Source organism: Myotis yumanensis, unplaced genomic scaffold (genome assembly GCF_028538775.1).
Source record: "Myotis yumanensis isolate MYYU_CA2020_CCGP unplaced genomic scaffold, mMyoYum1.0.hap1 SCAF_15, whole genome shotgun sequence".
Classification (NCBI taxonomy): domain Eukaryota; kingdom Metazoa; phylum Chordata; class Mammalia; order Chiroptera; family Vespertilionidae; genus Myotis; species Myotis yumanensis.
In genome coordinates, this window is record NW_027223766.1 from 33,690,370 (window position 1) to 34,843,802 (window position 1,153,433).

The following is a 1,153,433-nucleotide window of genomic DNA, read 5'->3' on the forward strand; positions in this document are numbered from 1 at the left end:
CAAGAGTGTGGTGATAGCTGAAGGGAAAGGGAGGTGAGGGTAGGTGGGGGTGGGAAAAGGGGAGATCCCATAATGAATTGTGCCCTTTCAATCTATAGATTCAAGTCTATTTTAAGAATTTTTTAATGTCTTACATATTTCTATCTACTATTTTATTTGCACAGTTCTCTGCTTCTTGAATACCAATACATAAGGTGTCCCCAAAAATGTATACACGCACTTTGAATAATTATAAAGGCAGTGTTTATTAAAATACATCTCATTTTCAAAACTGAGCCGCCAGCTGTTAAAGTTTGTGTGTACAATTATTTTGGGACACCCTGTATATATCTTGATTCTACGTTGTCTCTACAATAACTATCTTGCCTCCTTCCTTTTGCATATATTTTTGTTGTTGTTTTGCTTTCTGTTTTGCAGTGAGGCTTTCGCCTTATGAATTGCTCAGGCCAGGGAATATGAGCGGAAGTAATGCGTGCTTCATCGGAGAGGGTGTGTGAAGCATATCTCCTAAGAGGCCATGTGCAGTGACAAATTTTGTTTCTACCAATGAGCAATAGTTTAGATGATGAATAACCCACCCGCTGGGTCCCTGAGTAAGAATGAAATTGACCAGAACCCTATGCCAAGTTTAGTTGAATATATAGTATGAACAAGAAATAAACCATTGTTCTTTTATAGCAGTGAGATTTGGAAATCGTTTCTTACTGCAGCATAACCTATCTTTTCCTGACTGAGGATAAAGAACAATTTGTTTTTTCTCACTTATCAGTCGTACAATTTCTTCAATTTTATTTTAATTGTTTGTATCTTCATCCTCTCAGTTATGTTTCCCTTTTTCTATTAAGTAAAGTTTAGACGGTCTAATCAGTGGTTGGCAAACTCATTAGTCAACAGAGCCAAATATCAACAGTACAACGATTAAAATTTCTTTTGAGAGCCAAATTTTTTAAAGTTAAACTATTTAGGTAGGTACATTGTTATTAACTTAATTAGGGTACTCCTAAGGCTTAGGAAGAGCCACACTCAAGGGGTCAAAGAGCCGCATGTGGCTCACGAGCCGCAGTTTGCCAACCACGGGTCTGGATCTATGTTCCATGTGTTTAAACTTTTTTCTCAAACCTTCCGTTTTTGTATTTTTCTACTGTTTTTAAATATTTTTTATGTTCCACTTGACTAATTTGCTTTTTTTGGTTAACTTAGTATCATATAATGTCTTCAATTCAAGAACTCTAAGTAATGTTTCCCCATTGGGTTCAATATTCTTTGGAATCATATTTAAGATACAAATTACATTTTTTCCTAAGACTTATTAATTTTCTTATAAATTTGATTCACTGAATGATTATATATTAGTTTCTTTCATTCTTGGCATTGTTTTCTTTCTAATTATTTCCCTATCTTCTGCAATGGATAATTCTTGTTCACTAGTGTTTATGTGTTTATTTCTGTTGAGTGTATGAAAGGGGTAGGACTATGTTTAAGTTATTACTTCCCTAAAGCATTTCCCTCATTCTTCAGTGCTTCCATTGACTGGCCAAACCCACCTATACTAAAGCTTTCCATTTAATAACTTTAGCAAATGCCAGAGGGTCAATACTATTTCTATTAACTCTGGTTTATATATCCCTTGAAATATTCCTACTGCATCAACCATATATTTTTGCTATTGATTTGAACTCTGGTTTCCCTAGTTGTGTTTCTCTCTAGAATCTGAAACTGAAATCTTCTTTTTTTACTGACAGAAACTTCCGAAGACTTTTGACACATTGATGGCAATCTTTCTTGTTTTTATGTGTTATTGTAGCTTTAGTCTGAACTCTGTTTTGTTGCTTAAAGTTTTTACGGGACATGGGAGCTTACAAGGATTGGTGATCTTGACTTTGTCTGGAGTTTTTGTCTGGTGCCCTAGATTTGCTTCTCTAAAGCATAGTACAATTTCTTTAGAAAATGTGACTGTATTTTCCAGTCTGTTGTGATAATTTTATACCTGACTATTGTTTCAATGGCTTACTGCCAGCTTCAGGTATCCTGTGAATTTCATTAGCATGTTTTCCATGCACCTAAATGAATCACAGATAAAGATACTCAACAGGATAATATTAAAAACCAAGTCCTATCTCTCAGTTCATTTCAAGTTGACATTGAGTCATTAATCAACATTCTCTTGGTATCCTCATAGAAAAGTTATTAAGCATACCTAACTATGTTATTGGGAAGTTCCAAATGTTCCACCAATTTCTCAAAAATACAAAAAAAAAAAGAAAAGGATTTGACAATAGCCCTACTAACATTCTTTTACTCTGCATCTTTAGCAATTCATATCTGGCCTCTCTGCCTCTACAGCTCACATGACTGTTCACTGTACAGTATCCAAAAGAATCTTTCAAATTTGATTAGAATACAGCCCTGATCCCAAGGCATCAATGTATTTATTAGTTACCACATGATCTGAGCTCTAGTTACCTCCTACCAGTCTTGCAAAGCATTGTCTTTCTTCAAAATCTTTTCAATTGTTAATTTTCTTACATACAATGCTTTCCCCTTACATAGGACATGGCTCTCACCTTAACAGTCATCTAGTAGATTACTTCCTTAATTTTTCTGTTTTAAAGAATATGTCCCTTCCTTCGCATTTTATTTCCTTATACTGTTTTAAGGTTTTTCATAGTACTTGTCAGTACTTGACATTACATATCATATATCACGTATAGATAGATGATAGATTTAGATGTAGGTATAGGCATTGATATAGATGTAGGCAAAGGCATTGATATAGATATAGATATAAATATATGCTTATATTAAGCAATTATGTTTTTATCCTTTTTCTTTTCTCATTAATAGGTCAGGGTCATTGTTTTATTCACAAGCCTACCCTTGTCCTTTTAATGAGTCCCTGGCACTCAATAGCTATTTGCTGAATAAACGTATAAATTACAAAATGAAGGAATCAACCCTCCTCTATTTGTCTATCAAAAAATAAATTTAATTAAATGGCATGATTTTTTGCATTTTCATTTATATGTGGAATCTTAAAAAACAACAACTCACAGATAGAGAGTAGAAAAATGGTTAACAGAAGCTAGGTGTGTAAAATATAGGGAAATGCTGGTTGAACTGGTACAAACTTCCAGTTATAAGATGAATGAGTTCTGGAGATAATGTACAGCATGGTAACTATAGTCAATATCATTGTGTTATATAACTTAATATGATAAGAGCGTAGATCTTAAACATTTTCACCACAAGCACACAAATAAAAGTAAACTATGTGAGGTTAAGGATGTATTCATTTTACTGTGGTAATCATTCAAACATATACATATATCAAATCATTATATATGTATATACTTCTATACTTTAAGTTAATACAATGTTATTTTTAATTATCTCATTAAAGCTGGAGAAAAATAAAAAATGTGAAAGTTAAATAAAATATTTCCTCTGACTCCAAGAGAATAAACTATAAATCAAAACAGAAAGACAGACCAGCTGGTGTGGCTCAGTGGTTGAGAATCGACCTATGAACTAGGAGGTCAGGGCACATGCCCGGGTTGCAGGCTCCATTGCCAATAGTGGATGTGCAGAGGCAGCCCATTAATCAATGATTCTCTCTCATAATTTATGTTTTTATTTCTTTCTCTCCCTCTCCCTTCCTCTCTGAAATCAATAAAAATATATTTAAAGAAAGAAAGACATGAAAATTCCCAGATACACTGAAATTAAATGATCTGCTTCTAAATAACCCATGAGTCAAAGAGTCACAGAGAAAATTTTTTAAATATTTGAATTCATTTTAATAATGTTAAATAATAAAATACTTTCATTTGAAAAATAAAATAATAAATTATTAAATTTTGGTTCATCAAACAATACAATTCAAACAGTAAAAAGGCAGGATATAAAGTAGGAGAATTTTACACAGGAATTTCAAAACAGAATTTGAGGCAAGTTCCTAAAAACATGTGAAAATTTTCTCAACCATAGTAGTCATCAGATAAATCAAGCCAGAATAACACTATTCATCCAACAATACAAGTAAACCTAAAAACAAATAAAAATAATAAAACACCAAGTGGAAACAAGCCTGTAGAGCTACTGGAATACTCAAGCATTACTCATGAAAATATAAATATTATACAACTGCTTAGTAAAATTGATTGATAATATCTATGAAAGCTTTCAAAAGCACAGCCTATATATCCAGCTATTTCGGTACTGTATACATAGGCAGGAAAAGACATGTGCAACAATGATCACCACAGCACCGTTCAGAGTAGCCCAAACTTGAACAAACTTCCCCACTTTAATTAATGGGGTGTGTTTGACATTTGGACGAGAGTGTCTGTCTTATTGTAGTATAATTATCATCCTCCAGTCCACCAAAAATAGCAGTACTGTTCCCTAGTCATTTTGACAACCAACGTGTTCCCAAATATTTTCAAATGGCCTCTAGTAGAGCAGCACAAATGCTTTTGTGAATTACATTACCTGAAGGCCGAAGAATGGATGATACTGCAGAATAATAGATACAGAAATAGGACATTGCAGGAGGACAAGAAAATAGTTTCAGGGATTTATATTCTTTTTCATGTGCAGAAATGCAGCCTTTCTCTAAAGGATTGTGAGGAGTTTCAGGAAGAAAGACTTAACAGAGTACATTTAAATTACTTTAGAAAGTGAAATTTTTCACCTTTCTTTGTGGAGTTGGGATCTCATTATATAGTTACACAACCAGTAAGTGAAAAGCGTCTACTTAGACTTTCAGTGCCAAGGAAATAATCCCGGTAGGAGTGAAACAACGTGTCTCACACCTTCTGGCCCTTGTAGAGAGAGGCAGCAGCCCACTGGACCCGCCATGCTTGGAGTGGTTGGAGTGAAAAGGTTGTGCCAAAGGGTAAAAGAAGTAAGATCCAAGATGCTCCAGGAGCACATAATACAGGATAAGGCAAAAAAAGGTGGAAACAGCTCTTCCCCAACATAAGTCTTAAAATGAGGAACTCTCACCCAAGTAGATATCAGCAAGAAAATATTCGTGGGGTTCATTAATAGGGGGGCAACAAATAGCAGACTCTTGTCCACCTTAGTCTGAATAACAAAGAGTAAAGGTAGAGGCTACTATATCATCCTTCTTATTAATGAAGACTAATGTGTGGGGTGTAGCTTAGGTTGGCACAAAATAGGACTCCCAACTAGATCCCCAAAAGAGACAGATTTACCCAAACAGTCATGGCCATCTTGGACCTGGAAAGTCCTCCCACGAGCAGGAGCAGAGAAGTATTATGCTCTCTGTGGGCTGCTTAGCTTCCAAGAGAGATGGTAGAAGCTGAGTTCAGTATGTCCAGTTATTTATTTATTTTTTTCAAATTTATCAATAGGGCAATTTAACATACATCCCTGGGGAGGAGTTAGTAAAAGTGGAAAGAGACCGGGCCTCTATTTAAAGGAAGAAAATATCAGGCATGAGGAGAAAGTCTCCTTTATTCTGTCCTAGTTTTTCCCCTTGACATGTTGGGCTTAGCAATGGAACCCTGGTTAAAGAGCTCTGTGGTATTCCTCTGGCTCAAGTGATTAGCAGTTTATCTGAGTAGTTCTGCGCATTTCATGAGTCCATTTCTCCAAACATCTGTAAATCAAAACAACACATTCATTAAACTAACTCCAAGATGACTCTACATTGTCAGCTAAAAAAAGTCACTTCTATTTTCATACCAAATTAAGTGCAGCCAGATTATTTGATATTTTATATCAATTAGAACAAACTCAACAAACACAAATAACATAAAAATACTTAAGTAATAAGACATACAAATGTACTTCAAAAATAAGTACATATCAAAAATAGAAATGTCTTCTAATCTAACACAAAGTTTCTAATACATTCTAGGGAAAAATTCAAATTCAAAGATTATACCTCCTTATAATGATCTTAAAAATTCAATGAATTAAAGTTCCAAATGAAACCCTCTTCTATTGTGGATTACTGATTAAATTCTAAAGTATTAATTTAAATCCTAACCGTTTTCCCAATTCTCTTAATCTGTTAATGCTTTTGTTGAAGGGATTCCTGATGCCTCCTAGGAGCTAGAAATTATGTCTCTGGAATTGTATGTTTCCTGCTGAGTCCCAGAAGTTGCATTAGTTTTTCTGAAGTGTCATAAGTACTACATTTATTCATTAACCAAATATTTATTGTCTCCTGTGTGACAGGCACTTTTCTAAATTCTTAGGACACATTAGTGAATAAAACATGCATTTTTTTAGAGAAGATGACATCAGCTAAACCATTAATAATACATTAAATAAGTTATATAAAATTTTTGAATGTGCGATTGGAAAAGGGTGAAGAGAATAGTGATGTGGGGGCTAGGAGTTACAGATGATAGTTTTAAACAGAATGGCTGGAATAAGACTCATTCGAAAGGCACCATTCACACATGATTTGGGGTTGGTGACTTGGGAGAGTGAGCCATGTTGGCATTGGCCATGAGAGGAATAAAAAGTCAGAGTTGCTCCAAGACTCAGAGAGTAATCCGACATCTGGGAACAGCTGGGATTCTTCCAGTCACTGTCCCTGCAGTCTCTCACTGATATGGGTACAATTCCTTCAGAGCTTCAGAAGTTACCATCATTCGAAGCCACACACATCTAGAAAATGTAGTTTACTTTTACTTTCCTGAATTGTATAATTCTAGCTAGGAGGTATGTTTTGTTCAGCTGAACTTCTAAATCCAGAAATAGTCTTTATCTGTCATGAATGCCTTTGCTGCTTCTTCTCTTAGTTTGGGCATATCACCCCAGGTTACAGGTAAATATGCCATCAATCCACCTACAATGGCTATATTCTAATATTCATCTCTCCCTCTCTCAAATATATCTAGAGTTTTTAACCTCTAAGTATGTCTGTAATAATTTTAATGGGTAATTTTTCAATTGCTCTTTTTTTTTTCAATTGCTCCTATTATCAATTCCAAAACCGTAGCTTTCAGAAGTATCTCTCAATGGTTTCCTGAGTACCAATTCCCTTTTAGGAGTAATTTTTGTCTACTCTGGGCTATTTTCTTTTTCCCTTTTAAATTTCTTTGGGTGTCAGTCACTTTTTCTCAATTGCATTTAAAATACTTCTTTCGTTTAATGGCCTTAAGAGCAGTTATATACCGGTACTTATCAGTGTAGCCTGAGCTTCAAGATCTCATTTTCCTCTTAGCTATATCTAATCTGCCCTCTAAGATCTCAATCTTTTTCTTAAAAATATCTCTTCCTCCAATTTAATCATCCTCACTTGTTTCGTTTTGTTTTTATTTCCGTACTGTTTCTATCCTGATCATTAAACTGAAGCACTCTTCTCAAATCAATCCAGTTTCTTCTCGATTTTTAAGCAAATCTGACTCAAAGATTCAAAGTACTCCAGATCCAGATCATTGGTGCTGCTTTATTAGTTTGCAATAATTTCTTTAAGTTGTTTCTCTGCTCCAAGTCATAAAAGTCACATTTGATTTTAATGTATAAGCTATCACTAAGATTTCTTTTATAATCAAACATTTTTAATGGGTAAAACCACAAGTTGAGTCATAGAAGATTAAGCTCTGGTGAGAGTTTATGTAATTAAAAAATCCAGTGCCAATTTGGTCCCAAAGAATGGAGAGGGATGCCTAAGAGTCTGTGAATAAGCCATATGAATCCAAAGTTATCTAGCTACTTCATGGTTCCCTCCTTTAGCCTGAATGGAGAATTGAATTTGAACCAGCCTATCTAAAGCTTCCCAAGTATGCCTGGTGTGAAGAAGTAGGAGTTAGGGCCTCATTAATGCTCTGTAGCAACATGAAGCCCTGCTTGAAGGCTTATCTTAGTTTTATACCCTATGCTAAAGAGAATATTTCTGAAGCCAAAGAAGATGTGTTTTTATCCCATGTCCCACAATTACTGACAGAATGATTTTCAACAATTTACCGTGTCTATGTCTGAGGTGTTCCTTATCTGCAAACTGAAGATACTTGGATTGTTAATACAAATAAAACTGAATACATAAATAGTACATTGAACAGTGTCTTGCATAGGAGAACTAAATAAATGGTCAGTTATTTAATGATATAAAAATATACATCTATTAAAAAACATAAAATCTTTTTTAGAAATAAGTTGCAATATGAAGAAGTGAATATCACAGGGTTAGAGGATGAACCTCTGCGGAAGGAAAGGTGAAAGATTCCAGTCATCCAAGGACTACGTGTGATTAACGGTGTTAAAGAAAAGGGGATCCAGACCCTATGTGTATCAATGACTGATTGGGAAATATTATTCTACTTCTCATGTTATGACTGTCCTTCCAACAAATCCTAATCAAATGTTCTAAACACAGCAATGAAAAAGAGAACGAGTTAGGAATTTGGGAAGGTGGAGTTTCAGAGATGCCATTTCCCATCACATTCTTAAGCAGAGAGAAATATTTTAGGAATTTTGAGTTTCCCATATTTAATTCCAAGAACTACAGCTTTGAGAAAGAGTATGTTGCATGCATTGCTTCTAAACACTTGATTTTTTTTTCCACCAGAGGGAACTGTTTATCACTCCCCAGTGCTTCTTGTCACACGGCCCTCAGTTGGGCGGGTCTCCTCAATGTCTTCTACCTTCTAGTTTGATTGATTGTGATTTTGAAGTAACTGATTCTATATTAGTCTCACAAGGTGTTTTAGTTTAGTTTTGTTTTGAACCAGCTTTATATTCCTCAATTTTCTAAGTCCATTTCAGTAGGAGAGCCAATGTCAGAGAAACTTTATACAAACTCAAGCCTACTACACACTCACTATGTGTCATTTTCTTTCTGTTAGCCAAACTAGCTATTATGTTCTATATATGACAATTACCATACTCTGGACTGTATAATTCTTTATATGATTCCCCCATTGTTCCTTATACTAGTAATCCATGCCTGACATTTCAAATAAATTTTTCGTAAGGAAGAATACTCTGATGAAGAACATGAGTAGGGTCTCTAAACAGATTGAGGTTTTATGGAAAATTTTTCACTTAGTTAATTTATAACCCTTAGAGATTTACTTAAATGGTTTGAGTTTTATCTATAAAACTAGAGGCCCAGTGCATGAAATTCGTGCACTCTGGGTGGGGGGGGGGGGGGGTCTCTCAGCCTGGCCTGCGCCCTTTCCCAGTCAAGGAGCCCTCAAGGGATGTCAGATTGATGGCTTAGGCCTGCTACCCAGGGGGATCAGGCCTAAACCGATAGTTGGACATTCTTAGCGCTGCCGCGGAGGCGGGAAAAGCTCCCGTCACTGCCACTGCGTTCACCAGCTGTGAACCCAACTTCTGGCTGAGCAGTGATCCCCATGTGGGAGTGCACTGACCACCAGAGGGCAGCTCCTGCATTGAGCGGGATCAGGCCAAAACCAGCTCTCCAACATCCCCTGAAGGGTCCCGGATTGCGAGAGAGGGCACAGGCCAGGCTAAGGGACCCCACTGATGTATGATCAGGACTGGGGAGGGCCGCAGGAGGTTGGCCAGCCAGGAAGGGACCGCAGGAGGTCTCCAGGGTGTATTCAGCCCATCTCGCTCAGTCCCGATTGGCTGGATCCCAGCAGCAAGCTAACCTACTGGTCAGAACATCTGCCACCTGGTGGTCAGTGCACATCATAGAGACTGGTCGACTGTCTCCCCCCCTGGTGGTCAGTACACGTCATATCAAGCAGTTGTGGGGCCTTAGCATATCATTAGCATATTACGCTTTGATTGGTTGAACAGATGACTGGATGACCAGATACTTAGCATATTAGACTTTTATTATCCTATATTATAGTTAACTAGTGGCCCAGTGCACAAAAATTTGTGCACTTGGGGGGCATCCCTCAGCCCAGCCTGCCCCCTCTAACAGTCTGGGAGCCCTCACAGGATGTCCTACTGATGTCCCTGTGAGGAGCTGGCCTAAGCCGAAGTCTGGCCTCCCTCTGTGGAAGGCAACTGGCCGATCAGGTATATAGATACTTTCTGAAGGCAGCACAGACTCCTTCCTTATTTCTTTCCTCTGCGGTTAGAGAATAGAGGACTAAAAGGTGGACACAGAACTGTGGCCGGGCCTGGGGCTCTTGTAGGCAGCAGAAAGAAGGAGAGGGCTGGGGAAATTCTAGACATGGTTTTCTTCAATTGTCCTCCCTTCATCTGGGCCCCTTGCTCTATTCTCCCCTTGTTGTGGTGGACGCTTGGGCCTCGGACTGACAGGAGCCCAGCGACGGTGAAGTTCAGCCCCCTCACTTCTCAGCTGAACATACAACCACCTCACACTCCAAGTGGAGCTGTTTTCAAGTGGCTACAGTGCTGGCAATTCATGCCTCCCGGCCTTTCCCCTCTCGGGTTTCCTCGGGTCAATTGCAAACTTCACCGAGACACCGAAGCAACTGTGCCCTGGTACTTCTGCACCGGCCCCTGCCCGGGCCCACACCAGGAGGATCCCAGCTGAGGTCCCCTCCCTGCACCCAGCGCTCTCCTCCCTGTTCTACTACTGAGGGAAGGGAGAAGCTCACCTTCTCTGGACCCTGCCAACCTGGCAGGCTGAGGCACAGGCCAGGTGGTGCAGCCGAGGGTGCTGGTGGCTGCGAGCCTTCTCCCCCTCCCTGAAGCGTGGGGTGGGGTTGCAGCAGCTCACAGCCGCCCCTGGGCACCATGCATGGAGATACCACTCTCCACTGAGCCACCGTCTGCCCAGGACCTGTGGGGGTTGGGGTGGCCTCGGGCTCCCACTGGCCCCACTGTAGCCAGACTTGGCTTGGCCGGCCACCCCCACTGCCGGAGGGCTGTGCATACCCCATGGGCCTCATTGCCCTCATGAATCCCCGTGGTCTGGCGATCCCATCCCAGGAAGTGGCCATCCTGATTGCCATAGCTCACTCTCCGGTGCAGTTGGGCCTGCCCAGCAAGCATGTAGGCAGGAGCTGGGCCTCTGAGGGGAAGGAGGAGGGATGTGGGCCAGGGCAGAAGTGGGGAACTTGGTGGTGTAAACACAGCCCCTCCCCCACCTCGTGCTGGCCCCTCGCTGCACTGCATTCCCCAACCACTGGGTGCCTCTGCCCAGCACTGTGCTCTCGGGCCTGGGGTGGGGATGAGGGACCTGGAGCTGCGGCCTGAAGGCAGCCCTCGCTGGCCTGAATCACAGTGGTTGATCAGGGAGGGATGCAGGGTGCCAAATTCGTCTCTCTCTCTCTCTCTCTCTCTCTCTCTCTCTCTCAGAGGGCCCCTTGTCTGGGCGGGCAGGCGGGGCTCAGGCCCCGCTCACCATTGTATTGCTGCCTGCTCTGTTGCTGCTGAGGCGGTGGCGGGGACTGCTGACCTGGCCCAGGCCCCTGGCCAGCCTCCTGCGCCTGGACCCCAAGCAGCAGCGGAGCTTCCAGCAGCCAAAGCAGCAGCAGCAGCCAGCTAGGGGGTGGCGGCGGTGGTGGCCAGAGTCCCAGCTCCCCTCTGCCATGGCCCCGCCTGGAGCGCCCTGGCACAAAGTTCCCAGCTCCCGGCACCGGCGGCTGGGGACTTCTTAGGTGCCTCCTCCTCCCCACCGCCCTCGCTTCATGAATCGTAAGTTTCCCCAGAGGCAGCGGCTGTAGGACGCAGAGCAAGAGTCAGAGGAGCAGGCTGAGTATGGCTCGGGCTGGACAGAGAGCACCGGCGCAGAGGAGATCTCCCCGGCGGCAGCGGGAGTCGCTGCCCCCTGAGAGATCTCCTCCGCGTGCGGTGCCCTCCATCAAGCCCGAGCCAGAGCCGCGCTTGGCCCACTCCCCTGTCTCCCGCTCTGGGTCCTGCAGCCGTTGCCTCCGTGGAAAATTGGGATTCATGAAGCTCGGACAGCTGGGAGAGCCGGGTGGCTCCAGTGCTCCAGGGTTGCCTCCTGCCTTCCTGGCCCTGGGCTGGATGGCTCCTGGCGGGCCGGCGGGGCTCATGCTAAGGCAAGCAATGCGGCCGATTCCCCGCCCACCCCCGGGTCGCACACAGGAGTGGGCCCCCTGTCTCTGGTAGGCGGTGGAAGTGATCAGCACCGCTTGCCTTGGCCCCAGCCCCCGCCCACCCCCGATCACACATGGGAGTGAGCCCCCTGTCTCTGGTAGGCGGGGGAAGCAATCAGCACCTTGCCTTGGCCCCAGCCCCCGCCCGCCTGTGGATCGCACAGGGGAGTGGGCCCCGAGTCTCCGGTGGGTGGGAGAGGGCTCCGGTGTAGTGATCAGTACGCTTGCCTTACCCCCAGCCCCCGCTAGCCCCATGGTTCACGGAGGCTGGATGGCGGCTTGCGCTGCCCCTGCCGGCAATATGCAAATTAGCCGCCATCTTGGTTGGCGGTTAACCGCCATCTTTGCTGACAGCTAATTTGCATATTGCCCGTGATTAGCCAATGGGAAGGGTAGCGGTCGTACGCCAATTACCATGTTTCTCTTTTATTAGATAGGATATGCAAATGGATGTCACGCCCTCACGTCATCATGCCCTCACACCATCATGCCATAACTGCTCAGATACTCAACACTGGGGAGAGAGGAATGGGGACCAGCCAGGCACAAATGAGCTTGTGAGAAAGGAATGGGAACCAGCCAAGCTGCGGCCCGGGAGACAGACAAGCCACCCGCCCCATGGTTCTGAGCACCAGTGGCTGGGGCGGCATCCTGGGAGAGGTACAAGCCACCTGCCCTGCAGTCCCTGCAGTCCCAGGCACCAGTACCTACACCTGCACCCCGGGAGAGGGACAAGCCATCTACCCTGTGGTCCCAGGCACCAGTGCCTGTGCCTGCAGCCTGGGAGAGGGACAAGCTGCCTGCCCCATGGTCCCAGGCCCCTGAGGCTGCGATCCAGGCAAAGCCACCTACCCATGGTACCCTGCAGTTGCAGCCAGCCCAGGCGAAGCCAGCTTGGGTGCCTGTGGCTGGCCAGAGGGAGGGAAGCCCAGGTCCCAGGTGCCTGCGACTGGCCGGAGGAGGGAATTCTGGGTCCTGGGTGTGGGGCGAGGCAGAGGTGGTTAGGAGTGATCAGGCCAGCAAGGGAGCAGTTAGATCAAGCTGGTAGGAAAGCAGTTAGGGGCGATCAGGCAGGCAGAGGTGGTTAGAGGCGATCAGGCAGAGGGGTTAGGGTCGATTAGGCAGGCAGGCAGGCGAGTGGTTAGGAGCCAGTGGTCCCGGATTGCGAGAGGTAGTCAGACATCCCCCGAGGGCTCCCGGATTGGAGAGGGTGCAGGCCGGGCTGAGGGACCCCTCTCCCCCATGCACGAATTTCATGCACCGGGCCTCTAGTATAGGATAAGGGAGAACCACATAATTTCATGTCATTGTTGTACAGATTAGGTTAGATAATATATAATCAGTCCTTGGCATATAGCAGGTAAATTCAAAGAACTTAGCATGATGAGGGTGATGACAGTGGTTTTGGTTGTCTCACATTTTCTCCTAGGGAGCTATTCTGCATTCCTTTGCACCGTGACCTCTGCCTTGGGAGGCTGAAGTCTATAGGGAATGTGTCAGTGTTCTCCCTTGCTTTCTTATGCCCTATTGACTTTGGTCAATTGGGAGCACCATCAGTAGATTGGAATAAGAAGGAAAAGTGAAGTCTAGCTACTTATTACTTTGGGTGTCTCCTGGGAAGTTCAGGGTCATAACAGCTCTTCAGTTACTAGCTTCAAACATGTTGCATTAGTCCATGCATTTCCTCTACACGAGAAGCCCTTTGAAAAGAGCTCCTTTATTAAAATTTCCTCAAAATACCCAACTTGAATGCTACCTCTGTTTTCTGCCAGGACTTTGACTGATGCTATTATAAATTATGATGATAATCGCTTTGTTATTATTAATTATTATGTTGATTGTTATTTTTAATGCTAAAATAATTTCTGTTAAGGCAAAAATCATGTATTGTACCCCTCTTTTCCTCAAAGTCCATTATATCCGAATATAATGCAGATATAAAATCAAAACATTGAATTTTTCTGTTTTAATTTTATTTCTATTAATATTAGTTAAATCAGCCGAAACCGGTTTGGCTCAGTGGATAGAGCGTCGGCCTGCGGACTGAAAGGTCCCAGGTTCGATTCCGGTCAAGGGCATGTACCTGGGTTGCGGGCACATCCCCGGTGGGGGATGTGCAGGAGGCAGCTGATCGATGTTCCTCTCTCATCGATGTTTCTAACTCTCTATTCCTCTCCCTTCCTCTCTGTAAAAAATCAATAAAATATATTTAAAAAAAAATATATTAGTTAAATCATCTAGGTCAGTGATGGCACACTTTTTGAGCTCGGCATGTCAGCATTTGGAAAAACCCTAACTTAACTCTAGTGCTGTGTCACATATAGAAATTTTTTGATATTTGCAACCATGGAAAAACAAAGATTTATATTTTTGATATTTATTTTATATATTTAAATGCCATTTAACAAAGAAAAATCAACCAAAAAAATGAGTTCGCGTGTCACCTCTGACACACGTGTCATAGGTTCGCCATCACTGTTCTAGGTCATTTCATAAGAAGTTCTACACATTACTAAATGATAACAAGCACATTAAGACAGAAACATCAATGGTAAGCTAGCACAAGTACAACATCATTTTAATATTGGGATTTGTAATGTTCTCTCAGAATCTATATATATAAAAGCTTAAGCAACCATCTAACCGGTAGCTATGACCCACACTGACCATCAGGGGGCAGACGCTCAATGCAGGAGCTGCTGAGCTATGGTGACTTGGAAGCTGCAGTTCTCTGCTGATGCACCCAGAACCAGAGAGAAGGGAGCCCGATTCTGGAGTGCATCACCTGAGAACCACCCTCTTGCAATTCAGGACCCTTCAGGGGATGTGAAAGAGCCAGTTTCGGCCCAATTCCCACAGCCCAGGCCACGGGACCCCATAGTGCACGAATCTGTGCACCAGGCCTCTCAGAATAGTAATTTTTAAGTGAATGTCTCATGTTTCATTCTCTTCCAGAATTTTAAAATCTTGAAAAAAAAATTCCATTAAGCATAACAAATCCTTAACATGAAATTTAAATAGTTGATAAGCTTCTCATATTGCAATTGTTAGCTTAGGGTTCTCAAGAGATTTGGCTCTGAAATCAGATACAATCACTTTTCTGCCAAAGAAAATTACACCAACTTAATGAAACTGTCACACACTGGACCAAGCAATATACACATAAAATAGATCAGTTCTCAAAGATTGGACTTCAAACTTCATGGCTTTTTATTCCAACAGAATAGCAAAAGATGCTCAAACCTGGGCATCTTTTTAGTGTAGGGAGCAATTTCTTCTCAATAGTGAAAGGTCCTTTGGGATCTAAAGTATTAGGTCTATGAATTTTACGTGATCATATCATTTATCACTCTAACTGGAACACTTTGAGAATATCAGGAAGGGTTATTAATAATTACATGAGGCAACAGGTATAAACTGGGACTATGTGGAGCAAACCATGAGGTTAGTTCACTCTATTAAGTTCATCTGAATTGAATAAAATAGTTGTTAGTGGTTTTCTTGTTGTTAGATTTACAGGTTCTTTCTTCTAGTTCTGTACTAGTGACAGTCCTTGGAATGTCTCACCTTAGCGTACTTTCCACAATTTTTAAAAAAATATATATTTTATTGTTTTTTTTTACAGAGAGGAAGGGAGAAGGATAGAGAGTTAGAAACATTGATGAGAGAAAAACATTGATCAGCTGCCTCCTGCACACCCCTACTGGGGATGTGCCCGCAACCAAGGTACATGCCCTTCACTGGAATCGAACGGGGGACCCTTCAGTCTGCAGGCCGATGCTCTATCCATTGAGCCAAACTAGTTAGGGCTCCACAATTTTTTAACAGATATATTTGTGTGTGTGTGTGTGTGTGTGTGTGTTGTTTGTTGTTTGTTTTTTTGTTTTTTAGGGATTTAAGATTAGCCCCTGGGTATGCTTAACAATATGGTTGGCACTTTCATTACTCTACTTCTCTTCTCAGTAGGCATTAACTAAAAGCAAGCTAACAAAAACCACATATCTGTCGGGGTACCTACATCTATCAGTATTTTTTCTTTGTGATTATAAATGAAATATTTTCCAAAATGTCTGCATTCCAAATAAGGCACCCCGCAGACAGTTTTGAATGTTGGTAAAACCTCTGTGGAAGGTATTTCTTATTTTAGTTCAAATCTCTCAGAAAATACCAAAGTCAATAGCATAATATGGAGAGTGTTCTTTCAAATGAATAAATGTAGCTAATTAAAACATTTTTAAATTTAAAACTCATCTGTAAAGGAAACATAGATGACAAAAATGTCATGTACAGAATTTTCTGCCTGCAGCAAAGTGAACTGACTGAGGTAACAACCTCCAATATGATAGTCTGTAATGCAAATAAATACGGAATCATAACACTGAAAACTCTATTAGTACTGCTGATATAAAGTGAATTAAATATAATAACCTTGTAAATACTCATATTTCAATCAAGACATGAGCATTTTTATGTCATTTCATGGTTCTACTTTGAAGCAACAAATCATTATCTATGTACTGCTTTGCCATGATTAAAGTTTAAATGGATGAACCAAATTCCACTGAGCTTTGTAAAACCTTTAAAACTGAATATTGAATAACAGCTCTGAGCAGTTTATAAATAAAAACATTCAAATTCAAAGCTCTTTCACAATAGCTTAAGGCCAGGATTTTGATATATAAAGAACAGTACAATCTATATAAGTAACTGGAGTTTATTAAACATCTTTTATTAAGCCTTCATGAATTGAAAGATGTGTCTTTTTCTTCTTCTTCTTTTTTTTTTAGTTAATACAGAAAAACTTTTGGCATTCTGTAAAGTAAAATAGTGTTCAAGTTAAAATCACAACTTAGAACTTTCTAGCATGACTAAAACTCATGGTGCAAACTTCAAAAACATACCTGACATACGTCACTCATCCAAATCATTATTACCATTGGAACTACATTACATAAATGAGTGAGTCAGGTTAACAAAAAGATGTAGGATGTCCTGAGAGCACACCTGTTGTTGGAGCTGAATCCTATGTATATAATACATAGACAAACCTTTTTATAATAGATCGATTAATCTTCCATGCCTTAGTTCCTACTCTAATGGAGAGAAAGGAGTTCTGGTTTGAATAATTAAGAAATGTCAGCAGTAGAGTAAAAAAATTAAAGTATTTTCTAAATGCCCTATTATTAATTCATTCACACTTCCATTTATTGATTTATCTACTCAACAGATATTCATTGTACCCCTTAGATGCAGAAATATACACTAACGTAGAAACTCAATTAAACTGAAATAAAGATTCCAGAACTTGCCCATGGTAGACAGAATTAGCACCAAAGAAGTCTACTTGCTAATTCCAGTAACCTGTGAATATTTTACACAGCAAAAGGGACTTTGCAGATAGGGTAAATTAAAGACTATGGGGTAGGATTATCCTGGATTATCCAGTTGGTCCCAGTGAAATCACAAGGATCTTTATGAATGAAAAACATTTGAGTCAGAAAGAGGAATTTGCAACTATTACTCAGGTGGCGCCCGAAGATACAGGAAAAGGCCAGAGGTAAGAAATGCAAGTGGCCTCTTAAAGGTGGGAGAGGCAACCTCTTCCCTAGTTCCCCAGAAGGAATGCAGCCTTGCCCACATGATGACGTCAGTGTGCTAAGGCCCCTTTTGAACTTCTGGCCTTCAGAAATATTACATTAACTTAATAATAATTTATATTATGTAACTAGTAACTAATTTATGTTGTTTTTAAGCCAAGTAGCCTATAGTAGTTTGTTAAAGCAGCGACAGAAAACTAATGCACTGATTTAAAGGCATTTGTAGGCTGTGAACTACAGACGAACTATACAAGTTAACCAAAGAAGTCATTATCTCTTTGAGAGATAAAAGACCTGAAAAATGATAATAAATATTAACAATTGGTAACATTTATTGAGCACGTATTATATACCAGCCACATTAATCTAGTTTTCACAGCAACTCTTTTTAAAAAATATATATATTTTATTGATTTTTTACAGAGAGGAAGGGAGAGGGATAGAGAGTTAGAAACATCAATTAGAGAGAAGCATCCATCAGCTGCCTCTTGCACACCCCCTACTGGGGATGTGCCCGCAACCAAGGTACATGCCCCTGACCGGAATCGAACCTGGGACCCTTGAGTCCTCAGGCCGACACTCTATCCACTGAGCCAAACCGTTCACAGCAACTCTTAATGTAAATATATCTGTCACCATTTCTGAGGTGAAAATATTTTTTTAATATATCATTATTGATTTCAGAACGGAATGGAGAAGGAGAGAAAGATAGAATCATCAGTGATGAGAGAGAATCATTGATCAGCTGCCTTCTGCATGCCTCCCTCTCCACTCCCCGCCACTGGGGCTTGAGCCCACAACCTGGGCATGTGCCTGACTGGGAATCGAACTGTGACCTCCTGGTTCATAGGTCAATGCTCACCACTGAGACACGCTGGCCGGGCAATAAAATATAATTTTTTAAAAAGATTCTCTTGATAACAAGTTAAATCCTGTAGATAGGTTGCAGGGAATGAATATTAAAAGGGAAAAAAAGCTTGGAGATCACTTTTCCTAAATCCCTGGTTATTTCAAAGGAAACAATTCAGAGGAACTACCTACACAGTCAGAATTCAGAATGAAATGGGCAAGAGAAATGAGAGAAATAATTTGAGTTGGAAATGTGTCAAAATTTCAAAGACGTTAGTGAAACTTGAAGAGGTAAGAGATGAGGAAATTAGGGGGGGGGGTGGATATTTTCAGTTAAGTAGGGCCTGAGTATGTTCATTTGCAGAAGGAAACCATTAATAAAAAGACTAATGAGATTCATTTAGCTCCAAGAGAGCGACACAGGAAAAAGCAGAAAAGAATATTGAAATAACCTATAAAAAGTGAAGTAGTAGCAGGGGGGGAAGGGGATAAGAAAGACATCTTTGTAGAAATGAAAATGAAAGTGCCTCAGGTGAGATTAACTTGCTGTGAGAAGCCAAAGACTTGGGCTACACAATGATTCGGCAGGAAGCTGTACTGGAATGGGAAGATGATTGCCTTTAGTCACCGTGTAACTACAAACTGGGTAAGTCTCGCTAACTTCTTAATCTTAGGTTTCATATTATTTTTGTGGAAAGTGGTTTGTAGAGGATGAAACTCGTGAAGAAGATAAAAGGATACAGTCTACACACAAAAAGGTCACATAGTTTTCATTGCCTTGTCAAAGAATGTTTTACCATTAAGACCTCTGATCTTTCTCCAATATGCATGACCTTAAGCATTTCCTTTGTCCATGGATATTTGCAGTATGGATTCTGCTTGGAGTTTCAGTGAGCTTGAGAGTCTCTGTTTGTTTCTCAAACTGCTCACTCTCCCCACCCTGTTCTCTGTGCTCTTGGAAGGCTGATATTTGTGGGTTTCATCAGTGGCTTCCCTTGCCTTTTGTTTTTCTCTCTCTTTTTTCTTTTTAATTGAATTTATTGGAGTGACATTGGTTTGCAGACCGTACAGGTTTCAAATGTCAACTCAACAAAACATCATCTGCACACTGCATCGTGCGTCCACCACCCCAAGCAAAGTCTCTTTCCATCCCCATTTTCCCCCCATTTGCCCACCCCACCTAGCTCCCATCCCCCTTTCTCTCTGGCTATGATCACACTGTTGTGTCCATGTGTTAGGTATATATATTTTTTGGTTAATCCTTTCCCCTTCTTTCATCCACTCCCCCAAAAGCCCCTCCCCTCTGACAGCTGTCAGTCTGTTCCATGTTTCCATGCCTCTGTTTCTATTTTGTTTGTCAGTTTATTTTGTTCATTAGATTCCACATACAAGGGAGATCAGATGGCATGTCTTTCTCTGACTGGCTGAAATAAGTCACTTACTAGGAAGAGAAACAATTCAATTAAAAAATGGGCAAGGGGCCTGAGTAGACACTTCTTCAATGAGGACATACAGATGGCCTACAGACATGTAAAAAAAAAAAAAAAAAAAAAAAAGCTCAACATCACTGATCATCAGAGAGATGAAATTAAAACCAATGAGATATCACCTCACATCTGCCAGAATGGCTACCATCAATAAATCAACAAACAAATGCTGGCAAGGATGTGGAGATAAGGGAACCCTTGCACACTGTTGCTGGGGATACAGACTGGTGCAGCCACTGTGGAGAACAATATGGAGTTTCCTCAAAAAATTAAAAATGCAACTGCCTTTTGACTAGTGATACACTTTTGGGAATATACTGGAAGAAACCCAAAATACTAATTCAAAAGAATATATGCACCCTCATGGCAGCATTATTTACAATTGCCAAGATCTGGAAACAGTCCAAGCGCCCATTAGTAGATGAATGAATAAAAGAGCTGGGTATGGTAAATTTACTCAGCAGAATACTACTTGGCCATAAAAAAAAAAGGAAATCTTACCCCTTGTGTCATCAGCATGGATGGCCTCTGTCTTTTAATATGAGTCTACAAAATTAACTCTTCAGTGTAGGAAAGAGAATGGTCAGAGCCACAGGTTGACTGCTTCCCTCTACCAAGGGTCTGACTTCTGCAGAATATTCTCTCTATCTTCCGATCACTACTCCTTCACGTTTCTCATTCAGGCCTTGTTGTGATAATAGCTCCACCACACTGTTGCTTGGAAGTGTGTGCTTCACTATCTTACTGGTTTCCCTTAACTCTGCCAACAACTTTATAAATAATTGTGTTTTCTCTTAATTAGATTTATTTCAATTACCCCTGTAATGTGTGTAATCTGTTTCCTCCAAGTACCATGACTGATGCAATTGGTGAATACATGTGTGTGCACACAGCAGAGCAGGTCTGCATTTAGGCAGGTTCCCATTTATTAGCTATATTATAAGATTATATCCCTTATACTGATTTCTCTTTCTCTAACACTGGAAGTGTGTTCTGAACAGGTCAGTTACTTTGATACAACTATTTAGGTGTCTTTAGCTTGGGTGAGTTCATCTAGCCTACCATGCTATTTATTTATCTTCTTAACAAAGATGATAAAACAGAGGCAGATAAATAGAGATTATTTTGCAGGGTCTTATTATTATCTGTATCACCTTGAAAAAGTTATTTCTCACCTATAAACTATGGATAATTATTTCACCTAATTAATAGCTTCAATGACTAAATTAAATAGGTAACATATGGGAAGTGGTTTAAACTATACATAGTACAGGAATATTAGCTGTTCTTTGTTTTATCTTGTTCTTCTTGTCATTGTTATTATTGCTGTTGTTGTTATTCCAACATAGTACATAGTACAGAAATATTAGTTATTGTCTTTTCTTGTTCTTCATGTCATTGTTATTATTGTTGTTGTTGTTATTCCAACATAGTACATAGTACAGGAATATTAGCTGTTCTTTGTCTTTTCTCACTCTTCATGTCATTGTTAATATTATTGTTGTTATTACAACAGTACATAGTATAGGAATATTAGCTGTTGTCTTTTCTTCCTCTTTTGTTATTATTATTATTATTACTAGAGGCCCGGTGCACAAAAATTTGTGCACTCTGGGGGGGAGGTCCTGCATTGAGCGTCTGCCCCCTGGTGGTCACTGTGTGCCATAGTGACCAGTCATTCCCAGTCCTTCTGCTGTTAGGGTCAATTTGCATATCACCCTTTTATTATATAGGATAGAGGCCTGATACATAAGTGGGTGCTGGCGGGTTTGCCCTGAAGGGTGTCCCGGATCAGGGTGGAGGTCCTGCTGCGGTGCCTGGCCAGCCTGGGTGAGGGGCTGATGGCTGTATGCAGGCTGGCCAAGCCCCACACCAGGGAACCTAACCCCATGAGGGTGTGGACAGCCTGGGTGAGGGGCTGATGGCTGTTTGCAGGCTGGCCAAGACCACCAGCCACCCAAGCTCCCAGTGGAGGCTGGCTGGAAGCAGGTATCTGGTGTTTATTTATCTTCTATAATTGAAACTTTGTTGCCTTGAGCGGAGCTCACAGCCGGCCAGGGCAGGCAGGAAGCTTGGCTTCCTCAATCGCCGGGGCAACCAAGCCTCCTGCTTGCTCCAGCTCAGTGGCTGCCGGTTGCCATCTTGGTTGGGTTAATTTGCATATAATCACTCTGATTGGCTGGTGGGTGTGGCTGTTGAGTGTAGGGAAGGTATGGTCAATTTTCATGTTTCTCTTTTATTAGATAAGATTATCATCATCATTCCAGTGGGATCAGCCATCCCACAAAATATGTGAGTTCCTTAGGGTCCGGACAACTTCCAGTGAAATGCACAGAAAACAGCTCAGACGTAACACCCCTCCATTCTATGATTCCATCAAGGCTAATTTCATTATTCTCCATATGCCTGTCTACCTCATTCAATGCTGTAAACCCTAGCCTTCTAATATATGCATTATCACCTAGAATATTATTTCTATATCACACTTCATATTTCACAACCCCACTAAATTTCCTTTTCTCTTTTGTCTCAAAAGCTCTTCATTTTACCTCCTGAAACTCAGTTGTTCATCAACAAATTCTGAAAATTCTTCAAATGTGTCATGCCACCCAGTTCTTCTTCAATGGCTACGTTGATTGAGGGCACCCCATTGACCTCACTACATTATCAAATCTATCCCTGTTCCTTCTTGTCATATTTATCTTTACCCAACCTAGAGTTCATAACTTATATGAAGTTCAATATAACTTATATGCAAGCACCCTCTATTAGTCAAAGATCTCAGAAGTACAGAACCAATAAGATATATGAATTTGCTAACAAGATGAATTGATTGTTGCATCTGGCAAGTCTGATATCTGTAGGACAGGCCGAAAGGCTAGAAATTCTGTTACAGTCTTTTTTTTTTTAAGTTATAGCCCAATATATATATATATTTAATTTTTTTTTTAATTTCATAGAGGAAGGAAGAGGGAGAAAGAAATAGAAACATCAATGATGAGAATCATTGATTGGCTGCCTCCTGCACACCCCCCACTGGGGATGAGGCTGCAACCCAGCAGGTGCTCTTGACTGGAATCGAGCCTGGAACCCTTTAGTCTGTGGGTTGACCCTCTATCCACTGAGCCAAAACGGCTAGGGCTGTTACAATCTTAAGGTACAATTCCTTCTTCTCAAGGAAAGATTAGTTTTTCCTTTTTAGTCCTTCAATTGATTTGATGATGCCATACACAAAATGGAGTATAATCTTTATTAAAATACATCAATTGTAAATGTATATGGCATCTACAAAATACCTTCATAGTGATATCCAGACTCGTGTTGACAAAAGACTTGGTCACCATAACATAGTCAAGTTGACACAGAAAATTAATCCTCATACATCCTTCAATTTGGATACTTTTTAAAAATGATTTATTGGGGGGAAAATACAACTATTAGTTTATTTTGACTATTTTCCAACTATATTTCCCCAGTAAAGTCATGGTTCCAGTCATCAAGATAGATATTTTAGATCTCTCCTATAATCTTAAACCTCATTCAATAGGTAACTTCAGAAATAAAAAGAACTCAATATTTTTATAATTCAAAAAAAAATAAAGTATGACTAAAGTATTGACAAATAGATTTATTTTATAAAAAGTTGGAATATGAATTATAACTAAATAATCTAATAATGTAATCTCACATATATCTGATAATTATAGCAAAATTTTATAAGGTAGTAATATATATTAAGGATAAAGTTAAACCAAAAAAATAAAAATTATAACAATGCATAAAAAGATGATCAGTTTCACACTCAGATATTTTTAAAAATACACATATAAATTATATACATGTAGAAATATTTAAATAGGTTGAAAGATGCTTCTTAATATTGTACCTTTTAGCTTGTCAGTTCATTGGTGAACATAATGGATTTACTACTTTAACAGAAAAACTGATGCTGGCAGGATTAATGTGAGTGATTGCTGTCCACCAACACACTGGAAATAGTGATGGATTTCCATTTCTGGCTACTGTTCTTGTTACAACCCAAGTGGAAACATTCTTCCTTCTAGCCTATCATTAAAAACTCCTACACACAAATGAAGGCGTCTTTGAACGAAATGCTCTTGAAAAATGAGGAAATAATTTTTTGAAGATGGAATGTATGACTATTTTTAGTATAATTTTTACATGTTTGTTTGCGTGATTGATCTCCCAATTCACACCTAAGATCAAAATTTTGATCTGGTGTATGAAAATGAAATATTTACACATTTCCATCACTATTCTCTGTAGTAGTTACTATCATTTATAAACCCCTATCTGACAGCAGATTTAATGAAATAGATGGATATTTGCAATAAAAGATGAATGAGTGAGTAAAGATATTTATTTTTCTATTCCCTTCAAAATGCTATTCAAATGACATCATATACAAATTAAAAATAAAATTATAACAATGCTAGTAATGGAACAAGATGCCACCAGTAATTCAGAGATTTGAAGAAATGTCTGGAAGAAAATAAGTACATGCCATCAGAGTGATAGAGATTGAGCAGGAGAAAGTACAAACCAAAACAAGTTAAAGATAATCTTTCTAGGATGTGAGTTTAACTTACATTATTATTATTATTATTATTATTATTTATTATACACTCCATTTTTTTCTTGTTTATTGCCTCAGTGATGGGGTTTACCAACCGTTCAATACCTCCCTGTAAGAACTTTCTGATGTTAATACAGGTTCAACAGTAAGATTTGGCCCGATCGGTCAGACTAAGAGATATTCTAGTAATCAGGGCACCACACGAATCTTCAGGGCTCTGCAAGTCAGGAAACATGCAAGACAGATGGGGACGGCGGGGACTGAATCACAAGGTGAACTAGGACAATGAGAAGAGCCCCAGTGTGAAAAGCTTTATAGACACATTGGTAACAAACAGCCTTAATTAATTCCCTGAAGAGATACTAAGAGAAAACACTTTTTCAAACAGAAGTCAAAACGAAGTTAGTTATTAGAGAAACATAATTATGAGTTTAAGGGGCAACATGGTAAATAGTGATTACAAACACCCACAATAAGGAAGATTGGCATAGGAAGGCTTTCTTGTAAAAACCACTAATTGCATCAGCTTTTGTTGTCATGTTCATTCTCATTCAATCACAATATCATAATAGGCATCAACTTCAAACATCAAGGGCACGAATCATGAAAAATCAGTACTTTCAACCAGCATAGATAAGATCAATTATAAGCTCCTGGTAATAGCTCACAGATTTCAGTTTAAGAGAACTAGAGATTTTTCAGGAAGCATTTTTTTCTTTGCACATCCTTCCAGACTTACACAGAATTATTTCAGATATAAATAAAGCTTACTAAATTAATTAACTTTGATATTTCTTCTAAGGTGTGTTCTCCACAGCTATAATCAAAATATTTGTGAACCATTCTCAACAAGTTATCTTTCCTAGGGAACTTGTGTACCAGTGACTTTTTAATTTTTATAGACTAATGGTAAAATTTAAAATGGAACAAAAGCTTTTTCAAACAAGGTCAAATTTAGTGATTTCTAAGTGAAGAATTCCTGAATTTAAAGATTAAATCCACCATTCCACCACCACCATCAGTATCATCATACTTACTTAATTCACAAGACCCACATATCCTATATGAAAATTTATTAAACATGGGTCCATATTATGTAAAATGAAAATTATCTTCCTATTTCACTCCTTTTCCTATTTCCATTCTTCTGGTATGTCTTAGAATATGTTTTCCTAGGTTATTTTTTTGTGACCAAATGGAATAAGAGAGTATTTTAATTTTTACAATAACAACAGAAATGAATTGATTGCTTTTTGATCATGTGTCCTGCATTGTCTAAATTGCTTATATGTATTATCTCTTCTCACTTAATAAATGCAACTCCGTAATACCAGAGTTGTTAATATTCCTATTTTATAGGTAGGGAAATAGACATTTTAAGTAAGTTAAATAGACTTGTATTTGTATGTATGTATACATATTAATATTTGTGTATTTGTGCAACATACATGTACATAAATGTGCACATACATATGTGTATGCTTGTGGACATTGATTCTGGAAAAAGAAACCTTGAAGATAAATTTTTGGGTCAAACTGTGGGGTTATTTCATGTTTGACAGTTATCAAAAAATTGTTTTCTAAAGAGATTAGAACAAATGTTCCTCTCATCATCTAATCACACATGGAGAAGTACTTTATCCGTATCTTCAGCAATACTGGACCTTATCAATCCTTTATTATATTTTTCAATATAATGATTTTAAAGATATCAAATTTGGTCTGTAATTTGCAGCTATTTTTCCACTAAGATGTAAGGGATATTAACCCCAAATTATATATGTTTAAATATTTCTTGTCAATCAATTTTGTGTCTATCCATGGATGATTTTGATACAAATCCTCAGCCTACTGAAAAAGTGAATACAAACCCTTAAAATTTATGCTGGATTGCTTTGACCTCTTTAGAGACCTTAGAAATGGATATGTCTCCGACCTACATTGTTTTTCCTGGGAGACACAGAAGTTCTCTTTGTGTCCTGTTATCTAAGATGGAGCTATATTGGCTCAGTAATCAAAATGAGAAACATCCTGTCCTGAAGATATACTCCTGGACCTTATTATAAAATTTCTGACTTGCATTATCCTTTTAAATACAATATAAACTTATTGAATTGTAATCATTTCAACCAAAGAGTTTATGAAATAAAATATTCACTTGAAAACTTTTATATGAAAGACAAAAAAAAACATACTTTTTGACCTGATTATTATTGTATTTTCCAAACTATATGGAAAGACAATAACCTGTTAAGTCATGTCAACAATATAAAATATGTATGCCCTGTATTCAGGTATCAAGTAGACACTACCATAAATAAATCAAAAGTTTAGAAATCTCCGGCATAATAGAGTGTTTATAAATACATAGCCATTTACAGATACAGAGAGGGCTCTGATGTTTGGCCACTTGGCAGTTCAGACAGGAGATGTCCTTGAGGTGGATACACCGGTGAAATACTAAAAGTTTCTTTGCAACTGTTAGTCAAATAAGTGGGTTTAGGAGCATAGCTATGAATACAATTACATGCCTTGTCTCTTTACTAGAAACTTTAAATTGGTGTGTTAGTGAAGTTATAGCTCAATCTATTTATATGTTCCACTCAATTCAATGGTTTCTTCCAGACACCCTTAAGTAGAAAGATTAGCATTCCTCGTTGACTGCCTACAACAGAGAGTAGCATTTGCGTTAGAAAGACTTGTATCAACTCTTAAATATACACAGAAAGAAAAGTTGGGGGAGGAACATAAAATTTATAAACATAACATTTATAAACTCCCTTTTATAAAAGAAGAAATGGACTCTTCAACAGGAAACTTCATTAATAACACAACACAGTAATAGGAACCAAAGTTTTAAAATACCAAGTCTATTGTTATTCCTGCTACATCATACAATGCCACGTACATTATGAGCATCAATATTGAAAAATCCATCCATTGAGAGATGAATTAATAAAGAAAATGTATAATGAAATACATAATTTTATATAGATAGATAGATAGAGATAGAGATTGATATATAGATATATAGATATACAGATATTATTCAACCATAAAAAAAAAAGAATGAGCCCTGACCAGTGTGGCTTAGTTGGTTGGAGCATTGTCTGTACATGGAAAGGTTGCAAATTCAATTCCCAGTCAGGGCACATATTTAGGCTGTGGGTTTCCATCCTTGGTCAGGGCACATATGGGAAGCAACTGATGTATGTTTTTCACATCAAAGTTTCTCTCTCTCTCTCTCTCTCTCTCTCTCTCTCTCTTCCTCCTCCTCTCTCTAAAATCAATTAAAATAAAGAAATAAAGAATGAAATCTTGCCATTTGAAACAACATAGTTGAGCCTCGAGAGCATTATGCTCAATGAAATAAGCCCAACAGATAAAGACAAAAATAGCATAAGATTTCACTTATATGTAGAATCTAAAAATATATACATGTCAAAACAGAAACCAGAGTAGTGGTCGCCAGCAGGGTTTGGTGTGCAGATGGTTAAATGGGAGATGAGAATCAAAAGGTCAAAAACTTCCAGTTATAAAATCAGTGACTCATAGAGCCATAATATACAACACGGCAACTGTAGTTAATAATATTGTATTATATATTTGAAAGTTGCTGAGATTCAATCTTAGAAGTTCTCATCACAAAAAACTGTGTAACTATATATAGTGATATATATTAACTAGACTTATTGTGATTACTTCTGAATATATTCAAACACTGAATCATTATGTTGTACCCCTGAAACTAATATAATGTTGTATATCAATTAAACTTCAATTATTTAAAATAACATTTACATAAAAATTAAAATTCCAAGGTATCTTTACCTCAATTAACTTAAAATATTGGACCAGTAACCCTATAAAAGATGTTTTCTTAAAAAAATAACATTTAGAAAACATAAATATGGAAGCCCAATTTATATAATACTTATATGGACTTATATTATGGTTAGAATTAAAAAATATATACAAATTAATTGCAACAATTATATTTTAAGTAAATCAAAACACATCATTGTATTTTTCAAGTTAGGGAAAGTAGAAGGAATGCTAAGAGTGAGATGCCAAACATAATTACTTATTTATGTTTTTAAGGAAATTGTACAGTGAATTTGATTTGTATATTTCTCTCTACATTTAGACTGAAAAAAAAAATGAATGTAACATAGTCTACAATATCCTTTAAGTTTTGACCGAAATATTTTAAAATGAAATCTAGGTATAATCAACTGATACAAGATTTCTGGCCAGAAATCCTAAACCTGCAAAATATGGTACAACTCATATTAGTCATTTTGCTAACAGACAAGAAAAGATTTGAAGCCCTGGAGATTTTGACTCAGCTTTCTTGTTTTAAATCAGTTTCATTTCTCCTAAGGCTGGATATGAGAAATAGTTCTTCTTTAATGCTAGCCACTTCGTCTCCCTTTTCTCATGTTAATTCCTATTGTTCTCCACTTCTAGTACAAACACACATCTACTATAGGCAAATCTTGCCAAGGGAAGTTTCTATTGATGGTGAATTCTTATGATAACTCTTAAAAAGTTAGTATAACTATTATGGATCACATTTTGAATAATTTATATTAGATATAATTTAACATTTTCCTTAATGTTATATTTACCCCCTTATTGTTTTCTCTCCAGCATTAAGCTGCATTCATTCATTTTGAATATTCCCGCTGGCAGGTTACTATTTGATTAGCTACATGAAAAATACAAGTTCAACATCAATTCTATTAAAACTCATTTTTACTTCAGTAAATGACAAAGAGTAACAGCAAATATCTATCGGGCAGATTAATACAGAGATGTCTTGCTTTTCTCTGATCTTACATGTAACAAAGGGGCCCTCGGAGACACCACGTTGAGCCCTCCGTGACAGAAGGCTCTGGGAGCTCATGGTTGACTTTGTTATTTGATAGCTGACCCAGGAAATCCCTGACTGCTGCTCACAAGTGCCTGCTGAAAACAACTCAGCTGGGCAGAACAAGTGCTGAGACTAATGGCAACAGAGAATCCAAACACCTGCTGTCTGCTGAACTGAAATAGGTAACTACAAGCTGGAAAAAAGAAATTTAGAAAAACAGACACCAGAACCACATATCTTCAAGAAATTCTGCCTTGTTTTAGGTATTACACAGTGCCCAACCTGAGTGAAGATTGTCTTTCAAAGAATTGTTTGGAGCCCAGAACATATAGATCTGTGAAAAATAGAACATAGATATTTTGGATGTAAGGGGCTGTGTTGATTCCCAGAATATAAGCTGTATACGACAGTCAAGATTTCCCTTCAGCTGTGAGTGGCCTTATGCCTCCCTAGAGGGCTGCATGGAAATAAAAGCCAAGGCAGAGGGCATGGTGGATTATCAGGAATCCAAGGTCATAGAAAAGTGTGAACTTTTGTTGTTGTTGTTGTTAATCCTGAGGATATTTTTTTTCCATTGCTTTTCAGAGAAGGAGTGGAAGGGAAGGGAGGGGGGAAAGAGAGAGAGAGAAATATCAAAGTGAGATAGAAACATTGATTGGTTGCCTCCTACACGGGCCCCAACCAGGGGCAGGGAGTGAACTCGCAACCCAGGTACCTGCCCTTGACTGGGAATTGAAACCACCACCCACTGTGCATGGGCCGATGCTCTAACCACTGAGAAACACGGGCCAGGGCCTCTTCCTTTTCCTTAGTGAATAAGAACTGACATTCCAAAGCCATTTCTGAACTAGGCCATAAAGCATTTGGTTATTTTCAAGCCAAGTGAAAGTAGAAATCTGTTCTTACTCAGTTGATGGTAAGAACAAGGGTCTTGTGGCCTAGTGTAGGTCAAGAAATAGGGGGAAGAAACAGATAAGAATAATGGATATGCTGACAGCATTTCTGGATTTTTCATTGCTAATAGGAAGAACAAGAATGGAGCCAATATGTTAGAGAACTACCAACAGAAGGAGCTAGTAAATAGCAAGTTCTAATCACACCATGAGACACTTGTCAGGAGTCCCCTTTGAATTGGAGTACAGAGAAACTTTCCACATTCAAAAGAAGGGAAGCAACTTACCCTACTCATGGAAGTCTTTGGAAAAGCTGCTCCCTAATAGTTATGCAAAAATACTTATTTCTACTTTTGAAGTATATGATACTACACCTGAATATCAGTTGATTTAATAAAAAAAATAGTGTATAGTTTTTGTGACAAATCCCATGCCCCCTGAAAGGAACTGCCTTTTCTTCACTAAATTTCATAGGGTAGAATGTGACAGGTGTCTTCTCAAAGATTACTTTGAGAATCAGGTTGACCAGAGGGCTTAGTATGAGAGGTGAGGTCTGGTAAGAGTCTGTAAGAATTCAAGCTTGATGAAGTGAATGTGGCTGACAGGCAAATGCATGTACACAGAGGTTTTTAAGTAGCATCGGCTCCAAAGTCACTGTGGTCTTGACAAGGAAAACAGTATTTAGGGCCTCAAAGAAAGGAGCCCAGTTGTCTCCATAGGATTTTTTTTTAATAAACCTTTATTGTTTTAAAGTATAACATATGCCCCTCTCTTTCCCCCTCCAACCTCCCCCCGCTATTGACTACAGGATCTTTTTTAAACACCAGCCTAATGAAGGGAACTGTGAGCTACTTCTATGTGGCAATAACTTTGTTTAGTGCTGCCTTTCTGACAGTTGGAATCCAGTTCCCTCATTCATGTTTGTCTCTAAGAGGGTTCAGAGGGCATTAAAAATGAATTTTATTGTTCCCATCAGAAGAATCAACTTCTGTAGTCTCCACGTAATACCTCTGATTCTGCATCTGGGTGCACTGTCTACAGTGGTTTATACTACTTGAGTCACTGCCCCTGCCCTAACATAGAGTAGTTACTGCACTTGCAGCTACGCATGACCGGCACTTTATGGGAAAGTTAATTTCTTTGCCTGTCCTTGGCTGTGCCCTGGGTCAACCGCTCTCAAGTGGCCTCCTAGGTCCGAGTGCAGGACAAAGCCAGCCTTGTTCCCTTCTCCACTTCTGCGAACACCATCTCTTTCACCAATACTGTCCCTGTCAACAGAGCACTTTCTGTGCTGGTTTCCAAATAGCCTTTCCAATGCCATAGATTCTCATAGGCTTTGTCGAGGTGCCAATTCCCTGCCCCAAAGCCAGGTGCTAAAAGGCAGAATGATAATCTCTCTATTGCTCCCCGAACCCCAGAGGCCATTCTGCAGCCAGAAAGGCTCTCTTATTTCTGATCTCCCAGACCAAAGTGTTCCAGCCTCTCCTGGTTCTTCCCATTATTTGGCTCCGGCTACACCGAGAAGCAAGTCTATGGCCACAATCCAAATGCAATATGAATAAAGCAGGATAGAAATTAAATGGCCAGTATCTGTATAAGTTGTTTAAAATAAGCCTCAAGAGGACTATATAACCTCTGCTTTTTCTTCTTTGTATCTTATTTTAAGCAATTTATTGTCAAATTAATGAATTTTTAGTTTTCTTTGCTATAAAATATGAAGAGGCCATTAAAATGAGGGAGAAATTGCCTACCAAGGGACATTCAATGACCAATAGTTGAATAAATAAATAAAGAACGAATGGAGAACTACTTAGATTAGAAACATATGGCATGCAATGACCTTAAATTTTCCAAACACTTTTCGAAGTGTTCTCCCTAAACTATTTTCATTTAGCTTATATAATTTTGTCTTTGTATTTTCTTAATAAATAGGAAATTTAAACACAGTCAGATGCTTAATACTTGTAAGAAATTATATTATCTAAATATCATAAAGTGTGCCTTCCTTATTTTATTATATGTGTCTTTGTATGTAGGTACCCTTTTTCTTCATATTGGACCTTCATTATAGGAAGAGTCTGATTTGAGGTTTGTCACCTCGCAAAAAAATGAGTTTTTGAAGTAAAATAGGCACTAATGAATGCTCAGACAGGCTTTGTGGTCCTTCTTGATGAATGTGAATGAAAATGATCAATCAAGCCTATGATTCAGCTGTCACGATATACATCATCGCTGCTATATGATGACAGCTCCAATATGGTCTTCTTAATCTTGCTTTGATGCCAGTATGTCATGCAGATTTTCATGTAATAGTAAGAATATGATGAACAGCAGTTACATTTTAAGAAGCTTCACATAATTGTATTGATTCTAAAGTTGATGAATGTTGACTCAGCTTCACCCGATTAGAGAGAGAAGGAAGTGCGTCTGCATCATGAGGAATGGGGGCCATCCTTTCGGCTTCCTAAGATTGGATGAGAATTCTGAGGCTATGGTACTTTATGAGATGCCTGGACATTTTTTAAAAAAGGCTTTTGATCTGTAGCCCCAGGGTGGTAGTCACTAGAATTGAGTTACAAGTAGGTATGGTCATTTGAGGAAGGCAGCTCCAGTTCCTCCACGCTCAGCATTGTCCAAGAGCATCTGCTGTCAGTGTTCACCTTCCAGAAATCCTCCCCCACCCCCTCAGAGGTCTCATTTGAGGATATGTTCATAGTACTCAGTCCACAAACCAAATCTGCCATGGTCGCTGACTTCCAAGTAACCCCTTTTTAAAATCCTATGTGAGCAGAGAAAATATACCACTTCCAGATTTATTAATGGCATCATTTAGTCTGCCAATGTATGCTTAAAATGAATCCCTGGGTTGAAGTGTTATTTTGTTGCATTAATATAAAGTCTCCACCGCATGAATCACCTTTTTTTGACGGAGAAGACCAGACTCTTTTGAAAAATGTTCAAGTCTTTTAGAAGTAGTGGAGAGAAAAAAAACTGACAATCAATAATATCTATCATCTATCTATCTAATTATCTATCTAAGAGTTATAGAGAAAGATACATATCAGTAGGAATATACTAGTAAGACAAATACAAGTTAATATATTGATACATTATCCTCACTGGTAACCTTACTTATTCATTTATATCACAAAACATTTATGGGGAAAATTTTAAAAATGGTATATTCAGGTATATTCAGCTTTTGACTATATTATCACTAGACCCAATTCTTCATGTTTGTTTTTTTTTACATTCAAAAGAAGAGAATATAAAAAAAGTTAAAATAAATTAGACACAAGATAAACCATATGAAAAAACTAGGGACCTTAAGGTAGCTGATGCTACGATGGTGTCACTTAAAAAACATTCTTGAGGATTAGTCTGGTAGCCCCAGACAATGTCAAGTAGCTGAAAGGACGTTTTCTTTTCAAAAATACTTATAGTTGCTACATGTGAAAAATGACATCTACATATATCCGCATCTTTCTCTATGTAGAAGAGTATCCTTTCCACAACTTTTGCAACTTTAATATATACCATCCAAAATATGTTCTTGTGAAAAATAATTATGAATCATTGAAAAAAGGAACTATTAACCACATAGCACATCAACAGTCCTATGTTAATAAATCTAAGTAATTTTTAAATTAATGTGACATAAAAATGCCAGGACCTGACTCAAGATCAAAGGCAAAGACCTCTGAGAACATTTGCGATTAACACAGTTGCTTCCTCATGAAAGGTCTACCCTAGAGAAGAGTCAAATGAAGCATCTGTTTCTTGTTAATTTCCTGAAGAAAGAAAAAATGTGAAATGTTCTAAACTAAGCTGAAGTAATCAAACAGCTGCTTTTGTGGCAAACAGTGAAAGGGATTTGAGGATGTTTGACTTTAGGGTGTCTATGGAAGAGACTTTTATCGTTAGCATAAAGAAAATGTGATGACTACATTTACCTTTTAATTGTGTGCCATTTTATTGCAGTTGTTTATGTGCTAATCAACTTAATGTCTCATCGGTACCTGAAAATAGCACAAAGTTATGAAATTTGTATAAAGAAAATATAAAACATTCCACTCCTATTAGACATTCACAAATCTTACAATAGCACTGACTACAGAGTGTTGATTATTTTTGACAAGGTAGTCCAGAGGAAAAAAATAAACTGTCATTGATCTACTTAAATTATACATACACATACACAGAACAGTCTCTCTCAACTTCCAGATACAAATATTTCTTTAAAGTAAATAGCAATCAATATGTGTAAAATATAAATGAGAGACAACTGTCCAATCTTACTTTTGGTTACAATAAATTATTGATCACCTGAAAGTGAAAAGGAGTATATTCTTCTGGACAAGACCACTTACACGTTTTATCAGTTATTCACTAAAAATAATTTGAAGTCAAATGACCTAGAATTCTAATTCCACCAAAACGTAAGTGTAGTCTACCAAATTTGGTGGGAGGTACAATACACTTCAAAATAACTTTCTATTACAAAAGAAGACAACATTCTAAAATTATTTATTCAAATTGGGGGCGAGAGAAGAGATTTAGAATGGTGCTAAGTGATTTGGAGGATTAATCTAATACAAAGATATGCATATTTCCTTACCCCATCACCATAAGTAACTTGAATATTATAAGTCTCAATTGGAAATGAAAATAATTTCTAAAGTCTCTGTAATATATTTTAAAAGTTATGGAAACCAAGAGAACCTCTGCACAAAGGCAACAACCATGTTTAAGCTATTCACGGCTCCACCCTCAATACCTCTCATGGTACTTGGTTTACAGTATAAACACTCATTAAATATTTAATAAAATAATAAAATCCATCCCCTATTCCTTTGGGAATTCTCAAATACAGGGTTAGACAAAGGAGGTTTTCAGTTGTGAGTACATGAAACAGTTTATTCTTGTGTTATTATAATTATAACCTGCGTGTCTTTTCCCATATGAACAGCTGTAAACCTACTTTTGCCCACCTCTGTATTTGAGAATTTCTTTGCAGACCTATCAACTACTCATAAAAGTTCCTTACATGCACAAATGTGTATATAGTCTTATCACCCTCAAACAGAATTAGAGTGAAAATAATCTTTGGAGTATGATAAATTTTTATCATTGGCACACACCTGGCCTTTCTTGTTTTATTTACTTACTTGCTTGTTTACTTATTTACCCTTCCACTCTCTGCCTTCCCTCTCTTTCAAATAAAGTAATATGTTCTATAAGCCACCCTCTCCAGGAACTAAGACTTTTATAGTAATTTGCATCTAGCCATGTGAACCTCCCCTATCCTATGCTCCTACCTCCCTCCCCCCAAATTAATCATGTCCCTCAATTTTTATTTTCTTACTTTTCTTTACAAATATTTTTATCTCATATGTATATATCTGAAAAGTGAATGTGAGTAAACAGACATATACTTAATTTTGAATCTTCTAACTACTTAAGAAGGACATCATTAAATGTATAATTTGGGATGACTTAATTTTACTTATTGTGCATTTAACTTTCATGTATTATTAAATAGCACCACCGGTCAGTAATTTATATGATTCCATTAGTATTTCAGTTTATTTATCCACTCTTGTCATAGGGGATCATCTATTCATTTTTTTTTATTGTGCTATTGTTTATGGCATCTTTGTGAACGTCTTGATATACATTATTTAATATGTACCAAGTGCTAGGTTACCAAGTGCTAAGTAAGAGGATGTGTGAATGTTTAATGTTATGATGCAATGAGTATCAAATGATATTTCTTCCTTGTCTTGATTTGCATTTCCCCAATTACTAATTAACTTGTTTTCAAGAACAAAAGACCTTAATTTTAAAATTAGTGCATTTATTTATTTAAACAAAAAGCCTTATTTTGTCCTGCTTAAGATATATGTTTTAATCCATGGTATAGGGAAGTCTTAAGTAGTGCATAAGCATTCTAATTGGTGATGATGTTGGAATTTTTCAGAACTGTTGCTTTTTTTGGCTTTTAACTTTCCCATATAAATTTTAGAATCAACCTAATACATTTCTTAAAGAACAAGTTGGAATTATGATTGGAACTTCATTGACTCTATATATTAAGAAAAACTAAAGAAATTCAGCTTTTCTATCTCTCCATTTATTTTAGCTTTCTTTAATTCATTTAACAATGCTTTATGTTTTTGCCTGTAAAATATCTTTTCCATATATTGTTTTACTGATTATGAGATCTTGAATACTATTGTAAATTATTTCTTCTCAATTATCTTTTTTACATGTTTGTCACTGATGTAATGAAAAACAATTGATTTTTGAATATTAAACATATCATCACCTTTAAAAATTGTTCTCTTTTTCAATGATTTTAAAACAAAAATGTTGACAGAACCTAGAGACAGAACCTAGCAAGAAAACATGGCAAGGGAACCTGACTAGAACCTGGCGACAGAACCTGACTGGAGATCCGGGCTAGAACCTGGCTGGAGAACCTAGTAAGAGAACATGGACATAGAACCTGGCTAGAGAACCTAGACAGAACCTGGCTACAGAACTTGGCTGTAGAACCTAGACAGAACTTGGCTATAGAACCTAGACAGAACATGGCAGGATAACCTGGATAGAACCTGGCTGGAGAACCTTGCTACAGAACCTGGCGACAGAACCGGGCTGGAGGAGATCCTAGACAGAACCTGGCTACAGAACTTGGTTGGAGATCCTGACCAGAACCTGGCTACAGAACTTGGTTGGAGATCCTGACCAGAGCTTCGCTGGAGTTCCTAACTAGAACTTAGCTGGAGATCCTGACCAGAACTTGGCTAGAGATCCTGGCTAGAGATCCTGGCTAGGCTGCTGATCAACTGTAGACTGCCTCCGTGTCATTCTTTCTTCGCCGACTCCGTCCACACCTTTGGGGACCCCTGGACCTGCTGGGGTTGGACTCCAGCAATAACCTACATACCAAAATTTTCCACCCTTTTAAAGAATACAATTCAGTGGTTTTTAGTATTTTACATTTGTAAAAACCATCACCACTATCTAATTAGAGAACATTTTGATTCACTTCTGAAGCCTCTTTTCTTACAGGTACAAGAGAACTCCAAGAAAGATCGAGATCGCAAACACAACTGGAGCCAGCAAGTGTAGTGCTGCTACTGTAGTCATCAAAAGGAAACTGCAATGCAAGTAGTAAGAATATGACATATACGGCCATGGCCGGAGCGCTAGGTTGATTAGAGTGTCATACCAATATGCCAATATTGCAGGTTGGATTCCTTACTAAAATAGTTTTCTTTTGTCCCAATAATGTTCTTTAAAGCAAGATTCAAAAAAAAAAAAAAGGATTTCTGGTCCAGGATCCATATTTAATAAATTCCTTTAATGTGGAAAAAAAAAAATAAAACAAAATGTGTTTCTAATATTTTCCATTTAGATTCTTTTTTTTTTGTCTTAAATAATTTTAATAGATACTTTTGAACTGGTTAGAAAGTTTCTTCTTTTCCTAATTTACTGAGAGTTTTAAAATAAATTTCTGTCAAATTTTACCAGATTTCCTTTTGGTGTCTATTGAAATGTTTGTGTACTTTTTTTCTTCAGTAACTGCTATGTCATATTCAGCCAAATTCAGCAATTCAGTTAATATTACTTGTATAGATCTGCTAAGGACTACCAATTTTCTAGTTTATTTTTTTCCTTCCCAGTATTCAATTAAACATTCTATTTTGGCAAATTTAAGGTTCTGTAGGACCCAGATTTAATTTAAATAAAAATGCTATAGATTTGGTTTTTCCATATATTATTTTTTAAAGCTTCATGCCCTGGTATCATTTCTATCTATCTATCTATCTATCTATCTATCTATCAGGCTAATATGCAAAGTGTCCCCTCGGGAGATTGACCAGGAGACCGGGAGTTTAATTGCTCGCTATCATGTGCACTGACCACCAGGGGGCGACGCAGAATAAAGAAAGGCCCCGGCCAGCAGCTGGAAGGTCCCGATTGACCCTGATCACCGGCCAGGCCTAGGGACCCTACCTGTGCATGAATTTCTTGCACTGGGCCTCTAGTTTTTATATTTTTCTCATTTGGGGGCAAATATCTCTAGCAAATATCCTCAGGTTTTATGATAATGATAAAATGTAACATATCTAATACACAAATGCCTATTTAATATAGTATAAATGAAATGATTTAGAGTCACATAAGCCAAATATGAATCCCTATTGTACCAATTAGTTTTGCAACATTATGAAATTCATGCTTCTTTGCATATTACTTTATTTTTCTGTATTAGTGTAAACATTTTGTTTTGTTTTTTTTATTATTAAAGACCTGGTTTGTATGAAGTGAACAAAATTTAATAGGCATTAATTATTATTGCCACTGCAGGTACAATTATTAATATTGTTCTATATCAAACATTAAATAACAATACATAGGCATAATACAAAGTGAGATTTTATAGGAAAACTTTTTAGGATATTATATTACATGTATAAATAGCAAACTTTCAAATAATTTGAAAGTGGTAAATATGAGTACTTAAAAGTAAAACCTCCTATTTCTAAAATTATAATTTAATTAAGCCTTGGAGTATCAAAATGAAATTCACATTATCTTCTTTTCCTTAAAAGGAGCACTAATAACCATTTACATATGCACAATATAAAAGGCAGACTGTGCAGAATTAGGCCATCTTTGGGCTGATTCCGGATACATAATTGTGGACCTAATTCTCTATTTTTGAGTATGAATAAATGATTGTTTCCATAGATACATGATGACTAATTAGAATAATAAGCTTTTCAAAATTTATTTTTCTCATGGGAACTCATTTGTGATGCATTATATATAGTTCCCATTTCTTTAAAAAATAATAAACTTGTGCTTTAAATATCACTAAGGGTTAATGTATAGAGATAATTTATTATGAAAAGTATTTTTGGTAATTATTATAGAAAAATTAAGTTGATAGACTACTTGCACAATCTTTGCAACAGTATTTTTTGAAGGCCTGATTTTACAAGCACATATATATTATGGCCTTGGACTTTATATGCACTCATTATACATAAATTAAATAGTTAAGGATTTAATGTATTCTTTCATATAATCCCTATATAACCTGCCAGACTTTAGATATTATAGAATAAATTTATTTCCATGATAAAGGTTATATTGTTAAAATCCTTTAATTTTTGATGAGCTAAATCATTGTTATATGTAAAATATTTTTAAATGTGTATCTCACATCCTTTTATGTATTTGAGGTACCAAAGACATATGTAATAAAACTAGAGGCCCGGTGCACAAAATCTATGCACGTGTGCAGTCCTTAGCCCTGGCCAGCAATTGAAGCGTGAGCATCTGGCATGGAAGGGAAGGTCCCAGCTGACTTCAGGGCCCTAGGCAGCACTTTAGAGAAAGCATTTTATTAAGGGCATAACAATATGCAATTTTGCTCATCTTCCTTAATGTAAGAATATATACATGAACTCCTTGGTAAATGGGTGATTTTCAAACAAACTTTCTTAAAACAATTGGCCATAAATACTTGTTCTCCAGTAAAGTTACCTAACAGATAATAAGAAGAGTCCAGTTCCATGCTAAAATCCTATGTTTTCTTCCAAAGTGAGTTAAGAATATGGGAGATTTATTCATTAACCAACTTGATCAGGGTTTGGTAGGATTGGCTTAAAATACAACTTTTTATAGGGACTCAATTTCAGAAGGCCTTGAACTTTTCTTTCTTCTCTGAGTCTAAAGTCGTCCACATTTTTTCTAAGACCTAATATCACCTCTCCTAAGGCAAAATTACTATGGTGTGAACAATCTCTCTTTTAAAAAATCCTGGTGCAATGGGAAGAAAGCAATAATTATAATTCCTTCTGATTGGCTGGATACCATGTCACTCTTGATGAATCGCTGTGCTAGTGGAATGTGAGCTAATGTGATCAGGGGAGGGGTCTTACTCAAAGGAATGAAAGAAGGGTTATAAAATATAATATATGCAGATAACCTAGGTGCCAATCCACTTATGAATGTAGCCTTACCTTCATTGGTCTGAATAATTTTTAAAAACTCTCCTCTCTTTAGTTCTAGAGAAGAAGGCGGTGCCAAGAAAGTTTACAAAAGGAAGCAAACCCAATGGAGGAATATATTGAGCAGGTGATTAACCTGGATATTCTTTGTGGTCAAATATAAAGATAGGATTTTAACAAAAACAGAAAGAGGGAGTATTAAGTATCTAGCTGCGCACATAAAAAGAGTCAGAAAGTAGGGCTGTAAATTAAATTAGTTGCCAGTGTCTTGCATGGTATTTTGGTTTTTCATCCTTCTCATTTTATGAGATAAACTATAGCATTCTGAGTCACAAACTTTGTATGAAGATACAGTTGAAACGTAGAATCCAATTAAAAAGACAATTTTTTTTTCTTTACCCAACATCCTGAGTGGAAGACTGCATTGCAGTACTAAACTCATAAATCTATATTAATATACTATAGCTAATATAGACTTGAATTATATAACTCTTGGATAATGATATTTACTTATCTATTCATTAAAACATTTATTTAACTAACTCATTAATTTATTATTTAAGCAAAACTTAGTCAGAATCCAATGCATGTTATGTATTTTGCTAGTTGCTGAGCGATAACATTATTTTATTTCTCCCTTTAGGAGCCTTCCAATCATATAGTTTAAAAAAAATGGGGGGGTTCCATGTGTTTATATATTTTCTCTGATCATTAAAGTCCCCCAAAAAATCTTGAAATTCACTTTAAAAAGTAATCAACTTGTCTAAGATCCACTCTATCTCTTCCTGTAGTATCTAAGTATCCTTAAGACTTGTCACCTCTTATCTCCCCTAGCCTTCTATATCCCCTGTCCTCCCCAGCAAGACTATAATTCCCAATTAAGCCCTGAGAATATGAAACTAGAAGATATGCATATCATATGTCTATAATGTATCAGTAAATGCTTAACAATACGTGTCAAATTAAAATATTTTTTTAAAATATATTTTATTGATTTTTTAGAGAGGAAGGAAGAGAGATAGAGAGTTAGAAGCATCGATGAGAGAGAAACATCGATCAGCTGCCTCCTGCACATCTCCTACTGGGGATGTGCCCGCAACCCAGGTACATGCCCCTGACCGGAATCGAACCTGGGACCTTTCAGTCCGCAGGCCGATGCTCTATCCACTGAGCCAAACCGGTTTCGGCAAATTAAAATATTTACTAATATTTACTTACTAAGTGAGAAACTCACAGAAATTCAATAAACATTTCTTTTATAAATAGATTTTTATTGATTTTAGAGAAGGGAGAGGGATAGAGAAACATCAATGATGAGAATCATCAATCAGCTGCCTCCTGCACGCCCCCTACTGGGCATGTGTCCTGACCGGGAATCGAACATGACCTCCTGGTTCATGGGTCCATGCTCAATCACTCAACTACACCAGACAGGCATATTTCTTAAGGTATATAAAAGACACTATGCTTGTTTAAGACTCTCAGGAACTAGCCCAATGTGTATACAGTATTTAGGCAAACTAAAATATGTATATTAAATTCAATAAACTTTTAATAAACTTTTGGAGGTCATTTCAAATAAAATGAAAGTAGAAACTATTTTACATCATTCAATTAGAATATAACAAATATATACATTTATAAAACACGTACATAAGAGGAGAGGGTGGCATTCCATCCAAAGGAGAGAGAAAATGACTGTATAACCATAACCAGAGTTCCTAAATAACACTTACGCTAATGAGCTGAAGATTTCTGCCAAGTCTATTTCTGTTTCACATGCTACTGACAAAAATCTATCAATAAAGGAAACATGTAAAATGTGGGTTTAATAAACTTCAAATATAATGAGATAATTACATTTTAAAATGTCAAGATGCATAATCTTCAAAATTGATTATTTTGGGGGTAGGGTCAAGATGGCAGAGTAGGTACATGCTAAACTCACTTTCTTCTATGAACAAATCAATATTACAACAAAATATTCAACAAAGATCGCTGAGAATCACCGGAAGACTAGCTGAACAGAATTCCTGTAACTGAAGATATAAAGAAGAAGCCACGTGGAGAGAGCTAGGAAGGACAGAGAGACGGCCTGGTCAGGACGCCCACCCATGGTGTACCAATTCACAAATGGGAGGGATAGCTGAGGTGAGGGGGTCTTGAGGAGCAAAGGGCCTAAGCCTCACACCAGACTTCCCAGCTTGGGGAACCTGTGGTGGGAAGAGGAATCCTCACAATGCCCTTTGAAAACCAGCAGGGATAGGTGCGAAGAGAAGATGAAGACATTCAGATGGCCAACAGACACATGGAAAGATGCTCAACATCACTAATCATCAGGGAAATGTAAATCAAACATGATGTCACCTCAGATTGTCTTTTATCAAAAAAGACACTAGTTAACAAATGTTGGCACGTGTGTGGAGAAAGGGAACCCTTTTGCACTATTGGTGGGATTGTAAACTGGTACAGCACAGTGGAAAACAGTATGGAGATTCCTCAAAAAAAAAAAAAAAGAATTATTACATGGCCTTACAATCTCATTTCTGGGTATTTATCCCAAAAAATCAAAACCACTAATTCAAAAAAATATAAACTAGTATATCCCTATGTTCATGGCAACTTATTTACATTAGGCTAGATATGGGCACAACCTAGATATAAATATTGATGGGATATGCCCATCAATACATAAATGTATAAAATAGATGAATGAATAAAAATGATGTGGTATAGCTCTGGCCAGTGTGGCTCAGCTGGTGGGACATCATCCTGAGCACCAAAAGGTTGCTGGTTTGATTTCTGGTCAGGGCATTTGCCTGGGTTGCAGGCTCAATCTCCAGTAGGGGGCGTGCAGGAGGCAACTAATCCATGTTCCCCTCTCACATTGATGTCTCTCTCTCTCTTCTTCTCTCTTTAAAAGTCAATAAAGTTTTTTTTAATGATGTGGTATACAAAATGGCATATTACTCAGCCACAAAGACAAATGGAATCTTGTTATTTTTGACAACATGGATAGACCTAGAAGATATTATACTGAGTGAATTAAGTTCAACAGAGAAAGACAAATGCCATCTGATTTCACTTTTTTGTGAAAGTAAAACAAACAAAACAAAACAGAAACAAACTCATAGATACACAAGAACAAACTGATGTTTGCCAAACTCAAGGAGAATGGAGAGATGGGCAAAAAATGTGATGGGATTAAAAAGTACAAACTCTCAATTATAAAATAAGTCATGAAAATGTAATGTACAGCATTGGGAATATAATAAAATATATCATAATAACTATGAATGGTGACAGATGGTTATTAGATTTATTGTGGTAATAATTTTATAAGGTACATAAATTTATAATCACAATGTAGTATACCTAAAACTAATATAATATTGTATGTTAAGTATAATTTAAAAATAAAAAAAGGATTACTCTTGCTGAATTAAAATTTAAGGTTTGCAATTCTAGCAAACAAATTTGAAGTAGTGAGACATTATCTAGTTAATGTATCAATTTTAAACTATTCTAATCAAGTTTTTTGGTTATGCAGATGTAGCCCAATTGGTACTATTTCTTAGATGATTTGCAAAACATTTTGTTATCTAACATATATTTACTTAGATATATTCTGCACTTTAAAACCTATGGGGGAAATCTCTACCTTTATCGCATTACTTTGCATAGTCATTTTTCCTAAGTTCCATAATATCGTTACTAACAGTATCTTATTCTACCATCTTTGAAATTAATGGCTATGTTGAGTTCTTTTAACTTACAGTCATTATTTCTGACCCTTCTGATAGTTAACCTTTCTTCTGTTTCTGTTAAAAGTCTTATAGAATAATTCATGAATTTCAGTATATTGGCCCCAATTAATCTAAATTTCTTGCTACAAATTAACAAAATATTTAGTCTCTTAAAATAAGTAAAAACAAGGAAATACATCACTATAAATAGGAATCTACATCATGAAAAACATGAGAAATGTGCAACCACATGCAATCCTGATTAGCTTCAGAACTTCCTTGAGATTTGTAGATTTGATTTGGTCTAATACATCTTTTATGAGTAGTAAAATCCCCAAAGTAGAATAATAATAAGGTGGAAATTAATTTTTTAAAAAACACTGAAATGTTCACATTGTTATCTAGTCATTTTTGAAGTTGAAAATCTTGTTATACTGCCTCAGAAATGTTTGGGAATTGTTTGAGATGATAAATATAATTTTTCTTAAAAAAGGGAAAATCTTAAACTTTCACAATTACTGAGAGGTGTATAAAGGAAACTTTTTGAAGGAACAGCCCTTCTTCCAAATACATAATTCACTCTTTCAGTTTAATCAATTACAGAAGTCTCTGATCTACAGCTTCACTTTTAGAGGTTTCGGTTGCCTGCAATCAACCATGGTTTGAAAATACTAAATGCAAAATTGCAGAAATAAACAAGTCATAAGTTTTAGTAGCATAAATGAAATTGTGCACCTGCTCCATCCCCCCTGGGCTGTGGATCATCCCTTTGCCCAGTGTATCCACTCTGGACAGGCTACCCACCCATTGCTCACTTAGCCATCTGGATTATCCATCATGGCATTGCAGTGCTTGTGTTAAAGTAAATCTTATTTTACTTAACAATGCCGCCAAAGTACAAGGCTGGTAAAGCTGGCAATTTGGATTTGTGAAAGTGAAGCCATAAAGTGCTTCCTTTAAAAGGTGAGAAAAATTATAAACATGTCCTTCAAGTGAAAGAAAATCTACGAATTTTTTGAAATAGAAAGCATACCACAATGTATACTTTGTAAGTTCTTGCAAATGGCAGCCTAAAATCCTTTACTTTAATAATAAAATTTATAATATACTGACCATTTTTCAGTATTTGTTTTATTTTTGATGTAATAACGCCAAGATATTTTCAATCTCTCTATTTTAAAACTTGTATTAATCCAAATAACAAATGACACTATAAGGAATTTGTGAATATCAACAAAAATATTTTTTCTTGTATAATTTAAGATGAACGATGGTTATCACTTGTTCAATAAAAAACAAACCAAACTTCTATATTCCTAGTGCGCCAGTTAGAAATGTTTTTGACTACAGCTTACAGAACACGTGACTTGGACATTTGTTTCATATTCCAAGAACGCTAGCAGCAGTCACCTCTCCGTCTCTTGGCTTTTTTTTCTCATGACTTTTATATGGTGTAGCCGCTAAAGCATTACAATCTTACAGAACACTATCCATGATAAGGAAAAATTCTTAATCCCCTCTCTCCTAGGGAAGAAAACCTTGCCCCAAAGCCTTAAACAGATACTGACTATGTCTCTTTGGCTAGAACTCTATTGTACACCTGTCACTAGAAAAAAATCATTTGATAAAGGAAAATATGAACGTCTTTATAGAATTAAACTCAAAATAATGGCCCTCTTGGGCTGGGTGTTTCACTGTAGAAATTTTATTTGAGATCTGTTTGCAAGTAAAGAAGAGGAAGAATGGCTGTTGGGAAAGCAATCAAATATGTCTCACATACATATTAAAATATAATTAAAGACTGCATTAAAAGGAAATGTATAGCATAATGTTTGGCCAAATCAAATCATAACTGACATGTTAAATTTAAAAACACAAATGTTCTATCAGACACCATGCTTTGAAAGAGCTTCCCAAGTCAAAAAGGATGGAGATAACTCTGCAAACATGAACCAAATAAAATATTCCAAGAATAAAATGATCCAAGTTTTCATTTTGTATTATCCTCACATGGGCTGTCTATAGCATTTATGGCTTACAGAAAAATACAAGTGTTCTACCTGACACATTATAATGGAAATTGGAAATCAAATGTGGTCTCAATATTTCAACTGAAAAAGAGCCTGGATTTAGAAACCAGGATAATGGGATTCTTAGCTCAGTAGATACTTCTAATCCTACTTGATCAGCAGCTCTGTGAAAACAGTCTTCATTTCATTCAGGTTTGACTTCGAATAATGTTCACCTGTGATCAGCATGTGGCTGTTCTTAGTATACAATTGTTATGATGTGTGAAGCCTACAGTAATAAAGCGCACTCTTTTAGATCTGGACCTAAGTTAAAAACTTCAAAAAACTTGTTTTCTTTGTTTGTAAAAAAAAATTGAAAATAGATCCATGTATGTAGGAAGCCTGGTACTGTCTGCATGTCTTTGAGTAAGCCGGGTGTTAAGAAAACTTGCAGATGGCAATTTTCAGTATAGCCAGTTTTAATTATTTTTCAATATGGAAGATGTGTTTATTCCGTGATGTTCAGCATCCTTTTCTAATGTTACTCCAACACCATGTTTTGAGAAGCTCTCTCTTCCTCATTGGGCAAGTCAAAGGACAGGTACATAATGTGACTGTGGCAAAATCTCCCCAGAACTCAAATCTTGGCTTGAAAATAGTTGCAGATGCTGGTGATAACATTATTTCTGGGTGTTCTTGTTTCAAACTTTGTGATGATCCTACTTCCTTTCCCATGTGCTGCCTGTTGGATTGGAGCCTAGATTCCCAGCCTACATTCATTTCTGTAAACTTCCAATGTATTTCCTTTTAAAATAATTCCCTTTTCAGTAAGGGAATAAAGGTCAATTTTTATTGCTTTTACCCCCCACATTTGTCTGATGTTTTTGCCAAAAATATTATTTTTGATTAAGGAATATTCAGCCTGCGTACAGGAATTACAAAAGTATGCTCCTCCTATGGGATTTATTTTGTAATTTTGTTACTATATTGTCAAATCCTCGTGTAAATAGTTAACATTTAAAAAAAGCAATAGTCATGTTTGGGGATCAATTTGTAAAAAAAGATAAAAGTAGAAATAAATGTTTTAAAAATGTATTTAAAACACCTTTTTTATTTTCCAGAAGCAAAGCTTCATGATGAAAGGACAGATTTGCAATATACAAAATCTCAATTTATTGGAGTTCTTCCACCAATAGTTTCATTAATATTAGGCCTGTGAATATGAATGTCATATTATGTATATTATATATGGTAATGCATCTTGGATTTCTATCAACTTCTGTCTAAATGTTTTCCAAATACTTAAAATTTCTTGAAGACATCTGTTAGTAATACAAAAATAATAAGAGTCAAGAGAGCCAGCATGAAGCTTCTCAGATTTTAGTCTACACATATACAAGTACAGGTACAAGATCTGACTTCTTTTACATTCATCCGCTAGTGCTTTCCCTACACTGTATGTATGTAAGCAATTTTCTCAGCCCAGAGACTATAATAATAATTGCCTCCCCATCAGTCCAATTTTGTCAAACTTTATTTTTAATTCATATGATAAAAATAACTTGCTTGTTTAAAAAGCACATTTCATGAAGAAAATTATCCTTCTTACCAGTTACCTCTCATAATTTTAAAGCTTATTAGTGACTTATTTTTTATTTCGTTTTGGCTATTTCTGTTGGATAGAGTGTCATAATCATGATTCCAACCTATTGGGGCCTATTGTTTTTATCCAGTAAAAACAAATATTGTAATTGTCCTCCAAAAAAAATGAGCATTGGTTAATGTGGTATGTGCTGTCAGTATATAGAAATTCAGAGCTCAGGGATCATGGACCTGAAGTTTAAGGGTATTTCCACAAGAGAGCATCCTTGCATTTTTGCTAAGATAGCCCAACAACTTTACAAAGAACTGGCAATAAAAAGAAAGTCTTGGAAAATAAAAACTTTGCTCCAGTGTCTCCCAGGCAATAACCACAAAGCTTTCAATACAACTCATAAAGGCCGAGATTCTTTTTGAAGTAGGAATGTAAAAGAATTAAGGTTTAAAAATTTTAGATTCCCAGCCCAACTTATATTTCCTACATTTCTTATTATTTTCAGTTAAATGTTAGAATTGAAATGTGTAAAGACATTTCTCCCACAGATGGTAATGAAGCAAAACTTTAACTTGACTGCTCATTAGAATTGTTTGGGTTGCATTTAGAAATTCCCAAGCCCAGGTTCCACTCTCAGAGAATCTTATATAATTGGCTAGTTTTGAGACCTAACAATCATGTTTTCAAAAGCTCCTCCAAGTGATTTTAATGCAAATCCAGGGGTAAGAACCATTGTTCTGAAGTCATGATGGTTATTAATGAATGATGCAGCCCATGGAGAGAACTATGAGACCCGGGTATTCTAAACTTCAACTTCTATATTGAGAAACTTCATAGTGATCTCTCTAATTAGTGGCTATTTATACCATTGCACAGAAAAAATCTTCTATTGACTTTATTTCAGCTGTTCTAGCAGCGGTATCATATCTCAATGTGATTTTAATTTACATTTTTTTCTGATAAAAATAATGTTGATCACATTTTCATTTGTTTATGCCTGTTAGCATAACCCCTTTTTTGAAGTATTAAGATCATAATTAAGACTTGATAGCACTGATATAAAGATAAACAAACAAAGCAAAAACACAGATAGAGTCCAGAGATAAACCCAAACACATATGGACACATAATTGTTAACTAGGTTACAAATGAAAATTAATACACAGGTTTTTTCAGTCCCCCCAAAAATTGTACATTATAATCTACATTTTTCTACCACTTTATTTTATAAATAGGGCATTTAAAAATAAATGGTTAATTTTAAATGACTGTGGATTATTCAATTATATGAATGTAATTAAATTACTATCCTATTCTCTTTTCCATATATCTTTTGATTTCTTTCTGACTTTTATTATAAAAATTATCTAATGACAATCTGTAAAATAGATTTATCAAATTATACCATAATTTTTAAAAACTATGGTAGGAACTTTTAACATAAGATTTACCCTCTTGGTTGGCCAGTGTTGCTCAGTGGTTGAGCATTGACCCATGAACCAGGAGGTCATGGTTCGATTCCCCAGGCAGGGTACATGTCTGGGTTGTGGGCTTGATCCTTAGTGGGGGCATGCAGGAAGCAGCTGATGGATGATTCTATCTCATCACTGATGTTTCTATCTATGACTCTCCCTTCCTCTCTCTGAAATCAATAAAAATATATTTTAAAAAAAGATTTACCCTCTTCACAAAATGTTAAGTGTACAATACATTATTGTTAACTATAGGAGCAGTGTTGTAGAACTTATCTTTCATATATGAAACTTTATACTTGTTGAATAACAATTCTTCATGGTCCTCTTTACCAAGCTCCCAGAAACTACCATTCTGCTTTGAGTTTATTTTAGCTATCTCATGTAAATAGAATCATGCAGCATTTGTCTTTCTGTGACTGACCCTTTTCACTTAAATAAATGGTTAATTTTAAATGACTGTGGATTATTCAATTATATGAATGTAATTAAATTAGTATCCTATTTTATAATATCTTCAAGGTTCATCCATGAAATCACATATAGCAGAATTTTCTTTTTGTTTAAGGCTGAATAGTATTTCAATTTATGTGTATACCACATTTTCTTCATCCATTCATCAACTGATAGCTATTTAGGTTGTTCCTAACCCACATCTTGGGTTATTGTGAATAAAGCTACAACGAACCTAGGAGTAAATATGTCTTCAAGATACTGATTTGAATTATTTTTAATAATTACCAAGAGTGGAATTACTGGATCATATGGCAATTCAATTTTCAATTTTTTGAGAAATCTTCATACTCTTTTCCATAGCAGCTGCACCATTTTGTTCCCACCAACAGTGTACAAGTGTTCCAATATTGCCACATCTTCACCAACACTGACTGTCTTTCCTTTTTTGTTAATAACCACCCTACTAAGCATGAAGTGATCTCTCACTGTAGTTTAATTTGCATTTCACTGACCATAAAAGAAAAATGTATCAACTTGTTTCACCACATTTAAAAATCGCTGCTTATCCAAAGACATGACAAGAAATTGAACAGGCAAGCCACAGACCAGGAAAAATGTCTGCAACATGTATCTGACAAAGGGTTTCTACCCAGGTTACATAAATAAGTCCTACGAGATGATTTCTACATGAAGTTCTGATACTCATAAGAAATCCTAGTCACTGTACAGCTTGAGGTATTGACAGAGTTTACATGAAACACGGAATCCCACGCATCTTAACCCCTCTCAGAGGTCCTGGAGGAATCTGTGTAAGAGATCTACAGTTGAAAACTAACGCTTGAATGTTGACATTTAAAGCAGCACTCTAAATAAGAAAACAACTTTGTATTTGGCTGCTTGCTTCTGTTTTCTCCCCCAGGAAGTCTTTCGGGGGACCTCACTGTCAAGCAAGAAGGCACTGCCTACACTGAAGGCTGCTTTCCAGCAGCCGCGACGATTTAAGTTGTCCAAAGCGTCACCAAAAGCAACAGTTCACCCCTGTCGCTGGCTGGTATGTTTGCTCACAAAAAGATGTTTCATGATTTGTTCAAGACTCCATTCAAATTGTGATGAATGTAGGCACATACTAGCTTTCCGATCAATTCTAACAAACCTTTACCTAGCTCCTCTGAAGAGAATGATAATAAAATATAAATCAGATCACAATGAATGCATGGGGTGGGCAAAGTAGGTCTACAGTTGTTCATATGAAAAAGCATACAATAATCTATATATACTAGAGGCTTGGTGCACAAAATTCATGCACTTGGGGTGGTGGGGAGTCTCTCAGACCAGCCTGTGCCCTCTCACAGTCCGGGAGCCCTCAGGGGCTGTCCGACTCCCGCGGCAGAGGTGGGAGAGGCTCCCGCCACCGCCGCTGCACTCGCCAGCTGTGAGCCTGGCTTCTGGCTGAGCGGTGCACCCCTGTGGGAGGCACTGAACACTAGGGGGCAGCTCCTGCGTTGAGTGTCTGCCCCCTGGTGGTAGGTGCTTTTCATAGCAAGTAGTTGAGCAGCCTTAGCATATCATTAGCATATTTTGCTTTGATTGGTTGAATAGATGCCTGGACAACCAGACACTTAGCATATTAGGCTTTTATTAAATAGGATAAAAACCAAGTGACCAGAATGGCAGAATGACAGAACAACCGGGCCCTAGTTCTTAACCACTTTTGTATCATCCATTCAATGCCTAGCTCATTGAATATTACCTGAATTGATTTCATTGTTTTAATTTGCCATTCTTCTCACAACTGTACATTTGAATTAAAAATCTCTGCAGCTTTGTCTTTTTGTTCCAGTAATGCAATTATACCCAGGATTGAAGTAATTCAGTTATTGTGGGTTGGTTTGGTAGCCCGGCACCATCTATAGCATTGCTTCCCCAAAAAAGCATATTCCTGAAATATGAAATGCATTTATAAACAACTTTGAAATATAAATAATTCATAACTTGGAAGCTTACGAAAAAATAAAATAAGATGAACTTAGTTATTCCGAGAAGTCAGTTGGTAGCAGCACTTCATATGCATCTGTTAGCAGTAGTGTGTGTGTCTGTGTGTGTGTTTGATCTATTCTCCATTCTACCCCATGCCCCCAAAATAATGATGATATGACCACGGGTGTTCCTTAACATTTGAAAAAGGCTGCACTTCTAAATAGAAAAAAGAATATAAATATAGTATTCAGTCTCTGGTTTCTCTGTTATTAAATTATACATTGCTTAGTTCATTATTCCTTTTGGGGGCATTTAAACTATTTTTTAAGTAGCACACTTTGGGAATATTCTAATTTGAATATTCTAAAGGAAAATATAGTTTCACACGGAATTATTAGCAAACAATCATTTGGTTAAGTAATGCTAAGTTCTATGCATTCAGAATTACATAAACAATAAACTCAAGTATATGACATGCTATAGCAAACAGAATAGGAAATTAATAAGTTCTTCATTTAGATTAGCCTCTAAGATGCAAATATGAAGCAATGTATTCATATTTGAGGACAAAGGGGGAATTGGAAATTTCCAGTTTTCTTCACATACTTTGTGACAATGCCAGTGCTTTCAAATAATCAGAGCACCATGGAGCTGAAATGGGCTTTAGAGATCATCTCATCCAGCACCATTTTTATTATAAATTTTTGAATCTCTGAAGGGTGCCAATTCTCTAAACAAGTATATTCTAGCAGAGAAAATAACTTTATTATATGTTTGTTTCAAAATAGTTGTTTGAAGTCCTGATTAGGGTAGTAAATCCTGTAGAGTGTTTATACTCTGCATTGTTTGCATTTCTCTGTTATGTGAATTACATTTAAGAAAAATAAAATACAAAAAGTTTGGGTTTTCCATGATCTGTTACAAAACCCATTAGTCAAGCTGGCATTTAAGTGGTTCTTTTGAAAAATAAAAATTAGTTATCTAAATAGAGTATATCAGAAACAGTATTACTTTTTTTCCTGTTAACTAGCAAACTCAATAATATCTATTAAGCCATACATGAGAAGAGCTGATTATAGGAGCTAAAAGGGCAAATTCATTCATGTTAAATGCAAAATATGAATTTATAAATCCTATAGGCATTGAGGTTATTTATATTCAAGAGCATTTCTATACAGCAAAGAAAACCCTAGAATCATTACTGAAAGATGTAAATTATCTATATATATAAAAAGCGAGCGACCAGAACACAAAAACGACTGGAACAACTGGTCGCTATGACACCCAGTGCGGCCAGTAAACAGCCCATCAGGGGTGGGGACAGCTGGCCAACCTCCCGCGGCCCCTCCCCCTGGCCGGCCCTGCTTCCAATTGGCCTCTCCCACCCCTATCAAGGGCAGGTGGCCGCCCAACCCCCTCTCAGCCCCCCCCGCCCCCGGCCCCAGCCAGCCCTGCCCCCAATTGCCCCCTTTACCCCAATAGGGGGCAAGGCTGGCTGGCCAACCACCTGTGCCCCCTCCACCTGACTGGCTCCTCCCCCGATCATCCTCCCCACCCCATCGGCTCAAGGCCCCTTCCCCCAGCTGGCCCAATTGGGGCTGGGCCTGCTGGACCCCACCTGTGCACAAATTTGTGCACTGGGCCTCTATTATGTTTATAAGATTCAATTGAGGAGAGATTGTAAACTTCCTTCTGTAATTCATTTCAGACTTTTAAAATTCTATTGTCAGAAATTTCTTCTTTCTATCTAACCTATATTACTTATGTTTCAGTTAAATCCATTATTTTCCCTCCCTCAATATAAATTGAGAACTGCTGAGATAGAGCTGATTTAACTGAAACAAATTGAATTGTTTCCCAGATTACTATGTCTTTGAAGAGAATATTCTAAAAACAAAGCAAATGGGTAACTTAAGTAGAGTTAAATATATTGAATTACCAACAACAAAAATTTTCACTGAAATAATATGTAAAATTATTAGAAATAGGGGGATTGGTGGTACATTTCTTTTTCTTTGTTTCATACTGCCAATTCCTTAGGTAAAAATAGGTAAATGCTCTCATTACATTAAAAACAACAGAAATAGAAAAATATGTAAGTACACATTCTCAGAAATGTCAGAATATGTAGAACTCTCCCTAAATAGAGAGTTCTACATATTCTGAAATTTTTATTTTTAAAAGAATGCATCTCGTTTTCTCTTTGATTTAACTGAGCTTACTAAATGAATACTGCAGTTCCTATTTAAGTTGTTGAAACTTAGTCACCAAGTGATTATAACAACTTAGGAAAGATGAGAAAAGCATAGCTTGACATGCAAATCTAGGTGCTGACCCTTTGGAGTATTTTCAAACCAAGTTCACATACCGTACATTGTTAGCACTCCCTAGTTTGACCAGTAGCTTCTCTGCCTTTGACTTTCAAACCTTTCAAGGTTAGAGGAACTATGAGAAGTCCTTGGCTTTGGAAGAAATGAAACAGATGGACACAAAGATCTGTCTTTGAGAGAAATGGTACTTCTTACTCTGCATTAATCTGTGGAGTACCTGTAGTTGACCTGAAGGTGTGTATGACCACAGAGAAAAATTAGCCAGTTCACAGCAAACTTGAAATATTTTATCCATAGAGAAGAAAGCAGAACGTCAACAGCAAGGGGAAAGTCACTTCTAAGAGATTACAAGTCAGACAACTTGGGTTAACCAGGGTGCTAACGTTCCAAATCCGTTGCACTTGACCTGACTTTGCAGGTTCAGTGTTGGAAAAAAAAGAAAGAAAGAAACGTATTTGGCCTCCACCACTGCCCTACTTGAAACTGTAATACTTAAGAGGTTTTTCTCTTAATTGTTTTTCTCATTTTCAGCCTTTCCTGCCACTATCTTAGTATTATTTTATGTAATAGAAATAGTATACATTTAACTTCTCTATTAGACTATTTTTAAGCTGTAAAAGAATTCATGTGAAGACAGAGAGAAAACAAAATTTCTACAGAAATATCTCATACCCATACAAGAAACTGCCACAAGATTTTTAAAAGTTCCAGATCCTGTAGAGGGGGGGAAACAAAGAACAGATTTTGCTTAAACCCAGAAATATATTTCCAAACTTATATGAACTGCATACACTGAAGTTAAGATTTTTTTTTTCTAAATAAGGACTACACTGAGATACTAGTTAAAGATACAGGTTTCTGAGCATCAGCCTTGACTTACTAAATCAAAATCTCTGAAGGTGGGTCTTGGAAATTTGCATTTGAAATAAGCTTCCTACATAATCACCTGAGTCTCTAAAATTTGACAACATCCCTTGTAGTGTTTTACAAACATAAAAGCAAACCAACAATAAACAATACCTCTTCTAACAAGAGAAATTTTAATGATGTCAGGTTTAAGTCCCTTTAGACTGATTAGCTCAGTTGAAACAGGATCCCTTCCCCTTGCCAGAAAGCCGCCTCATTAATACTGGTGTTTGCTGGTAACAGAGTAAAGGCAATCTCCTTGAGGACAGAAACTATGTGGTTCATGGTTCTATCCCCAGAATGGAGTAGGCGCATAAATATTTGCCAAATGAATGGGTGAACATGATCAGGAAACTTGCCCTACCAGCCAAAGGGCAATCAATTGCCTATTCAAAGCACAGCAAAGTCTTTTCCAAAATGTATCACCGGCTACAATACCTTGAATAATCCAGCTCTGAAATATATTGAAGGCAATGGTGTGTGGGGGAGACTAATGGAAAACTACCAGCCCAGAATGAAAGCAAGCGGAGTTCTTGACCTTCTTCACGCTTTTCCTTTTTACTATGCAATTTGCACTATTATTGTTTTTATCGCTGCTGCTCGTGGCACTCTTTGTGAGCAATTTATTGACAAACTATTATTTTCTCTTCATCTTTCTATTGCATTTCTTCCCTTTAAACTTTCAGTAATTTTTTTTTTGGATGTAACTGTTTATTTTATGACAACAATGGTAAGTAGACACTTAAAATCATAAGAAAGTTTACATTTTACTTACATTTCTTAATGCATTGATTTTAAAGCATTAAACTTTTGGCAGAAATTGAGTGCTAGGAAGGGGAAAAATCGATAGCTAGAGGATAAATGAAGCACTCCAGCAGAGCCTGGTGATTTTATGGTGGACCAAAGCAAAGAGCCTTGTGAATAAGAATGTAATAGTCTGAAGGATGCATACATATTAAAGGATACAGTTTGCAGAAAAATGTTGCTATAAAATAAAACTTCACAATCCAACAGTCAGGCCAAATTAAGATAATCATTTGATCTATTTATTACAACTCTGACTTTCTGAAAACTTGGTAAAATAAAGTTCATGATTACTCAAATCAAATATTTTTACTTAAAAGATGGAAAGTGAAAAACTAATGGGTGGTTTTAAAATGGGATGAATTTTGCAAGAATAGAAATGGTACAAAGATTACCTACCACCATTTCCAATTTAATGTACATTGCAAGTATTATATATTGTTTATAAATAATGAGATACCCATTAAAATCCAGTATCACCTTTGTAAATACATTGATTAATATGAAATATTTTACAAATACAGTACCTAGCATTATGAAAATAATAAAATGTTGAAATTTACAAAATAAAAAGTAGACATTGAAAATATGAAAAGAAGAAGGCCAGGAGAGCATTACAGACCATCTCACAAGCCCTGAGCTTCTCAGGGAATTATTATCAGGCCCAAATAACTTGTGTATGGGGGGAAGGGAGAATAGTGGAAACTGAACCTATGTAATAACTGCTTTGTTGATGACAGGTGAGAGCTTGACCCATTTTTACGGTCCATTTTGTTTCAAACCTGAATACCCCATTATCCCATCTGCATGAACCTTTCCAGGTTTAGACACACCTGCCAACAAACTGTCCTGCTCATCCCTTTTTCGTGTGAAAGAAAATAATGGAACTCTTTTGCCTTTATGATTATTTTCTTCTGAATCGCTCAGTTAAAAAAAATTTTTAAGTATAAAGCAATTTTTTTTTGCAGTCTCCGCTTTATTGGCTCCCTTCTCATCTGCTTCAAATTCCTTCACACAGCAAAATTATTTTTAATGCCTAAGGGTAAAATATTTTAAAGATCCTTAACTCCAGTTAATTATCACACCTAAGAAGAACTGGATCTATTTCCCAGGCTCGATGGGTCCCTTTCACTTGCGGTTATGCTGACAGTAAATCACCATGATCCATGTTTACTTTTGCTGTGTGTGAGAGTCTAGGACAGAGATGGTGTCACCTCTGACAGGCGAACTCATTTTTTTGGTTGATTTTTCTTTGTTAAATGGCATTTAAATATATAAAATAAGTATCAAAAATATAAACCTTTGTTTTACTATGGTTGAAAATATCAAAAAATTTCTAGATGTGACACAGCACCAGAGTTAAGTTAGGGTTTTTCGAAATGCTGACACGCTGAGCTCAAAAGGTTCGCCATCACTGGTCCAGGAACACATTACCATTTGTGCTGAATGAGGCAAATATTTACAAAGTTGATAAAAAATAAACAGACTTTCAGGAGTTTAAAAATGGTGTACTAATATCCACATCTGAATATTTCATTTTCATAGAATTTTGTATATTTGAATTTGAAATATATGTATTTGAAAACTCCATTTCTAGGCTTCCTCTAACACTGGCATTCACTACAGTGCATGGAACATTCTTTCTGCCAAGTATTTAATGGAAAACCCACAGGCATGCAGTTTCTATGCATATGATAAACCATATACTAAAAACAAGTATACATAGTTCTTCACAGTTTAGAGTGCTTGAGCATATATTATCCTATACTAGAGGCCCAGTGCAGGAATTCGTGTACAGGTGGGTCCAGCCAGCCCGCCCTGATGGGGGCTGATCTAGCCGGGCTGGTGAAAGGGAGGGGATGAGGAAGGTTGGCTGGCTGGCCCCGCCCCCGGTCAGGGTGGGGGTGCGATCAGGGGCAGGGCCAGCCCAGGGGAGGGGCCGGCCCAGAGGAGTGGCTGCCCCCGATCAGGCCAGTTGGCCGGCTGCAGTGCACATTATAGTGACGGGTAGTTACAGGGTTCTGGTCGCTTAGCTTTTATACTATTGATAATAAAACCCTAATATGCAAATCGACTGAACTGTGGAACCACTGGTCGCTGTGACGCACACTGACCATCAGGGGGCAGACACTCAACACAGGAGCTGTGTCCTGGTAGTTAGTGCACTCCCACAGGGGGAGCACTGCTCAGCCAGAAGCCGGGCTCACGGCTGGTGAGTGCAGTGGCAGGAGCCTCTCCTGCTTCCACTGCGGGCAGATAGTAAGGAGCGAGAAGTCCCGGACTATGAGAACCCTGGACTGCAAGAGGGATGTCTGACTGCTGGTTTAGGCCCGATCCCCGGGGGGATCAGGTCTAAGCTGGCAGGCGGACATCCCCCGAGGGATACCAAACTGCAAGAGGGCAGCACCGGCCGGGCTGAGCGACAACCCCCCAAGTGCACAAATTTTGTGCGGTGAGCCTCTAGTCTTATATAATCCTCTTATCATTTGTGTGAGGTTTCATTGTCATCACATGGTTTTATTTAGAAAGAAATTAAGAACTTTAGATTATTCTTTATTTTAAATTAAGCTAGTAAATATCAAAGCTCAGTCTTGAATTAAATTGTATTACTAATCCATGTGTCTTTTGTTAAATTCTTCTCCAGGTGACCAGAATGCATGGATAATAAAGCCAAAGTCAAGAGTGATATCACTCCAAAACATAATTAGATTTATTCTAATCCAATAATGTATCATCTTAATATTGATTGAATGTCAGTCCCCTGGTAAATACTTAACACAGATAACTACAGTTATTAGGAAAAAAAAAATGTGGATAGTTCAGGAGAAATCACAATAACTGCTGGGTAAAACAAATCAAACTACATATAATTCTGATGGTATATTAATGCAATACCAAATGCACGCTTGACTTTCTGTCTTTTTACATATCTGCTTATCTAAATCTATCTCTATTTATAAACATGTAAGTTTAAATATATGAAATATCAATGTATAGAAACAACTATTTCTATTTTTTCAACATTTCAGCTTTAATGTGCCTTTATTAGTATAAATATTTTTAAATACTTTTGAAAAACTTCAACAAATATATAAATGTTTCACTATTTTTATTATCTTCTTCCTCTCTCCCTGTGGTTTTACTTAGAATTTTGTCTCTGAGTTTTAAGCTCAGTCTAAGATGAAAATTGTGCCCTTTTACTTTAATGTATTAGTTCTCCATAGGTCTCCAAATCCCATTAATCAGTTAAATGAATTAGCATTTTTTTTTCTAAAAATAGTATGGATTTAATTCACCATAGCTAAGATTTGGAAACAGCCTAAGTGCCCATCAACAGATGAATGGATTAGAAAACTGTGGTACATCTACACAATGGAATACTACGCTGCTGTAAAAAAGAAGGAACTCTTACCATTTGCCACAGCATGGATGGAACTGGAGAGCGTTATGCTAAGTGAAATAAGCCAGTCAGAGAAGGATAAATACCACATGATCTCACTCATTTGTGGAATATAATGAACATCATAAACTGATGAACAAGGACTGATCCAGAGACGGAGAGGCATTGATTGGACTGTTGGGCCTTGGAGGGAAGGTTGGGGAGGGTGGGGGTAAAGGGGAGAGATCAACCAAAGGAGTTATATGCAAGCATATAGGCCTAACCAATGGACACGGACAATGGAGGGGTGGGGGGCGGGCATGAGCAGTGGGGTAGGGGATAGCGTGGGGATAAGGACACATATGTAATATCTTAATCAATAAAAAATATACTTAAAAAAATAAAATAAAATAAAATAAAAATAAAAAAATAAAAATAGTATGGATTTGAAATATAAATATATACTTGGGTTTTCTATAACTTCTGCCTAAACTTTGCCAATGGCCCATGGCCTGACACTGTGATTTCCATGTAATATATATTCAGTTAGTGTTTATAGAATTAAGGTGGAAATGTAGGGGAAGGATTCAGTTCATGGAGGAGAAGTGATATTGAGTAGAATGATGGATCTGTCAACTTATAGGCAATTTAAATTCTCTTACCATGTGTGATTCACATCCCCATGTGAATTATTCATTGCTCATAATTTTTCTTCCTCCATTTATAATCAGAAATGAAACAGGGAGGGAAAAAATCAGAAGTAATGATGAGAAAAGATTAGACTTCTAAACTTCATGAAAGTTAAAAGTTTGCAGATATGAAAGTTTGTACTTTACATGATCCAGATCATTTGTTTCTAGTAACTCATTAATGACAATTTCTTTGTAAGTGAATTCCTTCTTAGGCATGCTATTTTAGATTAGTCAGAATCCTTTGAAAAGATGAAAATTATTCCTGTCTGGATTTTAATAAACTTGTATGTTAGAGTGGAATTTGGGGGATAATTTGGTTTCTTTTTCCCATCAGGCTGGAACTATTAGGGTAATCTGGGCCAGATAGACAAGGGTCAGAGAAAATCTCATCCAGCCTACATAGCTTTCTTCATTGAGACAATGTTAAAGACATGATCTCAGAATAGTCCCGGAATTTGACCACCCAAAGCCAATTTTCCTGTTGATAAGCTTTTAGATTGTGTTCCACTTTCACGCAATTTTCTTTTTCCCCCAAAGTGCAGGCATTTCAATTCAACACACAGGCAACAGAGCAGCACACTGCTGGCTTGTGTGGTTGATTGTTTTCCTTCCTCGATTCTTTAAAATAAACTAATTCTTTTTAAACAATTTACTTATTTTTTTTCTTGCCATCATTCACAACATTTTTTGAATGCTTGCTAAGTGCACTGCACTGTGAGAGATGAAATCATCTTAGCTCAGCCTTCAAACTCGTCGGGGACTCAGACAGGTAAACAAGTCATTACTCAACACACTGGGATGGGAGGCCTAAGAGAAGCAAATGCAAAGCACACTGGTGGCATAAAGACAAAGATGTTTTCAGAGAAGGGCATATTGAGCAGGATTGTTTTAGAGAAAAGCATGGGCTTGAAAAGGTACAGAAGTGAGAGAAGTGTTTCAGCCAAAGGGAAAACAGTGTGAACAACATGAAGCATTTTGAGAACAAATGTGATTAAAAAATATCCCTCTTTAGAAGAACAGACACAGATCAAACTAAAGTGAGAGGTTTATGAAAACCAAGTCCATTGCTAAGTGTTCAACTCATTGACCCCAGTGCCTTCAAAGTAAAATGATGGCAGCAAGTTCTCAGAGAGAAGAAGAGGAGAAAAGTATTTGTATTGGCTGGAAGCATGGAGTGGAAAACAATGCTAGCTACTATGCAAGGGCTCACTACTTCTTACTCTTTCTCTCACTGCCAACAAATTTTAACACTTGGGAAAAGACAGCGAACAAGGAGCAATGCAAAAGATGGAACGTTCTTGATTCTTCTCTTTATATAATTCCTTACACATATTTTATTCATCAACTTGTCCTGGCACTAAACCTCCAAAACATATGCTATACCAGTACACTTCTCTACTTTTTATGAATTTTCACCAATCAGTGTCTTCAATATATCTGCCTCCACTACTTAAGTAATCTCCCAACTGATCTACTGCTTGTCAGTACTGACATCATGCCCACTACTCCTTCATTCTCCACCCAATTTCCAAATAGTTTTTCTGAAATAAAATAAAACTAAAACATATAGGTTAAGCCCTTTTGTGAAAAAACCCCAAGTATTTTTTATAGCACTTAAAAAATTTATTTACATATTTATTTAAAATTTAGATACAGTAAAATATATTATTTTATGTGTACAATTCTATGGGTTTTGTCAAATGCTTAAGGTTATATGTCCACCACTGCAATCAAGAAGGAAGGAAGGGATTTTACAAAATGAAAATAAATAAGACTAATTGTTCAGCCCCCTGTTCAGGCGCTAGGGTGCCCATGCAAATTCTCCAAGCAGTAGACCTCACATCTCAGTGGACACTTGAATGAAAACAAACAGATAAACCACATAAAGATTCGGTGGCATAACATTCCAGGCATAAGAAATCAAAGCTAAGTGAGAATAACCTTTGCTATTTTTGAGCTATAGAAAGGCCGGAGTGACTATAATACTGTGAACAAAGGGGGGGAATAGTACAAGATGAGCTTGGAGAGGTGGTGGGGCCAGCTCTTTTAAAGCCTTATAGGTATAGTGAAGAGTTTGGCTTTTTTTCTAGTTGTGATAACAAAAATGATGTGCTTTAATTTATGCGTTGAAGATACTTCTGCTGGCTGCTCAGTAGAGAATAAATTGAAAAGAGAAGTAGAATCAGATTGCTCAGCTGGAATACTGTAGCAGTATCTCATGGTAGTTTGAGCAATATCAGTGAAGATGATAGATATGGCTGAATTGGAGATATATTTTGGAGATTGAAGAAGTAAGATTTTCTCTGGGATTAGATGTGATGGTGCAGTATTGCAAAGAAGAGAACAAAAGGATAAATAATTCTGTTCAGTTTTTGGCTGAAAAAACTGTAGAGGGAATGGAGACATTTTTTTTTAAAAAATATATTTTATTGTTTTTTTACAGAGAGGAAGGGAGAGGGATAGAGAGTTAGAAACATCGATGAGAGAGAAACATCGATCAGCTGCCTCCTGCACAGCCCCTACTGGGGATGTGCCTGCAACGAAGGTACATGCCCTTGACCGGAATTGAACCTGGGACCCTTCAGTCCATAGGCCAACACTTTAGCCACTGAGCCAAACTGGTCTGGGCAGGAAATGGAGACATTCTTAGTGAGAAATTAAGGTCTTCCTATTTTGCACTTGCTACATTTAATAGTCATTATTACATCTAAGTATTACTGGACAAATCACAGATTTTAATTACACAGGGTGTGGCAAAAGTAGATTTACAGTTGTGAGTATGCAAAACAGTTTATTCTTGTATTATTATTTAATAATTATTGTATTATTTTTCCATAAGAACAACAGTAAGCCTACTTTTGCCCAACCCTGCATTTGAAAGCATATTATTTTCTCAATTCTTAGCCCAGGTGACACCTCTTGTAGAACTACTCCTTGATGTCTCCAGGTTTATCTAAATACCCCTTCTCTGTTCTCATATTACCCTGGGTTCACCTCTGATATCCATGGTAATTACAGATATAGCACTCCTTTCATGAGCCCTAGCAGAATTCTTACCCGAGGGTGTAATCAATTAATAGGTTTTAAATATCTAGTGTTTCTTTTTCACACTTTTATTTTTTTAAATCATATTTTCCCCCAAAGAAGGACTTTCTACTAATGTTTGGAAGATATCAAAGTATGAGACAACCACATTGGTTGAAAGAAGCACAGACAGCATGGGGTAGAAGAGAAAGAGACATATCAAGAGACAGGCCATTAAATTTATTGGGGTGACACTGGTTAATACAATGTAAAGGAATAAGAGACAATTTGCCCAAATGAAATGGCCCAAATTCAGGTAAGCAGATGGTGACCTACAGTCAAAAGTGTTGCTTTGATTCCAATAACTTCATAATATTTTATTTACTATACCTCAGAATCTTTTTAATGTAAAAATTTATTCTCATCTTTTGCCTTCAGTTTTATATATTTTTTTAAAAATATGTTTTTATTGATTTTTATAGAGAGAGATAGAGAGATAGAAACAACAATGAGAGAGAAATATCATCTATTGGCTGCCTCCTATACACCCTCAACAAGGATGGAGTCCACAACCGGGCATGTGCCCAGACCGGGAATTGAACTAGTGACCTCTTGGTTCCTGGGCCAACGCTCAGCCGTTGCGTCACACTAGCCAGGCCAGTTGTGTATTTTTTGGTAGTTTAAAATATGTTTCTTTTTTTACATCCAATAATTCATTTTATCATGGCTTTCTTCCTTAGTTCACATGGAGATTTTTTTCACATCCCTGAGATGAAATTTTGCCAAGATTCCATTTAAATTAATCTTTAGATGAATGGTCTTTGATTGCTAGTTGTTATTATGCTCACACAAATATTATAGATGAAACTGACATTTTCTACTGAACATAGTTTTGCCTTTACTCCATTACATGACTGTAACCAAAGCTGAAACTATTTTTTGTTACTCTCAGCCCAAGCAAATTCCAAGATTTTTGAATACTGATCTTTACCCCATTATTTTTACTAATATTGTTGATGCAGCTAACCTGTGGCATCCAGATTCTATATAATTTAACAGAATAGAGTTTTGCTAAGATTATACAGTATTTTTAAAACACACAAAGTTAAAACAATGCAGCATATATTTTAAATTAATACCTCACATAATAAGGTAATACCATGTGGAAGTAATATTTTACATTAAATATATATTATCTATACAAAATAGTTAGGAATTCAATTACCCAGATATTTTTGTTCACCCCCACACATTTAAAAACAACTAAAGGACTTGTATGCATACATATAAGCCAAACCAATGGACACAGACAACAGGGGGATGAGAGCATGAGTGGGGGGAGAGGTTGGGGGATAATGGGGGTATGAGGACACATTTGTAATACCTTAACCAATAAAGAAATTAAAGATTAAAAAAACAAAATAAAAACAACTTAGCAACAACTGAACAAATAAGAAAAAAACAAACAAAAACCTCATAGAAACAGACAACAGTATGGTGGTTACCAGAGGAAAGGGTACGGGGCCTAGGGAAGGGTAAAAGAGGTCAAATACATGGTGATGGGTGATTTCACATTGGGTGGTAAGCATATAATGCAACATACAGATGACATATTATAGAATTTATACTTGAAACCTATATAATTGTATTAACCAATACCACCCCAATAAATTTAATGGAAAAAGAAAAGAGTGCAATGGGTATAGAGACTTTATAATCAGTTTACAGGAAATAGGTTTTGGAAAAATTATTTAAATAAAGGCTATAATGATGAATCATTTTGGAAATAGATATGGTGATGTTTGCATACTTTCAAATGCAATTAATATCACTGAATTATACACTTAAAAGATGGCTAAAATGGAATAATTATGTTCTGTATATTTACCACAATAAAAAGACTATAGTGTATATATATGTGTGTGTGTGTGTGTGTGTGTGTGTGTGTATACTAGTATATATGGAAAATAATAACAGCTTAACCACAGAAAAAGTCATGTAGCTCCAGAGACAGTTTCTAAAAATGCTTCATGGGTTGTTGAATTCAGGATGTAAATACCTCTTAATATCTGTTCTACTTGGATTTTTTTATGTATGGGCATTTGTAAACTTTATTTGCAAAGCAGTAGCATTTAATTAGAAATGTTTTTAGGACATTTCAGATGGACAGTGGGTGTAATGTAGGAAATATGCAGTCTTGTAAGCACAATGGATCTAAGAAAGGCAAATTACAGAAAATAAAATATTTTGGGTCAATCAAATTGCAAAAACTCCAAGTATATTATCCACATAAGCAGATTGTTGCAGCAGAGGTAGAAGGTGGCATGGATGAGGAGAAACTTGCTTGACCAATTTGCTACAGGAACCACATAGAAAAAAGTACTTCATACATAGATTATAAACTAAACCCTATGCTAGATGCAATGATATAGCAAAGGTTGTTTACTTAAAAAAAAGTGTACACATTTATTGGGAATAAAGGAAACTCTATAATTGGCATCAAATTGGTTTAGAAAATCACAATTACTTACAACTTTTAATATCCTCATTAAGGCTATGGATAATAATATCTTATTTACTAATTATCTTGTGATTGACTTGATTATCATACCATTATTATCTAGAAACATTAAATCAAAGTGACAGAAGTTTAGTAATATTTTGTTTATTAAATGAGAGAATGTCTGCATAATTTAATATTTTCTCTGATTTCACAGAGAAAATACTTTCTTCATAATAAGGTATAGATTATCTTTAATATCCTATATAACAAAGAGCTAATATGCTAATTAGACCAGAAAGCGGAATGACCTAGTGGAACGCACTTCCAGAACACCCTTTCAGAACGACCAGTAGATAGGGGGCAAGGGCCGAGGGAGCTGGGGCTGCCAGGGCCTGCTCTTGCACGAATTTCATGCATCGGGCCTCTAGTATATATATAAAAAGCTAAATGACTAACCAGCTAGTACATATGACATGCACTGGCAATTTAAAAATAAAAGTTGACTCATGCATGTGCGATACATATAAAGCTCTTGCTGGCACCAACAGCACGTGTGTTTTGATTTTATAATACAATATTATATATACTATTTTGATATGTATTTTTTTGCAGTAACGTAATTACTGCATGAATCTTTGTTCTAATTAATTTCCTTTCAATGTTGCATGAATCCGTGCACTGGGCCACTAGTTTACTTATAAGAGATGTTACTGTTTAAGTGGGTTAAAAGTTGCATTGCCTTTAATCTCATATTGAAATGTAAATCATTGTGTCTCTATCTGGTAATATTTTCTTGATTGTTTCTCATTTTAAACTAAGTTTCACATTCCATTTTTTTCAAGTGATAGATCACACAGTAAATTTTTATATTCTTGAGCCTCAGAATTGCTTATGCTTGAAGTTATTTATTGAACCAGAATTGAACCCATGCTTTTTATATTACACCCAAATAAATGATTACCTGTAGCATATTATGCATGTACCACAAACTAAAATATGCACACATGCAATATATTTCTGCTGTGTTAAGAAATTATGAAGTTCTCTTGGTAGCCTATAGTTCTCTAAGTGAAAAGGCCAGTTTTCACAGATTTATTTATTTAAATAAACATATATTGCAGCTATTCTGAAGCACACAATTTTATAGGTCTTTTCTCTAAAATTACTATTTATTCTTCAACAATTATACACAATGAGGCAACAGATACCAAGTTACTAATATGACTTACAATAAGGTTACTATGATTAATGTCTTTATTTTCTGTTTTGTTGGAAGATTTCAATTAAACACTATAGATACTACAGCTAAAATTTTAGCTCTTTATGCATTTAAAAATTCATATCGGTAGTTAAAATTTATCGGGGCAGCATGCATGCCTGTTTCTACCAAGAGATATTGTGTAAGCTGCTTATCTTTCAAAAACTCAGTCAGCATTGCCCACAGCAAGGACATCATGGGAATATAGAGGAGATAAAAGGAACAAGAGATAAAAATAACAGTTATGTTTCATGATATGAGGCACTAAACAATAGCAACATAGCAACAGTTCAGCCAATGAGAAGTGGGCTCTCAAATTTGGTGTGGAATCTTAGTAATAAGTAAGTCCAGAGTTACACACACACACACACACACACACCATCTGATGTAGCAATTCTAAAAATGTTCCATTGTAATGCAGGTCCAACTCCTGATACTGTGATTAAGGAAAAAAAAAACACCTATTAAAATAAAATCTATAGCTTTTAAAATATTCAACCTGCCTGATGATGCTGTGAGAACACATAAGTACGTGAAGTGGGAACTTGGCAGCATCTAAATCCTGGTCTAAGAAGCATCACCCCCATCACCAGGATATCCATCACCAGCCAGCCATCTGGATGGAATCCCTTGGGATCCAGTATGAAATGATATGAGTATAGGCATTTGTTGGCTAATGTGCTATTTTTGCTTGATGCCTAATAAATATTATGTTCCTCAGAAGTCTACCAAAGGTTGCTTAATTTGATCACTCCTAATAGAGGGTCAGAGAGAAGTGGGAAATGCTGTGAAAACCCCGCCTCCTTTCCTTCGGATTCCTCGGATTCCCCAGCTCACTCAGCTGCCATCGTAAACACAGTGATTAAACCTCCGCCCAAGTTCCAATCATTTAGCTCTTCATGAGCCACACTTCACCTCCTGTCTAACTTTTAAACATTCAATTAATAAGGTGCTAGTTGATGCTGCCTTACTAATTGGATGTGGCCTGAATTTTCCGTGCCAGTCCATTTCTAAAAGATCTACTAGAGGGGTTGAATTCATGTTGCCAAGATGCTTGGATGGGAACTAAGATGGACAGAAATATATATGTGCTGCCCTAGTTTTATTAATTCTTTTGCCTTGCAGTAATATGGCATCTAACTCTATAACAAGTGGCCATTAAATGAATTTCAATTTTTTTCACAGTCAATAGCTGAAACCATCACAAATCTTCAGTAAAAACCCTACTCTAATAAAATCACAAGATGTCCATTTCCCAACGCATTGTATAACCTGATATGAGAAAACACTAACAAAATAAAGTATAATCTCATGCTTTCATTTTGCCATTGGAATTAATGGATAAAATTGGCTGCCAATGAATATGACTACCCTTAATAACTATTAGAAATTGTTTCTCTGAAAAATATTCTATGAAACATTTTATGGCTGATAATTAATGAATAGCACAAAGTAATTTGGGAAATTTTTATTAGTGAATTGGGAAAGGAGAGAATTTGGAATTAATTATTAAAGAAGAAAACTTACTATAATATTCAAAACTGATTAAAACTACGATGATGAAATAAACTTTGCAATTTTTTTCCAGACCCTTGGCTGGCCTTCCTAATTTACAGAAAAGCCCCAAGCTCTCAGAGCTGACCAAAGCAGAACAGGCATTCACTCATGATGCTACTAAGGACTTCCTATGATTTTTTAATATTCTATGCTTGCAAAAGAATAAAATCAGTAATCTTTTAAAAATATGTTTATAAAGCAAAGAAAAAATAGATCATGAATATATATTTATTGTAAAGAAATTTTTAGGAACATTCAATATTAATTCTAGATTTCAAACTAAAAATATGCCTATACTATTCAATCAGATACCAACGTGAGACCTTGACAAAATAAAATATTTATATACAAATCAAAGCATTCATAAAGGAATATAAAATTTACTCTTGAGTCTGCCACTCTAACTCTATAACAGCAGATGGTATTCAATATAGCATAAGTTTACTTCCTTGAAAGAAAACATGATTTGAAAAACCACAAGAAGTTCTCTGGCAGTAAAATAAGATAGCACAGATTAGGGTTTTGTCCTTGTTGTTGTTAATTTTAAAACCCTTAAGCTTACAGAGATTTTAAAATTATGATCCATAATCATTTATTTATTCATTTAACTATAATTTATTTAGAATACTAGAAGCTAGAAAACCAAGAGCTATAAGATATATAGACTTTGTCTTCTAGCTTTCATTCTAGTTGAGATAAAATTGAAATAGAAAAAAAAATGATTAAGCACATGACAGTCAGAAGTTACATGACGAAAGTAAACCAGGGTTAACTGAGGAGTTACTTGCATATGTAACTACTTAAGAAATAATTTAAAAGTGCTTTATATGGCAGGGGTGGTGTGATATATATAGACACTAAACAAAAAGCAAAATTTGTTCTGAAATTTTAAGAGCAATTTCAATGACTTATAGCATGTACAGCATTGATATAATGTTTCTAGTTTTTAGCCTTGATTTCGGAATACAAAAATGTAAGGGTTTTTTTGTTTTTCAAAAACTCAAGTTATAATTTGAACTTTTTTGAACTAAGAGTCAGAAAACCTGGGTTCTGGCTATTTATGCATTATCCATTCATCTTTCCCTGAACATAATTGTTCATTCATTCAACATATACTTATTACATGCTTACTAAGTACCACAAAGTCTTGAGTGGAATTCTCGAAATGCAGCAGTAAGTGCTACATGTAAAGACTTTACCTTTTATTTTCTTCACAGAACTTACAACAATTTGGATTAAATATGTATTTGTAAACCACTTGTATATTTTGTCTTTCCTTATCAGAGTAAAATCTCCAAAGATCAGGTAATATATCTGTGATGTTGACCACTTTATATCTTTCACTGCCATGTAGTAGATGCTCAGTAAATAACTGCAAAAAAAGTAATGAAGAGAGGAGTGGGGAAAGGAGAGTAGGAAGACAGAAAGGGAAGAAGGAAGGCAGGAACAGAGGGAGAGAGGAAGGATGGAAAGAAGAAAAGAAAGGATGGAATGTAAAGAAGGAAGAAAGGGAGAGATAGAGGGAATTTAACATATGTTTATTGACTTCTATTTGTCTAACAGTAGAAAAGCCTTACTGTTCAACCCTGTCTAAATCCTATTGTTTAATTCTGTTAAACAAACTATTTCTTGGATCAAAACAAATAAGCAACAACCAAGAAAACCCTACCAGTTTAATGCAAGTAATTACACATTTGAAGAGCAGAATGGCTATTGCTATGGAAGAGAAAAACACAAATGAGGACCAATAATCCAGTTTAGCCCAGAAATCAGAGAATGAAACGTAATGCTGAGTTCTGTCACAACTGCATGTCTTCGGTTGCTAGAATTCTAACATAACACATTTTACTGAAGTTCAAGTGAACATTTCTAACTGCCTACTAGATATTCACTACAGAGCATTCCAGTGTTAGATAAATTCACTGTTTCCCAACAGACTTTCTCATCCTATTCTCTACAACTGTTCTCAATCATGATTTTTTCACTTATAAATCCTGATCATCAATCTGATTATGATAAAAACAAACACACAAGAATCTTGAGAGCTTTTCCTTATCTATGCTACCCAAGTGGTTTCCAAATCCTATCAATGTTCCTGATAAATATGTCACAAGTCCTTTCTCTCCATTCATACTTGCCATGCCTTGTTTCTGATTCACCTTGTTTCTTTGCTAATTATAATGGCTACTAACAAGAACTCCCTATCCCTCTTCTTGGAACTTTTATCCTGCAACATAAATAATTTTTTTTAAAACCCAGATATAATTGTGTCATCTCCTTGACTGAAGGATTTAGTGGTCCTCCTTTAGTAAGGATAAATGTAGCACAAATACAAGTTCCCTCATGATTTGGTCCATAAATATCCCCCCAACTCATGTTCCTTATGCTCAAATCAAACCCAACTGCTTAAATTTCCCAAATGCATACTTTGTTTTCTCATCTCCATTACCTTGCATATGTTGTTTATTCTGTCTTTAGTGCCTTAGCTTTTTGTGTACATAACTACAAATTAATTCCTTCTTATTCTTCACTTTCCCAACCCCCTCCTAGATAATATTATACAGCCTTAGCAACCATGTGTATCTCCTCCTAGAACTTACCACAATACTATGTAGTAGGTGATAAATTGTCTTCTCTACTGAATTTTGAACTCCTGGAGGGCAAAAAGTCTTATCTGATTCACTATTTGGTGGATAAGTTTATTTCTAGTTATCTCCAATGATCAAACTTCTCTAATCTTTATTTTAAAAGAAGAAAAATATTCCAGGATCTTGCATCTTATTCTAAGAATTCTTCCCACACAGACCATGTGTGCATTCATGAACACCTGCCTATATATGTACCATTCAGAATATTGTTTCCATATTAAGAGAAAGTAGATTAAAAGGATGTTGAGCTCTGGCCTGGTGGCTTGGTTAATTGAAGCATCATCCCACACACCAAAAGATTGTGGGCTCAATTCCCCATCAGGACACATACCTAGGTGGCTGGTTTGATCCCCAGTTGGGTACACACAGGAGACAACCAAAAGATACTTCTCCCTCTCCCTCTCCCTCTTCCTCTTTGCCTTCTACCTCTCTAATATATATATATATATATATATATATATATATATATATATATATATATATTCTTGGGTGAGGATTAAAAATAATAATGATAATAATAATATGTTGAAATATAAAATTTCCCTGTTGATGCAAATTAGCATGCCAATGATTGATTACCTCTGATTGGTAGAGTTTTTCAAGTTCTAATACATGTGAATAAAGTATTTTAAGCTATACTGTTTTCTCCCCATCATTTTCTTAAGATAATTCAAAGGTCTAAATTACTCCAGGTGTAAGTTTTAAAGAAGTAAATGACACATATAATTTACCATTCACACACACACACACACACACACACACACATCTTAAAAAGTTTGAGATGAAAAGCAATGAAATGAAAATTTAGATAAGATGGATTAAATATATATATTAAATGTTAACAGCAAGACAAATCAATCAGTGCAAACCAGCATCTTTTATTCTTTTATAAAAGGAAAAAATATAAGACAGAGTCCTAGAAGGGAAAACAACAACAAAATCCTTGGACAGACAGTTTAAATTTATTTATGATTTCTAATTCTTGATTAAATAAAAACCAATACAAATGATTCAGTAGATGCTATTAACACAACAAGCTAGAACCCAATATTGAGTAAGACAAACTATTCTATTATCAAACATACTCAAGGAGAAAAAAATAAATAACGCTTGGTAATATAAACTCTAATTATGAGAGGCAAACATCCTCAGACACAATGTACCAGACAGATATATCTTTATGAAGGGAAATATGAAACATGCCCACACCACTAATCACCACCTACTTTCTTGATGCCCCAAGGTTGAATCTGTGAGGATGCTAATGTAAAAAGAAAATCAGTTAGCATTTTTAAAACCTGAATCTAGTACTTTGTTATTTTTGTTTATCCTTTAACTTTTTTTAGTGGCATTTCATACACAATAATGGAAACCATTTCTAAATGCTCAAAATGAAGGCTTATATCACACTGTAATGAAATAGCTCATGTTTTTATTGTTCTCCATTTCATGCAACTGTAAGCTTCTTGAAAATAGAATCTTTTTACAGACCAGGGACACGGGCAATAGGGTGGTGAAGACTGGGGGTGGGGGTGGGTAGGGCTTAGGAGGGGGATAGAATGGGAGATATCTGTAATACTATCAACAGAAAAATATATATATACTAGTAGCCCTGCGCACAAATCCATGCGCCAGTATCTCACTGCCACCCTCCTGTGGCTCCACCCACCCCCCTCATAGCTTGCTGCCCTGCCCCTTCCTGTAGCTCTCTGCCACCCATTTGTGGCTCACTGCCCCACCCTCCTGTCGATCCGTGATATGGTCATTACGCAGTCGGTCGTTATATAATGACCATTTGCATATTACATCTTTATTATGTAGGATTTTAAAAGAAGACCACTTGGATCCGATCTAGAACTTGAGTTGTAGTCACTTGAACACCTTGGGTCCCAAACTCCGGATTTACTACAGATGCTGTTTTTCCTAGAGATCCATTTGGTTTGAATATCGTTCAAAGTGCATATTACCAATGATCTAAAGTCAAGTGTTTCTGAGGTATATGCAGTTTCAAAGGGCATAATTCCCAAGGCTCACTTCAATGAGCCAAAAATAGTCATTGGTAATATTTATGTGATGTGTTACTCTTTAATTATTGTGAAACTTCTTTCCAATGGTAGGTAGACACTGGAGCCAGTTATCTATAGGCATATACTTCAAGGAAACCTGGAACAACAAGGAAATGGTCCACCTGGCACACTGAGCTTTGATTCACCTTGTCCCACAGTAAACATGAAGGGATACATTTAAGCAGTAAGAAGTGATGTGCTTTTCATTGGCAAGCGGGGATATTACTCAAACCTATACACATATCCTGCCCCCATAAAAATATCAGAGTTCTCTGGAAAAGGAGTAATGGGCTACACACTTTATTCAGGGGGTGACACTGGGCACTGTTAAAGGGATTTGAAAGTCACAGCAGCTTGTCCTTTTGTCTGAGACCACTATTGTTTTCCTGGCTTTGAATCGCCATTTTGTGTGTATTAAAGGGCCTGTGACACTGGGCTGAGTCTTGAGTCACCTTTCTGGCACCATCCTCACAACAGAAGTCCTGCTGATTGATGCCTAAAGTACGTTTAATACAAAACATCCCACTCTGGTATACGGAACTGGGGACATAAAGGAAGTGGAAGGATATGATCCCAGCAAAAACAGGATCATAGTTTTAACCATTCCTGGTACCAGACAACAAATGCTGAGTAGCTGGAGAACTGAGACCAGTTGCAAAAGTTTGACTCCAGGCACGTTGGCCCTTTGGCCAACTGGTTAAAAAAAAACAACTCCAGAATCTGAAGTAAGCAAAATGTACCATTTCCCTGTGGCTTCTAATGGCTCAATAGAAGAGGCACCTGAGGTTTTGTAAAAGAAAACCACCAGATTAGATGTCTGCTGGCAAGGAAGCAGATACTAAAACTGTGGTCCCCATGGCTGGAGAGAAGACAGCTGCAATGGTGGTGCTGTGATTGGCTGAGGCCCTGTGGGGCCTTGCAAGACCCAGCCTGGCAGGAAGCAACTTTCTCGGCATGCACTTGCAAACTGCTGAGGTATTAGGTATGGGGAAAGGTAAAACAGGAGTCAAGAAGTGCTTTACCTCATAACCATGCAGTTCTAACTGCCAGAAAGAAAGGAGGAAAAAAAAGATAAGGACATCAGAACACAGAAAGGAGACAAAATAATGTAAAGTTTTGCTATTATTTTTAATTGTGAGTAACTGTTTTAAGATGTGTGAGCTAGTCTTGCTTTTACAGACAGGCTGAAATGAGAGCCCTGACCTTGCAGCCCTGTGCTTTGTGCAAGCTAATTGGGTTACAAATAATGGTATTCAGGAGGCTGGATATCGGAAATAATTTTCTAATTAGAACAGGTGGCCTCCAAGTGCAAATGTACAAGTACTTGGGACGGAAAACTAATTGATAAAGGATGGTGGGGTCTGTGTATGTGATCTGGCCAGAAACAAGGTGGCACTGTTGACGCTCTGAGTGCTACTGTTCAGAACAACCCCACCCATTAGAGGACATAGTGATACCGGAACCAGGTGAGCAGGGATTTTTGCCCGTGTCCTGTGTCATGGAATCGAAGAATGAAGAATGAACCCGCACACCAGGGGAGTTAAAACCAGGCAGGAGTTTATTGCACACAAATACAGGCTACTAGCTCTGGAGGGAGAGTCAAAGGCGTTGCCCCCAAAGCACTCTGCTCTTCCCCTTACATCTGCTAAAGGCCTGCTCTTTGTCTATCGGTGCCCTTCTCTGATTGATTACTGGCCTTTTTGCAACATTTTGTTTTGCGCTTGCAAGAAAAACATCCTGGTTCCAAAACACCCTGCCTTTCTGCTATCCATCCTGTTTCTCTGCAAAACACATTGTTCTTTTCAACTAGCTCCATGATTCCTCCTTCTTCCACCCCTGACCCTGTCTGTCTACCTAATTCTGTCTTAACTCCTTTCATTAGGATCTCTGCTTTCTGCTCATCAAAGGAAAGGAAGGCATTATCTTAGGGTCCATAGTCATTGAGCAAAAGCACTTCCACAGAATCAAATCATAAAAATATGCCAGAGGATGTACCACCTAGTGGTGTACTTAATAAATATAAGCTGACACATTTTTATCGGTTCAAGATTCTAATATGTTGAGTTCATATGGTCTTGGGGCCATGCATATGACCGTTTCTGGCATAATTTTGGTGAGGTAAAAACGACTTCTTTGGGCTGACACTAACTGAACTAAGGGGGCAAAGGTGAAGAGTAGGCTGGGGGCTGAAACCAGGGAGGGATTGTCCGTGCATTTTAATACTCCCCCAGGTGACTAGTGTAAAGAAAAAAAGAGATATTTTCCTGGGTTTTTTAAAAATAGATTTTTAAAATTGTGATTTAAAGCTACAGTTTCTCTGCTGGAAAGTGTCAGAGTGGGTAAATATATGTATGTTCTTTCAATATAAGGTGGCTCAAATTAGGGGAAAATTCCTCCAAAAAGACTGCAACCCAGTGGGAGCTGACAAGTATAAACACTTCCCTGTAGATCCTAAATGGAAAGAAGAGCTCAAGCATGATGAGAAACATGGAGACTTGCTAAGATGCTAAGCCCTTACAAGAGGTGGTCAGCTGAGACTTTTCTAATGCAGGTGAAAGGTGCCTGTCCCCCAAGGCGCTCAGGCATTAGATGGAAATGAGTCCATGGCAGGAATGGCAATGCAAATGCTTTCTGGTATAGTAAGTCTCCTGCATGAGTGCAGACACTGATTTGACAAGCAAAACAAAAACGTTGGCATTACAAGCCACCAGGCAGATAATGGACGTGAAGTAATTCATGGGACATCTTTGTCAGTTTTTACTCATGGTAACGCCATGCAGTTACCATGCCCACGCCAGGGGAAACATAAGATGATCCACGCCTTTTTGAAATTTGACAAAATCATAACTGCCTGCTCTGTATGAATTTACTCAGATACAGTGACTTGGTGCTCCTTCTCTATTTAAGTCATGCAGTTGGTTCCCACAGGGTTGCAATATCAAGCATGCCCTTATGGTGTGTCTTACTTCATGCGAAATGTTGAACATTTGCAACTGATCTTTCCATAAAAATGATTTAGTGAATGCTTCAAGTTTTAAGTGTACACTAAAACCTCTGGTGACGAGTCTAAGGTGACATACAGTGATATATAAAGACATTGAGAGATGTGCAAATGTAATGTAACAAAAATAAATATGAGACAAATTTATTAGCATCCTTTATGAATTGGGTCTTGGGAAACATATATCCCCAGCCTGATTATGGAAAAAAAAAACCACATAGAAAATCTAAAATCTAAATTGAGGAACATTCTACACAATATCTAATGAGTATTCTTCAAAACTGTCAAGGTCATTAAAAACAAAGGAAGACTGAGAGAAAATGTCATAGCTAAGAGGAGCCTAAGGAAAGATGATGACTTAATGTAATGTGCTATCCTTGATGGCATCCTGAGCAGAAAAGGGATATATATTTGGTAAAAATTAAGAAAATCTGAATGAAGTATAGATTTAGTTAATTATGATGCATCAATACTGGTTCATTAATTGGAACAAATATACCAAATTAATGTAATGTCCTAAATTATAGGGCGAAACTCTCTTCACTGTCTATAATTTTCCATAAATCGAAAGCTGTTTTAAAAATAAAAGTTTACATTAAAAATAGGCTAGATCAGCCTTTTCTTAAAAGCTACTTCTATTATTCCATGATAAAACCTCAGACACTGTTAATATGTGTGATAAGTAATAGCATTCTGGGATACATGAAGTCCTGGAATTATGGCATCTATATTAATAAAAGAGGAACATGTAAATTTACCATCACTCCACTACACCCACCAGCCAATCAGAGTGACTATGCAAATTAACACAACAAAGATGGTGGTTAATTTGGATATGCAGATGTGGAGTGAAGACTGAAGATGACTGAAGATGGCGGCGGCCATGGAGCTGGAGCGAGCAGAGGCTTGGGTTGTTTCCGATGACAGAGGAAGCCAAACTTCCCGCCAGCCCCGGACTCTGCTCAAGGAGTGGCTGGGGGCCTGGGTCACTGCTGTGGCCAGACCAAAGGCCTGGGTCCCGGGTGCTGGAAGAAAACCGGTGCCGGCAGCTAGGGGAAGGAAGGCCTATTGCGCGAATCTTCATGCAACGGGCCACTAGTGTTATACAACTTTTATTCATTTGACAATGAATATGGAGCGTAATGAATGGAATGGGAAGAAACATGTGATGAAGATACTACTTTAATTCAGTTACACATGTTTTCCAAAGCTTATTTAGCAAAAATTATAGTTAATATTAAAGTATGGTTTTGTATGTGTTGTTTTGGGGGTAGGAGAGTCAATTAAAAACCATGGTACACCCTGAGAGAGAGTATGTTTTAAGTTCACTAGGAATGAATCACAGCTATAAAGTTCTTTGAATGTAATTATTTTGAAAAAATTAGAAATCACTGTCCTACCTGATGTTACAGACATATAGAGATAAACGCTCTTTTCAGTCTATTTAATTCCATCATGGAAGCTGTTTGATATGGATTTTTAGGCTCTTCTCCAGAAACTTCTATTATCCAAACTATTTGGTACATCTCTTCTAGAGTTACTCTAGAAACCCAGGTTTCCTAGTCTTAGACCAATGATATGTTTATGGAATGAATACTCTCCCTGAAGTCCAGTTAAGAGCATTTTACTTTCTGTTTTATTAAAAGAACCAAACCCAAGGCCTTGTACTCAGGAATTGTAATCAAGAATTCAGATGCTATCACACATTACAATGAGATTAAATCAACTATTCTTGAATAAGTTCATCACTGTTTTCTTGAGCAAAGCAGTGAGGAGAAAGCAGGTGGGAAGGAGAGGACACTAATAACAATTCAATTTAGCAAGTATTTATTATATGCTCACTGTGTGCCTGGCAGGGAGAGGCAAAAGTTGTTTTACATCATTGTCCTCACGTTCATACACTTCTATTTCAAAATTTATCGTAGTGAAATAGAATGGGAATAAGTCCTGATGTTGTAAACAACATACTTCACAATGAATTACCTTAGTGCCAAGACGGCTTGCTTTAATGATCTAATCAGTGTTTCTAGCCCATTCATATAAACACATTTTTTCCTATATTTTCGTAACACATTAACTTGCTTATGGCTAATAATCTAACAAAATACAGCCATTAAGTGTATACTAGCTATGAAAGTCTTAGAATGAATATAGAGACAATTATTCCCATGTCATTCCAAAAGCTGCCATCTTGTGCAGTTTGTGAGAAAAGCCTAAACTGGCTCTTATATGTAATTTATCATCAGTTGTACAATGATCCAAAAACTAAAGTACCCCACAGGAAAAGAAAAGGCAGAAAAACAAACTAAATGTTCAGATATCTGAATTTATACATTGCTCTTCCCAAATTTCCGCAGTAGGATTTTACCTATTTCACAAAATCTACCTTGAAACAAGATTGCTCACAATATGGATAGCTGAAATTTGGAGATATATATATATATTAGAGGCCCAGTGCATGAAATTCGTGCACTGTGTTGTGGGGGGGGGGGGGGGGTCCTCAGCCCGGCCTATGCCCTCTCACACTCCAGGATCCCCAGGGGATCGGCCTAAGCTGGAACTCAGACATCTTTCTCACAGTCTGGTGCTCTCTCAGTCCAGGACCTCCTGCTCCTTATTGCCTGTCTGCTGGGGAGGCTGTAGAGGCTCATGCCACCTCCGCTGTGCTCGCCAGCCGCCAGCCGTGAGCCCAGTTTCTGGCTGAGCAGGGGTGGGGTGGGTGAGAATGTGGCTCAACCAGAAACAGGGCTCACTGCTTCTTAGCGCTGGCTCCGCTCTCGCCCACTGGTGGGGGAAGGCAATCTGGTGCCAGGCTGGCTGGGGGAGGAGTTGAGGGAGGTTGAGGCACCGTAGTTGCACCCCGTCCAGCCTCTGAGGAGGATCTGGGACCATGCCACCCCCTGGCTTCCCCCCAGACCCCCCGCCTCTGTGGCTGCCTCTGTGGAAGGGGCCACAGTGCTAGGACCTCCTGGTGACACCTCCCGGGCCAGCTGCTGGCACCTAGGACCCCGGCGGCTTCGCCCAGGTCCCAGCTTTGTCAGGAAGGACGTCTGGAAGATGTCTGGTCTATCTGGTCTAATTAGCATATTACCCTTTCATTAGTATAGATGAAAAGATGTCTCAAACAGGGCATTTGTTTTTGAGAAAATATTATCTTGATCAGTGACTTGTTTTGATACTTGATTGAATTCAACAAAGCAATCAATCAATTCTTCAAAGCAAAATATTAGCTTATAATTTATTCAATAGGTTCATTCATTCACAACTGTTGATGTAGATACATGAAGACATTCATAACATCTTCAAACTGCAATATTCTTCTTTTCTTATTTATCTTTAAATTTATTTTACAGTTAATTTTTAAACTAACAAACTTGACAGGGCATAAAATCACTTAGTTAAAAGAGAGAAAACCATTTTATATTTCCTGGCTCCCAAGGTTTCCTTTAAGGTTTTATCCTTGGCTCTCTGATTTGTTTTTCCATTCAAGGTTCCATGGTAGATTGATCACCTCTTATTTCATAATAAACTTTTAATGAATTGTGTTTGCATCATATCACCCTGTACACTTACCTATTGGCATAATAATATTCCTTCATTTTATCGATATTGAGGTGCCAAGCCTAACTTAGCAGCTAACACTATACCAAGCATTAATTGAAATGTTTTTTGATAAATGCAATTTTGTTGCTCAAAATACACAGTGGACTTCCACCCCCAGCTGTGTGGTGGACTAGACATTCTGAAATGTCTTCAGGCACTGCAAAACACACAGATGTTGTTTCTGTTCTCTTTATTATATACACAAGAGAATACTAAACAGTTCTGAAAGGTCAGCCCACATCTTTTATGTAATCCAGAGTGTGTAAAACTCTTTGCTTTTTATCCTTCAACTTATAAAGATGCTAGCTTATGAGAAATTTGTAAAAAAAAAAAAAAAAAACCAACAAAACCCACAAATATTGACTAAAACAATAGTTCGGTTTTTTAGTTGTTTGTAAAGGTTTGTATAGTTGGTTATAGAGTAACAGTTTGTAAGTCTAGCTATTGTCTAAATTTGTTGTCTTCATAAAGTTCATTTAAACATATTAATCATGTTGTTTTTTTTTATGGATCATCTGCAAAATAATTCATCAAACAAAACTGCATTAAAGTTTTAAACAGAATTTTGCCTTAAGGTTGTGTTTTTGTTTTGTTTTTTAATTTCAACACACTTGCTTAGAGACTTATGCTAAAGAGAACCTTTTAGGCAGAAATGTCAGAAAACATTTATTTTTTTAAAAAAATGTTTTAGTTAGGCAAAACTTAAATTATTAACTAACTAGGGGCCAAATGCACAAAATTCGTGCAAGAGTAGGCCTTCCTTCCCCCAGCTGCCAGCACTGGCTTCCCTCTGGCACCCAGGACCCAGGCTTCCCTCGAAGCCCTGACTTCGTCCGGAAAGTTGTCCGGTCTAATTAACATATTATGCTTTCATTATTATAGATCATATCAGTTCCCTCTACTACATCATGAAATTTTTAAAGATAGATCTTGAGTCTTCATATTTATAATATTCACCATTGAACACACTGTACAGCTCATAGTAAAAATAAAGGAACACACAAGCTGGAAGTAACTTTCTCTTTCTGTATTTATATGCTTTATAATAAGAGGCAAATTTTTCTTGAATAAGCAGATATACTGCTACTTTTGTTCAATATCCATTTCAAAGCACTAAGAGGAGCATAGCAGTATGTGAGATGAGACCATTGATTTCTTTTTTGTTTCTGTCATTGTCATAATTTCTCTTTGTAGTCAAGGAAAAATCATCTGCCCATTCATGTTATAATGAAAGCAATTGCCTCCTGATTATCCAACGGGGTGGGAATATACGATTCTGCAACTATAATATCCTAGTTTAATCTACTAGGTATATTAATTAAACCTGATAATTAGTTCAGGGGAAAGGCTTCAATTTTGTCAGAATCAACTAGTAATTTTAATGAAAATGATTGTTTTGTCTCACAAATCCATAGAGAAGAGGAGCACATATTTTCATATTTCTTATTTCACATTATTTATTTTTTTATCTATGTCTATCGAAGAGATAGGTACTTTCTAGTTTAAGGTGATTTTAATTTGGTTGGAAAACTTCCCTCTCTCTCTCAAAAAACAACAAAAAAAAGGGATTTGTTCAAGAATGTCAGTGCTAAAAAAGGCATTTTGAGAAGTGACATCTTCATAAAGTTCCAAAATGCCTTCTAATGATACCGGTATTTAGATGGCTATTTGCACATGTTTGAAGAGTAATTTAAAAATGGGCATCCTACAGCCAACCAAACTTGCAAGGGAGGGAAACTCCTCTTTACCCTCTGGATGCACTCACTTAGCATTGCCAGGAATACTTTGATGGTGCCTATCTTTTAAAAGCATCTTCGGATGAAAAAGCAGAAAAGAAATGGACATTGGCAGGATGAAGCTCGAGGCCCTTTAAGCTGTCAACTTGTCATTTTTCAGAGAATTACGGTTAGCTTAAAGTGGTTTTACATTATTTCTAATGCTGTCTTTAATGTTATTTCCCATGAGTTGGTTTCACTCTATGTACGAGGTAAAATATTTCTTATACAATTTATTTTTCCCTGGTGTTAGATATATGTTTTTACCCTCTTTAATTACCCCCCCCCCCACTACACTACAGAGTTTACTTAAGGGAGTCGTACCTATGATGAGACTTACTTTTTAAGGGTTGAGGATATTTTTTTATGTCATAAAGTATCTTGTTGAAATTCCCTTCATCATTTTGAAGCACTAAGAAATGGCCCTGGCAAACCCATGAAAATGTGGTTCCTACCGTAAAGTGCACTCACTGCCTTTAGTAACTTTCATATGGGGATGAGAAAATTTAAAGCAGAGAAAATATATTTTCTTTTTTAGCTCATTATAGTCATAAATCCTATAACGAACAAGTGGATAGATTTTTTTTTGCAACAGCTAATTAGCTGTGAAAGAAGCAGCATGATTTTATATAGACAGAAGTACAGAAAGGCTTGCTTTCTTCTGTCGTCATTCCATTTTCTGACCACTTGAAGTCTCTTAAAATCAATGGCATTTACACATCAAAAGAAATTAAGGAATTTCTATCGTTCTAATGAATGGTTAATGCAGTCAATATAGTCAGGATGGGTCACTATGAGTTATGTTACCTGACCTGGAGAGAAAAGGCTTGGGTTCATAACTCACATCTTCCCCTCACTGGTTGTGAAATCTTGAGCCTCTGAGCCTCTGATGAAATATCAGATGCCTGCTTTAAATGAGTTCTATTGAAATTTAAGATAGATTTGCAAAGTTCTCGGCAGAGAGCCTGACTCAAAATCGGTTCTGAGTAAAACGCTAGTGTGCTCTGTATTGAACAGAAAAAAAAAAAATGTATGAAGGGATTAGCCAGTGATGCATTTTTGCTCTGTATTCACCGTTAGTCTTGTCTTCCCTCTTCCTCCCTATCCTGCTGCTCCCCCCACCCCCATTGTATAAGCAGCTCAATCTTTAACATGCATTACCTTAAGGGAGAGAACATGACCTTTGCCTGCTGACCGGCCAGCTGAACCCAGGCGGTGGGAAGCTTCTTACCCCCTTTCCTGTCCTTGGACTTGATGTTCTGCCCTCTATTTCCACAGCCGAAGCTGTTTTCCAGGACACAGCCTTTGAAAGAGCAATGCATGGAGAAACCTTGGCATATGTGACTGAATCCCTTGAAGGCCTCTATATAAACCTTAAGATTCTAGGAGGTGTGTATGGAGATCTACTCTGCTCACAGCCGCGCAAAACAAGACTCTTTTGTCAGTTCCCTTATTTAAGAATCCAGTCGCCTACCTGCCGGAGTCTTCTCTTCCTGGGTCTCCATCCGCCCTCTGGATACAGGGCCAGTTTCTGAACCAACAAATAGCGAGCCAATGAGGAGACAGGCAACGTGAGTTTTGGAAAAGAGACTTGAGAGGTAGGAATCCCCAGGTCTCTGTGTGAGAACCAGTGGCCCGTAGGTTAGATGCTTGTGGGCCACTACTTACCCCCTCTTCTTCCCTCCACCCCCCCACCCCCCAATTCCATGTGAATACGCAGATGTTCCTGGTATATTGGCTGATCTAAAACACTTGTTGCAGAACTGTGCTGAGCTCACTCAGGCAATGAAGGGAAGAAGTGGCTGCAGCTGGTAAGGTAAAAACCTGTGAATTGTCATTGTTTGTTAGGATTAATTAATTATATGTTTATGCCCTTTCATGCAGTATGTCCTACTATTTTTCTTTAGTTCAGTAATACATATAATTTAATTAGAAATAAAATAAATACTGGAATGAATGTCAGAAGGTCTGAGTTCTAGATCTGACTTAAAATAAGTGACTATTTGAATGTTGAGCAAATCACTAAATGTCAACATTGACATCATCACCAACTAATGGTTGAATTAAAATATCTGAGCTTAAATTTTTAAGTGGTCAAAATAAATAAATTTAGATAAAGAATTAGCTTTTGAGAAATAACGTTTTAACAGTGAAAACAAAACTTGGTTCTAAACACTTCTTTCTTTTCCACAAGCATTGCCAAATTTCTTGTATTATATTGTTGAATTACAATAAATAATATTTTTGTGTTATTATTTATACCACACTCTGGAAGACAGTCTCTACCGAGATAATAAATGAGTGCACATCACCACTATTGGCTGTTATAGTAATGTTGATTTATTTTGCAAAAGATGCATAATTAGAAATCTTTAAAGATGAAGAGAAACACATTTATCTTATTTCACCACTTTCTATCCACATCCCAGTGAGGACATCGTACAAGATCAATGACTTACAATAATAATAACTAAATGTGCCATTTGCTAAAAAGTAATGTCTACTAACTTTTTTATCACTATATTAAATAATACAGGGAGAAAACCCTAGGAGAAAGATATGATTCATTTTTACTCATGACATGTGGCAATAACCAATAATGAATACTAATAATTAAATATAGGAAATTAACTAAATTAAGTAATAAATTTTTAGACGAGTTTCATCTTAATGATGAATTTTTCTTGCCTATTCACAGAATCCTTACCACAATTTAATTATGTATATTACTCTTAAAGGAACTAAAGATTGAAAAGGGAAACATTTTCTGTAAAAGTTGATCTAACAGAGATTAAGATTATGGATCTAAGATCTTTCCATTTGTAACATATGACAGATGAATATGTTCTTGTAAATTTTTCATATAGTAGAGAATTGTGTTCTCTAAGCAGAGAAAATTTACTGTTAAAGCAAATACATAACTATTTGTTGCACATGCCTTCAACATTTTCCTATGTATTTAGAAAGAGATTTAATTCATAGAAAGGAATTATACTGTATTTTTTCTTATTTCACCTAATAATGTGTCTTGGCAATTTTTCATGTCCAGTAATAGACATCTACCTCATTTATTTTCATTATGATATAGAATGCCATTTTTTAAAGTTGCCATATTTTATTTAACCATTTCAACAACGATGCATATTTGATTGTTTTTAATTTTTCATGACTTCAAAGTTATACTGAATATATTTATCCTGGATGCAATATACTTGTGAAAGTAATTGTTCAAGGACAGATAGTAAAAAAAGAATTGATAAATTTGTATGAATAATTATACTTTTTGCTAAATTCTACAAAATTGTGTAAGTAAAAATGTGTAGCAATTACCATCTCACTAATGTACAAGAATCCCAGTATTTCCCTACACGGTAACCAACATACACTATTAGCAAACTTGTGCCAATATATTGGAAACAGAGGGAAGAGACTACTTTGAATATGTACATCTCATCAGTATTTATAGTATTTTTTCATGAAATGTCTGCTCATTATTTTTTAAATACTTTATGTTTTTCTATTAATATTAAAATATTACTTATTTGATTTTTATAGCAAATATATCTGTATGCTTAACACTAACTGTTCAAGCAAGCCTTCAAATTCTGGGGCATTAACAAAATAGAAATGTATTTATCACTAACATGGCAGCTTATTTCTTACTTACATGACATACGACTCATAATATATATGTTCCAGGTTGACCAAGTGGCTTTCCATAGATTAGGGTCTCTTCCATCCCAAGACTGACATCCTCAGGGCCCTCAAAGTGCTCTTTATTCAGCCTTCAAACGGATTAAAAGAGAACCAAGGCTTCTCACCTGCTTCTCAAAATCCCTGGGCTGAAAGTGAAGCGTTAACATTTCATTCACTAGGACTACTCTGATGGGAGTAAAGGATGAACAGGGGCTGGGAAATACTATCCGTGGCTAGAACCAACTCTATGCTATAGAAGGGGGAAGGCAAACATGGCAAATAGCTCTTCAATATCCTGTTTTCATTTCCTTGGTTAAATAGCCAGAAGTGGGGTTGCTGTATCAGATGGTAGTTTTATTTTTCGTTTTTTGAGGAACCTACATAATGTTTTCCATAGTGGCTGCATCATTTAGCATTCCCACCACAGCGCACAAAGGTTCTTTTTCTCCACAACCTTGGCAATACCTGTTGTATACAATGTAGTTGTCCGTTTATGGTAGCCATTCTAACCGGTGTGGTTACACTCTATTCTCTCCAAATTTTCCCTTCCAAAAGGCAACAGTTGAAAAACATTTTAATTATTTCTTCTGATATTTATAACTATATTTCAAATGGCATATTTATTTAAACTGCCTTTTTTGAATGACTTATCCTTGTGGTCATAAAAATTGAAAATTTTACAATCTTCTTTTTCTTGTCTGTTTACCCATTATCTTAGTTCATTTGGACAACTAAAACAAAAGCACCATAGATTGGGTGGCTATAACCAACAGAAATTTATTTCTCATAAATCTTGGAGGCTGAGAAGTCCAGGATCAATGTCCCCACAGGTTCGGTGTCTGGTGAGTGCCCGCTGCCTGGCTCATAGATGGCTGTGTTTTAGCAGTCACCTCATATGACAGAAAGGGGAGGGGATTTTTTCTGGGGTCTCATTTATAAGGCCACTAATCCCATTCTTGAGGGAAGAATCACATCCTAAGAGCTGCATCTCCAAATGTCATCACAATGGGCTTTAGGATTTAACATATGAGTTTTTCGGGGCACAAACATTTGGACTATAACACCCATAATATATTAGTCACGTGTATAGTTTCCCCTTAATGTGGTAGCAATGCATTCTATTGTTATTAACAACCCTGATACTGGTACATTTCCTTCCTTTAATAAAACAATTCATTTTTCTGATCAATACTATCCAGTATTATCCATTATATTATGTTCTGTAATTATATTATTCAACATAACCTTCCTAAAAAAGAACTTCTGAGTTAAGGATTTTGATATTTCTGTTACATATGAATAACTAAGAAATTCCTAACAGTCTTATCAAGTGGTATCCATCAAGTCCTATTTGCTGGATAAGTCGATAGTTAAAAAAACTCAAATATTTTGACTTAAATGTACTAAAAATCAAATTATGTTTCAAAACCTTTATATAGTCATATATTAAAAACATGAAAGTACCTCATGATTAATCTATGGACACTTCTAGATGGAAAGAGATTTCTTCACTGCAGAGTCCTCACAAATAATACTTCAATGTTAGAATATAGGCATGATCATATCTTCTAACCTCAACATTCATTATTTCTCCAAGCTCCAGGAAAAAGCCCAGCTGTTCTGTAGATGGTGTGCATATACCACCTTCTATATCAACATTTGTTAAATCAAGTACTATCTTGCTTTCCCCTTTCAAAAATAAAAGTCATCTTTCTACTCCAAGTTGTTCATATTTCTGGATGACTCAATGTCTATGTGGTGGGGCCACAATATTAGTAACAAAGAAACAGAATTTCCGGAGGATGAAGCCCAGAAATCAGGATTTTAAAAAGATTGCCAGGTGATTCTAATCTGCAGCCAAGGTTGAGAACCACTGATCTAGTTCAACCATCTTGGTTCCCACTTATTTTCCCAGCTTGCTATACCTTTAAGACATTAAGACTTTCAATCTCATTATCTTTCTGCATTCTTCCCTCTCCTTGAATTCCCTTCCTGATCCAACTTTGTGGACTTTAATCTCCAATCCATATTTGCCAATATCCACAATTCCATTGTGTATTCAACATTTAAGGAGATTAGGAAGTTATTGTGGCAATCTAATCATAATTGAAAATAAGATCTGAAAAAAAAAGATGGTTGTTTGAATAAATACTGTGACACCACTGTGTCAAAAATAAAATAAAATGGCCCTGCTTGTGTGGCTCCATTGGTTGGGCATCCCAATCAAGGCACACCCAGGTTTCAGGTTCTACCCCAGTCCCCAGTCAGAGTGCACGCAGGAGGCAGCCGATGGACATTTCTCTCTCACATCGGTGTTTCTCTCTCTCTCTCTCTCTCTCTCTTCCCCTCTCTTGCCCTCCCCTCTCTCTCCCTCCCTCTTCCTTCCTCTATCTCTAAAATCAACAAAAACATAAATAAAAGTAAATGCTCAGAGATCTCCATTTTCCCTTTCTTAAATTCCTACTCTCTAACCATGTAAAATTTTTATTTTCATTAATTTGTAACCCTTGTCCCCACCAGTCTTCCACCCAACTTGACATAACAAAATTCTATTCATATTTTAAATGTCAGATTAATGATATTTTTCTTAGCTTAAAAAATTATAAAATGTTCCTGAGTATGCCCCATTGAATTTTGTAGCTCCTATCATTGCAATGACAATGCTTTATTGTAGTCTTTTGTTGTTTATGTCTCCCACTGAATTGCAAATTTCTTGTAGGCAAAAACTTTGCCTTTCTTTGTTTATTTGTTGTTTTTTTGGGGGGTGATCGTATAGTGTAGCACAGGGAAGTCTTCCATAAACCTTTATTAAGGGGATAAATAGGTGAGAAATAAATATATTAATTGATTAATCTGTAATAGCCGAGTTGAATTAATAGATGGGTGGGTCCGAGGTAGAAGGAGTCAATGGGGAAAAAAAAAACAAAGGGAACATCTGTAATACATTCAACAATAAAGATAAACTAACAAAAAACAAACAGTAGAAGAAGAAACGTCCCAAAACACAAAAAGGCAACAGTACCAATTTGATAGAGTCAGTAAGTTAAAATTTCAAGGATAAGAAATTCTATTCTATCATTGAAAGTGTTAGTTAATGGTATAAAAATATAAGAGATCAAGGCTTAGAAAATTCAAACAATTTCCACAGTGTTTTCCTGGCTGGTCGGATTTAGAATATGGCAAACCCCCTGATACCTCATTCAAATGCTGAAACTCCCCCTAGTGGGTGTGATGGGGCACCCTGCACTTTCCCATCTCCAGCAAACTGGTTTTTGGCTTAATTCTGGACACCTGAAAACTAAAGTCCTCCTATTTATGTATAAAGTGAATTATATGGAAAAACTCATGGCGTCTTTTTGAGTTTAAAGTGTATAATTTAATGTGGTATTTTATCCATGTGAAGTATTTAAAATTCACTTACATTAATTATTTGGTGTCATATGACTACAAAACATAGTTTTACTTTATTCTATCCAACTCATTCTACAAACAGACATAATTCCTAAAAGGAAACTTAAATTATTTTGGAGTTATCATTTTTGTTTGTTCTTATTTAATGGCACAAAATCTAAACTACATTATCTCTTTATTTGATATGGTGGCTTTCATTTTTATCTGGTTAGTGAAAATGAATTTGTCTTTTTAATGTACCATAATTTGTACATTAAAATAATGTTTCCTAATTTGACTAACAGCAAATGTTTGTTTGTTTGTTTCTAATACAGCCCAAGGTTGTTAAGATTATAAAATAGCAAATGTTTATTTACAGATAGATAATTGATTTAGAAATATACACAATTGGAATGTAAAACAGTCATGCATTCAACTGTATATAGCTAATAATGTTTCTGCGGAACAAAAATATAAGTGCTGCATTCTATGTAAAGCAAGTACAATGAACGTAAATTGTATAAAATGATGAACTTATTTCTTGTAAGACTTAACCAGATGGATACATTTAAGGCAATCTGAGGCGGCAGCAGCAGAATTATTTAACATGGCAAAGTCTGGTGGCAGAGAAAGAATACTGGCCAAAAGTCCATACTTGGTGATTTAATCTAAGTTGTGCTTATTCACTATTTTAGAACAGGTTGTCCTGGAAATGACCCTGAATCAAGGATTTACCTGAATAACAATATCCATTAATAGAGAACACACAGAGAAAGGGGCCAAATGATTTAAAATAGGGGTGTTCCCAGCAGAAACTAGAAAAGGACTTGAAAATAAGGCCTGCATGAGTGGGAAGCAAGTGAGGCGCTCACTCAGGTGGCCACAAATCTCAGCAATTAAGATAAGTTCTATTTTAATGCAATATCTCACATAAGTAGAAATTAATACAAAAAGCCATGATGAACAAAATGTCAGACAGGCGGCTGTGCTGCTCTTGGTTTGGAGTTTAACCCTTTGCTACTGAGCAACAAGAACAGCCGTGTGAGCAGCAGGGGGTCCCCAGCCCTCCTGCAAAGTAGGCTTGTGACAGTTGACAATAGTGTGCAAAGAGACAGAGCAGCATGGGACTTTGAATGTTGTCATTTTAAAAAATATATTTTTATTAATTTCAGAGATGAAGGGAGAGAGAAATAAAAACATCCATGATGAGAATCATTGATCAGCTGCCTCCTGCATGCCCCAAACTGGGGATCAAGCCGCAACTCCGGCGTGTACCCTGACCAGAAATCGAACTGTGACCTCCTGGTTCTTAGATCAATGCTGAAACACTGAGCCATGCCCACCGGGCTGAATTTTGTCATTTTTAAAATATAAAGCTTACACTAACTTCTTCTACTTGGTTTAGAATATAGGGAACTATTTTGGTAAGTATGCATATGGGCACACATTTTTTGTTTGCCTCAGGCTCCAGTGTGGGTCAGTGTGGTACAAGGAAAGGCAAGAAGCATACCATTTTAGGTGAAGTCTTATATGCAACTTAGTCCCTTGAGAAAAACTGGAATATAAATTACATAAAGTTTGTCCATCTTGCAATAAAGGAGCTGAGATTTTATTCTCTTGTACCAGATAAGCATTGACCATGAGCAACCTCTGGAAGAAGGTGGGACAAAGACCCCCGGCCATTTCAGGTTTTCCATACAGATGTCCAAGGACAGTGGTCTCAAAAGATGGCAGGTTCAAGGTTTAGCAGCAAAACAAACTGACCTGTGGATCAAGAAGGTCGTCTGGCCAGGGCAACAATTAAAATTTTTTTTTTTCCCACTAGACGTGTCTTGTGACCATCAGCAAGCTATTTAAATTCCCTAAAGATAATTCTTATTTTTATCACCTCACAATTTGGGTATAAATAAAAAAATGTAAGGTAGTAAGTTAACTCACCATTCTCAAATTATCTATCACTGTCTATTAATAGAGAAGTCAGACATAGGAGCCAACAAGTGAGGCTAAAACAGTTCTGAATAATGAAATAATAGTACAAATTACTGACATTGAAATTCACACACTATTCACAGTAGTGGTTCTCATTTTCTCTCTGAGACTCTATTTCTTATTATGTTGAATCAAAATTACAGAATTTAGTTGTGTGGTTTCCAAGCTCCTGCATAACTAGGAAAAATAAATAAGGTGAGAGATAGACTGTTCCAGATAGAACTGCAGACAATGAGACAGCTTGACTGGAGAGAAATGAGAAGTGGCCATCTACCAAAAAAGTGTGAATTATAAAAATGATAAAAATTAACATAACCAATAGACACCAACGCTGGGGCAATGGGGGCTTGTCCTGGGGGGTGGGAGTGGTTGGGGAGGGACTTACGGGGGGGAAAAGGAGACGTATGTAATACTTTAACAAACAAAAAATGCCATAGGACTTTAAAAAAAAGTCGGATAAATGACTGAATTATAAAATCAATTTTTTAAAAATATATTTTATTGATTTCAGAGAGGAAAGGAGAGAGAGATAGAAACATCAATGATGAGAGAGAATCATTGATTGGCATCCTCTTCCACACCCCCCACTGGAATCAAACCTGGACCAGGAGCTGGAGGATGTGTACCATATGCATACCAATGGAGGGTGCCTTTATGGTGGCAAAGGCAATAGAAGCTAAGAGTTGTGGTTGTGATAGTGTGCTCAGTAATAACCAGTGACTATGAGAGTGCTTTGCATAATGGAGTTAATAGTGAACATGTCTATAAAAAAAGAAAACGGCCGCATTGAGGCCAACATTAATTTTTGCATCTAACTTATATCTAACTTAAGGAAGGTTTCAAATATATATATAATTTTATTTTACCTTTTCCATCACCATTTATCCCCTCTATACCCTCTTCCACCTCCTCCCCCTCCCCTCTCCGAAATCACCATACTGTTGTCCATATCCATGAGTTCTCTCTCTCTCTCTCTCTCTCTCTCTCTGCTCAATTCTTCATCCTTATCCCAAGCCCCCAACACACACACACACACATGCACACACATAACCAGAGCTGTCTGCCTGCTTTCTATCTACGAATCTGTCTGTATTTTGCTTAGTAGTTTTAGTTTGTTCATTAAATTCCACATATGAGTGAAATCCTATGGTACTTACCTTTCTCTTACTGGCTTAGGAGAACGTTATGCTAAGTGAGGGGAAAAAAAACCTTAAACTCAAACAGAGGACTCTTCAAACTAAGACTATTTTATTTATGTATGTATTTATTTTTTTATTTGCCATCTTGACCTTGTAGGCATTACAAGCCTGTTACTATTGTGGGGATAAGCAATAAAAATTAATTCTGATTAGCAGATACAAAATGTAAATTCATTAAAGAGCTCTAGAGATACTGAGGTCACTCACAAAATTAAAAAAATAGAATAAAAAAGTGAAGGACCGGGTAAATAAAAAATTCCATGTAGTAGGAATTAAATCAGCTGTGTTTTCAAGTCTTTTTGACACTGTTCAAGATTCAAAGCATCTAAAGTAAGTCGCAATGATCAAAGCTAAGTCCTGTGCCCATGTATGTCTAGGGATCTCCAGAAAACCCTGACAGACAGCTCTATAAAGATTACAGACAAGGAGAGAGAGGTAATACCTAGAAAAGAAATCAAAGTGTAATTAAAAAAAAAAAGAAACTCATGGACACAGACAACAATGTGGTGATTGCAGGGGGAAGGGAGATCAGTGGAGTTGGAAGAGGGGATAGGGAGGATAAATGGTGATGGGGAAAAAAATAATACTGGTATAATTATAAATAAAAACTTAACAATTGAGATTATATGATAGGAATAGAAAAGCAAAAACATTCAAAACCAAAAATTATTGTTTAAAATAAGTATCTCAAAAGCTATTAAGTGCATGTTGGTTAGACAGGAGTCATATGCAGGCTAGAGCAATTTCTGAATAATACTCAATAACATCATGTCTTAATCATCTAACAAAAGTGAGAGTGAAAGATAAGCAAGTCTGATGACCCTATACTGTTATGAGGTTTGAGCTGCAATTTGAATTCAATCTTCTTGTCAACCAAAGCATAAGAGTCACATCAGAGATCCATATTCCACCATATAAAATTGATGTTAATACCTACTATTTGAGTCATCAAAACAATCGTTTTAAATATAGGACCTATGTGCATTTTGAAACAATATTTTGAATGATACGTAAACAATTATGCCCTCATATATTTAAGAAGTTCTGATTCAAAAAAAAGGTTTTCTTACCCAGCCAGCATGGCTCAGTGATTGAGCATTGACCTTTGAACCAAGAGCTCATGGTTCAATTCCTGACCAAGGCATATGTCCAGGTTGCAGGCTCGATGCCCGGTGTTGGGCCTGCAGGAGGCAGCCGATTGAATATTCTCTTTCATCATTGATGTTTCTATCTCTCTCTCCCTCTCCCTCTCTGAAATCAATAAAAATGTTTTTAAAAAGTATTATCCCATAGTTAAGAATAACTGAGACAAATAATTGTATTATTGCTAGGATATATGTACAATACTGAAAAGCTGCCATGTTAGAATCGCATAGATAGCCTATAAAAATATGAAGGGTTGATTGAGCTTCTCAAGTACACAACATTTAAATGCAATGTGTAGAAGTCAGTGATATTTTAGCATTCTGCATTCATTAATTTTCTAACAAATTAACACATTGTAAATTTGTTAGATGTAAATGGCAATAGCTTTTGATTACATGCCACTTCTGAATTAAACACTGGTTTGCTCTGCAAAGGAAAAAGGAAATAAAAGCTTACAGGTGCATTAAACATTTATCTGTGCTATTCACATGAAGATGATCAATTTCAGGATTCTTCTGCATGCAAGTTTTATAAGAATAGCAAAATAATTGATGCAGAGCTATTGACCTGAGCAGCAGCATAACTTACTTATCAACAAGTCAACAACATGCTCTTTCCCGTTGCCCTAGCTCTCCCAGGGTCTCTGTGTATGTTAGCTGATTAGTGATTTTCAGATGTTATAATAGCATCCCAAGAATCCAGTATTATAATTTCTATTGAGGAAATATGTATATATTTCAGTTAAATTAATCATAAGAGTGGGTGTGTTTTTTCTTTCATTAACATTTCTACAACTGTTTTCCATTCATCAAATAGCCATTGGCATCCAAAAGCTTGTTCGAGTAAACCTGGGGATGGGGGTGTCTATTCTCTCTCATGGGAAAAGTGGCCTATGTGAAATTCCGTACCCTCTTTTAACACTTGCTATGAAGGTGCATGTTTAAAACGCAGGGGCCTTGCTCCCATTCCTTTTGATACATTAGGTTGTCAGGTCATTTTGATGTACACCAAAATCTTAAAAATTCCCCCACATATGGCATGGAGAAATCCAAATATCACTTCCAGAGAGAAAATCTTTCAACATGATCAAAATTTGACTAACACAACATCATGATTTGCCAAAAAAAGGCCTACGTCGTAACATCTCTCCCTAGTGCTTTGCAGAATGACCAGCAAGCATCTCCAAATGCCATAAATAGGTTTTCAACATGACGTTACTATAATACCAGAAAAAGTGCTGTGTTTTCCTGCACATTTTCTCCTTCCATGTACTATCTTCTTAAATACTCTGAATAGACATTTACACAATGTGTTGGTCTGACAAAGCCTCCTCATATTTTTTTCTGCATTTTAGCAGGATGCCCTGAGCATAATATATCTTATCGATGCCAGATCAGACAAATCTCAGAGTAAAGGAAAAACCAACTGCTTGCCTCAGTGCAGAGTAGCAAGTATAGAGAACCAATCAGCATGAATTATGTCAATACTAAACTAAATTTAGATCTAAGCAGCCCAAGTAACTCCCTCGCTGCCCTTATTTCTATTGATTAGAGACGTTTAAAACCTTTAATTGATTAGGGTCAAATTCCTTGAGGATAAATTTAAAATAAAATGAGAAACAATGATGTTTTTAATTTGTGTTTTTGTGTCTGTTACCAAATTAAAATAACTTTCGTGCTTCATTTGTAAGGGAACCTCTACTACTCACTATGAAATGAATTCTTTCCTGCCAAGTCCATTAAAGATGTAGTTGTTAAACCATTCATTCATCCATCAAATAACTTACCAAATGTCCAATATTGCAGGGTCCTGTATTAGTATTTGAAGTTTTAAAGGGGGAAAAATACACTCTGTCCATCAGGACTGCAAACATTAATACAAAAACTAAATGGGGGGAAAATGACAATAAATGTTCTAACAGGATTATGCACAAATTTCTACAAAAACAGAAGAAGGCCATTTTGTTCAAACCCAGGAGAATAAGAAATGAATCCTACACACACACAAAAAAAAAGTCACCTGAATTTTGGTTTGCAGTTTCTGCAGTTTTCCAGGCAAGGTGGGAACAGAAGTAGAGTAAATGTCAGGGAAAAGGAGCAATGGCAACTGGTAGAAATTCACAGATTTTTCAAATATATTTTGAAGAAAACATAGACATTGGAGAATTTTAAGTAGAGAGACTAATTGGTATTATGTTTCAGAAAGATCACTCAAAGTCCTCAGTAGAAAATGCATTGAATTAGCCTGGGGGTGTGAAGTGTGAGGCCTACACAAAGTCAGGGATGATGGGATTCACAGGAAGACACTGAGGTGAGAGATACTGAAAAACAAATTTTGGAATGGGTGAGGGACAGAGAAGGATTAAGAATAAACTCTAGGTTTCTCTGCTTTTGTCTGCTGTCTAGGTAATTATAATTCAAAAGTTCTAGGCTTTGTGAAATAAGTAGGAAAAGAAATGAAAGAAATTTGATAAAAATATAAGAACTATTTCAAATAATAAGAACATTAAAATATATAAACTTAAGAAACTATTCTATTGGACTACCTAAAACTAGCCTTGGTTTTAGTTCATAAGCCAGTCTAGTCATCAGTGAACTAAGTAGATAGTTAGCAATATTGATAAATCAGAGTACTGCTGTCTGCTACTCATCTTAGGACCAGCAATACATCCTTTAAGACCCCATTATTAAGAGCCCAATAGGTATTCCTCATCCTCCATAAGTGAATTATGAATAAAACAAAACCAAAAGCTGTTTGAGAGATAACAAGAATTAAAGAATTTGCAGCAGATGGTACCAGCTGTGCACATTTAATTCCAGCTCAAACAATCTGCCAAACAGACAGAACTGCCTCTGCATTGGAAATTGGAGTGTCTCAGAGCCAAGGAAGAAATCAGAGTACTCTTTCTGAAATTAGTTATCAAACCTTTTATTATAATTAATGTTAGTGGACACACCACTTTCCTTTCCCTGCTTTCTTTGCACAATGTACATTCTCTCTCTCTCTCTCTCTCTCTCTCTCTCTCTCTCTCTGTCTCTCTCTTTCTCTCTCTCTCCCCCCCAACCCCATAACTATATACACACCAATGTTTCTATCAATTAAAAAAAGAATAAACTCAAAGAGATAAATTGTCAAAATGTCATATACTAGGCATTCGGTAAATGTATGATTGTATAATATTAAAAAGGGTTTATTGAAGACATTTTAAAGATACATTTTTAAATAAACCCTAACATATTTTAATATATTTATAAGAACAATAACTGTAAATAATAAAACATAAGTAAAGCAAAGTAGTATAAATGTCACAAAATAATCTATAGCCTTAAAAAAAGATATGCTTAAATTCCATGGAAATTAACAAATACCACAGGACTGGAGAAAATAAGACCTGAATTCAAAGTTGAAATTTGGAGAGGCTAGTGAAAGATAAGCAAGTATTAAAGGCCAAGAGAGCAATATCAACAAAGGCTTAAATGCAGAATGCAGACACGTTCAGTGTGTACATTGATCAGAATGGGCTCAGCAGAAAAGAGGAAACATCCGTGAGTGGTCCTGACTGTGAGAGTTAAAACCATCAATTGCTCTTGAAGATAATGATAATGAAGAGACAAGAAGGTATTTTGAGAAGATAAGAGCCATGATGAAATGATTATACATAGTACATGATAGAATGGAGTAGAAGCTGCAAGCCTGAAGACAGAGTCACTTGGAACTAACATATGCATGAGATCATTATTACCTTGCTCAGGTGACGGCAGTAGAATAGATGAAAAGATACATAGTAGAGTCTAATATAAAGGAGATATTTTCATATATTCGTGTTCAATTCTACAGCAAATATGAGAAGTATAGAGGTGTAAAAATGAGGTTTTGACTCAGCAGTTGGGATGAAAAAGGGAGTGATTACAGAGAAGTTCGATCAGAAGCAAATTTGGTGAAGGGGTGCATGAAAGAAGACGAGTGCAATATTACTACATTGAGTCTGAGATTTTAGGAAGATAATAAAATGTGCAAGTAGGACTCAAGTAGGGCTTAAGAGTTCTAGATCAGACTCAAATATTTATGTAAAACTCATTCTAAAAGACATAAGAGTCAAAGGAATACATAACTGTTTTTGAAATAAAGGAATATTACTAATAATTTATGAAATCTCAAAATATTCCAATTAAGATTGCTCCAAATTTAGGGTGGAGGTAGAAAGAAGAACCCGTCATCAAATTGAAATCCTGTAGCCATGTTCATAAGATTAATGTCTTGGCTATTTCAGATACTGTGGTTTTTTAGGGCTGCCATAACAAATACTACAAACGTGGTGCCTTAAAACAATAGAAATTTATCCTCACACAATTTAAAGTCAAGATGTTGGCAGGATCGGTTCCTTGTGGAAGCTCTTGGGGAGAATTCATTCCCTGCCCCTTTCCTAAATCCTGATGACTGCCAGCACTCTGGTGTTTCTTGGCTCTTATTCCAATTTTTGCTTCCTTTTTCCCATTGACTCCTCTTTTGTGTATCTATGTCTAAGTCTCTTTCTTTTTTAAGGACACATCGTCGGATGTAGGGTCCACTGTAAATCCAGTATGATCTCATCTCAAGGTTCTGACTTTACTTATATTAGTTATAACTGCAAAGACTCTTTGAAAAAAATAAATAAAGTCACATTCACAGGTTCCAGGGGCTAGGATGTGGAAATACCATTTTTGGGGGGCCACACTATTCAACCAAAATTAGAGGTACTATGAAAAGGTATGGAGTGATAAGGTAATTTCTTATACTAGCATACCTGTTGAGTGAATTACTAAAATTCTGTGAAGTAAGCAGTTATTCTCATTTTACAGATGAAAAATTAAGGTGCATTCTGTTATTAAAAAGTGATAGCTCTCTTACCCTAAAGGCATTTTCAATACCAGTTTGTTTGTTTTTTATCTTGAAGACATCACTGCATTTTGACCCAGACTCAGAAAAGCATTGATTTTATTGTTTTTCCTTTGGAAAGGAAGAATTTGTGTTCATCTGTCACATCCGTTCTCCTCACTATCTTCTCATCACTTGAGTGAACAAGCTTTCCAACCAGGCATAGAGTTATTTGTTTTGTCATTGTTGTTGCTTGCTGATTGGAATTTGCTTGTTTGTTTTTATTTAGAAAAGGGCAAAGCTAATTGGGAAAAATAAAGAACAAGATTCATTTTGTCCCAGGAGAAACACTCTCTAAAAAATTTAAGTGGACAAATTGAGTTATTATGATATTGTAATTAAGGGATAGCTTAACCTCCTAAAAAATCCTATGACTATTAGATCCATATAGATATATTATGTAATGCATTCAATTCACGGTTCATTCTAGCCTAACCTAAACAGGTGAAATCTCCCAAAATTCAGATTGGTATTCATATACTGGATAATGAGGTAAATTATGCATTTTCAAATATAGCATTTGTTCATAGTGTTACTATAAGCAAAGAAAAAAATATTCTAGGTCTAGTAACAGATTCAGATCATATATTGATATTATGTTGTATAGTTTATATATTACATATTACATTTATATTATCTTATATAATTTTAAAAATTATTGAACCTTATTTAGTGTGTTTATAATAAATGCCTGAGGACTTCAATCAATTAAAAGGCTAAATTGATTCTTTTTTACAAAGCACTGCAATACAAAATACCAAAACAAATTGATTTGCTTATTCAATGAAACAATTCATTGATTGAGCTGCTTAAGAAATGTGCCACTGGAGGTTTACTTGAACTGACCAATCATTATGGTCCATTAAAGAAAAAAGTGTAGGAATTATTGTCAGGGACTCATTACTTCCCAATTCACACTTCTCTCCGACTAATTTTATCTTTCTGGCCTCATCTCCCATATCTTTTCTAAAAGTATCACTTAACCTTAATTGACTAAATCCTAAATATGTTTATAGCATATAAAATTTACTTATATTTCTGAAGACAATCTCCCCTCCAAGGTATTTTCCTGTCAAACATTCCTAGATGTTCTAGAAAGGCTCAAATGTATAGCTCTTCCTTGAATTTTCTTTCAATTCCCCCAGCTATAATCTCCCAACATCTTAGCATTTTACAGGTATTTCTCCTAAAGTGGTTGTACTGTATTGACATTCACTATTATTACTTGAAAATATATTCTATCCATCCTATTACATTGTAAGCTCCTTGAGGATAATGTGTAATTCTTGTTTATGTTTCCTTGCAATAGGAGCTCAAAATGATTTCTCAAATAAATGAATGAGCACACAGATGAAAATGATACCTGCTACATAAAGAATAAAGATGAAATTGATCCCTGCCCATGTGGGACAGATATTTGTACTTACAACCCAAATTGGATTATGTGCAGCTAAACCAAAATCAGCTGCATTGATTTTCTTCTCTTTGGTGGCCAAGATGATCATTCTAAGCAAAGGTAAATGTTATCTCTGAAGAAAGAATGCTTCTAGTATTTGGCTTCCTGTACTCCTACGAAATAGTTCAGCGTCTGTTCATTTTAGATAAATTTGGAAAACCAATGAAATAACAGTTGTTTGTGATCATTGGGGAAGTTTAAACATTGGGTCAAATTATGTAGTAATGGATATTCATTCTCTTAATATGGTTCAGACACAAGCACATGAATAGACTTAAATGGATTATAGACTTCAAGTTTGTGAGGTTTTTTTTTAAAAAAAAATCAGTTTCTGAGATTATGATCAATTATAATTTGAAAATAAATGCTCACAACTTTCCAGAATTCACTTTCAGTTGTAAGTTTGATGATTGCTAGTGTTTAGACTCTTCAACAAAACTCCACAAACTTATGTCTAAATAGGTAAATGAAATAAAACATAAGCTCTCACACATGCTACCTAATCTATGATAGCCTAGAAAGCTGCAAAACAAAATGTATTGGGGTTTTACTATATTCTGAATATTTGAAAACATGCATTTATCTCAAGAATTTATAATCAGGTTTGAGAAATAGCAGAGAACATGTGGATGAGAATAAGGTCAAAGTGTTAATTTGTAGGAGATAACAATGAATTTATTGGCAGATAAGTTCAGGGCGTGAAATCAAATATGCATTGCATTTTTATCGTAATTTTGATAATTTTTGTGTCTTTTGAAATCCATTCTACTTATGTTCTCTAAATATGTACGTATTCCCAAGTGCATTTGGGGCTGATACCACATAATCTATGTTTGAGTTTAGAAAGGGATGATAAAAAGATCTGCTACACCGGGGAAATTGAGATTTATTCAGATCATGACAGCAAAACAACCTTATTATTTATGAAGAGACCTGGATTACCTTTATTATTCATGGAAGTTACCATTTGCTTAACTTTTTATTTCTATTCCTCTACACAGAGACAAATGATATAGGCCTAGTGTTAACAAGAGAGTGAAATATACCTCAAAACAAACAGAAAAGTCTTTAAACATTTTCTAAATTCTTATCTCTTTTCTTTTAGGATGATTACCCACATGTGCCCCAACTATTCACCATGTTTCTCTTCTTTCAGTGAAACGTGCTCATATCACTGATAGTAAACTTTCTATATATTATATACTATATTGTATATATTTAAAAGGCACTAGCTAATAAAATTTCAATGTTCCATTGTGTAGATGTACCACAGTTTTTTAACCCACTTATCTGCTGATGGGCACTTAGGCTGTTTCCAAATATTAGCTATGGTGAATTGTGCTGCTGTATTACACTGCTGTAAAAAGGAAGGAATTCTTACCATTTGCAACATCATGGATGGAACTGGAGAGCATTATGCTAAGCGAAATAAACCAGTCAGAGAAAGATAAATATCACATGATCTCACTCATTTATGGAATATAATGAACAACATAAACTGATGAACAAAAACATATCCAGAGACAGAGAAGCATCGATCAGACCATCAGGCCTCAGAGGGAAGGTAGGGGAGGGTGGGGGTAAGGGGGGAGAGATCAACCAAAGAACTTGTATGCATGCCTATAAGCCTAATCAATGGACACAGACACTAGGGGGGTGAGGGCGTGAGTGTGGGGGTGGGGGGTAAGGGGGGATAAGGACACATATGTAATACCTTAATCAATAAAGAGAAAAAATAAAATAAAATTTCAATGTTAATGTACTAAATTTATTATGGATGTTGTTCATGTTAAAAATAAGTTTTTGTGTGTGGGTTGTTATTTTTTTTTGAGTCAAAGCATGATTCATTTATGTGAATACAGCAATACTGTCTTCAGTTGTAAAATTTTTCTGTTCTCCCATTCTTTAAAATAGACTATTATTACCCTTATGTAATATAGAAACTTTATTCTCTGATTTTCTTAATGTCACTAAAGCTTAAAAAGACTGGAATGCCTGCTAAGCCTCACTATTCATGAAATTCAGAGGAGTCAGGATATAAGAACGCCTAGGAAGGCACACTTAGTAGCATTTCCAAGAGCCTGTCTCCATCTTTCAACAGTGCTTCCTGATTAACAGCGGGACACATATTTTCATCCACCTCATAATCGAACTTCTTAAATATGATTGTTTTTAAAAAGTTGCTTTATCGTGAATAGTAGATCTCTTTCTTTTCTCCTCACCCGAATAGGAACTATTGCAAATCAAGGAAAACTTATAGACTTGCATTAGAATTCCCTCATTATTCAACATTTACCTTCAAATATTTTATTTCCCAGGAGTTAGAGAGGTCAGAAAAGACAGCTCCAAGAATGGACATTTATAGAAAAATGAGGGAATAAGCTCCTCTTATTCTCCTACTCTCCAGCAACAAATTCTATATATATACATAAAAAAATGCAAACAAGGGGGGGGGGGAAGCCTGCTTGATTATTTGTAGATCATTAAAAATTTTAGTTTACTCTCACTAGATTTTCCCCACAGACTCACAGTTTTGAATGTGAGCCTTTTCATTGAAAAGTGTATCTCTACAATCACTGAGCTATCAGCTCTAAAAGGCAGCAATGTATCTATAACAAAATAAACACTGCATTTGGACAATCATACTCATGGAAACTTGTATCTCTGTGACATCAGTTAAGAAATAAAAACACTTTCTAAGTTCCCGGTCTTTGTCAAAAGGATCTACACTTCTTTTAAAAATTGAAAGTAACCCTTTCTCACGTCTTTGTTGCTTTTTTTCCTCGGTGTTCTCACTCTGCTTTGCTCATTTCTCTGTGATGTGGCCCCTATGATGCTAAACCAGAGTAAATACATAGAGAGGATCAGGTTTAATACAGAGCAATTTTTGAAAAGGTGCTTATTTTCTCCCTTTCAAGAGCCATCTGAGCCCTGTTTAAAGATCATGCTTAATGATATTACGTAAGTATTTGGGGGAAAATTGAAAAGGAATGGAAGCCTGGCACTTAAAAACCCTGTCCATTTCTGATCTAGAGTCTTTTTAAAAGCTATCAAGGGCACTTAATCATTGTGATTGGCTTAATGATCCTTGCCAAGTCACTTTTTTCCTTGACCTATATGTAAGATCAATAGGTTGCAAGTAGAAAAAAAAATGAGGGAGAGAGAAAAAAGGATGGTGGTGGTAGTAACTGGCAAATAGAAACAAAAAGTTTTCTCTTTATATGTCTACATACATATTTTAAACTTGATCACCTTTAGATTATCTTATAACTTTGTTTTTCTATGATTATACAGATAAATTTACTATAACAATTATATTTTTGTTACTAGACTATTTTAGAACAAGCATCTTTGGGAGCTAGCATAGTAGAGCAGAGTGTGCAAGCTTATTGACTCAGAAATTGGACAGCAGTGGTTCATATTTCCTCTTAGACATATTACCTTGAGTAAAGCAAGATAGTTAACATCTTTGCGTATCAATTTCTTCACCTATAAAATGAGAATAATTGTAGTACTTGTCTCAGCAAGTTGTATTGAGATTGAATAACATACGCCAGGTAAACATAACACAATGTCGGGCATACAGGAAGCGCTTAATGTTTGCTATTATGTTAGCTATTTTTTATCTTCTCTTTTAAAAGTCTTAAATAAAGCGATGCACAACTGTGCTGTTTTCCTACAGATCAGATGAGATAGATGAGTTCTACCTCCCAAATGTCGACACTGTATTTTTCCTTCTAGAGAAATTGAGGGACTTCTCATGCAGGATTCTGGCTGATAATGTTATGTTTCTGGAATAGCTGTGGAAATGCTCCCTTGAAGAGGAGTGGGTTTAGCTTAAAAGACAGGAATGTGATCCAGCACTAAATGAATTGAATTAAATGGCCATGCTTCTGATGATGGCCTTGGGTAAACACTTGATTTCTCTGTGCCTTAACTTTCCCCATCTGTATAATAGGACTTTCCATTCGGTTTCAGGAGCTGAAAGGTGCGAGCAGAGTAAAAAAAAAATGTTTGCGATTTATTCTGAGCTATAGGAACTAGAAACTATAGTATTGTTTAATGTCTTATGAACTAGTAGATAAATCTTTTAACAGCTTCACATTAAAATGATAGGCAGGATTCATTTAGGAAAAGATCACTGGATTACAGAATTAGCATGTTTGAAAAGAAATATCAACAACTGGTATCTTGTAGTAGTCATAATAGTCCCACAGTCAAAGTTTTTTGTTTTGTTTTGTTTTTTTGCACAATAATTCCTGTTAAAATATTCCTGACTTTTGAGAAATAAAGATTTTTGGTATTTTTGTTTGTTTGTTTGTTTAAAGTCCTCCTCTCTTTAAATAATCATGTGTTCAAGTAGAGTACATATACCCAAGAGTCCCCCCCCCCCCTTTTGGGTAAAAAGTGAATTCAGTGGAGGTGACTAACCTCTGCACACCTGGTAAGGAGGGTTTTGTCCAGTGACCTCATTAAGTCTGAGGACCTGTTTGCGTCTAACGCCTAGTTCAGCCCAGCAAAAGCAACAGCAGCGGCAACACACCCTGACATGGTGACTGTGATCAACGCCAGAGCTGCCACTAAGGTGGTTGATCAGGCTACTGATCTGACGTTTGCAGGGTTGACGCTCCCAGATCACCATTTAGTCCCAACCTTGCGGCCCACTCCCCTTAGAAATCTGCATATGCGACCTAGGGTAGGGAGCCCTGTTGGGAAGGAGCTGTTCTCTGCCACACGCCCTGAAGGCGCCTCTCCCTGTATAATGAGGTCAGCGGGCGTCTGCAGCTTTTACCTCTAGGTAAGGCTCCCTCCCCAGGAGAGAAATCCTTCACACACGCACACATACACACACACACGAGAACATACACGAATGCACACAAATATGTACTGCACACACACACGCACACACGCACTTGGGAAAACACCCACGCATATAGAAAATCACACCTTCCATCATCTTGCATAAACACGCACTCTCACCCTTCACTACAGCACAAAGCGCGCATGTACACACACACACACACACACACACACACACACACACACTCTCCCCGGGAGAATCACAAAATGCCACGTACCCGGAGAGCTCAGACTCCCTCCTATGCTGCAGCTCGAACCCACTCACCGCGCACGCCTTACAGGCGGCTCGCTCGCAGGGCGCCCACTTCCCAGAGCCGGACTCCCTTCCGATGCAACCGCCTGGTTCCCTTGAGCCCGCAGCCCCACCCGGGAGCCCAGGGACCTGAGCTGGCCCGGGCGGGCGCTCTGGTGGTGTGCGGGACGGGAGCCATCGTTCGTGGGCGGTGTGGGGAGCTGCAAACTCAAATCGGACAGTGCTCGGAGGAAGTCCGGCAGATCGATGCCGATCTCCCTGACTGCCTTCAGCGTGCGAATGGAGCCAGAAGCCCCCACGATGATCTATCTATTCCAGAACCAGCCCTGGCGCCCTCCCCTCTGCTGAGATGGGGTCAGATCCCCGATCACCAGTCAGGCGCCTAGTCTAAGGAACTTGGTGGTGGTAAGATCTAGGACAGCTGCGGGGAAAAATTAGGAAATTGACAGCACAACAAAGCACGCCGGCTCGGGACACAGCTCTCACACGCCAGGGGATGAGGGAAAAGGGGTCCCTGGGAGACAGGGGAGAGAAGCCGGCGAGTTAAGCGTGGCCAGTAGATGGCGCGAGAACTCTTCCCTTGTACGATCTTAACCCTTGCGGGGTGCGCGGGGTTGCCAAGTCCAGACGTATACATAGATACATGCATTTCCCGTTTTGAAAGAAACCCTCCATTTACATATTTGGGACCGATTCAGAATTCAGACAAATGGGTCCGTCCTAGATAACTATCCCAGATAAAGTAGTTTTAACGGCGGCACACATCAGCTGGAGAGGCGGTAGGGACGAGGAAAGGGCGAACTATTTGGGGGAAATGATTCTGACTCCCTCCCCACCCCATCCCACTCCACCCCACCCCCGGCCTGGTCTCCGATGAAATCGGTTTACCGAATCATGAAAATCCGGTTCCCGGTTTACGCGTAAGCATTTGCATATGCAAATGCCTGCGCGCAAATAAATCCTTCTCTGTGCTCTCCCTTTTCAATTAAATCACAGGCTAATACATGCGAGGCGCCTGCCTGAATTATGCTGCAACTACAGTAGTAACACATGTCCCATTGTAACGCGTGGGCATCGATGGAGCCCGATGCCTTCTCATCACGGTTTCCCCAAAAGCAATACCGACCCTCCGATTAAAATATTCCTTTAACGTGCTTCTGTAGTCACCGGCTGCCATGGCGAGCTCACTAACATCATATTTCTTGGGCTGCTTTTAGAGGCAGAATTGATCTATTCGGGGGAGGAAGGGAAAAAAAAAAAAAACACGCAAGCCCCTGAATTTCAAATATTGTGGGGAGTTTGTTAGAGAGCCGAGCTGGGCTTTAAGAGGCTCACTAGTGGTGTCTGGTGGTTCCTACAAGGAGCTAGAATTGAGGTAGGTTTCGGTGGAGGGGAAAAAAAACGCACAAGAAAAGGCAGCATCCAGAGTACGGAGACTCTGTGCCCCCGTTGGAGAGATGGTTGAGTCCTCGTCAAGGTTGCTGTGGTATCCCAGAAACACCATTCACTCCGAGCTGTGACCGCGCACCAACAACAGCAACAACTCCACTGCGCCGGGCTGAGGAGCAGGGATCGGGAGCTCGCGGATAATATGAAAGGGATCCGCAAAGGAGAGAGCCGAGCAAAGGAATCCAACCCCCTGGAGCCTGGCAAGAGAAGATGCGCTAAATGTGGCCGCCTCGACTTCATCCTGATGAAGAAAATGGGGATTAAAAGTGGATTTACGTTTTGGAACCTCGTCTTTTTATTGACGGTGTCTTGTGTGAAAGGTAGGTCTGCTTTTTTTTGGGGGGGGGTGGGAGGGATGGGGTGGGGGTCCCGTCTGCTTTGGATGGAGGTGAGCTGACTCGTCACCAGAGAGAGGCTGGTTGGGTTACTTTGTAATTTGCACCGATAAAATAATCGTAATGATCCTGAAGAAGGAGTTGATTCAGAGCTCTTTCTTCCCCCCCACCTCGGATAGGAAATGCATTTTGCTTGCCAGATTTGGCGTTCAATGCAGTGATTGAGCTTGTGCTCAATAAATATTCTTGCAGTATGCTCAAACGAATACGTGAGTTGGTTCTTATAGCCTCTCTAACTAGTGGAGGTCCAGGCAGAATTCCTCTGCAAGACTTTTCTGGGTGGTGTGGGCATTACCTTGATTTCTAGTCAAACCAGTCCGGTTTGATGCCTGGGTTGGAATATTTATATTAAAGACACTCCTGTAAATGCCTTTTTTTAAGCCTTTCCGGGAGGAAAGTTACCGGCATGCTAGGAATGTGGTGGTTTTAAATGCATTAGGGCACAGGGGTCTTCCAAGCATCCCCCCCCCCCCAACACACACACACACCTACATAAATGTCTTCATGTGTATGTGAATAAATGCTATGTGGGTTCTTATCCATTGGCACATGGTAGGGGAGCTTCCTTGGCTCCTGTGGTAGAGGCTTGGCTTAAAATGAGGCTTTGAAAACGGTCTGAGACACCTTGAAGTATAAAGATCCACCCTTTGGGGGTGAATGAAGGTAGGAGGAAAGTCATTAGCTGACGACCAAAAAGAAAATCCCCAGCAAGTGTCCGCGTTCAGACAGGTAGAGTGAGTGTCACATGCACAGACAAGGGGAGGTGGTGGGTGGGATGTACAATTTATTCTTAAACAGGAAGGCAAGGGGGGCGGTCAGGATCGTTGGAAGGAGAACTGTCCTCGGGGGAGAAAATAGACCCCCCCCCCCAGCTCTATTCCACAACTTACCCTGCACCCTGCCACCCATTAATTGCTGCCAAGAATACTCAGGAGGTGTTTGTGACTCATGCCATCATTTTTGAACAATCACCTCCCCATATACTCATGTCAGCTCTAATAGACACGATGGATCTCGCTTTCAGTGAAGCTAGTTTCAAACCCTGGGCGTCTGTGTGTCACGGGGAGGTGGTGTGTGCGTGTCGGGGGGAGGGGGGAAGGGGGCGGGGGTGTCTTGGCCCAGGCGCGCCAAGGCTGTCAACACAAACTGGCCGCTTCTTCCTTTGTGGAGGAGCGAGCGCCGCTCCGAACCGCAATCCGCCGAGTCTCTATGAAACAGTTTATTGTCCAGCTTGCAGCTGGCTGTCCCCCCACAGAAGGCAGCCCATTTGCATTCCGTGGAAATGATAACTCATGTTTTGGGTGGAGGGGTTACCTCTCCCTCTATTAGGACCCATGATGGGTGGTGGCCTGTCTCGAATTTTAATGTACATCTCGAAATGCCAAGAAGTCGCCCTGGTCTCTCTGGCAGCAACAGCCCTGCAATCTCAACCTGCTCCTCCAAGCTCGATTCCCACCCCCCTCCACTCTCTCGCCCCCACCCCCACCCCCAGCCCCTGGAACCTCAGCGCAGCTCGAAGCCCCGCCGTTTGCTCTGAGCTGCGTAACTACCCTGACGGGTGCACGGAACGCGTCTCGGTGGCTTGCACGGGGATTGCGTCGCCGGCTCCAAGTGCGAGGAGCCTCGTCTGTGTGCTTAGTTCGCCTGCCACTGGGAGTCCTTGGTTAATGGATGGCCCCGGGGCTGCCTGCTAGACGCACGGCCGGCGTGGGGGAGGCGCAGGGAGCCAGCAACAGCGCCGCGCAGGAAAAATGTGTGGGGGGGGGGGGGGGGAAGGGGGGGCTCCTGCCAGAGGATGACCCGGGGTTAAGCGCGAGTTTTCCAGTGATACCTGTTGATCCAAAACGCACTCAGGGGGCAGGTAGGGAGAGGAGGTCTCCGACGCAGAGAGAGTACGCCCGCCCGACGAACCCCGAGCCTGGCCGCCTGCAGTCCCTGCCCGGCTGCCCGCACCGACCGCATTTGCCCGATCAGGCGCGCCCCTGGGAAGGGAGGGCGCCTGCCTTTGCTTCCAATGGCACCGGAAACGGGACCCCCTCTCCTCTCCTGACAACTTTGCGTTAAGCCAATGGGTCGCCACTAAGGGTGTTTCAGTTTGGGGGGCCATGGGGAGAAAGTCGTGTGTCACACTCTGCTTTGGTCCGGTCCAGCACCAAGGTTCTCCGGACCGTTTGAAAAACGTGTTTAAGGCTAGTGAGGTCCTTTATTGCCACTTATCTGCCACTTGGAAGGCGTCTCCTCTACTTTACAACTTGGAAGGCTGCCCTCGGATTCTGAGAAACCAACGTGGAGGCTGCCTGCTCTAGACCTGCGCCCGAAGGGCTGGTGGTGCCAATGTTGCCAGTGGCTGCTGCTCCTCCTTCCCTCTCTCCCCATCTCATGTCCATTTCACCTGAGTCTCCAGGCTTTCCCCAAAATGGCACTGCTGAAACGGCACACATGCTGTCTCCCCTCATGCCTGCGCCCGCTTTTGTCTTCCACGCGGTTTCTTCTGGACTCCCAGGCCCACGGCGAAGCTCAGAAGGGGCGCCGTTGGGAAGGCTTGGCAGGTCTCACCCACGCTGGCTCCAGGGCGCAGAAGTTCAGGGGGCGCCGTCTTCCAAGTGCGCAGCTCCGCCTGGAGATGTCCACCTTGTGTCCTGCCCTCTCCACCCCGCCACCTTTTCACCTCTGCCCGCAGCAGCAGAGACAAAGGGGCTCCGTGGGAGGCATCGCCTCGGAATAGAAGACACAGTGGCTCTAGGTAGCAGGCCTGAACCTCCAGAGTGGGGCTGGAGAGACAGTCAGCCTTCTCTGGGTGTTTTATCTCCACGGTCATCCTCTAAATTTGCAGGACAGCAAGTTGGGGGTGAGGGTGGGGGGCGCAGGGCAGGGGCTGCTGAGAACGGAGGCTTGCTGGTTTCCCACGGACACACACGAGCACAAACCCAGGCAGGCAGAGGTTTGGGGAACACAGCAGGCAGCTGCAGCGTGTCTGCCCAGGTCTCGCTCAGAGAGAAACTGTGCATCTCCAAGTCGTGCTGGAAAGTCCCGCCCACGTAAACAGACACGCGTGGGGGGCTTTCCCACACGCCTTCTCCCGAGAGCCCGGTGCACCGAAGGTACAGAACACACTGACCTTGGTCCACAGCGGGTGGGAGCCAGGACGTGCGTCTGGGGTTTGTCTGGGGACCCTGGACTTCCAGAAGGATCCACATTGCCGGGGGCCTTAGAACTCTGAGGAGGTCTCACTCCCACCACAAGGCTCTTCTGCAAGACTGGGGCTCCCCCGCCCCAGCTCCCCCAGTGAATCACTGTTGGAAAGGGTCTTGTCTCCGGTGTCCGCCTGGTGGAAGAGCGGCCTCCCCTTTCGCCCAGCCTAGGGGGGCCCCCACCCTGCGATCTCCGGGCTGACACCCTCACTCCCCGCCCTCAAGACTTAGCGTCTGACCGGACAGGTCAGAAAATGAGCTTTTCAAAGAGGGGTGGGGTGGGTTAACGTCTTTACCAAACAATCACAGCAAACAAAAGCCCACCCACCGCCAGGCCATCGTCACCCACAGAACCCTTCCCTGGGGGTTTGCAAGACGGAGACTGCTGCTGGGAGATGGCCTTTGCGTTGGAGTCAGGCCTCCCCGTCCGGCCGGGGGTTTGGACCGGGGTTTCTCCCTTCCATCGATTTCCTCTGGGAGTGTTAGTGGATTTCTTTTAGAAGGCCAGGCTCCCCGAAATTTCCTAGGACCTCGGAGGTTGAAACCGAGTGCCTGACTTGGATCGCGACGCGTGCCTGCATTCGTGTGTGTGTGTGTGTGTGTGTGTGTGTGTGTGTGTGTGTTGCTCGGAGGGGAAGGTCCACGTGGATGGACACGGAGGGGCCTTTGGGAGGCCTCGAGAATGAGAGGGGGGAGTCCGAGGAGAAAATGGGTGGTAGGTAACAGTGCGTTGATGTTCCCCAGACTCATGGTCGGGGAGCTGCGCCACTGCTGCCACACATCTGACCGAGGCGCTGAGGAAGGCTCCCTCTCCCCAAGCTGACCACAGAGCTGCCCTCTCCCAGCTTCCACTCCAACAGGCACTGGGGGTTGGAAAACCTCCTGGGGGACCGGTCATGGGGTTGCTGATCCTCTCTGATCGCCCGCACCCCCACCCCAGCTCCGTCGCTGAAACGCCAGCAGGGGTGCCCGTCCCGGGGTTCCTGCGCCGCAGTGGCTCAGTGGGACCCCGGAGAGGGCAGAGGAACTGGAACCGCGCAGGGTCATCCGGGGCGCCGGCGGTCCTAGTCCAGCCCCTGGCGGAGAGCGGGGCGCGCGGGGGGCGGGGGGTGGTGGTTGCAGCGCATTGCAGAAGAGTAAGGAAGCAGGACTCCCAAGGAAGGGAGACGCACGCGGGCATCAGGCGGAGTCCCTGCTCCCGGAGCTGAGCACGGCGCCGGCGCCTTCGGGGAGGCTGGGCACTGCCGAGTAGCTAAGCCAACCCACTTTACCGCCCCGAAAAGGCTTGCACAGTTCCCAGGATTCTGAGTGGGACTTGCCCTGGACAGTTACCTGGTTGAAATTGTTCTGAAATGTCATTTTTTTTTTTTTTTTTTTTTTTTGCAGCGACATATTTCCCCGAATCTTCTGGTGTTAATGGTTTGGGGAGGGCGCGAGTTCACACACACACACACACACACACACCCGTGTAGCAAAAGTGTGAGCAGAAATAATTAAGGAGCACCCTTTAGCCTCTTGCAAACCTGATACCAGCTCCTTGGAGATCCTTCAAGGAGAAAGGGGGTGTAATTACTCACTATATTAAGTACTCCAGGAGCATCCCCTCAGTTGCAGGAGCTGTAACTGTTCATGGTATTCATCAGAGTTACTATTTGTGGGGTAGCTAAGTATATTTGGGGTATACATGTCTTTTCCCTGAACACACAATTTGGTGTCTACAGAAACAATGGAATAATACAATGAAGCACTAGCTAATGGTATCTACACTGTTCTAAATATAGTGTAAATAAAACTCTATTAAAAGTGAGATCTGGGAAAAGAAAGTGGTAAGAGAAGTAGAACATTAATAATGCCTTGTACTTATGTGGAAACTGATGTTAAATGCTTTCTACGATCTCAAATAGCAATAAGTAAAGCAGACTAAACTTCAGTTCCTTAGGCTCCAACTATACTTCTCCCTGTGTCCCAAGAGGTGACAATATGTATCCATCAGGGTCCCTAGAAAACACTTCAGGATATCAAATACTTTCAATGATTGTATTCATTGGTTCTCAACCTGTGGGTCGCAAACAATGAAAATACTTCCTGCATATCAGATATTTACATTACGATTCATAACAGTAGAAAAATTACAGTTATGAAGTAGCAATGAAAATAATTTTATGGTTGGGGGTCACCACAACATGAGGAACTGTATTAAAGGATCCCGGCATTAGGAAGGTTGAGAACCACTGCTAGAGGCACCCAACCATGTCTGGCAAGGAACCTATTACTTTAGGGAACATGACTATTTGAGAAAATATGCCATCTTGTATTTTGAATTCCAATGTTTGGGAGATTAGAAGTACAATGCTTGCAAAGGAAGAGATTATGAAAAGATGTATGAGATACAAATAAAATGTAAGGCAATTTTATTTTATCTATGTATACATTAAAACATAACTCCTGTTTCTATTCTTTCTTCCATTCCCTTTACTCGTAATTTAAAGGGGTTTATAATTTCAGGATACAATGGCAGTTCTGATTGGGATTTTGGATGAGGTCTGTCTGGTAAGGATGATAGAACAGACACTATTCTTAGCAAATTCATCTTTTCTCTCAAAGTGAGTGGGTGGGTGATTCATGGTCCTGTCCAGGGAGATCAATCCCCAGGTCTTCAAGATTTCTTCAGAATTAGACCCTTATGAGGCTCCCATTTTCATTGGGATTATCACTTTTACCAAAATAAAAATCAATTTATTGAATGTCTTCCAGAATTCCTGGTCTTAGTACTGATGGTCAACTTTCTCTCAATCCTCCCATCTTGCAGCCATGAAACGTGTCATGCCATCAGGCCCCTTGTTAAACTATTTCTTGGTGCCTGTTGAGAATTCATAAGGATTAATATTTTCTACATAATGATGGCTTGTTGCCCACAACCCAGTTTGAAATCTCCTCTAAAAAAGTCTAAATGTAGACCATTACCATATGCATCATCACATACCTTGTAATTGGTTAACAGGAAGATCAATGACCATCATGTGGCATTAGATCTCACAATATTATTCTACTGGCTCTTAAGTGGTTGCTCTACAATGATTTTTTAAATGTTCCTGAGCAAGTAGCACCCTCTGGGGACATGTTAGAACTATGAACTCTCATATCCCCACCACAGGTCTATTGAACCAGATGCCCTGATAGTTCGGCACAGGCATTGCTATTTTTATTAAGTCACCCCGGTATTTCTGATGCACTCTAAAATTTGTGGATCACTGGGGTAAAGTGGAAAGACCAAGGGCTCTGGAGCCACCATGACCCTGATGTCAAATAATGATTTTACTAGCAACTCAACTTCCTTAGCTTCATTTTCATTATCTATTTTTTAAAAAGTTTAAAATATCAGTAGGACCATAAGGAGATTCTAGAGGTAACATATATAGTGCCCAACACTAGCAATCGTCAGTATTATCAAAATACACGCCCATGTGCAAAGCCAGTATGAACTCTCCCACACTTTATCCCTCACACAAGCAGCCTTAACTTTTCCATAGCAGTAAATAAAAAATGCAGCATCTTCTCACTAGATATTATTGCACTTTGGCTAAGTTCCCAGGCTGTTATCCATTTGAGAAACTCTGAAATGTCTACTTATCACCGTTACTCCGTTACTTCAGGTGCTGGCTCTATGAATCAAGGCCAGACCCATAGCTTCAAAATGTTACCCCTGATCCTGGGCTCATTTCATCTGTTACGTTTCAATATTGATTTACTTTCATATTGCTCAATTAATGCAATTACATGAACTTGTGTTACTCGTCTTTGTCACAGATCATGGTGTTTACAGTGCTGGAAGGATTCTTAAATATCAGCTAGTTCCGTGCCAATATTTTAATACAATAAATGCACATGCCTAGGAAGGATAAGTGATTTTTACTAGGTTACAAAGATCATTAGCTCCAGAACTGAGACTAGATCATTGACATTCAAGTTCATGTTCAACTCTCTTTGTACTATGCCTTATCAGTTTTACTACAGAGCCTGCTCAGATGGCACCAATGAAGAAAATCACAACAGTTAATATTTAAGTACCACATATCAATTTGTGATTATATGTTGTGTGGTAAAATTTTAAAAATGTTAACCACTTGTTTTGTAGAAGACAAAAAGAAATAATTATGTTATAAAAAACAGTTTCTAAAATATATAATATGTATATCAAATAAAGAATTATATTTTAATAATATATTTTATAACAATATGTCTATAAAAAATAAAATCAGTGTATTGACAGCTTTTTATGTCTCAGAGAACTTTGAGGGATAGTACTTAGAATGAAATTCTTATTTATGATTCCAGAAGTTTTGTAATGTTCAGAATTGACTGTCAGCCAAGTTCTTTATTTTAATATTGACTTTATTTTTATAATAATTCACTTGAGTTCATTGAAATTTTAAATCAGAAGTTGACTTGACATTTTGCTTTGATGATTTTGGTGATGGGAAGGGAAGCAGATTGCTAACTAAAATACATTTTTTAAGCTTGTTCACATTCCCATTAACTGCTTGTTTCATAGTTACTTAATAAAATTATCAGCTGTGTTATTATTTTATACTATTCTAATTTCTCAAATATCTATTTTAGTTTTCTATAGGGGCATATCTTTTTTGTTTGTTTGTTTGTTTACCCTATTAGGGTTCTCTGATTTGAAATTCTGAAAAAAATATTAATTTTATTTTCTCTTATAACACCACATAATGGGTACCTGAGGTTTATGAACTGAGTGGATACTTGAAAAAATGTAATTTTAAGCTGTATTTTATTATGAGTATTTTAATATAAAGAAGTGAATATGAGTCTACTCTTTTATTCTATTAAAGCATAATAAGATACTGTTAATTTCAGGTAATTTGCAATTGTTAGAAATGACTTGGCTTTCAGTCTTTAAATTATATTTTCAGATACAAAAATGACTCTTCTGAATCTGTCATTGGACATATAATTTGAATTTCCCCCAAATGTTGGTAGTGAATTTATGCTGATCTACCTGCATGTTCTATATAGCATTGAGCTCTGTGTTGCTAAAAGCTGCATTTGCAAGATAACAGATCAAAGTTAGGAGAACAGGCAGAACAAACACAACTGAATCTCCTGGAGATGAAACACAGGATACATTGGATTTATTGGTTCTGTGCTCTAATGGACTGAGCTATGTAGTCTAGACGAAATATTTACTCAGTGTTCACATATATAGAGAAAACCCAAGTTAAGGTTTTTTGACTAATGTCTAAATCAAAACAGCTGAACTGATTCAAATTTTCTTGTAAACAAATTTGCATCCAGGCTGCTAATTTGTGTGCCAATTTCCAGCTCCATAACTTCTAAAGATGAAAAAGATGATAAACTCTCTTAAATGAAGTTTGCAATAGAAATGCTGACAGGCCCGTGATTGCTTGTATTTCATTCATGTTCAAGACTTAAAAAAATAAAACTTTCATCTATAAATCCTACTAGGACTTGAGTGTCTTTTCATCTGTTAAATCTTTATAAAAGAGGTCAAATAGTAACTCTTAAAATCAATTCTCTAGCAAAGTGCTAAGAAAACTTTAATTTCTGTGTTAGCTTGGCAGTATTCATTAACATATTACAGATGAAAATCAGAAATGACATTTTGAACTTAATTTTTAAGTATTACCAATGTGTAAGTCCTTAGAAATCAGCCATTTCTCAAGAATTTGAAGTTTACTACCTATGTTTACCTGTTATTGTATCTATTATTGAAATCTCCCCATTTTATAAGGACTTCTTTCTAATTATGCAATTCTTTCAAAAGCAAAATTCTTGAAGGTCTCAAAAGAAATTGGAAGGTGTTAGAGATGCTAGGTTATATCTTGTGCGAGTAAATATAATCTCAATTGTTTCTATCATTTTCTTTTGGTTAAAGTCAAGTTTGGTTATTATGTCTTTCATTAAAATAGTATTATCTTGAATTGAATACTGTAGCTTTGACACATTTTAAGTTAGGAGCTAAGAAAGATGCAGTGGTCAGTAGATTTTATGACTACAAAGAGAAATGGTAACTTATTTGATCAGTTCTGGAACTCATCAACATATTCATTCAGCCATCAATCATTTATTAAGGACCAGTATGTATGTGAAGCCCTTGCCTAGACTTGGGAAATCAGGGCCCTGACCGTGTGTGTGGCTCGTTGGTTAAGTGTGGTCCCATACACCTAAGGGTGGTAGGGTTCAATTCCCCGTTAGGCCAGGTTGCAGGTTCTGTCCCCAATAGGGGGTGTGCAGGAGGCAGCCTGTTGATGTTTTACTCTCACACAGATGTTTCTCTCTCTCCCTTGCCCTTCCTCTCTTTCTAAAAAAGAAAAAAATCAATTAAAAAAAAGAGAGTATACCTAGTCACTACCCTAAAAGAAGACATAGGCTTTATTTTGAAGTAGGCGAACATAATACCAAAGCAATTGGTTATAGTAAAATTGTTTAGTTATTCAATGGGATTCTTTTATCATGAAATATCAGTGATACATCACCTTTATTTACACATCTTATATAGTAAATCATTATCTATCATAGGTAAGTGTTAACATTCTACAGACATTGTTTGAAACTTTGCAATGAAATGCATCATTTTGTGGTTTAATCTAATGTAATTTCCCTTGTAATTTTCCATTAAAATGTTTATTGACTCCCATCTGTTCAGCCAACTGATATTAACTAGTTTATCCAGTATTAATGATGATCCCACATGTATTTTTGTAACAGTGTTTGTACAGTTATATAATAGCTTGTGATCAGCAAATTGTGCTTCTTACCCGTTTTATTTTTCCATGTTAGGTTTTGCTTCAGAACTCCTCACTTAGCTTGCTAATGCTTTCAGATTAAAATTTAAATTTCTGCCCCTTCACTTGGTGACTCATATGAAATGAGCCTTGAGCTAACTTATCAAGGTCAATATATGCAAAGAGCCAAATAAATAAGTAAATATAAAATATAACAGTTTCTGTTATAATCTTCTATTCCATATTTTTGTCTTTATTGGAGACTTAAATAAGTAGATTATATTTCATTTTGCTTTTTTAAAATCTGTAATACAAAGAGCAATAGAAGAATTTATGAATAGCTAAAGGATGAAATACTGGCAATGATTAATACCAATTTTGATACATAGGAGTCAAGTAGAATAATCTATCTTTACGAGATTAGGATATTCACCAAATTTGATCTAGGATTTTATATTTATTTCATTTCCCCCATGTTGATTGCTTTGATGATACATGTTATTTTAATGTTTGCACCAATACCCTACATCATAATTTCCATTTCCTTAGTCCCTTTCACATTCCATAAAGCTTCTTCATTATCTAAGGATAATGTAATATGTAAGAAACCAGATTTGGTGTTTATTCATGCAACAGATATTGAAAGATTTTTCAATTTCTAAGTCTCAAAATTTTGACTTATTAATGTAAGATCAAAACCAAACATATCTATTATCCATGTATATTGCTATTTTCTCTGTGTTGATTACTTCAGCAGGGTGAAAAGGTAAATTCAGAAGCTTGAGATATAAGCTTTGGATTGTTCTACTTAACTTGGTAAAACTAAAGGAAGAAATTTCCACATGCACGGGGGTGAATTTCCAACACTTTCCATAATACATAGGATTAGCTCCTTTTATTGAAACACCAGACTAATGCATGGGAGACAGATCTGCAGGATATGCTGACTTGTTTTCATCAACATTTCAAAACCAATGTCTAAGTTTCTTCCTTTCTTTGCCATAACAAAGAAAGTGGTCCCTTTACTTTTCACAGAGCTCGTTACACAAACTAATAACCAACCCTGCACTGCCTTTCCATTCGTTTCATCTTTTCTTCTCAACTTCCAACTCTCTATTCTATTGAAAGTATTACTGACACTTCATATATAAAGACAGTGTTATAACAAGGACTCCTTATAATGAAGTGGAGAGGTTCTCAAGCTGTCTTGTTTGTTGTTAATACATAAGAAAATCTCACAGAAGTCACCTGTTAAGATATACAGCCAGCCTTGGTGAAAATTAGAAGGGGTCATAGATGGCGATGTTTGCCTACTCAGCTAGTTCTAGGAAAGGTGTTTGGATAAAAGAGGCAACTCTGTTACACACTCTTCAAGTACTTTAAATTCCAAAACTAAATGCAGTCAACAAAATCTTGTTGATAGTGAATAAACACAATACCCAATAAGCATATGCAGTCTTATTAATTGTATATTTAAGCACAAATATTCACAATTTATGAATTCTGTCTCCTACATCTTTACTTCAACTTTTATGATGTTTCATTTTTCTTTACAGCACTTGTGAAAACATTTTCCTCGGTAAGATATCTCATTAGGCATTTCTACTTCAGAATCTTTTCCTCTCTTATCATCTTCATGGCAGGGAGGGAAACTGATTGTCCCTGACCACTGCTGTGGAGTGTGAGAGCCTCTCATTTAGGCATCTCAACTTGGCATAATAGATAGACTTAACTCCTTTTTAAATCTGAGGAAACAACGTAGAAGGAGGAAATTAGCAAGTGTAGAAAATGGAGTTCAAATCCGGCTTGCCCACCCCAAAGCCTTTGCTCTTTTTACCAAGTTGAAAAGGATTTAATTGACTTTGAGGGGGGAAAATTCCAGAGATTGAGATGACTTCTTAATTTGTTCACATGTACAAGGTTATTTCTTTTCTGGAATGAGTATCTATGAACATAGAACAATTTATTTCATATGCTGCAAGATGAAGGGAAGGCTATAGAAGCAGGAGAATTCAGAAAAGTCAGACCAGTTATGTTATCAGAGGGACAGGCTCATGTCAGTGTTTGGACATACTTTGTTGAATCCTTTAGTAACTTACATATATGTAACAACATATATGTGCATATGTACATATATATGCATATGTACATATATGTATATCTATATAATAGGTATTGTATTTAATGCTACCTAATATTGTATATTTTTTACAAATTAAAATAGAAAGTCATAATTATAATTTATGTATAAGGCCTTACTTCATGTTTACTTATATTTTTCCTTATTTTCAACAGCCCAGACTTTATGGAAAACTTTCTATGAATTTATTTCTTAAAAATGTAAAAGAATGAAACATGTTTCCTTAATTCATAACTCTACTGAGTAAAAGAGAGTTGTCAAAGATTGTAAATCACCTAGCATGGGATCTCTATACCTAACTTAGTACCTTATAAACAGTGTAAGCACTCATTAAATATTAGGAGAATTGAATTGAATTAAAGTTAATTGAATTCATTAATTTAATTTAAGTCCAACCTGCATTCAGAAAAATCAATATATATTGCCCAAATCTTGTAGTTCTATAAACTTCAAATGTTTCCAACTCTTTCAATAGTGGCTAGTGATATCCAACAATTTCTAGGAAATAAAAGAATACATAAAAATTTTATCTACTCAACATGTCAAAGTATGAATTACCTTTGCTACTTTCACTTTTGAATATTTAATGCAGTTTCTTTTACTTGAGGATCTGTATAAAGTTCCTTAGTCAAAATATCACTGCCTCCATTACAATCAGATTAAGAGCCCAAAGAAACATGAGCCCTGATAAATTACCCTGGTATCAAAAATAACTGTTCATTGTGAGACCCCCTTAGCACATATTTTCAAATAATACTCAGCACATCATAAAGAAAATTAAGTAGGAAACATTGATTATGATTATCCTCAATCTCTAATCTGACAGAATAGAACGTGGATTCTAATACCAGTTACATCCTATTGGCCAGATGACCCTAAGTGCCTTGTTTCTTTTAGGCTTAGGTTCCTTATCTCTTGACATTTTCACTTTAATAATTAGCTTTTGCTAAGTTCCTATTTTCTTACTCTGGTCAAAATGGTAGATTTGAAAGAATAAGAGAGACTTGAATAATGGTCTCTTGGCATTATCCTATTGACATATCTTATCATCTCTATTGACATTATCTTTCAGATCAGAAGATTCTTTTCAACCATTATTTTCTCATTGTTCTTTTTTTTATTCTATGTCTTCATTTATTTTTTATTTATTTATTTTTTTATGTCTTCATTTATTATATTTAACTTGTGGAAGTTGGGGGCAGATATTTAAAAATCCCATGCATTTTGAAAACTTTGTACCTCTACGTGACTGTTTGACTCACCAAATTGTTCCTTTCTGTTGTTAAAAATTTTACTTTGCAAATTATTTTCCTCAATTGTAAACACTTAAACATGCATTTCATATTCCTTTTTTGAATCTTCTTTATTGGGCATGAGAACTTTTTGGAGGAATAAAAGTGATGTTAACAGGATTTTCTCTGAGAGACACTATTGCTTGTTACATACTATATCTACTTAAAGTTGCTTCACGAATAACTTTTTTTATTTCCTTTTTTGTCTCTAGGCAGCCAGTTATATTACTATAATTACCAAAGTTGTTTATCATTCCATAATGTGCTTTTTATATTACCACGTTGTAGTTATATTTCTAAAGAATCAATTGTTCGCCAAAACCAGTTTGGCTCAGTGGATAGAGCGTCGGCCTGCGGACTGAAAGGTCCCAGGTTCGATTCTGGTCAAGGGCATGTACCTGGGTTGCGGACACATCCCCGGTGGGAGATGTGCAGGAGGCAGCTGATTGATGTTTCTCTCTCATCGATGTTTCTAACTCTCTATCCCTCTCCCTTCCTCTCTGTAAGAAATCAATAAAATATATTAAAAAAAAAAAAAAGAATCAATTGTTTAAAAAATATCTTCTTGTCTTCCTCAGAGTAGGTATACAGTAGACATCCATATTTTTTCCGAATTGATACACAGGGCATTTAATGATTGTTAGCTTATCTCTTGATTCAGAAAATAATAAAGAAATCAACCAACAGCATATGAATACAGATATATTTAATCTGTAGCAAATATTTTTAGTAAAATTAACATGACCACTACCAATTGAATGGTTTACAATAGGCCAATCACATAGCTGAAAAATGCTTAGATATTTAGTTGGGGGTTTCGCCATCAATGTTCTGTTTTTACTCACTTTTTGGTTAAGTGGAAAGGAAGCAGAAAGTGAGAAAAGTGGTATACTCCAGCAACTTTATTGCACTACTGCTGCTTCAAATGCACAGGGGAGCTTAGGATTCTAAAACCAGCTTTCAGTGCTCAGGTAGCTGTAACATGAGTGATTATTTGCAAAACCGACATAGTTTATAGACATAAAATTATAATAGTTCTCCACAGCATGAATGAATCTGACATTTGTTTTAGAGATGCAATAATTTCCAATACCAAATTTTTTACTTTAAAATTTTAATAGCTTATATAGGACTGCTTAGTGAAAACTGCTGTTACAATGTAATGCTACTGGCAAGCAGAATAAAATTGCTGTAAAAAATATAGCATGTAGCTTCGCCAGTGTGGCTCAATGGTTGAGTACCCATCTGTGAACCAGGAGGTCATGGTTCAAGACCCAGCCAGGGCACATGATACTGGGTTTCCCGCTCCATCCCCAGTAGGGGGCATGCGGGAGGGAGGCAGCCAATCAATGATTCTCTCTCATCATTGATGTTTCTATCTCTCTCCCTCTCCCTTCCTCCCTGAAATCAATAAAAATATATTTTAAAAAAGAAGAAAAAATGTAAACCAGAAAAATTGCTTTACAAAAATATAACATGTAGGTAGCAAAATTCTGAACACTTCTGTAGCACAGCTACCACCAATGAAATCTGAAGCAGGGCATTTTCAAATGGTAGGCTCCACATTGGACTTTTTTCCAGTTTTTAAATTTGATCATCACTTTGCTTCATCCACTGAAAATTAATTGTGGTAAGATTTATTTAAACCATAAAAAGTAAAAGATTCTGATGAGTTAATTTATGTACCACACTTAACATTCCACAATAACAAAAACAATGTGTAGGACATAGTAAAAGGAGAACTAAAGCATTTGAACATATGCTATGTATTTATGTACAGGTTTCTCCCATTGTCCAAAAATAGAGTATAAGCTGAAATGGCATAAAGGGAAGAAACAATTACCATTGAATTATATGAAAATACTTTTTAGTATTCCCCGAGGCCTCAAATAATCTGCCAAATCATACTAGATATCTTTAAAAAAAAAAAAAAACTAAAGTGACACTGGCATACAATAAAAGTAGGGATTTTATGATAAATACACAGCCTGTAAAAAGTTAAAAATAATAAATGTACAGTGTAGTTTTACTTATAAAAAAAGACTGATTTCCCCTAGCCAGTTTGGTTCAGTGGATAGAGCATCAGACTATGGACTGAAGGGTCCCAGGTTCAATTCTGATCAAGTCTCGATCCCCACTCCTAGTTGGGGCTAAGGTGTGAGGCAACCAGTCAATGTGTCTCTCTCACATCAATATTTCTCTCACTGTGTCTCTCCCTTTCCCTTCCACTCTCTCTAAAAATATCCGCAGGCATGGATTAACAAAAACAAAACAAAACTATTTTCTCTTTAAGTATAAGTTAACAGAACACCGCAATTTGTTCACCCATCCATCCACACATTCCATTTTATCTATTACTGGGTGCTGAATAAAAGAAACCACTGTGCTACTAGCAGAATCAATAGTATGTCCAGCAGGTTTTAATTCTTTTTTTTTTAATGCATAAATACATTCATGGGGATACATTCTGAGAAATGCCTCATTAGGAGATTTCATCATTGTGCAAACATCATAGAGCCCTTACACAAACCCACCTGGTACAGCCTACTACACACCTAGGCTCTAGGGTATAATAACCTATTGCTCCATGGCTACATGCTGCACAGCATGTTACTGTTAAAAACAGCATGAGATTACGTCAAGCACAAGAGAAAAGGATGCAATGAAAAGACGTGATCAACACAAGATGTATGCAGCTGCTGCTGATGTAGCATGGCATACTGTTTTATAGCAAAAAAATTTTAATAAACACAAAGAATACACTTAAAAATAGTGATAAGAAGTTTAGTATAGTAAACATAACTAGTAACAGTCATTCATTATCATTATCAAGTATTATGTACCGTACATAGTTGTATATAATCATTCTAGCTTATGAGATTGCTGACTGTCAAGTATGGAATCATGCTTTGTGGCCGCTACTCCACATACCTGGAGTCAACTGATGTCCTGCTAAAGCCCCACCCACCAGAGACATGGAGGCCAAAGTAACTTTAATTAGGAAACCATGAAGCTGGGATTTGGGTGGCACCAACACATTTTCTGTGCTGCTTCTCTTTTTCTGACCTGGGCCCCATATCAAATAACTGGATTGCCTTCTTTAAAAATACACTACCCGCATTAGAAAAGTAACTTTGATATTTCTTGAACTCACTGAACAAAAATATATGTCATTGCATGTATGAATTCTGGGTTTTTATAGGATTCTAATTTTAAAGCCACAAACTTCTGTAAGTAGTTTGGTTTGTGAGACTGAATCAGCTGAACTAGCTTTTTTCAAAATTAGGACACAATGCTTCTTAAGTACGTAAAAGCCTAAAACCAATGATTCATTCCTCTGCTTATAGACATTATAGCACTCTAGACAAAAAAAGAAATACTGAACCCGTTTTCCAAATTAATCATATTAATTTAAATATTAATTAAGCTGTGGAACTAATCCCTCATTGGCAACATATTCATGGTACTGACAGTTTCAGAGCAAGAGCCTTTCAAGTGTATTAGGTCAGTTTTATAATGAAAAAACATTTTTTTGAATTCTAACTACTGCAAAAGTTTCTTCATAATCGTTATGATTTTGGACTTTAGAAGTCAAAAATGTATGGGTTGTGTCCCGGCCAGTTTTTCTTAAGCTTGGCTTCTGCCTTTATTTCCAATCGTCAAGCTCAAATTGCAGGGCGTGGCAGGCTGGATCACCTGCCCTGAGGCTACTGGGCGGGGCTAGCTCCTCTCCAGGGAAATGGCCTTTCAGGTTTGGGAGCCTATGAACATCCCAATGCAGGACTGCTGGCTACTGCTTTCCCAGGTCCCCCTGCTCTGCATCCCTCCCCCATCTCTCCTCACACACCTCCCTCCCTGCGCCAAAGCCTCAGGTGAGTAGTTGCAACTGAAAAATCCTGTGTTCTGGGTTTAGAGATTCAAAACAAAAACAAAACAACAACGAAACTGCTACCTTCCTTCCCACCAGCACCGCGCTGAGCCGCGTTCCCCTTTCGTGACATCACCTTTTGCAGGGACCACCTTTCTCGGCTGGGCCTTAGGTCCAGACTCCCAGGCAGCCAGCAGCTCTGAGGCTTTTCCTGTTCACAGTTGGGTGTTACACCTGCCGCTGCTGGACTTGACTCTGGTGCTCAGCCTGGGCCGGGCTTCTATTTTTCTGAGGGAGGAGATTCTCTGGTAGCACAGAGCTCCCTCCCTGGGGTTGGGCCCGCTCCTCTGGAGATCTCGCCGCCCTTCCTACAGGTCTCCAGGTGTTTTCTGTCCTCCCTTGCTATAAGTCTCCTCCTCAGCGGGGCCTCATTTGGTAATTCCGGGTGAATGTTCTCCAATGTAGTTGTATTTTCAGTCTGGCCTTGGGACGAGGTGCACGACAGTTCTGCCTATTCAACTGCCATTTTTCTATTCCAAAGCTCTTTATTTATTTTTTAAAATATATTTTATTGATTTTTTTACAGAGAGGAAGGGAAAGGAATAGAGAGCTAGAAACATAGATGAGAGAGAAACATCGATCAGCTGCCTCCTTCACACCCCTTACTGGGGATGTGCCTGCAACCAAGGTACATGCCTTTGACTAGAATCAAACCTGGGACCCTTCAGTCCCCAGGCCACCACTCTATCCACTGAGCCAAACTGGTTAGGACTAAAGCTCTTTAAACATCATTTGGGAGACTTCTTGTGTGGCCATTATTTTGAATGCATCTGAGTTGAGGAGTGTTTTGTATGCAAAATGAAAAGAGTACAATGTCAATGATAGAACCTTGGAGACCATTCTTTTCTAAAAGTAGAAAGTAGATAATGACCTAATGAAAGAGAGAGAAAAACAACTGATGAAAGTTGGAAAAGAACCATGAGGGTTCACTAGTAGGAAAGAAAAATACGGTGTACAAGAAGGAGGGGAAGATGTACAACACTGAAAGAATTAAAGATTAAAGGGAAAATAATTTAGGAAGGTTCATTGGATTTGGCCATTGATAAACAACCTTTTAATGAGTTGTCTCAGTAGAGTGGTGGAGGCATAAATCAATTTGCAAGGAATTAAGAAGATCATGGGTGATGATAAAATGTAGACACACATACACAGTTTCCTTAATGAACTTCTGATGTGGGTTATTGGAGGGGTGAATAGAACAGGATTCCTAGAGCTTTAGTAATAAGAATTTGGATACATAATACCCATTATAAAATATAACACAAAAGCAAGTAATTAAAAATCCACAATTATCAGTGTCTGTATTTGTGTGTGAGAATTTATTTACCATGCAGAGAATATGGACAATATATCAGCATCTATGCTGATGATATAAGGCAAGGAGTAAATAAGAGAAGAACAAAGTAAAGTTATGTAATACAAATATGTATTTTTACATATTGGTCTATGTAAAAATAAAACTGAGCCTGGCCATGTGGCTCAGTGGTTGAGCATCAATCCATAACCAGGAGGTCATGGTTCCATTCCTGCTCAGGGAACATGACCTGGTTTCGGGTTTTAGGCTCGATCCCCAGCAGGGGGTGTGCAGGAGGCAGCCGATCAATGATTCTCTCTCATCATTGAGGTTTCTATCCCTCTATCCCTCTCTGAAATAAAAAATATTATTAAAAAAAAATGAAACTGAGACCAAACCCAGGTTCTGTTGCTTGCCACGTGAAAGCCAATAATCAAGAGACTAGGGCTGGTGGAAGGAGAGGAAGTTTATTCAAGAACGGGCAGTATGAGATGATAGTGGACTCAGGTCCCAACAACCATCTCTAATATCTCAGCACTGGCAGAGGTTTTCTAAGGAGGGAGAGGGCAAACAGAACAAAAATCAAGGGTTTAAAAAGTTATCTATGTGCAGGCCAGCACAGTCTCTTCTGATAAGGACCTTGAAACTGGTCAAGGGATGGTTTGGTGTGCGTCATCCTGGTTTTACGTCATCCTGGTTTTACGTCATCCTGGTTTTACAGTTGAAGGTCAGCAAATCTCCCAGAGCTGGAACGCTTGAAGGTGGGAGTCTGCATCTTTTGAGGTTAGTTCCTAAAATTCTTAAACAAACATGCTGTTTATCTACAAGTTACACGTTTAGTCAGAGTCAGTATTTGCAGAAACAGTGTCAAGGGAATGGTAAAGAATGGTGGAGTGCGTTACAAAGCAACATGGACATTTTAATTAGGAGAACCAGATGTGTCTTTCCAGAGATCAGGAGGGCTATATTTGGCCCTCTGCTTTTGGGTTAGAGATTTTCTTTCTTTGGTATGCAAAGGAGGTCAGTTAACTTTAAGTACCTAAATGTCATAAAGATTAAGACTGCCACAGGCAGCAGCTGTGGCCCAGTGGTAGACCCATGAACCAGGAGCTCATGGTTCCAGGTTTGATTCTGGGTCCCGCACATGCCTGGGTTGTGAGCTCATTCCTCATTGGGGGCATGCAGGAGGTAGCCTATCAGTTATTCTCTCTCATCATTGATGTTTCTATCTCTCCCTCTCTCTTCCTCTCTGCAATCAATATACATATATATATATATATATATATATATATGTATTAAAAAATTAAGGCCGACAAAAGAATTCCAATCTATTAATTCCCACTGAGAATGAGGAATGTTCTGAGTATACAGATCCCTGCTATCTCTGTGATCATCCCTTGATTTAAAAATACATATGTAAGTTTTTATTATTTGCCAGGAACTGTGCTAGGCATAAATATATGATGTTGGCCAAGATATACTCTTGGGGGTTTTATAGTGCCTCTCTTTTTGCAGTCAAGCTTCATGACTTGCTTTAATGAAAATGGGTAGGAACTAAAAAAATTTAGATAATGTAACACAATGTCTCATTCAGGAATATTTTTCAGAAATCACTTTTTGGTTCTGCATCTAGAAACATTTGAAATTTTGTTGCAAATATTCTCTCTACATTATGTGGAAATGTGTTCATACTTCTTTGCTCCTTTAATTAGCATTTATTATTCTTAATTATGAATCATTAATATAAATATATTAATATTTTATCAATGCTTTTATTTTCTCTTTAGATCAGAAATGTCCTTGCTCATGCAAACATTATAGAATATAGCCCCACATGTTTAGAATTATATCTATATTGCCTAATTAAAAGAACTTCTTGAGTTTCCTCTTTTATTATTTTAGCCTCCTAACCCTGTGGGTCAGCCAACTTATGTCAATGAATGTTGGCAACTTCATTTCTTTAATTTCCAAGTTCATGAGGAAGGTCTTACTGTTGTAGGTGGTGGGAATGGCACCTGGTGTTAGACCAATGGGATGGGACTGCAACCTTACTACTTGGGTTCTGGCTAGGAAAGAATTCAGAGCTAAGACCCAATTATAAGAAAACATCCTATATAATAAAAGAGAAACATGTAAATTGACCATCCCTTCACTATGCTCACCAGCCAATCAGGAGCGAATATGCAAATTAACCCAACAATGATGGCGGGTTAATTTGCATACACAGGTGCTGGGCAGAGAGCAGAGCAGGAGAGCTGGAGACTTGGGGGGCCGTGGCTCCCTCGGTCGCTCCCAGCGCAGGGAGCACCAGGAATTCTGGAAATAGTAGTGCTGATAGCAGACGAATCTCCTAGACCAGTGGTTGTCAAACTCATTAGTCAACAGAGCCAAATATCAACAGTACAATGATTGAAATTTCTTTTGAGAACCAAATTTTTTAAACTTAAACTATACAGGTAGGTACATTGTTATTAACTTAATTAGGGTACTCCTAAGCTGGCCTTTGCTAAAAACGTCCTCAATCTGATTGAGGTATATTTGCTGAGGTTGACCCCTTCCAACTCTCCCATCCACACTCGTCTTGTATACTTGTTTTGTCTATCTCCTTTCTGAATACCGACTTCTGCGCATGGGCCACAAAGTTTCAATCGCACTGTATGTGCACGCCTGCATGTGGTATTTTGTGGAAGAGCCATACTCAAGGGGCCAAAAAGCCGCATGTAGCTCGCGAGCCGCGGTTTGTCGATCACTGTCCTAGACACTAGAGCAGCGGTTCTCAACCTGTGGGTCGCGACCCCTTTGGTGGTCGAACGACCCTTTCACAGGGCTCGCCTAAGACCATCCTGCATATCAGATATTTACCTTACGATTCATAACAGTAGCAACATTACAGTTATGAAGTAGCACCGAAAATAATTTTATGGTTGGGTCACAACATGAGGAACTGTATTTAAAGGGCCAGAAGGTTGAGAACCACTGCACTAGAGCAAAGTGAGCCTGGAGCAAGTTACTGTTGCGGTGGGGGATGGAGGGAAAGCAAAGGTGAGAGACATAAGTAAATTCAGAGTGTCTAGGAAAAATTAAAGGGAAGATATCCTAAAACTTCCAGGAAATCTCCACCAATGACGCAAAGTAAAAAAAAAAAAAAGCCTCTATTATTCTGTGAGCAACAAACCAACCTGGTTTGGAGGTTTCAGACTTTTCATTCATAGGATTTCAAAGACAGACAGAAACTCCCGGATTAGAGAGGGCTCCCCTGAGGGCTCCCAGATTGGAGAGGGTGCAGGTCCGGCTGAGGGACCCCCTCCCCCACCCCTGCACGAATCTTTGTGCACTGGGCCCCTAGTTTATTTATAAAATGACAGAGGTAAAAGTATTTCATAGAAGACATGGGCTGAGGAAGTGGAGGGGCCGTAGGGGCTTGGAGGTGAGGAAGCTAATGGTAATGCACCTGAGGGGTGGGGGAAGGGAAAGACAGAAGGGAGCAGTGTCCCAGGAGGGAGCGCTCTGGGCCCTCAGTCCTAAGGGTTTTAAGGGGGGAGATTTTAGGGGAGGTCTCAGATTTTAGAGCTCAGTAGACTATTGATCAGTTTTCCAGGTGTGTCCTTTCAGGGTGGTGGTCTCCACTGATTGCTTGGCAGACACCAGAGCAGATGTCATTATTCAATGCAGCTGGCCCTGACGTCAGCCATGGCTAGTTTTGCTGCTGTTTTGGGCCTGGAGCTGAAATACAGCTGAGGCCTACATGTTACCCACAGGGAGGAAAGGTCAGGCGGTCCAAACTGCAGGACCAGCGATATGCTAGGGGAGAAAGTTCACCCTGGGATGAGGTCCCACCCTACACTTGTCCTTTGCTAGGCAGGCAGGACTTTCTGACCTGGTGGCCTTCTGTACCTGGCCCGTCATCTCGGCTCTGCTCATGTCTTTCTAACTGCCTACCACATTACCATGACCTTCAACTACTGAAAACAGTTTCCTGTTTGTGGGTTGTTTGTAATTTATGTTTTTAATTATTTGTAACTATAACATTGTAACAATGAGGCATATAGAACCACAGAAAATTTCCATTGATTAGTGGCTTTTCATTAAACTCAATTGAAGAACTATCAAAAATTCTGTTGCCCATATTCTTATATATTGAGATTTGGAGACTTTTGAGTTAGATCATTGATTTCCTTGCATATTGTAGAATATTCCAGCAGAATTCCTGAAGAGAGGTGGCTAATTTATGTTTGTTTAATTTTTTCACCATTTTACAAAATAGCTTTGATTAACTGTTTAAAAACATTATTTTCTATCACTTTAAACATTGATCCTAGGTGTACTTTGAAAAGTTACTTAGAATATTAATTCAATGGGGAGTCTATTGGTATTTGGTGGAATTATTGGCTTTGGTGGAATTATTTAGTGTTAATTTTGGCAAATGCTACAAATCAGGGCTTTTTTTTTTTATAGCCACTTTTCTGGTAAGCATTATATACTCTGTGTACCATCATACCACATGTTAGCACATAGTATTTCACACAGAATTCAAAGTGTATCTATGAGACAGAGGTGTACATGGATAACTATGATGAAGTTTGCAATGTACAGTGTTAAAGTCATTGTCAATGAATACCTTAAGTATAGCTAGCTCCTTGAAAGTAATACTACCCCGATACCTCAAATTAGATCTACAGAGCACAAGGACATAGACTTTATTCTCATTCTGGATAAAGTAGTTGAAGTAGTTTTAATTTTAATGTTGTAAAGTTATTATACATGTTGGCTCACTTAAATTTCAGTGAAGTGCAATCCAAAAGATATGTAATGAACTCTTGCTATATCCCAATCACTGAACTAGGTTCTACAGAGCAAAAAAGACATATATCCTTTCTTCAAGGAATTTAAAGACAAATTCTTTAGTGGTAAGATAAAACTTCTATAGTCTATTAATAGCAAACATTATTGATTATAGTTCTTAATTTAATTGGAAGATTTCACATTTATCTTTTTTTAAAAAGGTGTTTTTACTCCACGCCTATTATTTCAGCATGCGTAATTTTTATAAAAGTCTAATTTAGCTATCTTTTCTAACTTCTGTAATCTACTAAGTTGGTAAACACAAAGTGTGTGCTGCTGTATGTACTCAATACTGTTAGAGCCTATATTCAGCTGACCATAAATTTACTAACAGACCATTATCAATACAGTTTTAGAAATATCTATAATTTACCACTTCATATGTCCCTGGATTATTCATGTATGTTCCACCACAATGAAATAGGATAGCTATATAAGCACTTAATAAATGATAGCTTTGATTATTAATTTGATCATTAATACTTAACAAATTTATTGTTTAATTCAAGACATATACTCTGTGGAATTCTCCTCCTTTAGTAAATTATAAATAAAAATAAAAGACTCTGTAGCATAATCCTTATTTTATATATTAAAAAACTAGAGTCAGAATATATATATATATATATATATATATATATATATATATATATATATTTGTATACAAATGCTAAGAAGCATGTAAAGGTAACACTAGTTTTATATATATATATATATCTATATCTCTCTCTATATATAGAGAGAGAGATATAGATATAGATATATCTAATAGATATTTGCAAGAGGAATTAATATCTCTGTTCCAGATTTGTGCCACTGTTTTGCGTCAAACTCTTTATCTTATATTTCTGAAATCTGCTTTATCTCTTACTCCGAAGTTTGACTATTTTACCATATACTGCTTCTAACACCACTTCTTAGCCTTGTGATTTATTAGGTGATGACAATGGTTGTAAGACCGTATCTGCAAGTTGTTATATTATCCAGGGACATAATTCAACATAACTCATTTAAAACAGTTTGATATCCTCTAAATAATCCTCTGTCTCACACTGACCTTCAAGCCACTCTTAATCATGACTCTTCTATACTCTCTTCAAGAAAAAAAGAAAAAGCATGCTTTCACTTTATACTACAGACCATAACCCATTACTCCCCACTCCCCTCATTTATCAGTTTTGAAGATAACCTTTTAAAAGGTTTTTGTTGTTGTTGCCCTTGCACTGATTGCAATCCTTAAATTATCCTAAATTTTAGTCTGCCTGATATTGATCATACATGTTCTGCCATCTTCGTTTGTCTTTAACCTTGAACTGTACTTACCCTTCCTGGCTCGCCCCACCTTCTGGATTTTCACATAACCTTTTATGTAAAGCTTCCTCTGAAATTGATTTAGTTTTCCTTTTCCCAATTATTACTGTGACTTATCCCAGATTTTTATTTGTATTTTTATAGGTCTTACTCCCCTTATTTCATCTTTTCAATTAATAAAAATGATAATACACTTCATTTTGCAGTACTTCATTTATAAGTACTTTCATACACCATTTGGGTTGATAGAAATTATTGTTCACATTTTATTCATGAGAAAATAAGACATAGTAAGAAATTTTCCCAGGTACCGATCTCTCAAATGACAGAAATGCAATTTAAATCCACATCTTCTCATATGCAAACTCATGAATTTCCTAATAGGTAATGCCGCCTCTGGTTTCAGCTTTTGGAAGCCTATAATTTTTGAATATTAATTTTATGGAAATGATTTTTCTAATAATAAGGATATTTGCATACATGTTTGCATATGTATATATCCATATAAATCAATCTTAAATTGATAGAGATACATATGAAAATTACAATAACAATTCTCATTCCTTTCATGTTTGTTGGGATTAAGTATAAAGAAAACTTCTTTTACTGCTTTATGAGATTGCTAAAGGAGTAGATTTGTAGTAATGTGTTCAGTGATCTTCATAGACTCAGATTGAAAAATCTAGACAATTTATGTTCACCATTAATAACATACCCTTCATTAGAACATTATTATTTTATAATTTATATAATAAGGACCTAACTCCATATCTTGCACATAACACATACATATATTTTTATAAAATTTATATAAAATTTTATGTAACTTTATATATATATGTGTATATATATATATATATATATATATATAAATTTTTAAAGAAAGCAAATGGTTGTCAGCTGGTTTCTTTGTTTTTTAACCAGCAATAAAAATATATATTATGCCCTAGCTGGTTTGGCTCACTGGATAGAGCGTCGGCCTGGGGACTGAAGAGTCTCAGGTTCGATTCCGGTCAAGGGCATGTACCTTGGTTGCAGGCACATCCCCAGTGGGGGGTGTGCAGGAGGCAGCTGATCGATGCTTCTCTCTCATCGATGTTTCTATCTCTCTATCCCTCTTCCTTCCTCTCTGTAAAAAATCAATAAAATATATTAAAAAAATGTATATATATATTGTTGATTCTGGCAACCAGTGTCATTTTTGTGTGTCTTTCTTTTCCCAAAATGGTTTTGTCATGTTTGCTGAACAATGTGAGCGAATGAAGAGATAATTACTTTAGTATTATAATAAAATTGTTTCCATTTTATAATATGTAATTTCTCAATTTATAACAAAACACAGATATTAAAAACTTGCTAAATCTCAGTCACTGAATTGGGTTCTAGATAGAAAAAAATGATATGCCCTACCTGCAAGGATTTGAAGGCTAAATTCTCTTATTATCATATAAAACTTATTTAGTTTATCAATATGAATAAACATGTTAATTCATCTTTTTAATATTTATGTTAATAAACATGTTTATTCATTGCGTGTTTATTAAGTGTTTTCAATAGCTTGGAGCATGACTAAATTATCTGGTTGCTACATATAAAGCCATGGTAATAGAAACACATTCTTTTGTCTATATTATTTATTTTATTTATTATAAAAAAAGTTGCATGTATTGATATTCATTTTTGTTATTCAGAGAGCATATGAAAATATGGTCATACATTTTTAAAATATAGAGCATATACTTAGCCCATTCTTTTAAATTTTGGAAGAAAATTAAAATTTGTATGTTAGATTCGTTTTAGAATTCTACAGTACACATTTTTAATTAAGAAATTATTCAAATGTAACATTTCAAGAAAGTAGTTATTAGTGTTTCAAATCTATATAATTACTTTATTAAGTTGGCTTTGGGAATAAATTTGGTGGTTGATTTTTTTCCAGTGTTTTTTGCTTGAAACTAAAACTTTTCATGTGACTAGATCATAAGGCATTATTGTGTCATACATGAAACTTCAAGTACAGTGGTAACTACTCTGGTTCAGATGGGGCCAATGAAATTTTTTTCTATATGCAGGGATGGAAAAGGTCCCTATTTTCAGCCAAACACAAATGTTTATAGTCAGGAAATATGGCTTGATGGATAAGATGAAACTTTTATCATTATAATTTCAAAAAGAAGTATTTACTTTTACATTTGCTATGGCTTCATTTAAAACAGCTGTTCTGGGTTTTTCAGGAGAATTTTTCACAATATTAATGCAAAAAATTGCTTTTTCTTTAGAAGTTCATAATCATAGTAAGCAATCATGTTTTATTATGGTTTTTTTTTTTTTCCTGTCTATGTCCTCTGAAAAGAAGAAGCGGGGAGAATGGGATGTTTCCAAACCTCAGCCTGGTGCTTTTGCCAGATTTTTTATGCTTAGTTTCCTTTTTTTGCCCTGGATTTGATACCCAAACAGCAAGCCAAGGTTCTTTCCGGGATTGTGTCTCACAAAGTCGAAAAATGAAACTGCAGACCAGAAGAATCAAGCAAAAGCATGGAATTCATTATAAGCAGATACAGACTCCCCACACGGGGGTTGGGAGGGAGGGTTGGGGGGCCAAGAGAGGGTTTCCACCAAATCTCACTTGTCTAGGGCTGTGGTCGGCAAACTGCGGCTCGCGAGCCACATGAGGCTCTTTGGCCCCTTGAGTGTGGCTCTTTCTAAGCCTTAGGAGTACCCTAATGAAGTTAATAACAATTTACCTACCTATATAGTTTAAGTTTAAAAAATTTGGCTTGCCAAACCGGTTTGGCTCAGTAGATAGAGTGTCGGCCTGCGGACTCAAGGGTTCCAGGTTCGATTCCGGTCAAGGGCATGTACCTTGGTTGAGGGCACATCCCCACTTGGGAGGCGTGCAGGAGGCAGCTGGTCGATCTCTCTCATCGATGTTTCTAACTCTCTATCCCTCTTCCTTCTTCTCTGTAAAAAATCAATAAAATATATTAAAAAACAATTTGGCTCTCAAAAGAAATTTCAATCGTTGTACTGTTGATATTTGACTCTGTTGACTAATGAGTTTTCTGACCACTGGTCTAGGGGATTTTATCCACTATGGACCTGTTCTTTGTCTATCTGTGTCATTCTCTGATTGGATCCTTCTATCTTTCTTGTCTAGCAACAATTTCAAAATCCACCTGGTGTTCTCCATCTTTCTTCCTCTTTTTCCCCTTCTCTTGAAACATTCTGCACTTGAAGGATAAACATTCTTGTCTTGTGACATCCTATTTTCTGCAAGACAAATATTTCTATGGTTTTGGCTAGCTCAAGTGGTCATGTTTGCACTTCCTCCTTCCCGTGCCCCTACCCAGTCTGTCTATTCACTTCTAATTCCTCTCAGTATCCCCTCTAATCAGGAAACCCCAACTGTTATTGGGAACAGGGGCGATGGCCACTAAAGCTGCTTCCTGCTGAGTAGGGGTGTTGATTGGAAGCAGCTGTCAGGGTCCCATTGGAGTTGGGTGATCCAGGGGTCCACGGAAGAAGGTGGATTTCATTTGTGGTTTCATCTGTAGGACCATTTAGAGTTTTATATCCTCTTTGTGAGAAGAAACAAAATGCACCAGGAGGTTAAAGAAGCAAGGGCCAAAGATAAGTAATAAAATTAGCATAAATAAAGGGACAAGAAGAGTAATCAGCCAGCTTCTTAGGGATGGAATCATTCCTTTAATTTGTGTCCAGACCTCTTGGGCGAAAGATTGTGAGTCCTTTCCTTCAGCCAGGCTGCTTGCTGGAGGATTCGGGAAGTATGTTACTCCACCTCACTAAAGGTGTTCACATATATGCAGCAAGAAGTTTTAATGGTGGCACAAACCCCACCTTGTTCGGCTAACAGATAATCTAAGGACCATGTGGGCTAGAGAGTCTCCAGACTTCTCAAGATCCCTCAAGTTTTGGCCAGTGTCCTCAGAGACTTGAGAAACTGTTCTGGTTAGATTAGTGACAGGGACAGCATTATAAGTAACTCCCACCTTAACCCTAAAATAGCCAAAATTAGCCATTACTGCTAGGACAATCGGCGTGATAGGCTCTTGTCTGTGTCGGATTAAGCCCTTTGATGACTTGGAAAAGAAATGTTAAATGATGGAATTATTGAGGATTTCAGTTGTGGTTTCATTTAACATGAGCTGTCCTCTGGTCAATATCCAGCACACTTTTTCCAGTCCAGGCAACGGAGTCCCCATGATTCTGATTTATTGCCCCTTGCAAATAGATATTCTCCTGGGAGGCACAGGGGACCAGGAGTAGAGGGGATAGTGGAATGGGGATCTATAGTACATTGATCTGTTCAAATCCTAAAGGTTTAATGTGGGGGGAGAGTGCTTCAGAGGAGCATGTGCTGAAAATTATAGGTCTTAGTAGGGTGTCTCATAAACTGCTGGTGTATGGCTTTTGTTTATCATAGTTGTAATTAATGCTGTTAATAATAGTACAACTTCTGGTCTCACTAGTAATCCTGAGTGGAGAATTGTTGCATTGTAAAAGGTAAGGAAGGCTCCTGATGCTATTATAGCAAACAGCCTGCTGAGAGGAAGTACAGGAAAGGTTCCTCTGAGAGAGAGACTGAATGTATTGAATATGATTCACCAAGGTAGTTGGGGTCTCAGGTTTGCTTACAATTGGGATCTATATTTGTCATGTAAGAGCAATATTCCGTGGAGCTAGTGAAGGCTATGTTTTCAAGAGCTCCAGGAATGATAATCAGTGAATCGGAGATGCTCAAAGGTGCTCATGTGAGGGTGAGATTATGTGACTCCGAGAGGGATATGGGAGAGATGAACACCTAAACATTAACGTCTGACCCTGAGGTGTGCTGCTCAGAACACACCCAACAGTCAGGGATTTGGGGAGCTAGTAGAGCCGAGAAATTTACTAAAGTATTTTCTCCCCAGTCCCCTGCTGTGTAGGGGATAAGGAAAAGGGCTACAAGCAAGAATATTTTACTTATCTTGGTGCCATGCAAAGAAATAGTTCTACCCTGATGACCACCAGCCGTGTGGAGCCCGAGTCAAAGATGATAAGGAATATCCCTAGGAGGAGAACAATGGCTTCTTTCCTGATTTGAGACCCTATTAGCTTCCTGGAGTGTGGCTATTATGACCTTCTCCATTTTCATAGCCTTGGCTTGGTCTTTCTTGTTTTTCCTCTCTTCCTCCTCCTGGTCTCTATTATAAAATACAGACGTGGCAACTTTCAGGAGATTCTCTAAGGTACTCTTGGGACCAATAGCCAATTTCTGTAACTTTCCCCTAATGTCTGGATTCGACTGGGTGATAAATTTGTCCATTAAAATCAGTCATCCCTCTACTGTGTCTGGGGTCATATTGGTGTACTTAACCAGTGCCTCCCTGAGTATCTCTAAAACGGCTGAGGGGTTTTCATCAGCGCCTTGATTAATGGTGGCCAGTTTAGAGTAATTAACGGCCTTTGTTTCACTGCATTGAAGGCCCTCTACAATGTTTTATCTTCCACATCTCAATTTCAGGATTCCAATTAGAGTCCGGGATTTAAGACAAATTAAGAGTACTCTAGGAAACTTCCTGGAGTGAAAAGGGGACCTGTACCGTGGAGGTGGGGTAGGGGGGGGGGATGGGGGCAAAACTCTCCACCTGCCCATTCAACTAAGGCAGAGGTCGGCAAACTCATTAGTCAACAGAGCCAAATATCAACAGTACAACGACTGAAATTTCTTTTGAGAGCCAAATTTTTTAAACTTAAACTATATGGGTAGGTACATTGTTATTAACTTAATTAGGGTACTCCTAAGACTTAGGAAGAGCCACACTCAAGGGGCCGAAGAGCCGCATGTGGCTCGTGAGCTGCAGTTTGCCGACTACGGAACTAAGGGATATATGCCCCTCGGTCAGGCTGAGACCAAGTCTGGTTTATGTGTGGGTCTCGTTGCCAGAGGAGAGGTTTTCTTCAGGAGCCCGGATATGACGGGCAGGAGGGCTCATATGGGGAGGCTGATGGTGGGGTTACCATGGAGGATTTTGGGTAACCACTGCCAGAATCCTTGCATAATTCCGGTTTTCCTTTTAGGGCAAAGAAGCGTGAACATAGGGAATTTCTGACCATTTCCCTTCTCGTCTACAAAAAAGATCTAACTGTAAAATGGTGGTATAATTAAGGCTCCCATCTGAGGGCTAGCTCTCCCCATCCACTAGCTGATACTGGGTCCTGGGTGCAAAAAAGATCAGGCACTTCTTCTTTAAGCCTGTGGGTCAAATGTATCTCAGTGTTTAAGAATGCAACCCCAGGGGCTGTCTGCACGAGGTGTGGATGGAGCGCTTCCCATCTGGAAGAAAACACAGGAAAGGATGCCCAGCATCCTCTCTTCTCTCTCTGGGGCATCCCCCACCTAGACCAAGGGATGTGAAGAAAACATTTTTAGCTCATTCCCCTAAAAGTGAATGAGTGCCTCATTGTGCACGACTGCAGATGAGGGTCTGCCAGTCTAGTCATGCTTACAGGCAAGGCCTGGGGTGGCCAGACCTGTAGCCGGGCGCCCTTCCTCCTGATGTGGGGAAGCTTATTGTAATCCCTGTTCCTGCTTGGAAATGTCTAAGATGATGCCAATGTTTCTGAAGCATCACTGAGACTCCCAAAGGAGTTGAAAAAGAAGGACCTGGACTAACCGGTTTGGCTCAGTGGATAGAGTGTTGGCCTGCAGACTGAAGGGTCCCGGGTTCGATTCCAGTCAAGGGCATGTACCTTGATTGTGGGCACATCCCCAGTGGGGGTGTGTGCAGGAGGCAGCTGATTGATGTTTCTCTCTCATCGATGTTTCTAATGCTCTATTCCTCTCCCTTTCTCTCTGTAAAAAAACAATAAAATATATTTAAAAAAGAAAAAGAAGGGCCTGGTAACAGAAAGTTTTCAAGGTGGTGGTCGGGGGGCAACTTCCAGGTGCCCAAGGAAGGTAGTAGAGAACTTGACTCTACTCTGGTGCTCAAATCTTCCTTCAAAAGACCCTTCGCCCTCTGCTTGACTTCCTGTGTTCATGATTAAGGATGGACTGATGTAAAAGTGATGAAACCCCACCTTTACCAGGACAAGGGACCTAAGGCCACCTGTAGGGTATTTTCTTTGGTGCAATAGGTGTTTATGATAGGATGTCCCAGGGAACTCGGAGGAACCAACTATAAATAATTTTGGAGGGCTTCCTCTAATCCCAGTTGTCCCCCTTTTTTCCAGTCTTCAAATCCGTCCGTTACTCTCACAAAGGGGAGAAGTCCTGGCCTTCCACCCCAGCTCATCTCAAATGCTTTCTGACAGACGGGGAGGTGCATGTACCAGGGACAAGCAGTACCTCCTGAACAGAGACATTCCCTTTGAGGTTTTCCTAGAATTCTAGTCAAGACCCGAACCCATTCAGGACCCCACAGTTCCATAACTAGTTGCCTAAAGAATTAGGGCTCCTGAGGATTAGGAGTCATTGAGGAGTGATGGGAGCCCTCCTCTCTCACATAGCTGGGTTCCTATGTGTTTGAGGACATCAAGAATGGCAGATCAACCAGCCAAGACTGGGACCTGAGGAACGAGGAATCCCTGAACCCCCAACCTTGGGCAAGAGGAGGAAAAAGGCAAGAAAGTTTGAGCAGAGCTCTGGCAGTAGAAATGCTAACAAGAAAACAGGCAAGGGTTGGGCTCTGTGTGTTTTTTCAGTGTGTCTTTCGGTGATCAGACTTTGTCTTTCAACCGGAAAGAAGCCTACTGCTTTCTAACCCCATCTGACAACCAATTTATCCTAGCATGGGAGTCTTCTCACAGGGGCGGCCCTACTGGCATTTAATTGGTCGACCCATGCCCACAAAAAGATGACCCATGGGCTGGAGATTACGCTTTGAGAAAAGATTGTAAAAAGAGTTGCCCATTAGGTCTGGCAGTCAAGCAAAGCTTTTAGGGGGCTGACAGGCATTCAGGACTGCCTCCAAAAGTAGAAGGATAGGGAAAGTAGAAGCAATTGGGTCCATTTGCTCACCGTTTGACATCAAGAGTAGAGAGTATATCATGGATAAGGCCCCAAAGCTGATACCCGAACAGTGAGCTGAGGTTCTTCTTGGGATTGCGTCTCATGAAATCAAAGAACGAAACCACAGACCAGAAGAATCAAGCTTTTCATAGTGTGCCCAGCAGCAATTTTCAAATCCACCCAGTGCTCCCCGTCCTTTGTCCTCTTCTCTTGCAACATTCTGCACTTGCAAGATAAACATTCTTATCCTGTGACATCTTGTTTTCTGCAAGACAAATATTTCTATGGTTTTGGCTAGCTCAAGTGGTCACCTTTGCACTTCCTCCTTTCCCACCCTTACCTTGTCTGCCTATTCGCTTCTGATGCCTTTCAGATTCTTTATGCATTTGAAATAATTTTTTTCGGACTTTTTAGTCAGATCCAAAAATACATCCATAGGAGGTACCATAGAAACTGAAAGTAAATATAATTTAAAATTTTAGATTCTGCATTAAAAATCCTTGGCTTTTCTTTTACAAGAGTGTTCTATGTTACTCTAGTGCAGCCGTGGGCAAACTACGGCCCGCGGGCCGGATCCGGCCCGTTAGAAATGAATAAAACTAAAAAAAAAAAGACCGTACCCTTTTATGTAATGATGTTTACTTTGAATTTATATTAGTTCACACAAACACTCCATCCATGCTTTTGTTCCGGCCCTCCGGTCCAGTTTAAGAACCCATTGTGGCCCTCGAGTCAAAAAATTTGCCCACCCCTGCTCTAGTGATACTATCTTTTCAAGAAGACTTTCAGAAATAGAGCTGTCAAAATTAGTCTTTGGCTGTTTAATTATTCATCATATTTGTAATACAAACAGTTTTTCATTAGCTAAAATTTTTTAAAAATGTGATGAATTGTAGTGAAAAAGCAATGCTAAAATGGACACAGCTGTGGGTTTATTAAATCGAATTCATTTCTGAGAACTCACACTGATTCTAAAGATAGTTTTGCCTGAGTAAGGACTGAAAAATTGGTCTTTATATTCAGAGGGTGCAGTTGTATTTAATGCTTGTATAGTTATTCTGTTCTGTCTTGATATCAAGAGGGCACCTGGTTTATAACTTAATGTTCAAAACGAAAACACGTTTCCTAAAAAAAAAATGGAGGCTATAAAAAATGAACCAGCTGCTTTAGAGACATACTGTACTAGGGCACATTGTTGTTGTTGTTTTTATAACAAATTTTTTACTTGTAAAATAAAATGTTTTACTCTGTACTAAAATCTCAGAGTTCCTCTCTATATTTAGTTACTTATATCTTAATATCAGTAATAGATGCATTTATTTAAAAGTAGTCATATCTTTTTTCGAGTTAAGAAGAAAAACCTCTGGCTTTGAAGAATACTATCAATTTTCCTTCAAGCACCACTATCAGAAAGAATGAGGAAGATGATTATAACAGTGAATAAGATTAAGCCAGATGATTTATCTTATATTAACATATATCCTCACTAGATTATTAAATTCTTGGACATTGTATATTCACCATCTAACTTGCAATACTCATAGAAGGCACAGATATTCTTTTGAGTAGTTTTAAGCAACTTCTCCTGTGCTTAAACCCTGGCCTTACAGCAACCCACGTTTTAAAGAAAATAGAAATCCAGAAATTATATGTAGGTATGTATTAAATTTATTTAAAATTGAAACATAATATTGCTATTTTGGCAAGGGATTCTAGTTGCTTTCATGACTATTCTCTCAATCCCCCAAGAGTGTCAAATGTAAATTAATGTATTCTTACTGTGATGGCTAATTTTATTATGATGTGTTAACTTTGTGGATAAGAACTAATAGTCCTTAGTCATGAAGAAAGCTGTCAACTCAGAAAATTAAGGTAAGACTGTTTGCCTCTCAAATGATGATATAAAATGACAGTCAAAGCCAGGAAGAGCTATCTGCCTGAAGCAAAGATGCCAACTTTTCTAATGGTCTGCATTGTGCTTAATGGAAATTCCTGCCTTTAAATGCAGTAACACATATGTTTTTTCTTAATATGGCTTTACTAACTTTAACCAAATTTTTAAAAAGCTATTGAAAGCATTTCACTTCCTTGGGTCTTTTTAAAAAATCTGTGTATTTCAGTTGAAAGTTATGATTACTTGGAGCTCTCAGTTGCCTTTTATATGCTTCTTTATATACTATATGCATTATCCTATATCTTGCGTTTCTGTCTACTGATTTTTAGTTCCAAACTCACTTAAGGAAAAAATAGTCCTGTCTTCTCCTTTTCACTGACCTATTCCCTTAGATCTCAAACAGCATAAGATACCTCAAAGGCCAGTTTTATCATTGCCACCATGACTTCTCCATCGCTGTAGAACAGTGTCCACATAATCCAGGCATTCATGAGTCTACAAGGCTCTGAACCTCCATTTTCATGATCTCTTTCAACTCCTCCAAATAGAAACTCCCTTTCAGAGACAGTGGGCAACCCACCTTCTAAACTTAGCTATATACTCTGCTTTTTTCACTTACTTCACCCTGGAAGTCTTCCCTTCTTGCTTACCCATTCATATTTATCAAGTTTTTGGTTATATCACATATTCCAGCTTCTTGGATGAGGACTTCTGAAATTGACCCCTTCCACTGAAGCAAATATCAGAAGACCCAATTCTTGTCCAAGCCCTATCACAGTTATTTATATGACCTAGCAAAATAATGATTCTCATACTCTCCATCTATAAAATACATTCAAATAAGTGCCCATTGAGTTTCTTCCTGCTTAAATTTCAGCATGCCATGATGCTAAACATCCCTCCAAAGAGCCTGAGGGATATATTTTTAGAACACTGAGCAAGCAGTAGGGAACACTCAAACAACATTCCTTCTTCTTTATGTTTGCTAAATATTGTATGTGAAATATTAATAAGCATAATTCATTGAAATTCCTGCTGCCTCCTACATGTCAGACACTGGACCAGAAACTTTAAATTTATTTTTTCCTAAGCCCCCACCCCAATTTTGAAAAATATGTATTAGAGCCCTTTAGAAAAAAAAATACAGCAACAGTAAAAACAAAAACAAAACAAGAAACAAAAATGTGGAGATGTTATATCACATGCTCAGAATCCCAAATAATTCATGTTGGACTCTGATTACAAGTAAGATTCTGTGGATTTCAAAGCATATGCCTTCTTTTCCATGTTATTGCACACTCAAATTTACTATTTTGTACAAACTAGCTCAACTGCAAATCAGAGCTGGCTCTGAATTCCAGCAATATGTGGGTGCTGTGCTAAATACTTCTGTGAAATATTTTCTATTATTATTTTTCCATCTTTACTTGACAAAATTGAGAATTAGAGAATTTACTTTTTCTAAGTACTGTTGGTACAGAAAAACAACAACACATTTTCAAACTTTGAACTGATATCTTGCTTCTAGCTTGTATGATATAGTGATTCTATTTCACTTCATGAGTTCTTGTTATTTACCTCAATCTAGGACCCTATCAAACATTTCCACTTTTTTCCTACTGGAAGTGGAAAATCTATGAATTGGTATATTTCTGGATTAGGAGACTTAGGGACAAAACAAACAAAAAATTCTAAGTGGGTGCAAATGGTTTTTCTGCTGTAATATTTTATGTCTGATTTCTTAACCTCCCTAAAGTCAATTTCCATGTTTTTTTTTAAAGTAGAATAATGGTTTTTAAAGGACTAAATGTGAAGATATAAGTGCAAATGTTTTGCCAAAGGAGATACCAACTACATTTTTCATTTTCCTTTTCTGAGAAATGATTTTCTAGATTATGTTATGCAGACTGGCAAGATTTCTAGGTCAATTGCTCTTACTGAATTACTCGCCATATGAGAATGAGACAGGTTTATTTCCATTTTTATCCATTACCTTTGCGAATCTACCTCTTTTCTGTTTATGTCATTTTTTTTTTACTTGTTTGTTTATTTTGGTATTGTTTTGGTGTATGGGTGTGCATGCTTGCGTGCATGCATGCACTGTGTGTGTGTGTGTGTGTGTGTGTGTGTGTGTGTGGTTATCTATCAAAATTTTGGCCAATGGAACATTGTTCCTAAAATTATTAATTTTCGTGGGAGTGTATCACCCTGCGTTTGATAACTACATAGTGTCCTGCTCAATTATTTTGCCAATGAGATATACGTTGAACATCTTCTCTTTTGGAGAATGTTTCCAAGGACTTTTAGTTCTTTTAATTTTCTTTCCTCAAAATTTAGAGAAAACAGGGTGCACAGAGTTCTGAAGGTTTTTAAAAATTTTATCTCAATGATTGTCCTCTTCCTCATAGCAACTTCTTGCTCTTTATTTTTCTTCCTCTTCCCCCTTACTCCTTCTTCTCTTTTTGCTCCTCTACTACTCTCCTTTCTTAATTTTCAGTTAAAAAGCCTTTTCAGTAAATTTTAACTAAACTTGAACATGACATTACCTTCAGAAGAGTTTAGCAGGAATTTTGTTAATGCCTAGTTATGTTTTCCTGTAAATATGTTCTTTTTTTTTTTCCAATGTTGACTTTTCACCCCTGGGCTACTATCTCAGTTTTAATATCTTAACTTTCTCATGGCTACAGGGGCTTCATTGTTTGAATATAAATCTGGGATGTCCTAGAATATCTAGAATTTTTTAGTGAACATACCCATATTTAATAACAGTTCTTTGCATAACTGATGAATATGTGTTTATTAACTAGATTACACAAGGGTTCATTTAATTAATTATGGCTATAATGTCCTTAGTGAGGAAACTACTAATTTATAGTTTTTGGCCTATATAAACAAACATTCTGAAATTTGGTAAATGCCATATGTACATGTAAAAGTATCTATTGTCAAAATAATGTGCAACTAACCACTTCAAATACCATTGACTTAAAGCAAACGCATATACTTAGCTCAAAAGTCTGAAAGTCAGTTGGAATTGTCTACTGTTCTTAGCTGGATTTGATCACATGATCAGGCAATGCTTGGCTATCAGTGGAAATAGGTTGACTATGGCTGACATGAGTGGAATGACTTGGTTCTACCTGCCTCAAATTCCAGCAAACCACATCTGGGCATATATTCACAGGGATGGCTAAGGCACAAGAGCCGAGGCCAAAATGTACAAGTGCTTTGTCATGTTTCTACATGAATCACATACTAGTATGTCACTGTATCCTTAGCCAACACAAATCATATTGCCAAATTAAGAACCAAGGGGCAAGAAAACAAACCTAGCCTCATTAGTAGAGAAATTGTAAATTTACTTAGCAAACAATATTAATGTAAGGGAAACTTAAAAACCAGTGCCATTAATGTAATAATTCATCAATAATTCAAGTGATCTGCCATTCTATATATATTGTAAGTATATATAAAACAGTCTTGATTTTTTAACTTAGTGAAGCAGAGTCAATGTTATATGAAATAATAGATTTATTTTTCTTCAACTATTCCTTAGGTACTCCACCCTACTGCTCCAGCTTTCTTATAGTTTTAAAGTCTAACTTCATGAGTCAAAGACTTGGTATGCCTCTCTTGATTTTTTGGGGCAATTTATCTTTTGTACATTGCCTTTAAGTATACAGGTCACTGAAAATACCCTGTCTTTATATTTTAACTGTAATGTTGTGGGTTAAGTAGACCACTTATCACTTCTTTGAAACTTGAACTTAAATTCTTCATTGTGTCAAAATTCTTTTGTTCAGTCATTTTAGAGTAACTCAAGCTGATGACATTCTCAACAATTAGCTTTTTAACTAAATTAACTTTGTATATTTTTATGGATTTGCATTTAGACTTAAATTCTAAGTATTGCGCTTATGGTATTTCTGAAGTATAATGTGTGAGTTCACTATTACAGTTGTGGTCTGCTTAATGACTAGGATACGTTCTTAGGAATGCATTGCTAAGTGATTTCATCACTGTGCGAACAGCATAGAGTGCGCTCATACAAATCTGATGGTAGAACCTACTACGCAGTTAGGTTATGTGTTATAGCATTTTACTCCTTGGCTACAAGCCTGTATAGCGTGTTGCTGTACAAAACGGCAGGAGATTAAATCGAACACAAGAGACACAGTAAACACAAGATGTATGAGGCTGCTGCCAGTGTAACACGATATACTGTTTTACAGCAAATATTTTTTATAAGTAGAAAGAGTACACTCTAAATTAATGATAAAAGATAGTATAAATACATAAACCAGTAACCTAATCATTTCTTATCATTACCAAGTATTATGTAATATACATAAATGTATGTGCTATATTTTTATGTGAGTAGCAATGCAAAATATTTGTTTACTTTAGCATCACCACAAACATGTCACTCCTGTGTTGGGCTATGACTTTATGACCTTACAAGGTCACTAGGCAATAGGAATTTGTCACCTCCATTGTAATCTTATGGGACCACCATTGAATATGTGATCTGTCTTTGATTGAAACATTGTTATGTGATGCATTACTATATAACATATAAAATATTTAAATTAATATTTGTAAAGTAAGAAAACAATCCGATCCTCATCTAATGTTATTACATACCACTCATATTATTATTAATTTTATCGCTCATATTATTGAAGAATATAAAAACTCTTTATTTGCTTGTTGATGTGTTAGCAGTGGAGCTTCATTACTCTTTTATGGTACCAAGCAAATGTCAAAATGTAAGTATAAGAAAAATGAGATAAGAAGTTACTGATGAGTTGTTATCTAAATGAAGAGTACTTGGAAAGAACATTCCAAGAAGGGCAAATGCATGCACACATGTATACAGTATATATGTAGACAGCCCTATTGGAAAATAGAACTAATTTTGAAAAATTTATGAATTTTATGTAAGTGAAAAGAACACATCAGTAGCCTCATTCTTTAGAAATACAGGAAATATATAGAAACGAATATTAAGAGCCTCATTAATTTTTCTAAACATTTCTTCACAATTCAAGCACACACATGCCCATTTTTCTACAAAATTGGTGATGCACTCTATATGTAGTTTTGTCATCACTATCTCTTGTTTGCTAGTGTACCCAAAGCATTTTTCATTGGGAATAAATGTCCTTGACAACCCCACTATAAGGACAGTAACATTTTTACAGTATGCATATCTATAATATCTATCTATTTCTATATCGATTTCTCTGTATGCAGTTTTCTATTGTTGGGCTTTTGGGTTTTTCTTGCAAATGTAAACATTACTTCAAAGAACAATTTAAACATAAATTCTTTAGCCACATTTCTGATTATTTGCTTCAAAAAAATCCTTAATGAGAAATAATTGAGACATATGAGATGGCCAGTTTTAAGGCTTTTGATATTTATTTTATAACAGCAGAGAATGAAGAACATTTTTCTGTAATTTCCTTAATATTAGGTATTAGCTTTAAAATGTGTATATGCTCATTTGAAGAGCTAATCACAGTTTCTTGCTTAGTATACATCTCTGTATATTGGTGATAATGGAAAGTGTTTTTCCAATTTATAATTATATCTATTTTCCTCAGAAAGGTGCGATAGCATGTAGGGATCTTGAGAATATCCTGCTAAGCAAAATGTCAGACAGAAAAAGTTAAGAGCCATATGATTTCACTCATAAGTGGGATATAAAACTGAAAGCAACAAATGAACAAACAAGAATTACAAACGAAACTCAAAATTTAAAATTGGTGTTATCTTACATCCACCTTTTTTTCATTTATTGTTTCAAGAAATATTTATTGGGTCCTTTTTTATGGGCCAGGCACTATACTATTAGGTGAGAGTAACACAGTAAAGAAGACAAGAGCTCTCTCATATACACAACACAGATAGGCAATAAAAAGCAATGAAATAAGTAACATTTCATAGTATTAGTGTGATTTGATAGAAGGTGACTATGTATTAGACAAGGATATGTGTTAGAAAATTTATGCTGCTGTTCCAAATAACTTCTCTGATGTTCCTTTAAAGAAAGAATATTCCTTTCAATATTCTAATTTGGTACTAATCTACCAGCTCATTAAAAAATTATTCAGAAACGCACTTGCAAGCATGTCAAACTCATGGCCAGCGGGCCACATGCCTCGTTTATAAGCATTTCCTAAGTGCCAGCACTGTTCCAAGCCTATGACAAATATGGACATATTTGAAAAATACAAAAACATCATAGCATTTGAGAATCTTGCAGTCTATTTGAAAGAAAGAAAAAGTACATGAGAATTTATTCACTAAATAAGTTTATAGATGTCAAATGATGAAACCGAGCTAATTAAGTAGAATATACATACATTAACCTTCTGCATACTAAGCGGAAGTAAAATAATCACGAGTAATTTAAACTCAAATCTACATGTGACAGTACTGGTAACTTAGCAACTGATTGGTTGTCCTCTGATAGAATGCTCTATGCAGACTTTCCGATTGCTCCTGAACACTTCTTAATGGTACCTGTGTGACCCATATTTCTCTTACAGAATGCAAGGTCCTCTGGGTCATCTGAGAGCTCCATGTGTCACACATAGTAATCACTTTAAAAAATGATTCCCAATGGGAATCTTGTCTTACGACAAAGTCTGAGCACTCTGAGTTGCGTTTAAAGCATAATTAAATCCGTTTGCCAAGTCATCCCTTAGAGAGTTACTTAGAAGAGGGAAATATAGCATTCTTAATGTAATTAACTATGACATGGTTAGTGGAGTGGACATTGATTGTCATTTGGAGTTCCTCTCCTCACTGATTTTAACTTAGGAAGAAGAAAATCAATTAATATTGTTGGCAGGAGGAAATGATACCCAAGCGGACTTCTCTTCTAGGATCCAGATACCACTAACTCTGAGTAGAAATTTAAGTAGGAAAAAGTTCCTTCATCGAACAGGAAATTTGTTAACAGTAAGTATTAATAACTAAAGGTAGTTTTGAATGAAATAACAGAAAATAAAACTTCATTTAGCAAAGCTATAAGATCAGGAAACGATAATGATGAAGTAAGGCTCAGTAAGGAGGTTTTCTTAAATACTAGGAAATTTAATATCTGTAATGACTACATAGAAATATTTAAAATAATCACACACTTTCTTTAATACTTCATACAAATTTTTAATTTTTAAAGATGAAGCAGTCAAATTGGTCATTGACAGCCTCGATAAAGCCATGAATTATGAATATGGGGACAGAAAGGTTAATAAATTAAATGGATTACTTCTTAAAATTAACTATTTATTGTATTTGTGTTTGATGTCAAATTTTGCTAGTTTCCTTACAAGGATCATACTGATTTCATAAAAAAATTGACACTAAAGTAATATCACATTGAATATATTCAAAGGGCACATATATGTCCACTATGTAATTTTTGACATTCCTTGAACATACACTATGCTATTTCATGCCTCCATACCTTAAGATTTGGTTTTTCTCTATTCTTTTCTCAGCTTCCAATTACATGTCATCCTTTATGGCCAAACTCAGTCACATCTTATGCAAAATCTTCCTAGACTCCTCCAGTCAATTCTTTATTCTGGTTTTCTTGGCACCTTGTTAACACCTGGACTACATTTCTTAATATATTTAATTAGGTTTTCAATGGTTTCTTTCAACATAATACAGTAGTCAATTTATTGAAGACAGGGTTTATGCCTTTCATCTATATATTTATATCACCTAACAGCGGTTCTCAACCTGTGGGTCGCGACCCCTTTGGTGGTCAAAAAATCCTTTCACAGGGGTCGCCTAAGACCATCCTGCATATCAGATATTTACATTACGATTCATAACAGTAGCAACATTATAATTATGAAGTAGCAACGAAAATAATTTTATGGTTGGGTCACAACTGTATTTAAAGGGCCAGAAGGTTGAGAACCACTGATTCTAGCACCTTTTTTCTTCACTTGATAGGTGAGCAAATGTTCATTAACTTGAAGAGCACAGAGGTGCTTAAGATTGTAGCTTAGTAAATAATGTTATAAAATGTAGCTTACAATTTTCCTTTGCTACACTAAAGTGAAAAACACTTTGGAATCCTGAGTTATTTAGCACTTTAAGGACATTCTCTCTCTAACCCACACTTCCATTTTAGAGATATAAACTCAATTTGGATGGATTAAGTGACCAATTTAACATTTCCTGATTTTGTTCCAGGGGACATAAAGTTAATAGGTGTTCAATGAATAAGGATTTCAAATGACACATTTGTTTTAGACAATAGTCTTATATTTGGAAATTCAAACTGCACATTAGAATATGAGAGATTCTGAAAATTTTTGTAAGCAATAATCCTATTTAACTTTTAACTCAGCATTTTCCTAATGTGGTTGATCATGAAACCTTGTGTGTTTGTGTGTGTGTGTGTGTGTGTGTGTGTGTGTGAACATGTGTATGTGTGTGTGTATGATTCAACAAACAATAGAGTTTCTTAGTATCTACTTATAAAAATGCTAGAACATACTAGTATTTAACATTGCTGGCAAGATATCTGTGGACAAAATCATCTCCAGAATACATATTCCATGCATTCTAAGTATATTTCAAAACTTCAAAAACCTTTCTTTATGAAATAAAGCATATAACTGTTTTATAAAGAACTTAAAATTATGTTATTTCATTTGATGTCATAAATGTGTGCCTGGGGGTCTGCTTTATTTTCAAACAGATGCAGAGACAAAGGGCTCCCCCAAATTAAATGTTTATGTTGGATGATTTTTTTCACAAATAAAATTGAGGAACAGAATAATAGTTTTCTAGACCTTGAAAGATTCTCCGAACATGAGTTTTTTCCAGTGTCCATGTGTAAGAAAACTAACAAAAATAAAACTAACAGCTTTTGTTATTCATTGTAATGTATTCGTGCTTTCAAGTTGTGTTTGTTATCCTTGGAGCTAAATGAAGCTGTACTCACTGTGAAACTGCCATGCAGCTGTCTCTTTTCTTTTCATTAACAACTTAACAATAATTGGTAATCTATAAGTAGTCATATTTGCCCATCTAACATTGGGAAGATTGCATTTTAATTTCTTCTCAATATATGGAAGTGGAGAATGTAGGCACCTTATCATGAAACATATTTATCATGCTTTCCCCCACTTCATCTTTTTTAAAAAAAATTTTCTTTATTGATTAAGCTATTACATATGTGTCCTTATCACCCCATTGCCCCCCACCCCCACTCATGCCCTCACCCCCCTGGTGTCTGTGTCTATTGGTTAGGCTTACACGCATGCATACAAGTCCTTTGGTTGATCTCTCCCCCTTACCCCCACCCTCCCCTACCTTCTCTCTGAGGTTTGATGGTCTGATCGATGCTTCTCTGTCTCTGGATCTGTTTTTGTTCATCAGTTTATGTTGTTCATTATATTCCACAAATGAGTGAGATCATGTGATATTTATCTTTCTCTGACTGGCTTATTTCTCTTAGCATTATGCTCTCCAGGTCCATCCACGCTGTTGCTTTTCAGGTTAAATACCTCTGTCACTATAAGGATGAGATGAATTTCCTTTCAAGCTTACTTGTTTTCATCTGATCATTCATTGTTATGTCTTGTACATATGTCTTTATGACTTTTTCAGTGAAAATTCTGTCAGCCTCTATGAATTATTGAGTGTTGTGCAATAGAAAGGGAGAAGCAAAGGTCCTGTCTACCAAGCTTTCAAAAGCTGCTTAACACCAATCGCAAATTGTCAACAGTTCTTATCAAACACAGTATGCTCTTCAGAATCTGTAGTGTACAGAAATAAAGTATAAGGCATACATTTTTTTCTCAACCTATAGAGAGATAAGATACATACTTCTTTCAAAGCATGCCTATATGGTACATCGTAACATTATACATTTTTACACCAAAGTTAATTGTACAACAAATTCGAAAATATAGCATGATAGCATATATAGAATGAGGGCAAAGAAGGGAGGGAATATAAATGTGCAATGGAAAAACCAGAAAGTTGTCATCATTTCTTTTTTTAAGAATTAAATGTATTGGGGTGACATTGGTTACTAAAATCATATAGATTTCAAGTGTACACTTCTATAATACATCATCTGGTATATTGCATTGTATGTTCACCATACTTTTGACCTCCTTTACCCTTAACTACCTCCCATTGCCCGCCATTTCCCTCTGGTAGCCAATATACTGTTGTCTGTGTCTATGGGTTTTTGTTTGTCTGTCTTGTTTGTTCATTTGTTGCTTTCAATTTCATATTCCATATGAGTGAAATCATAGTGTTGTTGATTTTATTCCATCTGACGTTTTGCTTAGCATGATATTTTTAAGACCCATCCTTGTCACAAATGGCAGTATTTCATCTTTTCCTATGGCTGAATAGTATTTTGTAAAGATATATGTACCCGTATGTTCATTGCAGCAGCATTCATGTGGCCAAGATATGGAAACAACTGAAGTCTCCTTAAATAGTTGAGTAAATAAGATGTGGTACATATATACATCATCAGTTCTTGAATCTCCAAATAACGTTCTTTCTGAGTTGCTGTCTTCTTGCTGGTGACTTTATAGATTTCTTATGAGGATCATCTGAGATAATGTATATGAAGCTGCTTCCTAATCTGTTTTTCAATAAACACATACAATTACTAGTATCATCATCTATAAGTCCAAGAAGCATTTCCTGAATACCTGTTGACAAATAAATCATTATAGTGATAGGATCCTAACCTTATTTTACACTCATATTCTAATATTTTAGAATCTAGTGATACCACATTATTCTAAAAGTCAGTATATTATTCAGGTTAATGATGTGGCATCTGTACCAGATTTTGGCCTAGTCTAACTTTGACTTTGGTTAAGTTACTTAACCTCTCTGGGATCATTTCATCGATTCAGTGAAGATGACAGTACACGGCCTATCTCATAGGATTTTTGTTAAGATTAAATAAAAGTTAATATAAGATATAAGGACCGGTTACTACATGACAGTGACACTCAGCTGGCAATGTCATACAAACAAAGTGCAACAGAATAGGCACTTAGGGAGTTTGGACAAGTGTTTTAATGTGTTACGTAATGCTTAGAACTGTGATCACTTAATAAATGGACAGTTTTCACATGAAGTATATTTGAATTTTTTCAATAAAATGTTTTATTTCTTTAAAAAAAAAAAAGAGTTAATATGCCCTGACCAGTTTGGCAAGTGGCTAGAGCGTCGGCCTGTAGACTGAAGAGTCCCAGGTTCGATTCCGGTCAAGGGCATGTGGCTTGGTTGCGGGCACATCCCCAGTGCGGGGGCGGGGTTTGGAGGGTAGGGGGTGGTGGTGCAGGAGGCAGCTGATGGATGTTTCTCTCTCATGGATGTTTCTAACTCTCTATCCCTCTCCCTTCCTCTCTGTAAAAAATCAATAAAATATATTTTTTAAAAAAGAGTTAATATAAACAAAGTGTTAACTGTTCCTGTCACATGGAATACACTAAAAGTCTGTTAGCTACTCTTGTTGCTATGATGTTCCAAGATCAGGTGCTATTTTAACATCATAAAACTGAGGGACAAAGGAAGCAAACCTCCTAGAGTCACACAGGCACACAGTGGAACCCCTATAGGTCCTGGCATCAGGCTAAATTGCGTCTGAATTGTACTCCCTTTGCTACAACTTATCTAGGACACTTCAGTTCTCTCTATTCCTGCCTCTTATCTTGTCAGCTCCTGAGCAACAGAAGGGAAATGTATCAGCACTCTTTGTTCATTTGGTATAAGTGACATTTCTCTCCTTTGCTACCTAATTCTGTATTATATGTGGGTCAATATTCTCCACTTCAATTGTAATCTAGACCAACCAGCACCTTAGACAAAATATTATTTATACTTTACTCTAAAAACGAATTATAATTTGTTGTTTGAAGAGTTTGAGTGTTGTATCTGTCAACTTGAGGTATGTGATACCTCTCTGTCTATTTTCTCCTGTATAATTAGTGGTCATAATAAGAGTTTTTAGATTAGATGGGGAACTTTCCTTTAGGAAATGTTTCTAAACTTTTCATTAGAACAAAAAGTGTCGTGCTGTAAAACTTCAGATTTAATCAAGAGATCTATTTACCAGTTAAAAGATACCCCAAACCAGTTATAACTTCTCGTAATTTCTTAATGGCATGCATTTTCACAGTTATGGCATTGCTTTTCTACTATAAATAAATTGCTTCTAAAGTCAGGGAACTCTTTGAGGAATTCATCCAAAGTCTCATGTACAAACTAATTATCCCATGTTACTACCATGGGAAACCAAGTGGAGCATTTATACATATTTGATTTGGTTTCTAATTATTATAGTGTTTCATCATAACAAGCCAATTTGAACACTTAAAATATGCATACACAGCGCCTATTTTTTTAGCAGCGATATCTAGAACAAATTTTGTTTCACTTTATTATGGATCTCCTGTATAGTATCATAATATTTCCAGATATTTCTGTTGAATATAAACATCTACTTAACTATGTATATGCTAATCTCACCCATATAATATCAATGGGATGTCTGAGAATGTGTCAGTATTTCTTTGCCAGTATTCTTTGCACCCATTTGCAGTTTCTATTTCGCTAATGCATCAGGCCTGTCAATTTCAGAAAGAGCTAGGGGCTTTCCCAGTTCTGTCTCCAATGTAAAAAATATTTTCCTATCTCTCCTAACATGGAACTTCCTTTGTAAATGTTGTACTGCAGTCACAGAACTGATTTCTTTTAAGATTCTCATGCTTTCAGATGTAGGAATAGGTCCCAGAGAAGTTCCACTATGTATACCAACCAAAGATAACATCATTCATACTTTCATTTAATCATTTATTAATGAAGAATTGTGAGCTCCTTTAAGTGACAAATCTTGGTTGAGCCCAAGTCCATGTATAGGAGGTATAGTAAAGCAAGTCATGTTATCCATTAATTTTACGGATCTTAAAAAGAGCATTATTTTCTATAATTAAAAAATATTCTGTAAAACTCTGAAGAGGTTCATACATAGTGATGGAAAGAACTGAATAAGGAAATCAATAACTTTAAAATTTGTTATGCTCTTTAATGAAGATAAATAGTGCAATAAGAGTAACCTGGAGTTGTATTGGGGGGGCGGGCGGTCGCTCAGCCTGGCCTGCGACCTCTTGCAATCTGGGACCCCTTGGGAGATGTTGGGCCTAAACAGGCAGTTGGACATCCCTCTTGCAATCCAGGACGCTGCATGCACCATACTTTTCATACAGGTGAAAGGCATCTTGCTGTTGTACAAGCAGCTACATTTTTTTTTGCCCTGATTATAAAAAATAGTACATAGCACGATCCTTCTGAGGCAGTAGTACCATTTTCCCCATTATATGGGTGGAAAACTGAAGCAGAAAGAAGTTAACTAATTGGGTTTGTCACACAGTTATAAGTGTCAGAATCAGGGCTGACCACAAAATGTGCAAGCCAGAGTCCATGCATATCATCACTGCATCATCCTGTTTTTTCAGTGTCAGTGTAGCCTTGCCAGGTTTTAATTTTTAAATCTAAGAGATGTTCCCAATATATAGGGTAGGGTCGCTAGGCCTGGCCAGCGATCAGGGCCATCTGTAGGGTGCCCGGCGGGTGGGGTGATCAGGGTCCTCCACTGGCACTGCCTTGGCTAGCCTGGGGCCTGTGGGCTGGGAGAAGCTCCTGCATTGAGCATCTGCCCCCTGGTGGTCTGTGTGCATCACAGCGACCGGTTGTTCCGCCTGTAGTTCTGCTGTTCAGTTGATTTGCATATTAGGGTTTTATTAAATAGGATGTTCCAAAGAGAAAGTAATATTTTTTTCCTGGGTTCTAAAGTTCTCCAAATTAAGAACTTGGGAATTATGTAGAAAGGAAACAGCATAATTGAATGAAATACTGTGTTCAGACCCTTTTGGTATTATTGTGTTGGGTTTATAAGTGTGGGTGCAGTGACAGATTTGAAAGGTAAGGCTGGTTTAAGAAATCCAGAGGATAGAAATAAATGAGCTTTGATTGGAGACCATTATTGGCAAGATAATTTGTAATCATAATTTCTCTAATGTTTATAGAGATTCAATGAAGTAGAAATCATGACCCATCATTTAAAAATGGAAAATCTGCAATGTAGAGAGGTTTAAAATGTCCCAAGGCCACACAGGTAAGAGACTGTAAACCGGATCCAAAGCCTGGAATAACATCTGCCAACAGAGCTTGGCCTGTTTACACCCCACATACTGCCTCAGGAAGTTCACTACAGAGTGTAAAGAATGGATTGAAAATAATCTAATATTAAATAACACATATTTTATTAAATAGAAAATGTGGAGTTACCACACATAATTTTAACATGAGAGTGGCATTATCAGTCTAGGTTTTATAGGACAACTTTGGCAGCTGTATGGACAACAGAATACAGCTAGGGAATCTAAGATAAGGATAACAGAGGAGAAAACAATAGCAATGAGAATGAACAGTACTGAACATTACTTATGTGTTGCTAATACTCTACAGATTATCATTTAATACTCAACAAAATCCTTAAAGTTGGATTTTTGACTAGGCTTACTTTTCAAATATGAAAGGGTGATAATTATTCAAGGTCTATATCAATTTTAGCCCTAAAAATCCTGTCTTTCAGGACATCCTTCAGTCTAGTGCAAACCTAGATTGTTGGTCACCTAAATCTTAAATTGGATAAATAGTTCATCCAGGATCAATCATTTAGTATATAGTGGAGACAGAATTTAATTTTAGACAATCTTACCTTGGCAACATATATATCCTTGGGCAAGTTACTTAATCTTTTTATGATTTAGTTTCTTCAAGGGCAGAGTAAAAATAACCTCAACTTCCACCTCATGCAGTGTTTTAATGATGGAAATAAAATGCCATAATCCATACCAGTGCTTAATAAGCCAGTGAGTGGAACATCAGAAGTGCTCAATACATGTTAGCTACTTTATTCATGACTGCACAAATTTTATATGAATCTTTTTTAGGAAAGATAAGAGAATTAACTGATGATACAGAAATAGGCAGAGTTAAGGGCTCAAGAGTTTTTGGAGGGTGCTGTTTTTGTTGTTATTGCTGCTATTTTTATTTTTTTAAATTTAAATTCTTTATTGTTTAAAGTTTTACATATGTCTCCTTTTTCCCCCATTCACCTCCCCCCAGCCACTCCCACCCCCAGCACATGCTCTTACCCGCCTACTGTTTGTGCCCATTGGTTATGCTTATATGCATGCATACAAGTCATTTGGTTGAACTCTTACCCGCCTCTGATATTTGAGTCTGTTCGATGCTTCTATGTCTCTGGATCTATTTTTGTTCATCTGTTTTATGTTGTTCATTATATTCCACAAATGAGTTAGATCATGTGATATTTATCTTTCTCTGACTGGCTTATTTCACTTAGCATAATGCTCTCCAAGTCCATCAATGCTGTTGTGAATGGTGAGAGTTATTTTTTTCTTTTCTTTCTTTCTTTTTTCCACAGCAGCATAGTATTCCATTGTGTAGATGTACCACAGTTTTCTTTTTTTAAAAATATATTTTATTTATTTTTTACAGAGAGGAAGGGAGAGGGATAGAGAGTTAAAGACATCGATGAGAGAGAAACATCGATCAGCTGCCTCCTGCACACCCCCTACCGGGGATGTGCCTGCAAGCAAGGTACATGCCCTTGGCTGGAATAGAACCTGGGACCATTCAGTCTGCAGGCCAACGCTCTATCCACTGAGCCAAATCGGTTAGGGTGGTACCACAGTTTTCTAATCCACTCATCTGCTGATGGGCACTTAGGCTGTTTCCAAATCTTAGCTATGGTAAATTGTGCTGCTGTGAACATAGGGGTGCATATATCCTTTCTGATTGGCCTTTCTGATTTCTTGGGATATATTCCTAGAAGTGGGATCGCTGGGTCAAATGGAGTTCCATTTTTAATTTTTTGAGGAAACTCCATACTGTTCTCCACAGTGGCTGCACCAGACTGCATTCCCACCAGCAGTGCAAGAGGGTTCTTTTTCTCCGCATCCTCATCAGCACTTGTCGTTTGCTGATTTGTTGATGATAGCCATTCTGACAGGTGTGAGATGGTACCGCATTGTCATTCTGATTTGCATCTCTCAGATGATTAGTGACTTTGAGCATGTTTTCATATGTCTCTTGGTCTTCTGTATATCCACTTTCAAGAAGTGTCTATTTAGGTCCTTTGCCCATTTTTTGATTGGATTGTTTGTCTTCCTTTTGTTAAGTTGTATGAGTTCCCTATAAATGTTGGAGATTAAACCCTTATCAGATATAACTTTGGCAAATATGTTCTCCCATGTGGTGGGCTCTTGTTGCTGTGCAGAAGCTTTTTATTTTGATGTAGTCCCATTTGTTTAATTTCTCCTTAGTTTCCATTGTCCTAGGAGCTGTATCGGTGAAGATATTGCTACGACATGTCTGATATTTTGCTGCCTATATTTTCACAAGTAAATCTATGCATCTTTAACTTCTTCCTAAATTAATGCAGTTGCTATCTAGTCAATCTGTAAAACTAAAAACAGCAACAAGAGGTTTTTTTTTTTAGTTTTACAGATTGACTAGATAGCAGCTCCATTAATTTAGGAAGAACTTGAAGAGGCATAGATTTACTTGTGAAAACATAATAGTTTTTTGCTTAAAATAATGAATTTAAGGTGTAAAAGGCCATTCATTTTATCCTAAATATGTATTCTTAGTCCATATCAGCCTGTTAATAATAGAAATTAGCTGCAGATGGACAGGTCTCTGTAAATCGGAGTAACACAAAATTAACATTAATTCCACTGGACCTTTTGTACTCCATTAACAACTGTGTTGTGGTAACTTGGCATTTACATCTTGATTTATTTTCATAAATTTCACCCAGTAATGATGCAGAGGAAAGAAAAGAGAATAGGGAGAGGAGTGACAGCTGTCCTCAAAGACTCAAGAAATTCAAGCACTCAGGTACTCATGCTATAATTACTCCCCTGGTGCTTTAGAGCTTATGATAAACAGGTATCTTGTTTAATTACCACATATGTCTCAGGAGCTAATATCTGTGCGCTAAAAATATCTCTGAAATGGAAGTCAATGAAGCTAACATTGTGAAAAGAGCAATTCAGATAGCTGAATGATGCCTTTTCTGAAAGGAATGCACGCTGGTAAATTCAGAACTTGAGTTAACCACAGTCATGTAAATGTTTCTCTTTGGATTGAATTTCCTTAGTGATAATTTTGTTAGGTTGGTAGTCTATTTTAAAAGCCACAGTACACATATTCAGTTCAATACAACTACCATGCCTGCGTATGTACTGTGTGCCAGACATTGGTTTGAGTACTGTGAGTTAAAATTTTTTAAAAAAGATGTCAGTTCCCTACTCAAACTCAGTCAGATGTTTCAGAAAAGGCACCAGATAACTATTATTAGATAGGGTAACATGCCAAATAGAGAACTGGAAAGTACAAAAGCAAACTGATCATCTTCCATTCAAAATGGCTTTCTTGGGGGATGGTAACAAAATTTATTTATTCATTCATCCAAACCAGAAACCTGGTCTTTCTCCTTTGTTTTCCACCTTCAATTCATCAAAATCCTTTATCTCCACTACATTCCAGTGGCGCTTTTTAATCCATGCTGGTATAACTGTCCATGAGAACAATTATATTTGCCTCTGGTTCATCTCAATCTTGCACATAAAAATGAAAGTATGATTATGGGTTATCCCCTGCTTAAAATCATGTATTCTAGTTCTGTATTATTTATACTCACTAGCATGGCATATACAGATAATCAAACATTGGTTCAATTAATATATGAATGAATGAATGAATGAATGAATGCATTTATTAGCTATTGACCTATCCAAGTTCTTTGACCTTCCCCAAATATCAGGACATCTGGCTTTATGTTTATGCCTTATGCTGTGGTCTGGTTCTTCTACATGCTACTGCTCCTCTGCTCTGTTATCCCTTCCAATAATATTCACATTATGAGATCGTTGTCACCTTCCCATGTATACTTCATCTCCCCCGGCCACCCTCAGGGAGAGTTAAAATCCCCCCATCTCTGTCTCCATGCACTATGTCTAATCACCTCTGTGCTTATAGTTATGCTATTAGTGTTTGGAACTCTTTAACTGACCAAGAAACGCTTGTGGTCATGAATTGTATCTTGTTTATCTTCTTAACACTATGCTTCATGTAGTCTCTGAAACATAGTAGGTTACTAATATACCTGCTGATAAAGGTCTGTATAAGGTGGGCAAGCGATGTGGAAATACTGCTGTATTCCTAAAAGAATAATAACAACCATTTCTTAGTCCATTACATTTTACAGGTTACCCAATTTCAACAAGCATCTAATTTCAGTCTCGCTGATGTGAGGTCAGTTATTATAAAGGTAAAATGTAACTATGCCTAAATGAGAAAATAAATTGTCTGCCTTTTCCCCCCAACAGCTGGATATTTAACAATTAAACCAGCAAGCATGTGTCCAATTAATGAATGAAAAATAGCTTGAATTTGCTATCAAAGCCATACTTCATTCGTTTTGAATCTTCTTTAAGAGCCAACAGAATGGTCTTCTGATGTAAAGGAACACTTCCAATTCAAAATATTTCTTGCCTTTCTGGGTCAAGAAGATAATTTTTCTAAGGTTTAATTACAATAAAAGATTTAAAATGTTTCATAGTATATAAGTTCTGGATATGTCATCACTGGAAACTGGAAGCTCTCTTGTTTCTCTTTTTTAAAAAATTTGGATCATATATTTTCTGCACAAAGATGTTCTTACTTAGTATGCTTGAGAAGCATTTGAAGTGGCAGCGTAAAATGCAATTTTCTGGGCTTAATCTCCATAGACTATTGTTCAGTAGGATTGAGTCAAGGTCAGTAATCTCTTTAAATAAGCATTGCAGCTTAATCTGATCTGGTGGTCTATGAATACATTTCAAAAAAGATTGGTGAATGTACCCTAACAGCTATGAATGTCACTGAATGCCCATTTGTTGTTTTTAGGGTCAACATACTAATATCTTTAGGCTCCAGTTTTCTTACTGGTAAAATATTCGTTTTTACTTGTTAAAGATACATATTGAGAGAGAGGTGTCTTAACAGTAGGTGCTGATTACATTAGGCAAAGGAGTACGGAGATGAATAAATGTAAAAGCTATTATTTATTAGAGGTTTCTTATGTGCAGGCACTGATTTAAATTGGCTTCACGTATCAATTCACTTAATATTCACAATTATTTTACTTAGTGGCAAAACTTACTCTCATGTAAGTCAGGGAAGGTGCATAATGTACTCAGGAGCCTAAGCTTGTAATTGATCAAAATAAGATGGAAACCCAAGAACATTACTTTAGAAACATCTACTCCTCACCCTTAACAACCATGTTCGGATTCTGTCTACAAAAATACAAAAGGCAGGACAGGGAAGAGGAAAAGAGAATACTGGCACAGCTTCTGCTGCGTTTCCATATATTTGAGCTTTTCCAAAACATTTTGTGTTTTTGGCACAACATTTCTTTTTTTTTTTTTTTTTTTTTTTTTTTTTTTCTTAATAAAAGTTTTATTTTTTTTTATTTATTTATTTTTTTTTTTTATTTTTTTTATTTTCCTCTTAAAGTATTACAAAGGGTATTACATAAGTATCCTTCCCCCCCCCCCCCCCGCCCTTGACAAACCACTACCCTCCCTTACCCCTCAGTGTCTTATGTCCATTAGTTATGCTTATATGCATGCATACAAGTCCTTCGGTTGATCTCTTACTCCCCTCCCTCCTGCCCCCCAACTCTCTCTGGCCTTCCCACTGCAGTTTGACAATCAGTTTGAGGCAGCTCTGCCTCTGTATCTATTATTGTTCAAAAGTTTGTAATGGTCTTTATTATCCATGAATGAGTGAGATCATGTGGTATTTTTCCTTCATTGACTGGCTTGTTTCACTTAGCATAATGCTCTCCAGTTCCATCCATGATGTTGCAAATGGTAGGAGTTCCTTCTTTTTAACAGCAGCATAGTATTCCATCGTGTAGATGTACCACAGTTTTCTAATCCATTCATCTACTGATGGGCACTTAGGCTGTTTCCAGATCTTAGCTATGGTGAATTGTGCTGCTATGAACATCTGGGTGCATATATCCTTTCTGATTGGTGTTTCTGGTTTCTTGGGATATATTCCTAGAAGTGGGATCACAGGGTCAAATGGGAGTTCCATTTCCAATTTTTTGAGGAACCTCCATACTGCCTTCCATAGTGGTTGCACCAGTCTGCATTCCCACCAGCAGTGCACAAGTGTTCCTTTTTCTCCACATCCTCTCCAGCACTTGTCGTTTGTTGATTTGTTGATGATGGCCATTCTGACAGGTGTGAGATGGTACCTCATTGTTGTTTTGATTTGCATCTCTCGGATGATTAGTGACTTTGAGCATGTTTTCATATGTCTCTTGGCTTTCTGAATGTCCTCTTTTGAAAGGTGTCTATTTAGATCCTTTGCCCATTTTTTGATTGGATTGTTTATCTTCTTTTTGTTAAGTTGTATGAGTTCCCTATAAATTTTGGAGATTAAGCCCTTATCAGATATGACGTTGGCAAATATGTTTTCCCACGAGGTGGGTTTTCTTGTTGTTTTGTTGATGGTTTCTTTTGCTGTGCAGAAGCTTTTTATTTTGATGTAGTCCCATTTGTTCAGTTTCTCTTTAGTTTCAACTGCCCTAGGAGCTGTATCAGTGAAGAAATTGTTTTGGCATATGTCTGAGATTTTGTTGCCTTTGTATTCTTCTAGAATTTTTATGGTTTCCTGTCGTACATTTAAGTCCTTTATCCATTTTGAGTTTATTCTTGTGTATGGTGTAAGTTGGTGGTCTAGTTTCATTTTCTTGCATATGTCTGTCCAATTTTCCCAACACCATTTATTGAAGAGACTATCTTGGCTCCATTGTATGTTCATGCCTCCTTTGTCAAAAATTAATTGAGCATATTGGTTCGGGCTAATTTCTGGACTCTCTATTCTATTCCACTGATCTATATGTCTGTTCTTGTGCCAGTACCAGGCAGTTTTGAGAACAGTGGCTTTGTAATACAGCTTGATATCTGGCATTGAGATCCCACCTACTTTGTTCTTTCTCAGGATCGTTGCAGCTATTCGGGGTCTTTTTTTATTCCAGATGAATTTTTGGAGAGTTCGTTCTAGATCTTTGAAGAAGGCCATTGGTATTTTAATGGGAAGTGCGTTGAATGTATAGATTGCTTTGGGTAGTATGGACATTTTAATGATGTTGATTCTACCAATCCAAGAACATGGTATGTTCTTCCATCTGTTTATGTCTTCCTCTATCTCTTTTTTCAACGTCCTGTAGTTTTCTGAGTAGAGGTCTTTAACCTCTTTAGTTAAGTTTATTCCTAGGTATCTTAATTTTTTTGGTGCGATGGTAAATGGGATTGTTTTTCTGATCTCCCTTTCTGAAAGTTCACTGTTGGTGTATAGAAATGCCTCAGATTTCTTGGGGTTAATTTTGTATCCTGCTACATTGCCAAATTCATGTATTAAGTCTAGTAGCTTTTTGATGGAGTCTCTAGGGTTTTGTATGTATAATATCATGTCATCTGCAAATAAGGACAGTTTTACTTCCTCTTTTCCAATTTGGATGCCTTTTATTCCTTCTTCTTGCCTAATTGCAATGGCTAATACTTCCAGTACTATGTTGAACAGGAGTGGTGAGAGTGGGCATCCCTGTCTTGTTCCTGTTCTTAGGGGAAATGGTGTTAGTTTTTGTCCATTGAGTATGATGTTGGCTGTGGGCCTGTCATATATGGCTTTTATTATGTTGAGGTATGATCCTTCTATTCCCACCTTTCTGAGAGTTTTTATCAAAAATGGGTGTTGGATTTTGTCGAATGCTTTTTCTGCATCAATTGATATGACCATGTGGTTTTTTTCTTTCAATTTGTTTATGTGATGTATCACATTTATTGATTTACGGATGTTGTACCATCCTTGCATCTCTGGGATGAATCCTACTTGGTCATGGTGTATGATCCTTCTGATGTACTGCTGGATCCGATTTGCTAAGATTTTGTTGAGGATTTTGGCATCTATGTTCATGAGGGATATTGGCCTGTAATTCTCTTTCATTGTGATGTCTTTACCTGGTTTTGGTATTAGGGTGATGCTGGCTTCATAGAATGAGCTTGGAAGCGTTCCTTCCTCTTGAATTTTTTGTAGTAGTCTGAGGAGGGTAGGTTTTAGTTCTTCCTTGAATGTTTGGTAGAACTCCCCTGTGAAGCCGTCTGGCCCTGGGCTTTTGTTTGCTGGAAGCTTTCTGATGACTGCTTCAATTTCTTCCATAGTTATTGGCCTATTGAGGTTTTTAGATTCTTCCTGATTGAGTTTTGGAATGTTGTATTTTTCTAGGAATTTGTCCATTTCCTCCAGGTTGTCCAGTTTGTTGGAGTAGAGTTGCTCGTAGTATTGTTTAACAATCATTTGTATTTCTGTGGGGTCTGTTGTTATTTCGCCTCTATCATTTCTGATTTGGTTTATTTGGGACCTCTCTCTTTGCTTCTTGGTGAGCCTGGCTAGGGGTTTGTCAATCTTGTTTATCCTTTCAAAGAACCAGCTCTTGGTTTCATTGATTTTCTGTATTGTTTTTTTGGTCTCTATTTCATTGATTTCTGCTCTAATCTTTATTATCTCCTTCCTTCTGCTCACTCTGGGGTTTTCTTGTTGCTCTCTTTCTAATTCTTTGAGTTGTAGAGTTAGATGATTGACTACCATTTTTTCTTGTTTTTTGAGATAGGCCTGTAGAGCTATAAACTTCCCTCTCAGGACTGCTTTCATTGTGTCCCAGAGGTTTTGGATTGTTGTGTTTTCATTGTCATTAGTGTCCAGGATGTTTTTAATTTCTTCTTTGATGTCATCGGTAACCCAATCAATATTTAATAACATGCTATTCAGCTTCCAAGTGTTTGAGTATTTTGGGTTGTTTTTATTGTAGTTTATTTCTAACATTATGCCATCGTGGTCTGTGAAGAAGCTTTTTATGATTTCAATCTTCTTGAATTTGTGGAGACTTTGCTTGTGACCCAATATGTGGTCTATTTTTGAATATGTCCCATGAGCACCTGAGAGGAATGTATATTCCGCAGCTGTGGGGTGAAGTGTTCTGAAGATGTCAATTAAGTCCATCTGATCTAGTGAGTCATTTAGGATTGCTGTTTCTTTGCTGAGTTTTTGTCTAGCGGATTTATCCAGTGATGTCAGTGGTGTATTAAAGTCCCCTACTATGATTGTATTGTTGTCGATCTCTCCCCTGATTTCTTCCAGAAGTTTTCTTATGTATGTGGGTGCTCCTGCATTGGGTGCATATATGTTTACCAGGGTTATATCTTCTTGTTGTATTGATCCCTTTAGTATTATGAAGTGGCCTTCCTTATCTCTGGTTATGGCCTTCACTTTGAGATGTACTTTGTCAGATATAAGTATTGCTACCCCAGCTTTCTTTTCCTTTCCATTTGCGTGAAAGATATTTTTCCATCCCTTCACTTTCAGTCTGTGTGAGTCCCTTCTAATGAGGTGGGTCTCTTGTAGACAGCAGATGTATGGGTCATGTTTTTTTATCCATTCAGCCACTCGATGTCTTTTGGTTGGAGCATTTAGTCCATTTACATTTAAAGTTATTATTGAAAGGTATTTGTTTGTAGCCATTTCTTTTTGTGTGTGTGTGTGTGGCTGTTTTCTTTCTGAGCTTGATATTTCTTCTTTTTACACCAGTCCCTTTAGCATTTCTTGCATGGCTGGCTTGGTGGTGATAAACTCCCTTAGCCCTTTTTTTCTGTGAAGCTTCTTATTTCCCCTTCAATTTTGAATGATAGCCTTGCTGGATAGAGTATTCTTGGATTCAGTCCTTTGCTTTGCATCACTTTGTAGATTTCCGTCCATTCTTTTCTGGCCTGATGTGTTTCTGTTGAGAAATCATTTGATAATCTAATGGGAGATCCCTTGTATGTTACTTTCCGTCTCTCTCTTGCAGCCTGTAAGATTCTCTCTTTATCCTGAACATTTGCCATGGTAATTATGATGTGTCTTGGTGTGGGTCTTTTCGGGTTCACCTTGTTTGGGACTCTCTGGGCTTGTGTGACTTTTTTCTTCCCCACCTCAGGGAAGTTTTCTGATATTATTTCTTCGAATAGGTTTTCTAATCCATGTTCATCTTTCTGTTGTTCTGGCACCCCTATTATTTGTATGTTGTTTCGTTTCATGTTGTCCCAAAGCTCCCTTAGGCTCTCCTCCTGTCTTTTAATTTTTTTCTCCATTTGCCGTACAGTTTGAGTGTGTTTTGCTTCCTTGTCTTCTAATTCACTAATTCGGTCCTCTGCTTCTCCCAGTCTACTGTTGATACTTTCAATGGAGTTTTTTATTGAAGCTATGTCACTCTTCATTTCTTCTTGGGACTTACTTAAGTTGTTGATTTTTTCATCTGTTTCTTCTAGCTTCTTGCATAAGTAGTTGAGTTTTTCATCTGTTTCTTCTTGCTTCTTGAACATGTGGTGCATGTACTCTAGGAACCTTATTCTGAATTCTTTTTCCGTCATGTTGCATATCTCTGTCTCACTTAGCTGCTTTTCTGGCGAGTCCTCCTTTTCTTTCCTTTGGGGGTTTCTTTGCCTACCCATGTTTGATCTCGCTGACATATGTAGATGTTGAGGTGTTCAGTGGCTGCTCCCTGGGTGGCAGGGGCTCCTTGGGTTGTGGTTGCTGCTCAGACGGTTGCGGTAGCAGCTGCTTTCCAGTTGGCAGCAGCTCCTCTGGTGGGTGTTGTTCACAGCTGTGTTGGCTCTTCTGGCTGGTGGGGGGAGGCTTCACGTACAGTTGCTGTTCCACAGACAGAGGGTGTGGTGATCAGGAGGCTGTGGTGATCAGGAGGCTGCGGTGATCAGGGGGCTGCTGTTGCTTGGATCTGCGGTCTGGGAAACGCTCCTCTTACCAGCACTGCATGGTCTGGGAAACGCTCCTCTCTTATGGACACTGCATGGTCTGATCAGTTCCTCAGGATGCCCCCTTTAGTCTCAGTTCTCCGCAATCACAAAATCCAAATCTCAAATCTCCTGGCGCCAGCAAACCCGCGGAACTCCTTACCCTGGTCAGGGTCTGTGTCTGTCCCAAGAGACGCGGCTGTCTGCCATGTGGTCTCCCTCCGACCCTCTGGGCTCAGGTCTGGCAAACGGCACAACATTTCTTAAATGGCAACTAAAATTCAAGGCTGTTGTAGAGGAGCAGCTAGAATCTCATGAAAGATTTTCTATCTAACGATACAACTTTATATTTAAAGTTTCATAAAAATGTCTAAAAGAACATCAGGAAAGCTCCAAAATAAAAACCTAATAGAAATAAATAGATAATCCTCATATAACAACAATAACAACAACAAAAAAGCACACCAAAAATAAATGACTACTAAATATGAGAAAACCATTCAATTGGATTTTAACAAAAATGCAAATTAAAAGAGCAATGTAATAGCAGGACCCATCTCTCTTGAATTGCATCTTTTAGTGTGTTCCATTCTCTTCTTTTCTCTCCCCACATCCTGCCATAAACTTGAAATATTCTTGCTTCCCAAGTACAATCTTGGGTAATTTATCATTGTCTGCAAATTTCTTTGGGAGATTTTATTCTCTTTCATCATTTGAAGTAAATGTTAAAGACTCCACAAATTTTGTCCTCAGCCCTGCCATCTTATTTGAGGTTCAAAATCCTATGTAATACTTCAGTTCTCCCAACAAAAGACAAGAACAAAAAATGTTAGGCAAAGCCATGGTGTGAAATCATCACAGTGTTTATTGAGCACCTCTTCTTCATAGTGTACGCCTGATCAGTTCTCAAACCAACCAAGGGCATTGATGAATTCAGTGAGCTCAATCTTATTGTGTACATTATGTCATCATGGCTGGGCATAAGCAAGATCTTAATGTTTTAGGACATTGGTAAGTCATCTTTTATTATTTCTTTTTTGAATGGTTATGCTCCGCCCCCCCCCCCCCCCCCCCCCCGCATCCTTACTTCTTCTACTTATTAAGATTCTAGAATAAATTTTTAAGGTCAAGTTGGTTTGTGCATATACTGTTTATTAAACTATTTTCTAAGCTCCAAATTTATCCATCTGGTTTGAATGTAAAATAAAATATAGAGGCTGTTTTGGGTACTGGTGCTGGGGTTATACAAATTCAAATGATCCCTTTGGCAACCTGGCTGGTAAGAATGACTAGGTTCCACAACTAAGGTTATTGGAGAGCAAATGAAAAGCCTGGCAGAGGAGAAGATATTTGTATCTTGTTTGCTTTTCCTGGTAGCAAAGCTCCATTGTGGACTTTCAAGTCAGCACTTAACACTTTATTCTATCCTCCAGAATCGTTTAGTACTTCTCAAAGTAACTTCATTATGCTTTCTCTCAAGAAGCAGCTGAGTGGGTGCAGGGGAGCACATCTTCTTGCCATCAACCCAAGAATCTTGTGCCACCAGAGAGAGAAGAAGAGGGGAAGTACTAGGGCTTTTTTGTATATATATATGCTTGCTAGCTCCTGATTGGTCCTTTCAAAGAATTCTGTCTTAGTAACATTCTTGAGATTTATTTATGTGCCTCACTGCCTTGTGATTGGTTACCTGCACGTTGCCTATCTTAGCAACATCTTTACATTTTAAAGCTTGCTTTTTTCTCATGGGTCCCCCCCCCCCAGCCCACCCCTTCCCCCCTAGTTGGGTTGTCTTAGTAACTTCCTTCTGCTGGCTTCCCTGGTTCTATTTTCCCTTCCCATGGTCCCACCTCTATCTACCTAGCTTCCTTCTGTCTCCTCAATGGGACTATGGGTAGTATTATTTCCTTATAATTGTGTATTTTTTAAATGTTTTAGGTAAGCCCTCTTTCATAAATTTATATATTTCTTCCTTTACCAAAGTGGCCATTTGGTTGTTAAATTAATGTGTTTTTGACCTCCCAGACCACATACTGTAAGGGGACATGCACTCTTCTTATTCCTCATTGTATTCCTCAGAAACTTCCATGCGAGGGGCATTAGGTGCCCTAAATGTTTAACAAATGAGTAGATAATTGGAGAGTACTTAAAAAGAGTTTTCCTTCTTTATTAGAGATAGGTTTATTTTAATGAAATTTGAGCTCCCCAGTCCTGCATTTGCTCAGCCTTTTAAAAACACAGCAAAGAGTTTAGTAATTTCCTTTTGGTAATTTTGCACTCGATTTCTTAAAGTGGGTTCCCCAGCAGAATAAACTTCAGGCCTTAAAAGCCGGAATCTGTCTCTGCTCCTTGAATGTTCATTATATTCATAAATTTCTCCTTCACATGTTAGTGTTTCATTTTGTACAACCCTCTGTATTTCCAAAATATACTATATAGGTTGGTTTTCCCACGTACACCTTAATTATCCTATGAAAACAATTTAATTGTGTTCCCTTTTCCATGGCATCTAGGAAACCATTCTAGTTTACCTGTAGTGATAAATTCTTATCAATTGTGCCAAATAAAAAGAAAAATCTCTTGAAATAATTTGATAACTTTATTGAAGAGAAACATCTAATTCTGGAGTCAAGAAATATTGTGCAAACTTGGCAATTATATCTGGAGACAAAATTTGGATCTATTCCTAGCTGAGAGCGCTGACTGCTCGGAAAAGGCCGGAGGGAAGAAGTGAGAAGCAATCTTCTGAGATTTGCCTTTTCCCCCCTTTTCTTCTTTTTGGCTTATTTGTTTTACTTCAGACTGTAGGACTTCAAGGCACTGTATTTTGGTTACATCACACATTTTGCAAAGCATTTTGTCTCTGAGTAACACATTCTCAAAGGCATGAGAATATAAAGGATTCTTGGGGTAAGATGGAAGTTTTATTTGATGACTTATTTATAAGTTTAAAGTAATCAGTTCAGTAGCTATTGTTTGCTTCACAGAATGCAGTACTAGTTCAAAATCATTTTTGCATTTTAGTGAAAGGTTATAGGGGCACTTTGACTTTGAAATTGGATGTGTTAGTAAATTGCAGTTGATGTTCATGCCCAGTCTCTGGGAAACTGGCCACAGTTATTCTTGGTCAGCAAGTCTAGGAACATTAGACCTGGGTGAAGATCCATTTCCATAAATGGAGTGTATAGTGGTGCCTAATTATTTCTTCTCTTTCTAAATTAATAAGAGAGGGAGCAGATAACCGTTTTTATGTGCAAATATTTCAACATTACGGGGGGGTGGGGCAAAAGTAGGTTTATAGTTTTTGTACGCAAAGCAGAGTATATTATTGTATTATTTATTAATTATTGTATGATTTTTCATACAAATAACTAAACCTACTTTTGCCACATCCTGAATATTCAGGAAAATATAGTTCACAGATAGGATATTTTTTTCAACTATATTTTATTCATGTCCTAGTTAGAGGAATTTAAGGATGTGATGGCAAACAACTTGAACTGAACTAGAAAAACATGTCTTGTTAAATTAAAATGTAGTAAAATACACATGTTGAAAAGATAATTTCCAAGCCACGGTTAAATTTATAGGTCATAAAAATATCAAAATGAACACATGTTAACATTTTTATTGTACATATTCATCAATGAACGAACCAGATAAATATTATAAGTGGTTAAAAAGAGAATCGTTTAAAGAACAGACACATTTTTAGAACAGGAATACTGAAATGAATGTGCAAGTGGAGGCAAACTGGAAAGTCAATTGAACATCTACTGGAAAGGGCCAAATTTGCATTGCTATCAGTTTTCTACAATTTGCATAGTTGTAAAATAGCTTCCATAGAACAGGACTCAGATAAACTGAAGGGGTGTATAAATAATGCATAGTTTTCTATTGATGCACAAAATTTTCCTATACATACAAGATCATTAAAGTATAAAGTTATTATTTTCTGTTTTGTAGCTCTAAGATAAATCTAACCTTTGTTCAAATATAATAAAATACACAAAGGTTCTATTATTAGAATAGCTCAAAATCAAAATGTTATTAACTTACAGAGGGAGTGGTGCATTTGGAGACATAGAACTCATTGCAAAATTGTTTCATAACCACATCCTTTCTACCTTGCTTACTGGCACCTAATCTGCTTAAGTGCTAAAGCAAAAACTTGGCAAGTATTTCTAACCAGGTCTTTGTCCTCGTGTTACATATACACTAACCTATCAGCCAGTTCTCATATTGTACTAACATTGTTTGTCTTAAATCCATCCAGTTCACTCCATTTTATCGGCTCCTTCCTAGAATAAGCTTGTATTATTCATACTCCTCCTGAACATTTGTAATAGCTTCCTTACCGGCACTCTTGTGTTTGCTATCATCACATGCAATTCTGTAACCCACAGAATGCTCAGAATGTGTGTGTGTATAATTCACAGAAAACTCGGTATTACCAAAGGGGATATGCAGACTGCTTTTTTCATGTATTATATATATATCAGAGGGAGAGAGAGAGAGAGAGAGAGAGAGAGAGAGACAGAGTTTTCATTGGCCCAGTGTTTCCCAGAGTGATGATTTTTAAATGTAAATGAATGTTATTTTATGCATTTAATGAAACTGAGATGGGCAACTCTCCTAAAAGAGGTAGTATGGATTACTGAAAACAATGTATTATTCTAAATAAATTCTAAGTTACTTATAAGTTTTATTATGTTATTTACGCTAAAGAAAGATGAAAATGGAATTGAAATTGAAAAATATTGGGAGAAGTCAGGTATAATATCAATATAGTAAACAGGGGCCAAAATAAAAGACTAATATTGTATTTATAAAATCAAAAAATAACCTCACAAATTATTTTATTTTATAATATATGAATAAAAATATTTTTTCAAATAAATCAACATAGATAAATATTTTATTTTTTCCCAAGCCATCTTGAGTACAGATTTGTAGCAGGTGTTAGGTATGAAGGCACAGAATATAGGAATACCATCTGTGTGTGTCTAATTCTAGCCAAAATCTTTTCTCTCACTGTTATTGAAAGATTAGGGGATTTGATTTTGCTTCAGAGTGGATGCTGGGACTAGTAGCTAATCCTAATGATGCTCAAATGAAAATGTTAATTATAAACACTCAAAAATTTCTCTTAAAACATCAGAGAATTTTACATCATAATACCCCTCTACATTTTTTATTTTTTACAAACTTGGCATAAATATACATTCCGCATGTGTTTTAGGATGGTGTGAAAAAAGCAGCCAGATTTCTTGCAATTGTTTGCCAAAATCTAAGGACTCTGTAATTCTGGGGATAACATCAGGACTCCCTCTACTGGCTATATGCTTGCTTTATTTGCATTAAAAGCAGTGTTTAAATCACTCATGAAAAACTAAAAAAATTAGCAGAATGATAAATTAAGATCATACAATCCAGTCCCTCATGTTTTATATCATGAAATTGAGGCCCAAAGTATTAACAGATTAATCCTTGTATTCATCCCCTGTGGCCTCAAACATCTAAACTCCCGAGAGCCAGCCAAGAAAACGTGTACCAAATTAATATGCTAACTACTAAGGATATTAAGAGAAAAAGGATATTAACTGTAGGTTTGTGTGCTAATGTGAACATATTCAAAATAATACTGTTATGGGTCTTCATAGAATTTAAAAATGACAAGATACCTTGAGGAACAAGAGTATTGTCTTACATAGAAAATCATTTTTCTTTCCAAATACAATACCAGGAACAATTATAATTGGCCTTGCAGAGTAACAAATCCTGAGTGAACAATAAATCAAAGGGTTTAATCATATTGACCTCACCTTGACTGTACTTAACTAGTATGGATTTGTAGACTGTAACTAGCTTTTGCCTTATAGTCACATGAGTTTAAAGTCCTTTTCAGTGTTTTTAACTTCTACTTGCTGTAAATGTGTTCTCATTAAAATACTCCCATATGAGCACTTTTCTATAAAAAGTGTTAAGTTCTATCTTTGCTTTTTACTTTATAAGCTAATAACTACAATTCATGCAACCATTTCTCAATGAGCCCATTTCAGAATCTTTTAATATTTTTGTTGATCTTTGTGGAATCTCTTAACTTCCCTTTCCAAATTGAGTAGTTAACACTATTCTTTGCTTAAAGATTAACTTCACAATTCATATGTGTATTAATCTGTGATTCTTTACCTACATCCAACTATTGTTTGTTGTGGTAACCTTCCAATATCAGTAAGTCACACCTTCCAATATCAGTAAGTCACATTAACCTTATGAACACTGTTGCTGAGTTTCAGGGCAGCTGTCATCCAAGCAATGCAAAACACATCATAATAATAGGCTTGATTTGCATGAAATATAAATTGAAGAAAGCAAAATAACAATTCTGCCTCTGTTATATAGCAAAAACTGCCGACATATATAAATATATTTAAAATATATATTTTATAATTAATAAAACTTATAATAAAGATTAAAGGTACAATACACACTAGAGGCCCAGTGCACGAAATTTGTGCATGGGGAGTGGGGTCCCTCAGCCTGGCCTGCACCCTCTCCAATCTGGGACCCCTTGGAGGACGTCTGACTGCCTCTTGCAATCCAGGACCACTGGCTCCTAACGGCTCACCTGCCTGCCTGCCTGATTGCCCCTAAGCCCTCTGCCTACCTGCCTGATCGCCCCTAACCCCTCTGCTTGCCTGCCTGATCTCCCCTAACCACCTCTGCCTCGCCCCACATCTCAGACCCAGGATTCCCTTCCTCTGGCCTACCGCAGGCACCCAGGATCCAGGTCAGCTTTCCCCGGGCTGGCCGCAGCTGCAGGGGACCATGGGCAGGTGGCTTCACCCGGGCTGTAGCCACAGGTGCCCAGGACTGTAGGGCGGGTGACTTGTCCCTCTCTCAGGCCACAGGCACAGCTGCTGGTGCCCAGGACCACGGGGTGAGCAGCTTGTTCCTCTCCCAGCTGCAGGCACAGCCATTGGCACCCAGGACTGCGGAGTGTGCAGCTTGTCCCTCTCTCAGGCAGTAGTTGCAGGTGCAGCCGCTGGCACCTGGGACCATTTTCATATTAGGTCTTTATTATGTAGGATATATATATATAACATTTTCTTTATCCATTCATCCATCAATGGACACAAGTTGTTTCTATGTCTTGGTTACTGTATGGTACAATGAACACGGGAGTGCAGATATCTCTTTGAGAGTGATTTCAGTTCCTTTGGCTAGGTACCCAAAATTAGAATTACTAGATCATATTCTAGTTCTATTTTTATTTTTGTTTTTGAGGAGCCTTCATACTGTTTTCCATAGTGGCTGAGCAAATTCACATTCCCTCCAACAGTGCACAAGGATTCCCTTTCTCCACATCTTTGCCAATATTGTTATCTTTTATCTATTTGATAACAGCCTGCGGCTTTAATTTGCATTTCCCTGGTGATTAAGTACCTTTTCATGTACTTCTTGACTATTTTTCTGTATTCTGTAGAAAAAAAAATGTCTGTTTAGTTTGCCCATATTTTAATGGAATTGTCTGGTGTCTTTTGCTATTGAGTTTTATGAGTTCTTTATGTATATTTTAGATTTCAATCCTTTATCAGATATATGATTTGCAAGTATCTTATCCCATTCTGCAGATTGTCTATTCATTTTGCTGATGGTTTCTTTTGCTGTGCAGAAGATTTTTGTTTGTTGTAGTCTCACGTGCTTATTTTTCCTTTTGTTGTCTAAGCGCTTGGTGGCAAATCCAAAAACACTCATTGCCAAAACCAATTTCAAGGAGCCAAGCTGTTTTATTTATACTTATAATTACTATTCCCTCTCATGTATTATTTTGAGACACATCCAAGAAATAAAGATAATCCATTATTAACCATACAATAACTTTTTATTACCTGACTTTAAGATAAAGCCAAGCCCTTTAAAGCTGTAGACATTTGAAAAAATGAATCTTTTTTTATGGGAGAATAAGTGTAGACCTAGTGGAAAAGACCAATAAACAGTACAGGGCTCAGAGAATGAGGAGGTTCAATAGGGATGTAAGTTATAATAGAAACTTTTTGTCATAGAAGCGTAGTAAAATCAATGTAAAGTAAAAGTAAATAATATGTTTAGGAAAGGATAGATAGCCTGAAGGTGGTGATTATGTTTTGAAAGGTTGGACAAAGGCATTTGCTAATGTCTCTGGATGTCATAACTGGAGTTTTAATTTCCTTCTTTTGGGAAAATAAACATATTTTTGAGAAAATTTATACATGTATTCAATAAATGGTCTATAATGATCTTTCAAAATTTCATTTTCAAACTTTAGTAACTATTCATTGATTCTACAGTTGTCCACAGGATAAAGTCAAACACCAAAGTACAGCATATTTTGAAAGCTGATTTTGAAACCTTAGCTTCAAGGAAATAACCCAATTGTAATAAATAAGGCTTTATTATATATTTAAATACTGTGAAGAAAAGAGAGCCTCTTTGCTTTAACACCAATGATTTATATAACTGTGGGTCTTCTGAGTATCATTCTATAAGCATAATTTTTCATGCCTAACACATCATCCCAGGACAGTATATATTAAAAAGTAGTAGATTTTGTTTAGAGAGTGGATAAAAAAACACTATCTCAAAGGAAAGGGGGAAAAGGGGACAGGAAGAGATTAACCAAAGAACTTACATGTGTATATGCATTGCCCATGGACACACATAATAAGGTGGTGAAAGCCTCAGGCAGGGCAAGAACTGGTGGAAAAAGGGAGGACATCTGTGCTTTCAACAATACAGATACATTTTTAAAAACACTATGGTTTAGAAATATTGAATATAAAATATACATTAAAGTTTCCTTTAAATTTTAAAATGCAACAGAAGGCAATGTTTGTGATACTAAATGTCAACATATTAGTTTTAATTCTATGACTTTCTTGAAAACATTCTCACTGAAGTTACATGGAAATATGTAAAATTGAAAATTTAATGTAAATCTCTATCTCCAAAGTATTACGTGTTTCTTCTTTTGACTAATCTGCAAATTCATTTTATTTTAATAACACTTTGAATTTATTTTTACTCCTGAATTATGAAAATGTATTATTTTAGATACAAGTCATTTATGAATTATGAATAAAGTAAATGTCTCAAAATCTAATGAGATAGAGTCTGACAATTTTTCATTCTTAATAGCAGCTTAATTTTCAACACTTGTGGCTGGCTCGTCCATGTTAAAGTGAGTTATCTAAAATGTTGTTCTGCTTATATTTACTCTAATTACTGTGACAACTCATACACCCCTGCTCACTTCCCTTAAGGAAAGCTCATCAGATCCTTGCCTTAGGCCTTTTTATAGTTCAACATTTCATATGAATGTATTCAATACTTCATATGACTGGTCTCTTGAGAGATATTGAGATGTGAGTCATGAAAAAAGGGTTCCAAGGCCATTCAGTTTGAGAATTATGCTGCTCCATTAATTTCAGCTTTAAAATGCACATAACAGTGTAACTAATTACAGGTTTTAAGAAACTTGTATAGTAAAGAAAACTGTTTTTTTCCCCACTCAACAGTATTTGACCTCAGGAGGAGGTTTTGGGTTGGTTGGTTTGTTTGTGTTTGTGTTTTTGTTTTTTGTTTTTGTAATTTTTTATGTAACATGCAATGGCATATTTTCAAGGTAATGCATTTTTTCCAGAACATAGTTTTAGCATAGAACAGAGACCATAGCCAGAAACAAAGCCTTTCATTGTATTTTTTCCTTTCCCAGACTTCTCAGATATAGCCAATTTTAGAAGACCTTGTATGTATTTTAGACAACATAGGACAGTAAGAGAAAGTTATTTGAAAATCTTAATTGTTGAGAAAGAAAACTTCAGATAGTCTTCTATTGCTGAAGGATTTATTTGGGACCATATAGTTTATCTTCTTTATGTGTTCATCATGAAAATTTCATTTGTGAGTATACTGTCAAAAGGCTAGAACTTGTTGGACTTGAAATACATGTTTTGGTGAAATATGTCTGTCAGGAATATTGTATTATAGTTTTCTCAAGAATTCATTTTGGAGAAAAAAAATACATGTCCAGAAATATTTCTTAATTAAGTATTCCATTTGAAGGCAATTACTTGGAGAACATAAATATAAAGGTAAGGCAATATGGTAATAAGATCTCTTCAACTATACACACATTGATAATATTTCTATTCATGTCCTCATCAATATACTTTATCCATAGTCTGTAATAGCCCTTTTTTAAAAAAGTATATTTTTATTGATTTCAGAGAGGAAGGGAGAGGAATAGAGAGAGAAAAAAAAATCAATGGTGAGAGAGAATCATTGATCTTCTGCCTCCTGTATACCCCACACTGGGGATCGAGCCCACAACCCGGGCATGTGCCCTGACCAGGAATCAAACCATGACTTCCTGGTTCATAGGTCGACGCTCAACCACTGAGTCACACAGGCTGGGCTGTAACAGCCCTTTTTAAAGACCGATTCTAATAAAAAAAATATGTAAACCAAAGCTTAAAGAGCACCTCTTCTAAAGAAGCAAATGGATGTTGTAACAAAAATGTGTAGAACAATCTAATGTCCACACGCAAAAAAGAAAAAGGAACCTAGATACAGACCTACCTTTTATAAAAAATTAACCCAATGAGTGATTTTAGTACGATTGTGGAATAGGTTCAAGACCTGTGCCTCCACAAATGAAAATACCTTTATGAGAGATCAGATTCTAGGTGAAAGATTAACGCATGCCAATGGAACACAGAAGTGAGAAAAGGTTTTATTGCAAAGGGTAAGAAGAACAGTTTCACTTTACCCATATCACCCTCTCCCTCAGCCAGCACAGTACAGCACTGAGACAGAACCCGCAGCTTGTGACTTCTCTTGTAGAAGAAAGAAAGGGTGAAGTGACCATTCACCTTCCCCAGCTTTTGGGAGCAATAGTTGACTGGCCTCCTTCGGTTGCACTTCACCCAGAACACTGAGGGAATAAGCATGGCTAGATCACTTGGGGCACCTAAGAAAGAAAGGGGAAGGGGGCTCTCAACAACTCCTGTGCAGCTCTCTATAGCCAGACCCTGGCTCTTTACACTGAGCCTGACTGTATCCCCTGTTGCTGGCCCCATCCGGCCATTAATTCTGGCAACCAACCCACCCAGAACCTCTGACTGTGGTCATTGGGGAAAGGCTGGTCCTGCCTAAGGCAATCTGGATATATATATATCTAAATGAAATAAAAACAGAATCTTGAGGGGATATGTGCACTCCCATGTTCATTACAACACTATTCACAATAACCAAGACACAGAAACAACTTCAATGTCTATCAATGAATGGATGAATAAATAAAATGTGTTATATATGTCATTATTATTCATATTATTCTGCCTGAAAAAGGCAAGAACTCCTACCATTTGCAAAAACATAGACACACTTGGAAGACATTATGCTTAGTGATAATATATAAGCCTAGCACAGAAATTTGATACAGTATCATCTCACTTATATAAGGAACCTAAAATAGTCAGACCCATAGAAGCAGAGAGTAGAGTTGTGGTGGTCAGGGGCTGAATGAGAGGGGGAAAAGGAGTGGTATTATATTATTTAAAGTGTACAAAATTTCATTTATACAAGATGAATAAACCCTAGTGATCCAATGCACAGCTGTAGCCTATAGATAATACTGTATTTGCATACTTACAAATTTGCTAAGAGAGAAGTTGTGATATTATGTTCTTATCACATTAATAATAATAATAATAATAATAATAATGGTAGAAAGCAACTTTTCAAGGTGATGGATATGTTTCTGGCTTGGAATATGGGGATAGCTTCATGGAAGTGTACTTATCTCCAAACTCATCAGATTGTATACATTAAATATGTACAGTTTGTGGAATGTAAATCATATATGAGGTGATTTTAAAAAATAACTTTTAGAAAACTTCTAGAACACATAAGAGAAAAATCTGTGTAAGCTTGGGTTTGGTGATGAGTTCTGAGATACAACGCCAAAAGCATAATCCATGAGAGGAAAGTATTCATAGGTTGGACATTATTAAATTAAAAACTTCTGCTCTGTGTAGTGGGTTGAATAATGTCCATCCAAAAATATCAAGTCCTAATCCTTGGAACATATAAAAGTTACCTTAAAAGGAAAAAAGGGTCATTGTAAATCCGATTAAGTTAAGGATCTTGACATGGGGAGACTTTCCTGGATTTTCCATGCAGTCCGTAAATCCAATCCTTATGAATAACAGGTAGAGAGAGATTAGACACAAGAAGAGAAGAAGGCAAAGATGGAAGTGCAGAGGTACAGTCATACAGGAATGCCAGCCCCACCCGAAGCTGGAAGCTAGAACCTCTCACCCCAGAACCTGCAGAGGGAGTATGGCCTTCCTGACACCTGTATCCCAGTAAAACTAATGAACTTCTTGTCTCCAGAACTGGGAAAGAAGACATGTCTGATGTTTTAAGCCATCCGTTTTGCGGTAATTTGTTATAGCAGTCCCCAAAACTAACACACTCCACGAAAGACACTGTTGAAAGAATAAAAAGACAAGCAGTGAACCAGGAGAAAGTATTTGCAGATCTTATCTATTGAAGCACCTATATTCAGAATCTTTCAAAGATACGTGTGAGCGATTAGTGGGCGGTAAAAGGAGTCTTTGATGCAAAAAATGGTTTTGTGTAATTTGACTATAAACTTAAAAAAGAAGAATTGTGACCAAGACCCTGAGTCACCGAGTCACAATGATTAACCTTGTAAGACTCAATGTGACTTCATCGTAAAGCAATTAGACTCAAAATATGGACATATGCGTTCAAATTCTTTTTTAAAATATATTTTTATTGATTTAAGAGAGGAAGGGAGAAAGAGAGATAGAAACATCAATGATGAGAGAGTATCACTGAAGGTTGCCTTCTGCATGCTCCACACTGGGGATTGAGCCCACAATCTGGGCATGTGCCCTGACCAGGGATTGAACCATGATCTCCTGGTTCATAGGTTGACACTCAAGCACTGAGCCATGCTGGCCGAGCTGGGTTCAAATTTTTGATATGCCACCTTCTAGCTATGACTCCTTTTACTATTGTGAAACTCTCTTAAGCTGCAGTTTTCCCAGTTGGTAAGAGGACAATGTAATGGTATCTAAAGCAGATTGTTATAAGCCATACTATCAAGTATATAAAAATTTGAGTATCATACTGGCACATATTGAATTAATGTTATTATTATAATATCTGAATGTGATTGATATTAGTTGATAATAAAGCTATAATTTTCACATTGATTTTTAAAAGTCAATCAGAAGTCAGAAAACATTTCTCTGTTGTGATTGGAAAAGGAGAGGTGTTTGTACTAATTTTCTACTTTGTGGTAGCATATGTTACTGGGCAAGAAACACACACACAAACATAACTTTCCGTTATGCTCTTAAAGGTTTTCTTTGGAGAAAACGAGTGGTGAGAGAAGTTTATGTGTGAATATTTCAATTACATTTATTTCTGTATTTTGCTACTAGAAGTAAGATAAATGTTTAATTAGTTGCTCCCAATGAAGATCAATTGAACAGAATCACTTCCTTTCTGTGTAGATAGTTGTGCATTAGAGTTGCAAAACAGTTCGATTCCATTAATGTGGGTTCATGCTATTGGGAGGTTAGAGCGCATAATGGGATGGATGTTCACCACTGCACCTGCACCTTTTGTATACTTATTTCTGGAAGGCATAAGTATGTAGTAATCAACTGAAGGATGCAATTGACACATACGTGCCCCAAGGCGCTGCAGGTGCATTGGCCAATGGAGCTTTTGGAAGCTGAAGCTGACATTTCTAAAATGATAGGCTGTATTTAAGGCTATCCAATATCTGTGTGTCATAGGACCCTGGTAAATGAGCCCATCCTTCAAGCCATCTATACATTATCGTGAAAAATGATCCACCCAAAGAGATCTCCTTTCAAGCTGACATAATTATACAGGGAGAGGAATGAATGTGATGTAGACTCACTATCTTAATTAAGATTTCTATTTTCTAGCCAAGCACATTAGAAATGATGGCAGTGGGTTCCTTGAACTGAGGAGAAATTCTTCCTTCCTTCTCACTGTAAGACTGTGAGAAATTAGTAAGTCTTTGCTGCTCAGGTTAAAAATGATTTTCTTTTTTGGGGGGGTGTGGGAGGCAATGATGGAAAGGCCAGGCTCTGTCTCTGAGATTTATTGTGAATGTGGTGAGGAACCAGTGAGAGATTTCATTTAGAACAGGCAGCACTCACACTGACGTTCTGTGATGATCACTCGGGAGTCAGAGAGGAGATTATGGTAGCAATTCAGACAAGGGATCCGGATGGCTTGGGCTGAGGTTGTGATAGCAGTGACTGTGAAAAGAAAATGGAGTAGAGAAATAGTAAATGAAATCATTGTCTAAAGTAACTTATCCCCAGCTTTTGTTGTTGCTGTTAAGGATCATTCTTTACTGGAAGTGTGATAGGGTCAAAGCTGGTCTAGAAGATCATGTTTAATATCTGCAGGAGATTTCATGTTTCTGCTCTGCTTGTTGGTTTTATGAAGTCCTTTTTGTTTGGACTATCATGTTGCCATTTTATTGCTTGATTTTGCATTTATCCACATGACAAATTTTTGCCTTTTTTATTTCAAATGCATATATACCATATACAGTAAATATTAACCAATATTTATTTTGAATTTTGGAACTTTGAAAATAAAGTGTGGTTGTCTCTCTTCTGATTTCACCACAATCTCTTCCATATGCCACTATTTCCTAGATTCATTTAGCACTAGTCTTTTTTTCATTTTTACATTTCCTCTTGAATATGGCTAAGTACATCTGTACTATAAAATGTTTTCCTTTTTATCATTTTCATTGTTGATATTATTTTACTACAACTAGCTTTTATTTTTCCTTAAGAATTTCCTGGTCAGGCAAATAAGTATATTTCATTTTAAAAAAAATGGTGCATATTGTTTTCCACTACATAGTTGTGTCATAATTTTTAAAAACAAATCTTTCTCTTCAGAGTCATATAAGTTGTTTCACAAATATAAATAATGATGGAAAAACATACCGGTATACAATTAAGTGTTATAATGAGGATAGTTTTATTCTCAGATAGATCCTTAAATGTGGAATTGTACAGAGAATATGAACTCCTGATAATTTTTATTTTATCACTCCCACATATTTCCTGAGTACATCAATATTTTTTTATTTTACATACTTATTGTAAATATGTATTGAAAATATTTATTAGTTTTATTGTGTGATAGTATACAATATTATAGCTTTAATAACACTGTATGTTTATATTAAATATACATTCTTATGTTTCCCTACGTGATATTAAAAATATCGAGTGAAGAGAGATAGCTGCTTTGCCTAACCTATACAATTTGCCATGGGCTAAACATTCTCATGAAAATATTAAGCAGTACTACTTCACACTGTCATAGTCTTGTTACCCGCACAGTACCAGAATGGTGGCTTTCTAACTATAGGGAAATTGTTCTCAACTTTTATGCAGATTATTTTTATTACAAAAAAGTATACAAGAAAATATCATGTGAAGATCAAACAATATATTTACTTTTGATCATGAAGGTTATCAAATGAGGAATATTTTCGACTTTTCTCTTTGCCTCTTTTCTATGGCGCATATAACTAAATAATGACTTCACTGCTACCATTATTTAGTCATATTTTCCCTTCTGGTCTATATGGATGTCACATTTGTCAGTTGTGTGTTGTTTATCCTTGTATGCCCCAAACTAGCAGAGTTCCTAACCCGTAGTTTTTGTTTAATAGTTTTTAAATCAAAATATTTGACCAGCTAGACTTCTGTGTTTAACTTCAGTTTAAAATTTCAAATGCATCCTTTCCAATTGTAAGCTACAAATGCCGTTTTCCTGCATGGTTGACAGAGATGCAGACTCTTCCGGATAACTTATTTACATAGCTTGTGGCCAATCAAAGCTTAGGAATATACTTTAAAAAAATCTATTTCAATTTCCCTTTGAGATCAGTCTAGTTCTTAATATGCACTTGTATATAAAATTAGAAATAATCCTGAGCATAGCTTAAATTGGTCAATGAAGCATTATGATTAGTTTGTATTAGGACTATATTTCCTGCTGTTAATGAGCTAGTGATATTGTTTTCTGCTCATATGATTTATATTATAAATTGTGCTTCATAGCTTGTACAATGATACAGTTCCTATAAATGTCACGAATGTTCAGTTCCTTAAAATTACAATTTCACAGTAATAAATTTTAGATGACCTATTATTCTACTAAGACTATATTAGTTTTGAATTATTATTTTATACCACATAGTAGGAGGAAAGTAGATTGTCTTATCTAATTTTTTTTGACAACTTATTAAAAATACTAGTATGGTATTTCAATGAAGTGTTTTATATAGAAAAATATTTTTATTTCTGCCAGAAGAAGAACTAATGAAGGTATTTAATAAACATTATAGGAAAATATATTTGTTAAATTATTTAAGGTATTTACACATCATAAGTTCTTCTTTCATTACATAATTAATTCCACTGCTTTATTGTCTAGTGACAAATGTGCTATGGGTTCAATATACAGGTTTATATCATAACTAGAGGCCTGGTGAATGAAAATTCATTCACTGGAGGTTGGGGGTCCCTCAGCCTGGCCTGTCCCCTCTCACAGTCCGGGAGCCCTCAGGGGCAGGAGGTGACCAGGCGATCAAGGGAAGGCAATGCCCCCATCACAACTCTGCTTCTGCCATTGCTGGCAGCGCAAGCCTCAGCCAGCCCTGGTTACCTGAGCCTCAGGCGGCCCTGGGCAGCTGGGTGGCTGAGGGCAGGTCTGGTCACACCGTGCACCTGCTGCTCCCTCAGCAGGGCTGAAAGGACTGGGGGACTCCGGCAGGGCTGAGGGACCTGGGTGCCGCCATCTTTGTGACAGTGTGATGGTCAATTTGCATATTCCCTCTTTATTAGATAGGATGCAAGCCTTATTCTGTTCGTCATTTTGTTTTTAATTGGTGATCACTGAATTTGAAATATAAAATCTATGTAACATAGTGTGACATTTATAGTGACTAGAGAACTAATGATATGCACAGTGATTGTTGTGGGAGGGAAATCAACTCAGAAAAGGACAGAATCACAAAGAGTTTGCAGTGAAATCAAAAGCCAGCAGGTGGAGCTTTTCAGTTACAGTTACATAATCTGGAGTTAAGGCTGTTATCTAAAATAAAATATAGGACATTTAGAAATTCCATAAATGTTCATTTTTTAAAAATTAAAACTGTTCACTCACTACTAGTAAAACTACTAGATTATTTTTAGTGAAATAATACTTAAGTACCCTTATTGATTTATTACACATGTTTCCTTCCTGTGAGTTCATCAAGCATCACATTCCTGGTTATAGGACATTGAAATTTTATTGGAACTGAAGTCACATAGTGCTTTCATATTTAGGTAATAAATGTTTACAATGTAGTCACTTTCCATATGCTGCAGTGTTATATTGCCTCAAGCACAAAATGCATACAGTATTCCACCATTTGGTCATAGCCAAAATACAGCACTGTGGCCAGGCATGCTACAAAGTTCTTGATATGTCTTCATTTGTCAACCAATCATTTTGACATAAATACTATTATCATAGCACTGTTTTTTTATTTTATTTTATAAAACACAGAATGACCGAGGCTAAGACACAAGCTCTGTGTCATATAGCTGTAAGGGGCTGAAGTGGAATGTAATCCCTAGTCTGCCTGAATCCAGAGCCAGTCCTCTTAGCACTAACATGAGACTGCTTATATAACTTATTTTAAAGTATATTTGTATGATTTCAGAGAGGAAGGGAGAGGGAGGCAGAGATAGAATTGCCAATGATGAGAGAGAATCATTGATCGGCTGCCTCTTGCATGCCCCTATGGGTGATCGAGCTGGAAACCCAGGCAGGAGATCAGGCCCATAATCCGGGCATATGCCCTGACTGGGAATTGAACTGTGACCTCCTGGTTCATAGGTCAATGCTTAACCACTGAGCAATGCTGACCAGGCTGTATAACTTTTATTTTTTTAAATCCTTACCCGAGGATATTTTTCAATTGATTTTTAGAGAGAGTGGAAGAGAGAGGGAAAGATAGAAAGAAATACTGATGTGAGAGAAACACATCGATTGGTTGCTTCCTGCACGAGCTCCAACTAGGGCCTGGACCAGGGAGGAGCCTGCAACTGAGGTACATGCCCTTGGCTGGAATTGAACCTGGATCCCTTCAGTCCACAGGCTGAGGCTCTATCCACTGAGTCAAACTGGCTAGGGCAGGGGTCCTCAAACTTTTTGAACAGGGGGCCAGTTCACTGTCCCTCAGACCGTTGGAGGGCCGGACTATAGTTTAAAAAAAAAACCTATGAACAAATTCCTATGCACACTGCACATATCTTATTTTGAAGTAAAAAAACAAAACGGGAACAAATACAATATTTGTATTTGCAAGTGGCTCGCGGGCCGTAGTTTGAGGACCCCTGGGGTAGGGCCAGGATGTATAATTTTTTAACTGCCTCTGCCCCATCCCACTATTACCTTGGTTAAAAACCAAAAACAACAACATTGGAAATATACATCAAATTTATTTAAGAAATCCATACCAACAAAAAAATTGATCCCTAAGGGCAGATTTTAGGCAAACCTGAAGCAAACCTCCAAAACTTGTCATAAACTTGTCTATTCACTATTTGCATAAACATCTTCTTTGTATCTTTAGCTTGGACTTTGGAACTTAATTTCCAGTATTGAAAGTGGTGGGTATATCTAAGGTAGCCCACAAAGCCCTTTCTATTTTGAAGGCATATACCACTTTGATTTAAGAATCAAGTCTGAATGCTCTTTCTATATGTTAAATACAATGTGTCCTTTTCATATGTCGTGAGTTTTGGTTGACTGTAAAGAATATGGAGCTGAAGACTTTCAGTTATTTTCAGGTATATAACCTTTTAAAATTGCCATATACTGAGATGGAGAAGACTTAGGAAGGTATATACGTAGCATTGGGGGAGTAAATTGGAGAATATTAACATTTTTAATGCTATGTTATATGGAAAATAGACCTCCATCCCCTGAAAAAAAATATTAAGAAAATGTCTAGCAGGATGCACCAGTATCATTCATTAATTTTTGTAAGCCCTTCATAATTTAGTTCCATTCTTAGTCTGTACTACTTTTTTTCAGAAATTAATTCTATGATTTGTTTTAGGCATTTTTTCCTTGAAACTTCAAGGACAGTCCCCAAGATAGAGTAAATAAATTCTTATTGAAACTCCTCTAACTCACTTAAAAATTTTTTTTAGAGTAAATTCAGGCATTCAAATTTAGGAGTGCAAAACTAAGTTTACTAATTTTGAAAAGTGCCCTATTGCAGTTATTTTATGCTCCAGGAAAGAGAATTTTGTAAGAAGCAGAAGTGAGGAGACCTTTGAACTCTTTTGACACAGTGCATTCTGATTTTATCTGGCATCTCCTTTTATATACATACAATGATCTCTCCTTAACTTAAATTGGTGATTCACACGTGCAAAGGACAGCCTAAGGATATTGTATTCCTTTAGCAAAGAAAACAGCAAATGAGAATGTTTTGCTACAAGGAAAGCAGATCATATGAGAAAGCTTGGGGACAAGAGAAACAAGTTGGTGGAGAGTTTTAAAAAGGAAAGTAGGTCACTGAGACAAGCAGAAAAATATCTTTTTAAAAAATGAAGTAATTCTTAAAAGGTATACTCCAGCCAGTGATTCAAAAAAAAAAAAAAAAAGAATAGCTTGACTCAAAATCGCAGAAAACTATTTATAGAGAGAACCATTACATGATTCAGAGTGAAGAAAAATGTCCTCTCTAGTAAGTGTGAAAAACCGATAAGGAACCTTGCCTAAAGAGTGAATCCACGTTAAGAGAACCCTTATAAGGTCATTATGTAGAACTGGTGAGAAAAAGCAAAAATATTGCCAGGAAGAAGTAAAAGAAGTTTTGAATAAACTCACTTGGAACAAAATAATGCCAAATTTGAAACAAATCTAAAAATGTCTTGATGCAGAAAATGGTCCTAAAACGGGCACGGGGGAAAGAATGTGAGGTTAACAACTTTGAGGCAATTGAATAATTTAGTGTGTCAGTGTTGTCCATAATTACTATTCTTTATAGTCAAAGGGATATAAACAGAGCTCAACAGAAAATTGGTCTTGTTAGAAGAGCATTTAGAACAAAAATACTTTATCAACCCTTCTCCCTCCAGCCTCTTGTTTCCCACATTCATATGAGATATTTTTAAGTTTAGTAAGCCACTCTTATTCATATATATAAGAATCTCTTCCTCTGAGGAACATTTTCTAGCTGACTTAAGACAGGAAAGGATAGAGATATCTCTGGCCTGAACAGCTGGGAGAGCCATAAAGGTCTCTGGCCAAGAGTGAAAAAAAAAGGAAAAAAAGAAAGAAAGAAAGAAAAAAGAAGCTGCTTTACTCTTCTGAGCAGAGAAGCCAGCGGTTTCAGTCCCAAGGCTTGGCGGGATAAGGTTGCTAGGTACCATAAGGTAGATCAAAAGTAACTCCAACTCAAACAGATAAGATGAATATGTGAAGGACAAAGAATAGACACAGAATATTGGGACAAAGGAAACATATTTTCACAGAGGATAGAGGAATGTTGCAAATAGGGGAAAGAAGGAGGGGGCATGTGGGCTTTGGCCTTAGCAGAGTGACTAAGGAGGAAAGCATGGGGGTCCTAAGTTGGGGGAAGAGTCCAATTAGAAAGGGTCATGAAGAGACAAAGAGCCACGGCTTTTATAATGCCTCAAGACAGCGGCCACCCTGCTTAGGGGACCCCTCTGTCCCTCTGTGCCAGGAGGGACAGTCTTAGGAATTTAGAATTATAGTTTTAGAGATAGTATCTGCTTACAATAAAGTTTCTTCTGCTTGCAATAAAGTTTCTGTCCTTCTCACCTACCTACTAATTCGCTCCATACCAAGTTACTGGTGTTGTAACCCTCTTATGTCCCCAGTATCTCAGTGCAGAGATTTGATGTTTCACTTTCCTTCCCTCTTATCTATCAACATGGGGAGTAGGACTTCCACAAAATCCCTCCAAGGTGTCTCAATTATCATTGCTACTACTGGAAAACCCAGTTTCCTCTCCTAGATAATTGCAAAAACCTATTTCAGCATCCCCCTCCTTCCACCCTTTTTGCTTCTGGTTTGCTCTCCTCATGTCAGTACTTCATATCACCACTTTAAAACACAAATTGGGATCATGCATTCCCCAGCTCATGGATCCTTTACACTTCCACGAAAAATATGAAATCGCTTTATGGCTTTCCATTGAACTAAAAATGCAAGGCAATGTCCTCGATAAACTATACAAAGACCTACTGGCACATGATCTGGCCTCTTTTTACATCCCCCAAACCCACCTGTGTTCCCTATCTACCACACTTGAGCCACACTGGTCTCCTTCTTGTCCTGCAAACACTCGTTAAGTTCCTTCTCATCTTTGTATATTGTTTATTCCTTGCAGTCATCTTATTGTCAGTTCCCTCCTATTTGAAATACTCCTGGTATAATCTTAAATGTCACCCCCTCGAGAGAACCTTCACTAAGCACTGCATGTAAACAGCGAAGACATTCATGTGCTGTTCTGGCCCTCGGCATAACATTGCCCTGGGCAGGTGTGCAGAAATGGGAAATAGGTGCTCTATTAGTTTTCTAGGGCTCCAGGAACAATTACAATACACTTGGCAGTTTAAAAAAACAACACCCAGAAACTCATTCTCTCACAATTCTGGGGTCTAGACGTCTGAAACTGCAGCGTAGGCAGGACTGTGCTGCCTCCAAAGGCTCCAGGGGAGAGTCCTTCCTTGCCTCTACCAGACCTGGGACGTCATGAATTGTTTTGATTGACAGCATGATTCTAACCTCTCTGCGCCCATTTTCACATGGCCTTCTCTGTGCCTCTGGGTGTCTTCCTTTCTCTAAGGGCTGGAGACCAATTCTAGCATGTCATCATTTCAAGAGTTTCATCAAAAGGTTGATGAGACTTGGGGACTCAACAGGGTTGAGTCACACATGTAGTCACCTGTTGGGAATGGCTGAAGGCATTTCCCCAAACCTGAATAGGAAACTGATTGTGGCTTCCAGACAGCTAAAAGGCATCTTAAGCTACATGCTATTGCCTCCTACTGGCCAAACACCTGAACAGCCGTAGGCTAATTCCCCCATTCTGACAATGGACTCTGTACCAAACCCTGACCTTTTGAAGTGTATGTCTCCACCTTGCCTCAGGACAAATTGTGTTAATAAAAAGCATGGGGTCCTGGGGATGAAGGGAGAGAACCTAAGACCTTAGACTTAAGATCTTGGATCTTAGTTCCTTTAGCTAAGCTCCTCTGACCCCCAATGTCTTTCAAAATTATATCTTGTCTCCGGACTCTTTATTAGTCTCTGGATTCTATAACATTTATGCACAGCCTTCTCCAGATTCCTGAACCCTTCTTGATGCTGGGACAAGAACCCTGGCATCTAAGGATAATGGTCATTGGATTTAGGGCCCCAACTAATACAGGATGATCTCCTTGTGAGATCCTCACATTAGTAATATCTGAAAATATGCTAATTCCCCAAATCATGTCACATTCGGAGGGTGAAATATCTGTTTTGAAGGGACACTAGTCAACCCTCTATACACAGGTGCTTTTATATGGCCATTGAAGGGCAAGTAGTAAACTGTAAAATATGTAAGAAATAGTTGTTATTTCTAAGGAATGTGACTTTTGAAGTGACAGACATTCATGGAAGCAAAAGTAAAATCATGGTGCTAAAAGGATTAGTGTTCATGTAATAAATAGAAATTATTAAACAATTGCAGAGAAATGGTAATTTTTAAAATAAAATTCTTGTATGCAGGAAATTCCACAGTTTTAGTCTGTTTTCCATTCTCATCAGTGACAAGAAACCATGGGTTAAACCAGAAATCTCGCCATGTCTCTGCCATTTTTTAACAGTATCAACATGGACAAATTTAATTTCCACATTTGCAAGGAGGATACTCATTCTTGTCTCATAGATTTTCCTAAGAATTAAAGTTGATAATGTCTGCAAAGCACTTAGTACGATGCCTGGAGTTTATGGATCATGCAACAGCTGCATTCAATATTGTCTCATTGTAATAGTAAATAAATTCAATTTTGCGACTTAATAAAATATTGCTTAATTTAAATACATGCTTCTCATTCTATTTAATATAACTAACTTACCTTTACTTATCTCCATTTTTTCCAAATCATTTTTAAAACTACCATGATCAAATACTTAATTTCTTTGGACAAATACAATATAAGGTATATTATTACTTCCCAGTCATTATATTGATTTTTCTTTTCATTATTTCTTAATGTATTTAAATATAAATGTATTTTATTTTTATTTTACAGGCAACCTTCAGGCTATTTCTAGTGTATGTATATGTAACCACTTCCCACTTTCCCCAGATATAGTAATTTTACTAATCTGATTTCAGTCTACTCTTATGGGAAATATTTTTACAATCTGTATGTAGAAATTATCAAAATAATATTTGCAAAGTACTTCTAACTTTATAAAATACTAGAGGCCCTGTGCACAAAATTCGTGCACTCAGGGGGCAGGGCGTTCCTCAACCTGGCCTGTGCCCTCTCGCAGTCTGGGAGCCTTGTGGATGTCCGACTGATGGCTTAGCCCTGCCGTGGAGGCGGGAGAGGCTCCTGCCACTGCCTCTCCTGCCACTGCCTCTGCACTCGCCAGCCGTGAGCCTAGCTTCTGGCTGAGCAGCGCTCCCCCTGTGGGAGCACACTGACCACCAGGAGGCAGCTCCTGCGTTGAGTGTCTGCCCCCTGGTGGTCAGTGCACGTCATAGTGACCAGTCATTCTGCCGTTTGGTCGATTTGCATATTAGTTTATTATATCGGATTTTCACATGTGTTATCCATTTCATTTATTATCCACTGATTCACCCAACAAGCACTGCATTGGCTAGCATTCTTGGTACTAAGCTAGATGCTGGGAAAAAGAACTAAAAGCCATCCTCCAATACTTAGGAAGCACACTAATGGAGTGTGGTCAGTGCTGCAATGGTATATGCGCTAAGTGACACAGTATTTTAAAGGTGCAGTAAATGGTTTAAAGTTGTTGTTTTTTAACATACATAATAGGGTTACAGGGGAAAAGGGAAAAATTGGAAGAGGTAGCAGCAGATGCAAAGGCATGGAGGCTTAATATGACTGAAGTCTTGATTTAAAGGAGAGGGGTGACACAAATTAAGAGCAGGGGGAAAAAAAACAAGAGTCAGATAGTAGAGGCCTGGAAAGTCCTGCCATGGATGTGGAATTTATTCTTAAGATAATGGAAAGCCATTGAAGAATATTAGGTTAGGTATGATTTTTAGCTAATTTTAGAAAGCAGCAAATTAGGAGTTACAAATACATTGGAGAGGAGTTATATAGGAGATATGGGGAATAAGGGTTCCTAGTAATCCTTGAGAGAAGTGTGAAGGTCTAATCTTTATCTTATAAGTGAGGTTGAAAAGAATGGAATAGCTTTAAGTGACATTAAAAAAGTGACTTAGAAAAATAAATTTAAAAAGAGAATGAAAATTGGATGTCAGTTCTCAATTAATTTAGGTGACTTAAGTTCATTTAAATAGTAATTGTTCACTCTTGAAATATAACTCTCGTTATGTATGCCAATAGTTATTACCATGTTGCCTTTGGAGAAACAGCTTTATTGTAGGGTCTGGAATTTCCAAGGAGAGTCTGAAGTTAACTTTTTCCATTTAATTATTGTCTCTTAGTTTTTGATATGTTTTAGTTATCTAAAGCTGGAAAAGAAATGATATCCAAAATTTAGTGGCTTAAAACAAAAATGGCGTTTTATCTCTCACCATTCTCCGGGCTGTCTGGGCTCAGCTGACTGGTTCTTCTCTTCTATGTGGTGTGGCCAGGGGTCACTCTGGTGTGCTCTGGTCTGCCTACTCTAGGACCCCAGTTGGGACTACAAAATCCAAAATTGCTTTACACACATGCCCTGGACCTCTTCTCGGTTTGCTGAAAGGCTGTGATTGGTTGTGTCTTTCTTCAGCAAGGAGTTTGATTTATGACATGGTGGCCCAAGGCTCCAAGACTAAAATTGGAAACTGTCAGGCCCAGAACTGGAACAGACTTCAGCTGCATTCTATTAGAAAAAGCGATTCAAACAGCCTGCCCCGATTCAAGGAGGAAAAACAGACTTCACTTCTGGATGGGTGATATGAGGATGTAGGGATGGGAGGAATTTTTTGGAAACGTTCTACTACACTGCATCATTGGTGCTAACCCATTTTGCAGATCATCTCTGAACAGATATTACTTTTTTCTAATTATTATCTTCTTTGAAGTAGGTAATATAAATTTAAAGGTATATGGTAACTTATAAATGCTTACAGAACAGGTTATTCCTCAGACTGACAATTTAGTATAGGCATAGAAGAAATTATTTTTTCATTGCATGTGTCCATGAAATATTCTTGAGACATATGGCTTAGATATCTCTATAAATGCATTAAGCATCTATGCTGTTCCTTGTACTTTCTCTAGTTTCAACAGTGATGATAAAATTCTTTTGCTATAAGACATAAATTTTATAATAATCCTACATAGGGAGGAAAATCTCTTTATTATCTAATATTTTCTGATGAGAAACATTAAAAGGAGTGGTTTATATGTCCCTTTGGCACATGTGCTGGTCAATGTTAGAAATGGGGAAAGTAGATAAAACAAATGATGGAGTTGAAGAGTCATTGATTTTGTGAGGGCAGTAAGAAACCCTCTGCCTTACAACAAAAACTGTAATTGTGAGGCTCCTAGGAACCTTTTATTTCTGGGGTAAGGTGATCATTTTATTTCAGAAGGACTAGAGAAGTCTATCATTCTTCCCTTTTCACTGACTCCTCATGGTCATTTAAACTGGACATCCTATATTCTAAATCAAAGAGTAGTAAACTAGTAACATTATTCAGGATATGATACTAATAAACATATATCACAGTTGTATAGAAAATTATCTATTTGAATGAGGCAAAGTCATATGGACTTTATTCTATATTGGTTAAGAGGCTTAAAATGGATGTAGTTTAATTTATAAACACACTGAAAAATCTATATGATACATGTAAGCCTACAATTGAAGTAGACTGATATAAATAAATATAACCCTAAAATACACACACACACACACACACACACACACACACACCATGACCAGTACTACCTCCCCATTATCAAAAACAAAGCAAAAGCACAAACAAACAAATAAACAAAACTGTGTCTTTGGGCATTCTATGAATAATTTTTTTGGTTCAATTATGTTACGTATTTGGAATACTAAAACCTTTTTAACTGAATATGAGGACAATCTGGGTGTAGCTCCTCACTGCTCCTCTTTCCAGAAACACCAACCCCTTTGATATCCAGGGTTGATTTTGTTATAATTGATAAACTATCTTTTTTCATCCTCACCCTTGCTTCCCAAAGCTGTGTGCTCTGGTCAAGAGAGGCATCTGATCACTTCGCATTTTATATAGGAAGCTGCACTAAATATCTCAGAGCAAGGGCCATGGGTTCACTTGGCCTCTGTTTGAGATAAGGGTCTACTACCTATTAAAGCTATGTGACCTTGAGAAATTATGTAAACTCTCTGTGCTTCTACTTCCTTTTCCGCAACATGAGAATAACAATAGTAGGTGCCTCAATGTGCTGTGATTAAAATATATGGGTGAACGTCATGCACGTTACACAATTTAGAAGAGTGCTGTGCACACATATCAATTAATAATTGCCTTTAATCTTTAAGTGTCCAGTATTTGCTAAATGCATATTGTGGTCAGTACACATTAAAATTACCCTCACGCTTCCTCTTTTCTAATTTTCTGGTGAGAGACCCTGAGGCAAAAATCTTTCTCAGTTTTACTTATTTGGTGACTTTTGCCGTTTTCAGTGAGCTCTCTTATCTTCATAATGCCCAAGTCCAACACCGACCCTTTTTCTTAAGGATTTACTGTTTTCTTGGAGGTATACACTCCTAGGAAATTTAGTTATCTTCCCTTTGCCAACGTAGGCCCTGCTTTGGGTTCTCAGATATTCTTTTCACAATGTATGTGTTAAATATCATTTCTCTTTTTTTCATCATCCTTTGAAATACTCTTTAGAAAACTGTTTTTTGGTTAATATGAAAGCTTGTATCTTGACAGTAAGTCTCAAATATATCTTCCTGCCAGCAGCCATCTGTCAGCAGGTTGGAGCTGGACTGTCACTAGCGTTAAACTGAAATACACTTTCAGTGGTGTGAAAACCCATTCAACAACAATTTATCTCTCACCTCCTTTTGTTCCCCTTTACTACGTCATCTGCAGAATTGAGTCCCCTAGAATGGCAATATCATCTTAGCTGTCACTCATACTCTCACTGCCTTCAAACAGTGTGTGGAAGAAAGCCTACAAGAGAATTCAGAAGTCCTTGTAATTTATTTGTTGATGTGCCAAGGGCTATAACTGCTCTTTGGAATCACAGAAAGCCTGGTTTTCACCTTTACATGCCTTTCAATGTACTGTTCCTTCTAAAGTAAATAGTGACTCTAGGCCTAAAGAAAAATCCACAGAGGTGTGGAAGAAGATAATACACAGAACCATTATTATTAGCACTAGGTTAACATGTGTAAGGTAGTAATAAGAAGGGGAAAACGAAAATCATATTATTGCTGCTTGCAGTGAAGAAAAGTAAATGTCAAAAGGAAGATAAGTTGAAAAATACAACCTGAATGCCTTTCAGTTACTTTATAGGTATAGAAATATTTTCTCTGCTCTTTCCAGCTCAGCACTTTCTTGCAAAGATTTTTTAAAAATAGAAGTGTTCATTAAATAAATAAGACAGGCAGCTCACGTCTGGAGAACTATAGGACACCTCTCTCTGGATTTTGTCAAGTGTGAGGAGAAGGGAGATGGAATTAACAGTACCCCCAAATGTAATAATCTGGAATAATTTTATTGCCTATCGTATCTTTATTTTGTCATAAAGAAGAAGTGGTGGAAAAGCAAGTTAAATGTTAAGACACCACCAAATCTTGTATTTCTCCACTAGTACCCCAAAGCTGTAAATTCACTATAAACAGTAGAGAATATAATACCTGTTTGTATTCCTAACCATGGCAAAGCATAAGATCATTAAAGCAGTATTTATTGTCACATCACATAAATTGTTTTATAATTTCTATGCTTTGTGATGATTTTCTTGTGCATTCCTCACAATAATTTTATTATTTTAGTACTTGATTGGAGAGGAGTCTCCCACGCTAATGAATGATAGTGCCTTGAACTATTGAATTCCCTTTGAATTCTTTTTGCCAGAATGAATATGTCAGTTGATTACTGTAATATTGTTTAGACATAGGCTTTTAGAATGAAAAATTATGTTGTTTGAAAATAAATGCTGAGAGGATGAATAACTAAAGTCTACAAAAACAGTAATACAAACATTAAGGGAAAGAGATAGACTTATAATGCTCTGATGTCCTGACTTTGTTCAGGAACTGATTAGTATTAATGTATAATTTACCCTAATAAACATGAACACACATTTTACCCTCTCGGGCAGTGGTCAGCAAACCACGGCTCGCGAGCCACATGCAGCTCTTTGGCCCCTTGAGTGTGGCTCTTCCACAAAATACCCCATGCGGGCGTGCACGTACAGTGCGAAGTTGACTTAAAACTTTAAGTAAAGTTTATTAAGTTAATTTTAGGGAACGTTGTGGAGTGAAAGAAGATGTAGTGTTGAGGATTGAGAAAGGTATGTTGAGATGGGTTGGACATATAGAGAGGATGAACGAAAGGAGATAGATGAAACAAGTATACAAGACGAGTGTGGATGGGAGAGTTGGAAGGGGTCAACCTCAGCGAACATACCTCGATCAGATTGAGGATGTTTTTAGCAAAGGCCAGCTTAGGAGTACCCTAATTAAGTTAATAACAATGTACCTACCTATATAGTTTAAGTTTAAAAAATTTGGCTCTCAAAAGAAATTTCAATCGTTGTACTGTTGATATTTGGCTCTCTTGACTAATGAGTTTGCTGACCACTGCTCTAGGGTTACGACTAATATAGGTGTCAAGCTTCTTGGCATTGGTTTGGGCAATGGTCTACTGGCTAGGACACCAACTGTAATTCCCAACTAAAAGCAATTAACACAATTAAATGGGTAAAGGACTTAGACGTTTGTCAAAAAAAGACATACTAAATGGACACCATGTCTAAGAAGACATGCTGAACATCACTAAATATCAGGAAAATGCAAATTCAAACCACAATGAGCTATCCTCACATCTGTTAGGATAGCCATCATTCAAAACATCCAAAACAAATAAACAAACAAACAAACAGAAAAATTGTATTGCTGGGAATGTGGAGATTTTGAAACTCTTGTGCACTGTTGTGAGAGTGGAAAAGTATGCAGCTGCTATGGAAAGCAATATGAAGGTTCCTCAATAAATGAAAAGCAGACTACCATATAATCCTGCAATCCCATTTCTGCATAGTATTTATCCAAAGGAGTTGAAATCAGGATCTCAAAGAGATAATTGCACTTCCATTCCCATTGAAATAGTATTCATGAGAGCCAAGAAGTAGGGGACAATCTAAATATCCATTAAAGGGTGAATAAAGAAAAAGAGGTATACATATGCAATTAAAATTAGCTTAAAAAAAAGGAAATTGTGTCACATTCCACAATATGGTTGAATCTTCAGGTTATTATGCTAAGTGAAGTAAACCAGTCACTGAAAGGCAAATACTGAATTACTCTATGCCTATAAAGTATTTAAATTATTCAAATTTATAGAAGCAGAAAGTAGAATGGTGGTTGCCAGGGAATAAATAGGGTGATGGGAAGATTAGAAGTTATTGTTTAATGGGCATAGCATTTCATTCATGCAAGATGATAAAGTTCTAGAGATCTGCTGTACAATGTACATAGAGTTAACAATACTGTACCTTTCAAAATTGGTAAGAGGATAGACTTCATATTATGTGTTGTTTACCAAAATAAAAAAGGATACTCTGACTGTTAAGTTTTTTACTTTATAAGTCTTTATCACACAAGGGCTGTCTCTCTATAAGAAAAAGTGAACTCTTGATGATGAACAAAAAAGAGCCATGTCAATATAATTGGGCACAAAATCCAGATTGTAATAAATAAACACAAGTGTGAGAAAGGTAAAAAGTAAATATAAGTGTAAGTGTTGGTCTATCATGGAACTTGGTTAGCACAAAGTAGAATAAAATATATTTAAGCACATCCCTTAAAATACTGTACAAATAGTCTTTGCACAATTCTCTACTATATAGGAAAGGTAATATATGGCATCAAAAAAAGAGCAAACATTTAAAATATATATTGTTAATAAAACTCTTGTTGACAATGTGAATCAATTCTTATACATTGTAATTTTTTTCAAGAATAAATCAACTGTTTAATTTTAGTGGACATTAACAGTTAAGATGTGAAAAATACAGCATAAGGCACTCAGAAACTGTTAAAGGCTAAATCTATGGAAATTTGCCATGCCATTTTTTGAGACATGTTTTCCATAAACACATAGTGAATTATCTTGATTAGTTTGCTTTCATGGCAAAGTGTGCTTACCCCAGTCATTCTGTAAATAATAGTGGTCTGCATCTCCCTGCTTCCTCATGTTGTAGCTTGTCAGTTCCATAGAGACACTCTAAGGTAATGTCCTTTTAATCATGATATGTGTGATGAATACATGAGCAAATGTGGAAGCAAGATCATCAGAGGCGATGGGTGGAAAAGGAGATAATGCTTCACACGAACTCTAAAGATCAAAAGTAGCTGTGGATTTATGAGAGCAATGAGTAACAAAGAATAAGCAATTGTTGTTTCATTCAGAAAAGGCAAACATGGATTACCAAACAATAAACAAAAACCAAAGTAATTATGTCCAAAAGAGTAGTGAGTGTAGGTGGTGTATCCCTTAAAAAAAATATGTTAAGGCTATGGAGAGGCAGTTCGTAAAATACGAATTATGAATGAATGAGAAGCATATGATATTTGATTTCAATAGGAATCAGAGAAATGCAAGATAAAATACATAACATTTTTGTCTTGCAAAATTTGCCTTGTGAAAAATCTGGTATTGCCAAAATTGGGGTTGCAGGTAGGAAATACTTCATAACCTGGTGATAGTAAAAATTTTTATATTTATTGAGGGTAGTTGGGCTCTTTCAGTTCCATTTCTGGAACTCCATCTGAAGACTATTTCACACAAGTATACAAGGATATACATTTAAAGTTCCTCTTTACAACTTTGTAACCACAAAGAATAAAGCCTTCAATAGGAGATTTATTAAATAGATCATAGTACAGGCATACCTTATGCCATCTAGCTCTGTAGTCATTTCAAAAGAATGTAGTAGAAGTACACATGGGGATCAGTAATATTTTACAAAAATAAATAAATAGATTCAGAAAAATGTACATAGTATAACTTACTCCATATGTTAAATATATGTACAATGCATAAAAATATGCCTATATAAGTGTGTGTGTCCAGAGGTGGCCTGGAATGATAAACACTAAGTTCATAACAATGACTAACCTTGTGAAGCATAAGTAAATGAGGGAAGATTTTATTTTAGTTTTTTTTAAAGTATATATTTTCATTGATTTCAGAGAGGAAAGGAGGGGAAGAGAGAGACAGAAACATCAATGATGAGAGAGAATCATTGATTGGCTGCCTCCTGCATGCTCCCTTCCCCGGGCATGTGCCCTTGATGGGAGTCGAACCCGGGACCCTTCAGTCTGCAGGCCGATGCTCTAGCCACTGAGCCAAATCGACTAGGGCTTACTTATTTTTTAAAAAATCTAGTTACTTCTGATTATTTGTGTTGGAAAAAGTGTACTATCTTATTATGAATAATGTGGTTTTCATCAAACAAGCTTAGATATAAAAAAATGAAATGAAGAATATAGATTTAAAAAAGCTTGGAAAAAGGTATAATTTCTAGTTTGCCTGGAGAATAAAAAAAAAAGGAAAGTAATTGAAATGCATGAATCAACAGGCCCTTGAGGAATTAGTGGACAAAGCTGAGCATGTTATTTTAGGACATACGTCCTTTTTCTAAAACTGTCAGGGTTATGGGGCTTGAGAGCATATAAAACCACCCATAGATCAGTTTGCAGATGAAGGGATTCATGCCTGCGTTTAGTTATGAAGTTCAAATTGGAAGCTGCTCAGGCAGAAAACTAATAGAAACAGGTGATAGCTAATTAACCTAAGGCTTCACAGTAATTGCTCTGCAAGAAGCAATTTAAAAGGGACCTTTCCCTTTTTTTACTTTGAAAATAATAAAATGCCCTATTTAACATTTGGCGTTTGAGCAAAAATACATGTATACACGCAAATACTGGCTTTTAAAAGAAAACTTCCACCTTATTCAACATCTTAGTAAGTTTTTTAAAGGGCAAAAGAATCGTAAGACCTGTGGTTCATGTCACAGTGAATATCCCAGGCTTAGAACTTTGCCCTATATGGAGATAACTGGAGTTAGTATGGTTAGGAGCATAGGACTATATTGATTCATCCAGTCCCCAGCCGTAGGTCTCACCACTAGTCAGTATTGTCAGCTAGCAAAAAAAAGGTGCTCTTGTGAACAGAGTGTGGGAATAACGTACAGCATCCCAAATCAGCCTCTGTTTGCCACAATCTACAATCTGGCTTGCCATCTTTCTTGCAAGGTTCTTCACACTTTTTTTGTTTTTGTTTCTTTTTTTAAATTAAACTTATTAAGGTGACATTGGTGAATAAGATTACATAGGTTTCAAGTGTATATTTCTATGATACATGACAGTTTATTGCATTGTGTGACCACCATAGGAAGTCAAATCTCCATCTGTCACCATATTTTTGGCCCAATCACCCTTTACGACCCCCACCCCTGTTCCCTATTGTAAGCACCATACTGTTATCTGAGTTTTTGTTTGTTTGTTTTTTCTTATTTATTCACTGTTGCTTTCAGTTTTATATCCCACATATGATTAAAATCATATGATTTTTCACTTTTTCTGTCTGACTTATTTTGCTTAGCATGATAGTCTCAAGATCCATCCATTTTGCTGCAAATGGTAGTATTTCATCTTTTCTTATGGTAGTATTGCATTGTATATAAGTACCATATCAACCATCTACAGAAGGACTTTGGTTGTTTCCATGTCTTCACACTTTTAAAAGAGATCCGCCTATAAAACAAAAACTCATTTCTTCCCAGAGAGAGAAGCCACAAATTGCCTGCATTTTCAACAACTACTTCCAGACAAAGATGCTTTGGGCAGTATGACATTCCACATTCACCAAAGTAGCTAATTTCTTCTTCCCCGCGTTAGCTCAGTATCCCTGAATGACACTTTCATGGCACTTAAGCTTCATGTTTGACCCCAAAATGTGGAAATGATACCTGGGTAAAGAGTTCTCCAAGAGTCAAACTCTCAATAATTTAGACCTCCGATAGACCTAGCATGAAATCTATAGGATGGCTGATGACAGTTGCCCAAGATTGAATTTCTCAAAGTATTTTTTTCTTCAACATCAGGTTTCACTTGTTGCAATTAAATTAGGATTGTGTTCATTTTGGACCAACTACTCTGGTTTATAACAGGGCAATTGCATTGATTTTTTTACTTTTTAGGTCTGAGTCTGTTAGAACCAGTGTGGGACAGACTATCCTAAAACACATTAGTGGATTGTAGAGATATCGATACCCAAAAAAGTTATCATGCTTTACTGAGAAAAACTGGAGTTAATTTTTTAAGGCCCAAAGTGCATACTAAAATTTATTTTTATTTTATTTTTCAATTATAATTTACATTCTATATTATTTTGTATTCATTTCAGGTGTACATCATAGTGGCTAGACAATCATATACTTTACAATGTGATCCCCTGATATTTCAAGTTCCAACCTGGCCCAGACATAGTTACTACTATATTCCCTGTGCTGTACTTTATTGACTATATTCCCCGTGCTGTACTTTATTTCCCCGGGACTATTTTGTGACTACCAATTTGTAGTTCTTAATACCTTCACCTTTTTTCAGCAATGCAGTTGTGGGTATCCAAAATTAGATTGGAAACTACCTCAGGGAAGATATCATGTTCTAGAACTGTGTTTGTCTGTTGAATCATGTAATAGGTGATGAGTCATATATATGGAAGATTTCATTTCATCTACTGGTATAAAATTACTAAACAGAATATATACGACAAATGACAGATCTTCTAGTATTTTGCTAGTTATGTCTTATCTTTTTAAAAAATTTGGTAATTTACATAGCTCTAAAATTGTCATTTCCAAAATGATTGTAACATTGATCTTGGAAAAACAATAATAGATCTGCATTATTCTTGTTTTACATAGTGTTAATGTCTGTTTATTTGTCTTTTTGTTGCAGGATTTATTTATACATGTGGTGGCACTTTAAAAGGACTTAATGGCACTATCGAAAGCCCTGGTTTCCCATATGGATATCCAAATGGTGCAAACTGTACTTGGGTAATAATAGCAGAAGAAAGAAATAGAATACAAATTGTTTTTCAATCATTTGCTCTAGAAGAAGAATATGACTACTTATCCTTATATGATGGACATCCTCATCCCACGAACTTTCGGACAAGGTTAGTGTATTTTGAATGGAAGAATGGAGAGAAAATATTTTATGAGTAAAAGCAGTCTATCTTACAAAAGATGATGAATATTTGTGGTGCAATTATATAAAGTCATATACACCATGTATTATTCATTCAGAAATATATTATCCCATGAATAAATTAACTCAGAATCTCTGACTTCATGATACTGATATATTAATATTATCTTGCAAAGAGGTTAATATTAATTGAATTGTGACCTCTTTAGAGTGGCTAAAGGTATTATGTTTTTAAAAATATTTATTTAAAGGCTTCATTCTTTATGGGTATAACTTTTGATAAAGTGAATGCATACCAGGAAATGTGTCTTTAAGTGGTATGTACCTAATTTTAATATATAACAATATGCAAAATGCTTAAAATAGATATTCATACAGTAGTAGAATACATGATTTGTAGATAATGTGTATGATTTATAAATATAAATATCTGAAAAATAGGCCCTTTTATGTCACCAACAGGGACATTCACATTTCTGTCCATACAAATGAAATTATTTACTTTTAAGCTAGCTGATAAGACAGAGGTGAAATTAGCTGGCACCCTGTCTGTTATTTCAGTGGTTCTTCAGAATTTCTCTTTGGCAAATACAATGTGTAAACATAAATATTTTTGCTGTCTTATCAAAAATTCCTTCTAAACATAGATGAACTCTTATTCAACCAAGTTCAAAGTGCCAGATATTACATATTTCATTGAGTCCTAAAATTTCACCCAAGCGTGTACATATTTCTTTAACTGTAGTACACTGTTTCTCAAATTTCCTAATCAAAATATTCTAAGCAGATAACCTATAAGAATTAGAGGCTTTTTACATACTTGGCTATGTTTCCAGTCAGAATGACAGTTAAAAATGCCTGCATTGTTGTTTCAAACCACATGTCTATGCAAAGAAAGGGGTCACTGGCATGATTACAGGTGAGATTTTGTTTTTCCATTTTTGTGTGTGATACATTCATTAGAGTATTTCTAGTTTCTTCTTTTTTTTACACTGTGTAAGTCATTCAATATTCATCCTATTAAAAATATACAGTGTGGCTGACTTATTTGACAGTGTTATTTCATCATCATTGTCACTATCATTAAAAAGCTGGATGCTGTTTGCTAATGACAGAGCATTGAGTCAAGATAGTAAACAGACAGTGCAGTGTGTGTGTTTCTGCTTGCCTGTCGTACTGTGGACGTGTGAGTGCCTGCCTTCAACTGTATACAGTCAATCATATTACAGGCTGTATGAGAATAAAGAAAACAATTTTCAAACTGTCAAGCCAGCTAAAATGGTGTATATACAAGTTTAAAAATAAAGACGTTTGCCTATATTTTTATAGTAGCAATGTATGCTCTATAAGTGGTGTAAAAAAAATAAAGCTCTCTTAATGCTATCTGGCAGTTTCTAACTGTCAATTTAGATGGTTTGGTTTGTATAAGAATCTATTCTCTCTAGATCCCCTTGAAAATGAAAACACATTTTTATTTTACCCCTGCTGTCCCCTTAAAAACAATAATTGTGGCTCCTGGGAAGTTAAAAGACTTTGTCAGATGGGTCAAGTCAATTTTTTTGTCCTCATTCTTTGCTTCTTAATCTGTAAATGAAGGAATAATAGCACTTAACAGATATTATGAGGATTACAATGTAATGAAAGCTCAATAACCTAACACATCATTTATTGATTCCCTTGTACTGAACACTGCTAAGTATTTTTTATTCATTATATTATTTAACTTTTTTCTTATTCAAACAATGTGAAAGATTTCTATTATTATCATCATTTTACAACTGGGAAAATGAGGCTTATGTTACTTGTCCATGTTTTAATACTGTTGAAAGTTGAAAGAGGCAGAATTATCATTGCAACACAGATTTTTCTCAGTTCAGAGCTCATGCTCATTCAAAATAATGTTTAATGCATAATATATAATTCATAACTCTACATAATAAAAGCCTAAGTGTCCTGTCATCTGGTCAGCCATTTAACCAATCAAAGCTAATATACTAATGATATGCTAAGGCCCCTCAACCGCTCACTATGACATGCACTGATCCCAGGGGGCAGAAAGCTGACCAGTTGACCAGTTGCTGTGATGTGCACTGACCACCAGGGGGCAGATGCTTCGACTGGTAGGTTAGCTTGCTGCTGGGGTCCGGCTAATCGGGACTGAGTGAGAGGGGCCACACATGCCCTGGAGCCCTCCCAAGGTCCCTCCATGCTGACCAACCTCCCCTGTCCCTCCCCGGCCCTGATCATGCACCAGTGGGGTCCTTCTGCCTGGCCTGCGCCCTCTTGTTATCTGGGCTGAGGAACCCTCCCTACTCCCCCCCCCCCCCCCGAGTGCATGAATTTCATGCACCTGGCCTCTAGTTAATCTATATGTATGTAATCACCAGGGTTTATCTATTCAAATATGAATTTAAGCCTATTTTTAAATAAAATATGGTAAGATAAATAATAAAAACAAATTTTAAAACATGCATAACAAAGATTTAAAACATGCATAACAAATAAATGTAAGCCCCAAATATCATCCTGTCCATCCTAAGTTCATTGGTTAATCTCTTCCAGCTCTCCACCTCCACTGCCCTTTTCCTCTGAAATAAGTCAGTCTATTGTATACTTCAATGACTCGGGATCTTTTTTGTTCAACAGTTTATTTTGTTCATTAGATTCCACATATGAGTGAGATCATGTGTTACTTGTCTTTCTCTGACTGGCTTATTTTGCTTAGCATAATACTCTCCAGGTCCCTCCATGCTGTCTGAAAGGCTTAGAGATCCTTCTTTTTTACAGCTGCTTGGTATTACATTGTGTAAATGTACCATAGTTTTTTAATGTTTTTGAGATCCCTCCACATTTCTGTGTGTGTCAACAAGTTCTTTACTTTTTATTTCTGAGTAACATTTCATTCCATGAATTGTTTATTCTCCTGTTAATGAACCTTTAAATTATTTTTCTTTAGGGACTATAAATAAAGACACAAGGACCATTCATGTACAGCTCTTCTATTGGATGCATTTTCATTTGTCTTGGATAATACTTAGAAGTAGAATTATTGGGTTATTGAGTATCTATATGTAATTTTATAGAGGAAAATAAACACACAAAAAACTCCCAAACAGGTTTCCAAAGTAGTTGCTTCATTTTATATTCTCCCGTAATTTTATGAGAGTTACAATTGCACACATTGTTGTCAACATTTGAGGTTGTCAATCTTTACTGTTTTTTTATTTTGCATTTCTGTGATGATTAATAATATTGAACACTTTTAAAAAGTGCTATTAACCATTTATTCATATATCTTATGAAGTGTGTTCAGATATTTTGTCTACTTTATCAGCGGGTTGTTTGATTTGTCTTGATATTGAGTTATGTGTTTTGATGCAATCTTTATGCTATTTTTGACAAATATATACATTGTAAATTTTTTCTTCAGATCTATGACTTGCTTTTTTCATTTTATTACACTATCTTTTGATGAGCTGAAGTTTTAAGTTTTAACACAGTCTAATTAATTAATAATATATATTGTGAGGAGAGACCAAGATGGCGGCGTAGGTAAACACCGGAGACCGCTGCCGCAAACAACCATTTCAAAAATACAACTAAAAGACTGAACGGACATCACCCAGAACCACAGGAAGGCTGGCTGAAGAGAGACTCTACAACTAGAAGGAAAGAGAACAGCAAATCGAGGCTCAGAGGCGGCGCAGTGTGGAAAATACAAAGGTACCGAGGTGCGCGCGCAAAGCGGGCTGGTGGCTGAGGGCGTGGTTGTCGTTTTCTGCCGGGAGTGAGTCTCAGACTCTGGGCTCCAGATCCGGGCGAGTCTCTAGGGACCCAGACTCAAACGGGAGAAGCGGGATTATCCGGCATCAGTTGGGACCTGAGGGCAGCTTTCTCTCCGAGGTTTGCAGCGGCTGCCGGGGTTCTGAGAAGCAGAGCCTCTGGGAACGGGACTGAGCGTGGCCATAACTGCTCCCTCCGCCCGCCCTGTTGATCCCGCCCCGCCCAAAGCCTGCGCACAGCCATTTGCCGATCGCCTCAGGCAAAGGCTGGATTAGCACCTCCCCAGAAGGCAGACGTTTTCCACACAGCTGATTTCCACAGCCAGCCGGCCTGGTGGTCAAACCCCTCTAGTGTTAACTACAACAATTAAGGCTTGGCTAGAACAAGACTGCGCACAGAGACCACAAGGGGGCGCACCAAGAAAGCATAAAAGATGCGGAGACAAAAAAACATGACAGAAATGGAGGATATGGAGCTAAGAATCGCAATTTTGAGGGCTTGCCATAAATTTGTGCAGAGCCTCACGAAAACTAATGAGACCCTCGATGCTACGATAAAGAAATTAGAAAGTAAGCATACACGGACTGAAATAAAGAATATTATACCCAATAGCAGACCAGAGGAGTACAATAATCAAACCAAAGATTCGACAAAAAACACCCAATTGGAAAAGCAAAATGAAAAAAGAATCCGAAAGTGTGAAGATAGTGTAAGGAGCCTCTGGGACAGCTTTAAGCGGTCTAATATCAGAGTCATTGGAGTGCCAGAAGATGAGAGACAGCAAGATATTGAAAACCTATTTCAAGAAATAATGGCAGAAAACTTCCCCCACCTGGTGAAAGAAATGGACTTACAGGTCCAAGAAGCGCAGAGAACCCCAAACAAAAGGAATCCAAAGAGGACCACACCAAGACACATCATCATTAAAATGCCAAGAGCAAAAGACAAAGAGAAAATCTTAAAAACAGCAAGAGAAAGAGGCTCAATTACCTACAAGGGAATACCCATACGACTGTCAGCTGATTTCTCAACAGAAACTTTGCAGGCCAGAAGGGAATGGCAAGAAATATTCAAAGTGCTGAATACCAAGAACCTACAACCAAGATTACTTTATCCAGCAAAGCTATCATTCAGAATTGAAGGTCAGATAAAGAGCTTCACAGATAAGGAAAAGCTAAAGGAGTTCATCACCGCCAAACCAGTATTATATGAAATGCTGAAAGGTATCCTTTAAGAAGAGGAAGAAGAAGAAAAAGGTAAAGATACAAATTATGAACAACAAACATGCATCTATCAACAAATGAATCTAAGAATCAAGTGAATAAATAACCTGATGTACAGAATGAACTGGTGATTATAATAGAATCAGGGACATAGAAAGGGAATAGACTGACTATTCTTGGGGGAAAAAGGGGTGTGGGAGATGCGGGAAGTGACTGGACAAAAATCATGCACCTATGGATGAACACAGTGGGTGGGGAGTGAGGGTGGAGGGTGGGGTGGGAGCTGGAAGGAGGGGAGTTATGGGGGGAAAAAAGAGGAACAAATGTAATAATCTGAACAATAAAGATTTAATTTAAAAAAAAAAAAATTAATAATATATATTGTTAATGCTTTCTATGTAGTCTGATAAATATTTGCTTATCCAAAGATAGAAAAGATAGTGCTGTATTTCTCCTGAAATTTTAGAACATATTTAGGTCTATGATTGGTTTCGAAGGTGTACAAGAGTCTAGATTCATTTTACTTCGCGTGGGTATAATAGTGAACAAGAATTAGCATGGTCTATGTTTTAATGAATTGTAGGAATGATAATTGAAACTATAAGTCCCAGCTGGCTGCTTCTGGGAACAACTATAGTTAAGTATATTTTAAGTAGTTGTTTTTTTTTAAATTATTACCTGATCAACTAAATTTTGCTACAAGCCCTGCCATATATTTTTCCTATTTCTATGATAAAACTTTTTACCCTTTCAGTTTTCTTACATTGTGATCGCCCATAATTTATTTATTTCTTTTGGTCATAGTTATAAAATATACTTCAATTACTGTAGCTAAACTCTGTGCTTTATTTATCCTTTTATTGTTTTTGAATGTCATTTAACCAGTTTGTGTTCTCAGTACTGTGAAGACAGACATAAAAGAGTAATATATTCTGCCATAATTTCTTGTTTATTTTTATAAATTTGCTGGATTCTTGACATAATCATGGAATTCACAAGCCTTGGGGACATAATCAAGGAACAGTAATTAGAATGAATAAACAGCAATCTGAAGCTTGAATTCCCACTTGTGTAATTGGTAGACCTTTTCTTCCTCAGAAAATGTTGGCAGTGTGCCCATAAATGTTCTCGAGCAGCCACTATAGTTCTCTTCTGACATAATTAATCTTGTCTCCTTTCTTTTCTCCACTGCTCCCTGGATTTCCCATATCACTTCCTAATACTCATGTTAAAATCCCTCCCCACCCTAATTGCTGCTCCTTTTACTGAAACACAATGATCTCTCTCCTTTCCTGTACAATGTGGTAGAAAACGGGTTTCCCACAACAATTATTAGAAAATATCAAAAGGACTTGTTAGGCCATAGAAGTAAATGGCCATAGAGTGTTCTTTGTGGCAGAGCACCCTAGTGATTTCATTGTACTCCCAAGGCCCCATTTACACAGGTTTGACTGAGCATGATATAACTCAGTCTGATTTGCTGTCTCTGAAGACATCCCCTTTCAGAGTTAGAACCAGTCCTTATATCTTGATTATGTCTCTTGTACAATAAAATGCAGAAGCTATAAATGTGTGTGTGTATGTGTGTGTGTGTGTAAACTGCATGTGATATTAACAACTGTTTGCTCAATAAGAAAAAAAAAACCAGTTTTGCATGTTTATATATTACATGAATGAGTTCCACCTAATAACGTCATGAATTTTGCTTACCGTTAATCTAACTGTGATCTTGACAATAGCCTAGTACAGTGATGGCGAACCTTTTGAGTTCGGCGTGTCAGCATTTTGAAAAACCCTACTTAACTCTGGTGCTGTGTCACATATAGACATTTTTTTTTGATATTTGCAACCATAGTAAAACAAAGATTTACATTTTTGATATTTATTTTATATATTTAAATGCCATTTAACAAAGAAAAATCAACCAAAAAAATGAGTTCGCGTGTCCACCTCTGACACGCGTGTCATAGGTTCGCCATCACTGGCCTAGTATATAATATATAGATTCCACAAGTCACAGGATTGAGGGTAGAAACAGGTTTTTCTCTGGGCAAGCTTGCAAAACATGTATTGTGGTTAGTGCCTTCCTCTTCAATGCTTTAATTTACCGAAGATTTGTTGTATCACCACGGGGCATGCAAGTGAATTAGAAGAAAAAAGCCAATTAAAATGTTGATGCACCTTAGGCAGTTAATGACTCTTCTCCTTAGATATCATTCCTCACTTTGGAGCATTCAAATTAATAATTGGGTAGATCTCAAGGATGAGGTTTCTCAACTTTTTGTCAACACAAAAGACTCTTTCACGTCTGAGCAAGGCAAGGATTCAAGAGTATGCACAATCAGTTGTTGTTTATACTGGGCATGTTGCCAAAACGAACGGAGGTGGCTTTTAGTGAAGAAACAGACGTAATTAAACCATTAAAGCAGGGGTTAAAGCTTAAAACAAAGGATGTCAGCAAGCAAGTTTAACACTTTGTTCCGTGATTAATATTTATTCAATCTTTTATAGAAAATCTGTGAAACACTTACTATTGTTGCTCTGCGTTCAGTAAAACAGCACTGATATTCTAAAAGCAAACTATGCATGGTGTTAATAAAGTATAACTAGAGCTATTTTTTGTGTGCAAGTCACTTATTCTCGGTAAACATTCATTTTTTTCACCTGTAGAATGGCATAATCTAAAGCCGGTTTGATGATCTCAGAGAGAACTAGTTGATGTTCTCATACATGTTTTAGCAAAGGAAAATTTCATATTGAAATCTCAAACCCTAAATAGAAATTTTAAATTAGACATCCCAGAATTAAATCCTGTGAATTCTTTTAGATTTGTTAATGTATGATATTCTAAGGGAAGATACAGTTATTCTGTATCTGTTAAAAATGGACATTTTCTAATATACATTCTATGCCATGCTATTTATGTACAATTCTCAGAACATCATTTCAGATATTATTCCCAATACTTTTATTATACAGATAAAAAAAGTAAATTAATAAATACTGATAATTTCTCCAAGGTCACAAAATTAGGTGTTTAAGAGAATGAACTTGTAATCTTAATAGTTTAGTTTAATGAATAGCTAAATAGCTGTATTTATTTACATTTTGCAAGCATACCATTTTTACAATAACGGATTAGAAGATTTACCTTAAACTAGACAATTACAGAATCAGATAATTTTTATTGACTGCTTATTTTATAGTCATTTTACTAAATCAAAATTAGGAGGTCAATAACATTAAAAGGCACATATTCATATCAGAAAATACTTTTTTAAAAAACCACCTATTTACTGTTACGACACAACATACATCCAAAGGCATATTTATAGTATCATAAAAATAATTGTACAATGGGAGCAGGTAGAAGAGGATAAAGGGGAGATAAATGTTGATGGAAGGAGACTTGAGTTTGGGTCCTGAACACACAATACAATATACAGATGATGTATCATAGAATTGTACACTTAAAACCTATAAAGTTTTATTAATCGATATCACCATAATAAATTCAAACAAAATTTAGAAAAATAATTGTACAAAAAGACTATTCTTTCATTAATGTTTAAATCTTGACATTCTCATGATATCTAGAAGTTATTGAGCCCACATAGATAAAGAACTAAATGTATCAACAATGACATATAATTTGGGCTAAAATTTTGGAAGACAAAATGAAATTAAATTTAAGAATTCAAGAAACTTAAATAATAATTTTCTATATAATCTTCCTCATTAAATGCAGATTTAAAAACATTGATCATGGAGAATATAAGGGATCATAAATTTGTATACACACATCAAACATAAGGGCTTCATAAAATCAGTGGAAAAAATAGTGTGTCAACATATTGTTATCCTCAAACCATATTAAGATAAATGCATTATATTTGTAATGTATATTTCTTTAAAAATTGCTTTTATGAAGTATTTGAAAATCAGAATACTGCTATATACAGGTTACGGCAAAAGTAGGTTTATCATTGTGAGAACGCGAAACAGAGTTTAGTCTTGCATTATTACTTACTAATTATTGTATTCGTTAATGGGATATAGTTGTTTCAGACTAGTAGGAATAGTTCAGTAAAGAAGAAATTTTAATAACACAGAAGGAATAACTATAACTAGCATTTGTCCCCACATGTAAGAGGACATGGAGTCCAGTGGACCAGGTGAGGGAGTGGGTTCAGGACAATGAGAGATTCATTCATGAGGACCTGTTTTCTTAGCCATTATCCCACATGGTCACCTGAGGTGGGTGTTCAGGTGGATGTTTCTCTGTGGCCTGCAGAGCTTCCTGCAGTTTCAAGTCTGTGTTAAGGCTCACTGAAAAGTTGCTTTCATCCTGGCTTGTGATACATTTGGCAATATAATTTCCAGTAGAATTTAGTAAGCTTGCAATCTTTTTGTTTTTCTTGAGTCTCATATGTCTGTAACTATATTCAAAGTTTTGTTTTTTTTCCTAAACCTAATTCTAAAATAGATTTTCTTTCTTTCTTTCTTCATTGCGCGCTCTCTCTCTCTCTTTCTCTCTCTCTCACTGGCAGCCATCCTGAAGTCATAGGAAACATGAGAATTTTGGAAGATGGCATCCTTAATCTGATTGTTATTTCTAACTTTGAGGCTCCTTGCTCTCTGGTTCTTTTCCAGTCTTCTTAAGTAACACATTTGTATCTAAAAGAAGTTGGCCACTTCAGTTTTAGGAGTCTGTTATCTTTACACTCTTCCCTCAGATTTTTGCTTGAAAACTAGCCAAATCCTGCTTGAACCCTATTTTGGTAACATAAATCTATATTTTAGTATATCTGTAAGCACAAATGTGTTGTAATTTATTTTTAAAGTCAGGCAGTATTTACTTTCTGGTCTTTTTAGCCACTTTCTCTAGAAGGAAGGTCTCAATAAGCTTGTGATATGCCTTTAAAGTTATTGAGGGGAGTGCTTTACCAAATGCTGTATTGCTACCAAAAATCTATCCTTACATGTTCTGCCTGTGATATCTGTTTTCTCAACACTCATTGCCTAACTGCTAAGCCAAAGGCACATATTTTATCTTTCTGTTACGAAAACATAATATTTTAAATAGTAATTTTCTATATATTTTTTTCCAAATAAGCACATGAGCTGCAAAAGGGATGGAAAATAATTCTAGTTTTAACAGTCTTAATTCTTTTAAAAAAAACTGTAAAATATTCTAGATTATAAATAACTAGAGGCCCGGTGCATGAATTTGTGCATGGGTGGGGCCCCTCGGCCTGACTGGCATTCTGGGCTGATTACGGCCGGCTGGGGGGTGGGACTGTGGGAGGTTGGCTGGCTGTGGGAGGTTGGCTGTGGGAGCACACTGACCACCACAGGGCAGCTTCTGCATTGAGCGTCTGCCCCCTGGTGGTCAGTGCGCATCATAGCTACTGACTGACCGTCCACTCATCTGGTTGTCCAGGTTGTAATGGTCATTTAGGCCTTTATATAGAGAGACTAGAGGTCTGGTGCACGGATTTGTGCACCGGTGGGGTCCCTCAGCCTGGCTTGTGGGGATCAGTGGACCTCTGTGCTGCTGCAGCCTGGCCTTGCCCACCAGCTCATCGGCCTCCAGCCCGCTGTCTCCGTCGATCCTGCACAGCATAAAGTAGTGCACGAAGTGGCAGGTGGCCAGGGAGGAGCCTTAGCCTGGGCCAGGCGCTGTGCCGCTCCTGCTTATCCTGGCTGCTCCTGCTCATCCCAGCTCACTGTGCCCATCCTAGGGTAATTCCCGCGTGCCCATGACTGTGCAGCCACCACTCCTCATCACAGCCTTGCTCCTCGTGTGGCACCAGAGAAGCGACTGCGGGCTCATGCCCAGTCAGTCTGGATGCTGGTGCCGATCTCGGTCCCATTCAGGAGGGATGCGCAGGGGGAGTGTCTGCAGGAGAGGCTCACGCTGCCACAGCTGTGCTCGCCAGCCAGCCAGCTGTGAGCCCAGCATCTGGCGCCCGTTGGTCAACTGAGCGGCGCTCCTGCTGTGGGAGCACACTGACCACCAGGGGGCAGCTCCTGTATTGAGTGTCTGCCCCCGGTGGTCAGTGTGCATCATAGCTACTGGCCGGTCGTCTGGTCATCTGGTTGCTTAGGCTTTTATATATATAGATAGCATGTTTCCAGAAGGTCATCTGAATTCTTTTCTAGATGGCATAATTTTATTTCTGGCTCTGATGGGCTCTGATATCAATTACAAAAATTGTTCTTTTCACCTGCATTCCTCTTCACCAAGTTGAGTATAAATAGCAAGGCTTAGAAATAACATTTTTAAATAGGCATTGTGTGCAGACAGTTCCTCTAGGAAATCTTCCATATTACCTTCTTCTTGCTCCTGAGTTCTTGCTGTTTCACCTCCTCTCTGTGTCCTTCATCTATAGCCAGACATTGAATTCTGTTTTATGAATTTTTCATCTCTGCTGTCTGCCATCAGCACCTCCCCTTGGTTAGTCCACATCTCTAAGAGGGGCTGATATAAAGACTTCATCTAATCTCTTGAAGTTCTCTTCCTCTATCCTGGGATGATAAGAGAATGTTAAAATAGTAAAATATTGCAATAAATGGTGAGAACATATTATGTTCTTGATTAATTTATAATAGACGCTCAATAAAATGTTGGTTGCAAGTGAAAAGCAGTTTTTGGTTATGAAACTGATTCACTATATTGATGCAATCCTTCTTAATTTTTAGGTCAACAATGAAAACAAAATTTTGAAAATGATCACATAAATTTATAGTTTAAGTGTTCATAAATATAAAATGAATTTCACTAGTAATTTAGAAATGATTTTTTATTCTAGAAAAAGCCTCATTTAGTTTAAAATACTTCAGTATTATCAAAATCTTTTGAGGGAGTCCCAGCAGGATTATTCCCCAGAATTAATGAAAATTTTGGGGAAATACTTTCATGTAAAAGCGTACGTTCTCATTTTTAAATTCTGACCTAACTATTCTCTCATAATGCCTTTCCTCACACCAGGTAATAACTAAATTTTTATTATGGTATCAATATATTTTCATACTCTCTCTAATTGATCTTGTTATTCTCTATTAGTTCATGCAGCTAATATATTACTGGGCATTGGATTAAGGCCTGTTAAAAAATTCAACTTTGTTTATATCAACCAATTTTACGTTGTACGCATTGCCTCTTCTGCATACTGTCACTTCTAAATTACTGTATGTTATATAACAAAAGCAGAAAATTGACATTTTTCTAAAAAATTTAGGAATAGCTATCATTTTGTGGGTCGACCAAGTACATGTTACAAAGTAACAATTACTTAAATTTTCATCATATATATTTAAAAATATAAAATAGTTGTTATTACCAAGATTGTATAAAAATTAATATAAAAACCTAGTATAATCTGTTCTTGGTCTTAAATAGGCTTGGAGTCTTTGTGGTTAAGGAAGACTTTATCTGTTTTTGTATCTCTGATATTTACTAAAATGATGTAACTATTCATTAACATTTGCCTAATGAGTAGGCCTGAGATGACCATAACTATACTTAATAGCTTAAATATAAGATTACACAATTTTATTAACTTGTCCAAATTAAAATTAATATTTTCTTGGGAATATTTATTTGACTTATTTAACTTTCCCAACTGATTTACTATTGTGTCAAATTGTTAGTTAAATTTCTCACATTTCAGTTCCCTTAGTTTACCTTACTATGGTCTACAAACGAATTCTAACATGCAATTCCAGTGTGTTATATAAATAAAAGTGATGAAAATAAGGACAATGTAAGAAAAATATGAGTGGCTAACTTATACAAAAATGTTGTGAAAAAGTATTATTGTAAAGCAACTGTATAATTGGTATTGGTAATAAATTGATGAGTAACACCATTTTTGTAGTCAAGGACCATTGTATCACCTATAACTACATATATCCAACCATATGATTTTGGTAGTCACATCTGTGTGTGTGTGTGTGTGTGTGTGTGTGTGTGTGTTTAACATATAATTCCTTAGCTATATGCCTACATAGAGTTCATCCTCTAGTATTGAAGTCTACTTGAGAACTTCAAGAAAAAACTGGTATCATCATATTCAGCCAATCAAACTGACCTCTTCCTTAAATGAATCTTTTTTTCCTATCATGTAACATTTAAATTTTTTCTCTGCAACCTTCTTTTTTTTCTAATTTAATAATGAAGATTAGCTAATATTGATTCAAGGGATGTTGTACTACTCATATTGTAGATTTTAATATCGTTAAAATATCCATACTACCCAAAGCAATCTCTAGATTCAATGCAATCCCTATTAAATTACCTACAGCATATTTCACAGATCTAGAACGAATACTCTTCACCTTCTTTTAATATTTAGATACATAATCTATATGGAATTGATTTTTTGTGTAAGGTATGAAGTAGAGAGGAAGATTTATATTTTCATTTTTTGTTTCCTTTTTTTTTTCTATATGAATATATCCTTCACTAAGCACCATATATAGGAAATATATCTTTTTCTATCCCACATCAGATGATCACAAGTCAAGTAGCTATTTATCTGTGACTCTGTGTCTAGACTCTATCTCATAGGTCTATTTATTAACAATTGAACTAATACCATACTAACTTAAATACTGTTGTTTTATAATAGCATTTCAGGAGAGCATTTAAGAATCACATTATTAAAAGTGAAGCATCAAGATATACAGACGCATTATTTCTAAAATAAAAATGAAATATTTATACCATTATTTAATTATGTTTGCTAATATTTATTGATCTTAATCATCATCAGTGTTATGTAATTAAAATTTTACGATTGTTTTATCTTGACAATGCAAAAGATTTTTAAAAAATGCTTTATATACAGTAAAACATCTCATAACAGTATATAAGTAATTTATAATTTAATTTTAACTAGTCCAATTAAAAATGTTTGGATCTGAATTATGATTATTTTAAAATAACAGATTAATGGACTGAATGATTTTGCACTTGACATTAAAATTTTCATTTGATAACACTAAATTAGTTCATAAATCATGTCCAAATTCACTAATTAATTAGGTAGACAAATGACTGTACATATGTTCTATGTCATTGCATTCTCATATTACTTTTTCTCCATAATGTATTCCAATGAAGAAAGATCATAATTTTATTTAGCCTAAAATGACTAGAGAAAGTTTATTAAGTGCTATGTACTCACCAGATGTGTGTATGTATTATATATATGTATATGTGTATTTATGTATATGTGTATATATGTATATGTGTATATATGTATATGTGTGTGTATATATATATATACATATATATATTAGAGTTATGAAAATTTATGAGAAAGTGGTTTTGGGCATAGTGAGTATAATTAATGGCTATGTACATATTGTAAAAGTGGTTATGTTCTCAATTGCATCTATCTAATAGCTTTGGGATTAAAAAGTTAAACAGTCCCTGACCAGTTTGGTTCAGTGGATAGAGCGTCGGCCTGTGGACTGAAGGGTCCCAGGTTCGATTCTGGTCAAGGGCATGTACCTTGGTTGCGGACACATCACCAGTATGGGGGTGCAGGAAGCAGCTGATCGATGTTTCTAACTCTCTATCCCTCTCCCTTCCTATCTATAAAAAATCAATAATATATATATATATATATATATTTTTTTTTTAAAGTTAAACAGAACCAAAATTTCTGAAAAAGTCACCACTTCCCTGAATTTTAGATGAAGTCAAATAGTATAGTATTTTTATCATAACATCTTCAATCCTTATCACCATAAAGCTATATTTAAACCTCTGCAATTGCAGTGTTCTCTTTTATGTACCACATAATACTACTTCTCAATGCATTTACTACTTATATAAACCCATAAAACTGGTGGGTGGCATAGAATCTCAAAATCTTTCTTATAATCATTTTAGGTTGATTACAGTTATAATCTGTCTTCATCACTGGAACATGTCACAAAGAATATAGAACCCAAACATTATATATATACTGTATCTATCTATCTCTATCTCTATCTCTATCTCTATCTCTATCTCTATCTCTATCTATCTACCTATATCATATATATATATATATATATATATATATATATATATATATATATCACCTATATCTATTTAGGGACATTGAATGTTCAGTCATTTCTCTTTTGAAAAAAGCCTTTGATGCCTGGAAAAAATAGACAAAATTCCATACTTCTAATATACACATGTTTTAAATACATAGATAAATAATATTAGTCATATAAATTATATGTTTTGCTAAATCTAAGAGTTCAGAATTAATACCTTTCTGGGAAATAGAAAGAGCCATTAATCCTTATTGATGTGCATTGCATAACTGGCTCAAACAAAGAATTGTCAATATGGAAGAATGCAAAGTATACATTTTGAAAGTCATGTTTTTTTTCTTACTGAATGTGGATGGCCCATTAAGAAAGAAAGTAAAATCCCCATGTGTATAAAATGTCTGTTAGATGTCTTTGAAATGTACCAAAAATGATCTCAAGGTTGAGGGGAATCAAATTGGCTCCAGCCTCAGGAATTGTGTGTTCCTAAAGGCTGGTCTCTTCACCTCTTTGACTCTTCCTCCCTTCCTCTCTCCCACTCTTCCTCCTTCTCTTCCTTTGTCTAATTGAGAAGCTTTATTAATGGTTGGGGTGTAATAATGCTCTCATCTCTTTCTTTTCATAGTTTTGCCTTAAATTTACCTTAAGCAAACAACATGTAATCAGTCTTTACTAATTTAAATACATAAGTCTTGAATTGCTAAATTAGAGGAAAGAAAAAACAACAACAACATAGAAGAGCATAATAGAACATATTTGAAGGATTACACTTGTTCAAATAATCCAAATTTATTAAAAGTATCAATACTTGGTGCCACAAGAGAAAATCTGATAGGTGTGTGAAAGAATTTTCTAATTCTCACATCTGCCATCAAGAGTGGATAGCAATAGTAGCAACTATGCATGTACTGCTTCCTAAATGCCAGTGTTCCAAGTGACATGCTAGCATTAGCATATTTAAAACCGACAGGAATTTAAAGGGTAGGTCATAAAGATTTCCATCTACATTTTGACAGAAAACAGAATGAGAGGGAAGAAACCTGCCCAGCGCCACAAAATAGTACATGGCAACATTGAGATTTACTCCCGGTAATTCACCCAACAGTGATCACTTAATGTGTTTATGCTATTTAAATGAGTCCTGGGTAGGTTCATTATCAATTTATGGTGGAAATAATATTTAACATGTGCTAGGCACTGTGTTACATTTTTACAAGCAATATCCCATTCAATACTCACAATATTGCCATGGGATAATTTCTAGTATTAAACTCATACTTACTTGCTTTAGAATAGTACCTTACTCAATATCAAATTGATGATAAGCAGTAGAATATATCTTTTTCCATTTGCATACTCTAGAATCCAAACTCATAAGCTCTAACTTCAACATCCTTCTAAAGCCCCGGAAGTTGGAAATAATATGTTCATTAACAATTGAAGGTGTTTATGTAAGCTGGCGACACTGTTAAATAGATTTAAATGTCTGACATTGATTAATTGACTGACATAGCTTTTCTGCACTTCGTGTTTCTCAGTTGTTCAAATAAATTGCCTTTGGAATTATGATCATTTATAACTTTAAAGATAAATGAATCAATGACTTAAAAAAAAGATCTGGAGGCAGGGGCAGTATTTGCAGCAGATAGAGAAGAAATTGTAAAGGTTGGATTTGGAAGGAAATTTCTAGTAATACTATATTGTATGGTTCCTGGATAAAATATTGATCTTGCAAATGAAATTTCAACACCACTAAAAAAAATGAGTTTTATGTAGATGGAGTGACTGTAGACATGAGTTGAGGATATTCTCAAGCTGTTTTCTTTGTTGAAGAGAGGTTTCTTAGCACTTGTGCATCCCTTGGGGTTCAAACAAAAAAGAAAAACATGGAAATACTTAAAGCATAACATAGTTAGTAATAAAAATTCCCAATTTAAGGCTGGACCATGAGTGTCAGAGAGAATGTCCACTAGCTTTCAGGAAATAAGGAATTTGTAGAAATTGTAGAAAAACACCAGTAATAAGTTCAATTGTTTGTAGCACCAAAACAATTATTTAAAGAAGAATTCTGGTAAGCTTGTGGAATAATCTCACCTCTATCACACACTGTAGTCATGCACTTACCTGCCAAGACGTAATGATGGCTGACACTTTTAACTTACATGCCAAATGTTATGGAAGTGTGTTCTTTGGTAAAATCTAATGGAGAACACCACTGATAATGGGAGATATTCTGGCAAGTATAGTTCTAAGATTTAAAGGCACTTGAATACAGCGGAAAGATTAGAAAAGAGTGGAAATGAACTCTGGCTGCTTACCTATTTATCTATATGTTTATTATGTTCATAGTCATATCCTTAGCTCCCCCGATCCCCATCTATATCCATATGTATATCAGCATCTATTCAATTTCCATATCTAGAGCTATGTATAGTACATGGTCCTAACATTGTGAATTTGCCTTTCTCACACATGATGCCCTCTCCGGGAATTTTGTATTTGAGAGAAGCTTCAGATCATTTACTCTCAGCAAATGATCTAATTATTCAAATATGGCCATGGCCATCTTTTTGTTTAATAGTACAATTACTGCCATCTTGACATAACCATGAATTATTTGCTGTGCTTCATGTACCCAGATATCAATAGGGTATGCATGATTTATTCTCACAGAACAGTCATTACTTTAAATATCTACTTGTTCCTGCGTTCTGCTCATTCATTTTGAAATTAAGTAGGTTAATAGTTTGTTTCAGCGGAGAATTCCCTGAATAGCACCTGTTTTATTTTTGAGAACTGTATAACTAAAGTAAAATTGTAAGATAACTCATATCCAAGAATCTTATTGTAAGTCATGACAAGTCTCTGTGAAAATGCTGTGTTATAATACAATTTGTCTCAACCACTGCATGCCAGGTTTAGACAAAAGGGCAGTGGGTTTTGAGTCATATCACGAATGAAATAAATTTTTAGTGGCTATTTTTTATGTTCCTGAAAATATACTAGGCCATTCCACATGAATTCTCATTTAACAATCACAAAATTCTGAGATTTTGGTAATGTTACCATTTTTATTGTTAAATAAAGCCTCTCTCTCATCTGTGTTTACCATTCCTCATGTCTATTTTCCTTCAATCTCATTATAAGCAGAAATATGCTATGGCTTTTTAAAATTGAATTTATTGGGGTGACATTGGTTAATAAAATGATACAAGTTTCAAGTGTACAACTCTATAATATATTAACTGTATATTGCATCATGCACCGCTCAAAGTCAAATCTCCTTACATCACCATTTATCTCCCTTTACCCTCTTCTGCCTCCACTCACTGTCCTTTCCCTCTGGCAGTCAATACTGTTGTCTGTCTCTGATTTTTTCTTTTTTCTTTTGGTTTTCCTGACCCAAGGATATTTTTTCCATTGATTTTCAGAGTGAAGGGGAAGGGGAGAGACAGAGAGAGAGAAACATCTATGTGTTTGGATTGGTTGCCTCCTGCAGGTACCTTGATGGGGCAGCCTGCGAGGGATTGAACCTGCAACCAAGGTATGTGCCCTTGACAGGAATCAAATCCCGGACCCTACAGTCCATGGACTGCTGATCTATCCATTGAGCTAAACTAGGTAGGGCTGACTTTTTTTTTTTAACAATTGGAGTTATTTTACATTCTTATGGTTTTTGAGAATACTGTTAAAAAACACAGTGTTTTGGTTTGTTAAAGAAAGTGTTCTGATTCCATTCACATTCTCCTACCACTCCAATTCATTAATTTAACTGGTATATACTGAGGACCTTTCACAGGTATGCTTTTCATGAAAGCACTGGTTATAAACTAGTGAGTTGTAAGCATTGACTTGACAAAACTTCATCTCCAAAGGAGAAAGAGACATGCTTAATAATAGTCATACCCATAAATATTAAATTGTAATATGGAGCCTTGTGAGGAAAGTAACTAAAGGGATTCATAATTGAAAGAGCTTAATTTCAAATCAATCAAGCATTGTATTACAGGAGGGAGTAAAATAGGAGCAAATCCTCATAATACTACAACTATTAAAAATAACTTTAAAAGTAAATCTTCCCTTATTTACTGAAATAAAAAATCAAATATATTATTATAAAAGCTAGTACAGCTGGTTATTTAAAGACAACTTCAGAAAACTAGATTTTAAAAAAAGGAAAACAATCTTCAGATTATCGTTCTCTATTATCTTGGAGAATTTAATAGTAAGAATCTTCTAAATGCTGTCTAAAAACATTGAATTATTTAACATATCAAAGTGAGTGTAAAAATCTGAGATTGCGTATAAAAGAATTTTTGTGTTTATGTGTCCTCTATCATCTTGGAAAATTTAATAGTAAAAATCTTTTAAATTCTGTCTGAAAATATTGGATTATTTAACATATTGAAGTGAGTGTAAAAATCTGAGATTGCATATAAAATAATTTTTATGTTTATGTATACATTAAAAGTTCAGTTTTTTTTATTTCATTAATGTGCCAAAGAGGATGAACAGGGTGTTCACTGTTATTCACACAATAAGTTACAGTCTTAGACACGACTCTATCGTGAATTTGATCAAGTTGTTTAATTTTTCCCAGTTTCTTGTATCCTCTAATATGAGTATAAACTTGCATGTTTTACCTACATAGAGATATTTTTTTAAAGTTATATTCAAATGAGGTTTATACTAATGGGCTCTGCATCTGCTTGTGTTGTACAATATCAACATGGGTCTCAGTGTTCACTAGGTTCCATGCGGCTTCTATTTTCAATTATGGCATAAACTAATATTTTAGAAGCTTAAAAATTATATTAAAGAGCCCCCAAAAGAGTTATGCATTTGTTTCTTATTGCTGCTGCCAAAATTGCCACAAACTGCTAGTGGCTTAGACAACATAAATTTATTATCTTGGAGATCTGAAGGCTGATGGCCAAAATGAGTTTTGGCTGAAATCAAGGCATCAGCATGGCTGCATTTTTCCTGGGTATTCTAGGAGTGAATCTGTTTATTGCCTTTTCCAGCTTGTAGAGGCTGTTTGTCATTCTTTGGCTTGTGGTCTTCTATCGTCAAGCCAGTAATGGCATCGGAACTCTCCTTTCATTATCATATCTCCTTCTCTTCCTCTGACCTTCCTGCCTCCCTCTAATCAGGACCCTGTGGATTACTACTTTGGGCCCATCCAGATAATCTATTCTAGAGTATTTCCTTCTTCTCAAGATTTGAACTTAATCACAGTGGGAACTATTTTATTTTTACATCAGTTTATTAAAGTATAAAGTTGAAAAATATCTAGAAAAATATTTGTTTTACAGCTAATTAGTTACCCAATGACCCTGCAATTTCACTACTGGATATATAGAAATATGTATGTATGCTAATAAATATGGAGTAATTTTATGGCAGTATTATTCATAAAATACCTTAACTGTAAAAATATTCCACCAATATTAGAGTGGATAAATTAATTAAAGTATATTCATAAAATAGAATCCTACATAGCCATGAAAGTTAAATTCCATAGTAAGACTAAAAAAGTACAAACATAATGTTGAGTCAAAAAAGGCATATGCAAAATAATTTTATTGTATAATTTCATTTATATAAAGCTCTAAAACATGCATAACTAATTTGTTTTGTAGAATTCAGGATAACGGTAATCTTTGGAAGGAGTGAGATAGTAACAAATGGGAAGGAACATTAGCAAGTATTCAATATTCCTTGCAATATTTTTTAAAAATATATTTTTATTGATTTCAGAGAGGAAGGGAGAAGGAGAGTGAGATAGAAACATCAATGATGAGAAACATTGATCAGCTGCTTCCTGCACACCCCTTACTGGGGATTGAGCCCACAAGCCAGGCATGTGCCCTAACTGGGAATTGAACCGGGACCTCCTGGTTCATAGGTGGACACTCAACCACTGATCCACACCGGCCAGGCACAATATTTTATTTTTTATATGAAATATATTTAATTTGTGATAATTCATCAGTATATATACTTTTGATTTATGCACTCTTCTTTATGGATATTATAGTTGATTGAACATATGTATAAACAAAGATACCAATATTAGAAGATTAAATTATAAACATAATCTTTTATGCATATAAAAGTATAACCCAAGTATATTCTGATTGTAAGTGATAGATTTAAAAAAATAAGGATATCAGAGGATTGAAGGATAAAGATGTTCTAGACAAATTCTAATAAATGGAAGTTGTATGTTGATTTAAGATAAATTTTAGGATCACATTATTATTAGATATAGAGTGGAAGTTTAAGACAAAAAATTTAATTCACTAGGAAATAAAATAAATTAAACCTTTATACGTTTAATACTGTAGCACCAACATATATTTTGAAATGGACATATTAGGAGCTTTCATCATATCCCTTTAAATAACTAGTAGATCAGATTTAAAAAATACAGCCAATGCTAAACACCCATACTGTTAGCAGAGCAATAGTCCTAGGATAACGGTTGCCACAGAACCTGTGAATATGGTATCTCACATAGCAAAAAGGAACTTTGAAAATGGAATTCATATTACAGATATCATAACAGGGAGATACCTGAGCCATCAATGTGAACACAATCTTATTACATGGGTATCTGAAAGCAAAGAGCTCTCTTATGCTGAAGGAAGAAGAGGCAGAAGCGATAATTCAGAGGTGAGGTAGGAGGGGAGTCCAGAGAGATTTGAAGAATGAGAAGGACTTGGACTGCCTTTGCTGACTATGGAGATGAAGGAACAGGGCCACAGAGCAAGGCATGCAGGTGATCTCTAAACACTGAGAAAACCCCACTGAGAATGACCCAAGTTAAAATCAACAAGGAGACAGGATCTCAGTCCTACAACTGCTTGGAACTGAATTCTGGCAACAGCCCTATGAACTTGGAAGTGAAGTTCCAGGGGTTCCAGAAAGCAATGCAGCCCAGCTGACCCCTTGATTTCACCTTTGTGAGACTCCAAGCAGAGAACCAGTTGAGCTACCCTCTGCCTAGACCTACATAACTGTGTGATAATGATGAGTGCTATTTATTAGTAAGTTTGTGGTAATTTGGATTAGAAATAGGAGAATAATATGATTATTCTTTTTTTTAAATATATTTTATTGATTTTTTTTACAGAGAGTAACGGAGAGGGATAGAGAGTTAGAAACATCGATGAGAGAGAAACACCGATCAGCTGCCTCCTGCACACCCCCTCCTGGGGATGTGCCCACAACTAAGGTACATGCCCTTGACCGGAGTCGAACCTGGGACCCCTCAGTTCGCAGGCCGACGCTCTGTCCACTGAGCCCAACCGGTTAGGGCAATATGCTTATTCTTTATAAGAAAACCAGGCACATAATAAAAAATTTATACTATCTGACCCATAAAGCAAATCTCAATGAACTTCAAAGGATCAAATTCATACAGAAAATGCTATCTGATTATAATGCAAATGAGTTATACTTTGGTAACAAAATATAGCTAAAGCAACTCGTGTGTTTATAATTTAAGAAATATAGCTCTAAACCATGGGAGGTAGCTTATGCAGCAAACATAAGAAAATCCAAAGCTTTAAATGCTTTTATACTCTAGAGAAACTGCTACATAAGTGTGTATCAGTGAACTTTTACCAAAGGTGTTGATGAAAATACAGCAGACAAATTCTAAACACCCCAAATGTCCATCAACAGTAGGATGAATCAATGAAGTGTGGTATCTCTATTACAATGAATTCCCATGCAGCAATGGTTCTCAAAACGTGATGCTGGAGGGTCCTGGGACATTTTTAGGAGGCCCACTAGATCAAAAATATTTCTATAATAATACGGATACACTATTCACTTGTTTCACTGAGCTGACATTTGCTCTCCTGTCACAAAAGTAATAATGGGTAAAACGGCTCATGCATTAAAGAACCTGAATTGGTGACCTCACACTATACTAGTCCTCACTAGTCACTGAATTCTTTATGACAGCCTACCGAAGTGCAAACGAAACAAAACAATCCTATTGTATGTAAGAAAGTTCCTGTGAAAGCTATAATTATTTCATGAAATATCCCCCCACTAGTACTCTTGTTTTCAATGACTTGTGTGACAATATAAAAAGTATGCAAAAAATCCTGCCTGTGTCTGCCAAAATATGATGGTTGTCCCAGAGAAAAAGTTATATGATCGAGCTGTCAGTTGAACTAACCACTTTTTTTCGTTGGAACAAACTATTTACTTAAAGGAATGAGTGACATAAATTACTGTTGGCCACATTTGAGTATTTGGATAGGTTTCCTTTTTTAATTATTTATTTATTTATATTTATTTATTTTACATTTTATTTTTAAAATTTTATTGGGGTGACATTACTTAACATGACAATACAGGTTTCATGTGTGGATTACTAATGTACAAAATCTGCATATAGGACCATAAGCCCACCACCCAAAGTCAAATCTCCTGTCACCTCATATTAGGGTTAAAAACTTGAATCTGACTTGTTCTTCAGGGAAAACAACTGCCAGGATTTGTTGTCAATAATGAAGTCTGAGTTTTCACGTAAAAAATTAACTTGTTGTGGTTGATTATTTTAAAATGAAAGAATAAATGTACACTTAAAATTTTCTCAGCTTCAGTTGAAATAGGGCATATCTACCCCACAAAATCCTTTGGGGTTCTCAATAATGTTTTATAATGTATGCAGACCTAAGACAAAGCTGAGAACTACTGCTGTACAGAAATGAAAATATAAGGTAATTTCAGTATAGATTAATCCTATACGTTTAATGTTGATTTTAAAAAAGGAAGTATGTAAAAATATAATTCTATTGCATGCAATTTTATGTAATAATTAAAATGAGAAAAAAATTCATAGAAATAAAAATTAGGTAACTTCATTTGTTTTAGGAATATTCTATTCCATGAATGTGCTTTTAAAAAAATTTTTCTTTTGGAAGTGTCAATTGTAAATTACCTTATACATAATTATATGCAATAAAGTATTAATCAGATAAGTGATAAATTATGGGTAAGATGGTAAATATTTGTTATGTAAGTATATACAATATTAATCAAAAAATGTAATGAAATGTAATAGAACCTACTGGAATTTTAGAATCTGATAAAAACAAAATCACTTCTCATTTTTAGAAATTTCAGTTGCAAGATTTCATAGTTAGAGCACATCTCTAATTTCAGTATTAAATTTCACTAAATATTTCCCATTTTTTACATACATTTTTAATTATTAGGACAATAAATTATTTGACAAAATTGTAAATGCTCAGTTGTTAAAATCAGCAGCATAAAATATGCACAAACACATACTCTAACAATTCATTTCTCAAAGTTTAAATTAATTATTTTCATATAGATGATGAATATGATAGATACAATAAACAGTACTGTGTACATATACATAAATCAATAATAAACTATTATATTTACATATATTTACAGTAATTGCTTTTGATAAGTGAGATCTAATTAACATGTCATAAATTCATACAAATGTGTATATATATATATACTTACTTAGTATATATAAGTATATATATATATATATATATATATATATATATATATATATACTTATACAAAGCTTGGAGATATGATGAAGTTGCTCTAATGCTCTTTGAACCCTTAGGTAAAATGTCTGAGACGCTAACAATTAATTCCTTTATGTTTTTAGGTTAACAGGATTCCATCTGCCACCGCCAGTAACAAGTACCAAATCTGTGTTCTCGCTACGTTTGACCAGTGATTTTGCAGTTAGTGCTCATGGGTTTAAAGTATATTATGAAGGTAAGTGATGGTAACAAAAAAGGACCACCGCACAGTCTAATGTAGTCGTAAGGAAATTCTCCAGGGTGAGAATGGAAGAAAGATACAGTTCATCCTGTTACCTCAAATCCTGCCCTGGGTCGCTTTGTTATTCACCATTAATATATAATAAAATGCTGGAATTGACGGGTCTTAATGCTTCAGAGCAGTCTGCCTAGACATAGAACAGTCTTTCCCTGAAGTCTTAGGAAATGAGACCATGAAATCACTATAGGGTTAGAGATTAACAAAAGGGAATAAAATGTGAGAGTAACAGGAAACTGGGCCTGATGAGAGATTCAGGCAGGATGGTCTCCACCCTGACCCCTCTGAGCTTTGCTTCTCTGCCAAAAATCAAACAAGTAATCTGTCTTCTCTTGAAGTTCAAGTCAAGAGCTAAGACACAAGAGTTAACATCTCCTGTTGTAAACCAACCTTTCCAAACCCAGGGATCTAGAATCCCTTAACAACAAAGAAGAAAATGAAAAAATTCTTGATACTGAAGATTTTAATCTAGAGGTTGGGTACAAATTCATTTGGCATCAAAACATGACTAGAACTGGCTGGAGGACACATCACCTTTATTGATCTCACATAGTGTGGGAATTCACGTGTTTACTGCAGAAATATTGTTTGATAATGGGGTGGTAACCCAGGCTCTGCTGAGGGTGTTTAAAAATGTATAGAATCTGCATGTTTTTCTTTTTAAAATGTGAAAATATTCCAATGGCAAAATAATTTATTCCTGAAGCTTTCAGATAGAAGTCACGGACTTGTAATTTCTTCCGTATGTGATGTGACAATAAAATCCACACCTAGTTTAGGTAACAGCCCCTGCCTTACTCATAGGAATAGTAGATCAGATTCCAACCTACCTTTCCAGGACTCTATCATACCAGATCTAATAGTGTCATAAGTACAAAAACGTAAAGCACACGATAATTCAAAATATGATACGTTTAAAAAACACACTAGAAAACAACCTTCTATAAAATAGAATTGCTTTAGGATAAAGGTTAGCAGTTTGCAGGTGGGGCAGGTCTTAAAGTGAACGTTTCACCTAGTGCCACCTTTCTCAGTAGAAAATAAAAATACCCCCTAGCAAACGATTGAGTAAAAGTGTTTTGTCCTTTTCCCATCTTAAGTAGGTAATGCCCCTGTTGCAGCAGTGTTCAGCACTGTTTTGTACCTAACACATTACTGAACTCTTTTGTCTAGCAATGGAGGATGCATCCCAACCACTTCATTTCACCCATTGTGATAGTCAGAATCATTATTTTAAGGTGTTTTTACCCTAGTTGAATATTTTTATTGTAGCAACTTAATTCATAGTTTAAAACACAAAGGATTAATTTTAAGTAATGCAATTTTGGCAACATTGAAAGAGTTAGTAATGCAATAGTTTTCTATTAAAGACTCCTTACTAGAAAATCTGTTTCTGTGCATGTACGTATAAAGTTATTTTAGGTTAGTTTATTGTTTCGGTAAGCAATAGGTATGCTGAAAATGTAGCAACTTGGAAGATGACTTACGACATTGCTGTGTTTTCTGATTTGACTGTCAAGTTTTATGAAATACACTAAAATATATTCTTAAGGCTCCCCATTGTTTCTACATATGCAACATTAAATTTCTGCCTGACATTTGTGCTTCAGTGAAATGGACTCATATGTTTTTGGGACATTTAAATGTATGCGTGGGAGTTCCTGACTTAAAATATAGGGTACTAGGCATCCAGGTAGAATTGAGGGATTGGCTCTCATGCTGCAGAATCTTCAGGTATTGATTTGTGATGGGTATCTTCTACTGTCTGTTAGTTTTATATTGCTACCATAACAAATGGCCACAAGTTTAGCAGCTTAAAACAATGGAAATATATTATCTCACATCCTGTAGACAAGAAGTCCTGCTTGATCTCTGCCAGTTACTCTGCTCAGGGTCTCAAAGGCTGAAATAAACATGTCAGCTTGTTGAGCTCTTGTCAGAAGACTCTGTAAGAATCTATTGCTCATAGCTCCCACAGGCCTCTCTCTTCCTTAGACTCTCTTCCTTGAGTCCTACATCTGAGAGCCAACACTGGAGCATTGAGTCCCTCTTATACTTGGAGTCTCTCTGCCTTCCTATTCTGATATATCTCTCTACTATCTTCTCGCTTGTCCCCCTCTACATATCTGACTTCAGCTGGAAATATTTCTTAGCTTTTATTTATTTATTTATTTATTTATTTTTAAAAATATATTTTATTGATTTTTTACAGAGCAGAAGGGAGAGGGATAGAGAGTTAGAAACACCGATGAGAGAGAAACATCAATCAGCTGCCTCCTGCACACCCTCCACTGGGGATCTGCCCACAACCGAGGTACACGCTCCCGACTGGAATCAAACCTGGGACCCTTTAGTCCGCAGGCCAACACTCTATCCACTGAGCCAAACTGGCCAGGGCTATTTCTCAGCTTTTAATGGTTTATGTGATTATATGAGGCCCACCCGAGTAATCAAGACTAATCTTTATTATATCTGCAAAATCCTTCTTGCCATGTAGCATAACATATTAACAGGTTCCAGAGATTTTCTTCTGGAGTGGGTGGTGGTGTAATGGGGTGACCCACGGAGATGACCACCAGGGACTCAGATCAAAATTTAGGAGCCTTTATTAAGCTGGCCAGCGACTACAGTTACAGCACCCTGCCGAAGCAGAGGCTGAACTGCAGTGCCGACTACAGAAGTTACATTTCATTATTAAATTCTGTGGAGGCCCAGATAAGAATGCGTCTTTCAAATTCTGGGCCCCCAATATGGAGGAAACTCTCTTTATTTATACTTTTTCCAGTCCTTTGTCTCCCAAATTTGGAATGAGACTTCCGGGCCTTCTGAGAAAGAAGGCCTGCGTGCTGGAAAGGGGCCATGAGACCATATCTCAAGGCCTGGCCTGGTGTCAGCACTGACAACTCTGTCTGGGGCATAAAGTTTACAGCCTCTCTGGAATGGGAGTAGTCTTATTTTCCTTATTATTTAAGAAAATATACTTGGAAATGCTTCCATTTCCACACTTGGATTCAAATCAAGAATTAAGACACAAGAGTTAACATCTCCTGTTGTAAACCAACCTTTCCAAACCCAGGGATCTAGAATCCCTTAACAACAAAGACGAAAATGAAAAAGTTCTTGATACTGAAGATTTTAATCTAGAGATATCTAAATGTAACTACAGGAGTTATATTTTATTATTAAATTCTGTGCAGGCCCAGAGAAGAATGTGTCTTTCAAATTCTGGGCCCCCAATATGGAGGAAACTCTCTTTATTTATACTTTAGTAACCCAGAAGCCATACTATCAGGGTTAAAATTTCAAACAGCAGTTTTTATATAAGATGGATACTTCAGTGGTGCTCTTCATTTGTCCTACCACACCAGGCACAACACTATGTAACATTTTACAGAGGGCATACGGTAGCTATGAGTGTTCATTATTTAACCATGGTCAATGATGCTATAAAAGCCAACAGGTATATTGACTGTGAAGTCCAGAAAACTTAGTTTGAAATTTCAAAGGCTGCCCTTTTAAAAATTTTTATTGTTGAAAGTATTACATATGTCCCTCTTTTTCCCCCGCATTGACCCCTTCTAGCCCCTCCCCGCCCCCTGCCCCAGACCTTCACCACCCTATTGTCTGTAACCATGGGTTATGCATATGTGCATACAAGTTCTTTGGTTGATCTCTTCCTACGCACCTTTCTACCTTTGCCAAACAAAGTAAACTGATGAGCAAAATAGATCTAGATACAGAGGCAGAGCTGCCTCAAACAGATTGTCAAACTGCAGCGGGAAGGCCGGGGAGGGTTGGGGGGCAGGAGGGAGGGGGGTAAGAGATCAACTGAAGGACTTGTATGCATGCATATGAGCATACCAATGGACATAAGACACTGGGGGGTAGGGGAAGCCGGGGTATTGTCAAGGGCGGGGAAAAAAAAGGACACATATGTAATACCCTTTGTAATGCTTTAAGCAATATAAAAAAAAAAGATCTAGAGACACAGTAGCATGGAACAGACACTCAAATCAAGCCTGCTCTTCAATACCCACCTCAACCCTCACATTTTGGATCCAGGTTATCATCTACAGTGACCTCAAACTACAACTCTGTGCCCTACCCACGCTACAGTAAAATTAATCCTCTATTCTGGACATTTCCTCTACATTTATCCTTGCATCCTTTTTTTTTTTAATTTCAAGATGGTCCTAATGTCTAAATCTCATTTATTTTTTTTCATCTCCCTCTACATAATAATGTATTATTTTCTTCATTTTAAAAAACTTTCCCAAGACTTTGTCCTTATGGATTAGGATTTATGAGAATGCTATTTATTAATGATATTAGTGCATTTATCTGTGTTTGTCAAGCTGCCAACACCGGACTACATGCATTAGAATCATCTGGCTAATGACACTGTTACTGTTAGGTATTATTTAATGAGTAATTTCTTTTCAGCCAGTCACAGTGCTAAATATTTTATGTTTTTTTCTCACACTGAAAAATTTTTAAAAATTGTAATGAGCAGGGATTTAACAAAGCAATAACCTTAATGTAAAAATATGTTTAAATGCCCTGCAGATGTAAATTGTATACATTTTGGAGACTTATTTTTATATATAACTATAAATATAATTCCATTTATAGTTACATGTATGTAACCACATAGAATTTAGTATGAAAGAGCATTACAAAAATAAGAATTACTGAAAACGTTGTGTATTGAAACAATATGTATTATAAAAGCTGCAATACATTTTTGTATATAATATGTGATCTATGTATTATTTGTCCTTTTTAATTAATGAATTAAATTATTTATTTATTTTTATTGATTTCAGAGAGGAAGGGAAAGAGAGCGAATCATTGATCGGCTGCCTCCTGCACGCCCGCCACTGGGGATCGAGCCTGCAACCCCGGGCATGTGCCCTTGACCTGAATCGAACCCATGTCCCTTTAGTCCACAGGCCCACACTCTATCCACTGAGCAAAACTGGCTAGAGCTATTTGTCCTTTAAAATAATTAACATACAAAAGAATATTTATACTATTTACTATTCTATTCAGCTTCCTGTCATACATGTTTATTAAATATTTATCTTGAAAACATCAAATTATTTTAGTGTTTTTAATTTCAGGGGTTAGTTTCAATTCTTAAGCTTTAACAATTTAAACTGCAGGATGGAATTTAATGAAGAGCTTACAACTTAGAATCAAGTGAATTATGCTTCTGGCAAGATAGTTGAATTGTGAGAAGATAAATTTAAAATACAATTACATACATTGTTTGCTGGCAATAAAGGCAGGTTAGATTCATAAAAGTAAATGAATCTTCATCTTAAACACTTTCATGAATAAATGAGAAATATTTTTTAAAAAGACAGTGCAAGGAGATATCATATATGCGAACACATTTTTTGCTTCTTGATCAAATTCAAGTCTTTTACCTTTCGGATTCCATAGAGTCAGCCTATTTAGGAGTTGAAACATCCTAATTCTACAGTAACCTTCTTGCTAAATCATGAGTGTCTTCTCTTCCATTTAAACAGTTGGAAGTGTTCAAAATCCCAATCCAGAGAAAGACACAAATCAGCCTTTTCCTTAAATATTATCTTTAAAATGGAATGAAGAGACAGTTATAATAAATATGTGGATTTGGTTGGGCATACACAAACACTGATTACTTGTTCGACATCATTTAGCTAGGAAGACATACATCACTTTCAACTGTACTCACAACAAAGCTTCAACCGTCCTATGAACACTATAGATGTTTTTAGAAATGAAGGCATACATTTTAAATGTTTCGCGTTTCTGCACAGTGTGGCATACACAACCTCTGAAACTAGATAGATCTCCAGCCTTGTTTCCCACCACTCTTTGCCTCAATTCATGAAACAGTCACATGAACCCTTTACGTTTCTACATAGACTAGTACTAAGCTTTTTAAGCTATTCTACCTTCAATCTCCATCTCCTCTGCTCAGATTACCCTACACAAACCTCTTTGATCAGAACACTTTTTTCTTATCCTTCTAGATTTGTGTAGACCTTAATCAACTTCAGAAAGTCATGTATAGAAGCCAGGATTAAGCCCAACGATGCCCAATGATCTTTTCTCTATATGCACAGATATTTACACACCTTATCACAACACTGTATTCTACCATTTTAGAGTTTTCACTCACACTAGTCTGTGCGAAACTTGAGGATATAGAGTATATTTTGTTTTGTAAAAATGTCCCATATTTCAGCACATTCCTGGAATATTGCAAACACTTAACAAATGCTTGTTAAATTCAACCGATACACAGGATATCTAATAATTTTATCAGTGACGAGAAAAGATTAAATACATCTGTCTCTTTCAAAGAATTAAAACTCCAGTGAATGTGTTAGAAGGCAGACGTTTGCTATGTTTAACTGCTTAGAAATTGGGTAAACAGATATTTACATTAAGTGAATAAAGTTTAGGAAAATTATTGGCCTTTATTTGAGAAAAGCCATCAATGAAACCTATAATTATTTTTACTATTTATGGATATTTTCTTTGCTTAAAAATCTTTACTACCGCCCTAACCGGTTTGGCTCAGTGGATAGAGTGTCGGCCTGCGGACTGAAGGGTCCCAGGTTCGATTCCGGTCAAGGGCATGTACCTTGGTTGTGGGCACATCCCCAGTAGGGAGTGTGCAGGAGGCAGCTCATCAATGTTTCTCTCTCATCGATGTTTCTAACTCTCTATTCCTCTCCTTTCCTCTCTATAAAAAAATCAATAAAATATATATATTTTAAAAATCTTTACTACCTTGAACTAAATGGTTTCTTTTTTTTTTTTTTGTGGGGAGGGAGTTCATTGACACCAAAAATGGCATTAAAAAGAAAAAGACCTTGTTTTATGCCAATCATTGGAGCGGGTAGTATTATTGTGTTGGGGTTTAAAACACAAGGTCAGCATTACATGTAAACATTTCTAAAGCATTATATGTAATTGTTTAAAACATACTGTAGTGAAAAATAATTAGAGTTCAATCAAAACCACAATTTCAAAAAGCAAAAAAATAGGAATATTTAGAAATGTATTTAAATGAAGAAAGTGTAAATGATATAGAACTGAAAGTATCAGAAATCTCTATATAATGGAAAGTGACTATAAATTAGCCAACTCTATATGAACATTTCCAACTAAGAATTCATACAAGCCCATTTTATGTATACATGACATGATTCTGGCAAAATTAAGCCAGAATATTAAAAATAGTCACACATTTAAAAAATGCTGTGGAATAAGTTTTAACAATAACCTTCTACATGAATGGAAACCCCTGATTTAATTCCATACTTCATTCATGCCAGAAGCATGGTTGGTTTTAATTTTTTTAAATTGATATTGGTATCACACACATTGACTTATTAATGATTAAGGCATTTTGTATGCACAGTATCTCAGTGTGGACAAAATGTTTTGTTACGGAATTTACCAGGAGACCGAAAAATACACAGGGAGTACTCAGAGATCCAGGATAAACCCATTTATTTTCAGATGTTTCAGATGTACCAGTACAGTGACTCAGGGGGTCAGTTCTCCAAATCCCTGAGTGAGTGACTATGAAAGAAGCTTTTCCTTAATAGCCTTTGGTTTCTTTGTCCCCCAAATATGGATCAGGCTTCTGGATCTTTTGAGGGCTTTCTGAAAAGCGCCATGTGTTGGGACGGGGGACATGAGATTACACCCAAAGGCCTGGCCTGGCGCCAGCGCTGATAACCCCTTCCGGGGTTTGTGTATGGTTCATGGTTTATGGCCTCTGCAAAAAGGGAGTATTCTGGGAAACAGGTTGTGCAAGGCAGTTCAGGCATCAATGGAGTTAATTATCGGCCAGCAAGAGTGTGCGTTAGAAGGCAGGTTACTGGCACAGATTCAGATTGCTATCCCGCCCCAACAATGTCTTATATTTCCCATCAGTTTTAAGATTGATTATTTGCTATGATGTTTTGAACTTTCAAAGTCTTTTCAACATAAGAAAATAGCTACACGCATTTGAGTGTTTTCTTATAAAATACAATCTTAAAAAAGGTAATGATTCCTCTTTGTGGTTTCTAGTAATGTTTTCTTATTTTTTCCACATGGCATAAAGTATATTCTTATGCAGGATCGCATTAAGATCCAGTATTTTTAGACAAGTTACCAAATAACCATATAAATAGAAATGCATCAAAGGTGAACAATCTTCATAGGGCACCTTCACCTCATTGAAGTTGAAGTTGCTCCTTTCAGATAATTTTTCATTTAAATATAAAGCAGATTGTTACAGTTTTGTTAGTGTTTTCATTATGTGGCTATATAAAAAAGGGGTTTTGATTTCTTCCACAATTTACCATTTTATTATGAGGCATTTTTTGGAAATCAAATAGTTCAGGGATGTTTTGTATAACCAAATGCTCTTTAGTAAATTAAGTCTCTCAATGCAACTGTAATAAATAAGCATCTACATCCTTAGCTATATTATCAGTATTATACTGGAACCAAAGTTAGATGGTTTTCTTGTTCCCACAATCGCTTAATGGTTGTTTTAAAATGTGAATATTTTCAATGTCTGTTTGGGATGATAGTTCTGACAACCACCTTTTAAAACAACTACTATACATTTTTCAAAAAAAAATATTTTTAATATATCATTGATTTTTTACAGAGAGGAAGGGAAAGGGATAGAGAGTTAGAAACATCTTTGAGAAAGAAACATCGATCAGCTGCCTCCTGCACACCCCTTACTGGGGATGTGCCCACAACCAAGGCACATGCCCTTGATTGGAACCAAACCTGAGACCCTTCAGGCCACAGGCTGATGCTCTAACCACTGAGCCAAACCGGTTAGGGCCAAATTTGTTTTTAAATGGTGTCTTTACTAGAGACAATAAGTATACACTGCAGCAAGGTGCGATGTAATGTTTTCTTCCTGTAAACTATTGGTCAATACAAAAAAGCCACCCACCCACACTCGAGGCTCTTCTATCTTTACCAAAATAAGCTGCAAGTTCACTTACAATTTCTTTTTTTTTCAATCGCAAATTTCTGCAGAACAAACCTTGTACCATTGTTTCATGATCCTGAGAAACCTCAGAAAAACAACACAAAACAAACACTGTATTTTGATGATGGGTGTTTGTGAAGAACCAGAATCACTGGAATTAAGCAAATACGTTTGGCTATGAAGGTGTAATTCTTCAGGCAGGTGGCCTGCACAGCCAGTTTATTTTCTTTATTTACCATGTCACAGCCCCAACATATATGGACTGTTCTTTTCATAACAAGAACTTGGAAAAGGATAATGAAGTTTCCTTCTGCAGTACATCACCTTACACAGTTTGGGCTATTCATAGCTTATCCAATTGTTCTATTTATGTGAGTAAGCCACCTGTTTGTAGAATCTTAACCTTCTTCATGTTCTTATTCGTGAAAATAAACATACATTTTTCTAGGAAGATCAGTGGAATGGTCCTCAATATTATCACAAAAGTTTTATTTCTTAAAATTGTAGATTTCAGATCTCTTGACTACCAGCCCCTCAGCCCAGCCCTGGGGCTGATGAATTGTGCCTGGAGTCCAGAAAGTCCATTTGCTTCTGTGAGAGCCCCACTCAGCGTCATTCCAATGTGGCTGCCTGCAATTTATTCTAATAGAAAAATAAACCAGTGATGTGTTCAGTTCCTTGTCCCCTAGACACAAATGAGATGGGTGTGTTTTATTTTATTAACTACAATGTAATCGACAAGGGAAATGCATAAAATCAGCTTTATACAGCTTAGACACAGGCATTAATAAAACAATCATTATTATATTAGCTGTCACACTGGTAACTAGAATCTAAGGAAAAATATATTATGGATATTTTTATAAACGTTGCAAATGCACTGATAAAATACGTTATAATTATTTGAAGACATGGCTGGGTCCTGGTGAATATTTTCTCTCCTCTAAATAAGGCTCCCTGTTAGCCCATGCACATTTTACCGACTGACCCCTGTGCCATTCCCAACCCTCGTCTTTCAGGTGGAGATAGTGGGAGGCTGTCTTTAAACAAATTTAATGAGCATGGGATCACTTTTTCATTCTGGCTTGACCCTGTTCTTGCGGTGGAATGTTTATTTGTACAGTGACAGGCTCGTCTGAAATATGCGTCTGGTCAGAGGTCCGACCCCAGAGGGTGGTGCTGGGAGGCCCGAGTACACCCAGCCTCCCCTCTGGCTCCTCAGGTGGGAGAAGGGCTTCATAAACAAGCAGGGCCAAGCCTGCTCTGCTCACCTCCACACCCCTGCTCAGGAGAGCCAGAGAACCAGTGACCTGGCACATGTCACCTGAAACTGCAAGGAAGTTTCTGCAAAATAAACCCGGTTAGGAAATCCACCAGATTGGCGCGGCTTCTCTGCCCATGACACTCTTCCAGGAGGGGTGTGAGTCCGCAGTCTGCACCCAGTCTGACCGTCTTTCTCTTGGTTCTGAGATGCCCTGTGAGAAGATCCAAGTTGTGCTGCTGAAGCCCCTGCAGAGTGGTGGCTGCGGGCACTTCCCCAGCCTGGAGGTGGAGAGGGAACCCTTTGGCCTAAGCCTGATGGAGATGAATGAAGGCGAATACAGGCAGCTGCACAAGGAGGTAGCAGCAGAAGGCCTGGTGGAGACAGGCCTCAACACCGCCTCCCAGGCTACTAGCGCTGGGCGGGGCTTCCCAGGGGCGGGGCTTCCCAGCAGCCAGGGTTGCACCTGAGGGAGCATACAGGGCAGCGGGAGGGAGGGGGTGATGGAGAGGGGGCCTCCGAGGTGGCCCCGCTGGCCAAGGGCAACATTTTATGCTCATAGAGCATAAAGAAACAAGCTGAAAATGAAAAATTGCTAAAGTCAGTGATATATGACCTACTTAATCTTTGTGCTTCATGTGGAAAAGATGAGATGGTATTCAAGGTTGTATTTTATTCTCCAGAAATAGCATGATTAAACCTAGTAGGTAATTTCATTTCACATTGAATTTCCTTTTATATAGGTTGCTGAATGTGTCATATTTGTCAACTGCTATAATTTATCATTTTGATATGAATGCTAGAATTAAGTTTAATTGAGACAGTGATTAATTCAATATTCTAATTATATGTCAAATATAATTTTTGTGTTTCACAGATTCAAAGGCCATACATTGAGACAAGTTGTTATAATTGATAGTACAAAAGTAGAAGTTTAAAAGAAAAAGCATAGTATGAGATAGGTCAAGAAATTAATGTGTGAATTTATCTTGATTTCCCCACTACCAAAATGTGGTACATTAGAAAAATATAATTTGATGTTTAGTGTTTGTTTTTAAGCATGATAAAATATCACGAAAATTAAACTTAACATAGTTTCTTCTTTATTAAAATACTACATAGGCCTGGTGCATGAATTTGTGCACCAGTTGGGTCCCTTGGCCTGGCCTGCTGGTTTGGGCCAAAACTGGCTTTCCGACATCCCCAGAGGAGTCCCAGATTGCGAGAGGGTGCAGGCCAGGCCGAGGGACCCCACCGGTCACAGTCGGGGCCCGGGAGAGATGCAAGAGGTTAGCTAGCTGGGGAGGGACCACAGGAGGGCTCCAGGACATATCTAGCCCATCTCGCTCAGTCCCAATTGACTGGACCCCAGCAGCAAGCTAACCTACAGGTTGAAGCGTCTGCCCCCTGGTGGTCAGTACACATCATAGGGAGTGGTTGAGCAGCCTTAGCATATCAGTAGCATATTACACTTTGATTGGTTGAATGGCTGACCAGATGACCGGACACTTAGCATATTAGGCTTTTATTATATTGGATTATGCTATTTAATAGGGTAACATTTAATTTCATGAAAAAGTAAACATAGCTAAAATAAAATATGCAAATCAAATATTTCAATGGGAATAATAACAGGTATCAATCATTTTGATTCAATTAACATACCTACTGTATTAGATGAATTTATATATCTTTATGGAGAAGTAATTATGTCATCAAATCCCATTTTCAGTACTTGTTACACAATTCTCAGCTCTAAGATGGAGTTTTTAGGAATTTTCACCATACCACATCGGACAGCATAGTTTTCAAAATGTTTTCAATATTTCAATAAAAATTACATATCTCTACTATGTAGTGTGATATGTTTACTTGTAAATATATTATTTAGATTTTGTATACTCTTTAAATAAAACAATTTAAAAGTGAACCTTTAATCCCAATGAATGTGGGAAGATGTTAAAACCTTACTTATTGGACTGCCACAATGAGAAATGAAAAAAAAGCATGCTTTTCAGTTGGCCATAGTTGGGGGAGTGAGGTGGGAGAATAATCTTAGTTCCTGCAAGGTCATAATAGGCTAACGTAGATGGGAAGTAGATGATAAAAAATCAAAAGGAATGCAAGAATATAATCTGAATCAATATTAATTAACAATAATCTTTGAACATATTGATTCTTCCTCATGGAACCAAATGTGAATTGACCTCAAGGCACTGTTTGTGGTGCTTTTAGTATTTCAGGTGACTAACTATTCATTCCATATTGCTCTTTTTAAATCTAATTATTAATGATAATAGTCCCAAACACATAGTTAAAATAATTGAATCTTTCAAAGTAGTTTTCTTCATATCAATTTGAATTTATAATAATTTATTTGGTTATCAGTCATCTTTGCAGACACTTATCAGTACTTTTGCTTCTGTCATGGTGCTTCCCATGGAAGACTTTATTTCTCAGTTTACAAAGAGATCTCTGACAGTGTGCTCTTTGGGTTATAACTTTCAGGCACTAGTCATCACTAGCTGCCCTTCATACAAAATTTCATCGTGTCTTTCCATGTCCAAACATGTCAAACTTGTGGCCAGCAGGTTTGACATGCTTGGCGTGCATTTGTTTCTCATTGGGATGTTTAAGGGATTTTCCCCCCACAAAATTATAATTTCCATCTGTATTGTTTATATTGCTGTATAACAAATTGTCATTAGTTATTGGACAAGCAAGGCACCCATTATAATTTCATCACTCTGTAGGTCAGAAGATTGGGCAGGCGTCAGCTGGGGTCTTAGCTAAGATCTCACAGAGCTGCAGTCAAGAAGTGTTGACTAGTACTGTGATTAAACCTAAGGCCAGGGTTCTATTCCAAGTTTACTTGTTGCAGGTATAATATTGCTTAGCAGCAATGTAATTGTGGTCCTTATTTTGCCAGGTATCAACCGGGAACTTTTCTTAGTTTTCTTAGACTATCTGTGGTTCCTAATTGTTCCTCCCTGCAAAGACAGTTCTCAGTCTTTCTTTCTTCCAGCTCAGCTGGAGCACATCTCTCTGACTTTACTTCCCGCTCCAGCTTGCCTACATAGAATAACATAATCTCAGGAGTGACTGTCCCATCACCACTGGTATATAATGCAAACTAATAAAGGGGCCACTACTCCACCACAGCCCAAAATTCCACCTACACTCAGGAGAGGGGATGGAAATCTTGGAAGCCATCTTAGAATTATGCCTCATATATCATGTTGGGTGACTCATTTAGGTGATAGTTGAAAATGGGATAAAAAATATAAGAAGGGAAAGAATGAGTTTAGAAGTTGCATTTTGTAATCAATCAACTTAAATGGCTCCATTTTTAACTAAAAAGATATATTTAGTGGATTATTTACATTTTTCCCTTTACTTTGTTAAATTAGGTCAGTAAATAGCATATTTTTTCTATGTTAATGCATAGGTTAAATACAATTTAATTATGTATTTAATTATACACTTATAATTAAAGTGTATTTCAGATTTTTTAAGGATCATATTTTAATATTAATGCATTTTTGACACAGCATGTCTTTCTTCTTAGCAGTAACTTTAGGATAATGGAAATGGTGTTTGTTTTTTAATGCTAGACATGGTGTTACAAAACCTAATATTTAATGCTGACTTCATCACTCAGATGTTGTGAGGCTCAGTTCTTCTTAATGTAAAATGAGTAATATACTAATTCTACAAGGTTGCTTTGAAGATCAAGGGAGTGAATGATGCAACATCTATAGAGTAGTGCCTCTTATATAAGCACTGTTCAATACATTTTAGTTAGCTAGTATTTTTTTCAGTTCCACCATACATATATAATATTATATATTGACATTATTGGTATACACTTAATATTACATATTGACCTAATAATCAATATATTGAATACGTAGCCCTGGTGTGGCTTAGTTGGTTAGAGGTTTGATTCCTGGTTGGGGCACATACCTGGGTTGCAGGTTCGATCCCCAGTTAGAGTGCTTATGGGAGGCAATCCATTGATGTTTCTCTATCACATTAATGTTTCTCTCTCTCTCTCTCTCTCTCTCTCTCTCTCTCTCTCTCTCTCTTTCTCTCTAAAGTTAATGAAAACATGTCCTCGGGTGAGGATTTATATATATATGATGTTGATATACAGTATATTCATTAGTGTATATTGATGTATATTATAATGTTTGGCCATGCCATATAAACTCTTTGAATTTCTGTTTTTTCGAAAGGAACACTATGTCCAACTATTGGTTTTGTCTTCTTTAGAGTGTTGTCAAATAAGAAAATAGATGTGATAATTTACCCAAGTGTTTTTTGGGCTAAAATAAGTCATGCAGGGGTATCCTCAGCTAAGGTTTCCCAGAACCATTGTGCAGCCAATGGAGTAATTCATTTTTAGCTTGAACCAAGGAAACAAATGACACTTTTTATGGACACACACACACACACACACACACAATGCTCTTCCAGTGACAAAGCTCAAAACCCTGACAGAGGCTAACAGAAGTACTCGAGAGTGGCAGCTCTGAGCTAACAGGTCATTGCTAGAGACAGAACTGGAACATGATGAGGCACTAATTCCAATTGACTTGAAAGGGGGGCACAATGGAAGAATGGCAAGTTTTGTGTAGGGACTAATTGAATAATGACTGTTATTCAGTCCTTTGAATAAGTGCATAAGCAAAAATTCACAGGAACTTTATGGAGAATTATAAGGTCCCTAAAGCAAAGAACCCATTTGTCATAAAATTAGTCATGACTAGTATAAATCTTTATTAATTGCTGTCAAATATAATACAATGATGTAAATATTTATGAATGTAAATGAATGATTAGAAAATAATAAATTCTATTGCTATATGTATACATAAACTATTTACTTTATTTACCAATTATATGCTAATGAAAAACATACTGTTAGGCCACAGCACAAAGACTTATTAGTCAGCATTAAAAAGCTGAAGAGAATAATGATTTTGACCTAGTTCAGCGTTTCCTAACTTGTGGTACATTGCTACATATATGCATTATATTAGATGTGATGGCACCTGGAATAGGCCAGATCCTCTTTTAATGTACTAAATTCTAGGGGTTTGTTTTTGTTTGTTTGCTTTACTCCATTTCTGCAATTGTGTCTCTGTCTTCTGTATGATTATTTTTTTCCTAATAAATCTTATCCATTGCTTTCCATAGAAGATATGGTATTAGCTTTCATCTTAGGGTAAACAAAAGCAAACAAATGAACTTTCCTTGATCCTGAATTACTTCCATCCCTTGCTCCATCTCTCTGGTTCTCCTTACAATAATGTCCTCACAAAGTTTTCTATATTTTTTGTCGTCACCATCTCCATTTTTAATATACCTCTTTGAATACATTTCAATAGTCTCTATTCAATTAAATCTTATTGTTGAGATTAACAATGATAAAAAAAAGTTGACAGATTTAAAGGTCAATTCCCAAATTACTGTTCCTCTTTTCAGCATTTAACACATAGCACGTCTCAACTCTTCTTAAAACATTTCTGTCACTTGCCTCCCAGGGTGCCCTTTTTAATCAATGATTTCCCACCAATATACCACCATTCTTTAGACCTCCAATGAAGGTCCTCCTGATTTTATGTGTTGTGAACTGACTATAACATTCTTCAATAATAATCAGTTCAAAATGCATCTCATTGGCTAAAGGAAGTTTATTACTCAAATTTCTAAAGAGGTTGGCTCTGTCACAGGTGATATTGGCTAAACTAACTCATGTTTCTGCTTATTGGTTAATCTGGTTTACCTCATCTAAAATAAATGGAGAGATTTGGCAATACTCAAGCCTGTCATCCACTAACATGATACTTCAGGCATGCTCTCATGCCTATACTAGAGAAACAAACATGAGAAAAATGAAAATGAAGTACTTTTTCAATTTCTGCTTGATTTGGTCTACTAACATCCCCTCAGCTAAAGGAGGTTATATAAGCAAGTCAAAGGCCTATCATATTTTCCAACATGAATTCTAAATTTTTTCATCCCCATGTCTTTCTCAATAAATGGCATCACTATGGTTCAAAAACTATGAGGTCATGCTTTATTCCCCTCTTAATCTAGTAACTTACATCTAAATCAAATGCAAATATTGAATTAAAATATATTTTGAATCTTAACACTTGGTGAACATCTTTCCTACTAAGACCCGAGTCCTAGCAACCATCATCTCTTCCCTGGATTAAATTAGACTACTACACTAGACACTTACCTGGCTTCCTGGCTTTTCCCCTTGCCTTGCCAGTACTGTGCATTCTTTAATAATGGTCAGTTCATTACACTTCCCTACCCAAAAAATTTATATGACACTTTTACTTATATCCAATTGGCCAGATTATAGTCACATGGAACTTGGCTGCACTGGAAGGTGGGAAATGTGGTGTATACTCAGGATTTTAATATGCCCAGCTAAAACTTATATTACTATGAAAGAAAGGAATAGAGGCCAATGAGGAACAACAGGCAAGTCTTGCCACAGAAACAGGACATATTCATGCAGATCTATCTATTATAGGTTTCAGTCCATTTTTCTTTAACTTACTTATGTTTGAGTATCAAAACTTTTAAAATAGGCTGTGAAAGTCCCTGGGATATTTTGCCTGCATTTATAGAAAGAGAGAAACCTTTTCATTTTTCTCCTGAAAATCATATTATAAAAGGTTAGTTAATAAAGGCTTTTGAGAAATCCTGTCATTACATTCTGGGTATAATCTACGCCCCCACCCCATAGAATGTTCCAATTTAATACAGAAAATCATGTCTTATATACTAGGGTTTTACATATTGTAATAAGAACAGTATGCTTGCAAACAGTTCATATTTAAACATTGCATGTATAAAATGCATTCCTTTGTTACACAAATCTGCCTCAAAAATAAATTAATTTCCCTTAAAAATTCAAAAGAACCTCAAACTTCATTCTGTTACCTAACAATGAGTTCTCACAATAGAGAAGAATTGCTGTTAATGACACAGTTGGAAGCAGAGTGCAGTGTGGTGATTATCTAATCTTGATTATCTAATCTTTTGTCTTTACTATGGTGTTAGCTTGATTTCTGATTTTCAGATTGGTAAACTGCAGCTATTCTGGCAGCTGGCCACATAAATTTTCATCACTTATTATAAGTGGTTGGATGTTAAAATTCAAGTCACAGAGATAGTACAAAGATGACTGACTAGATTGCAATAAATTGAAAACATTAAATGTCTCCTCAGCCTTGGAAATGATACCTGATAATATTTAGAGAAACAAAAAGAACTCCATTACACTAATGCTAGAGGCCCAGGGCACGGATTTGTGCACCGATGGGGTCCCTTGGCCTGGCCTGCACCCTCTCACAATCCAGGACCCCTTGGGGGATGTTGGACTGCTGGTTTTGGCCTGATCCCTGCAGACCAGGCCAAAGGACCCCACAGGTGCACAAATTCGTGCACCAGGCCTCTAGTATGCATATAAGATCTTTGGTTAATCTTTTCCTGCCCTCCATACTCCCCCTTCCCTCTGAGATTCATCAGTCTGTTGCATGTTCCATGCCTGTGCATTGAGTATTTGCTGCCTGGTGGTCAGTGCGTGTCATAGCTACCAGTCGAACGGTTGGCTGGTCGCTTAGGCTTTTATATATATAGATTTCATTCTGGTCATCAAACTAAAATGTATGTGAGTGACTACATGTTCCTAAAAACACCAAGGCTAACTCTAAAATGTTGATTTTCTTTCCATATAAGTAACATAAAAGCTTTTTAATATGTTGACATTAAATATTTAGCTTTCATAATTACTATTTTATTAAAATGTAAATCTTAAATTCAGCCCTAGCTGGTTTGGCTCAGTGGATAGAGCGTTGACCTGCAGACTGAAGGGTCCCAGGTTAGATTCCAGTCAAGAGCACATGCCCAGGTTGCGGGGCTTGATTCCTAGTAGGGAGCATGCAGGAGGCAGCTAATCAATGATTCTCTCTCATCATTGATTTTTCTCTCTCTCCCTCCCTTTCTCGCTGAAATCAATAAAAATCTATTTTAAAAAATTAAATTCATGTTGCAGTTACTCAATCTTAATGGAAAATTTAAATGATATTCTTCTGAATATATAATGGTGTTAATATTTTTAGTATAACACATATTTACCTATTTAAAATCGTGTAAATATATTTAGTTATTTTTCACATAAACAGTTATATTGATTACCAAGTCTAATATTCAGTGCACATCAAGACCTATCAGAAAAAGAAAAAAACAAAAGCAAACATAAAAAATAATCACAGCACTTCTCGGGTCAGCAAGGAAGCTTTTCTGAAAAAGTCAGTGATGTGTGTCAGAGGACAAGATAGAATCCTCCCTCTTGGATGATGTTTTTCATTTTGAAGTGACATCCATTCTTTGAAATTTCTAATACTTAATGCCTTAGGACCAACCTCTTTTATTCAGAGATCTCAGAGTGTTTTCCTTTCTAAAAAAACTGTACTTCTTCGCTTTCATTTTGCAATTTACTTTTTTGTACTTAAGGCATTCTTTTTCAGAAGACTCTAGGCAGTTAAATACCTGGCATTTAAAAATAGCATTCAAAGAACTCATCTGGCCCTGGCCTAATGGCTCAGTTGGTTGGAACATCATTCCATACACCAAAAGGTTCTGGGTTTAATGACCAGTCAGGGTATATACTGAGGTTGCAGTTCTATCCCATATTGAGGTACATGTGAGAGATAAGTGTGGGGGGCAACTGACCGATGTTTCTCTCTCACATTGATCTCTCTCTCTCTCACACCCCCTTCCTCTCTCTCTCAAGTTAATAAAAATATATCCTCAGGTGAGGATTAAAAAAAAGAATTCATCCAGATGATTGTATATAATTTAGTGTATAATTTAATATTTTTCTGAGTATTTAAGATGATATAAATTCTTTTTGTGAAAAAATACTTGTGATGAAATAGATCAACATAGGCTTAATAATTATTATTTGCCTTTATTTCTTTGGAGGCCCACTGCTAAGTGCCTTATATATGTAGGCGTGGATTTCATTCCACAATATTATGTGGAAAAAACCGAATTTAGTAGATAATAGCTAAAATTGATAATTGTTTCAGATTTTTTTATAGGTTGAGGCTAATCTTGTTATTTTTATTTGAAATAACAAAAGTCTCAGAGTTTCATAATATTTTGGTCACATGTTCTAGAAGGTTTAAAGAGAATACAAACTACTTGGTTTCTATCCATTTGAACATTGTGTATATTTCTTCTTTCAACACTTTTTTATTAATAATGACATAGTAATAATAAATACATTTATTTACTTAAAGGTAGAATATTTAACATTTCTGGTCTATCAGATAATTTTACAAATACTGCAAAAAACTAAAGTATTTTATCTTATTGCATAATGTCAAATTTTTAACAAGGAAAATTTATCTGCTATAACACTGAATACTTCTTTTAAACACCAAACTACTCAGAAACACTTATTGGTTTATGCCTTATTCTAAAAGTTCATTTCTTACTAACAATGGAATATTTAAGCTACCAGAATGACTGGGTGAATTAGAGCTGATATCATTCTAATGTCTAAAGCAAATTTAGGAGATTTAACCTAAAGCTCATATTAAATATTTTAGTTAACATCCTCAACTGGGTTTACAAATATTGGTTCTTTTAAAAAGTCTTCAATTTGATCAAATTCAGATTCCCAATTATAATGCTTCTCCATGCACAGAGAATCCTCAAATTCACATCATTGAATCAGTAAACTACTTACCACTATTTATCAGTCACTCTCTTTTCTTTAAAGAGGGAATTTATTGCCTTTTAACATTTCAGAATCAGCTATCCGACCGCCCCAAAATTGCCAAGTGGAATTTTGACTGTGATTTCGGTAAATAGGCAAATTAATTTAGGATAACTAATATTTTTTTTTTATTGACCTGAATTTTCCAATCCAAGAACATGGTATATCCCACAATTAATCAGATCTTTAAATTTTTCTCTTATTGACACTGTATAGTTTTTGAACAGAGGACTTAGACATAGTTAATGTATTTGTTTTCATATACACTGAGTGGCCAGATTATTATGACCACTTGACGTTTGTAGGCAAATTAGCTATAATTTCGTGCTGAAGTTGCTAGAGGGCCAGATCATTATAAACGTCTGAATAGCACAACATACCTAAGTATCGTTGCTGATCAAGTTCATCCTATCATGCTGATGGCATATCCCAATGGAGATGGCTTCTTCCAACAAGACAATGTGCCATGCCACGGTGCTCATATTGTGCAGGAGTGGTTTCAAGAACATGAGGGAGACTTTACCTTGCTTAGGTGGCCCCCACAATCACCAGATCTCAATCCAATTGAGCATTTGTGGGACGAAGTTAAAAGAGCCGTCAGGCAGCTGGTTCCACAACCATGAAATCTTACAGAACTGGACAGTGCTATTCATCAGGCACGGTGTCAGATTCCTCGAATCATCTTTCAACATCTCATGGAGTCAATGCCAAGAAGAATCGCTGCAATATTGAAGGCAAAAGGTGGCCCAACGATGTACTGATGAGGTGGTCATAAGAATCTGGCCACTCAGTGTATATGGAGGGTTTTTTTTAATGCTAAGGTAAACACTATTACTTTTAAATTTTTAATTTTTACTTATTTTTCAGTGGTTTATAAAGAGCAATGACCACTTATTGATTGGTCCTACTTACAGTTACCTTTTGAATCTGTTTGTAATTATAATAGTGTGGCTTTTGATATTATAAATGTCCTACATTTGGTTTTTATGAATAATAATTGTTTTATTTCTTTTCCAATCCTTATATCATGTCCCAGTTACCACTGCTGCGTAAAGAAAAATACCATTTTTTCCTAAGTCCAAGATGTCTTCCTCACAATGGCTGAGACTAGAAGCTAGCTGTCAACTGTGAGCGAGCTGGGGGCAGCCTCAGGCCTGCCATCTCCCACAGGATAGCCTCAGGGTGGGGGACTTCTTGCACAGCAGCCAGGCTTTCCAAGCACAAGAGGTCCACCAATAAGGCAGCAGCTATGTGGCCTTTTGTGTTCCAGCTCAGGTGTCACATGGCATCGCCTCTGCCTCATTCTCCTGTTTACAAGCGAGTGGCACACCTGCCCACATTTAAGCATCAGGCCATAGACTTGACCTCTGGCTAAGAGGAGTCTCAACTCATTTGTTGTCATTGTTTAGGATCGTCTCTATCTGTAATCTGCTCCCAAAGTATTGACATTGCTCCATCGTGCAAAATGCACTCACTCCCTAAGGACCCGATAAAAGTCTCCATCATCATATTATCTGTCTCAAAAGCGATGTCCACAATCTTACCCTTTATATCCTTTGGAAGATAAGGCCACTCAGATATACTAGTACAGTGGTTCTCAACCTTGGCTGCACATTAGAATCACCTGGGAATAAAATCCTGATTTCTGGGCCTCATCCTCCGGAAATTCTGTTTCTTTGTTATGGGGTGGGGCCACAACATTAGTAACAAACAAACAGAATTTCCGGAGGATGAGGCCCAGAAATCAGGATTTTAAAAAGATTGCCAGGTGATTCTAATGTGCAGCCAAGGTTGAGAACCACTGCACTAGTAGATCCTTGAGTAACCTCATCCCTCTAGTTTCAGAGGACCTGAGCTGTGAGGGGCAGGTTATCTTACTCCTCCCAGGGGTTGCATACAGTGATGGGAGAAGCAACAATAACCACGCCCACAAGGCACCTGTTCAAAGCGGGGGCGGGGCTTCCTCCCTGGGACTCATGGCAGCAGGAGCAACAGCAGCAGCTGGGGCCTCGGGGTTGGTTCTGCGGCTGCTGAAGGTCTGGCCTGGACGCCCATCTCCGCTGCGGAGCCACGTGTCCGGGCGCGGGAGCCGGTGCTGCGGGCGGTCCCCCGAGGCTCCAGGTGAGACCCGAGGCCTGCACGTGTCCTCGGACCCGTGCGACCCGGGGGAAGTGGGTGTGGGTCAGCCACACGGAGGCCTAGGAGGCGGACTGGGTTTCCAGGGCCTGCACTGAGGGGCCGGAGCCAAACTGGGCCGCTGCTATGGAGGGGTTGGCAGGTGTCCTAGAGCCCCTTTGACCTCCAGGAAACCCAGTTTCTTCCTAGGGCTCTGCTTCTAGGGGGTTCTTTGGCCTTTAGCTGGTGGTCTGGGAAATGGCGAGGTGGTGGGAAGTAACCGGGTGAAGGTTTGGGGTGACCAGGTGAATGTCTGGGGTAACCGGGTGAAGGTCTGGCCTAGTCCGCACCCCTAGGAGTGGGGAAAGGTGATAGCCGACTATTTGAAAATAAACCATCAATGAGAAGCTTGGGCCCTAACAAGCTGAAGGTAAGGAGGCAATACCAGAACCCACAGTGGTTGCTATACCAGAACCCACAGTGGTTTATACTGGCTTTTCATATGCTAGGGGTGGGGAGTAATCCAGTGGGAAAGTCCAAGGGCATTGAAAGCAGGGAAGGCGGGCTGCTCTGTCGTGGAGGGAACCGAGGCCCAGAGCTTAAATGACTGGCCCAGGTTTGCGTGATTGGTTTAGTGGTCACGTTGGGATTCAGCCGCCAGTTGTTGCTGTGTGAACTGGGACCCCTGATTTCCCCCTTTGTGCACCTGCCTCCCCAGATAATAGATATAATGATACCTGGAGTTGCTCTTAGCATTAAATTAAGATGTGTTTAAAATAGGACAGGGAAGTCTGTCCTTCAAAGGCTTGATAACAAACAATTGGAATAAATTATAGCCTGAATATTGTTGGTCAGTACCCTGGTATTGCAGTCTTTGAGTCAAGTCCTGTTTCCCAGGAGCTGAAGTCACATTTATGGCGATTCTGTATCGCAGTCCTTTTTACAGCTGCGTTTGAGCTTTACGAGTAGAACCACTGCCATTTTGTCCATTGGTATAGTTACACAGTGGGGCCTTAACTTACGAGTGTCCCGACTAACGAGTTTTTTAAGATACCAGCTGTCTCTCCACCGATTTTTTTTTGCATTGAGTTGATAGAGTAATTTGAGTTAACGAGCTCCTTAATGAGCTTGGTCTCTGAACGAATTAAACTGGTAAGTCAAGGCCCCACTGTACTTAGAGGGGAGGGAAAGAAAAGAATTGTGGGAGTTCTGTGCACCAGCCAGGGTGCACAAGCAAACAAGTTGGGTAAATGGATCATGAGGAGAATAGGATGATCTGTGTTATGAGAGTGAATTTTGCAGCACAAACAGATTTTCTAACCGATCTGAAAATGGGTTGTCAGCATCCCTCCATAACCTTATTATCTTAACAATTCAACTAGCACGTTATCTTCCAAGGATCACTAGGGGTAAAGGGTTTGTCAAAGTTGTTGTTGCAGTTTTGGTAGTCATGCTATTTGCATCCTTTCAGTTACAGAGTTCCCTTTGTCCTGAAAGATCGCTTTAGGGGGTTCTGTGACAGTTGGTGGTAAAAATAAATGGAGGCTCAAGAGACTTGAATTTCTGGCCCAGTATGGTAACTAGCTTACAGATGACCTTGGCTTCCAATGGGAAGTCTCCTGGATACCTTACCATTAGGGGCTATTGGGTGGGACAAATAAGATGGTGCACATGAAACTACTTTTAAAGTGAAATGAACTGCGCAAATAGAAGAGTGGGCAGCTTATAATTAGTCCTAGGAAATGAAAGTGCTTGAACATAATTGCAACGTAGATAGCTTACAGTAGAACTTTGTCAGGAAAGTGTGGGTTGAATGCTTTGCTACTGCAACAAGTGTAATTTTAAGTGAAGTTTCAGTGTGACTTGTGAACATTATTTGGAGAATTTTATCTTTAAAGAATTTAAAAAATCTTCAGCAATAGTTTTTGAGTGGTCACATCTTTAACCTCTCTAGTTTACAGAAAAAAAAGCAAGTGCTAGGAAAAAAAATTGATTCCGATGTCACTGTTAATGGAAAACAAAATTCAAAACTGTAAGTAAGATAGTATAGATCTATGTTTAAATGGATGAGCATTTACAATAAGGGCTACTTCAAAATTTATGTGCTTTTTTTCCACCTTTTAAATTTCTTTTTCTTTTTACTAGAGTCACATGTAGTAAAACCAGAATGTACAAAAAGTAGTAGTAAAGTGGTTTATCTATGATAGAATCAAATTTACTTTAAGTGGTTATATTTTTGTGTAAGACTTGACAGTTTCTTAGTTGCTTTAAAACTCAAGAGTTTTAAAACCATTAAAACTTAAATGGCATTGCTGGGCAATACCTAGTAATGTAAAAAGCACTGCTAATGTTGAGCACATACTGTAAGCCAGGTGCTGTCATAAGCACTTTGCAAGCATTTTGTTTATTCAACAAATCTAAGAAGTAGTTAGTGTATTATTCTTCTCATTTGAGGGATGAAGAAACCGAAGCCCAGAAGTTAGTAATTCACCCAATACGCCATTTTTTTTAAGTAGCTGAGGAGAAATTATAACTTGAATTGCCACACATAAACACTACTGTATGTCTATGACCTTGGACAGATTAAGTGCTTTATCAGCCTTAGTTTCCTCATGTGTCAAGTGGGGATGAGAGTACCTCTTGGGGTTCTTGAAGGATTCAATTAGACAACCTAAGGTATCTAAAACCCACAAGATTTAAAAATTTTTAAAAATATATTAATAGATGAGTGGATAGCCAACATGAAAGACAGACTTCTTTATTTTTTTATTACCCACTTTTAAGATCACTTTTTTTTAAACAAGAACAATAGCTAGGTCATTTCTTGTACACCAAATCCTTCACAAACTCTTACAAAAAATAGAAGACATGACAATACTTCCCAATTCATCCTGAGGGCAATATTGTCCAAACAAACACTTCACAATAAAAGAAAACATGGACCAATATTTCTTTTTTTAAAAAATGTATTTTATTGATTTTTTAAAGAGAGGAAGGGAAAGGGATAGAGAGTTAGAAACATCGATGAGAGAGACACATCGATCAGCTGCCGCCTGCATGTCCCCTACTGGGGATGTGCCCACAACCAAGGTACATGCCCTTGACCGGAATCGAACCTGGGACCCTTCAGTCCACAGGCCGATGCTCTATCCACTGAGCCAAACTGGTTGGGGCTGGACCAATATTTCTTGTGCAAATAGACATACAAATAGACAACTTGAAAAGATAATATCTAAAAATTTAAATTAAAAAAATAATAAATCGAGCCTCCATTTGTTTAAAATATTTTTTTCTGAATGCACCCTTATTGAGGATAATGTTTCTGCCTTTGAGAGGTGACAGATTTAACACTTATTTAGTGTTTGCCCATTCCTAGGGTTGATCTAAATAGTTGTCTATATTTGCTAAAATCCTATGCAGAATATGTCTGCTTCTGTTAAATAAAATGTGTTCAGTTGAAGTTTTATGAACATTATTAAATGTGAATAATAAAATAATATAGACTGTATTTAAGAATGTATGTGTATAATTAACCATAAATAGGACAAAATCTTAGATCTTCCATCATTCTTGACCCTTGTTCTGTCAATAATTGTACATGTCTATTTCTTTTTTAATTTTCATCATTTTTTGCTTTATGTATGTATGTATGTATGTATGTCTATATTATTAGCTGCATAAATATTCTGAAAAGAGTGTGATCCAGCCTCCAATAATTGTAGAAATAACAAGAACTTGAAGTATTAATTATTAAAATTTATATCTTAACTTTTGTATCTACAAAGTATAACTCAACTTTAATTTGACTTTTAAATTTATTGCTAAGGAAGAGAGTAGAGATAAAAAACAAACATTCCCCTTACATAAAAAATAATGTTACGAGACATTAAATTTGTCGCAGTTGGAAACACATTTGTGGGAGGAATACTTACAATAGAGTTACACATACTGTTTCCTTTTTTTTAGTTTAGGTTGAGTTTTTATGAGAGTAATGTTCATAAAAGAGCCAATGAACCAATAAATGGTACTTATGGATGCTCAAATGCCATAGTGCAGGCAAGGCATTTGATTAACTTAAATGTTATTGTCCAACACACTGGACATTACTCCTATAATAAAAGTTGATATAGATTTGATCATAAGTACTTTATTTTTTAGCCACATGAGAGGTACAAAATTCAAGTTTTTACTTTTAGTTTTACTGCTAGTCTACCCAGATCCTTATGTTCAAAATACATTTCTTAGAATTAGCAGCGTAACCTGATAGCACATTAGAAATGAAAATATTAAGCTCCACTTCAAACGCTCTGGATAATATTATGCATTTTAATATATCCAAATAAATTTTAATGCATATTAAAATATGAAAAATACTGGTCTAGATAATTTAAGGACATATCCAAACAGTGAAAAAGTTAGAAGATGAGTTTAATGGCCTTTGTTAATTGGTCATATTGAAAAAAAATAACATTTTTTGAAACACTCTTTTTCTTCTAAGTCTCCTGAAAAATTTGTTGATAATAGTTTAGACCATTAATAGTTTTAAGAAGTCTTAGAAAAGTAGTGTGTAAAATATTTTTGTATGTTATATTTAGTTCTATAATTCTATGTCATAAAATTCTCAATAAATATTAGTTGAAGGAAGGAATATTTCCACAGATATTTTTTATAATCTCAAAATTAGATCAAAATAAATTATGACATTAGTTGGAATTAATAAGATAAAATTTAATCTGTTGCATTTGAAAAAATTTCCACAAAAGCTTACTTGAGGTACCATTTTGTATTAATATTAATTATTAAGCCCCAAATGCTCATTTATAGTAAAGTGTACTCTATGCATGTTATGTTATGAGTTGACATTACGCTTTAGAAAGATATGCATATGCCCATGACCCAGTTTTTCTCACCTATTGGCAAATAACCTTGAACAGTTAATTATTCACTATAAGAGTAAAGTTTATGAAGCAGAAATACCTATCATTTTTGTATAACAAGATGAAAAAATTTATTGACAACAAAGATGTAACTATAGGGAAATGGTAAAATTATTTGCATCTTACTGCCAAATACTAATTTATTTTACATATTATGACTATGAGAGAATAGGAAATATTTATGATATTTATGTTGAATAACAGTAATTTTGTATTATATAGTAATCCTGACTAATTCACATGCAAGATAGTGTATATGTTTGTATTCAAAGAGATACAGAATTGAAGTAGAGTTTAGGACATGCAACTAAGTGGGCTAGTTTCTGATTTTCTTTAATCACACCTTTATATTGATGACTAGAGGTGGCAGGTGTTATAGGGAACATTTATAAGCTAATGGGTGCAATTAGGATTGTTGTAAATCATGTCCATGTGAAAAAAAATTTAGCTGAGAAAATTTAATTTGAAGGTGATAAATGAGTGTTATAAAAATATGATAATCTTATAGCAATATTTCCAATTGTTTTAAAAACTAACATAGGGAAAATGGACTAAATAGACTAATAGAAGAATAGACTAAAGAACAGACTCACAACCAGACTTTCTGGGCTTCAGTGTTAAAACATTAGTAACAGGATAATGCTCAGTGTAACGTAAAACAAAATGAAATCTCTTTAAAATGGGAACAGACAGAAGTAGTGAGTACTCTGTAATGGAGTGTTCAATAGTAGTTGAATTACCCTTGTATTGGATGTTTTCAGAGAAAATCATTGCATTGCATTTGATGGAAGTTGGGCTGAAAAAAATCTAAATTCTTATAATTCAATAGTGCTGCTCTTAGTTTCAGATAAATATATCTGGGACTCTACAAAGACCTGAAGGTTGTATGAGCTGTGTTAATCATTGTACAGTATATTGGGCAACACAAAAAGTAGCAAATAATTTTTGAAACTAAAGGGAAGATTACAGATCATTTCAACCATTCCTATCATTCTACGAAGGATGAAACTGAGGTTCAAAGATGTTAACTGACATTAAACTTAAGTCAACAGATGTAATCATTGTTTATCCAGCACCTGTGAAAGGTATTTTTAAAACATCTGGCAATTTAGACAAAGTATTTAATGGAGGTCTTCATTAACAGATCTGCTATTTCTTAATTCTTATCCATGTATGAGATTAAAACTTCAGAAGCCAAAGGATTCAGAATATTATCTCGACATCCCATTAACATGCTTTCATGGATGTAATTAATTCAAGTCAACAATCTTGTGATAATTTTCCTCTCTGCATTTGGTTGCATGCTGAGCATGGTGGACACAGTGATAAATAAAGGAGTCACAAACCCTGCCTTCAAGTGGTATAGAGTCCAGACCAGGGGTGGGCAAACTTTTTGACTCGAGGGCCACAATGGGTTCTTAAACTGGACCGGAGGGCCGGAACAAAAGCATGGATGGAGTGTTTGTGTGAACTAATATAAATTCAAAGTAAACATCATTACATAAAAGGGTTCAGTCTTTTTTTTTTTTTTTTTAGATTTATTCATTTCAAACGGGCCGGATCCTGCCCGCGGGCCATAGTTTGCCCATGGCTGGTCTAGACAAATGGCTAGGAATCCTATCTAATAAAAGAGAAACATGGTAATTAGCCGTACAGCTGCTACCCTTCCCATTGGCTAATCACTGAGATATGCAAATTAACTGCCAGCCAAGATGGCAGCTGGCAGCCAGGCAGCTGACGTGAACAGGGAGGCTTGCTTGCTCCAGTGACGGAGGAAGCCAGGTTCCCCGCCTGCCTTGCCGGCCTCTCAGCTGCTCTCTAAGAAACATTGTAACAAATATAGAAGCTAAACAAAACCCCAGAAACCTCCTTTCAGTCAGCCGGGCTTCAGCTAGACGGACCGCAACATTGTTTCAAATACAGAAGGTAAACAAAGGCCAGAAACCTGCTTTCAGCAGCAGAGGTCTCATAGCTGGAGCCGAGCCTCAGAGCTAAAGCTGGCCCAGAATAAAAAAAAAAAAGAAAAAAAGGACAGGTTGGGAACTTCAGTCACCCGCCAGCCTGAAAACGGCCCTCAGCCCCTCACCCAGCCTGGCCAGGCACCCCAGTGGGGACTCCCACCCTGATCCAGGACACCCTTCAGGGCAAACCAGCCGGCCCCCATTCATGCACCAGGCCTCTATCCTATATAGTAAAAGGGTAATATGCCTCCCAGCACCGGGATCAGCGGAGCCGAGAGGCCTCCCGGCACCAGGATCAGCGTGACAGGGGGCAGCGCCCAAACCCCCTGATCGCCCTGCGGCTGTGTGTGTGACAGGGGGCAGGGCCACAACCTACCTATCCACTCTGCTCTGTTCGTGACAGGGGAAGGTGCCCCAACCCCCTGATCAGCCCTGCTCTGTGCCTGATAGGGGGGACCTCCCCAACCCCCTGATCACCCTGCGGCTCTGTGTGTGACAGGGTGCGGCGCCCCAACCCCCACCCCGACGGGACCTGCTCTGTGTGTGACGGGGTAGAGCCATAACCTCCCCATCGGCCCTGCCCTGAGTGTGACAGTGGCAGCGACCCAACCTCCTGATCCACCCTGCTCTGTGGGTGATAGAGGGCGGTGCCCCAACTCCCCTATTGGCCCTGCTCTGTGCGTGGCAGGGGGGAGCTCCCCAACCCCCTAATGGGCCTTGCTCTGTGCATGACAGGGGGGAGCTCCCCAACCACCTGATCGGCCCTGCTCTGTTCGTGACTGGGTGGTGCCGCAACCTCCCTATCGACCCTGCCTTGAGTGTGACAGGGGGTGGTGCCCCAAACCCCCAATAGGCACTACCCTGAGCGTGACTAGGGGTGGCATCGCAACCTCCTTATCCGCCCTGCTCTGTGCATGACAGGGGGCAGCGCCCCAACTCCCCAATCGGCCCAGCTCTGAGCCTGACCAGGGGCTGCACCTAGGGATTGGGCCTGCCCTCTGCCACCTGGGATCGGGCCTAAGCAAGCAGGTCGTTATCTCCCGAGGGGTCCCAGACTGCGAGAGGGCACAGGCCAGGCTGAGGGACCCCCCCCCCCCCCCACACACACACACAACGAGTGCACAAATTTTTGTGCACCGGGCCTCTAGTACAGATATAAGAAGAGTAATTATAAGTGTGAAGAATGTTACCCTGTCAAATTATGTCACTATATATATATATATCAGACAGGTGATCCATCTAAGACTGGAAATGAGGAGGGGTAGAAAACATTAGAGAAAACTCAAGAGCAAAGATTCAACAATGGAAGATTTGACTTTGGGTTATGGGTACACTATGCAATATACAAATGATATATCATAGAATTGTACACTTGAGCCCTGTATAATTTTATTAACCAATGTCACCCTGAAAAATTTAGTGAAATATATAAAAAGAGATTCAGCAACAAGTGTGCAAATGGGGTAGCTGGTATACTTAAAGTCTTAAAATTTTAGAGAAAGAAATTTCTGTAGGAATTAATACAATTAAATATATATTTTTTCTGTGACTTTGCCAAACTTTGTTTACTTTTTTCTTAATTACTATTTTATAAATTCTATGAACTCATGTTTGCCATGCTCCTCCCCAATATGCCCATGATCTTAGGAGAGTGTCTAACATATAGTGGGATCTTAATAAACGAATAAATGCAGAGCAGCAAATATGATTTTCACTCACAGAGGTGTACAAGAGAATTAACTTTAAAATTCTTTTTAATTGAACTTAATTATTTTTTTTAATATATATTTTATTGATTTTTCACAGAGAGGAAGGGAGAGAGATAGAGAGTTAGAAACATGGATGAGAGAGAAACATCGATCAGCTGCCTCCTGCACATCTCCTACTGGGGATGTGCCCGCAACCCAGGTACATGCCCTTGACCGGAATCGAACCCGGGACCCTTCAGTCCGCAGGCCGACGCTCTATCCACTGAGCCAAACCTGTTTCGGCTGAACTTAATTATTATGTCAAATGTCCATAATGGTGGGAAATTTCACATAAGCCATTCTTTTGGTCCTCACCTTCAATTTATACCTTAGACTTAAGCAGTGAGTCATCTCCACATACAAGTAGCTGATGGAAAATACATTTATATGCTTAACAGGGCCTTTTAGCGCCAATGGTCCCCTCGCTTCAATTCTGTGTTGGATGGATGCATTTATTCCATGGTCTCATTAGCCAAGATGATGTACTAGTATGGTACCTTCCCAGTCTGTGGTCTTACCACCTCCGTGGCTCTGCTCACGAACCATGTCACAGTTATGCTCTACCCAAGATTCCTGGGTCTCTCTATTTCAATTCCATAAGGCAGCTTACCTTTCTGTATATAGCTGTATACTAATTTCTTACCCTATCCTGGCATAGGTAAGTTTGAGAAAGAAAGTTTAGTTAAGATAGTTATTCCTTTAGTTCTAACAAAAGACTCACATTAAATGTTTCTCAATCATACCTTGAGATGACAATCATTAAATTTTATCAGAACCCTGTATACCTGTAGATATAAGTAACAACACTCATTTTTAAAAAATTTTACTTGAGTTCTGACCCTCTCCTCTCTGACTAAGGGGAACGCACTTCAGACTTACTCATTTAGGGCAATGCAATAGGATCATTCATAAAGATCCACAATATTTGTTCATATTAGGGAAGTAGCAAACAGGTAATGTTCCTTCCAATATATATTTAAACAAAACTTCCATTAGAAAAAAAATATGAAATATTAACACCCAGGGGATAGATTCACAGCTAGCATGTCATTTTATACTTAGTATTGGTGGTTTTGAATATAACCTTAATGCTGAATATAACTTCACAGACATTATTGACACAGAGGAGAAAACTACTGATATGTCTGTCACATTCTAGGTTCTTTGTTATTGCTCTTTATTCATCATTTAGAAGATATTATATAGCACTGGAAGGAGATATAACCACATATGAAGAGAGTAGGAATGATTAAGGTCTTGAACTTGCTGAATTACTAGTAAGTGCTTGGTTGTTTAAGTGGTGGAGAATCTTCTTTTACATGGATGGATACTCAGTCTATGGAGTAGGAAGAAAATGCTTTGGGGCCATATATATCTGTTTAAGTTATTTCTACAGCTTCACTAGAGCAAATCTCAAGTAATTTTACTATCTTCCTGTAAAGCTGCTTGACTGGAATTCTTCCAGAATAACATTTGCATATCATTAAGTACTAAATATGCAGCAGTAAGGTTCTTGAATTTTGTTATATAACCTGTCTTTGGGAGACTAGGAGGCAGGGTTCAGTATATCAATCAACAGAATGTGGCAGGTCTAGAAGGAGGTTGCATAGGTACACTTCGAACCAGCTATGTATTTGGACCACTTATTTTTTCAAAATAGGTAACCATTATATTTAAAAGGTGAATTTCAAATCTTTTGTGACTTTTTTTATTATGACTTTTTTTTCTGGTATGGGAATTGGGACAAAGCACTGTGTATACACATTTCATGTTTCTTTTTGTAACTTTAATTACTATCTTTACCATACCCCTATAATTAGTCATATAGGGATGTGGAAAAATGTGGAAAAATGGGCCTTGAATATGGAAAGTTAATTAAAGATATTATGACAAAATAAAAATATGCCAGAAGTTTTTATAGAAATTGGGAATGCTTTCTTTTTCCAAAAAAATCATAAAGACTATAACTATAACTATAGCTTAGTTTATGATGTTAAAAACCAATATAAAAATATACTGAAAGAAAAAAGAGGCAAACCATAACACTGATAACACTGAATTGTAAGAGTCAGAGGGGTATAATCTTAGAAAATGACCCAAGAACATAGGTGAACAACATTTTGTTCTCGGTAACAATCAGTAGTGCACGAGTTAATTTCATCTAAAGCATTGGAGAGCACTGTGTGGGCAAACCAACCAACAGTGGCCAGAGAAACTAGCCTAGAGATGGACCACATATGGGTGAGGGATATGACTCCAGGTCAAACATCTGCTTTGTCAGGCAGACTCATAAACACCATCTGTGGAATTTAATTGCAAGGATAAGATTACAATGTATATATGCAATGAAAAGTTTTAAATATCTATCTATATTTATCTATATCTATATATATATATGTATATATAATGGTCTAAAAACAGATTGTATATTTTAAATCATATTGTGGCTCTACTAATTCCTATGGATTTTAATAATGATGAAGGCAGAGGCATTAGTTGACATCCATGCAATATTTTTAAGGGTTGATTTACTTTAGGTTCATACTCCATTCTAATGAGGAAAATACAATGTAGTTATTACTCAGAACTAACAGAAAAAATGAAACACTTATAATGATACCAACCTGATAAAGTAATCTTTGTTTAGAAACTCACAAATTCAAAATTTCTTTTCATTCTCTAAGTTTCTTTTTTTCTGAATTCTAAGCTTACTTGTCTAACCCTACTACCAATTGGTTTCATTAGGATTCTCTCAAAGAAATACGTCTTTGTGATTAATGGTGTCTTTTTAGTATGGTACATTTGCTTAGTCACTATATCAGAAGTGAACAAGAGTAGAATATGCCTCTTGAAAACCAAACTGCCTTGACTCCTCAACATGTTTATATTAATTCTCACCCATGTTAATAGCAGAGATTGGAACTCTGACTAGTGGAAAAGAGAGCAAAAACAATGAATTAAGATAAGAGCTGAGACACTTAGGGACAAGAGAAGAAGAACCCCCGCACAAGATGAAACTTTTCCTGAATGCTCTTGCCTAGATGTTTTGGTCAAGAAATTCATGGCACTACTGTCCCCTCTGCTCTCTTCAATCCCTTTTACATTCTTCAATGATTCATTTAGACCAGGGGTCCTCAAACTTTTTAAACAGGGGGCCAGTTCACTGTCCCTCAGACCGTTGGAGGGCCGGACTATAGTTTAAAAAAAACTATGAACAAATTCCTATGCACACTGCACATATCTTATTTTGAAGTAAAAAAAAAACAAAACAAAATGGGAACAAATACAATATTTGTAGTTGCATGTGGCCTGCAGGCCGTAGTTTGAGGACCCCTGATTTAGACATTTCTGGTGTTTTAGGTAAGACAGTGCTTTTCCAAGCTTTCTTTGGGATTCATATAAGTACAGGTTTTAACAGTGTTTGGAAAGAGTATGATACTTAAGACATAGTTCTCTAAACTCATCACTTTAATAATTATATGGATCATACTTACAATAAAAAATAAAAATACAATAATATATTTAATTAACTCTATATTACTTAGAAAAATTTTAACTTTGAGCTATTCAGGCTCAAATTAATTACACATAGAATTTGAGATTCCATTTCAACAGGCAAAAAAACCCCACAAAAAACCTTATATCGCCAACCAGTTATTTTTTCAGGTCATAATAGGAATCAAAAGTAAAATAAAAGTAAAACCTGGAATTTCTGGCAAGTGTTTCTTAGTGGTTGAGCATCAACCCATGAACCAGGAGGTCATGGGTTCAATTCCTGGTCAGGCATATGCCTGGGTTACAGGCTAATCCCCAGTGGGAGTGTGTAAGAGGCAACCAATGAATGTTTCTCTCTCATTTCTCTCTCTCTCTCTCTCTCTCTCTCTCTCTCTCTCTCTCCTTTTTTCTCCTCTCTAAAAATCAATAAAAATATGTTTAAAAGAAAATAACATTATGAATAAATATAATTTAGGTGAATCATTATACCAGTATATACTTTGGTTGCATCAAGTAATATATTTGCTATTTATAAAACTTATAAGTTAAAATGAGTATGCCTAAGAAAAGATTTTTGGGTGTTTATTAGCAATAGTTAATCAGTACATAGATAAGCCAAGACTAATTTTCACATGTGTACTTGGTTGCTGAAATTATTAATCATCCTATCCTATATAATAAAAGCCTAACATGCTGAGTGATCGTTTGACCGTTCGACCAGTCACTAAGATGCGCACTGACTACCAGGGGATAGACGCTCCGACCAGTATGGACTGGGCAATGGGGACTGGGTGAGACAGGCCGGACATGCCCTGGAGTCCTCCTGCAGTCCCTCCTTGGCTGGCCAACCTCTCGCATCCCTCCCTGGCCCTGATTGTGCACCGGTGGGGTCCCTCAGATGGGCCTATGCCCTCTTGCAATCTGGGGATGTCGGAGGGCCAGTTTTTGCCCGATCCCTGCAGGCCAGGTCGAGAGACCTCACTGGTGCACAAATCTGTGCACCAGGCCTCTAGTATATTATAAAAGCTTATCCAAGAACTAGAACAACTAGAACTTGGAGTCAATGAAATAAATACTGCTATCCATATATACAGGTGACACAGGTAGAGGATGTTAATAGATGTAAATTTATGCTTTTAAGAGAGAATAATTTATTATACTATTCCAGTTATAATTTTATCATTTTCAGGAAATATAAAGCCTCAATTGTAGATGTCAATACATGGAAATGTTACCCAATTTTGGCTGATGACTTGAGTGGGTGATTGAAGTAAGAGAGAGAAAGAATGACCAGTTTCAATAAAGGCTAGTACAAAATAAGAAAATACTAGTAAACCAATGCAAAATTAGCACAAAAGTCAGTTACATTAAATGTTTGAGGTTTTAAGAAAAAAACAGAAGCTGCAAAAATATAAAGCACAAAGTACAGAGAAAATATGTCTCCTCCCCCCACCCCCACCAATAAAGCAATTGCAAACAGAGTTATTGAGAAAATTTCTGATAGGTTTTTGAAGGCATGAAATTGTGGGACATCTGTCTGATGGGAAAATCATGGTATCACTTATTTATTTGGTTTAATAGGAGACTACATGCTGTAACAACCTGCTATAAAATATGGGATGATTACTTTCATTTTTAGCCCACATTCAAGTTTTTCACTTTCCTTGAGTTTCTTCCGTGGGATTACTTGTCTACTTGCTTACCATTACTAATCAATAATATTGCTTACTAGTAATAATAATATTGCCCCTTAATGGTAGAAACACATCTTGTTTACCTTTATATTTCCTTTCATTTTATACCTGGACAAATATATACAGAATTATACACACACACACACACACACACACACACACACACAGCTTAGAATAAGTTTTGCCTAAGAAAGTGCTTAATATAAATCTGATAAATACATGAAAAAATAAAATAATGAATAGACAAATATGTAATAATTTTGAAGTATGTTAAAATTCTATATAATAAAAGGCTAATAGGCAAATTGTGCCCTAGACTAGGAGTTCAACCTGGAGTTCAACCGGGAATTTGATCAGGGGGTGGCACTGGCCAGCCAACTGCCCGCAGCCCCTCCCCCTGCTGGCCCCACCCCCAATTGGCCCTCCTCACCCCGATTGGGGGTGGGGCCAACTGGCCAATCTCCCATGTCCCCTCCTCCTGGCTGGCCTGGCCTGATGGACCTCTATTGGAGCAGGCCAGCTGGACCCCACCCCTGCACGAATTCATGCATCAAGCCTCTACTATACTATACAATATAATTCTATTGATATATTTTGAAACTAGTATATATTATAAAAACCCAGTGGCTAATCTTCTCTAATAATAAAAGGGTAATATGCTAATTAGACTGGACATCTTCCGGATTTCACTCCGGATGTCCTTCCGGATGTCATTAAGGGCGTCCTTCCTAATGAAGTTGGGGCTGGAGGGAAGCCAGCCCGGGTCCTGGGTGCCTGCTGGTGGCTGGAAGAGGGAAGCCCAGGTCCTGGGTGCCGGAGGGAAGCTGGTGCCAGCAGCTGGGGGAAGGAAGGACTCCTCTTGCATGAATTTTCATGCATCGGGCCTCTAGTACAATAATAAGGCTATCTTTATTTTTGCTGTGAGCCATTTACTCTTCTGAGTATTTTATAATCGTTAATCTTTTAAATATTAAAAACAACCATATTGGGCAGATATACTGCCATCCCTATTTTATAAATTAAAAGAACTAGGATGCAGAGAATTTTGTAATTTTCTAATGTCATAAAGCTAGGAAGTTGTATAGCTTGCATTTGTTGACATATTTGGCTCCAGAGCTCAAGTTTAAAAAATGCTAGAAGGATATTTAGTTAGGGTAAACTTGTAAAAGTAGCACTAAAATCTGACCTGCTATTTTTTTGAATTTAGCATTTATCATAGACTTGAATAAATATTAAAATGACCTATTTAGTAAAAGAAGTTACTAGAAAAATAAATAATATTAAATACCCCTTTTTAAGAAGAAGAAAAGTAAATTATATATGTCAGGATATAATAAACAGGAGGAGCATGATCCCAGAATAATACTTTATTTTTGCAATAACTGCCTACAACTTATCTCATCTTAATTAATCATACCTTGTTGATAACTGCCAAAACACAAAAGAAGCAGAAAAATTTTGTGAGACCATAACGACAAAAGCAGTAACATTGAGTGATCCTCCCTATTTCTTTCAAAGTATGACACATTGTATATAAAGGCATATGAAGAATTATGAAAATGAAACTCGTAACTAAGTTACATGCTTGATTAATAAAAACAGGTCAAATTAAGTATTTCTTTAAAAAATGCATTTGTATTGATTTTCAAAGAAAGGAAGAGAGAGAATGAGAGAGATAGAAACATCAATGATGAGAGAGAATCATTGATTGGCTGCCCCCTGCATGCTCCCTACTGGGGTTTGAGCCTGCAACCCAGGCATGTGCCCTGACTGGGAATAAAACTGTGACCTCCTGGTTCATGGGTCAAAACTCAACCACTGAGCGCACTGGCCATGCCAAATGAAATATTTCAATGAGTTGCTTAGAAATGCTTCCATTAGGGAAAATGATATCAAAGCAACAAGATTTTCAAGTGTTAATAAAGAGGGTACATTTAGCATTTTAATTTGTAATATATTTTGGTATGAAAATGATTCAAGTATATGAAGTAACCATGTGCGATTCTTAACTTGTGATAATGATAAATTATAGTTATTTCTTCTCACATAATTCTCTGGATCCATTTAATTATTTGTAACTATGCTATACTTTGGAAAATTTATTCTACTTAGTTTGTGTTTTTAAAATTAATGTTTTATAACACTTGGAACTTGTTTTCTTGAAATAACGCATTTGCTATATTTTATGATAATTTGCCATATGTACTACTAGATATCTTTTCAAAATATTACAGAGACATATTAAAATTTCTTTTTTATTTTTATAAAAGCAAATATTAGAAGAAATAGATGAATCTACCCTGTTTTTTATTGAATTGTGAATATGTTTTGAGATTTTTCAACAAAAATTATTTGTTGAATTTAAGTACTTATTAGAAAAAGAACAGATTTCAGTATACAATATTAGAATGTAAGAATTTTGGAACTCTACCTAATTTCTAAAGGCTTAATGAGTCAAAAATGTTTAAAAAATATGTAAGGACAGTTATCTTTCTTACATCATCTGCTTTTTTTATTTGAAATTTATAAATTCATATTCCATATTTAAACTTCATGTCTAATCATTGCATTTATTGCTTCTTTCAACAAATACTCAGTTAGTGTCTACATTACTCCAAGAACTGTTTGGGTTTTGGGATTGTAGTAATTAACAAAATGAAGACCCTGTGATCATTGACTAACATTTTAATCAGAAGAGATACAAAATAAAGTGCTCTGAGGAAAAATAAAGCACATTTAGGATATATAATTAGATATATGAGAGTGTTCTTTTAAAAAGACTAATAAGGAAATGTCTCTCTCTAAGACAATATTTGAGTGTAGATCTGAATAAAACAAGTTTGCAAAATAAGACCTTATCAAAAGGGGGAACAGTCTAAATCCATGGGATAGCAGACAGCGATATTTGCTTGGGATGTGGGGAAAAAACACAAGGAGGTAGAAGAAAGTAAGATGAGGAAGCCAAATAGAAGAGGTACTTATAAGTCAGTGGCAAGATAAATTGAGTCCCCCTATAATGATTTATATTTAAACAGTTTTTTTTTAGACTTACAGAAAAGTGCCAAAAAAAATGAGTAAAAAGAACATTCATATAACATTTTTTCAGACCGACCTATTATCTAAGTTTAAGGCCAGTTTCTTTATTTGCCCTGTCTGCTTGTCTTAGTCTCTCTCTGTGTGTATACTATATATTTCCTGTTCATTTAAGGGTAAGTTAAAGACATTATGGTTCTGTACTCCTAATATTCAGTGTACATTTCTTTACGGATATTTTCTACAGAGTCCAGTTTCAACTTCAGTATATTCAATATTGACAAAATGTTATATTTATATTCTAAATTCGTAAATTGACACAGCATTTATTCTTTCATTCTCTTAATTTTTTGAAACTTAATTTTTCAAATTACAAAAAATGTGGGTTTATTATCACAACTAGAGGTCCGGTGCACAAAATTCATGCACTGGAATGGGGGTGGGGCTTCCTCAGCCTGGCCTGTGAACTTTTGCAGTCTGGACCCCTCGCTCCTTACTGCTCGCCTTCCTGCTCGCTGCAACTTACTGCTCCGCTCATTGCTCCTTAGCGCTGCTGTGGAGGCAGGAGAGGCTCTCGCCACTGCTGCTGCGCTCGCCAGCCCTGAGCCCGACTTCTGGCTGAGCGGTGCTCCCCCTGTGGGAGTGCACTGACCACCAGGGGGCAGCTCCTGCATTGCGTGTGTGCCCCCTGGTAATCAGTGCGCATCATAGCGACTTGTTCTGGTTGTTCTGCTGTAAGGGTCGATTAGGTTTTTATTATATAGACTAGAGGCCTGATGCACAAAATTTGTAGCCCCGGCTGCCTCAGCCCTCACAGCCCCGGCTTCATCTGGAAGGTCATCCAGAAGGGTGTCCGGAAGGGCATCCGGACGGTTGTTTGGCTGTTTGGCTGTTTGGTTGTTTGGTTGATTTGCATTTTACCCTTTTATTATTATAGATTAAATAACAGCTTAACTGTTAGTCAGACATCCTTAGCACTATCAAGGAGGCAGGAGAAGCTCCTGCCACAACCGCTGCACTGGCCAGCCATGAGCCAGCTTCTGGCTGAGCGGTGCTCCCCCTGTGGAAGTGCTCTGACCACCAGGGGCAGCTTCTTTGTTGAACATCTGCCCCCTAGTGGTCAGTGCACATCATAGCAACTGGCCGTTCCCGGTCATTCTGCCATTAGGGTCAATTTGCATATACCCTTTTATTATATAGGATGAGTGTCTCATGTGTATCACTCATAGATCTGTTTTACTGTATGACTAAGTAACAATTCAACTATTTGTGGCTCAGAATTTTAGATTATAGTTACTACAAAATATAGTTAGTAAGCTTCTTGTTTTTGTTGCTTTTAATCTGTATGCTAGTATGGGATCCCTAAGTTAGAGTAATACATTCTAATATGTTTTTGGATTACTATCTGAAAGCACATGAGCAATTCTTTTTTACCAGCAATGTATGAAAATGCTAGTTTTCCTGCCTTTTGTTGAAATAGATTTAGAAGTTGAAAATATCTCTCTCTTACCAATTTTTTTTTGAAAATTTACAGAAGCTGAGCCTGACTGAGGTAGAATAAAAGACTGAATCAAGCATTATAAACTGTTTCAAAAATTCATAAATGGCTCAAAGATGAATGAGAAAGTTTGAAAGGTTATGCAGTCTAGTAGAGAATGTAGCCATAAAAAAATAAGTAGTACAGAAAAGACAATTGAACATAGTAGGATTTATCAAAGTTTTCTTATTTGTTTTACATGTGCTTGCATTATACCATATAATGTTGGAAATATTAGTGTGAAACTGATTTATTATCATATTTACTTGATAGTAAACAACTTCAAGAAAATAAGATTTGCAGTCATAAGTTAATGACCCAAAGTCACACTGACATTCTCTCACCTTTAATGGAACATCCATTGAGAAGATAATGATTTTTTCCAAGGTCAGCTGTAATTAATTTGAAGGCACTTTTATCTTGATTAGTAATTTCACTGATACCATTAACAACAAATGGTCCACCAGCCTAAGAAAGGTTAAATCTACAAATCTAAAGTTCTGAAGAACAACTTGAGCTTGTTGTATTAATGTTTAGCTTTCCTTTTGTCTTTCTATATACAACAAGAAAATATTAAATGGAAACTCTTGCAACCTATGTGGATCATTTCTTTGGTTTTATTTTGAAACTGATCAATCAAAACATGTCAGACTTTTTATCTTCTTCTTGAAACTTGAAACAGAGTCATTAAATTTAGTTGTTCAAATCACAAACAAAGCCAGTCTGTCAACAAGTTTAGATCAGTGAATTCCGTTGCTTCTCTAAAACCATAAAAATGGTATTAAGAAAACTAGAGGCCTGGTGCACAAAATTATGCAAGAATAGGTTTTCCTTCCCCTGGCTGCTGGCACAGGCTTCCCTCACAGCACTGGCTTTGTCTGGAAGGTTGTCTGGAAGGATGTCCAGTCTAATTAGCATATTACGCTTTTATTATTATAAATATGAGCTTTTCCTGTGGTTCCATAGACCAGGGCATGCTTGTATAAAAGACTTAAATGTGTTCACACTCTAAGAGTCTTAATTATCTGATTCCTAGAATCATCTCTTAGTTTCATATCATGTTGGTATCACTATTATATATAGAATGCTACAGTGTTTCTGATCTATAGGTACTCAGAAATTATTTCATTTTAAGATGACCAAAACATATATTAATCTACTGTATATTTCAGACTAGAGATACATTTAAGATTTTGTTTTAAAGAATTACATTATTGTCTGCTATGAATAATATATAAAAACAACCTAATTACTTTAAGCATATCTTTAGTAAACCATCACTCACCATAGCACTTTCAAGCATTCCTTCTTTTTTTTTCTGAAACAAGTTGATTCAGAGGGTGAAAGAGTGAAATGATGATTTGTAGATTTTTTTAAGGGAGAGTTATTGAATGTAATAATTGAAGGTAGGGAAAGAGACCGTAATAATGCCTAGAAATGTTTTCTTAATCAGAAGGCAGATGATGCAGAAGATCAGAAGTTGTATTTTTCTTACACACTGTACTCAGAACAAAAATCATGTCTCTTATAGGTTCTCCATAAATGTATGACGCTCATGCTAGGGCCATATTCAAATCACCAAACATGCATTATGAATTTACTAGGGGTGGTGGTCAAAGAACTACTATGAATGTATAAAATAACATCTGCTTCCCAGTTATTCACACCACAAACGCACTCACTCTATGTAAACACATGGCAGTGGGTGGGTAAAAATAGATATCAGTATACATATTTTTCTTTATCACAGTATATTTTCTTACTGCCTTTTAAAAAATTAATTTATCTTTATTGAAAGTTATACAGATGTACCCTTTCCCCCGCATTGATCCTTGCTAGCCTGGCACCTTCCTGTGCCTCAGGCCTTCACCACACTATTATAGGTGTCCATGGGCTATGCATATATGCATATAAGTTCTTTGGTTAATCTCTTTCTACCCACCTACCCACCCCTGTCTTCCCTCTGAGATTCATCAGTCTGTTCCATGTTTCTATGTCTCTGGATCTATTTTGTTCATCAGTTTATATTACTCTTTAGATTCCACATGAGTGGGATCACGTAATACTTATCTTTCTCTGACTGGCTCAGTCTGTGAAATCCTGCAGAAGAAAAAAGAAACTCGTGCTAGTTTTGTCATCACACCTCAGACTTCAAAAGTTATGGTCACAGTGTGTGATAAGTGCTTAGGTTAGATGGAAAAGGCATTACATTTGTTGCTGGAAGATCTGAACAGAAAAGGGTATTTCAATTGATGGCAGCATGTTGTGCCAGGAAGCATTGAGGCAATGCAAAGACTTCAGGAAGGGGTTCCGTGAAATGAGTTACACCAAGTCACTTACTACAAGTAAGGGAGGGTTACAATAAGATATTTTGGAGCAGAGAGAGACCACATTCACATAACTTTTATTACAGCAACGTTATAATATTATTATTATAGTTGCTAATCTCTTACTGTGCCTAATTTATACATTAAATTTTATGAATAAGAGAAATACATAATACTGTACATACAGGGTCTGATAGTGTTCAGTTTCAGGCATCCACTGGGGGTCTTGGAACATATCCCCCGTGGATAAAAGGAGACTGTGAATTTTTTTTTCTGCTTCATCCACAAGGAGGCATAAATGTGAGATACAGTATTGGAAATTTCCGTTATCACTTTCCTTGTATTTAACTCCTGCTCTCTACTTATAGCTCAGATTATCTTAGCCTTCCTTTAGTACAAATTGTGCTGTATGTATTTTGTAAAACAAACTTTCAGAACAATTCATACCTCTAATGTAGATCTCATCTTAGCAGTGTGAGACTTCCTTGAATTCCCAAGTTTGGATAAGGTGTTTTACTTCAGAATGTTGGTAGCAACGCCTGTTATACTTACTGTTAAAATAGATAAAAGTGTAATAAATGAAATGTGGAAAAATCTTATACCCTAAATATAATGGAACAACTCACACCCTTAAAATAAGTATTGCATTTAATATAATTACTAACTTCCATATACCTCAGCAGATTATAACCTTTGAGAGGCCACAGAACACAGGCATGTTGTATTCACACTGTGTCACACATGGCAAGCACATTGCCTGCTACTGTGTAGGTGCCGCACATTTATGGAAAGAGTGAATAAAACAGTGAGTCTTTGCAGATTCCTTTTAACCTTAGTTCTTTTGAAATAGTGTAGTTTTTCTTACAAAGAATCTATACAAGACTTCTTTTAAAGTACTAACTTACTGCATGATCTAGTACATTTCATAAAATAACAATATAAAATTAATCTTTCTCTAGAAAGATGTTTTAAAATGGATTATCTGCTGTAGAAAGTGAAAGAAATGCTCTCATTTTCAGAACATTTGTTTATTTAAAAAGAGAAAAATCAACTTAGGCATATCAACACAGAAATATATGTATACCCACACATACATAGATATTATATTACACATACACATATATAATGTATGTAATGCTATGTATATACACATAAATTGTTGTTATTATGTGGAAAAGTCAATAGTGATATTTTTTCTTGCGTTATTTTAATTTTCAGGTCTTCATATTTTATTTATCCTGTATACTGTATAGATTTGCTGAGAAACTTTAGGGTAATATTTTAAAACTATAGGTGGGAAATGGATCAAAATAAAGAATGATGTATGTTACATATTATAATGTGGACAAAAATATACACTGCAGGAATGTTTTTTATTATGGCGATACTTCTAACATATAATGACTGGTTGTTATGTAAGTCACTGTACAAAGTACTTTCACATATTTTATCTTCACACATCCAATCTAGAGAGTAGATGTGATATTTTTCTCATCTTATATAGAAGTAACTTTTTATTATAAGTCTTTCAGTGGTATTTGATACTTTAGTTATATACATTTGATAAAGATTACTATATAAAAAAAGTAAAAAGAAAAATCATTAGAGAGCATAGAAAGCATTATAAAAGCACACTTAAAAAATTAAGTTGACAAACAGGTGTGACTCCAAATTTGGATCACCAATGGCGATTTATCCTTCTGTAATTCCATAAATTGTCCCAAACTAGGTTGGTTCTAACAGAGCGTCCAATACCTAGACATCTGCTTTGATGAAAAGTAGATTAATTCTAAAAGATGATTCAAGGACACTTTCTTCTTTAAATATATTCATCATCTATATTACATGTTAGTGTAAAGTCTACTTATAAATAGGTTGCTGAATCATTCAGTGTCTATATTACATGTTATAAATAGGTTGCTGAATCATTAGAGTATATCATGTTGTTTTCACATTAAATACAACTGGGTTGGCAGCTTGAACCAAAGATAAATCAGTCTAAATCAGTCTATGTAGACGTGTGCCTGAGTCACATCAGGTTCTGAGAACGATGACAAAAAAAACAAAAAAAACAACGAAACAAAACAGGCTTAAGTGTTACTTAGGTATACCGAGTATAGTTGTTATTTGAGGGTTGCTAATAGTATTACTTTTGGAGTTTCAGATGGAAATTTTTCAGAATGAAAGGCAACATCAAACAAGGTCTACATAGCAATTCCATGACAAAGGCAGTTCAAGAGGAATGTCTACTGGTCATCGTCAGAGTGCCCTCTGGTGGCTAAGTCAAGTAATTCAAGTCCCTTCTCACAGATGAACAAAGACAATAGAACTTTATTCTGTTTCTAAAAGAGGCTTCTCGTCACTGGCACACTGGCAGCAACCCGGCAACAGTAATTTGCAAACCTTGCCCTTTATTAAAATTCATTGTTGCTTTCAGAGTTAGAGAACTATAATTTGAGAGATCTGAGCAAGACCAAGAATAAATAACATTTTATATAATCACTTTCAAAAACTGCTGTGTAATTAAACACATGTGTAATTAATTTTAAGCAAAAACAGCAGCCATTATGCAGTGGAAAGTTGCTTGATATTAACCCTGGTTTATAGCAACAGAATGGGTATGATGTCAAGTGTTACAATTTAGCATGGTTTCAGTAAATTCACAATTTCATTCAAGTGCCATCAATAGAACATTGATTTTGCTTTACTTTTACCAGCTTTGTCCCTCTGTTTTAGTAGCAAAACATGTGGTGTATTAGTTGTGGAAGTTTGGGCTATAGCTGTTGGGTATGTGATCACAAAAAAATCTATGTTGAACTTCCATTTATAAAATAAAAACTATCCCAGTGAACTGGGTGGAGGGGTACATTAAAATGTGCAGATTTAGCTATTCCAATTCCTTGTAAACAATTTATTAAATGCACTTTAAAAATGAACTAATAATGCAGTAATTTGATTTACAGGGGATAACATAAAAGCAAAACTTTCTGTGTTAAAGTTTTTAAAGAAAACAAACATACAATTTCAAAAAGTCACATGTCTTTTGACAAGGTAAGGGCCACCTTAAAAATATTATGACTGCCGAAACCGGTTTGGCTCAGTGGATAGAGCGTCGGCCTGCGGACTGAAGGGTCCCAGGTTCGATTTCGGTCAAGGGCATGTACCTGGGTTGTGAGCACATCCCCGGTAGGAGATGTGCAGGAGGCAGCTGATCAATGTTTCTCTCTCATCGATGTTTCTAACTCTCTCTCTCTCTCTCTCTCCTTTCCTCTCTGTAAAAAATCAATAAAATATATTTTAAAAAATATTATGACTGTAGCTCTCCATTAAAATGGTAAAACTCCATTTTAAACAGATTCTGTGAGGAATGTACGTGTTTTTGTAATGATATGTTTTCTGGTAATAATGCAGTCATCAAAGAAAAAGTAAAACAGGCCATCAAACAATTTACCATTTAGCTCAATATCTAGTTAATGTTTAATTTAGACCATTCTGGGACACAGATCAGCAGAGAAGATTTGTTGCGTAAAGCTCATCATAATTTCAATAAACCTTTGATAGTAAGTAAGCTACAGGAGGATTTTGACGTTGTCCAATACCCGAAGACAACTGCTATAAAATGCAAGGGACTGAATTCTCAATTAACCTCATGCATTCTTAAAACGATGCCAGTAGAGGTTCAGAAAAACAAAGAACTGCAAAACCCAGCTTTGAAATAAGGATATTTATCAGAGCTTAGACTCCTTATAGCAGACCTATGACTGTAGGAAATGATTTGAATCCATAAATAAGCTCCATGCAATGCCATCTAAATCAAGATAATGCAAGATCTTGAATATTAAGCTGTCTGTAGAAAGAGTTCTGAGATAAAAATGGTTTGGATTTGCTCCCTTTAACCTGATAGTGGATCTTGTTTCTTTCTGAAATTTCTACTCTGAGACAATTAATTCACTAGTGCTTAGCACTTTCTAGGTGGCAGGGGTTACACAATGCACTGGGAACCATTGATGAACCAAAGAGGCATAGCCTCTAACCTGGAGAGATTTGTAGTCTCCATAAATAATAAATGTAATTATTTTTCATAAATGCTACTAAACACCATATGCATGTACTATACATATGTATGTATGTATGTACATATATGTATGTATGTATATACAGTCTTCAGGTCAGTGCAAGTTTGGCTGAGATTAGGAAGGACAAAGTATGCAAATGGATTTATTTTTTCTAGGCTGCAGTAGTGTGTTCTAGAGCACATGGCTGGTGTTGTAAATGATAAGAGAATTGTTACAAGGTTTACACTGGAAGTGCCATGCTGCCATTTATCTTTTAAGATTATCACTGTGCTGTGTAGGCAGATGGATTGCAGGGAGGCAAGAGTGTTCATAGGCAGACCAGTAGGAGCACATGCCAGCATTCAGGAGAGAGTGCTGGTTGAAATAAGGTGGCAGCAGTAGAGGTGGAAAGAAGAGAGCAGGTATGATGTATATTCTGGGGATAAATATGGTAGAGTTTGAAGATGAATAGAAGAATAGGTATGAGTTGAGTCAAAGACATGAGGAGGACTCCCAGCCTTCTCCTTTTAACAGCTGGGAAGGCAGGCAGCACTGGTGACTAAACATGGCATAGACCTGGTAGAAAACAGGAAACTCCTTTTGGACATGTTATATTTGAGATGCCCAGAAGGCATCTGAATGAAGATGTGAAATAGGCAGTTGGGTGTATAAATCAGGAGCACAGAGAAGAGGTTGGGTTGAGATAATTGATGGAGTTTCAGCCTGTAATCAAGCACTGTTCTCCTTACTCATGTTCTGATAGCCAAGGCCCTCGCCCTGAGAGAGCAGTCCCCCAGAATATTACTTATTATCTATAATAATAAAAACATTATATGCTAATTAGACCAGATAGCCAAACGACCTTCCGGACGTCCTTCTGGATGACATTCCGGACAAAGCTGGGGCTGCGAGGGTCGAGCCCCTTGCATGAATTTTGTGCATCGGGCCTCTAGTACTTTCAATAATAATTAGAACAAAAGGCTATTCCACCCAAATTGTGTTTTTATACTAGAAATATACTATACTATTAGCATATTACTAATACCATTTTAAGTATAGGAAGCACATTGATGTCCAGCTACTTCTTTCCTTTTTTCTAACCTCTAATAAACCATTTCATTATGTGTCCATTTACTCAGCACTTTGTAATGTTATGGAAATTAATTTCCATATTGATTATATGCAGCAGGGTGTAGTGGGGAAAAAAATCATTCACCTCACATCAAAACTGACATTCACCACTTATTAATGGTGTGAATTTGGATAAGCTGCTTATTCACCCGAGTCTTTATATATTCATCCTCCATGAAAATAGGCCGCTAAAAATACCCTATGTACCAATATAATAGGTATGTGCCTATTTTGTGTTGGGGAACGCAACCTAAAATATATCACAGTAAAACAAAACAAAACAAAAACACGTGATGAAGCAATTTTTAACTTAAGGGGTTTACTAAAAAGAAATAGTTTAATACCTGACGGTGGTTTAAAAGATTATCCCACCCAGCTCGCCTCCGCTCCACAGCCTAGGCCTTCACCCTCCTGTTGTCTCTGTCCATTGGTTATGCTTATATGCATACAAGTTTTTTGGTTGATCTCTTATCTCCCCCCTCCCAACCCTCTCCTGTCCACCCTCCCCTGCCTTTCCTCTGAGGTTTGATGGTCTGTTTGTTGCTTCTATGTCTCTGGATCTATTTTTGTTCATCAGTGTATGTTGTTCATTATATTCCACAAATGAGTGAGATCATGTGATATTTATCTTTCTCTGACTGGCTTATTTCGCTTAGCATTATGCTGTCCAGGTTCATCCATGCTATTGCAAATGGTAAGAGTTCTTTCTTTTGGGGACATTTTAATCTATAATAATAAAAGCATAATATGCTAATTAGACTGGATAGCCAAATGACCTTCCGGGCGTCCTTCTGAATGACCTTTGGACAAAGCTGGGGCTGCGAGGGCCGAGCCCCTTGCATGAATTTCGTGCATTGAGCCTCTAGTACTTTCAATAATAAAGAATTAAAAAAAAAGAGACTATTCCACCCAAATTGTATTTTTATCCTAGAAATATACTATACAACTAGTATATTACTAATACCATTTTAAGTGTGAATGTATTTCTTACTAGCATACTGATGATTATAATTAATACTCAGCATCTATTGGAAAATAAAATTAGAAATTATATATTATAGTCAGAAAATTAAATTGTTGCTTTGCCTCTTGAGAGTTAAGTAATTTCATATTAGAACATCTTTAATATTGGCTCTTTTTAATGATTTTGATAATCCTACATACTATTACAAATGACAATAAATATTAACTAGGTTAAGTGTAGATTCACAGAATGCGCTGAAGTTTCTGAAGTGGTCAGGAGAGCCTCAGTGAGCTACTGTGGTTACACTCCTGCTCTGAGGGAGTAATGATTAAATAGTAATAACTAAAATTGCAAATTAATTGAAATGGTTATTGAGCTTATATGAGAAAGGTTGTTAATACTGAATTAATATGTAGGAATGTGCTTTGTATATCAGGGGAAAAAACAAACACAAACACCTGTCCTGAATTAATGTATGAAAGGAAAGGAAATGGTATTTAAAAATATTGGTCAGGGACATTTTTGTCAGTTTTGTATATGTATTATATAGTAGGAAGTTTAACATATTTCCCAAAATAAATAATTTATTTCATCTTTATTCAAAGAACTTCAAAAGCTATATGTATACAATCCAGGCTAAATATTTTTTTCAAAGAAGAATTGTAAAACCTATATGTATAGAATCTTTCCTTATATTAGGAAATTAAGACCAATTATAGAGTACAACTTGGGTTGTTTTCTAAAGGGTAAAATTCAAAGTTTGAGTAACAACAATGTGTGTTTTATCATGATACAATATCTTTAATTCTGGTTTTATATATATTTACTCAGAATATTCATGATAGACACTATACATACAAAAACAAACCAACCTACGTTATTGTTTTTTCCATTTACAAATGTAAGAACTCTACATCCCTGAAAAGCAAATTTTAAATGTTTTTTAAACCTATTAAGTTAATGAGTTTATTGTAAAATTTTATCAGAATTATTTGTTATGTATATAGTATTTTATGGTTTATTCTGGGGATAGATAAGAATCATCCTTGTGTGAGCCACTTGTGAGGATGCTGCAAATCTCTCTTGAGTTTGTTGGAATTTGACAGGATGATGGCATGTGTACTGAGTAATCGTGATAATACTAACAGTAGCTTATACTCAGTGGTTACCATGTGTCAGGCAATGTACTAGGCAGGTTACAAGCACAGTGCCATATAATCCTCATTAACAACCACTTGCCATGATTATTATTACATCCAGTGAACATACAAGAAAAATTGGAGCTCATGGAGATTAAGTAATTTACCAAAGGTCACCCAGATCCTAATCCATGGCAGAGCTAGAATGGGAGTCCAGGATCACAATTCCAAGTCCACATGGTACCCATTACACAGCAATGGATTTCTAGGTGTCTTGATCATTTTAGACATATTGTCAAGTAAATAAGTATCCATGGATTGATTATTTCAGCATTTATCCATTCATTAATACTATCCACCTTTTATAACAGAAGCAACTATAGTTATTAAGATTCTATCTGCTTATCAAATATATGTATGTTGCATCAATGCTGAGTCCTACTATGGTGTTTCATTCAGTAAATTGACTTCTTTGTAAAAACAACCTCTCCATATTTTCTTTTCCACAAAGAACAGAAATGGTATTATCCAATAAGCCAGATAATTAAGTTACCGAACGTGAATATAAAAATAATTGCCGAAACCGGTTTGGCTCACTGGATAGAGCATCGGCCTGCGGACTGAAGGATCCCGGGTTCGATTCTGGTCAAGGGCATGTACCTGGGTTGCGGGCACATCCCCAGTAGGAGATGTGCAGGAGGCAGCTGATCGATGTTTCTCTCTCATCGATGTTTCTAACTCTCTCTCTCTCTCCCTTCCTCTCTGTAAAAAATCAATAAAATATATTAAAAAAAAATAATGTACAGCTAAAGCCATATTGTAAAAAAACATTTAATGACATGCTTAATTTTTATAATCTATTATTGCTAGAAAAGTAGAGTATAAAATATTGTGTGCCAAATGATCTTTATTGTAAGGCATATAATTTCCATAGAAAAAGCCTAGATGTGAGCTCATCTTGCTGATTATTTCTGCATAGCATAATAATTCTGGTGAATTTTGTGATTTATTATGATTCAAATTTTTTCTGTGGTAAATACGCATTATTTTTTGTGTGCAGAGCATATGTATAATCAAATAATCAGATGACTATTTTTACATGGTTAAACTGTTTATAAATGCTTATCCCTGCATTCTTTTACTTGATCTTTACAGGACCCCTGTCTGATACAGAATGCAAATATTATCACTCCATTTAATCCATAAGTGTTCACTGAACACTTATATGATATACTTTAGGCCAGTGATGGCAAACCTTTTGAGCTCGGCGTGTCAGCATTTTGAAAAACCGTAACTTAACTCTGGTGCCGTGTCACACATAGAAATTTTTTGATATTTGCAACCATAGTAAAACAAAGATTTATATTTTTGATATTTATTTTATATATTTAAATGCCATTTAACAAAGAAAAATCAACCAAAAAAAATGAGTTCGCATGTCACACGCGTGTCATAGGTTCGCCATCACGGATCTAGGCTGAAATGAAACAGAGGACAAGGTAGATGTCGTCCAAGCACTCATGCAACTTACAGGAAAGGAAAATTGCTCTACAAAAGGGTTAAATACTCACCTGAGGTCACACACCTGAGTAGGAGGACCTGAGCTAGATTTCAGATCTTCTTTAAGTCACTTTTTTTTACTAGTTTTAGGAGGACTCTTAAACAAAAACACTAGAATAAGAAATGATTATATAAGAAGAGTGAGCGTAAATTGTGGATGTCATTATTGCCAGGAAAATGTGAGGCTTTCTGCATGGGAAATAAGAAGCCATGATAGATTCCTGAGCCAGGGGAGTGACTTTAGCTGATGAATAGGAAATTAGTTTGCCATCGGCATAAGGCCAGTGTCCTTTTGCTCTCTGTTTCAACTCAGCTTTGATTCTGTTGCCACAATTACATTTTCAATACATAATCCTGATCATGTCATTTAACTTTTGTGAAAGCCTTTCATGTACCCAGGCAAAAATTTAAAGTAATCAACAGTATTCACAAGCTGGCCCCAATTTATTTTTCTAACTTTGCCACTGTTTGTCTACAGGACCATATGCTTTAAACTCTGTTCACTCCAATCTGCTTGTCTTACCCAAACAAGTCTTGTGTATTTATGTCTCTTGATTTTGCAAAAGTCCCTTTTCTGGATGCCTTTTATCTCATCTTCACCAAGCAATCTTTTATGCATAATTTAAGAGCCAGTTCAATATATGTTTTCTCTGAGTTTTTTAAGTAAGCCTAACTCGTTTTTCTTTTCTGTCTTACCCATGGCACTTTGCATATGACCTTACTGTCACCTCATATCATAATCAAATATTCAAGAGAGTTTATTCTACTAGAGAATGTCTACAGAGCAGAGAGAATTATTGGGAAGACACAGCACCATGCTGGGCACACAGAAAGCCAATAATGGTGTAATGAATTAATGGAGAAAATAGTAATAATTTGCAGAATAGATAAGAAATATATGTGCTGCGGTTAGGAGAGTGCTCTCTGACCTTTTCTGTCTGCATTTTGAAGCAATTAGACAGTAACCATAGTAGTGATACATGGATCAGAATACTATACTAGTATGTATTACTCTAAAACTGGAGAGGAGGCCACAGTGAGCCCAGGACCTAGATTCAGCTTCCCATTTTTAGCCTCTCAAACATGCATACTCACCCACAGAATGAACAGATGGTCAATGGAAGGCTCTCCTTTAGGGCCAGAGCCTCCCCATGAGTTTACTCCATAGGGAAAAAGACAGAAATATATAAAAAGTTCTCAGACAAATGGGATCAGGGGGCAGTAGACAAAAGGGCTACCCTGCAGGCCATCAGTGAGACAAGGCTCCCATGAATCGAGACAGTGACATTTCTGCAGACCTTATAAGAGGATGGTATTTCCTGATAAATGGACTGAAAGGCTTTGGAAGACAAGTTTTCTCATTGTATAAGTTGTCTTCAAATATTTGTACCGGAGGGATATATAACTGTTCCTTTGAATGGAAGTAAAGGAAAGAAGGCTAATTTTTTTTAAGTAAGTTATGATGGATATGAGTTATTCCAAAATACACTTACCGTTATGCAAAAAAGCTACATTAATTTTTAATCATTTAATCACATCTAGCTCTAGGCCCCTTCTGAATGTGATAGTAGGAGATGAACTCTGTTATGTATTGGTGAGTCCCCCCCTCTTCTGTTTACCCAGAAGGAGTCCTTAAAGGATCTCCCTGCAAAGTTAGGGTTGTTAAATTTAGCAAATAAAAATATGGGACACCTATGTAATACTTAAGATATACAAGACATGCTTATATTAAATGATTATTATTCATTGTCTGAAATTCAAATTTAAATACACTTTCTCTAATTTATCTGGCAACCCTATTCAAAAAAGAAACTCACAATGCTTATTTCTCTCTGGCCCACAAATTCCATTTGAAGGCTTAGTCCCAAAACTCTTTTCTTGACTTCTAAGACCAAATATGTAGAGTAAGGCTCTCTCAATACTGTGTTTTATACGATTTCTATAAAATATAAAAGTTGTCAACAAGCACCTTAAGTGTGAAAAACACAAGAACATTAAGGATTCTTGGAATGGGGAGTGGGTAGTAATATGGAGAACTGGCAGTGTCATGGGAAATGGTTTTCAGTCAGTACTAAGTGTTTCTTAATAAGAAATAAAGCAATAAAACAGTATATCAATAACTTACTATTACAGTTATAATATATAAGATGATATAAAGAAAAAGATGTATGCCATAATCTGTTGATGTCAGTGAAGTAGAAGCACAGTGACCTGAAATTAAGTGGAGGGAACTGACTAAAGCAGAGAGAGAGCAGGGGAAATAGAAGTTGAAGGAAAATTTCTATAGCCTATACTTACAATTTAATAACATATCTTATAGTAAGTGCAATTCTTCGCTTGGACAAATAATGTTAAATCTACCTGGTGGCAAGCTATGTGTAATCCATAGGGTCAAGTAGCAGAAAGCCTTTGAAAATCAATAGCATCAATGTTAACTAGCATATTTTATTACTATTATTTTATTTTAATAGACTTTATTTTTAGAACTTTAGGTTCACAGCAAAATTGAGCAGAACATGCAAAGTTTCCCTAAACCCCTTGACTCTATACACTCATAGCTCCTCCTATTTTTAAATCAACAATGTATATTATGCATCTTAGACTTATGCCTTTAACATTTCAATATATATATATATTTTTTCATGCACCAGACCTCTAATATATATATTGCAAGCACCGGGCCTCTAATATATATATTGCATGAAATTCATGCACTCAGGGCGGGGGGGTCCCTCAGCCCGGCCTGCGGCCTCTCGCAGTCCAGGACCCCTCGGGGGATGTCCACCTGCCAGCTTAGGCCCACTCCCTGGGGAATTGAACCTAAGTTGGCAGTCAGGCATCCCTCTGGCAACCCAGGAGCCCTTGGGGGATGTCTGACAGCTTAGGCCCGTTCCCCACAGGGAGCAGACCTAAGCTGTAGTTGGGCATCATTAGCACTGCCAAGGACACAGGAGAGGCTCCCACCACCGCCACTGCACTTGCAGCTGTCAGCCCAGCTTGTGGCTGAGTGGAGCTCCCCCTGTGGGAACGCACTGACCACCAAGGGAGAGCTCATAGCGTTCCCAGTCATTCTACCATTAGGGTGAATTTGCATATTATCCTTTTATTACATAGGATATAGATAGATAGATAGATGATAGATAGATAGATAGATAGATAGATAGATAGATAGATAGATAGATAGAAGTGGTGTGCTCAGGCATATAATTTACGGGGAATTTGAGCAAGTTTTTTTTCCTAGCATATAGCCAACATTGTAAACAATGATACTAAAATATTTCCTTCTGAGATAGGTGCTTTTTGATTTTTTATTACAGTACACAGCTTAGTAGTTTTAAGATTGCTGATTATAAAATATCTAACTGATTGCTTTTCTCATAATATAGCTCCAAGATCATCTAATGAAAATACTGTCTATAACAGTGATGGCGAACTCATTTTTTCGGCTGATTTTTCTTTGTTAAATGGCATTTAAATATATAAAATAAATATCAAAAATATAAGTCTTTGTTTTACTATGGTTTCAAAGATCAAAAAATTTCTATATGTGACACGGCACCAGAATTAAGTTAGGGTTTTTCAAAATGCTGACACGCCGAGCTCAAAAGGTTCGCCATCACTGCTCTCTAAAACATCTGGGGCATCTGCCCAAGAACCACTGCACCAATCCAAGAACCTACATTGACACATAATTATCACCCCAAATCCATAGTTTACATTGCAGTTCACTCCTCTTGTTGTACAGTCCAGGGGTGTGGACAAATGTATAATGGCATGTATCCATCATTATAATATCATACGACTATTGTGCTGCCCTGAATATCCTTTGAACTCTTGGCCTATTCATCACCCCACTTCCTCCAGTGTTTTTCTTTATTCATTCACATATCTTCGAATGCATACTTTATATAGAGCAGTGTGCTGTACAAACTATCGCAACAAAGATAATCAATCTTGTAGTTTCAGAAATATATGGAATTTAAAGTACATTTAGTTAAATATTACAGTAAGAATTAAATATTTTAACATGTAGCTTTGCGCATAATTATCATATGATTGTCTTTTTAAAATGATGATTCAAGGCTAGTATGGCAGTATTTTTTATTGTTTCATCATATTAAACACTCTGTCCTGTACAGTTACAAGTTTAAAATGTACCAGTATTTAGTTTTTTTTTTTTTTCAAAGGCAGTTGGTACTTGATGCAATGAACTTTCAGATTTGTCCAATTTATGGAAATCCATAGGCATTCTGTTTTACAATTGTAATGTTATTTTCTGTTGTTTCTCCAGACTCAGAAGGTGAAACAGTGTGCACATTTAAGTTAATTTTAATTAAAATGACTTATATGCAGGTAGATTCGACATATTTTCTAATTTGATGACTCCAGATCCTTTAAAACAGTACATATTCTTAGTAAATGTGTTTTAATTAATTCAAAGATATATTGCATACTTAAAATACTCACTAGAAAGAGATCACTTGGGTTTAGGATTTTACAGAGCTTTTATACACCTGTAACCAAATGTACCATATGCTTACTAAGTGATACTCACTATATAGCTCATTGATCGCTTTCTGATTGATGTCTGAGCACTGGGTGGGTGTGCAGTTTTGTGTGAAGATAAAAAAGTAACCACATTGACTATTATTATGTCCTGAACATACAAGGGTTTTTAAATGGCAAAAACTCACAGGAATATAGATAGATAATGGGAGAGATAAAACCAAACAGATAAAATTTGGGAGCTAGTAATTGGATGAACCAGTAGTAATGACACTAAGAATTCACCAGAACGTTGAATCTTAAGTCACAAGTTGGGAAAGCCTAGAAGTAATTGAATTTACCTCTCTGAATGTCATGAAGGTCATATGAATTGGTGGCAACAGGAACCTCTGCAAGAGTCAGTGAAGGTTATGCCTAAAACAGAAAGACTAGTTGAAAATCCAACTAAGAAGCAGTGAGAGAAATAAAAACAAGCAACTATGTGACTTTCATTGAGTTTAAGTTGAATGTTTCATTGAGTTTAAGTTGAATGTTTCATTGAGTTTAAGTTGAATGTTTCATTGAGTTTAAGTTGAATGCTTGGGAAGATATTCAGACAAGTGGCAAAGAGTTTGAGGTTGAGTTTATACTTAATATGGAATTTTTTAAAAAGGGCAATTGCCAAAACCGGTTTGGCTTAGTGGATAGAGCGTCAGCCTGCGGACTGAAAGGTCCCAGGTTCGATTCCGGTGAAGGGCATGTACCTGGGTTGCGGGCACATCCCCAGTAGGAGATGTGTGTGAGGCAGCTGATTGATGTTTCTCTCTCATCAATGTTTCTAACTCTCTATCTCTCTCCCTTCCTCTCTGTAAAAAATCAATAAAATATATTTTTTAAAAAAGGGGCAATTATTAATACTATAGGAAACAGAAACGTATGCAGGAAACAAAAGTAACCAATATTTAATGCATGTTTCTTCTAAGAATACTAAGAATAGCACTTCCATAGTTATGTTAACATTAAATATTTCAACTAAATTTTTATGGGGAGATGTGTTAGGAGTGGGGATAGTTTGGGGTGACGAAAGACAGTAAATCTTTTTCTCCGTTGTGAGGAAATAATTTACATGCCTTAAAAAACAAATCAGGAAATAGTTATATAAACATTTTTTTCAGAGACAGAGGTAGATATCAGCCCCGACTCAACCCCCCCCCCCCCCCCCCCCCCGGCCCACACACACTCCCAGTCATGCACATGAACTACAACAGATTCTACCACTCCATGAACTCGCAAGGCATTCTATGCTACAAGGTCTTTGCGCTTGCAACTATCTTTCCTGGAATGTTTTCCCTGGGATATCCTTATGGTTGGCTTCTTTACCTCCTTTAGTCAGATCTGAACTCTGACGTCACCATCTCAGTTTTGTCTTCCCTAACTAACATATATAAAACCTCTACCTCCCCCATCAACCTTTTGTTCCCTTTTTTGCTTTATATTTCTCTTTAACACGTATTATCGAATAATACCCTAAATATTATCTGTGTCACCTCTCCGCCACCATCTCACAAGTTTAGCTCACAAGCTCCATGAGGGAAGGAGTATACATTGCTCATGGTGGTATCCCCAGTGACTAGAGCAGTGTGTAGCATGCAGTAGGTGCTTAATAAACAAGGAACCATCTATAATAATAAAACCATAATATGCAAATCGGTTGACCGAACGAACAACAGAACGACCACGTTACAACACGCACCGGCGCCAGGCCAGCCAAGGCGGGTGCAATGTGATTGGTTGGGGGGGCCCCACCATCGCCCCACAATTGCTCTGCAGAGGGAGGCCTGCAATCGATCACCCCAAAGAGGGAGGCCCAGGCCATCCAAGCGATCACACCCCATGGCTGTCGCCCGCAGAGGGAGGAGACTGGTAGCAGAGGAAGGGGGAGGGCCCAGCACCACACAGATGTCAAGCAGTGGTAGCAGCGGGGGTGGAGCCAGCTGCCGGCAGCCTGGGGACCCTAGCTGTGGGGTCCTGGACTGTGAGAGGGCGCAGTTCTGGCTGAGGGACAACCCCAACCACACACACACATGATTTTCGTGCACTGGGCCTCTAGTTCAGTGATAGCAAACTTTTAGAGCTCGGCATGTCAGCATTTTGAAAAACCCTAACTTGCTGAAACCGGTTTGGCTCAGTGGATAGAGCATCAGCCTACAGACTCAAAGGTCCCAGGTTTGATTCCGGTCAAGGGCATGTACCTGGGTTGCGGGCACATCCCCAGTGGGAGATGTGCAGGAGGCGGCTGATCGATGTTTCTCTCTCATCAATGTTTCTAACTCTCTATCTCTCTCCCTTCCTCTCTGTAAAAAATCAATAAAATATATTAAAAAAAAAAAAAAAGAAAAAAAAAAAAAGAAAAACCCTAACTTAACTCTGGTGCCGTGTCACATATAGAAATTTTTTGATATTTGCAACCATAGTAAAACAAAGACTTATATTTTTGATATTTATTTTATATATTTAAATGGCACTTAACAAAGAAAAATCAACCAAAAAAATGAGTTCACGTGTCACCTCTGACACGCATGTCATAGGTTCTTCATCACTGCTCTAGTTAGATAATATTAAGTGAATGAATAAATGAAAATAGAACATCAGCTTATAATGAAAGTAATTTCTAATTATATATAGTGGCTGAATAAAATAAAAAATAATTGAAAACTAAAATAAAGGTTATACTTTTAGTGCACATGAATTATTTATAATGAAATATTCCCCAAACATATATTATCCCAGAAAATAAAACATGATTGATAAAATGCAGCAGAATATAATTATTGTTCTCTTACCTGAATTCATGTGGCTTGCTCTAATTTTTCCAAAGGAAAAGTTAGAGAAAAACAATTCTAAGATCAGAGCTATATTATTGTCTGATAGTTCTTGCAAGACTCCATCTCATTAACAGTTTCATTATGCAGAGCTCAGTTTTGTCATTCAGAAACAGTTGAGATATATGCCATTATAGAGTTTGCATGCATAAATAAGCATATTATTAATAATCAATGGCAATTAGCACACAATGTACTTCCTCTTAAATTTAATTATATGCTGATTAAGAATGTTTGGGTACGTAATTAAAATAAGAAGGTCCGATGATACTTAATTTTTGCTTATACTCATATTACAATCCTAATAACTCCAGTCCTCACTCAATTAGTTTTTCATAGCTTTGGTGAAGCTGTTTCTATTGTACTATATCATCAGTTATAACAAGTACCAAAACTAGTTGTCATGATTACTGTGTGGCAGTGCTAAAAATGGTAAAATATATTCTTGTCCTGGCTAGGGTGCTCAGTTGGTTGGAGTGTCATCCTGTATACCAAAAGTTTACGTGTTTGATTCCCAGTAAGGTTGTGGTTTCGGTTGTGGGTCAGGGTACATACCTAGGTTTCGAGTTTGATCCCTGGTTGAGTGCATGTGGGAGGCAACCAATCGATGTTTCTCTCTCACCTCTCTTTCTCTCTCCCCCTCCCCCCCTTCCCCAGAATCGATAAAAACATATCTTTGAGTGAGGACTAAAAAAAAAATTAAATATATTCTAAATGTTAAGATCTCAGTGAAGATAAATGAACTGAATAATAATGTAAGTGCATTGTTAGGAAATCTTTGTCATTGTTAAATGTGATGTGGTTTCTGAATGCAATGAAATCAGACATATTCAATGAGCTCAAGCCTCATAAATACGTTTTCTGAGGAAAATGAGCACATGTAAAAACAGCTATTTGAAGTGGTTATGGAAGGAGACTTGACTTGGGGTGGTGAACACACAATACAATATACAGATGATATAGAATTTTACACCTGAAACCTATATAATTTTATTAACCAGCCACCCCAATAAATTTCGTTAAAAATGAACTTCAGAATATAGAGATATTAAGAAAACAAAACATGGTTAAAATCGTAGTGAGTTACTATTAATTGGCTTAAGTAGCCCATACTAATTTTAGTAATGCCTGTGGTACCAAAGAAGAAACTGAAGTATTAAAATCCACATTGGCCACAAACTAATACATGGATAAGATTCAAAGCCAGATTTCTTTTGATTTCATTATATTTCATTTTCTAATGATAAGGTCAACTGCAAGAATGCAGATCAACTAGATCAAGACCTTTGATCTTTTCGTTTTTAGTTCTCTTCCAGATTTTCAGAGCTAGCTCTATAGGGAGGAAAGGTTGAGCATTATTTTCGAAGAGTGAAATAGTGTGGATTCGTTATACTCCTTGTCATCCAGGAAACTCTCAAGGCCTGGGCTTCTACTTCCCTACCGTTCATGTCCCCATAAACTTTATTGTATCATCCTTTGCTTCAACTGGGCTTTGGCCCTTTTCCCCCCAAGGGAATTGAATTCTCAAGTAGATCTGAAATAATTTGGACTTCTTAGATATTTCTAACTTTCTAATTATTCTTTGAATTAAGCTAATTCTGTAACCAAATAAATATTAAGAGCCAAGTATATCTGAATTAAAGAGTTTAAAGATGCACATGAAAAACACAGTATCACAGTGTAGTATTCCATCGTGTAGATGTACCACAGGTTTTTTAATCCACTCATCTACTGATGGGCACTTAGGCTGTTTCCAAATCTTAGCTATGGTGAATTGTGCTGCTATGAACATAGGGGTGCATATAGCCTTTCTAATGGGTGTTTCTAGTTTCTTGGGATATATTCCTAGAAGTGGCATCACTGAGTCAACTGATGAACAAAAACAGATCCAGAGATAGAGAAGCATTGATCAGACCATCAAACCTCAGAGGGAAAGTAGGGGAGGGTGGGGGTAAAGGGGAGAGATCAACCAAAGGACTTGTATGCAAGCATATAGGCCTAACCAATGGACACAGACAACATGGGGGTGAGGGCATGAGTGGGGGGTTGGGGGGTAACGTGGGGATAAGGACACATATGTAATAATCAATTAAAAAATTAAAAAAAAAAAACAGAAAAAGAAAAACACAGTATCTGTCTTGATTATGACCACAAGTCAATTGAGTAGATAGGGGTTTACACATTCAAAGATAGAGAACAATGTAGAATTTTAAAAAAAGATGGCAAATGAAATGTCGTAAGATATTTGAATAAGTGATCAATGAATATAATAGAAAATAGAAACTTTTAGTTCTAGAGCAAAGGTGATACTATGGACTGAAGTGTTTGGGAAAGTTTTATGCAAAGGGATTGGTTTAAATCTTCAAGTATAGAAACATTTAGAAGGAAATAGGAGATATTTCAAAATGCTGCAAACCTATGAAGCAGGATCACATGTGACATTTTGGGGGGAAGTGACTATGAAATAGAGCATGTGAGTAGGAGTGCATAGGGAGATACAGGCAGTGCATACAGGGGTATGGTTGTGGAGGATCTCGACAATCAGGTGAGAGATTGGACTTCTGTAGGCAGAGTTGGATTATCTAGGGGTATTTTGAAAGAATTTATAATTTCTGAAACAGGGTGAAAGGGGAATGAATACCTGCATATTAGGCAGTTTGATCAGACACATTCTCTTGTTCTCCATTACACAATTTGTCAATCTGAAAAATTTTATAATTAAAATCACATTTCTAAGGCTCATAGAGTGCATGTGAGTTAAGTATTACATCTGTATGTACCTGTGTGAGCCTGAAACATCAAATCTAGGCACAGGAAATTGTCTTGCAGACTCAATGTTTGGCTCCAGCCCCTTCCAGCGTTTTCTAGCTTCCTGTGAGTAAAACACAGTTGTTATATTTGTTGCCTCTTGCTATGACTCCCTTATGCTTGAAATGTAATTTTAACTGACGCTTTTTCAGTCTCCTGCTGTTCAGGGGATGGTGGTGAGGTGGCAGTGACTCCAGGTAAACTTAATTTCAGAGGTGGCCTCAAGGAAGCAATCCCCTTATTGGGCTAATGCTGTATTAATCAAGAGGTCCAGCCTAGAACCTATTCCTAAAAACTATTAAATCCATTTACGCTTTGAAAATTGGTTTTTATTTCTGACATTGATGAAGTATTGGTAACAGAAGTGGTGCATTGAAAGAAAAACCTAAGATATTTGTTACTGTTTTGTGGTTAGGAATAGGAGCAAGGAAACATATTATAGCAAGTGTGATGAAGTAATTGTTTATGACAGTGTGGATGGCAGACCACTGAAGCTTTCGCTCAGAAGGATGAGGTTAATAAGAATGTTGTTAAGGGGTGCGGCCTGTTCTTGGCTGCCTTTGACAACAAAGGTTTTACAACAAAGACGAACTCAGGAATATATTGGCTATTTTTCAAGGAGAGATTTAGGGAAATATAGTCTAAAATCCTGGTTAAATGGATTGGAAAAGTCAACTGCTACTGTACAGTAGGGGTAAGAAAGCTTGATAAGTTTCCTATTTTCTTATTCAGGGCAGCCCTGGGGCAAAGATCAGATAAAGAATATCTCATTCCTGCACATGACTTCAGATCAGCCTTGGTAGTCCCAGTTGAAAAGAGAAAGACAAATGGTTAAAGCAGGTTTTGGGTAGGGCCTGAGTATTTACTGGTACAAGAAAATAGCTGGAAGCAAACAAACCAGTTGCCAATAAGATTTTGAAGGAACTTTTAGCCAAATAAATCCTAAAACTCATTGGCCAGATCCCTTTGGTTGTTCAATCCTTAAGGCCATTTTCATGCACAGGACCTACAAGAACTGTGTACACCCAAGGATAGTCTCCCTTCCCGCACTCACCTCAAATTTTGCTGCAGAGAATATGGGCAAGGAAGAGCTGCTCACCAGGAAACGCCAGGGGCCAGCAGAGGATACAAGACAAGGCAGCACCTTCTCAAGGACAGGACCAGGGCCTTGCAGGAGAGGAGGAGCTTCATAATTTCTGACCAAAATAACCTGTTCACTTCCATGACCATTTTCTTCTCTAATGGGTCACTGATCCATGAGGAAGTACAGGTGGCCTTAATGGAAAACACACACACACACACGCACACAAGCTTCTGTGCTTATCCGGGAAACCCTGGGTTTGAGAAGGATTTTGTAATGGGAAGGGAGGGAAAGTTTCTTTCTCTGAACATCCTCTGATTCAACTCCCAGTAGCCTGGATTTCATACTTTTTGATAGTCCAGCTTCATCATATAAATGCAATGCCCTCCAGGATGATAGCGCAATAAAATGGAAAAAATCGGGGTCTTTGATAACCTGAGGGAATAGTCTGATCCAACCTAGACTAGACCAGTCAGAGAATCACATACAGAAAATCACTGCTATCTCTTTAAACCATTTTACTTTGAGGCCTTTTGGCAGAATTTGCATAGCAGCATGACCCCGAAACAGCTCATTTAAAGGCTCTAAAGTGTGAAGCTCACATTCTTTTCTGAAGTTTAATTCTGTGTTTCCTCATATGTATGGTATTCTGCGTAAGCCATTTGCTTTGCATTTTGGCCTTGAGCACATATTGTACATTCTTTTCTCTGGGCCTTTATTCCTATAATTTATTTTACTCTTCTCTTGACTCCTCTCCAAATAAAATCTTACTTATCTCATACAATATTCCTCCTTTTGTAAAAGCATATATATATATATATATATATATATATATATTTAGCTTATGGAATCAGTTTTATTATTTAAATGCCAGAAGGTCACTATGCGTGCCTTATGCTTCTGAGGGAGTTATAATTTCATAAAGAACAGGATTGGTGTCCTATTTTTATATCCCTCTTATATTTATACCTCAGGCTTCAATAATTATTTGGTGATTAATTAATTGCTGAAATACAGTGGCATCTCTCACTCATTGGGTGAACATATAATCTAGTAAATTATCCACAATCAGCTTAACATTTTTTAAAGAATTAAGTTACTTTTATCTAAAAGTCTTAATACAGATACTTGTCCCAATTCTGTCACCGCGAGAGGAGAGTCTATTCATATTTTTTCTATTATTCTGAATCAAGCTATCAAATGCTACCCATGCCAGATGCATCGTTATTCCATTTTTAGAAGCTGTAAAGTGAGAATGGCTGCTAATATATACTTTGTTCATATTCTGGTAGCTGCACAGGATATAGTTAGGCTTAAATAATCATATTTTTAAATATTTTATTACATTGGTAGTTAAATAGTTTGCAAAAATAATGTTTTTTCATCAGTTAATTTCATTTTTATTTAAAAAATATTTTATTGATTTTTTACAGAGAGGAAGGGAGAGGGATAGAGAGTTAGAAACATCGATGAGAGAGAAATATTGATCAGCTGCCTCCTACACACCCCCTACTGGGGATGTGCCTGCAACCAAGGTACATGCCCTTGACTGGAATCGAACCTGGGACCCTTCAGTCCGCAGGCTGACACTATATCCACTGAGCCAAACCGGTTAGGGCTCATCAGTTAATTTTAGATGGGAAAATGTGTTTTGCCAGAAAAGAGCACAAATATTTTAAATTGAAAGAACATTAATTTCCTCTTATTCACATATTCAAAATTACATATCCAGTAACTGCTAGTCCTTTGTGCAATTGAATTTTCTTTATAGAATCTGATTATTGCTTCCTAACTGACTCTGAAAAATTTATCTATATTGCCTGTGAGCTGTACCTACACCCCACTTTCAAAACAGAATCATGTTGCCTAGATAGCATACATTTTTAATGTATTTGGTTTCACCCCAACTCTTGCACTACTTCACATTCCTTCACTTGGAAATATATTCAGCCCCCTGAAGATTTATCTTAATTTGAAAAAAGAAAAGTGTAACAATAGACTTTGATCTTCCTACTGCTTCAAATGCTTGGTAATATATTTGCATCCCCCCCCCCTCCCCCCCCCCCCCAGTCAGTGTACAGGTTGTTTTCCTCTTGCGCATGCTAGCTAAGAAAACGCTGGTTTGCTCTCTTTTCTCCTCCAGCAACTATAGTTTGTCAGAATTCCCTTTCATTAAGTGAAAAGAATAAAAGTGGTAATGGACATTTGTCCTTTTGATTGCCAAATCTGAAAAATAAGCTTTTCACAGTTTCAGTATGGCTTTCAAAATGCAAATGTGGCCCAGTGTTTGCTCTATCCCTAGTATTCCCGTGAGGACTCCTGGTGCAACCAGTAGTTTACGAATTGTGCGCATTATTAGGAACTGTCTTATAGAAGTTAATGTAGTTTCATAAAACAACAAAAACACAGACATATTTGAATGGCGCAGTATGTAATTTGACCCATACAAGGATGTCAAACTTGTGGCTTGCAGGCTGCATGCCTCGTTTATTTGGCATGTTTTAGCCTTTGAGTTTGACATGCTTGGACCAATACAAGATCGCATGTTGCCAATGTGGTCCAGTACTTATCATGACGTTAGTTTAATTCACGATATACCTACAGCTCTCTGATACTCTACCATTCCACTCAATTTTGTGTCTAAACATCTAATAAACTCTGTGTGATAATCATCTTTTATGTTTTTCCATTAAAGGAAATAAATCAATTAATTGAGTAATCCTTTTGCTTATTTACAATATACTATATCAGGCGATATGCTAAATTTTTGAAACACAAAGATGAATTAGAAACCCTATTCTCAATATGGTCATTGTCTAGCAAAAAAGAAAATGTATAAAGATATAAATTTTGCCTGGCCAGTATTGCTCAGTGGTTGAGCATCGATCTATGAACCCGGAGGTCACAGTTGGATTCCCAGTCAGGGCATATACCCAGGTTGCAGGCTCTATCCCCAGTGGGGGCTGCTGGAGACAGCCAATCAATGATTTTATCTCATCATTGATGTTTGATGTTTCTATCTCTCCCCCCCCCTCTCCTTTCCTCTCTGAAATCAATAAAAAAATTTTAAAAAGAAATAAAGTTCATTTATATATATATTAAAGTCCATGGGAGCATGATAGATGAAATAACTGATTCAAAATAATCTCAGAATATTTGCTAAACAAAGTCTCCAAGAGAGATCTTAAGCAACACCATTTATATCCTGTATAAATGGAATGACTCAATGACTCAGTATCTGTAATAAAATAACATTTTGTACAACTAACAAATATAGAAAAATGTATTAGTTTGTTAAGTGCTTTGAAGTCTCAGGACGAGAGGTACTAGCTGGTTTAACTTGATGTTATGCTTTTCTAAATTATTTTAATCATCTGGGAAATAAAGCCTCGAAATTAACTTTCTGTAAGAAGTACAAACAACTTGATTTTACTTCCCTTAGTAGATATAATTTTAGTGTTTTAAAGCATTGTTAATTGGTCTTAGCAGGATTATGCTTCATCTATTTGACTGAATAATTATTGAAGTCTATAGTCATGGTATTCCTTATCCTTTCATTCAATTTTCATTCAGTTTTCTAGGTCAGGTTTTCTTCTTGATGTTTTGCTAAGTATCTTGCCTTTCATAATTACTCATGTGTTCCTAACGAATTGGGTTTTTTTTTGGAGCCAAGTTTGTTTTAATGTGTTTACTAGTAAGTCACTCTTTCTAAATCGCTTGGTAGAGTTTTATTGGATTTCTCCAAGGAACACATGATGAAAACACTGTTCTTCTATAGTCCTTTTTATATGCCCTCTTTCAGGATTTACATTTTATTTTAAACATTTTTTTCTTCACAAAAAAACACACACCACAAAACAAAAAAACTACTGTGGACTTCTTAGGCTGTGGTACATCAAATATATATTTTTATAATCATAGTGCCTGGCATAGTGCTTGATAAATGGTATCAACTAGCAGAGGAAAGAATGCTTGAATTAATGACACCTATAGGAAAGCTTTGTGAATTTGGTTATACAAATCTTCTACCAGGAGTTGATATTATCCCTTAAATTTTATATATGACTTAGATAATTAACTCAATTTTACCCTTGATTAAATTGATATTTTTGAATAATTTTTAAGACAACAGGAATGACATAACATAGTATGTTAGCATTTAATGAAGACATGACTCTACCTCTAGTAGATTATAACTTAATCACACCTAATTTTGATGTCTCAAATGCAAAGTTAATTGTAATAATAAAGTTGCAATTTGATGAGCTAATATCTTCCATGTATTGAGTGCTTGCTCAGTATATAAATGAATAGTAGGTATTACTTTATGTAATCATGTCAATAGCTCTATTTGATATTAGCATATCTGAATAGTATGCATATATTACTTTGGCTGCTCTTTGTTTTAAAATTAATTTTGGTGATCTATTTTAAAATCATTCATATTCAATATTCTAGTATTAAGCTTGTAAACTCACACAGTATATATCATACATAGGAAGATCTCTGCTCATATGTATATGTTGGATGGATTTCAGTAATTTATTTTCTGTTTTCTTCTGAAGAGCTTACAGTATCTCCCCAAAAAGAAAAAAATGACATAAATAGTTCTTCTTTCTATTCATAAGTCTATGCATTGTATATGCATTCAATGTATGAACTTATCTTTGGCCAACCCTTATGAATTTTCCCCCTCCAAATTCAGTTTCTACCCTATCATATTCATAGAACCTGTACTACCTATATTATTAAATCTAATCACTATTATAGTACTTTGATTCTTATATTTTAAAATTTTCAAGATACTTGTTAACTCTTTTCATATCCAGGAAACTCCTTATCTTATTTCTGATCTCAGTTTAAACCTTATTTCATCATGAAATTCTTTTCAGACTTCCGCTTAATCAAGACTAATTGTTTTCTCAATCATAAACTTCATTATAGCCTATATATTTATCTCACTTGTCACCTTATAATTACTGTTCTGTAATCAATTATTTATTGCCTTTGTCAACACCATTTTATAAACTCCATGAGGGCAGGACCATGTGTGTAATTTGCAAATCTGTATTCCCATGAGTATTGCCCGTGATAACTGCTAAATAATCATTTGTAAAAAGAACATCTGTTTTTCATGGGTAGCAACATTCAATTATAAAATGATCTGAGACTTTAAACTTGGAAACATCTAAGCTTGAGCCACAAGTCTACCATTTATTGTTGGGTGGCCTTGAGAAAGTTACTTAATCTACCTGAGTCTCAAGATTTCCTTTCTATACAGTGGGGGATCATATATGTTGTTGGATATTTTATGAAATGTAATTGGGAATATGAATGTCTATGTGCCAAAACAGTATAGCTCAGAGCTGACCTCAACAGTTAAATTAAGACTGTTAACTTTCTTAAATTGTAAACTCTTAGAAAGCAAAGAAGATGATGATGTTTTAACTTGTGCACATCGCATAGCAATGTTAATAGTAACCCTCAAGAGTTTCTAATGAATAAATTAGTCCTATCACTTACCAAGTACAGTAATTATATTTCCGTTTAACTAATATTGACAGGTGTCACTCAACTATAACCTCTATATAACACAATTAGATTTCTTGTTTTTCTTGGGTCTTTCCAAGTAATTTTTTTGATGCATCAACAATATTTTACACTTTAGAATAGTTTATGTTGCCAGAATGCCTTCATATTATTTGCTGATAATTGCAATATCTATGAGAAGACAGATGATATAAAATACACATCTCTTCATAAAACACACACCCAAATGAATTTTAATTTGCTCAATCATATGCTATGGATAGAAAAGTAAGCTTACATAGAGGGTCTCTGCCATTTTCAGGGAAGTGTTTTGAATGTAAAATCTTCAGACATGTTTTCCAGTAATCTCCTCAATTCACTGAACTGTCTAAGTATTTCTCTTTTATCTACAAACTTTATCTCATGAGATAGATTCCAAGAATTACTTCAAATAAGGCTGCGGTACATGGGGAGATTCTTTATATATTTATTATTGCATTAAAAAATAAAGGACAAATATGTAATACCTTAATAAAAATAAATAAAAAAGAAGAAATAGAAAAAAAAATAGATCCAATGCTCAGCAACAGTATGGTGAAAGTAACTTTAGGTACTCCCCTTCCCCCAATCATACTCAACTCCACTTTAATCCTTGCTTAAGGAATGAATATCAGATAATAATTTGTCAGATCCTATAATCACCTAAACCTTTGATCAATATATTAGTGACATCTTTGATGAAAGAAGAAAATAGTCTATTTGACAATTCTGATTTTAGATGTAATTATTTGCTTCAGAAATGACTTGAAATGGCAAGCACAACATGGTTATCTTGCATGTATATCTGATGGATTCTAGGAGAAATCTTAAATTTCTATTTCCCTTAATAATGATTTTATAATAGTTAAAATCACTACTTATTGTAAATAACACGTTTTTGTTGTTGTTGTTTTTTGTTAATCCTCACTGGAGGATATTTTCTCCATTGACTTCTAGAGAGATAGAGAGAATAAAAGCGAGGGAGGAAAGGGAGGGAGGGAGAGAGAGAGAGAGAGAGAGAGAGAGAGAGAGAGATTGACTGGTTGCCTCCCACATGCACCCCAACAGGGGCCAGGGATTGAGCCCACAATTGAAATATGTGACCTTGACGGGACTATAGCCCTCAACCCTTAAGTCCATGGACCATTGCTCTAACCACTGAGCGAACTGGCTAGGGCAATAACGTGCATATTAATGATTGGTTTATAATCTGCTTTACTGAGTATGGTAGAGTATGTCTTCCTTTTCTCCTGAAATTCAAACTGTTATTTAATTTTTCAGTTAGTTTAGATTCATTATTATTCTGCATTAGTTGCAGATGTATAGCAGAGTGGTTAGAAAATTATGAACTTTTACAGAGAGATCCCCCAGCTGCTTCAAGTACCCACCTGGCCCCATACATAGTCATCATGACATTATAGACTATATTCCCTATGCTGCGATCTACATCTCCGTGACTGTTCTGTAACTACCAATTTGTATTGCTTAATCCCGTCACCATTTTTACTCAGCTTCCCCAACCTCCCCTCCCCTCTGGCAGACAACTGGCAGTCTGTTCTTTGTATCTGTGAGTCTGTTTCCATGTTGTTTTTAGATTCAACATATAAGTCAAAGCATATGGTATCTGTCATTCTCTTTCTGACATGAAATTCAAACTCTTAGGAAAAATATGATTTTATTGATTTTTTTTTTTTTTTTTTTTTTTTTTTAGAGAAGAAGGGAGAGAGAGGGAAACATTAATCAGCTGCCTCCTGCACGCCCGCTACTGGGGATCAAGCCAGCAAAGTAGGCATGTACTCTGACTGGGAATTGAACCTGGCAACCTCTTGGTGCAAGGGACAGTGCTCTACCTACTGAGCCACACTGACTGGGCTGAAATTCAAACTCTTGATAGCTGGTAGAGACATGGCCTAAAAGTTTAGTCTAACTTTGCTACTCCAAAACTCTTTTTAATAAAAAAGTTAATTTCACTTAAAAGTTCAGATAATCAGTACTTTTTTTTTTAAAGATCAAGACTAACATGTGAATATTCAATCAGAATAAAACATTTTTTGATGGTGGATTATATAATTCCTTCAGTTTATAGCACATCCTTCTTGGCACTGCATGTTAAAATGGACATAGAGAGCTTAGAGAGAAATCCCAAGTTAAAGGGTTGGAAGAATACTAAAAATAGAATCCATGAACAATGGTTATGGAATTGGAATCTATTAATCTTGAATGTGGAGCATCTTAATGACTGTCGTCATGGGTTACTCAGTTTACAGAGGATGATGGTAGTTGTTCTTATGAAGGTCAAAAACAAGGGCAATCAAAAGCAGTAATTACCTGAAGGTGAGAACTAGATATGTTTTTTGAGTTATTTATTTATTTATTTTAGTTTCTTTTGAAACACCCTAAATATTCGTATCTGTCTATTGGTTTAGAAATAATTCAGCCACAGGCAGATTAGGGCAATTCATTAAGATTTCAACCAGTGTTATTATTCATTCATTGACTCAGTTCTTTTGTGTTCCATTTTTGCTTTAGGTACTTGGTTATGGATAATGTTTATTTGTTCATTTAAGTCAAAGTTAAATATGAGTATAACAACTATTTAGAGCTTTCCTCTCTCTCTATCTTTTTATTCCTCCACCTAACTGCTTCCTCTGAAGTAATTTGTAATCTGCTTTTCCTCCTAAATATATAACTTTTTGATAATTGAAGTACTGACCTTAATTATTATTTAGGGGGTGAGTAGGAAAGAACTTTATGGATTCTAAGGCCACAAATGGTATTTTCATTAAAAGTATTTCCTTTGTTAATACTATGTTCAAGGGATTGAATTGTTATTCAAGTTATCAAGACTGATTATAACTTCACCGTTTCCTGCAGCAAACATCTCATTTATTAATCAGATGAATTTTCCAAAAAAATAACTGTTTCAAAATTAACTATTTATTTCAAATTTATTTTGTAAAGAGTTGCTAAAATTCACAGAAAAGAAATATGTTTTAAATTTCACTGAAAATTAACATAGCATATGCCTGGGAAAAATAGTAAGGTGGAATATTAGAGATTATTAAACTTGGTTACCAGTATTTAAAATATTAATTTATGATTATCATTACATGCTAAGGAAGCTTAAAGAAATTGCCTATTATTTATAAAAACATCGATATTTAATTGATATTAGTTATATTCTTTTCTAGGTTTGAGTCTAAAAAATAAACATTCCTAAAAGAACTAAAAGCCTATTGTGGGTAAAAATACAAAATTTCAGTTCTGTATACATTTCTTATCCATATATGACCATTGCTTTTGTAAAGTTGCAACTTCATATTATGAAAAAATTTTAATTTTGATGTTTATTCAATATTGTTATTAATATTTTAAATATTATAGTGGCTTTTTTATTGAGCTTCCCTTAATGTTAATTACTTACCTAATCATAGCATGGTTGTCCAAATGAAGTTTCTGGTAGGAACTTAACATTTGCAAAAAACTATTAACTAGACTTTAGGCTTTACTCAAACTGGAATACTTATAGTGCATTGATACATTACTTTTTGTATTCCTATTGATTATTACTTATAGAATAAAACTAATATAATTTTATAAATTAGAAAATTTAAAAAATAATATAAGGCAAAAATTCTCCTCTAACTTCATTAAATTCTATAAATTTGTATTTCTATAAATTTCTTTCCATTACTTTATATTTAAAGTGAAATTGTATTTTTGTTTGAAGTGAATATTACTTTAAATATTTCATATTTGTGTACTCATATTTTTAAACATCAACTAATAAAATATGACAATAGGAAAATTATTCTGATATATTGGGCATTTTCCAGATATTTTGAATATTGATCTAATTAAAACCCCACAACTTTATATACTTATTACAATTCTTATTACATTTCCAGGTTAAACAAATAATAGAGCTGGAATTCTAGCCCAATCTCTAACTTCAAAGATTTACTGCACTATATTTTCAAGTGAAAAATTTCCACCCATATGTGTATTTTTTTCAGATGAATGCTCATGATTCAGGCTTAAGTACAAGTATCAGTAAGGAGAGATATTAATGATACTTGACTTGTTTATTACCATGTTAGTAAAATGTAACTTTGAAGAAGTGAAGTAAATGGTATTAATTAGTTTTAATTATATGTACAATATGAGTAATGCTGATTTTAGCATTACTGCAAAGACTAAGCAATATAAAATATCTAAAATTTTTAGCACAGAAAAAATGACATTTGTGCTGGGGTCCAACCCCAGCGGGTCCAGGGGTCCCCCAAGGTGTGGACGGAGTCGGCGAAGAAGGGATGACATGAAGGCAGTGTTCAGTTCATCAGCAGAGTTGGGTTCTCTAGCCAGGATCTCCAGCCAAGTTCTGTAGCCATGTTCTCTTGCTAGGTTCTCCAGCCAGGGTTTCCAGATTCTCCAGCCAGGCTCGGATGCCAGGTTCTGTAGCCAGGTTCTCCAGCCAGGTTCTATCCAGGTTCTCTAGCCAGATTCTCCTGCCATGTTCTGTCTAGGTTCTTCAGCCAAGTTCTGTAGCCAGATTCTGTCCAGGATCTTTTGCCATGTTCTCTCGCTAGGTTCTGTCTCTAGGTTCTGTCCCTAGGTTCTGTCTCCTGTTGTCTTGTTACATCTGTATTTATACCAGTTGATTTTAATCCTGTCAATTTCTATTCCAAAGGTTAGGGTGTTTCTTATCTCCATTCCAGGGAGTAAAGATTATGTAGCTTAAGCGTGATGTGATTGTTCTTAGTTAAAGTGATTAACTACCTGCCTGGCACTTAGTGAAGGGGTTTTATTCCCTCCCTAACTTTAGGGAAAAATCCCTACCTGGGGAAACAACCTTTCTCGGAGAGGTGACCTTGGTTAAAACACATAGCGCCAAGAAGGGGAGCAGACATATTAAGAGCAGTATGCCATATACGCCAGATCCCTTGAAACATATGCTGTGCAGATGTTTCTTCCCTGCAGTGACTGTGTCAAGCAGCAAGGATGGACCGGCTCCCGGCACATTTGTTCAATAAAATTTGGTTCCCTTCCCAATTTTCTCTGTTCCCTTTATTCAAATGGAATACTTTTTGTGTGACTCCTCTTAAAAGCATAGGATACATCTTGATCTACATATTTACAAACCTAAAACATTTAAATATGTATTAAAATAACTTTAAATTTCCTTTCCCTGTCTTCTACAGAATTACAGAGTAGCTCTTGTGGAAACCCAGGAGTCCCACCCAAAGGTGTATTATATGGTACAAGGTTCGATGTTGGGGACAAGATCCGCTACAGCTGTGTAACTGGATATATCCTGGATGGCCACCCTCAACTCACGTGTATAGCCAATACAGTTAATACAGCCTCATGGGATTTTCCTGTACCCATCTGTAGAGGTAAGGAGAAATACAATGTTAATTTTTATGTTGATTGAATATTTGACACAAAATCATTTTGAAAGTAAGAGTTGCAGTCAGAGAGTATATTTGCAAAACATGATTGGCATTTGGCAGTTGTTTCTTTTATAATATTTGAAGCTTAAAAATTATATATACATATCATATACTAGATGACAAGTTTAGAAAAATGCTTGCTAAGGAAAGACTTTATTTTTAAAATAGACAGTAAATACATTTATATTTATATACATATTTCTGCATACATTGTGTGTATGTGTCTTTGTATTTATATTAGAAAAATATGGAGCTCATGATGTTCAGAAATATAATTAGACTGTCAAAGTCATGTTTTTTTAAATTTTGAAATATTGACTGGATTTGTGAATCTTTTAAAGATTTCTGGTAGAGAACTTAGCATAGGAAATTATGAAATTAAGAATGCTGTATAGTTTCTTATCAATACTGATGAACATTATTTGTATTATGGGGAAAACACTATAATATAGTAATACTAGAGGCCCAGTGCATGAAATTCATGCACGGCTAGGGTCCCTAGGCCTGGCTGGCCATCAGGGCTGATCAGGGCTTTCGTTCCCCAGCTGCCGGCTGCCAGCCAGGGCCTTCCTTCATTCTGCTCTGCCCCCTCGTGGTCACTGAATGTCATAGCAAGCAGTCAAACTCCCCAGGGGACAATTTGCATATTAGCCTTTTATTATATAGGATGGACAAAAGTTCAAAGTACAGAGACTAGAGGATAGAACAAGTTCAACATTAGCTGAATTCATGGATGAATTGTGTCCACAGAAATACTGGGCACAACACTGTTTTCTCTCTGGGCTTCATATTTCCTAATAAACAAATGAGTATCTCATTTAGCTTTGACAAGCATCTGTAATTCTCCTACAGATGGGATGTAGGAATGTCCAACTACTCATCTAAATTACTTTGTAGTTTACTCTTAAACATGTCACCACAAATGCATGCAAGAGAAACCCTTGGAAATCAGGCACAGCTAACTTCTTATCCCAGCTCTGACCTTTACCATGTGAGCTATATCAGGCAAATCATCAACTCCGTGAGCTTTATCTCAGATTTATCTCTTTTGACCAGTGAGAGAAAACAACCACCACCACCTGTTCGTTTATTGTGAGGATTAAATAAGATACCTATACCTGCCTCTTAGTAAAATATCTAACATGTATGACATTCTTTCAATGTTAGCTTCCTTTAATGCTGCTGCTGCTAATAGTAATACTACCGCTGCTACTATTGCACTGTTACTACTGCTGTTTCTGCTGTCGGTGATATTTCTGTGGCTACTCTTAGCTACCATTTATTTGTGCACTTATAGTGTACTAAGATATTATAAGCATTATCACTTTTCAATTTCACAATATGAAACCGAGGTTCAAGGTTGCTCAGTAAATGTCAAAAACTCTGAAGCGTATGAGCTTTTACTTAACTTTCAAGTTCACAAGTTTGTCTGCCACAGTTACTTGATGGTCATAGAAGGCACAAGACATTTGGGTCAGAAACAAAGGAGAGTTCACTATTCACAAAGGTGTTAGGACCTAATGTATCGCCATTTGTGTCAGCTCTGCAAACCAGATTCTCATAGAACGACAGGAAGAATGTGAGATGTTTTCATATGTAGTTGGTGGCACTATAGGAGAGGAATCATGAACTTAGGAAAATTGAATCTTTTACAATGGGCACATCTGCCCTTTGCTCTAGAGCAGCGGTTCTCAACCTGTGGGTCGCAACCCCTTTGGCGGTCAAACGACCCTTTCACAGGGGTCGCCTAAGACCATCCTGCATATCAGATATTTACATTGCGATTCATAACAGTAGCAACATTATAGTTATGAAGTAGCAACAGAAATAATTTTATGTTGGGTCACAACATGAGGAACTGTATTTAAAGGGCCAGAAGGTTGAGAACCACTGCTCTAGAGAGAGACCTTACCTCTGTCTCTCAAGCTTGAAGGTAACTTGCCTTTCAGTCTGGTCGAAGACACTATTTTTTTTCTTTGCGTCTATTTGCTATACAAACATCTCTGAAAAGGCAGTCTGGTACAAAGATGTGCAGAACTGTTAGCGTCCCAGGGAGAAATGTCTGCCAACGTAAATTGAGAATGATGGTGATGTCAGATTTGAACCCATTCTGTCTGGTTTCAAAGCCTGAGCTTCCACTTTGGCACTTCACCAAAATAATTTGCATCTCTCTTCAAAAGAATTTTATTATGAGAGGAAATGGTGCTGTATATATGAATCAGCCAAAAGACATATATTCAAGTTTTTACAAGTGTAAAACTCCCTTTATCAAAAGGACTTAAGATAGTTAAAACCATGAAACATTTGTACTAGTAAGATGTTTCAATGGAGTAGTTTCAATACTATCTGAAAATTAAATTCTGTTGTGGGGCTTTTTCTCTATCTCAGTTTAATAAGAAAGATGAGTCTAAATACTAATTCTGTCACATATTGACTAGGGCCTTTGAGCAAAAATTATTATTATTTTGGATACTATTTCTTTAGCTGTAATAAGACGAAAAGATAGAAACACCAAAATCACAGTACTGTTAGAGTTTAATATGATAGCATATGTAAAGGGCCAGGTACATACTAAATTATTATTTATGCTCACTCTATCTTTCTAATTTTCTTTAGCACTTGTTACCATCTCCTTCTGAGAGAAAGGAAATACGTCAACAAAAACTGCATGAAAATCAATTATTCTTATATCCTAAACCTAAAACGTTTCAGTTTTAGTTATTGTTAATATTTTGTTTGATTTTGCCATAGTATATACTCAGCTTCCCTACTCATCCACCTCAACTATCTTCAGAATTACTTCCTTTGACTCTTTGACTCCATTCTAACCTCTATGGTTAAAAAAAATCGAAAATAAATAAAATAAAAATGGCTCTACTGTTTTTGAAAATTCTGCCACTTCAACTTCAGTCTGTCACATTTGCATTTTCTTCTCCTTAGCAGTAAATGAATACATTTACTCATTGAAATATATTTATTAAGGACCTACCATGTGCAAAGCATTATTTATTGTACCAAGGATCAAAACATGATTCAGAAACAAGTTTTGCCTTTAAAAACCAAATTCTAGCGTGGCTGCTCATAATGTAGTCATATAATTAATATATGATAATTGCTTTAATATCAGAATGTGTAGTGTGTTAGGCACCTTGATAAGGAAAATCATAGATTCTCTCAGTTGAGTGGAAGGAAATTTGGTTAAGGACAACGTTTTAAGAGAAGCTCTCAGAGGTCTTGCTAAAAACAAACTAGATAGAACAACATTTTCAACGAAGCCATCATTTTCCTTTTTAACCTCAAAATAGTTCTCAGTGTTACTAATATTCACTGGCCAATGGTAGAGTATATAAAGTCACACTTAATAAAGCACATGATCTAATTTTTTAAGGAGCAACTTATCTCCCATTAACCATTTTTAAAAATGAAAACTGAAACAATAGAGGAATAGTGTATTTTGATTTTGTGTAGTTGTCATTCATTAGGAAAGAAAAGATGGGAGACTGTTCAGTCCATGGCTTCCCTCCTCTGTTCTTTGCCATTTGATAGTATGCAGATTCTTTATTTTATAATCTCACAGGGGGCTGATAACCCTGTGATGATATACTTATCGCTTTCCCTAGAGTTTACATAGAGTCTGTCCTTGATGAAACTCTTGTCTTTCAGGGAGTTCTTTTGATGCTTCCTAAGAAAGATAGTTTAATTAAGAAAAATGAATGCCACATCCACCTAGAGGGTATGGTGCAAGGGCTTTTGTGTTCATTCATAGGCAAGATGAATTTCATCAACACCATCTGCTATTATTGGTAAAAGGCAGCTAGCTACCTGATGCTGGGCTAAAGAATATTCTATAAAAAGTGAAACTGAATCCTGTGCTCTCAGTCTAGAATGAAAATACCTGGCATACATGCCGTTTCTGCATCCCTCCTTCAATAGACATTTGCATGACACTTACTGCCACTGAGCTTTGATGTGGCCTCAGAGTCCTCTTCATTCCATTGCTCCCAACACTGTTCACTAAATAAGAACAGTTGGCAGACAGCGTAAAATGAATATGCTCTTCCTAGGTTAAACAGTCTAACATTCATAATGTTATTTGTATTAAGAATGGCATTTGATATACACATCTCAGAGCAAACTAATAAAGGTGCGTGTAAAAGTTCCACATAAATTGTAGCGTTATCAATGCAGCTAAATCTGGGTGTACACACACACACACACACACACACACAGACACACACACACACAGGTCAAGCTATTTGGAAGAATTATCATTTTAAGATTTAAGGAGTCACTCATAGACAATTTAAGGTTGTATTAGGATGATTTTAGATAAATTAGAAAAATATTCAAAAGGTGTTATATTTCCTTGGATGATTTGATAACTTTATAGTCAAAAGTAAAGATCTTGGACTCCATAAGTTTCAGGGATAGCACAAATCATTGAAGTGTATAATGTAAATTATTGACATTTATTTTGATCTGACAGGTGAGATACTGATCGGGGAAGGCTTGGATGTTAGTGATATAGATGTCATAGTCAACTGGTGCCATCTAAAGCAAATATTTGACAGTACAGTAAGCAAAAGGGCTAATAAGTGAACTGTTGTCTTTGACAAAGCAAAAATTAGCAGTGAAGAGTGAAAGGGTCTTCTACATTTTATTCTTGGGAATAAGTCTGCCTTCTACTGCAACACAATAAAGAAAATAGCTAATGGAAAAAATAGTAGCAGCTTGTATAGTCAGAAAACAATATTCTCCTACTTTAAATCTTGATCAATGGTTCAGGATCAAAGCATGATACTGAAACAGGGAATTGGGATGAGCAATTAAAGGCAATAGAGGGGAAGGGGAAAGAGGGGAAGGTTTAGCCAGACTTTTTTATATGAAAATTATACCAAAAGTCCTCCAAAGAAGTAGTGACTTCTAATCAAAGGTTAAAGGCAAAACAAACAATCAGAAGACTTAGCAAAGTGTGTTAGGAAAAGTAAACTTTGTAAAAAAATTATTTATTAAACTGTTGTAAGGGGGCTGGTGGAAAGATGTTCACTGTGTTTATGTATTCCCGTGTTTGAGTCCCTGGAACCATCTCGAAAGGCATTAGAAAACAGAAAATGCCATTTATCCTGTGTATATGTACTGACCACACACTTATGCATGTATAAAAGCTGAGATTTGATATTCACAGGTATGATACTACATTAATAATAGATCTGGTTATTGATAAAAGCTAAGTAAAAATAATGAAAAATGAAGAAAACTGGAAACTGCGTTTTTGAATTGAAAACCCAAACACATAAATAACTCAGCGTCACGTTCTATTCATTCCCTTATAGTCATTGAATTTATTAATAAGCTGCAAATTGAAAAATGAAACTCTTTTCTATTGTGAGATTTTTCTATACTAGATCAAACTTTACTTTTTTAAAGCTAAAACCTGCAGTTTATTTATTTATTTATTTTTGATCAAGAGAACCTAGTAAACAGCCTTCTTTTCCCCACTTACATATAATTCCCAAGCAGAGGAGTGTTAGTGTAACTCCCTGCATCACAGGAGGAAGAGTGTTCATGAGAAACTGATCTATGCCAGAGAAAAAGAATTCAAATTGACTGTTTGAATATCAAACTGTCACGATTCAGGCCATGAATTAGGAATTTATTTTTAGAATCAGGGCTTTTGTGGTTGGATAATGTTGCTCAAAAATCATGGCAAGAGTAGTGGAGAAAGGTAAAGCCTGTGCTAAAACATTGCCATTATTTCTGGGCAACATTGTTTAGGTAAAACATCTTGTTTTCATTTGTCCTATCATTTCATATAAAGTGATCCGGTCTCTTTATGTGAATTGCTATATTTGATAGTAACGAGGATAATATTTTGTGTATGCTTTTCAAATAAATAAGCAAGTTAAGCACGAATCCTTTGGTGATAGGGTTATATTACCATCTCAAAGACTGCCAGCAATACCCCAGTGATGTCTGGCCACAAGGAAGAATTACAAGTGCCCAGGTCTCCTGCTGCTGCTTCATTTTCCCTAGAAAAATGCTGACTGTTTTATCAACAATCAGACCAAGATTCAGCTGCCCTCTCATGTTCCCTAACCTTGTTCTGAAAGTCTATTTGTGTGATAAAATGAAGACATTGTTTTAGTAGTATCCTGCATGGTAGTGCAAAGGACACATGATTTGTATTTAGAGGCATAAGACCTGTGAGTTTGTCTTCCTGCCACGTAGTACCTGAGAGTGTTGTTTCATATGTAAAAATTGAATATTTTTACCTATTTCAGGAGACTGTAAATGTTAGGGAGATTAGATGAAGTGAAATAATGTTTTAAAAATTTGCTTATATAATGCCTAGCACAAAGAAGGTACTCAAAACATGAAAATTGGTCCTAAACAGATAAAACTGTAATGTGTAAAAATAATGTGAAAGTTATAGCTATCACTGATTATGTTATATTTTGTTTAAAGTATTTAAAAACATCGACAGTTAAATATGTGCCTAGAGTTTTGAAATAATGGAGAGTATTTTTTAAAACAAGAGAGTAAACTCTAGAAAGAGTAGACGTTGGACTAGTAAAGGCCTTGATATGCTCTATGTTCTGCCACTCAGAAAATATAGAACTTTTACCTAGATAGGTAATTTTTCAGTCTTGTTTTCTCATTAGTATAGTAGGGAAATTCTTCATCATTTTACAGTATTGTGATGAGGATTATATTTATATGTATATAAAATATTCTATATTTTATAGAATCTATAATATTCAACTAATCTATAATATTCAACAAGTAGTAATTACTATCTTATGCTTGTTGTCTTCATTAAAACAGGTGTTTGATGTCCAAGCAGCAGAGAATCGATGTTCCTAGGTTCTAGGACTATAGTCAGTGGGAATTGATTTTTCTCAAAGTTGCAGTGGTTAAGTCCCACATTGGTTTAGTAAATTAGTTTGGGATCAGCAAATAATATACATGAGTGGGAAAAATATATTTCCCAAGGCAAGCATAGCATTTCTGAGTCATTTATTTCTGGAAGTACTCATATTTAAAGTATCCTATGTAATAAAAGGCTAATATGCAGATCTACCGAATGGTGGACCGACCGGTCACTGTGATGCACATTGACAACCAGGGGGCAGACGCTCAACACAGGAGCTGGGCTCATGGCTGGTGAGTGCAGTGGCAGTGGCAGGAGCCTCTCCTGCCTCCATGACAGCTCTAAGGATGTCTGACTGCTGGCTTAGGCCCGCTCCCCATGAGGAGTGGGCCTAAGCCATCAGTCGGATATCCCCCGAGGGCTCCTGGACTGCGAGAGGGCACAGACCGGGCTGAGGGATCCCACAAGTGCACAAATTTCGTGCACTAGGCCTGTAGTATTCAAGAACTAAACTGATGTCTATTAAGAAGTTACTAAGAACAGACCACACTGCTAAGTACAGTGATGGATGAAACAGCTTCAGGCTTCATGAAACTCATAGTCTGTTAAATATGGGAATGTTATCTATTTGGTGATGTGGGTTATTGCCCAAATGTGTGTCCTCTAATTCTATGCAAAAACAGTGGTATTCTTTCATAAAAAAATAGGTGCTGGCCTTTCCTTGTATTTCTTATACTTAGAAAAGAAAATTGAGACCTTCTATTATCCTATATAATAAAAGCCTAATATGCTAAGTGTCCGGTCATCTTGTTGGCTGTTCAACCAATCAAAGTGTAACATGCTAATGATATGCTAAGGCAGGGGTGGGCAAACTTTTTGACTCGAGGGCCACAATGGCTTCTTAAACTGGACTGGAGGGCCGGAACAAAAGCATGGATGGAATGTTTGTGTGAACTAATATAAATTCAAAGTAAACATCATTACATAAAAGAGTACGGTCTTTTTTTTTTTTTTAATTTTATTCATTTCAAACGGGCCGTGGGCCGTAGTTTGCCCAAGGCTGTGCTAAGGCCTCTCAACTGCTTGCTATAATGTGCACTGGCCACCAGCAGGCAGTCAACCCGTTGACCAGCCGCTATGACGTGCACTGGCCACCAGGGGGAAGACGCTCTGACCATAGGTTAGCTTGCTGCTGGGGTCTGGCCGATTGGGACTAAGTGAGACAGGCTGGACACGCCCTGGAGCCCTCCCGTGGTCCCTCCCTGACTGGCCAACCTCCCGTATCCCTCCTTGGCCTTGATTGTGCACCAGCGCGGTCCCTCGGCCTGGCCTTTGCCATCTGGGACCCATCAGGGGATGTCGGAGAGCCCGTTTTGGCCCGATCACGCAGGCCAGGCCAATGGACCCCACTGGTGCACAAATTCATGCACTGGGCCTCTAATTTCCATATAATTGGCCTGTGGTCTGCTGTTGCAACTCATAGCCATGTTCTTATCATCCTGCTCACACATTTTTTTCCCCATTTGATATTTGTGAGTTCAGTCTTCATTCAGGTAGCTATTGATCCCCCCTCCCTTTTTAATCCTGTGTATAAAAACTCAAACATTTTTGTTGCTTTACTGTATCATCCAAGTTTTTCTGATCTTTCATCATTTTTATTTTAAACTAATCCATCTTTTTTGACAATAAATCATTAGACCTGCATTTTTAGTGTTATATGTTATATTATATTATTTATTTATAGAGGTTTGCATGTTTTCCTTAATAGAATTATTCCCATTTTTATCTTTCTGTATAATTCCTAGAAAAATTCTGACAATTTCTATTTGGAAAACCAAAGACAAAAGTCAGTTTCTTTTTGAGGCAACTGAGTCTTAATTTTGCCCATTTGTGTGATTTTTGAGCCATATGCTTCTATAGAGGCTTTTGTTTATTTGAGATTTTTTAATGTATTTGTTTTGGCAAATAAGAATTTAAAGTATTTGTTCCAAATGAAAGATTCAGATCATCTGAGGAAAGTTTTATTTTTTTGAGGAAGCTATAACAAATAGTTTTTTTAACGTTGCTCCCAAAATAGAAATAGAATTTTATAGACATCAAGTCATACTCATTTCTAACACTTTATATTTTAAAACATGCAGACATAAAAATTACATTATCTTTTATTCAAATGATTATGTGGAACCATGACTTAAATGAAAAATTTGGGGGCATGCTTAGCCAAAAATATATTGACAGCTTCAGAATTCCCTGTGGTGAAATAGACTGCTCAATGCATGATAAGAACCTTGAAAAGCAATCTTCTAACTTCCTGGTAGGACATAAACTCAGTGAACCACAATAATGACCATCTGGTATTCTGTTGCTCTTTGTAAAGCCACCAGTCTAAAGATAAGGAAAAATAATTTAGGATAAATGAATGGAGGAAGAGGATGGTAGCACACCAAAGATAGTGGATAATGTCATGTGACACATATTCTAATGGACTATTGCCATGTCCGAAGTCCTTACTTTTTTATGCTAAGAAAGAAAACTAATAAGATTTTTTATAGGAATTATTCTGCAAAACACTTTACACATTTTTTTTATATTGAGCTCTTTCTTCTCTGTGAAGTTCTATTGGTCACTACTTATCTAAATAAGTTATGTTAAGGGTGTGTGTGGTTGAGACATTCAATGATGAAAGATCTTCTATACAGTTAATAATAGATGACAAAATCCAGTCTTGAAACTTGTATGCCTTTAGTAACTCTAATTTTTGGTCTTTTGCTGAATGTGCTTGAAATCTAAAATTTTTCTATGGTTACTTTTTTAAAAGCTTTTTCCAATTACAGATCTGACCCAAAAGAGCAAATAATTTTCTTTTTATTATGTAATTATTATGTGTGTAAATCTGGCAGTAACTATCTTAAAAATGAAATCTTGAAAAAATAACTATTTTGTCTATCATTTTTGTTATTCTTGTATTTATTTTACTAATTCCTTATGGTTTTGACCAAGCAATTTTCTCTTTATTTATTGATCTTTATATTTGAGGATACCATAGAATTCAAATTAAAATATTAAAGTCACTTATTACATATTTATATTTAACTTATAGCTAACATAAAAAATCAATTGATGCAGCATGAAAAACATGGTACACATAGCAAGTAAGTTAAATGCAAATAGGGATATCTATGTTAAAAGATAATAACAGAAGAATAAGATGAAACCAAGAGCAAGGTTTATACACAAGTACAAAGTTCTGCATTTTTAGATGCTTGATAGAATCAGAATCTTATTTTGTTTTAATTCACCTGGGAACATAAACATCTGAAAAATATTTAGTTCATAGTCTCACAAAGTAAAAGAAAATAATTTGAGGTGGAAAAATAAACTTACTAAGAAGAATGAGAAATTCCGTATATACTATATCACAAAGAAGAAAATTGTAATTTAATCATCTATACTCATTCTATAGAGAGTGGATACTATCTAGATCCCTATTTTATTGATAGAGAAACAGAGGGACAACAAGGTTAAAATTTCCCAAGGTTAGTAAAAGGCAGAGCTAGGATATGAAATCAAGCAGTTTGGCTCCAATACCATTTGTATTATACTCTCTTTTCCACTGTTTTGATTATAAAACTTGTTTTGCATTTTTTTTAGTCTTAGCCTATGCAGATACTTTAGCATTTTTGTTTTTAAAATTTATCTTTATTGTTGAAAGTATTACAGATATCCCCCCCCACCTTGGCCCCCTTCTCCCTGCTCCCCCGTCCTTAGACCTTTTTTTTCTTCAATTAAACATAACCAATCAACCAGAGTCTTAATCTTATAACAACCTACTGTCAAGTGACTGTCTTGTTTACTACTTTATTTCAACTCAAAATTTATTAAGAATGATCTTTTCTTGTTTGTATATTTTTTCCCTTCACTAAACACTTTTTCAAATTTCAAAATATTTTAATGAGTAATTATAGAGAAAGTACTTTCTAGGTTTAGGGAACAAATGTATTTAGTCATATATAACGTGTATAGTCATTTAATGTTTATTTCTGTTTGTATAACTTGGGAAAACTAAAAGTGAGTTTACTTTGGATGGAGAGGAGATAATACAATTTCAACTGAGAAGATCTGTTAAAATCATCTTTTGGAGAGTTTTTTAGCCTAGAATAAAGAGCTTGAAACTGATTCTCTAGGCAGGTGTAAGCCATTAAGTGTATTTGAAAGTTTTTTTAGATAGTAAGCATGGTTTGTTTTTTGACAATATGGCAAATGCTGTTCATCTAAATGCATTCATCATAAATTAGAGACCATTAACAGTAGGCAGAAAGTTTATCCTCCATTTTTTGCATACACAAAAAAATTTGCACAGTAACGGAGGATCATTGGGGGAAGTTTCTGTTTGCCATCTGTATCATCCCTTCAGACGACTGTAAAAAATAGCATAAAATGGGCAGCTTATAAACAACAGAAATTTATTTCTGACAGTTCTGGAGGCTGCGAGGTCTAAGATAAGGCACCACTACACTTCAACATATGAATTTTGGAACATCACATACATTTAGTCTATGGCACCATCTCAAGAGTAATAATAATAAATTACTGTTTATTAAGTCCTTACCATGTTTTAAGGATAGTTCTATGGATTATATAAAAATTACCTCATTTTACCTTTATAAAAGCTTGTCATTTAGGTGTTATGATTTTTTTATTATAAGTATCTACTGAGGCTAGTAGAGGTTAAAATCTTGCCAAAATTCATGGTGAATAGGGATTAAACCTAGTAAACTAGAACCATTTTTTGTAACATCTTTGTGAGATTCTAGAACTATTATAAATGCCCAATTATAGTAATATTTCATATTTATAGTACTCCAAATTTATGGAAAGACTATCCCAATTGCTTGTAAAAGGGGAGTGAATCCACCATAGCTAATTAAGACAAATTAAGATCCATTCCCTGGGATACCGTGAATGCTCAGAGGATCGAGTAAAATTCCCTTTAGCAAGAAAAATTGAGTGGCTGTTGATATCTACCTTAGTAACTAGTATAAGTCTAGTTAGGAATATGCTGCAGTTGGCCCTGGAACATTTTATTAGAAAGACCATCTTTGGATTCCTTGTGGGACTCTCTTTCCTTCTCCATAAGTTTTAGCATCTCCAGTGCATGGTCTGTTTGATTCAACATTCTTCCCCTGAACAAAGCATATTGTTCCTGGATTATATTGCAGATGATTAGTTTAAAGATTAAAGAGAGAATTTCTTGGTAATGGTCAGAGATTAACAGATATTGTATCGCATATGGGAGAAGATTATTCAACTAGGAAATTTTTATGATTTCCTTCCCCAGCAATCCTCAGTAATACCAAAGGTAAAATTCAGTAGTAAGGGGATAATTTGTATCCATGAATCCTTCTAAAATTTAACTAAATTTAACTTTAGATTAACAAAGTAAATATTACAAGTTATGGTTCATTTTCCTTTGTATGCTATAAATACACAAGATCCTGAGAAAATTAGTTTGTTTCATACAATGACATTCTTCTACCAACTATAAAACTTAAGAATTCTTCCTAGTTTAAACTACTTTCAACATAAAATCCATGGAGTGAGAGTTAAAAATAAAGATGGAAAAGGAATAAAAATAATAAAAAGAAAATGTGAAAATGCTTATCACATATCTATATAACTGAACATACTGTGGAACTTAGCCATTGTTATTTATTGGTTTCAACATTTAAGATTATATATTACTCTTCCAGTTGAATCAATGGATATCATCTAATATGCATCAATGAACTTTGCATTGTAAGCAATTTATTATTGAGGAATATGTTAAAAAACTGTGCTAAGTCTTTTATGGATGAGTGTAGAAGAAAAATTTAGTAAGATTATTTCTTGTATAATCTATCTATATAACAGAGGAATATGCAAATTAGCTGGCACACAGGTAGCGGGACAGGGGTGGGGCCATGGCTGCTGGGGGACCGGAGCCTGTGGTGCCTCCTCTGGAGTTGGGGAGCTGATGACTGACGGGCTCTGGTCCTCCTCCAACCGCCCTCTCCAGCAGGCATGGGGTTGCTGAGACCCAGGCTGGGCCTCTGGCCACAGATCCACAGCTTCACGGAGACCGACTCTACGAGGCCGCCTGGAGGCCATGTGGCCGGGCCGCAGGGTGCCCGAACCCGGTGCCCGTTCAAGACGTGACACAGAGAGAAGGTGCGGGAGGAAATCCAGAGAATGGCATGTCGGGGTTCAAGACTCACTTCCTTTGGGTTTTGTCCTTCTTGGCCTTGGTCCTTTTCTTTCTGGCCTGGAGCACAAGCACTGCGGGAGAGAGGGATGGATGAAGGCCGAATGTGGAGGAAAGGAGGTGACCCAGGTGAGGGTGGAGACCTAACAGCTGCGAGAGGCCCGGGTGCGGGGCCACCTGAGGGGTGGCTTCAGCGAAGTGGCCGGCCAGGAGGCGGCGGCCCAAGGGGCGCAGAGTGGCGCCAAGATGGGGTGCACCAGAGGGGGCTCGCGCTGGGGCCGGTGGCCGGTGGGAGGGGATCTGCCTCGCCCGAGGAGAGCGAGGGTCTGCAGTGGCCCCAAGACGCGGGTCGGCCCTGCGGGGAACAAGGTGGAAGGATGCCCAGGTGGTGGGGTGCGGACTCACAGCCCTGAGGCCGGGGTTGAGGGGCGGCGCCCTGCCGGGTACCAGACTGCTGTGGTTCGGAGAAGCTCCGGGCACCAAACGGGCCTTGTCCTGTCGGCCTGTGCACTTGAGAGGTGACGACTCCTGCTCCCACCTTGGCCCAAAAGCAAGCCCAAGCTGGCCCTGCCCCACGGTGGCGGGGTCACCTGCAGTGAGTGCAAAGCTTCCCACCTGCTCTGGAGAAGGGGGGGTGGGCAGTAAAGAATGGGGAGTGGGGGCAGGGGAGAGGAAAGAATGTGGAGCGTCCGCGATGAAAAGGTGCTTGAGAATGAGGCTCAGAAGCCTGATGAGGAGGTTTGTTCTGTTCGCCCTGCAGCTGCCCCTTAGGAAGGGTGGAGAGCATGGCTGTGAGGGCTCCCTGCATGCTGAGTCCAGTTCCGCAGCCAACTGGGATTGGCCTCAGTTTCCTGGTCTGTAAAATGGATTAAGCGTGTCCCAGTGTCTTTGCTGACCTTTGAGGGCCAATTGCGATACTATATAAAGAAAATGAGGGAAGAAGTGAGAAAGGAAAGGAAGGATGAGCAACACAAAAGAAAGATCGGAAGGAACCTGTAAACCTATTGTCACTTAAATAGGGACTAGAGTCAACAGTGTTGTAATGATGGTATGAGGCCAGGTGGGTACTGGAAATATCAGGGAACACTTTGTAAAGTGTATGGTTGTCTAACCACTATTCTGTAACTAATATAAAACCTGAAACTAATACAAAATAATGTTGAATGTAAAGAAATGAAAATAGGAGTGAAATTTTCCTAAATTTCAAAGTTTAAATAAAGGCTGTAAAGGAGAGAAGGGGGAGAATAAAAATAGTGTTTTTCATTTTACCACTTTATTGTCTTTTCAGTACATGAAAAAGACAGTTGTCTTTATATGGTACATTTATACTTTTCTAAGTCATTATCTCATTTGATGTTTAGGGCAACTTAAAGACAAGATAATTATTCCCTATTCAAAGAAAGGAAATCTTGGTGGATGGCCCCAATGATCCAATCGTGAAGCCCTTATTGTAAAGTGGGGTTAGTGAAATTTTCTGTGAAGGGTTATTTCTATACGAATAAAAGCCTTGGGGGTGTTCAGGCCAGCAGGGGTGGGCAGTTGGGGGTGAGCAGGCTGGCAGGCAGGAGTGGTTTGGGGCAATCATGCAGGCAGGCAAGCGGTTAGGAGCCAGCAGTCCCGAATTGTGAGAGGGTTTAGGCCCGATCCCACAGGGACATCCCCCGAGGGGTCCCAGATTGGAGAGGGTGCAGGCCAGGCTGAGGGCCCCCCCATGCATGAATTTCGTGCACCTGGCCACTGGCCATCATTATAAACTTCCCAAATTATTTCCCAATAAAACTTGTGAACTAATTATATAAATGGATAATTGAAAGTAGTTGATTCCATAACTTTAAATAAAGTTTATTCTGTTAACTTACATTTTCAGAAACATCAAGGTATTCCTCTCACCTATAGTTATTTACAAAAATATCAATGGCCACATTTTTTCACTCTCTGACATAGCTTTTTTGTGTTGTTTTTCCTGAGCCACAAGTGTTTTGATTAGCTTATTTTCATTCTATAATATTCTGACTTAGTAGCTAGCAGGATTGGTGAGCAGAAGCCCTGTTTCATCTCATTTAATATATAAAAATTGACTGGTGTATGGCTTGTATCAGACTAGGCTAAGTCACATGGCAATAACAAATAACCCCACAATCTCAGTAGCTTCGTAAATGAAGGTGGATTTTTTTTTTCTTCTCTCAGTCTTCCTATCCAGTGGCAAGTGGACTTTGCTTTCCATAGTCACTAGCTATCTCAGGATGATAGAGGCCTCCTCTCAGCACATTTTCCATAACTGCTATGGGAAGGTAAAAAAGGAAAGGAAAGAAAAGTAAAAATGGCAATTAAAATTTAGGTCAGGAAGTGAGTGCCACAGGGTATGCCCCATTTTATTTAATTGGGGGGAAAAATCTCCTAACTACAAATACTTCAAAATGGTAGAGAAGTACAAGCCTCCCACAAGCCCAGAAGTAGCAGAGTGTCTATAAACATTCGTAATACCAAATGACTTTAAGGAACAGAAATTATATCCGGATTTCCTAACAAGGTGCCGCCGTTCCTGAGCTAAAATGCAGTATCGGTATCTGCTAACGGTCTAAGGTATCTCAGACACTCGAATAATGGGAAAACTCTTTAGAAAATCTTGCTGATTTTAAGAAATCATCTAGCACCATCTTCTTTATTGTCCTCCATCATGTTCTCCATCATGCATGTGTTGAAAAAGGGATTATTACTGTAAATTTAGGACATATTTCCCATCATCAGATCTTTTTTTTTTTTTTTATCAAGCACATTCTTTAAAAATTGTGTACAATACTTACATATCTAAATCTAGATCTATATACAGACATTTATAACCAAAATGTTTCTGGTCACATGTTTTCACAGCACCATATTACATATGCTGTGTCTAGAGTGAGTTGCTATTATGCTTACATTTGCAACTTTACTCAGGCAGAGGCTCAGTGCCTTTTAAAAGGATAAGAGGAGATATCGCTACCTGTTTCAATTTGCTTTAAAAAAAAGGCTTTGCTTGGGGCGATGGGGGCACAATGCAGTGTGCAGATTATGATTCATTGAGGTGTACATTTGAAACCCGTATGGCTTAGCAAACCAATGTCCCCCCAATACATTAAATTAAAAATAAATACATTTAGTTACTATAGTAGGTGAGGAAGAAAAAAGAATGAATTTGGGTAACTTGCATTTGAAAACTATGAGCTTAGACAGAGTCAACTCAAGAGATGGTGTTCAACTTAATTTGTTGTTCTCTTTTGTCACCACATAAGTAAAATTAAAAAGCTAGAAGTAATCAATGGGGGAACTTGCTTATCTTACACGCAGCTCACAAAGTCACAGATGTTCGGTTCTTGTTCCTGCCCCTCTTCTCATTGCAGAATCAATAATGTCCGCTTTTCTTTTGGCAGATTGATTAAATTTTTTTAAAATTTTTTTCTAGAAGTATTGGCTTACCATAGTTTATTACAAACCTGCCTATTCAGTCACAATTTTCGGTTCGGTTAGTGGTGATAGCATTGCATTTTTTTTTCTGCTTTAGATGTTTGTGAACAAATATATTCTGTGTTAAGTTCTGCCCCTCCTTTTACTACTACTTATGTTTGGAAATTATTTCAAAATTTGTCATCATGAAAGCTGATCTATAAACATATTCTAAGAATTGAATTTTCCCAGAAACCTCACTAGAGGCAGAAATGTTATGGTTTAAAATTCAGAACAATACTTTATTTGGCATTGTAACTTCCCAGAGAATAGCATAAATTTGATTTCTGTGCTTTTCTCGGCGAGGTAGCCATTTTTACAGCTGTCACAAAATTAGATTTAAACTCAGCAAAGGGAAGTTATATATTCATGGGGAGAGGTGTTTATAAACATATCTCATCCTCTGAAAATAGAACTATTTCTGCATTTTGAGCCTCTATTTCTGAAATGCTGAATGCAAACAGAGAAAGCATATGAAATACACAATGATTTTCATTAACTCTGTCCATGCCTAATGTATTTAGTGTAAAATTTTGTGAGGAAAATACATATGAGGATCTTTAAGCATTAAGAATACATGAAGCTATTTAAAACGTTAATTATATATAAATATATAATATTCATATATTTAGAAACATATAAATATTTCTAAATAAATATTTCAGGAACAAAAATTTCTCTATAAATTTCTCTATATTGCAGCATACAGAAAAAAAATTCTCTATATTGCAGCATACAGAAATTTCCCAGGTTTTTATTTGCCTTTGAAGAAATTGAGGAGAAACTAGGAAATAAAAAAAGAATATTGTCAACAACTACTGAGATTTTAAGATTTTGCCTTACTTAGGAGCTAGCAAGTTAGCCTGTCACAGAGTTATATAAACTGGCAAAAAAACACACACACACACACACACACATACACACACACAAACAAACAAACAAACAAAACAAAAAAACAACAACAAAAAAAAACAACCCATGAGACCCTAGGGGCAGACACAAAGGACTTTATTAATTTAAACACAGCAAACATCATGTGCTTCATGGTCAAATCAGTTCACCCTCTGAGAACCACAAAGCTATGTGAACTATCACAGGTGGACACTATATGCAGTGAGTTTGTGTCATGCTGAGGGAGTCCAAACTCAGGAAGCTACACTAGTGTAAATAAATGCAGACTTTTAGCAAACCTGCCTCATATTTGCCCCAAAGGAAGACATAACTTGTGTGTGAGTGTTGTAAATATTTAACAAGGTTTTATACTCTTACACATACTGTATAATTTATTTACAAGTTATTAAGCACAGCTCTAGTAAACACATTGTATCTTTAAGGATTAATTACTCCTAAGATTCTTCTCTTTATTTTGTAGCACAATGGGAAGACAGTTCTCCATTTAACCCACCTAAAAAGATCCTTTAACTTAAAAAAATAGGAATGGTCATGTGGGGATCCATAACTCTCAATACATTATTTTTATTATCCTTGTCAGGAAATCTCCTCTCTGCTCCAGAGGGAGACCCTATCTATATCTCCCTATGCTGTTTGTTATACTAGTGTCCTTATAAAGATAGTTTGAGACAAAAACTTAATGTTGTGCCCAGTCACAGTAGAGTCAAAGGATAGAAAAATGAGGTGGGGAAGAGAACATCTATCTTATCTTTTAAAAAATTTTTTATATCTTCCTCAATCATAGAATTTTCACATTGATTTTCATATTTTTTAAAATAAGTTGTTTTGATTACTGAATTTTTAGCATCTTAGATAAGTGCCTCACTTCCCTGACTTTAGTTCTTGCCCCATAACAGCCAATATAAAATTTCAGAAATATAATCTCATCTAACAAACTAACATTATTGCTTGTTTTTTGGGGGGGGACTTCAGAGTGTATGTAATGTAAGGTTAAGTTTAGAAGATGTGTTTGTACTAAGTTCCAAATTCGTTCTTCCCAAGGGTCTATCTACTAATTTCCTTTCTTAAAAAAAATAATGATTTTAAATATTTTGGTGTTCATCTAATGAGCATAATCACAGATGTCCTTATATATAGTACACTACCTTGTACAATTATGGTCTGATCTGTTGTCATATTTATCAGCTTTGTTGATTAAAAATACAAAAATATCTTAAAATACTTTCAAAAATTATTTTTAAAAATATATCATGTTGTAAATGTAATTCATATCAGAGATCCTAAGAAATATTTACAAATCCAGGTATTTAGCTGGTTCTCAGATGTTTCCAGTGCTTTTAGTGGGTGGAAGTAAGTGGGGCACAAGCACTTGAGTCCCTTGAGAGAAGATGTGTCCTGCACTACCCCATTTATACAGACTTCAGCACTTCTGAGAAGTCTTTCCCTTCAATAAGATGAAGTGGTATTTTTCCAAAGCTCCGATGGGTGGCCTAAGAGGTCTTTACACTTGGAAATTCAGTATGACCCTTTGAGTTTCAAATTATTTTAAAAGGTAGACAATAACCATGACAGAGACAGATATTCTTAACAGATTTCCGTGTTGTATAATAACATAAAGTCTGTTTTTGCTTAACCTTACTTTTTATTGTAGTAAAATATAAATGCCATAAAATTCACCCACTGAAACATTTTTAAGAGTTTGTGATTTAAGTATATTCATTTTGTTGTGCAACCGCCACTACCAGAACTCTGAACATCTTGCAAAAGTAAAACTCTATACCCTTTAAACAGTAACTCCCCATTCTCTTCCTCCCCCAAACCCCAGCTCTTGACAACTATTATTTTCTGTCTCATTTTGACTTCTCTAGGTATCCCATGTAAGTGGAATCATACAGTATTTGTCTTTTTGTTACTGATATATTTTACTTAGCATATTGTCCTAAAAGTTCATTAATGTTCTAGCATATGTCAGAATTTTCTTTCTTTTTGAACCTGATACTATTCCATTGTGTGTATGGAATACACTTTATTATCCATGTATCTGTGGGTTGACACTTGGGTTGCTTCGATGTTTTAGCTACTGTGAATAATGTCGCTATGGACATGGTTGTACAAATATCTTCAATACCCTGTTTTAAGTTCATTTAAGTATAACCCAAAAGTGGAATTGCTGGGTCATAAAGTAATTCTATGTTTAATTTTCATATGAAACACAACATAATTTTCCACAGTGGCTGCACCTTTTAACATTTCCACTAAGTGTGCATTATTGCCAGCAGTTCTTTCCTTTTTAATTTTTTAAATAGTGGCCTTTCTAATGAGTGTGAGGAAGCCCCATAATCTTATTTTTAAATGACAAAAAACAGCCTTTAGAATATGGTAACTCTTATAATGTCAATATTGTGAAAATATAGTAAAAAGAGAAAGGCTAGACAGGAACAGATGATGATTTATTCTGTTTTTAGTATGCTAGACACTGGAGATCCAACTATAGATCAAATAATACCAACCATAGTTCCTACAATAAGAGAATAGGATAGTAAATAAAATAGTTGCAAATAATCTTACAGAAACATATGTAATTATAAATTATAATGGCTGCTCTAAATGGAAAGGTCCTTAAAAAACCTAAGGTGCCATTGAAACATATCTGTTGATTGGAAAGAAAATTTAATTATGTGATCATGGTTTATGCAGAGATATTGCAATTATGTCCTATTTCACTTACAACATATTTCTATTTGGCACTCTGGGAACCTGAATAGGATAATCAATAAACTTACTTTTCTTATAAGATTAACTTAGTAATTTTCCTTTCCTAGCAGTTTTTTTCTTTTCCTTTTAAATCTAAATCTCAGTTTGCTAAGCTCAAAATTCTTGCATTTGGCTTGATGCCAGTTGTAAGGTACTTAATAATGGGAAACAAAGAAGAAAAACATTCAAGCAAACGAATGGCCATACATACTCCTGATTGTTTAACTCTTGATCCTAGGAAATGAAGGAATCTTTTAAAACTCATAGAAAGCCTAAGAAATTGGGAGGCTTAATATACTCATCTCCCAACAGTTCATATATTTTCTACATTTCCTCTATAGTAGGAAAACTGAGTAACCTACATGTTGTCATTAATCACTCAGTATATAGTTATATGATCTATATATAAAAGCCTAAGCGACTGGCTGACCTGTTGACCGGCTGACCGGCCAACTGTCTGGTAGCTGTGATGTGCAATGACCACCAGGGGGCAGATGCTCAATGTAGGAGCAGAAACCACAGGCATGGAAACATGGAACAGACTGATAAATCTCAGAGGGAAGGGGGGAGGGGAGAAGGTGGGAAGAGATTAACTAAAGATCTTATATGCATACTAGAGGCCTGGTGCACGGATTCATGCACCAGTGGGGTCCCTTGGCCTGCCCTGTGCCCTCTTGCAATCTGGGACCTCTTGGGGGATGTCATAGAGCTGGTTTCAGCCTGATCCCCGCAGGCCAAGCCGAGGGACTCCACCAGTGCATGAATCCGTGCACTGGGCCTCTAGTGTATCTATAATAAGCTTCCTACCATATATGATAGGCCCAATCTCATGGTCAGAATCAACATTATGTTAGTGAGGCATTTTCCAACAAAATTGAGCTGTCATTCTTCCTAAAGTTATAATATTTTCAGGTTTGTCAATTTGGAATTATTTATAGACAGAAATATTCACAATATATAGAATTTTGTCATCCAACTGTACTTCTATTTCAATTTTCTTTTTGATTATTAACTTTTACTGAAAAAATTCAACCCTCTAATCTTGTTTCACTGATGATAGGTATTTGACAGTTTCCAGACTCAAACAATAGCTGATGCTATTTAATATTATAATGTCATTCTACTTTTGCTTCATAGGTAAAAGTGCCATGAAAGACAAATGCCATATGATCTTACTTACATGTTAAATTAACAACAACACAAACAAACAACAAAAAACCAAGTTCATTGTTGTTGTGAGAGGTGGGGGTAGGTTGGTTAAAGGGGGCCGAAAGGTACAACATCCAGTTATAAAATAAATAAGTCCTGGGGGTCCTCCCAGGTGCTCAGGTGGTGGGAGCATTGTCCTGATACACCAAGGTTGAGGGTTCAGCTATCCCTGGCCAGGGCACATACAAGAATGCCCAATCTCTTTCTCTCTCCCTCTCTAAAAATCAGTAAATAAAATAAATAGGATGTAAAGTATAGTATGGTCGCTATTGAATATTTGAAACTTGGGAAGAGAGTAAATCTTAAAAGTCTTGATTACAAGAAAAAAATATTACCTATGTATGGAGATAGATGTTAACCAGATGTATTGTGTTGATCTTTTTGTAATATACACAATTATTGAATCATTATGTTGTATACCTGAAAATAATACAATGTTATATGGCAATTATACCTCAATAAAAAAAGTGCCATAAACATGTACAATAATTAATATAACAAAAGCAAGGTTCTGGAAGCCACAACAATAAATTTTTACTGTTCTTATGGGTCATGTACTGTGCTTGATGAGGGTCATCAACTGGACTGTATTATTTGGCTTGCTCTGAGGTAGGCATTGTCATCCCTATTTAAGATGAGAAACTGTGGAATGGTTGATTTCTGACTCAAGTACTACTGGAGTGGTTTATTTGGAAACTTTTACAAGATACTTAAACTGCTAAATTTTCTCGTTGCTCTATCGCTAGAGGAAGGCTGTTTCCCCACTCCTTTCAGATTGTTACTACCAGTAATTATTAATTTTCCCTTACTTTGGTTAATTTCAGTCTTTCTGACTCTCAGGCAAAATTTTAGAAGAAAGTTCATCATACTCTGTTTTCTATTCTCTTTACCTTTAGACACCAAACTAACTTATTTGTTCAAAGAAACTATTTATTTATTTATTTAAACTTTTGCTTTCTGAAGGAAATGCCTTCTTCTTAGGGCACAAAGAGAGACACATTTATATTAAGTTCACATGCGAAGCAATTAGAAGTTCAACCAGGTATAGTCGCAGTGATCATAAAAAAGGAGGAGGTGACAAATAGTGCACATTCAGAAATTTCTCCACCTGATGGGAGAGACATGCAGTATACCAAAGATTTCAACATGCCTTATCTCTTTTTATCCTTAAATCAAAGCTCTGAAGAAGGTATTGTTACAGTCAGTGTTACTTTTCCTTATCCAGTCCTGCACAATGTGTTCACTCCTGTTATTAATTTCTGTTGCCTGAATTAAAGTACTTACTTATAGGCAGCCCTGCTCTAAGATTCTGAGTTCCCCGAGATGATGTTCTACGTGCTCAGGATTCACCCCATAGTAATCACTCAATAAATAGTTATTGAATCAAATGAGTTTCAGAGATTAAAAGCTGAGTTTTACGAAGAAGGACACACTTGTTAGGTAACAGCACTGGACTGTGAACTCGGGTCTTGTGACTGTTAATTTCATAGGCTCCAAATTCCAGCTTTGATACTCTTTATTTTTCTTTAATAAATTTAAGTGATCAAAACTTTTATGATGTTCTCAAAGGTTTCTCTCAGTCACACTTGGATGTCCTGTCAATAATCACACTATAATTAAAGTGTTTGTAATTATTCAGTTCCTTAGATAATTTTCTCTTTAAAGCATCAAATCACTCATTCTTCTTTGTGCATACATTTTTTGTTTGAATTTTAAAAAAGTACATGAAAACTCAAGTCAAAATGAAAAAGAACCAAAAATCAGAGAAATTTGCAGTAAATGGTATACTTTACATTAGTGCATTAGACTTGACTTTTATTTTAATGTAATTTATCTTATCTTGACACTGATATATATTTTAGAATATAGAGTGATGACTGACTGATACAGTGGATAGGGTCATTTCTTACCTCTCAGAGTATTATAAGTTTAAGGGAATCATTTTAAGTCATCTAATTTGGTATTTATGAAGTTAAACAATATTCACGTGCATTTCCTATCATAGACCCACAACAGGAGGGTAGAAGAGACGGTAAAAAAGAGTATGACTGTGATAAATCCATCTGCTTGACAATCATTTTTAGTAGCACTAACACATGACTACCTCCTGTTGCATCCTCGCTACTTTTGAACACTCCAGTGCCTGTGACTCACAGTCTTTAACAGCTCTATATAGAAGCCGCTGTTATATTGAAATGAAATCCCCATGAATTCCACCTAGTGGCTCATATTGTTCCAATTTTGCAAACAGCTGGTGGAGGAGGTCTTTCAAATATTGGAAAAACAATTTTCATAGTCCTAGAGCCCATCACCAAGTCTTTCCTTCTCCAGAGCAATCATTGTTTGTTCTCTTTATTATTTATATTTCAATAATCATTAAGTCTTCACATATCCCACTATATCTATGGAAATTTCAGTTAGTAGTTTAGACTTAACCAAAGAAAGAGAACTTTTCCAACTGGATTAATTTATATACTAGAAAGAGCAATCTAGACCAAAAAAAATGCACAGAATAAACTAAAAAGGACATTAAAGACTAAATAGTCTTATCCCCTTATTTTATATAATCACAGTTATCATTGGTATTCGTAGCTTATGTACAGGGGATTGAATTAATCATGTTTTTTTATACCTGGAACATTGTTATCAGAATTCTTTGCAAGACTTTAAGATCCTTTTCTTGTCTGGATATGGGTGTTTATATGTGGACATATGTATATTGAATTATTTTATCCCCATTTCATACTCCCATGCATCTCCCACATGAGGACTGCTCAGATGTGTATGTTACATCCTTTATTTTTGAGTTCTTATCAAAGACGTAAGTGCAAATGAATTCTTGATTTGTCTAATTATTTCTAAGCTATTCTTCAGAATGGCCACACCTGCTTTTATTCCCACTAGTAAAGCATTGACATTCCTGTTATGCCTTGCCAAACTTGTCCTAATTAAAATTTCTAATATTTACCAGAGAAGTTTAGTATTTTTCTAAGATCATACAGTAAGATAATGGCAGAAGTAAAATGCAAGTTTAAATATTCTTTATTCCAAACTCTCTCTCTATATTTTTTACCATACCAAAATATGTATAAAATAACAGTTTCTTTGGTTCTATTAGCAATTTTAGGTAAAAAATATCAGTTGCAAAACTGACTAAATTCCTCTGAACAAAAATTGAAACTTCTGTTAATATTATTATATTTTAAAATCAAAGAAATTTGTTGTCTCTTCAAATCTACATTTCTTAATGTTATGTATCACTTATTATTTAATAGGACATTTTATACATTACATATATATTTCCTGTGTTTTGCCTTAAAATGTGATAATTGATGGTTTCCACTGGCTTCCAAAAAAGACCTTATCACAATCTTTATATTGAGAAAAAATATTAAGGAACAAATTATGTTAAAATAAACAGTAAATAAAATACTAAATAAAAATTAGAAGACTAGAAAAAAGGATAAGGATGCTTAATATAAGGTGTGAAACAATGGGTGCACTGTCCTGAAGCAGAGAAATAGATGTGGTGTTTGTTAGTGATGTACAGAGAAATGTGACAGTTGGGAGCCTGCCAACGTAAAGTTTCTCACCTACCACTATTCTGCATTTTCCAAAGTTAAAGCCTGATTTCCTTTTCTATGATTCTGACATTTCATCCTAAATAGCTTAAATAATGATGGGAAATTATTTGTGCTCACAAATGAGATCTCTTATTGTGGAAAAGCTACACTTCTGGATACACTTTTAGACAAATAAGCAATGCTGGGTTGGCAGTGTCAGCATGTGCTGAATGATATCTGCATCCATTCACTCTTCACTCACTAATTCAGCAGTATTTATTGAGTCTTTTCCTGTATCAGGTACTGGAAATATAGTTGTGAACACAACAGACACATTTCATGCCCTCATGGAGGTTACTGATCTGTAAAGAGGCAGTTAAATGAATAATTGAAAGAATTATACAGGAGATACAATTGCAGATGTTGTAAGTACCACGAGGAAGTGATAAAATTTTCTGTGAGAAGATTTAACTGATACATAGGGTTATGAAAGGCAACTCAAGGGAGTGACATCAGACTGAAATATGAGGAATAAATAAAGCCAACATAGTAAAAGGCTGTGAGGGGGAGAAGGCTGGTAAAGAGAGCTTTGTTTTTTATTCTTTGAGTATCACCTTTTTATAATATTTATTTATATTTGTTACTATATTATTTTTCAAATATATACTTTATATTTTTTCAAATTTATATGTTCTGTTTTTATACACACGTGTGTGTGTGTGTGTGTGTGTGTGTGTGTGTGTGTGAATGAATTCAAACATTCTTCCAATTTGTCTCCCACTGGGATAATTCAGTGATGTCATGATTTCAACATCACCTGATTAACAACTTTAATCTGCAACTTTTTCTCTTTTGCCATGTAAAGTCACAATCATAGGTTACTAGGGTTAACATCTTTACAGTAGGCATTATTTTTCCTACCACACATTGTTAACACTATTTTTAAATCCACATGTTGCTACTTGTTAGCTGTGTAATGGGGATACATTTATTAACCTCTCCGAGCTAATTTCTTCCTGTTTAAAATAGTTCTGTGAATATGATTTAATTAAACAATACAAATAAAATGTCTAACAAATGGTTTGCATGGAATGTATGTTCAATCTATGAAACTACTAAATCTAGTGTTATAACAATTAGCTGGTCCCTGTAACTTCAGGTAGAAAAAAATGATGTCTCAGGAAGGAACCATATAATTGTCTAAAACCCTTCAGCTAAAGTGATTTATTTTATTGATGTGGAACGAAGAAGGGAACGAGATAGACTGAATGAACATAAACGTACAAAATTATATATACTTCTCTTTATACATCATATTCTTTTCTATTATTTGGTTTATTTCGTAATAGTAATCCTCTCAATCCATACTTGAAATACTAGTTAATGGTATGAGATACATTTGGATAAATATTTATTTTAAAATATTTCTGTTTTAGTTGTCTTTGTTTGAGATTTTTTTCTTTATCGATTAAGGTATTACATATGTGTCCTTATCCCCCAATGTCCCCCTCCCTCCGCTCATGCCTTCAGCCCCCTAGTGTCTGCGCCCATTAGTTATGCTTACATGCATACAAGTCCTGTGGTTGATCTCTCAAGAAGAACTTTGAACAAATCTCATTTTTTCCAGAAGTTGAGTTTTAATGATCTTTAGCTATTTGGTAGGATTTTCTTCTTATGTTTTAATAGAAAAATTTAGATAATAAGCCCTTTTGGGAGAGAATTTACTTGTTGAAATGTTTTTGTATGTTGGTTGGTTGGTTTGGACATTTTCAGCGATTGTATAGCATTTCGAGGTTAGAGCCCAAGCCTCTTCAGGTCTAGACTGAGGGGAAAACACTGAACTATTGTATTCCTTGGGGAGAAGGTCTTAGGGCCCAGCTAGGTCTGGGCATTAAATAGCACAGGACATGAAGCTTTTGCTTGTGTACCTCATTAGTAGCGTTTAAAGTAGCTACGGTGCTTGGTTCTAATAAATCCATCTTCATAGAAAACAGTGGTACACTCCAAAGCACATAACAATATACACAGGAAGCATTAGCACTGCATCCTGATAGCCTTTTCCTGAGGACAAGAGAAGCAGATGGTTTTTCCCCCAGTATTTAACACAGTCGATTGTGCATGACTAATTCTTTTGCTAATCTTGTCTGGTGTCAATCTTTTGGTTTTTAGCGGAGGCTTCCTTTGGGGATTCAGCAGCACACATGGCTGACCTGTATGCTTCTTTATCTTCGGGGCTCAAGTGAAATATTAGCACACAAAGCTAAATTGATTTGGAAACATAAGGCACAAAAAAAAAAATCTGGTTTTATGCAAATGTCACCACTGTGTAAAAAGCCCTTGGACATCAATTAAAGTGCAGCGTTACCTCTCTCACTGGCTCACTGATGTTTGGATGGATGCTAAAATTAACCATTTACGAAAACGTAAGCTTTGCTTGTCCTGGGGCCCTGCATGTAAACATGGATGTTCTGTATCTCTGTTCACCCCTACGGGACGACACAGCCAAGTTTTTATTTTTTCACGCCAAGAGAGAAATTATGCAAAAGAGCAGAGTATCCGGAACTCTTACATTTGGCTCTAACTTGCCTCCCCAGTTATAATGGGTTTGGACTCTATAAAAGTCAGCTTGCATTCCCTAACACATGGTAAGTGACACTGTGAAAAGGTGACCTAGATAAATAGCAGGTAGCAAGGTTTGGATGAAAAATACAGCTAAAATTTATAGGCGAGATATGGACTGGCTATTATTTCTATAAATGCATTTTTGCTATAGCAACTTTTATTGTATTAGACTCGGATACATATTTCTTATAGTAGTATGTTCATATAAGCTTGGTATTCATATTGTCTGCTGAATAAATGAAAACACTGTTTATTTTTACATCTAGCAGAAGTCATTGATTAGATGTATTCGTTTTATTTCTTAACTTTGAATTTCTTAATCATATAAAAATCCAATTTTTATAAACACATTCACATGTATATAAAAACACTTTGTTTTGAAATAGGACGTTGTATTACAGCTAAAGGGGAATCGATAAAAATAGCAAAATCATAATATGCATAATTTCCCATTTGATTTCCATCTCATTTTAACAGATAATTGTGTATTTTACTATTACTATTTAACAAACAAACAAACAAAAAGAAAGAAAGAAGAGAATAGAAGTAAGAAGCATACTAAACTGGCATAAAAATAAAATAAATCGGACCATTTCTGCTCAGAACGTACATTTCAGGTACAAAAAATACAAATTCTCATTTACTTTAGAATAAATAACAAAATATAGAAAAAAAAATCTTCAAAGGGTCAGACTTAGTCAGTTCATTTAATTTTAATAAGCATGAATTTCTTGATGTACATAGGTAGCCTGCAATTTTTAATTAAGTGGAAATATTTTAAGATACTGTACGTTTTGTCAACATGCTATATTAAAATAATGAATTTGAACAAGAATATTCTATGTCATATTGAAAACTTTAAAAATCATTCTACTTAAGATTGCAGATGGATTCTTTGTAACATCATATTTTAAGGTTTAAGGGATGTGTGTATACATGTGTACACATTTGTATGAGTGTGTGTATACATACATGTTTTACATTGTATATTTAGGCTAACACCGCAATTGTTAATTTAAAAGCCACTAAAAAACTTTTCTATTGAATAAATATCTGAATAATTTAAATAAAAATTTAAATACTCCATTTAAATCCACATTTTTCAGAAAATAATCCGGGTAGTAACACAAAACCTATAGAAATATTATAATGATAGTTTTATTTTCGTAAATCACTGTAATCTGATAATTATAATTTACTAATAAAACGAATAAAAAATGTAATGTGCATTCCATATTTCATTTGTTTACTATTAAGACATTTTGTATTGTTTATTTAACTTTTTTTCTATTGATTGTAATTTGTATACAGAGGATGACAAATTGAGATAGAAATTTGAAATAACATTGTTTCCTTTCATTATATGTGTCTAGATCTAGTCAAGAGGGACTATCTGGAAAAAGTGAGAAGGATGATCTTTGCCTTTGATTTGTTTTGTTTCTCTCCCCTTTGGATATCTTCCGTTTCCCCATGCTGTCCCCATTACTGTATATGGTGATCCACTACATTCTTAACTTGTGTCACTTGTACTTTATATCACTGTGTAGTGTGTACAGTGGTTAAAGCTATTCACTTAGATGACTTCATTGAAACTTACTTAGCTCTACCACCTTTTAACTGTGTGATCCCAGACAAGTTAGTGACTGATATCTACCTTAGTTTCCTTTCCTGTAAGACACAATTAATTATTGCTTTATTTTGTTCTATTTTACTTATTGAGGTATTTTAGGATTAAATATGAGAATTTATCTTAAAGGCTTAGAACAGTACCTTTATGCACACAATGAATATCAGCAATTTTAACCAAAATTATCTAGCTTATGACTCAAAAACTTATGATTCAAAGAATTTATGATTTCTAACCAATAGGATCCAAAGCAAAGCGATATTTAAGTAAATTCAGGAGCAGATTGAGAGAGGGCCTATTTTTAAGTGATCGATCGGGTACTGTAAAAACTTCAAGTGATATTACAAGTGCTCTCATAATTTGCCTTTTCATAGGGCTTTTTCATGGACAAGGACTGGCTACTTCCCCCCCTCACTTTCTATTCTCTTCTTACTGCCGTGTTTTGTAGCAGAAAATGAGAAACAAGCAGCAGCAGTCAGCATGCCATTTAACTAGTAGAGATGGCAATAGTGACATGAAATATATGGGACTGGGAGTGTCCTCTCTCTCCCCCTGCTGTGACAATGTTGCCTGAGGTAATAACAAGTCAACTGTGCCATCACCTTACTGGAACTTTCTCCTCACCAACAAAAACAAACTCTCAGGATACCGGTAAAGAAAACATGTCCATTAGAGATTGTTAGCAACATTTAAGTCCATAGACATGCATTATCAAAATAATGATAATTTTACAAATAAGAAACCAATTGATTAAGGTCACACAATTTGTTAGTTTAATATTTATCCCCAGGTCTCTGTGATTCTAGAGCACCCACTTTTAAGTTCAACATAGTAGGTCCTATTTATATAATTGTTCAAAATGTCATGGACAAACTGGGGAGTAAAAATGTGTATTTAATCAGGTAATATATTATTTCAGTACCTACCGTAAGCTAGTTCTCTGTTCTGGGAACGTGAGGTAATACTGTGACTAATGTATTAGTAATGTAGTCAAGAGGTCATGACAAGTGTATTCTCAGGTAAATGAGGACACAATAACAAAAATTACTGACTAGTGATAAGATGAATGAAAAATATATATAACAAGGCGGGTGACAAAGACTGATCGGGGATTATTTTGACTGGTATAGTGATTAGTTAAGGAAGCCCTCACGTGTCAGAATGGCATCATATAACCAGTCTTAGGAAGATCTTGAGAAAGAAGACACAAGCCTAGGGGATAGTTATAAGACAGGTCATCAAGGTTGAAGGAATTTTGTTAAATTTAAAAAATGAAAAATGAGTACTGAGGTTTGACTTAACCGAGAGCTTGGTGGATTAAGATCATTTAATGTCATTCATGGTAAGAATACTGGTTTTATTCCAAATTCAAGAAAAGCTGTTAGAATGTCACAAACAGGAAAGTCTGAGTGACATAGACTAATTTCCATTAAAATGTTCTTTTGATTTCCATGGGAAGAATATATTTTAATGGGACAAAGGAAGAATTGTAAAGTTGGTAGCATATTAATTTGGTCCCAACGAGAAATTATGTAGCATGGATAAGTAAATAAACCAAAAATATCGTGAGAAATAGACAAATATATATATAAACCTAGTGACTGGCGCAAAATGATTACTCAGATACTTAACTATTATTAGTTGTATTAAACATTTATGTTCAAAGAACTCAGTGTTTATCTGGAAATATATGAGAAATACATATACTCTTAATTTTAATGACTGTTTCTTATAATGCTTAGAACAGTGTTAGAAAAGGTTAAAATTATTTCTCTTAATAAAAGGATTTGCACATACAACTGTAATGATACAATATAAGAGTCAGTAAGATTGAATTGAAGAGGGAAATGCTCTAATTTTGTAAGAAATCACTCAAAGTCCACATGAAAGTGCTTGATATCCTCCGAAGACATTTTGTTCAGTATCATTTAACATAGGGAACTTTGGCTATGCATTTAGTGACAAACATATTTCTAAGCACTGAAGCACTAAAAATATGAGAAAAATAGACATTGTTTCTTACATAGAGGGTTAAATTCTTTCTGCTTAATTGAACCTTCCATAAAATAAGACAACAGATGCACCCAAATTTAAAATTTTTAAGTAAACTAGGCTCAAATTCTGTAATTTCAGATAAAGTAAAATACTTTGTGAGATTTATAAAAATAAACACAAGACATGATGTCTTTCAAAAATACATCACATTTACTAGTAAATCTGAAATTGGGAATTCCTTATTTTTTGAAATTAAAACAAAATGCACGTGACAAAATGATTTCCAGTAGGATGGATTACCATTGTCTATATAACTAATAGTTTCTGTTGCAATAAGAAGTACATCTGGACATCACAAATATCTAATTCAGTCAGTATTTATTTCTCAGCCATGCATCGTAGGTTTGGTGACCCATCTTGATCTTGTAGTTATTCCATTCCCATCTGTGTATTGTTATCTTGAGAAGTCTATGAATTAAGATCATTTAAGGCCATGGTAAATACATTGGTCTTATTCCAAATTCAAAGGAAAACCATAAAAATATTACAAACATGGAAGTAAGTGTGACATGATCTGATTTCCAATTTTAAAAAATTCTCTAGGATTCATTATAGAAAATAAATTTTAAAGGGACAGGAGAAGATGGGATTAAAGTCATAGTCTAAGAGAGGAATCTTAAGTCACATTTGCTCAATTCCCATTGCACAGCCGTTAGCTCCAATGGACCAACCTAACTTTCTGATGATGGTATATGCAATCTTCCTGAGGAAGTAGGACAGTACACACACAGTCTTATTTCTGCCTCATAATATTTGCAATCAGAATCTTGGTAGCAATGATTCTTCATGTACAAATGATAACTATTTCTTCATTTTATTTATCATCAGCCGCTCTTTCAAACTCCTACACTTTCTGAGAGCTCATTCTCCAGATGAGAATTAATAACTCCTATTGAAATTTACACAATCAATCACTATGAAATGAACAAAGATTTTGGATAGGATGATTGCTGCCCAAATTATTGAATATGTTTTATTAATATTAGAGATTCCTCTTCAGCAGAAGATGAAGCTAAATGACATAGATTATGGGATGGTCAATATACCTGGAGGGTAGTTGAAGTAAATACGTAGAGTAGATAACACCACCTTGGGAGAAAAGTGAGATTTATGATGAGAACAATGGAGACCTTGGAAGACAATGTGCTTTTGAAGAACTCTTCTTAATAATGTTTTTATTTAAACATATATAAAGAAAAGTCACAAATTATAAGTGTGCAACTTGATGAATTTTCACAGAATGAACACAGGCCAGATCAAGAACAGAACAGTACCAGAAACTCAGAAATCTCTCAAATACTTCCTTCTAGTCACTACCCTGGCCTTCCCTGAATGTAAACAGCCCTCTGATTTCTAGCACCACAGATTTTTGTGTGTGCCTGTTTTCAACTTTTATAAAATGGAATCTTACTAATTTACCCTTCAACCAGTAATATTCTTTGTGATATCCATCATGTTGTTGCATGTAGTAACAGTTTAATCATTTTTTATTGATTGATAGTGGTACATTATAAGACTAAATCACTATTTATATGATATCTTTGATAAACATTTGGATTGTCTCCAGATTTGGCTACTATAAATGATGTGTTTAAGAATATTCCCATAAACATCACTTGATGCACATCTGAGAAAATGCCTAGTAGTGGGAACATTAAGTCATAGGACATGGGTAGCTTTATTAGGCAGCTTCTAATGAGTTTTCTAAAGTGGCTATACTGATTTACAGAATTAACAGGAGCATATTTGACTTCTAGTTGATTCATATCCTTGCTAAACATTTATGGTATCAATCTTTGTCATTTTAGACATCCCGGTGTGTGTCTAAGAGAGAATCATTGTGGTTTTAATTTGAATTTGGGATAACTAATGAGCTGAGTACCTTTCTTATATGTCCATTGACGGTTGGTTGATCCTCCATTGTAAGATGCCTATTCTAGTCTTTTGTCCATTTTTCTATTGCCCTTTTTCTTGGTGATTTATAGGTGTTCTTTATAGATTTTGAATGAGTCCTTATCAGCTTTGTGCTTTGGAAATACCTTCCACTGTGTGCCTGGACTCCCTTAGTGAAATCACTTAAGGAATAGAATTCCTAATTTTAATGTAGTGCAATGTACCTATCTAAGAAATATTTGTCAATTCTAAGGACATGAAGGTGTTGTCTTATATTATGTTTCAGAAGCTATATTTTCCTTTTACATTTAGGTTATAGTTCATCTGGAACTGACTATTGTGTATGGATAGATATCCAATTGACCAAGCACCATTCAATAAAATGGATGTTTTAAAAAGATGTTATCTACACTAATAAAAGAGAAACATGGTAATTAGCGTACAACAGCTACCCTTCCCATTGGCTAATCAGCATATCCTTATGCAAATTAACTGTCAGCCAAGATGGCGGCCGGCAGCCATGCACTGAAGCGAACAGGGAGGCTTGCTTGCTCCAGTGATGGCAGACTCCAATGTTCCCCGCCTGACTTGCCGGCTTCTGAGCTGCAACTCTAAGAAACATTGTAACAAATATAGAAGCTAAACAAAACCCCAGAAACCGGCTTTCAGTCAGCCGGGCTTCAGCCATCCAGACCGCAACATTGTATCAAATACAAAAGGTAAAGGCCAGAAACCTGCTTTCAGCAGCGAGGCCTCAGAGCTAAAGCTGGCCCAGAATAGAAAACAAAAAAGAAAAAAAGGAGCAGTTGGGAGCTTCAGTCACCCGCCAGCCTGAAAACGGCCCTCAGCCCCTCAGCCAGACTGGCCAGGCACCCCAGTGGGGACCCCCACCCTGATCCAGGACACCCTTCAGGGCAAACCAGCCGGCCCCCACCCATGCACCAGGCCTCTATTCTATATAATAAAAGGGTAATATGCCTCCCAGCACCAGGATCAGTGGAGCAGTGAGGCTCCCGGCACCGGGATCAGCGTGACAGGGGGCAGCGACCAAACCCCCTGATCGCCCTGCAGCTCTGTGTGTGACAGGGGGCGGGGCCACAACCTCCTGATCGGCCCTGCCCTGTGTGTGACAGGGTGTGGCGCCCCAACCCCCACGGGCCCTGCTCTGTGTGTGACAGGGTAGAGCCATAACCTCTCCATTGGCCCTGCCCTGAGTGTGACATTGGCGGCATCCAACCCCCTGATCGGCCCTGCTCTGTGGGTGATAGAGGGTGGTGCCCCAACCCCCCTCCACAGGCCTTGCTCTGTGTGTAACGGGGTAGAGCCATAACCTCGCCATTGGCCCTGCCCTGAGTGTGACAGGGTGCAGCGCCCAAACCCCCTGATCCGCCCTGCTCTGTGTGTGACAGGGGGGGGGTGGTGCCCCAACTCCCCTATCGGCCCTGCTCTGTGCATGACAGGGGGGAGATCCTCAACCCCCTGATCGGCCCTGCCCTGTGCATGACAGGGGCGAGCTCCCCAACCCCCTGATCGGCCCTGCTCTGTGAGTGACAGGGGGTGGCGCCGCAACCTCCCCATTGACCCTGCCTTGAGTGTGACAGGGGGCGGTGCCCCAACCCCCCAATCAGCCCTACCCTGAGCATGACTGAGGGTGGCATCACAACCTCCCGATCCACCCTGCTCTGTGCATGACAGGGGGCGGCGCCCCAACTCCCCAATCAGCCCTGCTCTGAGCCCAACCAGGGGCTGCACCTAGGGATTGGGCGTGCCCTCTGCCACCCGGGAGCAGGCCTAAGCCAGCAGGTCGTTATCTCCCGAGGGGTCCCAGACTGTGAGAGGGCACAGGCCGGGCTGGGGGACCCCCCTCCCCCGCAGAGTGCACAAATTTTTGTGTACCAGGCCTCTAGTCTCTATATAATGGAATGTTATTGAAAATAGAATGAAGTGATGATACTAGTATATGCTACAGTATAGAAAATCATTTAATTGTATGCTTTAAATGGATGATTTTTATGGTATATGAATTATATCTCAATAAACATGTTTTTATTTTTTTTAAAAAAAGATGTCTTATTCCCACTGCTCTGCAGTGCTGTTTTTGTCAAAAATTGAGTGTTTCACTGTGTGTGTGTGTGTGTGTGTGTGTGTGTGTGTGTGTGTGATTCTGAAGTCTTTATTTTGTTCAATTGCTTGACTGGTCTATATTTACTTTTAATTTTTCATTGCTTTGACCAGTGTAGCTTTATAATAAGTAATAATACAGATTAGTTAGCTTTATTTTCCTTTTCAAGATTGTGTTAGTTATGCTTAACCTCTTTGAATTTCAGGATAAATTAAAAAATCAGCTTGTCAATTTACACAGAAACCAAATTTTGATTGGGATTACACAAAACCATAGACTAATCTTGGAGAGAATTCACATTTTTAGATTTGTAATCTGAGAGCATGGAATATCTATAATAATAAAAGCAAGCATAGTATGCTAATTATACTGGACAACCAAATGACCTTCCGCATGTCCTTCTGGATGAAGCTATGGCAGCAGGGGCCAAGGCAGAGGTTTTAAGGGGTGATCAGGCAGGCAGGCGAGCGGTTAGGAGGCAGTGGCCCTAGATTGCGAGAGGGTGCAGGCGAGGGTGAGGGAATTTTGTGCACCGGGCCTCTAGTCTATTTACATAGATCTGTATATTCTCTCATAAACAGAAATAGAAATTCTTCAGGGTTTTCATGTTTCACTGTTTTTATTCAAAGATATTTAAAATATCTTAGTAGAAATATTTTAAAATTTCAGTTTCTAATTGTTTATTGCTGATATATTTTTATATGTTGCCCTTTTATTCAATGGTTTTTCTAAATTTACACATTAAGCTGTATATTTTGTCTTGTGAGTCTCTTTATTCTACATTTTAATTTTCTACATATATAATTCTGTCATTTACAAATAATGAATTTATAATTTATGGAAGTTAAAAATGGAGAGAAGTTTAAAAATTAACTAACTTCCACCTCTGGGTTCTGAATAACAATAAGCATTTTCCAGTTTTGCTACCTCTCTTTTCCTATAAAGCTTTTGACCTGCCACATACATTTTGTTCCTTCAATTTATTTGTCAGTCCCTCTCATCCTCCTACTATGTTTTGATTTTGCACTAATTATCATACTATTCCTCTTCTTTTCAATAGTAATATATTCCTTGTGATTCTCTTTTTATTCTACTCCATTGATGTATTAGAGATAATAATTAAGTTAATGATCACTTTAAATAATTACTCTTTATTTCATATCTAATTCAATGAATTCATATACATTTCTACTATATGACAGTCTTTAAAAATAATAGAGATATGATATTAACAAAAATGGATATAATCTCAGCCTTTATAAAGCTGACAAATTAGAGATTTCAAATACCCATGTGGAAGAAACTTTTCCATCAACATGTGACCTTTAAGGTCACCCAGGACCACAACATCCAGATAGCATAAGTAGAAAAAAAAGAATGTGAATAATATTTTGGTAGGTTTTTATGCGAAAAGCTTGCAATAGTAGCTCATTTCACCGACAACCAATTCACCAGAATTCCACCCACAGTTACATGACCTGACTTAGATGTAAGGAGCTCTGGAAAATGTGTTCTGTTTGAGCAGGTGCTTCCCAGCAAGAACTGTGTACATGGGGAAGTGGAACAGAAATTTTGGTGCTTAGCTACTTGTCTCTGCCACAGCAAGATGCCTAAAAAAATCTATGCTTTCTTATTTGGAAATATTTTTGGCCTTTATATATTCAAGTAATTTTATTTGTTTTACATGTTCACATGCCCCACAACTTTTTTGGCATTTTATTATCACTTATGTTAAACTCCTTAATATTTTCTACAGGGGAGAGGTTTGTTTGTTTAAGATTTTTCTATTCTCCTTGCTTCATTTTGCAGCGTTTCTATTGCTCTGTCTTCTATTTCACTATGATTTATTCTGTAGTATCTAATTAGCTGTAAGGCCCAGTGAGCAATTATTTTTATTTCTAATAATGTAGTTTCCATTTATTAAAGTTTCATTTGGTTATACCTTGTATCTTTTCTTTGTTTCCTTTACTATGTTTCCTGTGTTTACTTTTTTTCTGTAAGGGGCTATATCATAGATAATTTAAGCTTTGCATGGCACCTATGGTCTCTATTATGTATTTAATTATCTTTGATTCTGGTTTGTTTTACAGTTGTATTTATAATCCTTTAAAATTATAAAATTCATTGTTAGGTCTCAGGCAATGAAACAAGGCACAGACAAGATATGGTCTGAGCTATGGTTTTCCAACTTTTGCTTTAAATAATAGAACATAATTATAACGTCCCTTATGAAGTCCTGGTCTACTAATTCCATCATCTCAATCCTTTTTATTCTGTTTCTACTGACTGGTGTTTCTCTTGGTAGTGGGTCATAATTTTTACGCTTCTTGATGTGACTAGTTATTTTTACTGGATGTTGATCATTGTGGATTTAAGTTGTTGAATGTCTGGATTTAGTTATCTTTCTTTAGAGGATGTTGGGCTTTCTTCTGATGTATGTGAAGTTACATTTGGTTCAGTTTCTGTCTTTTGTGATTTATTTTAAACTATCATTAGGGAAAAATCTAGAGTAACCTTTACACCAGGGATAGTTTAGCCCTTCAACTGAAGTGCATCCCTTCTGAACCTTCTCCTGAATACTCTGGTTATTTAGAGAGGACTGTCCACCCTAGCTGGAGGACACTTAAAAATACCCAGCCCTGTGTGCTCTCTTGGAACCATTCAGCAACCAGATCCCTGGACTCTCTTTGTCTGACCTCATGCCGTTTCACCCATGGCATATATTTGTTAGTATTTAGCTAAGACCCATGGGGCCACAATGCAGATTTTGTGAGTTCTTTTTCTGAAGAGTTTCCTCTTCTCTGGAATTCTATCTTACAACTTACAGGCACCTCATGCTCCCTGAACTCAGCTCAGGGAGAACACCAAGTTCTACTCATAATCACCCTCTCTAGTCTATTGTCCTGAATTGCTTAGACAGAAAGCCAGGCAATTATAGGGATTTCCCCTTTTGTACCCTCTTTTTCCCGGGATCACAGTTTTGTATGGCTCTAGGCCAGTGTTTGAAAATAATTATATTTTGCTAATTTTTTTTTTAAAAAAGAAAAGAATGTAAATTTCCTCCCTGTTGCTCTGCCATGACTTCTGGCTGTAAAGATATCATTTTAAATATTTAAACTATCATAAACAAATGCCTGTATTTTTTATTGTTAGATTCTGAAAAGTATTCTAAGCTGAATATAAAACTGAACAATCAAACTATAATCAACATATTTATTAATTACTTGCCTCAGTGCACTAACTATCCCTCTCATTTTCTCAACATGTCTCTTAGGAAGATAATTGTAAATTAACATGGAATATTTTCTCAAAAGCATATTTGAGTATTCAGGAATAAACCTTCCATTCTGAGATGCCATTATGTATAGGGGTTTTTTTCCCCTATTTCCATGAGGTGTTCATCTGAATGAATGATGAATGTTTTTCTTTGACTTAGAAATCTGTTTCCCAGATAAATTTAATTTCATCTGTTTTGGTATGAAAGGAGCTGGACTCAGAAATGAAGATGATTAAAACCCTTTAATTTTTCTTCATAATCATAAAAAAAAACACTTTTCTTTAAAACTTGGAACAGCATTATTTGTTGTGCCTTAACAAAAATAAAATAAAACTAGCAATCTGGATGTGCTATTTAACTACCCAGGTGCTCAATGCTCTTCTTTATCAAGAAAAGTTTATCTTTAAACACAAAGATGCATAAGGCTGAACTATTAGATGTAAACAAGGACAATTATACCAATGGAACTGCTGCCCTGTATATGTAATGTAATAGATAATTAATGAGTGTATTATTTACATGTTTTGTCTAATTAAGAGGCAGACAATGATGCCTGTCTTGGGAAGGAACATAAAGCCCCACATAGATGTCTGCTTTACTTGCGAGCTGCTAGGGCTGATGGAATGTTGAGATTCAGCAAAGGAGATTTGCAGAAAATTTTCCCAAGATAAACTTGGAGATTGAATTGAATGCCTAACATCTGGAATAGACCAAGTGTACTCATTGGCTAAATTTACAATTCTTTTTCTTTTGTGATAAACAAGCGTATTTCCGGTCTACCTACCCCTATCCCTAAGCTATTTCACAAGAAACTAATAGGGCAGAGCACAGTCAGAGATCAGTATCTGAAGTTATGTGTTACAGAAAATTGTTCTAGTGGTTTTTGAAACTTTTTTTTTAATTGCCATGTTTTGGGGGCAGTTCAGGTTTACAATATGTTAAATGTAATGTATGATCTAAAGACAAAGCAAAGTCAGGTATTTTTGGTATCTAAATAAGCCTAACAGAAATTGAGAGCAAATAAAATTTAATTTTATCAAAAATACATTTTTTGGAAGGTGCTGAAATATTTTCTTAATTTTTAGCACTTCAATAAAACTAATTTTGATTTTATTTTGGTACTTTCTCCCTGCTCTATGTCAAGAAATTAAAGAAGATTGTTTAGTAAGTTTATATAAATTCAGTTATTTTAAAGCTAGATATAGGAGTTATTTGATGATACATTTACAATATTATAAGCAATTAAAATGAGATTTAATAACATTTTATATTTAATATCTATACTTTTTAGCAATAGACTTGAATACAATAAGGAATTAAGAGGCAGTTGATAGTATTTCTTCTAGATAACTGGAATACATCTCAAGTCATAAGGATTAGTGCTTTAAAAATTCTTATTTTTAAATGACTGCATTACTCTCATTGATTCTATTGGCTGAATCAATTGTTTTCTCTATATTTTATAACACATTGACTCTGAAAGTTATTAATATGCAACTTGCCATCATCCAGTTTATGTATATGTGCATGCATACATACATAAAAAAATTACCACACTATAAAGTTTACAACCTATTCCCTTCTCTTAGAACAGGAGTCTGTGCGTGCATATACTAACCTTTTTGTTATGCAAATGATACATATAAAAGCAGTTAATATTTAAAATTTATAAAGAGCTTGCACAACTTAATATCAAAAAATGAACAACACAATTAAAAAATGGGCAGACATCTTTAATAGACATTTTTTCAAAGAACACATAGGTGGCCAACAGGCATATGAAAAATTGCTCAACATCACTAATCATCAAGGAAATGCAAATCAAAACCTCAATGAGATATCACCTCCTATCAAAATGGCTATTAACAAAACACAAAAAGTACTTAAGTGCTGAGGATTTGGAAAAAAAGGAGACCTTAGTACCTTATTGTGGGAATGTTATTTAGTGTACCCACTCTGGAACATAGTATGGAGGTTCCTCAAATAATTAAAAATAGAACTCTCAAATCATCTAGCAATTTCACTTCTGGGTGTTTATCAGAAGAAAAAAAAACATGAATTTGAAGAGATGGAAATACCCTTATGTTCACTGCAGCATAAGTTATAGTAGCCAAGAAATGGAAGCACCATTTGTGTTCATCAATAGATGAATCTATAAATAATTTTTGGTATGCATATACTATGGAATATTACTCAGCCATAGAAAAGAAATAAGCCTTTTCATTTGTGACATGAGTGGATATAGAGGGTATTATGTTAAGTGAAATAAGTCAGATGGAGAAAGACAAATACATGATTTTACCTTTATGTGAAATCTAAAAAACAAAATTAATGAAGAAACAAAATAGAAACAGACTAATAAATGTAGAAAACAAACTGTTGGTTGCAAGAGGGGTAAAGGGGTTATGGGGTGGGTAAAATAGTTGATTAAGAGGTATGAACTTATACAGTTTAGGAATATAGTCAATAATATTGTAATAACTTTTTATGGTGACAGATGTTAACTTATTGTGGTGATCATTTCGTAATGTATATAAATGTTGAATCACTATGATGTATAACTGAAATTAATTGGATATTGTATGCCTATTATACTTCAGTTAGAAAAAAAATAAAGGTTACTGACAGAATTTGTACCAACTCACTTTGACCAGAGATCAGGCGATGTTCCTTAGCAAAGAGAGCCCAGGACTAGGTTTAAGGGTGTCATGGCTTGTTCCAGTGCTGCCTTTCATGTGTCCTATCTCTGTTTAAAATAAAAATTTTAGTTTATATAATACAGTCTGCTCTATGAGTCTATGATTACAGAAAATGTATTGGTTTTTATAAATACTGTGTTAAGTCCAGGCCAAATCATAATACATAGGTTCTAGCATTCAAATTGTGCCAACTAGACAAAATACTGCCTCTCTGGCATGTACTAGAAAGCAATCTTTACCTGTTTCACAATTCTGTCATGTAAGGATTCTATGATAGTTTCTGTAGTAATAAAGATATCAAACAGCAGTGCCGAACAAAGAAATTGTTACAAGAATTGGCAAGAGCATTGGTCTGTATGCTGCAAGATCTGAATTTTTATTCTTGTTTTCAAGTGTAAGCAGAATCATTTTTAGGCTTGAAGTCATTTTGCTGTAAAATAAGAATTTGCCTGGAGTGATCTATTCTACAAGTTGCTCTCCATTTCATGTGTCATACAAAGAATTTTATTTGTATGCCCTGGAGCTTGGAGAACACACTGTATTATTTTTAAAACCATGGATGAAATATTTAAATGTCTCTTGGAAACCCATAGGGCTGCATTTGGGAAGAAACTGAATTTCCACAGAGGAAGAATACATGGAGCATGTTTTCCATTGACCAAGTGAAGGACTTTTGTGAGGGATTTCTGGCCTAAAATGGTCTCAGATCCTGCCCGAGAGTCTCACCTCAGTGATAAGAAGAGAGTCAGAAATAATATGGAAATATACTGTTCTATACCCATGCTATGAAGGGAAATAAATGTAAGCAATCAGCAGAGAAACATACTCACCCAAGAAGGAATGATTGGAGTATCTCTGTGGTTCCCGTAAAAAGGCTCATGACCAAAAAGAACCACCATTTTTAATCATCTGCCATAGTTCTTGGAAATTTGTACCCAATCAGGACCAGGAAAATGAAAGCATTCAGGTCCCCTAATTTCTTCCTGCTTCAGGAGGAATCACAGAGAGCGCAGTGAGGAGGGGGGATGAGTAGAAATACTAGGAAGAAACACGGGAAGGAAGAGGCCTCTTCTCTTCCTCAGCTCTGCCCCATCTGCCACAAGCCCACGTTATGGGGAGCAAAGAACTTTAAGCAAATGAAGTAATTTTTTTTTTGTAAGTGACTACTCAAGAGTGGACATATTAATTGGTCAATTGACATTTTTGAATTTAAAAAAATGGAGAAATGTATTCCTTTAATCCGAGTGTGAGCTGAAAAATCATATGTCTGCCTACAGTTTTATCTGGAGATAGGGAAATAACTTACAGAGCTGATTTCAGTAGGTTATGTACCAGTTCCACTACAAATATATAACAGCGTAACATTTTATTTCCAAGGCAATACTCAACCTTGGTATTGGTACTGAGAAGAAAAAGAGTAGAACTAATCTGTGTCTGAGGATGGGGGCAGCAAGACACATTTACCAGACACTAAAGGTAAAGTTTTGAGGGAAGGCATTGTGTGCTCTGGCAAGAAAATTACAGTAATCTAGACAGGAGCACCAGTTCATTTTAATTACTCTAAAAAATTGGTAGGACTTGTAATGAAAATAAATATCATATTTACATAGTTTGTGATTTAAATGTTTTATAAGTAATATAGTTATGCTTTAAATTTATGAATTGTGGAATTAAAGGGATAAAGAGTGGGGCAGAAAGAAGCTAATGTTATTTGATGTATATATAGAACATGGTAATAAAGTTATCACCAGTATCAAGGCATTTTGCTAGTCCCTGCCTTTGCGGAGTTAGATAGGATGCTGCCCATCTCTATTTATGAAAGTTATGGAATATTAGTCTTTACATGAAATAATAAGTGGTCATTATAGAACCAGATTTTTCCTCTAATGTTTGCCTTGAATTGGAATAATTCCCTGAGTGGATTAAGACAACAACATAAATGTTGAGTCAATTTATTGCACAAGTAATCTAGTAACTTATTAACTTGACTGATCTAAACAGTGTTATGACAAGATAGCTTTTATAGCTTCAATTTCTTTATTAATCAGGATCTTTATCTTATACTTTCACACTAAACACAGCTGGTCATGTAACCCCCCTGTTATTATACACTATTGGTCAAAAGTAGATTCAAGGAGAATTTATAATTCCTATTTGTAAAATGAAAACCATAAGTCCAAAGGTATAGTTAATAGAAAATTTATTTATAATATTGTATATCCATATATCATGTGAATACCTAGGAAAATATATATTATACTAGAGGCCTGGTGCATGAGCATTTATGCACTCTAGTGGGGAGGGTCCCTCAGTCCGGCCTTCGCCCTCTCATAGTCCAGAACCCCTCAGGGGATATCCACCTGCGACTTAGTCCTACTCCCTGGAGAATGGGGCCTAAGCTGGCAGTCAGACATTCCTCTGGCAGCCCGGAGCCCTCGGGGGATGTCCAACTGATGGCTTAGGCCCATTCCCTGTGGGGATTGAGCTTAAGCCACAGTTGGAAACCCTTAATGCTGCCAAGGAGGTGGGAGAGGCTCCTGCCACCACTGCTGCGCTTGTAGCCATCAGCCTGGCTTGTGGCTGAGCAGAGCTGCATTGAGCATCTGTTCCCTGGTGGTCAATGCACATCATAGTGACCGGTCATTCCTGGGCATTCCACCGTTAGGGTCTATTTGCATATTACCCTTTTATTACATGGGATTATTGATTATATATGCACGAATTCATGTACCCTGAAAGGAACTGTGGGCCACGAGGCTGCAGTGGGCACTGGGACAGGTCTTGGTCCATCCCCCTGCCTGCCCTCTCCTACTGCGGCCCCTGTCCCCTGTCTGCCGGCAGCCCCACTCCTGCTGCAACCACTCCCACATGCTGACGGCACTGGCCCTGCTTGCACCCGCTAATGGTGCAGAGTGATTGGGGCTGGTGCCAACAGTGGGTTCGAGTGGGGCTGGCACGGTCATAGGGTGCTAGCGGTGGCTGCTACCCCAATCACCCCTCAGGAGCAGGGGAGGTGGAGAAGCCCTCAGGGGCGATTGGGGCCTGCAGCCGCCGCTCACACCCGCTGATGGCACCAAGCGATCGGGACTGGTGCCGGGCACCTGCAGCGGGTGTGAGCAGTGGCTCCGGCACTGGCTGCAGGTGTGAGAAGGGCTGGCGCTGGCAGTGAGTGTGAGCGGTGGCCGCAGTGCCAGCAGTGGATGCGAGCAGGGCCTTTGCCAGCAGTGGGTGCAAGAGGTGCCTGCTGTCCCTGATTGTCCCTCAGGAGCAGGGGGAGGTGGAGAAGCCCTGAGGGGTGATCAGTGCTGGCAGCCGCCACTTGCACCCACTGATGTTGCCGAGCTATTGGGGCTGGCGCCAGGCTGGGTGGGACCATTGCATGCGGGAGCAAAGAATTTTCAGTAACTACCAGAAGCTCTCCCAGATGACAGTGACCAGTGCCCTGCCTTCGTCTGTTGCCCCCACCCACCTGCTCCACTATCTCGCTGTGGCCAACGCCTGCCATGTTCCGCGCACGCGCCCTGGTGGTCAATGCATGTCAGAGTGACCAGTTATTCAGTTGTGTGATTGTTTCACCATTTGGTCTATTTGCATATTAGCCTTTTATTATATAGGACTAGAGGCCCGGTGAACAAAAATGTGTGCACTTGGGGGGGGGTCCCTCAGCCTGGCCTATGCCCTCTTGCAGTCTGGGACCCCTTGGAGGATGTCCACCCGATGGCTTAGGCCCACTCCCTGGGGGATTGGGCTCAAGCTGGCAGTCAGACATCCCTCTGGCAGCCCGGCAGCCCTCAGGGGATGTCCACTTGTCAGCGGGGACCAGGCCTAAGCTGCAGTTGGACATCCTTAGCGCTGCTGAGGAGGCGGGAGAGGCTCTCACCACCACCACTGTACTGGCTGCCGGCAGCCTGACCTGTGGCTGAGCAGAGCTCCTTCTGTGGGAGCTCACTGACCACCAGGGGGGCAGCTCCTGCATTGAGCGTCTGCCCCCTGGTGGTCAGTGTGTGTCACAGTGACCAGTCATTCCCAATTGTTCTGCTGTTAGGGTCAGTTTTCATATTACCATTTTATTATATAGGATGGAGGCTTCATGCATAGGTGGGGGCTGGCTGGTTTGCCCTAAAGGGTGTCCCGGATCAGGGTGGGGGTCCTGCTGGGGTGCCTGGCCAGCCTGGGTGAGGGACCGATGACTGTTTGAAGGCTGTTCAAGCCCCCCCCCCCCAGTGGGGATCCTCACTCCATGGAGATTTAGCCAGCCTGGGTGAGGGGCTGATGGCTGTTTTCAGGCTGGCCACACCCCCTTTAGGTGGGTGGGTCCCCACTGGGGTGCCTGGACAGTCTGGGTAAGGGGCTGAGGGCCGTTTTCAGGCTGGCCAACCCCCCTGGCGAAGTAAGCTCCCAGCCTCTCCTTTTTTTCTTTTTTAATTCTGGTATTTATTTACCTTCTATAATTGAAACTTTGTAGCCTTGAGAGCAGCTCAGAGCCAGCCAGGGCGGGTGGGGGGGGGAAAACTCCTGCTCACTCCAGCTCTGTGGCCACGGCCGGCTGAAAGCAGGTATCTGGGGTTTATTTATCTTCTATAATTTAAACTTTGTTGCTTTGAGTGGAGCTCAGAGTCCGCTGCGGCAAGCAGGAAGCTTGGCTTCCTCCATTATTGGGGCAACCAAGCCTCCTGCTTGCTCCAGTTCCATGGCTGCCAGCCACCATCTTGGTTGGGTTAATTTGCATATAGTTGCTCTGATTGGCTTGTGGGCGTGGCTTAAGACATAGTGAAGGTGCAGTCAATTTGAATGTTTGTCTTTTATTAGTGTAGATTGGTGGAGTAATCTCTATATATAAAAGGCTAATATGCTAACTGTCTGTCCGACTAGTAGCTATGATGTGCACTGACCACCAGGAGGCAGATGCTCAACGCAGGAACTGTCAAGCTGCAGTGACTTGGCAGCAGCAGTTCTCGAATGACACACCCTGAAACCAGAGAGGGGGGAGCCCAATTCTTCACGGGGCTGCGCGATTCCACCTTTGGCTGGCCGTGGGTTATGTTGTTGCTGGGGTACAGTTGGCCCCGCATCTGGTTTACTGCATACTTGCATTTGTTCTGTACCCTGTACGACAGCAACTTTGCAGAGTGCCCTCTCACACACCGGGACTCCTCGGGAGATGTTGGAGAGCCAGTTTCAGCCCAATCTCTGTAGGCCAGGCTGAGGGACCCCACTTGCCTGGAGGGACCCTCACCCCTCACTCCACAGCCGCCCTTCAAGCCACGGCACCACCCCAGGTGCAGCCGCCTGGGGAGGGACTGAGGCAGGTTGGCTCCAGGGCATGTCCAGTCTGTCTTGCCCAGTCCCGCCCCACCGGCCACTTTCTAATTAATTTCTTTCAATGTGCACGAATCCATGCACCGGGTCACTAGTCCTATATGATAAAAGCCTAATATGCTAAGTGTCTGGTCGTCCAGTCGACCATTCAACCAATCAAAGCGTAATATGCTAATGATATGCTAAGGCTGCTCAACCGCTTGCTATGACGTATACTGACCACCAGGGGGCAGACGGTCAACCAGTTGACCAGTCGCTATGACATGCACTGACCACCAGGGGGGCAGACTCTCCGACCGGTAGGTTAGCTTGCTGCTGGGATCTGGCCGATCAACACTGAGCTAGACAGGTCCGACACTCCCTGGAGTCCTCCTGCAGTCCCTCCTTCGCTGGCCAACCTCCCACGTCCCTCCCTGACCCCGATCGTATGCTGCTGGGGTCCCTAAGCCTGGCCTGCACCTTCTCACAATCTCGGGGGATGTCGGAGAGCCAGTTTTGGCCTGAGGGAAGAACAACCGGTCGCTATGACATGTGCTGACCACCTGGGGCAGATGCTCAATGCAGAATCTGCCTAGTGGTGGTTAGTGCCCTCCCACAGGGGGCGCGCTGCTCAGCCAGAAGCCAGGCTTACGGCTGGGAGAGCACAGCAGTGGTGGTAGGGAGCAGGCCTACGCCATCTGTCGGACATTCCCCGAGGGCTCCTTGATTGTGAGAGGGCGCAGGGCAGTCTGAGGGACCCGAGCGCATGAATTTTTGTACACTGGGCCTCTAGTAGGAAATATATTACCAATGATATATTAGTTAATATATTATTTCTCTCTAATTAAAGTTTTCTAGACATATGATATATTTTTATTTAAATTGCAATTCCACAAATATTTTCAATAGTATTTGAATCATGCCATTAACAAAACTATTATATTCTCTCTCAAATTGTTTCTTCATTTTGTTCTTTACTACATAAAAACAAAAACTAAAGCTCAGCCTTACCATAAACATGCACAAAGTGGTTAAAGATTTCTCATTACAGACTTTAAGGGTGATGTTTCTTTTATTTTGCTCACTTCATCAGCTAATCAATGAAAAGAAAATCCTGGTTCTGTTATCCTGAGAGCAATTAGAGTTTAGAATTTAATTACTTGTATTGCTGTTTCAAACAATGGTTAAAAAATTGTCAAGATATAGTTTATATTTATTTATGTGCTTAAATATTTTTCATGGATTTCTCATTTTATTTTATCTCTATTAGGTATATGCACTTGGTATCACAACATTTGGTCTGTTATTTTATTTGAAAATGTTAAAAGAGTTGCATTTCTCTCTTATATCTGAACATTTCATTCTTGCTCTTAACAGCTGAAGATGCATGTGGAGGAACCATGAGAGGATCCAGTGGTATTATATCAAGCCCTAGTTTTCCCAATGAATACCATAACAATGCCGATTGCACTTGGACCATTGTAGCGGAGCCTGGGGACACGATTTCACTCATATTTACCGATTTCCAAATGGAAGAAAAGTATGATTACTTAGAAATCGAAGGTTCTGAGCCACCTACAATATGGTAAGTAGATGTTTTTTATTAACCTAGCATTGATATTGTTGCCTAAGACAAATTGGGGATCAAATATAGTTATATGTGGGCCTTTACATTTTTGAAAGAAATTTATAATTAACAGGAAAATTATAATGGCAGCTGTCAGAGATAAGGGATATTTTAGAAAGTCAGGGCACTGATAGAGCAAAAAGATTGGTATTTTGAAAGACAGAGCTTCCCATCAGTATTTCCTTATTCTATTCATGGAAAGTAATGTGATTTAATCAAAACTTGAGTAAGGAAATTACATTTCTAATGTAATCTACAGTTGTGTTATTTAATATGCCAGTCCATACTTGACGGTTCCTTTCAAATTAATAGAATAGTCCTGGAAGAAATTTGGCTTTATTTTTGTAGTTAAATCTTATATACCCTTTTATCTGAAAGTAAAATTTAAACAATATATTCTGAGTGAGTATGGTCTCTTTCTTTAGAAACTCAAGACATGTTCAGAAAACTGCAGTTTTCAGAACATAATTTTAAAAGAAAATGTTCCTTTATGCCATTTTACAAAATTGAATGCATTTATTACTAAAGGGTAAAGTAGATTATGAATCAGTAATTGAGTAAAGAATAAGATTAGTGAAGAAAAAAATATATAAACACTAAACTAGGAAGGGCCTTTTAAGCCATGTAGAGGATTTGATAAGAACAATGGGAATTTATTAAAGTGTTTTTATAAAAAACAATTACATGAAGAGGTCTAAATTCTGAATTTTCAAATGGTTATTCTTATGTGTAAAGATTGATTTTCAGTGGGGCTCAATTAGCTGTGGGAAGACCACTTGAGAGGTGATTGCTGAAATCTCAAAACAAATCATGGTAGCTTGGATTGTGATGGTATTGAAGGAGATAAAAAAAAAAGTAGAATGAGTTGAGAGATATTTAGGAGGTATAACAAAGAGGACTCTGTAATGGGCTGAGGAGTGATAAAAGAAAAGAGAGTGCTAAAATAAAACATCATTTTCTAACATACAGATTGTCAAAGACATATTGGAAAATGTTGAATGAAGGTCAAGTTTGCAGTAGGGATGCTATGAATATTGAATTTTTAAAGATATATTTAGTTTGAAGAATCTTTTACATCTGTCTATATGATTCAGGAGTTCTGAATAGAAGCATAACTGGTATATAGTACACATGGATGGTAATTGAACCAGTAGACATCAGTAATCATGGCTAGATAGAGGCAGGATGGAATGAGAAGACAGGACTAGAAAGGGACTAAATCTGTGCATCAATAACATAAAAGTCGGGCTGTTTTATTATTTGGAGTAAGCATGGGACAGTGGAAAGAATGACTTTTAAAATTGATATGAACTTTTCAATTCAAGAGAAAGCAGATGATAGACTCTTTGGAGAAGCTGCAGTCGAATTTCAATGGCTGTGTAAAGGAAAGCATGGAGACTTTCACTGTGTTTGCAATATACCACATACAACAGGACAATTTTAATAACTCAGTATTTCCTATATTTGAAAGTAATGGATATTTAAAAATTAATGTTTATTATCCTTCATGAAGTAAAATATGTTCAGGATTTTTTCCATCTCTATATTCAACAAGATAATTACCTATTTGTTTTGGTTCATAGAAAATATTGTTAGTCTTCAATATATTGTTAACTTTATGAGCTAGACTGCTAGAGCATATAGTTCATGCTATCATTCCAAATTTTTTGGGGGGAAATTACTTCAGAATTTTTCTAAAAGAACTATTGTCTTCATTTAGTTAGGCTTGAATGGTTGGAAAGTAAAATAAATAAATAAAAATTAAAAACACCTTTTTGGTATATCAGGGATTGACTGAGAGTATGAAAAAACATTAATAAATTGTTCCAGGGATACTATGACAAAGATGAAACAAAACAAAACAAAAACAGCAATACAATTGCAGAGGATGAAGAAAGGGTCAGCTTGAATGAAAATTATGTAGTGAGAGAGAGTGGGAATAGCTGAGAAGGACAGTAGAACACCAACAATATGCCCTAGGGAGTTATTACTTGGAGTTATTAAGGAAAATACATGTTTAATGTTCAATATTAAGATATATGCTCAGGCCCTAGCTGATTTTGCTCAGTGGATAGAGTGTCAGGCTGAGGACTGAGCGATCCCGGGTTTGATTCCAGTCAAGGGCTCATGCCCAGGTTACAGGCTCAATTCCCAGTAGGGGGAATCCAGGAGGCAGTCAATCAATAATTCTCTCTCATCATTGATGTTTCTATCTCTCTCTCCCTCTCTCTTCCTCTCTGAAATAAAAAAAAAAAATATATATGTTAAAAAAAGATATATGCTCAGCTGGGTTGAAATTTAATCCTTAATTCCGTTCTTGTGGGGTAATTGTTGACAATTGAAATCTGTTGAAATCAGCCTGAAACATTTGCCCCAGGGTTTGAAGAGAAATTCATCTCCTTTTGAAATATGATCCCAAGGTATGTGGTTTATGTACTAGTAAGTAAAGTACAAACCTGTCTGTCTTCTCACCATGTTGTAAATTATCAGAAAAAGAACAATGATTTTTCTAACTTTTCATTTTTTCCTAATGGTGTGGATGTGTTGTATAGTTTCTTAGGAAATAATAGTTTTAAACCAGGGGTTTTAAAGGATTTGTGATTGGGAAAGGATTTTCATAAATTCTATTGTTTTATAATTAAGCAATCTTTTTCAATTAAATTGGAGTTCATGAACATAGTAAACACATACTGATTAACACTGAAAATTCAGTTAAAAGAAAATTCAAGTTATACTTTCAATTTACTCAGGAAGTAAAGTATAATATCACTCAAGGAAAGACTAGATGAGGTCATATTTAAAAAACAAATACTTAACTTTTCAAGTTCGTTGCTTGTATCTTAATGAGCACAAGTAAAACCATTATTTGTAGAAATGTCTTGCTGAATCTTCAGGTAAATTATACAAATTCTTTACATATATTCTTAATATTAATGTAATACATTATATATACACACAGGTACATATGCTTCCAATAATGTCTTTGTACTTAATTTGCCTTTGTTATATTATCTATTGTTAATATATTTTTTCTTTTTTAACTCTTCTTTCTTTCACAAGAACAGTTTATCCTCCACTATAACCACTTGTAATGAAAAATTCTAAAACTTCATGGATTTCACCTTTTGAAATTATTCTGTTTCTTGAGGGAATGATTGAAGGAGCATGACAGGATCAGGTTACTAGGAATCACTGAGTGCTGGATGGCTATGAAGACACTTTTTGGAATGAGATCATGGATTTTGACAGAACTGAATCTGTCTTGTTAGAGCAGGCTAATGTTATGCAAACTCACAGAAAATAGAGTGCTCATTTAGCTATTCACCATGTTCTCATCTTTACTCCCACCCTTCCTTCCCATGCTCCAGTAATAATGGCATCCCTTCAGTTTCTTAAAATAGGACACAATTAATAAATCCTTTGCAAATACTATTTAATTTTCCTGAATGTTCTGCCCCTCCTCCATTTTTTTAACTGACTAATGTTTATTCCCTCTTCTAATTACATTTTAAAAATTACTTCCTCTATTTTGTCTTCTCTGAGTGTTTAAAGTAGGTAAAATCATCCTGCTGCACTTCCACAACATTGTCTATATCTTTTAATATCCATTAGAGTTTAAAATTCCTTGTTCAGTGCTGATATTCCTTAAATACTATAATCTCAGTGAAGGCAGATACCATATCAATTTAATTTAAAAATCTTAGGACTGTGTCCAGAGCATATGATGTACCTCATGCTCTTTAAGTGAATGAATAAATGTTATTTATTTGTTTTATGCACCAGAAAACATGTCACCATAACAACATAGTCTCTCCCTGAGAGTAGATATTTATGACAAGTCATATTATAATTAGAAGCTTGCTCAGTGATCACAGAATTAGAACAGAAAAAGGCAGTTATTAGTTTTAACATTCCTAAGCTACCATAACCACATTTGGCCATCACAGAGTGACATACTTGCCAAAGGAGTAAGAACGATCAAGTCTGTGGGCTGGTGGACTGTTCCATTGAGTTGATTTCTTTCCTTCACTATGTAAACTGGACAAGTTATAATCTGCTAGATCAAGATTTTGCTTCCTAGCTTTTATATTCCATCCTTGCCTCGTTAAAAATCTTCACAGGTCTTCTTGATTGAAGTTTGAGTGTTCTTGAATTCATGTATATATAATACACACACACACACACACACCATATCTTGCCTAGGAAAAAGTAATTTTTCAGAAGCCTGGATATATACTACATGCTAAAAATAAGGTCTAGTTTTCATTCATTCAACAAACACATCATACTTTGTCCTGGGGGATATATTTACACTGGTTAATAAAATATTCATGAATTCTGATCACACGGAGACTATAATGTATTATCTTCTCTATATACCTTATGATATTAAACACTAATGAACCAGTGCTTGTATGGACTAGTCCACTTGATCTCATCTTACAAATAATTCTTGTTATTACATAACATTTTTCATGATCTTCTTGATGATAGAACTACATTTGTCTGCTATAATAAAAATTACATTCTAGACGTAACTGAAAAGCATCCTGGGATAACTTTTTTTTTCTAAAGTATGTTACCTTGTACTTACATGGTTGACCCTTGAACAACTCAGGAATTAGGAAAATTGACCCCTAGTACAATTGAAAGTCTGTGCATAACTTTGACTCCCCCAAAACATAGGTGTCCTTTAGTATCAATAGAGAATTGATTCCAAAATCTATTGAGGATAACAAAAAGCATGAATACTCAAGTCCTCTATATAAAATGTCATAGATCAATACATGTAGTCAGCCCTCCACATCCAAGGGTTACCAACTGTGAATCAAAAACAGATATGTAAAGGGGGCCAACTGTATGGTAATAGATGGTAACTGGACTTTTAGGGTGATTACTATGTAGTATATAAATATATCAAATTAGAATGTACACTTGAAGTTACATATTATTGTTTTTAAACCATCTCTTGATAAAAAATATGATTAATTATTAGATTATTAAAAATTTGACATTTTTCTGTTTCTTGAGACATTATGGTTATAAATTATCTTCCTAGACTTTTCCATGTAATAAAAACTGGCCTACACTATTATAACCATAGTTTATAGTTTTATTACATTCTTTCACTTGGTGTCACTCTACCCTGTACAACTGAGAATATGCTGTAATGAGACAAAGTTTCTCAACTTGTATTCATAAATGTCACAAAGAAAGAACCTTTAAAATATTTTTACGATTAGAAATCATTATCATGTACACATGTGCTATTTCTACTACTAAATTATTGGGTAAGCTCAGGTATAAGATTTACTGTTTCTGAGTTTTACATCTCTCACAATTTTCCTTGTGCTTTTGAATATTTAATGAACTTTTTAATATTGTCCTTCTGGGTACTGTGGCATTGCCCTCTATCTTTAATTTATTATTTAAATTATTCAGAATTTATATTATTGAGGATTAGACCAATGTTAAAATCAGTTCATGAATTTGTCCTTGATAGTGGCAGCAAGGATATGGATAACTTGCTGAATAGGCATCAACTTTAAAAGGTTAATTGTGTGATTCTTAATCTAGAACTCTCATAGATAACTTAATACGTATAGCATCCATGAGTTTATCTTAAGTTCTAGTTGAATACTCAGAAAAGAAAATGCTATGTCCCAGTACCTTAAGTTTTTATTTCTGTGATTTTATTATCATATATAAATAATGAGATCCATGAGTTCATATTTTACTTTATAAATAAAATTTCCTATTGTGTTTGTTTTCCTTAAACTTTGTCAGTTTTTCTTTTTTAATTCTTACCCTAGGATATGTTTTTCTTAATTTTTAGAGAGTGTGGAATGGAGGGAGGGAGGGAGGGAGGGAGGGAGAGAGAGAGAGAGAGAGAGAGAGAGAGAGAAACATCTATTAGTTGCCTCCTATACATGTGCCAGGACCAGGGATCCAACCTGAAACCTAAATATGTCCCCTGACCAGAATTCAAACCCGCAATCAGTGCACAGGACAACATTCCAACCAACGGAGCTACCCGGCCAGATCAGACTTGGTTAGTTTTTAAAGTTGGCTTCCAGGGTAAATGCTCTGTAGGAATACAATATTTGTAGAGACCAGAAGAAATTATGACTTCTTGATTCTTTTATCTAATATTTCCTGTCAAGTTATCTTTGATTAAATCATGAAATTTACAAAAAGTAGTCAGCTTTTATGTTATCGGCAGAACATTTTGACCTTTCCAGAAGATCACTGGGACATTGCAGTTTCTTTTCTGAGTATATTATGTGATTTCATGTGAGAGTCAATATCAACATATATCAGTGTTAATTATCTTAATAATTATTAGGTGTCACTTAAATAGATCGAGATAGATCAATTGCCCTGAATACTATAAGCATATTTTATTACTGTTATCTTCAACAATATTTTTTCAAATATTCAATCCTTTATCTCACTGTTGATGAGAAATGAATTAGTCAAGGCTCTATTGTTCTGGTACTACTTACTATATATACATATTGAAGCTATTTCATGATCATCTTAATCAGAAAATATATAACACTTAGGATGATCATCTGAATTTCAGATATTATATTTATAATGCAGGAGGGATTATATGTTTGAATAGATGGAAAAACTAAGGGTAATCAATAATAAAGAGTCAGCGTCTTAATGACTGATTACGAACAAAGGCTTGACCAGACCAGAAGTCAGTGCTGGGTTGCTGTGGCACCCTGACCCAGCACTGACTGCCTAGGAAGCTGCGAATCAGATCCAGAGAGAGGCCTGCAGAGAGAGAGGCAGGGTCTGATCTGTAGCCTCTGTGGCAGCTGTTGATCAGAACTTGCCTCTCTTTCTCTCCCGCCTGGTCAACAGCCATGCCTCCATTTTTCTCCAGGCCTCCACCAGAGATGCTGACCAGCCCTGCCTTTTTGATCAGGCCCTGTTGATAGGCCCAGAGATGCTGACTGGCATAGAAACTGACCAATCAGAACCAAATCTGGGTGAATGTAAGGAGCTAATGGCTGCCTAGGAGGCAGAGCTTTTGACACTGACTGGCATAGTAACTGACCAATCAGAACTAAATGGGCAATTGGGGGCGAGATCAGGCCTGCAGGCAGGCAGGGGAGGGCAGTTAGGGGTGATCAGGGAGGCAGAGGCAGTTAGGGGCGATCAGGCAGGCAGGCAGAGGCAGTTAGGGGCCTAAACTGGTGGTCAGACATCTCCTGAGGGGTCCCTGATTGGATTGGGTGCAAGCTGAGCTGAGGGAACCCCCTCCCTCCCCCCATGCATGAATTTTGTGCACCGGGCCTCTAATAGTTATAAATCATAAAAGGAAAAATTTGGTTCAAGATAAGTAGACATTTAAAGTAAGTAATACTTTACCCAAAAAATAAATGATTGCTTATAGGTAATAAGTTTCTTTCTTTAAAAAGATTTTTACATAGGTGTAAGCAATTGATTATTGGCAATAAAGGATTCAGGAAGTTTATAGGGATTATTCTGAATGATTATTGAAATATCTTTCCAATGCCAGGTTTCTATTTTTATTGGCAATCTTTTCAGTTCTTACCATATGTTACTAGCATCAAATGGTATATATTCATCAAATAAAACTTCATCTAGCCTGAATTTTGCTTGCTATGATACCAACTGATTAGCATACATTGATCATTTCAGCAAAATAATATATGCCACTATCAAATGTAAAATTATAAAAAATGAGATATAATAAATGTCTGAAAACACTGTTTTATCATAGTATTTGAACTATTTAAACATAAAATATCCCTTAAAGTAATTGTCAAATTATTCATTCTACTATATGAGGGCATAATTTATAGAAAATCACTCATGACCTTGGAATAGACTTTTCTAGAGAGGTTAGAAATTTAGAATGGCTTTCTTTTCAGATTCAGTTTGTGACTTAAGCACAGTTGTGCAACATTTTTGTGGATTAAAGGGAAACTCCATGGCAATAAAACAAAGTAAGTAGAGCTATAAGGAGTGTTGCAAAGATAATAAACACATGGCCTTAGCCTCCTTAGCTCCATGGTCTACAAAGGTTTGACTATAGCATGTAACATTATATGATACAAAATTCCATTCATTAAACCTCTGATTGGAGCAGGCAAAAACTATTGCATTCTCATTTCCTCATTATACAAGTTTCTGCAAATGACATACCATTAAAAACCTGGTGGAAAGGTATGCCTTAAGGTTATATATCCCATAGCTCTTGATAATATTCAGTTCAAATTGAAATAACTTAATTATATTCTCCAAGGATCCATTTTCAGAGTAGGTGCAGCTGTTGCATTTTTTGTTTTAGAAAGACAATGATAATTACAGGCAACTTGCTTAAGATGGGAGTTATATTGTGTTATAATTTTAGGGAAACAGTGAGAGAGCACATGTAAGAAAATCTATCAACAAGTTTATTTTTTAAGAGGGCCATTTAGTGTTTACTACATACCAGGCAGTGTACAGTATATACAGTCAAAACAAGATATAATAAAAATGTAGGCAAGCATGCCAACTCAGATCAGCAAGATCACAATCTGGTAAGGAATTTGTCTATAAACAAACACTTCCATGATATGTTCTCATATATAGCGTATCTGGAGCAACACAGAGGCAAAGACTGGCTCAAGGATTTAAGGGAAACTGCACAGAGGGAGTACATTTCAGCAAAGTCTTAAAGCAAGAGTTATAAATAATGAAGGTGACAAGACATGGTGCCATGCTCTGGCCAGGTGGCCCAGTTGGTTGGAGTGTAGTACCCTACACCAAAAGGTTTTGGGTTCGATTTTCCATCAGGGCACTTACCCAGGTTATGGACTCAACCCCCAGTAGGGGGCATGCAGGAATTTCAGTATTTCTTTCATAGATGTTTCTATCTCTCCTTCTCTTTTCCTCTCTAAAAAAAATCAAAGCATATTTTTAAAGTAGAATGCCAAGAAGTTTCATTTGGGTAAAAGATAGTGTGCTATTTTTTCCTGGAGAAGTGGAAATTCCAGGGAGATTACCTGATCATGAAGATCTTGGCATACTTTATTAATACAGTTGGCTTTTATTCTGAAGGTTGATTAGGAGTGTGGGACACACAATTATTTTAAACAACTCAATTACATAATCCAACTTGAAGTTGGAAGTGTCATTATGAGTATCGGTTGAGGATGGAAAAAAGGTAGGCAAGCATGCCAACTCAGAAGCTTTGAAAATGGGACCCTGTGAGTGATGAAAAGTATAAGAACCAATAAAGTTGTTCTCAGGTTGAAGGTTAGGAGGATTATATAAATTTAATTTAGTAGATAGTGTTTGGTATTTGCATATTAGTTGAAAGTAAGATGGGATAAAAGAGGTGGAGGAATTGAGCATGCCTAAACATTTTCTGATTTTAAATGGAATGAGAAATATATAAAAAGTAGTAGTTTAATGGGAGACAAATATATAATTATTGAAATATTGAATTTCCAAAGAATAAGACAAGAAGTGGCTGGTAGGAGAGGTTTTGAAGTTGAGTGAGAATAATTTTTAGGAGTATGGATGAAGTTCTAGGAGTCCCTGAGTTCAAAGAAAATTGTGGAATAATAAAAACTGAAAAGGAACAACTTTGAGATATGGGCAGGAGGAGACATTAGTGAACAAAATTGAAAACTGAAAGGGGGGAAGGAGAAGAACACAGAAAGAGAGGTTCTGTGGAAGCAGGGAGAGGAGACAGTTTCAGGGTGGATAGTGTCCTTGGAGGTTGAAACTCAAAAATCAAGAAAGAAGTAGTTAGAAGGATTTGGAAATTAGAAGAGCCTTAAAAATTTTGGAAATAACTTAATGCTAATTTCCTCTCCCTTCTTACCAATTTGGGGGATGGTGGAGTATTCAGTTAAATATATTCACCTTCCAATACTCCCAGGTAATCGAAATGGCCATACAGAGGAATGTTGGTCAATGAAATTTGTGTACAAGTCATTGAGTTTTGCCTTTTGAGAGAGAAATTTAGAAAAGCATACTTGGTTAGGATTTTCTTTGACTATTTCCCTTTCTCCTTCTCTCCTACCTTCTGGCCTGAAATGTGATAATGATGGCTAAAAGGGCGTCAATTATCTAACTGCAAGTCTGATGCTGAAAACCATCATTATGTATTAGCTAGAGTGGCTATGGAGTGAAACAAATTAATCCTGACATTTCAGTTGCTTACTAAACAAAGCTTTATTTCTCAGTTGTCGTATCATTCCTCTAGGGTAGTGATTTTCATCCTTTTCCATCTCATGGCACACATAAACTAATTACTAAATTTCTGTGGTACACCAAAAATATAGTACATTTTATGCTGATTTGACAAAAAATAGGTATACTTTTAATTGATTTATAAAATATTAATAATAGCCATAACCAGTTTGGCTCAGTGGATAGAGCATCGGCCTGCGGACTGAAAGGTCCCAGGTTTGATTCTGGTCAAGGGCATGTACCTTGGTTGCGGGCACATCCCCAGTGGGGGATGTGCAGGAAGCAGTTGATTGATGTTTCTCTCTCATCGATGTTTCTAACTCTCTATCCCTCTCCCTTCCTCTCTGTAAAAAATCAATAAAATATACTAAATAATAATAATAATAGTAATTATACATCTTCTGTGCTCTAAAGTGACTTAAAAAAATCGTTACTTGTTATAAGGATTTCTGGTACCAATAATTAATCAATTAGATGCAACCTTATTAGGACATGTGACAAATAAATAAGATACAACTCTATTGTATGACCTATATATTTATGGTTCAATACAGGACATTCACACCGGATAACTATTGTTGTGTTGCTTGTTGTCATTTTTTTTAATTTGACTATCGAAGGCAGAAGAGGTTAGTGCCTCTGACTAAATAGTCAGGTATTGCATGTTTAAAAATTCCTGCGGCACACTGGTGGAAAATTGCTGCTCTAGGAAAACTGCTTTTTAAATAGTAGCTCAGGGATTTTAGGCTGTTACTATCTTGTGTGTGCAGTTACAGCACAGGGTTTCTAAGTCTACGGAGGGAAGAAGTGAGATGGAAAGGGTCAGGAAAGGGCTTTTTAACTGCCTTAGTTTGAAAGTAACACTAGAATTCTGATCTTTGTCTATTTGGCCTGAGCTAGTCCCAGGGCCTTGCCTGGCTGCAAGAGGGCAACAGTGTACATCTTCAAAGTGCTCAGGAAGGGCAGGAGTACTGGGAAGCAGGGAGCATTAGTGATGCCATCCTCTAAGGCACCTGAATCAGTTTATCAACCCTTACTGCCAACTCTGGGAATCTTGCTATACAAGACAACATATTCCTGCGAATTAGGGCTACTATAAATCAAGCTTTGTGTCTGGAAGCCAAATAGAATTCTAACAGATTTAAGAAATATTTAACTTACTTTAAATTAGCTCTCAAAATACATTAGTTTACATTCATGGAATTTAAAATGTTAGATACTTTTTGTTCAAATTCTATGTTACTAAAACAAAAGCAGACAGGGATAATTCCATAAATGAGTGGGTGCTGAAACAGAGCAGGGCTTGTTCCAAGCTTTCAACAGTGGAACCCAAAGGTTTGCTCTGTTTTGCTGTTTCCTGCACTGTAAGATAAGAGGATTTTCCTTAAATAAATTAGGCATACACACACAAACACACAAACACACACACACACACACACACGGCCTGATACACGAAATTTGTGCAAGCTTTGTATCTGGAAGCCAAATAGAATTCTAACAGATTTAGGAACTATTTAACTTACTTTAAATTAGCTCTCAAAATACATTAGTTTACATTCATGGTTTATAAAACGAGCTTGTCAAACATAGTAAACAGGAAATGGTGTTGCTGTTGAAATTATCCACACTTTGATTTTGTTAATAATGTGATGGTCAAGACCATTGAAACCAAACAATCTTACTTTGAATCCTCGCTCCACCTCTTTTTAGCTGGGTGGCCTTGGACAACTTAAATTTTCTCTATTTTATTCTCTTCTTCTCTAAAACGAGCATGGTATTAATGCCCACCCCCCCCCCCCCCCCATGGAAATATGAGTTGTACACAGAAGAGCTCAGCATGAGCCTACTCTGAATGCACAATAAATTTTAGACATTATTATTTTCAATTGTCCAAAGATTTCCACCTGTTACTTGACAGTAAAGATTACCTTCACTAAATAAGCCTTATCAATAAAAATCATTTTACTTTCACCTTAAACTTTTCATTTCTACTGAAAAGTTGGTATTTTGCTAAAAGAATAAACTCATTTTAGACAGCACTCCCCCTCTCCCCCTCCCTTTTCCTGGGAATGTGATTTTACATGAACAGTTTGTTTTAATTTTGGAGAAGTGCAATTATGTTTTAAACCACCAGGGCACATTTAAACCAGTGAAGTGAAAGGTTGCCCTGGTGATTTTGGAATAGTGCTATGGGAGAATCTCTCAGGCCATTTATTATCTTCAAGTTAAAGAGCCATATTAATTCTTTCAAACCATCAGTACACTATGTATGAACTTCCAATACCACTATTTTCTTGGGTGATGAATTTAGAAGAATAAAGAAACACGAGGAATATTTTATAGTATACTAGAGGCCTGGTGCACAAATTCGTGCACCAGTGGGGTCCCTCAGTCTGGTCTGTGGTATAGGACCAAAACTGGCTCTCCAACATCCCCTGAGGGTTCCCCAATTGCGAGAGGGCACAGGCTAGGCCGAGGGACCCCACCAGTTCATGATCGGGACCGGGGAGTGACACAAGAGGTTGGCCAGCCAGGAAGGGACTGTGGGAGGGCTCCAGGGTGTGTCCTGCCTGTCTAGCTCAGTCCCGTCGCAATTGGCCGAACCCCAGCAGCAAGCTAACCTACCAGTCAGAGCGTCTGCCCCCTGGTGGTCAGTTCACATCATAATGACTGGTTGACCAGTTGACTGTCGGCCCCCTGGTGGTCAGCGCACATCATAGTGACTGGTCGACCGTCTGCCCCCTCATGGTCAGTGCATGTCATAGTGAGCAGTTAAGTGGCCTTAGCATATCATTACCATATTATGCTTTGATTGGTTGAACAGTTGACTGGACGACCGGACACTTAGCATATTATGCTTTTATTATATAGAACTAGAGGCCCGGTGCACAAAAATTTGTGCACTCGGGGGGGAGAGGGGGTCCCTCAGCCCATCCTGTGCCCTCTCGCAGTCTGGGACCCCTCAGGAGATAATGACCTGCTGGCTTAGGCCTGCTCCTGGGTGGCAGAGGGCAGGCCCAATCCCTAGGTGCAGCCCCTGGTCGGGCTCAGAGCAGGGCCGATTGGGGAGTTGGGGCGCCGCCCCCTGTCATGCACAGAGCAGGGCAGATGGGGAGGTTGTGATGCCACCCCTAGTCACGCTCAGGGTAGGGCCGATTGGGGGGTTGGGGCACCGCCCTCTGTCACACTCAAGGCAGGGTCTATAGGGAAGTTGCGGCGCCACCCCCTGCCACGCACAGAGCAGGGCCGATCAGGGGGTTGGGGTGCTGCCCCCTGCCATGCAAAGAGCAGGGCCGATCAGGGGGTTGGGGCGCTGCCCCCTGTCACACACAGAGCAGGGACCATCAGGGCTTGGGGCTCCGTACTCTGTCACACACAGAGCAGGGCCCATCAGGGGTTTGGGGAGCTCCCCCTTGTCATGCACAGAGCAGGGTCAATCAGGGGTTTTGGGAGCTCCCCCCTGTCATGCACAGAGCAGGGCTGATCAGGGGGTTGGGGAGCTCCCCCCTGTCACACACAGAGCAGGGCTGATCGGGGGTTGGGGAGCTGCCCCCTGTCACACACAGAGCAGGGCCAATCAGGGGGTTGAGGAGCTCCCCCCTGTCACGCACAGAGTAGGGCTAATAGGGGAGCTGGGGCACCGCCCCCTGTCACATACAGAGCAGGGCCCGTCGGGGGGGGGGGGGGGTAGTTGAGGCGCCACACCCTGTCACACTCAGGGCAGGGCCGATGGGGAGGTATGGCTCTACCCCATCTCACATAGAGCAGGGCCCGTGGGGGGGTTGGGGCGCTGCCACTGTCACACACAGAGCCGCAGGGCAATCAGGGGGTTGGGGCGCCGCCCTCTATCACCCACAGAGCAGGGCCGATCAGGGGGTTGGGGCGCTGCCCCCTGTCACACACAGAGCCGCAGGGCAATCAGGGCGTTTGGGCGCTGCCCCCTGTCACGCTGATCCCGGTGCCAGGAGGCCTCGCGGCTCCGCTGATCCCGCCCGGCAGGGTCACAGATCCGGGTCCCAGACCGCAGACAGCCTTGCCTGCTGCCGCCTGCCTTCAGTATGCAAATTAGCCGCCATCTTGTTGCTTCAGGGTGGGGGTCCCCACTGGGGTGCCTGGCCAGCCTGGGTGAGGGGCTGAGGGCTGTTTTCAGGCTGGCGGGCAACTGAAGCTCCAAACCTCTCCTTTTTTTCTTTTTTTTTTATTCTGGCATTTATTTACCTTCTATGGCTGTCACTGGAGCTGAGAGCCGGCTTTTTCTCTGAGGCTCGGCTGAAAGCAGGTTTCTGGCCTTTGTTTTCTGTATTCGAAACAATGTTGCGACTCGAGCTCTGAGATCCCGGCTGACTGACAGGAGCTTTCTGGAGTTTTGTTTATCTTTTATAAATGTTACTATGTTTCCAACTGAAGCTCAGAGGCCGGCGGGGAACGTTGGAGTCCACAGCAAGCAAGCCTCCTGTTAGCTTCCAGCTGCCTGGCTGCCGGCCGCCATCTTGGCTGACAGTTAATTTGCATAAGGATACTCTGATTAGCCAATGGGAAGGGTAGCGGTCGTACGCCAATTACCATGTTTCTCTTTTATTAGTGTAGATTAGAAAAGCATCAAAGTAAATCAGATAATTTCTGGCTTTTCCTTTCTACTATAAACTTTTCTGTCAATTTACAAATATTTCAGTATCCATTTTGCCTGCTAATAACACATCCAAGGAGGAAATATTTTAAAGACTGGCAGCATTCTTCTTAACTTTATATTCTACCATTTCAGTGAATTCTAGAGTATTCTGTCTTTAATATTAGGATCCATAATACTGATGGCCATGTGTTTAGGGTGGTAGACTCAGTAATGGAGTTGAACCAGGATGTTTTCCACTTGATATTTGCAGAGGTGGACTAGCTTCAGGGATGTGCTGCTAACTTTCCTCTCCCAAAGTAAAGGGTACATTTGTCCTAATTTGTGGTGTTTCATTCCATGGTCCAAGCTACTAACCTGCTGTCACTGATGTTGGAGTGTGAAGACGTACAGAGTTAGGCTGGTACTAGGAAGCTCCAGCCTACCACTGGTTGGCTTTATCTTGTTCTTCTATTAATTACCCTTCAGTGATTTTTCTTAATAGCTTAGGTTTATCCCATTGTATTATCGATAAGAATGTCAAATGCTTTTTGAGAGTGAAGTGAGCTTAGAAAAATAAATTATTTAAAAAATGTCTTTTTAAGACATCCAAGTTTTCTGTAACTTGTTTGTTATTATTTATGTATAGGTGGCTTGCTCTGTAAACATATTAAGTAAACTTGACATTAAATAAAACAAAAAATACAATTTGTATGTATCTTTTAGGAAAATAGACAAAAATGGGGCATTACTGATGCATACTAATTGTATTCATAAATTGTTTTAATCTAATACACCAATCAAAACTATTTAAAGTTAAGTAATCACTTAAGCTACTTAACAATGATTGAAGATGAAATCAAAGCAAATGGTATAATATAAAGTTATTGAAATTTATATTTAAAATATATATATATATTTTATTGATTCCAGAATGGAAGGGAAAGGGAGAGAGAGATAGAAAAATCAATGATGAGAGAAACCATCTATCAGCTGTTCCTGCATGCCCTGCACTGGGATCGAGCTGCCAACCAAGGCATATGCCCTGACTAAGAGTTGAACTGTGACTTCCTGGTTCATAGGTAGATGTTCAACCAGAGAGCCAAGGTGGCTGGGCTAAAATTATTGAAAATATTTTAAAATACTCTGATTTAATAAAACTCTTCCAATTGTACCTATAATGAATACTATGATTTAAAGGATTTAGAAAACTTCTTTAATATATTGCTCAATATAACAGCACTTAGCTTGTTAACATATGATTTTTAATTCATAATTATTCTTACATTCATTGATATTTAACTTGCTGTAAAAATCTATAAGCATAAACTACATGAAGAAAATAGGATATCTTTAACTGAACAAATTCAATGGAAAAGCATTTAGTTTGTAGGCAATTGTTTCCAACAAATGGAGGTGAAATGCTGTGACATGGATCAGTAGTTTGCAGACTGATCTGTTGAGAACAGCAGGGAGCTAACAACCAAACTTATAAGATAGTGTCCCTGAACAGTGTGCTTGTTTTTCAGGTTAGCATTTTAATTTTCAAAGGAAACCAAGTGTAGAAGTAGTGAGTCTGACATGGATTGAGTTGCAATTTTATCAGCAAATTAAATATAAATCGGAAGTGCAGAAAACACATTATATATTAAACATGGAGCATGCTATTTTATGGAAAATTTAATTCTTGTTTTAAATCAATATGGTTTTTAAATGAATATCTATGAATTGAGGATGTGCTAAGAACAAATAACTTATTGACTCAGAGCAATGTCTTAATATTAGTTGAGTAGGAAGTTTGATAGAGGAAGGATGTTTTGTTCTCATAGTGCACACTGAAAGGATAAAAACTGAAATGTGAATTCTAATTTAAATGATCACTATAAGGATGTAAATATTTTTCTTTTTACTTTTCTGTTCATATTCTGTACTAATTAAAACAAAGGGAAACTTTGTTAAAATGATGAAAACATTTGTATTACTTCTGAAAATGAAAAAAAAAGTTTATTGTAAACAGTTAAAATTATTCAAATTAGTTCTCATAAATGTCCTTTAACAAAATGATAATCAGAAATCACTGTATCTATAATAAAGTGTAATTCCTTTCATATACACATGTGTGAACCACCCACAAAAGAGGAGAATATTTTTGTGTAGTGTCACATGAATTTAGTGATGGTATAAATATGGCTTTGCAAAACAAATTCCAAGACTATAGATTTGGGAATTAGTTTGAATATGTATATATGTAACTTGATGAAATGTCAATGAATAAGCAATGAAAGTTGTATGAAATGAATTTGAATGCTTTGATAAAACAATAAGGATGAATGACTAAAAGTCTCTGTAAATTATGTATGAATAAGATAGCTTTAAAGCTAAGAAGACAATAACAGAAAATAATAAAAATTATAAAGTAATAGAAAACAGCAGAAAATAGAAAAAATAAAAGAGGGATTTAAAAACTGAGGTTGATTAATAGGGGTCTTGCCATGGCTGTGTGCTTAGTGGTTAGAGCATCAGTCCATACATAGAATGGTCCTGGATTCAATTTCTGGTCAAGAGCACTTACCGAAGCTACAGGTTTCATCCCCAGCCCTTGGGGCACATGTGGGAAGCAACCAATGGATGTGTCTCTCTCACATCTATTTTCTCTCTCTCTCCACACCCTAAATCCCTTCCACTCTCTCTAAAAAAGATCAATAGAAAAAATATCCTTGCATGAGGATTAACAAAAAATGTCTTTTGTTATTATTTAATTTTAAAGAAATTGGAATGATAAGAAATTATGAGTCATGAATTATATGTAAAGAAGATATCAAAATTAACTATAACTGAAACTATTAGACATTTATTTAAAGAAAAAATCTTGGGTTTATATCAGAAGTTAGATAAATGTTTAAATCTACATATATAAAGATATAGTATTTAAAGAATTTATGTGCCTTCTTACAGATTGTTCGATACCCTGCTTTAATTTTTTAAAATTATTTTATGTGTCCCAATAAAATAGAATAAAGTGTTTCTACTATAAAATATGAACATAATTCTAAGGGTATAAATTATAGAGCTACAGCAATGAAATATTAAAAACACAAGGGGAACTAAACCAGTTCTTAAATTAAAAACAGCTTTATGAATTTCTGAGGTAAGGTGTGGTAAAGGGAGGGGTAGAGAGGAAGAGATTGACCAGGGAATTAACATGCATATATGCATGACCCATGGCCACAGACAGTTGTCTGGTGAAGGCCTGGGAGGGGTGGGTGCAAGGTGGAGGGGGCAGTGGCGGAAAAAAAGTAACAAAAAACGAAGAGGACATCTGTAATACTTTCAACAATAAAGAAAAACAAGTAAAAACAACTTTATGACAAAAGTTTATTTGAAATATCTTAACAGTGAATTCCATCTATGGCTTTCCTATCATTAATTCCAAAATACTGGACAATGTCAGTTTGTATGTTTTTTCTCAGTCTCACATTTCCTCCCCCCCCCCCCCCCCCCCCCCACTCCACTAATCCAGTATCCAGGTCATGTTCCTAGGACCTCAACAAGGGATTTAACTTTCCAACGTACACATTAGCTCTGCATTATGATTCACACAGTTATCTTAGATGCCTTTAGGGTTTGGATGATGACCCCTCTAATACTTTAGAACAGTCTGTTTGGCACTAATGCTCATTCTCTATAGAAAACTGTTGCATAGATGAGTGGATAAAAAAAGCTGTGGTACATTTACACAATGGAATACCATATGGCTATAAAAAAGAAGGATATCTTACCCTTTGCAACAGCATGGATGGACCAGAGATTATTATGCTGAGTGAATAAGCCAGTCAGAGAAAGACAAGTATTAAATGATCTCATATGTGGAATATAATGAACAAAATAAACTGACAAAAAAACAGGTCCAGAGGCCTGGATGCATAGAAGAGACTGACAGAGGTCAGAGTGTAATCGGGTGGGGACTGGAAGAGATTAACCAAAGAACACATAGGTATAGCCCATGGACACAGCACTGTGGTGAAGGCCTGGGGTGGAGCAGGTGTTGGGTGAAGTGGGGCAAAAAGGGGGGAAGAGGGGTATCTGTAATACTTTGAAAAATAAATTAAAAAAAAAAAAGATAGCTGATGCAAAAACCTTTGATGTAGCTGAGATTTTTCAGTGGGAGTATACTTTGCAAAACATAAGAATCAGAGCATGAGCTTCCAAACTAGAGAAAGGGAAATATGGGATCATAAAGGATCTGAGGAGAAGCAGGCATACACATGGCCTCAAGGAAGAGAAAAGAAGTGGGTGTATTCTAGAAAACCAACTGCATAGTTTCTGCGGCGTGTTCTAATACAACCCCCTTTTCTTCTTGAAAATAAATGACATTTCTTTGTAATATGTAGTACGTCTTACGATGTTTATGAATAACATAGCTCTCAAGCAAATATTTTATTTTTTAAAACATTTTTTATTTTTTAAAATTTTCTATTGTTAAGTTACTGTAATACAAAATAGTGATTAGACATTTATATACCTTACAAAGTGATCACCTAGATAAATCTGGTTCTCATCGGAACTTATACATAGTCATAGCAATATTTTTTACCATACTCCCTATGCAGATATTTTAAAAATCTGTTTTTATTGATTTTAGATACATAGGAAGGGGAGAGAGGGAGATGATAGATAGATGATAGATAGATAGATAGATAGATAGATAGATGATAGATAGATAGATAGATAGATAGATGATAGATAGATAGAGAGAAGCATCAATAAGAGAGAAACATCAACGTGGATTGCCTGCCTCTTGCACACCTCCTGCTGGGGATCAACCCCATAACCTGGGCATGTGCCCTGACTGGAAATTGGACCAGTTAACATCTTGGTGCATGGGTCAACACTCAATCAAAGAGCCACACTGGCTGGGCCCCTATGCAAATATCTTAAATAAGCACAAATAGCACTGAGAAGTATTACTATTTTTATGGTTAATTGTATTTTGTCACCAATTTGTCAGGTTTATAGTATTTTGTTCCAAGTCGCTTCAGTTCTCAGAGTCCCACATGAACCTTGGCATGGAAACAAGGCTGCGCAGACCTCAGAACCTACTGCTAGGTTAATTGCTCTTAATTAACTTGTAGATCTTATTAAAAGAAAAAAAAGTGTTTTACTTCACTCATCTGCTGCTGAGTCTCTAGCTGCTCCCTAGAAATGCTTTCTGTTTTCCTCTGCTCTTCACACAGAAATTTCCAAGGGCCTACTTTTCCAACCCAAATGTTTCCAATGAAAACCCCGTAACAAAGGGGCCAGCCCATATCTGAATAAATGTCTTCCTTTCTTCTTGGTTCCCAGTAGATAAAACTTTCTTTAGAACAACTGATGTTTCAAAGTCATTCATGGTTCTGATAGGTTAGTTAGCAAATGAGATCTGCATCTTTCATAAATCTACAATTACAGACTATTTCTAACATGTTAGGCAATAGACACTTTTAGAAGTTACTAACAGACCAAGTAGTTTTAAACACAGTTTTAAGAAATTGTTTTATTTCAGTGAATCAGCAGTTAGTGAGCATATGAGCATGGCAATTGTATCTGATTTATATGTTAGCATGTATTGTCCTGCATCAAAGGCAGTATGCATGAAGTAGGAGGGAAAATGGGGAGACTGGGGACTATGGAAGCAGGATGAAATAATTGAAGATCAGCTGGTATCGGGTACTATGATCGGATAATTCTAAATAAAGAAAAGATCTTTATTTTCCTTTTGCCATGTGCTAGATTTGTGGCTTGAAACACAAGTCTACTAGGCTTGGTTTTGTGCAGTGATGAGGATGTAAGTTTGGGGATGGTATAATCTAACACAAAATAAAAATCGTTCAAATTTGAGTTGCCTAGAGGTGTGAGCCTTCGTGTTTTTACTGTCAATTTGCAAACTGTTCAGTTGTTTAACAATTATGAATATTTTGGGGGAGTCATGAGTGGACTCTGTGCTATGTTTATAAAACATAATGTTGTCTTATGTAATTTTGAATAAGTTTGTCAATTTCCAGGTGATTATAGCACCCCTCGCCTCTTGCCATGCTAGCTATAATAAAATTTGCTAGTTAATAATGAAGAATAATTATAAATCATTTATTGAAGTCTACATTATATTCAATATGTTTTTTGAGGTGTGTGTGTGTGTGTGTGTGTGTGAATGTGTGTTTTAGTAGTTGGCATTCAATTTTAAATTATAAACTAACTACAGAGTAGAATTTACAAAAGTCTGAAGCTCAAGGGAAAAATTAGGATTGCAATTATAGATTGCAATAGAATCAAAGACTATGGGGGATATTTAATGCTTGGCGACTTGGTGAGATCACTTGGGTTGAGTGCATACTCAGAAAAGAAGGTGGCTCATGACTGTCTCAGGAGACTGGATCCAAATATTTTATAACAAGGAAAGGAGCTAGAGAATTGCATTAAAAATGACGGGCTAATGAAACAGAGGAAATATAGAGTGTGGAATGAATGATAGTATGCAACAAAGTACTTTTTAAAGGAGACATTGTTAATTGTATAGATGCTGTTGAGAGGTTGAATAATATTAGGATGTGAAGGGAATTGACAAGGTTGAAGTTGTTTTGTGATTTCTTGTTGCAAGAAACTTATAGGAGACGCTAAGAGTTGGGAATATAGCAATGTTTGGTGTGTCAGATAAACAGATTTAGTAAAATATAAAATATACTATTTGGTCATAAATTTTTGAAAGGAAATAATACAGGGAAAGGGGATAGACAATGCAGAGAGGAGATAAAAATCCTATATAATAAAAGTGTAATCTGTAAATCGACCAAACAGTTGAACCGTGGAATGACCATCCAGACAACCATCCAGATGACCATCCGGATGACCATCTGGGACCCGCTATGACACCCACTGGCGCCAGGCCAGCCAAGGCAGGTGCGATTCGATTGTTTGGGGACCTGGCCATTGCCCTATGATCGCTGGGGTGATCAATCCGGGGGGGGCTCCATGATCTTCCCAAAGAGGGAGGCCTCGGCTACCAACTGGCAGGCTGCAATGGGTGGGTGGGGCCTCCCTCTACAAGGAAAGCCTGGGTCCCAGGTCCCAGAGGGAAGCTGTTGCTGGCAGCCAGGGGAAGAAAGGCCTACTCTTGCACGAATTTCATGCATCAGGCCTCTAGTTTTAAAATAATGATTAGGTTACACAGACAAGGTGTGGTGGGGAAAATGAGTGAGACTCAGGCAAGTGTGTCTGAAAAGGTGTTCTGGAATAAAGGATTACTAAGTGCAATAGTTTTGGCACCTTCAGGTCATTTAAGTAAGCAAAATGGTTGGAAGCTTATGGGGACTGGGTTGAAAAGACAAGTTAGATGAAATTAAGGAAATTAAAACTGTGTGTGCATAGAATTCTTTCCAGAAGTGGCACTTTGATGGGAAGCAAAGAAATGAAGTGAGGCAGTTGCTAGAGGAAAGCACAGCATAATGGTAGGGCCTCTCCATAAGGGTATAAAGAATTTGACTGAAATGAAATATTTCATATGCGTACAAATGAATACTATATAATACAATTTTAACATGAATTACCTGACCTTAATTTATTCTTTATCTCTTCCAAGGTCATTCAGATAAATGTCCCCCAAATTTCATTCTGTAATTATGACAATGAAGAATATTTACATTTGCCACTATAATATCCAAAGCTTATTAATAGGTAAATGAAGTAAATTTTGACAATTTACCAGAAACAGATCTCCAAATTCATTATGAGAAAAGTGAGAGTAAGTTTAGAGTGCAGTCCTTAAAAAAATCTTCTTTAAAAATTAGCATGTAAAAATTAGCACGTAAAAAAATAGTACGTAAAAAAGCAGCAAACCTTCTTTCCGCAGTTTGTTATTGACATATCATCTTGTCACATTTGCTCTTTTCCTTTATTGAAAAATGTGATGACTTTTTCCTGAAGGTTAGATCTTGACATTTAATGCAATTCAGCACGCATTTACTGAGCACCTGTTATATGCTTGTGCTATAAACACTGTGAAGGATTTCAAATGAATCCCTGACCTTCAGGACATTATAATATAGTTCAGTGGCCAAAGCGGTTGGTAGTGTCTTATCACAAATGCATCATTTTTGTTGAAGTTAATACATGATATCTTAAAATCATTTAAATGTATACTTACATTGTATCCTACTTATATAGTCGGTAGCCAATAAACATCTTAAAAATTCTATTTATAAAATTTCTTTTGTCCATAAACTTGAGTAATTAAAGAATAAAAGTAACATTTGCAAATGTAGAATTCAGAAAAAATAATTCACTTTTTAACATGAGAAAACAATATATTCTCTCTATAGAAAAAATTTATTTTTTACAAAGGGAGAGATTTAAAATGCATATATACTTTGAACAGGTACCCAAGGTAATTTTTGAGATACCACCAAGTTAGTTTACAAAATTACCTCATTTGAAAATTAAACATTGAATGGGTAATAGTTTGTCCATCCAGACTATGTGCTTTACTCACTGGAAGCAGTAGGTGGAATAAAATGACTCTTAGAATTTCCATGGTAATGTAAACAACATTACCAATAGCATATTTCTCAATGTAAGTCAATAGAGCATTTACTTAGCAAAACATCAGCTTCAAAATAATTACCTAATTTTGAGTAAACATTGTGGGAAAATTGTTAGATTATTTTTTACTTTTAATGTTGACTCCTTGCGAATTTGTTGCAATTCAATTGGAAGATGACAATTTAATAATAATCTAAATTTTTGTCCTCTCCCCCTTTCCACTCCCTTTCTCCCACCGAATGTATCACTGTTGCTAGATATGGAAGCTTCACGCTTTTGTAGAAATTTGAATTGTTAAAAAATGAGAATGAATAATTCTATCTCAAATTATACAGTTAAAAAATAGGTCATTTGATTCCTATATAAAGTATTTTGATATTTATGAGATGTTTGGATTGGTTCACATGCCTAATACTTTATACATAAAGTAACTTCATGCATATCTATTTAAACAAATCGCCCCTTAGACAACCACATTTGGAGAGCAGTCATTACTGGACACAAGTTATGAATCTAAAATTTTTTTTATAGGTTCAAAAAGCTTAAATAAATATGTGGATATATACAAATATATATTATGCTTTAAAAATGTTTATCTTTTAGGTTTTCAGCATTACTCTGTAAAGTTTGATGTGCTCTTATTCTTCTGGCTTTGACGTGTTATTTTTACATCACTGGAAGAGGTGGTTAATTCTTTTATGCCATTTTCTTATCGAGGACGTGGTAGACTTTTTGTTTCTGAAACACTACCTCTGAACTCTGCTGGCAAGCTTATAAATCAGATCATACATAATTTATTTCTGTAAGTAACTGAATGTGCAGTATAGAATACAGATATGTTTAGAACAATATTTTTTCACATTTTAAATTTAAATAGGTTTAAAAGTTTATAGGATAAATCAATATTTTTGTTTACTTTTTTATCCCACTTCCTCTTATCAGTCATAATATGTTATGTTATATGCAGTCATGCAAGCCAGACATGTGCCTTATTACTCTAAATGTATAAACATATGTTATTTCACTTTAGAAATCTTAGTGTTTAAATATCTATTTTGAATTTTTATTAGTTTTAAAATTGAGGTTAATTTCCTTAATGAAAAATTCTTGTTTTATTTCCTCTAGTGATAACAGATTGCCATTGAGAGTATTTTTGTAAGTTAATGAGATGTGCGCTAATGTTGGACATTATATGAAAATTCTGAAATGTGAAACAGTGTGACATTTGCCCTGTTATATCATATGGGCATGGGTGTATCACAGACTTAAAAATCACTGAAAACAGACTCCTGGTCACAGTTGATGTGGATTCTAAACAGGGAAGAAATATTCTAAATGCTTCCCTTAAATTTTTACATTCCTTCCTAAGCTCGTTTCTAAAAATGTGCTAGCATCAAATCTTTCTTATTTTAAAACCTTTGTACAATTAAAAATGTCAACATAAAATATATGTAAATGTGCCATAGAATATAGCTTGTCCTTTTATTTCTGAGATCTTCATATTTAATGGTCTGCTTTTGTTTTGTGTCTATTGTGTTTATCTGTTTTTTTATTCTTATAAATAATAATTTTTATGCAAAAAGTAATTCTATACTGAACAATGGATGAGTCATGTCAATATTAGCACAACTGATTCGTGTATTAGAAGCTCCAAGCACTTTGTTTTAGAAGAGAGACAATTAAAGAAGACAACTCAGGCATCAGGGGAGTTGGGGTATAGGCTCCCAAATATTTTGCTTGCTGCTGTCACGTGCCTCTGATTATTATGGAGAGTTTGGATTTGTACAAAAATCAAAATGCACATGGCTTCTATAAGAGACTTATAAATCATTAAATGCTAGCTCAATGATTTTTATAGAGAACATTCAAACTTGTAGATCCTGATGATAATTAAATTAACTTAGTTTAAATACTTATTCACATGACTTTGGTTTGCTTACAGAAAGTAAAAAGTGAAAGCCAATATAGGACAAGGAAGAAGAACCTTGCCAAATCTCTCATGGTTTTTATTTCCCTGCTGTCTGTCATCTTAATATTGTATCACAAGGACAATGCAGATCCAATGAATCCATCTGACATGTAAAATCATTATAAAGAATAAATGAGATCATGTGCATTAATACATTATGTACAATTTATAGGAATACATAAATGTTTACATTTAATCATCTTGCTTTTTAATCCAGAGTATCCTTAGAGAAAATATTGAATAATGTTCTAAAACACTGCTTTTTTAAGATGTGCATATTCATAAACTTTCTGCTCTATAATAAAGAAGTATGTATAGAGAAGCCTTATGTATTCATTTCATGCCACTTTTCTGCCAGTAGGAATTGCAGTTACATCAAATTACATTATGGTGCACGACCCTCTGTTAGGCATTATTTCAGAGTTGACTCATTTCCCTAGAAAGTTTGTCTTTTCTCTTCTGCACACATGGCCATAAAAAAAGAGGAACATAAAGCTTTATACGATGCAGACTTTTTATTTTCAAAGAAAGTCCTGGTAATGTTCTGAAACAATATTGTGCAATCATCTGCATCAGTTACGGTCTCTGTAGCATTTGGCTGTGCCTGCTAAGGTACATGTGACACACACCCAGACCTTTGCTGATTATTGGTTGAGTTGAATGCACACCACTAAGCATAATTAGTTTTAATTTGTTCCACTATTCTGTAACAGTTTTGAGTCATGTTTTTAAGCACTTATAAGTGATTAATTATCTAAAATTTTATGATTTCTGAAATAACTACAAATTATTTTACATACCTAGGATACTTGCCTTGTTTATCAGCACATGGTACCTTTTATTTCTTTTTTTATTGTTTCTCATTAAGACAATTGGGTAAAAATATACCACTTGGGATTTAATTGTTCAATACACTAGGCTTTTCATTATGGTAAATTCAAGAATAGGAGAAATACACAACAAGACAAAGCAAAAACCTCTGTTCAGGGATGTTTTTTACAAGATTTGGGAAATATATTAATGACCATCTAATCTATATTGTTGATTTTGTTGTTACCAATTGGCACTTTTGTTATTGAATCCTATGACCACAACCAAGAATAATTTAGGATTAGTTTATTCTGCAATATATATTACCCATATTATCTATACCAGAGCTATTTACAATTTGAGAATAGATTAATGAATAAAAAAGAATAATTCTTAGCTCATGAAGCTTACATTTTAGGTGAAAGGGAGATAGACAATAAAGCTATCAAGTAAATGAAAATTAAATATTCTGTTTATATATTTAGAAGGTGATAAGTGCTAATGGGAAAACAATAGAACATGGTAAAAAGTGTCAGATCTGAATGGCTTGGGTGGATATGTAACAATTTAAAACAGTAGTTAGGATCAGTCTAAATGACACAGTAATACCGGGTGCAGCTGGGTAAGCAATAGGAATATTTGATGGAAATGCTTTTGAGAATGATGGAACCAACAGTCCAAATCTTCTGAGAACCCATTCTTTCTTGGAATTACTTCAAGAAAAGATTCGTTTGTTTGGTTATATCACATTGAAAAGTTAAGTCCGTGCAATCATTTGAAGGCAAGCAAAAGCAAGAATTATCATTTTTGAATTTTCTAGATATTTTGACATAAAGTAAAGGAAAAGCCATGATAAAAACTTGTCTTATGTTTTATGATTTCTGAAATAACTACAAATTATTTTACATACCTAGGATACTTGCCTTGTTTATCAGCACATGGTACCTTTTATTTCTTTTTTTATTGTTTCTCATTAAGACAATTGGGTAAAAATATACCACTTGGGATTTAATTGTTCAATACACTAATTTTTAAGATGGCAAGGATACTTAATATGTAGTACTTTTACATTTTTTCATCTAAAACTGCTTTTTTTAAAACTGAAAGCAATGTGATGTGGCCAGTGTTTCCTGTTGAACATATTCAATTAGCTTGAATTATGGAGGGACATGGGAATAATATATTAGCACAGGTATGTGTTCTCTGGGCCACAATCCAAGTTTCTAATGTCTAGTTCAGTTCAGATGCTAGCGTAAATCTACATTGTACAATATATAAATTATTCAAGTAGGTAGGTATATAATTGCCTTACTTAATAATTAAATTTTCTTTATGGTTTGTTTCAATTACAGCAATGTGATCAATGATTTTAATTTAGAAATTATAGGTTAGAATAGAATTAGACTTTAGTGGCACATGTCATTGCCTTTACATAGTTAGAGACATGCATTTAGAAGAAGAGTTAAATTTACTCCAGTGGTCCAAAGATTATGTTAGGACAAAAAGATAGAAAATAATGTGAAACATCATGGTTAAAGTTAGTGAAATTATTCAAAACTCTACAACTATGTCAAACAGGAGTAACTGCTACTTGAAGTGTGAGTTCGGATAACTACATTAGGATGTTGCTGCAGACATTCAAACAAGCATCTGAAGGCGGTTGATCTAAATGTGTCCTAAACTTTTTTGTTCTTTTGTTTTTAGATTTTTTACTCAACAAAGACTTGTAAATGCTAACACTGTAAATTTGTGCTAGACTGTATCTCTGCCTTTAGAGAATAATAAGGCATGCCGACAATTCTTACGTGATTCTGAGAAAATCGCTTATATAATAGAGGCAGCACAAAATGTGTGACCAAGAAGTTCAGTTTCATAGATAAATGATGTTTGTCTTGAATCTTTAAGGAAAAGTAACAATTTGCCAAGCTGCTTGGGCAGGAACAGCATTTTAGAAAGAAAAGCAAACAGCATAAAGAAAAATAAAAATAAAATGCAAGGGTAGTTTGGAGGGAAATTAGAGATGGGAAGTGAGTTAAAAGAATGATGAAATGGTACAAATCAGTGACTCTTGCACCTCAGTGACACAGGTGGGGCACATTCATGTTCATGTATTCAAACTATTTCACCAGTTTTAAAGACTAATACTAACTCCAACTTTTTAAAATAAGTCATTGAAGAATTCACTAAATTTTATATGAAGTGAATTACTTTAAAACTTTGGAATTTCAATTATTAGTAATAAAAATTACTTTATAACATATGAAATTATATTTGCTCTGTGTCTCTCAATAGTTGGGTTATTGTATCATGTGTCTTAAAAATAATAGGATCAAAATAGAAAAAATTAATAATTATTCATGGATTCATTCAATAGAACTTACTGAATATCTAATACATATTAGGCAATTTTCTAGATACTAAAGACAGAATTACTTCTTTAAAAGGGGGTAAACTATTGAAAATTGAAATTGAAAAGGAAAATAAACTTTGCTCTTCCATGTTTCTTATTCCCAATATTATTTTCTGCTCCCTTCAACACTTATAAAACATACAATTATCCTCCAAAGATATAATATCTAAATATCTGAGAATATCAGTCTCAGATATTAATATTTCTTATTTCTTTATCTTTTCTGTTAGAGGTTGTTGGTAGCAGAACTACTTTTTTATTTTATATTTTTAGTGTCTAGTCTATAGTTAACACCAAACAAAATGTTATTGATTTGAATAACAATTAACCTAGAGGAAATGAATTTAGTGTAAGTAAATTTATGTAAATAAAATATTTTAATTTTATTTTAACTTTTAAAGTTCTGGTTATAAAAATTCCAGGATACATGACTTAATATGCTAGGTTTCTTCCTTGCTATTTCTCATCTCTATGATTGTACAATCATATTTGCCTAGTTTTATATCATGGTTTTGTACTCAAATAGGTTTTTAATTTTTAACTCAGTTATGTCTAGGATGGTTATTTACCTTGTTTCTTTTAAATTATTGGAGGTGGAACTATAACTTCAGCATGTTTATACTTGATCATATTCTTGGTTTGTTGTTTTTTATTTTGTGGTTTAGATTTCCAGTATATTCCTGTTCTTACTTTAGCTCCAGATTTGTAATGTAGGTTATGAAGAATCTCATTTAATAGCAAAATATTTTAGAGAATAATTCTGTTTGGCAAAGTTGTAAATAGTGAGAGAGAGACAGAGATAGGGAGAGGGAAAGAGAATAATTTTCCAGTCTAAAATTTCCTATACAATGTAATAAATGTTATTATCAAAGTATAGTGAGGGTATTGTGGGAGCTCTGAAGAAAAGCAATTAACACAGAATGATGGATTTTTGAAAATGATGATGTGTAAACTAAGTCTCTAAAAACTAGCCATTTTATTTATTTATTTCTTAAGGTGTTTTTTTCTTTATTGATTAAGTTATTACATATGTGTTCTTATCCCACCTCTCATGCCCTCACCCACCTTGGTGTCTGTGACCATTGGTTAGGCTTATATGCATACATACAAATCCTTTGGTTGATCTCTCCCACTTCCCCCACTCTCCCTTACCTTCCATCTGAGGTTTGATGGTCAGATTAATGCACGAGGGTTCCTTTTTCTCCGCATCCACACCGGCACTTGTCGTTTATTGATTTGTTGATGATAGCCATTCTGACAGGTGTGAGATGGTACTGCATTGTTGTTTTGATTTGCATCGCTCATCTCTCGGATGATTAATGACTTTGAGCATGTTTTCATATGTCTCTTGGCCTTCCTTATGTCCTCTTTCAAAAATATCTATTTAGGTCCATTGCCCATTTTTTGATTGAGTTGTTTATCTTTCTTTTGTTAAGTTGTATGAGTTCCCCGTAAATGTTAGAAACCCTTATTGGTGATAACATTGGCAAATATGTTCTCCCATGCAGTGGGGTTTCTTGTTGTTTTGTTGGTGGTTTCTTTTGCTGTACAAAAGCTTTTTATTTTTATGTAGTTCCATTTCTTTATTTTATCTTTAGTTCCATTGCCCTAGGAGCTGTATCAATGAAGGCATTGCTTTGGCATATGTCTGAGATTTTGCTGCCTGTGGATTTCTCTAATATTTTTATGGTTTCCCATCTTATGTTTAAGTCCTTCATCCATTTTGAGTTTATTTTTGTGTATGGTGTGAGTTGGTGGTCTAGTTTCATTTTTTTGCATGTATCTGTCCAATTTCCCTAGCACCATTTATTGAAGAGACTGTCTTGACTCCATTGTATGTTCTTGCCTTCTTTGTCAAATATTAATTGAGCATAGTGGTTTGGGTCGATTTCTGGGTTCTCTGTTCTATTCCATTGATCTATATGTCTGTTCTTGTGCCAGTACCAGGCAGTTTTGAGAACAGTGGCTTTGTAATAGAGCTTGATATTTGGTATTGAGATCCCTCCTACTTTGTTCTTCTTTCTCAGGATTGCTGCAGCTATTTGGGGTCTTTTTTTATTCCAGATGAATTTTTGGAGAGTTTGTTCAAGGTCTGTGAAATATGCCGTTGGTATTTCAATGGGGAGTACATTGAATCTATAGATTGTTTTGGGTAGTATGGACATTTTAATGATGTTGATTCTACCAATCCATGAACACAGTATGTTCTTCCATCTGTTTATGTCTTCCTCTATGTCTCTTTTTTTTCAGTGTCCTATAGTTTTCTGAGTACAGGTCTTTTACTTCCTTAGTTAAGTTTATTCCCAGGTTGTCTAATTTTTTGGTGAGATGGTAAATGGGATTGTTTTTTAGTCTCTTTCTGTAATTTCACTATTGGTGCATAAAAATGCCATAGATTTCTTGGCATTAATTTTGTAACCTGCCACATTGCCGAATTCATTTATTAAGTCTAATAATTTTTTGATGGAGCCTTTAGGGTTTTTTTTATGTACAGTCTCATGTCATCTGTGACAGTTTTACATCTTCTTTTCCAATTTGGATACCTTTTATTTCTTCTTCTTGTCTAAATGCTATGGCTAGCACTTACAGGAACTATGTTGAACACGAGTGGTGAAAGTGGGCATCCCTGCCTCATTCTGTTCTTAAGTGAAATGGTTTTAGTTTTTGCCCATTGAGTATGATGTTCGCTGTTGGTTTGTCATATAAGGCTTTTATTATGTTGAGGTAGCCATTTTAAAATAGAGGAGAGACACAGACACCAGGAAGAGGAAATATCATGTTCATGTATAGCAAGAACAAGGTACGAAGGGGAAGAAATTCAGAAACTGAGATTGCAGTATTATGTCTGATCTTATAGAACACTGGATGTTTATGTTGAATGATGAACTATTCTGTATGTGTTTGAGTATCACTGAATACTTAAGCAAGGGTTTGATGTCATAGTTTAGGTTTTTAATCAAGAATACTATATTGGCTGCCCTAACCGGTTTGGCTCAGTGGATAGAACATCGGCCTGCGGACTGAAGGGCCCCAGGTTCGATTCCGGTCAAGGGCATGTACCTTGGTTGCAGGCACATCCCCAGTAGGAGGTGTGTAGGAGGCAGCTGATCGATGTTTCTCTCTCATCGATGTTTCTAACTCTCTGTCCCTCTCCCTTCCTCTCTGTAAAAAATCAATAAAATATATTTAAAAAAAGAATACTATATTGGCAACGCATAAGATAAACTGAGGAAAATTTTATCTGGAGACAGTAAACTAAGAAGTAAGATCTTGTCATAACTTTGGTCATATATGTTGAGTATCTGGGCTAAATACTGTTGGTTCAGAATAACAATATTTATAAAGTAACAGTAAACCAACTTGATGATAAGATTCTGACATGATTCAGATGTGAAGGTTCTATAATATTTCCAAATTGCTGGATTGAAGGACATTGTAGAGATTGGCTTCCTTCATTCAGCTAGAGGCTGGATTAGGAGAAGAAACGTTAAGGTCTGTAATATTTTCCGTTAGCACTTTTTCATCTTTTTTATTCAATGAAAAGCTCCCAGCTCCACTTGTATCCTATATTTCAATTTAAAAGTATATATGATATTGAACATTGGTCCACAAGTTCTTGTTAAAGAAATAAAATGTGAAATTAAAGTTATTTTTAATCTAAAAGGAAGAGACACATAAAAGGAATTAAGTAAAGAACACTTAGAATTTGTAAGAGTCTGCAAGAAAATGACAAAATAAATATACAAAATTTATTAGAAGTAACAAGCTTTTAGAATATATGAGAGCAAAAATAGCAAACTCTTTAATATATAAAATAAAGAGGAGTTATTCTAAAAAGAAATGTGAAGGAGCTGTGAGGAAACTAGTGATATATCAAACTAGACAAAGATATATCATTGGGAGATATCAAAGAAGACAGAGATAACAGCATCAAACTGATACTTTGTTATATTGACTTTAATTGGGTGACATCCTATATAATAAAGAGGTACTATACAAATTGACCCTCACCATTGCGCCATCACAAGATGGCCGCCCCACATCATCACAAGAGGGCTTCTACAAGATGGCCTCTCATGTCATCACAATATGGCCACCCCTATGTTGTCACAAGATGGCTGGCAGGGGAGGGCAGTTTTGGGTGACCAGGCCTACAGGGGAGGGCAGTTGGGGGTGACAAGGCCAGCAGAGGAGGGCAGTTGGGGGCGATCGAACCAGCAGGGGAGGGGAGTTGGAGGCGATTGGGCCAGCAGGAGAGGGCTGTTGGGGTGATCAGGCCGGCAGGGGAGCAGTTAGGGGGTGATCAGGCTGGCAGCTAAAGTGGTTAGGGGCAATCAGGTAGGCAGACAGGCAGGTGAGTGGTTAGGAGCCAGCATTCCTGGATTGTGAGAGGGATGTCTGACTGGGCAGTTGCACATCCCCCGAGAGGTCCCAGATTGGAGAGGGTGCAGGCTGGACTGAGGGACACACCCCCCGCTTAGTGCACAAATTTTGTGTACCGGACCTCTACTTGGTTAATAAAACCATATAGGTTGCAAATGTACAACTCTATAACATCATCTGCATACTGCATTGTGCACTCACTACCAAAGTCAAGTCCCTTTTTGCACCATGTATCTACCCTTGCCCTCTTCTATATCTCCCCACCCCTTTTCCCTCTGGCAGTCTGTGTATTTTTTTTTTTCTTAATCCCTTTACCTTTTTACCCATTCCCCAATATCCATCCCTTCTGACAGCTTTCAGTCTGTTCTCTGTATCTATGAATGTATTTTTTTAAAATTATTTTTTTTCATTAAATTCCACTTATAAGTGAAATCACTTGGTATTTGTCTTTCTCTGATTGGCTAATTTCAATTAGTGTAATACTCTCCAGGTCCATTCATGCTATGGCAAAGGGTAAGATCTTTTTTATGGCCTATAATATCCCAAGACTTTTTCTTTGTTGTTTTTTGGCCACTCATATATCGATTGGCACTTTGGCTGATTCCAATCTTGGCTATTGTAAATACTGCAATGAACAATATGGTGCATATATTATTTCTTGTTAGTGTATCAGGCTTATTTGGGTATATTGCCAGAGTGGAATTACTGGTCCACAAGACAATTCCACCCCCTTTCACCATATGCAAGAATAAACTAAAAATGGGTTAAAGACTTAAATATAAGTCACCAAACTATAAAAATCCTAGAAGAAAATATAGGCAGTAAATCTCAGACATTTCTCATAGCAATATTTTTTCTGATATACTAGTATTTTCTTGGGCAAGGGAAAAAATAAATAAAATAAACAAATGGACTACCTCAAACTAAAAAGCTTCTGCACAGCAAAAGAAGCCCTCAACAAAATAAAAAGACAGTCCACTGAATGGGAGAACATATTAGCAATGATACATCTGATAAAGGATTAATTACCAAAAGTTATAAAGAATTTGTAACAACTCAATACCAATAAAACAAATAATCTAATTAAAAATGGGGAAAGGACCTGAATACATACTTCTCAAAAGAGGACATACAGATGGCTAATAGACATATGAAAAGATGCTCAATGTCACTAATCATCAGAGAAATGCAAATTAGAACCCAGATGAGATATCACCTCACACCTGTTAGAATAGTTATCATCAATAAATCAACAAACAGCAAGTGTTGGCAAGGATGTGGAGAACAGAAAACTTTGATGCACTGTTAGTGAAAATGCAGATTAGTGTAGCCATTCTGGAAAAAAAGTGTGGAGTTTCCTTAAAAAACTAAAAAAGGCCCAGTTGGTGTGGTTCAGTGGTTGAGCATTAATCTCTGAACCAGGAGGTCATGGTTTGATTCCCAGTCAGGGCATATGTCTGAGTGCGGGATCATTCCCCAGTGTGGGGCATGCAGGAGGCAGCCAACCAGTGATTCTCTGTCATCATTGCTGTTTCTGTCTCTCACTCCCTTGCCCTTCCTCTCTGAAATCAATAAAAATAAAAAAATGTTAATAAACTAAAAAAGGCCAATACTTTTCTTGTCTTTTTTAATTGATTTGTAATTCTGCTGTGCCAGTTGTTAACTATTTTTAACCATTATCCAGTTTGTTCTTTCCAAGTGAGTATAATAGTCTATTCAGAACTTCAAAAATTATTTTTTAGAAACTTTATAACAAGTTTGGAAACAAATACAGGTGGACATAACTAAAATGTTTCAAAAATTTAATAAGGAGGATGGAGTTTTGTACTAGCGATGAACATGGAAATACATAGATGCAGTCATTAAAACAGTATTGTAAGTACACATGAAAACAGATGGAATCAATGAAAAAAAGTAGTAATTCTATTATATATTGGAAAATAAGGCTTGATAAAGCAAACATCTCCATAATAAATTAGAACAGAGTATTTTATTTCCTTTTTCTAAGTTTATTTTTCATTGTTGACATTATTATAGATGTCCCATATTTTCCCTCAACTTTCCTCTTCCACCCAGCCCCTGCCTCACCCCAGGCCTTTATCACACTATTGTCTGTGTCCATGGGCTGTGCATATACTCCCTGGCTGAGTACACTTATTAGTTCTAGGAGTTTATTTTGTAGATTGCTTCTATTTTCATCGTAAATAATCATTTCATCTTCAAATCAGAATCGTTTCTTTCTGTTTAATGTATATTTATTTTATTTTATTATTGTACTCACTGGAACTTCCAGCACAATGTTTAATAAGAATGATGTGCCATATTCCTGATATTAATCAAAACCATTATTTAATATGAAGTTGGATGTTAGTTGTAGGATTTTTTTATATATATATCTTTATCAACTTAAGGATGTTCCCTCAATTCCTAATTTGCTGAAAATTTTTAGCATGAATGGGTGTTGGATTTTTGCAAATGCTTTTTCTGTGCCCACTGTTTTGATCACTTAATTTTTTTTCTATATGATGGATTGCATTGATTGATTTTCAAATGTTGAACAAGCCTTATATAATTTAAATAAATCTCACTAGGTCGGCATATAATTATTTTATATGTTGCTGAATTTTATTTGCTAATACTTTATTGAGGATTTTTAAAGCTAAGGGCATGAGAGATATTGGTGTGTAGTTTTTTGTTTGTTTTTGTACTGGTTTATTCTGGTTTTATTTTTAGAGTAATAACTCAGAAAATGAGTTCTGAAGGCTTTCTTTATCTTCTGTTTTCTGGAAAAGAATGGACAAAATTGTTAATTTTTTTATCTGTTTAGTAGATTTCTCTATTAAAAACACCTGGATCTGGAGATATTTTGCCTGCTTTTTAATTTTGAAATGGTTAGAGGATTATTCACTTTTTCTTTTTTCTTTTAAATAAAATTTTGGTAGCTGAATACACACGTATTTTCCTGAAGCATGTGTTTATATAAAAGAACACATTTCTCTGCTGCAGGCAGTTTTTATAAGAGAATATGTGATAGGTAGATCATGGGGGGAGGGAGGTAAGTAGAAAACCAGAGTGGAAGTATAGATGGTGATAACAGGAGGTTTATGTGGGTGAAAGTGGAGGAGAAAAAAAAGGAAATTTAGTATAGACACTTCTCTCATTTGCTTTGCAAATATTTTATAACATCTGGTTTCACAATAGTTGGATTGCATAACACAGTGCTTAGCTTCTTAATGCTTTTGTTAAAGCATTAAGAACCACATAGGATTGTGTGTTCTGCAGTCACTGACTTTTTGCATATCTAACCAAGAACACAGTCATCTGTGACAAAAAAGCTCAGCCTGGTCATGTGGGTATCAGTACACTCCACACAAGAGTATTCATGATTACATAGCGTGGAATATTAGTGCTTGTAATGTCATCCAAGAAATGGATTAATTTTGTTGCTAATAATTTCCCACTTATGCTGCAGAACATAATATAAAATTTATTTTTTTCTTTTTGACTATTTTAAGATGCTGTATTTTCTTGCAACTCTGAAATGCCTTCTTTTTCAGAAATGAAGAAATAAATACAGGTAGTGGTTTCTTAAAGAGTTCTATAAAATGATTTCATTGCATGTTATTTTATTTTATGGCAAAACATGGCAGTGGGAGAATGCTTGTTAAATTTAAGAAATTTTGTATTAAAGCACATACCCTGCCTGTGCCCTGACCGGAAAGCAAACTGTGACCTCCTGGCTCATAGGTCAATACTCAACCACTGAGCCACACCTGTTGGGGTCATTTATTTCTTGATAAATAATATCAGTGTACACATACTATATGCCAATCATTCTGTGCAGCACCAGGGATTTAATAACCTACCTTTAAAGTAATGTTGATAGAAAACGTACTACTATATAGAATATAAATGATGTGATAAGTGCTCTCTGAGGACAGAGAAAGAGATTAGTTTAACCTTGAAACTTTAAGGCTGGCTTCTCTGAGAATGCTTAAGGGTAAAGTAAATAAAGGTACAAGATATTATATTTACTCAGCCTCAAAGAGGAATATATAAAAAAGACTCTGAGTTAAATGAAGGAATGCATTTTAGCAACTAATTATAGTTCAGTATAGGACAATTAGTCTAACAGAATCTTGGAAAACAGCGTGTGAGGAATGCATCTTATCTAATTGCCACAGGAAGAGGGAGATCAAATGAGGTAAAAGAGGGGACCAGAGAGTAAGAGAGTGAAAGAGGAAGAGAAAGAAATAAAATTAGGAGAGAGCAGGAGAACTGGAAAGATTAAAAAAATAAATGTTAGAGGCACCAGATATGATACTTGTTACAAGTGCAGTTTTGAGAAAGTTGAGAATATCAATTGGTGACAGCAATAGGGATCTGACAAGAGAATTATGATCCAAAGGCTAAGGTCAGAATAATTTTAGGGACTTTTTAAAAATGGTAAAGACTGTTGGTTCTCTTAGGTTTCTTACGCTTAAGGACTATCTATAAAAGAAAATATTGCAGCTATTTTTTTTAAATTATGATCTAGTTATTTCTGAAGAAAAATTATATAAATAGAAACACTTTATGCAAATATTAATTATGGAAAGTTGTACTATATTATTTTCAGTATTTATACATTAAATATTCAGTGAAATTCAATGTCCTTATTAATTTATTAGGTTAATATAAATTTATTACTCAAAAGACACATGTTTTTGAATTCTTCTTGGATACAAATAATTAGGTTACAAATTTATACCATTTTTTAATTATCGTAATTTTCATTGGTTTAATTCTTCTAAAAGCCAGATTAGTAACCTAAGACATAATCATGAGTATGGCTGCTTTAAATATAATCAGTTGGGATGTTTGCCATTTCTAGACATAATTGATCATGTTACTCCTATTCATTTATTTATTTAGTACATCATTTACTACCATCTGAATTTATATCAGTCATTTACTTATGTTTTCTTCTGTATTTTCACTTTGTAAGATCATGGATTGATCTGTCTTGGTACTACTCTAGTTCCAATGCTTATTTAGCATAACATTTGCCATATAGTAAGTGATCCATAAATAATTATTGAATATAGTTAATCTCTTCATTATCAAGTGTTGATTCTTACTGACTTTATATGAGAATGCACACATAGCTGCTTGCCTGCAAATGACCATAGTGATTTGACATAGAGATAACAATTAGTTATATTTAAGAAATACCTCCTTTAGTATTTTATAAATTAAAACTAGGGGCCCAGTGCATGAAATTCACACATGGGTAAGGTCTCTAGGCCTAGCTGATGCTCAGAGCCAATCTGTGGGGCAACCGGCGGGGTGAATGGCCCCCACTGGCACCCGCCTTGTCTGCTCTGGCACCACCTGTTTGCCATCCCCTCTCCCCACCATTGCCACCGGTTGCCTCCCTCTGTGGGGTGACTAGTGAGGCAATTGGAGGGGGCCCTCCAGCACCCGCCTTGGCTGGCCTGGGGCCTGTGGGCTGGGGGCAGCTCCTGCATTTAGCGTTTTCCCCCTGGTGGTCAGTGCACGTCATAGCAATTGGTCGATCAGTTGACTGTCTGTCCCCTGGTGGTCATTGCACATCATAGCAAGGGGTTGAGTGGCCTTAGTATACCCTTAGCATATTACTCTTTGATTGGTTCAACCGACGACTGGATGACCAGACACATAGCATATTAGGCTTTCATTATATAGGATTCTTTAAAATAATTAGTTTAATTAAATCTTTCTAGGTGACATATATTTTCCATCTTCCATTTCAAAGATCTTCTCTGATAATATGTAAAATATGGTACAAAGATAAGTAGATTCATTTACTAGAGTTCTACATAAACCAGAAAGTCATATTGTGTAAATCGTGTTTAAGTAGCACGTGACTACAATTTGGAAAGTCCATATGACTGCTTTAGAACCAGTGAAGATGCTTTGCTTGTCTGCAGCAGAGGGGTGCTATGGCACAGATGCTTTCTAGTTGAGTGTATTGGCTTATCAACCATTTGGCTTCATGAGCTGAAGCATTGAGGGTATCAGGAATATCTTCTTAATTCCACCCCTGTTAATCTGCCATTGTCTGTTCCACCTCATGGACATTATGCCCCAGCTACTGCAGTTCTAATATCTTCAGTTCCTCCTTTGTCAATTTCTGAAGGTAAATTTAGTCTCCAACCTATTGTACCTTAGTAGCAATTACTAGGCTTAACTACACTTTGTTGGTGAAATTATCTTTGATGTCCCTGGGATACATGGGCATTTATCACTTTTATTGTTCTTTCAATCTTCTTTCTTATCTTACTTTTCTTGATGTCCTTGTTGAGTTCCTTCTCATTTATTGGATTTTCTAAGGACCTCTCTCCAAACTCTGTACTCATTATATTTAGAAATGTGTACAGCCTGTCAAAAATAATTTAAAATTTTGTGAATGGATATTTATGCTTATCAAATTAGGGAATTGAAGAGAAACATTGTACAACAAAATCTGGCATGAACTGTGCTACTCTATTGAAAATAGTATTATATCAAATCAAAATTTTTAAAACTGCGTTGCTATTTAAACTGAACCAACCAACAAGCAAACAGATGTAAACCTAACTTGGATATTTTCTGAAAGCAATGAAGTGAAATTTTATAATTTGAGTTTTAAACTTCTGTAGGTGAATTACATATATTTACTAAATTCAAATATGAAAAACCACCTAGCTTGAACAATAAATAAAAACACCACTATAAAATAGAAAATAGAGCATTGATAGAGAAAAGTTAAAGATGCATTCTAAAAAAGGAAGATAAATGAGAAATGTTTGGAATAAAACCCAGCTTGTTCATGTTAGAATGCAAGAGAATTGGGTTGTATAGTATGTTTCCAAGCCCATCCTCTTTACCCATGGGTAAAATTATACAATAAAGGTGGTTTCATATGTCCATCACTTAGCTCATGATTATTCATTATAGGTAAGGGAAGAGTTGTAATCACCACACACACACATACACACATACACACACACACATACACACACATGCACGCATACACACACCACACACCTAATTTGCCTTCTGATGAAGCAAAACAAAAGTGTAAGCTTTGCAAATGGAAAAGATACATCACATACTGGTTATTAGAACACTTCAGTCTAAAATTCCCCTTAACTATGTAATAGTATTTCTTTTGAGAATATTTTACCTTGGCTTTGTAACATACACCTAGAAATATCTAGGGCATAGTTTCAAGATCTTGCTTTAAGTACCTTGTATTTTTTTGTTTTTTAAAATATATTTTATTGATTTTTTACAGAGAGGAAGGGAGAGAGATAGAGAGTTAGAAACATCGATGAGAGAGACATCGATCAGCTGCCTCCTGCACATCTCCTACCGGGGATGTGCCCGCAACCCAGGTACATGCCCTTGACCGGAATCGAACCTGGGACCTCTCAGTCCCCAGGCCGACGCTCCATCCACTGAGCCAAACCGGTTTCGGCATAAGTACCTTGTTTTAAAAAGATTATGAAATGTTTTCTTTATGACTTGCTATGTAGAGAATAAATACAGGGTGTCTCAAAAACGTATGCACATATTGTAACAGCTGATGGCTCAATTTTGAAAATGAAATGCATTTAAAAAATACTGCCTTTATAATTATTCAAAGTGTGTATATGCATTTCTGGGACACCCTAACTGTATACCCAAAATACCATGTTTTCTGTCTGTCAATTGGAGCAGACCTTTGGTGCATTATAGGGAATTTTAATAATAAAAATTATAGTATTGTGAAATTACATTAAAATATTTCTATCTTATGAAATTACATTGTAAAATTTGTCATCAAATGTGAAATAGTGATAATATATTAGGTAGAAAAAGTATATCTACTGCTTTGAAGTTTTTCTGTTTTGTAACTATACTATATCAATACAAACATAGGGAACACAATGAGCAGCACCATTAAGCTCAGTTTCCATTATATTTATTATTACATATGTAGTCAATTTGGGTGAATCAAAAATCATATGTAGGTTACTGTTGAATTTATAAATGTATGCAACATAATTGGAACAATGGGTGTTTGGAATTTCACTGTTTTATGATTGACTTTTCTATACCTAAAACAACGGTTTCATTTTTCATAAAGAAGTTAATGCAGAGTCATGGATATTGTATACATGTATATAAATTTGGGAGGGCCCCAACTCAGTAAAATTGTTTAGTGCTGCAAGGCTTTTTAAATGTTTTTGTTGTTGTCTTCCATAATTCAGGTTATCTGGAATGAATATACCACCACCAATTATCAGCAACAAAAACTGGCTCAGACTGCATTTTGTTACAGACAGCAATCACAGATATCGTGGATTTAGTGCTCCGTATCAAGGTATATTTGATGAATACTTCTGCCTCCTTTGATGTGTAGAATGTTTTTGGTATACACAACTGCATTTTATGATAGAAGCAAAATATCTTTAGCATTAACAAGTGGTAATTTGAATAAGCCAAAATGGACATTGTCTTGCTATGGCAGTGATGTGATCATAACTAAATTACAGTATAAAAGTTGATTTTCATAGCACAATGTTTAGAATAAAGGATATTATGACCTCTAAAGGTCATATGTGACAGATGTTATATTTACTTTCATGCAGTGCTCCAGCAATTGGACATTCTACCTAAAGCTGCATCACACAACACTGCAAAAATCCCGCAGTTGTAAATAGTCTTTTCATAAATTGAAACTCCTTTTCATATACAGCGTGTCTGCTATTGCTAGTTTAATTAACCTTTTTGGGGGGTTTATTACCTAACAGTTAGATGAAGAGGCATACTTTTGAATAAGTAGGATATAATATTTGACGCATTCACTTGAAAACACTTTGTTTAGGACAAGATTGTTATGAAGATGGAGTACTAATGAAACTGTAGCTTCTACAGTGTTTAGTAATACTATGGGCTTAGTGTACTTGATCCTCAGACTATTATGTAAATAATTCATTTCATTCTCAGTAGTGTATCAGCTACTGTTCAGGGAATGGTGAGCATTGCCACAGTTACATTTTTTCATTTATCTGTTTGTTTTATTTAATGATTTCCGTTTAGTAGTCTTCAGACTTAAGTGCTTTGAAAACTTAATATGGTGACTTTAGCCAGTTTTATATAATTAATATCTAAAATAGTATGAGACCACATATTATTTTCTGGAATACAAATTTCAGCAACCAACTTATATTTTGAGGACCAGCATCCTCTCTTTAGAGTCCTAACAATGAAGTTTTTCACAATAATAGCTACACATTAATGTGATGGTATTTTGACCCTTATCATAGTGCATTTGCTATCACTGCAATAAAATTCACTGAGAAAGTAACTTGAAAGTAGAGGTTTTACATAAAATTCACTATAAAAAATCTGTAATTTCTATTTCTAATGTAGTTAAATCAAATAGAAGCACGAATGCAAATGTGCTCTTAATGCTATACATTTTATTAACATTTCTCAGAATATAGTACTCACCTTAGAACACTATATTTTAAAATTAAAAATTAAATATTCATAGATACTTTATTTTTATATCTTATTAAAAATAGCCATTAAAACCATAGTAACTTGAATCTTACCCTTTTCATCTAATGTCACTTTTAATAGTGAACAACACTTTGAGTTTCCTATTTTAGTTTCAAAAGTGCCTGTGCACTTCAGAAATCAGAGGGCTTTTTTTATTGAAAAGAGTAATTGTTGTGGAGCCTCTTTTTCTCTAGGTTGACCCATTCCCTTGAGTTTTCCAACCACATATTTTTATGGCTCTGATTCCCCACTGCCCTGAGTGAAGGCAGATGGCACTGCAGAAATGCCAGACTCGTCATCTGTAACTCATGTGGTCGCTGAACCTTTAAATAAGATGGCTCCTCTTCTTTATCCTAATATAAATAAAATAACACTTACTTTGTATTTAAATATAAATTTATTTTTTTTTTTGCTGCAAGAAAACCAGATCTCTCTCTCAAAAATAAAATGGTACCTAATTTGTTTTATGCTGTATAGTTTCATGAAACTAGTATCTGCGGATGGGGTTATTTTGCATTAAAAGACGGCAGTGCAAAGCTGCGAGTAGATTTGTGTATTTAATTATTATTTTTAATATTCTACTTGCTGATCTTAAATTGAGTTTTATAGTACTTTCAGGATTCAGTTTTATTTTCTGGCATTGCCTCGCTTGTTTCATCATTGAAAAATAGCACATCATTGAATTGACGGTAGTAAAATAGTAAGGAAGAGTTTTATGGGGTATGAATTATTTCTATTTCCAGCAGGGAAAGAAGCTTAAAATGAGGTAATTTTGGATATAATCTATATCTTTCCAATATAGAGGAAATAAAATGGCCAAACAGAAAAAAGCAATGATTTTGTAATAAGATCAAAAAAGTTTTATTACATAAAAATACACCTTTGTATTGTGTCCTTTTAAGCCTTTCCTGATTCAGACTTGACTTTCTAATTGTATTATCTCCAAATAATATTTTACCTACACAACATAAATTCAGTTGGATAAGTAATTCTTAAAACTAAAATAAAATAAATTTGGATTGATAAAAAAATAACTATCTTAAATAGCTATGAAAATAATAATTCTGACATGTTGAAATGCATGCCCCAGCATGAAGCAGTGATCATGCATTTTAGATCCTCCCATGCTACCATTTAATTTCAGTGGTACCTAAATTACAGTTAAATTAAAACCAATTCAAGGTAGAACATTTGTGGAACATACTATACAGTAGTCACAACCAAGTCTCCATGTAACAGTTTCTTAATAAATCAAATTTGTAATCAGCAATTAGTATTGATTTATCAATTATTTTCTATACTAAGTAATTTACTGGAGCTTAGGTTTCCTTATAGCATTTCTATTTAACCTATGTTCTTATAAAATACAATGAAAATTAACTGTACATTACTACGAGTTCCTAAATGCCAGTAGATATTTTTTTATATAATTGATTCCAAATGTCTAAATATATTACTATTTCTATATTATAGATTAAGTCTTCTAAATAAATCAATTTATAGTTGATCCTCATTTTGATTTTTAAAGGTTTTTCCCATATTACTCATGTGATTCTTCTTATGCAGGTTAATATTTTGGAGCTAGTTATTTTCAGTGTACCAAAGATACATTAATAATTATATGGACCATTTTATATTTATGAATAAAATATTTTATATATGTTCTCAAAGGATTTATAGTAATTTTAGTATCACCTGTGTAATTTTTGGTAAGAAAACATATTTAATGGACCAAATTTTCAAATTGTATTGAAAATACACTGCCATTACCCTCAGTTACACAGAGGCCCTTGGCATTTTAGATGTACATAATTTATATGAAAATAATTTAATGGCACAGTTAGCATCGATCAAACTGACAGGGGACTGGTTAAGTGGTGATCAGGCTGGCAGGCAAAAGCGATTGGAGGCAATCAGGCAGGCAGGCAAGCGAGCAGTTGGGAGCCAGCAGTCCCGCATTGTGAGAGGGATGTACGACTGCCAGTTTAGGCCCGATCCCATACTTTGCATGTGAAATGTTTTGACAAATTTATGTACACAGTTACTGAACAAAGGTAAATAAGATTATTGGGGATTCAGCATAGAGTAATAAAAAGAGTAGGATTTGGAGTCAGAAAATGAGGGTAAAATTATGAAGTTACTAATTGCTGCTTGAGTTGTCTGAGCTTTAGTTTCCCCATCAATTAAAATATTCACAATAGCCAGATACTGTTGTTGTGTAAAGCAAAAGGTATTAAGATTTCTAATAGTGAAAGTTGGGCATGCAGTGAATAAATACACTTCAGTGGAAAGAGGTAATCAACCATTTGGAATCGTGAGAAACACACTTTTCAACCATGAGGTATAACATATTTAAAATTATGATCAAACATAAAATTTAAATTTAGTAAACAATAAAAAAGGGAAAACACTGGGTTTTATCTTTCTCACTATCACAAATGAGGAAGCCCATGTTTTCTAGAGAAAAAGCACTTTTCAACTTAGAACTCATTTAAACTAAGATTTATTTTCTAAAGTAAACATGAGAAGCAGTTTCATTTGTTTAACTGAATTTTTAAAATCACACTTATAGCCCAGAGCACAGCATTAAAGCAACCTCTTTAATTATATATGTTTTTTCTAATTTTGTTTAGACATCAGTTTTTTTGTACCTTTATATATCCACTAGAGGCCTGGTACATGAAATTCGTGAACTGGGGGTGGGGTCCCTCAGCCCAGCCCGCACCCTCTCCAATCTGGAACCCCTTGGGGGATGTCCCTGTGGGATCAGGCCTAAACCCGCAGTCATATATCCCTCTCACAATCCGGGACTGCTGGCTCCCAACCACTCGCCTGCCGGCCTGCCTGATTGCCCCCAATCGCTTTTGCCTGCCAGCCTGATCACAACTTAACCAGTCCTCTGCCAGCCTTATCAATGCCTAACTGTGCCCCTGCCAGTCTGATTTTGCCCAATTGCCCTCCCCTGCTGACCTGGTCCCCCCCAACTGACCTCCCCTGCCAACCAGGTTGCCCCCATCTGCCCTTCCCTCCTGGACTGGTCGCCCCCAACTGCCCTCTCCTGCAGGCCTGGTCCCCCTCAACTGCCATCCCCTGCATGCTTGGTCACCCCAACTGCCCTCCCCTGCAGGCCTGGTCGCCCCCAACTGCCCTCTCCTGCAGGCCTGGTCCCCCTCAACTGCCATCCCCTGCATGCTTGGTCACCCCAACTGCCCTCCCCTGCAGGCCTGGTCCCCCACAACTGCCCTCCCATGCTTGCCTGGTTTCCCCTAACTGCCCTCTCCTGCTGGCCTGATCACCCACAACTGCCCTCCCCTGCCGGCCATCTTGTGCCCACATGGGGTTGGCCATCTTGTGTGAGGGCATGATGGTCAATTTGCATATTACCTCTTTATTACATAGGATTGTTAATAAAAGATTGCAAGTCATATTCCACCATTCTAATTATAAAACCCCTCCTCTAATTTGATAACTGTCAGTGTGTCATGTTTATGATTTCAAGGTTGGTGGTGAAAAAGTAAATAGTGAAGATCAAAACTTTGGGTTCAGAAAATGTAGGTGTAGTTCACTGTCATGGGAACGTTGGGCATAGGCAAATAGACTGCTTTTCCCGTAAAGTCAGTGAACAGGGCTTTGCCAACATAATTCAAGAAGTCTGTATAAATATGTATTTTTTCATATTATAGTATTTATTATTTAATTTTTAGTGAGTACATGCTGTGGGAAAATTCATAAACGCTATTGAATCCTTAACTCAAAAAATCTGCTTTCATACATAGACAAACTGCATTATTTTAAGTTTGTAAAGTAAGCTATTTTTATTTACAGTGTTTTGACAGAATAGGAAGGTGAGTTTCATTGGTGTTTAGTGTTTGAGAATAATTTCTAATCTGTACTTTGTTTTATTTTCTTCTGATTATTGTTATTATTTACATAAATTTTCTTCAAATCTCTCTCAATTCAAAATAATTACTTTTACCTGGATTTTCTACCCTTTTCTTTCCTTTCCTTTTCTTTTGTTTCCTTTCCTTTCCTTTCCTTTCCTGGTTAAAAATAAGAAACTTCTTTTTACTTTTTGCTTTATATACCTGTCTAGTCAATGGGATTTATCATCTTAAATAGTGTAACCATCAGAGATAATCAAAATAACATATTTAGTAGTCAAATTGTCTGTATAAGTAAACATTGGTCTAAAATAGCCATTAAAAACTCCTAATAGCATTATTTTCTGGGGTGCAAGTGTATATTTTATAGTCATGCCAATATAAAATTTAAGGCCTTTAACCACATCTATATATATAAAAGCTTAAGTGACCGTTACATCTGGTTGACTGGTTGCTATAACAATGCACTGACCACAAGGGGGCAGATGCTCAATGCAGGAGCTGCCCCTTGGTGGTCAGTGCACTCCCACAGCCAACCTCTTGCAGCAGACCAACCTCTCATAGTCCCTTCCACAGCCGGCCAGCATCCATTGGCCTGATCAGCCCCAATTGCCAGCCTGGCCAGTGGGCCCCCACCCATGCACGAATTTGTGCACTGGGCTTCTAGTTAGATGATAATAATGTTTGCATGAAGATCTTCCATAGCTGACTAGACTTATTTCTTCATTCCAATCCTTACAATTTTTTTCTTCCATTTCACACTTCTGTTCATAAATTGTAGGTGTGCTTGACAGTAAACTGGCAAATTGTCATTTAATTACAAGTTTTCCTGAAATAGAAATTCCATTGCAACATAACCTGGCAAACAGAGCTAAGGGTTTTATATCAGAAATGCAATGCTGGTGACTTATTGCTTAACTCTATTCAAACTAATTTCTAGTAAAATACTTTATCTTGCTATACATTTTAATACTTATGAATTAAAGAGCCACGAGACTATATTTAGTGTTGGAATATAGTTTTAAAGTTTATAGATTACATATATGTAATATATGCATACATAGGTAAATATATATAAAATGAGATTTAGAAATAAAGTAGAATATTAGAAATGTTGTTATTTCCTTTATGCTGTCTGTTTTATAGTCCTTTTTATTCTGGTTATGAATTAATGTTATGCATGGAAACAGAGACTACCCATGAAGGACATGATTCATTCGAAAAAAGTTACACTTGGAAAAAATAAATTCAGATTCTAATAAAGAGGATTGTTTAAAATCAGATGATAATGGTTTTCTGAGAAACGTATAGCAGAAAAGTATAAAATAAGTTAATGTATATGCTTATGAAATAGTCATGGGAATCAGAATATTAAGGAGTAGATGGATATCTGTAACGAGATTTTTAGTCTTTTTTAAGGAACTGAATCAATCTTCATTAATAGGAGAGTGACAAGAGCTAATAGTCAAAAGGGAAAAATATCATGATTGTTATTTTTTTTTAAAAAATGTCTTTAGAGCTTACTTTGCTAAGTATTCTTCAGCCAATGTGTTATTTCTTTATAAAATTTTTAATGCTTAAAGATTGTTTAATGTTTGAGAAATATTCTTTCTTAAATTAGTGTTCAATCCATATAGATGTAAACCTTTCATTGATATACCTTAAAATGTGAAAGGCCAATTATATTAACCTTATATTACAATCATATGAAATTCATGAGGTTCCAGAAATAGTTTAGTAAAATTATTGTGATTTAGATTGCTATCTTCAAATAGAGCATCTACTGTGAATGGGAAATAATCTATAAAATATCCAGTTGTAATATGGACAATATTTTCTGAAACATGTAGTAAGTTTAAAATGTAGCACGTAACTGCAAAACTGGGAAAAAAAATCACTATACAGCAACATTTTAATTTGGCTCACATATTCCTGCTGATGACAGAATAAACATAAAATTAGCCAATCTCTTTTAGGACAAAGTCTCTTTTGTGTTAACTCAGCGTCCTCGGGGTAAATGTTCAAACGTTTAAGGTTCAGATTACTGCCTTCTTCCTTTTTAAATAAAGCTTTATCAAAGACAAGTGGTGTCTTCTGAGCACTAGTGGTGGCAGGATGTAACTGACTGGTCCGTATGTAAACCCTTGTTCTTATTAATATCAGCTGACTTCAGTGGGGAGGTCCCTTCTTTGTAACCGAGGACCCTGCATTTACTCAGGCGTCCTCAAGGCAGCCTGTGCTGTGCTCTTTAGCAAGGTCCGCTTACTATCTTTCTGATTCTATTCCATGACAATTTTTGCTGTGTCTTCCATCTCCAGATTACCTAAAACTCTTCAATCCACATTTTCCTTTTCTCTTATGATGATAGCCCTGTGGCAGGGTCCTAGATCTTTAACTTACTTATACCTATCTGCCACCCAACACTCATCGTTCAGCACAGTGTAAGACTACCAACTTGCTGGTCACCTATTACTCTGGTGTTCTGCTGAATGTAGGTGTGTCTTTAAGGGTTTTACATTTTCCCTGAGTCCATATTGTAAGATTTCAGAACTAATTCCTTTAGCAAATGGAATTTAACAAATCCATATAGATACTTGTAGTCTTCCTTACTCTATCCTCCTTGAACATTTTTACACAAAGGGCAGCTTAGGGTTTTTTGTTCTATTAGATTATGGGAGAGCCTTTCTTTTACATGTCCTGACTTTTCACTAATTGTGGCTTTTTATAAAGTCTTCCAGACTTGTCTCTTGAGCTGAAAAGGAAACTTTTTCAAATTCACGATCTCTCTCATCATAGCATGACTCTCAGGACTAATATATGGGTAGGACTTAAACAATGTAATTGTCAGTCAAACTTGTATAAGAATGCTCCCAAAACAGAGTAATCCAAGGGACTCAAAGAATGAGGAAAGTCCACAGTGTTGAAATTAATAGGAATGAGAAATACATGTTTAAAATTTTTTAAATAGCTTGCCTATTTATTGAGTGAGAAATTGATCTCCTCGAGGAAATATTTATATTATCTTTCCTAAATAAGCCTAAAATATATTACATCCTAGAGGCCCAATGCACAAAATTCATGCAAGAGTAGGTCTTCCTTCTCCTGGCTGCTGGCATCGGCTTCCCTCTGGTACCCAGGACCCAGGCTTCCCTCTGGCCGCCTGCAGGCACCCGGGACTCCGGCTTCCCTTGCAGCCCCGGCTTTGTCCAGAAGGTCATCTGGAAGGATGTCTGGTCTGATTAGCATATTATGCTTATTATTATAGATTGATTTAATAATGTTCAACCTGCTTTTATAGCTGCATTTTGCTTTTTCAAATATACATAAGTCTATAATATTTGCTATCTTCATTATGCCAACTTACTTTGGCTTAGCATTTTCCTTTTAGTTAATGTGGTTTCTGTCAAGTATTTTAAATTATTATAATGTAATAAACTCATGAGTACACTTTTTAGTCTGTAATTGTATAAATTTCTTGCATTTAAAGTACATTGGGTAGAGTACAGAAATTGCATTGTTTAATGGGAGTACTTCATGGTGATCCAATATTGTTCCAATTAGTATTCATTTGTTTATGATATATCTGATAGTTTTACTCACATAAGCCTCTAGTGAGGGCAGTTTTGTTATATCACCTAAGGATAAGCACATAACAAACGATAACGGATTAATTTGGTGTACAATAAACAAAATTCAGTGTTTTGTAAATTCTGTTGATGTTACAAATATATTTAACAAGTAATTTGTTTTTATAATGATTCAGTAATTGCACAAAATGACCTCCAAAAGCATCAGTCAAGCACAGCAGGTACAAGCCATCAAGCACATTATAGATGATTGATCCTCCACGTCAATGTGAAAAGTGGGGTCTGCAGCAACAAGCCTTGGGATTATACTTATACTTATTTTATAGACAATTTCATCATGAAATTGAAAATGTCATCATGAAATTTAAATCCCTAGATATTTTCATTCAAATTCAAAGATATCCAGAAATATCTAAAGGCAATTTAGGAAAGTTTATTCAGAGGATAAAGATATTAACTTTGGATTTTCCTTTAGTTTAGAGTTCTAAGGTAATAAATGCTTTGTAAACACTGGATTGAACAAATTTAAGCTGAAATATTTTCTTTAAGCAAATAACCCTTTTCAACTTATTTTGGAACTACTTATTTCTCAGGCCACATTTTGGGAAATGATTCTGTAAGGCGTGATAGTAAGATTTAACTTCATGTGACAATACATTTATCATTAGTTAGCCTGACCTTTTCTTTAGTTATTTAATTACCCAAAGTTATAGATGAGGCAGGCAAATTGCTAATGCTGTTGGCTGAAACTAAAATAATTTCTTAAATTAAAACCCCCACTTGAGATCTATTATGGCACATTTATTTATTTGTTCATTTGTCCATCTATCCCATTTTGTTCAACAAAAATATTACAGAGCACTTACACTGTACCAGATGCTGTGCTAGGCTCTGATATTACATAGTCTCAGAATTCAGGGGGTTTCTTCCAAAGGATTTGAAAAGATGAGTGTATATTACATTAAAAGAAGGACATGAAATATTAAAATTAAGAAATTATGAGTTTCTGTGGGGAGTGGAGAATGCTTATTGTCTAAATCACTCAGAGGTTCAATATGAGCTAACTGTAGCCCTTTCAAAAAAAGTGTTAAAGCCCAAAATCATTAGAAAATGGTGGAGCCAAGTCTTAACCTTTAAAGTTTTGTTTTGTTTTGTTTGTTTGTTTCTTCTAAGACCTATGATAATTTTACTATGAACTCCAGCCTTAAATATCTTCAAATTTGCAAACTTACAATGGATTTATTTTATTTTTAGAAAAGGCTAAAATTCATTGGTAATGAAATTTGGTCAGTAAAGAAAAAAAATTGTCTCAGTACACTGTGCTTGATTAAAAGTGACGTGTTAAAGCAATGATACTAGTTATGTAATCAGTTAATATGCATAAAGCCTTGAACAGTGTCTGACAGAGCGTAGGCGTCATATAAATGGTAGCTGCTATTACTATTATCAGTAGCAGCAGCAGCAGCAGAAGCATTGTTATCCTTATTGTTTGACTACAAATGACTTGGAAGGCAATTTCAAGCACATTATTGGTAATAGGAGTATTATCTGAAATAAGAATATCCAACATTTCATAGCAATACGTTGCAGACTCATGTTTACTTGATAACATAAGTGCTTGGTTGTTGATTTTTTAAAAGGGATGAATTTAATATAGGTTTCAATACAGTAGATATTATAAAGAAAATTATTCCTAGTAAAACTATATCAAACATTTAACAGACAAATGTCTTAAAAATTAACCATGTGATATATCAGCCATATATTCCTTGTCTATTATATGTACATAGGATAGAAAAAAAATAAGAGTATCTTCTCTTACAGACTTATTTATCCTTTTATTATATTAGGGATACTGACTGTTATTGGAAAACCCAAGGAGGAATCTGTAGCTATAAAATAGCTTAAGGTGAAAGAAGTATAATAACCCTTATCAGAAAAGGCAATAGTTTCATAATACCCAAGTGTACTTTTGTTTGAAAAGGTCAAATTTAAACATTATGTTATTGATCTAACAAGAAAACAACCTTGTTGCTTTGGATTACACACTTCTTTCCTACGGAAAATATAACAAGTACTACATAGAGTTTCCATAACTAATATGTGCCTCCAGATTTTCTTATTATGCACTTCTGTTGAATTTCCAAGCATATATTAATTTTTCTAGCTTATCAATGTAACAAAAATCCAGTGAACTTTTACATGGGGCAGCTGTTTAAGTGATAAGTGACAATAAAAACTAATATTGGAAAAGTAGAGAGAGGTAAAGATTCCCAGGAATACACTTTACTTTGAAGAGCACTGAACTATAAATTGGTAAATTTTGGTACAGATTCCATGCTGTGAACTTGAATGTATTCCTTAACATCTCAGGAGTTTAAGGTCATTAGATAATGGTACAATACTTTCTTCCAAGTCTAAAACTTTTTGGGCTTAATCTGTTCCCAATGCCGCTAACTCACAAAAATTGGCCTAATTATAGCTCAACTTCACAGTGATATATATATATATATATATATATATATATACACACATATAAAATTTTAAATTTTCTTGTAGCTACATAAAATAGAAAAGAAACATTGATCAAACCTCAGAGGGAAGGCAGGGAAGGGTGGAGGGGAGGGGGAGAGAGCAACCAAAGGACTTGTATGCATGCATATAAGCATAACCAATGGACACAGACACTAGGGGGGTGAGGGCATGAGCGGGGAGGTGGGGGGGGGGTATGGGGGGATAAGAACACATATGGAATACCTTAATCAATAAAGGAAAAAAAACACGCAATGTTAATTTTAATTATATTTAACTAGCATGCCCAAAATATTAACATTTTAACATTTAATATAAAAAATGTTAATGCTATTTTGCATTTTATTTTCTAATCAAATCTCAAAAAGTCTATGTATCTTATACTTATAGCAAAACTTGATATAATCATGTATCAAGTGACTTAACAGAAGAATAATCAACTTATAAATAAAATAAAAATATTTAAATTTATGTATTGGCATTATAATTTACTTAAGTTTCATTATTTTTAATGTTTACATAAAATATTCAAATATATACATTATAATGTTATATCAGTTTATGCTGCCAACACTCTCACTGTAATACTACATCTTACAGTGCAAGAGTTAAAAGAAAATGTAATCTATTTAAACAGTAAAGGTGTATTTAATAAAAGATATTTTGTGCTGCCTATTCCTAAATTAAAATTAAAATGAATTTCAATGGGACAGAATTAAAATTTCATTTCTTCAGTCTTACTACCTACATTTTAAATGCTCTAAAGCCACAAGTGGCTCATGGCTGCCCTATTAAATGCAGCAGCCTCAGCAGATAAGGTGAATCACCTCCTGTGGAGCTAAGTGAGTGCTCTCCAATGATGAGAATGTAGGAAACTGAACATCACAACACATACACACAGAGAATATGATATTGTGTAGTTTTTCTCATTCCTCTGCTTTTCGTTGTTGTTATCTGCCAGAACTTTATAATTTATTGTTTATGATCATTGCACTGCATTGTCTGGCTTATTTCAGAACTTTAGAATCCATAATTAAAAATGATCTCCCATCTCACCATATGCAATTTAAAAGTAATCCATAAAATAAAAGCATTAAACAAATTCTGACTTTCTCATTTTAAAACTTTAAAAATCATGACCTTATTTAAAAACCAATCTTCCTCGCTCCCTCCCTCTCTCTCTCTCTTTTCTCCCTTTTCTTCCTTTTCCGTGTCCTCAATTCATGCTCACTCCATCAGGGCATGTAGCACAGATCTATCTTTTCGGTAACAGGAAGATATTGAGAAGGTTACACTCGTGCTTAAGAAATGAGATGAATGTTTCTGATTCAGTATGTTTTGTTTATCTACCACAGGCATGATTTCATACATTCCATTATGTTTTATTTTTCCCATAAGGATAGCCATTCTTTGATTCAGAAAGTGTAGCAACTATATACAAAAACAAAATATCGCCAATGAATGTTAAGTTTTAAGAAGAGCCTCAGATTCCTTCTAGTTTTCACAGTAATATATACTGACAATTTTCAATACATTTTAGTTTTACAGAAGAAAGTTACCCTCTGTATACATCTGCGCCAGGATGAAAAGCCATTTAGGCCCAGTGGACACATTAGACAGGTAGATTGGTTCGCCAGGGCTGCTGAAATAAAATGCCGCAGACGGGTGGCTTAAACAATAGAAATTATTTCACGCAGTTCTGGAGGCTAGAAGTACATCAAGATGTCCAAAGGCCTGAACTTTCGAGGCTTCTCTCCTTGGCTTATAGATGGTTGCCTGCTTGCTGGGTCCGCCTCTAGCTGTCCTCGTGCATACCCATGCCTGGTGTCTGCCTTGCATATCCAACTTTCCTCTTCTTAAAAGGATATCTGTCATATCAGACTAGCACACCCTCCCCCACCCCCCGCCAAGACTTATTTAATTTAACCAGCTTTTAAAAGAATTTACCTATAAATAGTCACACTTTAAGGTACTAGGGATTAGGGCTTCAACATATGTTTTTAAGAGACATAAAATTCATTCATTAAAATTAGACACACAGTTTGAATTCTATAATTAGAATACCAAGTCCAAGATATTAAATCACCAAATTTGGTTGAATATCAGTTTCTTCTTCCCTCTCCCCTTTCCCAGGCCTTGGGATCCAGGTGCCTTTGTAAAGAAAAGAGAGGATTGAGATTGGCCATTCTTGTCCCTTCACCTTTATTTTCCTCTTCTTTCAAACTTCTTGATTGCCACTCTTTTCGCTTTCTTTAAGATCACACCGAGTAGCCTTGCCAGTGTGGTTCAGTGGTTGAGTGTTGACCCACAGTTTGATTCCTGATCAGGGCACATGCCCGGGTTGTAGGCTGGATCCCCAGTAGTGGGCATGCAGGAGGCAGCCTATCAATGATTCTCTCATCATTGATGTTTCTCTCCCTTTCCCTTCCTCTCTCTAAAATCAATAAAAAAAATTTTTTTAAAAAATAAAACACAGAGTAGAGGAGAAAGGGGGTAAAAAGGCCTGACCTGGAACTAAGTCCTAAGTTAGCTACATGCTCTCTGGTCCACTATTTAGGCTGACTGGGGCCTAGACAATGATTTCAACTGGTCTCTCTCTTCTGTGATTTCTTATCCCAGGGCAATGCATCTGTATCCTAAACAAATACTTGCCCAAATTTGTCCCCAGTCACTAGATGCCTCAACATTCTTCTGTTGAGATATATTTATGTTTCAGGTGGCCTGATTGGACAGGTCCCCAGATGATGCCAATTTTTAATCTCTGGTGAAACCGGAAGCAAATCCTAGCTCTGAGAAACACAAAAAAATAATGCTTATCTCAACACAGAAGCTCTCCTTTCCCCTATAGATTTCCCCAACAGATGTCAGTTTGACCTTATTCGTGTGTGAGTTTGACTTCAGCTTTGTCAGACAGGAATGGTCAGCAATCTTGTTTTGTTTGCCAAGGGCCTGAAACAAATTTCATATATGAGAGATTCCATTTAAGCCCATCTCACCAGACCAGCACTACAGGGTGTCATTTTCCCCCTGCTCCCTATAAGTGGCGCTGGGAAGGGTTCTGACCCATCTACAGGAGCTCTTTCAGAGGAAATAATTTCACCGAACTCTTCCCATCGTTGTCTCCCTTCTCCATCTTGTTGTGTCTTAAGAGTCGAAGAGTCTCAGAACAGATTTTTCTACATTTTCTTTGAAAATGATTTGTATAAGAGGGTGAACGTCATACAGTCACTGAAATATCTTAATATCTACTAAATCAATGCTTCCATTTAAACTGAAGTAGGAAGAGCCCCAATTTAACCTCCTGGTGTGCTCTCCTCTCATACACATATAAATATATGGAAATGCTTACACATTTGCCGAAGTTAAGTCTTTACACGTTGCTAGAATATTAAATAGCTAATGGAAACTGTATCGTGTTCATTTATCATTTATATTTATCATTGGTGTGATATTTGTGCCTATGATGTGTATCACCGTCCTCTTTTAGTTGTGAATTTTCTCTCCCAATAACCGATATTCCACATTGAGATTGAACTTTCGTGATATTCTGTAGTTCATAAGCTAAATATGAAAAGCCAACAAGGAATTGGTAATGCAAAATTAGCCAATAGTTGGGAATTTCTGGATATTAAGCTAAATCTGAGGTAAATAGAAAACTAGCGACTTCAAATTTGTTTTTTCAGTGTTTTTCAATAAGAGAACTTAAGAGATACACTCTTATTAAGCCAAAGATATAAAATTATGTATTAGAATCCCAATTATGTTACTGGTTAACTTTTAAAAAATTGTTGAATGTATTTGAATCTTAATTTCCTCATAAATAAAATGAGGGAGATGGATTAACCTATTTATTACACTCTTTTTGGGGGTTAGGGTTGTTTTAAAATTGAATAATTAAATTTCTTTTAAAATGGTGTATTAGTGACTTTCAGTGAATTATTTGCAGATGACAGATCATTTGATAGCATATTTGCATTTCAGGTATTGCTCAAAATTTGTATATATAGTTATGAGAATGAATTTTTAAGGGAGCTATTATTGGAGCTCTGACTTCAAATTAGAATTAGTCAAATGGACATCATTTCTATAGGGTCTTAAATTCAGTTACATTGTTCATGATTTCTGAATATGTTAACATATAGCATACATGTTTCTATGATGACTTTATTCATTTATATATTTACTAGTGGCCTGGTGCATGGATTTGTGCACATTGAAAGGAAATTAATTAGAAGAAAGATTCATGCAGTAATTACATTACTGCAAAAAATTACATGTCAAAATAGTATATATAATATAGTATTATAAAATTAAAACATGCATGTGACTGACACCAGAGAGAGCTTTATATGTATTACACATGCATGATTCAACATTTGTTTTTAAATTGCCAGTGCGCATCATATGTACCAATGTACCAGCCGGTCGGTTAGTCACTTAGCCATATATATATATATATATATATATATATATATATATATAAATAATCTCAAGGAATATAAACTATGACTATGTAGCCACATTTATTTGTTAGTTGTGTGATGTGGCAGTTGAAGACCTGATTGAGGAAATGGAAGATAAGTACTTCTTTCTAGTTTGTGCAGTGACGCAACAATAGTTGGTGAGGGGTTTATTTTGGTAATTTCTTTCTCTAAATTTCTTCCATCAGAATGTCTAGAGTCAAATATTGTTTTTATTGTTCCAAAATTATTCATTTTTTTCATTTTCTTTCTGGAAGAGAGAGAGATAGATTACTAGATAGATGGATAGATATCACTGATGCAAGTTAAATTACTCGTCCATGGGAATTTAAGTAGGGCACCAAGTTCTCTCTATCATTATTAAAACTATTTTTGACAATTTTGTTATCTATCTATCTATCTATCTATATACATATATATCTATTTATTTTTCATCCTTTAACTCAAAAGGTTTATTTATTTACACATAAACTGATTTTTGAAAAACTCTTTGTCTCAGGCAGTACTTGGATAAGTTTGAAAATCTCTATAAAATATAATAGAATACTTCCTGAAATCTTACACAGGACATAGAAATAATAGTATAGTCTAATAAAATACACTCATTCATCTGCTCTACATGATTTTTTTTATTATGGTGCAAATGTTTACGCTTTAGTAGTTTTTTTTTTTTAAATTAGTGATGTTGAGCATCTTTTATTTTCTATTGTCCATCTGTGTGTCCTATTTTTTTATTTTTAAACTTTATTGTTGAAAGTATTACTAATATCTTCTTTTTTCCCCTGTTGACCCTCTCTACCCCACTCTTTCCCACCCTCCATTTTATATATTTTAAAAATACATTTACTAAATCTTGCCAGCTATAGTTAATACTGATTAATCAGTAAATTCAAACTTTGACCCCTTTACCTAAAATTCTGAATAAGAGTTACTAAAATATACTAAAGTTCTCTTTTGATGTACAGATTTTAATTTTGAATTTTTCCCATTGAGTTGTACTATTGATTCCGCAGCTATCAAATTACTTTGAAAAAGAGACACTAACTAAATCTAGTGCTAAATGCTCCAAATTGGAATGATCTTCCTAAAACTGCAAAGGACAGGAAATGAGGCCAAGTTCTTCTTTTGAGAAAATATATTTTTGCAAAAAAGGATGCAATATTTTAAGCCTTTCTCTACATTGTTCAATAACTCTTCTATTTCCTGTCCTGTTTTCGTTTTGGCTGCTGAATGCCTTATAGCATACTTTGTGTATAGATGACCCTGCAATATACTTTTATCTTCCTGAGAGAATTCTTTCTATATAATTTATAATGTGTTTTCATGCTACATTTCTTTGCTGCTTCTGCTACATGACTTACTTAATAGCTCTGCATAATGCTTTCCATTTAATTAAGTGATAAGTAGGGCTGGAGGCCAAAATCAACCTGAATCTGAATGGGACCAACTTATGATATTATTCCTAAGTTTTGTGTTTTTTTAGGTACTTAGAAAAAATATTTTTAAAAATATATTTTATTAATTTCAGACAGGAAGGGAGAGAGAGATAGACACATCAATGAGAGAGAAAATCATTGATTGGCTGCCTCCTGCACATCCCCTACTGGGGATCGAGCCCGCAACCCAGGCATGTGCCCTTGGCCGGAATTGAACCTGGGACCCTTCAGTCCACAGTCTGATGCTCTATCCACTGAGCCAAGCTGGCTAGGGCTACTCTGATTTTTATAGGGTGTGAAATAAAGAATCAATCTTTTGAAGAACAAATGTATAAAGATAATATAAGCAAACATTAAAAAATTAGTAACTTCAACACAAGTTAATTTCTGTATTAAGTTCTTAAACATAAGAGCAGATTCTTTTTTAAATGTGTTTTATTGACTTTTTAGAGAGGGAGGAAGGGAAAGGGGGAGAGGAGAGAGAGAGAGAGAGAGAGAGAGAGAGAGAGAGAGAGAGCAATGTGGAAGAGAAGCATCAATTGTTGCCTCCCCGGTAAACTTTTGGTGCATGAGATGGTGCTCAACCAACTCAGCCACACTGGCCAGGGCAAGAGCAGGTTCTTAAGACCCACTATTTTTCATACTTAGCATTATTTATAAGCTCATGTAATTACTTAAATATTTTTCACAAACTGGAAATTCATATAACATTGAGGTCAGTTGTGGTAGATGTCAGAAGAGTAATGACATGTACCCTAGTAAAAGAAGTTGATAGGAAAATCTGTATCTCTTTATAATCAGCATCAAAAAGCATGAAAAATACAATGTGCAGCATATGATAAAAGGTATATCCTAGTCAAATTAAATATTTTTTCAGACCTTTAGCCCAACTGGATTAATGAGCTAATTGAGTTTTTAACTCCCTCAATTCTGACTTCCAGCTTTCTCATCAACACAGTAAAATTGAATTCAGTGTGATCCTTGGGCAAACACAGACATTCAGGTCCAAGTGATTATTTTAAAATTTCTTTTAAATTTAAGCTGATTCCCTCATTACAGGAGACTCATATATCTGATTTCACATTTTCCCTTCTCCACGAGTGAGCATTTATTTTTTTCTGTTTTCAATAAAATTATTTTTGAAAACCATAGTTTAATAAAAATAAAAATAATACATGTATCAGAAAATAACAAAATAATTTAAATATAATTTATGAATGGTGAAGTTTTTTTATGATTCATTGTTATAAATGTAGACTCTGGAAAAGGAGGCCAAGGTTCAAATTCTGTTGTCATTTTTTAGCTTTTCTAGGATCCTCATAAACTTTGTCTCTTTAACTGTAAAATAGAGATGTTAATGCAAATTATTTCAAAGACTTTGTATTAAATGAAATTGTATACAAGGAAATTAACACATTGGCTCATAAATTATGAACTGGTAGCCCAAAATATCAGCTCCTATAAATTTCTACCCAACAGGTTATGCTTCCCTGGGCTACTTAAGATATTTGTCTCACAGTTATTTGCAAGTTCCTCTTTTATTAATGAAGTTCCTTAAGAAACACATTTAATTCATTCCCATAGTTTCACTGTGACCTAACCATAGTAGTCCTTCATCCACCAATTCATCCAGTCAACATTTATTGAGGATGATGTGTGTACTTTTTCTAAGGGATAGGATGGTAAGGGAAGAGCTACAAAGTCCTTGCCTTCATGGCTAGTGCAATGTAGTTGAGGAAACAATCAAATAAAATTTATAACTATCAATATAAATATGTATTAAACAGACCAAAAAAAATGTGTAAGTGTAAATGTCTGCTATAAGTAAATAAATGAAGGGGCTGGAATAGGGAATAAAATAGGAGATGTAGGATCTAGGTTAGGTAGATACCCAGGGAACATATCTTTCCGCTGAAATGATGTAAAAGAAGAGAAGAAGGTCACTTTGAGAGAGTGGGGGAGGCAGTGCCAGAGCAGAGGCATTGACAAGAATGGGCCAATCGAAGGAAACAAAGTTCCTGAAAAAGAAAAACATGTTTGAAGAACCGATAACAACCCATGTGGCCGAAAGAGCAGAATTGAGAGCGACCTGAAGTAATGTTGTAGAATTATCTCCTCAGACAGTGATGAGGGATGCATAGCATAATCTTAAGCAGGGGAGAGGGGAAATATGGTTTGATCTAGGAGAGATTTTTTTCCACATCAGTGTGAAAACTGTAGAGGGGCAAGAGTGAAAGTGGGAAAAGGTGACTTGTGTTGTCCTGTCCTGGTGACAGATATGAACTGCCTGAATTAGGATGATGAGGAAAAAATGAAAAGAAAACAGATTTAATATAAATTTGAGTTGAAATTGACAGGACTTACTGATTATTTGGAAATTTTCCGGAGGGATAAGAAGAAATTATGAATGATTTCTAAAGTTTTCTTGGTGAGATACTAAAGACTCTAAGGAGAAAAATTTTATAGTGGCAAGGAAACCAAAACTATTTGAGGCCTGTTATATTTGATTTCTAGAGTATATTTGTGTTAGTACAGAAATGATCATATAGGTATGTTAAAAAGAAAGACAAATATTTTTGTCTGAAGTTCAAGAAGAGTTATACACTGAAATTTCATTTGGGATTGAGCCTATTAAACAAACATTTAAATCCGTGGGATTTGATGACTTCCCCATGAAGATAGAAAAATGCAAAGTGAGAAAAGACAGCCCACGATTGAGGCCTGAAAAATTCACTATGTACATTTTATGTGGAGGAACAAAAACCAACAAGAGACTGAAAAATATTCTACTAAGATGAGTAAAGTAGAGTAAATGGAAACCTGAGAGTGGCTTTATAAAAGCCCAGAAAACAGAATGTTTCAAAAAGAAGGTCAAATGAATGATAGGCTCTGAAAGAATTTCTGTTCTCCTTTATATTAAATGCTCAGAATAATTTTTAAAAATATTCATTATATGCAGTTCCTCTCTTCTAATTCTGTCTTAGGCCATTTAAGTGTTTATGCCTATGATGAATAGAGGTCACCATTCTCAAATTTTGTATTATTTGGTCTTTTAATAGAATTTCACACAATTGATTTTCCCCTCCTCATTGGAACACATTTGCACTTGGCCTCAAAAATGGTATTGCCCTGTTTAGCCCCAAACTGGTGATTCTCCTCACAGAGTTCTTTGGCATCTCATGCAGCCCTTCAGTTTGAAGCAATCTGTGCTAATGACTCCCAAGATTCTACTCCAACTCTGTCTGAAATCTAGTGTCAACATGCAAGCTCCTTTACAAAATCTCTACTTGGATTTTTAATATGATTCTCAAACTTAACATCTCCATACCGAACTGTTTTCTCACAAAGTCTGCTCCTTCCTGTCTTTCTTTCTCATATTAGCAAATGACAGTTCTTCATTTCCAGTTAATCAGGACAAATCTTTGAAATCATTCTTGACGCCCCATTTTTCTTACATATCAGCAAGTAATGATCAAGATCTACCTTCAAAATATGCGTAATATAACCACTTCCTTCCACCTTCATTGCAGATCACCAGTTTTGAGCCACCACTTTCTTGCCTCTGTCATTGCAACTTCTCCATAAAAGGTCTCCCTGCTTACATTCTTGGTCTTCCATCATCAGTTAGAAATAAAGCAGCCAAAGTAATATTTTAAAAATCTAAATCAGATAGTGTCATTCCTCAGCGAAGAACCCTGTAATGGTTTTGTCCCAATCAGGGTAAAAGCCTGTCTAATTTACTTAGAGGAGTTAGCCTTTTAAGTTGCTGACCTCATTCCTTCCTTCCCCACTCCTTCTCTTACATAGCAGCATCCTTGCTGGTTCTCAAAGTCTCTTAAATGTTCCCGTACTAGGTCTTTTGCATTCATTGTTCTCTCTGTCTAGCCAGGTCTTCCCTCAGATAATTTGCATGGCGCAATATCTGATATACTTTATATCTTTGCTTAAATCTTACATTCTCAGTAGGTTTTTAAAAATATGTTTTTATTGATTTTACAGAGAGAGAGGGAGAGAGAAACATTGATGAGAGAAAAACACCAATCAACTGCCTCGTGTATGCATCCTACTGGAGATTGTGCCCATAACCTGGGCATGTGCCCTGACTGGGAATTGAACTGGCAACCTCTTGGTCTATGGGTCGATGTTCGACCACTGAGCTACTGAGGCTGGGCTCAATGGGTTTTTTATAATATCCTACTCAAATGGTATCTATTTGCTGGCATTTAACCCCCTCATTTTTCTTCATAGTGCTGTTTGTCATTTGAATATAAGTTCCTGAAGTCAGGGGTATTTGACTCTTTTCCACACTGCTATATTCTGAATGATTAGAAGAGTTCTTGGTGTGTGATAGGTGCACAGTAAATATTTGTCAAATGAGTAAGTTGAGGACATAGTATATGATTTGGTAACACAGAGGGCATTTTAGTGGTAAAATGTGGGAAAAATTCTAAATTAAATTTTAAAAAGTTGTAAATAATAAGTGGGGAAGTAAAAATAGGTTGTGTAAATAATGCTTTCAAGAAATTCAGCTAAGAAGGAAGAGAGAAATGTGAAGGTGGTTAGAAGTGAAATGTAAGATCAGCAGATGGTTCTACTTTATTGTTTTTTTAACGTTGAGAGTATATTTTTGTATTGTATAAATGACCATATAAATTAAGAGAGTAGTACGTGAGAACAAATAGAATAACCATAGGACCAAGTTCTAGATCCAGAAATACTGTTACCTTGACTCTTACAATAACCTTTTTAAATTAGAATCCATCTCTATTCCAGGGCTCACCTATTTTTTAAGGCTACTAAGATACAGGCTATATAAATACACAAATTCTGTCATGGTTATCCACTCTCTAATAAAAAACTATTGGGCATTTTCACCCATCTACTTGAAACAGCCCCTTCCCCCCGCCCAAAAAAAAAAACCCCAAACAAACCACACACACCTCTTTTTAAAATAGCCAAGTGACAGCTATGCAAAAACAACAACTATATAATTAATTTATCTCCATGAATGCCCCCTTAATGAATTGCTGTGCATGTATGTTTCTTACATTTAGGGTAAGGTTTGCCTTTCCTGTGACTATATAACTCCTAGGGCTACTCAGTCATTGCATACTTTGAAAATCTCCTTTCTCTTCATAAGACTTTATTAAATTAGATCCTAAACTTCATAAGATGGAAGGGAAACCTAAACTGCCCTGTCTCTCAAAGACAAATATTCTTTTTAATTATATCATTTATCTGGGAATAGTAAGAACAGCTGCAAATACACCCATTTAATCAGAAATGACATAATTCATGGAACAATTACACTTTACAGTTTAAGTCATTTGAATAGAAATTTTCAATCTGAGAAATATTAAGGATATGAAAATGAGAGACAAATATTCTCCCTTTCATTTGAGTATTTCTGCTTTTATCTTCATAGAATATTTTATGAATTAAAACTAAATTATGGCTATATTGGTTACTTTCATTATTTAAGGCACCTTAATTATTTATAACTTAAATACTTAAACTCCTCAGTTTCTTAAATTTTCCTAATGTAAATTTCGATTAAATATCCATCACTTAGTGAGACTTAGAATTAGAGATAAAAACTGACAATTGTGACAAGTTAAAATCCTTCAAACAAATTTCTCATACTCTCACTAAGGTTTCTGAGTGGCCAAATAGTAACTAAGAATTGCTTTACACTGTTTAATATATTTTACCATACACTTTATAGATTTCTTCTATACAAATCCTCTTACATTACCTGCACAAACTGAACTATTTCTCATTTTCTATTTTTTTCATTCTTTTTCATCCTTATACACACTTTTCTTTAAGCCTCAGTTGCCTCGTCCCATAATTGCCTCTATCTCTCAAATGCAAGCCTCCATATTTTTATATAGCAATTCAGATATGATTTTTATCTTTTTCCATTCTTCCCTTGATTGTAGGTAATTTGTGTAAATCCTATAACTTTTTAAAGTTAAAATATATGCCTTATTAACCTTTATATTTCTCTTCAGAGTGAGAATAATACCTTGGAAATGATAAATCTAGGTATCTTTTATCAAATGAGTACTTGTAAAAATGTATTCATTAATTTTTATAAAATATTTTATATCAGGTAAATTTTATCTGTTTCCAGACTCTTACAGATATATTTTTTCAGTAAGAATAATGCAAGCTTACCACTAATACTAATTTTATTATTTTTTAATTGGCAAGGTTATTATTCTTCCCCATTTGTATTCCCTAATTACATTGAATTTGGAAAGGAATGGACTGAGTTACTTGTAAAAGTATTCTAATTTCTAAGTAAATATGGATTATATGCATTAGGTGTATTGGTTCTATACTTGTCTGCAGTATAATATGGAAAAAGAGGATGAATATAAAGATGTAGGGTGCTGTCCTGTTTGGTGTTGCTTTGTGATTAGAGCATTGGCCTGTGCACTGAAGGACCTGGTTTGATTCCTGTTCAAGGGCATGTACTTGGGTTGCAGGTTCAATCCCTGGTCCAGGTTGGTGCATAAGCAGGAGGCAACCAAATGATGTGTCTCTCTCACATCTATGTCTGTCTGTCTGTCTATCTCTTTCTCTCTCCATTCCCCCTTACCACTCTTCTACTGTCTCTAAAACTCAATTGGAAAAAAATATATATCTTCTGTGAGGATTGGCAAAAAAAATGTAGGGTGTCAATGCAGTATAATAGAACAAAGAACATTTATTGGATTTTGATTCAAACCAGTGAAATTCTTAGCCCTTGGAATCTCAATTTTATTAATGATAAAACAGTAATACTTTCTAATATATAATACTATTTGTATTAAATATAGTCTGTGATAGTTTTGAAAGATGTTATCACAGTAATTTGCCACTTTAGACATACTAAGGACTCATATAGCTAATTTAACTATTTTCCATTATGCTTAGTTTTCATGAAAAAAAGATTGGCAAAATAATCTTCCTTTATTGTGTTGATTCTCTTCACCAGAGTAATAATAATAATGAAGATGCTTGTAGTCTTTTCCCGTTGCCTTTTGCATCTAGTTATTCTTTACAACAACCCTATTCTGTTAGTAGCTGGAAGTATACATGTTCATTCAGTTGGACTTTTGTGATCAAAATAAAGAACATTACTTCACATACTAGTATGTAGACTCTTTGCTTTTAAAACTTCCTTGCTAGGTGGAACCAGCACAACACAAATGTGTTCTTGATATTTGGAAGATTTAAGAAATATGATCTAATATGAAATGCATGTTAGCTTCAATTATTCCATGATTATTGATTTGCCTGTTGAGTCGATCCATTGCCCCCAATTATCAAGAAACATCTCTATCCTGTAAAACTTCCCCAGCCTTTTTTTAGGTCTGTGTCCTCTGACTTTGTTGTCTCTATTCTCTATGCAAAAGTAGGGTGACTTTGTAAAATAGAAACCAGGTCTAACTCCAAACCTCACCATTATTTGCCAGCACGTTACGTAAAAAAATTGTTGACACAGCTAGTTGGCTCTTCTGTGACCAACCCTTATCTCTATCACCAAACTCATCATGACCTTCCTCCTCCCTGCTTATCTCAGCAACACTGACTTTCTTTCTGGAATTCTTTTTCCCAGCCTTCAGGTAATTTCAACCCCTTCTTGTCTTTCGGGTCATAATATAAACGATCTCTTCTCAAAGAGATCTTCATGGACCAGGCTCCAGGCACTATCCATTCTGCCACCATAATTTTTTTTTCTTCAATTCACTGTTGGATATTTCCTCTCTTTGATGATTCATTCGTTTATTGTTCTCTTCTTTAAACATGTAAGTTTTTTGAAAAGAAGATCCTCACCATCATCTGGCCTAGCGCACAGCGGCACACAATAAATATTTGTTAAATGAATCAAGAATTAACATCTCCTTTCATTCTGTAGAATGCCCAATCTTATTTACTTTTCATTTTAGCCTTGGCCATCCTCCTTCTTGTTCCTAAAAAAATTCAAAGATAAAAATGTTCTGAATACCTTGCATACACATCCCCAGCCGGTAATGCAGGCTTTCAGGGTCATGAAAGAGCGTTATTCACAGTCACATTTGTGCCAGTTAAGCTGGCGTCTCCCTGCTGCTCACAGCACGTGTTTCTTTCAGGGACTGTGCTCCTCAGCTTTTGGCATTCCCATCGCTTTGTCATTTATTTGAAACATCACTTTCAATTAGCCATTTGAATATTTTTTAAACCTCAGTACTCATTGTGTGTTCCATATCACCCCAGGCCGCTCCTCATTGTGCATGGATCTGCGCGTGGCTCTTAACATGGGGTCTCTGGTCTGATCTATTTACCTCTTCAATCTTTGCACATGTGCATTCTGCTGCAGACGCTCTATCATAGCTATTTTTGAACCTTTTAATCTTTGTAATGCTGCAGTGGGAGAAAGGGCCAGGAAATGGACTTCATTTTCTTCCACTGCTACTGTGTCACATATTTCTTGTCACAACAGCAAACTAGCAACATCATCAACTCCCCACACACATGCACACATACACAGAGACAGGCATGCACACACTTGCACCAAGACACTTTGCCCATTAAAATCAAAGTGGTTTGTTGAAATTTAAGTTAGCACTTCATTTTGCATTGCTTACTTAGAATCAATTAGGGAAAAAAATCCAAACTTCTTACAATAGCATACAAGTTCCTAATTTCTTAATATCCAGCATTATCTCACTGCCTTCTTAGACACACCATTCTTTTTTCTGCCTGAGGTTCTTTGTATTTGCTGTTCTCTCTGAGTAGAAGATTAGGCTCTCAAGTCTTCCCCTGGCAGGCTTTGTTCAACATTCAGCTGACAGCACAAGACTTTCCTTCTCAGGATAAGCCAGTATGAATTAGGCTACCCTCAACAACCTAAGCATTCACGACCACTACCTCCTGTATTTGTGCTTTAATAGGACTCACATATCAGCCCAGCTGGAGTAGCTCAGTTGTCTGTGCATTGTCCTATGCACCAAAAGATTGCTGGTTCAAATTCTGGTCAGGGCATGCACCTGGGTTGCAGGTTTGATGCCCTGAAGGCCACAGACAGATAATTCTCTCACATTGATGGTTTTCCCCCTCTCTCCCTTCCTCTCTCTAAGCAGGGCCTGAGGTAGGGATTTTAAAAAAAGTACTAACATTCCTGAAATCACCCTGCTTGTTTTTTTGGTATCTCCTTTCTTCCCTTGATCATTTCAGCAACCTGGAATGGCTGGAATGCATTAAATTCTTAATGCAGTTCATAGAAGGAAAGAAGAAAGAGAGAAAGGGGTTCTGGGGGAAGAAGAGGAAGGCAGGCAGACAACTATTAAAATAAATGTATTATTTAAATTAAATTTTCTATTCTCAAGGATTTGTAGAGCTGGATGGACCTCAAACACCTTGTAGCCCAGTAAAGCATCATTTTCTGTTTTTCAAAAAGCATATTTAAAATGTAAGCATTATAAGACGTCATGTGCTAACTAAAATATCAGATTTCTTTGCTTAGCACTATGATTAAGTTAACTTCTGGTAGATTATTTACCTTGTGGTGGTTAGAAGTGCTGGTTAGCAGATACCATGATTGGTGTCTTTAGATGTGCATACATTTCTTGCTGTGAAAATACTTTAGTTTATTTGTAGGCTAAAAGGTGTTGTTGTTTTTTCCAAAAAAATAATTTCTAAGGGAAATATAATGAAAGTAGCATTTCATGATGAAACATTTGAGAACCACTAATTCAGTCCATACTCTTCATATGATAAGTGAGAAAACTAAGGCAAATCACCCACAATTTTATTCCTAGCTCCAGCACTTCAGTATAGCCAACATTGCACCCAGAACTAATTTCTAGCCACTATTTTTCCTCACAGTATATATAGCTAATCTATGAAGTGGTGTTAAAATGTATTCTAAATAATTACATTTTGCAGAAAGTGAAAGTATAGATGTGGTCAAATTCAAAATAATATTACAATGGATCATTTAACTGGGATAACTCAAGAAAATATTCTACATCTAACTTATGTATACAATTTTTAGGATTACAGAATAATATTTTCTGTATCCCATCCTCTCTTTTTTAAAGCCCAAACCTCAGCTTATGTTATTGACTGACTAGCATATTATTTTTTCATTCCAATTTGTTTCAAGGCATACCATATGCAGTTTTATTGCCGAGGACATAAGAAGACCTTGGTTCTTGTCTTCTTGAGACACAGATTTCAACAAGAGACAAAATTTAGAAAAGCAAGAAATACGGTGCTGATAGAACGAGTGGGATGGAGGGACTGTTTCTCCAACTTCATGACAAGGTCCAAATATCTTCTCATGCCTCGTACCATATCTCCTGAGCTAAATTCTCATAAGACGCACTTTACCTATTTAAGTTTTCAGCTTAAATTCTTGTGATTTCCTGCTTGCAGTCTATGTGATGAACTCCCATGATAGCAATCTGCCATACTAAACAGTCTTTAATTCCTGGAAACCAACACAAGCTGTGTTTCCTCACGGCCTTTTTGCATAAAACATACTCTGGACCATCTCTTTCCTTTCTCTTCACCTTGGAAATCCCTATATATCTCTCTGGTTTCAATCTAAAACATTTTCTGAGAAATGTTCTCTTTATTGAATCACCCCCAAGATCAGACTCATGTGGCTATTAGATGATCCTATAAAACTCTATTCCATTCATTGTGTCAGTTATTCATAGCTTGTAAAAGCCACCCCAAGTCTTACAGGCTTAAAACAGCAATTATTTATTATTTTTTACAATTCTGTTGCTTGGCAGGCTGCTTCTGGCTCACATGTGGGGATACATTAAATTCGAGTGTTGACTGGGCTTTTGGGTCCAATATGGCCTCACACATAGTATGTCAACCAGGGCACGTCAGTTCTCCTCCTTGTGCCTCTCATCTTCTAGTAGGCTGGGCATACTTGCTTATGGCAATCTCAGGGGAACATCCCACAGCAAAGTTGGAAGCTATAAAGTTTCTTGCAACTGAGGTTCAAGAACGCCCCTGAAATCATTCTGCTATACTCTTAGTCATGGCAAGTCACGAGGTCAACCCAGATCTGGGGGGGTGGGGGGGGGGGGTATAGACTACCTCTTGATGGAGAGAGTTGTAAAGAATTTGTGACCCCATCTAACCTAATACACCAACATATCGTAGTGATATTTAATTATTTTATTCTTGTTTGTTTATCTGCTCACATTATCTGTCTCACTCATCATTGTATCCTAGAATGCAACAATGGCTAGCAAACTGTTACTAGTATATATATCTTCATTGAATAAAAAATAGTGATGCTATTGCTATTAATTTAAGTTTTATTGCTGAAATGTAGAACTTAAATATTTAAATTTTACTCTCAGTATATAGTATTTTATTAAATGAAAATACATATTACTTCTTAGCACAAGAGACTGTGGAATGTAGTTGTAGAGAAAGTAAAATGTCCAATTCATAACTGTATAGGAAGCAGTATGTCACCAAGATTAAAAATATGAGCTGTGGAATGTGACAGTCTGAACAAAAGTGCCAGATCTATCAGGTCTTATATTTTTGCTTCACTCTTTCATTTTATTAAGGTTTTAACGCAAATGTCACTTTGTGTTTCACCACCAGCTATTATATTAATCTTTCTGTTTTTTTGTGTCTCCCACTTGAGTGTAATGTGGAATAAAAAGTTTCACTAAGTATATAAAATTTGCTTCCTCTAAAGTGAATATGTGATAATGTTTCTTTTTTTAGTATCAACAAAGATTTAAAAGCACAAGTTCTTTGCTAAATCTCTTTGCTCATATTTCACTCTCATTTTTTTTTCCTCTTTCCGAGTAACTTTTGCTCAGAGATGGAATATATTTAAAACACAAACATATGTGTTTCTTCCCCAGGGAAGATTTGAGTAAAGGATGCTCTAATTAACCTTCTGATTTATATAACCCAGAGGGTCAGTCTCTCTACTTCTAGAGTGGAAAGTGTCAAAGAACGTAGCCAGATGTCACAATGTTAACACAGATGATTTCTGAGGTCCTTCTCTGTCAGGTCTCCACATTTTATCTCTAAAATTTAACACCATCTAGTTCCATAATCAAACTGAAGAACCAAAACATACTTGAAGCCAAACATAAATGTAAATCTTAGACATCATTGTTAGAGTATGCATGCCTTAGTTTAATTGATGGCATTAAAAGACAGTCTTTTTACTTATTGTCTTGAAGGAAAATTACTCTTTGTAAAATGGAACTTGAGAGGGTAATTATATGAAGAGTTAAATGTTACCTCTCAATATGGAAATGTGTTTTTAAATATCACAACATCCTATATAATAAAAGCCTAATACGCAAATCAACCAAACAGCAGAATGACCTGCAGCATGACCAGTCTCTATGACGTGCACTGACCCCCAGGGGGCAGATGCTCAATGCAGGAGCTGCCCGATGGTGGTCAGTGTGCTCCTATGGGGGAGTGCTGCTCAGCCAGAAGCCGGGCTCAGGGCTGGCGAGCACAGTGGTGGTGGCTTGAGCCTCTCCCTCGTCTGCGGCAGAGTTAAGGAGCAGTGAGTTGAGCAGAGCAGGCGGTTGGTAAGGAGTGTGGGCTCCCGGACTATGAGAGAGATGTCCAGAGATGTCTGACTGTCGACTTAGGCTGATGAGAGGGTGCAGGCCGAGCTGAGGAACACCCCTCCCCGCCAGTGCACAAATTTTGTTGATCAGGCCTCTAGTACAATTATATTTAATTCCTCAATACATAATGTATAATGTATTTGTCTTTCCAGTTAATGATAGCCATTGATGCTAAAACTTGTAGGTTTTTACCATTTCTGAAGTTTTTTTTCCCTTTAACATGCTACTTTTCTAAGCCAACGTTGATATTTATTTTTAAGCAAGTTACTCCTACTACTAATTAATTAGCTGCTATAAAATAAAAGTGTTTCAAAGACTTTTTTGATTCAGGAAATTAAGAGGTTTTTGGCTTGAATTTCTTATTAGGCTGCTCAACTTCAGTATATTTATGTAGCTACTCACCAGTTGCTCAGCAACCTTTCCACAATCAACAATATAATTGTCTTTTCTCCAGAATGTCATCCCTTTCAACCTGCCCACATCTCCCTTATAACCCACCTGCAAATAGTGAACTCAGTTTTTCCAATTATATATCCATGACATGAGATCACTTATCAACTTACGATAAATGCCTCAACAGTGATCTTACTTCAGTGATCTTACTGCAGGCTTCACACTTCTCCTCAAAACATTTATTTCTCAAACTGTCTCTGCTATTTCTTTAAAATAAACTAATTCAAATTAAATAGTTAAGCAACCATAGTAGGAGGCAGTTCTCTCTACCCAAAAGGTATTTCTCTGGTTGCAAGAGAACAATCTTGAGGGCAATACCTAATAGAGCATCGTTTTTAGTAGCATCTGGGTACACACACAGAGAAAATTGTGGGCACGAGGATAGCTCCTTGGTTCCCTTTAAATCACATCACATATATTAACCCAGCATTGTGTACATTTTATAACTTAAGCATTAAAAAGAGGAACATTTACAATCAATGGAAAATGATGAATCCTCAACCTCTGCCAACTTAAAGGCTTTTATAGAATTAAATGGAGAATAAACATGGATACAGTCAATAGTCCAGGTAAGCAGGACTCAGGGACTGAACAGCTGGTTAGGATAAAAACCTTCTCTTATATTTCCTCTCCATGATGATTGGTGTAAAGGATAATCTCATCAGTTTCTTTTCTTCTTTCTATTCTCCCTTTCACCATATGAAATTTAGTCATTATACATTTTTTTGGGGGGGGTGGGGTGGGCGGATAGGAGGTTGCTGGGATGAAAGAAAAGGGAAATGCTACCCTCTTTGAGAAAACACCAATGGGGTAGCTTACATGTTCTTGGATGTTTCTTCTTCTTTTTTCTTTGCTTTTATTAGACAAGGTGAAATTATAATTATGTGATTTTTATATTGTTTGAACACATCAGGACAGGTTCAGTTTCTTATATTCTTAAAAACACATGTAACACTAAATATTAATTGAACATAAAATAAATTGTATTTTTGGGAAATAAGAGAGAGGTATGTTGAGGCCCACATTCATTGTTCCCTCATATATTTATTAAATATTTAAGGGGAAGTGGGGGATGGACAAATATAAGACTTGATCTTTACTTCAAAAAAGTTATTAACACATTGATTATCAGAGAGAGTAAGCTCTGAAAGTAAAGGAGTTCCTGATACAGCACTTTGGAATAAAAGATATGTATATCCTTTTTTTAAAAAAGCCTTTAAATATCCTATGAGAACTGGAAGCAATTCCACAAGACTTTGTGTGGAAAATTAATCAAGTGTGTGCTAACCTATGTTTTGTTTGTTTAGGGGAAATCTAGAATAGCAAACACTTCCACTTTAGCTAAGAGATAAGAGCTGTTGCAAGAAAGAGGTCTAAAAATTCAGGATTTGGGGAGATGGTATTAGAAAGGTGTGGAGGGACATTTCATCCCTTTCTCTTATGCGTATGAAATGTTACCAGGACGGCATGAATCTCTTTCAAATCCTCTATCTCAAGTCTGATCTCAGTATTATGACTTTATGGAAGAATATTATGCTTAGTTACCAAATCAGATAAAATATCAAACTTCAGTTTATATTTTGTGGATATTTATTCGTGTGTGTGTGTGTGTGTGTGTGTGTGTGTGTGTGTGTGGTGTGTGTGTGATTGGGTACATTAAAAAAATGACACCGAGGACCCACTGCTGCACATTGTCAAGACTTCCAAAATATATGAAAAAAAAGTGATGAGATGCTGAGGCCTGAATCTGCAAGTTCATTTTAGTCAAGGAGGTAAAGGAAGAAATAATCCTTCGAGAGAGAGAGAATATCTTGAAGACTCTCACAATCCACTACTTAAAATCATTTCCCCGGCTTAACCGGTTTGGCTCAGTGGATAGAGTGTCGGCCTGCAGGCTGAAAGGTGCCAGGTTCGAATCCAATCAAGGGCATGTACCTTGGTTGTGGGCACATCCCCAGTAGGAGGTATTCAGGAGGCAGCTGATTGATTTTTCTCTTTCATTGATGTTTCTAACTCTCTCTCTCTCTCTCCCTTCCTCTCTGTAAAAAATCAATAAAATATATTTTTAAAAAATATAATAAAATCATTTTCCTTGCCCTAGCAGGTATTGCAAAGTTATTGAGAGTATCATCCCGCCAAACACTGAAAGGTGACGGATTCCATTCCAGGTCTGGCCAAATACCCAGGTTTCGGGTTCAATCCTCAGTTGGGGTGCATACAGGAGGCAACTGATTGATATTTCTCTCTCACATTGATATAGCTCTCTCTCTCCAAAATCAATAAATTACATTTTTGTGTGAGGATTAAAAAATTAACAAATTTATCCTAGCATTTCTTATCCTAAGAAACGAAATGTCTGTTCTCTCATATTTTTATGACAAAACAGTGATGATAATTAGTATAACATTCATACATTCACAACATATAATATATATGTGACATATAGAATATACTAGAGGCCCAATGCATGAAATTCATGCAAGAGTAGGCCAGCCTTCCCCCAGCTGCTGGCACCAGCTTCCCTCCCTGTGACCACCAGCAGGCACCCAGGACCTGGGCTTCCCTCGCAGCCCCGGTTTTGTCTGGAATGATGGAAGGATGCCCAGAAGGACATCTGGTCTAATTAGCATATTATGCTTTTATTATTATAGATAAGATGTAGTTGCTGCACATTTAATATATATGACACTAGAAGCCTGGTGCACAAAATCTGTGCATGGGTAGAGTCCCTAGGTCTAGCCAGTGATCAGGGCCCATCTGTGGGGTGACCAGCAGGGCGATGGGGGGGGGGGGGGCAGGGCCTGGCACTTGCCTTGGCTGGCCTGGGGCCAGCGGGCTGGGGGCAGCTCCTGTGTTGAGCGTCTGCCCCCTGGTTGTCGGTGCACATCATAGCGACCAGTCATTCCACCACTTGTTCTGCTGTTAGGTTGATTTGCATATTAGGCTTTTATTACATAGGATGATATAATGGATAGATGTGCATATGTATATATAGTTTTGTCATAGTTGATTAAGAGTACTCTCCACATGCTTTCTGAAATGATACTTTTCAATATTTCACTTAGGTAAAGATATTTATGTTTTTTAGCATGTGGGTTTATAGAATTTTCAAAATTCAGAATACAAGGTTTTCTCTTGCATGTAAACAACTTGACATTACTACATATTTGTTGAGTATTTTTACAATCATTTATTTACTCTTAGTGGATTTAGTAAATGCATCATTAAATCTTGCTATCATTAATTTCAGCTTAGATTGCAAATATTTTTTCAATTTTTATATTAAATCAGTAAGATCACTTGCACTTGATAAACAATAACAAATATATTTGCAACACTTAATATTGGTTTTCCTATTAATGTGTAGAAATTTATTTAGAAATATGTAACAAATAGGAACAAAAATATATAGTAATACATCAATCAGATCAGAATGATTATTTGTATTTAAATTCTCAGTTCTAGTTTTAAATTAGTACTAGTAATTTAATTAATTCATGTTCATAAGAAGTCTTTTATTTGTGTTAGTGATTTTGTTTTTTTACTCTACGAAGATCAATTTGTTTTACATTTAACATCTCAGAATTCTGTATGTAGGTGACAGCATTTTTTGCATTGCTATGTCATAGTTTAATTGGCCAATGTTTGCTTTCTCAAAGGTGCATCTAACAATCAAGTGTATCTTATACTCATTTAATTAGATATTTTAAGATTATAATCATAGGTAGTTTCAATATCAATTCAGAATTTTAGTTTAAAATCAGAACTTTATAACATCAATGAAGACATACTCTTTAAAACTAAATTGCAATATTTTTCAATATTTGTTCACTAAAATTCTCCTAGTTAGAGACTTTTCTATTAGGTAACAATCAAATGTAGATCATTTATATTCTACACTTAAAGGGCTACTTTCCATTTCAGTTTACCCATTTTTCTTAAGTTGAATATTCATACTAAATACACTTTCACCAATTTATGCAGTTAAATACTAAGCAATACAGATTTTGGGATACTGGAATTAGTAATGTTTAAAATGCAAATTACTTATTTTCCTCAAATACAATATGCTTCCTAAAACTTGTAACATGTAACAAAGCAGTGGCTTTGTTTAACTTACTCTTCATATTTCAACTAATTTTCAAGAGATCTCACTTACTGACTTGTTCTTATAGGTTTCATATAAGTAATATTAATTAAAATAATAAATAAAATATTAAATTACACATGCTAAAGTTTATAAAATATTTAAATTATGGCTCACATTGAATTGTTGCATTAGTTTTATTTAAATTTTATTTTGTATATATTTTCTTTTGCATGTTTCATGTTTAATGTTTTGCAATTTTCTTCATTAAATATCATAATGCCACCAATTATTCATTTAGAATTATTTTGTAAATTAAATTTTCATTCAAATATTTTATTTGAAATACTAAAAATGATGGAACAGAATATGTTTTTATATAAAATAACATGCCAAACAAATATCTAAAAGCTACCACTTTGAATATACAATTATCTTTAAATATATATATATACATATACATACATATATGTGTGTATATATATATACTAGAGGCCCGGTGCGTGAAAAATTGTGCAAGAGTAGGCCTTCCTTCCCCCTGCTGCTGGCACCAGCTTCCCTCTGGCAACCTGGGACCCGGGCTTGCCTCCTCCGGCCGCCGGCAGGCACCTGGGACGGGGGCTTCGCTCCAGTCACCTGCAGGCACCCGGGACCTGGGCTGCTTCCCTCCAGCCGCCAGCAGGCATCTGGGACCCAGGCCTCACTCTGGCCCTGGCTTCAGACATCCTTCCAGATGTCAGGTCTAATTAGCATATTACCCTTTTGTTATTATAGATATATATATGGCCACCCCTTATGTTTCTAGCAACATATTCTATCCTTTACCTATATGATGAGTTAGACAATAATTACAAAACTAAGTAGCATGCTTTAAAAATATATATAATGCTAAAAATTTAATAAAAAAGAAATGCAAAATCAATTATGATATGAATATTTGGTACACTTTTTAAATGATACATTATAAATGGCTTTTCATGAATTATGGTTAGTTTCTTGCAGGTATATTGCTGAAATAAAAAAGCCTTAAAAAAATATTTTTTCATAATGAAATCTAAATTTAATGTTGTAAATATTACTATTTAACAAATTTGCCAGTTTACATGTGTAATGTATGTCATTTTTCATTATCATAATTCCAAAGATTACATGTAGTTATGATTTCTAGAAGCATGTTTACATATGTAAACCATTTCATTTTTTTTGTTATATTGGGAAATGTTTTGTTAAAGGATATTAATAAAATTATTTTTAGATGCATTTATATTGTAAACATCTAATTTTATATATATCTCAAGCAATTTAATGACAGGATAATCTAATTGTGATAGACTATATCTTGTATACATGATTTTATTTTAAATGAAGAATGGATTTTCTGAATGTACTCTTAAAAATTTTTGTTGTATGTTTACAACATATGCATTTAATACTGTGTTATTAAAGACAATATTTACATAATTGTGTAGTAATCTTAACATTTTTAAGGAAAGTAAAATATATATTTTAATTTTAGATTAGATATATTACATATTTAACATTGGGTTGTTGTTATATTTAATTCTAAGGCTTTTAACAACATCGATAATTACCTCAAAAAACAATTATGTATGCAAAAATGTTGAGTGCTTTAAATTGTTAAATAGTACATTTTGACAATTTAAAAATCTTTGTTTCATACACTTTCAATTTAAAGTCTAACTAAAATCAGTATTTTATGATCTGCATTTTAAATTAGATGATTATTTCATGTATGATATAACTATATGATAGAGAATGATTTTATGGCCTATTAAGGAAATAAGTATTATTTCTTTTAGTTCCACTAAATATATCAAACATATCTAACTAAAATTACATGCACTTATACCTCCTGACCATATAAAATATAACTACTTTTCACTCTGTAGAAATTTGAACATTCTAAGTAAACCTATTTTACACTAACAATGTAAGCTTTTATGTTTTGGGAATGATGGCAAAATATTTAAAGTAACTCTTATTACTTATCTACAGATTCCACACTTTTTCAAAGTGATGTTTTTGAAAGTTAAAACAAAATTGTTTTTCATTTTGTTTTTAATTACCCTTGAATCATTTTATTGTTTAAAATACTACTTGGCCATGTTACAAATTATAATCATATTTCCTTTGTGAAATTTACCCTCCTAATTACTATTAATATTATAGTAGCATTATTATTAAGTAAATTCATTAATTTATTGTTTCTTTTGAGAAATATTTCTTGATCATCTACTATGTACCAGGCAATAAACTAGATGTTAGTGAATAGAATATACAAAAACTTAGCCTTCAGAGAGCTTGCACTCTAGTATGGGGAGGAAAGAATGTGAATATATAAGTAAAGCATAAAAACTAGTTAGTAAAATATCTTGTTGAAGTATATATCTGGTTAGACTGTGATTATTAAGTAAATGGGGTGTTCAGTGCTTTCTTCCAACATTACATGTTGTGCACTTGGGTTAAAAAAATAGTACTGAATCATCACCACCATTAGCCAGAAGTAGAGCCTTGTTATGAGAATGGCTAGCAAATTCTAGTTGTATATACTACTAAAGATCAGTCTGTCTCTCAGATTTGGTCAGAAACTGTATTTAATACCTGGGCTTTTCAAGGAAATGGGTTTGGAATTGGTCTGTAAGTCTTGAAGATTAGTTATAGAAGAAATCTAGATACATTTCTAAGAATTACCACAGATTTATTGACCTAAATATGAGAGATTATTTGGGCTTAGTTGTAATAAACTCAGTGACAGAATATAGTATCTATTCAGTTTACTTCTTTGTTAAAGGTAGGAAAACTGAGATTTGAGACAGAGCAAAAATTTCATTATTTTTCATACTTTTAGATTATATATAGCAACATGTTTGTAGTTAATGGTTTCCTTCTTTTTAAAATTTTTTTTATTGATTTCAGAGAGGAAGGGAGAGGGAGAGAGAGATAGAAACATCAATGATGGGAGAGAATCATTGCGGGTTGCCACCTGCATGCCCCCCACTGGAGATGTAGCTGGCAACCTGGGCACATGCCCCAGATGGGAATTGAACCATGACCTCCTGGTTCATAGGCCAATGCTCAACCACTGAGAACACTGGCTCGGCAAATGATTGAAAAGCCTGAAAGTTATGAAAAGTTTTAAAGTATTAATTTTTCATTCTAATTTTATATTTTCCTTAAAAAATGTAAGGGATAATTAAATTATGCAGGAGAATAATATGAAGCAGGTAAATGTTTTTGTAGCAATGAGTACATAGGCATCCCAGAAGTCTGATTTGCCAGGAGGTCAATTACTGAACATTAGCTGTGCAAGCATAGTTATTGCTTAATCATGTGATTAGAGAAAACCTTTACCAAATATTAGTTTAGTAAATAATACTGGCCAGTTGGAATTGCCAACATGAATTGAGTAGATTCTAATCTTCACAAAATATCTTGGATAAATATCCAATAGCAACTTAATTTTTTTTATGCTTTAAAATATATTAATAGTCTTTAAAATAATCTGGTGATTTTTATGCTTCATTACCGCTTGCCCTGTCAAAATACAATAGTCATTTAACATTTTTGAATTTCTACATCAAATTAAAACAAAATAAGACAACAGGCTGGAGAATTATTAGAAGACATGCATCCCTTTACTTGCTTATGAACGAGTGAGCCCCATGCTTGCCTTCTTTTTTGAGTTTTAAAAAAAGGCCAGGATTACTTGTCCTACTAATCACCTGCCTACAAGAAGGAAATAAAGGCCAAGTATGCTCAAAACACATTAAGCAATATAACTGTTTTCTTCTTGCAGAATGTTTAAATATCTCTGTATTTTTGTCTAAAATTCTAATTATTTTGTGGACTGCAGTTTTAAGGGCAGTTTATTGAAAAGGCATGTATATGAAGGCATATGCCATTCATTGGCTTTAAAAAATATTCAGAAGTTTTCTAACCAGCATCCGACTGTTATTTTAACTGTTATTTTTAATTAGTAGCTATACATCCAAATTTTTTCTTATAAAGCATCTTAATTGTCAAGATTCTTTTAAATATATATTCTTTCAGTTTCATGCTTCTATTACAAGGTTACTTATTTTCCTTAAGTAAGAATTATTTACTGCAATAGACAATCTTATAAAAAGTATAAGTAAACAGAAAAAAATACACTCTAATTTGGCATATTTAAAATATATCTTTAAATTATAGTGAAATTTTAAAGAAAATAAAAATGAGGAGAGATATATATTGTTAAATAGTAATGAGATATTTGGAAATTATCAACCTTTTAAAAAACTAGTTTTGTAACAATAAATATTCCAAGGTAATAATTCCAAGTTAATCTTTTAAAATATATTTTTATTGATTTCAGAGAGGAAGGGAGAGGGATAGAAACATTAATGATGGGAGAGAATCATTGATTGGCTGCCTACTGCACACCCATCACTGGGGATGGAGCCCACAATCTGGACATGTGCTCTTGCCTGGAATTGAACCCAGGACCCTTCAGTCTGCAGGCCAATGCTCTATCCACTGAGCCAAACAAACTAGAGCAATTTTTAATCATTCTTAAACAAAATAATTTGTTTAATATTAATTAGTTAAAATTGGTTAATCTCAAATTTTACTTTAAAATAGAGAAATTCCAAAAACAACTCACTGACTAGCTCATGACATTGAATAATTGCTTTCTGGCAAATGAGGTTAAGATAGATATTTACATAGAACCATGATTTCAGTTTAATTTTTTAAATCATTTTTTTATTTTGACTTTGATTTTTAATTCTCCATTTGCTTGTCTTAAAATAGATTATTTTGATATTTCCCCCCCAAAATTATGAAGAGAGACGGCACATATTATTCAAACTGTCCTTTTGAGAAAAGTGTGGTTCCTTAGTTACCCATTCTGTCAAAACTTGTCACCTGAATGGCATTTGTTGTTAAACTTCTTCTGTAGATAAATAATGAAGAAGACTGATTCAGGGCCACATAAAGGGTTTACTGTTTCACCTTCTCCCCTTAATGTGTTATAGTTAAAATTTGGAATATTTTTGTTTACTATCTATTCATTGATGCAGACCAACCCTTGGATCTAGTTGCTTCACATTTTAGTGGTGTGTGTGTGTTTTGCCTTTTAATGTTGATTATCTTTAAGGTGATAGGAGGGAATATAATTTATTAAACTTATCAGAAAAACAAATTTAAAAGAAAAAGTTAGCATCTAGTGCTACTGTGTCCCACAGGTTCTTCTACATTGACCCTCACTACCTCCACTGGTGAGTTAGAGGAGCATAACAGGACTGCCACTGGTGCTATTGCTGTTGCTAGCACATCTGCAGATGTTACTGTATCCAGTGTTACAGCTGTCACCATCCATAGACTTTCCGAGGAACAGCGAGTGCAAGTTACGAATCTCAGAAATGCAGGTCTGGACCCCAACACGTCCAAGGACGGGCTCTCTCCTCATCAAGCAGATACACAAAGTACAAGGAGAAGACCAAGAAATGCTGAACAGATAGAAAGAACTAACGAGCTTGCAGTTGTTACTCATAGAGGTATTGGATGTTATTTTACTTGTGCCCATTTAGTTAACAGCCAAAGCTTTATTTTGGTAATGATTCTAATTAGAGAATGAACTGAAAGACAACCAAGATGTAGGAAGCTAACGAGAGAGATTCAAAGTAGTAGCTGAAAATTATAGATAGTACTGCCAAAACCAGAATAATTTGAAAGCACAGAAGGTAAAATAAACAAATCAAAGTACAATGGAAATTTTAAAGGGGGTGGGGGTTAAAGCAGAAAGAAGAGAATGCGTAAAGAGTACTAAAACCAAGTACTAAACACATACTGCATATTACATATCAGTTATGTTGTTGAGATAGCATGAAAATCAAATAGCCAGTTTCTACTAATGTGCACATATTTACACATTGATGACTTATCCTATGTAGTAATTTTCAGTATTTGCATGAGGTTTTTATGCTATATAAATAAATGTTAATTAATGATTGAGAAAATAGATAATTTGGTAAAAATGGAAACATTATGTCTGGTGATTGTTTTGCATAGCTTGCTCTTCTATTTCTAAATAACCTATTGCCTGACCCATATGGGAACAGATTCTCATTTTGAAATTATGGCTCAAGGAATTTAAATATTCCTTGACTTCCTAATTTAATTTTTAGGGAAAAATGATCACAAAGCCAAATCATATATTGGTAATTTTCTAGTTGATTAATATTAGCCTGCCCACCTTTCACAAAATTAGGGAGTGTAGCAAGCATATTTTTCTGTTTCTTGGTAGTAAGTTTCATTTAGCAGTTAAGGAAAAGCCAATGTAGTGTCAAAAAATAAATGGATTTCATTTATATCAATATATGCATCATTGGAAATCTTAATTAATTGAACATACTTCAGATACAAAATATCTACTCCAACTCTGTTTTCAGTTCATTATCATATTTTCTCTAAAATGGTTATGGTTTATGTAGTGTGGTCAGGCATGGTTCATGCAAAGCATGCTATATATAGAATTAATCAAGATCTGTTCAATGCTTGCCACACCTAGAGCCAAATTTCAAAATTGGAATTGGCTAATGTTAAATCAGTATTCTTTGTAAAAATAATGCGAACTTAACCAACATGCTTGAAATTCCTACTGAGTCCCATCCTCTGATTTATGGGAAATAAAGATAAAGCCTTTCTTTAAAGACAAATACAGTGGACAACTAGAGAAACCCATCTTGGTGAAGCAAGGAAGATTTTCTGAGGCTTGTGGCTGATCCCAGTACTAAAGGAGTTATAGGGTATGCAGGCAGTGAGTCACTTAATTGACAGTTTAAATAATCAGTAAACATGATACAAAACTAATTGCTTAGTCTAGACATTTTAGGAAAAATAACTCTTTTTCTTCTATTTTATTCTCCACAGTATAGTCAGAATTATTTTTTGAAAATGAAAGCTTGACCACATCACTCCACTGCTTTAAACCTTCTAGTAGTTTCCCAACAACCTTAGGAATAACATCAAGGCTCAATGATAAGCTATAGGAACCTTCATGGTCTGGCTTCTGTTTATATCTCCAACTGTAAAATCTCATATGACTCCCACTGTCACTCCCCCTTTTTTTTTTTGGTGAAGCAGAACTTTTTTTAGTTTGTCAAACATACCATGTTATTTTCTACTTTGAGCTCCTCTCATAAGCTATCTCATTTTTCTTGAAACCTGGTCATTCTAATTTATTTTCCAAGTTTTAGCTTAAATTGTTACATCCACAAAGTTTGGGTTTTCCTGTTATAACTCACCACAATACTGAACTTCCGTTGCTTTTGTCATCAGCAGCCCTAGACTTGTACATTTTAAGTTCTATGAGGTAAGGTGGGTCTTGTTCGTATTGCATTCCCAGTGCCTAAAATAGCTTGTGACCCATAGATTATATTAATATAATATTTGCTAATAAAATAGTGAATAAATATTTACAATTTTATTAGCCAGAGCATTCACCTCAATTACTTAAAGACATGAAATTATACTTCATTATAATCAAATATCTACAGAATTAAAGCTAACTACTTCTTTTTGCACATTTATAAAAAGACTAGTGTTTTTTATTTTATCCCTGTTAAAGTGAACAACATTCCTATTAACCCACAATAATACATTGCTTTTATTATATTAGCACTTCAAACCAGATATAAGTGTCTTGCCTATAATCTTTATATGTTTATAAAGTCAAAGGAAATTATAATTAAACAGGAAATATATAGTCAATGAATTTCATATTAATAAATATTAATATAATAAAATAGATGCAATTTTGCTGACTTTACTATCTGTGACAAGAGAGTGCAGTAGTCATCAAAGGACCATACTTTTCTCCCTTGTGTGACAAATATTTCATCACTTATCTCTATTCACACTGCACTTAAAACTTTCATTTTATGCTTTTCAATTAACTAGAGGCCCAGCGTATGAAATTGTGTGCGGGTAGGTTCCCTAGCCCTTGCCTACGATCAGGGCCATCTTCCACCTATTGGCCAGTCCCCAGTCCCGTCCTGCTGCCCACACCCACCCCGATTCCCTCTTCTCCATCTGGCGATCTATCAGAGCCTGTGGGCTGGGGGGAGGGACCTAGAGGTAGTCAGTGCACCTTATAGTGACTGGTCGATCAGTCGTTCTGGTTGTTATGCCTTTATAGTCGCTGGCCTTTTATTATATAGGATGATTCCTGATTTATTATTAATAACTGGAGGAAATAAAATACCATTTCCAACACTATCACTATGAACACAGAGAAAACCTGGACACTGAAATTGCATATAGTATTTGGTACTTGTGTGTGAATGTGGACTCAAAATATATGTATTAATTGATGGTATATTAACTTTTAGATCACTGTGACTAGTTTATTATAAATAAAACCTGCACAATTAATTATAATATGAAAACACTTGAAATATCTGTAAAATATATTTTTAATTTTCTCTGTGGTACTTAAGCCAACTAATTTTGTGATTTATTGTACTAGGGTTAAAGCAGCACTATTTCAATTTAAATTACCTTCTTAAGATATATCTACATTTTGCTTTCTACTTGTCAGGGTTTTATTGAACATAGTATCTTTGTGCTAAGTGAGTGATGAATTCAAAAGTTTAAGATATAGTCTCTATTTCAAAAGAAAAAGTAGAGCTAAGACTACAGAGAAACTTTATTGGTCAATTCTAAGAGAAAAATTGATCCAGAATGAGTATGATATGTGAGTAGGGATGAGTTATAACTGTCTTCAAATGTGACAGGTTGTTCTAGGTAAGAGAAGTCAACCTGTTCAGAGTTGTAGAACATAGTGAATGGAACCACTAAAGATGCAACTAGCTTACTACTATAAATTAGACTCTTTTCACATTGAATTTGGTTTAATTATATTAAATTCCTAAATCACTAACCAGATATCTAAGCATAGCTTGATGGAAAACTTGGGTATTTAGAAAGCATTTAAGCATCAAAGGGTGTTGTAGCAAGATGATTATTACCATACCTTCTAAATCTGTCTATGAATTTATTCAGAGATATTATATATTAATATATGTATCATGATCTATAGTCTCTTACTTAATCTTTGAGTTGACAGGGACTTATCTAATTGTATAGCCAGTGTTAAATAAGCAAAGAAGTGGCCAGTGCTATCATCAAGAAAGTTAGCGATCGGCACTCTTCTAATCCCAGTAAATGGGAACTCAGCCACATATATATTTTCCCCAGGGCCCAGTGCCTACAGAGATACCTTAAATTCCCAAAACTCTCCATTTGAGGATCTAACTCTAGCTTGCCTTTCAGTTAATGTCCAAGACAAGAGTTATTTTCTTTAAGACCTACCTATCTATCGTCCTTCCTTCTTTCTTCCCCTCCCTCCCTTTCTCCCTCCCTCCCTCCCTCCCTCCCATATTCTCTTCCTCCTCCCTTCCTTTCTCCTTTTCTTCTTTCCTTTACTCCTTTCATTTTTCTTTCTGTTCTTATTTTTTCTTTCCTTTCTTTCATTGTTTCTTTCCTTCTTCCTCCCTCCTTTTCTTTCCTCCCCTTTCTTAGTTATTTCTTCAACAAATATTTGTTGTGTACTTACATGCCAGATTTTCTTCCAATTCTTGACTACCAAACATTGAACAAAATTAAGTAGACCTTGCTTAGTTGAGTTTATGTTAATGTGGGGAGAAAAAGACTATAAGTGAATGAACAGATATCTACCTGATGGTAGCAAGAGCTGTGCAGAAAATTAAAACAGGTTATGGCCCTAGCTGGTTTTGCTCAGCGTATAGAATGTTGTCCTGCTGACTGAAGGGTCCCAGGTTCGATTCCAGTAGACACATGCCTGGGTTGCAGGCTTGATACCCAGTAGGGGGTGTGCAGGAGGAAGTCGATCAATGATTCTCTCTCATCATTGATGTTTTTATCTCTCTCTCCCTTTCCCTTCCTCTCTGAAATCAATAAAAACGTTTTTTTTTAAAAAATAAAACAGGTTATATAATATATGGGTGACCACCTTAGTTTGGATGGTAGTTTGGATGGTCAGGAAAGGCCTCTTTGAGGAGTTAAAATTTAAACTGAGACCTAAATAACAGTAAGAAGGCAGCCATGCTAGGATTAGGGGAGAAAGCATATCAGAGAAAACAACAAGTAGTAAAAACTTGAGTTTTGCTTGAGAAAAAGAAAGCACGGTGTGCCTGGCACTCGCTCAGTGGAAGAGGAGAGTGGTGGAGATAAGCTGGGAAACTAGCAGAATCAGACCATGTAGGTAGGCTCTGTGGCCTCGGTAAAGAGCTTCATTTTGATCTAAATGAGATACGAAGCCACTGATGGGCTTTCGCAGGGAAGTGATATTATTTAATGTAACTCCTTTAAGGAAATCATTTTAGCAGAAATGTAAATAATAAATGACAAGTAATTAAAGGCAGGCAGACAAATTGGTAAGGCACACAGACATGGAATGAAGAGTTGACAGGGACTTGGAATCTGAGTCAGACTATGCCGCTTTCAAACTTCATTGTGAACACAAATCAGTGGCTGTCTTACCCAAAGGCAGACTGTGACTTGATGGAACTGGTGTGCAAGCTGAAGTTCTGCATTTCAAACAAGATTACAGGTTATGCTGATACACTGCATAACATGAACATAAATGAGGATGATGAACAACAGAGAGAGCGACGCATATCAAATAGTGCCTGCTCCCCCTCCTGGCTCCAGGAGAACATGGTTTCCTTTAGAATAATCGTAATATTGATAAACTATCTCAGATAATATACTACAGCTAGACTTAGAATTCTACAGGAATGAGTTGAATGGTAGCAATCTGATGAATGGCAGGGATATTTTAGGGCAGAAGGATTGTCCTGACTAACTTTAATAACAGTAAATTCGGTCTATCCTTAAGATAGAACAGATTGAGTTAGTTATGATTTTACTGAAAAGATAAACGAATATGTGAGTAAATGATGACGACATTCCCAAGTCAAGTTTTAACTAATTTGTTACTTTTAATTTTTACCCTAAATTCTATACCTTAAAATTATTTTTAAACTTTTAAACTTTTTAAACTTTTAAAATATATATATATATTTTTATTGATTTTAGGGAGGAAGGGAGAGGGAGAGAGAGATAGAAACATGAATGATGAGAGAGAATCATTGATTGACTGCCTCCTGAAACCCACAACCTGGGCATATGCCCCTACTGGGAATCTAACTGTGACCTCCTTGTTCACAGGTTGATGCTTAACCATTGAGCTATGCCAGCTGGGCAAAACATATTATCTTTGAATAATTAAGCATTATCTTCTATTTTATACAAATGGTGAAATTGCATTTGATTGCTGGTTGAATTCCCTGGTCCTTCTTTATGAGACTAATGTGTTGATTTTCATGCAGTTCAGCATAAATAATAATTAATGGAGAAGTTATCATTTTTAAAATAATTATCTGGTTTCATATATTTCTTGTAAGATACTTACTATAATTTATTAAATTAATAATTAATTTTTGAGTAGGGACTTTCATACTGGTAAAGATAATACATATTTACTACTTAGGTATATTAACTCTTGCATGCTTTATCACTCTTATAATTTTTTATAGTTCTAATAAATTTTTTATAATTATATTATTTTGTGGGAAATTGTGGTTAGTGCTAATATTTGTAGCAATTTAAAAATACATGTCCTGAAATATACCAATTTATTATTTAAATACATAATTATTTATTGAATATCATTATTATTTTATATTCTATTACCTTTCATCACATTTGTGAAATTGTCAGAACTATGTCCTTCATAAGAGTAAATATATTTATTGTTTCTAATTATTTTACATTTTGTAGAATAAGTTGCTGTTAGGAGAAATGAAAAAGAAGTGTTAGAATTTACTTCAGAAGATATTTGTGCATTTTTTATAGGTATTAGATAAAAATATTCTGAATGCCTGAGAACCTTCATGACAGTATTAAGCAGTGACAGTTTATTTTTTTCACCAGTGACAAATCTGCAAGTAATGATTTGAACATTTTTATCTAATGCTACCTCTCAAGCCATGCTTTTAATTTATTCTTATATAGATACTAGAGGCCCAATGCACAAAAATTGGTGCACTCGCGGGAGTCCCTTAGCCTGGCCTGTGCCCTCTTGCAGTACAAGACCCCTTGGGGGATGTCCACCTGCTGGCTTAGGCCTGCTCCCCAGGGGGATTGGACCTAAGCTGGCAGTCAGACATCCCTCTGGCAGTCCGGGAGCCCTTGGGAGATGTCCACCTGCCAGCTTAGGGGGAGCAGGCCTAAGCCATCAGTGGGACATCCTTAGTGCTGCCGAAGAGGTGGGAGACGCTTCCACCACTGCCCCTGCGCTTGCAGCTGTCAGCCCGGCTTGTGGCTGAACGGAGCTCCCCCTGTGGGAGCTCACTGACTGCCAGGCGGCAGCTCTTGCTTTGAGCATCTGCCCTCTGGTGGTCAGTGTGCATCATAGCAACTGGTCATTCCACTGTGAGGGTCAATTTGCATAATACCCTCTTATAATATAGGATTAAAAACTTCTGATGGACAATGCTTTTGTTTCTCCTTTGAGTAGATCTTAGGAAGCATATATCTTTTAACATTAACTGGAACCATCAACTTATAACAATGACCTTGTTTCATAAATGATTTTTTTTTCAGATTTTCAACCCCAATGTCTGATGGTAATAATTAATCAGAAATCTTAGTAGCTTGTTCATGGTTTTAACATACTGTTTCTCAGTTTTTCAGAGAATGGGTAAGAAAAAAAAAAAGGAAGATAATAGCATGTATGGCAGTAAATTAAAAGGGAAGGTGTACCTTTAAAGATTGGAAATGAAACTGGTTTTGTGTATAACTGACTTCTGCAAATGGTTACCAGACTTAATTATTTACCTTTGAATCATATGGTCACTGTGAATGTGATGCTTGTGACTTTTAAATCTTTTCCCTTTTAAAAATATTTTGAAGGGGCTAGACATTCTATTTGTGCTCAGAGCTGGTGCCAGAGCTGACTCCTCTGCCTTTTGGAGTATGAAGAAATGGTCCTATGTCAGAGACATTTTTATCTTGTTCAGAATTATTTCAGGGCATTTTCACCCACTTTTGCAACAAGCTGCTTCCCTTGCATGTAGTGTTCTAGAGCATATGGCTGCCCTGCTGTGCACAGTGTGAAATCACAATTAAGCTTTAAAATTTTAGGAATAGCGGAGGCTTCATATGTGGCAGAAGAGCATGGTGTTAGATTTGGGGCGCATTGCATAGAATATTTTTCTCTTCATAATTACACCGTATTCTAAGTTATGGGCTATAGTTTTTAGTGTTGATGCTTGATTTTTCTTTGTTTAAAATAGTCTTCAAATGACATTTCTTTGGAATACCAAAGGAGATTAACATGGCAGAAATTCCTAGATTGTTTTTATCCAGAGCTCATAGAGGTTCAAACATTTTTCTTTTATTTGGCTTACATAAAGGACACATAGTTCACCAACTCTCCTGAACTTTCCCATTAGAAAGGAATGCAGGCAATGATGATTTACTTAAAAAACTATATGATGATTTGAAGTTCATGTAATAGTTGGCTTGTGCTATGCCTTTTTATTTAATTTGTTCACACTTTTTAATATAAGTATTTAAAGGCTCCAAGCCATGCATAAAACTTGGCATTATCTGTACATAGTCAATGACATAATCAATATTTTTATTCAATATTATATTTAATTAGTAAAGTTGGTTCTGTCCTATATTAAGTAAACATGCTGAAGGTCAGATATTGTTGACTACTTAACTTTTGACATTAGTTTGCCTTGAAAAGAAGAAATGAGGACAGGGTACACTAATCCCATTTATTTGTGGTTTTCTAGGATATGCATTTGGGAGTTTGATTGGATATGTACAGTGTTGGTATACACAGTCAGGTGGTGGTACAAATGCTAGGATTGAAATTTCAGAGTCAATGAATGAACATGTTTTGCTAAAATGCATATGTAAGACTTGAATTCTACTTAGCCCTTCTCTATTTTTATATCTGTAGAAAGGAGAGAAATTATCCCATTCTGAGTAGACAATTGGCATAGAGTACCTATACTAAGAAAGACATTCAATAAATGATACTGCCCCCTTGTGGCAACTTTACGATAAAAGTATGTTCTCCTTATATAAAAATCTCATAAGGTAAAATATATTTAAACAAAGAAAATAGCACATAATTTTAAATACCTTTGGTATCTGATTTTCTTAGAAATAAAGTAGTTAAATGTAATTTTTTAGAAAATTATGGAAACAACTAATATATACAGTTCTAGCTACTACTATTTATATTCAACTCATGTACAAGTTATACTAATGTGTTACATTCAGTTCATCTTGAGTTTCTATTAGCCCCATATTTTTTCTTGCCATTTTTACCCTTAATTCAGTTACTCTAAACTTCAGTATATCCAACTCACTTGACTTTCCTTTTACCTACTTTTTTCTTGTGTATTATCTATGCTTCTTGGGGGCATGGTTTCTAGAAAAGAGCAAATATGTGTGATATAGATCTTCAAAACATTTCTTAGGAAACAAACCACCATGTTAGGATGATGAGTACTAGCCACCTATAATCTTACTTGAAAATAATCTTTTGAAGATTATAAGAATGGTTATAGGTAAATTAAGAGATGTTGTTTAATATAGTTCCTAAAAATTCAAGTCTCTAATGATTTCCATGTAACAGTGGTACTAGTATATCCATCAGAGTCCCTTTGGACACAGTGGAACAAGAGTTACTTCAAGGAGGGTTTACTTACAAGAGGATTATTTCTAAATGAATGGATGTAAAGGAATCACAAGGGATCATGCTATAACCTAGAGCAGTAGCAGCCAGGCTGTTATCATTCCCAACCCACTGGGATGAAAGGAGAGTGATGTTGGACAAAGATATATGTATATATATTTTTTTTTTTTTCTGGCTTGAGAGGACTCATTACCTTCCGTGAAGGGTCCTAGTCAATACCTGTCAATGTAATGATGAGGGACACAGTGAAATAATCTTACATCTTCCCACTCTCCATCTCCTGCTAGAATTCCCCAAGGGATAAGGGAGTCTGTTGATAGAGTCTAGTGCTTCACAAACTTAAGTATTAATAAGAATCACCTGGGGATCTTGTTAAGCCATAAAGTCTAAGTCAGTAGGCCTAGGGGGTGGGGGGTTTGATTGTCCCTGTTTCTAATAAGCCCCCAGGTGATGCCAGTGCTGCTAGTGCAGTGTCACTTTTTCCGTAGCAGGATGTAGTCTATTCATACCACCTGCTGTACAAAGAACAAGGAGGAGAATAGGTCTAGAAAGGAATATGGGCAACATAGAAAATAGATGGGTTAAGACACATGCCTTGCTGTCTTCAGTAGCCATGAATTTAGCAGTATATCCCTGCATCAAATACAGCTATGAGAGCCATCTACACTTGTTTTAAATAGAATCCAGGTAATGATAGAAGACTTCTAGTGAAGAACTTGAAACAGTGGAACTGTTTACCTATAACCATTCTTATAATCTTCAAAAGATTATTTTCAAGTAAGATTATAGGTGGCCAGTACTCATCATCCTAACATGGTGGTTTGTTTCCTAGAAAGCATTTGTTGTGCTAGAAAGCATTCTAGTGTACATATGTAGTCTCTGACTTTGAGTGTAAAAGAAGTATGTGACATACAATTACTTCATTTATTTGTAGTAAGAATTTTTAAAATTAGGCATTTAGGTGTGTTTTGGTTGCAGAGATAATATGAGGACTTTTGCCTAATCTTCAGAATTCTCTTAAGGCATCCATGTGAAAACAAGGGACATACTAAGTATCCCCCCAAAAAACGTTAGTCATTTTTCATGTTACGTTTTATAGTGAAATTATCTTTGGTAAAAGTGACTTGTAAAAAAACATACATAGAAATGATAAAGCAAACAAAACCATTTCTGTTCAAAAGAATATGACGTATCAAAATAAAAAAAGGGCCTACAGAAGTGAATGGAGGGGGACCTTCATATTTAACTGGAGGACTAAAGATAATAAAAACGTTTATTTGAAACTGTGAGAAAGTGAGAATTAAAACAATTAGATTAAAAGTCTCAGACAGTCTTCAAAAGTGTTAAAAGTGTCTGTGAATCTATCAGTGGTAACTCTTGCTATGTAGACATTTTATTTGCTCATTATAAGAATTCACAAAGAGAATATAAAGCCCCCACATTTTTCTTCCCGACATTTTACAACACACCATAACTGCAAGACCTTTTACGCCAAGTATTGCAGGTACATCTGCTGGTATCTACATAAGAATGAAGGATTCCTGAATTTGTTTCATTTCTGGGAGGAAAAAAGCCTCTATAAAAATTTTAGAGTACAGTGGGGCCTTGACTTACGAGTTTAATTTGTTCCGAGACCGAGCTCGTTAAGGAGCTCGTTAACTCAAATTACTCTGTCAACTCAATGCAAAAAATTGGCTGAGAGACAGCTGGTATCTCAAAAAACTCGTTAGTCGGGACACTCGTTAAGTCAAGGACCCACTGTATTCATTTAAATATTAGTTGTGTAATTTTTCAAACAGTTATTTATTCCATCCACTTTCTCTTAAATAAAAAGTAACAAAACCAATTCAATCTCCATTTGTAAAAATTAACAATTTGATTTTATAAAATGTGATGTCTTTTAAAACTCACCACTTTGTTTAGTTTTCCAAGCAAAAAAATTCTTTTTAGTCTAAAGTGGTCAAAAAATAAGATTCCAAAGATTTAGGCTCTGGGCTGACTACACACAAACTTTGAGACCAGGTAACTTCATAACCTTCTTTTATAAAAGTGGAAATAGGCCTGTTACACGAATACCTAAAAATATGCTAAATGCATATGTTCACAAAACCTAATATAAGTATAATTTAAGGCCGTTTCTTTATATTCATACAAAATTACTATTTTGACCAATGGATTTGGGAGATTTCTAATTTTATATACAAAATAAAATTTATGCCAGGCCATGGTAGCTCAGTGGTTGAGCATCGACCTATGAACCAGGAGGTCACAGTTCCATCTCTGGTCAGGGCACTTGCCAGGGTTGTGGGCTCCATCCTCAGTAGGGAGTATGCAGGAGGAAGCCACTCAAATGCTTCTCTCTCATCATTGATGTTTCTATCTCTCTCCCTCTTGCTTCCTCTCTGAGATCAATAAAAATATATAATCAAGTTAGAAATCCAGGGAAAGTTTCTACACAGTGAAAAAGACAACACAAAATAATTGAAAAAAGTTGTGTATATTACACAACCAATTGGAAAGGCCTCAGAAACTAACTATATCTTAAAATTGTAACTGATAATAGCAATAATAAAAATAACATTTACTGAACTCTTGCTATTTACTGATTCCTAGAATTTATTGTAGAATTTAAGCATAATGCTAGAATATATAATTGTGATTTTTTTCAACTAAAAATCGTGCATCGCATAAATTTTATATTTACATTTTATATTTATACATTATATAGCAAGAATAAATGCTAGCCACAAATCAGAACTTTAGCATAAATAGAGGTTAGGACTTAAGAAAATATTGGAGTATATGAACCATATTACTTTTCTCTAGTGATTTTTTTTAAAAAGAGACTTTATTACATTTTAAATAATTATAAAGTTGAATGCACATCATTTCTTGCTAAATTTAGCAAAATTTAAATTTGAGAAAATTTTGGATCTTGCATATCTCTAACGTGTAAGTTTGTAAAATTTAATTTTTTTAGTGCTTTTGAGCATTAGTTGTACCGCTACTTTTCTCAACAAATGATGGCTGGTATTTGTTGAAAGAATTATAAAGCAAATATCAGTTTATCAGAAATTTGTGTAGAGTAATAAACTTTGTGTGAAGGATGGTAAAGAAATCACCACAGGAATACTAGCTAGCTTTTACTCTGTGTCCGTATAGTTTCTTGATCTTTCTTCTTCTAAGGATAATAGGGAAGCAGTGACCAAATAGTAGCCTCCATGACAAATGTGTTCTAAAGAACTGTTTTGGTTGAAGCATATGAAGAAAGCCTTGTCTAATATAATGCGGCATATTGTATGTGGAAGCAGATAGAAGTTTGGATGTCATACAGTTTTTTCATTTTGAATAATGATTTTTAAATAAAAATTTAACATGAAATGAGTTTATTATTTATTAATTTATTTAGAAATAACACCTTAAAATGTGCTTTTAAAATTTCTAATGCAATTGATATTAATAAATATAAGCCACGTTAATAAGAAAAAAAAAACAAAGCAAAAGAATTGTTTTGTTTTGGCAGTATAGGATATAAGAAAAAGTGTTAAATTGTAATGTTTTTAAGCCCATAACAGGGATCTACCATTTATTTAAAAAAAAAAAAATGATGAAAACTTATCCTCCTAACACAGTCACATACTTTTGTAATTGCTAAACACATTTTAAACTTTGATATAGAATTGAGAATTCTGATTATATTTGTCTTTCCTTCTTCCTTTGGTTCAAATTCTACACCTGAATACTTAGTGGTAAATGAAAGAATCTCTTAAATAAAACAGAAAAATTAAACAGTGTACCCTGTGTATTATGTAACTAGAACACAGGTCTTCCAACTCTTAATCCAGTGGCGGAAATGCCACAAATAACGCAATGGGTTTTAACATTATACTGACCTATGTTGGAATTACTAGTTAGTGAGTCAGTAATATATTACATTTCTTGTTACCAATTTAAACAAATTTGTCAGTAGTGACATGTGCCATATTTACAAATTCAAATACACATTAGTTTTAATAACTAAGATGAAAACTAAAAATCATTATGTCACTATAGTTTATTGAGTATAAATATAAACATAAAATAATAATTAATTCAAAATAACAAGTAGGGATTATTTATCCAGCTTTCATGATATCAAATGCAGTGGGAGAGAAAGGTATTATTGTCCATTTGAAAAGTTAAACAACAACCAAAAAGGACAAGATACAAACCACTTTCTAAAAAAATTATTTTTCAGAAAAGTTATGATCTGATTTAATCACACATTTGTAATGCAGCTATTGCCACTTGCAAGATAAGTTATTGTAAAAATAAATACTATAAATTTGAAAAGTTAAGGTAATAAAATGAATATTGCATTCTATTTCTCTTTATTTGTGTTAGAATATCATCTAAGTAGGAAATGAAAGGGGTTGGGGATGTTCTGATAACATTTACTAAATAATGCCATAATAAATAAAGGTCTGCCAGACCTTTCCCCACATTATAAAATATTTCTATTATGCTAAAAAAATCATGTCAAACCTAACAAGCAGTGAATACAATAAACAAAAATGCTTAGCATTTGAAAACAAGAAAACAAAGGAAGTGGAGGCTTGTGCATGTCTGTCTTGCATTTAATGAATTTTATTAAATAATTATTAGAACATACATAGTTTCTATGGTTTTAAAAATAGCTGTGAATATAAAAATGCTTCACCTTGAACATTCTTTATCAGTTCCTCCCTTCCTAATTCATGGTTAGTAAAGAAAATTCTTTCCCAAAAAAATGCCTTTGTTAAATGAGCCAGAATTTACACTATTGCATTTATTTATTCAATCATACACCCGTGCAAGTACCTCACATGTACAATACCATTCCCTTGTTTCAAAAGTTTTTCCAAATATGTGGTGATGGAAGATGATTTGACTTTGGGTGATGGGCCCACAATGCAAGACACAGATCACATTCATAAAAATGTACACTTAAAACTTATCTGATCTTATTAACCTGTGTCTCCTCAATATATTTAATTTTTAAAAATGTAAACACGGTATACTGGAAGAAATTGAAACATAAAAGACCACAGCATACTTTAATTTATCTTTATGATAAAATAAATTGTAAATGCTTATTATTGAAATACAACTATTAAAAATGTCATTTTAATTTTATGTTTAATAGGATTTATAGAAGCCCTAATTGCTTGATCACATGTCAATATTTAATGTATATGCTGTGTAATACACAATAGAATTTACATTTTTATAGCATACACTTCAGATTTAACATTTCATTGATACATGACTTAGAGCAGGGTCTTGCAATTGGTAATTGAAATATTCATCCTTTTTATATATGTGTTCTATTGAAATTATAAAAGCATCCTAAGTATGGATATATCATTTAACATTTAAAATTTTTGTGAATTTAAACTTTGTTATTTTCAATTTACTCCTTATTGTCTCTTACAATAGATATTCTCTTGGCCTTCCATCTTCTGCATTTGTATTACAATATTTATAATTTTTACTTTCAAAAATATTGATTTTTCTTTTCAATTTAAATTGACAAATACTTTATAAAGAAAACATATAAGTCCTATTTCAAACTTTTTGGACCGAGGTGACACCTTCTTAGCTAGGTGTCCCTAACCTCACCCAACCAAATATTCAAGTTTAGACGTAAGTACATCACAGAAACGTACCCTTCCTACACACACACACACACAGCTTTTGTAGTGTTCAACATCTCTTATTCCTAGTAACAGTATTATCCAGCTGAGCTCTTTGACCATATGGACTTTTCTTCTGTGGGATTACAATCTTTTTTAAAATTTTTTTTTAAGAGTCACAGATTTGTGTTGAAACTACCATGAAATCTTTAGACTCATTTGTAATACTTAAATCTTAAAATGAAGAAAAAAGTAGAGGTAGAATTCCTACTTATAATACATTTTTGAATTGGCAGAAACGACAATTATGCTTCAAACTACAAAATGCAAATTTTGTTAAAAGGAATTTTAAGACAGCTAGGACATTCACAAATGGCAGAAACACAATTTAGAGCAGTTGAAAACTCCAGTAGAACTAAACTTTAGCTCACCATAAGGGTGGGTGTGAGGAAGAGAGTTACAACTAAAAGCACAACTTGAGAGAGTTGTAGTCATTTTTACACTATAAACAAAGGGTCATAAATAATCTCAAAACTGTAAAGAGACTGAGCAGTCCTCTGATCATAGCTTCTTATTTTTAAGAGAAGAAACCAAGCTCTGGCCTGCGTGCTCAGTGGTTAGAGTATGAGTCCCCGTGCACCAAAGGGTCTGTCAGGGGCAGGTATATGGTTGGTTTTATCCAGCCTGGTTGGAGATTGGTCTGTTGGGGTGCTTGCAGGAGGCTACCAATTAGTGTCCCTCCCTCCCTCCCTCCCTCTTTCCCCCCTCCATCCCTTTTTCCCACCCTTCTTCCCTCCCTCCTAGTCTCTCTAAAAAATCAATTGGAAAAATATTAGTGGGTGAAGATGAACAAAAACAAAAGAAAGAAAGAAAGAAAGAAAGAAAGAAAGAAAGAAAGAAAGAAAGAAAGAAAGAAAGAAAGAGGAAGAAAGAAAGAAAGAAAGAAAGAAAGAAAGAAAGAAAGAAAGAAAGAAAGAAAGAAAGAAAGAAAGAAAGAAATCAAGGTAAAAAGGCAGATTTTTGTCTGAAACCACACAACTAATATTTGCTAAGAATCAGGTCTCTCTCTCTTTTTTAAATCCTCACTTGAGGAAATCCCCCCCCCCCCCCATTGATTTCTAGAGAGAGTAGAAGGGAGGGAGGAGGGAGAGAGGGAGAGGGAGAGAGAGACATCCAAGAGAAACATCAGATGGTTGCCTCCCACACAGGGGGATAGAACCTGCCACCACTTGCCCTTTACCAGGAATCAAACCTGTGACCCTTTGGTTCCCTGGGCCAACACTCTGACCATGAAGCCAAACCAGCCAGGGCAAGAATCAGGTCTCTTTAAAATACTGCTCCAGGGATCATTTTCCTCTTTTAAAAAAAGTAGTATGGATAGATAGTTATTTGTATATTCCAGGAGCCCATCAGATCCTGTCTCTACCTTTCTACTTTTGAAAATATTAACAAGAAAAAAATCATAAACCGTTAAAAACCAATAAAATATCCATAATTGGGTAAAATGAAAAAGTGCAATTAGTGAAATAGTCATTTTAAACTAACAAAAAACAGTTTTGCGTTTCTCAAATTTATGGCATGAATAAAACCTAATTGCCTACTTTTTTCCCATTATTCCTACCTATAAGCCTCATAAAGAGCAATATGTAAACAATTCTAAGTTATAACTGAGGAAGTTAACTATATATATCCCTTGCATACTTGCTCATGCTGTCTTTTTTAAAAGAAAATGATTGATATTTAAATATCTTGTTAGATAAAATTGCATAACTTTTAATTAGTGGGGTTTCAATTAAATAGATTTTCTTTATTTTACTTGGTGTCATTAAAACTTTAAATAGTCTTCTGAACTATGGTTTATCAATTTTAAAAATGATATAGCAACTTTAATCAAATAATTTTTACTTAAAAGGAAATGATTCTTTTTTTTTCATCCAAAATACTTTAAAAAATGTTTTTAGAAAAAGAGTGGTAGGCATTTTAGATTAACTCCAAGTAGTGGTAATTCAGTTTCACAAATTTTAAACAGTATGGACTAATATCAATCATATTGTCAAAACCAATGACAATGAAAGGAAATGGTTATTGGCAGAAATGTTAAAGTATGTTTTAATTTTTCAAGTTATGCCATTTAGTAAATGTGTCCCGACATTTTAGTTAGGCTAAATTACCTAAAAATGCATTAGTTTATTTTAAAGACCAAGTTCATTAAATTCTTCCCACTTTTATGTCTCAGTCTTTTAATTTTTCCAGTTTAATACATAAAATTTGAAGAATTCAAGTGGTTTAGGATAAAGTATTAATGTTTTGCTCTCATAAAAACCTTGAATAGTATAAAAAATACACGTATATGCAGGATTCTCCCCATAGAACACTTAAAAATCCTTCTTTACTGCTTGGTATTTTACTATTTAGTGATTATATTGCTAATTTTTCTTTTCTAAATTTTTCTTCTGGGTACCCTATATTAAGCTTAAGAAAGCAGTGTTTTTTTTTAACTTGCATAAATCCATGCTAACAAAATTTGTTAACTTGAGTTTCATTTTAAAATTGTATATCCTGATACATGTTTTTGTTTGTTTTCTTAAATAGTGAAAAAGGCCATAGATTTTAAATCTAGAGGATTTAAATTGTTTCCAGGGAAAGACAACAGCAACAAGTTTTCTATCTGTGAGTGTACCCCTTTTTTTGTTACTTTATCTAGTGCAAGAGTGAAGTTTGTGATGTCTGTGTTGTTTGTGTGTGTTTTATAAGTTTGTATATTTACCAAATTAACTGCATTAATATCTATATAACATGCATGATGATTATTCAGTAACTTACTGTATTTAAATGTTTATTGAGTTAATGGATTAATATGATACACTCCCAAGCTCAGCTTATTTCAAAAGGTAAATAAACTCTTTTGATTTAGTATGTTGATAATACTCTAGTTTTGTAATTCCAGGATATGAGATTTAAAAGAAGAAAAGGAGTGAAATTTCTCAAATCAGAGGTTTCTTGTAGGAATTTTTGTTTGATCATATCTAAATTTCAACAAAATTACTTTTCTAAGGAAAGGCATTAATAACAAATTCTTATTTAAGGAAAAAATATATACTTAATTTGAATTTAAATACCCAAACCTTTTAACTCAATAGTCTTTTGGGAATTAATTATGATGTTCATCCGTGAATCTTATTAGGAGTCACTAAATGAGTGCATTTATTTACATTACTATACATAAACATAAAAATTTTAGGAGAGGTATGCATTTTTGTAGTATAAATCAATAGCAGTTTGTAGAAATCCCTGCCTTGCTGTTTATACAAATAGATATTATAAATTTTGAAAGCAGTCATTTATGAAACATCATCTGACTTCTACAATAACATGTTGGTAGTAAATAAGATTAGTTATGATAAATAATGTGTTATTTTAACAAGACTATTTTTTTAGGATTGTTTCTTATTTATTTCCAAATCATCTGATAAAATGAATTTGACACTATTTCTTTAAATATTCATTGATTATAGTTCCAACAAAAAGTACCTACATGTTTATTGCTTTCTATATATAACAGACAGTGACACAAATTGAGCAGTTCCATCAATTATCTAGAAATAAATTTGGAACCTGTATGTTATAAAAACATTTTTAAGTGTCATAATTTTAAAATGTGTTTTCTATATTATGTTAGATTTGAAAATACTAAACCAAAAATGGCAGATATCTGTTGGAAATTCTTTATCAATTGGATTATCTGTTAGAAAAACACTAATCAGTTCATTTTAAAGTGTTTAGCTATATAATTACGATTTTTGTTACATATTTGGGTTTCAATCGTGTTTTCAAGATTGATATGTCAGTGTTTAAGGAAAATGATAGTGTGATAGTATTTTCATTAATTATTTGATACATTTTGGAAAGTAAGGTATTTTCCTATAATAGGAAATATAAACAAAACAAGTTAGATATAATTATTCTGACATATCAAATTTCATCATGTCAATGGGAAATAAAAGTTAAATGTTTGCAGTGTTAAATAATAGTTTTACTACCTTTATTTCTAACATTTTTTCTGGCCAAAATAATTATTTTGGAATTATTGGTGGAATTGTAAGACATGACTATTCACCTTTTCCTCATTTTGGCTACACTGTTATTTTATATGCTACCTGCTTTATACTTTTATATATCCTAGAAAATTCAAATTATTTATACTAAAATATATTAGATTTATTAAGACATTAATATGTATGTAACTCTGTATACTTGGTATATTGCCTTAGTAGGCATATATATTTTGTTCATTGTTTTTGTACATGGGTTATGAAGGTTATCAAGAAAGGAAACAGACATAACAGTATTTGGGGGTTATGGGGGTGACCTGAATTAAAAAAATTCTTTAAAGAATATTTGCTTTAAAATTGTCAATAAATTTAATAGGCCAAAAAATGTTAATATGAAACAAAAGAGTTAATTTACTTAATAAATTTATAACAAATTTTGTACTTCTCTATTGAATTTTATGTGAGAAGAAAAACTCTTGTACTTACTTATTTTTATTTTTGGATATAAATAATCCCACTTTAATCAAAACAAATTTTTAAAGTCACAAAATTTACAAGCCGTTATTTTACATTTTATAATTTTTACTATAATTTTTATCTAATGCTTAATCACTACTTTCAAAAATATATTCTCTATGGCTGTTTAAAGAAAAAGATTATATTTCAATTTTTTCATTATTATATATCTGCTATCAAATAAGCATTTGGGGCTTCATTTCTTTGAGATCATTTATTTAACATGGGACCAAATAATTTTAAAAGGAGGCATTTTTATCTGACACTTTCAAATGAAAAAAAAAAAAAAAGTAAAGCTGTGGTATTTGTAAAAACAATAAATTCTGTTACTGGAACTGCCAGAAATGAGCAAAATTGTGCAGGACATGAACTACACATACTGCCAATGCATGTCTTTCCACAACAGCACCTGTAAAGTTTATCAAGAAACAAATTAATAAGAGGTTCAGAAAGCTGCAGATAGTCCTTCTGGGGAGCATTTGGTTGTTTGGAAGGCTAATTCTGATTTTTCTTCTTAACTTCAGTGAATGAAATTAAATAGCCTATATTCCTCCTTTGTTATTCTTCTTCAAAAAGAGTACATTTGCTGAGAAAGGAAAAGTATATATACAAGTTCTTATACTTAAAAATGTGGGATTTTGTGAACTAGAAATCTTGCCAAATTTTCTACTAAATTCTAGAATATTCAGGTGTAATAATAAAGAAAATGTGAGCTTCCTATAATGCGTCGTTTTGTTTATTTTTTTTCATCTTCTTCAAATCCGTACTTTCATTCATTCCACAATTCTATTTGAGCTACTTCTCCATTGCAGCACCATGCTAGAAGGTAAAAGAGTGAATGTGTAATACTTTAAGCAATAAAACAATTAAAAAAATAAAAAATAAAAAGACGTAAAAAAGAGTGAATGGATAAAGTACAGTCTCAAATAACAATTTATAAATACGTATAATAAAGACACTTCAATGTTATAAGAAATGTCAATTTATTTAATTTTTTAAATGCTATCAATTTTGTCCTTTCTTTTGCTACAAATGTCTGGGGAAAAAGGACTCATGTTGAAATATTGATAATAGTAATAAAACACTTAAAGATCAGAGCAAAAGGGTATGCCTCATAGTAATGCTCTTTTCAACAGGCAGCACCCTGTTCATGTATTTCAACTTTTAAACAATACTTATGTCCTTACCATTTTGCAAGAAATAAAGTGATCAACCACCCAGCCAGTGTGGTTCAATGGTTGAGCATTGACCTATGAGCCAGGAGATCACAGTCTTCTCACTCAGGATACATGCCTGGGTTGCAGGTTCAATCTCCAGTAAGGAGTGTGCAGTAGGCAGCTGATCAGTGATTCTCTCTCATCACTGATGTTTCTATCTCTCTCTCTCCCTCTCCCTTTCTCTCTGAAATAAATAAAAATATATTTTTTAGAAGTGACCACTCTGTTCAGTTACCTTAATAGCATTATGTAGTGGAAGCAGCTGATTAAGTGAATGCTAATTTCATTTGAATGTCTTGGCATCACTAGCTATGGGTAATTATAAATTTCTAAATATCAGATAAATAAATGATTATACATTTTCTTTATTTTTATTTTAAATGTTTTTAATCAATGAACATTAAATACATGTATCATGCAGAAGGTTTCCTGTTATCTTTGCATTTTAAATTGGGAAGTCATTTCCATATAGGATATGTTCAAAAACACAATTGTTCTAAAGCACAATCCCAAATAGAGACAAATAATTAAAATCATAAAATCTGGGATTAACTAAGTGAAAATGGTGAAAGTAATATCTATGCTTTGCTTTTTAAGAGAAAATGTCTAGAAAGTGTTTTCAGTTTTAATAAAAGATGCTGTTTTGTCCTGGTGAGATTTCTAGACAATATATAGGGCTCAAGAGTTAAGAGTAAAATTTCTTGAATCAATCTGCTAAGGTTTAAACCTAGACTAAAGCATTAATTAACAGTATGACTTTGAAACATTTCTAACTTCTCCATGCCTCAGTTTTCTCACCTGAAGGAAGTGTATAATATTAGTAGATACTCTTAAGATTGTTGTGAAGAGTAAATGAGTTGATACACATAAAATAGATGTAGAATAGTTTCTGATGCATAGTTAGTGCTATGTACGTGTTTTAGCTATTATAAAAATTTATATAACCCAGGCTTACTTTTTGAGGCAATAATGACAAAGAAATGGGAAAAAATTATTATTTTTATTTCTAATGTGTTGATAAAGTACTTATAGATTATCAACACATATAATCTTTTATACATTGTAATATAATGTTATATATTGTAATATAATAGAGTAGGTAAGTATAGTCATTCAATTTATTTTCTCTATCTCATGCTAAAAATTTTTTTAGCAATAAAGAAAGATGCTTATTCTTATTTCATATATAATAGTTTTTATAGAAGCCATTTAAAGATATAAAAGATAGTGCTTCCCATAGAAAATACTTGACTCATTGAAAATCATATACAAGGATATAGTCATTAATCATACAACTAGGACATATTTACTGTTATTAAATCCTTTTAGGCATTGTGGGTATATTAAAATAATTATAAGTCTTCCAACTGTATTTATCAGGGATATACTATTGTGTGCCTATGACTAAAGAATGTGAAACTACTCTTTTATAATATGATAAAATAACTTTAAAATTAACTCTACATTTTCCATGATATATAAAAAGAGGGATGTGAATAATCTGAAAAAAAAAATGAAAGATTGTATTTTGTAAAAAGTAGTACATGAGATGAGTCTTGAAAACTAAATAGGATTTTGACAAAGTGGAAGAAAGGGAAAACATGGAGATATGGAAAAAGCACAAAGCATAGAATAAGCAAGGCTAACCACTTTTGTCACTAGGAGACACTTCTGACCTGTTGGATATAACAAGTAAAATTGCAGAATGGTAAAGAATCTGTTGCTCTTGAATTATGGATGTGTCTTAATGACCAGTGAGTAACACAATTAATATACTAGAAATTCAGAATAATAGAATTGAACAGTAATAAAAACTTTGTTTGAGGAAATTCAGTCCTCAAATAAGATGTATTGGAGCTGAGTAAAAATGGAATCACAAAAGCATCCTGGTCAGGTTGGTTAGAGCATGCACATGAGATGACAATAAGAATTTTTATTTTATTATTTACAATATTTGATTGATTTTTTACAGAGAGGAAGGGAGAGGGATAGAGAGTTAGAAACATCGGTGAGAGAGAAACTTCAATCAGCTGCCTCCTGCACACCCCCTACTGGGGATGTGCCCGCAACCAAGGTACATGCCCTTGACCAGAATCGAACCTGGGACCCTTCAGTCCGCAGGCCGACACTCTATCCACTGAGCCAAACCGGCTAGGGCAAGAATTTTGTTGGTTTAGTAAGTCATTGAAGGAACAAGAAAGGAACTTGGAAAAGATGGCAAAACTATACATTGAAAGTCATAAGCAAAGAGGTAATTTTTCAAGCTGTGAGGGAAATATAAACTATAGATAAGTACTGGTCAATGCCTTTGAATTTGTCCACTATATGTGATATCAACAAATGTAACAGAATAGACACACACACAAACACACACACACACACACACACAAAATAAAAAAATAAAAAAATAAAAAAAACCAAAGATGCATAAAATGGAATTAAATAGGAAGTCAGCAGACCAAGGCAACATACATATCACATGCTTTGCATGGACCAATGAATATGTAATAAAGTCAGCAATAAGAGTATTGTTGGGCTATGGCTATTTAGGCAAGTGATTTTTTATAGAATAAAGGATACAGAAGTAAAGTTTAATATCTAATTGAAAATATGTCAGCATTGTTAGAGACATGAATGTTGGGCCATCATCTGACAATTATCTTGCTATTTGATAAATGAATTTAAGCACATTGACTAGTCTGAACTAAATGATGCAGGGATCCAGTTGTTCTCAACATTGACTTTACATTAGAATCACTTTGAGGTTCATTACAAAATAAAAACAAACGAAATTGATGCCAGGTCCTGCCGTAGATTAAATATGTTAGAGTATTTAGAGGTAGAAGTAGCATCTTTATTCTTTAAAGAAAGCTCCACAGTGATTTTAATCCATTGTGTAAGATGAGAACCATTACAAGGTTTACATATTCTTTTTCTTTTCTGAAATCTCTGCTGAAAGATACTATTCTTTTCTTTTTACAAAAATTAATTGAATTTGTTGGATTGATGTTGGCTAATAAAATTATATAGGTTTCAAATGTACAATTCTATAATACTTCATCTTTATATTGCATTGTGTGTTGACCACCCAAGCAGATAAATTCATGAAGAGCAAAATAGAAGTTATTCTCCAGTTTCTTATACAATTGAATTTATGAAATAATATCAGTCAGATATTTCAGAACTATCTGGTTTTATAATATTTCCATTAAAATATCTATCTTAGGAATTTATCCAATGTGGTCACATTCACTGAACATATTAATTAATATTTCATTAACTGGGTGTTCTGAAGAAACTATTGAAAATGTGTACAATGGCTAAGTAAAACATAGTCATGAAAATTGCTAGAGGATATGTCATTATTTTGCTTTTCAGCATTACATTATAACTAGAGGCCCAGGGCACAAAATTTATAAAGTGGCTTGACCCTCGCAGCCACTGGGACTTCACTTGGCCCTGGTAGCCCTGGCTTCGTCTGGAAGGTTGTCCGGAAGGACGGCCAGTCTAATTAACATATTATACTTTTATTATTACAGATTCTAGGCTTTGCTTAGTAATTTGCCCCATAGTTTTATTTTGGCATTTGTAGCCTAAATTAATAATTTTAAACTTTTTTCATAATATCTTATTTTTCTATTGCACCTTTAGAAATAATATGTATCCAAATTACACTGTTATAATTGGTTATGACTTCTTTACTGCAAATAATTAATGGAAACTCTGTTATTGATGCCCTGGGAATGCATATACAGAGATTTCACAATTTAATGGTAATTAAAAATAAATTGTTAACTGTTGATGTATTAATATCATAATAGTATATCATTTAGAATATGACCATCAAACTTAATTATTTTAGGTATATAAATAGAAAAATTGGTTTTGTATTCATTACTAGATTATAGAATTATATTTTAACTTTTGATATTTAAACTGTAATGACAAAATGCAGGAATGTATTTTATGTAATTTTAAAAATTAATATCCTTACTTTTCTAATTATATAGGTTTTGATTCTTTTTTTTTTTCTCTTTTCTGTGTTACAGTAAATGAGGGAGGTATTAAAACAGCTTCCAATTTATGTCCAGATCCAGGTGAACCAGAAAATGGGAAGAGAGTTGGATCAGATTTTAGGTAATATTTAATTGTTTATTTCATTATTTTGTTAAAGTTTATTTTAATTAAAATTTAATTGATATGTTACTATTAATACTATTTTATTATGTTAAAGTATCAAATGAAAAAAAACTTTAAAGAGCACTTTTGGAGTTTAAATGATTAATTTCTCATCATGTACTAAGGGAAATGATGGGATTTGGATTTGAAAGACGTGAGTTTGAATCTGAGTTCTCCTGCTTATTAGTTGTCTGATATTGGGTAAGTCATTCACTTTTGTTTGTCTGAATTTCCTTCTATGCAACATGTAAATCAAATCTACCACATGTGATGATGAGTTTGAAACGAGGTACTGCCTGTGAAACCTTCCTGCAAACATTTTATATGTATTTTTTGGAAGTAAACATGAATATGTTTTATCACCATCTTAAAATAGTATTAACTTTGTTAGTTTTTATCTTTAAATATATTTTATTGATTTTTTACAGAGAGGAAGAGAGAGAGATAGAGAGTTAGAAACATCGATGAGAGAGAAACATCAATCAGCCACCTCCTGCACATCTCCCACTGGGGATGTGCCCGCAACCCAGGTACATGCCCTTGACCGGAATCGAACCTGGGACCTTTCAGTCCGCAGGCCAACGCTCTATCCACCGAGCCAAACCGGCTTTGGTGACTTTGTTAGTTTTAAATTAAATTACTAACAACCTGGAGCATGTATGTTATATTTATGGTAGCCATTATTTTACATTACTAACAAATAATATTTTTTAAATCTTGAATTTTCAGTTGTCCTCTGATTATAGCATTTTACAAATAAAAATGTTTTAAAAATCAGTAAAATACTAAATGATACTAAGTGACTTACTAAAATTAATTAGATTCTCAGCTTCGATAAATAAAATTTATAGTTTATAGACTACAAAATGGTAAGCATTTACATGCATTCTTTATTTATTAATAATTCCCAGCATGTATTTATTTAGCCCCTCTTTACAAGTGAGAAAATTGACAATCTGTTTACCCAGCTAATAACTTGACAGAACTGAGATTTGAACTCATTACTTCCTGAATCTAAAACCTTTTAGGCACTATATTACATTATAGTTTGAAGGCAAACTTCATTCAAATCCCATCCTTGCCATAAACTATCTTGTCTTCTCCAAGAGTTTATGTCCTCATATCCTTGAGGGGAAGATTACATGAGATAAGTTATGTGTGGTAGAAATCATAGATCTTAAAACAAGTACTCAATGCTAGCTGCTATTATAGTATGCTATAAAATGACTTATTAATGCTAATATTTACTTAGCCCCTCCATTTGCAAAAATATATGGTTTATTGGAAATCAATTTATTTTAAAAGCAATACAGTGAGTTAAATACCATTAAGTATAGTAGATTTCAAGTCTTAAGATCATCTTTCAATTATGTTTCAAGCACCATCATAGATATTAGGCATCAAGAATCCCACACAGGACTACATTATAATATGGTCATCATCATTTAAGAATGTGCCTGGCCAGCATGGCTCAGTGGTTGAGTGTCAACCTATGTATGAACCAGGAAGTCATGGTTTGATTCCCGGTCAGGGTAGATGCCCAGGTTGCGGGCTTGATCCCCAGTGAGGGGCATGTGAGAAGCAGCCGATTTATGGTTCTCTCTCATCATTGATGTTTCTATATCTCTCTCTCCCTCTCCCTTCCTCTATGAAATTAAAAAAATATATGTACATTTAAAACAAGAATGTATGAAATATTATAGAAGCACAGACAAGGTATGGTGTTTTGGAGACTAGGAGATAAGGGTCACAAAATGCTAACATTGAACTGGTTCTAAAGGATTACTAGAATCTGGTATAGATAGGAAGAGAAATTCAGAAAAAAATATATTCTTTATTTCTTTATCTATTGTGTGTCCATTATGTACCTGGCCTTGTACTAGAAACTGATAAAACAGACATAATACATGCCTTCCATAGTTCTTATAATTTAAAGGCAGAAAATAAGAAAAAATGAACACATGCAGATGTAATCACAAATTTATAAGTGCTTTAAAGTAAAAAAAAATTAAAACTGTGTTCTATGAGAGAGAGAGAATAAAAATGTCATGGTGGGAGCCCACCCAATTTAAGAAGGTCCCACTCTCATATTTACTGGAATAATTTCCCCCCATATTTTGTTTATATATATTCATTCTTTGATGGACATTTTTTTAAATTGTTGACACCATTACAGATGTCCTTCATTATCTGCACCTTTGCCTACCTCCACCCAGGCTCACCCACCTTCCCTGGTCTTCACCAGACAAGGAAAGGAGATCTTCAGAGTGAGGAAGAGCTTGATTAGCTGTTCCAGGAAAGTAAAGATCAGAGAGTCTAAAAGCATCAAATGAAGTTGAGGAGATGAGAGGGAAACCGGATCTCTTTTACAGAGGAAGATAATTGGCATCCATTCAGCCTAATGAATTAAAGATTTTTTAAACAGTGTTTTTATAATGTTGGAGCTAATATTTAAAAATCAACGGAGTTCATTCTCTCTTTCTCTCTCTCTCTCTCTCTCTCTCTCTCTCTCTCTCTCTTTCTCTCTCTCTCACACACACACACACACACACACACACATACACACACACAGTTTTTGCACTGTTAGACTTAGCAACTGAAACAACTGTATGTTCATGTTAACATCTGGTACAACCAGTGAACAGCTGCTCTCTTTGGGCTGAGAAAGCTTTTTCTGCTTCACCATGGTCACCCCTAGGCTACTTCATTCATTTTTGGCACCTACCTATTATGGGAAGTTGTAAAGAGCTGTAAGAGGGTGGCCTAGCACAGCTTATATTTTCAGTCGGTCATACTTTATATTTTAGATAGATGGATTCAAGGAAAGAGAAGTTTTAGTTAAAAGGCAACTGAAGTAGTCTGGGTGTAAGATGGTGGAGACTTGGACTCCAGTGGTGATGACAGTAAACTAAACAGATTAAAGATACATTTTGAAGTTAAAATTCTCAGTGTTCAATGATAATTTGATGTAGAAAGTAAGAAAAACAAAAAAATAATGGAGATACCTTTTTTTCAGCTTAAACATTGTTAAAATGAAAATCTAGAGGTTTGAGGAGAAAAATCAAGAGTCCGGTTTTGACATTGTAAACTTTAAGTGATTTAAATATTTTCAAGTGGCAATATTAAGTTTGTAGTTGAACATCATTGATATTCAGAGATTGTAGGGAATCATCGGCATTAGATATTGTAAAGAATATTAAATCAACATGAGTTGATTCCATTAATTAGATCATGTAGAAAGATAGGAGAATCTATGACATAGTCCCAAAAATCTATGCTATTTGATTATTTGATGGAATACAAGAAGCAATTAAATCATACTTATGAGTGGTAAGAAAATAGTAGTGAGTGGAGCAAGAGAAGGAACTGCTACTTTCAGCCCGATCCCTGCAGGCCAGGCTGAGGGACCCCACCAGTGCATGAATCTATGCACTGGGCCTCTAGTATGCATATAAGATCTTTGGTTAATCTCTTACCACCCTCTCCCCTACCCACTTCTCTCTGAGATTCATCAGTCTGTTCCATGTTTCCATGCCTGTGCATTAAGTGTCTGCCCCTTGGTGGTCAGTGTGCATTACAGCTACAGGTCGAATGGTCGCTTAGGCTTTTATACATATTATATATATACTAGAGGCCCGGTGCACAAAAATTTGTGCACTAGGGAGGGAGAGGGGGGTCCCTCAGCCAGGCCTGTGCCCTCTCGCAGTCTGGGACCCCTTGGGAGATAACAACCTGCTGGCTTAGGCCTGCTCCTGGGTGGCAGAGGGCAGGCCCAATCCCTAGGTGCAGCCCCTGGTCGGGCTCAGAGCAGGGCTGATTGGGGAGTTGGGGCGCCGCCCCCTGTCATGCACAGAGCAGGGCAGATCGGGAGGTTGCAATGCCACCCCTAGTCACACTCAGGGTAGAGCTGATTGGGGGGTTGGGGCACCGCCCCCTGTCACACTCAAGGCAGGGTTGATGGGTAGGTTGTGGCGCCACCCCCTGTCATGCAGAGAGCAGGGCCGATCAGGGGGTTGGGGCACTGCCCCCATCACTCACAGAGCCCATCAGGGGAATTGGGGCTCCGTACCCTGTCACACACAGAGCAGGGTCGATCAGGGGGTTGGGGAGCTCCCCCCTGTCATGCACAGAGCAGGGCCCATCAGGCGGTTGGGGAGCTCCCCTCTCTCACGCACAGAGTAGGGCACATCAGGGGGTTGGGGAGCTCCCCCCTGTCATTCACAGAGTAGGGCTGATAGGGGAGTTGGGGCACTGCCCCCTGTCACACACAGAGCAGGGCAGATCAGGGGGTTGGGGCACCTCCCTCTATCTCCCACAGAGCATGGCCAATCAGGGGGTTGGGGCGCCGCCACTGTCACACTCAGGGCAGGGCTGATGAGGTTATGGCTCTACCCTGTCACACACAGAGCAGGGCCGGTGGTGGGGTTGGGGTGCCGCACCCTGTCACACACAGAGCAGGGCCAATCAGGGGGTTGGGGCGCCGCACCCTGTCACACACAGAGCCGCAGGGCAAACAGGGGATTGGGGAGCTCCCCCATATCAGGCACAGAGCAGGGCTGATCAGGGGGTTGGGGTGCCTTCCCCTGTCACGAACATAGCCGGGCGGATAGGGAGGTTGTGGCCCCGCCCCCTGTCACACACAGAGCCACAGGGTGATCAGGGGGTTTGGGAGCTGCCCCCTGTCAGGCTGATCCCGGTGCTGGGAGGCATATTACCCTTTTACTGTATAGGATAGAGGCCTGGTGCACGGGTGGGGGCCGGCTGGTTTGCCCTGAAGGGTGTCCTGGATCAGGGTGGGGGTCCCCACTGGGGTGCCTGACCAGCCTGGATGAGGGGATGATGGCTGTTTGTAGCTGGTCACACCCCCTTCAGGGTGGGGGTCCCCACTGGGGTGCCTGGCCAGCCTGGGCGAGGGGCTGAGGGCTGTTTTCAGGCTGGCAGGTGACTGAAGCTCCCAACCTTTCCTTTTTTTCTTTTTTCTTTTTTTTAATTCTGGGCCAGCTTTAGCTCTGAGGCTTGGCTCCAGCTCTGAGGCCTTGGCTGCTAAAAGCAGGTATCTGGTTTGTTTGGGTTCTGTAATTGAAACACTGTTTCAACTCCAGCTCTGAGATCCCAGCTGGCTGAAAGCAGGGATCTGTGTTTGTTCTATAATTGAAACAATGTTGCGGTCCTGCTGGCTGAAGCCCAGCTGGCTGAAAGCAGGTTATTGGGGTTTTGTTTAGCTTCTATATTTGCAACAATATTTCAAACTGCAAGCTCAGAGGCTGGCAACGGCAGGCTGGGAACGTTGGCTTTCTCCGTCACTGAAGCAAGCAAGCCTCCTGTTCGCTTCAAGCTGCCTGGCTGTTGGCCGCCATCTTGGTTGGCAGTTAATTTGCATATCGCCCTGATTAGCCAATGGGAAGGGTAGCGGAGGTACGGCTACTTACCATGTTTCTCTATTATTAGATAGGATAGATATGCATAACCCATGGGCACAAACAATAGTGTAATGAAGTCCTGGGGTGGGGTGGGAACCAGGTGGAGGGGACAACGGAATAGGACAGAAATGGGAGACATGTAATATTCTCAATAATAAAGATAAATAAAAACAAAACAAATGACCTTCCTAATTTAAGCCACTATCATCCCCCTTGAACCATTAAGACAGCACTAAATTATCTGTCTACCACTCTTGCTATCTATGATGCATTCACCAAAGATCAGTCAGAGTGATTTTTTCAAAAGACAGATCTGATCAATTCTCTGCTTAAAATACCCTAATAACTTCCCCCTTGGACTTAGAATAAAATTGATACTCTTAAAAGTAGTCCTTATAGAACCTGCTCTGTTTTTCCCTCACTGAGCCCATTTTGGATTATTCTTCTCATATCCCACTCTGATCCAGCTATCCTGGCTTCTTTTTTGTTTTTGAAACATATCTAGCTCATTCCTACTTGGGGTTCCTCTGGCAGATGCCTATTCCAGTCATGTCTCTTTGTTATTAAGATGTCAGATTAAATGCAACCTCCCTAACAAGTCATTTTTTATTAACTTTATTTTTTATTGTTAACACTATACAGACGACCACATTTTCCCCTCCTTTGCCCACCTCCACCCAGACCCCACCCTCAACCCTTTTCCCTGTGGCCATCACCACACTGTTGTCTGTGGCCATGGGTTGGTTATGCATATAGGTTCTTTGGCTAATCCTTTCACCTTCTTTCATCCAGGCCCCCTTCCTCATCCCCTCTGATAGCTGTCCATTAGTTCCATGCATCCATGCCCGTTTCTATTTTGTTTGTCAGTTTATTGTGTTCATTAGTTTCCTCTAGCCAAGATCTGGAAAGAGCTAGAAAGTCTTTTCTGACCCCTTTAGACATTTCTCACTCTATCTTTGATGTTATTTCTCTATAGTATTTGTTATGGGATACTGTTCTACTTGTTTATTCATTTGTTTGCTATCTCTGTGCTGATCCCTGATCTGATTGCTCTTGAATTCACTCTAGTCTAGACCTTCCCTGCTCGGCTGTCTATCATGGGAGAGTTAGGGAATGAGCCTTGTAGTTTCCTAGGCTTCTTGCTGACTTTGACCAATCACAGACACTAGCTGGAAACGGAAAGATGTAAAATAGGGTGAATCCAGGCTCATCTCCTTCTCTCTCTATGCCTTGGAGGCTCCTGGACATGGCAGGCTCAACAGTACTTTTACTTAACACACACACACACACACACACACACACACACACACACACCAAAAACAAAAGCCAACACCAAAACTAACAACAACAAACAAATCCATCCCCTGAGTTCTAGTCACACTAATCTCTGGGTACAGGCTGTGTTTTTAAGTGCCGCCGCTCTTTCATTGCCTACCTATAACCAATGTCTTGTATTAAATTGCCTCCCTTGGAAAGGCCTAATGTGATTCCTATTTTGCATTTGGACCTTCACTGATAGAGTTTGTCTGTCCCCACTGGAATGCAAACTCATGAGAACAGAACCTGTCCTGTCTGGTTTATCTATTTATTGGCATGCTTATAATGTGTGGTTTAAAAAAGAAAACTTTTCTTTTTGGCCTAGCCCCAGAGATTAAGATAGTTGCACCTAGCTTAATGAGTTCAACCTTTTTAAAGTATGCAAAACAAGCTTTTATCAAATCATATTTTAGAATTATAAGATCTCATATTAGATAAAATTTTCAAGTAGTTTTTTTTAGTGAGCCTACACATACAATTTCTCTATTCTTTTTTCCAAAGTACTTAGAATCAAAGGATAAAAAAGAGGGCAGAGTCTAACACTGAGCTAGGTCTACAAACATTACAGTTATTCAATTTAATGAACATTTACTACATGCCTACGATGTGTCAGACATATCAATTGCAACAGATACAAAGATAAAAAGGGAATATTTGATTGTATAGAAAAAAAGTTTATGATATACTCTGATGTGAAATTACAGATTTTCAGGGTGAGGGTGGGCCATAGGCAGAAACACAGAGCTCTGTAAACCATACTATTGTTGAATGTAAGTACAAAGTGGAGGGGTAGATACAGCCCATGAAGGAGATTGCCAAGTAGACAATGGATTTGGATATATTCCCAACTGATGGAATAACACCATGATTTACACTTTACAAATACTATATAATTTTAAACAAAAAAAGGGAAAGGCAAAATTGTATGTCATAAGGTAACTTGTTAAACTTTTTTACATAAATATTACAAATAAGGGAATACCCAGTGACCATATTACAAATGATTATTTTTTCCAAATAACAAGAATTGTAGAAGAAGTTCTTTCTGGCACAGATTCAGCTCCTCAGTAATGTCAATTAGGCCTGAGCTACTTGCTATCTTTTAAAACCTTTTTCTTCATAATTCTTTGTATATTACTTTTGAATCTTGTGCTGAATGTCTATGATGGTGGAATGGCTGCTATTCCTCTTGTTCCAGACATCAATCCTCCAGATATCAAAACTAAGAGTAAAGAGTTTTCTCTTTCTGAGAACTTAGCTGATGTGGCTCACTTGGTTGGGTGTCATTCCAAGCACCAAAAGGTTGCTGGTTCCATTCCTGGTGACAGCACATGCCTGGCTTGCCAGCTTGATCCCCAGTAGGGGGCGTGCAGGAGGCAGCAGATGGATGTATTGCTCACCCAGCAATGTTTCTCTCTCTCTCCCTCTCTAGAAATCAATGAAAAATCTTTAAAAACAATAACAACAAACAACTATGAAATATTTGAGGTATATTTGTTTTGGTGAATTTACTTTAATAACAAGGAGATTGATGCATGGAATGTTACAGCTATAATGCAACTAGAGACAATCAAATCCAATCTACTTGAAATTTTCCTTGGTGAGCTATCATATTGATAAACTGAATTTGAAAAATTGAGTTTATTTTATATGATAGGCTTAATATGGCAGTTGCAACTTAATATGCCAGATTTTCTTTACTAACATATACAATAATTTATTATTAATTGTCAACATCTCTATATAGGTTTGGAGATACAAATATTACATGTGATAGTCAGTGTTCAATCTTAGTTGTCCTTCCAATCTGTAAAACATTGAACGTTCACAAACAATGAGGTAGTTGCTCTGTATATTCCTCTTTGCACTTTAAATATCACACACAAAATGACTTGCATAGTTTTATTTCTTTGGTGAGAGAATAATTGGTATTTGTAACTGTTACAGGAGTAGATCAAATGGGATCTTATGTAGGAGAGTGCTTTGTAAACAAGAATCCCCTATTCAAATATTAATTCTTAATATTCTTTTCAAAAATTTATTCTAAGATTTTAAAAAAGTGATCACCTTGGATATTTTATAACATTGTGTTTGACAAGGTTCAGTTGATCTGTGCCTCTGGAATATCTTCTTACTTTGACTTTAACTCTTTAAACTTCCACTTAAATTGCTTTTTTCCTCTAATAGCCAGTCTTAAACACAGGTGGCAGTCATTGGGGGGGAGGGGATTTTTACAGTTAATTGTTTACAAATATTAAAATACCAAAGTTTTATAATTATTGAAACTGAAAAAATTAGGGACAAATAAGGTTATCATCATTTCATTTCTGAGTTCACGGGGAAGAGGAGAGGAATAGCACTGGGTACAGACAGAACTAATACCATGTGCAAGTATATGATGGTTATTTGTGCCAATGCAAGGCATATTTTATGGATGCCCACCTGTGAACTTCAAGACAGCCCACGGTGGAAACCATTAAGAAGCTTTGCAACCTAAAACCACAGGAATAATACTTTTCAGACATTACTTTTCTTGCTAATTTTATTTTCATTTTGATTTGTAGGGATTATATAATCAGGTTATAATTCCTAATTGCATAAACCACTCTCTGTCCTATGGTTATAACAACAAAAATGGTGTGAAACATAGAGCTTTTCAAGTAATACTATTTTAAATGTTTATTAATCCCAAGTAATTTAATCCTTACCAATTGTAAAAATTCCTATCACAGATAAAAATTTCTGCCTAGATTTTTAAATAAGTTTTATTTTGTCTCTTAAATGTGTGCCTATATTGTGATTTTTAAATATTATGTCACTTCCTAACTCTAATAACTACTAATATCCAAAAGCACTATTTACTAATTTATTTATTTTCTCCATCACAGTATATCATTATCCTTTTTCTTAGTTTCTGACATAGTTATAGATCTGTATGGTTCTTCACTTGTAATGTAAAAACACTGTTTATCAAGGATTAAACACCTATAAGAAAATTATGCTCAATTAAGACATACACTTTGATCTAGCCGATGTTGAATATAAAATGTAAACAAAACAAAACCAAAGGAAAAAATAGCACATAGTGGTAAGGACTCCATAAAAAAAAATAAGAGCAACAAATATCAAGATAAAAGTAAAAACTTTAGTTGCCACTTTTATTCACTAAAATTGTATTGAATTTTAAAATCTGGATGTAAATAATGAGGAGAGGTGTACAAATCCAAAACCAGGTGCAGAAATAGCCTTTTTAAAAGAAGAGATCATGGTTTTGAAATTAGATTAAAAACATGTTAACAATTATAGCTTAAAGTAATTTTCACTTTTTATTGCTAAACTCCATTTCAACTTGTGTAATTTTAAAAGATAAAAAACATGTTATAAAATTTTTCTATTACAAATTTCATTTTCATAAAAATTACCTCAGATTTTCTATTTTGCAATTCAATTATTTTTGAGATTATTAATATAAATGCATTTAGAGAATCATTTGACTTTCAAAGTTATTAAACTGGTATCTACAGGTCATTTTGATACTTAGTTTCTGCATGTTTAGTTTTTCTTTTTAATTTAGAAATGATTTACAGATTCACTAATTTTTAGGTCATTCTGCATGCCTAGATAATTTCTACTTGTACAGTGATAATTTTTAAAAATACACATTGCTTTAGTGGGGAATTTCTGCATTTGTCAGGATATCTGGACCTTTAAATCAAACACACACACATACACACACACACACACACAACAACAACAACAACAACAACAACCTAAAACTAAAAAAACACCCCACATAAATACAAATTCACTCTTTATATAATTCTCTGAAGATTCCTTTCTCCATATTCCTTAAATCCAACATCATGTCTTGTGTTAAAATATGGGGGTAAATGTCATATATTTTTATTCTTTTTTTTCTTTATTGATTAAGGTATTACATATGTGTCCTTATACGTCCCACCTCCCGTGTCCACCCCCCCCACCCCGCCCCCATACCCCTCACTCATACCCGTACCTCCCTGGTGTCTGTGTCCATTGGTTAGGCTTATATGCATGCATACAAGTTCTTTGGTTGATCTCTCCCCCCTTACCCCCACCCTCCCTTACCTTCCCTCTGAGGTTTGACAGTCTGATTGATGCTTCTCTGTCTCTGAATCTTTGTTCATCAGTTTATGTTCATTATATTCCACAAATGAGTGAGATCATGTGATATTTTTCTTTCTCTGACTGGCTTATTTCGGTTAGCATAATGCTCTCCAGTTCCATCCATGCTGTTGCAAATGGTAAGAATTCCTTTTTACATACAGTGTCTTACATACTCAGCATAGTATTACATCGTGTAGATGTACCACAGTTTTCTAATCCACTCATCTGCTGATAGGCACTTAGGTTTCCAAATCTTAGCTATGGTAAATTGTGCCACTGTGAACATAGGGGTGCATATATCCTTTCTGATTTGGTGTTTCTAGTTTCTTGGGATATATTCCTAGAAGTGGGATCACTGGGTCAAATGGGAGTTCCATTTTTAGTTTTTTGAGGAAACTCCATACTGTTCTCCACAGTGGCTGCTCCAGTCTGCATTCCCACAAGCAGTGCATGAGGGTTCCTTTTTCTCTGCATCTTAGCCAGCATTTGTTTGTTGATTTGTTGATGATAGCCATTCTGACAGGTGTGAGATGGTACTGCATTGTCATTTTAATATGCATTTTTCAGATGATTAATGACTTTGAGCATGTTTTCATATGTCTCTTGGCTTTCCTTTGTCCTCTTTTTGAAAAGTATCTAGTAGTATTTATGTCTGTTGCCCATTTTTTGATTGGGCTGTTTATCTTCCTTTTGTTAAGTTGTATGAGTTCCCTGTAAATGGTGGAGATTAAACCCTTATCGGTGATAACATTGGCGAATATGTTCTCCCATGCAGTGAGGTTTCTTGTTGTTTTGCTGATGGTTTCTTTTGCTGTACAGAAGTTTTTTTTATTATTATTATTTTGATGTAGTCCCATTTGTTGATTTTCTCTTTAGTTTCCATTGCCCTCAGAGCTGTATCAGTGAATATATTGCTTTGGCATAGGTCTGAGTTTTTGCTGCCTGTAGATTCTTCTAATATTTTTATGGTTTCCCATCTTATGTTTAAGTCCTTTATCCATTTTGAGTTTATTTTTGTGTATGGTGTAAGTTGGTGGTCTAAGGAGGTAAAAGACCTGTACAGTGGGGCCTTGACTTACAAGTGTCCCGACTAACGAGTTTTTCGAGATACGAGCCATCTCTCGGCCGATTTTTGCTTTGAGTTGCAAGCTAAAATTCGGGTTATGAGCCAGCTTCAGATACCCCACCGCTAGTTGGCGCAGCGAACGTCACAGTGAACGCCACAACATCAGCCCAGCATCATGTGTCTCACTCGTTCACTTTATGATTTGACATATGAGTAATTTGAGTTACGAGCTCCATCACGGAACGAATTAAACTCGTAAGTCAAGACCCTACTGTACTCAGAAAACTACAAGACACTGAAAAAAGAGATAGAGGAAGACACAAACAGATGGAAGAACATATTGTGTTCATGGATTGATAGAATCAACATCATTAAAATGTCCATACTACCCAAAGCAATCTATAAATCCAATGCACTCCCCATTAAAATACCAACAGCATATTTCACAGACCTACAACAAACTCTCCAAAAATTCATCTGGAATAATAAAAAAACCCAAAACCCGAATAGCTGAAGCAATGCTGAGAAAGAAGAACAAAATAGGAGGGATCTCAATACCAGATATCAAGCTGTATTACGAAGCCATCGTTCTCAAAACTGCCTGGTACTGTCACAAGAACAGACATATAGATCAATGGAATAGAATAAAGAACCTAGAAATCGACCCAAACCGCTATGGTCAATTAATATTTGACAAAGGAGGCAAGAACATACAATGGAATCAAGACAGTCTTTTCAATATATGGTGTTGGGAAAATTGGACAGATACATGCAAAAAAAATAAATAATGTCATATACTTTTAGAAATTCATACCTTCTTTTACTGAGAGCTTATGTTTGTGTTTTGCAGTAATATGTACAGTTTTTTTCAAAAGATAATAGTACTTAAAGTTAGGCCCGCATAATCATGGTGAAAATCAACACTGTTTTCCAAACTATGTAGTTGCATAACATATGCTTGGTTATTATTACTATCAGTTTAAAATGTGTCCAATCATTTATTTGCGGGTATACAATCAAATTGAGTAACCCTACTGAAGTAGAAAGTTTTTTTAGCTGGAAAAGGCAGGTGTCTCTTCAGTGGTGACAGAAAAATTATAGTGAATACAGCTTGTCTTCCTTAGTTGTTACTGCAGTATAACTAAATACTTATTCAAGAAATACATATTTTTGAGGAAATTTAGTTGTAAGTGATCCTTTAAATTTGATTCAAATATCAAATCAGTTTATAAAAAGAAGGTGGTGCATTTGCTCATGATACCCATTTCCTGGATGTTACTGAGCTTGGATTTTACTGGAAAGACTAGTTTTTTCGGTGATTTCTGTCCTCTATGCTATTTAGTACTTCTGTATTTTTGGTTCAGAATATTTTAAAGTTGAGCTGTGATCCTGGATAATAGGGCTTGCAGATGACAAAGAAAGAGTCTTTCTCTTAATAGTAGGTAAGAAATTAATGATTTTCACAATTATTTCCAGTTGGAGAGAAGTAACTTAGTGTTCAATGTGTGTTAAGCCCTGTGTACGTTATAAATTACATTTCATTATGTGATCACCTCAGATGAAGAAGCTTTGGAGAGATTTTTATTGTCTCTGAGCCATAAAGCTGAGTGAGGGAAGCGGTAGGATTTGAAAGGCCTCTGGGACTCTGCAGCTCAAACTGTTAACTGCAGTTCGAAACTACTTCTCCAGCGTAGTAAAGGAAGAAAACCTTGCTGAGACTGTTAAACTTCGGGTGGAGGGGAGGGTATTCAATTATTCGATGCAAATACCCAGTCAGTCTGGTATCGTAGCAATGCACTCAGTTGCTTATTATTGCCAGTTGTCTGTCTTCAGAGTAAGTGAGTTGCTTTGCTATAAAAAGAAGAAAACAAAAAACAAGCTCAAACACTTGTTACAAGATGCAATTTATTATTTTTAGCAAGAAGAGCCTGGTCAAACAAACATATTATAATTATGTGACCAGCAGAGTGACCTTGACAGAATCATTAATTCATTAAGTTAGGAAGAAATTAGTAATTTTACTTCTGTAGACCAGGCCTATTCTAAGGCCTTCTAAACAATTTATTTTCACCATTGTTAGTTTCTGAAAACCACCTCTGTTGTACAAACCACCATCACTGCATCTCCATGAGAGCTAGGATTACTGGATAGATAATTAACCATACTCCCTGATTCTGCCTTTGCCCCTTAAATTGTATTCTTCACCCAGTGCTAGTATTATCACTTTAACACCTAAAGTCACATAATGTCATTCCTTTGGCTCTCAGTCCTACAATAGCTGCCCAGTTCCCTCAGAGTAAAGGTTAAAATTTTTACCATGACCTACAAATTCATAAATGATCTGACCCCCACTTTCTAATTGCTGCTTTAACATAATTTTGTACCACTGTCTTTTTCATTTGCTGTGCTCTGATCACATTACTTTCTTAGCTGTTTCTGGACCATAGCAAGTGTGTCTAGTGGTGGGAGGTGAGTGCACATGGATTAAAAGCCATTAAAATATCCTTGAGAAGGTATTTTACCTGAGAATAATTTTGTCCAGTTATAGGGATATGGCATGAAAATTTTTGTTTATTACATATATTATAAAGAGCATTTATTCACTCTCAAATATATATATATATATATTTGTTTATTACATATATTATAAAGAGCATTTATTCACTCTCAAATCTACACTAATAAAAGAGAAAAATGGTAATTGGCATACGACCGCTACCCTTCCGATTGGCTAATCAGCGTATCCTTATGCAAATTAACTGTCAGCTAAGATGGCGGCCGGCAGCCAGGCAGCTGGAAGCGAACGTGAGGCTTGCTTGCTCCAGTGACTGCAGTTTCCAACGTTCCCCGCCTGACTTGCCGGACTCTGAGCTGGCAGTTTGAAACATTCTAACAAATATAGCCGGCTGGGATCTCAGAGCTGAAGTTATACATTGTTTCGATTATAGAGCGGAAGCCTCAGAGCTAGAGCCAGAGCTAAAGCTGGCCCAGAAGAAAAAAAAAAAAAGAAAAAAAGGAGTGGTTGGGAGCTTCAGTAAAAACCCCTAGCTTGAAAGCAGTCCTCAACCCCTCACCCAGACTGGTCAGGCATCGCAGTGGGGACCCCCACCCTGAAGGGTGTGTGACCAGCTGCAAACAGCCATCATTCCCTCATCCAGGCTGGCCAGGCACCCCAGTGGGGACCCCCACCCTGATCCAGGACACCCTTCAGGGCAAACCAGCCAGCCCCCAGGCCTCTATCCTATATAGTAAAAGGGTAATATGCCTCCCAGCACAGGGATCAGGGGAGCCACGAGGCCTCCTGGCACCAGATCAGCATGACAGGGGGCAGCGCCCAAACCCCCTGATTGCCCTGCGGCTCTGTGTGTGACAGGGTGTGGCGTCCCAACCCCCTGATCGGCCCTGCTCTGTGTGTGACAGGGGGTGGTGCCCCAACCCACCCCCCCCCATGGGCCCTGCTCTGTGTGTGACAGGGTAGAGCCATAACCTCCCCATCGGCCCTGCCCTGAGTGTGACAGTGGTGGCACCCCAACCCCCTGATTGGCCCTGCTCTGTGGGTGACAGGGGGCGGTACCCTAACTCCCCTATCGGCCCTACTCTGTGCGTGACAGGGGGGAGCTCCCCAACCCCCTGACGGGCCCTGCTCTGTGCGTGACAGGGGGGAGCTCCCCAACCCCCTGATGGGCCCTGCTCTGTGCGTGATGGGGGGGGGCAGTGCCCCAACCCCCTGATTGGCCCTGCTCTGTGAGTGACAGGGGACAGTGCCCCAACCCCCTGATGGGCCCTGCTCTGTGAGTGACAGGGGGCAGCGCCCCAACCTCCTGATTGGCCCTGCTCTGTGCATCACAGGGGGTGGCGCCGCAACCTCCCCATTGAACCTGCCTTGAGTGTGACAGGGGGCGGTGCCCCAACCCCCCAATCAGCCCTACCCTGAGCGTGACTGAGGGTGGCATCGCAACCTCCCAATCTGCCCTGCTCTGTGCATGACAGGGGGCGGCGCCCCAACTCCCCAATCAGCCCTGCTCTGAGCCCGACCAGGGGCTGCACCTAGGGATTGGGCTTGCCCTCTGCCACTCAGGAGCAGGCCTAAGCCAGCAGGTCGTTATCTCCCGAGGGGTCCCAGACTGTGAGAGGGCACAAACTGGGCTGAGGGACCCCCTCTTCCCCCCCCGAGTGCACAAATTTTTGTGCACTGGGCCTCTAGTGTGTATATATATATATATATATATATATATATATATATACAAACTAGAGGCCTGTTGCAGGAAGATTCCTGCAAGAATAGGGCTTCCTGCGGCTGGAGCAACACAGAGAATGGAGTGAAACCTGCTGAGGCGGACTTTGCTCCCACTCCAAGCTGCTGCAGCCAGGTTAGCCCATTGGCTCCCATCCGCTGAGGCTGGGTTTGCCCATCGGCTCCCAGCCACTGTGGCCGGGTTTGCCCATCAGCTCCCAGCCGCTGCGGCCGGGTTTCCCCTCCCGCCTCCCACCTCCCGCTTCCCGCCTCCGCAGCCTTGGCTCCCTTCCTGTCTCCGCCGCCTCTATTTAGCTCCCTTCTGTAGCACTTCGCTTCCATGTTGTCTTCAGTCTTCGCTCCCAGCTGGTATATGCAAATTAACCGCCATATGTGTTTGTGGTTAATTTGCATATCATGCTGATTCGCCAATGGGAGGTGTAGCGAAGGTACGGTCAATTACCATGTTTCTCTATTATTAGATTAGATAGACATATTTAACAATTTACAACATATATGTATGAATATACATATCTAACAATTTACTGAATACTAGGATATATTTGACAGGTTGGGAAACAAAACAGAGAAGCACTGTGAGTTTTTCTTGTAGGATGAGAGATGCAATAAGTAGACAAATGAATGCACAATGTATCAGAAAATGTAAAGGAAATAACATAGAGGAAGATTACAGAATAGGACTAGCTGTTTTATAGAGAATAGTCAAGAAGGACCTTATGAATAAGGTGATGTGAAGAGAAAAACTGGAAATGAGGATGTGACAGACATGGACTTCTTGCTGAGCATTTTCCAGACTGATATCAGAGCAATGTAAAGGCCCTGAGGCAAGTGCATCCTTAATATTTTCAAGCCAGAGCAAGGAAGTCAATGTAGCTAAAGAACAGAGATTGAAGGAGAAAAGAGAGAAATGGGGGAAATAATAGAAGGTGTGATGCATAGAAATCACATAATTTGAGCCATTTTCTAAAAATGATTGCCATGGATGCCATTTAAGGATAGATTGCAAGGAGCCAAGAACAGAAACAGGAAACCAACACATAGCAAAAGGACTATTGGCAATAATATATATGAGAAATTATGGTGGCTCATATGATGGTGGTGACACTGTAGGAGGTGAGACATGTTAGGTTCTTGATTTTGAAAGTGTCGCTAACAGGATTTGCTCCATGGGGAGTGGGTGTGTAAAATAAGAGAAAATGATGACTAAAGGATGACTCCATGGTTTTTGATCTTCAGTTGGAAGGATGGAGTTTCCATCTATGAGGTAGGGAAGTAAGAAAAGGTAGGAAGTTAATTATTAGTAAATTTTTAAGGCTGCTCAGGCTACAGGGTCATCTGAATAAAACGTGAGAGTCATTAAGAAGTCCAAGAAGACCCTAAGATCATCTGTTTCTTGATATCTGGGTGTTTATTTCATGATAATTCAATGAACTTTGGATTTTGTTTTGTTGCTTTGTTTTATATTTAAAATAAAACCACTTTTTAAAAAGAAAGAGAGAAAGAAAGGAAAGAACTCTATCAAAGACTGGATTCTAATGCCTAGATTTCCCCTATACTAACCTTTCTGTTCTTTGCCAAGCCACCACTTACTTCTTACCTTTTGTCTTCTTTAGTCTGGAACAGAAGTTGGACAGCTTTTTCTTTAAAGGGTTAGATAGTAAACATTTTATACTTTGACTAGAGGGAACTGGGGGTCTCCAGAGCCAGACCGCCTGGGGGTGGGTCCAGCTGGTCCATGTGCCTGCCACCCCAGTGGGGCTGAGAGGACTGGGTGCCACGATCTTGTAGCTGTGGGCGCTGCCATCTTTGATGGCGTGACAGTCAATTAACATATTCCCTCCTTATTAGCTGTGGGTGTCACCATCTTTAAGGGCAGGGCAGTCAATTAGCATATCCCCTCCTCATTGGCTGTGGGCACCACCATCTTTGAGGGCGTGGCAGTCAATTAGCATATTCCATCCTCATTGGCTATGGGCACCACCATCTTTGAGAGCGTGTCAGTCAATTAGCATATTCCCTACTCATTGGCTGTGGGTGCAGCCACCTTTGCGACAGCGTGAGGGTCAATTAGCATATTCCCTCTTTATTAGATAGGATATGCCAGTGGTCGGCAACTGCGGCTCATGAGCCACATTCGGCTCTTTGGCTCCTTGAGTCTGGATCTTCCACAAAATACCACATTCGGGCATGCATGTACAGTGTGATTGAAACTTTGTGGCCCATGTGCAGAAGTCGGTGTTTTGTGGAAGAGCCACACTCAAGGGGCCAAAGAGCCGCATGTGGCTCGCCAGCCGTGGTTCGCTGAGCCGACATTTGCCAACCACTAGGATAGGCCAAAGCGTTTCCATTGCAACTACCCAACTGTGACATTATAGCATGAAAACAGCCATAGATTTTGTAATGAAAGAGGATGGCTGTGTTTCAATAAAATTTTATTTATGGACAATGAAATGCGAATTAGTATGAATTTTGTGATTTTTTCAAATGTTTAAAAATATAAAGATGATTTTTAACTCCTGGGCTGTGTCAAAACAGGCAGGGGACTGGATTTGGGCTGTAAGATATGGTTTGCTAACCCTTGGCCTACGTTATTTGTTATTTTCTTAGTGGTCTCCTTTTCTCTATTTGTCTTCCTTTTAAATTGTCCTCTGCATTGTTGCTGAAATATTTTCTTACAACACAAGTGTGATCAGGTGATCTCTTGGATGAAGAGCTCAGGGAAGTAGAGGAGCTGTTCTGGTGCAGGCCGGGTGAGAGGGTGCAGGGAAGGCGCTCTGGTCAGGAAGGGCCAAGAAGAGCAGACAGAGAGCCGCATGGCAGGTGCAGAAACCCAGCTGCTGGAAGGGCTCGTCATGTGTGAGAATTGTCAGGGACTTACATTTTATGTTAAGTTAAGGAAATTGGACTTTGTATATATATCTTGCTGGTGAGTTTCTGTTTAAGGATTTTATGAACGAAAATGCTTGGGCAGTTGTTTATTTCAGAAAAACATTTGTTACACTTAGCAATTAGGGTTTTTAAAAATAAACATTTTAGTAACTTTACTTTCAGTGGAAAGGGAAACAAAATTCTAATTACAAAATGATAAATAATAAAGGATGGGTTAATTTTATAGAAACGATCAGCACCATTTTGAAGCCCTAAATATATGTAAACATATACATATAGACATGTCCAAATCAATCTATAATAATAAAAGCCTAATATGCTAATTAGACTGGACAGCCGAACGACCTTCCGGATGAAGCCGGGGTTTCGAGGGCTGAGGCAAGCTGCAGTGGCTGTGAGGGCCGAGCCCCTTGCATGAATTTCATGCACTGGGCCTCTAGTACACATATAAAAACCTGCTAGAGAAGTACTGTAATGTGGTATGAATATAAGCACTGGGATTCAAGTTAGGAAACCCACTTTTTGCCTCACAATCACCACCTACTTAGATGAGACACTCAATTATTTAATCTTGGCTTCTACAATTAATAACAAGATACTGAAACTTGATGACAGTTTTATACATTCCTACCAATATCTGCATGTTACTGATTTACAGTAGATTGATCTGTTTATGACTTTTACTATACATTTGCTCAAGTCATTTTTTCATATTTTGCTTTCAGATAGACACTTTTGTCACCATGAGGCACTTTTGACCTGTTGGATATGGCCAGTAGAAATGGAGCCTAATCATTATGTTATATGCTTCTAATCCTGCTTTTTAATCCTTTGTTCAATTTTAGCTTGGGATCAACTGTGCAGTTTTCTTGTGATGAAGATTATGTCCTACAGGGTGCTAAGAGCATCACCTGTCAGCGAATAGCTGAAGTCTTTGCTGCTTGGAGTGATCACAGGCCCGTATGTAAAGGTAAAGTCTTTAAAATAAAAATTGTCTTTTAACACATTTGAATAGTTTGAACTTTGTTCTATTGAGTATAAATTTTAATGACCTCTTTGAGGTGTAATGCAGTCTTTAAGCAAACATTTAGCTCATGTATTTAACAATGTTTATTGAAAATCTGTAATATGTGAACCACTATCTTAGGTTCCCAATGTGTTTCCAATCTAATAATCACATAGCAACAGATTGGAGCATAAAATATGTAATACAAAGCACTGGTAACTTTGTTGGCCTTTTTAAAAATTAAATTACAAATTACTCTATATAGGCATTGATATGGATAGATGAATTTTTAACTGTAATTCTACCTTCATTTGTACAGTTTGCCATTTTAATCACTTACATGTCCAATAGTAGTGATGTTGGGGGCAGTGGATGTGTAGCACAGGTTCTATAGTTAGTTAATTTAATCTAAGACCAATACTGAATATTCTAGTAATCACTGATAAAATTTATTCCCACCACCAGTCTACAAATTAAATATTTCCATCTAAATTAAATGAAGCCCCCTTTTTTCATAAACTTTATTCAGCTATGTTTGAAGATGAGCACCTCATCCTAGCCTCCTGGCATTCTTGATTACTTATTTGTGATTATGTAATCTCTGCATATTTCAATGTCTTACATACTCAAAATCCTGTTAGCTCTTCTGCCTCAGAGAACATTTTCAAGGATTCACCACACCCTGTAGATTACTCTCTGATAAAATGAAGGTGAGGTCAGAGGGACAGAGAAAGGACACATTTGAGAACTATGGTAAAGAGGAAAGGACAAACTATTTAACGATTGGCTCAATAGGGAAGGAGAAAGTGACAAGACAGAGTCAAGGATGAATGTTAATGCCTGTGGGACTAGAAAAAGCTCATGCTGTTAAAAGTATGAAGGAACTGAAAACTCAGGTTGTATGGGGAATTATCCACTGTTACTACAACATTGTTATCAGCACCATTTTTTAGGCACTTAGTGATGCTAACCACTGCATGTACTCCATCTCATTTAATCCTCAGAACAAACTCATAGAGGCATTTCCATCTCCATTTTATAAATGAGGAATATAAGGCATAGAGAGATCCAGTTACTTTCCCAAGTTCAAATACCTAGGACATAGCAAAGTCCTTAATAAGGGTATCTATAGAATGGAGCGGGAAGACAGATTTCAGAGCATTAGGGAGGAAGGAGAAAATGATAAAATGGAAGCCACAGATATATTCCACTCACTTGACAATGCAATGCAGAATAAGAATAAGAATCTAGATTTTTCTCAGATTCAACTAAACTTTCTGGTCACAGGTAGATTTTTATTCATTACCGTTCTGGCTTTGAAAGGCTTAAAAATGAGATATAGTACGATAGCATAAAAAATAAATATTGAAATAGGGTTAATGAAAAAATAAGACAAAATAGTTACAAAAGCTTATGTACAAATTCATAAACAATTTTTAAGGATGTTTACAGTGCTGCTCAGTTGATTGGAGAGCCATCTGTGCACCAAAAGGTTCAATTCCTGGTTCGAGGCATGTGCAGGAGGCAGCCAAAGAATGTTTTCCTCCCTCCCTTACTCTCTCTAAAAATCATTTTTAAAAAGAGTCCTTTATATATTAGACAAATATGAGAACTGCCAAACAAATAGGGAAACATTATCAGTTTAAGGAAACTATTTTCGTGGCTTTAGGACCTGAAATATCTTGCATTGTTCTTTATAAAGTGAACACTGAGTAATAAGTGTTTTGGGGTTACACTCATCAATATCCCAACAATTAATAGAACAGTAAACTGCAAAAGGTTGATTTTTTTACGGTGTCCTCTACTTAAGACAAATTATATTTATAAGAGACAATATATTGAAAATCATTTTTCAAAATGGTGAGATCCAAATGTCCTGTCTCATTAGATGTATGCATTTTTATGGCAAAAAGAATGGGAAAATAGATGATAGATTCAAGAAAAAGATTAATTTAATACAGAAACAAAATGTCACATAAGAAGAGAAGTTATAACCATTCCATGGAATTTAAGGTATACATAAAGTAAGATTGAGACTATAAACCATCGTTTTTTTCATTCAATCATCTCATTTCAATAAAAAGAATAATATTTATTATAATTGTAAGTTGTTCAAAGACAGAAATGTTACTTTATTTTATTTTTCATAATCTCTGTAGCACAAAGAACAGCTCTGTACTGACATAAATCTCTACTGAAATATTTGAATACTAGTGTATGGTTATTTTTCTTCAATTCTAAGATATATGATATACTAGTATATACATATGATAAATATATACATCTATGTATACTAGTACATACATTCAACAGTCATTCATCAGTACCTGGGAGGTATAAAATTTTCATATTCAAGATTTATATATTTATATTTTCATATACATTTTACTTTTTCTGCAGATATTAATCATTTATACATAGCTTTATGTGTCCATTGCATGCAAGGCATATGTGTGTATGGTTTATAAAGTACATTTTTGCTATTAGAAATTACTGGCTGTGGTGCTGAAAATAGTAATGGAGGGAACATGCTGAAATAGTAATTGAAGTTTTGAAATGACTATCTACTGTGAGACTGAAAAAAGAATAGTTTTCATGTCTCATGGGTACTTGAACAGAATAAATATGCTTTTCTCCAGACAGCAGCATAAATAGCCATATCAGTGCACTGCACCTTTGAGAGGTTATTAATATAGCTGCTGTCTATGTATTGCATGGTTGAGCAATGAAGAAATGGGGATTTTATAGGAAATTAAAGTTCACAAACAGCAAATTATGAATTAAAAGCAAAAGAGCAATTCAGAAATTAATAATAATAGATTTTACACAAACTCAGATAATATTTTTATTCCCTAAATGGGATATATATATTAAATATTTGTCAGTTTACAGTTATGGAAACATTATTTCTTTGTTGAAAGTGCAATAGATATCCAAAAGCTGGAGCTTATGCAAATAAGCAGACTTAGGCACTTTAATGGCATATAGAATGTTTATTTTAGACATTGATGATGTTCAAAGAAGCAGCATTTGTTTAAGAATTGATAATTTGTTAACTAAGATACATTTAAGAGAGTTCATACTGATTGATTTGACTAAAAATGTTGACTGACTTTCAATTAATATGTATTTGGAAACCCCCAAATACGTAATTTTTTTGTCTGTTAGGCTCAAGGTGAAAGGAAGACAAAAGGAAGAAAAAAAATAAAAACTGGAAACTGGGCTAAAATTTAGGGAGTCACCTTTTGTGATATTCAATATTGTGTTAGTTTCAGGTATACTGCATAGTGGTTAAACATTTGTGTAACTTACAACGTGTTCTCCTGATAAATTTGGCACCCACCTGACACCATATGTAGCTTTTACAATATTACTGACAATATTCCCTAAGCTGTACTTTGCATCTCCACAACTATATTGTGATTGCCAATGTGTACTTAATCCCTTCACCTTTTTCACCCAGTCCCTCCACCCTCTTCCGTCTAGCAACCACCAGTCTGTTCTCTGTATCTATGAATTTGTTTCTGTTTTGTATGTTTATGTTTTTTAGATTCCACGTGAAATCATATGGTATTTGTCTTTCTCTGTCTGACTTATTTCACTTAGCATAATACCCTCTAGGTCCACCTCTTTTGTCACAAATGGTAAGATTTCATTCTTTTTCATAGCCAAGCGATATTCCATTGTATATATGTACCACCTCTTCTTTATCCATTCATCTTTTGATTGAAGCATTTAATCCATTTACATTTAAAGGAATTATTAATAGCTATGTAGGTATTGTCATTTTATTTATTATTTTCCAATTGTTTTTATAGTCATTCTCTGTTCCTTTTTTATTCTCTTGCTCACTTGTATGTTGATGACTTTCTGTTGTACTTTGGTTCCTTTCTCTTTATTTATTGTATATCTCTTGTAGATTTTTGATTTTGGGGTGCTCCAGTGGTGTCCCTTGTGTGGGTTGTTTGCGCTCTTCTGTTGTAGTTGAGCCTTGATTGCTGTTGGCACATCACTGAGTGGGATTGACCCTCAGATGACTGGCTGTGAGGACTGGCCATCACTACAGTAGACCAGCTGTTGTGTGAGGGCTGATCCCAAGGAAAATGATTCACTTTAGCAGGGCTCCGTGCCTGCCAAGAACACCCTTTGGGTGTGTCCTTTCTGGTGCTAATTGGGTGGTGTTCTGGTGTAGTCTGAAGTCATCCACCAAGTTTGTTGGTTCTGGGGTCTCCTTGATGCAGAACAAGCTCAGCTGCTGCCTGTGCCTGGCCCTGGGCAACCTGGTGAGAGCTACAAAGTAATCTGCAGTTGTCAGCTGCCACTGCTTAGAGGTTCTGGGAGAGGTTTTGTTGTGAACTGAGGTTGACTGCCATTAGTGCTGGGCTTGGGGCTGCCCAGCAAGAGGTACAGGGCATGCCGATGCCAGCTGTCACTTGTTTGGGATTTGTGGAACTATACAACTCAACACTAGAAGAAAAACAATCCCATTAAAAAATGGGCAAAGGACCTGAATAGACACTTCTCCAAAGAGGACATACAGATGGCCAAAGACATATGAAAAGATGCTCAATGTCACTAATTATCAGAGAGATGCACATTACAACCACAACGAGATACCATCTTATACCTGCCAGAATGGCTATCATCAATAAATCAACAAAAAACAAGTGCTGGCAAAGATGTGGAGAACTAGTGCACTATTGGTAGTAATGCAGACCAGTGCAGTCACTATGGACAACAGTATGGAATTTCCTCAAAAAATTAAAAAACGGAACTGCCTTTTGACCTAGCAATCCCAGTTCTGGGAATATATCCTAAGAATCTGAATACCAGTCAGAAAGAATATATGCACCTCTATGTTCATCAGTTTATTTTGTTCATTAAATTTTCTCATTCCCCTGTAATGTGGAAAGCCTTATTTTCTGTGTGTGCTGACAGGATGTGCCATTTAGCACGAAGCACCTGGAAAACCTGTGATGACGTAATAGGCTTTCCACTAATTCTGGTCACATCAAAAACGGGGAGAAGTAAAGGTAGTCGAGTGAGGACTCCACTTCCTTCCTTAGCTTCTCCACAGTGCAAACTCACTTTTGTTTTAAAATAGCAATGGAGCCCTAACCGGTTTGGCTCAGTGGATAGAGCGTCAGCCTGCAGACTGGAAGGTCCCAGGTTCGATTCCGGTCAAGGGCATGTACCTTGGTTGCAGGCACATTCCCAGTAGGGGGGTGTGCAGGAGGCAGCTGATCAATGTTTTTAACTCTCTATCCCTCTCTCCTCCTCTCTGTAAAAAATCAATAAAATATATTTTCTTAAAAAATACCTGTGGAGCTACATTTTTGCAACTACTATTTTAAAACAAAAGTGAGTTTACAAATGAAATGATCACAGCGTCATTGCTAGAATGTCTGACACTTTGCATGTGTGCGCAAAATATAAAATTGTATGATGCAAAGTGAACGATACCATGTGAAATAAAACTATACAAACCTGAGAAAGACATAGAGACCAAAGAGTAAACAAAAGACATAGGCAAAATATAAACAGACATGATTGGTGAGAAGAGGGAAATCTTTAATATTTAATTTTATTTGAAATTTTAGAAATCATGGCTTTTACCCTTGATATGAACATCCATAATTTATCACATTTGACAGACCTTTTCTTATATCAAGGTATAAACTGTGTTGTACTGCTTAGCTGGTGTTATAGCAGTTTGTGTGGATATAGGTACAAAGCATCAACATCACCAACAACTAGCAATGCTCAGCACATGCCAGACACACTCACAAATACTTAAATGAATGAATGTTTGTTTCCCACTATTCTAGACACAATTTAAGAAACACAGGAAAGAACTGAACAAAGCATGCCCTTGAGGACTTTACAGTCTCATTGAGAACACAGTACATTCAAAACAAAGCAACCATAGAACATCCCTTAAGCAACAGAAGCATAGTTGCACAGACACTATGTAAGTCATAAGGACAATTCAAAACAAATGAGGGACAGAAGACAGAAATGATCATATTAACCTTTGGGAAATAAATTCCACTGATCTTGAAAATATTACTTAGTCGCTTTAATCTCAGAGTTGAGTATTACTATATATTTCTTTATTTTGGTAATAATTTATTTAATAATATTGATATTTGAGTGTTAATTATTTATTAGGTAATGGGAGAAAAAATATGACCAAGAAATTATCTTTCCTTCAAGGAGATTTATGGTCTATTTTAATGCAAAAAACCCCCCACAAAAACAATAGAAATACATATATTACCATACATTGCAATAAAAGATGTTGCAGGTAAAATAACACAGTGCTTTGATTCAAAGATGTTAAAACAACAAGAAAATTTTATTTAAGAATTAGTAATGATTTAAGAAGGAGAGGCAGACAGACATAGAAATTGAGAGGTAGAAATATATTGAAGACAGAGTATCCTATATAATAAAAGCCTATATGCTAAGTGTCTGGTCGTCTGGTCATCCGTTCAACCAATCAAAGTGGAATATGCTAATGATAGGTCAGGCCACTCAACCGCTCGCTATGATGTTCACTTACTACCAGGGGGCAGACAGTCGACTGGTCGACCAGTAGCCATGACATTCACTGACCACCAGGGGGCAGATGCTCCAGCTGGTAGGTTAGCTTGCTGCTGGGGTCTGGCTGATTGGGACTGAGTGAGATGGGCCGGACATGCCCTGGAGCCCTCCTGCGGTCCTTCCCCAGCTGGCCAATCTCCCATGTCCCTCCATGGCCCTGATCTTGCACTGGTGGGGTCCCTCTGCCTGGCCTGTACCCTCTCACAACTGGGACCCCTCAGGGGATGTCAGAGACCTGGTTTTGGCCCGATCCCACAAGCCAGGCTGAGGGACCCCACTGGTGCACGAATTCGTGCACCGGCTCTCTACTACTATACATAAAGTTTCAAGGTTATGAAAGAGACCATATTAGAAAGAGAGACAATGGTGAATGAATTGTGGAAGAGCATGAATTTATTGAGGGTGGGGAAATTTTGGAGATATGGTCTATCTTATTGTGAAGGGTCTTATATGTCAATGACAAGGTGAATAATGGGTTTTAGTTTAGATACATAAAGAATAGGAAATATTTGCTTTTTGCCTAAAACACACACACACACACACACACACACACACACAAGATGTTAATGTAATTCATTGAACAATTATTAATTGAGTCATCATTATGTGACAGTCAGACACCGTGCCAGGTACTAGGGATAAAAATAAGCTAAGGCAAAGTCCATACCAGCAATGAATTTACTCTCAGTGGTTGGGGAAAAAGGAGATTCCAAAGTTAATACAATTATAATACTTTATCATAAACTCCATGCTACAGTTGTGTAAAAAGTGAACGTCCTGGGGCTCAACAGAGAAGGCTTCCCACAGGAGGAAGAACCTTAACACGTAGCTGACAAGACTAATGAGAATGGTGGTGGATATGAGGAGTACACCAGTTAGAGGGAACCACATGGGCAAAGATAACAAAATACCAGGGTGCGGTATGCTATGGAAAATAGAGTATTAAAGGAGAGAAGCAACGCTGAAGGCAGAGTTTCCAGTTTGGAAACTATTATAATAATTCAGGTTAAAAATATTACTTTAGACTAAGTCAGTGATAAGAGAAATGCAGAGAAGGGATTAGAAGAGAAGTAAACTGCAAGGACACCAGTATGCAACAGACAAGGAGAGGAAGTTGAGCCTGGGAAGGAGACTAAAAAAGGAGCAGCTGGAAACAGGTGGTTAATACGAGAGAATGGTGATATCACGCCACAGGGAGAGATCTCATAAATGACATGTGGTCAACACTTAAAATCTGCTAACTGGCCAAGAAAATAAGAACTCATTGAATTCAACAACCAAGAGGTCACCAGTGACCGTGGCAGAATCATTTTCATTGGAATTGTTGACGTGAAAGACACATGGCTATAGTTGAGGAGTAATGAGGTGAGAAGATTGAGTCTTAAAGTGAAAACCAGAAACTTGACTATGAAGCAAAGGCAAGAACTAGGTTAGTAGATAGAGAAGGGAATCCAATTGGGGAAAGGTTGTTTTTTTTAAGATATGAGCGGTTTAAAAGCAAGGACAAATCTCCAGTGAGTCTGAGAGAATGAGATACAGATGAGAACTGGGTCAAAACTGGAAGATATAGTTCAGGACACGAAGGGTCTGGGATTCAGAATAGAGGGGATGGCATTTCCCTTAGACAGGAGCTAGCGTACTCGCTCCTTTGAGGAAGCAGCCAGTGAAGGTAGCGATAATTTTACAGGTGGGACACAGCGGCATCCTTCTCAAACGGTGCACTGCTCCACTCCCCATTATTTTTCTATAAAGTAAGTGAGGACTTTATAAGGACAGGAAGAGATCCAGTGGTTCTGTGATGAAGTAGGATAGAACTGAAGATGAAATAAATAAAAATAGGGAGCTGGGGAAGTCACCAAGCAGTCAGCCTCTGAGAAACACAGTCATATCCTGCGGGTTTCATCTAGCCCAGTGGTCTTCATCCCTGGGTGCATATTACAGCCAATTGGAGAGCTCTTAAAATAAAAACCCATGCCTGGGTCCCAACCCATAACAATTAAATCAAAGTCTTGGGAGGATAATTCAACTATTATATCCCCTTTGAGATAAATCGGTCAATTTAACTGCATTGAGGATTCAAAAAAACAACAAAAACAAAACTTGAAGTGATATTCTGTTTTCTTAGGGAGTCTCTCTTTCACTCCTAAGGAGCAATGTACTCACTGCCAGGCTGGTTGAACACTTAGTTACATGTGTCATATCCCTGCTCTACAGAGGGCAAAGTGGATGTTTGATGTGTTCAGGTCACAGAGCCAAAGCAGCAGCTAACTGCTTCCTCCTCTTACTGGACACATACGGATACTGAGAGCAATATAAATTTGCATGTTGAATGTCAAAGATGGACTCATTTTCATACTTACCATGTATTAGCAGCTGGAAATGGCACTGATTTACTTTGAATTAAGTGTTTCCTGGGAGGAAATGAAACGGGGTCACACGGAAGGAGCTGCACTTCACTTGCATTCCCACTGCCCCTTTCAGTCACCTTTAGCTTATTCATTCCAAGGAAACAAGACAAGACAAGTGTAGGTTTGCAGCATGGAAATAATCTTGAGGATAAAATTAAGTAACTAAATATGGCTTTATGAAAAATGAATTATTTTTAAAGTTTGTCAAAAGTGCCAACATTTCTACATTTGTATTACTTTTGTATTTCTTGTTTTTGTGTATTGATAATCTAATTTATGTATTCAGCATTTGCTTCACTGGCTTATCATTTAAATTATTTTATAAAAAATATTTCTGGAGATTCCAAAATGACTACAGATTCAGTGGAAGCTGGACTCACACACTTCCAGCACCAAACCAGATTTACAGCTAAATTATAGAACAAACAACCATGAGTAACTAACTGAAGGCCAGCTGAACTGAAATATTATAACCAAGAATTTAAGAAGAAGCCACATAAAGACTGGTAAGAAGGACAGAAATGTGCAAAGGGCAGGCCACCTGCACATAGGTGTGGCAGCTGAGAAACAGAGGGATATATTTCCCCAGGAGTGTGGGGTTGCCCCTACCACAGGGATTCCCAACTCAGAGCAACAGAGATGGGAATAGCATTTGCTAGTGAAAATCACTGGAGATTCAGTGCATCTGGGAGAGAAGGGAGTCTGCTAAAGACAGATGCCTTCTTCCTAGGACCAGTCACTCAAGTTGTTACAGCACCAGCCTGGGGAGTGTACTAGCTGGTCCTCCAACCACTGGCAATACCACCCTGTGGTGCTCCAGTCCTGCAGGGAAATCAGCTGGCTGCACCCAGCAGGGACCTGCAGGTGCACTCTTTCTGGAGAAGTTCTTGGTGGAGACTCAGACAGTGATTGAACTGTGTAGGTTTGGAAAGGGGACCCTTCTTCCCCACCTCAAGTGCACAGCCGGTGGCCCCTCCCCAACCTGTTGAATCACTTAGTCTGCCCATCCCCTCCCTGTGGTCCAGTCCTGCTGAGTTCAGTTTTGTAGGAGGATCCAAGTGCCATGCTGAGCTGGGACTTATGGAGCACGAATCCCTGCGAGACTTTTGTCTGGGAAGCAGAGGGCTGGGTTCTGGATTATGTGGCTTTATCTTGCTGAGGAGGATTTGTGGGGGAATTCTGTCTCCCCTGTAAGCTCAGCTCATGTTATTCTCTCAATAAGAGACTCATTTGACCTGTCTCAGGCAGCTGGGAGCCATACCCTGCTGAGCTCAGCCCCCTTGGGGGGTGGGATCTGAGAGCTGCTCAGAGCTGGGACCTTGGAGCACAGTCTCCCTCAAAGGCTCTTGCCCAGAAAGGGGAAGAAGTGCCCTCCCGCTTCTATAGGCTTGCCAGCATCACCCCCAAAGAGAGACTTTGCGAATCTCCCCTCCCAAATCCTACTTATGGAAATATATCGAAGAAACCTAAACACTAATTTGAAAGAATATATGCACACTTATATTCATAGCAACATCCTATATAATAAAGAGGTAATGTGCAAATTGACTGTCATGCCCTTGCACAAGATGGCTGCCCCCATGTGGTCACAAGATGGCCAGCAGGGGAGGGCAGTTGTGGGCAATCAGACAAGCAGGGGAGGGCAGTTATGGGTGACCAGGCCAGCAGGGGAGGGCAGTTGAGGGCGATTGGGCAAGCGGGGGGTGGGCAGTTGGGGGTGATTTGGCCGGCAGGGGAGCAGTTAGGCATTGATCAGGCTGGAAAGGGAATGGTTAGAGGGTGATCAGGCTGGCAGGGACAATTAGGGACAATTAGGCAGTCAGGCAGGCGAACAGTTGGAAGCCAGCAGTCCCGTATTGTGAGAGGGATGTCCGACTGCCGGTTTAGGCCCGATCCCTGTGAGATCGGGCCTAAACCGGCATTCAGACATCCCCCGAGGGGCCCCAGATTGGCGAGGGTGTAGGCTGGGCTGAGGGACACCCTCCCTTGCCCCCAGGGCATGAATTTCATGTACTGGGCCTCTAGTTAATAATAAACATGCATAAAAGGAACTCAGTATTATTCAAATATATGATTTGTTATGTTACTTTGCACAACTTGTCAGAATTTCTAATATTGTCATTTTCTTTGTTTATCATCAAAAATAGAAATGTAGCATATAGCATAATCTCCCAAAATATGCTAACCTGGACTAAAAATTTTGGAAGCTGCTGATTTGGGGGCTGTAATATTGCACTAATTTCCTAACTTTTCTCACCTCTAGTTTGCCTCTTTTCACCTTTGCTTCACATACTACTAGAGTACCTTATTTAAAAACCACTTCCAGTGTGCCATTCTATTTTACAAATAATTTATTGGTTGACTATTCAAGTCAAAATTTGTTAACTTGACATTTTGGAGCCTCTAAAAACTGACCCAAACTTCTCTTCAGCCTTATTTCTTCTTAGTCCCATTCACAAACAGTGTTCAGAAAGGTAGGTAAGACCACACCCTATGCTGCATTCCATTATGTTCCCTTAGTGAAAAGAATCCCAGATTTAGAGTCAGAATACCTAGTTTCAAGAACCACCTCCTCCATTGCATTTTATGCTAATAATATATGTCAATATTTTAATTTACTCTCTGTAACAGAATTTGGCAACTACTTTACATATATTATCTATAATTAATGCAATAATTTTGCCTTTTATAGTTGAGAAAATAGGTCAAGTAAATTGCTCAAGGAAACACAGCTCTTAAGTGCAGGAACAGGGGTGCAAATTTAGATGTGCATGATTTCAAAATCCTTGTTGTGTTCACTGTACAACACTGACTTAAATAACTCAAAACACCGAAAGATGTAAAATATAGAAACCATGGACATGAGTAACAGTTACATTTTGCAAAGGGTCATATAAAGTTTTGGCTCTTAGGAAGTTTCTTGTAAATAAGATTGACTCCAGTTCTAGCCTATATAAGACTTTGACCTCCTTGGGTAGGAACTGCTATTTCTTTTGTTTTTTTAAATTTTGTTTTATTGCTTAAGGTATTATAAAGAGTATTACATATGTCTCCTTTTTTTTCCCTCGACCTACCCCCGGCCTCCCCTACCCGCCAGTGTCTTGTGTCCATTGGTTATGCTTGTATGCATGCATACAAGTCCTTTGCTTGATCTCTTAACTGCCCCCCTCCCCCCAGGAACTGCTATTTGTTGTGCCACCAAAAACCACAACTCAGCAGTATTTCTGGATTTTCTTTAAATAATTTTTCTGCATTAACTTGTACCTTTTCTTATTCATCTCCCCTGAGTGGTCCTTTGGAAAAGTTCTCACTTTCTTCTTAAAATTAAGTTTCTCCCCAAATTCCATATTGTAATTAATCAACTTGGTAGGTGTCTAATCACATTTTTCACATTTTCATCCTTTATTTTGTTCATAGGCAAACATGGTGATAAGCATTGGCATACCTAAGTATTCTTCAGTGATGTATTCGGGGGAGCTTGAGGTTGCTGTTAATCCATACATCAACTAGTTTTGAAAGAAACAGGAAATTTTACATACAGATATTCAGTTCCTATTATCATAATCTGGAAGAATAAAGGGAAGCAAAAGGATTATTCAGCAAAGACTTAGGATGTGAGAGCGAGAAGAGTAGAGATCTAGAAAGTTGAAGGAATATAAAGCACTATGAAAGGAGGCCAGAGCCTTGGGAACAGGAAGCCAGTTAGGAATCCTTGGTTCTAATGCAGACAGGATTATGAGAAGGGAAGGATCTATTATTTATCATTTTAATTTTTATTTTTTCTCACTGCCTTTGATCAGTTTTTATTCAAAATGAGCTGTCCAGCGTGATTGGACCTTTATGGAGTAAACGCTGTTAAGTCTACACCACCGGCTTCTTTTCTTCTGTGGGGGGTCCTTTTCTTGGGGCTCCTTCTCAGCTCTGGTGACTTGGAAGCTGCAGCCTGTTCTCCCTCCTTCTGCTCTGTACCACCAACAGCCTCCTTCCCTCCCTCCCCTTCCATGGGCTTCTTGCCTGGAATCCCCTTCTCATCTGATTTGGCTCTGGTGCTGCTGCTGCTTTATCCCCCCGGAGCTTGTGGTTCTTGGCCTGGTGAAGAATGGGGTTCCGGCACATGGTCTTTGCATATGGGTTTAGCTTCAACATGGTTCTCAGGTTTTGCAGTGGCTCTTTCTTCAGGACTCTGCAGTGAAACTTCTGGTGTGATGCTGGGAGGGTTCTTGGGTGTCTGGGCTTTTCAAGATTCTGCTGAGGTCTGTATTGCGCATCTTGTGCATGGGAAGGCTGTAGTTACTCTTGAGGGTGGTAGCTTTACACTGAGTGCCATACAGATCATCTAACTTGTGGAAAGCACGTTCAGTCCAAATGCAGAAACAGCCCACATGCCCATCAGGAGCAGTTTAAAAATGTTTAGTTTGCTTACAGTGTACAGGGTAATTCCAGGGATGTTTCTGAAGGCTTTGATGATACTGTTACTGGTGAATCAAATCCCCTGTGGCTCCTGGGAGTGAAGTTCTTGTGATATCTTCAGAAAATTAATTTTCTAAGACTCGCAGGGGAGGATGGGATGTGGAAGAAGATTTTATTTGTGCAAAGTTACATTTCTTGGTTTCTAAAGGCCCCTGCTCCTTAAACCAGTCCTGGAGAAGGTGCAGATGGGATTCCAGCAGAGCCAGAAACAAGGCCAGTGTCCAGAGGTTCTGTTCCATGTTGCAGCTGGATGAAGTTCACGCCAGATTAAAGTCCATTTGTTTATTCTGTGGGGTCCAACATGGCTGTGCACCACATGGGCACGGGAGAGTGCATCCCCCGGTCACAGGAGAGCCAGGAGCCGGTGTGCCAGAGAGAGAAGAGCAAGAACTTCCTCTGTTTGGAAGTTTTATATATTCAAGTTTCGCTCACTTGCAGTGGCTATACCTTCTCTGGCCATGACTGGCTTTCAGGTGTGTTGATAGGCAAACAGGTGGGTACCTTCCTGTGTCACTCAGACCTTACTGGACATGTGTCTAAGTCTAAACTGCCATGTCCAGTCCCTTGCCCTATCAATCAGTGGGGAATAGACTTGGAGTGTTAAATGTGCTTTTGGGCAAAGCTGTATAAATGGCATGCCTGTGTTATTGTTCTTCCCTTGCTCTTTTCCTGTTAAATAATAACCAGGTTATTACAACAGCCTCCATACTGTTGTCCTCATTATAGATGATGCAAGGTTCCCTGCACTACATAGGATGATGATTTGTCATTTTGCCCTTTCCAACTTTCCTTCGTTGAAAAGGAAGTTAGGATCTAATACTCAATCTTAAATTGTTTGTGTTGCTGCCATGTAAACTCCCTACCTGTCCCACTGCCTCAAACCTTAAATAATAATTGATCTAGTAGTGATAGTAGCTAGGGAAAAATAGATAATAAATATAAAGGACAGTTGTCACCTTTTCCAATTATTAGAGGGTTTTTTATTATTTTTAATGAAATTGAGAGTTCTCAATTGAGAGGCTGATATCATTAAAGCACTGCAGATATGCGATTTGTTCTTTTGCTAAGGCTTTTGATTGATTGCCAAATAGGTACTCTGGTGATATAAACGGTAGTCATTCTTTTTCAGCCTGTGGGTCTAATATATGCCTCATAGGATGTTCAAAGGAATGTGTCAAGAAGTATGAAGGGTCTGAGATTTTACAAAATTGCAAGTTAACAAGTTAGCTTTAGCTTGCCACAGTTTTACAGTTGCTAAAAGAAGTAAAAAGACCCCTACTTCAGAGGCCAAAGACAGTTTTCTGCTCACAACAAGAATGGTCGCTAGAATATCAGCATTGTTGCTGCTTCCCTGAACCCCTGTTCCTACATGAACACATGAGGAGGACCAGGTAACAGTTGCTCATGCAATGCATTGTCGTAACAGGAAAGAAATCATGCATATAAGAAATCCAAACACTTTATAACAGGCAGTATGCATGCCTATCCCTTTACACTGTCTGTATCTCCCAAGACTATGAATAAACTTGCCCTTTGTTCTATAAGGATACGCTTTCCATCTTCCAAGGTTGTCAAATGGTTGACGTATTCTTCAATATACAAAACACGTTAGCTGGTTATTCCAGAACAAAGGCACTCGGTGCCTTTGGTTTCAAGATGCCTACAACTATGATAGACCCAAGGAGAATTGCCTCCTGACAATAACCACCCATCATTTGTGTAACATTTAACTTCTGGTACATTTTCCCGTGAGAATTTCCATTATTAGTATGACACTCGGATTAATCTGAATGCCAGAGGCTGGAAACAAATCCATTCAATTTTTATCATACGGCATTTAATTAAGATTATTATCAAAGGGACTCCAAACTGGAGAATGAGGCTAACCTACAGGGACCCAGATCGAACTAGCAGAACAAATCACATCAACTATCAATGTCTACTTTAGAAAGCCAGATGGCTTTCTTCTTTCATTTCTGTATTTATCTTTGCACTGTCCCAAGGCATTAATCCAAGTACTTGGGATCCATTAGCAATTGCTATGGTCCTCAAGGTAGAAATCTTGGGCAGTTCTGCCATCTCTAACAATTCTGGACAGTAACTTGAAATTGACCTGAATGTCTTCCAGAATCAATGTGGTGTCATTGATCAATTTAGCTAAAGTCAGAGATAAATTTCATGCAGGCTTTTTAAATTCAGTATTTCTCACTATTATAAGATAAATGCCTACAGGGGACTCATAAATAATGAATCAGTTGTTCCTTCTAGTAGCTCCCCAAGTAACCAAGGTAGACTCAGATGGCAAGATCTTCACAGTTACCTTATGGCTACTTGGCCTGTATGTGGTGCTGTTATTAAACTGTTGGGTGTCTCTTATGTAGATTGTTAAGGTGGATGTCACCATATTTTGGTAAAGGAGGCTAGTTAGTACATATCTTCTACATAAGAACAGTCCCCAGGACGTACAACATGCCTCTAGAAAGAAAGTTTTGTTTCATCTCCCGAGGAAAACCTTCATTAGTTAGGAAACCGAGTTGATAATGCCTTTAAAGTGCCTTCACATGGTTGATAAACTTAGGTTTCCCAGTGAAGTTCAAATAATTGAGTTTGGCTCTTGTTTCTGGAGGAACTTTCTGTCTTACTTATCTATGCCACCAGAAGGTTGGCATTTGTTCACCCATGGAACAACAGAGTGAAAACTGTAAGAATGGAGGTGGGGAGAATATCTGGAGGCATGAACAGATGTTTTACCTGGGATGTATAGAAGTTGGGGTCATACCCTGCTAGAGACTTCTTTTTGGCATTCACAGGCATTCATAATATAAAAATGTAACACTCAGTCCTAATTATATATTGCACAGTAGCATTCTGAACATTTCATTGATTTTTGCCAAAAAGGCCCTGCCCACAGGGCCACATTGTCTTCTGTTCTCCATTGTGGCCTCTACTCAAACCTCATCAGTTTGATTTAGGCCTGCAGTTTTCCACAGTACTGACTAGAATAGTGACTTAGGCAAGTATCTATAATAATAAAAGTGTAATATGCTAATCAGACCGGACAGCCTGACGACCTTCCGGATGAAGCCGGGGCTGGGAGGGCCTAGGCAAGCTGCTGTGGCTGCGAGGGCTGAGCCCCTTGCATGAATTTTGTGTATCAGGCCTCTAGTCTATAATAATAAAAGGGTAATATGCTAATTAGACTGGACGTCTTCCAGATGAAGCCAGGGCTGGAGGGAAGCCAGCGTGGGTCCCGGGTGCCTGCAGGTGGCCCGAGGAAAGCCAGCCTGGTCCCGGGTGCCAGAGTTAAGCCAGTGCCAGCAGCTGGGGGAAGGAAGACCTACTCTTGCACAAATTTTTGTGCATCGGGCCTCTAGTCCTATATAGTAAAAGCATAGTGTGCAAATTGTCTCCTCAACCAGGAGTTGTCTGGGAGTTCAACCAGGGGGTGAGGCTGGCTGGGGGAAGGGAGGGAGTACCTGGCTGGCAGCCAGCAGCCACTAGGGACCCTACCAGTGCACGGATTTCGTGCACTGGGCCTCTAGTATCCAATAGTCCTTCCAGTTTCCTAAATTTTCCAGCATATTTAGAGAAATGAGTATGGAGTTTGGTCCCCATGAGGGTCAGAGAGGCTTTAGTCCCATCCCTAATCTTTGTCTCTAAAGTATCTGAGTGAGGTTGGTGATGAAGGGAGGAATCAGGAAACATGGAGGGAGAGACTTCATGCCAGTAGAGTATGTTTACTTTTTGTTGTGAGCAGTATAGTAGCTGCATTCAGGAATTTTTCTCGATATCTTTAAGTCAGTTTCTCATCCTCCAGGAGGTCAACTTTGTCAGCATTTTAAACTCAACCTGGGGCAGAAAAAGTGGGAATATTAGTTGATGCTTCACTTATAGTTCCTATGATAATTTGTTTCAGTAAAACATCCGCCAGTGGGCTAAAAGCCATTATAGCAGCCAGAATCCACAGCCAAAAATTCTGAGGCCTTTTAATAGGGCCCTTTATCTTCAAACTAGAGGCCTGATGCATGAAATTTGTGCAAGAGTAGGCCTCCCCTCCCCAGGCTGCTGGCATCGGCTTCCCTCTGGCATCTGGGACCCGGGCTTCCCTTCAGCTACCAGCAGGCACCCAGGGCCTGGGCTTCCCTTGTAGCTCAGGCTTTGTCCGGAAGGTTGTCTGGAAGGACGTCCGGTCTAATTAGCATATTACACTTTTATTATTATAGATGGATCCATGGTTGGCATTATATGCAGCAGAAGGTTCTGAGTAGTAATGATGGTCCTGTTGTCATTTTTCCTTATCAAGCATTATTTCCCCTGCCCTCTCACCTGTAAAGTGAACCAAAAATCTAACAATTAGTCTTACTTCCTTACATGGTGCTTATAAATTCACCTGTTTAACTCTTCATGTAGGTGAGCACCTCTAGTACTTCTCTGAAAGTAGGCAGAAAGCTTTGCCCCCTCTCCCTAGTAGAAATCTTAATTCTAGTTGTTACTATGGTATGCACCTGAGACTGACTGCCAATTTATTGAGAAATTTCTCTACCTGGAAGAGAGGTTGCATATGTAGCATTCTGTGAGATGGTGTCATACTATCAAGTTAAAAAGTTAGACTTCCACAGTTTTGTGGGTACTGGCAGAAGTCAAAGGTTGCCTAGGTCATAGTTTATTACTCACAGTCATGGGAGTTGCCAGAATATCAGCTTTGGTACCACTTCCTTGAACCCCAGTTTCCACATGGCCAGATGAGGAGGAAAGACATCAGCTGCATATGCTGTGCATTATAGGAGAGGAACACTGTGCTTAGGGAACCCTAGCCTTTTACCCCTGGAGGGAGGTGTATCCTTATTTTCCAAAATTGTAAGTAAATATGTAATTTTTTCTAGAAGGAGATACTGTCTTTCTTTTCTAAGGCTGTTTGCTACATAAAATTCTTGAAAATATAGTCCAAAAGAGTGGTTCTGCATTCAAGAAGTGCAAACACAGGACCCTTGGAGAATTGTCTCCCAACTGCCCGGAAAGAAACTTCTTGATCCTGAAGGCACCAAATTCTCCTCAACGGCCTGCTGTGACTTCATGCGCTATGATGCCATCATGGCTTTACAGGGGTTGATTGCTCTCCTTTCCAGGGCCACAGTGATTAGAAAAATATGGCCATTGGTAGCAAGTGAAAGAAAATAGAGAGAAACATATTTACAAGTATGAAACCAGTATAATTTATTATAATAAGCATTATAACATTCCAGATTGAATTAATTTATTCTTACCAATGAAATGAATAGCAGATAATAAATCTCTTAAGTGCTGAAGCTGATCAGAAGATCTACTTATAGATGATTGCTTAAAATGTTATTATAATCTAATCTTGCAAATAATAAATGAAAATAATTTACATATATAAAAATGTTTGTATATGGATAATGATTTGACTGGTAAATATAAGGACAGTAGGCAATATCTATTTTAAACTTGAACTCCTCTGTCTTGGTTTTTGTAAGTAAGTCCCTGAAGAGAGGACCACTCAGTGTCTGTTCTGTTAGTGTTGTTTTGTTTGTTTTTTAACCTGTAGATTAGAAAATAGAAATAAAATTGACTGCCACATCCACTTATTATTTCTTTTATGTAGTTAGAGTGTATTCTCTTTGTCTTTCTTTTACTTTATTCTGTGCCTATTTTCACACACACACACACATACACACACAGGAATTGTATCTTTAGAAATTCTCTATTAAAGTGCAACTTTTCCTGGGATATTAAGATATCATTACAGGCCAGCCAGCGGGGCTTGGTGGTTGAGTATTGACCTATGAACCAGGAGGTCAGGAGGTCAGGGTTTGATTCCCAGTCAGGGATATGCCCAGTTGCAGGCTTGATCCCCAGTATGGGGCATGCAGGAGGCAGCCAGACGATCAATGATTCTCTCTCATCATTGATCTCTCTCTCTCTCTCTCTCTCTCTCTCTCCCTCCCTCCCCCCCCTTCCATTCTGACATCAATAAAAAGATATAGAAATATCATTCCATTAATGCAGATATTCACCTTAATCTGAGTTATTTATTCAATGAGACTCAAAATATGAATAAGTCAGAGAAGGTGATCAGTGGGGCAGAACAAAGCCCTGCAGACTGACATCTAGTTTTTCCTTCCTCCTTTACCTCTGAAACTATTAGTATCATGATTCCCTCCTACACTGCCGACTAAAATGTCTTTATGTTTCTTCTTAATTTATTCTACAGATATTTGCAGATTATTGATTACATTCTGTACGTCAGGCATCAGACTTGGTTCATTGAAATGTAATGGACACAGTCCCTCCTCATTGAACTTACTGTCTAGTAGGGGAAGAAAAAACCCCACATACCTACATATATACATACATGCAACTTTATCAGAATAATGACTTTCTAAGGAGCATTTGGCTCAATAAAAACATTAAATTGGGTGATTGCCTAGAAATGGGAAGATTCATCTGACCATAAAATGATTAAATTGACCTCTGAAGAATGAGTAAAACTTAAGAAAGGGAGAGAAACATTTTCCAGCAGAGGATGTAGTATATGCAAAGCCTTTGGCTGAAGGGAAAGTGGGTGAAAAATGAGAAGGACCTGGAGAGTATCATGCTTAGCAAAATAAGACAGAGAAAGGCAAATATCTCACTCATATATGGAATCTAATGAACAAGATAAACTGATGAACAAAATAGATCCAGAGACACAGAAGCATGGAACAGATTGACAAATCTCAAAGGGCAGGCGGGGAGAAGGGGAGAGATTAAACAAATAATTTATATGCATATATGCACAAACACAGACGACAGTCTGGTGACGGCTGGGAGGTGCTGGGGGAAAACTCCATAGGATTCAGAATCATAAATGACTTCTGAATATCTGGCTTATATCATTTTCTATTTATGTATGGCTATTTAATAGATCATTGCAACACTTGATAGATTAAACTTATTTTGTTCAGATATCTGCAAGTAAGGGCTTAGCAGGAAAGCTCATCTTTATATCATTTGGCATCTACTGGGAAGTTCAAAGGCTAAGACTACAATCACTTGAAGTTTCTCTGATTCACAGGTCTGGAGTGTGATGCTGAGTGATGCTGAAATGTGTCAGAGCTGTGGCCAGAACACCCACATGTGGACTTTCTATGTAGGTGCCTGGCTTCCCCCAGCCACATTTCTTCTTCTAGAATCGTGTCTGGCTTTCAAGGATAAACACTGAGAGAGTGCCAAGCAAAAGCTGTGGAGCTTTTTATGACTCTGCTTTGAAATCACTCAGCATCATCTCCATCCTGTGATATTCCTTAGAAACAAGTCAATAAGGCTGACCTCTGTTCAAGAGAGGTGATGTCAAAGAATTGTGGACCTGCTTAAAAGTATATAGAGAACTGGATGACAGGTTAGACCCACTATTGAAAGACAAGATATTAGAAAAAGATGACATTTGGAAAAAAATATTTTTTCTTCTGCTTCTGGTTGATCTTTAAGCAGCTGTTCTGCATCCTCTGCTTTTTTCAGGAATTGATCTATTACTTCTAAACCTATCTTCTAAAACTTATCTCACCTTGACTCCTCATCGAGGCACTTGTATCTCCAGCTGCTTGTTGTCCCTCACATATGTCAACATCATCTCCAATTTAACTTGTTTAAAATCAAATACGTTATTTTTCCTCAGATATTCTCTTTATCTTGAAATCTTTTTTTCAGTTAGTGGAGAAATCATTCTGGTTCAAACTCTTGGGTTTATTTTTGACTTGTTTCCCTCAGTACCAATTGCAAGCAAATGCCAGATATGGTCAAGTCCACCTTATTCACAGTATTCTGGAAAAGTGACCTTTTTTGCTAATCCTAGAATATACCAACTCATTATCTCCTTAGGATTTTGCTCTTTCTGGAATAATTCTCTCAAAAACATATCTCGTTTCTTTTACTCATTCATTTCTCTGGTTAGGCTCCCGTGACCAGTATTGCTAATGTGCTTCCCCGTACTAATTATTCCCTTTTAAAATTCTTTTTAATAAGATTAGTAAGTTCTGGGGATAAAATATATAGCATGGTGACTATAGTTAATAAAACTGTGTAATTAAGTGTAGTAAAAAATGCGTCTCAGAGATGTTAGAGTGCATGTCCACACAGCTAAAAAGTATCAGGACTGCGTTTCAAACCCCAATCTTCCTTACGTCAGCCCTGTGTTATTTACCACTGTAAAATGGTAAGTAATACCAATGCATTGGGACTGTCTGGGTGCATAAATATGGCTGAAAGTAATGCTCACACAAATGAATCTCTCTGTGATGGGGTTATCGTCTTGAAAATCATTGTCAGACTTGGAGATATAATGATCGCTCAGAACCTAACTTAGTGAAAACTTTTGAAATGATCTGTTTTCAAAACTAACCCAAGTTTTATAACAGGGACATATTATCAATATTTTAGTGTTTTTTTCTTAATTGTCAGACTTTGCTTACAATGAAATGTACTTGGCACTGGAAATCTCCCTAATTTTGTTTTATCATGTCACAGCACAATGCTTTTATAACACATTTGTGCTTTTTAAAAACATGACCATGGTGTTTAAAGGAGTGGTTTTAAGGGCCTGGCCTTTGCTCCATAGAGACAGGATACAGACCTCCTCTCTCTGTTGTTATGTCATAAAGGCACCTTACAGTGCAAAGAAATGAGGAGCAGTAAGTGCTCTCTGTTTTTTGTGTGTATGTGGTTTTTTTTTTCACTTACATTTGTCTTTCAGCAATTGAGCACTTATCTATGAAAATCCTATAATAATGAGAATGAAATTTTCATGTTAGTGTATGCCTTTTTCCCAAGATGCACAAAATTTTAAGAGGACATAAATTTCAAAAAGTTAATATGCAGAATTTCCACGTGTCTCGGAAATTAAGTAAGATCTTGAGTGTAGGTGCTTCCTCCAGTAGCATGGGCTTATCCTGGGTATCATCTTCTTATTTTAACTTTGTACTACAATGTGAAGTCATTTAATGAAAAATAACTTTACTTGGCCTTGTTTCTGTCATTGTTATGAAACTACATGTATTATAGAATAGGGGAAAAGACAATCTGACCTCATGTTTCTAAACTAGCTGTCCTTATATCAAGATTTGTTTTCCTCTCTATGCCAGAGACTTATAACAAAAACACTATCATCCCCTCCAGAAGTGCTGGCAATCATTTAAAAAACTTTCATCTGTCTTGGATAATGGCAGTTTAACCCCATGGTGAAATCCTATTCTCACTTGTTGCATTTTGGTGGAATGCCATGGATGTTTTATTTCTCCCAGGAATTTTAATAGGAAATAAACCATTAATGACAAAACTGACTACATCAGTGACACTGTAAAAATTGTTTATTTAAACATTGACAATTGCTTTCTTATTTGTTTTTTAAAAACTAAGCTTATTTCACATATATTGCTCACTTATAAATTCATTCTGAAGGCAGCTTCAGCAGTGATGATCTGTCAGGTTGTAAGGACATATCAAAAGATTGGAGTTTTACACTTGAGGTAAATTATAAAGGAATTCTGCCCTGAAGACTTATCTTTGGATATATCCTCTTACAAGACTGTCTGGAGGTAGAGAGGGAGGGCAACATCAGTAAGACCTCAGCATACATGGAGTATTCTAGTTTAAAATTACTTTTTTAAAAAGGAGTTGATAAAGACTTTACATCTATAATTAATACTTTTATATACACCTTTCTTTTTTCTTTTGAGGAATTCCAAGTTATCAGTTTCACAGGACCAACATAATCAACACAAATCTGCTTACCTGCTCATAAGTACGTGTGAAAATTTCCCAGGCAAACATCAAATCATTGAATAAGGTTTTCAAGGTTCAAATTAAATACAAGAAGACAAAAGGCACTCATTTCCATAGGCACTGTCTGGAAATGCCTGGGCAGATTGAGATCTAGAAATAGACTGACACTAGGTCTGCATGAGTCAGTTCATCTGAGAAAGCCCAAACTTCCTCTTTTCAAGTCCCTCGGTGTTTCTCGCACATACAAGCCAAATCTCTGTCTTTAATGGTTTGGAAGTGTGCCAGCTCATCTCTCCTCTGGACTTGGCTGCTGGAGAGAGCATGGAGGCTGGGAGCCATCTGAGTCCAGAGGAAATGAATGGCACAGCTGAACAGCATCAGGGTAATGATGGTATCTCATTGCTCTCTAAATCCATTATTTGGGACAGAAATAGAGCAGGGGATTTTCCTGGCATTTCAATTATAAGCATGAGAAGGAAAATGTGAAAAAAAAAATATAGGGGCTGTGGGGGAAAAGTTGTGGAGAAAATTCCACAGTGCATTTAACTTTCTCTTTTCCCATTAGAGAATGCAGTATTGCAAACTAGACATTTGCTTTTGGTTTTAAAACATTTCCTGAATGATGTAACTTTCTAAAAATATTAAATGGAATTAATTTTTGTTAATTGGTTGCCTTAGTATTAGAGTTTTAATAAGGGAGGCAATGTGTCCAATACCTCTCTCCAGTCTACACATCCCCTGCCTTATTCCGGTAACTGTTGTGGTGACAGGTAAGTATTTTGCAGGTGCACTGATCGGGCCTCTCTCTCTGCATCTTAGTGTCTAACCCGGGGCCTCTCTGACATGGGGCCAGGACGTATATGAACTGTCTGGGCCTCTACACAGGTACCACCAGACACTGTAGAGGAACTACTGCTTTAGGAATCTACCTGTTATCTGCAAGGAGATAGGAGCAGAGATAGGAGCAAGGAAACACATCCTTCCTCCTTTCTTCTGCAGTTTCTTCTGCTATTCTGAGAGGTATTTCACCAGAAGTTTCTATGGGAGCTAATTCCATAGCCAATTGGATAACACATCCTTGTATTGATTTCCCGGCATTTCAGGCCTATTTCACTCCCAGCTTTTGCTCATTTCTGCTTCCTAAGAACATATCACCAGTTAAACCTCTCACATGTTAGCCCTTGTTTCAGGCATAGTTTCTGGGCAACATAATCTAAGATGTCACTTTTTGGGCTCCTCCTTTGCCTCCCCCCACTTTTGGCTCTCAGTCAACATCAGGGTAATGATGGTATCTCATTGTTCTCTAAATGAGATACCATTATTGATAGCTCCAATCAATCCCTACTTGGCCTTTGACTCTGGGTCATATAATTAGATTACCCATGTTTGGAGGTTAATGAGAAATTTATATCCCTAGAGAATGATCCCATAGGAAATTTAGGCTAACAAACACCTGTTTCATGCTCCCTTGGTTCAATGGATGGTCCTAATTCTAAAGAGAATTCAAATATTTTTCTAACCCACATGAGCATTGTATGTGCTAATCTCCAGGGAATGGTGCACTTGCTGATATGTTTATAGGGAATAGGCGTTGACGTCAATGTCTTCACAAAATTTATAGTTGTGTTGTAGATGGGCTTGGTTTCTAGTTTTATGTTATTAGTGTTTTGTTTTGTTTTCTTTTCTCTTCTGTGGTTATGTATTTACATATACACATAGAGGGAAATAGCAGTTGCTGAAATAATTTACTGTGACTCACTTCCTAGTTGGAAATGTCACCTCGCTTCCCACCCAGCAGTGCATTATGTACACATTTTGCAGTGACAAACAGAATTGTATTACCAGGTAGGACACTAACGGCTTGGATTGATTTATGGACTAAATAAGTGTGACTTTATTACTGTCTTTTTTTGGGTGATGGTTTACATGCTGTGGGAAGTTCTTGATAATCCTGAGTTCTTGGATTGTGAGGGTTGTTTTTCTACATAAAAACTGTTATCAAACTGTCTTTTAGTTTGGACTGTTCATCCTTTGGAGGCCAAATGATCTTTAAAATCTTATTAAGTGTACTATCCATATAGTAAAAATAATATGCAGAAAATGTGGAAAGAATTATGTATTACCTATGTATAAGACTTTATTCTTCTAGGATCCAGAGATTAAGGAGTGTTTCTAAGTATTGGCATAAAGAATATATATATATATATATAATGTTTTCATGTATTCAAATATGAAAAAAATTGACATACTATAAGTGCACATAAGTAAAAAAGTTACAGTGGCGGGTTAGAACATTTTCTCAGTAATATTTGATCATAATTTTACCTTAAAAGTAAACCAAAATTGACAGTACTATAACAAATATTTAAAAGCACATTAGATAAGAACTTATACTTTGACATGTAGCTGCTATGAATTCAAATAAACTTGTGGGAGTAATTTAAATTTCTACTCTCAGTTACATTCTTTATAAAATTCAAATAACAGTAAATCTTAATTATTATAGAAACTAACACTAATATAGAGCTTACTATTTGCTAGACAAGCTTCAATTACATCAATTCACTTGATCCTCTCAACAATTCTGTGAGAGACTATGCTACCATTTTCCTCTTACAGATTAAAGAACTGAGGCACAGGGAGAGTTGGTGATTCACTGTAGACAAACTGTAGTGAACAGTAGAGCCTGGATTTGAACCCATGCAGTCAGGCTCCACTGGCTGAGCTACAGTTCTCAAAAGTACTACTTACCTCTGGGGTGCTGTATTTTGTTGTTTTGTGTGTTTTTTAAATGATTAAATTCTATAAAATAGAGCTTTCTACAGTGCCTGGCATATAGTAAATCCTCATGATAAGGTTTTTGTTACTGGTGTTTCTTAGATAAATATAACGATGCCATCCTATCTGACAATCTCTGAGGAATAGGAATGAGTAGTATACACACAAGTGATCTTGACAGTCGGACATTCTGTAGAATCTTCTATTTTGTTCTTGGAAATAATCAATAATAATTGTTTGAGGCCCGGGCTGGGGTAGGGGGCAGGGGCAGGCTGGGGGAGGACAATGCAGGGAAAGGAGGACATATGCAATACTTTCAACAATAAAGAATTTTTAAAAATTTTAAGTGTAATTTTTTGCATAGGGAACTAGACTCTCCTACGTATCATCACTTCACTTAGAGGATCATTCTATTTGCTATAAGCAGGAAAAAAATTCTAATGAAGCCCCATTATTTTGGGAAATGGTTAGCTATCATACGGCCTTCATATCACCAAGGATTTGTCAAGCCTATTGGTAAAAATAAAAAGATTAGATAAAACAAATTGTTTGCATATATTTTAAAAATTGTTTAGCAGTATCACCAAGTCCTCAATTCTAGCCACAAAAGTTCCTAATAATTCATGAAAGCATATGTATAAGATTCAGAGAAAATATTAACATTTGGTTTGGTTGTTGGATACATGTGAAAGAAATAATTTTTTAAATTTTGTTTTAACAATACTGTCAAATTCAGGTTTTTAAAACATGCTTTGTACCTCTTTGCTGGGGCACCCTGTACATTTCCTTTGTAGCATTTTCATGATTATGTAAATAATCTTGTTAAAGACTACTTCAGGTTTGTGTCTCTCGCTATAATGAGAGATGTATGCAGGCAGGACCTGTATGATCACTAATTCTCATACAGTTGAGTGCATCTGATTTCTTGAATACATAGTGTTAATTGAATGAATGAGTGAGTAAATAAGTGAAAAAATGTGTTATGCTCTGTATTTAAAACTAAATAGATCTAGCTTTTCAAAAGTAAGTATATGGGGAGGAGAGGTCAATACTTGACTCTTATGCTTGTCTCCAGGCCTCTAGTTTTTACTTTCTTAAATTCATCCTGTGTTTGGCTCCTGGACTGATCAAATTAAATTCAGTCATGGTTAGGTCAAATGTCTTTCAATACCTCCAAAGTATCCCTTTAGTTTTGACATAAAGCAAAAATCCCACAACTGCCATAGCCTATCATATATGGCTCTCCTAGAACTGTTATTGTTTTACCTCTCCAGCTCCATCTAGAGCAGTGGTTCTCAACCTGTGGGTCGCGACCCCTTTGGGAGTCAAATGACCCTTTCACAGGAGTCACCTAAGGCCATCGGAAAACACATATATAATTACATATTGTTTTTGTGATTAATCACTATGCTTTAATTATGTCCAATTTGTAACAATGAAAATACATCCTGCATATCAGATATATACATTATGATTAATAACAGTAGCAAAATTACAGTTATGAAGTAGCAACGAAAATAATTTTATGGTTGGGGGTCACCACAACATGAGGAACTATATTAAAGGGTCGCAACATTAGGAAGGTTGAGAACCTCTGATTTAGAGAATCTCGTCAGCTCAAATCTTAGGTGTTTTGGGAATTACAAAGTTTTCTTATATCCAATATGTTATTTAGTGCACCTTTTTTCCCTTTTGCCTGGAAGCCCATCCTGAATTTCTACTTGGTGTTTCTGTGTTGTAACTTTTAAAGAATCAACTCTGAAATCATCTCCAAGACACCTTCTCTAAATTCCCAAGTTGCAAAAATGTCCACCTTTTATGTTGCCATGACCCCTTTATCTTACCTTTATCTTAGGACTTACAACACTAGTAAAATACCTTGTTTGTCTAACTCCACTTTAAGACTTCAAGTTCCTTAAAGGATTCTATCTGATTTCATTTTGGCATTAAAACAATGTAAGTCAGTGTTTGGTGTTGAATAAATATCTTCATAAAAGAATGATAATAAATCATCATAAAATATGTATTTGACCTTCTGCTAGGAGGAAAGATTGTCTTTATAGAGTTACAAGTGACATTCAAATTTCCCTTAAATACTTTTGTGATGAATTGCTTTTTTCTTGCATTTTCATTGAAACATTTAAATTGTAAACTTTAGGACATTTTAATTTTTTCTATGTAGGAACATTTCACATTATTTATTTAATTATTATTAAAGAAAAGTTTTTGAGCATTAGCTATGTGTTATACTCAAAGCCATCTTCTTGTCACTAGATGAAAGACTTAGTTGTGGACATAAAGAAACTAGTAGGTAAACAAACAATTAAAGTAAAGTATTAATCCTCTAACATAAGTAAGGATGTGGAAGAATGAATTTTAGCTAACAAGTTAGGAACTAAAAAATAATATTCCAGATGAAGGAAATAGCATGTGAAAAGCTATGGAATTAAGTTAGAGCATGGTACATTTTGAAATTACAAAGTGTCAAGTGGAGTTTCCTGCCTTTGTAGATGTACATTAGATAGTTTAACACCCGTTTTAAATTCTGGGAAGGTGCATAGTCTTTAAAAATATTTCAGTGTATTTCTTGGATCAGTAGGTGAAAATTTAATGTCTAATGGTTAATACTCCAATTTCCTGCTTTCTTATTTTCTGTGTTATGTAAATTTTATATAAATTCAAGTAGCCATTGTTCACAATTTCATCTAATCAAACAAGCAACAACAGTGTTTAAATGTACAGGAGGTAACTTGCTCAATTGGGAAAGGATGGCATTCTTATCTTTTAAATCCTTCATCCAGCCAATTGCTTACATTTTTTTGTTTACTTCTGACTTCCCTATACACCGTCGTCTTGCTCACACCATCTTTTTATATTTTTCTCTTCTTTCTGCTTCCCATTTCACTTCTACTCACCTTTCCTCTTGAATGGCCTCAGGAGCACTATAGTTTCTGTATATATTGCATACCGATTCATCTCATTCTGTCTTACAACATAATTTGTCTAATTTTCTTACTGACAAACATATTAAACTAGAGGTCAGGTGCACGAACTTTGTGCACGGGTAGAGTACCTAGGCCTGGCTGGTGACCAGGGCCAATTGGGGCCTTCTGGCTGCTGGCTGGAGCCTTCCTTTCTTCTGTGCCACCCCCTGGTGGTCAGTGCATGGCATAGTGAGAGATCAAACTCCCGGTCTCTTGGTTGAACTTCTGAGGGGACAATTTGCATATTAGGCTTTTATATATATATAGATTGTATTTTCTCTTTTATGAAAAAGTTTAATGAATCATTAATTCATAGAAATTATTTCTATTACTAATAGAATGCTCTATATGCTTTCATCCTAGCACACAAATAGGTGATTCAGTGGAACAAAGCAAGCAGAGGGAGCACTGTATACATAAACATGACCTTCATGACTAGGGTAAATTACTAACAACCAAGAACTGTGGATGGGGTAGGGAGGAAGAATTTGCTTACTTTTTTTTTCCTTGACAAATCTGTACATTATAGTTCCTCTTTTCAATAGGAATTGAATTTGCTGGGTTTTAATCAAAATTATCTGATCCTGTGCAATCTGCTGTTGCTGGTTTTAATTCTGTTCCTTTTATAGTATCTTCTCTGTTTTTCAGTTCCCTGCTTTGGGTTTATTTCATTATTATTTCACATTTATATGCTTCCTATCAGTGAAGACATGGGTTAGACTTCCATTCTTATGCAGATGACAGATGTATTTGAAGATTAGCCCTAATTGTCACTCCACTTCTGACATTTTATCAGCTTCTCATGAAGACATAGAGACTAGAATGTTCAATTAAATGTTATTAAACTGAACTACTTATTGATAGCTCCAGACACTGATTTAAATAGGTTTTATCATTCACCTTCAGGTGTGTGTGTATGTGTGTGTTTCATGACCAACAATCAACAATCTGAATTTTAATTGACTCAAAGAACAGTTTTTATACCTGTTATCTGCAGTTTAATTAGAGTTTATTGATATTTATGTAAATAATTCTGCACTTTTTCAGGTATCTTATATACTATATTAAACAATTGAAGTAAAATATGAACAAAATGGAATTCTAACATATTAAAAGTGTTATAACCATATTTTAAGGCATCACTTAAATCCACACTTTTGTGTGTGGCTTGTTACAAATTCCAAGGTAGAATTTCAACATATAATGTAAATAAAATTGTGTATGACTTTCAAAACTACTAGGAGTTTACATCCCAGAAAGAAAGTGCAAGAAAAAAGATGAAGGGTGGTTGAACATAGGCCTTCAAAACATATGCCAGATGTCATGCAGAAAGATTAATATTGTGATTCAATCCATAAATCTGTATCTTTTTAATGGAATTCTACTCTCTGTGTTTAAACTTCAGAGCTCCTATTTATGTCCATTAAGAGGGCAGACACTCTATTACTGGTGCTGTCCTATTTTCCTTTGTCCACTTTGATAGTAGGCTTCTACCAATTTTTATTAAATTTTTTATTAAATCTTTTCTGATCTGAGTTGAAAACGTCCCAACCCTTTTCATTTTCTGATCATTTCCTCCCTTCCTACATTACTAATCTCTTCATTACAAATATTTTGCTTTAATTTATAAAGTATTTTTACCACTTTGGAAATATTTATTTTGTTTGAGCTAATAGATCTTTTGTACCTCCTATGACTTCTGTCTTAGAAATTATTTATTTTTCTAAACCAATGTATTTTCTCAAAGTCCTTTTTTCACAGTACATTGTTTTGTATTCAAAGCACATTCATCTGCCAACACGAAATGATTTTTTTTCTTAGAATGTTCCCAAAGCTTTTCAATTTAGCCATCTCTAATAGTAATGATCACATGCTAATTTTAAAAGATAATGTCTCATGAAATGTTGCCATGGAAATGGAAACTGGGTCAATGTGTACAAGTTCACTCCAATTTGATTAGAATGAGTTTGTTGTTTATAAGGTTTCTACAAAAGCCATAGGGAAAAGACTACCAAGTTACTCTGAGAGGGGGATGGGTGAGGGGCCAAATGTAGAAACAAAACAATTAATTTTCTATGTCACTTCCTACGAATAGCCTTTCCTGAACTGTTATCTAATTCCATAGCCTTTCCTGATCTATTTACTCTCCTAGCCTCTTATAAATCCAACTCTATCTACTAGTTTAGTATTTCTCTTTTTTGCTAGACTATGATGTCCATCATCAGGAACCAATATTTATCCATTTCTGGTCATTTCATATTTGTCCCTAATAATATTTTACCTTACCACTTCCAATATCCAGCATAGTGTTTCAAAGGGAATTTGCACTCATTTAATGTTTGTGAAATATGTAAATTTGCAGAATAAAAGTTCACAGCATTTAACTTTTATAAATGAATTAAACATATATTATCTAATATTGAGTAGGTAGACTTTATTAGAAAAAATATACATTGAAATATAAACATTGATTTTTCCCCCAGTGAACAATTTGACTTAATATTTCACTGAATAAAATTTCTTAGCTATTAGGTCATAGTTTTTAAGTGTAGAACATATTTGATCAATAAACAATAAAATATTAATTTTTCTTTGCCATTAACTTGGCATTAATCAGATATTGCTATGATAGTAGTTTATGTCAGCTTATATAATAATATATGCTATAAAATATATGCTAAACATCTTAATATTAGTTTATATCATAGACATAGTGTTTTAAATTCTAGATTCTTATTGAAATTTCCAAACTATAATAATTCTGATTCTCTTAAACAACCAGCCTTATTATTTATAATAGATAATGTGTTTGCCTGGAATACAAAATAAATTTACATTTTTAAAATTATAATTAAGTCACTGGGAACACTGTTACCAGTCTCTTACTTTTCCCTCTTGGGCTTCACTCAGTCCCAGAAGACATTCTTTTGCCTCCTGGAAAGAAAATAAGTAATTAAAAGTCATCCCCCAAAATTCCACATTGTGCTTTAATTGAACATTATGATGAAAACACAAGCATGTTGCCAAGTGTAGATGGTAAGGCATTGGTGAATGGACAAAGAAGGATTAGGAAGAAATAGTGGGTAGCACCTGCACTAGCTTATCTCTATGAGACCAGGGATAACTCCCTTTTAAGTCTAGAAAGTAGCCACGCCATGTCTTTCCCTGTTCAGTTTCCAAGGACTAATAGAAGTTGTCCATTATCAGGGACCAGCATTTATCTACTTCTGGTAATTTCATATTTGTCCCTAACAATATTCTCTGTCCTGCCTTACAAGGCCCCATTGGAAACCATTGAACAACTAAGTCTCTTATTGGGATATTTCCCGAGATATGAGCCACTCTCACTTGACACACTTTATAAAATTTGTGCTGTTCATACTTATTTATTATCACATACTTATAACTTATTAAACTATCTAATTTCAAGGTACAAGTTAGATATTCTAGAAGAAATAGAAACCCTACTTAGTTAAAATTAGTGTCACCTGCTTTGTCCACCACCTCTTGTGTAACAGAAGAAATATGGTTTATTCTATGGCCAATGGCCAGTTTTTCTCAGAGGAAATTTAACACTATTACTTTTTTTTTTATCCTAGTCCCTGTCTAATGAGCAATAAAGTAACTGTGGATATTGGAAGATAGAAATAGGAATACTTTTGCTAAGGGGAAGATCACAATGTTTCCCAACTCACAGGTGAAAAAATAAAAAGAAAAATGATAAATACAACTGAATTCAAATTGATTTTATAGTGGATCCATCATTTAAAAATATTTTTATTAACTTCACAGAGGAAAGGAGAGGGAGAGAGAGAGATAGAAACATCAATGATGAGAGAGAATCATTGATCGGCTGCCTCCTGCACACCCCTCTCTGGGAATTGAGCCCAGAACCTGGGCATGTGCCCTGACCCAGAATAGAGCCATGACCTCTTCATTTGTAGGTGGATGCTCAACCACGGAGCCATGCCAGCCAGGCTGGATCCATCATTTCCCATGTTTTATATGTCATGAAATAATTTTAGTAACAATAAGGCTGTTTTTCTGAGATAGTAAACACCTCATTGGACAAAACATAACTTTTTATTGCTCAACCCAGAATTATGGAAACTGTCTAATTGTCATATATTATTCTCATAGTGGAAGGCTCTCCAAAATTTGCAATACTTATATCAGCTATTGCTTATTTGCGCTGTTGTGATATATTAAATGCATTTACATATGCTAATTTGGAATAGTCATAATGATAGGTAAATACAAAAAAGCAAACTAAATATAATTTCTGAGGAATATGTATGGAATTAGCTCAATTTCTTAAAATACACAAACATGTAAAAAAAAACCAAAAACCACGAACACACACAAAAAATAACAAGCTCAGACAGTGTGGTTCAGTTGGTTGAGCAACCTTCCATGCACCAGGAGGTTGTTGGTTTGATACCTACTCATGCCCAGGTTGCTGGCTTGATCTCCAGTAGGGGGCATCCAGGAAGCAACCAGGTGATGTTTGTCTTTCTCTCTCCTTCTCCCTCCCTCTCTCTAAAATCAATAAAAACCTATTTAAACAACAACAAAGCAAGGTGTGTGTAAAAGCACATACACCTAAAAAAGGAAAATGTCCATAAAAATAAAACCTAACTTTTTGAGTCGTTACTCTTTGGTTTGGATGACTGGAACGAACAGGAAGAATAACATATTTACAGGTGATTTTTACCTATCATGTTATGAGGACTTTTTTTCTTTATTTTTATATGAAAGAAAATCATTTTCAAAAGGGAAAATTTCTCATCCTGAAACATATTGATAAGGATTCCTTATCAGCATGTAGAGAACACTTATTTTACCGTCTGTTTAAGAGCTGTGTCAAGGAACTTGGGTATTCCCATAGTAAACATTCTCGCATGAAAGCCACCTCAGGAGTTAATGAACAAAGATGATAAGCAAGGCCTTGTCCACAGTAGACTGTAAGTGTATAATGCATTTTAGAAAACGAAGCACGCCATGGAATTACTCAGTAGTAAGTGCCACTCAAAGAAGGTCTGTGTCCCATCAGAAAGCTCATTCTACTAACTTCAAACTAATCATTTGATTGCTGTAATTTTGTATTGCTATAAGTTCTTAAAATATTTATAACTACATTTCCTATTAGGTCACTAGCACCTACACACCTATTCAAATAATGTGCTGTGAGTACTATTATCCATTACAGAGCCCTGAATGGAAGAAATGGGAACGCTTCCTATAGAAAAAGTGGCACATCAGCATGGCTTTGTTTAAATGAATATGATTTCTGCAGGCAAATGTAAGAAGGAATATAATTTTAGACTTTGAGACCATCATAGCAGAAGTAGAAAATTGTAAAGGGTATGGCACATTTAACGAAGAGCAAGAATTCTTTTCTGGCAGAAGTTGCACATATGGTTGTATAAAATGGCAGGAAATTGTATTGGAAAAGCAATCTAGGTCCTCACAGGAATCATTTTATGTTCTATATAAGCCAGTTTTAATTTAGTAAAATAATCAAATCTGTACTTTAGAAAGAGAAATTAGTAACACTAGTGAAGATGAAACAGAGAGAGCAACTGGAGTATAGGAAGGATTTAAGTAGCTATTTCTGGTCCTGGAAAAAGATATTAAGCAGTGGGTATTGAGAGGGGAAGAAGGAAAACAAGATGTTTAGAAGAGGAGTGCATAGGTCTTTAGGAGTACTTATGTGGGGAGAGGAGTTAGATAAGAAAGGTTTAATTAAAAATATCTTTAAGCCCTAGCTGGTTTGGCTCAGTGGATAGAGTGTCGGCCTGCAGATTGACGGGTCCTAAGTTTGATTCCGGTCAGGGGCACATGCCTGGGTTGCGGGCTCGATCCCCTGTGTGGGGCGTGCAGGAGGCAGCCAGTCAATGATTCTCTCTCATCATTGATGTTTCTATCTCTCTCTCCCTTTCCCTTCCTCTCTAAAAATCAATAAAAAAATATATTTAAAAAACAAACAAACATCTTTAAAACATTTCATGGAATGTCCAGCAAACAGAAAACCCTATATAATAAAAGGCTAATATGCAAATCGACTAAATGGTGGAACAACTGGTTGCTATGACACGCACTGACCACTGGTGGGCAGACGCTCAATGCAGGAGCTGCACCCTGGTGGTCAGTGTGCTTCCACAGGGGGAGGGCCACTCAGCCAGAAGCCAGGCTCAAGGCTGGCGAGCACAGCAGTGGTAGTAGGAGAGACAGTGCTAAGGATGTCTGACTGACGGCTTAGGGAGCAGGCCTAAGCCATCAGTCGGACATCCCCCGAGGGATCCTGGACTGCAAGAGGGCAGAGGCTGGGCTGAGGGACCCCCCCTGAGTGCACAAATTTTGTGCACCGGGCCTCTAGTTACTCTATAAATCAAGAGAGATGGCAAAATTGTTGATGCAGGTTTGAAAGCTATCAATATAGAAGTGACCATTGTAGAAGTGAATTGGATGAACTATTTGGGAAGATCATTAAAGAAAGAGAAAATTGGCCATTAAGTCAATTTATAATTATGCTATTTCAGGGTCAGATAAAAAAATAGAACTAGGACACAGGGTATGGAACATAGCTAATGTTAACAAATGGGGCCAAAAATCAAGAGAGTTCAAGGCTATGTGAGGGAAGGAAGGGAATTCCAAACAAAGTTTATCATTACTTTCCATTACTTCTGGAGATTAAGTATGTGGAAAAGATAAAGATATATTATTAGGTTTAGCAATTAGGTGATTTTTGTTAGCACTGAGAATGCAATTTCAACACTGGAATGGGAGAAATCAGACTAAAATGCTTTCAAAAGTAAATGGAGGGAAGAAAGTGGAGTAGTGAACATGGATGATGTATAAAATGTTATAGTGATCTCACTTATATGTCAAACCTAAAAAAGAAAAACTCATAGAAATAGAGTATAAATTGCCAGAGGTGGGGCTGAGGGTGTTAGGAGGAATGGGGAGATTTTGTTTAAAGGAAATATATTTCCAGTTATAAGATGAATAACTTCTGGTGATCTAATATACAGTATGGTGACTATTGTTAATAATATTGTATTAATATATTGCTAAGAACGTGTAAGAGATCTCAAATATTCTACCACATAAGCACATACACAAATAATAATTATTTGAAGTGATTATGTTAACTGACTTTATTATTTTGCAATATACATTTATCAAATGATGTTGTGCACCTTTAACTTACACAAAATCACATTTTAATTGGTCAATAGAGCTGGTAAAAAGAGACAGTTGTGAAATATTCAGAAATTGGTGAGGTCTTGATAAGCCTTTGGTAGCTTAAAATCAGCCAAGATGGGACTATTTATACCATGTGACTTGAAAACAAACAAAAAAAAAAAAAAAAAAAAAAGAGTGAATGGAAGAGAAGAAAATGAAATAGTAACCATATAAGAATATATAGAAATTAGGCAGAGAATAGGAAATTTAAGATTGGTAGTTAAATGTTGGAGAAAAAGATATTTATTTTCTCATTACAAAATCACATAGCTTTATTGTTTAAAATTTATAAATCAGACACAAACAAGATAAAATGAAAAGTAATCATTAAATCACCACAAGATATACACTTCAAGTTAAAGAAAAAGATGGAAGTTAAGACAGATGCAGTGTGGTGACAAGCTCTTTTGTTAAGTAGAAGGAAAAAGGGTTAGAGGAAATATTATAACATTTAACTTCATGGGACTTTGAATTATTTCATTGTGCTAACTCTGTGCAGTCTGAGTGGTCTAATTCGCAGTTCTATATAAGAACAGAAAGAGTAGTTTAATATTGATGCCTCAATTTTGCTATTATGTGTCCTAGGGTACTTAATAAATATAACTGAAAACTCTACCCTTAGATTGCTTAATCAATCCAAGGCTTTGCTTCACTCTGTAGATTTTTGTTAATATAGTATTGGATAAATATCTATACCTTTCTCTAACTAAACTAACCTATTTGCAGTCAGAAGACTTTTCATCATGCCTCACACTTACTCATCACTAATTTTCCATTGTTGTTGAAAATAATGAGCTTGTGAACTGCCGTGTGTAAAAAACACTCTCATTTTGATAAGTGAATATTACCCAGCAGTCATATATATATATCTCAACACAGTTATAATTGTGCAATTTTGCATTTAAAATCCATTTGCAAGTTATTTCATCGCTATGGTTTTGCACATGGTATATGCTCATCTTTTAAAATGCAATTTCTCTTCCAGTGAAGACATGTGGCTCTAATCTTCAAGGACCAAGCGGAACCTTTACGTCTCCCAACTTTCCCTTCCAGTATGACAGCAATGCACAGTGCGTCTGGGTCATCACAGCGGTGAATACCAATAAGGTAAGAACGTCACCCGTGGGAGAAAAGCATAATCACAGAGCCAAAGACAAAGAGGTCGTGAGGAGAGTGCAGCAAAGAAAATTCATGTCTAAAGTATGATCTCTGCAGTATTTCCTACTTATCTGTTCTATGGAACATAAACTTATCTGCAAAATTTGGAAAAAATAAATTGAAAATATTACAATTCTACTCCCAGTTACTAACATATAATTGACAACACATTAACATTATAAATGAATGTTTTCTGAGGCATGTTTTGGAAGGTTTTAAGTATATATTTCCCTTTTTTAAAAAAGAAGCCATGAATAATGGCTTTTCACTTCATATCTTTTTTGCTTGACATATTATTCAGGGATATGATGTTTTCAACATAGCTGACTTTCAATGTTTCTCTATGCCATGCAGCTATTTTTTATTAGAAATTGTTGATTTTAATGTGCTCTGTGCTAATAGAAGTTCATATTATAACATCTGAAAAGGTTGGGTTGTCTTTCTGTTTCACTAAAAGTGACTGATACATCCAGACATGTATGTGCTACAACACTTTGAACAAAATTATAAAGCTGAATGAGTGCAAGGGAGGCTGAAAAATTAGCTAATTTTCCTCTCCTGCTCTATCCTGTTTTTCCTTGTAAAAATATAGAGGAAATAATTTTAACCCCCCAGCCTGTGTCATCAGTTCAGTTCAATTCAACAAATGTCTATTTATCGATTACCTTTAAAGTGCAAATTATGGCTTGTTGAGAAAATAAAAAATCATGAAGTACTTGAAAAATAAACTCAGGTTTATTGAACACATATTAACATGTCAGGTAAAATTTGCAGCACTCTTCATGAATTATTTAGTCTTCATAACACACCCCCCCCCCCATGAGGTAGTTTTATTTCTACATTTAACAGAGAGGCTAAATAACTTGCCTAAGATCTCAAACAGTAAATGTCAGAGCTGTGTACTTTATTTTTTTAAAAAATATATTTTATTGATATTTTACAGAGAGGAAGGGAGAGGGATAGAGAGTTAGAAACATCGATGAGAGAGAAGCATCGATCAGCTGCCTCCTGCATACCCCCTAGTGGGGATGTGCCCGCAACCAAGGTACATGCCCTTGATCAGAATCGAACCCGGGACCCTTCAGTCCGCAGGCCAACGCTCTATCCACTGAGCCAAACCGGTTAGGGCAGAGCTGTGTACTTTATAAGATACACAGCTTATCCTATTTATGAGGATATATCTCACTCTAAGATGTAAATAACTTACCCTAAGACAAGCATGGAGTGAGTTCATTGTAAAATACAGAACAAACACTTTGAATTAATCTTGCATGGAGATATAAAATCTTTTTGTGTCATGGTAATTACCTGTAATTTTCATCAAAACTTGGCAATTATGTTCTATTTTATAAGATATCTGCTCTGCTAAATTTAATTTATTCTCATTACTGAGTTACCTGACGTTTCACAGAGGTTGTCACATTTCCTCTGTTTATCTTACCTAATCTACCAAACTTTCATCTCTTCTTTTTCTTCCTAAAAGAAAAAAAAATAAATTCCAATTTATTTTCTAAGGAGGACATATTACTTTCACCTCTTTATACTTTTTTCAAATAGCTGACTGAGGACATTAATTTTTAATCTGTTGGTTTACCTCTATTTTCATATAATGTATAAAAATTGGTTTTCAAGCATTTTTAATCATGACACACAGTTAGAATTATATTTTACATTGTGCTATTGTGTCCCAGATCTCTCTCTCACACACACACACACACACATATACACGCACACATACACACACATACACACACACATACACACACATACACACACATCCACACACACACACACAGTGTCACAAAATTATATTTTATCTTACTACAAAAGTGTACTTTTTTATTTTTCTAATTTATTGCAATGTATTTTTAAAATATTGTTCATGCTTCACTAAATCAGTATCACAGTGCACTAAGAAGTTACAACACACAGTTTGAAAAATACTTTTTATAGTTTTGCTTCCAGGGATTATCACTGTAGAAACTTGTTTTGGAAGGCCATTATTGGCATGAACTATAGACAACACAGCTCTCCTAATTAACCAGCCTTCTTGATTCCTCAATAGCTATAATTTCCTCAAAACATTATTGCTCACATTTTTCATTATGTTTGGTAACTTGAAAAGTAATCATTGTACTCTAAATGTCCAAAACAAATATATGGGAGGTGAAAAAACTCTGAGATTTGAAACTGAATGACACTGGATGGAACTGGTTTTCTACCTGGTCTTTCCCTCTTGGCTAATTATACAACTTTAGGCAGGTCTTATCCTTGAGTCCTCTGAGCCACAGTTTATGTGTTTTTTAATCCTTTAGATAAAATAACACCATATCATAAAGTTGTTTTACTGATTAGATAAGAAAGTGTGAAATGTCTGGTTCAGAGTAGGATCACTTTAAATGACAGTGATTATCATTGCCAAATGTTTCCATCTCATCAAGAAATATGCTGCTTCTCTTCAGTTATTTGTGAGATGTAACTTATGTATTAATTTAGAAAAACACTACATATTGTTTTCTTCCACATTTGATTATGTGGCGGAATAATTTGTAGAAAGCTGTCTTATACTAAAAGTATTAAACATTAAATTATAGCCATTTTTACTGATCATTCTATCAACATTGCCATTAAACTTACTAAAAATAAACTATAATGACTGAGCATTACAATCTTAAAGTAATACGTAATTTTAAGATTGCTTTATATCCCTTTCACAAGCTTTTGTAAGGGAATATTTCCTTTAATTATAGCATTTCAGTAATGGGTACAATTGAGGATTTCTTCATAACAGCAAATTAAAATATTAGAGTTGATATTTTAAATAATCTGATCATTGAATTAATTATTCTCCTTGCATTAAGATATGCATTTATCATCAGCTCTGTGTGAAATAATTTTCTGTCTTGAAAAGTTTCTTAATTTTTATAAAGATGATTTTCCTCAGTATTAGAGGTGGTCTAGCGCCGTGGTTGGCAAACTGCAGCTGGCGAGCCACATGTGGCTCTTTGGCCCCTTGAGTGTGGCTCTTCCTAAGCCTTAGGAGTACCCTAATTAAGTCAATAACAATGTACCTACCTATATAGATTAAGTTTAAAAAATTTGGCTCTCAAAAGAAATTTCAATCGTTGTACTGTTGATATTTGGCTCTGTTGACTAATGAGTTTGCCGACCACTGGTCTAGTGCATTTGTCTTTAATCTCAAGGTGTACCTAAGTGGCCTGGGCACCATTTTAAGATATTCCACTTTCTACCACTGTCCTGCCTGATGACCCTCTTCTATCTGTTTGCTTTCTTTTATCACTCTCCCTTTTATGACTATCTTGTGCAGTGTCAAAAGAAAGGCATACATTGCTTTTCCAGCTGAAATATTAATATCCTACTTCACCTGAGTGTAAATAAAACTCTGGACATTCAGAGTAAGAAATTCAGAATCACAGCTCCTAAGTAAGATTCCTTGAGAACAAATCCAAACATAGATTCACTAAGATATATTTGAAGGAGACAATCTTATTTTAGCCAAACAACAAATTTATTAAATGCCCCATATCTTTATGTATGCATCTATGCATATAAGTATCTATCTATCTATCTATCTATCTATCTATCTATCTATCTATCTATCATCTATCTATCATCCATCCAACTATACATCTATTTTTAATCTATCTATCCTTCTGTTTATCTCTTTCTATCCTAGAACTAGAGTTCACAATACATAGAAGTATGTTATATACCAATTGAATTGAAACACAAAGTTTGGTTTTTAGAACAGAAATAATTTCTGATTTGTCTGATTGATTTTATAGTTTATCCATTTTTAACATATAGACATTTTATAGAAGTCAAATAAACTAATGATGCAAGATTTTAAGGGAACTAATATTTAAGGTATTTGTAAAATTAGAGTATAGTAGAAATTGAATTATTTGCATCTACTCACACTTGGAATTAAAAAAAAAATAGATGTCTGTTTAAAATTGTGTAAGAAAGTAGTTTTCAAAAATATTTGATCTATATGTGTAAAAGTATTTGAAGGCTCTTTAGACCAGCACTGTCCAATAGAAATATAATGTAAGACACACACTTAATTTTACATTTTCTAGTAGTTGTTTTTTAAAAGATGAAATTAATTTTAGTATTCTATTTAATTTAATCCCAATATTATAATTTCAACATGTAATTAGCATAAAATTATTAATATGGTAATTTACCATCATTTTTTTTTTCATTCTAAATCTTTGAAATCCAAAGTGTGTTTAACACTTAAGTAGCATCTCAATTCAGTTAAGTCCCACGTCAAGTGCTCTATAGCCACATGTTGCTGGCGGCTACCATGTTGTACAGGGAAAACATTGAATAGTTTGACTGCTCTTTAGATAATATAAGGTGATGATGGTGACTCTTGAGGAGAAGAAATGCCCCATTGCAAAGGAATTGCCTGAAGTGAAGTTTCTGTATGGGCTTCATGGAAAGAGATGGGAATCGACAGAGGCAACGCTGGAAGACTTGGGGTTTTAAGATTCTCAGCTTTATTCTGAGGCATCCAGATGTCTCTATTTCAGATTTCAGGATCACTCTCCTTCTCAATTATTGCCCCAATTTTCACATGAGAAATTGTGAATCTATAAGTTAATCATACACTATAATTATGCAATGTGTGCCATTAAATTATGGGAATAAGTTTCAGCCCTGTCCGCCCAGTGCTACATTGTCACCATAGAAGGTCTTTTGTTCTCTAACCATGACTTAAACTGTAATTGAATTTTTTCTGATTCCAGTAAAGCCATCAATAGTCATCTCCTTCCATAATCCTAATAGTTTTGGGTATGATGGTCATCAAGTGCAGCAAATAGTTGTCTTGCCCCCTCAAGCCTTGTCTTCAATAACTGTTTCATTCTGATCATAAGTAATGAATTAAATCATTTTTATGTCATTTTCTACAGACCAGGAGCTCCATGTCAAGACCAAAAATTAAGCAAAGCACTCTCCTAAATCCCATTTCTGAGAATCTATTTATTGGGCTCTTCTTGATACCAAAGGATATATCAATCAAGGTCTGGTCAGGAAATATAATCTACATTTGTTATTTAAAATACATGGAATTCATTTGGAGGATTTTTATGCAGGTGTTTTAATTTGAAAATAACAAATTAATATACTAGCAGAAGCAATAACGGTATAGACAGACACCATATTTAGTGCTGGAGGAAGAAAATAGAAAACATGGTATCACAGAATCTAAGAGTTTATAATAGGGACTTTCTAAAACCGGCACTCAAATTTCAAATAAGGAAATATCCCATGGTTGGTTAGAGCATCATACTGATACACCAAGGTTTTGGGTTCGATCTCCAGTCAGGGCACATACCAGAAGCAACCAATGAATGCATGCGTAAGTGGAGTAGCAAGTCTCTCTCTCTCTCTCTCTCTCAGTCAATAAATAAAAGTTAAGGAATAAAAGACACCAGAATAATATTTAATAGCAATAGCTAAACTATATTAAATGTCTACTATATAATAGGCATTGTTTTAAACCCTTATATATAACATTTAATTTAAGCTTTACAACACCCCTATATTGTAGGTACCATTTTTATTCAGATAAAGAAACAGATTCTGGTAGATAATTTGCCCAACACCATAGTGTAACTTTCAGAGACAATATTCTTAATTACATACTATGTTTCTTACGTTGTTCACTTTTTGTGTTGTTGTTGTTTTCTTACTACCTCACTTCCAAAGTCTCACTGGGCTCCTGTTCTTTCTTCAGTCTTGGATTTTTAGCTTTTTCTTATTTCTATGAACTACCCCATATCTTTATATACGTGCATATTTTTCTAATGTCAGCCAAAATAGTTTTTCTATTGCTTGTCACCAAGGAATATTGAGGCAGGGAAATAATGATACAGTTGCTATTTCTATTGTTGTCTTCTGACCTAGCATAAGGAGTCTGTTGCAATGTTTAGCTCTCCCAATTTGCCCTCTGATGCATTGCAGAATATTTTGCATATTGATAATATGCACATTTCCTCTGTTCTTGTCTATATATAAGTAGGAGAAATCTACTCCAATATACGGTAATGTTAGCTACCTTTAAGTTCTTGGGTTTCTAATGTCCTTTGGAGAAGTGATTCTTCAAATATAAACATAAATTAAAGGTAAAGTCAAATAGTCTTTTCAATTAAATAATTATTCAGTGTAATATGCACAATCAAGAGGAAATATGTGAAAAACAATTATTTTCAATTTTTTGACCAGTTTTTGTTCTCACTTTAAGTAGAATGCACTTTTATCCACATTGAATGATTATTAGAAGAATAATGTTGATGTCTCCAGGATGTCAGCAATTCTCACAATGTAGAAAATAAAACCCATTGGGAGTAATGAAAGATTAAATTAACTGAGCATAGAAGAATATAATTCAGAGAGAATAAAGACAGGCACATGAGGTCACCCTCAGTTTAGATTATAACTCTCAGAAGTTTAGCAGGCATCTTAAGTGTCAGAAGAAATAAAATTGATCATCAAAAGAATAGGAATTGACTCTGTTTTAATGTTGCGTAACACTAACCAAAAGCCCAAAATTTTTTTGTACTAAAAGGCTCTGAATATTTAATTTTTTTTTTAAATTTGGCTCATATTTGCACCTTAGGATTCATAGAATGTTGTTTACTATAACCTAGGTATATCAGTGAAGAGGATCAGTGACTGGCATGATTTAAAATTGTATATATTTTAGAACCCACTTTGGAACTTCCTGATTCACATATAATAACTTTCTTCTTATTATATATAGAATTAGAGGCCTGGTGCACGAAATTCATGCACTGGGGGTGGGGGGCGGTGGAGGTCCCTCAGCTCAGCCTGCACCCTCTCACAGTCCAGGAGCCCCATCATCAATCGCCCTGGATAGGGAGGCCCCGCCCACTCACCACAGCCCACAGTGCCGCCAGCCAGGTAGCCTGAGCCTCCCTCTTTGGGGCAATCTACAGGGGGCTCGGTGATCAATTGCCCCAAAGAGGGAGGCCCAGGCCACCAACCAGTAGGCTGCAGTGGGTGGGCGGGCCTACCTCTGTGGAACGATCATGGGGCGATGGTGGAGGGCCCCCTGACAGATCGCATTGCACACGCCTTGGCTGGCCTGGTACCAGTGTGTGTCATAGTGTGGTTGTCCAGAAGGTCGTTCTGCTGTTCAGCCTTTAGGTCTATTTGCATATTATGCTTTTATTATTATAGATAATTTATGGACAGAGTTTTGATTTAAGAGACAAAGCCCTGAATTCTTGTGTAGCTTAGCTCACCTCTTTGACTCTTGTTTCCTCATATTTCAAGCAGGAATAATTGTCCATGACTTCTATTCCATAAAAGTGTTGGAGGATCCACAAGTTAATAAGCTAAACAACTTTATACATTGGAAATTATCTTGAAAATGTGAAGTATTATCTATGCCTATTATTTATACCAGACCTATTTCAAAGATTAATTTAGGTGGATGATATTATCAGATAAACTATAATACATAGGTTTAGATATGTTGAGTAACTAAAGATGTTCAAACAAAAAAATAGTTACTAGCTGATAGTGGGTGTTCAGTTAACATTTGTTGCATAATAAATAAAAATACTAATAGATAAGAATAAGCAATGGATATGGAATATGTGAGAAATTATTAGGCATTAGTGGGCAGTAGATAGAAAATATTTTGTTGTCATTATACTGCTTTATAAATACATATAAACTATATTTATATGATATTAAATCATATTTATACTTGTATATTATTTTCTCTAACGTTAATAAAACAGAGTGACTGGCTGTTTCATATAGTTCTGCTAAAAATTCACTATTATCCTCTCAGGGATTTGGTTTCTGTTGAAGTGACAGGATAGATGGGAGTTTCTCCCCTCACGTTTTCAAATGTAAATGCAGGAAACAGAGAGGAAACAGAGCCAACCTTTTCTAGCGGGGTGGGGGGGGGGGGGATTACTATCCCTTTCTAGGAGGTCCTTTATTCTCTTTATTCATTAAAGAAGTAGTGAAAATCCATTTTATAACATGGTAAAATAATTCAATTTGAAATATTTTATTCATATATTAAATGCAACACTTAAGCCCATGGTTTGTGTTTAGACCCATAAAATACCCACTCAGTGCTCCTCCCTATAAACTCTGCAGGTGTCAGAAAACACCCTTGACTTCCACCATAACACTATTATTAGGAGTCTTTCCATATTGTCACTGTACCATCACTGAAGCTACCCTTTTGCCACCTAATTTAGCCTGAGCACTTTAGGCACTAGTTCTTTGTGCCAAATAGTTGGAGTTTGGGGACAAATGCCAAACTTCAGTGCCAGGTCTGAGACCTCAGCCAGAGACTAGCGTGTTATTTTTTTATAGACTGCAGCTGTCTTTTGCAAAAAGCACACCTAAGGTAAGGATTTGTTTGCTAGTGGTTTATTAAGAAAGCATGCCCAGGAAACTATTGAGACAGTGGGAAGTAGGATAGGAAGTAAGTAGTTAAGCAAGAGTGCGAGTTCAGGCCAAATCCCTGATGCAGTCTGATTCCAGGCAATGTTCATTACATCTGAGAGTTTATCCCAAATTGGAACAGGGGAGCTGGGATCTCTTACTCTATAAGTCATAGTCATTGGCTCAGGGTTACCCTGGTCCTTCAGGGCTCATGTAGGACAAAGCAGCTAATTCCCACAGCCCAAAGGCAGTCTCCAGAAGACTTAGAGGCAAATGAATATGGGAGATAGCAAACAGTTCACAGAAAGGACAAGAAGCATCCAAGGAGATCTGGGTGGAGTACTGACAGTGTCTCCTACACTAAGAGAAACCTGAGGGAGCGAACCTGAGGCAGAAGTTCAGGGATAAACTGAAATCAACACCACTTTGGGCTTACCAAGTCTTACCAAGTAATGATTAAGAAAGAGCTCAGGAGTAAAGTGCAGATCAATAGGTTAGAAATCAGAGAAACAAACTAGAAGCTACTATACCCAAGCCAGGCAGAGTGGCTGTGATCTCCACTTATAAGGCACCCCCACCTTGGGAGGAGGGGAACTATCCGAGGTGCTGACCTCCATTTCCCCTCCTCTTGACTCACTCACACCCGTCTGTATAGCACTTCTTGATTATTCCCAGCACCTGTCCTCTTGTCAAAATGACTTATTTAGTTGAAATATTTTATATAAAATTAATTACTCTAGGCGGGCACATTGAGTAGCCATCTAAAATTAAACAAATATCAATTTCATCTTGAAGGGTGTTTGCTGGTTTCCGTTGTCCAAGAGCTGCCATTAATACCAGATAAGACTCATCAGGATCCCGCTTTCTCAAGCTCCAACCAGCAGAGCTGGTTGTGAGAATATGGCAGGGATGGTTTCCCCAGGATGTGGACAGTTGTATCTGGATTTTTTTAGATTGGATTAATCATGTTGCTACTGGGACTTGCTGTGGCAGCTTTCTTATGGAATCATTTACATTTTTCTCTTGAAATGATAATGGCTGTTTCTGAATTGTTTTTGCTGTTATTATTGTAATGTTCATTTTCTATGAAGCACATCAAAATTCAGATTCACCTTTCAGCTTAGAAGAATTAGCAAACCTTAGAAACACCCAGAGGCTCAGAAAATCTATTGTGAAATGGAGGCAGCGGCTGCAAACACTAGACTATAATTTTTATTAAACCCGAATATCTTTGGGCTTTTGGACCCTTCAAGCCCCTGTGAGCATTGTTTTAAATAGAAATAAACTCTGGCTTCTAAAAAAACCCCACAAATATTAACAGAGAAAAAATAAAAATAAATATTACATAATGTTAAAAGGATTATTTTTGGATAGAACAATGCATTTATTTTATTTCTTTTATGCTCACAAAAGCATTCTGTTTTAAATTTCAATAGTACGTGTTATATTTTATAATAAAATATAGTTTAAACAATACAAATTAATTTAAAAAATATAGGTAGGGGGTAATTGACATTGCTGATTACTTCCTGCTTTTTGAAACTTTCTCTTCTGCTGGCTTTTTTAAAAATTTATTTTCTGATTCCTGAATTTTCTCCTACCTTCTCAGTCTTTTCTCAGTACTCATCTTCCTCTGCCATGTCATTAAAATTTATGTTCTTCAATATCCTGAATTCAAGCTTTTTTCATTGTAAATTCTTTTCTTCTTCTTTCACACATCTAAATACAAAATCTGACTAATTCAGTATAGCTCATTAATATGCCTCAGAGTGGCTCAATTCTCTCCTCTAGATTTCCATTATTTCTCTTTTTTAAATTATCAATCAACTTTTCAACTAGCGAAACTTCATCTCATTTTACTGCTTACCCAAAGACTGTTGACAAATCCAGTGCGACATTTTATTGTAAAATAAAATATCTAGTTCCTTGATAAAATATTAAATAGATCTGCAATCTGAATGACTCTTACCTTTCTGGGCTCATGCCCCAATAGTGTGCTTCATGCCAGTGTATTACCTGAGCCCTCTGCTTTGGGGACACGCGGCTCCCTCTTTAAGGAATACGCTTCCACACACTGTGCCTCTTTAAACGTGTGGTCCTGGTTATTCTTGGCTGTTCTCTAGGCCTCAACTCATGTTTCACTTTTTCAGGGAAGCCTTTCCTGTCTTTCCTCTTAGATTAGTTTAGCATCCTGCTCTGCATACTTGCTCACCCATTATTGCATTCTACTGTGATTTTCTGTTTACTCATCTATTTTCTTTAATTTTTTAAGACAAAAATCATGCTTGAATTCTTGCATCCTTAACATTTAGTAGAATAGCTGCACTAAATGTCAGGTGAGAGTATTTCAAACAAATATTGAAATAACTGATTAAATGTTCCCATGTAAAAATCTCACTGGTGTATTTGCATATTTATTAGCTTTTCCTGAGAACTGTGATTCTTACCAAAAAAAAAAAAAAAGAAAAGTTTTAGTTATTCCCCCTCCCCCGCCACTACTCCTCCCATTACTAACTGTTGGTGTTCCTACCACATTAATTTCAATATTGTAATTGTTTTTGAATGGTCAGAGCTGTGCTGTCTGATAATTAAGTGTAAATATTAATTCACATAAATGGTGGCAATTAGTATACTTTATACAACCAAATAAAATTTTGGGGGCCTGGCTTAGGAGAGGAAAATGAGAGACTAGACAAAGAAATCCTTCGTTAAACGTAGCAGGATACACAGGCTTACCAGTTAGGACTAGGTTGTCTGTCAGTGACAGGAAACCCCATTTCAAGAGAGATTTAAACAAGATGTGGTCCAAGAATCACGGGGGCTCTGCTTTAGGAATTCCTCAGTGACATAGGCAAACTCACTACTCTGCCATTCCTAGGGAGGGCCCCCTACCCTCAGGTTCCAGCATGATGTCTCACACATTCTATACAGCATATTGTGGGATGAGATAAAAAATATGGGGGGCGGCAATGGACCAATGCAAGCTATTTCTTAAGAAAGGTTTCTGCAATCTGCTAAAAAAACACACACATTTATTTATTTATTTGTTTGTTTGTTTACACCAAAACTTAGGAACATGGTCACACTCAGCTACAAGAGAGATGGAAAATATAGTTTTATTTTGGGTAACTTGGCATCAGCTAGAAATCCTACTACCATGGAAGAAAGAGTAATGGGATGTTTGGGAAAGGTTTGACAAACCCTATTACACCAATTTAGTCCAAAATTGATGGGTAAATGAGGACTATTCCTGTTTAAGAACTGCCTGGTAAGAAGACAGATATTATTGATAACTAGAGGCCCAGCACATAAAAATCGTGCTTGGGTAGGGTCTCTAGCCCTAGCCTGCAATCAGGGTCACCTTCTTCCTGGCTCACCAGTCCCCAGTCCCGCCCTGCCACCACCCACCGGGTTCCCCATGGTTCCCTGTTCGCCATGCTGCGATCGGAGCCTGCAGGGCCAAAGGGGTGAGGGGGGGACCGAGAGGTGGTCAATGTACCACATAGCAACTGGTCGAGCAGCCGTTCCGATCATTATGGTCGCTGGCCTTTTATTATATAGGATATTGATACATTAAAATGGACAAGAATTGAGTGCACATAACAGGAATTATTCTAAGCTCTTTTTATATATAATCTCCCTTAATCCTCTTATTAAATATATTGAGTATTTGCTATTATTGTGTTCACATTATACATGCAGATACCAGTTTAGCTAACTTAAATGACTTGTCTAAATTTGAAAGGCAAGTGACCACACTAAAGAATGTAAAAGTTATGATGGTTAGATGGCATTATGATGGTGATGGTTCTATTGCTGCTGTAACAATTTATCATAAACGTTGCTTAAAACAACACATATTTATTACCTTACTAGAGGCCCGGTGCATGAAATTAGTGCATGGGTAGGGTCCCTAGGTCTGGCCAGCGATCAGGGCCAGGCCAGAAAGGAGGCGATGGTCACCTGGCCGGCATGGAAGGAATGGACGCAGGATGCTGCTGCCACCATTGTCGGCACTCTGCCACCCCCCGGCTTCCTGCCTCCACCCTCCTCCTTCCTTTGGCGCTGCACTGCCACAGCGGCGGGCGGGTGGCGGGCTGATGGGCGCCTGCAGGCCAGGGGGAGGGACAGTGCATGGGAGATTGGCTGTCATCCCCAAGGAGGAGCCAGCCCTCAACCCCCTGGGAAAGGAGCTGCGTCCACACCACCCACCCCCAGTTCTTTGTCCCAGCCCAGTGGCCAGCCCTAATCAGGCGATCAGGGCCTGCCGGGGGTGAAGGGAAGGAACTGCAGAAGGTTGGCTGGCCAGGAGAGGTTGGCCGGCCAGGGGAGGTTGGCTGTGGGAGCACACTGACCTCCAGAAGGCAACTCCTGCATTGAGCATCTTCCCCCTGGTGGTCAGTGCGCGTCACAGCGACCAGTTGTTCCGGTTGTTCTGGTCATTCCAGTCATTCCAGTTGCTTAGGCTTTTATATATATAGACTAGAGCCCAGGTGCACAAAAATTTGTGCACTGGCGGGGGAGGGGGTAGAGGGGTGCCCCTCACCCCCAATTGTGCCCTCTCACAGTCTGGGACGCCCTCGGGAGATAACCACCTGCTGGCTTAGGCCCGCTCCCCGGGTGGCAGATGGCAGGCCCGATCCCTCGGTGCCTGCCCCGCCTCCCTGGGTCGTGCACACGGCTGGGCCGATCCGGGGGTTGGGGCTTTGCCCCGGTTCGGGTCGTACACGGACACCCGCCACCCCAGGTCGCAAATAGCAGGCCCAGATGGTGGCGGGGCAGGTGGGATGGCGCTGTCCCGCCCTGCCTGCAGTATGCAAATTAGCTACCATCTTTGTTGGCGGTTAATTTGCATATCACACTGATTAGCCAATGGGAGGCCTAGCGAAGGTATGGTCAATTACCATGTTTGTCTATTATTAGATAGGATGGTTCTCTAGGTCACGAGTTCAGTACAGGTCTCAGCACAAGAAAATTAAGGTCTCAGGAGGCTGTTTTTCTGGAGCTCTAGGGAAGAATGTTTTCTGTTTATTAATGCTGTTGGCAGGATTCAATTCTTTGTGGTTGTAGGGCCAAAGTCCTCCGTTTCTTTGCTGGCTCTTAGCTGAGGGCCATTCCCAGCCACCTTCCAATCCAATAAAGGCAGGTGTATTTCTTCTGGTGTCACATTTCTTTGCCACAGTCTTCTGCCATGCTCTCCCACTTTTAAGGACTGTGTGATTAGATCAGGCCCACCTCGAATATCCGGGATAAATTGTTCATCTCAGTGTTCTTAACCTTAATCACATCTGCAAGTCCCATTTGGCATGTAAGGTACATAGTCACAGGTTCCCTAGATTAAGGCATCTTCATCTTGGAGAGGCTATTATTCTGTTTACCACAGGTGGGAAAGAGAAGGGGCAAGGAGACTGGTGACTTTTCCAAGGTGACTTTTAAGGGATGGTGTCTTAAATGGGATGCTCTGTCCAGCAAAGGAGACAGAGAACTCTAATTACTATCTAAGATATATTAAAAAAAAAAAAAATGACAAAGGCCAAGCTTAAAATCTTGACTGTGTCCCATTCTGTCTCTCTTTTTTTTCCCCCAAGAGGGATCCCTTTATCAGTAGACAGATTTAAATATCATTTAATTATTCCAGAATTCCATTCCATTTTCATTCCATGCCTTCCCTCTATCCCTAGCAATGAAAGATGATATTTCTACTTAGGTGAGAGGAAGTATTCATGGAAAGCGTTTATGTCCAGATGTCCTCATCTACCCATAATGATGCCTTTAATGGTGAAAAACACAGGCAAAAAGGGAGCAGGTGGTAAAATATAGGTTAGGTAAAGAAGAATTGCTTGTGTAAAAGAGATGCCAAAACATCTTCAAACTAAACCATAGCTTGTCATATGTGTTAATTAAAAGGCCCTGTTAATCATCTCGAATAAGAGTTATGGAATGGGAAGCGTTCTTTCATAATAATGAGAAAGGGAGAGTTTATTATGAGTTAGAGTGTAGAAAAGTGTCTGGCACACAATAAATATTTAACAAATATATGGTGTTGATTGTATAAAATTTTACATATCTGTATAAGCAAATGTTGTATGCAGTTTCATATTATAGAAATCACCTAAATGTAATAAAATAATGAATTATAAAACATTTATATTCTTACTTTAGTGAAATAATTCTCAAATATTTATAACTTACAGCACTCTACTGGCTGTAAAAATATGTAAGTTGAATTTATTCATGACTTATGTATGATTATTTTATAATTTTTAAAACAGCTCCTAGAATTGTACAGTTTTCATATTATATCTTTTTTATTTCTATAAATACAATTTTTTAAAATTTATTTTTCTGCTTATGATTATCATTTTTCCAACTGATGGCACAGAGAAGTAATAAAAAAACAGAACAAAATCTCTCTTCTTTGCATAGCATATATTTATTTATTTTAGAAGCTTTATATTTCACTTATTCTTAAAATAATATTTTAACAGCTCATCACATGTATATTGGTTAATTCCATAATTACATGACCAATATTCTAGATTGTAGTTTTAATAAAGTTAAATGTAGTTTCATTTTATATCTTGAAAACTGAAGCAACATCATGTTGTTGTTTTTAATAACATGAGACTTTCATGGTGTTTTCTTTAATCAACATTTTACTTTCTCCAGAAGGTGAGTCACCACCTACCTACCTGTTATACCATTTAGGATAAAAATAAATATTAATTCTACTTCTTTTCTGTATTTTCTACCATCAGTGCTACCATTTTATCATATTCTACTATAAAATATAAAAATTTCTATTCCTATGCAAACATACATATTGTATAATGATATAATGAATCACAGATCACCATCCATTTAACCTACCTCGGCTTTTGTTCTCTCAATAACAAATAAAGATAATAATACCTTCCTCATGGGGGTTTAGGAAGGATTATATGAGATAATACACACTATACACTTGAACAGAATCTAGAATATGGTATGTGTTCAAAAAAGGGAAGTGAAATAATAATAATAATAACAATAATAATAATAATAATAAATGTTACTACTGCTGCTGCTACCAGCACCAGCAGCAGCAGCATTCTCCCAGAGTGTTTGTTCTGAGACCTAATGCCTCCAACAGCATTTGAGCTTCACTTTCTACTGTGCAGATCACACAGGCTCTCACACATTTCAGAACTCGGAATATCCTCGTGGCGAATCCCTGCTGAAATTAGTCATCAGAGCCATGAACAGATGCTTCTAAGAAGTCAGAATGGTCTTCTGCTAAGAGCCTGTAAAAGGAACTGAGATGCTTTACTATAGATTAGAAGGTTATCTTAATGACAACCTTGGAGTTGGGGAGGGCTGTAGTCACCATTCTGAGGCATTGTTTTCTGCTCCAGCTGCCCATCGTCAATAGGTGCAGCTAGAAATGTTAAAGGGACCGCTTAGCAAGAGGTACAGGGCACAAGGAGGCCAGCCACTGCTTGATTTGGGGGTGGTGAACCTTTGAGAGATTTTAGGGAAGTTCATAGCCTGTGCAGAGGAGACAGGCCATTTGAATGGAAAAGCCCCTGGAAGCAGTTGGCTGGACCTGAAAGGTGGGTGGGGTGGGGCCTCAGGGAATCCCCAGGGCAGGGTGAAGGGTGCTAGCCAGGTTGATGAGGATGGGAATTAGAGTCCACTTCATGATTCATTACATGTGGAAGTGTATTGTAGGTGATTCTCACTACCATAGTGCTATGCTCAATCATTTTGAATTAATCTCATTTTTTAAGAAACTTTCAAGTTAAAGATTATTTGTATAAAAATAGATATAGATGTATAAATGGAGAAACACATAGATATGGATTAGGCTGACCCATTACCAAAGAGGGAAAAAAAAAAACAGCCAAAGGCCTTTCTTATCAAACTCGTTTTAATAACTTCATTTTTATTTGTTTCCAAAATATTTGGATATGTACAACCTAACATATACAGATTTGTAATGAATATCCTCCTAAAACCAATGACATTATCCAAAAGCATTTTCTTCAAAAATTTTAAATTCAAGTTGATAAATTATATGTATAACGAAATTTAAATTGTGTCCGCCAGTAGCTAAGCATGACTACATGACAGAAAAGAACCTACAGTTTTGTACAGTTATGTTATAGATTTGATGCAATTTTTATTTTTACTTTTGTAGCTTCTTCCCTTCAGTGAAACATTTGTAATGCCATATTTAATCTGTCACTGTTAACATTCCAGCAGTCCCCTGAAGGGGAAGGCCGTGTAGTGACAGAAAAGGCATAAGAAAAATAAAACAAAGCTGAAAGCTTTCATCATCCTATCAATATCTTTCTGTGTCTCCAGGCTCCCCTCCTCCCCTGCCTCTAATATATGAGCCCTTGTAAGAACTGAAACTATTAACCTGATGCTGGCAGCAAAGTGGACGAACCTAAAGAACTGCCTAAGCTGGCACTTCTCATTTTATATGGTCTAGTTCAGCCGTGGAATATGTCTTCTGTAATAAAGTATCCATGTATTCTGTTGCAATGTATAATTCTTCTAGAACCTGAGACTTATTCTTTATTTTAAAGAGACAAAATGACTTTCAAATGAGTAAATTTTGATTTGCATGCGTCATATTAAAGCTTTTTATATCTTACAATATTTACCTATTTCACAAATTTCACGTGGATTTAGCTTTGTAAATTTCTTTTTACAAAAATATGCAAATTGAGATGCTTACTAATTAAACCACTGTTAAACACTAATTTTCCATAGGCATATGAAATACATACCACATATAATATGTATTGCAGAAACAGGCACTGTGTTCTGAAATGTGACTTTTAAAACAAATGTTCTGCATATTCTGCTCTGTCTGAATTAGACTTTACACTCAATAAAATTTGACAAAATAGTCCTGAGAGCCATAGTTTTTGTAGTGGGCTTTTGAATAGTGTTTTATATGAATAAAGAAAGAGAAAAGATAAAAATGATTACAAGTATTTTTATTTGGGGTAAAGAATCATGAGGGAGTCGACTCTTCTTCACTCCCACTTCCAAAGCCAGTTTAACTTCTGGACCCTAACCTTGCCCTGCTCCCCTTCAAATTCAGATGGTTCCTGCTGCCAAAGTAAGTAAGCGAAAAGCAAATGCAACCAGTCAACCCTTTGCCCAAAACTCACTGCTTGCAGCTCTTCATTTACAAAGCTCTTAACACAGTTTTTTTTCCTGCCTCCATCTTTAGTTTTCCTTCTCATCATTTCTTCTCTCACAGTTTCTATTGCAGAAACAAAAAGAATATTCCTTCCCACTGTGCCATGTTTCGTCCATTCCCCTACAGTGTTCTTTCCCAGTTCCCACCTTCACCTTCCATTGCACTGCCTGGGAGGTTTATCCTGGGGGAAATCTTTCTTCTTTACTCTCCAGTTGGATTAAGGGTTCTCATCTCTGCTTCCTTGTAACTCTGTGTGTCCGTGTCCAGAAGCATTTAATACAGAGCGCCGCATGGGTCTTGTTTACCTCGGGTCTCCCCATTGTATTGTGATTGTCAAGGTCTTTGGAAAGTATGTGAAAAAGGAAGTGCTTTAATTGGATGTTAAATTGATTGGGAGACATAGCATTGCATAGCTGAAACGTAATTAAACTGTGTATATTTTTGTATTTAAGCATATATTTTGCATTCTGGATTTCCTCATCTGGCAACAAAAATACTTGTTAATGTTGGAGTGAGTTATTAATGTTCTAAAGTGAACATAATGGAGAACACTACTTCCAGAAAAGAGAATTTTCTAGCAGCATAGAGTTTGGGGGAAATCTCTTCTTTTTGAATCATTGCCAAAAAAATAAATAAATAAATAAAAGAACTTTATCCTCAAGATTTACTGTGAACAGATATGAGCATCTATTTTATGCTGAATTAGTTATCATAGCTAATAATAACTGCCCCTTATTGAGGATCTACTATATATCAAGTACATATATGTTGTTTTATAAACTCTTTAATTAAATACTTCAATATGAAAAAAGTATGAACTTTTTATAGATATCAGATTCTCTCCAAATAATATAACATTATATGGCAGCGATGGGCCTTAATACCCTAGGCTTTGCTTGTGCACTTGATTCTATCATTCTGTCTCACTAAAAAGTATAGCATGGTATTGAAGTTAAGCTCTCATTAATTTGTTTAGTTGAACATCATCAAGGGTTTATTTTAATTCTCTACTAAATATATTGGTACAAATGCCTAATACCAGCGTCAGGTGCTAAAGAAATATTGAGAAATTTCATTTGCTTTCAGATTTGTTTTGAAGAAGACAAACAACAAAAACAAATAGACTTCACCATAGAAGATAAAATAGCTTATTCCAACCCATCCTTCCTGTATTTCCCCCAGGGATTTGACATTAGATATCAGAAATTACCTTCCCTTGCCAACACTACTAGGTATTTAACACATAGGGCATAGGCCCAACATCAAAGAGCATAGTTAGAAATTGTTATGCAGTATTTGGCAGACAGAGAGGATTTCCTAAATTGCAGACTTTACTATACAAACACAGAATAGTGTGATGTTTAAGCACACAGATTGTGGCATCAGACAAATCTGAAATAGATTTTAGCCCCATCATTGTTTGCCAAATAAATCTGGGCAAATTATTTGGACAAGGTGTTTCTTTAAAAAGAGAATAGATTAGACCTATTTATCCACTAGAAAGTTTTCAGTTTTAAGTCTAGGAAGCCATAAATCAAATGATTTAAGTAATAAGGAAATGCATTATTTGGCACAACATGCTGTCCAGAGGTGTGCAATCCTCAGGTACACAGTGAAAACATCTGATATTGGCTCTGGGCATCGTCATGCCCTGGCTTTGTCCTCAAACCACGTTACACAATGGCTGCCACAGTGCCGGTCAATACAATCAGTCACTTCCAAAGCAGACTGAGTCTTTGGTTTTCTTCTTACTTTATTATTTAATTAAATTATTGTGGTAACACTGGTTAATATCATTATATAAATTTCAAGCATACACCTTTATCATACGACATCTGTGTATTCTATTGTAAGCTTACCACCCAAAGCTTTGTCTCTTTCATCCCCATGTATTTGACATAGTTCACCTTCTTTATCCTCCCCTGACTCTTCCCCTCCTGGTAACCATGATTCTGTTCCTTGTATCTGAGTTTTCTTTTTATTTGTTTTGCTTTTTTATTTGTTATTATTTTGTTTTATATTCCACATATGAGTAAATCATTCAATTCTTGTTCTTTTCTGTCTGACTTTTTTTTTTCACTTAGCATTTAATTTGAGCACCAAGAGTCCTTTCCCAAAAGCCTTCCAGTGGATTTCTTCTCACTTATCCCTGATCAGAATTAGGTCACATACTAATATGTAATCTTACCCATGACAAATTGAAATGAGACTGCTAAGATCGGCACAGGCTGATTAGGACCATCCCATAGAACTCAGAATGGGGTCAGCAATCCATAAAGCATGTGGATGTGTAGAGTAAGATACATAGTTGAACAAAACCAGTGTACTCTAAAGAAGAGAAAGGTCAGGGGTGAACAAAGGAGAGGGCTGTGGGAAGGCAGTTGATTATTTCTGCCACAGCGCTCCCTTGTAATTACCAGATTTCCATATAGATACATCTTCCTCTGCATTCACTTTGTAAAAAAACAAAACAAAACTAAACAAAAAAACCAAAAGCCTACACAAAACATATTCTTCACCTATATCAGTGGAGAAAACCCAGAATGTCAGCCTGTCACTTCAGGCAATGAGCTTAGAATGTCCAAGTGTTGTACTGGCATCTCCATTATTTCCCATGTGGTTTCCCATTACCCAGAGACCTATGGTCAGAAGACAGGGTATCATCACATCCCATATATAATGATAGAATACAAAGGTGGTCTTAAACACTCCCATTCAGAAGAAGAGAGTATGGAAATTCATAGAGCAATACCCTGCTGGACAAGATTGGTGAAGAGACTACCTCCTCTGGAAGTGGAATGAGTTCCTTGATGAGCCTGGCAAGTAGCAGAACTCCGTCTCTCTAGGACCTTACTCTGTTACAGTGTGACATGGCTTCTGGTTCTGACTTCTGAGAAGATTTTTTTTCTTCTATTGGACAGTGCTGCTCTAAGACGTTAGTATTATAAACACTATTGCATCTAAAGTTAGATGTTTCTGTTGCTTTTGCCACCCTCTGCCAGAATCCATAGTTCCTGATCCTTAGGTCAAATGCCTATACTCTGCTCATTGGGAAATAGGCTCCTAATTCCTCAGATTCAAGGAGGATATTTAGGTGCTAAGTGTCCAAACGAATGTACAAATATACACTACATATAGTTTTCGGGTTAAAATAAAGCAATGCATGTAGAATGATGAGCCTAGTGTCTTACACATTATAAATATTTGTCAAGTTTTAATTTTCCTGGGTAAGACATATGCAGCTTAAAATTAAGCATGAATTTCACATGACTTCATAAAATATAATGATGTAGAAATCATGGCTCTGTGAATAATGCAGAGATTGAAAATTATGAGACATAAGTTTTACACCAGTTTTATCAAAATACCCTAAAAAATCCATGTATTGAAACTTATAGGAAATGAAACTATTAAGCATTTACTGTTTAATGCTATTTTCAGATTTCAAACTTCTGTAAAACCAATGTTAAAATGCATGAGGTTATTCTTAACTGACTGCCTTAGTACCTTCAAAGTTTTAAATAACCCTCACTAAGCAGCACTGTATAAGCCATTTGGAATTATCCCCCTACAAATGGAAGTAATTGCTTTTAAAAATCAAGACAGTTATAAGTAATTTCTACATTTTATTATTACAAGTTTTTTGGCAGTACTCTGAGCTAAATGCAGCTCTCTTTTTCTACTCACGAGTGATTAATAATAAGGCAAATAAGGCAAAATATATGACATTTCTTTCTTTACTAATAAACATGATATTCTTCCTGTTTCCCTACTAAATATTTCAGCCCTAATGCCAACCAAACATGTAAAGAAAGCATTCATATTATATTGATGATGATTTATTGATTTTTTTAAAATCTTTCTACTTTATTTCCACATGATGCCAAGATAAAGGGATGGAAAATGGCTATTTGGTCAACTCCATATTACAGTAGAATCTGTAGAAAATTTCACATCACACTCCTGATGTTACATTTTCTATTCTTGCACAGGCAAAAGTATAGTGTGTTGTTTTTTTTTCTTTTTTTTAAATTTTCCAAATTACCTTTATACATTCCACTAAATAATATTTTCTCTATTGGGAGTATCTAATGTGCTATTTTTGAGTTTTATTAGCATGCTTTATTTATATTAATGTGACCATTTGAGGGAAAGATAGTTTTTGTCTCTTTTTTAATATGTAGACTTTACTTTTAAACTCCTATTTTAGAAGCAATGTTTAAATTAAGCCTCAATGAATTAAATTATAATGAATGTTTTCTACAAATCAGACTATTCTAGTTTCTCAGTGATTGGGTATCATTGAAACTGTTCAATAATTACAACTGTCTCAAATTTTAGTGACAGCTCAGTAGTTAAGTGCTTATCAGAAAATATATGGATTATTTAGTAATTAACCCATCACTTTAAAATGGATAGAGTTCTCATTGTGGCATATATACATGCATGAGTCTCAGTTACAATTCAGGCAAAGTAAAGTCTACCATTAAATGGATGTCCAAATTCTTTAGGACATGATTATATAAGAATGACTATCAAAAGATTTGCATAGAATTAGCAATCCAATCAATGAGTCATTTATTAGACACATATTTTGTATCTACTAGTCTATTAGGCTTTTTAAGCCATTTTAAAGGTGATGTTCCTTAATTTTAAATGAAATGCACTCATGGATCTATTTTGAAATGTTTGGAGTAAAGTGGATCATGGCATTTCTTCTTTGAATAGGATGACAGATGAAGTATTCTGAGAGGTCTACCCACTGAAAAAAAACAAAAACACCATATTTTTCTTCAGAGCATTGCTAGTTAACAAGAATATATACATACATAATAAAAAGAACAGTGAGCTGAAATGAAAGGAGAATAAATCAGTATAAAGCTCGGTTTTCCTTGGAGCAGATAGCAATTAGTCTATGGAATTCTAAGATTAGGGCCTCGTCTCCTTAGATCAATAAGTAAAGAAGTTAAACTTGAAGCTTTAACATTTATCTAAAAACCCACAAAGGGTGTTCAATTTACACTAGCATGCTAGTAAACCTTGGATCTAGTTAGCAGACAAGGAATGAAATTATACCCAATTTAGGCCTTCAGGATTCTCAAAGCTTAAATTCAGCAAGAGATTCTAAAGAGATATATACCTAGACACAATCTAGTTAGATTGTTGAAAGGTAAAGACAATCAGAATCTTAAAAGCAGCAGGAGAGATACCACTTCACACCTGCTAGAACCACTGTAATAAAACACAAACAAAAACAAGCAGAAAGTAAGTGGTGTTGATGTGGAGACATTTGAAGCCTCACACATTCCTGGTGGGATTTAAAATGTCGCAGCACGTCTGGAAAACGGTTTGGCAGTGTCTCAAACAGTTAAACAGGATTAATACATGACCCAGAAATCCCACTCCTATTTTTGGAAGCTAAGTAAAACTATCCTGTAAAAACATCTGAGCCTCTTTTTGGGGAGCAGTAGTTGATATTTTACTGCTTGTTTATTTCATAGTTTAGGCCTCTTATTTTATTTATTTATTTATGTATTTATTGAGTCAAGTTATTGTTGTTTTTTTTCCTAGAAACATTCAATGCTGACAAAGTTTTCAAATTCACTGTCCTATAGTCATTCACTTTCTTTTAGTCTGTGCTGGGCCTGCATTTCTGTCTTGTTTCTATTTCTAATATATAAATGTGTGTCCTCTATTTTTATTTACTACTTTTCTTTTGGTAAATATTTAAAAGAAACTTACAATTTCAACCATTTTAAGTGTACAATTCATTGGCATTTAAGTACATTTACTATGTTGTGCAACTATCACCCATGTCCGTTGTCAATAGTTTTTCACTAAATCAAACTAAATCCCTATTACCATTAAGCAATAACCACCAATTACCCTGGTAACTTCTATCTCTATAAATTTAACTTCTATCGCCACTTGTATTTTCTATCTCTACAAATTTGCCTATTTAGATATTTTATATATGGGGAATCGTATAATACTTGTCTTTTTGTGTCTGGTTATTTTCAAAGTATTGGAAAGTCTTCCATAAGAGAAAAGAACGTGTACATTTGTCAACTTATTTTATGATAGCAGTAAATTTTAAGAGTAAATCAGCAAGGAAAACCAGAGAAGCAAACTTCCTCATGTTTATAACGTATTATCTACCTTAAAAATATTCTTTTTTTAATTGCTTAAAGTATTACAAAGAATATTACATATGTCTCCTCCCCCCCCCCCGAAAAATATTCTTAATGGTGAACCATTACATATACACCTTTTAAAATAAAATACAGTTTAATGAAGTTAATTATCACCTTTTCTAGTAAAAATTACATAAGAGATCCAAGGAATTAAGATAAAAGAAATTTTTTAAGAGGCTTAAAAGCAAGATTTAAAATGTTATTTACAGAAGACATGCTTGTTATGTAGAAAAATAAAGATACTTTACAAAGATTTTTAAATAATAGGGAAGGCTTATCAAATTGCCTAAATATGAAGTCATTTAGCAAAAATAAATTTCATTTCTACATGCCAACAGTTGAAAATATAAATATATATATCATTGAAACAACAGCAAGAAAAGATTTCAGCATATGTATAAAAAAAGAGTTAAGCCAATTTATGTTGGTTCAGGGACAGATAAACTGATCAAGAGAATAGAATCTAGAGCCCCCAAACCAACACCCTATTTATAGAATCTTTATGTATGTCGGAGTTTGACATGCAGATCACTGGGGAAAGGAGGACTATTTATTCAATTAAATTACAGAAACAATTTCTTGTTCATATTGCAGTTAAAGAAAAATTGAAAGCGATGCTGTGCTTGCTTTCTGTTGTTGCAGAACAAATTACCCAAAATTAGCAGCATGAAACTAAATAAATTTGTTATCTTACAGTTTCCATGGGAAAGGACCTTAGGCACACGTTAGCTAAATCCTCTTATTAAGGTCTCACCAGAATAAAATCAGGGTGTTGCCCAGGGCTGCAATCTCATTTGAGACTGTGATACCAAGCTCACTGATTGTTGGAAGAATTTAGTTGCTGGGGTTTATAATTGAGGTTCTCAGTTTATGAAGGCCACCCATTATGCCTGCTACCAGGACCTCTTCGCAGCAGCAATGTGTTCTTCAAAGGCAAATAGGAGAGAATCTCTTCTGATTTATTTTGTCTCTTACTACTAGACCTTCTTTAAAGAACTTCCCTGAACTGGGTCAAGCCCACCCAGGATAATCCCCTTTGATTAACTTGAAGTCAACTGAATAAAAACCTTAATTACATCTGTAAATCTATAACATCCCTTACGTTATCCACATAATGTAACCAATTATGGGATTTATTCTCCATCATATTAATAGGTTTTGCCTACATTCAAAGGGGAAGTAATTATACAGGCCATCTACATGGTTAGTGGGGGTGGATCTTGGAGAGTCATAATTCTGCTCACTACACATACCTACTTTATCCTTTCTATGAAAGTCAATTCCCAAAGATGAATGTTTTGCAGGAAATTTCTTTACGACCTTGGCTCATAAGCCAATGCAAAAGTGCCACTTATAGGTTAGTAAGTCTAACTTTGTTAACATTATTTCTTCTAGACTAAAATATTTAACACAGAAAGTGGAAAATCAGATTATACACTTAAAGAACATATTGCAACACACATAACATGTAATGTATTAGTATCCAGAATATACACCAGTAAAGCTGATCTTCTCAACAGGTGAGCCAGGCTCAATGATGTATTATGAATGATGCATCAATAATGAGTTACAGGTAGAACTAAAATATTGATCTTAGCTCTCAATATCTTGGGCAAAAAACTTCCATTGTAAGCAACCTCATCAGCTCCACCTCATTGTGTCTATTCTTTCCTTATGTGTGCTATAATGGAAAACTGTGGGGAATCTGACATAAAGGATTCTTGCAATCAATAACAAGCAAACAAGCTATCCAAGTGAAAATTAGCCAAAATACAAATAGTCATGTCACAGAAAAGGAAGCATAAATGACGTATACATGAAAAGACATGCAACATAATAATTAATGAAGAAAATGCCAAACAAATATCATTCTTACATACTCTAAATTTTTAGTAATATCTAATGTATACATGTTGTGAGCATTTAAATTAGTAAAATAATTTTGGAAAATCATATGGCACAATGTTATAAAATTGAATTTTTCCTTTATTATCTGGACGTTGGACTCCTACGTACATAACTTAGAGATATACTTGTATTTTTGAAGCAGAGAATGTTTAATATTGCTCATAACCGTGTTGCTTATAATAGCAAAAAGTAGAAACAACCTAAATCTCTATTGACAGGCAGTTATTAAATGAGAGTGTTTATATTTAGCTCAGGGTAAACTGGGAAACATTTTAAAATTGCAGTCATGTAAAATGTATAATTCAAGATTTTTTTGTGTCTTCTGTATTAAACTTGACTGAACAATTTCTTTAGTCAATGCAAATATAAAATACTTTTTTAAAGAGTCATAATCACAATTTGTTGCTATATAGCTTTGAAAAGCCAGGTGATGACATCTGTTTTTAGAATTCCTTTTTGTGATACCACAGTTATAAGTAGTTATAATAATTATTAAAGGTATGCCTGTTTAATTTATTTTCTAGTAATATTGGTAACCTAAAGCATTCATTTTCTTTATGTGGTGATGAGTTATATTTTACTATAAATTAATTTTTGCTCAAGGACCTTTTGAATATAGGATAGTGTTTATGTAATTTCTTAGAGTATTGATTCTTAATTACATTATTCTTTTTTAATTTTTTTAAAAAAATTCTTTATTGATTAAGTTATTACCTATGTGTCATTATATTAAGTTCCTAACTTAAGAATTACAATTTAGTTAAATATGGGTGTTTGCCTAGGAGCATAAACAATATGGATGCATGAGTATGCTTTAGTAAAAAAATAATAATTATGTATCACGGATTAATGTGTCTTCCAAAGTACTGTGCTTTGTTTTCTAAGCCAAATGTTTTGGGGGTTGCCTCTCTGGTGCAGCTCCCAGGGCTTGGGGTGCCCGATGTTGGACACCAAACCCTGGCTCCTCGGGGAGAGATGCCTGAGGGTGTGATCCCTCCCTATTGTATGCTGCCACGTCAGGGTGGGTCCTTTGGGAGACTGTCTTTGCCTCTCCTTCCGTCGGACGTGGTCCTTTGATCTTTTGTTGTGGAGAACAGAAGTTCCTCTAGAGTCCAGGTTATTTTCAGAGGGAAACGATCCGTCTACCGTTGTGAATTTGGTGTGCTTGTGTGAGGAGGTGAGTTCAGGATCTTCATGCTGCTATCTTGGACTCTGCCCCCGATACTTTTAAATCTGATGATCTAGATTCAAATTTAGCCGTAACATATTTTAAGCTATACTATTTAAGCATGCGCTGTGTTTTATTGAGTTAGCTTTATAAAAATATCTGCAAATGTATGGAAAACCACCCTCCACCTACATGTCCTTTTTATAAAACCTTCTCTAAGTAGATTTGCATTCATCATTCTTCAAATACTTCATGTACGAGTATTCTATAAACAGAAGCCATGCCATTTCATTGAAAATTATTACAGAAAGTACAATGTGCCAAATGAAAATTGTTGGAGAATCATAACGATTGAACGTTAGCAATAGTCTGACATGACCTGCTGCCATAGTATGAAATGCCTGAGGTGCGTTTCAAATATTTTCCTCCCGTTGCTTTATTTTTGTTTTTATTGCATAATGCTACATATTTGAGATGTTTGTTTCTGTTTATTGCTAGGTTATCCAGATAAACTTCGAAGAATTTGACCTGGAGATTGGCTATGATACTTTGACAATTGGTGATGGGGGTGAAGTTGGAGACCCCCGAACAGTGCTCCAAGTGTAAGTCCTCAGTGTTTTCCTCTTGACTTTGCCTGTCAGGTATTTTTGAAAAATTTCCCTTATTTTTCTTTATGTCTAACTACCACCGACAAAAACATCGTACCTTATTTGTTATCCTCAGCCTACATGTAAGTACATTAAATCCCCTTCAGTGGGACTTAATGTACTTAATCCAAACACAAATTCTTAGAATGTATTATCAGACAGGAGCCCATGGGAAATAGACATCTAAAGAGAAATTGTGAAGTGGTTGATTGAGTCTTATATGGAAAACACATTTGCCCTCACATAATTTAAAAACAGACTAGAAAAAAGTATAAAATAGATCCCAGAGATTTAAACTGGTACCACAGACTGGTCAGTGTTGCTCACTTACTGGTGGCAATCTCATCCCTAGCTGTCAAGTGTTGGAGCTGAGTTTATCAGTGGTTATAAATTTGAAATCTTTAGCAATGAAACTTGAAGTAGTGAACCAGCAATGAAACCTCTTATCACAGAACTGAGATAGTTAAAATAGACCAAATATGATTCTTAATGGGAGCTAAAAAAATGAAATTATGTTGAAAAAAAGGCAAGTATTAGGAACTTACTTATTGCTGGGTCCTTGGGCTGTTAATTCAATTATTTACCTCTGATGAACCCATGAAGAAATGTTACAGGGAAAGTATATTGTTTACTTGCTATGAACTTCAAAAGCTTAGGGTATGCTCTCAGAATTCCTTTCATAACTCTTGATTTGCAATTAAGGCTTTATCAAATCCATATTTCTAAAAATGGGATATTTTGCATCATAATTACCTGAAACACTTTTAAAAAGTAGATTTCTGGACCCCTATTCCTGACCTATTAAATCAGTGTTCTGGGATTTGCACCACAAAATATACATGTTTAATAGACTTACCAAGTGATCCTTATGCACATCAAAAATTTGAGAACTACCGGTATAAATATTTATAAATTATTTTCAGCATAAACTACTCCCAGATACAATGTGCTTATCATGTATGTATTTCTTTCTGTGTAAATTGATTGAAGGTAAGCTAATTTTATTTCATTCTTTTTTCTCTCTTCTTTTTTTCTCATTTTCTTTGATTATTAATTTTACAAGTTCTTCTGGTATTATTATTCCATAATCCTGTAATAAAGCCTAGGATTTACCTTATGTGTACATTATAGGCCCCAGTATTATTCCTTCTTTGTTCTTATAATTCTAGGAAAAAAAAAACACTAAAACAAAACAAAAGCAAAAACCTACTCTTCTTAGCTGTCCTCATGCATGCTTGACTTCAACTCTAACCTCTTCCTCTGCCCACAACATGTATATCACTCATCAACCACAACTTTGCTGTCTGTCTCTGAGCTATTATAATTCCATTTTGTGATTCTTAACATAGAATGTATAAAAGGGTCAGCATTTTACATGCTTGGCTGTTGTGCTCAAACTGTTTGTAACTTCACCCCCCATAAAAAGTCTCAGCATTTTTATCAGAATGGTGAACCTGGTAGGTATTTTACTACATTGGACTACTATCTTCTAGAAATAATCTACAGTTTCTCCTTGATTTCCTTGTGATTTTATACCTGATAGCTTAGATTTCATTATGCTATAATACTGCATTAGAAATTTGCAGCCACAGAGCTAATATGATCAGTAGATGTGTTTGTTTATTGTTTGGGAAATACAAGGTTTTAAAGAACTGGATATTACATGCAAGAAAAATCTAAATTTACGGTTTCTTTTGTCAAACTGGCAACACTAGGCTTGGATTGTCACCTAGCAAATAACGGCTGGAACACTCTTCTTGCCCCCTTTAGAGAGGGTACAGGTTCTCCATGGTCACTAGTTCTTCTTTTGTTTTGCACTTGAGCTTCTAAGAAGCTTTGCATTTGCCTGCCTGGGCCTGTAGCCATTTATGTATATGACTCCTGATACAAAATTGGTTTTATCCTTGAATTTATAACAGTGTTTTCCAGATGGTCTCACTTTTACTCTGTCAATATTTAAATTGCTAGATTTATAAGAACAGATTATGTCAATACTGGTGTAACAGAAAAATTATGGCAGGTCAGTAAAACAGCCAGGAAGACTTTACTCAAGACAGTTGCACTAGGAATCAAGACTATTGCAATAGGGTCCCAAGTATTGAGCAGAGTCAACATTGTTTCAATAGGAAAGAGAAATTGAACTCAACTCTGTTGAACCAAAAGGTAGGATTGTTTTGTTGTTATTATTGTTTTTTTAAAAACAAAATAAAACACCTCAAGGACAAGTGTTTGTTTTTCTTTTCGTTTGTTTTTTGAGAGAGAGAGGAAGGTAGGGAGGGTGGGAGGGAGGAACAGAGAGAGAGAGAGAGAGAGAGAGAGAGAGAGAGAAAGAGAGAATACAGTGGCATTAAGTTGCTCTAGCAAATTTAAGTTTCAAGTCCTTTCTGAGAGCCACTGTTCAGCCCATCTGAGGTGCCGGCTTCCCCCAGCAAGCATGTGTCCCCCTGGAATTCTCTTTCATTTTGATAGGCATATGGTTAGCCTGCTGAATATAAGTTTACGGGGAAAATATCATGCTTGCTTGCAGGAGTTGCTCTAATTTTTAACAAAGTTAGCAGTAAAGTTATAGGCCATTTTAATCTAGTGTATTGCTGAATCTTAGCAAATGAGTTTGATTCAACCTATGGGAATCTGCAAACATTTGCATAATTACTGAATGACAGTGGAAACAAGACGTCTTTCTCTCTCTGATTCATTATGCTCTAGTCTCCCCAAAATAGACAATATGTGAATTAAGAGAGACATTACCTTACCACCACCCAAACATTGGCCCCTGAAGAGGGAGAGACTTCAGACCTTACAGACATCACATAAAACATAACTAGACAAAATCTTTTATTATCCATAGGCAATAATTCTACGAAATCCAAATGCCATCAAGTTTCCTGTGAAGTTGTTTGGGGAAGACTGCCTACATATACCTAGGGAATATCCTGTAAAGAATTCTGCTGACAAATTGGCCATCTCTTTAATAAGTTTTGAATAACTTCATATATATTAGATATACGTATATAGTTAGAGTCTATCTATCTTTCAGATCTTTTACTTAGATGATTATGATGATGACACAACATAATTAACCAAGAAATAAGGACTGTGGTATAGGAAAATTGCTTTGTTAGATTATTCCCATAATTTAGTAAAATTTATTTCACAGCTCTCTCAGCAAAACCATTGCCTTTCGCAGTTCTCATTCTGCCCGGCGTGAGCTCTGCAATGGCTTGCTGGCCTGTGTAGGTAGAAGTGCATCTTCTCACAAACCAGTTATCAGTTCTCTGTAGGCTATGTTATTTCCCCTCAAAGTTTTCCAAATTTTTTGTTTCATGACAGACATCAGATGACTTGTATATACGTGTTGCAATTCTCTTGTTACTGTCATTGACTAGGCTGTTGTGCCAGCTTAGTTCTGGGAATTATATCTTCCAAAGTTTCATGAGATGTCACTATAGCATACAAAGCTTTAGGCTGGCCACTTCCATTCTGAACACACGATCCTCAGCAAACACCATTAAATCGGCATATGAACGAGGATATCAGACAAATCAGGTAAGGGCCTAGTGCCCTATTCTATTAATGTTGTACAGTAACGATCATCTATTTGATCTGGATCTTGTTAAAGACTAACAGGATGTTTGCGTCTCCCAAGCACAATGTTGGGATTGAGTAATAATTCTTGTTCACAGTTGTCTGATGGCACACTCACATAGTCCAGATCTTAGGCACTTTGTAAGACAGCTGTAACAACACATAGGACATGCAAATAAGTCAAGTGACTAAAGGCAAGGGTTTCAGTCTTTTTTAAAGTATTATGCAGAGTAGAGTCTTCATTTTCATGACAAAACAAGAAGGAAGGCTTTACAAAACTTAGATTCTTCAAAACTGAGACCATAGTCAATTTTAGGTTACAAGCATCTTTAGAATCCATTGACTTAACCAGAAGATCTGGGAAATTATCATACAGTCGCTCCTCAGAAGTATCTTCCTCACTGCAAATGCTGGAATCCATTGCCTACAATACTCCTGAGTGTTGCCAAAATTTTCTCTCTTTTCTTTTTGCAATAGGGAATTTCATCTGACTCTTTTGGTGCCTCAACAGCAATAAATGCCCTAAATATTTTACCTCAGTTTAGCAATAATGCAATTTATCTCGTGAGGCCTCATGCTCTTTCTAAGGGGGGATTATGACAAAGAAAAGACATTGGTTTTGCTTTGCTCTTTAGTTTCTGACTCTACCAGCTAATACTTATACATCCTTCTGGTGGGATAGCTTCCTCAAAGTTTTTCTGTAAATGACTAGTGCCATGTAGGAGAGCACGGAAACGCTTGAGGAATCCTTAGCCCATAAATATGGGACTTCTTTAAAAGTAAAAGCAAATAAAAAGTTAGTCTTGTCTATTAGAGAAACAGGATCCTCCAAAAAAGCAGATTATAGATAAATTTCAGAAAAACTTTGTGGATGATGGTATCAAAGTTATAACGTTCCAGTGATAGGGACTATATAGGCATTAATGGAACAGTGAATCTATTTACTTCTTCAAGATCTCGACAAAGGTCAGCCTTCTTTATCATATTTACCTTCCTTTTTTACTGAACATTTGGCAGTGTTAGTATCACAGGGTGAGTTCCCTTTTATAATTATTCCTTATTTTTCTAATTTGTTTTGTAACTGGTTTATTCATTCTAATTGAGCTCTCGACAAAGGGTAGCATTTGACAACACATGGCCATGGCTTATGCTTTTGATATGCTATTTCTGTTGGTTCTACATATTAGTATTATTATTCCTAGGACCCAAAGTGATAGATTGATTTGTTTCTGCTGAAGGTACTTTTCCAGTGCCTTCTGAGTCTGCCGCTCTCTGCTATACCCCTATTTTTAGTAAGAAAATCAGATGCTTTTATTTCCAGGGCTTTCCACAGATGCTCCATATGGAGTATACAATATGGTATTCTTAATTACATGAGAGATATCTCCACAATAGGCTTACATGAGAAGCAAGAGAAAGTAAGAAAACGTGTTCCTCAGTTACAGGATCTATTCATGTGGGAACTGTAGAAGAAGAAAAAAACACACACACACCACAATTATAAAGCTTATTCAAAATACCAGCAGCCAACCAGATGGAAAGTGAGGGGTTTCTGGGGAAATTTCAGAATAAGTAGTGCCAATATCTACCATAAAAAGCAAGGATATGTTAACTTGAGAGAAAGTTGTTGGAAGTATATTTCACCAGTTCCTACCTCTGAGATTCAGTCAGCTGTAATCCACTTGTTAATTGTGCCCTAGCCTTCTGCACTTTTCTGATTCCCTGTTTCTGCAATTTCTGCATCATCTGGATCTTTCTCTCCAACCCCTGTCCCCGTGCCCCAGCTTCTTGCAGTAGCGAAGCTTCTTCCATTGCTTCTTCTCTAGGTTGGACAGAATAGAGGTTATTTCCTTTAGTGAACAGATTTAACTGAACAATAAACACAGCAGTTTTTAACTTCTTCGCATTTTTCTAGATTGTCTCAAAACTGAGTAAGTGCAGCTAAGATTTGAGTAATAGTCTTGTTATCAGGATATTTGGAGTGTCGCCTTCTCCATTGAGTGTTGGGGATGGAGTCATTACGATGTTTTGAGAAAAATAATTTTCTGAGGCTCACATGAAAGGATGAGTGATTTTTATTTGTGTGGAATTGCATGCCTGGGTTTCTATATTCTCATTTCCTTTAACTCAGTCCTGGGAGATGTGTAACCTGGAATTCAGTGGAGCTAAAAGCTAAGCCAGTGTCTATTTGCAGCCAGGTCCAGGTCAGCATCAGGTTGTGTGGGGTCCACATGTCCATGAGCCATGTGGGAAAATGTAGCGGAGCAGGAATGAGAGCCCTGTAAGCTCGGAGTCAACCAAGACAGCAAACTCATTTGCTTAGGGAATTAAGTATCCCCAACCTTCCCACGCTTGCAGGAGGGGACTGACACACAAGTACCTTCCACACATCACTTTCCTGAGCATGCATCTGTTCTCTTCCTTGTCCAGTCCAAGCTTCCCCCAGCCAACTGCAGGGAATAGACTTATGGCTCCCTGAGGAGTGTTAAACTGCAGCCTCCTGGCAAAGTTGCCCAAATGACATTCCTATAGTATTTGCCCTTCCCTTTGCTCCACTTCTGTTATTCGTCACTAAGTCAATTACAATGGTGTCTGTCTGTCCTTGCCATTCTGCCACTTTGTCCTTAATTTAAACTTGGATAGTCATCAAGAGAGCCGAGATAAAGGTGGGTAGGACCAGAGGATGATTTTGATGTGTCCCTGGATCCATGCAAGTACATTTTGTGGAAATAATGGGAGACTCACCTCTTTGGGAATACAACACTGAGTTTCTCCCAGCTCACCTTGAGAGGAAAGGCTATGAGCAATCTCCTCCGATGGGTCTCCCAAGCCCTTAGTTCTTCTGCAGTTGTGGAGGGTGGTGAATATTTGGCTACTCCTTGATGTGGTGGGTCATGTTCTGGTGCCCAATGTGCTTGCAACATAAAGTCGCCAGTTGCAGAATTTCATACAAGAGCTTGTGCACATGTACAAGCGTGGGGGTCTGAATTGAAAGCATGCTGTGAAGGACATCTACAACTTCTGGGAAACAAGGAAAGCTTTCCTATGGGTACCATCAGCTGGCAGCAATGCTGGGTAGCTTCTCAATGGCATTAGCATCACTGGTGAGCAGATAAGAGAAGCAGGCTTTCCTCACATTGTAACAAGAAAAATGTGCACTTGTATGGCTGTTTGGCTCACATTATCATGTCGCTATATTCATCAACATAACACTTAGTAAAACATTTGCCTTTTTCCAAGGAACTAGGGAAACTTATTTGCATCATGTTGCCTTTGTATAGGGACAGAGTCTTTTATGCAAGTTCTTAACTACTCCCTGAACATATTCCTTTGTAATTTCTGCTTTCATAGACCCATGATGAATAGATTATAAGAGCCTCCTGGAAATTGAATCTATACTAAAACATAGGGTGAGCTCAGGGCTAGGATATGAGGAGCACAAGCCTGTATCCTCTAAGAAGGCAGGCAATCCATTATCAACTAAAGAAATTGTGTCCTCCTCCTTCTTTGAAGGGAAACCCATTGACAAATGGAATCTAAAAACTCATCACTTTCCTTTTCCCAGGATCTATTTGAAGCAAGAAAGGATAAGGAGATATAGGGGGAACAGAGGGAGTAGAAATAGCAAAGAAAGGAAGAAAAGGTTTCTATGAAAGAGAAAGTACCTTTAATTCTCACATTGCCTCTCCTATTCTTCTCATTCTTTCCTACTGGCCATTCAAATCATTTTTAACTTTCCTCTTAGAATGATATCCATCCCATAAATACCCATAATTAATTTGCTTAGAATGAAGCCCTCCTAAAGCCCTCACAAATCCTGAAAGACTGGATTCTCTTATATATATTCCAGATGTGAGAAAGGTTTATCTATTTAAGAGAAAGAATTGCTGGCAACATTCCTGGCTTTCGATATTTCCCCTCTATCAAAACTACTAATCATGATTTTGATAGGATTTTTGAACCCAATTTACCCATACTATTGAATAATAAAATCTTGACTTTGGAAAGGGTAGTCTATCCAGCTGGTATTCCAAAAGAGCGGAGCTCTAGAAGGGAGACTTTTATAACCCAGGGCCTCTTATAAGACCATTACGGGCCCCAAGACCTTTAGCTGGCCCACATCACTCAGGAACTGCCATTTGTATCCCATCCTCACCACCAAATTGTTGGGGAGATAGAATTAAAAATGAAATCTCCTGCCAACCCAGTAAACATTCTGCACAAAGTGTAGAAAATAATGAAACAGTAGAGTTGATATTGAATAAGCATTAAACCAGACTGTGATATGCATCACAGGCAATCTGCTAAGGAGATTGCAGAGAAATAAATCTCACCTTTGTATATAGCCAGGCAGTTACAGTCCATTACATACACATTAGTTGTCGTTACCAAAAGGCTAAATAAAACTTCCAGTTTTGTGGCAAGCTGTGTGCCTAGGTTCAAACTCCCGCAGAAACAAGAAGACAGGAATATAGCCTCCTGAATGGTCATGTTTCAAAGAGGTGGTTCCACAGCTTCCAAGGAAAACATTCATGGCACGAAAATTGACAAGAGGCTTATTTAGCTTAAAATATGTCTGTACATTCGAAAGAAACAGATATCATTTATAATTTCAAGTTTTCTAAAGAAATTGCTGAACAAAAGGGGAGATTTGTCTTTCCCTTCTAGTGTCAGGAAAATTATTACTTCTTAGATTTCTATTTTACCTTTATACCAAAAACGAGCTGTGAGCTAGAATTGTGGCCAATAGAAGAACAAGTTAATAAGGGAACAATTTGACTATATGTTTAGCTGTTCTTTATGAACTGACAAAATTACCATGCTAGAGGTTTATTTTTTGTGAAATAGATTGTTGGCATATTTGATATAGTGTATCTGATGTACATCATATTGTTTTAAGCTCTCATGCCCATTTCATAATGGATTTATTTTACTTTCTGTCATGTGTCTACCTTGAATCTCACTCTTGCTCATAAAGAGTGAGGATTCAAGGTAGACACATGACAGAAAATAAAATAAATCCAGTCTTTTGAACTTCCTATAAAGTTCAAAAGACTGGTGCTTATTAACTCACCTATTTGCAAATTAAAAGTTCATGTCACAATGTTTAATTGCAAGATGTTTTCAAATAATAGTGTTTGTGTGTGTGTGTGTGTATATATATATATATTACAAAGGGGAGTTATGTGTATCTTTTATATTATAATACTTTAAATTTGGCGAGTAAAAATTAAATATAATCTATATATTTTATAGTATCTTATAGGATCTTGATATCATACTATTAAGTTTTCCTTACTATCATGGATAATTCCATAATTAAATCATGATATTTGACTGGGTTTCTTTGTGATAGATTCCCATAAATTCAGGGACATTGGACACTGGGGACGCAGCTGTGTTGCGCATGCAGTCCACTGATGATATTTTACAGTTTTGATGGCCGGCATGTTCTGCAATGGTCACTTCAGGGATATGTTCCTCCATGCTGCCCTCTCCTGGTCTAATTACAGTATAGCCTCCATCCAAGAGCTTCCTGCTTAGGGCAGGCACCTTTTTCATTATGAAGGGTAACTTTATGCTAATGTAATTCCCAGCAATTCTCTGTTTATAGCAACAAAAAAGGTAGACTCTTAGAGTAATTTCTTCTTTTGAAAAGAAAACACTGTATTGTTAATGTGTGACTTAGAATTCCCAATCACTATGGATATTTTACTCAGCAGTGAATCCAGTTTTTTTCCTCTCTCTATTCTTGATAGCTGTTTTCCCCCAAGACCTCATTTACTTAGTAATGCTGTCCCCTTTATATGACCTTTGGCTTTGTTTCAAATATGTGACTGCAACCTTATGAATGATAAAGAAACATGAAGTAATTTTCCTTGAGAGGGTTATAAAATTGAGTATTACTGAATGACATTAATGCATAGATTTAATGATGTCATATGAAATTAGCAATATATTTTAAATAGAAATATTTGCATCAAAACATACACGAAACAGCTAGCCTAACATCGGTATTGCAGAGGGTTATATTATAGTCCTTGACATTTTATTGTTTTGCACAGTGATTAAATATTTTTACAATATTTCTTTAGAACAGAGTTCTGTGAAACTTGAAAGGTTAAAATGAAGTGCATCCCTGGTGTGTTTATTTTAAGCTTTTAGACTTTTATAGAAGTATACGATTCTCGGAAGGTCTAAAATTTACAATGTTGCCTCAGGAATATGAAAGATCTAACCTAGTTAAATACATAAAATGTTACTTGTTTATAATAAACCTTGATCATTAAATGGTGTTTGTTCTGTTACATCACTGCATAGTGTTGTAAGTTTATCTGACAGTTGCTTTTTTCTAGCGGAGAAATGTATTGAGAAACATGTCTTTCTCATAATTTGCCTGCAGAGGGTGTTGTAATAACCATTTCTCCCTTCTTTGCCCATCTCTTTTTAGTCTTACTGGAAGCTTTGTGCCAGACTTGATAGTGAGCATGAGTAGCCAAATGTGGCTGCATCTCCAAACAGATGAAAGTGTTGGATCTGTTGGATTCAAGGTTAACTACAAAGGTAATGGTGAATTGCTACTACGGGAAATATGTCATTCTCATACCACCAGAGAATACTTTTAAATTCTAGTTTAATTGCATCTGCAAAGTAAGTTTCCCAGAACACAAGCAATAATATATTTTTAAAAAATGCTTTTCTTTTAAAGTTATCTACAAATGTTTATTTCATTTTCCTTTACATGGAAATGTTTTTAATTGTGTCTGTTTTGCATACATCATGTCTCCCCTAGTCCGCTATACTATGCTTATGCTTTAATCACTCTGGACTCTTAGCTCTTCCCAAAATAGACAGTGTAGTTTTATACATATCACATAGTTTGCCTGGCTATGTATATATTATATATATTTATATATAATCTATATATAATTTATATATATATATATATTCACATATATAATTTATATATTTATATATATTTATATATACATAGAAATTATTAAATACTTAAGTACCAAGTAAAGGGCTTAAAAATTTGGAATACTTTTAAAAATTTTATTAGTGATTCTCTCAGATCAAATACATGGTCTTAGTGTTTAGATTATCAACTCCTGTGGTCTATCAACTCATAGACCACCAATGTGTGAAATTGCTACTGCCCATACCAGTGTTGGTAATGATATAGATTAATTATATGTATATAAAAAAATATTTTGTTCTATTTCCACTTATAAGAGATAGATGTAAGCATTTGAAATCATGAATATCTTTGACACATGATGAACCTTGATTAAAGTTTAAAACAATGAATATATACACACAATCTACATATTAGAAATGCTAATTTGGAATTCTGACTGAAGAAATATATAAATGCTAATAAATTCAATTAAAATCCGTGCTTTAAAGTATGAAAACATAAAAGAACCCTTCAGAACATTGTCACTTGAATTTATTATTTCTGTTGTGGTAAAAATTATTATTCTTTAGCTTATCAATTAAACAATGGCTGCACAAAAGTTTCTTACTTGCATAACAATAACTTTTAATCAGAGTTTCCTTTTTGAGCATTGGCTTGCCATGCCTTTGTATGCAGACACAGGGAAATGAATGCATGATGTTGTCTGGGAGACAGGACACAGGCATTCTGTGTTGTTAACTTTTGACTAAATTGGTTCTATATTAATTTGAATAGTTCATGAAATCTGTAGAAATGTCAATTTAAAAGTAAAAAGGTTACCCTGATTATAATTTAAAATATCTGTTTCTTTCATTTAAAAATCCACATATATCCCCAGTGAATAAAACAATGTTACAAAATTTAAAGAATAGTCATCTCATGTTGAAAATACCCACATGATTTCTCTTTTCCCTCTTCTAAGTGACTAATTGAACCTGGCATCATTATATTCCTCTTGGTTTTATTATTTCCTCACCCTATGAAGGAAAACCTATGGTTATTTGAATCTTAGACACTATATTAATCACTAACTACAATGCTTCAGCAAAGAGCAGTTATTAAGCTCAGGACCAGGTTGGAGCAGCAGGGAAGCTTTCTCAGTGTTTACAAAGCTCTTCACTCCACTGCAGTTCAAGAGTTCAAAGTACATTGTAATGGAGCACAGAAATTAGCGTTGCTTTGTTTTCTTTCTGCTCAGTTTTCAACAGGAGTAATTCAAAAAATATTTCCTAAGGATCTGCTTGTGTGTCAGCTACAGAATGAGTTGTTGTATATAGAAGGAACATCCAAATATGATCTCTCTCAGCAAGATCATAATATAGAGACAGAAAAAAAAAAGCACCTAAGTATTCGTACACAAATATCCTCGAAGATGAGATAATTGAAACTAACCCAGGAGATTCTTAGTGAATAATGCCCTTATTCTCCCTCCCTTCAACCTGTTCTCTTCCAATCTAACCACCACATCACTAACCGTGATCTCCCAGCAGCAGAGAAGGAATCATATTACTGTTTCCATAACTTTCCATTTTCTAGAATTAAAGTCCAAAACCTCCATAGGTCTTACCTTCTAGCTTCCTTCGATCCCCTTTTTGTCTTTTTCCCTACCATCCATTTTTATCAAATTATCCATAATCCTCTAAACTCAGCAAGTTGTTTCACACCTGTCCTCTGGACATTCAGTAAATTCTACCTGAATCCCTATTCTAATTTTAATTCAACATCACATTACTCAGCCTTGAAGACGAAATTCAAATATATTTTCTTCTGTACAGCTTCCCTTAACTCCACCCATCACAAAAAAACTTTTCATATATATCATATTTACCTTTATTTTTCCAATAGCAACTCCCTGTTTTGTCATCACAGGTGATTAATGATTGCTCAGTAGAGCTGGACAAATGGTTTGACTTGTATAACATGATGTAACATATGGTAAAATATGTCCTCAAAAATTGATATATCATGATTTTTTTTACACTGAAAATATTAATTTTGCATTCTCCATAATTTTAAAACCTGAGCTCAAAGTTGAAGTGGGGTTCATTTTAAGAAGTTTCAAGTTTTGATATGCGGATAACTTCAGCAACCTCGCCTACTAAAAATAATTTTTATAATTATCATGCTCCCTGTTAAGTAGTGTGTTGGTTTTAAATGGAACACTTGCTAAAATAGCTTTCCAGATTTGATCTAAAGATTTCTTTTTCGGTCACCTGTAGATTTTGAATGGTATAGCATTAGATGTAGCTCTCCTATAAATTAAACATATATTGCAATATATATATATCTTACCTAATAATTGACAAACATGTAAATTGACCGTACCTTCGCTATGCTAACCAGCCAGTCAGGAGAGTATGCAAATTAACCCAACAAAGATGGTGGTTAATTTGCATACGTAGGCTCCAAGTGGCGGAGTGAAGACTGAAGACAAGCCGGAGCAGCAAAGACTAAGACTGAAGGTGGCTCTGGCCGGAGCAGCGCAGAAGGAAGGCAGCTCCAACCGGAGCGAAGGCCTGGGTCCCAGGTACCGGAGGAAAACTGGTGCTGGCAGCCAGGAGAAGGGAAGGCCTATTGCACGAATCTCTTTGTGCAACGGGCCTCTAGTATACATATACACATATATATATACACACACACACACACATACATATGCATATATTTGTGTATGTATATATTCTCTTCTAAATTAAAATAAATTGAACAGTGACTAAATTATGTAATTTATATATTGTTTTTCACAACGTATTTTAATTCTTAAATTATACTTTGCTAATTATCTAAGACAGTGTATTTTAAAAAATGTATTGCAGTAATATTGTTAATAAAATTATATAGGTTTCAAGTGTACAATTTGATACATCATCTGTATATTACACCTAGCATCCTTTCTTCTGGGTATGTACCCTCAAAAACTTGAAAACATTTATGCACAAAGATATATGTATCCCTATGTTCATTGGAGCATAAGACAATTCTGTTAGAAACTCAAAGTAGAAAAAGATTAGAATCTAGAACTCTAGTGTCTCATCAGCTACACATATTTGTGTGCGTGCACACACATACACACACACACACTTGATTTCAAATGTTTTTACATATTTAGTTCAACATGTTTACTTGATATTCCTTAGGAATATTTAGCAGAGGCATATAAAGAAAAATCTTTAGCCTTTATAGAGCTATGAAAGTGATAATATCTCTTTTTTGAAATCCAACATGTTTTGACTAATTTCCAGTTGTCTATAGTATACATTTCAACAATAGCATTAATAGCCAGCACTTATTGAATGGGTATGTACAAATGTAAGCACATTTCATCTCATTTAATTAACTACAACAAACCTACCAGGCAAGTAATATTATTATCCCTGTTTCATGGATGAAGTAACTGAGACAAACCTCATTATTAAATTGGTCATCATTTTCCCACAGAATTGCAATCTTACATTTATAATATTAAAAGTTTTCATATAAATTTGCATTCATGTAACTCTGTTTGTTTTTCTGCCCAAACCATACTGTTACAATTTTACTAGTTTTGAGGTTTTATTTTTTAAAATATCTTGTAGGTAAAGCTCTCTAATACTATTCTTCAATCTCAAAATTTTCATGACAATCCTTTATACTTAATTTCCACCTGTTTTAAAAATAACATTGTTGAATAATATAAAAACTATATCTGATTTTCATTAGAATTGCATTAATTTTATATATCACTGTGGGTAATATTGATATTCTTATGTAATGTTTTCTCCTCAAGTCTCCTTTAGTCTTCTTAAATTTAAATTTTATTTATTTTCAATACAGCTTCTTTTTCATACATGATAGCTTTATTCCTAAGTATTTTCTAGTTTTTGTTATATTCTAACATAATATTTATTTTATATTCCCATTTATAACTGATTATAAAGGACTATTATATTATTATATCTCTATTATAAAGATGTTAATTTTTGCATGCCTGTGTAGTATTTGGCCATATATTTAATGCTCTTATTACTTAAAATTAATTATAGTTAGGCATTGTAATAATTGAAAAGGCATTCGTCATTAATTACAGAAAACACAAATAATAGCATTGTAATTAAGGCTTTACTATTTTCACATGGCATGTCTAGAGAAGCGTAAATGCTGATTTTGGATGGTTTCTTAGCATTGTCATCTGACACTCAGAGGCATCCTTTTCTCCACCTTCCTTAGTATATTTATCTTTGTCCACAAAGTAGTAACATCACTGTTGCCAAATATTGATTGCAGAAGCAGATTGGAACTACTAAACCTGCTAACTTATAATGACAAAAGCTGGCAGTTCTGTTTGGTTCTTCTTTTGATGCTCATGACTTTATTATTTCAACATTTAACATGATATTTGACTCAGATATGGGGAAAAGAGTCTTTAACAAGTCTATCTGATTGACAAAATCAGATAATTAACTATGTCACTTCTTTAACTCTGTTCATAGATCTCTAATGCTGGGACAAACTTCCATTCTTGCAATAAAACCTTCTTGAAACTGATATTAAATATTTTAACATATTTTTGGATACAATCCTAGCTAATTGACCCTCATGCAGTTGCAAAGATGGCGGCACCCACAGCCACTAAGGAAGGAGTATGCTAATTGAATGCCCCGCCCTCAAAGATGGTGGCACCCACAGCCACAAGATAGTGGTGCCCAGTCCCCTCAGCCATCCAGTTGCCCAGGACTGACTCAAGGCGCAGGCAAGCCTCGGATGGCAGCTTCCCAGCTGCCCAGGGCCACCTGAGCCTCAGGTAACCAGGGCTGGCTGAGGCTTGCGTTGCAGGCAGTGGCAGCAGCAGAGGTGTGATGGGGCATTGCCTTCCCATGATCGTCAGGTTGCCTCCCACCCCTGAGGGCTCCCAGACTGTGAGAGGGGCAGGCCGGGCCGAAGAACCCCCTCCAGTGCATGAATTTTTATACACTGGGCTTCTAGTTTACTAATGTGATTATAATTTTTGCATATAATTAAACTAGTGGTCTGGTGCACGGATTTGTGCACCAACTAGAGCTCTATATATGTTGTGCATGCGTGAGTCAACATTTATTTTTAAGTTGCCAGTGTGTGTCATATGTATTGGCCAGCTGGTCAGACGGTTGGGCGGACGGACAGTTGGTCACTTAGCCTTTTATATATATATATAGACTAGTGGCCCAGTGTATGGATTCGTGCACAATGAAAGGAAATTAACTAGAAGATTCATGCAGTAATTACATTAGTGCAAAAAATTACATGTCAAAATAGTGTATATAATTTAGTATTATAAAATTAAAATACAAAATATTAAAATACAAAACAATGATTGATAAATTGATTAATAAATAACAGCAACATGATATAACAACAACAAAGACATGATATAAAACAACAAAAACATGATATAAAAAGAACATTGATAAAAACAATGACTGATAAAATGATTAAGCTTATTCTAATATCTCTCTGTATACCACATTGAATAAAATCACTTTCAGAGTGCTTGACTAATTTCCCTTTTGATGAAGTATTTAGAACTTTAACTGTAACATCACACACTTTTCAAACTGGAGAGAGAATGCAACATATAACTGACCATGACCAAAAACGGGTTCAGGTAGGAATATTCCTACTCTGTCTAGAGTTTATTTTGAGGATTTATTAATAGTCATTGTAAATGCTGGCATCACAGAAAACTGTCTTCAAATTAATTTAAATGGGAGGCCTTTGTCACACGGGGACAAATCAGTCCTTAGAATCAGAATAACCTCTCCTTCTGCAGATCCTATTAATACTTCAGCTTTGATTATTTTAGGTCAAAATCTTTTGTGCCAGTAGTTGGTCTTCAGACATACACTGTTGACGATGCCACTTCCTTTCAGCTTCAGAGGTATGTTGTGTCAATAGTTGGTCTTCAGATAAATTCTGGCATCATGTGCGATTTCCAACAGCATGAGCTTTATATGTATCACACATGTACAAGTCAACGTTTACTTTTAAATTGCCAGTGCATGTCATATATACCAGCCAGTTGGTCAGTTGGACAGTTGGAAGGACAGTCAGATGGTCACTTAGCATTTTATATAAGTAGATGTGTACTGGACTATAATTTTTTTGTTTATTTGTTTTCATTTTTTATTACAGTTACATTCAATATTGTATTAGTTTCAAATATTCAGCATAGTGATTAGGCATCTATATAACTTATGAAGTGATCCCTCAGTAAGTCTAATATCCACCGGTACCAGATGTAGTTGTTACAATGTTATTGACTATATTCCCAATACTGTATTTTACATCCCTCTGACTATTTTGTAACTGCCAATTTGTACTTCTTAATCCTTTCACCTTTTTCACCCAGAACTATAGTTTCTTTTTATGCTAGTTTCATCAAAGTTGGGTTCCAGAATTTTTGCAGTTCCTAAGAATTACTAAGGAAGCTTGTCAATGTTCTGGTAAAGTTTGAATGACATAAAAGTTACATGTCCTTGAGGGTAAGAGAACCTAGCTATAAAATAATTTAGTCATTTTTATTTAAATGTAAATACTTAGCAAAGTTAAATTTTTTGTCTTATGGCTGTGTCTCTTCAAATCTCTTCTTAGATTAATGTTGGTCATTTATATTTTATTTCAAAATTTTCTAGGTTATAGATACTATTTTTTCAAATATATTGCTACTTCATATATATTTTGCTTTTAAAGAAAAAAACATTTTCTAAAAAATAATGAAGATATCTTTCCATGTGCTCTATTTATAGTATATACTAGGGGCCCAGTGCACCAATTCATGCATGGGTGGGGTCCGGCCAGCCTGGCCCCAATTGGGGCAAATCAGGTCCAGGCCTGTTGGGAGGAGGAGCCTCGAGAGATTGGCCAGCGGGCCCCAATTGGTGTGGGGGGCCAATTGTGGGTGGGGCCAGCCATGGGGAAGGGCTGTGGGCAGTGGGCTGGTGGCCCCTCCAAATGGGGTGGGGGGCAACTGGGGGCCAGCGGCTTGGGGGAGGGGCCATGGGTGGTTGGCCAGCCGGCCCCGCCCCTGATCAGAGTGGTGGGGCCTATCAGGGGCAGAGCTGGCTAGGGAGAGGCGCCACGGGCCACTCAGGGTGGTAGAGGCCCATTGGGGGTGGGGCCAGTAGGGGGGAAGGGCCACAGGTGTTTGGCCAGCTGGCCCTGCCCCTGATTGAGGTAGGGGGGGTCGATCTGGGATGGGGCTGGCCAAGGGGAGGGGCTGCAGGAGGTTGGCCAGCTGACCCGCCCTCTACTGGGGTAGGGGGTACGATCCTGGGCAGGACCACCTGAGGTGAGGGGTTGCTGGCCGATGGGGGTAGTGGGAGCCTATCAGGGGCAGGGCTAGCCTGGGGGAAAGGCCAGCTGCCCTGACCTCAATCAGGGTGGGAGAGGCTGATCAGGGGTGGGGCCAACTGGGGGGACGGGAGGTTGGCCTGCCGGCCCCACACCCCTCCAATCAGGCCAGTTCAGTGGCCACAGTGGGTATCATAGCAACTGGTTGTTCTGGTCATCAAGGAGTTCTGGTTGCTGGCTTTTTATATATATAGATTAATTCCAAGGACTAAATTTTTCTCTGTCTCTTTGCCTGTATCTGCTTTTCTGTCTGCTCAGCAACACTTCCTCTTTCTTCTAGTAACTGAATTACTCTAGGCTTTGCTGAACCTTATCTTTTCTAATTCTGTACAGCTCTATAGGTTTGGCTGAACTTATCAAAATTTCCTTTGTTACAGTTATCACCAGGATGTGGGCCAATTGATATAGATTCTGGGTGAAAGAAAATCTGTTTTCTGAGGTTGTAAACCCTAAGGGTCATTTAACTTGGTGCTAAACGAGGTCAATTTTTGTTACCTTGTGTCAATATCTTGCCAACAGAGACAAGGGATAACCAATAGCTGGAAAGAATGGAAACAGTATTGTGGACATAATTGAAACTCCGAAATGCCGGAGGGGAACACTGTACCTTGGTTCTCCAATTGTATGAGACTATAAACTTTTCCTTGCTTAAGACACAGCGAGTTCAATTTTTGTCACTTATACCTAAATGAACCCTGATTGTCATCTCTTTACTGTCTCATTCTTTCAACATAGAAAAAAAGGAATATCAATATTTATACTATAGTTTAACGCTTTCAGAATCATATATATTTCTTTATTTTTAAAAGATGTTAGCATAGAAAAACACTATAGACAGGTCCAAAGGAGAATATGTACTCATAGAAAGAAATAATTATATTTGAGTAAGTAATATTTATTACTTTATTTGCTTTATCTCAGGAAAGGAAACATAAATACTAGAGTTCTGTAATTACTTTCTACTAACAGTATATATCTTAGTGAGAAAAATTCTTTATTAATCTTAGCTTAGCACCAGTCCTAGTTTTGTTTTATCCTCAGATTATTTCATGAGATTGATTGAAATGTGTAGCATCAGTTTCTTGGTTCTTTCATGATAAACTCTGACACTGAAATAATTCTGTAGGGATAATGGGAAAATGTGTGTAAAATGTTTTCATCTTATTTCTGTTATGAATAGCTCAGAAATAGATCCACATCTATTGATTTTTAACAAAGGTTCTGAACATTTCAGTGGGGGAGTATACTTATTTTTAATAAATAGTACTGAAATAATTGGATAGATACATGCCTAATCCGCCCCCAAAAATCCTAACAAATCTTACCTTACACAGTATACAAAAATCAATTTAAAATGGAGCGTAGACCTAAATATAAGAGCTAAAAGTGTAAAACTTTTGGAAGAAAAGCCCAAAATTTATATGTTGAAACCATAACCCCACAGTGATGGTATTTGGAGATGGGCTTTAGAGAGGGAATTTAGTTTAAAGGAGGGTAAGACTTCATGTTGGATTAGTGATTTTATAAGAAGAGACGGAAGAGAGCCTGCTGCTGGTCTTCAAGTACTTGCACGGAAAACAAGCCCTGTGAGTATACAGAGAAAAGGCAGCTGTCTGAAAGCCAGGAAGCAAGTTCTGGCACCCTGATCTTGGACATCCCAGCCTTCTGAACTCTGAGAAAGAAACATTTATGTTTTTTAAACCACCCAGTAAATTGCATTTTGTAATGGCAGCCCAAACCAACTAAGACATTTTAGAAGAAAATAATTGATAAGTTGAGCTTTATCAAAATTTAAAAAAAACACATTTGGTCAGCAAAGGACACTTTAAAAATTACATAAAAAGACACATTATAGACTGGAAGGAAATTATGTCAAATATATACATAGTAAGAGACTTACATCCAGAAAATGTAAAGAATTTTCAGAGCTCAATAATAGAATAAATCAGATAATCTAATTTAAAGTGGATAAAGGAATTGTGCAATCACTTGAAAATGAAGAGATACAGATGGCCAAGAGGCATATGGAAGAAAATGCTCACCATCATGGTTATTAAAGTCAATATAAATGAAACCACAAGGAGATGCCACTATTTTTCCCACGAGAAAGAATGGTGAAGAATAAAAAGTATTTACATGATGAGGAGAAAGCTGAACAACTGGACTTCTCATGCACTGTTGGTAGGAAGATAAAATAATAATATCTCTTTTGAGAACTGTTTGAGAGTTCCTTAAACATGTGCCTACTGTCAATGTAGACATTTCACTCCTAGATATTTTCCCGAAAGAAATGAAAACAAATGTCCACACAATCTCCTAGGGCAAGGGAAACAAAGGAGAAAATAAACAAATGGGAATACATCCAACCAAAAAGCTTCTGCACAGCAAATGAAACCAACAACAAAATGAAAAGGGAACCCACTGTATGGGAGAGCATATTCACCAATGATACATCTGACAAGCCGTTCATTTCCAAAACATCTAAAGTTATAAAACTCACCACTGGGAAGACAAACAATCCAATTAAAAAATGGGCAAAGAAACAATATGGAGTTTCCTTAAAAAAAATTTAAAAATTGAACTGCCTTTTGACCTAGTGATCCCACTTCTGGGGATATATCCTAAGAATCCTGAAACAGCAATCAGAAAGAACGTATACACCTCTATGTTCATAGCAGCATTATTTACAGTAACCAAGATCTGGAAACAACCAAGTACTCAACAATAGATGAGTGAATCAAAAAGCCGTGGTATATTTGCACAATGGAATACTATGAGGCTGTGAAAAAGAACTCTTACTCTTAGAGACAAGATGGATATACCTGGAAATTATTATGCTAGTGAACTAAACCAGTCAGAGAAATACAAATACATATGATCTCACTTATCTGTGGAATCTAATGAACAAAATAAACTGATTAACAAAATAGACCAGTGGCATGGAACAGACTGACAGGACTCATAGGGGAGAAGTGTGGGGAGAACTGAGAGAGATTAACCAAAGAAATTAGGTCTATATACGCATACCCCATGGACACAGACAGTAACGTGGACAAGGCAAGGTGGGAGTTGTGGATGGGGGCAAAGTCGGGGGAAATGAGACATATCTGTAATAGTGTCAACAATAAAGAAAGACTTGTACAAGAATATAATAGCAGGGTGTTGTTTTTCTTTAAATCTCCCCAACTGTAAACCATCTGAATCCCCATTCACTTGTGAGTATAGAAACAAAATGGAGTATTATGTTTACACAATGGAATACTACTCATCAATAAAAAAGAGAAAAGTATTAACATATGCAACAGCATGGATAAAAGCAAAACCAAAAAAAGAGTACATCCCTGTATGTCTGTTTATGTAAATGTCCAGAAAATGCTAACTAGACTTTCCAATAACAGAAGCAGATTGTTTTTGGGCACTGAAATGTATAGAGATATGAATTATCGAGCGTAGCTTTTGTGGGTGATAGATAAGTTAATTATCTTGACTGTGGTGATGTTTTTCACTGGTGTACACATATATTAGAATTTGTCAAACTGTACTCTTTAAATATGGGCAGATTATTGTTCAACAAGTGTATCTCAAAGAAGCTATAAGCAAATTTCCGTGTTAACATTATCAAGTGATGTTTTAAATGAACATTAAGTTGTTTTTTTTTTAATGATATTAATTTGAAAGAATATAAAAAGTTTGTGTGCAAAATATTTTGGCAATTTTTGACAAGAACTATATTTCATTCAAAATGCTTTTTAAGTATAAGATAATATATTCTCAGAATTTATGTTTTAAGTGCTAAAGTGATTATAACTGCAGAATTCAAGTTTTTCTCCTTTTTTGGTAGGTGAAAAATCTATGACAAACAAGAGTGTCAATGCTTTAATAGACATTATATTGAGGAAATGAAGTGCTGACTATTGTATTGTTTTTTAAAATTATTTTTCATTAAAACACTCTTGGGCTTATGCCAAGTTATGCAAAGTGAAAACTCATTATGACAAACCACTCCTGCTTAATTCCAGTGGTCATGCCTAAGAAAACCTAACTTTTCCTAGTGAGAAACTGATTCTTATTGAAACTGAAAGCATTCTTCTTTTCTTTCTTTATTTTATTTTTATTTTATTCTAGTTGTATTAGCATTTTTTTTCATTTTGCTCCATTTATAAGATTTTATAAGCTATTTATTAAGCTGTTTCCACAGAAGTCATCATTTGTAGAATCCCCATATTAATCATTGATATATTTATGATTAGAGTCAGTTAAAAAGAAATTCTTCACCATATTTGTATAGAGTGGAGAAATGATGGTATATGGTAAAAGTTAATTGTGTGTATACTTGTACTTTTAGATAGTACATTTATACAGAGATCCTGCATAATCCATCATTGCACCCACAGTACTTACCACAGTTCAAATGGATGGTCCAATAAATATATCAAACTTTAACCTTCATGGGAGCTCATTGAGATTAATGTAAAACCAGAATGGCTTTCAGTATTAAATAATTACTATATTATTAACAGTTGATTCTCAAATTTTTAATTTTAAAAATACGCCTTAAGAAATAAAATAAATAGTAAATATAAAAGATTTTTAAAGATTTTGTTTGAGATTTATAAAGACCCTAAATCTTTCCATATATTTCTTAGTTTTCTAGTGCTATAAAATCAAATTAATGAAATAAAATTATGTATGGCACAGTTGTTTCATTGTTTTTTATATTTTACAAATATTTCTATTTTTCCATATCCCATCCCTTAATTCAAATGAATTACATTTAATGAGATCAGAGTAATCTATAGAACATGATTAGATATTGATTGGATCTCTTAAAAAAAAAAAAGCATCCTGTAAATAATAAAAATAATATTTAATTACATTGAAAATAAAACTGACGTTTCTAGTTTCTTAGGAACTAAATCATTTGTCATATACTGACATAATGTTAGCATGTTACAGAGATATATTTCAATTTTGGTATGATTAGATTGGAGTCTAAATGCATTTATGAAAATAACTATATCCTTTAAAGGAGGGGGGCTTATACATCACTGACTAATTCAATATTTACATACAGAACAATTTCCTTATCTTTAAAACCAGGAGGTTGAACTAAAATGTGCCTGCATTTCTTCTGAGTTCTAACATTTTCTTATTAGATTTGATAACTTGAATGTTGATATATTTATTGTACTGTCCAATAATATTAAAGTCAATATTCGTTCACTGTAGTAAACTGATATACCTTCCATGGGATGTTTATTGTATGGATTCCAAGATAAATCTCTCCCTCAAAATTTAGTAGCAGATTGAGTACCTTATTATTTGATTGTGGTCTGTTAATATCTCTTCTCTTCATATTATTTGTTGAAATCTTACAATCTATAAAAAGAGATTTCTCTTTCCTAAGAAAAGTTACAGTCACATGCATTTTACATGGAATTTTCATGACAAGGTTTCATCTTGCCTCTTGGAATAAAGAGGGCTTTTAAGCATGACGCATGAAAACGTTTATATTAGAGTAAGATTTATGCGTTTTGTTCTTGCTTTTCTTAGCTAGTAGGATTCTTAAATATTTTATTTTACATTGAACACATCAAGTTTTGTCAGAAAACTGCTCCTAAAATATCCAATTTGACTTTGTTTATCTCAATCTACTCTAAGTCCTTTTGTTTCTCTGCCCCCAAAATGAGAATGAGTAGCAGTAGAATATTAAAAGTAATGGGTTGAAATATTCATTGTGTTTCAACTATTTGCCAGGCATTGTAGAAAGAATAAGGTACATAGCAAAAAATAGGAGACTTAGTCACAGCTTTCAGTCTAGTGGGACAAAGACTGACACTTGAAAAATAATTGTAAATGTGATAAGTACCAAGAATAAAAAACAGAAAGTGCCTTTTGGAGACTGTAACAAAATGCCTAATGCTGGCTTAAAGGAAAGCTTTCCTGAAGAGGTGACCTTGAACTGAGGCTGAGCAGGAGTTATTGAAGCTGGAAGCTGGGTGCATGACGAGCATGTGTTCCGTTCGGGGAGCTGATAGAATTCCAGGGTGTATGGAAAGAGTGAAAAGAGGAGAAATAGTGGAGTAGTCCTAGAAGAGGCTGGAGAGATGGGAAAGAGCACATCATGCTTTGGTTAGGAGCCATGCATAAATCTGTGATGTGAAAGAAGTCCATTCCCCCATGGGAACAAAAGATCACTTCCTCTGCTCCCAGGTAGGCAGCTTTCCCAACTTTCCCCCGAGGACAAAGATTCATGTTTATTAACATATAGAATCACAGAACATTGGAGCTGCAAGATCTTTTTAGGCAACTGAATCAAATATACAATTGAATCTAAATCAACATAAATGAAAATGGAATCTATGGAACAAAATAAGCTGATGAATAAAATAGAACCAGAGTCATGGAAACATGGAACAGATTGACAAATCTCAGAGGGAAGGGAGGAGGGGGAACTGAAAGAGATTCACCAAATACCTTGTATGCATATATGCATAATCCATAGACACAGACAATAGGGTGGTGAAGGCCTGGGGTGGACCAGGAACCAGATGGAGGGGACAAAGGGGGGGGGGGGGTGTAAAAGAGGAACATCTCAGCAATAAAAATTTAAATTTTAAAAAGTAAATAAAATAAAACAATTTATGTTAAAAAATAAAATAAAGTAAAATAAAAAATGGGTGAAATACATGAACAGATGAAAAAATATTTAATATAATATGTCATTAGGAAACTGCAAATTAATATGAGATACCCCTAGCACCTATTATAATGGCCCAAATACAAAACATGGACAACACCAAATACTGGTGACAATGAGAACAATAGGAACTCTCATTCTTTGCTGGTGGGAACGGAAATGATACAATCATTTTGGAAGATAGTTAGTGGCAGTTTTTTACAAAGCTAAATATATTCTCTTTGTTTAATATATTTTTATTGATTTCACAGAGGAAGAGATAGATAGAGACATAGATGATGAGAGAGAATCATTGACCGACTGCCACACTGGGGATCAAGCCCGAAACCCAGACATGTACCCTGACCTGGAATGGAACCTTGATCTCCTGGTTCATGATGCTCAACCACTGAGTCATGCCGGTGGGGCAAAACTAAATATATTTTTACTGTATGATCCAGCAATCACACTCCATAGTATTTACCCAAATGAATTGAAAACTTGTAGCCACACAAATACTGTACATATATATTTACAATAGTTTTATTCATAATTACAAAACGTAAAGCAACCAATATGTTCTCTAATAGTTGAAGAAATTAATAAACTATGGTACATCAAGATAATAGAATATTATATAGTGCTAAAAAGACATGAGCTATGAAACCAGGAAAACACATGGAAGAAACTTAAATGCATATGACTAAGTGAATGAAGATAATCTGAAAAAGCTACATATTGTATTTCAACTATATGACATTCTGGGAAAGGCAAAACTATGAAGGCAGTAAAAAGATTACTGGTTGCCAGGAGTAAGGAAGAAGGGAGGGATGATAGGCAAAGCTTGGAGGATTTTGAAGGCAGTAAGTTTATTCTGTATGATATTGCAGTGATGAAGACATCTCATTTTGCAATTTTCAAAGCCCATGGAATGTACAGCAGTAGAGAGAACTCTGATTTAAACTATAGATTTTTTAGGATGACGTGTCAATGTACATCCATCAGTTGTAAGAAGTGTGCCATTGTGGTGTAGGATGTCAATATTAAGGGAGGCTGTGTGTGTGTGTGTGTGTATGTGTGTGTGTGTGTGTGAAAGGAACACATAGGGACCCTCTGTACTTTCTGGTCAATTTTATTGTCAATATAAAAGTTTTCTAAAAATAAGTATATAAATAAAAAAATAAAACTCAATAGTACTCATAAAGGTGTTTAGAATATTTGTAAAATGATAGTATTTTATATTAATAGAAGTATTTGAAAGCTTTAGGTTACTGTTCACACTGATTTATTAATATAGTTTTCTGACTTAGTCCACTACTCAATTTCCATAGCTTATTTTCAGGCAAAAAAATAAAGAAAAAGAAAAAGAAAGGAAACAATTTTCCAAGGGCATCACTAAGCAGCACATTCTGGCCAGTACCCTTACTATCATTCATATTGGTTGTAGCTTACACAGCATTTCAGATTACATTAAGTTTATAGCAGAGGAATAACTTTGATTCAAATTGATCTCCAAAATCCAGTCAAAATAATAATAATGTTATTCTTTGCTTGATATATCCCCAATAGCAATGCGATAGAAATGTTCTGTCTCTCTATTTTAATTCAATTGTGAAGCTTAAGTATGGTGGTCACCAAGTTAAGGCATTTTCCAAGCAACTCCTAAATTACTTTGAAGAACAGTAAAAACTTGGATTAAATGCTCTTTTTAATAAATATTTTGGTTTACACTTTTTAAAATAATTATCTTTATATAAGTTGCCAATTTTTATGGTTCATAAACATCATTAACAGCTAATATTTATTAAGCATCCATCTGTATAGGAAACCGTTAGATACATTAAATGAACATCCTAAACAGGATGAAATGACTCAGACTAATAATAAAAATAAAAGAACACATACAGTGTAAAATAGAGTATAAAATAGAAAATTATATTGACAGCCAATATCTATTTATATTAGGTATAATTATTTTCTGTTTATGGTTTGTGTGCTGTGGGAGAGAAAGCTCGTCTTGCTTCAACTTCAGCAAAGAATCTGACAAAGCCTGGCCAAGTTTTCTGAATTTTTACACATATTTAAAAAGATGTGTGTGACCACAATATTTGCATGTCTTTTATTTTGTGGCTCAGCATATTCAAGTTTTGGTCAGAAAAGATGCATAACCATCTGAAAATCTGATTCTTTGAGATTAAAAGAAGAAAATGAAAGTGGAAAAGTAAAATACCAATAAATATGCAAAGGCTGTTTACATGGGAAACCATCAGATTCAATCCAAAGCCATAGCTATGTTTAGGGCCTTTTTACAAAATAAGTTGGAAGATCAATAAAAATGTAAGATGACATGAATTAAATTATAATCTTATCAATTTCAACACTAATGAATCAACTAAAATCCTTACCCAAGGGTGTATTTTTCAAACAGTCAAGATGTAGAATTGAAAGATCAAGGCTTCTAAGGGAAATGTAATGAAACCATATAATATTCATTGCTTTAGGACTGAAACGTAATTTTTAAAATTCGTTTAAGTGTTCATTAACATTCAGAAATATGTAATAGGATTTTTGGTCAAGCTCAGACTACTTTAAATCTGTTGTTCACAATGTGTTTTAAGGCAATTTTTCCAACATTTTTAGATCTGAAAATAGGAGAACAAGTTCCAACAAAATGGAAAATTTCAAGACACGGTACAAAATAAGCCTTCAACAATGAGATATGGAAAGCTAGGGGATAAGATTTGGCCACAGGTATACCAAAAGTAAAAATGAATGAATAAAATATATATATATATATATATATAGTCTTTCTGAGCAGTTCAAATTCGCACCACCTAAATCTTAGCCAACATTAAAATTTATATTTATGAGACAATGGTTTATTTTTCTAAGAAAAAAAATGTGTTTTTGGAAATTTATGAAGATAATAAAAAATTAGAAATATGAATTAACAAAGGAGAAAAATGTAATATCGTAAAAATAATCACATTGGGGTAGAACCCTATTTTGTTGTATCTAGTGCACTTCCTTTGTCAGTGTAAATTAGCAGGACATGGTCATTGTGTATACTCAATTTGTGTTGCTGTTAGAGCTTCCATAGTTTTTTTTAACCATTTTTAGTTTCTGGTGTACAACAAAGTGATTAGACATTTATATAAAGTATGAAATGATCACCCTGATGAATGTAGTATAAGTTAGGAGCCAATTTAAAAATGGAAATTGGGTTCCATTACTCCCTAAAAGGTAAGCTGACCTCTGAAAAACTCCTCTCCATTTGTGCTTACTTAGAACTTTCCAGGAAAGGAACAGTAACTAACATTGTTTGCATACCTATTATACACCGAACATCATGTTAGAAGTTGTAAATATGCTGTCATTTAATCTTCACATGTTCATTTTGTTTGTCAAGTGCCGAATTTAAATAACCATGTGACATTGAGACCCACTCAATTGCAAATGATATGTACATGTATTTTGCTTGCTTCCAACTAGTCTACAGTGAAAAAGTCTGTGTGAATATTTAAATATATTAATTTATTCACAAAAATATTTAAAGAAGATTTAACTATAAAAGAACAATGGTTCCAATTTAGTTTATAAAAATGTAATTTATAAATTATTCTTAAAGATGTAACTTAAAAGTAAGAAATTCAAAATGATGAGTGCTTAGTTCAGTGATATTTTAAATTATACTTCGTATTATTCACACAAAAACACTTATTATATACCTCTAGTTTATGTGCCTACACTGTGAGGTGCTGTGGACGTGAGCTCTTCTTTTAAGACAATCTCTGCCTTGTCAGACAAGAAGTAGACAAAGACACAAATAAAATTGCATTGTTATGAGTGCAATAATAGAAGCTCGACTAATTGCACTGGTAGCACAGAGGAAAGAGTAATTAACTTGACAGGGGACAAGGGATCAGGTCAGGCTTCAGATAGGAGTGATGTGATGTCAGGTCAGCAGTGGTGGAGTAGTAAGGGGTCAACATCCTAGACAGAATAAATAACATGGGCAAAGGTATAAAATCATGACTCACGGGGCTCAACTAAAAGTAATTATTATTTTTTAAGCATAGGGGTAAGAAGGAAGGAGCACTGGCAGATGAGACCAGAAATGTGGCTCCAGAAATTACGGAGTCTAGGGAGGGACTTAAGCAGTCCCGTAGTAACTTGTGCCTATGTTTGGGTAATACTGTTTTGGAATTTGTATAGAAGGGGAATCAAAGGGAAAAAGTGAATTAAGAAGCTATTTTAATCATACACAAAAGAGATAAGCCAAATCCAAGATAATGGCAGTTGAGGTTATAAGAAGACAATAGAAACTGGAGACACAATTGGCAATTGCTAGAATTCCAACAGATGTTGTTAGAGTTGTGTTGAATAAAGTAGAGGGGATAATCAAAGATTACAGCCAGCTTTTCTGCTTGAGTGACTGGAGGAACAGCTGTTACATTAAGGAAATATGTTGAGAAGGAAGATCAGATGTACGTAAGGACATAAAGGACATAAAATAGATTTAGGCTCATTGCATATAATTTCACTGTGAGACACCAAATTGGATTGGCTGTCAATATGCAACTGGAATTCAAGAAAGAGATCTTGGCTCTTTCTTTGGGAACCTGGTTGCATGGTATAGGGGACTCTCATGGGAGGATTTGAGCAACAAGTAGTTACTACCAGCTAAGATGCACTGATTATACTGGTCATGCATGTCAGTACATTATAGAATAAATCCCACAATTCAGAGATATGGTACACATCTGAAATAGAAATCTTGTTAGATGTGGTGGTAATTTGTAGATGGAAACTCAACGATGCACCCACGTGTCCCTGAGAAAATTGTTAGACATTGGATCACCGGCATAGATGTGAGCAGGAATAGACATGGTGTCAGATATCAGTAGGAAATATGTAATGATGGTTTAAAGCAGATAAATTTATAGGTATGAGGAGGAGGGAGGAATCAAGAAAGTGTGGGTTTTCATACTGGATGGCTTCAATTTTCTACCAATTAGAAAACACAGAGTTCTCAGAACATTTACAATAAGAGGACAAGGGGGTGAGGAGGGTATCAAGATGGATGTAATTGCCCTATCCGCCCAATACCTTAAGTTGAAAGGTAACAAGAAAACCTGTCTTACTTTCCTGAAAGCTCTAAGTATCCACCCCCTGCTTTTTTGTTTTTGTTTTGGCAGAAGATATTAAGATAAATCATTTTTTAATGTATGACCTCACCCTTATTTTAATCCTAGTTCTAAAATTAAAATGAATTTCTTATAATCAGTTCTCGGCCAAAATTTTCTCACTGGTGTCTTGGTTAGACAAAGCTCCTCCCCAGTACATTCCTTAGAAGCACAACACGTAACAATATCCCATCAGTTCTTCATGTTCAAGACTATTTTTCTATAGCTTTTTACTCAAAGGACAGCTTAGTTGGGCATTAAAGCTTGTGCATGCATTCTGTCCCCTTAAGTTTCTTGATAATACCTCTTCGCTGTTGCTTTACTTTGCATGTTGTTTTGGAAAAAGCTGGTAAGAGTATAATTCTCAAACCTTTGTGAGTTATTTCAACGTATTACCTAGAGTCTCTGAAGGCTTTTTTTTTCTTTTTCTTCTTTATAAAATTAATTAAAATTTGCCTCACGTTTCTCTGGCATCCAGTAGATCCTTTCAAGTCTAGACTTGCAACTTCTTTTATCTTTGGAAATTTTCTTAGGTTATGTAAATACCAGTTCTGTTTTACTGTTTTGATTTTCTTTTTCAGGGATACTAAATTAGCTTATGCTGTTTTTCTGTCTTCCATTTCAACTACTTCATCTCTGATCCATTTTAATTTTTCACTCATTGTCATTCTCCTGGGCTTTTCTTTTTCCTTCTTTTATCTGATGTCATTTATAAACTTTTCATTTGAATTTTTCTCCTTTGGGTGCCTTCTGATTCACTTAGTATAATTTTATATACATATATTTTTTCTATCCTGTGTTAAATTAACTTTTGTTTCAATATAACCTATCTTATGTCCATTTATAGATCTACTATTCTTCTGTTTCAAAGAGATTTTTAATCTCCCTAGTTGCTTATTTGAGTATATTTAATTTAGTTTGGGGAGTTGTATTATAATTTTATTAAACTCCATGGTTGTTTTCTGATAAGTTATTTTACCATCAGGAATGTGTTGATTCCCATTTCTGATTTCTCACAGTAGTTTTGCATAGGTATGGTTTTGATAATAGAATAGAAAAGTGACCTCTGTGGCCTTAGTGTCTGAAAGGTAAAATGCTATGAGCTGAGGTCACTGAGAAATCAAGAAAGATGAAAACTGAAAATTGACTACTGATGTGGCAGAATGGGTATTTTTTTTTTCAAAATGGGTATTCTTGACAAAGCATGATTGAAATGGCTTTTTGAGTGGTTCTAAAAAAGCAACTGTAAAAGGACAATAGCTGGAGGGAAATGTGGGACCAAAGGAGGTTTTGATTGTTTATTTTTAAATTAGTGGCCCAGTGCACGGATTCGTGCACATTGAAAGGAAATTAATTAGAATAAATATTGTAACATCGCTATTTGCCCTTTCTTTATAATAGGAGTGTCAGAGTTAAAAGAAAATTAGTAAAATGTATATGAAAATAATATATAAATCAATTAATAAATAAACAATAACAACAAATACATGATATAAAACCAATAGAAACATGATATAAAAACAAAATCATGATATAAGAACATTGATAAAAACAATACCTGATAAATGGATTAAACTTATTCTAATATCTCCCTGTATACCGCATTGAGTAAAAAACACGTTCAGAGTATTTGACTAATTTCCCTTGTAATGAAGCATTTACAACTTCAACTTTAATGTCACATGCTCTTCGAACTCGAGAGAAAGCAACATATAACTGATCATGTCTGAAAATGGGTTCAGGTAGGAATATTCCTACTCTGTCTAGAGTTTATCCTTGGGATTTATTAATAGTCATTGTAAATGCTGGTGTCACAGGAAACTGTCTTCAAATTAATTTAAATGGAAGGCCAGTGTCAGATGGGGACAAATATCGTGCATGCAGGGACCATGGCCACACCACCTGGTGCAGGAAAATTTGTGCCCCCGGGGGCGGGGGGAGTTCCTCAGCTCAGCCTGTGCCCTCTCCAGTCTGGGACCCCTCAAGGGATGTCCACCTGCCAGCTTAGGCCTGCTCCCCGGGAGAGCGGGCCTTAGCCACAGTCAGACATTCTTAGTGCTGCAGAGGAGGCCAGAGAGGCTCCTTAGTGTTGCCGAGGAGGCAGGAGAGGCTCCCGCTGCTACACTCGCAGCCATCAGCCCAGCTCGTGGCTGAGCAGAGCTCCCCTGTGGGAGTGCACTGACTACCAGGGGGCAGCTCCTGTGTTGAGCGTCTGCCTCCTGGTGTTCAGTGTGTGCCATAGCAACCGGTCGTTCCTGGTCGTTCTGCCATTAGGGTCAATTTGCATATTACCCTTTTATTATATAGGATGGGAGATATTCAATAAGTTGTCATGTTAATATGAATTATCTAGTACAGTCATACTCAAAGTACTTGACCATCACCCAAGCCTGAAAAAGCCACCACTTCTTTCACTGATAAAGCCTCACTATGGAAAAAAAATGTCAGGGAAAATAAACATTATGATGAATGATATAGTTGATTTATATTCTGGTGGAAAAAAGTTCTTATTTTTTAGCAGATAATGAGGAAACATTTGGTGAGTTTTACTTTTATTAGCACCAAAGTAGTAGAAGGGAGAAAATTGTTGAAGGGATACTACAGAGAGAAGTGACAGGTAGAGAAAATGGTAACAGCTTCCTGATCTTGCTAGCCCCGAGGAACTGCACTTTTTGTTAGTTTTATCAAACTCTGCCCACACCCAGGCTCAGTGTGCCATTTGTTGCCTGTCAGGATTCTGACTGACGAATTACCAAACCTTTATTAATGCCTTCTGGGTGTCAAACACTTCTGCAGATGATAGATAGATAGATAGATAGATAGATAGATAGATAGATAGATAATTGTAAATCATTAAGTTTTGGTTGAAAGAAAGGGCATAAATAAATAATATGTCAAATTCCTTTTAAAAACACTACATGTTCACTTGTGGGTGCACATTAAAATTACCTGGGACAGTTTAATGCTATAGCTTTTCCTGCAGAGAATCCAATTTTATTCATCTAAAGTGGGTCCAGAGATGAGCATTTGTAAGTTTCCCTAGGGGAATAATGTATAAACAGGCTTGGGAACTACTTTAATAAAGATGCAGAGATATAAAAGCCTTGCTCAGTGAACTCCAAGAACTAACAGTCTAGCACAGGGAGAAGAACTTTTACTAGTAAATAGGTTTCATTTAATGGATGTTAAACAGAAAGGTCATCTATAAGAATAATTTTAATTGATATTGATAAAATTATGAGTAGATGTGTAGTGGATAATCATATGCAAATTATTTCAACATCTATATAACTGGGTATTATTTAACATGATAATAATAGCCGCATTTTTAATGCAGTTAGTAGGCGTTGATATGTGCAATTGGGTGAACCAAGACTCTCCTCGCAGATCCTTGTTCTTCAAAGTTTGAAGAACAAAATTTGCCGACTAGAAGATTTTAACCAAAAATGTGGAAGTTTATGCCCTAGCCGGTTTGGCTCAGTGGATAGACCGTCGGCCTGTGGACTGAAGGGTCCTGGGTTCAATTCTGGTCAAAGGTATATGCCTGGGTTGCAGGCTCGATCCCCAGTGGGGGGGCATGCAAGAGGCAGCCGATCAATGATTCCTTCTCATCCTTGATATTTCTATCTCTCTCCCTCTCCCTTCCTCTCTAAAATCAATTTTTAAAAATGTGGACGTTTATTGCAAGCATATGCAAACTTCCCCTGGGGAGGAGTCCCTATAAGGCAGTGGTTCTCAACCTTCCTATGCTGTGACGCTTTAATACAGTTCCTCATGTTGTGGCGACCCCCAACCATAAAATTATTTTCATTGCTACTTCATAACTGTAATTTTGCTACTGTTATGAATCGTAATGTAAATATCTGATATGCAAGATGTATTTAGGCGGCTCCTGTGAAAGGGTCGCTCGACTCCCAAAGGAGTCAGGACCCACAGGTTGAGAACTGCTGCTATAAGGGAATCCCTGGGGAGGGGTTGCCCAAATGGAGAAAACATTCTCTTTCTCTCTAAAATGGGGGGGGGGGGGAACCCAAAAGAACAAAAAACAAAACAAAAAACAAAAAAAAACTAGTCCTGTCCCATGAGTCTCTTTATCTTCGGGTGTATAAATGCTGGAAGCTTCTTTGTCTTTTCATGACACTTTCTAATTGGATCCTTCCTTATTTCATATCCCCCATTCTTTCCTCATTGCCCAGTTTCCCTGCATGGTATCAGTTTCAAAGTTTTAAAGCTTCACAGCCCACTCAGTGCTCCCCGCTCCTTTTGTAAGATAAACATTCTAGTGGCTTGGAGTTGTCTCTCCCCATCACCTATACATTCCTCTCCCAAGAACCCTCCTGCCCTAAAACTGCCTCCCGTGTCTCTAAAATCCTGTCAGTGTGATATGTTAATCTTAAAATAAAAGGCCCAAGTGAGAGGCAACAGCATTTATTTGAGATCAAAATAATAATATACAGGAAGCACTGATTCAGGCAGAAACCCAAATAGTGTTCCCATTAGGAGGTGAAGGCCAGGGGCGTTTATGAGAAAGGGAAAGGGAACAGTAAGTGAAGAGAAGGAAGAGATTTCTATGGAAGCAAATAAGCTAACATGGTGATGCTAATTCTAAAGAATGTTTTTAATATTCAGTCCTCTAGTGATAATGTCTGCTTCATGTTAGCTTTGCTAGTAATTGTTTGGAAGGCAAGGCTGCTTCAGGCCCTTCCAAATGTTCTCTTGTCCCATCTTAACATTCCAAGGGTTTGAGGAATCAGACTTGCAAAGCAGGTCCTCTGGGCTGGCAGCCCCAAATCCATTTTGAAGTTTTCCCATTTATATTATTTTTTACAAAAGCATGAATCTAGTGTTTTAATATATTAACTTTGATTCTAAAGGGGGTGGGTGTTGTCACTCAAGAGTTTTTACATGGACGGTTAGGTTAACAAGGCATAGACAGCTTGAGTCACCTGTCCATGGCCACATGACTAATAGATATTCCAAGTCAGAATTTGGACCCAGGCCATGCGGTTTTGGTATCCATGCCCCTGTTCCTTTCTAAGGGATTGTTGGTCTTTAAAAAAAAAAAAAAATATATATATATATATATATATATATATATATATATCTCCTATCTAATAAAAGGGAAAAATGGTAATTAGTGTATGACTGCTACCCTTCCCATTGGCTAATCGGGGGATATGCAAATTAACTGTCAGCCAAGATGGCAGCCGGCAGCCAGGCAGCTGGAAGTGAACATGAGGCTTGCTTGCTTCAGTGACAGAGGACTCCAATGTTCCCCTCCTGCAGCTGCTGGCCTCTGAGCTGGCACTTTGAAACTTTGTAACAAATATAGAAGCTATACAAAAGCCCAGAAACCAGCTTTTGGCTGGCCGGGATCTCAGAGCTGGAGTTATACATTGTTTCGATTATAGAATGCAAACAAACCAGATACCTGCTTTCAGCAGTGGAAGCCTCAGAGCTAGAGCCAGAGCTAAAGCTGGCCCAGAATAAAAAAAAGAAAAAAGAAAAAAAGGAGCGGTTGGGAGCTTCAGTCAACCACCAGCCTGAAAGCAGCCCTCAGCCCCTCACCCAGACTGGCCAGGCACCCCTGTGGGGACCCCCACCCTGAAGGGTGTGTGACCAGCTGCAAACAGCCATCATCCCCTCATCCAGGCTGGCCAGGCACCCCAGTGGCGACCCCCACCCTGATCCAGGACACCCTTCAAGGAAAACGAGCCGGCCCCCAGGCCTCTATCCTATATAGTAAAAGGGTAATATGCCTCCTAGCACTGGGATCAGCGGAGCAGCGAGGCCTCCCAGCACCAGGATCAGCATGACAGGGGGCAGCGACCAAGCACCCTGATCACCCTGCGGCTCTGTGTGTGACAGGGGGCGGGGCCACAACCTCCCTATCCGCCCTGTTCTGTTCGTGACAGGGGAAGGTGCCCCAACCCCCTGATCAGCCCTGCTCTGTGCCTGATAGGGGGGAGCTCCCCAACCCCCTGATTGCCCTGCGGCTCTGTGTGTGACAGGGTGTGGCGCCCCAACCCCCTGATCAGCCCTGCTCTGTGTGTGACAGGGTGCAGTGCCCCAACCCCCCCACCCCCCACGGGCCCTGCTCTGTGTGTGACAGGGTAGAGCCATAACCTCCCCATTGGCCCTGCCCTGAGTGTGACAGTGGCGGCACCCCAACCCCCTGATCGGCCCTGCTCTGTGCATGACAGGGTACAGAGCCCCAACCCCCCTGGTGGGCCCTGCTCTGTGCATGACAGGGGACAGCGCCCCAACCCCCTGATTGGCCCTGCTCTGTGAGTCACAGGGGGCAGTGCCCCAACCCCCTGATTGGCCCTGCTCTGTGCTTGACAGGGAGTGGCGCTGCAACCTCCCCATAGACCCTGCCTTGAGTGTGATAGGGGGCGGGGCCCCAACCCCCCAATCAGCCCTACCCTGAGCGTGACTGAGGGTGGCATTGCAACCTCCCGATCCGCCCTGCTCTGTGCATGACAGGGGGCGGCGCCCCAACTCCCCAATCGGCCCTGCTCTGAGCCTGACCAGGGGCTGCACCTAGGGATTGGGCCTGCCCTCTGCCACCCGGGAGCAGGCCTAAGCCAGCAGGTCGTTATCTCCCGAGGGGTCCCAGACTGCGAGAGGGCACAGGCTGGGCTGAGGTATCCTCCCTCCCCCCCGAGTGCACAAATTTTTGTGCATCGGGCCTCTAATATATATATATATATATATATTGATTTCAGAGAGGAAGGGAGAGGGAGAGAGAGATAGAAACATCAATGATGCAAGAGAATCATTGATTGGCTGCCTCCTGCACACCCCACACTGGGAATGGAACCCGCAACCCAGGCATGTGCCCTTGACCAGAATCAAACCTGGGACCCTTCAGTTCACAGGCTGATGCTCTATCCACTGAGCCAAACCAGCTAGGGCTGGTCTTTTTTATTTACCTGGCTACGTTGATATATCATCCCATATTTCAGTTCTGTTTTCTTTTTGCAATAATATAATTTTCTTTTTATTTCAGTGGTTATTTTTATATACTTATTTTACTTTATTTTTTTATCCATCACCATTTGTTTGATTCGTTGCCCTATATTATGTTGTTTCACAACACCCTTATGCATTTCTGCAAACCAAGTTAACCACTCTCCCTCTGCTAGTACCCCAATGTCAAATTATTATAGTATTTCTAAGACACCATCTTTTGCTGTAAATTCTTACAAACCTAATTTGCTTCTGTACTAGCTCCTCTACATGTTTTGTTCACGTACAGGAGTCATAGTCTCCGCTTTTCAACAAAATTTTTCTTGCACATTTTTATCTCATTTATTTTTACTTCAGGAATCGTCCACTTTTCTACAGCAAGTGAATTATCAAAGATCACTCTACCATGTATTGTACATTCCTATGAGCTAAGCCCTAATTAATTGTCTATTACTCTTGACTTCCTGTAGCCTTTACAAAAGACTTGAAAGCAAAGACATTATTTACATTTTGCAATTGTTTTAAAAGCTCACCATCTCGGCCAAGGTCACAAATCTAGTAAGTGGTTGAGCTGGGATTTAATGCCCCCAGTTCTAATTCCAGAGTTTTTAACTACTGCAATTTGCTGTGCCATTAGGAAGACTGATCTCCAAAGTGAGAACATAAGTTCTGTCTGGTACTGCTTGTCCTCTTGCATTAAATCGTCCCTTGGCCATAGCAAAGTGGCCAACTACCAAAGAAATCGGCCTTTCTACCCCTGGGGCCACGAAGAACAGTCAGAATGCTTTCCCAAGGCTTTGCTGTTAGTATTTATTGTCTACTGTAGGATAGTTACATCACCAGTAAAAATTCTGATTTTTAAAAAATGGCAGCATAGCCCTCATTAGATTTTCCCAGGTGCTAGTTGCTGAGACATCTTTATAACAGCGACCTGTTGATATTTGAGGAATATACTAGAGGCACGGTGCATGGATTCGTGCACCGGTGGGGTCCCTCAGCCTGGCCTGCAGGGATCGGTATGAAACTGGCTCTCTGACATCCCCTGAGGGGTCCCAGATTGCAAGAGGGCGTTTCTCTGTGATGCACCCAGGAATTGGGCTCCCTCCTCTCTGGTTCTGGGTGTGTCACCCTAGAACCCCCACTGCCAAGTGACCGCAGCTCAGCAGCTCCTGCATTGAGTATCTGTCCCCTGGTGGGCAGTGCGTGTCATAGCTACTGGCCAGTTGGCTGGTCGCTTAGGCTTTTATATATATAGATATATTTTTTTCATTATCAAAATATATCATATATCAAATTCAAGTTTCTGGAAGACACAAAAAGGAAAAACAAAACAAAACACACACACACATACAAAACCATAAAAGAGAAATTGATTTATGATTGTGGATGCAGAGAAAGGCCCTCTGTTCTGCTCTGCTTAATGTCTTTACAAATTCCAACCAAAATTAAAATATTGCAAGAACACTCTTCTTCTGAACAGTGTAAGTGCCATTAATCTTCCCAGTGTGGAGTAACATTGATTAGATTCACTTCAGATAGGTTAATTTTTTCTGTGTTACATTGTTTAATGTGTGTGAATTTTTTTCTCACAAAGTAAAGGTGTCCTGATTCCTCCCTTCCTGGCAGAGGATACAGAGAAGAAAACTCTTTATCAATATACTCACTGATCCTCTAGAAATCTTTTTCAACAGAAAAAAATTCAATAAGGGGAGGCCTACGGAAATGGGAGCAGTATGAGGTGAGCTAGCTCACAGGCATAGGAGAAACAAAATACTTTCAGGAACTTGACTTGATTAAAAATTTCTATCTCATGGATTCAGTCACCCAATGATCACATTCACCTTAATGATCACAAACTCTTCACTTTATAAGCCCCCACATCCACCCTTACACTGATTCTTCTTGATAGCTCCTCTTTATTTATTTCTCAAATTCATTTTCTTATTAGTATTCTTTCAGCCAGAGCCTCAGGATCTCATCATTTAAAACATCTCCCATCTAATTTTGGTTTTCTTCAAAACTATCCTCTTCATTGCTCTGAGTAAAGATCTGAAATATAAATATTGCCATATTATTTCTTATCTTTAGTGGCTACCATTTATCTCATTAGTTCAGGGGTGGGGAACATCTGGCCCACAGGCTGTGTAAGACCCCCCAAAATCATCTGGTCTGGCCCTGCCAAGGCATTAAGAGTGAGTTAATTAAATGTTTGACCAAATATAGCAGGCTAATTTTTAAGTTGATAATTTTGTATGGCCATAAAAAAGATATTATAAGTATCCAAATGGCCCTTGTCAGAAAAAAAGGTTCCCCACCCCTGCTTTAGTTAAATCAGATATCTTCTTGAAGGTTTTAAAGGCTCTCCACGATGAGACCTTATGACCCTATCCACCTCTTCTTTTCCCATTTCCTGTATTCACTGTATGCACCAACAGCCTTTTGTGTCTTGAAAAACCATGCTATTTTCTCTTTCTCTATTCATTGCTCATCTTGTATATCAGTCCTGTATTGTACTTCACTCATATATTTTTCCAAATCTCCCACTGCTATCCTATTGATCAGATCATAGTCATTAGCTTCACAGAATTTGAACTATTCTGCTCAAATTTGTTTGCTAACCTCTTTTGTGAAGGTTCTGTACTTTTCAAGCTTACTTATGCAAACAGTAAAGTTTTTAAATTAGTTGTTTTGAAAATATAAAACATCTTAAAATGTAACAGTACAGATTTCCTGCCTTATTATTAAAAACTAGAGGCAGGGATTGAGCCTAAACTGGCAGTCAGACATCCCTCTCACAATCTGGGACCACTGGCTCCTAACCACTCGACTGGCTGCCTGCCTTATTGCCCCTAACTGCTTCTGCCTCCCAGCCTGACCACCCCAAACTGCTCCCCTGCTGGCCTGATTGATGCCTAACTGCTCCCCTGATGGCCCCTAACTGCCCTCCCCTGCCAACCTGATTGCCCACAACTGCCTTCCCCTGCCGCGACCTGCCTCCTCCACTGTGACCTGCCTTCCCTGCGCGAAGTGGCGGAGACACTGGAACTGGCCTCCTCTGTGTCCTGAACTGAGGACTCCCAGGCCTCACCACAGAGAGGGGCCGCTGGGCCCCGCCTTCACTGTCCCCATGGCCATCTTGTGACTGATATCTTATAATGGCCATCTTGTGACGATGTGAGGGCGTGATGCCACCTAGGCTATTATTAGTATAAATAATTAATTTGGCTATATCCCACACATTTTTTTCACTAATCATATGCTGTTCTTTTATTTACCATTTTCACATACTTTCACAGTGCATGTTTTCAAGAAAAACCACCATTGTGCCACAGAATACTGCAAAGTATCATCTTTCACACATATTAGTACCTCAGACAGCTCCCATTTACATATGTCAAATGTATAGAATTCTGTCACATGGATTCAGAAGTAAGGCAGAAGGAGCCAGTGAACTAAACACAGAAAATAAGAAAGCCCTTCTTTAGGAAGATGTTTAACAACTTCCTAAATTCCTTTCTACACAGAATTATAAGAGCTAGATTTTTGACAAATATCAATGTCTTAATGCTTGGTTATGAGCACTAAGGAGGTAAGATTAATCATAAAAAAATATTTCCAGATTTTTTCTATGGTGTAGACTTCAGTAGTTTATTTTGAAGCCAAAATGTTATTTAATTCCCAAACCAGCCAGTAAAAGAGAAAGGGGTAAAAAGACTAAATTAGCTAAGTAATATGAAAATCTGTTTGCATATATTTATAAACATATCTGCCTATATGTTTTGCAACATGCTTGTAATATTGAAAATAATAATTTTGCAGTGTATTTCAAACAAAACCTAGAATTAATTTTTTGAGAATTCCATTGGCTGTCTTTTCAGTGGGTGATAAGGTATTTCTACTCAGAAGCATGTTTAATAGGAATTAAATGAAACTGCAGCATGGTCCACCAGTAAGTGAGTCTCGAGTTGGCGCCATGGTAGTAAATAAATTAGAGAAATCGACAAGGTGATTTGAAGGTGTCCCATGGTAAATTGAAACAGAGATTACATCTACTTCTTTAAAAAGGGATATGGAGACCTCTTAATCAATTTTCCACTTTTTTCTTGTACTAGCAAAGACCATTTGTAAAAGGCACAGCTCTGGGGAGACGTTTATGTGAATAATCACATCTTCACAAAGGAAAATATTGCCCTGTACTGTGGTTTTAAATAGAAGAGATTTTTCCAGTAACAGGTCCTATAATCAATGTTTCATAAGACTTTTAAATCAATTCAGAACACATTAAAATTAGAACTCTTGGGGGATCCAAAGAGCATTCTTCTAAAAGAGTAGCACTGGTCTGGCTATGCCTGCTTAAGTGGATTAATCCTGGAGATTTTGGAGGAAATAAGACTACAAAAATGTAAAAATACCTTAAGTTGCAAATTGCCTTTGAAACTCATAGAAATTCAAGAAGAAATGTAATAAAATTATTTTATTTATATAATACCTTGTTTGGCCCCAAAAGCAATAGAGTAGGCACTATTAGTTTAATGGCTTCAATTTTAATGAGCAAATATTTAGATTATTTTTGTTAATGCATGATCTACATTTATATATTAGCTTTTAATAGAAATTATAGACTAAGCCCTTTAATTAATAATAATTTAATATTTAGGTATAGAGCTATGGATAAAATAAGAAAAGTAGAACTGACATATTTTATGTTTTCCCAAATAATAGTTGAAATCAGGCATCTGCGTGAGATCATCATAGTCTATCCCTACCAAGGGGAGTGGACATCCTATCCCCCTTCCGCCGACTGCTCTCACAGACTAAAGACAGATTTAGGCATTTATCTACTTCTGCTGAATAAAACGTTTTCTTCCTGAAAATGTTGACCTAGAAGATGCATGTTATATTGGTTATTTGTGGTCATGTCTTAGTCTCAAAATTTTTAACAAAATCGATGATACAATAGTGTCATACAGGGAAAGCAGGAGGTATTTGTGGGAAAACAGTGAGTGCAATGATTGAGAGTTTAATATTGGAGTCAGATGCATGGGTTGGATTCCAGTACTTATTTGCAGTGTGACATTCATGAGTTACTTATATTGCCTCAGTTTTCTTACCTGTAATGTGAGGTTAATAATAGTACCTCATAGTGCTATTCAAAGGAGAATATTTAAAGTATTTAGAAGAATGACTGACATGATAGACAACATAAAATAAGAATTTGCTATTATTCTGAGAATTATAATTATACCTATAAGACACAGTTTTGCTCAAAAATAGGATTTCTTTCAGACAAAATTTTATTCTAAGAAAATTGTAGTGACTATAATCATTAGAAACTGAGCAAATAACATATTTTATAAAAATAGTTTAAAATGCAGTAAAATCAATTTGTAGTTTGCAAATTGAATAACATAAGGCACTCTATATATTAATCAAATGCAGAATTATATGCTATCATAATATTATGCTCTATCCCCATATGCAATCGTTATTCAACAGTTACTCTGAAGCTTGCCAACAAAGATCTAACCACATTGTAGGAACCAAACAGAATTTATAAATTCACCATTAGGACTTTATCATTCTAAAACCTGAGTTTTGCTCCTTGTAGAGAATCTTTATAAGACACATTATAACTAATTTCTGTGAAGATAGTAACTGATTCCTGGATGGGTTATCAAAGACATGCGGCATTTCTGGAAAACGGAAATTGCTCTGATGCAAAAAGACAATAGAGAGACTTAATTAAGATAAAGATGGAATAGCCATGGTGTGTGTATGGTACTAATCATGCATTCTGCTGAACAGGGACATTTAGTAGGCTTGTGCACTGCTGTTCACTCTCCACATTGCTCTTCCACACATTTTTCTTCCTGTTAACTTCCTTTCTTACCCAGTTCAGACACCACCTACACACACTATGAATCTCAACCAGAGTTTCTTAGGGAAAGTATATGAGCCACTTTTTTGAACTTATATCTCATTCTTAATAAGTCACTTATGTTATAATTATATTTTATTTTTGTATGTATTATCCTCATTTGACTTCTTAAGGACATTCTGGTTCATTCTTCTTTGAACTTTCAATATCTCAGCTATAAAAAAAAGGATGAGGAAGTTCTACATGAACCAATAAGGGATGATTTCCAGGACATGCTATTTTAATGAAAAAGGCAAAGCAGAGAACAAAACCTTATGTTAGATAAAGAAATACATTTTTATCATTATTAGCTCTTCATTCCAAAAACAATAATAGTTTAAAAGTTAGTAAAGAAAACATATTAGAAATGGGAATAGGGTGAGTAGTGATAGCCTTGCCAGTGCATATTTAAATGGATCAAGGCATATAAATATGTCTTAATATTTGTATCATAATTACATACAATGAGAAAGCAGTGCCAAAGTTCTGAGACTATAATTTTTTTTATAAAAATTTGTGTACAGATATTTTGGAAATGCCCAATCTTGCCACACTTCTCTTTCCAATGAAAATTTATTTCAAGGAATTCTCTGTGGCCTTTGATATCAGTGTTAGCAAGAATGCTGAAAGAGATTCAGATTGTATTTTCTCTAATTAAGCTTTTGTGCTGTTTCAGTTTCCTACAACACATAATCATGTGAGAATTTGGTGGTAATATGTAATGATATCCAAATTAAAGGATAGATTATAAATTGGGGTAGAAAGTACAAAAACACATTGAAAATTAGGTGGTTAACATTTAACATTCAGACATACAAACAAATATATATTTATATTGAGATAAAAATATGCAGATTATCTTACTACATTTAATTTTTTTCTTTTTATTTGATGATTATAAATGTGGTACAACTTTATTGATGTACATAGAATCTTAGAGCTAGGAAACAATGACTACTTTTTTATCTTTCTACCTTACATGTGAGAAATTGATATTCAGAGAGGTTAAGAGACATTTTTAGTGGAATAGATTTCAGTGGAATTAGTCTTAAAATACCAAATTGAATTTTTTTTCATTGTATCAAAAATATTTTCCCTGAACAATCTGTGATCTTTCAATAGGTAAAAATTAAAGAAGAATTGATAAATATGAATTATGGTTATAACAACAAAACAGAGAATTCAGTGTTTGCAGGCTTATGGCCTTAATGAGGAGGGTGGGCAATACTTATGAGTTAGTGTAATCAGACATAGGAAAAAACAGATTTAAATTTCATAGAAAACACTATAGAGAAAGCAGCAGTATGGAATATGAAATTGTACAGAAAATTATATAGGAAAGAATTACAAAGCATAAGTATTATGTATCACATTAAAACTGTTTATTTATATAAATACTAGAGGCACTGTATTATATAAATACAGTGCAGGTATGGTCCTTAGGCCTGGCCTGTGATCAGGGCCATCTTCCCCAGCTGCCTGCATCTGGCCCTACCCCCTGCTGCCACCCACCCATGGCTCCCCATTTGCCATTGGGCAATCAGAGCCTGCATGCTGGGGAAAGGGACTGACAGGTGGTCAGTGCACCTCATAGTGACTGGTCGAGTGGTCGTTCTGGTTGTTCCAGCATTAGGGTCAATTTGCATATTACCCTTTTATTATATAGAATAGAGGCCCGGTGCACAGGTCAGGGCTGGCTGGCCTGCTCTGATGGGGGCCCCGGATCGGGGTGGGCATCCCCACTGGGGGATGGGACTGGCCAGGGTGAGGGGCCGCGGGTGGTTTGCAGGCTGGCCACACCCCCAATTGGGGTGTGGGTCCCCGCTGGGGTGCAGGGCCTGCCAGGGTGAGGGGCCGCGGTCATTCTGGTTTCTGGTTGTTCTGGTCATTCCGTCGTTTTGGTCGCTTGGCTTTTATTATATAGGACAGAATTTCAAGAAGAGTGAGTTTTCCATTTCAAATTCCTTACTTTTTTAAAATATATATTTTATTGATTTCAGAGAGGAAGGGAGAGGGAGAGAGAGATAGAAATGTCAATAATGAGAGAATCATTGACTGGCTGCCTCCTGCATGCCCCACACTGGGGATTGAGCCTGCAACCCAAGCATTTGCCCTAACCAAGAATCGAACCATGGCCTCCTGGTTCATAGGTCAACATACAGCCACTGAGCCATGCTGACCAAGCTCAAATTCCTTACTTCTTTAGCAAGTATTCATGGTTTAAAAAATAAACACAAACAACCTTTCTTAATATTTTAATTTAACCTTTTATATTTACATTGAATACTCTTAACATGTATTATTTCTATTTGATTTGGATTTGTTTAGGTGAATATTTATAACTTCTTTTTAAAACTAATTCAAGCTTGTGGTCCAGAACTATTTTTAGATAGATATTCAATTAGTATCTATTCAGTATCTAAATTATGAAATTATAGGAAGTCTATTCTTAAAGATAATTTTCATGGAAAAAGTCCATTTAGGATGAATCCTCTTAAAACTGTCCAAAATTCTGCACTATATGGTGATTGAAAAGAATTACAGAAAACAATATCTTGAAAATAAATTAAAAATATTGAATATATTAATTGTATCCAATTTTAGACAAAAGTTAAACTTTAACTGCAATGGTACAATAGGTCTTAAAATGCACAAAAAAATAGTCAAGAGCTACTGGGCATTTTTAAAAATATTAAGTGCAAAATAATAGCCATTATTTCACATGTGGCTTGTATAGCATGATTATAATGAGAGTCATTTTTGAGAAAAATGTTTAGTAATTACCCTCTTTTCCCAAGAGCCTGTCAAATCTTTCAAATCCAGATATTTCTCTTCTGAAATACCTAGCATGTTACCATTCTTTTGCAAGTGTTGCAAAATTTACTTTCTGAAAAACTTGCTCTAAAGGAGCTATTTACTAGTGTTAAATGTATTGGCCCTTTGAATAATAATAATTATATAACTGGTCAGTTGGCTAGTGAATAAATTCATCATATAATGTTTTGTCATGTAAATGTTGTTACTGAACACTTACATAAGGACTTGCCTGAATAACTAGTTGGAAAAATAAAATGGCTGCAACTTTTGATATTCTGCCGCTTAGAAAGCATTATTTTATCAACCTTTGAGATGCAAACTTCACATTTATAAAATGAGGTAGTCACTTTAACTATTAGTTGATTTTCTACTTGAAAAATGCCAGACTGACACATAAGCACACTTATGGATCCCTGGGCTAATCCTTCCTTCCCCCACTTTCATCTGTAAACCAAGGTCAGGTTATATCACTATAAATTTACAGGTTTATTGTTGATCAAGACTATTTTTCACTTAGCTATCAATCAAACTATCATCAGAATGCAATCATAGCTCTAAGAATAGGAGATGAGCTTAGACAATGATTTGCATTAATAAATTATCTACCTAAGACACCATGTGTTTTAATTTGCAATAGAGGTTTTCATGGGTGAAAATATAAGCTACAGTAATGGATTCATAAACTCATTACTTGGAAAGGTGAAAAAGGTTTTTCTTTATGGTCACTATTTTCCTCAACTGCATAAATGAGATACGCAAGTAAAGCTTCCTTATGAATGGAAGGTATTAGTCTATGGAATCAGGGTCAGTTGTTATGATGTCTGTACTAGTTTTAAGCATATTAAGAAGCATTATTACATATCTCATCAGTCCATTTTTTCTTCTTTTTTTCTTATTGTGAGGGTGGAAATATAATTTATTGTTCAAACCAGAACACTTCTCCGAATGATATGGAATGTTATTGATAATGACAGTGATATAATAGGCATAGACTGGATCTGTCCAGGGAAAGCCAGAACTTATAGTAGCCTGTCTTAGGATTTTTTTCTTTAAAACTTCTGTGCCAAAAGCTCTACTTTACCTTTCAGGAAAATCTGCTTTTAGCTCTTGGTCACTTTAAGCATCAAACGCCAGTAGGTAATCAAAATATTGTCTCTGTGAAAAGTTTTAGCATTTAGTATGCCCTAAATGGTGCTATTATGTGCTTGCCTCTCCACCTATTACTAATTTGGTATCCTGTCAAGTTCTCAGAAATTTCCAGAAATGATATACTCTTTCATATACAGTCTTTTATATACATTTACCCACTCCTTCCTTCTAGCAAATCATGCTGGCCACAGAAAGCCACATGGTGGCTTATCCAATTAATCAATTTTGCCTTCCCTCCAGTTTAATCTCTTCCCTAGAGTTTAGTTCCACTGAAGATTGCCTTACCTTTTCCAAAAGTGAGCATGAGAGTAAATGTTAGCAATACCAAAGCACTCTCAAAAAGTTTTAAAGAGAAAAGAATTGAAATGTGAAAGCAGTAAACTTTTGCAGAGCTGATACAGTTATTTCTATGAGCCCATTAGATGAAAAATCTCTAATATCTGTCAGGAAACTGGATCCTGGCTGACATAGATCCAGGAATTCCCTCTCATTCTCTGCTGGGGGAAAAAATGTCATTCATTCATTCACTCACTCACTTGCCTATTTAGTCAACAGAGTTTACTACAGTCAAGCACTACTCTAGAAATATGAAATGAAAGACTACCTAGTTTCTGTCTCACAGTCCAGCAGGGGAGATGAATACACAAACATGGAATTACAAGAGTATAGAACCCCAAAACCCTATAGAGCAGCAAAGAACATCAAAGACGACCAGAAAGGATTTATTCATCTAGGAAAGCTTCACAGAATTCATGGACCAGTGGAATCCTGAAGCAGGAGTGAGCATTTACCAAGCAGAGAGATGGGAAATTACCCTGCAGGCTGAGGGAGTTCACCTGCAGCATGAAAGCACAGAGGAGGTGATATTCAGGAAGCTGTGAGCAGGTGCATGTGACTAGGACGCAGGGAACCCGTGGTGTGATTCCCATCAAGGCAGGTAGGTCAGAGTGTGAGTGGACCTAGGTAAGACAGGAAGGGTTTTTTACCTAAGAGCTACCAGGATCTAGCAAAGGCATTTATGAAGAAAGCTAATTTTGTTTGCAGTATAAAACAGCATTTGTAGAAATATGGGGGGAAATGTTGAGAGCCTAATAGAAGTACATGGATGACAAGGAGGTTAGAATCAATTCATGCATAAGGAATGAAACACCATATTTACTCACTCTACATGTGGTTATACTCACGTGCCTCATACTATGCTATGGTGAGCATCCAAACGTGAATTAGGCTAATGAAGTATAATTTAAAGAGAAGAGGATTTGAATACAGTTTTTAATGAAAAATGAAAATTGATATATGATCTGTTTCCTGCTTAATCTAGTCCTTGAAATATAGAATTATAATTTTTAGATTTTGTTGATGCATGGATGAGGATTTGTGTTAAACTCCTACATCTTAGCCCACAACTAACGCCTATTCAAAGAGTTACAGATGGATGATAAATCAGTACAAACAGTAAAAAGCATTATGTTATTCTTGGCAGATTTCTCCATTAAGTGAGTGAGAATGTGACAGTGATCAACACTAGAGTGGCTCTGCCTGAAACATATATTTTCCTAAAATGACATTGACCCGATAGACCCAGACCTCTCATTCAAAGAGAGAACTGACCTCAAATTGTGAGCACCTTTTAGCATCCTGCAGGTTTCATTAAGTATTGGTTTACGTATTCTTTCTTTCTCCTGGACTATAAGCTGCTTGGCAGCAGGAATTATGTCTTTGTGTTCAGTCTAGAACAAATGCGGGGCATAAAACTGTAAATAATTATTAAACAAAATTAAGATAAATGGGTATCTGAGATTTGACTACAGGCTACTTCAGTTAACACTCACATGGGAACCTCTGATCCAAAATATTTTCCATTGTTAGCAAGATCAGGGACTTCCATTGGGTTTTAATATACTCAAGTTGTTTGTTTGCTGAGTTATTTGGGGCCAAGAAAAGGCAAACTTATACCTAATGTTCTGCTCCATTCCCATTGTACTTTGCTGGCTTTTCTAGGATATCCTGCCTATTGGTTCATTTTAATTCTCAGTATTCTTTAAATAGCCATCACTGATAAAACTTCAGATCCATTGAACTGTATGTAGGACAGCCAGATTGGTAGAGTAACTAGGAAGTTTGGATACAGGTTATTTTTAGTTTTTTTGTTTGTTTGTTTGTTTTTTTCTTTTTCTTTTTTTTTTTTAATATACTTTATTGATTTTTTACAGAGAGGAAGGGAGAGGGACAGAGAGCTAGAAACATCGATGAGAGAGAAACATCGATCAGCTGCCTCCTGCACACCCCCTACTGGGGATGTGCCCGCAACCCAGGCACATGCCCTTGACCGGAATCGAACCCGGGACCTTTCAGTCCGCAGGCCGACGCTCTATCCACTGAGCCAAACTGGTTTTGGCTATTTTTAGTTTTGTATTTTCACTCAAGCATTTCTCTCAGAATTGGATACTTTAGTCCCTAATAACAATTATTTTTTCTTGTTTGTTTGCTTTTTAAAGTATTATATTTTTTAACTCATGTAAGTTCTCTGACACCACCAGAGGGACTTTAAAACAAGACAAAAAGAGAAGACATTCCGATGAGTTGTCCCTTCTGCTTCCTTCCATTTTTATCAATTCAGGGGCCTGTCACTGTGTATAGCCTTTTGCCTTGTAAGCTGTAAAAAGCACAGAAGAATGAGTGTGATGGGAGGAAGTACTTTATTAAATATATTTTCTCTCTTATGAATTAAATATCATGTATTTGGAATTTATCTTATATAGCATTTATTGTAATTTACTCACATATTTATGTATCTTAATCCTCTCCACTAAATAGAAATCTGCTTTAGACCAACTTATAGTATTTTCCCCCCCTAGTATATTATCTCACAAATAACTAGTATAAAGTATTGTTCAACAAATATCCAGTGAATGAATTACTCTCTGCTAGTCATATTTTAAAATAATGAACTACTTCCTCTGGAACAAACAACATTTATATGTAACATTGATTCTGTGGGGAAAATGTATTCCAAGTTTGAAAATAATTTAGAAAACTTCATCACTCAAACCATGACTTCTTAAAGTATCAGGCATTCACAGTTAATAATTTAAATATAAAATACTTAATATAAAAGAGGAAAAATGATATAGCAAGAAATTAGTGCAACTTTACCTAGTGTATTCATTATAATTTGAATAACAGTAATTCCTAAAAATTTGTTGACCATTTCCAATCTGCTAAACCTCCTGCTGAGTGGTTTACATGGAAATGTTTTCAATAAATACTCACAAAAATTTCGTCAACTTATTCCTGCTTAGAAGGTCTTATATTCTGTGATTTCGCTGAACCACACATCTCACTAAATCATATGATTCTGAATATCAATCATAATTCTGCATTTTCTATTTTGAAGCGATACAACAGCTTTCTGAGCACTTTAGAATTTATAACCTTCTGAATTCGTATTTTTTTTATTTATTAGTGTTTAACAATGACTTTAACCTATACACACTTCATCCTGCTGCTCTCCCCCACATCTTACATCTCCTTACTTTTTCTTTCCTTCATGTAAGATATATACATATAAAAATCTATCTTCTCTTCTTTTTTTCCTCTCTCTCTCTCTCTCCATTCCTCTCTCCTTCTCTTTCAGGATCTTCAGCTTACATACAAATGTGTGTGTGTGTGTGTGTTTTCTTTTTGTTAAACTATAAATTATAAAGTCAAATTATTTGATCCCTGTGCCATCCCCAAGTGGTGAACTTTTCACTTGCTCTAGGTTTCATTCAGGGGTCTAGCTTTTAATTCACTTGTTTTGCTATTCAATACAGGTGTTTCTATTCTAACTCCTTCTTGGTGTTTAGTAACCTGCAAGACTTCCATCTGGCCTCCTCAGACAATATCAAAGAAAACTCCTGGAGGAGTATTATTGACGAAATGCCCAAACTACATATACATTTTCTCATGGCCAAAAAACTCTGAAGAAATAAATTAAGCCTCACAGATCCTCTCTGAGAGTTTGTTATTGTCTGCATTTTACAAGTACAAATCTCCACACAGACATTAACATTTTTGCCCAAAGTCAAAGAAAAGTGTCTCGCTGGTTTTCTCTCTCTCCCTCCCTACTGTTCTCCTCTGTTTCTGAATAGAATTAACATAATCTCACTATCATATGGCTCAAAGCTCTTTTTATAATACGATGTTTGCAAAAGTAGTAAGTACATGAATTATTAGTTTTTAATTAAATAAATTCCAATTACCATAAAATTTACAAATTTATTGATTTCTCAGTTTTCCTTAAAGTTCTTCAATTTATTTGTGCATAATTGAGCATTATCCTATTTGTAATTGTGCAGGCTACATTTATAAATGCTGTATTCTCTGCTTAGTCTTACTGATATTACAAAGAGGATCTTCCTTTATAAATGACTATCAAGTTCATTTTAAAAACAACTAGCGCTGAAACCGGTTTGGCTCAGTGGATAGAGCGTCGGCCCGCGGACTGAAAGGTCCCAGGTTCGATTCCGGTCAAGGGCATGTACCTGGGTTGCGGGCACATCCCCAATAGGAGATGTGCAGGAGGCGGCTGATCGATGTTTCTCTCTCATCAATGTTTCTAACTCTCTATCTCTCTCCCTTCCTCTCTGTAAGAAATCAATAAAATATATTAAAAAAACAAAAAACAAAAAACAAAAAAAAACAACTAGCAAGCACTATGTGAAAAACTTTTTTTTTCCAAATTGTAATTTTTTAGCTGAAACAGAAATATAAAAATATGTTTAAATTGTGAAATAAATTATGCAACAAACTAACGACCTAATTAATCTGGAATGGCACATTTATATCTCCCCCCCCCCCTCATTTTTGCTGAATAAAAGTAAGGATGGTCATGTATTATTAGAGGGAGAACTATTATTATTTTATTATTATTTTATAATATTATTTACTATTGCTATCTTCCAAATATAATTTATAATATGGAGGTAGATTCACACTTGTGAAGGAATAGTTGATGAAATTTAAAGGTCAAACACATTTGTAACTGGAAAAGTTTAACATAAAAATTACTAGATATTTTAAAAATACATATTGAAAGCAATCCTACCCTTTACTTGATCAACCTCAGTGTAAGTAAATTATATATTCTTTTTATATGCACTTAGTCTATTGTGAGATAAAAATTTGATAGTTCTTACTAATTACATATAAGGTTACATCAGTGGGTTTCACTTTCTCTCTTGATCAAATTTTATAGAGTGAACCATTACTTTTTAAGTGAAGATTGAATTAAAATAATTTGTGGGAATAATTATTATTTGATATGCAGGCCTTCAAAAATAGATCTATTGGGACAATGTCTACTCTTGGTAAATGTCATCCCAAATTAGTCTAATTGAATTAGTTCAATTAAAAAGGATCGAAATCACTAAAATTAGTGGACGCCAGCCTTTTCAGCATATCCCCATTCCCTTCCTATCTTAGTTGGGAGAGAGCCCTTAAAGGTTTTGAGGATGTCTCTGTTAAATTAGTTTGTGCTGATACAAGTTTACTCTCTTAGCATCCTGATGCCAAAATAATAATGAATCATCTCCTCACTTTGTTGCAAAGGTGTGATCTCAAGAGTATAGCTAGAAACTTAATGCCACCTGATAAAAGATGAGCAATACACGATTTCATTGTTCCTGCTGTTTTCATCACTCCACAAAAACAGAAAAGACTTTGAAATTAATCAACATGACTGGACTTTCCTTATACTGTCCATGAGACAGAATTATAGTGGCTTTGGCATAGGCAAGGCAATGTCCTAAACCATTTCTGCTTGTCTTGTAAATTCACCTGTAACTTCATGGGCATGATCTAGGCAGGTTTTTCCCCCATTAGTCCTTCAATAGCACTGACTCCTACTCTTGCTGTATGCCTTTTAATATTGACAATTTTCTTTTAATAATATGCCTGTGGATTTACTGGATATTAATCTTGATAATCCAATTCAAATCAAAGAACAAATGCTCATGGAGCATGTTACTGCAGATTATTGCCTGAAGAATTAGAACAAGTATATTTTTTCTGAAGAAAAAATTTCTAGTGAGGAAGGATTAACAAGCTATAGAATATGTTGTGGGAAATGTTGTGGGAATTGACATTTGATATTACTTTACAGAACTATAAATGAGCAGGAGATTATAGAAAGGTTTCTGCAATTCAGGTTGTAGATGTATATTTTGTAGAGTTACAAAGTAAGAGTGGAACCAGTACAAATTTCAAAGATGTGACTCAACAAGAACTTTTAAAACTTAATTTGTCTAAAATGCTTTCCTATAAGTGGTGTTATTCCTTTTCCATACATCTTTGGTGGTTCAGGTGCTATCTAACATATAAACTCATTCTAATAAAGATGAAGCATCAGTTGTAGGAAACCAAGATTTGTATACATATAATGTACCAAAACAGATGTAGAATTTGAAATTCTATCAAACTTTCTGATAAATATTCTGTTCTTTTCTGTCATAACTATGGTATGATCGTTCTCAGTAGGTGGTTATTTTTATTAGATGTTATTTGTGGATGCAGTAATGATAACGTTTCTGTACCTCAGGATAACTTGATGCATTTACTTCACTTTTAGAATAAATCCTTCCTGTTAAAGTGAGATTACCAGTAACATTGATGTGGTAGCCTAAGAGAGTAACATCAGGTGTCTGTTTTGGCTACTATCTATTTCTTGTCACAGAGAAAGATAATAGTAATGCCACCCCAACAGGATTCATTTAAAAGATTGATTAGGGTTTGAGTTTCTGAACAGGAGTGATTTGTCACCCTCCTTCCTTGCTTTCATGATCTTCGAGGCACTCCATCCTTAGGTACTTTCTCCCACGTAGTTTCAAGAGAACTGCTAGCAGTTTCCTGGACTCCACCAGGGATGGAATCTCTGGACATTGGTTTTGATCTTAACCTTGCTGAAGGCAAAATGGGACATTTTCCTTGGTGGGACAAAGGGAAATGGGACCTTGGAAACTCAGAGGTTTGATTCCACAGAAATAAAGCTTTCTACAATATCTCATCCTTCTATAGGGGCCTCAGGAAACTCTTATAAGAACCCTACTTCCAAACGATCTTCATTTTCTATCACATAACTATCATCAATTAACCAGTGTTAATGCCTTTTGTTTTTATGATTAAAAAACAACAACAACAAGAAAATGCTTGTAGGAAAGGAAATTAGCACTACACCAGATAATTCCAAATTGATGTCAAAACAGCCCAAGATTGTACAGTCTAGAAAATATGATGTCACATTTTCAATACTAAGATTTAATTAACTGATTTATTCAAAATCACTCTTTTTTGGTTAATGATATGACTTCTCATATAGTGAATCCATAATTTAAACAATTTAAAAATACCATTTGGAAGCCAGCAGTATTTCACTGTTGCATTTCATTTTGAATAAGATTGGGTGAAGTGTACTTATTTCCGAAAAGTAATATAAAGTAGACGAATGCTATATAATCAACCCTAGGTCACCAAAATCATGTGTTGTGAAATAACAAATATACAATGGCATTAGTGTGAAAATGGAAACAATTAGTTTGATTCTATCCTTTTTAATTATACTTATTGGCTGATGTTAAGCATTTTTTAAAAAGCCAATTTTCAAACTATGAAGGAAAATTATGCCATTTCTACTGAAGTCATTAAGAATCTTGAAGCATTATGTAACATTCTCCAAGTTTAAATGCTCAATCATCCCCTTTGTGAGTTTAATTCAACAGAAAATATCTTGTTCACATGTTAAACAGAGTTGGAAAGAAACCACAGAAGATTATGATTACTCAATAAAAGAGATCCCTTATGTTTATGTTTCTGTGCTCAGAATCTCATATCTGTAGCACTACAACCGATTAATTATATTCAGTTGGTGGAAAATCAGATGCAGGACACAATTTATCTCTTTGACAAATTGTTGCTGCTGATTTCATACAGGGCCTTAACACAGTGTAAGAAAACTCACTGTAAATAAAATGATGATTGGTAATTACACATTTTCATAGTTTTGGCTTTGATTCAATATATATGTTGAATTAGAAAGAGCATATTTAATAGCATATGACACTTCTTAATGATATCTATATCTTTGAGGCTTAGGAATGCCTAAAGAATGATGCTAAACAAATAAAGTAGCACAGTCCTTGTGCCTTTAATTCTTTATTTATTTGGTCATAACCTAAATTGGGGAATAAAGTGAGCTTCAATCAGCCATTTTCTCTTGAATTTTATCCTCATTGGTCCTTGTCTTTATCCATTTGATGTAGCATCATTTTCTTGCCCGATGTTATTAATGATTAAATTTAATACCATACATCAATTATCAAATCACTCAACCATTCTTTTATCTACATCGTTTGCTTTAATTTAAAGAGAGTTCTATAATATTTGGGTTACTCGATCCCTTTATTATCTTAACTATGCAAATAATGGTAGGGATAAAGAATAATTACAAAATAGTAAAGACTAAAATCCTGTTAGTTGGATGAGCAATGCTCCCTCTTCCCAAATACAATCTGAATCTAATTAATATCTAATCAACACGCACTGGTGTACCACTGTATGGTGCACCAGGCACTCTTCTCGGTATTAGGCTTACAAAGATATATGACCCTTTATCTGCACCTTCTCCAACTACCTCCCTGCCTTAGTCCATTTAGTCTGTTAGAATGAAAATACATAGAATGAGGAGTTTATAAATTAAAGAAATTTAGTTATCACAGTTTTGGAAGCTGGGAAGTTCAGGATCCCAGCACTGGTAAATTTGATAACTGGTGAAAGCCCCCTCCCAGATTGCAAAGTTCTCTCTGTGTCCTCACATGGCACAAGGACCAAGGGAGCAGTTCTCTGCACGGGGGGGGGGGGGGGGGGGGGGTTGTCTTTTATAAGGAGACTAATTCCATTCTGAGGATTCCATCCTTATGGCTTAATCACATCCCAAGGGCCCCTCCTCCTAATGCCATCACTTTGGGGATTAGAATTAGAATTCATACACTAATAAAATTATCTGACACAACTCATAGTCAATGGCTAAATACTAAGAATGTATTTTAAGCCTAAGAAGAAGCAGAGGTGATATGCTAGTTAGTATCAATGGCCTCACCTACCCAAATAGTAATTCTATAATTGCTATTGATGTCTCTCAGTAAAAAGTAGCCTGCATGTGCAGAACAATAATACACAATTTGCAATGTTAAATTTTTTCTTCTTTCCTGCCTAAGTCTCATTTCACTGTTTAAAACTTAATAAGAAATAAATGTTTAGGGAATTAAAATCCAAATTAACTAGAATTTTATAACTTATATAACAGTTAATTGGAAATAAATGCTTTGGATCTTTTTTTTCTTTGTTCTAAATTAGGTAATAAATTTTGAGGTACTACATCTTGATGTTACAAAAGCAAATAAAAGCAGTTGCTGGTCAATTACCCTTTTAATTTATAGAAAATAAAATAAAAAACAAAATATACTTCAGTTGTGTTAGAAACTAATTTGTATAAATATGTTTTATAGAAATGGTTTAGATTCAGCAGATTTATATTTAATCAGCTTCCATTTGAATTACTATGGGATGAGTTAAGGAACTAATTACCATTCACAAGTTTCCCATTAGAGTTAGTTTTGTTTTAGTTGACATTAATTATTTGCCATACCTATTGCTATATCTACACAGATATTCAAACTTTTACCTATTTGTGGTGTCTTCCTGACTGTCATTAGAAATGAAATAGCAACACTTTTATTTAGAGCCTCCGCTAGGACATTAAACCCACTGTCTCTAGCTTGCTTCAGAACGTTGCTCCAGCCAGTCTTCCCTCTTTTTCCTGCACAAACTTTCTATCTCTATAGACTTATCCCCTTAATCATACAAACAGGGATAAATGGTGATGGAAAAAAGGAAAGAAAGAAAGAAAGAAAGAAAGAAAGAAAGAAAGAAAGAAAGAAAGAAAGAAAGAAAGAAAGAAAGAAAGAAAGAAAGAAAGAAAGAAGGAAAGAAAGAAAGAAAGAAGGGAGGGAGGGAGGGAAGGAGGGAGGGAGGGAGGGAGGGAGGGAGGGAGGGAGGAAGGGGGGGAGGGAGGAAGGGGGGAGGGAGGAAGGAAAGAAAGAAAGAAAGAAAGAAAGAAAGAAAGAAAGAAAGAAAGAAAGAAAGAAAGAAAAGAAGGAAGGAAGGAAGGAAGGAAGGAAGGAAGGAAGGAAGGAAGGAAGGAAGAAAAAAAGAGGGAGGGAGGGAGGGAGGGAGGGAGAAAGGAAGGAAGGAAGGAAGGAAGGAAGGAAGGAAGGAAGGAAGGAGGGAGGGAAGAAAGAAAGAAAGAAAGAAAGAAAGAAAGAAAGAAAGAAAGAAAGAAAGAAAGAAAGAAAAGAAAGAAAAGAGAAAAGGGGAAAATAAGTTATTTTGACCCTGATTCCCCTGCTAGCTATTACCCCCATACCTTTGCTTCTCTTTGCTACAAAATTTCTCAACAGAATTGGTTACTCTTGCTTAACTTGATTTACCTTTTCCCACAGTCCCTTAAATCCATTTTTTTTTCAGACAAGTGTTTACTACCATGGTGGTATTAAAACTTACCTTGTCCGGGTAAAATATAACCTCCACATTTGCTAAGTCTGGTAGTTAATTCTCTACATATCTTACTTGACAAATCAGCAGTAATTAACTCAGCATTGAGCACCCGGCTTTCCTCTTTCCTTTTATGCACTTGTGTTCCAGAACAGCGCACTTTGCGTTTTTCTCCTACCACACTTTCTCCTCCTCTGCCCAGTCGCTTAGTCCTCTTCTCTTCTGTAGCTCATTCCCTCAGTGATGCCATATGGTGGTATGTTGTAAATACCATCCATACATTACCTCACATTTACATTGCCATCTATTGCTAGAGACCCAGAAATTCAACTGCTTTCTTGATATTTCCACTTGGATAACTAACAGATTTCCCAAACTCTACTGAATGGATTTTCTACCAAACTGTTTTACCTGTAGTCTTTTCCATCTCAGTTGATGGAAATGTAATCCTTCCTTACTAAGACCAGAATGATTGGAGACATAATTGATTAACTTCCTTCTCTCATTGTCCCACCTCATCTCATCTATCAGCAAATTCTATTAGCTCCACTTTGAAAATATATCTAGAATCCAATCACGTTTCACCACGTTCACTGCTCATAGCCTGTCCAGGCCACCATCAGCAATCACCAGGATTACTGTAATAACTTCCTAATTGATTTATCTGCTTCCACCCTTTGTACCCATCAACACAGCAGCTAAAATGATCCTTTCAAAACTTAAGTCATGTTTTGTTCTCCTTGCTATTTTCAACTCAGGGACTTAGAGCCTTTCCCTTTAAAGATGTGTGATAACTCCCTCATCTTTTACATTCTCAGCTAATGTCATTTTTTATGGAGTCTTGCTTTAAACACTATATTAAAAATTGGAACCCACTTACCCCTCTACAATTTCCCTATTCTCTATTTATTTATCCATAGTGCTATCACCTTTTAATATGCCATCAATGATCATATTGTCTTGTCTTTCTCTGTCTACTATAATATACGGTAAACTCTCCAAGGGCTGGTGTTTCTCTTTGTCTTTTGTTTTCCTGTTGTTACTGGATTGAAGGGGTCTACTTACCTGTGCACATAAATCCCAATAAAAAACAAACAGGTGCTTGCAGCCAAGAAAGGAAGGATTTATTTAGGAGATGGCACTATGCCTGGAGTCACAGGTAGCTCATGCTCAAAGGTGTGGCTCCCTGATGGCTTCCAGGGGATAGATTACATGGAGGGGAAACCATTAATCATGGTGAGTTAGTGCCCTGGTCTCTACTGATTGGTTAGTTCTAGGATAGGGGGTAATTGATCATTGCATCTAGTCCTGATATCAGCAATAGAGTTATGTCCAACTTCACAAGGATTTGTTCAGTGGGATCCTTCTGCTTCTCTGGGTCTGGAGCTAAAACACAACTGAGGCCAAGATATTGCATGTCGTTTGATTAAAAAACTCTGTCTCTGTGTGAATAGACCCAGGACCTTGTCCTAAGACTACTGGATGCTGACCAGAACCTCTTTATCTCAAAGGCTTAATGGTTAAACCAAGGGAGAGGGAAATGAGGGAGTCAGGGCACTGGGTGAGGCCAGTTTGAGTCAAAGGAAAACAAATCAAAAGTAAAAGCCAGATGAAAGGAAATAAGGTTTCTGTGCCATTTACATTGCTTTTGAGGAAGGAGGTGTGGTTGAGGTTCTCTTTTGTTCACTACAATGTTTCAAGTGCCTAGTACAATACATGGCACAGATTGGGTGTTCAATACATATTTACAGAATAGCAAAACCTGTGTGCTTTGTATGTGCCAGGCAATGTGCTGTGTTAATTAAGTGATTTAAGCATGCTAATAAATCTATGAGGTGGTTATTATCGTGTTCCTTCTGACATAACCGAGTCTTTGTAATTTTAAGTACAATATACAAAGTTACAGAATCATCAGTAGCAAAGGTGAGATTTAAACCTAGATAGCTTGACTCCAAAGACTGTGCTCCTAAACTCTGTTAATATCAGCTCATTATTGCATTTAAAAGCACTGTAGCAACGTGGGTTAACTCTGAAACAAGGCTCCTGATGATACCCATAGAGATTAATACCCTTATTTCTTGACAAGAAGAAAAAGTCATTGTTGTTGGCATTTGATGTTTAGAATTTATCTTACATGTTAATGAAATATATCAACTAAGCCATTTGCTGCCTTCATGAGTGGGCGATGTGACACGTCAAGTCTGATATACTCACCACGAGAACTAGAAAATACAGATTGAGATGCTTGTGAGAAATGCACTGAAATGTTTTGACCCATTGGTTGCACAGGACAGAATAGCAGCTTTATTGGGAAATAGGAGGAGCACATATTCTGTCACTACTGACAAGAAAAGTCATGAGAAAACAAGTGCTCATCATTTCTTGTTGAGATCCGCAATATCAGTGCTTTTTTTTCTTACTCTCTGTGTTAATAGTTCTACTTGCTTAAATTAATGATTATGGCATTTATAGATTTTCAGATTTAAAACTGATAATTTAACTCTACATTGTACAGATCCATTGACAGATAATTTATTTTTTGTTACCTGTCAACAAGTGGTTAAGTAACCTGATTGTCGCTTACAAAAATATGTCATCTGAATTTTTTATCACTAACTTGGGTCTCTATTTTAGACTATTATATTGTATACTAGAAGCCTGTTGCATGAAGAGATTCGTGCAATAGGCCTTCCTTTCCCCTGGCTGCTGGCACCGATTTTCCTCTGGCACCTGGCACCCAGGCCTTCGCTCTGGCCGGGCTCCAGCCAGAGCCAGCCCTGGAGCCGTGAGGCTTTTGCTGCTCTGCTGGCCCCGTGGCCATGAGGCTTCGTTCCACCGCTTTGAGCCTATGTATGCAAATTAACTGCCATCTTTGTTAGGTTAATTTGCATACTCTCCTGATTGGCTGGTTAGTGTAGCGAAGGTATGGTCAATTTACATGTTTGTCTATTATTAGGTAAGATAGTCAGGGAAATGCAAAAGAAAAATGTGTTTTGATTTTTTAATCTTCAGTTCGAAATGAATCATTTTAATATTCTTGTTTAAATTATGACATCTGTTTTATTATGATTATTATTATGTATACTAATAATATTTTTTAGCTTATGAATAATGACTTATTTTAAGTGAGTGGTTTGTTTTTTATTTTTATTTTTAAAATTTTAAATCTGAAAGATACCTAGGAAAAATGAAAAAAAGAGATACTGATAGACTGTTCACTAGTTTTCAAGATTTTGCCATATTGAAGTATCTCAATCTATATACACAAACACACACACGACTTTTTTATTTCCTTTATTTTAATGAAAATATGAGAAAGCAAGATACAGAGCAAGCATTTCTAACTTACTGTTGGCATTTCACCATATGCATGCGGACTGACTTTGTCATAGGCCTTGTTCTAATGTTAAAGCACAATAGGATCACAGATGAATTGGGCCTTGAAGTAGGTTTTGTAGAAAGTGTAACAATAGAATCATTTACAGTGAAGGATGATGATATATTCCAAACTGATCATTTCAGAATAGTGAAGTCATTTAAATTTCCCTTGAAGATTATTCTCTCTCCACTTCCATATTATTTAATAGAAAGTTGGATAAATTGAAATAGATATATTTACATTAGAATATTACCTATATTTACAATATCTGTATGAAATCTAGACTTTGAGCTCCTCAACCAACATTATTTTTCTGGTAAGGATCTGTGCTTGACACATAGAGAGTTTCAGGGAATGCTTATTGCATAAATTTCCCACTGTCTGGAGAGGGAATGAGCTACATAGTTGAACTACAAGCATCTCAGTTCAGAAATTGTTCTGTAGGTGGATGGATATAATTCTTTGTGTGTATTTGGGATCGACATTAGCCTAGAGCTCTTTAAAATATAAATGTTTAGAAAATTATCATTTTATAAGAAAACTAAGTAATAGTTGGCTTTTATTTTAGATGGTTTTAATGTCTTATGAAGCATAATTTAAATACCACAGGACACCTACGTTCATGCAAAATAATGTGCTAATGTCGCATCTTTCTAACCTGCTTTGTAAGACAAGGTTCAGCTGAATGCAAAAAAGAAAAAAAAATGCCCTCGAGCCATTTTAAATAGAAAGGCTAATTTGGTTTTTTGTTTGTTTTTATTAAATTGTTAGAAGGCCAAAAGAGCCGGTTCTAGATCTGGTTTCCATGAGAGACTTCCAGAACAATGGCAAGAAACAAACTGACAAATGGATGCCATCTCTACCACAGTCAGGAGGGTGGGAAGTCAGGAAGTTCACGTGGATGTCAACAAGGCTTCCTTTCAGGAATCAGTGCCTTTGAAGTCATGACTGGACCATGGGGTTCAACTTTAGGGAAACCCAATGTTCATGCGTGCCTTCCTGAACAGAACGCACAGGAAGATGAGCAGGATGGCTTCTGTCTCTCTGACTTTTCAAGTCTCACCTGGATGCACCTAACTGACTATATGTCATTCGCCTCTAGAATGCTACCTGCAAAAGACTTTAAATCTTATTCCTTTTACTTCTTTATTTTTCTTTCCTTACATTCTTTGGGTCCTTGTTATATTGATGACCTTCCTGCCTTAAATTATAATATCTTTCTGGAATATATACATAACTTTTACATTATATAATCATGACTTTTACATTATACAATCATACGCCTTACATAAGTCTTGAAGCATGAGTAGGAATTTTCAAGGTGAAGTAGTCAAAAGTCTGAATTACAAATATGTAAATGAAATTAAGTTTTGTTGTATGAGACTTTCCCCTCTTGCATTGCTGTGTATATACCTGTCATCCTATGCCACCAAGTCCATATGCCTCAAGGGCATCGGGGCAGGAGTGATTAAGGTAGTAATGCAAAGAGAAGAGGATAGTTCAGCTTTTGCATACCCAAGTGTGACTCGGAGTTGAGTTGAGAAAATAGTCTTGAAATCCAGGCTTTGTCAGACAGAAAAATAAATTTTATGAATGGTTTACTTCTTATGAATCCTATCACCACAGAGCTTCCTCCATAGTTTATTGAAATGCCCGTGTAAATGTGTGCAAGTTAGATCTTCAGACTCATTACAATAGAGGCGAAGAAGAATATGAAGCAGAGAAAATAAAAAGCCTAGAGCCAGCACCACCATCAGCTTGAGGAATTATGGGGAAAGTAAGACACTAGAGGCTGTACCTCAATGACAGAGTAATTACCAGCTTTCCAAGTGCTGAGTTGGATGGAGAAATCTGCAGGCCATAGTGAATCCAACTTCCCTTTTCGCAGGTATGGGAGACACTTCAGACTCTGTTTTCCTGTTTTTGTTCCACACAGTCTGGGCATGTGTGGGGATGCAGTACCTCCTACCTGCCCTAGTAAATACATGCAGAGCTCTTTGTAGTTCTAATGGCTGGACCCACAGAGACCCAAGTTAAAAACTGAAAAGCCAGTTACCTTGAGAGAAAATGGCCAGATTCCCTGAATGCCCAAAATTCTAGACTGGAATAATTTCACCCGAAGACTCATCAAGCCAATTAAGATATTAAGCCAACTACTCTACATCAGTGACAACAAAACTATCAAAGGACATAGGACAGTTACTGGTCTCCTTTGTCTTGCTAGTCTTTTTTATCTTTTTTAAAAAAAAATTCTCATTTGAAGATATTTTTGCTATTGATTTTTTAAAGATAATCATTTTATTTATTTACATTTAAATATATTTGTATTTATTTCAGAAAAGAAGGGAGAGGGAGAGAGAGATGGAAAAATCAATGATAACAGAGAATTATTGATAGGATGCCTCCTGCACACCCCACACTGGGGATCAAGCCTGTAATCCAGGCATGTGCCTGACCGGGAATCGAATGGTAACCTCCTGGTTCATAGGTCAACACTCAACCACTGAGCCATGTTGGCTGGGCCCTATTGGTTTTTATAGAAAGTAGGAGGAGGGAGGTAAGAAGAAATAGAGAGAGAAACATTGATGTGAAGGAGATACATCAATGGCCCAGATCAGGGCTGGGGATCTAACCTACAAGCCAGGTACCTGCCCTTGACCAGGAATGGAACCCGAGACCCTTCTGTGCATGGCGTTATGCTCTAACCACTGAACACATAGGCCAGGGCTTGCTAGTCTTTTCTATGTCACTTAAGCCCACCCCTTTATGTAACCACTTTGAAGAAGAGCAGGAGAAGGTAAAAGATTTACATAAATCAGCCTCTCACTAGTAAACTGTAATATGTTTAATAGAACTGAGATCTGTTTAATAGAAAGTAACTGAGTTTCCTAAAGAGATTACTTAGAATATTGGATCAGTCTATAATTACCAAATTGAACTATAATTGGTTTTTCCTCCACCAACTTGACAAGACATTTTTATTTATTTATGTTTTATTATTTTAATCAAAATAACATTTTACTGAGAATCCTGCTTTTCTGACAAAGCTACCTTTCAATTGTTGGTCATGTAAACTCACAATTTAAACCCTGAGAATGCCTGGGGTGGTAGACATGAGTGCCACAGGTTTTCATTTTTTTTTTTCCTGTTTTTCATCTGAAGCCTATAGCACCACTGACTTGTTCCCAGAATCACAAATTTTTCTTCTAACCCCAACTTCACTCTCGAAGATCAAAATCTTTCCCATGGGTCAGCAAAGGTTCAAAAATCAGTTTCTCAATAATTGTTGCTCTCTTCTCTTTTCCCTCAGGCCTCTGCACACAATTTTTCTCTCCTTCATTCCTATCCCCAAATATATCAATTCACAGAGGCACACAGACCACCAGTCACATAATACTCAGACATGATGTTCTAAATCAGTTTTTTCTAGGATGCTTTGATATACAAGTAGTAAATAACTATTTTTTAAAAAATGATGGAGATAATATATGTCATACTTTTATTTATGATGTTTCTCTGTAAATCTAATATAGCACATATTCATAAATCCAGACCACGGTGCTTGGGATTAGTACAGTTACAAATAATTAGTGTAAAGTAAAGTTTCTAATGAGGTCCGGCTTTGACTTCCAATTTTCCTACCTCTGATTTCCCTTATGATTCACTAAAATGAAGAAGCGAAAATAACACATTGGGCGCTTCCCATTTGCTGGGTCCCAGGCATATGAAGATAATTTAGAAATGTTTACTGCTCAAGGAGTCCACAATCCATCGAACTAGATCAGCTGCTCCTACTCTTTTCTCTCTCGTTATTTTTTTTTTCTATTCCTTCAACTTCCACAGAGCCTAGATTTTATCTAATATTTTGAGATGTAATATAGTCTCACTGCTGGTGTGGTCTCCACTTATGGTATTCTGGCTTATTTTAGGGCATTTCAAGGAAAATCTCCTCATGAAGGCTGAAATTTGCCTGGTAACATGTTTTTATTTTTATATTTTAAGTTTTTAATTTTTTTCCAGAATTTAAATTGCAGTTAATATACAATATTATATTAGTTTCACACGTACACCACAGTGATGAGACATTTATGTGCCTTATGAAGTGATCACCCCAATAAGTCTAGTACCCATTTGACACCGTACACGGTTATTAGAATATTATTGGCTGTATTCCCTATGCTGTGCCTTATTTTCTTGTGACTGTTTTTACAGCTGGCAATTTGTACTTCTTATTTGTAAAATACCTTCTATATCTTATTCAGTTTTTTTTAACTTACGAGAAGTTACTTGATGATTAAAATTCACAACTTGCAAGAAGATAACTTGCAAGAAGTTATATAATGATTCAAATTCAAACTAAGATATGTATGATTGATATAGGGTCCTCTTCAGAAAACAAAATTTCATTCTGCACAGAGCCCCCGGAAACTGAAATACAGCCAGACACAATGAAATAGTGCTTATCATAGTAGCCCTAGAAACCTAAATTATATGAAGAAACCAGATCCAAAGACCTTATGCTATATTTATTTGTTATTTCCATATTTATCACCAGTGCTTCAAAAAGCCTGATTAAATGCTGTGTTTATCTTCTTGAGCAAATGCCTAGTTCAATTCATCTAAGATACTTCCCTCCAACCCCCAATGGCTAGCTCAGCACATATGGGAGCTCGATACCTATTTCTTAGATTGAAAAACTCATGTGAATAGAGCCAGGGCTTAATTCCATAAAGGCCTAATACTGTAGCAGTGTTATTATTTTTAAGACAGAAGGCATATTCTGCTCATTTGTTGCACTCTGGTTTTCTCAATGTAGTCTTTTTTAAAAATAATAAAAGTGGTTGATTTTTTTCTTACTTGTTTTATAGATATGCCTTCAAATAATTATAACTCCTTTTTACCACCTGGTAGATACAGTAAGAGCAATAATGTTTAAATGTTTTTGATGGCTGCTCTTAGGCTCCTAGCAGTTACGGTTCTTTCAAAAGAAAAATCCATTTACTTTGATTGGTATTACAGTTCAAAAAATATTGATCTAGCCCCACTTGCAACCTCTTTTAAACAGGTAGCTATAGAGATTTAGACAAAAATCTATATTTCACTTTGTTCTTTCATTTAAGGTACTTCAACGGAAAATGTTTAAAGAATAGACAGGTTAAGTGAGGTTGCAAGTGAACAATGCTATGTTGAGTCTTCTTATAAAAAGGCATTCTTCCTGATACTTTCATTTTTACTACTCTATTATTAGACTAGAAGTTTGTAAGGGAGCAGGGTCATGTCTCTTGATTGACTCTTTATTATGTATAGTTCATTTTACACAAGATTAGTGTGCCTGCTGCCTGTAGAGTATTTATTGTCTATGCATAATAGAATGCTTTACCAATGACTTATGTCTGCTTAGAATAAAGTCAAAGGTCCTTTATATGATACACAAGGGCATCCCACATCTCCCCAACCTAATCTCATACCTCACTCTTCTTGCACCCAAATTCCAGCAGTATTGAGCTACTTTAACTTCTCCAAATTGAGGTGTTTTACAGTATCATCCCTTTGGTCAAACTGTTCCTTCTACCTGAAATATCAAAATCTACCACATACCCTATACCCAACCCCTCAACCACACACATTCATGAAAATCTGCCCAAAATTATTTCATGTTTCAGTTTACAGACTCTTTTTTGCTTTTCTATTTCTAAGCAGGATTGTTCATTTGCTTCTCAGGTCTCCCATATGTCTTATTCTAAAACTACAGTATTTATAATACTTTTATGTGTCTGCATACTTAGAAAGCAATAATAGATTATCTTGAGTCTCCATTCCCAACATTTAGAATATAGTACAATTTCAAGACATCTTTTTTAATAAAAATACTAATAGATCACTGAATGAATGTATAAATGGGTATGGTCACTGTATCTGAAAAAAATGATAATGAAATTATCTATAGTTAGCTGGCTTACTCAGTGATGTCATCAATTGGTTTGAGATTTTTACAGGGAAAATGCTCTTGAGCATTTATTCCTGGGTATCAAGTCTCAATCAGCCCTCCATATTGTCCTTTTGTCATGGACACTGTACTCTAGTCCCAAACTGAAGGAAAATGCTAAGGAGGTTGTTTGAAGGGCCTTAAATATGTAAGCAATAGGTGAATTTTTAAGAATACTACCTTGGGGCAAGTCAGGGAGGTGGAGTCAAGTGTCACGTGACATTTCATATGGAAGGTAGCCTTTAAGTCAGAATCCATAGGAAATGCATTCAACTTCTCAAATTATCTTGGATTTGAGATTTGAGTTTTAAAACATAGTATAGGTGTTGTCCAGAACATAATCTGTTCTCTTTCTCTTAAAAATGTGTGCCAAGAAATTAAAACATATATTTAATACATCTATTTGGCAGCTATTATAGTCTGTTTTTTTTAAGAACTGGAATTATTGACATACACTCTTTTGTGGTTAAACTTCATGGCAAAGCTCTTGGTACACAGTGCACAGTTGGTCCTTAGTAAATAAAGAACTAAGTGAATTTATTAAGTACTTTAAGTTGGTAAGAATAGCCTTTAGATTCCCAGAAATAAATACTTAAATGCTTTATCATCACCAGGAAGTGATTTTGGGGATTTTTAAAAAATTCATCTCTACCTGTTTCCATTAAGTTGTTTTGGACAATGGAATCAATTTATACATGAGGGAACTATTGGGTTAGCATTAGTTTTTTTTTTTTTAATTTTGGAGTTATTACATTGTGGTGTATTCGGAACTGTGAAATTTTAAGAAATATGTTATGAATAATAATTTAGATACCTACTTTTGTACATTATTTATGTTTAACTAAATTAGAAGATACTTAGTGGGACTAAATACTCTTAGTTCTACTCCCCTGTATTCCAGCATGTTCTCTTGAGAAAGAAAGAGGATAGAGTTGTAATTGTTGAGTAGAATCTTACATAAAACCCCAGGAAACTAATGGCCAAAAGTCTGATAATCACCAGGTTAAAGGAAAATACTATGTAATCCAAATTCATAGTTTGTATACCTATCATATTAGTCCACTTGGGCTGCTATAACAAAATATCAGAGACTGGGTCATTCATAAACAACTGAAATTTATTTCTCATAGTCTGGAGGCTTGAAGTCAAAGAGTATGGTGCCAGCAGGGTGACCACCTGGTGGGAGTTCTCTCTCTGAATTGTAACTGGCCCTTCTGACTGTGTCCTCACCTGGTGGAAGGGGGCAGTGGCTCTCTCTCTCTCTGGAACCTCTTTAATAAGAGCACTAATGCCATTTGTGGACCTCTGCCCTCTTGATATAATTACCTCTCAAAGGATCCAACTCCCAATACCATCATCTGAATTTGGAGGGAACAGATTCAGACCATGGCACCTATGAAGGCTAAGAAACTTTTTTTTTTTTTTTTTTTGTAACCACAGACATTAACTGTAGGTCCCTCAGTTATTCTCCAAATTTGAGACTTGGGCACTGAGATAATGGAATATAAATGATTTGCCACAAATACATAAATACAACAATAAGAAACAAATGCAAGTTAAGGATATGTCACATAACATTAGATTTAGCACCAAAGAAAAGCACATTGTTTTTATCACAAATAAGAGTTCTTAATTCTGTTAAACATATTAACATATTCAATAACTTTTAAGTTGAAATGTGATTAAGAATTGGGCTGGGGCCGAACTGGTTTGGTTCAGTGGATAGAGCGTCAGCCTGCGGACTCAAGGGTCCCAGGTTCGATTCCGGTCCAGGGCATGTACCTTGGTTGCGGGCACATCCCCAGTAGGGGGCGTGCGGGAGGCAGCTGATCGCTCTCTCTCATCGATGTTTCTAGCTCTCTGTCCCTCTCCCTTCTTCTCTGTAAAAAAATCAATAAAGTATATTTAAAAAAAAAAAAGAATTGGGCTGGGGGTGATTTGTTTGTTTGGGAGTGCCTCTATTTGCTACATCTCAGAAGAGTGTATAATTTAAGTACTGACTGCAGAGGTTTTTCTATACCAGTTCAGTGAAGGGTCAACTTTGCGAATCTTGTCTCAGGGCATATTTCCAGCATTTGGAATTTTGCATATTTTTCATTAAATGGTTGTGCAAAGTCTGAAGCTTTTTAAATGTCAGTGTTTTCATCACGATTATAAAACACTTTACACATGTATTATTGTAAATATGTCCTTCATCACTTTTCTTAGGAAGTTATAGACTTCCCTCTCAAAATATCTTTGAATGTTGACTGTAGTCTCATTTGTCTGAGATGCTTGAAGGTGAAATAGAGTTTAATTCACAAGGTCTTTTCTAGCTGCATGATTCAATATTCCACAACCTTTGTAAGCTCGTTGCTAAGGTAATAAGATTCTCAAGAGGCTTCTTAACATTAAGAATCAGCAAAACTGCAAGTTTCACAGGTCACTTTCTTTTAACCTACACAGTTTCTCTGTGAGGTATTTGAATTACAGTGTCAACTGTTGTCAAGTCAGAGATTGATCAATGGGAATTTCTATGTCACTTTAAGGCCAAATGTTAGTCTTTGGCTGGAAATCTGATTGAATTTAAAATTAAAGTTTATTACTTTAGGCATCAAGGATCAAAGTTACTTGGTCACTAAAAAAAAAAATAAAAAAAAAAGGTGTTGAAGGAGTCCTGTTGTACAAATTTCAGCCACTGTCATTTAAACCTGTATTTTCAATTTTGTTCTCGGCTCACTGCAGGAGAGCCTTCTGAGTAGTCTTCTTATATTTCCTCTAATCTCCCATTCTCACTTATTTTAGCACCTCTTCCTCAGCTTCTGATTTCTTTGCCTCCACAGCAGGCAAGAGAAAGAGCAGAACCAGTTGCTATCCCCTGAGCGCCAACCTCTGACTCTGCAAATGGCTACTCACCCTGTTTCTTCCAAATTTAGTTGTGAAGAGTGCATAGTATTTACCTGATTTCCAATAGAGGCAACCCTTGTTAAAGGAATCTCAACCCCATTGTATGTTCTAAATATTTATATTAGAAATGAAATCAAGTATCAGTAGGCTGCTAACTAAATTATTTGTGTGTGTGTGTGTGTGTGTTGTACGGAGATTTCAGTGGTAAATTATATTGTATCAGGGACACTGCAGGTAACAAATGGCACCTTCGCACTGGGTGTGTATGGGCAGAGCTGAAGGAAGTTAACAAGGGGCAATACAATATTCCTGACTGGTAGGGAGTCTCTATCACCCTCAGGAATGAGAACCACAGCTCTCAGAGGGCAGCTGTAAGGAGAGGAAGCCTGAAATAAACTTGACTTTCAGTAAAGGGTGATCCAGCAGAGAAGGAATTGGGGGTGGGGGGGGGTGGGGAATTCCCTTACTGCACTCTTCTCCTGACCTCCTGCCAAGGCCACCTCTTTCCTGACCACCCATTGCACACACAGGAAATCAGGTAGCGTAGTAGCCTATTATGGATCCTTGTGGGTCAGCCTTTACCCCTACCCTTGGGGCAGGGCAGAAAAGGATTCAGAATGGTTCTTGAAGGGAAAACAGAAAATACTCACCACACAAATCCTACAATAATGATACAACTATAAAATTTAAACTATTCAAAAGTTGTAACTGTGTCATTCTATGATTTCCTGTCTGTGTTGTTCTGTATATCTACACAAATTTTAGATGGCTTATATTGCTTACTAGTAGAACCACAAGCTTCTGTACGCTAATTCTTCATTGCATTTCTTCCTTCTTTGTATATTCCACAACTATTCTTGGCTTAAGAACTCATATTCTGGAACCATACCATCTGGGTTCAGATCTATTTCTCCCACTTAAAATGTGAGACTCTGGGCAAGCTATCTCATTGGGTCCTCATAAGGCTGTGTGCAAGTGGCATAGCAGCCCCTTAGGGAAAATGCAGGGACTTGAGACAACTGGTGTTGTTAGGAGAGAAGCCAAAAGAAGTGGTCGAGTGTCATTGTGCCACCTTTCATTCATTAGAAGCTAGTCACTAATGCTGACCAAAGAGAGAAGTTGAGTCCACCTTCTGATAAGAGGAACAGTAAAGAATTTACAGACATGATTTAAAACCACCAAAGAACCCTCTGAGGGCAAGATACAAACATAATGCTTCATCACTCCCAAGTGCTGTTTGAATTTCAGCAAAACAAAAACTCTCACATAACAGCCATCCAAATTAGAAAATCCACATCAATACAACACTACCAAATACTTCAAGGACTCCATTCAAATTTCTGTATCCAAAAATGTCTCTTTTTCCTTCCTTGTCAGGATTCAATCCATGGAACTTTATTGAATTTGCTTGTCATGTCTCTTTCATTTCACTCAATTTGGATGCATTTTTTTCAGGTTTTCCCTGGTCTGTCATGACCATGACAGTTTTAGAAGTACAAGCCTTTCATCCTGTAATATGACTCTTAATCTGGGTCTGTCCAATCCTTCTTCATACACAGACTTAGAACATTCATTCTAGGCAAAAAATGATGTTCATCATCTTAGTGCATCATGCACTAAGTGCATTATACAATGGTAGGATATTCTACACCGGTTATGTGATCCTTATAAAATTAGTGTCTCCTGGGTTTTCCCATGGTAACATCACCATTTTCACCCTTGTGATTGATAGGTGTTTTACAGAAAGGTAATCCAAAATTATGTCAATATCTTGTTTTTGTTTGTTTTATTTCTTTCTTATTTTCTCAAATCATTATTACTTTTAATAAATTTTTTCTTGATTTCAGAGAGGAAGGAAGAGGGAGAGAGAGATAGAAGAGGATGAGAGAGAATCATCGATTGGCTCCTCCTGCACGCTCCATACTGGGGGTTGAGCCCACAACCCTGGCATGTGCCCTAACTGGGAACCCTCCAGGTTCATAAGTTGATGCTTAACCACTGATCAACACTGATTGGGCTCAAATTATTATTTTCAATTTATCTTTATTGTTGAAAGTATTACAGATGTCCCTTTTTTCTCCACTCACCTCCCTCCTACCTACCCCCACCCCCTCCCTGGGCCTTCACCACACTAGTATCTTGCTTTTTATCAAACATTCATCCTAAATCCAAAATCACTATGATGGCTGCCAAAGGTGGATTTTCATTTTTAACTATTATTCTATATGGAGACCGAGTTTTCTCTTCTCTCCTGTTTATTTATATCAATATGGATTTATGAATTTAAATTGTATTCAATTAGTAGTAATCTGTCATTACATTTGTTGTTTAAACTGCCTCAGAATGGCGGTAGAGTCCCTCAAGTTTGTTGATACCATCATTCTTCAAGCATGTTGCTGTTCTTTGACAGAACAAGGTGTTCCAGTCTCATCTAGTTCATCTCAGAAGCAGCCTTCCTGGTTCCTTTTAGTGAGAAATCATATTGAGGTCAAGATCTGGGCATTCAATGTATTTGTTTGTATAGGGATATATTGCTTTTAGGACTCTTAGTGGATATAGCTAGAAAATGCACATACATATATGTGTGTGTGTATTTTGATATATGTGTGTATTTATATATACATACTCATATCTACATCTATTTATCATCTTTTTATCTATCTATATTTATATTTTAAACATGAGTTTCCAACAGTTCACCCAATTTTAGTTCAACCACCTCAGTATTCTTTGTAGCCTTCCCTTTTTCCACATCCCCTTACTGATAGTGAAACGTTTGGCTACCATTATTATTTTTTAAAATATATTTTTATTGATTTTAGAGAGGAAGGGAAAGGGAGAGATATAGAAATAGCAATGATGAGAGAGAATCATTGATCAGCTGCCTCCTGCATGCTCCCTATTGGAGACTGATTCCACAACCTTGGCATGCGCCCTGACCAGGAATTGAGCCATGACCTCCTGGTTCAACCACTGACCCACACCGGTCAGGCTGCCTACCCTTATTTTTAATGCATTTGTGATTTGCTCAATTCCTTCATGTATAATTAATTCCCCAACATTACTGGCTGCCTCCTTGGCCTTACTTCTACTTGCTTGGCTCTCAGCCACACCATCACCTACTTGACCTCAAGATGTCTTCAACCCCTGGTACCACCATCACTGCCTCTGCTATAGGCTGAAAATTTGTGTCTCTATAAAATTCATATCTTGAAACCTAACCCTCAATGTGTTGCTATTTTGGGAAAATACATATGTACAAGGTGGAGCAAAAGTAGGTTTACAGTTGTTCATATGTAAAATAATACGATAATTAGTAAATAATAATGTAAGAATAAACTTTGTCTCACATACTCACAACTGTAAACCTACTTTTGCCTCACTCTGTACGTATGTGTGTATGGATGAGTATGTACACATTACAGACAGAAAATCTGAATTGTTTACAAATATATATTTTTATTCATTTTTAAAGAGAGAGGAAAGGACAGGGGTAGATAGAAACATCGATGAGAGAGGAAGTTATCGATTGGGTGCCTCCTGCATGGTCTGGGGATCAAGCCTGCCAGAACCTACAAGCTCTTAGTTTCTGGGTCATAATCAACCTCTGAGCCACACCAGCTTCATAACTGTTCTGTTAGGAACAGTGACAATAGCTCTGATAACCTCAGTTTCCCCTAATTCTGAGAAATACACTATTTCCTACATCCTTTTATCAAGACAATCCATAAGAGCAGCAAAAAAAATCAATAATAATAATAATATCAGATAATTTTCATCCTTTTCTCTGAAATAGCTATATAGTGTGTACATATACGAACTAAACTGGATGTATGGATATCCAATGCCTGAAGCCCTTGGAAAGTGACTCTAATCTATTTTTACAGAAATTGAAAAAGAAAGTTGTGGAGATCCTGGTACACCTTTATATGGAATTAGAGAAGGCGATGGATTTTCTAATCGTGATGTTTTAAGGTTCGAATGCCAGTTTGGGTTTGAATTAATTGGAGAAAAATCCATTGTTTGTCAAGAGAATAACCAATGGTCTGCAAACATACCCATCTGTATCTGTGAGTACCAAATGCTTTCTTCCAGATAGCATATGTTACCCTGTCCTTGCATATAATTGTTTCTGTAATTAATTTCAAAGAGCTGGAACCGTGTAATTATTTTTGAATGAGTAGCACTTTGTGATACTATCTTTAACAAATGTGTTTATGCCAAATTATAAATTTCATTACAGATTTAAATAAAGTTAACAAAGTTTACTTGGTAATTGCAAAGTATCTATTACATGTTCTCATAACACTTTATTGGTGGCACTTTATACTTTATAGATAGCATACTTATTATGGAAATTATACATCTGAACTAATTCTAATAAACTCATTTATTTTCACAAGATTGTATATGCTTAGTTGCAAACACATATAAAATATTTAAAGCTTATATTTTGTGTATAATGCTTTAACTTATTTTTGCTTGTAGATGCTCACATTAATGCATATTTATGTGCCATTTATTTATATTGCACAGAATAAAATTCATTAATGTTTATGAAATATAGCATGCTTGGATTAAAATAATGTTATTTTCAAATACATTAAAATGTTCCAATGTAACTGCAACAAAAATATAATCTGTATTGTATACTGAGGCACATTTAGGTTCAATTAAATACTGTCTTCATTACCAACAAATACAACTTGCCAGGTGTGATTGCAATATTAAAAATTTTGAATTTTAATTTTGAATATCCCCAAATGAAAGCATGTAAGCCAATAATCATTAAAGTAAAAGTAATTTTTCTAGTTTTTAAATATGGCTTTTCATCTGTATTCAACTTACAATGTTAATGCTTTTTATTTATGAAATCCTGTATTTCCTGCAAAGACATTAGCACAAACCTTACTTCAATATTTCCTGGTTTAAAAAAAAAGACCTACATTTTATCTGATTATAATATATGCTTTAAAATACATTTTCTATTGTTGGAAATGTTGATTATTTAACATTTTAAAATTATTTAACACTTTCAAAAGTGTAAGTGAACTGTTAAAGTGAATACAGGCCAAATATTTCCTAATATATATGTATATGTATATTACATAGTAAAAAAAAAAAAATACAAAAATACAGAAACTAACAAATAGGCATTGCTGTTTCTCATTATAGTGTTCTAGATACATATTGCCATGATAACTTATCTTACATTTCAGTAAAATGGGTATTTTTAAAATCTGGCAGAAATTTCCCTAGTTACAGTATATTTGTATTGTTCTTTGGGAAATTTAGGAGAGGAAGATTGCACAGGCCCTCCTAAGTGGAACTTTTTCAGTTTAGGGACAATGTTCATTTTTAATCACGATCACCTTAGGAAGTTCCTGTTGTGAGAGAATAAAACACATTAGGATAGTTTGATTCAATTATGTCGACAGCATCTAAAGCTTAGTAATATTTCAAAAGACTTTAACTTGAAGATCTTTAGTTCTAGGTATTCTTTCAAGGAGATAATGTTGGTGTAATATTGGATACTCATATTAATGTAATATATCACATAAAAATGATAATATTATATAGCTTTAAAAAATGATAAAATGCATTTAATAAAATACTTAAAATATGCTAACTAAAACAAATTTTAAAACTTTGGAAATGTATTTTCACTATTTTAAAGAAAATTAAATCTTTCATCCTGATATATGTGACAATATTTTTCTTATATACCAACAATAGGTAATTTAAAAGTGTAATTGGAAGAGAATTTATTCACAAAATAAAGTTATAAAAACATAGAAAGAATCCTTACATAAAACCAAATACCTCATAGAAAAAAAAAATATCAACTTGTTAGAGAAGGAAATAATGAAAAAAATAAACACCATATTCCTGAATGAGAAGACCTTATATTAAATATGTGAATTATATAGAAATTGCTTTGAAATTTCAATTAAAATTTCTAATATAAATTTTTGGCAAATTTGACCTAATGTATTGACATACAGATAGATTTTTAAAACAGGCCAGAATATATGTTTATGTAGATACCAAATTTATGTGGATAATAAAGATGTTTATGTGGATACTATAGCATTTTATTACCATAAAATCAGTGTGGTACTCACAGACATATAACACTGGGTCAAAGGAAGTCACATAAAAATGGAATCTATAATAACAAAAGTATAATATGCTAATTAAACCGGACAGCCGAATGACCTTCCGTGTCTCCTTCCAGATGACCTTCTGGACAAAGCCGGGACTGCAAGGGCCAAGCCCCTTGCACGAATTTCGTGCGTCGGGCCTCTAGTCTAATATAATTAAAGATTTAGACTATAGTAGCCCCCCTTATCTGAAGGATGGTATGTTCCAAGGTCTCTCAGTGGATGCATGAAACAATGGGCTGTATCAAATGCTATATATATATACTGTCTTTTATACATACACTAGAGGCCTGGTGCACAGGATTCATGCACTAGTGAGGAGTGTGGCCTGCGGGGATTGGCCTGCTATGGGAGCACTGCTCATCCCAGTCAGCCAAGCGGTGCTCCCACTGTGGGAGCACACTGACCACCAGGGGGCAGCTCCTGTATTGAGTGTCTGTCTCCTGGTGGTCAGTGCACATCATAGCGATTGGTCGACCGGTTGTTCTGGTCATTCCGCTGTTCGCTCGCTGGGCTTTTATTATATAGGATAGCTATGATAAGGTTTAATCAATCAATTAGGCAAAACAAGAGATAAAAATCTCTCTATATAAAAGCCTAAGTGACCAAACCACCGAACGACCAAACGACTGGTCGACCGGTCGCTATGATGCGCACTCACCACCAGGGGGCAGACGCTCAATGCAGGAGCTGCCCCCTGGTGGTCAGTGTGTTCCCATAGCCAACCTCACACGGCGGGCCAACCTCCCGCGGTCCCTTCCCCTGGCCAACCCCCCAGATCAGCCCTGATGAGGATGGGGGGGAAGCCAGCCAATCTCCTGCAGTCCCCCCCTACCCCCCGCCGACCAACCTCTTATGGTCCCTTCTTCCATTTGGCCCCAATGGAGGGGGCCTGGCTGGCCAACCTCTCACGACCCCTCCCCCAGCCAGCCCCCCCCCCCCCCATCAGCCCCGATCGCCAGACAGGCCAAGGGACCCCACCTGTGCATGAATTTGTGCACCAGGCCTCTAGTAACTAATAATAAAATAGAAAAGTGGTCACATATAATTGCATGTGATAAAAGTAAATGTAGTCTCTCCCTCAAAATATTGTATTGTACTCACCTTTTCACTTACAGAAAGCACTTTATGGCTTCTCTTTGGCGTATCTGAATTGCCAGCATCACTACTCTTGTGCTTTGGGTTACTTATTAAGTGGGATAAGGGCCACTTGAACACAAGCACTATGATACTAATTCCTAGACAATGTATCTGATAACCAAGAAGTCTAGTAAGTGACTAATGGGTGGGTAGCATATACCAGTGTGGATAGCTGGACAAAGGATGATTCACATCCCTGGCTGGATGGACCAGCACTGATGAGATTTCATGAAGTTACTCATAGTGACCCACAATTTAATATTTATAGATTGTTTACTTCCGGAATTTTTCATTTAATATTTTCAAACCAAGATTGGCTGTGGATAATGGAAACCTGGAAAATGAAACCTAGGATACGGGGGCTACTATGTTATATAGACTTCTACCTATCTTTCTGATGAGAATAGAGTGGTAGATTTTGGACAGCTCTTGCTCCAGGTGGGGATCATTTAGATCAGAGATTGACAAACTAAGGACTGTGGTCAAATCTAGCCTGAATCCTGGTTTTGTAAATAAAGTTTTGTGGGACCATAACCACTTACTTTCACTTACCTGTTGTTCATGGCTGCTTTCCTGTTTGCAGGGGCAGAGTTAAGTAGTTACAAAGGAGACCATGTGGATTGTCTAGGCGATGCATTTACTATCTGTCCCTTCACAGAAAAAGTTTGCTGACCCTTAATTTAGATCAAGGCTATAGAATCAATGATTTCAGGATGTGAAAAGCAAACAAGAAGTGATAGGGAATTGTAGTGCATTAGAGAAGTTAGAACTCCAGATTTTTTCCCCTCGAGTGTGAAATATGATGAATTTAAAGGTGATTTTATTTTATTTTTTTAGGCATAAGAAAAGAATAAACCAAACACATTTGCAGTCTGGATTCAGTCCAGTGGTTCTGTTTCCAAGTCTTGGTTTTAACTTCTAACATAATTACATACGGAAAAAGCAAATTGAAATTAAATAGTATATATAAAAACGATAAATTTTATAATTTATATATTTTGATTATTCTTTTTACATATTTTACATAAACTACATACATTTAGATATAAATTAATCTTTTTTATTTCTGTAGAGAGATAGAAATTGGTCATTTTTCTATCAAATAAGAAAGGTAAAATAGTCACACCCTTTTACGCTGGTAGGGGTATTGTACTTACTAATATATTTGTTACATTTCAGTATAAATTAATACAACTTTTCTAGGCAGAAATTTAGCAAACTATTTTGAGGCATTTTTACCCTTTGTATATAAAATTTGGTGCAAAATTGTATGAATTCAATGTTGTTAAATACATGTAATAAAAACTGGAAGAGAATGCATCATTATATTAACTGATTTCCTCTGTGTGATCACTTACTTTTCTATTTTTTTTAATCCTCCTTTTGCTTTCTAAATATTCTACGTGAACCTTTAAGTCAGATGTTTTTAAAAGTTAAAAAAAGGAAACTGGAGGTGGGTAGGTACTTCAACTTAGTATGGTGTGAGAGTTTACTTGTTTTTCCAGTGTTAGCCACAGGGGTGGCAATTATAAAAGTTAATGAATTTCCTTATCTGTGTTATAAACTATCAGAGCATCCCTTGATCATGGTAGGAATGAAACCCACCAATACCGCTCTTATTCCAAGTTTTCTCTGGGCTACATCATCCCATTTCTATTAATAGTCACATAATATTTTGTTGTCTTCAATTATTTCATAAGCATATTGCTTTCTATGGTATCTCAAAATATTTCTCTAACATTATTTTTAAGTACAGGACCAAACTTGCACAGCATTCTAATACAAACATCATAAATGTCTAAATAAATAGCTGTTATTGTTCCAATTATATTTTTTGTGCATATTTTAGCATACAGTCATCTAAAATACTAGTTGCCATTTCTGATATGTAAAAAGGTAACCTTTATTTTCTGTCTTATAAGATATTTTAAATTGTTAGTATTTTTCAGGCTGTAATTGATTATCATGATTGTAGCCTATAAGGTAAAATATGGCTTTTTAACATTTATTTTTTTTATAATCTTCTTTTCACAGTCCCTTGCCTCTCTAACTTCACTGCGCCGATGGGAACAGTCCTTTCTCCTGATTACCCGGAAGGATATGGAAATAATCTAAACTGCATCTGGACAATCATCTCTGACCCAGGGAGTCGGATCCACCTTTCTTTCAATGACTTTGATCTGGAATCTCAGTTTGACTTCCTTGCTGTTAAAGACGGTGACTCCCCAGACTCCCCGATTCTCGGAACCTTCACCGGGGCTGAGGTGCCCTCCCATCTTACCAGTAACAGTCATATCCTGCGGCTGGAATTTCAAGCTGACCACTCAATGTCAGGGCGTGGCTTCAACATCACCTACAACAGTAAGTTCATGTTTTCCATATGACATATTTCTGCAAAGCTGAGCTAGACAGGAATCATGCAAACCAGCTCTCTTCTTCCATTGATGAGGAAACTTGAGCAAGTTATACACATACTGGGGCCAGGGATGTTCATTTGGTCCTGATTGCCGACCATGTTTTACTCCCTACTGTGTATGAGAGGCCTGCTATTAAGGGAATATGTTTCAAATATTGTTATATCAGCCAGTATGTTCACTTATTTTATTAAGTCTTATAAGCATAACCTCAAACCTACTATATATCACAAGTTTTGCTCTGTTATTGAAAGGGAGATAGAACTTTTCTTGAAATATTTATAAACTAGTAGGAGACATTAACAAATAATAACAGCCCAGAATTATAGTCCCAAAGACAAATTCACATGGCAGGAAGCAACACGACGAAGGATTAGTTTAGGGGCAGTGGTGATACTTTGCTCATCAGGCCATTCTAAATGTTAAATGAGATAATACCATTTCTAAAGCTCCTATCATAGTGCCTAAAACATGGTAATTACAAAGAGTTATCTCTTTTCCCTTTTTCTAGTTGACAGAAAATAGGTGACATATGGTAAATGATAAAGAACTTGGAAGACCTTCATGTTGGATAGAAACATTTCACTTAATTCCCACAATGAGACGATTCCTTCATTCCAAACAGTGGCTCATAAGAAAAGTCTGCAATGGTATAGAGTTAACCTGTTCTGTATTCACATTTGTTGGAATTCTGACTAGCTTTTACTGAAAATTTTAGCATAGACTGAGCCTAATAGTGTCCAGAAATAAGCAGAAACAGTTCTATTTTGAAATCTTATGAAACTAATATTTTGAAGCCATCACTACTATTGCACATTACAGATTGGGCAGAGGAGAGCCTCCAATTTTTATTTATTTATTTTTTAAATAAAGGCTTTTCTAGATATAAACATAACTTTTTTAAAATCACTTTTTCTCACCCCAGGTACACAAATGATTCTCTCATACTGTTTGTTTTTGTTTGCTGTTCTTAAGCATTTGGGCATAACGAGTGTCCTGATCCTGGAATACCAATCAACGCAAGGCGGTTTGGGGACAACTTTCAATTGGGAAGTTCGATTTCAGTCATTTGTGAAGAAGGATTTATTAAAACCCAGGGAACGGAAACAATTACATGTATTCTCATGGATGGAAAAGTGATGTGGAGTGGACCAATTCCAAGATGTGGAGGTAAGCACAATGGCCAATGAAAAATATAACGCCATCATGATTATGCCCTAGAGACCATAATAGGAAATGCATTGTTCTGCCAGAACTGTTGTGGTCTTTTTCTTGAAATATGAGTTTTATACATTATACATATAGTAATTAAATAAATTATACTTTTAATTTTCTATGTTAAAATAATTTTTAGAAACATTTTAGAAGTTTCCTTTAAAAAGAGCTCTTAGGAAAAGATTCACATTAATGAATGGTAAATATTGATTGCTTGTGCAAATTCTCTTTAGTATACTTTATAGTTATAGTAATTTATATTACACTTTATATAGTTCTATTCATTATTTTTTAGTACTTTAACCATTCTTAGTATAAACTTACTTAATTTTCAAAAATGTGCTATTATTAATTACAATAAATTATGCTAATGCAACCATTATTTAAAATTTATAATTTTTGTAGGCATAGTTTGCTATTTTTTTCAATTTAATTGGCCCAATAAAATGTAGTCAAGAAAGTTCAGGGCAATCTATATGTGTTATATATAATGTTTGGAAGTATATATCTTTGAATATATATACTCATATAAAGTCATAAATTATATTAGTAAGAATGAAGGATGATCATAGGTAAAAATAAAATACTTCAAGTATATATAAGGTATATCAATTTAGGATCTATAGGAATATGGGTGGGGGCTTTATTTAAGAATTATCACAGTAGGAATTAACATCCTAAATTCTACTATTTTCCTTCCACTTTAGTACTTAAAAGTTATAAATCTATTTTATTAAAAAAGGTATAGTAAAGCTTTTACTAAGATATTGATGAACTATAACCAAAAAGCACCTTTTAATAAATCACCCTGTAATGATTAGGTGATAATATTTTAATGTTTTCTTCTTTTTCTTGCTTTCTCAATTTTTATTTTTACCTGTGCCCAAATTAACAATGCAACCTGTGTGTTCTCAGTTCCTAGCTGATAAATTGAGAATATTCAATATGTACTATTCAGAAGTATAGCAGACTTAATTGAGTAATACAGCCTTTATCTATAAATGCTGAGTTTCATTGAATGAACATTTCATAATGTCTCATGATGAAGTAATCCCGACATGCGATTATATTTTCCTATTAGCCCCTTTAATTTCCTCCCTCCTTTTCTAATGCCTTTCTCATTTTTAATACCTGCGGTGCGGGAAGGGGCAAACAAGATGACTTCACTGTTCTCCAAACCTCAAATGTTATAGGCTTATAGTAGGGGCTGCCTTGCCAAGGTGCATTTTGTTTTACAAACATAATGGATTTTCACAATAAAGGACTGAAATAAAAAGGGAAAATGGAAAACAATGTTTAATTTTGCTCAACATACTTTGCCCCTTAATTCATTTCTTATTTTAGCACAGTTCCTGAACCAGACTTGGGGAAATCAGTCAGGAAAGCCTACTTTAGTATTTGAAGGAAAAGTGAGAGGAGGAAGAAAGGCGTTTCAGGCAGAAGGAATAGCACTGGTTCCATGTGACTGGAGTGGAGAACCGGGGTTTGATGAGTAACCAGGGGGGTCAGGAGTATGACCTGCTTCATAAACAACGCTAAGCAGATTCAGAATTATCCTGTGGGAAGCCATTTCAGCTCAGCCTTCTCCCTCCCCACACTGGGAGCTGTTTACAGACCCAGTGGACAGGCACAGAGACCACCTCCAGGTCTTTGCTGAGGCTTGTTGCCTAACTTGAGTGTTGGTTGGGAGCTGCTTGGTGCCTGGCTGCACGGAGAAGTACAAATAATGAGGTTGATACAACAAATCATTTTATGAATTGCTGCTTAATATGAGAAAGCAATTTCAGTGATCATTTTCACTGTGAAAAACTAATGGTATTAAACTTTTAAAAATAAGTAAAACAAAATATTTAGAACTATCATTGGTCCTAGGCCAGTAGGGCCCTCAGAAATCCTAACAAGAACTTGATGAAAGTTTCTGAAGGAAAAGAATCTTTTTCTTCTGCATGTGAGTGAAGTTACACGCAGTTGGCTGACCTGCCAAGTTCTAGATCGAACACTGAGGTAGGGACATCACTCAGGATAAGGTTGAAGCCGAAAAGGCAGAATCATGGTGGGCTGGAAGCGCTCTTACCACGGCACCCGCCAGCGTACCTGCCATATTCCAGGCCGTGTTTGGAGCCCGTTTCCTCCCAATAAAGCAGACTGCTGTCAACTCCTATATAAATAAGAGGAGTTTCATTTCTTAGATTCTAATTAAGGATTGTAAGGAATTCCTTTAGTTTTGCTTCAGTTCTACTTAGGTACTAGCAACAAAAGCTTGAGATTAGTTGAGGAAAGCTTCTTTTTCACTGTTTTCTTTTTCTTTTTTTATAAATCACCCCTTCCCCCTTCGCCATTCCCCAGCCTTCCTCACAGCAACTTTCACTTCCATTGAGAACTATGTCTGGGAGCTCTCTGCCTGTTTTCTTGGTTCTTCAGGTGGTCCATATATTGACAGAAAAGGTTTGCTTATCATTTATTATAGTTTTTCATTTAAAGCACTATCACTGCCTCCAATACATGCTTAATGTTTTTGCTAAAACTTTTTATTATCATTATATAGAATATTTTATATAAATAAAATACATATTTACTTGTTCTGATTAAGGCAAATACATTTCTACTTACATTTGATTATCTTTACACAAAACATTCCAAAATCAAATGCATCATTAGGAGTTGCATATGTGGCCCTGTCTGGTAGGCTGCACTGAAAGGTGTGGGCTCCATTCCCAGCCAGGGCACATGTGGGAGGCAACCGACTGATGTTTCTCTCTCCCTCTCCCTTCTTCTCTGTCTTGAATCAATGAAAAACATATCATCGGATGAGGATTTTAAAAAAAAAAGTTGCTTATGTGTATGGATTGCTGTGTGTTGAAGTTAAAAAGTAGGAATTTGTTTGTTTTAATTGGAATTTATAGAGCAAGGGAGATCAGTATAAAATGTTTTCATAAGGAAATCCAAGGCTTCAACCCACTCAAATATCGCCCTCTTCCTACAGTTCCTCTCTATCTCAATTATCTAGAAATTTAGACATATTCCCAAATTAGTGATTCACTCATGTCAACCAGTCTTCAACCTTAAAACTGTGGAAAATCTTTGAGAAAAGTGAAAGGAAACTTTTTATTTGCCCTAGTCTTTTAATAAGGATTGTTTAGACCAAAGGGAAATATGAAATCGTAATATGTTTCAGTTCTATGATCCCACAGCTAAACTTAGATTAATTTCAGATTGTTGAACAGAATTGGGTTATGTTTTTATTCACTGACCTGAAGTTCAACAATTGATGTGAAACTAAGGCTAGATTTAGCCTATCTTTGTTAAAATTTTAATCTTTCTCTAGAATGGGTTGATCAAATTTTCTCATGAGAATCAAAGATTAGCTGTTTATTAAAGCCTTATGATATTTCCGTTTTGCTAATGGAAAACAAAATACATGAATCACTGTACTCAGCATTGAAATCACTGACTTTGAATTCCACAGTCAGCCTCACTGAGGCTAGTGACAACCAAGGACCCTATCATGCTTGGACTGTGGCCTAAACATAACTGGCTCTATCTGGGGCCAGTCTCTGCATGGTGTCCCCTTCAAAGATACATCCCAGAACCATGAAGAATGGTGTAGATGGTTATCAAGATCTCCTGGCACAGGGATTTTCGTGATGTACCACCTAGGACATTTCCTAAAAATCTCTCTCCACTAAAGTCTCCCACTCATCGCAGCTGCATAAACACGCTTCCTTTCTTGCTTGGTAGTCTCATCATGGCCCTGCTGCCCTTACATGCATCTATTTTTCTCTTCAACACAGTCCATGCCCCCTGCTGGGCACCTGTGAGCCTCCTCACTAAATCCAGAAAGTGAAATTTGTCTCTTTACAACTTTCTCCCTTGGAATTCTTCTTAACACTCCCTTCTCTTTCTCAGAATATGGACAGGATTACTTTCAGCAGCCTTTGAGGGCACTGCCAGGCTCACCCAGATTGCGTTTTTCAAAGTCCCTTCTACCAGCCTAGGTTCTGGGACATTTTGAAAAGGGAGGAAAGATGCATGACATAATCACATTTAGTTTTATTTCTTTTTTTACCTGTATATGTGTATAGTGTCTGTATGTCCTGACACACGGATAAAACGCTGCTTTCACTTTATTCTATTTGTCAAGGGAGTAGTGGGCAACTAGATTTTCTTTACTGCACCAAGTGAAGCACACTGGAGCCACTCCTGACCCTCAAATCTTGGAATCCTTTTATCAATAAGGAAAATCCCAGAAGATTTCTAGTCACTGGAATTTTCCTTGTGACCAGAACTGCTATATAAAAGGCAAAATTTTAGGTAAAATATTTGACCCACTCAGAGAGGCCTTCTTATTGGACTTTGGGAACCCCATTGGTTTTTGCCACCTACACTTTGCCTGAACAAAGGCCAATCCAAAGAGCTGAGACTGCCTTATTATCTAACCTCAAATGAGCTTAGCATCCTTATTTGGGCTTCTTTCTTCATTGTCTCTTTTTACCATTTTTAGTTTTAAATCTGTATTTTGAGGCTTTCTTTCTTAAGTACAGCCACAGTTCAATCCTTTTTCTCAGCTCTGGTTTGCTTCACTGGATTGATGACTTCCTTTGTAGGAGAGCTTGAGTCTGTGGTTATTTTGTGAATTGGCCAGAAGTCCACCCTGCCATGAACTTGTTACAGGTGTTGTTTCTGATCCTCCCATCAGTTCCTAACTTTTCCTAGTGAATGTCTAGCTTTTAACCATTTCTGAGTTTACCTTAAATTCCAAACATATCATCCCAACAAGTTTCACTGAGCTCAAATTTCTCTGAGTGTTTATTCCCCCATATGGTGAGGCTGACTGCCATTAGGAAGAGGTTTTGATGGGTCTGAGTCCACAGAGAGCGCCTGCTGCCCAATGCTGTAGATCAGGAGTCTGGACCTCAGATGCTTACACTAGCAGGGCAGTAACAGAAACTCATTCGGTGAGTGAATGAAGCAGTTTACCTACCTAAGTGTGAGGTGTGATTTCTCACTTTTTATAGAGACATAGTTATAAGTAAATATTTTTCTGTTTAACAATAATAACAATAATTAATAATATTAGAAGGATATCATTGACAACTGACAAGTATTCTCATTAGCCCATTTAGCCCCTCATGAACAGTAGGAAAGGGCATGTTATAAAAAGGAAATGGCTTGATTTAGTGATTACTAAGGTGACTTTACTTGGAAATTCAACAGCAGTCACTAATCCCTGGGGGAGTGTGATAGGCTAAAAGAGTGAGTAGAAGCCATAGACTCTTTCCCTTTTGAGAAAACATCCCAATGTTCCAAGAATTTGGTTGTACTTCGAACTTTCATAAGAACCATTCTCCAGAGAGTTATTTCATGGAAAGTCTTTTGAGTTTCTCCTTTTTGTAAATTTGTGTAACACTCCTCAAGGCTGATCCTCTAGCTTCTAGAGTCTAGCTGGCACACCCTACCCTGAACTGTGCATTCTCCCCAAATTGTCATTTCAATCTCAGAGTAAGTCTCTACTATAGCCTTTGGGTTTGCATTGCTATTCTGCTGGTATCTGATTTCTTTCCACCATTTGGCAATACAATATTTACCAATAATTTAGTTGCCAATGTTGCTCAGTTGAGTAGTTTGACTTGATTCAGGCAGACTCAGGAACTATAGTTATTCAAGAAGCATTAACAAATAATGAAGATTTTTACTTTGTTTTTTCTTTAGAATTAGAATAGAATAGTTTTATACAGTGCGGTAAACAGATGACTTATCTTTCCTAGCCATCTCTTCCCTTATTTTGGCATTCAAAGTAGCTGATATTTGTAAAAATCATCATCATCATCATCATCATCATCATCATCATCTTTCTCTCTCATAATTGTACACACAATTCTCTCATAATGAAACTGTTCTTCTCAGTTTTATGTCCTTACTCATATGTATTCAGAAACTTTCCTCCATACTTAACCCTCAGGTTAACATAAGACCTACCCAATCCACTGTACTCTGCCCCCAGGGAAAATTAGTTAATCCATCCTAATAGTTTTCAGTTAAGATTCTGCCTCCTTGGAAGCTTGGTAAATACAATCTTTTACCCATTATGAGAAATTATACATTGTCTTAAAAACAAAAAGAGAGACATCAAGTTTTTGACACTTATTTTCAAGCTAACCTCTGAGTTGTATTTCTATTTTATAAATGGCTGCTTCTGTATTTGCCAGTAATAAACCAACCAATGCATCCCAAAAGAACTTGAAAGAGATACCATTCCATGAGACTCAGAACAAAACACAGAAGTTCTCTTCCTAGGTGTCAGAGAGCACTAAGTCATCTAGAACTTTTTGATTTAAAAAGCAAGACAGTTGGACATAAATTGTCTCCTACCTCCATTTCAGTCACAGAAGAAAACTGTTTCTGGGTGTAAGGATTTATTATTTATTGGTGAATGTCATTTTTAATACTACTAAACTTTACTCCTACAGACTGAAAGATGAGAAGGATTTATTTGCAGACCAAAAATGAGAGTTGGGTTAAAATGCATTTATTATTTTGTTATAAAATCTGAACTGAATACCATTTACCTTTTTTAAAATGAAATGTCTCTTAATAATTTAAAGCTATAAAATTATTCAACTATTCATGGGAAAAGAAGTTACACAAGTCTAAAAGTTGTATATGTTCTTTTAATATTTTATTTTATTTATTTTAATTTATTTTTATACATTTTTATTGATTTCAGAGAGGAAGGGAGACGGTGAGAGAGATAGAAGCATCAATGATGAGAGAGAATCTTTGAACAGCTGCCTTCTGCATGCCCCCAACTGGGGATCAAGCCTGCAACCTGTGCATGTGCCCTTGACTGGAATCAAACCTGGGACCCTTCGTTCACAGACCAATGCTCTAGCCGCTGAGACAAACCAGCTAGGGCAGTTGTATACTTCTTAAATTTCATTTTATTAAATATACTATGCAGGCTCATTTATTTTCTCTTCCTGGTTTCTCCTCATGTCTTTAATCTCTGCTAGTGTGTGTTGTAGAGCTAGCTCATGGATGTTTTTTCTTCTCTATTTCCACTTACTCTATTAGTACTTTTTATCCAGTCTTCAACTTTAAGTAACATTCCTGTACCCATGTCTCTCAAATTTAAATCTCCAGGTTAGTACTCTTCCCTGACTCATATATTTGGCTTCCTACTCAAAGTGTCCACGTAGGCTCCTCAAACTTATTCTGTCAGAAATTGATCTGATCGCCCCCAATCACTCTAAACATGCTACTGTCACAAACTTTCCCCATCATCATTAATAGCACTCCCCCTTTCCAGTAATTCAGGCTGAAACTCTTGGAGTAATTCCTAACTCCTTTTTTTCTATAACAACCAACCATATGCAATCAGTTAGAAAAATCTCTTAGCTCTATCTTAGAAATATATTCAAAACCCATATACTTCTTACTTCCTCCACTGCTGACAGCCTGGTATCAGCAATCATCAAAGCAACTCTTGTTCACTGCGATAAGTTCCAAACTGGTCTCCTGCTTCTGTTCTTATTACTATTCATTTCAGTAAAATTGGTTTGTTGTTCAGTTCACTTATTACCAGGGATTAATTTCTTCATATTCATTTCTCTTCTGGGACTCAGAGGCTCTGATGCATGTATACTATCTGCTTCTCTTCTTTTTAGTTGGTTCTTTGTCTTTTACGCCCTTTGAACTGTAGCCAGCAATGCCCTCTTTGATCTAAAACAATCCCCTCAACAAAAATGGAAATGAATTACTGGCCTTCTGGATTACATGGTCATGTTCTTGAATATAATTAGGACATAATACATTCACTGGACTGCTTTAAAGATAAAGAGGATTACATTCAATAAAATATGTTGGAAGAGTTGGATAAATGCTATTGGCTCAAAGCTGTTGATTTAATTAAGACAATGAGTTAAGACTAATGAAAACAAGTTGTCCCTACCTGGTAGAGACATAATATTTTGAATATTGTTATCATTGTAACATCCCTGATAAGAAAAGCAAAATGCATAACAAGGTATAGAAGCAAACTTTCCATTTGTTTTGTAATTGACAATTTGGAGTTCTAGTTAAGGAGAAAAAGATTCAATATCCCCTTCCAAAAAAATTGAGGTCAAGATACCCCCTTCATGACTTATTATGTGGGTTCTAACTGACTCGACACTCACAATCATAATCTCAGACATCTGATTCCCAATTTATATAAGAATCAAAAGAAGAGAGAGCAAGATCTATATTAGTATGTATGTATGTATGTATGTATGTATGCTTAGGGCAAGTCCAAAGAGGTCATTTAAGCTAAAATAAAAGTGTATCTAAAGAAAATTATTAATTATCCTATATAATAAAAGCCTAATATGCAAATAAACCAAACAGTGGAATAACTGTTTGCTGTGATGCACACTGACCACCAGGGGGCAGACGCTCAATGCAGGAGCTGTCCCCTGGTGGTCAGTGTGCTCCCACAGGGGGAGCACTGCTCAGCTAGAAGCTGGGTTCAAGGCTGGCTAGTGTAGCAGTGGTGGCGGGAATCTCTCCCGCCTCTGCAGCAGTGCTAAGGAGCATCAAGCAGGCAGGCGGTAAGGAGAGAGGGGTCCTGGACTATGAGAGGGCACAGGCTGGGCTGAGGCCTCCAACCCCCTCCCCCAGTGCACGAATGTCATGCACCGTGCTTCTAGTATAATATAAACAGTGCATGGATATGATAAAATTGTAAGGTTTGGGCAACTAAGTTATTACCTTTCTATTTGTATTGTTATTAAGACTATAGTTAGGGCTTTCTTTTTTTTTTTTTTTTTTCTCTCTTGAATGTTTAGTTTACACTTGGTGTCTCCTTATTCTGCCCTGCATTTTGTCCACTCCATACTCTGCTGCTGCTGCTACCATGGCATTTCCATGTGCTCATTTTCCTCCTGCCATGTATCTGCTTATCAATGTGATGGCGAGGCTTTCCTGACTGACCTGCACTGAGCATCTCTCTTAGGTTTCACACCATCTTGGGGAGTTCAAGACATACCAAGAATTTTTGTCAGAAACTCTCCATATTTCCAGGGCCTTCTCTCACTAAAATACTCTGTCATTTAACATTCAGTAATTTAAAACTATTATGCACATAATTTCATTTTTGAAATGCATAATAACCCTATAGGAAACCTAATTATGAATCATTATAACAAAGAGTAAATAAAAATGGTCTCCTTTAAAAGTCTTTTAAGAAATAATTAAATTCTACTAAGGAGAAGAGTTTAGTTTTATAATGAAAGGATTTTTTTCTCATACAAATAATAAATTTTGGCAATTTTACATAATTTTTTTTCAAATTGACATTGTTCAGTAATGCTTGATTTCGAGGTCACTTTATAACTATTTCCTATTTTCTTTGGGTTACACCAGATTATTTGAAGAATGAAAAACTACAAAATAATGTCTGGAGCAATCAGTTTTTATGAATTCTGTAAGGTAAAACAGAAAGAAACATGTAAACAACAAAAATAAAAGCACAGGGGATAGTTTAAATGGAAGGATTTGAAGAAAATAAAAATACAACATGGGAGGTCATTGGGAATGATCTCCAATGTGTTGAAAAGCTGATATACACTTGATTGTTTTTCTTCCTGAATAATTTTCAACAATTCAAGTCCACTGTACTCCATTTTTTACTGTGTGTCCCTCCTGAAGGTACAGAGCAGACTGACGTAGCTGGGTGCAGAGAGAAGGGGAGAAGGTCAGAGTCTAGGCTAGAGAGTAAGCAACAGCTGATCATGCAGGGCCTTATTGATCAACACAAAAAGACACCATTGAAGGGCATAGTCAGATCTGTGGTTTTAAAAAGTCACTTTGGCTCTCACCTGGAGGATAGCTAATGTGAATGAAGAGACCACTTAGGACTGTCAGTTAGGAGGATTTACTCCATGGATGAGATGATGGTAATTTAAACTATTATGGCAGCTACAGACTATAGAGATAGAGAAATAAGAGTGAGCTTTGGGCCTGGCCAGTGTGGCTCAGTGGTTGATCATTAACCTATGAACCAGGAGGCCACGGTTCAATTCCTGAGAGGGCACATGCCTGAGTTTCAGGCTCAATCCCCAGTAGGAGGCAGCCGATCAATGATTCTCTCTCATCATTGATGTTTCTATCTCTCTCTCCCTCTCCCTTCCTCTCTAAAATCAGTAATATATATGAGCTTTGGACTGGATTGGATAAGGGAGTAAATGGAAGGATAATGGAAATAAGAAAGAGGACTGCTATAGCTCTCTGGCTTATGCCACTTCATTTACCAATACTACAAGGAATAATGGTACAGGACAGGTTTTGGGGTTTCATTTTGTAAAAATGGACTTGAAAGTACTTTGGAGACTTTCAAATCTTGTGAACTTTGGCAAGTTGCTCTTCTCAGAACTTCGTTTATCTACAAAATGAGCTGTTTACACTAAGAGACCTAATCAAGTTGTTACTGGAATTACAGTGCTATCATTATGGTTTTAATTGTGAGTGTAGGGAAAAGCAGAAGATTGAATACTTGATAAGTATTTTGATAACCTGAATGCTAAAAGGAAGGGGATGATAATACATGTCTAGGACGGGGAATGGTGTGATGAAACTTAATTTGAAGAACATTCTGACAGCTGGACTGAAGCAAGAGAGCCATTAGCAGATGGGAAGTCAGAGCAGATCAATGAATCAATGGCGGCCTAAACAGTAGTAGGGACTTTGGAAAAAGGAAAATTAATGTTTTAGATAGTGTAGCATGAATTAGCAGCATTTGAAAATGTAAATCAGAAAATGAAAGAGAGAGAAACAAACTAACATATTTTTTTCCCTAAGCTTTGAAGATGAAAAGGATGATAGAAGCACAAGAATGTATTTAAGGGATATTATTGGGGGACTTGAATGATTAGTTTTTCTGACATGCTAAGTAGGTAGCTGTGCCTTTTTTATTATTATTATTTTAGTTATGCCATATTTTTAAAAAGTAATTTACTTTTTTAAGGAAAATAATCATTCAATAGTAGAAGGACTGAATGCAATTTACTTTAAAAATTTTATAAAGAAGCATTTAATAAGTCTATGCAGAGATTCACTGTGCAAATCATAGTACTAGGAATAGTTCCTGCAACTTGTTCTGAAAGTTCTATTTTCACTCTCTGACTTCATTCCTCAGCTCCATGTGGTGGCCATTTCTCAGCTCCCAGCGGACTGATTCTCTCTCCGGGATGGCCAGGATACTATAAAGACTCTTTGAATTGTGAGTGGGTGATTGAAGCTGAACCCGGACACTCTATCAAAATTACATTTGAAAGGTCTCTGGAATTTTTTTTAACCTTAAAGAGATATTATGTAAAGAAATAGTTGACTTCCTCCATTTTATTTACCAAATTGATGTATAATTTTACTGCAATAGTCAATTGTTGTGCCTTGAATACTTCAGGTGATGGGCCCTCTTTTAACATTTCAGCCTGTTTTCAAGCTGTGTTTTATTTGTTTAATGCTGTATCAGCACTATTGAGATATGGAAGATGGACCTTTGAGCTTTAAATATATATGCACATTACTGAGTAATGAACATGTGATTTTTAAATTAATGACTTTACTTGTCCTATACTTTGAAGGACCTGTAAATTCTGTACTAGATTTTAGGAGGCAAAGGTGCTATAACACATTCAAATCAATACCTTGTTGCAGCCTACAACAGTAACACTACACATATACCTACACTAACAAGTCCTTCAGAAAAATGACTCTATCAAATTAATGCATATTAATCATTGGTTAGTTGAGATTTTTCTTAGGAAAATTAGTATTACTGATTTTGAATTAGTATTACAATTATCTGTATGGTGAAAGATTGTAATATCATGACTAAAAGAACGAAGCTTCCGATCTGTGATTGGACCACTATTGAGAAATCCAAAGGATTAATATATTTCCCAATTATTAATATATTCCCAATTATTGTTCATTGCATTTCCAAATCCCTTTCTTTTTTTATTTTTAAAAAGAAGAAATAAAAGAAAGAAACCTCTGTAAGCATTGCATTCATGTGATAAGCATATAAATATATTAATACAGTGGAATTAGAGTCTGATGATTGAATTTGTCAAATATGACACATACACACAAGCCAGTAAGATTCTTGAGTTGGAGCTATTTGAAAGGAAAATTAAATATCTCCCATTTCTTCTTTCCCAAGACCCTTTAAGGGTATGCGATTTTGCTTTAGAGCTGTCTATACTCCCATGTACTTCGTCAGAAAACAAGTCCCTTAAAATATTCATCTTAAAAAGCTGTCACATGGTTAATAGTAGCTCAGTATCAAAGCAAGTTAAAAAAATAAATGAGAGTTTTATCCATTGGGGTAGTGGCATAAAATAGTCACTTTGTAATCAGATAGATGAAATACTCTATCACTTCCTTGTTTTGTGACCTTATGATATGTTGGTGCTTCATTTCCCCCTTAAGATTGTTTTAAGAAACAAGTTATCTCTGAAGTATATAATAACAGTTATGTTCTTGCAAAAACTCATTTCCTTCTGAATTCCAGCCAAGCTCTTTCAAGGTTACTACCAACTCTTTAATAGTCCCGCTCATTCAGAGAATATGTTTTAATAAAATGTTGTGCCAAATAATGAATTGTATTTATTATAAAGTTATGTTACTTCCTTTCTAGTACTCATGAATAACTTAAATTAATCTTGTTGAAAACATTTTTAAATATCAGATAATGTAATTAAGATGGTGGCATAGATATTTTTTATTTTATTTCTTCTAATATTGTCTAGTGTAGCAATTGGTTAGAATTAATTTACAGAAATAAAACCTAAAAACATTACAAATATAAGCCATTAGTTAGCTTCTTTAGATTGCTTCAAATAGCTTAAATCAATGAAATCTTCAGAAATATAATTTTGTATCAAATACAATACAGAATGCCAGTAATGCCAATGGACATATGTGGTGGTTTTTAGCATTTATCTCTTCCTACCATAGTCAAACACAGTTAACAAGTCTTATCCTTTGATTTATAGATAAACTTTTGCTTTGTGTCTTCCCACAGTTCCTAAATTTTCTCAATCTATGGCAGCTCCTAACTGAACTCATCCTCTTTTCTGTTCCTTCTATTCCTTTTCCTGTCTTCAACTACTTGACCACAAATTATCAGTATCAATCTTCCAGAGAGCAATTTTTTTTTTAATCACGAGAACTATCAAAATTTGGTCAAAACAGGTTTGAATTAACACCAAGAATGTTTTCAAAAGAACAAAAATTGGGTAAGATTAGATCCAGCTTCATTTTTTAATATCATCTAGTGGATTTATAAGTTACGATAAACAATAAATTTATTAATGTCATCAACGAATGAACATTAGATTGAGACAACTAATGATAAATTTATACAAACGATTTTAAAATACAAAATGAAATTCAAATTATTGTGTAACCCTGTCCTATTCCCTTTGTTAGTATAATGCATTTTTATAGTTCCTTAGGGCAAATTTGTGATGATTTTCTATATAGATTCACTCCCCTGAACAACATTCTCTGTATCACCAGTTACTGGTCCTATTCTATTAAGAATTAAGTCTCTTTATGGTTCAGTTCAAAGTAATCCCTGACTCTTCTGTGCATTTTAATTCAGTTATTATCAACTGACTAGCTATCAAGGTGAAACTTGAATTTCCATACTACAATAGAAGGACCACAAAACAACCAATTATGGATTCACAATGCACAGTTGCATGACTGTGCATTCTTATACAAACACCTGTGTTCCTGTACACTTCCTATTCTAGATTACATTATTGGAAAAGTTATTTTAGACAAACACAATATATTCCAGGTTGCAAAAGGAAAAGTATGATAAACTTATGAAATCCATTCATTTTACTAAGTGTGTTGCTTAACAGAATGTAACAGTGGTACATATTGAAAGGTGTTCCAATTGTACTTCTTAACAGCATTAAATTACACACTTAATTTTGACTACTTGCATGCCATATTCATATTAATATCAGAGATTTTATAATGAAGTAAAGTTTTTAATTTTTAAGTGTCCCCCTCAATTGTTTTGACCAGGTTCTGAGTTTTACTTGTCTGCTTTTGTTTTTTTAAAGAATAACATAGTTTATGCCTGTAATGATGAGAAGACTGGTAGATATGACAGTAACAGTGATTATTTGAACATTAGTGGACGTTTCAACTCAAAATTATTTCCTAAAGTGTACCAGAGATAACTCGTTCCTGAAAATGTAATGAAAGATACATTTTAAAAGGATGAAAATGCATGGTTAAAACTGGAATGCCCAAGTAATTGAGTGCCTTTTTGTCAAGTTAGTAACCGCCCTAGAGAAAAGAAAGATACTTTTGTCATTAAAATACATTGATTCATTCATTTATACTTATCTAATAAATATTCATTGCATGTCTGCTACATGCAAAGCATTAACAAAGCTGACACTGTCTGACCTCATGCAGTTTATAGACTCTTAAAGGGGACAGTTATTAAACAAGCGAACATGACTATGATTAATGTCACAAAAGACACTGTACATTGTAGCGAGGGAACTAACCTACACTATGAAGTCAGGGAAAGGCTTCCTGAGGAGATGGTTAAGCTGAATGAATACTGTAAGATCTGTAGAAAAAACCTTGGTGAAAGTGGGAAAAGAATTTCCTGGTCTATAGGATCATTATGGTCAAGGAACTAAAATCCTCAGTATTCCATGATTCCATGTGAAGTTTTTCCACAGCTAAGATTTCTGGTCTAGATTTAGAATATGATATGATCTTGAAGTGCAAGGAAGAAATTTAAAAAATGCTATTTTATTTGCATGTCAAGCATGTTAAAAGGAGCTCTGTATTGATTGCAGTTTACAAAATAATGGTATCTTATTTTAAGAAATTGAAAATGGTAGGAGCAACAACAACCAGATATCTAAAACTAAAACTAGCCAGCATAGCAGAGTGGTTAGGAACAGAGATACTTGGGTTTTTATAAGCTAAAGCAAATTATAAAATGGTAAAAAAAAAAGTAAATAGTGATTGAAATAGCAATCTAAGGTATTATTTCCTATATAGTATTATGCTAATAAATATATTTTACGTGTCTCTTATTCTTAGATTTCAGACTGAACTAAATTATGATGTTCTGGAAGTTCATGATGGGCCAAATCTTCTATCACCCTTGCTTGGATCTTACAATGGCACACAAGTGCCCCAGTTTCTATTTAGTAGCAGTAATTTTATATACCTTCTATTTACAACAGACAACAGCCGTTCTAATAATGGCTTCAAGATTCATTATGAAAGTAAGTATTGCCAACATGTTTTTTATTTTCCTATTCTGTTTCCCTACATTTAAATTTAGCATTATATTATTTAGTGAACTAGATTTTTTTTTAAATTGGAGCTCTCCTTGACCTGTGAGAATGCTAATAGTTTGCAAGTTGTATATTTTAATAAACTCTGCACTAGATTTTTCGACAACATAGAATAGACTTTAGGAACATAATCCATTTTTTTGTTTTTGTACTGTTTCCCCCTCCCCAAGAAAAAAATACTTTTGTTTATTATGTCATATTTCTTAAAATACAAATATAATTAAGTCTTTGGTGATCTGAATATTTTATGAAACAATATATTTATAAATGGGTACAAAGCAAATCCATAGCTACAGAGACCCATCTCTAAAGACATATTTTTCATATGCATGAGTCTATATTCTTCTTTTTTCCAACTTTGGAAAACGCTAGACATCAGAAAGAATGTACAATTTAAATAGCAGTTGTTATAATGGGAGGGGGTAGAGAAACTCAGACTTAAAATGATTATATGTTTTTATCACATATGTCAGGGTAAGAAAGGTCCAAACTTGTAGAGAATTTTTATAAGTTTATTTGAGTCAAAACTGATGACAGTTGCCAGAAAGTAAGGTCTGAAATGCTCAGAGAATGGCAGTTTGCAATTTCTTTTACTCATTTAGATAAGAGGGAAGGGAAGGAAGATTACAAGAAGGTGGGAAGGCAAGGCGGGATTGGATTACAGGACAGCTAACAAGATTATGTGCTCCCTTGGGGGTGGTTATGCTTATCTCAATGGTGTGCTAACCTATGGACAAAAACAATGCACAGGCCTTGGTTAAGGCAGAGATAAGCCTTTTACTAAAAAAGTCGTATGCCTGGAGTGTGACTACTCACCATGACCTTCCCAGGTAGGAATTTTTGACCAGATCAGCCTGTGAGGTTACTTTCTATAGCACCCCTTTTTCATCCACACATCGAATAACCAAATAAGCAGAAAACCTATTTTGAGATTTTACTTCTGTAAAAACAAGTTCTATAAAATAAAATAAATGAGAAAGTGATAATGTATTTCATTATAATGACATGAACTTTGAAAATTATGTATATTTCCAATACTGAAAAATGTTCTAAATTTGCTTAACTAGCAATTAAATTCTAACTTTAGTGATTATTTGTCAGAAAATTATACTATCTGTTTATCATGACCTTTCTGAGTTCCTAAATTTTGCAACATTTGCATTGCCTTGGCTTATTTGCTTGTCAATCAATTATGAAATATTTCTTTAGATGTATTCTGTGACTGCTGGATGTGTACATTTCAGTTGGGAACATAAAAGAAATGTATCATCTTATTTCATGTATCAGTTGGAAAGACAAGGACAAATCAAAGGATTAACCTTATACTATTCACTGAGCTCTACTCTGAGTAATCTGAAAGAATTAAAATCACTTTTGATTAATTAAATTGGCTTGATCTTGCTTTTTCCATAATTTACATTTTGTGTGACCCCATCAAACCCCCATTTCCATGAATTCTTTTTTTTTTTAATATATTTTATTGATTTTCTACAGAGAGGAAGGGAGAGAGATAGAGAGTTAGAAACATCAATGAGAGAGAAACATCGATCAGCTGCCTCCTGCACATCTCCTACTGGGGATGTGCCCACAACCCAGGTACATGCCCTTGACCGGAATCGAACCTGGGACCCTTCAGTCCGCAGGCCAACGCTCTATCCACTGAGCCAAACCGGTTTCGGCATCCATGAATTCTTAAGATATTACTCCAACGTAAGAGTCCTGAATAAAGGAAAGTCATATATACACTGGAGCATTAGAAGATCAAGACTTCAAGGAGAGGAGATCTGAACTTGTCTATTAAAGATTGAGACAATTGTGTAAAATAAGGGGACAATTGAAGGTCTTCCTGGCAGAGAAATAAAGCATAGAACTAATTAAGAGAATCACCTGACTGGAAATGGAGAATGACTATGGGGAAATAATGGAAATTAAGAATATTGAGTTCAGTTTGGGAGCTTTAAATTTAAGAGTGCTGACTTTGAACTTGCTGCCATTAACATAAGGTACAATGCAATGAAATAATAGGTTTTATGCTGGGGTCCAACCCCAGCAGGTCCAGGGGTCCCCAAAGGTGTGGACGGAGTCGGCGAAGAATGAATGACATGGAAACTGGTTTCAGTTCATCAGCATAGCGAGGTTCTCCCTCCAGGATCTCCAGCGAAGTTCTGGTTAGGAACTCCAACCAAGTTCTGGTCAGGATCTCCAATCAAGTTCTGGTGCCATGTTCTCTCGCTAGGTTCTCCAGCCAGGTTCTCCAGGTTCTCTAGCCAGGTTCGGTCGCCAGGTTCGGTCGCCAGGTTCTTTTGCCATGTTCTGTCTAGCTTCTTCAGCAAAGTTCTGTAGCCAGGTTCTGTCCAGGATCTTTTGCCATGTTCTCTCCCTAGGTTCTCTCTCTAGGTTCTGTCTAGGATCTCCAGCCAAGTCCTGTCTCTTGGTTCTCTCTCTAGGTTCTCTTTCTAGGTTCTCTCTCTTGTTGTCTTGTTACATCTGTATTTATACCAGTTTATTTTAATCCTGTCAATTTCTATTGCAAAGGTTAGGGCGTTTCTTATCTCCACTCCAGGGAGTAAAGATTATGTAGCTTAACTACCCGCCTGGCACTTAATTAAGGGGTTGTATCCCCTCCCTAACCTCAGGGAAAGATCCCCACCTGGGGAAACAACCTTTCTCGGAGAGGTGACCTTGGTTAAAACACATGGTGCTAAAGGGAGCAAACATATTAAGAACAGTATGCTATATATGCCAGGTCCATTGAAACATATGCTGTGTAGATGTTTCTTTCCTGCAGCGACTGTGTCAAGCAGCAAGGATGGACCGGCTTCCGGCAGTTTTAGGGATGTATATGTCCAAAATTGTATATAAAACAGACTGGAGATGAAAGATACTGAAGTAAAGGCCAGACATTATTGTTTGTGTTTTAGACTTGAAGTGATGAAGGCCTTGAGTAGGGTGAGGATAAATTGCATTACGCTTTTCAATGAGGGTGGATTTCAGACATATTTTGTAGAGGGGAAAAAAAAAATTCTGAGAGGGATTCATGATGAATGAGTATTTCAAAGAACTGGGTGCCTAGAAGAATAATGGTCACATTTAGAAGAGGAATATATCAGGTCAAAGTAATTGTGTTGAACATAAATTTTTCTGACACATTTTAGTTTCTCATTAAAAACAACACCATTTAAATGAAATGAATGTGGTTGATAAATACAGTTAAAATGCACTCTTTACCTCTTTAAAATTGGATTTATTTTTTTAATATTTTGTTTAGCTTTAGTTTAAAATTGTGTAGTTAATACAAATAAAAACTTTCTCATGTGAATAGGATTTTATATGATATGTATTTTTTTAAGTTAAATCTTTATTGTTGAAAGTATTACATATGTCCCCCATTGGCCCCTTCTACCCCCCCTCCCAGGCCTTCACCTCCCTATTGTCTCTATTGTCTGTGTCCACGGGTTATGCATATATGTATACAAGTTCTTTGGTAGATCACTTCCCATCAGCCACTCTCTTGGACCTTCCCTCTGAGATTCCGCAGTCTGTTCTATGCTTCTATGATATGTAATTTTTAAAATGCTAATTATTATTTGGGGGAATATAAAATAAGTAGTTATTTGTTCTCTAAATCTCCCTTCTAGGAATAGTAAGATAATTATTTATCTTTTACCCCAGTTCTCAACTGGAGGCATTTTTGCATCCAAGGGGACATTTGACAATATCTGGAGACATCTTTGATTGTCATAACTGCAGGAGTGCTATTGGCATTTAGAAGGTCCATGTGAGGGATGTTGCTAAATATATAAGGACAGTACAGCTCCACAGCAAAGAATTATGCTGCCCCAAAATTAACAGTGCCAAGGTTCTGAAACCTAAAGTGTCTTATTAAAGGGAAAGGCATAGTCATGATATGGCCTCAGCTAGAGATGATAAATCTCAAGGAAGATTATCATCAGGAGACACCAATGTGTAGTATAGGTTATTGGAAGTTCCATCAATATTGGCCAGCATGGCTCAGTGGTTGAGTATTGACCTATGAACCAGGAGGTCACAGTTTGATTCCCAGTCAGAGAACATACCCTGTTGCAGGCTCGGTCCTCAGTGTGGGTGTGCAGGAGGCAGCTGATCAATGATTCTTTCATCATTTGATGTTTCTATCTCTCTTTCCCTCTCCCTTCCTCTCTGAAATCTATAAAAGTATATATATTTTTTAAAAAAGGTAAAAGAAAGTCCCATCAAGTATTCACAAGAGCAGTTGCACAGTTTTACTTAGAAAGATATTGGTGATCATACTTTCATATATGGCAAAATATAGGAATTATATATATTTCCTATCAAAATGATAAACTTCCAATTTAAAAGTTGATTAAAAATTTTAAAAACACATAACGAATATTTGGTATAATATTGGCTATTGACAAGGGCTCCAGAGTCAGAGTCACCTAACAATCAAATGAAATGTTCCTGGTAAAATTAATTTTATGGGATTCTTTTAACAACTAACTGAAGAAAATTTTGCAAAATTATTCGTGTTGTCCCTGGAATAGAATAAGCTCAAGAAACATTAATTACTGCTATGATTACATATATCATTTATAATAATACAATGTTTGATAACTATATATTTTCATAGAGTTCTTATATAATGAAATGACCTGAATTTGGTCTTTGTGGGGATGTCAAAGGAAATATCAAAACAAATTTGTTAAATAAATTGTTGGTTTTAACATAAAGCTGTGATTACATTAATTTATTAGTAAAAATCATCATTCACAATTGTTTGAAGATAGAAATTAATTTCAGCAAATCTGATTCCCATAAAGCTTACTCTTCGTTTTCCAGGTGTAACAGTGAACACCTATTCTTGTTTGGACCCTGGCATACCTGTACATGGCCGTCGCTATGGTCATGATTTCTCCATTGGATCTACTGTTTCATTTAGTTGTGACCCCGGATACAGGCTAAGCCATGAAGAGCCCCTTCTGTGTGAAAAAAACCACTGGTGGAGTCATCCACTTCCAACCTGTGATGGTAAGAATTCATTCAATATGAAAAATGAACTGATTTATGAACCAAAAAGGAATCAATATAGCCTTTATAAAAGGTGAGACTTAACATAACTATGAATATTTTATATTTTGGAAATTTTATGTTATCAAACCATTCATAAAGAAAAGAAAGAATGAATATTGATAATCACCCAAACCTATCACAGACCTAAGGATGCTATATGTATTTTTCAAATGTGCTGAGGAAATCATTTTAAGTGCATATTGTGTGCTTGGACCTTTTGACAAAATAACATTGAAAATTTCAAATTGGTATCAGATGAATGCACTGATGGAATAGAGCATTTACCCCCTGCCTTGGAAGGCAGCATGTACCAATTCAAATGCTACCTAGCTACACAGCACAGTGGCCGGGTACCCAGACGGCCCTGTGGTGGCATGTTGCTGGTCATGATGAATAGCATACTAGTGCCCTTATTAGTTTTTGTTTCCATGGAGAATAGTTCAGAAATGCTTCATTTTTCAGAAAAGACATGAAAATACAATGGAAGGAACTGCTTCCCTAAGATTAGGAAGTGCTTTCATTCTTGCTTTATTAAAAAGCATACAATGTAAATCTATGCAGTGTTTAGTTCTGGGTTTTAGTTTTTATTTACAACACTATTTCCAGCTTTTATACTTTTCTAAGTGGAAGACCACATGGTTCCTTTTATGATTAAATTTTCAAGTACTGTTGGTGCCATCATTTTTTAGTAGCAGCTTTAGTCCAATTTATTTTTATAACAAGGTTTGAAAAAATCATCAGCGTATCTCCCTTGTATTTGGTTCAGTACCATTTATAATAGTCAGCATTTGTGTGATTGTGACAGAAACCCAATTTTAACTGGTTTAAAAGCATAAAAGCAGAATTTGTTGTTTGACTACCAGAATCTTAGGAAAGGCAGAGGTGGTTGGTGACATCTAGGCACCAACAGGGATCCATGGAAGAGCATGAAATCTGACTCTCTTTGTTCCCCATCCTTCAGTTCACTGACCCCTGCTTATCTCAGTCACATCTTGAGGCTCCTGCACTGCAAAACTTTGATCAACAGTCATCATTTTGTACTTATTTAATCTCCTCGGGAGAGGCACCTCCCAACAATAGGGTTGTTCTCCCAAACACTCAGGCTGCAAGCAGAATTTTTCTAATTATTAGCATATCTGTAGCAGAAGCCATTTGCCTGGAAGACAAGGGGAAAATCCAGGCCAGAATTAAGTTACACTTACAGGCAAGAAAACTGAGGTAAACAAAGATTCATTATCTTGCCTAGTGTCACCCCACCAGCTAATCACAGTCAGGATTCAAACTCAGCCAGCCTAAATCCAGATCCTATGCACTGGCCTTCTACTACACTGCCTCCAGCCCACATTCTCCACATTCATAGTATACTAAATTTATTTAAAATGAAAGTGTAATTATAGATTTATGTACTCAGTGATACCACATATTTATTTTAAAACTTTTATATAAAAATATCTTTAAATAGTTTATGGATACTCTGTACTGCTTGAAATGTGTGACTGAAAAACAGGACATTGCCCTTTTTTACTATCAATTATGTCATATGGAAAGAGTACTTTGAGCTCAATTATATTTTCTGTGTACGTATATTCTGAGTAAAAATTGATTCTTTCTGTTAATGGTGAACAATACCAGATGTTACCTGTGAAGTTAGATCTTGGTTCTTGAGATTTGCCAAGAAAGAATTCAAAGCCAAGAACTCAAATAAGGGGATGTTTATTTAGACAGTCACAGAGGTAGAAGAAGTGAGCCAGGTGGGCTGGGTGGACTCAGAAAACAAGTTACAGAGTCAAAAGAAGGGCCCATGTAGCTTTGGAGAAAGAAAGCACAGATAAGCACCTGAGGGAGAAGGCACAGGCATGAGAGAGAGAGAGACAGAGATAGAAATAGAGAGAGAAAGAGAGAGAGAGAGAGAGAGAAAGCGCACACATGGGGTCCTTTTTCTTAAGGGTTTTTAAAGGGGGGGACGTTAGGACAAGTCTCAGGGGAGACTCTCAATAGAACATTCATTAGCTTTTCCAGGTGTGTCCTTTCCGGATCTTGGTTTCCACTGATTGGTGGGCACCAGGATAGGAGGTCATTAGTCAATACATCTTGTCCTGATGTCAGTCATGATGTCGCTTCCTCTGGTTTTGCTGCCTTTCTGGGACTGGAGCTGAAACAAAACTGAGGCCTAGATGTTATCTTTAGTTTGACCAAAACTCTGTCTTTGTGGTTAACAGACCCAAGTTTTGCTGCTAAGATTATTTGATGTGGGTCAGAACCTCATTATGGAGAACACTTAATGCTTAAGAAAGTGGTCTTGCAAGGAATTGTATGGGAGTCATATGAGGCTATTCTCCAGACCCTTTTGTTCCAACCTCATGACTATTGACATGTCAGGGGAAGAAAGGTCAGGGGAGGGTTTGAACTGCATGCCCAGGGATATGAAAGGTCAGGGGGGTTACATCGCGCAGCTAGCGGTATGCTAGGGGAGGAAAGGTCACCCTGGGGGTGTGTCCCATCCTACAATACTGATAACATTTGTTGGCATACCATATCCACTGATGGTTATTGAATATAGTAGAAAGCATTATAGACTGTGATTTGTTCTTGAGTAAATGAACATTGAATAAAAATTTAATTTATTTGACCTCAGTTCATACACATTTATTTATTTTCATGATCTGGAGCATATACTTAAAAATCTATACTCTCTCTCTAAAAAAAAAAAAAAAAAAAATCAATACCATTTTGTTCATGATATTTCCCAGAGAAATGCAGAATTCCAGAAGCAGGCTTCAACATTTTCAGTTTACTAGTACTTCCCTGTTTTAAAAGGAATTCTATGAGGAATGACAACTATCCCTTTAAGAATTTAAAAGGAAGAATTTTATATAATTAACAATTTGTTTTCTTAAATCTTAATAAAAGAGGGGCTGCTAAACAATTAATTGTTCATGTTTAATTCATGACCGGTATATGCAAATGTTGCTTATAATTAGAACTGTATAAGTATGTACTTCAGATTCAAATGTGGCAAGTGGAGCTACATTCTGTTGGGACCAGTGTTAATTCTCTGAGGCTATTCCATACCCTTTTCTAGTGCTGCTACAATGGATGAAATGATTTCCCAGTATTGGAGGAGGTCTGTACACACTCCTGTGATTTACCAGGAAGTAGCTTAAGCTAAGAAAACCAGACTCCAGGGAGGAGACTGGTTTGTTCAGCCTCTGTCTTTCTAGGTATGACTGTTAATAAGACTGCTTTTCTTTGTATTTTCAGCATTATGTGGAGGAGATGTTAGAGGGCCTAGCGGAACAATCTTATCACCTGGTTACCCAGAATTTTATCCAAATTCTCTGAATTGTACTTGGACTGTTGATGTAACCCATGGAAAAGGTAATTTTCCTCATAGAATATTAATTGGGCTATCTTCTGAATCTTATTGCATCTATTTTTATTGCATTGTCCTTTACCATGTCATTTTTTTCATGAGCGACAATAGATCAGTAGTAAAATTCACTTTGAGTAACTGCAACAGAGGATTATATTTACTTTTCTATCGTATTATCATGTGCTCATGTTTTTACCAGAAGAGTGATAAGAAAGATTTATTTTCTTTTTGAAACGTGGGGTTCAAGGGGCAGACTTTTCTTCTCCTGAGTTCTTGTCTTCATGAAGTTTGAAGAATAAACTCACAGACAAAAAGGCTTCTTTAATAAAAAAAAAATGTAGACATTTATTAAAAGCAGATACAAACTCCATCTGGGCAAGGGTGTCCCCAAAGAGGACCCCATGGGGAGGGGCCCCCCCAATGGGAAAAGCCTGCTCTTTCTCTCTAATGGGAAAAAAAAAAAAAAAATCCTGCCTCATGTCCCTTTGTCTCCAGTTTGTATATGCTGCAGTTCTTTGTTTGAACCTGACCCTTTCTTATTGGTCCCTTTCCTTAATTTGGGACCGTGCCCCCGCCCCCCCCCCCCCCCCCCCCACCACCACCACCCTGCTTTCCTCATTGGTCATTCTCCTCCATAGAATTAGTTTCAAAGCTCAAAGCCCACGAGGTGCCCTCCTCTTTCTCTCCCCCTTATCTTGCTGGTTGGAGTTGCCTTTGATCTCCCAGGTGCCCAGGCCAGAGGTACCCCTGTCCTTGGTTTATGGCTGTTTTAATTGCTCAGGCCAGAATTGTGCCCATCTGCCTGGAGCATTTCTCTATTCTCTGTACAAATAAGATAAGCACCCTGGTGTCTTCAAGTCTCCATCTTTGTATTCCTCTCCCATGGACCCCCTTATTCCCTAACCCTTCCTAATTATGCTAGCTAGCTAACCCTTTCATTTTGATGTGTTAAGCTAATGTTATTTGGAATTTGCATATCAACAAAATCTTAAACAGATGGCTTTTGTCTCCTGCCTAGTGTTAAGAGGTTGATTTAAAAAGTTCAAAAGTTAGTATCAAAAATACAAAGATAGTTTGTAGCGCTGAGGCAATTAATTGTAAAGTCCATGTTTATATCTACTTGAATGTTAAAATTTTTATGATTATTTATTAAAATTCTATTACCATATAAATTTACCACTATTCTAGAAATATTTGTGTCTCAAATTCTCTATCAGAGCTGCAGATATCACTCACATGTGCATATGATAGATGTTAACACATCTTTAAACAAATAAATGAAAGCCCTGTAGTACTAAATATGGTTCATTCGTATAACACCACTAAAATAATACATTAGCAATATAAGTGATGAAGGCAATAACTTAACAATGGGGAAATGGTCATCCCTAATATATCAAATATGACTTAAAATTATTTACCAGAAAATCTGCCTGTACTAATATTTAAAAAAAAAAGAGTTCATTTATTCATTTAAAAAACTCCTGAAATAATAGAAAAGTTTAAGGAAGGGAGCTCTGCTTGTTGGAAAAGTTATCTATTGATGAGGGTGCATTTACAAAGGGGTGTTCAGTTTGTGAAAATTCAATGAGCATTTTTCAGTATATTATATGCGCAGGTTGAAGTATGTAGAAAATAAATAGAGAGCCAGTACATTCATTTAACAAATAGTTCCTCTTTACGTCTGCTTTGGAAGTTGAGCACTATGTTGTTCAAGGGGTTTGCAATAGGAGCCCAAGGACGCATGTGCAATGTTTACCAGAAAGCTGTACTTCTATTATCAATAAAGAATATGTTTTCTTTGCAATGTTCAGAAAACTTGACTTATTTCTTTTCAGTCACTATTTTTAAATTTTAAAATTTTCTAAGACATGATTCACTATATCTTATAAGGATGCTGATAGAAAAAAAAAGATAATATTATACTATCCAGTTGGAATATTTTATAGCAGCGCTTCTCATTTTCAGAGAAATCAGTTATGAAGAGGGTCCTTTTTTTGTTGGTAGTTTGGTAACTCTTATTGGTTGTTTTGGTAACCCTGTGTTTTACTGATATACGTTGTAAATCTAATTTTCCTCTTTTTCTTAATAGGTGTGCAGTTCAACTTCCACACCTTTCATTTAGAAGACCATCACGACTACTTACTGATCACCGAGAACGGGAGTTTCACGCAACCACTGGCACGCCTGACTGGTTCAGAGCTTCCTTCAACCATCAATGCTGGCCTCTATGGAAATTTTAGGGCTCAGTTGCGCTTCATTTCTGATTTTTCAATATCATATGAGGGATTCAATATTACATTCTCTGGTAAGAAAATAGTCAAATAAAAAATGTTATTCTGGCAACAAAAAAGTCACATTTTTAAAAAAAGGATGAACATTATTTATGTATGACAAAATAAAATAAAAAAAGAAAAAGTAGTAAATAAATAACAGTCAACAAATTTCAAGGAACATTTGAAATACTTTGAATAAATAAATTAATTTGCTAAAAAATTCACTAGTTACTTTTTTTTAACTTACACACCTGTAGAATTCTAAAAGAGAGAAAAGCTAGCTAAAATGCCCAGTGAACTTAAAATGGAAATTCAAATGCATATTTTAAAGCTTCAATTAGGCTTTAAAAGTAAAATTTGACTTAAGCCAGTGATAGTCTAGTTTTATGTGTCTTTCAAGATTCAGATAAGCAATTTATTTATTTGAAACTAGATGATCAAGAAATAATTAATGTGCTTCTCCCTTTATTTTAGAATAACCTCACCTATAGGCAACTTTATGACTTGGATTACAGAAAATAAAATTTTTAAGACTAAAGTAAATAAAAACTGTTCTTGTCAGTTAAATTTCTATGGCTAAGTTGAATGGAATTGTGGAAAAGTAGTTATTTCTTAATGCATAAATGATAAATAAATTTTATACCAACTTGTTAATATTAAAATTGTAATATTAGCAGTATATATAAAATCATACAAAAGTTAACCTTGTTCTTCAACTATTATTCTAATATTTTCATAGAAATACTTATATAATTTATGTATTCCAGAATGAGTAGTGAATGAGCATAAACAACTTTAGGCTAGAATATTGAGAGTATGTACAAATTTTTTTTAGCAATGCAATAACAGTTATCAACTTGAAACAATTCTCTTGCTCGCCATTGCAATTACATAGTCAGTTTGTGCTCTGGGAATATTTTTTAGGTAAGCTACATCTTTTTAGGATGATATATAAATTATATTGTTGTTCAATCAGTAATACTTTCTCATACTCTGAAGAGTGTTTAGCTGATCATTTTCATGTTTATTCATTGCTTCTGTATTATAAAACTTCTCAGTGTGAGGACACTTCAGTCTTACATAAATGCTTGTATCTGAAGTCAGGTGTTTTCCAAATGATGAATTAATTGGATTTGTTGTATACTGGAGTCATAAAAGTAAAGCCATTAGGTAAAATGCATTCCAAAAGTGCAAATTATTTAATTCCAGACTTTTTGTGTGTGTGTTTGAAAATATGCATCAATTATCTTAGTATTATAAGTAAAAAAACAAACTACGAAATGGATGTTTCTAATGCAGAAGAAAGAATAAGATAAATAACTACATTTTCAAATTAGCACTCAGAAGGTGACATTTTATCATTTATATTGAATTTCCAAAATAAAAGTATTCTTCAAGTTATTAGTTCTTTTACAAAAGAAGAAAATTATGTGGGCCATTTGCATGTTCCCTTAATTAGACAATAGTTAACTTTTTAAATGTATTACTAGGCCCTGAAAGCATCCAGATTGTAAACTATCAGACTGTTCCTAAAAAGTGACCATCATTTTCTTTGTCCTCCTCTCCACCTAATTTACAGAATATAACCTTGAACCTTGTGAAGATCCTGGAATTCCTCAATATGGTAACCGAATTGGGTTCAACTTTGGGGTTGGTGACACTCTGACCTTCTCCTGCTCATCAGGTTATCGACTGGAAGGGACATCGGAGGTCATCTGTCTTGGTGGCGGCCGCCGAGTGTGGAGTGCACCTCTGCCAAGGTGTGTGGGTACGTGGTCAGCTGCTTTCATTTGCTTGTATGTGTAGTCACTGTTCATGGAGTTGCATGGTTATACACCCTTCATTTTTTTTTTTAAATAATCTGTTGAATTTCTTCATTTATTTCATATAAGTTATTTCAATTTTTTTTCCACTTGGCAATCTGGTGTACCTCGATTAACTTCTCAACTGCTCCATACAAGCAACCATACTTTTAAATTAGTTTTTAAATGGTGGGTATAAGGAATGAGTAGATAGATAGAAGGTAGATCGATAGCTATATGATAGGTAGATAGATAGATAGATAGATAGATAGATAGATAGATAGATAGGAAGAACCATATTTAAAAACCTTACAGAAAATTACATTCTTGTATTCTATTGATAGGTGATTTTCTATGACTTCTGAGTGAAGTTTTGACAATAATTTACAATAGAATTAACATCCATGAAAGAAGATTACATGGAAAATAACATCAAATAAATAACAGATAATTTAAGGGTGTGTATTGACTCAATTTAAACATCTATAAAATTAATCTATTATTTAGATTAGTTAATATGGCAACTCATTTCATGATGTAAGATAAAGAATAGCAATAATTAAAGTATTGAAAGTTGGGAGCTACCACCTTAACCTTTAGAAATGAATGTTTTGATTGATAAAAGAATAATAAATTCTATAAAGAAAATGAAGAACATTTTTTATTAAGATTTAATTCATTTTTTACTTAAATTATGAAAAAAGGAGGCTGCAATTTCTTCAGGTCATTAGCCGTTCAGCCATTATCAGTACTTATTTTATGATAGAACAAGTACAAATGGTCATTTTACAATTATTTCGTGAAACTATTAAAACTCTCAAAAGCATATAATTTACAATTAGTAAACTTAATTGTGGGTTACGGGTCTGTTTAAGTTATAATATGATACAAGATCAAGCAAATTGATCTATGGTTCAGGACCTTGTCCTTTTCTATGCAAATCTCAGATGAAAAATGAGAATGAAGAAGAAAATACCTCATGTGCCTTCTTCAGTATATTCCTGTGGATTTCCAAATCAAGTAAAAAAAAAAAAGTGATATTCAGGTTACTGTGGTTCTGAAAGCTTTTATAGTGATGGTATTGTTTTTACAACCCCTCTGGGTTATGTAAAAGACAAGTTGACATACAACATATAACATTTCTTTTTAAAATCTCAGGCTTCTATAGAAATGGCATATGCGACCTCAGAGACTTAAAGCTGAGAGGTGATGACCAGCCACTCTCTCAAAACATTTTTTCAAGAAGTTATGTAGGGTGCCGTTCTTCTGAGTTTGTTGTTGTTGTTTTGTTGGTTTTTGTGTGTGTGTGTGTGTGTACCCCTGCTGTTGCCACATTTGGAATTCCTTTTTTACCTGTATTGCCCCCATTTCCATTTTTGTTTGGTGTGAATATTTTCAAAGGCCAGTTAATGAGAACCTTGGGAATAGACCAAGTGAGGGCTGCAGAGTGTCTGAGTGTATATCCTGGTCATTTAATATTGAGTTATTTCACTTTTCTAGACTTTATTTTTCTCATCTGCAAAATGGTTCCAACAGTAGCACCTAGTGCATTGTCATGAGTTAATTCTGAGGATTAAAAGAGGTGAGCTATGCCAGTCAGATACCCAGCACAATCCTTGGAACATAGGAAAGGTTCAGAACTTAGATGTTATTATGACTCAGTATTTTCAGTATAATAGGCTATCTAGCCAACCCATAAATTTAGCTTGTAAAAGCAGCTGTAGTAGGGATAGAGTTGAATTTCATAAAACACTAACATTTATGAGGTTCTACTAGGCTCTTTTATTTATAGTCATCTCATTGAATCCTTCAGTCCTGTTATTGTTATTCCCCTCATTTTTCATCAGAAGAACCTGAGTCTTAGAATTAAATAACTTGTCCAACCAAGAGCATCAAGGTTGTACATGGAAGAAATATGATTTGTATATAATGTTTCCCATTTCAAAACCCAACTTTTTCCCCACCAGAGGATTTTATCTCAAGAGGTCTAGGGAAAGGTGAATCTCAAAGGACTCTCGGTCATGCAGAATTATAAAAAGTTAATTTTTTTTTCTCCAAGTACTGGGCTGTTATGCAGGCTGAAAAGAAATCATTGCATGTATATTTTTTAAGGCTTTGTCCATGTTTACAATAAATTTTAATAAGTGAATTTATGAAAATCTGTGTTTGCAAAAAAAGTAACTTTAAGTGTGTTTTATCTTATTAAATAATTTTTTTTTGAGAGAAGGTTTTTTAGTTGCTAAATTTATAATGGGAAAGAGGAAATAAAACCACCCTGGGGGAAAATTTAGAAAGCAAAATTATTTCTATGGAAATTTCCCCCATTTCAAATGAGCTATGTTTGCTTTGAAGTTTATAAAATTTACAATTAAGTCTGTGGACCTTAATAAATTCCACTGTAGGTATACATTTAAGTTATAAGCGATTTCTAACTACTCATATGAGCAGACCCAATTTTAGCAAGGCTAGTTTATTTGAACAGTTTTATTTCTTTTTAGATTCTTTGTTTCATTTCATATACCTATAATACCAATTCTGTATTCCATACTTGCTTAAAAGCCATTGTTTAGTTCTCAGCATTGCCAACCTCTTAGAAAGCTTGTTAGAGTGGCCATATTATATGTAGGTTGTATTCTAAAAGTTTACTTCTGTTTTAGTTTTTTGGAATCTAGATGGTCTTTTCCTGGCATAAATTTGAAAATAATTGATGCATTCCCAAAACTAACAACAGATGAGGTTTTTAAATTTTATGTCAAGTGTACAACTAATACACTAAAATGACTTATTTTTATATTGCTATATAAGAAGGTGACTGAACCTAAGGCAGGTAACTGATAAAGCTAACTTGGAAACTTACTTTTTGTCATTTTTTTTTTTTTTTGGTTGTGAATGTTTAATTTTAATTCTACATTTAGTTTATAAATTAGTGGGTGACTTTCAGTTTTTGTTGATAGAATTAAGTGAAAATTATCTTCATCCTGAATGTTAGATTAGTAATAAGTAACATTTTCACATAAGCAATTTCCTGAATAACCTTTGCATTTGTTTTAAGGCGATATTTTAACAAATATTAAAATATAATAATACCATATTATGATATTTACAATTTATAAAGAATTATATCATGTAGTATCTCATCCCCCAAATCCACTGATGCTGTAAATGTAGGTTTAGCATAACTATCAGTGAAAATACAACGCCTGTAACAAACTCAAGGTTAAACACAAACTTAGGGGAAGAGCCATGACTATCACACTGTCCTTGTCCCAGGCCTGTGCTTGGTTCACAGCAACACGCCTTTGTCCCTGATTGGAGGCTTCAGGAAGTTAGAGGGAAATCTGGCCTTAATTATACTTGACACCTGGCTTCCGAGAACTTATACTGTCCTCTATTTTAATTGGAGGAAACTTCTTCAACCTTGACCCACTTATCTTGGGTTACTTAAGTACAGGGAAATTTGTAAAGGCAGAAGAAGTATCTCAAGAGAAATCAAGATGGAAATTGAGAGCATACCATCCACTCAGAAGCAGGGATTTTACCCTCTAAGCCAGGGGTGAGCAAACTTTTTGACTCCAGGGCCACAATGGGTTCTTAAACTGGACCGGAGGGCCGGAACAAAAGCATGGATGGAGTGTTTGTGTGAACTAATATAAATTCAAAGTAAACATCATTACATAAAAGGGTACGGTCTTTTTATTTTTTAGTTTTATTCATTTCAAACGGGCCGGATCCGGCCCATGGGCCGTAGTTTGCCCACGGCTGCTCTAAGCAGTGGCCTCCATTGCAGGCAGGTATGTAGTTCATATTTACCCTCCATGCTTTCCTAAGCTGTGTGGCCTTTTGGAAGTTGTTCAGATCTCTTTCCTGTCAAGTATTCTCAAATGTAAAAAGTGAATATTCACATCCATGATGCAAGATATCTGTAGCTCTAAGCAGTGAAAGACGTGTAAACCACCCAGTGCACTCATTGACCCATGACACTTGCTCAGCGAACCTTTGTCCCTTTTCCTTGTACCTGTAACTCTCTCCACCGCCATATTGTCAATTCTCCTAAGAGCCATAATGACTGATTAGCTGTGAGAAGTGATTTTCACAAACCAGCAGGAGAGGAAAGAGAGGAGGAGATGAAAGCCTTAGTGTGCTGTCAGCAGCTACTAGTAAGCACTGTGAGTACACATACAGTCTCATTTACTACTTAGTGGTCAAGATAAAAGTTTCCCATTAAAAATATTCTTATGTTTTACATTTTAGAAAAGATAAAAATAACAGGTAAAATCATATTTTAGTAAAGGTATTTTATATGTGATTGTCCTGGAGAGCCGTGTTTCTAAGGAAATGGATATCCTTTCACCTTTTTAAGTAGCAACCAAATGTCACAAAACAAAACAAAACAAAAGTTTATGAAAGCTGATTACTTTGAAAATAAGAAACAGTCCTATTTTGGGTTAGAAAATAAGTCCCTGATTTCCTTCTGTGAAGTTCACATTACAAAAAAAAACCTGGCATTTTCATTGTCATGTTTCTAATCAAGAAAAAACTTGCATGTCTTCCCTCAGCTTCCAAATATACCAGGAACTAAGCCAGGTCATGTTGCATATAAGCAAGGATCCTACGAAAGAACAATTTTGGAAAGTAGATTAGTAAGTTAATATTAGTACTGATTTTTTTTTTTTTTTTTTAGGCAGGAGTCCATACCTTTTGAAGTCATTTTAAAGACATTCATTCATTCTTAGATTCTCCATTTAACACATCTTCTTCTATATCTAATTGTATGTGTCATTAATTTTTTTTATCTGACCTTGGGCAAGTAACAACATCTTACTGTAATCATAAATCAAATGAAAAAATTATAACTCTACAGTGCACATCTACATATTATTCTCACTTTTGTGACTTCTTAGATGATATATGCTGATCATTATTTATTATTAGGTTTAAAAATGAATGTTAATAGGGGAAACAAGATACAACACATATAGGAACTCTCTGTACTATCATTTACACTTCTCTGTAAATCTAAAATTAATCTAAAATGAAAAGTTTTATTAAAATTTTTAAAAATGAAGAAAGAAAAAATGTGCCTGATAGAAACTGAGTATCTAGAATGTAAAGAACCAATGTACATTTCCTATTTAATGGAACTGCAGCGAAGACTATGACTCTTTTCATTAATTTGGGAGTTATAAACAAATGGATTTATGGAGAGCTTTTTATCATCTAAAAACTAGAGGCCCAGTGCATGGATTCATGCACTGGTGGGGTCCCTCGGCATAGCCTGTGGGGATCAGGCCGAAAATGGCAGTCCAGTGCTACCTGCTCCTGCTCATCCCAGCCCCACTGAGCCTGCTGCTGCTGCTGCTCAGTAGGTTTGCTGCAGCTCTGCTGGGGTCTCCTGGTTGTGGCGCCCAGCCATGAGCCCTGTGTCTGGTGTCCATCTGTCAGCTGAGCAGCACTCCCACTATGGGAGTGCACTGACCACCAGGGAGCAGCTCCTGCATTAAGCATCTTCCCCCTGGTGGTCAGTGCATGTCATAGCAACCGGTCCACCGGTTGTTCGGTCGTTCAGTCACTTAGGCTTATATATGTATAGGTGGTCCATTAGTAGATGAGCTACAAAGCTCTGTTATATTGTAGCCGACAAGTGAATACATGCTGTTTTGGAGGTGGAAGCTGTATCTTAGTTATCTTTGCACCTCCTGTGTGTCTACCATGAACATTGGCATATCATAGGTGCTCATTCTGAGCATAAGACAGTAGAAAATGAAGTTAATGTGATCATCATGAACCAAGTTAATCAGAGTAGAGCTATCCAGAATGATTCACTCACAAGGATTCTTTCATGGAGATGATTCTCTGTGTTTACTAGAATCTCAAATTTCTTTGAACATTTTTTTAAATTTTATGATGACAAAATAGTGGACTCCTAAAAAACACTTTATGCCCCATATATGTCCTCTGACTATAAATCTTGTTGCAAGCCAAAATTTGCTTGGTAATTGGAACAGAGTTCGTTTTGGGATTACAAAAGGGGCATTACTGCCTTAGGGAGTTGAGTTGCAGAACAGGGGCAAAAAGTGGAACATTTATTGAATCTATGCTTCAGGATCATGCCCTTGAAACACTTGCAACAGTGAAGATCTCACACCAGAAAGAATCACAAAAGAACCAAGGAAACTTGCTTTCTCTACAATCTGAATGAACCTCTTCCTTATCTTGTTGAGAATATGCCTAAGGTCAGAAATACCTACAGCATACTATTCTTTCCTTTGCATCTAATAAACTTAACCTAGGCACATTGGAAAACCTGCACATTGGAAAGGGAAATGATTAGACCTATAAGTAGGGCTTTAAAGAAAACTAAATGTAATAACCTATAAATCATGCAATTCATCAACTTTGTCATTAGAAAAACTAATTTTGGTTTTTAGCCTAATATATCCTTACTTAATTTGAAGGTGACTGGTCCCTAGTACATATTAGTGCCAGAAGAGGAATATTTTACCTGAGGTAATAAAAAAAGCTAATAGTTGCTCTGTGTTTACTATTTACCTAGCATGTTCTTATGAGGTTGGACTAAGGGCACCAAGGCACAGGAAGGATAAGTAATTTTCCCTAGGAGAATCTATTAAAGAAATTTGTAATTAAGTAGGTTAGATGTGAAGCAAATGTTTGCTGTATACAAATATGAGCCATAAAGAAAAAAAGAATTAAATATGCCAGGGTGGTTCTAATATTCTGTACATATCCCCAAACTGGTTCTTTTTTTTTACTTTATTTTTTCCAACACCATTTAACCCCTCCATGCCCTCTTGCACCTGAATGTGCACGATCTCATCTGATCCTGAATGGGTTCTTGTTTACAACAGTGACATCTGTGGCTCTCAGGAAATACTATCATTTGGCAGTGTAGTTAACTGGAGGAGATAATTAAATGCTATTACTACTTGTAACTGGATTAGTCTCAGGAGAGGGTAAGATTTAATTGAAGTTGCAATAGACCCACAGCACCTAAAAGCCTTTTGAAACTGGGAAGAAAGGTCATTGTCACATTAGGCAAAAAAGGTCTTAAAATAACTACTTCTAATTCCATGTTTTTAATACAGTTCATGTGTCTATTTGTTTTTGTATAAAGTATATCTATATATGTATTTTCCACTTCAGACTCATAATATTGAAAATAATAGCAAAAATTGTGCATGTCATTAGTACAGAAGCTGATTTCTAATAAATGGTTTTGTTGTTTGTCATCTGGTAATGCACTTAGCTTAGATATATTTAAATGTACCTAGGGCTTTGAAAACAGATGAAAGAACACTGGAATAGACTAGAAGTATCAATTAGTAACAGCGCATTGTACTGAGGAACCAATCAGCCTTACGCTCAGCGGCACTAATTGGCGTAGGTTTATGGTGTGTCCAGCAGAATAGGAAGGACTGTGATTATTCTGCCTGGTAAGTGCATTCAGCGTCTAATCAGGGGTATGTCATAAATGAATTTCATTTTTTCATCGTTATTTCTGTTTTAGCTGTTTTCTCCTCAGTTCAAGCTTACCAATTTGAAAGCCAGCTCCTTCACTGCAGGACACAGCAGCTGAAGTCTTCCTCCTTTGTTTATTATACCAAGACAGTTACCATGGGAATAATATGTCATAAAATAAGTACCATAAAATAAAATCCAGAATCAAGGAGGGACATATAGGTCAGGTATGAAAGAGTGTGTTTATTTAAATAAACAATAGCCTTGGTAATCATAAAAAATGGCAAGGTAAATTACTGAGAAGGCACAGAGAAAAATGAACAAAGAACTTTAGGAAGATATTTGCAAAATTCAGATATTGCCGTGTGTGTGTGTGTGTGTGTGTGTGTGTGTGTGTTAAGGAGCTAGAGATTATTAACCCTCCCACAAACTGAATTTCTGGCTATAAGTCAGTTTTCAATATCTCTGCATTGCACACAAGCATTCTCTTTGTAGCTCTCTTTGAATCCCAGTTCAATTATTGGTAGACTCAATGTGAAGGTCACATTTTTCTCTTCACGTGTTTTAATCAGTCTACAAAGACTGTGCTTCAAATGGTGATGGTAGTTTTATTTTATGCATTTTACTATATCTTTTGAATTCATATCAGTTGGTATTTTTATTTTTATTTTATTTTATATATATTATTGATTTCAGAGAGGAGGGGAGAGGGGAAGAGAGATAGAAACATCAATAATGAGAGAGACTCATTGATTGGCTGCCTCCTGCATGCCCCTTACCAGGGATTGAGCCCATACCCTAGGCATGTGCTCTTGACTGGAATCGAACCTGGGACCCTTCAGTCCACAGACTGACGCTCCATTCACTGAGCAAAACCAGCTAGGGCCCAATTGATATTTTCTTATGCTTGGCTACAGAATTCTGCAGACATAAAATACTAACCTTTTTCTATCATGTAAATTGGAATATCAACTGAATCTGATCGCTGTTTTCTAAAAGCATTCCTGGCTTTTGTTCTGGAAAACTTTGTATCCTCCTCACTCTACCCCACCAGAGGTAGTTCTGTTCTTCTGATAATGTAAGATAATATCCCACTCGTTCACTCATGGTGTTTGAAATCATTTGGTATCTTTTACCTGTAAAACAATGTATGAGCACTTCACCACCTTATCATTGTCTCATATCTGAAAAAGGAAAACCAGGTTGTATCTTTTCTGCTTGGAAAATTTGTAGAAAAAAACTCCTCTGATTATGTATGGTCTAGGCTTCATATGCCACCTTGTGCCAAATTCCTTTATTTCTCTAATACATGTTCATGCTATATTTATTCTGTGGTAGTTTGTGGAAAAGGCATCTTGCCTTCTTCCTTTTAAAAGAGGACAAATAAAAACTAGTGATTTTTTTTAAAACTGCAAGTCCTCCACTTTTCTGCTAAGATGGTCTTCTCTTCTACCCACTCCCAACCTCAAGCACTCTTCCCCGGGAAACAAGACCACTGCGGTAGTCAGCTATGCTTGCTCGTGACAAATACTCTCAGGTGTGAGGGTTAAGACAGAACGTTGAGATCCACTGGTGAAGAGAGTAATGTGACAGCGAGGTTTCTTGCAGGCCACATTTTCTTGTGACCTTGGAAAACATTAGCATACCATTCTAGGTTTTGTCTCAGGTGCAATTTCATGGATATTACCATTGACTCTATCATGTCTTGTTTTCTCTCTTTAATATATATGTATGTGTATGTATGTGTGTGTGTGTGTGTGTGTGTGTGTGTGTATATATATATATATATATACACACATATATATATATTTTTTATTTTTTTTTTCCTAATACCCTCCCCTGCAACATCCTCATTTGATTGTAAGTGCCAAGTTGGATGGCAATGATCTATATATATGAAACCATAAGTGACTGGGCAACCAGGTGCTGGGCTCACCCTGGCAAGCACAGCTGTGCCAGCGTGAGCCTCTCCTGCCTCCTCGGCAGTGCTACCAAGCAGCAGCAGGCTCTGTGGGCTGGGATGAGCGGGAGCGGCATGGCGCCCACCTGGGCTCAGGCTCCTCCCTGGCTGCCTGCCGCTTTGCACACTAGTAAGTCCTGATTTCCACAGGCCTGGCCCGAAACCGGCAGTCCGACATCCCCCTGAGGGGTCCTGGATTGCGAGAGGGCACAGGCCAGGCTGAGGAAACCCACCGGTGCATGAATCTGTGCACTGGGCCTCTAGTAAATATGTAAACATACCCTCTCATCAAGGATCTCCCACTCTGCTATAAGGGTAAATACCTAAGACTAATTATGACATCATGAGATGGAAATGATAAACCCATAATGCAGCAAAGACGGGTAACAATTGTTTTCTGAAAGGGTGGGGAGCATCTTCTCAAAAATGACATATTTGTAAAAATGAGCTGTATTTGCAAATAGAAAAGGGGGAAGGCATCTTAGGCAAAGGATGTCACATCAGTCAAGTAGGTAAAACTAATGTGTTTACAAATCTGTGTTGGGTCTGCTCCTTTTTGAATCCCAGTTCAATTATAGGTGTAGTCAATGTGTAGCTAACACTTTCTTCTTTCTGCTTTTTAATCAATTCATGAAGGCTACATTTTCTAAAATGATAAATAGTTCTTACTTCACACCTTTTTCTGTGTTTTTCAGAAAGCTTTGTATGTGGGTTATTAGAATTGATATATTAATATGTAACAACTCTGCAATATTTCATATTTCTGGGCTTGGGAAAAAGACACCCTAGGTTCAAATAATGGCTTTACAACCTAGTTCTGCGGCAAGTTGGACAAGATATTTAACCCTTCCAACTCCCATCTGTAAAATGGAGATATAATATTAAAAATATTTAAGTTTATCATTGAGTTCCTACTATGGTGAGGCAATGTGCTGAGTTATCTACATGTATTAACCCATTCAATCTTCTCAGCAATACAGAGGCCTAACTAATTCAGCATGAATGACCTTAAATTCACTCTTCTATATGAAAACCAAATTAGAGGTCTTCATCTGTCTTTTCGAGAAACCTGAAGCTGCAAACACGACATTCATCATGGCTTGGTGCAATGGGACGAGAGGGGAACGAAATAAGAGGCAGATGGAGTTTGAATGCTGGAGACTCTTTTATGCTATGTTAAGGAGTAACCAATACCCATTAAGATGTTTAAGCAAAGGAGTAACATGGTCAAAGTTGCATTTTATAAGATCTTTCAGATCTTATATGGATAATGGTTTGGGTTTCTCTAACTTTTTGCTTTACTGAAGCTAGGGAAATCTATTGGAAAGGAGCTCTAGGATCCTACATATAAGCTCATGCAGCGGAGAACTAAAATTGGAGAGGAGGAGGCAGTTTTAAGAGCTGAAGAATATTTCTGCTGGAGATCTTCAGAATGTTTGATTATAAACTCCTTAATTTGTCCAAGTTACATGCAACAGCCTAGTAAGGTCCCAATTCCTGGAATCATTTTTGTGAAACATTTCCAATTCAGAGGCATATTCTTGACTTCCCAATCAGAATGCACAGAACTCTTCTTATTTATGCTCTTCCATTGCTTTTATATCATAGCCAGACCTCAGACCATTCCAAGAACCAGCCTCCTCTTGAGTATACCACATAGAGAACAAAAGTAGAAATCCTCACTGCTCCTGTGTTACGGTCTCCAGGCTATGAACATTGGAGGGGGGTGGGGGGGGGGGCGGGGGGATGGTGATGAGGGGATTCCAACTAAATGCACAGTCTGCAAATCATGGGAGAGGTCTAGGCTGAGAAAAATTTATAGATTTTCAGCATATTGATGCTGCTGAGAACCATGAATTTGGATGAGATAAGCATAGAAGTAAGTATATACTGAGAAGAAGCCAAGCCCTGGGCCTCGCCAGTGTTTAGAAATCTGGGAGATAAAAGAGAGCCAGAAAAGGAGACTGGGGGGAAGAGCCTGGAATGTAGGAGAAAAAGAGACTGATTCTTAGAGGCGAAGTGAAGAAAGAGTTTGGAGGAGAAATAAGTGATTCCTGCCCAAAAGGCTGCTGAAAGGTTGAGTAAAATGAGGAGTGTGGATGCACATAGGAATGTGGAAGTCATTGGTGAAGTCGGCAAATGCAGTTTCAGTGAATGACAGGGTGAAGGTTTGAGGAAAAGGGAGGAGAATTACAGAGTGAATTCAGACGGCTCTTTTGAGGAGTTTTGCTGAAAATATCTGTGTTGTGAAATGATAGCGGGAGGAAAATGTTGGATCAAGAGAGTTTTCTCCCCAACTTGTTATGATAAATTTTTTAAAATATGCTTTCAGCACAAAAGAATAGGATGTTGATAAAGGTACCATCATGGTTTAACAATTGTTGAAGTTTTTTATATTTGTTTTTATATTATTTTTCTGTAACATTTGAAAATACATTTCATACATCATATATTTCACCCCAAAATATTGTAATATTTATTGCTAAACATAATGCATAATTGTAATACTGTTACTACACCTGGAAAATTTTAACATCCAGTCCATATTAAAATTTCCCTAACCCCCAAAAGTTTTTTATAGTTGTTTTTGGCAAATTAGGATCCAAATCAAGTTTTAGGCTGAGATTTGATTTTGATGTTTTAGTTTTTTTACCCTCATAACATTACTTTGAAGAGAGTAGAACAGTTTTCATGTAGAATATTATATATTCTGGATTTTTCCAATTGTTTCTTTGATGGGTCATTTAACTTATTCAGTTACATCACTCCCCCACTTATAACCCCCTGGCTGTTTTTCATATAAACAGCAAGTTAGGTCTAAAGACTTGATTAGTTCTTTTTTTAAAAATACATTTTATTGATTTTTTACAGAGAGGAAGGGAGAGAGATAGAGAGTTAGAAGCATCGATGAGAGAGAAACATCGATCAGCCGCCTCCTGCACATCTCCTACTGGGGATGTGCCCACAACCCAGGTACATGCCCTTGACCGGAATCGAACCTGGGACCTTTCAGTCCGCAGGCCGACGCTCTATCCACTGAGCCAAACCGGTCTCAGCGATTAGTTCTTGATTAAACTTTTTTTTTAACCATAGTCCTTCGTGGGTGATACTTATATATTATTAAGTGTTATATAAACATCTAGATGTCTCACTATTATGGATGCTGTTTGATCACATGATTGAAGGTATTTAAAAAAATAAGATAGCAGAAAAATACATGTTTGTATGCTAATGAAAATGATCCAATGAAGAGGAGAAATTGATGATGAGGAAAATTGATGACAAATTAATAGAGTGATGTCATTGCATAAGCCAGACTAATGTGCAAGTGGAAGGGCCATACAATGTACATTCCTTAAGTACACACATGATCACCAAAAGCGGTGGCTCCCAGGAGAAAAGCAGAGAACGTGGGCACAGACACAGTAGGTGGGAGAATGCGCTGCTGTCCTAGTAGAAACTTGTAAGATGTTCTCTTTCTCTGTGAAGTAGGAGGCAAGATCACTATCTAAGAGGACTGAGGAGGACACACTGCATTTTTGAGAAGAGAAAGGAAGTGAATAGTCATAAAAGAGTGGGGGGAGTGAGTGGATTTTGAAATTTTGAAAGCAATAAGAAATAGGACAGTAGTTATGTTTGAGAGTAACAACGAACCTGGAGTGTACATTTAGCCAAGAAATATGGACGCGGGTGTGGACGGTGGTAATGACAGCAACAAGAGAAGTATAGTCTGATAACGTGTTTGAAGCCTAGAATGAGGGAAGGAATACGCAACAATGAGTAATAAGCAGTCCTACTCCATCTCCAGGCTGAGTAGGAAGTGGAGCGTGGGAGGGAAAAGAACCACTGCCTGAGAAGAATGCAGAAAAAGTGATGAAATGAACACTATCCGTGCCGAGCACTTAATAACACACCAAGCACTGATCTAAGATTTAACATATATGTCATCCTCAGAGCAATCCTGTGTGGGCACTAGTGTTATAGTCTCCACTTTATAGATTCAGAAGCTGAGGCACAGGGAGATAAAATAAGGTGCCATGTCTTTGATAAGTGAAGGGTCAGAAATCATAGCTCTCACTCTGATTTTTTTTTTTATGTAAAAATTATCCAAACCAAAATAGAGACCCAAATCATAGATTGGAAAGGAATGAGGCCCAGAAGAGCTGGTTATAAGCTTGACTTCACCATGAGTATATCTGTAATATATGCAGGTATAATTACAGAACACTTCAGTGTTCATGCTCCCTTCTAGGATACTGATTAAAAACCTTTAGCAAGTAGTGACTGCAGTTGTTGCCATTGTTCTGGCTTGAGTCCCCAACTTTCTTTATGATCCTTGTTCTCTGTTGCCAATCGAATCATCTGTATCTATACTCCATTATGGTCCACATTGGACTAATAGCTTTTGGAGATGGATTTAGGTTTGTTTTTTTAAAAATATATTTTATTGATTTTTTACAGAGAGGAAGGGAGAGAGATAGAGAGCTAGAAACATCGATGAGAGAGAAACATCGATCAGCTGCCTCCTGCACATCTCCCACTGGGGATGTGCCCGCAACCCAGGTACATGCCCTTGACCGGAATCGAACCCGGGACCTTTCAGTCCGCAGGCCGACGCTCTATCCACTGAGCCAAACCGGTTTCGGCGGATTTAGGTTTTATAGTAACTAAAACCCAAACAATTTTGGAGCTTTTGCTATGAAGAATAATGGAAAGTTATGGATATAAGATGAGGTACAGAGCCTTGGAAGGAACCCATCACATGAGGGTCCCTGGAATTTACACCCCATTGGTAAATCTGGTTTGGGATGATTCCTGCTGATATTAGGATAGCAGAAACATTGCAGTTCCTCTTTTTTCCAGAGACACAATGCCAATCCTTAAAATATAAGCCTTCTGTCTTGACTAGGGCTTAATAATTATATTTCTATTCCTCATTCTATTTCTATTTCTGTTCCTAGATGCTATTTCTTAATTTGAGTTAACGTGAGAAATGGGAGTCTCCTAGGAAATTCCTTCACAATGTGAAAATCCTGTTTCACCAACCTTCCTTCCCTATTCTGAGACTTATTATATGCCAGGATATTCAGCAGGAAAAGTGTCTTTATACTGCTTTGTTGTTTTTTAAACCCAGCGCACTTTCCTCAGTAGTCTTAACTCTCTTGTTAGGAGGTAGTTCTTCCCTTTGTTATCATCCCTAATGAATGCATTGACTGCTTTCCCCAGTTACTTCTATTTAATCACTTCATGTTCCCAATTTTATTTTATTTTAATTTTAAAAAAAATATATTTTATTGATTTTTTTACAGAGAGGAAGGGAGAGAGATAGAGAGTTAGAAACATCAATGAGAGAGAAACACCGATCAGCTGCCTCCTGCACACCTCCTACTGGGGATGTGCCCGCAACCCAGGTACATGCCCTTGACCGGAATCGAACCTGGGACCTTTCAGTCCGCAGGCTGACGCTCTATTCACTGAGCCAAACCGGTTTCGGCGATGTTCCCAATTTTAAATAATGGGCCTGGTAGAATAACTTTAGAAAGTCAGAGGACCTGGAGTTAAGCCCTGACTTACTGCTCACTAGCTATGTTGTCTTTAACAAGTCACTGGTAGTAGTCTGGCCTTAATAACTTGTGATTGAAATAGGTAGAAAGTTATACTGAGAGAAGATTGTATGGAAGAACATGTTGCAAAATAAGAGAATATGTTTTACTCTGTTTCCTAGTATTTTCATATAGGTGACAATGAAAAATTTGCTGTAAGTAAAGTTCTCATAGAACTGCAACTTCATTAAAGTGCTTAGAGGGGAAAAAAGTCAAAGCCAACATCTGAAAAACATAGCTGAACCATTTCTTTTTGCTGAACCTTCTCTCTGGAGAGGGAAGATAGTGCTTACCTTTGTGTAAGACTCAGCCAGAAGCACTTGTAGGTAATCTGGTTGAACCCTAAGTCTTAGAATTCTTTGGTAACAAAGCACTCCAGATACATGAGTAATACTTTATCCAAGATGAACCCCAAGCTCCGAGTAGCTGAAGCACTAGACGGTGCCCTGATTCAGCACTCCACTCAAGCCTCTGTTCTACCACCCTGTCTCCTCCTGACCACATGGTGAGTCTTTTTTATTTTAATCTTTATTGTTGAAAGTATTACATATGTCCCTCGTTTTCCCTTATTGACCTCTTCTAGCCCTAGGCCTTCACCACCTTATTGTTCAGTGACCATGGGTTATGCATATATGGATACAAGTTCTTTGGTTGATCCCACCCACCCACCTTCCCCTGCCTTCCCTCTGAGGTTCCACATTCTGTTCCATGCTTCTATGTCTCTAGATAAATTTTGTTCATCATGTTATTTTATTCATTAGATTCCACGTATGAGTGAGATCATGTGATACTTCTCTTTCTCTGACTGGCTTATTTTGCTTAGCACAATACCCTCCAGGTCCATCCATGCCTTGCAATGGCGCATGGTGAGTCTTGTTCAGATTTTTTTCTCCCTGAACTCTAGCATCCACCAGATCACTCCTGTGCATCAGGCCCATTTTTAGGTCAGCCTCAAAGGCAGAGTTAAAATCGAGGGCTGGTGGGTATCAGGTTTCATTACCTCTTTTCTCAGGAATTTTTCTTGCTCCTGTATATAAACACATGGATGCAAAGAAATACACGATGGAGTGGTCCTGGTCAACCCCACCAGCAGCTGCAAACATGTATGTGGAAGGAAAGTTAAGTTCTCTATAAACTACATTGAGTTTAAGGCCCAGAAAAAACCTGATAAACACATAGACATATTTAAGTTCCTTGGTGAATTCCTGTTGCATGCATCATTTATTTCACTCTGAAGGTTTGGGAAAGAAAGGAATCTCCTGTGTACATCTGGATAGATAATACAAATCATAATCGTTGAAATCAGCTGGACAGTGTAATGGGCCTAGGATTTGACTCATAAAAAGCCAGAGAAAGGGCAGGTCACCTGCATGTTTCCTGGCCATGGAATTTATTTAACATAATCTGAAATTTTGAGTTTTCGACCTTCAATCATCAATGTGAAATGTGATCTTAAATAACAGAAGAGAGACTCTATTCAGTGGAGCAATTACAGATTTGAAACTCCTGCCTGCTTTACTAAGGAGCCCAAATATTTTTAGTTATTTCAAGTTGTTTTCTCTTAGGCATATTTACACATAATCTATCTCACATTCCAAAAGACTGTATTTGTGCTTTAAGCCCTAATTCAATGCTCTTCCCTACACTGGTTCACCGATGGCCTGGGACTGAAGTATGCATGTTTAGATAAGTAGTAATTTTTTTCATGTGAAAAAAAAGTACATCAGTACATTTATAGAATAAATGTTAATATTTTGCATAAAGATGAAAAAAAATCTAACACAATATTCTTTTCTCCTTGTGCTGGAACATGGAATATCAAGTTCACATACATTAATGTGATTCTATATCATTTTATTGTGAAGATTTTACATTGTCTTCATCTTAAATCTTTCAAGGAAAATATGCCTGTAAAGAAGCAGCTTTGTTGTGTAGTGATTGCACTGACAATCTTGTGCATTTCCATGTGGGTCATGTGTGAGGCTTGTCTGTCTGCCACCTGAGCCGACTCTTAGTAGAATGTGCTGTGGCTCCTTCTGGAATAAAGGACTGATAGGCAGCCTGCGGAAGTGCTGCCACCTGGCTGTTTCTCACCCGTGTCCCTAGTTTCTGTTGAGCACACAAGACTTTCTGCTGCTCCCTCTTAGGGCACATTTGCCAGCTTTTGCATAAGCTTCTGAAGCGTCCTGCCTGTAAGTTTAGAGTGAGCTCCTCAGTGGCATAGTGTCCTAAAATGGCATAGTGTCCATGCCATCTCTCACCTGGCCTCTTTGGTGTGGTGTCATTCTGTAAGAAAAGGGATACAGGGAGATGACATTATGCTGATCTTGTGTTTCCCTGACTAAGTGAGTAATAAACTGAGTCCATACCAGCTGGCTTCCACCTCACCAGTAAAACCTGTGGAAGAGTGCAAGCCAGCCTGTCAGCAGTAGGAATGGCTTTGTGGCCATGTCAGCCATTGCACTGCTACTGAGGGACTGTTTGACCACTTGACAATGACATAACTTATCCAAACAGTATTCTTATTTCAAGCATTCAATAAATGCCTATAGTTTACTTATAGCATAGGAGTGCTGTGTAGTGGGAAGAGAACAATAGATGTAACCACAGGCATTTTCAAGCTTTGTATGTTGATGTCATATATTTCCATATCTTTAAAATAGGAACAACACTAAAAAGTATTGTGCATGAGAATAAAATAGCACAATGATACATATCATTTGTTGATTGTAAACCAGATACATGGCTCTGTTTCAAAAATCTACTTCACGTGCTAACTTCTTTAATCCTCACGGGAATATAGAATTTGATAGTGTCTCCTCATTTTCTAGATAAATATATAGGGGATTAGCTTGCTTGATGCCAGAGCCTAGATGATAACCCAGGTATTCCAACTCTAGACTCCCTTATAATTACTGTACTAGAGTGCACCTCTGGTTAGTGAATACGATGTTCCCAAACACTACCATTTCAATGGTAGTTCAAAGAAGGACCATAGCCACTTTTCATATAAATATCTGCTCCTAAAATTAAATAAGCAAAGAATGAATTTTCTTTCCTTAATTCCAAAAATAGCAAGTTGATGATGCCTTCCAGTGAAAACAACGCTGATAATTATTTCAAATAAATATTTTCATGTTCAGATTTATCTAACAGAATTTATATAACAGAATATGCTCACTGTTCCTTTGATGTATTTTGTTTGAAGCAGCTCCAGTATTCCCAGGGACAACAGCTATGTGCTCACAACACTGCCCCAGAATGCCAGCAATTTTTCTCATACAGCTTATAATATAGAGGTTACAATTTTGTCTTTCTTTAAGAACCACATTTGGTGGCAACTGCAAGTACTAGTTATATTATTGGTTAAATTTTATGATAGATACATATTCTATATCTTGTCCAAAGTGACTGAAAAATATTTTACTTGAACCTTTTTGCTTCAGGGTAAGATACTTTTCTGCATGTTTCTAGGTACTAATTACTGTGCCGTCTTAACTATCTGGAAAGATCACTATACTCTCAATTAAAATTTGCAGGTTCAACAATTTTATGACTGCCTCTATGAGCACTTAAAAAGGTATTTTAGGGGCTGTGTTTGGGTTTTATTGGTAGGTTGACTCTTGGGACATAAACCCATATTTATTCAACTTTTGTCAAACGCTATATACTGTCATGGCTCAAAGCTCTTAAATTAATCTCATCCACTATGGGTTCTGACAGTTCAAGTTTATGTGTTTTATGATAGCATTTGGTATGCTACATTTTGCATGATAAAAAAAATTGCCACTTTTAAATATCAGTTCAAAATTTGTTCAGGATATACAACTTTTTTTTGAAATTTGTTTTTTTTAGGTCATTGCAAAACACATTATTATTTTTTATAAGTCAAAATATATAATTCAAGAGAACTTTAAAGTGATAACAATTATGGCCATCCAAATAATCAGTAAATAACATATTTGTAGTATATTTTATAGAATAGCATGCTTTGAAATTTTATCTGAATTTTATACTCAAAAAAGCATAAATAGTACTCTTCAAATTATAAGCTATTATTTCTCAAGTGATGACATAAACATCCCACAAATTTTTAAACATATTATTTTAGTTTAAAATCATTTTTATAGAATTAAAAAAATTTAAATGTTTATTATTTTAGCAAGAGAGAAAGGGAGAGGGAGAGAGAGATAAAAACATTGATGAGAGAAGAACGTTGATTGGCTGCCTCCTGCATACCACAACCCAGACATGTGCCCTAAATGGGTATCAAATGGTGACCTCTTGGTTCATGGGTCTATGCTCAACCACATAGCCACATGGGCTGGGCTTTTTATATAATTTAAATTTTTTTTAAATTTATTGATTTCAGAGAGAGAGAGAATAGAGAGAAAGGAATATCAATTTATGCATTCATTTGTTGATTCGTGTATGTGCTCTGATCAGGAATTGAACTCACAGCTTGGCATATTGGGACTATACTCTAACCAATTGAGCTACCTGGCCAGGGCTAAAATCACTTTTGTGATTATGGTCTTTTAAAGAAATTTGGGACATTATGTAATATTCTACATAACTTATAAAGTCCTTAATTGTCAAAAGTTATATATAAATTTAGTTCTTGTTTTCTATGCTTGTCAATTTAATTGAGTTATATATGATTAAATGACAATTAGCAGATTAATTCAGTATAATATTAGGCCAAAAGCGCTATTTTTAGTTTTCAGTTTTTCAACTAATTATTTTAATACAGTCTAATTTGCATTCTGGCCTTGTCAATGAGTGCTATGTGTCAGAATTTTATGGCTGAGTAATATTCCATTGCACATATGTACCATGTCTTGTTTATTCAATTGTCCATCGATGGATACTTAGGTTGCTTCCATATCTTGGCTAGTATAATAATGCTGATTCCATATGCATGTGAAAAGAATGTATATTCTGCTGCTTTGGAGTGAAATTCTCTAAAGATATCAATAAATCCATCTGGCCTAATGTGTCATTTAAGGCCACTATTTCCTTGTTGATTTTGTCTATGGAAGATCTATTCATTGATAACAATACAATATTAAAGTCCCCTACTATGACTGTATTAATGTTAATCTCTCTCTTTATGTCTGTCAATATTTGCTTTTTATATTTAGGTGCTTCTATATTGGATGCATAAATGTTTATAAGGGATATAACCTCTTGTTGAGTTGATCCCTTTATAATTATGCAATGTCCTTCTTTGTCTCTTTTTATAGCATTTGTTTTAGAGTGTATTTGGTCTGATTTAAATATTGCTATCCCAGCTTTTCTTTTGTTTCCATTTGCATGAAATATTTTTTCATCCCTTTACTTTTAGTCTGGGTGTGTCTTTTGATCTGAGGTGGGTCTCTCATAGACAGCATATACATGGTCCATGTTTTCTTACACATTTAGCTCCTCTTTGTCTTTTGACTGGAGCATTTAATTCATTTACATTTAAAGTAATTACTTATAGAAACATAGTTATTGCCATTTTATTATTCATATTAATGTTTTTGTTCCCTTATTTTTCTTAGAGAAGTCCCTTTAGCATTTCTTGTAATACTGGTTTGGTGGTGATGAGCTCCTTTAGCTTTTTGTTTGTTTGTTTGTTTGTTTGTATTTTGGTCTGGGAAGCTGTTTATCTCTTCTTTTAGTTTAAAAGATAGCCTTGCTGGATAGAGCTGGTTGTAGGTCCTTGTTTTTCATCACTTAGAGTATTTTGTGCCAACCCTCCAGCCTGCTAAGTTTCTGTTGAGAAATCAGCTGACAGGATAATGGGAGCTCCCTTGTAGGTAACTAATTGCCTTTCTCCTACTGCTTTTAAGATTCTCTTTTGTCTTTAACTTTTGCCATTTTAATTATGATGTGTCTTGGTATGTGCCTCCTTGGGTTCATCTTGTTTGGGACTCTCTGTGCTTCCTGGACTTTTATGTCTTTTTCATTTGCCAATTAGGGAACTTTTCAGTTATTGTTTCTTCAGATAGGTTCTCAAATCCTTGCTCTCTGTCTTCTCTTTTTAGTACCCTATGATGCAAATGTTGTTATGCTTGATGTTGTCCCAGAGGTTTCTTAGACCATCCTCATTTTTATGGATGCTTTATTCATTCAGCTGTTCTGATTGGGTGTTTTTTGCTACTTTGTCTTACAGGTTATTGATTCAATCATCTGTACCTCTAAGCTACTATTGCTTCCCTCTATTGTGTTTTTTATTTCCATTATTTATTCTTTAATTCTGATTTATTCTTTTTTATATTAGTGCCAAAGTGAAAAGTTCTGAGAGCAGTTCCAAGAATTTAGAAATTCGCATGGGTTGAAGTTGTCATGGAAGACTTTTCAAAGAAATAGGACTATATAGGGTGTCCCAAAAGAGGTATACATACACTTTGAATAATTATAAAGGCAATTTATTGAAATATATTTCATTTTCAAAATTGAGCTATCAGTTGCTAAAGTGTGTATACATTTTGGGGAAACACCCTGTATATATTATGTCCAAACTAGAACATGTCAGAATGTTCAATCTATGAACATATAGTCTTAATTTTGTCTTCAGGAAACTTTCTGGCTAAATTAATTAGTAATATTCAGCAAAATTCTCTTTATTTACTTTTAAAAATGCATTGTGTAATATTTATAAACTGTGTTCAAACTTTAATACATTTCATTCAAGTGTTATGTTTTTGAAGATATCACATTTCAAATTATCTTGTACTTGTATACATTTACTACCTTAATTACTGAAAACAGCAAAGCATTATTAAAATTTATAAATCTAGAATAATCATGATTGCAGATTTTTTTATGTAATGCTCTTTTTAAAGAATTTTCAACATTATTTATAATAATTTATAGACTGGTCTCTCCTAAACTAACAGTAAAATTTATCATGATAGCAATTTTAATTTGCTTTATAACATCTTCCATTCTACAGTTTTCTTTTTATTTTTTCTTACATTAGTGTCACCACCATTTTTTGAGCACTGGATGCTTGTAATAAATTTTTTTAAGATGGCAAAATTGGTAAGTTATAATTACAGTAACTTTTTATTTTTTAAATATTTTTTATTGATTTCATAGAGTAAGGGAGATGGGGAGAGAGAGAGAGAGAGAGAGAGAGAGAGAGAGAGAGAGAGAGAGAGAAAGAAACATCAATTATGAGAGGGAATCATTGGTCAGCTGCCTCCTGCATGCTACAACTGTGGATCGAACTCACAACCTGGGCATGTGCCCTGACAGGAAATTGAATCGTGATCTCCTAGTTCATAGTCTATGGCAACCACTGAGCCATGCTGGCAGGCACTACAGTGACTTTTTAAAATAATAGCAAAGTAATTGTGACCACCCTTGCTTTACCAGAGACCATTCCTAACTTAAAGCCTGAATGATCTTTTAAAGACACACTTGCCCATTTTAGTCTTTTATTAGAACTTGAAGAGAGGAGAGCGGAACAGAGCATCGTGCAGCTGGGGCAGAATGAGGAAGAGGGGGAATAGGATGAGGTGAGGGCAGAGAGATGAGAGGATATGGTATATCCTGTAGGGCTTGGTAGGCTATTTCAATGATTGTGGTTTCACTAAGAATGAGAAGGAAAGGCATTAAAAGTTTCTAAAGAAAGGATTGTCAAAGGGACAAACATATAGCTATCCTAGTGTGTCTGCCTCTAGGAATCATTCAGGCTTTGGATTGAGAGTAGACTCTGGGGAGGAAAGATAGAAGCAGAAAGAGTAGTGAGTTTGCAACCACAGTGACCAAGGTGCTCGAAGGCACTGGTCTCCTTGCTGTTTCCCCAAATGCCAAACACATCCCCATCTGTATTTCCTGTTCCCTCTGCCCACAATGCTTTTCCTTAAATATTTGTACACTTGCTCCTTTTCTTCCTTCAGATCTCTGCTCAAATATGATTTCTCATTGGATATCCTCAGTGAATACCTTTTCTATTCCTCTTTAATTTTCTTTTTCTTCTTAGCTCATATGACTGTCTAGCCTGTTGTTTAATTAATTTATTTTTCTATACTTGTTTGTTGCCTGTCTTCTCTCACAGGAATAGATGCTTCATTGAAATTAGGATTCTATCTCTCCTTTTTTTTTTCTCATAGCTGAAGCTCTGGTACAAAGGATAGTATCTTGTACATAGTAGGCACTCAATAAATATCTATGAGATGAATAAATAAATGTCATTACAATCACTTTACCATAATTCTCACGCAAAGCATAATATACCAAAGGATACCACGTGTTAACAGTTACAACTAAGGGGGAAGGCCATGTAATATCAAAATAAACATAGCTTACAAATCAACAATTTTGTCCACAGCTTTGAAATTATGAGTTTTTTTATCATTTTAATTGAAATATTTACACATATTTTAAAATTTTATATAAAGTGAAGACTTATTAATGTTTGAATTATTAAGATATTTCAAAATTGTATAATTCAAATGTATATAAAAAGAAACTCCATGCACACGATTTGCTCTAAGAAGATTTTCTCCTCTTAATTTTTATTACCGAGCACTTTTTTCATAAAGGTATTTAAGCAGCAAGGAAAGTAACAAAATGGAACCAAAAACCTTTATCACAATATTAACAGTAGTGGAGAAAATAGGAGCAAGGAAAGAAAGAGCAAAGTAAACACAGATAAAAGAAAAATAAGTCACCTTTAGTTGACAATATGCTAGAAAAACACTCAAAGCATGTTTAGAGAGATCATTGTATTTCAGTCAGTTTAGAACACATGGACTTTGATGTACAGATTACATTTTTGCTCAGTGTTTGTAGTTGGGAGTGTCTAAAAATATGTACTGCACGATCGCAATATGTTAGTCCCTCTTGCTTTTATAAATGTTTTCAAAAGAATACTGATCCAAAACCCTGCTCCGAACTCATCTGCTTTAAATCAGTACTGTTGCTATGGAAAAGTCAAGAGGGACTAGTCACCGCTCTCCAGCTGGTCCTATGATATAAAAGCTTCTGGTGTGTTATCCCATACTGCTATCATGCCCCTAAATCCGTATTACTTCTTACTTACAACCTAATAAGTTATGAAACAGAGAATGTACAGCTACAATGCAGGGTGAATGGTACAAAGGATAGTGTCTTCAAAGAATCCTCAACCCATTCACTGATCCTGAGAAACTGATGTGTTAAAGACTGGGGAAGTGGAATGAAATAGTTTCTTATTCACATCTATGCAGGCCTTAGTTCCCTTAAAATAAAAATCCTGATGTTTATATACCTGTTATACCTGATTAGTATGCCTCTTAAGACCATAAGGAACATAATGAGATAAGACATTTCTTAGGAAATCCAATGATATTGTATGATTGTTTTAGAAGATTGTGCCTCATGCCTTCAAGACGTGATTAAGTTTCACTTTCTCTGTAGGCTTTTCTTAATTCCACAGGAAAAATTGGTTATACCTTTTAGAGTGTGCCCATCAAACTTATTCATAATTTTTTTTATAGCTCTTAGCACAGCACATAGCATTTATCACTTAACTGATCTATTTATTCTACTCATCTACTCCCAGCAAATACCCAAGTGCCTGTACTAGAATTTCTATGAATCTATCATATGTTTAAAATGTAATATTTTAATTTAAGTTGCTTTATTTTAGATGCTTAGATTATTGTCACTTAAGGGAAATTAAAATTTCTTATGTTTTATGCTGACAAATTATTCTGTATGCTGCCTGGTATCCAATAGACTCAAGAAGGCACGTTTGAATTTAATTTTATTAACTAGAATCCATAATGGCAGTATAAAAAGACTCAACATGTGTTGTTTCTAGCAACAAACACTACACTAGTATCAATGATTTCTATCTAGTTTGAATGGAAAAGCTGTCTTCAAAGACAATAGTCTGTTAAAAATCATGTGGTGGAACAAAATATACAGCTGGCACTATCCATACATAGCTATTTTGCTGTGATTGTATTATTTTTAAATTTCTGAATGTGTCTGTGTGTGTGTGTGTGTGTGTGTGTGTGTCCATTCCAAATTGGACTACTTTTTTCTGAAGATAATTTTGTCTGTATCTTTTTGCTATTAATATAAAGAAGACAGTAAGTGATTAGTACATTAAAGTGGCAAAACTCAATATTCACTTTCTTGGATTAATTTGATGTATTCATAGAATGTAAATACTCCCCATGCTCCATATAAGGAGTCTTGGAAAGGTATTAAGCAACCAGAAGTAGTTCCTTTTGGCATGTATGTGGCCACAGATATAAAGTCAAAAGTTATCTGCATCAAAACTGGCATTTCTCAGTGATTCTCTCTCTATGAAGCCTTAGCTCTTAACTTCTCTCTGCTCATGAAGACCTAAACTTAGAGCAAGGGCAGGATCAACCTAAAATCTTTTAAATTGTTAGAATGTTGATGTTGTTTATCTTAATTTGCAAAGAACTTTCAATCCATAGGAAATCCTCTGCCATCTGAAAAACTCATCTACAGTGCCACATTTTCCAAGAATTATGTGTATGAATAACATTACAGAGTACTTAGAATGGTGAATTTTAATGCAATCTGATGAGGAAGGCATGAGGCTTCTCCGATTGGTAATTGTGACATTTCACACATCGGCCACAGAGAAGACCCACAGAGAAGACGGTCATTAGCCCTCCAGGGCCTGGAGTACACTCCCTTCAGCCACCAGAGATTAGCTAAGGGATGAGAATCAGGGAAAGATATTCAGCTGATGCACTGGCACTCAGACCTAGAGACTTTACTCGTGTGTGTGTGTGTGTGTGTGTGTGTGTGTGTATTTTAATTGTTATAGTGGATGGATTTTGTGGCGATTTATTTTATGGTTTTTACAGGACTGGAAAGTCACAAGTCAAGATGGCCTTCGGCCACTTACTCACTCAACCCATTCACTGATCAGATGATATTAAACAATTGTATTTTTATTATTATTATCAGTAAGATGGAAAGAAATGGTGAAATCAGCAACAACTTGAATTCAAACAGCAAAGTCTCATATTGATGAAAACCATTACAAACTTGGTGAGAGGAGCTAGGGAAATGTGAGGGCATTGAGATGATATATGTTGCTTCTTCCTTAAAGGATAGGGAGTCTAAGAAAACAAAACATTCCCCCCGCCTTTTTCCCCCCCTGCGGCTCCTTCATAGTGTTTGCATGTGAGGAAGAAATAGGGGCCATTTCTCTGCTCATGAAGACCCAAACTTAGAGTAAGGGCAGGATCAACCTATCATGCCAGAAATTCTTTATGATAAATTCTAAGCTTTGTTATGATTATGTTTGTGGAGTTGAGCCTTGGAAGTTGTTCTTAATGATTTCTGAAGTTTTTTAATATTTACTAAGAGAAACGCGGTAATCCACCCCCACCCCTATGCTAACCTGATAAAAAAAAAACTTCTTTATTTAAATGAAAAATTGCATATTACAATTTGAAGAAGTTAAATAATATTGGTTTGGGACAGTGTAAATGGGAGGAAATTACTATGGTCTTCACCTGGTAATAATTTTTATTTTATGTATACAATGAAATGTGAATTAATGATTCTACATAAATGACTAGATTTGCTTAATGTAGATTTTAGTTCCCATAAAGTAACTATGGGGGTTTTGTAGTTGTTGTTGTTTTAACCAATATTTTACCTAACACATTTCTCATGCATTCATTAGATTATAAACTTTCATCTTTAAATGCGTTTCTACACACTTTAAAAAGTTTGCTTCCTATAACATTTGGATCAATAGGGGCCCCTCATATCATAGAAATGACCCTAATATTTAAGAAATGATGTACACCTTATTCGCTTTCTTATTCTTCCATTAGGAATATTAGAGAGTCAGGGCTCACACTAATTAATGCATGAAATGCACAAAGAAGCTATCTGCTCCTTTTTTCCTACCCCTTCTTCTCTTGTCCAGTAGAGGACTTTATGAAGCTTTTGCTTAACCTGAGACTATTTTAAATAAAAATACTGCATTTTAAACTCTTAACAAGACACATGTTTTGAACATCCCTGATACCTATGGTTTAAAATGAAGTTTAATATTAAGTATTTATCCCAGCCGGAGTGGTTCAGTGATTGAGCGTAGGCCTATGAACCAGGAGGTCACAGTTCAATTCCTGGTCAGGATACATGTCTAACTTGCAGGCTTGATCTCCAATGGGGGGTGTGCAGGAGGCAATGGTTCTCTCTTATCATTGATGTTTCTATCTCCCTCTCTCTTCCTCTCTGAATCAATAAAAATGTGTTTTAAAATTTAAGTATTTAATCAACTCATTACAGAGAAAATGTCCCCATGCTATTATGAAGTTGGGAGGGACAATAAAGATACCTGTTGGACTAAGCAAATCAAGTTGCTCTTGCCTTTTCTTTCTTCTATCAGGAAAATTAATTATATTCTTCAATGAAATTTTCTCCTTTCCCCTGAATCTGCTCCTCCCTTCTTGGCTCATCAGAATTCTACTCCTCCTGGAAAGTGCAGCCAAAATGCTACCTGAGTTTTTCATAAGAAAGAATTTCTCTCAAATTTAAACCTGTAAATACTGTCTGTTCTTCTTTTACACCTATTTTGTAGCATAATGTATGCAGTTCCTATCTTTCTTGTGAAAGTAAAGTTTCTTGATTTTGTAGTTTGTATCTTACTCATCTCTCAATGGCAATATCAAGTAGGGGTTAAGAGCCAGACAGAACTGTGTTTGAATCTTCACAACTTTGTGATCTTGACTAGCTTAGCTACTCCTATCTTTGAATTCTCCTATAGAAACATAGGTTTACTTCACTGGGAAGTGCAAATAAAGTGCTTCATATAGTAAGCAATTAACAAATCCTATTAACTATTTTTATTATTTGCATCCCCTCCATATGTGGAGCTTTTTATATGTATGCAGAGTAATTAAATCTATTAGATGAGTTATATTTTGTTCTTGTTTTCTACAACTACTACTTTTCATAAGTTTATTTCAAGGATAACTAATTTATTATTATTACCCCTACTGCCTTATTACTGAATTAATAGTATTTATTGAGCTTTCACAGGGTCTAAAAACATGCATTCAAATATTTGGATATGAGAAATATTATTAGATGTTGCCTTCCTCTCACTATATTTACGACTACAATTTGTTTCTCTTCACTGAAATAGTTCACTAGGAAATATAAAAATGTTCCTACTGCCTAATGGATTATTTTCTCTTGCCTTATAAAAATTAATAACAATATATTTAAAGGGGTAGGAGTAGCTGTATACAAACATTTTTTGACACAACACCAATAATTATAATAATAGTATTATTTTACCAGTTGAGTTAAAAAATGTAATCAAAGGTAATATATATGCTTTTAAAATCTTATTATTAACCAATAAGTATCTTGACCCACTATGCAATCTTCAAAAATAAATGAATCAACATACCCAAAGTCACTCCTCTTCATGTATTCTCTCTTTCTCTTTTTAATATATCTTGATTGATTTCAGAGAAGAAGGGAGAGGGAGAGAGAGATAGAAACATCAGTGGTGAGAGAGAATCATTGATAGACTGACTGCCTTCTGCACGATCAGGGATTAATCCCACAACCCAGGCATATGCAGGGACCAGGAATTGAACCAAGACCTCCTGGTTCCTAGGTTGACATGCAACCACTGAGCCACTGGGCTGGGCAATCTCTCCCTCTCTTTTTTCCTCCACATCCAACTTGTCCTCATGCTCTATAACTTTTGCTTTCAGTTTCCTCTCTCTCCATTGTAAATTTAAACTCTCACCATCTCCTGTTGACAATCCAATAATTTCTAGGTTTTTCTCCCTCTAAGAACCCAGGGCTATAATCCATTCCCCATACTGCTGACCTAATGGGTTTCTCAAGTCTGTCATCTTCATAAGACTCTTCAGTGGACCTTCTCTGCCTGAATGATAAAGCCTGAATGAATAGCATATGAGCTACTGGGTCTCCTCACCATGTTAATCCAGGTTACCCATTTGCCCATTCTACTTTCCTTCAAGCAGTTCCCTCTGCCTGGAATTTTTCTCTGTACATTTTGATTACCTTTAGAACCACTTCCACTCAGATCAAGGATAACCTATTTCATGAAATCTTCCCTGACGTTATCTTACTACCCCTGTAAAATGTATGATTGCCTCATTTTCACCACCTCAGGTCATCACAAAAAGTTGTATCACACTACATACAGACTACATATCAGTATGCATATCAATCTGTATGTTTGTTTCTCTTTTAGACTACATATTACATGAGAACAAAAACCTTATTCTTGACTTAATATAGTACCTGGTATATCCCTGGATATTATTGTTTACTTAATTTTTAATGAGTAAATAAACTTAGAATATTAGACCCTCAGTAACTATTTAAGGAAGGAAGGAAGCATAGCAATATAATATCAAGTTAAGGAATTTTTTTTTTGTCTGAAAATTATATATTTGATTAAAACAAGTTTAGAACTTATGCTCTCCAATTAACATTTGCAATTCACAGAAGAATAATTCTGTGTGGCAACGATGCATGATTTTTCATGGTCTGAAGTACATATGGAAAACGAATTGAAATGAATTTTAAGGAGAAAACAAATCCAAATTCTCCCAGTGAAAAAATTTAAAGAAACTCTTGATATATAAGTAAGTTTAACAAGCACTATTAGTTTGCACATGAACACATGCATGCATTGTATTGAGAGATGCTGAAAAGAGAAAGCAAGTTAAGCATCACTCTTGTCTAAGAACAACAAAGAAAAGGGGAAAAAAAGCCTGTATGCAAGTTATATTCATGGATGCTCATATTTTAAATAATGGTGTAAAGAAATTAATATAGCCCTGGTTGGTATGGCTCAGTTGTTTGAGTGTCATCCCATGCACCAAAAGGTCACTGGTCCAGTTCCCTGTCAGGGCACATGCCCAGGTTGTAGGTTCAGTCACCTGTCAGAGTGCATATGGGAGGAAACAATAAAAAATTTTGTAAATGTTTCTGAAAAGAAAAAAATATGTATTTCTACCCTCTACTTTCCAACCCCTTCTGAATCCAAGCATTTTTCATGTAACTGAGAGGAAAACATTTTTTATTAAAACTTTCTACAGAACAATGCATTATTAATACTGCCAAGTCATAAAAGCATATTAGAAGGTCTCCTAAATATATTCAATCTTAACACAATTTATCACATTTCACAATTTTCAGATGCTCTTTTGAAAACATTTTAACATCTCTGAAAGTTATATGTATTTCATAATCAATGGCTATTATATATTACTGTCAACATGTTGTTTTTTTTTCTCTTAGAGACATGTAAATTAATGATGCCTCTGACAATCAATGCTATTTTAATTTGATGAAATACAGTAGAAATTAGATTTGGAACATAATGGGCTCAATTAGCTAAAAACAACAACAACAAAATTGGCAAATTCACATATATGACAGAAATAAATAGTCAATTTAGATATGAAAGTTTGAATCCACCCCCTCCTATCTGAACACAACCACATATTACTGTTATTTTTTCACTGATAAGAATTAAAATATGGAAAATATATTTCTAAGTAATGCTATACCTTAATACTTGACTTAGCATAACATATATTTAGGTTTGAAAACTAGTATTTTTAATAATCCAAGTCAAGTTTATTTTAACTGTTTCTATAAGACAATTTTAAAATAACCCGTGGTGCTATCAAAATAATACAAAAGAGGGAACTCAGTTGCAATGCAAATTCTTAAAAGTAGCGGCAAACTTCACTCATAGACATTTTTCAAAATTTCCAGCCAAACTACAGAAAAGCATTTTACCAGTTTATCTGAAAATATATGACTGTGTGTAAACAATAGATGCTACCAGATTTTCTTACCTCAGTAATGGAGATTAATGATGCATGGGCTAGCCTGTTTTTCAGTACACAAGAAAAATGGAAATTCAATGAATTCGCCCGCTCTCTTGCATTTCTCACTGTAGCAAGTGACTCTTATCACCAGATTCCAGTATACATATCTCCCCTGTTCCAGTCCAACTAGGGCTGCATTCATCAACGTATTATTTTCAACTCAGCAAAGAGTTTCATATTGGTAGCTCAAAATATTTCTTAATCTGTTTAAATAAAATTGATTTTACGTGAACAGGATTTGTTTTTCACAAAATAAAGGCTTCATAACAACAGAAAATATTTATATTTTTAAAAAGAGTATTGAAGTCCTATTTCCCAAGAAAAATTTCCCTGATATTCTGCTAAATTATGTAATGTTTTCATATTATTCATTTTTTTGTTTAAAGATGACCTCCCCTCTCAGATCAGAGAGAAGAGACATTATCACCTATTAATATTTTAACATTGATTATTTTGTAGGAAATTCACATTAATAGCCTTAGGCTTTAAAAGAGAGTGATCAGTTATTAAGAACATAAAATTCATCCCAGATCAAAGCACAAGGGAAATAGAAGCAGAGCTTATGTTAAGCTAGGGAAAATGTGCTTACCTCCCTTCTCGAAAACATGGCAATCCTGAATGTTGAAGCAATGGTTTTCTAACTGAAAATCTAAAAAAAAAAAAATGTTCCTCATTCAGTCTTCTCCAAGCCTTCAAGATTAAAGCATTTAACCACCACAAGAATAGCAACCTTCTTACACCTTGTGACATTAGTGACATCTCCTTTCAGATACACCTAAGAAGAGCATTTTTCCCAACCATACCAGATAAGCCACAAAAGAAATCTCATCCTGAGAGCCTGCCTCTAGCTCAGCCTTGCACCAATACAGCCTCTCCCTTACTGGGGCTTTTCAGTCCTTAGAATGTGTTCCTCCCCGCCTGCGAATAACGTTTTCAAAATGTCCCTCCTATTTGGGATATGTTCCCCTCTAGCTGTCTTCTCCCATAACCTTTAATTTACTAAGTTCAGTCCTCCAGAGAAGTCTTGACTTTACTCAGAACAGGCCAGGGCTCCAGGCTATGAGTTTTCACGGACTATAGAAGTCCCTCAGTTCTGTGGGGGATTGGTTCTAGGACCCCCGAGGATACGAAAATCCATGGATGCTGACATAGTATTTACATATAACCTGTGCCCATCCCCCCATATACTTTAAATCATCTCTGGATTACTTGTAATATTTAATACAATGTAAATGTTGTATAAATAGTTGTTGTACTATATTGTTTAGGGAATAATGACCCCCCAAAATGTCTGTGCATGTTCAGTACAGATGCAGCCAACATAGGTCTGATTACATAGCACACATCAGCAACAATGCAGCTTTTTTTCTGCATATTTTCAGTTTCAGGTTGGTTGACTCTATGGATTCAGAACCTGTAGATACAGAGGACCAATTGTATAAGCATATTTAAATGATTCCATAGTAAATATGTCTTCACTACTGGAAAGTACAGTTTCTGGGGTGTCCACTCGGGACCTCCCATGCCCAATATTTATTAAATGAATCAATTTGTTTTTTTCCTATTATCTCCCTCAAGCCACTTTAACTATCTTAGTATAAATTCTTTTACCAAGGTATCCTGTTAAGCAAATACATTAATTGCTTATATTAGAAGGACATGATAGTTTTATTTCTATTATGACAGATATTTCTCATACGTATGTTACTCCATATATGCAATTTGTTATGGCACCTGCCTGGAGAGCCTGGCGCTGCCCTGATGTAGTGAGTCACTGATTTAGTTTTGTCAGTTACCGCTCTGTACTGTTCATATCTAGTACATCACTATGGTGGGGAGGTGGTGACTGTTTTCAATTCACCTTTGCTACTTGGATTTCTAGGACTTCCTTTACTCAAACTCCTTTTTCCCATGTAGTTGATGTTGTTTTATACAACATATCTTCCTAGAATCAACTCAGGATCCTTCTCTCTGGGGCTAGCTGTTCTGCTGATAGTTCTTTTTCTCAGTTAACTTGAACATATCTTGAGAATACTCTATCGTAGTTCGCCAGTGGTCACATCTTCTCATTTAAGTATGCTTTGTGAACACTCAGTTCTATGCATGTCATATACCATGACAATTTGTAGTTATGGTATTTTTCCTGGACATTGCAGCTGTGACTATTATTTGTGAGAATTGTCCCTGATACTTCAGTGTGACATTATTTCATTTATTTCATACACCATCACAAACAGCTGATGCTCAAAAGAATCATAAAAGTATAATTCCATATCAAGTTATTTTTGTTCTTTATTTGGTCCCTGAAATCACATCCCTTCAGACTCGAGGTAGTGTTTACATGCAGAGAAAACAGCATGTACAAAGGCCCAGAGTATAGCCTGTGACAAAGGGCCAGTAGTTCAGGATAACTGAATTGCAAGGTCCAGGGGAGAGAATGGTGTGTAATAGCTAGAAAGCTAGATTGTGTTCGCATTATAATGGCCTCGTATGATATTCTGTGGACTTTGACTTGCTGATGGGGAGTATAATTTAGGCGGAAAGTACAAGAGCAGATTTGCATTTGGAAAATATCATCATGTCAGGTTATTACACAACAGAGATAGAAGCATGTTCATTGCTAGACTTAGGCATATGTGCAAAGTTTGTTGTTAATTTCAACATTAGATCTTGTTCGATTCCAGTTGGCAAGCAGGACTGCTATAGCAGAGTGCAGAAAGAGAGCTTATATAAGGTAAATGTTAGTGCTACATTGGGCCCTGGGAAACCAGTGTTTGGTATATTTTAATTTCAGAGATAAACTCAAAGATGAGATTCCATGTAAAAATAAATTGTTTATTAATCACCTCATTCCTAGAGTTTGGTTTTGTGATAAAATAAGTTTTCCTCCTTAATCTATTAGTAGATCATTTATTTTATTGGAACACTTATTGAAAAAAATTAATTTGTTCATTTTTCTGTATGGATAAGTAAAACACTGAACAAATTTTCAATTTTTATGTTTCACGATCCTCCTTTCAAATGAGATGATCATTCTGAACATTAATAATTATGTATAATGGAGTACAGATTTATACATTCTATGTGGGGTAAATATGTTCTGACCTCCAGGACATACCCCAGCCCATGTATACTAATCCTCTTGATTTTTAACAGAATGTTTTTAAATAGTATGTGCAGAAGTTAAAAGGAAAAGAAAAAAGTGACCGTGTACCCCAGCTCTTCTGAAATAGTCTCATTTGTACCGGTTGTATAGGATAATTATTAATAGTGCCTCCCGTCACACTGAAAAAAGTATTTAGATGAGCACCATGTGCAATGCCAGATGTAAATCCCAGCTCTGATGCACTGTGTGACTTTAGAAAGAAAGCTCACTTTGGTGTTTTCATCCGTAAAACTGGAGAAGAGCGGTTTTTCCTTGCAAAGTTGTGAGGAATAAATTCAGTGTTCGCTTCACAGGTATGGAACACATGTAATTGCACAGGGTTCCACGCTAAGACGGTACCTGTGCTTGGTTTAATCCTCTGTTGGTCTCCTGAAATTCTTAATACATTTCAAGAAGGGTCAGTGCATTTTCATTTTGCACTGGGCCCCACAATTTATAGTCATCCCCGATTAAATGAGAAAGGGGCTAATTAAATTCAAATTTTCTTTCTTAATTCTCTCATTCTGGTTTAAGTCCTGATTTTATTTCGCCAAATAGGAAAACCTTTTTGTTCATTTTCAACCAACAGAAATATTAAAATATAACAAAAGCAGGTTACTTTTCGTAGAAAAGAAAAACTCCTTTAAATTATACAGTATAAACCTAATAATATTTATGGCAGAAGATACCACCTATTCAAATGTTGAGAACTTAAAAAATACTAATATATTTTAAAGGGTAGTTGAAGTAACTTGTTACTGAGCAAATTCTCAGTTTATACAAGTTGTTAAAATGATTTAAATATCATAAATGACTCTCCAAAATTAGAAGAGTTCTCTGGCTTTTCACACATAAATATCTGTCTACACCTGGCTGGTCACATTAGGGGCAATATAAATGTCCTAAACTTTTGTGTGTATATATTAGACTAGAGGCCTGGTGCACGAAATTCATGTATGGGGGGAGAGGGGAGTCCCTCAGGCCGGCCTGCACCCTCTCGCAATCTGGGACCCCTTGGGGGACATCCTTCTTGCAATCTGGGACAGATGGCTCCTAATTACTCACCTGCCTGCCTGCCTGATCACCCCTAGCCACTCGCCTGCCTGCCTGATCGCCCCCAAACACTCGCCTGCCTGCCTGATTGCCCCTAACCACCTCTGCCTTGGCCCCCACTGCTGAGGCTTCATTTGGTAGGTCATCTGGAAGGACGTCCGGAAGGTCGTTTGGCTGTCCAGTCTAATTAGCATATTATGCTTTTATTATTATAGATGATGTAACTCGTAGTACTTATACTTAATGATAGCTCTAGTTTATTAAGCTACTGTTGTATGCCAGCACTTTGCTTATGCTCTAATTATATATTTTCAACTCATACACACACAAACTGAACATTCCTCTGAGGAGGGTATTAATTTTTACATTGTAATGATAATACTATTGAGGCTTAAGAGAGAAAATAAATAACTTGCCAAATATATACAGATAGAAGATGAAGCTTAATTTTGTAAAGTAAATCTCTGAAGTTTAAAGCTTGACCTCTTAATCAGTATATCACTGTTTTGCAAGCTGGCATAAAAAAACACTCAGGCCCTGTCTGGTGTGGCTCAGTTGGTAGGAGAGTCATCCTGTACACCAAAAGGTAGCAGGTTCAGTGCTTCATTAGGGCACATTCCCAGGTTATAGGTTCAGTCCCTGATCAGAGCGGACATGTGTGGGAAGCAATCGATCGATATTTCTCTCTCACGTTGATGTTTCTCTTTCTCTCTCTAAACAACAACAACAACAAAACATATTATCAGAACTCCATGATTCTATAACATAATTAAAAACTGTTTGCATGCTCTTACCAAACTGATAAAAATGTACTTGCATTCTGGACCATCTGCATGCTCCAATACATCTGTCTTCAAGTCCCCACAAGCACACCTAGATTCTAATAAGCTAGTGAGAAGGAAATGAGGCAGACTTAACATATAAATGATTCTTTCCCACTAAGTGAAGGATGCATGATGTCGTGTTATACTATATAGATGAAAGTTTCTCAGCAGTGCAGAGAGGGATAAGATGAGGGAGAATTGAATCATTACACAGCATAGTGTAATTAAAGGCATAGCAAACTCCAAAAGCCAGTACTCTAAGCAGCTGGTTCTTTATCCACATTGCCAAGGGCAATTTAATTTCAGGAAAACAAAACCGTATGCTACATTGGATACATGTTGCTATTTTTAATTTTATTGTTTTTGTAATTTTGTTCCTGTATTTGTAAACTTGTTTTGGTATTATAATTGTATACAGCTAAAAGCATAAGGACATACCTATTTTTATGTTTGACCGTATTTATAGAACATTAAAATAATTTAAATTAGTATTGGGACTCTTTAAGGTTTTGTCTTGGTTTCCTTTTGTTTAAATGAACTTGGAGGAACTGTATTGGGCCACATTTCTTCATGTGATTGGTGGATTTTTAACATTACAGCGTTAGTTTTTATTATTTTATACTATGTTGATATTGTACCGATTGCTCAGTCTTGATCATTTTCATTTCCTCATTAGGCTTTCTTCTTTTGCCTTATTTTTTGTTAATGTTTAATCATTTACATGTAAAGCAATTCATTGTTCACTTTCTTGTATACTTCCTATGACTGTACCCATGAATCATTATTTTTAAAAATCTCATTTCTGGAAAATAGTGACTTGATATATTTTCTAGTTAGTAAAACCTCTAAAAAAGTATAACTCTCCCTGGCCCATGGTATGGTAATATGAAGCAAGTTATTAGATAAGATAGGAAGCAGAGTTCATGGAATTTCTGAGACCTAAGAAGCATGTGTGGGGATTGTCAGGCCTTGTCTGATATTGCAATCATGCTACAAGTTTTTTAAGTAATGAGTAGAATTTAAATTTTAAATAAATTAAGAAATGTTTAATTTTCTCTAAGTGGTTAGACATCTCCACAAATTTTGCAAAATTAGTTCTGGAGAGTTAGCAGTACAATATACTGATTTCAAGAATGCCTTAATCTGTTCTTTTAAACTGAAAGGTAATATTATTATTTCTAAAGATGCCCAATTTGTTACAGTTATTGGTTTGCGGGTTTTCCTTGTTATATCAGTTTTCAAAGGTAACATAGTATTTATTTACCTTTTTGTTACTGAAGTTGTTGAAACAGGGGAACGCTAATTATTGGGAGGAAGAAGGACCAAATTCAAAAAAGGTAAAATTAAAAAGATCCAATTAGAATCATTATAAAACAGAATTGATTTCTTGACTTTTTTAATACTTAAGCAATCAAATTATAAGTTCAAAAGAAAAAAAAATCAGATTTCTAGAAATGTACAATATATCCTAGTAATCTCTTGCTCTCACCCTTTTCCATGCTATCCTTCCATGGGGGTGGGGCATGTACTGAAACTCTTGTCTATTCCCACTTAGGTACAAGTGTCCTGTCCACAGGCCGTTGTTCTTCCCATATAATATTTAAGAGGGAATGACTCATCTACAACACACAGCCATTCCATACATGATTTTCCTGTTAGGCTCCAGTTAAAAGAAAATGCATTTACACGTCCATACATTATATAACTTAAAAATGATAATGCTTTCTATTAAACTGTACTTCAATATTCTGTTTTACCTGCAGCTGAATGTGGTGCATCTGCAACAAATAATGAAGGAATTTTGCTCTCTCCAAATTACCCACTCAACTACGAAAACAACCATGAATGCATTTATAGTATTCAGGTTCAAGCAGGAAAGGGGATCAATATTTCAGCCAGAACATTTCATTTAGCACAAGGAGATGTTCTTAAGGTAGGTGAAATCAGACATTGCATTTTGATATTTTTAGTCATTAAGTATACATTAATACATATATATGCATATGATTCTACAATTCCTAACTTTAAATTATATATCATTTCCCATTTTTGTATTATTTTCATTGAGATAAAATGTTTTGTTTCCAATGTATTTTATAATGAGTAACTTATTTAATGACAAAGTTGAATGTTTCAGTAACACCAAAATAAAAACACTTTTCCTCCCTATTCAATAACTATTTATATAAAAATAATAGTTACCATAGGACTTGTATGCATACATATTAGCATAACAATGGACACAGACACTGGGGCGGTGGGGGCTTGCCAGGGTGGGAATGGCTGGGGGTGGGAGGGTCAATTGGGGAAAAAGGAGACATATGTAAAACTTTAGACAAAAAAAAAAGAAAAGAAAATGTTTATGAGCAACAACAACAACAACAAAAAATCATAGTTAACACATGAATGGTCATTTTTTTAAGAAATATAGTAATAGCCGAAACTGGTTTGGCTCAGTGGATAGAGCGTCGGCCTGCGGACTGAGGGGTCCTAGGTTCGATTCCGGTCAAGGGCATGTACCTGGGTTGCGGGCACATCCCCAGTAGGAGATGTGCAGGAGGCAGCTGATCGATGTTTCTCTCTCATCGATGTTTCTAACTCTCTATCTCTCTCCCTTCCTCTCTGTAAAAAATCAATAAAATATATTTTAAAAAAAAAGAAGTATAGTAATAATATGTTTTTATTTTAATGTTTATTAAGTAAGTCACAATTTCTGTTGACACATATATAATTCTTTGCATTTATGACTATAAAACTCATTTCATAACCATATAAAACTAAAAACTCAATGTTTAAAAATTATTTAGTAAAAATTAACTTTGTTGATAATAAACATTTAGTGCAAAATTAATTATTAATTAAAGAGATATAATTTTAGGCAAATAAGTATTTCCATAATTGCTGATTTATATTTTTCAAAGTATAGTTTTGATAAATATAATTTATAAACATGATTATAATAAAAATGAAACTTCTATAAAATCAGATTTAAATATTTTAAAATGAATTACAAGCCTTATTCTTAAATGTTAAGATTTTCTTAAGCCAACGTAGAAATTCAACATAATTCTGTTTTCACAAATCTTGAAAAAAAACTTTAGACAAAAAAAAGAAAAGAAAATGTTTATGAGCAACAACAACAAGAAATCATAGTTAACACATGAATGGTCATTGAGCTCCTGCATCTCATGTTGGCAGGAGATTCTTATCTAAGCAGTGGTTTTAGATTGTTGGTTATTTCCTTCTTTTAAAAAGAATATCATTATGATGATAATTCATGATTCCCTAACACAGTCGGTACTATATGCACCTAAGATTTGTATAGAATCTGGGGAAGACTTCCTGCATTACACCTAAATATATAGAAATTTATTAATTTAAGTCCATTCCTGTGTTTTGCACTTTTCTCCATCAGGCTAACTATGCGAGAAAAAATGTATCAAGACATAAATCAGAAGGGTAAGCCCAGCCACTAGTCAGTATCACACAAGCAACAATAATAAACATGCATTTATGTGTTAAAGTCAGGCAGCACTTGCCCACCCTTCCTAAAATATTTGTCTGCTCTCTCTATGATGCTTGAAATGTATGGATTCCTTTTCCATACTGAATAATGTTTATTATTTGCAGATATAAAAATAAAATTGCTGTAGCATGTTCCACAGCGTGCTCTCTAATGCCGTACTTGTTTGGAGGAAGGTCACAAGGTCACATGCACTTGCGACATGTGTTACCTTGAGAAAGAGCAGGACCTCAGTAATAGTGACTATGTGAGGGGATGTGATGGTGAGAGATAATGGAAAGAAAGAAAGAAAAGAAAAAAACTTCAATTTAATGCATTATGGTGGATTTAATTAAATAATGATTTTTGTTTCATTGATGAAGGGATGAAAATTTATATTCCTAGCATTTTTTAAGATTTTTTTGGTATTTTCCTAGAATAATTTCCAAAGTTGAAAATATAATATACTCAATGTTACAATAGAAACTATCAATTCTATTACCCCCTATGGCTAGTCTTGCCTGGAATTTATTCTAAATTGTTATTTAAAAATGACTTTAACAAGCCACTCTACAGGGATGATTTGGGATGGGTTTTTACCTTCCAAGTTTGACTTCATGGTCTGTCCATCAGTGTAAGATGTAAAATGTTTATATGTTACCTTTTTCCTCCCATTAATCCCAAGACCAATCAATGATTAGTTCAGACACCTACATGCACAAGCAGTCAGATGCACCCTCCAAAGCAAAAATGAAAAATTCTCAGATTTTGGACTCCAAAGTCCTCTAAGGATAAAAGGTCAGTTGCTTTAACTGCAAACTAGTCCACAAGAGCCCATCCCAAATCCCCAGCACTCCCTAGCCTTTTATTTGTGTGGAATTGCATCCCCAGGTTTCCAAAGTACTATTTCCCTTAATCCAGTCCTGGAAGATGTGCAGCTGGGTTTTCAGTAGAGATAGAAGCAAAACCAGTTTCTAAACCTAGTAGAAACAGTTCTCTTAATACATTTAGATTAGGAAATAAGAAGAAATAAGTAAAACAATAGGCCATTATAGAATCCTCTTGACCAAGAGAAGTTAAAAGCATTGTTTTCTTTATATGGTAGGATTGGCTAAATTCTCTTATAATGTTTAGTAGAGTCCTGGTGCACAGATTCGTGCACAGGTGAGGTCCCTTGGCTTGACCTGCAGGGATCGGGCTGAAACTGGCTCTCCAACATCCCCTGAGGGGTCCTGAATTGCAAGAGGGCAGTTCTTGGGTGACACACCCTGGAATCGGGCTCCCTCTTCTCTGGTTCCAGGTGTGTCACCCAAGAACTACAGTTGCCAAGTCACCGCAGCTCGGCAGCTCCTGCATTGAGCGTCTGCCCCCTGGTGGTCAGTGCGCAACATAGCTTATCGATCAGACGGTTGAATGGTCAGATGGTCATTTAGGCTTTATATATATTTAGATTAGAGTATAGAATTTGCAAGGTGGTGTTTTTTTCTGGTTTCTCTTAAACTATAACATTACTGTATTGGGTTCTAATAAAAACAAAAACAATCACAACAATAGAAAATATGTGTATGTATTTAGCTATATCTAAAGACACACACACATATACTTTTCCTCTTTGAGAGTTCACAATCTATTTTGCTGCTCACTTACTCACTCATACTCTCTCACCCTCCTCTCTCCTTCCATACACTACTTAATTTGTAACCACACTAGTAAAGTTTATATCAAGTGTAGAGGACCATATGACCCTCTTAGGTAGTCTATTCCTGGCATCACTACCAGATTTTCTGACTCCTTAGATCTGAGGAAACTGTTTCAGTTAGTCTACACCTAGGATCATGTATTTTTATAAAACTCTCCAGATTATCTGATGACCAGCAGGTTTTGAATTATGAATATATTCTTCTTTGGTTTGATTCCTTTCAATCAGCAAGAATATTGAACTTTCCAAACCCTTACTCAAAATGTGTGATATAATTAATTCTCTCAATTCACATTTAAAGGAGATGTTTAATTAGATGTAGACTCTAAACAATCAACAATGAATAGTTCCCATTGTCAGCCTGATAGCATGAAAGTTGAATACCAATCAGAAATACTGTTTTTGTTTTCGTTGTTGCTGTGTTTAGCAGAGACAACATTCAAGGGAATCATTCTACCACAGTCAGCATTGTGTAGTTTAAAGACTTATTTCTTATGCAGAATAGACTAAACGGATGATTATGGAAAAGAGCCAGCAAAATAACTCAAAATTGATTTTGAGAGTCCAAAAAACAAGAGTTAGGAAAATTAATGTCATATTTATGAAAAAGTCAATATTTGAAGGGCTTGATTAATAACCTATTTTACGGGTATGATATGAAGGTTATTAATGTGTTGTTACTGTTGTTTTCTAAGATGTATTATTTTCAAGCGTGTTCCTAACTTGCCTGTGAGTCTTTGGGAGTGCCACTTGTAAGAGCCTGTTGTTAAATTGTCAGTAATTTTGTGAACTAGTTGTTATACATAGCCATTATTAAAAGTTAGATTACAATTAGATTATAATTAAATTAATTAAAATTATATTAAAAGCAAAGGTAATAAATACAACTTTAATGTCCTAATTATTTTACTACTTTTACTATTATCTGTGCTCTTCAGGCTCGTTGTGTAGTGTATTGCATCTCTATGGTGGAAATACGAGGTCAGAGTGTGCATCTCTTCCCAACTCTGCATTCAATGATGTTACATTGATAGTGAGATCTTGGTTATAGTGTCATCAGTGAAAGTGAGGCATCCCTTTTCCCACATACGTGCTCAGGGCGGGGTTCTTATGATAGCTCAAGAGAAAGAATTTTCTGAGACTCACATGGGAGGATGAGTGATTTTCTTTTGTGTGGAATTACATCCCTCAGTTTCCAAAGCATTATTTCCCTTGATCCAGTCCTGGAAGATGTGCAGCTGGGGTTTCAGTAGAGTGAGAAGCAAAGCCAGGGTCTAAACTTTCTGTTCCATGGGGAGCTGGATCTGGTACAGCAGTAGGCTAGTTGCAGTCCATCAGTCCATCGTGTGGTCCACGTGGCTGTGGGTCATGTGGGCAAATGCAGGGGAGCTCATGGAGCACAACCCCTGCCGCAAGGATCCCAAGAGCCCCAGGAGCCAGGAGAAAGAAGTCCTTTGTTTAGGAAATGAAACTCTCCTATCTTCCTGCGATTGCAGTGGCCAGGCCGACTCTCGCCTATGATCTGTACCCAGCTGTGACTGACAGAAAGTACCTTCCCTATTTCATCTGGACTTTACTGGGCATGCGTCTATAATACAGCTTCCCGGCAAAGCTGCACAAATGAATGCCTGCACTATTTGGCTTCCCTTTACTCCTTTCCAGCTGTTAGTAACTAGGTTAAATTACAATATTATCAATAATAGGGGTATTTATACTGCAGACATTGTCAAACACCACAAATACTGACTAGATTTATTATTTTGCTCATATCTACACTTAGAGATGTGTTGTGTCTATAGCAATTACATTGTGCATAGCACAAAAAAATTGAGAAGATATCTTTCCTAGTATTTGAAAACTATTATTCCACTTAGAAAAGTTGTTCCTATCATTTAGAAATCAGTTTTGTTCTGATAGAGTCATTGATGGGCTGCCGCCTGCACGCCCCACACTGGGGAACAAACCCGCAATCCGGGCATGTGCCCCAACCAGGAATTAAATCGTGACCTCCAGGTTCATAGGTCGATGCTCAACCACTGAGCCATGCCGCTGGGCCTAATATAACTATTTTTTGATGTTTCACTTTTATCTAACTTAACATAAAAATAATCAAACCATATTCTACTCTTGTTTGTCAGTTGCAATTGTAACTTGCAGGAAAAAAAAAAAGGTTTGGCAAAAAAACACTGAAAACATTTTATGACAACCAATTAGCTCTATGGAATTTACAATAATGAATATTGTATATTTTATTACTATTTGTAAATTGCATGCTACATATCCCTTAAATCAGGGATTCATAAACAACACTCTAAGGGACAAATTTGGCCTAAGACCTGTTTCTGTAAGTAAAATTTTATTAGGAGAAGGCCATGTTTATTCATTGACATAGTGTTTATAGCTGATTTCGTGCTGCAATGGCATGATTGAGTAGTGGCAACAGAAATGTTATGACCCCAGCAGCCTAAAATATTTACTATCTTATTCTTTTCAGGAAAAGTTTGTCAACTTCTCTTTATGTCAATAAAAGTTATTTTTAATGATGTGCATGAATATATACATTCCTCCATTTTATTTGTTTGAGACCTGGTTGCTAAATATTTTCCAGCACATCCACTTAGCACACATATCTATCAGCTCTGCTTGTTTTTCACTGCTAATCCTTTACCACCCCTCTCAAAATCACTCTCCAAATATTCATTAGTATAAAGTGCTGTGGTAGGCCTCAAAAAACCTTCACTCTCTCCCATACTGAGGATCACAGATGTAAAATGATTTGTGACAGGACTTACAACTTCAGTGGTAGAGTTGGGGCTTCAAGTTTGTTATCCTATCTAATAGTAGACAAACATGGTAATTAACCATACCTCCGCTACGCTTCCCATTGGCAAATCAGCAGGATATGCAAATTAACTGCCAACCAAGATGGCGGCCGGCAGCCAGGCAGCTGAAGCGAGCAGGAGGCTTGCTTGCTCCAGTGATGGAGGAAGCCAAGGTTCCCCACCTGCAGCAGCCCAGCTCTGAGCTCCAGATACAACAATGTTGCAATTATAGAAGCTAAACAAACCCTAGGTACCTGCTTTCAGCCGGCAGTAGGCTCAGAGCTGGAGCCAGCTCTCAGCTCCAGTGACAGCTATAGAAGGTAAATAAATCCCAGAATAATAATTTAAAAAAGAGGCTGGGAGCTTCAGTCACCCGCCAGCCTGAAAACAGCCCTCAGCCCCTCACCCAGACTGGCCAGGCACCCCAGTGGGGACCCCCACCCTGAAGGGGGTGCGACCAGCTGCAAACAGCCATCAGACCCTCACCCAGGCTGGCCAGGCACCCCAGCGGGACCCCCACCCTGACCCGGGACACCCTTCAGGGCAAACCAGCTGGCCCGCACCCATGCACCAGGCCTCTATCCTATATAGTAAAAGGGTAATATGCAAACTGACCCTAACAGCAGAAAGACTGGGAATGACTGGTCACTATGACACACACTGACCACCAGGGGGCAGACGCTCAATGCAGAAGCTGCCCTCTGGTGGTCAGGGCGCTCCCACAGGGGGAACTCTGCTCAGCCACAAGCCAGGCTGATGGCTGCCAGTACAGCAGTGGTGGTGGGAGTCTCTCCTGCCTCCTCAGCAGTGCTAAGGATGTCTGACTGCAGCCTAGGTCTGCTCCCTGCTTCCATATGTTTTTGAATACATTTGAAGGATTTTATTTACCAGTTAAAAGCATTGACTTGATTATTACTATAAAACTCTTATCTTTTTAAAGCCTTCCTAATTTACACTTGTGTCATTGGATTTAATAATTTTATACATTCTTTTAAAATTCACGGTTGAATGACCGTGCTTCATTTTACTTTGTTGATAGAGTAGTGCTCTTTTAGTGTTTGTTTTCTACCTTTTGACTGTACATTATTAAATAATCTTTATTTAGTGAGTTTAAGTGTTGAATTAGGTCCTCCCAGCTGGGCACATGATAATTCTTTTCCTGTTATATATTTTTAACATCAGTGCCTTTTCTTTTAATAATTTCTTAAAAGTATGTTTCTAAGAAAGTTTCTTTTGAAAAAAAGTATTATGCTAGCTTAAAAAAAATAGAAAGACTCGAAATAAATATATTTCTCCAATAACAGAAAATATTGGATCATTTTTTAAAATTTTCTCTTGGTCAAGAAGGATAGTACTTAACACAATGCATACATACCACTTTGGGGAACATTGCTGATCTGGCAAGATCACTAGATTAGGAGTTTAGTGATCTACTTTCCTACTCTAATGTCAGGCAAGAGACAAATAACTTTGAGGAGTATTTCTCAGCTTTCTCTACTGATTAACATTCACCTAAGAACTCTCAACCCCAACTCCATGAAACTAAATACTATGGAATAATATTTGTAAGATAGAGTTGATCTTTGTAGGACCACAAATCATCATAATATCTAAGAGTTTATGACCCACAAGAGCCAATTTCCACCTCCTTGGAGGTAATAACCCCACATTGAAAGCACACGCTTCTAAGGAAAAACAGTGCTAACATGCATTACTGGTAAACCTTCAGTTTAATTACTACACACTTTTTTGGAAAATAATCTGCCAATACGTTTTAGCCCAGAAATACCATATTTTGAATAATGTCTTATTGAAATACAAGTACCAAATAATGAGAGTTTATATAAAAAATGCTTATTTCAGCATTAATTTTAGTGGTAAAAAAACAACAACTTGAATTCATTAATATGGGAATGATACAGCAAGTTGTTGTAATGTCACTGTATTAAATATTACCCAGCCCTGGCCGGTATGGCTCAGTTGGTTGGACATTGTCCTGAGCACCAAAAGGTTTGCTGGTTTGAATCCCAGTTGGGGCACATGCCTGGGTTGTGGGCTCAATCCCCAGGAGGGGGCATACAGGAAGCAGCCAGTCTATACTTCACTCTCTCATGGATGCTTCTCTCTCTTTCTCTCTCTCTTTCTCTACTTTCCTCACTCTCTAACAATCAATGAAAATATATTTAAAAAATATTACACAGTGTTCAAAAGGAAGCCTCTTTATCTTCTGACCTGAAGAGATGTCTAGAATGCATTGATAAAAGAAAAGCAAGTCAGAATGCAGTGAGAATGAGAATGATAGAAGGATATTTGGGAGCTTATCAATTTTGCTTTTGTATATTTTTGAGTTGTTAAATTAGTTTCTAAAAACATTTAGCACTGTTCTAAATTAATATTTTAAGACTGTGCCCTAGCTGGTTTGGCCCAGTAGTTAGAGCATCGGCCTATGGACTGAAGGGTCCAGGTTTGATTCTGGTCAAGGGCACATGCCTGGATTGCAGGCTTGATCCCCAGTAGGGGGCATGCAGGAAGCAGCCAATCAATGATTCTCGCTCATCATTGATGTTTCTATCTCTCTCCCTCTTCCTTCCTCTTGAAATCAATAAAAATATATTTTTTAAAAAATGTAAAAATTAGGTAAGTTAAAGTAAATGGGTAAATTATTGAAAAAGAAGCATGTACATTTTGTATGATTTATATTATTAGAAAAGCAGGTGTTTGGTCCCCTTGAAGAAAAACAACCAACCCACCAACCTTGGAAATAAATATCTTTGTAGTTAATATCAGCTTTTTAAGTCTGCCATTAAAAAAGAAGAAGAAAGGATTGCTTTCGTAATAAGAGAAGTTATATAACATGGGTTTGAGTATTACTTCTACTGAGTTTGGAATTTTAAAATTACCCATGTGAATTTTAACTCTTAGCCTGATATTTATAGGAATCAATATGCATGTATAATTTTCCTTTGAAAACATGTAGTAAACTTATTTAGGAAGATTATGATAATTTTTTCTTTTATGTAGATATAAATACATCATCTGAATTAGTTATTATTGGCACATTTACATTTTAATTATAAATATATTTTGCAGATTTATGATGGAAAAGATAAAACGACTCATCTATTAGGTGCTTTCACGGGAGCGTCTATGCGAGGACTGACTCTGAGTAGTACCTCAAATCAGCTCTGGCTAGAATTTAATTCTGATTCTGAAGGGACAGATGAAGGCTTTCAACTTGTCTATACCAGTAAGTATTTTGGAAGAATAAAGTTGTCAAACACTAATGCTGAGAATCTGTTAAATAATTGAAGTATAGTAGGTGAAATAAAATCCAACATTTGATCATCAGTTTGCAATTTGCGGCTGCCTTCTACATACATATTGCATTTGATCTAACAATAACTCCATAAATTACAGATATTCTAACTGTTGCTGTTTTACATTTGAAATAACTAAGGTTCAGGAAGGTTAAGTAATCTGTGACTTTGAGCTTATTTGTTTATTTTCAAAATGGCACTATTCTCCCCATCGAATACTTGAAATACAACTAAACTCTTTAGTAGATAGAAATCCAATATCTTGGCTCCCACCTGTAATTGCAAAACACACACAATTTGTATATGATAGAATAGTTGGACAGTTATTGATGAGAAATGATGGTTTCAGGTGATTTTACACTAAAGAGTAGCTAAGTTTTTATTTTGTTTTGCCTTTTTTGTGTTGAATTGCATTATTAAAAATAACTTTATAAAAACCTACTCTATTATACTCAAACAACTATTCTGACAATTAAACAGGTAGCAGTTCAAAGACCAAGAATCATGGGTAGGTAGATTACATTGTCATATGAATTAATTTTACAATTGCCAAAATATAAGAAATAGACTAATTACATCAATGAACAATAAATTATATTCAAGTAATATATTCATGAAGTTTCTACCTTGTGGAAGACACTGTACTAAAAAGTAAAGCACAGATAAATTGAAGTGGTTATATGTGTTTAATAAACTTACCATCAGATCAAATAAATTCTTAGAAGTTCAGGATACTCATTTAATATAGCAAAAATAAATTAAGTAGCAACATTCAGGAATCTTTAGTATTAGAATATTTGAAAAAAAAATCTAATGACCACTCAATTTTCTCAAGAGGTCAGATGAGTGGAAACTATTACGAAAACAGGGAAATTAAAAAGGTAAAGCACTAAAGTTATTCACTTGGAATTCTAAAGGGGATATGAGTCATAATCATTTGTGAAAATATTATTTCTTAATGAAATTTAAAATAGTAGACAGAAGAGTATGACTCATTATATTAACATATTCTGGTGTATAATACTGAGAGCTTACTCTTGTTCCCTGATTATGTCAAGGCTTTTTCTACTTGTTCTTTAATTGTTACACCATTAACATGAAGGAAAAATAAATTAACAACATGAATGTTAAATACCTATTTTTAAATCCTAAGAACTCTGTGTATAATGTGATCTTTTTATGAAGTCCTTGCAAAGACAAATGAAAATCCAAGCAACTTATGTTACAAGAATACTGTTTGATGGACTAAAAGTAATGGTATTGAGGATTATTGCTCAAATACAATTGATGTGATCTCTTCGGAAGGGCAAATATTTTTAAATATGCTTTCTTCTCCTCCTTTCTGTTTTCCAACGGGGCTGCTGACATTTCTCCAGTCATGGCTCAGTGTTTATATAATGGCCTTTCTTTGTTCTGCATCATTTTGCATTTCTCCACGTCCAAAATGTTAATGGGTTTCATAGAGGAAATAGACATTTTCTTTTCTGATATTTAAACTCTACGCAACTTGACATTATTGATGCAAAGATACTGGGTATTGTAGGGCATACTTGGATTCTTTAATTTAATTTATTGGGGTGACATACCTGGATTTTTAAATTGTATGGGGAGCTTGGGAATCTGGGATGAGGAAAATCATTGACTTTATTGTCATTGGCATGAGTTATTGGATGCCAAAAAAGAGGAACCTTAAAAAGCAAATATTTGAAGTCATTCTTTTTTAATGACCCTAATTGTTCATCCTTTAGCAAGTTTTTAAGAAGATGGGAAGCTAAAGAATTTGGGGAGAAAGTATAAAAGCAATTATTTTTAAAAAGGGTATATCTATAAATATGTGTTTATATCTATAATTAATATGACAGTTATCACACTGTATTTTGGTTATATTTTTTGCAAACATAATGCGCATAGTTCTTCGGGGCCATTTCCCTTCATAATGCCTTTAGTCTGTTTTAGTTCAATTGTATCTATTTATATATTTTTGGTAAAATTAACATATGGTCTCAATACTGTGTTTATAAAATGCCTTTATGATATAGCAGATTCTACTAGGCCACATAATTTAAATATTCATAAAATTCTTAGCAGCAATAATTCATCTCCTAATGAGAGAATATACTAGGTGTTCATATATGGGAAAAAAGAAGCAGCAACAACTGTATTTGTGTTTGAATTCCTGTGTCCAGCTATTCCTAAATTCAACTCCTCCTCTGCCATTAAGAGAATTAGAGACAGGAGAGAGGACATTAAGGTGGGTAGGTCAGGTAAGGATTCCTGAATTAGGTGGTATTAAAGGTAGGGTTGGTAGGTCACAGAAAGAAATAGGGAGTATCCCAGGCAAAGAGAATAGGACAAGGAAAGGCACTGAGATTAAAAGGAACATATTAAGCACTTTTAAGGCATATGATACAATTCAGATTAATCCCACTTACCTAGCTTCTCATAATTCTAGTCTTAGCATAAAGAGGCCTTTAAGACCACCCTTGTGTAATGATACACTGTCAAATTATAGTCACTTTCTAGCTATATTTCTACCGTCGGTTTTGTTGAGTTAGTAACACTTGCTGTTGCGTGGTTATTTTCAGTTTGAGGTAGACAGAACCTCATTTGGCTGAGATAAAGATAAAGAAATATTGTAAAACAGGCCATTGGGGTTCATTTCCTTTCAATTGTCTTCTTGCTCCATTATGTATGTAATCACCAAGAATAGCAAATAGTGAGAATAGTGACTGAGAGGCTGGTTTTGGCTTAAAGTAATGGAAAACCTTCCAATGGCTTAAACAACAAGGATGTATATGAGAAAGACGACGGGTAGGTTTGACACAAGTGTTCAAACTAGTCAGTAAGGGTCTTGCCCCTTTCTTGCTACTGTGGCCTCCCTAGTGTTCACTTTTTCTCTTCGTGCTTGTGACATGGTCACAGGATAGACACATTCAAGGCAGAAAGAAAGAGAGAACAGGCAGTGCCAATCACATGCGTTCCTTTTATCAGGAATGCACATTCCTCTGTTAGACACTCTCTTACCTTTTTTTGTCTAAAACTGGGCCATGTGGTTATGCCTGAAGTTTTTTTAGAAGGCACCCCAGGAAATGAAGTATTTGGCAGACTAAATGGTTTAGTATTAGGCCATCATAATACACTGTCTGATATGATTCTATAACTGCTTGTAACAAAATCAGGGGATTGTTTTAGTGAGGAAGAAGAGGAAAAGAGATAGGGAAAAGGCAACTTACAGTGTCTACTATCAGATACAGCTATAGCAGATATTCTAAAAATTAATATGTCCAAAGGTATTGTATTAATATATGCCTCCATGATTAATGGTGTCATGGAAGCCCAGAGAATCTTCCGTGTTTAGAAAGGAAAAGCATTGGTTTACACATTATTAATATTAGCTTTACTATGCTAAGAAAACAGGGGGCTTGTCTCACTTTCTTGCCACAAAAGGTAAGTTATATACATATTTAGGATATACTTGAGGGGAGAAAACGTTACACCCTTTGTCACACCCCTTTATTTCCTAAAGCAAATTAAATTTCTCCAGTCTTTACCCTTTAGAATTGTCAAGAAGAATCTTATTTAGTCTTTTACTCCCAAATAAGTTTCTCAGTCAATTCTAGTGTGATTAGTCAGTTGAAGTGGGGGCAGCTATGCAGATCAAATATAAAATCTCTGTGACACTCGGTCAGACCTGGACTGCAGCAGGGTTTCCCACTGCTCCTCCATCCCTCCGGCCTCGGCCTCGCAGAAGCAATTAGTTCCTTGAGTCAGATCGCTTTCCCATTCTTCTCAAGATAATGGCCATCAATACTCTTGCCCTTGAGAAATCTGAAACTCCCCCAAATAAAGATCTAGATGAAGCATGTTTTCAGGTGCTTGATATAACACAAATTAGTTGTTAATTTCCCTGTGTCCCTTAAAGGCATGGCTGTTTTTATGAGAAGGTATAGGGGGGTAAAATAGGGGAAAAAATTACCATTCCTTTTTCCTAAAGTTGGCAGAACAAATCAGAAATTCAGGTCTTAATACAGTATCCTTGCTAAACCATTACTCTGCTCCGAGTAACACCCTAATATAATTTGGAAAATCCTTATAGGATATTCTGACTAGACTCCTTCAGCTACTCACTGCACATTTCAAGAATGTAGTTCTAAAACCTGGTGTCTTTTATTGTATTTCTCTCTCTGAAGGCTAAGTGGTAAAAATGTCATTTTTTATTTGGTGACTTGTCTTCCCTTTTACTCCTCTACTGGAAATAATTTATTGTTGAAATTACTTATTTGGTCATAGGTTTAAATTTTGTCTTTCCCCACTGAAATGTTTGAGATCTAGAGATAAAGAAAACAGTGAATAAGACAAAGTTTATGTCCATATGAAGCCAATGTTTTATTGGGACAAGACAGAAAATAAAGATATGAACAAACGATAAGGGAACTGCACCTAGAATTAGTTTATAACAGGGCACTAGGATAGATAGTACAGGAGATGGGGTTTTTGTAACTAGTTTGCTCCGGGACTCCATCTCAGATGAAGTATCACCTGAATTGACACCTGGATTAAAAGAAGGGGAACCCCCATTCAGATCTGGGGGTAGAGGGCAGATAAGTGCAGAGGCTTAAAAGAGGCCCAGCCTTGAGTTGTGTGCCAGGAGCTGGATCAACGAGAAGAACAGGACAAAGTGAGAGGTAAAGATGGAAGGTAGGCAGAGGGGAGATGGACTGTGTACGGGCTTGGATTTTATTTAAAGGCACAGAGACTTTCAATAATATCATGTCAAATGTGAGGGTTGAAAATAATAACTGACATTTATCTACCACTTGCTAGATACAATCCTATGAGTGAAGTACTCTTGTATTCCACAAGAAGAGGAGGAAGCATAGAGCACAGAAAAGTTATGTGACTTGCCCAAGGTCACATAGTTATTGAGTGCAGATATGGAAACAGAGCTGAGGAGCTCTGCTGCTTCTAGAATGCATGCTCTTAATTACCATACTATATTGCACCTAACCTGTTGTAGTTTTTTTTATTTTTATTTTTAAAATAAAAATAAATATTTGTATTGATTTCAGAGAGGAAGGGAGAGAGGGAGAGAAAGATAAAAACATCAATGATGAGAGAGACTTCGTTGATTGGCTGCCTCCTGCAATGCCCCACACGGGATCAAGCCTGCAACCCGGGCATGTGCCCTGACTGGGAATCGTGACCTTCTGGTTCATGCTTCATAGTTCGATGAGCCATGTTGACTGGGCATTTTTTAAATTTTAGTTTTGGAAAATTCCGTTAAGTAATGCTCTTTCTTTTTAAATTTTTTAAAAAATATATTTTATTGATTTTTTACAGAGAGGAAGGGAGAGAGATAGATAGTTAGAAACATCGATGGGAGAGAAACATCGATCAGCTGCCTCCTGCACATCTCCCACTGGGGATGTGCCCGCAACCCAGGTACATGCCCTTGACCGGAATCGAACCTGGGACCTTTCAGTCCGCAGGCCGACGCTCTATCCACTGAGCCAAACCGGTTTCGGCAAGTAATGCTCTTTCTTATCACTGATGTCATTATAAAGAAAATTATTTTTTTAAATATTAATGCACTTTTTCCCAACGCAACTGTTGTCATTTTATTCCTGAGTATCTGAATGCTTTCCCATTGGCCAAATGCACTATAGGGCCATGACATACTCCTAGTGTCTTTCAGGGTGTTTATTAAGTTTTAAAACTCTGTCTCTTGAAGATATGTTTCATTGCAAATTCTTTTAGCTTTTCATTTGTACTTACCCCACTTTCATTCTGTAGAAAGGGGTTAGATATATAAACTATCCTATTAGAGAGCTAAATTATACCTTTAGGATAGGTTATAGCATTGTCTTTTCTAAAGCTGATCTGGTAATGTCCATATGTCCAGCCATTAGCAGTGCCCCTGGGTTCAGATGTCCTCTAGTTATCACTTCTGTACATTTAATTTACTAAAATGCCTGAGACATATGTGTTATTGCAAGAGAAAAGTTCAGCTATATTTGAACTCTCTTAGCCTTCCAGGCTTTTGTTGTTATTGTTTGTTGTTACTTGAAATAATTCAATAATCTACACAACATGGCCATTTAAAATTTTATATTCAAATTAAAGATGGGCATTAGCTAATGTTTGATGCCTTTTCTTGTGTACTAGCCTTATACATATGTAAGAAATTACCCTCTTTAAACTCTTTAAATTCATTACAGTATGTTGTTGGCAATGTTAACCGTGAAAAATAATCAGATGACCTATTAACTCTAATTTTATTCTTAGTGTATAACTTATTTAATGCAAATGCAAGTAGAAAATAATTAAATTATAAAAGAGCAACAAAATTATCCCATGTATTCCTATGTCCTATAAACCACTTAAGACAGATATTTTTAGCATTTCCTTTATTCTTTAAATCTTGAAATTAACCAAGTAATAAAGGAAGTATTGATTTATGCTGCATTATGTAGTATAATAAATTCTAACTAAAATATCAAAGAAATATATCTTGGTTATCAATTTACAGACAATATTGGATGTACTTGCTTCATACTGGAATAACAAAGGAGACATTACCATTTTTGTAGCTTTCACATCCCAAAAGTTCTGTGAATCTTGAACATAAATATTTAAAGTCCTACAAATTTACTGTTTACATAAAATTTAATGTCTGGCAGATTAGAGACATATATGAACATCAAAACTTTACAATGTTTAGAAAAAAAACTGTCACCTAGAATAACTATGTCTTTAAGTAGGAGAAAGTTTTCTAAAACAAAATATACAAGCAAAAGTCTGTCTATCCTTGCCTTTCTATGCACATCCTGAAGTGCAGAGATTAAAAACCTGGCAGTACATTTGCCATATTCTTTCCAGCGAAGATCTCTGCTTAGAATCTGCCAATTAAAGGCAGTCCCCTGAGAGCGGAAAGGTGGGATCCGTGGAGAAGCCATCATTTCCCACCAGCACCTTCCAGCTGGATTGTGTTGCTGGCACCTGGGCGTGTGTGGCAGCAGCTTCCCAGAACTGGATTTCCTGAAAGCCAGCAGTGCTCCTCTGACCTCCACTTCCTCACATGTCTTATACTTTCCCTCTCATTTTTTTTTTTTTATATTGAATCTTAGCAACTCTGCTTTACTGACCAAGCCCCAGTCATTATTTTTTAAAATTTTCTATAACAAACATACCATTAAAAAACTAAAAAGATGAGACAGTTTAGGAGGTATTATATATGTATATTAGGAGCTTTTATATATATATATATATTATAAAAACATACACTGTATAGAAAGAATCCTACAAGTCAATAAGAAAAAATAAATTCTAAAAGAAAATTTCACAGAAGAAACTCCAGTGGCCAATAAGTCAAATGCATAATAGAAATTAAGAAATGAAGAGTAAACATTAAATAATATGCTATTGCACATTCATAAAATTGGTAAAAATTAAAAAGGTGCACAATACCAAGTGTTGATGACAGTTTGAAGAGCTCGAGCCTCTTTTACCTTTGGTAAAGCCACCTAGAAGAGTAATTTGGCAATATCTCATTCCATTCCATTCCCAGATATAATTAGAGTGCACCATCTTTACATTTGGCCAAATACCAAATGGCTGATTGTAAAAAAAATAAAATAAAAAAATCAGGAAATGCTGAACCCCACCATTCCAGAATGATGTACAATACACAAACCAGCACTTTTTTCAGACTTTATATGTAGAATTTAGAGCACTGGCAATTTAAAAATATGTATTCTTTATATTCCACCTGTTTCTCCAGGTGGAATGAATAGCAGTCATTTCCACAATCTTTTTGTTTGTTTAAAGTCATAACTTCTATAAGCTCAAAACTCTGATTAAAAACACACACACACATAAGGGTCTTTTTATTTTAAGTCACATCAAAAATGCTACTTACATTCAAAAAGTTAATTTTCAGATATCATATATCTCTAAGCCTTCTGCCTTACTGTAGCATTGGTTCTGTTTTTCTGACCAGACATGACATGTCCCTATGTGAATACACAGTTGTTGTTCCTAATAAATTGAAAAGAAATTATGTTGAGGTAGGGATTCAACTGTTTACCTTTCAGTAAGTCAAGGCAAAAGTTGAATAGTAGATTAGCCAACTTTGAATGAATCTTAGGGACAAAATGGATCCGGACATGGGGCATAACCTATAGAAACACTCGCATACTTTTGAAAGGGTACATAGAAGCAGAGCCTTTTTGTAACCATAGTGGTTGGAAATGTTATAAATGCTCATCAACTAGAGAATAAATAAATCACTTTGGGGTTGGCCTACAGCGGAATTCCACAGGGTAGTTAAAATAAATACAGTGTATATGTGCATAAATATAAAGGTTAAAGGAAAATGCGGGGCAATATATAAAGGCTCAGAAGAAGTTTTAAAATAATTTTATAATTAGTAAAATGTATACCTGCTTGCAAAACATATTATGTATTTTCATAGACATAGAGATCTGTGGTAAAATATATAAAATATGTGTGATAATGGTAACTAATTCAGAATATTTGCCAGCTCTTGGTAGGGAAAGACCACAAAGGGATTAAGGAGGGACACGAATGGAACTTTAACTTGTTTTGCAATATTGGTTCTTTTAATAATAATGTTAATTTGAATGTTAACAGTTACTATGAGTATTATTCTGAAAATGAATCTGAATTAAAATTAACTTGAGCAACTATGATTCTAGAATGGGATAGAGTAAGTTGGTGAAGTTACGTTATTCTTTGTAGGTTTCAAATTATAACTCAAAACTAAATTAGAGCCCAGCCGGTATGGCTAAGTGGTTGAGCATCGACCTATGAACCAGGAGATCATGGTTCAATTACCAGTCAGGACACATGCCCAGATTGTGGGCTCAATCCCCAGTGTGGGGCATGCAGGAGGCAGCCAATCAATGATTTTCTCTCATCATTGATCTCTCTCTCTCTCTCTTTCTCTCTCTCTCTCTCTTTCTCTCTCCCCCTCTATCCCCCCTTCATCTCTGAGATCAATAAAAATAATTTAAAATAAAAACATATTTTAAAAAAACTACATGGTGACAGGAAAGGAATTATATCTCAATTTAAGTTATTCAGCAAGTCAAAAGAATTCAGGTAATGAGGATTTTTCAGTTACCTTCATGCTCTAGAAATTTTCATTTCATCAGACTATCAAATTTCACAAGGAATGGGGAATATTAATACCATATATGATTTTGTATACAGTTCTTTATTTAATTGTAAGTTTCAAATATTTGAGCTTTTCAATGAAAAGACTGGCAGCTGAATGTTTCCATAAAGTTCTGAATATTTATGAATAAGCAATAATAATTCCACCAAACTGGACTAAATGATGTTGTGCTTTGTAGTTTATATACTATTGTCCATGTGCATTTTCATCTACAGTGCAAAGTATTATAAGTTATCTTAATATACAGAAACCATCTCCATTTTACCTCATCACCAGCAATTGCCAACCACATTTACAGAGCATTCACATTAAGGAAAGATGAATTTGGTAATGAACCTTGAAAAGAAAGCTTGACTTTCATTTTTGTTTTTATTAATGATACATGCTCAAAAGTGGCTGCATCTTGAATGATAAACTCAATATTATGTCTAGTAGAAGGAATGCAGTTTTGCAATTTTTGAACAGGGACACTTTAAAAGTAGTATCCAGTATGCAAATTCATGCAGTCCGGTGCAGCCACTGTGGAGAACAATATGGAGTTTCCTCAAAAAACTAAAATGGAACTCCCATTTGACCTAGTGATCCCACTTCTAGGAATATATCCCAAGAAACTACAAACACCAATCAGAAAGGATATATATACACCCTTATGTTCATAGTAGCACAATTTACAATAGCTAAGATTTGGAAACAGCCTAAGTGCCCATCAGCAGATGAGTGGATTAAAAACTGTGGTACATCTACACGATGGAATGGAATACTACGCTGCGCTGCTGTAAAAAAGGAACTCCTACCATTTGCAACAGCATGGATGGACCTAAAGAGCATTATGCTAAGCGAAATAAGTCAGTTGGAGAAAGATAAATATCACATGATCTCACTCATTTGTGGAATATAATGAACAACATAAACTGGTGAACAAAAACAGATCCAGAGACAGAGAAGCCTTGATCAAACCATCAAACCTCAGAGGGAAGGCAGGGGAGGGTGGGGGGAAGGGGGAGAGATCAACCAAAGGACTTGTATGCACGTATATAAGCATAAACAATGGACACAGACACCAGGGAGGTGAGGACATGAGTCAGGGGGGGAGTAATGGGGAGATAAAGACACATATGTAATACCTTAATTAATAAAGAAAAATAGTAAATAAAAATAGTATCAAGTATGCAAATTAATGTTCTGAAATTTTACAGTTACAACTTCTGCTATTTCTACTTCTGTGTTTAAAAGACTGACTTGCTAGAACATGTATCCCTTATACCTTGTTATATATATAAATATGTATATAAAGTATAATATATATATATACATGTATATGCATGTATGTATGTGTATGTATATATACATATATAAATAATATGTCATCATTTGAATTAACATCTAACTTTTCGTCTAGCTCTGTCTCTGAAGCTGTTTGAATTTACCTTAACATATTTTTACCCAAATTGGGCTGTCACAAATTGATCCATAAGGGAAATTTCTGAAGATGTGTTTTTTTAATCGTCTCATTAACTTCAGTTTCTCATTAGAATTATTTTAGGGTTTTTTTTAGTTGTTTCCTAGAAGTAATTGCCTTCAAAAATCCAAAGTCATCCAGGAGCATTATTGAACATCTGCTATGTGCCAGGATTTGTGCTTGGTGGGCATTGTGAGAAAGAAAAAGTAATCAAATCATTCTAGTTGGTAGGGAAACAAACACAAGAAGCAGTGATTGTAAATGAATTGAAATATGCAGAGTAATTCTATCAGTTAACCGAGGAGGGAATGATTAAGAACCCCTAAAAGCGACTAGGAAAGAATCCTTTTGTTCTCCAAGAGCAAATGTATCCCTCAACACACAGAAATTATAGTATAAACACATTACTTCCAGCTTACAGGTTTTGGTGATTTTATGTATGTTTTGATACTGTAAAAATGCCAATGATGTAAATTTTACTTCCTAGTTTCTATACTAATTTGGTCAAGGATCTGTGCCTATAAAAGAGATGCAAATCTTTTTATTATATAACTTAAGACACAAATGTTTTCCTTATCTCCAACATTTTTGTGTTAAAATCACAGATTTCCCTCATACATGACGCTATCCGGAATATTCTTTTTCATTCTCTAGTCTCAGAAGCCATAACTTAGATAATTTTGCACCTAATTATCTTCTTTTTGTAAAACATTAGAGATAGAGAACTCCATAGGGTGTCGGAAATATGTTTTGATTACTAGTGTTATGTTTGGTTTAAATTACGAAGTACCTTCTAGTTATTTCAGAATCTTAACAGTTTATTGTGCTCCGATTGTTAGGTTTTTAATATCCATCTTTATTCATTTTATTCTGAATGATACACAAGGTCTCCTGGATCTTGAGAGATCAAATTATCATTAAGATAATATAATCATAATAACAATAACTCCGTAGACCCCCATTGACCCAGCCCTTAACCTTGTAGTAACAAGATGAAAATCAGATAGAAAAACCTACACGAGTGGACAGAGACAAGGATGAAGAAAAATAGGCTTTCTCTGTTTAAAAGAGCTGTCTCGCCCTCCTGTCTGGAGAGGAGAGAGAAAAACCTTTGCTTCTTTGAGATGGATAGGAAGGACTCTGGCCTTTTATTCTAACCTTTGCAAAGTAAAGTCATCTCTCCAGAGGCCAGATCCGCCCCCTGTGCATGCAGTTTTTGTCATTTGATGTCCCTCAGGCCCTGGCCTTGTTTTCCCTTCAACTATAAACACAAACCTCCTCCAAAGTTACGGAAAGCTCGCTGGAATCCTTACTAATGTTATAGTTGTAAAATAACTTATTAAGGGTTGCTCTGGCCCCAGGGTCCTAACTTTCCAGTAAAATGAATGCAAGAAGCCCAAACTCTGCAGAATCACAAAAACATTTTCTTTACACCCCAGAGTGACAACATGTAGGAAGAATAATATGTGTTTGGGGGCTTATTTCCCTGTGAGAATTTTTTCAGAGCTGTAAATTTCTGGAGAAGGCAGAATATAACAATTCAGGGTTCTTCAATCTAATTACTATTATTTTTTGATAAAGTATATTTTAAATATAAAACTATTTCATGTTCTAAGACTATAGCAGTCAAGAGTCTCAATTTATATTTGCAGTGGACATATTTGTTACTTGGACAGTTATGATTTCACATAAATTTTATGTTTTACATTTTGATGTAGTAGTTATAATGTCCAGAATCTATTATTAGCTGTAAATCACTTAAAGCATGCAAGAAGCTTAGTACTAAAACAAGCCATGATATAGTCATATAGAGCATGGGAATCATTTGAAAAATACCAAAAAAAATTCTAATTTTAAAAAATGTAAAACTCTTTTTCACTGTTGCCTAATATCAACATTAAATGTGGTAAGAGTATTATAACTAGGAAAGAGAATACAAGTAGGTAAGGGAATGTAACTGTATGAAAATAATAGGAATACATGATTTGTAGAGTTTTAATTTTTTGTTAAATTTCACCTTTAATAAATTATATTCTTCTCATAGGTTTTGAACTTTCACATTGTGAAGACCCTGGCATTCCACAATTTGGATACAAGATCAGTGACCAAGGCCACTTTGCTGGTAGCACTATCATTTACGGATGCAATCCCGGCTACACTCTCCATGGAAGTAGCCTTCTCAAGTGCATGACTGGGGAGAGAAGGGCATGGGACTACTCTCTACCTTCCTGTATTGGTAGGAGACTCCTTTAGATTGTCAGGGAATATTTCTATAGAAGTGTTACCAAAATACACTGTAGTTTTCCAAGTGATTCCATCTGTCTACATGCAGCTCATACCTTAAGTCAAGATGTTAACGTGTGCTCCCCGCCCGCAGTCTAGTCTCCATCCGTCACCGTGTAGTTGACCCCATTTAGCTCTTTGTCCTCCCTTTAACCTTTTTTCTCCTCTGAGAACCACCATCCTCTTGTCTGTATCTATGAGTTTGTTGTTTGCTTTTTTTTTTATTTCTTTGTATGTTTGTTTTGCTTATTCATTTGTTGCTTTTTATTTTATATTCACATATGAGTGAAAAAGTATTTTTTTAAATAGATTTTTATTGATTTCAGGGAGAGGGAGAGTGAGATAGAAACATCAATGATGAAAGAGAATCATTGATTGGCTGCCTTCTGCAGGCCCCACACTGGGGACCAAGCCTGCAACCTGGGCATATGCCCTGATTAAGAGTCGAACTGTGACCTCCTGGTTCATAGGTCAAAGCTCAACCACTGAGCTATATCAGCCAGACAGTTCTTATCTTTTTTTTGCCTAACTCATTCCATAAGATCCATCCATATTATCATAGAGTATATAACGATAAAGTTGTACACATGAAATTAATGTCAGGTTATTTATTAGCCAGTGTTACCCTAATATAGCTAATAAAAATTTTTAAAATATATTAGTAAGAAATACACTATCTTCAAAACCTAAAAAAAAATGAAGTTAATGAACTAAAATTTGTCAGAAGGAAATTAATGGAAAGTGAAGGGCTTCTTTTAATAATTTTTATGAGTATGTTTTGATGCAATGTAGCATTATTTTATTTTTCCTATCTTGGTAAAATTTAACACACTACAGAAATATAGATACAGAAATAAGATTCTTAACCATATAATTTATTCAATCACATTGTACATATTTATCTTATATAATAAAAGCCCAGCGACCAAATGGTGGAATGACCAGAACAACCAGTCGACCAGTCACTATGACGCACACTGACCACCAGGGGGAATATGCTCAACTCAGGAGATGCCCCCTGGTGGTCAGTGTGCTCCCACAGTGGGAGCGCCGCTCGGCTGACTGGGATGAACAGTGCTTCCACAGCAGGTTGATCCCCACAGGCCACGCCCCCCACCAGTGCACAAACCCTGTGCACCAGGCCTTTAGTTTTAATATAAAAAATGATTGCCTGTCCTGCTATTAAGGTGATTAAAAACAATAAACTATTATCAATAACTTAAAAAGGCTTTGTTTATATAATCAACTTTTCAAAAATCTAAGGAAGTTCATATGCTTTTTAGAATGTGTATGCAGCATAATATAAGTAACCAATTTCCATAAGATTCTTCTGAGTGATATCAGATATATAGTTTACATGAAGCTAGACAATAAGCATTCTCTACTATCTGATAGCTCAATAATGAATATTGGGTATGTGTGGGTGGGAGGGTAGATAGAAAAGTGTTGTAAAGACCACTACTCCCCCTGCCTCCCCACAAAATCAAATATATCCCAGGTTGGATTATTAGGGCAACAACAAAAAAACAACATTTTAACAAAACACTAACTGCTTAGTAGGGAACAAACATGCAGTGATTCTTTAGTCATTCTTATTTTGTAATGGTATTTATGGAGGCACAGATTCATTCCGTCACATGCCTGTATGTATTAAATTGGCCAAAATATTTTTCTAAAATAGTTTTATTAAGGTTAATTAATATCCCAAAAATGTACATATTTAATGTATATGGTTTGAGGACCTATTGAGACAAGGTTTAATCTTTGTTAGTTGGTATGGTTAACATATGAATCTCCACAAAAGTTGCTAGAATACAAACTACTAAAAAATAGAATTTTAGTCATTAGAGGCCTCATGGCTAACTGCAGTGTTTTTGATGCCATGAGACCTCTATTGGATTTTTAAAACATAGATTCATGCAGAAAGCAAACATGTTTTTAATCCAACCAAAATGCACTTTTAGTCCTTTCTTTTCAGACAGCAACTGAATTTTGGATGGATTATGAGGATAATATCTATAATAATAATCAACCTAAATTGATTAAACTTAGGATTCTGGAATATGACCAATAAACCGCCCACTGGCAGTGGTTATGAGAAAAATGTAGCATTGATTAATTCTCTCTAGGTTATATTCTTTGATGTGTACAGGAAATATATTTAGAAAATCATTAAAGGTTACAATAACATAAAACTATAAACTTGCAAACACTGACTTGCATGCTGTCTTGAAAATTAAATTCATAAAACAAATACATTAAAAACCATATGTTTTTTAATATTTATTGATCCAAGCTGAAAATATTCTTTATTTTTTGGAGTAATTTATGCAAATGGAAGAACATTTGCTCTGAGATCAGAAGATTTTAATTATGTTTGCAGTGAATCAATGCACTTTATATAAAATATCCCAAGACAAGCTTAGTGACTTAATACTGCTCAAGATCTCATGAGAAGGGTAACGTTTATTTATTTATTTTTTCAATGATAGATGATCAGGAATAACAGCTGAAAACAGTTGGACACATGGTGATGATTTCCATGATAACAGAAGATGAAATTCTATTTTGGATAGTGTTCTCTGTTGGCAACAATTGATAGATTTACCACCTGGCCTAAGATTATAATTTTCTATGCTTATTAATATTAAATATTTATATGGCTATATTTTTCCTCAAGCAAATTAACTTTTTCTCCAATACATGGGTAATTACGTTTCTGAAACTTATACTTTGATCAAATAAAAATTAATTTTTTAAAGCAGTATACTTTCTTTAAATACTATTTCATTTTTATCCTGCAAACATAAGTCTTCTCACAGAAATGAATTCTAGCACTATAACATACCACCCCAGCTCATTTGAAGTCAAAATACTAAGGAAAGAAAAATGGAGTGAAAAAGAAGTTATGTTTAAATTCAAGATACAACATAGTGCACATAACTCCAATTTAGCCTGTAATTGGTTAAACATTAATCTGAAAAAGTGAAGAATAAAATTTGTTTGCATAATAAATATATGCCAATTTGATAAATCATAAAAATGATGAAGATGAATTCATATAGGTATACAGTTCTAGTTGTTCAATAAAGTTTTTGTTTAAAAAAATTAGAAATACCACAAGTGATAGTGACATCTTGAATACTGATATCTTCATATTTACTTAAAAATGATAAATTGCTGCCTGGCTGGTGTTGCTCAATGGTTGAACATTGACCTATGAACCAGGAGATCAGGTTCTATTCCCTGTCAGAGCCCAAGCCTGGGTTGCAGGCTTGATCTACAGTAGGGGGCATGCAGGAGGCAGCCTATCAATGATTCTCTCTCATCATTGATATTTCTATCACTCTCTTTCTCTCCCTTCCTTTCTGAAATCAATAAAAACATATTTTAAAAAATAATAACATCCCAGCCAGTGGCTCAGTGGTTGAGCACCAATCCATGAACTAAGAGGTCACTGGTTTGATTCCTGGTCAGGGCATGTGCCCGGGTTGCAGCCTAGAATCCCCAGTAGGGGGTGTGCAAGAGTCCGTTGATTGATGTTTCTATCTCTCTCTCCCCCTCTCCTTTTCTCTCTCTCTCTCTCTCTCTCAAATCAATAAAACTTAACTAAAAAAAAATAAATACTAGTAAAAAGTAAATTACAAACTATTAAAAAATTAATCCCAATATAAATTAGATTGAATTTTGTTGCAATACAAAAAACTGCTAGTCCTCTATGAATGTGTGTCAATCCCTCTAGAAAATCCCTCTTTAGGGATTCTAGAATCAATAGAATACTAGATCTAGATCAATTGATCTATCTACCTACCTATCTATAATCTATCTTTCTAAAGAGATTCATTTTAGGGAATTGATTCAAGCAATTATGGTGGTTGACAAATCCAAAATCTATAGGAAAGGCCAAAAGGCTGAAAGGTCAGGCAGGAGTTTAGACTGCAGGGAGAAGTTCTTTTCTAGAAAATTCAGTTTTTGCTCAAAAGGCCTTCCAATTGATTAGATGAGGGCCAACTACATTATCAAACACAATATCAAAGGTAATCTCCTTTACTTAAAGTAAATTGATTGCAGATGGTAACCATATTGATGAAATAACTTCACAGCAACACCTAGGCTAGTATTTGATTAAATAGCTGGCTCTTGTAAACCTAGCCAAGTTACCACAAGAAACTAACCATCACAGTACAGTGAAATATAATATCTAAAATCTTTGAAGCAAATACACTTATATGAGTAGAGCCTGCAAATTTGAACCATTAAGTTCTGTTCTAAGGTGTCTACCAAATGCTAAAACTTTATCTTTGACCTTTGCTCTAAAAAAAAAAAATAAGAAGATTAATTCAGCCATTGAATTTGAGTAAGATAAAAACAAGGAAAATATAAGAGTATCTTCAAATATTTATGCAACTAGCAAGCTTTGTTTTGGTTACTTTTTAGTAGGAAATAATTTGGAGAATTTTCAAATTTATAATATATGACTAAAATACTTAGTTTTCTCTTCTTGAATACAGTTATTTCTAGAATTAAGACTACACCAGGCATCCCTATATGTTAAAAAAAATATTAAAATGGAGAGGGAATCCCCCAAAAGATAAAAATCTCATTAGAATATCTGACAATATTTACATTTTAACTTGATGAATTTTATAAAAATTAGAGACTACATTAAATCAAAACCAAACTAGATTTAACTGAAGTAAGAAATCTCTAATAAAAATGATGCTTTGGCTTTTGGGAGGTTAAAGTGAAAGTGTTTAGAGTGATTTAAAGGGGAATAAAAGGACAATGAAATTTAGAAGGCCTGAGGGACTACAGTAAAGATTAGTTTTTCTCAGAGGTGGGTTAGCAAGATGATGAATTATTCAGCCTGCAACCAACTAGCGCTAAGCAACTCGCCATCTGTTTCTCCTTTTTAAATTGTCATTATTTAACAACACATCTTAAAGTGTTTGGAATCCTAAACTTAGAGTTTTTGAGTATGTCTCTCTTCTTTTAAAATCCCAAATTGCATTCATTCCATTATCTTTTATGTGATCTAACTTGACACTCTTGCTTTATTGTGCAATATGTTCTTTCTTCAATTAATACCTTACTTCGAGAAAGCATATACAAATACATACTTTTAAGAAAAGGAGGAATCAATTCTTATTTTTCTTAAGGTACTAGGTATCATTGTAAAATTCACAGATTGTTTTCAAAAGACTGGCATTAAACTGTGAGTTAAATTTTCATTTTCTTATTTATTAGCTGAATGTGGAGGTCGTTTCAAAGGAGAATCATCAGGAAGAATCTTATCTCCCGGTTACCCCTTTCCATATGACAATAATCTGCGTTGCATGTGGATGATTGAGGTGGATCCAGGAAACATTGTCAGGTAAATGGATTTTACTTTCTTGAAATGATTAGGGGATCTGGATTTCCTGATGAGCCCCTAAATATAATATCAATCGACATAAAAAATTTTCAAGATTTTTACCCTTGGTAAGAAAAAACTTAGATTTTATCTGTTAAACATATGAAAAATAAAAGTATTAACACTCCGGTGTGGGGTGAATTTCCCTCCAAAATATAAGATGGCGCGGGCAATTATTTAGGTTTCCCGCGCAAAATCAGGGATTTTTATGATACCTATTACCCCAATGGGTATGAAACGGTTCGCATACGCAGGTAGGTATCTTTGTGAACGGCAAACAAACAAATAATTGGTAATACGCAGTTACAATTGGCCCGAGTTTACACGTTTCCCGCACTCCACCGCAAATCTATATGAACCGAGTTAAGACGGCTCCCGCGGAGTACGCCGACTTAACTCGTTTCCCCCACTCCAAGTGTTAATAAGAATGGTTTATTGAATTATGGGCCACAGTGGTAGCTGATATAACCCCATAGAAAGATGCTTCTTATATTTATAAGAGGGCACAGAGGAAGAGAAATTATTCTGCTTCTTGGCACTTTGCTCACTTAATTCTTTTGTTTTTAATTGTCCCCTGAGGACATGCCTTGAGAGGCAGGGGGGGCAGAGAGAGGGAGAGAGAGAGAGAGAGAGAACAGTTGCCTTCTGTACACTTTTCAACTGGGGATCAAACCCACTGCCCAGGCATGTGCCCTGACTGGGAATCAAACCAGCAACCTTTCGGTGCATGAGAAGACCCCCAGACCACTGAGCACCCTGCCTGGCTACACATTTAATTCTTGAAGACTCAAGAAGCTGAGTCCACCATTTTGATAGGTATACAAAATTGTCCTGGTCACCATCATAGATTTAGCCTCACAAACATTTAGAAAAAATAAGAATAGAAGGGGGACTCAATAAGTATTTATTCCTTGGCTTCCATGGATTTAGGCATATCTCTGGAGCACCTGCTCTCTGACCCTTTACCCAGGCTCGAGTCCTCTTTCCTGCTGAGGATAGAGGGGTGGCTAACAATTCTTCACATCATTGCCCTTTGGATGAGAGCAGACCATTGACTCCTATGTCAACAGAGTCAGGTTTCCAAGGCTGTGACATGCTCTCAGTCTGAGGTTAAGTATTTGGGTTATGGCTTAGGGAGGGATTAGTAAATGAACAAATCGTCCTTGACAAATGAGCCAGTGTGTTATTATTCACAAAACAATGACTTTAAACCTAGGAATTGATTTTTTACATAAGTGAAATTTCAGACAGGCTTCTGGTGGTGCAAGTGGTTATAAAAAACAAGTATTACCATTAAAAAAACATTATGAAAGCCCTGGTTTGGATCAGTGGATAGAGCGTCGACCTGTGGACTGAAGGGTCCCCGGTTCGATTCCGGTCAAGGGCATGTACCTTGGTTGCGGGCACATCCCCAGTAGGGAGTATGCAGGAGGCAGCTGATCGATGTTTCTCTCTCGTCGATGTTTCTAACTTTCTATCTCTCTCCCTTCCTCTCTGTAAAAAAATCAATAAAATATATAGTAAAAAATATATAGTAAAAAATAAAATAAATAAAAAACATTATGAAAGATATACTGAATGCATTATTGGATGTAAACTGGTATACTGTTGGATATGATCTGGCATGTCATTTTTGCAAGGGAGTTTGCAGAACTCAAAATAGATTACACTAGATCAATTCTCAACCTATTTTTATTTAGTATAGGTAATGCATTGTTTTATTTAAATATTAGAAAACTTGAAAATACTGATTTCAACTGGATTCTGGGACTTTTTTAAATTAAAGAACAATACTTGATATTGTTCAAATTTAAAGTTGCAACCATTCATATATCAAACATAAATGTGACATATATGTAGAAAGTTGAGTAGAACTGTTGACAAATTGGATTTCTAATTTTTGGCACTAATCACAGAATGTCTAATTTTGTCTAAATTAGATAAAAAACAGATTAGATTTGTTATAAAACAAGGTTATTTGGTTTCATCCATTTTTTTGGAGGGTGAGTAAACATTATTTTTTACATTGAGGAAGTTCTCTTTTACTCCTAGATTGCTGAGTACCATTATAATGTTGAATTTTTAGAATACTTTTCTCTCTATATATATTGAGATGTTCATGTTATTTTTTCCCTTCTATCTATCACTGCGAGGATATTAATTGGTTTCTGAATGTGAATTATTCTTGCATTTATGGAATAAGTCTCATTGTAATCTAATCAAACAAACAAACAAACTTGAAACATTGTTAAAAATATATACTGTGCAGTAAGAAAACTTTAGTTCAATTTATGACTCTGTCACGCTTTAGGCATTTTATTTAATCTATCTAAACTCCATTTGACACATGTATAAAATTGAGATAAAAACTGTTCCTGCGTCATAGAGTCATAACAGTTCAACGACAACAACAAAAAAATGTAATGCATTTTGCACGGTGCCTGGCATGTGCCAGATCCTCCATCAGTGTCACCTGCTGTGGCCATAGTTGAAATTCATGAACACTGAAAAGAATGTATACCTCAAAGTTGATAATTTGCCAGGTGATAAAATAGTACATTTAATCATTCTGAAGAAATAAATTGTACTGTTCAAGAAAAATTTATTGTGGTTAAATATTCTGTTAAATTTTTAAAACCTAATATGCTAGGTGTCCGGTCATCGGTCATCCGTTCAGCCAATCAAAGCGTAATATGCTAATTATATGCTACAGCTGCTCAACCACTCTCTATGACATGCACTGCCCACCAGGGGGCAGACGCTACACCCAGTAGGTTAGCTTGCTGCTGGGGTCTGGCTGATTGGGACTGAGGGAGATGGGCCGGACATGCCCTGGAGCCCTCCCGCAGTCCCTCCTCTGCTGGTGTCCCTCCCCAACCCCAATTGTGTACTGGTGGGGTTCCTCAGCCTGGCCTGCACACTCTTGCAATCTGGGCTGAGGGATCCCCCACCCCCCTGAGTGCACAAATTTTGTGCACTGGGCCTCTAGTAATGAATAAGAGCAAAGATGCACATGTGTTATATTCTTTATTTAAAACAGAATTTATACTTAAACTTATCAAACAGATATATGTTTCTTCCACAGCCTACAGTTTCTTGCTTTCGATACGGAAGCATCACATGATATACTCCGAGTTTGGGATGGTCCACCAGAAAATGAAATGCTTTTAAAGGAAATTAGTGGATCTCTTATCCCTGAAGGAATCCATAGCACCCTCAATATTGTAACCATCCAGTTTGACACGGATTTTTATATCAGCAAATCTGGATTTGCAATTCAGTTTTCAAGTGAGTTACTATTTTATTTCTTAAATGCAAATGAGGAATGCTATTCAAATAGTTCTGTTAACTCTACTGCTCAAAACGTTTATGATTTTAAATGTTCTTATTGGATCTTCTTAATCTGCAGCTAAAGTAAAATATATTTGGAAAAAAGAAATTCAATTAACTTTGAGTCAATATATTAATTGTTGAGACTGTCTCTTCAGATGGCAAACCAATTTTCCGTAAAATATAGGTGGTGTTATAATGATTCGGCAAATGAAATCATTATATTACAAAAGCTTGCAATCTAGATTTACATTTAAAAATTTTTTAATTTTATATTCACAGATATATTTAACAAAATAGTTTAGATCTACTTTTAAATGAAAAATTACCTATAACAAGAAAATACCATGCACAAGTAATTACCAGTGTCCACTGCTCATCTGTACGTGTGGTTGTTATTTTTTCCCAAGACATTGATGAGTGACTAAATATATATATTGTTCTATCAAAGGAATTTTGTTTTAGTGGCTGGAGAAAAATAGATGAAAACTTAAAAATTTTAATTGCTATTTTTATATTGCCAACACACATTGTCGCTTTACAAATATTATCTGATGGATTTTTTCATTGTATCTGTTTTAAATTTTTTATTAACAGACATCTATCCAAATTTTCAAGATCATCTATAAAAAGAGTGCAAACCAGTATTCTTCAAATGGCCCTGAATTAAAACCCCAGCTCCTTACTAACTGGGCACCTTACCTTATCACCTGGGGCTGAGTTTTCTAATTCACATAGGAATAATAATGCTCACACCATAAATAAGTTATTAAGATGTAGCATGGTTACATGTGCACAGTACTTGGTATTGAGTAGATGGTGCCCAATGCACTATTATCATTATATGAATAAATGTAAAATTGAAATCCTTTGAAAAAATGGAGAAAGCTTGAAGGACTTTTGAAATTTGACTCTCCACAAAATATATTGCTTTAGATAAGCGACTGGTTAGTATGTTTAAACAATTGGTGGACTTTTTGTTCAGGGAACACAGTTGTTTGACATAATTAACTAATAGAAAACAATTTTTTTTGTATTGTACATAAGCCAAGCTTGTGTGAGAGGTGTAAATCAGTGTAGAAGAATCAATATTTGTAAATTTACAGTTTAAATTCATATATTTTTTGAAAAAAGTATGAAAAATAAGAAAATTTTTATGTAATTGGTGAACAGAAATGGCTTCTAATTATAAAACACCAAACACTTTTCATTTTTATGTCTTTTGTTCTCTACTGTTTATCTCTTTTATTGAAGTTAGGGACAATTTATCAGAGAACTGTTCATGACTGCTGTCCAATTTCAGTTCTAACTGTAGTTTGGAAACTAACAGTTCTCCTTTCCTTTACCTTAAGTTAGGAATATATAATGTTTTACACTTAAATGGTTATTGTGATTAAATATCTGAAAACACTCATGTTATAAATGCCTCAGGCTAGTGTTTGTGAATGCCAAGTCCATGTGTTAAGGGAAACAAACTGTTTCATATGCGTTTCAGGGAATTTTTAATGCAGATTTTTCTGTAAAATTAGCAATGCATCTTTATGTTTATTATATTTGTCAGCATATTAAAAGTTTTCAAAACAATGTGCATAATACCAGATCAATACTAAATCTGCCTTTATAATATCCTTTTAAGATGCATAGAAATTTGTACTACTGATCTGAGACTAAAAACCTACCCATTAAAGTAAAAATCCTTTGAGGGTTAATATATTGTGAAAAGCAGCAGTCATTGAAAATTAGTCTCTTGGTGTTAGGTCTTCTGTAACTCATGCTTACACAGCTTTACAAGTGCCCAGATTTCAAATTTGAAAATATTATTTTAATGAATGAGTTCTTATTTGTATGTCAAGAACCATGTTAAGTGTTTTATATACATGATCTCATTCATTTAATCCTCACTAAAGCAATATGACATATGATACATCACCCACTTTCCAAATAAATACTCAGAGGTTTAGAGAGTGAGTTAATTTGTTCAAGGTCAACTGCTAGCAATGCCTGGAGCTCAAATCCATATGTGTTTGAAAGGAACGCTACACTATGTCTGGAGCATAGTATATGCTTGGTAGTTATTATTATTATGCCGGTCATTATTTATTTTTAAGTATATTTTTTATTGATTTCAGAGAAGAAGGGAGCAAAAGAGAGAGATAGAAAATCAATGATGAGAGAGAATCATTGATTAGCTGCCTCCTGCACACCCCATACTGGGGATCAAGCCCACAATCCAGGCATGTGCCCTGACCAGGAATGGAACCGTCACCTCCTGGTTCATAGGTCGACTCTCAACCACTGAGCCACGCTGGCTGGGCATGCTGTCACTATTATTTAGATACATGTATTAATATGCTAGAGAAATAGGAAGCTTTTACTTATATATTATTAGTCACAATGAAGTTCTACTATGTAATCAGCTGTGCTCCTGATTATGCTCCCAAGTACCACATCTAAGGTCACACTTGAAAGGCAGGTGATTCATACAAGTGAAACAGGAAGGAGGAGTGAAAAAGCTGGAGTGTATACAACCCATTTACAAGGGACAGCTGCCCTTCCTCAATATAGTCATTTTGTCCTGTAGCAAGACGGGTTAAAGTGGAACTTGAAATAGGTAATTTTGCCGAAACCGGTTTGGCTCAGTGGATAGAGCATCAGCCTGCGGACTGAAAGGTCCCAGGTTCGATTCCGGTCAAGGGCATGTTCCTGGGTTGCGGGCACATCCCCAGTAGGAGATGTGCAGGAGGCAGCTGATCGATGTTTCTCTCTCATCGATGTTTCTAACTCTCTATCTCTCTCCCTTCTTCTCTGTGAAAAATCAATAAAATATATTTAAAAAAGAAATAGGTAATTTTGTGTAAAGTCATCTAATTTTCAAGGAAAACAACTACCCTTAAAGGAATGTTAACGGACTATATAGGCCAATAAACCACTACTTTAGGTCAAATTTGGCTTGTATGTCAATTTGCCCTGTTAGGGCCCTTGCTAAGGTCCTCTTCCCTGGATAAATTTATCTCATGTTACTCATCGGTTTATTCGTTCATTTGTTCTTTAAGGATCATATTCTAAATATATTTATTACCAATTATTTCTCAGTTGCACCTTCCCTTTCACTGAGGCAAATCTTAGTTTCACAAATACACACACACACACACACACACACACACACACACACATGCTATACTGTTTCGGTGTCTAAACCTTCTGCCGCCTTAGAAGTTTCTCTGTCTGCTCTCTTATGCTTCAGTATTGCTCATTCTTACAGACTCAGCACCAAGACCTCTCTCTAAAAATATTTTCTGACCTCTTCATTAAACATCTTAATGTTTATAAAATATCTCTTTTAAAACATTTTCTGACCTTTCTTTATTAAACATAGTCAAGCCCCTGCCCCAGGCACCAGCTGTGATTTATTTCCAAATAAAGATGAGAATAAATGGTTTAACAATTCATTGTCCTGAAGATATTTGAATTATGTGACATTTGCTCCCCAAAGATGTTTTGAGTTCCTTTGTCTCCCTAAATCTTTATAAAGAACAAAGATCGTGTTTGGGATGGTTCTATAGTTTATTTTACTAATCTAAGATAATTTTTTGAGAGTAAAAGGAGAAACTATTAAAAATTAAGCTGGACAACAGGCATAAATCAGGACAGTTGTGGCCAAATCATGATGTGTCATTTTAATTGTCAGACTTTTATTCTGTCCCCATTCCCCTCACCATGTGCACTCCGGTTATGAGCAAATAACTGTGGTTTATTGAATGTCAAATAATAAAGAAAAAAAAAGAAAAGAGTTTGGCATAGTAGCAGATCAGTCTTAAGTGACAAAATGCAACCAATGAAATGTATTTCACTGAACTTGGTACAAAGTGAACTAAACTGAAATGTAGGTCACATACCGACTTCATAATCATCATCAAGCCACTATCAGCAGCCTCATGTCTTCTATTCCACGATCTGTTCATTCTCTGTAGTCTGTCGTTATGCTTCTCGGTATTAGAGTCTGCAAGGCACTTTTGCTTAATCAGAGCTACTTAAGTCTGACATTGCACCTCATGCTGTCCTACGTGGTGTCCTTGGTCTCAGCAGTCAGCCTCTCTATCTGCTGCTTAAATTGTAATCTGCTTGTCTCACTTTAGTTCCACAGGGAGGACGTCTCTGAGTATCGTGCTGTCGTTTGCCCACAGAATAGTTGATTTTGACAGAGTGTTTTCTGTGCTCTTCAGTCTTTGACCTCTCTGTTAAGAATCTACCCCTGGTGGGTAATACAAAAATGCTGTTTAAAAATTCTCAAGGATATGGATCCTTAACCATGAGAGGTTGATGTCTCCCAGCCCTTGCCTATATCCCTATCCTCATTATTGCTGCCTGCATTTCTGGAACAGTCTACCAACCACTTACTTCATTAGTGTAGTATTTCTACATTTCCACCTGACATCACTTCTCTATTTAAAATTCCTTAATTGCCACATGGTCATAAGCTCAAAACTTTGGGATTACGTTGAAATCCTTCACAATCTGCATCCCAACTACTTGCCAGCTTCATCCCTAATTATTCATGTACATGCATCCGGTCATTAACACCACGACGTGTCTTTTCACATTTCTGCTGCTTTTGCAAACTCTCTTCCATATTCCTGGAACACTTATGTCCACATTCAAGATCTATAAATTTTTAGTCATTGTCCAAGGCCCAGGTCAAATGATACTTCTAGTATTAATGAACGCCTACTTAATCATTACCATATCTGCAGTGCTGTGATACTGTGTGCATGTCATCTTAGAATGGTCATATGTCCCAGTTTGCCCTAGACATCCTGGCTTATGCCTGTTGTCCTGGCATCCTGACTGGTTTGGCATATGGCCTGTATTTTCCATTTCTTTTAAAAAACAAAGTATCATTTTTAATAGTTCTGTTAAAATAGCCAAAACATACTTATTAGTTCTCTACTTTGTATTCAGTCTCACCGAGTAGTGTGTGAGATACGTTTGCAGTGCTCAGAGTAATTATAATACATGGTTCAATTTGAAAGACAAAAACTAATACCTCCTCTATGTTTCTCAGTCTTTTCTAGATGATAGGTTATTCACACTTGCCTTTCAGGGACAGCATACAGGGCGTTTGTAGATGAAATGAACTATTCTCAAATGGGAACACCTAACCCATTCTGATCCTGGGTGGTAGTGGGAGAAGCTTTAGATGCTGCTGCCCTGCCAGCTATTTAGTACTATAAAAGCAAGTTATCTCCTAGTCTGTGCTATTGTTTGGAAGCTACATAAAGCTGTCAGGCCATGAATTGGCAGAATTAGTGCGAATTGTGCATAGAAATAGAGGCTCAGCAGATGTGCTGTAGAGCTCTGGAGCTGTAATTTTCAACCTTTTCATCTCATGGAACAAATAAACTAGTTACTAAAATTCTGTGGCACACCAAAAAATATATTATTTGCTGATATAACAAAAACTAGGTATGATTTTTTTAAAAAAATTATTTTTATTGATTTCAGAGGGTGAGAGAGAGAGAGAGAGAGAGAGAAACAGAAACATCAATGATGAGAGATAATCATTGATTGGCTGCCTCCTGCACACCCCCAACTGAGGATTGTGCCTGAAACCCTGGCATGTGCCCTGACCAGGAATCTAACCTTGACCTCCTGGTTCATAGGTTGGTGCTCAACCACTGAGCCATACTGGCTGGGCAGGTATGATTTTTATTCATTCATATTGGATAGCTACTGTTGTGTTGGCTGTTGTCATTTTTTTTTTAATTTGACAATATAGTCTGAATGCTCTTGCATAAGTGTATTTGTTACTTTATGGGGTAAAACCACAACTATTTATTTTATCATAGAAGTATTTTAAAGATTATTTTGCAACAGATATTTATGGCAGCAGTAGTACTTTTTAAAGTACAAGTTTAAGAAAGCTGATTCCCCCAAAATGTCCAAAAGGAAAGTCAGTTCGTTCACCTGAAGGGTCTGTCAAGAAGATCCCAAGCAGAGATCAACAAAAATATCAAAACAAACTTATCCTTGCAAAAGTTGAAACTAAGACCAATAATATAGCGGGAAAGAACCTAGAATAATTTTTTCATTACATTTACAAGTTATTTTAGTTTATATTATATATATATATATATATATATATATGTGTGTGTGTGTGTATGTGTGTGTGTATTGCAACAAAATGGATGGACCTAGAGGATATTATGCTAAGTGAAATAAGTTAGACAGAGAAAAACAAATACCATATGATTTCACTTATATATGGGATCTAAAAAACAAAATAAATGAACAAACAAAACAGAAACAGACTCATAGATAGAGAGAATAAACTGATGGTTGCCAGAGGGGAGGGGTGATTGGGCTGGGTAAAAAAGGTGAAGGGATTAAGAAGTTCAAATTGATAGTTAAAAAATACTCCTAGGTATGTAAAAAACAGCATAGGGAATATAGTGAATAATATTGTAGTAAATATGTATGGTGCCATGTAGGCACTAGAATGATTGAAGAATCACTTTGTAAATTATGTACTTGTCCGACCATTATGCTGTACACCTGAAACTAATCTATAATAATAAAAGCATAGTATGCTAATTAGACCAGACATCCTTCCAAACATCCTTCTGGACGACCTTCTGGATGAAGCCGGGTTCCTGGGTGCCAGAGGGAAGCCGGTGCCAGCAGCCAGGGGAAGGAAGGCCTACTCTTGCATGAATTTGGTGCATCAGGCCTCTAGTATAAAATAATATTGAAAGCAGTGTAATTTAAAAAAAACAACAACAAAATACTGTGTGATACAAAACATAGTTCATATAGAGCAAGAATGTCAAACTCAAAGGCTAACACGGGCCAAATATACATGGTTTAAGTTTATGTGGACCGCAAAAAAACAAAAGCTTCAATTTCCATAGAAATGTAGGCTTATTTTGAAAAGTATACCATAAAGAATAAGAGCAATGATAAAATTAATGTTTTCTTCCTGACACTTAGCATCTCTTCTCTGCTACTACCTCTCCCACTTCGGAGGAAATCTTGTTCACAGTGATTACTTTCAAAACTGACCCAAGGTGAATGTCAGTAATTCTGGATCCGATAGGAGACTTATTTCCTTTCATGACTGTAAGTAACTGCTCACGCTGTGATATTGGCTGGGCTGCAAAAATATCCACTGTGGACCGCATGTGGCCCGCGGGCTGTGAGTCTGACATGCTTGCTGTAGAGATTACTGACCTCTTTGACAGAAGGGCGCCCTATTAATCTAAGCCATCAATAACACAAATGAGAATGTTTGCCAGGTACTTTGCTTTTATGTTGAAGGCTGCTATCAAAATGTGAAATACTGACTTGTCACTGTTAATAGTAAAATCATTACTGTTACCGGTGGAAGTGGAGTTCTTGGGGTGCTGCGAGGAAATGAATTTCCTAAGGCGCCCAACAGGAGGATAGGGTTTCCTGGAAAGCTTTATTGATGATGTAAAATTAAAGGATGTCCCCTCCAAGGTCCCATCTCTGTCCATCCCGCCACGGAAAAATTGCAACAGTACCTTCAGCAGGGCCAGAATAAAGGCCACAGGCCATAGTTTCTGCTCCGTATTAAAGTCCAGTCCAGTCCAGTCCAGCATTTGGCTGTCTTGGTTTGTGTTCCCGGCTGTAGTACATGGCACATGGGGTCCACACGGCCCCGGGCCATGCAGGTGCTAAGGCCACATGGCTATGGAGAGAGAACAGGTGAGCGCACAGGTGAGTCCGGGTCACAGAGCAAGAGCAAACGAGAGACAAAGCCAGATCAAGAGCAAACAAGAGAGAGGGAACTCTTCGTCTGGGAATTTTAACCAGGAGCTTCTTTGAACTAACCAAAGAACTTTTCAATAGTCCACACACTTCTGATGGGATCCATCCCCTAGCCAATCCATTGTTCCCCAGGCTAGACTGAGAGGCAAGTACCGCACCTGTGCCACCCTGACTTCTACTGAACACATGCTTTTCTCTCCCTTCTGCCCCCAACAATCCAGTACCAGTTGGGGGAAGGGAGGGGTGTTAATCCTCTTGGAGGAACAATGTGAAGCTGTAGCTTCTTGGTGAAGCTTCCCAGGTGACCATACTGACAGTATCTGACTTCCCTTTGCTTTCTTTACGAATTAGTGTTAACTAGCGAATTACAATGATAACATTACCATAAAAATTGTCAACGAAAGGTATTCTGAAAAGTAAACATTCAGTGTCTGTGAAAATATTTAAGCTGAATTATACACTAGTACACATTGCTGTTGTAAAAAAACTAAATAAAAATTTTCCAACATTAAAAAAAAATAGCCCTAAATTTAGATACCTCAGTACCTACAAAGAAAGTCTTTTCTTAATTAAAAATAGTACGGCCCATAGAGACATCAGTCGCACATACCAACAATTTAAAATGTATTAAAAACACCTATGACAATATTAATAAAATAAGAATATGGGGAAAACAATTCCTCAGAAAGTAAAAAGGCACTAAATACGTCTAAGAAACAAATTTTAAAATTGGTTGTACTACAAATAATTATTTTGCTTTCATTATTTTTTAATGTTTAGGTAATTCAGATAAAGCATGAGTTTTGTTGTGTACAAGTAATAATAGCATATGGCATTTTTTAGAAATTATTTTATTTTTAAAATAGCTTTTGTAAAGAGAACTATTTTGAAGTGTTCATCAATATATTACCAATTCTGTTAGTAATTACATATTTTTATTACATAATTAAAATTACTTTAGCTTCCTTTTCATTCCCAGAATTTTTCAGTTTGAATGGCAAAAAGTCACCTGATTTTAATACCCATCCTATATAATAAAAGACTAAGATGTAAATTGTCCCCTCTACCAAGAGTTTGACCAGGGGGCGGGACTGGCTGGTCAACTGCCTATGTCCCCTCCCTCCCCTCCCCCCATTGGCCAATCAGGGCTGGCCGGCTGGACCCCACCCGTGCACAAATTCATGCACCAGACCTCTAGTTTTATTAAAGCCATGTACACATCTGCTGTTTCTCTTAGATTGTGTTACTCTGAAGGTCAAGAATGTTAATCTGTTGATATTTGTATCCCTAAAGCTTGGTCCTTTACTTAGTACTTAGTATTTAGTAAATGTTAATGAATCAGATTGGATAGAAGAAAAATAATAATGTATACTTAAAAGCACACTCATGCTGTTTATGTACTGCCTATCAGAAATAATGTAAAAGCATTTTATGTGTTTTTTCTTTGGTTTTGATAATTTATTCTGGTGATCTCCAAGTATTAGAATTCTATCTCAAATTAGACCTTTATGTATATTATCTTTTATAATTTTTAGATATGAAATCAGTTTTCTGTATAGGTCATTTTGACAGTCTTCAAACTAACATGCACATTTTTAAAAAATATATTTTAATTGATTTTGAGAGAGAGAGGAAATGAGAGGGAGAGGTGGGGAGAGAGAGAAACATTGACCAGCTGCCTCCTGAATACCCCTATTGGTGTACCTGCAATCTTGTACCCTGACCAGGATTCAAACTCGCAACTTTTTGGTGCATAGGACCACAACCAACTACATTAGCCAGGGCTTAACATGCCTTTTGATACCACAAAAATTATATCAGTAATTTTACCCCCACTGATTGGAGCATAATAATGAAAGTAGGGAGATGTTTTCTCATATTAAAATATATCTCCAATATTATGTATAATACCTGGTTCATTGTCGGTAAACAGTTTTCTGGTGAAATAAATTAATAAACATGTTTTTAATGAAAGAGATTTTTGTATACTTGGAAGTATATTACAACATTGACTTTGAGGTTTCTTTCGCTCGGTTTCCCTCCTGAGTTGATGGAAATGACTCCGTCATGCTGCCATTTACTCTAACCTGACTTGCCATGCCATTAAGTGTACCCTTAGAAACATAATGAAATTCTAAAGATAGCCACCTTACTGGGTAGCTGGCAGAATATAGGCCTCATTATGATATTGAACATTCTTTATAAAATTGATGGATCTTGTACAAAGCAAGGGCTCAATCAAGGTCAAAATTCTCCAGGGTGAAATCCACCTCTAGGTTACCATCTGCATTTCAAATATTTTCTGATTGATTTGACTCTGGATGGGATTTCCTTCCAGGTTGAGTATTCGCATTACCCAAACTGATTTCCTTATAGAAATCTAGAATATAGTGTCATTTCTTAGTCAATACAGAATCAGAAGAGAGGAATGTAAGGTCTTGTGAATATCGAATGTGGGCTATGACTTTTCTGGTCTCCTGATATTGCAAAAATATATAAAACTACTTCATCTTCAGACAAACTATGCAATGAATAGTAAAATATACTGGTTTAAAATTTTTATTTCAGAATTGATATTTCTTAAAAATTATTCAATACAGTTGTTAGAATAGAACTTTAGGATTTTATCTGATGATAAGTCAGGCAGGTAAAATATTACTCTGCCAATTTTATAGATGAGGCAGCTAAAATTTAGGAAATTTATACAACCTGGTCAATCTTCCTTTCTTACTACAATACAGTCTAAAACCTAGTTTCTCCTGCTTTTGATAATATCATTTATTCAACAGTATGAAATTCAAGGTTTTTCTTCTTTGAAAGGTCTTGAGTAAAAAAAAAAAAAAGAAGAAGAAGAAGTTTATACCAGAGTCAATTTACTGACAGGAAGGAGCCACAAGAACTTATAAGTGATTTTAATGTATTTTTTTTTGTTATACAAAGTGATGCAATAATAAAACTGGAATGTTGATTTGCCTATGGTCACCAATATGGTAATTTAGTCATTCTATCTAAATAATGGTTCAAACTATCATCTATAATTTAGTTGAAACCTATACAAATTTACAACCTATATAGATTGTAAAATCTATTAGGTAAAGTGCATATTTCCAATAAAATTATACTCTAAATTAGATAGAAACAAATGTAAAATGAGAAGTTTGAAGTGTATTTATGATATCAATGAGTTGTAACAATGGTGAGAATTCACTCATATTCTGTAATTCTCAGTATTGTTTTGAACTGACAACATCCTTAGGTTATCCAGATTAAAGCAAATTAAAATGTAATATTAATAATATTACCACCTAAGTGGAAAAAATAAGTATTAAATAAAAATTGTTAATCTAGTTTACACATGTGAATAATACTTTATTAAGTTCCAACATCATATAATTGCTTTTTAAATTATGCATATAATTATGTGAGATTATTTCACTCCTAATTCCCAAGGAGTGATAACATGGCTCCTTAGATGGTTACTAGTACTTATTTTTTTCAATGGTGACAGTTTCTATTTGATACAGAAAACAAGAATGGTTGACTCTAAAATTATTACAATTTTGTCTAACCACAAACACAGAACATAATAGTTATGGTGATTAAAATATCAATAAAAAAAGAAAATAAGACAATAGTATTTACACCAAATAATTGTTCCTGTGTGTATTTAACTAATTGCTTTTAGAATTTAAGTAATGGGAAGAAGAAAAAAACTTCTTTGGTCTTTCATTAAACCCCATCATTATCCATTGTTCCTTAAAATCTTACTACTAATTTGTTTATTAATTAAGAGAAAAAGGAACAACAGGGGTCAACTACCTCTCTTTCTTCAAATAAACAAAACCCAAAAGGAAATGCATATTTTTACATATATTAGCTGTCATTTTGCATATTATACATGTTATTATAGCTACTTGGTTTCACATTAAATATTTAAGCACAGAAAATCTGACAGAAAAATAAAAACATATTTCCCCCTCAAATTCACCTAAGACACGATTACACTGACTACTTTCAGTATGCTTTTGTAACTTTATGTATATTTTTGCTTTTGAGAAAATTATTAAGGTTTAAGTTTCTTGCAGACACATAGTCCAGCACATGGAAAGTCTCAAAAAATGAAGTTTTCTCATATTTTTATATTATTTCTATTTTTCAATTTAAAAGCTGAACTTCAGTTTAATAGCATATTTCACATTTTTGTCACTTCTTTTCAATAAAAGCATCTTAAATGTAAATCTGTGTGTAGAACATCACTTTCCACTTACATATTACAAAACTAATCTATAGATCAGCTTTAGTTTTGGTGGAAACCATCCCAGAGCGCTTCAAGAAAAACATCATGACTGAGTTTATCACAAAAGCATTTTACAAAAACACATGCTGGATACTCTGCTAAGGAACACAGATGATTATACAGAACAAAGTCATGTGGAAATTGGAATCAAGATCCTATCTTACTACCCTTGATATTCTCTAATATGAGTTCAACATTTAACAGATTGATTAATCCATTGACTATCTATCTTTCTGTCTACATATCTACCTACCTACCAAATAGGCATGTATGCAATAGAATCTGTTAGTACCACCACTATACAAAAAAAAAAGTTATGTATGTTCAGTTCTATTTGCATCTGCTTGTTTCTTCTTTGTATGACTAGCACCTAGCACAACTGGAAAATTTTAAGTCAGAAAGTAAATGAATGAGTGAATATCAGTTAGGTGTCTGTAATCCAGCAATTTATCTCATTACTTTAATATACAACTTATAAAAGTAATTTGTTCAAGTGCTGAATCCTACATTTGTAAATATAATTTAAGAACAGCTTAAATGGAAATTTTAATAGCTTCTTTGTCTTGATACTTAATTGGCATATGCTTTAGGGTAAATCTACTTTGTGATAATTCTAAATAATATTTTGTTCCTTTAACCTGAATAATTGGAGCTAACTCCATAATTAAATGTGCCACTTACTGTGTATAGAAAATACTGTGGTTACTTTCCTATGGTCTCATACTTCTCTCCTCTACTGATACGATTAAACGTTTTTTAAAAAACATTTTTAGATCATTTTAGATTTACCTGCAATTGTAAGAAATAATAAAGACAGATCCTATATACTGTTCACCCAATTTACCCCAATGACAACTTTTTGCATAACTATAACAACTGTATTACAACCAGAAACTTGGCATACAATCCACTAATCTTATTTAGATTTTATAAGTTTTACATGTAATTGTTTGTGTTTAGTTAGCTCTGTGTAGACTTGTGAGACCACCACCAATACATCATGATACAGTACAGTTCATGACAATAATCTCTTATGGTACTCTTTTATAGCCACAGTCATCCCCCTCCATCTTCTGCCCCTACCATCCCTGATAACTACTAACCTGTGTCTGACCCCATAATGTTGTTAGTTCAAGAATGTTACATAGATTAAGTGAAACAGTATATAACCGTTTGGTAGTGTATTTTTTCACTCAGGTAAATTCCCTTCAGATCCACCCAAGTTTTCCTGTGTATCATCATTTTTTTTTTATTGCTGAGTAATACAGGGGTGGGCAAAAGTAAGTTTATAGTTGTTCATATGGAACACACATTGATTAATTAAAAATAATAATACAAAAGTAAGCTGTTTTGTGTACTCACAACTGGAAACCTACTTTTGCCCACCTCTGTTGTATGATACCAGTATGAATTTCCCACAGTTAGTTTAATTATTCACCCTTTGAAAGGCATTTGGGTTGTTCCTAGTTTTCAACTACTATAAATAAAGCTGCTATGAACATCCGTGTTTATGTTTTTATGTGAACATAGTTTTTATTTATCTAGGGTAAATGTGCAAGTGTGCAATTACTGGGTTGTATGGTAAACACACGTTTAATTTTGCAAGAAACTGCCATGCTTCTTTTCAGAGTGGCTGTACCATCTTACATGCCCGCCAGCAATGTATAAGTAATACAGTATTCTCCAGAATTTTGCCAGCATTTGGTATTATCTATTTTTTTTTTTTTTACTTTAGCCAATCTGATAGGTATGTAGTGATAGCTCATTGTGGTTTTAATTTGCATTTCCCTAATGGCTAATGATGTTGAACATCTTTTCATGTGCCATCTGGAATCCTCTTCCTTGAAATGTATTTTGCTTATTTTGTAACTGGATTGTTGTTTTGTCATTTTTTTATTATTTCTTCTGCATTTTATCTTTCTCATAGCTGAGTTTCAAGAGTTCTTTATTTATTTTAGATACAAGTACTTTGTGGAGTATATTTCATGCAAACATGTTTTCCCAGCCTGTACCTTCCTTTTCAAACTCTTTATAGTGTCTTTCACAGAGCGCCTAACAATTTTGAGTAAATCTATTATTTAGCTACTAGAATGCCATGTCCCTTCTTGAAATAATTTAACACACAAGTTACTTAACAAAAATATTTTAAAGTATGTATTGTGCAGGCATGAAAAAGGCTGAATTATTTTTTAAAGTTAACTTTCGAAAAGCACATAGCTATGTGGAAGGTACTAAACTGTACTTCCTGGAAATTCAGACTTGATTATGATACCATCAAAACTAAAGGCTTGTTGCTGTCTTTTGATAGGTTCTGTTGCCACTGCATGTCGTGATCCGGGCGTTCCCATGAATGGAACTCGAAATGGGGATGGACGAGAACCTGGGGACACTGTTGTCTTTCAATGTGACCCAGGATATGAGCTTCAAGGAGAGGAAAGAATAACCTGCATTCAGGTAGAAAATCGATACTTCTGGCAGCCCAGCCCACCAGTCTGTATAGGTATGAATTAAAGAACAATTAAAATTTTACGCAAGCATAAAAAATGGTTATAAATGGGCATTAGTATCATTAAGTAAGAACAATATTCTAGAATTGGTTATATAGAAGAGTCTATGATTTCACAGGTCAATGAACCTCCAAAAAATGTACAATGATCCTATTTAAATGATAATTATTTTCCCCTGAGGGGCAGGCCCATCATTTTATTAGATTTTCAATGATTCTAAGATCCAAGTTAAGAATTGAAGCTCTTGAAAAGCCCTGATCTCTATCTACTATATAAATGCAGTTATCCACTGCTTTTAATATTTAAAGAGTGATTTAGAGTCTACATTTTAAATGGCCCATATTGATCTTGCCTCTTCAATGGTTATTTCTTCTAAGAAAGAACATTTTATTGGAACTTGTGCTTGACTTTCAAAGCTTTGACTTTTTATTCAGTTCATGTATTCTAAAAGAATATTAGTTTTGAATTTGATGATCTAAGGATTTGTAGCTGCTTTGTTCATACTTCCAAATCTCTGCCTTCAGTCTGTATGCTCTGTTCTCGAATCCTCAAGTTACACTCCAGAATATTAAGATACATATTACTTTTCTATTGGATCTGAAAAAAAGTTAGAAGGATGTACCACCTTTGCAGTAAAAATAGTGAGAAAACCTGCTATCTAATCTTCGTTTCACAATCTCATCGTTAACTTTTTTACATTAAACTATAATCTCAAACCTTTTAGCTTAAATATTTTAGAATTAGTGTCATTTTCAATTTATAGTACATTTTGAGCAAAGTATGTTCTCTGTATTCAAAATCTTATTTCTTTATGTATTCTCCTTCTTACACTCTAAGCAACTTGAGAGAAGGTTCCATAGCTTATTTATTATTGTATTTCTTATAATATTCAGCACAAACAAATTCAGCACAATTAAGAGAAAAAGCCTTATTTTTCTTATATCCAACTCATAAATACACTTAAATAATCATCTTACACAGATTTTTTTTAAGTCACATGGAAATAGGAAATGAACATTTTGTACCTCAGTCAGACGTGAACAAATTCAAGGACTCAATTATTTAGATTTATTTCACCCCATCACATTTTTTTTGTATTTTATATGTTGGCATTTTAAGAGCAATTATGCACAAAACAAAATGCATTCGATAGCTCAAAACAGCCAGGGAGTAAGTAGACAGTTCTAGAAAATATAGCAGATAACAAAGGAAAATGATTTTTAAAAATGAGATTTTTTAAAAGCACAAAATAAGGGCATAGCTTGAAATCCTATATCTCCCTCTATACTTTATTATTCCCCCTTACACTTCTTTATGTATCTCTGCACAATTTTAAATCATCAAATATCAATTAATTTATATTTCCATAATTTAAACTCTTTAAACTCATAAAAGAGTTTAAATTATGGAAATATAAATTAATTGATATTTGATGACTTAAATATCAAATATCAATTTGATAAAATTAAGAAATATTTTGAAAGAAAAAAAGACTGATATAATTAAGTTTTTGTTTGTGTATTCCTCAGTTGACCTAAAAATATTTCAATTAAATTAAAATTGCCACATTCCAATTAGAATTTAACTGAGTCCTTGTAGAGAGAATCTGTGTAAATAAGGAATACTAGAAAAACAAACTTAGTGTAGAACTTCTTGATTCATTGTGATTCTTAGTCTTCGTTAGAGTGTTGCTTACTAGAATTACTAGGAGGACTCTATTATATGTTTTTATGTTTAGAATTCTAAAATATTGCACAGCTTTTTACTGAAATTCTAGTAAAGACTAAAATACAAAAGAAAGAAAGAGTTTTGAGATAGGCTGTTAAAAAATTTCATTTGCAGACAAGATTTTAGCAAGTCCTCATTCTAGAAAAAAAGAAAGTTGAACACTAAATCATACTTAAACTGTTGTGGAAAGTTTTTGTATGGATTATGGTGCTGGGTATTATATTTTGGTAGGAAAAGACAGCTTGAGAAGAAGAGATGCATCAGAGCTTCTGTGAAGAAGAAAATAACCTAAAAATAAAATGTCTGAAAAATTGCTAAGGCTGTAGAAAGTTTGACCTCTGAAACTGATAAGAAAAAACTGCATGATTGGAAACTCTGTGCCAAAGATTAAACCCTGAACTTTCTAGCACTCCATAAGTCTACATTTTAGAGCCTGGGGCATGCATTTTGCTTGCATGTAGAAGTAGTTAGCCTTATAGCAAGTGACAACAGAAGGACGTCATCTTTAAGAGACTTAATAGAATTCATTCCAACAAAATTGACAGTGTGAAGATTACTCTGACATTGCCAGAGGGAAAGTAGCAGCACTCAATATGAAGGTAAATAACAAAGACATTGGTGTGGGTGGGCTGCTGAGGTAGAGAGTAGATGCAAATAAAACTGAAGGGTGAAAACATTAAGGCAATTATAAAATAGTTATTAACAGATCCCCTTATAACTAACTGCCTCACAAGAAACTACCCTCAGAACAAATTATTAATGTCAGAATTTCATGGAACCTAACTGAAAATTTAATTCCTAAATCTATTTGACTTAAGGAGAATCGTATTCTGAATGCTTTATGATGCATCAAAACAAATATGCATTTCCCAAATGGTATTAAAATTTACTATATTTAAGACAAAAATAGTCTTTACTCACTGAGTGTTTGGATATACAAGTGTCACATAATGTCTTTAATAACCTCGATGTCTTTTATAGATTTTCAAAATCAATTAACAGCAATAAAATAGGAAAACCTTGATAAATAATTTAAATAATAGAATCAAAATAATTTTTAGGGGATCTTATACCAAAATAATAATATATTCATGGGCCCTGGCCAGTTTTCTCAGCGGTTAGAGCATTGGCCCACAAACTAAAGGGTCATGTTCAATTCCCAGTCAAGGGCACATACTGCGGTTACATATTCAATCTTTGGGCGCAAGTGGGAGGCAACCAATTGATGTATCTCTCTCACATCAATGTCTCTCTTTCTCTCCCACTCCTTTTCCCTTCTACTCTCTCTAAAAAGGCCAATGGAAAAAATATCCTCTCTCTGGGGTGAGGATTAAAAATAAATAAATAAATAAATAAATAAATGAATAAATAGTAATCCAATATAATCATGGAATATATCCAATAAGATACTTAAAATATATGTAATAGATTTTTCTGTATATTTTATGAAAAAGGATACACATACATAAGTGTATATATGAGTGTGTACATGTGTATAAAATGTCTGCTTCCTCTGAAAAATAAGGAAAATTGAAGCAAACAGTACTCTACCACACTCCTGCAAATTATGTGTAATCCCACCACTTTACACGTGAAAAGAAACAGAACATTTTGCTACCATTTCTGTCTTTTATGCATATATACATACATATATCTGCTATTATGACACATATTTTCTATTTTTTTTAAATTCAGAGTTTACAAGTTTCAAAGCAAAGCATGCTATTATTTTTATCAAAATGCATAGCTACAGATTAGATTTGGACATTCATCTGTGGTTGTTTTAACTCTCTTCAAAATCAATACAGAGAGCCACTAGCAATTCCACAAACATGTATGGAATGTATGCTATATGCTGAATCCCAGGTATAAAGTCACATGTAAGACAGTCTTTATCTAATAGATGAGTGATGAATTCAGACATTTGAAAGGGATCTTTAAATAAAATATGGTAATGGAAATAATGGAGCTATGCAGAGGTTGCTATGGATACCAAAGTGAGTTGGAGACTATTTAAGCAGAACCTAGATTGGAAATTTCTGTAAAACTTCCTAGAGACAGAATTAATCTTGAAATGTAAGTAGGGGCTATCTAAATATAGAAGGGAAAACAAATAGTGTGGGCAAAGGCAAGGAATTACTCAGAACTATACGCATCCTGATGATATTTATATGCTTAGAGTGGCGCATGAATCAGTTGGAAAGGTTGGAGAGGTTAGGTTATGAAAACTGCACTAGAGGAGGCATTTATCTGTTAGGCATTGTGAAACAACTGCAGAATTTTATGCATGGGCATAGTATGACTAGATATTTTTAATAGGGCAAAGATGAATTGGAGAATTTTAGAGGCATGGGAAACAAGAAGCCATGCCATAATTCAGGTGGCAGATAAAAAGGTCAGATCTAGCAATATGGTAGCAGGCAAAGAAAGAAGAGATGGGTTGAAAAGTATCCAGGAGGCCAGTTAGGTGGAGTCCTGGCAATGCTTCTTGATGGACTGGACACAAGTATGCAGAAGGGAAGGGAAGAATTTCACATCTCTAGTTAGGGGAGATGATAGTGCTAATCAAACAACTTAGGGATGCAAAAGGAGAAGCAAATTTGAGTTGAGGTTTGGATATATTGGATATTTTGTGTTTGATGTACCTATAGGCTATCAGGTAGAGATAACCAGTAAGCATTTGGGCGTATTATACCACAAAAATACACAGGTGATAAGTAAAAATATTTATTCTCCATTGAGTAGGAGCTGAAGTAATCTACAATGACTGAAGCACTAGGGAAGGGTGTCCAGGGACATGGAGAAAGGATATGGTGGACATCCGTAATTTAGATGACAATTTTATTGATAAATTTGCATATCTAGACTCAGGCAAAAGAACAGAGATCTGAAATGTTACCAGAGAGAACCAGAATTTTCCTCCTTCCCAAAAGAGTTTTATGCTGTCAGAGAATCAAGAATACCTTATACCTGAACGTGTGTGTGTGTGTGTGTGTGTGTGTTTATTTATAATCCCACTTCACCACCAGGGACCTCCATATCTTTTTTTCTCTATTTTTGTGAAGCTGCTAACTCTGTATATCTATCTATCCATAGATATGTATTTCTGATCATAAGCTGTGTTTAATAGACCTCAACAGTAATCTTCTAAAGAATCTGTTCTCTGAACTTCACTAAGAACTTTTTGAGCCTGTCCACTGAAGTGTTAAAGAAACCTTTGTTTGGGGCTGAGATCATAATTGTAGCAGCTTGTCCATTTCATTAGCGAGTTAGGCAACTAGAACTTAGGAATATCCTAACACTCAATGTTAGAGTCTTTTATTGTAAAGTGCTGTAGGTTCTCAGATAATTATCCATTCTCACTCATTAATTATATCAAAGGCTCTTCCTTCATAAATATATAGAAAGGTAATGGGAGGATGTAAAAATGTGCCAGGTATCATACATCCTAGTATTCCACTTATTATTAGAGGTTTTGATTTACTTTGTTTTGTTTCTAACTTTCATAGTAACCTTCAAAAAAAAATTTTTTAGTAGCAATGGGAAACCATCTTTATCCCTCTTCTCAATGCTTTTTTCATACATAAAAAAATAGAAAGGAACATAAGTCCATATGTGATTTTTCTTATCTTTTGAAGCCAGTAAAAGAAGCAAAATCCAATATATCCATGTATGTGTGTATTTACTATTTAAGTGGTTTTTCTTGAAAGACAATGCAATATCCAAGCATTAAGCACTATCAAAAAGTCAGATCTGTTCAAAACCTCCTAAGCCTTTTTTAAAAACAGTTTTCACAAATATTGATAGCTAATAAATTTTATTAACCACTTAAGGGATTTTCTTTGTTCATTTAAAGCACCCTGTGGAGGCAATTTAACAGGATCTTCAGGCTTTATTCTCTCGCCAAACTTCCCTCATCCATATCCCCACAGCAGGGACTGCGACTGGACCATCACTGTCAACACAGACTATGTCATCTCCTTGGCCTTTATCAGGTGAGTGCCTATACATTTCCACATTTGTCACCCTGACCAGTGGGGCTCAGTGGATAGAGTGTCGGCCCTTGGACTGAAGTGTCGCGGTTTCAATTCTGGTCAAGGGCATGCACCTTGGTTGTGGATTTGATCCCCAGGAGGGGGCGTGCAGGAGGCAGCTGATGGGTGTTTCTCATCAATGTTTCTAACTCTCTATCCTTCTCCCTTCCTCTCTGTAAAAAAAAATAAAATAAAATAATAAATATATATATATATATAAAATCTTCCTGTCATTTTCTTTAGCATCTGCTTTGGCAGATTTTATTTCTATACAAGACATTTTTATTTTTTATTTATTTATTTTTAAATATATTTTATTGATTTTTTACAGAGAGGAAGGGAGAGAGATAGAGAGTTAGAAACATCGATGAGAGAGAAACATCGACCACCTGCCTCCTGCACACTCCCCACTGGGGATGTGCCCGCAACCCAGGTACATGCCCTTGACCGGAATCGAACCTGGGACCTTTCAGTCCGCAGGCTGACGCTCTATCCACTGAGCCAAACCGGTTTTCGGCAAGACATTTTTATTATTGCTAACTAATTGCAACACTACTTTGCAATCAACATTTTACAAAGCCCTGTATCATGGCAGAGATGCCAATGCAGTTCAGAAGGCTGGAGGGTGAACATCTTCCCCAGATTCCAGCGTAGAGGAAACGTGTTCAAGGTCGAGTGGTTTATTGACCCTCGTGAAATGTGATCTCTATATAACCTTTTCTCCCTCCCTGTACTTGCCATCACTGCTCCAAAACTTCAGTTTTTCCTAAACTTCATGATGAAAAGGTCAGGACTTTTTTCCCCACTCTCTTCTGCAGCATCTAAGTGTCCATGTGTGCAGAGGCACCACTGGGCTTGGGAAGACAGATGGCCTGCTTACCATCCGTTCTGGTGGTCTCATTAAATCAAGCTGACAAAGAATTTTCTGATCTTCTCCATATTTCTCAGCAGAATTGTCTCTTTTTTAAAAATATATATATATATATTTTAATTGATTTCAGAGAGGAAGGAAGTGGGAGAGAGAGATAGAAACTTCAGTGATGAGATCAGCTGCCTCCTGCATGCCCCACACTGGGATCAAGCCTACAACCTGGGCACGTGCCCAGACCGGTCATGGAGCCAACCGTAACCTCCTGGTTCATAGGTTGACATTCAACCACTGAGCCACGCCGCCCGGGCAGAATTGTCTCATGACAGAATTTTACAAGGGAGCGTTTTTAAACTCACAATAGTTGTTTATCCCTGTAATGAGTCACAGGGTTAGCTTAGTACTGAAGCAGTGGAGAATGTAGCTTCTTGTGTGAGAAAGGAGGCAGCTGAGTTTGAACCTGGGCTCTGCCACTGTCATCTGTGTTACCAGGATAAGTTAGTTGAATGAGCCTCTGTTTTCTCACATGGAGTTAATTACTGTGATCACAAAACCTGGCCTAACCCTCCCCCTTAACATTTCAATGGGAATATTAGGTATCAGCAAGTCCAAAACATCCTAAGCAGAAATGTTACTAAATTCAGTGTCCAAGACTGATGTACATGGGCTCTATTAACACTACCCCTCCTTCTGCTGGTGTGTTAATCCTGCTTGGTAGTTATGTGAAATAGCAAGCTTAAATATGCATTTTCTAATATATCGGAGCTAGGTTTAAAAAAATAAAGATAGTTTAAATTCATGAATATTTGAAAACATTGTAAATGTATAGAATTTTTAGTTCTATAATTTTTAGTGATACATTGTTCATTGGTCACAAAGAAACAATGATGATGATGTTAGTGTAATGCCAGCACCCAGCTATAGGAAAACTCGCTGAGGTAAGTATTGTTATTGTTCCCATTTTTACAGTCAAAGAAATAGCAGTACAGGTATTCAGAATGAAAATGTATAATATAAGACTTAGTTTACTTATAAAAATTATTCTAATTAAAATGAGTGGTAGAAGGCTTTTTTACAGGAAGTGCATGACCTAAATTTGATTTCCAGCTGTTATATTATGTGACCGTAAGGAAACTACTGATGTTCTTAGTATAGTTATTGGGAAAATGATAATCCCTTCCCTATACCACAGGATTATTGATAAAACCAAGTTAATATTTATGAAAGCGCCTTGTAAAATCAATGTACGACTAGAATGAACTCTCCAGTGTTCCAGGAAAAATAATCATTATAGTTAAGATTTGGAGATTTCCTAGGAAAAAACAACAACTGCTTTTGTTTTATTTTCATTTTCAAAGAAGTTACAAATCATTATTTTGACGTTTTTATTTAACCCCAAACTAGAAATTAAAAAGAAAAGTACTGCAATCCATTCTTAAATGGGCTTTTGGCCTTCAAGGATAATACACGCCGCTATAATACGTCATTTACAAAGCAGTTGTTTCAAGTGATTTCCCAACAGTGGGATAGACAAGGGGGTTGCAATTCGCATGAAATCATTCATATATATATTACTGATTTCAGAGAGGAAGGGAGAGGGAAAGAGAGATAGAAACATCAATGATGAGAAAGGATCATTGATTGGCTGCTTCCTGCACACCTCTTACTAGGGATCGAGCCCATAACCCCAGGCATGTGCCCTTGACCAGAATTGAACCCGGGACCCTTCAGTCCGCAGGCCGATGCTCTATCCACTGAGCTAAACCAGCAAGGGCCTCATGAAATCTTAATGTTGAAAGAGATGAAGTTCAGAAAGGTTGTGTTTTACCCCAGAACAAGGGTAGTCAGCAATAAAATAAGGCCCTATTCTCCATTTTCTGCTATATTATACAAAAGTTATCAAAATTTAGACCTCATATTTACTGAAAGGTTTTGAGCCATTACTTGAATTAGACTGGTGAAACTGATGAATAAATAAAAACAAAATATAGCAATGCGGTGGTGCCCCAATTTTTCTTATGTTACAGGTTCCCTTATATGTGGAAAGGTTGGGAACCTCTAATTATCCCAGTCTTTCTTCACCACTATTTATGGAGAAGTAAGCTAGTTGGATTCCTCTCTCTTATACATGCATACAGAAAGGATTAGAATTGATTTGTAAACTTAACTTCTATAAATCCAGTATATTTGGAAATATCTCCCACCTAAGTTTCTTATTTAAATTCAAGGATGATAAAACTTGTAAAAATAGTTTCTCCACTAATGATTGTTCAACAGTGGCAAGCTTTACTGGTTTTGTCATAAACTTGTTGGCTTTTCTTAACGACCCGATTAAGTCCATTTTTTCTCTGCCACAATATGAGCTAAGAGGGAGACAAAAGATTCTAGAATGTACTCTCCAGTGTTCCAGGAAAGTACATATCTTCTGCCTTCTAAACATCTGGGTTCTATAAACATTGTGGAACAATGTTCATACTTCTGAAGACTTCTTGAGCAAATGTAATATGCAAATTTGCAATATTAAAATAATTGGAATAATTTACATGCTAAAGTGTCTTTATTAGCACTTTATTTAGTTTTGACAAATAGTTTATTGGTTTGATTTCTCCTACATTAAGTTATAAAATAATACAATATATTTATTTTAAGAAAAGGCATACCTAATGCAATGTACAGTGCTTCATTTGTGTAATTTAAATGCAAATTTGTATCTCAAACTTTTGTTTGAATATGACATATAGAGTTGACTTTTAAAACAGCAAAGCTGCTTATAAATTTTGAAATTCAGGGAAAGTAGTATCACTGATAAAGAAAAAAAGAAGTTTCATTTTTTGAAGCAAAATATCTAAATAAAATAAAGTAGATATTGTCCTCCACATTTTACTGATATAAAGTAACTTACATAAGGTTATATAGGTTAACAAGGACAGAAGCAAAGCTTGAACCTGCATCTCTGGTTCCAAATCCTATACCCTTTCATCAGCTAAACTGTTTGCCTTACAATCATTTGCATTCCCTGTAGTCACAATGCTAACTTAGAAATATTTGAAAATATTAAGATGTCTTTTCTGTTTTTCACTCTTGATTTGATATTCATGTTTAGTGTGATTTTGCCAGACAAAATTTCCAATTAACTTATTTTGACAGGGTCTGGTGTTATTTTTAAAGATATTGACTGCATTAATATCTGAATATATACATCTTAGTAATAGCCATTCCATGTCCTTCTCTCTCACTCTTTTTTTTTTTTAGTTTCAGCATAGAACCAAACTATGACTTCCTCTATATACACGATGGGCCAGACAGCAATAGCCCGCTAATTGGAAGTTTTCAAGATAGCAAGTTACCAGAGAGAATAGAAAGCAGCTCCAATACCATGCATTTGGCTTTTCGGAGTGATGGGTCTGTGAGTTACACTGGATTTCATTTAGAATATAAAGGTAAGTGTGAACATTTGATTTCAGCATCATGGTTTCACTTGTATTTTCTACAGGAGGATAACTCTTCAGTGGCCATTGTCAGTGGTTATCTGTGCATTTCTCAGCACAGGCTACTTACAGTTCATCTCATAAAAGAACTCTGACTTTTCCTATCAGTGAGGAGGAAATTAGTATTTCCCTAATTACTACCAAAGGAAATGTATCAGCAAACAAATTAACAATTAGTATACTCTGAGAGTTGGCTGAAACCACAAAATAATTTTAAAAAACTACTTTTTTGGAAGCTGAATATTCACTTAAATATTTTTTATTCAGAGAGTATGATCAGTGATAAAGAGAACAAATTATAGTGATAATTATGTTCCAAAAATGTCTAAAGATGTTTAAATATGTCAATATTCAGAATAGAGATAATAAAATATAGTGAAAATTATATTTTAGAATATTTCTGCAAGTATTTAAATGAATTAATGTTACAATGCCTAAGGATGCCTATAAACATATTTTATATTTTAAATTGGTGTATATGCCTTTTTCAGTATATATGTGAGTGCCTTTCTAATGAGGTTATTGAATCAAAGGCTAATCTAATTCCATAATCCATCTAAGTCCATATTGCCAAATTACTCTCAGAAGTGGTTAACCAATTTATTTTGTCAAAAGCAGAGAAAGTGTTTCAGAAACTCCACATATGTTTTAAGATATAATTGACCCATGATATTTTATTAATTTTATATGTACAACGTAACGATTTGATATATGTATATGTTGTGAAATGATTACCACAATAAGTTTAGGTAGGGTCCATCACTACGCAGTTACAATTTTTTTCTTGGATGAGAACTCTTAAGATCTATTCTCTTAGCAACGTTCACATATACACAATGTAGTATTGTTAACTGTAGTCACCATGCTGTACATTACATCTCCAGGACTTATTTATCTTATAACTGGAAGTTTGTATCTTTTGATCACCTTTATCTATTTCACCCACCCCTGACCCTGAACTTTAGCAACCACCAATCTGTTCTTTGTATCTGTTCTCTGTATGTGCACCAGCATTTACTTCACTAACTCTCTAACATACTAAAATACAAGCCTCTTAAGAGCAAGAACTCTATTTGTTATTATACAATTAGTACCTTAGAATGTTGCCTATGCATAGTAATTGTTTGATAATTATTTAATTGATAAGTTTTCTGTTTTAAATCAAGTTGTAATTAGAATCATAACATAATATTATTGAAATATTAGAAACCTTGAAGATACATTTCTGCCCTGCATGTTATAAATGAGAAGTTGCCTCTTTAGGAATAGCTAGTTATATCTGCACATTGACAGGCTTATAAATAAGACCAATTGTAAAGGAGCAGGCAGGAGAGGGGGAGGGAGAGGAGAGGAAAAGAGAGGAGGGAGAAAAGGCAGCAAACAAGGTGGGCAGGGGGGAGAGAGAATGGGAGGGAGGGGGAGAAAGAGGAAAGACAGAAAGACAGGGAGGGAAGGAAGGTGTCCCAAACAATGTATATACACACTATGAATAACTATAAAGGCAGTGTTTATTAAAATACATTTCATTTTCAAAATTGAGCTATCAGTTGTTAAAGTGTATAACAACTTTTTATTTTTGGGATACCCTGTATAATAATGAATTGCAGATATAAAAATATCTTTTTTTATTTAGTGCTTCAAGTCTATTTTTAAATAAATCTTTATTGTTGAAAGTATTACATATTGCCTTCTCCCCCCGGCATTGCCCTCTCCCACTCCCCTACCCACTCAAGCCTTCACCACCCACTATCTGTGTCCTTGGGTTAAAATGGAACTACCATTTGACCCTGTGATCCCACTTCTAGGAATATATCCCAAGAAACCAGAAACACTAATCAGAAAGAATATATGCACCCCTATGTTCATAGCAGCCCAATTTGCAATAGCTAAGATTTGGAAACAGCCTAAGTGCCCATCAGCAGATGAATGGATTAAAAAACAATGGCACATCTGCACAATGGAATACTACCCAGCTATAAAAAAGAAATAATTCTTACCATTTGCAACAGCATGAATGGACCTAGAGAGCATTATGCTAAGTAAAATAAGCCAGTCAGAGAAAGGTAAGTATCGCATAATCTCATTCATATGTGGAATCTAAGGACCAACATAAACTGATGAATAAAAAATAGACCCAGAGACGTAGAAGCATCACACAGAGTGTAAAACCTCAGAGGAAGGCAGGGGAGGGTAGAGGGGAGAGAAGAGATCAACCAATGAACCCAAATACAAGTTATTTAATTTTCTGGACTGGTCCTCAAAATGCTCATTCCTGGGAAAATTACATTCCCCACTTCAGGGTCTCCAGGGTCTGCCTTTCTTATCAGCCTCCCTATTTCCTATCTTTATTTCAAAACATTGTTACCTCTTTAATTGACTAATTTTGTAAAGTTAATAAAGTGGCCCTCATGTTTAATTCTGGCACAGACAGACAAAAACCTCAGGATTTTCAAGATAAAATGTATACCCCCAAAATGAACTGACATATACATGGAGGCCCTGGATAAATTGTTTCCATTATCATTTGTAATACGTCCTATACCTTGACTTAAACCTGTTGATTTCTGTTAGCACTGAAAATGTAAAGCTTCTAAGTCCTGACTCACTCTAAATAATGCTGGTAGTAGGCCATTAAGTAAAAAGCCATAGGTCCAGCACCTACCTCTATTACAGCTCATACCAGAATCTAATTGCCATTTCTTGTGTTCATGTCTATAATTCCTTTTCCCCCTTGAAGACAGACACTGAATCTTATTTTTGTTTGTGTGCAACTACATTGTAGTTATACAAAGTATTTGAATAACGAATGACTGCTATATTGGAATATCACAAAAACACAAGCCTAATATGGATTCTGGAAGAAATACCACTTTATGTTTACATAAAGCAAATGATAGAAATGCTCTAATGTTGTAGACAAGCGTAAACTGGAGCAGAGAAGTAGAAGTGTGGGGTGAGGGAAAGATATTTCACTGATTTGAAAGCAAAGTCCCCAAAGAGTTTAAGTCAAGACTAGTCTCCATTTATTTCCTTGTAATTTCAATGCAGCACAATATTAACAAATTTATAGTTGAATAAATATTTAGAGTTTGAACAGTACTCTGATATTAAGAGCATTTAGACGTAATATTAATAAGTGGGTCTTAAAATGTATAATTGTAAATATATATATATTACTGATATAGTAGTGATACTGTATTATTATAACAAAACTAGAGGCCTGATGCATGAAATTCATGCAAGGGGCTCAGCCCTTGCAGCCCTGGCTGCCTCTCAGCCCCGAGGCCCCGCCCACGCCCACTGGTCCTTAGGCCTGTCAAGGAGATTAATCCTTTTAAACAGTAATTTCAATCCTTCCCTTTCCCTCAAGGGATTTAACTCAATTTCATGAAGGCCGGCTATAAATGCTAGGCTGCTGTTCTGCCTAAAAATTATGTTGTGTTTTTATGCTTGTTTAAAAAAGACTCAATGTGAGGTTTTATTCTTTAAAATAAGCAAACCAACCCTCCAAGACTAAAGCCCCATTCTTAGTGACTAAATTTACTATTCACCCTGTTGGTTCTTATCTGAAAACAGTGCTGTGTGGATATTTTATCTGGGAAGAAAAATAGTTTATTGGATTGGGAAATCACTTTTATAGTGAAGTCTTAATATAATAGATGGGGTGCAAATTGTGTGTGTGTGTGTGTGTGTGTGTGTGTGTGTGTACATGCATATGCACGCATGCATGCACCTCCACAGGCCCATACACTTGTGGGAGATCAAGTGTTTTAGCTTTGGATTGAAACTCAGGAATTGGGTTTATTTGACTTGCACACTCCAGTACACTTTCTCCCCTTCATGACTCTCCTCTCTCTGAGACTTAGTCAACTCAGCTTTCTTAATCTTCAGTTTACATGTCAATTCTTCAGGTAAGTTCCTGAATGCCTCCCCTTTTGTGCAAACTCAGCACAATTACAAGTTATTTAATATAATTCTCAATAGACTGCAAGTGTCATGAGGACTAGAATATTTTCTGATTGTCCACTGCTCTATTTCCAGAGTTGGCTGGGCAGTGGGGCTTGTAAGTATTCGCTGGAAAGAAAGAAGGAAGAAAGTGGCCTTCATTCCTCTGATAATCTTTTGAAATCATTGAAGTGTTTGGTTTCAACATTCACTCTTTTGTTGATTTGGTAGAAATCTTTCATAGTGCTCTTCCTAAAACACAAATTTCTCATCATTTCTTGTAAATGTTAAAGTAATTTAAACTTTGCAAGCTTTTATAAATAGAAAAAATATACTTTTCTGTTGCAATTAATTAGATTTGGACATATTAATATAATTTTTTCAATAGCCAACCACCAAGACATTGTTGACTTAAATTCCCAAGATGCCATGATTCATATCCAGAGATATACCCGTCTTCTGACTTCCCATTAACTAAGATAAACTCCAATGTAAAAAAAAAAAATCACACTTGTTATGCTGAATTTGTGATGGTCCTTACATTGCACATTTCTCTATTATTTCTTAATTAAATTATAATAATAAAATGGAAATATTAAGGTATTACCAGATCTTTTAACAACAAAGTGTCCTAGTGCCTATTCTCAAAATGTACGGACTAGCAAATTTTTTCTACATATTTTTCTTTTTAGTTCACTATCTGGGTGCACAGAAAACAGTTCCTTTGTTGTGAATGAACTTAAGTTTTACAATTGTCTGGCGCTGTTAGCTTTGAAAGTGCTTGGCTTTGATATAGTTTCTCTGTCCAAAAAGATATTGGCTTGGGTATATAAAGATTTTATTGCTATTTATAATGGACAGACCTCTGATGGAAATGTGGGAATCATAAAGCAGGTAGGTTAAGAAATATTTTCCAGACAGAAAAAAAAAAGTGCCTTTTACTTTCCTCTTAGTGGTGAAATGAACTGAGCTTGACATAGACAGTGGTAACATGGAATACGTGCACATTAATAAAGGAATATTAGATAAGGAAATAAGCCCTGCTTCTTTTTATAATGAACTCTAAAACCCTATGTTTAACTGTATGTATTAGACAATAATTTTAATGAGAAAAACAGGAAAGAATTTTATCCTCTTACTAATGGGTATGACTTAACAAAATGTCAAATACGGTTAAGGGCTGCTTTTTACTTCGGCACTCAGAGGCTGAAAGGGTGCTGCTGTTTTCCTTTCTATTTAGTGATAATAATGAAGAAATCTTAAAGGTTGCATAGAAAACAGTATTGTAAAACAGTTCATTTTATATCCACATTGTTTTACAGCAAAACTCCGAGAGTCCTGCTTTGATCCAGGCAATATAATGAATGGCACCAGACTTGGGATGGATTATAAATTAGGGTCAACAGTCACCTATTACTGCGATGCTGGTTATGTTCTTCAAGGTTATTCAACACTCACCTGTATCATGGGAGATGATGGACGACCTGGATGGAATAGAGCCTTACCAAGCTGTCATGGTAAGAAATAGATATATTTCTAATAATTATTATTAGAAAGAGTCAATAAATGTTTAAAGTCAGTTCTGTACTTTAAAAATATCAACCAGTTAACATACAACCTACAAATGTGGAATAGCAATGCACAGATTTTATCAAAGATTTTTAAATTGGATTCAATAAAGACATGGCTTTGGAAAGTGTTTATATTCCCAGGTGTCTCTAAAACAATGTGTATGTTATGGTAGGTGAGCTAACTGAGAGCACCAATAGGGCCTGTTTAGTTCATTTGTGTTCAGGACTTAGAGGATTCCCTGAAATCATTAGGTACCTAGAAAATACTGGATGAGTAAATAAGGAACAAACATAATACAACTGATATTTCAACAGAAGGAGATAAATGCAACAACTTAAATAGTATCATCTTTTTGTGGTAAATCTTTATAGAAATAGGAACATAGAAAATATATATTTCTAAGAATTAGGTTGTCTAAAAGCAAAAACCAAATCAGAGCTCCTTAGGTAGCTTCAGTAGAACAAGGAAAACTCACAGACATAGAAGGATGGAGAAGGACCTAAAACTGGTTTCAGTGACATAATATCAGGTATGAGATTGCCAGATGCGCTCCAGCAAAGTTAGTGAAAACCAAGGTACCAGAATCAGATTGACAAAGGATCAGACAATGATCATAGCCAGGAGACTTCTGATACTATAAATACAATTAAGGGGGAAAGATATAATATTTTTGAGATTAAGGCAATTACTGATCAGAGAGGCACCTGAAACAGATAATACCTTCACTTGGGGAATGAAATCTGCTGAGCAGTTAGCTGCAATAAGGGAACAGCTCTTTGGGAATGGTTTTGAAGAGATCGTCCAGTGAGCACAAGAGGGGAAACTGTGAACGTCCCCAGTTAACAGTGAAGCAGGTTTTGATGATGGTGATTCAGTATTTTATGAATATATTTCTGGGTAATTTCCTAAAGTATTTTCCAAAATAAGGATCAGTTCACCACTTTATGGAACTGGTGACTTTTGGCCTTTCCAAAAACCCATATCTTAGTGTTAAGCAGAAAGTCAAACACAGAATGCTTTAGAAATTATTTTAATGAAAATCAGACATCCTATATAATAAAAGGCTAATATGCAAATTGACCAAACAGTGGAATGACCGGTCGCTATGATGCGTACTGACCACCAGGGCCCAGATACTCAATGCTGGAGCTGCCCTCTGGTCAGTGCGCTCCAACGGGGGATCTCCACCAGAAGCTGGGATCATGGCTCCACAGAAGTGCTAAGGATGTCTGACTGCCAGCTTAGGCCCACTCCCTGTGAGGAGCAAGCCTAAGCCATCAGTTGGACGTCCCCTGAGGGCTGCCAGACTGCAAGAGGGTGCAGCCCAGGTTGAGGGACACCCCTCTCCCGAGTACACGATTTTTTGTGCACTGGGCCTCTAGTCTTAAAATAAAATGACAGAGAGTTCTATTGCAGACCATGGGGATTTTTTTGTTCAAGCTGTTGGAGATGGATATTATAACTACATAAAATAATTACATAAGAAAAAAATACTATTGCACATTCAAAAATCATGTTTGGATATAACTATATTTATAAGGATAGAGACAATGGGGAAAAAGTCAGTAAGGAGAGAGAGACAGTGATTTCACTATGGAAAGTTATCACAGACTCTCTAGTCAGATGAATGATTCTGATTTGTTGTACTATATTGACCATGGAGATGATCTCATCTAGGGCCGACTTTCCAAACTATGGGTCACCACCATGAGTCATAAAATCAATCCACTGGGTCATGGCTAGCATTTTTACAAATGATATAAAATTTTAGTAAAATAAAATAAAGAAAATTAGAAGAACAGAAAAACACCATAATTCAAAGAACACAGTAAGAATAAGTATAATATTTATGCAACTGTTTTTGGTTATATACAGAGATAAATATAATGTAATAAATATACACAGGTGTGTGTCTTTATGTAGGTGTTTATGTTTTCATTGATATAAAGTATATTTCTTACTATGAATGTTAGTGGAAAAAATACACCCAACAACCTTGATCGGATGGTTAAAAATATGGATTTTTTGTGTCTAATACACATGGTAATTTTTCCTAGTTGTGTAATATTCATGTGTTAGAATTATATGTGTGTGATTTCTAACTCAAACACAAGTTATTTCACTGCTCTATGCTTATTGTCTCTAATCTAAACAATAGGGAAAACTGAAATTTTTTACTTCAAAATGTTGTTATAAGAAATAAAGAAAAGGTAGATATCTACTAAATGGTCATTCTGTTATTAAAATTGCTGCTTAGTTCTTGGTTTTAATTGATGATTTCATCTACCAGAAGATGAAGGGAATAAAAAGAAAATTACTTTGGATTTAATCCTCACAAAGAGAAAAAAAATCAGTGTATGGCGTGGAAGTTAATAGGAAATTTAAGAAAAAGAGTGATTATATTGTCTTATAATTTAGAGTTATACAGAAGGGAAATCTGTTTAAGCCAGAAAAACATTTTAAAGCACTTTTTTAAATATACTGTCAGTGATCATTAAGAAACTTTGGGAAATTTTGGGAGCCAGACAAAAAAATAACCAAAAATTCTGATGGAGAAAACTCAAAGGATACAGAAAATTATAGATTAAAAAAAATAGGTGTTAAACACTGGGATAAATGATTAAATAGATGGCTTTCATTGATTTAGGTAAGAAAGACAAGAGAACCAGAGTTTAGCTTGCATTCACTCAGTATATACCTGCCTAAAATAAGCTTATTCTTTTTGAATAGTGGTTTTTTTTTTAATTTTTATTGATAGGTCATACCAATGCCAATTTCAGCATGGAATATGCCATAACATATACAAATAAATTCCTCTGAACAAAAAATATTTTATGGGCTCATTTAAAGCCCAATTAAGTATATTATGCAATGTTGGTTGAATAATAATATCTATAGACATTGTAGAGGGAAGAATAGATGTGCATTCAAATCCTCTCACTGTACTTATAGCCTAGGCCCTAGGGCAAGCTGAATCTTGATTTTTAAATCTCTAAAACTTGATAATAGTTTTATTTTAATAAGTTATTGTAAAGACTCAATTAATTAACACAACACATACAGAAGACCTAGTAAAATTTCAACAATAAGCATATCACTAGAAAACATGCATTGTATGTTATATTTTAGTTGAACTAATATATTTTTGTCATTTTAATATTAATTAAATATAATTGATTAATGTCATTGTATGGCTACATATTCACCTCTTTCTGATGGTAGTGCAGGAATTTGGTATTTTTAAATTTCTTAAGAGAAAACATTTTATCAATTAAGTGGATATCACTTGACTTTTAACCATAATGCCCAGGTATTATCGAAAACAAAAGTTATTCAATGCATGCTTTACACTATTATAGCAAAACTAAGATACATTTATGTTAAAAATATAACCACAACTGTTAATTTCTAGTATATTTGAAGAAAAAATCCATGTTTTAGAATTAGATATATTAAACTCTAAAAAATGGTTTAAAAATAAGCAAAAAGACTGGGTCAACTCTGTAATTTTGTTCAGTTTATTTATTTTGCATATCTAAGTGAGATAATATTGTATAACTTGAAGGTTGTTAGGAGAATTATATAAAGCAACTTGTTTAAAGCATTTGTTCCTGTCATTGTTAATGTCACACAGTAAGGAGAGATTAATACATTTTAGGGTGTTGTTTTTTTTCTATTTAATAAGGATAGACATATCTATTTGTTTTCCTTCATAGTGATTGCATAGAAATCCCAAATACACAGGACTGGCTGACTTTTAGATTTATTGATTTAATAGTTTAAGAGTCAAAATTAGTGTGTAAAGCATATGCATTAGCGCAAGAGGGTTTGTTGTTTATAAGAATATATTATTTTTAATTAAGGTAAATTTTGTATTTTTACTAAAGTAAAATATGCATAAGTGCTGTAACTAAAATACAATATGAATAGCTTACCATTTAAAGCAATGGTCATTTTCTCTATTCTCTTATTCTTCAGCTGAGTCTTCTAATAGGTTCTGTTTCTAATTGATCCAATGGGCCAACCTGTGACCCTGCATAACATATGAAGCTCCATTTCTTGATTCACCAACTCTAGACAATATTTATTGATTTCCTGAAATAATAGATAAAGAGTATGTCACATCCATAGCCCTCTCTTCAGTGTTCCCGATACGTATTACTTTTGGTTTTTCTAATAATTGCCTTTGTCACGTGTTACTTTGCTTATACTGCTATTTCTAACTTCATCAGTGTTTGAGTGTTGGATGGCTACACTCTGCCGCTTTTCATGCCAAGATTTTTTGGAGATTTTGACTGACTGATAGGCTTTGCTTTAGAAGACATAAGTAGGGACTATTGGACTATGATTAGCAAATGCCAAAATAGGGAGATAAAGTTTTTATTTTTATATAAAAATAAACATGATCATACTCTGCAAACTCTTTAAATACAACCATACATATTTTCCTTTTCCTATAATATTGCCTTAGTGTTACCTTAGTCTCTCAACATAAACTTACTAAGTCTTGGGACACATATTACCTTTTAGCATGAAGCATGTTAATTTATACAAGGAGGCCCTAAGTAAATATTTTTTTAACCTGAACTGAACCATAAGAATGCACCAAGTTTTTCTATTTTAGAGTATAGATTATTATCACTGTTAAGGATTAAACATACATTTGAAATCTTAAGAAAATCTTTTTAAGAGCTTATGTCGGACACTGGGAGATTATTTTCTTCAGAAGTAGATCCAAAATGATATCATCCTATGCTAAATCCTGCCCGGAGATGAGAAACTGCAGATTATCTCATGAGACTGTCACATACATTAAATGATAGCAGAACAGGATATATATATATATACATATATATATATATACCTGCAATTCACTTTGGATATAAAAATGTGTTTAGAAAATGATTTCTTCCCTTGTTATTTTTCATATTTTGAAAAGTATCTGTTGAAACAAAATTATCTTCTATCATTCTTATCCATAATCTGATTCAATATTAGGTAAAAGTAATAAAACACAAACAGTGACTGATTCATATTTTCCCTTAAAATTCATCATTTGATTTATTTCCCCTAATGGCATTGGATTTGTTTATATAAACACATCTCTACCCTGATCTAGGCTGCCGGCTATCTCCGAACTCTTATCCTATCTCCCAACTAGTTTCTTCCCTCCCCTGTTTCTCCAGTCTCTTCCGAACACAGCAACATAGTCTTAAAAGCATATGTAAGATTATATCACATATTTGCTCAAAATCTACCAGTGGTTTCCTAAATCTGAATAAATGCCAAAGATCTTATGATGTTCTACTTAATCTTCCTCTATGCACCCTACCTCTCTACTATTCTCCCTCTACCACACAGCTGAGCCACACTGGCCTCCTTCATGTTTCTTCAAAGCACTGCTCACACTTCTGTATCGGGGCTTTTGCATTTGCTGTCATTTCTGTCTGAATGCTGTTTCCCCAGCTCCCTGGCTGGCTAGCTCTCTGACTTCCTTGAGCCATATGATTGCTTTTCTTCTTAGTAGAATAAAACCTTCTATTTATTCTCCCACTACTCCCTAAAGCTCAAGAGTGGACTCATATATACATGTCTAAAATTAAAACAATTTATCCTGGGTAAAGATATCTCTTATGTGTGCAAAAGCCTTAGTTATTTTAAGGCCTTAGAATTTTGAAATGTAAAAACCATTAACCTTGAAAGTATTGGTCACAATAATAATCATTTTTTAATTGAAGTAAAATTGACATATAACATCATATTAGTTTATTCAGATGTACAACATAATGATATGACATTTGTATATATTGACAAATGATCACCATAATAAGTGTAGTTAATATCCATTACCTCACATAGTTACAAAAAATGTTTTTCTTGCAATGAGGACTTTTAAGATCTACTCCCTGCCAACTTCAACTATGAATACTGTATTATTAACTATAGTCATCATGCAATACATTACAGCCCTGTGACTTTATTTATTTTATAACTGGACCAATGCAATATACTTGATCTTTTCCATTTCCATGGCAATGGGAAAGATCAAGTATATTGCATATGTAGTGAGCATTCAACTGATAATTATAATAATAAGACCCTAAGAATATATGTATTTGGACTCTTAAATAATTACTAGTTTGCCAATTATTCTAAAGAAGAAATAGCATCATTCATTATTTTTTAGGCTTTCAAAAGCACCAATTATCAGCCTGATCCTGCACTAACAGGGATAAGAACATGAATTCACTGTGGTCCTTTCCTGTAGAGAGCTACAATCTGATGAGATACAGACAGATAAGGTCCATTGCTAGAAATAAAAGGAAAGTGCTGTGAGCACAGCATGGAGGTGCATCTGACCTAGTTACAAAGAGAGAGCAGGGAGGTCTTCCCAATAAAAGTGATGCAGGAACTGAATCTTAAAATTAGAAATAAGAAGGAATCAGCGGGGATGGTGCATTTAACCCGTAAGGTTCAGCATATGTGAACATATAGTAAAAAGAGTCGATGGAATTTTGGATAGAAATGAAAGCTGTTCAATAGGGAAAGCACATAGAAGGAATGATGAGAGGTAATAGCTTACCTGTGTTGAGCACAATATGAAGTTTTGTACCCATATCATTTTACACCTCACCGCAACTCCATGACTTAGAGAGTACTGATATTCTCGTTTTACAGATGAGGAAACTAAGACACAGAAAGCGGTTCAGTCTCTTGTTCAAAGTTACACTTGCCTAACAGTCTTGTTTTGGAGTCCATGCTCTTACTCACTTTCCTATTGGTAGGCTGCTTAATTCTTCAAATGACTTATATTGACCTTCTTATATATCTAGAGCCTGAGGGTACCTGGCATATTTTAGTTGGTTAGATGTTTCAAGAAAGGATGCATGATGTCAAGATTAAGTTGTGAGACTGAGCCTGAAATCTTCCTCCAAGGTTATATGTAAGAATTAAGGGAAGGTAAATCCCTACGGATAATTGACAAAAGCATTTATCTAAAGTGCATTTTTCCATTTTATTTGAAATCAACTTGGCACAGAATATAAATGCCTTAATAGACATAGTCAGTGTTAACTCAGTTCTTTTGAAAATCTGCAACTTATTTTATTTTTTTGTTAATCCTCACCTGAGGCTATTTTTTCACTGATTTTTAGAGAGTGGAAGGGAGGGGTAGAGACAGAGAGAGAGAAACATGGATGTGAGAGAGACACATCAATTGGTTGCCTCTGGCACATGCCCCGACCAGGGCCAGGGATGGAGCCTGCAGCCAAGGTATGTGCCCTTGACTGGAATTGAACCCAGGATCCTTCAGTCCAAGGGCCGATGCTCTATCCACTGAGCGAAACCGGCTAGGGCTGGAGCTTATTTTTAACAACTTTATTTCACTCATGATAACCTAAGTCTTGGATTCTGGGGGTGGAAATTAAAAGAATCAAGAAACTGGATCACTGATGACCCATAAGTCTGTCCAAAGTGCATAAATTTGAATATGTTACTATTAGACATCAAGTAGTTATCTGACATCATTCTTTGTCCAACTGCCAACTAACTATATAAGGAATGATAAAAACTTTTTAAAAAAATCCCTCTTACCCTATCAAATCAAGGAAAACTTTGAAATAAACAAAAAAAATATTTATCTTGTAATTATAGCTTTTCAACTTTATAGTTATCTCTCATTAGTAACCTCATGTGGCCTACTTTTAATTAAGTCATATTGTTAGACTCTATAAAGAAATAAATAACTGAACTTTTATTCCAGATCTCCTGCTTAAATGGCATAACTTGCCTTAGATTGATTCCTTATTTCAACTGTCCTGGAAGTGTATACAGTTTTGAGATGTGAAAAAAGTCTGGAGTCCCATTTCGTTATAAATGTACATAGAGATTATCTAGTCTAATATACTGAACCAATAGAATTTTATCTCATTTAAATATATGATATAAATAAAGCATGTAGATGAAAGATTCATAAAACAAAGACTTAGTGGTAAATTATTTCTGAGTATCATCAAATATCTGCCTTTCATCAGCTACACATAGGAATTTTGTTCATAGACATAATACACAGATTATGTATGAAAACCATGTTCTACAAAGAAGTGAAATGTATTTTTTATTGAAACAAGTTAAGGGAGTATTGGGATAAGACCAAAGCATATTTCATTTTCATAGGATGGGAGGAAAGTATTATTTAAAAGGAAATGGAAAGAGAGGCAGATGTTACTAAGCACCTAATTCTTCCAGGCACGCTTACGTACCTTACCACTCCAGTTGGCCTCCTGCCTGCTAGCCTAGAGAATCATTGACATTGTTATAAATCCATCCCTGCTGCTGTGGATTCTGGAACATACTACGTAGATTGCCCATGTAAAAAGCAACTTGATTGCAATTCAATGGCAGTAATTCACAGAATATTTTCTTGTGACCACGGATTTGGAGCTCATATTTAAACCATTTTTATTTCCCCTGCCTTTGGCATCTCAATGGCTGCCCCATATCTCCAGAGGGGTAGTCACATGGATGGGTAGCCTCTCGTTGTACTAAGATGCCTCCATTCTCTGCTATCAGGTACTCTATTTTTAAGTCAGACTTCAAACATAACTTCCAAACGTTCTGCCACGTTTTGCACAAAAACAGAAAAGAATTTATTTATACAGAAAGTTGAATCAACACCCTGGCCAGGTGGTTTAGTTGGTAGGAGCATCATTGTACACTAAAAGGTTGAGGGATGATTCCTGATCAGGGTACACCTAGGTTGTGAGTTCGATCCCAGTATGGGCATGTGTGGGAGGCAAACAAATGATGTTTCTCTCTCACATAGATCTCTCTCTCTCTCTCTGTGTCTCTCTTTTTCTCTCCTTTTCCTCTCTCTCTCTAAAATCAATTTTAAAAAGGCATGTCCTCAGGTGAGAATTGAAGAAAAAAAAGTTTAAAAAATCAAGTTAAATTAACCCAGTGATTCTTTCCTTATCTATAATAATAAAAGCATAATATGCTAATTAGACCAGACAGCCGAATGTCCTACCGGATGTCCTTCTGTACAAAGCTGCAGCAGCTGTGATGGCCGAGGGCAGGCAGCGTGGCAGCCAGCAGTGGCAGCAGTGGCGGGGTGATGGGGGTGGCCTTCCCCTGATCAGCCCGGTCACCTCCCACAGAGGGAGGCCAGACTGAGACTTTGGCTGTCAGTAGGACATCCCCTGAGGGCTCCCAGACTGTGAGAGGGGGGCAGTCCTGACTGAGGGCACCCCCCTTCATGAATTTTCATGCACCAGGCCTCTAGTTGATACATAAAATAATGTATATAACCATAACTATTAGAAGTCACGGTGTGGTATAAATTGAATTACATAATGGTATTAAGGTAATAAGACAAGAGACATTTATAATGAAATGGGACTCCAGACTGGATCTATGGATGGCCAAATCTCTACTTTCATTAGGAAAACAAAAATCCTACTAACAAAGGTCATTCCACAAAACCTTGAAGAGAAAGAAAGCAGTTTTAGTATTGAATAAGCATATCCGGAATACAATACACATTGTAGCCAGTTTGTGAAACACACTAAAAAGACCAGACAGAATCTCATGCAAATGTAGACTAGTACATTTAAAAAAGAACAAATAACACTATCTCCTTGAAAGACCAATTGATGCACCTTGTCTCTTATATCTATTGTTAAGAACCCTGAGTTTATTTCAGAAGTGTGTGTTTATATTTCCAAAGGTCAGAAAGCCAGCAGCCTCGCACTGTAGAATGGAAAAGGTTGCTCCATTATATTTCTGAGGAGACACTCTGAAAGAGGAGAGGGGAAGCGGCTGTTTCTTCCCTTTTATAAAGTACAGAAACATTTCATTTTACTAGTACATTTACACTCCAACCAGTGAGCATTCACTCCAAGATTCCTTAATTAAAAGTTATAGAATCATGTCTAACAATGAAAAGAACCCTGAAGTATATAGACAAGAAGAAGATGGGCAAGTTTCTCCACCTTTTCACGAATACTGTCAGCTCTTCTTTCTCCCTGGACTTGTAAAGAATAGAGTCCACAAAAGTAGAGGACTGACCATGAACGAACAGCTGGGCACCCCTTGAGAAAGTAGTTGAATTGAAGTTGTAGGTTCCTCTTTGGGATGGAGTATTCTGCTCTTCATCCTTAGGAAAAAATTAAGATGAGAGGAAAATAAAAACCATGAGACAATGCCCTGGGTAGGGGAATAAAAGGCACCTTCAATGGTCTCAAGAGAAGAATTTGGCAAAAACACCAGGGAAGTTTCTCCTGCCCTTTCACCACCCTTTGTGTTCCTTTCTGAGACTTATCTTCCTAAGACCTTTATGAAAGCCTCATTGTATCGCCTCCAGATGAATCTGGAGTAGGTCAGGAGTTTCTTAATTCATTTTACCTAAGCCCACCTCATATATCAGATCTAACAGACACTTCCTGTTCTAGTTCGATTTGCCTCTCTTCCAAGGCTGCTCAGCCAATAAATAGTGAAGTTGGAAATTAAACCTAGTCTTTTCTGATTCCAAATCTTTGGGTTTTATATGGCATTCTGCTTTGCTGCTCTAAAAAAAGGCTTTGAAATATCCATGAGTTTTGCATTCTGTGCATTTAGTCAAAGAAAAGACATTAATATAATTTGTATTTTATTTTACCTTATATTGATTTTATTGTATAAAGCTTATTGCATAAACAAATATTATACTAGGTTCCAGGGGTATAAATTTTATATATAATTTATGAAGTTTATTGTATAAACAAACATTATACTAGGCTCCAGAGGTATAAATTGCATGCAAAATAATAAAAAAAGACATGGAAACTTTAATTTAATAGATCTTGGAATCTAGAGATAGAGACAGGCTTTAATCCAAGAGCCATACAAATAAATATATTAATAGAAGTTGTAATCAATGTCCTAAAAGTAACTGCTCAAGTGTTGTGTTATGAGAGCTTCTGAAGCAGTCTGGAGGACAGGAAGACTTTCCTGAGGAATCAGCATTTGTAGGGAGATTAAGTAGGAGTTAATAAAATATTGTTACCCTCTAAACTTACTTTATACTAATATATTAACTGTTTTAAGTATTTTTCAATAATAAAATTTTTCAAAATAAAAGATCTATGACTTGGAGAAAAATAAGAATAAACTAAGTGATGAAAAATAATTTGAGTTTCTTAAAAGTGTCAATAATTCAATCAAAATCATTTTAAGAACTTGTCTTCACATACAGTTTCAATAAAATCAGAGGTTAGGGATTGCTAGGGACTTGGGAGTGGAGTGAATGGGGTATGACTGCTAATGAATACAGGAATTCTTTTGGGGATGACAAATTCTGAAATGAGATAGTGGGGTTGGTTATGTGACTTTGTGTATCTGCTCTTAGAAAAACATGCATTGTATATTTTAAAAGGGTGAATTGTATGGTATGTGAATTATATCCCAATCTAGAAAATGAGATAAAAATGAGTGATTAGGTATTCGACACAAACTACAAGATCACTACTATTAGTAGAGTTTGTATATAGTAACATGGAATAAATCTTCAAGGAATACAGCTATTCCTAAGGCTTTGTCATAAGAACACATCTCTGATGGAGAACACAACTCATAGTGTGCCGGAGGATGAAGAGAATGCCTTCTTAGGGTGGAGGGGGGCAGTGGGGGCGAGGGGAAGGGAGAAGGGACATCTGTAATACTTTCAATGATAAAGATAAAAAGAGAGAAAGAGAATGCCTTCCTAGCCAGCAAAATCAAATGACTGTGTCTAGGCAGTCAGTGAGGTGACAGATGTAGAAGCTCATAGCCTACTATGTTGACTTAGTGGGTCATTAAAATGGTTTACAAGCCACTGGTTACAACATTGAGATGGATTTATCTTCTTCAGTGTGAAACAAGAGTCTGGAATTATAACACAAAATTAATTCACATATAATAAAGACTGATTTTTTGCTTTTTATATTTAGGTGAACAGATGAAGCAATAGAAAACTCAGAGCACATAAATAAATGTACACATATCAAGATAATGCAGAGGAAAATGAAGAGCAAAATAAAAAAGTTACTTAGAGTAATGATTTCTACTTAAACTAGTATTTATCACCATTATGATACTATAGCCTTATCGGGGGCTTATGATCTAAGGCAGATAAACAAAATGAAGTATGTATTCTTACATAGGAGACATGAAGAAGAGAATCAAATGAATAGATGAATCGTTAGGTATTTTTTACTGAGATCAAGATTTTGAACAAAGGGAGAAAAAGAAGCAATAGTAATTTTAATCTTAAAGTCAATACTGGCAGTAATGGCTGCCTAGCTGTCTGCATTACAAATTCACGTCACAGAGATTAAGGTTATGAAAGTCCTTCTTTAGAAATAAAGAAAAGACCCCATGAGAGGTCTAGCTTTCAAACACATTCTACACCAGGATTTATGATGTGTGACGTTCAATCAGGGCATAAGGATTGTACTAGACCTGGGCCAGCACTTTTGTAAGGTACAGCAGTTCTTTCAAACTGAAGGAGTCACAGGCCACATCTAGTAAATGATTGATTTAATATATCATATTGCTCTTTTGTGACCTGTAAGAATTCATCACTTTTAAAAGTACTGAACTTGCATTCTGAGAAAAAAATTAAACATTATATAATAATTTTCATTATAGGGTATATTTGGTAATAAATTATACATTGCACAAGTGAGCAGACGGATTGAAATTGCAAGTAGCTTGAGGCTATGTTTCATGTATTATAAAATCCCTAAGATTCAAGTAGTACCTCTTCCCTGTAAATGGTCTGGGATCTTCTGTTTCACTCAGTGGGAAGACTCCTCCTTCTTCCCCTCCAGCGTCTGCTTTTCCTCTTGCTTCTGACTGTCATCACCCTCATCTTCCTCCTCCATCGCCCCCCCCCCCCCCCACACACACACACATGATCAAGCCACAGCGGGAAGTATTTTCATTGTCTGGCTAGAAGCCGTAAGACTCAGTTGCATGCTTATCCTCTGGTTTCCCTGGCAGCACCACATCTGTCTGTTCCATCACTGCTCATAGTTCAGGAGCAGAGGAAGCATATATGGTATAGTTACAGCATGGGCATCTCTTATACACATCAAACAATAAATTTCAGCCAAAAAAATTTTAAAAAGTGGACAGAGAGCCCTAACCGGTTTGGCTCAGTGGATAGAGTGTCGACCTGTGGACTGAAGGGTCCCGGGTTCGATTGCGGTCAAGGACATGTGCCTTGGTTGCAGGCACATCCCCAGTACGGAGTGTGCAGGAGGCAGCTGATCGATGTTTCTCTCTCATCGATGTTTCTAACTCTCTATCCCTCTCCCTTCCTCTGTGTAAAAAATCAATAAAATATATTTTTTAAAAAAGTGGACAGAGAAAAGAGAAAGAATAACACATAACTAGACTGTGTGGCTGGTTTCGCTTGCTCAGTGAGGGAATACTCCAGAGTGAATAAATGTTAGCATGGATTTGCTACGGTGAAGTGATAGACATTTTGCTGTTGGCTGTTTCCTCAGTGGAACTCAGTATCCATGTGGCTCTCATACTGTAAAAAGCTTATCTTTGGATACATTTCTAATGTTTAAAGATACATAATCTTTCACATAATAGTAGTGATTTTAATCGCATAAAGAAAAAGTAGGTTTACCAGTATATGGACTTATTAAGAGAGGGTTTTTCTCAATTCTGCCGTGGATTTAGGTGAATTTCTGGGGTTATTTCAACCAAATGAAATGTTTGTTTTATGTGCTGACTATGAACACCATTTTATAGGGGCCTGATCTTGCAAGCATAGTCCATTTAATCATCCAACTGACATTTATGAGGACCTAGTATTTATCAAAACTGTTCTAGGAAGAGAAGAGTTGCTAAGACTTGTATGTTAGAAAAATAACTAGCAGTGGTAAGAACTTTTGGAAATGAGGTGAGCTGGTTATCCACTGGAAGAGTTCTTGTGGAAATTGTTGGGAGTCTGGACTGTGGCAGCTACCTTGGCAGACAGGAGAGAGAGGCTGATAAGCTACATAGGGTGCAAGCTACAAATCAATGATGTATTGGACCCCAAAAGTCAGGGAGAGAGTATCAAGAATAATGGCACTTTATAATAGGCTAATTTTTGCATTTTAAATCTTTAAAATACTTTGGCTCTATAACCACTTTGTTTCTATATGTATACATACACATAGTTCTATAGTGCTGCAAAATCATAATTGATTACAGTCGATAATATAAATGCTAGAATTATTGCCAAAGTGATAGCACATTTTAGAATCATCAATCTGGCATTTTTCAAAGTGTCCTGGGGAACATTGGTCCTGTGAGATGTTTCACTGAACAGTCTCCATGATCAAATAAGTTTGTAAGAAAGAGCATGATATTCCCCAAACTTTACTAAAGTCTCAGTGAAGTCCTATAGGAAAGAACCTTGCTTCTTTTATCCGTGTATTTCCCAAACTTAGTTAACCATAGGACAATTTCTTCCCATAATTCATGTGCTCTACAAAAAATTCTATTAAAATGCAGATTTAAGGTAGCTGTCTGGAGAAACAATAGGCCCACATGTGTAAATCAGATAGCAAAAATAAGCGTAGAATTAAAAGCTCTGGCTTCCTTTTATCTTCTACTGATTGTTCAACAGAGCCAGAAAGATAAAGGCTGCCCTTTTCTCTACTAGCCAACAAGATGAAATTAAAACAGGGAGAGAGAATGTGAAAAGCATTTAGGAACCAATATTAGAAGAATTAGTAAAGTTAGCTTGACTTAGTCATTATTTCATTTAGATTTTAATAAATATGAAACAGATTACAATAAAACTGTATCTCAATGCATAGTTCATTTTCCCTTTTTTATGATATTGATATGCTACATAAAATATTTTCAGTCATTATAGTATTCAGCACAATTGAGTATGAATTAGGCCGTGCTGTAATCACTGACCAGATAAAACATAAAATTACTGCTACCAGTACAAATAATAGAATCTAACATAATATTAGTAAGGATGTGGCTATATGCAGCCTCATATATATTCATCAATGGTTTAAAATGAAAACCTTTATTTTTTATATTTATAAATTCTATTGTCAACATAAGCTAGATGTCCTAATTATGCAAAATAAAATATACAGAACAAATTGAGCTGTCAGATGCACATTAATGTGGAATGACAGAATATTCATGACTAAGTCACAAAGCTAAACTTCAATCAGAAGCTCTTATTGCTATTCATACTTTCCAAATTTAAAAATAAGAGTTTTGTCACATACATGCTAAGTATTGTAATTTTGGAGCACCTTAAATCAGAAAGGAAGTTTAACATAGAACATACTACTTATCCGTGAATGATTATCTCAGAGTAACATTATCGGTTGAATAACATTATCAGTGCTGAAATAAGAACACACCTGACTAATTTCAAACAATAATGAGTGATGAGAGTGATGCACCTTTGCTTATTATCATCACTGTCAATTTGTTGTTATTCTGGGGAGTTCTAATTTTAGTACCTATAAGTCTAACTAGCTATTACCATTTTATGGAAAATAAAAGAAAAAAAGGCAGAATTTATTAGCCACCATCACAATACAACATGCTGTTATGTTGTGTGTGTGTGTGTGTGTGTGTGTGTGTTTAAATACATTGCTATATTTTAAACTTTGGTCAGGAATCAATCAAAATTTTTCACTTTTTCAAACATTCATGCCTCTTCGCAAGCCACATAACACACCCTATCCAGTTCTCGTCAACAGGAAGGTCAGGCGTTACCTCCAATAAATTGCCAACATAAACCCAAACCTTTGCCTCCTTCAGCCCTTTTCTCAGGTACGGAGCATGTCACTTATGCCTCTTATAACTAGTCACTCCGCTTTTGTTGCTAATCTCATCTTCTCCAAGCTTCCAGGTCAGAGCCCCAATTTTCCCTTTGTGAAGACTCCTTCACTGTTAAACAAAACGACATTAACAAAAACTCAGTGAGCTTTGCCTCTGCCCCCAGCTACTCCCTACATTCTCCTTCCTTTTATGGTTAAGATTCTGATTACTTTTTAATTTCTTTATGCACCACTTGTTCTTCATCCAACTGCAGTCTAGCTCCCTCCTCTCTACTCTATTTCAAGGGTTAGCAAATGTTTTCTGTAAAGGGCCAAATGGCATTTGGGGCTTTGCTGGCCACACGTCTGTTACATGTTCTTAGTTGCTGTTTTGTTTATAACACTTTAAAAATGTTAAAAACCTCTCTTGGCTTGGGCTGGATTTGCTTGCTGGCTATAACTGACAGAAAGCTGCTCTGGTTGAAACTACTGTATTAATTATGCCAAAAACTTCATATATGGTGTTTGAGGGGAATCCTGCACAAGTTCAAAACCGATTAAGAGGTAGGCTGAAAGAAATCACCCATTAGTTTTAATATTGATAAAGGTGAGGAGCAGTAACATTGGGCTTCCTGTGCACTTACAAGTGCAATAAGTAAGGCCACCCCCTTACTTACACTGTAGAGCAGTGATTCTCAACCTTGGCTGCACATTAGAATCACCTGGGAATCTTTTTTAAAATCTTGATTTCTGGGCCTCATCCTCTGGAAATTCTGTTTCTTTGTTATGGGGTGGGGCCACAACATTAGTAACCTCTGTCTGATCCTACCTGGGCATTCTCCAGACCTCCTTTTTGGCCATCTTTTCTCATTCTACATACTTTCCTGGTGATTTCATTTACTTAAAGAGTATCCGCTATCTTCTTTATGCTTTGTACTCCTAAATCTCTATTAGTAGCTCAGTCTCTCTCTCTGATGCATACACATTTCTTGTGAACAACAAAACAATCACCACGAATTTTCCAGAAACGTTGGTTTCAACCTCAACTTTTTTAGGAACATAGCACACTGGGGGCTGAGGTAGCAAAAAGTCTGCCTCTATCACCATCAGCATCTCCTCAGATTTAAATGTAAATTATATAAACAGGTAAAGGTTGGTGAGAGAATATTTTCTCTAGATGAGTGAGTAAATGTACAGCCATCCTTGTACCATGTATAGAAATAATTTGGTGACAGCATAATCAGGGTTGATTTTTCAGTGAATTTTCAAAGCCTGGAAGTGAAACAATTTCTCACTTGCATATGTAATTTCTTATCATTATGGAGATGATTATCATTACACTTTTATCATAAAGGAAATCAGGCCCACCATTATTACCTCTAGAGATAGCATCATTACAATATTAGTATATTACTTTATTTCTGGGAAGAATAAAATCTTGATGTTTAAAATCTTTTGTGCACAATTTTTTTTTATTTTTGAAATACTTGACAATGGGGAATCTTGTTAAAATATGGAGAAACATGATATGCCTTAAAATCTAGAAGCCATATTTTTATATTAAGAAAATGCTCATAATGTTGTTACTGGACAGGGGACCTGGCCCTAAGCAGGTCCTCCTAGGGCTGGCATTAGGGTGTGGGTTCTTGACTTCCTATAGCAGTGATGGCGAACCTTTTGAGCTCGGCTTGTCAGCATTTTGAAAAACCCTAACTTAACTCTGGTGCCGTGTCACATATAGAATTTTTTTGATATTTGCAACCATAGTAAAACATATTTATATTTTTGATATTTATTTTATATATTTAAATGCCATTTAACAAAGAAAAATCAACCAAAAAAAAAAACGCGTGTCACCTCTGATACGCGTGTCATAGGTTCGCCATCACTGTCCGATAGGAAAGATTTCACAACAGGAGTCCAGGTGACTGTGCGGGTACATTTATTAAAGCTGGGGACAGTGAAACAAAGAGGGGCTCAGCATAGAAGAAGCAGCAGGAGAGACCTAGGTAGGGCTGCTTTCATTCACTGGGAAGTGAAAGAAAAGGGACCCTTGGAGACAGGTTTGGGAGGTTAGCCCAGGACATGCTGCCACTGCCCGTTGCTCCCCTGGTTGCAAGTCTCATGGGGCCCCTGAGAGTTGAAGAGATGCGTGCCTGTGAGGGAAGAATTTGGGGAAAAAAAGGGGGAAGGGAACGGCGTGGGCTGCTCCACAGTCTGCTCACTCTGGGTCCTTTGTCTTTTGGGTTTCATCTCTCTCGCAGGCGGGAATCTTAAGATCTTAAGAGAGGTCTCAGGGGAGAGTTTCAGCAGAATCTTCATCAGTTTTCCAGGTGTGCCCTTTCAGGGTCCTGGTCTCTACTATGATCAGTGCTGGGGCAGGGGGTCCTTAGTCATTGCAGCTGGTCCTGGCATCGCCCACCTGGTTTTGCTACTTTGCTGGCTTAGGGCAGAAATACAACTGAGGCCTAGATGTTATCTCGAGGGAGGTGACCTTCTCTATCTGGCTGTAAATTGCTCGGCGAGTTGTTCAGTTATCTCTCTGTTTCCTATTTTACTTGTGTTGGCTTATTAGCCTGTCTCAATATGATTTTTAATTTTTTTTTTCCTAAAAATAATGTGTTTTCATTTTTATTTTCTAGCACCATGTGGAAGTCGTTCAACGGGTTCAGAAGGCACTGTGCTATCACCAAACTATCCAAAAAATTACAGTGTGGGACATAATTGTGTTTATTCTATAGCAGTTCCCAAGGAATTTGGTAAGTAAGATTCATCTTATCATGTAGCATTGCATTACAGACATCTTGATTTTTCACTACATGCTATTCAAAAATGTTTAGTTTTTTTTAATGAAAATATTTACTATTCATAAAGTACTTTACTTTGCAATCCTTTTAGATAGCTTTGTAATAATAAAATTTGAGGTCATTTTATTCAATTTGAATTTACAGTCAAATACACAGGTGAACAACAATATAAAAATGAAAACAGGATTGTTTTTAATTTTTAAAAATAAGTACATCCAGTAACTTTGCAAGTGCCTTCATACTTGAATGATATAAAATGGGAAATTACCAGAGCATAAAGCAGTTTGCTTTGCAAAATATGCAGTCAAATATAGAAGTGTTATAATAATGACAAAAGTACATAAATAAACAATCATATAAGTTTTACACTTTATTGACACATTCCCAGAAAGAAATAATTTTGTTTTTGAGCACTTCGTTCCTGGGACAGCAACGAATAAAAAAAGACAGCAAAGGACATTTCAGCTCATCTTGTCAACCTGACAATCTGTTCCCCATTGGCACTGAGAAGACTGTGTCCTTTGCTGCCTTTATGTCTCCCTGATCACAAGTCTTAGAGCCATTTACCTGGCTTCTAAAGGTTTTGGTTCTGAGATCCAGCTGGATCTAACCCAGGTTATGCTCTGTTTATGGGTGGATGGGCAAAGGAAATTTAGTGAGAAGTGAAATGTGAGAGAGAGGCTGACAGTTCAGACTTCTAGAATTTAGATTTGCAGCATCGTGTTATATGGTAAAGGATTTGCTATGGCTATAATGGATGTGTGGGGTCTGGGTGACTATTTGAGCAGAAGGACATGGATATTGTCATATCAAGGTTTTTGGATCATATCTGGATGTTTCTGCTAATATATAAAATAAGCTGATGCTTCCAGTCCAATTTCTTATAACCAGCTAGAACCTATATATCCTCCTTTTCTCTCTTCGGAAACAAGTCCAAGGTTCTTAACTTACGCGAGAGAGCATTGTCATCAGAAATGAAGTACTAACCCTTTTATTTCAACCTTGAACTAGAGTGATGATGCCAGCATTAGCAAGGTGTCTATTTCTGTACTCTACAAAACATTTCTTCTTCAGAGCATTTTGATCATTTGAGTCAGAGTTGACCTCTTTGTGAAGAGGACAATAGTTTAGAAAGAGAAACATTATCTACTTAATTGTGTTTATTTTTTGCCTTTTGAGCCCAAGACAGTTCTTTCTTTTCTAGAAGTTGTAGTGTCAAGCTGCCAAAATTGTTATGAATAAATGGTTGCGGACATGATCACAGCAGTGAAGGTCCCAGAGACTTCATAGCTATATGAGTCCTCTTGAGAAGCCATCGATTTGTTTTATTATATTCTGTTCTTGGGATGCCATGTGGCCACAGGAATGAAAAAGAGGATAAATAGTTATTTTCTTCCCTGACACATAGATATGCTGATTACCTAGTGATGTTTTACAGTAGCCTACGTATGTTTAAAAAGAGAAAAAATAGTGATTAAGATAAAATTATATTAACAGATTTCTAGAGAATGGAATCTTGATTTTAATAGGCTTAATGTAAGGTAAATTTAATTTTTAATGTAAAAATTGTGCAACCAATAATCGGTGGTTTTTAACACTAATTTTTAAACAAAATTGGATTATTTGTGTGGATAAAATCAAATATACTTTTATTGTTAAGGAACTGAATTTATTTGTATAAATGTGTCATCATTCTTTATTTCAAACTACATGTAAAGTTAGAGGCTAGGATTCTAATGTAAGCTATCACATCCTAGCTTTCTGTCTTTGGAAAATCATATAATCTCTTTGAGACCCAATTTCTTTATTTGCAAAATGAGGATCATTATGTCTATAGAGCAGAGTTGTTGCGAGGAATAAATAAGATTGTATATACAGAGTATGTTTCACATAGTTCGTGCTCAATACCATTAGGTTTTAGAATGCCCGTTTTGGAGTAAGATTTCTGCATCTAGGCCCATCCCAATTAGCTTTTTTCATTGGACAAGTCACATCATCAGCCTGAGTCTTACTTTTAAAATCTATGAATGAGAGATGGTAAATGTCTACCTCATAGGGTTATTTGATAATTAAGTAATATAAAATTTATATAAGTGATTGACATAGTAACACATAGCAAGTCATATTCACATGTGTGCACCTACACATACATTTTTCTTTATGTTCACATTCATAGACTCCTCCCCTCCAAAAAAGATGAAATAAAATGGATTGCCAGATTGGACTAGGCAGCCGTGGGCAAACTACGGCCCACGGGCCGGATCTGGCCAGTTTGAAATGAATAAAACTAAAAAAAAAAAGACTGTACCCTTTTATGTAATGATGTTTACTTTGAATTTATATTAGTTCACACAAACACTCCATCCATGCTTTTGTTCCAGCCCTCCAGTCCAGTTTAAGAACCCATTGTAGCCCTTGAGTCAAAAAGTTTGCCCACCCCGGACTAGAGTCTTAAGAGTAGTATGGCTAAAAATAAAACATTTATATTGTGTGATTAAAGCACAAAAACGAATATCTTGTGTTTCACGTCTCCAATAGATCACCAGTTACCTAATGATTCCTTAAAATTTGGGAGCAGACCAGCAGAATTAAATAAATACTGATCATTGACTTCTTCCTATCTTTACCTCTGCCTACTTACTGTGAGAAGATCAAGCAATAGTCACTGGGTTTGTACAAATAAAATTCCTGGTTGCTTCTGCTTCCTCTCATCCTCACTCGGCCATAATTTCATTCCGTTGCCACATTAGGCTTTATTTTATGACTTTTAAAATATAATTTGATAATATATCACTTCTTACTATTTTCTCTTTTCTTATCATTTATCCCAAATTGCAGCCATGTTTTCTTTTATATCTTTTACATACTGAATATATATATATATATACACTCTTAGAATTTTACTCTGTAAATTTATTTAACATAATATCTGTCAAATACACTCAGTTTATTCATTCGGATTGCCTTTTTTACATGGATTAAGGTTCAAAGTTGTTCTATAAGAAGAAAATCACATATAGTCATTACCCTTGAAATACCTTAAATATCCCATTAAGATCATCTACATGATTTTGCACAAGCCATATTGTCTCTGAGTATTTTTAACAGGACATTTTACCTCCAATGTCAGAAGAGATAACAGTTTCTTCAGATAAAACCAGACGAGCTATTTTGGTTTCTTACACAGGTCAAATTATTTCCATTATTTTTACCTGGTGTAGAAATGAATTCATATAAGTTAAATGTGCATATATGTGACTCTGCTTTACTGTTTGATTGAGTGAATACTACTTGATCTATCAGTCAATTCCTATCTTTCAGTTTATCTCAATAAATGAATTGTCAATTATAATGCCTTCATATGCATCATTGGTTTTCACTTGAATTTCAGATATTAGGTTCACTTGAGGAATATTCATTCTGCTGGATTCCAAGTGTGTAATGTACTTAGAAAAATAATAATTCTAGGTCAGTTGGATAGCATTTATTAGAATTTCACTTTATTCTATACAATTACATTATTTAAATTGGATTTGTAGATTAAAAACACCCCACTTTATTAACAAAATATGTTTTAATGTTTCTTCATCTTTCAAATTTCAATAACAGTTGCTTTCCCTTATGGTTTGGTTGCTTAATCTTTGTGCATTATTTGAAGTGCCAAACACATTGAGGACAGATTTTATTTTATTTTTAGTTTGATTTACATAAGGTGCTTTAGAATGTAAGAGAACTGTTGATATTTTTAGAGTTGAAATATTTTTATTAATATGCACTTACACCTAGAGTGTAGCAGCCAAAATCAAATTGCAGGGAGGGGGGAATTAGTAAAATCAGTGAATAAACATTGTGAATTTCTATTTTAACAAACCCAGCTGGGGAAAAAAGACTAGGATGGCAGCCAAAGTAGGATATAAATCAGAGGCTAGTGTTTGTTTTTGTCTGTTTTCTTCTGGAATAGAAGATAATGGAGCTTTTATTTTAGATAAAGACACAGTGCAGAGGTCAAAATTGAATGGACTAATTGGTAAAGCAAGATACATGAAGCAATTGAAGGAGGAGGGATTTAAAAAATAGAAGCTCTTTAAAACTGTAATTCAGAAGAAATTATTCATATTTAGTAACATAATACCTGAATTAGTTTCACATGGACTGTTACCTTTTGAAATTATCATCGCTTCCCATTCTCCCATCCCTGTCTCCCCTTAATCACCCTCTCCTTACATTCTAGGGATTATCTGTAAAAGCGTATGCATTTGTGTTCTGTGGCAATCATAACAGAATTTCATAAAGTTGGTGGCTTAATATAACAGTTTTGTACTTTCTCACAGTTCTGGAGGCTAGACCTCTGAATCAAGGCATCAGTCTGTTCCCATGCCCTCTGCAGGCCCTAGAGAAGAACTTTCCTTGCCTTTTCCTAGCTTCAAGCGCCCTTGAGGAATCTGTGACATTGGGTGGTTTATAGATGCATCACTCTAATATCTGCCTTTGTCTTCACAAGACCTTTCTCCCTGTTTGTGTGTCTCCTCTGTTTCTGTCTGTATCTCTGACCCTCTCTTCCAGGAACACCAGTTTTTGAATTTAGGGCCCACCTTTACCCATTTCGATGTTTAATTACATCTTCAAAGACACTGCATCCAAATACAATAAAATTCTGAGCTTTTGGGTAGATTATAATTGGAGTGGAGGGACACAATTCAACCCACTACAGAGAATAAACTGCATTGCCACAATTTGATATGGAAAATCTTAACATAAATTACTCTTTGTAAAGCATGTATCAAATATCGACTGTGTAAAATGCACACTGACATTCAGATTTCTTAGAGAATTCCAACATATAAATCACCTTGAGGAGATTTAGGATAATCTTTGGTGACTTAATTTTGTGTTTAACTTCCCAGATCAACGGTCACCAACCTTTGGACCTCGCAGACCACCAGTGGTCCACGGGCCACCCGTTGGCGACCACTGTCCCAGACGATTTTACCTACTACAAGACTCACAGAAATAGATATTTGTTAAGCTACAAAGATTACTCTTTCCCAATATTAGTTTTCATAGGTAGAATCTTGGAAGTGTGCATAAAAACCTTTTCAAGTTTTTCTCCTTTTTTGAAATTGAATTTATTGGGGTGAAGTTGGTCAACAAAATTATATGGATTTCAGGTATACAATTTTATAATACATCCTATGTATACTATACTGTGTGTTTACCACCCCAAGTCAATATGCTCTTTTTCATATCTTGTTATTAGTGTGGGCTCTTGGTTGCATACATTTCAAATGTATGAATACCTCAATAATGCAAAGTTATTATCAGTCTAGTTTGCTCTGTACAATGAATTACTCTATACAATGGGCACATAAAGTTACTAAAACCTTTTGTGTATTGCTGTGGGAGATGCTTTTTCTTAATTTTTAATAGCTTTCATCATCTTGAACTTCTCTCTTACTTCCACATATTTTATGTGTGTTTGTTAGTTGCAGCCATTATCTTTCTTCCTTCCCATTACAGTATTTTTTTTTCTTTTACCCAGTATCAGAACATCTTTCTCTATGCCATTGACTATAGTATAGAATTATAGTTTGTTTTTTTTATTTAAAACATTACCATAATATTATATTAAAACACAGCTAATAACCAGATAACTATCTCAGTAAGAATGAATCTTTTATCTGTGAAATTTTGAAGAAGGGAAAAAAAAATCATTAGTTTTGCTGCCATACTTCAAACTGCAAATGTTATGGCCATACCGGCTGATAAGGTTTAGTCAAGATGGAAAAGGCATTGAATTCGTGGTGGAAGATAGGAACAAAAAAACATGTTCCAATTGATGGCAACTTGTTGCCCCAGAAAGAATTGAGGCTATTCAAAGAGTTCAACAAGGGATCCCCCAAAATGAGGGACACCAAGCTACTTACTGCAAGTAAAGAATGGTTGCACAGAGTCAGGGATATGTTTGGCATTTTAGCATCCCACATCATCACAGCAAGAAGGCAGGGTGTTTTGAAAGAGAGATACCACATTCAAATAACTTTTATTATATACGTTACTATAATTTTTCTATTTTATCACTGTTGTCAATCTCTTACTGAGACTAACTTGTAAGTTAAACTTTATCAAGGATATGTGTGTATAGGCTAAAACTTAGTATATATAGGGTTTGGTACTATTTATGACCTCAGGCATCCACTGTGGGCGTTGGAAGGTATCCTCCATGGATAAGGGAGGACTACTGTATGCTAATTCTGTGCCTATAAGAAAGAAAACTTACTTTTTTTGGCCCTAACATTTTAGAGTAAGGAAAATATGATTAACATGTCTGTTTGTTTGTAATTATATTATTTAATTCTTTGGGGACTATTTATATAATTTGATCAGTAGGTGTGTTTGGTCACCGGGTAGAAGCAGAACCCCTCCCCATTTGCAATTCGATTTGAATGTCAAAACTCGTGACACCACATGTGCACTAAGAGGGGGTGGAAGGCTTTCTTACACATGGAATGAGGCTTTCTGAGCAGAACAGGGCAGGATCTCAAGATGATCCAAAGTGGCTTAAGGGAGCAAGGAAAGCTAATTGGTTTTATTGTGTTCAGGGGATGGTATTGGAGTGGAAGTTTCCTAACACAGGTCAGGCCTTTGTGTGGTTTGAACTTTCTACAGGTTCTAAAGGAGCTTGTACCCAGATTCTTGACAGCTGCTTGCCCAGATGTGGAGTAAAAAGGGAGGGGGAGAGAGGCAGAGGGAGGGAGTGATAAGAGGGTCAGGACTGGAAAGCTGTCAGTAATCAGACATCAAAAATAGGTTAGACTTGATCACAATTCATTCTTGGTTTTTGACTGATGAGTGAAATGTGCCATGCTTAATATATAATAGAATTTGAACTTGTTTAATTAAGCCATGATGGTATTTTATCTGGCCTGTCTCCAGAGATTGGTTAAAGAGGTAAAAATACTATTGAATGCCTAGTAGAAGAGCTCATCATTATGTATTGTGGGTGCCTTGATCACTGTCAATTACAACTAGAATGCTGAAGAGGAGGTGGGATATCTTGGTGAGGCCTTATATTGTGGCTTTAGTACGCAAAATGCCATATATATGTGGCACTGATTTATATTTTAGGTATCTCTGTGGCAATATTCCCAGAAACTTTTACCCCCAAAGGGCAACCCTGGGTTAGAAATTGTTTTTGCTTTCATTGCTGGATCACATGATCAGACAACTGACAGTGGCCCAAGGGTCTCTATTTAGCTGGAGCTACTTGCTGACCTCATTACTGACCAGGACATCCAGTATAAAGATGATAGCTCAGAGTTTGGGCAATTGTATTGATCATTGAGTGTTTTAGCAGGAATAGCTTGGTTAAGGTATTAAAAGCAGCAGTGCCTTGGCCAGCATGGCTAGGTGGTTAGAGCCTCAGACTGTGTGTACTGGAGGGTCTCAGGTTCAATTCCTGGTCAAGGGCATGTACCTCAATTCACAGCCCCAGTCAGAGCCAGTATGGGAGGCAACCAATCCATATGTCTCTCTCACTTCGATGTTTCTCTCCCCCTCCTCCAGTCCTTTCCACTCTCTAATAAAATGAATGGGAAAAATATCCTCAGGTGAGGATTAACAAATTTTTTTTTTTTTTAAAAAACAGCAGCTTACTAGGGAGTTCATTTATGTGTGATGATGGTGGCCATACTGTCTGTAAGGTATGCAGACTTCCTTTGCTGTTTACTCAGTTGATCCCAAGGAGATACTCAAATTGCTAACAGGTCCAGAAGAGGAATGCTGGTCTGTAAAACCATAGCATCTACCAAGGAATTGAGGACAAGGAAGGCCATATCCTCATCCAAGTGGGATATGCCAGAGGACCTAGGTTTGGCTCTAATATGTGAGTATTATTTTTATTTTAGCAAGGAGGCCTTAGTGGCCAGACCTGACTTGCAGGGTATTATTTCCATGACTCAAGACATAATGGACAGCTGGACTCAGGGCCTATGGGCACCTATGAGTTTCCAGGAGATACAGTATGCAGAATTGCTGCTGTCATGGCTTATCATAAGGGGCTTAAGAAGGAGCTTTTTGCATCAGAAATCCATGGACAGCATATGGAGTCTGTAGGAGGTAGTGCCTATTGTATTATTATTAGGAAAGATTCCAAAGACTTTTTGTAGGAGGCTCCATTCAAGGTGACCAGTTTAATAGAAACCAGCAGAAATGGGCTTAAGTAAAAGTATAAATGAGGAATACGTTGCCCTCAAAAATCTAAGAATTCCTAAAAGATTTTGATCTGGGTTTAACACTGTGGTGCCATGAGGGTCAATAGTACTTTCTTAATGGTGTCATAGATGGAGTTGCTTTTGACTGACCAAATAATTACTAGAGATGTAACTAGGGCCTTCTGTTATGGGTGAGGAAACAGAACCTGGCCCTCTTTGTGAGCTCTTCTGTGTTTGTGTGCCTTGAATGATCATGGCAAATGAATCTCCTTGAAAGAAGATGTCATCAGTGTGATGTCATTACCCATACTGCTTGAGAAAGTTGAGTGCAATCCATGATCTCGCCTACAAAGACAGAGTGTGATGGCTGGGCTGTTGAAAACCTCATTGGCAGCCAGGACCATGAAGTTCAAAGCAAAAAGTGTTGTATTCCATCAAAGGTGAAGGAAAACTATGGCTGAGAGGCTTTGAAAATAGGCATAAAACAGAACATATGAGTCAAATCAATAATAGTGAAATGTTTACCAGCTGATGATTGGGTGGAGTCAGTACATTCAATAATAGTGATTATGGGGCCTTTAATGGATGAAACCAAGAATTAAGGTTGCAGTAATTTACTATGAGGTACCATTGATTCTTTCCAGGTTTCAGAAGAGGCAAATTGGGCGGTTAAATGGAGAAATAGTGGAATAAATGCCACTTCTCTAAATAATTCTGTTATTTAAATTTTTTAAGTCTCTCTTTAATATATATTGAAACATTAACTACTTTGGCTGTGGGAAAAGACCCAGGGAATCTGTCAAGCCTATTTATTATAAGTGCCAAAGACATGATTTAATTTATTACATTTTTTGGTCAATGTTTTCATGACCACTATGGGATATTTAGTCAGGGCAATAATTCTCATGACTAAAATGGAGCATACTTTTTTGTTTACTGTTTGTATTTCACAATCCCTTTAGACTATAGGATATGCCCTTGTTTAAATTTAGTGGGATCCCCAGAAATAACTCTAATTCCATCCTCTGAATTAAGACCATGAAGGTTTGCAGCTCAGTTGTTATTAAAATTAATTTAAAATCTGCCTTGTAGAGATTCAAGAGCTGATTAGAGATATTTTATATTTTTATTGGATAAATTTTGTTTTGTTTTGTTTTATTGTTTAAAGTATTACAAAGAGTATTGCATATGTCTCCTTTTTTTTCCCCCTTGACATTCCCCCGGCTTCCCCTACCCCCAGTGTTTTGTGTCCATTGGTTATGCTTATATGCATGCATACAAGTCCTTTGGTTGATCTCTTACCCCGCTCCCTGCCCGATTTCTTATAGTAAATTTTTGTTGTCTCATTAGCTGCAATTGTGGACCTCTCTTTAAATTTTCTCTTTTCTCAACTTTTATCTATTTTATCAGTTACTGGACATACTTTGAAGGAAGGATAATCTCTTTACCCTGCTCATTTTTCTAAGTTTTCTCCTCTAGTGAGTGTCAAATCTCTAACATCAGGGTTAGGTATTTTCTTATAGCAATTGATGCTTTATAAAGTTTAAGGATATGGAATTTAAGTACGGTTTGAATTACCTCCTTCCTTGTGCATTGTGAGTACCATCAGTATTTTCCTCAATAAGCCCAAAGGTCAAGATCTTTATTGCAAAGAAGGCTGAACAGCAGTAAAAGCATTTTTATAGGGTCTCAGTGAGACATCGGCTTTAAGGAGTGTAGACTTCAGCATGCCACATGTTAACTGCTCTTCCAAGCAAGTGGCCTCCCAGTGGACCCATATATTGCACATGGTATCAGCTATTTTTTTCCTGAGCATTCTATAGAAGGAAAGCCAATGCCTGGTTGAAACTTACCAGCAACAGTCACAAAGTAAGAGTCTTATCTCTGAACCTAGAATTACTCACAGCTTATGCTGGAATCAGCATATACAATTCAAACGGAGACACACCAATAGATCCAGGCTAAGGCACACAATCCAGAATCACTTTAAGAAGGCCCCTAACTCTCTCTTCTAAATGCCATTTATCAACACTTCTGATGTAGGTCGATTAAATCTATGATAAAGATTTGGTAGAAGTCAGCAAATGCAGCCCAGAGCAGCACAGCACAAAGTACAGGATTTCTAGCAGGTACCAGAGCCAGTAACTAAGACAAAGCAAGAGGAAAGAGACCCTCAGTCATGGTGGTCATCACCTGAACACCCTCCTCACTGCATCAGTTGTTGTGGTTACCCCACAGTCGGTGTAGATTTAGACACTGATGTCACCACACAAACACCAAGGGAGTAGGAAAATTTTTATTCCTCACATAAACGAGGCTTTCTGGGGAGAGCAGAGTAAGCCCTCAAACAAGTCCAAAACGTCACAAGAGAGCAGGGAAAGGAGAGTGGCTGTGGAGTTTTATTGTGGTTATGGAGTTGTAGAGGTGTTTTTGTGTTCAAGTCAGTGCTTGCATGGCTTGAACCTCTCACTGATGCCAAAGGAGGCAGGACCCAGTCTTCCTAATCAGCTTGCCCACATGTGGGGCAGAATGGGGAGAACAATGGTGGGACTTGAAAACCATCAACAAACATCAAAAGATGTTTTAGACTTTTTAATACAAGCTATAATTTATAAAGCTGTAATTTAGAAATTATCTATCTATCTATCTATATATATCACTCTCTTGCTATAGTATTCTTTCCACTTTATACAAAATTATTTATTTTCCACCTTCAAGTAAGTGACTATAATATGCTCTAGACTGTGATCAGTTGAATTTTCAAAATAACTGTCAAATGACTTATTAGGTCATTATGGTAAATGTATATTTGCCTTTATTGTATAATGCATATCAAGGTTGATGTTTCACCTTTCTCTCATTTTATTAATTCACTTTTAAGAAAATATATGCTTAAAATTCTAAGGAGATTATTGGAAACATGGTGCGAGAATATTAGGCTAGACATTTTACAATTTGCTTAAACAGTAGTTATATTTCATTGCATCAGTGTTTTTCCAATTCTTATTTGCTTTTACTTTTTGTTTTCTTTTACAAGATGATAAGTTCAGTGGCTGCCTCATCAGACTATTTATTGCCAATTTACTGGCATCAGAGTGCTGAAGATTATTTTGAAATAAGGTTCAAAGTAATAAAGCCAGTGATGGTAACAATAATAAACTGATTAAAGAGAAGATTGGGTAGTTATTGTGGAATAGTGAAAAATAAGTTGTACTAGGATCCAAAGGTCTGAATTATAGTTCTTTATCTTCCTCTAATTGATAGTATGACCTTGAGCAAATTATTTAAGCTTTCTGAGTCTCATTTTTTTTATTTATAAGAATAAATATTTGATTCAGTGGTCTCTAAGGATCTGCCCATTTAAAAAAAATGTGAAATCTATTTTTAAATTTAAAGAGTATTCTGCTCGCAGCTAGAGAAGTAAATTATAGAAAAGTACTAACAACTTTTTCTGAAATTCAAGAGTCTGCTCATAGAATTACATGGATTTATATAATTTCAGTTATATATATATATATATATATATATATATATATAAAGGTGACTATACATTTAACATAAATTCTGAATCTTTTATGTTTCTTCAAAAGTAAGATAAACAATATAATGATGATATGCCACATTTATTTTTATTATCTTTCTCTTTTATTTCTTTTCTGTTTTGTTTGTTTTTATTGCATCAGAATATCCTCATTGGTTATCTTTACTTTTGTTAACTCTTTCCTCATCAATGTTTCATAAATACTTTTAAAGGCATTTTTTTATCTTTTACTCACTACAAAAGTTAGAAGATTACTTTTTACTCTATTCCCTTGTATTTAAGTACCAAATAATTCCTAGATTAGTTCAAATATTCATATCCAAGGAGAAAATATTACCTACAATTTCACTGTGAAATGGGTGGTCTGCCTTTAAAAATATGATATGGGAGAGCATTTGAAATAATGAAAAGGGAAAAATGCATATGTATGCATAACATTTTCTGAAAAAATTTTTATGGAGAAATTATTAAATATAGCCTTTTTTAGTGTTTCATTATTCTGTCATGCAGAATCACATTTGTAATATTTCATAGTATGACAGATTAATGGTAAATGATAAATGATTCATAAAAGCACACAGCATGCCACAGGCAGAATCTTTTGTAAACATGGAATACTCATCATTTTTGACACTCTCCCGCTGATATTTCAGGATGGTATAATGATCTCTGATTGTTCAACACTGCAATCCAGTGCTGACTACAATTAAAATACAGATGTTTATATTTTTCTGTTTGTGTGACATATGATATAATTTGTCTGCTTTGGGACTAACAAAAAAGAATTTTGAAATAATTCATTTGTTTGAAAACTCAATGAATTCTATTTCAAGTAAGTTAAAGAATGAAGTGTTTATTATCTAGTTGATATACAAACACATGGTACATATCACACACTATAGAAGTGTTGTTTTAGTCCCTGAATTAGGAGGGTTTTAACTACACTCTCTTACATTTTATACAGACTCTTAATATTTTAACCTAACTGCTTTTGCTGAGAATGGGAAACTCTAAAACAGATAGGTAACTAGAATATTTTCCAAATTCACTAAGGATATGTTTTCTACTAAAATATCAAACTAAATACCATAGTTTCACTAGTTCTATTGCTTCTGTTAGCAACATTTTATGTAATACTAGAGTCCCAGTGTACAGACTCATGCACTGGTGAGGTCCCTCGGCCTGGGGATCTGGCTGAAACTGATCTCTGGGTCTGGGGTGCAGGTGAAGCAGATTCCGGGCCAACAGTGCCCCAACAGCAACCTAACCCATGGCTGATTCCGCGAGGAATAAGGCTCCCTTCTCTACTGGTTGAAGTGTCTGCCCTCTGGTGATCATTGCATGTCATAGCTACCAGGCAAACGGTCAAACGGTCGGATGGTTGCTTAGGCTTATGGTGTAATATTTATTTTATTGGTACAGGGGTTGCCAACTCAAATTTAAAGCTTTGACTTAATGGCAGATGACATAAATGAGACTAGCATGTGGGCCTAGTAGTAAGAAATGGTGGTACCATGGGGAACTAAAGATTCATGCCCTCTTTATTACAGTTAGATTTCAAAGTGTTTAAAACACAATATGATCCGAACAAAACTCATCTGTGGAATGAATCTGACATCAATCGAATATATTTTGGTGTTATTTGAAAGATTTGGAATCTCAATGACTTCCTTTTTCTTATCCCTGTGCTCTTTTCTATCATCTCTAAATTTATAGGCATATAGTTCTATTAATGTTAACCTCATGGTGGGTAGAAATCTATATTATGTAGCCTGTAAGTTGTACTTTTTCACTGATTGGATCAATTATTTATTCAGACAGTATGTCTGAATAAAAACTCAGCCGGAAGCTAGAAGCTGAGTACACAGGTTATAGTAACAATGGTTCCTGCTCTTTGAGAGATCATAGAAAAGGAATTAGATAGTTGAGAGTTTATTTTAAAAGAATGTGGAAAATACTATAATAGATGTTTGTGAGGCCGCTAAGGAAAAACAGGAGGAATACCTAAGGCAGCCTAGTGGCAGGCTTGAGAGATTGGCGTCACGGTGTCAGAAATATTTACCTGAAGGGATTGTGTGTGACCCGAGTCTTAGAGAATGAACAGTTATAAGCTACTTGAACAATATTGTAGCCAGAGAGAACAACACAGGAAAAGGCATAGACATATGGTAAATGGTGTCTGAAAGGAACTACAGTACATATTTTTCCTCTCTGGTTGAAGAGCAAAGCACTATTCAGAAACAAATATACTTGAAATTGGAAAAGCAGATTATGGAAGGCTTCATATGCCACATTTAGATCAATTAAAAAATGCTTATTGAGGTCCCACTCCGTTTCACAGAGACATTTTCTAGGCTGAGGATATCTGTTGCCCGATGAAACAGAAATGTTTAATTGGTCTCAGTAGCACACACTCTATTTAAGTCGGCAGGCAATCTAGAAATAATATTCACCTGGTTCAAACTGGCACACACATTTTACTTGTTAGAATTTTGAAATATTTCAATGCCGTTGGTAGTCCTGAATGATTCCTCATTTTTCTGACTAGATAGCCCTTCCTCTCAGCAACTAAAAAAAATAATACATAAATACCTAGCCTAGCATTAATTCTGACTGGTCTGGGCCCATGCCATATTGATTATGTATTTTGAGAATCACCCTGTAAATATAATTGAATATGCTCACCTCAAACGCATGCGAGCACGCGCACATGCACACACACACACACACACACACACACACTATGACCGCAAATTCTTATCAGGGGAACGAAGAGTGAGAAAAAAAGAAAGGATGCTATAAGAAAAAATTACAAAAAGATCAGAATTAGATTAGGTGAGGGTATGGGGCAGAGATCAACCAAAGGACTTGTATGCATGCATATAAGCATAACCAATGGACACAGACACCAAGGGGGTGAGGGCATGAAATGGAGTGGGGTAGGGGAGCATTGGGGGGATAAGGACACATATGTAATACCTTAATCAATAAAGAAAATATTAGATTAGGGAAATTTGTGGAGATTGCAATACTATTTAAACCAAAGGATAAGAGGAGGTTGAAATGGATCATGTATGCTGTAGAAACTAATGAAACTATTTATGAGAATAACACAGCCCGTAGGTATTTTAGGTATGTCATTGGTGGTATTTTAGGTATATCATTGGTGGCAGGGAGACAGTGGCTTTCTGAGAGTCACAAGTAAGAGTCAGTGAGGGCATCAACTTAGGCAGTAGGAGAAGAGAGGAAAAACTCATTGTTTGTAGGGAATATTAGAGATGAAGAAAACATTTATAGTTAGTATTCTAAAGTAATTCATGATATCAAAAGAGAAAATGATGGAAGCAGGCATCTGAGGACAAAGGGCCAAGTGATATCACAGAGGCAATGAGACCTGGAGCCAAAGCCATTCCTGGTGCCTGGGCTTGAGCCAAATCCAGAATCCAGTCATAAGCTTTCCAGTTCAGAAATTTGGTGTCGTCCATCTTTAGGAGGTTGGTTCACATTGATTACCACTTAAAAACCCCCAGAAGATACTGATACATAAATCGCACTATCAATTACCTAATTTATTGTGAGAGAATATCCAGCAACCTTATTTGTCCTTGCTGTTTGCCTAAAACCCTCCATATTGGTGAGTAAATCTACTCCTTGGACAAATGAATATAATTATCAAATTATAAATAAGAATTTTATTGAATGTTAATTAAGGGTATCAGAAAGGAAGATTGATTTACTTATGAGAAATGTATTTCAAACTGATATATCTGGAAGAAGGATTCCTGCCTACACTAGGGAAAGGCATTTCTGTCATTAGAATTCCCTGCACCAACCTTTCCTAAAGTATCAGAAGGGAACAGTTATATATGGGTAAGAGGGCCAGGGGCAGAAAACCTGAAAAAAGTTTGTAAATACTTGGTTTAATAAGTTTGAAAGTGTTTTTGGTTTGTTTCCTCTTAGCCTTCTCAAAACATTGAATACGTCAATGTACATAATTGACCTATGTGTATTTGTGAGTGTGTGTGTACATACATTTTCACATATTTGGTTGGGGCCCTTTTCTTCAAGTTGCAGCTCAATGGCAATGTCGCATTAATGTGTAAAGTTTTTGTGATCAGAAATTTTATTTTATCATTGAATTCCAAGAACTTAACAATCCTTTACAGTTTATAAAACCCAATTTATGTTTTAAGTATATGACTGATTGGAGTAACAAATGAATCAAGTAACCTTTTATCCTGTGTGGGAATGACATGTTTTTCTTTTTCTTTTTTTTTTCTAGATCTTATCTATCATACTTAGTAGCAAAAAGATTAGTGTACTCATGTTTCCATCAACCAGATGTTTGCTTCATTGATAACTCCTTTATATTATTTATAAAAATTAGGCTACACTTAATTTCTTAAGGAAATTCTTATAATTGATTATTTTAGCAGACATCTCCAACTATGTTGTTATTGATTCTAAATTAGTTTATTGATCTACCTTGGCTACCAATTAAAATTTTAAAACAGGTGTTATAATAAGCCTGGTACACAAAATTTCTAATTTTTTAAATTATAGGAATAATATTTGGGAATTTGAAGATGAATCTTTTTTTAATGTATTTTTTTTTTTTATTTCAGAGATGAAGGGAGAGGGAGAGGGAGAGGGAGATAGAAACATCAATGATGAGAGAGAATCATTGATTGGCTGCCTCCTGCACACCCCGTATTGGGGATTGAGCCCACAACCCAGGAATATACCCTTTACCAGAAGTGAACCAGGGACCCTTCAATCTGCAGGCCAATGCTCTACCCACTGAGCAAAACTGGCCAGAGGGAAGATGAATCTTTAAAGTGACAAAACTCTTGTTTTTATTGGCAGTGACGTTGTCAGTCTTTGGATTGTTTGCACATAGTGACTCTGTATATTTTTATTGAGAATTTCTAGTCTAAATGAAATTCTAAAAGGAAACAATGCTAATTAAAACCCTGAAGCATGTTCTGTGAACCATATGTCCTGCTGAAATATTTTAATTAATTCTATGGAGAAATATTCTGTGACACTCTTAAAATATATGAAATGATACAGTTCTCACATCACAAGTCTAACTGTTGAAAAAATGTAAGCCCCAGTCTTATCCAGTTTGAGCTACAGGCTTAAAGTTTAGGAAATGCCAAGCCAGAGCAAATACGGGGAGTTGTGAGCAGTGCGGACGTAAAGAGGAATTCTGGGAGGTTATGACATAGCATCTAGTCCCGTGATCCCCAATGGGCCATCATTTCTTTCCGATCGATGTGCCAGTACAGCTTTTGCTGTTCCATCATCCTTATTGTGACTACAAGGTGCCTCTTTCACCCAATTTCTCCCAGATACAGCTGGATGCCCACCTGTGTGGGACCAAGCCAAGGACTGATGCTCACCTGAATTTCTTCCAAGAACTGAGGCTCAAGTAACTACTTATGCTATTCAAAGGTGCCTCCCGGGTTTTGGCACGGAGAAAACTGTGCAGTAACACACCTAAGAAATTGTCACTTGTGACCAATTTGCCTGCTTGCCTGCAGATTCTCTTCTCCCCCTTCTAGTGTAGATAAATTTCTACCCATGATGACGGTGGTGCAATACTGCAGAGGAATAACTGCATCTGACTAGCCAGACATGTTGCCCTTTTTTTTCTCTCATTTTGATGCCTAGACTTTATCTTTGAGCTCAAAAAGTACAAATTTGACTGTTACTTTTATTCTGTTACTAGAGGCCCAGTTGCATGAAAATTCGTGCACTTGGATGGGGGTCCCTCAGCCCATCCTTCCCTTCTCATAGTCCGAGAGCCCTCAGGGGATGTCCTACTGACAGCTTAGGCCTGCTCCCCCTAAGCTGCAGTCTGGCTTCCCTCTGCGGGAGGCCACCGGGCTGATCAGGGGAAGGCACTGCCCCCATCACCCCACTGCTGCTGCTGCTGCCACTGACACTGCCAGCCACCACAGCTGCCAACCCTCAGCCCTCTCAGCTGCCAAGGTGTTTTCATCAACATGGACTCCAGTCCCTTCACCACAAAAAAATGGCAACTTTCTTTAGGCATTTTCAAGATGTCTCTTTCATAAGATATGATCTTTCTTTCTTTCTTTCTCTCTTTCTTTCTTTCTTTCTTTCTTTCTTTCTTTCTTTCTTTCTCTCTCTCTCTCTCTCTCTCTCTCTCTCTCTCTCTTTCTTCCTCTTTCTTTCTTTCTTTCTTTCTTTTTTTTTTTTTTTTTTTTTTTTTTTTTTAAATATATTTTTTATTGATTTTTTACAGAGAGGAAGAGAGAGAGACAGAGAGTTAGAAACATCGATGAGAGAGAATCATCGACCAGCCGCCTCCTGCACATCTCCCACTGGAGATGTGCCCGCAACCCAGGTACATGCCCTTGACCGGAATCGAACCTGGGACCCTTCAGTCCGCAGGCCGACGCTCTATCCACTGAGCCAAACCGGTTTCGGCTTCTTTCTTTCTTTCTTTCTTTCTTTCTTTCTTTCTTTCTTTCTTTCTTTCTTTCTTTCTTTCTTTCTTTCTTTCTTTCCTTCCTTCCTTCCTTCCTTCCTTCCTTCCTTCCTTCCTTCCTTCCTTCCTTCTTTCTTTCTTTCTTTCTTTCTTTCTTTCTTTCTTTCTTTCTTTCTCCTCCCTGAGGATATTTTCCCATTGATTTTTAGAGAGCATGGGAGAGGAAAAGATAAAGAGAAACATCAATGTGTGAGGGACACATCGATTGGTTGCCTCCTGCATCTCCCTGACCTGGACCTGTGGCACAGCAGCTGTGGAGGCTGCTAATCAGGCCTGCCTCTCTCTCCGACCCTCACAGCAGCCAGGGCAGCTGCTGATCAGGCCCTCCCCCGGTGCAGGCGCACAGAGGCCCCCGGGCCAGCCGTGGCAGAGGCCTGCAGACTTCTGCATGCCTTAAGGACCCCCGGCACAGGCACCTGGAGGCTGTGGCCCCACCCCCAATGCTGCAATTCCCTGCCCACCTGTGCCTGCTGCACGTGCAGCCTGCTGATTGGTCATTACTGTGATGGCATCCCGGGCAATTTGCATATTCCTCTATTATTAGTATAGATGTCAAGCATCTCCTAAGGTATGGTAGGACTAGAATTAGAATCCTATACAGGAAGAAGAAGGGAGCAAGATGCAAGATTCTGTAAATGGAGGGAGGAAATATTAATGAATATCAAATATCACAATGTATTTTTTTGGATTAATATAAACCAATTTTATAATAGATTCATGAATGAGGCTTAGTTTTGTATGTAATTTTTCAGTAACATATCTTTGTATTTATAATTGAATAATAGGTTAGTATTTGTGTGTTTTGTAACTTTAATAGCTTTTTTTTTTTTTTTTTTTGCATAATGTTTTGAGTTTACTTTCCTATTTACTGAGGGGTTGTGTCCAGCCATTTTCATTTCAACCTAAAGCACAGCCCCTTCTGTAAGAGGACCTACATTATAGTTAATATGAGTTGGGTTCTCGTCTTGTTTTCTCTCTGTCTCACCACTCTTATGACCTCAGGCAAATCATTTATCCTCTTTAAAATGATCCCATATAAAATAGGGTAATGTATCTGTACCATTCTAATCCATAAGATCTTTGTGAGCATAAAAAAAAAAATGTGTATACATGTGTGCTCATATTATAAGTTGTAGGACTCCAGGAAAAGGTTGGTTATAATATTTTTCAATGTTTTTCTCATTTGTTAATTTTAAGAAATAACATTTTAGAATTATATTTTAAATATATTTTGAGTATTGAACAAGTGCTTGGTTCCATTTATTTTCTCCAGATAATAGACTCTCCTCCACCCCAGGAAGTACATGCATATTTCATTAATAGTTCTTCAGAGAACCATTTATCTCTACTCAGTGCTTTCTGCACTTGAAAAGAAACTGTACTAGAATCCTTTAGTTAATAAAATCTGAGCTCTGTAAGCTGCTATGCTGATAAGTAAGTTTCATTTACCCAGTGCTTGTCTTCCACATCAATTTGCTAGAGCATGAGTAGGGTGGGGAGGGGGGAGGTTGGGGGTTAATGGGGGGATGAGGACACATTTGTAATACCTTAACTAATACAGAAATTTTTAAAAAAATCAAGTTGTTTCCCCTCATTTCAGTGATTTCTGCTATAATTGTTTGGGGATATCCCATTTGAAAAATTAAATCCACACTTATAGTTCTTGTCTAATTATAAATTATACCATTAGTCATTTTATTCTCTCTAACACTTGTTTTCCTTTATACTATTTAAAATGGAATCATCCTCAACTATTTTATTCTGCTTTAAAATTGTGTTTTTCTATTTACTTAGGAAATAATATCCTGGATTTGCTTCCATATAATCCCAGGGGCTGGGGCTGGGGTGATTTAGATAGATGAACCTAGACTATTTGTGAGTTGGTAATTTAAACTTTTCTGCATGAAAATGTTTTAAAAAGTAATTGACCTCTTACCACCATTCTTTTTAAAAGTGGGATAAAAATAAATATAAAATCTATGCCTTTAATTATTTTAATCTCCAATTTGCATCACCAAGAGTTGATTGAGCAATTGCCTGGAATAGTTGTCCCACTGAGGCAGCATACGGTGTGATATTATATAAGTTACTCATTCTCTTATAACTTAGATCTACTTAGATTTAAGTAGTTTCTTATAGACCAAAAGGCCAGCACCTAGCCCTTAGTCAATCAGTGAACAATCCACATGAAGCTGAATAAATCATTTAATATCTCTTTGTCTCAGTTTCCTCATTTATAAGGACATTAAAAATACTATTTCTAGAGATACACTCATTGTAAATTTCTATACTTTGATTCCGTAGCCTGTTTATAATGTTCAATTCATCTGACTTTTCTAGAGGTTAGTAGACTCATTTTTCATTCCAGTTCTGCTATTTATTTGCTGGTTATTTTGATTAATTTAGCTACTCAACTTTCTTAATCGAGGAAATAACTGTTCCAGCCTAAAGACTTTCTAGTGAGAATCAAGAATTTGGCCTGACCAGTGTAGCTCAGTGGTTGAGTGTCAACCCAGGAACCAAGAGGTCACCTTTTGATTCTGGTCAAGCCACATGCCTGAGTATTCTATCTTCATTTTTACATTTACTATCTAAGTTCTCACTGAGTCCTAAACTCATTGAGCATCCATATAACCAGTGTTTTGAACTCTGCATCTGGTGAATTTCTTGTTTTCATTTTGTTCAATTCTTTTTCTGGAGTTTTGTCTTGTTCTTTCATTTGGGATCTATTTCTTTATCTCATTATTGTGACTGCCTCCTTATATTTGTTTCTATGTATTAGGTAGAACTGCTACATCTTCCAGTCTTAGAGTGGCCTTATGTAGTAGGAGTCCTATAGGGCACAGTGGTGCAGTCTCCCTGGCCACCCAAGCCAGGCACTCCATGTGTACCCCCTATGAGGTGGGCTATGTGCACCTTCCTGTTGAAGTTGACCCTTGATTATTGGCATGTCATTGTGATGGGTTTGCCCCCAAGCCAATCAGCTGTGACTACAGTGAAGGAGCTGCTGTGCAGGTGCTGACCCCATGGATTAGGATTCATTTCAGAGGAACTCTGGTGCCCACTGGGTTCGCCCACTTAGTGTATCACTCATGGAGGTGGCTAGGTTGTGCTCTGGTGTGATCTAAAGCTGTCCAGTAGTTGTGCTGGCTCAGGGGTCTCCTAGGAAATGCAGGCCAAGGTCAGCCGCTGCCTGTGCCCTGCGGAGAGACACACAGTATGAGCTAAAAGCAATATGCATGTGACTACTACTTGTGCTGGGCTAGATTTCAGGCAGTTCTGAATTATTGTTGTTCTTTAGTTTAGTTGTGTTTTTGATGTGGTTGTGGAAGGATGAGAGTACTTCCTTTACCTACACTGCTCTCTTCAGCAGAATTCCCTTAAAGAAAATTTAATCACAAAATTTTTACTAGGCTGGAAAACCTGGTTTATTTTTTGTCTGGTTTAATTTTTAAAACTGTATGAATACATTTTCAGAAACAATATAGTGTATACTTAAAATATTTTTATGTTAGTTCTTTCATTCTTCAATTAAAGATCTGCATGTTTTTAGAAAGCTGAGGGTGTGTTGGCAAGGTGTACATATTTTAAATTTCCCTCCCAATAATATATTAATAACTGGAATCCAGCAATGAAGTATAAAGTATATTTCAGAAACCCCAGATATGAGTTTGTTTTATAAATATTTTGATTCTTTTATATCCAAAGTCACTTTTGTAGTTTGCTAAGATTTAAACAGTAAAACATAGGGTAGTGTGGGATAGGCTATACAACCTCACTTTCCATTTAGTTGAGAATCTTGCAAGCTTTATTGCAGTGTTGTCTGGCAGATTGTGTATAAACAGACCATAAGTCACAGCTGAGGTGGATTTCAGTCACTGGTTCAGTGGTGGAAATGTAAGCCAAATGAGCAGATGCTGTGGGGAAAATTAGTGTCTAACCAAGATAATAAATTATCCAAAGATTTGTTAAAAAATAATTCTAAACAATGAATATCTTTCTATGCAATAAAATAGAAACATCATTAAAATCCAAATTTAAAATTATATCCTTTAAAAGATTGTACTTTCATCTAGCTGTTAATTTAGTTTACTAACAACATTAAAAGGCCATATAATTCATCAAACAAGCAAAAAGGAAGGCACACTTAAGAACACAGTAGTTTTATTTTTAAATCATAGTGAATGCTTTCTAAAATCTTCAAGAATACTGTACCTACAATTTTTTTTAAAGATGTAACTTTGGACTTATTTAAAATATTTTATACTAATTATAGAAAAGAATAGAAAAAAAACAAAGAAAGAGTTTGTTTTGTTTATTTATTTTTAAAAATATTTTTTTATTGATTTCATAAAGGGAGAGGGAGAAAGAGAAAGAAACATTAATGATGAAAGGGAGTCATTGATCAGCTGCCTCCTGCATGTCCCCTATTAGGGATTGAGCCTGACACCCGGGCATGTGACCTGAATAGGAATCAGACCATGACCTCCTATTTCATAGGTGGATGCTCAACCAGTGAGCCACACCAGCTGGGTGAAAGAGGTTTTTTTAAACTATGCCTGATGCCACTATCCAGAGTTAAAGTAAACATTGAAGCTTTTTTTCTAGTATTTCATATTTAGTTTTAATGAAAGTGTACACATAGTATATACATCATTTTCTATTCCATTTTTTAGCCAACTATATTTTAAGTATTTTATCAGCTACTAAATATTCTTCAATATCATGAGTTTTAATAGTTGCATAATATTTGTTTCATCATATATTTGTACCTAAATTTATTTAACCATTTCTAAAAAGCTGGTTAATCGGATTATCTCCCCTTCCCACAAATATCATTGTAATAAGTACGCTTTATGTAAGTCTTTGGCTGCATCTCTGTTTAATATCTAGACTGGGTTCCAAAATAAGAATTGCTAAGTCAGAGGGCATGAACTTTTTTGAAGTTCCTGATGATATGTATTTTTCTCAATTGGTTTCCAGATAGGTTTAGCCAGTTTATAATTCCATCAAAAAGTGTGAGAAATTGCCTACATCATTGTACTCAATTGTTCTTTGAAACAAAGCTTATGCCTTTTAGATAGAAGCTATAGATCAATCAGCTACAAATTTGAAAGTACATCTTACTATTAAAATGTCCAGGAAAAAAGACATTTAATAGGAGTCTAATGAGGTGCTCATACCCAGATGTACCCAACAGATTCAGTCCTCAGCTTTGCTATTTCCAAAGGAAGCCTTGAGGGGCTCTCTAGGAACTCATCCTCTTCCACTACACTTATAAATACTGACTTATAAATCAGATGACAGCCCTAGCCGGTTTGGCTCAGTAGATAGAGCATCGGCCTGTGGACTGAAGGGTCCCGGGTTCGATTCTGGTCAAGGGCACATGCCTGGGTTTCTGGCTCAAACCCCAGTAGGGGGCGTTCAGGAGGTAGCCAATCAATGATTCGCTCTCATCATTGATGTTTCTATCTCTCTCCCTCTCCCTTCCTCTTTGAAATCAATAAAAAAAAAATTTTTAAATCAGATGACATTTTGTTGGTTTGCACAGAGAAATAGGTTTGCATATGCCAAATATGCCAGCATGCTATTTTTAGCAAGCCAATACATTAAAGTCTTAAGAAGCTAAATATGAAAATTATTTTTAGTGTAAAGAATCATTTTTGTTAAATAATTAAATGATAATAATGTTTAATTTTCAAACTATGACAAGGTAAAATAATACTTCTTTGCTATAGACTATATACTCACATTACCTGACTTTTATTTTCTTCACCTCAAACTGGGCTCAACCTTTCAGTTACAGCATCTAGGTTTGGGCATCTATCATTTTTAGAAGACTATAGAATATCAATTTTTATTAAGTTGGTATTTTGAAATGACTGTGCTATTATCAGCAATATTACAAAAACAGTTATAGCGAGGTGTTTACAACCATCTCAATTTCTTCAGATTGTTTTTTATTTTCCAAACTTTCCATTCCAGAAGTGAAATGTTTAGACGCAGTGGTTCTCAACCTTCCTAATGCCGCGACCCTTTAATACAGTTCCTCATGTTGTGGTGACCCCCAACCATAAAATTATTTTCGTTGCTACTTCATTACTGTAATTTTGCTACTGTTATATGAATCGTAATGTAAATATCTGATATGCTATATGTGTTTTCCGATGGTCGCGACCCACAGGTTGAGAACCGCTGCAGGCTTCAATATTTTGGTGGTTCAAACTGTTTGTTACAGAAACCATTCTTTATACTAATTACCATGTAAGAAAATGCAATTTTTCTTATATTTCCCTTTTCAGAAATCGTATTAACCTTTGATAGTCTGGTTTATAAATGTGTAGTCAGGCTAATTTTTAAATCTGGTTTCCAATCGTAATATAATTATGATATTGACAAGTTTCTTAACCTCTCTAGGCCTCTGACTCCTCATTTGTAAAATGAAGATAATAATTGTATAGAGTTATTAGGAGGATTTTCCATATACAATAATTATATGCAAGTGCCCAGAATATAGAAACTGCTCAGTAAACATTAACTATTATTACTTTATTTCCACATAATAGAAATAACCCAGTCTATCTTTTCCCACATGTTTGACAAAAACATCTTAACAATTTAAAAGGGTTTTATGTACTTTTAGGAAAAATTATTTGTAACAAAAGCATTCAGAGACATAATGTTATTTCACAATCTCTCTGGAGTATTGGGATTTCTGATGCTCATTCCTGACTGTTATTTTGTCTTCTTGAAGATTTTCTTTCTTTAATTAAGAAATTATTTAGAATTTAAAGATAGATATATAGCCAGGTAAAAGTATGTTTCTAATTGACAAATCTATAGAATATTCCTCTTACAACTTTAGAACAAAGCAAAGATGTCTTGCAAGCATTATTATTTAATCTTATTTTAGAAATGTGCTAAGATAGGAGGCAAGTGTATGAATATTGAAGAGAAAATGTCAAAATATCATTACCTCCAAATGATACCATTGAACATTAGAAAATTCAAAGAAATTGAATGAAACTATTAAAATATAATAAAACTGACTGAATAAAAGATAAATATGCATTGACTTGCTTCTATATCAGTAATAACCAGGAAGAAATATAGTTAAAACAGATCAGTATTCACATGATTTCGAAGAAGCTTTTGAATAAAAGGTTCTCAAAATCTCTAAGTCATTAAGGCTTTACTTAAAGCTAAATTTTCAGACTCAGGTGCTTATGAATTAACTAGAGGCTTGGTGCACAGATTCATGCACTGGTGGGGTCTCTTGGCCTGGCCTGTGGGGATCGGGCCAAAACCTGCAGTCCGACATCCCCCAAGGGGTCCTGGAGTTCTGTCCCTCGGCAGCTCCTGCGTTGAGTGTCTGCCACTGGTGGTCAGTGCGTGTTATAGCTACTGCCCCGTCGGCCAGTTGGCCAGTCAGCCAGTCACTTAGGCTTTTATATATATACTAGAGGCCCGGTGCACAGAATTCGTGCACTTGGTGGGGGGGGAATTCCCTCAGCCCAGCCTGTGCCCTCTCACAGTCTGGGAGCCCTTGGGGGATGTCCAACTGATGGCTTTGGCCCCACAGGAGCAGGCCAAGTCTGTCAGTTGGACATCCTTAGCGCTGCTGTGGAGGCAGGAGAGGCTCCTGCCACCGGCGCTGCACTCGCCAGCTATGAGCCCAGCTTTTGGCTGAGCAGCACTCCCCCTGTGGGAGTGCACTGACTACCAGGGGGCAGCTCCTGCATTGAGTGTCTGCCCCCTGCTGGTCAGTGCACGTCATAGTGACCAGTGGTTCTGCCATTCAGTTGATTTGCATATTAGCCTTTTATTAGATAGGACTAGAGGCCCGATGCACGAAGATTCATGCAAGAATAGGCCTTCTTTCCCCTGGCTGCTGGCAATGATGTCGCTCCAGCCAGAGCCGCCTTTCTGCCTTCCCACGCTGCCCAGAGGCCCAGAGCGGCTGGGGTGGTGCAGAATGCCTGCATCCCACCCCATCCCCAGCTGCTCAGCACCTGCGAATGCAAAGTAACCCACCATCTTTGTTAGGTTAATTTGCATATTCACTCCTGTATGGCTGGTGGGCATCACGAAGGTATGGTCAATTTGCATCTTTCTCTTTTATTAGTGTAGACTAGGAGCCCAGCACGCAATTTGAAATCGCACACGCCACCCTGCCTTGACACCCGAACCTGTTCACGTAAGCTCCAGCACACCTGGCCCAGCCCCCAAACCCTCTGGCCTTCTATAGCCACTTCAAGCCCTGCTCTCAGTCCCTTGAGTCACCTAGGGCTGGTCCCGCCTTCTTTGGGCACCTCCCCGCTTCCACCCCGTCTCCGGAGCAACATGGTGGCTCTGCCCCATCATGACGCCAGAGGAAAGCGTGGAAGCCTCCCGCCTGCTGTGCCATGCTCCTTCCCCTGGCAGGTGGGCTGCGCGGGGCGTTCAGTGTGAGCAGTGGGTGGCAAAGGACTGGTGAGGGGGGCGCTATGCGCTCTCACCCCTGCCCTCCCCCACACGGGAGGGTCCCGCCTCTGGGCGCCTCCCCGCTTCTGCCCCGTCTCTGGAGCAACGCCCCAGCTAATATGCTAATGACCTGGTCATTACCATTATAGCATATCGACCATTAGCATATTAGTTCTTTATTAGTATAGACTAGAGGCTCGATGCACAGAATTCGTGCAAGGGGCTCAGCCCTCGCAGCCCCGGCTGGCCCTCACAGCCTTGACTGCCTCGGCCAGCCCTCACAGCCCCAGCTTCATCTGGAAGGTCATCCAGAAGGACGTCAGGAAGGTTGTTCGGCTGTTCAGTCTAATTAGCATATTAGCTTTTTATTATATAGGATAGATTACAGCATCTAAAATGATCAGCTTTATTTTTTCTTTTTAACATACTAAAACCTTAAGGAGGTTTTAGTATAGATAAAGAGATAAAATAGATCTTAAATGTAACAGACAGAAAGTGGTAAGCACCCTCTGAGAGATACCACATCATATGTGTCATAGCAGGAAACATGATTGATGTTGGCCTGGGATTTGAATGGTGTATAAGATCATCCAGTGTTCAGACCAGCCTAGGAAGATAGTCCACAGGTTTAGAAAAAAAAAAGTGTTTTAGATCAGGAATTTTAATAGGATCACTAAATATAAGATTTTTCCCCAGCTGGCAAAGATAGTGAAATATCTTGGTGCCATATTATATAAGACATAAAGGACAGGGAACATTTCAAGGAAGGATTACTGGCAAGAAACTTCATAAGAAATAATGTGAGTGAATGAGTGAAGGAATGAATAAGAAGAAAATGCAGGGAGGCAGATTCTGGCACAGAATAAGAAAGGGTATTGTAGAAACTAGGTTTTTCTAAGAAGGCATGGGGTTCCTTACCACATGGTGATTTCTCTCTGTCCCTAAAAACATTTAAATGGAGATTGCATATAGGTACCTGCATGAATTGGGAGGCTGACCTGATGCTGCCTGTGGTCCATTTGAGCCTCATTGTTCTTTCTCTAAACTTTGAAGTGGAAGAGTATATTTGAAGCAGTGTTTTAGATAAGTAGTGTTTATACTTAAATGCACTCCTTTCATTTTAAATGTCTGCTTTGGAGTATCCATTTTACAGAACACTTTCAAAGACTGACAATTTTATTTTATTTTTAACTTATTTAAAAAAATATATTTATTGATTGATTTCAGAGAGGAAGGTAGAGGGAGAGAGAAACATCAATGATGAGAGAGAATCATTGATCAGCTGCCTCCTGCACGCCCCCTACTGAGGATCGTGCCCACAACCGGGGCATGTGCCCTTGACCGGAATTGAACCTGGGACCCTTCAATCCGCAGGCCGACACTCTACCCACTGAGCCAATCCAGCTAGGGCACCTTTGACAATTTTAAACCTCATGATTTTATACCACAACATTACAGGAGTGAAAGTCTCATTGATTTTTTTTTTAACAAGAAATTCTTTCAAGAATTTCCACAAAAATCATTCCTGATATTTCAAGGACTTTGATTGGTTTACCTTTCAATCCCTGAACTGCTCCCAAAGGTCAGTGAATGGGAAATATTTATTCACTTGTACCAAATAAGATTACCCCTGGGAGGGGTGTAGAATCAGTCCCATCCAAATCATATGGGTTGAGAATGAAGTTTATAATTTAGAAGGTGGGAGAAAATCAAGGTACATTTAAAAAAAAAAAAAGAATGAATTTAACTATCAAACAAAACAACAAATCCATCTCACATAGAGAACCATGATCTTAAAGATCCCTTCCAGTTCCTAACAAAGAACACCTTGAGTATCTTAACTTTACTTGGACTTTATCATTTTAAATCTTTCAACTGTTTTGACATAATTGAGCACTTAGGAAGTCAATTAAAATTTGATAATTATAATCTTCATCATTATTTCTTTACTGATGGAACTAAGTTGTTCAATTTACATGAACTGTGTCTACCTTTTCTTGGTTCTCAAAAGTAAATTAGTTGAAACTTTTTTTGAATGGGAGTTAAAAACACTGTAAATAAGTAAATAATTTTTTTAAAAGTAAAAAAGAAAAATTTCATACAAATAACAAACGTTAGCACTATTTCTGTTGGAAAAGAATTAAGAAAAACTTTACAAAATAACCATGGAATAAAATATCAAAACTCTAAAAATCCACAAATATGCATTCTGGAGCTTGGATACCTTAAGTAGAAAACAGATGTAAACTGTTTTAGGGTATCATATATAAGAGCCAAGCATCATCTGTTTTTACATATATAAATTTTAAAATCCCCTTAGCAATATGTCTCAAAGTGTGTATGTTGTCAAAATTAGCAGGCCACTGTGCTAGGGTTCTTGCCATATTTAATAATATTTTTGATATTTTGTGAAAATATTTGTGCTTAAGTAAGACAATTTGTAACTGAGCATGAGATTTAGCAGGATTCATGGTATAGTCAGGGGGACATAGGATATCTAATGAGCTAAGAGTGTAAGTTGTATTTTTAGACTTCTAGCTGATTTTTAAATTCTGGTCACAAGACTTCTTTGATATATACACTCAGAAAAGTTCAGTGATTTAACTGAGTCTCAGTCGACTCAGTAAAATATAGAGAAACATTACATTTTAATTTTTATAAAGTCTCCTTGGGCGGAAAAGTGTTGACCTCTTCTAGAACCATTTAAGAAAACGTTTTGTTGTTGTAGTGGTAGTAAGAACACTTAACATGAAATCTACATTATTATCAAAATTTTAAGTGCACAATGCAGTACCCTTAACTATAGTCAGTGTTATTCAGTAGGTCTCTAGAACTTACTCATCTTGCATAACTGAAACTTCACACCCATTAAAGGGCAACCTCTCATTTTCCCTTTCCCCACCCCCAGGCAACCGCTATTCTACTCTTTGTTTCTATGATTCTGACTACTTTATATACCTCATGTAAGTGGAAGCATGACATATTTATCCATAAGAACTTTTAGTAATATAACTTCTGTTAAAAAGGAATCTAGCCAATGCTGAAAGTAAAGTAGTTACTTCTCTATGATAAAAAAAACATTGACCCTTTAAGTGCAGTTTGTAGCCTCCATGACATGAAAGAAGGGATTGAAATAATATGCACTAGTTTATAAAATTTACACTTGGTTTTGGAACATGATTTCATAAAAATAGTATTATCATAAGGTCTGCTGCCTGTAGGCTGTTCCACATATGTGTCATCACTGAAGAATGACTGTGTATTTCTACTTTGGAAAAGATTCAGAAAATTCATTTAAAAACTCATTGGAAATATAGTATAAAAGGATATACATTGCAAATATCCTGAATCAAGGAGTTACTATACTGATTTTAACTTGTTTAAATTTTATTTAACCAAATTCCCTTTTTTATGAATCTGTGCTGCTGAGCACTAGCCATGTCAAGATGAATAAGATGTAATTAATCTATGACCCTTTGACCAATTTACTAGTAACACTGCCTAGAGAAAATTGGGAATTTGCTTTTACTTATTTAGTAGATTTTTACAAAAGGAAAAAATATTTAAAACGTATTGAAAATTTTTCTTTACTTTTTAAAATCAGCTGTTACTCTGCTATATCTTGTTACTTTGGATTTCAAATGGAAAATCCAAGAACAGAGTTAGGATTTTTTTTTTTTTTTTTTTTTTTTTTACCAATGCTTAAATTAGTACTGGTGAGAGCGTTTTGAAAATTCAGGTCAGTGTGTGATACCAATGAGATTACTTTAGTCACTTAAATAGAAAAGTTGAAAGTGAACTCAACAAAATAGTACCTCAGTGACTGCAGCCAAAATCTGAATGGTCAGCATTCTGTCACATGTTAGATTTTGTAATCAGAAATCAAAATCTAGCTCTAAGAAGTTCTACCTCCTCATCAGCTCTTTTCACTATCACCTCTTAAAATGGCAACAGCTGGTCTCTTAAATTGAAATTGGTCAGTTTTCACTTACATTCCTATTTTTTGTCACTGTAACTGCTATGGAAACTTTCAGTATGAATGGAAGGAAAGTGATAGAATCCAGAAGCATATGAGAGAATTCTTCTGCACCTTGACTGTTGGGCGGGGTTGGAGAGATTAGATGAGATGGAGAGATCCAAGTTGACTTTGTGACTCAGTGATTGAGAATATGGTCAATACTCGAGTTGTTTTTGAGAGAGATTTGAGTTTCTGATCTTCAAGAGTTAATAGTGTGTGGAAGTAGATGAGACACCACAAATATAAAACTAGATGAAAATATATCATTATGCTAAGTGTTAGAATGGACCTTGAATACCGTAGGAGGGAAAAGGAGAGAGACATCACTGAAATCTGAGTAATTGAGATTATCTTTGTGAAAGTTAGAAAAGCCCTCGTGGGCTTTTATGTAGTAGCATGAGCTTAGAAAAATTCCCTTTTTGCTCCGAATAATGCTACTATATTTACCATCCTTGTGTCATTTTTGTAAGAATTAACATTAATGAAAATACTGGAAAGCCACCGACTTGTACTATTGTAAAAACACTAAAATCTAACAATAACAATGAAGAGTCTTTTCTGCCAATACAAGAAAAAATGTATGTGTTCAAATTATGTCACTCAGAAATTCAGATTTTCATAGGTACATAGCCCCCAAAAGGCTTCAAAAAGGTCTCTCTTCCTCTAAAAGAGGAAAATAATGTTTTATAGATGCCTACATTTTATTGACATATTTATTCCTGATGCCAAAGATTCTTTTGTTCATCTGTTCAGTGAACATACAGTGAGCTCCCATCATGTCAAAGGCAGTGTGCAAAGATGACTACTAATCTGAGATGTTTGCAATCTGTTCTTCTGAAAAAAGCATATTCAAATCGTAGATAAACTCCTCCTTTAAATAAGTATACAATAAACTATGGTTTTATTTTCCATTTTATGGGATATTTAAAATGAATAGCAGAATTTACTTGCTTGTTAGGAATGATAATTGACAGAAATGCATGGAACATGTTGGAAATAATTAAATCTGCTGATGCTTCAACTGATTGCAACTGTTGATTTTATTCCAAAAGCTATTCCTTTTCGACATCCTAATGTTGACATAATTCTTCATATCCCTTTTGGTTCAGGTGTTAAAGCTTATATAAATTCAGTGAATTTCATTATGGTGTAGCCAGAATCTAACTTAATCAGTCTCTAGCTGTGCTTGAATAAGAGCCTGTCATTCTGCCAAGTGTAAAGTCCACATTGGATAAAGACTAGACACAAAACCATGAGGATTTCCCACTGGGCATCCATAGTTGACTACTCACAGTGGCGTTCACATTCATTCAAATGCCATATGTCTCTGCTTGGTGTGGATTTGTAACACATTTCATGTTATTGATATTCTGATTTAATTTCCAATAGTATATTTAAAATTCCAGAGTTTTACTAGATTGTTATTACACTAGCGTAAAACATCCAGCTAGAACCTAGGAAGAAACATTTATTACTGAATAACAATACAGGTAGGAGTAAAATGTACCTATGTATACACAATAAAATAAAACGTGTCCTCTAAGTTTTTAAAGCAGAAAAACTATTTTTACAGCTGAGAACAGTTTATTCTAGTCAGCAGTACACGATGTAGTGTATAATACTATAAATAATTTATATATGGATAAAAGAAGGGGGGCTTTTTTTAGATACTCATGTTTTGTCACAAAAATTGTCCTTGTAGCCTGGCCAGTTTGGCTCAGTGATTGAGTATAGGCCCCCAAACCAAAAGATCACCTGTTTGATTCCAGGTCAGGGCACATGCCCAGGTTGCAGGCTCAATCCCCAGTAGGGGACATGCAGGAGGTAGTCAACTGATAGTTCTCTCTCATGGATGCTTCTATCTCTCTGTCCTTCTTTCTTCCTCTTTCTCTCTAAAATCAATAAAAACATTTTAAAAAATTTTCCTTGTAAATGAAGAATGACTATAACAGTATTTTTAAATCCAAAACAGATACATAGAATAGTTCATTATCTCTTACTTTATAATTTTCTTTATTATACATTTTTAATATATTTAATATTGCAATTGGTTGTATACAAGTATGTTCTTTCTATTAGATCAGTTTCTTGAGGTGAGGACAAGCCACCCAATAATCAGTGGAGTACTTTAAAAATGTAGATCCCTTAGTTAGGCTCTATTTCAGTGTTATAGCTGAGGTTCTCTGGAACAACTCCTCCCTAAATTTCTAAAGCATCCAAGCTGATTTCTGCATGAACTCCACTGGCCAACCATTGCACTAGAATTGAAACCACTTGAGGGAATGTGACATGTCAGAGTCTTTATCCTTTTATGCTCAGCACATTGCCACAAATTATTTTTAAATTTAACTGGATTAAAAAGCTCATTATTATATGTATAGGGAATGCATTATGCATACAAATACCCCCCAAATAAAAAATAAATAAAAGTCCTTCAGAGTGTTCAAGACATGGCCATAGATTATATCCACCTGATAACAGTGACAACACACACACACAGAGAAAAAATGCACATTGGATTCAGTGCCCTGTGTATCAGGCACAATTCTGAAATATAAATCATATATGATTTTTAAGCTATCTTGAAAAGTACCCAGGTTTAAAAAAAAATGTGTCGCATCTATTGTTTTGTCTTAGTAAGCACTCTACAAACTACTGTGAAAAATGATTATTTAACAAAAAATATTTTAAGATGTTACATCATATATCCAAGCCTGGATCTGACTTCATTGAAATGCATGTAAGAAATTTGACCTTAGGAATGAGTTCATGATAAATACTAGTAAACAAGCTTTTCCAACTACTTACTACTTTCCTGCCTTTAAAAAACAAGACTTTCTTGTTTGATATATATTATATGTGCAATAGGACAATGGTTAAAAGTGGAACAGACTAGGTTCTAGTGCTGGCTTGTATTTTACTAGCTGTATGATCATATGAAATTATTTAATGCTAAGTGTCAATTACCTCATATATGAAACAAGGAATATCAATATCTGCCTCACAGAATTACTTAGAGTTTAGAAATAATGTTTATAAACACTCACTGCTTATTGTTGATATTATTGCATTGCTGTATTGAAATGTTATTATTGGCATGCTTGATGCTTCAGTGCTCTCTCCCATAAACAAAAAGTATTCTTAATTTTTAAGAAAAATAACTGCTGTTGTCATCTTTCTGCACACTATTTTTCCTGAGACAAACTTATGTTTACTTAAAACATATTGTCCTGCCCTAACCAGTTTGGCTCAGTGGATAGAGCATCCGACTGCGGACTGAAGGGTCCCAGGTTTGATTCTGGTCAAGGGTATGTACCTTGGTTGCAGGCACATCCCCAGTAGGGGGTGTGCAGGAGGCAGCTGATCAATGTTTCTCTCTCATCCATGTTTCTAACTCTCTATCCCTCTCCCTTTCTCTCTGTAAAAAAAATCAATAAAATATAATTAAAAAGACATATTGTCCCATAATCGACAGTTTCCAAGGACTCTGGTTTCACTCACTCTTCTAAAATATAAGTGCTGTTTGCTGACCCCAAGAGTAGCTGCCCTATAGTCTTAAGAGTAGTTGAAACAATGTGCATTTCCCTGTATGCAGTGAGTCAAGATGAGCTGTGAACCTTATGACCTACTCTGGTGAAGTAGTCTTTGAATGTGTTTCAAAAAAAAAAAAAAAATTAGAGTGTCAAAGATTTCAGGTTGGAGGCAACTGTACAAATAAATGAACTCTCCATTTGAGTTCATGCCCAGAGTAGGAATGGATGCAGGTTTTGTGTGACCTAAAGCTGAACTATTTCTCTTTAAGAAAAAGAATATGTTACTTTTGCAAATTTTGCCAAACCATATATCTTTGTGAATGCATTGATGGTCCTCTCACAGGTCTTGGAAGGAGCTGGTACAAGGTGGGAGCTTAGTTAACTTCATAGTGCACTTACATAACGGTTCAGCTCCTTAGACAGTATGGTGTGGCATACATTACAAGGAGCCCGTAATAGAAAGAAAGAATGTTGTATCTGTTTGGAGAAGGAGAATAAAAGGAACATGCTTATAAATGTACATGCACCAATCATGGTGCTGATAATAAAGTAGTAGAGTAGACTGGAAGTTTTATTTTTGTTAAATAACCAACCTGATACTAAATCCCAGCTCTGCCACATAAATTGTATAAAAATGAATGCAGTCATCATGATCATAGGCCAGGCATTATGCTAGGGGTTTGCGTCTTTATCTCACTTGATTTTTATAACAATGGAATGAAGTAGGTTTATTTTATTAAATTGCCCCACATCCTTTTGTTAGTGAGTTTTAGCTTTGGATTTGCAACTCAAGTCCATCAGTCTTTACTCATAAGTACCACTTCACACTACCTTTCCAAATCCTCAAGAATGCTTGGGCATGGATGAAGGTCTCTAAATTTATTGTCAGCAAATGGAAGTAGTCTGGCGTTAGCATATTTGAAAATCCACCCAGTTCCCTGGCAATTTCATCCTCTCTATTCCATTTAAGAAACAAAATAGCTACTAGACCTCATGCACACATTAGTGGTACTTTTCCAGTAAATTCAGTGCAATTACCATAATAGATTCATACATAAATGCAAGAAATAATCAATCCTAACACAAATAATTCACCACGGAAATAGCTGATTTACTGCCTTTGCTTTAACTCACTGAATTCAAACGTTAATTATTAACTTGAGTACTTCTGTAGTCATTTGTAAAGAAAAAAATTACACAGGTAGATATATAAATGTGTTGCTAAATGTTTCTGCCCACAAGAACTTATATTACGTTCCACACAGCTGCTAAAACACATAAAAGGAACATTCCTCATTCTTTCCCTGTTGTAGATCATTTCTGCCCTTGGGAGGTAGTTGTCTACAATGCTGAATTATTTTGTCTTCTTGGAATATGAGCTTATTCTCCTAATGTATTTCTAAATAAGCAATGATAACACTACTCTCACACAAACTTTTGTTTGAACTGATCAACCTGTACTTTTGGAATAAGAATTTATTTGGGCCGCAATTACTTATCTGTTTCTTTAATTCATGCCAAAATATGGTTGGACATCATTTAATAGTTCAGACAAAAAACATAAACTAAAAATATGTCAAGATCAAGTATTTGTCTTTATATAGAAATTAATCGTTTAGCATGTAATATAGTTACAGACTCTCACACTTTGTGACCAAGTCTCACATGAAAAAATGGTTTGCCTCTCAACCCAGCTCCCAATTAATCTCCGTTTGTTTCTGTGATGTCTCTGATCTATTCTGTTCTGTTCTATTCTACTCCACACTGCTCTGATTCACTGAAAATATAATGCATGTTCTCATCTAATAAATTGATTATAAACTATTAGAGTTGTGATGTCACGTTCAGTATGAACACATTGTTAGAATACCTTGAGTATATAACTAAGGGCAATACAGGCTGCAATAGGCATGTTTCTCTAACTTTGTATAACAGGAACATATTTATTAACATATGAGTGTTCTTAGCCTTACTCCTTCCCTTGCTTTAGATTATTGCTTTATTCACTCTTTCTTTCTTCCTTCCTTCCTTTCTTTCTTTCTTTTTTTTTTTTTTTTGTCCTATGCAGAAGATATTTGCAGGTTTTCAGATTAGTCAATAGGACTGTGTAATGTAAAGTCAAGAAAAGGGAGAAAGGGAGTCAGAAATAGAAAAGTGAAAGGATAGGAGAAACTTCAGAGTTCTCTAAAAGAGAGAGAAGTCTTGCAAACTGGGTATGGGAGAGGAGATATTCTTTGGAAAGGCAAATGGATGATACTAAACATTATCTCCTCTCTACTCCATTTTTTGGTATGTTCATGCTTGTGGTGTCTATTATTCAATACTAGAGGCCCGGTGCACAAAAATTTGTGCACTCGGGGGTGGGGCAGGGGGGTCTCCCAGCCCGGCCTGTGCCCTCTCGCAGTCTGGGACCCCTCGGGAGATAACGACCTGCTGGCTTAGGCCTGCTCCCGGGTGGCAGAGGGCAGGCCCAATCCCTAGGTGCAGCCCCTGGTCAGGCTCAGAGCAGGGCCGATTGGGGAACTGGGGCGCCGCCCCGTCATGCACAGAGCAGGGCGGATCGGGAGGTTGCGATGCCACCCTCAGTCACGCTCAGGGTAGGGCTGATTGGGGGCTTGGGGCACCGCCCCCTGTCACACTAAAGGCAGGGTCGATGGGGAGGTTGCGGTGCCACCACCTGTCATGCACAGAGCAGGGCCGATCAGGAGGTTGGGGCACTGCCCCCTGTCACTCACAGAGCAGGGCCCATCAGGGGGTTGAGGAGCTCCCTGCTGTCACTCACAGAGTAGGGCCGTTAGGGGAGCTGGGGCACCACCCCCTGTCACACACAGAGCAGGGCGGATCAGGGGGTTGGGGCGCTGCACCCTGTCACACTCAGGGCTGGGCCGATGGAGAGATTATGGCTCTACCCTGTCACACACAGAGCAGGGCCCGTGGGTGGGGGGGGGTTGGGGCGCCGCACCCTGTCACAAACAGAGCAGGGCCGATCAGGGGGTTGGTGCGCCACACCCTGTCAAACACAGAGCCGCAGGGCAATCACGGGATTGGGGAACTCTCCCCTATCAGGCACACAGCAGGGCTGATCAGGGGGTTGGGGCGCCTTCCCCTGTCAGGAACAGAGCAGGGCAGATAGGGAGGATGTGGCCCCACCCTCTGTCATACACAGAGCCGCAGGGCAATCAGGGGATTGGGGAGCTCCCCCCTGTCACACACAGAGCCGCAGGGCAATCAGGGGATTGTGGAGCTCCCCCCTATCAGGCACAGAGCAGGGCTGATCAGGGGGTTTGGGCACTGCCCCCTGTCATGCTGATCCCAGTGCCAGGAGCCTCGCTCCTCCGCTGATCCCGGTGCCGGGAGGCATATTACCCTTTTACTATATAGGATAGAGGCCTGGTGCATGGGTAGGGGCTGGCTGGTTTGCCCTGAAGGGTGTCCTGGATCAGGGTGGGGGTCCCCACTGGGGTGCCTGGCCAGTCTGGATTAGGGGCTGAGGGATGTTTTCCGGAAGCGGGTGACTGAAGCTCCCAACTGCTCCTTTTTTTCTTTTTTTTTCTTTTTTATTCTGGGCCAGCTTTAGCTCTGAGGCCTCGCTGCTGAAAACATTGATACAATGTTGCGGTCCGGCTGGCTGAAGCCCGGCTGAATGAAATCCGGTTTCTGGGGTTTTGTTTAGCTTCTTATTTGCAACATAGTACATAGTTGCTTAGAGTTGCAGCTGAGAGGCCGGCAGCGGCAGGCTGGGAACATTGGAGTCCGCAGTCACTGGAGCAAGCAAGCCTCCCTGCTCACTTCAGTGCATGGCTGCCAGCTGCCATCTTGGCTGACAGTTAATTTGCATAAGGATATGCTGATTAGCCAATGGGAAGGGTAGTGGTCGTACACTAATTACCATGTTTCTCTTTTATTAGTGTAGATGTAGCACTTCATGACTGCTTACCACATAACCAGTTAATCTCTGAAAAGTAACATGTATCTATAAAGTACAGGAAGTTTCACATTCAGGGTGACAAGTGTGGGTCAGCTCAATTTTATTTATTTGGTAGAAAGAGTCGGATTCACAGCTCAAGGTGGCCTTCAGATATTTATTGAGCAGTGCAGTCTACAGAAATCATCCATCATTTTTCTGTTGTTCAAACTCTGCCTCTCTAAACAAATTAAAGAGTAGACACATCCATACCTCATCCCCATTCATTTTTCTTCCTGTCCTTCTCTCTAAGTCATTGCTAACAATCAGTAGCTTAAAGTGTACTACTGTAAATTTTAGGTATAAAATAAATAAATATACAATGAGAAACTGTTTTTTCATGAAATTCATCTTAAAGAAGTCATCACCTCTGCTTTATATTATCAGTAGCTTTAAACAAAAATAAATTTTAAAGTATTGACTTTTTATAATAAAGCCAAAAATTTATTTTTCTATTTAGAAATAAGACATGCCTTTTAAACACCAAAACTAAAAGGAAACATCAGGTATGTAATATCTAGGTATATGCAGCCTTCTTTCACTTTTACTTCTCTTTCTGTTATTAGATACCTATATTCTAATGAGGTCTATTAACCTTAATATCTGTGAGGGATTAATTACCTTCAGAGCCTGATTTGGGAACTGAGAAAACTAAGGCATCAATCCACAGAAATAAAATTGATCCCATCCCCGTCCAGAACCCTTACCTAATTACTGCAAGTGTAAATCTTTATCTTCTCTCTCTCTCTCTCTCTCTTTCTCTCTCTCTATCTCTCTCTCTTTCTCTCTCTCTCTCTCTCTCTCTCTCTCTCACACACACACACACACACACACACACTTCCCTAAAAACTAAATCAAATCCCTTGTTCCCCTCTGTTGCCCTATCTCTCTTGAGTACATTTGGGACAGGCTGTTGTAAGATTCATATTATATCTTATAATTTGTACCTTCAATCTCCAGATTAGTACACCTAGTATTATACAAAATCTGTAGTTGCCATTTATTGAAATTCTGAAACTTAATGCTGGACATAAGGTTGCTCACCAGGTGATTTACATGAACATTTTATGTCTCCTAAGATATTTATTTTCTGGTTCATAAGTAATGGTTTATAAACTCCATGTTTTGAACATAAAAATGAATACTATTTTAATTACTTAAAAGCCAATTTTTTTTAATCTCAGGAAGTAAGCTGAGGATGCCCATATGCTTCAAGCATACCCCAAGCACCAGCCATAGATAGTTATTAATATAACTGATTACATAAAGCAATTAATTTAATCATGTTACATTTTTTTACAGGACAGTGTACTTATCTTAGGAAGAGTTATAGATGGAGGTGATAGGGGTTGGTGATAACTGATTTCTCTTTTCCTATTTAATCTGACCTCTGTCACTTTTCTATTGAATACACTCATTTATGACTGATTTTTTATTTGTTTGCAGTTTGGAGAAGCAAGTAATGAGGGGAGAAATAGAGAATTGAAGTTGGAAAACTACTTTTAAAAGCTTCCTGATATGATGCATATAGTATAAGTACTCCCATTTGGTAAACTTCAATTTACTCTTCTCCCTGCCTCAGACATATGGGCAAAACTTACAGACATTCCAAAAGGAATTTGTAAGATTTTATGCAAAAAATATTAAGGATATATAAAGACACTGGCCTCAGTTGCAAAAAATGATTGACATTAGAAATGCATGACTGTTATTTAGAATTGTATTGTTAACTTATATTGTTTTAAACTACTCAGGGTATCACACAGCTTTTAAAATCTACACCTGTTGCTCAAGTACAGAAAAAGTGACCTCATATTTGTTATATTTCTATAAAGGTCACAGGATAGTGACTTCTCAGTGAATATTGTTTAGTGACAAATTACTGATAATTTCTAAACTTTCTGTATTTTATAAAATAGGTAAAATCCCTGGTGACATATTTCAGCAAAGATTATATACTTTCATATTTATAAATGAGTTTTTCACTTTGGATATTTTGGTCATAAGTGTTTTTAATTATTGAAATATATATATATTCAATAATATATATATCAGTAAAGTTCAATCGGGTTTTAACTTTGGCTTCCACAGTTCTTTTTGTAATTAAAACAATTCATTTTGAAAGTTTCTGCCTAAGAAGAAATCTATGTTGGAGGCTCTATATGAAGCCATTCTCCTATCTTTTCATACTAGTAATGCAGAAATATTGTAGTACCTTCATGTTATCCTATCACACACTGGGGTCATAGTACTCATTTGATATACTTAAAATCCAGCACTTAATGACTTTCTCCTATGCTAGACTGTCAGTTCTGTGAGACCTGGAACTGTGCCTATCTTTTTAAGACTTGTGTCCCCAATGCCTCGTGTAGCACGGATTCCTTTTAAGTAAGAACTAACAGCAACATGTGCGGAATGGGTGGTGGAGATAGTAATATTTAGGAGTTCACGTCGGTTAAAAATATGTGGAGTTGGACGATGGGAATTCAGAGAGGATTCATGGAAAAGATGAGCCTTGTTTTCTGTTGGGAAAGTGGTATATGTCATACAGGCGGAGGGAAAGCGAGAAGGCATTCTAAGCAAGGAGTAGAGTGAACAGAATGCTGATTTTTCACCACTGAATTTGCCATACAGGGTGGTAAGTAAAGGTTAATATGTTGTCTCCTCCACTAGCATGTGAGATCCTTGAGGGCAAGGACTGTATATTTTCAGCTGCAATAATATATTTATACATTCTCAGTACTCAATACATATGTGTTGAATAATTGGATATCAAACTTCTAATCTGCTCATAAACTTCAAGCCAAGTTTCCACGTTCATTCCACCCCTTTCTTTTTCCTAAGATCAAATCTCTACTTGGTTGCTTGATATATCCAAGTTTTTACTTTTATGGTGAAATTATATTATATCTCTCTTTTGAGAACAATGTTCATGTATACTTAAATTCTTAATACTCTGATCTTACCTTGGCTTTTAGTACTTCCAGATCCCTTTTCCAAAGATTTGATTATATATCAAGACTTTAAAAATTGAAAAGCAGTTGCAATTGTTTAAGTAATAAGTATTAACAAAATACTAACATGGCTTAATGATCTAGAGTTTATATCAGAAAGTGAAAAAGTGTCCATGAGTATTTTTCTTAACAGTAGTCATGGTAGTGGTGGCCAGGGATCTAGACAAACTTTAGAAATTAAATGCCAAGGAAACAGTTGGGGGGCAAAGCAAATGAAAATATCAAACTATTCATGTAGCCCATCTGCTCAATTCCACAGCACAACTGTCTTATGTAGGGAAGTAATATGATCTGATTTGCATTTTAGATTAATTACTTCCATAAAGGTGTGGAGAATGAAGCAGGGTTGCTCCAGATTTGTACCCAGGGACATCACAGAGAAGGTTAAAGAACTGAGGATGTAGTAATGGGAATGGAGAGGAGAAACAGGTGGTTGGCTTAGAATCAAGACACATTTAGAAGATAGAAAGTAACGACTTCTGTGCTCCTATATATGAGGCGCTCTGAAGGAAGCCGCTCTGGGGGCAGACCCTGTGCCTGGGGGCCCAGCAGAGAGACAGAATAGGTCATCATGAACATCATAAAATGGTTCTGGTGACCAGGCACATGACTTTTCTCAGGTTAGTAGAGATTTGGCAGAGGGACAGAGAGCTTGTTTTTATTTTACTAGTAGCATTCTGTCTTACCTCCTTAAATGAATACTAGGCCATCAATCTCAAGTGAACTGAATGAAATACCCTTATTTTTGTTATCCTTTTTAAGCAACTTATGACAACTCAATTTATATTTAAGGAAGCTCTGTCAGATATGATTGATAATTGCTTAAATAAATTTATTGTTTGTAATACAAAACAAGGAAAGAAAAAGAGAGTGCCGTGCTGACACAATCTTTTTTAACACCCGGTATTTGAAATGATTGCAAGGTGGTACCATGAGTACCTGAAAAGAGTGAAAACATTTTCTCGGCGTTTTTTATTCCTTTTTTTACATAATTGAAGCTTCTATATTTATCTCACAAGTATGTGATGAATGCCAGGGAAGTAGTTACTGGGATAAACAAGTAATCTCAAATAGTGGAGGAAAAAGACATTTAAACCAAAATTTCAAAATAATGTGATAATTTACATGACCAGAATAAGCAGGGGATATTTAAGCAGCTCTTAATCCAATATATGCTGAGGTAGTGAGACTCAGTGACAACTTCTCTAAACTGAGTCTTCAAAGGTGACTAGACATGAGACAGAGGGCCTAGAGACACAACTCAGAGAAGTTGGTGAGAATGTACAGGACAAAGGAGTCACAGAGTACCAGGAATCACTCACTGATCTGAATAATTCAGTCTCATTAGCCTTTTACCTATAAAATTAAAAAAAAAAATAAACTGGACACATGATTCTGTTAGTTTATTTGATTCAAAGAATTGTTTCAAAAATATTACAGAAAGTTCACAATCAATACAATATGTGGAATGTAAGTAATTTTTTTTAACATTTTGCCTATATCCACACCCACACACAACCTAATTGTACTATTTTATTATTTTTGTTAAATTTTCACCGGAGGATTTTTTTCACCCATTGATTTTTAGAGAGAGTGGAAGGGATGGGGAGAGACAGAAAGAGAAAAACATTGATGTGAGAGAGACACATCAATTGGTTGCCTCCTGCACATGCAGACCAACCAGCCAGGGATCCAGCCAGCAACTGAGGTATATGCCCTTGACAGGAATCAAACCCATAACCCTTAAGTCCACGGAATGACACTCTAACCACTGAGCAAATTGACAAAGGCCATGCTATTTTTATTTACTTTATTATTTTTATTTTTTGCCTTTGACTCACTAGAATTAAGCAAACACAATCCTTTTTTAAAGTAAGTTTTTAATGATTTGGGATCACTCCAGCTCACTTTGGTTCAGGTCCCCTGCCCCATTGTCCTGCATATTTCTTCATTTAAATAGTATCAACATGACAGAATAGTGATTGAAAAGCAAAGAAACTGAATTTGATTTGTTTTAGTTAAGCCATCCTATATAGACACTTGGATTTTTTACTTCTGTTTAAGACTTAAGAGTGAAATGTAGTCCAAACATCAGTAAAAATTTGTTTCCTCATATTTTTCAAAATTACATTTATATAATTAAAATGTTACCCTGTAGCCAAAACCGGTTTGGCTCAGTGGATAGAGCGTCGGCCTGCGGACTCAGGGGTCCCAGATTCGATTCCGGTCAAGGGCATGTACCTGGGTTGCGGGCACATCCCCAGTGGGAGATGTGCAGGAGGCAGCTGATCGATGTTTCTAACTCTCTATCTCTCTCCCTTCCTCTCTGTGGGAAATCAATAAAATATATTTAAAAAAAAAAAAATGTTACCCTGTATACTTGAAACCTATAATGATCCTATCAACCAATGTCATAAATTTAATAGAAATAATTTTTAAATTGTTACTTCACTACATCCTTCCTTTTAGCATCATAACATTTATTTTCTCAATTTGACATTATTACTACTATAATATCTATCTATATATATAAAAGGTTAATATGCTAAGTGTCCCTCTCTCCATCCGACCAGTTGCTATAACATGCACTGACCACAGGAGGCAGACGCTCAATGCAGGAGCTGCCGTGCTGCAGAGTCTTGGCAGTAGTCATTCTCGAGTAACGAACCCCAAAACCAGAGAGGAGGGAGCCCGAGTCCTTGCGGGGCTGCAGGATTCCGCTGTCACCCGTGGGTTATGTTTTGCTGGGGCACCGTTGGCCTCAAATTGGTTTATTGCACACTTGCGTTTGCCTTCTACACCCTGTACGACAGCAACTTTGCAGAGTGCCCTCTCACACTCTGGGACCCCTTGGGGGATGTTGGAGAGCCAGTTTTGGCCCGATCCCCGCAGGCCAGGCTGAGGGACCCCACCTGCTGGAGGGACCCCGCTCACTCCTCAGACGCCTTTTGAGCCACAGCGCCACCCCAAGTATGTCTGCTGGGGAGGGACCGTGGGAGGTCAGCTCCAGGACATGTCCAGCCCATTTTGCCAAGTCCTGCCCCGCTGGCCACCTTCTAATTAATTTGCTTTCCACGTGCATGAATCCGTGCACCGGGTCACTAGTAATTATATAATTATGCATATCATATTATACATATTATAACCATTATCTATAGAACACAGTTCAGTTCCATCTAGGAACCTTTTGCACTGTCTATATTTCTTTTCTGGCCATTATTATTTGCTTATTTTCTGATTATTGGTGAAAATAGTTTTAACATATGAGGAATGACAAAAATGATTCCTACTGAGTGTCCAGTATGTTTGATATGCCATTGTTTACTACAGTGGTTAAAAGTGGGTGCTAGTTCAAGAGGCCCTGGGTGTGAATCTCAGCTGCACAAGTGTCCCTTGAAGTGGCCTTCAGGCCTCAGTTTCCCCATCCTCAAAATGGGGAGAGTAACACTGATCAAATCCTTATTAGTAAACCCTGAGACAATACACATATGCATCAAACTCCTGGCAGCATAAGCAAGGGCAGCAAACATAGTCACAAGAGTGGCAATCGGCTTCCTTTGGATTTTTTCTCGAGGCCTCTCCTCACCCTCTGCTGAATTTAAATACATTATCTAATCCATAAATTATGTCCAAATTAACCTGAAAGGATATTTGGAGCTCAGAAATTGAAGTTAGAATATTATTTAATACACAATAGCCATCATCTCTAAACATGAAAAAATGTATAAAAATATAATTTACTGTAAGATTTCTTATAGTTCTGATTTTCAAAATTTACTTGTAAGTTACATGTGACCCTTTTACAACATGCTATCCAATGGCTTGCAGGGTGTCTTATTTATTTTGAAATATTATATCAAATAAATTATATGAGTCCCATTTTGAAGCACTCTCTTTGCTTAATAGTTACTGCTAATTAGGGCCCAGCATTATTTAACTATAATAAATATAAAACAACTAACAATTAAGAAATAAAATGTAGTTACTTATTCTGAATTACTGTTTTATAAGAATATTTAAACAATAGAATTCCTATTAAATAAAAGAGAAAAAGAAATAGAAGAATGGAGATGTGAAAAGAAGCAAAGCTTCTGTGATGGTAATTTGTATCAAGGTTAGACATGATTGTGGGAAGTTGAACAACTTTAAGGAATTACATATTATATCCTTGCTCTCCAGTGGGAGTCCTAACAAAAGCTTTACTAAAAAGATTTCATTCACTGAAGAAAAAAAAAAAAGTGTTCTATTTGTGTTTTGAAGCTGGTTACTATAACTTAGTAAACCATTTAATGACACATAATACAAGTTAGTCACATGCACATATAGCTGTTTCCTTATATATAGGGTCTTAACTAATAATTATAATGTGATTATAAATTAATTTTAAAATATTTAGTTAAAACATTAATTATTCTTATCTTTGTTATGATAACTAGAATCAAATTATTAAATAGATGAGTTGTTTTTTGAAACCCATTTTTCTATTTGTACCATTAATCAGGGCTTTAAACAGTTAACTCCTCTTACATGTAAGTTGGGAGGAGTGAAGGTGATGCTATTTTAACTTCCTCTGCTTTAAGAGCCATAATGATTAATTTGCAACCATTTTTTCCATTGAAGACCATCCAAAACACATTTTTCACACAGCTTCTGTTAACAGCTAAATGCTCTATACAATTCTATGAATACATTTTGCAAATGTAAGTAAAATGCTTCTGTACTATATAATATAAGCTATTTCCATTGGAATTATAGCTTATTAAGTAATTTAGATTATTTAAAATTATTTTACACCTCACAGCTTCTGACATATCTAGACAACACAAGGAACTTAAATACTTCATCACAAAATATTTCCTAGGGCTTTCACCCTCTGAAGGTGGGGTGAGGGGTGGGGATAGACACAATCTGATGAAAATAAGGCAGAAAAAAATTGAATGGGACCTCAAAAGTAAAGTATTAATTTAAATTAAGAACAAGGGAGCAGTCATTCTCAGGCTACACATATGCTTATTCCAATGTGAACATACGGCAGTTGAGTGTAAAGACTTCACTTTTTCCCCATTTCTCCACCTTAGTGTTCAACTTAGACATATTTGAGTGTAACAGTTCAGGCAAAATAAGACTAAGCAATGTTTGCATGTGTGTCAGGGGGCTTTAAACTCTCTTCTCCCAGTGAATTCCAAATCCTGCTGGGGTATGTTTCTTGCTATTCTAGTTGGAGCTTAGAATGCACCTTCCTATGGGATTGATGTTACAAATCAATTATTCAACCTTTTTGAGCCTCCGTTAACTCATTTCTAGAACAAGTAATTGAACCAGATGATTGTGAAATTTCTTATCCTGTTAAAACATTCTGTTGTTTTCATGAATTACACTGATATCAGGTCAAATTGATTTTGTGAGTTTATCTGGGCACCTATCATTTGTATACTGTTCCCATGAGAGTGTGCATTTTAAAATCTTAAGATCCTTCCACGTATGCTCCATAGGGTAATGGTTAAGAGACCAGGTTTGGGATAAATCAGATTGCATGAATTCAAATTTTATCTCTTCCCCTCCCGATTTTGTAATTTTTGATAGTTTTTTTTTTGCCTTACTTGTTTCAGTATGTTTCATATTTAAAATGGAGAGGTTGTAAGGTTCAATCCAGCTGATATGTATAGAGCTTAGTGTACATCCTTATACCTAGTAACAGTTCAATGAATGGTAACTAGCTAGCATCATAATTTTGGGATTTTTCAAATATAATTTTTATTTATTTAGTAAATAAATGAATTACGGGGTATTCGATTTTCTAAATTTCCAGCACCAGCAAATTCTCTCACATTTCTAACAAACATGGGTTCAGGGAACTAAATCTCAGAACGTAGTAGAATTGCATCTATATTAAGAATAAGTACCTTTGGAATTTCTTCTCTTATGAAAATGTACAAGTGTGATTCTCAATATGGTGAGACTGGAGCCCAAATTAAAGAGATGCCTGGTAATATTTTATTGAGAAACTTTTAAAAAATATTGTCCTGTGATAAACCCCTTCATCTGCCATCCTAAAATAGATGTAAAGTCTGCCAGTTAAAGAGCTCTTAGGCCGTAGAACTTTGGGAGTTGAGGGTTCCATGGTGCTGTGCCTACAGAAAAAAATGTGACATGTGTTGGAGGCAATATACAGAAGACAGTTAAGAATATGGTGGAAGCAAGAATTTGAACCCAGGCTTAATGCTGAATTGTATGTGAAAGTCCTATAAATGAAACAGTGGAAAATTACACTGCTCTGATTGAAGTGGGACTTAAGGGGATTAGGAACCATGACCGCATAGCAGCCCTCTCACCTCAAGAGAAAATTACTTGCTGTATAGTAGTAACTTCATAAAATTAACTGTCAACAAAAACTAGATGGTAGTAAAATTTCAATTAGTTGAGTTGTTTCTTACTATAGTTCCCCTAACTTTAAAAGGCCCATATTTTCCCACAAGTATATGATATTAAAAATAAGATGGGGGTCAGGGATTCTATACATTAGAAGTCTTTAGTGACATAGCAACCAAATAAAATGTATGAACTTTGTTTGGATCCTGATTTGATCAAAGCAACTCTAAAAATACCTTTCTGGGGAGAAAAATCTGGAAATGCAATCAAGAAATGGTTATTAAATGATAGAAAGACATTGTTAGTTTTTTTGTGTGTGTGTGTTTTTTTATCTGTTTGTTTTTTTAGATATGGTAACTTCACTGTGCTTATTTTTTAAGTCCTTATCTATTAGAGATAAGCATTTATGGGAAAAGGATATGACTTGAGAGTTGCTCTAAAGCACTCCTAGGTTGGGGATAAGAGAAAACAAATGACACAGCAGCTGGTGGAAGCCCAGCTGCCAGCAGCTGGAGGGAAGCCCAGATCCTGGGTCCCGGCAGCCAGAGGGAAGCTCATGTCCCTGGTGTTGGCAGCCAGAGTGAAGCCTGCATGTCCTGGGTTCCAGCAGCCGGAGGGAAGCCCGGGTCCCAGGTGCTGATAGCCGGAGGGAAGCTGGTAGTGGCAGCTGGAGGAAGGAAAGCCTACCCTTGCATGAATTTTGTGCATTGAGCCTCTAGTAATACAAATAAATGGTATTAATCGCTATATTGTTAAATATTATAGTCTACAACAAGCATGTCAAACTCAAAGACTAACACGGGCCAAATAAACAAGGCATGTGGCCCGTGGGCCGCGAGTTTGACAAGCTGGGTCTACATACCCAATTTACAGGTGGTACAAAACTCTGGTGTATTGGTAGAGAAATAACAATTGAGAACAAGAGCCTACAAAAGTAAAAAGAAGGATATTTGTGCTTGTTTTTGTTTTTCCTTAGAAAAAGCTCTTGGATCACTGTGTAGTTTGGTTGTTTTAGATGTTGTTTGTAAATGTAGCAGTTTGCTTGGAAATTGGACATTCTTTCTAATGGAACTTTGAGATATTTAGGTATAAAGAGTAAAGGATGTTGAACCTTAATTTTTTTTCTGACTTCCAAAAAGATGTAAAGAAAGAATGTTATCTGTCAAGAGCTTTGTTGCACAGTCTACTTGATTTAGCGGAGTCCCTGTCATAGCCCCTGCATATGGAAAGACAATGTGTGCAATTATAATAGAAACTTTTAAAGACACATTTGAAAGCAGATCATCCAAACACCAATCTAAACAAATGGAAAAAAAGAAAACAAAAACTGTGTCAATAACTTTTGGAGTATTTTTGAAAGAGCTTGGATTTGGTAGACTAAAATATGGATATTTTAAAAATGTCTGAACTGACAATGTTTAATATGACTTGCAAACTATTAACATAATTGACTACATATATATGATTAGGTAGAAATATAAATTTGCTTTCATGACTTCTAGGAAATGGCTTAAGAATGATTATTTATGAAATTTAGCACTTCAGTGTTCAGAAACTGTTCATCTTCTTTTACCCCACAAAGAACTGGACTGAGATTACCAGCTTATTTTAGCAGGCCCAAAAATAAAATAAAATAAGGATAGCTTTGTATACAGTATTTGTGTGTGTGTTCTGTTCATATGCAAAACTCAGAATGCTTCCAGTGAAGTAGCCTGTTTTCATAGAACCACCACATGATGACCATAACCTTGATTTAAGGTGTAAAATATGAAGAACTTTATATATTTACTATACAGTGTATATATATATATTACACTGTATAGTTTAATTACAGTAATGTGATCTTGAGTTTATTAAAAGTTACCTTGCTTTTACATTATCAAACTTTTAAAAAAATCATGCTCTTTTCAACCCCACAGTATTTCTACCTAAGCAATGTTTTACGAATAAATTTTATTATCCATTTCTTTTTTAAAAACACAAAATACAAGCTGATTTCTCTTCTGGAACAGGATATTTGAAGTTATAGATTGGGTAGTTTCTGCACATAAAGTTAGTATAGAATTTAAGAAAAAGTATGAAATTAAGTTTAAAAAAATACACTTATAAAGCTCCTTTGGTAAGTACATCAGATCTGTACTTACCATGAAAATGCAACCACTTTAGAAAATTCTATAATATCTCAATTACTAAGGCATAATAAATAGAATTTATTTACTTTGGCAGAAGTTTAACAATAAATGTGGATTAAACACTATACCTGAAACGTATCTTACTGATATTTTTCCTTAAAACTTAATGGGATAGTATTTTAAAAGAGATATGCAAAAAAGTTTCCCCAAATTAAAACTTTGTCTATTTCACATAAAAGAGGAGAAAAAAAATTAGAAAAAGAGAAGAGAGTCACAAAGTGATAAAAATCAAAATACCAATGGGAAAATTTTAAAAAATTAGTTTTTATAAAGCATTAATCACCAACCGTATGGTTTCTGATCTAAATTAAATGTTATACACATTCCATTTTTTTTTTCTTTTAAATAACCTTCCTAAAATCTTATTGCTTTTAGGCCATGGTCATTACTTTTATGACCTGAAATAAATGTGTCAGGCATATCAATCAATTGGCACCTATCCTTTTGTTAAAGGTAGAAAAAAGATGACTATTATATTGTAATACTTTGTTCTCTCTCTCCTCCTCTTTCTATTTTTTTTGTTTGTTTTTTGTTTTTGGATGGTTGGTGATTTGTTTGCTTCTCCTGGTTCCTGTTGATCAGTGGTGTTTGGCCAGTTTGTATTTTTCCAGACATCACTCCACGATGTTGTTGAGGTGTATGATGGGCCAACTCAGCAATCTTCTCTGTTATCTTCCCTCTCAGGATCCCATTCAGGTATCCTTTAATAGCACTGCCATGCATCAGTTATTGATTAAAGACTGACTTTGATTGATATTGTAGTGAAAGTTGAGATTTATGTCATCCATATTAGAGATAAAGTAAACTGGAACTAGAATTACTCGTGTTTTTTTTAAAAAAAAAAATAGAAACACAATTAATAGTAAATCAAATGCTTGAGACAAATACAACCATTTGCTGGGATTGTAATCAAGTAAATATAATATTTAGTCTCTTAGTTTCTGGTGTTTATTGTAATATAAAATATTTAAGGATTCTTTAAAGAATGAGGCAATATGTTTCAAAATGTAATGAAAGCCTGCCAGTAAAAAGTTACAATTAAAGCTGAACCCATTGAAAATATATTGTCAGTGGTAGGATATATTGACGTAATTTGATAGAACATAGATTCACATTTTCAAATGACAGTGTAAATATAATTTGTTAGGTTTACTGAATGAAATTATTTATGATATCTTAGTGTTTGTTTTGTTGAGTAGGAGAATCACTTCCACTGAGTTCAGGTAATCAGATCACAATTCGATTTACTTCAGTTGGACCAATAACAGCTAAGGGATTTCACTTTGTTTATCAAGGTAAGTGACCCGGTAGCCTAGAAACACACTAAGGAATGATTTCGGTTTCCATGCTGTGTTCAGAGTTATTGAATGATTAGATCCTCATAATCATATAGGAGAGATAAAAGTTGTTTTTCTTTTTACACTTTTTCTCTGTTCCTTCCCCATCACTATAGCACTATTACCTTGACCAAAGTCAAAAAATACCTTTTGCTTTCATTATCATTCTCAAGTTAATAGTATGGTTTTCCTTTCTTCCAACATATTGTTTTCAAAACACTTATTTTTTTTCTGATAATCCTTTAGTTTCTGCATAATCTATTTTGCTCATAGTCTAGATCTCTAAATTGAATTGTACAAAATTCTGTGCTGATGTACTTAGATATGCCAAGGAACTCATCACTTCATTCAAAAATTTTAGTTTCTCATTCTCAGGAAAATTCAAATGTTCTTCATGGCTACTAAATATTTTTGTGCAATTGAACATCGGTTTACACAGTTTTTCTCACCTTTTATGGACAATTTTCTATATTATCATTAACCTAATTTGAGTTGTTATTTGAAATATTTTGTTTTAGTTATATGTGATCATGTAGTATTCTCAGATGTATCTTGAACTTTCTTAAAATTATAATCATTTGTGATTTGATATTTTTATTAAGCCCTCTTAGTCCATATAATATTGGTTATATTACACTGTCTTATTTTTAATAGTATTCCCTGTGTAAACAATGTGGGGTATTATGAATTTTAAAGGCACTATTAAAAGTTGAATTACTTTTACTTTAATCACATAAAAGGAATCAATCTATTTGGATTTCATCATATCATTTTTTGGGCTGTTGTCAAACTCTGTAATCCCATCTGTATGTGTTTTAAAAAGAAAAAACATCCTGTTATCATTCTATTTTACTAAACCAAAAAAATAAAACAAAACAAAAACACCCTCACAATTAAAGGACATAATAATTCTAAGAGCAATTTCACATTTGATGTTGTACAATTACTAAAAGATAAACTTCTATTGTTGTTAATCTGTCTGACTTCTGCTTAGTCTGAATGTAGATATAGTATTCATCAGTAACAAACATGTTTTGAACACTAAGTTTGTAAACATGCTATGAAATTAATAAAGTGTTGTGTTTTCTTTTTCAAATCTATGTTTTTAAGAAACAACTACTGAAAAAAATTGTGACATTACTTCATGTAATCTGGCATGTATTTTTGGACCTCGGTATACAGTTTAAAAAGAAAAAAATATATATCATTCAGTGATCACCCCAAAAATTGAAATATATAACTCATACTACTTTGCTATATTAATAAGAGTTTGGTAAAACAAAAAATAGAAAAATACTTTAGTTGATGTTTAAAGGAATGAAGCAAAATATTTTTGACTAAAAGATCTTGATGACATTATTCATTTTAAGTTGTATTATATTTTGTATTAATTTTAAAACTTTTAGAAATGTATTCAAATTTTTAATTGAAGTTTTGATAAAAAGTGGAGATTTCTTTGAAATCTTAAAAAGCTACATTTTTAAGTATGTATTTAATATGAAGTTAAAATCAATAATTGTTTGTATGCAGCTGTTCCTAGAACAAGTTCTACACAGTGCAGTTCTGTGCCTGAACCAAGATTCGGAAGAAGGATTGGCAATGAATTTGCTGTTGGTTCATTGGTTCTTTTTGAATGCAATCCAGGATATATTCTCCATGGATCCATTGCAATTAGGTGTGATACAGTGCCCAATTCTTTGGCCCAGTGGAATGATTCCTTACCCACCTGTATTGGTGAGTAGTAAATTTCTATGCTTTGTCACTGTACATACTCTATATCAAAATTAGTTATCTTGCATCTTTTAGTATTTCTATTTCAGATCTTATAGTTATACATTGATTTTTAATTATTTATTGGTTATAATGTACCTAAGTTTGCAAATTAGAGTGGATATTTGATGCAATTGGGGTATGCTACAATCAATGAAAAATAGTTTGTTTTGAATTAGCTGGAAAGTTTCCTCACTTATTGATTTATATGGATAAAATGCACATCATATTTCCAATAATAGAATTTGAATGCTCCTAATAAGGGATTATTGAAATAAATATCATCTTTTCATTTTTAAAAGTTTATTTAAAGAATTCTATGCCAATATGTAAATAATTTGCATGTCTTTTAAAGATCACAGAAGCTTATTAAAGTACCTACATATGTGGTATAGGTACTGAAATGTAATGCTGTGAATTACTCTTTAACAGATCTGTTTGTATACTTATGCTAATGTCCTAATTAATGGGGTAAAGTTGTAAAGAATCATGTAAAATTGAATAAAATTCTAACAGCTGGGAAGTATAGTAGGTTCTCAGAATAGGGTTAATTAAGTCTTGGGTAATAGTCTAGGAAGGCTTTTATTGTGACACTGAAGAGCAGTGAGTTACTACATAATCCTAGAAAATTTACATAACCTGATTCTCGATTCCTATATGGATAAAAAAAAAAAAAAAAGAGGACTTTCCTTAGGTTTATTGTGGCTATTAGATGACTTAAAGCCTTGGCGGAGTTCTTGGAACCTAGTATGCATTCTAAAATTAAGTTATTTTTGTTGTTGCCAAATCCTCCACCATAGAATCAGGAGATTCTAAAGCTATGAGATCTGAAATATAGAATTTATATGCTGTGTTGATAAAGTATTTGATATTATTGATTTTTATTTGTTGATAGGTTGATTTAATAACACTTTAAAGTTATTATATTTAAAATTTATGTTTCATAGAAGATTTTGCATCTTGGAAAGGGCTGACGCATGGTATCTGTGTCATTCTTTCCAATTCTACTAATTTAGCATTCCGTGAATATAATCTTTTCCTTTGCACTTAAAATGTTTAAGAAAATTTTACATAAGTAAAAATATACTTTGCATTTTTATTTTTAACTATAAATATTTTAGAGGAAATACCATGACAATTTTTTTAGAATTATAATGATTATTTATTACAATAAGCTATTTAGAGAGACAGAAATTTCTTTCCATTGGTTGCTGCATTCAAGAACAAATAGTTAAAAAGGAGAGATTTAAAAAATATGCATATAATCATATTTGGTTTGTTTTTATTCTTTGCAAGGGTTAAAAATAAAGTTAAAATTACAATAACAATCACTACAATTCTAATTGGCCTTGAAAATATATATTTAACTAATGGTTTTCACTCTGTGTTTTTCTAACCCTGCAAAATTTAAACATTACATTATCCAAGGAAATTTCTTTTATGCACAAAGATATGATGATGAGATAGGAGTAGAAAGAAGAAGAAGAAGATAGAGGGGAGAAATAAGCTGATATGAAAGAAAAGGGAATAAAAAGAAAATGAAAGAATATTTTAGGAAGAGGAAAGAAAAATGAAATAAAATAATATTTTGGAAGGTGAAGGTAGAGAATAAAAATTCTAATTTTTTAAAACATAAACTATTTTTTTTAGAGTAAAACGCCTATATGATTATTATAAAGCCTTTTTATATGTCAAACATATCCATTTGCTAATCCCAGTGTTTTTGCCATCAGAAGTAAAATTCTATGTAAATAAAAGGAATTTTTTTTTACATCATTGAATAATTTTTTTGCAGCATTCAATAATGGATTCATCTCAGCAAGGTGCTTCTACCAGTCAGGAAAGATTATGCAAATCTATGGCTGATATTCAAATTTAGGAGTAAATGCTAATGTACTGTCATCTGTCTAGATGGTTTCAGTCACAGTTTCTACTTTAAGGTTAACAGATAACATACTGAGGAACCATTACAATCTCTCTGTCAAAAACCCATCTCTTTGTAGGTCCCTGGGCTTTTTTTGAAACTTGCCACTGCATCTATGGAGCGTCTTTAAACATAGAACAGACCACCTTTCATTTTTCATTGGTTTGAAAGTACATACCTAGAGATAGAAATTGTATCTGATGATTTCTATTTCCTGCCAAGATCACATGAAAAGGACATATTACCTTATACCACTTAAAAAATGTTTCACCCTATAGAAAACTGAATACTAACAGAAGGACATACGGGACCTGTGTGAGACAAGAAATAGAAAGGCGATGATTCCAAATGACAGTTAGATGATGGCTCAGTTTAGGTTATACCATTTGGTCCAACTGCTCATCTTTACATAAGTGAAGATATACTTTGCATTTCTATTTTTAGATTCAAATATTCTGACTGAAATTTGTTGTCTTAAAATATTCAAAAAAACAGCTTATGTCTTAAAGATTCAAATATGAGTTGAGTACAGAGTTATCATAGATTGATATTAAAGTATTAGCTATAATTTGTGTTCATTTTCAGTATCTGTTAATGGATGAAATATGGACTTTCTCAAGGCATTTGAACTTTGTATTTCTTTTCCTTCGTACATGCATCCTTGAGATTTTTTGGTTTTACTGAATTACTTTGTTATTTTCCTTGGATATCCCAGCTAAAATAATATTCTGCTGTCCATCCTCTGTTTGTTCTCTTCATCCTTACCCTGCTTTTCTTTTACAGCAACAACCCACTATATTATATAGTTTTTAAATTTTGTTTAATACTCTTGACCTTTCCCTTGCCCCTATATTGTTTTTCTACTCAACTAAGAGAGGATCTGGCTGGCACATAATAAGTGTTCACTACACATTAGTTTAATGATTGGATTTAAACGAAGAACTGTTATTTCCTGAATTTTTGTTGAGGTCAAACTAAAACCAAAATATGGGATGTTGAGTCTGAGTTCATTGTCTTGTGAAATCAAAAAATGAAGTCAAGGACAAAAAACAGTTAGTCGAGCCAAAGTTTATTGAGAGTATCCATGGGAATTAACGCCTATTAGTCCATGTGTGGAGGTCCAAATGGCCATAAACTATGTGCTCCCCACCACAGGAAGGTGAGGAACCCATTGTGTGCTGGGGAGAAGAGAGCAGCAAGAGGAAGCACTTTTAGTTTGGGGGTGGAGACAGCCTTGCTAGCTCCTGATTGGTCCTTTTTAAAAGTTTATGCTTTTTTGCATGCACCCCTCCTTCCCCGCCCAGTTGGGGTGCCTTAGTAACTCCACCTGCTGGGTTCCTGGTTCTGTTTTCCCTTCTTGTGGTCCCACCCCTATCTGCCTAGCTTCTCTCTGTCTCCTCAGAACAATTGGCCAGCTTCTTGAGTCCAGGGTCCATGGGTTGTTTTTCATTTGTTTTGTGTGTTTTCAATTTATATTTATTGTTTAAATTATTACAGATGCCCCCCTCTTTTTGTCCCCCCAGGGCCCAGGCCTTTTAATTTCAGCCTTTTACCACATGGTGATGTTCTTGCTCACTTTGCTTGGTTAGACCTTTACAAACCATCTTAAGATTCATGCTCCTCTGAGAATCCCTAGAAAAGATCCTTTATACTAAAAGGCTAATATGCAAATTGTCTCCTCCACCAGGAGTTTGACCAGGGGGTGGGGAAGCGGGACAACCGTCTGCGTCCCCTCCCCCCAGGAGGACTGCCAACCACCCGAGACCCCTCCCCCTGGCCAGCCTGGCCCAATCAGCCCCGATTGGGGTGGGCCAGCTGGTCCCCATCCATGCATAAATTCATGCACTGGGCCTCTAGTACACAGATTAAACACAAACAGTAGATTTATACACTGTATGTGTAATTTTATTCTGAGAGAGGAAAAAGTCTCTATCTATACTTTACAGTTTAGATATACTATTTGACAATTTATTTATGCATAATTATTGCATTTTCTCAGCCTTTACTGTTCAATAAATGCTCCAGTTAACAACTTCAGCCAAATGAGCATCCAATTGAAATGAAAAGAAAATAGTTTTGTATATGTTTAATGATTTCCATCTCAATCGTATTGTTTTAGTTTCACAGTTCGTATTACTGCTATCAACACTTCTTTTTGTTCCTGCCATATTAAAACACAATAAAATCTTCCATAATATTGCTTAAACTGACATACTGGAATTAAATTGTTGACTGGAAAGCAGCCCCATTAGTCATGTTATGCAAGCTGTGCTTATAGTTAAAATGGTCAGGTACTAAGTTAAGGGATACACACATTTAAATACCAGTATGTAAATAAAATTTAATAATCATATACAAATCTGTTCTATCAAGCCATTCTCCAGTAAATTGCAATACAGTACAGTAATATTTTGATAAGAACATTGGACTTGGAACAAATTTAAAATTGAAAACTATGTTGAGGACTGAGTTTTCATCTTCCAAATTTGACCTTGTCAAATGATTCAGATTTCCTAAATTTTTAGGCTCATAAAACCTCAAGTTCTCTGAGCCTCTGTGATTCAAATAACCCCCTGCAGCCACTAATAGCTCTTGCAATATATGGCCTTAGGCATAAGTATTTGTAGTGGAGGTCTCTTTTGAAAAGTCCCTGAGCCTGCCACTTACTAGCCTTAGGCAAAGAGTCTTTAACCAGCTGCTTATTCCATTACCCTTATCTGGGTTTGTTTTTTTCAAAGTCCTTTAGAGACTCTAAAAGAACTACTTTATTTGCATTGGCTCCATGACAACACCTGTCTATATCATCTTTGCTTATAGGGTGAAAGGCATAGATGAAGAAATATATATAGGATCTGAACCCTCATTCATTGATTCATTGATTCATCCATCCACCCATCCATGAAAAAGTTGTAAAATATAATAATAGCAAGTATTAACATTTGTATGAAGCACACTATTAAGCATTATCTCATTTAAAATCAACACCAACACTATTAAAAAAAAACAACAACAACATTTGCCAGCACTCTCTTGAGTAATTACCCTAGGTTTTTGCATTTGACTTTGGAAGTGGCACTGTCCTATACTATTAACTTTGTAAAAAAATATTACAAAAGATATATTTTGATATCTCACCATTAGATCCACACTAGGACAAATGCCCCTAGGATAACAATGTCATTGGTAACTAAAATAATGATCGTTGGACCCTGCTCAGTTGGTTTAGAGTTGTCCCTGCATCAAAGGTCAAAGATTGGATTCCCAGTCAGGGCACATGCCAGGGTTGTGCACTTGACCCCAGATAGGGGGCACGTAGGAAGCAGCCAATCAATCTCTCTCTCTCTCTCTCTCTCTCTCTCTCTCTCTCTCTCTCCCTCTCCCTTCCTCTCTTTCTAAAAATCAATAAAACTAAAAAATAATAGTAGTTGCAAAAGGAAATATGATTTATTGACTTCTTTCTGTCTTCTAAGTAATGTACTAGCTTATTTATGTAAACTATCATGCTATATTTTCACAAAAGCCTTCAGGAAACAATTATACTACCATTTCACAGACAAGGAATCTGAGTTTCAGAGAGTTTAAGGAACATTCCCAACATCACACTATATTTAAAATTGTAAATTAGGACATGCCCCGAACCAAGCTGATACTACTAGTTGTATGAGAATTTTGCTTTAAAATTAATACCTTTAATAGAAACTCTTTTTAAAAAAAAACAAAAAACTTTAGATCAGGTCCATATACTTCTTCTTTTATATAATGGTTGTTCTGGCAACAACCGGACTGGCACTGTCATACCGAGTATCTTCCTTTCACTGACGAACATAGAATTTGGAGTCAAACTACCAGGATTCAAATCCCAGCTCTTTCTCTTATAAACTGTGTGGTGTCAGACAAGTTATTTAATCTCTTCATGACTCAGTTGTCCTCAGCTGTAAAATGGGGAGTATATGTGCTGATATCTCATCGGATTGTTGGGAGGTTTTAATGAGGTAAAATATATAAAGTGCTTGTAAGAGTGCCTGGCAAATAGTAAGCTCTTTTATAAATGTTATGATGGTAACATAATCCTTATCATCATCACTCCTCAAAGGACGCTATTATTCCTCATGGGGTGCATGAAGGGAAAAGTAACAAATATAAAATAAGTCTTTAAAAAATTTGTATCTAGATATGAAAATCTTTTAATGTGAATGTGTCAAAGTAATGTACTATAAATGGCATGCTTGTTATTGAGTTAATTATATTATTTTAGATATGGAATTGTAAGGTTATCCATTAATGTGTCCTATTAATTCTACAAGTTTTTGTGATATAGGAAGATTTATTGTATATTGTTCTTATGAATTTTAAAAAAAACAGCATGATTTGGTTGAACTGGCAAGTCTAGCATCTGTCCAAGATAATAGGTCTGACCTTTAGTCTGATTTCAATCTTCTGCATCAGAATTAACTTCCTCACCTGGACTGCTTTACTTTTTAGTGCCTTGTGGAGGAATTTTAACTAAGCGCAAAGGGACAATTTTGTCTCCTGGTTACCCCGAGCCTTATGACAACAATCTGAATTGTGTATGGAAGATCACAGTGCCAGAGGGAGCCGGCATCCAAGTAAGGATATTTAAAAATGTCTTCTTCTCATTGTGTATTTGAAATTAATCTTTTCAGAGATGACAGGACATACATTATTGCTAAAGGTATAGCCTTTTGACTGACATGGTTGAATTTAATAGAAAAGTACTTGTTATTAATTTTTTTCACCTACAAGTAACAGAAGGACAATGCAAAATGGCAAAAGCAATAAGAAAAATGTATTGCTGCACGTAATATGTAACCTTGGGGTAAGGTAATTCAAGGTGTTTTTTTTATATATATATATTTTAAAGGTTCCGTTGTATCATTCTTGACCCAGGTGTTTTCCATCTCCTGCCCTGCCATCCTTAGCCTGTTGGCTTAGTTCTTGGGCTTCCTTTCTCATGGCCTTGAGATGGCTGGGACAGCCCTCAGCATAGCACTGTCCAATGCCCAAAGTCATACGTCTCTGTCTTATGTACCTTTACAGTGGTTAAGACAACTTTCAAGAAACCTTCCAGCAGACTTTCTCCCCTATGCTACTGATCAAAATTGTAACCATATCCATTTCTAAGCCATGCACTGAGCAATAGCAAAAGATTTACTATTTTTGGATTTACCTTTATAATATTTCAGAAAATTCAAAAAATTACTTGACAGGTGTCAGGAGTTACATAGGTCAGAAAACCAATGAGAAAACATAAAACGCATATGTTCAGTCTTTTTAAGGGTATTAAAAATCAAAAGGTTGTGGATCTAACCTTATACTCTGATTAACTGTGCTACCACTTTATGGCCAATTTATAAAATTGGAGATAACCAATCAATCCTGTCTTATTAGCGGTAAAATTAACAAGGATTTTAGGAAAAAAAATAATTTAGGAACAAGGATTCTGACATGAGATAATACTTTTAGAATCTTCATAAAACATTTACTACATCATCTAACTCTGAAGATTAATCTAAAGCATCTTCTATATTAACGTCATCTTGTCCGTTCCTATCTCATCCTAAAATAATAAAAACACTGGCATTTTCCTTCTAGTCCCTGCAATGTGGCTTCAGCACCCACTGCTCTAAGTGAGCCACTTGCACAGTGATCACTGAGGACTCGCATTGAATCTATTGTGTTGCTCCTCCTGTTTATTCTGCAGGTAACATTCTGTCCTGAAATTATCCCCTCACTCTTAAAACACTTTTCTTAGTTTCCATGGTACCAGTGCTTGAGTGGATTTTTGTTTTTGTTTGTTTTCTATAGCTATAGCTTCTGCTTGGACATCTAGGAACAGGGCCTGCTCTTCCTCTTCAACTCCTCAAATGTGTGGGGGTTTCCATGGCCTTTGTTCATCTCAACTCACACCACTCTCTCTGCCACCTTGTCTGTGCCTATGGCCCCTACTGCCCTTCTGTGCTGATGCCTAGGACCTCAATCACAATAGACAATCAGAAATCATTTTTTTAAATGCAATGTGTTGGGGTGACATTGGTCAACGTGGTCATATAGGTGTCAGGTGAAGGTTTCTATGTTACAAGATCTGTATATTGTACCATGTGCCCCCCCAAAACATTTTTTTTAAATAAAGGACTGAATAAATGACGATTTCAAAACTTAAATATCTAACCTAAACCTTTTATCTAAGCTGTATGCTATACAAAGTGTGGCAAAAGTAGGTTTACAGTTGTTCATATGGAAAACCCTATATAATAAAAGGCCGGACCGTAAGCATAATGACCGGAACGACCTCTCAACCAGTCGCTATGAGGTGGGGGGCCTGCGAGGGAAGCCGGCTGGCTGGCAGCAGCTGCGGCTGGGTGGGTAGGGCCTGCAAGGGGAACTGGGTTGCTAGTGGCGGCAGCAGGTGGCCAGGAACTGGCGAGCAGGCGGAAAATGGCCCTGATCGCAAGCTAGGCCTAGGGACCCTTATGTGCACACAATTTCGTGCACTGGCCCTCTAGTAATATGACAATGAACAAATAATAATACAAAAATAAACTCTGTTTCGTGTACTCACAACTGTAAACCTACTTTTGCCCCATCCAACTGTCCAACTGGAAATTTTCTGCTAAACTTCTTGCTGGCATCTCAAATTTATCCTGTTCAAAACTGACTTCATTATTTTTTTTTTTTTATCAAAATTGGGGATTTTTTCCAGTGTGCTCTGTCTCAGAATGAGTCCTAAATTTATTTAGTTGCACAAGCCAGAAATCTTGATGAGTTTTCTCTGTCCTCTACTCTTCACCGTAAACTGTCAGCCTGTCTTCTACAAATTAGAGTAAGTCTATTTCTTTCCATCCAGACTTTTACCCCTGAAGACTTGGTAGCCATCATCCCTGTCCCAGGTTCTTATTCTCTGTCAGTCTATTCCCATAAGACAAATAGAGTAACTTCTAAAAATATAAATCTAATACTATCACTTTCCTGCTTACAATGCCTGGATTTCCTGTCTTTTATATCGTTAACTCCTTGACACAGTTGATTACTTCTTTGTGCTTTGTGTCCATTCCTTGCTTATTCCATGGACACCATTTTAGTTCTTTATCAAAACCTAGCTCTCTCTTGCCTCTGGGCCTTTGTGCATATTATTCCCTCTGCCTGCAACACACTCTACAATCTCCTTTTACTTGGCTACTCTTAATCATTATTTGTGTGTCTCAACTAAGAAACAGTTTCTGTGGAAGACCTGCCATGAACTTAAGGTAAGATTAAGTCCCCACGCCATATGTTCTCATAGATTCCTGTATTTTCATTGTCAAAACACCTATCATGTTTTACTGCTGTGACTTATTTGTAAGCTCGGGAGGGTAGTAATCAGGTCTGTTACAGCAGATAGCACAGTGCTCTTTTGAAAATGAACCAGTGAATACCTATCCAGTCAGCGAAGTTTGGGATTATTTTAAGGAGTTAACACTATATGATGAACTAATAAGAAATCTGCAGCCCTAGCGGGTTTGGCTCAGTGGGTAGAGCATCAGCCTGCAGACTGAAGGGTCCTGGGTTCCATTTCAATCAAGGGCACATACCTCTGTTTGCAGGCTCCTCCCTGGCCCAGGCCCTTGTCAGAGCGTGTGCAGGAGGCAACCAATCGATGTGTTTCTCTCCGATATTTCTCTCTGTCTTTCCCTTTCTCTTCCATTCTCTCTAAAAATCAATGGAAAAATATCCTCTGGTGAGGATTAAAAAAAAAAGAAAGAAATCTGCAGAAAAAGTATGTTATATATCACTTGTTCTAGTCAAACACTATTCAAAGTTGGACACACATAAATGACACTGTAAAAATGACTGAGAAAGCATTTAGTTTAATGATTGCATTTTGGAAAACAGTTTCAAATTTAGCAGAGCATTTATCAAACTTACAGAGTGTGAAGCATATTGAACTTATAATTTTAAATTCTCTAAAGGACTACCAAGCACTTTTTTCTAATTAACCTCTTATAAGTATGCTAATTTTAAATATACCACTAAATCACAGGAAATTCTATAACAGTTGCATACACCCATACATATGTAATACATAACATATTTGAAAATTTCACTAACTTCATCTTAAATCCACCTGGCTAGTATACCAGGTATGAAATAGTGCTGCTTTTCTTTTACTCTGTTGGGCTGAATATATGTATTAATAAGGAATTTTATGAATTTCCAATAAATCCTATATGAGATGAAATGGGATAATCGTTTGTGGAAAGAAGAGTAGAAACATTTGAAATGCTGAGCATCCTTTGGAAATAACCTCAACAAATAGATCAATTTTTTCTTTTAATATTGTGTGTGAAGTTTGGGGGGAAGAAGGATATTCATTTGTTTGCCTGTTCATTTTAGCAAAGTATATGGAAGGGAGAATTCTAAAAGGACTGCATTCAACAGTAACAGAGTTATGAAGCGAAGAGCAATCTTTATGTAATGAGCCACAGAAAGAAATATTGGTTACTTAATTGCCTCAATTTATAGAATGATCACCATTAATATAATATTTCACACAAAGTCAAATGGGATTTGAATATCTATATGAGGGATATCTGGCTTTAATAATTGCTAATTCATTACCTTAAAAAATTGTCCATGACCGATGACTCCTAATGCAAAGTACCTCCAAACACTGAATCAGTTGCTCCTTTTTAAAATATCTTTCACTTGATTCTTCTTTGGTTTTTGTCATAGTTTGTCCTCATTCATTTTACTAGTGTCTTCTACACCCTTTATTATGCCAAACGACATTTATGATATGCCCAGAATCCTAGTAGCAAATTGTATTAATCTTCCGTGGCTGCTGTAACAAATTACCATGAATTCGGTAGCTTAAAATGAAGTAAATGTATTCTCTCACTCACAGTGCTGGAGGCCAAAAGCCACAAGTCTATTTAAATGCGTTGAAACCATAGTGCCGGGAAGAGTGGAGAGCCTTCTCCCCTGTCCAGGCTGCGGGGAATCCTGCCCTTGTCTTTTCCAACTTCCAGTGGCTGCCTGCATTCCTCGGTGTCTGGTTACATCCCTCCAAGTTCTGCCTCAGTGGTCACTTTGCCTTCTCCTCTTCTGTCTGGGTCTAGTCTCCCTTGGCATGTTTCTTATGAGAACAATCAGTTAGATCACATTCAGGGCTCACCTGAATCATCCAGGGCAATCTCCCTCTCTCAGGATCCTTAGTTTAATCAAATGTGGAAGAACATTTTTCTGTATAAGGCAATACTCACAAGCTCTGGGGATGTGGACTTGATGTCTTTGGGAGCATTATTTAGTCTGCTGTGCACATGTATCTAGAACCAGAATTAAATGTATTTTCTTCCTCTCACCAAGGTAATAGGTTTTTCTAGAGATATCTACATTTTTGTTCTTACCACTGATCTGATCTCAATGAGTAAGGGGAAAAAAAGATAAATTACTCTTAAATTGTGGTGTGTTTTTTTTTTTTCACTTCCTTCCCCTGTTCAAATCATACAGAATCTAATAACTTTCCCTATCTCAACACATGTGACAACTGGATAACTCTTTCTACTATTCCTGCCTCCAGCCTACTTTAGTCTTTCATTGCTTCTCACACAGGCTACTGCAATAGATATGAAAATTGTCTTTTCACCTTAATTTCCTTCACCCAGTGCCGTACTCCAAAGCACAGTCTTGATTATGCTCCCTCTATTCCCCTCTAAAACCTTCGGTGGAATACACTCCTCAGTTGCATAATTATTTTGGTGAATATAAACTGAGCACTATCCTAAGCTAAAAGTAATTTGATTTTTACAACAAAGTTATGAATCAGGTACCTTGATGAGAATGATTTATGTGAGTCATCTAAGGCATAGTGCATAACTCCTCTTCCAGGGCGACATGCCAATAAAACCCTAGAGATTCTTGCAAAAGCTCCAAAGTAGAGGGAGCAGGAAGTTGCAAACTCAGGCATTCTAACGCTAAAGTCTCCTTTATTAATCCACCAAGCTCTACTCTAACTTTTCTCTATTTTTCCAAACTTTCCATGCATATTTCCTTTTATGTAAATTCCCTCTACTGTGGCTAAATTGGATTATTAATGGTTCACTAAAACCACCTCATGGCTTGACTTCTCTACATTTTTACTAACTGAATGAATTTTTTTTTTTTTGGAGGAAAATCTCACAGTACATTTAGCTTACCTTAAATGTCAATTCCTGCAGGAATCCTGTTAAAGCTGAATGTGATCTTAGCTTTTCCTGAATTGAAGGGAAAGAAAACTCAGGTAGACTTGATCATAGATTAAGGAGGTGGTCATTATGTTACAATCATGCGGCTTTAATTCTGGTCTTCTTTCTGTCCTGCAACATTGCCAGTGGGCAGAATGCCTGTCACTCAGGCAGGGTATGTGCTGCCAGGTGGCACTCACCCCATGGAAGGAGACACTAGCATTCACTTGAATGGAAGAATGGCGAGGGACTATTTTGTGGATTGGACATTTTTAATGAATGTGATTGTTATAATTATTTAGTGATTGTGTCATGCTCACATCCATACATATTTTAGCTAAATAAAATAAATGAATTTTCATAGTTATTCCTTTCCCTGCTCCAAAACTGTAAAATATGTGATAACCAAAGAGAAAGGTAAGATCCACAGTGGTGAGGGTCCTGTGGGTTCTTGCCAAGCTCAAGCTGTGCCAACTGAAGTGCAACAAAGTAACACATGCTCTTTCTTTAAATAAAATTTAAGACACTGAGAGGATTATACTCCAGCATTTCCCTTATCAAACTTACGGACTTTCACAGTGATTTAGTTATTACCATTCCATTCATAAAATAAAAGATGCACATAAATCAATTACAAAGTACCATTTTGGTCGTGTATATTGAGACCTATTAATTATGTGCACAAGGGATAATAATGTTAAAACTTTTGTGTAGGGTTAATTTTGTTTGATATATGGAAAGTTCATTTAAAACTTGAAATATTTTTCTAGAAGGGTACCGAACAAAATGAATCATCATTAAGCTGTTTAATTAACCTAATAAAATAATGTGATGGGGAATTTTTTTAAAAATTAAAAAAGGCAGGAAATTGAACAAAGGTTATGCAAATAAAGGCAAATATAAGTATCCAGGATAATTCTAGGACAGTTTTTATTATAAGGTCCTACATACTTGTGGGCAAGAAGTCTGGTTGTTTCCTCTTAGCTAAAGAAAATGAGAAAACTCAATCAGTGACAAGAATCTAGACTCCAAACATAGAGGTTAACCAATCATCTGAAACATGCATTGGGATCCTAGCACTGAGACATGAGATTAACGCAAAGCTTTCAATAAAGTGAGCGCTCTGCGGTGGAGACAAACTCAGTGTCATATCCATAGTGACCACTGCTAGATGCCCCAGAGGCCTTTCTTATGTCAGAAGGCTCATGCGGGCCAGTGCCATAATGGTGTTCAGTTCTGTTAAATTTCTTCTATGAAGGGCCAAAGTGATGTGATCCAGGCTTTGAGCTATTTTGTTAGAAATAGGCGTTCTTAACAGTAATTGCTATCTCACAGGTACAAGTTGTCAGCTTCGCGACAGAACATAACTGGGACTCTCTGGACTTCTATGATGGGGGAGACAACAATGCTCCGAGACTTGGAAGTTATTCAGGTAAATAAGAGAGCGGAGCTTAAGCAAAGTACAGTTATACTTAGTAATTTTACAGTCTCTCTGTTGAAGAAGTGTTTCCTACAACTCTGACTTGGTGGTTTGAATTTGCTTTTTATAAACTGTATGCAATGAACTAAATCACCAAGTTAGAAGTTCAAAAGGCATTACCGGTAATGAAATAGAAATGGCTGTTTAAAACCTTACCATATTTTTATTATAATGGTGTATTTATTGATGCTTTTATGTTAAAGGTAATATTTTCAGTTGTGCTTCAGCAATCATATGTCTGCTGTGCCCCTTACCCTTAAAAAAATGAGCAATAATAGTTAAACATTAGACATTTCCTGGTAATTATGGTATATGCACATAGTAGAATGTTATGCAGCCATTAAAATAATTATAGAGACTGTGTAACAACATGGTCAAAGCTACAATGTACTATTGAGTGGCAACAAAGAGAATATACAATTATTTCTATTGTGAATGAGATTATATAAAATTAATGTATACATATGTACTGACTAGACGGTTTTAAGACTTACTAAGATTTTTAAAAATTTTTATGCAATAATCTAACAGCTTTTTTTAGCATATAAGAGGTGAAATTTTATTTGAATTTAAACTATATATATTACATTAACTTTAATTATATTTTAACTAGTGGCTCGGTGCAAGAATTTGTGCACATTGAAAGGAAGCTAATTAGAAGGTGGCTGGCGGGGCGGGACTGGGCAAGAGAGTTCAGACCTGCCCTGGAGCCAACCTCCCATGACCCCTCTCTGGCAGGCTGCACCTGGGGTGGCGCAGTGGCTCAGAGGCATCTGTGGAGTGAGGAGGGTCCCTCCAGCAGGTGGGGTCCCTCAGCTTGGCCTGCGGGGATTGGGTTACTGGCTCTCTGACATCCCCCAAGGGATCCTGGAGTACGAGAGGGCACTCTGCAAAGTTGCTGTCGTACAGGCTGTGGGACACGAATGCAAGTGTGCAGTAAACCAGATTTGAGGCCAATAGTACCCCAGCAACATCATAACTCATGGCCAAAGGTGAAGTTGTGCAGCCCCGAGAGGAATTGGGCTCCCTCCTCTCTGGTTTCGGGGGTGCATCGCCCGAACCAACACTGCCAAGTCACGTCAGCGTGGCAGCTCCTGTGTTGAGCATTTGCCCCCTGGTGGTCAGTGCCTGTCATAGCGACTGGTCAGACAGATGGAGGAGGGACACTTAGCATATTAGGCTTTTATATATATAGATTATACTAGAAATAGAAATATAATCTATTAACTCATACATTTCATATATACTGAAATAAGTTTAAATGGTTTCAAGTTTTTAATATATATATATATATATGTTTTGAAACATTTTTTATTGGTCTTTAGAGGAGAAGAAAGGAGAGAAAGAAACATCAATGTAAGAGCAAACATCAATTGGCTGCCTCCTACCTGGGACTGAGCCCAAAACCCAGGCATGTGCCCTAACCAGGAATCAAACCAGCAACCAATCAAATGGCGCCCAACCAACTGAGCCACACAGGCCAGGGATTTAATAGATTTTCAAATAGAGTATTGTAACCAGTTTTTTAGCATCACCGTTGAGGAAAGTAAAGGAGAAATATCTAGAATAGGAGTGATTTGGTTTAGTCATAAAATATATTTTAGATATTTAAACAAGAATCTTTCCTGAAAAATTTTTTATAAAATTTGAGTATACATTTGTTTATAATAGATTAGGTATAATACATTCTTAATAATGAACACACAGATGAGGATGATAAAAAGTGGTCAATAACATGCTCCTGATGACTGAGTGTTAGCTCTGTGTGAGGGTTGTCACACGTTTCCTCATTTGGTCTTTCTAGCAGTCCTCATAGGTGATTGAAGCTTAGAGAGATCAAGTTGCCCAAGGTTGTACAGACAATGTTAAGATGAGACTAGAGTCCAGCTGGTGTGACTTCAGAGCCGGAGACTGAAACTTAGATCCTCAGAGGAATGAAAGGCAGGTCGCGGGACCTTTGAGTTTTTGTTAATGTCTGTCTTCAGTGATTCAATTAGGACACTATGGGCTGAGATCAAAAGCACTTATATGTTCTGTAATGAATTCGTTGTGATTTCTTTTATAGAAGAACTAGAGGCCTGGTGCACAAAATTCATGCACTCGGGGCGGGGGAGGGGTTCCCTCAGCCCAGCCTACTCCCTCTTGCAATCCGGGAGCCCTTGGTGGATGTCCAACTGACGGCTTAGGCCTGCTTCCCCCAGGGGGTGTGGGCCTAAGCTGGCAGTCGGACATCCTTAGCACCACCACCGAGGCAGGAGAGGCTCCCACCACTGCCGCTGCACTTGCCAGCTGTGAGCCTGGCTTCTGGCTGAGTGGTGCTCCCCCTGTGGGACACACTGACCACCAGGTGACAGCTCCTGCATTGAGCATCTGACCCCTGGTGGTCAGTGTGCATCATAGTGACTGGTAGTTCCACCGTCAGGCCGAAACCTGCTCTCCAACATCCCTCCAGGGGTCCCAGATTGCGAGAGGGTGCAGGCCAGGCCGAGGGACCCCACTGGTGAACGATTAGGGTCAGGGAGGGACACAGGAGGTTGGCTAGCCAGGGAGGGACTGCGAGAGGGCTCCAGGGTATGTCCAGCCTATCTCTCTCAGTCCCAATCAGCCAGACCCCAGCAGCAAACTAAACTACTGGTCGGAGAATCTGCATCCTGGTCGTCAGTGCATGTCATAGCAACTGGTCAACCATTTGATCCAGTGATCTCACTTCTAGGAATATATCCTAAGAAATCTGAAGCACCAGTCAGAAAGAATGTATGCACCCCTCTGTTCATAGCAGCACAATTTACAATAGCTAAAATCATAGAAACTGGTTGACCAGTTGACTGTCTGCCCCGTGGTGGACAGTGAACATCATAGCGAGCAGTTGAGTGGCCTTAGCATATCATTAGCATATTACACTTTGATTGGTTGAACATCTGACCGGACGACCAGACACTTAGCATATTAGGCTTTTATTATATAGGATCAGTGATAAAGGTCCAAAGAGTTGTGCAAAGTAAGTGTACAATAACTAGTTACTTACCAAAAAATATTTGTAACACTATCAACTGATATGTTTTTGAGCTTTATCTTAAAACATACAATTGACACATATTTATGCTTGCCATTTGAAATTGCTTGAGTTATAATCTTGAGGATCTTTAACTATTTCTCAATGTTAAGTAGTCAAGAAATATTAAGCAGACATTTTATATTTTTACTCGATAATTGAATAAACTAGCTTATTTCCTTTAGAAGTTTAGAAGAACATCATTATGATGCATTTACTGAAAGACAAAACTAACACTAGCTCATATCTGGGAGTTTTGAATGCTAACTACCAGCTTTGCTATCAGAGTGTAAGAAACATCAAACAGATGTCCAAGAGACATATGAAAAAACTGCTCAAAGTCACTAATCATCAGAGAGATGCAAATTAACACATTTCGTACCGCTCAGGAGTTTTCTCGTGTTTCGCGTGCCATCTGTTAAGGACAGGTCACGAGTGTTCTTGTTTTTCACGTCCATGGAAAAAGGAGCGAATCTAGATACTTATATAAATTTTGTTTGGTCCCTCTTCATAGAGGAAAATGTTTTACGCAGTACCATACGTTAAAAAAGTACTAGGAACTTTAATTGTTTAGTTGTTTTTGTAAATAAAAATGTTATAATTATTGAAAAACAACACCTAAAGTGCATTATGATGATTTAAATAACATGCAGTTTGCCCAAAACCGTGTGGTCCCTGGTGTATGTCTTAGAGATTCCTATGCGGTATGCAATGTGTTAAAATGACCATGAGGTATCACCTCACACCTTTCAGAACGGCTAACATCAACAAATGACAAGTGCTGGTGAGGATGTGGAGAAAAGGGAACCCTAGTACGTACATTCCTGGTGGGAATGCAGACTGGTGCAACCGTTATGGAAAACAGTCTGGAGTTTCCTCAAAAAATTAAAAATGGAACTGCCATTTGACCCAGTGATCCCACTTCTAGGAATATATCCTAAGAAATCTGAAGCACCAGTCAGAAAGAATGTATGCACCCCTCTGTTCATAGCAGCACAATTTACAATAGCTAAAATCTGGAAACAGCCCAAGTGCCCCTCAGTAGATGAGTGGATAAAAAAGCTATGGTACATCTATGGTAGACCACAGAATACTATGCAGCTGTATAAAAGAAGGATCTCTTACCCTTTGAGACAGCATGGAGGGACCTGGAGAGTAATAGGCTAAGTGAAATAAGCCAGTCAGAGAAAGATAAGTATCACATGATGTCACTTATATGTGGGATCTAATAAGCAAAATAAACTGATGAACAAAATAGACCCAGAGACATTGAAGCATGCAACAGACTGACATATTTCATAGTGGGGAGGTGTGAGAAGAGATTAACCAAAAATTTTATGTGCATATACTAGTATATACAGAACCCATGGACACAGACAAGTGTGGTGAAGGCCTGAAGGGGTGGGCATGGAGTGTTGGGGATCAGTTGGGGGGGGGAAGGGACACCTATAATACTTTCAATAATAAAGATTTTTTTAAAAAGAAACATGATGGTACTTAACCTGGTATAAAATATCCTATATAATAAAAGAGAAACATGCACATTGACCGTCCCTTCGCTACACTCACCAGCCAATCAGGAGTGAATATGCAAATTAACCCAACAAAGATGGTGGAGTAATTTGCATACACAGGCCCCGGGCGGAGAGCAGAAGTGGAAGAGCCGGCATCTTGGGGAGACGCAGCTCCCTCATTAGCTCCCTTGGTCACTCCCTTGGGGTACGTGGCTCCCTCAGTTGCCGGGCGGAAAGCAGAGCAGGAGAGCTGCAGGCTTAGGGGGCTGTGGCTCCCTTGGTCACTCCCAGCACAGGGAACACCAGGAATTCTGGGAATAGTAGTTCTGATGGCAGCCCCAGGGCAGAAAGCAGAAGCCCATAGTGTGGGGATCACCAGGAATGCTGGGAATAGTATTTCTGGTGGCAGACGGATCTCCTAGACACTAGAGCAGCAGTTCTCAACCTGTGGGTCACGACCCCTTTGGGGGTCTAACAACCCTTTCACGGGGTTCGCCTAAGACCATAGGAAAACACATATATATAATTACATATTGTTTTTGTGATTAATCACTATGCTTTAATTATGTTCAATTTGTAACAATGAAATTGGGGGTCACCACAACATGAGGAACTGTATTAAAGGGTCACAGCATTAAGAAGGTTGAGAACCACTGCACTAGAGCAAAGTGAGCCTAGAGCAAGTTACTGTTGCGGTGGGGGATGGAGGGAAAGCAAAGGTGAGAGACATAAGTAAAATCAGAGTGTCTAGGAAAAAATTAAAGGGAAGATATCCTAAAACTTCCAGGAAATCTCCACCATTGAAGCAAAGAAAAAAAAAGCCTCTATTATTCTGTGAACAACAAACCAAACTGGGTTGGGAGTCTCAGACAACTCGCTCAAATGATTGCAAAGACAGAAACTCCTGGATTGGAGAGGGCTCCCAGATTGGAGAGGGTGCAGGTTGGGCTGAGCCCCCCCCACCCCCCCCCCCCGCCCCTGTGCATGAATCTTCATGCACCAGGCCCCTAGTATTATAATAAAAGACAATAAATGAATATATCTTCAGAACCCTTAAGCTAATATACCATAAAAATCACCTGCAAACTTTAAAATTAAGTGTATGGAATATTGAAGTCCACATGAAATTTAAAACATCCATTTAGCCCTGGCTGGCTTGGCTCAGTGGATGGAGCGTCGGTCTGCAGACTGAAGAGTCCTGGGTTCGATTCCAGTCTGTGGCACATGCCTGGGTTGTGGGCTTGGTCCCTGGTGGGGGGCATGCAGGAGGCAGCCAACCAATGATGCCCTGTCGTCATTGATGTTTCTATCTCTCTCTTCCTCTTTCTTCCTCTCTGAAATAAATAAAAATATACTTTAAAAAAATAAAATTCATTTTAGGTGACCATAACACTTACTACTCTGACTTTTCCCAGCTCTCATTGTTCCTATCTATTTTCAGGCAGTAATGTAAAATGATCTCAAAGATCTGTCTCCTTGGAAATAGTCAGGAACAATAAAATGAAAGAGACATATGGGAGAGATATTTCTATTAAAAATTCTGGAAAAACACTTGATGAATACATAATCTACATATATGTAAAAGGCTAATATGCTAAGTTTCTGACCATCCAGGTAATGATGTCATGTAGCAACGCCCAGCTTCCTCTCCGTAGCGACTAGCCTCCTTGCAGTTTCTTCAGCCCAGGAACATGATTTGCACTATACCCAGGTGAAAACACTTTACATTGTAACCAAATGTCTGTGAAGCGTTTTCCCGTGCCTCATCTCATTTGATCCTCCCAGAAGTCCTGGAAGAGGTGAAAGGAGACTTGGTGGAATCCTATTTTATTTTCATTAGCCCGAAAACGGAGATTTAGAAAGCTTAGGAACTTGACCCGACTGAAAAGTAGTAAGAAATGGTAGACCTTGAAAATGACTTCAGATTTTCTCACTGTCCAGAATATAGTCACTGCATCAGTTAAATATTTTATCCTTTGTTCTCCCTGCGTGATCCTATATAATAAAAGCATGGTATGCAAATTGTCCCCTCAACCAGGAGTTCTTAGGGGAGTTCCACCAGAGGGCAGGGCCAGCTGGGGGAAGAGAGGGAGGCCCCGGCTGGTGGCAGGCAGCAGGTAGCCAAGGGAAGGGAGGGAGTACCCGGCTGGCTAGGCTAAGTTGATTCACGCGTATGCAATACATACAAAGCTCTTGCTGGTGCCAATCGCACGTGTGTGTTTTGATCTGTTGTTGTCGATCATGAATTTGGTTGACACTTCTATTATAGAGAAAAGGCTAATAGTGATATTAAAATATTTCTTCTAATTAATTTCCTTTCTATGTGCACGAATTTGTGCACTGACCACTAGTGTAGTGATAACCTATTAGCCGATTAGTACTTAACTTACTTAGTTTTATTATGGCATATATTATGTGATTGGTGACCTGCTTTTTCAATTATCATTTCAGGAACAACAATACCTCATCTTTTGAATAGTACATCTAACAATCTATATCTAAATTTTCAATCAGACATCAGTGTTTCTGCTGCTGGATTTCACCTTGAATACACAGGTAAGTATAATACCAATTTACTCATCTTGCATAACCTAAATTTGTTGAATGGTGACCTTCCATTCCTCCCTCCCCTCAGCACCTGGAACCAATATTCTACTCATTGTTCCTAAGAGTTCTCCTTTTTGATATTCTACATGTAAATGAGATCATACAATATTTGTCTTCTCTGTCTGATTTATTTCACTTAGCATGACACTCTAAATGTCCATCCAAGTTGTTGCAAATGTAAGGATACATTTGGTTTTAATAATATTCCATTATATGTATATAACACACCTTCATTTCTTCATGTAGGCGGACACTTAAGGTGTTTCTATATCTTGGCTATGAATAATGCTGCAATTAATATAGAACTGATATCTCTTTAAGATCCTGATTTTAATCACTTTGGATCTATACCCAGAAGTAGTACCACTGGATCATGTGATACTTCTATTTTTAATTTTTTGAGGGACCTTTATGGTGACTATAACAATTTAGATACTCATCTGCAGAGCTTGAGAGTTCCCTTTTTGCCACATTCTCATCAATACTTTATATTTTTTTGCTTTGATAATAGTAATTCTAACAGGTTTGGGGTGACATCTCTTACTTCTGATTTACATTTGCTTGATGATTAGCTATGTTGAGCATCTTTTCATGTACCTATTGGCCATTTGTGTTTTCTTTGGAAAAATGTCTTATAGATATTCTGCCCATTTTTTAAAAATTTACCTTTATTGTTGAACGTACTACATATGTATGTCCCCCCCCCGCTTTTTCCCATTGACCTCCCTCCACCCCAAACCACCACCCCCCAGACTCTCACCGAACTATTGTCTGTGTCCATGGGTTGAGTTGTATGATTTCCTTATAAATGTTGGATGTTAACTCCTGTTTTTGTGTGTTTGGTTTCTTCTGGGATTTTTATTTTTCTTTGTAACCCCCTCTTCTGGTTTAGGAACAATCTGCTCTTTTTCAGTAAGGATCATCTCACTGTGGTGGGGAGAGCTCACGTATGGGTTAATCCACTCTTGAGCTCCATAAGTTCTACGCCACATCTTGGGAGCTTTGTTCACCTGGATGTGCTCAATGACCAGAGAATCTATATCTAAATCCTTAAGTTCAGCATTAATCTGTATTTTTAAGTATGTGCCGTAAAAATTCACCACTGAATTCATTGTTTGGCCTGAGAACACCTACCAACTCCACCATTGTAATGAAGGAATGGAGCACACTGCTTCTATAGTGACCTGGTGGCTTTTCAGAGATGCGTACCCATTATGGCCCAGGCAGTGTCACAAGCATTCTTAAACTGGGCAAGAAAATTTGAAACTCTTGATTTATATTATTTTGTAGGGTTTTCTGAGCAAGTGAATAGCAAAACATTTTCAGAGGTCATCTCAGTCCACTTATGGGAAGAGAGAGTGGATATTAATTCCTTGTCAGATAGATACATTGCAAACAATTTTTTCCAGGTACACAGGTTGCCTTTTGATTTTGTTGTTACTTGTGCTGTGCAGGAGTTTTGTATTGTTTTTGATGTAGTTCTACTTATTTTGCTCTTGTTGCTTGTGTTTTTGGTGTCATATTAAAAAAATAAAAACCAATTTCAAGGAGCTTTTCCCTATGTTTTCTTCTAGAACTTTTCTAAATCAGGTCTTATATTTAAGTTTTTAATCCATTTCTAATTAATTTTTAAAGTGGTGTAAGATAGGGATCCAATTTTATTCTTCCGCATATGATTATCCAGTTTTCCCCACACCATTTATTGAAGAGACTATCTTTTCACTATTGAGTATTCTTTATTCCCTCTTCAAATGTAATTGATTGTATATGAGACAGTTTATTTCTGAGCTATTTGTTGTTTGGTCTAGGTTTCCATTTTTATGCTGGTACCATACTGTATTGATTATTATAGCCTTTCTAATATGGTTTAAAATCAGAAAGAATGATGCTTCCAATTTTTGTTTGTTTGTTATTCAGTATTGCTTTGGGTATTTGGGTTCTTTTGTGGTTCTAATTGAATTTTAAGATTTTTTTGTATTTACGTGAAATAAGTCATTGGAATTTTGGTAGGGTTTGCATTGAATCTATAGGTAGCTTTAGGTAGTATGGACATTGTAACAATATTAATCATCCTAATCCATGAATACAGAATATCTTTTCATTTATTTGTGTTTCTATATTTTATTTTATTAGACTTTTATAATTTTCAGTGTGCAGATCTTTTACCTTCATGCTTAAATTTTTTCAATTATTTTATTGTTTTTATGTTATTGTAAATGGAATTTTCTTTCTTTTTTAAATGTTGTTTTAGTGTATAGCAATGCAACTAATTTATGTATGTTGATTTTATATCCTGCAACTTTATTAAATTTGTTTATTAGTCATATATATTTTTTTGGGTGGAGCCTTTAGGATTTTTTTGTATATAAGATAATATTATCTGCCAACAGGCAATTTTACTTTGACTTTTTGGTTTGTATGTTTTTTATTTATTGTAATTATATGTTTTAGGAATTTGTCTTTTTTCTAGGTTATTCATTTTTCTAGTGTTTAATTATTCATAGTAGTCTCTTGTGATCCTTTTTATTTCTGTAGTATCAGTTGTAATGTCTCCTCTTTTATTACAGTATTTTCAAATTCTAAAAAAGGAACTGAATCCTGTAGAAAATTTAAATCTGAAATGGGAGTAAGTGGCTTTTCTTGTTGGCATAGAAAAAAATATATTTAATCTCTCAACTTCCAACTAAACTTTTAAATACAAAAAAAGACTTATGCATCCAAGTTAAATACATATATGGGTTTGTATTTTGTTCCATAAAATGATGACAAGTCTAATTGGGTGATTGTTGGGTAATTTTGAGCTTACTGTCTCCCTCTGCCATTAGTACAGGATCACGTCCATTTAGGATGTCCTTTTGTCTCTTGCACTGAGCCTAGTCCCTGAATCGGATTAGTGTTCAAAACATATTTGTTGACTGAATAATGAGTGAGTGATACATCTAGAAATATAAGATAACAGATATATAATATTGGAATATATCATTGCCATCAGTATACCCACACTGATGTTGGTGTTCATAAAGGTATTTAGCACCTTTGTCTGTATATATTTTATAATTCTGTTGGCTTCTGCTTCCTGAAGGTAGTAACTATTATTTTCTCAGCATACTTTATCCATCACTGTAACATCATTACCTCTATGAAATTCTGATAGAAAAGAAACTCGCTATAGAGAAAGACAGAGGCTACACTGATAGGCATGTACTAAATTAATTTTTGACAATATTTTGAGTTTTATATTGAAGTTCACTTTTCAGCTACTGCTAATCTCAGATACAATAAATGCATCATTATAATGTTAATAGATTATAAATAAAAGATTTATTCTTCATTCAGCCAATGATTTTTTTTGAAATACCTACTACATGTCAGCTACTATGCTCAACAAGGGAAAAGCAAAGATAAATATGTCACAGTATCTTTCTTTATGAGATTATAGCATAGAATAGACAGAGAGATAAAGCAATAGTACAGTGCTCTGAATATAGGAAGAGAGATATTTATGGTAGAGTGTACAAAAGCGATAGTAATCAGCTCCATTTATGAAGTTCAGGAAATATTTCAAATAGTAGGTGACAATTTGGCTGAGTCTTAACAGGTAGGAGTTTTACAATTAGACAGCAGTAGATATTTTCAGCATGAATACTTCAGGCTCAGACAGTGCTATGATATATGGCATATTAGGAGAATTGCAACTAGTTCAGCAGGGCTGAACTAAGGTTTGAGGCAGCACAAGGAACTAATGCTTCTAAAGGTATGATGACTCCTGAAAGTTACAGGATGCCATAATCAGAAATTTAACTTTATTGTAGATGTCACAATATGAAAACAGCAAATGTTTCAATATATATTCATAATATAGACCATTAAGTAATCATAATCATAAAGAAATTATAGCAAGTTTTTTATGTCCCTTATATATGACTTTTGCATTTATAAAATATTTTCTAAAATTCCAAAAAGGTCCTTTTTTTGTATAAAATAGATAATATAAGATCATTAAAATTTAATAGGATAAGTTATCCAATGATCTTTAATATTTTTCAAACTTTTTTTTGGTTGGAAACTCTTAACTATATTCAATGAAAGATATTGAGCCATATCCTTATCAAGAAATAGTAGATACAAATATACAAAGAATTTAGAGCTTGACTGCTCTTCTTAAGGGAAGCAATGATTACTAGATTTAAATCTCACAATTTTTAAAAATATATTTTTAGTTATTTCAGAGAATAAGGGAGAGGGAGCGAGATAGAAACATCAATGATGAGAGAATCATTGATCAGCTGCCGCCTTCACAACCCCTACTGAGGATTGAGCCCACAACCCGGGTATGTGCCCTATCCGGGAATCAAGTTTGACCTTGTGGTTCATGGGTCCATGATCAACCACTGAGCCACACAGGCCCAGCAAACCTCACAACATTCTCTCTTAAAAACTTAAATATTTTGGCTGAAAAGTCATACTGTAAGTATAAGAAAACTTTAATCTTGATCTTGGATTGAAGAAGTAAAGTTGAGTACCTATGACAAGAAAAGTCTGATTAAAATGGTAGAGGGATTGGATTAGGAATGAGACAAACCTCTGTCCTAACCAAGTTTAAACATATTATGTAAAATGTGGGATTTTTTAATATTTTTAATTATTCATCCAACTATGATAAAACTAGTTATTGCTATAAAATGAGCAGTTAAAGAATGCTAATATTTTCTAAAGTATTTATCTGATTTGAACTCAACCATGTGGAAAAGGATTCACCACTGCTATTGCATAAGCATAAGAACAAATAATATGTCAATGTATTTTATATACAGTTGCTTTAAATAATAAGACTGACAACTCTCCTAATGGTCTAAAGGCTACTCACAGAGAATGGCATTTAATATTTTAGCTTTCAATTCATATAATCTCAAGCAAATGTTTTCTTTTTTTGTAAAATATATTTTATTGATTTTTTTACAGAGAGGAAGGGAGAGGGATAGAGAGTTAGAAACATTGATGAGAGAGAAACATTGATCAGCTGCCTCCTGCACACCCCCTAACTGGGGATGGATCTGCAACCAAGGTACATGCCCTTGACCAGAATCGAACCTGGGACCCTTCAGTCCGCAGGCCGATGCTCTATCCACTGAGACAAACCAGCCAGGGCTCAAGCAAATGTTTTCAAAATCATGCTTTGTGTTCAAACTGATCTCCAGATACTTCCTAAGAACTATTAGATATAAGGACTCTCCACTCAAGAGAAAAGCAAACAAACAAAAAACTAAGGACCATGTTTAGATGACAGGACAATATTAACTGCAGTTTTCAAAACCAGAAGGTTGAATATTATCAGAAGATGGTAAGATGATCACCATTTTTTAAAAATACATTGTGTTGAGGAGCCTAAACTAAGACAACAAAATATTTGCTGAATGTTTTCTTTTAATTGGAACAAAATTCTAAATAACTTCCTAGAGCAAAGTAAATATAATTTTTAAAATGCCAGCATTACAAAAATCCTATAGAGTTATATTAAAACATTATTTTTTTAATGAAATCATAACTTAAAGAAGTGAAAATATTCTCCAGGTATAAAAAGACCTTCCTTTTTGGGGAAATTAAATAAATGCCTTACTAAATAGTCACACTTAATGATATTGTCACCTAAAAATGCTCCAGTTGCATGTGCTTTTTTTAAAACAAAGTGAGTGAAATTAAATAAAATGGGAATCATATATTTAAAAAAGAAGGTGTACGGAGAAATAGATGAGAAATAGAGTTACAGAGGATGGAAAAAGTGGAGCTGGTAGGACAGAGGGACGTAGAAAGAGAAGAGAGAAAGAGAAAATGATACATTTAGTGGACAGTAGTGAAATCAGTGACAGAGGCTGCCTAATGTTCTTTTAATTAGTTTAAAAGTTTTTGGAATATCCTTCATGTTTTCAAATCTATTGTCTAACTAACATTGACATTAACATAGTAATTGCAAAATATTAAGTGAAAGGGAAGGTGGTGGGGGGAGATTTGAAATACAGCTTTACAAATTAAAATAACATGACTTCTGCTCTAGTCTTTAAGGACAAACTTATGAAACAAGCTAGAGCAGCGTTTTTGGCTGCTTTTCTAATAACAGATTGAAAAGCTGTTATGATGCATTTGGTGGAACAAATGCTGTGCAGAGCAGTTGTGATTTGCGTGCAGCGTGCAGCACGACACGCTCAAAGGCTGTCTGGTCACTGTGCACACTGAGAACACTACTTCAAGGAGCTCCAGAGAATGCACCCAGCAATCCATCTGGCTTGTGGAAAGGGCACCTGAATTTCTGTCATGTTTCAAAATAGTAATTTCCCTTAGTGGAGAAACATCAATTTTGTGTTAATGCAAGAATCTGTTTGCTGGTGGAGACTGGTTATAATAACTAGACATAAAAATAAAAATTTTAAAGAACTTCTTTATATAATCAGAAGCCCGCAGAATTACAGTCTGAAAAGTGAGAATGCAATAACCTCTACAAGAGAAAATTGTACTTTTTAATGAATATAAAAGCACTAAAAGAAAAAAAAAACTATGTTTTTATGCTAAGTAAAAGTGGAAAAATAATTATGTGTGTTCTAAACAAGATAGTTATATTAACTTTTCTCCATTGAGAAGACATCCATTTCACTGCACATCTTTGGTCTTTCATTTGTGACCGTCTCTAAGATAAAAGTTCTGTCCGCTGGGTAATATAAGGAAGGAATCACAACAGGCCAACAGTGGTCTCATAATCACACTATGAATACCAGCAACAGATGCAAAAGACATTAAGGTTTGCTATAAAAAGGAAAGATTTCTTAATTTTTTTAAAACAAGAAAGTAAACTCTATATTCCTAAAGGAGTATTTTAAATGGTAAAGGTTTCAGGAAACATGACATGTTCTTCTCTTTTGGCAAAGGGAAAATTGGCTGAAATTCTTCCAGCGAGTATTTTCCCCATCTGATATTTCTATTCACTCATGATGTTTTTGGAGGGGAGGGGGTTGGTAGGGGAAACAAAAAGCTAGATTATCTGATGGCATGGGTACTATATAAATATGCCTTGCTTTTTATTTACTTAAAAAGTAAATGCTGATAAATATCAGTCTATAGTACACTTTTTCTCTTTGAATTTGAGATTATAACACTTTAACTTGGGAATGCCTGACTACTGCTATAACTATTATTATTGTTATTATTATTATTACTAGAGGCCCAGTGCACAAAAATTTGTGCACTTGGGGTGGTCCCTCAGCCCAGCCTCTTCCCTCTAGCAGTCTGGGACCCCTCGGGGGATGTCCACCTGCTGGCTTAGGCCTGCTCCCCAGGGGAACAGGCCTAAGCTGACAGTCAGACATCCCTCTGGCAGCCCAGGAGCCCTCAGGGAATGTCCACTTGCCAGCAGGGAGCAGGCCTAAGCTGCAGTAGGACATCCTTAGTGCTGCTGAGGAGGTGGGAGAGGCTCCCACCACCACCACTGTACTGGCAGCCATCAGCCTGGCTTGTGGCTGAGCAGAGCTTCCCCTGTGGGAGCGCACAAACCACGAGGGGGAAGCTCCTGCATTGAGCGTCTGCCCCTGGTGGTCAGTGTGTGTCATAGTGACCAGTCATTCCTCGTTGTTCTGCTGTTAGGGTCAGTTTGCATATTACCCTTTTATTATATAGGATAGAGGCCTGGTGCATGGGTGGGGGCCAGCTGGTTTGTCCTGAAGGGTGTCCTGGATCAGGGTGGGGGTCCCACTAGGGTGCCTGGACAGCCTGGGTGAGGGGCTGAGGGCCATTTTCAGGTTGGCCACACCCCCTTCATGATGGGGTTCCCCACTGGGGTGCCTGGCCAGCCTGGGTGAGGGGCTGATGGCTGTTTGCAGGCTGGTCAAGCCCCCCAGTGGGGACCCTTACCCCATGGGAGTGCTGCCAGCTTGGGTGAGGGGCTGAGGGCTGTTTGCAGGCTGGCCACACCTCCTTCAGGGTGGGGGTCCCCACTGGAGTGCCTGGCCAGCCTGGGTGAGTGGCTGAGGGCTGTTTGCAGGCTGGCCACAGCCGATGGCTGGAAATAGGTATCTGGGATTTATTTATCTTCTATATTTGAAACTTTGTAGCCTTGAGTGGAGCTCAGAGCCAGTCAGGGCAGGCAGGAAGCTTGGCTTCCTCCATCGCCAGGGGCATCCTAAGCCTTCTGCTCGCTCCAGCTCCGTGGCCGCCACCATCTTTGCGATGAAGGGATGGTTAATTTGCATATTACTCTTTTATTAGATAGGATCATACAAATCTGATGTTCCTTCTGGACAGTCTATTTTCTTCACATGCCTTGGTCTCATTAATATTTCTAGAGTTCCATTTTGATCCTTAAATATCATTGTTTTCTATTACCTACTAAAGAAAGGCAATACTTCATTTCCTCCCTTAATTTTAAATTTCAATATTGCTTCCCAAATATAAGAACAAACCCAGTTGTTTATCCATTAAATATTCATTGAATACCTACTAAATTCTAACTATATTTGCTAGGTGTCAGTACAACAAACTTGCATAGGGTCTAGTCCTAAAAACCTTCAGACTTAATTACGAATAAGAACATGCGAACAAATAATTGCAAAATTACAGTGTAAACACTGTAAGTATTGTTTATTTAAGTCAGAACTTCTCAGATAATTGTGGATTATAGGCATCTTTGAAGATGACTAGGCTTGGCTGGGTAGCAAAGTTAGTGCGTCAACCCAATACACAAATGTTACAGGATCAATCTTGGGTCAGGGCACATACAAGAATCAACCAATGAATGCATAAATAAATAAGTGGGATATCTATAAATCAATTAACAGGGGTTTTTTGGTTTTGAAATTATAAAATGTACATGTTTTAAAAGGGGAAACTACCTGAACTAACGGTGTTTGTAAATTTAGGGGTGCTCAAAGATCTCAGGACATAGCCTCTGAGGAAGTCAAAGGCACATGTTAACCTCACCAGACTACAGAGACCCATTTGCCTGTGAACATTAAAACCCAATCAAATGCAAACAGGAGTTCGCAGCCAAGAAAGTAAACATTTATTTTTAAGGAAATAGCGCCATGCCCAGAGTCATAGGTGAGCTTTTGCTCAAAGGCGTGGCTCCCATGGCCTCCTGGGAATGAGTTAGGTTTGTGGGCTCTACTGATTGGTTGGGGCCAGGGTAGGATCTTTGTGTCAGGTCCTGATTCATTGTTCTGTCTGGTTCATGAGGGGTGTGGTTCCTAGGGTCATTCTGTTTTCATTGGCCTGGGGCTGAAACACAACTGTAATCAACAGACCTGAGGCTTTGTTTTTAAGACAGTTGGATGTTAACCAGAATCCAGTGTCCTAAGGGTTTACTGATTAAGGAGAGAGTGGACTGCATGGACAGAAAGGAGAAAGGGTCCTATTAAAGAAAGTTTCCATGTGGTTACATTTCCATAATGAACACATTTTTCTCTCCTCCCACACTGAGAGCACTCCTGATATCTGCCTCTAATAAGTTTGTTAAATCCTGGGAAATTTCAGGTAGTCTAGAAAACATCGTTTTATTCCATGCAATAGTTGGAGGGTCTGAATACCCCAAAAAACAAAACTAGTTATAAAATAGTAAACACCCAGAAATGTACCATTTAATTCTAGCTTATAAGTAACGAAAGATTCAATTCAGTGCAATAGTTACTTTACTGCTCCCCATCCTTAAGCAATATGCTTAAGTGATAATGCATTAGGTCTTAATGAGTTTATTTTTATAATCACTAAAAATGGTTTCCTCCCTTGGGCTAATTAGATAATTATCTGAGAAAAATAGTGATTTTAAAATTAATTATATTTTTCTCAAACTACTTATTTTGTTCTAACTAGTTTATACAAATCATCACATAAAATACTAATTATAGAAACACCTCCTGTCCAAATTAAATTATTTGTCATTTCTAATTTCACTTGCCACTAACTAAAAATTTACATGCAAATAAGTATAATTGAGCTTTATGAATGCATTTCATTCATTAACCCTATGAGGACATTACAGTTGTATTATAGTTTCCTCATTTCTTTTAATCAAAATTTATTTCATGATCATCTCATTGACTTTTCACCTCTTTATGCTATTAAGTTAGAGATGGTTTTAGTCTAACTTTCTGAATTCTGGAGACATAGTAGAGCTAGTGTTACAGAACAGAAAGACTTTATGCACCTGGTGCTGGCAGAGGCAAGCACTAGAAACAAGAATTGCAGAGGAAAAATATTGGCGATTTTATTATTATTATTATTATTATTATTATTATTTTATTTTCTATACTACATGGTGCTGACATAAGCTACCAATTTTTTTTTCCCCTTAAAGATATGTTATAGATTTTTAGAATTAGAGGCAGGGAGGAGAGAGAGAAAGAAACAGAAAAAGCTAGGTCTCTGAGGGAGAGGGAAAGAGAGAGAGAGGGTGGGAGTGAGAGAAAGAGAGAGAGAAAGAAAGAGGAAGATCTTTTCTAGAACTAGGATTTAAAACTAAGTATAATAAAAGTCATAAGGACCCTCGGCTTCACCAAAATGCACACAGAGTTTGTGTTCTTAATAATTCTGAATTTGCCCTGTATTACTGAACAAAAGGAAAATGCAACTTCCTACATTAGTTAAGGTTCTATGACTGTTTACAGTCTATATCCTGCCTCCCTTTATCAGCTTTATTTCTTGCCACCTTTCCCCAAATTCTACATGTGTTTGTGGGAAAAACACTTCTCTTGTCCATAAAAGAAGGAAAAATCACTCAAAACTCTACACCATTTTGTTTGTAAGTACATCACATGTACCTTCTCCCTTATTGTCATAAATTTGTGAAATACATCATTTTTTAGTGCTCACTTAGGTTATTTCCTATGAAATTATTACAGAAATAAAGGACAACCTTCATTTATTGTGATTATTCCACTACTCTGTAATCATGTTTTAAACTAACCCTGTCTGTGGTTCCAAAAAGGGTTCCTTTGCAGTGGTTCTCAATCTTGCTAATGCCGCGACCCTTTAATACAGTTCCTCATGTTGTGGTGACCCACAATTTCATTGTTACAAATTGAACATAATTAAAGCATAATGATTAATCACAAAACAATATGTAATTATATATATATGTTTTCCGATGGTCTTAGGCGGCCCCTATGAAAGGGTCGTTCAACCCCCAAAGGGGTCGCGACCCACATGTTGAGAACCACTGCTAGAGCGTGGTTAAATTGCTAATCTATCTTTCTCCCAGCATCTAACATGATGCAGAGTATACCATAGATGCCCAGTAATTGCTTATTTAATGAATGAATGGAACCTGCATGTCAGATTCCATTGAACATTTTGTCTTTTAATTTAGCATTATTTTGTAGGCTAGAATTTCTTAAGTAGCATCTATTACTGAATATCCAATTAGTTATGCATGGTAATGCTAAGTTAAATGTCAGAGAAGGTAAACAGAGGTAAAGTGAGTAAGAAAGTGTTGAGGATCAAGGTAAGTATGAGCAAAGCCTAAATCACTGCTCCCAGTTCAGATTCTTAAGTGTCAGAATTGTTCCTTCTAAAAAAAGTATCCACAGTCAAGTTACATGTTACAAAATATGTATTTGTTTAGTAGATGGACTAAGTCATTCCAAGGTACTTTTACCAGAAATAAGTCTGCATGCTTACTATTTGCAGTTTTCTTCATTCTCAAATTAGACTAGCTCTTATTGAATTCACACTTTATCACTGACTTCTATGTGAGTTTCAAACTGTTGTCTTATGATGATAAATGTGGGATGCCAAATGCTAATTCTAGTACATTAAAATTCCCTCAAATCTAGTAAAAACATATAAATAATAGTTCTTTCTTTCGTATCCATTATTTAGGGACAGTTTTTAAATTGAAGACACCCGATATATTTAAAATAACAAGCTCTTCACTTTCATTGAATACAACCTCTTGTTCAAAGACACAATTCAGTTCCTATTCCTTTCTCAGATGAATGCAAATCCACTGTCTTTGGTCTTCATTTTCAATAAACTTCTACATGGGTTGTCATGTAAAATTTGTGAAGGAGTTTTTCCTTTTACAATGTTACTGGGAATCTTAGCGGTAATTAAACTTTCTTCTTCCTGTCTTCCTCTCTTACTGCATTAAAGACTCCTTAAAATCATTGTGAGATACAAGGAAGTAATATATATGTAATTATATAATCAGAATTATCTGATATAAATTATATTATTAACAACATTTTAGACTCTGGATTGATTGCCTTGTAAACAGAATTGGAAAGAATAATATTTAGTTATAAATAAATGTTAGAAATATGAACTGCAGTTTTAATACTTCAGTCCGGGTAATTGACCACAGTAATTCAACAGCACACATAACTGCAATTTTTGATATGGATTTATTTGTTCCTGGATTTGTTTATGTCTGTTTGGGGCTACAATTGCAGATTAATTGATCCAAATATCATTTAAAAATTCAGTCAAAGAGCATGTTTGATTGCAAAGGGCATAATTTTACAAAATCTACACTCATGAAGCTGGAAATGACTATTTTGATTCCCTTGGGTAAGCATGGGAAAATACTGTCCAACATTTTTACAAAAATTATGTTTTGTTGTTGATTTTCACAAATAATAACCTATTGGTTTTATCACTTATAAAGAAGTAAAAACTAACTCTTAAAGAAGACATTTTAAAATTATTTAATACTCAGAAGTTTATTTGTGTAAGTAAAAAAGTGTCTATAAAATATGAACTACATGATTTTCAAATATTTCTGTTTTATTTTCTTTAGTACACATAAAAAATGGTTGCAAAAAAAAATGAGAGGCCATTAACATATGACTTCTCCTGATTATCTGTTTACCTCATAACCTTACTTCCCTGAAATAATCTTATTCAACAGATTAGCTGGTTCAACACAATTATTTTTAGAAAAATAGAAGGAAGTATGTTTTGTGCTCCCTAAATCTCCGCTAGTACTAATTTATCCAATAGACAAGTGATTTTATTACTTACAAAAATAATTTATGTTCATTATAAAAAATTTTGGAAATAGAAAATATAAGGAAGGACATACAAATCACTAAAAAATCACATAATCAAAATAACCACTGCTAATATTTGGCATATTTTCTTTTTGTCATTTTTCTCTGTGATTATGTACTTATAAGAATTTTAACTTACAAAATTGTTATTACATAGTTTATACGAATTTGTATGGCTTTTCAAAATATATATATATATTTACTGTTTCAGGGTGGAAGGGAGAGGGAAAGAGAGATATCAATAATGAGATATATTCATTGATTGTCTGCCTCCTGTATACCCCCTATCGGGGATCGAGCCTGCAACCCAGGCATGTACCCTCACCAGGAATGAACTGTGACCTGGTTCATAGGTCGATGATCAACCACCAACCACACTGGCTTGGCCTGTATCTTTTTTTTTTCTAAGTTAAAATTATTTCATAAATATTTTACTATATATCTATTATGTAATAACATTGATTAAAAACAAGATCCTCAAATCTATGGCATCACAGTCATCATTTTACTTATTCTCCTCACAAAGGAGGATATTGACACTTCTAGTTATTAATAGCTTTCCGTGTATATGACAATGAATGGAGAACTTGACAGAAAGGAAAAGAAATGAGCATGTACAGAATCTGGGGAAGAGTAATACATGTACTGTTCAGGACTCCCAGAAACCAAAGGAAGGTAAAACAACACATGCATACTTATGTCGTAACATACTGTATTTTTTGTATCCAGTAATTCCTGAAAAGGGCTCTATGAAATCAGAAGAATGTAATGTGTAAGGCCCAATAATAGGAATTAAATGAGATATAAAACAATTGTGAGGCAGTTCTTGTCTCTTCTTGGATCTCAAATTATAGTTGGGGAAGTAAAGCGTTAACCCTTAAAAATTTTAAAGTAGGACACAATTTAATGGTGACATCTTTCCAACATTCATAAATTCAATATTATAAAAAAATCAAGAAATACGGAACATGATATATGTTTATTGAGACATCAGGCACTGGGCTTACATTCCACAGATTCTCCTAATTTCTTTCAGGGCTATCGCAAATGCATTTCCAAATGAATAATTTGTCCCTCCTCTTTACTGCCTTACTTTCTAATCTAATCATAACTGTATCAAGTTACTGCTGTTATGCTATTTCCTACCTTTAAATGTCACCTAATTAGGCATTACTTTTAGCTATTCTGAGCATTTACTGTATTGTTAGGTAGAGGAAATAGCTTCCATTTGCAGAGATAGAAATTTGCATTTATTAAGAAATAATTAAAATAAGAATTCACTTTCATTTTTTATATTATTCATTCTTTCCCTACAACCAATGCTTATTGAGTGCATCCTTAAGATGCTGCGCTCTGAGCTACCTGTACAGAGCTCCCATTCAGAGAGTGGAGATCAGTATTGGACAACTATTTACACAGCATTTATTCATTATTACTTTATATAAAGTGCCACTAAGGAAATGTAGAAGTTGGTTCCCTGAGAGGATCTCTCAGAAGGAAATAATGTGGTCAAGGAGTGAAGTAATATATGAGATATTGTCAAAATTTAGGATTTTATGTATTTTTTTGAAATATATATATATTCGAGGCCCAGTGAACAAAATTCATGCATGGGTAGGGTCCCTAGGCCTGGCCGGCAATCAGGGCCGATCTATGGGGTGACTGGCAGGGTGATTGGGGGGCCCCTGCTGGCACCTGCCTTGGCCAGCCTGGCGCCACCCTTTTGGAGGCCTTACCCCCCCCACCACCACCACTGCCGCCAGTTGCCTCCCTCTGCAGGGCAACTGGCAGGGCTATAGGGTGGCTCCTGATGGCACCTACCTTGGCTGGCCTGGGGCCTGCGGGCTGAGGGAAGCTTCTGCATTGAGCACCTGCCCCTTGGTGGTCAGTGCATGTCATAGTGACCGGTCGTTCCACCGGTCATTTCACCGTTCAGTCGATTGGCATATTGGGTTTTTAATATATAGGACTAGAGGCCCAGTGCACAAATTTGTGCACAGGTGGGGTCCGGCAGGCCCACCCCAATAAGGGCTGATCAGGGCTGGGCTGGTGGAGGGAGGGGATGGAGGAGGTTGGGGGGTGGCGATCAGGGCCCCAGTCAGGCTGGTTGTCCACCGCAGAACGTGTCATAGTAACTGGTCATTCCAGTTGTTCTGCCGTTGTGGTCGCTTGGCTTTTATATAGATAGATAATTTTGGAGTGGTGACTGCTTAAAACTGTAAATTAAAAGTAAATAATAAACATTTGCTTTATTAAAGATAAAAATATCTTAATAATATGTAATACATTCAATGTTTAAAAAAATGTTTTGGCCAAAAGAAAATCAAACAATGATTTTCTTTAAGTCTTAAAGGAATTGTTTAAGAAAAAAATTTGTTGTTTGTATGCTTTTATTCTTTTATGTTGAAAAGTAAATTATCAATGTAAAAATAATGGGAGTGTTTTGAATTATACCATTATCTTCCTCTCAAAAATAAACTATATGCATTGCACAATACTTTTCAGGTCTCAATAAGACACTTGTTTTTCTTCTTTCTGATTATATTTGGAAAACAAGTCTTGTAATTATATTTTAAAATTTTTATATGTAATAAATATATTAAAATATATCTCATGAATTAAAAATCCCATTCTTTATGAAGGAAGAAGGAACCAACTGATATAAATGAAATAGTAAATAATTTTTAGTTATTTTACTAAAAACATTTGCAACTACAATTTTATTTTATTTTCACAGTAAATTATTATTTTATTTTGGGGTTTCATTTTTAGGATTTTTTTTTTCAGTAGAAGAGATCTGGGCTGGGAGTTAAAAAAGAATTTAAGTATAATCACAGAGCTACTAAATGTTCACGGGCATAAAAATTCAAAAGTTATGGGGCGTTCCAAAGACATTGCTCTTCACATATGCAGTTAAATCTTATTCACATAATATTCTTATTGCCACAATGTAAAATGTAGATTTAATGATCCAGATATTAAATTTTAATAATTTAATATGCATGATTTAAGCAGTTATTATTTGAAAGTTACTTATATTATTATCATTAAATATTCTTAGCAATTGGTTTGGATTCCTGTCCTGAACCACAAACTCCCAGCAATGGAATTAAAATTGGAGACCGATACATGGTTGGTGATGTGGTGTCATTTCAGTGTGATCAAGGCTATTCTCTGCAGGTAAGTTTATTTTAAAAGAATAGTTTTTATTTTCATTACCCTTTCAGGATATTTTAACAAACCAATTATTATAATCTTCAAGTTTTAAAACTATCTTGATTTTGGGCTTCACTAGCCTGAAGTCAAATGGCATTCAATTTTTCAGTAAAATATATGTGGGAGAGAAATTTGCTGAAATGAACTAAATTTGTTTTGATTGCAACTAATGAAAATTGAATTTTGAATCAAAATTAATTACTCACTTTTCTCTATTCACATGGGATGTCACAATTGAACTCTTGAATTTAAGAATGTGAAAATAGAAATGAAGTTCTACTTAAATCATTAAATGAAATTTCCATGGCAATAAATTTCCCAAAGTAGTGAAAATCAACCACAAATATATTTTCCTAAAGAAGTGGATTTGCAATGTATAGTCAGATTTTTTTTTTTTGGTCTTTATATTGATCCTCTGTTATAGGTCTTTTGAAGGGTCTCAAAATTATGGTCTCATAAAAATCTCCCTAAAGAATAGACTTATTAAGAAATTGAAAAGACAATAACACAAACTATTTCACATATTAAGTAAATAAGTTCCTTAGAGGAAGCTAAATTAAAAATTAATAATTTATAGTCTTTATGGTTGTGTCACAAGTGATTAGTCTCAGAAGTGCAATCAGGTGTATCTGGATGTTATATATCAATTTAAAATTCAATATACCTCAACACCTGTTCTAATATTTTTATGAAAGAATTTTATCATTATTTAACCTCATCTTGAATATTACAGCAATTTATTATAAACTATTACATATGGCCATTTCACTTGTGTAATCATTGTAGTAGAATGTTTTGATAAAAAATATAAAATTCAATTCTAATGTGATATGGAATCTTAATTTTCCTATCTGGACCTTTGTTTTTAAATTTTATCAAAAGTATATATAATTGCCATTCTTATTCCAAATAATATAATAAGACTTACAGTAAAAGTTAAAATCTATAAAAGTGACAATATGCATTTAACCTTGTTTTCATAATAATCTTTCACTATGCTATGTTCAATTTAACTTTTAAAAGCTGCACTGAATCCGGCCTCGGTGGCTCAGTGGTTGAATATCAACCTATAAACCAGGAGGTCACAGTTCAGTTCCTGTCAGGGCATATGCCTGGGTTGCTGGCTCGATCCCCAATGCGGGGAGTGCAGAAGTCAGCCGATCAATGATTCTCTTTCATCACTGATGTTTCTATCTCTCTCTCCCTCACCCTCCTCTCTGAAATGAATTTAAAAAATAAAATAAAAATAAAAAGCTGTACTGAACTGCATTATCCTATTTACACAGGGTCATTCTCACATAACATGTATGCCTGGACCTGTAAGAAGATGGAATTACCCGATTCCCATTTGTCTGGGTAAGTTAAAGAAATATAGAACATTTATAAGGTTTATCAAATTTTAAAGTTACACTCTTTATATGATATTATTCAAATAATAGCTAGCCTTTTGTCAGGTTTTATGTAAAAAATACTTTGAGATAAATGTTTCATATCTTTTTTATTTTAAATTTTTAGTTTTTTTTTTACCCCAATTCAATATCAATGATTGTATTTAAACTTTAGAAAATTGAGAAAAGACATTAGGTTTTCTGATTCCCCAAGAGAGTTTTTTCAGTATAACATGATAGAAGTACCCAGGGATCAGGAAATAGTAAATATCCTATTACTTACAACTGAGCAAATGTAGATAAGGAATCTGTAGTCTATCAAAGGGAACATGACACTCCAGGGGATGTCTTCAGTGGTGACAGACAATGGAGATAGGGAATATATATGCCAAAAGAGCACTAGGGGCTTTGAAAATATGGGCACAAACTTTTGCCCTAAATGCTGCTTCCAAATATTTCTATCTCACCCTTTATTATTATTTTTTTCTGTTCCTCATTTCTGTTATCTGTATGCAACCATTAGTATACTGGGTTCTACAGAGTATGAAAAATATGTGGGGCCCTACCTGGTTTTGCTCAGTGGATAGAGCATCGGCCTGCAGACTGAAAGGTCCCAGGTTCGATTCTGGTCAAGGGCACATGCTTGGGTTGTGTCTCAATCCCTAGTAGGGGGCATGCAAGAGGCAGCCGATCAATGATTCACTATCATTATTGATGTTTCTATCTCTCTCTCTCCCTCTCCGTGCCTCTCTGAAATCAATAAAAACATATTTAAAATAAAAAAGTATGTGGGGTAGGATCTCTATCATTAAAATATCCATTTACCATTTAGAGTGGTAGAAATAAGAGAAATGAAATACGAGTAACTTAGATTTAAATTATACCATTGATTACAAAATGCAATTTCAGAAATGAGACTGGTATTGACTGAACTGGTGTTGGCTGGGAAATTAGCCCATATTATTTACACAGTTTTGGATGGTATGTGTTATTAAGATAAATGAATAAAGAAAAAAGCCCTTTCTGAATGCAAGAAGGGCAAAATCAAAAGAACTGGTGTGATTTTTATACCTACTTATATAAAACTAGAGGTCTGGTGCATGGACTCATGCACCAGTGGGGTCCCTTGACCTGGCCTGCACCCTCTCCCAATCTGGGACCCCTCGGGGGATGTCAGACTGCCGGTTTCAGCCCAATCCCCACAGGGTAGGCCAAGGGACCCCACCGGTGCATTAATATGTGCATTGGGCCTCTAGAATACATATAAGATCTTTGGTTAATCTCTTCCCGTCCTCTTCCCTCCCCGCTTCCCTCTGAGAGTCATTAGTCTGTTCCATGTTTCCATGCCTGTGCATTGAGTGTCTTCCCCTGGTGGTCAGTGTGCATCATAGTTAATGGTGGAACCTTGGAACGGTCGAATGGTCGCTTAGGCTTTTATATATATAGATATACATAATGCTTATTTTAAAAATGTATGTATACAGATAATACCAATTATGTGTGTGCTATGTGTGGAGTGTGTATTTATGTGTGTATCCAATTGTGTATAAAAATATGGGGTATAATATAGTATACAAAAAAACCAAAATAAATATTATGTATATTCTACTGATATGAGAGCAGAGAGTGAAGATATTTTGTGCATCACTATATTGCCAATGCCTAGAAAAGTTCTCATCTTAAATATCCAATGAATATTGTTTAATGAACAAATTAATATAAAGTTTGGGGATTCTACACTATGTATATATTTTTATAATGTTTTTCTTCTTGGCATTAACTTAGAAAAATTTCCCATGCCATAACATATTTTTAAAAATCAGATTTTTAAAATGGCTTCATGGCATATAGTATAAGTCCTTTTCACATGCCTTCATGCACACTTCTAATTGTTTACTTAAGATTTTACCTAAGTAGACTAATATGTCATTGTATGTAGTGCTTAAAAGCTTTGATAAATATTGCCAAATTGCTTTTAGAAAATTGTAATATGTTAAATACCACCCAACATTATGTGACAATTTCCATTTTATTATGTTAGCAGAACCAATTATTACTCTTAATGAATGGTTAATTTTTAGGTAAAGTATTGCATTTTGATTAACTATGCATTCCCTACTATATATTATTAATGAGAGAAGTATTCGATGGAAATGATATTTTAATAAAACTTGGCTAGAAAATTTAAATTTTATTACATAGGGGTACATTGGTATGAAACTACAAGGAATATGTAACAGATTTTGATGTCCAACATATCTATATTCAAATCTCAGCTAGGGTGCAATAGGTATGTCTGGCAAGTGTTTTATTCTTTGCACTACTGTTTGCTCACCTGTTAAATAGAATAATATGTCTATCGCCCAGGCCTATTGTAGAATTAAAGGAGATAATCTGTTTAAAATATTTACCACTGAACCTGGAACACACAAGACATTCAGGATAGTAGTTATCATAGTGAAAATAGATAACTATATAATCCTAATTTCATTATATAGGTACACGTATAAACACGCATGCGTATATATATTTCTGTACAGAAAAAGAAATATAAACAAGTTATATGTGAGTAATGGAATTATAAAGCATTTTTATTTCTTTTCTACTCATCTTATTTTTGAACAAGTTTGTATGATATTTGATTGACAAAGTATTTGAATTGCCATCATGGCTCTCTAAGGAGGAACTGAGGGCAATGGGGCTGATTCAGAGAGTATCTGAAAACTCTAGTTACCCAGTAACAAGGTTACAGTGTCATGAACTGTAAAATAAACAATCTGCCAGATATTTTATGGAAGAAAGGAAAAGTCACTTGAGATTTTTAGGTAATAGAGACAAATTAGAAGGAAGAATCAAAGATGATTTTATCTTGGAGGGCTATGCTATGGTTATGTCCTTACCAAAAAGTCTAATGGGGCACAAAAGTCCAGTACAAAGCCACTGAAGGATGGGAAGGTTTACAGGTACATCTTTAGCTCTCAGTGATAATCACATTTAAACAAAAGCTTTGTATGCAGATTGACTACAAGGTTATATATATACCCACCTAGTAAAATCAGCTTGATACATAATTTATTCAAATCATATAAAGAGAGCAGCCAAACTTGTTATTGCTAACCTACAGAACATGGATAGACTTTCCACTTAGCTTTCCTTTCTGATATATATCCTGAAGTTTGAGTATCTATCTTTTACTATTCTTAACATGAAATAATTAACAAATGAGATTTTTAGTCCTTTTATAATGAAATGATAAAAATATTCAGTTAGAAGAATTAGCTTCCAAAATGCAATTGCTCTTTCAATGCATGTTAAATAGTTCTATTTAATCATTCAAAAATTAGAACTTGGGTAATTATCTGTTCCTATAAATGTTACTTAGCTTATCAATAGTAAATCAGTATAACAGATTCTAAAACAAGCACATTGATAAATTATGCCTACATTCTCAAAATTGGCTGCATCATTTTACGCTTTCTCCTTCCCTATTCTCTGTTTAAATTATTTTAGGATAAAGACCCTATCCCATATGTGATATGTAAATGCCTCACACATTACCATTAGAAACCAATATTTTTCTTAAAATTCTTTATTTAGCCTTCTTACAAAAAGAGTAAAAGGAGGCAAAATTTTGAAAACAGTTCCTTCTTGATCGCGGTACTTAGAACTGATGTTGTTGGCTTGATTTTATTCTAAATTATGTCATCTTTGGAGTGAATCAAAACATTACTAGAATACTTAAGGATGAGAAGTAAACTGCCCGCTGTGGAAAAGGACGTGTGCTTCTTGTTTGATTGTATTCACAGCACATGAGCTACTCCTTGCTGTGCTGTAATTGTTTTTACTTGCAGTTATTGCGGAGAAAGAAAGTACCTTGTCTTTTTATGCTATTTTAGAAAATGCATTGTCTGTTGATTATATTTCATTACTAGTGTGTGGTGAATGAGAGTTGGCAATATTCAAATTTATATCAAACAGTTTTACTTCAGAGACTTGCTGAAGACTTGAAATGATTTCAATCTGTTTTTAATATAGTCAACTATTCCACTGCTCTGCTTACCTGGGACCTCAATTATCTTGCAGCTCAGTGCGGTGGTGCTATGTCAGATTTCAGTGGTGTGATTCTCAGCCCGGGGTTTCCTGGAAACTACCCCAGCAGTTTAGATTGCACGTGGACAGTAAAGCTGCCTGTAGGTTTCGGTATGTATATTAAAAACAGGTGAAAATGTTTTCAATATTATTAGAAACATCCTTTAAAAATATCAAATGTCTAACATAAAGTATTCATAAATTGTAGTTTAATTTGGGTTACATACAGTTATGTAAATGGAGGAGTGCAATTTGGATAATTGTTGATAAGCCAAATATATTTCAACTGGAATACTTGGATAATTGAAAGAATATGGGTATTTTTTAATTTGATAGATGGATAGATAGATAAGTAGATAACTTCATGATATTTTCTATTTGATGTGCATGGATGTAGCCTGAGTTAAATGTGCGTGGCAGTGATAAATTCAACCTAATTTTCTTGTATGATTGTTTTTGCAATTCTTCACTTTGTACCCAAGTAGTACATAGACAAATTATTTTCTAGTAATCTATTCAATTAATGTAATATTCATTGTAAATAAATAAAACTTTACATTTGAAAAATAGTATAAATTTTCAAATGTTAGTTTTAAATACCCCTGTGAATATACCTTTTTAATTCTAATAATACAATTGCCAGTGTTTTGGTCATATTGAATTTAATAAATTCTTTCTCACTCTTAAATCACAAATATATTCTCTTATAGCTTCTTCATATCCCATGAGTCTATAAATGCATAAATAGAAGTGCTAGATTGAGGATCAGCTTGTTCATTAAATTTCAGAAGACTAGGATGAGTATACACTTCCTCAAACAGAAACTTAGTGGATTTAGAGCAATTAAGAAATTCTACACTACCTTACTTATTGAGGACTGAATTTAAGTATCTGATTACCCCAAAACATCTATAGCCTCAGAATACAAATTCATATTTAAATGTTTTACATGAATTTACAGAAATTCATACTTTTAATAATTCTTTACTGAGTACATGTTATTCTAGAGGTACTATGCTAATTACTGGGGATAAAATGCATAGTAGAATGGACTTCGTACCTGTCTCCAAATAAGTTACAGTCATAATGAGGAGACATATTCTCTTTATTATTATTATTACATTTACTGGGTTGGAATTGGTTAATAGGGTCATATAGATCTCATGTGTACCTTGCTATGACACATGACCTGTATATTATCTTGTGTACCCACTACCCATAGTCCAATTATCTACTGTCACCATATATTTGGCCCCTTTACCCTCTACAAAGTATAATGAAGGGTTGTACTTAGTGCAGACATGCAGCCTAGTCCAGTAAATGGAGAGATGTCTAGCGTGAGCAAGTGACACCTCGACTGTGGCTTTAAAGAGACAGTCCTGCAAAGAGGATCAGTCATATGGGGAATGGGGAATAGATTCTAGATAAACAGAGTGACACATTGGAAGATACAGATGAGGAAGCTAAAGAAATTCAACAAGCCTGAACACTGTATTATTGGACTGAGGTTTGAGAGAACAGGAAGCCACGGAAGGATTCCTGGTGGCTTTCTAATGGGTATCACTCTGGCTACAAGGTGTGAACACTACTTGAAATAGTCAAGTTCAATGGCCATTGATTGAAAGAGACTACTGACATGTCTGAATAATAGATGTGAACCAGTATGGTTATTCTTATATGTCTTTTACTAGTTACGTGAGAAGGCTCATCCCATGTTGCTTATGGAGCTAAATGAATTTAGTTAAAAGAAATTATTAAGCAGATTTTCAATAGTGTCATTATTTCAGTTTACCAGATGCTAATGTTTCCTTGATTTTTAAGAAGCAAGTTCATTAAAAGTTTTTATCAACACATCTAATAAAAAGAAGAAATATCTTGGTTTGAGCATCATCCCGTACACTAAAGGTTGTGGGTTTGATTCCCAGTTGGGCACATACGGGAGGCAACCAATGGATGTTTCTCTCTCATATCTATGTTTATCACATCAATGTTTCTCTATCTCTTTTCTTTCCTCTCTCTAAAAAATGAATAAATATATCCTCAGGTAAGGATTAAAAAAAAATAAGACATCTCTATTTTAGAAATAAAAACATAAGAGACTTTCTGATTTGATTACATTTAAATAATCTATTTTACTTGAGTTTGGGGTTAAATAAAATATTAGTTCTAATATATTTGAACAAGTGCTTTATAATTTTTTAAAATAAAATTGAATATAGAGCAACAATTACAGAATCATATTCTTATGCTTGTGAAACAATTATTGACAAGATAATTTATGAAAAGGGGAAAAATTTTAGAAAAAATATGCACATATGTTAAGATATCATGTCCAAATTCTAAGAAGTTTGTCAGATTGTACAGGAATGTGTTTAATATTTTACAGCATATTTTCAGTATTCCCTACCTTTACTGTCCATGGGACTCTTTTTCTATGGAACTCTTTTATGAGTAACAAAATACTTCACTTGAGAACCGCAATGTAATTATTATGAGCAAAAGCTCAAGAGCTAGTGTTTTTCAGCTTTTTTAAGTTGCTGTGTAAACTTAACATATTTGTCTAGCTTTTCTGGGCCTCAACTTCTTCATTCCCATGAGTAATTGTTAGTATTAAATAAGTTAGCATATACAAACACTTAAAACAGTGCCTAATAAATAGAAATCATTCAATATATGTCAGATTTATTATTAACAATTAGAGAATGGTAGTTGTAAGAAAAAAATCAAATTTACTGAAATTGAATATTAATTGAATTACCAAACCTACCCTATGGAGGCTTTTATTTCATTTATTCCATCCCAGAGACATTTTACTATCTCATCCTTTAGTTTTGTTTATAAAGATATTAAGACTATTTTGCAATTTGATAACACTTAACACTGATCACTAAATTTTATTGAAATTCTTTCATAAAATTTAGCATTATCCTCTGAAAAGCATAGTGCTAAAAGAGCACATTGATAAATTAATGCCCCCAAAATGATATTTTAGAGAAGTTAATTTATCCCCTGTAGATGAATGACTAATTTTTAACACCGTTATGAAATGTGATTACTTTATTATATATAAACTTTGCCCTCAAATTGACATTTTACAAAATATAAATTATTGAGTGGCTTTTTACCTTTAAAAGTTAGCTGATACAATTTTACTATTTTTTTAAGAAAATTTTTCCAAATTTAATTATTTTTTAAATTTATTTTTATTATTAACAGTATTACAGATATCTCCTATTTTTCTCTCTTTGCCTTCCTTTCCTCCACTGTGGCTCTGCCCCACCCCAGGCCTTCACTAGCACTGTTGTCTGCATCCAGGGACTATGCATATATGCATATGTATTCTTCGGTTAATCTCTTCCCATTCCCCTCCCCCATTCCCTCTGAGATCTGTTGGTCTATTCCCTGCTTTCATGTTTCTGGACTGATTTTGTTCATCAGTTTATTTTGTTCATTAGTGAGATCATATAGTATTTGTCTTTCTATGATTGGCTGATATAATTTTAAATAATATTAAAAAGCAAGAAGTCCACTTTCCTGATTAGCTGGCTGTGGTGGCATTGTAGTAAAATGAAAGACATTTTCTCATGTGACAAATCATGGGCATTTGAGAGCAGCACTGTTACTTTGAAGTTAATTGTCCTGGGCAGACAGCAAACTCATGGCCCAGATCCAGAGAGTATGCTTCTCAGCCTAAATGGAAACATATCTAAGTTCATTAAAGTGAGTGTGTGCATTTGTGTGTGTGCATTTAATTCGGTAAAAAAAAAAAAAAAAAAAAGTAATATTGCTTGCTTTTCTTCTTTAGGTGTACATCTCCAGTTTGTAAATTTTTCTACAGAAACTATACATGATTATTTGGAAGTAAGAAGTGGAACCTCAGAGACTAGCACTGTTATTGGCCGACTTAGTGGTCCTCAAATCCCATCATCCTTATTCAGCACGACTCATGAAACCAGCCTGTACTTTCACAGTGACTATTCACAAAACAAACAAGGGTTCCACATTGTATACCAAGGTGAGTTGGATAATAAAAGGTGAAAGCTTATTTAGCCCAAATCAGTTACTAGCAATCTAACTCTAAATATTTTCTATATTTTGTTTTGGAAATAAAAAGAACCTAAACCAAGCAAACTTCAATTAGAAAGATTTTTTAAAAATGCAGTTTTCAGGCAACTATATAGGGGGAATGATATCTTTCTGAGACCTTAGAAAAATCTTAATTCCAAAAAATGGATTGAGTTAGTCTTAGTTCACAGTGAAATTAAGCATGTCAAGGCAAGGTAGTTAAGCAAGGCAAGCTAGATAAAGTTTTATATTTACATGATGGAGTTAGTAATAGTATCTCTCAGATAAGTTGCTTTGAACTTTATATGATAAAATGAATGCAAAATATGTATGGTATATATCATTGCATTTTAGCTGTTATTATTACATTATTCCAACTCTGAAGTCTAAAATTTAAAATCAAATATTTAAAGTTAGGATATTTTACACAAATAATGTAATCCCATGGCTTGGATGTTTAATCCAAAAACCTTAAAATTTTATTATATCTCTGCCCTAATTATTAAAAGATTTCATAAGTATACAATACATTTTCATTGTGATTTCCAAGCAGTGATCTCTGTATTGTTCCTTAATGCATCTCAAGTGCCTAGGACAATAATAGCACAATACATACTTTCAGAATAAAAGTATATACCCAAGAGGACATTTAAATATAGTTAAAATAGACATTGTAACATCCAACTACATGGGTCTAAATAATTAAAATTTGTGTTATATTTGCAGACATAATATAAGAGCACTACATCACACATTATCTTCTACATAAAATAGGAGTCATTTCCACCACCTCACAATACAGAATTAACTGTGCTCCCAAAGACTTTAATTATTTGAGAAACAATTGGGCAACAACTGATTTTCTTCTTTGTTGTTAAAAGATTCAACTATATTGTGGTCCTCTTCTAGCAGGTATACAGAGCCTTATGCCAGCATTTTGGTATTGAACTTAAACCTGGCTTCATGTTCTTATTCTTACCCTCATTTTCTTCTCCCTCTCAAAATAAAGTTCTTATTTGAATGATATAAAACTGGAATTTGAACTTTATTAATTGCATTTTAGTCAATATGTCCTCGAAAAATATTTATTTTTGTGATAAAAGCATAAAATAGAGAATCTATTACTCATTGATCTAATGTTAATATTATTGACATGAGCCACAATGTATTATAATCATGAGTACATATTATTTGTAAGTTACATTGAATTTTGAAACTATCTCTTCGTTTACTACATTGATATCATTGAGCTGATGCCAATTTTGAGAAATAGATTAATTTATATGATTCACAGAACCAATGTTATTTTTAAATGATCTTGCAATTAGACTTGAACCACTTTCTGAATTTTGGAAAAGTGCATAGTGTACACTGTTTATAGGCTCAGCTGTCTTTATTAAGCACTTACTATGTGGTGGGCAATGGACAAGGCTTTTAGCATACAATGATAAACAAAACAAATAGGAACTTTGATCTCATGTAGAACATAGAACCAAAGGAATATGTACAAATGAACACATTGTTATACTGAAGTGCCAAAAATATCGTGTTAACTAAAGTACAAAATTTATACTAGGAGGAAAATTTTTCCTAGTATTTTATATTATTACATAACTACTTTGGAGAAACTCAACAGTGGCTTATTCCTTTTAAAGAAAAAATAAAGAAAATAAAATTCAAAAGACTCAGAATGAAGCTTACACGTGTTTATTTTATTCTATGTATGTGCAATGTAACCAGGAAGCAATTGTACTCTATGTAAAGGAATCAGAATATGTTTGATTAAAACTGTGGTGGTAATAGTAGTTCACATTTTCATTAAAACTTATAATTTAGATGGATTACATAAGTGGGTGAAGAAACTGAATGCATTTTTGTAAATTATACTAACATTTGAATGGAAAAGTATAGACATGAGAAGCAATTCATATCATACTCTCATTAATATCATTTATCACAAACCTGAATTGCTACTTGTAACCAAATACTAGGAGTAGTGCATCTATTGTTCAAGTTGCAAATAGTACCCATCTGTGGTCTTTCAAAATTCAGAAAGGAAAAACATTTTCCTTTTTTCCCTTTCGCAGCCTATCAGTTGCAAAGCTGTCCTGACCCACGCCCATTTCGTAATGGCTTTGTAATTGGCAGTGATTTTACTGTGGGTCAAACCGTTTCGTTTGAATGTTTCCCTGGATACACGCTGATTGGAAATTCAGCTCTCACTTGCCTTCATGGAGTGAGTCGCAACTGGAATCACCCACTTCCAAGGTGTGAAGGTATGCGTCATCTACGTTTAAGCATTTTTGTTTGGTCACTGTTTTGCCTTCCTCTTCAAATAGCATGCGAAACACACAGTCTCTTTTTCAGTTGAATAATTACAGTTAGTACCCAGGTTAAACCCTGAAGGCTCCGTAATGAATAACTGATTTTATAATTATTGGCAGAAGCCCTAACCTTCTTTATTGCCAGCAAAGATAAAGTTAATGCTTTAGAGCTCCTCCTATATGTGTGTCTGTGTAGCTGTGTGTGCGTATGTTTAATAATCATTCTTATAAAAACCAATGGCCCAGATACTGCTACTGAATTTGGGTACATTTCCTCTTAAAAAACCTTTTAAATAAAAATCCCTGAACCTCTTTTAAGGCCATATATACATATGGTATAAGACAAATAAGAGTTGAACAGTGTAAATATATATTGATAAAATATTTGGAACAAGAACACAATGTAATTTATTAATTTAATAATAGTTAATAATAACTAGGTAGCATGCTTCCTATAGAAAAATAAATACAAGCTAACAATATTTTGTTCATGGTTTGCAACTTTATTTTATATACCTAACTGAAGTAACAACATAATACAGATGGATTTTATACTGCTTAAGTATTAAATGTGCACCTTTTTCTTTATAATCAATTCATTGTTATTTATTTTAACATTGTGTTTTGTGTCTTTTCTGTAGCTCTTTGTGGAGGGAATATAACTGCTATGAATGGCACCATTTATTCTCCTGGTTATCCAGACGAATACCCCAACTTTCAAGACTGTTTTTGGCTTGTACGAGTACCCCCTGGGAATGGAATCTACATCAATTTCACTGTCCTTCAAACAGAGCCAGTCTATGATTTCATTACTGTATGGTAAGCCAGGGACATTATTACTTATTGATTCATCAAGGTAGAAATGAAAATATATCACAGTCCTCTGTAAACAGAAATTGCCACCTGGTGTGACTGAGGGTGACAGTATGTGGCTTGTAGAATGAGACAAAGAAGAGAAATAGATTTAGATTTTGCCCATAAAGTAACTAAACACTTTGAAAAAAAACTTTATATATGGAAAAAGATTTTAATTTATTATTAAACTGATATGCAAAAACAAGGAATTAATATCAGGGTAAGTTAAAGGTAAGAAAGTTACATATTTACAAAACTAGTGAAAATTTAAAAGCTTATGTACAAATCATACTGATTTAATATAACTTTAATTTCTCTCATAATAATTTGTTATAAAATATATTTGTATTATTATCCTATTAATTGAAACATCTTTATTTAAAAATATATTATAAAGAAACTATTTGAATTAATTCCTGACAATTGGGTAATAGAACCACTGTGTTAGTTCTATGATTCCTTCTAAATTTATTCAAGATTAATTTGAAGAAAATAAAAGGAAGGCAGACCTCAAAATTTAGGAAGCTTGGGTAGTAGTCAGGAAACCAAATAGTGTCATTGATTACAACTAATATGAGTGCATTTCAGTTAGGTAAAAATCTGGTCTATTTTTATACTTTACATTTTTTTAAATGTTATCACTGATATAAACACAAAGTGTACCAATATGATATGGCACTCATTGGTTATTTCATCTGCTCTATCATCTCTTATTTAATGCCTTTATTAAACTTTGTGGAAAACTCACCTAAAAACTAGTCTTAATCTTTCTCCCCCTCTGTTCTGTCTCTCTCTAATAGGGATGGACCAGATCAAAACTCACCTCAGATTGGGCAGTTCAGTGGCAACACTGCTTTGGAGTCAGTCTATAGCACTTCAAACCAGATTCTCATCAAATTCCACAGTGATTTCACAACCAGTGGCTTTTTTGTGCTCAGTTATCATGGTTCGTATTATCTAAGAGTTTATGTTTCATTTGCTACTGTTTAAAATTGTCTGGAAAATTGACTGCAAAATATATTTAACCAATGATTGAAAAGGTATTAAATTGTGACATTTAAAATTGCTTCAAATACATTTCTTGCAAAGAATAACTTCTTATAAGCATTAGGGACATTAAAATCCAAACTAATGGAGACAGGATATAAATCACTCAGTAATTACCCAGTAGAAAATAATATTTTTTTCCACATGGAAACCAATAAAAGAGAACCAGCTGTTTATATTTTATTGCATGTAACTTTGAGACATTAATAGACTTTTCAATACAAAATGTTTATTCAACCTACTGTGAGTCTTTCTAAAACTAGCATCCAATATCTTTTTGCTTTGAATCATATTACTCAATCATTTATACTTTGTTTCAAAACTATAGCTAGTCTAGAATATTACAGTTTCCAGTGACTATTCCAGATTATTAAGTTCATAGCTTTTATGTCTGTAGAATAATAATTTATGAAGAATTGCAACCTTAATTCTTTGTTTACTTCTGGGTCTTCTCCTCATAAGGGTAACTTCTTCAGAAAAACATTCAGATGGTCTCACAGCTTTTCAATATTTTTATTTTATCTCAAATTGATTTTATTTCATTATAAACAAGAAAATTTTAATTTATTTCTAATGATTACATACCTTTATCTGCTATGACCCCACCTCCATGGAACACTTTCTGCCTCATGTAACTTTGTTGGACCAATTCCATGAGTATTTCATAGAATCAATAACCTACTGAGTTAAATTCGCAAGTTATGTAAAAATTTGCAACATGAACATGTGCTTTATCCATTCCATTAATATACAATTTAATGTTTTTATCTCTCTTAAACAATGTAAAGCTTTGATACTCACATCTTATATTCCATGAAAAATATGGTTATTCTCACATTTAAAACACATCAGGTTTAGATACTCAGAGAATCGGCCAGAAAATATTTGATTTGCTTTATCTCAGCATTTATCAGCCAGTAGATAGTACCCACTTTGTACTTCCCTAGCGCCCACAGCTGCATGAACACTCCAGCATAGCCAATTAGAAAGGGGCATTCAGTTAGGTAACTTTTGTTTGGGCTTTTTACAAAATAACTCACTTGCCTTGTTTATGGACTTGGATATTGATGCTGGCATTACGTAGATTTAGTCTAAGAGTATAACATCAGTTTTATTACTTTCATAACTAATCATACCTCGGGAACCAATAAATTAAGTAATAGTTAAAGTTGAAAAAAGAATTAGTTGCTTAACTGCGTTTGTACATTTTATCTTTCATGGATCCTTGCATAAATTTTTATTATTTTGTGCCCTGCCAGAACAAATGACAAAGAAGGGACTAATTCATTGATTGACTATAAATATCCATAGATGACCATGTAGGGAATGTGCAATTCTTGTAAAATGTAGGATAGATATCAAAAGGGAGATATTGCCAGAGAAAAAATGTCTGTGTGTGTGTATTCATATAGAAAAAATTAGGATTGCAGAATGTATATGTATACACACAAAACGTGAATGTGGATTTACATGTACACTTATGTGGAGATATATATATACTAGAGGCCTAGCGCACGATTAAATCATGCATGTGTAGGGTCCCCTAGGCCTAGCCTGCCATCAGGGCCATGTCCGCTGCCCTGCGACACCTTGCACACTCTGTGGATGCTGCTAGAGCCCCATAGCACTCCCAGCTCATGCCCTTCCCTCGCATGCTGCCTCCCCCTGCCGCCAGCCACGTGCGCCCCCTCCCCAACCTCCACAGGCAGGAGCACCTTCGCTTGCCACCTGGGGAACTGCGTCGTGCTCCCCGCCCCCCGCCCAGCGCCCATCCCTTGCGCCCTCTTCACCGCACGGCCCGCCTGCCAGCCCCATGTGAGCCCCACCTCACCGCACAAGCCATGAGTCCCGGCCTGCAAGAGGAGCTCCATGGACCTCCTGGTGACCCATGGTTTGGTCGTGCTGCCGTCCGCGGGCTCCGCCTCTACCACGCAAGCTGCGGGCCTCACCTCTGCCACGCAAGCCGCGGACCTTGCCTCCACCATGCCAGCACCCCAGCCCCATGCAAGCCCCACAAGCCCTGTGTGAGCACCGTTTTGCCGTGTGAACCGTGAGTCCTGGTCCGCGAGAGGTGCTCCATGCACCTCCCGGTGATCGGTTGTTTAATGGAGTCATGGCCACAGGCCTTTTATTATATAGACCAGAGGCCCAGTGCTTGAAATTTGTACATGGGGGGGGGGGGGTCCCCTAAGCCCAGCCTGCACCCTCTCCATTCCGGGACCCCTTGGGGGATGTCTGACTGCCAGTTTAAACCGGCAGTCAGACATCCCTCTCACAATCCTGGACCACTGACTCCTAATTGCTCACCTGCCTGCCTGCCTGATCGTCCCTAACTGCCCCCCCCCCCCCCCAGCTGGCCTGATTGCCCTTCACTGCCTCTGCATGCTGGCCTGGTCGCCCCTAACTGCCCCTACCTGCCAGCCTGGTTGCCCCCAACTGCCCCTCTGCTGGCCTAGTCACCCCTCACTGCCCCCTGCCAGCCTAATTGCCCCCAACTGCCCCCCTGCCAGCCTGGTTGCCCCCAACTACACCACCCCCCCCATCAGCCTGGTTGCCTCCAACTGCCCCCCTGCTAGCCTGGTTGCCCCTCACGGCCCCCCCCACCAGCCTGGTTGCCCGACCCAGCCTGCTTGCTCAGTCATTTGGTTGTCCCTTGGGCTGGCCCTGGGCAGCTGGGGGGATGAGGGGACTTGGTGCCTCCATCTTGTGGTTGTGGGTGCTGCCATCTTTGAGGGCATGGCAGTCAATTAGCATATTTCCTCCTTATTGGCTGTTGTTACTGCCATCTTTGAAGGTAGGGCAGTCAATTAGCATAGCCCCTCCTTATTGGTTGTGGGTATCACCATCTTTAAGGGGGGGAGTCAATTAGCGTAGCCGCTCCTCATTGGCTGTGGGCGTCGCCATCTTTGTGATAGCATGAGAGTCAATTAGCATATTCCTTCTTTATGAGATAGGATATATAAAATCCTAAGTGACTGGTCAACCAGTCACTATGATACGCACTAACCACCAGGGGGCAGACGCTCAACGCAGAAGCTGCCCCCTGGTGGTCAGTGTGCTCCAACAGGGGACCAGTCCCGGTGGCCCACCAGCCCAGGTGGCAACCACTCACTCCCTCAGTAGTCCTGCAGGTCCAATCTTTGGAGAACGGGCCAGGCACTGATGGACTGGCACCGCCGGCGTGATCCCAGCAGCACCATTGGCATCCTGGAAGTTGGCCTCAGGCACTATGGCTACTTCCCCTCCCTAGATGCTCTACAAGGAAGAAATGATAAAGAAGCAGCTGCCAGGTGGCTCCCGACAACTGGCATGAACATCAGTGAGACAGATCTGGATCCCGGGCTGGCAAGGGTGTCCCACCACCCACCCAGAGGGCCAATCACATCCCAGCTCCGCCCCCCATCCCTCTCAGGATGGGTGTCAGATGCAGGGCTCATGGCTGGTGAGCACCGCTACAGTGGTGCGAGCCTTTCCCAATCAGGAATGACTGGGCGTGAGCCCACAGCAGGCACAGTGGGGCCAGGATAAGTGGGAGCAGCAGGCAGGAGCTGCAGGTGGCATTGGACTGCCAGTCTTGGCCCAATCCTCTCAGACCATGCCGAGAGACCCCACCTGTGCATAAATTAGTGCACCGGCCTCTAGTATGTATATTCTATATATATATTCAAAATATGTTTCATCTGTTGTGTAACTAGGTTTTGAGTCATGTATAACAATAACAGAATTAGTTTAGGAATAAGATCAAGTAGATTAAGTATTTATTTAGTGCTTAGTTTTCCAATTGACTTTGGACAAGTTACCCGTTGCTATTCACTTATCCTATATAATGAAAGGCTAATATGCAAATTGACTGAATGTTGGAATGACCGATTGCTATGATGCACACTGACCACTGCGCTCCCACAGGGGGAGGGCCTCTCAGCCAGAAGCCAGGCTCATGGCTGGTGAGTGCAGCAGCAGTGGCAGGAGCCTTTCCTGCCTCCACAGCAGCACTGAGGACCCCTCAGGGGATGCCTGCTTGCTGGCTTAGGCCTGCTCCCCTCGGACCCCTTGAGGAATGTCCGCCTGCTGGCTTAGCTGAAAGGTGGACATCCCCTGAGGGGGCCTGGACTGAAAGAGGGCACAGACTGGGCTGAGGGGACACCGCCCCCCCCACCCAGTGCACGAATGTTGTGCACCAGGCCTCTAGTTTAAGCTATAAAATATCATTGTAGGATTGCTGAGATTAATGAGATACTGGATTTGTAGAAATTACTCCAATTACTGACATAAATTAGATTGAACAATATGAAATTTTTGGTCAAAAATGCTCAATATTACATAGTTCAACCCAAATAATTGATGTCATTATTACTATTTATTATCAGCATTATATTGCAGAGATTATATAAGAATTGGAGACAATGGATAATATACAGTTATTATAATGCCTGACAGAGTAGATGTTCAGTAAGTTTTCCTTTCCTTACCATACCTTATCTCACATTTTACATTTTCTGAGAGGGCATTTATTTTATGCTTTAAACTTCATAATAAGGCAAAATTACCAGAGCCTAGAGAATCCTAACATTTGAATCAACATCTCTGGAAATTTTACCCAAACCTTAAAATGACCTTGAAATTTGAGCTAGGGCTCATTTTAAAATTGACAGATGCCTTACATTCCAACAGCTCACTTAGGATAGTTTTCCTAAGCACTGCTTTCATCCAGATTCACCTTTTCAAGAATGCATGATGCCTACATTAAATCAAATTTATATCTACCCTATAATCTGGTTCATTGAACCTTACTCCCCAGTGTCTATCTATTCTGGCTTCAGGAAGATATGTTCTCTTACTTCCTCCTGAACTTCAGTTCCTAAATGGTTTCTTACTCATCTTTAGTTCTTTAAGTCTCTCCATCTTAAATCCCTCCATTTCTTGATAATTCGCACTCATAGGTGTCACTACCATCTTCTCTATGATGCACTTATTCTTTTTGCCAAGTCTAAGAGAACTTAATGACAGTATGGTGTATTGTTTTATAAGCCTGGGAGTTTAATAATAGTGAATGCATTTTTGAAGACACATCATATTTCTGCTTTGTATCCCTTTTATATTTTTACTAGAGGCCCGGTGCATGAAATTCATGCATGGGGGGGTGGGGTCCCTCAGCCCAGCCTGTGCCCTCTCACAGTCTGGGACCCCTTGGGGGATGTCACTGTCTGCCTGGGGATCGGGCCTAAGCTGGCAGGCAGACATCCCTCTCGCAGTCTGGGGCTCTTGCAGTCCGGGACCGCTCATGCCTTATTGCCCACCTGCAGTGGAGGTGGGAGAGGCTCCCACCACCACTACTGTGCTCACCAGCCTGGTTTCTGGCTGAGTGACACTCCCCCTGTGGGAGCTCACTGACCACCAGGGGGCAGCTCCTGTGTTGAGAGTCTGCTCCCTGATGGTCAGTGCGCATCATAGTAACCAGTCATTCCGCCGGTTGTTCCGCCATTCAGCCAATTTGCATATTAGGATTTTATTATATAGGATTATTGACTGATTGGGATTGACTATGTTTTAGTTTTACAGTGGGAAGTGTGTTCACATTTTTTCACAAAAGTAGTTTATTTACTTTTTTAGCTATACTAGTGACAACTTTTGAAAAGATTATTTTACAATATGTAGATGTGTACCTATTTCCTCTCACAGAAACAAAAAAGATGTGTGTTTTCAAATTAGTATTAATACAACTAATATAATTTAATACATCTAAAATATAATATTCCTATTCTGGGTCCATAATCAGTACCTATAGCTTAGTGTCAAAGTGAACTCTTATAATGATAAAAAAAAAATGTTCAAGTCATTTTATATTTGTAAAAATAAATAAACCAGTAGATAATTTATTATTTAACACTTATTTTAAGATGGTTGAGTATAGCTAAGCTTAGAATGGTTTACTCCCACATTCAATTTTCTTTAAATTCTCTTAGTGATTTAATAGTTCCTTCTGTTATGCCCTGACCTGTTAAGTCAGGAGTAGTTTTCTTATGACTTGTGTATTTATTTTATAAATCTGACAGATCTATACTTTCATATATTTTCTTAAGGTCACATTAATCATTTAAATTTTACTTATTAAGGTATTTTAAATATGTTTGAAAAGAGAAAAAAAAAAGTGTTTTTTCCCACTCTCTAACCTGACTTCTTTTATGAGATCCAGCTAGCCATCTGTCTTTTATAAAATATCACTCTCATAAAGCCTTTCCTGATCAAAAATAACATTCATAAAAAGCTTCGCAAAATGCAATTTATGTGCAATGAAAAAATAGGACAGGGGTAAATGTTGAGGCACTTTATCTCATCTATCATATTTCTTCTTCATCTGAGGAAATGTTTTTGTCTCTCTCAGTATTGCTGAATTTTCTTGATATCTGCTATAGAGTCAAGATGGGGTTGGCTTATATTAAATAATAACCACTTTCAGTCCTAATCAGTGACTCTTTGAAAGTAAACTACACAAAACCTTTTTAGCTACATGTTTTGCAGACACTGACTGTGTTGATGGTCACTGTAACAGCCATAGCTGCCATTTACAGAAAACGTAATGTGCCCAGTGCTATGCTAGGTACTTTCCATGTATTATTGCTAATTTTTGTAATAACTCTGCAAGGTAAGTCTTATGAATCCCATTTTAATAATGAAAGAACTGAATAAAAATTTCGTAGCCTACATAAAACCAGAGAACTAATAAATAGAAGGGCTGCCTGGAATTCAAATAGGTCCTTCTGACTCCAAAGAATGACCTCTTTTTAAATAATGCAAACAGCTGCAGTAATCAAATAAGTGCTACGCAGTAAGTACCTAAACCGGTACTATCTCATGCATAGATTATACTTAATGGTACGTAAATCTATGTTTTCTTTAAAAATGTAGCAAAAATTACTTTCATTTTTAGCAAGATGATAGGTCATCTTATGTTCCAGAAAATACCCTTTCTAATTACAACTTGAAGCTTCACACTTCTTAGTGCTTCTCCCCCAGGACCTACAAGCTAACTGCAATATGTTGGGAGGTTTATCGCAACTTAGTATGTTTTCTTCATAGTTCCCCAAATGCTCCATGGTCACTGTGTGAAGAGAAAATATGTTTTATTGAGGGTTGACTTATGCCAATCAAAACAACCAGAAGGCTATAGTATAGATCATATATTTATTAACTTAGAAGAGAAGGTATCATTTTAATGTTTAAGTCCATTATCCAGGTCACCCCTTTTTCTAATATCAGGATATTAGGGTACCTCAATTCACACTCAGATTTTTCCTCTTAATTAGAACTACCTACAAGAACATTTATTTAAGTCCACCTACAAGTGGAGCTTATTTCACACAACTTTTGACATTGTCACAATTACATAACTGAAAATGTACTTACCAATCCTTTTTCTCCTTCAATTTTCCCCCAAATCATGAATATCATTCTTGAACTAATCTGGGTCACCACAGAAGTCTGTCCATGACTATAGAGATCTTAGAGTTTATGAGGGAACAGAGAACACTATTATTTTTTTTCCCTCTGAAAAAAATAGTGCCCTTACCTGACTGAAAGGTTGTGCACTCATGCTTTTTTGGTTCAGAGGAGGAATGTAAATTTGCCAGTGTTCTATTCTGTCTTCTTCTTCTTCTTTTTTTTTTTTTTTTTGAAGACGCCTTTAATAGCTCAGTTGAATTGAAGTAGGTAAATACAGCACTCTTTTCTGGAATTAGGTTGGATATTTCATGACAAAGATAATAGGAAATTAAAAGTAACAAAATATATTGCCAGAATCAAACCCTAAAGTAATCTCAAGAAGCAGGAACCAGAGACCTACACACATTTGAATAAAAACAGGGTACAATTCAAATGACAGTCATCCTCAAAAGATACTGACATGTAGTCTGGCCAGTGTGGCTCTGTTGATTGAGCATTGCCCTGTGCACCAGGAGGTTGTGGGTTCTATTCCAGATCAGGGCAATGCCCCGGTTGTGGGCTTGATCTTCAGCAGGGCACCTGAAGGAGGCAGCTAATCTATGATGCTTCTCTCTCATTGATGTTTCTATCTCTCTCTCCCTCTCTTTTCCTCTGTCTAAAATAAATAAAACATGTATATTAGAAAAAAGATACTGACATGTGGAATATGATGCCCTCATTCAGTTATTAAATCATAAATGGTATTTTAAAGCTGAATGACATGTCAAATAAATGATTCTTCTAAAGATAATACAGATTTAGATCAAATGTGTAGCTCTATGGTACACAGCTTTTTCATTAATGGTCATAACTCTGAAGCTGTTTCTAAATAGAGGAATCCATGAAAAGCATGTACTAAAATATATGCTAATACTATGTAAAATTTAAATGACAGAATTTAAAAGTTTCACTTCTGCTCATACTTCACTTTGTGAGGTCACCTTCTCCCTCCACTGCATCAAAAGAAAGATATTAGAAGAAGTGATTTATTAGGTGACTTTCAGATCAAACAACCTATGATTCTAACCTGTACAATATTGGGTATATTTATCCTAGACCTGTTTATTTTCTTCCAAAGTAACCAAAGTATATACATTATACAGGATGAGACATTGTTTTAATTCAATTCATCATCAGTTGGTATTTATTGAATATTATTCCCAGGGCATTGTGCTAGCAGTTTTGTTATATACCATACAGGACTCTAACATAGGTTGTTGAACTCAAGGATTTTATATTACAGTATAATGTACATCAATGAAAAATACATAAGTAATCTCTGCATTTGCAAAGTATAGCCAATTTAAATAAGAATATAAACAAAACAGCCAAAACCGGTTTGGCTCAGTGGGTAGAGCGTCGGCCTGTGGACTGAGGGGTCCCAGGTTCGATTCCGGTCAAGGGCATGTACCTGGGTTGCGGGCACATCCCCAGTGGGAGATGTGCAGGAGGCAGCTGATCAATGTTTCTCTCTCATCGATGTTTCTGGCTCTCTATGTCTCTCCCTTCCTCTATGTAAGAAAATCAATAAAATATATTTAAAAAAAAAGAATATAAACAAAACAACTCATTTGATATGCTCTGGGAAGTCCCGTGGGCACTAGCCCTGGGAAAGATATCAGGTTGTGAGTAAGGTCAATAATTGAGATTATATGTATTCAGGACACAGCTGCCATCCCAGCAGCCATGTTAGCCTTATATAAGCAGGGAATGTGTTTTCCCTTTGAAATAGGTGTCAGGCACTCTTCTAAGCACATTACAATCTATCAACTCAGTCTTAGTTTTGTGTTTATTTTGCAGACTAGAAAACTGAAGCACAGAGTCTTAGCAGTTTGCCTAAGAGGCCATGGAGCCCGCAGAACCGAGATGGGGGCACACGCCGCCTGCTTCCAGAGTAAATAGCAGCGTAGGCTGTTGTGTGCACAAAAGTAATGAATAACCAGCCCAAATTGGCGGACATATATTTTCCAGGGATGCTCATTGCTTTGATAGAAACATGTCCAGAAAGAGATGTGGAGCTATAATGTTTCATTCCCCACTATGGCCTTCATCTAATACAGCGGTTCTCAACCTGTGGGTCGCGACCCCTTTGGGAGTCGAACGACCCTTTCACAGGGGTCACCTAAGACCATCGGAAAACACATATATAATTACATATTTTTTTGTGATTAATCACTATGCTTTAATTATGTCCAATTTGTAACAATGCCGAAGCCGGTTTGGCTCAGTGGATAGAGTGTCGGCCTGCGGACTGAAGGGTCCCGGGTTCGATTCCGGTCAGGGGCATGTACCTGGGTTGTGGGCACATCCCCAGTGGGAGATGTGCAGGAGGCAGCTGATCGATGTTTCTCTCTCATCAATGTTTCTAACTCTCTATCTCTTTCCCTTCCTCTCTGTAAAAAATCAATAAAATATTTTTTAAAAAATCTTTAAAAAGAGAAAAAAAAGAAAATACATCCTGCATATCAGATATTTACATTACGATTCTTAACAGTCGCAAAATTACAGTTATGAAGTAGCAACGAAAATAATTTTATGGTTGGGCGTCACTATAACATGAGGAACTGTATTACAGGGTCGCGGCATTAGGAAGGTTGAGAACCACTGATCAAATACATCCCACCACTAACCATTGCCTTTTATACCCTTATCCTGCCAACAAAGATAGCATACCTAAATTTTGCTTGGAATTATTGCAGTAATTACCAAAGCAAAGTGTCTTTCATGAATATACAGGGAAACTTGGGAACAGCAGAAAGTATTATTATTTTAACAAATGTTCTTATTTCTCTCTAAACACCAACTATCTAGAAGGAATGGCATTCCAATTTGATATAACAAGGACTTACTCTTATAATGTGCTTACTATGTGCCAGGCACTACTCCATGTGCTTTGCATATATAAAGATGTTGATCCTTATAGACACCTTTTGAAGTGGCATAAAATTATTACTGTTATCATTACTATTTTACAAATGAGGAAAAATGAGGCAGACAATTGGCAACTTACCCAACTTGTCAGCCTTAGAAATAAGATTTAAATCCATAGAGTCTGGGCTGAGTTTATACTCAATATCATAGAAAGTACTTTATATATGTTCACTCAACATTTATCTCATTTTTCTAGATTCAGCCACTCAGCCGATATTTATTGAATATTGTTATGTTAGTTACTGTATTATGCCCATAGGAGTTAGAACTTAATAGCATAAGCATAAGCCCCTGCCCTCACACAGCTACATTCTAGTGCAAGAAAACGGATAGTAAGCAAATAATTCTTACAGATTGTGAAAACTGCCAGATGGAAATAGAGAGGTGTGAAATGGAGTGATTGTGAGGAATTAACTCCAGGTAGGGTGATCAGAGAAAATGTCTCCATTTCAGTCATCTGAGAACAAAGTTTAAAAAGAGAAAGGAAGATGGGTTTCAAAAAGGCAAATAAAAAATTATACAGAACTTAAAGGTTTAGCCACATGATCAAATGTTACACCACCAACCATTTCAGAGCTATGTTGATTAGAGAAAAGAAGGGATTATGGTAAGGGGTAGGCTGTAGACAGGCTTAATTTTTCAAAGTTTATTTTGAAAAAGTGAAGAGATGTGGTTTAATATATATATATATATATATATATATATATATATATATTTGTGTGTGTGTGTGTGTGTGTGTGTGTGTGAGAGAGAGAGAGAGGTGAGAATGGCATCATAGCTGGGTGATACAACAAATCGAGTTCTTGAGTTTTAAGCGGAGAGAGGAACTATATGTTTATTTGCAGCTGAAAATATAAACTGGTTAATATGTGGGGCTAAAGTTTATTAACCAAAGTGAGGGACTGTTGGAGGTCATAATCAACACTTTTAATATCATGTCATCTGTGGACACCTGTGAGTTTTTAGAATCCATCAACAATTGTTTATTGAACACCCACAGCTTGGTAGAGTCTAGGTATCCACCTTTGTCCCCTTCCAACTGTGTGTGTTTTTCCTACTGCAGCCAGTGTTGTTATTTTTTTTTTCTTTAAGAAATCTGATCACGTTATTCTCAGACTGAAAATCCTTCCCAGGTTTCCCACTGGCCTCACATTAAACCAATCCTGAGCCCAGCACATAGACTCCGTAAGACTCAGCCTTGGTTTGCCTTTTTTTCTCATGTCTCCTCATTCTCCCCAGGGTTCTCTCTAAAGCAAGCCTCCCTGGCCTCTTTGTTGATTTTATGCAAAATTCTGCTGATTCCTTTGCAGAATCCTTGGCACACCGTGGATTTCGTGTAAATACTGTCTTAATCCCTTTCCACCACTTTACTTGTGTGTAGGGAGGATTGTACCAAAAGGACACAGAAGCCGAGTAACAGCCTGTCGGCCAATTTAATAATATAGGAGCATTAGTTTCCTAGGGTTACTGTAATGAAGTGCCCCAACTGGCTAGCTTAAGGAAACAGATTTTTCTCTCTCTCAGTTCTGGGGGCAAGAGGTATGAAATCAGTGTATCGAGAGGATCATGCTGTCTCTGAAGGCTGTGGTAGCTTCTGGTGGTAGCCAGACAACTTTGGCATTCCTTACCTTGCAGATAAATCACTCCAATCTCTGTCCGCATCATCACACGTCTTCCCTGTGTGTCAGTCTCTATCTCTTCCCTTCTTATAAGGACAGCAGTCATACCGGTTTAAGGGCTCACCTTAATTCAGTGTGACCTCAACTTAACTTATTAGAGCTGACACAACCCCATTTCCAAATAATATTTTGGGATTTCAAGAAAGACGTACATGTTGGAGGACACTATTCAGCCCAGTACAAAAACTATGAAATGACCGGGGTTCACACTAAAATGTTGGCAGCAAGAACGAGAAGACACTGGACAAATTTTAGACTTATTTTTAACAGACTAGTAGACACTGACAAAAATTGAAAAACAGAATTGTTGAAAGCTGGTTTATGATTTAACCTTTTGTAATTTTTTGCCTTTAAGGGTCTAAAGCAGCGGTTCTCAACCTGTGGGTTGGGACCCATTTGGGGGTCGAACGACCCTTTCACAGGGGTCGCCTAAGACCATCGGAAAACACATATATAATTACATATTGTTTTTGTGATGAATCACTATGCTTTAATTATGTTCAATTTGTAACAATGAAATTTGGAGTCACCACAACATGAGGAACTGTATTAAAGTGTCACAGCATTAGGAAGGTTGAGAACCTAAGAAAAACAGACACAAAGGGTGTGGTTTTAAAATCTTTTATATTATAATCAGAACTATATAGTTAAACCCTGAAAAGCATCTCAGGCAGGTCCTATTTAATTCCCAATCTCTAGAACCCTGACCCAAAATTGGCCCTATTTCCTCACCATTTGCAGTTTTAGAGATGAGAGTTATCTTAGGTAAGACTGTTTATTTAGAGACTGTTTTGAGGAAACCTATGTTCTGTATGTTATTTGGCAAATATTTGTTGGATAATAAGCATAGTGATAGAAGCTAATGACATAACTGTGAAAAAGTCTCATCCCTTATGTTACTTAAAGTCAAGATAGAGGCACAAACAATGCACAAGCAAGCCAATAGATGAACAATAATAGATTTTGAAACAAGTCATGATCACATGTACCATAAAACAGTTCTATGATTAGAAAGTAACAGTAAGGGGTAAGGGGAGGGAGGCAGTCGAGAGCTCAGAAGAAATGATTATCCTGGTAATCTAAAATTGGGATTTGAAACATGAATTCAGACTTGAAGTCAAAAGAATCCATGAGCCCTAGCTGGTTTGGCTCAATGGATAGAGCATCAGCCTGCGGACTGAAGGGTCCCAGGTTCGATTCTGGTCAAGGGCACATGCCGAGGTTGTAAGCTTGAGTTGTGTGTGTGTGTGTATATATATATATATATATATATATATATATATATATATATATATATTCAATGAAATCACTTAGGTGGAGACTGTAGAAAATTGTTTCAAAGGAAAGTTATTTAGAATTCAAAACTATAAAACTAATCCAAATAGAATTGTTCTTACTGAAGTAGAGGTAGCAGGGGAAGGACATTATGCCTCCTAAGACCCTCCATGACCCAAGGTAATTAATTCCTTGGCTCTAGAGACAGTTTATAAAAGTGCTAGTGATGGTCAATGACAGAGAATGAGACAGAATTTAGCTCACAGCACCCAGGTGGTCTTGGGAAAATAACATATCTCTGAGCATCATAATCCTCATTAATGATAATTTACAAACTCTGGTCTTTTAAACTCTGCAACTGAGTTATCTAAGCATGTTCTATACATGCAAGAGTCATAGATTCCTCAATGATAAAAATGTGCTTCTTTTACAATAAGAAAATAACATGATTATCGCGAAGATTAAAAATAACTTTATAGGCAAACAAAAGTTAAAAAATATACACGTGGGCATCTCTACACTTCTCTAACTTCTGAGATGACCTCTACTCTACTTAAGATCCAATAAAATGCTCTTCTTGAAATCCTAGTTTTAAAAGGATTTCTCCGTGTTGAGGCTCTCTATCTCCTCCCGTTTCTCTTACCTCTTCGTTATTTCTAAGTTCAGGAAAATGATTTTCAAAATTCCTAACATTATTCTCAACTAAACTCTTTCTCAAAATCTAGGCTGGACTTCTCTGCCCTGAGCTCCTTTCCTAGCAAGTCTTCCCTTTTCTAGTGGGGACTCTTCTGTGTAGAGCAGTGTTTTCCTTGCAAATTAGCATCCCTGCACAGCAAGTGCTTTTATAAACAGGTTGAAGTACTGGAAGGAAAATGTTGGAAGAGACAGACAACAATTAACAGCAGGATATGGAAAACAAATTTTCCTTGATTTATCCCTCTTTGTCTACATTTTGAATTTTTTTTATTTTTTCTTTGTCCTTAATAACATGAAGTTTATTAGACTGTTAACCACTTATAAATGGGTTTTTGTTATCTAATGATGGATTTGGTACTCAAATTTTTGCCCATTTTCTCCAACATCTGAAATGCTCTTATGCCCATGATTACCCTTCAGAATTGCAAATATTTACTCATTTAAAGATTTTATGTATTTTTTCTTTTTTATTTACATTTAAATTATTTATTGTTTGAAGTATTACATATGTCCCCCCTTCCCCCCATTGACCTCTCCCTGGCCACCCCCACCCCCCAACACATGCCCTTACCTCCCTACTGTCTGTGTCCATTGGTTATCTCATTCATCTCCTTTTATAGGAGTCTTCATTAACTGGTCTAATTGATGTACCTCAGTACTCTCATAAATACTCTTATGATAGAGAAAGCACTTGAAGGTATGGACTTTGAAGTTAGGAGACATATTAGCTCTGTACTAGTTGTTTGATCACAGATGATTCACTGTGTCTTTTAAGTCTTATTCTCTCATATCTGAGCACTGAGGTGCATACATAACTTAACTCCTAAGTTTAAGTAATACAATTAAACATATAAAACACATTTTATTCAAATGTTATAATAGTTTAAAATGCATTCTTGAGTGAACAAGAGTACATTTTAAAAATACTCCTAATGAAAACAGGAGTTAAGCAAATGATTATGATGTAGATATCATATTGGGCTAGTCATCATGATGCTTAGATTCATAGAGATATTTAGGGGAGTGGTTTTTAAATTATATCAAATAGGAATCTATCTAATCTGATGGGATGACCTGTTTAAGAGATATCAATAATTAGAAAGTTGAAATTTAAAATATGTATATTTTGTAAACATGCTAATATAGCTTGGGTAGAGAGGGCTCTGGGACCAGACTATCTATGTTCAAACTCCAGCTCTACTATATCATAGCTGTGTGATATAGACCAAATTCTAAACTCCACTTTAACAGTTTTCTTTTTTATAAAATAGGGATAATTATAAAAATAGATATAAACTGAGCATTAAAATAAATAATTTATAAGGACTAATATTATTATATGTAAAGTGCTCATAATATTTCCTGGAATAGAGGAAGCATGGAGTACTTGTTTGTAGTTATGATTGTATGCCAGGCACTTCCGTTGGTGCTGGGGGTTCTCTGATGAGCCTTGGGGAAGACTGCATTGAGCACATAAACAGGCATGATTATATAATTCCAAATGGTGAATACTCCAAGAAAAAAATAGCAGCTGTTATGAAGCACATAACAAAAAGTAATAGAACAAGGGTAAAATTAAGGATTTAAATGTAAGCATTCTTACTATGGGATAATATTTTGGCATCTAAATCATGATTTATTTTTCCTCAATGTTATAGAATTTTTTAAAATAAATAATTGAAACTTTATAAATTCTACCATTTATTGTCCTTCTTATATATAATCATTGCATAATTTTCTTGCATATGTTAGTATATATATAGCTGCTCAGAGAAGGAATAAACATATTGTCTCTTTTCATAGCCTATCAACTAAGAGTGTGCCAACCTCCACCACCCGTACCCAATGCTGAAATTTTGACAGAAGATGATGAATTTGAAATAGGTAAAGTCTGTTATATTACTTTCAAAGAAAGTACACTGTTAACAGAGGGATTTGCTTCAAAAGAAACAAAAATAAAGAATAGAAACAGCCTGTCTTAGACGCTCTTTCCTCTATGATGGGAATTGCTTAGCATTCTTAAGAATGGACAGCAGTGGAAAGAGGAAAAGAATTATTAAGCAAGAAGAAGGAATTCGATATTTTCAGGATATACAATTAGAAAACTGTGGTAATTTGAATAATATAGCTGTATAATGTTGCCATAGTAAACTTTATTATCCTATTTTTTTTTGGTTGAGAAATATAAGAAAATATCAATGGCCAATGTAAGTCGAATCTTAATATTAAAGCAATAACTATAGATAATTTTACTTGCTTGTTACAGTTTTAATGAATACCTTACCTGTACTGACCAGATTATTTCTTTACTTCTACTGCTTATATCCAACTGGCATGACCAGTACAGTCTCACTGGTAGTTTACACTTGACTTCAGTTCTGATTGGTCAGTGCCTATGAAGTACTAGTAGTTCAATATTTTGAATATCAGCCCTACTTACTGTTAATAGGATTTTTATGCTGATTAAAAATTTTAACAGATGTTTGTATTGCTTTAAAAACATCTGTTAATTTTCACCTTGTTACTCATTTGAAGCCACCTCTGCCTGTTCTTTTATTAACAGGTGATATTATTAGGTATCAGTGTCTTCCAGGATTTTCCTTAGTGGGCAATGCAATTCTCACATGCAGATTAGGAGAACGACTCCAGATGGATGGAGCACCTCCAGTTTGTCAAGGTACCAATTATTATGATTATTGCTTCCTAAATGTCTATTTTATGTTTAACTCAATACCAGGGATAATTTTTTACTATTTAATATTTAACAGGCAGTAATGTTAAAAGCTATACAACTCTACGGTATTTTTAAAATTCCATTATTTCTCATATTTAATTTTAAACATTTTTTCTTCTTCCAAGTTTTATTTTTTTCTAGTTTATTCCAAAGTCAGTTCAACTTACTTAATTTTTTTCCCAAGAGGTGAAAAATACAATACATCACTTTAAATAAAGCTCCAATGTTGATTGCCTTAACTTGAAAGTAATTTCTGATCTAACCACTACATTCATTAAACTTGACTGAGCATCTGTAAAGTATGAGGATTTGAGGAAAAAATAAAATAAAAACACAGGTTATAGATGGTCCCTTCTAAGCAGGCAACATAGCATAGGGATATGGCAGGGGGCTATGGAATCATATAATGTGTAACTATTCATGGGGCAGTGAAAGCTTGAAGGGGACATTGCCCTGTGTCATGGGTTCCAGATTACAAGTGAGACTTACTCTGTTACAATAGAGATGGCCCAAATGACAGATGTCTATGTAAAGGCACAGAAGTGAAAAACAGTAGGGTGTGGACTATAAAGAATTCCCTCTGCTACAAGGCAAGACCATGATGGACCTTGAATGATGTGCTAGAATGTGGGTGCTCAGGATTCATGTATTATTCATTGGATCCAGAAAAGTATCTAACACATAGTAACTAATTATAACTGTGTGGTTAATTCAAATAAAATTATAATTGAATTTAATTATCCTTTTCAGATTTTCTTGGATTACTTTCTTCATTGAGTTTCATTCTGAGGAATGGAAACCTCTTTCCTGGGGACAACATTTACTGTTATAAGCCTAAAACAAAAGTTACGTTGATTATATCAAATGTGCTGTTAGTAGGAATTAACATTTAATTTTCTATGTTATTGGAGTTCTTACAAGAAGATGGAAGGATTTTCATAAGGGGTTTTCATAGTAGCAAAAAGAAAAACTTGTTTGGAGGTATAAGCCAGTGCCATGTGACCAATTCCATTGCTCTTAGCCAGTGGTTTTAGAACATCTTAACTTGGTAGAGTACTTTGAAATCTATCATGTATATTCCTGAGAGTTCGATGTCATTTATTTGGATAGCATTTATTCAACTTCCTTTTTTATATACAGTTAATTATGGGAGTGTTTACAATGAATTATTTAGGATTCAGATTCAGATGTTTAGACATGTGAATGAAAAAGACAGATTCTCAGCCTTTTGGGGGATTATGCATGGGAGAATTGCTTGGGCAGACACAGGAAGGTGTAAACAAGCAATTATATACCAGGACATTTTTCTTGACCCTAATATAAACACTGCATTGTGGACTCTTGGAAGAGAACACTTCTTTTTTTATATTTGGATTCCAATTCAATAATCTTTAATAAGTAAAATAAAACCATTTGGATAACCTAGATATTTCACAATCCCTCATCTTTTAGACTTCCAACATCTTATTTTTTAAATCTGAATTTCCTATAGATTACTAATTGCACCTCTTTTTAATCTAGCTGCTGTGGAGAATACAAAAAAAGACAGTACATTTTCATCTCATAATAACATTAGATACTTGCTAACAGTTAATAAATCCTACCTCAGAATGAGTTCATTCTGAGTTACTATGTTAATTAATGGACCAGATACATAAGCTAAGTAGCTGACTATACATTTTAGTTTGCTTTACAAGCTTGCTAAAAAGTCAGTTGTTTGGAATATTTTAAAACTAATCTACATTGTTTTTAGTCTATTTTAAATTATTTTTCCACTTTTTCTAAATGGGGATGCATTATTATTTTTTTATTCTTCTCTGGATCCATTTTAAGTTTCAATCTCATAGCTAAAATATGAAAAGCAATTCTAAATGTGATACATTTTAAACAGTTTGATATAAATAAAATATAATGGAGGATTTCATTTGGTGGTTAAAAATATGTGTTCCATTCAGTTGAGTCTGTGAGACTTTGTGGACTTTAAACTTTCTGAGTCTCAATTTCTTCATATGAATAATATGGGGAAAAATTATACACACTTCTTAAAGCTGTTTTGACAAATAAGTGAGATACTACACAAAAGGTGCTTAACAGTATCTAACATAGAGTCACAATCAAAAGTATGTATTTACTTTTAATCTTGATGATTATCAGGCTTCTTGCTATATGTTGAAATTGTATGAGAATGGGCTATTTTGTAGATTTTCAATGAATTATGGTGGATCATATCAGTGTTTTGAAAGTAATATGGAATATATACTCAGCTCAGAACATTGGAGCCAAACCTTACATAGGACATGACACTTACTTTTCAATAATCATAGCCAAGAAAGACAGCCCCCAAAATAAGTAAATAATAGCCATGAAATTGCTAATGCAGTAACAGAAGCATACATTACAGAGGCCCCGAGAAGGAAATCTGCGATTCTGCTTGGGTTGATGGAGTGGTTCAGGGATTGTTTCAAAGAGGAGACTTTTCATCTGGGCCTTGAAATGCACTAACACTTCAAATGCAGCAGACAAGAGAATGACATTTGAAACAGAAACATGAAAGAATGTGCTGAGTTCAAAATATCTGATTGAGTTAAGGTTTGAGGAGAGAATACACTAAGAAAGGAAAGAAAGGGAAAGGGAAAGGGCAAAGACATAGACAAGAAAGGCAGAGGGGAGAGAGCTTAAGAAGATGGGGAAAGGCAAGGAAAGAATGCAAAGAATCAGAAGAAAACAGATGCCTCATCTTTTCATTACTTATTTATTGTCCAGAAAAGTAAAGCACCTTCTATGTAATAAAAAAACATGGAAATCAATACCATAAATTTTTAGGTCTTTCTTCCATGTTTTGAACTGCAAGCTTAATACAAGTTGTTTCTTCTGACACATAAGTCAAGGTATTGTCTCCTTTCTAGTATTGAACATGAGCAGAGTATCCGGTATTTAAAGTGCAGTTTTCACATAGGCCTCCACACTGACTTTATTTAATGATATCTTTCTTTGACAGTGCTCTGTCCTGCCAATGAATTGCGGCTCGATTCCACGGGAGTCATACTGAGCCCTGGGTATCCTGACAGCTACCCAAATCTTCAGATGTGTGCCTGGAGCATTTCCGTGGAAAAGGGATATAATATCAGCATGTTTGTAGAATTCTTCCAGACAGAAAAGGAATTTGATGTTCTTCAGGTGTATGATGGTAACCGTGGTTATATTTATTGGATATTCATAAATTCAGCCCAAATACTGTGTTTATTATACACTCAGACCTTCGGTATAAAAAACTGCTTATATGATTGTATATTATATATATTTTTAGAGTCTCATCAAATTTTCTTATATACCATATGAAAATTGTAGTTAACCCTGGTTATTGTTTTACAAATTGCTGATTCTTTAGCTATGAAATTAAAATGTTTAAAATAAAGATTTTATATTGTGTGTGGAGCAATTTCATCATATTTAATACTATTCTAAAGATGCAAAATACTAAAGATTAACTGGAACATAATTTTTCAGTTGTATCTAAATTGTTTTATTTTCTTTCCAAAGGACCAAATATTCAAAGTCCCCTGCTTATTTCCCTCAGTGGCGATTATTCATCTGCTTTTAATATAACAAGCAATGGTCATGAGGTATTTCTTCAATGGTCAGCAGATCATGGCAATAACAAAAAAGGCTTCCGGATCAGATATATAGGTATGTGATACATACACATATAACTCCAGTACAGATCTTACCTCCATCCTCAGTATGGTTGTGATTAAAGAGCACAGACACCAACACTGATGAATTAGATATGAACTTAAATCACAGCTCCTTCATTGATGATTCTTGAGCAATTTCTATATCACCCCCTCTCTCAGTTTCCTCATTAATACTTGGTCATATGATTTTTGAAAAGATTAAAGCACTTAGAATATTTATGTCTTATACAAGTTAATTATAAATTAAACTCTGACATTTTAATGCTTTTTCCCAATAGATTTCTTTCTTTTGAACTCTTACACAACATTAAGAGTGTTGATCAGTTGTGAATATCTAATCTATTTAAGAACTTCTTTAAATGAAAAGTTTAAACAAAAGATAAAAATCTTTGTTTTTATTATTATTTACTGATTTGTGATACTTTCTACATATATTAAATATTGAAAGAGAATGATGAACACATGATTTAAAACTTTTTAAAAATATATTTTCCTAATCATTACTACTTTTCACTCAGTAATATTTATAAAGGTATGAGCTGAAAATACTATCAACATGAAATAGTCTTTTCTAAATGCCTTTCTGCTGATAAGGTCTACTGATACTGAATCAATAATTTTCTTATCGAGTAAGTTTATAAATAGTTTTCCACTATGTGAAGGTTGTATTCTATTTTTTTGCCATCTTATTCATGTCAGATGCCTTGAGTATATGCTCCATAAACTAATATTCAGAATAGTGTGTCATCTCTCTCTGTACAGTGTTAAGATGTGTTTCCCCAAGTCCATGGGTCATTATTAATTAGTTCAACTGAAAATTACTTTCATAAATATTTTACAAATAATTGTGACACAACAGTTCTAGTCATAGACTTAAATAAGTTTTTAATTTCAGTTCTAAAAATATACTCTCAAATTTTACTCATTAAGATACATTTGCATAAGTACATAATGTATAATAAAACAATTTTGTCTATCCACTTTGATTTTAAAACCACCTGATGATAGTTTAATTTTAATTTATTAACAGCTTGTCTTTTGCATATTAGAAGTATCTTATTACTAGCATCATATTACTAATATATATAGGTTTTATCCCACGATAGATTTTTAAAAATGTTTTTAGGCTTGCAAAGGAGAAATGTTATAAAAATATATTATTCAGTCATAATATAAGCATTAGTCCTTAAGATTTTTCATATTTGAATCTATGTTTAGATCATATGAACAATATAAATTTTGTATTAATGTTGTGCCCAAAGATGGCATTTAAAATTGAGCACATTAATTTATATTTTTAAAGACCAGAATAACTTAAAGAGAAACCATTCAAATCAAACAATTATAAGCATTAGATTATGTTCTATAATTTAAAACAAATTTGAATATAAATATAGTAAGAGCACCACTTTTAACCCCCAAAATAGTTTGACATGTTGAATGACCATGTATTTTTCCTTTAAAAGTAACAGGTTATGACATAAATATTCTAAGTCCAATCTACTTCCTACCATTTATCCATAAAGTCTAATTTTTCTCAGATGAATACATTGAAGTTACAAAGGGTAAATGGATTCTGCCAGGCTGAATATTCTCAAAGTACATATATGTGAAAAAGCCATTTGACATTATCTTGTGACATTTCAGACTTCTGGAGATAAAGTTTATTTTATTGGCTTTTAAAAAAATCTCCATATATAAGCACTTTTGACATCATGGAAACTCTTTAATAAACTGGGAGAAAAGATTATGGAATGGAGGGGATCTTTTTTAGACATCAAATGCATGATCTAACATGATATAGGTGTCTGGAGATAACTTCAAAGTGACATGTAAACAACATGATCTAAAATATGCCTACCAAGGCTGTGACATTTAGGCTCTTCAAATGACAGGAAATATAGCTTCCAAATTCTCTGAAATATTTATAGGGCTTTTGAACCTCTAGGTTGTTAAGAAAATATGACATTTTAATTTAGAAGGCATCTTTGGTGACAATAAAAATTAAAAGAAGAGTCCAGAGATAGTTATGTCTCATAAAAGCTATGTCAGTAGATTGTCAAGAGGATAGGAAATAACCTGACTGGTGTGACTCAGTGATTCAGGGTCGACCCATGAACCAGGAGGTCATTGATTCAATTCCCAGTCAGGGCACATGCCTGGGTTGCAGGCTTGATCCCCGTAAGAGTCATGCAGGAAGCAGCCAATCAGTGATTCTCTCTCATTGATGTTTCTATCTCTTTATCCCTCTCCCTTCATCTCTCTCTAAAATCAATAAAAGCATTTAAAAAAAAAGAGGGTAGGAAATAATATAACCATATGAAACAAAATTCACATGATGGCCTATTTTTAAGTCTGGTATTCACGGATAGATTTGTATAACTCTGGGCTGTAAAGAAGTGCTGGTGAATTAATTATACAGTGATACTTTTTTCTTTTGAAAAGCTTTCTACTGTAGTACACCAGAATCCCCACCTCATGGATACATCATCAGTCAGACAGGTGGGCAACTCAATAGTGTGGTCCGCTGGGCCTGTGACCGAGGATTCCGACTTGTTGGGAAAAGCAGTGCCGTGTGCAGGAAGTCTTCCTATGGGTATCATGCATGGGATGCGCCTGTCCCTGCTTGTCAAGGTAAAGTATTTTATTCAAGCAAAGATAAATACATTAATAAAAGATGAACCCTTCTTACTTTTTAATTTGGAACACTGTAATTTGCAAATATATAGATATTCAGAAGCATTTTATTGATGCTTCTCATGAAAATAAGGCTTAAAAACATAGAATGATAAATTTGAGAGTGTGACACGTTGCTTTAAATTCATTTGTTGTAGTGTGGTTTATGCCTTTACTCCATTCACTGTTATACAGACTTTGCTCATACATCTACCACTTCCATTACTTTGTTGTCAGAAAACAATTGACCCTGAGCTGGAGACTGTTCCTGTGGAGTCTGCAGAAGGAATAGAGAGGATAAGAGAGGCCAAGGTCACTGACGACTTTCACTCTGAGTATGCAAAAGTGTACTCTCAGAGCAACACATTTAAAAGGGGAAGATATAGCTAACCACCCCTTTATTTCTTCTTCACTCTTTAGCTAACTCAACAGAGATATCTCTTTTATTTTCATTTCAATTTTGTTAAAAAGTGAGGCATGGTTTGAACATTGCATACTGCTATAGCAAACAGGATGACAAGCTACTTAATAAACAAATGGCACATTTTTAGAGCTTTGAACTAGGTCTTGTTTTAAAAAGTTGTTGAGTCTCTTATAGCTAGGTATAGTCATAAAGATAAATCAGCATCAAGAAGATCTTACATCATTGGAATTTGAATATTTTTAGTTATTTGACATATCACATTATTTTGTCAATATGAAATTTAATTTTATATTTGATTTAGTCTACCCAAAAGGTGGAGATGTATATCACAATTATGAACCCTCACATTAAAATATTCATAACACTCTTAGTTAATAAATAACGGTTCTTATTTATAATCTACTTTAGGGAGGTGATTTTTTATAAAATAAATAAAATGTAAAATAGATCAATTAAAATTAAACAACAGCAAGTTAAAATGAGCGGAGAATACATATTACCTGACATCCAAAATGGCTTTACATACTTAGTAAACTGTGTTTTCTAATTCATGAAAAGGTAAATCTCATAGGCATGTCTAAATAAATGAGAAATGAAAAAATTATTATTTCTTTATTTTATTGATGCAGGAAACATTAACCACTTATTAGAATTCTGGGAAGTGTCATAACCGTACTGTATTGCAAACACTGAAGGTGCTGACTTCATGTAGAATATATGTTAATAAATGTGAAAATCTCTGCTTTCTATTGACCAATGAATAGCAGGAACATTTACCAATTCTTAGTATTAAATAATTTCTAGGAACTGGTTTTGTGAAAAATCTTTGATCTCATAATTTTAGAATCATAGGAATTTAAAATATCCTATATAATAAAAGGCTAATATGCAAATCGACCAAAGGGCAAAACGACCAGTCGCTATGACGTGCACTGCCCACCAGAGGGGAAAATGCTCAATGCAGGAGCTGCCCCCTGGTGGTCAGTGCGCTCCCACTGGGTGAGCGCTGCTCAACCAGAAGCACTGCGTGGGGTTCACAGCTGGTGAGCACAGAGGCGATGGCAGGGGCCTCTCCTGCCTCTGTGGCAACACTAAGGATGTCCGACTGATGGCTTAGGCCGTCCCCCAAAGGCTCCTGGACTGAGAGGGCAAAGGCTGGGCTGAGGAACCCCCCCCCCCCCCCGCTCCCCGAATGCACGAATCTCATGCACCAGGCCTCTAGTATATAAATAACCTCTAAATCATATAGAATTTGAATAAACATTAAAACAAATTTAAATAAACATCTAATCAATTGTTTTTCTGTTTCTATGACTTTGTATCTATGTATTTATTCTAGCAATTTCCTGTGGGATTCCTAAAGCTCCAACAAATGGAGGAATACTCACAACAGACTACTTGGTTGGAACCCGAGTTACCTATTTTTGTCATGATGGATATAGATTGTCATCTAAGGAACTTACCACTGCTGTATGTCAATCAGATGGTACTTGGAGCAATCATAACAAGACCCCTCGCTGTGTTGGTATGTGTGTTACTGAAATTTCATCATCTGTGTCTCTATTGGCATCTTACATGACTTGAAATTGTATGTATTATTTAAATTTTAGAACTAATCCATGAAATCTTGAAGTATGATATCTAAGAGGAAAAGGTAATTTGGCTATCTTACATAACAAAGTTTCATTTATTTTGCAAAAAGTCATCCATCAATCAACATGTGTTTTAATGTACAGGAAAAAAATGTTTTAGGCTTTCATTAATAAAATTATATTTCAATACTTTCAGCCCTGACTTTTAGAAGAATAAATGAATCTTCTGAGATGACCCATAATTTTTGTCTTTTGTTAGTATTCTTTAGGTAACTTATATTTAGAATATTTTCCATTGCTGCCATTACTACATTAGAAGGTAAATAAATATTATATAATGGTAATATAATATACTTCTGGTAAAATATTTGGTAGCAAAAAGATTAGAGAATGTTTGGGTTAAATAAGCTCTTTAATGTGTCTCTATATTTTGATTTTTTTTTCATTTAGTACTAAAATTAGCTGTTATTTCATTTAAAATGAGGGTGTTTAATTATTTTCAATCTTATTATGTCTAACAGTGCTTCTACTTACTAGTATGTTGAGCAAGTTTTGAATTAGCCAAAGTTTATTTCACAAATCTTGCATAAAAAAACATACTCGTAAAAATTTTTTTCTCAAAATATAGTCCCTTCAAAACTTCTGAAGAAATAAGAGAATAGGTTGTTCCATATCTTGCCTATCCTGACTAATGCTGCAATGAACATGAGAGTGCAGATATCTCTTCAAGATCTTGATTCATTTCCTTTGGATATATACCCAGAAGGGAGATTGCTGAATCATATGGAGTTTTACTTTTAATTTTTTTTTAGGAACCACTTTACTAGCTGTCTGTATGTAGTCCATAATGGCTGTACCAGGTTAAATTCTCACCAACTTGTATAAGGATTTCCTTATTCCACATTCTGTCAATTATACTGCTATAAAGCTGTACAAAGACTTTGAAGTGTGAAATAACAGGACATATTCAACTTCAAACTCTACCACAGAACTGTGGAGTGGAAAAGATTACATGAAAAAGAAATAGAAAGCAAATGCTAAAGGACAGTGTATGGCACAATAGTGAATGAATTAAGGCAGTGGTGATGTAAATGATGGAATAGACATGAGGTATGGTTAAGAGGTAGAATAAACATGACTGACTTATTCACATTTCTGTTCTTGGTTTTTATATAGTTGTCACATGTCCAAGCATCAATTCCTTTACCTTGGAACATGGAAGATGGCGAATTGTGAATGGTTCCCACTATGAATACAAAACCAAGGTAGTTTTCAGCTGTGACCCTGGTTATCACGGACTAGGTCCTGCTTCTATTGAATGCCTTCCTAATGGTACCTGGAGTTGGAGAAATGAAAGACCATATTGCCAAAGTAAGTATGCACTCTGCTCAACTTATTTCATAAGCTGTCTTTGGTGATTGATAGTTTTTTGATCACTTCTTTTTCCAAACACACGAGAGCAATGACATAATACAATTTTTAAAAGGTCATTTATTCTCATTGCATTTAAAATTTTTCTAATTTTTTATTAGTAAGTGCTTATGAAAAAAGCATTGGCTTTGGATTCAGAAATCTGTGTATTAATTCTTGGTCTATCACTTACTACAACAACTAGAAAATACTTATTGCATACGAATAATTTTCCAGGCACTACTTTTAGCCCCTTACATGTATTATTTTATTCCTTAGTTCCCATACTATAAATTAGTTGATATTATATCCATTTTCTCAAAAAGGAACCTATGCCCCTGATTTTTCATTTTGCACTACTCACAGAACCAATAAATGGTGGAGAAATGGGACTCAACCCAAGTAGTCTGACTATAACCCCATCTTCTATTCACTATCTATACTAATAAAAGGGTAATATGCTAATTAGACTGCACATCTTCCAGATGTCCTTCCAGACAAAGCCATGGTGCCAGGGACCGAGGCAGAGGAAGTTAGGGGCATTCAGGCCAGCAGGGGAAAGTAGTTAGGGATGATCAAGCCGGCAGGGGAGGGCATTTAGGGGTGGTCAGGCAGGCAGGCAGGTGAGCAGGTAGGAGTCAGCAGTCCCGAATTGTGAGAGGGATCCTGGATTGGAGAGGGTGCAGGCACCAGGGGGGAGGGGTGTCCCTCAGCCCAGCCTGCACCCTCTCCAATCTGGGACCCCTCGGGGGATGTCAGACTGCCGGTGTAGGCCATCCCTCTCACAATCCGGGACTGCTGGCTCCCAACCGCTCACCTGCCTGCCAGCCTGATCAAACCCTAATCACTCCCCTGCTGGCCTGGGCATCCCTAACTGTCCTCCTCTGAACACTGGTCACCCCCAACTGCCTCCCCTGCCGGCCCAGACACCCCTAACTGCCCTACCCTGCTGGCCTGTTCGCCCCCAATTGCCGTCCCTTGCCAGCCATCTTGTGGCGGCAATCTTGTGACAACATGGGGGAGGCCATCTTGTGATGACATGGGCGCAGCCATCTTGTGTGAGGGCATGACAGTCAATTTGCATGTTACATCTTTATTATATAGGATGAGAATGCATATCTCATAGTTATTATAAAAATTTAATGGTATGATGTCTTGAAAAATGTCAGTTAAGAACTTGATTCACAGCAAGAGCTCAATAAAGACTTATTGAATCAAATTAAGCATATTGTCTTTTTATGCATTTTTATAAATGTCTTATTTAGAGCAAATAACTATACATAGAATATTGAGATGAAATATCTCAAACTCCCTTTGAAGTAGTTTCCTTCAGTGCATTTATTGTTTACTTAGTGCCAGGAAATATGCTAGGCTGAAAATTAATCCTTTTATTTTGTGTCCAGCATAACTCTATGCCACCTATGGCATAGACACATATTTTATAAATAAACTGATAAAGGAGTCAGAAGTCTAATGTTGAGTAAGAAGTTTAACATAGCAAACAGCTATCTATGTGTAATAAGTACATACTTACATAGTTTTCTTCTACTTATATTCTATTTTAAAATTTATTTTTAATCTCTATGTAAACATAGGACTTTGGGGTTGTACTTTTATAAGATAGACATATTGATGGATTAAAATCCGCAAGATAGATATCTAAATTTTAATTGATATTCTAAAAATATGGCATCTGTATTTGTAAATTCTTACCCTATTTCTTAGGGCAGTGATGGCGAACCTTTTGAGCTCAGCATGTCAGCATTTTTGAAAAACCCTAATTTAACTCTAGTGCTGTGTCACATATAGAAATTGTTTGATATTTGCAACCATAGTAAAACAAATACTTATATTTTTGATATTTATTTCATATATTTAAATGCCATTTAACAAAGAAAAATCAACCAAAAAAATGAGTTCGCGTGTCACCTCTGACATGCATGTCATAAGTTCGACATCATTGCCTTAGGGTTTTCTCCCAGAATCTTTCCCTGCCTCCACCCTCATTTTTAAAAACAGAATTTCATTAAAAGGCACATAACATAGAGATATTTCAAAGAGTAGGAAAAATGATCTACAGCAGGAACATTAATCTTTCAATAGATGTTTGGTTCCTTTGTGCTCAGTCCTCCATTATGTAGAAGGGTTCAGTTGATCAATATGATCAGGTTTCTGCCCACAGCTACGAATGGGGAGCAACAAGGACTCTAACAAGTGCAACTCATTGAGAAAAAAATAGAAAAAATAGTAAATGTTCTGGTCCATTATTTACTCATTATTTAAATTAAAACAATATACATTAATATTATTAATGTTAATAAATAATATAGCTACCTCAAAGGATTATTTGGGCATTAGTTCAAAACTATCAATACATTTTAAGTTTTATATGCAACTATTTAAAGTTTGCAAATTTTCTATTTGTTTATCTCATGGCCATCTAAAGCCTGGAGCTGAAAGCCAGAGCTGGAGGCAGAATAAAATATATGGGCTGAAGGTGAAGTGTTGGATTTGGAGTTAGACTGCTGGACTTACATTTCGATTTAGCTATTTACAGGCTGTGTGACCTTATTACTTAATTTCTGTGTGTTCATATCATATCCTAATCTATACAATTCAGACCATGACTGAATCTATCTCAGAGTTCTGAGAATTACATAAATTAAAAGATTCGTAATATTTTCTGGTAACAAAATAAGGACTCAATAAACATAATCCATTATTCTTTTCTAGAAAGAGACTTCATTTGTAATCTTTAAATATGACAGAATATAAGAGCTGGGTTCTAAATGACCTAGCAAGTGAGTTAATCTCTCTTTTTCAATTTTTAAAACCTACAAACACAATGTGAAATATAATTATATCTAATGGCTCTTGTGAGAACCAAACGCTTCACATACAAAGCATTCTTTATAAACTACAGGGCCCTCAACAAAAGTAATTATAATTACTGTGTTAGCATTGTTCAGATGATGAGGAAACTTTGGCTCAGGTAAGTCAAAGGGATTGCCCACTGTCACTGGAAGAGTCAGAGAAAGATCTGGTGATTTTCCCACCCCTCTAAAACCAGGTTGGCTAAGTAAAAGGTGCAAATAAAACAGCTTCATCACATGTCACTGTAACTTCGAAGATTTTTATGGGACGTTAAAGGGGAGCAACTTTTAACTATGACATCTATTTTCTCTACATTTTTCACATTCATTCAAACATGGTTTACAGATGTCAGATTCATTGTAAATATGTGAAATCATAGGAAATTCAAAATGCTACAGGCATGGTTTAGTTACACGTGTGTATTAACTATGTATTTAAGAGTTTTCAATTTTTATTGTTTTGTAGTTATTTCCTGTGGAGAACTACCTACTCCTCCAAATGGAAATAAGATTGGAACTCAAACCTCCTATGGCTCCACAGCCATCTTTACCTGTGATGCGGGATTCATTCTTGTGGGCTCTGCTGTACGGGAATGCCTCTCATCGGGTCTTTGGAGTGGATCTGAGACCAGATGCCTAGGTACAACATTTTAACCAAACATTTTTTCTCCCCTCTGGAAAAGGGGAAACTTTCATTCACTCAGTAAGGATTCTAAAAAACTAGAAAATATTTAACTTTAAAAATGTCTCATGGTGGAAAAACTATTAAACAGATACCTCGGAAAGTTAATCAACTAGTATGGCAAATGAGACTCATGTCATTAAGGAGAGACACACTGTAGTCCAGGCATGGCGGAAATAAAAAGGCAAAAACTAATTTCTGAAAGTCATATGTCTGCCTACTCAGCTGCAGTAATCGTTGTAGCAATTAATTCATTCTAAACCATAGTTTCACCTATTTGCTTAAGATAATGACTAAAGAAGAAAAATAATTTCCACATTTAAATATCTTTCTCCCTTTTAACTTTACAGTTTCAACATGTGTAATATTACTTTCTATTAAAACTTTAAAATATCTATTTTTTCAAACCTGATTTTAAGACAAATAGTATTTTTCCCCCTTAAGGTTCTTTGAATTTATCATATATATATATATATATACTATGTAGTAAAAGACACTGAATTAGCCCTGGCCAGGTAGCTTAGTTGGTTGGAGTGTCATCCAGTACACAAAAAGGTGGCGGGTTGGATTCCCAGTCAGGGCACATATCTAGGTGGTGGGTTAGATCCCCCATTGGGCTGTGTGCAGGAGGCAAGGAGGCAACTGATCTACATCAGTGTTTCTCTCTCTGTCTCTCCCCTTCCCTTCCACTTTCTCTAAGAATCAATGGAAAAATATCCTCGTTGAGGATTAACAAAATAAATGGATAACTAACTAAATAAATAAATGCACACTGTTTTGCTAATAAGCTTGAAAATATTCATGGTAATGCGATGACAACTTGAAATTGCAAATATTTGGTTAGAGGTTTTGTAAAATTCCTCCCCCCGGACATATTTGTTAAAACACAGCAACAACAGTTCCTTTATAAGAGCACATACATTTAATGTGCAATATGAATACTGTATAAAAAAGTAAGTACATTATATCTTTATGTATTAATATAGGGTTAAATAATCAAATAAAAATATTTCCTAACAATTCCTAAACTGATTTTGGATATGCTGATTTCAAGTATGGATTATTTAGTTTACTTATACCTTTGAAAATCTATAGGAAAACTAAATTTAAAATATTATATTTTATGCCTCTATGCCCTTATGAGCTATTATTGTATATTACTTATTGACTATTGCCTATAGAGCAGGGGTGGGGAACCTTTTTTCTGCCGAGAGCCATTTGGATTTTTATAACATCTTTTGTGGGCCTACAAAATTATCAACTTAAAAATTAGCCCGCTATATTTGGTCAAACATTTAATTAACTCACCACTGATGCATTGGCAGGGCCAGACCAAATGATTTTGTGGGCTTTATATGGTCGGAAACCCTCCCGCCGCTGGCCACCCCCCCCTCCGCCTCCCACCCCCCTCCCCCCCCCCCCCCACCGCTATAGAGGGTGGTTTTATTCATCTATTTAGAATCCTGATTCTATTCTGTGAAAAGACAGGAAATAAAAGCAATATTTATGAGAAAACATTGTCTCTTAGTCTGTGAAGGCAACATCATCATCCATTGCAGAGGACATAGTGTTGACATCAGATATAAATTTAAAAGGATGTTGGTAGGAGGAAAACGCAGTTGCCAAACAAGCAAATCCTAGCTTCTTATGCTTACAGTGACCTTACAGATTCATGTAGTCCAGTCATTCTCTTATGTTTGAAAACAACTTGTCCTTAAAGCCCCAGACACTTTTGGCTTGGAATGCCACAAGAATATGCTTATAATTATTTATCTAAATAGAATGCATTTATTTCCAGTCCCCCAGCATTTTATTATGCATTTTTCAATTAAAAGACTTAACTTTGAACACGCATATGTCCACCTCTAGTCTAGATTCTACAAGTAGCATTTTGTTGTATTTGCTTATTGCCTATCTATTATCCTTTCAAGCCTCTATCAATCCATCAATTCATTTTATTTTTTGATGCATTTTGAAGTAAGTTGCAGAAATTGGTACACTTCATTGCGAAACATTTCAGCATGCATATCATTAGCCGGAGTGCAATATTTCCTTAACATTTTCTTTCCTTTTTTACTGTGATAAATTGTATGTACAATGACATGCACATATCATAAATACACTTTAGATGAGTTTTGACAAGTATGTACTCCTATGTAACTCAAATCACAGTGTAGTTACAAAGCATTACCCTTACCTCAGAAGGTTCCCATGGCCCTTCCCAGCCAGTCAGCAGCTCTTCTCCCCAACCCTGAGACAATAACTATTCTGATTTTTTTCATATATGTTAGTTCTCCCTGTTCTAGAAATTCATTTGAATGGATTCCTAAAATATAGACCCTTTTGTGTAAGGCTTCTTTCATTCTCTTTCATCTATGCTGATACGTGTATCAGTAATTTTTCTCTTATGATTTAGTAGAATCCCATTGTATGAATCTGCCATACTTAGCCATTCCTCTGTTGATGGACACCTGGGCTCTGGTCAGTTTGGGACTATTATTAATAAAGTTCCTATAAATATTCATGTAAAACTGATTAAAGCTGCTATGAATATTTGTATAAAACTCTTATTGTGGGTATATGCATTTATTTTTTTGGATATTCAGGTGTAAAATTCCTGGTAGAGTTCTGGTGGTCTCACAATTTCTCCAGCATGTGGTACAATCAGTTTTTTTTTTATTTTATTCATTCTGTTGGGTGCATAAAGCTATTTTACAATATTTTAATTTGCATTATATTGATAACTACTGATGTAGTACAGTTTCTTGGGCTTATTGGCCATTTGTAAATTTTCCTTTGTGAAGTGGTAAAGTATCTTTTATATTGAATTGCCTTTTATTATGAACTGTAAGAGCTCTCTGTATATTCTGGTTGCAAGGTCTTCATTATTATGTGTTTTCTGAATATTTCCTCCCAGTCTGTGACTTGTGTATTCATTTCATAATGGTATCTTTTGATGTGTGGAAGTTTTAAATTTAGATAAAGCTTATCTTATCTTTTATTTTTTATTTTTGGTTATTGCTTTCTGTATCTTGTTTAGAAAACCTTTGCTCAACCATAAGTCACTACAATTTTCTTTCATGTTTTCCTCTAGAAATTTTAGTTTTGGTCTTACTTTTATACCTATTATCTATTTTTAAGATGTTGCTATTGAGGTGTGTGTGTGTGTGTGTGTGTGTGTGTGTGTGTGTATTTTCCTCCCCAGAAGGATATTTGGCATTATTTATAAAATATATATTTTTTTGAAATTGTGTATGTCAGTCCTACAAATTTGTTCTTAATTTTCAAGGCAACTTTGGATACTGTAGGGCCTCCACAGTTTCATAAAACTTTAGAAATTAATTTATTGATTTTTATTTTTAAAAATACTTGGTAGGTTTTGATCAGGATTGCACTGAATCTATAGATCATTTGTGGAGAATTAGCATCCAACAATATTGAAGTTTCCGATTATGAACATAGTATTTTTAGTATATTTATTTCTTTATTAATGTTTTTTTTAACTTTTTTTGCAATAGCAATATTTTGTATTTTTAGCATAAAGTTAATGAATGTCTGTTGCTAAATTTATTCCTCATAATGTTCAGTATATTTATAATATTATAAGTGAAATTGTTCATTTTTAATTACACTTCCAGTTGTTTGCTGTTAGTATATAAAAATATAACTATTTAAAATACTTATCTAGTATCCTGCAACCTTGCTAAACTTTCTTATTAGTTTTAGGGTTTTCTTAAAATAGGATTTTCTACATATATATTATCTAAGCACAGAATAGTTTTCCTTTTGTTCTCCAAATTTATGTTCTTGTTTCTTTTTGTATATTAATGTATTGCAATGGATAAGGCCAATCAAGCAATGTCAAATAGAACTGTTATTAGTGGGGACACCCATGTGCCCACCTCTCACTGGTGGAAGTGGGCTTCTTGGGTTGTTGCAGCAGTAAAAATTTCCTGAGGCCCCTATGGGAGGATGAGGTGTCGTAGAAAGTTTTATTTCTGTGGAAGTAAACCCATGGGTTTCCAAGGCCCATCTCCCTTGTCCCACCATGGCTTTGAACTTCAGCAGGCCCAAGATCAAAGCCACTGCCTGTAGCCTCCATTCCATATTGAAGCACAATTCAGTCCAGCATCTGGCTCGGTTAGCTTGTGTTCCCTGCTGCAGTTCATTGTGTGTGGGGTCTACATGGCCCTGGGCCATCCACGTCTAGGGCCACATGACTATGGCAGGACCAAGGGCTAGTTCAAGGAAGCAGGAGGAAAGCAAGAGAAATGTCTTCTTTTACCAGTTCTGTTACTAGCTAGCTAGTATTAATTATTAATAAGAGGAAAGGAGCAAAGGGGAGGCCAGACATTGTAAGAATGGTCACCTGGGTAGCTTCACCAGGAAGCTGCAATTTCACACTCCCCAGGTAACCACCGATCCATTCCCTGCCAATCATGGGGGAAGAGGAAGATGGGCACAAGCATAGTGAAGTTGAAATGACTAGGGAAGATGTTTATCTGTCAGTCTAACCTGGGCTTTTGGCCAGATTGGTGGAGCCAAAGGAAGCTCCTGAAAAGTTGGGAGTACATAATCCCCAAAGGAATTCTCCTTTAATATGGTATGTTACAGTGGTTGATTTTGCATCTTAAACCAACTGTTCATTTTTGGATAAATGCCAGATATTCTGTATAATTATTTATGTTTCTAGACTGATGGTCATAAAAGACATTGCTCTTTTCATGGTTTTTTCCCCCCAGGATTATTATTGCAACTAGGATTACCTCATAAAACAAGTTAGGAAGTGATTCTTTCTTTTCTATTTGATAGAATTTACAAGTGAAAATGTTGGAGCCAGAGTGTGTGTGTTTTTGTGTGTGGAAAGGGTTTTAAGAATATAAATATTTTTAATAGATAAAGAACTAGTAGAATTTTTTATTTTCTTTTTGTGTTCACTTTGGTATGATATCATTTTCAAAGAATTTGTCTTCTTCTGAACTGTTAAATGTACTGGCATCAAGCTCTTCTGTATATTTTCTTATAATTTTATTTTTGGTAAGCTTGTAGTGATATCACTTCATTCCTGTTTTTGGTAATTTTGTTATCTCTAATTTTGTGTCGATGAGATTAGCCAGGGGTTTTACCAATTTGTTGCCTTTTTTAAAAAAATAAGTTTTAGTTTAGATGACATTCTCTATAGTTTTTCTGTCTTCTTTTTATTTCTTTAACTGTCTATAAAGTAATCTTCCATCTACCTACTTTAGTTTTACTTCTCTTTTTTATTTTGCTCTTCTTTTTCCTCTTATTATGGTAGAATCTTAGATCATTGATTATATATCTTAACTTTCTAATAAAAGCACTTCATCATATAAATTTCCCCACCGAGCACTGCTTTATCTGTATTTCTCAAATTTCGATGTTACATTTTAATTTTTAGATTGAAATTCTAATTTCTTATAGACCCAAGTGTTACTAAAAGTGTTTTTTTAAATTCTCTAATACACGGCATTTTATTGAGTATCTTATGACATATTATCATATTTGCATTATATATATATATATGTCATGCTTCTAAGTAAACTTTAAAAGTTTAGTAATGTTACATATGTATATACATACACAAATAAAATATAGATCACAGTTTTAAAAATATCACTTTCTGACCATTTCAGCGGGTCACTGTGGAATTCCAGAACTCATTGTGAATGGTCAAGTCATTGGAGAAAATTATGGATACAGAGACACAGTTGTTTATCAATGTAATCCTGGTTTTCGATTGATTGGTTCTTCAGTGAGAATATGTCAGCAGGATCACAATTGGTCTGGTCAACTCCCATCCTGTGTGCGTAAGTAAGCATGGCAGAAGTAATTAGAGACCTCTGTTCTCATGCAATAACCAGTAAATTTTTTTCTTAGTTAAGTTATGTAAGTATACACACACACACACACACACACACACACACATATTTGTGTATGTATATGTAAATTCTATTATGTTTCCTTACACCACTGAATCCCCAACAGTACATAATAGTTTCACATAATATTCTGTCCTTTTTTGGACCTGAAAGTTATTTTCAATGGGTTTCTTATTTTTTTCTCCTAATTATTTCCTTTCCCAATTACTGACATTTATATTAAAACTGATGTTAGAAAATGAGAACAAACACTGCAAATATGTTGTAATTGTAACATGATAGGATCATACAATTGAGATTTTGGCAGCTTCAGATAAATAATGCATGTGACTTTTAGTGTGTATTCACAGAAAATACATATTCTATAACTAATCACATCCATGTGTATAAATTTCATCATTGTCAATTTTTATACAATCAACAGAAATTCTAGTTTCATGTAAAATACTTTTGTGTGTTGAGGTTTAATAAGATAATACAGTGTATATTTAAAAATTAAAACTACTTTTCTAAGGTGTACACACTCCCCCCCACCATACACACAAATACTGAATGTCTGATCATGACTTACAGACAGCAAAATTATGTTTGTGCCTTTCCTAGATTTTTTCCATTTATATTCAAGCATAGCCAACTATGCTTTTTGAATAATTAAACTATAAATGAAAATTGGCCCTTGGGGTAAAACAGATTTCTTTATCAATAATTTTAACAAGAATAAGATGCAGTTAAATTTCCAAATGAGTAGGTGGACATTAACAATACAGCTGAAGAATAACTGCTCTTGGGTCATTTCAAAGATACTAAAAGTGACCCTGGTTTCTCATTGTGCCCAATTATGAAGGACTATTACTTGAGTTGCTCTGATTATAGAGTGAGATGATGCTGTGCAATAGTTCGTAGAAATACGAAGTGTTTGGGAAGAGCCAGCCCTGCATAAAATCAGGAATGGAACTGTAACACTACAATGATTTAAATAATTCATTAATTGATACCATTATTTACAAACAAAATTGTGCTACATTGTCCAATATCAATTGTGAAGAAAATAAACTGGTAAGAATTCTAATACAGCATCATTTTTATGGTTCACATTTTATAGTCACATTAAATTATTCTGCAAACACACCTTTGCTTATCCATCTATTGTTTGTAAAAATTGATGGTATAAATATTAAAATAAATAACTTCAAAGTTAAATACAAAAACCGCCTTCAGCTATCTTCCAATTCTTGACTGGAAAAGGAAAAGTGGTTCAGTTTCATTCCCTTCTGCTACTAATGACATCAGCCGTGCCCAGATTTTTAAATTTTAGTCTTCTCTCCCCTCCTCCTGCCCGCCCCAAAATAAAGAGAATAAAAAGGTACCATGAAACTCTAAACATTGTGCACCACAATGGCAAATGATGGTCTACTTATTAATGTAATATTCCTTTTAGAGTAGATTGTTTTACCATTCTAAATTGTTCCTTTACATTAGTAAAAGTACTTTAGATATGTTGTCACATAAAAGTCTCTTCTTCCTACAGTGTTTGAAATGGTTAAGGGTAGTTGTCGTGATTACTGATAACCAAATATTGTTTTGTGATTCCCCTGACCCCAACTTATTGCTCTTAGCTGTCAGCTGTGGTCACCCTGGTAGTCCGATTTATGGAAGAACAAGTGGAAATGGATTTAACTTTAATGATGTGGTAACATTCTCTTGCAATATTGGGTATCTCATGCAAGGGCCAACAAAGGCACAGTGTCAGGCCAGCAGACAGTGGAGCCATCCCCCACCAGTGTGCAAAGGTAAGAGACTAACTCTGGTCCAGCTTAGAGCATGGTAATAATGTGTCTGTGTAAACGTAGATGATAACATTTGAAACAGCTGGGGCAGAACAGTGGCCCGTTTTCAGCTACTCAAACAAAAAGATTTAATGTTAATATCATCTCATTATCAATGCTTTCCGTCTTCCTTACTTTTTAACTTCTTTCTTTTTTAAGTTAAAACTAGCAGGTTTAATTTCAGCTGCTTAACTTTAATAGCTTTTATCTATTTTGTGACTACATACAAAAAGTCTTTAAGATTCTTTTACCTCCAATTTACTCCAAATTAATGGAACTTACATATGGCCTTTTGTTTTCATATTTTGGAAAAATATGTTTGAGGCCTGAGTTACCATGATAGCTGAATTGGGAGTGGGTTTATTTATTGTTCTCTGCATAGAAACTGATTAAAGATAATTTTTTGGTGTTTTTTCATTTTGTAAATAAGCATGGTATACTTCATATTGTCTCATAAAATTCAACCAAATCATCATAATCTTTACATTATTTTATGGTTTAACTACAGTTTAAAAAGTATCATTTTTAAAATTTATACTCAGCATAATTCTTATGGAGTTGCTATTGTTAAAAATATTTGCAAAAAAGTTTTCTTCTTTATTTTAAAAATTGCCCAGATTTTATTTCATTATCTTAGATAGTCAAGATATTAATTTTATTTCTGAAATATTTAATTTGCTTTATGAAATGTACCTTTACAACTAAATTTCTTATAGTAATCTATGTTAGGTATATACATATTACTTAAAATACCTTTTAAATTTGTTCATTTGGTTAGTGGTGAACTGTTCTGATCCTGGAATTCCACCCAATTCCAAAAGAGAAAGTAAAATAGAACATGGGAACTTCACCTACGGTACTGTTGTATTCTATGACTGCAATCCTGGATATTTTTTATTTGGATCTTCAGTTTTGATATGTCAACCAAATGGACAGTGGGACAAACCTTTACCAGAATGTATCAGTAAGTAGATAATGTGAATTCTTCCTTCAAAAATGCCATGTAAGCAGCATGGATATTTATTGTCTTAGAAAATATCTAGAGCTATGTATCAGAAGGATTTTGTTTTTAATTATTATTTTAATTTGCTTTAACTTTATTATTTCATTGTTTTGAAATTATACTTTCCTACATGCTTCCAATTCAATTCCCAGATGTCATTCTTATTAATATTAATGTGCTGAGTAGCTCTCTGTCATTCTTTGACTTTGAATTTTGATAGAGCAGATAGAATATGGAAAGCACACACCTTTCATTTCATCCAAAAAGACAACATTTTTATTGTCTTTGGTACTACTATTTCAGATTTCATTTAAGGTAATAGTAGTCTTCATATAAACAACCACTAGGGCTTCAGAATACTTGAGGATTTAAACAAAAGTGTTACTTAAAACATACTGACCATAAATATTTATCATATTTAGATTCATACACATATGGATGCAGTAAGTATTAATATATAAAATCAAGTCATTGAATATTTAGTGAGTATATTTTGTTAAATGTTATGTTGGAGTTGTAGAATATAAATAAGATAAATTATACCAGATATTCACATATCTATAGTGATATAATAGTGAAAATAATTTAACAGAAATAAATAAAAATTATGTAAGGACATAGGGAAGTGAACATAAATTCTAGGAATTCAGTAAGTATAGCTAAGTTTCTCAAAGAATTGGTGAATTTTGGACATGATAGGAAAGATAACTTTATAGATTGAACGAGTATTGTGTCAAAAAGTCATTGTGGCCCAGCCAGCGTGGCTCAGTGGTTGAGCTTTGACCCATGAACCAGAGATCACAGTTCGATTCCTGGTCAGGGCACATGCTGGGGTTTCAGGATCAATCCCCAGGGTGGGGCATGCAGGAGGCAGACGATCAATGATTCTCTGTCATCATTGATTTTTCTATCTCTCTCCCTTCCTCTCTGAAATCAATATAAATATGTTTTTTGAAAAGTCATTGTGCACAAAAAAGAAAAAGGAAAAAATTCTATGAAAAAAATAAAAAAGTCATTGTACAAATAATTTTTGATTATGCTTAATTTTTAAATTATAAAATATTTTATGGTCATATTTTATTTAGAGGCCCTTACTTCATGGGGTGGGATTTTTTTAAAAAAATTGTAGCACCATTCATGCACTAATTAATAAATAGAAGTTTATTCAATGTCTATTAAATTTCAGATTCTATGCAAATAATTAAGTCAATTGTTATTTCTTTTCTTAAAGTGCATTTGACTTTCTTATTGTGCACTCACTGGTCTAATAGCTTCATTAATTTAGTTACTTGGCCTTGTGTGGTGGCTATAACATTCAAGTTAAAATATTTTGTAGGACATGGAAACATGAACTTCAGATTTTCATAGCTCTCATATACTTTTTTGCCTTTCTTTGTTTCATAGCACTCCCTGATAATGTGGGATTTATTAAGTTTGTGTCTATTGTGTGCTATTTAATATTCTAGAGTATTATTGTATTCAGTATTTTTTCAAGTTTGTTTCAAAGGGAGATACAGCCCTAACCGGTTTGGCTCAGTGGATAGAGTGACGGCCTGCGGACTGAAGGGTTCGATCTGGTCAAGGCCATGTACCTTGGTTGTGGGCACATCCCCAGTAGGGGGTGTGCAGGAGGCAGTTGATCGATGTTTCTCTCTTATCGATGTTTCTAACTCTCTCCCTTCCTCTCTGTAAAATATCAATAAAATATATTAATATATATATGCCCTTGACCAGGATCAAACCTGGGACCCTTTCTGTCTGCAGGCCGATGCTCTATCCACTGAGCCAAACCGGTTAGGGCTATAAAATATATTTTTAAAAAAATAAAAAATAAATAAAGGGAGATACAGTAAGTTCCCAAACTACCTCTACATTATAAAGAAAATTCAGCCTCAAAATTCTTCCTTTTTAATTGCTGTAGAGGCTCATTTTAAATCTCATTAGCATCCTATGCCCTTAATTAGCCAACCCACATATACTCTTCTCACTAATTTGCACATCCTTATTTAGGCACATATGTACTTCAAATCCATGCACACGTGCATATGAACATAGAGTCACCACCCCCGTACATGCAGACTTATGCTCATTCAGTCGTTTATGCTTACTTACATTGTTCCTGTGAAACTCATGCTCACAGTGAGTGGCATACCAGAATTGCTCCTATAGCTCCAACTTCCATTTCATTTTTTTTAAAGACAGGTTTCACATAGATGTTTGATTTCTGGTGGTTGTATATACTTAAATAGATTATTCACTTTTGGTTTATTTTGTAGAAAGTTGGTGCAGGTTGTTCGATAGGAGATATAAAAAAATTTTATATCCAATAATTATGTATTGTAGTGATTGACTGTGGACACCCTGGCGTTCCTCCTAATGCAGTCCTGTCTGGGGAGAAGTATACCTTTGGGTCCACTGTTCACTATTCCTGCACAGGAAAGCGTAGCCTTCTAGGCCATTCATCAAGGACCTGCCAGTTAAATGGCCATTGGAGTGGATCACAACCTCATTGTTCAGGTACCACTTAGAAAATTGGACAATGTGTGTTGGAAATTACATTATTATTATTAGAAATATATGCACAAAAGAGATAAAAATACTACATTTGTTTTCTAAAAATATGAGAGAAGCTATAACATTATTTGTACATTTATTGTAATACTTAAGGTAATATAAATTCAGAGCCTAAATTAATTCTAATCCTGTAGATCATGAGTGACAGATATATGTTTTGAATTGTTTTGTGGCTAATGTAAAGAATTACTGGTTTTAGAATGCTATTTTGTGTAAAGTGCTTTGTTCATTAAAATGGTGAGCTACTGAAGTTTATGTAGCTATTCTATTTTAGTGGATTGCAAATAAAATTTTTCCCAGAAGGCGATGTTATTTCAGTGATTTTTCTGTTAGAATTTGTGTCCATTAAACTTTTTAAACAATTGGTTGCTTAATAGCATACTTTAAAAGAAAGACTTAAATGTTTTCTTCAATTAAACTAAGCCAAGTTTTATGAAAGATATTTATCTTTTCTAACTTTCTTTTTTACTAACATGCAACATATAACTTCTGAGCTTCCATAGCCCCACATTGTTCTGTTATTACTATCTTAAAATAAGTGAATATGAGGGATATTTTTAATTAATAATTTGTTAGCAGAGTGAGTGTTTGATAAATCTTTTTGAGCTGTTTAAACTAAAACTTTTCTCAAAATATCATTTAAGTTTTATATCTGTGATGTCTTCCTATTTGATCATCCCTATTTGTTCCACTAACCAGATAGTAGTGCTTATTTTTCTGCCTGTTTTGCTTTATATAGTATTTCAATTATGTTTATATTATTATATATCTGTGGAGAGCATGGTGAACACTTATTAGGAGTTCTGTTTACATTGTTTTGCATGTAGGGTTCTTTATTTCAGAATCTCCTTGTAACTAGTGGTTAATATCTATGAAGTAACTTTATGGGACTTCAAATGTAATCTATAGACTTCTAAAACTATCAGATAACTGATTATACATAGTCACATACCATTACATATATACACCTCAATGTATTTGGAAATTGCTGCTAAATTGCTAAAAATAAATTGTACATAGATATTTAAAGGTGTAATACTTATCTTAAAGTTTGTGTGGTTGTTAATATTACATCTCATGAAAATGAGGAAGTGTAAAGAAGGATTTCAAATACACAGGGCTTGTCAAAAGGCATGTAGACAGAAAGAGAGCATTTCCAGTACTTAAGAATCTCTCTCTTTCTTCCTCTTCCTTCCTTCCGTCCTTCCTTCCTTCCTTCCTTCCTTCCTTCCTTCCTTCCTTCCTTCCTTCTTCCCTCCTTCCCTCCCTCCCTTTCTCTCTCTCTCTCTCTCTCTCTCTCTCAATACCGATACTACAGCAATTTTGATTAGAATTGTTTAAGAAATGATAAGGGATTAAGTAAATTCTTAACACTAACATAAAAAGGTGAACACCTAGTCACGAACAAAATCCTTATTAGAACTTACATAGAGTTTCTAATCTTTGATTATTTGCAATTTATTTTTGTATTTCATATATGAGATTTATGCAGCTCATTTATCTTGATCGGTCAGTAGTCATTGGTAGAGAAAATTAGAGAGTGAAATTTTAATTTACAGGAAATACTGTATGAAACATTAATATTTTCTGGTACATTACAATCCTAATTTAACAACAATAAAATGATTGTCAGTAATTAGAAAATTCAGAGAAGGACACATGAAAATTACCAAATCCAGTTCTTTAATTTTAGTTTTGTAAACCCATTGTCAAACATAGAACTGTCAGTTATAAATCTTCCAATAACCTGATTATTGACCAAGTTCTGGAAGTACTAACGAAATGACATTAACCTATTTAATAGATCTAAATATCACTGCTAAGGAAAATAATACCATACTCTGCAACTACTTTCTTTTTCACTTAGGCTTTTTCTTATGACTGGACTCAGATGGGAAATATGAATATGATTCTACCCAGTCAACTTACCATGTTAAAAACAACTTGCACAAAATCCATGCCTATAAGAATATTGGACAAAAACATGAACATAGTAAATGCTTATTGAAATAAATTAACTTGTACTGTACTGAATTACAGGTGATGCTACTGGTACATGTGGGGATCCGGGTACCCCTGGTCATGGTTCTAGACAGGAAAGCAATTTCAGAACCCAAAGTTCTGTACATTTTGCTTGTGATACTGGCTATATCCTTCATGGTTCAGAAGAAAGAACATGTTTGGCCAATGGCAGCTGGACTGGAAGGCAGCCAGAATGCAAAGGTAAACTCAAGCAGAAATTAAATGTATTGAAATTGCTGGAATTTAATGTGTACCCAAATTCAATTTGTTAGTATTACTGAAATTACTCTTACCAATTCTTAGTGTCCCCGACCATGGAATAAAAGCAGGAGTATTCCAGTTTTACTGGCAACATCCTATATATGATAGGTAATAATTTTTAAAAAATATTTCTGATGGGTCATTTATAGATAAACATTGTTCACATCTTAGCAAACATCTGAGTTGAAAAGTTAAACATATTTTTTAAAAAGGTTTATTTTTCCCCTGTATCACAGTGCTCTCTTGTAGACACTTTTGGGGAAAGCAATTGGTTGTTCTTACATCAACCTTACTCCAGATGTATTTTAGTTTTTAGGTTTGTAGAAATGGAAAGATATAAAGATGCCTAACTATAAATGAGATTTTTATGCATAGGTTACATTGTTTGAAACTAGAATTTTTTAAATGTAGGGTGCTTGAATAAAATTTTTAATTGTTCTGACTGACATATTTAACATAGTTAAGTCTTTACAAGAATGGATAGAAAATGAAATGTTGCTGGAAAATTATTCTTATAATTTAAATGTTCTTTTCAAGATAATTTTAGTGTAAAAACTCAACGTGTAGAGGTATCTTTGAAACTTAATATCATATCAAAATGTATTGGTTTTATAAATAGGAAATAATTCCCAACAGAATTTCTTGACATTTTTTGATTGATTGCATTTCAGAAACATTTTATTGTGTTTAAAACTAGGATCCATATTCTAGGAAAGATAGTTATCCTTTTTTAAAATGGACCAAATTTAGAAATCTTAATTCAGACAGCATTACAACTCAGTTGCTATTATAGGAAAGGAGTTGCTGGAGAAAGTTGTTGAGCAAAAGACAGGAAGACTTAACTATTCACTTTATTACTCAAACTGACTTTGAAAAGGCAAAGTCTCTATAGTGGTGTCATACATGAGGAAGCTAGCCCTTTGTTCAGCTTAACTGCAAAATAGTTTTTAGATGGAATACAACCTGGTGCTGACTTTTTATCTGTAAAATGCACTTCATAGATAAAAAAGAACAAGAAACGATTAAAAATAGCAGAATGAATATTTTTATCATAAATGGTGCTCATACAAATAATTTAGAAAAAGTTTCTAGTAGATAAATGGACAAAGAAAATGAACAGAAAATAAAGAAGAGCAAAAAATGCAACCTATCGAGAAATATTTAATATATCTACTAATCAGAAAATTATAAACATCATTTTACCTCTTTTAATATGAAATTCTTATGTATATGCAACAAAACTAGAACTTTAAAAACTTTTCTAGAGGTATTGTTATTGTTATAGTAAATTTAATTTGACAAAGATGTGTATATATTCATAGAATGTAAATGGCTTTGTTTTATTAACTGGTATTTGAGAATTTCTTTCCTACAGAAAATTAAAATATTTAAAAAAACACATAACAGTAAAGTTGCAACTTTTATGTCTAATTGATTAAAATATGCAACAACAGGAAATAATTTCAACAATGAGGAGACAGAAGGAAGCTAGGTAGATGGGGTGGGACCATGGGAAAGGAAGTAGAACTGGGAACCCAGCTAGGAGGAGTGACTAAGGTACCCCAGCTGGGTCGGGGAGGAAAAGTGCTCACAAGAGGCAGGAACTTTAAAATGTAAGACAGGCAGCGTGCAAATAACCAATCACAAGGCATTAAGGCGTATAAACCAACTCAAAGGATATTGCCAAGATAGAATTATTTGAAAAGACCAATTAGGAGCTAGCAAGACTACCCGCCCTAAATTAAATCTCTCTCTCTCTTCTCCCTGACAAACGATGGGTTCCTGACGTTCGTTCCTATGGCAGGGGAGCACATCCCTGCATCCACGTGGCTTATGGCCATGTGGGCCTCCACACCTGGACTATTAGCCTTTAACTAGCTTGGATACTAAACTACTAACATGAAAAGGAAGCTCTGGACATGGCTGCTCCCGGAACCTGAGCTACACCTTCCCAGGACTGGCTTCTCCCAATGAACTTTGCTCCCGTTCATTGTTTTTGTCCACAACTTCATGCTTTGATTTTCACGAGACAAGAACTCGACTCAACAACACCCACATTTTCTAGTATCAACAATACTAGAAATAATATTACATAAGCAAGTGTATATCCATATGACATAAGTGCAAATAGTCAATGAGATATTAGAATAAAGGCCATGGATCAATGTGAGAAAATGTAAATCATATAAAACTTAGTTAAAAATAAGATTCAAAAGTTTGCTCTATTAAAATCATGGGGAATGACATTCATTTGAGAGAAAGTTTATAAAAGGTGGTACACAAAATATGATAGAACAGAGTGGTGAAATTTGATGTACTTTTATTCTTATTTTTCCAAATGCTCTGAAATATTATATTACTTTAGTAATTTATCATAAACTATATCTTTCCTATAATGTAATGGATAAAACACATGTGAAAATAAAACTATCAAATGAATGTGTTAAACATTTTACTTTAATGTAAACAGGCAAATGTAAAGAATATATCATTTTTTTACAAACTGACAAGGTTTTTTTAACAATTATTGCACATAGCATTGATGAGGATGTATGAAAACAGGCAAACTTCTACATTATTGATCCAACTGTGATTTATGACAATATCTTTGGTAACTCTATATAAAAATATATTTCAAAAATGAAAATTATCCAGAACTTCCACTCTCAGAAATTTATCTCAAAATAGAACCAATGTACACACTTATATTAATAAGCTAGAGTATATTATAACAAAAAATGATAAAGAAATAAAACTAAATTTTGTGGTTATCAATAGGGGATTGGATAGGTAAATTATGAATATACATAAAATGGAAAACTATCCCGTTACTGAACTTTATAAAAGAAAGATGCCCTAGTTGTTATGTTAAGTAAGGAGAATGAGATTATAAAACAGCATGCATAGCATAGTTGTGTTTTTAAAAATGGTAATATTTCACTATTATATACTCTGCTTTATACGGTGCCTAAAATACACATCAGAATGAATATGTTTTCATATTTTATATATAGCTATATAAATATTTTATCAACTTATTTCTTTATTTATAAAGGACCTTTAATTTCTTCATTATGCTTCCATTTATTTTTGTCTTTTCAGAGAAGTCACCTTGATAAAAAGAAAAAAATGGTCCCCTAATTAAAAAATTTTCTCTAGAAATATATAAGGCAAATATAAAATACTCTTTCTATCATGCATTGGATACAAAAAATAATCGATTGACAAAAATATATTATGTTTGAGCCATTTCCTAGCCTGAATAAGATCCAATACTTTTATTATATGCTATCGGAATCTTCTGAGGAATTTGTACTAGATGGAACTGTGCCATGAACTAGCTGTGGGACCTTGGAGAACTAATTTTTTCTCTCTGTGCTTCAATTCCCAACCAGTACATGGTGTTGAAATTAATATCAACTCATAGTATTTGTTGTGAGGTTAAGAATATTGAAAATGTGGCTATCATAGTGAGTTATCAATGAATGTTACATGTCTTTTATATTAGGTTAGGTCAACTGACAGCTGGGAAATTATTCTGAGAGAGATGGCATTGTCAGCTGATACTAAACATAAATGGGCCTGTGTTCACAGGTATCAATAAAGCCATTTCCCTCAAAATGTCTGCATTACAGAAGCGAAGTATTTGCTGCTTCTTTTCACTGTGTCCACAGAGTTTTCAGCCCTCACTCATGATAGGCGATGCACTTACCTCTCTTCATTTAAAGTTATTTTTACTTGTGTTTAATTCAAATAATTCTCTTGGTAAGAAAAATGTGTCTACTAAGCATGGAGAAATTAGAGACAAGGGGACAGAAGTGGAAGTGTTATTTGTCCATATCTGTAAACCAGATATGGAGAAGTTCTCAATTTCTATTAAGTGCAAAAAAATGGACTGAGCCTGAGGTCCCTATTTCAAAATGCAAATCACCTGACATTGAAAACAAGGATGATATTTTTCAAATCCTACTTGGATTGTTTCAAGATTATAGATCATGACACATAAATAAATAATGACTGGATTGTTATTTTAGGCAGATGCTACTATAGAAGAGGATAATTACTCTGAACAACAGAAGCAAACTTTTTTTAATGTCATATGTTCTTCTGAAAATTTTATCTAGAGTTTGATTTTATTGTAATTGTTTACAATGTGTAAGTCTCCACTCTAACCAGTTTTCTCAGTGGATAGAGTGTTGCCCCCCCCCCCCCCCAGTTGGAGGGTGGTGGGTTTGATTCCATTCAAGGGGTTGTATTTCGGTTGCAGGCTCCATCCCAGTAAGCCTGCAGGAGGCAACCAATTGATGTATCTCTTTCACATCGATGTTTCTCTCTCTCTCCATCTCTCCCCTTCCCTTCCACTCTCTCTAAAAATCAGTGGAAAAATATCTTCAGGTGAGGATTAACAACAAAAAAATAGTAATAAAAATAAAATGTGTAAGTCTCCTGTCTCTACACACACAGAGAAACATGCAGCACCACTGTAAAGGAAGGATAGGCAAAATTAAATATTTTAGATGCCGCAAGTGATATAGATGGTACGATCGGAAACTATAATTACACATTATAGTCATAGAGATAACTTTAAACTTTTATGTTACAACAAAATGTAGTAATACAGTGACATAGGCTCGCTTTTACGATATTTTAAAAATTTACCATGGTATTGATGGCAAATAGTTAAACATAATACAGAGAGTAATACAGGGGGTATTGTGTTTGTGACTCCTGTTTATGATACGTTGAAAACTTAATGAAAACCATTTCTAGATTTTGTGTTTATTCGGTCTATTTTTTTTGTATGCCTTGGTCTGGAAATAGATATTATACAATTTTAATTCAGATCAGTTATATGCTTATATAAATAAAAATATACATGGATTCTTAAAATATTTAAATTGTTTATTTTATACCTGTTCTCTTATATAGTAAATTTCTGTTGCATCTCATTCTTTCATATCTTTCCATTTCACATTATTTATTTTTCAGGCAGAGATTCTTGTAATCATTCCTTGAAAGATTTTGTGGTACCCATAGGCAACACTCGAGTAATTACTTTCTGAAGTTTTTATGATAGCTACTAACAAAAACTTTAAAAAATAGCTGTTGTCTGATTTGTATTCTAGTAATTAAACTAATAAAATTAATGTAAATTTATCTTGAATTTCAACCATTGTAAAAGATAATTCAATGTTTATTTTAGAGGATTTTATAGCTCCTTTGGATAATTAAAAAAATCAGTCATTAACTTTTTGTGAGATTTCTAATTATAATATTTTTATAAATACTCTTAACTATTATTTTTTTTTTCTCTCTTGTAGCTGTACAGTGTGGTAACCCAGGAACAACAGCCAATGGAAAGGTCTTTCGGATTGATGGCACAACATTTTCCAGTTCGATAATTTATTCCTGCATGGAGGGATACATCTTGTCTGGACCTTCAGTTAGACAGTGCACAGCCAATGGAACGTGGTCTGGAACTTTGCCTAACTGTACAAGTATGTTTCTTCTCAATATTTTAGACATCATTAGTTATGTGAAACTATTTGAGTATATTCATCTATATGTGTAACTTGTAGTCAATCAAACCATGCAAGATATTGAATATTTGTATTGTATTTCATATTAAAAGATGATAGTATTCTATGGTTAGAGTTTATACTAGTGACTTTAAAAATCACTTCACAGCTCTAGCTGGTTTGGCTCAGTGGATAGAGTGTCAGCCCGTGGACTGAAGGATCCCAGGTTTGATTCCAGTCAAGGGCATGTACATTGATCCCCAATCCTGGTTGGGGGTGCGTGTGGCAGGCAACCAATCATTGTATCTCTCTCACATGGATGTTTCTCTCTCTCTCTGTCTTTCCCCCTCCCACTCTCTCTAAAAATCAGTGGAAAATTATTCTCTGGTGAAGATTAACAAAAAAAGAATTACTTGGCAGAGGAAAGAGGGATCACAGAAAATTAGTGACATTAAGTGAAATTTAACAACATCTTAAGAATAGAGATGAATTATAAGCAGTAACCAAGATTAATACAAAGAATGCAATTTTATTTTGCCAATCTAACACATATCAATAACTGCTTTGTTTTTTATTTTATTATGTATTTATTTTTATGTTTTTATTTTTTTAACTTGATCATAGAGAGAGTGGGAGAGAAAGAGAGGGAGAGAGAGAAACATTGGTTGGTTGTTTCCTGCACCTGCCCTGACTAGGGATTGAACCTGCAGCCTGGGTAAGTGCCCTGACCATGAATCAAACTGCCACCTTTTGCTGTACGGGACAATGTTCCAGCAAACTGAGCCACATTGGCCAGGGCCTGACTAGGCTTATTTACTTTATCTATCTATCTATCTATCTATCTATCTATCTATCTATCAATCTATCTATCATCTATCTATTAAGTTTATTAGGGTGATATTGGTTAATATGATCATTCAGGTTTCGGTGTGGGTTTCTATGTTATAAGATCTGTACACTGCACTGTGTGCCCACCATCCAAAGTCAAATCTCTTGTCGCTATACATTAGGACCCCATTCACCCCCACCTTCTTCCCCTTGGCAACCACCACATTGCTGTTTGTGTCCACGAGTTTCAGTTTTATATCCCACTTATGAGTGAAATTATATGGTTCTTGGCATTTTTCTAACAGATTTATTTCACTTAGCATAAGATTTTCAAGATCCATCCACGTTGCAAATGGCAGTATTTCATACTTTCTGATGGCTGAGTAGCATTCCATTGTGTATGTACCACATCTTTATCCAGTCCTCTATTGCAAAACAATGGGCGGAGGACCTGAACAGACACCTCTTTCCAGAAGACATACAAAAAACCAATAGATATATGAAGAGATGTTCAACCTGATTTGTGGGCTAATGATTCATCTCCAATAGGCTTTGCTGGTTTTATACTACACCAACCCATCTGAGCCTTAAAGTTCTTACTGGTACCTTTTAACTATCAGTTGTTTTTGTTTGTTTGTTTTTCTTTGAATTCTTTGTATTTGTTTATCCTGAATGTGTGGCTCAAATGCATCTACTCAGAGGAGGATGTCATCAGAGTAATGGCATGTCATGTCTGTAATTCTGGAGAATATTCGTTGTAGTTAATATCTTGCCTATACCAAATTGTGTGTGACGACAGGGCTATTGGGATACTCCATGTGCATTGTGTCTCTTCAAAGATGAAGGCAAATTATGGCTAAGAGGCTGTTGAAATAAGCATTGAATAGAACATAGCAGCCACATCCTATATAATAAAAGCCTAATATGCTAAGTGTCCAGTCATTCGGTCGGCCGTTCAACTAATCAAATGGTAATATGCTAATGATATGCTAAGGCCACTCAACTGCTTGCTATGATGTGCACTGACCACCAGGATGCAGATAGTTGACTGGTCAACCAGTCACTATGACATGCACTGACCACCAGGGGGCAGACACTCCAACCAGTAGGTTAGCTTGCTGCTGGGGTCCGGCCAATAGGGACTGAGAGAAACGGGTTAGACACACCCTGGAGTCTTCTGGCAGCCCTTCCATGGATGGCCAACCTCCTGAGTCCCTCCCCAACCCCAATCATGCACAGTGGGGTTCCTTGGCCTGGCCTGTGCCCTCTCACAATCTGAGACCTCTTGGGGGATGTCAAAAAGCCAGGTTTGGCCTGATGGCAGAACGACTGATTGCTCTAACATGCACTGACCACCAGGAGGCAGACACTCAACGCAGGAGTTGCCCCCTGGTGGTCAGTGCACTCCCACAGGGGGATCAACGCTCAGGCAGAAGCTGGGCTCATGGCTGGTGAGCGCAGCAGCAGTGGCAGGAGCCTCTCCCGCCTCCAAGGCAGTGCTAAGGAGGCCCACAGGGAGTGGGCCTAAGCCGTCAGCCGGACATCCCCTGAGGGCTCCTGGACTGCGAGAGGGTGCAGGCGGGGCTGAGGGGAGCCCTGAACACTCAGGAGTTTTCTCCCTGGATCTCCAGAGTCCTCTTCCAGTGTGTGTCCTCTCTGGCACTGTCTCTTTATTCTCTCCTGGCTCTAAAGTCCTGTCTCCAACCAGGAAGCTGGTGGACTCTGCAGGGAGGCTCCCTGTGCTGCAGCCTGGAAACCCTCTGAAAGCAGTACAACATGGCAGCTTTAGGACTCACCTCATTGGTTTCCTGTCACTCAAGGATCACTGTGCTTTGCTGCCTTTGAAACCTGTTTTTTGGATGTTGTTTTTTTTGTTTGTTTGTTTTAATATTGTGTCCTATTTATCTATCTATCTATCTATCTATCTATCTTTTATTTATTTATTTATTTATTTATTTATTTATTTATTTAGGTTATTTCAAATGGAGAGTAAAGTCTTCTCTATTTCTCCATCTTGAAGGAAAGAAGCCCTCCTACTTGCTTTGAAAATGTCTCAGTTTTGCAAGACTGAACAACTTAACAATTAACAAATAGCCTCTGCTGGTTTCCTTCTACACCAGCCCATCTGAGCCCTAAAATTCTTACTGATACCTTTTAAGTATCAGCTGAAATGGCACCCATTTGGCAAAAGCCTTTCAGGACACTTCTTCCTCATATTACTTTTAGCTAAAAGTGACCTCTCTTTACCGCATAATTCTTCTAGCAATTACATATATGCGAACCTATAAGCTTCATATGGCATTGGTAACCTGGTCTGTTCCTCTCAAATCAATGAAAACATTTTTTTTTTTAGTATATATCATGAGATCAAGGTCATGGATTCAAATACCATGCACACTTTGACAAAGGAACTATAAATATTAAGAAACATTCACAGAACTGAAACTGGAAAGGAAAGAGATTTGCCATAATACTAGGAAGCTCAGGCAGTACACTAATTGTAAAATTTGCTTGTTATTTTCTGTGATGTTCATACTGAAAGAAAATACATAAAAACTAAGGACAGGTAGATACTCATTCAGAGATATAGTTTTGTTGTTACTGTTTTTTGTTTTCTGGGTTTTTGTTTTGTTTTGTTCTGTTTTGTCAGCACAAAAACCCCTCCGGGACCCTTACCTTGTGCTGTCCAACAGGCAGACCCCCTCCGGAACCAAAGCACACAGTGCTCGCAGTGTTTTGGGAAAACGGTACAATCTGCCCGAGGACAGGGCTTGTCAAATGGAGTAACAGTTGACTTTCAGGTCTAAAACGAAATATGTGCCCTTATTCCTTGAGTTTTTTTAAATCTGCCAGAACTTCTTCCAATGTGATCACCACCCTGCGTCTGGCAGGTCTTGTCATGTGGGTCAGGTACAATATACTCTCTCAGATCCAGTGATCAATGAGCCTAAGGCTTTTGTTACAGACGGTCAGCACAGAAGTGGCCCTCACTGAATCTTTGTTACCAACCTGAGAATTCTCAAAGTTTTCTGTTTGTTGGTTGTTTGGTTTTCTTTAGAAGATAGACCAAGGAAATGGGGATATTTTCACATAAGAGAAAGCTGTGGGATATCCCAGCATGAAACTGGGTGAAGTGAGCTAAAAAAAAATCATCTAAATCTCCTCAAGGGAACAGGGCTATCGCTAAGTCAGTGGTTCTTAAACAGGGGCGATTTGCTTCCCAGGGGACATCTGGTAATGCCAGGGGACATTCTTGGCCTTCACAGTGCAGGTGAGTGGAGGTGCTATCAGTATCTAGCAGGTAGAGGTCAATGCTAAGTAGCTTTCGTGATAAAGCAACCTCACATGATCAAGAATGAATTGGTCCCAAATGTCAATAGTGCCAAAATGAAGGTAAATAAAATCTCCCTCCCTAAGATCTAAAAAGAAAACCAACTTGTGAATTGAGAGATTGGATCACCTTTCTGGAACTTCATTCTACTGTAGTAGAATTTTATTCTGGGCTTGAAACCTGGCAAAGCAAATGCATAAGATGCCTGAGTTAGCATGTATATTGCTACATTGTCTGTAATAGGAAAACAATGGGATAACTCAAACATTAATCCACAGGGGTTTGGTTTCATGAATTGTATTGCATGTATATACATGTAAGAGAATATTATGTCATTAAAATGTTACATGGATCTGTGTATTTACATGCAAAAATATCAATTAGATATTGAGTAAAAAATGAATTCCGTTATAAATGTGTGGGTAGTATGATCTTATTTATTTAAAAATGCATATTTATAATGCTTGTTTAAGTAGTTAAAGTTTTGAGGTGGCAGAAATTAATTTACTAAATTATGTTTTCTTTTTAGCATAGAGGTTTATCTGCTTTAATTTCTTATAAATGATGCCAAATGGACATTAATTACATGATAGAAGCTAGTGAGAATACCTCCCATAAAAACAGATTTACTTGTTTGTTTTTGTTTCTTTACTGTTGTTGTTAATTCTAACCCAAGGATATTTTTTCCTTTTATTTTTTTTAGAGAGAGTGGGAAGGAGGGAGAGAGGGGAAGAGAGAGAGACAGATAGACAGACAGAAATGTGAGAGAGAGACATCAATTTATTGCCTCCTGCACAGGGCCTGATCAGGGCCAGGAAATGAACCTGCAACCCAGGTACATGCCCTTGACTGGGAATCCAACCCATGACCCTTAGGTGTAAGGGCCAATCCTCTAACCAGACCCACATAAGCCAGGACAAAAACAAATTTAAACCTTTAAATAATATATTTGTTTTTGAGAATTTGAACTATTTAATTATTCCTTATGCATTCTATTCGCTGATTTATTCTTTAAACAGTATTTACTTTACCTCTTATGATGTACTAGATGAGGCTGTGAGAATACATCAGTGTAGAAAAAGACAAAACATCTGTCCTGGTGGAGTTTATTGGTGTGTGTGTGTGTGTGTATGCTTATGTGTGTACGTAAGTGCTGTGTCCTTAAGGATTTTGGGGACTTTAGAAAAGATTTTCTTGCAATAAACCATAGCACTCTGTTGTCACGCACTGGTGTCTCTGAATTTTAAGGTAAAGCTCTAAAGAGCTACTATTCTAAGGTTTTGCTCGAAAAGACCAAAAGCCTCTTTTTGTTGTTGAAAACAAGCTGGTGTAATGAATGAATTGACTTTGTGGAGCAGGTGCTGTTTACAAAGATCGTTGCTATTGGAAACTGCCTCTTTGACTGGCCTTTGCTTCCTTAGAAAGTCACCAAACAAATTCTTCTGAAGCTGTTGTCCCAAATTCCACTCATGATGCTGCCTCGCTACGCCGAACTCTTTCCCAGTGCCTGTGCCTCTGCAGAATAAACTCTCTGTCCTCTCTGTTGGTGGCTGCCTCTCAGCTCCTGTGCCTTCGCCCCTCCCGCCCCCGTTAGCTGGTCTTTCTTGCCAGGATTTGAATTCAGTCTGTAAAACGCAACCCACAAAATAGCAATTTGTGGGTGTTCTCTTTAATTTTCCTCCTCTTAATTGGAATCTAGATTAAAAATATAAAATAACATAAAGTAAAATAACACGAAATAAATTGAAGGGTATACTCACTTTCAGGAATTTTGAAACTGCAAATAAAATGACATATTTTTTGGTAAATAAGCTGGATTTGATATCAGATTCAACTCAGTTATATAATTTAAAAATCTTTTCATCATCAATAATCAAAAGGACAAAAATCATTTTCTGCAAAATTCTTTTTAGGAGTCTAATCGGAACATTCAGAGTGTTAGTTCAACAAACTGGGTCCAGGGCTCTGAGGGCTAGAAGGGGAGTGCTGTGAATATTGTTCTTGAATTTAATTGCCATTCTTCTTGGTCCTAAAAACTTCCCAGACTCAACAGATTAGAGTAATATGAAAGAATGTTGAGATTCGTCATTTTTAATGGTAAGTTAATAAATACAATGTAATTAAAGTACTATTAAGGTTTCCCATGATTTAATCTATTTTTAGTTTTTAACCCTAGACTTTCACATTTCTGGGAAGAATTACTTTAAAATAAAAATGAGGGAATATAACTCAGATTCACCTGGTATAATTTTATGCTCTTTCATAAACAAAAAGATTCAAAAGGCAAAAATGATAGTAAAAGGCAAGTATGCCACATTTCTTTTATCTCCAGAAAAGAAAAAGTATAAGCTGGTATGTTTTTTTCTTTTTCTTCTTTTCTCTTAGCTGCAAGAGAAACATGTTTATATGGCTTTTAGCCAGTTCATTGCCCAAATCATGCTTAAATCATGTACTCAAAACAGCAGGTGCTTTGGTGGCCTATATATAATTTCTGTTATGCCTTATTCTTACATGACATAGTAGGGTTGATCTTTTATTTTCTATGCTGTTTTAAGTCTTCTTGAAAGTTTTTGGGTGATAATATACGTAATAAGAGCCAGCTTTATGGATGAGTACAATTGATAGAACCTTCAATTGATAGAACCCGATGGTCTGTGCTTGGGCTGTCTCAGAATTATCAATAATATTATCTTTGAAAGGGTGATTTGTAACTGAAGTCCCCTGGGACACTGGAGCATGTGATGAGGGTTTGGAGCCTCTGCTCATGTACTCTGTCAGCCTCCCTGCCTCCTGTCTTCCTAGGCTGGGTTTATGGGCCATTTGCCCCCCACCACCTGGTACCCCTGTCCCTGCCGGGCCTCTCCATTCCCACCACTGCTCTGCTCAGAGGTTCCATCCTGTCATCCGCAGGGGGAGGCTCACCCTGCATCTTTGTTCTCCACCCTGTTTGAGAGGCCTGGATGTAGCATGGAGCAAGTCAGAGTTTGGTGTATTCATGAAGCCTCGGTGCAGAGTAGGTAGCATCTATCTCTGCCCTGGGCTGGCCTTGCTGAGTCATATTTAGCAAGCGCTTGACAGAAGCCTTGACGGAGGCCCATCATTCACACCCAATCCAGGAAGCAAGTGGATTCCGGAAGAGAGGTTCCCGTTTTTTCTGGGTTGTTCTTTTACCTGGGTTGCCATTGAGTTGGTGGAAATGGGAAATTTAACTCTCTATCCCTAGCTGTAGCATTTTTACTTCATACTGAGCCTCCCAAAGTATGTATCCCACCCTGTACATGATAAATTCACACTTTATAGTTTATTCATTCTTTCATTTATTCAATAAAAGCATTATTTTTACACCTATCATTGTTTTAGTTAAAAGCTATTATAATAGAAAATTGAGTAACAATGTGAAGAAAATACTCCCTCAATCCAGCAAGTCTACTAAATCAGAAACTTCAATAGCCATATATAAGAATATAGATTTTAAGTATTATATTCAAAATCTTGATTCTATAGGATGGCTTCTTCATGATCACTTAATACATGTTAAATGAGGTTACCGTGTCACAGTTTCCTACAATATAATAGCATATTAACTTAACCTTTTCAAAGTCTAAATGGCAATTTCTGAACCATGTGTATAGAATCTGTAATAAGCATACCTGGTCATAATCAAGAATTGCTAGTATGTGGTTTAAGTATGCTTATGTTTGATGATTAAAAATTAACTTGATAATTAATTTTCCCTACTGATATATTAAGAATGCCATATGCTTGCTATTCTTCTCTATTAAATATATGCCACATTAACCATCTGCTTTTTGAATCCAATATTGATAGTAATCAGTTGTGGAGACCCAGGCGTACCAGCCAATGGACTGAGATATGGAGATGATTATGTGGTTGGACACAATGTTTCGTACATGTGCCAGCCAGGCTATACCATGGAATTGAATGGTTCCAGAATCAGAACTTGTACAACTAATGGCACATGGAGTGGAGTAATGCCAACCTGTAGAGGTATAATAATTTCTTAATTATTTATGTTATCACTACCGCATAGTCCCTTTTTTAGTATGCAAATTTAAAGTAGATTAAATAGTGTTTATGTACTGTTTCACTTTTTTGAAACTAAAAAAAAATGATTGTTTCAGTTTTTATTTTTAAACCATACAGATGATAATAATATATAGAATGTAAAGCTATTTCAAAAAATCTTTTATTTTATTGTGAGTAGTGACTGAACTTTAATGCAACCCAAACAACAAAAAGATCATGTACTCTGCTATTTATGTTAACTTATGAATATTTAAAAGATAATATAACCTTAATGATTTAGAACAGCAATGTCCAACCATTTATTTCATGGCACACATAAACTGATTACAAAAATTCTGTGGCATTCCAAAAAAATAGATTGTATTTTTTGTCAATCTGAAAAAAAATAGATGTAATAATTTTGATTGATTTACAAAAAAAATAATAATAGTAATTACCTGCTCCAAAGCGGCTTTTTAAAAAATTAGGTGCCTATACTTAGATATAAGGATTTCTATTTCCAAGAATTAACCAATCAGATGCAACCTTATTATGGGACATGACCAATAAAATGCAGTCTATTATATGACCTCTGCATTTGTGGTTAAAGACAGGCCATTCACACTTGATGGCTATTGTTGTGTTGGTTGTTGTTGTTTTTTAAATTCGACAATCTAAGGGAAAAGTGGCCAGTGACTCTGACAAAATAGTCAGGTATCACATGTTTGTAAAAATCTTGTGCATGTCAATTTAAAATCACTCTCAGGCAGCTTGTTATTTTATAAGAGAATCTCAACCAGTAGCCATTATGTTATCAAGAAATAGTCACATTCTAGAGGGATTAATTCTGGGTATGTTTCAGGGATACAACCAGGAGAATAAAACGTGTCACACCATATTATCCTTCAAAAGGTTAAGTTAGCACATATGCTTCTCCTAATGATATTTATTCATTTATTTTCCATACCCAGGATAGCTCCACAGCTGTGTCTAATCGCTTTCAATGTAATTGCAGCTGTTACCTGTGCAACTCCTCCCCAGATCTCTAATGGAAGGTTGGAAGGAACAAATTTCGACTGGGGCTTTAGTATTAGCTACATCTGTTCTCCAGGCTATGAGCTCTCCTTTCCTGCTGTTTTGACCTGTGTAGGGAACGGTACCTGGAGTGGGGAAGTACCACAGTGCTTACGTAAGTATAATTTCCATACTTACAATTATATTTTCCTGTTTTCACTCTCTTAGAACTACTTTCCTGAGTTTACAACTGTTGTTTAAAATTTTCAAGTTTGGCCAGAATAATTATGAGATTGTTAAACTCCTTCCAATGTCTAAAGTTTAGTGGAAAATCAGTATTTACTAATGTAGCCACTTTTCATCCAACCATTGTGTGCCTTCTGCTTGAACTCTAAAGTTTAGGCTTAATTGATTTGTTTGTAAACTTTACTTGATCTTCAAAATTATTCCTCAAAATAGAAACCTTCAAGCTGAATCTGCCAGAAAATTATTCTTTTTAATAAGTCCAGTGTATCTCAGCTGAATGTTCTAATTTAACCCCAAATTTCTTTCTGCAATAAATTCATGTCACTTCTACATGTTTAATCAAATCGAGTTCTTATTATCGTATTTGCCATGATAATGATTATAATTATACATCAAAAATTACATTCAGGTTTATGCTCCTTAGAAATTATGTTTCGGTGCACTGCTGTATCTGGTATGCAGTGCAGTCTTCTGCGGGTATCAAAACTGAGGATGCTATAGTAGTTAAGACAGTGTGGCATTGGTGCAGGAATAGAAAGTAAAGCAGCATAATACAGTAAAGAGCACAGAATCATTAACTGATACTTGATACATTGAAACAAGCAAAGCAGTGGGGGAAAGAATGAACATTGCAGTTAATCAAACAAGGCAATTCATTTTCACACACACACACACACACACACACACACAGGATCTCCATCTCAGACCAAATAGTAAATCAATGCCAGATTCATGAAGGACTTAAATATTAATGTTTTTAAAATTAAGAGACTATATATATGACCTTGGAGTAAGAAAGGATTTCTTAAACAAGTTGCAAAAGCTCCACTCATAAATGAAAGATGAAAACAATCAGGTACATTAAAAAGTTTTCATTTCTCATTATGAAAGGACCAATGAGAAACTTGGATAATGTAATATGCATGAAAAATAATAATGTATAGAACATATAAAGATTCCATGAAACAAAAAGAGACAAAACAATGAAGATGGGCAAAAGATATGAACAATTATTTAGTAAAACAAAATTGGTTTATTGAAAAACAACACTGGACATCAAGTGTGGCTGACGAAGGTGTGCAAATACACTCCTGGTGGATGTTTAAGTTGACACACCATTTGAAGAATTAATTGCTACTATATAGTAAAGTTAAAGATGTGCAGAGTCAGTGGCCCAGAAATCTTATTTGTAGGTATATGCCCTATAAAATTTTTTGTACATGTGCACCTGTACATAAGCAGACATGTACAAGAATATAAACATGAGCATGTTGTTGCTTGTAAAGCTAAACAAGCCAGTGCTTAAGCATACATGCAGATGCGGTTTAGTGTATGAAAATCTGCTGATAGAAACAGATGGAATGATGGGGGTGGGGAGAGAATTGAGGAGTTTAAGTGGATACATGTCCCATCTTTCTTTTTTGGTTAAGATTTAAAGATGAGTGACCCAGCAGAAATATAGAAGATAAATTATTCAGAAATAAGTTATGAAATCACTTAGCAATAGAAACAGTTGCTGAAGCTAAAATGTCTACTGATAATGCTCACTGAGAAAATAGCCATTAAATTCAAAATGTGCTAGAGATATAATTAGTAAAACTGGGACCCTGGCCTAGGAGCCTAGGGCTTAGTGTTATATTGCTAAAAGTGCTTGTATGTCAAATGTTAACAGTATATTAGAAATGCTGAAGATTTAAACAAAACACAACAAAAAATGTTTATTTTTCCTGTTTTACTTTACTCTCAAATTTCCCTTTAATTTATTTGGTTTTAGTCTTTATTTATGACCACTTTTAATCTTAACTGTTTAAAACGTGACAAAGGTTTCTAAAATGAGGTCTGAAAATTTAACTTTCTTGTAGTGCCTTAAATTTCAGGGAAGATCTTTCTTTTACCATTGAGCTTAAGGCTGCAGTATTTTATAATTAAGGTATGCATCCATTCCAGTTCACCTGGAGCATTCCTAGTTCACTCCTGTTGTCCTGGTAGTCATCTGATCTGGTTAGAATCCTCCTTTCACTCACAAAGTGCCTTGGCTGGGATAATGTACTTTATGGTTACTCAAACTATAGCCATCTGAAGGCAGAATTTATAACGTTTGGTTGTTGCTGTTTGTTTTTTAGGGAAGTAAGTTTTTAGGTGATGAATCTACAAATTTTTAAAAAATTGAGCACATGTAAAGATAGTTAAAATGGTAAATTATGTATTTTTATTAAAATAAAACGGAAACATAGTATATATGTACCTTTAACTTGGTTATCTACTAGCTTTGAAAGCATCTGGTTTCACCCGCTGTTATACTGCAAGCTCACTGTGCTCCAGCCGCACTGACCTTCTTCTCCCAGCGTGCCGATGGGGCTGGCAATGCCCTTTCCTCTGTCAGGATGCTCTCCCTTGGGATATCAGCATGGCCAAATGCTTTGTTTCCTCCAAATCTTCTCTCAGTTAGCGACAGCCTTGCCACCTTATTTAAAATCCACTCTCACCCCTCGCCATTAGCTCATCCACACATTCCCCAGTTCTGATCTTCACCTACACTGCCTTTCCTCTGAAGACTTACCACCTTCACACATTCTAACTTTACTTGTTTCTTTTTGCTTTTCTCACAAATACATACAACCTACAAGGGAAGGAATCTTAGTTTGTTTACTGATAAATCCAAGTAACTAAAACTACCTAAAATACTATCTTTCTTTTAATAGTTAAATGAGATAGATGACAGATAGATAGATAGATAGATAGATAGATAGATAGATAGATGATAGATAGATGATAGATATTGAATGGAATCATCTAATCAATTTATTTAGAAATCCTGTCAAGTTAATCCCTTCAGAGGTTGTTGTAGACCATTGAGATTCCTAGTTTTGTCTAGTTTTAGACTCTGATGGTTTCCCTTTCTCTTAAAAACACAACACTCACAGTCCTCCACAGTGCTCTCACTGGTGTTGCTAAGTGGTTAGAGCATCAGTCCCGTGCACTGAAGGTTCTCAGTTTTGATTCCAGGTCAAGGGCACGTACCTGGGTTGTGGTTTGCTCCCCACCCCCGGTCAGGGTGCTCCCAGGAGACAACCAACCGATGTGTCTCTCTCACATCCCTCTTTCTCTCTCTCTCCTCCTCCTCCCGCTCCTTCCTGCCCTTCCACTCTCTGTAAAGCAATTGAAAATATATATATACTCGGGTGAGGATTAATTAAAAAACTGTTTAAAAACATTCCCCATAGAATTTTGAAGAAGAAGGAACAAAATACCATGGTATGTGCTCTGACTGTTCAACAGAGAACAACAAAACCAATAAGCATGTTCTTTATATACCCAGCAATCTGGAGGGGACAAACTGGACATGATGGGCTGGTTTTCTTGGCAGAGCCATCAGGATTACATTTCACCTTTGCAGCCCATATACACAAATGCTGTGTGGCTTGATTCTGGCCAGTATTTTTTTAGAAACTGAAATTACTAGTACTACTAGGTGGAAGATATCTGAGTCGGACTAATTTTTAAAATATTACACTGAGTCAAACATGCAGTGTTCATGTAGACAAAAGCTAAATCAGTGGAATAGACTAATATGGATTCCATGTCACTTTAGTCTAATATTCCAGTTAGTTCTCACCATTTTTCTAAATTGTTTACTCCGATGAATCCTAAATCTTTATCATCATTGTCTTTTTTTCACTTCCAGCGAAGTTCTGTGGTGACCCTGGTACACCTGCCCAAGGAAAGCGAGAAGGCAAAAGCTTTATCTACCAGTCGGAGGTTGCTTTCAGCTGCAATTCTCCTTTCATATTAGTGGGAGCGAGCACCAGGATTTGCCAAGCGGATGGCACTTGGAGTGGTTCCTCACCTCACTGCATAGGTAATATCAATGGAAGGTTGATTACGCTCAGTAATTCTGGTTATAATAGGTAGTGGTGACATTTAATGGTTTTCCTATAAACTATGGTTGACTGTGAAAAAAAAATGTAAAATATAGAAGCAATTAGAAACACTGAAAATTAATATTAGTAAAACATAGGATATTATTTTTAGTGTGCAAAACTTCCAGAAGAAACATTTGAAATAATTTTTATCAATAAAGTGAAAAAGTAAAAAGCTTTTATATTAATAGCATTATTAAGTATAACATTAGTATAGATCTTTAGCATTAATAAAACATATTCAAATGAAATTAAATTTGCTCCAAAAATACACAAAAAATATATTGATTTAAAATGGCTCTTAGTTTATTTTCTTATTTTAAGATTTTTAAATAGATTTTTAGAAAGAGAGAGAGAGAGAAACATCAATTGGCTGCCTCCTGCATGCCCCCTACAAGGGATTGAGCCCACAACCTGGGCATGTGCCCAGATTGGGAATCGAACGGGCAACCAACCAACTGAGCCCAACCAACTGAGCCACACCAGCCAGGGCACTTCATTTTTTTCTTTTTAAATTTATTTTAAATTACTTTTGACATACAATGTTATATTAGTTTCAGGTGTACAACATAGTGATTAGACATTGCTGTATCTCAGGAAGTGATCAAGCCCGAGAAGCCTGGTATCCATTTGGCAGCATACATAGTTCTTGCATTTTTATTGACTCTACTTCCTTTGCTTACTTGACATGCCTGTGACAATTTTTATAACTGGCAGGTTGTCAAAGTACATTACTGCAACCCTAAAACTACATGACGCATTTGCTAAACTAACCAGATGATCTGTCATGCAAACTAGCCACCTCATGGACGACCAGCCCTCCCATTCCTATGTCTGAATCTCCTACAGCTATCAGTGAAAATTCCAAGCAACTAAGTCCTGTGTGTGGGAAAAGCTCTCACTTCTTGAGGGGGCTATTATTCTACCTGAGATTATAATTTATCAAAGTCCTTGGGCAAATATTTTATGCATATGTTCCTCTTTCATATCCTTCATTTTTCTTTACATTTTTATCCACAGAGTTGCAAATACAGGCTTCAGAGTTCACTAATTGCGTCATTTATATAAAATGAAGTTAAACTGAATTTCTTGCTTTAGGATTAGTAGGCTCTGTCCACAGTGACATGCTATTAGATTTACACCCTTTATTAATACCCAAGGCCATTTCATTATAGCTGATATCACTTAAAATTGTTTGGTATGAGAGAAATACTCTGTGCAAATGCTGTTTATAGATGAGAAATAAAATGATCAACAAAATTGAAAAAATGCAGTAGTAAATTTTGAAGAAATATTATGTTTTTAATCTTCATTTTAGAACCAACTCGTACGTCATGTGAAAACCCAGGGGTGCCCCGGCATGGATCTCAGAACAGTACATTTGGATTTCAAGTGAGTGCTTTAAATAAATATTTCCATTTAGTATAAAACTATATCATTAGGCTTCTTTGGTTCAAGTGCATTTAGCCCTGTTGATGCAAACAGAAGAAAAGTTACGTTTATAACTGCACTTATAAACATATTATAAAAAGGTAACAGACAACAAAAGAATGGACATAAAAGGAAATGAAGAGAAGGAAAATATGCTTCAAGAATAATAGCCTAACTGACCATAAAGATGAAAGAAAATAAAAAGTGAACATAGCTATGAGCATAGGAAACTATATAAGCAATAGGTAGTACATAAGAGAGGGTAAGTAAGAGTATGTGAGGTAGTAAATGAATAAACTCTACAGGAAAATGTGGGGGCAATAGGAGAAAATAAAGATGAAATAGGTTAAAGGAGAGAAAGCTGAGACAAGAGTTCGCTATTACATCAAATGTGATTATTCAATAAGGCAATAAGACTAAAATGGTTTTGCTTTATAATGCACATATAATACATATTTCTTATATATTGTCATTGATGTGGGAAATATCTGAAAAAATAATTTAACCATAACCTATTGTTACACAACACGTAGTTGGACTGTTCTATTACAATTCTTTAACATGCCCAGTCATGTGTGGCTGACCTTCTTGTTCTCTCGTTTTTCCCATTTAGATTTTATGTAGAGATTCAGCGAGTTTTTCATTACAGGGCCTAAGGGGAGCCAAAGTGCATACTGATTCTAAAAGGAAATTGTCAATTTACACATTACCCAGCTGCCTTGTTTTGCAGGCTTTTCTAAACTGTGCTATTTTATGTGAAATTCAGTGTGAACCTGAAGAACATCTATTTCTAAAGAAAGTATTCATCAAAGGTGCCATGTTTTTGTTGCTAAAAATAGTTTTCATTTATCTACAGTTCAGGCTCAGTATGAACATTGATTTGATAGCATTTCCAATTCTCCCAGTTTGCCTCAGGCCTCCCTAGATAATACAAAAGTGTAAAAAAGTGTCTCAGTCTCTATTATATTGATGTTTTTAGAAAACTTTAGATTCGTAAGTACATAAAAGGTTTTATCAGTTGATCTAAGTCCTGAAAATTGGACAACTAGCCAAACAGCATTAGTCCTCATTATATGGACAAAGAAGCTGAAACAGATGTGACATGGCTTTGATCACAAGTCATTGACAATATCCTGACAGAATACAGAACTGTGATGTTAATGTCTGTGCATCATATCAGGTATTTTTATTTTCTGAAAAATATGAGTCCTTTCTAGTAAATACCTTTTGAGATCATGGAACTAGAAATGAGTAAAATTGAGTTTGGAATAGCTATCCAATGAAATGAATAGAATTATTAACTGAATTTTAAGAATTCTATTATACTCATTAAAAATGTTGTTACAGCACTAGCCAGTTTAGCTCACTGGGTAGAGCATTGGTCCAAGAACTGAAGAGTCCTGGGTTCAATTCCAGTCAAGAGAACATACCTTGGTTGCAGGCTTGATTCCTGGCCCTAGTCGGGATGCATGCAGGAGGCAACCAATCGATGTGTTTCTCTTATATGGATGTTTCCTTCTCTCGGTCTCTCTCCCTCCCTTCCTTTTCCCGGTCTCTCTCCCTCCCTTCCACACTCTCTAAAAATCAATGGGAAAATATACTCAGGTGAGGGTTAAGAAAAAAATGTTGTTACAAACTTAACCTAGCCCCAAATTCATATTATTTGGCTAATAAAACTATATTAGATTATTCTATTCTATCTGGGTAAATATGAATTTGACTAGATTTCAAATATGATTAGGTGTACATATAAATTATATTAATCGCTATTATAATTGCAAATGATATATTGAGTATATTAAATTAAAGACATCAACTTTTGCCCAGCTGGTGTTGCTCATTGGTTGAGCATCCACCTATGAACTGCAGGTCATGGTTCGAGATTCCCAGTCAGGGCACATACCCGGGATGCAGGCTTGGTCCCCAGTATGGGATGTGCAGGAGGCAACCAATCAATGATTCTCTCTTATCATCAATGTTTCTGTCTCTCTCCCCCTCACCTTTCCTCTCTGAAATCAATAATGATACATATTTTAAAAAGACATTAACTTTTGCAAATGCATATGGCTGGTATGTGTGTATGTGTGTGTGTGTATGTGTGTGTGTGTATGTGTGTGTGTGTATATATATATATATATATATATATATACTAATTATATTTACTATAAGTGTATAATTATATATACTAAATCTGTATAGAGCCAACAGAGTTTTAAAAATTCTAGTTCTAACTAATATCAATTTATTGGTAGATTGTAATGAGTATGGTCATATATAACTAGAAAAGCCATCTTTATCAGTTGAGAAAAACTCTTGCAAGTAATATATGGTTTTGAGCTAGCTTAGGCCTAAAGGCATTACAAATCAAATTCCGGCTATGTCTGAGACACAGAGAAGGAATTAAGTGAGAGTCATCAAGCCCAGAATTTAGGAACTGGACTCCAATACTCAGTCCTCACTCTTCTGTGTTTACCACATTTTCTCTCTCTGCAGATTGGCCATATGGCCAGGGGTGCGTCACTTCTATTAACATCTCAACCGCATAGAGAAGTGATTAATTGCCTCAATCTCAGTTCCAAATTGCCAGAGAATCAGATTAGTCCCTTTTGTATCTATCTCTTGTTTTATCAGGTGGCCAATGGTGAGTTAAGTAAAAACTATAGTAACCCCACTTCTGGGAGGGACAAGAGAAAGGAGAAAGTTATGAATTGCAAAGGCATTTTTTTTTAATTTTCTCTTTAATGTGTTAATTTATTCACTTTTCTTTTCTACATAGATTTATACTAGTAGATTTTTTGGACATAGATATACTTACTAATATATAAGACTATATATTACCTCTTGATAGAATATGTAGTTTAAAGATGATGATAACTCTAGTATTAAAAAATAATACTGATTATAATTTATCTTTTTATCTAAAATATTGAAAATTGGAACAATTTTTTTTCTGGAAATAGATTGCTAGTGAAGGGAGTAGCTGTCAAAATGATTGATACAACACCTAGATTAATTATGGGATAAATGCCAAATACACATTTCGTTAACTGCTGTACCACTCTTTAAATTGAGCTCTGAGATTTGGAAGGCACATTATTTAGATTTAAGACCTGTAACATAAAGCTATTATAGACATGAAATGTTTTAAATATGACTCTTAGATGTTTAACCCCAAGTTATTTAACCCTAAGAGAGTTAACCCTACCAAAATAACCATGGTGATTATGTGTGATTTCTAGTTTATAATCAAAATTAGTACTTAAGTACATTAAATAAGGCAAACATGTTATTTAGTGTTTATTATCTTTAAATGATGAATACGACATGAACTTTAAAACATAAATTTTATTTTTTAATTAAAATCTTCTGATTATTTTTTAATATAAACTTACAATATACCTTAAAAATCAAATTTTCTTAAATCAGGAAACTCAGGTTCAAAATTGATGCTTAGTGAAAATCCCCTCTGCATCTCATCTTAAACACATATGTTATTCCTTTATTTTTATGATCCCACCTTCCTACTTCAATTTTATGAACCTTGAATTATATATTCCTTTTACTAGAAGTTCTCCCAATTTTTTTTTTTTTTGGATGGGGGGTGGGAGGTGACATGTGTAATATAAACATAACAAAACTACAAATAGAAAAATTGTTTAAAATACATTACAGAAAGCATATACATTTTTGAAACCTCAACTATAAGTATATTTTTGAAGGTCCAAATTTGGTGGTAGTTGAAATGAGGGAAGATTTATTGGCGAAAGGTGGCACCATTAACTGAGATCTAGCCTAAAGTAGGATTGTAGGATTGACCGAGTTTTGAAGAATGTTTGACGAACAGAATTGCAAAATCTACAATGATCAGTTACGCAATCCAGGCCATAGGAGAAAGTAAAAGTCTGTAGCACCATATTGTACAACCTCAGGGAGTATGTAAATGGCATGCTCCGGAACATAATGGGAAGGCCACTGTTTGTGTGGAATGCAGCATTCTGGCATTGGGCAATATAGCAGCCTTGGGCAAAATGGGGCATTCAGAGGTAAGAGATCTCCTAAAGGCTAAAGTGAATGTGTTATGAGAGACACAATCCTAGGAAACTAGACTGGTAAATGATGTTCTAAGAGAACGACTATTGGAATTGAATGTCTCCGGTATAGCATAGTTCTGGCAGATAATGAGAGTGTGAGAAATAGTGGATTTAGCTAGTCTCAAGGTCCACATAGAATCTTGTATTAAACTGTGTCACCTTAGGCTCAGCCTCATGTTGCTTTAGCAGGTGGGCATAGGAACTAAGGGGAAAGCATTCTCAGCTTCCAGTTGTTGGGGAAGGATAAAGTGGCAGGCCCTAACTATTCCTCCATCTCTAATCATTTAATAAATCATGGTGGTTTTTTCTTGTAATTTATTTTGGGTAAACAACTTCCTTCCCCCATGTACTTCCACACGTCAGCCCAGCTTTTATCCACTCATTTCTAAAATGTCAGCGCCAGCCTTGCAATCAGAATGGCCATTCATCATTCATTTTGTTTAGTAGTTTCTTCATACAATGTCCACTTAATTTTCCAAAGAGATTACTTTCTACACAGCTTTTCACTGGCTATTAAAGCTTTAGCTACTTTGCTTCTATTTAAAAAGGATTTCAAATGTCACGGCTTGCCATTTGAGACCCTTGATTCTTACTTATATCTCTGACTTAATACTTATAGCTAGGATTTATTTAAAACTTATGTGCCATCCCTGTGTGGAATAGATTATATATAACCTATTTTATTTAATCCTCAAAACAAATCTCAAGACAAATAATCTTATCATCTTTATTTATAGATGGGAGGTTAAATCTCAAAGATGAGATATTCCTTATTTAAGTAAGATCAGATCCAAAGTAAAGCCAAGCATAGGTTAGTCTGGTTTTTTTTTTTTCTTGTTTTTTTTAACATTTTTATTTATTTCAGAGAGAAAGGGAGAGGGAGAGAGAGAGACAGATAGAGATATCAATGATGAGAGAGAATCATTGATAGGCTGCCGCTTGCATGCCCCCTTACCGGGAATCAAGCCTGCAACTGGGGGCACATACCCAGACTGGGAATCGAACCCGGATTTCCTGGTCCATAGGTTGACACTCAACCACTGAACCACACCGGCCAGGCTCTGTTTTCTTTTTAGCTATATTTCATTGCCTCCCATTTTAGCCCAGCTGTGTGAACTATCCATGTCAACCAATGAAATGTACTCTCGTTTTTCATAAACTAAAATGATGTGTATTTTAACTTCCATACATTTTCTCATCATTTTCTTACATTGTTTAATTTTATATCAGTTGCTCTAAAACTTTAGTATTCGTTAAAATCACATAAAAGGCCCTGGCCAGTGTGACTCAGTTAGTTGGGATATTATCCCTTACACCACCAAGTGGTCATGGGTTTGATTCCCCATCAGGGCACATACCTAGGTTGCAGGTTTGATCCCTTATTGGGGACCGTGTGTGGGAGGCAACCAGTCGATGTTTCACTCTCACATCAATGTTCTTCTTTCTCTCTCTTTTCCACTCTCTCCCATTCTCTCTCTCTCAAATCAATAAAAACATGTTCTCAGGTGAGGATTTAAAAAAAAAATCACTTAGAAGGTTTGTTAAAACACAGATTGATAATCCCTACCCTAAGAGTTTCTGATTCAGTGGGTCTAGGGGTAAGGTCCCAGAATTTTCATTTCTAATAAGTTCCTGGGTGATGGTAAGGTTACTGGTCTGGGAACCACACTTTTGACAACCATTGTTGTATCTATTTATCTCTATTCCACATCCTTGAAAACTCAGTGCAAACTGCATGTCTTCTATTGCATATTTCTGTCACCTTTACATCATTCAGTAAACACTTTTATGTCTACAATCATATTGCATTTACTGTCCCCATATTCATTTTCCTCTTATGTTGTTCGTAATCTTTATTTCCATATCTATTTTCATCTACCTTAATTTATCTTTCTTAACCCTCTGTATGCCTGTCTGTCTGTTATTCTATGTTATACTCATACGTAACTTAATGCCTTTTTGGTACCTATATATCTTCTTCAAATCATGGCAAAAAGTTTGGCATCTATGTATACTTTGGGTACTCAAATATTTGGCAATGTTATATACACAAAGAGATCTATGCTTTTTCTTTACCTTGACTCCCCGCCCCCCAATTTTATTTTAAATAGGATTTCAATTTCTTTTTTCCCCAACTTCTATGATGCATAATTTCTTTTGAAAACATTTTCTCATTCAAACTTCTTTTTTTAACCATATTCAAAGTTGCATTGGAACATTTGTTGTTGTTTCTTTTTTCTTCTGTAATTTGCTGCAGGTAGGGAGTGTTGTACAGTTTCATTGCAAAAAAGGACACCTTCTCCAGGGGTCTACGACACGTACCTGCCTGCCAGACCTCACGTGGAGTGGAATTCAGCCCGAATGCATACGTAAGTATTGTGGCTAAGAAATTATACTTATCACAGAAGAATTTATATGCATGTTCCTTCTAATGGTGAAAATAAATGTATATCCATACCACAGATGCATCACATTGATGTTTTAGACTATTATAAATCATAATTCATGTATATAAGTTGATTACAATATCATAACCCTATGTCCATTGGGAAGCATTCTTTCTAAAGAAGGCAGAAGGCATGAGGTACAATTTTATTCTTCTTTAAGAGTTCTTGTAATTGTGTTCAGTTTAGTCACCTGGTAATTTTAGATAATGATTAGTTCTTAGATTTATAGATCTACACTCTGAATCTGAAATGCTCAGATACAGGAGGCTCCTGCATAGTGACTCTTAATCTGATCACTTGTGAAACTCTCTGAGCATCTGAGGAATGCTAGAAAAACCCATGTAAGGAAACATGCATGTACACCTTGACCAAGAATTTGAATATTACTTCAGGATTTCCTGGAGCTGGTAAATACGCACTGACCCTAAATTGAGAACACTTGCTGTACAAGTTAAATTAGAATGAAGTTCAAGGTCACTAAACAATCTTTTCTAACAGAAATAAATTTTAGCTGGTGAGTTATTTATCTCTTCTTTCCCTCCATCTCCTCTGTCTTATCTCCTCCTCCATCTTTACACATTCTGATCCTCTTGGTGGAAAGAATAAAGAGTAAGAGGGAGGAGAATGGTATATAACGTTCAGGATTTGCTGAAGTTAAATGAAGACCTACAAATGTACTCTAGCCCTGTTCCTACCCACTCGAATTATCACGGGAGCCCCTGTGGACCTGAAGCTTGCTGAAAAGCACCCAAACACTACACTGAGTCATGTCCTATGCCTGCTTGGTTTATATTTAAACATGGAAAAATCTCTTAAAAGAGAATTCCTCAGTGTGTACGTTAGAACAGCTGTTTGGAACGTGGCTAGGTATTTCATAGTAAATCAAGATTCTCTGATGACCTACATTTAGAACATGATGATTTAAATAAAGATAAACAGCTTCTGTTACTGAAAAGCATCTCAGAATTTTAATATGTGCTTAATGTGGGAGTTAAGAATGTAGCAGAGACAGACTTTGTGTTTATCCTTAGCAATATTCCCCCATGAGGGTTAAATTTCATTAACTGAATTGAATTAAATATAAACCATGTAATACAATGTTTATCACAGTGTTAAAAATATTATTTATAGCTCTGTAAATCTCCATCGAGAAATTTATTTTCCAAACAAATTTGTCCACAGAATACTTTTCTCAGTGACCATCTTTTATGAATTTTTATCCCTGAACAAATGATCAGAAATTTTGTCTTATTTAGGCAAAAAGTTCTTGCAGCATGTATTTCTGATTGAGAAAGGCATGGTCTTTAAAATACACAAAACAGGTGAACTGGGGGTCAGGGCCAAGAAGTGCCATAAGTTTAGGTAGAGTGGAATCAAGGTAGAGAATTAGGAGTGAGAGGAAATGAAAAAGGGAAATAAAAAATTAAGTGATTGAAAAAATACTGCTAGCATATAAGTCAAAAATATGACCAGAAAAGTTCATAGGTAGAAAAAATGTTAAATTTTACTTTTTATATTAGTAATTAGTAATATCAGAATGATATAATAAGCTGTAGTTCAGTGGTTCTCAACCTTCTGGCACTTTCAATTCAGTTCCTCATGTTGTGACCCAACCATAAAATTATTTTCGTTGCTACTTCATAACTGTAATGTTGCTACTGTTATGAATCGTAACGTAAATATCTGATATGCAGGATGGTCTTAGGCAACCCCTGTGAAAGGGTCATTTGACCGCCAAAGGGGTTGCGACCCACAGGTTGAGAACCGATGCTGTAGTTGGATTTAACTTTAGAAAAAAATGCCTTATAATTTAAAGTAAATGTAATACATTTTAAAAATCATAAAATAATATTTTCTAAACTGGCATAGAAAATTTGAGTTTGAGAAACTTTAGGAAGTATTTTGCCATGAGACCTTTAAAATGTTAATATTCATTGTGACTCTAAAATGATGATGTAGTATACATTTATGTGCTTAATTATCCACAGTCTTTTCCCCCCTCCATTTACCTATTAACATAATGTTTATCAGAAGATTGTTTAGGAAATGCCAGTCTATAAAATCAGAATGTATATTTACATTTATGTATTTCCTTTGATTCATTAAGTAATTATTTTAAACACTATTTATATAAAGGCATTGACATGCCTTTAAAAATATATCATGACTCCAGTCTCAAAATTTTCTTAACATGTCTATAAAAACAAACATTTTTCTCTTTTTTTAACATAGCCCACAGCTGTAAGCAGCCAGAAACTCCTGTTCATGCAAATGTAGTAGGAATGGACCTTCCATCCCATGGGTATACACTAGTTTATACCTGTCAGCCTGGCTTCTTCTTAGCAGGTGGAACAGAACACAGGGTGTGTAGATCTGATAACACCTGGACTGGAAAAGTTCCTGTTTGCGAAGGTAAATTTTTTTTTCCTATAAAACCTTTCACAGAAGATATTGTATTATTTTGACCTCCCTCCAATAAAAGAGACACAAAGTAAATAAATTAAATTAGTTTAGGAGCAAGGGAAATTTGTTGGCCAACTCTAAGGAAAGGAGTGATCTAGATACTTCTGAACCCCAAGGCACAAAAATATTATTCGGGTCTTTCTAGCTTCTTTTCCATGTTCTGGTGTTTGTTCTTGCCCTTATTACTTCTTCTAGTTTTCTATTCATGGTAGGCATACTAGTTTTATAAGACTAACCATAACAAAATACCACAAGCTGGGTGGCTTGAAAGACTAGAAATTTATTTTCTCAAACTTCTGGAGGAAAGAAGTCCAAAATTAGTAGGCCCAATGCCCTCTGCAGGCTCTAGGGAGGATCATTCCTTACCTCTTCTAAACTTCTGATGGCTTCTGACTATTCTTGGCATTCGTTGGCTCAGACCTGCCTCATCTCAGTTTCTGCTTTCATCACATGGCCTGTCCTATGTATCCTATATGTCCTCTCTTCTTCTTATAAAGACATCAGTCATTTGTTTTGGGATCATTTCACCTTAAGAGCCCCAAATAATTATATAAGCAAAGACCTGATTTCCAAATGAGGTCATATTCTGAGGTTCCTGGTGAACATATAATTGCGGAGATACATGCTTTAACCCACCGCAGTGAAAAAATTGCTTCCAGCTTTCCTAGCCTCATACACTTCTGGCTCACACCCTGGTAAAAAAGAGTCTTTCCCAAAGCGTGGTCATGAAAGCATATTAAGGAGTTCCATTGTCACAGTGTTGAACAGAGTCCATTTCTAAGTCCATTACTCAGCCTGAGTGATATGGTACGCCTTTTCTAGGTAAAGTGTCAATTGCTCTTACTGCTTCGTCAGGACGGTCCCCATCTAGACAAGATGTAAGGAATTTATGGGAGGGAATAGGGTTATGTTTCCAAAAGAAGGAGCAGAGGAACTTTTTTTTTCTAAATTCTTGATAAAACTATCAAGAAACTATCTTTTCCTTTTATTTTTCATTTCTTCAGACCTTCTAATTCTTGATCTCTTGAAGATGTTTATGGCTTTATCCTTCTTGAAATGTTTTTTCTCTCTTCTTTTAGCTAGAACATTACTGTTTTTAATTTAATTTTTATGGTAGAAATCTGTACAGTGTGAGATCATATTATTTTATTTGTTTACTTGTCATTGTCTTTCTTCGCTCTTTGCCCTTTCATCTGCTCCTCCCCAACTAGAATATAATATCAATAAAAACATAAACTTTACTTTTTACAACTGTGATTTTAACATCTAGATCAGTTCCTTGCATGTGAATGTGTTAAATAATATTTGAGTAAATAAATATTTTATTCCCCCATAATTCTGGCTATCTATTCTCCATTTCCTTTATTATTTTGTACCCATGATTTTCTAAAGGCTTGGTTCTTAGCCATCTCTTTGTTTTACTCTATATTCTCTCCCTAGATAAGGCCATTTAAGCCAATGGCTTCAACAGTCTCCTTTAAGGAGATTATTTGCAGATTAATGTTTATAGCTTATGTTTCTTCTCTTTGCTTCAGAATGTATGTTCACTTGCTTACTTGATGTTTCTTCTTGAATTCCTCAGAGACATTTCAATACTCAATATATGCACATCTGAACCAATACATTTTTTTTTACTTAAGTCTTCATTTGGTATTCTCTATCTTCGTGGTACCATCATCATATAGTATATAGACATCTAGTAGTCAGCCTTGACACCTTCTTATCCCTTTAAATCCACCAGTATTTCAACAGTTTTTTTAATTTATCTGCTTTTCTGTTTTATCATCACTACTACAGTAGTCTCATTGAATATTAGCTCTACTGGGACCATTGCTACAGCCTTCTAACTTCCCTGCCCATGTCTATATCCACTTCTTTCCAAATTGTTCTCCATCTTTCAGCTAGAGTGATGTTCAACCAAGGAACTTCCCACTCAAACCTTTTAAAGACATTACATTGTCCTTAGGATAAAACTCTAAGTCTTTATGTGGCCTGCAAGCACTGCCTTTCATCATTCTTATAGCTTTCCAGGCACATCTAGCTCCGCACAGGATTTCTTTGGTTTATGGGCTACCTGCGGTGTGATTTAAAGCTCTAGTTTTAAGTTTTCTCCATTGAGCCTACCCAATTCCTTATGACTCTATGTACTATCTCAACATTGTTTTTATTATTTTTAAACAAATGATTTCTGCCTTTTTGCAACAGGAACATACTCTTAGCCTTCAGCTTTTATGTTGGAATCAACTGCATCCATAATAGATATGCCTCTAAAATAAGAAACTGTATCCCATTATGTGGTAGCACTAATCTCTCCCCTTGTTTCCCTGGACCATAAGAGGGGTAATTACTGAAATTGTCGCTGTACAAAAGGAGTGTTGAGTGGGGACAGACATACTATGACAAACAGGACATATTGGGGAAAATTATATGATATGTCAGAGAATAAATTTGACAGGGGATCGTGTTTTGGGGAGGTGTATGTAAGTGTTATTAATTACGTTAACTTTTATAAACATTTTTTATTTCTTTTCATAGCTGGTTCCAAAATATTGGTGAAAGACCCCAGACCTGCACTCGGAACACCCAGCCCGAAGTTAAGTGGTTAGTAATTTCAATTGTTTTTCTAAAAGCCATGATATCTAAAATGACTATTTATTTATAAAAATATATTTCAGTATGTGAAAACTATGTATTTGACAATTTGGAATTTGGAATTTGACAGTTTGTGTTATGAGATATTGAATTTCCAGCAGTATAATACTATGACATGTTAATATTCCAAAAATATTATTTATAGTTCTCCCTATAAAATTTCCTTCCAAGATTATCTGCAAATTACTGAATAATAATAGCAATTATTTTATTTAAAATATTTTTAAAATGGAATGTTATATAAAATTTTTAATTATAAATTTTTTAACAAAAGAACAAAATGCACTTGTTATGTGATTAAAAGTTTAGGAACTTCTAGAACTCATTCAGTTTGTTTTCAATAATTAGGGGGGAAAGTGGTGCTGGCATGCTGGATTTTGCAGGTACAGGGTTACCATAGCCAATTCTTTTTTAAAAAATACATTTTTATTGATTTCAGAGAGGAAGGGAGAGGGAAGGAGAGAATCACTGATTGGCTGCCTTCTGCACAACCCCTCCTGGGGATCAAGCCCACAACCCGGACATGTGCCCTTGATCAGAACCCAACCCAGGACCCTTCAGTCCACAGGCTGACACCCTATCCACTGAGCAAAATCAGCTAGGGCTCACTATAGCCAATTCTGTGCATTCTTCCAAGCTACCATCAGTGATGTCCTGTTCATGATTTGAAATCTGCCATTATGGGAATATTTACACTATAGAAATCAGCAAATACTACAGATCTTTTGTTGTTGTTCTGGGGAGTCAGTTGTTAAACGTGTACTACCACATCAGTGATTAATCCTCATGCAGTGTGCTTTGCTTCAGCTGCTACCTGCCTCTTTCTCTTGCTAGTTCTCCTGTCAGTAGATTCTCTTTCATCTCCTTCAACCAACACTCCTTACTTTTTTCTAAGCGCCATGGACAAGATCATTAGGTGTAGCAGATTTTCATGAAAGGTTCAGGGGTAGCAAAGAGTAACCGCAGTGTGGGGCCGGGGAGGTGAACAATCACAGAAAACAACACTTACGTTTTGAGTGCATACTATTTGCCAGAACATCCTTCCCCTTACTCCTCCTCTTATCTCTACAACTAAGAGTCTGTTATTCCAAATCCCTGATTTTTGTAATGCAGGACAATTTAGCTCGCTACTCACTCTTGCAAACTTGTCCTAGGTATACTGTTTTGTTTTAAATCTGTTCATTTTAATACTTTTTATTGATTTTTGTTTGAGAGAGAGACATCGATTTGTTGTTCCACTTATTTATGCATTTATGGGTTGATTCTTGTATGTGTTCTGATTAGGGATTAAACCTGCAACTTTGGTGTATCTGGACAGTGTTCTGACCATCTGAGCTACCCAGCCAGAGCTAGATATACTTTTTTAAAGTTAAAAACTCTTTATGGCGCTTACTCAAATCAGGGGCTTTTTCCATAGTCACTGTATCAAATTTTTAGGCAAGGTCTGCCTATGCATACAGAGCATAACTGTGTTGTTTGAGGTTTGGAGAGAAAATGCCACTAGAAGGATGAACTCACAGGGTCAGGAGTATGGATTTTTTAATAATATTAACTACATGTCTGCCAAATATATGTTTTATTAGAAACTATACGCATAAGTTTCTCTATTTTATCTTCATAATACTACTAATAGAGAAGATTAGATGAAAAATGTGAATGACTTAAGAAAAAAGAAAAAAGCTTTTCCCTAAACCCATGCCATTCACTCACTCACCATATGGCCAAGGCTCCATTGAATAGGTGATTTCTGGCAGGGTGGGGGAGGGGGGTGGCGTTGGGGGTGGGAGGCCTTATTATGATGTATACAATTAATGGAAACTCCGCTAACACAAAGAGTGTTTTTTCTTTAGATGAAAGTTTGATAATATTAAGGATATTCTTTGGTTCTACTACAAGTTGTCTCTCTCCCAAAGAAAGACAGTTCTAGTGACAGTTCTTTATCCTCAGAGCTGTGAATATGGTGGAGCCAGCTCTTCCTCAGGAGCATCAGATATCGGAATAACTGAACTAGCATTCTGTTTAGGGGACAAAGGCATGTCCCTCCTGACAGTCTTCTGAGGCTATTTTGCCACGAGTGTTTAATCTCTGTGTCCTTCCTCCAATGAATCTATTCCCGCTGCTAGGAGGAGAGCAGGCCTCTTGGGACTGGTACATAGACTGATTTGACTCAATAAAATCATTCTACTTTCTTCCTGAAATAAATATATTATTATTATAGGAGACTAAATATAAGTAAACTTGATATTTACCTGGACTGTAAGTATAAGTCTCATGTCTCTTATGGTTGGTGTTTATTTTTTATTGATGACTCATGGACAAATCTATGTTATTGCAATTTTGGTTTATTCTAAAATAATGGAAACACTTTTATGTGAAGAATTTATTTTACAATGCACACTCCACATTACTGTGTATTTATAAAATATCACTATCCAATAAACTACTCTTTATTAACCTCCTGTCTAAGGCTTGTATTTCTAGGACATCATAAGATTAATGTGTGTTTATTTCATCTATTCACAGTTCCTGATGACGTGTTTGCCCAAAATTATATATGGAAAGGCTCTTACAACTTCAAAGGCAGGAAACAACCCATGACCTTGACAGTCACTAGTTTCAATGCTTCCACTGGGAGAGTCAATGCCACACTCAGCAACAGCAACATGGAACTGCTACTCTCAGGTATTACCTTACAAGCAACAAATAACGCCTTCATTCCCATCATTTTTATTAGTGATTTTTATACTGTGAAATATTCATTACTTTTTTATGACATAATTCATTCAGAAACAGGCTTTCTGTTTTGTTTTGTGTTTTTTGTTTGTTTTTGGATTGATGCATAAATATTTCTATACAAATATAAAACTCTGTGATACCGAATAAAGCTCCCTTGGGAATATTTTTGTATAACTAGAATGAGACATCATGAAATAGAACAGAACTTTTCATTTGAATATAATTAAATCTTCCTCTGTTCTCATGACACCAAAGAGACTGGACTTGTGACTTGCCATCTATTTTATGGTCACAGAATCATGTCTTCAAATGAAAATGTTTAGGGCAGCATAAGTTAAGACAGAAGAAGTAGAGCTACACTACTGTAAACAGGCATAAGGGACCCACGCCACTGTCCATCTGCTTGGCCTAGTCAGGTCTCTGTTTTCTCTATCTAGTGCACGCTTCTCTCATTATCCTTGATTACTGTTTTTGCAGACATTCAGATGTTTTCTCAGATTTCATCTTGTCAACATTATGCCTGATGAGCCTTCTAAAGTAGCCTTCACACTACAAACACAGTCAGACCATATCTCAGAGGTTAGAACAGCATCTGAAACAAAATAGGCCTAAAATATTGTCAAAGTAATGAATTTGAATTATTGCTCTCAATAAATATATGTTTAAAATATTAATATTGCAAATATGAAATAGATATATAGTTTTAAACACTTTGACAGTGTACATATTCTAAATACAGTAGTTCCCCCTTTCCTGTGCCTTTACTTTCCATGGTTTCAGTTACCCAAGGTCAGTTGTGGTCCAAAAATATTATATGGAAAATTCCAGAAATGAACACTTCATAGTTTTAAATCGCAAGCCATCTGTGTAGCATGATGAAATGTCGCTCTGCTTGCTCCTTCCCTCCCAGCCAGGAAGTGATTCATTCCTTTGTTTAGTGTATCCAAGCTTATGCTACTTAACCTTAGCCACTTAGTATCCGTGTCAACGGAACGGTCAACAGTAACCTCATGCTAAGTCACAATGCCTGTATCCTTCTCACTTCATCTCATCGCATACGCATTCTGTCATCTCTCATTATCAAAAAAAAAGAGGTGAGTACAATGCAATAAGATAGTTTGAGAGAGCGTGCACTCAACGTTTATTAGAGTATATTGTTATAATTGTCCTGTTTTATACTTATTGTTGTTAATATCTTACTGTGCCTAATTAGTAATTTAAACTTTATCATAGGTATTTATGTTTAAAAAATTATATATATATAATTTTATATATATATATAGTTCTGTATTATCTGCAATTTCATACATCCACTGGGATCTTGGAAGTATACTCCTTGGGTAGAACTATCAAGCATCACTTAAAAGAATTGAATGATCCTGTAAACCTAGAGTAAAAGTATTAGGAGTTAATATATATTATATTTTAAAAATTATAGATAGTTGAGCCTGGCCAGAGTGGCTCAGTTAGTTATGCATTGCCCTGTGCACTGAAAGGTCTTAAGTTCAATTCCCGGTCAGGGCGCATTCATGAGTTACGGGTTTGATGCCTGGTTGGGGGCATGTATGGAAGACAACCAATCAATGTTTCTCCATCAGTGTTTCTCTCTCTCCCTTCCTCTCTCTAAGCATGTCCTTGAGTGAGGCTTTAAAAAAATTATAAATAGTTGCATGATATACACAAGAGAAAAGCCTTTAAATTGTGACTACTGATTTATGCAACTTTGAAAAAAACAATTTTTTAAAATTTTCTTTAAAAGTCTTATCACCAAATAAATGTATATTGCTGACCCTTAAACAACACAGATTAGAACCACATAGGTTCACTTACACATGGATTTTCTTTCCGATTGACCTACGCAGTTTAAACCCGAGTTGTTCAAGCATCAACTAGCAGTTGAAGTATGCCAGTGTGGAGGGCAGACTTCAGTTATACACAGACTTTCGATGGCACGAGGACAGCCAGTGCCTCTAACACCCAAGTTGTTCTAGGGTCAACTGTACTTCTTCTAATCCAGAAATTTTTCTAAACAAATTTTTACAAATATAGAAAATAAAACATGAACAATTAGATTAGTTTGCTGTCACTGTCTCTGTATATATCACTTATAACATTTTCCAGCAATATTATTTTTATTACTCTTATGTCTTTTTCCTATTAATTATAATTTACATTATGTCAAGTTCTACTTATCATTGTCTTTGTATTCACAGCATATTCTTGTATATAGGCATAATATTAAGTGAATGAATGATTGAACCAAATTTCAACCATCAGTTAATCACAAAATTATAACTGACACATTTATTTATTACTAGAAGCCCGGTGCACAACATTCGTGCACTTAGCGGGGGTCGGGGGGGGTTCCTCAACCTAGCCTGTGCCCTCTCACAGTCGGACATCCCCTGAGGGGTCCTTAGTGCTGCATCAGAGGTGAGAGAGGCTCCCACCACCACCAGCCTTGAGCTTGGCTCCTGGCTCAGCGGCGCACCCCCTGCGAGACACACTGACCACCAGGGGGCAGCGCCTGAATTGAGCATCTGCCCCCTGGTGGTCAGTGAGTGTCATAGTGATCAATCCTTCCACCTTTCGGCTGATTTGCACATTAGCCTTTTATTATATAGGATTATTCCACTGAACACATTTATATTCCAGCTTATTTTGACTCTTAAAATATTTACCATTTAAGAAAAACAAAACAACAAGACAAAACATTGTTTATATTTTGGCTTCTCTCTTTTATGCCATTGCCTTCATTGACCTTCTTGAACTAAAAATCCTACTTGACTTCTCTAGACCCAGCTCAAATGCTTTTTAAAAATAAGAATTTCTTGATGACTCCAGTTTGAAATAATCCTTCTCCTTTCTGGGTTTTTAGTTATCGTGTTCTCTCATGTATTTTAGTTAACTGTATACATTGACTTATATCTCCTACTTAATGGGAAATGCTTTTAAGCATTGTATCTTTATTTATAGGCTCCAGTTGCATCTAGAATACTGTCTATCACGTGGTTGGCACCCAATTTATTTTAAGAAAAATATAAACAATTTAAAAATTTTTATTCATATTTTTAAAGATTTTAAATGTCTTTAGGGGAAGAAATAATTTTGTTTGTAATATAATGGAATGATGTTATTAAGGACAGTAATACTTAATTTTAATAGCATAGGTCATTTAAACCCCACAATGAAGATTTAAGTTGAGAATTTCAGCTGAAAGATAAATCAAATGTACATTGTAGGATTTGTGAATAGCATCACAGATAAAGCTGGCCTTGACTTGGCCTTGTTTTATTTCTCTTCCTGTCTAATCTATTACATGATATATGTAAGGAGTTATAGATAATAAAACGAAGCATAACTGTTTTTACAGGTGTATATAAAAGCCAGGAAGCTCGCCTAATGTTACACATCTATCTTATTAAAGTACCAGCTCATGCTTCTGTGAAGAAAATGAAGGAGGAAAGTTGGGCTATGGATGGCTTTGTAAGTATAGTTCTTTAAAAGTCTGCTACTGATTTTAATGACAAATTTGTGCTTAGATCTGTCCTTAAAATTCCAGAAAAAGGTAATATTCTAAATTTTGCTAATTATGAACATACACACATACATAAAAATGACAAAATTACTCTTCTGAGTATTTTTTTAAATCAATGACTGAGTTTATTTAGTAATCTAGAGGTTAAGCCTAGGATTTTTGGATTCTGATGAGTTTTGCTTACTCTTTTAATATGTATGTGTACAGGAGCATATAGTTTTTGTTGCCTTCATTAAATGTATTTTGTCTACAGTCAGTACCATGATAAATAAATCTGAATAAAATATAATTCATTCTTTGTCTGGAACCACTATTTAAAGCATAGGCAACATATTAACAAAAGGCTTCAGAAAAATTAAGTAAACCTCTTCAACTTAAGTACAGATTTAGAATATTTTCTAAAATTGTCTATGAACAGGAAGTTATGTAAATCACTTCATGTGGGGAGATAGTTGCCATAGTTTCACCATGGAGTCACCCTGTCCTATTCAGCCACTTATGTGAACGGAGTTTCTAAATTGGGAGTTGGAAACAAGTCTTACATCCACATACTGCCCAGGAGCTTTTGTTGAAAAATAAGCATGAGAGAAAGAGCGCTGACCATATTCTCTCAAGTAACAAGCCTTCTTTTACAAGAAAGACCTAGCAGGGAAGAAGATATATAGTCAGTCATAGGCTTCAGTAAGTTTGGTTCCTAAGGAAAAAATATCCATTCTGTTTCCCTATCTGTGCTGTTATTCATGGATTTGGAGACTAAATCTTGTCTTCAATGCACTTAGCCTATTTAACTGTATTATTTCATCTAGGAAACAAAATGAATGCATTTTATTATTAGAGTTTGAGCTATTATTTTCAGAAGTATCTAATTTTTAAAAACTGCCATGCCCAGCCCTAGCTGGCTTGGATCAGTGGATAGAGCATTGGACTGTGGACTGAAGGGTCCCAGGTTTGATTCCTGTCCAGGGCGCATGCCTGGGTTGTCGGCTCAATCCCCAGTAGGGGGAGAGCAGGAAGTAGCCAATCAATGGTCCTCTCTCATCATTGGTGTTTCTATCTCTTTCTCCTTCTTCATTCCCCTCTGAAATCAATATTTTAAATAATAAATAAATAAATAAAAATAAAAAAAATAAAAACTGCCATGCCCAGAGTATGATGTCTGATAATAAAGAATAAATTTTACCACTTGTGCTATATCAGACTTGTGCAGATGGTTTGGTATATTTTGCTTTAAAGAGAGACAGTCAAGTTTTTGGTTGTTGTTTTGTTTTATAACTTTTATAATACTAGTAGAGGCCTGGTGCACAAAATTCGTGCACAGGTGGGGTTCTTAGGCCTAGCCGGCAATCAGGGCCGATCGGGGCCTTCCAGCTGTCGGCCGGGACCTTTCTGCCGGCACACTGACCACCAGGGGGCAGCTCCTGCATTGAGCATCTTCCCCCTGGTGGTCAGTGCGTGTCGTAGCAACTGGTAGTTTGGCGTTCTAGTCGCTTTGGCTTTCATATATAGAGAGAGAGACATGACTTAGGTGGCCAATTGCAGCTAATTAGAACGACCATCAGAGTTAATTATTATTATTACTTAGCAGGAAGATTGAAATGTTTAAAATCCTATTTTATGTATGAGATCAAATGATGCTACCCATGTACAGTCTTTTTAAAATATGCTAATAATCAGCATTTACAGCATTAGACATAGCCACACAATCTCAGAGTCACTGAACCAGGATTTAGTTCTTGCTCATGTGTCTGAGGTTAGCTGTGACTAGACCTATTGTCAGTGTGGCCCACATTCTATTAGAAGCCATGGAGTCTGTTCTGGAGCCCAGGCTGGAGCTGCATCGGCTCCCTGAAGCTTCTTCTTTTTTGTCAGGTCAGAAGCACTTGGTGACACAGTGGAAAACATGCACCTCCTTGTTTAACAGACTGATATTTCTATTGAAATATAATTCACACATCCTACACTTCAACCGTTTATAGTGTTGTCTTCAATGACTTTTAGTATATTTGCAAATGTTCAACCATCACCACAGTGGATTTTAGAATACTTTTCACCTCAAAAAGAAATTCTATATCCTTTAGCTATCATCTCACCCAGCCAATCCCTATCACCGCCCCAGCCCTAGGCAGCCACAAATGTATTGTCTATCTCTACAGATTTCCCTGTTCTTGACTTTCATATTCATGGAATCATATTATATGCGGCCTTTTGTGATTGACTTACTTACCTTATTATAATGGGAAACATGCCTCTGAAGACCTAGGCTAGGAACTGACATTGTCAATTCCACCCACATTCTATTGGCCAAAGGAAGTCACAGAACCAAACCCCCAAATCAATGAGATGCGAAATATGCTTTTCCCAAGAAGGTCATGGGAGTGGGGAGAAGTGCATAAATGCTGAGAAGTAATTTAATCTGAAAACATGGTATTTTTATACTTTAATTTTTAATTGAGCATTTGCTTCTTGTTTCATCATATCCTTGCTCTTTTCTTTGCCAGTTGTTTTCTTAGCCTAAAAGAAATCTATATATCTATTTCATAACATTAATAATCAGCCTTGCCTTTTTAATATCATAATTATTTACAAATTAAAATTTTGATTTTTCTTTTAATGATGGCAAATTTATACAATGTTCTGTGGTTTATATAGGACAAGGAACTTTGCCTTATATTCATTTCAGAATAACATTGAATATTTATTAAGGCTGGGAAAATATAGCTGTGGGCAGTCTTCACATTTAATCAAATTATAAATATTTTTTAGGTTTCTGCTGAGCCTGATGGAGCTACTTATGTGTTTCAAGGATTTATTCAGGGCAAAGATTATGGGCAATTTGGACTCCAAAGACTGGGTAATGTATTCATTTTCATTTTCATGTAGTTTACTTATTACTCCAGACATCATAAGAAAATAAAGTAGATTCTGTATATCAGGCACACTTACTACATTTTGAATTTTGCATTGTCAGGACTATACATTGATCCATTTTGATAGCCTTTTAAATAATCTCATTCTTCAAAATATTGGTTCTCTATGTACCACCTCTGTACAGTGTTGTTTTTCATCATCTTTCCAATAAACATGACAAACTATCTTGCCCTTAAGCAAGTAAGAAGGAGAAAAAGTGATATAGATATAAAGGAAAATATTAAACTGTAAATTATATTATCTTATCTCATGAGAACTGGAATACTTCTCTTCAGTTTGAATATTGTTGCAATTTTCTCTCTTCTTTGAGAATGTAGTGGCACTTTGAGAAACTCATAGGGTCTGGAAAGGGAAAATAACTTTGAGGAATGGGTGTAGCATCAGGGCTTTGTGCTCTTCAGATACATAAATTTGCTGTGGGAGGTACAGGGTTTTGTCATTCTTATTCCCAATTCTGCTAAAATGTGTGTACACATGTAAGGGCCTTGCCTGAAATGTACTTATTAACATAGCTTTGGATGTGTAAGTTTTGGGGGGTATAACATAGCTTGAGGATATAGTTTTCTTTGGGGGCGTTGTATAATTTTCCTCAGTTATACTGTCTGCCATTATCTTGTGTTGTTGCTACATAAAGAATAAATTATGGCTCTAAAAATCTACTATTTGACATTTTCTTAGAAATTTAATTACTTTGAACTTTTACATAAATATTCTGAGTCCCTGGAAAAATATGTATAGAATAAAGTAATAACTCTTTTTTAAACCTGGCCTGAGGTATCATATAGTTGAATATAACTATCAAAAAGTGAAATTAGCTTTCTCTAAATAAGCAATAATAGTAAGTAATTTCAGATAATGTCTTACCAAAAATTGTGTTATTTTTAAAAACAGGATAAAACATTAACATAATACAGAAAACGGTTGTGTAATTAAATGCACAGTGTTTCCAAAAGCATCTCGAACACTACATATCTAAAACAGAACCTATAAAAAGGAAACTGAGAAAATAATTGTTATTTAGTTCCTCTTGACACATGTGCCATTGTGTTGACAAACCTGACTTTTCTCATTTTCTGACTGCCAGTGTCATCACCATAAAGCACTATAATCCTATGCCTTTAACCTCTTTCATGTGGCACACAAACAAGTGCTCTTGGTTTTAACTCCAAAATGTTCGCCTAAACCTATCCTCTTCCTAGAGTTTTCATTCACATCTTAATTTTGTTTTATCTGGGTTGTTACTGCAACCTTTAAATTACGCTGGCTTCCGGCCTGGAGCCCCTCAAGTCCATCCCACACCAGTCACTGTTCTAAATCATGTTTTATCGCTGGATCTTTCATTGTTGAACACCTTCCGTTATCCCTCACTGTTAGTGAGCAGTAAGTTTGAGCTCTTTGGACTATTTATGCCTTTTCAAAGTTTAATCATAGCTAACCATTTTAACCTCCTATTTCTACCACAGTCATTTCCACACATCTATGCCTAAGGCTTATCACAGCCCGTAAGTACGCCACCGATCTTCCCATTTCTAGGTTATTGATGGTCCTGCTTCCTCCTCCATTCATTGTTCTACTCATTCTTCAAGACAAATCTCATCGTGTATATCCTCCAGAAACATTCTTACATACCACCAGCTGGAATTTCTTCTTCCCTTCCTAAGGAACATTGCTCATTAATTCATGCCTGATGCATCCACTTACTTATGCCTTAGTGTTCTTCTCACAGTTGTATAAACTCTTCAGTTCAAAGACGCTGCTTATTTTTATTCTGTATCCTTTCCTGAGAAAATATCTTATGCATAATAGGCATTGTGCAAAATTGTGTGGAATTGAGTTGAAGGAGTTTCATTATTTTTTTATACTATGTACATTTCCAAGAAAGAGACAAATTAATTGGTTCAGGAAATAAAAATCAACTGTGATAAATTGAGTTGATTATGTACTTATATTTTTATTTTATTTTATAGGATTGAATATGTCAGAGGGTTTAAATTCTTCAAATCAACCTCATGGTACAAATAGTAGTTCTGTGGCCATTGCTATTCTTGTGCCTTTTTTTGCACTTATATTTGCAGGATTTGGATTTTATCTTTATAAACAAAGGTAAGTTTGTTGACTTTAACTATAAATATTCCCCAAATCTATATTCGTGTTCTTTTTACTACTCTACTTCAAATTTTAATTTCCATTTTTTTTCTGGGTTGTTGCAATATCTATGTGCTAAATGTTGCCACAGTTGTTGAAAGCCTTATTTTCCCTGCCTTCCTTTTCACCAACCTTATATGCACACAATAAAAATTGCTCTGTTAAATTGCACACGCATTCAACTTAACCCTTTCTTCTTTCGCCTATCAATGTCCTAGTACATAACTAGTTGTCCAAGTTATTTTTAAGTTACCCATAATGAGACTTTAGAGATATTAAATCTAGGTTAAGTTTTAAATAAAGAGGTGATATCCACTATCAGACTTATTTAGAGAACTAGGAAGAAACTTATAATCAAAGCCCCTTGGTTCACATGACAATATTAACCAATTTCACCCAGGCAGGCAGTTGGTAGAATCCTCTAATCTTCTTGAGTACTGGCTTTTGCTTTAAGAAGATTATGCAATTAATATGTTACACTTTGACATATCTAGTACAGGATTAAACATATTATTATTGGTCCTTCTTGACTACATCCATTTACAGTATCCTGGTGAGAAAGGCTTTACTATGAATTCTCCACTATTTAGAACCACCACTTATCACAAAAAATATTTAGGTAATCAGATAATTAAATTAATGTTACCTAAATGGATTTTTCCCAAACTGATATTTTATTATAAATGTCAGTCTCTGTTTTATCTAAGAATGGCTTATTTAATATTACATACATTTGTATTAATTGTGATAAGCAGCTGGTTAGATCTTGTCAATATCAGATTTATTGATGATAAAATCATTGCTAAATGTTTTATAAAGCAAACGATAACAATTTTTTTTATCGTTGTGGTAAGATACCCACAACAGAAAACCATTTAAACCACCATAGGTGTACAATTCAGTGACATGTAGCACATTCACAATGTCATGGAACCATCACTGCTACTTCCACAACATTGCATCACCCTAAAATGAAACTGTACTCATTAAGCTGTCACTCCTCATTCCTCCCACCCCACCCCAGGCAACTAATCTGCTTTTTTTCTATACTGACTTGCCTATACTGGATATCTATATATATAAAAGGCTAATATGCTAAGTGTTCATCCAGGTAAAGACGTCACATAGAAACACCTGGCTTCCTCTCCCTAACAACAACTAGTCTCCTTACAGTTTCTTCAGCCCAGGAACACGACTTGCTTTATAGCCAGGTGCAGACATTTCACACTTTAACCAAATGTCTGTGAAGCATTTTCCTGTGCCTCATCTCAGTTGATCCTCACAGAAGTCCTGGAGTAGATAGATAGGAGACTTGATGAAATCCTATTTTCTTTTCATTAGTCGGAAAACAGAGATTTAGAAAGCTTAGAAACTTGACCCAATTGAAAAGAAGTAAGAAATGGTGGACCTTGAAAATGACCAGGTTTTCTCACTGTGCAGAATATAGTCAAACAGCACTGCAGTTAAATATTTTACCCTTTGTTCTCCCAGCGTGACTTATAATAATAATCTGCTTCATGTTGATATTTACTGCTTTGTTGCTAACAATTACCTGAAATAGAAGTTGGGGTGCTTCACTGGGCAGGAAAAAGTTAAGCTAAATCAGAAAGCAGGTCTAATTAAGCAAGTTTATTCAATATCTATAAAAGGCTAAGTTGACTCACGCATGGATGATACATATAAAGCCTTCGCTGGCTCTAATCGCATGCATGTGTTTTGATCTGTCATTGTCGATCCTGAATTTGCTTGACACTTCTATTATAGAGAAAGGGCGAATAGCAATATTAAAATATTTCTTCTAATTAATTTCTTTCAATGTGCATGAATCTGTGCACTGGGCCCCTAGTTTCATATAATTAGAATCATACAGTACATGATATTTTGCATCTGGCTTCTTTTTTAAAAAAATCTTTATTGTTTAAAGTATTACATATGTCCCCTTTTTTCTTCCATTGAGCCCTTCTAACCTACCCCCACCTCCCACCTCAAGCATTCATCACCCTATTGACTGTGTCCATGGGTTATGCATATATATAATATATTATATATATAATCTCTTCCCACCCACCCATCCTCCCCTGCCTTCCCACTTAGGTTTGAAAATCTGTTCCATGCTTCTATGTCTCTGGATCTGTTTGTTCATCAGTTTATTTTGTTCATTAGATTTCACATATGAATGAGATCATGTGATACTTATCTTTCTCTGACTGGTTTACTCATAATAACAGCAGTGTTTTAAGTTTCATCCATGTAATAGCTTCATGAATACTTTATTCATTTATTCATTTATAAGACTGAATAATATTTCATTGTATGTTTTAATATGTTCTGTTTGAATATGTCCATTCATCAACTGATGGACATGTGTATGGTTCCTAGCATTTGACTACTGTGAGTAGTGCTGCTATATACATTTGATATAGGTTTTAGTTTGTAGACCTATTTCAATTATCCACATCTTTGCCAAAACTTGTTATGTTCTGTTTCCTTCTTTTAAAAAAAAAAAGTTATAGCTATCCTTGTGTATATGAAGTGGTGTCTTACTATGGTTTGATTTGTATTTCCTTAATTACTAATGACAGTGAGCATTTTTCAGATGCTTTTGACCATTTGTCTATCTTTTTGGAGAAATGTGTATTCAAGTACTTTGCTCATTTTGTAATTGGATTGTTTGTCTTCTTCTTCTTGTCGAGTTGTAATAATGCTTTATATATTCTGACTATTAGACTGTTAACAGTTATATGGTTTGCAAATATTTCTCCCTTTCTGTGGGTTGTATTTCTACTCTCTTTTAAAAAAAGATTTTTTAAAATTGATTTTTAGAGAAAGAGGATGGAAGAGGGAGAGAGAGAAACATATCTGAAAGAGCGAAACATCAGTAGGCTGCCTCCTGCATGCCTCTTATGAAGCCCAAGTATGTGCCCTGACTGGGAATCAAATTGAACAAGCAACCTTTCGGTGCACAGGACAACACACAACCAACTGAGCCACACTGGCCAGAGTGTATTTCCACTCTCTCTGTCTCTCTTTCATGTTTTTATTGATTTTCTTAGAGAGGAAAGGGAGAGAGAGGTAGAGAAACATCAATAAGAGATAATGATCAGCTGCCTCCTGCACACCCCTATTGGGAATTGAGCCCAAAACCTGAGCATGTGTCCTGACCAGGAATCAAACCGGTGACCTCTTGATGCATGGGATAACGTGCAACCACTGAACTATACCAGCTGGGTCTCTCTCTCTTCCCCCGCCCCTCTTTTTTATCTTTAAAAATATATTTTTATTGATTTCAGAGAGAAAGAGAGAGGGAGAGAGATAGAAATATCAATGAAGAGAGAGTATCTTAATCATGTCCTTTTAGTACAAAAGTTTTTCATTTTGATGAAATCTGATTTATCTATTATTTCTGTTGTTACTTGTTCTTTTAGTGTCATATCTAAGAAACCAGGGCCAAATTCAGGATCATGCATGTTTTCTCCTAAGAGTTTTATAGATTTAGCTCATATATTTAGAACTTTAATTCATTTCAACTTAATTTTTGTTGATGGTAAAAACTTTCCTTTTATAAAGTTTGATGATATTTTTCTTAAGCTGTTGCTCAATATTAGCAAAAGGAAATTTCTTTACATCTTTATGATTCTTACCTTTTTATAAGGAAATTACGCTGCTTCTGGTTTTTTATTGTGAATCTAGTTTGGAAAAAAAAAAAGAGAGATACAAATCTGACTCTTTATGCACCTGGGAAGAGTAAGTGTAAGCAATATAACTATATAGGTGATGCCTCTGAAAGAAACTTAAGATAGCTCTTCATTTTTTTTTTAAATATTGTCTTGCAAAGTACCTAACAATTTTTAGTTTAGGAAAAAAGTTCAGAAAATGCATTAGGAATAGTAAAGCAATGTAATGTCAAATATAAATTATGATAAAATATAGTTTAAGTTTCTGGTGCTTGGTATAAACAAAAGAGTTGAGAAACATTTATTTTAATAAATATCTTTTTTAGGATTTAGGTCTCAGAAACAAGTAGGAACAAGTCTGCTTCTGTTCCATTTCAAATGTCAGCAAATTATGCAGTGGCATGTGGGAAAGAGAAATTAGAAATAAGCATTAGTCAAAGGTGAGAGAAATAAAAAAATATAAGAAGCAGGAATGCAAAACAGCAACTTACACCAGCCAGCCTAGACTCTATATGTTTTATTAACTAAAGACAAACTGTCAGCCCTCAGAAACTCTTGGGAAACTATTTTCATGACTTGAGTATCATCTAGCCTTTCTTCTTTGAGATTTTGAAGGTACATGCGCTAATATATAACATTTCTAAGCAAATCGCGTATTTCTGTCTTAGCGACACTCCAAATACCTTCTCAGGTCAGGCCTCAGCATCAGTTAGTTGTCTGCTCTCCTGGAGTCCCCGTCTGTTTAGTGCAGAACCAGCTCCCCTGGTCCTTCAAGTCTCAGATTAAATTCTACCTCCTGTGGCTCCCAGTTACTTCCTATCAGAGCAACCATTTTTCTTTTCATAAGAATAATTCTGATTAGCTATTATTTTTTGTTTTATGTATTTTTAATTTTTTCTGTCACTACAATATGAGCTCCATGAGAGTAATGATTATGCCTAGGATCATGCCTGGCCTATTATAGATGCTCAATAAATATTTGATGAATGAATGAATGAATAGTGATGCGATTTAAATTCATCATCGTCATCACAATGTATTTAAAAATGACAGGTAAATTATTCAAATAGGATGTATTGAATTTATGACTTGTAAGTAAATACCTTTAAGTTACATTATCCATTAACCAGGAGAACTCAAGAATATTATGTTTGTGCTCCACGCTGCTGTTCCTAGGAGAAAGTTGACACATAGCTAATCAATGTTCTCATCAACAGGACTGCACCCAAAACACAGTATACAGGCTGTTCGGTTCATGAAAATAACAATGGTCAAGCAGCTTTTGAAAACCCCATGTACGACACCAATGCCAAGTCCGTGGAAGGGAAGGCTGTACGATTCGATCCCAATTTGAACACGGTCTGCACAATGGTATAACATGGCAGCCCTTGGCCTTCTTCAGAAGCTTGGAAGTCAACACACAAAACAGTGCACATTAGTTCACTGGTAAAAAAAAAAAAAAAAGAAAAATTAAAGCACACTTTTCAGGACTTGCTGGGTCACCTTTTCCCGAGGAATGATAGAGAAGAGTGTTTTTTTCATAAACTGGACCATAATTCTTCTTCATGTTTACCATGGAGATTTTTACAGAAATCCGCTGCACTCTGAGAGTGCTTACTCACAGTTTATTTGCTTTTTTAAAAAAGGAGATTATTCTAAAACATAAACTTATTTGCATATATTGGAGGAGCATCCATATCAGTATTTCTGTGCTTTATAAACTATATTAGAGGGACTGGGTTTTAAAGAAAAAGACATAGGGTAGACAATAAGAGCTATACTTACAAGAGTCAGTAGATCACTGACTTCTCTTTAACCATCCTGTGCTACATCACACCCATAAGTCTGTATTTCACACCACTCTATCAGCTATGTGTTCTTGTTAATTGAGTCATTATTTTCCTTATTTCCATGGATATTTGAGATTGAGTCAAGCCCTGAAATGTTTATGAGCTAATTTATGCCACACAGAGAGAAAAGATTGCCCACTCTGATTTGACTTTCTAGTTTTTGTTCTTTAAGATCTTATTGCTATTCTTGTTTGTATAATTTCTGCAAATGGCAAGATCATCATGCTATCCTCCCGATTTCCCTCGTTTTGTTGTGACCACCAGTATTCAGTGAGCCACGGGGGTAGTGTTTAACTCCTTGTTTCAATCAATTTTGTCATCCGGAAACCACTTTAGCTGGCAAAAATTACCTATGATAATGATGATTTTGCAGTTATCTGAGACACCAAGCTTATCATCCTTAAACAAACTTTCTAATGTTTTTGAAAGACCAACTAAAACATATTAATCTATTGTAATTAGTTCATAACATTTATGTTGTCCTCCCAGTTGAGCCTTCACATTTATTTTTAACATTTTTTGAACTTTTATGTAACGACTTAGACATATATTTGGACGAGCCCCTAAACATAATGACCAAAAAAATAAAATCTACTCTTTCAAATCACCAATTTCATTTTTTTCTCTAAAGTTGTGGATTTACCAGGTTTCTCTCTGTCTAATTAAGACATGCGTTTGCAAGTTATTGGTGGCTCATTTACAACTGTATCACAGTAATGCCAGCATTTTTGTTCAATAGGTCATTGTCCTCCTTTAACAGCATGTTTTACTTCATTGGATAAATTATGTACCCAGTGTGAATTCTCTGTTGTTGTCCCTTTCAAGTATGGATAACTCTGTAAACAGTCTTGACTCTTTGTATCATGAGACAGAGTGCCTAAGAGAAATCATTGCACCCAGAGCGCTGCTTGGATCTATCCCTACCACACATTTAGTGAATTTCTTGTAAACCACTTTGAGATACTTTGTTTTGGAAATTCATACAATTTTCTCAACATTGTACTCTACTGACAGGATGCTGTTTTAAATTTTATGCCATCAGTTATTTATTCTTGTTTATTCAAATGACTGCAATAACAATGATTCATTCATTAATGTTAAGGTTAATACATTTAAGATCTTGTTTAAACAATGTTTCTTCTGCAACTGGCTACTCCTCTTATATTAATGCATACACTTTTGTAAAGAAGTATATTTTTATGAAAAAAAACTTTGTAAAAGTATGATGTAAATTTTCAGTGCAATGTAAACAAAATAAAAATGGATAATTGCTTTTGTAAAATGTGTATTCTTTTAAAAAAAATTGCCTGACAGTGTACTGGTCAGTAAAAGGAATGAACGGCCCATAGTTAATGGATGTTTTAAATTTCCAGAAATACATATTATATATACTTAGCAACCTAGCAATGAAATGTAGGTGTTTTTCTTCTTCATATTCTATTGTTCCCCAACTGTGGCACTCTTTTAGAAGTGCATAGATTCCCAGTTAAAATAATAGTATCATAAGGGCCTTATCTCTGAATTTTTCTTGAATGTAAACATTTTAATAATACCATCTGAATTTAGGTATATCTGATGATTTCTAATATTTCTGTAGTAAATTTTCTTAGAGATACTTCTGTTTAGTATGTTTCATAAGTACAAACACAGTAACCTTTTGAATAGCTACATGAAAGTAATGCTCAAAAACAAATATATCTTGTCAGGATGGAACATGTAAAGTTTTATACTCAAGAAAGTTATCAAATTTCTATAAAGTGCAAATCACAAGTTATTTAAGTTCAATTTTATTAGCAAACTCTTTTTTTTTCACAAAATATATAGTGCTATCTTTATATTTCAAAACCTCAAACTCCATTTAAAGTCTGTCTCTGGTTATTACACTTTCATTTTAGAAATAAATGGTTCTTGATATAATTTTAGTTTCTGGTTTTATTTTATTAACTATATTACCTCCAGTTTTCACTCCTTTCATATCTTCTATATTTTCCCTGGCTGTTCTTAGTCCTTATTTTTATTCCTCTCTGTTTTTTTTCTTTTTTCACTTTTTCTTCCTTTCTTGTTTTCTAATTTTTGTTCTCTCACTTCTGATGTTTTTCTTAATATTATTTCCTTGTTTTACATGTCTTTGTTTTAAATGTTTATAGTTTATCTTTTACTATGCTCTTTATACTTAACCCTCTCAAAAGTTAGAAATAAGGTTAGTGGAAGCAGGTTTACTTTTATTTATTCCCAACTTTATTGAAATATAATTAACAAAATTATAAGTTCTTTTTAAAGTGTAAAACTTGATGATTCAATGAATGTGTACTTTTTTTGTGAGAAATTTGCTACTTTCTTAGCAAATTTCAATTAAGGAAGTGGTTTCAAAGAGTCTTCCTGTACTCCCCTTATATGTAAAAGCATTAAAGCTATAGGTTCCACCCAGGATATTGATACTGGAGCCTGATGGTAATGATTGTGAAAATAGACCAAAGGGTCAGATTTATTTTGCCCTTCCTTTTCACTTACAAGCGAGGGTGAGAAAAATAACATAACATAGGCTAAAAGAGTCAATAAATATAACTAGGTGATTCTCTCTTAAAAAAAAAATAAGAGAATGCATTGCTTGTCAAAGTATTAATCTGTGAATATCTATACATTTAAAATAAGAATAGCTAAAGTAACTTATAGAATTATAGAAGCCATGTGTCTAAGAAGTAATTTAGAATAGGTAGTTTAAAATTTAGCTGAAAGTAATATTGATTTGCTGCTGCTTCTTTTTTTTTTTTTTTTTTTTAGGATGACTTTGGAGGAGAGGGAATATTGATCTGAGAAGATTATACATGTCATAAAAATCTGAGAAATATTTTTCTGTCATCACTTTCATGAGCTTGGTATTGTAAAGTAATTTAAGAGCAGATTTAAAAGCTACTGGGGAGTAGAAGTGGTCACAGGACATCAGATTTCATTCTTTAGTATGCAAAGCAATGGACATAGTGAACACCTGACATTTTCTAAATTTTTAATACGTTCCCATGTGTAATCATCTTATTATTATCAAAAAAGAAGTATGTTCTATGTAATCAAACTCATAGCCATAAATTGTATTGCAAAACACAATATAGGATATCTGTGTTTAAACTCTCATAAAAATCCAAAACTTGCTTGTAACTGTTAGCATATCTATGAAAATAGGAAGGAACCCACATGCTTTGGCAAAACCAATGAGATACATTGATATAAAGAAAAATAGAAAACCATCTACATGGTATAAATTAAAAGAGCCCAAAGGGCCTTTTTTCTCACCCTTAAGTGAAGATTTTGTATCTCCTAAAGGAACTTGCTAGAATGAAATATGTTATCTGGAGAATATCATGTGATAGATTGTAATCCCAATAAACAGATTACACATTTATTACAGAGAAAGTCAATAGAATATGCATTTTCACCTTGTAAATCTATTTAATAGGTTATCCAAAAGAAATTAATAAACAGAAAGGGGGAGTTGACAAGGCTTTTCAAATCATGATTGATTGATTTTAGTCCTCACTGGAGATCATGGTTAGAGAGAGGAAAGGAGAGAGAGAGAGAAACATTAATGTGAGAGGGAAACTGAGCAGCTGCCTCCTGTGAGCTCCCCAAATGGGGATCAAACCCAAAACCCAGGTATGTGCCCTGACAAGGAGTCCAACCGAAAACCTTTTGGTGGACAATAGCCAAACTGAGTCATTCCAGTTGGGAAAATCATGCATTACTTATATATGGTGAAAAAAAATCACTAGTTACAAATGTTTCTGCAATAGAAATGTTCACTGGTCTGAGACTGTATTAGAAATGACCATACATTTATAACTAATTTTTAAAAATTATACTCAAATTTTAATGATGTGGAGACTTTAATGTTCAAAACAAAAATGACTGTTTCTTTTTCTCTCCTTTTCTTTCAAATACACACATATACAAACAGAAATGTCTTGAAGCAGAGAAATAAAATCTAAATAGTAGATTGGTTTATCAGGAGTGTATGAATAATTATAATTTTCTTGTTTATTCTTTTCCAGAGTGCATATATTAATTTCATTATAAAAAATAACAGTTTTAAATAAAAACAGTTTGAAATGTAAAAAGTAGATTTTACTTTGATGGTAACTTTGCATCAATAAATATGCAGCTCTAGAAGCAATTGAAGAACCTGAGTTTAGGCGACATATCAATTGTGTCAATATGAGAAATAATAATAATAACCTAATAATTAAACAGCAAATAGTTTAAATGAGTTAAAGAAATGAAAAATGAATAAATATATTGAATAATTAATTACCTACATATTTTCACCTTCCTTTAGCTGTTTTCAGTGCATAAAATTTACCCAGAATATTATTGGACAAACAGGTAATATTTTTTTCATGAAAGCTAAACTTTTTCTAAAAATGTAACTACAGTACTAAAAAGAAGCTGAACCAACATTTCTATGTAGATTCTATGTAATTTAGAAAACAAGTACTCCTCCAAGTAACTGTAACAGCAGATTTTTGCCTAACAACATTTTTTAAATGTTAAAGACCTTAAAAAATACCTGACCAGAAGTTGGCTTTTTTATGATTATTCCAGTGAGCCTATGGAGTTAATGGATCTCTTTTTTCTTAATGCAATTACACTATCCAGCCTAATTTATAATTGCATTTTATCTACTCTGGTTTCTCTTCAGATCTTATATATCTTTTGCCTTATACATTGAATTTTTTGACACTAAGATATACTTAAATACTTTTACCTTGAAGAGTATCATGTAATTAACTTAAGGGCATCATTATTAAGTGACACTTAAAATATTTCTAAGCACTATAAAGAAGCAGAAACCATATTATTTATGCAGTAATTTAATAAGTGGTTTCTTTATTTAAAGGACATTTTAGGTCTTCATAATTCCCTCCACCCTTACCCACCCCATGATGCATTTAATGGCAAAATTTAGTAGCAATTGATTTTGGAAAGCAAGCCTCTATTTTTCACATATAAAGAATCTTATGCACTATTTTAGTGATGAGGAGGTCTTGAGTCCAATATTAAATATATTTAGTCTCTGGGATTTAGTCATATTTCAAATAAGTAGTTAGAAATATGGATCGTACTAGAGTATATGAATTTGGACAGCATTTTTATTTGGGAGACCGTTTATATTAATATATGTATATAAATATACTAGAGGCCCAGTGCACGAAATTCATGCACTCAGGGGCAGAAGGTCCCTCAGCCCAGATTGCAAGAGGGCACAGGCCAGACCGAGGGACCCCACCGGTGCATGATAGGGGCCAGGGAGGGACATGGGTGGTTGGCCAGCTGGGGAGGGATTGCAGGAGGGCTCCAAGGCATGTCCGGCCCATCTTGCTCAGTCCCAGTTGGCTGGACCCCAGCAGCAAGCTAACCTACCAGTTGGAGCATCTGCCCCCTGGTAGTCAGTGCACGTCACAGTGAGCGATTGAGCGGCCTTCACATATCATTAGCATATTACGCTTTGATTGGTAGAATGGCTGACCAGACTGGACACTTATCATATTAGGCTTTTATTATATAGGATATATAATCTATAATTGTATATTTGTAGGAATTAAAGGTTGAGTAGGGTTTTCTATGAGAATATAGAAAGAAGATGGTTAAGACAGACAGAACACTACAGACTACTATTTTTGAGCAACTCGACTGGAATGATTTCACAATGTTTTACATTTGCACTTTTCTTTTTGTACTTTTTATTCTTTTTCTAATTTTATTTTTGAGGTTTGTTTAGTTGTTATTTTAACACCAACCTATTTCAACTATCCTCAAGGAAAAGGAGAAAGACCACTTTTTTGTAACAGCAACAGAAGCCATATGAAACTAAAGCCCCAGGAGCCGGAAAGTTTGTGAAAACGATAGTCAAACTTAGAAGATTCTAAGGAACAAATTTTAAATTCAGTTTAGAAAGTTAAGGACATTTTATCTGATCTCTTTTTTTTTCCTGTCTAGTAGATTCTCTTACCAAGGTGAAATAACTTCAAAAGTAAGCAGGTTTATTTTAAATTATTGCTCTACTTTTATCAGGTAAGTTCTTAAAGGTGATTGACAACTTACATCCTAAAAATATGGGTATTACAATATAATTACAAACAAACTTACAAAATCTTTTTCAATTAGCCTGGTTTTCACATATAGATTTTAAAAGCCCTCATATATATGGATATTTATATATGTTACATATAATTGTATGTGTACATTTATTGTACATTTCCTGGAGATCTAAGCATAATGTAAAGCATGGAGTAGCTACCCAATAAATATTGCACAATTGTTTATTTCATTATCAATTAATTCTAGCCCATCAACTTCACATTTGAGGATGGAAAACTTAAATTATGGTTCATAACCTCTAAGAATAGATTTAAAGGTGCAGTTAGGAAACCACAGACGAGACTTAAAAAAATACTTTGTAGGAAGAAAGAGGAAATATGTCAAATGAAAGAGAAATAATGATCAATGTAGAAGAAAAATGAAACAAATCAAATAGAAAAGTTAATAAATTAAACTATTTGGTTTTAAATGGAGTTCAGTTGAATTTTCATCCATTGTTAGTCTACTAATTTGTGAACAACAGCAAATTAATGAATAAGATAACTTCTTCAAAATGTTTTATTTGAAAATATGTGTGAGAGTATTTCCAAGTATGGTATCTTTGACTTGATGGGAGTGTGTGTTTTAAGAACTTTAATCATTTATAGGAGGAGATGTTCCTAGCTCTTTGGACTACTATATGGTTTAAATAGGTTAGTGCCAGTAATGCACATAGACTAATGAAAGTTATCTCTTCATCATCACCGTATTATATGAAATGTACATCTAGATATGTATTACATATCTCTAAAGCAGTGACTATCTTTCTTAGTTATTTACATTAGTGACTGTTTATTTCCTTTTCAGAAGCAGGCATTTATTTGATGAAAATGACAATTTAACCTCCATAGTTAGTATGAATTAATGATGCAAATTCACCATGTTCCTCAAAATTAGGCCAGCAAAATTGTAAATGTTATGAGAAGAGAGGTCTTAATGAGTTTTTTATTCTTTCCTAAGGAAAACATTTTCTTTCACTATATATAAGTTTTTAACAGAGTGATACTCATTTTGACTGGCCCTTACCAGAGAAACAGAGGATTTGGTTTCTGTAATTATTTTGAAGATTGCCAAAACGTGTAGAGAATAAAATGCTTTTAATCAGGCATTGTCCAACATGGAATATTTGAGGATCCAACACAGATTTAAGATTCATCAAGTGTAAGTGTAGCTATATGTCCAAGTATCATTGTCTAATGTACCCTACTGTTTGCTTTAAAGATTGTATTAAAATGATCATAATGGTATTTACCTCTTAGATTAGCTCTTTTTTTTATGGTGGAGCTTATGACTTATTTATAACTTGCTCACTGCCTAGCCCAGTGCCTGATTACAATGAAAGCCATTAATCCCCTCTAAATGTAGAGAAGACTTGTTTTCTTAAGACTTGTTTCTTTTTATGTAAAACTAGAGGCCCATACACAAAATTTGTGCACTGGTAGGGTCCCTAGGGGCTGTCAGCTGCTGGCCGGGGCCTCCCTCCTTTACCCTGGCCAGCCCTGGCCCTGGTTGAACTCACGGACAAACTCATGGTCGAGGAGACAATTTGCACACTATGCTTTTATTATATAGGATATCCTTAAGACTTGTTTCTTTTTATGTAAAATTATTACTTGAAAGTAACTTAAAATGTTCATGGCAGAAACTTTAGCAACATTTTAGTATTCACATATATAATACATTATGGACTGAACCACAACAGTAATTTAAATATTCTAATGATACTTACTATGTAGTCAACGACCCTATAATTCTGCTAAAATCAGAATTGAAACTGTTAACTTGTAGCTGATTTGATGCTGTCCTAAGCAATTTTCAAATAGTCCTGGATCACAGAATACTTTCTTTCCAATTTATATCTAAATAATGTGATTTGACTATTTGATTCATTGGCTCCATGTCCACATTCACTCGATTCAGTTAGCGGACATCTACTGAACAGCTAGCTGATTGGCATATGATAATCACAGAACTCACTTCAGGGTCTATAAAGCAAAATAAATTCACTCTGGACATGCCTACAATCCAGGAAGAGTAAAAAGGAAAAGACATGAATGCGGCTAGAAGAAAAATGCTATTGAGGTTAAGATATAAATGTGTAGCCAAGTGAAATAGGAGTGGTTCATTTTAAGAAAAGGGAAGGAAAGAACTTGAGCTATAGAAAGCTAGTCTGAGAGGCAGAATGTGGTCACAGAGGATACCCTTTAGGACATATAGAAGTGAACACGCCGCATAGTTCTTATGATTCTTATTATCGTGCACATTTATGTGTGTGCGTGTGTGTGTGCGCGCGTGTGTGTGTGTGTGTGTGTGTTTTATTCATAGCAGCTTTACTGTTGGCTGCCCTTTTTCTAATCTGTTCATGTGGTTTTAATTACTCTGGTATTAAGGAGTATTTGGGATTATTATTTAGTTATTGCCACAAGGAGAATCTCATAGTAATTGCATTAGACAAAAATACTGTCGGTATTCTCCAATATTTAAGTAGATGGAATAATGGCCCTCTCCAGAAATCCATGTATTAATCCCTGGAATCTGTGACTACATCAGGTTACCTGGCAGAGGACGATGACGGTTACAGATGAAATCCATTTGGCTAATGAGCAGACTTCAGTGGGAGTCGTCTGGATCATCCAGGTGAGGCCAATGTAATCACACGAGTATTTAAAAGTGAAGGTCGGAAGCAAAAGAGAAAACAAGATGGCAGCGTAAGCCGGCGTCCATGTCACTGAGCACTGAAGCTGGAGCAAGGAACCGTGAGCCAAGGTAAGCAGGTAGTTTCTGGGAGCTGGGAAATATAAGGAAAATACTTCTTCCCTAGATACTCCAGAAAATAATGCCCGCCTGCCTCTATCTTGACTTTCGGACAGGGAGACCATGTCAGCTTGCTCATCGACAGAACAGTAAAATAACACGTGTTGTTTTAAGTTCCTCGTTTGAAATAACTTGTTACAGCAGCTCTAGAAAATTAATAGAGCTATCTTCAATAACTTCCTCTCTTAGGGACTTGAAGTACATTTTTTGTTGATTTATACTCGCTCCCAACCCCTAAAGCAAACATTACAGGCTTACCTGGTTCAATTCGATTTAGTCAGCAGGAATTTCTGGGGCCCTTCTCTCATGGAGCTCAAAGTCTGCTGAGGGAACAGGATAAAAAAAAAAAAAAGCAAAGGACTGTAGCTATGAAGATCAACTACAAAAAAGCCCCATGTACAATCCGCAATTAGAACCAAAGGGCCTAGGAGGGGAAGAGTTAGAAACGTTTGCAAGGAAAACTCATTGTTAAGTAGTGACCTCCATGACGAATAGACATTCTCTGAAAGTAGTTTCAGAGTGGTTTTCAGAATTCTGGAAGTCGGGAACCGAGTCTAATTCCCTCAAGTGGGAAGCAGGTACAGATTTCAGTTCAGGGAGCTGAAAGGAACCATCGCCTCCCCTCACACAGCTCCTTGATGAGCCTTCGCTAAAATCTTCACGGGATATTGTTTTCTGCCAGTCTGCTTAGAACACCCCTTTCCTCCTCATAGTCACAATAGTTTATCTGCTTTTGCAGGCCTGTGTGAGAAGCCATGGCCTCTCATATTTCACAGCTGGAAAGGATCATTCTGTCTACTTTTGTAGCACTATCTGTTCCCCTCTGGCATTTATCACTCCGTAGTGATAGTTATTTTGAGCGTGTCTTACTTCCCAGACTACACTATGGATTTTAGCTTTTCAAGTGTTCTTGGAAAGTGTGAAAGTGCAGGAGGCAGCATATGGTGTGACAGCACTGGGTGTGATGCAGAGAGGGAGTCTGAGAAAATGTTGGAAAGCTGAAAACCATGAGCACGCTGAAGAGGAACAGGAGCTGAATAGAGACACTGGTAGCATTTTAGCCTTTTCAATTTCTCACAAGCCCTGTGGCCACATACGGATAATGATTTCTCAGTTAAGCAATTGTTATGACTGCTATTTGCAGTCCTCTGCCGATTACTTCAATCTGGAGATAAATTACAGTGATCTATTTAAGTAAAATGCATCTAAAGGATTTGCAACTCTTTGCCACTAAGTGAGGTTGGCATGCTGTAGTCTCAAGCATATACCTAATGTGAGAACATATGGAAGAAAAGGGAAAAAAAGTTAGGAAGAGTTAACTGAGTTTTCATTGCTTAGCACAGAATGTCTGAATATTTGAAAACACTCCCATATTGCATGGAGATATTTTAGTGATGGGCAAATTTTGAAGTCATACTTATAAAACTCTTCTGTAAGATATTGTACAATATCTTACTACATATGTCAGGATAGATTATGTTGTAATAAAACTAGAAAAATTTTTAAAGCAATAAAAAAGATTTCTCACTTTCACTACATATAGTTCAAAAGTTGCATGGTCTAGTCATCCAACACTGGGAGAGGAAGCCCCACTAGCCAGAGAGATTGTTATGACTGTGGAGAGAGAAAGCATGGTGAACTCCATTCACAATACTCTCAACTGCATCCTATTAACCTAATCTTCTCTTCTGATCAGGTTATCCTGTACTTCAAGGGAGTGAGGAGTGCAGTCCTCCTCACAGAACCAGAAGACCAAAACATGTATAGCAGAAATATCGGGGAGGGTGAGTAGCAATATTTACTATGTTCATTTGTTGATATGCATCTTATGACTGTTACCCAAGTGACTTCTACTGAAAAATGGTAATTAATGGTAAGAATTTACATCTAACTTTTTAATGAGAACCATATTGGACATCAAAAAAGCCACAGTTGATAAAGGAATTCTTTGACCCAAGAATGTGAACTGATAATTATAGAAAGACGATCAGTAAGGGATTGGTAGTTTACAACACTAACAAAATGATTGACACAAAGAAGGAAGGCAGTGGGTGATATAACCAGCAGAGGAGAGGTTGATGGGACCTGGATGTTCCCATGAACACAGATAACTGAAAAATGTAGCTTACCGATGCAGAAAGCTAGCTCTTTCTATCTTAACCCTGTCAGCAGTCTTGCTACTAACAGTAGAAAATAGCAGAGGTCTTCATTATTCAGGTCACCTGTGCACTTTTCTTACTAAATGTGTTTCACCTGTGTCTAATAGTTTTTAATCTAGTTAAGTTTGTTGCTCAGAAAATAGAAATAGGGGTTAAATGTCAAAATAAATAAATAATACATTTATTTATTTAGATAACTTCAGAAGATGAGATATCCTACAGGATAACTAGCCCAGCCTCAACAAACAAATGTCATAGGAAAAGAAAAGTTAGGGGAGAAGGGATTATTCTAGATGAAGAGATAGTTAAGAGATATAATATACCAATGCAAACTATGTAGTCTTTGATTGAATCCTGATTTAAACAAACTGACTTAGGTAAATTGAGACAATTCAAATATACAGTGGGGCCTTGACTTACGACTTTAATTTGTTCCGAGACCAAGCTCGTTAAGGAGCTCGTTAACTCAAATTACTCTATCAACTCAATGCAAAAAATCGGCCGAGAGACAGCTGGTATCTCAAAAACCTCATTAGTCGGGACACTCGTAAGTCAAGGCCCCACTGTACTGTGCTATTGGGTAATTGTTGCTAACTTATGATTTAGAAGGGTTTAATGATTAGGTAATAGAAGTAGAACAACATTGTTTTATAAAGATACTAATATTTTAGGAATCAAATGAAATGGTGTATTTAATCTATTTTAAAATGTTTCTGCAAAATGAAGTCAACATGGGAAAATGTTGCAACAATTGTCCACTCCAAGAGGAGGTTTTATGGGTCTTTTGACTAAAAAGATTGAGAAAATTGTCCAAACCTGAGTCTTGTTTTGTCCTCACTTGAGGATGGGGTTAGTGGTCAGTTCAAAATATAATGGATTCTGGAAAAGGAAAATAAAATTATAAACTGGTTTGAGTCGGATCCATGATTAAAATTTAGGTTTGTTGAGGGGGTTTGTGTGAGGAAAAAAAGGTCCTTCTGACTCTGAATACCACATTCTTCCAACCACACTAGACTCCTGAATTAATCACTCCCTCCTTGTTCTTCCATATCCCTTTGACTATAATGAATAGACCTTGAACTATCTTTTGTTGTACACATTTCCTCTGTTAGATTACATGTGAGTAGAAACTGAGTCTATTTATCTTTATATACTCAGCATCTAGCATGTGAGTAGTATACAGTGGTATCCAATGAAGCATGTTAGAGTGAATGAGTTGGTACTGGTGCTGAATGAATCGTTAGATTAAAAAAAGAATAAATGAGATAATTCAAATGAATGATATTTTAAACTCTTACAGTGAGTGGCTTGTAATATTAAATTCACATACTGTTAATAAAAATATTTTAGAGTTATTTGGTAGATTCAGCAACTTTGTTTTCACCACAGTGAAATATGGAATTTAATACAATTTGGTGAAAGCTTTAAGATCTCCAATTCAGTGGGTTATTGTTTCATTTTGTTGGTTTCCTTTGCTGTGAAGAAACTTTTTAAGTTTGATGCAGTTCCATTTTTTTTTCTTCTGTTTCCCTTGCCTGAGGTGACATAGCAGAAAAAAAATGTTGCTACGAGAAATGTCTGAGATTTTACCGCCTTTGTTTTCTTCGAGGGTGTTTATGGTTTTGAATCTAACATTTAAGTGTTTAATCCATTAACTAAGTTTATTCTTGTGTATGGTTTAAGAAAATGATCCAGTTTTATTATTTTTGCATGTATCTGTCCAATTCCCCCGAGCACCATTTATCTCTGGACTCTGTATTTTTTTCCAGTGATTTGTATGTCTGTTTTTATGCCAGTGCCATACTGTTTTGATTACCATGGCCTTATAGTATAGTTTTATATCAGATAGCGTGATTCCTCCAACTTTGTTCTTTCTCAAAATTGCTGTGGCTGTTTGGGGTCTTTTGTGGTTCCATATAAATTGTTGGAATATTTGTTCTAGTTTTGTAAATTATGCCATTGACATTTTAATAGGAATTACATTGACTCTATACTTTGCTTTGGGTTAGTATGGACATTTTAATGATGTCAATTTTTCCTACCCGTGAAATCACATGGTATAAGCTTCCACTTATTTGTATTTTCTTCAATTAAATTTTTCAGTGCCTTATAATTTTTTGAGTACAGTTCTTTTACATCCTTGGTTAAATTCTTTTTCCAGGTATTTTTTTTAATGCAATTGTAAATAGGATTGTTTTCTTAGTTTCTCTGTGATAGTTCATTATTGGTGTGTAAAATGCTTGACAATTTTAATAATTTTAATTATATAATCTTATCTTCAAAATTTGAATTAGTGGCCTTTGGTATCACTCAATGTTTATGAAATTGTCTACAGAAATAAAATTTAATTTTATGTTAGGGGGAGTAAGCATGAATAAACTAACTGTCCTTATCAATATGTCTATCTTAACATTCTAAGATGTTTACTTCTCTCTAACAAGCCTATATATAATTTAGCAAATTAATTCATGAATTAATCTCCAAATTTTATTTATTTTGTCATACCAAAACAACCTTGATTTTGAATATATTCGAGGACATACTTTTGCATTTATATTACCCTAATATTTGATCCAAAGTTTTAAGTGAAGGTACATCCATGACCATATCAGACCTTTTTGATAGCATCAGATAAGCTGGCCTGAACTGGTTAACTTTTGTATTGCAATAAATCACATCTCTTCACTAGCTCCCGATTTAATTCTTTTCTACCTCAGCAAGTATAATATATAAGATATTACTTATAAAATAACACTTTTCACTGTTTACTAAGCCTATACCTGGGTCTCTAGCTAGATTTTAGCCCTGGTAACATAAATACATTATTTTTTTAGAACTAAGTCTTCCAGGTTAATATACAATGCTTCATCTTATTTCTATACTATTAAGAATCTTGTTTAGCAATTCATTCAAAATTACTGAGCAAAGAAAAAATATAAAAACCTTTATGCTATAAATGATAAACAATTTTAATGATTACTTTAAAATGAATAATTATATATAGTACTCAGCATAAAATACAATAATATTGGATTGTTAAGTTATTTAACTGGAAGTTTAATGTATAAAATAACAAAAATTAATTCTTGAACAGAGGAAATAGAACAGAAGAAAGTAAAGGCATGAAAATCCTCAGATATACTTTATATCAGTAATAAGTAATCCTTTGGTTTAGAAAAAAACACATAAAAATACACTACATTCAGGTTTACATAATTTACATAATACTGGGGGAGCGGTTGGATATACTGTGTTCAGTGAAAACATTAAAGGCCTTCGTAAATGAGGCTCATTGAGTGTTATTCTTGTTTCACATATGTTCAAAATTCTTCACAATAAAAGTTTTACATTATCTCAGATAATCTAAAAGTTCTGAAACTGTCTGGCTCTGTCATTATCTGTAGGTCAAACAATTTGGCCAACCAAGGTTTCATTTGGGAACATTCTGAACACTTCTTTGATAAATCGTTATAAATATGTGAAGAGATCTGTTGTAAATCTCTATTGTAATCAAAATGCTTATTTTTATTTATATCGTGGGTGTAAAGAAAAACTCAACAGGAGTTTTAGAAATTATAACACAATTTATAAGTGTGAAGTTGAGCAATTATATAATTTCCATGTAGCTTTCAAAATTATTAGTGCATCGTATGATAAACAAATGGTGCTAGCCCTGGCCCAGTGGCTCAATTGTTTAGAGCATCATCCCATACACCATCAAGGTTGTGGGTTCAAATCCCGGGCTGGTTGCAGGTTCAACCCCTGTTCAGGTCAGGGCAAGTACAGGAAGCAACTGATATCTCTCTCTCTCCCTTCTTCTCTTTGTAAAATCAATAAAACCATATCCTCAGGTGAGGATTAGGATAAAACAAATATTAAAAAATGGTACGTAACTTAGCAAATCATAACGAATTTAAGAAGCACAACTAATCATAAAAAATATAAAATAGCCTCTTTAACTCAACCTTGTCCAGGATAGGCTTTTTAAAAAATAATGTCAGTATTTTGATTTCCTATTTGTGTTCACACTATCATTAAATAATCAGGGTTGAGTAACAACATAAAATGTGTGTAATTTAAGAAAATAAATTGATTTCAAAAATTGTACAAGTTCTCTACTCAGCATTGCAAATAAAGTTATACATAAACTTCAAAGTAATAAAAAAAGTTTCTTAAAAATAAAACAACTTCCTAAATCAGGCATTGCTCCTGACAGTTCTCTCTTCTTAGAAATTAGAATAAAGAACCATTGCTATATTTATGTTGTCATATATATTTTATTTAGAAACTATATTGAAAATTTGATCATTTCTAGTGAATATTGTAAAATTAGAAGACATAAGAATGCTCAAAACACAATTTTTTTGAAGTTCTCTACATGTCTCTGAATCTTTTAGTGCAAAATGTTTTCCCATGATCTCTAAGTTATTTCTTTATTCCACCAATATTATCGAACATCTGCTATATGCCAGGCATGATTTAGATGTTAAACAGGGTGCAAAACCAAGTTCCTGACCTCACACAACATACATTATAGTGGTAAAGACAGATAAGAAACTATATTTTTTTTAAATGTCAGGATTTTTCATATTTGTTTTCACTTCACACTATCATTAAAAATTCAGTATTGTACACTTTAAATACATTGTTAAGTGTAGTTTATCTTGACTAAAGCTTGAGGGAAACATTTAGAGTAGAAAAGCATGTATGGAATTAGGGAGACCAAGGGATTCAACAAGTGGTTTGAATCTGGAAGGGTGACAAAGGTGATTTGAGTTAGCATAGTAATAGTGGACTATTGAAAAGTGCTCAGATGTAGATCTAGGAAATATTCAAAGACCAAAACAAAAGGTCTGGCTGATATGGGGTGGAAGGAAGAGACCAAAGACAAAGGTACTGAAGATTTTTTTTGAGCTGAGTATTTAAATGTGCCATTTACTGGGCTTGGGGGAAGCCAGGGGGACATTATCAATGATGGAGAAACAAGAATTCTGTTTTGGAGATATTAAACCCAAGACAGTAATCCAAGTCATGATTAAATAGGCTGTTGGGTTTATGTGTCTGGCATTCAGGTAGGTGGACAGAACTAAAGATATACATTTTAGTAATCGGCATATATAGACTTTTCTGTGTAATTCCTCCAGAAGACTAATTTACATTTCCTTCATTTTGGTTTTTGAATTTTAACCTTTGCCTTGTATCTGCATGCTCGCAGGATCAGGTAATATCCTTTTCTTTTCACCAATTCAAATACTGCATAGCCTCCAACAACTGAAAAATTCTAAGCCTTCTACCTCATAAATCTTTTCTATCCTTCCCTATGGAGAACAGTATTTTAATACAACTGAAGGATACACAGGCATAATACTTTGAGAAATAGTTGAGAAATAAATGAATAGTTCATTATTTAATGAACAACATCCCCAAACATGAAATGTTAATGTTCTTTCTAAAAGTACACCACTGTAAAAATAGAGTCGATTCTGCTGTTTAAGTTTATATAAACTTATAAATCACAACATTTGGAAGCTGCATTAAGTCATTAATATTTAAGAGTGTTCTTTGTCAGGTTAATAGGAACTAATTATTCTTAATTATACACATTATTTTCCAAAACTCCTCTGTGATCATTGGAACATATTGATAAATTGATGCCTATGGCTAAGGAGGAAAATTTTAGTTACAAATAGAATAAAGTGCTTATATATCAAAGGTTTAGTTTTGAAATCCTTATTTCAGTTATCCCTGTTATACATAAAAATAACAGATAGTTTAATAGGTATTGTATAATCTATAATCATCCACATTCACATCATCTCTATGCATGGGCAAGAGATTATATTGCTTTTAGCACTCATTATGCGAATGTCAAGGTTCATCTAGTAATGCAAAAATGTTTCCTGAGCATCTACTCTGGGTTGAATACTGTTTTCAAAATACATCAGGATGAAATCATGTCCAAAAGCAATTTATTTTTTTAGTGACACCCTTAGCAATCCTATATTAGCTATTTTTTTATAAAAATGCTAAGTAACAAGTCAACTTATAAGTATAAAATAAAAGTATAAAACTCAAAACAACCTAGTTAACGTAGGTGATATTACAACAATTTAAATTTTGCCAATGAGATAATAAAAGTGGTTCAAGGCCTTACAGCTAATAAATAACAGAACTAGAATTCCACCTGGCACAAAAGAAAAACAGAAATAAGAATTCAAAAATGAACTTTTATTATGAGAGAAAATTTAAGAAAATGTTCAGAAAATTTTAATTTACAGCAAAATCTCACATTCACCATGGCAGCAAATGTATGCAGTATCTAGGAATACATGTTACAAATTTTGTTCAAGACATTTATAAATATTATAAAACTTAGTGAAATAAAAGATAAACTAAATACATGTAAACACATACCATGTTAAATGATGTGATGACTTAATCTGTTAAAGAATAATTATTTTTTAAAAATATTTTATAAATGGAATTAAAATTAAATAGAGCATATGTGTGTTTACATATATGTAATGTGCAAAGCTGCTTTTGACAAGTATGCAGAAAGTATACAAAAAGATTTTGAATTTTTAGGTGATTTTGAATATGACTTACTCTACCTGATACTGAAGTATATAATAATTCTGTGTTTTTTAAAAAAAATAGGATGGTTTTCATGTGAGATTAACACCAGAGGACCAATGAAAGAGAACAGGGAGACCAGAAACAGTCACACACAAATATAGGTCATTGATATATACAAATCCTTTTGGAAGAAGGAAGACTGAACTATTTAATAAATCAAATGTAAATAATTAGCTATGTTCCTAAAAGTACAATAAATTTGGCTTTCTTTTTCATAATATAAGCAAAGACACATTCTATGTTGATTAATGATCTAAATGTGAAAAGCATTTCATTGAAACATTTCTTCACAAAACCAAATGTTAATCATATAGAAAATTAGTCTTATTTAAAATGAAAACTTCTGTACCACAGACACCAGTATCAATGTAAACACACACACACACACACACACACACACACACTCTAAAACAAAGCAAGAACAAAACAAAGTCATAAACCAGCAGATGGTGGGGGTTTTTTGTTTGGTTGAGTTTTTTTAAAATTATATTTTCATTGATTTCAGAGAAGAAGGGAGAGAAGGAGAGAGATAGAAACATCAATGATGAGAGAGAATCATTAATCAGTTGCCTCCTGCATACCCCACACTGGAGATCGAGTCCCCAACCTGGGCATGTATCCTGACCAGGAATCAAACCGTGACCTCCTGGTTTAGGTCAAGGATCAACCACTGAGCCAGACTGGCCAGGCAACTAGTAGATTATTTTAATGTATTTATAAAGGACAATAGACTCAAAATCCCACCAATCAAAAAAAAGCAGCCACATTACCATTTCAAAAATTGCAAATATATGAATAGACAATTCACAAAAGAGGAAACAGGAATAGCCAAAAATGTGGCAATCTTGCTATTATGCATGAAGGGTGAATTTAAGTAATTACATAGTATTTTCCAGGGAACAGATTGATACAATTTGATAGTATTAATATCAAATGCTGGTGAGGCTGAAGGGAAATAATGCAAATCTGGCACTTGGACATTTCTGGATCATCAGTGGCTCCCTCCTGAGAGGGTATATTTCATACAGTCCTCGGGATATATACAGAGGACTCCATCTCAGTCAATTTACAACTTTTTATTATGTAAATATCATCCTTTGATTTTTTTAAAAAATTCAAAACAAAGCTATAATTTGTCTTTTGAGAGCATTTCCTGTCATACAAATTTAAAGGGTTTATCTTTCTAGAATCATAATACTTAAAAAACATTAAGCACATTCTAAATTAACAGGGAATTATGAACTAAAATGACCAAGCATGCTTCTGATTAGATGATATACATAACATAATTTCTTCACATTTGATATTCTGTGGTCCTCATTTTTCAATATGTGATTTCTTATTTAAAGATTTACATTTTAGGAATGAGTGACAACCCGAACATCAGCAAATAGATGTACAAAATATGAAAGTGCCCCAGCAGCTCTATGATCAGATAATATACTATGCACAAAGTAGAATTTGTATGTAAATAAATATATAACATATATGTTGTATTTTATTAAATAATAGTGAATTTACATTATATTTATGCTATAAATCAGGCTTCAGTCCAAAGAAGATAAAGATCAAATAGATGAGACATTTCCACTATGCTAATTAGTTGTGTGGATTCTTACAAGGCCTCACAAAAACATGTGGAACTTTCTATGAAGAATCACGTAATACCATTGCAAGGTCAACACTCTAGTTAGAAATGCCAATTGAACTCAGAGTTGCTTATAATTTTCTCACAGTAATTAAGTTTTTCTGAATATGAAAATTATACTTTATGCCTTTTCTATGAAACTAGTAAACATGGCTCAAATATTTATTGATAGACTTCAATTATATATTAAAGCTTAAGGAAAAGACTCCTTAGGCAGGAAAATACTTCTACTTTCTGAAGAACAGCATGAAAATTATCATAGCAAGTGCTATAGGTTTTAATGTCAAAAAAGTCAGAGGTTGAATTCTGACTTCACTACTGAAACCAAAATGCTGGATGTTGAGTCCGAGTTCTTATCTCATAAAAGGAAGAATGAGGTTACAGACAAAAACAGTGGGAGCAAAGTTAATTGAGAGCATCCATGTGAATTAAAGTCTAATAGTCCATGTGTAGAGTCCTGCAGGACCATAAGCCACGTGGGCGATGGGGAGCACATCTCTTGCCATCAACCTAGGGAGCTGGGAGGAGTTTGGTATCCAAGCTAATTAAAGCCTGATAGTCCATGTGTGGAGGCCCACATGGCCGTAAGTCACCCGGGCACAGGATGTGCTCCCCAGCAACAGGAATGTCAGGTATCCATCGTGGGCGGTGCCTAGGGAGAGAAGAGGAAGCAAGCTCTGGCATTTTTGTATATTGGTATATGCTTCTTAGTTCCTGATTGGCTATCTGTAAGTTTGCCTGTCTCAGCAATATCCATACTTTTTTTAAAGTTCATGCCTTTTGCCCAGCTGACGTCGCTCAGTGGTTGAGCATCCACCTATGACCAGGAGGTAATGGTTTGATTTTAGGTCAGGGCATGTGCCTGGGTTACGGACTCAATCCCCAGTGTGGGGGGTGAGGGAAGCAGCCGATCAATGGTTCTCTCTCATCAGTGATGTTCTTGTCTCTCACTATCCCTTCCTCTCTGAAATCAATGGATTTGGGGAGGACATTGTTCAATCCAATACAAATTCCTTGCACTTCTACTGTGATAGACATAATTAAATTACTGGGTATTTGAGGAAATCATTAAGAAAAGCATAGACCTGGAAAACCAAAATGAGGTGGGGTGGGAGGGTGGAGGAGCTTGAGAAATGCATAAGAAAACAAAACCAAAGCCAATTATTTTTAGAGATCTATGTGAAGATATTAAAATTACAAAATAAGAATCAAATGCTATTAAAAATATAGAACAAGATCTTGAAATTATAAATATGATAGTAAAAAAATTTTTTTAAGTCAGTTAACGTTTGATAAAGTTGTGTGAATTTCCTAGAAAATAGAATGAAAAGAAGATAAAAATAAGATAGAAATAAAAATGGAGAAATTTAGATAATCAAGGTAGTTTTAGTATTTGACTGATAGGACTTCAAAAAAGAAGTCCTACTTGTTTTTTAAAAAAAAAATGAATAAAAGCTTAAATGCAAATTATTAAAAGAGGCATATCAGTGTAAAAATTTAGAAAATCAAAAACAAAAACATGATCCTGAAAGATTTGTTAGGGTACAGGGAATAGGATATGTGGTGGGGACTGGTCATCAGGATGATAGCAAACTGATTCAGAGCAACACCAGAAGCTAGAAAGACATTACAGAAATGTTTTCAAAATTTCGAGCAAAAATAATTTCAGATCTATAATTCTAGACCACCATGCCATTAATCAAGTGTGAATGCTGCACTGATAATGGATATAGATATGGGTATAGAGGTATGAATGTGGATACAGACAATATAGATATGGATATGTAGATGCAGATATCTGTCAATCTATTCTAATAGGTATGGTCTCAAACATCTACTTCCGTAGGCACACTTTCTCAAACTGCTAAAGCTCTCTTCTACCAAAATAAGGCACATATTATTAATTGGTTAAATGTGAAAGAAAACAGACTCATTATCGCTTAAACGAAACAAAACTTCGAGGTGACCTTTTTAGCATAGCTGGGTCTAACCTCTAAATTTTAATAGGACTCTGTCTCTAAGTGGTTTGTCAGTCGACTGCCTTCCTTCCTTTGGCTTCATTCTCAGGTAGACTCCTGTCCTCACTCAGAAGGCTCCTCCCTCAGTGTCCTCCAGGACAATCTCTGGTTCCCTTGAGGTCACATGTCTCCCTGAATCTCTCTCCTCTCTCCTTCCCCCCCCCCCAAAAAAACGACACAAATCACTGGTAGTTTCTCATTTTGTTCAACTGTATCTTTTCTTCTTTTAATAGAGGGGTGAGATCATTGATTGACAGGTAAAAGCAGATCCATAAAAAGAAAGAGATGAATTCTGTGCAGAAAAACACACACACACACACAAAAACAATCTAATCAAACAAATACAGAAAAACAGATGCCTGCTAGAACAACTTTTGCTTCTATAAAATTTTATAGCTAAAGTATATTTATCCAGGAAATAATAAAGTAGTCTATGCATTACAAAAACTTGTGACAAATATGACTGATGTTTACTAAGATTTGCATTTATCAAAAATTTGTGCCATTTTCATCTTCTCTGTGAGAAATAGAATGTAATGGATGCCCTGATTTAAAACCAGAGTGAAATGTACTTGAAACACATGACTTCAGCAACTTACAAAAATACCTTCCCTCAGCTGTAATATAAAGATATGTTCTTCATTTCTGTTTACATTATAGATTTAAGAATTAAACATTCAACAAATTTGGTTCAGAGATTATGTTTGAAAATAGAGACAAACTATCATTTAATGTGTGTTTTCACAAAAATCTTACTTTATTTTATTCCTTAGGAACATATCAAACAAGCAAAAAAGCAAGTACACGAGCAAGTACACATAATTTATTTTTGAAAAGAGTGAAAACAAATATACAGATTTATCTTCCCCTTCCATAGCGCCTAGAAATCTAAACTCAGAAGCACAATTCATATTGCTGACAACATCCATTTCATTCTGGTTGTTTCCAATATGGTTTGTGTTTTATATTTCAAGGTATTGTTATACTGGAATGAATTTATGATGGTATAATGGTTAGAAACAGAGTTTTAATGTATCTTGGGCTCCTAATACTTTTATAATCTAAATGTCACTTAAAACCTAAGCTTCAGTGTTTTCATGATAAAAGAGGGGTAATAATGTCTACCTTACCAGAATGTTGTAAGAATTTAATGAGATAATGTAGTTACAGCATTTAGCTCTATGACAGACATGTCCATTCATTGTTATGCATACTAATTCCCTAAAACTTACCAAACATGTGTTACATATCAGTTATTATCATTTGTAGATGCAAAGTTGAATGAACAGACAGAAAGTAGAGAACAGATGTAAACTATGGTCTCATGAAGTCTGTCATGAAATGCCTAATAAATGGGGATTATAATTTCTAAAACTGTAGCTATGAAGACACATGCTACTTTTAACAGGACCCACACTGTATAACCTTATTTATAAAATCATGAAATTAAGTTTCATTTGCTTCAGATTAATCAGATTGTTTTTATAAACCTACTAGAGGCCCGGTGCACAAAAATTTGTGCACTCGGGGCCTGTGCCCTCTCGAAGTTTGGGACCCCCTCGGGAGATAACGACCTGCTGGCTTAGGCCTGCTCCCGGGTGGCAGAGGGCAGGCCCAATTCCTAAGTGCAGCCCCTGGTCAGGGTCAGAGCAGGGCCGATTGGGGAGTTGGGGCGCCGCCCCGTCATGCACAGAGCAGGGCAGATCGGGAGGTTGCGATGCCACCCTCACTCACGCCCAGGGTAGGGCCGATTGGGGGGTTGTGGCCCCGCCCCCTGTCACACACAGAGCCGCAGGGCGATCAGGGGTTTTGGGCGCTGCCCCCTGTCACGCTGATCCCGGTGCAGGGAGGCATATTACCCTTCTACTATATAGAATAGAGGCCTGGTGCACGGGTGGGAGCTGGCTGGTTTGCCCTGAAGGGTGTCCTGGATCAGGGTGGGGGTCCCCACTGGGGTGCCTGGCCAGGCTGGCTGAGGGGCTGAGGGCTGTTTTCCGGAAGCGAGTGACTGAAGCTTCCAACCGCTCCTTGTTTTCTTTTTTTTTTTTTTAATTCTGGGCCAGCTTTAGCTCTGAGGCCTCTCGCTGAAAACATCGATACAATGTTGCTAAAGCCCGGCTGACTGAAAGCCGGTTTCTGGGCTTTTGTTTCTTTTCTTTTTTTTTTTTTTTTTTTTTTTTTTATAAATCTTTATTGTTCAGATTATTACATTTGTTCCTCTTTTTTTCCCCCCATAACTCCCCTCCTTCCAGCTCCCACCCCACCCTCCACCCTCACTCCCCACCCACTGAGTTCATCCATACTTGCATGATTTTTGTCCAGTCACTTCCCGCATCTCCCACATCCCTTTTCCCCCAAGAATAGTCAGTCCATTCCCTTTCTATGTCCCTGATTCATTATAGTCACCAGTTCATTCTGTACATCAGGTTATTTATTCACTTGATTCTTAGATTCATTTGTTGATAGATGCATATTTGTTGTTCATAATTTGTATCTTTACCTTTTTCTTCTTCTTCCTCTTCTTAAAGGATACCTTACAGCATTTCATATAATACTGGTTTGGCGGTGATGAACTCCTTTAGTTTTTCCTTATCTGTGAAGCTCTTTATCTGACCTTCAATTCTGAATGATAGCTTTGCTGGATAAAGTAATCTTGGTTGTAGGTTCTTGGTATTCAGCACTTTGAATATTTCTTGCCATTCCCTTCTGGCCTGCAAAGTTTCTGTTGAGAAATCAGCTGACAGCCGTATGGGTATTCCCTTGTAGGTAATTGAGCCTCTTTCTCTTGCTGCTTTTAAGATTTTCTCTTTGTCTTTTGCTCTTGGCATTTTAATGATGATGTGTCTTGGTGTGGTCCTCTTTGGATTCCTTTTGTTTGTGGTTCTCTGCGCTTCTTGGACCTGTAAATCCATTTCTTTCTCCAGCCGGGGGAAGTTTTCTGCCATTATTTCTTGAAATAGGTTTTCAATATCTTGCTGTCTCTCATCTTCTGGCACTCCAATGACTCTGATATTAGTCTGCTTGTAGCTGTCCCAGAGGCTCCTTACACTATCTTCACACTTTCGGATTCTTTTTTCATTTTGCTTTTCCAGTTGGGTGTTTTTTGCTTCTTCGGTTTGATTCTTGTGCTCCTCTGGTCTGCTATTGGGTATAATATTCTTTATTTCAGTCCGTGTATGCTTACTTTCTAATTTCTTTATCGTAGCATCGAGGGTCTCATTAGTTTTCATGAGGCTCTGCACAAATTTATGGCAAGCCCTCAAAATTGCGATTCTTAGCTCCATATCCTCCATTTCTGTCATGTTTTTTTGTCTCCGCATCTTTTATGCTTTCTTGGTGCACCCCCTTGTGGTCTCTGTGCGCAGTCTTGTTCTAGCCAAGCCTTAATTGTTGTAGTTAACACTAGAGGGATTTGACCACCAGGCCGACTGGCTGTGGAAATCAGCTGTGGGAAAACTTCAGTCCTCAGGGGAGGCGCTAGTCCAGCCCTTGCCTGAGGCGATCGGCAAATGGCTGTGCGCAGGGTTTGGGCGGGGCGGGCTCAACAGGGCGGGGGGAGGGAGCAGCTATGGCCCCTCTCAGTCTGTCCCCAGGGGCTCTGCCTCTCTGTCCCAGCAATCGCTGCAAACCTCGGAGGGGCCGTAGCCAGACAGTCCCGCTTCTCCCGTTTGAGTCTGTGTCCCTAGAGACTCGCCCGGATCTGTAGCCCAGAGTCTGAGACTCGCTCCTGATTGAAAACGACAATCGCGCCCTCAGCCACCAGCCCGCTTTGCGCGCGCACCCTCACCACCGCACTGCCGTACCTTTAAATTTTCCACACTGCGCCTCCGCTGAGCGTCGGAATGCTGTTGTTTTTGCTTCTAGTTGAAGAGACTCTCCTCAGCCAGCCTTCCCGTGGTTCTGGTTGATGTCCGCTCCGACTTTTAGTTGTATTTTTGAAGTGGTTGTCCAGGGCGGCAGTCTCCGGTGTTTACCTATGCCGCCATCTTCCAGGAAAAGTCAGTTTATTCTTTTTAACCCCTCCAGTGCTGAATCAGACCGATACCTGCTCTTAGTTTTATTTATTTGTTTATTTATTAAAATATTTTATTGATTTTCTTGTCCACATGCTTGGCAAGGAGCTTCTTCCCGGAAGTCTCTTGTTTCTTTTCTTATTTGCAACATAGTAGATAGTTGCTTAGAGTTGCAACTGAGAGGCCGGAAAGTGAGGCGGGGAACGTTGGAGTCCGTAGTCACTGAAACAAGTGAGCCTCCCTGCTCGCTTCAGTGCCTGGCTGCCGGCCGCCATCTTGGCTGACAGTTAATTTGCATATACTCACTGATTAGCCAATGAAAAGGGTAGCGGTCGTACGCCAATTACCATGTTTCTCTTTTATTAGTGTAGATGTATACCATATAGGTCCTATCTCCATTACTTGACCAGCCCTGTCTTTTTTACATGCATTTATCTTTGACACAAGTTTTAAATTGGGCTGTATCAAGATGAGCGATAAAACAGAACAGATGGAAATCCTTCCTACTATAACGTTAGTGTGGCATAACTAGCCTGAGACACCCTTGTGTCGCACTCATACTGCTGCAAGGTCATTGTGAATCAGTTGAAACGAGTTCACGTCTATCTTTGCATCCAACAGAGTGGTAAGCACAGTGTTTCATATTGCAAATAAGTATTTTTGGAAAGGAAATGAACTACTCCTATAAGGATTGGGTGGTTAGTCACCACTATCATCCTAATTGAGCAAGTTCCTCAATTTTCTTGTTTGCAAAATGAAAAGGTTAAACACGTCCCTGTCCTGTCCACAACTGCACTTCAATTTACTTTTATCACTGTTCTTATTATATGCTGTTATATTTCCATTAGATAGTAAAAAATCTGATAAATCATTTCACTTATAGTGCCTATTTGATGCATTCAGACACCCAGTAAATATTTGTTGAATAAGTAAATAACCTGAATCCTTATTATGTTTATAATACACATTATAGTAATTTAATGCGTTAATTACACCATGCCTTATTTTTATTATTGAATTGTACTCATTTTCTCCTAAAGCATCTGGGAATGCATAATGCGTGATTGGGGAAATGTAGTATTTTTATGAGGGTTGTTTGATAAATTCTTGAGTAAGGGTTTTCAGCACACCTGCACAAACTAATGTGAAAGCAGAAGATAGAGAGTTGTTTGCCTAGCGGAAAAGTGCCACAATGATAAAACCAAGTATCTCTGTTCTGTTTCATTTCCAGATGGTCTAATGTTAAAAAAGTTGAGTCCCACTAAATTATGGTGGAAATGTGTGTTCTTTAAAAATAAATCTGCATAAATTACTTCTAAAATTCAAGGTACTGAGTTTGCACTATTCATACAAATAAATCGCACAACTAACAGTGAAACTTAAATTAAATATCAGTGACTTATCTTCTCCTTTGGTCATGAAGAAAATTAGGAAATCTTTCTTTGAAAAGAGCAGCCTGTCCAGTATATCATACGTTTTAACTTTCAAGTCAAAGTGATGGAACTGGTTAACAGAAGGAAACGTGTTTGAGAATGCAGAAAGGTTTGTGGATCAAAACAACATCCATCACTTTAAAGAATTATTGAAAAGCATATTTATATGAATATCTGATGCAGTTAGTAAGGCAAAAGCTCTATTTTAAAAGAAATAAATGTAGCTTTTTTTTTATTTGTTCTAATACTCTTTTTTTTTTTTTTTTTTTTTTTTTTTTTTTTTTTTTTTTATTTTCCTCTTAAAGTATTACAAAGGGTATTACATAAGTATCCTTTTTCCCCCCCCCCGCCCTTGACAAACCACTACCCTCCCTTACCCCCCAGTGTCTTATGTCCATTAGTTATGCTTATATGCATGCATACAAGTCCTTCGGTTGATCTCTTACTCCCCTCCCTCCTGCCCCCCAACTCTCTCTGGCCTTCCCACTGCAGTTTGACAATCAGTTTGAGGCAGCTCTGCCTCTGTATCTATTATTGTTCAAAAGTTTGTAATGGTCTTTATTATCCATGAATGAGTGAGATCATGTGGTATTTTTCCTTCATTGACTGGCTTGTTTCACTTAGCATAATGCTCTCCAGTTCCATCCATGATGTTGCAAATGGTAGGAGTTCCTTCTTTTTAACAGCAGCATAGTATTCCATCGTGTAGATGTACCACAGTTTTCTAATCCATTCATCTACTGATGGGCACTTAGGCTGTTTCCAGATCTTAGCTATGGTGAATTGTGCTGCTATGAACATCTGGGTGCATATATCCTTTCTGATAGGTGTTTCTGGTTTCTTGGGATATATTCCTAGTAGTGGGATCACAGGGTCAAATGGGAGTTCCATTTCCAATTTTTTGAGGAACCTCCATACTGCCTTCCATAGTGGCTGCACCAGTCTGCATTCCCACCAGCAGTGCACAAGTGTTCCTTTTTCTCCACATCCTCTCCAGCACTTGTCGTTTGTTGATTTGTTGATGATGGCCATTCTGACAGGTGTGAGATGGTACCTCATTGTTGTTTTGATTTGCATCTCTCGGATGATTAGTGACTTTGAGCATGTTTTCATATGTCTCTTGGCTTTCTGAATGTCCTCTTTTGAAAGGTGTCTATTTAGATCCTTTGCCCATTTTTTGATTGGATTGTTTATCTTCTTTTTGTTAAGTTGTATGAGTTCCCTATAAATTTTGGAGATTAAGCCCTTATCCGATATGACGTTGGCAAATATGTTTTCCCACGAGGTGGGTTTTCTTGTTGTTTTGTTGATGGTTTCTTTTGCTGTGCAGAAGCTTTTTATTTTGATGTAGTCCCATTTGTTCAGTTTCTCTTTAGTTTCAACTGCCCTAGGAGCTGTATCAGTGAAGAAATTGTTTTGGCATATGTCTGAGATTTTGTTGCCTTTGTATTCTTCTAGAATTTTTATGGTTTCCTGTCGTACATTTAAGTCCTTTATCCATTTTGAGTTTATTCTTGTGTATGGTGTAAGTTGGTGGTCTAGTTTCATTTTCTTGCATATGTCTGTCCAATTTTCCCAACACCATTTATTGAAGAGACTATCTTGGCTCCATTGTATGTTCATGCCTCCTTTGTCAAAAATTAATTGAGCATATTGGTTCGGGCTAATTTCTGGACTCTCTATTCTATTCCACTGATCTATATGTCTGTTCTTGTGCCAGTACCAGGCAGTTTTGAGAACAGTGGCTTTGTAATACAGCTTGATATCTGGCATTGAGATCCCACCTACTTTGTTCTTTCTCAGGATCGTTGCAGCTATTCGGGGTCTTTTTTTATTCCAGATGAATTTTTGGAGAGTTCGTTCTAGATCTTTGAAGAAGGCCATTGGTATTTTAATGGGAAGTGCGTTGAATGTATAGATTGCTTTGGGTAGTATGGACATTTTAATGATGTTGATTCTACCAATCCAAGAACATGGTATGTTCTTCCATCTGTTTATGTCTTCCTCTATCTCTTTTTTCAACGTCCTGTAGTTTTCTGAGTAGAGGTCTTTAACCTCTTTAGTTAAGTTTATTCCTAGGTATCTTAATTTTTTTGGTGCGATGGTAAATGGGATTGTTTTTCTGATCTCCCTTTCTGAAAGTTCACTGTTGGTGTATAGAAATGCCTCAGATTTCTTGGGGTTAATTTTGTATCCTGCTACATTGCCAAATTCATGTATTAAGTCTAGTAGCTTTTGGATGGAGTCTCTAGGGTTTTGTATGTATAATATCATGTCATCTGCAAGTAAGGACAGTTTTACTTCCTCTTTTCCAATTTGGATGCCTTTTATTCCTTCTTCTTGCCTAATTGCAATGGCTAATACTTCCAGTACTATGTTGAACAGGAGTGGTGAGAGTGGACATCCCTGTCTTGTTCCTGTTCTTAGGGGAAATGGTGTTAGTTTTTGTCCATTGAGTATGATGTTGGCAGTGGGCCTGTCATATATGGCTTTTATTATGTTGAGGTATGATCCTTCTATTCCCACCTTTCTGAGAGTTTTTATCAAAAATGGGTGTTGGATTTTGTCGAATGCTTTTTCTGCATCAATTGATATGACCATGTGGTTTTTTTCTTTCAATTTGTTTATGTGATGTATCACATTTATTGATTTACGGATGTTGTACCATCCTTGCATCTCTGGGATGAATCCTACTTGGTCATGGTGTATGATCCTTCTGATGTACTGCTGGATCCGATTTGCTAAGATTTTGTTGAGGATTTTGGCATCTATGTTCATGAGGGATATTGGCCTGTAATTCTCTTTCATTGTGATGTCTTTACCTGGTTTTGGTATTAGGGTGATGCTGGCTTCATAGAATGAGCTTGGAAGCGTTCCTTCCTCTTGAATTTTTTGTAGTAGTCTGAGGAGGGTAGGTTTTAGTTCTTCCTTGAATGTTTGGTAGAACTCCCCTGTGAAGCCGTCTGGCCCTGGGCTTTTGTTTGCTGGAAGCTTTCTGATGACTGCTTCAATTTCTTCCATAGTTATTGGCCTATTGAGGTTTTTAGATTCTTCCTGATTGAGTTTTGGAATGTTGTATTTTTCTAGGAATTTGTCCATTTCCTCCAGGTTGTCCAGTTTGTTGGAGTAGAGTTGCTCGTAGTATTGTTTAACAATCATTTGTATTTCTGTGGGGTCTGTTGTTATTTCGCCTCTATCATTTCTGATTTGGTTTATTTGGGACCTCTCTCTTTGCTTCTTGGTGAGCCTGGCTAGGGGTTTGTCAATCTTGTTTATCCTTTCAAAGAACCAGCTCTTGGTTTCATTGATTTTCTGTATTGTTTTTTTGGTCTCTATTTCATTGATTTCTGCTCTAATCTTTATTATCTCCTTCCTTCTGCTCACTCTGGGGTTTTCTTGTTGCTCTCTTTCTAATTCTTTGAGTTGTAGAGTTAGATGATTGACTACCATTTTTTCTTGTTTTTTGAGATAGGCCTGTAGAGCTATAAACTTCCCTCTCAGGACTGCTTTCATTGTGTCCCAGAGGTTTTGGATTGTTGTGTTTTCATTGTCATTAGTGTCCAGGATGTTTTTAATTTCTTCTTTGATGTCATCGGTAACCCAATCAATATTTAATAACATGCTATTCAGCTTCCAAGTGTTTGAGTATTTTGGGTTGTTTTTATTGTAGTTTATTTCTAACATTATGCCATCGTGGTCTGTGAAGAAGCTTTTTATGATTTCAATCTTCTTGAATTTGTGGAGACTTTGCTTGTGACCCAATATGTGGTCTATTTTTGAATATGTCCCATGAGCACCTGAGAGGAATGTATATTCCGCAGCTGTGGGGTGAAGTGTTCTGAAGATGTCAATTAAGTCCATCTGATCTAGTGAGTCATTTAGGATTGCTGTTTCTTTGCTGAGTTTTTGTCTAGCGGATTTATCCAGTGATGTCAGTGGTGTATTAAAGTCCCCTACTATGATTGTATTGTTGTCGATCTCTCCCCTGATATCTTCCAGAAGTTTTCTTATGTATGTGGGTGCTCCTGCATTGGGTGCATATATGTTTACCAGGGTTATATCTTCTTGTTGTATTGATCCCTTTAGTATTATGAAGTGGCCTTCCTTATCTCTGGTTATGGCCTTCACTTTGAGATGTACTTTGTCAGATATAAGTATTGCTACCCCAGCTTTCTTTTCCTTTCCATTTGCGTGAAAGATATTTTTCCATCCCTTCACTTTCAGTCTGTGTGAGTCCCTTCTAATGAGGTGGGTCTCTTGTAGACAGCAGATGTATGGGTCATGTTTTTTTATCCATTCAGCCACTCGATGTCTTTTGGTTGGAGCATTTAGTCCATTTACATTTAAAGTTATTATTGAAAGGTATTTGTTTGTAGCCATTTCTTTTTGTGTGTGTGTGTGTGGCTGTTTTCTTTCTGAGCTTGATATTTCTTCTTTTTACACCAGTCCCTTTAGCATTTCTTGCATGGCTGGCTTGGTGGTGATAAACTCCCTTAGCCCTTTTTTGTCTGTGAAGCTTCTTATTTCCCCTTCAATTTTGAATGATAGCCTTGCTGGATAGAGTATTCTTGGGTTCAGTCCTTTGCTTTGCATCACTTTGTAGATTTCCGTCCATTCTTTTCTGGCCTGATGTGTTTCTGTTGAGAAATCATTTGATAATCTAATGGGAGATCCCTTGTATGTTACTTTCCGTCTCTCTCTTGCAGCCTGTAAGATTCTCTCTTTATCCTGAACATTTGCCATGGTAATTATGATGTGTCTTGGTGTGGGTCTTTTCGGGTTCACCTTGTTTGGGACTCTCTGGGCTTGTGTGACTTTTTTCTTCCCCACCTCAGGGAAGTTTTCTGATATTATTTCTTCGAATAGGTTTTCTAATCCCTGTTCATCTTTCTGTTGTTCTGGCACCCCTATTATTCGTATGTTGTTTCGTTTCATGTTGTCCCAAAGCTCCCTTAGGCTCTCCTCCTGTCTTTTAATTTTTTTCTCCATTTGCCGTACAGTTTGAGTGTGTTTTGCTTCCTTGTCTTCTAATTCACTAATTCGGTCCTCCGCTTCTCCCAGTCTACTGTTGATACTTTCAATGGAGTTTTTTATTGAAGCTATGTCACTCTTCATTTCTTCTTGGGACTTACTTAAGTTGTTGATTTTTTCATCTGTTTCTTCTAGCTTCTTGCATAAGTAGTTGAGTTTTTCATCTGTTTCTTCTTGCTTCTTGAACATGTGGTGCATGTACTCTAGGAACCTTATTCTGAATTCTTTTTCCGTCATGTTGCATATCTCTGTCTCACTTAGCTGCTTTTCTGGCGAGTCCTGCTTTTCTTTCCTTTGGGGGTTTCTTTGCCTACCCATGTTTGATCTCGCTGACATATGTAGATGTTGAGGTGTTCAGTGGCTGCTCCCTGGGTGGCAGGGGCTCCTTGGGTTGTGGTTGCTGCTCAGACGGTTGCGGTAGCAGCTGCTTTCCAGTTGGCAGCAGCTCCTCTGGTGGGTGTTGTTCACAGCTGTGTTGGCTCTTCTGGCTGGTGGGGGGAGGCTTCACGTACAGTTGCTGTTCCACAGACAGAGGGTGTGGTGATCAGGAGGCTGTGGTGATCAGGAGGCTGCGGTGATCAGGGGGCTGCTGTTGCTTGGATCTGCTGCGTTGATTTAAAGGCACAAAATACAACAGAGCAAGGCACAACGTACCAGGCACTGAACACAAGTATATTCACAATATTAATAACTCCAAATAAAGGTGACCACCCGAATTAAGAGAATTAGGGGATAAGGGAGAAAGAAGAGAAGAAGATAAAAGAGAGAACAGAAAAGAAAAATAAGAAAAAAACAAACAAAAAAGGAGTGCAAAAATAGAATTGGGAAAAAAGAGGGGGGAAAAAAAGAGAGCGAAAAAAGAGAATGAAGTAGAAGTGGGGAAGAGACTCCCCGTATGAGGAGCAAACTCCAATAGAACTGCCACTAATCTCAACAAATTCCAGCAACAGATCCCTGGAGATGAATGCAAACTACAAACCACCAATAATATCCAGAGGGGTAAGGGAAAACAGAAGCACAAAAATAGCTGGGGTGGGGTGGGGGAGGGAAGGGAAAAACCAGCAGAAAAAAAAAAAGAAAAAGAAAAAGAAAAAGAAAAACAACCTCACAACCAGTCCTAAAAAAGAAGAAAAAACACAAAACAAAACAAACAAACAAATTAAAAAAAAAAAAAAAAAAAAAAAAAAAAAGCCCAATATATTCAACAATCAAGAAAACAATAGAAAGATAAGAGAGAAAAAAAAATGGTTGGAAAGTGAAGAAGGATAAAGAATAGGTGTATAAGGATTTAGAGCAGTAGATTGGAAATAGGATATATAAGTAGGGTGGAATTAGACAGGGGGTAAAAAGAGGGAATTGGGAAAGTCTGGAGCAGGAATAGGGTAAGAGAAACAGGACACCAAAAGGGGAAAAGTAAGGAAGAGGGTTTTAGCAAAGAGGTGGAATTGAGATAGGGAAAATTAATGCTAAAGGAACGATGAAAATAGAATGGAGAACACTAATCCCAAAAGAAAATAAAGAGAAAATAAAATGGCACTTTAAAAAATGATAAAATGGTAGGAGTAATAATACTGGTTAAAAATAAAAATGTGGTAATTGAAAGGGTAAAATCAGGTGATGGAAAAAGAAGAAAAAGAGAAAAAAAAATTGGTTTCTTAGTAAAAAGGTGAAAAAATTAAAAAGAAAAAGAAAAAGAAAAAATTTGCAGTAGTGATGGTCTTTCGGTTCTTCTACTCTTCAGCCTGGTTCGCCTTGGTCCTGCCAGGTATTTAGGAGAGTGTTGCCTGCATTACACTGTTCCTCCGTGTTGTAAATCACAGTCCTGATTTTAAAGCAGGCCGTATTTGTGATCCAGTCTGCCTTAATTTGTATTCCCCTAAGAGTCAGTTTGTGGCTCAACCTCTGGGTGGCAGTGTTTTTGGGTTGGCCTCTGAGGCTATACAGCTTCTCTATCCTTTTTTAATCCTTACCCTGCTCTGTGTTGTTGGTGGGACTGAAAATCCCTCTATAGGCCAGACCCTGGTAACTCCCAGGGACTAATCTGCTTGTTTTAGTCCTTTATCTCATACAGGGTGGAATCTGGGTATGGCTGTGCTCCTTGCCTGGGGGGCTGGGGGGAGGAATTCCACCCTCTGGAGGAATGGCTGCCCCAGTCCTGGGCCCAGGGGGGTCTCAGCACTCAATTCGCTGCCACCTCCTCCGGCTCCCCCTCTTTCCTCAGCCTCTCCCCAGATTCCCCTCGTCTGCACCTTCACCCTCTCTTCAGCACAGGTGAGTGTCTGTATCCGAACTGTCCTATGAGCAGGGTTCAGTGAAAACAAAGAAACAGACAAACGCCGGCCGGCCGCGGAAACGCTCCTCTTACCGGTCTGGGAAACGCTCCTCTTACCAGCACTGCATGGTCTGGGAAACGCTCCTCTCTTATGGGCACTGCACGGTCTGATCAGTTCCTCAGGATGCCCCCTTTAGTCTCAGTTCTCCGCAATCACGAAATCCAAATCTCAAATCTCCTGGCGCCAGCAAACCCGCGGAACTCCTTACCCCGGTCAGGGTCTGTGTCTGTCCCAAGAGACGCGGCTGTCTGCCATGCGGTCTCCCTCCGACCCTCTGGGCTCAGGTCTGGCAAACTTTCCTGCCCAGATCCCTGGTTTTTAACCTTTCCAGGGGAGGTCTGCCCTTCCCGGCTGCAAGCCGTCTCACCAGCTGAGTAAATTTGCCAATTCGGGGTGGGTGTTATTAGTTTCAGCTGCTTACTCCGTTTGCTCCGGGACAAGACCTGGGACGCGTCTGCCTATATCGCCGCCATCTTGCTTCCTCCTGTTCTAATACTCTTTTACCACCATTGGGTGGTGTAGAGGATTCTAACTGCTGACAAAAATAAGCCCCACAATTTCAGGGACTTCAGCCAACAGAAGTGTATTTCTTCATCATGTAACAGTTCAATATGGGAAAGTTCCTAGTTCATAAGTAGCTTTCCACTTCATGGCTGGTTAGGGCCCAGCCTCCTCCTATTCTGTACTTTAGCTATGCCTTAGGGTTTCAGAATATTCTGCATTTAGCTGGCTGATGGGGGAATAGAAGGCACATGATATATACACAAGTGGTCCCATACAGGTGCAAGGCACCTGGACATGTAATCCCTGGGAAGACAGCTACTTCTCAATGATGTCACTGTACTGTGGGCAGGGGAGCACAAATTTATGGTAGAAAACTAATCATTTCTGCTTCATGCATTCAGGGTCATTCTCACATAGGGAATTAAATCATAGTCTTGCTTGTCTCAAAGTATCACTTCATCATTCTATCTTGAAACTCCATAAAAGTTTATTTTGTGTTGATTTTTTTTAATGAGGCTGGTAGGAATGATAAATACAAAAACATTTTATAAGCAAATGGTCAATAGGTAAAAATATTTCTGTAAATCCGTTGATATTGCAGTCTGCTGATCCATACTTTTTTTTATAACATCCAGAATCTCCATATTTACAAAGAAATTTTGCTAATATCTGTAGTATAAATAGTATTATTCAGTTAATATTTTCAGTTTTTAATAAAATGCACTCACATTCACTTCATTGTTCCTCCCTTGTGACCATCTTTAGGAAATACAGGTAAGAGAATACAGCCTATATCCAATAAATAACAACTCTCTATTTCTACCTTCTTCCAAGATCTTGGTGACCACAATTCTAGTTTCTGTTTCTGTGTATTTAACTACTCTAGAAACCTCATATTGTTACCAGAAAGGGGACCTGGCCCTGGGTGGCTTTGCCTAGGGCTGGCAGGTATGTGTGGGTTCTTGACCAAGCGTGATATAAAATAAGAATTCTATTTTTTTTGTTGTTTTTTAAATTCTCCACTTTATTGTCATCCGTGCAACTATTTTATCCTGTTTATATGTTAGTCATTCTTCTTTGACCTCTGAATAAGTCTTGGTCAAAAGAGAAGGAAACCATACAGTGTTCTGAACATAGATGATATAAAGAATATTTGACTACAATAGGAAAATGGAGTAATGCAGGATTGGCTCATAAGCAGTAAAGGGATCTTTAGAGAATATAGGAATAGCAAGTATATAAAATAAAATCGGATATATAACATAACATCAGCTACCACCCCTAGGGCTGAGATGGAGCTCCTGAGGAAGTTTTCTTCACCAGAAATGAGACCCAGACCGTGTTGGGGAGAGCATGACTGTGCTTGCTGGGTGATGGGATTGCTGTGGTCCCGGTAGAACTTGCAGGACGTCCACTCTGAAGGATGCCAGGAAAGGCTTTTCACAGGGAGGTGCCTCATCAGATGTCTTCACCAAACGTTGTCCAATGCGGTTGCAGGCAGAAGGTGGTGGCTTTTGGGTGATGCTGGCTGCTGTAATTATAGAAGCCAGGCACTAGCAAAACCATGTATGTGTACCGCAGGAAATGCGTGCTGGAGGAGCCGCTGGAGCCATACAGGCACCCAAGTGAGCACACCTACAACAGGAAACAAACCATTTCCTCCTGCGGTGTCTCCCCATCACCCTGGACTGAGAAAACTTAGCAACATGGCAGCTGGAAAAGGAAACAAAAATGTAAAAAACCAAGATTCATTTTTGTTAATATATCTTATTGATTTTTTACAGAGAGGAAGGGAGAGGGATAGAGAGTTAGAAACATCGATGAGAGAGAAACATCGATCAGCTGCCTCCTGCACACTCCCTACTGGGGATGTGCCCGCAACCAAGGAACATGCCCTTGACCGGAATCGAACCTGGGACCCTTCAGTCCGCAGGCCGACGCTCTATCCACTGAGCCAAACCGGTTAGGGCCAAGATTCATTTTTATAGAGCAGGCAAAAAGGGTGAATTTGGAGCTGAGAGTCATTAACTTATTAACTTGGCAAAGCCTTTTTCTGATTCTTCTTCCTTTTTTAGTGATACACAGGGCAGAGAGCTCCCCCTCCCCCCTTTCAAATTTTGCCTGTCATTTCTTATCACTGCACATAAGAAATGTGACTGTTTTGTTCCACCGTGTGCTCCTCAACTTGCAAAGCATAGGGAATATTGAAAGAACTCAATGGTTATTTTTTTTTTAATATTTTGAGCAACTGCGTGTTTTTAGAACTCAGTCTTAAGCATCAAGAAGTTGAGGAGAGGTGGTTGTGATAACAGAAAGTTAAAGGATTCATTTTAAATTCAAATTTATTTTAAACTATAAAAATTATATCCTATCTGGCATCAGCCACAGTAGTGGTCATAGAAACATGTCTCCTGAAATATTACATTATCATGAATTATAAAAGATAGCATTAAAATAATATGAATAAGAATATTTTTTATCCTGGGTGATAGAGAATTTACTCTGCAAAAAAAAATGTTTTCAGGTTCCTCTGTTATGCTTTTTCTTCCTCTTAATTCTCAATGGTTGTTTTTAGGTTAGTGAGTAAATGCTGAATAAGGTAATACCCAATGCTAAATCCCAGCGTGATGCTTTCCCTTAGCTACTGGGCACATGCACCTGAATGTCCTACAGGTCCTGAGGCCTGAACTCCTCTTCTACAACCTCTATATTAGTCAGTGGTCATTTCCTGCTCAGTGACCCTACTTAGAAACCTGGAAATCTCCCTTTCTCACCCCCACCCCCACTCTTCATATTAAACCAATTTATCGGTGTTTAGCGACACTATTTCTCACTTGTTGATCATGTTCCCCACTGAGATTTTCTCGGTTCAGGCTCTCGTGATAGCTCTTCTGGATTATTGTGGTGTCTTGCCCGCTGGCCTTTTTCTGCCTTCAGTTTTGCAAGCCTCCGATTTATCCTTTAGACTGTTGTCCTTGTTATCTAATAAAATGCAAATCTCATCATGTACAGTAACTGCTTTGTTTGATCCTTCTGAGGTTTTCTGTTGCTTAAAGCGGTGCTTTTCAGCTTGTGCTCTTAGGAACCCCTGGGTGAATATGGTGACCTTAAGGTGTTGTGAATAAGAAAAGAAACAGAAAGATTCGGAGACCCACTTTTTTGTTTCTTACTAAGCAGCTTAACACTATCTCTTGTATATATTTTTGTAAGATTTTCATTTGAATAATGTATTTCACTACAGGCAACTATAACAAAATTGCAATGAGACAATTTTGAAAACAATTTAAGTAAAAGATAAGTTAACAAATCTTTGATACAGCATACATGATCATCTACTACCTGGATTTTGACTAAATTTCAGCCTGATATAATACTTCATATCCTGACTAGAAAGAAAAAATCAAACATAGCCATACTCAATTATTCAAATTTCCCTGAATATGCCACAGGTTTATTCACTCTTCCAGAAAACAACTTGAGTGTGTCTACTGTGTGTCAGCTACTATACCAAATGCTGGGGACATAATGGTGATAAAAATTTCAAAAACCCAATACATTAAGTATTAAAACATAGAACATAAGTATATGAGAAGCACTCTGGAATTTAAAAAAAAAGTCTAGAAAAGAGCGATAGGGAGTTTGAGGGATATCATTTTAATTATTCACATGATGGCCAGAGACATTCTAACAGGTTGTGGAATATGAGTAAAGTGTCAAAGTTGGTGAACAAAGCTAGCAGTCCAGATATCTGAGGGAAGAGCTTTTCAAGCAGGGAACAGAAAATGTCAGTTCCCGCAGGGTAGAGTAAGTCTAGAATATCAGAGAAACACCATAAAAGCCATTGTGGCTAGAGTAGAGAGAACTAGGCAAATAATGTAGTGGGAGATGAGATCCTGGACAAGATGGGAACCAAAGTGTAAAGACCAAGTAGGTCACTGTAATTATTGTGGGTTTTTTTCTCAGGGTGACACGCTGTGTAGTTTCCTAGGGCTGCATCAACAAAGCAGCACAGGTTGGGTGGATTATGTAAAACAACATATATTTATTCTGTCACAGTTACGGAGCCCAGAAGTTCAAAATCAAGGTGTCAGCAGAGCCATGCTCCCTGTGCAGGCTGTAAGGGAGGGTCCTTCTTTGCCTCCCCCTACCTTCTGGTGCTGTCAATCCTTGGCGTTCCTTAGCTCGTATCTGTATTCCTCTAAGCTCTGCCTCTGTCACCAACTGGCATTTCCCCTGTGGGACTCCCCCTCCTCTTTTCATGAGGACACAGTCCAGTCGTATTGGTCATGCTCCAGTATGACCTCATCTATAATAATAAAAGGGTAATATACCAAATAGACCGGACATCTTCCAGACATCATTCCGGATGTCCTTCCTGACAAAGCTGGGGCTGGAGGGAAGCTGGCCGGGGTCTTGGGTACCTGCCAGCAGCCCGAGGAGGAAAGCCTGGGTCCCAGGTGCCAGAGGGAAGCTGGTGCCGGCAGCTGGGGGAAGGAAGGCCTACTCTTTTTTTTTTTAATGATAAAAAAAAAAACCCTCCAAAAAAGACCCTCCACATTAGACAGACACCCAACAATACCCATGGCCTTTATTTTTTTGGTCTTTTCTGTATATTTTCATTTTAAAATCAACTAAAACAATTTGATGCTTAAAATAAAAGACAGGAACTATTTCCCAGTCAGACTTTAGTCAAGAATATATATATATATATATATATTTTGATCCTGGGGATGGGCAGGGGTGGGGAAGAGGTTGCTCAGTAGCACTAGGTGTTCCTGTCCACAGTAGGAGAGCCGTGTGGTGAGGACAGGGCACACAGCAGGGCGCGAACTTGCCTGACTAACCGAGGGAGGAAGAGAAGATGGGGAAGAAAAAATGTATGGGCTGGCTGATCTGGGCATCTGGGACTTAAAATTTACATAAAACGGTGCCATGTCCTAGCTCGGTGCTGTCTGCCTGCCTGTCTGTCTCTGCTCTGGGAAGGACTTAGTCAGTGTGGTTGGGAGAAGGCTGAGGTTCAGCGTCATCTTCATGATGTGTGTGTGGCTTCTTTTCCAGCTGAGAAACTTTTTTATTTTTTTTTTATTGTTTTTATTTTTAAAAAGAATCACAGCCAAAATAAGACATTAACTGCAAAATCCAACACGGCTGCGCGTACCCTATGTATAAAAACACACGAGTCTTGGCCTCTGGCAGGGGAGCTGAGCCCGCAGGGCCCCCATTACACTTTCCCGGGAATCTTGGCCCGCTTGTGAGCGATGGCGTCCTCCACGGCTTTGAGCTGCTTTAGGAGCTCCTCCCGCCTCAGCAGCATGCTGGCCTTCCCTGACTTGGTGCCCGTGGAGGTGGAGGCGTCTGAGGCTTTCCCAGGCACACTGGTGACCTTGCTGGAGCTCTTGGACTGGGGGGACAGTGGACGCTTCCTGCCTGGCAGGGCCACGGGAGCCTTGGCATGCTGGCCTGTCTGCGGTCCTGGCCTGGGAGAGCCCCATCTCCGCCCTGACGTCCGGCCCCAAGAACCTCGGTCTCGGGAGACGTGGGCCCGCTTGGCTGGAGGAAGGCTTAGCCTGTCCTTGTCTGAGGGCTCAGATCGCTTCCTACTCCCTTTCTCAGGGGCCTTGTTCAGCAGCGTCAGCTTGATCCCCTTGTGTGCCACCCATGCGCCCTGCGGGGGCTGCCCACAGGGTGCCCGCTGGGGAGCTGTGGGCCGCTGGGAGGATTGACTGCCCGTGGACGATTTGGAGGATTTGGGTGGCGGTGTGGATGCATCCCTTTTCCGCCGATCCTCTTTCACGCCATCTTCTCTTTTAGATTTTCCTGCTTTCTCCTCCTTGGTCTGGGCTGGGCTGGGGGGCCGGGCCCTGGCCGGGGACACAGGGCTGGCCAGGTCTGCGTACATGTCGTCCGAGCCCACGCTGTGCACCGAGCTGCTGCTGCTGCTGGACGTGTCGCTGGACACGGAGGAGACGCTGCTCACACCCAAGGACCTGGGTCTGGAAGGAGAGCCGCTGTCACCGCTGCCACTGCCCCTGATGGGCCGCCTCCTGGGGGCGGTCCTGGCAGGGCGCTCCCTCCTCCTGGCTTCCCGAGGGCCTCCCGGCTGGGCAGGCACAGGGGTGGCGGCAGTGGTCTTGGGGGCCTGTGATGGGGCTGGATTCTTCACCGTCTTCTCTCCTGCTTTCCCAGGAGGCAGAGCTGGCTCCCCCTTGGCTCCGACAGCAGGTCTGTGCGGAGAAGGCGTTGGAGAGGGGGACGGGGAGGAGGAAAAGGACCGGGGCCTGGACCGGCTGCTGGAGAAGGAGCTGTGTCTGGAAGACCGGCTAGAGCAAGAGCTGTAGGATGAGGACCGGGACCGAGACCTGGACGAACCAGAGCCAGAGGAGGAGGAGGACCGTGAGGACAACCTGGAGGCATGGGAGGCAGAGGCCGATGAGGCTGACGTTTTTCGACGCCTTCGTGCACGGCTAGGGGAGGCCGATGCACCAAGTTTCTTCTTGGGAGACTTGGACCGGCGCCAGGGGTCTTTCCACTCCTCTGCTCGCTTCCCCTGTGGCCCAGCGGAGACGGCCTCCTTCTTGGGCGGCTCAGCGTGTGGGCTTGGTGGCTGTGGGGAGCCGGGCTTCGGCTTCTCCTTTTCCTTCTCCCGCTCTTTCTCTCTGTCTCGGTCTCTGTGCCATCTGTCCTTCTCGTCCCCTTCGGCTGGCTCTCGCTCCTCTCTCCTCGGCCGCCGCTCCTTGTCGTGCGCTAGGTCTCGCTCCCGCTCCCACTGTCTGTTCTCTCGCTCTCTCTCCCTTTGCCGTTCCCGGTAATTCTGGTACAGTTCTGTTTCTGTATATTGCACCCTGAAATTCTCATACTGCCCGCCACGCCAGGACCGGTCTATTTCATAATCATAATAAGGATCTGCATAAGGCTCAAGTGTTGTGTCTCTGACATCTCTTGTAATCCGATAATTCCAATCCCGGAAAACTGCATTTTCTTTGTCAAACTCCCGTTCATCCTCACCAATGGTCACAGTAAACCTTTTCTCTTCAAAATCAGGCTCCCGTTCTCTTCGAATGGTTGCTTTTTTTAAAACCTCCTTGGCACGCCGAAGTCCTCGTTCCCAGGCGCTCTCTGTGGGGGGCTCTGGAGGGGGTGGAGGCAAAATTTCATCAACTACTGGCCCACCCCAAGGGTTGGCGGGCATCGGTGGGTGAGGTCCAAGAGGTGGGGCACCTTTAGGCCGGAAAGGTTCGGCTTTGGTGATTAGGGAGTAGTTGCCCTTGTCGTTGACTCCAGGGTCTATAAACCGACAATTCATTCCCCAGGTACAGTTCCCTTTAACCTGGTCTCTGAATGGTATGGAATTTGATATTGGCGGCAGAAGAGTGGATAATGGTGTCACAACATCTTTCATGAAGAATCGGTAGGTGGGACGAGGCCTCACCTTCCTGTCACTGGGGTCCTTTACTTTGCCCTCTTCCAGATCATCCTCATCCATCTCCCCATCATCAATCTCTCCGTCGTCATAGTCATCCTCTTTTTTTGTCTCCTTGGCTGCCTCCAGGGGCTCCTTTTCTTCCACACTGTGGACATCGGCCTTTCCCTCCTCCTCCGGAGCTCCTTCTCCCTTTTCCTCATCCTCCTCTGCCCCAGCCTTCTCTGCTTCGTCCTCCTGCCCAGTGGGGGCTGGCTCTTCGGAGACCTCCTCATCATAGTCTAACTCAAGCTCGTCCAGTTCCCTGGTGACCGAGGAGGCCTCGTCCCTCAGATCACTTGTGTGGTCTTCCTCCCCCCGATCCCCTTCCTCTGTATGAGGGGGGCTTGTAGGGCCCCTGTTCAGCTCCTGAGGCTTAGAGTCCTGGTCCTGATCCTCTTCATCAGAGCAACTTTCCTTTTCCTCCTGGCTCAGTCCCAGGACAGAATTTTCCTCATTCTCCAAATCAGAAGCCCTCCCTGTAGCTTTGTCCAAATCCTGATCAGACCCATGTTCTCTCAGAATGTCACCATCCAAGAACCCTTGCTGCTCCTCCTCTTCTAACTCTGGAGAGCGAGGGTCCCATTCAGGGCTCTCAGCCACATCCATCGCTACCCACAGTTCTCAGTGCGAGGACGGGGAGGGGGCCACGTGTTGGGGTCCAACCCCAGCAGGTTCAGAGGTCCCCAAAGGTGTGGACAGAATCTGCGAAGAAGGAATGACACGGAGACAGCATTCAGTTGATCAGCAGCCTAGCCAGGTTCAAACCAGGACCTCCAGCCAGGTTCTGTGTAGGTTCTCCAGCCAGGTTCTGTGTTTTAGTGTCTTGTTACATCTGTATTTATACCAGTTGATTTTAATCCTATCAATTTCTATTCCAAAGGTTAGGGCGTTTCTTATCTCCATTCCAGGGAGTAAAGATTATGTAGCTTAAGGGTGATTGTTTATAGTTAAAGTGATTAACTACCCGCCTGGGATTTAGTTAAGGGGTTTTATTCCCTCCCTAACTTCAGGGAAAAACCCCTACCTGGGGAAAAAACCTTTCTCAGAGAGGTGACCTTGGTTAAAACACATAGCACCAAGAAGGTGAGCAAACATATTAAGAACAGTATGCCATATACGCCAGGTCCCTTGAAACATATGCAGTGCAGATGTTTCTTCCCTGCAGCGACTGTGTCAAGCAGCAAGGATGGACCGGCTTCCTGAAGCCACGGTTCTGCTGGGGAGGGGGCGGCTTGGGGAAGGCGTCCCTCTGCCCTTCTGCTCCTCACAGACTCCGACTTGAGGTGCGACGCGAGCGGAACAAACAGGCTCCACTACCCACGGGGGCCGGCCATTGTGCCAGGAAGGCCTACTCTTGCACGAATTTTCATCCATCAGGCCTCTAGTATTAACATAACTAATTACATCTGCAGTGGCCTATTTCCAAATAAGGTCAGTTTCTGAGGTATTGAGGGTTAGGACTTCAACCTGTCTTTCTGGAGACACAACTAAATCCATAGGACATGGAAAGCAGAGAGTTTTGATATACAAGTTACATTATCTGACTTATATTTTAAAAATAGGTTTTTGGCTGCAACATTTAGGAACTGATAGGACAAAATTGGAAGCAGGGAGAGCAGGAAGGAGTTGGTGATAGATGATAATAGTTTTGGAATAAGGCAGCAATAAGGGAAGGTGGTAAAAAGTGATGGAATTAGACATATTTCAGAAGTAGAGCGGACGGTATTTACTAATAGTTTCAATCTCTGTGTGAAAAGAGCAGTATCGATAATTCCAACGGTTGGGCCGCAGCAAGTAGAAACGTGGAATTATTAACTGAGGAGAAAATTAAAAATGAGAGTCTAGGAGGACAACATTTGGATTTTTAGTGAATACATTAACTTTGAGAAATGCTTGAAGCAGGCTGCCTGACAAATCTTGGTTTATACCTATCGCCTATGTTATGTATAATGAAACACATGGCTGGTATTTCATATTTTAGCAAGATATGCATATCAGTAGTGTATTAGTTTACTGTGGCTACCATAAAAAAAAATTACCCAAAACGGGGTGACTTAAACCAACACATTTATTCTCTCAAAGTTCTGAGGGCAGGATTGATTCCTTCTAGAAATGTTGAGGGATAATTGCTCCCACGCAGACTCTCTTCTAGCCTTGGGTGGCTGCCAGCTGTCCTTGATATTTCCTGGTTTGTAGATGCTTGGTTTCAATCTCTGCTTCCATCTTCACATTGCCTTTTTCTCTGTGTCCTTTCCCCTTCTCCTGTCTTATAAGAACACTTGCTAGATTTAGGGTCTATCCAAACCAGAATGGTCTCATCCTGAGATACTTAATTACATATACAAAAACCTCTTTGTAGACAGGCTGGTGTGGTCCAATGGTTGAGCATCGATGTATGAACCAGAAGGTTTTGGGTTGATTCCTGGTCAGGGTACATACGTGGGTTGCAGGCTTAATTCCTGGTAGGGGGCATGCAGGAGGCAGCTGATCAATGATTCCCCCTCATCATTGATGTTTCTATCTCTCTCTCTCTCTCCCCCTTCCTCTCTGAAATTATATATATAAAACTTCTTTGTAGATAAATTTACACTCAGGTCATAACAGTGAGGTCCTAGGTTCCAAAGCTGAGAAATAAATCTCTGTTTAAACCACCCAGTTCACAGTATTTTCTTATGATAGCCAAGCCAACTATCATAACACACGTGGGCCAATGTGATTCTATTTACTACATAAAAATTAGAAGGCCAACATCTAGGTCAAACATTTATAGCTACTTTAAAAGATTTCATTCAGAGAATGATTTCATGCATGCAACTGCCAAAGGTGTGTTTAATCTCGTTCTGAAGTTTGACTTTTTATTTTGATAGTTATTTTTATTTTGATGGAATCTCTCTTCTAAAATTTTTCTTATTTTGGATTTTGACGTTTCTTGTGCAAATATAGAAAAGTGAAGTAATAGTTCCATTAACAGAAGTACTTCACAGATGTGCTAGTATGATACCAGTTTTATATCAAAAGTTGTTCAATGCTTCAAGTAGAAAAAACAATTCCAATAATGGCTTAGTTTTTAAATTCCAATTCATGAAATGTAAAATTGTTGAACACTCCTAGTGATCACGTGAAATATCTTACAAAATTGTGATTATTTATTACAAATTCAACTAAATGGTCCAACATTTAAAATAAAATGATGTTAGGAAAACAAACTTTCTTGCAGAAAAGTTAGGAAAAAATTTAAAAGTTAGTAAATTAAAAAAATGGAATAAGAGATGTATACACAACGCTACATTTTACATAATAACAATGACTGCAATTCAATTTTTTGGTGTCAAAGCTGGTGTCCAATAGAAAATACTGTCAAGTATAGCAATGCTCTCTGTCTTTGCTGCCCATGTATACATACTTAAGGCTTTGAATAATTACTTGGTAGTTGAACATACTTAATAAATGAATATATAATAGTGTTAAATGATTTTTTAAAGGCACCCTCAAAATTTTGTATTTCATTCCCTTGTGTTTAGCACCACTTCTACTTTTAAAGTTAGTGTTTATATATCTAATTGAACATTTCAAGAAAGCTGTAGGATGGTGTGTGGGATTTCAGGATAGAGGTCTAGGCCAGATATGCAATTTGTAAATCAACAGTATACAGATGGAAATTTAAGCCATAAATTGGAATTTTTTTTCTCACCCTGAAAGGATAAATGAATCAGAAGTCTTCATATATAAAATCCTAATCCTCATTTAAATGTGTATTAAAAGCTATTCTTCAATCTTAAGGCCCTAACACTTCTTTCGGGACTGTTGCATATTATAAAGTCTTGGTTTTCCATAGTAGAATATTGCCTAACCTAGCCTAGATTAACATGCTATGAACACAGACATAAATATCTGCTATAATAAAATGATGTGACTCACTCATTTCATATTTTTTAATACTTAATGGGAATTAGCATTAGGAATAGCAAATGCCTATATTCCGTTTGTGATTGCATTATTTCGTGCAATATTAGGAAGGCTACTAATAGTATTAACAAAATTTCTGTATTTGATTGTGAGAAAAAGTGCTACTCGGAAGAGAGGTTTATACCTACATTTCCAGCTGCTTAGTTAAAACAAAACAACAAAATGAAACACCTCTATCTGGTGGTCCTGCCAGAAACTCAAAATCAAATGCACAAAAGTCAAAAGGCTAAGCACAGTTTCCTATCCGTCCTAATTTCCCTCCAACTATTTCTTCGTCCTCTATCTGCTGTTTCTGCTTTGGAATCACTTGTTTTTAATTTACCTAGCCTTAAAATATTGGCATTACTTCACATGCTCTTTTGTTTATTTGTTTTGGTCTAAATGATTCCAGGTAACCCACCCTTACTGACTGACCCTTTGCAACAGCTCTCAAATCCAAGTCCATTCCCCACTCTTTCTGTCCTTAGCATATTCTGACATCCATTTCATTCACTGACTGATTGAAATACGTTGCTTACTAGCCTTTCTGCTTCTGGTCTCTCCTATCTCTAAACTGTCTCACTTAATGCTACCAATTTCTAAAGATCCCTAAGCATGTCACTCCTCTGCCTAATATTTAATATCTTTCCCATAGTTCTTGAAGACTTAGATTTTAGATTCCTTAAACTTGCAATTGAATCTCATCTAACTTTTCTAATCTCATCTTTCACTTTTCTATTTTAGAGTGTGGTCCAACCAAATTGAACTACTCTTGCCCACATATAATATCCCCCCTTTTTTTTTCTTCCCTCCTCAATTCCCTTCCCAAAGAAATTGCTTCCTCTGCACAATTTTCCTTCTCTCACTTCTGCATATCAATACATGTACTTCAAATGTCACCTGGCCTCAGCACTCATATATAAAATCGAGCTGCTGAACTATTTTTGTACTTAGTTCTAACTTTCTATAAAAGAGATATAGGATGTCCCCAAAAATGTATACACACTGTACCAGCTGATAACTCCCTTAATTTTGAAATGAACTCTATATTAATAAACACTGACTTCATAATCATTCAAAGTGTGTATACATTTTTGGGGGGATACCTGTATGTACATGGTTATATGAAAATCAAATCAATATTCTATTTCCCCTTAGCCATTTTCCTTATATTTAATTATTTTGGTGCTTACTTCATAACTCTAAAGAACGTGTTGTAACTTTACATCAGTTTTTTTAATCTCTATTAAAATGGAAAGTTAAAGACTCTCATGGTTTAGTTTACAAAATCTACATGTCAGATAAACCTTTCTTGATTGTCACTTGCTTTCCCCCCCCAGAGAGTGGCTTTCCAGACTATTGACCAGCTGTTGAACAATCAATTTCAGATCAACTTCAATTTGGCCGGGCCCACCTTTGCTAAGGCCTCTATTTCTTTTCCTGCCAACACTTTATTCCAAGTTTGAAGAGAGACCTTTCCCTAGAGTCCTTGCACTGATCGTTCATAAAAGCGAGACTTTTAACAAGATCAAACGTAACAAATTGCCTTTTCAGCACAGAGGATGGTTACTCGAAGATTGAGTCCCACCTTTCAAAATGTCCAGGCATCACCCCTCCCGGCTCACCTCTTGGTCTGCCTCCTATGGCTAAAGTCAGCTTATCTTTCCCCGGTGGGAATGCCCTTAGAGGCATCCACGCAGCTCAGATTGTAGTTGCGAAAGCCTTGCAGGGACAGAGAGAGGCCTGGTGTGCCCCTCTCTAAAGCACAGTGCACCTCCTGAAGCCTTGTTTTCTGTCTTTAGATCGACCCTCTTAAGACAAGTGAAAAATCAGAATATCTGCTTGCTTTACAAGATCCGAGAGGTAATCTTGCCTTACAGCCTTTAGAGTTGTAACCTCCTATATGTACATTATGCCTGTTTTCTAAAAAATTAGACTTTTCAGCCATAAACCATACCATATGTAGAATCACACTGTTACAGTCTAGACACAGGGCTTTTCTAATGATCAGACTCTCTCATTGGTTAACCCAAGTAAGTGAGAGTTGAGTATTTTGTTAACTCTCTCTGCAGTTTTCAACTCTCTACTCTCTTAGGATGATGAACACACACAACACACTAAGACAGTGGTTCTCAACCTTCTGGCCCTTTAAATACAGTTCCTCATGTTGTGACCCAACCATAAAATTATTTTCGTTGCTGCTTCATAACTATAATGTTGCTACTGTTATGAATCGTAATGTAAATATCTGATATGCAGGATGGTCTTAGGCGACCCCTGTGAAAGGGTTGTTCAACCGCCAAAGAGGTCGCGACCCACAGGTTGAGAACCGCTGCACTAAGAGGTTATAATGAACAAGTGTAGCAGAGATTAAACCCGTTATTAAAAAGGAAACTTTTTCTAGTAGAAATATAATCTGTGCAAATCAACTTTTCATATAACAAAGGTGGTCTCTTAAGTGATCATATGGAAACCCAGGTCTCTTGGCTTCATAGCACTTCAAAGACTCCCAAACTCTATCAGGTTGTTGCTGTGTGGCATATATTACCAGAGAGAAAGCTCTTCAACTACACATATCATTAAATTGTATATTTTTTATTCTCAAATTTGTAACTTGCTTGTCATGGTTCTAAAGTCTTGGGACTAAGACTGAGAAATTCCAGCCCAAAGAACCAAGTTCTCTCTCAACTGTTGAAAACTGCAAGAAAGATTTCCTGTTCTTGTGACTGAGAAAGGCAGCCGCACTGTGAGTATCATTTGGAGGTGTCTTTTCTCACATGTGTGGAGGTTGATGACAGGCGGGTAAAGATGGTGGAATAGCTCCTTGTTCCTTCCCTTTCCTATAACAAGATGTTAAACCCTCATAGCAAGACAGCATACCAAAGTAACACGACACTTTACAATGCATAATTTACTAAGACAATGCATAATAACATATTCCATGACATCGAGACCTCTCAGTCAAATCAAGTTTCTTTAAAAAAGAAAAAAGGCTAGGAGGAGGTGTATTTTGAAGAAAGGCTTTAATTAGTAAAACTACCTTAAGAGGAAAAGTAGTGTAGGGGATTTTCAAAGTTGGCTGCAATAGCTCCATTCCCAAATGTCCTTTTAGAGCATTGACACTCTCCATCTAGAGGTAAAACTTAATTCTCTCTCCTTGAATCTAAATAGTACTGTGACACACTTGTAACCAGTGGAAAGTGACAGGAGTGACACTATATGTGTTCTGAGGCTCTGCCATGAAAGGAAAGGTTCCACCTCCTTAGCTGGGATACTGATTCTGGAGCCTAAACTGCATTGTATAAAATCCAAATACCCTGAGGCCGCCAGAAGAGACAAAATGTAGTGTCTGTCCACAGCTTCAGTGGAGGTCTCACTTGATGGCCAGTATCGGCCATTAGACATGGACAGAAAACACTTCCAAATGATTCCTTATCCCAGGTGACAAGTCATCTTCCACCTTCCTGTGTTCCCAGGACAGGCCCCAGATACCAGGGAGCAAGAAAAAGCCATCCCCCACTATGCTCGGTCTGATGTCCCAACATATAGGATCTGAGAGCACAATACAATTAATTTGTACCCCTTTAAGTTTTAAAAGAATCTGTGAGGCAGCAATAGCAACCAGCAGCGGACCCTATACTGTGAGTACAGGTGGAAGAGGACTGGAGTCTCTGAAGAGTCACCTGAAGTATCCCTGAAACCCCATGTGCTATTCTCTGCAGTTGAGGGACTCAGGAGTGACACTCGATACAAAGTGGCTGCCGCAGGGCAGAAGGAAGAAAGCAGAGGCCTGCAGGAGGCAGTACACATCCCCACTGATGACAAGAAGGACTAGGATGTCACCATTTCCCACGGACAAGAGGGAGGCACTTGGCCTTTTATGTCCTATCAAAGAAGACTGTGTGGGAGGGTGAGGGAACTCCACAGCTAGTGTCTGAGTGTGGAGCTGAGATAAAAGCATCCAGCTGCAGAAGAGGTAGCGACATATCAAGGGATGAGCCCAGCAGGGAACTTCTCAGGGACCTTGAAAATTGTCCAGGATAGAAGAAGTTTAAAATATCTGCCAGGTCTAGAGAGTTAGAAATAAGTGTATAATTTTAGTACTATACTGTACTCGACTGACACATAATATAATAGCAAAATACTAACACAATATTATATGATAAGCAATTGTTTTTTCCTCCTTGCCTCTCCTCCAAAATTGCAGTTATAGTTAGTGAAGAAATTAAAAGGAAAATAAAAAGTGAAATAAAACAAAAACACACCCAGACCTTTATATAGAAAAGGAGAATGTGATGTTGAGGACTTGCCCATGTAACCCATAGTAACCAGCTGAAAGGCACAGTCTGTGGTCCCTGGCACAGATGAGTAGATGTGGTTGCTAGAGTTAGGGGAAGTCCTCTCTTAATCCCCCCCACATCTTCTCAATTAAATATTTAGTAGGATTATTACCAAGAGTTAGGGTGGAGGAAAATATACATGTTTGAGGAGAAAGGAGAAGCTATTAAATAGTCATCAGGACAAAAGATTGAACTAGTATAACTGATTAGTGACTGTAAATATTTCATGTGAGGTCAGTGATCAAGAATGTAAAGTGATTTAGACTCAAGTGGTTATCTAGTCTTCTTCAGCCATGTCTGGCTGTTGGATGGACACACCCAAGGTGAGGCAAAAGTAGATTTACAGTTGTGAGTATGTGAGTCAGGACCTTAATATTTAAGCTGAGGAAGATGAAAAATGAGGAAGTGAGGTGTGGTGAAGAAAAGTAAAAGGCTGGTAGAGTCAAAGCTGGACGTTCTGAGCAGCTGGAGTGGGGATAGGAGAGGGAGTCAGAAATATAGCAGTAGCTGTTATCTTAATTTAATGAATCAGTGATGTGCTTGATGCTTTAAATATTATTTATCCCATTATAGGATGAATTTGTATTCTACAGAATATTTTTATAATATATATCACATATTGCATATATTATGTATTATATCTAATACTAGAGGCCCAATGCACGAAAATTTGTGCAAGAGTAGGCCTTCCTTCCCCCAGCTGCTGGCACCAGCTTCCCTCTGGCACCCAGGACCTGGGCTTCCCCCCGGCCTCTGGCAAGCACCCCAGATCTGGGCTGGCTTCCCCTGAGCCGCCCGCAGGCACCCAGGACCCAGTCGGCTTCCCTCTGGCCCTGGCTTCGTCAGGAAGGACATCTGGAATGATGTCTGGTCTAATCAGCATATTACCCTTTTATTATTATAGATAACTAGGATATTCAGAATATAAGAAGTTACCAAGGATAAATCACTTAATTTTTATATCCCATTTGTCATTCTTTATATCCCATTTGTCACATCTCTCAATTATGCTAATCCTGGAGTCATTTAGAGGGAAATTCTTTAAAGAACTAAAATATTTTACATATATTTACTAAATTCAATTGTACTTTTACATTTTCTGTGTTTGTTTTTAGTGAAAGTTTGTTATACTCAACCTATCTATAGTAAAATAAATTTGAAGAAGCAAATACAATGTCTATTTTGGATGTCAAACTACTATGACAGGCATTGCTAAGGCTAGTAATTATAAATATTTTTGAATTTTTGAAAAGTTAATTTGTTATTTAATTGAAAAGAATACACATTTTTCTCCAAAACACATATATACTTTTTGACACGTTCATCAATGTTTAAAATGAAATATAATAAGATAAGAATGAATATACAGAATTATATTACCCCTTTCAGTATGAATTATAATCTAATGATTAAACTACATATAGATATTTAGTATTCTGTATTATTTTTCAATTTTCCATTTTAGTTAATTTATGCACCAAAGCATTTGATGTTCAGATTATTTATAGATACAGAGGCCATTAAGTCTTGCCACATAAATGGTAAATAATGACTCCATAAAATAATCCTTTAATATTACTTTATGAATATGTATGACATTATTATAAGTATTCATTTCTCAAACCTTTCTTATAAGCAGGGATAAGTACATAATAAAACAAGCAGTAGGTACTACAACTGTATTGGTTCTGTACATAATTTCTGTATAAAGAGTTTATATAAAAACCTTTCAAACATTTTAAAATTATGTTATTCACTAGATTAGTACTTTTTACATTTCGAAAGTTCTCTTTACTACTAATAGAAAAAAAGAAAAATCATATTGTAGTGTAGGTGAATCATGTAAATTGGCAACTTAACTTCTTTGTAGTTTCCAGGAATATGGTTGAAAAATCAAAAACAATGGAAAGCCCAAATTCACCACCTGCTGTATTTTATGCTTCAGATCTGGTTGTAATTAAGCAAGAATTTTATTTTCAGCATTGTATTCATTTTTAGCTTTAAATCCCAACTATATTGAGAGATTAAAAGTGTTTCATTGTCAAAGGTATTATACCTTTAAAAAGCTGGCTGTTTTGTGAAAGCTGAATGGTTATAATTCTTTATAATTTTTTTTTCTCAAAAGCAGTTCCTGATTATAATTATATACCTGTTAAATACCTATTTTAAACGCCCTAGACATCAATAATAGCAATATGATTTTAAATTTACCCCAAAGCTTGGTTCATAAAATTAAATTGCCCAAATCTAGCATACAGGCAGTCTTTAATAGGAGACAATTCCTACTTAATTGCTCTCTACTTTTGATGATTTTTCATTGATTCTTTAAAGTACAAGTATTTTGGATGAAATATATGGTTAAATTTTAATGGCAATTAATGGGTTAGACTCCTTAAAAGGTCTTGTACTACATTTTAATTAACTACTGTGAATAGCTATTGCAACAAAGGAAATGGTAGGGGAGATTTTAAAATTATTACTTGATGTAAAGAAAACCTTTTTACAAAGCAATTTACTGCCCATTTTTTAGAAATAAAGGAATACTAGATATTTTAAAAGAACGTGTATTTTAAATGTCTTTATGAAGACACATTTTCTGCTTTAGTATCTTTTTCAAAAAGATAAAATTTAATTACATTAAAAAGTAAATTTAATGCTTAAGATTTCAGGACCAATAGAAGTAAAAACAAACAGAAAAACAGAGCTGTAAAAGACACATTTGAGTAGATGGTAAATGCAGTGAGAGAAAAGTGCTAAGGGAGGCAAATCTAATTTTAATCTTGGGCTCAGCAATTACTTGCTTTGTAAATTTGAAAAGTTGCTTACCCTTATGGAACTCCAATTTCTGATTTGTAAAGTGGAGAACAAAACTTCCTTATAAGCAGGGATAAGTACGTAATAAAATAAGCAGTAGGTACTACAAACTTAAGGGTTGTTTTGGCGATAAGAAGAAATCTACAAAAAGGATTTGGCAGAGGGTTTAGCCTACAGAGGACACTCTGGATGCTAGAGATCACTCACATCCATGTTTCTTTCTTTTTTTCAATACCTATTGTTGAAAGTATTATATATGTCCTCTTTCTCCCCCAAATGACCCCATCTAGGCTGTCCCTGCCATCCACCCCAGGCCTTCAGCACCCAATTTTCTGTGTCCATGGCTTATGCATATATGCATACAAGTTCTTTAGAAGGTCTCTTCCCACCCACCCACCCAACATACCTTCCCTCTGAGATTCCACAGTCTGTTCCATGGTTCTATGTCTCTGGATCTATTTTGTTCATCAGTTTATCTTGTTCATTAGATTCCACATATGTGTGAGATCATGTGATGCTTGTCTTGCTCTGACTGGCTTATTTCACTTAACATAATACCTTCAGGTCCTTCCATGCTATCTCAAAGGGTAAGAGATCCTTTTCTTTTTTTTTTTTTTTTTTTTACTGCTGCATAGTATTCCATGGTGTAGATGTGCCACAGCTTTTGTATCCACTCATTTATTGATTAGCACTTGGGTTGTTTCCTGATTGTAAATAGCACTGCTATGAACATAGGGATGCATATGTTCTTTCTGATTGCTGTTTCAGGCTTCTTGGGATATATTCCTAGAAGTGGGATTACTTGGTCAAACAGCAGTTCCATTTTTAATTTTTTGAAGAGACTCCACACTGATTTCCATATTGATTCTCCCAGTCTGAATTCCCCCCAGCAGTGCCAAGAGACATAGGAAAAAATTCTCAACATCCCTAATCAGAGATGCAAATTAAAATGACAATGAGGTACCACCTCACACCTGTCAGAACGGCTGCCATTTGCAGTGTTTCTTACATCAGCTCATAAACATATCTGCCTATTAATATCCTTCACACCTGACTTTGTACCAAAGAGCAAGATTGATTGTGTTTTAAAGCTGAGAAGTGGCCAGATGTCCTTTACTAAGAATAACCATCTGGCTAAAAGTATGCCCATTTAGAAATCATAATATCTCAATGAATATAAAATTACTACTATGCTAGAAAGGTTAAAGAAGTGACCTTAATGGTGACAGTTTTGGAAATAATGGGGAAATTAGTATGGCAGACATGATAAAAGTCTTCATATAACAGAGACAATTTATTTTCTTTCTATACATCATTACTTGTCATAGCAACTAAACTTTAATACAAGATATTTTATATTACCACACACACACACACACACACAAAAAAAAAAAAGGAAAACAAGACTTAGAAAGATTGTCGCTTGCCAAGGTCATTAAACTAGTAACTGGTGGACAGGACTTTATCCCAAACTATCTGAGTCTGAAAATTATGTTCTTAACCACAAAGTTATATATGTCTTTAAATATTAAATGTACCTGTATATCATAAAAAAGGCTTTTTGTACAGAAATGTATGAAGAAGGCCTGTTAATGAATATTATCATTGGAAAAGCAGTAAAACAGTAAACATTACATTTTTATTTTCTATTCCACCTTCCTTTCACTACATTTTTATATTAGGATGTGAATTTTCATAAGGAAGTATCTAATACTATAAACACTAAAAATGATATTTTTAAAATTAATACTTTTCATTGATTTCAGAGAAGGGGAGAGGGAGAGAGAGATAGAAACTTCAACAATGAGAGAGAATCATTGATCAGCTGTCTCCTACATGCCCCTTACTGGAGACTGAGCCCACAACCCGGGCATGTGCCCTTCTCGTTCATAGGTCAACGCTCAACCACTGAGCCACACCAACTGGTCTAAAAATGATACTTTACAAAATATTTCTGTGAAAATTTGAATTATTACATAAAATGTACAAAGGCTTTATACAGCTGGTTCTAAAAGATAGAACAGTTATATCTAGAGAATATTTGTATTGCAGCTTTTATTTCCAGTTATTATTTTGAACAACATTATTGAGATAATTCACATGCCATGCAATTTGCTCATTTAAATTATACAATTCAATTAATAAAAATATTGACAAAGTGGTGCAACCATCATGACAATCTAGTTTTAGAACATTTTTATTCCCTACAAGAACCCAGGTGACAATTAACAATCCCTTCCAATCCTCTCTCCCATCAGCTTCTGAAAAACAATCAATTGTATGAAGATTTGTCTATTCTGGATTTTACATATAAATGGAATCATATTCTGTGGTCTCTTGTGACTAGCTCCTTTCACTTAGGTTATGTTTTCAAAGTTCATGTTGTAGCATTTGTCATTTCTTTTTAACGATGAATAGTATCCCGTTGTATGGAACACTGCAGTGTACTTACAATATCCACTCATCAGTTGGTGGGCATTGGGTTTGTTTCCACTTTGTGTTGATTATGAATAATGTTACTCTATTTGCACAGAAGTCATATGTGTGTGCATGTGTGTGTGTGTACATATGGTATTTATTACTCCTGGGTATATACCCAGAAGTCGAAATTATTGGGTCATCCAAAAATCATGTTTAGCCTTTGCAAGAACCACCAGATGTTTTTCCCACAGCAGCTGCGTGATTTTATATTACCAACAACAGTATAAGAGGATTCAGTTTCTCCCCACACTCACTCACATTTGTTTTTGTCCATATCTTTGAATATAGCTATTCATTCCAGTGAGTGTAAAGTAGTACCCCATTATGTGTTTGTTTTTCATTTTCCTGATGACAAATGATGTTGAGCAATTTTTCATGTGTGTATTTCTCAGTTGTACATTTTAGAGAAATACCTATTCTGATTCTTCTTTGAATTTAATTATCTTTTAATATATTGAATTTTTTATGTTATTCATGCGAAACTCTTATTACATGTAATGTAAAAATATTTTCTCCCACTTGTGGATTGTCATTTCACTTCCTTGATAGTGTCCTTTGATGTACAAAACTATTTAATTTTGGTGATGACCAATTTATCTGACTTCTATTGCTTGTGCTTTTGGTACCACATCTAAGGAACTATTGTCAAATTTAAGGTCACAAACATTTACTCCATATGTTATTCCAGAATTTTTATATATGCATTTCCTGTACTTAAGTCTTTGATTTATTTAGAGTTAATTTTGATATTTGGTGTGAAGTAGGTGTCTAAATTCATTCTTTTGTATGTGAATATCCAATTGTAACAGCATCATTTGTTGAAGAGACTGTTCTCTTTTCATTGAGTGATTTTGGCACCCCTGTAGAAAATCAAGTGAGCATAGATGCTTGGGTTTATTTACCAGACTCTTAAGTCTATCCTGTCAATCTGTATGTATATCCATATGCCAGTGCAATACTATCTGGATCACTGTAGCTTTGTACTAAGTTTAAAACTGGGACATGTGAGTCTTCCAACTTTGTTCCTCTTTTGAAAACAGTTTTGGCTATTTTGACTTCCTTGAATTCCCAAATGAGTTTCAGTATCAGCTATTCTAAATCTGTAAAAATAGTCATTGAGATTTTGATAAGGACTGCGTTAAGTTTTAGGTAAATTTAAAAATATATCATGTTAACCATGTTATCTTTTTAATTTTTTTTTAATTTATAGATTTTTAAGAGAGAGAGAGATCACTTTGTTGTTCCACTTATTTAGTATTCATTGGTTGCTTCATGTATGTGGCTTGACCATGGATTGAATCCATAAACTTGGCATATCCAGACAATGCTCAATCAACTGAGCTACCTGGCCAGGGCCCATATTAAGTCTTGAAGACAGAATTACTTTCCATTTACTTAGGTCTTTAATTTCTTTCAATAATATTTTGTAGTTTCCACTTGAACTCCTTTTGTTATGTTAACTCCTAAATATTTTATTATTTTGATGGCATTGTAAATACATGTGTACTCATTATCAGATGATTTATTGCTAGTACAATGAAATATGGTTGCTTTTTGTATTGGTCTTCTGTTTATTCTCAGCTCCACTGGAATATCCAATAAGAATCTCACATCATGGCAGAAATAGAAGTTAATTCCCACCTGCATTCCCACCTCTACCCAAACATGACCTTCCCCTATCTTCTTCATGTCAATAAATGACATTCTCACAACACTGTTTTTCCCCTACCCTTAGTCCAAGACTTCAATATTTCTGCCTACACTACTATAAAATCTACAACAACCTCCTAATTGGTCATTTTCAGGCCCCTTCTGTCTTCTCGTAATACATTCATCTGTTACTATCCTGAAGGGTCTTTAAAAAGTTCAATTAAGCTGTCACTGGACCACTTCTGTGCCAGGGGTTGGCCCTGTCCTGGTACAATCTAGGGCCTTTCTGGTGTCAGGCAGCCTCCAGGTTCTAGACTTGCCCAGGAAAAGTTTCAAGAATGAGTCAGAGTGAGAACAAAGCAAGTTTTATTGGGATAGAGAAAAAGAAAGAGGCCAGGGAGTGGGCGAAAGAAGCAATCGTAGGCATCCGAGTGAACACAGGCCAACTGGCAAGTGAGCTGCCCATGTGATCAGTCAGTTCTTGGGGATTTTGTGTGTCTAAGTGGGTTGTTTCCAAGCTTTGTGGCACCAAATTCTGCCTCTGCCTCTCGGTGGAGAGGGGTTTTGTTCCTACTATGGTCTATTCCTGCAGTGTCATGGCGTTTGCTCCTCTAAGCTCCCCTCCTACTCGTGGTGTCCGTTTTCATTATAATGACGATATGATGAGCTTTAGGTTGTTCTCTGGCCAGTTTTTCCTCCATGTTGGAATCATCTGGTTTTAGCCAGTCCTTGCTCCTTTTGATTTTTCTGACCACCACTGGGGTTTCCAGCCATAAACGATTTCCTTTTGATCGTGGAGCTTGGGATTCTGGTGAAAGAACCTAGTAGTTTATAATCAGGGAAATGCAAATATTTTTAAACTGTCAGGTACCATTTCACACTAAACAGATTAAGGTAAAACTGATAATACCAATTGCTATCTAGATTGTGGGGAATAGAAACAGTCTTTACTCACAGTGGGTTATGTGATGGTCTAATCATTTTGTGTAACAATTTGTCAGTAGTCAGTAGAGCTGAATATATGCTTTTCCAATAGCCCAGGAAAACCACTTCTAGGAATAGTTGCTGGAGGAAATTTCAAATAATGCACCAGAAAACCTGCCCAGAGATGTTAATTGCATTGTTTGCAATTAAAACATATTAAAATCCACATAAATGCCCATAAAAAATCGATGAATAGCTGTTTTGTCCCATGATACAAAATTGTCTTACCTTGAAAATGATTTGTCTAGAACTAGAGGCATTTAGATGGAAAAATTGCAGTCATAATGTTTACTCACTAAACATATTGCAGGGTAATATAAATGATAGGGTATTTAAAAAGTTAACGTTTACTTAAAATTTAACACAGCACAGTACTGTATATTGCTTAGAAATGCATACATGTGTAGTAATATATGGAACATGCATGGGAAGAATTCAAACCGACTTCAAGGTGTGGCTGTTTCTGGGGAGTGTGGGTGGTATTGGAGGGAGTACTAGCATATCTCTATATAAGATAAATGCTAACTCGGGCTGGTGTGGCTCGGCTGGAGCTTCATCCTGTGCACCGAAGAGTCGCAGATTTGATTCCTGGTCAGGGTACATGCCCAGATTATGAGTTCGATTCCTGGTTGGGGCATGTATGGGCAGCAACTGATTGATTTTTCTCTCTCCTCCTCCCTTCCTCTCTCAAATCAATAAAAAATAAAAAATATCCCAGTTGAGGATTTAAAAAAAAAGATAAATACTATTTGTTACAGTTGGGTAGCAGTACGTATGTATTAAATTACTATTTTCATTTTTTTCCGGTTTTAAATATGGCATGTGTTCCTTTTTTATGAATGCTGTAACAAATTAACACACATGGGTAGTTTAAAACCATAGGTGTTTATTATCTCACATGCTAGAGGCCAGAAATATAAAATCAGTTTCATTAGGCCCAAATTCAGGTTTTGATAGGAACACAATTCCTCTGGAGGCTCTAGGATAGCACACATCCCTTGCTTCAGTTTACGATGGTGGCTGGCATTCATTCCTTGGCTTACAGCTCCATCCCTCCATGCTCTGCCTCTCATTTCACATCACCTCCACCTCTGTTATCTAAGCTTCCTCTGCCTCTCTTACAAGGACACCTGAATGGCATTTAGGGGCTACAACAATAAGCTAAGATAATTGCACAAAAAATTTTCCACATAAGGTAAAATGCACAGTTTCAGAGATTAGAACCTGAAGTCTTTGGAAGCCACTGTTTAGTCCAGCACATTTTATAACAAATAAAAGGAAAGAAATCAAACTGAAGAACAGTGTTTACGTCCTCCCTTCCTTTGTTTCACTTTTTTTTTTTCAATAAATATTTACAGAAGACTTATTGTAGGCTAGGTACTCCTTAAGCTTGGAGGACGCAATGGTGAATAAGACAGACAAGGCACCTGATGAAGAGATCTTATGTTGGTGTGTGAGAGAGGCACCATAGATCATTATGTAAATAAAATCACTGTAAAGTATGATAAATTCTCTAAATGGGATACAAAATGTGTGATAAAAAAATATAAAGGGGTGCCCTGACTGGTTTGGCTCAGTGGATAGAGCATCGGCCTGCGGACTCAAGGGTCCCAGGTTCAATTCCGGTCAAGGGCATGTACCTTGGTGGCGGGCACATCCCCAGTAGGGTGTGTGCAGGAGGCAGCTGATCGATGTTTCTCTCTCATCGATGTTTCTAACTCTCTATCCCTCTCCCTTCCTCTCTGTAAAAAAATCAATAAAATATATTAAAAAATATATATAAAGGGGTACAAGAGAGCTACTTTGTGCTATTTTTCTAGGAAAGGCCTTTCTGATTGGGTGCCATTTAATTTATTCCTAAAAGGTTGAGAAGACCTGGTGATACAAAGAACTAAGGAAAAAGCTAAAAATGAGAAGCATTGCCTGTGAAATCTGCAAAATCACTTACACACATCCTTCTATTTCTAAATTATTTCTAACAGTTCAGCCAACTTGCTTTGTTGTCTTTGAAAAGAGTAACAATAAAAAAAAAAAAACATGATTCAACTAGATAACTTGTAGAAAGCATTTTTTTTATATCAGAAAAAAAATCCTCCTCCTGTTCAATCCAGTAAACTATGTAATCTATTTAACTGCAATATGATAATATTTGACCAAAATGTATAAACACAATAAGAAGAGATGCATTTTTTTTGTTATGCTTAAAGGAGTCACAGCATTTACTGCTTATTGAAAGAAGAATCCTACTTGGAAAACCTTGACAATTCATAAGAATAAAAATACTTGAGAGCCAACAAATTAATCCATGGAGATGTTGAAATCTTTATGCCTGCAAGAAATAATAGCAAGGTCACTTGTTGAACGAAATAATCTTGGGGTTAGGAAGGGTGATTTTAGCTAGAGGATAGGAAGAGAGAGAAAATAAATCAGGAAACATAATCAATGGTTGAAGGGCAGGAGGTCATTAACTACTGGCAATGTGGTGTTTTTGTGTGAATTTCAGATGAAGAACCCATCAGGATTGTTTACTGAAATGCGTGCCTTCTAAGTACAATGCTACAGAAGTTAAAATGTTGCAGAGAAACTATTCAGAAACAATGAATGTCCAATTTGCAAGTGAGTCACTTTGCCTGGAACTATTTCAAGAAATTACTTTGAGGGTCAGAATGTAAGGGCTTTGATGATCTTGTTTGGGCGCAGAGGAGTGTGGCAGCAGCAGTAATAGAACTCTTGTTCAAATAAAGGACTAAAGATGCAATTCTAGAAGCCTGACTCCCAGCGTTTTGTTTCATTTGCATTTGATCTCCAACAGCTGGGCACCACTCCACTCAAGGATCAAACGTTTGTGTCAATGAGTCCTACATTTACCGTGGTACACAAAGAAAGGATTTTAGCACTTACCATGGAAAGAGATTTTATCTTTCTGCCAAACAAGGTATAGTTTATAAAATTTCTATCCACAGAGCAATTGACTATAACTAACTGAAACCAAAAAGAGATGCATATCAGGTCTCAGTTGGAAAAACACTTTTTTGTTCATAAGAAATTTTTTAGAGCAGTTTCAGGTTCAGAGCAAAATTGAGAAGGTACAGATTTTCCACGTGCCCTCCACCCCAACAGGTATAGTCTTTGCCATTTTTAATATTCCCCACCAAAGTGGTACATTCATTACAGTTGGTAAATCGGTATTGACACATCTATCCCCTAAAACCCGTAGTTCACAACAGTGTTCACTCTTGTTGTTGTACAGTCTGTGGGTTTGGACACGTGTGCAATGACATGTATCCACCATATGGTATGATACAGAGAAGTTTCATACCCTAAAAAGCTGTGCTCCTCGGTTTCATCCCTCCCTGCCCCAACTCTAGGCAACCACTGAGTTTTTATTGTCTCCATAGTTTTGCCTTTTTCAGAATGTCATAGAGTTGGAACGATGCAGTATGGAGTCTTTTTAGATAGGCTTCTTTCACTTGGTGATATGCATTTAAGTTTCCTCCATGTCTTTTCATGACATGATAGTTTGTTTGTTTTTTAGCCATAGTTCGTTTACCCATTAATCAACTGAATGACCTCTTAATACCAAGGGGGTATAAGAGAGCTACTTGGTGCTATTTTTCTAGGAAAGGCCTTTCTGATTGGGTGCCATTTAATTTATTCCTAAGAGGTCAAGAAGAGCTGGTGACACAAAGAACTAAGGAAAGAGCTGAGCACTTGAAGTCGTGCCTATGAAACCTGAGAAGTCGCTTACGCACATCCTTCTATGTCTAAATTGTTTCTAACAGTTTCAGCCAACTTGCCTTGTTTTCTTTGAAAAGAGTAACAATCGAAAAACATGATTCAAACTAGATAATTTGCAGAAAGCATTATTCATTCATATGCAACAGGGGGGAAAAAGCCTCCTCCTGTTCATTCCAATCAACTCTATAATATATTTAACTGCAACATGATAGTGTTTGGCCAAAATGTATTTATTACGGTCTACAAATAAGCCTTCTCCATTCTGCCCAGGCTTGACCAGGATCAGGTTGGAGACCTCTCGCTGTGGAGAATATTCTTTCCTTCCTCAGTCACTTCCTGACTCTTCCACCAGTTCTTTTTTATATATATATCCTGACTTGAATGTCATATATGTCAGAATTGTTTCTTCATAGTTGTCCTTTGGGAAATTGTGTTATGAAGTGTAAAGTTCTTCAAAATTGTCACTTATTTTAAAGATTTATATTAGCTTAACTTTTAAGCAAATTTAACTCTTCTACTGGAAACATTAAAAAATATACATCTGAGCTGATTGCAGGAAATATCAGCAACTGTTGTGGAAATCATGTGTAGAATATGCTAGTGACTCAGCTCCTGAAGTATCAAATGATGTTATGATATATAGCAATTTTTGATTCTTACTAAATTTTCTTCCAGTGAGTTGTTTTTTGGTGATAAATTATTTCTATGTAGATAGAGCCTAAATTAGACTTTGTGATTAGAGTTTGATATGTTAGGTATTCATTAATTTTCTGGATTGTTAACTTTGTATATATCACTTAGTAAATTTAGTATCTTGCACTATTGATATATTAGTACATAAAATTGCATATATGCATGCCTCATATATTCATAATAAATTATATATAGTGTATCACTGATGCTAAAAAGTGCATGTTCATTCTACCTTTGGTTAGTGACTTTAGACAGTTTAACATTTTTCAAAAGTTTGCATCTTTTTTCTTTTAATATTATATTGACATATATCTGCTTCCTAACAGCCAGAGTGCTGATATGAAGCCAAGGTAAGGTTAATGTGTAGTTACCGATATATTTTTTTTAGATAGCACTTGATATTGAACATCATATAAACATTTTGCCAATTATATAGCCAAATGGGATTCAGTAAATAGTGAGTCTCATTGCTATGTAATACATAGGGAAAATAATGGTTTTTTGAAGGGTGTGTATATCAGAGTTTGAATAGTATCTTTAACTCTGATGATTAGCCAAAGTCCATTTCAGAAACTACAAATGCTAGAAATGCTCTTGTACCTGCTCTCTTTATTATTTAACATGTTAGTAAATGTGCGTGTTCATCATGGCCAAAGGGAGCTGAAAAGAAGTGTGCACCATTGCTGCTGGAGGGAAACCTTTTTCAATGAAAGAAAAGGAAAAAGTGACGATCTTTTCTTATGCCTTCTATAAACTGTCATGACATATAGAATGTAAACACCTATGTCAGCTATCTGTGCTCAGGAAGGAACAAGCCTAAGAATCAAGCCAATAATTCTGAACAATAGCAGACAAAAAAGGCAGAAAAATTCTGAAACCTTGATTGTATTACTAGTTCTGGAAATGTCTTCCTCCGTATTTGCTGTTATATAAGATTATTTAAGTGTCTTTCAATTAAATTTGTATTCCTTGCATTCAAACGCATCTTAACTGATATGCATACTTTGTCCAATCCATCTATATGTCCTTTCAAAGCTCCCAGGAAAACATATTTTGAATTGATTTCTCTTTACCTCCCAATTCTGTAGGCAGCATTACTATAATCTTTGACTGGAAATAGCACAGTAGCCTCCTAAGTGTTTTTCCTGCTTACAATTTTGCTCTCATCAAATCACCACACAACAGCTAGAACTGTCTTTTTTAAAAACATGCATTATTATTTCACTTTTCTGCTTGAAATTCTCCACAGCTTTCGCTTTGCACTTAGAGAAAAATTCTAAACTATTGATTCTGGCTTTGGCCTTGTATCAGCTGCTCTTGTCAACTTCTCCATCTTCATCTCACACCAGTCTCTGCCTTCCCCACTATGCTTTAGCCCAATGAAAAGTTTTGGTTTCACAAATATGTCAACATGGTTTCATATTACAGTTTTTCCATAAATATCCCTGCTACCTATAATGTATGTCCTATTGAGTTTATAATAACAGAATCCTTTTGGACATTCAGACCTTAACTTTAAAAATGGCATCTCCGAGAGAAAACATTTCATGACAATCTAACTTAAATTAGCAATCTGATGACTCCCTTTTTTAAAGATATATTTTTATTGATGTCAGAGAGGAAGGGAGAGGGAGAGAGGGATAGAAACATCAATGATGAAAGAGAATCATTGATCGGCTGCCTCCTGCACATCCACACTGGAGATCGAGCCTACAACCCTGGCTTGTGCTCTGACCTGGAATCGAACTACAAGCTCCTCGTTCACAGGTCAATGCTATTCCCTATACATAGGGAAAATAATGGTTTAGCCTAGTTTAGCCTAGTTTAATCCAGTGTGGGCTAATGTAGCCCAGTAGTTCTTTGCCTACCTTTGTGCTACCACAAGGCAGAAAACAACAGCTCCCATCCAGTGTGGGCTAATGTAGCTCTGAAACATGGTTTGGGTGGAAATAAAATGTCAACAGGTACATATAGACTTATTGGCTTTGAGAATTCTATCATTTCTTAGGTCTTCCATACACCAAAGAACTGCCCCCCCTCTTGCTTAAGGAGACAACTACTATAGTCTTAAAAAAAGCAATAGTGCCAAGATAAAGGAACAGATGATAAAATCGGAGGCAGGGAGGTTTTTAATCCTAAAAGATACTATACAAAATGTATTGGAAAGGACATAAGAGAATACATTGAATTTTGTCTTTTTCCCTTGATACTCATCACTTTTGTCAGCCAAGGCAATATATTGTTTTAAAAAATCACATTAAAAAATTGGAAAAAGATTACACTTAAAGGGATGAAAATAAACATATTAGGAAAAAATAAATCTAAAGAAATTTGATGTATAAACTTTAATAGTTTAAGGCAATTTTAAGACAAAAACATCATCTGGTTAAAAAGGAACACTATGCTAATTAGGCCGGGAGACCTTCTGGAGACCTTCCTGACATCCTTCCGGACAAAGCCATGGCGGTGGGGCAGAGGTGGTTAGGGGTGCTCAGGCCGGCAGGTGAGGTCAGTTGGTTGCGAGCAGGCCAGCAGTGGTGGGCAGTTGGGGCACACAGGCCGGCGTTGGGGGGGGAGGGGGAGGCAGTTGGGGATGATCAGGCCAGCAGGAGGGGCAGTTGGGGGCGATCAGGCTGGCGGGGGGGAGGTAGGTGGGGGAGAGTAGGCCAGCAGGGGGGACTATTGGGTTGAGCATGCTGGCAGAGGGGGGCAGTTGGGGGTAGCAGGCCAGTGGGGGGGGGGGGCAGTTGGGGAGGAGCATGCCAGAAGGGGGGGCAGGTGGGGTTGATCAGGCCGGCAGGCAAAGTGGTTAGGGGCAATCAGGCAGGGAGGCAGTCCTGTATTGCAAGAGGGATTCCAGATTGGAGAGGGTGCAGGCTGGGCTGAGGGACACCCGCCCTGTGCACAAATTTTGTGCACGGGGCCACTAGTATGCAATAAAAAAGAATAAAATACTAAGAAAATATGAAAATCAGAAATATACATATACCTAACATACTAATTTTCAAACATATAAAGCAACATGTCAGAGAACTGCAGTATAATGAAAACATAGTGATAAACAGTTGTATTTGGAGCTTGTGATACATATATTGATCAGTGGGTTTAAGAGTTAATAGTCTAAGCCATTTTTAAAGTGTCGAATACAGACTGGCCAGTGTTGCTCAGTGGTTGAGCTTCGACCTATGAACCAAGAGGTGATGGTTTGATTCCTGGTCAGGTTACATGCCCAGGTTGTGTGCTCAATCCCCAGTGGGGGGTCTGCAGGAGGCAGTGGATCAATGATTTTCTCATCATTAATGTTTCCATCTCTCTCTCTCCCTCTCCCTTCCTCTCTGAAATCAATACAAATATATTTATAAAAAAATTTAAAGTGTCAAGTATATGCAAAAATATCGTAAGTATACAGCTCACAAATGAACACATTTGGGTTATGAAAATCAAAATTAAGAAATTAAATATTACAGGTAGCCCAAAAGCCCTCTTTATATCCCTTCCAGATGCAAAGCCCTGCTTAAAGCAGTTACTTATTACACCGTGGATAAATTCTTCCCATTTTGAAATGTATGTGACTTAAACCATTTCAAGTTTTTGTGCCTGGCTTCATTACTTAACTTGGTGTTAGGGAAATCCAACCATGTTGTTGTTTGTAAGAATAGTTCATTCATTTTCATTGCCAAATGCTTTGTATGAGTATATATTCATTATATCCATTCTACTGTCCATAGACATTTGGTTTATATCTCTCCTGAGACTATGACACATAGGGTTGCTATGAACATTCTTGTACATATTTTTGTGAGCATTTTTATATAATTATGTTGGTATCCTATATAATGAAAGGCTAATGTACAGATTATCCCTATGGGTGGGAGTTCGACTGACCAGGAGTTAGATGTGCGCTGACCACCAGGGGGCGGCTCTGAACATGGCAGGCTTCGGTGATGCGGTGCTGGCAGCAGGCAGCAGTGGAAGTGCTGTGGGCCCCAATGGGCCCTGATGAGAATGGGACTGTGGTGGGATGGTGGAGCAGGTGAGCAGGTGGCGCCAGGCCAAGGCAGGTGCGAAGGAAGGCCCTGGATGGCAGCCGGCAGCTGCTAGGGACCCTACCCATGCACGAATTTCGTGCACTGGGCTTCTAGTATACCTATAAGAAGAACGCTTGGCCATTGAGTATGCTATGTAGATGTGACAAATAATTTTTTACATGATTCTTTTTTCATTCAAGTGTTCTCTATTATTGAAGACTATTGTTTGATTGAATATTAGATTAAATTAATGTTAGTAATTAAGAAATTATTACTTCTGTTAAATGTAAGAATAGTTTTATGGTTATATAAAGAAATATTAATTTTTGGAGTTGTATTTTGAATTATTTAAGTACACAATGGCATCATGTCTTAAAATACCTTATAAAACAAAATGGCATGAGAATTGATTAAAAATAAGTATGAGAAAATGTTTAATTTTTGGTAAATATACAGACATTAGTTTTACTCTCTACTTTTGTGCATCTTTGGAAAATTTTATAGCAAATTTCACAGCATGAGGCTAAGTTCTATAATTCACTTCCAATCAAATGTTCTTTCTGTATTCACTTGAAACTTTCCAGTAGGTTTACAATTATAACTTTAATCTTAAGTGTTATTTTGGTAACAAATAACTTACATGTTAAAAAAAAAAACACAAATACTTATAAGTACATATTATGATTCATTTCTTTCTAATAACAGAATCCTTATTTATAAAGTAAATGAAAGTCATATTTGATGCTATTATTGAACTATCTTTTATTTTGCAATCATGCTATTATTTTTATATTAGAACATAAAAAGCTTTTATTAACATAAGCAAATATCAAGATGAATTAAAGAAGTTTTGGCTTCTAAGCCTTATTAACATAGGATTAACTTTCAAAGAATAGGATTAATTTAGCAAACATCAATTCATTTTAACTCAGAACCAAATTACTCTGTAAAATAATGGTGCATCAAATAATAAATAAATGCACACTGAAAATTGGCATTTGTTCATTCAATGCACATTAAATATGTAAAATTAAAAAAGAAAAGGAGTAATTCAAATGTGATCAAAGGGGAATTTCAATGGTTAAGGTAAAAAAAAAAAAAGGACTTTCAGTATGTTCTTCCATTGATCTTCATTTCCTTAGAAAAATATAATATTTATTTTCCATTTATTTACATGAATCTTTATTTTTCCAATTTCAGAAAACAAAAGCTTAAATGCCAAAAAAAATTACTGGCTTTTCTCACCCTTTGATAACACACTTGTCCTTGGGGTATTCCTTCCCCTCAATACTTGAGGCTAATTTAACTTGAAGTCCACTCAGCCTAGGGCCTTTCACAGGCTTTCCTGTGATTTCTGCTCTCAGTTCTTCACTTCCTTCCTTGTTCAGGCTTCTCTGAATCTAATATCTCCAACTCACTTCATCAAACCCAGGTGACTTCTTTGTATTTTTCAGTGTGTTTTATAATGTCACAAAGTGTCCCTGATTGTATCCAAGATTGTACTGAATAAGGGCGGGGAGGGGGTAGAAAACCATATGATGCACCTAAGGCTCTCTGCTGTCTGTAGGAATCGCTTTTACTAAGGGCTGCCAGACTTCCATTCTATAAGCTCATGTAGGGAGAGAATAATAATTCTCCCTCTGCCCTTCTGAGTTCTTAGCTGGCACCCGGTAATAAAAGACGGATTAATGTGAGAAAAACAAATAGTATTAACACATACACTTCATAAATATGTAGGACATCGCCAGGATGAATGAGGTACTCCCAAGGGGGCTTAAAATCCAGAATTAAATACAATTTAACAGGGAAAGGGGAGGAGGGATGTAGGCCTCTACATAATTTTTAGGGAAGATGACTTGGTCCTTAGCAGAATATAAGAGAAATGTGATAGGTTGTGACAAAGTTAGTCTGGTACCAACTTCTAGCCTCCTCTCTTGTGATGAGTCAATCTTCCCTGGCCAATGACACCGCAGAGGAAAGTGTTGATGATGTCTGAGTTCTATTTTGAGGGTCTGTCTTTAGGCAGAAAAGGGGGATTCAGAGAGAGCCTCTCCTTGTATTTGTTGTTTTTTTCAAGTGCCCATGGCTCCAAAGGGGCATATTTTGGGGTGGCATGTCCTGAACACATACAGTCACATTTTGGGTTGTCATATTCTGCTACCCTTCACTTACAAAGTCTGTGATCTCAACATTTGCTTTCTTTGCTATGTGTAACTTTGTGGGAGTGTAGTTCTCTTGCCAGGCTAGTGTGTGATATTCTGTAGTCCTGATAAATGCATGTATGTATGTGTATGTGTGAGCATTTTGGTTTGGACTGCAAATGCAGACAATAGACTTAATACTTTTACTCTTCAGATCTTACACACTATTATTACCAGTGTGTCTCACTCCCTCTTATGAGTCATTTTTACTGTGCTATGGCACAGTGTGTCTGTATGTTTTGTTTAGTCTAGCAAATTCTTTTTCTTTTGCTTCCAATATTCTTTCTTTTCTCTCCTTCAAATGAATCTACTCTAATATGCTTGGGTTTTGCCCGTGGGTGTGAGGTATCTTTGAAAACCTACTGGTAGAGTTAAGTAATTCTCATTATGTTATGAATATTCTCTTACTTCCTACTTTAAAATATCCATGTTGTTGCATGTTTCTCTATCACAGTTTATCTAATTGCTTCATCATATGTCAAAGAATGCTTTGCCACATTTTACTTAATTATTTCTCTCTAATGGCAATTAAGTATATTCCCCCAAAGCACAAATAGTGCTGGAACCCACATGGTTTTATAAGAAATTTCTCTGGAGTAAATATCAGGAGTTAAACTATTTATTCCTAGAGTTTATGCTTACGTATTTTTTGTGTACTATCAGATTGAACTGGGGCAGCAACTGATTAGACTCCCACCCCAAAAGCATATGAGTGTGTTCGTTACTATATCCTAGAGAGTATAGGATAGTGAAAGCACATTATTGTTGTTTACATTTTTTTCTGATTACTAAAATGATTGAGCTTATTTTCATAAACTTATAACCATTCTGTGAATTGCCTATGCAAATTCTTTTTCTATTTTTTTCTTAATTTTTTATATTTTCTTTTTAATTTGGGAGTTAAATACATTTTAAAATATTAATTTTTATCAGGTTTAGTTGCTGAAATATCTCCTCCCAGTGTGTTAACATCCACTTGGTAAATGTGTCTCTAGTTTTCATTGCTGTGAAGAAAGACTTTTATTTTTGATATTTAAATGTGTGAAAGAGAGTATATGGCTGAATAATTGCTTCATGTGTGGGGGGGAGAGGGGGAGAAAATAACACCTCAAATGAGTTAGAGGAAAGAAAAAACATCTTTGTATTACGCATACTTTCTACACCATTCAAATTAGTAATTAATGACTTTGTCTTACTGGATATTCATATTTTTATAAATTTGTAATAGACTCAGCAGCAATAAACTAAAAACAAGTGTATGTTTCATGAGAAATTAGATAAATTAATTTAGATTTCTCAAAAAGTTGATGATAAATGTATAACACTCAAAATATTTGTTGGTATTTACCATCCACCCTGGGGGGCTGTGGTGATATCACTGGCCACATGAAAATCGGAAGACTACCCATTTACCAAAAACGCATCAGATATACTTCACAAATTAATAAGTATTAAAGCACTGTTGCCTGAAACAGGGGCAGTTGCAGAAGGCTCATTCCACAGCACTGTGTAAAATATGACTTTTTAATTATAGCAGATGATTTTTCTGCTAAATTATTTTGGCTCATTATTGATATCAAGTTTCTGTGTGTGATTACACTTAGGAGAAGTGTGATGATAGCTCTTGATATGTTGGATCTATTAGCAGGAGAGCTTTGTAAACAGTTACATGAAGCCAATAAACCAGTGTCATCAGATGCAGCAATCAGAAAGTCAGTTAATTCCAATAACAAAGCATTTGTTCATCCAAATTATGGAATCAAAGAAAGTGTTTCAGAAGCTCTATCAGAAACAGCTGGAATTTTTTGTGAATATTTTAAATTCAATTAAGCTGAATGGTAAATACAAAATGGTTTTAAATATTTCTCTAATAATAAAACTACAAACTCGGGGTGGGCCAAATGTCATAGGTTAAGCATTTCTCTTACTAAAGAAGTTTCTGCGTATAAAAACGTGCTTGGAATTTTTGGAAACTCCATGTTTTTCTCACATTTACTGTGAAATTCTGTTTAGAGTATATTCTAAATCTCTTTTATTGAGATCTGGACATAAAAATCTATGTTCAAAGAAGAAAATAATCGGGTCCAAGGGGAAATAAAAATGTTTAGAGTCAGAAGCTAAGAATGCTTGTTTCCTTGGATGGGATACCCTGCCCTCCAAGTTGAAAATCAAAAGTATTTAATCAACATTTAAAACTTCTGTTGATAGGGTGTCAACAAACAATTTCTCTTGTTTTAAAGATAAATATGCTTTGTGAGTGTCTTGTCCTAGCAACAAATAAGCTCAGGTGAATATTTTGGTTAAATGTTCATGATAATTTATTGACCGTAGGTTAAATTATATGGTAGGCTACAATCCAAATATCTAGTAACTAGTTTTTCTCTCTCATACCTGATTGTGTTTGCGCATGGATCTTTCTAGGCTGAAATATAGGGAAAAAGTGAATGTGCCTTGGGCCTTGCCAAGGTGGGATGTTATGAAACAGGAAAAACAGAAAGCAGGGACATTTGGTGTATTGGTTAAATGCCTCTCTATTCCTTTTTTTTTTTTTTTTTAAATAAAAGATGTATTTATTTGTGGATGAGAGAGTGAGAGTTGGGGAGAGACTATTAACAGACTATTGTAACCATTGGAAAGTCTATTAGCAAAGCCAGTTAACATGTAGCAAAATATCCTGAATCATCAGAACCAGCATTTTGCTCAAACATTGGCCAGGCTGATGTCCTGTAGCGTCCCCCATGCCAGGCCTGGACGTACCCAAGGCAAAAGAGACTATTAAGTGATGGGTTTCAAGTCAGTTTTGGGGCAGTTGGAGTCGAGCTTCCCTACTTCTTGTGGAATAAAGAAAAACATGAGGAAAGATGGGCTCAGATGAGAAACTGCCCCAAATGAAAAGCCTCCAAGGGAGCTAGCTCTTCCCAGAGGCACCCTGGAGGTGGAGGCACCGCGTCTGGCCTTTTTCCACAAGGGAACCAGTGATTATCCCTGAACATGGCAGCAGAGAGGCCCAAGGGTGGGGCTCTGAGGGGGATACAAGTGAAGGAGCCTCCCTCCTTCTCTGATTCAATACAGGTACTAATTGAACACGAACAATTAAATCATATTTTATTAGCAGCAACAATTCAGGGTAGTTAAATCTGAGGATTTCATGGGCAAGGTTCACACCTGCAAAATCCAGTGTGTTCAAAATAGATTACTAGAGCCATTTAAGTGCTAAAACCAAAGCCAAATTGCTCTAGATAGCCAATGAATAAATGATAGCTGCATTAACTTAAATACCTTCTAAATTTTTGGTGTTCAACACTTGTCACATAAAATTAAAGAGTTAAGTAAGAGTTCTAAGCAAAACTGCACAGACATTATTCCTTCCATTGCCATTTTCTATTAACGGCATGAGGTTCTGGTTTTTATATTAGGTCTTTTACATTTTTATTTTCTCTGATATCCCTTAGGGGAGATATTAAAATTTCTTCTCTCTTTTAAAAGGCTATACTGTTTTATATGCCATTAGAAGGCCATGTCTAGATTGCAAACTATAAACCCAATTTGAGATAATTTGACAATATTTTCAAAGCAAATTATTAATAAACTTTTAAAAATACCTTGGATACTTCTCCTGTAGCCAGTGTATTGACCTTTTTTTTTTTAAAAAAAAAGAAAACTTCCTCTGTGGCTCCTTTTTAATTAAAATGAAATATATCTAAAGCCCTCCCTCTAGAAGATGTAAGACATTAGTTAAGTTGCATTCCAAAATTAAAATGACAAGGAAGAAGAAATTGAATTGCACATGTAAAATATTTGTGACAGGCCCTGGCTGGTTGCGTGGTGATCCCTCAGATTATTTTTCTTTGTCATGTCTTAGACCCTATTCTACGTCTCATGGGAAAGTAGAGAATGTATCAACTTCAAAAAAATTTTTTTGCACTGAATTAAAGGAAATTGATATAAATGCCATCTGCCAATTGTATGATTGTTTTCTCATTGCTTAAGTCTATCGGAAAAACAAATTACACCATAAAGAAACATTTAAATCCACTCTTCCCTGCGGATTGCCTATTTTATCTGCCAATGACTGAGAGACCCTTTTCACAGATGAGATTCTTAAACTCATCAGTAAAATTCAATAGACAGCAAGTCCTCCACTTCTCACCTTTTAGGAGCAGTTGAGAATGTAAGCAGATCGTAACATATCAAATTGGCCAAACTGTGACAACGTATATTTTAGAAAAACAGTCTGAAACTTTATCATAAACTCTTATGGGTATAAACAGAACGAGGAGTAGCTCACAAATATTATGACAGGAAATCCTATAGTAGATGCTTACCTCCGTTCCATGACTGTATCCAACATGTAGATGTAGATACCCAAAGGCAAAAATAACCTCATAGGATCAGGATCTTCTAAGTTGTTTCCAAAGATCAAGTCCAGCTTCTTAGATCTTCTCACATTGATGTTTCTCCCTCTCTTGTTTTGGCCATAAGGAAAACATAGCCGAGCACTGTTGGATTAAATAATTTCGGATGTTCTCAGCAGTGCATGTTGCCAGCAAGAGCCAGTAACAAAGAATTCAACACCTGTGTCCCACTGTAAGTCAGTTTTTTATGTACTGGAATATTCATCTTGTACTGATTATCAAATAAGCATATTATCACCGCCATTCAGCACGGTGCCCGGTCTTCCTCCGCCACTTCAGTCTGAACCACCAAAGTGTACTTGTCGAGACATGGATCCCATCTTCTGAAGGAGCAAATATTTGAAAAATAGACTCTGTAACTGTCGCTCTTGGTAGGTAGAAAATATATTTTGAGACTGAAATAGCTCTTGAAGTCTATGCTTCAAATTGTATAAAGAATTCATGATAAAACCCTGAAAAACTGCATCATGAAACAGTCCAAACATATACTATTTGGGATAGCATGAGAGATTTGAGACAATCTTATTTTTAAAACTTTTAGTCACCTTTATTTATCCTCTGCTGGTTCATATAGTCTTGGATTCCTGATTGATTGATTGATTGATTGATTGACTCCATCTGCCCTAGCCAATTCTTTCATTCCCTAGATAAGGGATATGGTCCTTATTGTATGGAGCTATAGTTCCTAGGTAGCACTGGTCCAGGTGAGCCTTGTCTAGAATAATCATTATTATATTCATCATGTTTAAAAAACCAATTATTCTGGAGCATGTTCATTCATTATTTGAAACTTTATGTTATAGATTCTCACTTGACAGGATTCTCCAAAAATCACAAAACAGATCTTTGATAAATCAAGATAACCTGAAGCCACTTGTATTTTGAGTAAAGAATTCACCACCCCAACTTTTGAGGGTTAATCACACATTGATCAACTAGGAAAAAGAAAAAAATGGAAACAAAGTTAAGCAAAGAACCCAAACATTCAGAGTACATCTGGGAATTGGTAGGAGTTTACATGAGTTTTCCTTAATCCTGCTTAAAGTTTGAGGATAAAAAACATAATCTGCTTTTTTTTACCATGACATAAAAAATTTCTACTTTAGGAAACTAATCCAATTACTGGCTTTGTGCTCATGAGATCCCTTATGGATCATAGTTTAACTCTTATTCTCATTACTGTCAGACTATCCTTGTGAAGCAAAAATCCTCTTAGTAGTTATCTAAATATATTGTTTTAAAACTAACTACATTAGCCTCATAAACAGCACAGCGTGACTATCAACAGTCAGAAAGTTCACTGTGCTGACGTCCCTCAGCTGGTGCATAGCCACAAGAGAGGACTGTGGTTTCCAAAACCAATGTTACTGTATTTCTTGCATTATTCCAGGACAAGTGTCTAGGCCATTTGTTTTAGATAAAGGGTCCTTTTGAATCCCTGAGTTCTAATTTTCTTTACTCATTAGTTTAATGAGTAAATATCAATCTATTAGCACTTACTAGGAGGGACTGTTCTAGGTGCTGGTGTTTATCAGTGTGCAAAACAGACTACCTCTCCATCATCTTGAAGATTATATCCTAGTGGGAGGGAGGCAGTGTGGGAGCTGGTGAAGAGTGCAAGAAAGGAACAAAAAGTGACCCTGGCTGGCATTGCTCGGTGCTTAGAGCGTCAGCCCACGCACTGAAGGGTAGCGATTTTTATTCTGGTCAAGAGCACATACCTGGGTTACAGGTTCAAACCCACATGCATGAGTCAACCAATCGATGTGTCTCTCTCACATTGATGTTTCTCTCTCCCCTTTTCTCCCTCCCCCACTTCCATTCTCTCTAAAATCAATGGGAAAATATTCTAGGGTGAGGATTAACAACAACATTAAGTGAAAAGGAACAGAGTGATGGAGATACCATTTCATATAGGGAAATCAGAAAGAGGTAAGAGACACCACTTAATTTTTGGTAATGAGATTTACAGAGTCTAACAATAGATATTTCTAAAAAGTACTAATGAAGCTAAGCTATCCATAACCATTTAGTAATAGCAAAAGCATTGTTCTTTTAGTAACAATTTTAGCATTCTTTCTTTTCTATGAAATGTTATTCTTTGTTCAGATTGAAATTCACAATAATGTGGTTTTTTGAAGCTGAGTACTTAATATTGGTAGAATAATTATGATATGTATATAGATTAACTTTTTTTTTCATTGTGAATGGAACAAGACAAGAAAGCCATGGTGGTATTTTAAGTGAACACTAATCACTTATAGACATGGCACATTTTATTGCAAAATTTGGGATTAGGTCACCATGACCTAAATTCAGACTTTCTTATCAGTGTATAAAATTCCCAACCACGATATCTGGCACTGAGATCTGTGAAAGCCTGGATCAGCTTTAGACCTATATGGGGGCCTCTGCTTGCATACCACATCTCTTCCATATCTATTTTGCTTATTAAATGGTGTAGTTTTTTAGACTCTGTTCAGAGTGTAGAGCATTTTATGACCATTCTAGGTAAACCCAGAATAAAATTTACTAATCTGGATGCACTGTACCTCTGAGAGGTGAAGCAGCTTAAAACTGGCAAACTGTTATTTGGCTATCTTCTATCCTGTGCTGATTACAATTGGTAGCAGATACAAATGTGCCTGAACCTAGTATTGGGAGAGTATACAAAATGTTTTAACTAATTTTTTTTAAGGTGGGCAATCTGCCTAATTGACCATAGTATTTTTAAAAATATATATATTAATTGATTTTAGAGAGGAAGGGAGAGGGAGAGAGAGATAGAAACATCAATGATGAGAGAGAATCATTGATTGGCTGCATCCTGCATGCCCTCTACTGGGGATTGAGCACACAACCCAGGTATGTGCCCTGACTGGGAATTGAACCACAACCTCCTGGTTCATAGGTCAATGCTCAATCATTGAGCCACACTGGCCTGGTGACCATAGTTTCTTGAAATTCCCTTACTGCATACCTCGTGAACTAGATTTTGCCATGGATATTTATTCCCATAGCTCCCTCAGATATGACTTTGAAATATCAGGAATTATATAGGTTGTTTGCTAATCCTATATTTTTCAAACTCTTAATTCTATAGCATTCTTTATCTCAAATAGCCATTTAATACACAGTGACTCGGATATTAATTTACATTTTTATCATGGGCAACTAGTTAACATGGCTGTTGCTGAATGCCTTTTCTGAGTAGAATACTGGAGATATTACAGAAGTGAGAGTGAATTTGAAAGATCTTGGAACCTACCCTAAGGTTGAATGGACATAAGTTTGTGGAGGCCAATGATGGTTGATTCCAGTGTGAGATGGAAATGAACAGAGCTGATTCCTAAGAAATGCGAGAGGCTAGGGAAGAATGCTTTGCTTTTGCTCTTCAGCTTATTCCCACTGTGCAAGGCCAGTGACAGTCCCAGTTTGGGAGGCAGCTATTGGCAGCTTAGTATCTGGCAGATGTGTCAGTGGCTGAGTGTTCCTTCTTCTCTTGACTTCACTCCAGAGCTTACATGATTGAAATCCAGAAGGGCCAATATTGAGAGAGAGAGAGAGATTGATTGATATTGATTGATTGATTGAGGGCTGTTACCTGAGGAAATGCCAGGCAGTAAAAGAGGATGAAAATGAAGGAAGGCTAGCCTGCAGTTAATACCAGAGATTCTACCCTGAGACTATATTTTCCTCTTTAATTCTATATAAGATGAAGCAAAATTAATGGATCTAAGAAAATAACAATTTTAAATAAGCATAACAAATATCCTCAAAGACATAAAATGGATCATAGAAACATAAAACAGGAGCAAGAGGTCATTAAAATAACCAATTTCAGACAGTGAATACAAAATTTTGAAATAAAATAAGCCAACAGATGGATTGCCTAACAGTATAGATGAACTGAAAAGTGAGTTAGTGAGTCAAAAATCAGATTGAGGAACTTTGCAGAGGGCATTAGGAGGAGATAACCAAATATAATATGTAAAATAAATTAGTTTAAAAAAATTTGAAGTTTAAAGCACAAGTCTTAACAAATGATACAAGTATAAAAAAAGAAAAATACATAAAAAGGAAATACTATATGAAACAGTTACTTAAAATTTCCCCAAATTAATAACATATACAAAATGTGAGAGAATGTTAAACAAAACTTAAATGAAACAAATAAAAATATTTACCTCTACGTATTTACTTATTAACTTCAATGCTAATGAATATAATGAAGATCCCAAGAAAGAAGAATATACATATATATTACATTACTTGATTTCCACCCCCCCCCCCAAAAAAATCACTGAATGCACAAAAACAGAGTAAGGTTTTCAAAGATTTGAAAGAAAAACTTGCAATCATATATATATATATATATATATATATATATATATATATTCTTAGAATATCATTTAAATGCAAGACTGAAACTAACACTGAGAATAGCAGAGGAGAGAGATGGAAAGAACTTGTTCATTAAACTCCTGTGCCTAAAGGCTCCTCTTCCTCTGGATTTCACTTGGAATTGCGGTTTTCTATTAAGCCTTCTTAAACCATCCTAGTTGATACCCTGCTTCTGAGGAGTTTAAGAATTAAGAGGAATACTGCTTAGTCATCAGGGTGTTGGAGGGGATTCTAGCCTGGCAGCAGTTGGACCTCTCAGGGCAATATCATACCTCAAGGGTTATAAACCTCTGATAAAGGAGGTACAGCCAACTTCATCTAAATTAAAATATAAGCTTCCTTACCAGCTTCTGGAAATAAATTTTGAAGCAGACTTATGTTGATTTTTGCCTGTTACACATTCTATCTATTCCCTTCTTATTGGCCTGCAGTCCTCTTTGGAGGAGGTCTCCCATTACAGAGCTAATTAAAAGTCCACTGAAGACTGTACCCCCTCTTACAGAATGTAGGATCTTTTACTGGAAGCATCTGCCTCTTAGTAGGATTTCTCCTGCCTCCTTACATGTAGTTGAAGCCCTGAGACAGATTCTTGCCAATAATGGGAGCAGTGGTCATGTATGTCATATCTGGGTTAAGAAACTTAAACAGTGGGCATACCTTCATTGTCTTTATTCTCCAGCTGAATGTAAAAGACTAAGACCTAAGCGGAGGGTGGAGCCACAATATGGAAGGAACCTGGGTTAGGATAATCCTGCAGATTAGCTCTTAGACAGCTATGTGCCTAAGGAATACATTTCTATTGTATTAAACCATTAAACCTTGGGTTTTGTTTATTGCAGCAGTTCGTATTGTCCTAACTAACACATCTATGCTGTGTATAGTCTAGTAAGAGTTGGGGACAATTAGCCATCTCAGCTTCTTGTTGATGCCTTCATCATGGAAGGCAAATATGTTTGGTTCCCCTTCTGTGTGCTTCCTGATACATCTAAGGTTTAAACAGTCCACTAGACACTTGTTCCAATGAAATTGAATCTAAAGTAAGAGCAAATATGTAGGGAAGCTTTAGAACAAGATACACAACAGTGGTAGCATATATTTGAGAGAAATACTGTGCTGTGGCAAAAAACAACACTGAAATAAAGACCCTTTTTAAAAATAAAAGTGGATCTTTTTATCACACACAAACAATACTTGAAATACTAATTAAAGGAATACTCAGAGAAATAAATAAAGGAAGATATAACTAATGACAAGGAAAAGCCAATTAACCTAGCAAATTTTACTTTCACCTATGAAATTACCAGCTCTCCTCTCCTGACTTGCTATCCAAACCACTAGAGAAAAAATAAGAAGTTTGTTTAAATTCCAATTAAACATGGTGGAATGATTAAATTTTCATCTTCCACTCTCTCCTAAAAATGTATTAAAATAACCCTTAGGGAATAACAATGGTATAAATGCACAGCAACAAGGAGAATGAGAGAGAAAACAACAGTAGATGAGAGGTGTCAACATAATTTTGAAGAATGGATGTAAATGAGAAAGTGGTCACTGACTGAAAGCTGAGAAGCTTAAACCCAAGATTGACAAGACGGGAAGCCAACAAAAAGTAAGATTTGCTTCTACTGTCTACACTGATCAGGATCTAGGCTCTGGATACTCTGGGGCAGTGGTTCTCAACCTCCTGGCCCTTTAAATACAGTTCCTCATGCTGTGACCCAACCATAAAATTATTTTCATTGCTACTTCATAACTGTAAAGTTGCTACTGTTATGAATCGTAATATAAATATCTGATATGCAGGATGGTCTTAGGCGACCCCTGTGAAAGGGGTCACGACTCACAAGTTGAGTACCACTGCTCTAGGGAGTGGGTACAGGTAAGAGATGCAGCTGAAAAAAATAGAAGAATTTGTTGAAAATCTTTGATTGTCTCCTCTGTCACCATTAGCCAAATGACTACTATTCCCCCTCCATGAAATGGCAAGAAAGATTTATTTGCTGGGGAAATTGACAAGGAGATTCCCCCTCATGGTAAAGAACAATGAATGGGTTACCTCATTGAAACAAAAAATAAGGAAATTAAATTAATGTTGACATTCATGGCAAATAAGAAAACTGTGTCCCTCCTCTTTCCCATCAACAAGAGACTGTCAATCATACTTGAAACTTTAGGCAAGAAAGGGGAAGTCTTCTCTGTAGAGAAGCTAAACAGTCCAAAGATTCAGGTGGTGAATTAGTTGTTTACTATATTGAAGTACCCCATCAATCTTACCACCTCTAAGTTAGACAAACCACACCTTTCATTGAAAATTTTTACTCTTTAATATAAGTCAATATCCATGAATCTGTGGATATTTCAGAATTCTTCTTATATCAAATTTAAAAAGCAAGCCAAAAATAATTCAAGATGTAAAAACTCCAAAAATTGTATCTTCAGAAGTATAAGGGAAGATACTGCATTTATAAAGTAAAATGGAATTATATAGAAAGGCACACTAAGAAAATACAAAGTTCTTGGATTGAAACATGATAGCAGGGGAAAACAACATTGAAAGAATATAGAAAGAAAGAAGAAATACAGACTAATAAAAAAAAACAAGGAAGTTTAAGACAAGAATTTAGGAGATTAATCTAAATTTGCCTGATTGTGTATCAGGCAAATAATCCAGAAACATACACAAAACACAGCAGATAAGATGGAGAGAAAAAAATAAAGACATACTAATGTTTCCCATTTTTAAAAATCTGTCGGATTAAATTCCCTATAAGTGTCCCTGCAACAAAACAATTCAAAATGCTAGATGATATGTGAGTCATTTCTCAATAAAGTTGTGATCATTTCTAATGCTAGATGGAATTCTGAAAACATCTTTTAAAAGTACAGAGCTCAAATGAAAAAGTAATCACCCTCCTCAGAGGACAAGAAGGAGACAGGAGCTCAGAATCTAGCTTATTAAGTGTGCTGAATCCATGATTGCTCAAAGGGCACTTGCCTCAAGTTCTTGACTTTTAATGGCTGCAGTGAGAGAAAGAACAGAGTCCCACTGGCTGTGCCAGGTAGGGAATCAGAATGATAGCCCCACACAGAGGCCTCTGAAGATCGACAATTTCAGTGTCAGAGAAACTAAAAATAACCCATAGTGTAAAAGGGGTGTTCAGCAAATTTACCACAGCCCTGGCACTAGTTGGTAGAATGAAAGTCACTCCTGAGAATTCAGAACTGTAAACTGCCCTTGTGCAGGATCGGAGTTTAAATTCCCAGGACGTAGGTGGCATCCAAAGCATCCAGCTGGGGAAATTAATTTGAAGAGACCACAAGCTGGGAGCACCTTGAACAATCACAAATCCTCTCTGGAGTGCTGCACCTTTACACCTGGCTCATTGAATTCTCTTAAATAAACCACCGCAGATGTGTTCACACTCACACACAATCACAAAATAATCCAGCGAAACAGCGGTCTACCTTTCTTACCCTCAGAGAGGATATTTGTTCCACAGTTTATTTTGTGTCTCCTGGACTTTGTCTTATTGCTTATTATGCAGAGCTTTTTGGTTTTTTTTAACTATATCCCTCTCCATGAGCATTTGTTCAGACAAAGAAAAACACATTTTTCAGTTCCAGCCTCATCGTATGGTACCAATATTTTAAAATCAATTTTAGAGTTCTTGAGTTTTGATTATTGTGAGACTACACTGCTTACATCTGAGCTGCATGGGTTTTGTTTGTAATCGGAATACAACTTTTCCCCCAACTGAAGTAAATGTATTTATTCTTAATAGAGGTTTAATTGATATTTTAGTTTCAGGTATACACCATAATGATTCAATATTTGTATATACTGTGAAATGATCATTATAATAAGTCTAGGTAACAACTGTCACTGTACATAGAGAATTTTTTTGTGTGTGATAAAGATTTTTAAGACCTTAGCAACTTTCAAGATCTTAGCAACTTTCAAATATGCAATACAGTGTTATTAACTATAGTTGTTATGCTGTACATTACATCCACAAGACTTATTTATTTTATAGCTCAACATTGTACCTTTTGACTCTCTTTGCACATTTTTTGTACCCCACATACCCCACCTCTGGCAACAACCAATCTGTTTTCTGTATCTATGACCTTTCTTTGTTTTTCTTTTTAAGATTTCACATATAATTGACATCATAATATTTGTCTTTCTCTATCTAATTATTTCACTTAGAATAATGCTCTCTAGATCTATCATGTTATTACAAACTAGAGGCCCAGTGCACAAAATTCATGCACGGGTGCAGTCCCTAGGCCTGGCCAGGGATTGAAAGGCGAGCATCTGGTGTGGAAGGGCAGGTCCCAGCTGATCTCTGGGACTGGGCAGCACCTGGGCCCCCAGGCTCCCGCACACCCCCTCCACCTGAGTTATGGTGCCCGAGTCCCTATGCAGAGATGTGGTGAGCGTAGCCGGATGCTGCAGGCCAGGGCACAGCATGGGCCTCTGGGCTGCCCAGCAGCTCTGCACAGAAGGTGGGCAGGCAGCGCGCTCTCTCCTGGCTGGCATCACAGACCAGCTCCCACGCAAACCCACGGGGAGCCTGACTGGCCCCTGCGGTCCCAGTGGCTGTGGCTCAGCTCACCCAGAAGAGGCCCCACGGATGCAGGGCAAGCTCCTCACAGGCGCCCGGCACCTGAGTGTGAGAGCTTCCCTGGTGTGTGAACCCTGGTGTCTCAGGGAAAGGTAGTAGGGGGAGTGAGAGTGAGCTCAGCGAACACCCTGCATTCTCACCGCACCTCCACCCCTGTCATCCACACCCCCAGGTAGTTGGCAAGAGGTCACAGCATGTTGCCAATGCCTGCCATGTTCCGTGCCACCCCTGGCGAGTGGTCTAACTCCCGTTCGAGGAGACAATTTGCATATTAGGCTTTTATTATATAGGATGGCAATATTTCATTGTCTTTTGTGGCTGAGTAATATTCCATTGTGTGTTTTTGTGTGTGTGTGTGTATCAATGTTTTCATCTATTCATCCATCTATAAACATTTAGGTTGTTTCTGTACTTTGACTACTATAAATGCTGCAATGAACACAGGGGTATATATAGCTTTTCAAGTTAGTATGTGTGTTTTTCTTCAGATAAAGACTCAAAAGTAGAATTGCTGGATATATGGCAGCTCTGTTTTTAATTTTTTGAGGAAACTCCATATTGTTTTCCTAAGTGGCTGCACCAATTTACATTCCCACCAATAGTGCACAAGTGCTGCTTTTTCTTCACGTCTTTGTCAACACTAGTTATTTGTTGTCTTTTTAAAAATGGTCACTCTAATAGGTGTGAGGTGATACCATATTTGGTTTTGATTTCCATTTCCCTGATGATTAGTAATGTAGAACATCCTTTCTTGTGCCAATTGGCCATCTTGTTTTTTAGTTGTATTTTTATTTACTTTTTGCTATTAAGTGGTATAAGGTGTTTTTTTTTTAATATATCTTTTGGATGTTAATCATCTATCAAATATGATTCACAAATATTTTTTTATTAAGTAGATTATTTTTTCATTTTGTTGATGATTTCCTTTGCTGTCCAGAAGCTTTTTAGTTTAATGTAGTCCCACTTTTTTATTTTCGCTTCTGTTGTCTTTGTGTTGGTGTCAAATTAAAAAAATCTTCACTAAGACCTATGTCCAAGAGCGTACCCCCTATGTTTGCTTCTGTGAATTTTATTGTGGTAAGTCTTACAGTAAAGTCATGAATCTATTTCGAATTAATTTTTGTGTGTGGATTAAAATAGTGACCTGATTGCATTCTTTTGCCTGTAATGCACATCTTTTCCACTATTTATTCAAGAGACTGTTCTTTCCCCATTATATGTTCTTGACTCCTTTGTTATAAATTAATTGACCAAATGCATGGGTTTATATCTTGCTTTATATTCTATTCTGTTGATCTATATGCCTGCTCTTTTGCAAATGAATTACTATTATGATTACTATAACTTTGTGATATACTTTGAAATCAGGGAGTGTGATGCCTCCAGCTTTGTTCTTCTTAAGAATTCTTTGCTATCTGTATTTTTTGGGGTTCCATACAAATTACAATATTGTTTTCTTTCTATTTCTATTATTGTTTTGATAGCAATTACAATTAAATTTTTAGATTGGTTTGGGCAGTGTGGACATTTTAAGAATATTAATACTTTCAGTTTATGAACACAGAATATCTTTCCTTTTATTGTGTCTTTTTCAATTTTGAAATAAATTATCTCATTTTTACATTCGCTGATTTTTTTCTTATGAGTCTATCATTAACTTACTCCTAAAGTTGCAAAGCTCTCCTGAAGGCTGAAGTACAGCAGGTCTTTTATCTGCGTGTTTCCAGGGAGGCTCTCCTCTTCGCTCTCTTAGTCCCTCTGTCCAGACCCTGTGCTTTCCAGTTCTGCTGCCCCGTTCCAGGCTGCTCCTCTGTGAGCGACATGCTGAGCGCCCCCTTCCCCTCCCTCCTGAATAACAGCTCATGATTCTTAAGTCCCCTCTCATCTGTTATTATTTACTATTTGTTTATTCATCTTGTGGTTAGTCCTCCAGTAGCTTACTAAGGGAATGTGCATTGGATTCAAATTTGTAGTTGTTGCATGTCTAAAGATGCCTGTATTCTAGGCAATTATTCAAGGGGAAAGCTGGAATGACCAAGTTTTTATAAAGACACACAGTTTTCAAAATCAGAGAATATTTTGACAGCTTAAAATAGCTGAAATATAAGAGGCAGGGGCAAACTTGTACCCCTGGCTCATTGTTATGATTTCTGATATTGACTGGATTGATGACCATCTTCTGAATAACAATTTATAAGATTCATTGTTCAACATACTTTTGTCATGTTCAGAGTACGTGAACTGACATAATTTGATATGATAAGCAAATTTTATGTTAATGTACTTATGTAGGACTATAAAATAACTAGAGGCCTGGTGCACGAAATTCATGCAAGGGGCTCTGTCCTTGCAACCCCGGCTGCCTCAGCCCTCACAGCCCCAGCTTCGTCCGGAAGATCATCCGTATGGTCATTCTCTGTTCATTCATATTAGCTCTTTTATTATATAGGATATGCAAATATATTTGATCTGGTGCATATTTACAAAGAAAATAGTTTAATTTTTATCCCTACTGGTGTTTTATTTTACTTAAATCAGATTTTTTAAAATCACCATGCAAATGATTACACCAGTGAATTATGGGTGACTTTGAAATTGTTTCAGAAGGTTAAAAATAGGTTGCTCTTTACAGTCTTTCTCTTTTTTTATTATATTGAGGAGTTTGTAAATCAAGCAGTAATAGTAATTCTGGAGACGAAATTTGCTTTTCAAAGGCCACAGTCCTGTGTGTGAGAAATTGCAAAGATGCCACTTGAGTATTTGAGCTGAATGCATCCAAATGAGAAAAGGAGGAGGATCATAAGGGCACTTCTTTGTGTTTGTGCTTTCTAACTCATGACTTCCATTCTCAAATGGTATTTTACAGGTCATTGAGCTCTCAGTATAATATTATGGTTGTGGGAATTTTATTGTTTGGATTATGGGGAAAACATGCTTACAGTGTCCATGCGAAGATTCTCTCTGGTCCAACAATAAACTGGTGCAATCCATTTCCTATGCCTTAAGTATTTTTAAAAATCATTTCTGCTTTTTTTTACTCTACATCACTTGTCACTGGATTTCTTAGTGAGATTGTGTGTTAGTCCTTTTGAATTGCTTTGGATCAATCCGGGAATGACAAAAAGAACAGGAGCTCTATGTTGAGTGAGATGTGGCGTCAAATCCAAGTCCGTTATTTATCAGCAGTTTCTCTTTAAGGAATTTTTTTTCACTTCAGTTTTCTGAAAAATCAGGTTGAGATATAGGGTTTATTAAAAATTAGATGAAATTCCTCAAAGTGTCTAGCATAAGTGTCAATGATCTCTACCTCCTCTTTGGAAAAAAAAAAAAAAGAAAACATTTCAATCCTCCATTTATAAGCTGAGTACCTCGTACTAAATGGCACCTCCAGGGTCCATTTGTTTTTGTGTGTGTGGTTACATCTGATTGAATGGCAGTAATAATAAAATTGCTTTAATTTTTTTTTATTTTTTTACCCCAGCCTTTCCTTTCATTGTCACTTTCCACCTTTATTTGGTACTTACTGAATGATTAAGTTAGCTCACCACCGAAGTTTAAATAGACTAAACCACAAAGATTCTTAATTACATAGCCTAATTCTTATGTTAAAATGAGCATGAACTGTTCGGTTGAACCATAAGAAATTTCTATTGTTAGTCTGTATTTGAACCACAAAAATAGCAACTTCATATGGTTCAACCTAAAAAGTTCAGAAAGTAATAATAATATTTGAAAAATATAAGTACTAATTTTCTGTTATAATGAGCTTTTACATTAGTTTTTCACTCCCATGTACGACGTTCACATATGTATGAGAAAGACTGAGAAGTGATAGATACATCAGGGTTCCTTAGGAGAAAATGAATACGGCAGAAAGGGGTTATATAAATAAAATTGTGAGGGGGAAGGGCGTATATTTCATTAGAATTAAGAGGTAAATTATGACTTGTAATTAGTTTCTCTAATTTAAATAAGTAACTGGATTTTAAGGCAGCTTTTATGAAATAAAAATAAGCTTTGATAGTATGTTTGCCTGTCCTCCTCAACTGCCATGGTATTAACCAGAACTTGAAATTCAAATGTAACTCTGACAAACCTGAACGTTTGCAGGTCCATAAATAGAGCCATTGGGGAAGTTCATCAGGCATTGTGCATCTTCACGTGAGCTATGAAAATCATTATTCCAGATAAAAATAATTCTCCTTTTAAAATGTCTCCACACGTTTTCAACAGTCACTCAGCAAATTATCATTTCAGTTCTTTAGATAAGAGGATAATGCCACTGGCTAAGATAATGACAGTCAATTTCCCACTTAAAAATATTTTAATTGTATTCATTTTTCTTATAATGTCTAATCCTACTCACTGTGAAATATGCAAGAAAATCTCTGGATTAATGTCTTAATTATAGTGTTGGCTAATGTTGCTAGGTAGATGATTTTTTAGTTTTGAATATTTTAAAAAGTAGGCTCATTTTTCCCCCCGACTCTCTGATCACCCTTAAATGGATGATCTAGCTCTCTGTGCCCCTAATTCTGGCAGATGAGCTATTTAGGTGACTGAAGAGATGAAGAGAAGTTATATATGAATTCAGCAGTGTGGACTTCTCACCAAAGTCACTACAATAATGAGCTATATTGACTTCCCCTCTTGCCAATAATAAAGGTCAATGCGGAAACCCTGAGACAGCCCTTCCCCCTTCTCTCCCAAAGGCGAGATAACAAAAGACACAACAAAACTTACTTCTGTTCCTTTGAGACAGGTGGAAAGGATCCTGGATTCTCTCACCCATCCTGGGTCTTACTCTAACCTTTTGGAATGTAAACATGCCTTGTCAGGGGCCACATAAATCCCAGGTGACTGTCTTTTATAACCTAGTGACTTCGCCAAAGCCTTGGTATCAAACTTAGAGAAATAGCACCCCAGTATTTCTGGCACTTTTGGGAGCTTAACCTAAGAACCTTGTCTGGGCTGTAACCATTGGCATGTCTTTAGGCAGGTCAGAGAAGTTTTATTACCCTACTGGATCAGAGAAATTAACTGGAGAGATGACTATAAATATACTACTCAAAGTTTGAAAATGGTCATAGGAAGCTAGGGCTTTATACAGAATCACTGAAAAACTCAGGGGAGATTTATTTCCCACAGTAAGTTTAAACCATTTAGTGTTTAATAATGGCTAGGCTTCACAACCAATTCACAAAATCCCTGAAACTTTAACAATTGGCGCTCAAGAGCCAGTATGATCAGTCCAGGACAACACCGCACTGTTTATCAACATGTTACACATGTAATATTTCCGCTAGACAGAGAGCTCACTTTAAGGCAAAAGATATGTTTGTTTTGTTTTTTAAATATGTTTTTATTAAAGAGAGAGGGAGAGATAGAAACATCGGTGAGAGAGAAACATCAACACCGATCAGCTGTAAGGCAAAAGATATGTAACAGGTGCCCACCCTTGGAGTTTCCTCATATGATCACAGTCCTATTCATGATGACATGGCTTCCAATGATTAAATCAGAGCTTCATCTGATGTTATGTTATTGTTCGATAAGACACAATTAATTCTTTAAAACAGAGGTTGATATATAGTATTGCTTCCCCCACTGACAAAATATGAGTCCAGAAATTAAGGGATTGAAGCAGAAGAGATCTTTCACATGTTACACTTAAAATCCAAATCTCAGATCTTCCTTCCCTTGCCTACAGCTTTGGATTCAAATGATTTGAAGGTCCTTTTAGCCCAGACAACATTAAACTAGGAGCTAAAACTGTATACTAACCCATAGTTTTTTATTCCTCATACTAATAAGTAAATGATGAAAAAGAGGTTTGTTCTTTTCGATTCAACTTACCAAGAAAAAAAAAATGGATTGCTGCTGTACCATGAACAAAATGAGAACTGTGGTAGGTTGAATAATTGTCTCCCAACTATGTCCATAAACCCTGAACATGTGAAGTATGTTGCCTTGTACACAATAGGAGTTTTTCAGATGTGATTAAATTAAGCATATTGAGATGGGGAGTGTGTCTTGAATGATCTGGTTAGGTCCCATGATGTGCTCACAAAGGATCCTTACAAAGACAGAATGTAGAAACACAAGGCAAAGGGAAAAACATTTGAGGCACAACACTGATAGCTTTGATAGGGAAGAAAGGGGTGAGGAGTCAAAGGAGGTAGGCAGCTTTGGAAGTTGGAAAGCGCTCTCTCTCTCTCTCTCTCTCACACATAAACACACACACACACACACACACACACACACACACACAAACACACACATATACACACTCTTTCCCCTGGAGCTTCTGTAACAAATGCAACTCTGTGAACCCATTTTAGGCTTATCACTTAATAAATGTGAGTTCTTTTAAGTCCCTAAGTTTGTGGTTGTAGCAGCAATAGGAAACTTAATATAAAGATTATGCCTAGAAATCTGAGGATTCATGGGAGCAGCTACTAGTATCCATGAGCAGTATCAGAAGTCAGTGAGCAAATGTGGGAACCAACAGTACAGGATAAATTGGACCGTATATATTGGGGGTCACCCCATCAGTTACAAACTGTCAATTGGCTGAGTCCAGCAGTGTGTAATGGGAAGGGGAATATGGAATAAAGGATGGAAAGAAGAAACCCAACTTAGACCATATGATCAGTAATAAAAATGATGATTATAGCAGGCATGCTGTACAGTATATAGGGCATGTGCTGTATCATGAGGCCAATTTGTCATGATATCGGTATGTTCTCAGTTTTTCTTGAATGATGAATGACATTCAGGAGGAAAAAATAGAAGGGATATAAATGTTCTGGTGCGCAGAATAGATAGAAGATGTCTGATTTACTCATTTTAATGTAAATCAGACAAATATGTGTTTATTATATCAGGGACATGCATTTCCATTTCTTAGTTATGAAATTCTGTTCCGTTCCAAACCTTTTAGATGCTAGGAAAAAAACACACTCATTTCCTCTGCCAGACTATGACCTTTTAAAGTAGAATACTGCACGAGGATGCCTATTTTCATAATGTTCACTTTGGCTTCTTTACAATAAAGCTATAAAATAGAAATGCTGAAATATGCCCCTGAATCTGTGCCTACATTCAGATGCCAAGATAGTAGCTTGGGTATTTAAAGTTCTTTCTAGTAGGACAAGTAAATGGACTTCTCTCATTTGTCCAGCATAACACATTTTATTAGTGCCTAAAAAGGTGTAGGGGAATAGAAGGAGTTCCCACCACAGAGGAAAGGAGGTAAAATTGTGGGTTATTGTGGAATAACTCATCTTCTAAGTAATTATAATCAAATCAATAATATACTCAATTAGATTTCTTTGGAACTTTTCAACTAAGAAATAGTTCTTGTGACAAACCCTTGCTCTAATTGTGCAGCACTGATTCTGCCGCTTAACTACGCAGTTCATGCAAATGGTACCCTTGAAGATGTACACTGCAACCCCGACCCACCAGCTCCTGGCTTTCATTCAAACTGGATTTAATTTCCTGCCTCTCTTGCTTCTTAATGGCATTAACCATGGTTCTCATACACCATAAATTAGAAAAGCTTATTTAAATTCCAAAAATGAGCAAAATTATCTAGGCTTTTGAAACACAAGCTTATTTGGGGAAGGGTGACTGTTTATAGTTAAACAGGATTATAGAAATTCCCATTATCTTTTTTTTACCACTCCAAAGGCTAGAGTATATCTTCTCTAAAAAGCTGCTCTGTGGACTGAAAATAGAAATAGCGTATGTGATTGTAGATATGGTTTTCCAAATCAATCCTGTAGAGTAGGTTAAAGCAGTTTCCTGGTCACCTAAGAAGGGTGAAAAGAACAGGGTCAGTTTGGGGTTGCTATTGTTCCTAGAAAGGGAGCTGTGCCCATTACAATGGCTCTGCCGGCTGAAGGTCAAGAGAATTTATTTGAGATCAGCTTTGCAAAATTGGAGATGAAAGAAATTCATTGTCTGAAGGAGTTCATGAGAAGACAAATAAAAGCTCTCACATAGGAATGTTCTCATCTTGATGCCATAAAAGTAATCTATCTTCTTGTGTCTTTGCCCTAACTCTCTGCTTTGTCCTTCTTCCTCTAACTATAGAAGCCTCTCTGCTCATATCAGGGCCACACCCTCAAACTTGATGCTGTATTTTATGATCTGTCAGTTCTCAGGAATGTTGCTCTTTTCATCTCATCTCTACCCTACATTGCTGAATCATCCATCTCCATTGATTCATTCTCATCAGTGCACAAGCATGTTCTTGACGTTCAACCAGGTTTTTGCTTTCAGAATAAAACAACTTATCTATTTGTTTGTTTGTTTAATTTATTTTTATGGCTCTTGACCATAGATCAGCTTTTGCTTCTGGGTTCTTTGTTTTCCATTCACTTCTTGATAGAATGATTCATCTGAAGCTGTGTAGTTTTGTTCATCTCCCATTCTCCCTTCGACTCTCCAAACCTGGGTTATTTTTCAAACAGTTTTCTGAGAATAATTGGCAAGGTCATCATTTATTTACTTTTTATAAAATAAAATGATCCATGCTTTTCTCCTCCTCCTCCTCCTCCTCCTCCTCCTCCTCCTCCTCCTCCTCCTTCTCCTTCTTCTTCTTCGTTTTAGTTCTCAGCAATATCCGGCACTATTGTCCACTTTTTGATACTTATTCTCATAGCTTTCAGATAAAACACTCTTATTTTTTCTTCTACTTCTCTGACCTGGGTGCTTCCTGCTTTCTTTTTGATCCTTTCCTTTGCTTAAACTCCAAATACTATGATGTCACATGTTTTCTAACATGGCACCCCTTCTCTTTTCTTTAGAGTCATTTTTCTTAGGTGACTTGTTTTAAATTCGGGATTTTAAATACTCTCTGTGGACTGAAGACTCCAAAATCTACGTATCCACTCCTGACTTCTCTCCACAAATCCAGACTCTTGCCGACAATTCCAAATGTCACATCTCCAAATGAATGACTACTTGACACCTCAGATTCAATATGGTCAAAACACAGCTATGAAGGCTCTCCTTAACTGTACTCTGTTCTTTTCCCCATTATTATATATCAGTACATGTTAGTGCTGAGATGTTTGAACCTAAAATATAGCATTTACTCTTCATGTCTTTCTATGCCTCACTCTCATATCCTTAGTCCTGTTGCATTTACTTTTAAAAGATTTCAGAACCGTCCCTTTCAATTCATCTGCAATTATAATCACTTTAGCCCAAAACACCACTATCTTTTGTTTGAACTCTTGGCATAGCTTCATGATTGTCCCCTTGCTTTCTCTATCTCTCCTAAAATCTTCCCACACATCCAGTAAAGTGATATGTTCAGTCTGTTAATTAGAGAATTTCAGTTCTTGATTAAAACCCTTCAAAAGCCTCCTGTCATCACACACTCACTACTTATTAAATGAGCTGGACTTATGATGAATAAAAAATGAAATGTATCTGCAGTGTTTTACCACTACCATTCAAAATCACTCTTGTGGACTTTTCCTCTCCATTTCTGGATGTTTTCTTGCTCTAATTCCATACATCTTTCCTAATTCCTTCACGTATTGATTAGCAATCTTATTTTCCAGTATGAGAAATACCAGACCAGTGAAACATCAAAACACTTCCATCTGTCATACACTGTACAGCAACTCCCTCCACAGTTCAGGCCTAATCCAGATTTTTAAGACTATAGTGTAGCAGAAAAGAGAAACATGCTTTTTGTTTTTATGTTTTTTGTTTTTCTTTTCCTTCCTCTATCAACCCCCTGCCTCAATAGTTATTATTCCTGGGTCCTCCAGAATCTAATAGAGAAGAAAGAAATATTTAGAGGAAATGGCAAATTAACGTTCATGCTGTTTTATCTGCTGTCCCATCCTTCTATGGAACAAAAGCCTAAAAGCCCATTTGTGTGTTTGGTTTCTGTTTGTGTTGTATTGAGATCCATCACTTTATTAAGACCTGCTGCTATGTCTTTTCCTGGTGTGGATCCCAACCCAACTTTTGTCTACTTATCACTCACCTTTCAGTGCTTCCTTCTGATACTACACCCCATGTGTGTGCTTTCTGACTGCAAAGGATCACCCTGACACCTGACAGGCAGACTTCTTGGTGAGATTCTGAAGTCAAGAGACTTGGTAGAGGGGGTGGCTAAATGAAAGCAGGGAAGTAGACCCTGATAAACTATTAGTCTTTTATTAGTCTCTTGAATTCCTATACTGCTTTGACATTGACTAGAGGTTGTTGAAAAGGTAAGAGTAACACAAAAGGTTTTTATTCACACCCTTAGCAACTTTATTTTTGGTAAAGCACATCATTTGGGAATCACATGATACTTCCATTTTTAAGTATCAGATGGAATGCCGCCCCCCAAAAAACAAAAACAAACAAAAAAAACCCACCCATATAAATGATCACTTTAACAGGTAACCGCATGCATTATAAATCTAGTCTTTGGTTACATAGCCTGACAGGATTTGGCTCTTACCTAATTCTCCTACCACAACATATATCCCCTTCTCCTTCTCACCTACGCCCAGACAACACTGGCTTTATCTCAGAGCCTTACACAGAAGCTTGATTGGCCATAAGATGTTTGGTTTACTATTCCTTCTTTCTGGAACCATCTTTCTCTTGCTATTTGCATGGCTGATCCTCTTTGTCATTGCTTTGGTTAAAGTGGCCCCTTCTCAGAGTAGCTTATCCTGACTTTCCTCTCTGTACTAGCAACAAAGTCACTGTCACAACAAACCTATCACATTTCCATAGGAAATTCCCTGCCCCACTTTCTCAGACAACTATTTTACTCCTTCTCTTGTCTCCACAAACACTCAACACTTTTCTCCTTTTCTCTTATTTTATGTCCTTCTCATCTCTCAGAGAAACCAGAAGCAGTGGTAAGAAAATGACATCATCTTCCTATCACAAAATCTCTCATCTAATTCTTTCATGTACTCACCCTCTGCCTTGTTTCTACTGTGGATGGACTCTCTCTACTCAGATCCAAGTCAAACCTTGCTGTTGTGAGATGCATCTCACCCTTCTGTATTTATTTAGGACACTGTTTAATCACCTCTCCTGCCCTCGCTCAGTTGTACCATCCTCGTCAGCAAACAAACATGCTCTAGTATCCCCTATCATAACTAAAACCCTTGTTTGTCCCTCATTCCTCTCTAGATAACATGCCACTTCTCTTTCATTTGTGGTAAGAATCCTTTGTAAAAAATATATTTTATTGATTTTTTTACAGAGAGGAAGGGAGAGGGATAGAGAGAAACATTGATGAGAAACATCGATCAGCTGCCTCCTGCACACTCCCCACTGGGGATGTGCCCGCAAGCAAGGTACATGCCCTTGACCGGAATCGAACCTGGGACCCTTGAGTCTGCAGGCCGACGCTCTATCCACTGAGCCAAACCAGTTAGGGCTGTGGTAAGAATCCTTGAGAAATTTATTTTATCTGGCTCTCTCCATTTCTTTTAAAACCATGGTTTCTCTCAATTCCATTAAGTTTTATTCCTATCTTCCAACTGAAACTATTCTTGTAAATGTTATCAGTGATTTTATCTATGACAAATGCAAGGATCAATTCTTCTTCATCCTTATTGTTTAGTGTTTCTCAGACCCATTTACAAGATGAAGAGTGCAAAATTTAGATATCAATCCATGACTTTATCACAGAATTCCAGTCCTCTTCTACCAGTTCCCAAGTCGATATATCTGAATCAATGTCTAATAGAGTTTCAAACGTTTTATGGACTATAGCAGCTGGCCCAAATTTGGAAATTGCATAAAGAGACACTATATTGATACCACCAGTTTACTTAGCTTTTGAGGATACAAAGCAGAAAATGGATCAACAGAGCCAAATAGCTGTCTCATGGTCAGGAGCAGCTTCCAACCCCGCCCATCCTTTGGTGCTCGCTGGCCAAGGATGGGGAATGGGAGGAGCTATTTGCTCCATTCTTTACCTACCTTTTATATTGCCTTTCACCTATGAGAACATACCAATTTTCATCTCTCCCAGGGCTGCTGCAACTCATCAGTCAGGAGTTTCATACACTAGTGCACACACACACACATCTCTAAATACAACCATCTACTTTTCTGCACACCTTCAGTCACTGATTTTGTTAGTGAGTCTCATTGGCTCTTTTCTGATATATATATCTTAAATCCGAGCTTTTTATCCCACTTCCAATTTCAACAGTCAAATCTATAGCACTTACCACTTATCTTTACCTGATAATTCTTCTTTCATTCCTTTATTTCTTTTTTCTTCTCATTCTGTAAAAATGAAGGATTTCTTACTCTTTGAGATAGAATGGAGGGACCAGAGAGTACTATACTAAGCTAAATAAGCCAGTAATAATCAGCCAGTGTATAAGCCTCTTGGGAGGAAACACTTAGCCTGACTTGTGCACTGTTAAATGCCCAATTCCTGTGACATTGCCTATAATGCAATAGGTTCTTAATAACTATGTATTGAATAAATAATTGATCATCTCCTTGCTCAGATTGACTATGGAAAATATAATGGTTATTGCTATTGAGTTCCATTGTCGAATATTATTAAAACTCATTGATATTTTGAGAAATACTTGTTTTTTCATGTGGGTTTTAGCAAATTTTCTTAGCATTCCTCATGCTTATCCTCAAGATAGCTTTCTTGCATAAGACTCTGTCAACCTATAATTTTGTTGAGTACACAATCTTTACAATATCTTTGTTCTTCTTATACTATTCGCTTGATAAAAATCACTGGGCTTTTATTATATTTGTCTTGCTCAAGATCTTTAAACATATTGCATTGACAAAAGTCATTCCATGAGTAAAAATGCATTGAATAATACTTTACTAATACTATCCAGTTCAGGGTTTTTTTTTGAGACAAAGTAATAATTATTAATAAAAAGACATAAAACAGAAACAAAAATATGTCTGGCAAAAGTATTTTATGACTAATTTATACTATGAGTCATCTTGTCTATTTAAACTAATAAGTTATATTTTATATGTTCCCAGCCACTTGAATTCCCATATCCAGGGTTGTATGATTATCCCTAAGTATTCCTAATAACAATTACAAAAAACAATGAGTATATTAAGTTCAGTTATCCAGTGAGAATCTGAATTCTTTTGCAAGAAATTGTGATCATGCTTACTCACTTTAAAGTCCCCTTGAAGGAAGATGAATGGCCCATGAAAACTGCTGTTGAGTGGGCATCTACCCACATGACCCAGGAAGAGGAAACTGAAAATTCCTAAGGGCCACAGTTAGGATGGGGAATTGAAGTAGTATTCCAGGAGACTGAATCAAAGTTACTGAGGTCTGAATACTATGCAACTGTAAAAATGAAGGATTTCTTACTCTTTGAGATAGAATGGAGGGACCAGAGAGTACTATACTAAGCAAAATAAGCCAGTAAAAGAAAGACAAGTATCACATAATCTCACTCACATGTGGAATCTAATGAACAAAATAAACCGATGAACAAAATAGATCCAGAGACATAGAAACATGGAACAGACTGATGAATCTCAGAGGAAAGATGGGGTGTGGGTGAGGGTTGGGAAAGATTAACCAAAGAACTTATACGTATACTAGAGGCCCAGTGCATGAAATTCATGCATGGCTAGGGTCCCTAGCGGCTGCCGGCTGCCTGCCAGGGCCTCCCTTCCACCAGCTGCCTGCCACCACTGCCGCTGGCCAGGCCAGGGCCAGCCGGGAGGGAGTGGCCACAGGTGATTGGCTGGCCAGCCCCGCCACCTGGTCAAACTTCCGGTCCAATTCCCAGTCGAGGGGACAATTTGCACATTAGGCTTTTATTATATAGGATATGAATAACACATGGACACAGACAGTAGTATGGTGAAGGCTTGGGTAGGTGTGGGGTGGAAGGGGTCAATGGGAAAAAAGGGGGATATATATGTATAATATTTTCAACAATAAAGATAAAATTTTTAAAAAGTAGCAGAGGTCTTAATAAGACTATTGCAAAATGCACTATGAAGGAATAGAGACCATGAGTAATTACTTTTTTTTATATCTGCTCCATAACTAAAGCCTGCTAACTAAAGCCTGCTATCTAAAGTGATAGTTCCTCTTGTCAACTCTCTACTTTTGCAGTCAGATATGAAACTGGGTCTATATTTCAGGTCTGTCCATCTAACAAGGACTTCCTTCACTAATGGTCCTCTGATTTTTATTTAATTTGATCACATTATAGATATTTCAAATTATATTCCCTCAAGGCAAAAGCTATGAGTTCTTGTGCTAATTCTTTCTTCTTAGCTCCAAATTCACCCTTCACTGTATTCTGCCTGATAAACAGAATCCCTTTAAGCATTTCTGCTTGAAATGTGAGCATGATGTTACATTTCCCAGTAGAGATTACTGAAGGGACATTATAGGAGGCAGGGCCTTTTCTGCATTTTCTGGCTGCTATGCTTTGGTCAGCAGGATGGGATGAGGCCACCTTATGTAACTGTACCCCAGCCATGCTCACAGAATGCCCCTGAGTGACATTGCCCCTCAGTGTGGCACCACCACCTGCAGGAGAGTTCCCAGCCCCCCACATGCTACCTGCTGCTGCTGATCTCTTGTTCCCCATCTGTATTCCAGAGGGTTGCTGCCTCCTGGCCCAGCAACTATAGCACAATGCTGGCTTGGGAAAAATAGCGAACTTCTCTGCTGTTTGGTGGGCTACACTGTAACTTCTTTAAGGAGGTCTGAGCTCCAGCTTTGGGGAGCAGCCTCCCTTATCAATTTGTCTAGGATATCACATGGAGTTTCTTTAAATCTAATAGCTCTTATTATAGTTGAATAATCTACACTGAGTGGCCAGATTATTATGACCACCTGACGTTTGTAGGCAAATTAGCCGTACACTGCATCGTATGGGATATAGAAGCCGAAGGCCTGTTCGAACACCTTTGCTGTCTGCAGTTACCAAGATAAAATGTCTCCAATGTGCACAGGAACACAAGGATTGGATAGTCGAGCATTGGAAAAAAGTCATGTGGTCCAATGAATCATGTCTCCAGTTGCATCATGCAGATGGCAGAGTGAGAATTTGGTGGAAACAGCATGAAAGCATGCACCCCACATGCATGAGTACAGCCCTTCAAGCTGGTGGGGGCAGTGTTATGGTTTGGGGCATGTTTTCCTGGCATGATTTGGGCCCTTTAATTCGTGTGGAACAACGTCTGAATAGCACAACATACTTAAGTATCATTGCTGATCAAGTTCATCCTATCATGTTGATGGCATATCCCAATGGAGATGGCTCCTTCCAATAAGACAACGCACCATGCCACGGTGCTCGTATTGTGCAGGAGTGGTTTCAAGAACATGAGGGAGACTTCACCTTGCTTAGGTGGCCCCCACAATCACCAGATCTCAATCCAATTGAGCATTTGTGGGACAAAGTTAAAAGAGCCATCAGGCAGCTGGTTCCACGACCATCAAATCTCACAGAACTGGACAGTGCTATTCATCAGGCATGGTGTCAGATTCCTCGCATCACCCTTCAACATCTCATGGAGTCAATGCCAAGAAGAATTGCCGCAGTATTGAAGGCAAAAGTTGACCCAACGAAGTACTGATGGAGTGGTCATAATAATCTGGCCACTCAGTCTGTCTGTCTGTCTGTCTGTCTATCTATCTATCTATCTATCTAATATATATATATGCACCTAATATACAAATTGTCTCCTCAGGAGTTTGATTAGGAGAGCAGGAGTTCAATTGCTTGCTATGACGTGTGCTGACCACCAGGGGGCGGTGTGGAACATAGCGGGTGACCAGGGGCAGCAAAGGGGTGCTGAGGGAGTGAGGGAAGGAGGAGACGGGGGGGGGGGGGGGGGGTGGGGGGACGTGAGGTGGAAGTGCAAGGGTGGCGAGGGAAGGAGGAGGCAGGGAGGTGGGGAAGCGAGGAGGCTTAGGGACCCAACCTGTGAATAAATTTCGTGCACCAGGCCTCTAGTTCTTTATATTAAACTATGTAGTTTCTAACTCCTGATTGGGTCCTAGCACTTAGCACATTTAATGACACTTAATGTGCTAAGCTTATTCATTAAATAAATAATTAATGCCATGTTCTATATTCTACCTTGGTTTTCTTATTATTTGTTACTAGGTTACTCTCATGAACTCATTTCCAGTGGAACATTTACTTTGTGTTCCTATAGCATTTTACCTGTTTCCAAATTAATCAAACATGTTTCCACTAAGCCTCCTTAACAACCCATTTTTTCTCTCATATTTTAATTAGTAACATTGAGGAAAATCCTGGCTTTTATTTGATTTTTGATGTTAAATAGCTATTTGATCCTAGTATTTCTTGGCCACACATGAGTATTAAGACATAAATCCCTTCTCTGATCCCTATTAAACCTAACAGACGTTTAGTTTATGCAGTAAGTGGATTTTAACCTTGGCATTAAACTTATTATTCGGTAAGGAACTTTAAAGTTCATTAAACAGAACTCAGGTCTGTTAATACCCAAATGATTTTTCGCATATGGCAAAATTTGTGAAATTGCTTGGCAAACAACAACATTTAACACCTGTCATTTTTTAATAAAATAACGGATCCAGTGTTATATATTGGATGTGACTGCCAAATGTAGATATTTTGAGAGTCACTCTATGAGGGTGGAGTGTTTTACTGGAAACAGAATGGCTTTTATCTTTCATGTTTTAAGAAAAAATCATTAAAATATATAGAGAGTTAAGACACTTTGATTAATAGAGAATAGTAAAAGTGTGATGCTTTACAACTTTTTAAAAAATAAAATGATGTATATTATCTGAAATGAGATTTTCAGAATAAGGTCATAATTTCCAAAGCCATTCACACATTTAAATTCACACTTTTGGAAAGCACCTCCTCTACCTCAGGCACCATCCTTGGTGTTCTAGGAATGAAAATGAACAGGATAAAATTTTGTATTCTACAAAAGCTATAATCTAAGTGGGAGAATATAAAGTGATATAAAAATGTTACAAATTAGATCATGAGAATCTGGAAAATGTTGGGTATGAGCTAAATCCTATATGATAAAAGCCCAGAGACCAAATGGCAGAACGACCAGATCGACCAGTCGCTATGACGCGCACTGACCACCAGGGGGCAGATGCTCCATAATAAGGACAGTGTGGTGTTGGTGGAAGAATAGGTCAGCTGGTCAATGCAAGGGAGCAGAAAGCCCAGAAATAGACTTACCTAAATAGAGTCAACTGATTTTTGACAAAGGAGCAAAGATAATTCAATGGAGAAAATACAGTCTTTTCAACAAATGGTGCTGAAACAATTGAACATCCAGATGCAAAAAAGTGAATCTCGACCCAGATCTTACAGCCTTCACAAAAATTCACTCAAAAATGGATCATCGACCTACGTATAAATACACAATTGTAAAAATCCTAGAGAAAACCTATATGGCATAGGGTTTGCTGATGACATTTAGATATAACATGGGGGGGGGGGGGGAAGGACTAATAAGCAGGACTTAATTAAAAATGAAAAATTTGTGTTCTGTGAAGAATACTATCAAGAGAATAAAAAGGTCACAGACTGGAAGAAAATATTTGCAAAAGATAAATCTGATAAAGAGCTGTTATTAAGTTTTAATAGTTTTGTATATATTAGATAAGAAACTAATTGTATTTTAAAATGGGCCGAAAATCCGAACAGACAGTTCACCAAAGAAGTTACACAATGACAAAAATATGTGAAAAGATGTTCCACAGCATGTCATCAGAGTAATGCAAATTAAAACAATGAGATACCACTGCACAACTTTTAGAATGGGCAAAATTCAGAACACTGACACCACCAAATGCTGGTAAGGATATGGAGCAATAGGAACTTTTCTTGCTGGTGGAATGCAAAATGGTACAACCAGTTTGGAAAAACAGTTTGGTGATTTCATACAAAACTCAACATGCTCTTCAATTCAGCGGTCACACTCCTTGGTTTTTACTGAAAGGAGTTGAAACTAATGTCCATACAAAACCTTGCATAAGGATGTTTATAGCAGCTTTCTTCATAATTGCTAAAACCTGATGTAATCAAGTGGTCCTTCGGTAGATGAATGTGGTATGTCCAGACAATGAAATATTGTTCAGCGCTAAAAAGAAATTAGTTATCAAGCCATGAAAAGACATGAAGGGAACTAAAATGCATATTACTTAGTGAAAGAAGCCAGTCTGAAAAGGCCACATACTGATTCAGTTATATGACATTCTAGAAAAGCAAAACTTTGGAGACAATTAAAAAAAAAATCAGTGGTTTCCTGGGTGTGTGAAGGGAGGGATGAACAGGCAGAACACAGAGTTTTTTAGGGTGTGAAACTTCTCTGCATCATACCATCTGGTGGATACATTTGTTGAAACCCATAGACTACAATACCATAGTGGAAAACTATGGATTTGGGTGATAATGGTGTGTCAATGTAGGATTATCAATTAAAACGAATGTGCTACTCTGGTAGGGGATGTGGATTATGAGGGAGATTATGCATGTTATGGGGACAGGGTATATGTGATGTCTCTTTACCCTCTGCTCAATTTTTCTGTAAACCTAAAACTGCTCTAAAATAATAAAGTCTACTTAAAAACAAGCCAAAAACTTCTTTAAGTTCAACGTTTAATTTTTATGTTATGATGTGAGATCATTTAGAAAATGTTTAGAGAAATTAAGTTGTACGGGCTAGCTAATGTTTTCATGTAAAAATTTTAATTTTAATACAAAATGAATAGATGCTGATCATTAGCAAATCTGAAGGCTTTATAGAAAAATATGAACAAACTATAAAAACTGTTCTTACCTTTTCTTCAATCATCCATCTTGGGCTTGGATTAATTATGTATTGCTAAAACTTTGGTGTGCCTCCTTCCAGACCATCTCATATTCACTTATAAAAATTGCATTATTTTTCATTAGAATGTATAGTAAAAAACAAAGGACCTTGTTTATCTTGTTTGCCATTTTATACTTCCTGCACAGAATATTTCTTAGTATATAGTAACTGTAAGAAATGTTTATTAAATTATAAATGTGTGTGTGTGTGTGTATGTGTCTACATAGGAAAAATACAATCGTATTCTATATATTGTTTGAAATCTTGTTTCATATCAATATATTAAAATCACCTTTATTGACTTTATTAGCTACCTGGTATCTAACTATGCCATAATGTATTGAGCCAGTCTCTAAAAGATAGAGTTTGGGGTTGTCTATAATTATTGACTAATATATACAATCAAATATTATTGTACATGTATCTTTACATGGTTTTTAAATTGGTAGGTCAGAATGTACATGAGTTATGGACAAAGCTTGGAACAATTTATATTCCTGAAAATGGTGTGGCTAATTAAGGGCTTCACCAAACTTCAATTTATAAAATTGGGTCTTTGTCAGAAAGTGACACAATCTCTAAAGCTCAGCATTTGAATTCTTTATTCCTCAGAGCACTTTGTTGTCTTTAATGATAATTGAGTAAACGGAGAAACTGATTCTGAATTTCTACTAGTTGGGGGCCATAGCATCTGCTTGTAGTGAGTGAAAATGACAGAATTAAACACCTCTTATCAAAAAAAAAAAAAACCCAAAACAAGCATATGTATTCAATGCCAGTGTCCTTTCTGTTATCTCACTCCCTCATTAATTGAGTCACTTGGTAAGATAACAATAGTTTTTGAGTACCTCTTATTTGCTGATCACTTGTTTAAGGCTAGATGATCAGACACAGTCCCTGAAAACTTAGAGAGTTAATGGTCTCGTGGGAAGGTAATATAAATAGCATTTGTAATAAGTGTTAATGGCTCTGTTTTGATGATATAAATGAAGGGGACACTGGGAACACAGATTGGCCACCTAATTACATGTTGGATAACAAGGATGCAGTCTGACATGACCTTGAAGAGAAAATGATGAGCAAGCTGACATCTGAAGGAAAAGTGGGACTTGGCCAGGTATAGATTAGGGAGAATAGTGACCCAAGGGATGGATGAACAGTGTGTAAATTTCTTGGAGAATTTTCTCAAGACCCAACAAACAAACAAAAAAACACCTGAGTATATATAAAGAATTTAACAAAATGGTGTTATTTTCTTAATGCTTTCTTCTAAAGCATGTTGCAAGTGTAAGCTTCTTTTCTTTAAATAAGATATTTTCCTGGTATGTTCTTAGTATATTTCAGTTTTTACTGCAAATTATTTATAGTTGGTTTTTTTTTTTTCTTTCAGTATAGGTTTTCAGGAAAAATGTTCCCTGAGCAGTTCTTAAATTTCAGAGGAAATTTTTATGCACAATTTCTCCAGCAACTGTAGCTTAAAAACTAGGTTTGGAGTAAATTAATACTTGTTTATAATTTATAAGTTATGAATATATAACCTTGACTTTCAGTAAGATCCACAAGGTTCATAAAATATCTGATAAAAATGTAGGAAACGCATAATGGTTCTTATCTGAATTTATAGACTGTTGAACTCGTACGGCTTGCAAAAATGGCATTAGATCTCATAAATTGGACTTGAAGTAAAATGTCATTGTGTATGTGGAAACTCTCTATTTAATAAATCATTTTTTGCCAGAAATGAATTCACACAGTGAGGAAAGCTAGTATTAATGTGATAGAATTTAAATTTTCTTTCTTATTCCAAGTTGATTCTTTTTGTGAGACATCCGAGTTAGCCAATAAAGAATACACAAAGGAATTTACATTTTTTTCTTTAGTGTCAAATAGAATTAATTAAATCTCTGAAACTTTGCAGCAAGACGCCAATCTTCTAACACACCCTGGCAGATTTCTCCAACTCTTATTTAGATAGGCGTCAACGAGTGCTGTTACTTAGATTGGTTTTGTTCTTAAGTGAGTGATCTCCCCACAGAACACATAGAATTTCTGGTTTGGAAAAATCTTTCATAATTAAACTTTTAGGCTTTAGTGAATAAACTAGCACCTGATCATGCCAGTTATATCAGTTGAAAATGTCATTTTATGTTATGTAAAAATGATAGGTATTCATGGATTCTCTTTGTTCCTCAAGAGGTCCACACATGCAGAAGACAAAAGAAAAAGAAAAAAAGCTGTAGCATTTTTTCACGTTTTTTAAAAAAGTCTGAGTATGATGAAATGACCAGAAAAAGAAACTCTGTACACAGTGTGGACAGAAAGGGGCCACATATGAAACCTGACAAGCTCAGATGAGGCCTGCATGGTGGGGCTTATGGAGACCAATAGTAACCACAGAGGATGGTTTGAACATAAAAATTCCTAACTAAACAGGAGTCACAGTGGGTAATCACATCCTAGGCTGATAGCTTCCTTGATAAAGGTCAGTCTTTATCTTAAGCGAGCCCATTGTCTTTTTGCATCTAAGATAACATACCTTTGGAATGTTAATTTTCTTTTTCTAAACCCCTCAGGGTATACCCACCCACAACCCCTCCTTGTTATCTAGTTCCCTGAATACCACCTCCTTGTGCTGTAAATGTTGATTGTTAAACTCTCCTATACCCACAAATCTGTAATAAGTATTTGTCTGCTTTATCCAATTTCAGCGATTTCCCCAATTTGCTTTCTCCTGTCAACTCAATCGTCCATAAATACATTTCATACAACCTCCCTTACTCTCCTCATTTGACTAACATATAAAATAAGCTGCAAAAATGCCAATCTCCAGAGCATTTTCTCAATCCATTGAGATTTTGCTTCCCAGCAATTGTCATCAGTTTGGCTCAAATAAATTCACCAAAATTTTCTACAGGTTTGGATGATAGTAATTTGTACTTAGTAGAATTTTCAGGCGTGTAGTTTTCATGTGCTGTCTGGCTGCATTTAATTATTTTTCTTCAGTTTTGCGTTTACATAATTTAGGATGAAGTCCTGTACTTTATTTCTGAAGTTGTGTCTATGCAGGAATATAGCTATGCTACTTGTGTCTAAAAGATACTTCATTTCATTGTTGTTTTTATGTGAAAGGGCGAGGGCTAGGTTGCCCCAGGGTAGGGGCTACGTCCTACTCTGCTAGCCACACCCAGGCGGCAGAGCACAGTTCTTTCTCCTCCCCTTACTCCAACCCCCCCTATATAACCGGTCTTCAGGCGGGGTTTGCTCGCTCAGCCATTTGGTTTGCCTTGATGTCGGTGAGCCTGGTGGATGGGGAGCCCAAGCTAGCTTGAATACAGATTCTTATGCTTTTACATCGAATTGGCTCCCTGATGTGGTTTCTTGGGAATCTTGAAATCTGGGCACAACATTATGGAGGTGTTTTGTTGTGTTTTTGGGTTTTCTTTTCCCTGGTAATCACCATTCAGTGAACATAAATCACAGTGCAGCAACAAATTTCATGTCCAAATCATTTCAAAGAGATTGGTTTTTTTTTGGGGGGGGGGGGGGGTCAGTCTTTCTGAAGTGGTTATTTTGTCAAAAACCATTCATGAGCATAAAAAGAAAAAAAATAGAAAATTCATGGAACATTTTGATATAATATGAAAATAATTCTGAAGTCATCAAAATGATGGAAATCTTTTGAAATACTTCACAAGTAGAACTAATGCAAAATCAGACAGAGGCTGAAAACTCATGCTCTGCTCACCAGTTGGGGGAAGGGAGGATCTATCAACTAAGAAGGTCACATGTAAGCAACAAATCTTGCCGTAATCCTTGTTCTTTAGACAGATAAAACTTTTTTAAAACCATGAACAGGGGTTTATCACAGTAAGGATTTAAAGGCTCATGTCCCCTAAATTATTTTATGTTTCATGTGTAACCTGGATAAAAACATTCCACTTTGGATTCATAAGATTATTTTTCATTGTGATTTTGTGTGTGTGTGTGTCCACACAAATTCTCCTTTCTCTTAAAGGGCACAATATTTAAAGGAAGTGGAATGAGGTTGTCAATATGCACCCACTATCCATACCACTCCTGTCAATCAGAATTGAAACAAAGGCTGCAAACAGCACCGTCAGTGGTCGTTATCAGTGTAAACCTGTTTCCATGTGAATAGCATGTGCGTATGTCTCATCTTTCTGATATAAAGTTTATGTCCTTTAAACGTAAAAGGGAGTTTGTGTGGACACAAAATAATCACAATTAAATAATCTCATAAATCCTACACAGAGTATATTTCCTTAAATTATACAAAAAGGATAAGATAACTACTAGTAATGAGGGTAATTCTAGAAATGAGATCAATTTTTAAACTTAATTTGCAAGGTACTTGAGTTACTTAAGGTACATTAATACATATTCATTACCTCTCTGGATGGGCAGGGTTTCCAAATTTAGAATACCTGTAGAATGATTGACATCTACAGCTGTCTTCTCTTAAAAATAGATGTAAATATGGTGGAGCATATAACCTTGTAAAAGAACTCGGGTTCATTTTTTTATTTCTAATATATATTTTAATTTCCTGGGCTTCTGTAACTAATTACTACAGATGTGTTGGCTTAAAATACAACAGAAATTTGTTCTCTAACCACTCAGGAAGTCAGAAATCCCATATCAGTATCACTCAGCTGTACTCAAAAGGTCAGTAGGGTTGTGACCTCTCTGGAGGCTCTAGAGGTTGGAATCCTTCCTTGTCCAGCTCTGGTGGCTGCTGGCATTCTTTGGCTTGTGGCCACATCGCTCCAATCTCTGCCTCTGTGATCACATTGCCTTCTGTCTGTATCAGATCTCTTTCTGCCTGCCTCTTACACAGATAGTTTTATCAAGGCCTACCCTAGTAATCCAGAATAATATCCCAATTTCAAGATCCTTAATTTAATCATATCTGCGAAGACCCCTTTTTCCTTTTAAGGTAACATTGATAGTTTCCAATGTTCAGAAGCTGGTATCTGAGAGTGGCCATCTTCATCTAACCTTAGCCATGAATAATAAAAAGAGTCTTATGATATTTCAAAAATGTTCATTGAACTAGTTTTTCATGGATTTTAAAATGTCCTAATTGTTATCTTTCAATTTCTTGAGGCAACTTTGACATCCTTACCATTATCAAAGAGCAAGAAGATCTAAATCGAGAAGGTTGTCCAAATATTTATGATCCCCAGCTATCTCACAGAGTCACCAGAAAAAATGAGCTCCGCCCGCTGGCAGGAGAGAATCAGTGGTAATAGCAGCTAACAGGGCAGAAGAGACCAAAGTCTGTGATATGTACATTGACTCCAGGAAAGGCCAGTGAGAGGGATGCAGTACTCAAAGGCCCCAGCCTGCAGACGCGACAATTTTTCTATTTATAAGCCAAATTCCTTTTTGTTATTTAATAGATTTTTATTGATTTCAGAGAGGAAGGGAGAGGGAGAGAGAGAGAGAGAAACATCAGTGATGAAAGAGAATCACTTGGGTGCCTCCAACATGCTCAAAAGTGGGGATTGGCCCACAACCCAGGCATATGACCTGACCAGAATCTGGTTCATAGGTCGATGCTCAACCAATGAGCCACGCCAGCTAGGCAAGCCAAATTCTTTAGATTCTCCTCTAACATGTTTTTCTAAAACTATTGTTATTAACAGGATATAATAAATGTTTTTATTTCATATAACAAACTTTTGATGGGAAACAAAGAATAAGATAGCAAAACAAAAGGAATATTAGTAGAATGATCCATAAATCTATTTTTAAAAATAACTGAATTTGGATCCCCAAATTAGTAACATTTAATGTAAAAACAACAGTTTTGCAATGCACAGAAGGTAATTGTTTAAGTCACAGAAGAAAAAAATTATAAAAGTAGTTAATTTGGTGAAAATACTTAAAGTGAATTTGTCAAACGATTGTTTTCACCATCTCTTACACATTACTTCCAACTGGTTAAAAAAAAAAATTACAAACAACCAAAAATCCCTCATAATTATTTTGATTATCTGCAAAAGTCTCTGATTTTAAACATATAAGAGCTTTATTGAAGAGGGATGAAATAAGAGAAAGTATACTATTAATGAATCGGATGTTTTGCTTTAAAGCAGGATTAAAAATTTGTAGCTATGCTTCACTGAAACATTTGTGAATCTCTAAAAGTAAACTAAACTTTTTTAATTTACAATTCCTACTTTCCAAGAAAAAATATACCAAAACCAATTAATGTATTTGTTTAAAGCTAATGATAAACCATTGGCATTTTAGGTATTATGTATTCTCACAGCAAACCAAAAAGTTTATTTAGGAAAACCTTTACTGTTTTGTAATCCAGACTCAGATACTTTTATTTGCATTAAGAATCATTCCACGTGAATTAAGATGCCAATTTTATCACCTGCTTTTAAGTAGTCTATGGACATACTTCAATGTATGTCTTTTTCCTTGGAATTAAACTTTCTAGGATTTTATGGGGAAGGGTTGTTGAATTTTCAATATACCTAAAAACTTCCACTCTGGCTCTGAGTTACCTAGTTTCCACGGTGTAATAGAATTTAGATGTAGACAAGTTAGGTTTATATCTGAATATATCCTGAGTAACTGGTGGAACTTCATTTAGTTCCTTATTCCCATTGGTTCATTGCTTTCTCATTTCTCCAGTAAGGTAAGTAAATTGTTATACAGTTACAGTTAGTGGAAAATGTAACTCAAATTGATTTAAGCAATGACAACATTTATAATCTCACTTTAAAATAAAGCAAAACAGCCAGGCTGTGATGCCTCCAGGATTGGTAAATTCAGTGGCTCAAAGACATAGCAAAGCAGAAAGATGTAAAGATGTGATAATTGGCTATCTCTAAAGTTGTGATTTTATTCATAAAACCATTCTTGATTCAAATTGACTACAGCTATTTTAGGTCATATGACAAAACAATATCCAAAGATAAAAGAGACTCACTTTCAATTTCTGTCTGTCTGTCTCTCTATCTACCTATCTACCAATTCTTCCTCCTCTCATTTCAAAAAACATGCTAGCTGATCCTAATTTGAGTCTCATTGCCTGGAATTTGGTAGCATAAGTTTTGCTAAATTGATCTTTGGTAAAGTTAATCAAATTACCATGTTTGGTTTAAGTTAATTATCTCTGGTGGTTTGGATTTGTTGTTGGTTTGCTACATCTGTGATTTTACAATTAAAATCTTAAAAATAAAATTAATAAAAAATTCCAAAAACAGTGGCTGTTGCCTTAATTAGAAATTCTTGCAAAATATCTAAGGAAACAAAGTATACAACAAATACTAGCTATTGTTAAAATATCAGCACTGGAAGAAATTTGAGTGATTCATTACCAATTTTTACAGCAAATGTAAAATTAACTTTTGTTCTATTGAAGAATTGGCTGATCACTATTTTCCTCCCCAATATGGGACTCTTGTCAGAAATAGTCTTTCAGAGTAGAAAGGTAAAATGAAACATATTTGACATCTTTTGTTCATAGTGTTTTCATGCCCTAACAACTAGAAAACCAATATAACTAGATGTGTATTTTTATAAAAATTTTGTTTTAAACATCCTCTTACAAATTTCACATAAAATTATATTGCATTATGTCAAGCTATACCCAGTTTTCCATCTATGGTTACCAGGATGACATAATTAAGAAATGTTTATCAGATATTAAGAATAAAGTATTTTAGTGTATATTCTTCATAGTACCACACTGCTTTGCATGTTTATAAACATTTATAATGTTTGGTTTACATAAAATAATTAGTTCATACTTAGAATTCCATTAGTTGGAGGATTCTAATATGGGTAAGAAAGTATAAATCATATATTCCTGTGGATTTAAAGACTAGAGATATTTCTTATCATTTACTTGATAAGTGATTTTTGGATTAATGTCTCTGGGAATCTGAGAATTTGGCAATATTCCTCATAGCCAATGTCAATATCACATTTCTTGAACAAAGTGTGTTTTAGAATATTTATAATAGTTCAACTATATTTTTCTGCTTGCTCTACACAAAAAATATCCTCATGTAAATGAAAATGAGCTGGTAACTAGAAGCAAATTCTTTAAAAAAAATAGCTATCTGGTATTATTATATATGGTACTTTTTATTTTGGTAAAATGACTTCTTAAAATGAATGAAGATGGAAAGGGAGAAATTTTAAAAAGAAATATGAAAAAATAAAACCTTACTCTACAGCACTGCTGTTTTCTCAACAAATTATAGCATTGTGCTCATTCTGCATTTATATGAAGTCATAAAATACCTAAAAATACTCAAGGGAAGAAATAAGTTAGTTTTAGTGTACAATAACAGCTGTCTTATTGGTTCATATTTTATTTGAGCAGTATAGCAGTTGAAAAGCCCAGTGGGGTGAACTATATATATTAGACTACCTTCCAAATAAAAGATGTACAATTTTAAAGCTCTTGCCACAGACAAATCATTTCGTTCTATACGATGTGAACTGAAGTAATCTGTGAGTGTATATTTTTCAGGCCAGTCTGGGAGTAGGATCCTAAAATTATATATTTTATAAATCATATCTATTGACAGGTTATGTTTATTTGCTCAAGAGGTAGACTGACAACATGCTGTTTAATACTAACAATGGAAGCCAGAAAATGGTGGAATGCTATTATAAGTGTCCTGAAGCAACGTAACTAAAAGTCAAGAATTCTGTTCCTTTTGAAAGAACTTTTTGAAAATTAGGGTTAAAAAATATTTTCAGAATGAAATTGTTTGCCACAGCAGAATCTCACAGGAGAAATTCTAAAGCGTTTCCTTGTGATATAAAGAGAGATCCATTGAGGCTGTGAGATGTAAGAAGGAATAAAGAGCAAGGAATGATGTAGATATGTGACACATAAATAAATACTGGCTGCATAAATCATTAATTGTAATAATGATTTACAGTTGGGTTAAACTAAATGACACATTAAAGTCACAAAACGTATAAGCCTGACAATTCATAGGTATATAGTGTTAAGATGTTGTCGATCACATGTATTATTGAGGAGGAAGCAAAAGCGATTTCATTATTTTCAACTTACATAAATTAAACATGCAAATTATATATTTTTAGATAATCACAAAAAAAATTTTTTTAAAGCATTGTGAATGTCTTCTGATATAGTTGGACCTCATATCTCCTCCTTGCCCATATCTTCTTCCTCTCATTATTTTATGAGAGGCTCCATTTCTCTTTCACATGTTGCCTTATTGGCCCACTTTCTGCTGAGTTAGCCAGTGGAATGTACTTACAGTAGCTTAAGCACAGGGGAAGAGAAAAGCATGGGTATTTCTCTCTCCCTCCCTCCCTTCTTCTTTCCCTCCCTCCCTCCCTCTCTCCCTCTTTCTCTCTCTGACCTAGGCAATATATTTGACAGCTGAGTCTCCGGCATGGTTCAAATCTTGCCAGAATAACCCAACATAATTCCTGCTGCTTCTGGATAACCCTAGCACCTGAGCTCCTGCAGCACTGTCTCCTGTGTTTGCATCCCTAGCCTAGATGTGGTAAATTCTGGTTTGCTGTACTTTCTACTCTCTGGCCTCAGATATTCCATCATGTGGATAACCTATTTCCTAAATTAATTGTACCTTTAAAAAAAATACAAAGTTGAATTCACACTTACAGACAATAAAAAATAATTCATTGGCATTTTAGACTAATTAAGGGATAGTTATAGCCAATGATACTTCTAAAAGTTGTAAGTTTTAGATAAAAATATTTAACAGAAAAAAGTGTATAATGGTACAGCAGAATGTTCAACATAAGCAGAAACTGAAGGGCATTTTACCCTTGGAAGGAAGGTAGCTCACTAGGTAACATGGACCTCTGTATGGCTTCTTCCTGAGGCACCCCTGAGCCAACATGTGTCAAATAGGCTATTTGAATCCTTTGGTTTGAAGAATCTGGGGCTGACAATTAAGGGAGGAGATCCTGGGAAGAATGTCCTTCAGGGGGAATCCCCATACCTTTGTTCAAACTCCTTTCAAATTCTTGGTTGAACATTGAGTGGCACATTTCTTCTTTCCAAAAGAAAGGGACAGATGGCAGGCTGAAAGGGAAGAGCGGAGATTTCAGTTACATGGACTAGGTAAGCACCCCAATGTTACACAAACACACTCTAACAAAGCTTAAAATCAAACCTCTGCAAATTCCAAGTGATAAGCCAATTGAACTGTGTCAAGAATCTGCACTAATAAATGAATGATTCCAGACTCAGTGTCTATAATGTATAGCCACACTATTCAGTATAAAATGAAAAACATGACTGTATCTGCAGGCAACAGCTATAGATTCTATTTAATGGGGCTTTGGTTGCATTCCTTGGTGGAAGTGTTCTTCCTTTGGAGAACAGGACATCAAACTGCAGAACCTAGATTTGTGGGGCCACTTTTACTCTATCCCCTGGTCCCTAGACCTCTGTATGTTTCCTGCTAGAATATAGGACCACAGAAAGTTCTTTGGCTCAATGTGTATATTGCTTCGTTGGGGATGATAGCCGATCTGAGCTAGAGATTCAACTTCATCTTAAACAGGCTGTTTCCATGCTCTTAGGCCAGCGGGTTCTGGGTGGAATGAGCAGAGTATTCTATGCTCATTGGCTCACTTCAACCTCCTTTGCTGTATTTTGTGTCGCCTAGTTGGGTGTAATGTTTGTAATATTAATGTGAGATCTATGCCACTGGGCAAACATGTCTTAAGCTTGCAGAGAGTGGTACTTGCTGGGGCTCTACAGACAGGAAAGGCAAACTTACACTATTTCTGTGAGAACAAATTTCTGCTTTTTCCTTACATCTGATCTTACGTCTTTATGCCAAAAATTTTTCCCTTTCATCTTCTGGTCTTTTCTTTCTAGGCTCCTGTCAAGCCATTCACCGCTGCACATGGTTCCATGTATAATCTCAACTCAGGGCACTTCTTTTATTTTTTTAAATTTATTTTTATTGTTGGGAGTATTACAGATATCACCGCCTTCCCCCATTACTTCCCTCCACCCTCCACCCTCACCCAGGTCTACCACACTATTGCTTGTGTCCATTGGTTATTCATTTATGCATTTAAGTACTTTGGTTGATCTCTTCCTCTCCCCTCTCTCCTTCTCTTTGAGATTCCTCAGTCCGTTCCATGCTTCCAGGGCACTCATTTTCCACACCAAGTAGCCATTGGAAGGGTACATTTGTCAGTTTGTTTAGCAGATATTTAAAGCCACATGATTAATGTATTGATAAGTTTATCTTTTTATCCTGAATGTTATGAATTTACAGATACTGATTTTACAGAAAGAAAATAATGCCAACAGATAAATGGGATAGTTCCTCTTTTCCTGTGGTGAATAATTATGAATTTCCTTCTCAAGGAAATGTATGTAAATCATAAATTATATTCCTTTTCAGTTTGGGAACTGGTAGGGGGAAAACACCTTTTTCCGTGTTGAGATTTAAATAACCACTCTTACCTTGCAATGAATTAAGACGGCAAGCAATGATAGATTTCATGTTGTTCATGAATGGTTCTTCACATGAACAAGAACCACATCATGACTGAGTAATTAATAAGTTAGCAAAATTAGCAAAATCTGTGAAAACATATTAGTCAAGAGGACGAGTGAGACAGAAGGACATAAGAGTCCAGAGCAGCTATCAGCAGCATAATGACGTGAGAGACCTACAGGCATTATTAAAGGGGCCACTGCAGCCACTTAATGAGGCTGCCAAGGAGCCAGCTGCTGCTGTGGGGAACTGAGGTTCACAGCTGGGCATCTGGGTCAGTGTTTGCCATCTGAAGAGAAAAATGACTGAGGATTTTAATGTGGGAGGGCAACTGGCACCTTTCCATCACTGTGCAGTCACTTGGAAAAGATGATTTTAAAAAGACTGCTTTCTATCCCTTTGAGAAGAGTTATTAATAAAATGATGCCAGTATGTCAGAATATTTAAGTAGATGAAAACTCAGAATGAATGAAAATATCTTTATTACATAAAGATACCTGTAAAAGACCTCACTGTTTGTGTTAACCCATTTTGTATGCACATGGAGATGAAAAGTTAAAATTATTTTATAACTAAAGCAAGTCTTAAAAAAAAAGTTAAAGTTTAGCTATCATCATGGTCATTAACAATATAACCTAATTGTAATTTTTGTGGTACTCCAGTAAGTGTAAGCATACTTCTTACATTTTGGGCAAGGAAATCCAAAGCAGAATATAAATCTGAAATTCCGGATCTTGTTCTGGTTCAATATTTTATGTGAATCATTCAACCTCCTTCAGTCTTAATTTCTTATTTCCTAAATATGAGAAAAAAAGGTAAGCTCTTCCCATTTACCAAATATTCTTTAGGTGTTTAAGAAAGTGCTTGTGTAACATTTACCAAATACGAAGAAGACTATTGTACTTAATCCTCAGAGTTAGGATGTAGACAGATTAATATGTATTCACCATTTTTCAGTCTCAGCATAGAAAGTTTATTGGTCTTGCTTAACATTATACAGTTATTTACAACGTGGAGGACAGATTAGAATCTGGATTCATCACTCACCCAGTAATTTTCCCACTGGTCCATGGTATAGCTATTAACTTAGAAGTTACTAGAAAATAGAAAATATTATCATTTTTAAAAATTATCCAAACTACTATCAACATGCTGTGTTGATTCTATAAAACTTTTTTAGAAGTAAATTCTAAGATTGATGATGTCAGGGTCAGTCACTCTAAGGTGATGGGATAGACAAGGTTCTCAATTAGATAACCAACCAGGTAGAAGGACATTTGATTTTGAAAATAATGTGTGTTGTCAAGTTCAGGGAGGTCACCGAAACAAGGGAAACAGAAATGCAAGAGAAAGATGAGTGGTGGTGAGGATATGTCCATGGGTCAAGCATATGGAATGAGAATCCCAGACTGGGCAATTCATATAGCATTTACCATATCAGTGTTCTCGGCAGGACAGCTAGACAAAAGGAGTGTTGAGCTGTACACAGCCTTGAAATAAAAACCCTCATTCAAAGCTAGAACCATTTCAGCCAGCCCTCAGTCAATAAAAAGTGTGTAACTTTTTTCTTTCTGTGAAAACCAACAAAAAATGACAATGTCTTTTATAAAACACTTCTGTGAAATCTGCATGAGGTGCTCTCTCATGTTTGTTTGTGTTTTTTTTTCACTTCTGAGGGCCACCTGCATGTATCTATAGTTGTATGTAGAACTAATGCCGTAATGCATGAGTCACTCATTTGAGAACTAAACAAATAATACTCAATATGTGTTTCCTGGAAACAAAAATCCAAACTGTTTTTATTTGAAGTGTTTTAAAAAATCTGAAATATCACAATGCACAATTGGATATTCTAGGTAGCGAATATAGTTCAGGGGATTTTGTCACTCAAGCACATGTGCTATGGAGACCAGATGAGGCTGTATTTTTTACTTAGTCACATGCTGATCTCCAAAGTATACAGACCCTCAACTGTTTAGGACCCAATAGTGAGCTCAGGTAACCCGTTTCCTTCCTCATGTACATTTTGTGTCTTTCTTTGCTCACTGATCTCAATTATAATAAGTGCTCTAAGAACTGTGGGGAAGGGCTCATGATTCTCAAAACAGTTCTCTTCCAGGCATCCAATTCATTCCTAATTTTGTAATTTAGAATTGGTACAAATTTTCTTTATCCCCTCACAGCAGAAGGTATCTAGATGTGTCAGCCATAGTTAGGCCAAAAACTTGCCTTGTATGGACACAGAAAATGAAACATTATTGGAAAATATACTGATAGACATTGTGTTGTGTTTTATATCACTCATCCACAAATTTTTAAGAACATATTTTTTCTTCATGTAGAGCTTGAAAAATAATAACCCATCAGAAATACAAAATTCCAAAAAAATTTTTATAGAATCCCGTGAGACACAAAAAGGATCCCACTTTTTTTATAGCAAGTTTCAAATAAGAATGCTAAAGCTCTTGTTGTATGGAAAATATGATTTATATTATTAAAACTATGATCAAGTAATCAGTATTATTCAATTTTCCTTCTAAGTGATGTTGATAGTGATGCTTTATAATGATGGGGAAAAGGTATTTGAAAGTCAGAAGGCTGAACTAATATGTATTTCACAGATATAAAGGAAGTTAATATTTTAATCTAAACTTAACTATATTTCATGGTTTATTTAATCTAAAATTTGTATGCTGATTCTGCTTTCTACATTTGTTATTGAGCCATTGAAAATATTGATGAACTCTGGACTAGAAGGGACATCATTCCAAACTATTTATTCCATATATTGTTAAACCTATGTCATTTTCAAATAACATTTTCAAGTAACATAAATTTGTTTTTTTTTAAGGAAAAAAACGTTTCCATTTTTATTAGGTCACCATTTAATACTAGACCTTTGTATCACTGATTTTTTAAAAAGTGAATTATCATCATTATCATCAAACTATAAATATCAGGAACCTTGCCATAAATAAAATGTGGAAAAAAAAACAAAGATGTATTTTTTAACAGTTATTGTCTATTACTGAGATACACAAGTTACAGGAAAAAAATATTCAGTGAGATAGTCATTTTTTATTAGAGTTTGTTATGGAGGTGTCTTTTTAGAAAATTGTTTCTTATTAGGAGGCATGTTTACATTTACAACAGATGAAAAGTAAATCTCATTCATTAAAATTAATAATGATAAATATCCTCATTTGCTCATTGGAAGTGCATAATCAGATTGATTAATGCTATGGATTAATTAGTCTACACAATTAGGTGTTTGTGGTAATGTCAAATAGATATAGGTAAATAAATGAGTGAATGGATAGAACTAATCAATTTCAATGTGGGATGTTGCCTGAGAGACAGAACAATTTCAGTTCTACAGAGAATACCTGGAAGTGGTTCCAAATGCTATATTCTGTCATTAATCATATTGTCATCCGTAGGGAATTCTCTGGGTCCCCACCTGTTGCCAGCGGAAGTGGGCTTCTTGGGGTGCCACTAGAATAAGAATTTCAGGAGGCCTCCGTGGGAGGATGAGTTACTGTGGAAAGTTTAATTTCTGTGAAATTAAACCCCCGAGTTCCCAAGGTCCCATTTCCCTCTGACCTGCCAAGGAAAGGAAGTCCCATTCTGTGTTCAGCAGAGCTAGGATGAAAGCCAGCGTCCAGATGTTCTATTTCATATTTGCATAGTCCAGTCCAGCATCAAGCCAGCTTAGCTTGCATTCCATTGCATGTGGGTCTGCGTGTTCATGGGCCATGAAGTTTCTAGGGCCACATGCAATGGAGGGAGCATGGGTGAGTGCAAGGAAGCAGGGGCGAAGCAAGAGGAAAAAGAGAGGATTCCTTTGACTGGAACTTTTAACCTAAGATACTGTAGGCTTGCTGTGGCTCCACCCCAAGTTAAACTGACAGGTTCTAGCCATGGGCAAACTACGGCCGGCGGGCTGGATCCGGCCCGTTTGAAATGAATAAAACTAAAAAAAAAAGACTGTACCCTTTTATGTAATGATGTTTACTTTGAATTTATATTAGGTCACACAAACACTCCATCCATGCTTTTGTTCCGGCCCTCCGGTCCAGTTTAAGAGCCCATTGTGGCCCTCGAGTCAAAAAGTTTGCCCACCCCTGGCGTTAGACTGACAGGCAAGTATCTTCTCTACATCTTCCAGACTTCACTGTGTGTGCACCCATCTCCCCCTTTGTCAGACCCCTTCCCTCAGTGATTTGTAGGGGATGGACCAGTCGTTCCCCGGGGAAAGTAAAGTTGCAGCTTCCTGGTGAGGCTGCACAGATGACGATGCCTACAATGTCTGGCCTTACCTTTGCTTTCTTCCTATTATTAATATTAATAACTATCTAATTACAACATTTACCATATTTTATGTAAAAAGTGATCATGTGACCTGTGGGGAGAAGTCCTCGTCCCCACCTGTTGCTTGTGGGAGTGGATTTCTTGCAATAACCTGAGAAAAAGAATTTCCTGAGACTTGCACAGGAGGATGAGGTATTGGAAAAAGGTTTATTTCTGTGTAATCAAACAGCTGAGTGAAGTACCATTTCCCCTCGTCCTACCAAGAAAGAAGTGTAGCTATGGCTAGAATCAGAGTCAGTGTCCAGAGTTTCCATTCCATATGAGAGGAGTGTCCAATCCATCATCAGGCTGACTTAGCTTGTGTTTTCCTGCTGTAGTCCATTTGTCCATTGCCCGTGGGATCCATATGGGCCAAGCAGGTGAATGCAAGAGAGCCAAGAGCAAGAACAGACAGAATTCCTTTGGGGGATTATATGTCCCCAAATTTTCCCAGGTTTGCAGTGGCCTTGCCCATTCTCTAGCCAATTATCTCCATTCCCAGGTTTGATTGGCATGAACCTTCCCTAGGTCACCCTGCCTCACTGCCATGAGTCACCAGTCATTCCCTGGGGAGTGCAAAGTTGCAGCTCTCTGGTGAAGCTACCCAAATGACATGCCTATGATGTCTGGCTTCCTCCTTTGCTCCCCTTCTACTATTAATAACTAGTTAATTACAGCAGTACCAATGATATATAATACAGTTTTTGGAATAATAAGGTTTCCAGGAAAATTTGTAAAAATTTGTTCATATTCCCCATGAAATTACATATTTGATATAGGGATAACGTAAAACAGAAAAAAAAGCATAAAATATAATTCCCACGTTATAAAATGTATGGTCAGCCTAATAGGAGATTAAGACAAATCCTAAAAATGAGAAACAATGAAAAAGCATGAATCTCGATACTTAGGATACCTCTGGATGTGCCAGAGGGCACCTGCCAATTCCTGGGATTTGTCACTTTTTAATGCACGTTGTAGGAGACCATTTCTGAAGCTGGAATTTATAAAAGGCAACACATTCATTGAGAAAAATCTGGACTAAAACAGAGAGTGAGACATTATTCAGATTCCTGCCTGCTATAGTCTTGAGGCAGAAGGGTGTGAAGGTGTGAGGAGGTGTGAAAACTCCACCTGAGAATTTTTACCAGAATGCTGCCTTCCATAAATGAGGGGCTGAATTACCATCTATGTGGTTCAAAAGGTTCATTAAAAATTTTAAACTAAAGTAAGTATTCCAGGATTTTTAGCAACATCCACTCTCCTGCCCCCCCACCAGAACCTGCCAAAATGACAGGGAAAGCATTTGGGCGAATTAGTTTAAAACATGACATCAAACAATTCCCATAATATAGTTAGAAGGGATACAAACTCATTTTTAAAGCATAGACAGAGATTAACATGAGTAAGATTTTTTTAAAAAATGACAGCAAATAATGCTAAATTTGCATGCATTACCTAGAGGATATAACATGTACATGTTTAATAAATTTGTATAAGTAAAAGAAGGAATTGAAATTTTGGTAAGAGGTACAACACTATAAAACAAGTGGACACAATTTTTGTAATTATAAAATCCTGAAAAAATTAATAGATGGTCAAGCCAATAAAAAATTGACAATGAAAAGAACACAGAACAGAGCAGAGAGATAAAAAAAAAAAATAAGATACTATATAAGATGCTAAAAGATATAGAGAAATCTTTAAAAATCAAAATGCATCAAATGGATTACTAGAAAAAGATTATTTAGAAGAAAAAGAACCAAGTTAAAGGAGATAATGAGTAAGACTATTGCAAAATTGATATAATCATCAAATCTCATATTCATGAGAACAGTAAGCCTTAGCATGATAAATTACACATATATATATATATAGTGATTTTAAAGAAGAAGGAAGAGGGAGAGAGACAAACATCAATGATGAGAGAGAATTATCGATGCACTGCCTCCTGCACCCCCTCACTGGGGAATGAGCTAGCAACCTGGGCATGTGCCCTGACCAGCAATTGAACCATGACCTCCTGTTTCATAGGTTGACGCTCAACCATTGAGCACACTGGCTGGGCATAAATGACACTCTTCAGAAGATCTTTGACACATCATAGTAAAACCAAAAGCAACTATTCTTCCCCCCAAATATCTTAAAAGCATCAACAGCTTTAAACAGAATAAAAGAGAGACAGTGTGATAGTATATATATGTATACACATACACAGAGGGACATATTAAACTGTAACCTAGTGATAGCATAGGAAAAATAAGAAATTAAAAATCAAAACTATGTGCTTCCATTAACACAGTTTGACTTCTCTATGTCAAGCATAAGTGTACCAAGCACTTGATTTAAAAAAATGAATAAGGCATGAAAATTTTCACAGGGATCTCACAGCCTGCCTGGAGACGTAGGTGACTGAAATATAATATGAGAAAATTGTAGCAATTGAAAGACTAATCAATTCTCAATTGATTTGTTTTTTTTTTTTTTTTTGTAAAGGAAAGAATTCAGGGCAATCTTCTTGGATCTAAGTACCAACCAGATAATCATAAATCTTCCTAGTAAACGACTGGAGTAGTGCATTCCAGGCAGAGGTAAAACCATGTTCAAGGAACAAGGAGAGAAACACAGGAGTTTGCCTGGCTCTGTTTGGTGAGTGGCATTAGCCACACGGACACAGGACACATTCCGGAGAACCTGTGGGTGGTGAAATAGTGTGTAGTCAGACACATTGACATATTTCTGGACTACGGAAGAGTTTGAACTTCATTACTTCCACCTCCCAGTTTTAACGCCCCACCTCTTGTATCACTTCCTAGAATTGAAAGTTATTCCTGACCTGCAACTTTGGAGAACAACCCTCCACAGGATCGAAGTAAGGCGTCCTAGGTCTCCCCCCTGCTAATAAGAGGAGTGATCCTGGAGCTCTTTCCACACGTGATGGGCCAAAAGACAAGAATTCTACCTCATCAGTTTCCTCTCCCTTACTTCTGGGTTTCTCCTGATTTACAAGTTTCAGCTTTGAAGCACAACAGCCAGTGCCTTGGCATGATTCTAAACTTCCATGTACCGGGATGGAGTTCTCACACCTGCTCACCGAGATTGCTTTCTGGGATTTCGGTGTCAGCACCTACCCTCTTCATCTTACTCACTATCAAATCTGCTAATTCCCTCCCCGCCCCCCCTATTTTGAATTCTCAAAACAAGTAACAATTTTAGTCAGCTAATATTGAACATAACCAACTACGTCCAACAGCTGACATTTAGGTAATCATTCCCTCTCTCCGTGGCCTTGGTCTCATTGCTCTTCCCTGGTTTTGTTAGATGAGTTTAGTGACTGGGTTCTCCGTGGCATAAGGAGATTTATAAACTGTATTTCATATTCTGTTCCCATCCTCTATTTTTCTGCAGTGTCTCTAGTGACAGAAAAGCATTTCCACTTTTTTTTTTCATATCAAACCTGGAGTGTCATTGATTATTTTTATCATGTATTCAATTAAATGAAACCACTTCATTTCCTATTTCCCTTTCAGAGGAAAATAGCTTCTGAGCAGAATGACATTAGAAATGGAAATTGGGAGCATTGCCATCAGCACGTCAATTTAACATAATTTGATAACATTGGAATTTGATCAGAGTTCAAAGTTGCATTGCATTTTTCACATTACTGTTACTCATATTTCACTTTTGACTTGTGGAAGATTAGAGTATGCATATAACAGTGGTTATCAGATATAAGTGCTAAAACATTTGTCAGCTTAAAAATTAAAATTCCTGGCAGATTGCGTAGCTTTCTTTTCTAAGCATTAGAATTACCTTTCCTTTTCAAATAATGAAAATGACTTTGACCCCATTCTCACACTTATTACTAAGAACATTTCAGAAAATGAGTTAGTAAAAAAAAATACTTTATATTCATTAGTGTCCCCTGACTCATGTGGTAACTAATAATTTCTATTACTAATCATCATGACTAAGCAGGCCTTATTTGAAAGCTCCATGACAACTTTTAGGCATTATTTTGCTTTAATTGCTGTGAAGAAAAGAAAAATGTATTACATAATGATATATTTCAGTCAGCAAAATAAATTGGTTCCCCACTGTGTGAATAATATTGTGGTGGACACATTTGGGAGAATATAAAGGGAAGAAGTGGCACTTCCTTTCTCTTTCCTGAAGTTCATAAGATAGTTGAAAGGTTAGAGTAAAGTAAAAAGAAATTTTCTAGGTCTCTGCGGAGATCTCAAAGAATTACTCTGCAGCATACATATTTTCATGTTGAAATAGATTTCGGATGAATTATAAAGATCAACAATTTTATTTAAAGAATGCAATTATTAGATTAAATTACATTAATAAATTATAAACCCAATTTGATGTTTCTTGAAATACATATAACCGTAGGTTTCTAAGTTTCTAAGTCCAAAGTTTCCAATGTTTGTGTTTGAATTTTAGAGGAATCCATTTTCATGAAGGAGCCTAGCTGAAACTGCAAAACGGGAAAATTAAAAGAAACTGGGTTGGAATCAGATGGGGTGTGATTTGAGAACTGACTGTAGCCCTTATTTCCCATGTGCTTTGGGAAAATTGTTGTCTATTCCAACATTTTTTTTTTTCATTCTCTGAAAAGTAAATTTAGAAATATAGACCTTCCAAGACTGTAAAAAGCTTATAGGTGATATTTATATTAGAATTATGACACAAGGCAGAAGTTAAGTCAATCATTGCCCTTATTATTTTTATGCTGAAATACAGGAAATCCTGAAATATTAACTAATGTTTGGAAATAATGGATATTTGAAATCATTTAGGTGATTGCTTTTTAAATGAATTTGTAATTACTTCATCTGTTCATGTCAAAATTTCATTGATGGATCACTTTGCTTTAAGCTACAGGTTCAGCCCTCTTGCCAACAGGGAAGCATCTTCTATCCTTCTAAGAATTCTAAGAAAGTTGGCCACGTCAACAGATCCAACTTTTTGCTTTTTTCTGAATTTGTATACCAATTCTCAGAATTTACACCTTATCTTCTCTTAACTGGAATTTAACCTAGCTATTAAGAGCAAGATCTGTGGAGGTGATATAATTCATGCAGGGCAGACTATTAAGGCTCAGGGCAGAGTGCAGAACTAAGTTGAGGATAGACCTGGAGAAATGACTAGAGTTACAAAGAATCCTCCCCCTCCCCCATTTTTCTGATAAGAAAATAAGACTGGTAGATGTGAAACAATATAAAACACGAGGTCTCTACATTTCAACAAGGCTTCCCAGAATATTTCTCATTAGCAAGAGGATATTCTGAACAGAAGTGCTATGCAGATAGATTTCATAAGTGGTTTCCTAAACCTACTATTTATTTCCTAAGTCCAATATTCTTGTGCAAAGAGTAGAAAATGATGATGTTTGTTCTACTTCCATTGAGTTTAGTGAATGAATTGAGACAAACACTTTAGGATACTTGAAGTAAAATAGAATAGAAATCTGCTTGTCTCTCTATATTTGATATATTTATCAGTGAGCTTCAATTAGAAAATAGATATATGCTTTAGACATTCACAGGACACACTAACCTAAGTGAATCCTAGTGTATTCATTGACAAAATTATTTTTCAAAAAAAATTCCAACTTGATAAAAATAAACAAATAACAATTTAATGGAGATTTAATGTATAAACACATATATCTATCCCTCCCCCCACAAACAAGTTTGAAAAATAAACTGCAGAAAGAAAGAGGGGAGATATTTATTTATTAGTACTTGTATATGATAATAGATTTGAGGACTTTAGTTGCCTATATATTCTATGTCCCAAAAATGTTGTAAAATTGCCAGGAAAATAATGTCATGTTATATTGCCTCAAAATTTGCAGAAATATCAGCCAAAAAGGAAAAGCATGATATTAATGATCCTAATGATAAGAATATTTAGTTTAGGGGGTAAGAGAAATAGGAGTATTACACAGGGAAAGAAAGCAGGAGGGAAAAGAAATAGAAATTTGAGGTAAGAAAGGGCAGAAAGATATGAGGTCATTGAAACTTCAAAAGATAACGAAAGAAAAGTGTAGGCACCTGAAGATGATTACAATGCTATTATTTGAAACTAGTGGCCTGGTGCATGAAATTCATACCCGAGGGTGTGTCCCTCAGCCCGGCCTGCACCCTCTCCACTCTGCCCCTAACCACTCTGCCTGCCAGCCTGCTCGCCCCCAACTGCCCCCCTGCCACTAGCCTGATCACCTCCAACTGTCCCCCTGATAGCCTGTTGCCTCCAACTGCCCCCCCTGCTGGCCTGCTTGCCCCCACCTCCCCTCCCCACTGGTCTGCTCGCCCCCAACTGCCCCCCTGCTGGCCTTCTCACTCCAAATTGCCACCCCCCCCCCCACTGTCCTGATCACCTCCAACTGACCCCCATTGATGGCCTGCTTGCCCCCAACTGGCCTCCCTGCTGGTCTGCTTACCCCCAACGGTCCCACCCCCCCATCCTGACCTGATCACCCACAACTGCCCTCCCCTCTTGGCCTCTTACCACCTCTACCTCGGCCCCACCACCATGGCTTTGTCCAGAAGAACGTCTGGAAGGTCTCCTGGAAGGTCTCCTGGTCTAATTAGCATATTACCCTTTTATTAGTATAGATAGAAATTAGATTCTGAAAGCTTTCATAAGTTATAATTAGAACTTGTAGAATGTAGATTAAAGGGACAAAAATATTTGAACCAAAATTTCTAGATCAATATAAATACATGTTGGTATTGTTTTCCTCCATTTAGAAACTTAAGTTCTAATTTACATACAGAAAAATTAATTCACTTTGGTGCGGAGTTCTACAAGTTTTGGAAAGCCTTATAATTGCATAATCATCATCAAAGTAAAAAAAAAATAGAACAATTCTATCATGTCTCCCCCAAATTCTTTTGTTTCTCCCAAAATTGCAGACAGAACCTCCCATTACTTTATCTGGTATCTTGGACCTTTGGGTCTACTATAACAAAAATACTATAGACTGAGTGACTTATAAGCAACTGAAATTTATTCTCAAAGTTCTGGAGACTTGTGAGTCCAAGGTCAATGTGAGCGCCCTCTTCTTGATTCATAGTCAAACAGTCTTCTGTGCCTGTGGTTGCAGGAAAAGGCAAGGGAGGTCTCTAGTCTTTTTATAAGGTCACTAATTCCATATGTGAGGGTGAAGGCTTCAATTTCACAACTAATCACCTCCCCAATTCTCCCTCTCCACGTCCCATCACACTGGGGATTAGGTTTCAGCATATGAATTTGGTGGGGTTGGGAGTGGGGACACAAACATTCAGTCTATTATACCTGGCAACCAATAACCTCCTTAATGTCAGCCTTTACAGGGATTCATATAAAAGGATATATAGAGTATGTTTCCTTTTGCAATAGGCTTCTATCTCTAACAAGAATGCATTTGAAATTGATCCATATATTTGCGTGTTGCAGTTAAACATTACTTTTTAGTGTTAAGTAGTATATACCATTATACTGTAGAGTTTGTTTATTCATTCATCTCTAAAATATACCTTGGTTGTTTCCAGTTTGGGGCTATTATAAATAAAATTTCTATATATATTCATGCAACAGTTTTTGTGTAAGAAATACTGAGGAGTGGGACTACTTGGTCATATGATAATTGTATGATTAACTTGATACTGCTAGCCCTGGCCTGGTGGCTCAGTTGGTTGAAGCATCATCCAGTACACCAAAAGGTTGCAGATTTGAGTCCCTTTCAGTGCACATAGCTAGGTTGAGAGTTTGATTCCCAGTCAGGGTTCATATGGGAGGCAACTGATCAAAGTTTCTAGTTTCTCTCTCACATTGATCTCTCTCTTTCTCTCCCTTCATCTCTCTAAAAAACAATAAAAAATCCTCAGGTGAGGATTACACACACAAAAAAGATACTGTTAAGTAATTTCCAAAGTGTCTATACCATTTTAAAATATCATCAGCAATGTATATGAAGTCAAGTTGCCCTGCATGTTGGTCAGCACTTGGTATTGTGTGACAATGCTAAGCTCATGTATCATTTCTAGTATGTTTTTGGTAGATTCCTTGGGATGTTTTAACATAGAAAGTTATGTTGTCTGAAAATAGATGTATATTTATTTTATTGTTTCTAATCCTGATGACTTAATTTTTATTGCTCTATTACACTGTCTAAGACTTTGTTGCAATGATGAGTAAGAGTAGTAAGAAAGAATATGCTTGCCTTTTTCCTGGTGGTAAGAAAGCATTTAATATTTTATCATTAAGTATGAAGTAGATACAAGTGTTTGTAGAAGCCCTTTTTTAGATGGAGGAACTTCTGTTCATTGTTGAATGTTTGATCACTAATAGCTGTTGAATTTTTTAAAGGTTTTATTTATTATATATTAGTGCTAAGAAATATATATATTATTATATATTAGTGCTAATATATTACTACATATATATTTTTCCTTTAGTCTATTGATATGATGTGTTTCTTGCTTTTCTATATTGAGAAAAAATTTGTGGAGGATTAGTATTACTTTTTTTTAATGGTTGGTAAAATTTGCCAGTGAAACTATATGGGTCCTGAATTTTCTTTAGGGGAAAGTCATTAAAAGTTCAGCCCTAACCAGCTTGCTCAGTGGTTAGAGCATCAGCCTGTGGACTGAAAGGTCACAGTTTTAATTCTGGTCAAGGGCACTAACGTGGGTCGCAAGCTCAATCTCTGGTCCCAGTCGGGGCATGTGCAGGCGGCAACAATGGATGTGTCTCTCTCACATCGATGTTTCTCCATCTCTACCCCTTCCCTCCACTCTCTCTGAAAATCAATGAAAAAAATATCCTCAGGTGAGGATTAACCAAAATAAATACATACATACAATTTCAATTTATTTGGAACAGATATTTCATTTCATTGGTTAAATTTCTACCTAATTATCTTAATTTTAATGCTATTATAAATGACATCACTTAATTTCTCCTTCAAATATTTTATTGTTAATGTCTAAATTACAACTGATGTTTGTACATTGATTTTGTAACCTGAAATTTTGCTGAATTATTCATTTTAACAGGATTTGAGGAGGGCAGGGATAGAGTTTTTAGAGTTTTCTAGATGTAAAATCAAGTCATCTGCAACAAAGATAGTTTTACCTTTGTATTTCTGATTTGGATGACTTTTTCTTTTTTTCAGTTTGCTCTCACTAGGACCTCCAGTACTATTTTGAAGAATAGAAGTCACAAAGGTAGGCTTCCTTATCTTGTTCCTAATCTTAGAGGAAACTTTCAGCTTTTTATCATTGGGTATGATGTAGGCTTCTCATATGGCTTTTATTATGTTGAGGTAAGTACCTCCTATACTTGTTTTGATAATTTTTATCACAAAATGGTGTTGAATTTTGTCAAATGCTTTTCTGAATTTTGATCTTAGTTATTTTAAACTTGCTGTATGATATTACTAACATATGCGTCACATCTGTGTCTGCTTTTGTTGATTGCTATATCGCTTGATAATGGGTTGTTTTTATCTTGCTGTTTGTATGCTTTTAACATATTTGGTTGAAACCCAGACATCTTGTTTTAAAAAAATAGCAATTTCTATGCTTGGAAATAGACATGGATTTGCTTCATTCAGGACTTTATTTGGAGGAGTTGGGTCAGTATATTCAGGATTTTTTTTTCTGGGCTTGGTGTTTGCTTTTTCCCTGTGTACTCTTAATATATCACAGGCCATACATTCCTCTAGTAGTATCTTGTGTTTAGGTTGGGGGATGATTGGGCAGAGGGTTGACTGTTTTTTGTTTGTTTGTTTTTCCATCTGTTATGCTACACCTCTGGATTTTTCTCACTCTGGTCTTCCCCGTTCTGCAGCAATTAAAAAGTTGTTAATTTGATAGTGAGGAGTTGAAAGTGGGATGATGTCTCTGTTATTGTAAATAAGCTTCAATCTTGAGACTATATAATGATGTCCTTTTGTCTCAGAGTTGAGACCATTTCAGTTATCCCATGGCAAGCTGAAAGTCTGGATTTAGCACTTATTTATGCCTCTTGTCTATGCGTTTTAATTTTTCCTTCCTTCAGCTGCCATGGACTTCACCAGTGAACTACTGGTAAGTACTGTGACTAAATGTCCTGGTTTGTGTGGATCTGAAGGTGTTCTCACAAGGTGGGATTATCAGTTTTAAACCACAAATAAAATAATCTGGGACTGACAGAGTTCTTGGCATGGCAATGCAGTGCTAACTGGGAAATTCCAGGGCAAACTGATATAAATCGGTCACCCTAGAACTAAAACTTTTGCATACATATTTACATGAATATTTTAGAAATATAATTCTTCTGTTTATTTGGAAGGGAGGGTCGTTACTTTAAAAAAAGAAGTTTCAATTGTCATTTTGAAATAAATATCTAATCTCTCACAACTGTATTTTGCAACATAGACTTTATTACATATTTGATGTAACACTATAATATATTAGATTATGATAATATTACTTCTAGTCTTGTGCATCTTTGGCGTAAAGATTTTAAAAGTTCACTCAATATTCATGAAAATGAAAACAAATTTATAAAATAAGAACCTATTAATTCTCATTCACAGGTAAAGGTAATGTTCTCAGATTTTTTGAGTGTTATAAAGCATACTTTATTCAGGATTTCCAAACTAAAAAATAAATCAAAGTAAAAATCCTATTCCAGCCTATGTTGATTGAATAGAATAATATATAAACTAAAATATAATTATATACATATATATATATTTTCCAAACTTTAATAACATTAATTCATTCTCTTTCTCTGTGTCAGATGTTCTAAATTGCATTGAAAATATTTGAAGTATAACTTGGTTAAATCTGACAAATTGTGGTTACTTTCTATGTATTGGATTAGCTCCATCACTGGAAATTTTTAAATGTCTTTAATGCATTTCCTATGAGCACATTATTTTCTTCATGTTCTTTATGTAAAGTCAGGTAAAATTAACTTCCTCTTATGCATGAGAAAACGGGCATATACTAAGATTGAGTGACTTTGCCCAAGTTATAGCTACTTAATGCAGAAATATGACTAGAATATATTTTTGTGCATTCACTCTAAGAATATCAATCTATATCAAGCTCCTGGAATTTTGTTTTCCAAGATGTTAGTATGAATTTTCTGTTTTCTTAGCATTAAATGCAAAGTTTCTGTGCACATTTTCTAACATTTTTTAATTTATAGAAATAGATCCCCTTTCAAAAACACACACACACAAAAAATATACAGACTGTTTAAGAAGTCATTTTAATCTTCTGCTTATCTAGATATTCAGACTTTTAATGGAGTTATTATATATAGAAACTAAATACTATGTCCTGAATATTTTACTTTAGCTTAATCTACAATTTGGGGTGAATATTTTTAAATTTTACACCTAATAATTTTTAAATCATTCACAAAGTCATAAAAAAGTTAATGTAAATTAAACAAACTTGGGCATTATATAAACCAATGAAATGTTATGACTGCACCATCTGCCAAGTAAATATCCTTTTCTTTGACTTTATGACAAAATGATGGTTGTAAACATTTTACTAACAAGCATATGTAGCATTAGAAATAGATGCCTTGTCAAGACAATTGTATGAATTTATGAAGTAAATTTAATGAGTCACATGCTTTTACATAGATTATAATATCAAGTTTTAGTCTTCTGAGTAACAAAAATATTTGTCATTCGCATTATGCACCGTTTTCCAATCCAACGTGGCATATTTATTAGTGAAATTGAAACGATCTCTTATTTTTCATTTCATACTGCACACAGGAATAAAGATAAGGCAACAATACAATTTCATTCTTACATCTTGCTCTGAGCCTCAAAGAGTAAATTTTATTGCTTAAAGTCATGTAATACTACTCACATAATTTTCCTTTATTTATATTAACCATAACTCACTTAAAAATTAATACAAGAAAATAGAGTTTAAGATTTAAAATATCCAAGATTACTTGCAGAAAGTAGACACTTTGGAAAAGTTTTCTTGGTCATCTTTTGTGTTGTCAACCTGGTCCCCAAATTTTCAGAGAAGTATTACCATCTCCACCCATATGATTAACCCAGAAAAAATAGTTTTGTAAAATAGATTCTTCCCTTATAAAAGAAGTTGACTGGTACAAGGGCATAAATCTAATCTGAGTTCTGTAAATAAGTCTCTTAAGATTTTAGAACTTGAAATATTGGGCATTTGGACAGAACATGCTGTAGTGTCAGTGTTAAGTTTGATTGTTAATAAAAGAATGACTGTGGCTACTTAAGTAGAAGTTTATTTGTCTCTCATATTAGAGAAGTCTGCAGATAGGTACTCCTCCCTTGGTTTGGTGACTTCAGAATCACCAAGGAACTGGTTTTCTCTGTGTTTCTACTCTGCCATCCTCAACACTAATTTCCATCTTCTTATTGAAGTCCTCATGCCAGATGGCTGCTAACACTCTAGCTATCACATTTGCATTTCAGCCAGTAGGAAGGAAGAATGAAGAAAGACCTCAAATGTTTACTTATGGTTTCTTCCCTAACAAACGTTGCTTTGATTTTTATAGTCACCATTATAAGAAAAGAAGCTACAAAATATAGTTTTTATTCTGTGAGGTGGGGTAATCATCAATAAATCATGGTTCGATCATGAATGAAGTTGGAAAAAATGGTACCGGGTCAGTAAGTAGTAATCTCTGTCATAAAAATAAGGCTTAGAGGCTGGTAGTGGTTGTGTTTTGTCATTGAACTGAAGAATAGAAAAAAGCTGTCCTGAAAGAAAAGAGAGTGGCAGCTATTCAAGGAATAATCGACAGTGAGAAAAAGACAGCACAGATATGTGATACATACCAATGCCATGGAGTCTACAAATCACTAACGAAATTGCCTGACTAGCAAAAAATAACAGCAATTGCATTTGATGCTGCATTAAGCAAATATGTGTATATAATTTTAATAGGAAGGATTATTCTTCAGTATTTCTATTTAACCACAAGGCAGTGATCACTGTGGGAAGCATTACTGCTTTCAAAGTGATCTCAAATGTATTTCTTTGTCATCTCAAGCAAGTTTCATATTATCCAAGTTTATTTTTCATTTTCTCCTAATCTCCTGTTGTCTTTTCACACTCTTCAACATGTTTCATCCAAACATGCCATCCTCCATGAAAGACACTCCCTCCTGCTTTCTCTATGTGATTATGACAGGATCCAGTTCTGTTACCTAGGCCCAACAACCCAGAATCATTGCTAACAAACATTCCCTTTCTTTAGATCATCATGCCTAACCAGTCAACAGCTCCTGTGTATTTCTCTTTGTCCTATCTCCGATAAGTGCTCTTTGCTTTCCTTTTTAAATCTATCATCCTTGTCAGTATGTGGAACATATTAGCTCATGATTCAGGATTGGCATCCATTATGCTTCCTCCGACAACATGCTGAACCCATATTGAAGTAAAATAATATGAAAAATGCTTATCTAAAATGCCAAAGTTGAAAGTTCACTATCTTTCTGTGAGCACTGAATGGCTCAGAGGATTTCTTTCTATAGGAATTGGGAGAGGACATAATTAAGAAAGTCTCAAATTTTGAAATTTGCACCAATTTTAAATGCCATTGAGAGAGTTATTATTTTTAAAGGCTGAAACAGTTACAATTTTTAAAGTAGAAGTCATATAGGAAGAGGCGAAATGTGAAGAGAGATATTAGAAAATTGCCAGGTGATAGGAGGCTGAACACCAAGTCTAAAAAGGGAAGGAAATGCAGTAGCTGTACTTCAGTCTTTCCACCCCATTAATCTTCCCCTCTGTAGCTATCTAAATCTCCAGTCCTGAAGCAGTGTATGAAATTTTCTTTATTAAGGCTGGATTTCATGGTTTCATATCCATAAAATTTAACGTTAGACTCCAATTTTATGGGAAGTCTATGTAAGAATAAATCCATTTAATACAAACCGATAAGTAGTAAGAAGAGTTCTTTTCCTATAAAAATAATTTCAAGTTCCAAACCATACAACTCGCAGTAAATATCTGTGCAGTCAATGCATATGCCAGTTTACATCAAAGATACAAGCAATATATGTTACAGGTCAAGGTTGACCTTTTGTTAAGTATTTTAGCCACTAGAGTGAACATTACCAAATGATGACTGAAACAATTAAAAGCTGAGGCCTGTATTTATTTCACAAAATTTACACAGCAAAGGCTTTTCGTTAGTGAGCCAGCGATTTAGTTAGTATATAAATCTTTACATTTCTCACATTATAGCACAAGGGTCCCTTTGACCCATAAATAAAACATTTATTTTCTCCTCTTCAATATATAACTACCATTCCCCTTAATAATTATTGTATTCCTCCACCCTCCCCAGTGGACAATCTGTCCCTAATTACTTTCAACATCTCCTTTCTTAAGAATATTATATTTTAATGATTTTTATGGTCTGTTGTATGATCCAGAATCCCAGGAGGAAACAGATGGCACAGTCAAATATAGAGTCATTAAGAAGAGTTTAATAAAGCAGCTAATTTATAAGGTTGTAGGTGAAGTGAGAGAACCATCAAGGAGAGGTGTACTACCCCATGGCTGGTACACAAGACAGAGAACTATGTACAGGAGTTGTGTGGTCTCCCAGAGGCAATGAAGGAAGTGAGGTAATAGATAGCCTGGCCATATTTCAGCCCATTCTGTGTTCTGACAATGTTTCCCACCAGCTGAAACTAACTGTGACCAGTGGACAAAAGAGCTAGATTGTCTAGTTCATAAAGATGAGCTTCCCAGAAATATGTCATAGGACAAGAAGGATGAAGCAAACAGAAATTATCCAGCACATATCCACAATTAACATATTTTTATTACAGGATTACTGTATATTTTAGTTTGATGAATTGTCCTATAATCATAATTTTTGTGCATTACAACTCTGTACCCCTTTTTATTTTTAAATCAAATTGCATCATGAGTTTAGGAGTTCTTTTAACTGACTAAAGTTAAAAGTTCACATCTTTCTGTGCCATAGAAAGAATATGAATTTGGAGTCAGACAAAAAATGACTTTACTGCTCTTATCTTTGCAAGATATGTTAATTAGATGAGCCTCATTTTCTTCTTTTGAAAACTGGAGATTATAAAAATATGTAATAGTAAGTTTCCAAAGGAACACACTAAAAATATTTTTAAATGTTTAATACGGTTCCAGACTTGGGCTCCCACTAAGTCAGAAACCCTTGCGTGCACAAAGCAGAGGTCAACACAGGGATGTGAAGCAAGGAAGACTGCCAATGTGAGAGTGCATTTTTGAGTTCACCACTGCTATGGGTCACTGCAGTTTGATGATGCCAGTACATTATGAAAAAGCTTATTAAATGCATTTTAGAACGGATTACCCAGAGGACAAAAGGATGAAATCAATATCTATCCATCCTAATTCCCTACAGATCATGGGCTGTCTCTCTGGCGTTCACACCCTGACATCACAGTTGTACATGCATGGATGCACATAATTTCCTGAGGGTACCCCATGCAAAACCAGTTTCTGCCTGGAACTGGTTGCTGTAACCATGGCTGGAATGAGAGTCTGGGATGAGAAGATCTTGAGATGGTACATAAGAAATGTCCAACTCTTGACATGTAGATATGCTATGGTCTTTCAACATAATTATATTATTACCAAATTCATCACTGAACATGGTACTAATGCAATAAACCAGTTCAAGTTAGAACTTACCAATGTATGTGAGGGAATGTTCTAAAAGTCTGAACATGGCACTATGTAGGTAAAATAGAGGTCTGACAATGAATATCAATCAGTTGAAAACTTCCCACTTGATTTCTCAGAATTTTCATATATACCTCTCTCTTTTGTAACTTTGCACTTAATTAATAAAATGATTCATCTGAACAAAATATATTTAAAACTTAGCAACATAACTTTATTCATTTTTAAGTACCTTATTAAGTGTCAGGCATTGTTCCATGTGCTGAGGATAAATAATGAACAAAACAGTTTCAAATCCATATGCTTATTCTAGTGGTAGAGACAAATAATTGAAGGGTAAATGACCTATAGATTATATCAAATAGTGGTAACTATAATGGAGAAAAATTAGGCAGTAAGGATTATGTGAGGGGCTAGAAATGATAGGAGGTGCTATTTTACATAATGTGGTCAATAAGACCAAACTGGAGATGAGACAGGTGAAGATGCAAGGCGTGTGAACATGAATGGAGGAACTTTTTTATGTAGAAGGACCTGTCAGAGCAGAGGCCTCAATCATGACTTACGCATTAAAGAAAAAGCTCTACTATACATGACATAAGTAGTCAAGAAAAAGCTAGCCAGTGTGCCTAGGATGTAGTGAGTGATGTAGACTAGTAAAAGAAGTTAGAGGGGTAACAAGTCCGGATCTTATAGCCTTCTATACAATAGTAGGAGATTGGCATCTATATTCCAACCAAAGAGTGCCACGATTTGAATGACATCATAAAAGGATCGCTTTGGCTGCTGGGAAGAGAAAAGCTTTTAGGGCTGCAATAGGAAAAGAGGGGCAATTACTTCAATAATGCTGGTTATTTGATGGTACTGTACAGTACAGTGTGGTAGCAATACGGATGATAATACATGCTGAGACAACATGTGCATTTTAAAATTATACTCCTGGGGCCTTTCTGTTGGATTTGACAAAGTGTGAGGAAGAGAGGAGTTGGAATGACTGACTGAGGCTTGAGCACCTGGAAGATACAGCTGCCATTGACTAAACGGAGGGAGATTTAGAGGGAAAAATGAATTTTGGATGGAAGATTAGGTGTTTGTTTTTCAACATGTTAAGTTTGTAATGCGTTTGTTATCCAATCGGAGATGTCAGGTAGGCATTTGGATATACAAGACTGGAATTGAAATAAAAAGCCTAGGATGGAGATAAAAATTGGGGAGCAGTCAACAAGTAGATGATATTTGAGGTCAAGGAACTGGATGAATGCAGGCAGTGAGTGAAGAGAAGGAACAGGGTAGGTCAAAGGAGTGGACTCTGAGGAATCACTATGTTTATTTGTTGGACATTTGAGAAATGACCAACACAATAGAGTGAAGCAGAGTAACCAGAGAGATTGGGAGAGAGGGAGAAGTGTGTGAGATCTTGGAAGCCATGGGAAGACACTACTTCAGTGAGGCAAGAGCAAGCGATGATGTCAGATGTTGCTGGTAGTTCAAACATGAAAAGGACTCAAAATTCTCAAAATTGATATCAAGCTTTACCAGGGGTCCTCAAACTTTTTAAACAGGGGGCCAGTTCACTGTCCCTCAGACCGTTGGAATGCCGGACTATAGTTTAAAAACAAACAAACTATGAACAAATTCTTATGCACACTGCACATATCTTATTTTGAAGTAAAAAAAAAACAAAACAGGAACAAATACAATATTTGTATTTGCATGTGGCCCGCAGGCTGTAGTTTGAGGACCCCTGCTTTAGACAGTGGAGATAATCTTTTACCTTAATAGGGGCCGCCTGAGTTGAATTCAGGAAAGAAGAAGACTGATTGGATATGAAAAGAGAGAAAATAGAAGAGGAAATTGAGACAATGCATGTGAATTACTTTTTCCAGGACCTTTGATGTAAAAAGAGAAATGAGATGGCAGCTAGAAAGGGATATGGAAAAAAAGTGATTTTTCAAAAATAGAAAATATAATTACATGTATGTATTTTCATGGACTCAATATTCCTGAGTGAGAAATTGAGAATATTGTAATATCTTGGATCTAATGATTATCTGGATGGTCTGGCTTCTATTGGGCTACTGTGTAGATTTCAAGTGTGCATTCTGTTAATCTCAGGGAGATTTGAGTACTTCCTTTTGCATCTGTTTTCATGATTGTGTCTCCTAAAGCCCCATACTTTATTGAAAAACACATCTTGCTTACCTGACTAAAAAGTTCAGTGAATCTCCTTTCACTCTAAGTATACCTGGTCAATATATTTAACAATAGATACATGTCTGATCAAAAACTATAGCACAAGTATTTACTTAGAGACATAATCTAAATGTTAGACATTTAAATATTATGTCTATTATAGTTCAAAAATCTCATGAGAAGAAAATTAAGCAGTGTGTATTTTCCTTTAAGAAAACAATAGGACAACCTCAGCAGTTTTAAAATTTCATGAGATCTGGGTGGTTTTCACTAAAACTTTGGGGGCTTGGGTAGATATGACATTAAAGGGAAATGGTGAATGTGAGGGAAATAAGATGGTTTGAATTTAGCAAACCTTCCAAACAGGACGTATTCATTTCCAATCTATAACCATTTGGCTGCTTGATTTTCTATATTTATTAGTACATCCAATAAATGACCCAAGCTCAGAATTCACTTTCATCCTCTCCCTTTCCCATAATTTTTCTGCAGCTTCACCAATGCTCAGTGTGAAAAATGTACCTGCTATGTCACTGTGTTCTATCATCTTTCTTGCCCTGAATTATCCCTCTTCTTTTAAATGACATGTTCTCTATGTCTGTTATTTATTGTTATGTATTCTCTATAATCTGTTATTTATTGTACTTTCAAAAAATGCCACAAGGCTGCCGTTAGCTTTGGTACTGCAGATTGCTTTGTCAAAGCATACAAGTAGGGTCGGTAGATATCTTTAGAAGTCTCTAGACTCCAGGAACTAAGAACTGCACATCCTCTAGGATCAGGCAATGACCAGCATTTTCATGAATGAGAGACATTTTTAAAAACATGATATCCTTTCTGAATTTTTACTTTAAATTACAAATATATATATTTTTTACCATCTGAAGGTCTATGTAAGACACTTCACAATTGCCCAGTGGCTATAAAATTATGGTGTCACTCCGCAAAAAATCCTTTACAGAAGCTTATTTTCAACAATACCATATATCATCCTCCGGATGCCACTGGCTGTAATCTCCACCATTTATTTTTTCTTGACTTCCGAAAGTACACGGACCCAGCTCCTTGGAAAGGCATTGTTCACTTTCCTGCATTTAGAGCCCAAATCCTTTATTTTCCCCATTGAAATGATTGTTGTGTAAAGATAAATTGTATGTCAGCTCAATCTTTCAACTGGGTATTTTTCCTTCTACTTAGCAGTTCTGCCAACCCTGTATGCTTGGGAACCTAACCAAAGATAGGTAAAATATTTTATGGAGAACATCATACATATTATCTCTGTAGTTCAATCCAGTGAAATAAGTTTTAAAAAACTCCATATTAAGGATGATATTTTACTTTATAAGAAAATTTGATCCTACTGCTTAGTTACATGAAGTAAGCAATAGGAACATAAGTATAATAAACATCACATACATATGGAATCTAAAAACATAGTCCTATGGAGAACCTTACAAAATATATTATATTATTTGGAAATAGCGGTGATTACTCTAGAAAATATTAGCTATCACCAAATCAGCATTTTAAGAATTCTTTTAAAAATTATTAAAAGTGTTCAGAAGGTATGCTTTTAATACAGTGATTTTCATATTTCTCAGTTGACATAATAACTAATTAAATGAAAAATGTGAATTCCTTTCCACCAACTCGCATAGTCCCTTTTTGTTTGCTTATTCAAGGTAGTTTTACTATCTCTCTTATTGTTATCTTGGATTCTTGTACTTCTAGAAAATAACAATCATCTTGAACCTGTGCTTTCACTGACTAATGTAGCGCCATGTGCAAATTGGCAACCCACTGAAAAAAAATTAATGCTAATGGTTTTATTTTACTATGACAATAAATATAGATAAGACCCTTGTATTTTACATGGAGTCATCTTGACAAATCCTCTTACTTCTTTTGAATCAAACTGTTGGTTCACAAACTGGCCCCCCGTGCATAGAGAGGAAGGCAATGAGAGACCAAAGAAAGAGGCAAAAACACTCCCGATTGGAAGGCAATGCTTTTGCAAGGGAACTTACATACTCACAAAATGAGTAGATCTTCAAATGGACCCTCCAGAATCTTAAAAGTTTATATAGAGTCCTGAGCTGGTTCCAGTCACTTATACCATCCAGATGGTCTCCACATCTTACTCTCTCCAGGCAGCCTCCTTGGGACAGTTCCCACTGTGAGAACATTGGCCAGAAGATACATTACAAGGAGGGGTCAGGCGTGAGGAGCCTCTCATGCCCCGGGTCCAGCTTTCAGGTCAATTAGAGATGGTGTCTTTTCCATTCCCTCCCCTAACATCAACCCCCAAGCCTTCCCAAAGGGAAAATTATAGTTTTCAAATAATAGAGCAAAGAGATTAAGCAATCTTCTTTATCAAAAGCAGCAATTTTCAACCATTGTCATCTCATGGCACATATAAACTAATCACTACAATTCTTCAGCACACCCAAAAATATATTTTTGGCCAATCTGACAAAAATAATATGTATAATTTTGATTCATTCACACCGGACAGCCATTGTTATTTTTTCTGTTGTTGTTGTTTTATTTGACAATAGTCAGGTATTACTGCATGTCTTAAAAATTCTTGTGGCACACCAGTTGAAAACTGCTGATCTAAAGTATCAGGGAATGGCCTGAGTTGGGTTTGTCTTTGGCTGTGGACAACTGAGAAGAGTGATTACCACAACTTTCAAGAAGTAGTAGTAAAAGGCATAGTTTCACCAGAAATATACATCACTTCAGAGCTTCTGTGAATCCTCAGGGAGTCCTGAGGTCCCATAGTAATGGATCAGAGAAGCATGGAACATATGTCAAACTGAAAGATTTTTTTTCCTGAGAAGTGAAATAAAGGAGTAAGCAGTAGTAGTATTCATTTTATGAAGCTACCCATATTTCTGTATGTCTTTTTAAAAACTGGAGAATATTTCAAAATTGAAGGCTCAAATTATAGATTATTGTCATGTCACAATGCATTGCATATTTCCAAGAATCAGTACAACTCCTGCTCTGATTTAAAGGCCATAAAATTTAATATTAAAGTGAATATAGCATTTCATCTGATAAAAATTATTGAACAAGTCACATTTAGTTAAATGAGGAAGAACTGAGCCTGCTTCAGAACACAGATGAATGCACTAGAGGTGCTTCCTAAATCCAGGAAATTATTATTTCCAACCTTGAACTTTTGAATGAACCAAAAAGTATATATCAACTACCAACTATCAACTGGATCATATATTTTATATAATAAAGTCATAACTAATATATGTTATTCCTTAAAATATAAATTCACTATTGATTCATGACTGCTGAGAGATGCAAATAAGTAGGAAGCAAAGAAAAGCCAAAATGTGGAAAGACTTAGAGATACCAGCAGAGTTGAAGAAAAAAAAAAAAAAAAAGATAATTTTTTTATAGTGGGTACAAGAAAAAGTGACTTTATGAAGACTTTCCCAGAGAGATCAAGGGTCAGGAGAGGGAATTTAATGTATGATTCCAGGTGTAGAAGCATGGAGTTCATTCAGTTGAATAAATGTTTATTAAGTATTAGGCACTGTAATGGGTAGCAGAGAAATGATGATAAATGCAATATTACTTTTGAGTTAAAATCAGTTTCATTGATTATTACATTACAGAAGTGCTATATTAGTATATCAATTAAATATTCTAGCGTGCAAGTTGGAATATATTAACCTAAAATCACTTTAAAGTGTCCGTGCACTTGTTAACCTAAAAGAGGGTGGAGGCAGAGGCTTTCCAAGGCTGGTTAATATAGCAGATAAGAGACAAGAGGGTTCTGAGCTGCCTTCTCTGGGATTCTCTGTCTTTCCCCTGAGGAGCCAGTCACCATACAAAATAGTACATTCCATGGCAACATCCAAGATGGCAGTTTTGGGGGAGTGTTATGGCCTGAATTGTACCCCTCTCCTTTGTATGCGAAAGCCCTAACCCCTAGTAGTTCAGAATGTGAGTGTATTTGGAGATAGGCCCCAGGAAGTGGTAGCTGAGTTAACATGAAGCCATGAGAGTGGGCCCTAGTCCAGTCTGACTGGTGTCCTTATAAGAAGATAAAATTTAAACACACAGACACCGGGGGCACAAAGGCATATTTAAGTAAAGAGGTAGGAAGATGGAGGCCTTCTGGGAGCCAAGGAGAGAGTCCTCCAAAGGAGTCAACCTTGCTGGAACCTCGACCCTGGACTTCAGCTTCCAGGGCAGTAAGAACAGAAGTTTCTGTTGTTTAAGCTACTCAGTGTGTGATGTTTAGTTATGGCAGTGCTAGAACACGAATATAGGGAGCATGTCAAGAAACGGGTCTTCCTTATCTTTCTCTTTTGTTTTACTGCGGAGTGAAACCTTTCGCAGTCACCCTCACAGAGTTCCTGTCAGGTCCTGTTGGCTAAGCCTGGGTCACATGCCCATGGCCCCGCTGTAGCAGAAGAGGCTGCACTGCACGTGTAAATGTTTGGAGTTTGAGCACAGCAAACGTGATGTGGATTTTTCTGGTAGAAAGGAAGAAAGAGGCTAGAAATTGTAGTTGGGTTAAGCAACTAATCGTTTATGTGACGGAGGATTCAGGGAGCACTAAGAGGGACATTTGCTCAAATTTTAAAGTCTATAAGAATTTGTGTAGGTTAGGAAAAAATGCCATGTTTCTTAATTATATGTAATTATACTTTATGCCTCTACCAGAAGTTTGTTGTCATCTCTAAACAAATATACTCTAACTACGAGTCTTCTGGTACTTCTTGGAGTTGTGGTGGCTTTGGTTTCAGGAAACTACATATGGGGTAGGTGGGGATTAGATTTTAAAAAAATGAGCTGATGAATAGATAAAGAAGATGGGATATATATGTGTATATATGTATAGACACACACAATGGACCATTATGCAACAATAAAAAAAGAAAATCTTGCCATTTGTGACAACATGGATAGACTTAAAGTGTTGAGGTCCAACCCCAACAGGTCCAGGGGATCCCCCAAGGTGTGGACTGAGTCAGCGAAGAAGGAATGACACGGAGGCAGCGTTCAGTTGATCAGCATAGCCAGGTTCTGTAGCCAGGTTCTGTCTAGGTTCTCCAGCCAAGTTCTGTCTAGGACAGGGGTGGGCAAACTTTTTGACTCAAGGGCCACAATGGGTTCTTAAACTGGACCAGAGGGCTGGAACAAAAGCATGGATGGAGTGTTTGTGTGAACTAATATAAATTCAAAGTAAACATCATTACATAAAAGGGTACAGTCTTTTTTTTTTTTTTTTTTTTTAGTTTTACTCATTTCAAATGGGCCGTAGTTTGCCCACAGCTGGTCTAGGATCTCTTGCCATGCTTTCTAGCTAGGTTCTCCAGCCAGGTTCTGTCTAGGTTCGGTCTCCAGGTTCTGTCTTCTATTGTCTTGTTACATCTGTATTTATACTAGTTGATTTTAATACTGCCCATTTCTATTCCAAAGGTTAGGGCATTTCTTATCTCCATTCCAGGGAGTAAAGATTATGTAGCTTAAGCGTGATTGTTCATAGTTAAAGTGATTAACTACCCGCCTGGCACTTAGTTAAGGGATTTTATTCCCTCCCTAACTTCAGGGAAAAATCCCTACCTGGGGAAACAACCTTTCTCGGAGAGGTGACCTTGGTTAAAACACATAGTGCCAAGAAGGGGAGCAAACATATTAAGAACAGTATGCCATATACACCAGGTCCCTTGAGACATATGCTGTGCAGATGTTTCTTCCCTGCAGCAACTGTGTCAAGCAGCAAGGATGGACCAGCTTCCGGCATTAAAGGGTTTTATGCTTAGTAAAATATGTCTGACAGAAAAAGACAAATACTGTCAAGTTTCACTTATTTGTGGAATCTTAAAAAAACAAAGCATACCAACCAACAAAACAAAACAAAAACAGACTCATAGAAAGAGACCAAAGGGATGGATACCAGAGGGGAAAAGGAAGGAGGAATGGATGAAAAAGATGAAGGGGAATATAGTTAATAATATTTTTATAAGTTTATGCAGTGACAGATGATTAGTAGAATTAGTGCGGTGATCACATGGTAAAATCTGTCAAATAACTACATTGTACAACTGAAACTAATATAACAAACATAATATTATATACCAGCTCTACTTAAATTTAAAAAACAATGGAATGGAATGCATTTTAGTAGAGGACACAAAATGAGCAAGGTCACAGAGAAATAAAATACCATGGCAACACTGAGGAAATATAAGCTGTTCTATATTATTGCAGCTTGAAATACATTTAAAGGAGTAGTAGGAGCTAAAATGGGCCAGATTGACAGGGCCTGGTCATCATAGAACTAAAATAATGCCAACTTTTATGGCTTGAGTAGATGCAAATGTCTTCATTACAATTAACATATACAGGAAGAAATAATACAGAAATAAAAGGTAAAAAAATAGTTTGGACATGTTAAGTATGACATACTCCTAGAAGCAACTATTGCATGAACTACTGGCTTAGATTGTATGCATAGGTGAGTTCTAATTCTTTGACCTATTTTGGGGTATGGGACTGTAGGAATATTATTAACATCTCTAAGCCTTAGTTTCATCATATGTGAGATTGACACAATAATATTTCTACTTGAATCTAAGGTTTTGTGAGGATTAAATATGAATATGAATGTTATAGTATACACTAAAGCTACATATGTTAATAAAGCTCATCTATTTTTCTTCTTTTTTCTTTCTATTTAATCTTCTCCTCATCTTTCTCTTTATTAAAATAAAGATGTCTACTGGATTATGTCTAAAACCACAAAGTAAGTCAGCTTTAGAAATAAATCAGGGAGAATGTCATAATAAAGTATTAAAATTATGAAAGTGGATGAGGTTCTCTGGATAGCATATCTAGAAAGTCAGGGAAGCAGTGACATTTTACAGAGCCATGTGGAATGCTAATTTTTAAGGAAAAAGAGGAGAAAGGAATTTCCACTAACAGGTTTGAGGATGTTCAGAAAATAGTAGGCAACTTAAGGAAACGTTTTCATGTGATATCGAGATGTGAGGAATTTCAGGAGGAAATGATTAGGTGTTTTTTTGTTTTGTTTTGTTTTTAAACACAATGGTTAGACTTGTATAGATCCTATATATAGCAGAAACTTAATGATGTTAAAAATGTTTAAAGACAGAAAAAAGATAATAAAAACTATTCATTGAGTTTAGCATCTTGGAGTTTATTGCCAGAGAAATTTACCAGATAAGTAGGGGTCAAAAGGAAAGTGGTGACAGAGAATGTCTATTCTTTTAGACTAAAAACTAATGACAAATACAGTAGTCATGAAACAGTGATATTTATCAATAGTCAGACTCTTTTAATTTTTTTAAATCTTTTGTTGGGGGGAGAGATATTAGCATATTTATAGATATTAGCTAATTTATATTTATAATTATCATTAAATTTATATTTATTAGCATATATTTTAGGCCAAGCAGAAGATAATATAAAAGATACAGGAAAATAAAAAAAAAAAACAATGGAGAATCATTGATAGAGTTAAGGTTCAGTGAAAACAAGATGGATAGACTGAAGAACAGAGAACAAAGAAAATCAACAGTTTTTCAGAATCAACCAAAAAGGATGTAGAGGATTTATAAGTTTATAGAGGTGAGATAAAATAAGAAAATAATTATTTCTGTGGATCGCTGAGAATACCAAATGTGTCTTGCAACTTCACCATTGAGAATTGGAAGTTACAAGTAGTTCCTCAGCCATTCAAACACATTCACTTCACTGCAGTGTTGCAATGACGGGAGCATGCTGAAGGGCCAGAGAGTACATGTGTGCTAAGAGTTCCCTTGCTTGCAAGGGAGGCCCTGAAATGGTATGAGAGCCTAAGGTAGATAAACAGTAACATCGCTTCATGTTGCCTTCATTTGTCACCTAACTGAACACCCCCAATCTTAAGAGAGATGGTAGAAACCACCATGTAAAGTTTGTATAAGAGGTGAAAGTTAATACTAGGACTTCTATCTTGTCATTAAAAGAGGTGGTTATAAGTTGTAGCATTGTATTAGCACCTTGTGGTTCAGATCTGAAGCAAAATATAATAGACCTAGCATGCCTTTTAGAGGTCCACAGTGTTGTGTGGTAACTCAGCAAAATAGATGGCTCTTCTCTATCTTAGTTTACAACATGACCATTTGTTTGTTGCTAGTAGAATAAGTGTCTCTGTGTATTTGCTGAAAAAAAATATATATTTATCTAAGTTTGCTATGTACCATAGAGTGTATGATACAATAATGAAGGAAGATAACCAATGGTTTCATGGTCTCAGCTTCATGCCCTTTCCTACTTTCCATATACTGCTCATGTTCTCTCTTTTTCAATTCTCTGTTTCATCCAAGAACATTATGATTCATTTTAATTAATTAGTTAATATTCAAGAAAAAGTTTCTGGGAAAAGAAATTTTGGGGTGGAGAGAGAGATTGGCACCTTGTCAGGAGCCAGTCTGAAAGATTTTAAATGAAATTCATCAACCCAACTTAAACCTTTGCTCTGTGACTTAGAGAACATTTTTTTCTGAAAGGTCAGTCTCTGAAACCATACCCATTCACTGTCTGTATTATATTTGTTTATAGGAGACAGTCTTTCCAGTGGCTTTCAAGTTTTGATACCTCCTGTCCTTCTGACTTCTACTTCCGACTACTCTTACTCTCTTCTATTGCTGGCCCTCTTGAAGGTTCTGGAGCCACCAAGCTCACTTCTGACCAAGGGGATTGGCATTTACAATTTTCTCTGCCTTCAGTGTTTCTTTTTCAGGTATCCTGATGCCCAATTTCCTTCCTCACTTCCTCCAGGCCACGCCCATATGGCAAGGCCTTCCCTAAAGGGTATTCTGTACCTCTCCCCACGCCCAGCACAACTTGTTATATTTGCCTTGATTTATTTTTCTCCATAGAATGCATTACTATTAGATAGATATATATTTTTTAAACTTTCTACTTTTCTTTGCCCTTGATAACGAAAGTTCTAAATCTCATGAGGGCAAGGTCTTCTCTGTTTTGTTCAGCATTATTTTCCCAGCACTTATTACAGGGTCAGCAATGGTAAATTTTTACTGAATGAGAATGAAAGTGAATATTGATAAATAAAATGATGATTTATCATATTCATATAAATCAGTTCATATATGTAAATTACTTTAGCATGATTAATATTTTTGCCTGAGTATAAGAGTAAAATGAAAGAGGAGCAATGGCAACTTATTTCTACCAAATCATAGATTAGAAATGTCCCTCCACTAGCCCAAAAGAATCTCTGTGCATTCTTGAATAAAGCACCCTTTCTTCAAAGCATATTACTGTATTCAGGTTAACTATATAAATCTATAATAACTACAGTAGAAAAGGTGTATCCAGGAATTGGACAAAGCACCATGGTGTGTGTGTGTGTGTGTGTGTGTGTGTGTGTGTGTGTGTGTGAAAGAGAGAGAAAGAGAGAGAGAGAGAAAAGAAAAAACTCCAGTTAAAATCTTTCAGCTAATTCTGAACTAGAGTTAAAGGATAACATATATTATCATCTCCAAATTTATGATCCTTGAATTTTAAACAAGTTTTGATAATCAAAACAATGATACTAGAAACAAATACTCTTTTTTAAATTTTAAATTTCTATTTGTGGTATGTATGAAAAGGGATTTTTAAGAGAATAATTAAAATTTTTTATATATAATTTATCTATTTGGGAGTAAAGAATGTATTTGGTTCCAAAATACATAATTAATATGTTCCAAAAAATGTAAAATATACTTCATGCAGGTGTTAAAGTATTGTATTAGTAGTGAATTATTCTAAACCACTAACATCTTAAAAGATCTCAATATTCTTAATGTAATCTAAATTTCAATTACTATAGGCGAGCCATACTGTATAACCAGTTATACGAAATCTCTTCACGTTTACAATATGACACATGATGCTCTTAACAAAATTTCATATTAACTCCTTTCAGAAGGAAATAAATACATATATTTTCAGGTGCAATAGTGGCATGGTAGGGCAGATCCTAAAGTAATGAATCAGTCCTTTTAAAACTTGCCTCTATTTCTCACCTATTGAGAGTGACAAAATCCTAAATTCGAAAGAGGTCTCCAGAGATACACATATTCTGCGCAGTAACTAGAATTGAGTCTCTTAGAGGAAATTGAAATATCATTAATAGAGAAAAACATCTTCTAAGAGTGTGTATCAATTCAACACTTCAGTTCCCAATCCTGCAATAAATGGAGATTGCTACATTTATTTCTGATCTTATTATTTAGGGTCTTGTAATTCAAAGGAATACATGAACTTCTTCTATATTGGTTACTAAAGTAGTTTTTACAGAACTGCTTTGTAAGTTCTGAAATCCCATTACCACTAAGTAATAGTGTACAAGGTGTGTTGGTAGGTAGGTAAGGAGATTTTAGAGGTTGTCAGTGCCATACTTAATTCGGAAATGGGACATGTCTCTTGCCACTTAGGTGAGAAAGGAAAAAGCATCCAAACTTTTCTATATTTTTTCCACATAAAAGAGATTGACATTAAATAAAGAGTGTTGGAATATCTAGGAAATGATTTTAAGTATCTGTTAGCAGCATTACAATATTAGTCATTTTAATTGAGTAATTACAGCTCTTAATAAAAGATCCAATCTTCTCCAAAATTTTATATCTTGCTTTTTACATGAAATTGTATAGCAGATAATAGTGTTGAAATAAAATTGATTGAAAGATATTCCTAGAGTGTATGAACCTAAGTATAATTTCTATGAACAATAAAATGAAAAGCAAAACATAAAATGGGCAATATTTTAAGAAAATAGGGCAAAAAATATCCCCCCCCACATCAAAATATGTAAAATTGTGATTCTGAGAAAGTGTTTATTATTATTATTATTAATTATTGACATTGAAAGAGTGATTTCATTTTCAGGATGTCACAATTATTTTACCATTAATAATTATTAAGAACCAAAATATATAAATGTCTTACTTTTTAATCAATAAGAGAATTTGTATACATATATTTATAATTACTTCAATTTCACTCAATTTGCCTTAGAGTATGCTTTATTTATTGGGAGAGAAAAATATTGAGTTACTGATCATATGTCATAAGAATTAAATAATAGATAACTATTGTATCAATTTGATTTGTTTTCGCTGTGTCAATTCCAAAAGTCAGTGGCATCCTATCTAATAAAGAGGGAATATGCTAATTGATTGCCACACCCTCAAAAATGGCAGCATCTACAGCCACAAGATGGCAGCGCCCAGTCCCCTCAGCCCCTCAGCTGCCCAGGGCCGCCTGAGGCTCAGGTAACCAGGGAAGGCTGAGGCTTGTGCTGCCAGCAGTGGCAGCAGCACAGGTGTGATGAGGGGGTCACCTTCCCCTGATCGCTGGTTGCCTCCCGCCCCTGAGGGCTCCCAGACTGTGAAAGGGGGCAGGCCAGGCTGAGGGACATGAATTTTCATGCACGGGGCCTCTAGTACAGTAATAAACATGTATTTCTCATGTGTCTGTAGCTATCAGGTGATGTCAACAGGATTTTGTTGAGCTTGAATGGACTCACTCATTTATCTGTTCACTGTTTCTGCTATATTTTATCTTTCTCCAAGGATTAGTAGACTAGTGTAGAAATATTCATTCCACTGCAATGGCAGAGGTCAAGCAGGTGAGCAGAAGCATGGAAAGGTCCTTGAATAAGTGGGTACTGATTTAAAAGTCAAAAATCTTGATTTTTGGAAACCCCTTTGCAAGCATTTTATTTTTTATTTTTATTTTCTTGTATATATTTTATTGATTTTTTACAGAGAGGAAGAGAGAGGGATAGAGAGTTAGGAACATCTATGAGAGAGAAACATCAATCAGCTGCCTTCTGCACACCCCCTACTGGGGATGTGCCTGCAACCAAGGTACATGCCCTTGACCGGAATCAAACCCAGGATCCTTCAGTCCGTAGGCCAATGTTGTATCCACTGAGCCAAACCGGTCAGGGCTGCAAGCATTTTATAGCTGACGTGGCATCTATCTTTGAAATTTGAAATACATTTTACCTATTTTATTTTTGTTGGTCTTTGAGTCTATAACCAAAAATTGAAAGAGAACAAGTTGGATGTTCACATTGTTTTATACCGGGTAATCTTTGGAACTAAGGAAGAAGCTGAATATAAGGAAGAGTTGATGTCAGAAGATCTGGAGTTTCACTCTTTATTTATTAAAGTTGTGAATTCTTGGTCAAGTCCCTTAGAATGTTTTGATTCCCAATGTGTGTGTTTGTCAAATGGCAGTTTTTATAATATTAATAAAATAATATATAAAAGAATTTTATAAAAATAAATTACTATAAAGTATATAATTTCATCCTAAGCAAAAAAAGTTTGTTAACATGATAGGATTGTCTCAAGACTAAAATGTGGTTATATATACAAATACATGTTGGATAGTCTTAAGCAGTATACAGATTTAGGTTTTTAATAAGAAGAACTATTATTCAGCATTAAGTTTATGATGCTATTGTTTTTAAAAATTGCTGTTATCGCCCTAGCTGGTTTGGCTCAGTGGATAGAGCGTCGGCCTGCAGACTGAAAGGTCCCAGGTTCGATTCCGGTCAAGGGCATGTACCTTGGTTGCGGGCACATCCCCAGGAGGGGGTGTGCAGGAGGTGGCTGATCGATGTTTCTCTCTCATCGATGTTTCTAACTCTCTATCCCTCTCCCTTCCTCTCTGTAAAAAATCAATAAAATATATAAAAAAAATGCTGTTATATAATTATTCTTTTGTTTAGATCACCTTTTCTCGATATCAGTTTTAGAGACAATTGCTTTCAGCCTTATATTTTATAGAATTCAGAATAAATAAATAAAATTTAAAAATGAATCCTTTATGTCCTACATAGTATCTATATTAAAAAGAATAACAGGTCAACTGCTTATTTGATTTGTGTAAATAATACACATTTCTCTTGTTTTAATATCATTTTATGTTTTCAAGGCCTCTGAATCATGTTAACTATACCAAAATTATCTCAGTATCTTTCTTGTGCCCCGAATTGTTACATGAATACAGCCATAAAGATTGTATGCTTTTCTCACCTATTTACTGTTCAGCAGTCTCATTTCAAAGGACATTCTCATCATATGACAGACGCCATACACTATGATAATTATAACCTAGATAAAGGTCATTGCAAAGACTGTCAAAACATCCCATCAGGTATTCTGGGAGACAGGCATTTTGTTCCTAGGGCTTGAAGTATTGTTCTCCATTCTGAATACTTTCACCAAGTTATAAAGAAGATAATGTGACAAAAACTAAGAGAAATTATGCTTTTACTTGAGATTGTAAAATATCGTTAAGAAGTATAGCTAGCCCTCGCTGGATTGCCTCAGTGGAAAAGAGTGTCGGCCCATGGATTGAAGAGGCTTCAGTTTGATTCTGGTTACGGGCATGTACCTCATTTGTAGGTTCCATCTCCGTGAGGGAGGCAACCAATCCATGTGTTTCTCTCATGTCAATGTTTCTCTGTCTGTCTCTCCATCTCTTTTCCACTCTCTCTAAAAGTCAATGGAAAAATATCCTTGGGTGAGGATTAACAACAATAAACAAGTGTAGCTAAGTAGTTACACATATAATCACATTTAATATTTAAAATAAATCTAGGTAGTAGTATTCAATTTTAGAGATAGGCTAGAGGTAAAAGCATTGAAAGTCCCAAGAAGATCAAATAAATTGCTCACGGCCACTTAGTAAAAATCAGAGCCAGAATTTCAACTTTGGTCTCTTGATTCTGAAGCCCATTATCTTGTACTCTTTATGTGTTGCAGCTTTTGATTTAAAAAAATCAACATATGACAGGTTCTATTGGGAAAGGAGACTGGTGCAGCCACTATGGAAAACAGTATAGAGGTTCCTCAAAAAATTAAAAATGGAACTTCCGTTTGACCTAGTGATCCTATTTCTAGGAATATATCCTAAGAATCCTGAAACACTAATCAGAAAGAATGTATGCACCCCTAGACTATCCATAGCAGCATTATTTATAATAGCTAAGATCTGGAAACAGCCAAAGTGCCCATCAGTAGATGAGTGGATAAAAAGCAGTGGTACATTTACTGGTACACAATGGAACACTCTGCAGCTGTATAAAAGAAGGATCTCTTACCTTTTGAGACCACATGGATGGACCTGGAGAATGTTATGCTAAGCAAAATAAGCCAGTCTGAGAAAGACAAATATCACATGATCTCACTTATATGTGGAATCTAAGGAACAAAATAAATTGACTAACAGGACAGGACCACAGACATGGAAGCATGAAACAGACTGACAGATCTCGGTGGGGAGGTCAGAAGGTGGGCCGGAAAAGATTAACCAAAGAATTTATAAGTGTATGTGCAGTATGTGCATAACCCTCGGGCACAAACAATAGGGGGAAGCCTGTGAGAGGATGGGTGGAAGGGGGCCGCAAGGGTAAAGGGGGGACATCTATAACACTCTCAACAATAAAATAAATTTTAAAAAGATTATGCATAAAATACTAAAAAAAAAAAACTTTAGAAAGCTGAATTCCCATATTAAATCACAGTTTTAACATATAAATTGAAGTTTAGGGCATTTATTTTTTTTTCCTTGATAAGAGAATCACAATCTACTATATGTTTTATAAAGAACAGATTGAAGTATTATCTATAAATTATGAAGGACTTCCCGTGCACTGAGCTTTTCCTCACAGTAGGCAATCCTCACAGTAGACTTAGAATGTAAATCCTATTATTTTCCACATTTTAGGATTGATGAAACCAAGGATTACATGGAGTTTTGTTGCCATAGAAGCATTCTGGATTTTATTCTAAACGGCAGGAGAAACCACTGAAGGTTTGATTAGGGGGTGACAGGATCTGTTTGAAGTTCTAAATGTGTCATTTTGGTGAAGGACTGGCCCCAAAGGGGACCAGACTCCACAGGGAGGCTGGATAGCAGGCCATGGCTGCAGTCCAGGTAGGAGACGGTCGCATTTGGACTGGTGGTAAGAGTCAGATTCAGAATGTATTCCAAAGCCCATTCTAACGGGATTTGCTGATGGATTGGATAAGGGTTACAAAAGAATTATAATTTAAGTATGTCACAGGATTGTTGCCTCGGCTGTTGGATAAATGGAGATTCTGAGAGGCTGAACACTGATGATGAGAAGGTTCGAGGGAAAATGCAAGAGATTAGTTGCAGACACATTTATATTCAGATGAATATCCAAGAAAGCTGAACACTTTCTTAAATATTAGATACTCTGCGACACAAACCACTTGGCAAACAGAATCTGTTGGTTAACAAAACATATAAAAATGTTTGGCCACTGAAGACTGAAAATCGTTTTCCCTATAAGACACTAATTCTACTATTACCTTTATTTTTAGTATTATGACAAAAATGGGATAAAGGAAATTACGCTTGAGAAGGATTAAAATTATGATGTAATGTGTCTTTATGGGGAAAAATATATAGGCAACTCATCCTCTCACTAGCAAAACCAAAAAAATCCTTGTAGTTTAAAAACCGTGAAATAAAAAAGGATTGAAAGCTCATCTTACGTTAGAGAAAAAGTTACCTAAACGTGCATTTCTCAGGATAATCTTTTGAGCAGAGGAGTGAGGTAAGAGATAATTACATTTGGCTATGCCAAAAATAAAATAAAGTGAAATAAAATGCCATTTTTATTCTAGTGTGGGTGTTGCATTTCAGGGGGAAAAGAAATTCCAGAATTTATTCATGAAATTTTGAAGTGCCAATACTTTCATCAAATTGTGAAAAGTATTTTAAACTTCTTATAGTGCAGTCCTTCTCATGTGTAATTTAAAAAATAAGCCTTAAAATCAGTGTGCCCTGTGCCTTTACCCATGAACTCTTCCCTGGAATTTATCTTAAGGAATTTGTAATTGATAGTTACAAGGATGTTGACCATAGCACCTCTTTAAGAAAAAAAAGTAGAGTAATATTGGCCTTTGAAATATTTTTTATTCATATTATAGATTGCTGTGGCTGCAATAAGATTGATTTTGTAGGAATGTACCTAATATATCATGGAAGAACAAATTTTTAACATATAAATGATGAAAATGTTAAAGGGCAAGCTATTTAATTTTATAGAGATTTTTTGTCAAGTAAGTATACAGAAGATTCTCCGAGGAGGTATATCAACATGTTTTATGTAGCTGCTGAGCAAGCGAATTTAGGGCAAATGGGATTTTTGTAGGGTTTTCTGTACATTCAAATACTTCTATATTATACATTAATTCTGGTTTTAAAAAAGCATTACCACTTGTGATAAAGCATCATGGTGATAGAACATTAAACTTGATGTAAAAGATCCAGGCTTTATCCCAGCTCTACAACAGTAGTCAGTCTAACCGAACCTTAGCTCCCGCATTGCAAATAATGTGTCACATAAATCCATGATGAAGTAAAACATACATGTGAACACTCCATTAAGAAATATTTATTTCACTTTTCAGCCTTCCAACAATGCTTGAGGTAGCTATTTATATCCACCTTTCCCAGATGAGGAAGCTAGATTTTTATCAAGGTTAATGATGTGGTTCACTTCTGTATTTGAATTTACATTAGTGTGACTTCACAGCCTTTGGGCTCCACTCAGCTGTTGGAAGAGGTAAAACAATAAAACAGTAGCTATATCATTATAGATGAATAGAATTAAAGGAGCAATAGAAGATGAGGCATAGTGGAAGAGATTTAAAACAAGTTGTCTCTTGAAAGCTAAAGAGAATAAATAGGGAATATAAGATAGATAATGGGTTGGACTCATTATAATAGTCAATTGCTTTAGATTACAGTGAGTATAGTGCTAGTGGCATAAGCCAGAACTAGGAAAGACATTTCTTCCATAAATCTGTACTTCCCCCTATCTCTTATCTCAAAGACATTGTACAAATTCTCACATTAGCATGAACTCTCTTCATTCAAGACAGTTCTCTCACTTTTTAATGTTTTTCCAAACAATGAAAAACTTTCCTTAAATCAAATTAAGCACTAAGAATATTTTGGAAAAAAAATTATCTTAAAATATTAAACCTTTAATGAATCACATACATGAAAACAATTTGCTTTTTTTTCTTTCTTTATTGATTAAGGTATTACATATGTGTCCTTATCCCCCCATTGCCCCCCCCACCCCCACACTCATGCCCTCACCCCTCTAGTGTCTGTGTCCATTGGTTAGGTTTATATGCATGCATACAAGTCCTTTGGTTGATCTCTCCCCCTTACTCCCACCCTCCCCTGCCTTCCCTCTGAGGTTTGATGGTATGATCGATGCTTCTCTGTCTCTGGATCTGATTTTGTTCATCAATTTATGTTGTTCATTATATTCCACAAATGACTGAGATCATGTGATATTTATCTTTCTCTGACTGGCTTATTTCACTCAGCATAATGCTTTCCAGTTCCATCCATGCTGTTGCAAATGGTATGAATTCCTTCTTTTTTACCACAGAGTAGTATTCCATTGTGTAAATGTGCCACAGTTTTTTAATCCACTCATCTGCTGATGGGCACTTAGGCTGTTTCCAAATCTTAGCTATTGTAAATTGTGCTGCTATGAACATAGGGGTGCATATATCCTTTCTGACTGGTGTTTCTAGTTTCTTGGGATAAGAATAAAATAAGTGTCTAGGATTTGCAAAGATGTACACTGTCCAGTAAGAACCACAGGAAGCTAAATTTGAAAAAAATACATTGTAATGAATAATTCTTTCATGGTTCTGAAGAATCATGAATCTGAAAATTATATATTCTTTTCCTCTGCATTCACTTCTTTTTTAAATTTAAATTACTTATTATTGAAAGTATTACATATGTCTCCTTTTTCTGCCATTGACCTCTTGCCGGCTGCACCCCCCGCCCCCCCAGCACATGTCCCCATCCCCCTAGTGTCTGTGTCCTTTGGTTATGCATATATGCATGGATACAAGTCCTTTGGTTGATCTCTTACCGTGCCCCCCCCCCCCCCCGACCTCCCACCCTCCCCTACCTTCTCTCAGAGGCTTGATGGTCTGTTCGATGCTTCTATGTCTCTGGATCTATTTTAGTTCATCAGTTTATGTTGCTCATTATATTCCACAAATTAGTGAGATCATGTGATATTTAATCTCTGCACTCACTTCTAACTCTAGAAGGACCTCACCTCACATTCACTGATTAAAAGACATGCTTTAGTAAAACCTCTTCTTGGAGTAGCCTATAAAACAGAGTGAGTGATGCTCTGTTAAATTAGTGATAGATGAGTCATAAAGCTTCAGGAGGTTGAGTTCCTTTTCTTCATCTGAACTGTGATTGATGAAAAAAATAAGGCTAGAAAACATGTCAGAAATCTTTATCTCACGAGAGGTCCAGTACTTGTATTTCAGTCTCTGGCTTTAAAATGTTTAAAAATGTGAAAAATTGTATTCTTGTTGTTCTAATCACTATATTTTTTGTTTAAAATTCATTGGAGAAAACAACAACACTTTTTTTCCCCTCTCACAAAGTTGCCTAATCTTCATAATTTTTAAGATGTACTATACGAAAAATACAATCTTATATTCTGATTCTGGGTAGAACTACAAAAATAACATTGGATTCTCCACAGTCAGTCAGTGTCTGTCTGTCTGTCTGTCTGTGTGTCTCTCTCTCTCTCTCTCTCTCTCTCTCTCTCTCTCTCTCTCTCTCTCTCCCCCACTCTTAGGCACATACCCTTTGCTTTCTTCCCCTAAGCTCCAAGGGCCCTTCTTTTGCCTCTGTAATTTGTTTCCTTAGTCTACTTAGTCTAAGTAGCCCAGCTGGATTCTCTGCTAAATGAAATATGTGAATAAAGAATAAAATAAAATAAAAAAGAAGAAAAGGCAAGAAGGAAGAAAGGAAGGAAGGAGCTCTTGTTTGATTTTCTCTGCCTACTTTTGGAGAAGCATGTCTCTTTCTGAGCCCAATTTCTAACTACATAGGAATTGGAAATAAACATTCCTGGTGCAATAGAAATTCTTCTAACATTTGTTTATTAATCAACCTATTGATGTGTCAAGCATTCTACTATAAATTCTGACTTTTAAAATTCAAACACTTGGGTTAGCCAATAAAATGTATAGCTCATGTGATAAGGGAAACCATCATAAATAAGAAAACATTCTTAAAAAATCTTACAAAGCAACAGATTCTTTTAGTAGCAGTGGGCATAAAGTTTTGAAAGGATGTCCATAGAGAAGTTTTATGAGGTGAAAGACATCTCTTCATAGTTAGAATACCATAGAGAAGAGAATAGCACATTAATTACATCAACTCTGTACCCAATATCTTCTTCTTCTATTCCTTTGACATTTATTATCTGATATTTATAGACAAAAAATCCACCTCATTTAATTCATATTCTCTTATTCTTATGATCTCAAATGTATTGAGCTTTCTAAGGAGCCCCAGTCACTCTGTATTATGCGCATGCATCTTAGGATTCGTTTGCATCTTCTGGTTTTATTTCCTAAGATAAAGCTTTACAGCCTAAAATATGTCTTTCCCATTATAGAGCAGCCCCATGTATAATTTTAGTAAAGTAATATGTTACTGTGTTTACTTCTTCAAATATACAACTTCTGCTGGACTGTAATTCTCGACAGCAAAAACTACCAACTAATAATTTTATATTCTCAAGATATGTTTAAAATTAGAAAAAACATAGGATAGGTTAGTACATCTAGAACTTAACATTTTACTGCTTCCTCACCTTTCCCCAACTCAAGCTGGACTGAGTTATTCAATACATGCAGTTATGAGTTTATATCAAGGGTGAATTTTAGCAAGATTAAAACACTGCTGTTGCTTTCCTCGAGTTGAATATATATGCTAGGCAACTTATATTACGAACAGTAAGGGATTACCCCCGGCTGAGAGAAGGAGAGAGAAAGAAGTCTGTTTCAGATGGCACAGGGTGATGTTAGCCTATATTCCAGTGAGAAAAATCCATACATAGCTTCTCAAATGATTTCTGCATCAAATAAATGTAAAGGAAATAGATGAAACCTAGGTGGCTTGGAAGCGTGGTGCCCACAGGGATAATGACAGCCTCAGGGCTATTTTGCAGGTCAAAGATTGACTGGGGACCATTATAAACTCCAACACTCCCCTCTGCCATTTCTCAGCAATGCGTACAACTGTGGCAAAACTCTAAAAAGAGATAGGAATGTCCAGAAAATACTGAGTTATTTGTTGTGATTTTAAAAATGTTACGCTGCTTGGCCAGAAAAATGAGAACTCAGAGATACTCATTTTGAATTATATACAAATAAAAGATTCCATTTGTTCACAAGTGACTTTGTGAATTGAGTATTAAGCCCACTGCACTTTTTAGGAGACTGGTTCAGAGAGGGCACACAGGAAATGCTAATATTGAAATTCTATTTATAAAAGTGGTGATGGTAGACTGTTTCAGAATAGCGCAGTAAATTTTGCGTCTTCCTACATCTAAACAAACAAACAAACAAAATCAATGCCAACCAGTACAACTTAATGTTTTTTTTTCGGTCTATCACCTTGTTTGCTTGTTTTCATTGTGTATTGGTTGTTTACACTTTCTTGTGACCTTTTTATTTTTCTCTTTCAAAACGTGTGCCCACACCACCTACCCTGTATTCAGTCAGCGAGGTTTCAGATTGCTAATTCATCTGCCATCGGCCTACTGGAAATGGAAATCCTCTCATACTTGTTATCAATTTTTTTGCTGAAAATTCACAACTTAAGACACCCCAAATTCTTATTTTAGAATGTACCAAGTTGATGCTCTCTGGCTCATGTGAGTAGAGAAAGAAAAACCATAGCTTTTTAAGGAGACTGAAGAGTTTAAAAGGAGGCTAAGCAAAGCCAGATTTAATATAATAAATGTAAAATGAATTAAATATAAAAGAGCAAGTAGTTATCAACCTTTTAAAAATTAGGCTAGGATTAGTAGAGGGAAAGGGGTGGGGAGAGGTGGAAGAGGGTAAAGAAGGGATAAATGCTGATGGAAGGAGACAACTTTGGGTGGTGAACACCCAATACAACATACAGATGATGTATACCCAAAACCTATATAATTGTATTAACCAATGTCACCCCAATAAAATTTTTTAAAAATTAAAAATTAGACCAGCATTATTTAATTGATTATAATAAAAAACCTGATGTAATATTTTCTATGTGGAGGCTTTAATATTGAAATTATTTTAATATTAAGTAGAATTATGAAATATTGCTAACAAATGGAAGCTGGCATTTCTGGTACATATTCTTATCTATAATTTTTTTGTGTGAAAAACATGAGCTAGGTCCTAAAAGAGCAATAGCCTATTAATCAGTTAAGTATCCTATATCCTCTTAGTTCCCAGTACCTACTTCTCACAGTACTTAATATAATTTTAATTATATTATTAAATGTATAATTTAAACCTTAATATCTCTTTCTCCAACAAAAGTAAGTGTTCAAGAACACTGCTCTATCTCCCACATCTAGCAGCTTCTTGGTAAATAATTTTTGTTTATTATTTTTGTTTTTTATTTTTTGTTAATCCTCACACAAGGATATTTGGATATTTTTCCATTGATTTTTTTTTAGAAAGCGCCCCCCCCCCCCCTTTTTTTAATCCTTACCCAAGAATATTTCTCCATTGTTTTTTAGAGAGAGTGGAAGAAAGAGGGAAAGACAGAGAGAAATATCGATGTGAGAGAAACACATCGATTGGTTGCCTCCTGCATGGTCAGGGCCAAGGATGGAGCCTGCAACCGAGGTACATGCCCTTGACCTGAATGGAACCTGGTACTCTTCAGTCTGAAGGCCACTGCTCTTTCCATTGCGCCAAACCAGCTAGGGCTGGGTAAATAATTTTTGAATGAATGATACTGAGACTTCAGGAAGTTAAATCATTTTCCCAAATACAACTAGCGTGACAGAGTCAGGATGAAGTGCTCATTTCATTTGTTTATTTTCCTCTCAACAAACACTGCTTTTTATTACCTGGAGGAAGGAAAAGCAGTAATTGATGTCAAAGTCACCTGCTGACTCTACAAAGCAGGTAGGTTTATTTATTTATTTTCTTTTTTGTTAATCCTCACCCAAAAATATTTTTTCCATTGATTTTTAGAAAGTGTGGAAGGGAGGTGGAAAGAGAGAGAGAGAGAGAGAGACAGACAGACAGACAGACAGACAGACATAGAGAAATTGGTCGCCTTCCATACGCACCCAGCCAGAGTCAGGCATCCCGGGTGCACAGAACAACACTCTAACCATTGAGAACACTGGCCAGGGCAGCGGGTAGATTTATTTTTTTTCCACAGTGAGTGGTGAGATCAATGCAGGCAGATTAAGCCTTTCCAACAAATAAACAAACTTCTGTATGTGGCTTTGGTTCCATTCACTCTGTGTATTTTATTTATTTATTTTTTAAAAAATGAACTGCTTTTCCCTCATCACAGAGGCCAGGAGAGTTGAGCACCTCACCTAAGGACTTAATCTCAGTGGAAAGCAATTATTTCAACTTGCAGACCGGTCTTACTGCTCAAAGGCCATCATTAAAAAGCACATTGGACATGTTTTACTTGAAATTTTCCATATGTATTTTTTCTTTCTGAAACCTGTCTTTCTTTACTCCAAAACGTAAAGAAATAGAATAAAAAGAGAGGTTTAGTAAAGCATGGGATGTGAGATGTGATAAACAAATGTGAACTAAGTATATATGTACTACATAATCTTATATTAAATGGAAATATATATGCTCAACAAATCACCTGAAGAATTTATTAGATATTATAATATTTCTCATAAAAATATCAATTCCTAAAATATTAAATTAAAACCTTATATATTATATCAAATACTTAGTGACTAGACGTAGTTATTTTATTTTGAATTTCTTACCCAGGCAAGTCAAATTTTAATACAAACTTATATATCATTAAAATGATATACAATAACCTTCCATCATAACATATTGCATATTTTACTTATGGAAAATTCTTCTTTACCTGCACATAAGGATGTGGTAACATAATTTGCACAAAGTGGGCTGTATCCTGATTAGTTCTTTACTCTTTATGATAGTTACGATATTTTCGATCTGAAATGTTTCCATTTGACCTCATTTTCATCTGTCTCTGTGGTCTGTACTTCTTAGCTCACGTAAGAAAGGCTGGGCCACTGTGATACTCCTAAGTGGTTACTCAGAGCTGAGCAGAGAATGGCATTACCACACACTGTGCTGTAGAGCGTGGAATTCTTCAATTATTTTGACATCTTTTCTTTGTCGTTGTTTGTTTGTTTTAAATGAGTGGTCACAGCAAGTCATCATAGATTGTTATTCGGATGGTTCTGGTGTGCTGACTCCTAAACAACCTTCTGTATGTGACTCGATAATGGGGTGCATTTCGTATTCTCTCTAGGCTCAAGAGGGCAAGATCAGAATATAGAGGGCAGCTGAAGATAAACAAAGAAATAAAATGGCTCTGAATGTTAATGTAAAGTAATAACTCCATTTCAAGAGAGTTGACCTTGGTAATTATGTGGTTTGAATATGTTCCAGTTAGGAAAATGCTTCTTTTTCTCCTTGCAGTTTAGACTGGTCTGTCTCAGAGAAATAATAGATTTCCGTGTGTGTGTGTGTGTGTGTGTGTGTGTGTGTGACTGTGGGTGAGTGTGCATGCTTGTGCACATGTATGTGTGATGTATGCTACAGTTACCTGCGGACAAGTGGGTGGATATGGACGTGAATCTGATCAGGAGAGCTCCAGGTGGTTTCACCTCGGAGTGCCTGCCTGCCCCATGCACATTTCTGCTGCTGCCTTCTGGGTGCTACTTGAGAAATATGGATTCTGACTTTGAGAAATTTACTTCTGGGAACAGGGGAGGGATCTCAGGATGGGAACAAATTCTGTGAGCCCAGTGAGTGTGGTTTGAAACGCATATAGGAAATAAATTTCAGATAGAAAAGATATTACACTTTGTCCTTTAAAAATAAATACTAGTCCAGCCAATGTTGCTCAGTGTGGTTCCCACTATAATACTGAACCACACTTCAGACCTAAGGGTGCTCTTCAGACCACACTTCAGACCTAAGGGTGCTTATTCTTGTAACCACCTGCTGTTAGAGTGGGAACCACACTATAATACCCTGCCTACAGTTTAGAACATTTCAATATTAAACTTTCCCAGTGCTACCCAAAATATTCTGTTTCCTGCCAGGACCTGATGGATATAGACAGTAAAGCAAAGATGTCCTTGCTGGGACCCATGAAATGGTTAACAACATTGTATTGAAAAGACTGAATCCCATATTTCCTTTCAATCACGTGGTAAAGTAAGAAGGGGTTTTTAATAGATTTGGATAAAGGTATTATTCAATACCCTTAATTACTTGAGCCCCTCAGTATGGACTGGCATCTATTATATAAAGCATGTAAGAAGACATAGATTCGGAAATAAATTGCAGATGGAAAACATATTAAACTTTGTCCTTTAAAAATAAATACTAGTCCAGCCAGTGTGGCTAAGCAGTTGAGCATCAATCTATGAAGCAAGAGGTCACAGTTCAATTCCAGGTCAGGGCACATGCCCAGGTTGTGGGCTCAATTCCCAGTAGGGAGCACGCAGGAGGCAGCCGGTCGATGTGCCTCTCTCAATGATGTTTCTATCTCTCCATCCCTTTTCCTTCTTCTCTCTCTAAAATTAATTAAAAAAAACATTTAAAAATAAACAAATACTAAAAGAAGTTGTTCCTTGACAGTGGAGGTGGGAGTGATACTTGAATCATAATTTGGAATCTTGAATCATGGCTCCTGAGATCTCAGAAATATTTTAGTATCATGACATTTCAAAATATCACAATATTCGTTGTAATACTCTGTTCTTTCTGATTATTTTTCTTTTTCTCTTTAAAAAATGAGTCCCTTTCCTTGTACTCTGCAGGTGTGAATATGGATTTGGGGGTTTCTATTATGAGTCGTGTTTGTCTTCACTGCTTAATATGCCAAATATTTGTTATGCATTCATTTTGCTTGGTGTGGACTTAACATCCCTTCCATGTGGAAGTAAGAGCTAATGTAAGCTTCCTTTGTTTAGTGTTGTTTACCCGGAGTTCTGCCAAATTTATGTGGTAGTCATTTGGAAAAGACTTGGGGCAACCTTTTTTCTAGATAAATTGGATTTTTCTTTATAAATTGTTAACAAAATGTTCTGGCAGCTGGCCATTACTTTTTAATCAAATAAGTGCCCTTCACTGTTATTAAAACTCAAGAGAAAACCCATAATATAGTAAGAAGCTCTGTACTTTCCTTGAAATAATAAAAGTAAAATTTGGCTTTGGGCTAGACATAGTTAGTCCTTAGTTATTTCTTTAACAAAATAAATATGAGCAGGACTTGACCAACTTTCACTCTCCTTTGAAATGAGGAAATATGATTTAAAAGTCAATGTAACCTAAATTGTGAAATATTTATCATTTCTAATATATACATTTATACTTTGTTATAGTATTAGAACTTAAAAAAAAACCACCTTATAATTAGAAGGTGTCATCCTGGATAAACCTTTCAGCAGCTACAGGATGTTTAATTATTACACATATATAATTATCTTTCCTGCTGGAAATTTTCAACTGATAGAGTGCTCCATGTAGTCTTAGTCAGATAGAAAGTAATTCCTTATGTTGAGTGAAAATCTAACTCATTATTAAGGCAAATTCTGTCCTTGGTGATATTTCAATACTTTATGAATCTTTTTTTTTTTTTCCAAATCCTCTTCTCTTTATATCAAGCATTCATTATCTCCTCTTTATAATGTTATTTACTCTTCCATTTTCCATGATAAAGCTGGCATCTTTCAAATATCACTTATATATGAGGTTGTTATACTTATAAACACCAAAATGTTATAGAGAAAAATAATTACTTTAGTCATCTGTTAATGTTTTCAGTTGCTTCCTCAAATTACAATAATATACTATAAACAAGTTTTATATTGTCTTTAACAAGTTGATTTATTGTTCAAAAACAATTATTTGATGATTTTATCAGATTACATTGCAAGATTGTTAAAATTTTTTAGAGTGAAAGAAAAAACAAAAACAAACTGAGTACTCCCTTTTTAATATGAATGACTCTCTTTGATAAATTATATAATTCTTGAGATTTTAAATAAACTTTAACTCTTCCTTATATCTTTATCTACTCTCAAAAAAGGACATTTACAAATCTCCCCCCCCAAAAAAAAATTTCATCAAACTTCCTCATGCACCCATTCTAATTTTAAATCCTATATAATAAAAGCCTAGGTGGCATCACATGACATGACAAGATGGTCACCATGACATCACAATATGGCCGCCCCACATTGTCACAAGATGGCCACCACAAGATGGCCAGCAGGGGAGGGCAGTTGAGGGTGAACAGGCCAACAGGGGAGGGCAATTGGGGGTGAGATCAGGCCTGTAGGGGAGGGCAGTTGGGGGCAAGATCAGGCTGGCAGGGGAGGGCAGTTGGGGGCAACCAGGCCTGCAGGGGAGAGCAGTTAGGGAAGACCAAGCCAGCGGGGGAGGGCAGTTGGGAGTGATCAGGCCAGCAGGGGTGGGCAGTTAGGGGAGACCAAGCCAGCAGGGGAGGGCAGTTGGGGTGATCGGGCTAGCAGGGGAGCAGTTGGGCATCAGTCAGGCCAGCAGGGGAGTGGTTGGGAGCGATCAGGCTCCAGTCAGACAAGCGGTTAGGAGGCAGCAGTCCTGGATTGTGAGAGGGATGTCCGACTGCCAGTTTAGGCCCAATCCCACAAGGATCGAGCCTAAACTGGCAGTTGGATCAGGCCTAAACCAGCAGTCGGACATCCCCAAAGGGGTCCCAGATTGGAGAGGGTGCAGGCCGGGCTGAGGGACACCCCACTCTCATGCACAAATTTCATGCACCAAGCCTCTAGTTACCTTTATATTTGACTTCAAAAGTGTCCCATTTTTATGACTCAAGCCAATACAATTACATTAATTAACATGTATAATATTGGGAGAGACAAAAGAGTACTCTCACCATTCCTTTTTGTCTTTACAACCAGATTAGAAAAGAATGAATTGTGATTACACCCTGTGGTCAGCAGCTGTAATAGCATCAAGTAATAGTTTTTGTGCATAATAATCTGATTAGATTATTTGGTTCCAAAATGATCAGAAGAGGAATTGAAATAGAGATTTATTACTCACGGGTCCTAGCAGAAGTAGCTGGCATGCCTTGAGGGGGCCACACAAGGGCTCATGTCAGAGTGTGGAGGACAACAGTGCCTGGGCAGGTGCCTTTATTAGGGTCTATGGGTGGGGTGTTTGAGGTTTCCAAGTCTCAGGCGAGATTGGTTAATTCAAACCAAGAGAGGTGGATTTGGGTAGCACTAAAAGGCACAGGAGACTGTTGAACACAAGGCTATGGAGATGCCACATTAGAAACTTGCATTTACTTGTGACTGCGAAGGCTGCTATCTAGGTAGGGCACTGCTTGCTTAGGGGCTAGTGTCATTGTGAAGTCACTGCAGGCTGCCTGGCCAAGCAAAGGAGACATCTAGGCAGCTTTATCTTAGCTAACCTCCTGACAACCCTTTAAGAGAGGATCTGGAGAACAGACACAAGAAGCACCAGAGAACCTTTCCTGTTGGACTTCAAGAAGCCAACCGCCATGCAGTAGGGAGGGTCAGATGGCAGGAAATGACAGGCGGCCTCTAGAAGCTACAAACTACAAGGACCTAAATTCTGCAGGAAAACACACACAACAACAACAACAACCAGAAAAACACACAGTGACCGTGGAAGAGGGCACCAAGCCTCAGATGAGACCTGAGACCCAGCTGACACCTTAATTGCAGCCAAGTTCCAAGGTGACCCTGATCCATGGAAACTGAGATAAGTACTAGTACACAGTGTTTTAAGCCTCTCGTTTTGTGGGAATTTGTTTGCAGCAATAGAAAGCTACCATAGTTATAATGTGGTGAAAAAGTGGGACACATACTAAAATTTCTGTTTCATTCACTAATGTATTCAATCATTTAATAGTTACTATTATATATCAGAAACAAGATGAACAAGGTATCTAGTCCACTCCCTATTCTCATGAGGCTTAGAGTGTAATGGAGGAGAGAGATAAATTATATAGTCACGATGACAAAAACGGAGTACGCCCCGGCTTATGTGCTCAATGGTTAGAGCATGGTTCCGTGAACCAAAGGGTTTCGGGTTCGATTCCCAGTCAAGGGCACATACCTGGGTTCAATCCTCAGCCCCAGGTGGAAGAGAATCAATTAATATGTTTCTCACATTGATGTTTCTTTCTCGCTCTCGTTCTTTTTTTTTCTCTCTCCCCCCACCACCGCCTCCCTCCCTCCCTCCCTTTCTCTCTTTCTTCCACTTTATTTAAAACCAATGGATATCTAAAATATCTTCAGGTGAGGATTTAAAAAAGATAAAAACAAATTGAATATGCACTCTAATGTAATACAACATTATTTATTTTACCTTCACATAGCAAATGATCCTCTTAGGTTCAAGATGGGTGTAATGGTGTTTAATGAGATATTGGAAGGATTAGTTGGACTCTTCCAGGGAGAGAGGAAGGTGTGGTTACACAACTACCTCAGTAGAACAGGATCCTTATTCCATTTGTAGTTGTTTATCCCATTGGATAACATATTGCCTTAAAGGCAGATATTGCAATTTGTTTTTGTTTTATTCATAGAGTCTAGTACTCACTACATACTGAATGAATCATTGGTATCATAAGGAAGTGGGCTTTGGCTGTGTATAAAGAAGGTACCCCTCATCTTAGAACCACGGAATGATGAAATGGACTGTCCCTCGGAGTAGTTGGGTCCTGTTGAAATACAGCATAATTACCACTCAAGGGCATTGCAAATTATAAGGAGACTGTTGAAGCAATTCTAGTTTTCAGCTTCTTCCAGTACTAGGAGAGAAAATGGAAATCCTAATATACAGGCTGGAGTGTCTTTATGCAAATCAGAAACAGCAAGGGGAATAAGGAACTGTCAGGTGATGAGAGACTTGGGTCCAAAAAAGATACATTACCGGTAGGGATAGGATTATAAAAGAGCACTTTTGTTGAAAAATAATCAGGATTTTTGACCTAGAAGTGAAGTAAAACTATGCATATTGATAAATGAAGAATCATATAAGGAATGCTCTTTCAAAGGATTGTAAGACTCTCTGAGCCCCACTCAAAGCGAGGAAATATAGAAGAAAAAAGGCTTTCAATATTTGTAAATAAGTGTACCTGTGGATGCTGCTTAAAGGTGAGGGAATAATCCTCAGAATTCTAGCATGCCTCAGTTTGGAGAAAAGCCCCTTCTCTCTCTTCAAACTGAAATTTCAAACAAAGTAGAGGGGTCAGGCACAAGTCTTGCAACCATAGAAATGGTTGAGCTGAAACTCTGACAGACTTATTTATATACACACACACACACACACACACACACACACACGGTATTTATGGTATTCATGTATTTAGTTACAATGTATGGTCAAAATTAGCTATCACTTATTTATAAAAAGCTTATTTTGGATTTGTTTTGAATCTTTGGTTGAGCTAGTAGACAATATTAATAAACTAAATCCATTGTTTATATGTTAACATGGATAGTTCACATTACTATAATTTGGGTAACAACTATGAAAATATAAAAGATACCATGGACATCAAACAGAAAAATTTTGACTTACATGAAGTCTAATCAATGATCTCTCTGATAAAATATCTATTTTTAGTAATAAAAGGAGTTGTTAGCTCCTTGAGGTGGGGATTTGGCTTTCATAGCAACTCTCAGGATATCAGAGTCTCTCATAATGCCTGACAAATACAATTTAAAATATTTGTTGAATATATCAGTGAAAGCATAAAATATGTTTTGTAATTATTTTTGTAACTATTTTGCATTCAAAATAGTTATCTTTTTAAAGAATTTTACATTTTAAGATATTTAGCTAGATATTTTTATTATTAAAAATGCTTTGAATACAATTCCTACTCCTTTGTAATAAAATTATGTTGATTTTATTCTTTTAGTGCAACCTCTCACATTTTATGGGAAAATGTTGCTATGTTATAGTCGTGAGTACTAATAAAATTATCCGACAGCTTGAGAACAACATAGAGAAGAGCAAAGTGATAAATTACCCTTTTAAACAATTTCTAATCCTATAAATACTAACTTGACTTAATCAACTTCAATTTAGATAAGAAAACTGAGGAAAGGAGCATGATTTACATTAGCTTTCAGGATTGAAAAGCTGAATATAAAATGCTAAGTGATATAACTGTTATGATGATATCATCCAGAGAATTAGATAAGTTCTCACATTTTTTAAAAATTTGTATTGAATTTATTGGGGTGACATTGGTTAATAAAGTTATATAGTTTTCACAATTTTAAGTTACATAAAATGACTGGCATATACTATTTTAAAATATTTTATTACTATCAATTATAGAACCTTATCTCCAGTCAGAATAATGTGCCTATAAAATAATTTTCAAATGAATTCCAATAAAACTGAATAGATGGCCAACAAATCTCATTAATTAAAATAATTAGCTTAATTATTAGTCAGAGTGCATTGATGCCTGAAAATTATATTTTGTAAGCATCAAAGACTTCAAATTATTCCATCTGGTAAGGGTCATGAATTAGTAGTCATTAAGAATTATTTTTCAGATGATTCCAAATATTTAATTCACATTCTATTTGGTATAATTTACTTATGAAAATCTCCTCTGAGAAATCACCTCTACAACATGGTTTACATTCATAAATATATTCAAATATAGGCATATCAAATAATATTTATAGTAATTAGAAGAAAACTAAACATTTGTTAAAATAGAAAAATTTAAATAGTATTTTCAGAATATGAAGCGTATTGTTTATAAAGCTTTCTTCATTGCTATTTTAGATAAATATCAGACTTGTTTTTATTTTTTTCCTAAATAGGGTAAAATAAAAACAAAACAAAAATTAAAGAGTAAAAGGAATAAAAGTGACTTAAAATATTTGCTACAATTTCTCCTAGAAAATCATTGTGTGAAGATCATACCCCACTCAATGTGACTTTCACACAGGGTAGTTACAACTTAAGAGACAAGAGATTCTACCATCGGAAGAATACCTTGTGGTGCTTAGTCAAGTTCAGTCAAGATAATAACTCGATGTGGTCTCTCTAAGTTCCTCAAGAGTAATATACAGTAGTTTGGTTTCAGGCTCATTTCTGTATGTTCCTATATTTGATTTTTTCAGTATACCCTGTGTTGAAAAATCTGGGAACATTTACAGACACTACACAAACTCAAAAGACACTAAGCAAAAGAATGAATGGTCACAAAAAAATTCAAACTATAACAAAACTTAAAAATCAGATGCTTACATTTGCAGTTTATTTATTCTTTCCTTACAGCAACATGCACCTGGGAAACCAAGTAAGACAATATTGTAATAATATTTATAACAGTTTTCATTTTTTTGAGCATCAGATACATGCATTTACTGCATACATGCAGGATTAGTAAAGTGGCATGATCCTTACATAAAGCTTTAGATTAAATAACAATGTCCTCACTTTATGGATGAGGAAACTGGCTAAGAAGGTAGTGATTATTTGTAGTGAAATAAAATTTGAACTCAGGACTCTGTGTTTAAATGGCCCATGGCATTGTCACCAAACTCCACATTTTCAGATCAGTTGCAATAAAAGGCATACTGTGGAATAAACACACATATAGAAAACAATCAGTTCTCCAAAGAAACTACAAACCCTTCAGATCCAAAAGAAAAACAGAATAACACATTTTTCCTCTTGTCTTTACTAGAATGAACAAACTAGGGCCCTTATCTGTTATAACCAAGGAGAAACCTAATAAGGGGTAATTTATTATGTTTGTTACTTTGATAAGGCACTTAATGTGGATGAAAACGAACCAAGAAATGGGAATTACTCTCTCTAGGAAATGGCAGAGAGCTTGCTAAATAAAGTAGGAAAATTCTCCTTCTTCAATTTGGATTTAGATTAAACCATATCTCCACCTGCATTTCTGTCCTTGGATTATGTATATGTGCTTGAGCTGGCAGGTTCACTAGTTTTAAAATAATCATGTTTTAACCTCTTACTAGTGAAAATAACAATAAAGGTCTATGTATGGCCATTTTCAGTGGTAGAGTTCCAGAACTCATTCCACCACCACCACTGTGTTCTCCTGCATTCCCACCCCAAACTCCTGACTCCTCAAAATTTGGCAAATGAATGGGCCAGGAAAAAATGGGTTCAGTCAATATGATCAACCCCTATGTATGTGAGTGGGTTTTCCTCAGAGATGGGTGGAGCATTCTATGGTGAGATTTGATGAACGGTTCATTTGGGAAATAGAAACATGGTCTCAGGGCAAAGAACCAAGTTAGATCCTGGATGGGGTGGTGGTGGCACTCACCAAGAGAATATTTGGAGACTAATTTCAAAGAATTTTCTCCCTGGACCTCTGGCAGAAACATTTTGTCAGTGGCTGATTCTTTTCTGTCTTTGGTTGCACGTGCCTTTTAAGATGTGCCAATTAGTAATTAAATAAATTGTTTTCTGGCTGTGGTTTTGAGGAATTTTAAGAGACAGAATAATAATGGAGGAAAATGTTCTGATTCTTTCTGCTCTATGGTGCCCATAAAGATGAAACTCATTCATCTCTCTTTAAAACAGGTAAAAAGGCAAAAACAAGGAGGAAGAAGGAAAAATAAATGGTTATATGTCAATAGTCTTAACAGATTTAGATGCAACTTTGAGGATGAGGCCATGGGAATAAGTGGCAAGAAGGACATTTATTGTGGATGATTAAGCCTAAGGAAAGAGAGAAAATGAAAAAAAATGGATAGAAACTTTGTGTGAATAGTAAGAACCTCATAAGAATACATGCTTTGCTTATTTCGCTTGGCATAAGGCTCTCCAGTTCCATCCATGCTGTTGCAAATGGTAAGAATTCCTTCTTTTTTACTGCAGCAATAGTATTCCATTGTGTAGATGTACCAGTCAGAGAAAGATAAATATCACATGATCTCACTCATTTGTGGAATATAATGAACAACATAAACTGATGAACAAAAACAGATCCAGAGACAGAGAAGTATCGATCAGACCCTCAAACCTCAGAGGGGAGGTAGGGGAGGGTGGGGGTACGGGGGGAGAGATCAACCAAAGGACTTGTATGCATCCATATAAGCCTAACCAATGGACACAGGCACCAGGGGGGTGAGGGCATGAGTGGGGGGTGAGGAAGCAATGAGAGGATAAGGACACATATGTAATACTTTAATCAAGAAAAAAAAATAAGTGCTTTGAAATAATGCTTGGGAATTAGCAGTGTGGAAGTAAGATGATGCAGGTCCTTTTGGAGCATTGGATGTGAAATTGAGAAAGAAGCTAGCGACTACTGGTCGCTGAAGAGCTGATGATATAGGTGACACAGGCCGATTAATGACCCCGAAAGATGTCCATGATGTGTAATCCTCAGAACCTGTGAATATGTTTGGTTCCACAGAGTGGGGACTTTGAAGGCATGGTTAAAGTTCATGAACTGGAGGTGGGCGAGGAACCTGGGTTATCCAGATGGGCCCAATCTAATCCCCAGCCTTTAAAAGCTGCACATCTCTCCTGGTGGTGGGCAAAGGGAACGGTGACCACAGAAGGGCAGAGAGGAAATTGCTGCTATTGAAAATGGAGGAAGGGAGCCATGAGCCAAGGTAGGTGGGTGGCCTTCAAAAGGTGGAAAATATGAAGAAACAGATTTCCTCCTAGTTTCCAAGAAGTGGTGTGGTGGGCTCACACGTTGGCTTTAGGACTTCGGATCTTCAGAACTGTAAGCTAATCAATGTGTGCTGTTTTAAGCTACTAAGTGTAATGGAACTTTGTCAGGACAGCTATAGAAAACTAATACATAGGGGGATGCGTTTATCATGGGAAGGGAGGGGGTGCTGAGTACAGGGGAATCCAGGAGTGGGAGAGCCCATGTCATAGCCCGTTGTGGGAATTAATGAGATTGAATATTATAGAGCATTTAATACAGTTTCTGGAATGTAGGCTTTCAGAACTAGTCATTATTTAATTTTCTAATTGTTGCGGGCGATATAGATTAAGAAATGTGATAGGCACTGCTGATAAAATGCTGGAAAATGTGTATATGGAGCTACTGCCATGTAGCTCATACTTGATTTCTGAAAACAGTCAATTAGTTCTAGGTAATTAAACAGTTTTGTGTTGAAATTAAAGCTGAATTGTGGAACTCTTCCCCTACCTTTCCCCCAATAATATCTATACACTTTACATTTTGAGACTTAGTTTTCTTTTTTAATATATCTTATTGATTTTTTTACAGAGAGGAAGGGAGAGGGATAGAGAATTAGAAACATCAATGACAGAGAGACATCGATCAGCTGCCTCCTGCACACCCCCTACTGGAGATGTGCCTGCAACCAAGCCACATGCCCTTGACGGGAATCGAACCTGGGACCCTTCAGTCTGCAGGCCAATGCTCTATCCACTGAGCCAAACCGGTTAGGGCGAGACTTAGTTTTATTATCTATAAAATGGAACTTTTTTGTCTACTGTGTAAACTTCTTAGAAGAGCTAAACTCTTCACATGAAGACAATTAAACGGGGGCAAAACATTTTAAAACATCTATGGGTTTAATATTTTAACGTGTGTGTGCTTGTAAAGTGCAGTTTGTAGTGAAAAATATAGCAATTATTTCTGTCTCTATCCCTCTATTCTTGGATACCTCCAGAGTGGAAATAGAGATGTTGTAAGCAGCATTAGGTAATGTGAGCTTTTCACAGTATTAGCAGTGGAGTCTGTTAAGCGACCCATTTATTTGTGGAACTGCCACGGCTTCACAATTAAGGGGAAACACTAAAATCAAGGAAGTGTTTCTTAGTAATTTGTTGAGAATCAATTTAATTGTCCTTTGTACTTAGTGTTACTGGAACTCCATAAATAGTTCACTTGGAGGAAATGCGATGATGAGTAAAACCAATAGAAACACGAGATAGTCACCGTTAGTCACTACTCAGCTTTTGTTCCCAAGATAATGCTGCCATGTTGTGCCTCAATTAAATGTTGCAACTTGGAAAAACTCCAACTGTAAAAATAAGGATTCTAATCACTTTAGCTACAATCAGCACACAGTGAGCAAAAATCATGTGTATGCACTGTTTGTTTCCAAACAAAGATGAATTAGGAACCACTTCTACATTAAAGGATAATAAATAATAGTAGCTATCATTTCTATAACGTATTCTAGTTTACAGAACATTATTTCATATTGTATTTTACTTGAAAATGCTAAAATCTAATGGAAGATATGGGAGTACATGTGTAAAACAGCCTTTCTTAAGGGCATAAGGAACCTATCTATAATAATAAAAGCATAATATGCTGATTAGACCAAACAGCCGAATGACCTTCCAGATGTCATTTCGGACATCCTTCCCGATGAAGCTGCGGCAGTGGGGGCTGAGGCAAAGGTGGTTAAAGGTGATCAGGCAGGCAGGCAAGTGATTAGGGGTGACCAGGCAGGCAGGCTAGTGGTTAGGTGTGATCAGGCAGGCAGGCAAGTGGTTAGGAGCCAGGGGTCCCAGATTGCAAGAAGGATGTCCAACTGCTGGTTTAGGCCCGATCCCCACAAGGATTAGAGGGTGCAGGCTGGGCTGAGGGGACCCCCTCCCCGCCGCTCCCCCCCCATGCACAAATTTCATGCACCAGGCCACTAGTGAGAGTTATAAGAGAGGAATCAGTGATTTTGATTGGACAGTTAGTAAATGAGTTATAAAGATAAAAACTCTGAGTTCTGTTATGAATTATGACTAGGAATTAACTAGTAAACTTTGTTATTTACTAAAAAAAAAATATGGGTGCTGCTATTTTAAAGACCAAAGTTGCAGTGGGCTTATTTTATCAGCACTTTCAATTTGTAACTTGCATGTGACATACATTTCGCCGTTGTGAGCATATAATTCTGGGAGTTTAAAAAGCATGATATACATATTTCCAGAGCTGTGTCATGCTCCCCTGTGTCCTTATGTAGTCAGTCTATTGCATGGCCCACCACTGGCTTCTGGTAGCTGCTGCTTTTCTTTCTGACATGATCATTTTACCTTTTCCAGAATATCACATAAAGACATTATAGAGGTGATAGTCCTATGTCTGATGCTTTCACTTAACACGCTCCTTTTGACTTTCATGCATGTTGTTGGGCATTTCAGTAATTAACTGCTTTTATTGCTGTAGATTTCCACTGTAAGGATATAGCATTTCTTCTTTAATATATACACCAATGAACATAAGGTTTGTTTCCAGCATCTGGATAATATGAATAAAGTTGTTATGAATATTCAGGTACTGTACAAGCTTTTGTGTGAACATATCATTTCACTTACCTTGAGTAATTCTTAGGAAATGATTTTCTGGATCTTCTAAGGCTCTGCTAAAGCATTTGGCAAAGTTACTAAAACATTTTGCATTCTCACTAGCAAAATGTGAGTCTTCTACATGTATTATATACATTTTGTGAACATATACTGCAAGTCTGGCTTTCATGTATATATGTGTATATATATATACATATATGCATATTATATATATAATATATATTTATATATAAAACATTGTATTTATCCATTGAAGAACACTTAGGATATTTCCATGTTTTGACTATTGTAAATAATTCTACCTTCCATAAGGAGTACAGATATTTTTTGAAGACAGTGATTTCATTCCCTTAAGATAAATACCCAGAGGTGGAATTGCTGGATCATACAGTATTTGTATTTAAATTTTTTAAAAGGACCTCCACACTGTTTTCCATAGTGCTTGGAATAATTTACATTCCCACCAACTATGCACAAGGGGTCACTTTTATATAAATTCTCACCATAACTTATTTCTTTGTCTTTTTTATAATAGCCATTCTAACAGGTGTGAGATGATCTCTCTGCAGCTTTGATTTGGATTTTTCTAGTGGTTAAAAGTGTTGAGCACCTTTTAATGTATCTTTGGACATTTTAATTTATTTTTTTTTTGGAAAAAAAATTTCTATTCAGATCCTCTGTCCATTTTTAATTGGATTTTATCTGTTGAGTTGTGTGAGTTATTTATATATTGTCAGTGATAATGTTTTACCAGTGATATGGTTTGCAAATATTTTCTACCATTCAGTAGGGTGCCTTCTATTTTGTTATGATTTCCTTTGCTGTACACAGCTTTTTAATTTGATATAACCCAAGCAATTTTTTTTTCTTTTATTGCCTTTGATTTTGGTGTCAAATAAAAAAAAATCATTGCCAATACTGATATTGAGACATGTACTTCACATGTTTTCTTCTAGGTATGTTATGGATTTCGGTCTTACATTTAAGTATTTAATTCATTTTGAGTTGATTTTTGTGTATGATGTAAAACAGTGATCCACTTTTATTCTGTTTCACATCCAATTTTTCCAATATCATTTATTAAAGAGACTAACCTTTCCCTATTGTATAATCTTGGCTCTTTTGTTATAAATTAACTGATTACATATGCATGAGTCTGCCCAGGCTCTCTGTTTAATTCTTGACTCTTCTACCTGTTTTGTTTCATTTATTTATTTAGGTTCTTTATGTGACTCTGTTTGTTGTGTGCTTTGATTTTTTTTTTTTAATTTGAATGAATTCCTAGTTTGGGTCTCATTCAGTAACCTACTTCAGTAACCTTTTCATTTCTAATTCAAATAAAATATTGCACACATATGTAAATCATTATTACACTATTTACCTACTTACATATTCCAGACAACATTTTGTGCTACAACAGAGTCATCTTAAGGGCTCTTATTTATTTCTCTTCAAGTTATTTTCTCTCTCAGAATCTCTCTCTCTATATATACTGTGAGCACCATCTGGATTATTTTTCCACTTCTTATTTTTGTTTGCTAGGCCCTCACTGGTTATTTTTCGGTACATACTCATACGCCATTGTTAGAATCTAGGTCCAACCCTAGAGATCCTAAGAGTTTTCATGTCTGGCCCTCACATTATAGGAGAAAGTATTTTTTTTTTGTCAATTCTCTTTCCAGCATCTTGCAGAGCCTGTTTTCTCTATGCTTTTCCAGGTTCTGTGTTCTTGCCAGTCCCACAGTCACTAAGCTCAGGGGAGCTGGTTGTGATGGAATTAAAAGATGGGAGTCGAGAGAAGCAGGAATTTCCTTGGATATGAAATCATTTTAGTATTCAAAGAGAATTCCTTTTCTAAAGGTACTTATTTTTTTATTAGAGAGAAAAGGAGAGCATAGAGAAATAAAAACATCAATGAGAGAGATCGATTGACTGACTCCTGCATGCTACCCCGCCCTCCCCTGCACAGGGGATCGAGCCTGCCCTGACCAGGAATCAAACTGGTGACCTCTTGGTTTCTGAGTCAATGCTCAATTGTTGAGCCACACTGGCCTGGTAGAATTCATCATGTTCATTGTCTATGTGGATAGGAGGAAGGATACCTTCACAATGAAGAGAAGGGCATGGACAGAATTTAAAGTGACATGCCTATGCAGAAGTCACAGAAAAAAGATGTCTTTTGTTATCATTTATTAAAGTTATACCAAGTAAAACCTAAGCATGGGGATTTTAGAAAATCAGGATATGGAATTTGGTTTCAACCTAGTTAGTAGTGATAGGTTATCATGGAAGGTACTTGAGAAAGGAGAATATTCAAGAAAATATATGGGTTAAAACTGGAGGAGAACATTGTCATGAAGATGAATAGCAATGCTGTTATGTAGGCAGAAATGGTGAAGGTGGAATGGAAGCAACTGTTAGTGTCCACGTGCCTCTCAACAGTTCCCCATTTGCCTAGACTCGCAGTGGTCCCCAAACTGCGGCTTGGCAAACCGCAGCTCAAGAGCCACATGCGGCTCTTTGGCCCCTTCAGTGTGGCTCTTCCACAAAATACCGACTTCTGCGCATGGGCCATGAAGTTTCAATCGCACTGTACGTGTGTGTCCCCACGTGGTATTTTGTGAAAGAGTCACACTCAAGGGGCCAAAGAGCCACATGTGGCTCGCCCACGGTTTGCCGACCACAGGCCTAGAAGTTAGGATGGCCTTGTGATTAGCTCAGGCCAAAGCAATATGAGTGGAGGGAAAGCATGTCACTTCTAGGAAGAATCATAGAGGATCTGGGCTGCACCCATCTGCTCTCTTTTCCCAATCTGGCTGGATGGTGCCATGGCGACCTGGAGTCTGTGACATCATAGAGGAGGACTGTTCAACCCTCAGCACCCTGTGGCCTGAGGGAGAAATCATCTCCAGTTGTGTTCAGCCCCTAGATTGTGGCGTTTGTTGTTCCAGCAAAGCCTATCCTATCTGAGGCATGCAGAGCGGTTCCTCCAGGGTGGTCACGGCGGGGATGGGAATGTTCCAGTCGAGCTGCGTAAGACAGGCTGACTGCTGAGCAGAAAGGATGGAGAGAGCGTCTCCATTTCCTGCTGCTTTCACCCCCAGGTTCCTGATACCCCTTCCTGCTCCTCATTGTCATTTCTATGCTGGACTTTGGGTTCTTTCTGCTGTTTCAATCCTTCGTATGCATCCCAGTAATGACAGCAGCAGCTCATGTGTTACCATTCTCGTGACCACCTCTGTGTCCTTTCTGTTCACTGACAAGCCTCAGAGATTTGCTTTAGTTCTGAATGTCCTTGGCTGTCTGTACTTCACCAACGTTCTTTCCCATCTGTCCTCACAGTAACAAATGATGTGCAAAATGCCTAGGAGGCTATTCAGAATTTCAGAAGTGATTTCTGACTTTTTATTTTTCAATATTTGATAGAAACTTTTATTTCAACCCTTAATACGTAATATTATAAAAATACAAGTAGAGGATTATTACAAAACCGAAGAATTACTGTCCATTATATACATTTAATTGTATTTTCTCTCACTTTTCTATGCATATTTTATAGTTATGTACATTATATTCAAATTATTTAAACATTTATATTACAAACATTGTTAATTTAAATTTTAAAAATTTTAAGTGGGTCAAACATCTTATAATGATCAGTTTTAAAGTTCAGAATTTCATAATGAAAAATAATCACCATCTAGTTGGTTTGATTTCTTAATTTTAATTTTTCTACTTAATTAAGTTTGTACTGCTGAAATAGAGTTGTCAGGACAGGAAAACTATTTTTAATGAGTCTCAAGTTTAAAAATAATACCTAATATTTTTTAGGCTTACTATGTGCTGAAATCTTAATAAAAATGTCACTTATAGTTATCTCATTCATATCTCACAACAGTATAAAGTAGACATTATTATATCCCCCCCCCCCCCCCCCCCGTTTTTTAAGATGAGAAAGATGAAGCATAGGAAATTAATAGAGTTCTGGCTCAAGTCTATTTCATGGTAGTTTAGGAAGTTCCTGAACACACCCTGTGGTTGTTTCCTCAGTCCCAGAATGTATTGTTTGAATAAACATATTCCGAACACTTTTTGTTAAAAAAGACCATAGGGGCCCTGGCTGGGGGGCTCAGTTGGTTGGAGCATTGTCCCATACACCAAAAGGTTGTGGGTTTGATTCCGGTCAGGGCACATACCTAGATTGTGGGTTTGATCCCCATTTGGGGTGAATAGAGGAGGCAACCAATTGACGTTTCTTTCTCTCCCTCTTTCCTTTCCTCCCTCCTCCTCCTCCCACTTTCTTCTCCTTTTCCCTCCCTCCCTGTCTCTAAAAATCAGTGGAAACACATCCCCAGGTGAGGAGTATAATAACACATAAATAAAATAAATAAAAAAGAACCCAGGGAATAGTTTCCTTTCAACAGGATGAGCAATATCAGCAATATACACCCACTGGGTTATTTTAGGGCTGCACAATACACTAGCTCTCAGTCATCATGTTTTATACAGGAGTCTTGACTACCTGTCTATTCCACAGACATTCTGCAAGTTCATTATGTTGATAACATATTTAAATCTTGAGAGGAGAAAGTTGCAACCACTCTAAATGCCTTGATAAGAAACAAGCATGCCAGGGAGTGGGACTTCAGTGCCACAGAAACCTAGGGCTGTGACACCTCAGTGAAATTCCTAGGTGCACTGTTCCCTTGGGAAGGTTGAATTGTCCCTTCAGGCAGAAAGATAATTTGCTGCAGCTGCTTGCCTATCACCAAGAAAGAGCACATTGTTTAGCAGTTCTCTTTAGATTTTGGAAGCAGTGTTTCCTCATTTGGGTATGCTACACCAGACCAAGTCCCAGGGAACCTAACAAAAAGGTCGCCTGTTTTGAGTAAGATCCAGAGTAAGAAAAAACTGCTACAGATACAGGCTTTCATGCCAGCTGTTCTGCCCCTTGAGCCAAATGACCAGCAGATCTGGTGGGGCGTGGGGTGTCCGTGGCACTTAGGAAGGTTACGGAAAACTTGGTGGTAACCTCCTATAGGTGAGTCACACCACAGACCTGTGAGATTCGATGCCAGGCCATGTCAGCTTCTGTAAATAAATATTCACTTTGCAAGATGCAGCTTCTAGTTTGCTACTGGGCCTAATAAAGATTAAAACTTGACCATCAGGAAGTGGGAGTTTTCACCCACAGCAGCAAACATTCCAACATCAGCTGTGTATTCAAGATCAGGCTCAAGCAAGCCCTGACAGTACAAGTAAGTTGATGAGTAAGTGGCCTAGATGCCTACTCCTGACAAATTTCTTTTTCTCTCATAAAATTACACTCTACCTCATAGCAAGTTCTCTATGACCAATTTACTGAGGGGAAAAGGATGTTTCTGCAGATTGTTCTGCACAGTATGCCAGCAATACCCCAAACTGGATGAAATCAGAATACCAGGTCTCCACTCAGGGTGGTTCTGAAGGACAGACATAAAGGGCAATCTCCCCACTGGAGAGAACTTATATGATGCACCTGGTGTACATTTTGCCTGAAAGTAGTTATGGCCAGAGATATGATGGGCACTGATTCAGTCACAGTGGGTCAGTGGTTTAGCATTAACGATCCAGGACTTGGGATAAACACAATCCTGGGAGATTGAACAGACACATGGACAAGGGCCAGACGATGCATAAAAACAGAACTCTGCCCACACTCTGAAGTAATGTTATCAGCAAACCAACCCCTTGTCTATAATAAACAGCCCCCAAAACCAGTTGCTATAAGTCACTTAGAGGAACCCAGATTGCTTTCTTTGATAACAATTCAGGATTTAAAAACTTCTGCAGTAGTTGACCCAATATAGTCACGACTTGATTAATAATTGACAGGTTGGCTAATTTTTGTCCCTAATTCCAACTTATTACCAACCAGAGAAAGTCAAATATACACCCCTAACCAAGCACATAGGGTGCTCTTCTCCTAGAGAACCTACGTACAGCTTCACTATACCCACCACCTCCAATCTGTGAACCTGAAGCCTACCCATTTTCCACTTGCTTTCCCACCATTCTGCCTGATTTTGAGCCTCTGCCAAAACATGCCCTGGTGGCTGAATCCCTTGCTATAGCAAACTCAAAACAATAAAAATAAATAAAAAGCCTCTGCTTTTCTGTTTGGTTGGCATTTGTTTAGTCCCATAATTCAAGTATTGATAACAAGGAGATTTCGGAGAGAGGTATGTGGATAGAACTCTCTGAATGGATGCAGTGTGTGAAGATATTTATCTCATGAGATTACTCAGCAAGGAGCAACCTCAGCAGAGGAGGGTCTTACCAACCAACTGGGGGTTGGGGGGAGAGGCAAGATGACCCACTCTGTGGAAATCAGCCATTCTCCTTCCCTGGAATCCTTTTGCTAAAACATAGTGAATCCCTTTTAGCTGAACACTGAGACTTTTTTCTCCTGCTTTCTTGGTTAAGCTATTTTCACTTTAGTCTGGCTAGTGCCTCCTTTTAGATCAGTGGTTCTCAGCCTTCCTAATGCCGCGACCCTTTAATACAGTTCCTCATGTTGTGGTGACCCCCAATTTCATTGTTACAAATTGAACATAATTAAAGCATAGTGATTAATCACAAAAACAATATGTGATTATATATGTGTTTTCCGATGGTCTTAGGTGACCCCCAAAGGGGTCGCGACCCACAGGTTGAGAACCACTGTTTTAGATAGTTCTTTCATTGTTTGGAACACACATCATTTTTAGGCAAGTTCGTTGGTTTCTACATCTGTTTTTGTTGTTGTTGTTGTTTTCCCTCATGGTTTCCATTACTTTTCATTTTTATCTTGAGAGTGTTTTTTATATCATTATATAAATTTATACTTTATCACTCCTATTCTTTGTTGTCACCTATGTGTGTCAATTCTATCATTGCATTTTTATTTCCCTTGAATTTTATATATTTGCCAAAGTATCCTTCAAACAGTTTGACTTATCTTCATAGATCTTCCTACTCTTTCTGATAGTTTTATAAAAGCCATGTCTTATTAGAATTTAAATAATTTCTATTTAGTTTTTTAGTTGTATTTAAAATATACAACTTTATTTATGACATCTTTAAATATAAATACTTTTACAAATATACATACAATAAATATAGTATTTACTCTTCATTCATAGCTTTTTAAAAAAAAAATCCTCACTCAAGGACATTTTTCCATTGATTTTTAGAGAGAGAGTGAGAAACATCAATGTGTCTGATGCGAGAGACACATCAATCAGTTGCCTCCCACATGAGCCCCAACCCAGCCTGGGGATGAACCTGCAACCCAGGTACATGCCCTTGATCAGGAATCAACCAGAAACCCTTGGGTGCATGGGCTGATGCTCTATCCACTGAGAAGCACCAGCCAGGGCATAGCTTTTTCATTTTGTATTTTGCTTAGGAATAAATTCCTTACCCTTAGATTATTTTTCTAATATACTATATTCCTTATACTGTTTTTCTCTATATTTGTAAATACTTAGTTAGAAATTTATTTGGAGCCAGGATATGATTTATAAACTTAATTTTCCATCCTCATTTTTATGCAATTGTCCAAATGTTACTTATTGAATTGTATATCATGTAGTCACTGAAAAATCTCATTAACTACTTAATAATAAATAATTAACCACTTATTAAAATATTACACCAGCATATAACTTTAGTGAAACTAAGTAGGAATTAATTCAGCTTATAGTTAAAAGAATAGCTTTGTAGCATGGGGAAAATAATTACATTTTAGAGATAAAATAAATGATTTTCAAAACAAATAAAGCAATTTACAATACAGACTAACAATTTTGACAATCCTGTATTCCTTCTGCTTAATATTGCTGTGAACTGAAAAAATGCGCTAAAGAATAAAACCTATTAAAAGAAGTTTGGCAATAATTTTAGAGGCATTTTTTAAAGGAACTGATCACTAGTATTTGACTAGACCAAGTAATATCAGAATAACTTCATTTCTCTTGTTGATTGTGCTGGTTTCATTTAATATCCATAGTCTTAGAATGTTATTCAAAGTCTTCTTCTGAATTATATCAAACTAACTTCATTTCTCTTTTTGATTGTGCCTGTTGAGTCTAACACCCTTGGTCTCAGGATATTATTCCAAGGTCTTATTCTAAGTACTTGTATTTTCAATATTTAGTATAGTGTCTGGAGTGGACTGCGCATTTAATAATTATTTACTAAACTGCTGAACTTATGAATAATTTAATTGAACTACATTTACTACCTTAAATGACTAATGACAAATCTAAACATCCCGGAAACACCAATAATTCTTTCAGCATAGGTATAATCAACTATCATGTGCAACTCTGGTGCAAGTATGTAGATATTACTTATAAAATTATATTTAATGCCATGGTTCCAAAAGATGCTTTTTATTTAACTTTGAGCCGTGTGTGTCTGTGTTTGATGCCTCAGTGTTTGTTATTCTGATTACATGGTGCTAATACTGTTTTCTTTCAATTGACATCTGTTTGAAGGCAATGGAAATCACTTTCCCAATCTCTATAATCTCTTTTGCATAGACATCAATCAGAATGTCTTAAATGCCTCCGATTATAGTTGTGAATAATAATAGTAAAGTTCATATGTGGACATATATTTACTAACTAGATAATTGGTTCATTAAATTCAATTAATAGGTTTATTAACAAATTTTATATTGTTCTAAGTTGTACTGATAAATCTTTTTAAAAGTCAATGCTATCTTTCATTTTTACTTATGCTTATGAGGCTCCAAAAAGGAACAGTAAATTTTCTTAAATTATGAGTCAATAATCAAGAATTATTAATATAAAAAGCAGATACGCAGGCATAGTTTATTGTTGATGTGCTTGCATTCATAGTTATGGGTTCTAGTATAAATTGTAATTATTTATAATGAAATCAGAGTAGTACAAATGTTAAATATGATTCCACATTCAACAGATTGCCAACCACTGCATAAATTTCACAACCAGTAATTCAAGTTCTCTCTACTGAAAACCAGAAAGAAAAAAATATATGAACAGTAGGAATAGGGAATTAACTTTCTGCAGATTATTGTAAAAATTCATTATTTCAATTTATCTTCTGTTATTATAACTTTATATTATTCTTACTGTTCAATTTCAATATCAAGAGGAAGCAGTTTGCTCTGGTGGAAAGAAAATAGGCTTAAAAAACAAGTATTTGGTTTTAATATAATTTGTTTTCATAGGTTTTTATTTTTGTGTGAGACAAGAACAGATAACATGAAAGCTACCTTCTTAATAAATTTTTAAATGTACAGTATTATTAACTATAAGCACAATGCTGTACAACAGATCTCTAGAACTTATCCTGTATAAGTAAAACTTTATAGGTTTTGATTTCTAATATGCCTTTAGTATGTCACAATTTGTGAATTTTAGTTCCTTTATCTGTAAATTGGGACTAATAATATGTTAAGATGTTTTTTTATAAAGTGAAATGATGCTATAAGTTATTAGTTATATAAAATAGTTAACCTTTACTAAATACTTACTATGTATATTGCCAATATAAAGTCATTTAAATTTCATGAAAACTATTTGAAGTCACTACTATTATCCTCTTTTCTTAGGTAAGACTATAGAAGCAGAAAGATCTTTAGTAAATTGCCCATCATTATGTAGCTAGTAAATGGTGAAGCTGGGATTCAAATGCAGGAATCCTGAGCCTGTGTTTTGACCACTGTCATTCTCCCTCTTTTATGCTACTTAACTTTTTGATTAAAATAGAAGTTACCTCTTATAGAAAAATCACTAGTCCTCTCTCCTTGTGAAGACATACATTTATTTTATAGTAGTTCAAAACTGTTCTAGCTGTCATACTCAAAAACAAATGTTGAGGTTTTTTTCTATAAAGCACAGACTTTCCAGAGAGAATAAAAGAGCTACATGTATGGCGTTTAAAATGGCCACTGAAAGTATAAATCTAACATTGCTGAGCTATGACAGGATATAAATCAACAAACCAAATAATGTTTCCTTTTTCTCTCATAAATAAGCTTGTTCAGTATATTTTTTCTTAGTTTTGACACATTAGAATTTCCGTATGGATCCAGGGAATGGAACATGTCAGTCTATGTTTCTCTAATAGATAAATTATGAAAGACTCATTTTTACAGAAAAAAACTCATTTAATATAGGCTTCAGCACAGAGATGTATACACTGTTAATACTACACACGGTAATGTACAGAATCAATGCAACCCTTATCAAAATTCCAACAGCCTTTTTTGCAGAAATGAAAAAGCTGAACCTCAAATCCATTTGAAATTGTAAGTGTCCCCAAAGAGTAAAACAAAACAAAACAAAACACCAAAATCTTTAAAAAAAAAAAAAAAAAAAAAAAAAAGAACAAATTGGACGACTCACACTTTCAAAACTTATTATAAAACTAGAGTAATCAAAACAGTATAGTACTGGCATAAGGGTAAATATATAGACCAATGGAATAGAATTGAGAATCCAGAATAAACCCATATGTCTATGTGCAATTGATTTATGACAGGGATGTCAAGTCCACTCAATAGAGAGAGAATAGTCTTTTCAACAAAAGGTGCTGGAACTGAATTTCCACATGAAAAAGAATAAAATTGAAGCTCTACCTCTTACAATAAATAAAAAGTACATCAAAATAAATAAAGAGCCCTAACCGGTTTGGTTCAGTGGATAGAGCATCGACCTGCAGACTGAAAGGTCCCAGGTTCAATTCCGGTCAAGGGCATGTACCTTGGTTGTGGGCACATCCCCAGTAGGAGGTATGCAGGAGGCAGCTGATCGATGTTTCTTTCTCATCGATGTTGCTAACTCCCTCTCCCTTCCTCTCTGTAAAAAATCAATAAAAATATATATTTTTTTTAAAAAATGAATAAAGAAATATAAAAGTTAAACCATGAAACACTTAGAACAATACTTAGAGGACTTTTGCTTTGGCGATGGATTCTTTTATATGACAGCAGACACTTGCTTGTGAAGAAAAAAAGACAGATTGAATATAATCAAAATTAAAAACTTTTTGGCATCAAAGGACATGATCAAAGAAGTAAAAGGGTAATATGCAGAATGAGATATTTATAAACTATCTATTTTATGAGAGTTTTATATGCAGTAAATATTAAGAACTCCTAAAACTCAATAACAAAAACAACCCCATTAATAATGGGCACAGGACTTGAACAGAAACTTGTTCAAAGAAGATCTAAGAATGTCAATAAGTATATGAAAAGATGCTCATCATCATTAGTCATTAGGAAAATGCAAATCAAAACCATAATGAGCTACCACTTCATACCTACCAGGATGGCTGTAATTAACACTCCGGTGTGGGGTGAATTTCCCGCCAAAATATAAGATGGCGCGGGCAATTATTTAGGTTTCCCACGCAAAATCAGGGATTTTTATGATACCTATTACCCCAATGGGTATGAAACGGTTCGCATACGCAGGTAGGTATCTTTGTGAACGGCAAACAAACAAATATTTGGTAATACGCAGTTACAATCGGCCCGAGTTTACACGTTTCCCGCACTCCACCACAAATCTATATGAACCGAGTTAAGACGGCTCCCGCGGAGTACGCGCAATTCACGCGAGCCGACTTAACTCGTTTCCCCCACTCCAAGTGTTAAAACAAAAGGAAAATAGGTGTTGAATATGTAGACAATCTGAGCCCCTCATCCATGGATGGTGATAATGTAAAATGGTATAGCTGCCGTGGAAAACAGGACGGTGGCTCTTCACAAATTAAAATATAGAATTATCATATAGCCCAGCAGTTTTAATACAGGCACACACCCAAAATAATTGAAAACGAATTCAAACTGATACTTGTAGACCACTGTTTATTGCAGCACTATTTATAATAGCTATAAGGTAGAAACAACCCAGGACCCATCAACAGATAAAGGGAATAAACAAAGCATGGCTTTTATATACAACCGAATATTATTTAGCTATAAAAAGAAGTGAAATTCTGATACCTGCTACAACATAAATGAACCTTGAAAACATTATGCTAAGTGAAATAAGCCAGGCAGATATTGTATGATTTCACCTATGTAAAATATAAGAATGAGCAGATTCATAGCGACAGAAAGCAGATCTGATGAGAGGAGAGAATGGGGAATTACTCTTTAATGTTTACTGAGTTTCTGTTCTGAGTTTAGAAATATATAGTAGTGATGGTTGTAAAACATTGTAACGTTAAAACCACTGACTTACAAACTTTTAAAATGGTTAAGATGGCACATTTTGTTTATATATATATATATATATATATATATGTATATATATATATATATATTCAAAATTTTAAAAAGGTTTTTCTCCAGTTAGTCCAAACACATTTCAAAAATTATACTTGATTTATCTTCTATTTCGCCTTCAATATCTGAACCCAGCAGTAGACCAAGTATAGCTAATGCCCTATTTATTACCGTCCTGTTTTCCAACACTATTTAACTCTCATCTGGGATTCAAACTCACTTTGATATTGGCATTGTAACATAGCTTGTGAACTTGACAAGTTGCTATCAACTTTGTTTCTTAAAAGATATAAGTTATCTTTTGCATATTAAAGTGCTCCAAACTTCTGAGCATATCCAACTTTACAAGGGCAAAGATAAATTTTACTACCAGTTTTTTAATCAATATAAAGATACCATAATTAAATATTAGTGAAAGGACAAATATAAATTAATAAAACATATTAGAATCAAGAATTAGGTATTTTTTTTGTGTTATGTTTTATAGTTGGCTAGTAGCCCTGTGCACTAATCTGTGAGCGAGTAGCTTGCTGCAGCTTGCCCCGCTGGCCACCCTGCCCACCACCGCTGGTAGCTCTCTGCCGCTTGTAGCTCACTGCCCCGCCCTCCTGTAGCTCTCCCCGCTTGTAGATCGGTCGTGGCGTTCCTGCTAATTTGCACATTCCTCTATTATTATATTAAATACTATTACAGATGTCTCCCATTTACGCCCCCTTTACTCTCCTCCTCCCACCCCTATCCACTCCCCCCACCCAGCTGTTCACCACCCCACTGCCCATGTCCATGGGCTATGCAAATCTCTCTATATAAAGGCCTAAGCAACCGTTCGACCGGTAGCTATGATGCACACTGACCACCAGGGGGCAGGTGCTCAATGCACAGGCATGGAAACATGGAACAGACTAATGAATGTCAGAGGGAAGGGGGGAGGGTGGGAAGAGATTAACCAAAGATCTTATATGCACACTAGAAGCCCGGTGCATGGATTCGTGCACCAGTGGGGTCCCTTGGCCTGGCCTGTGGGGATTGGGCTGAAACCGGCTCTCCAACATCCCACGAGGCTTCCCGGATTACAAGAGGGTGCAGGCCAGGCTGAGGGACCCCACTGGTACACGAATCCGTGCACCGGGCCTCTAGTAGATATATAAGCTCTTTTGTTTATCTCCTCTCACCTCCCCACCCCCACATCAAAGTATGTCAGCTGTTCCATTATGAACAAAATGAATTGACCAATAGCGTAGGACCTGAAGCATGGCGGCATAGGCAATTAATTTTGAAGCAAGTGCTAGACATGGAGTAATGAAAGCATAGTGTTTGTAACCAATGATGCTGGAAGAACCTGATATCCCTATAAGGGAAAAAAAATTAACATCCACCTTTACATCAGAACCAGAATTATCTAAAAATGGATCGTAGACCTAAGTCTATAAACTAAAATACCTTTTGGAAAAAAATAAATAAATAAAACAAAACCTTTGTGACAGGAGTGTTGCCAAAGTTTTACTATATAGGGTACAGAAAAGCATGAACCATAAAAGCAAATTTGAATCATTAGACTTTATTCAAATTATTTTTTAAAAAATGCTTTTTGAAATCCCTGTAAAAAGTCAATCTACAAACAAAAGTTTTATTTTTTTAATGTATTTTATTGATTTTTTTACAGAGAAAAAGTGAGAGGGATAGAGAGTTAGAAACATCGATCAGCTGACTCCTGCACACCCCCTACTGGGGATGTGCCCGCAACCAAGGTACATGCCCTTGACCGGAATCGAACCTGGGACCCTTCAGTCCACAGGCCAATGCTCTATCCACTGAGCCAAACCGGTTAGGGCAAAACAAAAGTTTTATGATTCATATTTCTGAAAAACATCTTATATCTATAATGTAAATACTATCTAGCTCAATATATCAATAAGATAAACCAATAAAATGGGCAAATAATTTGCAGAAACCCTTTACAAAAGAAGATATATTGATAGTCAATAAGCACATAAGATTTCCAATATCATTAGTCATCATAGAAATATAAATTAAGCTTACTACGCTTTCATTTGGATGATTCAATTAATAAGACTGATAATACCAAGTATTGGCATGAAAATGGTGTAACTAGAACTCTCATGTTGCAAATGTAAAATGGCACAAGCTCTTTGGAAAACTACTCAGTATTAGATACACACCTTTAAGATGATCCTGCCATTCCATTTGAAAGCATTTACTCTAATTTGTCTTAATTGACAACAAAATGTTTGTGTCACCTATTAAAAACCCTGTGACAATACTATCCTCCTAACACTATTCATCTCTTATCTACTCCTCTTCACAGCAAAATTGTTTAAGAGACTATTTGCTCAAACTTCATCTCCACTTTTCTTCTCAATATACTTAGTCTACTTCCCACACTATTCAACAGGAACTGTGCTAATCAATGTCATTAATTAATATCCTACTGCCAAAGACAACCAATTTTTTGACTTTCCATTATACAGAGTATCAACAACACTTACCACAATTAACCATCCTTTTGTCTTGAAACAGTTTCCTCTGTCTTTTTTTTTTTTTTAATAACCATCCTAATTATATTTCCCCCTCAACTGCCACTCTTAACAGTTTTCTTGGTTGGCTTTTCCTAGGTTACAAGACCTCTATATGTTTGTGTATCCAAGTGATTTATTAGGGCCTCTTCTTGCTGCTCTACACTCTTGCTTTATGTCACATACCACTGATTAGCTTATAATTTAGAAATTATTACCTCTAACATGGACCTCTTCTTAGTGCCAGCGCTGTATATCCAATTGCCCCATCATAAACTTCTCTTGAATGTTCAGAAATGCATCTTAAGCTAAGATGGTCAAAACACAATTACTCTGTTAATTCCCAATCAGTTAGGCCAAAGCACATTTCTTTAACCAATGACATTCAAAGGTGGAGGGGTGGGAGCAGCCTGTCCTAGGATTTTGTCTGGAATACAAGCCATGTTAGAACATTGAGCCTGCCTGCTTGTAAAGATTCACTTATTGAAGTCCCACTAAATAACCACAAATATAAAAAGCACAAACAAATAAAAGTTCTTAAAAATAATATAAAAAACAACTACAACCCACAAAAGATTTTTATTTTCCTAATCCAAATGGTGACTGTCAAGATCTCAGAGAACTCCATTCCCCCCACCCCCAAGAGGATAACTTATAAATTATTGAATGCAATGCATGCTTTACAAGCTTCAATTTCCTTACTGTCCCTGCTGATTGCAACAATGTCGATACAGTCATGTACCACATAACAAAGTTTCTGTGGATAACAGCATATACAGTGGTGATCCCATGAGATTATAGTGGAGCTGAAAAGTTCCTACCGCCTAGTGACTTTGTAGCTGTCATAACATTGCAGCACAATGCATTGCTCATGTGTTTGTGGTGATGCTGGTGTAAACAAACCTCCTGTGCTGCCAGTCGTATAAAAGTAAAGCACATGCAATTATATACAGTGCATAATACTTGTTATTAGACAACTGTGTTACTGTTTTTGAATTTATTACACTATATTTTTATCATTATTTTAGAGTGTACTCTACTTATTGAAAAGTTTGCTGTAAAACAGTATGCTGTGTTGCATCAGCAGCAGCCGCATACATTTAGTGTTCACCGAGTCTCTTGACAGTGTTGTTTCTCTTGTGCTTTAATCTTGTGTTGTTTTGTGTAGCCGTGTAGTGTATGCGCTTGTAGCCTAGGAGCAATAAGCTATCCCCTCTAGCCTGGTGTGCAGTAGGCTATACCAGTGGTCAGCAAACAGCAGCTCAAGAGCCACATGCGGCTCTTTGGCCCCTTGAGTGTGGCTCTTCCGCAAAATACCCCGTGCGGGCACGCACGTACAGTGTGAAGTTGACTTAAAACTTTAAGTAAAGTTTATTGTTAATTTTAGGGAACGTTGTGGAGTGAAAGAAGATGTAGTGTCGAGGATTGAGAAAGGTACATGTTGAGATGGTTTGGACATATAGAGAGGATGAACGAAAGGAGATAGACGAAACAAGTATACAAGATGAGTGCGGATGGGAGAGTTGGAAGGGGTCGACCTCAGCGAACGTACCTCAGTCAGATTGAGGACGTTTTTAACAAAGGCCAGCTTAGGAGTACCCTAATTGTTAATAACAATTTTTAAGTTTAAAAAATGTGGCTCTCAAAATAAATTTCAATCGTTGTACTGTTAATATTTGGCTCTGTTGACTAATGAGTTTGCTGACCACTGGGCTATACCACCTAGGTTTGTGCAAGTGCCCTCTATGATAATGTCCGCACAATGATAAAATCTGATGAAGCATTTCTCAACATGTATCCCCCTGTTAGTTAGGGAGTGCAGGACTGTATTTCTTTATAACCTCTCTTCTCTCTTACCTTCTGGATTATTCTTCTCCTGGGTTTCCTTATAGATATTCTTTTTTTAAAAATATATTTTATTGATTTTCTACAGAAAGGAAGGGAGAGAAATAGAGAGTTAGAAACATCGATGAGAGAGAAACATCGATCAGCCGCCTTCTGCACATCTCCCACCGGGGATGTGCCCACAACCTAGGTATATGCCCTTGACCGGAATCGAACCTGGGACCTTTCAGTCCGCAGGCTGATGCTCTATCCACTGAGCCAAACCGGTTTTGGCTATAGATATTCTTGACTATTCTTTATCAGCCTAAGGTGTTACCCTTGTTTTCTTGTCTTTTCCTTTGAGAATATGATTGCTACACAAGCTCCTGCACTGTCCAACTATATAATTATATCTATCTCTAGAGATAGAGATAGAGATATAGAGATAGAGATAGAGATAGAAATAGAGATAGAAATAGAGATAGAAATAGAGATAGAAATAGAGATAGAGATATATATTCTCCCCCCATAATTCTTGGTCACAGTTTTGCCACTTAGTCATACAAGCCGCATCATGAGTGTAAACAAAATGCTGACTGTCAAGATTTCAGAGAACTCCATTTTTTCAGCCCTGGTGTTTTCTTCTGTATTAACACCATATTCAGCAATTTCAACAATGCTGCCAGTTTTATCACATAAGTATTTCTCTCTTCTACCCCTTTATTCCCTTTCCATGTCCTCCTTATTTATTATATGAGTAGTTGCAACTTCCCCGTAACTAAGGTCTTGTCCTGTAGTGACAATCTCCCTCACTCTGAACTTACGTCAGTTTTTTTCCCTAAAAATCCAGAGTGGTCTATTAAAAATGAAAATATGATCATTTAATTTCTGTGCTTAATAGGTTTTCCATACTTCTGAATAGTTTAGAATGTAAACCCAAGCTTGTTATCATCCTATGCAACATCTCCATGACCTGGTTGACCTGGTACCTTTCATCTTGCTCATCTCTTCATTCTTATCTTTTTTATTAGATGAAGTCATTTTAATAGTCCAAAAATGATAAATATGGGCCATTTTATAGTGTTTAATGAATATGATACTCAAATAATACTGAAATGCCTTATGTTTCCAGAATATTCTATTTCTTGACTCTATGACGAATCTGACAGTCTTGTTAAGAAAAATCCATTAAATTTCTGATTTCAGAACCTTAAACTATTCTGGTACCTTTTGCTTATTATCCTTTGTTAGACTTCTCACTGATCTTCATCTCAGAACTATTCCTGGAAACTAGTCTTAACAATAATAAGCAGATACCATGGAGCTTCTAACAGATTTTGTACTAACCCACACCAGAATAATTATATAGAATGGGAGTAGAATTTGTTCTTTTGCCCCTTTAGTTATAAGATGCTAAGTGATGTGAGGTCTCTGAAATTAGTTTTCTCTATTATGAAATTAGAATAACAAAAATAAGTCTCTATAGCAGTGGTTTTCAACCTTCTGGCCCTTTAAATACAGTTCCTCATGTTGTGACCCAACCATAAAATTATTTTCGTTGCTACTTCATAACTGTAATGTTGCTACTGTTATGAATCGTGATGTAAATATCTGATATGCAGGATGGTTTTAGGCGACCCCTGTGAAAGGGACCGCCAAAGGGGTTGCGACCCACAGGTTGAGAACCGTTGCTCTATAGTATAACTCATTTATATTTCATAATGCACCTAGTGAAAAATATTATAAACCTTAAAATTTATTTTGATATTATTAATTACTCTTAAGGAGACTTCCAAAATAAAACCAGGACCAGATAATTATAATTTATAATTAAAAGTCATATTTAAAATATTAGCAAAAAATTGTGTTAAGTCCTCAATTTTAAAAGAAAACATATGATGAATATTGCTGTAAGTAATTATAATAAGCAATAAGATCCCACAAAAAATTATGGTGTTCCATAAAATAATATAAACATAGGTATTGCATTAATATAAGGTCGTGTATTTCACCCAATTCTATAATAGTTAAATTGTTATAGAAGGTTAAAACTCTTTGTGAAATTACTTTTGTAATCATTATTATCGTTCTAATTTTCTCCATTGTTAATTTTAAGAAGCTATTTGAAATGAAAAGACAAATTTATATTACACTGTCTCCTGAATTCTTCAGATAGCTTACAGATTATTTTATTGTAACAAAAAGATGTATTATGTAGTATCATTACAATTAGAGTAGACCTTCATCATACCTTTCTTTGGAAAAAAACTGATGAGAAAGTAGGAGTACTAAAATGAGCACATAATGAGGTGATTTTTCAGTAACTAAAATTTTAATAATGCTTAAACAATGAGGTTTCAGTAAAACGTGTGAAGGCTGACGTTACAGTAGATAACATTTATCTAGAATCTGGATTCCTTCCATCTGTGTCCTTGTCACTCCCCACATAATGTTAGGTCCCTTAGGGCTGCAACATGTTTTTGTCATCACCAGCACTGTTGCTTCATAGAAAAATATCCATTGGTGGAAAAGGCAATTTCTCTATGTTTTATCATGGAGGAAAACCTTTCACAAGTGTAGCAGAGGCAGACCTTTTTAAACCTACTTGATGACACACAACCAGTCATTGGTACCAATAAAAAAAGTTACCTTGATTATCTTGAGTCACTAATATTCATTACCCCGTGGCCGGTGAGAAGCAGCCCAGGCTCCTTACCTGGATAAAATATACTTTTCTTAGCCACAAAAAATGGTGAATGGCTATTGCCCAGGTGTGGCTTGCTTTAAAGTGAATTCTGCCCCTGGCCAGTGTGGCTCAATTGTTTGGAGCACCCTCCTATGCATGGAAGGGTCACCTGTTTTATTCCCAGTCAAGGAACACACCCAAGTTGTGGTTCGATTCCTAGTAGATCAAACTGCAGATTGATGTTTTTCTCTCCCTCTCCCTTCCTGACTCTCAAAAACAAAACAGAACAAAAAACATTAAAACATATCTTTGAGTGGGAATTAAACCAAATTCTGTTCCAAACCACAGAGTGGGATTGCAGTGATCAGGATGTGTGTCTGCAGTCATCATAAAGGGAAGCTATAGAGTTGCTAATATAGAAAAGAGTTATTAAATGACAAGAAGAAAGAGAGAAGGAGGAGGAGAAACAGAAAAAGAAGAGAGCAGAAAGAGGAGGAGCTAGAGTAATATCACAATGCCGTAAGTAGTAAGATTCTAAATAAGGTATCCTATTGAGAAGTTTCAATTCGTGGTTCTCAGGTCATGGCTAACAAGAGGTTCACTACAGGAAATGCTCACATTCATAGATTCCACATATTATCTTCTACATGATTAAAAATGTACCTTGCTTATTTAGTGATAATAGGTGCTACTGGAATTAACAAAATTCAAATTGTTATTGAAATCATTATAGCCTTTGTTTTAAAACAATTTATATATTGACTATATAATGATTACCATATTGGGATTTATGAACAGTTTTGTACTTTAACAAAGAAAAGGTGGAGACCACTGATAGAGACAATCCTATATAATAAAGAGCTAATATGCTAATTAGACTGAACAGCCGAATGATCTTCTGGTAGACCTTCCAGATGAAGCTGGAGCAGCAAGAGCTGGCCGAGGCTGTGATGGGCTGCGAGGGCCGAACCCCTTGCACAAATTTCGAGCATGGGGCCTCTAGCCCTATATAATAAAAGGCTAATATGCAAATCGACCAAACAGTGGAATGACCAGTTGCTATGATGCGCACTGACCACCAGGGGCAGATGCTCAATGCAAGAGCTGCCCCCTGGTGGTCAGTGTGCTCCCACAGGGGGAGCACTGCTCAGTCAGAAGCCAGGCTGACGACTAGTATGTGCAGCAGCGGTGGCGGGAACCTCTCCCGCCTCCACAGCAGTGCTAAGGATG

The 1,153,433-nt window shown here is 36.3% G+C and overlaps 2 protein-coding genes and 1 pseudogene across 4 annotated transcripts; 1 reads left to right on the forward strand and 2 right to left on the reverse strand.

Moving 5' to 3' along the window:
• The first annotated feature begins 105,315 nt into the window (after window positions 1–105,315).
• On the forward strand, window positions 105,316–962,789 carry CSMD3 (CUB and Sushi multiple domains 3). Of its 2 annotated transcripts, XM_070391936.1 has the most exons (71): window positions 105,316–105,798; window positions 200,144–200,366; window positions 225,149–225,261; window positions 299,134–299,328; window positions 347,389–347,596; window positions 388,873–388,985; window positions 428,487–428,798; window positions 446,296–446,373; window positions 453,538–453,625; window positions 473,606–473,730; window positions 511,023–511,144; window positions 538,632–538,735; window positions 548,817–548,929; window positions 612,134–612,316; window positions 617,585–617,911; window positions 618,940–619,134; window positions 630,350–630,488; window positions 634,306–634,493; window positions 639,405–639,593; window positions 642,897–643,013; window positions 645,101–645,316; window positions 646,864–647,052; window positions 684,792–684,961; window positions 694,142–694,298; window positions 707,071–707,262; window positions 712,557–712,683; window positions 715,808–716,010; window positions 730,446–730,637; window positions 736,229–736,367; window positions 740,527–740,714; window positions 746,030–746,224; window positions 764,743–764,859; window positions 815,314–815,427; window positions 815,931–816,026; window positions 817,599–817,802; window positions 824,245–824,369; window positions 831,318–831,414; window positions 838,480–838,584; window positions 854,725–854,843; window positions 856,166–856,235; window positions 860,351–860,467; window positions 864,162–864,371; window positions 866,509–866,697; window positions 867,387–867,564; window positions 868,401–868,546; window positions 884,511–884,591; window positions 885,271–885,384; window positions 888,440–888,628; window positions 888,982–889,128; window positions 891,582–891,770; window positions 893,576–893,761; window positions 895,005–895,199; window positions 898,578–898,751; window positions 904,448–904,621; window positions 906,310–906,483; window positions 907,298–907,483; window positions 909,866–910,039; window positions 912,137–912,319; window positions 917,701–917,877; window positions 925,886–926,065; window positions 927,099–927,272; window positions 931,029–931,202; window positions 932,582–932,655; window positions 939,043–939,154; window positions 941,465–941,644; window positions 944,231–944,296; window positions 946,871–947,029; window positions 950,457–950,569; window positions 953,385–953,472; window positions 955,517–955,652; window positions 960,586–962,789. In XM_070391936.1, the coding sequence occupies exons 1-71, from the start codon at window positions 105,621–105,623 to the stop codon at window positions 960,743–960,745; spliced, it is 11,124 nt and encodes a 3,707-aa protein (XP_070248037.1). In that variant the 5' UTR covers window positions 105,316–105,620; the 3' UTR covers window positions 960,746–962,789. The 2 variants fall into 2 exon arrangements, with proteins under 2 accessions (XP_070248037.1, XP_070248038.1); XM_070391937.1 differs by lacking the exons at window positions 428,487–428,798; window positions 446,296–446,373; window positions 815,314–815,427; window positions 815,931–816,026.
• Window positions 231,336–241,891, reverse strand: LOC138993421 (KATNB1-like protein 1 pseudogene; annotated as a pseudogene).
• A 38,368-nt stretch (window positions 962,790–1,001,157) lies between the features above and the next one.
• LOC138993075 (zinc finger CCCH domain-containing protein 18-like) lies at window positions 1,001,158–1,004,004 on the reverse strand. Of its 2 annotated transcripts, XM_070392158.1 has the most exons (2): window positions 1,003,327–1,004,004; window positions 1,001,158–1,003,263 (listed from the first exon to the last, which is right to left on the reverse strand). In XM_070392158.1, the coding sequence occupies exons 1-2, from the start codon at window positions 1,004,002–1,004,004 to the stop codon at window positions 1,001,158–1,001,160; spliced, it is 2,784 nt and encodes a 927-aa protein (XP_070248259.1). The 2 variants fall into 2 exon arrangements, with proteins under 2 accessions (XP_070248259.1, XP_070248258.1); XM_070392157.1 differs by having other exon boundaries at window positions 1,001,158–1,004,004.
• Window positions 1,004,005–1,153,433: the final 149,429 nt, after the last annotated feature.

Bases quoted from the DNA above. Each gene is read 5' to 3' on its own strand.
- LOC138993075 (XM_070392157.1), bottom strand. From the start codon at position 1,004,004: ATGGATGTGGCTGAGAGCCCTGAATGGGACCCTCGCTCTCCAGAGTTA.
- CSMD3 (XM_070391936.1), top strand. From the start codon at position 105,621: ATGAAAGGGATCCGCAAAGGAGAGAGCCGAGCAAAGGAATCCAACCCC. The intron at 428,799-446,295 runs GTATTGGATGTT...TTTCTTAAATAG, and splicing joins TGCAGTTGTTACTCATAGAG to TGAAAAAGGCCATAGATTTT. The intron at 891,771-893,575 runs GTAAAGTATTTT...TATTTATTCTAG, and splicing joins GCCTGTCCCTGCTTGTCAAG to CAATTTCCTGTGGGATTCCT.